The following is a 1,153,433-nucleotide window of genomic DNA, read 5'->3' as shown; positions in this document are numbered from 1 at the left end:
CATCTCTGAGTGGTTTGAGACCTGGCAGTTTTTGTGGCTTCACAGTTCCACTCGAGGTAGAGGAAGGTTAACAGTAATTTCAGCTGAGTGATGTCAGGCATTGCAGTGTGGCTCCAGACTCAGATTCAGCTCCACGTGCTCGTCATGCCATGTGTGAGGGAGCAGAGACCAGGGAGGGGTGACAGGCTCTTGCCCTGGAGCAGAAAACCACTGAAGCAAGGTGCCCACCCTGCAACAGGGAAACAGAGGTGAAGGTCTATTACCAAAGGCAGGGAGCATCAGCAATGAGCAATTTCCTCCTCCAAAATGAAGCAGGTTGATGGTCCAGCATAGCATGACCTGCCAAGGCAAGAGGATGGATTTTACTTCCTGCTGCCCATCAGTAGTGTTAAAGAAGTCTAACATTTACATAGCAAATTTTGTAGACTATCCATCTTTTCCCAGTCTATTTTTATCACACTTGAAATTCATTGTGTGCTATAGCCCCAACAAAGCAGCAGGTTGCACAGCTGGGCTATAGAAACAGTTTATGTTTAATTTTTAGGGAAGATAAGTCTGTGATGTTAAGTATTCTGAAAGATAAATGGTTATTTTCCAAAGAATGCAAACAGGAACTTTGGTGAGGTGGGAAAAAATGCTGATGGCAGAACTAAAACAGAAGGAAGTAAAAAGATGTGCTGAGAGAGATAGGGAAGTGAGGCAGCAAAAATTCAACCTCCAAGCACATAAGAGATTACACAACCCAACTTCTGAGCAGCCCCCAGAGCTGGGCCCATTCCAGGGGCACATGCAGTGGGACCTTCCTTGTAGGGCTGGGACGTGTTTCACAGGTTGCTCACACATGGATTTGACACAGGAGAATTTTTAAACTGAAAGCAACCTAGAAAAATGGGCTGGTCTTAATGCAAAATGGGATAAGGTTTGTTAAATGTGACCTTCAAAAGCACAATTAGATTTGTACCTTGTTTTCTTTTCCCCCACCTTTTTCTAAATTAGGAATTTATCTGTTAAGCATAGGTCAGGCCTGTTTTACTGACACAACTGATGAGATGTTGATGAAAATCTAGTTTTGGTTGTACTGCTATCCACAGTAGAAATTTAGGTCACAATTAAGGTACATGGGGAACCAGTAAAATGACATCATCATTGGAGTGAAGATACCAATTGCTGCACAGACAAGAGTTTTAAAGGGAGTGCCTAATTGATTTGGACTTTTCTTAGCTAAAAAATCTGCCAGTGCCTGGAGAGTGCTGGGGCATGTCATCACAGACTCGACAGTTTCTCCTTTTCCATTGCTGCAGGGGCTCAAAATTATTACCCTGAGGGTTGGTCAGCTAGGGGAGTCCTGCTTCAGGGACTGTTTCAGTGTTTCAGTACCTACCAGGAGCAGTTCTTCCCTGTTCTGGAACCTGCTGTATGCACAAGACCCAAGGTTTTGAATGAGCATGCAAAGTAAAATGAGAATTGGACTTGACATTCCCAGTTGCAGCCTGCTCAAGCCAAGGACAATCTCCAGCCATCAAGAGGGAGTTACCTGCATGCTGCCCACCCAGCTGCCTTCCCTGGATCCCGTGGTCAGGAGCAGCTGCCCTGGCAGAAAACCTGCCTGAGGAAGCCCTGGGGCTTCTCAGCAGTGCTCAGCAGATTGGGAGAGAGGTGTGGGGTTAGGAAAACAGGTGAGGGATTGTCAAGAGGGGGAAGGAAATGGCTCTAATGGTTGGAGTGCAGTGGGCAGTCTTCCTACAGTGAGATAAACATAATAATAGCAGGGGAAAAATGTCCAAAGCTCCTTGTTAAATATTTTTGTAGTACCTTGTGTTCTAAACCCGTGGAAATATAAAGGATGGATCCAGGATACTTTCTAGTCAAACTGCACTTAATTAGGGAAGCTCCTGGAAGTCAGATGAAAAGCTAAAATTCATGCCTAGCTGGCCATTTAGTGGTGGCAGAAAATGAGTATGTGGAGGGGAAGGGTGAATTCCAGCAATCACCTGGATGAAGCTTGTGATGTGTTCACAGCCTCCTGAGACTGTGCCTCACACCTCTAAAGAGCCACACTGATTCATGAGTCACCTTCTCCTTTATCCTATTGATACCTTGAGATTGATAACAAAGGAAAGAGAAAAAGAAGTTGCTGGGCTGGTTTTAACCTAGTGGTTGACTTTAAAAGAAACTTTACTGTAAAAACTTTAGACTAAAAAAGATCTGGATTTTCTATCTCTGAATTTCAATATTTTTCTTTTTTTTTTCTCTGTTTATCAAATGGATGAAACAAGGTAGTGAATTGCTGAAGAGCAATGTACAGCCATCACTGCCATCACTGATGCAGTATTTCAGACTGGTCTCCCAGGAATTCAGTCTCTTTGAACGTGGAGTGATAACGTGACCAATCTCCTTCTCCTGCCTGCCAGCTCCTCCTCCACTGGGTTAGGCACCGTGGGGATGAACCCACCAGGAGCTGGCTGGGTCTCCTGCAAGCTCCAGTGCTGGCTGCAGGTGACACAGCTCGCCCATGGAAGGCCAGCCAGCGAGGGGTGCTGCAGTCACACCAACCCTCCCTGGTGCTCTCTGTGTCCTGTGGGATGATAACAGGAAATCACGTTTTCTTGGAATGATAATGAGGAAGCCTAAACTCTTCTCTGCCCTTAAAAGCTGTCCTTAAAGGTCACACTTGAGACGTTGGCAGAGAAATTCAAGGTGGCTGATTGCCTTGCTCCTGCTTCCATCCCCTGGCTAAAGAATGGAATTCAGTCTGCAGGGCTGCCAGGTTTGACTTGAGCTCATGTAAGAGATCTTTTAATTGAAGTGTTCAATTAAAGCATTTATTATTCAAACAAGGAACTTCAAGATGTAATTTAAACTTTATACAAAATCACAGATATTTTTGAGGGTGTGTAAGCTGAATTTGAAACATATTCCATGTCACATGTGGAGCAAAAGCTACATCACACTCTCCCTAGCAAGGTTCCTGGAACAAATTAAAGAATCAGTTAAGGATTCTTCATTATGAAATAAAATGTCCGTGAGAGATGAGCCAGATGACCTTCTCTTGATTCAATAAATGTCTGTTATGCTCTGATGATACATTTTTCTTTTACTTGCAAGTCCTGCAGAACTGACTCTGATACTGTTTTTTTTCTTGTGTGTGACAAGATCCTCTTTAATTATGTTTTTTCTATCATGTGGCATGTGCTAAGGTTTAGCTATCAGACTCTCTAGTGCAATTTCAATGGCACATTACAGCAAGAAATAAAATCTACATTTCAAAAAATGAAAATGTTGCTTATGTTGTTGATGAAAAACCAAGTATTTTTGTAGTTACTTAAGAGCTACTATTGAAAGTATTTGACACCCACCTTCAGCTGCCTCTCTGAGGAGAGCCTGAGGATGCTGTGCAGAGGTCTGACTATTCCGCAGCTGAGGAAGCAGCACTGACAGAAAGGTGTGCTGCTTCTCAGAATTCTCAGAAGATGCAGAACAATCTGAGAGAAGAGGCAAAGCTCTTGAGAAATGCTTCTGCTGTTGATAATGGTAGTAAATGATGTGCTGGGTTCTACAGGGCATAGCAAACACATGCCCTGGGGGCTTATGCTCTCAGCTGTTCTTCAGTGCATCTGCAAAATTCCTCCAGAGGCTGAACACGATGCTGAAGTTCATTTCTCTGTCCATAACTGCCTGGCAGCTCCATCTGCTATGTGTAACCTCAGTGTAGGTGTCCAGACCTAAGTATTAAATCCTTGGTGCCTGCAAATGAGCACTGTTGGCAGTTCAAACTGAAACTTCATTTTCTGTATTCAATAATGAATTCTAGCTCTTCTGGTAGGGCAGCAACATGTTTTCCACCCAGAACATCAAAAATCTTTCTTTTTGCCTTGCTTATAGGACAGCATCCTTGTCTGTCTCCTGACACCAAGTGTCTGGTGTGGCAGGACTAGAGAGATGTCAGGCTCCACATTTCAACACCACATCCAGCCTAATGGAGCAGTTTTGAGCCCAAAGACCCCTGGACAGTATTCCTCAGCATCAAACCATAGAAGAGGCCATGGTGCTGAACTGTAAAGCATCTAACCTTTGGATTTGGCACTGTAGATGGAGAAGGCAGAGCAGGAGTGTCCCCTCCACCTGTCTCCAGGAGCAGGAGCTTCAACGTGCAGGGTAGTGGCAATCCCTGGGGCCCTCTTTAAAGCCAGCAGAAAAAATGGGTCCCTCCACATGGGTGGCTAATGCTGTGGTACCAGGCACAGGGATCTCCTGGAGATGCCCTTCCCTCCTGTGATGGGCAGTGAAGCCGTGTTTGTGGTGGCTGAAGTCAGAGGAGCTGCCCCTCTGCATCTTGCAGGTGCCTGCTGTGTGCTGTGTGTGCAGCCTTGCCCGCTGCCCCTTGCTCCCACATCAGTGCCAGCTCCCTGTGTTTGCAGGTCCCTGTCCCAGGAGCAGCTGTGGCAGAGCTGGAGGCATGAGGAGCTCCAGAAGGGCACCCTCTGCACAGCTGGAGACAACAATCCAGGGAGCAGGGACACTCTTAACCCTGCTGGTTTTATAACAAATTCCCTCCTTCCAAGCAGTGGGGAAGCAACTCCTGCAAAATCCTCCAGGTTTCCTTCAGTTCTGTCTTGTGTGGCTGAAGCAGGAGGGCAGCAGGGTTGGTGCCTACAGTGACCCTTGTGCCTACAGGGCCTCAAGAAGCTGTTTCTTGCCAAAAACAAAATCCCCAGATAAACAGAGGAGCTGTGCAGACAATAAACCTTTGATTCAGCCTGATACATGCAAATCCAAATGCTGCTGAGGGTAAGTATCCAAGCAGAAAAAACATTCAGGGAAACCTGCAAATGGGACCTGGACACATTTTTCTTATTAATTCAAAGCTGTCTGCAGCATGTTGGTGCTGCCTGCATGGAGTGGTGCTTGCCAGGACTCTGACTTCCTCTGCAAAAGGAAGGAAAGCAGGGAGAGCAGGTAAGGCCAGAGCTGCATGGAGCTGCTCCTTGCACTGAATCCTGGGCAGGGAACTGGCTGTTTCTGAAATCAGCACAGGCCTTGCTGCTCTTTCAGAGAAATTGTATTGGAAGCTCAACAAGGCAGAAAGCACGTGCTGCAAATGGAGAGCTAAAGCATCATGGCAAAAGTTGTAGTTTACACTGCAGGGTAAGATTTACAGTCCTGCTCTTTCTTCCCCAGGAGGATTGGGACATCCTGCACATATCCTAGTATGATTTCACAATCAGAAAACTGATGGAGCTGAAAACCAAGCTGTATTTTCTATGGTGAGGTCCCTGACTGCAAGGGCAGGAGGCACAGCATCAGCAGCAGGACTGGGGGCCACCCTGTGTGATCACAGCCCATCAGGGAGCACAGCCTGAGCAGAGCCTGGTCCTGCAAAAACCTGCAACAGGCACATGCAGGCTGCTCCATCCCGTGGAGCAAAGCTGTGTTTTGTGTGAGCATTTATGATCTAAACCAGACTGATCCATCTGCGAGCCACTCCTGTGTGAAGCAGAGGTCACTCACTGCTGGATCTGTCCTGCACATACTCTACTCCTGTGTAAGATATAAATCAAGGATAATAATGTTTACAGTTTTTCTATTCCTGAAAAAGAAACTAGGTTAGGCAATAAAAAAGCACTTTGCTTCATCATTTCTTTTCCCAAAAGAAAAAAGGAAGGTGAACTTTCTTTTTATAAACAGTACATATGAAGGGTTTTCATAAGAGAGTTTATCTCATCCTCATGTTGTGCTGTTACTTAATGAAAACAACATGCTGGTGAGATCTCTTAACATTTGCTGCAGGATTATAATTTTGGGAGCGTGCTGCAGTAACCAGGATGAGCTGGAGACAGAAGCCATGGAAAGGTTTGTAGGGAAACAACCCATACAATGTATCAGAGCAAGTTTAGATTGTAAATGTTGGGCACAGCGTCTCTTGGTGCATTTTCACTTGATTATATCTCTCCACAACACATAGCCAGGATCCTGGGTGAATAAACTTAATTTTACAGTGTTTGCCATCTCCTACCAGCTCAGTTGCAGGCAAGGGGATGGGAAAGGGAGAGTGGGGAATTAATTTGGTTTCCATTGCCCTTTACAACACTTCACCCACCGCACTGAGGTGCCCAGACTCCAGCACATCTTCCAGAAACAACACAGGATTGTTCCCTCCTGCCCTCATCAAAAACCAAAACTCTGGCATTGCCTGCATGTGAGGGGGCTGCTGCTTGTCGAGATGAGCCATGGTAACTGGAAAGAAGGTAGTCTCTAGGGGTTCTTAATATTCCTAAATTCCTGAAGTACATGTGCAGTAAGATAAAAAAAGCCTAATTCATTCTGCATTTGAATAAGTCCTTTGGTGAAGGACTTTGATTTCACCATCAAGAAGACTGGCAACAGCTGCTGAATCGATGTCAGTATGGCAAAAATTTAGTGGCACCGCTCACCTGAGATCAAGACAGTCTGAGAAATTGCCTTTAAAACACACTGCTGGGAAAGGTACAATCCAGACATTGTTTTCCATGCTTCATGAACACGATGATAGGGCAGCTCCAACAGTTGGTGTTGGGATTGCAGCTGATGCTGTGCTGAGCTGCTGTGACCTTGGGCAGGAGCCCCTGTCCTGAGCAGTACCTGTGGAAGGCACGGGGAGGGGACACACTCCTGTCCTGTTTGCATGGCAGCTGTGATGTCCCAGCTCCTGCAGCGCCTCTGCTCCCCCTGTCAGCCACCAGAGCCTCTGTGAGACACCAGTGATGCTGAGGCTGTGGCAGAGGCCCAGGGTTGCTGGAATGGACACACTCATGTTGGAGTTAAATCCCAGCATTTGGGGTATTAGCAGTAATTTACACTGCTGAAAAGGAGACCATGAGATCATCTGAAGTTGTCTTTTGTGAGAGTTTATAACTACACTGTCTGGGATGTGATGAATACTGCTAACAAAGACTCAGGCGACCACCCAGGAGTTAATATGATTAAGATCATTTATTCCTTTTGTAATTCTAAGAAAGCTTTCAGGCTCGTCAAGTGAGTGGCTTCTGTTCCTTTTATCCTGAGATGGGTACACCTACTAGAGCTCGCTGTGTGTCACTTTGACAGAACACATTTTCTGAGCCTTATTTACATTAAAAAAAATCCAGATTATTATAAACATTTCTATTCACATCAAAAGCATTTTTATTTTGCAAGCATTTCTTTGTTATTTCCTTTGCTACTGAATCACAGCTGCTGAGAGGGATGCTGGTGTGTTGCTCAGCCTTCCCACCCACTGCTGCTGAACCAGTGGGATTTCCATTCCTGCACAGGGGTGTCAGGTCCACCACCAGTGCCCCAGGGACATGGGCATGCTCAGAATAACCCCTGGACCATCCATGCTGAAAGCTTCAGCCCCAGGAGAGCTGGGGAGAGCTGCAGGATCTGATGTCCCAGAACTGTTCTGCCCAGGTTTTCCTATGCATGTGTGGGGTGACCATTTCTCCTGCCCCACCTTGAGCCTCGATGACCAGAGATGAGAGACAGACACCAAAGACTCAGCAGGGAGCAGGAGGAGGAACAAGAGCCTGAACCACAGCTTCTGCATCTGCTGGGCACTGATGCAGCTGGGCAGGGCAGCAGGAGAGATGCTCCTGGTGGGTGCTCCAGGCTGAGCAGCCCTGAAGGCACAGCACCTCGGTGCTGAGTGCTGTGCTGGGACAGGGCCTGGCCTGACATCTGCAGAAACAGAGGAGACCAGAAACTCCTTTTCAAAGTGAGAACTGGTGGGCCTGGGAAGGACATGGTAACATGGCTGCTGGGCCTCACCTGCAGCAAAACAGGAGCTGGCACAGCACACAGGCACAGGTGCCACTGCGCGACTGCAGATGGCATCTGGCCTGGCAGTGTGATCCCACAGCTCACTGTGGGGTGTGCTCTAGGCCCCTTTTCCTTATTCTGCCAATAGCAGCCTTGTTGGCAGCTGTCTCTCCGTGAAGACCCTGCAGTCAGTCACATGAGATGTTACATAAATCAGTTACTAATTTCCTCAGTGACTGAAATACCAGCCGGCCCCCGGAATGGCTCAGCTAAAGAAGCAAACCTGGCGGGGGTGAGAGGAGGGGACAAGAAACCCCCCACAAGCCCAGCAGAGCGTGGGATGCAGGCAGTGATGGCAGCTAAGCTGAGAACAGGGTTTGCACCTGCCCAGCAGAAGGAAAAATTAACCCATCCAGCAGATTGTCAGCACAGCTGTGAGCCTGCAGGCACCAGGCAGTCGGGTGGATGCCAGTGCACTGCTCTCCTCCCTGGTGCCCAGTAAAGCTGCTTTGGTTCTCACTGCAGGGACCACATAAACTCCTCATCCTTCAGATCCAAGCAAGGTAAGCAGGCTGCAGCCTGCCTGGGCACCTCCTGCCCCTGGCGAGGAACAACCCCAGGCCCCAGCATGAGCTGGGGTGAGATGGCTGAGAAGCACAGGGCTGCTCACAGCAGCCTTCTGCACCCCTTCATTCTTTCTTTCTTTCTGAATTTATTTTATAAACACATTCATTTCTCAGCCCATGCCCTCAGCAGTTTGATACTGCTGTGCACTGCAGAGCTAAGCAATGCCCTCTGGCAGGAGGCTGCTCCCACCCATGGGTGTCAGTGTGGGGGGCCTGGGAGCTGGGAAATCCAGCCTGTACCTGTGCAGATGAAGGAAGCCAGGCTGGGGCACTGGGGATGCAGGATGGTGAGGCCCCAGCAGCCCAGAGAAGCTGAGCTAGTCTCTAGGATGGCAATACCTCACTGCTAGAGGTCATCCCTCGTGCTTGGAGCCTCATGCTGTCCTCATCCCTGCCAGGTTTGTGCATGGTCTCAGTAGCAGGATGGGGAGGTTTTGCCAGGGGTCCCATCCAACACATCCCTGTGACAGCCTGCCAAGGGTTCTCCTGGGTGTCTGCAGCATCAGAGACTGGCTAATAACTGAGTTATCATGCAAGCTAATTACAGGGTTACTTTTGCCCACTACAATGAAGTGCTACCTTATAATTAAAAATAAAGAGAATGGAAATCCTAATTATTAGGCTTTCATTAGGCCGACAGAGGCATATACAGCACTGCAAGGACTGTTCTTGTGACCTGCTCTCAGTCCCCACCCACTCCCGCCCATGACACTCCTGGGGAAGCCCAGAACAATTTCTCCCACTGAAAGCAGAGGGTGAGTAATGCATCTCCATGTAGACCTCACCAAATACTACACAGATTGGAGGATCAAGAGGAGCCTGCCCTTGAGCATTCCTCAAACTTCAATGCCTGCTGCAATCCAACCTGCAGCCTGCTGCTGATGCTCAGTCATTGGCCACCTTAGCAGCTCATGCACTGCAGTTTTAACATAACCATAAATTACACCACGTTTCATGTCTTCACATCCACATGGAAAATAATCATAGTGTGGTGTGTCTTTGTGCTTAAAATACTGCAGCAAATACGCAGTGTTCTTCCCAGCTTTCCTGAGCAGCCTTACCTCAGTGTGCTGGGAAGGAAGAGCTGTGCAGGGCTCTCTCAGGCTGCCTCTGCCGAAGTGCCAGGTACAGGCAGCTTCTCTGGAGGTAGGAGGGCTTACAAGCCTAGCAGCTGTAAGTCTTGTTCCCACTAATAATGAAGTGACAAAATATTGCATTAAGAAAAAGTTAGCACTTCAGCACTGTTTGCAGGGCAGCACAGGAAAGATACCAAGTTGTTCCTATTCAGTGATTGCTGAACTCACATTAAGATGCTCCCATTACAGGAAAGACACTTTCACAAGATCTGTCTCTGCCTTTCCCTTGCAAGATACGACTCTAGCCAGACTTGAAGGCTTCAGATGTAAGCTGTGAGCTGAGGGAGTGCGGCTGCAGTCAGACTTGGGGTGTCAAGAACAAAAACTTGGCTCTCAGAGGCCTCTCAGTCTGGACAGTGGATTTTCCCAATTCCTTCATGAGCCTCTATAGGTACCATTCATCCAAGCAGGCAGCACTTCCCACCAGCAATGCCTTCAATTTCAATGGGACAAAACACACCAGAACTCCTTGCTGAAGTGTGTGTGTCCCAGCCTCAGCCTACAGCAAAGTAAATCCATCACCATCTCAACACATGGGGCCAGACCTGCAGAGGCACCTCTGCTTCCTGGGAGCTGGGCTGAGCACCTGAGCTTAGACAAGCCCCATGGTTTTGGTTTTGCACTGCAACCAAGCAGCTCTGGGATCTGTTTGCCACATGGCACAGAAAACAACCAAGCAAACCTGAATCTGCTGCAGCACTGCCTTTGCCACTGTGTGGGTTAGAATGCTGAAAAAGAGGAATCAAAGTGGTGAAGTGTAAATGTCTGAGAACCAGGGAGAGCTGAGCTAAGGTGTGTTCCCAAGGCAGCCCTGCAAGCCAGAACCCTGTGGGGTGACTGTGCTTCACTAATCCTGGCCCTCTGCCCCTGATCCCTCTTCCTTCCTGCCCGAGGCCAGCCCTGCCCAACCCTGATGCTTTTGTGCTTACTGCGTACTTAGAAGCAGCCAGGAACAGCTTACTCCATGTGTGTGAGGCTGTGACTGAGGAGCACCCTGACCTGAGCACTCTGTGCTCTGGTACTCAGAGTGCATGGATATGTTACCTGAGCCAGCTTTCCTTTTCTTCCTCATTAATCAGTGCTAATTCATTGATTTGACCTCGCACACACACCACCCCACACCCCACCCCCCGTTTGGAAGAAGAGAAGCAGCATCACTCTTGATGGAGCACACATACTTGTTTTCAGAAAGCTACCAGCATAATTTTGAACATAGCCAGGTACGTTACCCAGCATAAAAAGAAATCATCATGTAAGAGAGATGGAGAGTTGCCGTGTGCCTGCCCATCACTCCAACACCTCTGCTTGGAGCAGGACAACAGCAAAGTGCCCAAGTGCTGTCAGGAGCCCTGGAACCTGTCAGGAGCCCTGGAACCCTCTTCCCCCGTGCCACACCAGGACTTCTCTCAGCACATTTAGCATGTACCATCTGGATCAGCTTTTTCCATTGTCCTTCACCTGGGGATGCCGGAGACCAGGAGCACAAAAATGGTGTGGGGGCTTGGTGTTTCTACCAGGGGCTGGAGGTAGCACTGGGGAGATCAGCAGGCATCTGGCTACCCCAGGGAGCAGGACAGGGCGAGGCCAGAGAGGGTTGTGGAAGGAAGCAGTGGTTTTCATCAGCAGCAGGAGGGGAAATCCAGCAAGACAGCTGCTTCATCTGTGCTGGAGCCTCCCAGGGGCCACATCGTCCTGCTGAAAAGGAGCTCATGTGCTGGAATAAAAAACTGACTCTGGGGTTATCTAGTCATTGGCCACAAGCTGGTGGAGTTACAAGCATGAACACAGTGATTTCCCAGCACAGTGCCTGGAGGACAGGCTGTCTTTGCTCCCACACACCTCATTCCCTCTCTTCCCCAGCAGTGTGGTGGTACAGGGGACATGCAGTTGGTGGGCTCTGAAAGGCAGCCCCAACCAGCCAGGAGCCCTGTGCTGAGCTTCTTTGGCCAGGGCAGGGGTAATATCAGCCTTTCCTCTGCCTGCATCCAGCCCAGCTCTGGCCCAGGGGTGCCCTGGCTGCCCTGCAAGCACTGGCAGCCTCCAGAGAGAGGGGCTGTGCTCTGGGGACATGGCTTGGGGACGTATCTGAGAGGATGGACCATGGGCTGGAGCTTTTTGATTCAGTTATTCCTATCCAAGTGGGAGAAATCTTGGACATTCCTTCAGGGCACCACATGGTTTAGAGGAGAAGCTGTCCTCGAGAGTAATAATTCTGCACATTTTAACACAGAAAGAAGAGCCCCTCAGCCTGTGTCACAAGAAAGTGGATGGCAGGAGAACCAAGAGATGTAAGCTTCCCCTGGGCAGAGGGGCAGTGCTGCCAGGAAAATGAAGTGAGTTTAAAAGCCTGGTGACATCCTTACTTTCTCCATGAGGTTGCAGGACATGGCCATTTGGAGATCAGCAGGAGATCAGCATTTAAGGACAACCTTTCCTGTTCTGCTGTTACCTTCTTTCTAAAACCTCTAAAGGGCGTGAAGCAACAGGAAGGAAGCCAGAGGAGCAGCAAAGGCAGTGAGAGCTGTGTGCCATTGATTCGTTACTCACAGAATGGGGATCAAAATCCACTGCTCAAAAAGTGGAGGCTGAAGGAGAACTCAAGAAAGGAGCAATCAGCTTTTTTCACAAAAACACAAGCTCCTCTGGATTGCTACGGTCACCTGCATGTGAGACATCACAGGGCAACAAGTTAGGAGAGACAGCTTTTTTTAATTCCCTTTTTTGTTACACACCCTAAATGTGGCTTTCCACCCCATGTTGTTTTGGGTGACAAGCTGCCCAGGTCTGCAGGGAGGATTCTGCCGCTGCTGGGAGAAAGGTCCTCTCAGGAGACAGGCTGGTAACCATCAGCTTGAATTTAGCCTGTCAAATAAACACAGGTTGGATTCAAGCTGGAGTAATAGTTGTACTGGTGAAATAAGAGAGGTGTCCAGACCCACACAGCTTGAACTTCAGAGGAAGCAGAACCCATCCTCCCACATTCAGTCCTGAGATACAGTGAAGAGGAAACTAGCAGCAAATTTTGGACATGAATCAGATATTTACAGAAACAAGCAATTTCTGAGATCGCAGCTTCCGGATCAAGCCCCCTTGTAAATGACAGTTCTGCTTTTCAAAAGGCAAGGTAGGGAGTGTTGATTAGCCAAAAAGTTATTGCACCAGTCTTTTATAGGGCTACAATTTTCCATTCAGCTCTCCAGGCAAGCTCTTGCAGATAGGATCTCATTCCCTTCTGGATTGTTACTGGATTTCAGAGAAATGTTTCAAACCTTGTTGCTGTCAGAGAACCTAATGATGAGACAGGTCTACCTGGCAGGCTCTGTCATATAGCACACAAAACACTCCAACCTTGGTCCAGCAAAGGGACAAAAAAGCACGTTAAGATTCCCATAGAAGTCACTGTAAGGAGCCAGTAACTCTGGATAGGGCCACCAACATGCACAAAGGAGGAGCCATCAAGTGGCAAATACTGCCATCTCTGGATGAGGTTCTTCAGAGTGATGAAGTGGTGAGTCATGGTCAGTTCCCAGTCTCCACACCTCTGCTCTGTGACACAATTTCACTGAAAACATTTGCAGTTTCTCCAACATGTGCCTCACCCTCTTTGTTTACAGAAATTAGTGAGGCATTTAATTAAAAAAAAATCTTCTTATTAAAGTAAGGAAACCATGACGAAGCAAGATATATCAGTGGTAAAAAAAAATCCAGCTTGCCTAGCAGAACAGCTATCCTATTACCTCATACACATGGCACAGGCAGGGGAAATTATAAATAGCAGCAGCAGTAGTGCCTGGGAGTTGCGTCTTGGCACCAGTGCCTCCTTCAGGCTCCCAGTGGTTGACAGTGATGTAGAGGGCAGGGCACAGCTAGAAAATCCTGTCAGCCCTCTGTCCCCTGGTCAGGCAGGGCAGGCCCCAGGCTGAGCACTCATGGGGGATGCAGCAGGCAGGCTACCAGCAACCTGATCCTGGTCAAAACAGCAGTGGAGAACAAGAGAAACAAGAATTCTGAGAAACACAGATTTTCCTGGTGCAATAGCTGAAAAGCACAGAGGAAGAAATGGAGAAGGGAACTTTTCAATTGGTTGACCTGACACTTGAGATAATGGTACATAAATGTAGCCTTGGCTGTGATCATCCCTGCTCACAGCAGGGAGAAAGCCTTTGTGCCATGATAGTGGACAAAGGAATGGTAGGAGGGGAGCCAGGAGAGTCTCTGTGGGCTGGCTCTCACACCAAAGCTGGGAACAGAGGGTACCAACTACTCATTTATAACAGCTTTGTTAAGGGTGCAGCTATGTCATGGAGAACAGTGAAGGAAACAGCCTGAGCACCATTCTACTGCTTGCACATTTTTCCAAAGATATCGAGCGACATGGATGCACACGAAAGCTGAATTGCAAAACCCTCATGATAAGGAACAGACACAGATCCAGACCCAGCCTGGTATTCCTGAGTGATTCCCACTTTCTTCTGGGTTTCAGACTAGCACACTTCACTGGCAGCATGAAGAGCACAATAGTCACAATTGATGGTTCAGCTGATGGAGAGCAATTTGGGAGCTTTGGTATTCTCAAATGTGTTACCTTGTGTAGGGTCAAGCCAAGCACAGAATGTGGGATGGAACTCAAGATATAATGAAGAATTTTTTATGATGAGGGTAGCAAAACACTACAGTTGTGCAGAGAAGTAATGGATGCCCCATCCTTGGAAACATTCAAGGTCAGCTTGGAGTTCTGAGAAACCTCACATACTTGAAAATGTCCCTGTCCATGGCAGCAACTTGACTGCTTCAAATCTTGTGTCCCTAGCTTAAGATCTGTACTTAGCCAAGACACTCACCCCTGGCCCCACAGCCCAGCTAAACTTCATCTCCACCACCAATGTGAAGGTCATGAAGAGGTAGGTGTGATACCTCCTGGCTGTAAGTCTGGGAATTGTCTCCAGGAGATTCAAAGCACAATCCAGCTCATGAGCAGCACATGGAGGCAGCATGTGCTCCAGCACCTTGATGAGGCATGGGACATTCTGCACCAAATAAGACCAAGCTGGGTTCCCTCTGCTCCCGGTTTGTCTTTCAGGCTGATTTCCTCAGTGACTGGAAAAAAAAATCTCGCAGAATCTCCACAATAACAATAGGAAATGCTTAAAAAACAGGCTGGAGCTTAAAACAACCTATCTGGTAGCTGCTTGCAGGAGAAGGACTGGGACATGGGAAACTGTGACAGGCTCTTGAGAGCTGGTGATTCATGTTCTGCAACCACAACCTGGCCACAAACTTCTGTGCCACCAGAGAGTGGGGCAGCAGCCAGTGGGCTTCAAATGGTCCAAGCAAACTGCTAGGGATGTGTTAGGAAGCTGAGCGAGAAACAATACAATAATTTTAAAATAAAAAAAGTAACTCAGAGAACAGAAAACTCTTGGATGGGACTCTTGGTCTGACCATGTTTTAAGGGGGAAAAGGGAGATGAAGAGAAGCGATTTGCAGGTGTGTGTGGTGTGAGCAGCGCAAAGGGGAGCTGCAGAGTTCCTCACCACCTGCAGCAGCCTGGCAGTGAGACCAGCAAGGGGGCTCACCCACACAGGCAGCTGGGTTCAGCTGGGTTCACTTCTCCCCACGGCTCTTCAGCTGGCACCGAGTACTTCCTGCAGGTTCTCAGAGGGGCTTGGAGATGGCCCAAATCTGTGCCCTGCCTGCACAATGCGCTGGCAGCCTGTTGTCTTAGCCAGGACTCAGCATTTCCATCTCCTTCCCTGCCGGCACAGCCAGGGGACAGCAGAGTGGAAGGAGCACGGGGTGCTGTTGGCTGCTTGGACTTGCTCTGTTTAGGTAACAGCAAACTCCTTCCTTCAGGGAAGGGAGTTGCACAAAAGGCTGTGTATTCCTGTCTGCTACAGTTTCTCACCACACAACCCTGCTTTCTGATAAGCCAAGTGATAAATGTCAGGGCTCTTGTTCACTCCCTGGCAGTGGGAATTAGTGGTACATTCTGGCTATAAAAAGTACTGGCTTTCGTGTGGACCCAGCAATAAGAACAAACATGAAAAGGGGATAGGCAGGAAAACTGAAGAGCAGAGATGAGTGCCAGGCAACTGGATATCAGGTAAAGCATGGAGGCAAAATCCATGTTCCCTTTCCAAGGGAACAAAATGCAGAAAATAAAACCTTTCACTTTGGTGCTCCAGCCCCAAACAGCCACCATTTGGCTACAGTGGCAGAAGGCTTCATCTATGAAGGTGGGGCAAACGTAATATTATACAGAAAAACAGGAAAGCCAAAGCTAATTAGCAGCAGAACTTCCTGTGGAGTGGTCTACTTTGGGACACTCATGCCTTCCTGGGGTTGATCCTTCTGGAGCAGAATGCAGGATGGTTTCCACTCTCAAAATGACAGAATTACTCAGAAAGTGAGAATGAAGAACCATGGGAAGCCAGCCCTGTTTTTCTGTTCCACATTCCTGTAGCCCAAGGGTAGCTGCGGGTTCTTCACAGAGTCACAGAATGGGTAAGGTTGGAAAGGACCACTGCAGATCATCTAGTTCTACCTCCCTGCACGAGCTGGGTCTCCAGAGCACATTACTCAAGGTTGTGTCCACGTAGCTTTTTGAATCATTCCAGAAGGAGATTCCATAGCTGCTCTGGGCAGCCTGGTTCAGTGCTTTGTCACCCTCACGGTAAAGAAGCTCTTCCTCATGCTCAGACAGAGCTTGCTGTGCACCAGTTTCTTCCTGCTGCCTCTTGTGCTATCACTTGGCACCACCAGGAACAGCCTGGCTGCATCTTCTTGACAGCCTCTCTTCAGATACAGACATGGATGAGGTCCCTCTCAGTCTTTCCTTCTCCAGGCTACACAGGTCCAGCTCCTTCAGCCCTTCCTCATAACCGACGTGCTCCAACCCCCTAATCAATTGGACTGGATGATCTCCAGAGGCCACTTCCAACCCTGACCAACCCTGAGATTCCATGAATCACCTCCGTTACCCTCTGCTGGACCCTCTCCAGTATTTGCTTGTCTTTCTACAGCTGGAAACCTCAGAACTGGACACACAACTCCAGGTGAGGAGAGGGGCTGAGCAGAGGGACAGGATCACCTCCCTAGACTTCCTGGCATCCTATCCTAATGCATTCCAGCATAAGTTTGGTGTTCTTGCCCACAAGGGCACTGCTGGCTCACAGAGAGCTGTGACACCAGGATCCCCAGTGCAAAGACTTCCTCCTGGATTTGGGAAATTTTTGGATAATAATCTGGCAGTATCTTGGCTGTGCCCTGGGGAAGAAATTGAAGCCGTTAAGTCTGAGCTGCCCAGCCAGCTCTTATGAAGATGGAGGGGGAATTGCTTTTATGCAAAACAGCTGAATTAATGACAACTTGTTTTTGAAGACCAGTAACCTGGCTGCAGTGGCACAATTGCAGGAAGCAGAGGCTCTTGTTAACCTCCTTTTCACTCCAGGGAAGCTATGATGCTGTCATATGAAGCTGGCTGCAGCACTAGGGAGCACAGGGACTGCTGAAAAACACCCAGCATGAACCCCACGGGGCAGTGATGCCAGAAAAGATATGGAGGAGTTAGAACTCCCCCATCCCTCCCAGCCCAGCTATGCTAGCTGGCGTCAGTGCCCTTGGGCTTTGTTCTTCGCCAGCATAAGATGGAAGATGATTTTGGATCACTGTGCTCACTGTTTGCTGCAGATCCCTTGAGAGTCTGCCAATGTGATGTACTGATACCTGCTTATTCATGCCCATGCAGCATGTACCACAGGCAGAGAGCACAAAAACATCAGCAGCAGAGCTGAAAGATGCAGCTGGATGAAACAGACTTGTTCTTACAGAGAAAATACCTGGAAAAAAACCCTAGCCAACTAGAAGAAACCAGTCTATATCCATGAGTAAGTCAGATCCTTGTGATGATCAAAGACCTGTTGTTTGACTTTGATTTCTACCTCTCCAAATCCAAGTGCACATTTGTGAAGACTTGAAGACTCACACTTGAGTTGAAGTACCTGAACATCCCTGCTCTCAGCACTGGGGCATCTGACTTGTTGAAAGCCCTCACACCTCACACACAATAGGCACAATCCAGGCTGAGAGCAGCAGAAGATGGCAGCAGTAGATTCCCATCAGGTGAGAATTTGCACTGGGATGCCCAGCCCTGTGCTGGCTGGACATCCCCTGTGGTGCTGCACGCCCAGTTCGGTGTCATGTTTGGCAAAAGTACAGGGTGCCTCTGTGCCACAAAGCACATCGCTCGTCTCAGTCTCTGGCACCCTGCAACAGCCAGAGGCATTTGCTACTTTTCTGAGCTCTGGATTTATTTTCAGTTTGCATTTCATGAAGGCAAGAGACTTGTATAATCCCAATGCCTGACTGCCTCTTTTCTTTTCCAGTATCCCTAGGAAACCTTGACCAAATTTGGCCAAGATACCTCAAATACAGTGGAGTTCTGGTAAATTTACCGAAAATTGGCAGCTGGGCATAGAAGAAAAAGATATCAGCAGCCCTGCCCATGGAAGGGAGGCTGAGCTCACCTGGTAAGAGCTTGGTCTGCTTCTCAGCACGTGGGCACAGCTGGAGTGGCCGTGCCCCACCTGCCTCTGGCCCAGCAGCAGCATCACTGGCAGTGAGATGTCATGGGCCAGGCAGGTCAGCAGAGCTGCATTTTGGGAGCCTGGTTTTATCCATTCTACTGCTCAACAGCTTGTTTCCTGATGCTTTCAAAAACTGGCAGCTTACAGTATACGAGTATATGAGTATTTTTCCTACATTTATGTATTTCTTTGGATTGCTTTTGCAATGACATTTTTAGTAACTGTTTCTATTTCATTTTCTTTTCATTTTGGGTTTCACTGTGCTTATTCTACTGTAGTTAAGAATCCCCAGCCTTTTAATGGTACATCTTTCACCTTAAGCAGTATTAAGATGAAACATTTAGCAATGTTTTGAGTATTGCTTGTCCATAGGCATTTGCCACATCCTCAGTGGATGACAGCTAACATCCTGTGCTTATTCAGAGGGTCCTGTCACTTGCACAGACAGAGCAAATACAGATCTGTGGGGAAGGCTGCATGTGAGTGCAGTAGGAACCAGGATGGAAGGGTTTGCCTCAGAGCAACTCAGGATGCTCCCCAGACTATGCAGGCCAAGCAGAGAGAGTATGAGAGATGTTTCTGAAGCTCTTGTTTTGAGTGAAGTCTGTAGTGCTGGCCTAGATGTAATTCCCTCCAAGCTCCCTTTCTTCCACCCCCTTTTGGACGCTTTGCTCTCCCCTTCTCCTCCCAGACATCAGCTCATTGTGGAGCAGAACTAGTGCTGCACTGTACAACACCCTTGGCACCCAGTCCTGGCCAAGGAGGAGCAAGGCTGATGTTGCAATGAACCACTCTAACTCACTTATCTGGGCCCAGTCACCAGTGTGGGGCTCTCTTACTGCATTCCCCAAACGCCCCAGCCTGGGGAAAGAAGCCCTCACCAGGCATTCATCATGAGGCTCTCCTTGAGCTTGCATGGGAACAACACACCATCGTAACTGAGGATTTGGGATTTCTCGCCAGAACACCCATAAGCAGGCCAGGTGCATGCAATGTATGGATAGACATTGAGGTATAGATGCTTAGAGCAGGATGAACATTTCTTAGAAGCAGAAAAGCACCAAAATGTTCAGATGCCTCTAAGCCACCCACAAGCAGGCAGCATGTGCTGCAGGCTCCAGCAGCCAGCACTTTTTCTCTGCTCCTGTGCAGGGATGGCTGAGACCCAAGCTGTCCCAGTTCAACACATGCTTCAGCTCCCCAGTCAAAGGCAGTGAATTGTCATCTTTCCTAGGAAGGGTGGGGAATTTGTATATTGTTACATCTTTTGCTAATTTTTGCTTTACCTGGTGTTTTGTTACCTGTCCCTTGGGCCTGCAGGTAACTGGACAGGTTTGACTCCCTTGCACCAGGGGAAGCGTAGTGACACTCTCAGCTGGGAGAACAGCCCCAGCTGCTGAGGGGCAAGGACCACCTCCAGATAGGTGCTCTAGCTTTGTGGTTATCTTGGTTGGCAGGAGAGCTCGTGCTCCACTTCCAGCCCAGTGCTCCTCTTCCTCTGCTCACTGACTTTCTTTCTTTTCAGACTCATACGAAGTCCAGGGGGAAAGGTGCAAACCTGGCAAGAGGGATGGAGGCAGTTCTTGGAGTCTAAATTGATGACCTTACATGACAAAAAACACTAAGTGTGTTTTATCTAACACAAATAATGTGGCAGCAGTAGGAGAGGAATTCAGAGAGACCCGGGTGCTTAGCCAGAGACCTATCATCTGTTTTTCACATCAGCTGGGCCCTGCTCTTCTGTGAGGACAAAGGGGATATGAGCCAAACATGTTGGACGTTTAATCCTGCCCTAGGCACCTCTTGCAGTTGTTAGTGAGATCGCCCTTGCTATGGACAGTTATTGAAATCCTCTTCCCATGCCCAGCCCCAGGACCTGAAACCACTCATGACATATCATCTCTCTCTTCAGTCCTTCCACCAGTACCCATCCTTTAAATCTGTCTCATTCCCTTCTGCTCTCCCCCTTTTTTAGGCAAAACGGGGTGACCAAAATTAGTGTTAATTATTTCTCCAGAACTGTGCTGCAAATGACATAATTCCACAGGAGGCCATAGGGACATTTAGCATTTTATCAACACAGTTTCCCTTAGTCTCTGGACCACACACCCTCCTGCTATCTTCTGTCAACTCTGACTCTGGGAGCAGATCTAAATCACTAAAACATCCCAAATTAACTCAGTGCAAAAAATAAAAACCAACCTTACAACCAACCAGCCCTTAAAAGGGAAATGGTCAGGACAGCATGAGCTGGAGAAAGGGAGAAAGCCCTGAGGACAAGGGGAAAAGGGAGCAGGAAAGGAGAACGGTCCTTCTCTCAGTGGCATCAAGTCCCTCGGTACATTCAGCAAATGATGGAACCACAAACAGTCAGTCAGTGCCCTCTAAAGGATGGCCAGGCAGGGCCACACTCCCAGTCTGCAAAAACACCAGGTTTGGCCAAAATGGGTTCCAACTGTAGCCCAAAGTGTTTCAAAGGCCAGAGACACCACACAACACACCTCAACAGAAGAGTTATCACAGCACCATGTGCTGTAACAACAGCACCCTGCTCCCTGCCTCACACAGGTAAGAGCTCTATGGCAGGGCAGTGGCTGATGGCCAGTCCCATCCTTTGAACCAAGATAAGAACTTTGCTGTGGTGTCACAAGTGGAGAGGGAAACAGGATCAGATTCAGCCACAAAGCCCATGTCATGCTATGGGCAAGCATGACAAGTCTGGCTCCTTTCACAAGCAAGGCCCGCAGTTTGGGAACACAATAAATGGAACTGCAATGTCCTAAAATTGGGTTAAAGGCAGAAGCGTTTACTGAAATAAACTCCTCATGGTGGAACACATTTGTCCAAACAATTGTGTTTGTTTAACTTACATGAGCAGGGGCTTTATGCAGGTTCTATCATCTGTAACTGGGTCAGAGTTTCATGGCCCTTTCTATAAAGAATCTTAGAATATCCTGAATTGCAAGAGACCCACAAGAATCAATGAATACAAACCCCTGGCCATGCAGAGGACCTTGGAGGTTTTATTGTCTGTTCTCCAAGTGTCCCTTTATCCTCCATGTCACCAGATCACTTCAATCACAGATCCTTTCAATCCTGTTTGCACCTTCCCTCTGCTATTTGCAGGCCTCTTCCTGCCTCAGATCTCAGGTCTTGTGTGCAGGTCCATAATATGCAAAGTCACACTGGAAATGGGAGCACAGCACAGATATTGTGCTGGCAGTGGGAGAAGGGACCCTGGCAAAGCGATCCACAAGATCCTTGGGGTGGGTGCAGCATTGTGGAGCCGATACATACTGACAACATGAGGGGTGAGAGCTCAATCAAGCCAGCAGAGCCAGCAAAATCGAATTCAAGTATGTGTCTCCATGCCCTGCACTCTCCTTCCTCAGTAAGCATCCTTCCCACGCCACGCTGCCCCTGCAGACCCACCCCAGGGCTCAGCACCAGGCTGCAGGAGACACACAGTCCAGCCTGCCACCCACTCTCACTCTGCCCTCCCTCAGTTTCACACGGGCCTGTGAATCACATTCTACTTCAGTTTCATTTTGACTTTTCCTTTCTGTACGTGGTTTTCAGATGGTCCCTGCAGTTTTCTATGGCTCACCGTGTGAAGCGAGATATTTAATCACAGGCTGGTGGGGCTGCAGGGATGCGCCAGAGGAGCTGCAGGCTGGCATCTCAGACCAGCAGGATTGCAGCACTGGGTTAGGAGATTACAGGCTACTGATTCAAAGGTGGCAGGACCATAATAAAATGGTCAAAGAGCCTGGACTGAGACCTGTGAGAAAATTTCAGGGCAAAGCATTATCCATGGAACACAGAAGTTTTTCCTGTATATGGGTAATCTCAAGTCACAGTGAACAGCTAAAGGAATTATCTGTTAAAACTGTCTAAAGCATCCTTTGCTACTTGGTCCTTCTGGTTCTCCTTGCAATTGAATTACCTGCAGCTGTCCAGTGAAAATACGTGTCTTCTCTCAAGCAACACTTTTATCGTTCTACCATCAGCCTTTTGTAAAGGGAATATCCACACAAAATTCCCCCAACACAAAAGGTCTGGCACTTCATCATGCACAAGGTGTCCACCTAGCACAGCAATAGCAGCTTCCTTTGGAGTAAGGAATCACAGATTGGCACATGCTGGCACAGGAATCACTATCACTGATTAACACACATGCTAATTCAGCAATGCCCATCTGAAGCAGAATATCTGTTCATGCCACAAGTCACTCCAGTCTAACCCACTCCCTGATCCAGCACCACAGATCAGAACCCTTTCTAGTGCATACCCTGGAAGAGCGGCATGGATCTGTTAGAAAAAAAGTACTTTAAAAAGAAAAGAAAAAAGAGAAAAAAAACAACCAAAGAAAAAAAAAACACCCTATTCTGCAATTCTGCTGGGGATAGAATGAGAAGGAACTGCAAAAATGGAAACTTGTGTCAGACATTAGAAAAATAATTTCTAAGTTAAGGAGAGTAAGACCCCAGAACAGATTGCCTTAGAGAAGACTGAACTGCCATCCTCAAAGGACTCATATGAAGAAGCTTGAAAAGCTTGAAAAAATCTCAATTGGGATGAGAATGGAGTCGGATACTTACCATACTTTCTTCCTGTCTCTCCTTCCTGCCTCCCCAAAATTCTGCATCTTTAACAGCCTACAGTCTAGTGTTTGCATAGAAATGTGGCACTACCTTTGTTTTCTCAAGTACACAACATTCAGCAGTCACTGTGTGTCACTTCGAGGACACTCAGGAACAGCAGCATGATACTCAAATGTTTTTGAGTGGAATACTCCAGCTCTTCAGGAAGAAATACTGCAGCTACTGGTGAAGGGAGCAAACCTCAGAGTTAACCAACTCTGATTGTAGCTAACAAAGGGCAGAGGGAAACAACAATCTGTTTATCACAATAGCTCGATTTGGTGGTTTCTTAGTGAGGGGGGTGCATTGTATCAGGCAGAGTGAAATGGAGCAGAGCATGTGGCTGAGAGGAGGTGGCTGTATTAGGGACAGGGATGGAGCAGCACAAAGCTCACTCTTGGGAAGGAAGAAGGAGTGAGAAAGAACTGTCAGAAGACCTGGAGCAGCAGAGCCTGTCCTCAGTGCAGTCAGTGACTGCCAGGCCTGTACTTGCCCTGCTCCTGCATCTCACTGCCCAGTGCCTTCCCAGAACAGCTCCTTGCCCAGCCCCAGCTCTAGTACCTCCTCCTCTGCCCATCCATCTTTCCAACCCTGACAGGACCTCCCAAGGCTCAATAATTAACCAGTTCTTAGTGACGAGGGGAGACAAAGTATACTCAAGGCAATATTCCTAACCAAACTTGGGTCAGTACATGCCTATTTCCTCAGCTGCACTTGGCATTGGGGAAAACAACCCCACTGCACAAACCTGTTACTTTGTTTGCTTCAGACATATTACAAAGTTATTAACCATTACCTTTCCCATGTTATGACTGCCTGAGAATGACACTTCTCTCCCTGTTCTGTTGCCAAAATGATTTCTCCTTCACAAGTTCGGTAAACAGACATACAGTTCTTTGTACATACGAAGAATAGTCCCAAAAACAAGAGAGCAAAATTGCTTCTGCCCACATTCAAGAAGACTCAAAATACAGAGCTCTGAGGTCTTGACGTATCTTTTTTCACACCTTTTTTATTAAACAAATTACTCAGAACTTGGGTTTGGCTGAGCTCAAAAGACTATTAGCACTGAAAAGACTATCTGGACTAAGCAGGCTACCAAAAGCAAACAGTGTTATCAGTCAGGCACTTAGTTTAAAGAAACTGGCACTCCCCTTCAAAAGGTACATGTTCTTCCTTATCTCCTTAACACACACCATCAAGGTTTTAGCCTTCACAGTGCCATTTCAGCACATGGCAGTGCCCTGAAGATGAACAGAAAAGGAGAATGCTGAGATGTGGAAAAGATCAAGCAGTTCATGAACTCAGTGTGTGTATTCTAAGCAGTAAGACCTTAACTATCAGCTGTGTTAATAAAAAAAAAAAATCTTGAATATTAGCACTTTACAGATACTATTTAAAATGCTTCCTGTGGCTAACTATAAAGCTAGGTAAACAATAAAATCTTTTTTATTATCAGGCTGTGCTAATTAAAAGAAAATCTTCAGTACCGGCACTTTACAGATACTATTTAAAAATGCTTCCTGTGGCTAACTATAAAGCTGGGTTTGCATAAAATCCAACAGTTTAGTGCAATCCTTCATGTATCAAAAAGTCATATTTCCTAGACAAGAAAGAAAATGTATTGAAGTCTGAATGCATTTCAATAACTTCCCTATTTCCATGATACCCTAGAATAAAAACCAATGGCATTCACAAATCATATCAGTGGAACAAAGGAAAAATCTTGTATCTGCTTAGAGCTTTAAGTTACAAAGGATCTTTATTTAACTTCGGTAGAGCTTATGCTTAGAAATATTTCTCAATTGCTGTCAGTGAAAAACATTGTGTACACTTTACTTTTTTTTCCTATTTGTTAGTTCTATGATCATTGAGCTGAAAGGAGGCAATGCACCAAGATAACTTATCCGGATTGCAAAAATAACAAAAAGATTTACAATTACAGAATTATTGTCCCTCATTCAATTCCTGTGTGACTGCAATTACCTGAAACTGACAAAGGAACACTGAGTTATATAAACCTGGGGTTTTGAAGAAGTAGTTTCTGCTAAGAAGGCCAATTTCCACGGCCAGCCACTCACAGGTAACACCTGCAAGGACAGGACATACACCAAGGCTGGGCAATAAGCCCAGCTGACAACACAGGCTCTCGACAGCAACTTTTATCAGACACTGTCTAGAACTTGAGAGCAGCAGAGCTAAAATGGATATTGGAGAGACCCAAATGAGACTACCAGGTAATACCCGACAAGAGCTCTCCCAGACGTCAGATCTCACTTGGGGCTCTGGACTGCAGTTCTGGGGGGCAATCAGCAGAGGCAAGCACACAAACGTCCAGGCCCTTTGCAGGGTTTAATCCTAAGTCATGAAAAGAATTCTGTAGCACCAGTATCTAAAGTTAAATGCAGATTCTGTGCCTCAAGCATGAAAGCATTCTTTCCTGTTGCCTTTAAAAGGCCACATCTTGAAAAGTCAGTTTGTTACAGGAGGAGGACAAGATACTTGTTTTGGGCACCATCAGAGGGGCTATACCTACCTCCTGCTGTGACAAGGCTTTTATCTAAAGTCCCATTTGCTGCTTTCATGAGGGTGGTGGGGAGGGAATAGACAGTAAAACTTTTACTAAGTTACATCCTTGTTTCAGGTCAAAGCCAATGGAGTGCAATCTGTGAGGACAAGACCCAAGAATATATCATTTTGCTGAAAGAACAAACACTAGGCAAGTTTACTTAGAAAGCTACAGTGCTTTTAAACAATGATTTGAACTCTTGGATATCCATATAAGGCTGAGAGTGCATTTTTACTGCCTTAATTGCATTTAGTGTTAAAAAACTCTGAAATCATACTGTGTCAAGAGACAAGATCTCCAAAAAGTCCCTCTCTGTGCTGAAGAAAACTTGCAAATTTTATTCCTTAAATTGGGTAAAAGAGAAATGTTTTACCATGCTCTGAGCTCTATCTTGCCATTGTCCAGGAGTGCCAAGGGTAGAAACAGAACAACTTAACTCACAAGAAAGAGTAGGAACTTGCCAAGGGAACAAAAAACATGTAGTACTATGACCAAGTGCCAATGACAGGAAAGTGTGGAAGAAGAATAAAGTATGAAAAAGGACAGTTTGGGGAAAGGAGACAGGGTGAAGAACAGAACCATGTAAGGAAAGGAGAGACCAGAAACAGTGCACAGTACATCCTAGGGAGGGCATTACAAACCAGTATTTAAACAAGAGAAATTTTATTTGCCTCTAAAAATCACCATCTAAATTTTAGCAAACACATGAACCTCACGCTAAGACACTGCTGATGCTGGCCACCTGCTGTACTCAGCTGACAGAAGCCACCACTGCCACCTCAGGATGTGTTCATTTGTCAGCTGCTTCAGATTCCAGTCAGTACCTCGGTTTAAAGCCAGGACAGGGTGTGGGCTGAACAAAGACGTCACCCTTCGCCACGGAACACATGGGGAGATGCCAGCTCTGCCGTGGGTTTGGTCACCTACAACAAGAGGCAGTGAAACTGCAGCAGCTGCTGAGTCAAGTGGAATCTTCACACTTGACAGCAAAATTCCACAAGTACTCCCCCCTACGGCTCTACTTAAATCCATAATGGCAAATGCTAGTCAAAGAAAAATAAAACATCATAAAAACAGAAAAGAAGAAAACAAAACAAGATGCAAAACTGCAGACCATTATTTTTCTTTATGTGTGAAAAGAACAGCAAGAAAACAGTAAGAAAATCTACATTAAATATAAAAGAGCAGTCACCTCCAAGACTTCTGCAAATCCATGATCTGGCTTCCTGCCTTACACTTGCACCAATGTTTAATATTTAGTACAAGTGCAAGTACTTGCACGTTTGTTTAGCAGGAATGAAGCACATTTTATTTGTTTCTATTATTTTGTGAGAATCTGAAACACATTTAATTAGCTGATAACAAAAAGCCCCATTGAATGCTAATTGATAAGAAAATATTTTTCTTTCTCACAAAAGGATTAATGAGGTTTTTTTTGGACTAGAGAAGCCAGCTAAAAATAAAACAAGGTTTTCCAAACTCCACAGGATTGCTTTGGTGTTTAAGGAAGTATAGAAGCAGCACTTTGTGCCACGGTGCGATTGTCACGGTGGTGTTCAAAGGCTGGACGCGATCTCACAGGCCTTTCCAGCCTAATTCGTTCTGTGATTTGCGTGTGATTGTCCCTGAGAAATTCTGTATAGGGCTCAAGCCACGACACTCGGTTGGCAATTTTCCAAAGGCACGTTTGGAATGCGGCCTCGCACCACCTCCCCGAGCGCCGGGGTGACGGCGGTCACCTCACCTCACCCACCCTCAGAGCGGCCAGAGCGGCCCCGCCAGCTCCCAGCCCTTCCAACCCACAGCCCCAACACCTTGGGCACAAAACACAGCGATAAAACGCGCCCAACTTATGGACCGACCACAGCAGAGCCCAAACGCTAGACCCGGTTTATTCCCGGCCTAGTGACAATATTCCTCCGGGAACGGCAGCAGCTCCAAACTTTCCTCCGCCGCCCCCCCCCGGCCCTCCCGGCTCCGTCCCCGCGCACGCGCCCAGCGGCCCCGCGAGCCCCGCCCCCTTCCGCCCCCGAGCGCGCGCCCCCCCCCGCCCGCGCGCGCGCTCCTCCGCGCGGCGCGGCCAGCGGCGGGGTGGGGCGCGCGGAGCTCGCGAGCGAGCCGCTAACGCTCCGCCCCGTGCCGGCCGCTGGTCCGCCCGGCGCGCACGCGCTGTTCCACCGGCCCGCTCGGCCCCAACCGCGCACATGTGCGCTCCCTCCCGCGCGTGCGCCCTGCCGCCGAGCCGCCCCCACCCTCGCGCCGCCCCCCGTGACGCCGGACGGGCGCAGGCGCACTCCCCTCGCGGCCGCTCCCCCGCCCCGCCCCGCCCCCGCGCACGCGCCGGAGCCGCTGCCCCGCGCCGGCTGCCGCGCGTGTCCCCACCCCCGCTCGCAGGTGCGCGTGCGCGGTGCGCGCGGCGCGGTGCGTGGCGCGCGGCGCGGCGGGGGCGGGGGGGCGGGGCGGGTATATATAGAGCGCGGCCGGGGCGGCGGCCGCCCCCTTGTCCCCCGGCCGCCGTCGGAGCTGTGTGCGCAGTGCGTGTGCTCCGGACCATCCGGACACGCCGGCCCGGCCCCGCAGCACCATTTATTACTAAAAAAATATCTAAAAAAGCCAAAAAAAATCCAAAAATCTTAAAAAACCTTTTAAAAAAATCATCCTCTTTCCTCATCCAACCTTCCCGACAACCTTTCTGCAAACGGCCGGTTTGATATAAAATAACCCGGTGAAGCGAAGTCCCCGGACCCGGCGCAGCCGAGAGGAGACACACAGCGAGCCCGACCCCGCCGAGCGCAGCACCCGCAGCCGCCAGCTCCACCCGGCCCGCACGGAGCGACTCGACCCCCGCCCGCCCATCCGCCGCACCCGCCGCAGCCGTTGAGTCCGAGCGGCCCCGCGCCGCCTCCGCCGGCCCCGTTCGCACCGACCGCCGCGGCCTCCGCCTCGTCAGCGCCCCCCCCGCGCCGGGAGACGGCGGCAGGATGAACCCCAGCGCCCCCAGCTACCCCATGGCCTCGCTCTACGTGGGGGACCTGCACCCCGACGTGACCGAGGCCATGCTCTACGAGAAGTTCAGCCCCGCCGGGCCCATCCTCTCCATCCGCGTCTGCAGGGATATGATCACCCGCCGCTCGCTCGGATACGCCTATGTCAACTTCCAGCAGCCCGCCGACGGTGAGTGCCGGGCCGCGGGCGCCGGCGGAGCCATGTTTGTCCCCTGCCCCCCGCCCCGGCCGCCGCCCCGCATCCATTTTGCCGCCCGGGACGGGGCGGACCCGGCGGGGCGCGGGGGGAAGTTGGCGGCGGGGCCGCCGCTCACACGCGGCCCGGGCCGCCCGCGCCTCGTGGCGACCGGAGAAGCGGGGGGGAGGCGCTTCGGCGGATCGAGAGCGGCCGCGGGGCCCCGGCGGCGGGCGGGGGAGTGTCCGGGGAGCGCCGGGGGCCCGGCGGGGCTGACCCCGCTGCCGGGGAGGGGACTGTGGATGAGCGTGCGGGCGGCTCTTCACGTCCGTCCGAGATGAAGGGTAGCTGGAGGAAAACATCGCAGTCATTAGCACCTTTTAATAAGCGCGCAGGAGCTGGGTGTGTGTGAGTGCGTGGTTGGGAGGCCGGCAGAAGGAAGTAGGACGCACCGGCGTGGCCGGGTAGTTTCACAGGCGTCCAGGCCGAAGCGTTTGTTAAAACACCATGGCAGATCTGTCACGTGCAGGGAGGGCATGGAACTACTCGGGCCTCCTTGCACTGCTTTCTCTTGTAGCTGGAGCCCGAGCTGTGCTCTCATCCGCGTCTCTTCGCAGTAAATTCTCTGACATTGTTTCTCCCACGTCGCGTTTTTATGAAACTTGTTTTTTCACGAAGTGTTGCTGCTTGTCTAAAGTTATATCGGTAAAGAAACTTTCTCTGTAGTTCTGGTCATGTTGAGAAACAGTGTGATCCATTTGGAGGGTGTTTCACTAAAAGAATCGAATGTGAGTCGTTCTAAGTTTTGTGGAGTCCAATTTAAAAAAAAAAAGTAATTGGCCAACTGGAAGATATGTGATTTCAAGTACAGTTAAGTAAACAGCTTTCTATTATAATGGTTTTATTTTCAAGCATATGAAAGTGCGATACTTAAATTACAAACTTTTCAAGCAATTAGATTTAACTGGCTTTCAGAATTAGCTTTAGCATACGGCCATTATCAGATCAGACTTTGGTGTACCGATGGTATCTGTATGTAAGCAGTACAAAAGTTACTGCCTCATCTTAATAGGCAGATACTCCACCTGTTATCAGCTCTCTTAGTTCAGAGAGCTTTTTATTCAGCCATTCTTTAGGGTGAGACGATTTGAATGCTTGTTTTGACATACTTTGCTTTCATTAAATAAAAATGTCTGGTACAGTTTGTCAGAAAAATAAGGGGTTAGCACAGGTCAGTACTGTGATAAAATAATGTGAGGGCATAAGGTGAAGGTAATTCAAATGTTGCTTCTCCTTAGTATTGACAAGAGTTCCATAAGGACTGACTTTATCACTGTCATTAGTTAACCAACCAGTGCATTTTGTGACTTGGTTTGTAATTTATCAAATGTGGGAACAAATAGAGCTTTTTCACCTGAGCAGTGCTTAATTCAGTTTTTGAATATCCCTCTTAGAAAGGTGCTCCAAATATTATAAGTGTTTTTCAGGCTTTGGGAGATACATAATATTTTAGTCTATAATTAGTCCAGTTCAGCTAAAAGTATTTCTCATCTTTATCAAACCTGCATCTGGCACATACCTGGAATCAGTTGTTTAAAATACACTTCAATGTTACTGTGTGATTATATTTTTTCAAGATCTTCAGAATTTTATATTCTTGGCAAATACCTGGAAAGCATTTGCTGGGGGATTTTTATAAGTCATTATATTCATTTGCAGAATCCTTGAAATAGGAGTTTTGAGGATGAATGGTTGTTCTTACAATCATCCTAGTTTTATTTTGATTGCAAACCTTTTATTGGTTTAGCCAAATTTTTAGCTACGTCTTAAGCTATGCCTATTAAACAGCTAGTAACAACTACCTTGGGTTTTAAAAAATAGCTTTGAAGGTGTGCTTGACATCACCAGCTGTCTGTAAAGGAGGGATCTCAAAGCTCTTCTAAAAACCACTTAGGCCTGATGACACACATGTGAGGTATGCACGTATTTCAGAGTTGTGACTTTTCTGGATTTGAGTCATAGTCTGGAGTAAAACACGGACAATCTTGTTTAATCACTAAATAGAAACATTCTTGAGTAATCTGAAACTGCATCAGAATCCTTGGGATTTTTAGAATGGTTATGTTTCCAGAGGTTTTGTGTTTCATAGCTATTGCTGCTTACCTTTAGCACAGGTTGGCATTAAATGTATATTCTGAGTGGTTTTGAAATTGTTAAAGTGGACTGTCCAGTTGCTCACGACTAAAATGGGAGCTGGTGAGTCATTCAGTGAGAGCTCCAGCAGATTCAGCAGAAGTACAGCCCGGGTAGGTGTGTCCATTTGGTAACAAGTTCCGCTGCTGAATGGAGCTGCCTCCTGCAACCGGCACTGCCTTTTATGACTGAAATGTAATGAAAGTGAGCCAGTTCCACTCGTTGGGAATTTTAATGAGAGGAGCTTATACCTGGCTGTAGATGGAGTCTAGTAATGTTTTAAAAATCTACCATGGAATGACAACATGGTGTTGATTAGGCAGAAAACTTAAATTTCTTGTCGTTGTGCTCCAAAGGAGAGATGAGGAGAGCTGTTGGGAGTTTCCATGCTGTCCTTTTGGAGAAATAGTGCTAGTTTAAGACACAGGCTCGCTATTTGTTAAGACTAGTAATGTTTGTAAAGGACCCATGGACCCACTGTCAGTCATGTGGCTGGGAAATTTGTCTAGGAACACACATTTTTGAGGAGTGTCAGGATTATTCTAGAAGCAATTAGCATGAATTAGAAAAGCCTCTTTTCTAGTAAAGGAAGCCCTGTTACTACTTCTGGAAATAATGAACTGTTTGTTGCTGGCACATCTATTGGTGCTGGCAGTAATAATTCTAATGACTTCCAGGGCAGTAGCAAAGTCTTACGAATTTCTTCTGTGACCAGTCTGATATCCACAGGTTTTTCTTTCTTTTATCCTGTCCTTTTTTTTTTTTTTTTTCCTCCTCCCCCCACTTTTGTTGTACAGAGCCTTCCAATGATTTTAATTTCTCAGTAACACTATCTGGGTTACCTTTTCTCTCCTGCTTAATTTATATTACAGTTTTTGAAAGCTTTATTGACTTATTTAGAAGACTGGCATGTAGTTTTTGTGGCTTCATTTTAAGTAAGTTGCTGAGTTGCTACTGTCATGTGAATATGGTAATAGTATCATTATCTTTTTCCCCATGAAAATGTTAGATGTCCATTCCTTTAATGCCTACAGATGTCTTTCAGAGAATATAATCTTCAAATTTCTTTCTAATCTGAAAATGTCACAAGAAAGGATGTAAAACATGGTATATCAGCTGAATCCCAGGCTCACCACAAATTGTTTATAGCCCTGACATGCAACAATATAGCTCAAGACAAAAGCAGCACTTAAAGAACAAAAACATTGAATAAGGGTTGGCCCTTGTTCCTCCCAAAGAATTTTAACTCGCACTTGCTGATTTTAAACTATCACTAAGCTGATTTCAATCTTGTTAACATCATACTGTTCAGATACTTGCAAATTGCAGTGAAGTGAGTTAGTATCCATGGGTGTTACTTCAGGTACTTATTGGGACTTTCTTCGGTGTTCTTCCAGACTTACAGGAACAGGATGAAAAGGGACTGCTGTACTTAGGAACTATTGCACTTTTGTGCTTAAATACACAAGCTGAGTTATAATATCGCAGACGTGTCTTGTGGCTTTGAAGGAACATGTGAAAGTGGAGCAAGTCTTGATACTTCCCCATCTAAATACACAAGAGATTTTACATGCAGAATTTGAAAAGTTAGTTATGGAGTTCTACTGGAAAAACTACTCCATTGGAGTAACAAAACCTGGTTTACATTACCCTGGTTTGCTGTTTTAATACTCACTCCTTCTTTGAGCTCATATGTATTTCATTGTGTGCTTTTAAAATATGTATCATTTCAGATTCTCTAAACTAAGTGCTAGTTTTGAATCTCTTTGAACTGTCGCTTGCCCAGAATTCCATCACAGATCTTTTTGGTCACTGAGGAAGTTGTGTGGAATAGCTGCCTAAATGAGGCTTGAACGTCCACCTAGCAAAGAGATTTTGTCGGTTTAGGGGTATTGGTGTTTTAGGTGTTCTTATGTTAATATTTGCAAAAGACCTTGAATAGGCACAAGCAATACCCCTAAAAGCATTTTTATTGACACAATATACATCTATGTGATATGGCAGAAACCAGCTGATTTTCACAAGTGTTAAAACTTCATAGCAGCTGCCACTTGCTGCATTTTCTTCTGTCACTATACCATCTTTTCTTAGATCTGGTCCTGTGAGCTAATGAGATTTCTGCAGCTTGCTCAACTGACTTGTGCTCCTTCTGAAGCGCAGCTTTTGCTGATGAGTTTTTGCCAGTTCTTCCTTGCATACAAGACTGGAGGCTTGGGTTTGCAGCTTGATGATGGTTCTGGACTTGAAATAGTAAAAATATTATTAAAAGTTATACTTCAGCTGCTATTTGTGTGCTTACTAAGATAACCAGCATTTTCTATTCCATAATGTTTTTCCAGCTGAACGAGCTTTGGACACCATGAACTTTGATGTCATTAAAGGCAAACCAGTGCGCATCATGTGGTCTCAGCGCGATCCATCTCTACGCAAAAGCGGTGTAGGAAACATCTTCATCAAAAACTTGGACAAATCAATTGATAACAAAGCTTTGTATGACACATTTTCTGCTTTTGGGAACATCCTGTCTTGTAAGGTTAGTGGAAAATAAAATGTATTGACACGCAAACTGCTCATTTTGTGCTGGAAACATTCCAATGGTATTACAACAAGGTTTTTCATTAATAGGTGGTGTGTGATGAAAATGGATCCAAGGGTTATGGATTTGTACATTTTGAGACACAAGAAGCTGCAGAAAGAGCTATTGAAAAAATGAATGGTATGCTGCTTAATGACCGCAAAGTGTAAGTACATAAATAAGTATTTGGGGATCAGCAAACTGAAATTCATTTTATGGCAGACAAAGGTTTTAAAGCTTACCTAGGAAAGGAAGTTTGTTCTAAAAAATTTTAATTTTAAGAATATGTAGAGTTTTAGTGCTAGGGATTTTAAGAATTATATCACCTGCCTATTCTAGAGGCAGTCTTAAGTTTAAAAAGACAAATAATGAACTCCAGAGGAAAAAAAAATCATTGTATTAATTGTCTTACAAGCCAATATTATAATGAGGATTTGGGATCTTCCGTGGTTTTCTGATCTTACTGGTCTGAGATTAAATGCAATCCATTAAGTATTCTGAATAATACTTCCTTTATAAGAGCTGTGAGATAAATGTGTTATCCATATTTTGGAGTCAGCTGATACATACAGCTACTTGGCACTAAAGGGTAGTCAGATTAGACTAATATTTTTGTATGAATGTCTTTTGGGAGGCATATCTAGGGAGTGGAAAATAAAACTTAGAGAAGCATAATGTTTTAAATGTTATCGGTGTTCTACATTGTAGGAAAAAATGTTATTTGGCAACTTCTTTAATAGTATTTGGGCTGGGGGAATGAGTGTGCCTCAGAGCTATGCCTAAGGGATCATTATGGTGTTTGGTGTAATTGGAAAAGAGCAGCTTTCTAAATACTTAAGAGGGTTTGGAAAAAAGATTAAAGAAATGAGCATCAGGTTACCATCGTGGATTATTTTTATATGTAAAGATGGATAGATCAAGACACAGGGAAAACACATTTTGTAACGTTAGTTTTCTTGCTTTTTCTGTTCTTGTCTTTTAGAAGTCAATTAAAACACTTCACTCACTATCAAAATCTGCTGAACACATTGCATTTCCATTCTTACTATACTTGATTGCTATAAATTAGGTGAAATTGTCAAAGTTTAAAAATTACTGAGGTACTGGGTGCTGCTGTATTGCATTTGACAAATTTGTGACTATGAAGTTAGAGCCTACAATAAAATTTGAAAGTAGGAGTCTGCTTCAGTCAGAAATCAGTGTCAGCCACGCACAGTCTGTGCTAGGGCCTGTCCTTGGGCTGCAGAATGTTATGTTCAGGCTCTGCCCTTTTTCTGCCAGTATGAACTAACCATTGGTGTTCCCAGCCAATTTTCAATGGTATTTGACTCAAGAGCAAGTTGAACTATTTGTTTCATTATGCCTCAGAGCAAAGTCTTTGATACTGGAAAGGTGTGTTAGGAAGGGGGGACAGTTAGTTAAATATCCCTTGCTCAAAAACTGGATCTGAGAGCAGTAACTGCTTTAAGGCTGCCATGATTTTAGTACAGCAGGGGGATTATGCTGTTATCTAGAATTTCTGTTCAGCCTCTTCACTTAGTACTCCTTCCATTGTTGAACTCCTCTTGTCAAAGGCTCTTTTATAAGAGTGAACAATCTCACCAATGGCTTGAAAGCATTTTCATGCCTTGTAACTGGGATAAACATGCTGATGTAGCAAAGGACAGTGGAATTGTTTTTCTGATTTTTATAATAAATATTTTGTCTAAAGAATTTCATGCCTGTAATTGAGCGAGACCGATTAAGAATAAAATACAGTTCCAGGGGATTCAAGTAAATTTTTACACCTTGAGACACTTGTTTTAGTCTGTATTACTCTGTTCTTCCTGGAACTAGGTTTGTTGGAAGGTTTAAATCCCGCAAGGAACGTGAGGCAGAGCTTGGAGCCAGAGCAAAAGAATTCACCAATGTTTACATCAAAAATTTTGGGGAAGACATGGATGATGAGAGACTTAAGGAACTCTTTGGCAAGTTTGGTAATGTCTTAATGTTTATATAAACACAAGTGAACTTCAATTTACTACATGTATCTTATCTGTACAGTGCCTTGAAATACAAGGAATCAGGGCTGTCTGCTGTTGATGTAAAAATGTAATAAAGGTTACTGAAAAGTTGGTACTTAATTCCAATTTCAGATTCAGAAGTGCAGTAATATCTGAACTTTAAATAGACAGAATATCATATTTAGTCCTGCCATCAGAACTGTTTTCAGTAATCCGTAAATAGCGTGTCTATGGGTTCTGCATCTCTTTGAAAGTTGCAAATGGAAGTATTCTCTGGTTTAGTACAGATTGATTTTATAAAATCATCACCTACAGGATGTGTGACAAATGAGTTTGCTATTGCTTTCATTGACGTGCAGACTTACCTCTGTTATTCAGTTGCATTGTGGTGGTTGACCTAATAAAAAATTATAAGAAACTATTCCAGCATCAAGCTGTGAGATTCTGCCTTGATCCTCAGTTAAACACATGGCAAAATTGTGGTGGACATATGACCATGATAGGTCATGGCAAATCCCTTAATGCCATTACAGGTTCTTCACGTTTCGTTTTCAATCTCACCTTTTTTGTAAATTTTTATTTCTTTCCTGTTTGCTTTGGTTGGTCTTCAGTGGATATTATGTAAAGCAAGGGAAAGCCTTGTACGAGAGATACCCTGTAGCAGCCTTAAACAGCATATACAGGAAATTCCTTTCTGCTCTTCAAGTATCTGTAGTTGAAACAGTAGCGAATTTAGCTGCTGCAGCTAAATTAGCTACTTCCAATTGAATCTCTTGACTGCAGTTTTTCAGGAGTTACAAATTGCTGAACTAGGATGGCCTTTCACCAGGATAAATAGTGAAACGTATACCTGATTGCAAGGCCTCCTTCTGGCTTTTTCAGTACCTGCTTCAAAGGATGGAAGCACTAATGCTTTTCAAGTGTCATAATTTTTAATGATAAAACAAATTTTACTCACTTTGTGGTGAAATTTTCTTTCACATTGAGGTGAAGTTTTGGTTGAAAAATACAGTGAAGAGAAACTCAATGTGGCAGACTTCAGCCATAATGGCCAAAGTTCATTGGGACAAATTAGTAATTTCATAGTAATGGGTGACATTTACCTGATTGGTGCAGAAGTCCTTTGTAATACAAATGAAATAAACTAAATATCTTCCAAAGAGAATGTTCTAAAGGTCAGAAGAATACACTCTATATGAAGCATAAGTATTTCATTCTCTTTTTAGGTCCTGCTCTAAGCGTGAAAGTTATGACTGATGAGAGTGGAAAATCCAAAGGCTTTGGCTTCGTTAGTTTTGAAAGACATGAAGATGCCCAAAAAGTAAGGTTTTGGACTTAATTTTAGGAATCCTGTAACTGAGACCCAAATAATATGTTCACTGAGTGATTAAGTTTTTTTTAATTGGTCGAGGACACTGAAAAAAGGGGTGCTCACTCCCTAAATTATTTAGCACAGTTTCTGTCATTTAGAATGCTTTCCTATGAGCAAGTGTCAGGTGGTCTGAGAAACCTATTAAGTCAAGATACTCTGGTGCAACTGGAACTAGTGTCGAAATGGGGTATCTTGAATAATTAAAAACCTGTTGTAGTTGGGCTTAAAGGTCTTGGTGGTATTTGGACTCACACATGCTGAGCAATATACAGCATAGTAAATTACTACATCTCTGAATCATTGGATCCAGTTTGGTTGCACAAAATGTTTGTGCAAGGCAGAAAGAATTGTATTTTCAAGCTGCAGCTCTGCAAAGTCAGCAGGAAGGCTATTAGCATGTTTGGCATAGCTGTGAGAAAATAGTCATAGAGCCCTGTGATGTTGCTTTTACTCAAGGGGTAACTTTGGAAGAAGGGTCCTTTTTATTTGTGTATATATCTATAACATGCCAGTGTGCTGTATAACTTAATTCTTTGTCAACTGGTTGCTTTGATATGTCACTTTTCTGTGACAGTAGGGACATAGCATCAGGAAAAAAATGCAGTACAGAACAAACAAAGTTTTCTTTTCAAAAGACATTTTGGTGATTTGTCAGTACTGCAAGTGTACAAGTGAGAGATTAGAACAAATCCTGTCTAACATCTACATTTTTCAGTCTTGCATACATTGATGAATAGTTTCTCTTACTGTAGTCAGAATCATATGTTGGGTGTTTTAAATAACATAAAATTTCAGTATCTCTGTTGTAAAAATGTCTAATGGCTTTGATCATAAACGTACACAATAAACTGGTGACTTCTGATTTTAAATTTAATGAGTAAATATGTGCCAGAGTTTTTACATCTGAAGAGTTGTAACTCAAAACAGTATGAAGTTCACATTTTCATCCTTCTAAGTATTTCCTTAATGAAAGACTGAAAATGAACCAAAAAAAGCTGTACATGCAGCTTAACATTTAGTATAGCAAGATCTGATAGATACTACAGTTTCAGGTGTTAATTTTAAAGACAGAACTAGGTGAATTAAAGTTTTCATCTTTATTTGTTTTATTTGCTTTTCTCTGCCATTAGCAAGATAAGGCTAAAGAAATAGTTCTTGCAATTTGTTTTTTTTTCCTCCAGCTTCATATTAAAAAAAGTAGTTTGCATTCCTTGTGGCATGTCTTCAACAAGACAGACGCATATTTGGAAAGCAGTTTTCATGTTACCATAAGTGGGGAAATCTTGGGGTATTTTGTTTCAATTAGTGGTATTTTAAGGTGGATTAGCTCTTTTTGTAGAATCCTTATGTAGCTTTTTATATTTGAATTGCTTTTTTTGTGTGTCTGAAGAATGCTGGAATACAAAGCACTGCTAACTTGTTGTTTGTTAATGAAGGCTGTAGATGAGATGAATGGGAAAGAGCTCAATGGAAAACAAATCTATGTTGGCCGGGCTCAGAAAAAGGTGGAAAGACAGACGGAGCTGAAGCGCAAGTTTGAACAAATGAAGCAGGACAGGATCACCAGATACCAGGTTCAGTTTTAAATCAAGACGTCTAACTCTATTATCTCTATTATGAGATTTACACAGAACACTTGCTTTTAAAAATAACTTGCCTGTTTTCTTAGGGTGTAAACCTTTATGTGAAAAATCTTGATGATGGGATTGATGATGAGCGTCTCCGAAAAGAGTTCTCCCCATTTGGTACAATCACTAGTGCAAAGGTAAAGTCCGTAGATTGTGCTCGTGTTCTCTGAAGTGAGTAGCGATCTGTCACCAAAGAAAAGTTCATTTCATTCAGTAACAGATGTAAATGTGGGCATCAGCTTTCTTGGTTATTGTACATGTCACATTAAAACACCATATGATCATCCTTTCTTGAAATAAATAGTGAGACTAGTGTGGGAAAAATTACATCTTTCCAGTGCAATATTGTGGTCATTGTTATTTCATTGAAATTTTAATCTCAATTCAGGTAACAGTCAGCTATTAATTACACAATAATATTAGTTTTGATAAAACACTCAGTAAAACCTGTGGTCTCACTTCTAATAAGCTGAATCAAGAAATTCATAGAAGTTGAACAGGTATGACACGGATCATTTAGTATTAAAACTAAATTTTGTACTGACAGGTGATGATGGAAGGTGGCCGCAGCAAAGGATTTGGATTTGTATGCTTTTCATCACCAGAAGAAGCCACCAAAGCAGTCACAGAAATGAATGGTAGAATTGTGGCTACTAAACCATTGTATGTAGCTCTAGCCCAGCGTAAAGAGGAGCGCCAAGCTCATCTCACCAACCAGTACATGCAGAGGATGGCAAGTGTAAGAGCAGTACCTAATCCTGTAATCAACCCCTACCAGCCAGCACCTCCTTCAGGATACTTCATGGCAGCTATTCCTCAGGTACGTGTAAAGATGAGGGACTGAATCTTTTGTACTGCCTATAAAATCTGCTTAGATTTAACAGTGAATATAACTGTTAGTGTGTGTCCATGATTTCAGCATTTTAATCTCATAGTGGGAGGGTGCTGGGCTGGTCAGCATGCCCTTCACAGACAGCAAAGTTAGGTGGTGTTGTTGTGTTTGGCAGACTCAGAACCGTGCTGCGTACTATCCTACTAATCAGCTCGCTCAACTTGCTAGACCTAGTCCTCGCTGGACTGCTCAGGGTGCCAGACCTCATCGTAAGTCACTTCTTTCTTTACCTCTTTCCATGATTGCTCTGTAGCATTTACCTACACTTTCAAATACATTTTCATGGCATTGCAGTCTTCTGTTTGTCATGTTGTCACCCCTCAGTGTTTCAGCATGTAACAGTATATTTTTTCTAAACTGTAGCATTCCAAAACATGCCTGGTGCTATCCGCCCAGCAGCACCCAGACCACCGTTCAGTACCATGAGACCAGCTTCCTCCCAGGTTCCACGAGTCATGTCAACGCAGCGTGTTGGTGAGTTGGATTTATGCAAACTTTAAGTATTAGACTTCTATTCCAATTTTGTTGGTTCAGTGTGATCTCACAAAAGAAACATTTGGAAGTTTAATATCACTTGTGATATTCCAATGAATAAGCTAATATCACCTTCTAGTAATTGTTTTAAATACTGTCCCAGGATGAAGCACTTACTCTTGTGTGCACTTCTGTAATACTGTATGATGGTTTCTGTCATTTCTAAACGTAGTTGCAGCAATTGTAATAATAGGTTGCCTGTAGAAATATTAAGATTATACAATTTTAGCTCTTACTTAATTTTTTTTATATTCATATATACGTATTTTATTATTGTGGGCCAGTATCATGAATGGAAAATCTGCACATCACTGAATGAACCAGAATTTACTGTAATCATTGAATGGTTTGGGTTGGAAGTAACCTTAAAGCTCATCTAATTCAACCCCTCTGCCAGAGGCAGGGAACCCTCCACTAGACCAAGGTACTCAGAGCCCTGTCCAGACTGGTCTTGAACATCTCCAGGAATGGGGAGTCCACAACCTCTCTGAAGGCACAATTCTCCCAGAATGTATCAGGCATTCTACTGTCTACTTCCTGGAAGTATCTTTTTTAGAATGACTAACATAATGTGCTCAGGAAATGAAAGGTCCTTCAGCTTATAATGAAATTATATTGATACTCAGAGTGGATTTTTTATCACAGATCTTTTTTCAATAGCATGTAAAAAGGGCAGTTTATGAATGAAGTGACTGGAAAGTCGCATCCAGTGAATTTCAAGGTTTGAACCTTTGTATATGACCAGTGATGTGATAGTTGACAATACTACTATGATGAATCTATAACACAATACCCAAATTAGGTATTTGATTCAAGTTGGCTTGTTGGGCAAAATAATTATGGAATTCTGTTACTATTTTTTCAGCTAATACATCAACACAAACGATGGGTCCACGTCCTGCAGCAGCAGCTACTGCAGCCACTCCTGCTGTGCGCACAGTACCACAGTACAAATACGCTGCGGGTGTTCGCAACCCTCAGCAGCACCTCAACACGCAGCCGCAGGTTGCTATGCAGCAGGTGTGTGATCTGGGGAACTGCTCTGTGCTTTTACTGATCCTCTTTGCAGAGAAAGGTGATGGGAGGGCAACTTGGGCTCTGCATCATGCCAGGAGAGTAAACATTAGGGAGTTAAGTATATTTGAAGTTCACCTGAGACAGGATGTGATCCCATGTTGCTTTGTGCTTTTCAGTTCCCTCGTACCTTAACCTAAATTCTTGTGTTTGCTTCTTAATGGGGCAGTTTCTAATAATCTTCAGCATCATCACTCAGCTTTAACCAGTAGTAGTTGATTAAATAGACATAGTTGTTAATTTCTTTGATGTTTCTGACACTGTAGGCATTGCGTGTGCTGAGTTGTGAAATACTGGCTGTTTGATGCTGCACCTAATTACATGCCAGGGTTTAATTTTCAAATGTTGTTAATTTGCAGCCTGCTGTCCATGTGCAAGGTCAGGAACCCTTGACTGCTTCCATGTTGGCTTCTGCCCCTCCACAAGAACAAAAGCAGATGTTAGGTATGTATATGATACCTTTTTCTATGCAATGTATCAGAAGGACAGTTAAAGTACACTTTTTCAATCTTAAAATGCAGAGTAACTGGTTTTAGCAATAGGACAACTTTGTTTACCTTATCCGTTAAATTTAGGCTGGATTTGTTCCTGATGAACTTTTTTCTGTCTAGGTGAACGTCTATTCCCCCTTATTCAAAGCATGCACCCTACTCTGGCGGGTAAGATCACTGGTATGTTGTTGGAGATTGACAACTCTGAACTCCTCCACATGCTCGAGTCTCCTGAGTCTCTTCGTTCGAAGGTAGGTGGACTTTTGCTTCTGTAGGTGTTAAGTCTGCATTGATCCAACAGCTGTTCGTGCTGGCACAGTGCAGTGACAGCAATGCAGTGATGGCTCAGGGCAGGAGTATCCTCTTTCAGAGGGTGACACTGACTTACACTGCATGAACTGGAATTGGAATGTTCTCCTTTTTCCTTTCATCAATGCAGGCATTGTTTATATCGTATAATTTCCCGTGTACAATTAACTTAAATATACAGAAGTTGCTAAGCTTCCCTTAATTAATTTTTCATTTCTGCTTAACAGGTTGATGAAGCTGTAGCCGTACTACAAGCCCACCAAGCTAAAGAGGCTGCTCAAAAGGCAGTTAATAATCCCACTGGGGTTCCAAGTGTTTAATAAGTAAGTTTGGCCACTGTAGTTCCATAGGTTGACTGGAGCAAGTCTTTGGTCCATGGCCTTGTAAGCAGCGTGTGTCAGGCTCTGTGTCATGTGCAGCCAGAGGAAATAGCAGCTATGGTAAACAAACTTCAGTGCTCACTTAGCTTTTGCTACTGACATGTCATTGTTTCTAACAACACATTGAGCTGGAATTAGCTCTAGGCGTGTGTGTAAAAATGGGCAGTTCTGTCAAATGCTACTATTCATACTTCTGAGAACAACTTGTGGAACTGAAATGAGCGTAAAATGGTGCTCCAACCCCCTTTTTCCTTAAAAATTAAAGAGCTTACTTACGCTGTAATTTGTATATACTTACCAAATTCTAAAATTGTACAGTAAGGGAAAACTAAACTGTATATTGTCTTGATTTCACATTTGCACGAACTTAAATGTCAGTTAATACAGTGATTTTTCTTCATTGCCTTCTGTGGGGTTGGTATCTTAATTGTGCATGACAGAGGCAAATGGCGGTACCTTAACAATTTTGACAGGGGAAAAATGTGAAGTTGAGGATAAAAAGGAATCAATTATCTCTTCTGTCTAGTTAGGTTTTGCCTGTGAACTTGCTTTCCACATTTGTAGCTATCATTTGAAGGTACCTGCTTTAATATTTGATTGCATAAAATTTTCCTTTTGTCTTGATACTTTAATTTCTGCAATTTTCCTTTTGGAGGCAGAATTTGAATCATGAATATTTTTTTTTTTTTTGCTAGTGACACTTTCACAATGAAGATAAGTGCTCTGTCAGCTCCATGATGTTTTAAAATTCTGCTAGGGTAGCTATTTGATGAGCCTCAGTCTGCTGGCCTCAAGAGCAGAGGAGACCTGCAGTCAATCACAGTAACATTGTGCTTGAGGTGATGCTGTCTGAGGGACTGTCCATTTCTAGAGTCAGTGTTGTCTTGCCAAGGATCACAGACTTTGGAATATTTTTGTGTCCTTAAAAAGTGGAAGCACCTCTGATATTCTGCTTCTAAAGAACTTTGGTATCATTGAAACAGTGAAGGCCCAGAGTGATGCATGGCATACAGTATTAGAAAACCTGTCAGAAAGCATACAAGGTGCTACTTTTGTTTTAAAATGTAACAGCATTGGTTTTCTTTTGCAGAACTATCCGGGACTACAATCTAGAACTTCGCTTCACCGAAGAAAAAAAAATCTAAACATGGAAAAACTATTAAATATTGAGAAAAACATTGCAAAATATAAAATAAATAAAAAAAGGAAAGGAAACTTTGAAGCTTACGTACAGAGCAACGCCGGGGCTAGCAAAACAAGTGCTAGTCCTAGATTACTTATTGATTTAAAATTTAAAAAAAAATAGTAAAATAAAAAATACAAATTAATGTTTTATAAACCCAGGGGAAAAGAATTTTCAGCACAGTACAAAAATTTAAAGCATTCCTTTCTTTAATTTTGTAATTCTTTACTGTGGAAAAGCTCAGATTATCACCACTGTTATAGTTGACAGTGAGAATTGATAGCTGAGCAAAGAAACGTAATTTGGATTATAAAATTCTTGGTTTAATAAAAATTCCTTAAACACTGACTTACTTGTGGTGGTTTCTTTTGTACAGTTTAGAATCCCACTCTATAGTATATTTTAGTGGATTGTAAAGAAGATAAGCCTACACCTGTAGACTGTCTTCTAAATAATAGAAGTAAAGGGAGGAGGGAAATGTTGGGGGTTTTTTAATGAATTGCTGCTTGATCTGAATCTGGTCTAGTGTACAACAGCACAGAAATAATTCTGTCTTCACTCAGGACTGATGGGGTCTTCAGGTCAGTTTGTGTCCCTAAGGGGGCTTTGCAGTGAAGTGGCCAATGGAACTAAAGTGGGAAGAGGCAGCACTAACACATCAGCTATTTCTTTTGCTCCAGGAGCTACTGAGATTGGGAATTTTGTGGGATTAACGCTTAAATGTGTAATCACGCTAGAGAGACAGTAAAAGGGCTTTTGTTGTAAGACAAACTTTCAGGCTGTGAGTGAGCAGATGCACTGAAGTTTGTCCATCCACAGATGGATTATCTACAGTTGCTGCCTTGCTTTTTTTGTTTTCCCCTTTCTGCAGACCTCTGGAATAAAAAGGTATTTTCTACCCAGTTTAGCCCATAATTGGCTCTATAAGTTGCTTTTTCAAAACTGATAATGCAAAGGGAGAAATGAAGCAGTGAAAATGGCATGTCCTGCTTTTACAAAGAAGAGGGTAAAACCTGGCAGGCTGGGCTGGCAGGTGGGGAAGAGGCACAAAGATCTGTTAGTCATGGAGGAAGGCATGACTGGTAGCCATTGCAATCTGTTGGGTTTCAGTTGCTGTGTGTAAAGAATTCTACATGTACAGACTCTATGGAATTCACATGAAAGGATTATTTTTTTCTGAAATCCCTCTTGTGTGGTGAGAATGCCAGTGTTCTCTGATCTGTTGCATCAAAGCCCTTTAGTATGCTTTCTGAAATCCCCCAAAAGACAGTTCAGGAGCCCCCTTATTTTTCCCCTCTTGCAAAGGGGGAAATCTTCAGGTTTTCCGTTACGGTATTTAAGAAATAAGCCCAGCATAATGAGGTCAAATTGGTCTGGTGTAAATGGAATGTAATTAAAATCCTTTGCTGTAGAAGCATTAGGTTAAACTTGTGTGATTCTTGCACTCAGTCCTGTCCTGATGGCAGCAGCCTGGGATAGCCTTTAATTTGCAGTCTTGCCTGAGGTGTATGACTAGAACTAAGAATTTTTGAAATTGGGTGGTAAATCCTACAAAAGAGGCAGTTCAAGCACAATTTGTGTGTGTTAAGAGGCTGAATGTATAATCTTGATTTTATGTAATGTCAACTATAAAGACATTTAAACTTTGGGGACAGTTTTAATGACCGAAAACTATATAGTGCCATAATGGGAATGCAGAAGAATCTGAATGATATTAAAGGTTTAATGGAAAAAAACTATTTTCAGGATTCTCAGGGCACTAGCAGAAAAGTAAGAGGCCACTGCACTTCTGCTTGTTTTCCTAGGTAAGTTGTGTGTTCTGTGAGTCTGCTGGAGTTAACCAAACATTTTTGTTTTGTAAGAATGAGCAAGTTATTTAACATCTTGCTGATGGGGAAACACAAAGGAGAACAGGAAGTCTTCAGTTTGTACAAGACTTCTGTAGGTATGTCATGCACTACCATCTGTACTATCATGAAATACTGGGTAACTTCTGTGATGGAAAGAAACAGCAAGGCAATTCTGCTGACAGCCTAAGAAAACAAAGCCGTGGGGTGATTTGGTTTATTTCTTCACAGTCTTGCTTACGTGGAATTCCCCGCTGTATACCACAGCTGCCTATTCAATAAATGTCTTCTATTTTACTTCTAAATCTTAAAGATAGCAAACAAGGCATTTGTTAGCGCCTCTACCAATGCATCTTCAGAGTTCTACTGTGAAACAATGCAGCATGCAGAATAATCTATATTTTCAATAATAGAGAACTGTTCCTTTGAGTTAATAGGCAGCCTGACTGGCAGGCATTTCCTGCTGCCACACGTTCCCTCTGGTGTGTGTGTGTCAGAGGCTTACATTGATCCTCTGCACCCTGCAGCCAGCCAGTGCTAAGCTGATTTTGCTGGATCCTCTGGCATTTCATTCCTTCAGTCCTGTATCTTCTGTCCTAAACACAGCAAACACTGCAGAGTTTCAGCCAAAAGCCTGCTTGTGAAATGGGTGGCGATTTGAATGAATGAATGAATGGTATTATATTTGCTATCCACTTTCCTAAGCAGGACGTGGCTTTATGAGTAACTAAATCAAAGGTTTGGTGCAGAAGTAATCTGGATTGTGTGCATTCTCTTTGCTGCTCTGCTGAAGTCTAGAGAATTCAGAGTTCACTGGGTCCAGGGGAGGAGGGGGCAAGGTGGTGGAAATTAAGGTGTTCTAGAGTCTGGAAATGTCTTTTTGCTAATTAGGTGTCTACCCTTGAATAAATGGTGTCTTCAGTCCTCACATCTTGAGTATCCTTCCTGGTAACATTCCTAGTGACTGCAATGAACATCCAGTTATCCAAAGGTAGCCACGTAATAGTCTGAGTTAGGAGTCTTGGAAAAAGGATTTTCTGAAATCTACATCTAGTAGATATAGTTGTGCTTGGGATAACTGAAAAAATACTCCAAAACAACAAGGATTTGTATTTATTTTCAATAGTTTTAGGAGTTGTGGTCCAAACTAATATGCTAGAGAGAGCTGCAGTCCTTGGGACCACAATTCTCCCTAGACTTTCGTAGGTAGTTATGTGTGAGTCTGTGGTGTGACTACCTCACTGAAAGAAAGCTTTTATTCTCACTTTTCTTCTAAGGATATGGTTAATGAGAAAGAGTAGCTGTATGGAAATGAATGCAGCTGGTGGGGTTAGAAATCCTCAGGATATTGCATTTGAAGGGAATACAATTTTAAAACAAATGTTTCCAGCTACACTAGGAACAGAAGGTGCGCATGTAGTTGCAACTTGGGCAACAAGAACAAAGGCAGAATATTTTCAAAATCTAATTTGAAATTTAGATTTCTCACTTGTATTAGGATTGAGAGTAATTACTAAGAAAAATAAGAATTGATAAACTAGGCCAACATAATGTCCTTTTTGTACATTAAGTACTAAGAGCAGTACATCTACCAAATGGTCTCCTATTTGCCATGTCACCTGCTAAGGAAACATCCCTAATCCTGTCGTGCTCCAAGTGGCTAGAGCTAGCCAGACATCTGTACTTTTGTATAGCTCTGAGCGCATTTTAAAATATACCATGTGATATCTGAGCATTCAAAAATCAAAAATGATGCCCTGGGCAGGCTAAATGGCTATGTCACATTTCAGTAACTGGGACCCTGGGTTACACATGTTCTAGGTTAAACCTGAAGTCACCAGATGACATAAAACAGATTACACTTCAAAAAGTGGGCCCTAAGCACATTATGTTGTCACATCTGTAAATGGAAGCTTACTTAATCCTGTCTCTTACCACTGCTAGAGATTTGCCACCTGTGGCAAATCTTTAACACCAAAGATTTAACTGTAAATAAGCCACCTAATTCCCCTCCACTTCAGGGTGGGACAAAGGCAGAGACTATGGGTTGGGATAACAATTTACTGAAAGCAACAAGCCATGGAATAAGAAATGCACAGTAACAGCAGCAATATTAGTAACAAGAGTATAAAAAAAGAAGGTGCTTTACTCACAAAAAGAGGTTTACCACCTCAACTTGGGCCCCAGAACAGCCATGAGAGTGGCCAAGATGGTGACTGTTCCCACACTGCCAGCTCCCTCCTGTCCCTGCGCACATGACAACAGAAAACAACAACAGACAAACCCCCAAAGGCGAGATCATCTGAGTTGTGCTGGAGCTCAGGGAGTGCTGGGGTTTTGACTCCTTGCTGCTGCTTGGGATGCTGGACTCAATTCTGTGCAGCTGCTTCTGGTGCCACCGATTTTGATTGCTCTGACCCACTCCACCTGACTTTGCTCAGCTCCTTTCAGCTCAGCTTCCCCCAGCTTGGATGGATTGGGGCTTGCCCCCACTCCTCTGTTTCCAGCGCTATCCTCCAGCACCACATGGATTCTGTGTTTTGACACTTTTTCTTTAGCACCATGTCCTGTAGCTGTGTCTCGGAGGAAAAAGGAGTGGATGGACAGCAATGGCAGAGGACAGGGTCCTCAGGGCTGATGCTGACAGCCTTGTTGTTGGGAGAGAGAGGCAAAAATAGTGCACTTGTTGGAAATTATATGACTTCAAAAATTTTTAATGTAACTTTAGTCAGGGAATTGTTCGCCTTTGCTCCAGAAAAAGGAGAATTGACATTTCTTTTCAAAAGACTGTTCACTGGTACTGGGTGAGGTGAGGCCTGACGAGCTTAACATCTACAGTTTGAGGGTAGCCGCAAGATACACAGGATACAAGATACACAGGAGATAAACATTAACAAACATCACCCGTGGTGTGGTTGGAGACACGTGGTCTGGGAAAAGATTGATAAGAGAACCACAGAACAAGGACCATCATGCTATCAGTATTAAAGACAAAGGAATCAAGAACCAATAGGAGATTGAATGCTAAGAATTGTGTTATTTAGGACCAATGAATGAGAATTTCTTTGGGTTTTTATGTATAAATATATGAAAAGTCTGGAAGAGAACTATGCATGATGGAGTGATTTTCAGTGCAGAACCCAGGCATGTGTGGATTAAATTATTTCTATTGCACATCCAGGCCAAAATAACATTCTGGCCAGAATAATGTAATGCTAATTCTCTAACACTGAAAAGATGTTGGAGAGTTTCTGTTTTTCCTGCAGTTTCGGTGACATGCTCACCTTTGTTCCCCTCAAAACTGTGTCCCCAGCAGTGACATGTGGGTGGCATAGAACAGCAACAGAGCCACACCATGTCTGCACCCTGCTACCAGACACCACCAAAAATAGCTCAGTTTCCCTTCCTATAGTTTTCAGGAACCAGATTTAGGCAAGTGAGACGAGACTAGCAACCTAGACAATAGTAGAAAATTCCTGTGACCTAGAGCGTAGATCTTTCCTCTGTCTTCCTATACCTCACATCTTTCCATTAAACTCATTCTGCAGGTGCTTAACCTCCCAGGTTACACAAGTGGAGATGGAGATAGGGATTGGCTAAATGTCTTGGGATGCAATCAAAGATGCACACAGCAGTCGTGCTCAGGAGTGGAAGAAATGCTCTTCCAGAGCTTCTCAGGATGTGAGGAGCCTCATTCCCAGGTACACCAGAGCAACACCAAGGCTACAAAATTTGCTTTTAAGAGGATTGTTGTAGGGGTGGTCCTGAAGTTGCTGGACTGGTAACATTTGGCTGCACAGATGAAAAATAAAAACAAATTAAGTTATCAAACACATAACACAATTTTATTTACTCTTCTCCATTTTATTCACAGTTAATCCTGTTTCTTGAAAAATATGTATAAGCCTTATTTTACTGGAAGGGGTTTTCCCTAGGTCATCCAGTCAGTCATAGCCTTCACAGAGCAATTTTCTTTCTCTGAAAAAGCACTTTTTGGTGAGGCCAGCATAACATGCTCACATCGCCCTCAGTTGCAGGGCAGGTGTTGCAGTGGCATCATTTCCCTGTTAATGAGCTCATTCCACATCTCCAGCAGTGCTGCTTGTTTAAGTCTGCAAGGCTTTCACATGAGAGAACCCAGCCCTGCAGTGCCTTTCCCTCAAGGGTATCAGAAACACGCAAAAGGATGCTGCGAAAAACAGCAGGAATAAATTACCCTTATTGTCTGGGAATTAGTGATAAATGAAGGTCCCAGGCCAGAGATGGATGTATCATTTTAACCACACCTGACCTCCGGTGAGGTACTTTGTGTAAAAAGGATTTAGTTTTCTTACAAACCTGCTGTGTACCCCTTTTGCCAGATTATCACTGGTTCATGTTCCTTGAGAAACAGTGAATTACTATCACTTCTTAGTGAATTACCACTTCGTAGGCTCCATAGCCTCCGTAGGCTTCATAGGCTCCTTCCTCGAACTATTCTGAACTTCCCTCCCTTCCTGCCTCTGGCTCCTCAGTGCCTGTGTTGCCCCACGGGCGTGGTCTGGGGGCCAGGCATGGTCTGAGGGTGCGGTCTGAGGGTTGGGAGCAGTCTGAGGGCTCGATCTGAGGGCTGGGCATGGTCTGAGGGCTCGGTCTGAGGGCTCGGTCTGAGGGCTCGGTCTGAGGGCTGGGCATGGTCTGAGGGCTGGGCACAGTCCGAGGGCTCGGTCTGAGGGTTGGGAGAAGTCTGAGGGCTCATGAGGGCTGAGGGCTCGGTCTGAGGGCTCGGTCTGAGGGCTGAGCATGTTCTGAGGGCTCGGTCTGAGGGCTGGGAGAAGTCCGAGGGCTCGGTCTGAGGGCTCAGTCTGAGAGTGCAGTACTGCTGCTTTTCCCCACGGGCCCGGTGTGCACAGGGGGCTCTTACTCGGCAGGGCGGGGCACGGCCGCAGCTCTGAGCAGGTGAGAATGTGCCTTGTGCCACCCCTATCCTTGCCCTCCCACCTGGGCCTCACACCTGCCTGGGTCTCCTGGTGCTGTCCTGCCAGAGGGGCAGAGCACTGTTTGTGGAGCACACGTTTGCAGGGTGAAATCAAGCAGCGACTGAAAGGCAAATCTGAAAAAAAAAAAAAAAAAAAAGCCAAGGCTTGTGGCAGAAGGGTGCGGTAAGGTGGCTAAATGGGAAACATTGGCCAAGCAGCAGCAGCTGTTGGCTCCAAAGGCCTCTTTTCCTTGGCCTCTGGGAGGGAGGTGCAGCTGCTCAATTTTGGTTGTTAATCCCATGAACAACTCTAGAAAGTTTATGGAGGTCAGTCCAGGCAAATTACAGAGTTGATTGCAGGATATGTTTTTGACAAGCTGGGGTTAACCAAGTGTTGGATCTTGAATTGCCTAAGTCAATACCTCAGGAATGACCCTTTCCACTCAGAGTTACAAAACAGCTGGAACACAGGATTGAACTATTCCAAGGAATAGTGACCCTCAGAGAACAATGTATGGTCCCAGCAACAGAAGTGGATGATTTCAGGGTGAATCTGCCAGTTCCTCTCTACTTTTTGCTTTGTTCACTGTTGGGTCATTTCTGTCATTTTGTCCTCTATCCTTCCTCTGGATTTCTTAGGAAAGTGGAGGGGAGCATGTGATACCGAGCTTTCCTGTGAAAGCAGTGTCTGTCAGCCTTCTCTCTGCTCTCTGACTGATCTTTGTCAGTCCTTGGCTCCAAGCAAAATCTCTTCTGGCTTTTCTGTAAGTCTGGGTGCACAGTGTTATACTTTCTGAGCAGCACTATTTTAGGGCCCTTTTTGGTGAACTTGGTGGGTTAGGCAGGTGCTTCTCTTGGCAACTTCCTTGCTGTGCTCTCAATTGCAATGATAGGACCACTCTGAAGCAGTTTTTAAACCAGTAACCCTGGATAGGTATCAGTCCATCTCTCCCAGCTCTGTGTGACTGCAGAAACAATTGAAGAAGCACAACTAAAAAGTAGGTGAGTCACAGCAGGGCTGACATGAGAAGAAATGTTTGCTGAGGTGCGCCCTTGGAGTTGCAGCTCTGCAATTCTGTTCTCTGTGGGACCTCTCACAGTAGTACTTCACTTTTGGTGAGCGTTTTGTATAACCGATCTGAAGTAATAAATCAGCTCATGCATTTGCTTCCATTTCTAAAAGGCCTGCTGTTTCTTGCTCAACAGGTTTTTAACATCATTAGTGCTCTCAGCAACATTGTTCCCATCTCTGCATCCCTGGTAACTGAGAGTTTGCCTCCTGCTGGTCTGTAGAACTTGTTAGCTGTTTTTCGTTTTGAATTCCTTCATTCCTGCTATTGGTAGCTCCTGCACTTGATCTTGAAGTTTACAACTACACTGCTGTCTCTTAATTGCCTTCCCTATTCTTCTTTGAGGTTGCTTGTCTATAATTATTATACCCTGTTCTGCTTATTTTGCTCTGTTAATGTAGAAAAATGCACACGTATGAGAAATCTTACTCCAGGATAAAGTCATTTTCACCACACGTGACCGGATCATGTAATGACCACAATGTTCCATGGATGCAGCAATTCTGTGATGTAAAGGATGTAAATTAAATTTCCCTCATGGGTGGATTTCTGCACTGCTATACTTCTGGGTATTTCTTGAATACCACTCTGGAGGATCTGTTTCTGGCATCTGTTGGATGACCTGCTGTGTTGGATGTGCCTTTTTCAGGGTAGCAATTTTCAAAACTCTCCTATTCGTAAGAGTTCCTCCCCTAACTTGTGAAGCAAAGGGCACATAATTCTTGTTTGTAGTATTAGTAGTAGGAAGGAGAGCTGAAGGAGCAGTCTCCCTTTTGTTGGGATGAATCCCACACATGTTGGGCTGTTTGCACTTGCTGAACTCAGATTTGTGCAGCCATTCTCTGCAAATGACTGCGAACACCTTCAGCTGTAGTGTCCATGGCAGATGGACATGCATTAGGAGGATCTAAGCTTTGGCCCTAGATCTACCCAAGGACAGCCAGGCTGTGCTCTGTGCTGTAGTCATGCTCTCTCCTGAGAGTTCTCTGGGGATTGCACACTGACCAAAGCACCCCTAATAGTGCTCTGGGAATTTATTCTGCTTATGGAGAGGTAAGGCTCTCTTGCAAGACTAACTTACAGAAGCTTCTAGAGTAAGATCAAGATCATCTGGACAATGGTTTGTCTTTAAAAATGCCACTGGATTTCCTTGAAATCAGACAACTGCAGAAGATCCAGGCCCTTCCTGGTTTCTGCCTTTGTGAAGTTGTGATGTTTGCATTTGGCTTTTCAGTTTTGCAGCTGCTTAACAATTTAGCATTTTTTTTTTCTGTGGTTCTGTCTGACTTTGAGATCTGCACATTTCCAGCATGGCCCTGGATGAAACAGCTGGTCTAGACAACATAGGCAGGACTAACACTAAAATCCAAACCTATGAGACTAGACTAAGTAGGAGATAATTCATTTTGGTCAACTACACTTTGAAACTGATGCTATCTCCTGCTGAGGAGGAGACTGTTCATTGCAGAAAGATGAAAAAGAAACAGCACCAACTATGGCCTGTGTCTTTACTCCTCTTTTTGAAGATAATAGCTCTTAGAGCTTAACACTCATATTTAGGGAAGCTACTCTATATTAGGTTGACATCTTGGATGAAGACTAAGTACCTCTTCCACCAGACTGGAACATCCTCTCTCAGTTTTCACCACCATACACAAATACACACCTAAAGTTTATGGAAATTTTCCTTTAATTCTTTGGGATGTGACAAAAAGTAATTGATTGCAAGAAGTTTCTCTTCTCTGTAGTCCACATCCTGGGGACACATGATTGCATTTCAAGAACTTAACTCAGCAGCTGGTGCTGAGATTATTATTTTTTTTTAAGTAGGCCAGAGTCTCAGTTTGTGTGAAGTAATGATAACAGACAGCACCACTTTCTGTAGGTGAGGCATGGCCTGAACACAGAGGGAAGAGAGAGGACCACCTGGTTGTCAGACTCCAGGCAGATTTTCTTGCTCTATTTCCCCAGTTTGCCTGCCTGTAGAGTAGAGATAAGTTTTCCTTGGAGGAAAATCATGTATGTGAAGGGCTTTGAAGATAAAAACCACTCTACACTCACCATGGCAGTTAGCTTTACATTAAACCAAAGAATGTGTGTTATCTAACTCTTTTATGCTGTGTGTCTTTGAGCAATTCACACATCATATCTAAAAATCAAGACCTTGGAAATGCTGGTGTGCTGCCAGCATAGGGAAAACGGAGTTGTGGTTCTATGCTTCACTCCTGGTTTTAGCTAACAAAAAGGAAAGGTATTGCTAATTCTTGCAGTAATAAACTATTTTTTTCCTTCATACTTCTGTTGCTGGAGTCATGTGAAAGATTTAGCAAGCAAGGGCCAGAGGGAAAATGTCATCTTTCACATGATTTAATGACACTAATTGCTGAATTGAATACTGGTGCATAAATTTAATTAGTAGTAATGTCTCAGCATTCTGTAGGGAATCTAATTTTACTGATCAGATGACATATTGTTTTGATTTAGGTTAAAAAATATTTCTAGGCAAACTTGCTGTATTTTGCTGTGTTCAGTAATGTGCACTTTGAGAAAGTAAGCATATCTTATCCTTCTCTTGAGAGTGTTTGCATATAGTAGAGAGTTTTTATACTTTCATGTAACCAAATACTGTCCAAACCCATTGGAGTCATCTTGTGTCAATTGTAAAATAGTGTAATTGTGGTTTTCTAGGACTTCCAGGTCTACTTATAGATGATGTAGGGTTTGTACAGAGGCATTATGCCCATATCAGCCATCTGGAGGGACAATCAAACTTTCAGATAATTTGTGTTCATTAAAGATTTTTGGGTTTGGGTTTTTTGTTTGGTTGGTTGGTTTGATTTGGTTTGTTTGGGCTTTGAAGTTTGTTTTTTTTTTTCCCTTTTCAATATTAGATGATCTAATAACTTTTATCACCTTCCACAGACAAAAGAGTAAAAGCCTCGGAAGTACAAAAGTCAAGGACAGAAGTTACCAACTCATTAAAAAATAGTTCTGTGGGTATAGAACAAAGAAATCCTGTATGGTCATACTGGAAAGAGAAGACATCTGTAATCAGAATTTATTTGTGTATAAGATCTAGCTGATAAGTTTAATATAATATTAACTTTTGTGGCTTGGAGCAGGAGCTCAGAAGTGGTGAGATAGTAAAAAATGGGGACCCCACATCAAAAGAGACTGCTCACTTGGGCTGTCTTCTAGGGACTGCCCTGAAAAAGGCTCTGCCCTTGCTGTGGGCCCTGAGGTCCATCAGCGAGTCTCTGGGTGGGTGCCCTGTGCCTTTTGCAGGAATCATGTCTTGCTGTCAAAACAAGAGTGCACTGAAAGCTCCTTGGAACCTATGAATGCTTCCTCATTTTTGTTTAGCTTTCCTTTGTCTGTCTTGCAACTGAGGAGCATTTTGGGAGAGCTGTGCCTGCTTTCCATCCCAAGTTTTACCTGGCAATGACCAATCCAATGGCGGATGAGAGAGAGGCAGTCACAGATGGAGCAGTACCTTCAGAATGGTAAGCCTGGCTATAACAACCTGATCGACTTTCATAGGTAGGGCTTAAACCTTCAAGGATATGTCTGCAACTGTGAGTGCAGCCTTCCTTACTGAGGTGAGTTAGGGTGTATCTAAAATGCTGGGGCTAAACACTGCAGTCCTGTGCTGACTGTTGGTTCACCGGGTTTAGAACGTCAGGGTATCATATTTCTCTAATTTCTGAAGCTGCTGCCTTTCTGCAGGTTTCCCAAAATGCAAGAGTGCAGTTTCACACTGAACAGCCTGTAGTCTGTCCATTCTCCATCCCTCTGGATTAATGAGTGAAGCCACCCACCCCTGCTGCTCCACAACTGCCAGAGCTGATGTGGGACCCGGTGGCTAGAAGACAGAGGCAAAAAAGACAGGCACTTGGGCAGGTCAAAGCATAACATGGACCTCCTTCCTCCAAGTGTTTCCAAGAAGACTTGTGAGAAATATAGGAAGAGTTTATAGAAAAATTAAATCACAGTGCTGTGTTGTAGGACAGCTCTGCAGGATCTCTAGAATGAGTCTTGTGAGTTTCATGTAAGCCAAGATAAAAGAAAAATCCATTTCAACTACCCGAAAGGATGAGTGTGCAGGGGGATGAGCTTAAAGAGGTTTTGTAGCCCCTGGCCTCAGATATTTTGTACCAAGATTAACAAAATAGGGACTCAGGGCTAGTATTTAAAGTTTTACTTAGTGGTTATTCTATTTTTTTTCACTTGAGCATTCATTTCTTTCGAAGTTACCAGCCTTCAGTGACCACGGAGTTACATGGCCAAGAACTTTAGTGAGGTCTTGCCTTGGGAGAAGAGCAGCAGTCCATGTGTTTTGCCCTGCTCACAGCTTCAGTAATTTAACAGAGTGATAAAGACAGCTGAGCAGAGACCAAAGGTGAGTAAAGTAACACTGACTAACTAACTGTCATGTTTTGAGACACTGGCCATGTTTTTCATACTGCTGGCTACATTTGGTTTCTTCCCTCCCCATTTTCCACTTGTTTTTCAGTTACTTTGGATTCAAATATTACAAATAGTGATGTCTTAATAATTCTTTTTGAAAGCTACAGCAGGTAAGTTTTGAATTTTTCAGCCAAATAGTTTGTTATATAAAAGAGTTGAAATATTATCCTACCTCCCAGGTTCAAGACTTCCTTTGCTATCTTCCTTTCCTTGTGTTCTTAGCACTGTGTTCTCTGCCTTGTAAAGCAGTAAGTTCCAATGACAGAGTGCTCTCTGTGAAGCCTGGGTGACAATAATAATAATATTGCTATTGTATTTTTCTCCATGTACAAACTTGTTTCTCACATGGAAAGAACTGCATGCTTTGTTTTTATATTCTGTGGCATATCTGATGAATCTTTTGCCTCTAAACAGTTCACAGGGAAGTCTTTGTGAGAACTCAATAGAAGGATTACACACATTCTTGGATTTTGCAGTTGTAAATGCTTTTTGATAGTGTCAGTGGTTTGCACTGATGAGTGTATTGATGACTGCTGGGAAAATGTGTTCTCTTATCTTGCAATTGTAGCGATGGCCAGAACCTGGCATATATTTGGGTTGTTGTAGCCTAGATGACTTTTCAAATCCATTTAAATGTGGTCTATGGCATGTGTGATCTGTCTTTGGCAGGCTTGGAGCCTTGATGGCTTGTCTGACTACTGCCCCTTTTCCATTCCTCCTTTCACGTTGCTGTGGTTCTAATGAGAATGGTGGTATTTTGGAGCAGGTGGGTGCAGTATGACTCCACAGCATTTTTAGGGAGGGGATGCTGTTTTGGTATGCTGGGAAGTGCTTGGTGTGCTGTGGTAACCTTGCTTGAAGGGAGCAGTTCACACTTGAAGTGGGCGTGTTTTGAAAGGCCAAATAAGAAGTTTGTGTCTCAAGAGCTCTTCACTTGCTATGTGTGACTAAGGTATTTAAGGGGAGGTCAGGAAGGCTATAGAAAATGGTATGAATAAGTATTCCTAACAAATTCTGGACAGGTTTTCCTGCATAGTTTGTAAATAAAAAGATACTATTTAATTACAGTCTCTTAGATTCAGACCTACTGGAGTGCTAAAGACACTGAATGACTTCTGATTTCTGTTGTGAGAAGCAGTCTCTTTAGTTCTGATCCAATGCCTGCTATAGCCCTACAGATGACTTCCAGTAATTACTGCTGAGCCTTAATTAGTCTTGATGAGGCTGATAATAGGGGCTGCTAAAGAAAGTTAAATCCGCCAGGAATGCTTGCAATATGTTGTCAAACACTGCCAACTGACTTTTCATCTACAATGTTCTGTCAGGAAATAGTTCTTCAAAATACCAGTTTCCAGGGTTTAAAGGCGTCTTTTGCCATGACAACATTGTGGATTTCTATTAGTGCACCAGCAGAAATAGTTATGTACACCTGTGTAGGCTTATAAAGGCATGTGATGACTGTGCTATCAAAAGCAGTTAATTATTTCGTAGAGGTCAAGGTAGACACAGAATAATTCTTCAAATGTTGGTGCAAGGTCAGTATGTTCTCAAGACATAAAACGAACCCAAATTTCTGCCCCACAATACAATGGATTTTAATAAACTGTGTTTAGGTGTCCTGGCAAAGACAGTAGTTCTACAGATTTATTTGCTTACAATTAAAACTTAAAATGGTTGTGCTTACATAAATGCTGCTTCACAATACAAACAGCAGTAGTGCTTTATGTGTTCTTTCATTATGGCAAAGAACAATCTCCAGATAGAGATCAAATAACTCTGTGAAAGACAAGAGTGCATTAATTGTCATTACCTGTGCACAGTGCCTTGTATTGGTGCGACTGACAGTTGAATAAATATTCATTTTGGCTATTAAAGAATCTCACCCAGCAAAGTTGTACAGGTTCTACTATTTATTAGCATACTGTGACTTGAGAGATGTTTTATGGCAGAGTACCAAAATTTCTCCAGCAGCATTGAAAGACACAGAGTGAAGCTCATTCTTAAAGCACCTCTGTGCTGCTCTTTTGTTCCCCATAGTTGAAGATGTGTAGGCAGCACTTAATATCCTACCTGTCTCTTGGGAGGGAAAACAGTGAATGTTTCTGTGTTACTGATACTTAGTGTTAAAACCAAGCATTACTCCAAACTTGCTCATCTCATATTGCAAGAAGGATGACTAGTGAATAAAATAAATCATTAAAAATATAGAAAAGTATTATTTATAGATATATAAAATATGTTCCTTTTCCGCCAATGGCATGGACTGGCCTTGAGTAGTCAATCTTGGCAATCTGAAACATGTTACCACACACCTGTGCAAGCAGCTTGGCTGCTGATGTGGGTGAAAAGCAGAGGGACTGCACTGCAGGTGCTGATGAACAGAAAGCAGTCACTTTTCTGCCACCACAGCAATTTATTGAGCACAGATATGTCTGCAGGTCAAACCAGTGCAGCTTTTATAATAGGAACCTTAATTTGTAATAGAATTAGAAGATGGGAAACCAGGTGAATGACCTTGCTAGGGTTGGGATACTTTTTTCCCTAAAAATTCTATTGCTGACTATTTTTCACCTTCATGTCTATCTTTCATTATGAGAGAGAAGTTAATACTTACTTAAGAGTAAGTTAGTACTTACTTAATTTTCTTGGTTTGCTTTAAACAGCAGTATTTAACTTCTATGTGAAGGGATTTGTGTGTCACTGACTAAAATACGATATGCAAAGGGAAAAATCAAGCTCAGTTTAAGAATTTTTTGGTCCTTGTCTAGTGTTTCTTCTGAAGGGGATTGTGAAGTGTGTGCTGGAGTGGGAATACTGTACCAGGACCATGGCTCTACTGCAGCTGCTTGATAGTATTGAACAGGACTCGTGTCTGCACTCAGCATCCCCCAACCATATCTAACAGGGCCAACTTTCCCAGTCTGGAACAAGCCCATGCAGGCCAGCATGGCTTTCCAGGTGCCTTTTTTCGCCTGGCACCATCTTTTCCTGCTGCAGAGGTTACAGCAGGCATACTCTGTCTGTTGCCCCAGTAACTTGTCTCACAGGAGGAGTTGAAGGGAACAGAAGAACAACCAACACAATGGGAGACAGCTTGGCAGAATGGATGTTTTGCTCAAAGCAAACACTGCTAAATTATTTACCAACACTATCACGTAGTAGAGTTGAACACAGAGTTGAATGACCTAACACCCCTGCCCTTCCACTCTTTCAGACTCTGCAAGTCTGAACAATGACCAGGCTGGAGAGACTGATTTAGTATATGCCTTGCTACATCCAGCTCCTAAACACAAATGCTGTGGCTCTTCCAAAAAGCCACTAACAAGAGGAGACCTTGTGACTGTGTTGTGTCTTCTCCTTTTTCATTAGGAGAAAGACAGTATGAGCAGGTACATATATCCCTATCAGTCTCATTCTCATGCAACTCATCTATACCCTTGAATGTAACCTGAGATTATGGTCTGCCTGTGTTGGGAATCCATGCAATAATGTAGTGTATTCAGGATGCAGCTGTGAGGACAGCCAGCCATTATGCACTTATGAATAGAATTGAGACGTTTCCTTGAAGCAGCAGAGGTTTGGAGTTGGGAATATAGGAGGCTGACATTTTCCAGTCTGTGTTGAACAGCAGCCTCTAACATAAGGAAAAGCATTCAGGTGTTGATGACAGGACAGATGAAAAGTTGTGTACTTGAGCAAATAGAACAGAGCAGAGCCTGATAAAGTAGCATTCTTATGCGGTTCTTCACCAAAGGACTCTGATATAAGGTGGTTTTCTTTCAGAAAAGCAAGCATCAAGACAAGGATTGAACACCATAAGTGAGTTGTGGGTATATGGTATTGGAAATGTAAGTAAAATGTTACCCAGAAATCTGGTTATACCCAGGTATAACCAGAATCAAAGTTGTTCTGATCACAGGCTGCATTTTTTTCACTAGAGCCCCTGTCTCTGAGCATGCAATCTCTGCTCCCCTGACCTTGCAGCACACCATTTGTGCAAGCAATGGAGGAATACATGTTTGGAACATTCCTCTCTTCTCATTCAGAAATTCACAAATGTGTTTGGATGTGTGTGTACACAAACAGAAGACTGAGAATCTAAGATTTTGGCACGGCTCTAAAAATATTATTTGTTCATATCAAACTAGGTTGTACTTCTTATTTATTTAACTTCTATTTCAAAAGTGCAGCTGGACACAGAACTGAATTTCATCTGAATTTCATATGGGAAGTTCCTATACTTTCAGACTTGTGTGCTGGCCAAGGGGAAAGGTTTCTGGCATAGAAAGCTCTGAAGTATTTTAACTCAAGGATGCTGCTTTGGTTTTGTTTCAATGTTGAGATACAGTTCAGTCTCCTGACCTGCTGCTCTTTTCAAATATATTGTAATAAGGACCTCATTCTCATCCTTTCCCCTTTTATGGTCCATGCTTCTTAGCTGAGCAACAGATCCACTGAGAGCTCACTGAGGATTCAGTTTGGTTGACTCCTGTTGAAACAAAATCACTTAAGTTCTCTAAAGGAAAAATGGGAGGAATAAAAAGATATTTAGATATCTTTCTTGCTATATAACATATATATATTTGTGGTATTTCTGTTTCCATTTCTTTCAGTTTTTGTTGGTTTATTGTTTGTTTCTGTTTTTCTTTCTTTATGAAAACTTTTCTTTCATCAAAACTGAAACCAAAAGACAATGGCTTACCAGCTCTGTATTATTCTGTATTCCTATGTCAACGATTGAGCTGTGCTTCAAGCTACTGGGACAGGCTGGTGGGTAGTAGACAGCAGTTCTAGATGTTTTAGGAGATTTTACTACAGGTAATAGTAACACTATTAAGGGGATATTCGAACAATATTAAGGGATACAAGAAAGAGTTCAATTCAAGTTACAAAGCATGTTTCCTGAATTTCAGGAGAAAAAGTACAAGAAACATGAATAGTTCTACTGAGCAACTACTGTTGCCAAGACACAAGGTTTTCTTATGCTGGTACCTGTTTTGAGTAGATAAGATTCTAGTGCTCTTTCCAAAACTAAAATAGTTGCTTGGGACAAAATCTGAGCTTTTGCTGCAAATTTTTTAAAAAAGAAATTTCCATCCATTTTGGAAGTGGTTAGGACTGCCATGTGCACTTACTGAATGGATCATTGCTGACACTGGTAAATGTTTTTTCTATTGTATTTGTATTAAACTTGTGCTGGATGCTATTGTGTTATTTTAGGGACATGTCTGTATTTGTATTTCTTCACTTAACTCTGTCTTCTTCTGCCTTAACAGACTGCAGTGTTTCCTCCTTTTGTTTTATGTAAGTAATTTTCTTTGGTCTTAACAATACTTCACTGATAAGAGGCTAAACACAAATATTTGTAGCTGAACAATGTGTGGAGTTTCTGGCATGGGTAGTTCTGCCTTCTGGGTTAAAAGCAGGTGATAAAAGGAAGCGGGGGAGGGGAATCTCCAAACACAATAGTTTCAGATTATTCTTATTTTTTGTTCGCTGTGTCATAACCTTACAAAGGGAACCACAGAATTATAGAATGGTTTGTGTTGGAATGGACCTTAAAGATCATCTAGGTCCCATCTCCCTGCCATGACTGGGGACACCTGCTAGACCAGATTGCTGAGAGCTCTGCCCACCCTGTTCTTAAACACTTCCAGGAATGGGGCATCCACAGCTTCTCTGGGCAACCTGTTCCAGTGTCTCAACACTCCCACAGTAAAGATTTTCAGCCTAATATCTAATCTAAACACACCCCCAGTTTAAATCCACTCTCCCTTGCTCTACTACTACATGCCCTTTTAAAAATAACAGTAATCAAAAGTTGGAGATAAGTAGTCAATTTGTCCCCAGTGCTATGATGTGAAACTGGACTTGTAGTTCAGTAGAATCAGATAAGATAAAATAATTTTTAAAAGACACCTGTGGAAAACACTGGTGTAAGTATTAAACAGTAATACTTAATGCGACTATTCTAGATGGAACTGAGATTTTATTTCCTCTAACCTCCTTTTTTGAAGATCCTCAAATTAATCTGCCTACTAATATGCTGCACAGTGTTCTTGGAGAACTCAAACTGCTTGGAAGTAGCTTGAAACCTTGAATCATGCTTGTCTTTTTCCCCCTCATGATTACTGAGTAGAGAGGTGGCAAGAAGGGTGATGTGCAGCCAGATGGGACGCCCGTGGAGCAACAGAAGGTTAACATGACCTCTGTGCTGCCAGCCCTGGGCTGCTACAGTGGATGAGGTGCCCTGTATCCAGGCTGTAAAAGCTGCAGGGCGGCAGTGAGGATCTGGGAAAAGTAGATGCATAAAGTCCTCCGTGCACTTTCGCCTTGGAGGTTTCCTCACGACCAGCACACACCCAGCAGTACTTACTCTGCTACTTGAGCCTTTTTAAGCCCCCAGCACTGCTGAGCCCCAGGTAGTAAACTGGCTCTGTAGTGACCTGCTTGCTCCTCGCTGAGAGCCAGTAATGAGGGGTGTGTCTTTATCTCATTCTGGTGTTTGCATCCCATGTTTGTTTCACACTTCACATACATTTTTATCACACATGAAATGTTTCATAGCAAAATAGGAGCACCACGGGTATTTGTGAGGAAGCATCTGTTCCTTCCCATGTAAGGAAAATTGTAAAGTGGTCAAGAAAGCAGATGATCCTCAGTGTAAGAGACAGAAGGGCTTTTGCATCTTCACAGAAGCAAAATAGTACTTATTTTAATTAAAAGGAACAACTAGACCTGTCTCCTGGATAAGAAATAAATAGATTTGGGAATAAAGATTAAATCCCTAGAAGGACTCAATGCCTTGAGAAGGGGTTCTTTTATTCCTTAATGCATGCAAACAGGTGTGTGGGTATGGAGACTGGTGAAATACTGGCTATCTGCGTATAAATACAGGAAAATCTTTGAGAATTCTGTTTTAATAAGAAAGATTGTTTTACTTTCCTCAACTTTTCCTCCACATATCATTCTACAAACTTTTATAACAGGTTCTTAATTTTCAGTTCTCATTGAGAAAAGCCCCCAAACCAACACTTGTTGTTTACACTTGTATAATATTTCTGACTGAAAAAAATAAGTTACCAATCTGAATTGAAGCAGTTAATTGGAGACATACATCCTAGGATGTTCTCCAGAGTATCCAGAGAGGGGGGTAATAAAGCACACAGCATAAATGTCAGCTCTGCCACCCCACTCTTGCTGACCTTGCGGGAGCTGGGATATGGTGCTATATACAGACACCACGAAGATTCTTAGCAGAAAGATGCTAAGAGAACTTGTAACATAAGGTTCTCAGGAACCCTCTCATGTTTTCTGCCCCGCTAGCAAAGGTGGATACAGGAAACTAAAATTTAATGTTGCATGCAGTTATGTAAAATTCCAGCATTTTCCTCTGCTGTGATTGTCAAGGGAAATACCTCTTCTCAATGAACACCAATGCCAGAAGGACCACTGGTGTCTTCTGATACAGGACAGGCAACAGGAGGAGGAGCTGCAGTGATGAGTTTCTACCACCTGATCCAGATGGAATCCCAAGGGTGTTCTCAAACTAATCCCCATGTTCCTGAAAAGAGTAACTGACTTTTCATGCACTTTCTAAATATGAGCTCAGGAAAGTCTTTTAGGGACATACAAAGTCTTAATATAAAACCAGTGGAGAATACCCCATTCCTGTGCACCACCTCACTGTTGGAAATGTGAGCTTTGCCTCTAGTCTGACTCTATCATCAGCTGACACCCAGTGGGTCTGTCTTCTGTGCTTTAGTTTTCCAGATTGCAAATCACCCCTTTATTATGTCTAAACACAAGGCAGTTCTCCAAGGTCACTTATTTGAGACCTGTTTTCTCATGACCTAAATGCTTTCAGGTTTCTTTTTTACACCCCCTCTTGTTGTGCAGCAGTTCAGACCTTTGGACACTGGCATTGCACAGTATTCCTGTAGCAGTGGCTCTGGTCTGTTCAGATACTGTAGCCTCACTATTTCACCAGATATTTTCCCAGGGGTAGGCACAGGGATGCACTTTTTCTTTTTGGCAAGATTTTGGCTTTGAATATTCATCTGCGGTTTTGTATCCGCCTCCTCTTTCTGGAGTCTCTACTTCCTTGGAAGTGACTGCACTACGCCTGAGACACCAGGAAACCTGTGGCACTTAACACCAAAAAGACTCTCCTCTAATTCTTCGGTGTCTTCCCATTTGCTGTTCTGCATGTTTCTTTTTTGTCATCTGCAAGCTTTAATAGTAGTTTTAGTAACTTTATGTGTATTAAATTGTAATCTCAAGTGTTTATTTTACTTGAATAAATAGGGAATGGAGCTTGTTCAAAAGGATTTCAGCAATACAGAAAGCAGTAAAACGGTGTTGCATTTCTACCTGACAGGTTATGTCTAAGATCCAAACCCAGAGAACCTTTTAGGATTTTTATCTCTCTGATGGCAGCAATATTAGACTATATCCAGACATCAGACACTGCAGAAAGAATGTTAGAGGTAATGGCTTTCTAGAATTGTATTGAAAGTTTCCATTTGTGAGAAGTGGACAAAAATTAATACAATTTCAATTAGGAAAGGATAAACCTCTCTATATGAAGACATACAAGAGTATTTTCTGTGGGCTTTGAGGAGTTTATTGTACCAGAGGGCTGGGGGACATTGCTGGTTTTGCAGATGAGATTTTAGGTGCTTAGAATTGTCCACAATTAACTTCTGCTTCTATGACATTTAGCTGTCAAGTCCAGGTTTCTTTCACATATGAGAGAATCAGAAAATACATAGAGACACATTCATAATTAAGCCGCCTTTGGCTTGGCATAGTGCAGGTGCAAGGTCTTCAACACTCAAGTCAGCAATTATCAAGTCTTCACTTATGTCTTAGCTGGCAGCTGCTGTTAAAACTGAGTGCACAACTGATGCATCTCTTTTTTCTGTATGTTTCTCTTTACTTGTTTTGTGTCCCTTGGTGCTTTCTGTGGAACTGTGTGTTTGCAGTGTTGGTGCCGTTCTAGCGTTGGCTCTGGGATATCTGTAGCAGCTGTTGCAATACACGCAGTAAACAATGGCTAGTTACAATTTGTAACCAGTAGCAACCAAATATTGTTTACACAACTGACTAGTTTGTGTTTGAAACTTTCAGCTGGATTTCTCTTGTGCCAGGAGAGGAGGAGCAGCAATGGCTCTGCCTATTTTTTGTATTAGCACATTTACACAAGCAAGGCTTCTTTGGTTGCCCTAATTTCTTAATCCTAACAGGAATAACAAAGCATGCATCTGTCCAATGGGTGTTGCTCTTTGTTATGGGATTCTGAAATTTCCTCTCACCCTACAGAAAAGTGGGCACCGTGTTTCTGCTGTGCCTTTACAATCTGAGTTTGTGGAGGTGGTTCTCAATTGGCCATAGGTATAAGGGAGCTGAGCACGTTTGCTGTGCTCTGTTGAGCTGACGGTGTTAGTCTAGCCTCAGAACTTACACTATCTGTGCATAGGAACCATAAACTGGATAACATAAGGTGACCCCTTGCTGTCTTTGTTCTGCCATGGAGTTTGCACCACCTGAGGCAATGTTGGGACCGGTTCTTCTAGGGGAACGTAAGTGTCAGAGTCGGCCTTAGACCCAACAGGAGACTTGTGAGGTGGGAGATGCCGAAGGCAAAAAACATTGGGGGTGGCAGGGAGATAGGAATTCTGATGGGGGAGAGAGAAGTGGGTGCTAATAGGGTGGAAGAAGTAAGGAGACATTCTTGGACAAGAAACTTGTCCAAAGGGCCTTGAGTAAGGAAGGGATTTTCTAATATACTTTAAAAAACATTAGTAATTTGTGCTTGATAAACTTGTCAGTTTGCAATGGTTTATGATAATTTCCAAGCCAGACAGTGGTGTTGTATATTACTTTATATGTTACTTTTATATATGTTTAAGGTTTATGTGACATTGTAAAGAAGCAATGACACTTGTTAAACCACTGCAGACACCATTTCTTCTCTTGTGGTCATAAAGGTGAAATAGGACTTTTGGGAATTATATAGCTTTTGTCACTGTAAATTGCTACTACATTCACTGTTATTTTGTGATGGAGGTAGATTTTACAACCCTCACTCTCTAATATTCTGGTGCTCAGGCAGCATATGCCAGTTTGTGCTTTGATCCAAGAAATAAAACCAGTCAAAATCCTACTAAATCTGAGACCTGTGTTCGCCATTCCCACATGTCTGCTTTTTGAACCCACTGACACAACTGGAGGAAACCCCTCTGAACTGTGAAGACGAATTTACAATGCTGTCACTGTGACACAGTTTGAAGTGTTTTGGGATTGGCAGCTTTGGAAAAAGAGAAACCTGATGCTTCCACCTTATGCTCAGACAAAGAAAGTCGATCCTCTCTGGCCAAAGCATGAGGTTGCACATTCTGCCAGAGCAGCTATTACACTAGTATTCTCAGAACTGAAGTGATTTCTTATAATTGCCACACCACTTTCCTGAGCAATCTCCTCAGGAGATTTTGGTCACTGTGGAATTTAGGAATGCTTCAATGATACCACATTCTTTTAGGTTATGGCTGTTTAAACTTAGGCTTTGATTTTTTCAGAACCTAAACCAGAATAAGACAACTATCCCAATCAGATTCACTGGTTAGTGGGCTCATCTCTACCTGATTTTTCTGTCTCCACCGTCCCATTGTGCAGCTGGTCCTGCAAATATTGTCTGCATTTTCTGTTGGGGCTACTTCTGCCCTCTTTCAGAGAAGATGTTGAGAGGCCACAGTAAGCTAAAAGCAACTCAAATGTCAAGCCAGGGTTTTTCCTCCTTATGCACTGTTGCAAATGAAAGTTCAATGGAGTTCAAGTCTGCTCTTGTCAGAAGCCTTCACAGAGAACCCTACAAGACTGGTGTTTTCACTAAAGGGGCAGGACATGTAGATATTTCCTAGAAAAACAAGAGAACTCTATCAGCCTGGAAAACACACAAATCCTGTAAAAATATGTATTTGTGATGCTCAGGAGTAATGTTAACTCAGAGTACACAATACTCCCTGTACAACAGGATTTGAGGATTTAGTGGTAAAGATCAGGAATAACATGGCAGATGCCTTGCATTAGAAAATAAATGCATGACAGTAGTAAACTGTCTATTTTATTACATTTTTACATTGCTTTAAAACTTTGGAAACTCATCACAAATTCACACGCTGGAATATGGGAGTGGTTATATTTACTTTTAAATGAGCAGTTAAATGGGACATAAGGGAAAATTTAAAAACAGTAAAGTTACATTAATAGGTGTTGAACACTTCTTCCTTATTTATATTGATGTATAGTGCAGCTTCTGACCTTTGTTTTTGAAGGTTAGATTGTATGAGGTGGGTCTGCTGAGAGGATTCATAAAATATTTTAGCCTATTTTTCTTCCAAAGTTGTGATGATGAAGGTCTCTCTGATGGCTTTACATGACACTTAACTTAGCCCTCCCTTGGATTTTTTTTTTTGTTGTTGCTGTTGGCTGGAGTGACTGACTGAAATCTGAATAAGGTTTGCATGATCCTGCTAAGGTTAAAAGACCCATCTGGTCTGATAAATTCCCTCAAGTTCTCTCCCCCTACTTCTTGGAAAATCTGGCAGTGGGGAACAAAGTATGGCAAGAGAGAGGGTGGTGTAGGGGTAAGACTTTCACATGTGAATATAATCTCTTTGAGTTTACAAATCACATAGCAACTTTACCATATGGGAGCTACTGAGTGTGTGTTCTAGGTAGGCATTTAATGGGATGGCCATACCTACATGAAACAGTTCTTAATTTACAGATCACATGCTGAGTTTAACAATAGGACAGGAAGCTCTCTTGTTATAAACAATGTCTCTAGTTTACTTTCCTTTATATCATTATATGTTTCTTTTCTTAACTGCTAGTAACTGAAGTTTGACCACAGTGTTGTCGAGCAAGCTGTAAATCAGGGTTGCGAATGCCTTTAAAATCATAAAATGTGAAGAGGCTTTTGCATCCTCATTGGTCTGCTGATGTCCTGTTTCCCATGTGGATGGGTACATGGATGAAGCAGGATCCAGGCCTGTGACTGGGACAGGCTCAGGCCACATTAGGACAGTGAACAGTCTTTGCTGTTTAATGGAGTTAAATTAGGCATTGCAGTAATTTACTTTTTTCAGTTTTTGATTGTCATAGACATGTAAGTGCTCTTCTGAATGTTTTAAAATGAAGGACCACTTACTACTGGACTTAGTAAGGAACTTTGGCTTACGTAGTAAGGTAGGAACTTTACAGCCTGTGTCTGTTTTATTTATTATTCCTGTGCACTCTTCATTCTGCTGTGAAAGATATCTCTGAGTACATAGTTGGCAGTTACTATATCTCAAATGTATCTTCCAGTGCAGTTCCAGATGGAATTATTGTTGCCTGGTATTGTGATATGATCAGATACACAGGAGAAGAGAAGAGTTTTTCAGTTGATTACATTTCTATGTATCCTTGATAATCCTCACAAATACATCAAGTCCAAATGTAACCCACATTCCACTGCCAAAAAAATGTTTAGATGCTCACAGGCTTAAAAAGGTATGTTTAAGTGTTCTGCTGAATCATGCTATCAGCTTGGAATTAAATGTTTACAGATTTAGGCCTGTAGACTTACTTTTTTTTTTTTTTAAGTAAGCAGAAAACTAGTGATCTCCAAAAAGTAGCATGCTTTTCTTGCTGTGCTTTGACATTTTATACACTTTGTCTGGTGATCTGTTCCAGAAAGCGCCAGTCCTGTAAGTTTCCATCCATGTGTCCTGTAACTTCTATCATGCTTAGCTGTGTTTTGAGTGAAGACTATCCTATAATATCATACTCTCAGAGAGTAGAGATGTTCTGTAAGTAGTAGAGCCTGGACTGTTCTGTAAGATTAAACTCGGAGAAGTGAGGAAGATAACTAGCTTGTCACTTACTTTACCCCAGAATCTGTATTGTTTTTCTTCTCTAAAAGCACACTGCTAGCCAGCAGTAACTGATACATTTAAGCAGTTGAGGTATTTCACCAGATTTCACCAAATGTCTCTGTGGCTTTTTTCTTTTCCTAGTGGTGAAAAAAGTGGCTGAACTTGAACTTCCTTGTGTGAGATTTCAGAGCATGAAGGAGTTGCACTGTAAGCTTGGGATCAGAAAGTGGTGAGCAAGAAGCTTAAGTGAAACTACTAAGATGCATGACAACTGCTATAAGCAGAGAAAGAAAGCCCTTGAATAACTTAGTTATGAGACCTTCAAGCTTCAGCAGGTGGATTGTTTTTGGTTTTGTTTTTTTCTGAGGCCAATTTTTAATTGGAATTGACTGATTTCTTTGGTGTTGCATGTCTTAAATTTTAGAACTGACCCTGAAGGGTCCTTTATTGTAGCGAGCTATTTATTCCCTCTCTCTTTCAAAATCTATAGAGAGGTGTTTTGTGGCTCCTTGACTCCTAGTATTCATACTTGCACAATGCAATGACCACAAATAAAAATATACCCATAAACAATACAGAAGAGAACTTTGAGTTCTGAGTTGCAGTCTGCCCCTCTGGGCAGAGGTGGATTGCTTTTTATCTGAAGTGCTCATTTCTATACACTAATATACATAATACCTGAGGCCATAGCTTGAACTTTTCTTTTAGCAAGTGCCCTGGCTCAAACAGCAGAGCAATCTTCCCCTTTCATTTGCTTGTTCCTTGGGCTAATCCTCTGTTATGCTGGTAGGCTTGTGTGGGCAAACAGTGGTGAACTGGACTGGTGAGCTAACCTGGTCTAAAAATACTGGCTCTTTATTTTTTATTTGGTGTGGTTTTGGCCTGCGACAGTCCCCTGGCTCTGTTTGCTGTGCAACAAATGGTAATGCTGACTTGTGGGTGAGGATAACCCCTGGGGGTGGGGAGCCTGGTGCCAAGGTCCCACTTGTCAGAGTGCTCTGAGGGGGCAGTTAGGCAGCAGAGCAAGGCTAGCCTAATGGCTCCCTGCTGCAGTTGTGCTCAGGTCTGTTTCTCCCTACAATTAAAAAAAGAAAAAAAGAAATCTATGTTTGCTTGCTTGGTGAGTTGTATTGATTGCAGCAGATGAATGAAGTGGAAGAGGAAGAACAGATCATGTCTTTTGATGGCTGCAAGGAAAGGTACACAGAAACCAGTTGTTTGATGATGGTAACTTGTCTGGTTTAAATCTACTACATTAGAGCTCGGCCTCTACAAATCTTTCTCTGTTTCCCTATATGTGCCTTTATGAACTGCATAACTAGCAGTCCAGTTAAAGAACTGCATGGTTCTCAGCTATGGCAAACTGAGCAGATCCTTCTCCATCCAGCACTGTCCAAGGCCAGGATAGGAAATGGGGCTGTCTGGGCACCCAGAGCAGTGTGAGTGATACATCTGTGCTGGCCATGGAGCCTGCACTGCTCCAGTTGTGTGGTTGTGGAGATGTACCCAGGTTGCTTTAAATCAAAGGGCTCAGGCCAGCTGTGCCCCCAGCATGTGGATAACTGAGAGTTCAATTTGCTTTGCTGCTGCACTGAGCTCAGCCTGCCACAGCTCACTGGCTTCAGGCTGGGTCCTGTATGCCAGCACTGCAGCATGGCAGTGGCTGCTCTAGGAGCCTTACCCACTGCTGTGTAAAGAAACCCAGAGATGTTTGAGAAAAGGAGGAAAAGGTGTTAGTTCTATATGGTAACTTACATGTTTGGTACCACCAAAATCAGTGGAGAGAATGGATAACCTGACCCCAGTTTATTTCCATTCTGCTACAACGTGTAAAGAATGAGGAAGGGACACACTTCAAAATCACATTTGTTGTTTGGTTTGGTGTATTTTAATCTGGCAAATAATGAAATCTTTCTGGATTGAGCTTCCATTTTATTTAGCAGAAAAATTCAAACAACTGTTCAACAGAAGAATTTCTTGTTTTTTTTATTACAGTAATTTCACAATTATAAGCCACACCATTTTGACTAAAATTTTGGTCTGAACCCAAAGTGTGGCTTATAATCAGGTGCGGCTTATATACGGACAAAGAACAAAATGTTGCTGTTTTAGTTTGGAGGACAGGTGTCTGCTGAGAGGCAGGAGCTTCTCTCTGAAATGGAGAATGTAACCCCCTCCCTCCAAATTATTGTAATTTTGAAATCAAGGGGCTTTCAGGCAAAAATATGGGAATTAGGAGTAACAGTTCTTTACTAGGGAAATTAAAATAGAAATACAGTACTACAAAGAAACAAACTCCAAACCCTGACAAAGTCAGAGTACAACCTGACACCCCGTCAGGCAGGGTGTTGGTAGCAGTCCCATTAAATGGTGGTTACATCCTCCTGCAGTGACAGATGTGATTCAGTTGAAGCAGTGCTCCTGTACAAGGTGCAGTTTCCCTCCGGAGGTCCAGTGGTGATGTGGAGAAATCCAGTTTTCCTCTGGAGTCCAGTGGAGAAAGGGGCTCCCTTAGTGTCCCAAAACCTCTGTTTTTATCTTGGTAAGAAATGTTGGGCTCTTCCCCCTGGCTGGAGCAACTTCCAATGGGATGCAGTAATTTTATCAGTCACACAGTGGGACTCAATGGGCCATTAGCAGAAAATGACTCGCTGGAGGAAGGATGGGTTGTGAAAAGATAAAGAACAATGCCCTGCCTGGTTTCAATGGATGGCCCATTAGCAGAATATCTGCCGTTGAGATAAGGATCACTGTCCCCACCTTCAACAGATGGTGATAGAATAGATACCTTTTATCACACTCGTAACCTGCAGCTCATAATCAGGTGCGGCTTATGTATGGACAAAGAATGAAAAGTTGCCAACACCCAGAAGTGCGGCTTATACTCAGTGCGGCTTATAATCGTGAAATTACTGTTTTTGGTTTTGGAACGTTGTATGGATCTTTCTCTCAATACACTGCTGATGGATTGTAGAATTTCACTGAATTTGCTATATATACAGGTAAAACTGAAGAACTTTGTAATCTTAAAGATTACCTTTCCTACATTCATTTAATCTTTTATACAAATTCTTGTCATATTTATAAATGGTTATTGTTAGCACTGATTTGTGCCACTTTTCTAAGGGTTGGATATAGCTATTGTTGATAGGGGGCATGTTGGTGTTTTGGGGTTTTTTCTCCTTCAAACCCTTATATTAAGGATTCTAACTCACCTATGGCTTATGCATGGCAAAAGTATTACTCAAAAATGACATATTTCAGTATCTGTCCACTGTATTTTCAAGGTGATATATGTATCCTAATGTTCCTAGTATGTAGGCACTCCACCATTATGAGAGTATGTAGGTGAACTGTAGGTTTGTTGAGTTGCACACCTATACACAGCTTTGGAAACTATTCATGAGGAAAGAACAGTGTAGTGTGAACTTGTCCTAAAATCAAAGGCTTTGTTTAAAAACCAAAATAAACTGCAAGTTTTCTATTTCTGTACATTTCTGAATGTTTATGTGAAAGGAAATATGGTTTTGCTGGCTTTTTCTGCTATTTTTAAAAATTCTTTTAAGGCAGTCCAGGAAGTTAAGAGGAATTAGGTTAAACCAACAGACGAGCAGAAGCAAGAACTTCAATTTCTACAAAAAATGTATACAAAGCAAAGGTAAAACAGTATTTTAAAAAACCAATCAAAATAGATCAAAGGAATTAGTTTTTTAAAGAAATGATACTAGGGGCTGGAACTTCAAAAACAGAGCATGGTTTTGTGGCATTGTTTGAACTAGAGACCCAGGTCTCCCATCTCCTGGTCTGATACTGAACCACCAAATAGAAAAGGTGATTCTTATCTTGTTAATATTTTTTAAAAATCCCAACTGAATGAGCTGGATCTCAAGGGATGGCAAGAAATATTTGATTGAATGCTATTCTTCTTTGCAAAACTCAGGTGCAAATGCTTGTCATTTAGTTTAGGCAACCAGATGAAAATTCAGACTGCTGGATTGTTGTTCACAGTATTTCTTATGTTAGTTTTATTTCTTACTATTATCTTACCTTATCTAATCATCCAAAAGACCCATCTCATCATATCCTGTTAAAAAAACAAATTAAAAATCAAGTTTCTTACTCTGGACTATGAGCACTATTCTCTGCATCAAGCACTGGCCTACTGTGTGAATCTGTGTCCTTCTGGAAGAGTATTAGGAAGTTTAAACATTGGTCTTATAACTCTTTTCCTTTTAGTTTCTCTTTTTTTTTTTTTTTCTTTTTTTTTCCTCTCCAAATCACTAGACCTACTTGCCTTTACTGCAAAGTGCATTAGTTCTGTCTTTTTGGTGCAGTTCCCAATGCAGATTTAAGAAATACAGTTCTATGATACATACAGCTTGATGTTTGACCCTTTTATTTGTGACTATCCAGAAGAAAGCTGCTCAGCAGACATCCTTATTGGCAATGAGATTAGCTGCTGCATGACACTGCCTACTAACCAAATTAGAGGTCAGTTTTAAAATCAACAGGTCAAGATTTGGTAAGTTACTTTCCTTGTAAGTACTTCCCTGACTTTTTGTTAGAGTGTGTAAATAGAAGCCTCATTGAATCCCTCAGAGAAAGAGAAGCATGCAGGGATTGAATTAAAGCCTTTATAGAAATTAAAATATATTAAGCCACACAGACATGAAGTAGGAGTATAGGAATAGTTTTAGTTTGAAATAAGTTGAAATATTATTAAGTCACATAGATATGACATAGAAGTGTAAATTTTAGTTTTAAGTAAGTAAGAATATACTATAAACACCATAAGAGAGTAAAAAGCCACAAAATCTAGCTAAAGTTCAAGCAGCCTAAAACCTAGTTAAGAGTTCAGAAACTTAGCCCCAGACATAACGAAAATACGGTAAGATCATTGCTTACATCTTCTAGTAAGAACTGATAGAACTATTTATGTGAATAGACAGAGCTATATGTGTAAATTATGCCACTACTTCTGTACTCTCAAATTAAGATTCTAATTGGTGTAGAGGGAATGTTTTAGGTGTGTGTTTTTAGCTCATTGGATGAATTACAGATAAAAACCCCTGTAACTGGGGTGAGAGAACACCATCACCACCACTATCATCACCACCTAGAAGAAGAAGAGGAAAAGCCAGGAAGCTGCTGCTGCTTCTTCATGCTCAAGACTCTATGCCAAAAAGCTTTAGCACGGACTTCAATATTCTGAACTCTCTGCCTTCAAGACTGTACTTCTGCAATAAACAACTTTACAGCAACCAACAACTGCTCTTGTCTCTTTGAAGACCCAGACCCATGAATAACTCGACAACTTTGCATCTACATTCACTTCCTCTTAATGAAAAATAAGGTTGGAATGTCTGGGGAGAAGGGGAATTTGAGTTTTAAATCTCTTCCATTTGCCTATATTCCCCTCCCAACCTATTCTGAAACACATTCCCTTGGCAGCCTTTACAGCAATGAAATATCTTGTTTTACTCTGCTGTTTTCTTTCTTTCCTAGCATTCCATGTCATGCTTTACCTGCCCCTGTCCTTTCCTTTTGGAGCTAGAGTTGTCAGAGTTTTGTGTGGGAGCAAAAGAACTGCTCTAGCCAGCTTTATGCTTGCAAAGACTCCCCCTTCCTACCTCCCACTTGCTCCCTCCCACAGGGAAAGTGTTCTGGTAGAGATTTCAGCTGTTTTATTTGTATACTCTATGAAATGAAGCTAATTGACTGATTCTGATTTAAGGCTGAACACATTAATGCTGGTTTTAGCTGCTCCCTCTGTTCATTGGCTGGAGCGTTTTTGTTTCATTTTTGTTTGTTTTACCAGGGTATACAAAGGAAGCCAAAGAAGACACACTGGAGCTCTGGTTTGAGTACAGTGACTCAGACACATGAAACTGGATGATTTCGTACACGAAACAGGTTATTTCTCAATCCTTTTAGGAAAGGATCCGAGTAAAAAGTAATCTTACAGGGTTAGTCATGCTGAGGCTGGGCCATAAGGAACTGCAGCTCGTTTGCTGTGTTACAAGGATGTTAAGAACAGGGTAAAATTAACTGAGTCAGGAAAAAGATAGTTCAGTAGTAATGGACTGTAATTTCCTCCTGGAGAAGGAATAGTCAGGCACGTCATTTTGAAAAAATCAGAAAGTTCTCTGGTTTATCCTCTTTAGACCTTTGTGTTCAGTAGCTGCTTGAAGAAAACGGTATCAGAACAGATAATGAAGGCAGCCAAAGGCCAAGAAATGGTGAGCATGTGTGTTGGTAGGAATTTGTATTTAATATGAGATAAGGCTGCTGCTCTATCACTCTTACAACCGTGCTGAGAGAAGTACCATTGAGGAGAAAAGCATATTGCACATTCCAAAATTTCAGTTCAGAATTAATTGACTATAAAGCACATCTTTGCCCAGTTTCACTGAAATAATTTTCTGAATGTTAGAAGGTTTATCATCACGGCTTCAATAGTATGTTTTACATTCTCTCTCCTTGACTTTGACTTTTTCTGAGTATGATAAAGGATATAGATGGTATAATTTGTTTCTGTGTTCTGCACTACCCTGTTGTATCCGTTTCTGGCTCTCAGTTTTTTCCCCACTTTACTTGCTTGCTCCATCTGCTGCAATATTAGACTAAACTGAGATCTGTGACATTCACACAGAGAAAATTTTTTATTTTAAATAGAAGTGTTAATAAACTAAAAGTCTGATTTGTAGCTAAAATACTTCTATCTTTTGTACGGGCCTTTCAGGATGTAAGGATGTTTAGATATTTGTTATTTTTAAAAAATAATTTCCAGCATTATTAATGTCTTTATTTAACCTTGTGATATCTAAGGACTTTGCCAACTGAAAATGTCTGGAGAAGAAAAAAGAAAGAACCATGTGTAATCTTCTAGGCCCATGCTGATTAGAGCAAGCAGTGAGGAAATGAACAGCATGTTATTTCATAGCTTTAAACTGTAACTGATTCTGAAGAAAAGGCCAATTTTAATCTTGGGAAAGATTGGATCTCTTTATTCCTAAATTTATTTCTAATGGAAGTAAATTTTCAATTACGAAAATTAGCATTCACTATGTAACTAATCAGCTGTGGATAGTAGCTTGTACCAAAGCAGAGAATTATGAGAGAAGGGCCACTCTCATTTCTTACACTGTTGTTGCTGGGTGTAACTGTATGCTGGTTTTCTCAGTGTATTTTGTTATAGAACTTAGAAGAGCATTTCAGCTTATTCTCAATTTACATTTGTCAATCAGATCAAGATGCCTGAACAGATGAAAAATAGTAAGAAATCCAGCAACCAACAAAAACAGGTTAGTGAGTGAGAAATTGTGTCCAAAATGTAAATAGAGTGTGTTCTTGCTTGTGTTGTTTAGCTTAACCTCTGTTTTCTGACTACGTAAACTTCTAAAAAATTTAGTAAGTCCTTTGGGTAGGATTAGGAGGAAAAACCTGAATTTTTGGGAGGATGCAGAAGGCAAAAAACATGTCTGAATAAAAAAAAAATTAGCTTGATGGTTCAACAACTTGCTTCATTTTATCTGTTTATTGCAAGTGTTTCTGAATAACACATTTGAAATTTACAGAAAGACAGAATGTATATGGAGATACACTATCTACATGCACTTGCTGATCTATTTTACAGACTTGTACTTAGATTCCACACTAGGATTGTCTGTGCATTTGTTTTTCCCTCTGGTTGGGAATCATACCCATTTAGAAAATCTAACATGCTACGTACCATACACAGGACATTCCCTTCTCATTAAACACGCAATTCCAAGTTAATTTGCAGGAATCAGTATCCATTGCTGATAGTTCCTGAACAGCTAAATGATGTTGCTCTTTCAAGTCATTTGTTGAGTGAAAGGGAATAATATAAAGTGAATTAAAATAAATAACTGTATTACACTGTGTGATTGGCTGAAGAAAAATATTTCTAAAAAATAGATCTGAATTCAGAAAAAAAGTGATGTTACTCTACCTTCAGAAACCATAAAACCAATCTCTAACTGCTCACAATAAGCAAATCGATTAAACTGTGTGGTGGGCTCTCTTGCCCCTTTCTTAGAAATGTTCTGTACTTGTTACTGCTGGGGATGAGATTCTAGGTTAGGTGTGGCCTTCAGCATTCACAAATAACTTGCAAATGATGTTAAGAGAAACAACATTTTCTGACTAGAATTGTACCTATGCTGGAGACCAAAACTTGTGGTTTAGTGGCTTTGCTGTAGCAAAGCTTTAGCAAGGACTAAGTTCTGTGGCACTCTGCACTTGAGGCCATTGGTCTGACTTGAACATATTTAAAATATCTTTTTGTGAGAAGCACAGCTTTGGACAGGGCAACAGAAAATTACTGAGCTTACCAGCTGTGTCTGGCTGCTGACACAAAACTCAGTGAGCTAAAAAAATTAAAGCTGATAATCAGAATAGTGCTGTTAAAGCAAGTCACAGTCTGCTCTTGTGTTAAACAGTGATGGTATGGTATGGTATATGTAATTTTATATAGCAAACTTGAAGTGATTTACATCTTCGTACACCAAGATGTGCTTTTAGAGAATTAAATCAAATCTTATACCATGCTTAGCTAGCTTCTAAATGCTGTGATCACAATGTTCTTAAGGATTTCCTCTGCTATTTATCTTTTCTTTTTTTTTTTTTTTGCAAGATGCTTGAAAAATGTAGTAAAAGTTTATTATTTGTAAATTCACATTTGAAAAAGTTGATTGAGTTGAGTCTTTATAATTTTGGCATTAGCATCCCCAAGAGTCTTATAAATCTTTGCTCTGAGCTGGAGAAAAGTTTAACTGATGCTGTCGAAAGACTCTGAGAACTTACTGCTGACTCGTGAGAATAAAAAAATAACTTTTATTTTGTTTCTGATCCTGTAGGGTACATGATACCAGTAGCTTAGCATAACAGCCTGGAAAGTCTTGTCTGAACACACAATCTATTGCAGTAGCAAGATTTAGTAGGAAAATGAAGAAGCATAGGTGGACCCTGCAGATAGTGAGGCTGTGATGTAGAAGTGCCTGCACCTAGGCAATTCTGCTGTTATGTCTTTTAGAAATCTTGAAACAGGCATGAAATAAGTTCTGCAGAGATAACTTATGCAAAACCTGGTTCCAGCTTCCTAATGCCTTGATGTTAGTTGCTGCAGCCTGGTGACCATAGCTTCATGATAGACACTTTCATTAGATTTTCAGGACATAAATGCCATAAATTTCCCTAATACAACAGAAAACTGCAGATACAGGCAATGGAATAATATAATTTGCCTGCTTATACCTGTAAGATGATATGGTATTCAGAAGTTTCAGACAGTACTTGGTACCCTTTAGGAAAAGTGGAGTTGAAAGGTAGCATTTATGCAGTTGTTATGGTTAAAGAATGTGTGATTAACAGAAGTCAATCTAATTCAGAAGCCTATTAGGCAGTTAAAGTACCTGCTTATATGTCCTTGTGGTCACTATAATGCCAAATAACATCCATGCTGGCACATTTGGAACTGCTGCTCAATCCACACACACAGTACATTGTAATAAGCCTTAGAGCAGACACAACTGTTCTTGTGCTCTATTCCAGCAGGAAAAAAATAATTCTGTTCTCTGAAATATCACAAAGAGATCAACCTGAACTGTATTATGCGAGATTTTCTAGCTTGTTTGGATCTACCTATAATTATTGAAATGCATATGCCCTTCTAACTGTTTATTTGTTCCCCTGCATGTAGTTCATTTGGGTTGTATCTTAAGTAAAAGATTTTTAGTTAGGTGAAATGAAGATGACTGTGTATTTGAGAATTTAAGAGAAGAGGACCTTAATAATTTATTTTAGATACTGTCTTTCAAAATGCATTGTCTGGAAATAATAAACTCATGGTTAAGTCTTGAATTATAAAGGAAAAAAACCAAAAAACAAAAACCTAAAAAAACCCAAAAATAAAAAAAGCCCAAAAACCACAGAAAAAACCCCCAAAATCACCCCAAAACAAACCAGAAAAACCAAACTGAAAACATTCACCATAATTCCTTGCCTGTGCACTGTTCTTTAGAGTTTTTACAAATCTAGTTACTAGTGAGAATGGGTGCTGAGACTCTGCTTTTTTGTTTTGTTTTCCCTTTCCCCAGACACTGTTTGAGCAGAAAGGGGAGGGTTGATGGAAAAGGTGCTCCTCTATTAGCAAGGAAAAATGAAAAATTACACAGCAGTTTGTAATACTTCTGTGAGTGTCCATGGTTGAGAAGGCTATTGCCATCTAGGCATTGTCTGGGAAAGGCATGCATTTCCTCACCAGACTGTTTCGGTTCCCTTACTGACCTGCTGAGGTATCATCCATCCAAAAAAAAGCTACACTAATATTTTGGGTGAAGTCAAATAACTTCAGCCCGCTCCCTTTCTCCTCCCTCACCGCCGCTCCCATTCACTTATACTCAGAGAACCCCGGTGCTGAGGCGAGGTGGAGACAGAGGCGCTGTACTTTGGCCTGAATTTGCAGCTTGCTGATTGTTGAGGGTTTACAGGGATAGCACACACAGCAGCGTCAAAATCGCAGAATCACAGAATCGATTGGGTTGGAAAAGATCTCTGAGATCGGAACACCACCCCATCAACCCCACCATCGTCCAGTATTCAATTCTTTAAACACCCCAGGGCTGGATACTCTCCCACTTCCCTGGGCAGTGTCCAATCACCCTTCCTGTGAAGGAATTCCTCCTAATGCTCAACCCCAACCACCCCTGCACAGCTCGGGGCGATGTGTTCTAGTGCTGTCACCTGTGGGCTGTGAGAAGAGCCCGATCCCCGGCTCAGCCTCCTTTCAGCGCTCCTTTCAGCGATCAGGTCACCCCCGAGCCTCCTCTGCTCCAGCTGAACACCCCCAGCTCCCTCAGCGGCCCCGCACAGCGCCCGCGCTCCGGACCCTTCCCAGCTCCGGGTCCTTCTCGGGACACGCTCCAGCTCCTCAGTGTCCTTCCTCAGCGCAGGGGCCAGAACTGGACACAGCACTCGAGGGGTGGCGTCACCAGAGCCGAGCACTGGGGGACAATCCCCGCCCTGGTGCTGCTGGCCGCGCTGCTCCCGCTTTCCTGCCTCCCGGCGGGCCCGCACCGCCCGCGGCTCCGCCCGCCCCGGAGCCCCGGCCGCGGCCCCGTGAGGGCCGGAGGAGCACGGAGCGCACGGCGGCCTCCGCCCAGCAGGGGGCGCTCGCGCCCGCCCCGCCGCTCGGCCGCGCGCTCCGCCCGGCCCCGCGCGCCCCCCGCGAGCCCCGCGCAGGTAGGGCGGGAGCGGGGCCCGGAGCCGCGGGGCCCGGCGGAGCGGGGGCTCGGGAGGGCACGGCGGGCACGGCACGGAGCTGGCACCCCCGGCAGGCCTGCGCCAGCCCCGGGGAGGGACCCGGGGACGGGCCCTGGGCAGAGCCCGGCCCGGGAGCCGGAGAGGTGGAGCGCTGCGGTGGGAGAGCAGCGGGAGCGGTGCCAGCCTCACGGGAGGGCGGGAGGGAAACGGGGACGGGGAGGCGGGCGCCCTGCTGACAGGGCACCGGTAAGTGTGCGGCTTTGAACGTGCTTTCTAGGAGAAAAAATATAAGGGAAACTGAAATACGTATTTTAACCTGCTGTCATAATTGTCTTTGATGAAGCAGTTCCTGTTTTTAAGGGAAATTGGAGTTGTTCCCTTTTTTTATTTTCTAGACAACACTAAAGCTGCTGCACGTTGTTATTGTGGTGAAAAGGTAGGGAAAACACCTGAATTATAGACAGGATAGGGAAGTAACTAGAGACAAACTATGGTGAGTAATATTGAATCGAAAATCCATCAAATCTGAGTATCAGAGGGTATAAAATTAGTTCTTTGAAGATCAGTCTTGAGACCAATCTCATTAAATATTTAATAGGCCTTGATGTAGCAATTAAAACTTTACTGTCTTAATTTGGTCGTAATGAAGAGTTGGGAGGCACCGACAATATGTGAGAAGAGGGTTATAGTACTACACAGAAAGAATTGAGTGATCCTGAGAACTAGGGTATGAAATAAGTTCAGTAACAATGTAAAGAATAAGTGTGTAGAGTGGTAACCTGGCAAGCAAAAAATTTTTAGAAGAAATTCTTACCAGTTGAAAGCAACACAAAACCAAAGAATGTTAGGTAGTTACAGGATACTGAATTGAGGAAAAAGTAAATGCTGACTACAGTGATCCAGTTAAAGGAGTTGCTATTATCCTTGACCAGAACCCCAGAATTCTTTGTATAGAGTTGATCATTCTCAGAAAAAAAACTGGAACAGAAACAGCAAGATATACTGAGGTCAAGTAGGGAAATTAAGAGTCTGTTGGAAGAGGCATTTGGCTTTTTAAAATTTTGCAAAATAATTGTCGTTTTGCTTTTGTTTAACCATCAAGGTAAACACTGTGAGGGAAGTAAATTGAGCTAAAGGATGATGTTAATACATGAATAATTTAACATAGATTTTAAGATTAATAATATATGAAACTTTGTAACCGTCAGAGAGCACTGATATTCAGGACCAGCCTTGCAAATGGTCAAGGAAGAGCAAAAGCTGAACACTTCCTGGGCAGAATGTGACTGGTTTGTAAAAATAGTATTTTTGTTTACTGCAACCTAAGCTTAGTGTTACCTGTAGACCATAGATCAGTTTTTCTTTTTTGTTTGTGAAATAGGTTGTTAACAAGAACTTGAATTATTAAATCGTTAGATTGTTTTTTAGAAGAAAAATATTGATAATAGTATTTGCAGTCTGAATAGTAGAGTTGGTGATCATCAGAAAATGATAATGGCTAATTGCTGTCTGTTTTGTGTTGAAGGAAAGGTTTGATGAGTAATCTGGGATGAGTTGAAGGTGGCAGTGTAGTAAGTGCATCTGCTGTTTTCATACCAGAGCAGTGTCAGTTTGCCTCTGCAAGAGGGGACTCTAAAATTCAGTTCTGCTCTGTAATCAGTGAAATGTTTCCTCTCTGCAGGTTTTAGTGTCCTTTAGTTAAAGTTGTCTCATCAGCAAGAGTGAGTGATTTAAAGCAGTGCTTTAAGTTAATTTTGTTATCTCACCTCACATTCTTTTGAACTTAATGTTTGAGTACATGTGGCCTTGAAGTCCTCATCTTCAGCTCAGGACCTGAGATACTTGGTTGTCTAAGGAGTGAACTACTACTAGAGGCTCTTGTAGGGATTTGGGTCTGCTGGAATTTTGAGGGTTGCTGCCCTTTTCTTTTGGTCAGTCTGTTAGTTATATCTCCCCACATGATCTCAAGCTGTGGATGTTCCACTTCCAGATAGACCAGTTAATAAGCACGTGAGATGTTTAGAAGGCATTGGTTTCTACATGTTATGTGAAATACATGATCTCTGAAGCATTGGGCTTTCTGGAGAGACCATCCATAGAATACATATGTTAAAATACATGTGCTAGAGCAGGTGACAGACCTGTCTTGGGTGCATGGGCTTGTTCCACCAAATTTCCATTGTGGGTGCTTATTGTAAGTCAAGAGCACAGATACTGAAACAGTCAGTTTTGTTGTGGTTTGCTTTGCTTTTTAAAGATGATACTTACTAAATATATGGGAAAAAAGGCTTTGTCTTGTACAGTCCCACACTGCAGCCCTATCTGTACTTACAGGACTTAGATTCTGGCTTTCTTTCATGTATCTACATTACTTTTCCAAGTGGCATTTTTTCTTTTGCTTTATCAATAAAATTTCAATTAGCTGATTGGATCAGAGCTGCTTAAACACCAGTTTTGTCAGTCAGCAAATTTCTGACATCCAAGTAATGCAGCTACATCAGCTGAATTTTATAAACTAAAAGGCATAAATCCTGTAATGCTTATTGATGATATTCTTCAGCATGCTCAAGACCTCTTAGAGTGTCTGACCAGCACTAGTGGATGGTGACAGAAAAAGGGGAGCAGCACATTTCAGGAAAGGCTTAGGGTGTGTGGGCTTCCCATGGATGGTGTAAAATGCTTTTCTGTCTTCTTCACCTCGGAGTTTTTTAGCCACAGAATATACCTGTCCCTGTCATGTGTTAGCACCTTAGGGGCTGGTTCTCTCTGAGATTGGGTGCGTCTTCAGAGTTGTGCTACATCCAAGGCTCTTCAGTGTTTACTCAGGGTTACTGAGTAGGGTTGTAGATGGAGGTGATGTGGATCTTCAGGAAGCATTAAAGCAAAGTACCATACCAGAGGCTTTTGAGGAGAATGGGTGCATATAGCATCAAAGACATTTTCTACATGCAGAACTGGTTGAGTTGAAAAATTATAAAGAAGGCTAAAATAAATTGGCAAAAAACGGAAGGAGGCAGAAAGATGGCACATGAGCTTCAGTGTGCAAAAGTAAGATGATGTGTTGGGTAGAATAGTCTAAACCATGCTCACATGGTGGTGAACTCACAACTGGCAACCACCAATCAAGTGAAAGTGCTTGGAGTTACCATTGAACGTTCCCTGGAAACCTAAGGTCAGTGTGCTGTGGCAGCCAGAGAGCCAGGAAAATGGTGACTGTCCTCAGAGAGCTATGAGAAGACAGAGGGCACCATTTTGTTGCTGCAGCTGGGGAAGTTCCAGTGTGTGGTTCCAGTTTCTGTCTTGGAAGAAGGATACAGTGGGAAAGGGAAGGGAGACCAAAAGGGACGAGGGGATCAGCATCCGTAAGAGGAAAGACTGAAAAGTCAGGATTGTTCACAGAGGGTATTGCTGGGGCATGACCAACAGTTATGCAATGAAGGCAGTGAGTAAAGTGTGAGTTATTCATCCAGTGTTGAGGCACTGAAATGAGAGTTGCGTGCTGGGACTGTTGGATGGATGTATCAGATGGATACAGGGAGGGATGACAGGGGCACTGTGGCGGCAGTGTGAGCAGGTTCAGGAAGGGGTTAGAAAGTGTACAGAAGGTCTGTGGAGAGGCTGCTAAAAGAGCTGCTCAGAAAGGTCCACAATGTACTGTAGTGGCTGCTGGGTGTGTGTGGAGAATGGACTGCAGGGAGCAGCCAGGCTCATGTGCTCTCCCAAAGGAGGATTTCTGACATCCACTGTTGAAAGCAGAGCACTGGGTGAGCTGGATGAGTCTGATCCAGGACACCAGTTTTAGTCAACTTATGATCAGTAAGAATAATTCTAGTTCTGCCTGGTTCAGTTCTGGCTTCTGAACGGTTAGAATTTGTGCGTACAGCCTAGAAAAAGCAGTGAGCAACAAGGTGATAGTGTTTGGACATGGGTTGTAAAGATTGGGTCAGCTATAAAAAGCTTCATAAGAACCCTGTAAAACTGAGTAACTGGATAATGCAACATGCAAACACAAGTTCAGTGTGAGTAGAGGGACTCAGCATAGAGAACCCTAACTTCCCATATGAAATACTGGGCTCTCAGTAATGAGCAGTATCTTCTAGTTTTGATGAAGGGTTCCATGAAAATGTAGCAACATTGTTAAGCAGCAGTGAAAAAGGTAAAACCAACAATGAATGTAACAGAGAAACAAGTAATGAACAAAGCAGAGAATTTTGTCATGACGCTTGTTAATCCATGGTTCACCCTGAACATCCTGATTGAGTCACCCCTGCTCTCTCCCAACTCACAACAGAGTAAAAATGGGTGAGATTGAGAGAAGCAAAACAAGAATGGTCATAGGCACCGACCCCTTTCCAAATGAGGAATGACCAAGAAAGCGGGACTGCAAAATTCATCCTGGAAGGGGATGTCTGAGGAGGCTGTGATGGAGGCCTGTAGAATCATGAGTGGCAGGAAAAGAACAGGCAGAGGTGCACAGTCTGTTCTTCCTGCAGGAAAGCTGGGGGTCCTCAAGGGAAACTACCAAGCCCCTGGTTCAGCAAGATCAAAAGATGTTGTTCTTCATAGGTAACGGACTTGGAGAACTTACCAGACTATGTTGTGGGTATTCAAAGTATTTGTGTTGAAGAGGAGAAAGAGCAGATTCAGAGGTGGAGGCAGAGCCAAATATGTAGAAATCCCATCCATTTTGAATGGAAAAAGCAATATTATATATGCATGCCCTAATCTATAGCCTTTGCTTTTTGCCACCATTTGAAAAATTTTACTAGGCCTAAATGGACCTAGTGATCTGCTGTAGCTACTTTTATGTTGGCTCTTTATTCACAAAAGTAATAATTTACATGGACTTTTTTTCAGTTTCTCTTCATCCTTCCTCAAATAGAACTTGTGAAACCTCTTTAAAGAAACATGGATATTGCTGTTCATTGACTAGACACTGGGTTTCATGCTGAATATTGAGTCTTTTACAGATGGATTACTGGTATTTGATAAGTTATCTAAAGGTAGAGGTTTCCCATGTATATGTGGTGTCTATTGTTTTCAGGCTCAGCAGGATAAATTAATGCAATTGGTAAACATCAGTTCATCTACTTCACTCTCAGGTTCTTTCCAATCATCTTTCGTTGCATTTTTGGTCAGTTCCAGCCCCTGTGCAGAGCTTGAGATTGGCCTCCCTAATTATCCTCTTGTTAATTATTCCCAGGATTTGTCTGTTGCCCTGGGAATGCTTAGGCTGTTGGTTTACTCCCTTCAGTCTCTTAAGACTGAAGTTGGGCAGACACTAGTACTACATGTTTGCCTACATGGAGAAATGATTTGAGCCTAAGCATGGTGAAACAACTATTTATGCAGAAGTAGTATCACTGTGTATATACACTACTTAGACATACAACCTCAATAGTGTTACCATTTCATCTTACTACCTCACAGAGGTGATCCACTGTGATACAGTTACGTTTTTCAAGTCATGCTGTGTTGATAGATATTTAGAATATTTGAAAGAGTAAATATATCCATTTACTATTTGTCTCTGATAAACTTGTTTAGTGATTTACTGTGCGAACATGAAAATTCTGAGCAGAAATATGTGTATCCAGCAATTGGAGTAATAGTTGCATATTTGACAGTGTTAGTTGTCTTTTCATTGGTATGTTAATATAAATACATCATTGGTATGAAATAATGAACTTCAGTGAACAAGCAGAGCAAGATATTTTTTCAAAGGTAAAGTCAAGCATACACATATATAAACGAGTCACAAATTTAAGAGACATCTGCTTTAAAAGTGATTTGCTTCTGTTCACCAGCCATCAAACCAGATTTGATGTTGCACACTAAGGCTATGTCATCAAGGTTATGTATGACTAAGGACATACAAGCTATTATATATATTATTGGGAAAAAAGTAATAAAATATGAATTATATAGCAAGTCATTTGGTGACAGGTTCTTAGTTTTATTGCTTTTATTGAGTTCTGGTTTCTGATGATTCCTGTTGAACACAGAAAATTTTTCTCTATTTTAGTAAATGTGTCATCTCAGACTGTTTGTCTACTTAAGCACTGGGCTTTTTGTGTGGGAGGTGTTTTTTAAGAAACAGGCATAAATACATACTTTCTAAAATTAAATACCTTTGGTTTCAGAACTCAAGCAACATACCAAAGTCCTAATTTCACTAACAGAGGATCAAAGCTTAAATGAGAATGCTGTTTATATAGCAAAGAAGTAGGAATTTGGATTTCAGAATCCTTTTAATAAAGTTTTATAAAATCTTGTTTTCAGGCCTTTCATAATTTCCTTCCCAGGAAAATAGAAAACGCCACAAATGCAGAAAAAGGGGTCTGTTTGAGTCCAGGCTTACACACCACACCAGTACCCAGAGGGAACCTACAAGAAAGCTGGAGAGGGGCTTTTTGCAAGGACGTGAAATAATAGGACAAAGGGGAATGGCTTTAAACTGACAGAGGGAAGGTTTAGATTGGATAAAAGGATTAAATTCTTTCCTGTGAGGGTGAAGAAAAACTGGAACAAGTTGCCCAGAGAAGCTGTGGATGCCCCATCCATGGAAGTGTTCAAGGCCAGGCTGGGTGGGGCTTTGAGCAGCCTGGACTAGTGGTGTCTCAGGTGTCCCTGTCCATGGCAAGGAGGTTGGACCAGATGTCCTTTTAAGGTCCCTCCCCCCTCAAACCATGCTGTGATTGTGTGCATCCCTGCAGTGGGACAGGAATTCTTCATTCCACGTGGTGGCAGTGTCCATCCAGACTCCAGCGCTGCTCCTGCCTCGGCAGCCTGCGGCCAGCCGGAGATCCCCTCGTTCCTCTCTCAGTGGCTTTTCCAGAGCGCTGTTCCCAGTCTGCAGCAAGTTTAAACACAAACACTTAATTAAGAGTGGGACAAATTCTCTATACTCTCTTAAAAACCAGACAATTAAACCAACAACGAAACAGTATGTACTAACCTTTAATATTTTCTTCGTCAGTATACACCATACATGTTCCCAGCAGAAAAAATGGGAATTCTGGTAAAACTTTGTGAAAAGATTGATAATTATGACCAATATGATTCAATAACTTTATATAAAAACAGGTGTATTCAAACTGGCCACAATGATTCGAGGAGTACTGCAGCTATATACTGGTTTAATTGAGCCAGTTGTGGGGAATTAAAGTTAGAGATTATTGTAACTGTGAATTTCCTTTTTTCCTAAATAGTTCTTGTGCTGAAGATGAAAGATGAGTAATGTTCAAAAATTCTTAGCTGTATATTTGGTAGAAGTTAAATGTGCTGAAATGTGTAATGCAACTGAATTACCAGTGAAGTTTAGCAAGGATAAAATGTTTGTGACTCTCCTTGTTGATAAAGGCGTTTTAAAAGCATGAGCTCATTCTTATTTTTCCCTTGTTTTGTGTACCTAAATACACAAAGCTTGTACCTTTTTATCTGGGGAAGCTTTCTGCAACCCTGGATTGGCATTTGAGGTCTTGTATATTTTTTATCTTGTGGTGTTGACATACTGGGCAATAATGAGCAAAACTCCCTGTTTCCCAATGCCATCATCTGCTGATTCATAACAGCCATAGTTGCTAAAACTTTTTCATAAAGCATTTTGTAATCTGTACTTGTAAAGCCCTTTTTATATGCAGTGCACCAGAGTTTCTACTTACAGGGTGGTCCTGACAGCAAGGGATTATTACCTATATATCTCGTGTCTGCATAAGGGACTGGAAATTATTGGAAACAAATGGCATAAATAAAGTTACTCTGCTAGCACCTACCCATGTGGCTGACTAGGGGCATGAGAAAGGGAATGTAGATGTTATGAACCTGCTGTGATACCTCAAATCCAGAAACTGTTGAAAAAATAGCTGAAGTTACAAAGGGAAAATCTGCAATATAGGCATCATGCTGTATTTAATCTGAGGTGCTGCTTTTAGCAGCAGTTCATGTTAGTGGAGTTCTAACTCCACTGGTGTTCCAGTTGTACTGAAAAGATAAAGGTTTCTAATAGAAAATACAGAACTTAAGTGGATTTTGATGTACATACTGGGTTTCTTTCCTGAATGGAAATGAGTTGATCAGATAATTTTTTACTAAATATAATATTTATTCAGTTAAATGACTTCTCAGTAACTTATGCATAAACATATGTGCATGAAAACTTAGCAAGGAATTTCTCCCTCAGCATTTTAAGCAAACTACTGGAATGTTTTTCATTCACTTAAATAATGAAGAACTGTGCAAGCCACTGCCACTGAAGTGCTCTCAAAGTGCATTGTAGAAAGAGGATACTGTTTGCCACAAGGGAGTTGACAAATGCAAATTTTGCAAGTAACACATATAGTGTGTTTGCTGGCATAGGAGGTTACTATTTCCTGGATTTGTTTGAGTTTCCACTTTTTGGTGGTGGCAGTTTCCCTTGTAATCGTACTGATGCCTAGGTTCTAGATGTCAGGGTGTGTACTAATATTGAGAAGTCTCAAGGATGGAGCAATCTGATATTGTTCTGTGGTAGAGATGTGTTGTTTTAAAATTGGGCAATTAGTTCAGATTTCCTGAATGTAGTGGGAAATACTGTTGTTTTGCAGAACTGATATGTCCTGTGGAGCAGTGACTGGGTGATTAATCATTATTTGGCAGGCTCTTTATCACTTTTGTAATGGAGGGATGGGTCCCATGAGTGATTCTGTCTCTCAAGTGGAGCCGTTCTCTCCTGTTCTTGGGGCTGTTTGGTAGCTGTTGAACTTCATGAGAAATCAGAGACAACAGCATGTGTTTACTGTAAAATGAAACTGTGCACAGTTAACACAAATTTTAGGACTAGTTCAAGAAGTGACATAACTTACATTTAGCTCTGTGGTTCGAATTTTTCAAGATCACTCCTGACTTCTGCAGGTGAGAACCTGTCCTGCAACAGATGAGTGTGTGACAATGAGTTACTGATATACACAGTATAGTGAGAGACAACTGACTCCTATTAAAGAAATTATTTTTACAGAATCACTTAATATAAGCATTCCTTTTGGGGAAAAAAACCCCACTTGGTTAAATTTTCTTATCTTAGACTAGCCCATATGTGTCATTGAAGAGACTTATAGTGTAATTTCAAAAGTAATTAATTAAGAAGTACACTGTGTTGAGGCTAAATAAATGTATAAATCTGGGAAAAATGTATTCTTATATTATGCCTTTCTAATGGGAATCATTCTAGCTTGGAAGGATGTTTTTGAATTTACCTTTTTTCACAAAACAAATTTTCTGTCAAAATAACAAGCTATTAAAAGCAAACCTTTTTTTTAAAACAAAAATATAATTTAACAGATACATTTTCAGTAGATACTGATGCATTTTTACAAGCAGTCATTAACTTCTAGCTTTCAAAATTAGATTTATTTAACTAGTATTAGTAATTTTTTGGCATGTTCAGGATGGTCATTTTGCAATATTTTGTGTTTTGTTATAAAATGCAAGTCCATTTGTCCTAATTGGTGCTCATGAAATCAGTCCTTACTAGTAGTGTATCAGCTTATGGACAGCTTCAGAGTTGTTACCTGATTCACCTTCCAGAAGTGATTTAAATTGAATGGCTAATGCTGTTTTGTTTCTAAATTTTGCTCCTAAATCTGTTGTATTAGATAGTCATTGCAATAATAAGCTTTTGGATGCAGTGGGCAGAAATGTAACCACCATTTGTTTAATCAAAAATACCTAATTAGTTGACTTGTGATTTTTTAATGAGTTTTCTTACACAGGAAATTTTTGTTAGGTTGGGTTAATTTTGAGGCAAGAACATGTCGTTTGGGGACTGACATTTTAAAAATGGTGCATAGTTCAGCTTTGTATGCAGCTTGTATTTGGCATAGGTTAGCTAGCCATATGTGAAATAGAACTGTGTTAGTAGAAAAAATCTTTTTAATCACAAAGATAAATCAAACCAGATGGTCCAGTTTTTGATTTTTTTTGTGAATGCATTTGCTTAGTCCACAATCTTCAAGTACTGGGAAGAAGGATTTGCTTTCATTAGTGAAATACTAAGGTTTTACTTTAGTCTTCTACACATCAGTGATCAGTTCTAGAAGATTCTAGTGATACTAAATTCTGAATGAGAATGACTTCCAGTTATACTCTCTGTTAACTGCTAGTCTTTGTGCTTCTTTTTCTGAGAAAATGAGGAGGTGATGATTTTTTTTTCTTGGTATTATTAGCTAATGTTTCATCACAGTTGGGGAATTCTGTAAGGCTTTACCAGACATACATGTCTGGTATGAAAATACAAGCAATTAGCATACATTAACAGAGCATGCCATGCTGTTTCTCAAATAGCCTAAATTTCTTCCAGTATAATATTCTCATGTTGATTTATATTAGGCCTTGTTTTATTAAGCAGGTAAGAATTATTTTACAAGCAAACCACGATCTTTTTGTCAAGTGCAAGTAGGGGTTTGTGGTATTGATATGCTGCTACTATGGCTGATAATTGGAGGTTTTAAAATGATTTATGATCTTGCTTTAGGGAAGATTTAGTGCAGAATATAGAGGTCACAATCATATCACAGAGAAACTGGGCCTATTATTTTTCTCAGCAAAGACTGGATGAGCCAAGGGGAAGATGAATTCTCAATATCATTCATGATTTGGGTGGAAAATGGGCAAGAAAAATGAAATTGCTGTCAGCTGGGAATCATGGCTTTGTAGCATCCAGAGGGTTGTAACATGTTCACTGAAAATTGGAGTAATTACATTTTACTTTCTTTTTGTATAAGGAAGCTGTCAGTGCCCTACACAACACCCGTCTTGCATTAAGTTTTATAGTGTATCAGTTAACTGGCCACTTGCTATTGGAGATGGTTGTGGAAAAGAGTTCTTGAGCCAGTGATGTACTATCACGTGCTTAAAAACATACTTGCAGCCTAGAGGAATGTACTCTGCTTAAAATCATTCCTTATACAGATACCAAGACATAGAATTTATTTCTATCTCTTTCTCTTCAACATCCAGTAAAGAAAAAAAGGTCGTGCATTCCTGCACTGGAAAACTAGACAGTGTTGATATATGTAACAGAATTTGTCCAGATGGGAAACACAACCTAGTGAAGTTTAAATATGCTTTATTAATCTCAACAGCCCCCAATGCTAGAGCTATTATTCAGACCAGTGTAAACATTTTGAAATTACTTCTATAGGTACTTTGATCTTGAATTTGATCTAAAACATGGGGAAAGAGCTATAAGATATAGACATTATGAACTCTCAAAAAAGGAGAGGTTTTAAATTGAATTCTTTGGCTACTGGCCATGTTTCCACTCTCCTGGCTGAATGAGTGCACTGGTGTGGAAGGATACCTTATATAGATGAGAAAATTTAAATCTGTGTATAGCAGTTTTAATAAGTGGTTCAGATAGTAAATCAGAACACTGCTACACCATGAGCCCAGAATAGAAATCCGGGGCAAGTGAAAAATATTGTTTCAAGTGATGTTTCAGTTCACTTTCTATTCAAAGCTTATCTAGTAAAATCACTTTTCCCACCTGTCAATTGAACTTTGTCATGTGTCTGTTGAGATTTCTTCTAGAGGAATTTTACTTGTTTGTGTGATTTTTTTTTCTTTTTAACCTCCTCTCTGAGGGAGTATAAAAAGAGCACTGTTGTCCAGTCTTCTAGATATTTTCATTGCTTCTTAAAATTGCCTCATGAACATGATACCATTCTCTTGCTAAATCATTCTCTTTTCCCTTATTGTTTTCAAGTAATCTTTTTTGTGTCCCGTCAGCACACAGTGTCATCACACCCTCATGATTTGACTCACACTTAAAATATTCTTCTGCAAAACTGAAATCATAGTTCATCAAATATTCTATACCAAGTAATCCATGGTGAAACATTTATCTTCCTCTTCTTCGTCCTGATACAGGAAAGGACTTACAGTAATTTCACGAATACAAGCCGCACCAATTTGACTAAGATTTTGCTCCTAAACCGGAAATGCGGCTAATAATCAGGTGCGGCTAATACAACCTCAGAAGTGCCTGCCAGAGTGCTGAGCCGAGCAGCTGCAAAGTCAGCATTTTGCGATTGTTACAAATCGCTACTCTGTTGCACCACGGGTGGAGCCTGGCTCCCTGTAGACAGCACGGGGGGCAGGGAGAGAGGCGGGAGAGCTCTCTTTCCTCCTCTGCCACAGCCCAGGGGAGAGACGGGGGGGGCCCGGCGCCGCCATTGCCGCGGCCTGGGGAGGAGAGGGGGGACAGGGCCGCCCCTACCGCGGCCCGGGGAGGGGGGGGGAAGCCCGCACCACCATTGCTGCGGCCCGGGGAGGAGAGGGGGGACCCGGGCCGCCCCTACCGCGGCCCGGGGAGGTGGGGGGAAGCCCGCGCCGCCATTGCTGCGGCCTGGGGAGGGGGGGGGAAGCACGCGCCGCCATTGCTGCGGCTCAGGGAGCCGACAGGAGCCCCGCGCTGCTATTGCTGTGGCCCGGGGAGCCGACGGGAGCCCCGCGCAGCCATTGCCGCGGCTCGGGGAGCCGACGGGAGCCCCGCGCTGCTATTGCTGTGGCCCGGGGAGCCGACGGGAGCCCCGCGCAGCCATTGCCGCGGCTCGGGGAGCCGACGGGGTGCTTTGTCCCCGCCCGCCGCCGCCGCGGCAGGAGCGGGGAAACTCCGTCCCTGCCCGCCGCCGGCGCCACGGGCGCGGGAAAGCTCCGTCCCCGCCCGCCGCCGCTGCCGTAGGAGCAGGGGAAGCTCCGTCCCTGCCTGCCACCGCGGGGCAGCGCCGACCCGGGGTGACCGAGCCCAGGGGCAGCGGCGGCCGGCCCCGAGCGGCAGCACTGGGCTGGGCCACCTGGCCCCGTCAGCGGCCCCTAGCGGGCCGAGCCTGCACAGCCTTAGCTCAGCCAGTAAACCCCGCCCTCCCGCGGTTCTGTTACTAATTGCACGCGGGTCCTCGCTGCGAGCGACAAAGCGGCTTATATTCGGGTGCGGCTTATCTATGGACAAAAACCGAAATGTTTGCCAACACTCAGAGATGCGGCTTATACTCAGTGCAGCTTGTATTCGTGAATTTACTGTAATCCTTTATTTAATATTAAGCCAGAGAAAACTACATTTGTGTTTCTCCATGTTGAGGTTCCAGTCAAACTCACAACAGCTCTGTGCTTGATTTTGCCATTGACTTCCTGCACCTAGTTCCAATTTTTGGTGGGCAATTTCACCTAATACATTCGCTTTTCTGTGTTCTGCATTGCTGTTCTTGTTTGTTCAGTAGTTTGTGTGTCTCTGGCACTGCAAAAATAATGTTCTGCAAAGACTGCTGAAGAATACCTTTCTTGCAGAATGAAGAAATTAATATTTTTATTAATCAGGCATTTTCAGCTGTGCTGTAGTTTGTGGACTGAAACTCAAATTCAGAGGGTGAAAATCCATTGAAGCAGCTTTGCTTATAGATGGTAAAAATTGCAGTTAATGTGACTGTACCAGTGGCCTGAATTGTTGAGTTTCCCTGTTTTTAAAAGGTTCTTCCTTTTTGTCCCAATCTGTTGTGTTTTGCCCTTCAATATCAATACTACTACATGTGATTCCTTACTAGGTTGAAAACTAATTACCTGTCTCTCATCTGTGGCAGACATCTTACCAGTTTTCTCTCATAACAAAGCTTTGCTGCTCTTTCCAGAGGTGTGAGCTCTTTCCTTCTTACCAGAAGGGAATGCAGCACACAAAGGTAATGTGTATGACAGGAAGATTTCAGAGTTGACCTATAAGCTAGTTTGCATTCTTGTTTGGGAAGCTGAGCAGTCTAGTGAATATTACCATTGTGTTTATTTTGCCTGGTTTCACCATCATTTCTTCACCCTTCTTCTTGCAGGTTGGTCACCTCCTCCCGAGAGAATCAGAGCAATGTCCTACGTTTTTGTGAACGACTCCTCCCAGACAAATGTGCCTCTGCTGCAGGCTTGTATTGATGGAGATTTTAACTATTCCAAACGACTCTTAGAGAGTGGTTTCGACCCAAATATTCGTGACAGCCGAGGCCGAACTGGCCTTCACCTGGCTGCAGCCAGAGGAAATGTAGACATCTGTCAACTCTTGCATAAATTTGGTGCTGACCTGCTAGCCACTGATTACCAGGGTAACACAGCCCTTCACCTGTGTGGGCATGTCGATACCATCCAGTTCCTAGTTTCTAATGGACTTAAAATTGATATTTGGTAAGTCGCTTTTTGCAGTACATGTTTTATAATACATTAGTCTTCTGTCACCAGAGCCTTGCATATAAATCTGATGTTGCTGAAATGCTGGTTTTGGTGCACTTTTACTTTACAAAGATACCACTTAATTAGAAAAAATAAAAAGGCAGGAAAACAGTAAGAGGCCGCTGCTGCTAGTCTGTGCAACAAGCAAAGCAAATGAAAATAGCTGCTGCTGGTGTGAGCTGCTCTATATATTTTTCCCTCATTAATGGCATTGCTGCCCTGGTTTGGCCAGACAACCAAGTGTGGGTGGCTGGCACCAAAGAAAAAATCACATTGACTACTTTAAAAGAATTTCTCCACCCCATTTTCTATTGTTGTACTATATAAGACAAAGAAAATACAGTATGTGTGTGTGTCAGTTCATTCCCGTACTCCTCTGGTAACAATGCTTCCTTTCAGTGTTTTTGCCCTCCCTCAAAGTCTGTGACTCAGAATATTGTATATTCTTTCCTTCTGGCTTCCAGCAGCTGTCAGATGCCAGTGCTCAGATGGAAGCTCTCAAGCTGCAAAATAACTAGCTGTTTCATTCCTGTGCTGAATTACTTTGTTTGTGGAACTTTCTGCATATTCACAACGTGTGCAAAAACCAGGAGTAATGTCCAAACCTTTGAATTTTTAAATCTGTCCCTTTTTCACCTGTCCCTCATTAATGTTTTCAACTCAGCAAAGCTAATTATTAGTAGACCAGATTATTTATGGGTTGTGGGTTGGGATTTTTTCCCCTCGTTTCAAACAGCGCTGGTGGAAATTCCTGGCCTAAAGGCAGCTCTGGACCTATTCAATATTATTTTAATAGCAGCAGAGGGACCATCTGTATTTTATTTCATTTCTGCCTCATGTCCTAATACCCTCATGGAAAAGAAATTATTAGGAACCAGATTGCACAATTCTTTCTTGAAATTAAGCTTAAACTTGAACATTGCCATAAATCTACTGTGGTTTTTTTAATTTTCTGTAACACCCAGAGATTCCAATTAGATTAGTGTCCTAGGAATTTCGATTTTATTAGAGGGGGAAAAGAATTGTGCAATTTCAAATCTAAATATACTGATTTTCTTCTATAGCCTGTTGTGCTGTAACTTGGATAGATTGGAATTTGTTACTGCCTGATAAAACAGAAAACAGTTCTGAGAACTTAAGAAGTTGTAATATGTTATACTGAGTTGACTTGTTACAAAATTTCTATGTTAAACTGTTCTTACCTCTTTTTATGGGCTTGTTTTAGCAACCACCAAGGTGCAACACCGCTTGTTCTTGCCAAAAGAAGGGGTGTGAATAAAGATGTGATTAGACTGCTGGAGTCTTTAGAGGAGCAAGAGGTGAAAGGATTTAACAGAGGAGCTCACTCAAAGCTGGAGACAATGCAAACGGCTGAAAGTGAAAGGTATTTACCAAACAAAAATAATTAGCAGGAAAAATAATGTCTATGGCTTTTAGATTTCTGGGATTGACTTGATTGTTTATTCCTCAGAACAGATAATATCAAATTTGACCTGGCATTGTCAGACAAAATCAAAACTGAGTATTAGAATTTTGAAAGATCTCTTTAAAAAGATCCAGTGTAAGAAAAAAACAAGACCTTCTATTGAGATTTTAATTTTATAGTAGAAATTTTTTAAAATAATTACTAATTTTCTACTACAGAGTCCCAAACAAAAATATTCTACCACCTACCACAAAGCCAAGCAGGAAACTGTGTGAAATGCAACATGCCAGTACCACAGGCTAACCTGACATCCTTTTGATGATTTTCTATGCAAGAAAGGGGTAGCAAACTTTTCATTCATCTGAACTTGAATAAAGGATTTTATGTGGTGTCATATCTAAAACTTCTATTTTTAGTAGTTATGGAAAAGATGGAGAATGAGCATTTTATGGTGGCTAAGGAGAAAGTTAATGCAGAACTGAAGATGTTGAGAAAACTGCTGGCCATTTCAGGGAAAGTGTTAGATTAGAGAGAAGCTACTAATGAATTCCTAAAAGTCTCTTTCTGGGACTGTGCTTACTTAGAATTTTCTTAAATAAAAAAGCAAAAGCATGAGAAGTAGAAGCATGTTAGTGATACCAAAAAGTGAGACACAGACAACCTTGAGGAGATTTGGGATGACATAGACAAAAACCATGGGTTTACAAGGGAAAGGAAATCACTAGTAATAAACTGTGATTCTGTAGCACAAAATGCAACTGTAATTACTGAAAGCTTAAAATAAAAGTTTCCCAGTGGAAAACAAGCATGTAAAAAGAACAGGCTCGCTCTGTTAGTCAGTTCCAGTATAAAGCAATGGTGACTTCTTTCTATTATATCTTATTATCTTGTATACCCCCATTCAAAAAGATGTGGCGTTTTTAATATTGTCTTACAATGACCATGAACTATGACTACTGGAACATCATATCACAAAAGACAGGGAGTTTTGTCATATAACTGTTGCTTGGTTTATGTGAAAATGTAGACAGGCTGTACTGTAAACAGAAAAGAATCTGTATAGATGGAGTTAGATCTAAGCTGAGTAAACAGAAAAGGTGAAACCAACAAAACTGCAGAAATAATATCCAGTACTCCCAGTGAACAGACTTGAAGTTTTTTCTTATACCTCAGGTGACCTCACCTGTCAGAGACATTGTTTTAAGCCTTGAAACAGAAAATTAATTTTATTTTCAAAATTATATGGTTATACATTGTAAGTGCATATTACCTTTCTGACTTCAGTATCTTTTATTGAAAGTTTCTTGACACACAGAAATACACTTAGGCTGATTTTGTTTAAACATATGGATGAACAGCTCAGCCCCATTTAAATTTTGATTTTTGATTTGATGGTGTCCCTTTAACAAACATAGCTCCCTTTCTGTTATTTGACCTTCATAAATGTTATATTGTTTGCTTTGGCCAGGAAGTCAGCAACTCTCCTTGGGGACAGGCACAGAGACATAAGCAGTGCACTATCCAGCTTGTTTGGGAACGTGTTTAAAATGTCTGAAATACATTATTTTTAAAGTAACAAATAGCAGATGCCTACAGGAGCCAAAGCAAATGAGCCTGTGTGCTGTTTGCTTTGTAAATAAATAACATCTTTACCAGTTGGCTTTTCAGACCTCCACAGTTTCACTTATCCCTCTTTGTATTATTTTCACATTTTAGAGACACAGATTAATGTCTTCTGTCCCCTGCCCTCTGAACTCTTACATTCCACATAAACCTATGGAGAAATAACACACTTTCTAAAAACACTCCCTGAGTTCATTTTTCTGCTCCTTGTAACACACGGTTGCTGCTGCTAGGCCAGAACTCTGTTCCAAGTCAAGTCTGGTTTTGCTTGTTTTGCCCTCCTGTGGGTGAGGAGCAGCCCTGCTGCCAGGAGGCAGAACTCCCTCTGTCCCTGTCTCACACAGACATCTGTCCTTCTGCACAGCCCAGCTGGACCTGTGGCTGTGCACAGGCGTGTCCAAATGGGAACTCCCAGCTGCTGTTGGACACAGAGCATCTGCCTGGGCTGTGTGGCACAAACTCCTCTGAGGATATGTTGCTACATTACCAGTTTTTATGCAGCTGTAATTTGTAATAAAAATACCTTGAATAACATAGATTTATAATTCATTATATAAAATAGTAAAAATGCTTTCTATGTACCCTTTTTAATGAGCAAGCATGTGACCTTTCCACTTAAATTGCATTGCACCTTTATTTAACCTCTCTGTGGTTATGTATTAACTAACTAGTACTTACTGAGTAAGAAATTCAGTTCTCCACAAAAGGCTGTCTTTTACTAAACCCTTTGTTTTGCTTTGGAAATAATAATAAGCAAGAAAGATGACTAAATCCTGCAGCTATGGGTAAGCTAAAATAGCTTTACAGCATGGTAAATATTAAAAAACCAAAATAAAGCCTGTTTAATAGGCAATTCCTGAAATTTTGTGCACATGATGCTGCAATACTTGAACAAGCTGTGGGAGTTTAGGCTAATTGTTCTTCAGTGGTTGTACTTCCTGAGAAAAAATGCCATATGAATAGTGTGAAGTTTTCCCATGGTGTAATCTTAGAAGGAAGCTTCCTGAATGAGACTTTTTTCTGATAACCATCAATTTATTTATGTCACGAATAACAGCAGCATTTCTACAATTAGTTTTGACTTGGAAATTACTTTTCCTTGATTTTTAATTTTTTTTTATTACTGATCCTGTAAGAGATATCTAGGAATATGGTAACAGAAAACATTTAAAAGGGAGGAATTTTTTTTTTTTTTGCTTACATTCTGCTATTGACATTGAGTATGTGATTGATTCCACCATTTCTTTTCTGTGGTTGTCAGGGCCTGATCCTGTAAACACCCATGTATGTAATTTCACTCAAGTGAGAGGTAGTAAGACTGTGCAAATGGTCAAAATTTCAAGTGAAGTCAAACTATGCAAAATCTTTCCTATTCTTCATGGGGTTTTTCATAAGCAACAGATAGTTACCTTTTACAACTGTGAAACGAGCAAAATTGGGAGAATTCCACAAGAAGCCATGCAGGATTTTGAGACAACTTACATCTTTTTCTAAAGATGATCAATTGTCAAGAAGATTGCCTCTGTCAGATTTTATATTTGTTTTCCATTAGAAGTGAGAATTCCACTCCCTAATTTATAGTCTGACAATTTAAGGAGGCCTGATGGATTGGTAGTGGAATGCTAAAACATCAAAGCAGTCATTGAACACCATATGGCAGAAAACACAGCAATGCCAGCTTGTTCAGAAAGTTTCTGAACTTCTTTTTAGCCAAAGTTATTGTTTTCTGTGGTTTTTTTTATGCTAGAGAAGAGGCATGTAACAAAGACATCCAGGGGAGTAGTACAGGTCACTGCAGAATTCAGCATCTCAATTAATGTTGGTTAAAGTTTCCACTTTATTAATCAGAGTTTATTTTTAGTCATGATTTGGTTTATTAACAAATAATGTGTGTCTCTTGAGGTCTTAACTTATGCTTTATTATATTTTACTAAGCCATATCTAGTAGGAATTATGGGGACTGGCCTTTGAAGGCTTCTGGGTAGCAGGCCTGAAAATTCAGTGCAGTTATACATATACAAATATCATTCTCTTTGCACAGGTTGATAAAATGTCCTTTCAGCTAAGGTAAATTTATAGTTAGGAGTGTTTTCCTGATCTGATTTGTCTTGATTTAGCAGAAGCAATGGTCTACTATAAATCAGTAGGAGGGTTTAATTTTTAATCTGGAATGTTTCAGATGCCCTTAGTAGGATTACTGTCATACTTACAGGTGCGTTCTTTTTCTCTGATGTATTTTTAACTTTAATCCTTTGTAGTGCAATGGAAAGCCATTCCCTTCTTAATCCAAACCTACAGCAAGGTGAAGGAGTTCTCTCCAGTTTCCGCACAACGTGGCAAGAGTTTGTGGAAGACCTGGGCTTCTGGAGGGTGCTGCTCCTCATCATTGTCATTGCTCTTCTGTCCCTTGGGATAGCATATTATGTTAGTGGGGTGCTTCCTTTTGTAGAAAACCAGCCTGAACTGGTGCACTGAAGCACATGCAAAGAAGTGCAATGTCCTGTTCTAATCTAATCTTATTTTGAGCTTGGAATTATTCTCTTGGTGCAGACGGTGGCAGCTGTATATACTGTTTGCCTTTTGTACTTACTATTAACCCCTTTGAAAGAGGAATTAATTAATTTCAAGTAAAACACTAAATTCTAAAGCATTCCTAAGCTACCTCTGACTTACCTTGACTTTCAAGCAAGATGTGAAGATAGTCCTCTCTGATAAAATATTGTGATTAGAAAAGGCCTTTCATTATGAATATTAAATTACTGCATATGAAAAATATATCCTAGTACAGAACCAAATTAGGTTTATTTTTCCTATGAAGAGAGGTAAATCTATTGTTGGATTTTTGTATAAGTGCTTCAGTTGAAAGAAAAATACTCTTAAAAGTCCTTCACAAGAAATCTCAATAATGTAATAACACATTCTGATATATAGATGGTGATAAGCTGCGACTCCATTTAATTTTTAATACCTGTCCATAGTTTCCTATCTGCTTGTTTATCAAAAGAATGAGAAATAGTTCAAGTTTTACTATGTCTCTGATGTATAGATCACTCCTTTATTTATTAGGTTAATGTGGTGTGTCTTTCCCAGATGAATTTAATGCTGTTAATACTTGCCTGAAGTAAATTTTGTAGAGTAAAACTATTTGTTGTGCTTTGGAAGAAGCCTTGAGCTGAAAATTTTGCATTTTTGTTGAAATGTTGCTAAGCAAACCTTTCTTTGTAAGGGTAATTAAAAAGTGATTTAAGTGTTCTGCCATGTATGTAATAATTCTGTAAGGTCATTGTGAAATATATCATAAAGGATAACTTTTTCTTCCTGCCATAAGGATCAGACTGAACCATGTAATTGCATTTTCATGTTTGTGGAGAGAACTTGATTGAATAGAATTTCTTTCTAGAATTGCTCTTCATTTTACTTGCTTTCAGACAGAATCTACAAGCTTATGAATTACTTTCTGAGTATGCAGAATAAAGGTATTTAAAATACTGATATTTAGAAACATTGTATGAAATTCAATCTTGAATTGAATGAAATTCTGTACTTTGTTGTAAATAACCTAGGGGTATGAATCCATTAGATATTCCTTTATGAAGGCTAGACAGGTATTGCATGGTAAGTTGGAGGTTTTCAAAGAAAGTGGATTCTCTCCCTGTGCTTATTAGATGTCTAATTGTCTTTTGCCATTGCCTTGAAAATCCCAAACAAAATGAATTCTGTGAGCCTAAGGAACCAATTTTTATTTTTTAAATTAACCATTCCTCAGTTGTTGCTAAATAACATATAACATTTATTGTACATTTAAATGTAACCTACATGGTTCTGTTCTGGTACCATGTATATTTTTCCTTTCTTGTTTATTGGTTTGAATTAAGGGGGTTGTTGTCTTTGTTTTGATGTGTGACATGGGTTTTGCTGGAGCTGGGCCCCATTCTACATTGCATCTGAATAATTCTTGATCTCAGTTCTTAAGTTAGACTTTAATGACACGATAGTTTTTTAGCAGCACAATGCTGCAGAAAAGAAAACATCTTTAAAAAACAAAATATGAGAACATATTCCTCTTCTGAGTATTTCACTTATGGTACCATTGTTCATGAACAGATTAATATAAACTCATCATATGCCTAAATTACATTTACTTGTCTAAATAAGTACATTTCTGTTAATAATACAATGCATCTTAATTAATGATGTCTTTCAGTATGTATTACCTGCCTCATTTGTAATTGTATTCTCAGTATGGGTGAATGCTACAAATAAATACATGTAGTAAATATGTTTTGGTTTCTTACTACATTAGTGCAGCAGTAAGGATGCTACCCCATTTTACTAAGTTTGTTGTGCATTGATGAATATTTCAGAAATGAGGAACTTCCCTACACATAAAATGGCAACAATGCAGCTGCTATAAATGAGGTGTTAGAGCTCAGTTTCTTTAGGTTTGCCTGTTTTGTTTTCAATATTGTTGCTGAATTAAAATTGCTGTCTGGCTGTCTGTCTTCTCTGAGACTTCAGGTACTGACCATGTGGTCTAGAAGCCTCTCAAAATTTAAGGTGACCTGTGAGGGGGTAAAAAACATAACCAAGAAAACAAAGCTTGAGCCTGAAGTAGCCTTTCCTATTTCACTGAGTGCATAAGCAGACATGCAGGAACTGCACATTGAAAAGGTTTGAAAAACTGTATTTGAAATTAAGGTATTTCATGTTTTAAACCAAAAAGAAATCCAAAGCACTGTTTGAACTTTCACTGTGTAGTGAGTGCTGCTCCTTGAAATAAGGACATGATAAATGTCTGATAAAAATGGAGTTTTTTCTGTGTATACCTCTGTTACTGAAAAAGGTCTACTGTGCCTTTCAGTGTATCTGCAAACACTAATGTTTACCTTTTCAAAGGCTGCTGCTAAAGAATGAATTTACCTCTGTAACTTTAGCTTACTTGTTATAGGGGTTTTTACTATATCAGTATAAGGGCTTTTATAGATCTTGGATTGCTCTAGGTAAATAAGATTTCTTTTCTTTGTTATTGCAGTGGTGTCTCAGTACCTTGATCCAGGTACTCACTTTTGTGTGCCAGGCAACACAAAATTCAGCTGAAGTGCTTAAATATGATTAAGATAACAGGTGCATCATGCTATCCTGCAAGTGCAGGTACAGAATTACCCCTGCTGTCACCAGAAATTAATTTCATAATGTTAATACAGATTCAAGATTAGTCACTCTTCAAATCCAAAACAGATTGTTGTCTCAAGCTGTGCTTAGACTAATGAGCTCAAATGGAATAAGGAATTGAGAGGAAAACAAACAGCTATGAAGAGATTTCTTTTTCCAGTGACCTGAAACAACGTGGTGGGCAAGATAAACTGGAGAGTAAAAGGACAGACACAGGCTCCTCTGCAGTGGGCTGTCCTGGTGCTCACATTTATCCCATGGCAAGATCACACCTATCTCACCTCACAGTAACTTGTGCACAAAATGTATCTCTTTATCTTCAAGGGCTCTGTTTTCACTCATTTTGATAATTTGCTTTGTAGAAGGGGATGTTGTGTTGGGTGACTGTCACGAGTAGATATTGTTTCTGGCTGCCACAGTACAACAGGTAGTTAATTACTGGATGTGATCTGGCACTGTGAGGCTTTTCATCATGAAAAGCTCCTGTGAGAGAAAGAACATGGTTTCACTTTGAAATATTGAAACATACGATCTTGGTATTTTCTGGGTCTGCAGCTGATTGGGAGTTTGATTTTACCATGAATCAATGAATACCTGAGGCTGTTTTTAATAACTTTAATAAGTAAAAATCATCAGCTCTGGCTAGTTAGCTAGGTAGTTCTTTTTCTAGTCAAACTATATTTGGTCACAATTACTTAGAAAAAGGCAAATTAAGTATTTTATTCAGAAGTACAAATTGCAAACTATGATTTCCCTGAAAACTCAGAAAAAGGGTAATATTGGCTGGTGTCATATTCAGGATTTTCAAAAGTCTGGCATATATTTAAATGTTACTCCAAGATAATGTTTAACAGAACTGATAGCTTCTTCAACTGACACACAATTAACTGGCTTCTGAAGTTGTTCCTCTTTCTGAAGTCAACTCTTTATTAAATTCATACTGGAATTGGTGGTTAAAATAAGTCTTCAATGATGAAGAATTAGGCCAGAATGCTTTTCCTTCCTTCCTTCCTTCCTTCCTTCCTTCCTTCATTCTTTCGTTTTTTGGGTTTTTTTCACATTTCAACATTAATCATTACTTGTGGTTACTTGTGATACACTTTGTAAAATTTCCTAGGTGATCTAAAGTGTTACAAAAAGTGTTGCCAGTTGTTCCTGCACTTTTCATCTACGGTGTTGCAGATTTCTAGAATTCAAATGTCATTGCACAGTTTCATAACCTGCACTTCTCTGTGAACTCTAAGTGGTGAAATACTGTTGAATCATGAATCCTGAATCTGTATTAATATTATTAAATTAATTTCTGGTGACAAGAGAGATAATTCTGGACGTGCACTTGCAGAGTATTATGGTGTGCCTGTTATCTTAATCATGTTTAAGTACTTCAACTGGATTCTGTGTTGCCTGGCATTTTTGTACTGCACTTAACAAACACTTCAAGGAGAGAACTCTTTTAAATCATACAGTATTAGGAAACAAATGCAACTAATTGGTAGTTCTTTGCTATTTATTGCTGGGAAGTGAAGTGTTCCCAGGGTCATGCTGCCAGAGAAATCTGAGATGAACACTAGAAGTCCCCGACTGACAGTGATCTGCTGTGTCTGTGCTCTTACGCAAAGCAGGAGCAGCGCTCTGGTGTTGCAGCTGAGCAGTCTGCGTGTGCAGAACCCTGAAAAATGTCTCTCTGCTGTAGGCATTTATAGTTTGCAATTCACTCTTGTAACTAAGCATTGAGCAACTAGTATTTCCTAATGACTGGGATGAGACAAAACTGTTGTTCTTCATTAATGCCAAAGGAATGGGGAATCTATTGGAAACTGCCATAACTGAAAAGCAACAAATTAGAATATATTGTGAAGCCAAAGTGTGAACCAGTTATAACCATGGCTTCAAAGAGACACATTCTTTCCATTTGTGATTTTAAAGTACCTTCTGGGTAAGGAAAAAATGGGGAGAGTGACATTTGGAACAGAATTTGTTGTGTGCTATCTATGGTTTGCAGAAACTGGGAGGGAAGTGACTGCAGTGAGCCAAGACAGCAGCAGGGCAGGCAGAGCAGTGTGATACCTTCATGAATCACTGCTGAAAGGCCAATCCCAACGCTTGTAAGCAGTGCAAGGAGTGATCAGTAATAGCTTCCTAGCAGGAGAAGGATTTCACTGGCTTGTGATTACACCATGCCACAGGGGTGGCCATGCAGCCCTGCAACCTGAGCTGGCCCTTCTTGACTTTCAACGTCTACAGCGCTGCTATTTCAGACAACTGCGTGTTTGAATGTGTGCCTACATTAACAGCTGCTCGTGTGGAAGCTGAACTGGTTCCTCTTATACAAGGATCCCTCTGCACATAGGTTAGCAAAAGAAGTTTTACCAAATATGAACAGAAGCTCTTTGTAAAACATTAAATATTTCTGGTGTATTAAGTTATGTTTATCTAAATATCAGAAGGCAGGAATCCAGATGAAGGATCAAGTATATGCAAAAATGTCTCATTTTCCTTTGCCAAAAAATAAAAAACAGATAACATTCTCTTAATGCAAAGCAAGAAGAAGATCACAGTAAATTTGTTTCGATCTGTAGAATATGAATTCCTTAATGAGCCAAGTTTCTTAGTATGAGGGGTTTTTCAAAGAAATACTCTGGCAGGTAAGTTTTCTAAAAGAAAAGCTGACATAGCCTTGCAGGGGTGTGAAGGTAGTAATGTTTAAAGGCTGTCTGGCTTAATGAAGTGTGCATACTGCAAACTAGGTAATAGAGTGGATTTCTGCTAGGATGTAAGATTGAAATGCCATATGTTCCTTCTTGTATTGTTGTCTCATTGCATGCTGAACATCTGGCTTGGTTTGCTTGGCTACAGATATTTTCAGACAAAAATGAAGTGTGTAGATATCAGTAGGTTTCAGTTGGCAAGACCAGTTTCTATAGAGGACATGAAGAATAATGAAGTATCCTGCTGAAAGTCATGACAGCTTGTATGTGGACTGTACAATCCTGCCAGATGTGTTCCTTGCAGAGCTGGTGGTTTTCCCATTTATGGTATTGGTTTGAACCCTTGTGTCAGTCAGTGAACACCAGTGGTGAGCACAGGACTTGAACTGAAGGCCATTCTCAAAGTTTTTAATTATAATAGAAGTTAAAGCTTTATTCTTTATTTCAAAGTTCAAGGAACTTTTTTTTTTTAATCTAATGTTTACTAGAACTACAGCCTGCAAATGCGCACAGATAATGAGCATGTGGGTGTCCTTACTCTATGCACTACTATGCCAAAAAGATGTTTAGGAACAGCAAACAAGGCCTCCAGTGAGATCAGTTTGAAATAAGTCTGATTTAAGGAATTCTGGTGTTTGTCATTTGTCATCAGATTGGTATTTAATATACCACCAGTTTTGGTTTTATTTCTTGCACTGACTTAGTGACACATTTTCTTGGTCCTGGTGGTAAAAGGAGGGTAGATCACATTACCTGCCTCTCAGAGGTGAGCTTTCCCACTGAGCACCATCACTTTGATAGTAAGTGAATTTATCAGTTTTAAAATGTCAATTCTCTTTGGTTTTTAGAGTTATGCTCTCTGTTTTGCAAAGTGAGAAGCTCTATTTCTAGTATAGTACAGTTTGTTTAGTTAAAAACTTTGTCATTTTGTCCAATTTTTTGTGTGAAATTTAATACTAATTAGAGGAACTGTTGACCTTGGCTTAACTCGGTCCTCCTGAAAGCTTCTGGAGATGGAACAAACGCTTGGGAGAATTAAAAGATGGTCTGGCAATAAAGCTGGAAAGATGTCTATTCACAGCATTTTCAGGCTTTCCAGAACCCTGGGGATTTCATATTGGCCATTCTGAGTCATGCTACCCAAAGGACAATAGGTTTGCAGACTTCAGGCCGTTATGTATGTTCTGAAATTCAAAGGTGTATTTTGAAAACTTGTGTCTTCCTCCAAGAAACAAGTCAGTAGAGCAATTAGGAATACTTTAAGTGTATTTTTAAGCCAAGAAAGTAATCTTAACTGCAAATTGGTTTTCAAATCTTAAGTAACATAAGGATATGAGGCCACAGACTTCACCTCCTGTGGGCAGCCAGGCACTTGTTGCTTTATTCCTGATGTGCTCCCTTGCCCCTGTCCTGGCACTAATGCTTGCTTCTGACCCCAAGGGCCTGACTGGGAAGCTGTGTCAGGTAGCACTAACAGAAATTTACTCTCACTCCCACTGCATTGTTCCTAACTCTGCCCCTCCTTGCCATCTCGTCTTCTGCCCTCCACTCCATGCCTCTGCTATGCTTCACCTAGGCTTGAGATTTACCCCATTTCATGTGCACTGAGGACTCTGCTCATAAGACACACTTCTTCCCTGGAACTTCTTTCCATTTTTTTCATCTTTGCTGCTTACAGCACACTATCCCCTATCTTACTTGGGCCATTGTCATTTCCAAGGTATCTTTATTTGCCTGGCTTTGTCTGGAGTGAAAGCCCTTTATGGGATGGAAGAGACCATGTTTGAAGAGAGGGTTATCAGTTGGCTCCAGTTCACTAGTTCACTGCTGTCAGTAGAAATCATCTTTTTAATTTAGACTTTCCTGTTATAAAGATACAAGAAGCCAATCTTGTTGTGCAAGCCTTGTTTTCAGTTTTACTTTCCTTCTTCAATGCTGTAGTTAATTCTTTCTTTACTTTTATTAAATCAAACTGAGTATGTGGATTGCTTCAGCTGTCAACAGAAAACATCCAAAATGTGAGCTGTGAGCAAGCTGAACTTGTTTTAGGCCAGAGTGGATGTAAGGAGTCTTTGCACTGCTTGTGAGATGGGATAGTGGGACTGGATGGAGACCACTGCTCCATGGAACAGGCTGTTGTAGGCTCTGGACATTTGCAGCAGCAGCACAGATCAGCATACTGGGGTGGCCCAGGTTTACACCAATCTTTTGGCTATGGCTTTGTAATAGACAGATGGAGGATGCTGAAATAAACTCTGGGATGGACACACAGCACTGCAGGTACTCCCTTTCTGCTGCAAGTGGCCCAGGACACAGCCTGTTGAGGCCAAACCAGATGTTAACAGCTGGGAACACTGTGGTTACCAGTCACCACCCAGGGTCTGTGAGCTGGCAGAACCAGCTGCACATCTGCCCTGCTTTGTGAACATACCATGGCATTTTTGGCTGTGCCCTGTCTCTTCACAGATGGGACAAGGATGTGCACCCAGAGCCAGGTGGGGAGGAGAGAGAGTGGAGTCAGTGCTGTGTGGTCTCCCCTCTCTGCATGGCCAGCTTGGAGGCCACAAACCATGTGTGAGAGCCACTGGTCCACAGCACAGATCATATTTTCATGATAAAAATATTTCATTTCAGTAACTTCCCCTGATTGAGGTAGGTAAGTATTAGGATCTGAGTTTCAGTGTGACTTTGCATGAAGGAAGAATGCTGAAAGTAATGGATCAAAAAGAGTGAGGAGAAAGATTCAGAGAGAGATTAGCAACTTCCTTAGAAACTGCAGATGTTTCTGAGGAAGACTGGGCAAACACAGACATGCTCCCATGCTCCTGGCAAAAAGAAGAGTTGGGGAAAATCTTTTCGTTCTTCCAGGTACAGATACCTAAGTGTAAGTTTACCAGAGCTCTCAAAGTGAGCAAAATATTCCTAGTTTTGTAACAAGAAATATTAGCAGAATTGGAGTTTTTCCTCTAGACTAAAACTAATAAGATTCTTAACGTGAATTCTATTTGTAATATTATTTAAGATGTTTCTGTATACGAGGTCTCAGAAGTCTGTTTCTGAAACGGTAATGTGTAGTAGGAGTAATGTCTGGTTCTGACTTTACTACCCACAGAGTAAGTTTAGAATGTCAGGTTCTAAATTAAGTATCAGAATATGTGATTTCTCCATCTATTTTTTACATGTGAATATGGGATCAGGAGCTTTTCCAGCTGCTTGTCTTTAACCAAAGCCAAGTTCAAACAGGGCCATTCAGTTCTTTAATCTCTGAAGTCTTTTTTGTTGATACTTTGTCACTTGACTCGAAGTACCTACTTCTCTCTCAGTTAGTGAGAAAGATTGTTGCAGGTACTTAATTTTAATCTACCAGAAACAGGTTGGGATTTGCCCCATGTCATAAGGTGTGCAAGAACAAATGAGGTGCAGTCCAGAAAGGGTACAGGGAGAAAAAGGCAGTTTGCATCTTGAACCGCTGTGTGCATTAAGGCTCTGGAAATCCTGTCTGATTATTCAAGGAGCTGTGTCAGGTTGAGCAAGCCCCTTTTGTTTACCTGGAAAAAGAAATTAACTTTTTATGGATGGGGACTCTTGATGGAATGGAAATGAATTCTTTATTCCTGCTCCAGAGTCAGATTCCAGATGGTCTGGTTATAGCATTGTCATATAATCAGCACTTCCTTTCACACTTGTCTTGGTTCATGTCTGACAAAAGGTCTGTGAAATTGCAGGGTCAGTTAATTTTCTTAGTTTTCTGAAAATGTTTCATCTTTAAGATGAGTAAATTAGTATTTAAATTCTTAATTTGCTTAAAACAGGTTTTGTTTTTATTAGTATTCCAGTACATACAGATTGGTCCAACTCTGAGGAGCAGACTTACATAATATAGAGCAGTAACATAGAAATAGTCTTCAAGAAGCTGAAATAACAGCATCACTGCTTGTTTGCTACAGTCTTGTTGATGCCAAGATCTGTGTGGAAGGGAACAGTTCTGGCTTCTCTGAACTTCTCAGCTACACTGAGATAAACCTCCATAAACTTTATTTGACATCTTAGACACAGATTTTGTTTGTGTTGGAAATCCCATGACATAAAGCTGTTGTGTCTACTTCAGCTTTGTTAAAAATGCTGTCAGGACCAATTCCCTCGCTTTCTTCTAGTGCTCCTGTTCCTGGCTAACACAATGGTGAGGTATGACAACTTAAACAGAAGTTGACTTGTGTTTCTTGAATGTTGGAAAACATTTTTTTTTAGAATTAATGCTTACTTTATCTGTACCTTTTGTTCCTTCTGATTCCTCTTGTCCCTTAAGAGTTCTTTGGAAATATGCATTCCACAGTTAGTCAGCATGACCTGCTGGACTGAGCAGAAGGCAGATTTGGGAGTTATAAATCCAAGGACTTGCTGTGTGGCCCTAAAAAACTTACTTAACCTCTGCTTTTCTGCCAGTAAAACCAGAATGCCTTAATCTTAGAGGGATGTTGTGATTAACATGCATAAAAAGTCTTTAAAATTAACTATTGGTACTGATAGCCTGTAGGGTTTTTTACTCAACCTATATATATATTCACTTTACCCAATATATTAATGACAAAGGAATACAAATTCCTTGATATGTCAATTAATAATCTCATTGTTAACTTTAACACTCTTAGGCATGCATGAATTGCAGACAAAAGCTCTGATCTTACATCATCACTCTCCAGCTGAGACTTCTGCACCAGTGTGTGAAGTCCCATCGATTTCAGTGGCTGGGGGCAAAAGTAACTGGTGTCCAGAGAAGATTTAGATCCAGAACCATGGCCAAGGATGGAAGACCTGCCTGTTTTCAGCCAGACATAATGGAAATGAAAGAGGATTAAAACAGGGAAGCTGAGCCAGGTGTTTGCCATTTCCTACAGTTTCTAAGAAATTCACTCCCTGTGTCACTGCCTCTGGCTGAGGTTCAGTGTAAGCAGAGAAGGAAGGATTGTGAACAAGACACTTCCCTTTCTTCTTTCTGGTGAATGTAGGGGGTCTCACATTTCCCTGTTGAGCAGGGGATCAGTTTTCATTCTGGAAACAAGTTTGGCAGCAAGAGGATGTATGAGCTATGGAATCAGAGCTTTGGAAGGTCTTCAGTGACATTTCTCCATTCTTAGCACATCATTTAATGACAGCACTTGATGTCCTAAATCTAGCATCCAGGCTCAGAAGTCAGGCCAGACACTGCATGTTTGAATGCAAGAAGCTGAGGAGTGCTCTCCAGCCGTGCTGGACTAGCTGTGGAGCTACTTTGCTCAGACTGCTCCAGTCCCACAGGGTGAAGATGAGTTTGCAAAAAGGAGCTGCTTTATTTCCTGTAGCATTTCCAAGTCTCCTCCGTTCTGCTCACCGGGTTTCCAGTCCAGGCAGTCACACAGGGCTTTATCTTCAAGGCCTTACTCAGTTCTCATAGAGCCCTTGGCAGCACCTGGTCCTCTGCAGAGGAGGTCAGGGCCAAAACTCCTCACAGCTTTAGAGGAAACAAGCAGTCTGTTCTCAGAGCTGGAACCCAACTTGCCTTCTGGTATCCAGGAGGAAGAAGTTTGGGAAATTTCAAGGGAAAAAGAAAAGTAAATGCAATCAAGAATCCACTGAGAGATAGGAGGGAGGAAGAGTAAAGGGAGCTCAAGGTACTAATAGCAGGCTTGTGAGGTTTTATTTTGACTGTGAAACTCATTGCTTTTCCCACCCCTGTGCACAGTGCTGGACTGTGGGAACACAACACCAATGCTGCATAGTTACAGGTTGCTTTGAAGTGATCCTGGCTTTGGTGAGGCTCTTGGTGCAACATCAGAGACACTTCTCTGGTATGAAAACAGTCAGCCTAAAAAATATTCTTAGTGCTGCAAGATGTATGAGTTAAACAGTTTTAGACCTCCTCTGTAAACTGTGCTGTTTCTATTTTCTGTTGTGTTGTACTTGAGAAAACATCCTTTACCACATATTTTATTGCACTAGGCTGAGGCAAGATCCAGTGTGAACCTCTCATTAGATGTTCATGTTGAAGCCTGTGTTGGCCTCACTGACCACCAGGAGATCTGTTGCTTACAGTGATTGCTAAATTGAATCATAATAGGAATTCTGATTCTCCCTCTGCAATCTAAAACTAATCTTCCTCTGGAGCAACTGAATCCTTTGCATTCTCTTACTTGGCTGCTTGCTCATCTCCCATGAGGATAAACACAGAGTTTAAGGGAATTTCCCATGTGGAAACTCCCTGTTCTTTATGAGAACGCTGGGTGCAGCATTAACTGTTTGCAACAGCCACTTCACTTTATTTTTGATCCAGTTTCTATTTTTTGTTAGCTTCACTGTCTTTCTTGGGGAGGGGGAAAAAAGATGAGAAAACGATTTACTGACCCATTATTAGTTGTCCAGATTCCAATCTGACTTTCCACACTGTAAATCCAGAGTAACTCCACTGAAGCAATGGTATTGCTCCAGCTTTCCACTGTGGAATTGCCTGTCTTATTGTCTTGAAGCTCATTGTACATAGAGGTATCCTGTAGAGATTGACAAAGATGTCTAAAAAACAATAATGTCTCATTCCAGCTGTGTGAATTGCAGGCAAATTTCCAACCATTCAAAGCCCAGAAACATTTTTTTTTATATGGGCAGCTCATCCATTCACCAGAGACACTGGTATGCCTCAGCAGGACAGCTAACTTAGAACAAGTAGCTGTGCAGTGGACTTTGTCTTAGCAGTTCAGTGGTATGTAAATATCTGATTATAGTTTCTATTAGAAACACAAAAGGCTGGGACTATTGATTGACAGCTACTCTGGGAATGGGAATGAGATGGGTGAGTGACATTGCTTGAATGCTGCACTGACAGACTCTGAGCATCATTAAAACCCTGTGCAAAGTGTAGATTCCTCTTCTAAAGACAAGATTAACTGTTTTATATTGCCAACTACTCTTCAAGGAGTTGCTACAGTTTGTAAACAAATATCTTAGCTATTACAAATCACCAGGCTGGGCAGATTGTTTTGTTGGATTTTTTAATGAGCCAGCTCTAAGATGAGATGTTTGCCTGCTTTTGTGAGTGTAGATGACAGAGTCAATCCTTTGGTTGCACTGTGCAGACATCTGAGGCTTTCTGAAAGCTCTTTCAGTTTGGGTCCGTCCAGCTTTCTGTGACACCAAAATAATCTTAAGGCTTGGACAAGGTAGTCTTACAGCCAAGTGATCTCAAACATTTCCTAAGGAATATTAAGACAAATAACTATAACAAGTGCAAAGTGTGAACCTCGAGCTTGTTCTCTGAGTCCTTACAGATGCAGCAATGCTTGTATTGGTAGATACTGCTTGTAAAACCAAGAGGTACAACTATTAATGCATGGAACTTGGCTACTCAGAATTAAGAAGCAAATCTAACTAAATTAAATATTGATTAAGATACTTAGGCTTTGCTTGCACCATCTTTAGCTTAAAACTCTGAATGCATTTTCTTTGTATTAGGAAAAAAAATAATAAAAATAGATAACTTGGAGTTTTAATAATAAGGTGCTTTGAAGACCATGTCCTGAAAGCAGGAACATTATTCTGAATAGCATACTGGAAAGCAAATGAAGGTGAAGCCAGCTCTCCATAGGGAAGAGAGAGTTGGTTAGACATCTCAGCCAAGTAGAAAACAGAAAGACTAAATGAATGGGACTGGAATTGTCTTTCTATGTAGAGAGTGACTTATACCAAATAAAAGGCTATGTGATTCAGGCAAGGGAAGCTACTCTCTCACTGAGAATAATGAGGTATAATTGTTTTTTAAATAAAATTAAGGTTCAGTTCTGTAGTTCACTCACTGCATTGAAATGGCATCCTACCTCATGAGTTTTCAGTGGCTTTGTCTTTACTTTCCATGTTTATTCATCATTTACATTACACTGAAGGCCTTTTTGTGAGAAAGCAGTATTATCTTGCCATGGGTATTAAAAATAGAAATAATAAATAATATGTTTGGTTTTTATTTAATTTATATACCTGGTATCTTTTCTCCCTGTGCTAAGAGTGAAGGACAGGGTCCAGCACAACCTTTGTAAGTCATAGGCAGTGTAGTTCTAAAAAGGCTGATGTGTATAAGATTTCCATCATGGAAGATTTCCAAAGTTCTTGCAAGTACTGGATCCTGGAGAGGAACTGGCATTTATCAGAAACACTACTGATGACTTAAAGGGCAATAGATTCAGCCCACCAATTATTTGTGTCATTTGTTTGAAATAGCATGTCTCTCTTCTTTTTTTTTTTTTCTTTTTTGACCACCATAGTTACTTTGGGAACAAAATTGTTGCAGGTGGGAATGAAACTTTATAATCTTCATAAGTATGTTATGTTCAAGTAAAACAGGGCAAGTAGAGAGTATAAACATGGGTGTGAATGGAATGGACTAAACCAGTGGGAGCCTGGTAATTGGTGGTGAGAAAGGATGCAAAAATGAAAGCAGTGAAAAAAAGAAAAATAAACTGCAGCATGGAAAAGTCAGGGACCAATTCCTCCAAACTAATTAGGCAAATATGAAGTAGCTAGATTCTGTCTTGACGGAGTTACTCAGGTAAATGCCTGTTTAGCTGAAAGCTGTGTCTGGCCTTAAGCACTGACTTCGTGCTTCTCCACAGCCCTCTAGTTCTTGCCCTGAAATAACCTCTTTCTGTCAGTATAACATGATTCACCATTTTGCCAGGAGTACCTGTGTTCTTTACCATGTCAAACCTTGTGTTCTGCAGCTCAGAGCCAGAGCAGTTTGTGTTGGGCATGGCACAAGGATCCTGTTCCTCCTCAGCTTTCAAACCCTGTTCAAACATTCCCCAAGGATTCATCACCGCAGTACCCTTAAGCTGAGACTCCTGATGGCAAACTTGGTAATAATAATGGAGTTTTTATATCTTCCAGGCTACTTCAAGAAATAAATTACTTCTGGGGAGATACCAGCTGACATTACAAGAGCTTGAGCCATAGCCTGCAGAAGTCAGCAAAATATTTTCTGTAGACAGCAGTGTTTCTGAGCAGAGTTGTCACTTTTCATGCTAAACAGAATGAAAAGCACAGACCATCTGAGCTGACCTTAGTATTCCTCATTCCCTGACAAGCTTGAGCATCATTATACTACATGGAGAAAAACTGTAATTTTCCTCCCCAAAAGTTACTTCATTCTGTTTCGTGTCTATGGCATTAATTTGCAATCAGCTTTGGGATTTCTTCTAAAGTATACCGTTACTTTTTAATTTATATTTTTAAAATATCACCAAAGTATTTGCATTAGCATGAAATAGTACCCATCACTCATACTGTCCAGCTATCAGGTACCTGGCTTGCTGTGAGGACAGTCCTCACAGAGTAAGAACATGGTAAACAATTGCTCTCCTGGGTCTCTGTGTCCCAATGTATGCTGAAAACTCAATGACAAAAGCAAGAAACAATCTTCCACCCTGAGATACAGCCATTTGAACTTACAGCAATGCCAAATTTTACAAAGCTTTCATTCTGCATTGGCCCTTATGACTAGCCACATCCCCATCATCTCTGAGTGCATTCCAGTACTGCCTTAAGCACTGTGCCCAGCATGTGTCCAGGGGGGTTTGTTCTCTCACTGCTGCCTTGTGTTCGTGCTTTCCAGTTGAACTTTTCAACAAGAAAGCATCAGTCTCTCTAGGCTTTGCTTCCCTTTCCCCCCCCCCCCCCACTATTTTTGGAAGTTTCTCTTCCTCAGATAACACCCATCTTCATCCAGATATCCAAAACAACTCAGCAGGCTAATGAATAGCTTCAGCAGTTGCAGTTGCTGTGGGAAGACAGGGACTTTTTTTTCTCAAAATAGCTTTTTTATGAACTTGTGTATTATTTCCTTTTCTAAAACTTTGAACAGTTCCTTAATTTTGGTTGTTGGAAAGCTGTCACTAAGCTTTTCTCATTGTCTAAGCAGAAGCAAACCAGAAATTTCAGTGTGCATGACCATCTCCCAGCCATGCCTGCCATAAGCACACGATTCTGGGATGGCTCCTCTGACAGTGAGACTGCTCCTGGCGGGCAGTGACAGTGCTCAGGCTGCACCCACCCCTCTGAATGTGTGACCCATTCAGCAATGAACTTCTTTACGTGTGTCTCTTGTGACATGCAGGGCTTTCCACCATCCACAGTGCCTGCAGCTAGTCCACTAGCACAAAAACCTCTTCTTCAGAAGTGAATGTTTTATCTCTGGAAGACAACTAACATTGTCACCAAAATCCCTGTCTGCCTTTTGGTAAAGAGTCCTGAGCTTTCTCAACAAGTTTTCTTCAGTTTCTTTGCAAAAAAACCTTCCCCCTCCCCTACCCCCTGTTGTCCCATTTAGTGTTGGTTGTGAAGCAAATTCTGTTCAAATGGAGTCCAAAGTTTCTCAGCACTGTAAGTGAAGCTGATTTTTTGCTGTTGCAAGGATGGCCTGCTCTAATGTGAGAAGGGAAGCGACAGAGGGAGAGATTGGGGTGGTCCTGAAGTCAGAGGTACTTCTGCCATTGCCAGTGCCATGGGAAGTATTGAGTGCTGCAGCTGGGAGGGATGTCTTCATGAATCACAGAGAGGAACAGCAGGCAAACAGAGAGAAACCTGAATAACCACTAATCCATTACTGGAGGCAGAAGATTTGTGGAAAAGTGGAACATTAGTGGTATTGGTCACTGTAGCTGCAGTCAGTAAGATTCATCAGGAAAAATCACTCAGTTGTTCCTACTGCATCTTTTACCCACAGGATTTCAAAGCATCTACCAGAAAAAAAACTCAAAGCCAAAACACAAAGCAACACTCTAGCATATCCACATGCACATCTCCCAATATTTAAAAGGTTTTGAGCCCTATACTAACAGTTCCCACTTGCTATATATATAAATTCAATTGTATGAACAGAAACTCAGTTTATTTGCAAAGTCAAGCACTCAGAAAATACAACAAATATATTTTAATCCAAATTTATTGTGATTTTCTTTTCACACAGAGGCTGCAGCTCTCAAAATATCTTACAGACACTAAAAAATCTTCACTATGTCTCTGTAAAGTCAGATATTGAGTGTATAAGTGACAATTAGGTGGATAGAAAATTGACTGGACTGCCTGACTCAAAAGGTTGGGATCAGCAGTACAACATCCATCTGGTGGCAGGTTACACCTGGTGGTGTTCCCTGGGACTGGTATTGGGCCAACACTTTTTGATGTGTGTATTAAGAACTGGAAGCTGTGGGTAGTACCAAATTGTGATTAACATTCTGGAGGGCAAGGCTGCTGTTTACAGGGACCCTGACAGTGGGAGGAATGGACTGACAGGAGCCTCATGACAACCAGCAAAGGCAAATGCCAAGTCCTCTTTATGGGATGGAATAAATTTGTGCAACATCTCGGCCTGGCCAATTGTCTAGGGAGCAGCTTTATAGCAAGGGGTTGGGTGTCCCTGTGTGCCTCAGACAGGATGTGAGATTAGCTCAGCTGGTCAGAGCATGGTGCCAATAACACCAAGGTTGTGGTTCAATCCCTGTATGGGCCATTCATTTAAGACCTCAATTTGATGATCCTGCTGGGCCCCTTCCAACTCAGAATATTCTGTGATCTGTAATATGCTGGCAAAGCCCAGCCATATGTCGGGCTGTTAGCAGGAATATAGCCAGCAGGTCAAGAGTAGTTGTTCCTCTCTCATATTCCATACTTGTGAATTCCACAGCTGGGGTACTGTGTCTGCTCTGGAAGTTCCCCAGTTCAAGAAGTTCACTGACAAATTGGAGCAAGACCAGCAGAGAGTCACCAGGACAGTGAGGGGGCAGGAGCATGTGGTGTTTGAACCAGCAGTCAGAGCTGGTTGTGTGCAGCCCCATCAAGAGAAGGCCAAGGGAGATGGTTTTGCTCTCCCCAGCTCAGTGAGTCAGACTCTTCTGTGTGGTGCACACCGGCAGGATAAAAGGCAATGGGCACCAGCTGCAGCACAGGAAATTCATTCAGGTGTTAGGAAGATCATTTTCACCATGAAGGGATTTCCTTCCAGAACAGGCTGCCCAGAGAATCTGTGTCATTTCCAGACCTTCAAAACTTCACTTACACAGTATTGGGCCATCTGATCTTGCTGGACTAATGTTTGATGAGAGGAGGGACAAGATGACTTCTAAGGTCTCTTCCAATCTAAATGACCCCAATTCTATAGAGGGAAGAGCTGCTGAGGGGAAGTCCAGTCCCACTAAAATCTATTGCTTCCATGCAAGGAAGTTATGAAACTTACTGGTTGAGAGGGATGTGAAATGAAAAGCTCATGCCATCCCACAAGAACAGTTCAGATTTTAGAATTTTCACAGTATTTTAGTTGGCTAACACCAAGGGGTTTTTTAAAGTTTTGTTTTATTTTTTGTTTCTCTATAAAGACATGAGGAAAGATCAGATGTTTCTTAGGTAATCAAATAATAACTAAGCCTCAAGCTCTTTCATCAAGAAAGGGTATCCTGACCTTCAGGAAGAAAGTTTTAGCCTCCCTCCTCTTCCCCTGGCACAGCATATACTCTGTCTGGAAAAGCAACTCTGGAAAGGATAAGTGAGGCATTTTTACAGGGAAAACAATTCAGTTAGACATTTTTGACCGCACGGCCCCCACCATCCAGCAACTTTAAAACAAAAGTATAGAAAGAGCTTCCTCACACAGCAACCACTGTAAATTCTGAAATAAAAGGACGTTGTGAACACAAAGAAGTTGGCCAGTATTTTGAGATTAACACCTCTGAAATGCAAAGTACAGTAATTTCACGATTATAAGCCGCACCATTTTGACTAAAATTTTGGTCCAAACCCAAAGTGCGGCTTATAATCAGGTGTGGCTTATATATAGACAAAGAACAAAAAGTTGCTGTTTTAGTTTGGAGGACAGGTGTCTGTTGAGAAAGGCAGGAACTTCTCTTTGAAATGGAGAATGTAAACCCCCTCTCTCCAAATTATTGTAATTTGGAAATCAAGGGGCTTTCAGGCAAAGATACGGGAATTAGGAATGACAGTTCTTTTCTAGGGAAATTAAAATAGAAATACAGTACTACAAAGAAACAAACTCCAAACCCTGACAAAGTCAGAGTACAACCTGACACCCTGTCAGGCAGGGTGTTGGTAGCAGTCCCATTAAATGGTGGCTGCATCCTCCTGCAGTGACAGATGTGATTCAGTTGGAGCAGTGCTCCTGTACAAGGTGCAGTTTCCCTCCGGAGGTCCAGTGGTGATGTGGAGAAATCCGGTTTTCCTCTGGAGTCCAGTGGAGAAAGGGGCTCCCTTAGTGTCCCAAACCTCTGTTTTTATCTTGGTAAGAAATGTTGGGCTCTTCCCCCTGGCTGGAGCAACTTCCAATGGGATGCAGTAATTTTATCAGTCCCACAGTGGGACTCAATGGGCCATTAGCAGAAAATGACTCGCTGAAGGAAGGATGGGTTGTGAAAAGATAAAGAACAATGCCCTGCCTGGTTTCAATGGATGGCCCATTAGCAGAATATCTGCCATTGAGATAAGGATCACTGTCCCCACCTTCAACAGATGGTGATAGAATAGATAGATTTTATCACACCCTGTATTGTAACGTGCGGCTTATAATCAGGTGCAGCTTATGTATGGACAAAAAACAAAAAGTTGCTGAAACCCAGAAGTGCGGCTTATACTCAGTGCGGCTTATAATCGTGAAATTACTGTATGTCCCAAAATAGATTATAATCATAAATGATAGAGCTCTGCTTTTGTGTCTCCCACAGTAATGATGCATTTGATCTAAACATGAATTTCCCACAGGAAAAAAAAAATAGCTAGAATGAGACTTCAGATTTTGAGCTCATGTGGTTGGCAATACCCTGTGACTGATGCTTTTTTGCGTGACAAGAGGGGTGGTGGTAACCAGTCATGGAACAGACTTCCTGACCAACTCCAAGATTAAAATGCTTTCAGTGATAGTGGCCTTTATCTTCCTTGCATCAGACAGCACAAAGATATGCAAATCTGTCCTAAATATCACATATAATCTTTGTTCCCTGCTTCTTCATCACCTCTTTTGCCGGAGATGGTTAATTATGGATGGAAAATGCTCCCATCTGCCTGACAGTGTCCTAGACATCACCCTGTCAGCAAGTCTGAAGAGGTGAAATTAGGGAAAAGTTGGCCCTGATCATTCTCCTTCAGCTGAATCCAGACTGCATTCAGATGAACATTTGATATTTCATCTTTCCATTTTCATCTTCCACTGCAGTTGTGAGTTCTTCCAAGTGGGCATTGCCTCTGCCTGGGTAACCAGTGCCTACCATAGCAAGTTCCTGGCCCTTGTTCTCTGCTGCAATAGAGTGATACCTATCCCAGCCATCCAGATGTGGGCACACTCGTACTGTGATAATGGTGACAGCAAAATGAGAAGCAGGAGGAATTTATTTTTGTGCTGTTGGTAGCTACAGGGCATTGGGGAGAGCATGTGGAACAGCAAAAGCCATGCTGCCATCTCTGTGTTAGCTATTAGTGTTAAACTACATTGTCTTGAATGCTGTGGAGACTCTAAATTCAGTTCCCAAATTGGTTGGTGAATACAGGGAAGATTATGCTTGATGTATTTGATGGTCAAAAATTGACCATCCTGACTTGCAACTGGCTTGTACTTGGGGAGGCTCAAGGATGCTTAAAACTGCCTTTGGACACTACAGGCTCATTTAGCTTTTCCCAAGGAACCTAAGAGAACTTGGCTTCCTACAGATACCCTGAGAATCCCAGGGAGTCTTTTACAACATATTTGCTGGCTTGATTCAGGTCCTGCTCAAATATTGATCCTGGATCCTTGCTTTGATTCCTGTATCCTACTCCCCTTCCTGTTTCTTCATTCCCTGCCCCAGCCATTTGCACTGGCCTGGTGCCATGCCCAGCCCCCTTTTTGGGGCTGTGGAAGGGGAGGATGTCCCTGCTAGACTGTTAGCAAAGTGTTTCTCAAAAAATGCTTCACCACATCCTAGGCAGGATGTATCTCCAGAGAAAAATCTCACTTTCCTCAGCAGAGCCACTGTGCTCAAGACAGGCAAGAAAAGTTTTTAAATAGTTTTAGTAGAGTCTGTCTACCAAGCCTGTGAACTCTCAGGCCATGAGAGGAAGCTTTTAAAAGGCTCTTCATGTACAGGAGAGCCTTTTCTCTTCAAGAGTTCAACAGGCCCTGTCCCAGCTGCACAGTCCTGCTTCCCAGCAGGCTCCCATCCTTTACCCCTCTGCTCTCCACTGCCTGCTGGAAGTAAAAGATGCTGTGGCCCTCTGGGTTTGGAGAGGGTCTTGTCTTGTTTATACTGACAGAGTACAGTTCATGGTCACAAAAGCCTGCCCAGATCTGCCTGCTATGGCTGCAGACAGAAAATGCACTGCATTCAGAGGGGTGACTGAGTCAGAGGTTTCAGTTTTTTTCCATCACTGTGATATTTTCTCTTTTACTTTTTCTGTTAATAAATCTTCAAATTTAGAAAGACATTGTGTGAGAGGTTATGCACAATTTGGCAGGGGGCTGTTAGTTGTTAGACTATTAGACTTAATAAATAGTTTTATGTCATGGTAAGAAGACCAGTATTTCTGATAGCTTATGACAACAGACCTAATTCTGATCCCTATAATTAAGTAAAGGAATTTTTTACAGCTCAGAGACAAGGGAAAGGGTCAGGCACCCAGCTGCCATGGCACCTTACATTTCCACAGTCAGCTCTGCCACTGTGGTAATTGTCATCAGGAGCTGATGTCCCACACAGTTGTCCCCCATTTCACACTTCTGTTATCCTGAGGACTTCACAGGAGGAAAAAATCAATGTGATACAGTGAGGAGTAAGGCACAAGTTCAAGATATTCGGTTTTTTTAATTGTATTTTTAGATTATTCAGTGTTCAGCATTGGAGAAGATGGTTTATTAAAGGCGTTTAACTTTGGAAGTTTCAGACTTGCAAAACACCCTATTATATTATTTTTAATTTTGTACCTGTAAGTAGATATACCTGTATAACAGTTCAAGACCCAGATGGATGGTTTATTCTTCTCGAGCTTTTGGATGGAAATAATCTTGAGCTTTTAAAAATACTTGCACTTTTAAATATAAAAATAAGTAGATTATAACATTTTGATATATGGTCTTGTTTTCAGAAGATGAGTTGGAATGTTTTTAAGTTTGTAATTTTCCTTACTGTGCAAATCTTCCTAGAAGAGATGGTAGATTCAATCTTCAAGAAGAACCCTAAGGCTCATATCTGCCACAGGCTGTGTCCTCTCTTTAACAGGTTGTTGGAGCATTTATGAACAAAGTCACCAAAGCTCAAATATCTGATCTATTCCAACACAGGCAGTCCGTACTCAGGGACTCCAGCACCCATCCAATGCAACTTGCCTCTCCTTCCTCTGGATCAATAATAGCTAATAGGGATGAAAGTAACACATCAAACCCCTTCAGTGTTACCTTTGATGCTTTCTGACAAGCCCTTGATTGAAAGGAGGGACCCCACTGGCACTTTCTGTTAAGAAGAAAAAGATAACAGTAAACATTTTTTCAATGCAATCCCTTTCATTTACAAAGCATGTGCAGAAGTCTGTTTCTTTTAGAGCAGAAGAAATCAAATAGGAGCTACAGCATCTTGGAGCTGGCAATGAAGACATTGTCTTTCAGCCAAAAGTCTCTACAAGGGTGGGGGATTTTTCCTGCTGTGAAGACTTCTATGTTTGTCTGCATATAGTTGTTTTTTTTTTCTCTGCTGAGTCTGCATGTCTTAAACATTCACAGAAATCATCAGAGATAGCAGAGGAGCCACTCTGCCTTTGTTGTGAGTCAAAATCTTTGTTGTTTGAGTGATTAGGTTCCAGAAGGGAGCCTAAGCCTCCCTGTAATTGTGTCTGTGTCCAGCCCCTGACATCACATATCATGATAACGCCTCTGAAGGTCCAAGGACACAAACGAGGACAGGACTGTAGGTGAATTTTACATGAGACCCACCTATCTGTGCACTCAAAAACTACACATAAATCTTTGTGACTCTGAGCTTGTATCACAGGTCTGAGGCAAGCTGCAATTTTCATGGCACTGGTTAGGAACTGTTGCTTTGAAATCAGTTTATTTTTCATGCAGTAATTTTAATAGCCTAAGGCAAGACACCCATGGACTACAGAGGGTCTGGCAAGGGGAGAGGTGACATACAGGAAAAAGAAGTACTTAGACTGTAAGGGACTAGCAGGTGAAGGATGTGTGAAACATTGCAGGATGACATGAGGCAAACATCTCTGCTATCTGCTGGTTTTTAGCAGCTAGTAGAGGTGAATACTCCTATTCTCCAGGCTTATTTTTGGTAGGTCCTGCTTGAAAACTGTTGAGTGGAGAATGGGTTAGTTGTTTTATGAAAAATGCTCTCTTGTGGATAGCTGGTTTAGAGGTTGTCTGGGCACTGATTGTGGGCTTGCTTGCTTAGAGACCACTGCACATCCCGGCTCGAGTCTTCCTCCCTCAGGTTCTGCACTGGCCAAAGCAGTCACAGGCAGTACACAACAGTCATGTGAATTTTCTTATGAGTTAATACTTTTTTTCCTGTTGTCTTGTCTGATAAAATTGTCCAGCCATCCCTAAGTAATTTTGTGTATCTCTTTGGACACAGGAAAAAAACAGACGAGCGATTCCCTTCGGATGAGTTTAGCTAAGAGAGGGCGTGAGCGTGGCTCTGGAGGGTGTGGTGCACGCTCATCAAAATCAGATAACCAAGGGAAACTAATTACAACTTTAACTGCTGTCGAAATCTCTTCTGTGGAAGAGAAGTTTTCACATGAATATTTCTTGCATTAGAGGTGAAATCAGATCCCCATCCCGCACTTGCTGTGTTTGGAGCGCTGCCAAAAAGCCCTTTTTAAAAAGGCATTCCTAGCGGAATATGTCATGGATTATTCTCTGCTCCCAGCTCAGATGGGGAACTGGAATGCAGACCTCCCAGTCACACACTGGTGGTGGCATTCGGGAGGTTCACGTTGCAATCTAGAGAAAATAAGCATCAAGGCAGAGGCAATAGCACATGGAAGTGACAGGGAGGAAGAAGCAGAAGACGTGTGCTGTCTGCAGGGAGCTCAGCAAATCCCAGCCCTCCAAACCCGCCTTAAACCAGCATAACAACTAGTGAGATTTACACACGTACTTCTACTAAAAAGTTATTTTATTGCTTTTGAAGGCAGTGTCTCGCCAAGAGAATGAGCTGCCTGAAGAGTAGAGTGAAAAGCAAGGGGAGAAGGAAGCATCTGAGCTGGAAAAGGTGGGAGTCAGATCATGGAAAACCCTTTGAAAACGAGTGCTAGATGCAGAGTCCTCCTCATTAATCTTGTGGCTAGCCCATGTCCCCTAGAAGGGACTACCCTTCTGTATGGAGAAAGCAATGTACATATATTTAGTCTGAGCTGGAGATAATTTCATTTTAGATTCTCTGTTTCCCAGATTTATTTTAAACACGCAGACACCCCCCGCCTCCTCCTCTCCCCTCCCCCCCTAGTAAATATTTCCTACTTTCTTTGGTGTCATTACAGATTAAAACTTGAATATCTTTCAGAGATCATGTGAAAATGGTTCTATTTTTGCTGGGTAAGTGTCATGAATATCAATATACTATAGAACAGACTGTGACAATAAAAATGTTGATCTCTGTAGCTGTTGAAAGAGTGACATTAAGTGACTCTCACTGATACTTAATTTGCAAATAGAATTGCACTTATTGAGGGAGGGGAAAAGCAGCAACACTTGTGTTGATGAGAAATTCTGCATTTGAAAACGCTCCTTATTAATGATTCAAAACATACAGTTCCTAGGAGCTGTAAACAAGTTCAGTATTCTGCACACTAATCCATAACCACTATCATATGTAGAGAACAAGAAGTTACTCATAAACAGATGTTCCCTTTGCCAAACCCATTCATTTAATGCACATTTTACTTTCCAAGTCCTAGTTAGCAACTTTCTGTGGTGGGTGGATTACATGAAAGGATGGAAAAGCAGGGATAAGTTTGCCTGCAAAGGAGCAATATTTTCATTCTGTTCTGAGTCTTTTCCATCTTGCCTTGTAGTGGAAGAGTTATTCATCTTGGGCTTGCTCTCAGTGCCCTGGAGGGCACTCAGCTTTGTGCTTCCAGGCACTGTGAGGCAGTGGGAGATGCCAAACGTGTTCTGTTAGCAGAGAGCTGTGTCATTAAGTGCTCTCTGCTCTGCCTGGCAATGAAGCCAGGCAGCACTCACAAATGTTTATGCCCAGAGAAGGCAATTATCTTGCCATAAGTTATAGGTGAGCTTTAAGGAAAAGGTATGCCAAAAGCAAGGGTGGAGGAAGAATTGTTGCTGAAAGCATAACTAATTTCTGAGTTACTTTATGTTTCTCAGGGTCTAGTTCAGCCCAGGTGTTGAGTGTTGAGTGAAGTATGGAGATCCCATCACCTTTCTGAGGAACCTGTTCCCCTGGCTAAGTACTCCCATGAATTTTTTTTCCATGTGTCCAGCTGGAATTTCTCTCCTTTTGCTATGCACATTCAATAAGCATGTAACTCAGTCTTTCCTGTAACTCCCCACAAGGAGGATGTATGCACCACAAAGACCTTCCCTCAACCTTCTGCAGGACAATTCCAGTTTTCTCAGTCCCTGCTCCCACAGTGAGTGCTGCATCACCACAACCATCCTGGTGACCCTCTGCTGAACTCTCTCCAGTTTGTCAACATTCCCCTAGGAGCCCCAAACTGGACACAGTACAGTAATTTCACGACTATAAGGCGCACCCTTTTGACTAAAATTTTCCCCCAAACCCGGAAGTGCGCCTTACAGTCCGGTGCGCCTTATGGTTGTGAAATTACTGTAGTCTAAATGCAGTCTCATGAGTGCTAAACTTTACCTGGATCCTAACAAAGAAAAAGACTGTCATGAATTAAACCAGCCAGGCTGTGCTGAGATCACTCAGAACTCTGTCACTGCAGTTACTTAAAGGGGGTTTCTCAAAGATATTTAAAGAAAGAACAAGAGACAATGGGCAGAAATTGAAATACAGGAAATTCCATTTAAATGTAAGAAAAAGAATCTCTCACTGTGAATGTGCTCTAACACTGGAACAGTTTGCTAGAGAGGTTGTTAAGCTTCCATGCTTGGAGATACCCAAAACACAACTGAACACAGCCCTGAGCAACCTGCTACCCCTGATCTTCCTTCGAGCAGGGGTGGGTTGATGAGGTGTCTTCCATCCTCAACTATTCTCTGATTCTGTGACTTGTAAAGTGAGATTAAAGCTACATGTTTAAGGCAGGTTCTAGAATGACCCACATTTGAATCTCTACCAACATGAGATACAGAGACACAAATAAGAGATTGTTTAAAAAAAGAAACCAAATCTAGCCATAGAACCCACAAAAAGGACCTGCTTCAGATGATACTGGGAGGGCAATTCTGTGTCAGTAATCACAGTACAATTAGGGCAGTGCTGCAGGACAGAACAACCCAAACAGACTCAGTATATGGATGTTCATTTTCAAGAGAAGTTTATCAAGATGAGATTAAAAAAGGAAAGAAAAAGAAAAAAGGAAAGAAAGGAAGTAAGTCTTAAACAGAGCAGTGAAAAAGCCAGAAGGGAGCAGGCAGCCTGGGTGCTGTTAAAAAATACTATATTAAAATCTCAGGTAAAAGTTTTGACATAATTTGAAAAGAAAACAGTGTGATCCAGAAAGGCCATTTCACAGCTCAATAGGTACATTAAGGATGCTATCACAAGCAATAAGTTAATGTTTAAAAAATGGGAAGCTTACCCAAATTAGGAGAACAGGAGAGCCCATAAAATAAGGCAAGTCAACCATATACCAGACATTAAAAGGGCTAAAAAATAAGGTGAATTGAGCCTTGCAGAGACTGGTAGTAAATAGTTCTTTATATAGCAAAGGCAGGAAGCCAACTAGTTTGAGAACAAATATGTAAAAGGGCACTTTGGGAAGACAAGAAAACAGCAGAAATGTTCCAGTCTTTCCTGCTGAAGACTTGAGAGAGACAGCCCCAAATTCAGCATATTCTTGATAGCAATTCTTCAGAGGACATAGTGCAACCTAAATTGAATTCACAGGAAATAATAGACCAAACAGATAAGCTGGAGGTCAGTAAACCAGTAGGACCAGGCACCATTTAGGAATATTTCACATATGAAGCTGCAGAACTGGTGGCCCAAGGTGTGCAAACTGCCATTACAGGTGCCTCTGTGCCAGAGAAGGAGGAGAGCAGAATTGCCACTGTAGCCCCCCAGCTAGAGGGGTCTTGGCAAACAACAGGCCAAAGAGTTTGACTTGATCCCTCCTACAACAGCAGAGTCAAAAAAAACCCATGTCCACACAGGAAAGTGTGATGTCAAGGGAAGCAGTCAACATGATTTCTGTAAGGGACAACCTTGCAAACAGTCTGCTGAAGTCCATAGGGGTGGTAACAAGAATGTAGAGATACTGGACATATTGTATTTAGATTTTCAGGTAGCTTTTGACAATTTCTCAACTAAGGCAGTGAAGATACTAAGTCATCATGGACTGAATGAGAAGTCCTGTGGTGATTTGAAAACGGAAAGGAAAGTTAAGGGCTCAACTGTGACTTATTTTAGGATGGAAAAGCAGCAACAACAGAACCCCCCTAGAAGTCACTCTGGTGTTACTTAACATCCTCACCAGCAGCCTGGAGTAACAGTGTGTGTCTGGCATGCCCAGGTTTGCTGTCAACAGCAAGCTCACTTGTCTGGTGAAGTGCTGAGCTACAGGTGAAGAACTCCAGAAGGACTTCAGTGTTCACCAAGGTGATGTCTTGGGTAGAATCATCTGCAGAATAGTCTGAATCATGTTTACATGGTTCTGAACTCACAACTGGCAGCCACCACTCAAGGAAAATGCTGTTGGAGTCACCATGGTCTGTTCCCTTAAAACCTCAGCTCACGGAGCCATGGCAGCCAGAAAGCCAGGAAAATGGTGAGCATCCTCAGGGAAGCTCTTCCATGGTGCACCCACGTTTGGGGTGGGGTGTGGTGGTTCTGGTCTCTGCATCTCTAGAACAGAGTGGCTTGGAGAAAGGGAACCAAAAAGGACAAAGGGATCAGCTTCCTCAAGAGGAAAGCCTAGAAAGCCAGGATTGCTCACATTAGAGAGGAGATGGGTGTGGTGTGATCACAACTTTTTAATGAACTTATCTTTCAAAGAACAGAGGTGGGTGTGAAATCTGGTCACCTGGAAGCGAGGGAGTAACCTGCCGAAAAGAAAAGCATTTGTTTCCAGAAAACCAAAGGCCTCGTGGATGGTGTTGGCAGTACTCCTAAGCAACCAGGATTGTTCCTCTGATCTCCTCATGCCCTGTGCCCAGGAGGCTCTGCAGATGGCTAGACAGCGTCCTGTGTTCTACAGAAGTCGAATTTTTGCTCTGTCACTCATGAGCCAAAGGCTGATCCAATCTGTGGGTGTGCAGTGCTGCTGGAGCTTTTACTTGAGAAGCAGCAGAGATCCTGAGATCAGCAACCTGAAATCAGGGCTGAGGTATTTCCACATGAGCCACACATTTGCTCCATTCTTCTGGCCAACTTGTTTTGAGTGTCTTTTTCCATTATGTGGTTTGCAGTCGTGTCCCAAAGGGAAAGAAATTATATATATGCCCTTTATGCTCTTTATAGTATATTTAAAAAGGGGGAAAAACTCTTTGTTTTTAGTTTCCTTCCAAACAGGATTTTTTGGTTGTCTTGGGATTTTTTTGCCTTAATTTGCTTCACTGGGAAACGTCATCATTTATTTTTCCTGTTTTTGCTGTAGAACTTCTTAGATGGTTCACAGATGTGCACTGGAAATTAAAAGGTAGCATGCTGAATCCTGAACACAAATAATCTTCATTTGTAACTTGAGCTGTTATTGCTCACAACAGAAGACAGAAAAGAGATTCCACTTGATCTGGCTGCCTTGGTTTCTCTTTTCCCTGGAATTTTAAAAAACTGTCTCCCAAGACTTGCGCAAGAACCAAAATAGGGTTTTTTACAATAACATCACAGCTCAGTTGGCAGCCTTCCCCAAAACAAGTCTTTCCTCATCCCATAGTTCCTTCAGGCTTTTGCTAAATGTAATGGAACTTTCTAATCAACAAGGCTGTGTTTTTTCTTTTCCTTCATCTCTTCCCACTTAAAGCAGCTTGTTGTCCTGTTCAAGTATCTATTTATATTATTATTTACTGCAAAAAGCCAGGCTGATCTGTAGACACATTTCTCTGGTTCTCAACCCCCCAAGTCTAAACAGAGAAGTTTCCAGCTCATCTGCTCCACATGCTGCACATCCTTGGAGATGGACCCCTCCTAATTTTGCATCTTTCTGTTTCAGACAGGACATTCTCTTCTTAGAGGGAAGACAAGACTCTTGAGGCCCACAGTGACTGCCCTATACCATCTGGCCCTGTAAAATATTATTCCCAGCTATTTCTAGCGTGTGCAACATCATATTTTATTCATAACAGTGATAAAAAATACTTGGTTGGAATGTGAACTATTCAACGGAGATGGTGGCAAACATCCCCATGCCTGCTGTCCCAACTGCAGTTAAAGCTGATGGTGCTCCTGCAGAGAAGCTGTGTGACAATTCAGCAGAGAAAGGTGGCTGAGCATCAGGCATACTAGGCATCTCTGGAAATTGTATCATGTTGTTTTCTTTACTTTCCAATCTTGGTAAGCTGGGATTGACTAAATTCTCTGAGGGAGTTCAAAACGAGAACAGCTGAATCACCGCAGACTCACTGGAGTGATGGAAGGCAACAGCAACCAGAAATCTGCATGAGTCATCCTAAAGAAGAGGCCAGAGAAAAGGGTGGGTGTGCTTTGTACTAAAGTACATAGCTCTTCTGGGAACATGAACTTCTCAGGAGCTTCTGCTTTTCCATTCTGGTGTAAATCCAAAGGGAATCTACTATTTTCTATGAATTGCTCTATATAAGGATGGGTTCTGCTGGAAACAAGAGGTATAGCCCAAGTTGTTACACCCATTCTGTCCTCCAGTTCAGCTGGTTTTCACCTGCTGCAGCTCTATGGAAGTGGGAAGGCATCACTTCAGAACAAAGGCCCAGGGCTGAACAGGGACAAAAATGTACCCAGAGACATTACAGGACCATCGGCTCGGCTTCTTCCACTGTGATATTCCAGAAGTGTGAAGAAGAGGATCTACTCATTTTGGGCAGAGGCCAGGAGCACAGTGCCTCCCACAACAGGGCCATTCCTTCCCTCACAGTGCCACCATGCACAGCCTTCCTTCCACACCCTGTCTGACCAGTTGTGCTCTCACCCTACTACACTTCCCACAGTGCTGGCAGGAAAGGGGACTAGCAGGACCTAGCTGACTTGATAGGTGGATGCATGGATTTTTTTCTACTTTTTGTTTGTGTGGATTGGGGGATTGGCAATGCCACAAAGGGTGTTGGTCTGAATCCCACAAAGCAGTGTCTCAGCACCTTCAGATTTCAATAGCAGCCCCACAGCCTTTGTAAAACTGTGTTGTCTACTTCACAGTAAATATCTGCTTGCTAAATATAGCCACCACCAAGCCTTTGCTTGAAATCCTTGAAGGAAATTAGTTGTCCTGTCCTCTGCATATCCCTTGGTCATTTCTAGGAGGGTGTGTGTGGTACCTGGCTATTCTCAAACCAAGTAATAGTTCCTGCTGCTCATCTCTGGTGCAGACAGCATGCTGGTGACACTGCTCCCAAATGTCCTTCTCTTGGAATCAGCTGGGTGACATGACTCACTTTGAAGAATCTGTCATCTTGATAATTTGGGTCGTTTTAACGCCAGAGGATTTGGGATGGCACAAATGAGTACCTGCCCTGGCAGTGTGCCAGCACACAGGGGCTGAGCCAGTGAGTGCTCACTCACACCCTCCCTGCTGCTGAGCACCTGGCAGCAGGTTTGAGGGACTCCTCCAGTGCCTCCAAAGGCTTCCTCTGACCAGACTGCCAAATTTCCACACAGCACTGTTATCTACAAGGTGTCCTGCTTCCACAGCAGGGTGCAAGCAGGGATCTCAAAGCTCTGTATAGATGGAAATTTGCACCATCTCAACAGTGACCTTCCCAGCCCCAGCTGCTCCCACAGCTCACCTCCCCTCTGCCTTGATTCATCTTCCCATGTTTATTCCTCTTGGTGCTCTGTTTGCCAGAGGAAGAGTGCCAGCATGACCATAAACTCTGTGTTCCCTGTAGCCAGGCACCTCCACGCTCAAAGGAACTAAGCTGTGCTAATGTTTACAAGAAATATTCTAATTCTGGTGTGTGAAACCATCCTCTTGACAACATCTTTCTGTGGTTAAGCATTAAAATGTTTATTCAGACTGGACCAAGATCTATTTCAAGTCAAATGTCTAGTCAGACATTCCTGCATTCTACAATAGCATTCTCTCAAGCTGACTGTGACAGGGCAAAGCTGCCTGTTCCTGTCTGGGAAAGATTCTCTCCTGCTCATGCATTGTCCCTTTGTTTCTGCAAAGTGCTGCACAGTCACAGCAAGTGGTGATGGCTCACTAGATAAGAAGCTGCTCTGCATGTGAATGAGTGCCCAGCACTTTCAGGAAACTGTGAGATGGGCAGTTCCCCTTTTTAATGATCTTTGATGTCCAATAAAAATATATATGTCAAAATATGTGCACCAACTGCCTGCCTTCAATTAAGTATTGGATTTACCTTCATATTCCTACCAATCTTCAACTGCAGAAAATTATCTCATGGAAATTTACTTCATTTCTAGTTTCATTTTTTTAAATGTGAAAAATCTAGTGTCTATTGATGTATGAGCTGTTTTTTTACGGTTTTGGTTTGGTGTGGTTTTTCAGTTTTTTAACTATGTTATTAGATTTCTCCCAGAAAGTTCCTCCTTGTGGTCTTATGGTATGGATAATCTTCAGGGTATTATGTCATGTGTCTTCCCAGATGAGTCTAGGAAATGTAATCAAGTGAACAAACAGAGGTATAATTACAAATTCCTACACCTTCTATGTATGTAAGCATTGGATATGTGTATAAAAATACAAGACTTGAATTGATAAATGTGATTCTCTGCAGAGAGATGCTGTGGCAACAAATATGCGTATGTCTATCTGTGACCATCATGCCTTTCTTTTCCAGAGTGTGGTATTACTAACTTGGGAAACTGAAAAGTAAGAGGAAATGATCACACTTCCTTAAAAATGATGAGATTTTAAAATATCAATATATAGTGAATTCCCTGCCTTTCAGTCTTCAGTTCTGCTCTAGCACATACTTTCAAGCTTAAAAGAAAAGCATTGTTGAGATTCCTATGTAATCAAACCAGGGCTTAAAAACACACCATTTGTCATGAGCCACACACTGAATCTGTGAGATCTGGCAGCAGTGGCAGTATTACAATTAAGAATAACATTTTTTCCAGATAGGATAAACACCATTTGTAACTTCATAAGCTTTTGGATGTGAAAATGGACCTAAGACAATTTCCTTTTGTCGTCCAGATGCAGATGATGTTGCTTCATTTTCTGACAATGTATTAGTAGGCATCATTTCATGAAATTTAGAGCCTCCTCTCTTTCAGCTCCACTCCTTATTCCCCAGTTCTGACACTGTTTTCTTGATCCCCAATACAGAAACCATCCAAGTGCTTTATTACTGATTGGCTGTATCACTTCATAGTCAAAATGTGCTATACCAGAAAGGAACATCCAAAAAGGATGACAGAGAAGTGTGAGGGAACATGTGAAGTTGTTAATATCCATATCGGAAAAAATCTGGTATTGATTATGGCATTACATTTCAGAATTGCAGGTCTAGGGTCAGTATGACAGAAGTAAATTTGTAGCTGAATTGGATGCGTGGGTATCTTTTTGTTATGACAGTTGCACCCTGTACAGAAATATCAATAAAGCTGTTAGCTATCCATTCCATATGTCAGCAAAGAGAAGAGGGATGTGTGTGACCACATCCAGGGCTGCAGCTGGGAATGTTTACTGCAGCACTACAGAGCAGAGGAAACTAGAAAGGATCCTGGCCAGGATTTCCAGCTATTCCCAATGTAATAATCTGGTGCACAACATCCAGGAAATCTGTGTGGGTGCTTGGTGTATGACAGTTTCGAACACCTCTGAAAATCCTTCAGCCAAAAGAAACATGCCATTAAGTGAAGCACATCTGCAGGGTGCTGGATTGGTTTTTTTTTTCAACAAAGTTAAAAAGGGATTTTTCATGACAACAGATAAATAGCATCCAGGTAATGCCTCTTGCTGCTGAGATGTCATAACAAGGTATTTCCTAAGGGACACAGAGGAAAATCAGACCAAAAAAAATGGTCAGCAGCACATCTTGTAGTTCTTACGTATTTCTTTCTGAAATCTCTCTCTTGCTCTCATGTGCCCAGCTCTGAGCCACAGGGGTATCTCCTTGAGGGATTTTGCTTCCTTGAGTGACTATCAGAGTTCTGTTTGCTGCTGCACTCTGCTCCTGCCTGGGCTTTGGACGCTGACAAGTCATCTTTCCAACTGTTTTTCTTTTATTGGTCTGGATTTTGATATTTTTTTCCCCAGACGGTACCCTCCAAAGTGTTGAGAGGCAGCCTGTATGCAGATGTTCATGCCAGAATCCTCTCCCCCTCAGAACAAAAGAAAATGTAGATTCCTTGGCAGACTCACCACAAGAGACACAGAGCTCCCCCCTGCACGCTGCTGTCCTCACCTTGGCAAGCAGTGGTGCCCAAGTTTGGGGAGGGAGGCTTGGCTGGGCATTTCCCTCTGCTCTCCCTGGAGGAGACTGTTCTCCTTCTCCTTCTCCTTCTCCTTCTCCTTCTCCTTCTCCTTCTCCTTCTCCTTCTCCTTCTCCTTCTCCTTCTCCTTCTCCTTCTCCTTCTCCTTCTCCTTCTCCTTCTCCTTCTCCTTCTCCTTCTCCTTCTCCTTCTCCTTCTCCTTCTCCTTCTCCTTCTTCCTGGGCCCTGAGTTGGTGCCTGTGTCAGCCTGCATTCAGTACTCACCAAGAGCAGCACAAGAATGAGCACAAACGAACTGTTCACCTCCTTCACCAAAAATGGGTCACCAAAAAGGAATGTTAACCCTAAAGGGAGTCACTGTATTTACAGCACCCTACAGCTACCACTAGGAACAAAGCAGTGACTTAGTGGGGGACAAAAGTTCCACACACAAGAAGATGAGATTAAACTGCGGTGACATAACCTAAAAAACTAAAGTGCTGGACAGCCTCAGCTGAATTCTGTGCACTGCCATAGTCTTTCCCCACATCACTGCATGTGGTCCCTTCACCAAGGCCAGGTACACTGTGATGGGCAGGAATGACACAGGTGCTGTGCCCAAGCTTTACCCCATTGTTCAAGACCTGGTTTCCTGCCCAAGGGGCTGCCCCAGCCTTGCCGTCTGCTGTCACATGAGAAGCACTGCACTGAGGCAAAGCCCCCTGCTTTTTCTTCCTTATGGCATCCCAATTCTGGGAAGAATGAGGACCAGTCAGAAGAATTTCACCCTCCTCTGTTCCTAAAATACCTTATTAATAACCTTAAACAGCCTGGACATTTGGCATCTCCACTGTGTTTGGGCCTCTGACATCTACTCTGGCTGCCTGCAGTTTCCAGCCTGGGAAGGATGGAAATTTCATGACAGTCCCCCTCCATTTATGCAGGTGCCTGCCTTGGGGTTGAGTCATCCCTGGTGAGATGATTTGCAAAGCAAAGCCTTCCTGACCTGAGCTCACTGAGCTTCGGGTGCTGCCTTGCCAAACAGCCTGTCCTCCCAGGGCTGTGAAAGGAACACTCACAGGTATCAGCTGGCTCACAATGCACAAGCTCAGAAGATCAGAAAAAGTGTTTGACCTTTGTGGGTCAAGTGTGCTAGAAATGGATCAGTGTGAGGCACAGGTGCCTTTTGAGCAGGAGAGAAAAGGAACTCAGCAAGTCTTTTGATGTGTCTCAGTGAGCAAGCAGCAACACCAACAAAGACAGGAAAAGATTTAGAAAAGCATACTTGTAATAGCTGAACACAAAACTGTCCAAAAGTAACAATTTTGATAGCTTCAGAGACAATTTGTCTTGTGTTGTGCCTGATTTGCTGTCATTCCGCATAATATGAAAACCTGAAAATAAGACAGTCAAAATGCTCTGGAGAGATGATGGCTGCTTCGTTTCCTAGGCTGACATCCTGCCTCAACTTTCTCCATTCTGCAGGCAAAGGTGGGAGGTGTCCATAGGCCTCCAGATGGGGATGATTTAGGCTGTATTATTTAGAGCTATTCTAAGTGATGGGAAAGAAAAGGATATGAGAATAACCCTTCCCTTTCACCTTTCTGCTTGCCCTCCTACAGTGAAAAATCTCCAGTTCCTGTGGGCTTTCCTATGACCCTGGTCTGGGAAGCTCAGATGTTTAACCAACAAAGTCAAGAAAAGCATAAACTGAAACAAGGACTGTGACTAATTAGGACATTAACTTGTCTTAACAAGTTAAGTTAACATTCACACAAAAGTTCTTGGGAAGAGAACACAAAAATTGTAAGTAGCTGAAAGTGGTTCTTTTCAGGGTACCACATAATAACTCACAGCTGTGCATATTTAATCCCCATCTAGCATCAGTTCATGCATTATTTACATCCTTATTACTAGCAGTGGAGCTGACCAGAAATGATGGGAATATCTGTTACACCTGATGGGAGACAAGCATTTTGCATAGCTCACACTTGTGGCCCAGAAAGGCAGGGGCAGAGAATGTAGAAAAGCAACTGAGCTCAGAGAAACTGGAACTCCTTAGACATCAGATAAAAGGGAAGGGAAAGTATGTTTTGGATGGGAGAAAGAAAGAAAACTTGCTCACTTTGTCTCTATCCAGAGGTGCAGCAAAGAGCAGTTGAAGTGAGGAAAGGCATGAATGGAGAGAATTAGCAGTACATGAAGCATCAGCATGCTTCAGAGAATGAGTGAAACCCTGGTTAGTAGTGCCCTTTGATTGGCACTTGATGGCCTGTGCTAAAGGTAAGGGGTCAGGCAGGTTTCATGGCCACTAACCCAGACAGGGAGCTGCTTCCTGGCCCTGAGATGTAAAGCACAAAGGGCTTGGGCACTCCCCTGAAAGATGTGGTGAGGCACACCACACCCTGTGGTGACCAGGCAGTCTCCTGCCATCAGGAATCCCAGGGCTGCTGTCATGTAGCCTGGTTGTGGATGTGACTGGTGGCAGCTTTTGCATGAATGGCTGCCCATGAGGAAATGGATGGACTCCACCAATCACACTTCTGCAGAGCACTCGACAGCTGGTGGCAGCTGAAAGCTTTGCCTCCTTTCCAGTGAGTTCTAGAACAAAACCATGGAGAGCTGTGTTTTCTATATCTGAAAACCATTTTGTGTTCTTCATGCTGTCTCATAGGCACCTTGGAACAGATTACTTCTGCTGTCTTTATGTAAATGCTCCAAATTCCTTGCTGGACAGAAGAGACAAACTTCCAGACAGGCTGCCAGGCAGAATGGTTTGGCTCTACTGCTGTCACATTGTTATTAACAGAAATATATTTCAGGACCAAATCCAGCTGCAGGCAGGAAGCTAGCACACAACCTCCCATATGGCATCTGCTTTAAAAACTGGAATCCAACCCCAATCCAGTCCTTCAGGCAGTAACACGACCAAACCCAGGTCAGCTGAAATTCCATTTGAATAAGCAGACCTCCAAGTATAACTTCTCTGATGCACACAGTAGCACCATGCTGGATCATCACACATAGGATGAAATTAGGCTTTTTCCTTCCCTGAACTCCAAGTCAGAGCCAATTCCTCACAAATGGTCCATGAGGGTTGCAAGATTGCAAAATCTCTGTGTGCTGGCCTGGCTGCAGAGGAGGAACGTGAGGAAGAAGTCAGCAGTGCAAGGCTCACGTCAGAACAAGCATGTTACCAGCTGCAGCCACTCAAGGCAGCCAAGGCTCAACAACAAGCAAAACCTCTGTGTGTGAAGGTCATAGGAGGAAAAAAGGTCCAGAGCTGTAGGAAAGGGCATGGCCCATTTGGAGGATCTCTGAGCAGTGGCCCCCAGGGGAGGCATAGCTGCCAGTGTGCATAATTGCCAAGAGGTTTGAAGGGAAAAGCCACAGCACAGGAGGACTTCTAATGTCCAGATCAAAGCAGCTTTGTGGTTTAGAAAACGTGTCATCAGAGAGAGGGAAAAAAATGTACAGCAATCTCCTCCAGGACAGTCTAGTAGTGCCTACCTGGTACAAACACCTTGTGTAAGACTTGTATAACCCTCACAGACATCCTGGAAAACTGCCATTGGGCCTGACAGAAGGGTACAGCAGCCCCAGCAGCCCCAGACCAAGGGCAAACTCATGTGCATGGGCTAGGTTTGTAGGCTACACCACATTGCAGCCAGTTCAGCCTTCCAGGACACCTGGGCAATTTTGACTGGTCCTGCATCTTCTCTTGTGTTTCATGGTGATTTGGGAAAATGTAAGGAGACATTGCTTCAGCTTTCCAAAAGCTTCTTCCTTAGCAAGGCAGCCTTGCACAGGACAGCTACAGAAGAATTCCTTCTATTCCAGCCCTCCCTCACTTCTCAAGTTCTTGTGTGCAGGGGTGAGGTACAGATGCACCTCAGCATTTGCTGCTTGGAGACAATCGTACACTTGAGACCTTTATCTAACCCACCTGACCTGCACTTACCCCAGAGTAAGGGCAAATCTCCCCATGTGACTGGTGTAAGCAAGCAGTAGGACAAGCCTGATGTGGGGGAATATGTTTGTTGGCACGTTCCATCCATCCAGTTATCCACAGATGTCTAACAAGGAAGGCAGCCACAGGCCAGGCAGCTCAGACTTCATCTGTAATTGCTTCTTGTGCAACAAGCTGCAATCATGTGAGAGCTGCAGACATTAAGACTATTGCCCCACCAGGAATATAAGCAGGAGGAGAGACCTCCTTGACACAATTTTAGTCTAGATCATCTCAGAGACCCTGTGTGCCATGAGAATCACAATTCACGGGTTACTGAAGGCCTTGCTCAGTATTGATTGAAAAGCTTTTGGGGAGGCTGTGCAGAAGCCTTACCTGGCTAAATGCTTTGAGACCAGGAGCCCTGCTTTCCCTCAGCAGATATCTAGCACCACAAAAGCCTGCTTTGCTTTACAAAGCACAGAAAAGGGATTCTCTGCCTTGAGGAATCCACAGCATAGGAGATGTCAATGTGAGGATGGGCAGCCTCTCAGTCTTGTGGTGGATTAGTCTCCACTAACCTTTAGGTCTTTCAGATTTTTGCTACATTTGAAACAAACAAACAATTCCACTGTTGTGAATCCCTTTAGAAACCTAAGGTAGCAGACCACTCTTGCATGTTTTCCAGAGAGACTTGACAAGAGCAGTGTTTGAACAGCTTCAGAGGAGTTTTTGCTTGTTCATAACATTATGGCAGATGCTGACCAGGGGTACATTTCTCAGCCCTAACAGGAAAGTGGAGAGAGAGCTGGGAAAGAACAGGCATCTGCACTGAAACAGGTGATTAAGCACTGCACACTGTAGCACTGTGTATGTTCTGTGTATGTTCTGAACCCAGTGAAGGCAAGGGGTTCTGTGGCATCGGGAACAAACACTCAGCCTGTAGTAGGCTGGGACCATTGTTTCTTACAGAGCACAGCAAGAGGTCACAAAGATGTCTCTCCTCTTCAGTATTTATGATTAGGGCTCAGGCTCTTTCAAGGATTCCCTGCCCTCCAATCTCTGACAGACTGAGGTCAAATGAGAACACAAATCTCACCAATAAGGTTGTAAAATACACCAGCTGAATGTCAGATATTATTAAAAAGGAAGAAAATAGTGATGTGATAGCTCATGGGGAGGAGACTACTGAATCAGTTGTAAAAATGGATAATGTGTTAAAAGAAGCAGCAGAGCCCAAGCAGAGTGAAAATGTTTATACTGCACAGCAAAAGTAAAATCTGGATGCTAGTGCAGGAAGCTTTACTATGAGCACACCAGTCACTATGGGAGGCTTGTAATATCTTCAGGGAAATCACCCACTTTTGACATCCAAATGGTTTAGGGATAACTTCCAGAGATAGCTGTGGTTTCACTACATTAATGTGTTGCATTAGATTCCCTGGTACACTGATTTTCATGCTGGCCATCTCTCTAGCTGAAGTGTGTCTGGGTGGTGGTGGTGGTGTGTGTCCTTACAGAAATTAGTTCTTTAACACTGCCTGTGCAGCAGCAGGGCTATAGCAAGGAGAGGAGCTCCCCATGCACACCCCATTAGCAGGCTCACAAAGACAATTCCCTATTCCTTATTACATCAGCTGCTGTGGCATATATATATTCCAGGTCACCAGGAATGGCCATACAACTCCTGCCACATATTTGCACAACCATACACATATTTGCACAAGAAAAGGCTGGAGACTGAGGTGGAGCAGGAAGCAAAAAGCTGGGTAGAGCTGGTGAAGGGCAGGACAGGTGTCACAGTGCCCTTTCAGCCACCCCAAAGCACCTCAGCAGAACCAAGAGGTGATGTGCTAAAGGTGAAGAGGACCTTGCCTGTAGCTCAGAAGAAAGCAAGGCACAAGGAAGAGCTCTCATTTTCGTGCCTCACAGTTTCTTGCTTATGCTGTTCCTGAGATTGTGACCCCACAGGAAGCTTCAGGCACACAACAGGCCACTTCACCCTAACCTCAGTCTCATTTATTGCCTTGTGTTCCAGTGTGTTATTAGGGAAAAGTTGGAGCAGGCAGACGCTGGCGCTCAGCCTGGCACACCCTAGGGCCCCACGGATACTGTGGCTGGCCACAGGTTCACTGTGCCCTGGGGCACTCTCTTGGCGTGCTCTGCCTCTCCCTTCCCAGCCACACAGGCACCTTCCTTGTCCCAGCTCACCCATGGGTCTCCACCAAGCCAGAGCTCCCACCTTGGCCAAGCTGAAGGAAATGCAGCAGAGAAAGCAAGTGCTCTGTCCCCTGAGAGGGTTTCTGTGTAACCTGTCAGTGTACCAGCTAGTACTGACACACAGCCTGGCACAAAGGCACCCCAGCTGGGACCTTCACACAACAAGACTCCAGACAAGCCTAAGCTGATGGTGGGAGCTGAGGCCATGGCAAGGCAGCAAGTTTCTGCTGAAATTTGGGTTGATCTTTCATATCAACAAATCTTCCCTTTAAATTTAAAACTCCCACTCATCTTTCTGCCTCCCTACTCCACACCAAACAGGATTTACCTACTGGTGACTTACTGCTAGTGAATCAGATGGAATAACCACTTTTCTTGCACTGTCACAAAGCCCCATTTTGGGGTAACTGCATGTGTGGAATTTTCCAGGTGGTTGTGATAAGCAGCCCATGTGAACAGAAAAATAAACAGTACGGCTTTTAGATGCTACTCAAATTGCCCTGGATTGTTTCCGCAACACCTGCACAGGCCCTTAACCAAAGCCTCCAAGTGAAACAGGGCATTTGATGCTATCACGACAACCAGATGCCAAGCAGAGAATTTAGAAAGTGTCAGCAAACAATACTGGAGTTGTTGGGATATTTAAAAGTGTCTCGAGCAGCTGTAGCCAGCTAGAGTACATAAAAGGGAATAGCAATTAATTCACAGTGGTCCACACCATTGATCTAACACATACAAACGGGAGGAGCAGGTGAGTAATGTCATGTTTCTGGCTTGCTCCTGAAACCCAGGTAACAGATTTCCAGTTCCTTGTCAGACGTGGTAGAAAAAAATGTGCAGTGATGTACTGCAGTGCCTGTGGAGTCAGATAACTCCAGTAAGAGGGGATGTTTTCTCTAGACCATAGACAAATGAAAAGTATAAAAGAAAACTCCAGTTTCAAGTCAGTTGCTTCCCTCCTTTTGTTAATTTAATTTTCACATTTAGCTGAATTATTTCTGATCGATGGTATGTTATATAAATCCCTCTTACCTGAAATCAGATTTTTATAGATTCTTCCATCCCCTCCTGGTCTTCTTATAGCCAACAGAAGTTTTGTTGGTAGCCAGGAGAACTAGCTCCAGTGCAGATCCTGGTCATGAGAACCAGCGTACAGGCATCAGAAGGGTGAAGGCATGTACCTGGGAAAGCTGTGAACCTCCCTCCACACATGTGCTTTAGCAAAAGGCACTGAGAGGGCATATTTAGAGGGCAGTCCTGTGTCTGGGTTTGGAAGGGATGCTGTGCTTGCTCTATGAACCAAATGCCCTCAGATGATGTGTTGTACAGCAATATATATGCCAAGGGTACAGAAAAAGGGCTAGAAGGGGCTCCTGGTATCATCAAACTGAGCTCTTGACTGCCACCATCACTGCGTCTAAATTCCCAGTATGAATTTTCAGACAGGACAAGGTATTCTCACCTTCCCCTTGCGCCCCAGTCCCATGACACTGCACACCACATGCAGGCAGGCTGTTCAGCCCCCTTGCCCGTGTGTGAGAGCTGCTTTCTCACACTGCATCTGCTTGCAGAGCCCCTGAGGTTACCGTGTGTCCCTGAAAAGCCTTTGAATGACCAGGCAGTCTTGTTCCCCAAGTTAAATATTCAGCTATACAAGGCAAGACCTATACACCCTATTGCTACTGCAGCTGCATCTGTTTGTCTTGCTTTTCCCCTGACCTCTTCTAAAACACCTCAGTTGCAAGTTTCCTAGAGTAGACCCCCACTTCACATCCTTCACAGCCTGCCCCGTGCCAAGGGCTCTGTCCTCCCTCATCTCCTCTCTGCCACACATCCGAGCCTTTCACTCCTTTGCGTCCCTGGTCACTCACGTGGTCACCTGGACACTCCTTCTTCAGAAATGTTCTTCATTTTCAGACTTCTGCCTTCCCCATCCCTGATGGCGGCAGCAGCAGCTCCATGGCCCAAAGGTGATCCAAAAAAGGCAAGAGGTTATGTCACATAACCTGTGACACTGACATCTACACTTCCCTCTCTTTGCTTTTACTGTCAAAGGTGCAGGCATGGGATATCACCCAGATACAGCTCACATCTCTTCTGTGAATTACAAGCAGGAAAACTGATGGGGTGGTTGAGGGCAGTTCCCAAAATCAGGCTCAGTGCTTTCCTTCAGCTGGCCCTGCACCTCAGGTAGTCCTTCGAGCTGGAGCTGAGGCAGCACACAGCAGCTTGGGGACTGCTCTGTGCATGGCCATGAATTCAAAGGTCACAAGAAATGCAGAGCCTCTTGGAGTCACACACAAAGGCTGGCTGTGCCAGATGAGCTGGGAACACCTTGCAGAGAGCAGGCACCAGAGTCACATAGCCTGTGGAAAAAAAATCAGCCCAAAGGCATGAAAGGAGACAAATTTCTTACAAACCATACTTTTCCTGCAATACCAACAAATTCTCCTCAAGAAATACATCTCTTCTTTTACAAAAATTCACCTGACTTGCTCCTTCTCTTGAGAAATGTTTCCAAGCCCAAAGTGAATGCAAACAGATGTGAGTATGTCAGGGGCTGTGAAAAACTGGAAAATCTTAATGGGAAATGGCAGCCCCAAAGAAATACACCTAAGACTGACTTTGAAACTTAATGATGGCAAGGACTGGTGTCAAAGGGGATGACTTTCATGAAATATCCAGCCAGCTCACCTGTTATGTAGCTTTCAGTGCTCCTGCACCTTCCAAAGGGCTGGTGCTCCTGATTCTCCCTGCCTGGCTACCAAAATCTCTGTTGCTTGTCTCAGGATACAGTCTGGGACTTTTGTTTCATCATTCTCTAGTGCAATGACAATGTAATATTTAAGAGATGTATGAAATTAAATGTGGCCTCAAACTAGGTCTCCTCATGAGTGGTGCACAAGGTGCATTATTCATTTTCATATTTAATTCATTCCAAAACTCCATTTGTGGTTCCTGTTGATGTGTGCTGGCCTGAAGTAGCACAGAACCAGTGTTTCTCACCACAGAATGTATGGGGACCCACATCACATCTTGGAGAGCTCTGTTCTACTCCTTGGGTGTCTTGAACATAACTACAGAAGTTCTTATATGGATTCAGATGGCTCAGTGGCTTGGGCTGTGATCTGCAAAGGTGGCTTGCTGCTCTCTGGGCTCATTTTTCAGAACTTCTGAGCATCAAACACAGTTTTAGGAGATAAGCTTTGAAATTATAACTATTATTATATGGTGATGGATACTGTGAAAAATTAGGTATATCTCAAAGGGTGTCCCCCAGGTTTTTTAATTTTTCACTTTAATCTATTTCAGTTTTGCCTTATCAAAGCTACCTTGCCTTAGTTTAGCTCAGTCTGCCATTAGCTCTGGACATCACACCCAGAGAAGAGTGGAAACAACCATTTCTTTCCAGTAGCAGTGTTTGAACAGCATGCAGCAACTAGGGTATAAATTCACCCATGGAACAGTCGGGAGAAAACCAATTTTGCATCACTGCTCAATAAGTTAGAACCACACATTTCAAACACTGAATGAGGTGATGAAAAAGCTAAAACCAGAATATATGATCAGGTAATCAGCAGGATGCAAAGAGAGTGAATTAAATTGGCAAACCCTGGTCCTTATCTTTCCAATCTCTGTCTGCTTGAGTTTGCAGCCCTAATGTTTTTTGAACACAGATTTTGAGTTATAGGTTAATATTTGTGTGTGATTCTGTGGTTTATATTACAGGATTACCCTCATTTCCTCCTCAAGACAAGATACACCAGTACAGGCATAGCATCTGATCCACAAAGATTATAGTCTAAGGAGACTGGTATAGGAGGAAGGGATAAAGGAGAAATAAAGCTTAAACACATATGGTTGTATGTAGATACATATATATCTTCACACACACATACACAAGAGGGCATCTATATATTTATGTTACCTATGTAACATAAATTTAAATACTCATCATTTGTAATATATGTATATCCAAAGAGAATTTGCAGAACTATATATGTGTACGCATATATATATGCATGTATATATATATATCTTGTGTATATAAGGGAGCACTGCCTTTCCAGCTGCCTTGTAGCCTAGATCACACACAGTGGCTGGTTTTCCTGCTGGTGTCCTAGCATCAGCAAGCTGTGAGAGGCAATCAACAACAAGGCCTTCCAGATTTCTTAAGGGATGTGATCCATGCATAACATGCAGTGATACTGCAAAAAATGTTTGTGAGAGGAATGGGAAAAATTTTGAAAGCTTCTAGGAAATTACGTTTCTAACTAGATTTGGCTGAAAGAAGGAGAATTTTAATGGGAAGTTATTTTTCAATTTCTTCTATTTGCTTGTCTTTTGTAGAGATTGCCCATTTTGCTTAGTCAGTTTGAAGGAGAGAGAGAAAATCCTCATATTTTTACTTTCCAAAATTATTTTTATGTGCATCACAAGAAAATTGAGATTTAATGTATGAGTTTTAACATAAAAAAACCACTTTTTCACTGTGAGGGTGACTGAGTATTGCTGCAGGGAGGTTCTACAGTCCCCATCCTTGCAGACATTCAAAAGTCATCTGGACACAGTCCTGGGCAACTCAAAGTAAGCCTGAGCAGGGGGTTGGACCAGGCATCCTCCAGAGGTCCCTGCCAGCCTCACCACTCTATGATTCTGTTCATTTGGGCTAAATACGTGAATCTGATGATTTAGATTTTTCATTTATACAATGTTATTTACTGTCATCTCTCTGCAAATGGCAAAAGTGGTACTCAGTATTTGGCAGTTATTTTTGAGTCATTAAACCCTAAATGCTTTCCAGTAGAAATACAGATTTATCTCCAGTAAAATGAAACCTAATAATTGGGAGTTTAATTTTCTTACTCATGGTTTACTGAGTCTCCTGGTCCTGGGTCAGAGAATCCCAGCAGGGCTCCAAAGGCTCCAGTAATCTCATTGTTATCATTAATAACTATTTATTTTCTTGGAAGGACTTTGAGCTCTATAAGGCACATTCAAATACCTACCAGTGAGTAATAGTAATCACACACGTGTATTTAGACACATGGCACTGCTCCTGTCCTTCAGGTACTAATAGAGATGCCCTGAAAACATCTGTGGGCTGTTCCTGGGACACAGGTAAAGGAAGTACCTGTCAGTCTCACCCCCAGCAACCCTGGCTTCTAAGCCCTGGTAGGGTCTGTTTCTGGAGTTCCATTGATTCAGTTTTGAAGCAGGCAATTACCTATTTTAATCAACCCTACCAAAATGAACACACCTCTTACAAGAGCGCCAAACATCCCAGGAAATCCAGGCAAATACTCCTTTGCCTTCTTGAAAACCTGCTTGTGCTATGTACAGACTAACAAATCAAAGTGCCTGCAGTGGTGACTAATGCTTCCCTTGAAGAAAAAGACTGGTTTCTGTGATCTGCTGCACTTAGCAAACCTGCCTTTCTTCATTCCCACCAGTGTAAATAAGGACTAATTTAACTGAAATCAGTGGTTATACCAGTGGCAAACTGGGGTGTAGAAGGATTTGGTTCAAGCCCATGTTGGTGAATATACAGTTGTTGACAAGCATGCATATCACAGGCCAGCCACTCAGCTTTCAAAAAGACTGGGAAGCCTTGACATTGTGCATTACATCTGTGCCAGCTGAAGTCTGTTCTTTGGAATGACCCTTCTCCTCCTGGCCCAAAAGGGAAAGGAAGAGAAAAAGAAAAATTCCTTTGTTCTCCTTATTCTGTTATTAGTTAGCATTTTTCTACATACTAATAGCACTCCAAATGCTCACCCTTCCTTCGGGGCCTGCTGTGAAGGGAAGAGTGGAAGAGGAATGACTTTTCAGTGGAGGAAATGAATGGACCAATGAATTAAGGAGACAACGCCTTCCAAAACATGGGGAAAGACAAGAAGGGATGGCTGAGAGGAGGCAATCACTCACATACCACATGCCTCCGAGAGCCTCTGGGAGTCTCTTTTTCTCATGCAATCTTATTCAGCATTCAGTAGCTCCAGCCTTCGCACAGACTGACACAAGCAAAATTGTCCATCAGTGTTACAAATGGTCCAGCTCTCACTCTATAGTCATCTGCTGTCACACAGATTTTGTATTACAGTAATTTCACGAATACAAGCCGCACCAATTTGACTAAGATTTTGCTCCTAAACCGGAAATGCGGCTAATAATCAGGAGCGGCTAATACAACCTCAGAAGTGCCTGCCAGAGTGCTGAGCCGAGCAGCTGCAAAGTCGGCATTTTGCGATTGTTACAAATCGCTACTCTGTTGCACCGCGGGTGGAGCCTGGCTCCCTGTAGGCAGCACAGGGGGCGGGGAGAGAGGCGGGAGAGCTCTTTCCTTCCCTCCTCTACCACAGCCCCGGGGAGAGATGGGGGGGGCCCGGCGCCGCCATTGCCGCAGCCCGGGGAGGAGGGGGGAGACCCGGGCCGCCATTGCCGTGGCCCGGGGAGGGGGGGGGAAGCCGGCGCCGTCATTGCTGTGGCCCGGGGAGCCGACGGCAGCCGCGCGCAGCCATTGCCGCGGCTCGGGGAGCCGACGGGGTGCTTTGTCCCCGCCCGCCGCCGCCGCGGCAGGAGCGGGGAAACTCCGTCCCTGCCCGCCGCCGGCGCCACGGGCGCGGGAAAGCTCCGTCCCCGCCCGCCGCCGCTGCCGTAGGAGCAGGGGAAGCTCCGTCCCTGCCTGCCACCGCGGGGCAGCGCCGACCCGGGGCGACCGAGCCCAGTGGCAGCGGCGGCGGGCCCCGAGCTGCAGCGCCGGGCTGGGCCACCTGGCCCCGTCAGCGGCCCCTAGCGGGCCGAGCCTGCACAGCCTTAGCTCAGCCAGTAAACCCCGCCCTGCCGCGGTTCTGTTACTAATTGCACGCGGGTCCTCGCTGCGAACGACAAAGCGGCTTATATTCGTGTGCGGCTTATCTATGGACAAAAACCGAAATATTTGCCAACACCCAGAGATGCGGCTTATAGTCAGTGCGGCTTGTATTCGTGAATTTACTGTAATCTTGGCTGCCTGGAACACATGGCTCTGAGCTTCATCTTGAGCATCTAGCCTTAAGTCTGAAGTTAAAAACAGGGGGCTTTTTTCTCCTATTTTTGATATCATATACTTGAAACATGTACTGAACTCAGGAAATTTCTGCTACTTTCTATTCTTTGATAAAGGCTCTTCCAAAAAAAGCTCCTCTAAGTGTTGCAGTGTTTGCTAGAGGCACAGTGGTAAACGGGTACTCTGTGTCCTTTTAGTTGGCATTAAGATTGTAATGAATCATTGATAAAGCTAATAATGTACTCAGTTTAATCTAATATTACAGCACAGAAGCTGTATCCAGTGCTTACAGCACAGGAATATACAAAAGTAATTTTACACTGCTTCTGCTAACTGCAGTTGAACCTCTCCAGGTTATACAAGTTTGCTAAAGCAAGTGATGAAAAGGATCACTGTAGACTGAGCAGGGGCTGAGTTTTAAAGTGCTGAGCCAGACTCAGTGGCACAAACAAAAGAGGATAATTGTATCTGATATACATCTGATGTATCCCAAGCAGCCCATAAAAGAGCCATTGACAGCTAGGTATGAAACCGACAGACATGGCAGCTCATTTCAGATAGGAATTGTTGCTTCCCAAGTCTTTCATGGAACATGATGGATGTTTACTTTACAAACACGTTCATTTCATTTGCAAAGTAAGAATAGATAATATGGGCCCAAAGTAATCACAGCTCTGAAGCCAGCCCCTCTGTTGGTATGTACCATAATATATGTATGCACCATAATGTATGTACTCTTTGATGGGAGTCATGCAGTCATGGACCAGCTGAAGCTCTTATCCACTCCCTGAAATTACAGACTAAGCATTGTCTTTTAAATTACCATTTTTTAAAAACTTAAATCAGACTATTATATTTGAGCTTACAATACATTTAAGTAGTATCCATAGTCAGAAAATTCTCATCTGGTATCACATCCTGCTGAGGTGGAAAAATTTAGTTGAACTCACTCCTCTGACAGCAAAAGCCAGAACCAAATTAAGTCCAAATTTATGCTGGTCTGTGGATCATCACAGCCCAAGACATTCTCAAGGGAATTTACTGCTTCCTCACTAGCAATAATTTTCGCCTCTTCAGAAACTGTACTGTTAGCTACATCTTAAGAAGCAGGGTGGGATAGGAAAGGAGAGGACAGGACAGAACAAGGATACATTACTGGCTTGAGCTTGTCATGCCATCACACTCAGTCTCCTGCCACACATAATTCTTCTGGAAATGTTTCCATCTCAGAGACTACCATCATGCTACCCATCTGCCAGGCTCACTCTCCAGACTGATCAAGGAAACATCAGCTCAAGCCTCCAGCCAGCCTCTGAGGGAAACCATCCTCTTCCCACCCAAATGCCCAGCATGTCCCATCTTCAAAAGAAAATCAAACAGATGGTGTTGACAAGACAAGAATTTATTGGGCAGGAAAGCTGAAGAGCAGAAAAAGCTCCCCAAAGACAAGCAGGCATTCCACAGCCCCAGATTAACAAGAGCTTGTCTCTTGGTGGAGGCCTGTTTGCCCAGATAGCCACTAATCCCCACTGCTTAGGGTGGGCTAACCAGAGCTGCTCTCCTCCTTAGCCACTGCAAACTGCTCTGCTTTGACTGATGCCTTTCTGCACCAACTCAGCAGTGAGCAGGGAGGGCAGCGAGTCCCCCGCCTGCTCCCCTCCTTTGTCCATAATTTCTTTACCTCAAGGTGAAAAAAGCAGGCAGTGTTGTTACTCATCCTACTCAAGTGGGGTTGGTTTGCCCCCTGGTATCATAACAAATGGGTGTATTTCACATCAGGCTATGACATGGCTCCTCTTCTTCCTCACACTAGCAGGACTAGGACTAGTCAGACGTGGTGGGACAGAGCTGGGCATGAGGTCCTGGCAAAGTCAGTCCCCAAAAGGTTAGGCTCCTGCGTCATGTTCAGCAGCAGTGCTAATGAGGCAGGAGAGCTCAGTGGAAAAAACCATCCAAAGACAGATTAAACATAACAGAGATGGAACAACATGAGGAAACAAGAGTAATGTAGCCAACTGAAATAACACAGAATGTTGGAAAACTGCTATCAATCTAGGAGATAGCCTGTCAGAGCTGAAAAACAGGGCTTTGGTACAGGGTTTGCCACCTCTTGACTTGAGCTTTAGAGCTAATCTATTTCAATTTACTCATTTTATGTACCTTGTCCAGCTGGATGGAGTTTTATAGAGAAAGTTCACAGTGGTGATCAGCAATGAGGTGAGTTTTGTTGAAAACACAAGTCTTCTGGCAGTATTGAGTTTTGTGTTTAGTCACTTCAGAGTGTTATTTTGAACATTCTGCTGGGAAGTCTTTATCACCAGGACTACTTGGTTAAACAGAAGATTCTTACAACTATTCAATGTTGCTTTTTAACAGCAAAAGTTTCTGCAGAGTCACCATTTTATCTCTAAAGCTGCCATAAATTTCCATCAGCTTCTTTCCTCTTTCACCAGAGATATATGATGATAACAACAATAATAGGTCATAAACAATTATGAAAGGTCCTAGCAAACTCATTTCTATTCAGAAGGATAGAACCTGCTTTGACTATTGTCCCTGCTATTTGTCCCCACAAATCCCTTCATCAGTTCTTCTGTTCATGTGCTCATTTTCTTGCAGTTTGTCCTGGCTTTCTTCAACTGCCCTTTAGTTTTGCATAGCGGAGATTAAAAGGCAAAAAAAGAATAATGAAGAAAAAAGACCCAATTGCTCAAGATGATTTTTCTGCTTGGTGGGAACGTCTGTCTCTTCAAGGAGACCAATTAACATTCTCATCATCTCTCTGGACCTAATCTAAATATGAATAAAATATCAAACTCTTCTTAAAATTGTTCTTTATTCTTCTTACCATACTGAAATTAACTTTTTGACACGATCCCTGGCAGAACTTGTATAGAAAAGGCACGATTCCTCCCCCTCCACATTTGCATAATAAAATGCAGTTGCATGTGTCACTGGGCAGTGCTTCTGTAAGACATGGGTCTTTCCCAAAAAATCCCAACCCTCACTTGTAACAATTCAGAACTGTCCCAAAGTTTGGGGGGTTTGGATATCCAGGTTATGACACATCATTTATGAACATATGGCACCACATCTTTTAATTTGCTTAAAGAAAGGAGATTGTACTGAGCACGGAACATCTCATAGAAAGATGAAAATCTTGTATATGGGAACATTTGCAAGGTTCTTGTTCATTTCTGGCTAATTATGGTCATTTCCACAAGTAATTACCCAAATTGCTCTTGCAATCAATGTAATTGTGCTAAGTTGTTTAAAAATCAGCTTCATTAGATTTTGCCTGGTATAATGTACTGTTTTACAAAAACTACATTTTGATCATGTATTAGTTGTCAATAGGCCTTTAAAAGTAAATAGGTTTTATTTTGTCTTCCTTTTCCCTTTCTTGCATGTTGGTGTGAGATTTTTTTACATTCATTACAGATTAACTGCAGTCAGAAAATTGACTATAACCTCTTGTAAAAAGCTATTATGTGTGTCTGCAAGTTATTGTATGGTTCTCTTCAATTTTCAAAACTATAAGATCTCTAGTCTTTATGGTCCTGGAATTAAAAGAATATTTCAAAATGTGAATATTGAGTGTTTAGGTAATGCTACCCTGGGTCTGCGGTGGGCTGAAATAACAAATAGTCACACAATAAGCAGAGCTGTTCACTGACTCCTGCTGCACCCACACAACCACGCTTTGGAGGAAGAGAGCAATGTGCCAGAAGCATGCTCCCTCCCAGCACTTTCAATTGCATTCTGTCTAGGATATAATACACCACCACCTCTCCCTCTCTGACCCCACATCTCTCCCTGGCAATCCGCCCGCTGCTTTCATTTCCTTTCCAAATGGTTCCTCTTTACTCAGCCATTTACAAGGGGAAGCTGTAACTGCAGTAAGGTGCCCTCTGTGTCCTTCACTGCAGCTAGAACTGTTTCATAGGACCTGCTCATGCTGTTAGCAAGCATTTGGACTGGCATCATAAGCATCTGCTGCTCAGGAACAGTGAGAAGTTGGGCTTGTGCTCTGGAGAGAGAATGGTGCTGGGGTGAGAGGGAAGAGCAGCGCTGAGAGGAGGCTGAGGTTGCCCACAGCACTGCTGCAGTGATGCAGCAGAAGGATGTTGCCCCTTCAGTGGTACATTTAACCTCACTGGCATCCTCTGTGGTGGGGAAGCAGCCCTGGGTCACACCAGACGTGGTAATTGTCAAAAGGTTTCAGTAAATGCCATGCTGGGTGTCAACATCCCTTGATACGCCTCCACAATCCTCTGTCTGAAGCATACTTTTTCACATCATGTTTTCCTTTGGAATAAAAGCTATTTGCTTATCAGTAGCAGGTACTTGAGTCTTCCTTCTCTTTCATTTTGTCTCAAATAAATCTCTTGTAACCCTAAGGATGTACCAGGGTCACTATTTATTGCAGAGAGAAAGACAGATATAGAGAGAATTTCATTAAATAGGACCTTGAATTTGGTATGGGACACCAATTGAGTAGCAGGAAAGGGGCTGTAGTATTAAAGGGGCTCTCCCTGGCTTCAGTGTTCAGAGATGAAGGGAGTATCAGGCGGCAGAGCCCCAGGCAGCCCCTCAGAGGTCTGTGTGTGGAGGCAGGCTGAACCTCTCAGCTCTCCACCTTGCAGCACAGTTACTGGGGTGCTAAGGCAGGATTGACCAAAGTTTTCTTCTGGAAAAAGTAAATGACAAGCCCTAAGCACAGCTCCAATAGATCTTTCTCTTACCTGAAGATCTCTTATTTTCCATGCCTCCATTTCATTGTAAAGGAGATTATGTCAGAGTCATCTGTAACAGCTGCACTGCAAAATACCTCAGTCACATGGCTTTAAACAATCCAGAGGGGAAAAAAACCCCAGTTCTTTAAATAAAGATACATATATTCTTGTGACATTTCCATACAATTGTAATTTTCAAGGGAATCAAACACTTATTATTACACAGTTCTTCAGAGGCCACACCTGACCTGTAGTCAGAACAAATTCCCATTTGGCTAGGCTTGTTCATACAGCCTACAGTTCTGTTTGAATTCTGCATTGACTGAGAAAATTTCAAACTGGACTGGAGAAGTAATTAGATTAAGAGTAGGGCTATTAAAAAAAGCCTGCATTGGCAGAGCAATGGGATAAGATCCTCAGCCTCAGGAGCTAAGGTTCTTATCCCACATGCACATTCCAGGGATCTAGATTTGGAGGGGAAGTACCTTAGAATAGTGTATTGTAACTGTAGGGAGGAAGATGAGAGTAAAGAATGACTAGAAAGAGGTTAATCAAAATAGGATATAAAAGTTCACTCAAATGTCCAACTTTTCCATATGGTAGATCCCAGGTCAACAGAAAGTCTTGCAAAGTCTTTCAAATTCTGTCTCCCCTACTTCCAGGATTGTGGAGATCATCTGTGGTACACATTCACATAATGCCCCTGGGGCATCTGTATTCATTACTTCTGTGGAATACCATTTCCCCCCTGCTTTCACTGGAAGCTAGCAGCTGGAAAAGATGAGGAGCCAGCAACACAAGTCTGTGGGGACCACCAGGCAGCTCTCCACAGGTCACAGTAGAAAATTTCTAGACAGTTTGAAAATAATTGGTCTCACAGTTGCTCTGTGCACTGACACTGAGACATCATCTTTAGTTTTGGCAGAAAAAAATATTTAATGGAGTATTGTATGTGCTAAGTTATGGTGGGTTTTTTCTGATTTTTTCCTATTAATAGTTTAAAGGCAGGTACAAACATGAGGCAAATGAAAGTCAAAGCATGCAGTATTTTCAAAGCTGTACTGAAGTCTTGGCCTTTTGGATAAAATATTAGTAAGCATGATTACTCCACTGAAAAACAAGAAGGGACAGGAAAAACCTGCAAAACACCAAGGGAAAATAATCTCATTAAATTGGAAGGTACATAAGAGTTGGGGAAGTGAGCAAGCTGCAGAGAACTAGGAGAGCATGGCAGGGCTGTGCTCCAGCAAACTCTGGCCAAGTCAGTTGGAAAAACTCGCCATATTTCCCAAAGGGAAGTAAAAGTCATCAACACTCTCCTCCAAGCCTATCTGTGTGTATGAAAGAAGGGAAGGAAAGAGTTTTCTTCCATGTAATTATTTTTAAACTGCCTTTCATTTACCTGGCTATAAGGAATGGCACTAAGATTAGGTATATACCAATGACTAGTTTTGTTTATTGATCAAAAAATTTGCCAATTGAAACATTATAATGTGAAGATATCCTTAGACAATAGGGATGAAGAAACTTTGATATGGAAAATGCCCAGAAGATACATCAATATGTTTTCTTTAGTAATACAAGCACTAGTCAGTTTGGACACCCAAAGATTTGCCTAATTCCTGTTAAAACATTACACATGGTTTTCTTGTTGCCTTGCTCTTAATTCTAAATGCAAAGTGTTGCGACTATTTCTTTGACATTGGTATGTAAGTACCTTATATTTTGCCAGTATCCATTTCAGTTTCAGGAAACTTAATATTTAGATATATTTGATTATTTTTCTTGCAATTAACCTAGCTCAACAAGTTTGATTGCTCATCTTGATTAAGCTCAACTCTATTTGTGGCAAAATACTTCTCTATTTTCTCCAACACAGAGCATACTATAGTAAGTTCCACTTGCCCCTAACTTCCCTTTTCTATAGATAACAATCTATTTTCTCTAAGCGTTCTGCTTAAATTGATTTCTCAACTGAATGCAGTGTTTTGCCATCTTCTTCAGAATTCTGCAACACTATTGAGATGGCCAGAACTGACAGCCCCACTGCTCGTTATGTGTGTATGTGTAAAACAGAACACTAGATCTTGCAACAAAAATATATATTCAGATTCACTGGCATCATGTCTTCATACAGTGCTAAAATAATCTCCTGCAGTCTATATTCAGTGTTTCTATTTATGCAACTTGTATTTTGCTTAGACAAAATGAAAAGCAGGCCATCATGGGCACAGCATCGAGAGGATGTTAACTCTCTCCCCTCTGGACTCTCCCTAACCTATCAGCATTGGAGGTGATTCTATGAAAAGCATGAAAATTACAGTTCAGTATGGTGCAAAAACTATTCTAACCCTCCCTTAGTCCTGACATACTTTAGGCCCACATGGGGCACTCTCAGTGGCTGAGGGACCTGGCTGTACAAGTCCTGTGGCTTGACCCTTACGCACCTCTGGTACTGTAGAAGTACTAAATCAAGGTTTCATATGGAATAAAGATGAATAAAAACCATCAACCAGCTAGCTGACATCTCTGCACAGAAAAAAAACCCCAAACAAAACAAAAAAAACCCCCAAATCCTTGCAAAGAGGTTCCCTCACTGTTTTGCACCAATAGTCGGTTGTGATTTGGCTGACAGAATCCTCCAGCTGTGGAAAAACTGGTTTAAGTGTTTAAGAAATGGGATAAGAGTCTATTTGCAAATTAAACTATGTAAACTATTGTCACTGATTAATCGTAACACTGCTTTTAAGTATGAGCATTTATATATCAAATAATTCTGCAAGAATCACCACATAGATTTTTAGTAATGCTATGGAAGAAGGTAAAAAGGAACATTTGATATATTTTCTGATATTTGGCTAATTTGAGGACAGAATTTATGTTACCTAACCTTAACTATTCAAATGGTAAGGCTGAAGCTCAGATCATCTGCGTTTTCTCTACACTGAAGAAAGAAAGGCAGATGAAGCCAGAAGGTGATTCATACAGCTTCTTCAGAGACCAGCTCACATGAGGCTACAGTATGTCACACAAAAATGACCTGCATAAAATGTTTACACTAACCTACGTCTTCAGTGTCAGATTGTAAACTGTTTAAGGATCTCCACACTTCAGAACACTATGGTACATCCTTCATGTCCTAATTGCAGGTGGTCAGGTGCCAAGTTTGTCTTACCATGGTTAATAAAAAAAACTTTTAAAAATTAGTCTTCACACATAACAGATGATATGCACTCAGTTTGTGAGATATCTTTGTCCTTTCTTGTCCACTAAACTTAAATAAGCAGCATCCCTCCAAACCTTTGATAACTACATGAAACTCACTTTTGGGATGGGGAGGTGTTTTGCTTCTGTCAATTGCAACCTAGAAAAATCTAAATGGTGACACTAGTTTCTAAATTCTAGTAGCACACAGAAAGAAATTATAAACGGGAAAGTGATTGCATCAGAGCAATTGGAAAATTACACTCAGTGAAAAGATTGTCCCAATAAATGTAGAATCCTGCAAAAAGGAAAATCAAAATAATACAGAAAGCAAACAGGAGATGGCAAAGAAACCAAAGATCTCATAAAAATAAATTTATTGTCATTTTGTCTTCCCCTTAGGCAGTGATATTGTTTTCATGTAACCAAGCAATACAGTTGTCACGACGCAGGTGCAGAATCAGAAGGAGTGTGTCATGAGATTGCTGCTGTCAAACTGTAATTCAGCACCATGAAAAGGATTTCCACTGATGTCATTGGAGTATCTGTCGTCATGACTAAAGTAATTACTCCACTGAGCCCTGTCTCCAGTAGCAGGCAATTCCAGAGGCTACAGAGGAACCACTCTCCTGTGAAGACTGAGTATATGTGTGGAAGTGCATAGTTTTCCTTGGTCAGTGGTTAGTGCATTGCATCATTTGCTTGTTGCCTTCTTCAGCTCTGTAGTTACATGGATTTCTTATCGATCATAAACTTATCCAACCTTTTGGATATGTCAGCTAAGTATCTGGGTGACTGGTCACCAATAACTTCAGCTTCTGTATTTCATGGCCCAGACCTGACAGAGAAGTAAGTGGTGAACTGGGATGACCTAAAGCCTAAAACACACAGCCTGGGCATTGCAGAGAGACCTCCACATAAGCAGAGATGTGTGTTGCCAGTTACTGTTGCAGAAAATAATTCTGTACAGAATCTCATAACCTCAGTATTCCCTAGAGAAGTGAAGAAAAAAAAAAATCTTTGCAGTAGTGGAAAGACTAGTATCACAAGATCTTGACCAACTCAATGTCAGCACAACTGCTGTAACAACACAGAGCACTTCACAGTAGGCAAATTCAAGAATGAAAATAAAAAAAGGCATTCTGGTTCCACAAATTAACAAGTATGGCCTCAAACATATGTTATGTATATTTTAAATAAATTATATTTTTCTTTTTGAGGAGAGGCACAGTAGGCACACCATACAAAAGCTGTAGCACTCCACTTGTAGTATGGGAGAGATGAAGCTGGATGGAGTAACAGCCCCTGGGGACCTTGTTGGACAGCAGGGAAAAGAAAACACATCACAGCATTTTCCTCACTTTGACATCAATGAAGATGCACATAAAGAGCCCCATGTAGGGCCTTGAGGAGAAACCATATGAGGAGCAGCTGAGGTCACTTGTTCTGTTCAAGCTGGAGGACACTAAGGGGAGACCCCATTGCAGTTTCAACTTCCTCATGAGGGGAAGGGAGGGGCAGACAGTGATCTCTTCTCTGTGGTCCCAGTACCAAGACTCAAGGAAATGGCATGAAGCTATGTCAGGGGAGGTTTAGGTTGGATATCAGAAAAAGGTTCTTCACCCTGAGGCTAGTTGGGCACTGGAACAGGCTCCCCAGGGAAATGGCCACAGCACCAAGCCTGACAGAGTTCAAGAAATTTTTGGAAAAAACCCTTGGGCACATGGACTCTTCTTTGGACGCTTCAGGTCTTCTCTTGCATGAGGAAAAGACATTTGAGACCAGCAGCTCTCTTCTGGTCACATTGCATCATGGTCAATCTAGGCATGTCCTGGCGTGCTGCCTACCATGAATCAAAAACATTTAGTATTTAGAGCTCTCTGTCTAAGATTTAATTATGTACCATTCCCAGGTAAACTCACAGCACTGCAGTCGCTGCCCTCTCTGTGTGACGCAAAAGAGGCTTGAAGTCTTGGAAATTGTTGTAGAGAGTATTGGAACTGGGTGCTCCTGGCCGCAGAAAATTGCTGTTATCAACTTGTGTCTGGGGTCAGCTTCACGCAAGGAAGCAAGAGTTCCATACTTCTGGAAGGCCTGGTTCTGGCTAGCCTGAGGAAACAGAGAGAACAGAAGAGACTTCTGGGCAAGAGGTAAAGGCCAGAACTGCTGCTTTATGAGGGTCATGCTGAGAGCAGTCACAGTAAACAGCAAACTTGCCAGTGATGCTGGCAGGCAGGAAGGCATGGTCACGATACTCATGGTGAAATGGCCATCCCAGTGCCAGCCTCAGTGCATAGAGGAGAGCACTGTAGTTGTAGGATTCAGCTGCTGCTGCTGCTGCGGAGAACCAGGCTGCATCAGAGTGCTCTGCTCATGTCCTCTGCCCTTGGCAGTGGCTGGGGCTACAGAATGTTTCACTGTAAGTGGGAATTGCCAGGCAATCGGCAGAGCTGTGTTTGCAGCTCCCCACCTAGAGCAAGTGACTCTCTCCTATGGCTCATCTGCCCTGGTGAGGCCAGGAGGGATGACACACTTCTGAAAAGCTCTCTGCACAGAGGTCCTGCATCCAAATGCTGCTTGCTGCTGGCTCTCACAGCTATTGTATGAGAAAACCTGTTCTCTAAGCAGGGGCTAAAGGCAACCCACTCCTCACCACCTCTGTCCTTTTCATCCACCAATCCACTTTGGGGTACAGTCAGTGTGTCACCATGAAAATATGGAGGAGCTGTTTGTGACTCAAAGGACAGCTAAATCTGAGCAGACACTTGCCCTTCCTCTCAGGGAAGATCAAGTGTAAATGCTCCCTGGCTCCGACAAAGACAGAGTGTATATGCTGCTTGAAGGACCCATTTGAGACCAATTTTAAAAAAAGTATAGGTCTTCCCTGAGCAGGGTTGTTTCTACCACAATTTTCATCTCTTCACATCTCTTCATTGTGATGAAAAAGTTATTTAGAAAACCCTAAAGCACTTTTACCTTTATGCAACATTTCCCCCCTTATCCCACTGCTCTCACACTTAAACCAGCAAAAACATTCTTGCTCAAGCTTTCCAGAAACAATTTCACCTTTGGGCAGAGAATAAGCACGTAACTTCTGAACCCAGAAAAACAGAAATTTCAGGCTGTTCTGACTAAAAGAGGAGGAAAGCTCAGGAGACTAGAATGGAAATAGTGTTGTGCAACATAAATTACCGTCTGCTGCTTTTTTGCAGTATAACTCTTACTTGACTTTCATTTATTTTTCTAACAAATAGAAGTTCCCTGAGGATATTGACAGTGATAGCACACTGGTCTTTAAATAGCTAACTCCAAGAAAACACACTGGTATCACTTTTGCATCCTGCAAGTCCTTACCTCCAGAGCTTAAATACTACATCTAGGAGCAGAGTTTAGGCATTTGAGAAATTTTAAGCTCATACAGAAGTCTTGCAAATTGAATGACATCTTATCTGTGTTTAGTAGCACTTTTTGGATTCCAGCACTTAGCTTTCTTAACCTATTTTTATTCTCTGTCATAGTGGCTGGAAATAAACCTTAATCAATTTTATTTACTTACACAGATTTTCTTTCTTGCGATGTTCTAGGGAGTGCAGTTCTATATAAATTGTAACGTTATAAATTTTCTACTTTCACTTTTTCTTTATTGACTACTACAGAAACTGATTAGATCAGATGATGTAATTCTAAGATATCTGAGATGTCTGAAATGGCTATGGAAGCCCTCATCTTTAATGTTTTATGACATGCCAAAAATTTTGGAAGGTTCTCAGCTTGCACATTATTTACTGGTATCTTGCCACTTTGTAACTTGGATCAGTGAGATTGCATCTATATTAGATAGCTCTATTTGTCACTAATCCATTTATCCTAGCCTTGTCATCATGGTACACAGGTATTAATTTTTTTTTTTAAATCTACAGCACTCAATACTATTTATGACAATCAGTGCATGGCAAATAATCTTTCACAATGGGCAAACAAAAACGTGATGCTATTCAACACTTACTCCTGTGCAATTTGTCTCAGATGTATTTATATAATATTTATCAGTTATATAGTGGTATTTATTAATATTTCTTATTTTTGCATGCCTGATTTCTGTTTTGCTATCCATGTGTACTGCAGATATTTTAATTTATCAAAGGCTTTTATCCTTTCTTCTTTAGTTGCAAGTCAGAATGCATTTCCATACTACATTTTTTCCAGTGGCAAAATTGATCTAGACAGTTCTCTTCCTTCCCTATGCCACTTGTTCCTGCTGCCACATCAATCTTCTGCAATGCTTTTCGTGCAAATGCAGCCATCTGTGGGGCAACACTGTAAGACAGATCAGTAAAATCAGGGGTGCTAAAAATAAAGTCTCTGGGAAAAAAAATAAATTGGCAAGACAGTTGAGCTGGAAAACATAGGAGAGTGGTAAATTTTCCAACAAAGGGTGTTCTTCAGAACAAGATGAAAGAAAGATCAAGGACACAAATGTGTGTGTCAAAAGGGGAAGGGTTGAGGACAGGTTTTTCCCAAAAATGATGGGCTGGAGACCAGATGATGACAGAGCCTGCAGGAAACATGAAATTACCTATATAAAACTAGAGTTTGACTTTGCCAAATTTATGTTGAAGATGATGGTTGAATATTCAGATAAAAGATTTCAAAGGGAGACTCAGATGTGGGATCAGAGACATGGAAACATTTACCCATCATATTTGATACTCTTCCAATATGAGTTTAAAGAAAAGACCACCAACACACAAAATTCTGGCCCAAGGTGCTGATTTTACACTACCATATGAGCAAGCAGTGTTTCATATGTAAATATTGAAATTACACTGAGGCCAGCAGTCCAGATAAGCAAAGATTATGAGAAGGATATAGAAAATTGAGATGAGGTTGTCTATCTCATACCCTTTTCTCTATTCCTTGCCACCAAAAAAATAAGCACTTTCCTTCCTCAGCCCTCTCTGCTCACCTCTCTTCATGTTGATTCAGTTTTTGCCTTTCCATGTTTGACAGCATGTTGTGTGTGCTTACGCCTCCTTAGAACACACCAAATGCTTTGCTCGGAGGGCAGTATTTTTGATATATTGTGATATAATACTTTGTACTTTTCTGCCAGCAACTGAATTAAATACCCACAAAGGTTAAATCCTAGATATTCTTCAGAAAGTGTTTTGGAAAGACAGGCTAGTTTGGATTCTTAAATCTTGTATGCCTCACCAAATGCAGTGCACATAAGGTATTTCCTCTGTGCTCAAGAGTTTGAGCAGCCTTACTTACTTTTCCTTAATACCTCTTTGTCATCCTGTTCTATAATAATAAGCTAGCAAGCAAGCAAACAAAAGTATCTTCCTTACATACCAAAATAAACAACTGCCAGTTTTGGTGTACAGCTTGTGCTGAAAAGAGTTTCTTTCTTCCCTATGCTTAATGCATTTTGTTAATTGACTATTTAGAATACTTCTGATGAAAGGCACCTACTTGGCTGCAGGCTCTCTACTGCCAAGCTCTCAGGAAGGTGGCTGGCTGGAGGTTTGCTTTGTCCCTCATCAGCTTCAAGGAGAAACCATCTCACCACCACAGTGACTGCTCAATGTCCCAGTGCAGAATTTTAAAACACCTGGGCTCTGTTCCCCTCCTATTTCCCAACATTAGCCAAGAGATTTCAGAACATTTGTACTGACTTGCTGAATCCCTCTGGACATTTAGAAGGTAATACATTACTGTACTGCTTTGCCGGCTGCTTTTTGTTTTATTGGTAGCTGCACATTTGAGCTGGTAAAATGGTTTGCTGTTGCTATTCCAAAATTTGTTCACTATCCTACCATGCTATTCTATATGCTAATCTTTTTGTTTCTCTCTTCATTTTCTTTCCCTCATCCACCTCCCTTCTTGTCTTTTTCTCATTTTATGATCTAATTCCCATTCTCTAATTCCCTTTTTCTGTATCAAATCCCATAGATAACAAAGTGTCCAAGATTTTACTCTGCAAGTCGTTAGATGTAATAAACTTCTGCATATCTTATCCAGCTGAACACAATGGCACCACTTACACGCCCTAAGTGACATGTACATGTTTGCAGTACTGGAGCCTGAACAACTCACCTAGCCACTGGCTTTTACAAGCAAAGAGGGAACTGCCGTGATTGGTACACAACATGCCAAAATTCCAGTATAATCTCATTGGTGTTACCCTGACTTTCCACTTCCCCTCCCTGTTTGTTGTAATTGTCTATTCTGTCATTTCAGATTAAGTATCTCACCATGGAATGACTTGTGTTTACTTTTAATTTGATGTACTGGAAGTAGTCCTATTGACTTAAATGGAACTATGCACATAAATAAAGGTAAGTATACGTGCAAGCCTTTAACTGATGGTACATTGCAAATCCCACAGGAAAAGCATGGTATTTTATTCGTTTTATTACCTTTGTGCATGCTAAATGCAGGCTGCGTGATTAATAACTTTTTCCAGAGTAACTTTTCAGGTTTCATACCAGTTTAATGGAAGAACCACTAGTCACAAGCACAGTATTAGCTCCAGTTCCACAGAATTCTGAGACAATATGAGACAGTAGGAATGATTACCTAGGGAAAAAAAAAAAAAAGCACACGATTTAAACGCTGTGTATTCATAATGTAGGCAGAGAATTCTGAAACGTGCTAGAGGAGATTCGGAATTGGGCCAGAAGTGGAGGTCAGGAGCAGCAAGCAGGCTGTGGGAGAGGGGGCAGCTACCATAGGGCTGCAGAGGGAGGAAATCCCGTACAAGAGGGCTTGAAGGTCGGTGGTGAAAGGAGACAGAGCCCGAAATCAGGGACGGGTGAGCGATCCAGGCCGGCCGCGGGCAGCGCAGGGCTGGGGCTGCTGGACGCCGGGGCTGACCGCAGCTAAATGCAGAACAGGGCCGTGCCACGAAGGAAAAGTGGGGGCCTGTGGGCAAATTCTGAGGCGGCTTCTGTTTCAAATGGCAAGGGGGGGCGAAAAGAAGGTAAATCTGTATCTTGCAGCACAGAAACAGCGTTTTGTCATTTTAGTAAGTGAATCAGCGCACAGCAGCACGACTCTATTGAAACGTCCCGATAATTCATTCTTCGCCTCGCACTTTTCCATTTCCGCGGGTGTGAAGCCCACGGAATTGTACACGCATATAACGTTGTACCTTGTGCTGCTGCTGCAGTTGGCAGCGCTGCGGCGTCACCCGTCACGGGGCAGAGACACCGCACCCACCCCGCCGGCTCCGAGCACCGCGCCGGGGCCGAAGCGAGCGGGGACGGCGGGAGGCGCCCCCGGCCCCACGGAGGGTCCGCAGCGCTCCCGCCCGCCGGGGCCGCCCTGCCGGGGGCGGGCGAGGGGCGGCACCGCCGTGCGCGTTGAGCTCAGCGCGTCGCGGAAACCGCCGGCCCGGGCGCCGCCTCCCTGCCGGGCAGCCCCGGCCCCGGCCCCGGCCCCGCGTCGCCCCGCCCGCCCCGGCCGGGCGGTGCCGCCCCCTCCGTTCCTCACTCACACACACACACACATATCCACACACACTAGACACACACACGCACGGAGGCTCTTCCTGCGCGGCGCCGGGCTGGGCGAGCGGAGCAGCGCCGCTTCCTCCCGCCGACTCACAGGTACCGGGGGTGGGTCCGCGGCGGGGCGGGGGCGCTGAGGGGCCCGGCGGTGGCGGCGTCCCCCGGCTCGGGCCTCCGCCGGCGGCCGCCGCCCTGAGCGTGGCGGCGGGTGAGGGGTGGAGCGGAACCTCCGAGCCGGAGCCGCCTCTGGGCGGGAGCCCGAGCCTGGGGGGAGAGGGCCCGGGAGCGTCCTGGGGGCCGTGGGGAAGTCGGCGGCGTCCGCCGCTGTTCCTCACATTGCTGGAGGGTGAAGTCATCGTGCCTATTGTCTCCCCCCCGGGCGGAGCGAGCGGCCCGTGGCGGAGGAGGGGGGCACGGCCGGCCCCCAGGGCTCGGGGAGCTCCGGGTGGGTCCCGCTCGGCCCCGGCGCGGCGGACGCGGTGTGTGCGGGGAGGAGCTGCCGTCCTCCGCCAGCCTGGGTGGGCCGCGGGGCCCCTCGGCCGGCGCCGCGCTCCCGCCGCCCGGCAGCGGCATCGGGCCGGGGGCCTGGGAGCTCCGGCCCTTGAACTTGCGGGGCACCGGGACACCTGGCTCAGGGAGAGCAGCGCGAGCAGCTCCCGGGCCTCCAGCGCACCCCGGAGGCACCGTTCGCACCCTCCCCCCGAGTTTCTCGTTGACCACTCTGTGGTCTGTTGCCCACCCTGGATCCGGTGGGTCGGAGGAATGGAGGAGTTTGCAGGGATACTGCATCTCGGCTGTGAAGGCGGTGGGGGAAAGGCAGTGGGAATAGCCCAGTGTTTTCCTTGCACAGGTCCTCCTGCAAAGCTGGGAGTTTTCCACCTGGCAGTTTGCTATACGCACACTGCAGCTACGTCCGAAAGATAGGAAAGAATTGTTAACAAACTGTGTGGAAGCCAGCGTGCATGTAAAAGGTGCTGAAGAGGTGATGGCTGGCAAAGGGAAGGCGTCCTTCTGCCCTTCTCCTTCTGCTCCAGTACTGCCTCTTGACAGAAAGAAATGGGGCTTTGCCAGAGGGATTGGTGGTGGAATGGAGTTATGGGGATATGCCAGAGGGACAGTAGTAGAATGCTGTTAGTGCTGAGCAGAGAAATAAAAATTTGAAGCCTTCATGCCCTTGTGGTTGCTTATTGGATATGTGCCTGTGTTTCTCCATGAGGAGCACGACAAATCTTATTTCTGTTAAAATACTTTAGTTGGCATTGGTACTGATTAGTGCTGTATCTCAACTGTCATCAAGGACAGCGTTATTTTATTAAGCGCAGTTTGGGGAAACACGTCTTGCAGAGTTTCATTCTGGAGACAAAACTAAACATAAATTTATCTTAAAATTTAGTTTTCCCCCTCAGTTCAGTGTTGTCAGTCAAAGAACCATATTTCAGTATCCAATTAAATGTTTCTTATTAAATTCATTGGAAAAGAAATTTTCTGGTTTAATATCCAGGTCAGACTGAAGTAAAATTCTGAGTTGCCCACCTAGCAGAATTCACGTGAATGCTTAGAAATGATGGCTGTGTAACATTACTTAGCAGTGTACAAAATCTGGTACTTATTTAACTGTAAACATTTAAATGCTTGTACTTCAAGCTTTCAGAAAGCTGAGAAAGCACTTTTTTATTTTTCATTGCATGTGAACTCAGCCTGTTTGTCCAGAAAATGGAAGTTTCACTTTTGCACAATGATAATAATGCTGATCTTAAAAACAAATTCAGTAGAAGGCTTGCATATGTGTAACACTTCTGTGTGCTTATTTCTTCAAGGATTCCAGTTTCAACTGTGTTTTATACAATTCAGCATTTATTAAATGTTGAATTCAAGATGTTGTATTTGTTGTGAGCTGTTTTTGAGTTTGTGGGCATCAGATCATTTTTAAAAGAAGGAGTTGAAATGTTTAAGTGTGAATCTGTAAGACAAATGATACATTCCTTATGCAGAGCAATCATCAGATTTTGATTAATTGTATACTAGCTGAGGCTCAGGAGGAAAAAAGATGCTTGACAGATGTGCTTATTTACCTTCATGGTGTGTACAAATTCTGATCTCTCCATTAGAATCATTAAAACTCCCTTAGCTGTGGGATTCCCAGTTAACATTAATAAATGCTTTAGGAAAACTTGTTTTATGTAAATATTATCAACCTGTGAAAGAACACAAGCCTTTGAATATTTTTGGCAGTTAGGTAGAGTCTTTTGTGGTGGAAAATATATGGTATATGCCTCTCCCCCCATATTCTTAATGAACAGCATTTAGCTACTATTCCCCACGAGAACAACTTCAGATTGCATTTGTGAGTAGACGATTCTTCCTAACTATGTGCAGTATGTAGGGTTTTCCCCCGGTTTACTGGGCCTCTTTGGTCCGTGCTTAGTCTTATTAAAGTATTCCTTACAAAGATCCAATGCACACACCATCCCCCTTCCTTCCAGGATGGAAATACAGCATGCCTAAATCTTTTCACAGAACTTTGGAATCCTGGTTTGGAAGCACTAGGAAAGATCTTTGAGCTCTGATGCACAACTTTAGTGTTGTGGACCACTGTCCCCTGATGGACTTTAGCCAAACCTGTGGTCTCCATTCTGGGGTCAGTTTGCTCTGGCCCATGGGTGGACATCCATGTTAGCTTTGTGATTTGTTTTCTGAATTGTACGTAAACATCATGTACTGGCCTAGCAAAATGAATTTTAATACCTGAATTAAGTGAGTTGATGGATACATATTTTGGGTTCTACTCTTTAGTGTGATTTCTGGTTCGTAGCTGAGATGTGAGTCAGTCTGATCTTTCTGAGGGTCAGTGAAAACTCTTTGAATTAATAATAAATAATAATAAAGTATTAATTTTAATACAGGCTCATCCATAAAGATGTTGATTTCAGATTTTTGTCTTCTGTTTCTTAGCCTGTTTCCATTGTGCCTTCTGTGTTAACTGATGGAAGATGTGTAGCTGAATGAGTCGGTGTCCCTAATACAGCTTCAAGACACTGGGACTGGTGTTAGATCTTACTGTTGAAAGCATATGAATTAATGGCACCTGGAGAGAGACTTCTACCAAAAAGGTAAAAAGTTGAGTCTTAGAGAACTGATTGTTTTTATTAGTGTTGCAATTTATTAGTTTTTCTCCAGCAGGATGAATATGGAAGAAGCTGTATCAGTACCTCTTAAAACAGTTGTTTAGGGTTTTTTTTTTAAATGCTCCTATTTTTCACAAGAGGAAAAATATTTTGTATTTCCGAGTCTCTGAAGTGGCAGTTTTATTCTTGTTTTATTCTCATTTTAGTTCATTTCAAATAGTTTGTATTTTAAATTATCAATGAAATAATCTTTAAGGAAAAATGTATACCTTTGTGTGCAGATTACACTTTAGATCCTGTTGTGCTCTACTTTAACCCAAAAAGAAACTTACAGGTAGAATTCAAAGTAGAATAACACTCTTCTCCCTTAAGTATTCACTTGAGGGATTACTTCAGCAGATTTCTTCAGGCACTTTTAAAATTTTATTTTATTTCTTGGTGCATTGTAATAATAAATAGGTATTTAGTTTATTGCTGTTATTTATGGATTGACAGGTTTCTTCCAAACTTCCTGTAAACTAATAATCACCTCATTGCAGATTTTTTTAATTTTTAGTTGATGGAAAGAGACTTTGTGGCGGAGGTTTCACTCATCTGAGTAACAAGGTGGCTTAGTCTTTTCTTCAGTGGTCTTGATTGCTTCATGTACATTTCTGGCACTTCTCAAGCACTTCATAACTGTGTTTTACCTTGGTTTTGTTTACTGGTCCTTCTCTGGCATGAGTTGCTTGTTTTTTCTGTTTTTCTTCCTCTTACTGCAAGTACTGACTCAAGGAACCAAATCAAAGCAATGGGTATCTAGAAAGAGCCGTAAATGTTGCGTGGGACTAGAGTATTACAGGGCTCTACAAGAAGTTTTCTTCCTGTTGTGAGCATGTCTTGTGCTAGCTTTAGAATGGTCTTTGAGTTCTTCAAAGTAGAATTTGTAGAAGGAACAAAAGTCCTACAGGTGAGATAGCATTTGTGACACCACCCTTAGGTCTTCCATCATTAAGGCAAGTGAGAAAGGCTTTGAGTATTTGTTTTGCCTTACCTTCATTAATGTTGTAGCATGCTTCTTAGAAGAATTGACCACACCTTGGGGCTTATCCATGGAACAAATAAAAATAGGAGTACTTTCATTTTAGGTGTTGTTTTTGGTAGGTTTTGGCTTTTTGGTATTTTTGGGTTTTTTGTGGTTTTTTTGTTTGTTTTGTTTTTTGGGTTTTTTGTTTGTTTGGGTTTTTTTTTTTTTTAATGGAAAGATTACTGTAGGCTTTTCCACTCTTAAACTGTGGATTGAAGTCAGTCACCTGCTGGGCAACTGGTAGCCTCCTGTTGGATGTGTAGCCAAACACAATAGTTACCATTTACAAGATGAGAATAGTTGTTGCCTTTTTATTTTGAAGGGTGTGTTTCCAAAGATTCTCTTTGCATCTCTACTACACAATTTTGGAAAGCTGATAGAAGAGTTACTTTAACCTAAAGCAACTTAGCAAAATGACTTAATGAAATGAGCTTAAAGTTTCATATATACAGGTGTTTCCTCAGGCATTAAAACTTCCTCTCTTTAGAGGCCAGCATATTCCCTAATGATGTCTTCAGCAATACATTTAAAGGGCATCTTGCAGAAATAAATGTTTGTACCAATTGAGTTGGGCATAGTCACTTGTTTTTTCTTCCTAAGTAGAGCACAACTCTGTTAATGCAAGTATCCTGTTATTGTTCAGCACAAACTGTCATTGTGAGACTATGTCAGTTCTGTTCTGCTTCCATTTATAGTTGAGACAAATTACTGTTAAACAAACATTTTTCCATAGGTCCTTTAGTTGCTCCCATAAGGCAGATTAGAGCTTACTCTAAATTGGAGCCCCTGGCTGTCCCCTTCTGTTGTTCCATTTAGTGGATGAAGAACTGCTTCAGCAAAAGGAGTAACTCTGGGGAAATTGTATGCAATAAGAATCATGTTGTTTTGTTCTCATTGTGTTTCACTGATGCTGCCTATCCTTAATAAACAAAATCACCACTTTTAAGTTTCTTGGTTAATAATCAGATTTTTCCCTTTTTTTACCTTGCATGTATTTTCAAGAAATGTTATTTAGGGAGTGCAAAGTGATCTTGCACCTCTGGGGATCTTCTGAACATAGAAGTTCAGGTGGGGCTGAAGATTTTAATTGAGGCATGGGACTTGAGCTGTGCTGCCTGGCTAGTGTTCTGGATATGATGGTGCCACATCACTAGTGCTGCTGTGCCTTGTTTTTATTTTTAAGTATTTGAAAAAAATAACCATGTTAAATGCTTTTAGACAAATTAGAGTCTTTCTTAGCACTGTAACAGTTGCATTCTGGAGGAAAAGACTATAGGTGTTGCCATGCCCAAATGCGTCATTTATGCTTTTCCTTTGCTAAAAGTACATGGTGCTCAGAACTAACTGTGTATTTCTGTGAAACTGGACAAAGGGAGGGATGTTTTGGCAGATCTTCTGCAGTATCATCATTCAGAACACAATCTCAGGAAGAAACATTTATACTTTCTTTTAGGAAATAGAAGGCTTTTATTTTGTCTAAATTAGATAGCTGAGGAGTGCTTTAGGCTTTTTATGACCTGAAAATTGGGGCCATATGCCAAGTCCATATTCAGTGTTGCAGCTCTTCCTTGTTTCAAGATCTAATAGGACTTTCCCAGTAAATGTTTTAGTGAGTATTAATTAACATCTATACAGGAACTGTATATAATAAGTGATGATGCTGACAGGCAGTGTTATTGCAACATATTGTTTGGCTTTTCTCCTTCATATCAAAATGCATTATGTAGGGAACTTCCAGGTGTCCCTCAGTCTTCTGATAGTGGAAGAACATTTGGATGGGAATAAATAGTGATTGTAGTAACATCATCCTACTGGCAAAGATGAAGCCTGATAAGAAATATTTTCTTCTGATCAGCCATTGGGAAGTATCTTGGTCTGAGTCTGCCTTTCATGTTTCCGTAACAGGCGATCTAATACATTGATCAATGCAAAGAAATGTAGAAGGTAGAGCATGTTCAAGGTTACTTTATTTTTAGATTGTGTACTGGAAAAATAACTTTAATCAAAGTGTTCTCCCCTGTGTGTCCTGATGGAGGTGCTCTGATTTTGTGTTCTACTATACTATTAAGTCAAATATAAACAGAATAGAACCTTTTACATTACCTTTTTTTCCCCTGAGTTGAAGACCTTGCTTCAGTTTACTGAGACAAGTAGGTGACTTTGCACTTCCATTTTACCTGTGAAGCTGCGTCTCATACTTACAGTAATTTCATGACTATAAGGCGCACCCTTTTGACTAAAATTTTCCCCGGAACCCGGAAGTGCGCCTTATAGTCCAGTGCGCCTTATCTGATGTACAGAGTTGCGACATTTGCCACCCCGGAAGTGCAAACCCACAACAGTCCCCAGCCAAGCAGAGCCCACCCGGCGGCGGCATCAGGCCAGCGCCGGGCCGGGGCGAGCCCGGCGGCATCGGGGCAGCGGCCGCGCGTGGGAGGGAAAGGGTGGCGGCGCAGCCCGGGGCGGGGGGGGCAAAGCCGCCGGCATTGGGGCGGCCCCCGCACAGGGTGGGCCCACCGGCATCAGGGCAGCGGCGGCGCGGGGCGAGCCTGCCAGCATCAGGTCACCCGGAGCTCCAGGGAACTCCTGGAGCAGTGGCGGACATAACCCGGCCCTGGACACGCTCCACGGAGCAGCGGCAGACATAGCCCAGCCCCAGGGCGCTGCATGGAGTGGCAGCGGACATAGCCGGGCCCCAGGGACGCTGCACGGGTACAGGCGGGTCCAGGGACCCATGGCTGCCGGGTTGAGGCGGGGCCTCGGCCAGCAACCGCGCAGGGGGAGCTGGGGGCAGATCCTCGCTGCAAAAAAAACGTGTGCCTTATAGTCCGGTGCGCCTTATTTGATCTACAAAGCTGCAAAATTTACTGACTCCCTGGGGGGTGCGCCTTATAGTCCGGTGCACCTTATGGTTGTGAAATTACTGTACTTTTTGGTTGACTTGGCTTTTTTCAAAAGAAGAAATTAAACTTTCCTTTATATGATACTGCTAAAAATGTCTTGGGAGATCAGGAGCCCTTTTACTCAGGGTCAGAGATGGAGGTATCAAACTTCTAGCTCCTTTTTAAGCAAAGGGAATGATAGTGCTTATAGTCTGTGAAGCCAGGCTGTTGCTTTACTGAAGTATAAGATTTTACGGGCTGTGTAAGTTTTATCTGTGGGACAACATAGAGGAGAAACCTAAAAAACTATTGTGCACACTGCTCTTCATTTCACATCGCCACGGTTTTAACCCATCTGCATTTTGATTGAGAGGTTTTAGTACCTAATGACCAAAAGTATTTTCTTCCTGAAGTTTCTATGTGACTACTTTGGGGTTTTTTAAATCTGCTCTCTTTCTTCACCTTCCTGTTCCTATTTGCTATTGCAGTTTCCTCCCTTTATATTCCAGTGTGCTTTGTTTGGATTTTGTCTGTGGTGATTGTGCAAAGCTGCAGAAAAGTAGACTTTGCCTTCTGTGACCTGATACCAGGCAGAAATTCAGCCAGGGCAAGAATAGAAGAGAGCCTGTAAACTCAGCACAGGAGTCCTGAGTCTTTCCATTATTAACAATTAAAGATGATTCCAAGATACATTAGGTAATGGATTAACTAACTCATGAAAAGAGAGCAAGGATAAACAAAGAGAAATATCCTGCTTTGCAAGAATTTAGATTATTAGGATTACATGCTGCCTGCATGTCTGGGAAAGGAAGAACAAACTTCCCTGCTTTCAGTGTTTAATTTAGTTAGTAGATAAGGTATATGATGTGCCAGATTAATTCAACAGCAAGAGATAAGTTTAAGCTTTGCAGGAGGTGTTTTTGCTGAGGAATGGGTTAAGAAATAGAAGTGTCCTGTTTAGTCCTGCCCAGCAATGCTACAGCTTTTTCTTTAAAACAGTATGCAGTGAAAACGGTTTCTTCCTACCTCCTACACCCTCTCCTAATCAGCATAATATCTTGGCTGGATCTAGACCAAGAACTGTTGATTGGATAAAAGGCAAAGACCGTAACATGGTTTTGTTTTCATTGTTCCTTTTTTCTGTTTTGTTTCTGAGGTGTGAAATATTGCTGGTTTTTTATTAGGGCTGTACAGTCATATCCTTTTTCTTATCTGTAAGGTCATACAATATTACCTTTCTGTTTTAAGGGTAACAAATAATTTGTAAATCACAGTTTCAACCTAAATTATCTTTCACAAGCTGTGGGGATCTGCACTGTATGCTTTATAAAGCTACTTTATGGAAAATTGCATATGCACAATTAATGTAAGGCCAATATGCTGCATTTGTGGGATGAATTCTCTTAAACTATCTGTTAGTTTGATTTTGGTTCTCTCTGGTGAATAAAAATAAAAACAACAAAAAATTGGTAATAAAGTATATTTGATAGGGTTGGTGTTTCTCATGAAATGGTGAAAATGCACCTCTAAAAATACAGACGAATAGTTTTATTGTGCTAAAAATTATTCAGTGAGAGAATAAATTAGAATCCTGAAAGGGAGGAGCTTCCAGTGGGCAATACAGCGAACAGAAATGCCACACTTCATGGGAAACCTTGGGTAGATTGATGCTTTTATCTGTAAGAACACAGTGTGGGTAGTGAAGCTCTCTGTAAAATATAGTCCTTTTGAAGTTACAACCATTCATCTTTAAAGTTCATCCCTGAAACAGAGTGCTTTGTATGGTGTTACTGTAGATTAGTACCTGGATATGGGTGATTTTGGAGTATTAGGTGATGAAGTCTTGTTTTGGTTATCTGATTTTCCTTCAGAAAAGGGGGTTTATTAGATTTAACTTCATTATCACGAGTGTCAGGTCATAAAAACAGCTGACTGGAGTGTGGCTTTGAGTATGTATTAGTGAAGTCAGTACCTACTTGCAGTGACTTTACCTAATAAAACAGTGCATTTTGTAGGTGAAGAATGGCTCAGGTTTTCATTGTGTGTAGAATGCATGTACTCTTGTCTATTGTAAAGACAGGAAAACTAGCTTTAGGATGCTGGTAGTTTAACTGTTTCTCAGAAACCATGATAATGAGTGCACCAGAAATACTAGAAAGGGCAAGGTTTGGCCTCTGCAGCAATTGCGTGACTGGTTTGCCCAGACTTTAAAATATGAAGGATTGTGCATGTGAAAAGTGAAACCGATTCTGCCACTGCATGCAATTAATAGTAATTTTAAGGTTTCAGGTAAAATTCTCAAATGTTACTAAAGGCCAGAATTAAAGTTGAAGCAACCATAGCTACATTATCATTTGTGCCTACCTTTATGAAGTTCCTGTTCTTAATTATATAGCTGTGGGTTTTTTTGGTTTTTTTTTTCCCCGCTGCCAGAAGCATTATTCAGAATGCAGTTACTCTCTCTACTGGGGTGTCCATATACTTTGGACAGAAATACAACTAGTCTCCAGGGCAGTTATTTCCATTGATTAAGAGATATAATGCAAATAGAGCAAGAAAAAGATTTCTATCTTCTCTGAAACAGGCATCTGAATCTTGGCTGTGTTTGGTGGGGGTGGGGATGTGTGGACGCTATTGATACTGCCGGTATCTTTGAACATATTTACTGTGTAACATACCCAAGAATTTAGTTTCATTTAGGTTATCTCAGGTCAGGCATCTGAGGTGGTAAATAAATTAATCATGTTCTAATATAGTATCTCTTAATAGGGATAATAACCATACTACTTCAGTGGAATGGGTATGGTTTTGACTATTTCAGCAATATTAATCTAACATATTGGTGTTCTGCAATGACTTCTGAAGAAATCAATTTCTGCTTTCAATGTAGCATTATGCAGCAGTTATTTATTTGTTTATATGGGAGGTACAGTGAGTAAGATTGAAATCCTGACCAGGCAAAGATATTATTTGGGGGAAGGGATAAAACCCATGCAGTGAAACTGTCAAAATGTACTTCAGCAATCACTTCCAAATGCAACTTCATCAAGTGAAGAGAATTATTTCTAATGTAGTTTGTGTGTTGTTTTCTATCCATCAAAAATAATAATGGCAGTCATATCAGGAGGTTTGGAAGCTACTCACTAGGCAGAATGCTGCTGTTTGAGCTAGTAGTATCTCATAATACTGTGTCATGCTTTATAGGGATTGACCTGAGAGAGTATGATCCCTGTGCTTGTGTGGAGTGTTTTTATGTCTGTCTTTGGACTGCAGAGGATGGACAGTAGAGGAAGGCTTGCTTTGACAGTACAAGCTGCTTTTGCTGCTTTTTTTTTTTTGTCACTGGCAGTGTAACTGTTACTTTCTGCATCATTAACCGTGTTTTATGCAAATCCTGTTCCTATTTAGCCAGTTAAGATTTTTTGTTAGGATGATACCTTAGCTGATCTCAAATCATATCCTTTTCAATACTTAATCTGATGTCTCTACTTTTTTTCTCCTGTGACTTGGAGATACTTTCTCAGTTTCCTGGTCAACTGTGTAGAATCTTTCTTGCCTTTGTTGGCTTGCTTTACTCTAGTGTTGGTAATCATCTAGTCCATTCTGTCTCTCATATATTATCTCTTATTACTTGTGCTAAAGTTCACAGATTACTTCCACAAACAACAAACCTCTTGGTTTCCTCACTCTGCAATCCTCACTTTTTTTCTTATATTTATCTCTTTAGCATGCTCTGATGGAGTTGCTGTTCAGCCATCCAGTTTCAGTGCAGGTTTCAGTCACCTTTCTGGCAGCCACCACTTTGACTGTTGTTAGAATTGCAACACGATTTAGGTTGAAATCCCAGCCCCTCCACATTTGGTTGAGGTTTCTTCTTCCTGCCCTGATTTTCTGGTACTTTGATTGAGGCATATTGTTCACCTGGAAGTGAAAGGAAGATTCTATTCAGTTCCAGGTTGGATCAAGTTTAGTAGAGATATTAGCAGATAAAATATATGCTCTTTGCTGAAGACTGGGTATCTTTTTCTCACATTCCCAAAAATTTGCAAGCATGGATATATTAACATTATTGCAAGGGTGATAAAATGTACATCCGAGTTACACAGGCCAGAATTCAAATTCTAACTTCACAATGTGCTGGTGCTAAAAATTTGATAATTTTCTCAATTAGATTGTTGTGGTTTTTTGAGCTGTGGTGTTTTTTTGTTATTGTCTTAAGTACTTTGGTTGAAATAAGAGTTCTGAAGAAGACTCTAGGGTGTAACTTTCAGCCCAGTTTGCTTGAGAAGATTCCAAGCAGTTTGGAAAATAGGATATTAGAGTGGGAAGTGTCAGGCAGTCACAATAATAACTAGCCTTTATTTTAACAAGAAAATACTGTCTTTTGAAGTAAACAACTTGCTAAACTGTAAAAATGAGGTGAGTCAGTGCATTTAACTTACTACTTTATTTTCTGTTTTCAATAGCATGGTTATATTTTTCCAATTGGACTTAATCTGACTGTGTGCTTACATTCTCCTCCCCCATAACATCTGCTGTTTAACCATGAGGTGCTATATCCATCCTTGCCTTAAGAGCTTGCTGCTGCTTTTTGTAGGACTGCTGTACTCTTTTGTGTGCTGCTGGTATCCGGCATCTGTAGAGTGAGTTCTGGTAAATGATTGCCTTTGGGGAGTTAGTCCCACAGAATAATGTACAGGCTAGTTTGGAAACTTGGCTGCTAGCAGAAGGACATTGTTAATTTAGCAAAAAGCCACAGTGATTTAAAATGTTATTACCACCTTCTATTTATTAATACCTTTCTCTTGGAATTTGCTAACCTACAGCTATTCCTATAATGCAGTGAGTGTCTCTGCTTCTGTTTGGTTCCAAAGATTTAGCTTAAACCTCTATTACAGGCAGTCTAAACCAAATGCCTGACCTCACTCTGAGGAGTGAGAGGTGGTCCTTTCTGAATTTATGCTTCAAGATGGGTTAATCTGCAACAAGAGATAGCATGGGCCCCTGCTTGTACTAATTTAACCCTCTGAAGCTAGTTCAGCTTCTGTTGGATTCTGAAAATACGTAGTGAAGCTTACTGAACACAGTTACTCTCTATCAGAGCCTCTTTCTCTATACAATGGAAAAGTTGTACTCTTTAGTATTTAAGTATTTTGATATTTTAAAATGCATCCATATCTCTCTATCTACCCACATTCATGCAGATCTGCCATGTCTCTGTCCTCACTGAGCATTGTTGCATTTTGGAATCATTTGTGCATTGTTGGAAGCAATTATATTAAAATACAAAAAACCTGCAAGTTGCCTAACTGCACATTAATATAATTTTGTAAATGTATTTTTTCCTGCTGAAATACATTTCTTAAAGCTATATTTAGCTTAATTAGTCTTAAACTAGTCCAGATGTTACTGTAACTTCAGTGATAACTGATTTATAAAACAAGAAGTATGTTTGAACTAGAACTGAGGGCACATTGAAAACAAGTGATGTAGTATCTCATGGAATGATGCAATCAAGTTTAAAGGGAGGGTTTGTGTTGTTTGTTTTAACTGTCATGTCCCTAGGTATTTTACTACTTTTATTTTGGTGATGCTGAGGATTTTCTTCATGTATTTACAGCGTGAAGTGACATTTGTGTTTTCTTGTCACTGTGATAATTTTATTTTGTGCTTGGGGCCACAGAGCATGCATGGCTTGCTAGTACTGGGAAATAATACCCTGTGGTTGCTTTCTTTTAGTGAAGTAGCAAGATAAATATTAAATTACATGTTCTAGCAGGTAACATAAGGAAATGCTTGAAAGATCTCCTGGGCTTGACATAAAGTTTGTTTTTCAGAAGTTTAAATAGCTTTTCAATGAAATTATACACCTGCTTCCTCTAATGTATTTGTGTAACGGTTTTCTTTGGAACTGTAGGAGGAAATAAACGGTTTCAAGTAAACAGTGAAGCTCCTGACTTCAAAGTACTTCTTTCAAAAGTGAAACAACTTTCCTTTCTTAAATAAATACAAACCAAACATACTTTACCATCCTATATTTTTTATTCATATGTATAAATCTGAAGGAATTTTCATCTTGAGTCTTTCATAGTTAAAGAACTATTGAATTGTTGAACACCTCAGATTATATTAGGGAATGGTGTAGTGGTGGTCTTAGTAGTGTTAGGTTAACGCTTGGACTCAATGATTTCAGGTGTCTTTTGCAACATAGGTGATTCTGTGAATTTATGTTGGAAAAGATGTCCAGGACTTATTCTAATTTTGCATGTCTTTATTACAGTTGTGTAAAAAGAAAAGTTTTCTATGGAGATGAGCTCCCTGGTTGAAAGAAGCAATGCAGATTTTTTTTTTTTCTTTTTTGTGTAATGGTACTGCAGGGCAGTGTCTTTTCTTCTTCAGTGACTCCTTGCCTAGAGTATCCCAAAAACAGACTAGATAGCACCTATCTCATGTTTTACCTTACTAGGAGATTACTTAAGGAATAGAATTAAAATAGAATAGTTTTTACTGGCAAAGGTTGCTAAATTAAGATGTCTGCAGATACTTGATTTTCAAATAAGCTGATATATGTACACAAATACACAAAATGATTGGACGCCTTTTTGTTTCAGTTTTTCTTACTACAGCTACAGTACTGAATGCTCCTGAAATTCTGTCATGTTTAGATTTTACTGCCAGTTCATTTCTTCTGCAGATCTGACCTGTGAGGACTGTTTCCCCACATTCTCTTGGGATGCCATGTGTTTAATATTCTTGCTGTGTCTGTATAAATGTACAGTTAGCATTTTAAAAGACATGATGCTTTTTGTTTGCTTTGGTCTGTTACCAAATTTTTTTATTAAAGTTTGCTCCTTCTGTATTGCACTCGGTGGTGCAGTGCTTTCAGCAGTCTCTTGGAAATAGCATAATTTCCAAGATTTTTACTAGTTCAGCTCTATTTCACAGCAGCTTCTTGGTTGCTTTGGAGAAACATTTATCAAATCTATGATTGGTGAAATATTTTATTCTTGTTGACAGACCAGATCAGGTGTGAACTACATACAAATACACAGACTATGTTTTATAAACCTAATGTTCTCCCTGGCTCAGTAATTAGGCTGACTTCCCCTTACCTTTATTTAGGGCATAATACTAAATATTTGTATCAAAACTGTGAAATTATTTGGCGTAAGAAATCTCTGTCACAGCTAGATGAGATTGTACTTTGATTCATTGGAAAAAAGTTACTTTATTCTCCTTTAAGGAAGCTTTATTTCACAAGCTTGTTTATTAGTTAGAGTAAGTTAGTACACTTATATTGTGATGTGGTATATTGCTTTCCATCATGTATTTGGTATTTTGGGAAAGATTAAAAATAAAAACCAACACATTTGTTGGAAAACTGTGATATTAATGCACATTTATATGGCCATAAAATTTTAACTTCAGATAACAAGGTTATCTGTGTGGTTTAACACTTTTAACTACCTTGTTTCTCAGCAAAAATTGTATGCTAATACTCTTTTTAAAAGGCAGACTTTGAGTTAGTAGAACATCTGAAATCCAAGGCATCAGAGTTTCAAAATTCTCCTTCTTGCCAGTAGTAATTGCAGACTATTCTATAGCCAATTATTATATTTCTGAGGCATTTAAAATAGTGAGGAAAAAAAAAAGATTTGGACTAAAAATAGTTCTTTTGAATAACTGAATTGGTGTTACAATATTAGATTTTTTTAAAAAATCAATTAATTTGATAAAATATGTGGACTAATATAGATGTTATATGTAATGAGAAAGGAATATGGAAATAGGAGGGAATTATTTCACCTTGCTCTGTAGAGGAAAAACAAAGTTTAGTGATATGCAAAGGACCAGAATGCTCCTGCTATATTCTCTTTTTTTCAGTAGCTGATGCAGTGATTGTCAGGAGTTTAAATTTCCTCTCCACTTTTAAAATGAAACCAATCTGAATTGAAGTTCCTTCCTCAGCCCAGACTGGGTAAGGGCATAAATTATATGTTGGTTTGGAGAGACAAGTTCATTTTTGACCCCTCTGGGTGGCTGGTGAAAACTTGGCAGCCTGGGATTAAATTGGTGTCAGCTGAAAGACATTCACCATGCTCCAGGCCAATTCTATCCTACCCTTAGTAATGCTTCACAAATGAGAAAATGTGCTGTCAATTCACCTTAAAATTTGTTATTAAGACAAAAACTGTGCCTGCTCAGGATTCAGTTTTGTTAATTTTCTTCCCCCATAGATTACAGTAATTTCACGACTATAAGGCGCACCCTTTTGACTAAAATTTTCCCTGGAACCCGGAAGTGCGCCTTATAGTCCGGTGCGCCTTATCTGATGGACAAAGTTCCAAAAAATTGCCTACCCGGAAGTGCGAGCTGCGAGCCACAGGGGAAGCCAGCAGGGCCATGGCTGCCAGGTGCAGGCGGGGCAGAACAGCGGCGGGCATGCCCCGGCCCTGTGGAAGCGGAGCCGCCCCTCCAGAGGCACGCCCGGGCCCCGTGGAGGCGGAGCCGCCTCTACACAGGCACCCCCCGGCCCCGTGCAGGCAGCACGGCCCCTCTAGAGGCATCCCCCGGCCCCGTGCAGGGGGGACGGCCCCTACAGAGGCACACCCGGGCCCCGTGGAGGCAGAGCCGCCCCTCCACAGGCGCCCCCCGGCCCCGTGCAGGCAGCACGGAGGGGCGGCGGCCATAGCCCGGCCCCGGAGAGGCAGCACGGAGGGGTGGCGGCCATGCCCTGGCCCCGCCAGATGCAGGCGGGTCTGGGGCCCGACGGCACCGCCCCTGCCGGGTACAGGCGGGCCCAGGGCCAATGGCTGCCGGGTTGAGGCGGGGCCTCAGCCAGCAACCGCGCGGAGGGAGCTGGGGGCGGAGCCTCGCTGCAAAAAAAAAGTGCATCCTATAGTCCAGTGCGCCTTATTTGATCTACAAAGTTGCGAATTTTGCCGACTCCCGGCGGGTACGCCTTATAGTCCGGTGCGCCTTATGGTCGTGAAATTACTGTAGTTTTGATTGGGGAGGGTAAGGAGAATATTTTGGTGCAAAGTTGAAATTGGAGTGATTAGTGTGGTCTCTAGTCTGTTGTTCTTTTGTATATGCAATTATACAACTGTCTTAAAATGTCATGTGAATCATGAATCAAAATAATCTGGCTATTGACTGCCATTTAAATTTTTTTGTGAAAAGTCTTTCTCCTGAATAGCTAGCTTCTATTTTATTTTTTAAAACTTGGTTATTTTTCACTCCTCCTTAAATAACAGATGGGACAGACCAGAAGAAATGGTTCTCAAAGATGACAGAATTTTGCACTTGTGTGGGAAAGTGATTTCAGAGCTTGTTGGTGTCATTGTGTGTTACTTCTCACAGTTCATTGAAGGAAGTCCTAGTGAAATGTAAATGCATTATCAACAACGTTTCTGTAAAATGGAGGCCTGGAGTTGTTGGGAATAAAGCCTCTTGTGTGGCAAAGCTGGAAAGAAAACGAAGAGTTCACTTTAATTTGGCACTGATGCTTCTTTGGCAGTCCTCCCATCTTTCCTGTCTTGGCAGGTGTTCCATCAGTCAGTGAACTTGTATATGGATCATGATGCATCAGAAAGACACCTGTGATATGACATACTACTATAAAGAAAACGGAGACCCAAATCTGTTTTCCTTTTCTGAACAATCCATAGTTACTCTACTGTCTGTAAAAACTATGATTTTTAGATCAATTTGTCTGTTGATGTTCCTGTCACTTTAAAAAATAATGAATTTTATGTAAGATCCAAAATATTTCATGGTGTTTCTGCTCCAGATTTATTATTTCAGCCTGATTAATTTCCTGTTTTTCTGCTAACCACTGACAAAAGGAGAAACAAATATTCTCCAACTGTTTGTCTGTAAATCTAGAAAACATGTAATTTACTGTATTACAGGTGGCCGTGTGTGGCTGTAAATGATGCAGAGATTTATGCAGTGCTTCCTTCCTCAACCTCTGGTCATGAACTTCCTTCCCTGGCTAACACTGCTGTTCCAAGGCTTCACATCTTCATAGGTGGAAATTCAGTTCTGATATGAGAAAGATGAGGATAAGTTAGAACATCTGTCCTCATCTTATAGTATGAGAACAAGAATATATTGAGTTGGATTAGTGGCAAATTAAATACTGAATTTTGAAGGAGCAGTTTTTTGGTCTGTGTTTCATTAGGCTGTTGGGCTCATTGCCATAGATTTTCTTGAGTATTCACAGTGCTGTGAGAGATTTGGTATTTATATGGATGGCAGTATAGAAGGTAGTAGAACATACTGGCTGGGAGATAAATGTACTTTTTGAATCTGAAACCACTCTGACAAGTTAAAAGTTTGTGTTTAAGGCCCAGGACCAATAGAAAATTTGTTGCACCTGTCATTTCACAATGCAGTCTTGCACAGGCTGCAGACAGGATCCTGAACTCATAAAATGGAGAGCATGTTACGTTCTGGTGAACTTGGAGGGTAGTCAGGAACACTGATTTATTGAAATAACAGCATGTGTTTTCTCATGGCTACTGGTATCTTGAAATGTATTAAAATTGTAACATTTTATATTTATATTTGAGTAAAATATAGATTGGCTCTTAAGGGTATATTGAGAGTGTATCTTACACAAAAGCTACATCCCCTCGCTTTCAATCAAGTGCCTGAGCACTTCCAATAGGGGTTTTTTTGCATGATGTTGTAGTTTATGCTGTAATTTGCAAATTCATGAATTAGTAGACAGTTGGAAGCTTGCAGTTTCTTTTACAAAACAAAATCAAATCAAGTAATTGCTTAAATAGTTTTTTAAAAATAAAATTGAAGATTATGGTAGTATATTATTGAAATCCTTTTAGAACTTACATTTCTGAATTATTTTGAGTGGTAATATAGCTGGCTTGGCCTTTTACATATTTATTTCTTGGTTAGGGAGGATTGCTTCTTTTGGGAGAAATAAACCAAGGCCTTCAAGCTTTTCAAATCATTTTATCGTGACCTTTCAGTCTGAAGACATCAACACTTTTCTGTTATGATATTCAGAGTCAGTACATTAAATTCTTTGAAATTGTTTTTGTCTGGTTTTTATCAAGTGTTTGTCTTTTCTTCAAGGATGAGAAAGGTGTACTGTTGAGTGGCATTAAATACCTCTAGGCTGGCATTACAAACAGTATATTTTGCCGAAAAAAAGAAAATCTAGGAGGTCTTCCTCCAGTGATATCAGTTCTGTGGAGTATATTGTACTATAAAATGAGCAGGAGATAAAAGGCAGAAACAGTTGTTTGTACTGACATAGTCTGTGGATATTTGGGATGGACTATGGAGTTAATTACGAAGGAGTAAAAAGCATTCTTTGGTGGTGGGGTTTTTAAATGTTTTTGAGGACAGCCTATGGTGATGAGTGGACTGGTGTGCTACATATATTAGAACGCAAGCAAATGACAACAAGTTGTGGAGTCATTGTGGCTTAATGCTTTGCAGCTCAGACAGAGGAGGCTGATCATTGCTGCCATCCCAGTCTGACTGTGAGGTAAGACACGTTCTCCTCTGTCCATTGTCAGCTGGCTGCTTCAAACACCTATCTGTAAAATAAGTGATGCATCCTTTCTCTTCATGTTTTGTTTTTAGAATTTATACTAGATACGAATAAATGCACTTACACACATGCTGTTAGTGTATGATGTAATGGAAGTGGTCTTATAGGTATTCATTTGGACTGGGGCTGGTACTTAAGTAAACATTAAAGAATTCCTCTTTTTAGGAGTTTGTTAGGAGCTACAAATATTGTGTATACAACTGTGTATACAATACTTAGAATTGACAGTATTTTATATAAGCAAGATCAATACTTCACGTTATGAAAACAGGCATTCAGGTTTTTGGCCATATTTCATTCAAAAGGTAGTTGGTCTGAAGCAAAAAAAAAAAAACCCACCAAATACTGTTTCTGAGAACGCAGAGCAAAGGTTTCTTAATGTTTAAAAATATAGTGCAGTGCAACTTCTTTGATAACATTATAATGTCTGTGTTTTGGATCACAGGTCAGGGGTTTTTTTTCATTTTATTTTACATTTATTTTCTTAGAGAAACCTTGATCCATCTTTATTCTATCTCTGTGAAAACTTGCAAAGAATGGCAAATTTTTAGAAAGTGATTTTGAGCATTTTCTTTAAAGTCTGATTGCTGTGGCACCAAAATTCTGAACATTTCACATACAGCTACACTTTTTCAGCCATTGTAGCAAGTGGTGAGGTCTTTAAATTTTTTATCATGGCTGCTGGCCATCAAGTAAATGATAAGAGACCCAAGTGAGAAGGGGGAATGCTTCCTTCTGCTCTTGAATCTGTGTCAGGATAAGAGGCTTGAGACAAAGTGGGAGCTATCTACCTTCAGTTCAAAGGAGGTATAGAAAAATGTGATGGGTAGAGGCAACAGAAGAGGTAGAAGGGAAGGGGATAAGTGAGGAAGAACAGGAAGAAAATGTTGCATGAATGAACTGAGGATGATGTAGACTGAAATGGCTGGTTTTAAACCAAATTTCCCTTTTTATGACAGCTTTCCCTATTTCACATTTTTTGCACTCAAACTAGAGCACCTGCAAAAGAAAATTATAAAAATAAAGAAGAGACTATTCACAGGTCCTTAACCCCTGCTAGTTATTGACCAGCATCTGGAGAGGAGGGATGGAAAGGTTTAAACAAAGCTTTGCCATGCACGGCCCTCTCAACTACCACCTGTGTCTGCTGTTGCAGGAGTATGGGTTTATTTCACAAGATTCCTTCTGTGTGATACATTCCACAACCCCTAGTTCAAAACATGCGTGTAGCAGACTGTACTGTCCTTGAGAGAAGGCATTCTTCTAGGTTTGTTGTCCTCTTTAGAAAACCCACTGGCCGGTGTTAATCAAATCTGTCACAGAGATAGAAGTTTCAAAGAGAAACTAATTCTAGTTAATTCTAGCTAAGTCTTGTCACTTGGTGTCTGCAAATTATTAAATTGCAGAAAATTTGTGTAAGAGAACATTCTCATGCCCTGACAACAGAAAAAATACTACTGACATTTAAATCATTGGACAACAGCCACATTATTTGGAGTGTGCTGGGATATAAAATTAAGGTAGGGAATGTTAGAACAAGGAGTCTGTGGCACCTCATTTGCACAGTGTTTGTAGTGTTGGGCAAGGCCCTTACAGAATAGTTAGGTGTTTTCCTATATGTCCATCTTCAGACTTTCAGGTGTTGATCAGCAGGTCACTGCTGTCGGTGCTCAGTCTAAATTTTGAATTTATACAGCCCTATATTGATGCAAAACAGCCTTAGAACTTTGGCAGCCCACAATATCATAATCTCATTTCAGGTGACAGAATTAGCTTTGGTGTCTGTTTCCCATTTTGCAAATTTGGAAAATAATCTTCCATTGCAGAATTTCTATGAAGATTTCGCACGACTGCTTTGAAGATTGATTTGCTAGTGATTTTGAAGCCTTTAGTCTGGTAAAAATATCTTAAGGATTTGAGGGGTATTTGTGAATTCAGTGTTGTATAATGTTGTTACAAAGCAAAAAATATACAACACGTAGATATGGAGTCTCATTTAGTATGGAAACGAGAAAAAGCTGTTGCTGGAATCAGGCCACTCCAGAAAAAATCAGTATGTCTGTGTGATTCTACAGGAAGTTCAGAAGCTGGATGCAGCCCTTAGGATCTGCCCAAGGCCTGGAAATGACTGCTAGAGCACTAAGTGGCATCCAGCAGAGGTCTTTCAGCTTCTCTTACTGCAACTCACCTACCTGATGCTATACTACCACTGCTTGGGTGGGAAGCAACTGGCCCCACTTAATCTGGATGTGCCCGTCCTGGTCGTTGGATCTTTGTTGTGGACAGGGGAAGAGATTTCCTGCTGTCCCTGGAAACGGTGACAAGGATCAGATATCACAGCCAGCCATCATAGGTGCTGAAACTGGACCAAAATTTGCATTGTGTTCCAGTGCACTAGCTATGCTGTCAGTTGGCTGGATGGGAGGATGCTGAATTTAGCTTTTATGGACAGCTTACTTTCTGGAATCCTTAATTTTTGAGCAGTCAGATGTGCAATATTAAATATCCTCATAGTTTTAGTGTAGCTTTTTGTGCCTCTGTTACCAGAAGAGTATTTGATAATACTGTATGTCACAAGTGGATACTTTATTTATTGGGGAAAGAACTTTCTGGAGGGTGGAAGGAGCGTAAGATTTTTGTCTTCTATAATGGCGTTAGCAGTGGTGTGATGACAGTGGCTTTCACTTGTTTCTGCCAAGTATGGCATGGCTGTGTAGAGCTATTATGTGTTAGAATTACATACACTATAGGAAACAGTTCTATATGAAAAAGTTGTTTTACACAATGGTTTTATTGTCCTTGTTGCTAGAAAAATACTCGGTAGCTCAGTTTTTTTGGTGGATCTTGATACTGTAGACAAACATGAAAGGATTAGAAAAAGTGTTTTTACCAAGGTAGAAAGTCAAAGTAGAAACCAGAGTTGTCAGAAATATTGATCCAAACTTCTATGTTAATTTCCTTCTTTGTTATCTGGTCAAACTTAAGAAAGATGTCACACAATTACTCTACACCAGTGAGTACCTAATAAGGAGAGGGCAGTTTCTATCACAAGTATGTGTGGGTTTTTCTTACTGTCCTGAGAATACAGGACACATCTTCCCTCTTTTTCCACTTCTCTCAGAAATTTGTATGCCATGTTGGTGAGGTCAGATTAGTGAACAAACTATACTGCATCTATGTGCCAATTGTACAGAATTGTGCCTTCTATAGTAGGTTAACTTTCTCCACACATTTCATATTTCTTTTCTTTCTCATTTTTCTTCTCTCCCCTTCTATCTCAGCAGAACGGTCTCCTAGGATTGTGGCTTCTGAGGTTGCTATGTGACTGGATGTTTGGAGAGAAAGGAGAGGGATTGTACCAAGACAGGGAAACCTGTTAAGTTTTAGTAGTGCTTTATTCTTCCAAAAGCTGCAAATGCATCTGAAGGTGCTGTAACTTCTCTAATGGGGAAGTGTGGGCAGATATAAACTCAGTTATATCAAAACTGAAAGTTAAACAAAATGGTATGTTTTTTAGTGTAGCTGTTACCTTCCCAGAAAGGAACAGTCAGCCTGATCAGCAGGTATTTAAAAATTATGCACTCAGCATACATTTAATTTTAGGTTAAGGCTTGCTAGTGTAAGTAAATAATGTAAGTCTTGTGAGCTGTTACAGTCCTTTTTCAGACAAAGTGTTGTGCCACGTGAGTTGACCTGGCAGATTGTTCTTCTAGTTTATTTGTATTTATCATTCATAATCTATAGCTGTACTGATGTTTGAATCCTTTAAAATGTGCCTTGACCTTTCAACTTCCTTAAGTTCCATCACACGACTCTCACAGTTGCACCACTGTGATAACTGCAAGGTGACAACAGATTTGCTCTTCAGAGGGGGGTTCTTTAATAATACTGGCTAAAACTGCAGCAGTACTTCTGTAGTTGCACACAACTTGAAGACAGTGAGGAATCATTTATGTTCTTTCATACAGTATTTGATAATTTTCTGTCCCTGCAATCATTTGGGGATGAGTGGTGAACAGTGGGACTGCAAATCAGAAAGGTCAGAAATAAGGACAGAAAGTAGATTGTTACAAATACCTTTGTTCATAATCCTGAAAGATGTGAGCATGAAAGGAGTGAGTGAAGGAACAGCTAAAAGAACTTCAGAATTAATTTCTGAATAGCTTTTCTGTTACAGTTTTGGTTTTTTTTTTAGTGCAATGTTGAGTAATTGTTTAGAAAATAGAATAAACTCCCCTTACTGAAAATAGACAATATACCAGAAATGTTAAAGAAACTGATTTTTTTTCAGAATAGAATTTATCTACACTTTTCAGTCATAGACTTTGAAGCTTCTAGATAACTATTCAATCAATAAACCTCCTGTTTTATCAACTTACCTATGTTAAACTGATCTGATTAAAATGTTTCGCTTGTAGACTACTCTAAATCTTTTGACTTTTTTATGCCTTATTTCTTAGGTAAAGTCACTGAAAAAGTTAATCCTACAATGGAAACAGATGTGCAACCAGGATTTTTGTAGGGGACTTTAGTTCCTCAATAACAGTGATTGCGCTTGTTTTATTCTCTGTTCTGGCACTGGTACAGTGTATGATTCATTTTTGTCTCATGCTAGCTTTAGCAAGGAAACCACACACACATTGCAATGTAACAAGGCCAGATAAGTACATTTCAGACTTATAAATAAAGCGTTATAAAGCAGACTTGCAGGAAAAAAAAGCTCTTGCACAGATGTGTTTCACCTTTGCTATAGGCACTTCTGTGCTGCCTGAAGAATGGAACTGGTGGTAACACTCCATTCTGAAATGCTAAATACTTTCAGAGTTTGTTTATTCTGGCTGTTTGTTCCTTCCCACCCACTCTGAGAAAGCATACCACATTTAAAAAATTTATTTCAATAGCTGAAAGAAAGATCTGGGTTCAGACTAGAGCTTAGGAGTTACACCTATGCCGTAATCCTTACAGTTGAGGGGAAGAAAGCTGCGATATGCAGATTTTCTAAAGAGCAACTGGCATCATAGCCAGATATTTTGTACTGATCTGGTCTTGCTGTGAGATAACAAATGCAAATACGGGTTTGTCCAGATCACAGTGCATTGAATTGGAATGGGATAATAAGCTACAGCTAACTCAGTAATGTTTAATAGTGTCACCAGGTTATCTAGAGACAGATGTGACCCTTTGTGAATATGAAACTTGAAGCGCTTTGTGTTTGGTTTTTGTTTAAATGTCAACATCATCGCTGGTTTGTCTGATGTCTCTGTCAGATGCTCAGTTTTCTTCCCAAGATGATTTGCATTAACAAACAGACTCATATTCAGGAGCTGTGGAAGCTAAGTGTCATTATCTTTGAGTATTCAATGCAGATTTATAAAATCCATGTTATAACTCTGTTTCAGAATGCTGTCCTCGGTGAGGGTTCTGTTTCATCTGGTACTTACTGGATGTCAGGTAGAAGCTCTGACTGAAGCGAGGAGCCTTTTATTATAAATGTATGAGGTAGCTTGGGAGTAAGGCATGAAGATGGTTGCAGGGTCATTTTGCTTACAAACTCGAGGGTGAGGATCTGTGACATGATCCATCACACTTGTGAATCTACCTTCATGGTTTTTTGTAGCTTGGTGAGAGTGAATGCCGCGTTTCTGAGTAAAAATTCACAATGTTGCTGGTGTTGGATTGGTGCAAAGGCAAGCCCTTAATTACTGGGGGGTGGAAAGGCAAATAGGGGAGACTTCTGAGTTATTTTTAGATCTTTTTAGAGTATTATTGTTCATTCCCCAGGCAGCCAGTGCGAGTTATTCTGCCACCGCCACGCACCAGTGTCTGCAGGCAGTTTCAGCAATCCACAGAGTGCACAAACTGTTAGCTTTGGCTCTGGTTTCTGCTTCTAGAAAAATTGAAGTGTTTCTTATTCGAGGCATCCGGTTTGTTTTCGGAAGGTGGAAAAGGCGGCAGATGCCGTGCCGTGTGCCCTCGGGCAGGGACAAGGTGTTCCAAGGGGTGACACGGCGGGGGCCGTGCCCGGCCGGGAGCGCTGGCTCGGGGCAGCGCCGCGCCCCTGCCCTGCCGGCTCTGCGGCCGCCGCTGGCCCCTCCGGCCCTTCCTGCCGCTGCTCTGTTCCTTTCCTGCCTCTGCTTCACACAGGGAATTTACCTGAAGCCTGCAAAGCGAACCAGTCACATGGACAGACTGTGCCAGATACAGCTCTAATCTCGGGCTGAAAAATTGAATTTGTCCTCCCTCTCTTCCTGCTCTTTTGCATTCGTGTTCCGATTCAGGAATGCAAGCTCAGAGTTGCACAGCACAATGGAGACTTAATGTAACTATTTCTAAAGCGTCTGCTGGCAGGGATACTCTGACGTCAGCAAAGTTAGGGTGAGGTTTTGCTTTGCGCACATTCCGTGGCTCTGCTCTGGAATAATGGCACGCTGGAATGGAAACATTGGTTGGGGGTATCACTGGCACTCGTCCTTGGAGCCTGCTACTCGCTGTATGTCCTTTGTGGGTAGAAAATGTACTTGATAAACTGTGTTTTGTCCTGTTTATTTATTACAGGCATTTCAGAATATTCTGTAAATATTTGTGCCTGACACTGTTGACTGGCAGGATATTGCTTTTCGCTCTTTAAACTGCAGTTACAGTAACAGTCCTTTGCTGGTGTTTCAAGTGAAGATGTTTTTTAGAGACAAACTAAGTGTATTGCTCAAGGACTTTTCCCACCCGGTGTTAACACTAGGTTTAGATAAGCAAAAAGAAAATAAATCAGTAATCTGCTACAATTTGAAATTCTTAATGGTTAACTTGCAAGTAGAAAGAAAGCAAGGACTCAAAGGCGAGCCACCAGAGAAACTGGTAATTTAGATTTAAGAGGAACAGAGATTTGACTTCTGTTGTTGCTAATTAAACAAATATCTATGACTTGAAAATAAATATGAAAGCTTGTGTGTTCTATTCAGTTTTAAGTACTCATTTCATCTAAAATTTGTCTGGATGCAGACAGTTCAGGAAAGCTGTCTTTAAGGCCATCAGAGCAGAACTATGGATGCCACTGTGACAGGATTCAGAGTGAAGCTGTAGGATTGCAGCTGATTTTAAAACTAAACAAGAAGCTTTAGTGTTAGCAAATTATTTGTGCTGCTTTTTAAAGGAAGAAATCATTTTGACACTTGAGGGCTAGATCTCAGGTTTAGGCTAACAGGTACTCATGGCTAAAGGCAGCATCTTCTGTATTCATTCAGTTTGCCACATCTGATATTTCTGTGGTCTAGGACACTTTAAAATCTGACTTAAGATGTTGGGGTTTTTAAAAGATTTACTAAAAAGGGTACAGTTGAAACCATATTACCAGTGTTGCGATTTAAAAACCACAAAGTATGGTTTTACCTCAGAACCTGAAATAATACAGGTTTGTTTGGAGACTATAATTAGGATGTGTTTAGCTTCTCTAAATAATGGAGAAAATAAGCACAGTAGCTTTTCTAGGAATTGCATTATGCATGCTTCGTATTTTCTACCTGTAATTGTTGGAAATAGATGATGTGTCACAGTCTGTTGCACGAAGGGGCCCAGCTAATGATGTTTCTATAATTGTGTACAAAGAGCTGTTTAAGATGATGCTTTGGAGGAAAAAAGTAACCTCCAGCACAGGAAGGGTATGTGAGTTTGAATGTGAGGGGGTGAGCGGAGGGGAAAAGGCTTGGCAATCCCTCCTGAAAAGCATGAGGGCGAGGGAGTTGTATTTCAGAAATACTTACTGTGGTTATGAGGCCTGGCAATATACCTGGAGGTGTAATTCACTAATTCAGAAGTAGCAGAATAAGTGGAATAGTACGGATACATCTTGACACACTCTTGTGTCACTAAGCACTAAGAATTGCTCAGCTGGCAGAGGAACATCACTGTAGGTCTTCTGTAGGTCTTTTTTTACTTTGTATTCTGTTGGTATCTCTGTGAAACATAGCAGGAAACCTTTGAGTATTTATTTTTTAAAATTTGGTGTGATGCTTTCTGACCATCCAGAATGTGGCAGCACTGCCAGGGTCTCGTCAGCACTTTGTGACCCAGTGTGTCACCTGACACAGGCCTCTGGCCAAGGCAGCGGCTTGCAGGGGATTCACAAACTCCCCTGTGTTGATTCATGCTTGGACACCATTAACAAGGCAATAAAACCTAAGAAAGTTTCACAAGATTAAGTCTTTAAAGCCGTGAGTGGGTGTGTTTGCGATGACTTTTCTATCCAGTTTATGCAGCATTGTTTTGCCTAGAGAAACTGTGCTCACTCCTCAGTCTGTGTTGATGTCAGTGAAAAATGTTTGGAAAAACTCTTCATCAACCTGGCTAAATCCTGCTGTGTGCTGACATAGCATATCTTTTGGCATAGTATGATGTTGTTGTAGGGTAATTGTGCTGGCATAATAACCCCTCCTACTGACATGTGTTTCCAGCATAGGTACAGCATCAGATGTACTTTAAATGGCTGGCATTCTGCTTTTTTTGCTTTGTGCTTTTTAACTAGTGTTTACACTATTTACAGTGCTAGTGCAGTCTGCCTGTAAGTGCTGCTGGATCATTCCCCTTCTCTTGTGCTGAATGGGCTCTAGCTTTTCAACCTGGTGTTTTTTATTTATTTATTTTCTACAGGACTAGAATAATCTTTTCCATTTAGTCTTTCTTTCAAAGACACATCAGTAAGATTTAAATTTTCAGTTCGTGTATTCATAAGCAAAGATCTGTGGCTAGCCCGTTTGCTTTCCTTTTCTAATGTTCTCTCTTCATTTTACATTAAGTTCAGCTGTGAGATAAGTTTCATGGTACTCCTGCCATTTCCTGACGCCAATGGTTTTTCTGGAGGCAGTGAGTTTCCTGTCTGGAAGCTACAGGCAGTGTTTCTGGCAGGATGGAGTATTTTTGTTTCCCTGGCTAGACCTTTCCCTGTCTTTGTTTTTGTCTCTTTTTCTCTCAGTTGTTCTTTTTTTTTTTTTTAATCTTGGGCTGTATTTGATATTGCAGCAGTTAGTTTAGAACTATCATTATAAAAATCTGACTTGGTGATTTGAAATCTATCCATGCAGGATTTTTCAGTTATTGTACTTGACAGAATAAATTAATAGGTCAGGCTGCAGGAGAATTGAATGTGTTTTGCTGGGTTTTGACCTAATCTCACCTCTTGAGTGAACAAGAGTAGTTGGTTGGGCTGGTGCAACTATGTACCTGACCTGAGCGCGGTTTCAGAAGTTGTGGCATTAGCCATAAGAGTTCAGAAAACTCTGTCATAGTTTCTGTCTGTGCCCTTGACTTGCTGCTGCTAGAATAGACAGGCATGGATTATTCACTCAGTCACCCAAGCTTTTCTGAAGGTTTTATATTGAATTATATTTACCAAAATTAGTTCTCTGTAAAGAGATGTCAAAGGAGACCAATGCAGGGCAGTTGATCAGTTCTCAAGGGCTGAGATACTGCCAAAGTAAGTTGCTGTGAGTTGTCACAGTAGTTTCCAGAAACCAGGTGACTTTTAGTGCCCAAGTTATCATCCCCATTGGTAAGGTCTCATTAGTCAGCCTAACCTGGTGTTGCTGGAAGAATTCAAAACTCTTACTAACTTTTTGGTAACTCTAGCTCCCTTTTAATTAGTTTACTTTAGAAGTTTTATGCAAGCTATATCTTGCATAAAAATGGTGAAGTAAATGGCTTTTTTAAATGGTAAAATAGCACCAAATGTTTCAAAAAGTAATCCATTAATACCTTCCAGCATTTCTTAATTGGAGGCAAAGCTATTTCAAGATCAGTGGGTGGGGGAGATATTGGTGTTTGTGGATTGTTTTTCTGTATTTTTTCTTTGTCTCCTCTGCCTCCAAAATAGAGGTTGATTATGCCAGAGATAAAACAGAGCTTGAAGATGCTGCCAGTCAGACAGTCAATAATATCTTCCCTCAGCACAAGACAGAAACTCTGGCTCTTGATGAATTTAAAAATCATTAGGAGCCAGGAACTGCAATCTGTAACCTCTTATATGTCCCCTCAAGCTGCTGTCTCTGGTATGCTGTTCAAATTCTATGTGCTGCCTCTGGAACTCCTGGTCATGGTTCCAGATCCCTCTACTACAATATTTGTCCCGTTTTATATCTTGGTACACTTTATTTGGTTTGGTTTTATAGTGGGGCAAACTTGGAAGCTTACTTGAAACCAAAAGCTTGTCCGAATTCAGTATGTAACCATTACTGTTTGACCAGGCGGAATTACAGACCTGAAATTAAATCTGCTTATTCTGGAAATTTGTTGGTATTGGTTATTTTCATTTTGGAACAATTTTCTGTAGGAATGATCTCAGCATTCAGGAGTGTTGCAATGTTTTCCACTTGCAGGATTGGTGACGCTGCAGGAAACAGAAACTGTCTTTTGTTATTTTGCTGGTGTATGTCTTTACTCTGATTATTTTGCAATGTATAGTGTAGAATAAAAAGCAACTGCAGGAATGAAAGTATTAATACAGTTAGAGTAAACCTCTTTTTTTGGTACATACCAGAGGCAGCTTGTGCAGTTTTTAAATCCCTTAGTGTTGCATTCACTTTTCAGACCACTAGCTAGTCAAATATTTTAGAACATTACTTATATATCTATATATAGATATGGATACATAAAAATAAACCTCTCCACAGTATTCAGAAGTGAAAATACATACCCATCATTGCACTAAGAGGATACATTCCAGTGACCTCTGCAAGAAAAGCATTGTCCTAGTGTGAGGACTGTAATGATTAAAAGATTAAAATAGTTAAACGTTTTGGTGATTTTTGTTTTGCTTTCTTCTTCGTTTTGTTGTGGGCTTTTTTTCCCTTTAGTGTTTCCAAGACTTTGGTTTCCTCTTGGCAGAGTTTGGTGTACATTTGTTTGCAGAAGGCACTACAGTGCATGGGAGAAGCTTTTGAGACACAAGCGAGTGCGTGATTGAACTAAGATTGCTCTGCTGAGTTAGATAAGGGGAAATTGCAAATAGTCTTATTTGCAGCAGACACAGGCCTGCAGATACACAAATAGAAATCATCTCTCCACTGAGTTCTTAGCTTTGGTCGACCACTGCACACAATATACCCAGATTTAATGCTGCTGGTTTGGAAAATTAATGCTTTTAGAATTTAAGGAATTCTTTCCCTTTTACCTCCATAGCGAGGGAGTAATTATGGGTATATTCTCTTCTTTGCAGGCATTATCTGCAAGAGAAACAGTTTTACCAATCATTTGTTCAGAAACTTTCAGAATGAGTTGAGCAGCTTGCTAGACTTCCTTTCCTAATAGCAGCTGTCATGGACACATGATACAGGATGTATTGCTCATACATTTCTAAGGAAGAAGCATAACTTTTTTTTTTTTTAATAAGCCGTTGAAGATTTTTCTAGCTGTCAGGATTGGTTTGTCATGTGCTACATACCATTGAGAATTTTAAAACAGAACATTGTATATCAGTTCACTTTTGACAGTTCTGTGTGTTACTCTGTATTTTAAATTCTGTCAGTCTTCAGATTTTCATGCCCGGTCAGTCTGACTCTCTCAGTCCTTGAGCTCAAGTGGGTTCATAGTCAGTCTGTTTGTGTCATTGTTTTACAAACAATATTGCTTTGTTCTGTAAGTGAAAATAGAATTTCCAGATAATTGACACAGGACCTTAAGGAAAAATAAAGCACAGTCAGAACAAACTGAGACATGGTAACAGTGCAGTAGAGATAATTTAATCTCTGCCTCACAAACGCTTTTCTCTTAATTCTTCTATAATAGTATCCATGAATATCAGGGGGTTTTAATTACATTGAACATGGAATTGTGTGGGCTGAAAGGGACGTTAAAGATAATCTTGTTCCAACCCCCCTGCCCTGCATGGGCAGGAATAGCACCCACTAGATGAGGCTGATCAGGGTCCTGTCCAACCTTGCCTAGAACACTTCCAGGAGTGAGGCATCCATAGTTTCTCTGAGCAACCTGTGCTCTGAGTAAAGAATTTCTTCCTAACATCTAACGTAAATCTCCCCATACGAAGGCAGGAGAGATTAATTATTAGAAGACTTTACCTTAAGTAAACTGACTGCATTGTAGAAACTTCCTGTTAAAGCAGCTCGTGTTGCTCCTGGAAGACCCCTTGTTCCTTACTTGGCACTGGTCTAATGGTCTACACATGTCAAGCTGGCTTATTCCAGATTCCTCTCAAATTGGGGATAAGGGCCCTCTCCTGTTCTGCTTACTGTGCTGATGTGGGCATGTCCCAGATCTTGTCAGCACCTTCACTGAGCCCACTGTGAGCTCCGAAGTAAAATTAGTGACTGAATGCTTGTATGGTACTTGCTGGCAACTCTGCTTCCAGTCTTTTGGATTTACATAAATTAAAGAAGTGATATTATTTCACTGAAGCTGTTTTTCTGTCATTTGAAGATATGTGAAGTTTAAGTCTTGACAGAGCAGATTTCTAAATGTTTTGAAAAACTTGAGTAGGTTGTGGATTTGGGAATTCTGTTTTTGGAATAATGGCCTCTGCAGCTATCAATAGTCCATTGTAAGGATAAAGAAATGAGATGTAATTAACTAAATGATCAACTGATTTTCACTCTGGAAAGGATTTATTACTAGTAGGAGCAACTCCAGTAACTTTTGTAATAAATTTCTTCATGCTTTAAGAAAAGCATTCACATACGTGACTCTTAGACTAAAGCAGGATAGAAAGTAAAAGATACCTTCCTGCAAAAGTGTCTGAAAAGTAAGACTGACTTCCATAACATGTAAATTACCATATTTGTGCCCTTTTTCAAAGAAGAAAAATCATAATGAAGTAAAATTTACATGACCATATATTTAAAGTAGTTTCACACCGTTCAGTTTAAGTGAATTATTTAAGAAGTTTTGATGACTTTTTTTGCATTCTGTACATCATACTGTAATAAATCACTGCAAATGTTTGATAAGTATCTGTATGTCTGAGTTTGTGTTAAAAGCTTGAGAAATCTTCTGATACAAATTTGTTAACTTTCATTAGTAGAATTAAGTCTTCAGTTTAATTAAAATATTATCAACCCTTTATTTCACCTTTTATTAGAAATCAAAGTTGGAAGACAATCAGAAATACCACACAAATTAAGTTGAAGTGTCTTTACAGTCTTTGAAACACTACATGGAAAATGTTGCTGTTCTTTATCTTAAATTATGAAGGGAAATATACTGAAGGAGTCATAAAGTTATTCTGCTAATTGTTGCAGTTAAGCATTTCACCTGCACAATATGCATTTGCCTAACAAAATATGCTGCATTATGGTACTATTAAAGGATTTTATTTTTCATCTTAGTGCATATAAAGGTTCTGCCAGAACCTTTGTTGTTTCACCATAATTTCCATCTGTTTTCTTCCAAGTTGCAAAGTGTTGGTTCTGCTTGTACTAAATCATCTGTAATAAAACCAAGTATGCTAACAGAATGCTAACAGTCCTAACATGCCCTGACACCATGTGCGTTGACATGACTATGGTGAGATGTTTTTAATGGGACAGAGTGTTGCAGAAGCACAGAGATGTCAACATTTAAAGTTGTCTGAGATGTTAAACTTTTCCAGGCTGTTCATCACTCTTTTAACTCAGCAATGCCAGATGTGTACCTGAACCTGAGGCATGTGTAAAGCAAGTAGGGGTATATTCTTTTAGAAATCCTCAGGCAAAAGTGTTTGTATTTTCCCCACAAAAGTGTTTGTATTTTCCCCACAATTTTAAAAACTGCTGTGGAATGATCTGACATTTAAAGAATGGCTGTTGAAATGAGGTACTTGTTTGCCATTTCAAAATCCTGTGTGTTGGTATTTCATTTAGTAGCTTTGGCATAATTTTTGTTTGACATTTTATTTTTTAATTTTATTTAAAAAATTATATATTTATATTTTTGTATTTTTAATTTTTTATTTTTATTTAAAAAATTATGTTTATAATTCTTAGACCATGCATTGATTGAAAAGGAAAATTTTGTTGCCTCTTCCAGATGATTAGAGATAGCTCTGTGTTAAGAACCTCACTGCTTAGAAATTTTAGGGTGCTGTGTGATTGACAGGAGGTGCTCATTGGAACAGGGAAGCAGAAATTGTGTAATGGTTGAAATTCAAGCTCTGAAGGGGTTTTGGGGTTTTTTTTTTTACAGCTCTCTTTAAGATTGATCAATGCATTTCAGAAAGCAGCTAGAGAGTATAGATGCTGGGAATTGCAGATGTCAGAAAGGAAGCTATTAAGAGTCAGTTTTAATCAAGGGGTAGCTTTCAGAATGCTAACAGAGCTGGCTCTTGGTTAAATCATTGGAGGAGCAAATGCCTAAGATGAAGAGAGCTTGTTTGGAACAGAAGTCTTGATTTGCATTTAAGCACCAATTACACGAGGGAATATTTAAGATGCTTTAGTGAGGATGTAGTTATATCTGTGTTTATGGTGGGTTTTCTCCTTTCCTACGCGGCTGTTTAAGCCTGCCTTTGTTTTGCAAACATGTGTGAAGCTGTTTGTCCTGATGGCAGACTGATTTTTTGGCCCTGTACACTAGATTGAGCACGTAATGGAAGAGCAGCAAGCATGCTGAGCTTGTGCCTCTGGTGTATTTGGAGCACAGTTAGGAGCATGAGGGAGCTAATCTGCCCCAGCAGCTGGCTTGTGGAGGTAGGCGTTTGTCACTCTTTTCTTGCAAAATCAGCAGGGTTATTCTCAGCTGCACTTTAGGGCATTTCCAAAGTGTTTTGAAACTGATGAGAAGAGCAAAGATTGTGCCACAGAGAGCCATATTAGAAGATAGAACAAATAGTTTAGGCAGGGTTGAAGAAGGAACAGATACCAGCTTAATACTTAACTTTAGGTGAGTTGCAACTGTAAATGTCATTTATGCATCTTCAGATGACAAGGTGTGTTTGTGCTGTGGCAACTGGTGTTTTGTGGTAAGTCTGTGGCACGAGCAGAATGCAAAGCACGGCTGGAATTTGGATTTGTGGTAGGGCTTTGGGCATGGTGGGAAGCCAGAAATACGGTTTTTCTGTTGTCAGTAAGTGCTTTTGAGGAAATGTTGAGAACAGTGGTGAACTTCAGAGTTTTAGGATTTGCACTCTCTGTTTTTTCTGTCCATTTGCTGTGCCCATACTAGTTTCTTCTGTGTGTTGACAGAGTTTATACTGGTCAGTGAAAGAAATGCAAAACTTGCAATGTATGTTGCCTCAAAATCTGATTGTTTATTATTACCATATTTGTGTATCTCAGCTCATTTCAAGTAGTTGAATTTCAGAGCTTCAGTTTGCACACAGCATATCCCCTTCATGCACTGTTACTGGAATAATATGGGCATTCTGTTCTCTGGCTGTACAGAATCAAGTATTTTTTACTCCTTTTTTGTCAGTAGAAACATGCAGATGCTGTCTTGGGTTGGGCAACATGGGAACTGGCCAGTGCTCCAGATTGCACTAGTAAACTTTTATGATTTTTGTACAGCTCTGGTCATTATTAGCATTGTAACATTTGTCTTCATTTTTTCCTCTGATTAATCATCTGCTGAATCTTTTCACTTTGGCAAAGTCATCTTGAAATGTCGCTGGAATGTCAGCCCAGAATTACTATATAAGGAAGAGCTTGGCTTAAAAACTAGTTTTATGCATTTAAATCTAAAGAGTATAAGTGATGATTGTCTGAAATAACTGACAACTTACATTTTCAAAAAATCCTATCAAAGTTTAACTATTTTCCTTAGAAGAGCAATCTGCTGTTTTAGAGAGACTGCTTATCAGATGCCATTATGCAGAGAGAACTATGGGATGTACTGGTCTCATTTTTTTAAAGCATGGGAGAATCTTTGTTTATTTAAAAAGAAAAAAAGTACAACTGGTTCATCACCAGAACTGCTATTTCTTGATTTTGTACATCTGTTGGAACTGGCAGAAATGCTGTAATAACACATTCTTTCCTCTCCAGAGAAAGGGAGGAGGGGAAGGCTTGTAGTCATGGACTTGGCTGTGTTACTGTGTTTACTTCCTACCTTTTTCTGATTTATTTTTAAAAACAAACCAAAACACAACTCCCCCCACCAAAACAAGCAACAACAGACGTTTTGGCTGAAATTAATGCTTTGCTTGCTGTTCATTTTGTTCATTAACTCTCCTGATTTAGGAGGTTGGCACTTTCCACTGTGCTGGTAATATCTGTGTGAACGTACAACATTAGTAATTATCAAATTATAAAAATACTTTAAAGGTTATTCTTACACTTCTAAACATATAAATTTAATTGTCAACAATGGACTGTATCTCTCATATTTCAAAAATGGTCTGCCAGTATATAACATATATAACATATATAACATAATATCAAGATCCTTGAGGGAAGGATGTCTTCTTCTGTCAAAATATTTTTTTTTTTTATAGATCAGGCAGTGTTTTAGTCCATTTAATGAGAAACAGCGGCTGAAAAATTATTAGATTTGTTTTGGGAACAGGAGCAGGTAAAGCATCCAAGACAGTTTTTTTTGGTTTTTTTTTTTTTTTGACTAAAAATGTTCCCTTAGGAGGAAAGGAAGAGTATGTTATGTTCTTGAAGTATTTAGACTCTTTATTTTAGACTCTGAGAGTAAGCTAAGATTATTTTTTTTTAAATATGTTCACAGTGCTAAGATTTTCCTTTATTAGGAAAAAAAAAGAAGAAAGAGGAAAGCAGTAATAATTCAGCATTTGAAAAATAGAATATGGTGACTCTTTAATTCCAAAAAAACCTCTAGGGGCACAAATGTAAGACCTCTTTTTATCCAAACCAGAAGATGTATGTGTTTATTGGTTGGGGGTTTTGTGTGAGGTTGGGTTTTTTTTCCTTTTTTCTCTTGTTTTTAATTTTTACACTTGAAGAAGGTACTATTCTTGAGGAGTACTGCCGTGCTGGGTGAGTACTGTCCAAACTGAGCGGTGTTGTCTTGGCTGCCTGGTTGTACGTGGGTAACAGCTACCTATGGTGGTGTGCAGAGGGCCCAGCAGTGGGATTGCTGCATGCACTGCTCTGGTGGCATGGACAGCCTGTGCCTATTTCTGTGCTTCCTCTTTGGAGAGGGATTCCTGTTTCCGCTGCTGCTGAGCGTCCTCTGACACTTCCCAAGCAGCTCAGTGATCCCCTTCCGGAGACTACAGCACGTGTTTGGATTTGTGCCAGCCTCTAGGGGGTGTGCAGACTGCTCTTATAAACAGAGGCATTAATCTCTACATGCCTTTGTTTCTACCTTTGGACTTAGTTTTAGTATCCAGTTTCTGATTTTATCTTTTGGTAAGGTCATAGAAACCAATTCTCACCTTTCTGGGGGGGGCAGTTGGGAAACACTGAGCAAAGAAAGAGTGCTGGCAGTAGTTTGCAACACTGGTGTCATGTAAGAAATGCCTTCTCATTCTTCTGATACAGGTGCAGTTCACCAAAAATTTAAAAAAATCCCTCTTGTACAGTCAAGCTTCCAAGAAGTGGGAATAGTTGCATGTTTGGGGAGAACTTAATGGTTTTGGTTGGAGATGATCTGCTGCTTTTTTCTCTGTCAGAGGAAAATAGGAAGTTCTTTTTTTCTTTCCTCACTATGCAATCACTTAAGCAGCAGAGAACAGAAGGAAGTCCTTGGTGTCTTCCTGTACATAGGTAATAACTGAAACTTGATATGTGATGGGGATCTGGTTTGGAGGCTTTTTTTTTTTTCTTACAGAAATACGTCTGATAAAAAATTCAAATGTTGTCACCTTAACTGTAGTCTTTGCTGCGCCCTTCAACTTCTATATAATCAGTGTTGGCTGTCACTCACTCTGCCGCTCTGCTCCCTGAAATATTCAGATGCCTTATGCTATAAATATGCATACTTCTCTGAGAACCCTCAGATTTTGAGAATATCTTGAGTTGTTTAGCCACAGTTATTTAATTTCTGCTGTCAGTCTAAATGGTTCGAAAAAGACTGAAAAATCTTTAATTAACTGCATTGGATTTGTATTTGACCTTATCACATGTTCTGAAAATGTAAGATAGAGAAAACAGAAAAGTTTTCGATGATGTAAGCCTGTTGCTAAGCTTTATAGAAGAACTTGAATGTTTACTTAGTTGTCACCTTGAGTTTTGGTAGTTTCTACACTTGCACAGACATGCACATACTCTACTTCCCTTGGGGGAGCAGGGGAGTGCAGAGGCCGTTCTCTGCACTGATTAAGTGTAACAAAGATAGTCCTTGACTAGAAGGAAATTCCAGGCTTGTTAAGATAAGAACGATATAAAGGTTAGAAAAAGCTGACAGAAAGAGGTATTGGGTCAGATGGTGAGGAAAAGATGGTAGTACTAGGAATAACAGGTTGCTAGAGTGCTGTGACCTTTCAGAACCAATAGTGATAGTTGTGATTCTAATCCTGCTTTTTTTTCATCTCTCCTCCTAATACAGGGAATTCTTCTGAAGAATTTGCTGGAAGCAGATACATGTGAATTTTCTGCATGAGGACTCTCAAACTGGATTACATAATAATATGCCTATATCCTCTGCCTCTATTTGATCCTTAAAAATGATTAGGATTGTGTATGAAATTTAACCCCTTTCTGATGAGTGACCTAGACATGAGTTTACATCGGCAAATGGGCTCTGATCGGGACCTCCAGTCTTCTGCTTCCTCTGTGAGCTTGCCATCAGTTAAAAAAGCACCAAAGAAAAGAAGAATTTCATTGGGCTCACTTTTTCGGAGGAAAAAAGACACGAAACGCAAGTCTAGGGATTTAAATGGAGGTGTTGATGGAATTGCAAGCATTGAAAGTATTCATTCAGAAATGTGTACAGACAAGAACTCTATTTTCTCCACGTGTACCTCTTCTGATAACGGAACAACCTCTAGCAGCAAACCAAGTGGAGACTTCATGGAATGCCCCTTGTGCCTTCTGCGGCACTCCAAGGACAGGTTCCCGGAGATAATGACTTGTCACCATAGATCCTGTGTGGATTGCTTGCGTCAGTATCTCCGGATAGAAATCTCTGAGAGCAGAGTTAATATTAGCTGCCCAGAATGCTCAGAACGCTTTAATCCTCATGATATTCGTTTGATATTAAATGATGACATCTTGATGGAAAAATATGAAGAGTTTATGCTTAGGCGATGGCTGGTTGCGGATCCTGATTGTAGGTGGTGCCCAGCTCCAGATTGTGGGTATGTATTTTTCCTATATTTGCAAAAAAGTGTCAGTGTAAATACATAATTTTCATAGAATTATGATTTTTGAAAAGTTACTTGCTTAGGGTGTTGTTATGGTTGTACCAGCAGGTAGCAGGCAGAATTCTCTTTAATAAAAAAAAAGACAACAAATCAAAACAAAGGAAAATGAAAACAACAGTAAGAACCGCCCCAAGCCACAACCATCTTCCAAAATAAAATGCTTTCTCGAGTAGGTTTTTCTTTTTTTTCTGCACAGAGGGAATTTTAACAATGTCAAAGCAACTTTTATTGGTAGATGGCTGCTATTTATTTACAGCAAGCAAAAGAAATTTAGATGTTGCACTGCCAAGGCAATGATATGAAGCTCAAACTAAAGAGAATTGAAAATTTGGTGACTGTAATTTAACTTAATTTGTTAAAGCACAGTGGGTGATTTGGCTTTTTAACTGTGACAAACGATTTAAACTTTTCTTTGAATTAAAAGGCCTCTTCTGCTTCATATATCTTCCATCTTGTGGCTGGTTGAGACAGCACTTGTTGCCTGTCAGCAGGATTCTGATGTAAGATAATCAGCTTGTTCCTGCTTATTATCTGGGGAACGTAATGTTTTAACTTTGCTTTAATACTTTAAACAGTTCTGAAACCATGCTGAATTCTAAGTAGGCTGAATACTACTGAGCAGCAGCTCATCATGCTTTTGTGCTGCTGGTGTCTCATAATGCCATTCTTCAGCAAGCTGCTTTTTTAGAGATTGTATTATCATACTGCTTAAAGAATGTAGGCATGACTGCAATCCAGATGTGCAGTGCACACTAAAAACTCAGAGACTGACAGCTCTTTTTCAAAGCCTCACAGACAAGCAATAAGTAGAATGAAGAAAAGGAAGAATGTTGCAGGAGAACAAGCAAGACAGAACTGACTGTCAGGTAGATTAAATACTCCAATACTAATAACCAGGTGCTTAATGTCTAGGACTTATTTAAAATACAATTTTGCTTTCATACTATGAAAGAAGCAGAATTTGCTAATGCAAGTCAAGCAGGGGCTGGAAAGGTGATAGTTTCATAACTGGTCCAAAGTGGATGGCATTGCTGTGGCATAGTTTGAGGACAGAAGAAGAAATAACTTGAGGAATGTTTTGGTTGCATGAGCTTGTAACAAAGTCACACGGGCAAAACCAGTACAATTTACTCTTAATAATATGATACTGCAAAATAAAACAACCACTAGAAGGTATTATTTGATAGACAGAGGTATGTTTTGCCCTGACCTTTTGTGTTGCAAACAGTTTTATTCAAGCTGAGGCAAAGCATTTAAGACCTGTTAAACTATTTTCTATTAAACCATGTTTCAGTGATTCAGATACTTTCTTAGTACTTAATTAAGTAGACAGGCAGGTTTTTAAAGATATTTTGGTTTTTATGCTTCAATTTTCATATCCGTTTTAAAATAAACCTCCTAAGTATCCTTCAGACATCAGAAACTGTGATGATAATTGCTATGGATAGCACCATTATAAAAATAAAAAGAGGGTCTTCAGAGCAAAGTTAAAATTCCATGCAGTCATGAGGGACCACAGCAATGCATTAGTGTCCAGCAAGTATTTAAATCATTGCTCCAGAACTGCTGATTGCATGCTCCATACTCTGGGAGCAGAGTTCTGTGGAAAATACAGTATATTGCCAGGCAGATAAACTCTGCCAATGTCTGTGTGAAGGGAACAAGCTTGTACTGCATGGGCAACTTTGTTGTACTTTTGAGACCATGATTTTTCCTAATATACTTAAAGTGGCAGGGAAATGTTTCACAGTGATAGATGAATTCTGCCTTTAATGCACAGATAGTGCCTCCTCACTGGATTCTCATTACTAGTTTAAAGTGGTATAAAGTCAACTAGTTGGGTACTTCTCAGGAGGACCACTGTTTCTCGTTGTCATCCTGAACAATCAAGAGCTTCTGCAATCATGTTTTGTCTTCTTCCCATCCTTCTCCATCTTTCTTATCCTTCTCTGATTGTTTTGAAACCTTCAGAACCCTTTGATATGTCGGGCAGCAGAGACTGAGTTCAGCAGAAGTTAATCTAAGTAGTTTAGGGGAAAGGGCATACTACTTGAACAACAGAAAGACCATCAGTATTGCCTCCAGCAAGAGTAATGCCTGTGTATGAATCCTCCAGCTAAAAATTTAAATTTGGTTTCAGGCAGGTGCCACAGCACTGTCTGACAAGTCTGTATGTGCCCAGCTGAGGGAAAGTGCAACAGAGGGAGGGAGGAAGGAGAAGTGGGAGTGGTGTGGAAAGTGATAATGGGGATTTAATCTTGTGGTGGAGCTTAGCAGGACGATCAAGGAAGGAAATGGACAGGTGTAAGTTTTAGGGAAGCAAGCACTGCTCAGACTTCCACAGAAAAGCCTTTGCTAGCAAACACTGTTCAGAGATGATGCATGACATTCAGTACAAACAAACTTCAGATCAGTGGACATTTGCTTTAGTAATTATGTGGTGCAACAGTAGTCCCAGTTTCTAATTGCTTTGGCAGCTAATCCAGTTGTACAATACACAATTAAAGCTGAGGGGGGTTTCTTTTTCTGAACAGTTTTTGAAATGTAGTACTGGCGAAATACAGTAGGCTTATGACCTTTTAGCATGGATAAAATACTTCATCAAGGAGCTGGATGGAATGCATTTACTAAATTTGCAATTAACCCAAAAGTAGGAGAGGTGCAATAACTACAGAGGGTAGCATAATTTCCTGAACTTGACTTTTAAAGTAGAAACAAGTGCTGTAATAAATAGGAAATTGGTGTGAAATGGAGAATTTTAGTAGTCAAAAATCACTGCACAAATAGGTTAAAAAATGGATGGTGCACAACAGTGCTTCAGCTCTTCTCAGCAGTCATCAAACATCCCATGTAGTATTGTTTCAGGATTTGAGCATTTCACTAAGTCAAAAATCTGGACCAGATGAAGAGCAAATAATTATAAAAACTGGAATGAAAAAATGGAGGGAAACTAGATCAGTCTGTTAAAACATTGGTTTTTTTGGTTTTTTGTTTTTACATCAGTGGTCTACTGAGTTCTAAGGAAACAACAATTAATAGTTGAGAAGTAAATAATTATTTTTCCTCTCTGTTTCAACTCTGGGTAGAAGCAAGTCCTAGAGACAGCAAAACATGAACCAAACAGTTGTTGAAACAAAGTTATCTACAGTACTAAGTGTATTGCTCTTACTTCTGTCCCAGTGGAGAGCTTCTCCCAACAGGACTGCAGATCGGTTTGGAGGAGAGCCTCTGCTGCAGCAGCCCTGCCCTGGGTGGGTCTCCTGCACTGCAGCATTCCCAGTGCCAGCGTAGTCCATACCACTGGCACCACAGACTGCCTGACCCTGGGCTGCTTCATCCACAGCTGTTGTTGCAAGCTCAAATGCATCCTGATTGTGGTTGTTACCTGAAACAGTGCAGAAGTCTGGGCCAGCTGTAACCTAGCAGCAGTGGCTTGGTAGAAGACACTGTCACACAGGTGATCCTTGCCTGGGGAAGGAGCACTGATAGAAAACCTCATGAGCCTTCTCCTAGACCTATATCTTTATATTCTGTTTTTTAACAAGCATTACTGATTCTGTATTCCAAATGTGTTCTGTCTTTTCTTCTGTTTGAATTATTTAATGGTTTTTGCTCTGAGATTGTATTGCTGACATTATTAGAAGAGAGCAGCAGTTCCTAAATTTTTGTACCTTTATCAGGCAAAAAGCAGATAGTGCAAAAGAGTACAGATTGTTCATCCATTTTTTCACTGTGTAGCCTTCAATTAATCACTCACTGCCTCTGGTTTTTGTTTTACTGGGTATTACTTTGAGTTTGGTTGGTTGTCTCTTCTCTCAGCCTGAACAAGGACTTTAGGCTTTCACATCTCCTTTAAAAAGAATGCAAATGTTAAAATTAATCCAGTATAGTTTGAACTGACATTTGCTGTGGTCTAAAAAATTAATTTCTAAAGATATGCCAAATGCATCAGTCCCAATTAGGGAGTGCTTTCAGGGATGTGCCCGTGCTTTATTAGTGGTAGGAAGGCAGCGGGATATAAATTGATACTTTATTCTGTGTCTTAGATTTGAGATTTTTTTGGTCTAATGTTAGCAAGCCTTGAATGTATCCCTGTATGTTGAAGAAGTGTTTGGATCAGTGTGTCTTTGTGTACATGCAAAGCAATTATCTCTTCAGTTTGCAGAAAGTAGGGAAAATGAAGCTGATTAACTTGGCAGCAATGTAGAAGAGTCTAGCAATTATTGAAATAAATCTCTACTTGGAAAGCAAGAAATATTTGTAAACAGACAAACATATCTCATTTGTAGCTGCATCATCTGTAAGTTAAATGTTGAAAGTCCTATTTGTTTGCAAGATTTCCTAGGGAGGAACATCAAATATGCTGTTTTAAAACAATAATGGAAGGGATAGGATTTGCAGTATATTTGCAGTGTTTCAGATCTAGCTACTTAAAATAGCTAAATTTTAAGATATGTTTGTGATATTTTTTAATTTTTAATTTTTTAAAAATATATTTTAGCAGTATCAGTACTAATATTTTTAAAGTATCATTGCTAATAAAGAAAATTTTGAGTTAATTTATGCAACTGCTATAAAATGGACAGGGGGTAAAAATAAACAGTCTTTTAAAACAAAATTACTTTCATTTTAATAGACAAAAACTCAAAGTCTTGTTGCATTTATAAATCTGTTGAAGTCTACTCAGGGACCCAGTTCATGTGAATAAAACCATACATCTGTTTTAAATGTTCATACCAGTGGACTTAATATTATGTATTTAAAAGAAAGCTATTGCATAAAATCATTGAAAAAAGCTACAATGAATTAATATATACACATATGTTGTATTTACTGTTAATATGAGCATGTGGTTTTATCATATGAACTTTGAAATGCAGGTCTAATGAAGGAATAGTTTTGTCACCTCAGTTCTCATTGCATGGAACTGTTCATGTAGTGTCTGATTACAAAGTAGTGTAACACAGATTTGTAAGTCTCAACATTCTTGGGGTTTTTTTGTATTGTCAGAGTAAAGGTGCCATTGAGGCCTGAAGTCTTACCAAATTTTGCCTTTACATTTGAAATGTATTTTTAAAAATGCCTTAATTATTGAAAAACCAAAATCCTATTTATAAAATGGTTGTTTTGACATTTTAAAATACAAAGAGATAACAAACATCTCTTTAAAGTTAGGGGTATTCATGATAAAAGGCAACTAGTAAAATCCTGAAATGTCTTGCAGTGCCAATCCAGGTGTCATTAAAGCTGTAGGTTACACTGCAGGTCTCCTAGCAGGGATCCTCCCTCATGGACAGGGTCAACCTAAGACGTGCCCGTAGTGACTGGGGCACTTTTGAAACTGTAACTTTCCTAATTGCTTAAACACCTTTTTGGGTTTATTGTCCCACTCTTCTACACTGCGGTGTCTTGGTGACTGTAAACATTACAGTATTGCATTCAGCTTTAAATACAGTATGTTTGAATACTGCATGGAGTCAAGCTGAGTGAGTGTTGCAGTGACTGTAGTATTTCTGTACAATCTTAATGTAATACAATGGCCATAGAGCTGTGGAAATAGGTGTCTGGAACTGGTGCTGGCCACCTCCTGAAGGAAATAGTGAGCTCCTGATGTCCACTGCCTTTGTACCTGCTTCAGCTGCTCTGCCAGCTGTCTGCCAGCTTTGCTCTATACTTAGAACTACTTTTGTTAACAAAATTCTTTGTTTCCCCCCTTGCTTGTTAAAGATACGCTGTGATTGCATTTGGATGTGCCAGCTGCCCCAAACTGACGTGTGGACGAGAGGGCTGTGGAACCGAGTTTTGCTACCACTGTAAGCAAATCTGGCATCCCAACCAGACCTGCGATGCTGCTCGCCAGGAGAGAGCTCAGAGTCTGCGCCTGAGAACGATTCGTTCTTCCTCTATCAGTTACAGCCAGGAATCTGGAGCAGCAGGTATTTATGATTAGGGTGCTGTGTCTGTAAAACATCCCTTCTGTACATTTGCACAATTAACCCTAGATAAGGAAAGAACGGAATAGTGATATGATAGGTAGAAACTGGATACTTCGTCCTTTGGGAACATAAAATAACAATTCTAAATTTGAATTAAATTTTAAATGTTGTGCTTTGAAGTACTCTGTGACCAGAACATCTGACTTAAGTCTTAAAAGCTTGTCATCATTTTAAGTTCTTTGTAGTTGAAAAACATGAAATCAAATGAACTTGCTGCAAGGCATCCCATGTTTAGCATGTTGACTTTCTTAGTTGTATCACTTAGTATGCTTGTTTACTCCACTGTAGTTGAAATTCCCCAGCTGTTAAAATTAAAACTCATAACCACTGATTTTGTTTTCAAAAAGACTATTACTCTGATGTTTTACATCTTTGTTACTACAAATTTTTGGTTTTCTAGGAAATACTCATCTGTTTTGTCTGCCAGAAGGCAATTAATTCCCTCTCTTAAAGCTGGGCTTGTTTGTAATTCCCCCCCCAAAAAAGATAAACTATTCAGAGTAATGTTTAGCATATCAAGATTCCCGTTTGGTGTTTATAAGAGCTGGCTCTGAATTACACCAAACTCTGATTTATTTGGCAGCTTTTTCTCTGCCTGAATAAGCAAGACAATATTTGAGGTAAAGAATCTCACTCACACCTTGTAGTTAGAGCTGTTTTTCTCCAGTCCAGCCCCAGACTTGAGAGTCTCTAATTTGTAGTTTGCACTGGCTTATTTTAACCATGCTTCACATCTTGCCCTAAAAATTGGCATCTTGTTCTAGCTTTCAAATAAATTTGAAAGTAAGCTAAATAAATTAGCATACCACCTCCTTTCCTTACCTTTCAATTTCTCTGAGCCTGAAGAGCAGTACCTCTGCCTTTCCTGTGCTGAAGAACTTGCTCTGTTTACTTTCTGCCCTGTAGGTTGTGCATGTGCTCCCAAGTGGGAATAGATAATGAATCCTTTCAGCTGCTTATTCCTTGTGCACTGGGGTTGGTAGAGGTACTTTTTTCTGCTGGTTCTGCACCTTTTTTAGGTATTCTTTCTATCAAGTATGAGCTCTCGTTTCCCTTTGTCCTACCTGGTAGCACTGAAGTAGTAAACTTGGAGTTCTGCACTAGGAACTGCAAGGTATTTCTGCTGCTGTGATTAAATAGCTTGTCCTAAAGTGCAGATGCTAAACAGGAGTGAAGATCACAACTGTGGGGTGTGTGTGTATTTCACTGTTGCTCATTGACCCCTTGTTTGACAGAGCTGGTCAATTAACCTCATTTTTTCACATTTGACTTGGAACATGGAGATTCTCCAGAGTTTTCTTCTGCTTCTGGATTTTTTTAGGGAGCAAATAAGTCTAAAGTATGGCTGTGAAAAGGAGTCAGGAGGAGGTTGGCAATACCAAAGAAGTACATTAGTGTGAATGGGGAGATGGATTTAGGATACGTTAACAGAGTGGAGACTGAATATTCAAGATTCATAACAGCATGAAATGTAAAAGAGGATTATAGTTAAAGAGACCATATTATCAGTCCTGTGTTAGATACATATTTAATGTCAGACTCTAATATATATTTCATTTAGCTTAGAAAATCCTTGAACAGAGAGTATGCATTAACTATTCAATTACTTGAATGTGGTCTAATACACCTTGTTTTCATCAGTTTTGCTTGGTCCAAGGTTTGTAAAAACGAATTTGGCACCAAGTCATGGCCAAATGAAGATTTGGAAAGCAACCTTATAAAAAACTTCTTCAGTTTTTCAGATAATGGTTCAATCAGTTTTCCCAAATGTATGTCTGTATTGTGATTATATTTGTCTAAGGAACTGATATGATTTTAATATTCATTTTTAAACAGCTGATGACATAAAGCCATGCCCACGCTGTGCTGCTTATATAATAAAAATGAATGATGGAAGCTGCAATCATATGACTTGTGCTGTCTGTGGCTGTGAATTCTGCTGGCTATGTATGAAAGAAATCTCAGATTTACATTATTTAAGGTACATTTAAGAAAAAAAAATTCTATGTGGTTGGTAATTTGTTTTCTAAAGTATTTAGAAGGAGATTCCCAAGTGCTGTAAGTCTGATTTTCTTCCTCTTGGAATAGAGAATGACAGTTGAAGTATTCATACCAGAGAATTAAGTCAGTTTTCAATACATGTATTTAAATTAGTGCTTTATTATTTTTATTTTAAAATGTTTTGGAAATTTTGTGCATGCAGTATGTTCTTAGTACAAATCAAGTTTTTTTGATTAACACACCCTCTTTTTACTCATGTCTTAATACAGCTGTATTATCTTTGTATTAGGCAATACAGAATTTCTGGTTATACTTGGATTGGTGTGTAGCAATATGCAATATGCTTCTTGTTACATTGCAAAATATGCTCTCAAGGCAAAAAAACTGAAGAAATAACTGATGATGTGTTACATCTGTAATTGAACTTAAGGACAATAATTTTGTAACTAGAGAAATGTTCAGTAGTGTACAGCTATGTTGATTTATTTAGTTTCTTTACAGCTTTCTTTTTTCTCTCTATTAGCCCATCAGGTTGCACATTTTGGGGGAAGAAACCATGGAGCCGTAAGAAGAAAATCCTGTGGCAACTAGGGACACTTGTTGGAGCTCCTGTAGGAATTGCCTTAATAGCTGGCATTGCTATTCCTGCTATGATTATTGGAATTCCTGTCTATGTGGGACGTAAGGTAAAGAGTGCTTCAACTCCCAACATGCTTCAGGCTTTACCTTCTGTTGTATGGCTTGGATGGGTTCAGTTGGATATCTTAACTGGCCTCTAAAAACAAAACAATTCCCAAAAAACAAACAATTCCCAAAAAACCAAATCAACCAACCCCTGCTTTATTTAAAGATATTTGTGTCAGTTGTACAGGAACTAAAAGCAGTGTTTTTAAGAATCTACATTCTCTTAAAACATGCAGAGCAAAGCACTGGACAATCTCCAGCTTCTAAATCCTGCCATGAAAGCTCCTGCATGCTTTTTTCAAAATTGCTCTGGTTTTAGTCTCTGATTCCCCTTTTGTCCCTTAGAATTAAACAATCTCTAGAGCACAAGGAAGACAAAAAGGGTTGTTATTTTTTTTTTCCTTAAAAGCAGATAGTTACCAGAATTGTCGTATAAAGTTCTTCTAGTTCAGATTTGTGCATACACATATTCAAGCATTTATACTCAGCAACTTGTTAATTGCCTTGGGCCAGTCCACCCGTGTGGAGCAGTGTTCATTGCTAGGTAACCTGTCTTCATTTTACTTCTTCTGCAAAGGAACTAGAAATTATCATGTTAATCAGAAGGTAGTTGATATATTTCCTCTTAAAAGATGTATTAGCTTTTACTATAAAGTAATCAACAAACTCCTACATGTAATTTAGGATGTAGTTATAAGTTATCTAGATCTTTTGGAAGTGGGCTTTTTGAAATGATGGCTTGGAAGATTTGTTTTTCTGCTTTAATCAGCATCAGTTCTCACAGTGACTGGCACAGACTCAATTCTGCATTTATTGGGGAGGGAAGGAGTGTGACTGCTAGACAAACTGTTCAGGGGTGCAGCTTTTCCACTGTATTTATTTAATCTTTTTCTTCATAGCAAATTCCCTACTTTCTGATACAGTTGGATTTTGACCCTTTTATTCTGTTACTGCTTAGTCCCATACAGTCATTGGAACCTTCTAAGTGAGGAGAGGAAGAAGGCAGCAGTTACCTGTTTCAAATTACATTTGCATGATTAGCTTTTCTCATTTTATTTTGGAATAGGATCCCATCACAGCACCTTTCATATATTAAAGTCTCAGAGCATTAGTCTGTGCAGGCAGCCTCAGGAGAATTTCTGTTGTACCAGCGCTTAGTGTCATTTCTCTGTGACCCCTGTCAAATATTTGCACTTTAAAACATCTGATGATGGAGATCCCACAGGCCCTTCAAGCCTGGTTTTCTTAGGAAAACGTAGTGTTTTTGATATTAGTATAGGAAGAGAATTTATATTAGATTCCTACTGCCCTATTCTTCAGCTGGTGCAGAGAATCCTCTTGCTTTGCAATATGCCATTACATATTTAATGATACTTTAGATACATTCTTAACAAACCTAGTACTTCCAGCTTTTCTTGACGACCTATCAAGAAAACACTGGTTTAGGTTTCTGATTCTCCTCATTTGGATTTCCTTGTTGTTCATGCCACCTTTTTGTCCAGTTTGAATCCAGCAGTGAAGCATTACTGCTACTGAGTTAAATGAAAGGGCAATTCTGTGCCAGTAACTACCAGTTACCGCTCCTTGACAATGTGTTATTTTCATTTTGTGTACTCTAAAATACAAACCCTTTCCCTTGTACTGGTAATTCAGGCAATTGACTTCTTCCTATGGGTAGTCTTGAACTCATGGCCACTTCAGCTGCATCTAGACATTTCAGACTATTTTTTCAGCTTCTCAGGATTGGAGTGAATTCTGGCATTCTTGCAACGATGCCAGATTGTGTTGGCCTGAATTTCAACACACACATTCTTGTCCTTCCATCTTCCACGTTAATGAAAATGTTCAATACTCTTGGATCCAAGGCACATCTGGAAGAAGTATGGAGTGAAGAGTCTCAATTTGGGTAGTTACAAAAAAGGACTATTCACATATTTTCTGTAGTTTCACATGAAGCTTAGTATATTTCTCTCATCCTTTTTTTTTTAATCTGGACCATTATAACTGCTTGAGTGTCATACAAGGATGTAAGAATTTAATTAGTCAGTGTGTGACATCTGTTTCTCCCCATCCTCAAGGCTGAGTTATCTTGTTACAGGAGAAAATTAAATTGATATGATTTCTACTTGAAAAAAAAAAGTCAGTGCGACCTTTTTGTTTCCTACCTTTGCTTTGATGTTTACAAGGTCCCAATTTTCAGGAAATTAAAGTTCAGTTCAGTGGTCTTTTGCTTCCTCAGTTTCTTGGTTTGTACCCTTTTTAAGATTATCATTGCCATTTAACTATTTCCAGTTTTCCTGGATATTTTTTCAGACATCTACTAATAATAAATTTTCAAAAATTAGTATTAGTGATTCTGAAATTTGGCCTGCTGAGATATTTTTCAGATCAGCTCATGTAAGTACGCTGCAGTCTGCTGTATTTGTAGAGATCTTACTTTGTCACCAGTTGTCTGGCTCACAGTTGACCTTCAATGACAACTGAAAGGAAAAGAGAATAGGATCAGGTCTCCAGTTTCATCTGCTGGCTGTCTTTCATTTTTGTTAAACAGCAAATTGATCCAATTTGGTCTTTCTCTTACTAGCACTGTACTTGTAAAATAATTTCTCCTTGACTTTGATACCCCTTGGTTTTTGTCTCCTCTAGTTTAACCTTTCTGATTTTGGCCTAGCACCCTCATGCTGTTCTTCTATATCCATTCATAGTAATCTGACCTACTTTCTATTTTCTTAATGCTGCTCCTGCTTTGGTAAAGGAAGCTTCATTGTTCTTTTTCAACATTCCGTCTGTCCTTTGCATTGGAAGAGTTTGTGCTTGTGCTTTGATAGAGTTTCCTTGAGGAAGTGCTAGTGTTGCTGGTTTTATAGATAAAAGTCTTGTAACCTAGTAGGTTTCTGTGTTTATTGAAATCTGTCTTCTGGCGTAGTATTTTTGTTTGATTATTCTTTAGTCAATATCCAGAAGTTTCTTATCTCATAATAGTTTCTACCAATGTAACCTTCTATCTTGATGTTTTAAATCAGTTTTACTCTGTACCCTCTTCCTTCCATTCAATTTTTTTTTTTGCTTTATGTTTAAGGAATCCAGTAACCTTTATGGATGTCTGTTGTATTATGCCTTTTGTTTTGGGAGTTATAATTGTCCATTACAGTAAAATTCAATGCCTTTGGTGATCCTGCTAATTGCTCAGAGCCCCATGAAACCTAATCTTTCTGGGCTTATAATTCTTACACACTCATACTGTGAGAGTGTTCATGTTCAATTTTTCCTTTTTAATCCATAGGCATGTTCAATATTCAAGTGCTCCCTCACTCTATATTCCTCTCTGTATAATATACCTCCGAGCAAGTAAATGCATTCTCTTTGCACAAAGCACAGTGCTTTCTCTGCCCTTTCCTTGCCTGCCTTGCCTGAACAAATACAAAGGCGTTGTTTATTCCAAAATGAGAACAACCCTACCAAATCTCTAATTGAAATTATATTTTAGATAGCACAGCGTTCAATAACATGATGATTTAGAAAGCATGACCTGCAATTCATCTTTTGTCATTATCTTCTTGTGTATTCATCTTTTGTGTTCTTCCTTGGAGTGAGGATTAACTTGGCTTTCTGACAGTCATTAAGATACCTGTTGTTCCTTTGTAATTATATCTTAGCCAAGAATGAGGACAGATGCAGTGCATACCTCTGAGAAACCATGTTCCTAGAGAGAGTAAATGAAGCACACAAATGTGGGAAATCTCTGTAGAACAGTGATCTTTAAAGGCCTTTCAGGTTCATGTGGGGGTTGTGGCAGGTAAGTTTAAGGCAGTCCCATTTCAGAGTTATTGCAGGCTTGAACCATCAGTAAGAGGTTTGGGTAGCAGATTCCTCAGTAAACAGAAGCACAGCTAAGACTCAGGTTTCCAAAAACATTTCCTGTCTCAACAGCTTGTCATGAGGACATGCTAGAGCAATGGAGTTCTTGTTTTCCCCTCCTTCCACACTGTGTTTGGTGAAGGCTCTCTTGTGGCTCTGCTGTCAATCTGTTTCTATAGATCTACTAATGTGTGAAAGTTTTAACTCCATACTGTACAGGGAAAAGACAACTGGGAATAAGATATGTCAATTTGATCATATGTGGCAATTTTTTTTCCTGAAAGTTTGTTTTTCCCAGCCATCTAAGCTGGAGTAATGATTAAACAAAGCTCTTGAATTACTTAGCTCTTCAAACTTGAGGCTGAGAATAAATGCTTGATTCTGGATGGGAGGACTTCTTACTTGTAAGAGGTTGCCTAAAATTAGGATATGTATAAGCTTTTATTTTCTTTGAGATAAGAAATAAATCATGGCATATAATGTGGTCTCTGGAAGACAACAGTGTATAGCTTCAAACTATCACTTCTTCCATCCTTGCAGCAATGTATTATTGATGTTGATAATATTCTAAACCCCCTTTCTTTTCTTCTTTCAAGATTCACAATCGATATGAAGGCAAAGACATTTCAAAGCACAAGCGAAACTTGGCTATAGCAGGTGGTGTAACCTTATCTGTAATTGTTTCTCCAGTTGTAGCTGCAGTAACTGTAGGTAAGTAAATACTATTATTTTGTGTCTTGGTAGCACCTGGTAGCAACCAGAACTCTATAAACACTCACGAATAACACAGCTAAGTGCTGTAGTTTCCTTTTATAGGTGAAGGAACCAAGACGTGGAGAAGTCTGAGGTATTTAAAAGATTCTTAAAAGACCAAGAAAAAAAGTGTTGCCTCAGGGTCCATTCATATTTTAATAATTTCATATCAAAGTTTTCTCCATGCAGAAAAAAAAAGGTCTCTTACATTTAACATTGCAGTAGCAGACAAACCACTTGTTTTGCTCTGGCAGTCAGTACAAATTGCATCACCCTCTTTGTCGTGGTGATTGTTGAGGATAGCATTTAAGGAGAATCTTGTTGTTCCTTGCAAAATCTTCCTAAGTAATTTCAAGATCGGTGTAAACCCAGATTTTGTTTGAAAGGAGGGGACTTGCCTGGCACTGCCTTGCCTCTGTTGCAGCACAGGCATCTTCACAGTTGCACAGTGAGCTGCTGTGGATAGCTGATTCACACTAAGGCCCACCATTTAGTTTTAAGCTGGATCAGCCCCCTGTACACACAGTTTTGTCTGCAGTGTTCCCCCTTGTGCCAGAGGCAATGCTCAGAGAGTAGTGAGTAACCTCCAGAAGACAGGGCCACTTCTAGCCAGTGATGGTTCAAACTGGCCAGGAAACTGTGGCTTTAAACTGCTTGTTATCAATGGTGAACCACTGTGCAAATGAGGATATGCCAGCCATGAAACTGGTGTCAGTCTGCACTGCATTGTTCTCATGTGGCTATGGTGTCAGATCCCTGCTAAACAGGTGGTGGGACACAGTCTCATAGTTATATTTTTAGGTCTGCCTTACTTCATTTCTCAAGCTGTTTCTTATTCCTGAACAGAGATGAAACATGGCTTTACAGGGACAGCAGTTGGGTTTTATTTTGTGGAGTTTTGCTCTTGCCCCGTTGCTATTAACACGTGGCCTCCAGTCTCAGGGCATTGTGTGGTTTCCAGAATGACCATAAGAATATGGAGCTTCTCCTTGAATGTGAGCAATTCTAGTGAAGGAGGCTTTGTATAATTGGAACCTTTCTTTTAGATTAGACTGAGTAGCCTTTCTGTTCAGTCTGCTTCTCTCCTGATGTTTTCAGAATGTGCCAGTTTGACATTTTTCAATGTGCTGGTTTTTGTACCTTCTGTATATTCCATCAGCAAAGTCATAGGATGATTTCATTTGTATGCCAAAGGACTAACTTCCATCCTCCACTCAAAGTGATGGGATGCATGTGTATCTGTGTGTGCTTTAGTCTACAGTTCCTTCAGCTGATTTCCCTTAATTCCTGCCACTGTACTCCACAGAATTTTTTGCTTCTAAGGAAAACTTATATTGAAAAATCCCAGAGTAATAATAATGTTCAGTCCTATTAAATTGATAGCATAGCCACATCTTCCTTCAGTGGATGTAAATTGAAGTCCCTTATTAAAGTAGTAGAGGCACTAAGATTTTTAGTTGAGTAACATTTGAAGTAGGTCTCTGCTATTTCTGCCTCTCAGGCGGAACAGTGGAGCCCCCAGTGGAGCCCCCAGTGGAGCTTTTGTAAATCTTTAAAGTACTTCAGTGTTGTTTGTACAGTATGTTATGGACATACAGAAAGTATTAATTCATCAGTCATTAAGCTTCTCTTCCTACCAATGCTGACAGAGGACATTTTGCCTGCTGAAAGCACTTTCCTGTCATTTCATCTTGATGATTTACCAATATTTCTTAATTTTGCTCCCTCCCGATCTCTTTCAAGTGTAATATTAATCAAATATTAAGTAATCTTGGAATGAAATTGCCTTTATGAAAGGCTCTAAAATAAAAGTCACTTTTAATGAAAGACTCTACTTCCCTCTGTAGGTATTGGTGTTCCTATTATGCTGGCTTATGTGTATGGAGTTGTTCCAATTTCCCTCTGCCGAAGTGGAGGCTGTGGTGTGTCAGCTGGCAATGGAAAAGGTGTCAGGATAGAATTTGATGATGAAAATGATATAAATGTTGGTGGAACAAATGCTGCTGTAGGTAAGAAAATTCCATTTTCTATAAATATGGGCTTTGTGACTTATATTTTCTATCTTACATACTAAAGTAGTTATTTGTATTTGGGGCTGCTTCTGCTCATTGCTGAAATCGCACCTCTCAGATGATAATTGTTTCTCTGTGTTATTTTGTGCTGGTCTGTATTATAAGTATTAAAGCTTTTCTTGCCCATTTTAATCAAAGCCAAACTCAAGTCTTCTCTATAGGTGAAAGTTTTAACATAGCATTAAATGTTGCTCTTTCAGAATCCTGGTTTGTGGAAACTGGTTAGAGTTTTTATTTTTAGAAGGGCCAACTAAGACTTGTCTGATGCTTCAATTTTTTGATTACATGGTACTGTCCTGTGTGATGGAGTCCCTCTGCATTCCTTTTATCCATGTTTCCTGTCCTATCCATGGTTAATTTTTTGCTATCTTAAGTATGTGATGTCAGGCATAGCCATTATAGCAGCTCCAAGAAAGGTGTCTTTTAAAATTATTTCTCATTTTTTGGGGGTGTTTTTGACAAAGTTCTCCTTTTGTGACCATATGTTTATAAATCCTCCTTCTGAGCATAATTTCAGAAGCAGGTTTCCTGGTCACATTGTAGAAGCAGCTAAGAGCTGCTGCCCTAGCTGAGGAGCGTTGTGTGTTTGTGCAGATACCACGTCAGTGGCGGAGGCGCGGCACAACCCCAGCATAGGGGAGGGCAGCGTGGGGGGGCTGACGGGCAGCCTGAGCGCCAGCGGCAGCCACATGGACAGGATCGGAGCCATCCGCGACAACCTGAGCGAGACCGCCAGCACCATGGCCCTGGCTGGGGCCAGCATCACGGGCAGCCTCTCGGGGAGCGCCGTGGGCAACTGCTTCAACAGGTGAGGGAGCTGCTCCGCGGGCAGGCACAGCCACTGCGCCTCCTGGCTTCTCCCATCTCTGATATCGGTGCCTAAAAAGGAGCTGTCTTGGGAGACAAACAGTTCATCCTGACACACTTACTGATTTTCAAGAGATCCTGCCTGACCACAATCCTCAAGACTTTGATTCTGTGTGGGCTGAGCAGGGCCTGAGATCTTGTTGTCCTGCTTCCCCAGGAAAGCTGCCTGTAGTCAGGAGTCAGAGGGAGGCAGCTCATTTCTAACACAGTTTTGTTCTCTGGTGCACCTCACCCAAAAGTCAGAACTGCACCAAGGCACCAAGTTGTGCCTTCAGAACACCTGGGTGCAGTGTGCACTCCACATGGACTTCAGCAAGGAGGGGAGGCAGATGAACACCTGGCCTTGCCAAGGTGGCAGCTTCTTATCACATGTTCAATGCCTTCTGTGAATTTTGACCTTTCTGGTAGCTGGCTCTCCTGCACCCTGAAGAGAAAGGGAATGTGTAGAAAGGGTGGGGTTCAGGATGGAATGTTCTCCTTAAATCAGCTGCCAACACTGTTTGTTTTGAGTAATTTGGCAGTCCAGGCTATATAGAATAAAGAGAGTGGGATAGTATCAAGAGTTCCCCTCTGCTGGGACAGGCTGTGACTGCTGAGTGAGGTATAAATACCCTCTTCTTTAAAGAGCTGAGAGTTAAAACAGAAAAAACCACTCCAATTTCACTGTCAGAACAAAGATAAACAAGACATTTGGAAAAAAAGCTTGTAATTTGATTTCTGGCTTATCTACTGAGCTCAGCTTAAGATTGGTCAGGTTTCTATTATTCCTGTTGCAGTTGATAGCAATACAATGAAAAGCAGAGTACAGAACACAGTTCTCTGCCTCTTATTTGATTAGTACTACTTTGCAGCAGGGAATACATGGCAACTATCATGTCTTGAATTTATGTACCCTTCTGATTGTTTTTAGAGTATAGTGTACTATGCAGAACTGTAGCTGAACCAGGAAGTTGTCCTTGTAAATCTCAGGAGGGGAAGAATCCAGAATTTTTGGTTAACATCTTTAGGAAATTAATCTGGTTTTGCTTTGAGGCGTTTTTGTTTGCTTGGTTTTAATCAAAAAATAGTAATTTTTGACAGTGGGAATGGAGAACATGTGACAGTAGGGTAAATAAGCCCATCTGTCCTGGAGTGACTCAGGAACTCTATTATTGACTGACTGACTTACTGCCCTCTACAAAGTGACACTAATTTTCAGCTAGTGTGCTCTAACTGTTGTGATAGTATATGCATCTCTCTCTCTTTCTCTTAAAGACTGGAAGTACAAGCAGACGTGCAGAAAGAACGATACAGTCTGAGTGGAGAATCTGGCACAGTTAGCTTGGGAACTGTTAGTGACAATGCCAGTACCAAAGCAATGGCAGGATCCATTCTGAACTCCTACATCCCTTTGGACAGGTAAGAGAAATGTGGTGAAAATAGAATATGTATAAGCCTTGCTTATTAAAGGATATTTTAAGCATGCCTCGGCTGTTCTACATGCAAGATCACACTTTCTCGATTTTGTTACTAATGGAATCACATGTGACTGCTCGCTGCATTTTGCCAGGGTTATTTCCACAGAGGAATGCCACTGCTGTAGCTCAGTAAAGAGTTTGGTCGTTCAGACTTTGTGTTTTCCTTAGGGCTGTTTATTTGGTTAAACATTTCTCCTTACAAGACACATCCCTCTCACTTTCACTGTGTGTATTGGACAGCAGCAGGAGTTTGTCCCACCCTCCGATGACCGCTTGCACTCACGGGTTCTCTCCTGTTCTAGGGAAGGCAACAGCCTGGAAGTGCAGGTGGATATCGAGTCCAAGCCGGCCAAGTTCCGGCACCACAGCGGGAGCAGCAGCGTGGAGGACGGCGGCGCTGCCGGGCGCGGCTCCGGCGGCGGCTCCGGCCCGCCCGAAGGCAAAGCCAGCGCCGCCAAGTGGTCCAAGGACAGCACGGCGGGGAAGAAGTGCAAAGGTAAGCTGAGAAAGAAGAGCAGCATGAAGATTAATGAGACCAGAGAGGACATGGATGCTCAGCTGTTGGAACAGCAAAGCACAAACTCCAGTGAATTTGACTCTCCCTCTCTGAGCGATAGTATTCCATCTGTAGCAGATTCGCACTCCAGCCATTTCTCTGAGTTCAGTTGCTCAGATATGGAAAGTATGAAAACTTCCTGTAGCCATGGTTCCAGCGACTATCACACTCGCTTTACCACAGTCAGTGTTCTCCCAGAGGTGGAAAACGATCGCTTGGAAAACTCTCCACAGCCGAGTGGAATTCCTGTGCCTGTTCCAGCAGCCCCAAGCACTGATGTTCCACAGCTGAGTTACATTGCTGAGGAAAGCATTCATAATGGATCTTCAACAGATGTGGATTTAGGTGTTGGTGAAGCACTGAAAGAAACAAACAACAACCATTCACAACAGGCTGTGGAATTAAGCACTGCTGTTCAGACTGAAATGTAAATCTGTAAGTGCTGCAAAAATATATTTGCCACTAAAGAACCCTGTCCAAAGCTGGTTGAATCACATGCAACTTCCATAAGTTTCAGGTGACCAGCAGAAGCAAGGTTTTGATAGAACTGCATTTTCTATATACTTGTCTGATAAGGCAAAATACTTCCTATGGATCTCCCACCTGTGTGAAGAGACATGAAGGCTTTAACCAAGTGCATTACAGCAGTACAAATACGTCCATGTTTTGTATTTTTGCCACAACTTTGCTTGAAAGCGTATACTTGGTGTATTTAGATAAAAATTGGTAAATTCTTAATATGTTAAATGCTGAAATGAATAATATGTCCTGCACTGTTCACTTGGGAAAATATGGGGTTTGGGATAAAGGGTGTTAGCTGAGCATTAGTGACTTAAAACCATTCTTGTGTGAACTCTTAAATTTAAGGGAAACAGAGACCTGCAGAGACCTATACAAACATACTTCAACAGTGAATATTCAGAACGATAATTTTGTTTCATAACTGGACACACACTGTATTTAGAATGCATGTAGAATGACCTGCATATCTTCAGATGGATGTAGCCTGTGTCAGAAGTGTTTGTATGTGTGTACACTTTGAGCAGGGTTATGGCTTTTACATAATTTCAAAACATAAGAAATTGGTACTTAATATATGGTGGAATGGAGACATCACCTGTGTAGAACAGTGGGGTTACCTATTTATTCATGCAACCAATCATGCAGCAGATAAGGCTACTATATAGTGTATAAAAACTGTAAAATAACAATACGGTGATTTCTAAGCATTGTAGAAAAGCAGATGCAGTCACCTTTCATTAGGGGAAAAATTGGTGCCCCGTCCATTCTTGGTGCCTTTGGAAAAGACTGGGTTTGAAGTGCCTGGTCGTTTGAGGATTTTACTGTAATGTTTTCCAGAATGTCCTCTTTGGCCACCTTGGATCACAAAAGAAAATCCTAGTGAATAAAATGACTGTCACAGATATAATAATGAGGTATTGGCCTACCAAAGACTCACTCAGGCTTTAGTGGACATGACATCTCTTTGCAAGACATGCCTGTCTTCAGTCCCAGAATCTTAAGTGCAGTGCAATGACTGCCCAAGTGCAAAGATGGGTTCCAAATATGCTGGCTTTTTTCTTTTTATTTTGCATATGGAAGATGTTCAGCTGAACACAAGCTGAAGTTGGCCAAAGCGCCTGCACTGTTAACATTCTTTTGCTAAGTAATTCACTAAAATGAAAAAAGTCGTGAATCTCAGAATAGCAGTTAACAATGTTCTGTCTTGTGTTTCATGTATTGCCATTATGGTGCTACTGGAAGTTTGATTGGATGAAAAGAATGCCATGAGCTACAGTCCTCTTCCATGACTTATCCTCACCAGTTTCAGTAATAGCTTATAACACTAGTGCCAGTTACGTTATTTGGTAATGCTTGTTACAGTATTTGTATATTTGCAATTCGGTTTTGCTCAATAATATGCGTGTAAACTGCATATCTGAAATAAATGTCTAAATACTGACTTCTAGTGGTCTGTTGTTTGATGTGCTGATCAGCCTTAGGAAAATGTGTATGTTCCCAGGGAGCCTTTCTTCCTGACTGCTCTTACCTCTTGCTGCCTTTAAATATTTTTTATTTTATTAGCTGTGCTTTGGAAGTTGAACACTCTGATTCTTGGAAATGTAAGGTCTAAAGTCAGTTGCATTTTGTACAAGATTTCAGCCTTCTCTAAGATGAAAAGAAACTTCAGCTGCCTCTCTGGCAGGCAGGACAGTAAATGTTTTGTGAGAGGGATACAGTTCTGGCCTGAGCTCTTTAAACAAAACTGCACCATCTTGGTGCAAGTCAGATTACTGACTAAACTCAAACCCTGCTTTCTCCATCTAAAGGGATGCTCTTCTCAGTTCACATGCCTGCACAGAGTTCTTTCTGAAACACCACGCATTGGCCAGAGTTTCTGGGTGGTACCTGGTGGATTTTGCTCAGCTGAACTGCCTGTTCCTTAGGCTCATTTTCTCACCTGCATCTTGAGAGGCCAGAGACGTGAGAAACTAAAACCAACGGGGATGCATTGCAGAAGCCCAAGCTGGATTGCCTCATCCCAAACTCATATGCAAGTTATACTTCTGTCAGATGGAAGAGCTATTTCAGCAAGTTTAAACCTACCTCTTCATTTCTCAGGACCTCGATTTTGCTGTGCAGGTAATTGGAAATATGGTTTACTCTTGTAAATAAATTTGATCAAGTAATACCATTATTTTCAGTCACTCTGAAGTAATCTGATAATTTTTTACATCACTTTAAGAGGTAACATCAAAATGCAGGTTAGTTTTTTCTGGAGATAAATTTATAGCAGAAAACTGATTTGCAAATTAATTTTGTAACATTTTTAAATTCAGAAGTAATGTTTCATATGTGAGGCAGTTTTAACAGCAGCAATAAATTTAATGCAGAATTTTGAGTCTATAAAAAAGTAAAATTTACACTTCCATTAATACACTAATGCAGAAGATGCTTCTCTTGTTTACAGATCTACTGTAAGAATTCAGTAATTTTTTTTCCACTGAAATAAATTACAGGAAAGATCAAGTTTACATGTGATCTCCCAATATGGTGGTTCTTTTTCAGAAATTTTTTTCATGATTCCTGGCCAATTTGACTAATTCATGTTGGGTTGTGGATCTTGAGGAAATTTATTTTAGTGTCTGCTGTATCTGAGATTATTGGAGATAGTTACAACATTAGATAAAAGCCATCATAAAAGCTTTCCTCATGATGTTTGCATGTCTTTTTTGTAGTGACGCATCCAGGCTTTTACATCCATCCTTTCATTCAGTCAGTGTCAAAGTTTTGCATGTATGAGCTAACTACTTTTTACTGTTGCATAAGGATTTTCTTGACTGATTTATATCTCTTCCAGTCATTCAGATTGATTTTTAAATAGTTGCCTACTTAGTAATTCCACCACTCTCATGATAATAATGCATTTTAAGGATAATCAAGCAGAAGGTTGACAAATACTAGAATTAATGAACTTAAAACCCATTAGTATTCTAATTGAGGTGAAATTGTGGCAGTCTTTGGAATGTTGTTGAGATTTATTTAGAATCGCTTTCTGAAATGACAGAGATCTGAAGTCACCTTGAGTGCTCCTGCCAGTCCCGAAGGTGACACACTGTTCTTCCTCAGTGGAATAATCTGGTGTTGCTGTGGCAGCAAAATGGTTTCCTTGTGAGGATTGCAGAACCCCCAAGGCTGGTTGTGGTGAGAGGCACAGTCCCCGACTGGTGACAATGACTTTGTTGCCTTTGGTCTCAAAGGGCAGGAGAAACAGAGAAAAGTGGCTGTGAGGTACTTGGTATTTGAAGCTGGTCTGGAGGAAAAGGAGGAGTTTGATGCACAGCCTCATGCGTGACTCTGAACTGTGCTGAGCACAGCCCAAGTCTTGGCAGGTGGCTCCGGAGATGAATCTGCTGTGGCACCTCGCACCTGCCAGGCCAGGTCACTGAGTGTCTGTGAGATGTCACTGTCTCAGCTCCTGCCTGCACACAGGGAGCAGCAGGAAGCGTTTTGGGGAACAAACCCAGCAAGCTGCCAGGTACAGCTCTCCTTGTACCAGATCCTGGTGAGCTGGCTTTATGAAAGGACTATTTTTGATTCCATCTCGACAAGGACATTAAAATTCCCAACAGCCTAAACTGGAGTGGTTGTGTTTAGGCACCAGACCCTTGCTGATGGGGTTGTGTGAGCTTGAGCTTCCCTTCACTCACAGGCTGCATTCTCAAGACATTTCTGAGCGCAGCATTTTGTGCGAGGGCACTTTATCCCCTTATAATCCCTCTTGCTCACTAGGAAAACCCCTCTCATGTCACTGTGTTAACGAGGGTGGCATTTAGCAAGGAGCAACTGAGAAGTGGTTGCAAGAAAATGGCACTGCCCCAGCTGGAGGCTGTGTCTGCACTGCAATGTGTCACATCCCTAGGGCCGGGCCCAGGGAGGAGCCAGGACTCAGGGTCGGTGATAATTCATCCCCTCGGCCAGCTGGGGTGAGCCCCTGCTCCAGCCACCGGTCCTGTGTCCCTTGGGTAGCTGCAGCTCAGGGTTTGCTGAGCAGTTACACTGATTTGGGCCATAAATCCTAATTTACAGCGGGAAAGAAGCTTTGTTCCCTGCTGTTCAAAACTGTGTTATGTGGTGTATCGTAATGAACAAGTCTGAAGTCTTCTGAAAGGCCTGGCAGCCACAGGAGTAGCCCTTTATTTGTGCAACTGGATTATGTAAAGCAGAGCAGGTTCTGATGAGTGGAAATACATCCCACATAAGGGCAAGGAGGGTGGTTTGCCAGTGACTGGGGTCTCACCACTATTCAGGCAGAGTGGTGGCCCTGTGGTACATTGACTTTTTGGCCAGAGAAGCAACCCTGCCATGTGTCACTCAGCCCTAGTGGCACCTGTCAGCCTGGAGCTGCCTTCTCAAAAAACATCAAAAACGCTTTGAAAGGACCAAAATAGCAACAGTGTGACCCCCCCCGTTCCCATGCTATTCCCTGGCCACTGACAACATTTTTGGTGGCTACAAAAAGAAGCTTGCTATCATCTCTTGTGTGAAAACCAGGGATGTGTGTCCAGGAGCAGCTGGGTCTCTGCAGGCCAGGTTCTCTTGTGTGTGACTGGCTGCACCATTGCCACGGCAGGGTCACAGCACCTGCAGAACCAGTGCTCTCTTCCTGCTTTTGTCCTGCTCTTGGGTTTGGTTGGTTTGTTTTTACAGAGGTGGGTGTTGACACTGAGGGGGGGAGTCTAGTGTCTTACCACAACGCCAGGTAAGATATCTGGGGTGCTCTTGCTCCCTCCCCTCTTTCACCCACTCTGTTGTTCCTGGGTGCTGTGTCCCCACTGAGGCCACGCACTGCAGTGCTGAGGGGGCAGCTACAGCCCTACCTTTGCCTGGCACAGCAGCCAAAGCTGCACAAGAGATTACAGTTACAGAGGGCAGAGGAAACAAAAACGCAGCATAAATAAAGGCCAAGCACAGAGCAGAAACAAGATTTAAAATATGGGAATGTTCAAAGATAGGAGGGGAAAATTAGATCGGGAGTGTCAGGGATGTGGGGACTGCCCAGGGAGTGAGGAAAGCAGTAATTCAGCTCTGTGGCCTCTCTGATGCCCATTACACAGATGGGACACAAAATGCATTTTGCAGCAGGTCCCACAGTGAGCAAGCAGCTACTTCTGGTCTGCAGCTGCTCCAGTGCCACACCTGGGATGCTGTGGCTGCCTCTGTGCAGGGGCCACTCGGCCTCACCTGGCCAAGGACCTTGTCTTTGATAGGTGATCCCACATTTGATGCCACAGCTGCAGCTGTTAGGGGCTGCAGAGATGGCTCCTGCAGTTTCCCAGACTAAGGCAAGAGGAACAGACTTAGGCAACCCTTACCTGTCAAATGGTGAAATCCACACCCAGAGATCCTCCACTCTGCACCCCCTACCCCAAAAATGCCTTCCAGTGGTCTAATGCTGCCCCTTCAGTTTTGAAGACTGGTACCCTTGGCTCAGGTGATTCAGGCTGAATCTGCAGAACAGTCCTAAACTTGTGTTTGATTCACTTTTTTTACAAGTTCTGTGTCTTTTGAAAGTGTTCTGTCTGTCAGGCTCTCCTAAATGCTGGCTAAAAAAGCAGCCAATCTTAGTGAAACCTGAATGAGGCAGGACCATCACTAAAATGACTGCAGGCAATTAATGCTGGTGTTTCACATCCTCAACCAGCCAAAGTTTAGGGTCTCCCTTAATCTGAGGAGGTCACACACACAAAGTGAAAACCTGTTAATTGCTAAGTATCACTTTCCCGATGATGCTTCAGGAATTAAAACCCCCATTCTTGGCACTCTCTGCTGAAACTAATACTCCACCTGTCAGAATTATAATCCTAAAGTGTACTGAAGTCAATTATACTTCTCAAGAAAAAAACTTTATTAATTAATATACACCTGAGAAAAATTTTAATTAGGTAGGACAACATTCTTAATGATATTTCTGCAATGCTAAGTGAGTCTCATATACATTTATATCATCTGTGCAAAGAAGGCATTGGGGTATCTGAAAAATGCAAAAGTTTCACCTTTGAAGGAACTTTGTCAGAATCAAATATAAAACAAGTAATGCCTGAAATTAAAAATAATTCATACTGGTCCAAAAAATTGTTTTACTTTGAGTTTTATAAATATATCTGTAAACAGAAATGGCTGGCAAACTATCTGAATACAAAACTCAGAGTTAAATATTTCTACTGCAAAGTGCAGCCACTTTTTCTTCTGTCACTGCCCAAAAAAAGTCAGAACACCAGCCACCTCCTGCACACACAGGAAAAAAGTTCTCTGTGCACTAAAAATTACTCACTTGTTAAAAGCATACCCATCCATTTAATAATTGTTTCCATGACAAGCTAATATATAATTCATTCACCTTTTTTGTTAAGATGTATTGAGCCAAAATCTTTAATCTGTTTTGTACAGACCAGGTGAACAAAGAGATGGCCCACAGAAGTTTTCTGAAAAATGTTAACACCTTTTGTAAACTCATTTTTGCAAAGTTACTGCTAACTGACCCATTTATCTTGAAGACACTTCTTTATCACCTGAACACAGAACTTACCAAATGATGTAATAAGTGATGACTAAGAGTGTATTTACCTATTGTACCATCAAGGTATTTCTCACTGCATATGGAATGTAAAATATATTTTTCTGAGTCTAAACAAAATCAGTATGCCAAATGAAATGAACTCTGTTACTGACAGGCATTAAATTCTAGAGATGTATACAACTACAAGAAGAAAAGAGCAGCGAGTTTTAAATGTGCATATACTGTCAGAACGAAATAGAATTCCAGCAGTCCAGGTAAAGACTCACTTGAATGCAGGCAAGTCTGCAGAGTTCATTCATTCACCTTCTAACATGAACTATATGCATGCAGCCAACGAACTTTAACTTCCTACAGTTCATAAACCTTTTTAAGGCTCTCAAGATCTTCCAACGAGTACTGATCACTCTGGCTTTCTGAAAGTAAATCAAACAGTTGCTGTACCTCTTCTTTTTCACTTCTGCTAAGAAGGGCCACCACCACCTGAAAAAAAACCCCAACAAATTTTATGAACAGCACAGGTTGACTGAAAATCATAATATTTGACAGAGATACAAAATTCAGTGTGTTTTTTCTGTTTAAGATATGAAAATTTCCTGTAGCTTTCTGTGCAATTTAAGTACACATTCAATCAGCCTAAGTTCTTACCTTAAATCTTTCTGCTTTGCTTAGGTAGAAAAGGTGCTGATATGCAAGGTCAGGGTCTTTTCCAGCTACATAATGTTCCAATGACTGGATAAAAATGAGAAGGATTTCTCCTTCAAGTTTGTTACTTAGCAGCACTGGCAGTCTTTTTGGATCAGTAGTTGTTAAAAGATCTGCACAAGCAGCTTTATCCTTAGTGGCGTTCACGGCATTTACGATCTGACCGAAGTCATAAGCATTGGATGGCGCAGAAACACAGAGCTTCTCAGAGCACCTCTGTGCCACTCGCTTTGGGGCAGCCTCCTCAGCAGCAACATGGTGATTCTCAGCATCTTCTGATGTCCTCTCTTCCTGTCCATCAGGCTCAGTCACCTTCACAAAAAAAGTGGCAACACGTCACTTAACCTGCACAGAGATAACCTAAAGCTTCATAAACTGTATTTATCCATCATATCACTGGATTAAAGCCAGTGGGCTGCTCTTCATAAAAGAAAGGTTTCCATGTTCTTACACGTCCTATTGCCCCCAGAAAAGGAGCTCTCTAATTCCCCTTTAAAGGCTCATAGTGTGTTTTTTACACCTCCTTTTCACTGCTTGGCACTGCACTGTGCAATCACCCCTGGAGAGCACTGGGAGAAAGGAGGACTCTACACACACATTAAATGTGAAGTTCCAGAAGACAGGAACAACTGGAGTCAAGGCAGCAGACACCAGAGTATCATTCCTCTGCTGTGCCTCCAGGGCAGTTACAGGCACATGGTAGTTGGATCAGGTTGTTGTTTGGAGTCTTGCTTTGGAAAGAGAAAGCTCAGCATGGGTAAACTGCCTCGCTATCCCCTGACTTCTCCTGAGACTAAAACCTCTAATGAGCTTGAATCAGGCACTAAAAATTAACTATGGAACTACAGGGCCAACTGCATTTGCTAAAATCTCTTTCAAGCCATTAAGAGCTGTGAAATTAGTACAACCTGACTAAATCTTACTGAACAGGGTCTCTCAATGCCAAGTATTTTGAAAAGCGTGAAGATACTGTATTGCATAGAATAGGGGATTAGTAATTTTTGGAAAATACTGCATTTGGCTAATAGACATTTTGTTCTATTTTCCAACAATCCTTAGAATGAAGGGAGAAACCTTGATTGCCTTTTATATAATTATAGCTTGATTAGCATGGAATAATGATGATAAATTTAAAAAATATATTTTTTTCTTTGCAGTCTGTTTTCATGGAACTACCTTGTACTACAGCAGGTAGAAGAGGGGAGCCTCTCCACAGGGCAGCTGTAATTATGACAGCATAATTAAACATAAATGCTTCCTGCTTCACCCCTAGAAAAATTACCAGTGCCAGCAATGTAGTTCACTGCTCTCTGAGCAATGTGGTCATTTCCCCAACCTCCTCTAAACACTTTCCAGGTCCCTTTGTTTGTCACAACTCAGAGCTTAACTAGCAGTATACCAGCTTATGCTGGTTACATAAAACACCATGAACTCGTGACAACCTGAAGTACTTCAAGAACATATTTTTTTCCTATATTAATAACTGCAGCTTCCATTGTACCACATTCTAAAATTACATTATTGAATTACCGTATCCCTATATAGACTGGTAACATGAAAAGGGGAAAAAGAATTCTTGAACGACCAGCAAAGCTACAATCCAAAAATATCAGATGACTGAGAAAATCCTTTCATCACTTAATTCTACCCAGAACTGTGCAAAGCTAACGTTTTGATCCTGTACATAACATTACATTCCCTGCTTCTTTTGTAAGATGTTTTACTCTTGCTCTTTAGGGTAGGATTTAACTTTTCAGGCTCGTAATTTTACAACCAGCACAGGAGCAGCCAGCACATCTGCTGACCACAGACCTCTGCCAGTACAGCCCCAGAGGCTGCCCAAGGACCAGACTTCAAAACCAAAACGGCTATTTCACAGCTGCACTCTGTAAAACATGTAGTTCAAAGTTTAGGCAGCTTTTGTTTACAAGGAGCATATCCTCAAGTTTAGTGCCATCTAAATGGACTATTTCCCTTCTTGCTATAGTTCTGAATATGCTTGTGAGCAGTCCAAGCTTTACTGCATGTAAAAATCCTCCAATATGCCCTCAACATGATGTGAAAAATGCAACACCATCCCCTCAACGACATAGATTCAAGATGGGAAAACAAAGCTTTAATACTATCTCTTCATATGTGTAGTTCTGTTGTGTTTACTTTAAAAAAATGAACAGGTATACCACCTCTTGTATGGTTATTTTCTTCCCTTGCGTTTGCTGACAGCCAGCTCCAGCACTGCTGTCAAGGTGAAGCAGTTGGGTTACCTCCTCTAATTCCTTCTGTGCTTCAACAACATTTGGATCTATTAGAAGTACCTTGTTGAAATCATCAACACTGGCTTGATAATTCTGTAAGTAGAAGAAAGTATTTTTCTCATAAGCACATCATTAGAAAAATAAATATGAAGCACCATACTGTCCTTTACAAGTAAAAAGGGCAAAAATACTGGGATCTGGACACGAAATAGACAAAAATAATCTAAATACTGACAGTGTGATTTCATTTGCGGAGAAAAAAGAAATGAGAATGAGTTAATACTCTGTGACTAAATACTTCCAATTAAATAGGGAATATGAAATAATTTATTCTCAGAAACCTATTCCCTGTATCAGAGAGTAAATCATTGAAGTTTTCTGCTTTTAAGCATAATTGCTTACAGTGTAACACTGCTTTGCAATTAATATAATATGAGTCCAGCAAGTTTGCATACTTGCTTTGCCAGTAAGAGAGTTAAACTGAGCTTTGATTAAAGATATATCTAATCTTCCTGGGCTTCAATCCAATAGACCATCTCTTACAGTGAAATTTTGCTAATACTAGAGAAGACTGGGATTGTATTATGACCTCTGGGGTAAACAAGATTAGGACAAACACAGTGACAGAATGGCATTAGGACACTGTTCCTCAATAATCAGTTTATAATATATTTTAATAGATAATCATTTGTTTAATGCTTGCTTTTATTTCACCTTTTTTCTATATAATTACTGCTTTTTAAACTAAATTTTCTGGAGAGACAAAGTTAATAGCATCAATTGAGGAACACTGGAATTATCACATAGAAAAATCAAGATATCTCAAGGGTTGGAGAATCAAAAATAAAGATGAAATGCATCAGTAAACAGTAAAAGACCAACGTAATTTCTTGTGTGAATGGTCTAGTATTCCTTTTGTTCCAAAGCAGCATCATAAAGCTACTATTAAATAATTTGTATTATCATGGGAAAAAAATCCTCATGTACTACCTGAGGTACTTCCTCAGCACCTCAACTGTAACAGAGGAGTCAGTGTCCAAGTCACTCAAACTCTTTCCCACATTTTGTTCCATACTGGTGGCCAGTATTTAAGGCTGCAGGATATCAGTAATGAACTGAGGCCTGCTAGGCCATGAAGGAAGAATGAGAAAATGAGAATTATGTACCCCAACAAAGAAATGCACAAAGGGGCCAGGTTGCCTTCATCAGAAGTCCACTGCAAATTAAGCTAAATTATTTGAATTACAGATTGACGATTCACAACAATAGAGAAATGAGATTCTGGAACAGACTTTTGGAAACAGTAACAAGGGTCAACTCTATTGAATTTAAAACTGCAGCCTGCCTGACTGCCCAACAAAAATCATACAAGATGACTACCCAAAGCAAGAGAGTGGACTACCAGTTGCAGGAGATGCTGTTTGGGGTCCTGTGTCACAGGTCTAACACATCTCAATAACTTTTCTTCCTGATCTTCCCTTAACTACATCATGGTAAATCTGTAAAAAACCCCTCTCATTTACTACATAAAATTCCACTGCAGCTTTTGTAGTTAGATGTGTGTCTAATTACACAAAAATAACACTTCCCACCTTAGCCAAGTCTTTGCCCAAACTACATGCCTCTAGCTCATAAAATTCTTTGTTACAGATTCATTTGTCAACTTCAGATCGTTTTTGTCATTTTCCCTCGTTTTACCTATCACTTTCATCCCTGAAATTAGCAATAATAAAGGTATTAAATCCAACTGTAACAAAACATTTTGGGAGTCCCCAGCTGAGACTGTTCTGGATTTCATCAACACTGTTTCAGGTTGTCTTCAACAATACAAAAATACCACTTTTTCTCTAGGATATGCAAAAAAGAAGTCGTCATTTCTCCAATTCTCGACCATCTTCATGGGTGTGTAATACCCTTTTTTTTCTGTCTGGTAGAATCACCACATGCTCATATTTATACTGATATTTTATCAAGTTTATCAACATAAGGTTAGAGAATGATTAATACCACTTAGCTTAGCACAGTTACAGAAAAAACCTTACATAAAATTAGGACTTTTCACTCTTTCAAAATTTCATACTGCAACAGAGGAACCACGTTCCCCTGGAACAGATGTACCACGTTCCCAGGACTTGCATTTGGAATTATAACATGGTATGAGCATAGGCTGGTATGCCGCTTAAGCACAAACAGGTTCTCAGGTGATTTGTAAGCTGAGACACCATCCAGTAATTTTTTGTTAAGGCAACAAACGTAACGGAGGTCTGAGTTAAGTGTCCGTTCCTTTGAAGGACAATGATGAAACTTGGTAGACCTCCAGTCCACTCCTGCAACAGGGAAGACAGCACTTCAGATGCTTGTTTAGACACACTTGTAAATTTAATACAAAGCAGGTGAGAGAGCTGCCATCGTAAACCTATAAACCAAGAAGCAGATAATTCAATACCAAGTAAGAGCTGATGGATAGAGCAAGGATTGCTGTGGGAGAATTATGGAGTGTAAAGGCTAATTTAACATCACTGAAGATGGGGAACCACCAGAGGGAGGGGCAAACAGAACAACATGGTTTAAGTGATGAACGTAGGATTTGAAGTCCCATTCAGGATGGATATGAACAATGTGTCTGCATTTATGATGATCAGGTAAAGGATACTCTAAAAACTGTAAGATGAGCATTGTAGAGACACCACCACCATGCAGAAAGGAAAAGGCTGACTACTGACACTGCTGCAGAGTGACAAAGTAGAGCACTGACAGAGTTGTAATGCATTTGGGGAAGAGAGAAAACAACGACAACTAAAACCCTGGTTTAATACCACACTTAAACATGAGCAGATGCCAAGACAGCTTGAGATTTTAGTTAGGACAGATGAAGACAGACTTGGACAGAATCCATTTGTCATTAGCAAAGTTACAGTAAACTCCTTGACAGATAAAACAGACTGAGATACCCAGAAGATGAACACTAGAACATTAGAACAGATTTGAAATTCATTTAACCTATCTCAAATCTGACCTTACTTTTTGCAATGTTCTTGTATTTTCTCTAATTATTACATCAACATGCAGGTTTTTACACAGCAAAAATATTTATATAATGTTTTATGTATATGCCTAATGCTCTACAAAGTAATAAATCACAGAGTTCGTACTCACCCACTGACAGCAAACACCTCATTGCCTTTGAAGAGGATAAACAAGTTTAGATGTGCTTAAGAATACCTGCCATGTTCTTTTTCCTCACCTGTAATCCTTTGTACGCTAGTGCTCTTCTATAAAAAGCTTTAATATTAGAATCTTCTATCTGAAGAACATGATCACAATCCCGCTTAGCCTCTTCATATTTATACAGTTTCAAGTAACAGAGAGCTCTAACACAGAAAAACAGAATATACTGCAATATAAGTAAATTCTACAGTGCTGTAGTGCCAACATCTTCTGACTCACAAATGTTAACTATAATACTTCAAATAATTCAAATACGTCTCAACGTGATTTTTTTAAAGTACATAAAACCATTAAGTATCAAGAACATCACTGGATGTTTAGAGAAGGCCAATTCCTGAAATAAAAGTCAAAATTCAAGTGTGACTAATGCTTGAAGTTAAGCAGGTATGCAAGTATTTTAAAAACAGAGTCTATGTTAGTACAATATGACAGTACAGTGGTTAATGTAATACGGATTTTATATAGCCATTCTGAGTAAAAAAGTGCTCTGGATTAAATAAACAACACTGCTCTCTGTACCTAATTATTACTTGGAGCTCTCCTATTCAAGTACTGGTCTAATCAAATCCTTCTTAGTTTGTAGAAGCTGATAAGATTACAGCATAAAGAATTATACTGCTGAATTAGGTCAACCTTTAAAATAATGCTGATGTATGACTGTGTTCTTGCTTTTATTTTCTCAGAATGTATATTTTGTCTGAATTATTACTCTCCATATCTGAGATATTGCTACTGCATATTAAGTTTTTAATTCAGTTCATACCAGTATTCTTAAAAAAATCTCAAAAATCCTGCAAAATGCTATGCTAATTATAACTTCTACTCTTGCTTACTCTATTTATATAGAATATTTTAAGATATATATCAGTGACATTAATACTTGCTCCCCTTGAAAAATGTTTTTACAAGGAATCAGTTTTGTTATTATAAACACAAGAAGGAAAAAAAAATCTCATTTTCACAACGAGTGAAGGGATGTAAAATCTTTATATTAAATGAAAAAATATAACTACTGTTATCCCACAAAGCAGCATTATCTTTTGGATCTTTACCTGTTAGTGTAGACAGTACATTCCTCAGTATTTAACTTCATGCACTCAGTGTATTTATTTGCAGCTTCTTCATAGTCCCCTGTTTTTACAAAATCATTCCCTTCATTTTTCAATCTCTTGAACTTCTCCATAGCTTCCTCACCTACAGCACAGAGGGATCACAATGTCATGTAAGGTCAGTTCATTAAGGGTGGCTGAATGATCTGTGCAGACTAAGGATTAACGCCTGGCAGTGGAGTCCCTCTGTCACTCTGCACTCGGCCATTCCTGTCCCCAGCCTCCCCTGCTGCTCCAACAAAGGCATGACCAGACGTACATCTGGTTAAAAAAATACTTCCCCACTCACCTACTCTGCTGAAAATATTGGGAAAACAACGGATAGCTCTAAGCTTTTCCAGTTTCTGTGTGGTACAGAGGGCCTACCTGTGTTTTTGAGACTCTGTTTTTACTTACAATGGTGGAGATTTAATCAGCAGCATTAAAGGCCTTCCAGATCTGCACCATCACACCAAGGTGGCCATAGTTTGATCTAATGCTCTCTTTGCAATCAACTACCACAATTACTATGCTAAACTGACAATGACAAACAAATCATCACATCAGTTGGAGTTAGGGATGCATCAGTAATATTCTGTTAAGAACTATTTCTAAAAGATGCAATGAGGAACCTGGAAAAACAACTACAGGATTTTTTAAATTATTCCATATTTATTATGGAATTCCATAGTTGCCCTTCCTTCTTAATTCCACATCATTTGCTACAGATGCTTTTGGGTTAGGCTACGGTTTTTAGCTATGTTTGTAATGAAAAACTGATCCCAACTGCAGCTTCATGACTCTCTTGTGAGCACACAGTAATTAGCAACACAGCCCTAAGTAAATATAAAAAAAATATATAATCTACTTTTTGCACCGTGCTAAAGAATGTGAGCCCCCTGCCAAGCTTCAGGTTTTCAACACTGTATATAATCAACAATTTTAAGCAATAATGGAACTTACTGAGTTGTTTTATAAAAACATGACAGTTTCCTATGCCAGAAAACTTCATGTGGACTTGGGGAAAAAATAAACTACATGAAACACACAGCTAAATTATAACTCAAGTTTTAAGACACAAAGAAAACCATACAATTTTTGCAATAAAGTGTCAGCCAACAGTAAGTTTCAACTACTGACTGAGCATTATTGCTGGCAGTCTTTCAGTACCAGCTATCACTGTCAGGTCTCACTGATGCAACAGAGGCCTGAGAAGGCTACCAGAACCTTAAGAGTCAGCCTTCAGTGAAGAAAACAGTTATACAAACATTGTTTAATATTTCTAAAAACAAAGCCTAACCAAAGCCTGTGCTATTTGAAATAGACTGAGACGTGTTTTGCATCAAAATGCTGCCAAGCACCTGGAGGACACTCAGTATTGCAGTAATGCATTAGAGACAGATAGGCCCCACCATTGGTACATATTTGGCCAAAAGCCCACTTATAAACTGCAGTCACCCCTGTTGATAATCGAGGGGAGATTATCTTCAATACTACTTTATATTGAAATAAAGGGAAACCAATTAATACTTGAATAAGGAATCATAGGGATAAAGCTCTTGCAAAGGGAGGATTTAATGTCAGTAACGATTGAATCAGAGAGCTTCCTTCACCTTATGTACTGAAGGAGAAAAATGGAACCTCCAATGAAGGGAAAAAGAAGTCAGGAAGGAAGTTAGCTCCCTAGAGTTCAGCACTCACTGATTATGTATGGACAAGTCCAGAAGATCTCCAAAAGGTGTCTCCTGAATCTCTTCTGCCAAAGTTGGGTATTTGTATGAGTGGTGGTTTTTCTGGGGGAAAACTGTGTTATAACTGCATTATGGTGTCAGGGAATCCACTGATGTCCTAGGGGGCATCAGGCAAGAGCATCACCAGCCAGGCAAGGGAGGGGATTGTCCTGCTCTGCTCTGCAGAGGGGTGGGCTCACCTCAAGTGCTGGGAGCAGTTTTGGGCACCACGTTGCAAAAGAAATACACTAAACCATTAGTCAGCATCCAGAGGAGGGCCATGAGCATGGTGAAGGGTCTGGAGGGGAAGGTGTGTAAGGAGAGGCTGAGGTCACTTGTTCTGTTCAATCTGAAGGAAACTGAGGTCTTCAACATCTCCACAAGGGGAAGCAGACAAGAAATTATGCCGTGGGTTTTAGCTTTTATATTTTTCAGAATCTCCACTGCTTAGTGTATAACTCTAAGACTTCGTATTAGGTGTTATTAAGTTCTCTTCACAGGGTAGTTAGACAAAACAATCCCTTCCTAGCTAGAGCATCAAGGACAACTGGTACCCAAAAAGCATAAACAATGGCAAGGGAAAGGGGGCAAGGCAGGGGGCTGATACTTCACAACCTGGGGCTGTGGTTGGATAACTGACCCCAATATAGATGAATCTAAACTTATCAAAGTGTAAAGACTTGTGACCAGGATCCATCTTGGATTTAATTTGTGTGTAGCCCTGGCCAGGCTCTTGCACTGCCCAAGGTGTATCCTTTCAATAAACACCTATTTTATCCCTTTTGCTCTGTCTAGTCTCTGTTCCAGGCCAGCCTTTCCAGGCATCAGTGCAGGCACTGATCTCTTCATTCTCATGACCAGTGACCTGAGTCAAGGAAGCAGAGCTAAGGAAGGTTTAGGTTGGGTATCACAGAAAGTTTTTTCACCAGAGGGTGGTTGGGCACTGGAACAGCTCCCCAGGGAAGTGGTCACAGCAACAAGGCTGACACAGCTCAGGAACAGTTTGGACAATGCTCTCAGGCACATGGTGTGACTTTTGGGATGTCCTGTGCAGGGCCAGCGGTTGGGTTGTGGTGATCCTGGTAGTTTACCAATGAGTATTTCTGCACTTCAGAAACTACATGCTGCAAACTACATAGCTTGATTTAAAAAAATTACCATAACTGCTCCACAAAGCACATTAAACTTCATCATGTAAATGATAGTAATTTACTTTGGCTTTTCACAAAGGTCTCTTAGCAAGTATCTTCTAAAGCAGTTTCTTTGAAATTGTTAAAATGTATTCGATTTTCTAATTAGGTTTATTTCCTGAATTAGTATTTATTTTAGCTATACATACGATTCATCTGCAGTTGTTCTTCTCTGCTGATGTCTATAGTACTTGGTTTCTTCTCTGAAGTGAGGGCTCCTCCATCCCACCTGTGTAGCTGAGCAGCAACTGGAACAACTGGAATTGGTGGCAGCTTCTCCCTCCAATTGGGACCATCCTGATCTATCAGTGTCTTTGTTATTCTGAAAAAGAACAGCCCCACCAACATGAATTTTCTTAGATTTAACTCACATTTTAACAACTTACAACCAACTCAATACTGCAATGTTCCATTAAAAAAAACCCAAAACCTGAACAATTATCCTTAAGGTTAATTTGAACAATATTATCACAGCAGTCAAGGGTATCACATTCATTTAAGATTTAGACTTTTTCCACTTTAGAGTATTACGCTGACATTTAGAAGACAAGCTGACTTTGGCACGACCTGGAAATATTTAAGCCAATGACTGATTCTGCAACTAAGCTCTAAATGTTGCCTACCACATCCAGTAAAGAAATACAAAAAAAAATTTTTAAAAACTATGTATTTATTTTGGTTACTCTTCTCAGCTGTTCATAGGTGTTATGTGTGGTAAGCGTAGATTACAATATTCTCAGGCAAAATGTGATACTTAAATTTGTAACTGTCAAATGAAACCTCTTCCACAACAACTGTGTGAAAAAAGCAATGCAGATCACAAATTAGTCTGCATTAAGTTGCATTTTATAGTTATACAGTCAGAAATGTATTGATCAATCCCCTTTTTAAAGTATTTTAACTGCACATAAAAACTGTTTAATCTTTCTTAAACCAACACATATCTATTTGTCAACTATTTCCACATATGTATGGTTCAATCCAAAATCTATTTAACTGGATTTTCCCCTTTGTCTTTTTCTCTTTTGGAGAAAGGCATAAGTAGACACAGTAAGTGAAGTCATTTAAGATTTCATGGCTCCATTAGAAATTTTGTAATGTTAAAAAAAAGTCAATTATGAGAATAACTGTGATAAATATCTTCTAATCTCTAAACGGGTTTAAGAATCGAGTCCAACTGGTAAAAAGTCTAATTTGTAATTTAACAAAGGAACATTCTGATGGAATGGACACTACAGGAAATAAAACTAAAATTTTTGTATCAGGTGTACCTCCAATTAACACAAGTGTGAAAAACATACTACATGAACAGACATTCAAAAAGAAATTAAGAACCTTGAAAGTGACATGAAGAACAACAGAGAATGAACATAAATTACCCAATGGAGTTTTCTTATTTACTTTTGATCTTTTAAAGTATTTGAATAATAGCTATTTTTAAAAATGTCAGTGTAATATTTTGGCAATAGAATCAGAGCACTCAAGACCATAATCTTTTCCCATTGTGGTCTGACAAAAAACTAATACAAGAAGCAGCACCAGTTCTAATCTCCTCTAATGTAAAACAGAAATTACCAAAACATTTTAAAGAATGATAGAGACTAAAGTCTGTTTGTAGAGCTATATAATGAACACGTTTGTCTTACACTATGCTGCATAAAAAGCATGTGGTTTTGACTTGAAAGTAAATTTCTTCATTCACATAATATCCTATTCCATAGTATTATGTAGTTGATTTATTTGTTTTCTAAGTGATCAAAAAGACTGTTTTAATGTGTGTTAACTGCACATGGCCTTGCAGGGACCTGTACATTCCTAAGTATCTTAGAGGACATACCAACAATGTGGCTTGTCCAAGTACTGCTTTGCTCTAATTTTACTAAAACTTCTGGATTTTAATGATAGCCTGAACCAATTGCTAAGAAAAAAATGTGGCACACCATCATAAACTGAACAACCCCAAGATTTACTCAGGTTGTTTTTTAGGCAACAAAACAGTACACTTCACATTAACATGTCAGTTAATTTAGATATTGCCCACAGAAAATAATGGAGTAATTCTACAGGAAACCAGAGTCATACTGACTCCCTATGTAATTTGTTTTTTCATTTATCATAATGGGCTTAAAGAGTTGGAGGGAAAATCTCAAATTCATCAAAATCCACAGGAAGAATCCTGTAGTATCTGATGATCAACTTCTTGTAATATAAAGAAAGCAGAGTCTTTTGCAAAAATGCACACCTGTGTGCTATGCTTAGTTTAAAAAGCACAGGTGCCTCAGGAAAAAGCTGGGACAAATACACTCATTTCCCACCACCAACACTCTGATTTAACCCAATCATCCTGCAGTTCTGGAGCTGATCACAAACTTCTTTCTGCAGTACAGTACTCACATGGGACTTTGTAAAAACAGCTTCCAAGCTATTGCATGCAATTTGCTCACTGATACTAAAGGAATTGGGACAACTGGAATGAAATTTCAATTTAGTAGGAGCAAATGCATATATTCCAACACGTTAGAGCTTCTGTATTTCTAACAGAGAAAAGCAAATAATGAAACACTTAAGAGGAAATTAAAATACACAAAGTAGGAAATCCATTGATGTTGACAAAGCTAGGAAAATGCAACTAATTAAAAGCATGCTTGAAATGCAATTTCCAGTTATTTGGCACAAAACACTAAAAGAGCTAGTCCTTCCGGTTTATAAACAAAAATCACCTCAGGAGCCAATAAAATACAAAATTTAACATCATCTAATCAATATAATAAATAGTCAACTGTTTATCCTTGTTTCCATTATGTACCTTAACCCTTAATTATTTCCTTTTGAGCGCAAAATTATCAGTTAAAGGCTTGATATTAAAAATTCTTGTCTTTTATGTGAGTATTAAAAATACACAATTGATTCTAAGGTTTTTGGAAAGTCTGCTTAGCTATGTAAGCACAGAGAGTCAAGCTTCAACGTGGTTTATCAAACCCACCCTGAAACACAAGTACAATGATGAATTTTTCCTGTCAGCATCCTACAGCATCACTCTCCAATTTCCCACAGAAAATTAAAAACCAAGAAATTCTCCAATAAAAGAAGGTTGTTAAGACCTGATCTTCCTAATATTAAAAAAATACAAAAAATATAAGATAATGTCTTTAAGTTATAAGGCAGTAGAGTAATTTTTCTTAAAAAAATTTCTTGCTAGAAAGATCTCTTACTTTGGAAATGAAAATGAAAGCTTTAGTACAGTTTCAGTTGAAGTTTCAAATGATAAAATATTTTATAAAAAATACAGTTAAAGTTCAGTAATGCAGGAGGTCTGTGGTTTAGAAACTAATAATTTGCAAGCAAAAACGAATTACCAGCAGAAGAGAAGAAGGAAGAAGCAGCTGAAATAAGGTGATGGGCTGCCAAGGAGGAAAAGAGTAATGAGCAGTGAAGCTAAAAACATAAGGAAGGCCTAGAGAGGAGAAAAGGAAGAGTGTTAAGGGGAAAAGGGAAATAAAGCTTATTACTAAGCAAGTTCCAAGTCTAGGAGAAATATGAAAAGACTATGTGCAGATAAAATAAGCCAACAAGATTTTTTAAAAGTGTAATAATTACATAAGCAATTACATAAGAATAAGCAGTTATTCCACCAATCCAAGTGCTCTACTATCCCCACAGATACAGAAGATCACTAATAATTTTTGTGTTATTAAAAAATAGGACTTTAAGAGATGAAAAAGTGTCACAATTTTCTCTGGTCAAATAAAGAGAATTTAAAGTAAGATATCATGGACTTTTTAATGAATACTGCAAGTGCTCAAGGTCTTGCCTTAGGAAGAAAAAAAATCATACTAGATTCCATTGTAAAAGTCACATGCATGTGGGCTCCTGCTCAGTGATTAATGGCTGTTCTGTTTCCAACTTTATAGTATTAAAATATAATCAGACAAATTCAGACCTCTCTCTTGGCAGCAAGAATTATTGTTGAAAGTACTACTACTTGAAAATAATATTTACAGTAATTTCACGAATACAAGCCGCAGGAAGAAGACTAAAATTTTGGTGGAAACCCGGAAATGCGGCCAATATTCCGGTGCGGCTAATCTATGGACAAAAATGTGATATCTGCCCTTACCTAGTATCATGCTGGTCCAGTCCCGAGCCAAAACAGTCTGAAATCCATGGTTTCCCGATTTTCCGACGATGAACCAATCAGAGAACAGCTTATTGCCTGCCTGTGGATGGCGGCATTACTGAGGGGCGGGGGTTGTTATCGGGGTGAGTTACCTCGGCAGTTCGATAAAAGTGTGTGATATTTCTCTGTACTTTTTAAAGTGTTTTCAGTCTTGTGCGGCTACGGGGCTGGCTGGGCTCGCAGGGAGAGGGCTGGGGGAGCCTCTCTCCCCTCAGGGAGAGGGGTACAACGGCCGCTCCCCCCGCGGGCTGCGAGGGCTAAAACGGCCGCTTCCCCCGTGGGCTGCGAGGGCTAAAACGGCCGCTCCCCCCGCCCGGCTGCGAGGGCTAAAACGGCCGCTCCCCCCGCCCGGCTGCGAGGGCTAAAACGGCCGCTCCCCCCACGGGCTGCGAGGGCTAAAACGGCCGCTTCCCCCCACGGGCTGCGTGGGCTAAAACGGCCGCGTCCCCCGGGGGCTGCGAGGGCTAAAACGGCCGCTTCCCCCGTGGGCTGCGAGGGCTAAAACGGCCGCTTCCCCCCACGGGCTGCGAGGGCTAAAACGGCCGCTTCCCCCGTGGGCTGCGAGGGCTAAAACGGCCGCTCCCCCCGCCCGGCTGCGAGGGCTAAAACGGCCGCTCCCCCCGCCCGGCTGCGAGGGCTAAAACGGCCGCTCCCCCCGCCCGGCTGCGAGGGCTAAAACGGCCGCTCCCCCCGCCCGGCTGCGAGGGCTAAAACGGCCGCTCCCCCCACGGGCTGCGAGGGCTAAAACGGCCGCTTCCCCCCACGGGCTGCGAGGGCTAAAACGGCCGCTTCCCCCGTGGGCTGCGAGGGCTAAAACGGCCGCTTCCCCCGTGGGCTGCGAGGGCTAAAACGGCCGCTTCCCCCCACGGGCTGCGAGGGCTAAAACGGCCGCTTCCCCCGTGGGCTGCGAGGGCTAAAACGGCCGCTCCCCCCGCCCGGCTGCGAGGGCTAAAACGGCCGCTTCCCCCCACGGGCTGCGAGGGCTACAACGGCCGCTCCTGTGCCAGCACAGAGATGTGGCTCCGCTCGGAGCTCAGCTGCCTGCCCGCGCGGCTGAGCAGCTGTTTAAAGGCAACGCGGATCCATTGGGAATGCTCGCAAAATGACCACACTATTGTTCCTGTCTTTTTCGGCTTGTAAATAAAGGGTGTGTCTTTTTTCACTTGGAAACAATGTTTCCGAGGTCGGCAGTAAGCCAGTAAGCCCCGGCGATCCCGCGATTGTGTTACTAAATGACGACTTTGTGAAAGTTCTCTGCGAACTAAAGTGCGGCTAATATTCCGGGTGCGGCTTATCTATTAACAAAGGCAACAATGTTGCCAACACACCAGCAGTGCGGCTTATATTCCGTGCGGCTTGTATTCGTGAATTTACTGTAATTATATTTTTTACATCTCTAAGCTTTGTAGCCAACCATGGTATCAAGCTACTTCAGTATTTCCACAATTGCAGCATACAGAAGGATTCACACTAAATCTCCAACTGCCACAGAAAGACTGTTAATATGTAAAGGAAACAGGATGTCACAGAAATGGCATGGACCTTAAGTATTACTTTATACAGTAAAAAATAGAAGTTAGAGAAGAGAACAAGTAGAAGCACTATTAAAAAATAACACCTTAAAATATTTAAAATATTACATTTTTGAAAAACAAGAAAGGGACCCATTGCTAGGAGAGGAAAACTGGAATTATGGGAAAACAACTAAAAGAACTGCCAATCCTCTATAATGAAGTAGATGTGCAACAGCCCTGAGGGTACAGAATAGAGGGAGCATGTAAGACAAACAAATTTGAATTCTATTTTGCTATTTTGACTGTTATCAGAGAATTTCTGGGTGGAGTCACCTGTTAGCACTATCATTTGCTGCCTGGACACTGCTGTCTATCTGCAGGATTGTTTTATAATCAATGTATGCCTGTCGATACCGCTCCATTGACTCATTTGCCATTGCTCGCCGTAGAAGAGGCTTAAGGGAAAATGGTTGAAGCTCCAGAGCTCTGGGAAAACAAAAAGAAAAATGCAGGATTGAAAAAGAGTAACCGAAATAAGAATAACAGAACTATTTTATGATACACACAACTACATGTAATTCTGTGATTTCAGATGGCACTTAGAGTAAAATAACTACGGAAAATGCGTCTGAGCGGTTCATATCAACACCCTAAATTACACACAGTTTTGAAACTGTTCATGTTTTCACTACAGCTTACTCCGCTCAAAGTTCTATCTTCCATGCGGAAAACTGCTCTCATCACCAAGATATGATTAATGTAATGGCACCTGCTTAAGAGCAAAACGTATTTTTCTTAAGTCAAGCCTAGATCTACCAGGATTTCATATATGGTGCTTCTGCTTACATGACCTTCAGTTCTTCCTTAAATGAAAGTATGCACTTAACCCATTGACTAGGACAGGAATATACACCTGTCTTTCTTTGGACTTTAGATTTTTGCCTGTCTTTTGTCTTCTTACATTTGTGATTGTCTGCCTGGTCAACACCAAGCTCAACATTGTGCAATTAGAACTCCTTCCCAAACCATGCACTTTTCCAGCAATATGAAGCAGTCCACAAAGGCTCTATTTCTCAAAGACTACTTTCTTTTCAATGATTCTTGCTAAAGAGAGATAAACTTTTGAAATAGTGAAATTAAGATGAGTCTAGACAATGTGATTTCATGAAGGCATAAAGCAATCCAGACTGAGATATCCCAGCTTTCTGCTACGGATATGGTCAGCTCCAAGATCAGACCAAGTTGCTCAGGGCTTGATACAGCTGGGCCTGAAAACCCTCCACAAGGGAATCTCTGCCCAGCATCTCTGGGCAACCTGTTGCAGTGCCAAGCACTCTTCATGGGGAGAAGGTTTCTCCTAAAATAATCCTACATAATTTTTACTTTGAAATCAAGTAACCTATTTGTAGATCATCTATTGTGTTGTGTTGCCTACTGAAGATTTATCTGACATTGCCTAATTTACATGTGTTTGCAGGTTTGCAGTTCTGCTTCCCAGTCTCTAAATTATTTCTACCTCTGTATTATTTCTACCCTAAACATGAGCCCTTGTGCATCCAGGAAATATGCATGACATTAAGGACACTATCATTAGGTAGTAAGAATAAAAAGCTTCTAATTAGTAAGAATACAAAACTGAAAACCTCTGTATTACTGATGCCAGCTAAAGGCTTACATACTTCAAACTTCCTAAATAGAAAAATGTGATGGTTCTTAAATACACCATCTTGGCCAGCTGTCTGTGATCCTGCATCTATTTTAACAAAATACTGCTAACGAGTAGTTTTTTTCAGAGAACTTATTCTGTCAGGTAGAACATAAACATACAGTAAGTTAAATGTTTTGTACCCTTGTACTGCAAACGTGCATGCATATTTTATTCTTAGTTTTGGAAGGCTTTAACAGTAGAGTTCTGCTGTACAAAAAACTCCACTGATTAATTAATATGATTTCTAATTCTTTTAACATACATTTTTGCACCTTAAGCCTCAGTACTATAAACTCAATCTATGGAAGTATTAAAAAACCCCCAAACATCAAAAATACAGTAAAAATTTAGTGGGACACAGTGTTTGGAAGTTACTGAACGTGTCTGATCTTCTGTAACTCCTGTGTCCTTAAAAGCCACAATAAGCAGAAAGGATTTAAGCTCAATTTCTTAACAGCTGTAATTACTGTTTATAACTTTGTCAAGTATATATTAAAAAGCTCCAAACCAAAACAACAAACCAACAGAGAACACACACATACACCATACATGTGCTCAAAAGCAATTTCCAATACTGTGATAAGCACCTAACTTAACAAAGTCAAACTTAACTATTACATATAAGTTACTGCAGAACTCCACTGTAAATCTGTTTTAATATTAAACATTTTAATCCCACTACACATTTCTGTGAACACAATAAGCTTAAAAACTGCCTTTACACAGTAAGACAGTAAGTCGAAGCTATTTTCCTAGTTTCCATGTGATTGTTTACATAATAAAGGTATTTATCATTCAGACAGGGAATCAGACTTCATTGATACTGTTCTGAGTCAAACAGCACTAGCAATATATCAGTTAAAATGTTTAATCATCACCAGGAATGTTGCTGTCCTACACGGGAGGTTTCAATTTACCTGTTACAATCCTGAATGCAGTCACTGCAGTTCCCTTCTTTGAGGTAACATGCTGCTCTGTTTGAGTACAAGATACTTAAATCGTCTGGACTTTGTTCTCCTAAAAGAAGTTACAATTAAAATAAAATAGTATTAAAGAATTAAAAATTTGCATACTCCAAGATGCACTGCAGTGATGCAGTCTGCTGACACTGCAAAACAGTAAAGAGCTTTCTTTTATCATGTTGCCTAAAATATGTAAGTATCCAAACCTAAATAAATGCCAACAGCTCTATCCAAGAAAATTAAAACATTCTTTCACTCATCATCCTATATTTTCTGACACACGAATTGCTGTCTACTGAAATGATGGAAGATTTACTGTATGGTAACTCCTGTCAAAAATCCAGGGGCAGGCTAAATACATTCACTTGTAGCTCCTTTAAATCATCTAAACAGTTCTAGATTTAAAACATAACGTATTAAACTCACCTAGATCAGTGACATATTCAATTGCTTCCGAATATTTGAGCACAGCTTCTCCAAACTGTCCACTCTTAAATAACTCGTTTCCTTCACTTTTTAGTTTTGCTGCAGTAGGAGGAAGTGAAGTGGAACTGCCACCAGCAGCCGACTGAGACCCTTCTCCATGCGATGTGGAGATCTCCTCAGCTTCGGCGCTTTCACTCTTCTCATCAGTGGGTAAATAGCCATTAACTTCGCCTTCATGGTCTGACAAATGCTTTTCCGACTTCTTCCCTGACGCGCCTTTCTTCGATCCGCTCTCAGCGGAGTCCTTGTGTTTGTGCGCGTCTCTGTCGTGCGCCTTGCCCTTGCCGTGGGACTTTCTGTGCGCGTTGCCCATCGCGGGCTCCCCGGCTGCCGCCTGCGCTGCCGCTGCCGCGCCGGGGGCTGCAAGGGCGTTAATGAGCCGCGTTAGAGCCGCATCATCAGCGCGAACTACCGGCGCGCCAGCACGGGGGTGCGGCACAGCCACCCCGGCACAGCCTGCGGCATCCCAACGCTAGGGGGGCTTCCCTGCCTCGGCAACACCGCTCGGGACACGGAAAAACTCCTGCTTACAAGTAACTCGCAGTGTTGTTGAGAAGGGATTACTACGAAGCCTCATTTCTCCGTGTTGGGCACATGGGAACCCCTGTCCTGAGGTGTCACAATGGTACAGGGCTCACCTTGAAATTAACTCTTTAAATATCGCCTATTACAACACGGACGCTTTGATCTTCCATGACCAAATCAAATGCCTGCATGTTAAAATTAGATCACAAGCTATCAAAGCAGTAACGTTATACAAAACTCTCCTCAAATATAACATAGAATAGGCAGGAAAAAAGCTTATAAATCCTTCTCAAGAAGATTTCATTTAAACATGTCAAAAACCCTTTCATGCAGAGTTGTGATCATTACACTTTCACTGTTATTTTTTTACAAATTTATTTAGGAAAAATCATAGAATAAGGGTATTAGATAATAAAACCTCTATCTTCCATATTCAGATGAATGCCTATGGATTACCACCACAGCATTCAAAGACAGGTTTCTGCAGAGCCTGACTCAATACTACTAAGCACAGAAGAACTCTGCCTTTCAGTACTATTAAGATGCTCTCTTCCCCTTCCCTTAACCTGATGTATTTACCTGTCCAACAGAATTTCTTCACATACTGGAATGATACTTTCAATTGACTTTAACAAAAGATCTGACACTGACTCAATACAGATGAACTCCAGATGGTCCAAAAGGAAAGAAATATTTTTTTTAAAACACACAAAATGTTAGTGAAATCTAACTGAACAGGATGGCAAAGCACCAGATTTGTAGAAACAATAGATCTTCTAGTTCCTCCTACCTAGTTGAGTCCCTGTTTTGAAATACCATGATTAATAATAAGTTCATACTCCACAGTGGGAACAATGATAAGCTAAACCTACCCACACAGACATTTTTTGTAAAACTTAAGTTATTTATATTTGAGACATCCACCTACCTCCAACTGGTGGTGCCAAATATACCAAAAAGGTTTAAAGTCTATTTGCTAGGGAGAATGGTGCTAAAAGGCTTGCTGGGCAGATGAATGAAGACACCAGTACAGTAAGAACTTTCTTAACGCACATGCTAAAATACTTTCATTTTACATACACCAAAGCAGAAAAAAATTTAAATGTCACAGGTGATAGGACAAGCTTTTACAAAACATAGCTAAACTCTGCCAAAGACCATCCCAACTTCTAGAGACAAAGAAAAAGCAAGATAGGCACATGTGATGTGCATGTTATAAATGTGAATAATGTGTAATTCCTGAACACAGGAGGAAATTTCCTAAAGATGAAGTGCACAGAACCAGTCCTGGATTAAAGAGGAAGCATTCATAGCATTTGGAGTCTGGAGTCCCCCTGACAATAGGAATGCTGATAGTTAGTTACCTTGTTTAGCTGCTGGGTAATACTAACTGGTTAAATATTTCAGATCTGAGTAAACAGCATGCAAAAACATGTGCAGCTATACTTTTCAAATACAGTTCTCATTGTCTTTTAGTTTCAGTCTTTAAAAACAATGTCCCTGTACTGGCCTCTACAGAGAAATGTATTCATAAAAGTAGTATTCTGGGCTAAAAAATACCAAACAAATACTTCTGAATTTTTCTTAAGGAAAAAAAATTCAAGACACGTTATAAATTCCAAGAAGAATTTGAAGAAAGGTATTGAAAAGTCAGGACAGAATTTTGACCAGAACGATAACAAATATACACTAGAAAGAATTTTAATTTATGTTATTACTAAAATAACAACATTAAAATGGAAGGACCATCATAAAGCTAAAAAAATCCCACTGAAGACCTTAACAGGAATATTTGAAGTTTGGGGAATGTTTAATATTATATAATATATAATAATAATATAATACATATAATATTCTTTAATATTCTAATAGATCAAGTAAATACCACATAGCTCAACAAATTTGTCATAATTAAAAGGAGCTATTTGAAATGCATTAATTTATCTTTAAACTGTATTTATCACTTGAGGTTATAACTTCTAGAAACATGTCAAAATACCAGATGCTTTGTCAAGCACATACATGATTTTTAGGTTTGGCACTGCCTGAATACTGGTTTTTATAGTCTCTAGGATGCAAGCAATTTTCCATTTCCATTGTACAGAAAGGGCTCTATTTACTTTTGCTTTCAGTTAAACAGAGGATGAAGAGAGACTGCACTCTATTTAGACTGTTTTGTTCAAAGTTCAGAAATTAACTTTTCAGCCCTAAAGAAAACAAAAAAAAAATTTTTTTTTTTCCCAATCTCTAAATTGTATGTTTAGTAGGAATGCATTAGGCTTACCAACTAGAATGTGAAATGAATGTGACTACATGACTGGACTACATGAACTGCAGGACTGCCTATGACAACAGGACTAGATGTTTAGTCTACTTATTGCTGTGAGGTTCATAGAACATTTTTATTCATTAACTGAACTGAATTAATATTTGTTTTCAGTTGTACAAGAAAATACAGAGTAGTCTGTGAAAATGCTTGCCACTTAAATCTCAGAAATACTTATGTATATCACAGGAACACACATGCCATTGGCGTCAGTTGACAATCTTCCCTATGTTTAAAGGTCTAACCTTTCATCAACAGAATGGAACTCTTCCTATGGAGCTAGAAGGCACACAGTCATCTGAATGCTCACAATAGAAAACAACCCCAAATGAATAGACATTGAAGGCCAGGGACATGATGCACCCTTTCTTCCAAGGTTTTAGCTCAGGAGATTTGGTAGACACCAACTGATGTAGAAAAATTTATTTTCCCTAATCTTGTGTGCCAGTAATAGATTATTATTTCACACATGTACTGTCCAACATTCATGATTAACCTGATTTAGTTTCACGATAAAACACAGAAAACATAAAAGTCGCAGCTGTAATGCCACAATACCTTAAAGAACCAACATAACTAACAGAAAGGGGAAGGGTTAAATCAGCCTAGGGATGTTACTCTGTCGCAGGCTGGAGGCCAGCCATGCAAATGAATCTAAAAGCAACCTGCCAATGCAACCTTCCTAGCCCCTGCTGCCTCACCTCCTCCTGCAAGCCATGGATTTTGATTATGCCAGTGGCCTCAACAACAACAACAACAACAAAATAAATTATAAAAAATCACAGATGTTGACAAATTATACTTGCATTTTGACATCCTTTGATGCAAGCATGGGAAGAAAATTGCAGAAGAAAAATGTGCTGGTGGGAAGGCAGGAAAGCTGTGTGAGAGAAGGATCTCAGGAACACAAAATGTTCTCTCACCAGAAGAAATTTTTTACTGGGTCCACATCAAAGGACAGGTGTAAAATTACACAGGGCACAGGGAAGTAGGTGATTTATAGCAACATTTTTCATTAGTCTCTGTTATGCCCATTCTAGAAAGAATTACAAAGATGTGTAGTAAAACTGGATTCTAGATTTCACACTCCGATCTACTTTAAGTAGTCAAAGTAAGTTTAGTCTTCTAACAGGTAAAATTCTTTGCAAGAAAATATGGATGAATTGTATGAATAAACATTACAATCTTAAAGACAACGATTTTTTCCTTGGGTTAAATAAAATAGGAAATGATAAGACATTACTTTTATCTCCGCCACGTCTTTCACATTCTTCTGTATTTTCCCCTCTTCCTTCACCACTTTCTGAATCCTCTATCTCTTCAATAAGTATTCTTTTTCCTTTGCCTTGAGACTCAGATACAGGCTTTAAACCTTTCAGTTTCTCTTCAATCTCTAGCAGACTTTTCTGCAACAGAGCAAAAAAACAGCAATAGCAGAAGTCTTTTTTATTATGTATATAAATCACAATTTATGTACAGCAAATACATTCTGTTAAATAATCCATGTAAGATCCTGAAGAACTACCAAGATAAATGTTGCCAATATAAAAAGACAGTAAATAAATGTGAATTTTCCATGAGTCAGCATCAAACCAAGATCAATAGTCAATTTCTGTCTCTCTCACAAAAGTTAGACACAAGATATCTTCACATCTTTGTGTGAAGATGTCACATAAATAAATACATGCTTTTCTTAAATGCACTGCTTATAAAAAAAACCCCTAAATTCAAAGGAAAAAAGTAGATTTATGATTGTGAGATCTGGCATGGTCTACTAACAAGAGATGTGGAAAACAGGTTCTCTAGAGAATCTCCAAAAGAGCCTAAAATCAGAATCAATATCTATGCTATGGAGAATCTGATGTCAGATGGATATCTGATGGAGAAATGTAACTGAGAGAACTAGAACCCAGAGACAACAGTCTCTTAACAGTGCAGCAGCAGAACTGTTGGATAATGATAAAGTTTGCTCCTCTTATAAGAACTGCTTTTAGATGAAAAACAGTTTCTCATTCCATAACATTTTTCTATTGCACAAAAAACCCCTTTAACTGCACTTGGAATCATCAGGGTTGGAAGAGACCTTTAAGATCAAGTCCAACTGTTAACCCAATACTATCACTGTAACCCATAAACCACTAAATCACTTCCCTGTCAGAGACACACCCAGCATTATGTGGTATTCTGAATGTAATTCAATGCTGGGCCAGAAAATGCTCTCTGTACTTCCTGTCTCAAGAAAAAGGTAAGAACAAGATCAAGCAAAGATCCATATGGACAAACTACCTTGAATAATTCCAGTTACTGACAACAAATTCACTTCTGTATTAGTGATTCTGGATATAAACATGCACTCTGCATATCTTCCATTCATTCATATTTAGCTCAATATGGTTTTGAGGCTCCTCCAAGCATTGAGAAAATTGAAAAGAACCCTGCCAAGCACTTGAAATTTCTAGATGTGCCAGCCAAGGCATACTAGCTGGCAAGAATAAGGACAAAGTACAGACATCTGCTTTCAGCTACAAAAGCACTGCTCAGCAAAGCAAGTAATGGAAAAGTGTAATCAAAATGAGTGACTACCTATGTCTGGTATTATGGTAAGTCTCAACACAGCCTATTTGACACATCTTTTCACAAAGACTGTTGTAGAGTTTGTCATCACAGGCACACAAGATATTTAGTTATTCAGTCTTGTAAACATAAAAGACCAAAATCTCTTCTAGAACTCATATCTATAGTGTAATTCCTTGGCTGATATGAAACTCAGGAAGTATGATAGATAAGAACTGAGCTCCAGGAACACCCTCAAAAGGATAAATTCTGTATGTGGTGAATTTGACACAAGAGGCTTGTACCACTTTCTCTGGTTCAAGCAATAGTAATAAATAACTCTATGGATAGAAGCAGCAATGAGCAAGGTGCTAGCAGCTTATGATATGCCACCAAGAAGAGCTGGACAGAAGTCAGAAGTTGGGATAATTGCACAGCATCCAGAAGTCATATGTAAAAACATTGGGAGGATAGTAGTATGATGGACTCATAATTAAGATACAAGCATTTTACTATCAGAACTGCCCATTACTGAAGATTCTCAGGACACACAGAGTCCAAATGCAAGGACTGTTCTAACATGCAAAACATCCCTAAGATACCAATGAAAGGACACAAACCAATCCTCTCCTAGTAATTTCACGATTATAAGCCGCACCATTTTGACTAAAATTTTGGTCTGAACCCGAAGTGCGGCTTATAATCAGGTGCGGCTTATATATGGACAAAGAATGAAAAGTTGCTGTTTTAGTTTGGAGGACAAGTGTCTGCTGAGAAAGGCGGGAGCTTCTCTTTGAAAAGGAGAATGTAACTCCCTCCCTCCAAATTATTATAATTTTGAAATCAAGGGACTTTCAGGCAAAGATATGGGAATTAGGAATAACAGTTCTTTTCTAGGAAAATTAAAATAGAAATACAGTACTACAAAGAAACAAACCCCAAGCCCTGACAAAGTCAGAGTACAACCTGACACCCCATCAGGCAGGGTGTTGGTAGCAGTCCCATTCAATGGTGGCTGTATCCTCCTGCAGTGAAAGATGTGGCTCAGTTGGAGCAGTGCTCCTGCAGAAGGTGCAGTTTCCCTCCGGAGGTCCAGTGGTGATGTGGAGAAATCCGGTTTTCCTCTGGAGTCCAGTGGAGAAAGGGGCTCCCTTAGTGTCCCAAAACCTCTGTTTTTACTTTGGTAAGAAATGTTGAGCTCTTCCCCCTGGCTGGAGCAACTTCCAATGGGATGCAGTAATTTTATCAGTCACCCAGTGGGACTCAGTGGGCCATTAGCAGAAAATGACTCGCTGGAGGAAGGATGGGTTGTGAAAAGATAAAGAACAATGCCCTGCCTGGTTTCAATGGATGGCTCATTAGCAGAATGTCTCCCGTGGAGATAAGGATCACTGCCCCCACCCTCAACAGATGGTGATAGAATAGATACCTTTTATCACACTCTGTATTGTAACGTGTGGCTTATAATCAGGTGCGGCTTATGTATGGACAAAGAATGAAAAGTTGCTGGCACCCGGAAGTGCGGCTTATACTCAGTGCGGCTTATAGTCGTGAAATTACTGTAACTGTAGTATAAGAACCCCATCCTGACCTTGATTTTCAAAGAAAGCATCTGGCTTTCTTTGATCCAAAACTGTTTATGAAGGGTCCAGATTTATCAGAAGGTATGAAAGGTTTTTCATTCTACCCTGGAAATAAGAAATTAGGATTTATAACATCACACTGAAGCAAGGACAGAATCCAGCTCTTCTCCTTTTGGGTTAACTTTACCACTGTAACAACAAAAGCTTGGCATCTCTGTTGAATTTTTCTTTTCTTTATTCATACTTAAATGCACGTGTCTCAATGGATCTTTTCAACAGAAATTTCCAAATAGCTTTGATCAGCAAGACACTACTACTGCAAGCACCTAAATTAGGCACCTAAATTACATTAATAGAGAAGACTTTTCCTCACTTTTCCTTCTGTCCTGAACAGAAGATCTGGCCACATTTAATTTCCACCACATGTGGCCTTGGGAAGCTGATCAACAGCACGGCAGATTGCATATGTCCCCAAAACTCATAGTTACATCAGAAAACATGAACTGTCCTCACTTTATGCTACAACTGCATATAACCTCTTTCTAGCCATATTCAACTCACTGATCTTTACCTTAGCCCTAGAGTTTTTTGGTTCAACAGACAACACTTCATTCAGATCCTCTATAGCTGCCTGGTAATTCTGCAGATGACTGTGTACAGTGGCACGACGCATCAAAGCTACAAAAGAACAAAGTGTATTATTTTTGTATTTAAAGTATAAAGTGAATAAAAATACACTATTTTTTCTAGACATATTGCAGTTATGCAGTTTATTAAATTCTGCACTTAGTTCTATGTTATTAACAACTGTTTTCTTGATTATTTTTAATTGTGCAATTTCATAAGTTGCCTTTTGAGGCAGCAATCATGAATTGTGAAGCACTTTTTCATAGTTTTCAAATTTTCCCCCTCCACCCATGTGAACACAGCTAGCTCTATTCAAGTCCTTGACTTCAGGAAGGAATAAACCAACAACTTTGATATCTTTCATGTCACTTTTAAATTAATTTATAATTCAGTGTGGGTATTATGGAAACACTGCACAAATACAAGAGAGTTTATAGCTACCATATGAAAAGCATGCTGCCATGTAAGAATTCCCATTACAGATCAACAGGATGAACTGCATAAAACTTCACTAACCCCCAAAGAACCATTAAAATTGCTTTGAGGATCTACGCTGTTCCCTTTTATGACTTAGACCTGATCTAAAGCTCACTTAAGTCAAATAACAACATGTATCATTTTATTTGCTAGAGATAAAATAATACATTGACATTTTATTTTCTACTTCACCTTTTATGTTGCCAGGTTCCATATCTAGTACCTTCTCACAATCCTGCAAAGCACTGTCCCAGTCCTGAAGTTTGATTTCTGCTTGAGCTTTGTTATTATACACAGCTGCAGTCGGTGTTACTGATATACTCCTAAAAGAAAGGGAATGTTGATCATGTTAGAGTCATAGTCAGAAAACCTGAATCTACAAACACTTCACTACTGGAAGCTGAAAACAGTACTACAGCAATATTAATACTGGTATTCCAACCACAGTAGTGGTTAGAGACTCCCTCCTATGAGACCACAGGCAACCATCCACCAACTAGATTTACTGTCTTCAGAGGTCTCTTGCTTGCCAGGACTTAGAACTGAAATGTTGCTGTGGCTCATCTGTCACTTGGACTGCTACCTCCTCCTGCCATCCATGTAGACCCCAACAAAACTGCCAAATGGAATCTCTGAATAGTAACTACACAACTCTGGGGATTATGAAAAGTATGGTGGTGGGGGAGAACCTATGGTATTCTTCTTGATCTTGCTTGTAAAATGGAAAGACATAGGTAGCAGTGGATGAATTGCCCGGGTCAATGTTTGGCTGCAGGGCTGGAATTGCAGGTAGGGCTTTAGCTTCTGTAACAACAGGATCATCTCTGAGGAATAAGGACAGCTAGTATGCACATAACAAAATGGTATAAGGGAATCTTTGCCAACAACCTTGCTAATGTTTCAAGGAAGACCCTAAATTGTGTTCACTGGAAAAAGTAGCAATGGATGTGCCAGGGGGACAGCACACTGCAATAGAGTCAGACTTTCCTTGTGAAAAAAAACATGGTTGAAGAACAATCTCAAATGCTTGTCCACAAATGCTCAACACATGGGAAATGCAACTATGATCAGTGGGGTAACAGATATGGTGGGATAATCTGTACACGCTCTTGAGAAGCGGTTGGAGGGTGAGGAAGAGAAGGAGATGCATTCTAGTCTAAGCAGTGATTCAATGTGTGAAGGTTTGTCTTCACACAAGAGGAACAGGCAAGTGCCAGTCAAGAAAGCCAATAGGTAAGAATAAGAATAAGAGGTCAGACTCTACAGTTTCCATTCTACAATTCACTCAAAAATATTTTACTTATGAATTTGTAAATCTAAGAAAATAGATAGGATTAGAAAAGTAAGCAGTTAGAACAGTGGTGTCACTAAAACATTTCAGAAGGCATACAATGCCCCATGGGTTCAAAAATGGAAAAATTCTCCATTAGAAAGGATCCTGCCTATCCTTAGTAATTAGTATATTACTTATGTTCCAAAAGCAGATGTTTTTACTGATTTTTATATTATATATTTGCATTTTATTTATTGTATATGAAATACAGCTATAGACCTTTTTTATGTCTGGGTAAAACCCAAACAAAACAAGAAAGATCTTAAGGCTGCAAGTCAAGAACAAAAAATAAAAACCTATCACACATCAAATGCCTCAGTTAAGCAGGCTGCGCTCTGTGAATATCATTATAAGTGTGCTTAAGCACACACACACCTATATACATATCTATCTATATCAGCAACCTCCAGATAAATTTTAATAAGCTGTTCTACAAAACTCTGCCTCCTTCAGTGACAAAGTCCTAAATACTTCCTAAACATAAACCTGTTAAATATTTATTTTATTGCTGTTGCACACTATTTCTATTCATTATTTTCTCCATACTTATCTGCACTGACCACAAATGCATCAACATTTTCGTACTTTTTTTCAAGGTTATCTCACTATAATATCATAGCTCATTAATTATCTTCACGTTTCATCTCATAGTAGTGTCATATCATTACCCTCCGTTTACACTGGTAATTAATAACCCAAGATTCTCCTGTACTCTGAATTTCTAAATGATAACTGACACGTCTGATTTCTCTTTTTGTTTAAGTCTTCACCATTTCAAAGCACACAGTTAAATCACATTTGTAATTATTTAGTTTCTCAGCACTCTGATTATCCTTTTATTTTTATAAACTTGCTATTGAATTTCAATGGTTTAAAAAATCTGAGAAAGTTTTTGACACCTGCAGATTACATTCCATCACTATCTAACCCCTTCAGATAAATAAAAATTAGTATCAGGATGGATGAGTGTTTAAAATATTCTTCTGTCAAATCTTTCTGCCCTTTTGAAAATAATCTAATTGTCACTAGTTGCTTCAGTAAGTTGTTTCAATTACATTAGTCTAAAAACAACATTCACAAGTAAGAGTCATAAAAAGAAAAGAACACAATAGTATTTACTCACCGAGTGTAATACGTCACTGCTTCCACATAATCGCCAGTGGCAAAGGCTTCATTGCCCTTTTCCTTTTCACGAGTAGCAATAAAAAGTTTCTCTCTCTCTGTCATTCCTAGCAAAAAATATTTCTAACAACCAGCAACTTGCACAGATGTAACCAAAACAGTCAGATAAAGTACTTTGAATCTCATAGTCTGCATTTTTTTAAAAGCACATGGCTTACTAAAAGACAAATTTGTGTTTTATTTTCTGTAATAAAACAATAAAATCTTCTGATAAGCATACAATTCAATGTGCAAGAAAAAAGCATTTAGGTAACCTCTACCATTCATTTATATACCAGATGTATGCTTTACTTCTTTACCTAGTGCTCTCAACTAAACATAAACATTCTTACTGTTTATTAAGCAAGACTAGATTTTTTCCAAACATGGCTTCAAGCTCACTTGATGATCTAACAACTTTTAGCATCTCTAGGGGCTGAAAAATAAAGGCACTTTATGACACACTTCTTTAATTAATATTCATACTCAACAACACAGCATTACAGCTAAAGAAAAGTTATGTTTCTAAGACATTACCAGTTGTGTCAATTTTCTTTTCAATTATAGGTAGACTTGTCCTACTGAAGTGTCTTGCTTTTGAGTTACTTTCTTCAGAGTCTTCATCAATTTTAGAACATTCCTTTTCCACATCAAACCTTTAATTAATAAAATTACAAATTCAATAATGTTGCACAGCAAGACTCCTCAGCTGATATAAAGGTATGCTGTATTTTCATTATAAACAAAAAGAAAAGAGATACAGGCTGCATTCAATTATTGATGACCAAGAAAAATCTCTGCCTCACCTCCTCACCATCAGCCCCAAAAAAGACATGTAAAATTTAAGAAACAGTATCATCAGACTCCATCCCAGCCCTATCAAACATCCCTATTAACCTTTGCTAAAATAACTAAGAAACAGCTTCAAAGCAATTTATACAGTAAACTTGAGATAAGTAGTCTCAGACACTTTGAAAGCTACTCTGAAGCAGCTTTTGAAAAGAGTGTTGGAATGCATATCAAAAAAATGTTGCTGCCACAGTATTGTAAAATTAATAATAAAAAATTCCTATACTACACCTTACTGCTTTTCTGTGTAGGGTGTAATAAAAAATAGCCTTTTCACAATAATCTTGATGGTATGAATTATTTCTTTCTGAAATCAAGATATTATTTTGAAAATTTATCCAACTCAAAACCTTTTCACGTAAGGCTAATTGTTCTCTATTTTGAATCTGATCTTTTGCTGGCTTACTTTTACCTATTTCTTATAAATTAACCACATTCAAATAAATGCTTTTAAAATAAGAAGCAAAACATTTTGTTTAGAAATTGCCTAAATTATTCGAAAATATCCTCAAAACATTTTTAAACCATGATATGCTTTAAATTGGAAAATGTCTTTCAAACAACTCTGTTTCAGTGTACTCATAATCCAAAATAAATACACTCTATGGTAAAATTCACAACCTGTACTATTATTAGCATGCTAAAGTACTTAAAGATTGTGTACATAAACATGTAAACAAAATCTGTACAATTACTTTGGAAAGATACAGTAGCAAGATTAAAGAACAAATGAATGAAAGAATAAATTGTTCCAGAAATTATTTTTAGAACCTATTTTCTTTGTCCACATTTGAGCAGAAAGGCACCAGTTTCTGAAAGATACATGCATGAAAATTACTGATTTGCAAAACTTACACAGAACAGGGTTTTTGTAGGGGCTTTGGGGGTAGAGTTTCATTACCCAAGCCCCACAATAACCCCATCTACTGCAGTGGAAACTTGTGCCTCCTCACTCTGATTCTACAGCATTATATTCCAGATTTCAGGAACTACAGAAAAGTTTCCACTATGTACAACACAAGTATGTGCTTTTGGATTTCTGTGTTCAACAATTTGGGCATCAACCTGTCACATAATTTGGGAGGGTGATGTGCCACCATTACATGATGCAGAGTGTCTTTGTGTCAGAGCTCCATCCCTTCTAAAATAGTTACTGTCTAAACCTCGACTAAGTGTAATTGCATCTGAGTAAATTGATGCACTGCCTGAAGCTCATTCTTTGACATTAGTGGAGTTCAGTGCAGGAGTCAGTATTCATCAGTTTTGTTTTCAATGTAGAACTGTGGCTTTAGATATACAGAAGTCCATGTTAAATAATCCTAGATTTGTTTTCAAAAATCTCAGCAATTAGGTTATCAATTTTTATTTCTTTTTCTGCTGATTTACTGTATTTCACACAGTTTGTTCAAAAGCATAGACTAACTTGTTCTCAGCTGTTAGCAACACAATGTGTCATTTGCATTTGAAAAGAATATTTATTAAGAAAAAACAAAGTTTCATCTGTTACACTTCCCTAAAATGCCAGTCTTAATACTGTGTTTCTGCAAAACTGTGTTCCCTTGTTAAACAAACAAGATTTATTAAAAACTGAAATATAAGGGATTTAACATACTTGTCCCATTCACTGTAATCCCGTGGTATGTTTTTCTTGCTTCTTTGTTTGTTTTGCAATTTTTTGTTCTAAAAGAGAAAAAACCAGCCATCTTGTAAGACAATTTGTTGCAGTGGAATTCACAGTGTTTTTTTTGGTTTTGTTTCTGGAGTATATATTTTCCTAGCAACCAACACTACTCCTGACTAAACTCAGTCTTGAAAATGTAATTAATCTTGGTTTAAAGAAAATCTTGATGCATTTCATATATCACTGCAATTTAAGGAGCTCCTAGGTCTCACACTTTTCGTTCACTGTCCTGTCACATCACAGAGGCATTGAGTGAAACTTTCTAATTAGTATCTTGTGATGTCATTTTCCCAACCACCCTTTCAACATAGCAAGGGAGAACTTGTCTTTGGGAAATCCAGCCTTGTGATGAGGTGTTTGACACTGAGATTGAATCAGTAACCCGGTTTTAGGCTTCCCTTTCCCAAGAGAATTCAATGCACAGATTTTGGTAATCCCTGGAACACTCACAACAAATTTGCAAATAAATGACTTCAAAGTAGCGTCTGGACTTCTTTTCATCATTTATCAGTTCATTTAAGCCAGATCCAAGATTAGTTATGTTCATTTTATATTTTAGACAAGTTCCATCATTGAAGCTTGCCTTACCTAAAATTTATCTTGAGGACCTTCCTGCAACAGTAACTTCTGACAACCAGATTTGACTGCCTTGTATCTCAACCCATCTCCTACACTAATGTACTCTATTTCCTTAGCTGTCACCTTTGGCATCTCTTCTACCTCTGTCATGAGACTATACTTCTTCTGTGCCCCTCCCTGCTTGTTGACTTCGAAATACTTAATAGCAAGGTGTGGTTCCAAACAGGTATTTCACAGTGGAACAGCCAGTTCAAAATATTACCATCTACCCTGGCCTGGCCATTCAGTCCTCCTCTCACCTTGCAATCCAGCATTCACTGAGTTACACCAGTGTAATTCTTTGTAGAGTTGCATATGTATAATTTTCTATGTTTAAACAAGCAATCTCATAGAGATCACAGTACAATCCCCAAATAGCTGTACAGTTCAATTCAGCATGTGATAAACTGGACCAAAGAAATGACCAGAAGCTACCTAAACTTGCTTTACCAGTGGTGACACTGACACTGTAACGAGGACATAGTTCTGCAGCTGGATGTAAACACCTTGATTTACATAATGCAAATGTGACTCTTCCTGTAAACACTTCTGACTATAATGTTAGGTTACACATTTTTGTAGTATGTAACTCCAGAATCACTCTTAATGCTATGTCTTTCAGGAAGCGAGACAAAATGACAGATATGTTTAGTGATCAGGACATGTTTAGAGGAGGGAACTCCTAAATATGCCTTCCTGAAATATGAGTTATCATAATATATCCATCCCAGAGTATACTACAAATGTATTAATCTAACTAATATCAAGTTGGTTTTTTTCCAACAGAAGTCCTTAATTTAAATGAGTAAAAATACTGCAACTCTCAGAATAAACTCTCATAAGGATAGAACTATAGCACGTACATTTAAGGAATGAGGAAGAAACATTGACTCAAAAAATCCATTATTTAAAAAATTCTAAGTCTCATATCTTTGAAATAATTGTAATCAATTTGTGGTTCCAACAGAGTCAGGAATTTCTCTATCAGTAATATTTCAGAGTATCTCATCCAACAGGCTTTGATGAAAAATGTACATTTGCATGCCATGGAACTAAAAAAAAATTCTCTGCGCTTGTCATGTTTCCTCTCATAATTCATAATGTATGAATGAATCCCACAGGGTTTGAAGCTCATTTAACATTTTCTGAACCGAAGATGAACACACAAATTGGCTTCAGTACAGGTGAAACAACTTGGTCTTGGCTCTCCTGTGGCCCCTGTATATTGGCCTAAAACATTACTATTCTATGGCAGCTAAACCAGTGTTAGTTTTTAATTCAGAATACCCAAAACAACACAAAGGCTATTGGATCCTATCAGAGTGAGTTTTTGTAACATAAAACTTGTATGCATTTTGCATGCCCTGGGCTGTAGCATGAGGAGGTATCTGAGTATGCAAATCTTCCTGGAACAGCATTAAAAAACCATGTTTGGCAAAGGAGTCTCAGCTGAAATCTCCTGAATACAGTCTTCTTTAAACACATGCTTTAGTTCTCTCCTGGACAAAATGAGGCAGCAAAAATAATAATTATGCAGTGTGGACAGTTAAGACAGTTCTGGGCAGTTTGATAGGAAAACAGAGGTGTAAGACAGAAACTTCCACATTGTGTGATAGAGCGGGATATTGCATAAACTTTACTCTTTTTCAGTCCATTCTTGGAAAATCCCCCCACGGATTCACACCAATAAAAAGAAAACACTCCATAGAGTAATGGATTGAAATTACAGCCACATATAGTATCAGCAAGACAATCTGATTACAGACAAAATAAGATGCTTTCATTTACCAAATTTGTACCCATTAGTGCAATCTCCTTGTTTAGAGTCAATAATGATTTCCAGAACTGGATTCTTTGAAAATGTTGAACTTTTTATGCATCAGATCAGATGAACAGTCTCCAACCAAGTAATAACATAAAATTATGGAAGGCTTTGTGCATTTCTTTCTAGCAGAGAGGATAAATTTATCATGATGAATCTAAACTTGATCCCACTTACAAAATTATATGACATTGGTCTGGAAAATATTTAGAGTCCCAACTGATTAGCCAAACATTTTTAAAAACTGTAAGATGACATTTATCTTTATCAGAAAAAAAAGAAAGAAAAAAAAAGCAAAGCTGATTATGTATATTATTCATTTTTTTGAGATTTCATGTTACAGGTACAAATTTAGTGTATGCTATACAAACATATTCAGTATTTTATTCAGTAGGGATCTAGTAATGATATAACTGTACTGCTGCATAAAATGTTTCAGGCTTCCCTTCTCTCATCCAGGACAGGTTACAATTCTCAGAGGCCCTCTGCTTAGACAAAAGGAATGGAAATTACAGTAATTTCACGATTACAAGCCGCACTGACTATAAGCCGCATCTCCGGGTGTCAGCAACATGTCGTTCTTTGTCCATGCACAAGCCGCACCCAATTACAAGCCGCTCTGTCGTTTGCAGCGAGGACCCGCATGCAACAAAGTTGCCAATTAGTAACAGAACCACGGGATCGGGGGAGTTTACTGGTTCGGCTCGGGCCGTGAGGGCTCGGCCTGCTCAGGGTTGCCAACAGGGCCAGGTGGCCCAGCTCGGCACTGCTGCTCGGCAGGGCCACTTGGGGCCGGCTGCCGCTGCCGCTGGGCTCGCTCACCCCGGCCCGGCGCTGCCCCGCGGTGGCAGGAAGGGACGGGAGCCCCCCGCCTTCCCCCCAGGCCGTGGGGATGGTAGCACGGAGCCCCCCGTCTCTCCCCCAGGCTGCGCTCCTGAAGGAGGGAGTTCCCTGCCTTGCCCCACCTTGCCCCCCTCCCCCGTGCTGCCAGCACAGAGCCCGGTTCCACCCTTCGCGAACAGAGTATCCAATTTGTAACAATCGCGAAATCTTGGGTTTTACCAGCAGGTGCTCAGCTCGGCACCTTGGCTGGCACTTCCGGGGTTGGAAATGTCAGAAAATTACTCACATATTAGCTGCCCCGAGTGTAAACCGCATTTCCAGGGTGGGAGCAAAATTTTAGTCAAAATGGTGCAGCTTGTAATTGTGAAATTACTGTACATACCACACGCAAAGCATAAAGTTATATCTAGGTTTCATGGGTAATAATGCTAACACCAAAACCTTTTAAAGAGACCAAAAGCTGAAGAACAAAAGAACAAAATTTGATCTGAAGATTGTTGCATTGTTTAAAGGAGGAGAAAGAAAAAGGTGAATATTTTGTCCTTGAATGGAGAACACATCCTCTTTAATAACATGATGTATTCTAAATTTCAAGACACTTTCTATCATTTTATGCTTACATTCTAAACTGAATTTACTGAGTTCACGTAGTATTAAACCATTTTCCGTTCTGGCAATTACACAGGACATGAATCAAGGATAAAGCTAGAGCACCACAAGCCATCTCAGCAAAATAGGACAGTCAAAAGTTACATACATTGCAAAATATGAAAGAGTGCACATAATTTTTTAAAAAAACAAACCACTAACCAAATCAAACAAAAGCATGCCTTAGTCTCAACACTAACCACTTATAAAATGTTCACTGGAATCCCCAGCCTCTTTGTATACCACATAACAGAGACTGCCTAGCCATCCCAAATGTCTTGGTCCAACATCTATGTACCAGCTGACAATAAGAAATACAGTAATTTCATGACTATAAGGCGGACACTTTTGACTAAAATTTTGGTCTGAACCCAGAAGTGCGCCTTATAGTCCGGTGCACCTTATATAATGTACAAAATTGCGAAATTTGCCAACTCGGAAGGGGGAACCGCAAGGGAGGGGTGTGAGCGGGTGGCCGCGGCCAGCAGGAGCCGCACAGGGTGGGCAGGATCGGGCAGCCCCCGGCCAGCAGGAGCCTCACGGGGAGGGAGGGAGCGGGCGGCCCCACGCTGCCCCAAGCTGTGGGCTGCCCCGAGCCACTGCGAGCCGTGGCAGCCCTGAGCCGCCCTGAACCGCAGCAACCCCGAGGTGTGAGCCGTGGCCACCCTGAACCGCGGCCGCCCCGAGCCCCGCCTCACCAGCTGGGGTCAGGCAGGAGTGCCAGGTCCCACGCATGGGGAGGGCACTTGGGGCTACGTTTAAAGGCTACACCAATCGGTTAAAATGTTTGCAAATGGAGCACCTGCCAGTAAACTCCACGATCGCAGGATTCCATTAAATAATTCGTTACTTTGTTGCGCGCGGCACGGATCTTCGTGGCAAAAAAAAAGTGCACCTTATAATCTGGTGCGCCTTATGGTCGTGAAGTTACTGTAGTTTCTGACAACTCAAGAACAAAAATCAGGTATTTATTAATATATAATTATTCAAGAAAAATAGGAATTAGTAAGAAAGATCACATGACCTGTAAAGATCTCTTCATAAGATTTCTGACTCAAAAACCTCCAAAAAGAACAATGCTTAATGAATTTCCTATAGCAGCATTCCAGTATTTCAAAGGAAATTTTGAGAATCAGACTGAACTGATCTGTGACAATACCTGACAAAAAGGTAAAAATCAGAAAAATCCCATCCACACCTGCTTGTCTGCCAATCTCTTCAGTAACACTGTATTTAGCATTAGCAAGAAAAGCTGGCCAGAAAAAAAACTGATTTCAGGTAGATAAATAAATGAAAAAAAAAAAAAAAAAAGAAAAGAAAAACCCAACAAAATGTAAGGAAACTAATACCTGGGAAAAAAATGTTAAATATTGGTTCTGTGGTCATGAAGATTTGTTAAGTCTGCTTAAGGGCTAAATTGGGAAGTATGCTGTACAACTGCAGTGGGAACACCAACACAAGGTATAAAATAAGCACAAAGGCTACACATACACCAGCACTACCCAACACAGGAATGGCTGTAGAGTAAAACATTTGCTGCAGAGGCTCTAACATCCACACTGTATGAGTTCAGGGCGTTTATTCTGGACTGGCTTCTGACTGGCCCCATGGAACAAAAGCCTGCTGGCAGATAGAGAAAATCTGGCATAATTTCATCCAGAAGGAGTTCACATGCTTAAACTATACTTTGAAATATGAATCGAAGAACATAAAAGGGTGTTAAAGGAGATCTGCTTTGGCAGTGAGTTCTTGATCAGAATTAAAATATTATTACAATACACAGGCTAGTACTAAGAAAGCATTTTTGTTTAAACACTGGTCTCTTGCAAGAGAGCTTAAAGGTTTTTACTTTCTGGTTAACAAAATAAATCTAGTAAGAAAGGCACAATGATTAGAAGTGCATATATATAAAATCTCGCAGTTTTAGAAAAATCTATAATTAATAATCTAATAATTAATCTTATAATTAACACCAAAAAACTGGAGATACCTGATTAGGAAGGCAGTTGCTGGAACAACGAATAGGAGGCAAGTTATCTTGTCTTTCATTCAGTGTGTCTGTTCTTAGGAGCTGTGATTTCTTATCATCTTCATTCATTTCTGTCAGCCAGCTCTGAAAATAAATAAATTATATATTTTTACCATAAGACAGTAGCGCAATTATCCTTAAAAAGCACTGCTCTTAATGAGGAAAAGCAATGAAGACAAAGAGCAATAGTGCTTTTTTGAATAAAAAGTGATCTCCAAAAAAAAAATCTGTGGAGCTAAAATGGGCAGTTAAAGTTCAGTGACGTTAAACAAGAAAATAAATTTAAAAACATAATCCTTTGATCATTTCCTCGTTTAATCAAATCATTACATTCCACTTAGTCACAAGAAGAGTGATACATCGCAGTGATTATATTATGAACCATTATAAATTAGATCCTGTACCATCAGTTCACTATTAATTGCTTCCCATTCTTCAGCTGTGAAATCAGAAGCTGTGGCTGCAGGCTTCTCTTTTCTCAGAGCTCTGCTCCTTGGATCCAAACACTCAATACGCTTTTCACAAGCCAACGTAAGTTCAGGATAACATCCCTCCTCACCAGACCTTTAAAATGCAAAGATAAAAATGTTAACAAAAAAGAACTAAATTGCACCGCATCCTCCATGTTTCCCTCCATGTGTAGTGAGTACAGTGACTGCAGAGGACTGTTTTCCTGATACAACCCAAATTTACTATCATCTAATAGCATTTTTATTAGAAAATTACAGTTAACCTGCAGCTTTTTGTGGGCATTTTCCAATGCCACATACACAGTTCAAAATTATCACCACGGTGCTCATAAAAAGGAAACTTGTGTCACTTACAGCAAAAGTTAAACAGGTGTGGCATCTGAAATTGCTAGTCAGGCAACATGGATCATGAGAGAACCAAAATAGAGTGGCAGCATTTCAAAAAAACCTAGCACTGAGTTACTCAAACCTTTTGGATCGTTAAAAAAGGACTTGGATTTCTAATGTTATCATTTGGACACTTTTAGCATGATTACTTTAACTTCGTATTTTAATTTTAAATTAGAAAGTCACAGACAGGTTCAGACAAAAAGAAAAGGGGCCCCTCAAATTTTACAGAACAGGAATATAATTATTAATGAAGGTAAAAAAATAAATTTACCTTAATACCCTAAGAATCTTTTCCAGGTGCTTAACATCTGTGCATTTTTCAATGAATTTATAGTCCAGGTGACTAATAGGTATTTGATACGTTTTAGTGGTTCCTTCACCCAGCAAATACGGTACTGACTCATCACCCATAACTAAATATTAAAAGAAAAAAAAAAGTGATTCTGTAAGTTTCCAGTTACATTTTGAAGTAATGCCAATTTAAGGAATAAACCTGCTCACACTCCACTCTCATTCAAGCACACCTATAAAAGAAAAAGTATCAGATTTGAAGGCCAGAGCACATGAAGTGTCCTTGACAAGAGGTCTACTCACAGAAGTATGAGATACACTTCGTAAGAGTATGCAACTCTACTACTTCTGCAAGTCAGAACAATTCAGAAAGACCACTTAAAGAAAAATTGCAAATTTTTGTCTACCACATTGTCTATTTTATTTTAACACATACCTGTTTTAACCAAGTGGGACAAGCACAAAGGAGAAGATAGTGAAGAACACTCCTTTTTTCAGAGGGAAGACATTAACCAATGCAGTGTATCTAAAGGAATGAAAATCTTTGACTTCTCTGTAGACAAAATAAATTCCATTTACTTTCCTCACTAGCTGCATTTTCTGGATCTCTGGTTATATTACAGCTCTAAAGCGAATCTTTTCCAGTAAGTCTGTAATTGATGAAATGAGGGATTCAAATGGGACATTTCTGTCTCCCTTTCTATATCTTTGATTTGCTCATCTGCATCTTTTTCTGTTTTGATTATAAGCTCTATGGAGCTGAAATTCTTTTTTTCTCCCCCTTTCACACAGTGCATGAAGCAATCAGTTAATTCTTAAGAAATAAAATAAGAGCAACTAGCTAGTATGTGAAAACAAGAAGTAATCAGTTAATTTTTAAGAAATAAGAGCAACTAGCTAATATGTGAAAACAACTCTGTGTAGTTATAAACTAAATTAAAATAATTGTGTTCTAATGTCTTGCACAATTACACACATTAACTTGTAGTTACACGAAAGTGTTTACAATACAGTACCACTTAACTGGTCATCATTATGTGTTGCATAGAGATTCTGCCCCAAGACTTTACGGTTTCAGTACTGGAAAAGGAAGAACACGCATGGAAAGAGGGACAAATGCAGGAAATAACTAAAGAATAATAGAAGAATGAAAAGCTCATCGCGGTTTCTCCCGTTTACTCCCATGGCCGTCAGGGAGGTGCCCAGCGTGGCTCTGGGGCACCGCGGTGACCAGGGCTCCGCAGCTGCCCGGGGGCATAGCCCTGGCGTCCCTCTGCCACACAGCGTCCCCCGACTGTGCTGCATCCCCCGGCCCGGATCACGGATTTACCTCCAAGCCGGCCCGGACCACGGATTTACCTCCCAGCCGGCCCCCAGGCTCCCTTTAGGCAGCGCCGGGCCCGGGCACCGCGGCCGGCCCGCGTGTAGCAACTGTTGCTATGTACAACATGGCGCCATCGCCACGGCGCTGCCGCCCCAGGGATGCCCCGCCGAGGCTCCCGCAGAGCCCCGGGCTCCAGCAGCGACACGGACGTCACCGGTCGCCCCTTGGCACCCACCCGCCGGTGCCTCGCTGCCTCCGGGACACGGGCGCAGCCCTGCCCTCCCCGCGGCCGGGGCCCCCCGGCCCTGCTCAGGCCGCGCAGGCGCGGCTGGGGCGGGGCGGGGATCGGGGATCAGGACTGAGGGCAGCGCCTGCTGGGGGCAGGCAGAAACACAGCGCCCGGGGGCGCAGCTCCAAAAAGCATCATCCTTGTGGTTTCGGCGTAGTGTTTCACTCAGCGGAGGGCAGGCGGGCGCTCTCCCCACAGCACGTTGCCTGCCAGCCCTGCGCTCCCCCGGCGCTGCTCTCCGAAGCAGGTCCGTGCCCCTTCCCGAGGCACCGGGGGCTCTTGGCCCGCACCCCCGGTGTGCCCGCAGAGGGGCCAAGCCCGCCTCCGTTTGCAGGCGACCTTCGGCAGCGCTGCGCCTGCCCGCTCTTCCTCACCCGTCCGAGCAGCCGTGTCAGTAGCCGACCCCTCGGTTCTGCTGTGCAGGCCAGGCTGGTGAACTGACAGCAACCGCGTAGTAAAAATGGTTATCATTTATACCGAGTGTATCTGGTTCCAGGAAAAAATCTAGTCTTAATAGCATAGATCTGGTACTTAAGAAAATCTTAAACAAAGAACTCCAAAACAGCATCTCAGAATGCTTTTTTTCCCCCTCCTATAACAAGCCAGTTCATTTATAAGCTAGCACGAAGTCATTCAGACCTTAAAAAAGATTCTGTAACAGTGATGAGTTAAGCCTGTTATCTCAACAGCAGCATTAGCACCATCAAAACGGAGATCAGACACCCACAATCCAGCAGTACACTGTAGTACCCCGTAGTGGTATTACATAACACACATTCCAAATGGACAGGTGCAAAAAGTTTGGGCTCATCATCACAAACCCACCACTTATTACAGACCCCTAAAAAGTCATCTGAAAAACAAAACAAGATCCCACTTGAGTTTTGGGGTGCTACCCAAATAATCTTTGTAACACAGATCTAATTCTTTCCTTGAATACAAACAAGTCAAACAGAACTTAAGAAATTTGTTTCCACATTGCTTCTGAATGTTTAACCTGCCTCCCGCTCCCTCTTCTTTCAGGAGAAATTATTTTTTCACATTTCCAGCATCCATACTTTCAACATGTCCACAACTGGGTGCCAGAATTGGATTGTCTGAAGTCCTTTAAGATTTTCTTTTTTGAAATCCACATCTATTTCAAACCTAGCCTTCTATTTATTTTCAGTGGAATTTATTCAAACCACAGTTATTTTATACAGTTCACAGGAGTCCAAAGAACATTTATCAAAGTTAAAATGCAAATAAAGTTTAGATAAGAGTAATGAAAACAAAGATAACTCAAAAAAATACAGTTGTCACTGAACTTAACAAGTACTCCATACTTTGACTACACTTTAAACAACAGCTTTAGAAATCTATTGCTGGAAGACAATATAGACAAAATTTAGTATTACAGTAAACTTTAATATTTCAATCTCTTAAAACACAAATAAGAGAGTGCATTTACACACAAACAGTTTTACAGAACAAAGTTATCAGGAAGATTACATCATAAAGTCACTATCTTCAGCAGACATCATCGAGCATCAAAAACGACCACTGGAATAATGCAGTTAAAGAAAAAATATGTTGTGGTTGAAAAAAGATGGGGAAGAGGAAAAGAGACTAAATCTAGTCACAACTTTCTACATAAAGTATTTCAAAAGCCATCTTTAATAAGAAGCTGACTGAATAATATCAACAATTCACAGTATGTTACCCAGCAGACTATCATAACTTAATATATTGTGCATAGAAAATGAAAAAAAAATCAAGGTGCCAAATCACACTGCAAAGATTGTGCTGTAGTTTGCTCTACTGTACTGATTTTTGACCCTGAAGAATTGTTACAGAATTATTTGAATGTTCTATTCTGTTCCCTTTACATTCTGTTTCTCCTTGTCTCCATCCACAGCTTCCTAAATGCATTCAAGTGCACTTTTTAAAGGATACATCTTTTTGTCCTCTTCTTGTACATTATTCTGTAGCCACATTCTCTGCACCTGATAGGATCTCTTGCCTTTATTTCATTTTCTGTATGACATTCTGATGTTATGGATAAAGAAAAAGGAAATGGGCAAAGAAAAACAGCATTGTTAATGCACAGATAACTTCGAAAAGTTGATAGTCAAATTCCTACTTGTGGCAAACAAATATAGCAAGTGTAATAAATCTGTATCCAGAAAAAAAAAAGAAAAAGAGAAAATAAAAAGCAAGCTTCACTCATATTAAGATGAAAGAAAATCTTCCTAAATATCACCCAAATATTACTGCACATTACACACTTGATACTAGACCATCTACTAATGAAAATTTCAGCTCATCCCTCCAAAGCCCAGAGTCTGTTTTCTTAAAATATGAAATATTCCAGGGATTCCTGAAAACCACCGATTTTTAAGTTGTTGATTTATCTATAGATAAGAGAGAATTTGACTACTGTACTTGAGGGAAAGCTGAGTGCCCTTACAGCACTCTCAATAAAACACAGAGATCGAGGAGCTCCACACAGCAACACAAGCTCTAGGGAATTACCTCCACGACACTGCATATGTACCCCATTTATGTGTTACCATCAATGCATAAAGCTTTAAACATCACTAGTATATACACTGCAACTATTTGTATTTATGTACCCATTCAGTATAATGACTAAGCACTATTCATTATTAAAACACCCAATCTCCATAACAAGTAATTAAAAAAATCACTAATGTCCTTTCTTTACCTCCACAAATGTAAATCATTGGCTGCTGCTTTGGAGGCTGAACGTCCTTCTGTGAATCCATGTCCTAAAACCAAAAATACACAACATACACATTAGCTTGGGTTTGGGGTTTTTGTTTTCCCCCAAGGCATACACAATCATTTTAATATCTCAAGATGATGAAATCACTTCTTTAAAAGTAAATACGAACAAATTCCATTTATATTGGATACACAGGACATGGGTTAATTCAGGTTGAAAGACACTTCAGAAAGTCATTTAGTTCAACTTCTTAAAAGCAAAGTAACATCAGGTTTCACAGAGCTTTACCATTCTGGTACAGAACACCTTCAATGATGAGGATAGCATGACATTTCCAATTAAACAGTATTTTAAACATTAAAGACCAATGAGTAATATTTTCCTTCCTCCTTCCTGTCAATGTTAAGAATTTCCCTACTGGGAATACAAAATTCAATAATTTCTTATATATCACTCATGTAGCAATGGTGATAGCAAAGAAGGCAAGCTTTGTCACCTTTCCTCCCCCTCTGACACACTAGCTCACCCAATACGCTTTTGTTGTTCTAAGGTGTTAGAAATACTGGGGGGTATACATATACTCCACAAACACTCTACCAAGGTTTAAGTAATCCTATGTAATTGCAAACATGAATTTTAAGGTAGTTACTGTACATGGAGAAACACTTCTTTTTCTACCCAATGCAAGTTGAGACAAGAACATGAGTATTTCCTATTAGAATTCTGAGGCTGCTGTTTTCTATATTGCTGTGCTGCCTGACACAGAAGACAAGAATTACCAACCCTTATGCCAATAAATAGCCTTCTTGATGCTTCCTTATGAGAATGGCTCTCAGATGCTTTTGCTTAATATTACAGCAAGATTATTTCCCTCATCTTCAGAGTCTGTTTCAGCAAAAAGTCAGCTGGGAAAACTATGATACTGAAAACACGACAGGAAGAGTCTGATCAATGCTTGTCAAACCATCTTTTAAAAACTCCCACTATGTCACTCCATTTAAGAGAACTAGAAAGAATCCATTAAACTGTACAGCTTTCAAGTATGCCACACCATAATCATAATGACATCTTAACTCACATATGCTACAGGATGCACATTGCAGTAAGATACAAGCAGTCACCCATTAGCACTGGAAAACAGCACTCTTCTAAAACACAGAGCTGAACTAAGGTGGATCTCAGTTGTAGCTAAATAACGGGATAGTGCTGTCTGTGCAGCAAAATTATACTGCTGCTAAGAGCAGCAGTGAACTACAGTTCTGTGTTTTGCAGGGGGGTGCCCTAGCTTAGCTGGCCTTCACACACCCTGCAGCCCTAAGTGCCACTAAGCTGACAGAGCCAACAGGCCCAGTGATGCAGTGACATGTGCTGGGGTGCTGCCAGAATCCACTGCAGAGATGTGAGGGTACCGTGTGCCCAGAGCACCTCACCAAATCACAGAATGGCAAAGGCTGGAAGGGACCACAGCAGGTCATCGGGTCCAACCTCTCTGCTTAAAAGTGGGATCATCCCAGAGCACATGGCACAGGAGTTCACCCACATGGTTCCTAAGTATCTCCAGTGAGGGGGACTCCACAACCTCTCTGAACAATCTATTCCAGAATGCAGTCACCTGCACAGTAAAATTATTATTATTATTATTCAGGTGGAACTTCCAGTGCCTCAGTTTCTGCCTGCTGCCTATTGTCCTAGTGCTTGGCACCACCAAAACGAGCCTGGCTTCATCTTCTTGGCCCCCCTCGCTTCAGACATTTTTACATATTAATGAGGCCCCCTCTCCGAGCATCCCCTAGCACCCGTAAGAGAGGCCAACCCGCTCCTTCCCGTCCCGCAGAGCCCACGAAGAAGAAGGGCAGGCAGCCCTCCTCCCAGCCCACGGGCCCCAGGCTCCGCACCGCGCCCCAATTCCGACCTCTCCCACCGTCCCGCGAGTCTGGCACGAAGCAGCGAAGCCCACGAGGCCGGTCCCGGCTTCTCCCTGCCCACCACCGCCACAGCGAAGGGAACAGCCAAGGCCCGGAGCAGCCGCGCCGCTCCCGCCGCTCGCCGGCCTCGCCGCCCCCCGGCGCACGCTGATGACGAGCCCCGGCGCCGGCGGGGGCGGGCCCCGCTTCGCCAGCTCCAGCCTCCGCGCCGTGAGTGCTAAAATACTAACGGGCTGAGAAACCGGTAAATATTCAGTTTGGGGTGTTAACCACCTGGGAAAAAAAAAAAAAGCACACGGATTATTTTAAGACGCAAGCTTCCATATGAAAAACAGTGCCAGTTATCAATGAAGAAAATAGGCAGCTGCACGGTTAGCTAAAATGAGCCCCAAGGTACTCGGTGTTTTCATTCTTTTATTTAGCTGTACCCAACATACTGGGGATGGACAGCGTCCTGTACCAGGTCTGGTCATACGGCTGCGGAGTTTTAAACCACCAAGATGTTCTACCTCAAGGTCCTCTGTTTTGAGAAGCGTTTACCTAAAATTCGTGAATAAACCCGGCATCTTGATATTTTGGTAGGTATCGTATGTACACACACGAAGCCAAACTTACACAGTACAAACATATATGTTGCACATTTTAAGTGTAAGATTCTATGATGAAAGAGAAGTTCCTATCTCGGCGTTTCCCGATGTACTGAACTAAAACAGTGCAGGCAAGATTTGAAACGACACTGTTGCTCCTTGTCATTGGCTCCACCTCGCTGGCGGTAGGAATTTTGAATCTTCGGCTGACAGTTTGTAGAATTAGGTATTTTTGCTTTATTTCGCCCCCCCCCCCCCCCCCCCCCCCAAAAAAAATGTTTAATTATGTTTTGTGAATGTGCCAATTTAAATTACTAGATCATTCAAAGGTCCTCTGGTTTAAGGAAAGGTCTCTTTCTGTTTCTGAATACTGAATAAAAATTGTTTCCTAAGGATCCAAATTAATACGGATGAGGTTTTATCATATGTAATTCATTTATGTTCTCCTAACAGCAAATCACCTTGATATATGACTTGTAACTTTACCTAAAATGAACTCGGGTAATAATGAATAGTTTCAGTTTTCCTAATTTTGTGTTCAAATTAAACGTAAGGAAATCACAGTAATGACTTTAGACTTGCTTCTTTACACTGCTCTGTAAGAATAAAGCTAAACATAACTTTTGGAGTGCCAGAATAAAGCACGGGCAATAAAAATGGTTTGTAAAAGAGTTTTTTTTTATAGGTTATTGTTTCCATCGTCTCCTCCGCTATGGAGCTGCGGGTATGGGTGGGTACCAAGAGGATAAAATAGGTGAGAAACAGCCTGAGATCTTATTTTTCTTGCATGGTAAGAAATTACCAACTCCTAAAAAAGCAAATAGAACCCCCTACTAAAGCCGACAAATTTAAAATTACTTACTAAAAATATCTCCATGAAAAATTCAGTTAATCCTGTGAAAACTGTGTCTCCATTTTCAATAAAGAAATAACGTAATTGTTTTGATTATTGGCGTCCTTTAAACATTCCTGTGGAAAAATAGGCTCCTCCCCTTAAGAGAGGAGCGCTTTGGAAATCCCATTCCCATATGCTGGTAAATTCTAGTCCTAAAGATGCTCCTTTGGATTTAGAGTAGCAGAGAGTGTTGAGACTGTGTGGGAGACTCCCACTGTCCTGTAAAGTGACAGTTCTTGAGGAATGGATAGGAAATGAGAGGAAAGACTTGTGTGTCGAGATGGGGAAGGCACAAGGGGTACAGGTGCTTTTGACAGGGGAAGGAAATGCAGCCCTAACCGAGCGCAGTGCGAGTGTTGCAGAATATTTTTGGGGTTTTCGGGTTTTTTGTTTGTTTGTTTTTTGTTTGGTTTTTTGTTTGTTTGTTTGTTTGCTTGCTTGCTGGATTTTTCTTGGGGTGGGATTTTGTGAAAGAGCCTTTTTTTTTTTTTTTTTTGGTAAAACACACTTTCTAGTGTGACACTTCTTTGTATTGCATAAAATGTCGCAATTACGACTTGTTAAATTTCTTGGATATTTTTGATTCAGCTAGCAAAAATCCAGGTTTGAGTGATGGAGACAGAGCTTGCAGTTGCTGTGTCCCGCTGGTAAGCTTCCAATTTAACCAAGAAGGTAGTTTATAAAAAAAATACAAATATTTGAAAAACAATTTTATTCCGTTTCTGCGAAACAGACAATACTACAGAAAGCACTTTCAGAAAACTTCTATCACCTTAAAAAAAGTTTCTAATGTTTTCTCCTTCTAAAAAGGAAGAGGGAGAAATTCCAAGAGCCTTTCCCTTTTTAGCCATAACTGTTACCTTGTTGTCAAATAAACCGATATTCTTTCCCTATAAATGTCCGTTTCCGCCGGGAATTTTAAAACCCTTGTTTCCTCTGCCCCCTCTCAGGCTGTCTCACGACAGGAGGGATGCGAGAAGCTGGAGAAGCGGAGTTGCCGAGGGGGAAGAAATTGTCGGACCCCACGAATAGGGGTTACGTTACTTAAGCCGGGAGTTTGCCTATTAAAATGTAGGTGCTGCTTTTAGAGTCGGTCTAAAGGTCTAAAGTCGGCTTTCAGGTCTCTAGTTCAGGTCTGGCATTCCCCATCCCGCCGATGTAAAGCCTCACGTTATCCTTCCCATGGAAAAACAGGCATCCACGTAGTCGTAGTTTGTGTTTGGTTTGTGTTGGATTTTTGGTTTTGGTTCATTTGGAGGTTTGGTTTTTTATTTTTAGTTTTTTTTTTTAATATACAGAAAAACTAAAACCACAGCAAGACCCAGGCGCCAGGTTCTGAATAACTACAAGCTTTTTAACAAATTAAACAGGAGTAGCCCTTAGGCCATTCACAACAAGACAAGGTGTGAAAAATACGCTCTACACTGTAGCCAGGGAGAGTGGTCCTTCCTGGAATCTCTGGCAAACAGAACCCGTCGGGGATCTGCCACCCGACCGCTTTAAAGGCGATGTACTTGACAAACGCTCTGTGACTGTTACAGTCCTGGGCTGTCGGGCGAAAAGGCGCTAATTAGCTCAAATTAGCTAGAACCTTTATAACCCGAGCATAAAGCCGCGGTGTTGGTAAGGATCGTTAGCTGTGAATGTCTCAGGCACCCCCGAGCCGCCCCTCAGCGCCGGCGCCCCTGCGCCTCCGCCCCCCGTCCCCTCCGCCGCAGGCAGCGGAGCGGGCTCTGCCACAGGCGGGACCGCCTCAGCCTCACCCGGCGCCTGAGGAGAAGCGCACCAGGGGCGCTTTAACAGTGGGCTGGGTGCGGCGGGGGCCGCGGGGCTGAAGTATAAAGTGTGAGGAGCAGGGCAAGCCCCGCTGGTGCTCCCTCACGTCCCCGAGGAGCGGGCTGGGCGCTCGCGGTCTCCTCAGGCTCCCGGCCGGGGCCGAGCGCGGAGGGGGCGGGGAGGCAGCGGTTGGTGAGGGCGGGTAGTTCAAACCCGAGCGAGGGAAAGCGGCGGCGGCCGCACGCGAGGGGCCGGTGTGGGTGGGGACAGGCGAAGCGGCTCCTCGCCAAGGGCAACGGGCCCGGGGCCGGGCGGCGAGAGCTGCTGAAGCTCCTCCGGCCCGCCTTCGCTCCTGCTCCTCGCCTTCAGCTCGGGGTGCCCCTCAGCCCCCTCAGCCGCACCCGGCGGCAGGGTGGCCTCAGGCTCTGCTCCTGTGCCCACCGGCTCGCCAGGGGAGAAGGCAAAGCAGTTGCTTTGCTCGTGTCCGGCATCCCAGGTGTCTGAGGGACCCCCGGGTGCTGGTCCTCAGCTAATCTCAATTTTCGCCGTCGCTGGGTAATTAGGCATTGCAGTTAATACACATATATGTGGACTGAAAACTGTCTCAGTTGGGTAATGTTTCTCTTGTACCTCTCTCTTTTCTGTCTACATCCATTCTCACTTCAGGTTATCACTAGGGGTAAGCAATACTTTGAATACAGCGCCTTTGCATTGGAACATCTCGATTTGCTTCACAAATTAGGGTAAGTGACCCCACATAATTCAGATAGGATTTGGCTGTGTCATCTTCAGTACTATTACCTTTGAAGTTATCAGTGACTTTGGGGTCAAAGAGCAGAATGTTTTACTGCAGATACCATATCTGTTTAAATAACAGAGAAAATATTTCTATGTCACCAAGACCTTATCTGTTTTGTTAGCAGTGGTGAATAGTGACTTTAAAAAAGGTAGAAGATGTCTTGTTCAATGCATAAGTGTTCTCTGTGTATTACTGAGGTATACAAATCACTAGGAGCAGGCGTGATGCCATCCTAGAACTTCTCTCTAAGTTGGAGGCACCATTTACATTGCCTTCTAGTAACCAACATTCTTACCTCCTTAGTAAGACTAAACTTGTTAGAAATTATTCCTTGTCTAAATCTGTGAATTGTGTCCTAAATTTCATTTGGGTGTCTGAATATGAATTATTTTGTCTAGTAAACTCCCAGAAAGTTTGCAGTTGGTTTGTAAATTGATTTGAGAACTGCAAAATTAAGAATAGATATGAGAAATGCAAATATGTCCTTAGTAGATATGGATTTTGTTACTTCCTCTGTAACTGGCTAGTGGTGTGACCAGCCTTTTCTTCCCTACGCATCTGTTTGATGATATCTAAGACAAAGTTAAGAAAACTTACAGGAGCTGGTTAAAGATCCCCAGATGAAAAAGGTGTGGTGTTATGACTCAAGTTTAGTAGATGAAATTCTCGTGATAAAAAAGAAATGCTTGTAAAAAATAGTGTTGTAAGAGGTTTTGTTAGGTGTCTCTTATGAATAAAAATAGAATCTGAGAAATGTTCTGCACCTCTGAAAGGCTTTTCCTTCTGTATTTGCAAAATGAGACCGTGTGTTAAAGTTTAATTTGTACAGGTAATCCATTTCTGAAAAGTAATATACAAACTTCAGGTGTATACTGGGGTTTGCTGGTAGAATGGTTCCGTTTGTAAGGCATGTTAAAAATCATGGACTTCTGAGCCCCTTCCATGAGCAGGGGCACCTTCTACTGTATCACGTTGTTCTGAGGCACATCCAACGTGACTTTGAACACTGCTAGTGATGGAGCTTCCACGACTTCTCTGGGCAACCTCTTCCACTGTCTCGTTGCCCTCATAGTGAAGAATTTCTTCTTAACATCTAATCTAACTTTCCTTCTTTCAGTTTAGAGCCCTTACTGCCTTGTTTTATCACCAAATGCGCTGGTAAAAAAGTCCCTCTCTTTCTTGATGGCCCCATTGGGTATGAAAGGCTACAATTATTTTCCCTGAAGGCTTCTCTTCTCCAACCCCCCAGTCTCAGACTGTCTTCAGAGCAGAGGTGCTCCAGCCTTCTGATTATTTTCGTGTTCCTCTTCTGGACTTGCTCCAACATGTCCATGCCCTTCTTATTTTGGGGGCCTCAGGACTGAAGGCAATACTCCATGTGAGGTCTCAAAATTGTAGACTCGGGGTAAAGAAGTAAAAATTAGTACAGAAATATATGAATGAATGGCGAGGTATAGAATGAAGTCTAGAAGAGAGGTGAAATGAAACTTAATGGATGGCCATTGTTCACTCAGTGTCAATTGGCAATTTTGTTTATATTATTCTGTAATGTTTTCTAGTACATCCAGATCAATGCAGTGAGCTCACAAGCTCCCCCTGCCGGACACTGTCTTCTGTGCAGCATTCTATTCCGCAGCTTGAGTTACCATTTCTTTAACTCAGCTATTCTGACCTCCCTTATAGCTGCAAAATCTTGTTTTGCTGTGATTTTTGTTACTTGAAGCACGAGTTTTTTGAGCTTCTCTTATACTGTAATATTCTACAATTTTTTTCTATTCTCAGTTGTCCCATAGAATGCCTGAGAATGAAACTGTGAAACATGAGGTTTTCCTTTTGTTGATTCTTCAGCATGCTGCCTGAAATTTAATTTTCTAAGTCTGGAAGTCTTTAGGATTTTGTTAAATATGTGCTTAGTTTGCTTGTATTTAAAGGAAATACTAATATCTTTAAAGATAAGTGTGGGTATGATGAGGTGGTTTTTTTTTTTTTTGTTTTGAGTGGGGGGATTGAGATTTCAAACAGCTGTCTCTAGAATTCAGTTTAAATCTGTCTATCAACATTTTTGGAAATATCTATTGACAACATTTGCTAACTAACTGCAGTTTTCCAAAATTTACATGAAAATGAAGCCTCCATTCTTGTTTTAGACTAGTGAAGACAATGCCCTCTTGTTATGACAGATTTCTTCTAGGTCTTTGCTCTCTTGCAAAAAGAAGAGCTTTGCTCATAGCATGAATAACTGACTGAAGTGCAGTAGTGTGCCACACAGAAATTTCATACCTTTAAAAATATAGGGAAAGTTATTTTCTAGTTCATGACAAAGCCTTTTCAGCCTATTCCTAAGACCATGGAATCACAGAATGTGTAAGATTGGAAGGGGCCACTGGAGGTAATCTAGTCCAACTTTCCTGCTTGAGCAGGGTCCTCAGAGCACATTACTCAGCACTGTGTCTGAATGGCTTCTGAATATTTCCAGAGAAAGAGACCCCATGAACTCTCTGGGCAGCTTCTTCCGGTGTTTTGTCATCCTCACAGCAATTAACTTTTTTCTTATGTTCAGGCGGAGCTTTCTAGGTACCAGTTTTTTGCCTCCTGTGCTATTTCTTGGCACCCCTGGAAGGAGCCTGGCTGCATCCTTTTGATATCCTCCCTTCAGGTACTGATAGATATTTATAAGATCCCTTCTCAGTCTTCCTTTCTCCAGGCTATACAGGCCCAGCTCCTTTCCTCATAACTGAGGTGCTCCAGTCCCCGTATCTCCATAGTTCTACTGGACTCTCTCCAGTATTTCTTTGTCCTTCTTGAACTGGAAGGCTCTGAACTGGACACAACACTCCAGGTGAGGCCTCAACAGGGCTGAGCAGAGAGTCAGGATCACCTTTCTTGACCAGCTGGCAATGCTTTTAGGCAACACAGGTACCCTTGGCCTTCTTGGGTACACTGCTGGCTCATGGACATTTTGATGTCCACCAGGACCTTCCCTGCAGAGCTGCTTCCCAGCAGGTCACCCCCATCCTGTACTGGTCCCTGGGGTTATTCCTCCCCAGGTGCAGGACCTGCATTTGCCTTTGGGTTTCAGATGGTTCTTCTCTGCCCATGTCTCCAGCCTGCTGAGGCCCTTCTGAAGGGCTGCACAGCCCTCTGGGGTATCAGCTGCTCCTCCCAGCTTTGTGCCCCCACTGAACTTGCTGAGGAGGCATCTGAGTCACTGATGAGTAAGTTGAACTGTAGTGGGATCAACTATTGGGGATGTTTTGGTTTGAAAGGCAGGTGTCTGCTAGGGAAAGCAGGGCCCTCCCTTGAAATGGAGAATGTAGGGCACCAGTACTTACAAATCTACTAAAACATGGAGAAATTATGCAGATGAAACATTAAATGCCATTTGGGGTTGGTCCTGCAGTAGCAAAGTAATCTTTAATTCACTAAACCTTAGCTTAAAGCTATGCCTTTGTGTTTCCTATTTGTGCTGTTGCTTATTTCATTGTGTAAAAGAGGCAACAAAGTAAAAGCAGAGACAGAAAACAAACAGGAAAGTAAGGTACTTAGGGGGAGGTAAATGGGAGAAGGGAAAGAAGCAAGTCAAAATTCTGTTTGTTATTGTCTTGGAATTATTTTCACATACCTGTCTTTGATGGAAGAGTTTTTCTCAGTTATGTGTGTGGATTTTGTTTAAGTCTGTTTGATTTCATACTGATATTAGCTGAATTGTGTATGTCTTTATGCCAAGGTATCATTCTGCTGTTTAACGTCCTTTTGAACTTCTTTTGTTGCTGTTTTTTTTACAGTAGAAAATGAAACAAAGCAATTTTTAAAAAATATTGCAGTCATCTTAAAAAGTGCTTTCCCTATGGGTCAAAAAATGCTAATTAATGGCCCAAGATCATCAAAGAATAGTTTTACCTCTTCTCAGGCAGTTTGGATTCCCACTGCTTGTATTTGGTGGCTTAGGGCTAGACTAAGACAGCACAGTTGGGATATTAGCAACAGCTTAGTATTTGGTGTTGAAGCCACCTTTAAAGATTCCAACTTCTGATTTGAAAGTTCAGTTGCTAATTCTAGGCTTTATGTTCCAGAATATCAGTTCTAGAGGTAAGTAACATCACAGTAAAAGGTGCTGATTCAAACTCTTGAGTTTTGCAAAACAGATGTGAACTACTTTGGTATCTGTGAGACCAGCCCTCTCACTGCATTAGTCATAACATCTTTTGTATAGTGATTGTGATTTGTATAGTGATGCATAGAAAGCAGTGACCTGATGTCACTACAGCTAGGGTGGAGAAACTCTGCAGTGTATGAGTGATAAAAGTAAGCCTGTTTCCACACATATTGTATTTAAGTGTGTGTATCAGCCACTTCTAACCTTTCTAGGAAAATATATAGTAGCTCTTCAATTCAATGTACTTGGTGAGTGTGTGTACATTCAGTCATTTCCTTAAATATGTAAGCCTTCAGAACGCTCAGTTTACCTGCAGAGATGACCAAAAGCAGAGAGCTTCTTTACAAAATAACATTTAAACAGTAAGGCAGATAAAAAAAGGCACTTTTCACTTTGTAACTAAAGGTCAAATTATTTCTCTGTAGGGACTCCAGGGATCTAAATAATAGGCTTGTGGACTTGTAACTTCATGATTAATCCTCCTATTTTACTTAAGGAGAAAATGCCTTTTGTCTAAACTCGTCTATTACCCGAGCTTCTGCTCATTTTTGAGTACTGAACTGTTAGCTGCTGGATGAACCAGTAACAGTGCTAGTAAAAATCTTGGCTCTACTGGAATGGTGGGGAATTTTGTTGCCAATTTCAGCACCCAAGAGCCTCTAATTGCTGTGTTGCTTATTTGAAGTTCTTTTCCACAGATGAGGACTGCAAGGTCAATTAACTAACTGGATATATGTTTGATTTTTTTTCCCACAATATAATATGTATTTTAATCGTTCGTTTTAACCATCTACTTTTACGTTTGTGTAAGCCCTGTTTCTACTGAGACTAATGACAATACTTTTGTTATGACTGTTATCTTGATAGACTTAGACAAGGCTTTCTCTCTAATCTGAGGGGGTTTGATGACTGCTTTTATTGTTTCAGAAACAACAGTGGTATCTTCATTTACAAAGTCAAAGTGTCAAACAGAAGATGTCAGACAGTCGTCCAGTGAGGTTCAATATTCCTAAAATAAATAGATTAACACCTCCCAGGAGCAACTTTAAATATTCTAATTTTAAAGACACGTGTTGCACTTCTGCATTTCCTGACAGCAGATGCAACGAGTCAGTAAAAGATCCTGATGCAGAATGTGAAGAAGCAAGTGTAACAAGTGTATCATTGCTACAGGAACATTCTGAGCACGTCCATCCTAGTGCCTTCTTTCCCAGGTCACCATCTATTGAAAAAGAATTTAATTCCATCTCCTTATCAGAAAAAAGAGAAGCAAATAGAAGTGCAGAGTTTTTTGAAACTCCTAAATCAAGTAGAAAAGGCTCCTCACTACGCAGGAGGCTTCTTTTACCCAAGACTGGTGAAGCTGGCACAACTATAGGATGCTGTGAAAGACAACCTAGTTCTTCAGGAAGCATCAGGAAAAAAGTATTCTCTTGTGTTTTGAGCTCTGAAGAAAAGCTCTCACAAACTGCTGCAGATTCTCCAAAAGATAAAGGTTACAGACCTCTGACAACTAGCACTTCAGTACCTGAGGCCTCTAATCCTGGCTCTCCAAGACGGAGGCTTTCCTTTTCACAACAAAGGACTTCTACACTAGATGAGTCCCAGTGTAAGGACCCCTTATTGTTAGAATCGGAAAGTTTATCTCCAATTCAGTGGAAGGATGTCACTGCTAGTAACACTAACGAATGCAATGAAAGTGTTCTTTTGAGTGTTAAACGTGGAGTGCTTAGGACTCCTACATACAGTGTATTACCTGAGGCCAGTGAGGGTAAATTCTTGACTTGTATCACCAGTCCTGTAGAGAACTTGAACTTTGGACTGTGTGATATAAACTCTTCCCCTGTTAAGGTAGCAAATTACCCAGAACTTTCAACGCCTGAGGATAGCGGATATAATTCACTTCCTTTGGACAAATCAGGAGACTCGCTGTCTGATTATGAGGGATCTTTCCAAGAGCTCTTCCAAAAGCACAAAGAAGATTCCAAAACTTTAGACAGTAAAAGAAAGACAAGAAAACTTGAGCGAGTCAGAAGGTTATCTACTCTTCGGGAGCTAGGCTCCCAGTCAGAGACAGAAGATAATCATGGCAGTCCTACTTCAATGCATATAATAACAAAAGAAAGAAACTTTGTCAGTGAAGATCATGAGTTAGTTCTAAACGAGCAGCCTAGTGGAGACCTAGTTGTAAGTCATGGAGATCTCTCAAGAACTCCAGCTCTGCAAATAGTTCATGAAATTTGCTTGCAAAGACAAAGATCGCACCAAAAGCAAATCTCAGAGAATATTGATGGAACAGAAATATTTGCATTAGATCATGTTCTTCCTGGACTTATTGGCAAGAAAATGGGCCTTGAAAAACTAGATATTTTAACAGAATTGAAAGATAGAAATTTGAAACATGTTCTTGCTATAGTTTTAGATGCTTTGACAGTGGAAAGTCTATGCAGGTAAGTACTACTGCTTCACACACAAAAAAGGGAAAAAGATGTGCTTCTGCAAATGAATTACAATAACTTCTGGAATACTGGGTGTTGTCAATAAAATTTGGTTCTGAAAAAAATTGAAAGTTTTCTCACCATTAGGTAGATCTTTGTGTTGATCTAAAAATAAATAGGGGCATTAAAAAGATAAATGGACACAGAAAATTAGTAGACTCAAAACTAAATCACGATACTTGTAAATTTTAAAATATATAAATTCCTTTAAGCTTAAAAAGTAATTTATTCTCATTACAAGTTCCCAGTAGTGCATAGCACTCAAACCCACATTTTCTATCATTTTTATTGAACATTTCCAGAGTTATTTGTAGTTACAAAGATGCTCAATTTTGAGTTACCTAAATTAATTTCTAATCAATAGGAATTGTTACATTTCACACAAAGCTCTTTATTCCTTTGTTAGTAACAAAGGGAATGGGTAAATAGATGAAAGTTATAAGGGCACAGATGTTTTCAGAACTCCTTACACAAATGTGACTAGGAACAATCTTGGTAAGTGGCTTATATGGAGGAAGAAATTAATTTATTTTTTTTAAGTCAAAGATATGCTGTGCTGTTAACACTACTGTTGTTCTCTAGACTCTTCTGTTATACAGTGATATGTGTAAAGTATGAGATCTGTTTCATAACAAAATAATGAACTAGTCTATAGCAGCAGTCTGTAAAATGACCAAGAGTATATGAAACCATGCAAAGATCTTTGCTAGGTAGTCTTACTATCATGACTTCTGCACTACTTGAAAAATTTGAAAGTGGTTGAATTTTTTATTTGTTCCAGCATTTGGAAAGTAAGCAAAAGCTGGCGTGAAATCATTGTACAAGACAGAATTGCAGATAAGAGGAGAAAGTTGTACACAAAACAGCTGAATGAAGCAGCTCGGGTAAGATGGTTCTCAAAGGTGATTTTTTTTTTCCCAAGTGTGAAAGAAGATATAAGGAAAGGGGAAACATCTTGTAAAGCTACAGGAAGGTAACTGACAGGCAGCTCCAAAATGAGTAGGTGATGGATTCTAACAGGAGAGTGTAATGGCTCTCACTGCTTTTCAGTGGTCTGCAGTTTGAGTACTGGTCAACCATGTTAGACTTATTTATCCCTTCTGCCCTTTCTTGAGAATCCTGTAGGATCTCTTCCTTGACTAATTCCAGCTTTATATTTTAAACTCTGCTCATACCATTGTGCCATGCTGTTCCTTCTTGTCCATTTCACTCTAGTCTGCGGTGCTGTAGGACACACTCTAGATGGTTCCTGATTATTTTCAGGACTGCTTGTGTCACATGTATTTGTGGACATCAGACGGATATGTAGAAGGGTTTTAAAGGGCATCTAGAGAAGTAAGCATATTGATAGAAGTATATTTTTTTCAGCTCTTCCACATGATATGTGCACACCTGCTATTGAGATGACCTAATTCACAAACATGAGCACCAGTAGAGTGTGTTAAAAGACAGTTGGCTTTTTACCCTGCTCATGAGACTTCGTGATGATCTCTCTCTTGATCTCTTGCTAAATAAAAACATTTAATGGTAAATACTTGTAATATATCTATAATTATCTTACGTGCTTTGCAGAGGGGAAAAAACCCAAACAAGTAAAATCCAGTGGCAAATCCCAGATTAAATAACATCTTCATTTTTCTCCTTTTTTTTTAATAATTATAAAATAACAGGAATATTTATTGAAGGCTGAAGATGCTGCTACAAGACTTAATATTCTCAATAGATCTGCTCTAAGGCCTGTTCAAGCTCAAGCCAGAACTCCTGTATTACAGACACCACCTTCACACACTGAACTTACACCTAGGAGATGCAGTTCTCTCCCCCACTCGGCTAGTAGGCAGGAAGAGTACATGAAAGTAGGTATCTAAGAAATGTTTCATTTTCAGTTTTTAGGATGTTTTAATTTAGAAGACTAAGTCTCTCTCCTCTTGCTACAGGTTGCTAAGACTCTGTTCACTGATGAAGCTCTAAAACCTTGTCCAAGATGTCAATATCCTGCTAAATATCAATTGGTGAAGAAACGGGGGCTATGTAGCAGAGAAGCATGTGCATTTGAGTTCTGTATTTTATGTCTGCGTGCATTCCATGGGTCAAAAGAATGTAATGCTTTATCTGCAAAACGGAAGAATAAAAAAGATGCTCCACCAGGCAGTGCCCAAAGCAAAAGAAATTTAAAAAGACTCTAAATTTGTAAGGCGTCTTTCAATTTAATTCCTTTTACCCTCCCCCTAAATTCCTAATCTTGTTCCTGTTCTTCCTAAGAGGATGCATTTTGAGAGTATCGTCCCATTTGTTCTTGCTGACTTACCAAGATAACCTCTCATGTATATATCTTAATTAATGTAGTATTTTTTTGTTTTTAAAAAATGAACATTTAAAAATATTTTATGATTTGTTTTATCTGTTGTGTAGTAGGTAAGAACTTATTAACATCTTAAATTTTAAATAAAGTGTCTTAAATGTAGTCTTCAATATTTAACTTGCAGCACCTCATAGATGTTTAAAAATGTTATTGTTGTCTTAAAGACAAATTAAAGAATTATTTCTAAAAAAAGTCTTTGAAATCAGATTTATTTATTTAAACATGTCTCAAAGTGAGGCACTATGTATATCTGCAAAAAATGCTTCTATTACTATGAATGGTGATATGTCAAAACCAATATATTAGTTGTCTGAATTTTTTTATTGGAATAATTAATTTGTTCTCTTAGCCTCTGTAATGGAAGTTAATAGAATAGTAATTTATAAATTAAACTGATGCTGTGTGTCTATTCTGTTGCACTGAGTTTGACAAATTTTTTGTCCTGGAAACTTCAGGTGATGCCATACATATTCATGTATCTAAAAATACTGTGGCATCACTTTTGCTGTTGTGAATTTACCTTTATGCTTAATCTGACTTGACTTCAGTTTCCAGAACCCACCCCAGCACACAAGCACCACCTCTAAACCCCCAAAATTATCCCCCACCCCTCTTGAAACAAAACAAAAAACTCAAACAGAAAACAGTTTACAAGTATATGGGGATCTAGGGATCTGTGTTTCTTTTTCTTCTGGTCTGAATTAATTATTTGAGACCTGAGGTCAGGTGCTAGCGTACATGAGAAGGATGTAAAAGTACTCCTGCAGTAGAAATGACAATGATCAAGCATATTCTAAAATGTTATGCCCACAGTTATTCTCCAGCTCAAGGTTTATTTTTACAACTGACAACAGATTGTTGGAAAGGGAGGAGTGAATTGTCTTTCCTACTGGAACATGGGGGTAATGTTCGGGATAATATTTAGGTTAGTATTGGGCTGCTGAAAATCTTATTTTTGTAATCCTCATTTCCCTTTAGACAGACATGATTAGTGGGAGGAGTGATGTTGCCTACACATGCCCAGGGAATGAATTTAGTTTTCTGACCATAATGGTTTGAGCCAGAGCTATGGGTTTAAATTCTAAAGTAGAATTATTAGAAGTAACCTTTTGCTGCTGACAGATGTTGCTGCAAGAATTTTGCTTCATAAGTCTTTTTTTTTTGAGCAGCAACCATAAACCTCAAGTGATTTCTGAGAAGGAAATTGAAATTACTTAAGTCTCTGATCATTCTTTCCTTGGTGACAAGTATGGAAGACCTTAGTCAAAAAAAATAGTTACAAATCTTTGGAATTGTTTATAGATTAGGGAACGTTAGTATGTTTTATCACTAACCAACCAAAACTGATAAATTTTCATCATTAAATTAAGTATCTCAACACCATATGTCAGATCATTTTCCTATTCCATATATTGGTTACTTTTTGAAATACCTTAGGCAATTAAAGCCATTCTGATTAATTTTAATACAAGAAGCAATTTCTTTTATTTGTTTTCATAGGAACATGAAGAAATACAGCAGTGCCAGATTAGAAAGCTCTTAAAAAGCCAAGCTCTTATGTCAACTCATCAAGTTCTGTCTTAAAACTGGTTAGAATACTGTCCCATCAGCATGTTGTTGACCTACTCCAGATTGCTCTAGTAGTCACTTAACCTGCTGCCATTTTTTTAGTATTGCTACTAAAATAGCTATTTTATATATCTGATCCTTCCCTTAGACTTTTCTTCCCCAATATCATGATTGTTCTTTCCCTGACAAAAATCCTCTGAATTTAGTCTCATCTCTTAAGACAATCCAACAACACATGTCTAACAACTCCTCACTGTTTCCACACCTCCTCAATATGTTCTTTGATTCGATTTGACCAGTCAGTCGTGCAAGCAACACCTCCTCAAGAACTAGAATAACATTATGGGTTTCTTTTCTCTATAAGAAATACTCTGATCAATGCATACCAAGACCAGCATTTCTTGTATAGGTCTTCTGCACAGCCACAGTTCAGTCACTTGGTGTAGTACTCCCACATTTTTCTCAAAAATTTTGAAAATATCCAAACTTTTCCCATTAATTTCTACTGAACCTTAAGTGTGTAATCTCGTACTTTGTTCTCCTAAGCTTCAGGCTTTGTTTCTCTGCTTGAGTCTTGTGATGATTTAGTATTTGATGTGGTTATATTATATTTTTACAGGTGCAAATTTTTTTGTCTGTACTGAATCTTAAGGGATTTTTTGATGCAAAATATCTAACAGGTTCTGTTATCACTTTTCAGATGACACAGCAGAACTGACTTCTTTTTGGGACTGATGTGTTTATTTTTAGTTAAACAAAAACAGAGTTTGTTTTCACTTTCTTACTTTCTGAGCACTGATTAGTTGAAATACCCATTACAAAAAGGCTTAACACATTTTTTCTCTTTGACAAGCTTCTGGAGAGTGTTAGAACTTACCCAAACTTGTCAGAAGCCTAAATGCTAGTAAGACCTTATTGAGCTGGGTGCTAATGGATAAGTAGTGATGAAACCAACTCTTCAGCTGGAAATATTGACAGCATGACATTTTTAATGAACTTATAAGCTGTCAAACACCCAAAGTTTCATATAAAAGTAGACTTCTGACTTGAAGACTGGAGTTCAAGTGTTAAAAGCCCCTCTAATTTTCCTCCTCTGTGCTTTAACACTCATCCCGAAAGCAATTCTGAAACAGTGCTTGTGTCTTAATTCTGTAGGCACATTTAATCTCTGTAGGCAAATGGGATGTGGAAACCATACATGTAATTCAGCTGCTGCTTTTCACTCTGGAATCATAGTGAAAAACCTGTTTCCATAAACTACTTAAACTTAGATACTGTGTCATGACTAGAACGAGCTGAAGTGGTGGAAGGATAGTAACTGGGAAAATAGGGACAGCTAGTTGGGAAGAAGTAGTACCCTAGATGAACACAGTAATGATTGGTAAAAGTTGTTGGAGCTGCAAGATCTAAAGTCTTCTACTTTAGTAAAAATGTTAATTATCATCCTAAAGTGCTGCTGGTACCTAAATGGAGGAGTCCTATCTTATGTTCACTGAGGAGACACTAAAGTTCCTAAACTCTTGAACTGGTGTAATACATTATTAGGGACCTGAAGAACACATCTCCTCCAAGTGCTTTGTTCTGCCAGGATTTAGTGCCATAGTACCCAGCCTATATTTAGACCACTGGGCTACAAAATGACATTTTCTTCTGGTTTGAATATATCACATGTTCCTGGTACACATTTTGGTATATTAGATGCTCTGGAGATGGTGGCAATAGCAACATTTTTGGCTTCTAAAAATGAGTTCTGCTTGTGTTGCAGAAGTCCTCTTTTGAAAAAATTTGCACAAAAGCAGCACTCCCATGAATATTGCAGTTTTAGTCTTCATTTTCCTTTATCCTTTTGCCCTTGTGCACTCTGTTGTGATGTACAAAAACTTACTGGGATGCAATTACCTTTCAGCATTTTTGCCAGAAGTGTTTTTGCTAAGAAAATGTTCAAGACTCTGTATCTCAAATAGGCATAACATGCGAAAGTACAATGAGTCCCGTTTTCTGCTCCAAACAGAAATGCTCACTAGGTCACTTTAAGTTCCTGTTCTGGACTTTTTACTTGGCTTAAATAATTCTCATAAAGTAGTCCAGGGGGAATTTCATACAACAGAATGGTTACTAATAAAACAAACTAATTCTTAAAATGCTTTCCTCAATTAACTTACTTAAATATGAAACTATCTTAATGTTGAACTGTTTTCCTCCCTGAAAAAAGCCCTTAATTTCAAATGCTGATAATAAAAGATCACAAGGGGGCACCAAAGGTTTTTCTAACAGAGCAGAACTCTAATTTTCCTTCTCTCTTTAACTCATACACATTAACTCAATGTTACAAATGCAAAATATTTTGAATATTTTGAAGCAGTGGTGGCCGTAATTCCTGCCGCTGGGAGCTGCATACTGAAACCTACAAGAGGAGTGGGCATCCTGGGAAGCAATTCTGATAGTATTACTTCTCTGGGGCCTCCTTTACAAGGTGAAGCTGTGCTGGGCCCGCAGCCAGGTCCTACAGGAACCAAGCAAGATCGTAGAATTATAGACTGGCCTGAACAGTGCCTCCTGGCTCAGCTCCTCTTGCAGCCACAAACTTGGATTATCCAGCAATCTCCATGCCAGTCTAGAGTACAAAACATAACTCTTTCCCACAAGTGTTGCTGTTGAAGCATTTAAGAATTTGTAATTTCAGGAGCTACAAGCTCTGGACTTTATTCCACAAGTACAGAAAATATATTTGATAATAAAATCCAATAGGGTTTTATGAAGAATGAATACTGTACAAGTGCCTCGTCTCCACTATCATGATTTTAAAATGACCACAGGAAAGGCATTGTATGCCAATTTATTCATACTTAATTGATGCTCTGAAGGCTTTAGTAAACAAGAAAGGGAAAATATTAACTTTTTAAAACTCAAATTGGAAAAGTCTAAATATTCTCGTGTAACATTCGAAACCATGTCAGAATGATGACTTTTTTTTCCTTCTTTTTAATGAAGACTAGGTGAGAATTTGGTGACTTAAAGCATTCTTTATTTTTTAGCTAGGTACTCCTGGAGTCTAGGAGAAAAGTAGGTAGTTAGAAGAGCAAAATACCTACACGATAAGATGGCTGTAATTTTTGGATGCTTTTTTGAAGCGTTATTGAAATCTTAAGGACCACCTTTTTTAGTTATGGATTCTTGTACAATTCTCATCACCTGTTGAGTAGACACTACTGTGTTCTTGCAGTGGAGGAACATGAAATATTTTTTTTCCTCTTGATTTTTTTTTCTACTTGATCAGTTTCCCAAACTATTTCATTATAGAAGTCTACAGGAGCCCCAGCACTGTAACAAAAATGTGGTCAGTGAGACGTTTTGTCTCAAACAACACTGCTGCTATGCAGATTTGATGCATCAGTAGTATTTCACTTGGAAAACTCAGCTGGGGAATCCTGGGTTTGGGGTCTGCTGTTGACAGCTTCTTGATAGCAAGAAAGGGCAGACATGCATGTGTTTAGTGTTTCTTGTTGCTATTTGACACCTACTGCCAGGAGATGATCTGCTAAAGGACATTTGACATTATTGGCATATGCTATTGCTATCTGCTGGAGCTTTTTCATTATGCCTCTTGCATTGGACCTTTGGTGGACTAGAACAGCTGTTAAGCCATGATCAAGAAACTGACCTGACATAAACCAAGCTGTGAGTAACCCCAGGAAAAAAAGTAATGAAATCTACTTGCACAACTAGAAGTAGGAAGTGGCAGTACATTTGAAAGCTTAAATTAAGAAGCCAAAATGTATTACAAACCATGACTCCAGTTTATCTATGTGGAAAATAGATAATAGAAGTAACAATGCAATCTTTTGTAGGTAGTGCCAAAACTTTGGATATATCCCATGACAGTGAAATCCCTGTGAGAAATAACTGTCACAGCTTCTTCTGACCTGTATCTATGTTTCAGCTGAAAGGTATGCTACATTAACTGTTAGTAGGGCCGCTAGCAAAAAGTTCTCTCTGCCTTGCTGCAGACTTATGCGCAGTGCCAATGTTTTTATCTCGTAGGTGGTTTATAGCTGTGGCTCTAGTAATTATTTCCTGATTTTCATTCTGTCTTTGCAGAACTACTTTATTTCTAATACTTTATTTCTAATAATAATTTCTAAATAATTTCTCTTTCTTTTATTATTTCTAATAATTTTATTTCATAATCATGCTAAATAGTTTTTTAAATGTAGAGTCAATGCTCCTTTCTGAAATTAGGAAAGGTAGTGTGAAATTTTTCTAAAGCGCTAGGAGTAATGCCTGAAGACACTAACAGAAATTTATGAAGGAAACAGATGACCACAGGTGTGTATGAAGGAGGCATGCATGCTACTTGGCATGTAGGAGGTAGTAAGAGTACAAATGTATATCACAAATTGCTAAGTGATCCTTCCAAATTCTGCTTCATCTTCCAGGTATGTCGCTGTATTCCCCTAGTGTTTTTCAAGACCCATATTAAGCAAATGAAAATAAAACTTTACTTAAAGCCTTTAAATTTGATAAGACACCTCTACACTGTCCTGATAGAATAGGATTGTTATAGGAATCCTAGGGCCATTGGCAACATGGACAAGTCAAGAAGTATTCTCCAGCATCTATCTGAATAAAGACTTCTGTAGAGGTAAAGCTCTTTGGACTTCCTGCTGAAAGTTTCCTGCAGTTAAAGGTTTCTAATGTTGATAGCCCAAAGCTAAGTCCCATTTCTTCCTTTCCTGTTTCTGGAATCATGGAATTGTTTAAGTTGAAAAAGTCCACTAGGATCATTGAGTCTAGCCATTAACCTGGTACTGCAAAGTCCACCACTAAACCATGTCCCTAAGTGCCACATCCATAAGTCCCTCAAATACCTTCAGGGACAGTGACTCAACTACTTCTCTGTGTAGCCTGTGGTAGTGCTTGACAATCCTTTTGGTGAAGCATTTTTTTTCTAATAGCCCATCTAAAACTCCTCTGGCACAACTTAAGGCCATTTCCTCTTGTCCTATTGCCTGATACCTAGGAGAAGAGACCAACCCCCAACTACACACAGCCTCCTTTCAGGGACTTGTAGAGAGTGATAAGGTTTCCCCTGAGTCTCCTTTGCTCTAGGCTAAACAATTTCAGCACCCTCAGCTGCTCCTCACAGGATTTGTGCTCTAAACCATTCCCCCGCTCCACTGCCCTTCTCTGAACACTCCCCAGCACTTCAGTGTCCTTGTACTGAGGGGCACAGAACAGGACACAGCACTTAAGGTGTGGTCTCACCAGTGCCTGGTACAGAGGGACAATCACTGCACTGGTCCAGCTGGCCACACTATTGCTGATACAGGTCAGGATGCTGTTGACCTCTCCTATTTTATTTTTGAGCACTTGCTTCTTTGCTTTTAACCTAGACTATCTTCAGGAATATTATTTCTCTCTTTTTCAAACTATTTTGACTGCTCATGTTCCCAATAACAGTTTCCTCAGGTGTTTGCACTAATTTTTTCTGACAGCCACAGAATTGCATTAAACTGTGCCTACAAACTGGGACTATCAGATTCAACACAGAGGTCATACCATCACCACAGGCAGCCTCTGTGTTTTTGCCAAAAGAATAATTTAAGGCATTTAAGGGCCAGCTATCTGACACTAGACTTTTGCTTCCCTCTTGCAATCTGACTCCCACTTTGGCACTTCTGCAGTCAATATTTAAATAGGTTTCCTAGCACCTGTTTTCAGTGTATGTGATTGCAGCTACCAGATGCAAAACTAAAATCTCTGTGGTAATAATCTGAAAAATAAACTGTAGTTATATTCATCTGAAGGCAGATTTCTGTAAAAAATATTTAGGTATTAAAGGTATCACAGCAAGAAATACCCACTTATATCTGAGATGGGGTGTTTCATGGAAAATCAATAGCTGTCCCTGAGTAACTTTCTAGAGCTGTATCTGCACTTTTGTTACGAGCATTTGCTACCTTTTGAACGCATAATTAATTATGTGAAAATTCAGGACTTCACTATGACCATTGCCAGGAATCAAGCATAGGTTAGCACCTACAAACACAGGTGTGCATTTGGATTTAGTAAAGCAATCTAGTTTATGTTTTGTCTGTACCTGAGTCCCAAGGAAACTTGTTCATCCAGCAAGCTGGCATAGCTTATATGTGTGGTTCTTTGCAGGCAAAGTTGTCTCGGCAGTTTTGATCTGCTTTGCCTGGCTAATACTTTGAAATCCTTACCCTGACAAATGGCTGAAAGCATAAATTCCAGAGATTTGTGGAGGACAGATTTAAGTCATGACTGAAAGTTCACCTCTCCAAATGGTTCTTCATAAATAAGCAGAGGAGGAAAATGCCAGCAGGTATGAAGTGGACCAATCAGTCTTTTCCTTCCATTTGTCTTCCAGTGCAGCCTCTTCCTGTGATAGCCTTCTGATAGATTACCATTTTCTAAAATTTCTAACATTTTAAAGGCTGCTTTTAATGTTTTTTCTTCCTTTTGTCTAATATTTTATGGGTAGATCCTTTTATAGAACTTATTCCCCTGTCTAGCCATTCATCTTTACTACAGGGTAAGGTGCTTTTTGGGATAGATCACAGCTTTAACTATATTTATGAAACATCCTGTAGACCTGCAGGTCTGCTAAGCTAAATAATAATAAAAAAAATTAAAATAAAATAAGAGCAGGGAAAGAGAGAAATGTGAACAATGAGGAAAATGAGGTTGATCTTTATATCTCATCTTCGCTAGCTGATGAACTGTTAGCTGGCAATAGAAAATCAGGACTGAAATGCACACACACAAAGTATTTGACCTAAATGTGTATTTTTAACTGAGATACTGAAAAAAGTGATGCTGACTGCTAATAGATTCTCCATGAGAGAGTACAATGTGTATTTTCTGATGAGCTTAATTGTAAAGGTAATCTTTGAAGCACATTGAAACAGCACAAAGACATAGGAGTTTTATATCAAAACATACTTTATGGCAGAAAGACAGGAAAAGGACCTTTTTAAATTTTATTTTTCTTAATTGACTCATTTCCAGACTTCAGTTGTTTCTGAGCTGTCTTGTAGATTCCACTTCCAATTTAAAAAAAAGGCTCATTCATCATGTTTCTGTTGTTTTTTCTTCAAAAATTGCAAACAATTAGGGAAGTTTAGGAGAAAGTTATACACTGCAGACTATGTTTATACTATATCAGAAAGAAAGAGGGGCAGGGGGAAAATGAGTGGAATGAACATTAGCTTAAACATTTAAAATCATAATAAGTAGTTCGGTTATGAGACAATCTATGCTCATAATACAACCGAGTGCAATTCTTCTACCTTCTTCTACCTGCTGGAAAGGTTTGACTTCACATTTTATGGGCTGTTATGCATATTTCTCTTACATATACATGAAGTATACCTATTTGAAATATTTCATAGTGACAATAGAATATGTCCCGATACACGGCACTAGGAAATTCAATGTTAACTTACTGTTTGTCATGTCTTATTGAATATAATCTGCATACAGAGAATGTAAGAACAGTTAATACTTCATCAGAATACTGATATTTAAATTGTCCATGGCTAACTTGTCTGAAGCTTCATATTTTATTCTTTGCTTCTGTTGAATATGCTCTTCATATATATGTACAGTAATTTCACGAATATAAGCCGCAGTAATTAGACAAAAATTTTGGTGGAAACCCGGAAGTGCGGCTAATATTTGGGTGCGGCTAATCTATGAACAAAAATGTGATATCTGCCCTTACCTAGTATCATACCAGTCCAGTCCCGAGCTGAAACAGTTTGAAATCCATGGTTTCCCGTTGTTCCGACGATGAACCAATCAGAGAACAGCTTATTGCCTGCCTGTGGATGGCGGCGTTACTGAGGGGCAGGGGTTGTTATCGGGGTGAGTTACCTCGGCAGTTCGATAAAAGTGTGTGATATTTCTCTGTACTTTTTAAAGTGTTTTCAGTCTTGTGCGGCTACGGGGCTGGCTGGGCTCGCAGGGAGAGGGCTGGGGGAGCCTCTCTCCCCGCAGGGAGAGGGATGAAGTGGGCGATCGGCTCGCAGGGAGAGGGCTGGGGGAGCCGCTCAGCCCGAGGGAGAGGGGTAGGACGGCCACTCGGCTCGCAGGGAGAGGGCTACAACGGCCGCTCGCCCCGCGGGCCGCGAGGGCTACAACGGCCGCTCCCCCCGCGGGGCCGTGAGGGCTAAAACGGCCGCTCGCCCCGCGGGGCCACGAGGGCTAAAACGGCCGCTCCCCCCGCGGGGCCGCGAGGGCTACAACGGCCGCTCGCCCCGCGGGGCTGCGACGGGTAGAGCGGCCGCTCCTGTGCCAGCACGGAGATGTGGCTCCGCTCGGAGCTCAGCTGCCTGCCCGCGTGGCTGAGCGGCTGTTTAAAGGCAACGCGGATCCATTGGGAATGCTCGCAAAATGACCACACTATTGTTCCCGTCTTTTTCGTCTTGTAAATAAAGGGTGTGTCTTTTTTCACTTGGAAACAATGTTTCCGAGGTCGGCAGTAAGCCAGTAAGCCCCGGCGATCCCGCGATTGTGTTACTAAATGACGACTTTGTGAAAGTTCGCGGCGAACTAAAGTGCGGCTAATATTCTGGGTGCGGCTTATTTATTGACAAAGACATCAATGTTGCCAACACACCGGATATGCGGTTTATACTCCGTGCGGCTTGTATTCGTGAATTTACTGTATATATATATATATATTCACACATATATATGTGTATATATATGGGCATATATATGTGTGTATGTATATATGACATATTTGCCTGAAATATCTATCTCGAACAACACATTATTCAGCTTATCTTTTAGTTCTTTGGGAGTACTATAGTCCCCATAAGGGACACCCCCAATCCCCACCCCCTGACCCAAACCACCCTTAAAAGCTAATCATACAGCTAACAATATTCCATCAAGAAAATTAGAATACGTATTATTCTGGCATTTAGCAACTAAACTAGTGATTGTATTTGGACAGGCACACCCTGGAGTGGGGATGCACATCTGGAGTAGAGGGTGCAAAATATCATGTGTTTCTAGGAGATGAAGCCATTTTCCCTGCCTCTATGTTAACAGATTTGCTGCTTGTTCATTATTAACAGTCATCAGCTTCTGGACTTTAAGCTGCAGTCTTCAGGCATGTGCATTTATTCTGTTTTTATATAACCATGGATTCCACCAAAGTCATGTGGGAGTAAAAATAAAACTTTTCTCCACAGTTGAGCATTACGACTGGATATACTACTCCGCTCTATGAAAGGGAACACAAATGATTGTTTTCATGGAATGGTCTCAGTGTCTTTTGGGCACTTCCTGAGTCCAACTGATGGATTAGGCTTCTCAGAGGAGCCCTTCATGTACCTTGCTTCCATGACATGTACAACTGATCCCAGTGGGATTTTTGCCAAGCTACTAAAAGCAGTTCTGGTCTGAAAACAAGCAGCAGAGAACTTTGAGTGAACTTTCATGCCAAAAAATCCTGAAAGATTTATAAGTTCTAGTATAAGGTACTTCCTAGGTAGGATGGTTTTCAGATCCCGATTGTGAAACACCTAAACCCCTCTGAAATCCTCATACAGGACCCTGAATTCCTTCTTTGCACACAGCTGTCCCATCAGAAACGTGACTTTTTTTACACGCTGGAGCCAAGGCAAGAAACTGACAATCTGAGAGTGTTTGGTTTCATACCGAGGGAGCGCGGGGCCGTGCCCGGCGCTGCGCGGGCCGCGTTTGCAGCGCCATGGCAACGGCGCGGCGGCCACAGGGCCCGGCCGGGCCTGGCGGCCCCGGCGCTGCTCCCGCTGCTCCCCGCGATCTCCCCTGGCCAGGTCCTGCTTCCGCTGCTCCCCGCGATCTCCCCTGGCCAGGCGCTGCTCCCGCTGCTCCCCGCGATCTCCCCTGGCCAGGCGCTGCTCCCGCTGCTCCCCGCGATCTCACCTGGGCACACCCTGCTCCCGCTGCTCCCCGCGATCTCACCTGGCCAGGCGCTGCTTCCCGGGATCTCACCTGTTCAGACGCTGATCCCGCTGTTCCCCGCGATCTCACCTGGGCACACCCTGCTCCCGCTGCTCCCCCGCGATCTCACCTGGCCAGGCGCTGCTCCCGCTGTTCCCCGCGATCTCACCTGTGCGGGCCCTGCTCTCTGCAATCTCACCTGTTCAGACGCTGATCCCGCTGTTCCCCGCGATCTCACCTGTTCAGACGCTGATCCCGCTGTTCCCCGCGATCTCACCTGTGCGGGCCCTGCTCCCCGCCATCTCACCTGTGCAGGCGCTGATCCCGCTGTTCCCCGCGATCTCACCTGTGCAGGCGCTGCTCCCGCTGCTCCCCGCCATCTCACCTGTGCGGGCCCTGCTCTCTGCAATCTCACCTGTGCGGGCCCTGCTCCCCGCAATCTCACCTGTGCGGGCCCTGCTCTCTGCAATCTCACCTGTTCAGGCCCTGCTCCCCGCCTGTGCGGGCGCCGGCCGGCGGTGCCCGGGCCGGGATGCGCTCCAAGAGGCTCACCACAGGTACGCCGCGCTGTCCCCGCAGGGCCGGCTGGCTCCGTGTCGCACGGGGCTCGGACCCCACGGTGCGGCCTCAGGTACAGAGACGGTGGCGCAAGAGAGTGGCATTCTGAACTGACGGGTGTGAACTCGCCCGGCAGAGCCCATCACTCCTAAGAGAGGGCTTTACTCTCTTTAAATGGCATCACTAAAGGCAGGATACTCTCCTAGAATGAATGAGAGTGGATTATTTGGGAGTACAATTGTATCTTTTTAATTTTATCATGTACTTTGTAATATTTGGTGTTCAAAGCTTTGAGAGTCTCGTACAAATCCATATTTTTGTTAAACCACCAAGCTTCTAGTTATCAATTTTGCAGAGGAAAGCTGACATGAAGTTAACTGATATGTATAAGAAATAATATATTTAAATAATGCTTAATTTTTATTTAAACAATTCTTGTGATAGTTAATATTTTCACCCACAGGTCAACATTACAGCATATTCTTAGTTTATTTTATTTCTTCAGACTTAAATTATTTTATTCCAGAATACCCCGGATGGTTGTCATGCTTTTTGTTGTATTGTAGTTGAACCAGATTGACTGTATTGCTTGGATAACATATGATATTTAATATCTTCTTTTCAGAACCTCCATGTATAACAGAAGAAATGTTAGTAAGTATGCTTATAAGCCTTGGTCATTATTTTCATCATGCAGCTATGGAGCAAAAAAAGCAAAAAACCACATTTTGGAAACCTTTGTTTTCTCATTTCTTTTTTGTAAGTACTGAGCAATTTCTTAAAGTTTTATCAGACAAAATACTTAGTTTGAAAATAATTAGAAAAAAGTAAGAGGACACTATGGGGACTAAAGATGGAAATGAAAGTGAATTAGGATGAAGGAAGGAAACAAACAACTGGAAGATTCAACATGACAGGCTTAACAATCTCCTTACTTTGCCTTTTTTGCCCTTGGCTCATAGCTCATTATGGGATTTCCCTGATGTTTGTCTTCTTGTTCGAAAGGTATTTATGTTTGTTACCTCATAAGAAATGGTATGTTTACTGTTGCAGCTCAGGTAATGTTTGCCTATTCCCTGTTTTGGATGCCTGTGTATTTTAAAGTATAAATGTGTTGATATTGCTTTTGGGAATCTCTAGATACTGTTTTATTTATAGTATTTATTACCATAAACAGAACCAACAAAAGCACAAATTTCAGACCAATTTTTAGCACACCTTAACCTCCAGTTGCACTTCTAAGGCAGTTTTTTCTAGTTATAATTGAGACTGTGTGCAGGAGAAATGGCATGGAAAGAAATGAAACCAAATCCTTTCTGACACAAAAATCTAAGTTACAGTATTGTACATGCAACTCCCTAACCTATGATGTGCACGTAAGAAAGTGCAGCTGTTTTCAAATGAAAATAAGGCTGTCTACAAAACACTCTCCAAAAACCAGAGGAAAGTATATAATGTGTAGATGCAGTAAGTAATAAAGTGCGCATTAATAAGTTCATAAGCATTTTATCTATTATCTGGTTTTGCATTTCTTGCTGTTACACGGGACTGCAGAGAATTATATCATTGGGAAATTAAAAACATGTTACCTGCATATTCCTAAAGAGCATATACTTCAGCCAATAATAAAGTAATTGTTTTTAATAAGTCCTTTGAAACAATAAAATATTTTCATCATGTATTATCATATCTAGTCCTATCTCCAGATTCATCCTTGTCAGTGTCAAACCAAACATGAGGCTGACTGTAGCTTGTTTCTAATTGATTTGTTTTCCTAACTTGCAGCACTTGCAGACCTGATGTTTCTGGATCTGATTGCCTGGTGATATTAGTACGAGGATTCTCTGTTGGTTTCAAAATGGGTTAGACACTTTGGTAAATTCCCCTATTTAATCAGTGCTACCTTGTCTGTGCTGTATCCGTCACCACAGCAAACGCAAGTGCTAAGGAATAAATGATGGCAGACCAGGGCCAGACAAACATTATCAGATCTAGTCCTGACTTGTCATGCATGTTATCTCAGATTTCTTCCTTATCTGAGCACAAGCTATCTGTGTTTAGGTTAGACCACTGGGGTTTGGTCCTGCCTGCCTGTATACTGTGCATAACCTCTCTTTAATGCTATTTCTCACTAGGCACAGTTCAATGCTATCAATTTCAGAAAGACAAAAAAAGACTTGTGTTGCAACACCTTTGCTCTTATTGGCAAATACATTAAATTTAAGTGCATTCTCCTTGCCTTGCAAGGCTGAAATAATAGAATATTCAGGAAAATGAAAATATTAAAAATTATTTAAGTGTCTTCATTATACTGAAAACACATATCTGAAGAGTAGTGGAATAGTGTTCCAGTTTTACCCTCTGTTGCATTGAAGTAGGGATGGTGGAGATAATGAGTCAGTAAAAGTAAGACTTGGAGCCATACTTTTGAATTTGTCAACAGCAAAAAAATTCAACTTTTAGTCTACAGTTTTGAAGTCATGTTAGCAGGATTTAAAATGCAGGGGTCAGAAACAATGCAAAACCACCTGCAGATGCAATCTTCACTTCTGCTGAGGTCAACAGGAGGCCTCCCAATTCTATCAGATTCAAAGTATGGCATACACTGGTTGCTTGCTGAGCCAAATTATAGGTTAGTGTACTCCCTTTTAGTCCCCAAACAGCAGTGTGAGAGCAGAAAGTGGCCCTGGTGAAATATTATACTCTCCTTCCTCCCAAGTTCACGAGAGAAAGGTACAATGTGGGGAATTTCTAGACTGTTAGCTTATGCACATTTTTTCAAAAGTTAGCATGCAGACTTTCAGCTAGAAGCTGTTTGGTTTGTGAAGAATTTATCTGTAAATTCGTTGACAAAGGATTTACCTTCATGCGTGCATTTTAAATTGCTAGGGACCTTGGCAGTGTGCAATATCTAGAATGTAACACTGATGCAATTATTATATTCTCAAAAAATGGGAAATAATATTTTACAAAAGCTTCCATGCCATATCTCATGAAAATATATTAAGCAAGTAGTGCATTCAAATATTAGCACAGATTATTACAAGCCATGCTTTGTGGTTTTATCTCTATAGGAAGAATGCCTAGCCACAGATGATATGCTTGTGGATTACTTTAATGAATTTTTGAGTCTTCCGGTAAGTACCTTACAGAAATCCCTTGCAAAATACAAGAAACTACGATTAAGAGTAACTTAATCCATCTTGGAAAATTGTATGTTTTGCCATATATCTATATTTTAATGGTAGCAACTCTTACTGCTCAGTGTTATTATCAGTAAGAATAGCCCAGTATCTGGACTTCTGGGGGAGATGTTCTCTTGCTAATTTACAGAATTACAGAATGGACAAGGTTGGCAGGGAGCACAGTGGGTTATATCTGGTCCAACCTCCCTGCTCAAGGAAGGTTATCCCAGAGCACATGGCACAGATTTGCATCCAGATGGTTCTTGAATATCTCCAGTGAGGGGGACTCCACTACCTCTCTGGGCAGCCTGTTCCAGTGCTCAATCACCCACACAAAAAGTTCTTCCCCATGTTCAGGTGGATCTTCCTGAGCATCGTTTCTGCTTGTTGCCTCTTGTCCTATTGCTCAGCACCACTGAGCAGAGCCTGGCAGCATCCTCCCTTCAGATACTGATAGAAATTGGTAAGGACCGCTCTTATTTGTCTCTTCTTGAGGCTGAATGTGCCCAGCTCCCTCAGCCTTTCCTCATAAGAGAGTTGCTCCTGTCCCTTAATCATGTCCTGCTGGACTGCTCAAGTAGGTCCATGTCTCCCGTGTACTGAAGAGCCCTTGACCTGCTGGCAGTCCTCTTCCTAATGTACACCAGGCCTTCTTGGCCACAGGGACACACTGCTGGCTCATGGATAGCTTGCTGTCCACCAAGATCCCTAGGTTATTTATGTATTTAAACTTCCATAATTAATCATTTATGTATTTAAATCACAGTGCACTAAAATAATATGAATAGGAAATGAAAAAGACACATAAATATTTACTTAAAATATGCTCACTTCTATTACAGTGTCACAACATGATGAAATAACAAATGTTTGTCCTTTTACAGTTTTCTGGCAACATATTAAATGATTAATTACATTTAAGCTCAAGAAACAAGTCTTTCTCTTCATGGCTTGGAAGGTTTCAAAGTTGGCACTTCCCTCCTGTTCCTCTCCCATTTGCAGTTAGAAGGATGCAGCCTTACACTGTATTCTGCATACTGATCCAGTCACCATCGTACCCAGTACCTTGCATTCAAACAGTTCTCCTGTATTTTGCCCCTTTTCCCTATCAATCAGCCTGTCTCCCTCCACTATTGAGAGTCACGTGTACTATCCTGCTCCTTCAGTGTGGCAACTTCATCCAACTTCATCTTATTAGTCTTGACCCTGACATCTTACACTCAAATTCCCTTGCCAGGTGGCTTAAGCCTTTTCACAGTGTCACTTGTGGCTCCCACCCAGTGTGCCACAGAGTTGCCCCACAGCCTGTCCCCTCCTAAGGCACTGTATTCCAACAGGCTACACTACAAGAACATACAGCTTCCTTCGTAGGAACCACTGCCAGCATTAGGAGAGAGCGAAATATTTCTTGATGTTCCATGGACCTCAAAGGAGCTACAAAATGGCTTGCTGAAGCCACTAATGAAATAAGTTCAGTTGTGATGCATAACTGAATTATTTGACTTACTTAATTGAACCAGACATAGCTGTCTGTCTAAGCCACATCACTGATTTGTGTAAACGTACACAGCATGGAAATTGCACTACTAAGGATGGCAGAATGGCTTCTTCATTCCAACTTTTAATCCTAAAATAGAATCTGGAGGTATCAGTTCTTTGTCAGAGTGTGGGTTTTGTGCACAGCATCAATTCTGACTTTCAGGAGCTCAGTCTTTATGTACTTTCACCACACTTCAAGATTCCAAAGAGTATACAAAGCTAGAGAGACACAGATGGAACAAAATATGTGGTAAGAGAGCTGGTTTTTTTTGCTTTCTCCACTCCCCCAGTCCCTGCCCCACAGTTGCCTTAGGATATCTGCCTAAAACCAAACCTAACTATTTAGGTTTTAAACCCAGGCCTTCTTCCATGTGCCAGATTGTTCTTAGCACAGGGATACCATCCTTCATGCCTTTACTGCTTATTTGGAAACTATGCTGCAAGTTTTGCAGAGGATGGAGTGGGTAAGAAGTTCAGCCTTTTTAGTCTCTTGATCTCCTTGCACATATACACAAATTTCAGGACATCTGTTAGAGGCCAAAATTCTGCTTGGCCTCAGAGGGCTCCTCAGCCCACATTCCTGGCACTGCTCAGCAGCTCCGAACTGCAACAATTGTCCAGGCACTCCTGATGGCTCTGGAAGCCCACAGAAAAGAGTTCACAGTCACTCCTGAGTACACACTGTTTTATGCTGGTAATCTTGGTAGGTTTCTAAGATGACACATGGTCACTCTTTTACATAGTTACATATCTTCATGAAAACAGAAGCTCTATTAGCTATTTTTAATGGTAATGTTCTCATAATTGGTTTTATTTTCTCTTTGATCTTTTTTTTTTTTAGGATTTATCCTCTTCAGGATTAAGTTCTATTAATGCCTTGAGTTCTGTGGTTTGAATACCTTACATTCCTGATTTCCCTCTCCTTCTCAGAAGGCTTCTACTAAAACAGTGCATTGAAATTTCCATTGCTTTATTCTTGTTGTGCTTATACACTGTTGCCTGGGAACAGTATTACCCAGGTGTGCTAGTAGTTAGGCAACAAGTTAAACTGAAAATATTGTGAGACTTGATACAAGAAATCAGGGGGAGCAAATGCTTATTTTAAGGGACTGCTTCTGCATTGATTTATAATGCACCATTAGCAGATGGAAAATTGTATCACTGGGGACTTGCTATAACAGCAGCAGGGTTTTCATGTGGGTTTTTTTTTTTGTTTTTTTTGCTTTGATTTACAGTGTATCCCTGAAGTGATTCTCTTGTTATAATGGCATTCAATGTAACCTGACAAAAATATCTAGCCACTCCAAAGAGGTATATACTGTAATAAAATGTAATTTACAGAAAGTATTTCTGAAATACATAATACAGAAAACCTCAGGAGGGCACTTGTTGCCAGTAGTACAGTGATTTCACAGTAGCAGAAACCAATTACATGACACACAGAGTTAGACCTTCCTTAGTAACTAATGTAAAATGAATGATTTAAGAGAAACATTGGCCTGGATACACTTCCATTTCTAGAAGTTCAGGCTAGAATTTGAATCTCTGATCCATGTACTGAAAATATGCAAGGATATGTTTAGTCAGGAGTGAAAATTCAGAAGTCAGAAATTGCCATCCAGCTCAGTGTTGAAGGCAGGCACAGTAATGTCAACTTGTTTCTCCTGTACTCTACAAGCCACTTGCTACTCGTTCCATCCTATGTCCATGCTGGGTCTTACCTGTCATTTTCCAGTTACCAGTGATCCTGAGGAAGGCACGCTCCTCCTCTTTGCAACCTCAAGGAGTTGTGCTAGAGACAAAAGTGCTACCTTGTGCCTCAATTGAAGCACATTCAGGAGATGACAACTTGGTAGTGAGTCCCTGGTTGTTGGTTTCCCTTGCAGCAGAAATCTACTAAGTGACCATAATTTTATCAACTTTAGATTTGAAGAATATTTTTTTTAATCATTGTTCTCACTGTAAAAGCTCTTCTCCAAGTGGTCTGGGGTCCAGCATTTGATGCAGGTGATGATTCTGAAAACAATTAAAGCCCTAGTAACAAAGCTCAGGCCAGTTGATCTTTCTGAAGACAGAATAGAGTGCTGTCACAAATAAAATCTTGCTTGATTTGAGTAGAAGATTACAGAAAGGGCAGAAAAAACAATCTACTCTGCTGCACAGTTCAGGCCCTTCGCTGCGAATAATTCCATGCATCAAATCATTGATTCAAGGCATCAGTGCACGCTCATAAATTACCTGTTGTCTTTTCCAAGTGTGAGGAGGGAGGCTGCAGTTGCCAATATAACCTCCCTTAAAAAAGGCTTTGACAGAAGTAAGGCCCTACATGCGTGTTACATTGAGACTTACCCAGGACTAAAACTTACATCATGTCTTTGACATTAAAGGAAGCAAACAAAGCACTCCTGGCTACATTCCTTATTGATAGTGTATTTACCCTAAATGTTCTTCTCTCTTAATTAGATTGTGATTTGTGATTATGACTTTTGTCTTACTCATCAACAGAAGAGAAATCCTGGACTCATTAAAGTCAATGGGAGATTTTACATTGACCACGCGTAGTGTGAATTTTTCCAGACACTTCATAGGGCTGCTCAGATTCTTTTCTGGTGTGGACTGTCACTGACCTTTATTTATAATATACATATACCCTTCTTAAGGAAATTTTGGCAATGCTCCTGGATGAGATCTCTATTCACTCCCACCCTTAACCTAAGAAACAGCCAAGCCGTGGTCATTCTGTTTGTCTTGGGATCAAACTACATTATTTGAGTCTGGGATGTGAGCATATTTACACATTTGTTAATTGTATCCGAAGTTAAGTGTATCTTAAAACTGTTAAGACAGAGAACAGTGAGATTTATATGTCTGATATCCTGGCAACATGGTGATGGATGCTGTTTTGGTTTCTGTTATGGGAGGACTGAGAGAAATTTGTCTTCCCTTCAGTTAAGTGTATAACTTCAAGTTTCAGAATTATGTATTCTGTTTCTATTCCAGCTGAAAACCATATTCAGTGTGCATTTGACAGCTAAGAACTTTTTTATGCTGTCAAAAAAGTACATGCAATTGTTTATTTAATAGTAATGCTGTACCACAGTCTGAAAACAGCTTTTTGTTATTTGCTCAGAGATTTTTTTCTGAAGCTGAGATTAGTACTCTGAGTTACACTGGTCATACTGGCTTTGCAGGGAGCATTGCCTGTGAGTGTAATGGTTTGTAAAGTATGTAGACATCTTATTTGTTGGTATTCTCAAGTCCTTGATCTTATTTATCATACTACATTGACAATGTAAGAACCCCAAGCTTCAAGGTCCCTGCCAAAGCTGATTTATTTTTTCTTAACATCATGAGGTATAATTTCTCTGGAAATTTCCCTTTCTATCTTCAAAGCATCAAAAATTGGCTCTGACTAGAGAATGATACACTTAGTCTTTGGTTAGTGTATTTTACTTGTCTGTAAAAAGCCAAAAGTACTTGCCAAATGTGGGGTAAGAAAGACATTTCTTGGTATATTAGATTGCCATGGGTAATTTTTTCCCTTGCCTTTAAAGTGTAGACTGTCATCCACTCCTTAACACAGGCATCTTCACCGAAGAGATTCCTCACTATTACAATGATGGAATATTGATGCTGCCGTAGACCTCTCTCGTTATTGTCCTGTGAAATGTTACAGGATTTTACAGTACTTGACTTCCACTGGAAAGGTTTTAAGTTTGCTAAAGGGTACCGAACAATTTCTTGGTGCATTTTTTTTGTGGCTTGTAAGGTGTGAGAATGGTTAGATTGTATGTTTTGCCCCAAAGTTCTTCAGATACTGAAAGGAAAATGGATTGACTGATCCTCTTTTCCTGTATGGTAAATGGGAAAATGTTTCCTACAAGAAATCAGGTTCTGGAGGTGGTTTGTTGTGTGTTTCCGTTTTATTTTTTCTCATAACATATACACTTTTATTTTTGTAGTGGTGATGAGTTAAGAAGATTAGGAATTATCTCTTCTCTTATTATGCTTATAAAAACATTCTGATTTATTATTGTAGATTTTTTAAGTAAACAAGCTTCTCCAGAAAGGTTTGAACTATTCTAAAGGGCTTTTGTATGATAGTTTGAGAGATAGCGAGATGCTCTGTTGGGAATTTGGGATTTGTACAGAATCATAGATTATTGTCTTGAAGGGGTTTTGGGGAGGTCTGTAGTGTGGCTTCCTTCTCAAAGCAGGGTCAGTGCTTTAGTACTGACTCCTGGTTGCTTGACACTTTTCTGCAGTTGGTCTTGAAAACTTCCAACAGCCGATTCCTCTCTGGACAGCCTGTTCCAGTGCAATCATCCCCAAATCACCTTTTTTCTTATAATCCAGTTGAGACCTCTGTTGTTTCAATATATGACGAGTGTCTCTTGTCCTCCCACCATCACCTCTGTAAAAAACCTGGCTTTATCTGTTCAGCAATCTCCTTGTAAATATGCTAAGGCTGCTGCTGGTCCTCCTAGAGCTTCTCCTTCTGCAGTGAGTGCTCCAGCCTCTGCCCATCTGGGTGGTCTTCTGATGGACTTGATCAAACATGTGAATATCCTTATACAGGGGACCCAAAACTGGATGCAGTATTCCAGATGCATCCTTACTAGTGTCAAGTCTGCTGCTACTCTCTGACTGATAGAAGAAGTATGCATGCCCTTTGATGTCCCTGGGAGTGAGTAACTACATCCAGACCCCAAAAGTATGGACTAGAACTCACTTTTTCAGTCAAGTATGTAGTGTATGAAGTCTAAATCTTCTTGTCCCATCTGTGTATGTTCTTTTGCTTCATTAGTATATTTGTCTTATAAATGTTAGGTAGTCAGACTCCCAAAACAGCAATACACGTTACATTTTAAAAATTGTCACTAGCATCCATTTCACATAAGAGTTGCCATAGTTTTCTCTTCAGCTAAATAGAATATGTATTGAAAAACCCTAAATCTAGAGTAAGTTACAAATGATTAAATAAAAGTAGAATATATGTGCTAAAATAATACTGTATTTGCTTAGTTTTCAATTTGAAAAACGTGAAACTAAAACAATCTTATCATGTCTAGTCACAAAGTTCTTTTATTATGAAATTTGCATTTTGTTTGCTTTTTTCCCACAAGTGAGAGCATTTCAAATCCTGAGAGACTGAAGTACTATGTTTCTTAATGTCCTTTCTTCTGTTTCTTTATTTAAAACGTAGAGGAATATATAAAGAAGAAAACATTTAAAGGCTGTTGAAGTTGCACAGTTAGTCACTTACAAGCTGGTAGCAGCCCAAATTAGGTTTGAAAGTAAATGAAATGTGCACATAGCGAACTGGGAGGAGGTCTGAATGTAGGGAAATCTACTACACATAAAAGGTTTGTAAGATGCTTTTTAGTACATCTGGAAAAAAAAGCACTAAAACCTGCAGAGAGCCCTGGAGAAAATTAATGCCAAAAGAGGCAGAAGGTGTCAGAGAACAAAAACCAATCCATGATTTCAGCTGAAGTTAGGTAACTGAGCAGACTCATGCAATTCAATGCACGAACCTGAGCAGTGACAGTCTGATGTCATAGGCACTAATCGTACACTTAAAGCTCTCACATGCTGTGTGCTTTGCCAGGCTGAGCCTCCACAGTAAGACATTATGGGATAAGTAGGGAATGTTAAAAAAACATGTTGCAGCCACATGGTTCAGTTCTGGGCATTGCTCTACAAGACACCGATCAACGAGGGGGCTTCAAACAGAAGCAACAAAATAGATGACACCAACATCATTACTTTGGGCTTACACAGGTGTGAAGAAGAATTAAATTGTTCTGTAATATATTTCTATGCTATATGAATTTAACGTATTTAGTATGTATATGAGTTATGTCTATGTGTGCATATATGTGATACATGAAAAAGTTCAAGGAAATTAAAAATACAGTACTTGAACAAATAAAATATTCTTATTAAATGCAGGGGAATGGCAACTGTACAAACACCAGGTGGGATCCTGTCTGGAGCAAAGCCAAAAAGAGTTTTGGCACTGGGTTTAGGTGTGGCTATAGTTTCCTGAGTCCTTAAATACAACATGCCTTGCTGTCCAGCTGAGTGCAGAGATGCTTATGTACTCCATATCATATAGAGTATATAATGCACACAAGTTCTACATAATCTCCTATTAATACTGTTATGTGCATCCTCTATGACTTCTGTAAGGTCCATCCATATTTTCCCTCTTCATTTCAAGTAAGAGAATTTGAAAGATAGTCTTTTGGGGAAATACGTGATACCAGAGATTAAAAGATGAAACATGGCTCTGTTTTAGTGTGTACACGTGCAGTGGGGTTTTGTGAGTTGACAAAAGTCACAATTACATGGCCAAAATTGAAGTTTAATCTATCTAATCTATTATACAGTATTTGACTAAACTAGTGATGTATAATAAAATTTACTACAGGGTATGGGTTTTGGTGGTTGTTTGACCTACAGGTAACAGTGTGGTGAAAAACTTTTCCTACATATGGAAATCCTCAGATTCCAAATCCTCAAATGCATCTCACATTTAAAAGGTCAGTTTCATTGTTAATATTTTCATGCCTTGATTGTTAATAATAATGAATGGGAGAATAATACTGGAGATCTGATCCTGTGAGTACTTCCCTGTGGGACAGTTACTAAAGTCACAGTTAATTATATATTCTAGACGTCAATGTACTGAATCAATTATTTACATGTGAAAAACAATGGTCTGTGGTCCAGAATGAATTAAATTCTTGACAATTAAGCATTGTTGAGATAAAAAAGTAGAAATGCTTTGGAAAGCTGTACAGCAAAAACAATAATGAATAAAAATTACTATTTCAGGCCCCAAGAGAAAGAAGACTCATAATGCAATTTTTTATTCTGTAGGATGCCTCTGTATGATAAAAAGTAACTTGTTAAGTGATAGTTGCCTTACTACAGTACCATAAACTTTCCTAACTTCTTTTGTAGACTTTTGCCCAGCCAGTCAAGTTTAACTCTGATGCTGGGGCTTTTGAAGTAGTTAATTATGCCCCACAACGCCTGGAAAGCCAACCAAAAAAAAATCTGCATGATCAAAAACCTCCAAGCTTCATTTATGATGTTCTAAGCAAAGAAAAGAATGATGGGCAGCTCTCCAAAATGCACAGGGTTTCTTCAATCTTCAGTATTGATCCAAATTACAACACTATGGTAAGCATCTTATAGACCCTGAGTTTATATTTAGATCTTACTGTAGAGATACTGGCAATAGTTATTGTTGTGTTTGGCTTGGTAGCTTGGGAAAAATGTTAATTTATGTAAGGAAAACATAATGATGGGCCAAATTATGCCCTGTAATGCACATGTGTCTAGCAGACAAGTGAATGGAATTACAGATGCACATCCTGTAGCACAAAATTTTGAAGATTCTGTAGGGCAGGGTTCAGATGTGTGGTCTGAATGCTTTTTAATATTAAAAGAAAAAATATTATGACAACAGTTACTTTACTAGTGATCCCTGGAATGTGCAAATTGACTGAAACTAATGCAGCTCAGTCTTTCCTTATTAATTAATTTCCTTGTGTGGCTATGAGCTCATCTGTGGTCTGGCAACACATAAGTCTCTCTTACATTAATTCCTAAAGGATTTACATGGTTAGCATCAATTGAAATGGCCAGAAAAAATAATCTTTGGCAAGAAGAGAGCTAAATTAATGGAAAGATGGGTTGGAATTTAGGAAAAAAAATAAATCTGGTTTCAGGCTTGCTTAGACAGTATCACTTTTGGTATTCTTACTTGCCTACTTCCAGGCCATCTTCAGCAATGACTTAGGCAGGTTGAAGGGGTTGAAGCATCTTACATACCTGAGAGAATACAAGTCAGTACTGTTGGATGTGGGAATTCACCTTTAAACAACAGGTTTCAAGAATGAAAAAAGTATTTCACTGGGATGCTTGGTTTATTCTTTTCTTACTTATTTTGCATGGATGTGACTGATGTTGACTTCATTTTATTCAAGGCCAGTCTAAGGTCTTGGTCCATTTTTTGCAGTGGCTGCTCAAAATTATGTCATAGCTGGAAAGCTGAGAGCAAAGCAGGGAGTTGTAACAGACCGCTGATTTTCCCAGTATAATATTAATGGTTTTCAGAAAAGAAAGCAGTGTTGAGAGAGGTTGAAAGGCAATGATGTTTAACAAACTGATAGTAATGTGATACTGCAATTATCTGCATTTAAACTAGACAAGCGATACAAAAGGACAAGGCCCACAGACATCCTTACCATGTTAAATAACAATTTTCACAAATACTTTGCTTGAGAGCACAAAAGCAGAAGAGTTATTCTTGATTTCTTATTTGTTTTCAGTATTAAACTGAGGAAGTGCTATGTGTTTGTGCAAGTGTCGCTAACATTGCTCTCTGGGATAACCTCCCATCACTGTGGATGACCATGAGCAATTCAAAACCACTATTACTTTCTTCTTTCATGTGGTCTGGAGAAACAGAGCTTCAGTATTATTTAATATTCCATTTCTTTCCCTGGGATATTTTCCATAAATGGGAAGCATTATAGACTTTTGAGGAACAGTATGCCTCAGTACCCTTTCTTCTCCTTTTGGGATGAAAGGGTGATATTTCTTCTTATTTTTGATTCCTCCTTTACTTGATGGATAACATAGATGCCTCATCCAGTTCAACTTGGCATTTCAAGTCTGAGGTGGAGCAAAATGGCCTGTGAAAGAGCTTGCCCCAAATGGTTACTTCAGCTACACGGGGTGAAAGAAGTCAGCTCCATTCATTGCACTGCACTGACTGAACCAGAAGTCACCCGAGATTAACTCTATCAAGTAGCTCTGTTCAAAATAGGATTTGATCTTTGAGTTTTCAGGTGATGCTACCTGCTTTGCTTTGGCTGCTTTCACACAAACTAAAGAGATTGACAGTTGTTTTGAATGTTATGTTGCTTACAAAATATCACCTTGAGTGGTCATCACTGGCAGGTTACTTATGGAAAGGAGTTATGACTGAAAAATCCTAGTAGGCCTTTCAGGCTATGGCCTGAATTTAAACACATCTTGACTAAGAAATACACACATTGATATTTTTCTCTGTATTTTACTTCCCTCTCAGATTGTTACAAATTTGCAGATAAGCAAAAGTTCTCTTCCTGTGTGTTTGCACACTTGCAAATCATTGATATGGAAGTATCTTCTCATCAATAGTCAATATCAATGGTGTGAAATACATTGAGAAAAAAAATCTGTGGACTTGTGTAGAGTCGATCACAACTATGGAAGGAAACTGGCTGGCATCCCACATACCTTACTTCAGAGAAACCCCGGTTCAGCAAAGCACTTAAGTATGTTTTTAACTTTAATCAAGGGAAGTTAAACACATGCTTAAACTTAAACATGTGCTAAAAGCTTTGCTGGATTGGATCCTAGCAAGACCTAAGGCTGATTGGGTAAGGAAACTAATCAAGGTAACAAACCCCATCAGATTAAATGTAGCATCTTTCTCTGGGGATGGGGAAAGAATAGATTTTTTTTCCTTCTGATATGACATATACTTTTGTGTACCAGCCATGTACAGACGTGAGCATGTTATGAATCATTCAGATAAAAAACTGGGCTGTAAGTCAGTAAATGCATAAATATTAAACGCCAAAATAAAGAAACTATCTTCTGTATTGAGAAAAAAAACTTGTCACTTGCCAAGAAGAAGCATACACTGTGTGGTTGGGAGTAATTAGTCTCCATCTCCAGAAATTACATTGTATGAGCCGCTGCCAACATAAGCTTTCCATATTTTGAAATATTTTCTTCTCACTAAATGAAACCACCCACTTTCTGAGTAATTCAGATTTTTTAAATCCCCTACAGATATGTATGAGGCAGAAATAAGCCTTGCCCTGAATGGAATATTAGCTCATGGAAAGAAAATTCTAGCTGTGATCTACATAAACTGATTACCTGATGTAACAAGTAGTATCCATCCTTGCCCAAATGTCACCTGTTTTTATGGACAAGGGTGGTTGCTGCATTCTTCAAAATAATTAGTCTCACCTTCACTAAAAGGAAAAATGCATCTCAGCTGAATAAAATCTATCATCCCCTGAGAGTGGGAAAAGTAGACCATTAAAAAAAAAATACTAGGAAGGGCTGTGTATAATTTCTAAAGGAAGCAACTATGGATGGTTGTGGCCCATATCAGAGATCTTGCTCTTATTTCATTGTAACTAGCTGTCTCTGTGGAGCTTGCTGCTCAACGTTTCCCTTTCACCCCCCAAACTCCTCATTTGAGGCACTTCTCTTTCTGCTTCAATGAGGCACTAAGGCTTAGACTGTCTGAGCAGAAATTTTTTGTGGCTCCATGTCTTAACACATGTAGGTTTCCACTATGAGAATTACTGTGTACAATGCAGTTATGTAGGGATCCAACATAAAAGCATGAGAGGTGATAACTACAGTAATTTCATGACTATAAGGTGCACCCTTTTGACTAAAATTTTCCCCCGAACCTGGAAGTGCGCCTTATAGTCCGGTGCACCTTATCTGATGGACAAAGTTCGGAAATTTGTTAACCTGGAAGTGAGAACTGCAAGCCGCCTGGGGAACCGGCAGGGCCACGGCTGCCAGGTGGAGGCGGGGCTGCAGCCCGGCAGGCATAGCCCAACCCCGTGCAGGTGGGGAGGAGCCCCGGCAGGCGTAGCCCAGCTTCATGGAAGCAGGGAGGAGCCCTGGCAGGCTTGTCCCACCCCTGTGGAGGGGACACGGAGGTGCAGCAGGCATAGCCCGGCCCTGGGGTGGTGGCACAGAGGGGCGGCGGGCATGCCCCGGTCCTACCAGGTACAGGTGGGCCCGGGGGCCAATGGCTGCCGGGTTGAGGTGGAGCCTCAGCCAGCAACCATGCAGGGGGAGCTGGGGGCGGAGCCTCGCTGCAAAAAAACACGTGCGCCTTATAGTCCGGTGCGCCTTATTTGATCTACAAAGTTGCGAATTTTGCCGACTCCCGGGGGGTGAGCCTTATAGTCCGGTGTGCCTTATGGTCGTGAAATTACTGTAATTACATTTCTATTTGTTTGATTTTGGTTTTAATAGCCACATCTTTCTCATTCTGAAAGTACAACTTAACTTAAGGGTTCCTTATTCTTCAAATTCTTGAGGAAAAATAATAGCTATTATTTATAAAAGTCAGAAAAATTTTAAAGTCAGAAAGCAGCAGTTTCCTATGGCAGAAAATTTTTATGCCTCTAATTTGCATTTCAAATTGCACAGTAAAAGAATTATTCATACACACATTATTTCTGAAGAAAAAACACTTATGATTTGTCACAAAGGTTGAACTCTAACAGGTGAAATCAGATTTTGATCTTTTTAGCTTTTAATAGGAAAGTAATTGTTCCAGCATAAAGGTGATGTTGACTCTGTATTTCTTTTCCTGAGACAATGCTTCTGTAGAAGGGGGAAGTAGAGAATCATTTACGTGGCAAATAAGAAAGTCAAGAATATTGCAAATCTTTGGCATTTTTTTTATAGCAACTCAATCAAGAACAAGCAATTGAGTGGATTAAGAAAGAAAGGCTTCCAGCATTTCTAGAAAGTGACTGTTACTTTGAATACAGGTATTGCAGCCTTTTATGCTGTCTTTCAGTTTTAAATGTGTATGTTTTCCTCTTTTGTTTAGTTCATCTTGGTAGTACTCTTAAAGTGGTTTCACCCTCCTCTTTTCCTGTTTTCTTTATTGTAACATTTTAGTCGCCTGGATAAAGTAGTGACTTTTTTCACTCATCATGCTGCAATTTTCCTTGACTATGAATTACATCCTATACTACACCATTACAAAGAGAGTAAGAATGGGATTTACTGATTTCTATATCTCTGTTCTTCAGAGATATCATGGCAGCAATGCATCTTTTGCTAATCAATATGTAAGCCATATAAGTAGGGGTTACAAGTCTATGAAATGAATTTGGAAAAGCCAGCAAGTCTTTTTTATTTGAATTATTAGTTTTGTGTCTTATTGGGCCCTCTGTCAGAGTTTAGCAAAGTTCTCTGTGGAATGCCATGGCATAACTGCATGCTTTACTGTTAGAAACTTGCAGTGTTTTCCCAGATGTCCATTCAGTAGATGTACAGGAGATCTAGTGTGCTTTTTTGGAAGGACATACCTCTATATCCCTTAAGGCTGTGTCTAGATGCAAATGAGTGTAGCATGTTTTAGAGGTCCAAAAGGAGAAGCAGCCTGGGAGTATGGTTCACAAAACTCATGTTTGCTGGTTATAATGGCAGAGTGGTTACTGGGGTGCAGACTCCTACAGTTAAAAAATTAAAGATGTTTTTTGTTTTCAATAACCTGGAGACTGCACATAAGTTCAAGGGGGAATAGTGTGCAAAGAACAAGCAAACTGTGAGAGTGCTGAATTATACTTTTGTTAACAGCTTGTTTTACACATATCTGGGCCACATGAAACCAGAACTTTGATCTTCTGCTAAAGTAAACTGTTTAATCAGAGTTACCAAGAGAATTGCATAAAAACAACTTTAAGTATGTAACTAATTTCAATTCACATCAGTAGCTCAAGCTGCTTTCCTGAATTAGAGTCAAGATAAGTTCAGATGCTCAAAGGGGAGCTAGCATTTAAAGATGAAGACACCATAACCCTAGAATTAAATCCTGTTTGATCTCCAACAGTGGGCACAAATAAAACTGAGCATTCACTTGGTTGTAGGCTCAAGTGTAACTTGATCTTCCCTTTGCATGTGACTTGGTTGGCTTTGTACTTCCTGAGCATTGAGGGTCACACTAACACAAAGCAGGACTGGAGAACTGTTCAGTACTATGAAATCCTCATAGAGCAGCCAGCTGAACATGAGAGTGCCAGCTGTCTTGTTATCATCTGCAAGTTCCGTCAGTGTCATCAGAGCTGTGGCATTCCTGCTGGAAGTTTGCTTCCGTCGGGAACCAGAGGTGTAGTATCTGGTAGTGATAGAGGGCTTCTGCAATCTGGGAGAATAGTTCAATTTTAGTGAACAAAACATCCAAGGGATTCTTGGCAGGGCTTGGGAATGCAGAGATACATGCAGAAGAATCCTGAAAGAAGTAATATTTTACTGGTAAAGCTTGGTAATGCAAGCAGGGCGCTATCTGTATGCTAGTGAGCTGTGCAGTGGCAGTATTGGCATTTACAGGGGTGACAGCAGGTGAAGGCTGAAATAATACTTAGCAAGGACTCAGTGATCCTTGTGGGTCCCTTCCAAATCAGGATATTCTATAATTCCATTATTCTATGAAAAAAGCAGATAATGAAGTTCTCTGTGGTCATTTTTTTAGATGTATTATTTTTTTTAAATTGCCAATTCTTTGGGGAAATCGACTGTTTCTCTGATTAAAAGCTAAAATTAATTATTTTCTTGTCTCAACATTTAATTTCAGACTAGCTAAATTGATATCACAGGTAGAATGGAGCAAGACTGGCATTAATTTCATTATAGATAGTGACTACTCTCCCTGGATAAGGAAGCAAATCCCAAGTACTCCCCCTCCTGAGGAGGATGACTCTTCATTGACTTCATTGACTATGAAGAAGTTCTATGTATCACTTGGAGAGGTAAAATAAACATGTTTAGTGGGTGTAACATCAAGATAGATTGAATGAATTGGGAAGAATTATTGTAACTGAGGTCACAACCTAATGGGACAACTGATTCTTGAATAACCTAGTCAGGGGGGTTGGGAGTAGATGGTCTTCAAGATCCCTTTCAACCTAAACCATTTTCTAATTCTCTGATTCTCTAAATAGCTTTTATATTCAAAGTTTTTGTACTATAAAAGAAGGTTGATGAGTTGTATTACAACTTAAACAGAAGCTCAGCTGATACAAGTATGCTCAGCTACTGTCATACAACTCTCTGCATTGGGAACTATCCTTACAAAAATCTGCATAACAGACTGCACAAAATTCCTATGAACAGTAAGCTGTAGCTCTTAGAAATACTGCAATAAACAGAGAAATTTTAATTGTTCTATGAAACTTCTTTTCCTAGGCTACGGTTTCTCAGGTAAAGGATTGGTTTACATTGGCAAAACAAGGGGATTCTGTGAAAACTACAGATTCATCTATGCATCCTATAGTTTCTAGTAAAATTCAAGATACTCAGCATTTTCCTGGGCAGCATAAAAGAGATGAATCATTACCTGAAAACGGTCCCATTTTGGGTGAGTAACAAGGGCTCAACCCTGTGGTTTATAGCACAGCTCAGACTAGCTGGAAAGAAAAGGCCTTCTGAGGAATTGTTGCTAACTTCACTTGTTGCCTTCTATCACGTGGTATCTGAGGCTTCAGACAGTTGTTTCTTTCCATAGCTACAACATCAAGTGAAAGTTTGAGCTAGTAGCCAAGTAATTTTGTAATAGTAGTAGTTTCTTTTCTTACACATTTCTGTTTCATAGAAATCTATAAGTTTCAGTTGAGTTGTTCTGGATTTTTTTGGGGGAGAGGCATTCATATGTTTTGAAAGACTTTGTTGTCTGGATTCTTTGGGTATTCGATAGCATATGATCTGTTTCAGCCATCTTCTTAGGGTATTTATGCTGGGCACTTAAAGGTCTTTTGGCTGCCAAATGTTATGAATCTTGTAATAATTTGGAATCCTGTCTATCTTCAAATTTATTTGAAATTGTTTGGCACATTCCAGAGGTTCTGGGAGAGAAAATACAGAAGCACATATGGACATACACCTCATTGCATAGCCTTGCTTCTGCTTTTTAAGCAGTTGCAAGAGGGAGAGAAGCCTCAGCTCATTTGTTAGGAGCTTGCTCTCTCTCCATTCTCAGAGATGTATCTCTCTCCCTCATTGCCTCAGGTCCTGAGAAATGATTCTCCATGTTTCATTTCTGAGACCTGTGTCAAGAGGTTACAATTTTTCTTTGTCAAGTGAAAACAAGTGAAATAGTTTAGAATTAAGAAAAGATATTTTAAGTCACGCTGATTTTTTGTTAATATCAACACATTTTGCCATATATAGTTAGGAAATTATTGCAGAGCAGGGAATCTCTCAGCCATATTCCTAATCCAAGTGTTTGTCTGTGACAGCAGCCAGCACTGGTTAGATGCGACTTATTTTCAGAGAAAGTTGAAAGGAATGTCAAACTAGTTAGACAAAGAAGCTGCTTACCTGTCTAAGGAATGCCACAGAGTTTCCTTTCCCTTTCAGGGAAGGCATCTGCAAAAGCTGATGTTACCAGTGAGAGATCCAGAGAGGCTGAGGAAGGCTGCTCTGTGGCCGTTGCTGCCCCTCCCTCCCACACATGGTCAAGAGTTTATCTAGACCCAAAATGGCACAGTGCAGCAAAAAAGGAAAATGAACAGGGAAGCACAACTTTTCAGATAGCAGAAGAATTCATACCAGCATCCTCTCGAATTGCAATGAAGGAACCCATTTCAGAACTGACCCACCAGCCAGCTGCTGACATTGAAGGTAATGTGAAGTTCTGCAAAACAGTGTCAAATGTTTACACATAAGTTAGCAAATAGTGAATTTGGTCATGGTACTGCAGAGTCACTGTTTAACCAAAGTTCTTCTCCACTTACAGTCTTGGACTCCAAGGAAGATGTAAGAAAACAAGGTCCTGATGAAGTAAGCTTAAGTTCTGAAAGTGTTGGGCCAGACAGCAGGGCTGCCTGGTGTCTTAGTCACAGGACTTACGACACTGGCAACAGACATGAGTTTGAAAGATTCAAGAAGTTCATTAAAGGAACACTTGGGGAGAGGTACTGGTGGCTCTGGATGGATATTGAAAGACTAAAGGCTCTTAAAAACACTACAAGGCAACAAAGGTACTTCCCATTATTTAACAGTTACTCCCATTGCTTTAATACTTGTAACCTGGATAGATCAATGCAGGTTTTGAGATTTGAGATAAATTGTAATGTCTGAATAAACAGACACAATTAAATGTGTGTCCTGACAAGGTTTGGAATGACTGCTGAAGCTGATAAAACTCTTTTTGCAGGGTCATGTTTGCAAAGCTTACATAAAGTCAGAATCATCATCATAGTAAGGCTGTGTTAGAAAGAGGTTTGGAAAACAGATGGAAACAGATGGCAAAAAACTAAAGAATAAAAAAGTTAAATTCACAAGTAGGACCTCAGTATGACAAACTGCTTTAATGAAAGATCCTGCTGGATTCAGATAGTATATTCTACAGCACTATACATTTTGTCTCATACACAACCTGTCTCTAATTTGTGGAAAAAATATTTTGGCTTCTGCCACTTGCCATTAAAGACATGTTGCATGGCAGCAGTTTAAGCAGTAGGAAGAGCTGTAGCCAGCTCTGTACAGCATTTGATACATGCTTATGTGACTATTTTTGTTGACTGCAGGCAACTCAGCAAGATGAAAAAACTGTACCTGTTGAGCAGTGGAGACTATTTCCTTAGTTCAGAAGTGTTGCTCAGACTTGAACTACTGCATGGAGAGCAGTGGAATATAATGCATTTAAGAAGGATTCAGCCTGAAGTACTGAAACCACTACTTCTTTACTGGTATGCAAAAATGGACATGAAATAAAATTCTGTTGTGTAATAAACATCCATTTTCTTTGGTAAGCCTATTATTTCATGTCACTTATCCCACTGCAATTATTACAAACAATGTCATTGTAAATATTAGCACATGAATTTTTGGCTGAGCTAAACCGCTGAGAAGCCAGGCAGATCTGCCTTAATGAGCCCTTGTTATTTTTCTACCAGAGAATCTGAGCTGCTTTGTGGATCTCTGCCTTGAGTAATGTTCAATTAAAGTTTAGTCTGCAGGACAGGGAAACCTCTCTAGGCACAGAATTCTGTCCTAGCCTGTTCCCCGTACTGCCTTTCCCAAATTCTGAGGATGCTCCGTGTATATGTCTTCATGGGATTTGGCCCTGAGACTTTACTGTTCAATGCCTGTCATACAAAATGTCTTTAATATTAGCAGCTTAAGTGAGGATATAAAATCTAGCCTATTTCCAAAATATGGGCTAAATTTTTGAGGGTGTTTTCCTCCTCCCCAAGGGGGTTCAACAAATTCCAGGCATAAAAAAATACCTGCAATTGTGGATCCTCACATTACTTGTGGTCTCTCTTCTGACCTACAGTCCTTTCCTGTGCTTTGCTGTAGAATGGATGGGGTATACCTTCCTGCAGACTGATAAAAAGGCAACTGTGTGTAATGCTGCAGAATTTGCAACCTAAATTTACTTATGTGTAGTTTGGTTTTAGATTTGGAAGCATGTAATATCTAAACATACCTTTGACACTAACTGATTTTTAATCCTAGGTGCATATAGCACCATATCTTGGTACAGTAAACAACATCACTGGAAAAAAGAAAAAAGAAAAAAAGAAGCCAAATAGACCTCTGTTTCATTATTTTGGAAAGTTGTACTTATTAGCTTTTTTCTCCCTAGGGGTCCCAGATTTTGTGTTGCTCATTCAACAGCAATAGATGCTGCCAGTGCAAAACTGAAGTTCTGGCACACATGTCAAGAGAGACCAAGACTGGACATTGATCCTTTCCCACAAATAGTGTCATTGTTACCATTGTTCCAGAAGTCTGACCTACCACCTTCCCTTCTTCAGGTAAGTCGGATCACAACATTGGAAAACAAAGCTTTGTTCCATCAAAAATAATGACAAAACTCCTTGAATTCAATGGAACAAGAGCAAGGTACTTGGTTTTTTAGGGAAGATTTAGCAAGCTAGTATATTGAAGATGTTTACATATAAAAGTGCAATCTAATTTCATTGTACTTCATGCAACGAATTGCTATAAATTGAGTCAATTATCTTCTCAATTACGCCTTGGCTATTTCCTAAATCGTTTGGATAGGTATTTTAGCTGGAGTTCTCAGAACTGCAAAATTAAGTCTCTAGTAATGCAGCTTGGTCAGTCAACCTTGTCTTAATCCAGAATAATTCTTACAACTTCACTGCAGTTAACCTGGATCTATTCCTCATGTCTGTATGAAAGGCAGCATTCTACTCATTTTCTGTCACTACAGCCATTCAATGTGGTTTTTGCTTTCTACAGAGGGCCATGAGCCACTCTACAGACCTTTTCACAGTTTGTAGCTCTCAGGTGGCCAGCTCACTTTTCTCTCTTTCTTCGTTGAAGGCCTGAGTGTGAGAGGTAACTGCAAAAAACGACAGGTTTTCAGCAATACAGTGTTAAGCCTCAGGATATGTGGTACTTGGAGAATGTGGATTGAAACTGGTTCCAGTATCAAGAACTGTGTAGGCTATGCCAGAGATTTTTCAGCACACACCTCTGTTACTTTAGGTTGGATAGTTTGGGGCTACAATTACTTCCTTTGAAATCTGATTTGTGGAGATAATGAAGGAAAGCAGTGGGACCGATTTCCTGTTTAGAAGAAATTGGGTTCAGAAGCCAGGTTCTTGTTGATCATGGCAGAAATGGGAGCAAGAAGCACTTGTGTCTTACAGTGACCAGTACACAAGGTGTGTTAAAGAGCCAGGACTAGCTGTAGATCAGGCAGACAGGGACCTGCAGATTTTCCAGTCCCTGTTGAATTTGACAAAAAATAGGTCCTGGTACTGTGAACATCACAGAATCAGCTTATGGCCCATTTCTTGCTCTAATTTTTTTTCCATGAGAAATTTTGGCTTTTGAATCTTCTAGCTACCCTGTGCTTAGAAGGAGCAACAGCTCTAGGTGAATCTCTGAATGCAATTGGCATCTCCAAAAAAGTCAGAGAGTGATTTTGTTAAAAATAATAAGTGATGGTGTGGCAGAATGACCCCTTTCTCTCCCAGTCTGAGTGAGCTGACTGTTACAGTGCGCTGACTTACATAATCTTCCTAAATTCCACATGTTCACATGCCCTTCACCTGACATCTTCTGTAGTTCTGTACAATGTGCTTGTAGCACATTTCCACCTGTTAAAAATGCATTTTATAAGCTGTAGTGGCAATTAAGGTATGCTGAAAAATCTTGAAAAGTATTCAGAAATTTTTGCAACCTGGGGAATGCAAGGATTCATAGTTTAACTTTATACAGGGGAAGGAGCTCTTCCTACTCTCCTTCAAAAGACTGGTTCCCTCCTGCCTTTCTCCATCCTTGTTACTATTTGGAAAGAAGCTGATTGCCAACCACTACACCCCATCTGCTTCCACTTCTGCTATCAGAGACAGCAAATTGGCTATAAATTCTCTCTTGTGATCATCAGAAGCTAATTTACTTGCAGAAGTCTCTTCTGGCTTCTCTGGGAGCATTGATAAAATGGATGTGTTCTTCCTCAAATGCTGTAGGAGCTAGCCATGGTAACAAGCATGGATTTCTGGCTTCCTAAATTGCTCATGATTTTGTTGCTCATGTCAGTGGTGTAACCCCAGAAGATGTATCTTTTGTTCTATGATGGTTAAATGTTTTGAATCTTGACCAAATAACCACCTCTTAACTTCTCTTAATTCAAAACACAGTAGCCTGAGCTGAGACAACACATGACAGCTATCTGATGTCATTGAGTATCACTGGAATTCCCCAGAACTAAAGACTTAATGACACAATTAAGGCCAGGTTTGTTTTTCTGTTTTAAGTATTGAGGAACCACCTAAGGGACGCTGTGATCACTTAGCTACTCTGCATGTCTTCAGTCATCAGATTTATTCCATTGGATGTGAATATTTAGTGGGAAAATGGTGTGGAGGTCAGTGATCAAATGCATATGTAGTAGAAAATGGAGTCTACTTCCTTGGGATGAAGATACTAATTGAACACACTTGATAGCCCTCCATTGCAATGTAGTGACATTTGAAAATAAAGAAAGCGTTATTCCTTGCTGTATAACTGTGTTTTATTTGTCCAGGGGAAAACTGCTGCTGGCAGCACTGTCTACAGGGGACCAGGAATTGAAAGCATGCTACAGTCTCTTTATTTGGAGAACAGAGCAGGCTACTACTTCACACAATTCTGTGAGAACTCAGGCAATAAGGTATGAATATTTTCCTACTCTGTAATAATTTAGTCCACAATTGACTGAATGCCAAGTTATAGAGGGCAGCCAGACTGAAAAAAAAAGAAATGGAGAAAGAAAGATTGATGACTGGATGAATTATTACTTGTGAGACTTCAATCCCTCAACAACAATAAACTGTTCACGTATATATGCAAACTAATGACAGGTCTTAACCAAGCTGTCAGATTCTTACTGTCTCAAACCTATTGGAATTCTTATTGTACCATCAGGGATTTAAAAACAGACTAACAATTTTAAAAAATTAACCTTTAACTTGGCAGAAAAAATGAGGTCTTAACCCACAAAAACCATTTTTTAAAAAGATGGGAAATTTGCTGTGCTACTACACACAATAATCTGATTTTTTCTTACTTTTTGGCTTAGTGATCTCCAATATTTTTAAAACGTTCTTATGGTTCCATGAATCTCCTTGGATTTCTGAGACACGTAACACTATTTCTTCTATTTAGTCAGCAGCTCTATCATTCATTGCTGGGTGTAAATTGAGGATTGAATTGGAACAAGTTATGAATATTGAGTTAGTGTTCAGTGGCTTTGCTGAAAAATTGAGTCTTTAGGGGAGGTTTGAACGCAATCAAGATGGACATCTGTTTTACCACTAGCACAACCCAAAATCCAGCAGCAGTAACTAGAAATGCCTCTGGCTTCTAGAAGGCAAGATACAATGTTTTCAAAGCTGAATAAGTTCAGCTAAAAATGTTAAATGTGTATGGATAGAAGTCTAAATAAAATAAACTTATTTACTGGAGATAGGCAACCACCCGCATGTCTCTAGCCTTTCCAGGTGCCAGACTCCTTACAAAGTTATTTGCTCTAAGTTTTCTCTTCAGCTGTGAAGCCTATTTCCAGGTCTGGAAGGCTACAGTTTGCGGAACAAAGTTCCCTACCCCTACCTTTATTGGTTAGGGGTTTCAGGGTATTTTTAAGCTCTAAAGCCTATAAACATGTGATTAAAACAGAGGACTTGGGGAAAGATCTAGACTTTTGAAAGATCTTTTACTGTTTGCTTGAATTAATGAAATGAAGCCAAGACTCTGACTCTCAGAAATGCATGTAATTAAAATGTAATGATAATCCTGATATGCCAAGTACACAGTGTTTAATTATTTTGGTTATTGCTGCAAAACGCTCTTTTACCATGGCACAAACTCTGCACGTCCATTATTAGCATCTCTTCTTTAGCACCGGCTTTGTGCCACTGAAATGTGGTTACTCTTCAAATGTTAACTACCATGTCAACAAGTTTAATGGCCAATTATGCACAAAGGATACAATAAAAGATAGAGTATCACCGTGAGGGTGCTTTTAAATATGTTGTCCTTCTGCCAGTATGAAACAGAAGATTAAATGCGTCTTAAATTGAGCTTGATTTATGATGACCCCAAGGAGCTAAATAATTACTTGCATTGGAAAATATTTTTTTATAAAATTGTGATATTTGGGTAGCAATAACTTGCAATATTTTTCATCTCTAGTTGTGGAAGAACTGCGTGTACTTTTGGTTCGATCTACAGGCTTATCATCAGCTTTTTTACCAAGAAACCCTTCAACCTTTTCAAATATTCCAGCAAGCTCAAGTAAGTTGTAAATAATGTGTTTTTCTTTCAAAAATACATTTATTCATTCCCTTCACAAATGCATTTGTGTAGCGTAAAGACTGAAAAGAAGATAGAAAAGTTTCCAAATCCTGACAACCCATACCAAAGTAAATCTATGTTGTGGACAATAAAAGAAGCTCTTTGGATTGTTTCCCTGGAATTTCTTGATTCAAACATTAAACATGCATAGTTTGATTTCCAGGCTCTGCAGCCTGTTCCCAGTTTTATCTATTATACTCAGTTTTCCTAAACTCCCCTTTGCTACGCTGCATCATATTTGGAAACTGTCTGCTTAGTGTTAACATCAGAGATAGTATTTTTTTTTACCATCTAATTGTGCTATACCTTTCCTTCCATCTCCTGTGTGGGTTAGAATTGCAGATCTCATAGTACAGACCTCAATAATGAAAATTGATCTTTGTTAGCCTGTTTAATTTTTATGATTGTCAGGGCATCATTATTATCTTTATTATAGTTGTCATCCCCCTAAACAGATCTTTAGACCTCATTTAATGTTAAGTGGAAGTGATATTTCCTATAAAAGAGTATTTTAATTGAGCATGCACTTAGCCCACAGTGATGCTAAAGGCAGAGTAGATTGATTCCATCAGGGAAAGAAACTGCAACAGTGTGATATCATTAGAAGAACTATGAGGAACTTTTAAAATCACTCTGTGAAACTTTGGTCTGATTTTCCTCTATAAACCTTGTGTAGGAGTGTATCCTATCCACATATTTCAATTTTCACTGTAATAGAGCAAAGCTACTTCACATATCATTGGAATAAATATCTGTAGAGAGCAGGGGAGAGTAATCTCTTTATATGACATGTTCCTGAGCATCTGGACATCTTTGAATTTGTCTTCTTTTCCTTCTTGGAGGTTTTACTGGGAAAATGACAGAATTTTGAATATTTGTCCAGAATTCTCATCTGAATCAGTGTTATTTATACAGAAACTCCAAACAGAGGCCAAGGCATGGATTCTTCCCTCTCCTGTCTCATTCTGGATAAACTGAACTGCTACCCTATTTACTTGTTTTCCCCTTTATGGCCCGAGGCTGTGGGCAGCTGAATGTCCCCTTAAGTCTAACTCTCCTGCGTCTGTCCGTTCCTGTATGTGGCTGGGGACCTTCTCACAGCACATATGCAAGTTGACCATATCTATTCTGTGTCACCTTTTTCCTATGTGTTTTACTGGAGGCCAAAGCTTAGCTTATAGTTGCTGATTATTTTTATTTTAGTTTCATTTTACACCGGTTTACATTCTTTTTGCAGTGGTTGCATGGCTGAAAATGTAAGGGCCAGGTCTTTTGTGCTAATCTTGTTTCCAGTGCTGGCCTGGTGGTGACAGCAGAACATCACACAATCAGTGTTACTAGGCAATTGCAGACAGTACATACCCATAGCCATGAAAGTAAATACATCAAAACGAAATATGTGAAACTGTTCCATTAGCATAACTAACAGCTGAAATGTAACATAACAAATCAACACATGTGCTGCAACATTTGGTATCATTCTCAAGCTTGCCTTTTAAGGCTGCAGAAAAATTATACTTGTTTTCATTGGAACACCGTAGAGAGTCAAGCTGCAACCAATCTACAGAGTCTGCTTACGGAAGGGATGCCTTCCCAAATTCTGCACTCACCTTTGGCGCAGGAAGGCAGTCATTCCAAATACTCCGAAGAGAATGTGAATCAGATTCACATGACACATTGTCATATATATTTTACTATTTATTACAGAAAGAGACATGTAGAAACTTAACAGAGTGTTCCATATGTGTGCTGCCTGCTTCCTGTTAGAAACAAGAACAAACCTTGATTGCTGTGTATCTGCTACTCATTGTTTCATTTGTTAGGCATTGCTATCTCAGCTTTATGATACAGTAATAAAATGCTTTCCAAGGAATATATGCATTCATCTGGGGAAAGAAACTACAGTGAGAATGAAATCTGATAGATAAGAATAATGACAATCATCCAGGAACATACACATTTATTCACTGTAAACATATGCACAGGAGTGTAAAAAAATTTAAAAATAAAACCAATAAAGAAACATATAATGTTGGGTTTTAATTTTTAAAAAAAGTTATTTAGAATTAGACAATCTAATACAACTGTGGGAAATACAATATTTTAGTGCTAGAATCAATTTAGATGAAGGGGGTCCTCATTACTGTGGACTTTTAGGGTCAGATACAAGATTTATGTTAGTGGAAGTGATGATGGAGGTTAAGGCAGTTTAACCTCTCTGTTTAACACCAGCCAGTGCATTGCATTCTTCCATCATATGATTCTGCCAAGCAGCTGCACAAGCCCCTCGTTTAGGTCAGAGCAGTATCCATTCCTTTGGGCAGCAGTACGAAGCACTTGGACTTAAATCTTTCTCGCATTTCTTGCTTCACTCCAGTCACTTGAAATGGCTTATCAAAGCCTTCTCATCTGGGAATGAATTCACACAAGAACCCAAGGCCTGTACAGTCCCTGATTTGGAAAGTCATAAATGAGGCCAAAGTCTTAATCTGAATTTTCTAAGCATTTTGTATAATCAGGTTTGTGCAATTGTAAGTAATTCCAATATGCAAACTGACCAAATTTCCAGATAAGGTTTTGGATTCCATCGCATATTAGTATTTATAGGAGAATTTATAGCTGGCAGGTAGAAAAAATTCTTTTGTTTTTCAATAGGAACAAAATAACGAGTCAACAAAGCTTGATATGCACTTGATGTCATATGCTTCATATTTTTGTACGAATTTGTTAACCTGTAAATTAATTTAATGTAATTTTTCCTGTTGATCCCTTAGGGGATTGACCAATATAACAGTTTCAATATACCACTGAGAATGAGAAAACCTCAGGAATTCTACAACACAGCAATAAAAATTACTATTACTTTTTATTAAATGTGTCTTGCAAACTGCATTGCCCTGTTTTGAAGGCTGTGAACAGACACTTTTCCTCTTTTTTGACATGTATAGAATTCTTCTCAGTTGTTTTTCCTGCAGTCCTTGCAATCAAATATGTGCAGATCTACTGAAGCACCTCAACTCTGTGCAAGGAACACAGGGATGAAAGCTGCTTCTCATTTCTCTCCTATCTACAAGTGCATGTATTCACTTACTTGGTCAAATCCCATTGCAATGGATTCTTGTGAGAATTCAAGTAAAAAGATGCCAAATCCTCTGACACTGTAAATGTGCATCCTTCAAATGGCTACACCACTGAGGGTCCAGTTCTTTGAGTCTGGAAAAGTGCATTCCTCTAACTAGCTTAAACACCACTAAATTTTTGCTTCATGTGTATTGCCAGCCCTGACAATTGGTTTGGGGGAAAAATATTTGTCTTTACAATGTTCTGGTTTTGTATGTGAAATTATAAAGAACTGAGGACAGCTCTTCAGCCTACAAAGGCAGTCCCTAATGTGGCAATATATTACAACAGTGTTCATGTGAGCAGATTGTCAATAGCTTTTGGTGAACATTTCTTAGTCTGGGTAGGTACTCATATTTTGGTAGGTCTTGGTAGGCTGATATTTTTTGCCAGCTCTAAAGAAGAGTAGCAAATATACTCAAGTTAACATATTTCATACAAAATCATAGGGGAAGGGAATTCCAGCCAAGAAACTAGTGGTGTGTTTGTTTTTATTTTATTCTTAAAACTATGTTCAAATGATCACACATTTAAGGAACCAGGTTCATTTGTGCTAAAATATTCAGGACCTCTTTTTGGAGCTTTTTACTATTTTACAGATTCCCTGTGTGGTAAGTCATAACAGGTGGAGCAATGTACTCCTAATGACAACTGAAATGGTTAACCCTTTTTTAAAAAGGCTATTTTACAATTTTTATTTTATATCGTTGGAATTGTGCCTTCTAATTTGGCTAATTTTATACATTTATACATGTTTCAGATCAGACTTAACATGACTTAACTGAAACTTTCCTAGTGTTTGGGCTCTCAAAGTAACTTTCAACTTTTGAAATCACTGTGAATCTAATTAAAGCTGTTAAATTTAATTGTACTTAGGGATTTACTGAGAAGGGTTTAATTCAGGACAAATGTGGCCTTATTTTCAGGTAAGACTCTTCCCATGGATGTTCTATTTCTCTTACACCTTGCACGTGTGTATCATTATTGCACTGATAAAAACAGGGACAGTAGACACAAAACATCTTTGTTTGCAGTGAAAATGTAGAAATGTGGAAAGAGTGTAGAATTCTGCATACACAATAAATACAGTAATCATAACAAGAGCTAACTGGGGAATGGATGTCAGCTATTTAGGGCTATAGTAACCCTAAATTCCTCAGTGACATAATACCAGGAGAATCTAAAGGGTTTGTTTCAAATTGTAAAGGTCCAAAATAATGGGGATATACTCTATTACTGTTGCTGTTTGAAAAAGAGAGTCTAATAAATCAATATTTAATTTAAAACAAACAGAAACATAGTTATTTAATGTACTTGAACATTCTTCCCTTATGCTTGAAATCTAAGCACACCAGTGTTTTATTACTGCTTGAACACAGAGTAAACATTATTTTCTTCTATTCTGTTGCTTTGTACATCTGCTAGTTACAGCTGGATTTTAGCAACAGAGGGAAAATGAGAATTATCAGAATCCTGAATTCTTCATTGTCAAACCTGTGTGATAATTATTAGTGAAAATGGACTTGTCAATCTTCTCCTAGAGAGAAATTCTGGTTTGTGCTGCTAATCTGGTCCCTGACTGTATGTCTGAAATATAGTTAGACTTTCACAATATGAAAAGGAGAAAATATTTATAAGGATATGAAATATATTTTGGCATGAAGTTTTAGGAAGCTATTCTGGAATATCCTGTTCCAAGATATTCCTGGGTAAAAAGTGTTTTACTCTGAGATTTCAATGTTCATTTTCATAGCATAATTTACAGAACATTTAGAAAACAAGAGTTTTACATAGGGGTCTGTATGAAAAAAAATTGAAATAAATAACATTACTCTGTGCTTCAAGGTTGAGCTGTTAGGGAGAAGGAAATATCCTCCACGTTCAGTTTTCTGCTCTTGTACATGTTGGCAAACTCTGTGCTTCAGATAAGATGCATGTTGTGATTTTTGTTTTTGTGAGGGCTTAGACCTTAGCTGTGCAGTGGTATCTCCTGCACAGATCCTGCACTATTATAAGAGTCTCAAAAAATGTTGTCAAAAAATGAAGAGAACATCCACACAGAATGAAATCACAGAATTTTACATCAATTTTAACCTCAAATTTACAAATTACATCTCTCGGAAGAAGTAAGATGCCTTCACTAATTGGCCCAGCACATATTCTGCAAAACAACCGTGTGACTTCATGAAGAGTGCAGTTGTTCTAGTAATTGTGGTTATCTGAATCTAAGTATCAGCCAAATATATCCAAGTGAAAACTGCATTAACCATTTTAACAAGTTAGAGTAAAAATGGCAGGCTCATCTATTATGTCAGTAACTGAGTTTTGAACTAATACTAGTTCCAAACATACAGCAGGGCAGTGGGGGACAAATATGCGTTAGTTCTCTCCTTCAAGGGTCTGTAATCATTGAAATGGATGATGGCTAAAATACAGCTTGCTTTTGTTTTATTGTAGTTCCTTTATGCAACTTACATTGCTCCATCTGCCATCATGGACACTGGACTTCATCAGAATAAGAAAAATATGATTTATCACAAAATTCATCCAGCTTTTGAAGATGTTTTTGACCCAGCAGAAGAACATATCCTCACTATTCTGCTGGAACCTTGGAGGAAGATGGTGGAAGCAGACAAGTCCAGTTATAGAAAGGTAATATTTGGATGACACCATGAAAAATTCTTATTTCTGGGAAGAAAATCACAAGACCATTCATATGTAACCCTGTTGTATTTATACTCAGAAAGGGAGAAGTATTGCAAGATGTTTTACTTACTTCTTTCTGTCCTAATATGTGGAAATAGACTGAGCTTCCTGTGGAGAGCAGAGTTCTCATCTGAAAGAAAGTTATGGGCTTCATAGACTCTTTGGGCTGTTACTGGGGAGGAACACATCTTGCTGTGGTAAAACTTTGCACTCGTGAAGATTCATGTTTCTGCAATTATACCATTTATCAGAAGTAATTTTTTTATGATGTATTGCCCACAAGCCCTCTATATTTTTAATTATAAGCACGTAGTAAGGTGGTTTTTTAGAGTGTCAGTGCAGCAATAATATATATTTCTGGTGTTTAGAATTTAAGTGCAGCTATTGCTTAGCATAGAAGAAATGTGATATGGTGATTCAGCTGTATTTGCCCCAAACACTTTTTAGATTGCTGATCTAAAAAAAAGGGGCTCAGAGGTGTAGTCAGTTCTAATCCCAAAATGTTCTGAAAGCTTGAATTGAGCATGCTCATGGAGGTCAGAGGAGGTGGCTGCAATCCTGACTGTGCCTTTGACAAATAACAACAAGAAATGGTGATGACAGTGGTGGATGATGTGGCTCTCTGTTATTTGAAAACTCACTTACAAGTTGCTAGCTGTAGGGCAAACTTCTTCTGGGTGCCACAATGCAAAAAAGATATAAAGCTATTGGAAAGTGTCCAGAGGGCTATGAGGATGGTGAAGGGCCTTGAGGGGAAGCCTACAATGCCTGAGGTCACTTGTTTCGGCTGGAGAGGAAGAGAGTGAGGTGGTCTACAGGCACCAATCTCTTCTCTGTGGTGCCCAGAGACACCCAAAGGAATGCCTGAAGTTGTGTCAGGGGAGGTTTAGGTTGGATAGTAGGAAAAGTTCCTTCACCCTGAGGGTGGCTGGGCACTGGAACAGGCTCCCCAGGCCAAGCACCAAGCCTGACAGGTCTCAAGAAGTGCTTGGACAATGCTCTTGGGCATATGATGTGAGTCTTGGGGATGGTCAGGAGCTGACACAATGATCCTTGTAGGTCCCTTCTCACTCAGGATACTCTATGATTCCATGATTCTAATTTCAGTTTTTAGCATCTCTCTCTTGGATATAGAAGGAGAAACTTACAGTGGGACATCATATTTGGCACTTTGCAACCAAGGACGTTCATAGAAGAGAGATCTTATCCGCATTTTTTATTTTAATAGTCTTTGATGAGGTTCTTTTTCCCCCATGGGTTTCTGTAAAATGTATCTTGAGTGATATATATTCAGCCTCACTGTAGAAGTGGGTTTCATGGTTTAATCAAGCAATAAAAGAAGAAAATGCATATCTTGATTTGTTTGCAAATCCCTTCCCGATAATTTCACCGGGTGCCCTGGTTCATAAGGGCATGTCATAAGGAACAAGTGAACAATTGTTATCATGTCCTATTCTCAATGTTGTTAAGTTGTTATGCTTCTACAAGTTTCTGTTATATGCCTATTCAATTAGGTCTCCTTGAAAATCAAGAATCCTAGACACCTTGACCTCTCCTCCTACAGAAGGTGTTCCATACCTTTGTTGCACTTACTGCCCTATCTGTATGTGTTATTTTATATTCTTTTAATGAGACGCAAGCAATACTCAAGGTCTGGATGCACTAAGGATTATCCAGTGGCAGAGCCATGTTTTCTGTTGAGCTCTTTGTCCGTTCCTAATTGTGCCTATCATTCTAATTGCCTTTTGACTCCTGGTGAACTTTGAGTGGATGTGCAAAATGTAAGCTAATAGCCATCTGCAATGATTCCAAGATTTTCTTCCCAAGTAATAACTACTAATGGAAAGCCCTAATTTGGAGCTCACTGGAATGACTTAATGTTTATTATCATTGAATTCAGCTGGCCTTTTATCACGCAGATGCTAAAGTGTCCCGCTATCCTGTAGCTTTTCACAGTCAATTTAATTTTTTGCTCTGTGGAATCATTTTGCAAACTTTGTTGTCTCCTCACTCACCTCCTTTTCCAGATAGTTTCTGAATGTTTAAAAAAACAACCTCAGTGCAGGTCCCTGTGAGACTCCAATAGGAACCCCACCCCATAATGAAAATTATTTATTTCTTTGGTTTTGATTTTCTACCATCTAATTAATTCACGAGGGGACTTTCCCTCTTATCCTGTGATAACATAAAATCTTTTAGAAACCTTGAGAAACTTAGTGAAATGAAATACAGTAATCCAAACACATCTGTAAAATATTTTCTTTGCTTTTAAACATCTTTTCTAACCTTTCAGATAAATTATTTTTTCTAAACTATTTCAGCTATAATTCTTTATGACCTGCAGTGCACCTTGGAATTGATTGATACTTTTCATGAATCTGAAATTGTACATACTTTCTATCAGACTAGTTTTAGTCTTTTGTAACTGTGTATTTTCTGTGCGTACTTTTCATAAGAGTTGTCTAGTGTCTGTTGCTGGTCCTCACTGAGTCAAGTCGTCAGCACAGCCGAGGGCTCTTATACATCGTTTCTGCATAAAAATGGGTCTGCATTTGAGCTCTCTGTTTTCACTGCTTCTAGTGAAAAGTAAGAATTGAAGAGATACACTTTTCCTTTCAGTTAATATGTATGTGCGTTTATATGTCCTTGAGTTAGCCACAGGATAATTTTTGCCCTTTCAGTTTGGAGGATGCGTTACTTTGCAAGTAAAGTTACGTGCAGACTTCTCAGTGCTCTAATAACTCAAAGATCTTAATCCAAGCACAAAAAAACAACTAAATCCTTTTGACTGCACAAGTGTTTGTGAAGAGTTATAAGACAAAAAACGACCTGTTCTAGGAGGCACTGGAGTCTCTTTGTACTAGGTGCAGGCTGATAGTTAGGCACACTCCTTCCCAAGCACAAAGGCAATGTCTGCTTTGTATTTTGTTCAGTCCTTGGCTCGACTCTTCCCCTTTGTTCTACTCTATAGCAGGACATATTTGGCCCATAATGAAACAAGATATTTTATCAAGAATTAGGTGAGTCCAAAATTGTTTATTTGAGACATGTTCAATAAATATATATATATAAGTTTTCTCTTTAAATGAAGCATGAAATCAGGAGAATTTCTTTTTACTGTCATTCTGCCTCTATCTGCTTTCTCTTTAAACTTTATGAAAAATGTTTTGAATTATTTTACTATATAATTTTAAACTATATTTTCTTTAAAGGGAAAGAATGGCCCAAAGCACTTTATAACAACGGAATAAAGTTACACTGATCTTGAAGACATTCAGATAACACAGTGATTAGTGTAGTATTCATGTTTAGATGAAAGTATAATGGATATTAAGCTAAACATTTTCTTCTTCTCTGGCACATAAACACTTATATAAGATAATCACAGCTTTCTAATCTTTGTAATGGGCATGCAGAGCAGTGTAAGGCATTGACTCGATTTTGCTGAATATCCAAAAATCTGCGTTCAAATGGTATAGTCAGCCAGGTGGGTCACCAAATATCTCTTTCACAATTACTGGTTGTTTGTACGTAACATGCAGAACTGCTCTAGTTACATACAACTTCTAATTAAGTTAAAAAATGCCAACTTCATGAATTCAAATCACACACAGTTAATAACTTTAGAAAGTGGACAAGGCTGAAAGTCAGAAAGCTTTCATCTTTATTATTTAGATATATTAACAAATTCCTCATCTTAAACTTCTGTTTCTTCAAATCTGTGGCACTCAGTCTTTTTGACATTTCCCGTTGAAAGTCCTAGTTTTAAGAACTGTTTTTCTGCTTCTCAGTGGCAATTTGACATACAATTTGCTGGTATAGGCAATCAGGTACGTCTGACCCAATATACACAATATAATACATGCACAATATACACGATATATTATGCACACATTAGAATTTAGCAATTTTTTGAATCAAAGTTATTTGCTTAAAGTTATAGTTAGATTATTTACTAGTATTCTGCAGAAACCTGATCCGATCCTACACACGTGGGCAAAGTTTGTCCTACCAGATAGAATTGTTTGTCACAAGAACGTGACTTCTTGTCTCTTCCAAACATCAGTCTCATTACTGGCAAATGTATTCTTTTCTATCCAATGTCACTGGAAAAGTGCCCATGCAGTTCTCCATCTTTCTATAATGTGTACTGTAGGGGTGATACAAGATATTATTTTTATTAGGTGGAGTTGGTGGAAGAAACTCAACAGCTGGACTCCGTGTACTTTAGAGAGCTCCAGGCTTTGCATCAAGTGAGTATTTCCAAGAAGGATGAGGTAAGACATGTACCTACTAACAAAAACAAATCCTTTCTCTGTCAGAGAGGGTTCACACTTTGAGTATTAGCAATGAAAGACTGACCAGATACTAGTTTGGAGAAGCAAATAGTCTGATTTCTACCATTCATTTTGGGGACTGATGGATAGCCATTGTGTTAATTATATACACCGGTCTTCTGTCAGTGCCATCAATATCAGACCTAAAATCTATGGAATGTATTTTGGGCTGTTACCATTGTGTAAATGCCTCCATTTCAAGTGAATTACAGGTACTGGATTATTGGATTATTTGATTATGGAACTTGCAGACTGATATGTTTAAAGCAAACATAAAAGTAAAGCTTACTAGGAGCTGGAGCCTAAATTTATTTTCTCAGTGATTAGAAAGCTATTTTACAGAGACAGGTTATCTAATGCAAGGATTATTAGACTAAGCAAAATACAGAGGTGAAAAAAACAGTTATGCAAGCAAAATAATTTCTCCCCTCAGAGTACCGTTGCTGGCACGGGGCCTCTCAAAGAAGATGAGGACTTGCATCAAGCTCCCAAAGAATTGGCAGGTTCTAATCTATCTGACCTGATCCATGACAAAGAGAAGTTAGAACAGTTCCGGGCTTTTCTTAATAAGCATTCTGCTAGGTGTGTTTCTTCATTACTATTACTATTTTACCTGTTTCTAAGCTAAGAAGAAATATTTGCTAATGATCTTGGCTATCTAAATGTTGACAGATTTTAGTCTTTTAAAACATGTTTTTGAATATTTATGAAACACACAGACACATTGTTCAGACAACTGAATTGTCTTAACTTGTTTGGGGTAAAAAAAACTCATGTCAAAACATAGTTGTATTACAGTTCTGCTTTCAGTTTCTGCTTCGATTAGTGGCAAACCCCTGAGTAGAACAATTAGCCTATAACCAGTAAAATTTTCTCTTTTTCAGTACAGATTCAATTTAGTACATTTTAAAAATTAAAGCTGGTTATTATAAAAATGTACAAATAGAAAACAGGCATGTTATTCTCACAGTGTGACAGCAACCACAATTTTGTGTTTCCTGAACAGATTTAAGTACTAGCTTGTAGCAAATACAATCTTGGGCAGGGTCTTTGAAAAAGTGAGCCTGTTTGTTTTAAAAGTGAGATCTAAATAGGAGCTGACACTTTTTCTTTTGTCTTTAAATTGTCACTTCCTTTCTTTAATCGGGCTTTCCATGAGTTGATGCTTTGCATATTGGCTGTTGCTTCTAGTCAAGCACTGCTGTAGCTTTACATTGGATATTGGTCAGCTTTTTCAAAAGTGCCCAGAAAGGGGCATCTGGCAGAAAACTCTTCTGGCCAAAATTCAATGTCATCACTTCTGCTTATCATCACATAGGTTCCCTTTGTAGTCAGAGAGAGAAATATACACTTCTGGACACAATATTCCTAATTCTGAAGGTAACATCTAAAACCAATTTGGATGGACCATTCCTAAGATTACTGACTATATAAGGACTGAAGATAATGAGTTCAAATGGAAATTCTTATGGTGTAGGCTGCGTATAGTCAGGTAACTTCTGAGTTGTCTAGAGCAGTGGTCTCCAAACTTTTTGCTCATGCATCTCATCAGTAAAAGCTTTTTGAGCATGGAACCCTAGTGTGTATATGTATAATTATTAATACATTATAGACATGTACTACTAAAGTTTTAATATTTTTTTCCCACCTCTCAACAAATGGTCTTGCACATCCCCTTCACACATTGTGGTTCAGTTCACTAGTCTTGAGTTCCTCTCTAATTGGGGAAATGGTAGCAATAAGCAGATAACATGGACATAGTCATTTCCATGGTCATGGACAGGTATGCTGAATTGCCTCTGGTTATTTCCAGATTCTTTGTTAATCACAGACAAGTCCCATCTTAAGTGGTAGAGCCAGACAGAGAAATTTTTAATTTATGGAGCTTTTTTTTTTCTTTTTTTGTAAACCATCATGATGAAGAAAAACATTTGAAAAAGTCAGAAGTGTTTTAGGGCTGGGTCCAGACTAGTTACTCTGGAGTCCAGCTGGCATGCTACAATAAAGGTGCTTAATGATACTGTAAGCTGAAGGGATCCTAGAACTAATGCAGTCTGAAAAATTTCAGAAAAAAACAATGAACACGTCATTTGCCTTTTCATCAAAACTTATGGTTCTGATTATGTCCAAGTGTAAGTGATCCAAGTTTCAGGAAGGGCAGGTGCTGAGTACCTGCTCACAAATTCTGGTAAGAAACTAAACAAAACTCCATTAATGAATGCTTTGTTAAATATATAGGATATATTCACAAAATTGCTAGACAATTTGTGTTACTTCTGGTTAGTGAATTTCCACTTGTTAGTCTCGCCAGGCTAATTGACTATGGATGTGCTCCTGATCCAGTATGCCAGGATAAGCCACCACTAAATGGTTAATCTTCACACTTTAAGATTTTTTTTAAAGATGCACATATTTGGTCAGTTGTCATAGGTAGATGCCAAGGAGTTACTCCATAAACCACAGTAATTTGGATCACTTGTATTTGGGTGAACTTACTCATGCTATGATGAACTAGTGAGTGAAATAATTTCAGTCTCAATAGAACTTAGGGTTCTGTAAGAGTCTCAAAAGACTTTTGAAAGGAGAACATCTGTTCTTAAATCAGGCAGATGCTTTTGAATGTTTTACTCATAGATTAATGTTTTGAAAAAGCCAGTTATTAACCAAATGGAAAACTGAAATAGATTTCTCTGAATTCAATTTCTTATTTCCTGCTGCAAATACAGTGAATGTACTCACCAAAATGCTCATAGAACTTCAGTTAATAAGATACTGTCAGAAAACAGTCAAATAAATTAAACTGAAATTGTAGATATGTCATTAATTCTGTCTTCTGGTTAAAAGAACAAAACCATTCTATGATTCTATAAAACAAATTTATATAGTCTACACTCAAATATTATGAACAATATATAGATTGAGAATTGCATAATTGAAAAAGATTTGTCACTGACTATGACTAATGAAATAAGTAGTAGAATTGGTAATTTATGAGAAAGCAGCCCACAAAAAACCCTAGTAACAAATTTTACCATTAACTCTTTTTATCTGCTTAACTGCAGACTGACTTAAACTCTAGCACTTCACAGGGGGCAGGAGGAGGGTGATTTTTTGGGCTGATGTTCCCAGCTGTCATCTCTGCTCCTTTCTTAGGCAATATAACAAGGAGGCAGAGCAGGAGGCGTCAACTTGTCTCTCAGTGGCTTGTGGCCTCAGTACCAATTCAAATTCTCATCTGTTTCATTTTTCATTCTCTCTGTGAGCTCTGCACTATGGTTCTGGTTCACAGTCTCTGCTGGATTTAGTGGGGGCATACTGAGAAGGTTACTCCTTTCAGGGTACCCCAGATGGCACCCTAAGTGAGATCTCTAAGATGTAAGTTTGCTCTGCCTGTTCAGCAAGTGCCATGGTAGTACCAGCAGATAGTATTAGCAGAGAAAAAAATGACGTAAAATTTCAGCCCAATCTGACCTGGTGTTTAGGTCTTGAATACTTTGGTGGGTTGTGGTTAAACTAATAACTCCCTAGAATGTTGATGGAATTAACTCAATATTGAAATAACATTCTGTTTAAATTTGTTCGTAGCATGGATCTCATGTGCTGGCTAGATATTGAAGAGTTCAAAAAGACACTCAACAAGGATAAAGAAAAAAGTGATGAAAAATCTAAAGACATTAAAACCAAGTACTTAAACAACAAGTACTTCTTTGGACCCAACAGCCCAGCTACCAGAAAACAACAAGAAAAGGTAGCAGTTACAGAGCCATTCATGAAAAACAATCACTGTGACTGTGACTGAGATAAAAACCCACAAGTGGGTTTGCTCCAGCTTACTCCCAAGGTCTCTCCTCAAATCTTGCCTATATTTTGGGCCAGAAATCTGGTTCTATTCTGGTTGGACAGGTCCCTTCCTTCCTGTTCAGGCTTTTCCTCCCTACATCTTACATAACATCTCTCTTAAATGGTGATCTGAGGCCATAGCCAGACCATGCACAAGACAGCTCAGAAAAAGTGTAAAAATTACTTTCAGGCACAGTGACTTGTTCCAGCTTTCTATTTTAGTATGTCAGTAAAGCCACAGACAGCAAGTCTGAACTGTGGTACTCTGATATATCTTGATACTTAGGCAATTTACTTGGTCAAGCTGGGATATTATTTGCCAGAGTCTGTATCCTATTATAGGTAGGGACAAATGTAATCTGTTCCCTTTTATGAAAAGTACATGTGAGCCTTGGGTAAGCATGCATTAAGTGCTTTGCTTACAGTTAAGCTCATGCTTTGCTAAATCAAGGATGTAGAGAGATAAAGGTCTTTTGGTATACACAAAAGTTTATGTCATGTGTTATTGTATTTGGATTGCTTAGCTAATGCATTCAGGTGGAGGAAGGAGACAAAGCCTTCATGATCAACTTTCGGCAGCGGTTCTGCTAGAAGTTCAGCAATGCGTCCAGAAGAGATTAGAAAAACAATGGCTGCCATTGTTCCTGGCAGATGCACACCATGGGGCTGAGGGACAAGCAAAGGTAATTTTTTGACAATGGCAATACATACAGGCATTGTTTTTTGTTTGGCTCATAATTTACCATTGGGATGAAAAGCTTCCAAGAAAAAGCAGCCCACATCTTACTTTCAGTTTACAATGAAAGAGACTCTGTAGCATGTACAGGTTGAAACATTTATCTTAATAAGTGTGAAGGAAGTTCATCTGAAGGCTTAGTTTAGCTGACAGTATTATTGTTAGATCCTAAATCTGAAGAAGCTGGTGTTAGTCTGGTGCCATCCAGGCTGCCAGAAGAATGACCTAATTTTTGCTGCAGTGCTATATTCTCCCTATGCCATTTTGCCTTAACCATACAGTTGCACACTGAAGAAATAACTGCTTTGTGTAAAGGATTTGCCCAAGGGGACCAGAGCACAAGCAAATGAGTGAGCGTCCCATGCTGTAATTCTTTCCCTTATGCTGTCCACATTCTCCCATCTGGAGCTGCACTGCCTGTAGAATCGAATTCAGGACTTGTGAAGTTCTTCTGGGTGGGGAGGTTAACTGCTACAAACCTTGCTTCAATTGGTTACTTCAGAAACTTGCCAAAAGGCTGGGAGTGAGGAGCCTTTCACTCCTGCTGGTTCATTAGAAAGACTGAGGAATGGGCAAGGCTAACATCTGCCTTTCGTGAGTGCCTCTGTGGCTGTGATCCATGTAAGGGGATCATCCTGCTGGTGACAGATGCAAAGACTTGGTGTTTTGCACTTCCACAACAGCTCTGACATGTGAATGTCATAGCAGAAGGAAACTTCACAGTTCCACCAAGCAGACACATATGCAGCTGCATTGATTCATAAAACTTGTTTTCTATCATCTTTAACATCATGAAGATTGTCAGAAGTGTTGTCAGAAGTGCATATAAACTCAATCTTTTCCATTGATTCAGAGCACTAAGCAATCTGATAAGTATAGGTTTTAATAAGGTAAACTGTAATTTTAACAATGATTATGTTGATTAAATTTTAAAAAAATCCTAACCCTCTGCATTTTTTAGCTGAACTTTGCCTCCTTTACAAGCCCTGGCAGAAGACCAAGCAGTAAGGCTAAGCTGCTTCCAGGTCTGGAACCTAACTCATGCCTCTTTTTGCACCTGCTGCACCGTGCTGGCAGGGAGATTAGCCCAAGTAGTTTAGAAAATGCTGTGTTCAACTGAAATAAACAGTTTACAGGAAATACATACTTCTAATGAGCTTTTAGTCTTTTCCTAACTCCATTTATGTCGAATTGCTCTTTTCTCTTTCTTACTGAAAATTCAGAGGATGAAAAGGTTCTTTGAAGAAAGTATTTTAGAAGAAGTGAAACCAGATGACATTCTCCACTGGCTTCATATTTCACTGTGACAAAATAGTGTGGGCATGCTATGTAGTCCTTATTCAGGAAACCTGCCCTTTGTTTGAGGTGCAATTTAGCTACAAAGCAGTTGCAGGATCAAGTCAGTATTTCTGATACAGCTGTACAAAGGAACTAAAACCATTTCATACTAAAAAAAAAATCAAACCCAGAATTTATTCCTTACATAAGTAGTCCTTCAGAACATTATGGGTAAAGTAAACTCCACCACCACTGGAGTGCACAGTTTGACTGCTATTACCTCTTGTCTTCTCTAATTCCCAATCTTAATGAGCAGGTGCTTATTTAGAGCGGAAAAAGGGACATCATTTCTTGTGGGTCCACAACAAGTTTCAGACATAAAATCCATAAGAAGACCTATGAACTATTTTACCACTGTGGTCTTAATCATTAAAAGGCAGACCAGAAAACAAGAATATTAAAAAAATAAATAATAATCTTTTGTTCAACTATAGGTAAGGGACATAACTGAAGATCTTTCACGCAAAGACCAGCAAAAGACAGCCACCACGTGGAAAGCAAGTGAAATTTATTATGTTTCTTGTGTCTATAGTTTCACAGTCTTTTTCATTTGGACCTTGCACATTCTTCACAATTTCCCTGTTAACAGTGTGATGCTGTTAAAAGCAAGCATGACTGTACTGATTGCAGTGGACTGATTGCTCACATTACTCCCGAATTTAGCTCCCTGCTGGATGTTCATGGTAAATTTCTCTCCCTTTCTGTCTAGAGAGGTCATACTTGAAAAGAAAGGTCTCTTGTCCTGGGCTTCGGAGCAGTATTAACACTCCTAATACTAATATTGTACCTTTAATCCGTATTTATCTGTATTTTGCATGCAGTGGACTTATTTGGACAAGCTGTTCATTCCAGCATCTGGTAGTTTATTTATTATTGCAAGTGGATTACGTGCAGACACAAAAGGGAATGTGAAGTATGCAGTAGAGTGGGCAGGTTTAATCATATCTCACAGTATCTGTTTCATTTAGAATTGTATTTTAATCTCACAGCATAGAGATAATATCAAATTTAAACTTTTTAAATCTTTGTAATAATAGATTTCATCAGATGTTTGCCAGTTTTTTTCCTCTTGAAGAGCAGTGAACTTTTTGTGATTGCCAACATACAAGTTGTGTACATTTGTTCAGTTGAACTTTTATTGTCTGTTGAAATCAAACTAGAGACCCGGTCACCAATTATCCATGCAAACCATCATCACAAAAGGGATCCAAAGTGCATGTGGGTTCTGTTAGCTGAGTTTTCCCTTTGTCTGTTTGTCAGGAAAATGGTTATTCTCCATGTTCTGCTTCAAGGTTGTTGACCCATAAAATAAGTAGTGTTTATATACTGGTGTAGGGATGGAAGCAACGTTTTGTTCTTCCCTTCATGAATATGCCCTAGAAATAATTTTTCTCAAAAGTTCCCTAAATCCTGGTCACAGGGACTAGAACATGTTGGGAGAAGTGGAGAAGGACTGAGAAGATCCAACCCTACTGCCTAAACTGAGCTGACTTTATTTTCACCGCAGGACCCTCTGGACAGCCACCACCCTCCTTCTTGCCAGGACAGGCTGTCACCCCTGGCAGGCTCTGTGACAGGACACTGAGCATAGCCCCTGCTTTTAAGATCAGCTGCAGAAACCCTTTCAGCTTAGGATCATGTTAGATTTCCAGGACTATTGGCAACAATTAAAAATGATTCTGACCGATGCTCACCATTGAACAGCACTCCACCCCTCCAGGATTTCAAGAGTTTTAAACCACTTTTAGAAGATGGTTTTCATTCATCCATCTGATAACAAAAGGGGGTTGTTTGGCTTGCTCCTCAGCAACAGCACGAGAACTGTTTGTTCAGGAAGGCAGGCCAGCATGAACTTCAGTTCAAACAAACTGTCCCTGCATAAGCCATCTTTCTTTCTCCACCCTTTCCTGGCTGCCTACTGTTCTGTGCTTGGCAGCATGAGGATCTTCAAAATGTCTCAATGACTTTAAATTCTATTTTATTATTGGTAGATTTATTTCACAGAAAGCAAACTCTCTGGCTTCTGTGGGTGATCATAGCAACACATTTCAAATCTCATTTTGTTGATGAGATCCGTCGGAAGCATTTTACAGCTTTGAGCTATGTGGTTTGTGTGTTCCTTTTCCTTTGTTGTTTGTTTGCATAAAACTCAAACTGTTCTCTAGAAAAGTAGCCCATTACCATAATCAATAACAATAGCTGTTTCTATACTTTGTAGCATACAGTCATATGGTCTAAATCATTGTCAGTCATTTCCTCTCCCATCACATCTTCCAAAAAATGTTCTCCAACCAAACTGGAAAAAAAAAGAAAGGAAGAAATGAAACCTTGCCACATTTTATTGTATCCATGTCATAAACTCATAAACTACTGAAAGTTAGGGTCAGTGCAAAGATAAGAATCAGACAGTTTGCACTAACTTTGTTATTGCTTTTTGAAACGAAGTTTATTTGGTGCATCTATTTCTTCTTTTGACAGCATGTGGACAATAAGAGTGTTTCTTCATCTAGTGAAATTGCTTTCCGCAAAGCGCTGTTGGATCCAGTGACAGCAAATCTGTTTCAACGCTTTGTGGCCCTGAAGGGAGACCTACTGGGGAATGGAGTGCTCTTTTGGCAAGAGGTGCAAAAGTATAAGGTATGGTGGTAAAACAGAGCAAAGGGAAGAGCATTCAGTTTGTAAGCAAACTCATCCATTCTTGCACATTAGGTGAATTTTAACAAAAATATCTATAGGCATTCTGTTGTTCCTAGTAAAGCCTCTTTAACTGTTTAAGCTGGTTTTTTCTTCAGTGGAAATCCTCACTTCTTAAGGGTAGCTATTCTTGACTCCAATGCATTATCCCTATATTTCTTTATGTTTCTTCAAACTGAAGCATTGTTGAGTCTCTAAAGGAACACTGCTATCTCATTAATGCCCAGAGCTTGGTATATATCTGTTGAGCAGTAGAAATATACAAGCATTGAAATATTCATTCTGTCTTTATAGCTGCTATCCGAATTTGGTAATTTCTCAAAAAATGTGAGAGAACTTTAAAGTTCAGTCAAATCTACAGATGTAAAGATGGTATCTACCCAAAAAATCCTATATGTACAATGCAGACTGCAGGACCCTTGCACTTCGTAGAATCAAATTGGACTTGAGCTGAACTTGGGACCAAAGTGAAATGTGATGGGAAAGGTCAGGGATTAAGTCTCTCCCAAATACATATAAGTTTTGTGAAATTGCGTCTGTATGTGCTGAAACACATTGGAAAACCTCTGGGGTGAAACTTTAAATCCCTGCAACCTCCTAGGAATACCCTGGACTTAATGCAGGGACACCACAGGTCTTTCATGTTCCTCATTCCTTTTGCCTCTGGGATATTCCTGATGCAAAAGTGCTACCACAGTGCAGAACTTCTCCTGGGCTCCTGAACATGGCTGATGTGCACCTGGCAGGAAGGGAGCATGAGATTAGCTAATGTGCTCAGAAACTGGACTTAAACACAGTTGATTTTACAGTAGCACTTGGAGATCCGCTGCAGGCATGTGGGTGTATTTTCACTGTTTAATTTTATGAATTTAAATTTGGTTTCTGCTTTAGAGGGTGAAGCTTTTCTCTTTCAAGAGCACAATCTCTCTTCCCTACAAAGGCTCTGATGCCGGGCAAGGAATCACTGACTGAAATGTTCTCTGGGGGTGGTACTGTCTCTCTCATGGTTACAGAGTGACTAGCTTAGATTAAAACTCTGATATGAAGGCCCATGGTGTTCCATGACATATATCCTCTTTAGATATTTGAAAATTTTTTGAGACTTGTGACTCCTCATTGATGCAACATGGAGTGCATGGAAACTTTCTGTAAATTAATGTGGAGTGTAGTCTTAATTATTTTTTTTTGTAGAACTGCTCCCTGAAGAAAGCCTTAATTGTTTTTTGTCCCACCCCCTTTCCTGCATTTCTGTAATTTTATTTGTCTTGTTATCAAGAAAAAGTACAATCTGACCATATTTCTCCAAGCATGCAAATTGTCATGGTTTGCAGTTGATGCTCTTTGTAGAAGCAAAGGGCTGGAGTAGTAGGAGTGTTGTGGGTCAGGCTGAACTGCAGGAATATTGCCAAAGGCGTGGGCAGCACTTTGCACAGTGCATACTTGTATTGTCTGAGCCCTATCATGCCATCAGTTTAGACAGAACTCCCTTTAGGAGTCAATGACTGCATTGCTCCCCATAACCCATTAGACTGGCGGCACATCTTGGGACAATCCAGAAAGAAGATTTTTTTTTTTAAACAAATATGAAGAAGCAAAACTTGATGGATCATTTCCATCTATGCTTGGTCTCATCTCTCTTCATATCATATGGCTTGTTTGTGTTCCCTCTTACTACAGCTCTCTGCCTTCTATGCTAGATGAGCAAGAAAGCCATAATATATATTCTTAGGATATACTGAATATGTTTTTTGCATTGTTTTACTTTCTTTTTATAGTTGTTATCATTCTTTTTTTTCCTTCCCAAAATGTAAAGTATTCATAACAAAGCAAACCAACTCTTTCACATACCACATTTGTGGTGGTTTGAAAAGCCATGTTTTTAAAATACATGTTTTTAGTATCTTTACAAAGTAAAGATATAGCCTTCTATATGAAAAACTAATTCAGATTCTTCATTTAAAGAGCTCTCTTTCTGAAAACCCTAGAGTGCTCATTGTGTCTCTAAGATATACATGATAGTTGTCCAGTGTCATATAAATTTCTTGAAATATATGGATAGAGGAAAAGTTCATGTTTCCAAGTGTTGGAAGGACACTCTTTGAATTATTTTTCTTTTATGTCAAAATCCAATGGTGACATCATCAGGGTGTTAAAATGCAGTAATAACAGGTTTTATAAGAACAATAGGATCACATTAAAAAGTAGAAAACCTCAGTGTTTCTTTGACATTTCACTCCTGTAAGTTCAGGTTTGTTTTATACTCTACAGTGTACAGAGTTATTTCAAACGGCAAAAGTAGAAGATTTCAATAAATGGAAAATTGTACTGGTAGCTGACATTGTCCCCTCCTAGAATATCTTGTATATCCCTGCTTAGAATATGTTATACCCTCTAAATATTTCCCCTTTTTTGTTGGAGCACTTAAAGTACTTCTTTATCTTTTAGTTACCATTGCTATGCAAGTCATAGGAGGCTCATTGTGAAAATCAGTGCATTTCACACTTGTAGATGTGTTTCTCTTTTCAGAAATGTCTCCTATTTGCCAGTAATGCACTTAATATCTATGCTGTTCCATGCAAACATGCAGGCAGAGATTCTCACTTAAAACAATGATTGCTCTGTATCTGCATTTGCAAAACAGAGTCCCCCTGCATGTCTTAAGTATGGCTTTGACCATGCACATTTACCAAAAGAATTTTTCCCTGCACATTGAAGGAATTAATTGTATAATTATTTTTGTATGACTATTGCTCTTTGATCACTGGTGCCCTGTAAAGGTTTTTGCATGTGTCTCTCTCCATTGGCTGAAAATGTTATTTTTCATCTTTCAGGACTTGTGCCATTCTCATTGTGCTGATGCCCTAATTCAGAAAAAGATCACAGCTATTATTGACTGCTTTATTAATTCTGCCATACCCCCAGCTTTGCAGATTGACATCCCACCTGAACAAGCAAAGAAGATTGTGGAGCGCAGGAAAGAGCTAGGACCTTACATTTTTAGAGAAGCACAGGTAAGAAGCCAGTTGAATCTATAATAGGTCTGGCTATTACTGATTTTAAGAACAGTCTTCATTGCTTATGTAACAGGACTCCACACATAAGCCTAGGCTTGAAGGAGAAAAGTATAGTTATATATTTCAATGACTGAAGGTGGAGATGGAAAACAGTCTTCAGATATATACTGCTCAATAAAGAAAATCTCTGACAGCTAGGAAAGGTGTTATCCAGGTCTGTGTTAGCAATTCTGGCAGGAGAAATGAATTCTGTCTATGTTCTTAACTGCTTGTTCTTTATCACTTGGTTAATGTCACAGAAGTAATTTGTAGTTAGAAAGTTTGCAGGTTTCATGTTTTACAAAAAATGCAGATATGAGTAAAGCACAAAGCTTAACTTGCTGAATGTCTTCCCCTTCTTTATTACAGAAAGTGTGTATTAAATGGCTGTAGGCAATTTTCTCTCTGATCTTTCTATTAATCAGGTTGAATAGCAATTTTGGAACCTTTACAGACTTACTATGTTCTTATCTCTCGATACTGCCTTGTCTTATCTTCTAAGTCCAAGAAAAGTAGTTGCTCTTCTTTTCCTATAAAATTGCCACCGACACCTTTAGACATCAAATGAGAGTCCATAAAGTGTTTGGATGACAATAGATGAATGATTTGTCAGAGAAAAGGGTACATATAGGTCCTAAGAGAAAGAGAAGTCTCATTTCAGCCTGTGTAAAACCCAGTGAACTCCAGAAATGTGGCACAAAACCAAAGGAAGAACTAGGCCAAAAAGCTGCGACTGGAACCCGACAGTGGCTCACATGTCATTTTCAAGCCTATTGAGCCAGAAGCAGTGAGCATGCTTGGCTCCTTTGAAGCCAGGTTTCTCAATGCAAATTAAACATCTAAATAAATTGAAAAATGTGAGTCTTAGTACGTGCAGCAACAGAACTCACTGAGCCCCTCTGTTTGCTTTTCTAAAATTGTTTTTCTTATTCTAGTTCAAAAATGACCCTGTGAGAGATTATATCATTTAAAAATTATCCAAGATTTGCTCATAGATCTGTAATGTGGTTTAAGAACCTTTCCAGAGGCAAAAAAGTATTTCCTTTCTCTTAAGGAGGGGGAAAAAAAGCCATCTCCCTCATGAACTGAATATTTGAAATACTTGAGCAGAAGAGTGGCGCAAAAGCAATTCTACTGGTGTATACTTTATCAAGAATACTTGTAAAAAGTGATGGATGTTTTCATTAATGCAAACAATTGTTTAGGGAAATATAAAAAAAGAAAGTGCCTTTTAACTGTGTTTTAGGAAGATTTTTCACCAGTAATAAACACACTGATGAAAAGCATGTGCTGAGCAAAGCTGGGCTGAAATGTCAGGACAGAGTACGTGGGAGGAACAAGGCTGTGTGTTCAAAAAAAAATAGTTATCTCATTCTGCATTTTATTTTACAGTCAACTGTTTCCTTAATACGGTCAAGATTGACTTTATTTTCTTCCTGCACAGATGAGTATTTTTGCTCTTCTGTTTAAATTCTGGCCAGAATTTTGTAAGCTCCAAAGCAATCCAAATAGTGAGAAAATTCTAGTTGCCTTGGAGAAAAAAAAGGACAAAGAGATGCGAAAGAAGGAAGGGATAACAGCAAAGGTAAGGCTCATAAAGTTTCAGGTGACTGTTGATGAACTGAATAACATTGGCAAAGATACATAAAATAAAATATCCCTTTCTCAGTCTGGTCCAAAGCTACCAAATCTTGTTAGATTTCACGCTTTACACACGACCTGGTCCTAAGGTGATTAGCTCCCAATTCTGCCAATACATATACATTTGCTGAACTTGAAGCATATGAGTCAATGGAATACTCCTTTTATTAACCAGAGGAAAAAATGTATTTTAGTCACCTTTTGTGCCAAGAGAAGAGCAAAAAAAGAAGGCTGAATTAAGAACTATGTGTACAGTCCATGTGTACTGTGGGCTACTGCAGACCTGTTTGCACTTTCATGATGTATTGTCTTATATTGGAATTTACGTTCTGGATCACAATTGAAATCAAACCAAACCCAAATTTGATTTCATATCTATTTTCCAGAAGGAAATCCTGCACATTATTTTAAAAAATTACATGGTAGCTGCTTTGCATAATCTTTTCTTGAATATTTCTCAGCTTTGAAAGTGAAATAGTTAGACTGTTCGCAGCAAGTTTCCAGCTCCAGCGCATTAACAGAACTGTGACCTCTACAATGGAATGCTTGTTTGTAAAATTGTTTTTCTTGGATTTTTAAAATTAAAATATAATGGACTTCTTTTTCTATTGATTATAGGCTTTGAAAAAGTTTATTTTTTATTAAATACAATTGTTTCGCAAGCTTTGAGGAGAGAACATTCTTTTAAGGGCAGAGAAATTACTGGACTTGCAAACTATAATAAGTAGCATTACAGAGAACTTTACGTAATCTAAATTCCATGTACATGTGCTGAGATGTTCCACGTGATACAAACCACACAGGTATCTGGACAGATAAAGACATAGGCCCATAAGAACATGTAAACACTGTTATCCTTTTTTAGGCACATGAAAGCTGAGGACCAGTGAAGCATTGCTCAAGGCCACACACCAATGTCAAGGGAAGTCCAAAATCCAAGAACTCTTCCTTTCTCCAAAGCACATTGTCACCATATACATATATCTGCCAAGGCCATTGGCAATACTTATAGTGCAAGAATGCAATATTTCAAACTAATGCACTTTTGCATTTTCACAGACTTATTTTCCATCTGTTTGTTGCCTGTCTATGAGATTTCTGATCAAGATCAAGGAATAAAGAGCCAATCTTAGGCAGGAGGGCAAAAGCCTAGCTTTAATGGAGAACAAATGGGAACGATGAATTACGCTTCTAAGCAGGGAAATAGAGTAAGAAATTTTAGAAAGTGACAGGCAGAAAATGGAGCTCGGTAAACAGTTTGTAGACTATTCTCGCAAAAAAACCCCCCAAAACAGTAAACCAGTTACTTTTTAAAATATCTTAAAAGAATGGGTGCAACAGATATTTTTAATATATTATTTTTAATTTTAAAAATCCTTTTCCTTTTCTGTTATAGTTAAAAGAATTTGCCATTTCCTGTTCTCTTGCGTGAGACTTTTGTGCTCTTGGTGACAATATAATTCAAATGATTCAGTATCCCTGAAGGATACTGATAAGGTTCATCAAACATGAGTAATAGCAGGTTCACTTACTGGCTTGTGGAAGGTGATGATTTCTTGGCAGTGAAAATAAGGACTATGTTCCTCTGCCCCACCAGGCTCAGTGAATGAGAGCAAAGCTCTGGCAAGGGTTAGAAACAGCTTTTCTTTTCTATATCTCCTCTCCACCCCACAAATCAGTTGCTATTTTGGGTTTATGTCAAACAGAACAACCATAGTCCTAGGGGAGGAATTTGCTTTCTTCTTCCTTTACACATGTGTCCCCAGGGCACTGAACCTACCTGTGCTCACCTCAGTTTTAGAACTGAACAGATAAGAGTTGGAATTTTATGTACAATAGTGGACAAAATGGTCAGACAAGGAGCTTTTCACTGAGCAATGATGCATAACTTATCAATATTTTTTTGTGCACCTATTTGTTATTTAAGGGGCAAATTCTATCAAAGGCATCCTGGCAATGGACTTGTTCCTTTGTTAGCTGCTAGATGCACATGGCACATACTTTCAAGTATATAAATCCCTTTTTGCAGACTACCTTGATGCCAGTACTGGTACAAATCCTTGCATTTTATCTCCAAAGTAGATTTTGGATTTTTTGCTTTCAAGTGCACAAAATGGTTTTAAATATTTAGCTTTAACTTACATTGTAGATTTTTACATACTCTTTCCATGCTCTTAGCAAAGGAAGCTATCAACATTATTTTCCTTTTCCATGTTTCTGCCATGTCTCTTAGCAATAAGCTTATTTGTTAGTAAGTGGTGTAATGGCATGGGATATAAACTTGCTATAATATTGTTTAATTTATTATGGAAAGTAATTTTTAAAGACCTTTCTTAATTCACCTTGCTTAATTCTCACTGAGAGAGCCAGCAAGCATCAACTGCAGTGCAATGGTATTCATGCTGCCTCTGTGCTTGCATTGGTATCCCTATTCCATCGAGCGTGCCACAGAAGTTACTGAGCCCATTTCTGCAGAGAAGATCAGCATCACACTGCCTGGGCAGTTCCGTACCCAAAAGTCCAAAAGTCACTCTTACAGTTGATGGGCTCATGGGACAGTGGGAATGATGAGGAAGGAAAATGAACTTTGGGAGCAAGGAAACAAGAGAGTGTGATCCTTTTCTAGATCTTTCAGGAACTTAAGTGACTTTGGGAACCATTAAGTGACTTTGAGAACCATTAAGTGACTTTGGGAACCATTTGATCCCTTTTTTTCCCTCACTTTCTCATTTGGAACAGGGGAGGATTGTATTACTCAGTTCTTGGAGAGAGCTGTTTGTGAGGTCAATATGAACATCAATTAATGTTTATAAAGAGTTTTGGGCTAATCAGACAGAATGTGCAAAGGTGAAACAAGCCAACACGAAAATGACAAACAGTTAACCACCAGAGCAGTTTGCCAAGGGTTACAGTGCCTTATTCTTCACTGTAGATTGTACATTGCCTGTTTTCCTAACTTGTATGCTGTAGTTCATAAACAGCTACTGGAGAAAGCTGGAATTAATCAGGACAAATCCTACATTCTACATTTATACCTGAGGCCAAATTAGAGGCTCATGCCAAATTAGAGGCTCATTATGTCCTCTCTGTCCTTAAAATTTGTTCTGTTGCAGATCTGCCCAGTCACCTAGTTATATTTTGGAGCAGGTATTGAACCTGAGAGAAAGATGGTCTGCAGGAGAGTAGAGGACTGGAAACGTGAACTAGAACAAAGAAATTCTTTAAAAAAGCGGCTACTATTTTAAAATATGCTCAATATGATGAATGATGAAACTAAGCATTACAAAACATTACTGCAAATGACATTTCCAACGACAATTTTTGGTTCCTCAGACTTTGCTTTTCACTTTAGCTCTGTAATTATTGTTCACATCTAATTTTGAGTTTTTAGCATTCACAGGGTAAAGAAGCGGAGAGAAAACTCACAAACTTGGCTCAACTTAAGTCTTTGACTCAACTTAAGTCCTTGACTCAGACTGGGTCCTTGACTCAGCTTGGGCTCTCGACTCAGCCTGAGCCCTTGACTCAGCTTAAGCCCTTGACTCAACTGCCAAGGAGTGTTTTGCTAGAACAACTTGATGTGAAGAGAAAATCAGTAATATCTTTAGCATCTAATGATGGACATGGGAGGAAGGTAAATACTATGTTTCTACAGATGTCATTCAAGAGAGGTAAAATGATCTTGGGAAAAGGGGAAGGGGGAATTTGGTTTTGAATACTGCTGTCAGATGGTTTTTCAGTAACTGTTCATTCTTCTACAATTAACTTTGCTGTTATAAGTTTGCCTACCTTACAGGTGATTTTTTTTGTTGTTGTTTTGTTCTTTATTAGTTGTTTTTTAAGATGTTGGTTCTGAGTAGTATTAACAGCTAACAGAATGTTAAGCTCTTATGGTATATATTAAAAAAAGAATCTGTATTTAAAAATTAATTGAATAAAAGGTAATTCAGTTCTGGAATAAGAAGCTTTTCATTATTTGTGAAATTCATATCCTGAAAGAATTTGATTTAGCCTAGAGTCCTGTTGTGGTCATATGTCAAAAACTGAAGCGAAACTCCTTTAGCAAATCTATGTATTTGAAAATCTGACAGCACATACCACTTCAAGACTTCTTCCATAACAACTCTGACTATGCATCAAATCTGTAGTGAAAAGGCAACAGTTATTTTACTGAGAAATGGGGAAAACAGACATGCTACACTGGGCATATCAAGGGATCATTCTTAGCTGAGTTGGCACTACCAGAACATAACGGGGAACCTGTGCAACCACATAAGCCCAGATATGTCCTGTGAATCAGGAGTAAATCACTCTTTGGCCACTGCTTGTATTCCACAGAGCTCTTCCCATGGCATTATGGTAGTGAAGAGCAGAATTTAGAAACAGGTACCATGAAATACCCCCAGTATATGAAACCACAGTCTGAATTGCATAAATAAGTTTACACTCTTACCCTTAAGTGGACCTTTTTACTTTTGCTCATACCTATTTAAAAAAAATGAGTTGAGCAAGCTGGTATATCCCTGGCATACACTTAACCCCCCAAGAAGAGGTAGAATAAAAGGGCAGTTTCTTCTTCCTTCTGCAAGCTCCTTTCTACTATAGGAAGGTGCTGGAAGTTCTTACTGAATCATGATATGACAAATTGGCTCCAAACTTTTCATGATGTAAGATAAAAAAACAGGCCAAATGAAAGTGCAGTTCTCATCCTGTTTTGGAAGAGCAACCTATGATTTACATGCAATCTGAACTGTGGTTGTTTTATTTAAAAGCAGTATTTTATCCTTAGAAAATGAAAGGATGCCATCTCCAGTTATCTGCCTCCAGTGGTAGCAGCACTCTGCTGGAGAGGGCAGGCAGGAGTTGTGGGGCTAATGAGACGTTCAGTGAATGGACATATGCTAGAAACAGCTTTTCTTATATATATTTCCTCTCTACCCCACAAATCAGTTGCTATTTTGGGTTTATGTCAAACAGAGCAATTTTAGTCGAGGTCTAAGGGTGTAGCACAGAGATAAAATTAAGTCCTTGATAGCACAAATTATATTTTGGGAGGGCAAAGATCTGTTGCTTTGTTTTTGAAGAAGAAAGGAGAGAGAATAATATTCAGACCAGAGATGGAGAATAAATATAAATATAGTATCTGTCAAATGTGCTTAAATCATGGTGTTTTGAGATTTACTTATTTACAGCAATATTCTTTTTCTCATTATTTAAATATTGTAGTGAAAAAAACTTTCCTAATATTTGTAATTATCCAGTAGTAGTAATATAATATAAACAATTTTTTTATCTTACTGTTGGAATAGATCAGAAACTACAGTGATATGACCTGAAGGCTGATGGTTTTTGATGGTTCTTGCAGGCTTCCTGGACCTATTCCAAGTACATAGAAGCTTTGGAGCACGAAAGAATACTCATTAAAAGGCAAGAAGATCTGGAGAAAACCTCATCATCATTCCCTTCAGGTTGTTAACCAAGCTCTGTAGTTTAGCAGGACAAGCTTAGAGCTTACGTGAAATTCTCTCAGTAAAAGACTTTGCTTACTCTTCTGAGCTGTGTGCAGATACCTCTGCCTCTCTTTTGCTGTCTGTTGGGGAGTTGCTCTCTGCACTGTACTCATGAGTGGTATATTTTCTAAGAAAGGAAAAGTTGCAGGGTATCTTTGCATTGCCTCTACTGCACAGGTCCTGCTGCAGAGAGGAATAAAGCCATTCTTCATTCTGCAGTGACATGGCAATCATATACATATTTCACCTCCCTGGCTTCTTAGGCTTCATCAGCTTACATACAAGCAGATACTGAAACATCTTTCTCACTCTTTCTCACAGTCTGTCAGCATGTTTTTGGAGGATATGAGAGGCATTGCTTCATCCTTGTTTCAGCTGTGAATATCCTCGTAGGTCTTGGCTGAGGATATCATGACCTGTTTGTTTATTTATCAAAAATATCCATTTAATAGTAGGGCTAGCAATAGCACTAAGTAATACTCAGTTCCTTCAGTTTCACATAATTTTAATTTTTTTTCCCTATGCAGGTTCCTTGTCTATGCCCTCCCTGAAACCTGAAAGTTCTGTGAAAGCCACCATTCCTATAAAGCAGAAACCCTGAATCTTCCCAAGAAGCAGGAAGTGAGTACCAGACTGACAACAAGTATGCTTTGAAATGTGAATTCTTAAAAGCTAGTTTTCCTGCTGCCAGTGCTGATGTTCATTAGTAGCAAGTTATCCTGCTCCAAATCGTGTTTAACTGAAGCTGTACAGCCTCCATATGAAAACAAGCTTATTTTTCACGCCAGCAATGGTTAACAGGTCTAATGTTGACCAGATGGAATTTTGTTGCAAAATGGCAGTCTCTGAAACTAGGTTAGCTAATCTTTCCAGTTAAGATATTTTACATAGGAACATGAGATAACTGGAGAAATCTCAGATCCTATGAAGTTACTGTCAAGAACCTGACACAGAACTAGCAATAGATCACCTCTGCCAAAGCCTATTAAATATTAGACTGAGAAGCCTATTAAATATTAGACTGAGAAAAAGAAATGGGACAGAAAAAAAACCCCCAACAAACAAACAAAAAAACCCCAAACTGATAAAGACAGAAAACTTTCAAAGCTTAATTTCTAGAAGGAAGAATCCTCTAGAGTTTTGTTTGGGGTTTTTTTTGGTATTTTTAAGTCTATGTTGAAATTAGGTGGACTTAAAAAAAGTAATGAACTTGGAATATTGCTGCCTTCCTTCTCTGCTCCTCCTTCCTCTTCTAATTCTGTATTTAGCACTGCTATTTTAGGCAACTTGGTGTCCTGCCCTCACTAGTACTCCTAAAATTCCAAGTGTCTGAACATAATCTTCCTGTGGCATCATTTTCTGAACGTCTCTTCAGAGAAAAGTGCAGCATTCCTTGGTCTTCCCTGTTACTCTTTTTCTGCCCTCTTACCATGTTCTACAGTTGCAGTTCTAGTAATCCAGTAATCCACCTGGGGCCTCATGTGCCTCACAGGTGTGACTGCATTCCACACCTCCTTGCCTTCTGCACCACTCTTCTGCTCCCTGTGGAGATGGGTTACTGTGGCAGTCTTGGCACAGGGCTTCTGCTCTTGCTCTGTGTCTGAGAAACCTCCAGCTGGGCGCTGTGACCACAGGACCCACAAGGCACCTGCACCCCTTGCTGCAGCCCAGCCCAGCCATCTCTGCCTGCCCTGGCTATTCCAAACCAGAGAACTGCATTCCTGCAGGCACCAGGCTTGGGTACAGGCTAACACAATGAAAGCTGAGGTCCCACTTGATTTGAGAGGTCTCTCCCACCAGCTTCAGTTGCAGCCCACTCTCTAATGCCACTGGAAATTTGCCTGCCACTATCCTATAGTGATCTGACCACTCTGCTGGTAGGGTGAGATAGCTACACAAGACCATGAATGCTCCACTTGGTAACAGGGCAGGTCACACCTTGTCTATTGGGGATAAATAACAAGGCTGGCAGCAGGAGGCCTGTGACAGAGGCCAGGGCTGTCCCAGTTGCCTCCAGAGGACACAGACTTAAGCTGTGCCAAGGGAGATATAGGTTGGATATTGGGAAAAAGCTTTTACAGAAAGATTGATGAAGTATTGGAATGGTCTGCCTGGGGAGGTGGTGGAGTCACAAACCCTGGATGTTTAAAAAAAGACTGGATGTGGCACTCAGTGCCATGGCTGATTGAGGTATTAGGGCATGGGCTGGACTCAATGATCCTGAAGTTCTCTTCCAACCTAGTGATTCTGGACCCATCACAGGACATGGCTGATCCCTCAGCCAAGATCATGGCACCGTGGGGAAACACATTTCAGAAAGAGCAAAGAAAGCCAGAGAGTGGAGGAAGAAATAAAAGTAGTGATAAACAACAGAGGGAACACCAAGGGTAGAGGAGGTGGTATAAGAGGAAGAGATTAAGCAGGAAGATGAGGAGGAGGAGGTGGTCTATGGTGGAAAAAATATTCCCTACAGCCTGTGGAGGATTGATGCTGCAGCAGAGGAAAATAGTGAGAAGGAAGAAAGGGGCTTCCCAGTGCCTCACCAAAGGGACAGAGTGCAACCAGTGGTGGTAACAAGGAGGGAAAGAGAGTTGCTTGGAGTGAACTTGAACCTGGGAAACATGGTGGAAAAAATGTTTTCTCTAAGTGTGTAGATGTTCTTATTTTCTTTCCCTCTTTCCCCACTACCTGAATCAGTAATGATTTATTCTAATTTGCAATAAATTTATTTCCCCAATTTGAGTTGATGCATTTATTGAATAATTATTCTGATTATTTCAACTGGCCGAACACAGCAATGACATTTTGTTACCTTTTCAGGCACATTAACATCTCTCTGAGGAAGGGAATGCAAATTCATTCAATGGAGTGGCCAGGAGACACAAATGTAATGTGCATGCAGGTTTGTTCTTACAATTCTAGAGCAAAGATGATGACTTGGAATATTTTTAAGAACCATGAGATGAAGGGTAGAAAATAAACAACTTACAGTGTGTTCCATATAAACCTGATCATGACACTGGCTCTTGTGTTAATAATTTATTAATACATCTTGAGGCTCAGATCACATCCCGACCCCTTGGAAGGAGCGTGAGCCCTGTCCATGCCCATGTAGCTCTGTCTCCTTTGTCAGAAGTACAGGTTCTTCAGTTGGAGCTCCCAGATCATGCTGCTATGGACTATCCACGAGTGGTTTCCTCCTCAGTGTAGAGTGGCAGCTAAGGAAAAACTAATTGTTTCCTTCACTCTTGACACAAGAGTGACCATGAATTGTAAGGGATTTCCATTGGGAGTTGCTTCAGACAGGCTGGCAGACAAGAAATACACTTTCTTTTATGGATGTAGTTGTCCTGCTCATATATTCTCACAGAAGGAGCAAGGGAGGTCACTGGTTCAGTTCCTGCTTTGCCCATGGTTCAGAGTTTGCTTCATGTTTTTGGTGGAAGCTACAAGGGAGTAAAACACAAAATACTTTCCCTGCTTTTTATGTTTTCCCAAATTTCAGAAATGCAGTAAACTTTAATATTAAATGCATCTGAGGAGGTTGGAATGCAGCATCTTGTAGTGAGGAAAGCACATGTGGTACTGTGTGGCCTACTATTCATTAATGTGAAAGGCAGAGAAGAATCATGAATCACTGCCAGAAATGCAGTGATGCATGTCACCCTAAAAAGCACATGGGAGGCCACCTTCTACTGCTCTGGTCAGTACAGTGCATGTAATCAAATGCTGGAGCATGGCAGGCTCTTTATATGTTGCTTTATTCTTGCCTTCATGGAATTTTGAGGCAGTTATAAAATGTGTAGATATTGCCTACCTTATGCTTGTAGTTCTGATGTGGTTAACACTTGGATTACAGTAATTTCATGAATACAAGCCGCAGCAAGAAGACTAAAATTTTGGTGGAAACCCGGAAATGCGGCCAATATTCCGGTGCGGCTAATCTATGGACAAAAATGTGATATCTGCCCTTACCTAGTATCATGCTGGTCCAGTCCCGAGCCAAAACAGTCTGAAATCCATGGTTTCCCGTTGTTCCAATGATGAACCAATCAGAGAACAGCTTATTGCCTGCCTGTGGATGGCGGCGTTACTGAGGGGCGGGGGTTGTTATCGGGGTGAGTTACCTCGGCAGTTCGATAAAAGTGTGTGATATTTCTCTGTACTTTTTAAAGTGTTTTCAGTCTTGTGCGGCTACGGGGCTGGCTGGGCTCGCAGGGAGAGGGCTGGGGGAGCCTCTCTCCCCGCAGGGAGAGGGATGAAGCGGGCAATCGGCTCGCAGGGAGAGGGCTGGGGGAGCCGGTCAGCCCACAGGGAGAGGGGTAGAACGGCCACTCGGCTCGCAGGGAGAGGGCTACAACGGCCGCTCCCCCCGCGGGCCGTGAGGGCTACAACGGCCGCTCCCCCCGCGGGGCTGCGAGGGCTACAACGGCCGCTCCCCCCGCGGGGCTGCGAGGGCTACAACGGCCGCTCCCCCCGCGGGGCTGCGAGGGCCAGAGCAGCCGCTCCTGTGCCAGCACGGAGATGTGGCTCCGCTCAGAGCTCAACTGCCTGCCCGCGCAGCTGAGCGGCTGTTTAAAGGCAACGCGGATCCATTGGGAATGCTCGCAAAATGACCACACTATTGTTCCTGTCTTTTTCGGCTTGTAAATAAAGGGTGTGTCTTTTTTCACTTGGAAACAATGTTTCCGAGGTCGGCAGTAAGCCAGTAAGCCCCGGCGATCCCGCGATTGTGTTACTAAATGACGACTCTGTGAAAGTTCGCGGCGAACTAAAGTGCGGCTAATATTCCGGGTGCGGCTTATCTATTGACAAAGACATCAATGTTGCCAAAACACCGGATATGCGGTTTATACTCCGTGCGGCTTGTATCCGTGAATTTACTGTACTTTAAAAAGTAAAATATTATCCAGATATTTTTTACAAATGTTAAAACTCCTTGTGAATGTTCCAGCCTTGCTTAATAGTTAACAAAAATCTACCAGCAAATTTACCTCATACAAAAAGCTACCATCGCAGATAGTTATCATTAATATCATACGTATTTATGAAACTTAAAAAGAAGTACAGTAATTTCACGACTGTAAGACACACTGGATTATAAAACGCACCTCCGAGAGTCAACAAATTTTGCAACTTTGTACATTATATAAGGCGCTCCCGCCTGCCCCCGGCACCAGCTGGCATGGCTTGCAGCTCCCAGCTTCCCCCACCCGGCGGCTGCAGCTCCCGTGGATCCTGGCTCGGCTCTCAACTTGCACTTCCAGGTTGGCAAATTTCTGAACCTTTTCCATACATAAGGCGCATCTGGATTATAAGGCACGCTTCCGGGTTCGGACCAAAATTTTAGTCAAAAGGGTGCGCCTTATAGTTGTGAAATTACTGTACTTCATGTACTTAATTAGTGAATAGAATTTTTCAAACTGGCCCTATTCACTCAAAGTGCTGCAAACTGAAACTCACTCTCCATCTAGTTTTCTGTTCTGTCCCCGTGGTATCTGGAACATATGGGTGTATATACACACATGCACTGCTTTAGTGCCAAGGCCATGTCTTCAGTACGCAACTGAGAAGGATCACGCATATTAGTAAGGCTAGAACTACATACATCATTATTTTCATTTTATGTGTCAATTTTAAAGAAATATTGGGCAATTGAACAGACTACATTAACAGACAGAGACCCTTAAATTTCTGGGTTACTGGATCTAATCTAATGCAATGGCAGATACCCTAGAATTGCTATTTGGTGATACACCAGAAATGGAATAGTGGTTTAAGCCTCCACCCAAGGGACCAGTTTTAGCAGAGGGTCTGAAAATTAGCACTCTGAATGGTGATTCTATATAAGTTCAGAACACTTATACTGCTATTGTCTTTTTGTCTTGCTCTTGAGACCTCTTCTCTCTCAGGTTGCTGATTTACCACCTGTGTGAGCTCAGTAGTTTTAAAGTGCTAGAAAATTTTTTTCTGAACAACCCTAACACCTCTCCCTTCAGACAATTAAAATTTATTCCTTGTTTATTTTAAGTACTTATACTTTGTGACATTCGGAAGTTTACAGCAGAACAACAGTTCTCTGGGAAGTTTGCTGTTGCAGACAATAAAACCAATTCTTTTTGTCAGAAACTTGCAAATCTAGAAAACTCCTGGATAGATTTATGCTCTAGTGGTGTTAAAATACATAATTCAAGCATACTCATTCAGGCTTACTTTTGATGTTTACTCCCAACTAAAGGACTAAAATAGTAGAAGGATTATTTTGGATTTTTTTTAAAGATCTAATTTAAATTCATAAATATTTACATTAAGATGCCATTACTGTATATTTCATATTTTTCTCATCAGACCTGACAAATTTATTAAAGCAATTTATAATTTTTGAGAGTGCAGTCCCGAAATTGTTCATTCAAATACTTTTGATATCAACACAAGCTGTGATTAAGTGCTTCAGAAGGGGCTTTATATATTTTGCTTTGACTTCTCTTCTGCTGCTGCATGACATAAAATATCAGACCATGAGGTGAATTCCTGAAACTACATAGTGCTGCATTATACTACTAAGGTGCACACTTCTGTCAGTTTACAAGAATGGTAGTAGCCATGACCAGGCCATTTAAAAGGGGAAAAATGCTTTTTCCTGTGCAATGCTGCTCTGCCATTGCCCCTGTACTCCCCATGATCCCTTTTTAATGGCTATTTCTTGAGGTCCTGTTAAAGGGGGACTGTCCTAGACACAAACTGTGGGTTCATTTGATTCCTTTAAGGTGTGAAGATCTAGTTTTTACTCATCAGATATTGATATCAGCAATAGGGAGAAGTGTTTTGCAGATACAGTAGTAGACCTGGTGGAGCAGACCCAGTTTCTCTTACTATACAATATGGGGTGGCCGAGGCCAGACTGATTTGTGCCACACCTTCTACATCATTTACATGAGAAGAATCATTAAGATTCACTTTGCAAATATGTTTGGCTTAAAAAAAAAGAGAAACCTGCAGTAATGAAATCTACAAATAAAAGCATCAATGAACTGGATATGCACATTGATTTGGGACCCTCAGTTTCCTGTTGTTGAGAGCACTGAAAAATGGTAGGTGGTCCTTCATTACTCCTTCTGTGCCTTTAGCCCAATACAGTGTTACAGGAACATTTTCCATCCTCTACCTCTCACATGCTTGTGAAATGGCCAGCCTAAGTCCCAACAAACACCACTGCTCTAGTCAAAAATGTTGACTTTAGCATGTGTGTGTAAAAAGGACTGAAGAGAGAACAGATGTTTCAAAGATCTGTCCCAAACCTGGAAAAGAAAATCCTTAAATTACAGTAATTTCACAACTATAAGGCGCACCGGACTATAAGGCGCACCCCCCCGGATTCGGCAAAATTTGCAACTTTGTAGATCAGATAAGGCGCACCGGTCTATAAGGCGCACTTTTTTTTTGCAGTGAGGCCCCGCCCCCAGCTCACCCCGTGGGGTTGCTGGCCGAGGCTCCGCCTCCACCCGGCAGCCATTGGCCCCCGGGCCCGCCTCCACCCGGTAGGGGCGGTGCCGCGAGCCACCGAGCCACCCTGGACCCGGCAGCCATGGGCCCCCGGGACTGCTTCCACCTGAGAAGGGGGGTGCCGCGGCCCCCCTAGCCCGCATTCACGCGGCAGCCATGGCTCCCCAGGACTGCCTGGACCCAGGAACGGGGCTGCTGCCGGCCCCCTAGCCTGCCTTCATCCGGCAGCCATGGGCTCCCGCGGCTGCCTGGAGCCAGGAGCGGGGTTGCCGTGGCCCTCCTAGCCCACATTCACGCGGCAGCCATGGCTCCCCAGGACTGCCTGGACCCAGGAACGGGGCTGCTGCCGGCCCCCTAGCCTGCCTTCATCCGGCAGCCATGGGCTCCCGCGGCTGCCTGGAGCCAGGAGCAGGGGTGCCGCGGCCCCCCTTGCCCACATTCACCCGGCAGCCATGGGCTCCTGGGACTGCTTCCACCCGGGAATGGGGGTGCCGCGGCCCCCCTTGCCCACATTCACCTGGCAGCCATGGGCTCCCGGGACTGCCTGGACCCGGGAAGGCGGGTGCCGCGGCCCCCCTTGCCCACATTCACCCGGCAGCCGTGGGCTCCCGGGACTGCCTGGACCCGGGAAGGCGGGTGCTGCGGCCCCCCTTGCCCACATTCACCCGGCAGCCGTGGGCTCCCGGGACTGCCTGGACCCGGGAAGGCGGGTGCCGCGGCCCCCCTTGCCCTCATTCACCCGGCAGCCATGGGCTCCTGGGACTGCTTCCACCCGGGAATGGGGGTGCCGCGGCCCCCCTTGCCCACATTCACCTGGCAGCCATGGGCTCCCGAGACTGCCTGGACCCGGGAAGGCGGGTGCCGCGGCCTCCCTAGCCCACATTCACCCGGCAGCCATGAGGCCCCAGGACTGCCTGGACCGGAGAGGGGCGGTGCCTTGGTCCCCCTGGCCCGCCTCCACCCGGCAGGGGCAGTGTCGCGGGCCTCCGGGCCCGCCCCCAGCCGGCTGCAGTGGCACTTCCGGCTCCCCCCACGGCTCTCAGCTCACACTTCCGGTTTGGCAAATTTCGCCGCTTTGTACATCAGATAAGGCGCACCGGACTATAAGGCGCACTTCCGGGTTCGAGGGAAAATTTTAGTCAAAAGGGTGCACCTTATAGTCGTGAAATTACTGTATTTATGTTTCTAATGATAAATGCTGAGTCAAACTGATCACTGTGAAGCTGTATGTGGCCAGTGGAGGTGCAGTAATCTGTCTTAAATTTGACCTATTGAAAATGTCTGATTACATTCAACTGGTGATTGTCATTACTACATTTTTATAGAAATGTTTTTAGCCAGCTATTGTGAATCGTGTCTGAACACAGCTAAAACAGGGTTAACTGATTTTTTTTAACCTTACTGAACATTGTTTGTTTTAATGCATTCAGTAGTTGCTATAAAAATCTTAGGGGAAGACAAGTTTGAACAAAAATTTTAGATCTGGATCTATACTTACAGTTCAAACCCACCTAATTTTGAGCACTCCCAGGATTCCAGAGAGTTATAATTCACATCTGTGTTTCTAACTCCTTCATGCATGGTTACCTGAATGTGCACTTTTGGAACACATCCATGTCTAATAGGCTAAATGTTAGTTCCCAAATCAGATGTCACATGGTACTGCTATATAGTTTTCTTTTCTCCTCTTATAAAGTAGCCCAAAAAAAACCCAGGTCCTATCAGTCCAGCAAATTGGATTATTGCAAAATACCGAAGTCTACACTTTCTACCTACCTGCTATTAAACTCACACATTTTTATTTCTACCAATGATTTAGTAAAGCATTTTCAGAATGGCCACAGTGGAGACTCCTCTGCCAAGTAATTATTTATCAGAGCACTGGAGCAAATTTGAATTATGCAGGACCCACTAAGTATGGTAAGGGTAGTTAAGGTAGAGATGAGATTCTCTTAAAACTTAGAGAGTCAAGCTAATTTTTATGCCAAGCACAGGCTGTATTTACTTGGATTTTCCTCTATTTCTCTTCTAATTAAAATATTTTAGTTTCGTGGTAGCATATGTGAAAGTGTTGACAGCAGCTTTGCTTATTCCACATGTTAATTATGTATTTGCTCAGAGTATGCTGATGAACTGTGTGCATTCCTCACGTTAAGATTTCATTTCATGTCAAAGGAAAAATGGGAATGTAGTGAGCGGATTTTTGCTTTTAATTTTAGGTACTTCTTTTTTTCTCAAACAATCTTGTATGATTCCTCTGTAACACATGCATTTGAAAATCTTTTACTGGCAAGAAGTTAAAGAAGAAAGTAATACTTGCTTCTCAGAATAGGATTTTTCAACAGAGCAAAGCAATTTTGCCATTAATGAGACAGTTAAATGAAACAAATGACACGGCAAGAAAAAGACCACAGCATCACACTCAAGGAATGCACAGGCACACAATAGCTTATGCAATATTCCCCATCTGACTAAGTCAGTAAATACAGAAATTTCCTTGGAATTATTCACTACAATAGGCCATGGTGACTATAGCTCAGTAAATGCAATCAACAACCTTATAGCATTCTTAGTAGTTTTCATCCATAAGCAACTCAGTGGATTTCCTCCTAGCTACAAGACCCAACCCAGCACCAGGCTTGTAAACCCCAGACTCTGATTGGCTTGGATACCACTCATTCCTGGAAATGGTACTTTGGGAATTGAATCTATCACATCTCTAGAACAATTTACACCCTTACAGTTTTATATGGCCATATGCATTTACAGGCATGTATATGTGCATATATATACACACACACACACAAATCCAACAAATGGATACAATTACCTTCTTTGGTAAACTGTTTTATTGTCATAATCACATAGGACTTAAGTTTGGTGTATGTAATTTTTTTCTAATACAACATTTCAACTGTTTTCTGCTGTGTTATTTTTTTGAAATTAAAGTCTTTGTTTCATTACAATATTTGTGTCTTTACTCACTTCATTTGAGAGACAGAGCCATTGCACTCGCTTTGTTGAGGAATATGGCTCCTTCCAGAGGTCTGCATGGCTGCTGAAAAGAGAAATAAATGCATTTTTGGGAAGTTCTTTTTCTTCTAGAAAGCATATGCAGAAAAAAATTAACTTTTGCTCTGTTTTTTCTCCCAAATGAAAAAGTAATTAACAGCATGTGTTGGGCTATTCACTAAAGACTACAATAAATTATTTACTATTTTCAAACTAATGAAGTGAATGCTTGTTCTAAAAGAGGAGAGTATGTATGATTATGTTCATTTTCCAGTTATGGCTTTCCAGTTCAAAGATCATCTTAACTCCTGGCTGCCTGATCCTGTGATTTGCTGAATGTGTTGAAATTCGTTCTCTTAATTCATGTCTCCAGAGATGCTCAGCACCTGGCAATAGTAGGCCTTCAGAAAGCTGTCCAAAGGATAAAAACAGTGAATTTTTTTTTTTTTGAGTGAAACACCAGAAAAGCACAGCTTTGTCACTGGAGTTCCACATGAAAGTATATTAAAAAAATAACAAACCAAAACAAAATCAAAACACAGAAATAGGTTTACTTGGGCTTGCCACGGTAACATAGAACTAATCAAAGATTGTATTCTGAGACAATAGTTAAGCATTGGATACAAACTGCCCAGAGAACTTCTGGTATCTTTATTGTCATCAGAGGGGCTCTAAAAACAGATAAGGTATGCACATCTGCCAGGAATGACTGAGTATGTTCAGACCCATACTGGGGCAGAGGAGTGAGTAGATAAGCCCTTGAGGGATTCATGTTCTCTGAATCCATATTCAGGTTGTTCTGAAGGCAAAAGCTTAGCCTCTGCAAAGGAATCTTACGAGAGTCAAGGGCCATGACACTTCATTTGCTCTGCACCCGAAACTCCCACTGAAGCCAATTATTCAATCTAATTTAACAAAGACCACAGCTTCTCTGGCCGTGCAATTGTTGGTAACCATCAACAAACTGATTCATCTACAATTGGGCCAAATGTTACAAAATCTGTTTCTGAGTTCTTGTTTGTACCTCCATCATAAGATTACACCAAAATTAAAGCATGCAGTACTTGAACTAACTTCAAAGGCTGAGCTTGCACTTCTAGCTAGTTCAGCCTTTTTATTGGTTCATGTTTTCCATTTGGCTTCAACATCCTGTTCCTTACTGATGCCCTTCTAGAGTTTCATTTACAAATATTATGTCCCTGGTTAGTGAGCCACGCTAATTAATACTGTGGTGGGGGCTATGGATTATAGTAATCTCATGCCTCCTGCATGGAAAAACACTGCAATTTTCCCAGACGTTTATATGTAATGCCGTATTGAACATGGCCAAATTTGTTTCAGGAAAATGTATCCTGAACTCATTTAACCAAAATATATTTAAGGTTGCTTATACCGTTATCTATTGCCAGTTTTGTTAATCACGAAACTCAAAAGTTTCAATGCAGTAGAAAACTGAGACCCAAAATTTCCTAATTAGATTATTTCAAACAATACAGTAAAGTTAAAACAGGCTGGTTTAAGTATAGACATTTTTAAAAGTTTATGCCAATAACAAGTTAAAAAACCATTAACAGATGATTTGACTCTTTTCTAGAATCTCACGTCTGACTGTACCTCACCTTTCAAACCTGGGACCATAATGTGAGATGGATTTTAGCTTGTCTGGGGATTTTGTAGTCAGAAACCCCGTGACTCTGGGGACTTAAAATGTTCCAAAGGTTACGATTATAAAGAAAATCTATTATATTTGCAATGCCATCAAATATTAAATAGGAATTATGAAGCCTTTGCAAAACATAGCAATCCTAAATTGGAGATTCTTCCAATAATAAAATAAATGAAAGCAATGGATTTTCTTTAGGAAGAATATTTGACTAAACCAGGCAATGTAATTGGAAACAATGAATAAATTTTTAGGCTCACAATTAATTCACCAGATCATAAAGAGGTCAAGAAATACAAAATATCTGGGGTACTTTTTATTTTGCTTTTGGTTTTCAATTGTGTTCATGAACTCTCTTTTCATAAATGGACACAATTTGATGGATGTCACTGCACTATGATGATACAAGTCACAACAAATCTGAGACACCCTTCACTCCTTCTAGACTCTAATTTCAGGCACAGAAATGAAAACTTGCCAACATCTCGTAACACTTACCATGTCATCACCTCATTGTGAATTAAAACAGACTAAAATGAAATGTTCAGAAATCTATGAGTAAAAAGTCTAAAAATTGCCACAGGAAACAATTGCAAAGTGATCTATATATATGACCTGGGCCAATCTTTTTCTGTCAGAACAATCTCTGTATTGTACTAGAGTAAATTGAATAAACAACAAAGATATGTCTAGGTTGAATCCTACTGCTGCAAATTTTTAGAAGTCACCCTTGCAGGGTGCTGGCGCCAACCTGAGCAAGGCCCCTTGTCTCCGTGCAGCTCGCTCCTCCAAGAGGAGCCCACCGAGTCAAGAGCTGCCCAACAAGTACCTTGACCCTAACCAAGAAGGGTATGCAAACATAATGCCTTGTTGAGAGTGAGTCTGATCTGTTTGAAGAAGGCTTTCCCACTTCACAGCCAATGTTTTACACCCACAGGAAAGTTGGTCTGTAATTTTCTGTGAGCATTAATTCCTTGAGCAAAATGATAGCTGTGTCAACAGCAGCAGTTAGCCACCTCCAGCTTTCCTGGAGGTCTGATGTTCACTGGTCACATCTGGGAAAAACAGAAGCTAACAAAGGGTCTGGCCTAAACTCTATTAATGTGTGAAGAACACTCCTCATTTCAATGTCTTTGGACTACAGAAGGGTAGCCATGTGAATCTTCTGCTCAGAGTAACACATCCATAATCAAGGAGGGGAGCACTGGCAAATGCACTTGGTGCATGTAGGGATTCACCAGGATTGTTGGGACGTCATGGAAGCGTTGTCCACCATGTCATAGTTTCTGTATGGTAGATGATGTCTGCAGCTAGAGAATTTTGCCCTGTGTGAAACTAAACCATGTCACAGAACATGAACCAAAGTGGGCTTTTAACGGGAGTGTGGAAACTCGGCCTTTTTTCTTACGTTGTGGTCCCTCCTTTCATTTTTTAAGGGAGTTACTGCTGTGCTGTTCTTATCATGGACACTTTCTGGAGCTGAACACAGACTAGGAATGCTTGTGGCCTAAGTAGGGTGGGCTGTCACTTGCTGAGATGGGGCTGTAGAGACTGAATTACATGTAACAATTTTATGTGTTGACTGGTTAAATTTTAGATTGGAGTTCTTGTCTGTAAAGGTGGTTCAACACGTTCCTGGAAAAACAAGGACAAGGAATGAGAAAATTTTCTCAGAGTAAGGCACCTCTACTCAAATACAGAGGAGTAAAGAAACAGTATAAAAATGTTTCTTTGATGACTTTATTTCCACTGCAGACAAGCTACATAACATTTAAAACCACAAAAGACAGAAGAATTTTGGCATCGTTTAAAGGGCTTTGAGCAAGGAATAGGGACTGGAAGGAGGTGTTTCTTGTGGGTGTGGCTTTGTTTTTTTCTAAGAAATCAGATGGTAATGTAGAACATAATGGCAATGAATAACGAAGTTGCACTTGCCTAAGTTAAACCTCTAGGTAATAATGGCACACGTAGAGTTCTACATGTTTAAAAGCCCAAGTTATCTAACCAAGGGTCTCCTGTTGCTAAAATAAACAGAGTATTTGTTTCAGATAGATTCCCCAACTCTGGATGGCTTCAGAGGGGCAGCAATTAATGCAGAACCAAAATCCAGAAAACAAAGTGTCACATGAATGTTAATGTCACAGCTCTGAAACCTGGTGTGTTTTCTGCTTCTTGGGCCTGAATACGCACATTAGCCATGTCTTGACTGCAAGTTGTGAACTTGGGAAATAGCTTTTTTAACAGTATAACTCATGATGGTAGCAAACACTGGACCATTTGCATAATTCTTTCACTATTTCATGTGTATTCAATATACCAAAATCTGTCTCTTTATAAGTGAAATAAAGCTTAAGAAATCTTTTTTTTGGAGATTATTTTATTTCAGAAACTTGCATAAAATCAACAAAGGCTTGTGAAATCCCCGTCTGCTCCAATAATTGTGATTTGAAATTTTCTTTTTTTCTCCTTTGTTTATACTACTCTTTTGGAAGTACAAAGATATTTTTCTTTCCTCTACTGATTTTGACTTTTTCCATTTAGGAATCACTGATTCACCCTAACTTTTTGTACTGTTGCCATTACAATTCTGTTAAAAAAACTTGTTGTGCCATCCAATCTTTGTTCCACAGCACCACTGGTTGATGTAAACATAGCTGTGACAAGAGAGTATTTGATCAGTTAATTTCTGGCACAGAAAGGGGAGGATGAGCCCAAATGTATGCGTTTTCATATGTGGCACTAGTATTCCTTACCTTCTGTTTCTTTTGTTATAGATAGATTTTGTATTAAACTATTTGGGACTGCATCTGGCTCAGGGGATTGCTGATGCCCCATGTGATCTTCTTCCAGTAGATTTTTGGTTCTAATTTGATCCAAATTATGATTGTCTGAAGACTTTTTATGTCATATGCAAAATCACTTGATTGTCACAGTCCTGTTACTAGTTGGCATCAGTCCACACCACAGAAAGTACAGTCCTGAGTATCACAGCTGGTACTCTTTGTGGAAAAGACGAGGATTCACTGACTAAATTTTCTCTCACTAAAGTCAGAAGTAAATTTTACTTTCAATTCTGGTGGAGTACAAGCGAGAAATGATACAGCATTAATGCCTTCCTTCACACTTCAAAAGATTATCCCTTTCAAGGACACAATGGAGAAGTGTAAACTGTTGCTGGCTCTATAGTATTTTGGAGAGTTAAAAAAAAGGACTGAAGATGACTTTGATAGCTGTGACACCTTCTGAATGAACAATTCCAATATTTGTGTCACAAAGACAACTGGAGTAGGTGTCTGAGTCCCCAGGGAGGGGGTGGACTGGGAAGGAAACAACAGCTGTTATCTCTGTATCTCTGTCTATGCCTTCTTGTTTTCAGAAGGTTTATTTACTTTCCTGCATTTGGATGGACAGGGTCCACTCAGGTCCAAACCACACTTAGCCCTATAATCCATTCAGAAACTGGTGTGATAGAAAGCCACTCTGTGTGCTGACCTAAAGGAGCTGTTTGTCTCTGCTCTCTGCTCTCCTTCCATGGCTTTTACTCCAATGTATTCTCCATCCTTTTTTTATCTCTTATTTGCACAGTCCTGAACTGCCCTTTACACAAAACAATAAGGAGTTGGCTGTATATTCCACAGTAATGACATCAAAGGATGATAACAATTAGCACTTCATTTAGCATCTGAACTATAACACAAAGATGCCTAGCCAGCAGTATCTCAGGCGCATGGGGAAACTGGCCATACAGAAAAGAATTTAATGACCTAGCCAGCCATGAAGAAAGCTATTGGAAACTGCAATCAAGATTTTTCTATTTACAGACCTAGTTCCATCCACCAAAATATTCTGTCTCTACAAGACTGATGTTTACAGGAAAATTACTCTTATCTATGATGACAGTAGCCCTGAAACCTGCCATGCTTTTATTCCAATTACTTTCATCATCTTCATGAGGGCAAGTTCAGTAAGTAATTTCTTTCTTATATCTAATCTAAACCTGCCATCTTTCAGTTTAAAGCCATTACCCCATCCTGTTACTCATGTCTCATGTAAAAACACACTCTATGTTGCTCCAGATTTCTTTTAAGCTCCCTTTAGGCACTGTAAGGACTCTTCTCTAGGTTGAACAACCCTAACTTCTCTCCAAAGGAGACAAGGAGGTGTTCCAGCCCTCTAATCATCTTTGTGGGCTCACTTCAACAGGTCCATGTCTTTGTTGTGCTGGGGCTCCAGAGCTGGATGTAGTTCTCACCAGAGTGGAGTAGAAGGGCAAAATCATCTCCCTTGATCTCCTGGCCCTTCTGCTTTCGATGCACCCTGGGATGTGGTTGGTTTTCTGGGCTGTGAGCACACATTGCTGCCTCATGGGGAGTTTCCTGTCCATCAACACATGTAAGTGCCCCTTCTTATTCCCTGTCCAGCCTGTATTTGTGTTTGGGATTGCCCCAGGCCAGGTGCAGAATCTGGCACTTGGCCTTACTGAACTTCATGAGTTTTGCACAGCTCCACCTCTATCCAGCTCCACCTCAGGTCCCTCTGGATGGCATCCCTTCCCTCCAGCATGCTGACCACACCACACCACACACCACACCACACCACACCACACCACACCACACCACACCACACCACACCACACCACACCACACCACACCACACCACACCACACCACACCACACCACACCACACCACACGGAGTGGACAGTGCTGAGGGTGCACTTGATCCCACTGTCCATGCCACCAACAAAGACATTAAACAGTGCTGGTCCCAAGACTGACCCCTGAGGAACACCACTTGTCACTGGTCTACACTGGAACATTGAGCTCTTGGCCACAACTCTTTGAGTGCAATCATCCAGCCAATTCTTTAGTTCCTGATCCACCAAGTGATTCATCCATCAAATCCATACCTCTCTAGTTTAGAGACATGGAGATCATGCAGGACCATGTCAAATGCTTTGCACAAGACCAAGTAGAGGACATCAGATGCTCGTCCCTCATCCACCAATGCTGTGACCCTGTTATAGGCGGCCACCAAATTTGCCACAATTTGCCCTCGGTGATATATCTTGCCATTCTTTCTGCACGACATCATCAACATTGGGGGTTTTTGTGTTAATCCACATGGGAAAAACTCTTAGACAGACGTTCTTCATTTTGATTTCAACTATTGTAACAAACTTTTCTTCAGTTTTCTTCAGAGAGAATGTTTTCCAAATTGCATCTATTCAAACTGCTGTTGCAAAGAACATTCTTCCAGCTTGTAGCCGCAGCTGTATGATTTCCCTCTGAAATTTTCTCCTGACACTTATTTCTTCTTAATTCCATCATAGGAAAAGCAACTCCTCTTCAGTTTTAACTCCTCTTCATCTCTCTCATTTGATGTCAGGATCTGCTGGCTTTGGCAAGGGACCAAAAGGCTTCAACGAATTTCTCACTGCACAGGAGGGACTTGTTTTTTAAGCCAGGAATTTATAGCATTCAGTGTAAATCCCACAGAGACTTCCCAGGAATACAAACAACAATTCCACGTGCAAGCGGCAATTAAGTGGAAATCATGGGCAAAGCACATGTTCCTCATTTCCAGGAAAGGTACAAAAACTGTCAAAGGGACATCTAGAAACGATTACAAATGGCTTCATTTCTTTCTAGGCTTGGCCAATAATTCCTGGCAAACTCTCTCTCTAAAGACCTGAGTCACTTGGCCCAGCAGTGTCACCCCGGGCATCCTTAAAGTGGGTGACTTGGTTTTCTCCCATGGCTCTTAATAGAATCACAAAATGGTTTGGTTTGGAAGGGACCTTAAAAGACAGAAGAAGGGACCTGAACATGAGCCAGTATGTGCCCAGCTGGCCAAGAAGACAACTGGCATCCTGCTGTGCATCGGGAATGGCGCGGCCAGCAGCACCAGGGCGGGGATTGTCCCCCGTGCTCGGCTCTGGTGACGCCACCCCTCGAGTGCTGTGTCCAGTTCTGGCCCCTCAGCTGAGGAAGGACGCTGAGGAGCTGGAGCGTGTCCCGAGAAGGGCCCGGAGCTGGGAAGGGTCCGGAGCGCGGGCGCTGTGCGGGGCCGCTGAGGGAGCTGGGGGTGTTCAGCTGGAGCGGAGGAGGCTCGGGGGTGACCTGATCGCTCTGTGCAGCGCTGAAAGGAGGCTGAGCCGGGGATCGGGCTCTTCTCACAGCCCACAGGTGACAGCACCAGAACACATCGCCCCGAGCTGTGCAGGGGTAGCGGGGGTTGGACATTAGGAGGAATTCCTTCACAGCAAAGATGATAAAACAAACATTGGGATGTGCTGCTTAGGGAGGTGATCTTGTCGTCGTCCCTGGGGCTGTTTAGGACAAGACTGCACTTGGCACTGAGTGCCAGGGTCTGTTTGACGCGGCGCTGTTCGGCCCCAGGCTGGACTCGATGGTCTCAGAGGCCTCCCCAACCCAATCGATTCGGGGTTTGCGCCCACACGCGCCCGGCGGGGTTTGAGCCGCGCCGCCCGCCGTACGCCGCCTGCCCCTGCGCATGCGGAGTAGCGGGGCCGCAGCGGGAGCGCGGCCGGCGGCGCGGAAGGACCTTGGTGGGTGCTGAGGTGAGGCCGCTCTCCGCTCCCGCCGCGGCTCCCGCTGTTCCCCTTCCTGCCTTCATTCCCTGTAACCTCCCTTATCATCCCCATCCCTAGGGCCGCCAGCCGCCGCTCCCCGCTCGGCCGCGGCCCCGCGACAGCCCCGTGACCTCTGCGCGTCCCTGAGGGTGGCGGAGCCGGGCCCGGCGGCGGCTGCAGCGCGGGGCTTGGGCGCCCTGGGTGCGGGGAACGGCGCAGGGCTGGTCCCAGCCTGTCCCCGGTACTGCTTCGAACCTCTTCTGACCTAAACACCAGGACAGCAGGCCTGGGAGGAAGACGCTGCGGGGAGCGCAGTATTTAGTGGGAGCAACGAAAGCTAGCCTTGATTCCACAAGTACTGGGTGTAAGGAGTGTAAATAATAGGAGTCATTAATAGGTTGTCCTTGAATTTTGTTCCTTAAATATTCTCATTGGAAGGTCAAACACACAGGACCACTGTTGCTCATATCGTGAAGACAGTTATTGCACAATACAAAAAAGAATTGTTTTTCTTTAGTACAGAAAATTGTTTTAAGTAGAGCTTCTTCCACACTTCTCTTATTTCTTTTCTCTTCCAGGAAATCCAGTCATCATGTCAGCTGCGCTGTTGCCAAAGCCACAAATGCGGCGCCTTTTGGCGAGCCGGATGAAGTTTCACCTCCTTGGGGCATTTTTGGTGTCTATGGGATGTGCAACTTTGTACAAGGTGGGCTCTGTAGTCATTCACTTATAAGCTGGATTCACTGGAATATTTAAAGAATTCATAATATTTTTCTGTTGAGATTGGGTTGAGCTGTTCATAAGAAAGGTTTAGTAATGTATTTTTGTAAGCATGTTTCCAAAGCACAAATAAATCTTCCTAATCTTCATTTGAAGAAATGATATGAATAATCTGATATTTCATGCTGTGTGTTCAAGATCATGCAATTCGTGACAATTTGACCTTGAGTGTCTTAGTCCCAAAATGCTCTTGACCATTCACAGTTGGTGCACATTAACTCTAGATAGTTTGTGTTTTGGTCTGCCACAGTTTCTGAGGCTTGGGAGAGTTGTCCAAGTCTTACTTTATCTCTTGAATGATTTCAGGAAACTTGCTCTTAAGCAATTTGGAAAACTCATCCTTCACTCTGAAGATAGCACTGTGGGAAAACCTAATGTGGTCTTTCTGTCCTTGATTTTGAGATATCGTGTGGAAACGGAGCATTATGTTTCCAGAAAAACACCCTTACAGGTTTGACTTCTCATAAAAATAAGAGAAGTTCTTGAGTGCTCTTATTAAATAATTCTTGGATCTCATACACAAAGCAAACAATACGGTGTGAATTCTTGTGGAAGAGCTAGGTCTTGGTTTTTCCCATTGAATTCATGCATATACTGTTGACAGCATTTGAGTGCTCAGGAAGCTGTTGATAAAAGTGAGGAGAAAGCAAGTTAATTTCAGGTTTTCCACAACTTCTCAGATCCACAAATGCCTGTCAGAAACAGTAAGCTCACACATGTACGTAACACATCTGTTGAGAGGCAGACAAGGTTTTTTGTGGTCAGACTTAGAATATATTTTTTTAATAGCCATTTGGCAGCCCTCTGTTGATACACTGCTAAGGTGGGAGACCAGATTTAGAACAGGTAACATGGATCTCAGCAGTGATTTACTTTGTTCCACGTTAGATGCTGTTGCACAAACCCACCTTGGAATTTTTTTTTCAATCTTCTGGGAGCTTTTTGAGTATATCCCTATGCTTCAGGTGAATGGGTGTTCAAGAAATGAAGATTGTGAAGATTTTATGTTGGTGACCTGTAAAAGTGGCTTGGTGATCTTGTAAAATTTTACCAGATGTGGTTGACTTACAGTGTAGCTCAGATGTAGTCTTTCAGTGTAGGGTGCCATTTTATCCAGAGTTAGAGTTTTGCAGCTGCCCACAGGCACAAAACTTGCCATAATGACATGTTTTATGTGTAAAACTATTAGCAGGGAGGGTATTGGATGCTTGAGTATTATTACAGATGGAGTGGTTTTGGATCTTGAAAGTGTGATGTGCTGCCTTGTAACAGACTTTCTTTTTAAGTTTCTTCTGACCAATGATTAGGCAGCCTGACTTGTGGATTTTAACAGGAGCAAAGGAATGTTTAATAATTTGAGCTAAAGGCCTTTTAGATGAATACCCACTGATAGAAATTATGGAACTAACAGGAAAAAAACCCTGTTCATAAAGCTTTGCAAACTTTAATTTTCTGTGTGTTACTTTCCAGTTTGGAGTTGCTGAACCCAGAAAACGAGCTTATGAAGACTTCTATAGAAACTATGACCCCGTGAAGGACTTTGAAGCCATGAAGGCAGCTGGTGTGCTCGAGAGTGCACCAGCCAAGTGATGGTAAGCTGCACCTGCAGGTAGTGAGCTGCACTGCGTTAGAACAGGAGTGAGATGATGTCACTGAGATCCTGTGCTTCTGCTTGGCGGGGGGGGCAGTCTTTCTTCTTTTTCAGATCAAGAGGGGTTTCCAAAGAGAAAGGATACAAATTGCACTCAAGAGACCTCTGGGTAATAAAAATGTGAAGTAACAGGAGAAATGGGGACTGGGGAGTAAAGGCAGGATAGAAGCTCCTGAATACCTTTGGGGCAATTTTTTTAACTTGTGTGGTACAGGAGACCGTGATGATGCCAGGCCTTTGCCTTCCTCACGTAACTATGGAGAGGAGACAAAATTCTAATGTTAAACTTGCCTGATTCCACAGTTATGTTGATGCTGTCACATCTTGAACTGGTTAACTTGGGGCTGTCTGTATCTTCTGCTTACATACTTGTGGTGGTACTGCGAGTGAGAAAATGGAGAGGCTGATTCTCTCTCATAGCATGCATCTTAATGTAAGAAACAGAGACAGCTTCTGCATATCATTTTGTATTTTGAAGTTGGTGAGAGGGGGAAGATAACTAGTCATGAGGGGGAATACATTTATATACACACATATATATTAAAAATGACAGTGGCATACAGCTGTGTGTACTAATAATTAAACTTTTGTATTGTATGAAGGTTGAATGAACTTTGTTCACAATATTCTTTTTTTTTAGCACTTGACACTGCCTTTCCTAGGAAAACTACCCAACTTTGTTCTCCCTTACTAGTAACACCAGGAAAAAAGTCTTTATTTCAACTGTGTTATTAATAACTACACTTACAAAGCTGCACAAGCTGATGTGACAACTCAATATTAAGAGTTCCTCCCCTTTTCTTGGTGCAAATTTTTTACATTGAGTTCTCTGCTTCTCCTAAAATGACTTCAGACTAATCTAGAATGATAGTTTTTCATTCTTTTGGAATGTTTTCATATTGTGATCATTATGTGATAATCTGTGGCTTTAATTATCCTGGCCAGCTGGATTTTCTCAGCTTGTTTGCATGAAGAAGCAAGATTGAATGAAAGATTTGTACTTAACACTATGAATACTGAATTCTGTTCTCTGACAACCTGCAATTATCTGGTTTCTGCTTAACACAATCACATAAAAAAACTCAGAGCTCCATCTCTTCTAAAAAAACAGAAAAAAAGGTAAAAAATCCTTGTGTCAGTCCCAGCTTTTGGGAATGTTTTGGGGTTTTTTTTGTTGCAGTCATAGCTGAAGAACAGCAGTATCCCACTCTCACAAAACAAAACAAAGATAAATAATGAGATTGTAAATTTACTGGTTTAAATCTTGGTAATTCTGCCTCTAGTTCAGTTCTCCGGCTAACATATAGTCACTTTTAAACTTCTTTAGACACTGAAATTGCATTCTTTAGTCAGGTGGCCTTCATCAGTGTATTCTGAAGGGCCATCTGCTGGTAAAATCATTTGAAACAAAAACTGTCAACAAGGATGCATATTGAATATTTAATTCAAATAATGAGCAGGATTTATTTCACTACAAATAGAGCTCCATTCTCAGCCTATGTTCCCACTGGCAGCTTAAAAAAAAATTACACATTGCGTGCACCTGTTAAAATTAAATGTTTCCTAAACAATTTTTCAATTTCTTAGTTGTACCAGCTGAAAAAAAATGTGGAAGACAAATTGTCTTTTGTGATTTTGAATTGCTGATGTTTCTTATTCCTTAGCCTGCTTATATAAGAACTGGTATTTTTTCCCTCCTTCATAGTAGAATGAGGTTGTTTTTTGTTGTGCCTGTACATGAATACAAAAGTAGAAGGGGAAAACCATTCCAGTCTTTGGATGTTTTCTAAAGGCTGTAAAAAAAAGGACAAGTACCCAGAACAGATGGAAGACTCTTTTTTTTTTTTTTTTTTCTTTCAGAGATTGAAATCTTGGCTATTCTGAATTTTAAGCCTTTTTTTGGCGTAGTTACGTAAAGGATACACTGATCATGCACACTCAACATCTCCCAGTTTACTGGAGTATGTCCTTTATGTGGCAGTAAATACAGTGGCTTAACCTCACTAAAGACTCTCTGTGGAACCAGCACTTAGCCCCAGAATTGAGGAAGGGGTTGGGTGGGCAGGAAAGGGTCCATTAGTTATAGTGGCACTTTGCACCAAGTTTGTTCCTGCTGGCCATGGAGGCACCTTGGCACCTCCCTGTGAATTCACACTGTTTCATTTGCTTGGTGTGGACTCTGGTGGTGATACTGACAGTGGAAATTACATGCAGGTATAAATGTGAGGAGTATCTGGCATCTGCTGTGTGCTCAGCCATGGAATAGAGGGAGAATCTCAGAGTTTGGTGCTAACCACTTTCATGACTCTTGTCATGGAGCACAGCTGGTCCTGGATTGTGTTCAGTATAATGGGGAGAAGCAATTTGAGTTTGGTTTTCTTCCTTCCTTGGTAGGCTGCCTGCACCACTTGTTTCCTCTCTGGCTCCTATCTGAAAGCAGCATTCCTTTCTGCTGCAGGCCTTCAGCAAGACTGATTCAGTTACCAGTGCAGCATATATAGTGAATCTGATGTGCTGTGCAGTGTTCCAGCTCTTGATTTGTTCCATGTTTCACTTCTGTTTGCCACATGAAGGGTGTGTGAAGCTTCAAGCATCAGGAAATAACGGGGAATTCCTCCAGACTAAACTACTGCATAAACATTTCTCTCTGCTGCTTTGCATTCATACATACTAATATGTTTACTTTGTCCATCATAACTTAATGGGCTTTTTTTATCTTGCAGATTCCCTTCAGTTCAAGGAGGCTTGATGACCGAACCTTATTTGTTCACTGAAGTGTAAAGTGAAATGCAGTTCAGTGCATGGCACGCTCTAATGCAGTTCAATAAATAAAATACAGATGTCAGTGACATTTAGTTGTCTTCATTATTGTAGAAATACTTAAAGGCTCAGGTGCTGGGTAGAAAGAGTGGTGGAAAGTCTTCAGAACTTGCCCAAGATGATTAAGTCTGTCTTGCCTCCAGGAGTTACTTGCATCTCTGTTTTGGCCAAATTTCACATTTGATGGCACAGTGTATCCCTAAGCGGTGACAGCCAGTTTGTCCCAGCTGCTTATGGGAATGTGCAAGAGGACAGATCTTGCAGGAAGGGAGAGGATGGATTTCTGGAAGGTTCTCTGTTACCTCTGGCTTCACAAGGTGAGCTGACCTTGAGAGGAAAGAATTTGGCTAGAAATTCTGGAAATGCACCAGCCAACCTTTTTTTCTTTTTGTACTGTCATCACTTGTCTCCCTTACATCAGCAAACTGTTACAGCAAGACACAGACTGTGCAAATGCCCATTCTTACACATGGTGTATTAGTTACTCTAATTGGAAAATGACTCCAAACTGCAGGCATGTTCCCATATAATTGATGTAGAAGAGGAAAGGGGGTACAGGCAGATGAAGTAAATACTGTATTATGGTAATAAAATCTTGGCATGCTGCTTTTAGACATGTATCATCTTTTTAATATCTGGAAGTAGTCAGCTAAGCATAGTTTGGATCTCTCTATGTTCTGTGCAGTCTGAGACATCATGCTCTTTCTTCGACCATGATAACCTGTCAGTGAGAACAGGCTTTGTCATTGCCTGCTGCTCAGGATGAAGAAGGTACTAGGACTGCAGCTTTTGTTTGCTGAATGTGGATACTTAGGAGAGCAGGCAAAATCTGACTGCTTGAAAGGAAGGAAGTCTTTGTATGAAGCAGCATGACAAATTAGGCCATCTGTGTTGTATTTGAAGGTCTTAGGTTCAAATCCTGTTTGGAGTAACTCTTATTATTTTACATGGATCATTAACTACTTAACACTTAATAGGTATCCTTGAACAACATTTGGACTAATGAAAGCACATAAGTAATGTATGTGATCCAGAACATTTTATAGAGCAACATGGGATTTTCTTTAAACTTCCCATGCAGACAGTGCTTCCTTTAAGCAAAGAAAGAATTTGACATTAGTGATGCAGGGGAAACCATCTAGTAATCAAAATACCCCAGCTCCTATAAATGTAAACCAGAGCTTAACAATAGCAAATGATACCCATTTATCTTCCCAATGTACAGTATAAACAGTGTATGCCATTAAGTACTGACTAACATTTTCTCAGGCCTGTCTGCAGTTTAAATAGCCAGGGGTCTTCACTTTTACTGACAGCTTCAGAGGCAAAGAAACTTGCTACTGCCAGGTGTGCAGACTAATAGACATGACTTCCTATGTCAGTCTAGGCTCTGTATTCTTCACAGTTGCTATGAATTAATTTGCTGTTAAATTCTTAGTTTTTTCTTAACTGTTGTAGCCAGCAGCAGTTATTGTAGTCTGTTCCTTCAGTTACCAGTTCATGTGATTTAAAGAAATTAGAGTTTTGTGACTGAAGGCAATTTTTAACAGATATAGGGAGCTCAGGGATGTCTGGCTAAATGTATTTAACAAAGAAAGGTGAGTTTTAACTTCTGTGGCTGTGCTTTGAGAGGCTGCTTTCTGGATGCAGTCTGGTTTCACACTGGATGCAAGGCAAGTACTTTCCTTAAGCAGGCAATGCCAACCAATCCACAGCTTCCTTTCCTCTGGAGTAAGAAGGGAGTGCAAAGCTGGATACCTAACCTGCTTTTCTGAAATCAGCACCAACCCCACCAGTTTTACTTACTTTTTTTTTTACTGTTTTTTTTTCCTTTGTCAACAAGAGTTCAGCTAATTCTATCATACAAATAATTGTATGAGTGGGACATAACATAGTACAAGACCTGTGAGTTAGACCCTAATCAGCTGCTTGTTACAGGGTCTGGCATTCTGTTTCTAGGAGATGCAGAGCTGAAAAACATGCTTGGCTGCTCTTGGAGACTATCCCAAGTGTCTGAAGGTATTTGCTATATTTATGTATTAAATGATATATAAAAAGGAATTATTTGACCTGAACTGCTTTGGGAAGGGTCTTGCCTGACTATGCCTTCAAATTTTTTGGCTAGCTTACTTTAGTCTTGAGTGTTTGAGGAGTGATTGATTGTTCTGGAAGCAAAAAAGATAGATTGAAGTAGTGAGCTCTCCAGGTCTAAAGAGCATTATGAGAGTAGGCATGTTTTAAGAGTACACATTGCACTGCTTTAGCAGCTAAGTACAGGCAGCTGCTCTTCAGACAACTTTGTTTTCATAGTTCACACAGCTCATATGTAGGAGAGGTTGATTTATGTGCCGTCTCCACTCGTTTCCATACATGTGGTCAGAAGGGGGAGAAAGAACCTGCATAATGCAGTAAAAAGATGCAGCTCAATTCACTGAAGAAAAGTGTAATCTAAGCAAGTGTTTATTCCAGAAGAATGTAATTCAGGAAAAACACAAATGTATTTTAAAACAATGGCTGAAATCTACAAACTTTTAGAAATGAAACTGCTGTTCCTCATTTTTTTACAGGTGTGTTTGGATCCCCTTGGCTTGTCTGTGTACTGCATAAATAAGAAACAGATTAGCCTAATTGAAATGGTGACTACAGTGCTGTTTTGATTCAGTTAGTCACAAAAGCATAAAACTTTTCAGCACACGTTTTTGGCAAGCTAGTCACCAGTTTTTACTTCCAAAGTATTGTCATGATCTATTGGATTTTCTGGGACACCACAAAGTCCAGTGACCAACTGGGATCTAATGGGGCCCTCATGAAGCTTGTACATCAGGCCTGCCATTGTCCTACACCATGTAACTGAATGAATAAACAGCTCATAAGAAAAAATATTACAGGAATAGCTTTATTATCTTTAAACAATTTAATTATATTACAATTTATCCATCAATATGCAAAATTAGAAGTATTAAACAACTTCCATAAAATATTCAGGAATGAAGCGCATGTGTGTATATACATACACTTTTTTAGACAGTGTTATTTAAACAATGACTAAGTTATTAAATCATTGTATGAAATGTTAATAATAGATGGGCTTATTTCACAGTCAGGAAAGGACAATGCAGAACCCAGCCTACTTAATTCTCAGTAGATGAGCAACACAGCTTTTAGAAATACCTTTTAACAAAACAGAACTCAAGAAAAAACATTGCAGTAACTACATTCTTATTTACTGTGCATTTGGTCATATCAAGTATGCATAGAAGTTATTAACTACAAAGCATATGCTCCAAATGGTGATCAGATTTTATTCCAGTTTTTAACTCCAATTCCAGCCATGTTCAGGAATCTCCAGAAAAAATTCATTTTGGTAAGCATATAGAACAGGAGAGAAAAGTTAACGTGTAGTTGGAAAGCAAGTGAGCTTTTGGTTTTAAAATGAAACTGCCATAGCCAGATTTAGTTTATAAAGTCATCTAACTGTGGCCAGAGACTGATTTCTTGTCTGCTACAAGAAATACAGGTGTTTAACATATATTCGTAAGCATATTGTGATGGCATCATTAACTGCTAATGTAATTGGTGCCTGTGGGTCCATGGTCTTCATTCAACTTTAAAGAAATCTTACTTTGCTTAGTACATATTTGAAAGGTCACTTTTCTAAGTATTCCTGTTTATCAGTTTGAAGATGATAAGCATAAAATGAATTAGGGCTGAAGGGAGCACATACAACGTAGTGGTAGCAGATCAGAAATACGCAAGACCCCACAAGGTGTTCTTAGCACCTGCACATCTGGGTTACACTGAGCTTGGAGATTTTAAGGAGACAGCTCTGTTTCTTAAATTTTTGAACTGCATGTTACTGGCTTCCAGCTAATGAACAGACAATGCACAGTCATACATACATTGAAAGTACTTCTGAAAATTTGATGGTGGATAAAATAAAGTTTCTGTATACAGACAGTTTTAAAAATAAAGTCATGTTGTAGTTCATGTTTTGTTCTCCAAACCACACAAAGGCACTAGTTTACATTATGGACTAATGTCCTGCAAACCTTCAGTCAAATAAAGGAAGCTATTTTAAGGTTAAAGTGGTGCTAAAACCCAGCTGTCACTAGTAACTTAAAACAGCCACACTGGGTTTTTCAGATTTAGTGGGGGAAAATGTTTTGCCTCAGGACGCACATGTTGGGAGAGTGTGGGTGTGGGGGAAAGCTCAGCCTTGAGCAAGTTTTTACAGCTGAGTTATAAACCTGGTTTATAACAGAAACTGGCAGACCCTAAAATATGATATAGAGGTATTGATACACATTTCTGTGTGTGGTAAAAACGTCCCTATGCACGTAATTTTCCCCTATTCTCTAATTTTTGGTTATCAAAAAGAAAAAGGATTTTGATGAAGCTGTAGTCCAAGGCTGTTCCTTCTCACTTTATTCATTTGCCAGAACACTTTCCTTCCAGCACTAGTATTTTGGCTAGGAAGCAGGAATGTTGTCAAGATTAGAAAAGCTATTGGGGTTTGTTATCAATTTCTACCTCTTCAAAAATTACATGTGTCTCTACTTGATGTTGGTTACTGCAGAGAAAACATTGCTCTCAAACTGGTATGGTATTACTACATGAACCAGCAATAACTCTTAATTAAATCCTTTCCTCAAGGCTTTATTTTTCACCATGGTGAATTTGCTAATGAATACTTGGGCAAAAGTTGGGTCAACTACATACTGATAGGTTTTTGTTATAGTCAGGGGCTGTTCAGTAGCCACGGTGTGCGGGGCTGGCGCTGTGGCGGCGCTGGGGGAGAGGTGACACGATGTCTTGGTGATGTACTCCACGAGGCGGTTGTACTGCTGTTCTGACAGCCTCTCTCTGGCTCCCTCGGCCTGAAATCACATAAGATACAACAGTGACTGACTATTTGACAGCAACTGAATTAAGTAGCAAGGACAATAACTTCCACATTTCTCTGATAAAAATCTTCCTGCCTGAAATCTTACAACAGTTTAAAGGATTTTTTAAATCATGAATGTTCTCCCGTAGTTGAGTTCCTGGTGAATTAGTCCTCTCCTCTGCTGTTTTGGACTTCTGAGAAGCTCTAACTCTGCCACAGAAAATTTAAGCAGTATCTTGAGAATTGGCCAAGAATAGAACTTCACAACAGATCAACTCTTTGTATACAGCAAAGGCAGTGAAACCCCTTTCAGAAAAATGTCAGTAGCTCTTGGCAAGGCTTATCATACAGAAATTCTATTAGCTAAAATATTTTAGCCTTTAACTTCATTTAAGATGAAGACTAGAAGCTACCTTCCTTCCAGGTGAATGTTCTATGGCAGGATATATCCATCTGCTTCTGGCAACAAAACCCCCATTCACACAAGAACATTATTCTAAATAAAAGGGTTTCACTGAAGATGATTTGGGCATTTTGTTTCTGGAGAAGGCATTAAGGGATCTCTGTTTTGCAGGCTGGAATAGGTAGAGGTTGTTTAAGGTCCTAGCAAGTGACCTACTCTAGTGGAAAAAAATACAGTAAATCAAATACTGTCATCTATCATATGGCTCCAACCAAACCTGGCTTTGGAAGATCAATCTGCTGTGCCCTTATTTTTGAAGAAGCTGAAGATGACTATGACTAGCTTGAGAAGGGAAGGCAAACAAGCAGGCATAAGCTGGTTGCATGGTTTCAAAAAAACTACTTCAGAATTCCCACCCTGGATACTACAAGTCATTCAAAATAGAAGTTATTTCCAAAATATGAAAATGAAGAAAAAGGCAGCAGCTATAATAGGGCTAGGGTTTAATGCTTCCTTATTTTACACTTGGACAATTGCTGACCAGTTCAATTTTTGTAGGATTTAAAATTTCCTTGCTGGACATCATGCTAAGGATTTAAAGACTACTGTCTTCTGCCTGTCTTTCAGGGAGTTTTACAGGTCTTGCTAGATAGAAGAATATTTTCAAACAGTGTCATTAGATTCAATTTAACATCCACAGTCAATATCTTATCATGTCTCTGGACTGCAAGACTCATTTAAATACACTGTTGCTTATTTGAAGAAAGAATTAATATGACTGCTAGATAGTGACAGGTGTCACATGAAAAAAGTCCCCTCTGGTTTTTTTACTATGCCTTTGGAGATGGATTTGCTGCTCAGTGAGTAGAAACACTCCTGTTTTCAATCATCATCACAAAATTGCTAAAGGAAGCAGGCTCATGAACAGAACAGAAGTTTAAGGTTGAAGCCTATGGCTAGAAACAGCGGAAATGATGAAATGGGCAGAGGAAAGGGTTGTTTCCATGAACGACCTTAAGGGAGGGAAAAATCAGAAGGCAGACTGCTGCAGCAGACTCACAGCTAACACTGGAGAAGGGTGTCTGCACCACGTCTTTGGTCTGGTGGCTCAGTAAAAGTTTCTCAGCAATCAGTCTGTTCCAGCAGTTGAAAGGAGAGAAATATGCCAAAGTACCACCTATGTAAACTGGATTTTAAGTTACAGGGTAAATCTTGCATGTAGGTGGCTTCACATTTTTTCCTGATTTCTCCTAGGGAGGTAAGCCCAGGGACAGCTGTGTTCTGCCTCCCCACTGGCCAGAAGATCCAATTCACAAAGGAGATAGAAATGGTGCTGGCATCCCAGTCACCTACTTCTGTGAACCCAACAGATACGGCATAATTATTCAGGAGGAAATATTAACTATGGTTGGATGGTCTTCCAAAGTAATTGGGACCCTGCTTGCTTTTAGATGACTTCATCTGTAACTGTCTGCTTCTGCAGCCAGTTTCAGTTTGGCTTATATTTTCAAGACAAGAAATATTTGGAATTGATGTTATTCTACATTTTTCCTAAATGGGACCTAAGATTGTCACTAAGTGCCCTCACTTGCTGCTTTAAACATTTATCATGTTAATATCCAGATCACTCAAGGATTCAAAACTTGATCAAGACTTACTTAATGCACCTCCTAGAGTAGTATTACAGATATCATGTCACTTCGTATTTCAAGTCCATACTTTTGAGTTAAGAAGTCCAGTATTTTTCTAAAATTCCTCCCATTATGCTTTATAATGAATAAACCTCCAGCAATTCTAACTCCACACCTGTGCTGTGCAGTCCAGATGGGTGTAGCACTGATTTACCTCTGTGCACACTGACTAAGGAGATCCAGCTCTTTAGGATTTTTTTTCCATTGCTTTGAGAAATCCAAAGATCGATTTTCAGCTCCAAAGATGAAAACACGTAGGACTCGCAAAAAAATCTGGAATATCTGAAATTCCAGGACCCTTCAATTTTTTGTTGACTTCTTGATGTTATGAGCTATAGCAAGAGCAGCTGGAAGAGCAGGCCTTTTGAGTTTGACATCTGTCTGGAAACAAGCAGTGTCTCAATTACTTTGGAAGATAGTCCAAATACAATTAATGCTTCCTTTTCAATAACAAACTTGTCAGTGCCAGAGTTTTTAAGAATCCATCCAGGCTATTCCTATCCAGATGGATTAAGTTATATACTGTGGAGGCGAACAAGGCATCAGGCAAACCTATTGCTGAAGGAGTCAAAATATGCTCTATAACATCTCTGGTGATTACAGCTGTAGAATAACTCATGTTTTGTTTCTTAACTGTTCCAAGAAGTTGAGGAGAGGGAATGAGAGAAACTGTTTTGGGCAGAGCTGAAACAAAATTTTTGGCAATTGTTTTTGTGAGCAGTAATGCAAAAAAATGGACTTTTATAGCCTTGAAATGAAATGTTTCAATTTGTTGTATTATTTCTAGCATCTTTGACTAAATTAATCAGAAAAATAGAGATAACTTACATTTGCTAACATTAGCTCTGTTTTGCTAAACTCAAAACAACATTTTGGTTGACCTGACTGGGAATTTTCCAGCTAAGAATTGATGGCATCTTTGCAAATGCCATCGTGCAGAGACATGTCTGCACTTCAGCTGAGACACCTTCAGTGTAACACAATGGCCTACTATTATTGAGGAGTTGTGATTGGTGCCTATTGAGGCATCATCTGCAGCTTTGAGGCTGCTTATCTGCAAGTCACAACTTGTTCCTCCTAAGGTTCCTTTTCCTAATCACATCTGCAGACTTTGTAGAAGCTCTAGTCAGGAAGCTGAAGGGAAGCTCTGGCTCTCATCAGCACCAGTGCTGCATGTGACACCCAGACCACAGATTCAGCTGCAGAAAGGAAATCACCAAGTATGAGATCTCCCAATCCACTAAAAAATGTAGTAAATATTAATTACAAAACACTCTAAGCAATTACTAAAATTGTATATGAAGCTTTTTGGAATCTTTTATTGCATAGATGCATTAGCTGCCTTAACATTAAAAAATTCAAATTTTTTGGTTCTGTTTCTTTCAACTGCTCCTCCTCACAGCATAGTTCTTTAAATTTTTGCAGGATTTTCAGTATCAGTGTCTGCATTCTGAAGGATTATTTTGCCAGTTCTGTTTTGTACAGCATCACTCAACGTTTGCTGTCTTGCAATCACTGACTTGGCTCCACCTGGGACACAGGCACTTTTCCCACATTTCCCATGCCATACATTTTCACTGCATTCTCAAGAGCCTGTATCAGCAAAAGAGATGCTGTACTCAGGCTAGGGGACTCAAGTTTTACAGCTCCTAGAGCTGCATCGCTGCACCACTTGAGTAGGACTCCCACATTTCCATACAGAATTTCAGAAAAAAATGATGTATTTGGTCCAGTACCTCCAAAGGAGGGTGTTTTGAACCCGTGTGTGGGGGAACATTGGACTCTGCTCATGCCATGCAGGGGTGCTCTGTGCATTCAACAGCCCCACTTGCCCATAAATCCCACACATTCCCAGCTGTAGCAGCTGTGGGGACTAGAATTAGGCTCCCTGTCCCTTGCCTTCCCTTCTCCCAAACAGGCAGACCCTCTGCACCCTTCATCACCCACTTGCAGCAAACTTTGGGCAAACTGCCCTTCTCCCCACAACAGCAGCCTTCTCCTCACCCCTTGGAAAACCAGATGCAAAGACAGCACTCCAATCCAATAAAAAAAAAAAATCTGGGCTGGTGCTAAAGTTAGGGTTAGGATAGGTTGAGTGCATCCAGTGCCTTAGTGAGAACAACTTTTCTTCTTCTTCCCTCCAGGACAGTAGCTCTGAACTGAGCAGGACAGTCTGGACTCTGATAGTCTGATGTGTGCCTCCACCAACCACTCAGCACTCAGGGACAAAAAAAGCTGAGCTCTGCCCACTTGCTTCACAGTTTAAGTAATCCCTCATGTAGCTTTGTGGTGAGAGAAGGCAACTTCAGTCAACAGTTCTCTGTGAGACTGAGGTTAGTGGAAAGACAATAAATATAAATAGAGAATTCAGCACTAAAGAAGGCTTTCACAAAAGTATTCAAGTGCTGTCACGACACAGATGAAGTCCTTGCTGAAATCGACAGCAAAACTCTTCAGTGACTTCAGCAAAGTCAGGACTTGACTGAAGGTGCTCCTACTTTTTGTCACACCTCATACTTCAGGGCTTTTGCATGTTCTTTTCTTATATTTGAAACACAAATTTCTGGTATAGCAGTCTATAAACTACCTGGCACACTTTTATAAAACTGGGACATGCATGTTTGTTTTTGAAATGTTCGCTCATATGATTCTACTTGAGAATTTAATACAATAAACATTGTTTCCCGAAAGTGTAAAAATATAACATTCTTCTGCCATTAAAAGAAGATAATTAATCCAAAAAGCCCCAGTATTCAAATGGCTTAGACATCTTTCAGCATGAAGGGTTTATGTTCTTACTGGCAAACACTTAGTGCGTGCAATCCCAGAGAAGGACTAATCCAGTTTAAAGTTAGCGTTTGCATAAGAAGGAAGATCTAAGGAAGTAAATACAGCCAAACAAGACCACTGTGCTAGAAGAGACAAGATAAATGCACGCTGAAAGGAGCATCAGCACCACTGAACAGTTAACAGAATTCCCAGAAGAATAAAAGCAACTGCTGTTGCTGGGACTTTGTAGGCACAGGGAGCAATGCTGGCTTGCCAAACAATGAACACCTCGTGCATATGTAGCCATGAGAACCTTTTCAGAAAAGAGGTGGTGCTTACCGAGAACTCAGGCTTCCTTTACTTTTTCTCTCAGAAAATTTCTGTCATAGATATGGTATATCACAATCAATAAGAGGATAGAAGGGAGGAGACACATTAATCCAAAGGGCAACACAGCCAACTATGAGGGGCAGATCTCCTGGTTTGGCACTTCAGCCTCTCCCAGCCCAAAGGTGAGTATTCCCACTGCCAAAAGCACCAGCATCAGTGTAACTTCATCTTTGAAAGGAGAAGGTACTCAAGTCTTTACCTCCAAGTCAGAAGGCACTCTCTGTTGTTTTAGCTGCACCTTCAGCAGATCTTTTTGCTGATCATCTTCCAGACAATCGATTTCAGTCACGGGGAATGCCTGCTGTTGTGTGTCTTCACTGATGCTCACGACAAAGAGCACCTCTGAGGTGAGCAGCAAGCAGCCTTCATGCTGCTGGCCTGATCCACTCACAATCATGACATCTAAGGCCATGTGAACCTCTGGCCTTCCCAGAGACTGCAGCATTTTCCTGCGTTATCAAGTTAAAAAGAGACAAAAAAGAACCAGTCAGTGTAGTATTTGGATCCTTCAAGGCTTATTTTAATCACTATGTTTTTACTTAAGCCTGTAGCTACCACCTATAGATGTAAAATAAGGCAGGGAGTGTGCTCCAAAAATCCATTACTGAAAGATGTAAGACTTCAGATTTAAAGAATGAATGTGAAATTGTTACTTATCAAAACCTTAATCACTCACTGCAAAACTGGCCTAATATCTGTGTTAGGTTATCCTATTTTTCATCCTATTTCCTTGATAATAGAAAAATTACCCAGAGAAGTGACTCAGAAACTCAGTGCAGAAAATAAAGTTATCTTCACTAACAGCTGTTTTTGGAGATGTGCAGTGTTTTTCTTGGGCTCTCTGCAATGATAAATAAGTAAGAACTCACTGGATACCATTAAATACAGATCAGCTCCGTAGTTTCAAAGCTGGATGCAGATCAGCAACCCATCATTTGCAGATTGGGTTTCTATGCACTACCTTTGTGTTTAATGTTCCTAAACAACTGCCATAACTCAGCCTTTCCTAGGGAAGCCTTTCCTGTTACCTTGACCAGAGGCCAGAACCTATTAATAAACAAAGTGCATGTAAAAATGAGCAATTGTCTAAATAATGTTACCAGACATATTTGACGTGGCTGTTTGGAGCCTGCTCAACACGTCGATCGTTTGGATGAGAGCGCTGCTTGGGAAGCTGCGAAAGTCCAGCTCCGTGCAAGATACCTGTGGGAAGAGAATTCAGGGGTTTTAGTTGCTGTTTTCTACAATGCAGTTACGTGTTGCAGTGATGTCATCTGTTTAAAGCAGTTCATAAAACAGTGCAGATCCAAAATGATGTCACATCTCTGGAAGCTGTAGTCAAGATAATCCATTAAATATTACGGTGCAAGAGCGGTGCACTTAACCCCCGTGATCTTGCTTTAGCAAGAAACAAAAAAACCCCAAAAGCCTGTGTGTTCTATGAATCAGCTGTATGCTTGCAATCAAGAAAAACATAACACTCCTTAGAGCCATCACTTCAGAGCAGGATCAGACACATCACTTAAGATTTATGTAGAAAAAATCAAGACCATTGTTAACTTTCTTGCTTAATATTAAAATACTTTCATATACGTGTCACAATTGGTACAAATTAGAACGCAAGTTTGCCTAGATACTGCATTTAAATGTTCAGTTACTTAATCCAGCTGTTAAACACAGATCCATGTACATTTATGAGATCTCCTGGGGCATCTGGTTTATTGTGAATTCTTCTTAGTGCCAGCACAGAATGGAGACTACAAGCAGCAGTTAAGCAGGTTTATAAAGAGACTCTCCAAAGCTGAAGATGATACAGTATGTATGATTTCAGATGGCCTGTAAACATTCAACAATGAGCTATAGTCACCAGAAAGAATGAGTGCGTTGCAAAAAAATTCACAAATTAAGTAGTTTTAAAAATTTTGACACGACAGACATGGAGTAGATTATGCAGTAAGTACTAGTGTTATATGGATTGGTGCAAAGTTACTCTTTTACAAATATACTTCTTTACAAATAAATGAAGAGATTTTCTTTTGTCTAAGCATTCCAAAGGCATTTTTGCATAAGGGTGTCAATAACTTAGATTCCCTCTTACACAATGGATAATAATTTAAACAAAACATCAGCAATGAAAAAAACCCTTTAATTTTTAGCACACATGTTGATGGTAATACTTAAAAGCAGCATCCCAGTTGTAACAGTTGGCTTACCGAGGTTCTCAGCATTATGTGAGTGAAAATGTTATTTACAGATGGAGACAGAGAGAACATGTGTTTATTTCTGTGTGGTCCTCCACCCCTTGGTCCCCCCCAAGAGGCACAGTCCCACTTCCAATCCAGTTGTGGGTAAGAGTTACTTGAACTCTTGTGTATTTTCCTCTCACGCACTGTCAGCTATTATTGATATAGTTTTATGTTTTTTCCTGGCTAACTCTTTTTGTCACATGGTCATGGAAAACATGATGTCTTATATACCATATCTGCAATGAAAATGTCCCTCTACTACTATGGGTTTCTTGGTAAAGACAGCAGCAGAATTAAATCTAGAAATAATAATGTCCTAGGCAGAGACAGCCGACAACAGAAAAAAAACCTTCTGATTTTGCTGATACGGGTTTTACACCTATGAGGTGTATAATTCAGGAGAACAGTTGTTATTTATGCTCATACAAACAAGATGAAGTTGATTTGAAAGAATTCTAAAATTAGTTTAATTATTTCTTTTACTAGATGGAATGAGCTGTGAATGTTGTGGGAAGCATCCTTAACTTACGCTTTATGAGAACTACTCAAATTCTAGTCAACACAGCACAAGCATAAATATTGCTGGTGATTAAAGGCTTAAATATTCAAGGTTTGTCTGGTATAATGACTGAGGTGGAACTATTGCGACATTATCCTCCTATCAATTTCCTGCTTCTCTTTCCTGACTCTCTCCAACCACCATTTCATCTTAAATATTCAAACTGAAAGTGATTTATTGATACTGGAAACAAATAAATTAGTGTATTTTGATTTTTTAAAAAATCTTTTAGACTTTTTTTTTGTCCAGAATTGTTCCCATCAATTTGAAAGGAATTAGCCCCAGTGCCATTAAGTGCTAAGTTTAGCTGGAAACCCCCGCTCTGGTTGCTCTAAGATTAGCCATGTATCTGAAAACAAGGCTGTCTTCTTGTGAAGCTCCATTTTAAAGGAGATGCTTCTACTACACGACTCACTTCTTTCTCCCAGGAACGTACCTCACTCTTAGTGTAGAGACAGCCCAACTCTTTGCCTGCCATAACAAAGCGATCTCAAAATAATGCTCTAATTGGACATAGTGTTGCTCTAATCCTTTTATGTCAAAAACTATTTTGCAAGCACATATGTTTCTGTAACTAATTCTACCGTATTCCAAGAATTACTTCATGCTTTCTGCATTCCGTGTTTCTGTGGCTGTACATCGCTGATCAGTAACACAAGAGAGAAGCACAACATGATGGCGTTTCAGAAAAGCAGCAGAGCATTTGTAAGCATTTAGTGGTGGCATTTCCAAACCTTTCTCTAAGTCCCACAATACTGAGCTGGATAAGTAAGACATAGCAGGTTGTATCTGAACAGCATTTTAAAATTTAAATGGAGGTGTTGGAAATATGGCACTCACCATAGCCTGTCTGGGAGACGAGCTCGGCTGCCCCTCCAATGGGCTTTGTGAAGACGCCCATGATTCCCTTCCCCACACCCGAGATGACCCCTCTGGCTTTGTGCCCAGCAGAAGCTTGGGCCTCAGACACTCGCTGAAAATTCTGCATTGGTTGATCCACAATCCCAGCAATTGCACCTGAAAAAACAAGAGTCTCCAGTAAGTAGTGAAGATAAATATTCCGGAATAAGAGGAAATCTTACTACTGGACTTGAATATTGTTTGGATTAGAGACTGTACCCCATTCTCATACAGCTATTTAGCATGTGACCAATTAGCTAAACACTTTCTTAGCTTTAGTTAAATTAGATATTAACCTTTTTCTTTTAAACATTTAGATCACCTAACCTTACAGTATGTTTTCCTCTTTCAACTATTTATGCTAAATGCTTTTGCTGAGTTAATTTAATTTGGCTCATTCTGTGTCACAATTCTGAAAGTGCTGGGCTAGGAATAAAATCCTCCAGTTTTAGACAACTCGAGCTGCTATGGAAATGGGATTTTCATGTAAGTGAGAGATTGACTTCATGAGAATAAAACCTGCTTGTATTCAATAGATCATTTTTATATCCTCTTCCACTGCCAGAAATGTTCATAAGCTAATGCAACTTTTGATATATTACTAAGATTAGCAGAATTAGACTTTGAGACTTTTTGTTACTTTTTTTTGTGAAAACCATCATATTTTACTTTAATGCGCACGGGTCAAACTTTTACAAGTGACTCAGTGACCTTCCCAGCTTTTAGTATCAACAGAGAACTTCAACTTAAATCTTCCTAAATATAAACAGGTATGTGAGGTGGTGCATTTCTTTGATCTTGAGTTTATGCTAGCCACTTAACCACAGACATGTCCCTAGTTGTTGTAATTTTGATAGATAAGCTCTTTGGAGATCGCTAAGAGTACAAGGATTGGACAAAGCGACTCGAGCTGCTTTGCTCAGTCAAAAGCAAGTCTGCAGGCTTCTTGGTCAGCTCTCAGTTTGCACCTGCAGCTGCAAATATCAAGATAAAACGATTATTTAAGGAGTAGGACTGAGTGTCACCCTGGTTACTAGGCATTTTCACTGCAACCTAGACATCTTTGAAAGTTCTGCTTTGTATGTGGAAGGAAATCCAGGCATAATTCCACAGATTCGGACAATCGCAACCGAGGTATTTGGCCCCATGTGTTTACCAGCCTGACGTGCACTAGCAGAGAGCTGCTAACTGGTTTTCAGATGGTTTTAGTTACTGTCACTGGATAAATGAAGAAATTGCTGACTTTGAACAACAAGAACAAATATTGTATTTGTGCACAGTCACTGTCCAAAGAAAAGACGAGGATGAGAAGCAGCACACATTTCCCCAGATCCTTGTCTCTGGGACTATCTACCAGGAATTCAAGAAACTTGCATCCCCCATAAATGCCTTCCTCTCCTGTTAGAGAGAATTCTTCCAAATTCTGCAGGACTTGCCTTTTGACAAATGTATAGTATTTCCACAGAAAATGCTGGCCTATCTTTGAAGTGATGCCTGGTTTTAATTGAGGTCACTCACTGAAGCTGAGTGTGCAGCTGAACATTCACCTTTTGTACCATAAAGGCCATGAAGTTTTTTCCTTAATGCCATGCCATTGAAGTCAGACAATTTTCAATTTGTTAGTACTTACCAGTTGCTCCTGCTGCTTGACTAAAATAATATCCCATCACCACATTACACAATTGGGATTGTTTGTCATCTTTTGTGCAATTGGGATGCATTTGAAGGCATTAAAAATACTTGGTGTTCTGTTAAGTTACAATATTATACTACCCTGTAACCTCCTTCACCCTATCTATTGAGGTCATCCACAACAACTGCACTTTCAGAACAGAAGTTATTGCCTTATAAAATGTAATCCACCTAAGTCCTAGCACTAGTAAATTATTTACTGCAATACACTTGAGCAAAGTTATAAGGTAATAATAAATAAGAGCCCACTCCAAAGGACCTGTGGTATGCTCCAGGCACTGCTCAGCTGGAATTAGGCTCCGAGGACAAGGAAACAGAATGGAAACTGCTGTGACTGTGTTATTTAAGAATATTTATATAGTGCCCCAAATAATCTATACCTTAATTAGCCAGTTTTTAGTAATTCCATGCTTTCTGTTACTCTGGCATTTTATGCATGCTCTGAACTTGTCTGTGAAGACATTGCCCTTTTTTACCTCAAATCCTTTTGCAAGTCTTGTTCTACCTGCAAAAATGTAACCAATGATCTTATCTTCCTCTGTAATTCCTTATTTTAAATTGCAACTCACTGTCCTAACTTACTTATGTGCTGTGGCCACGCCCACAAATCAGAAAATAACTATAATCTTACTCCTGGTCCTACCACCCTTGCGTGGGGAATCCAGATCTGTGCAGCTCCTTTCCTGTGTGCAGCATGTGTGAGCAAAGGAAGAAAACCATAGGGCAAAGACTGAGCAACCTCAAAACCCAGCAACAGCGAGAGAGTGGTGACACACTGGGGTTCTGGGCACTCCTCACACCAGAAACTGTGCAAAGCACTTCTTCCCTATGCCCCTGTGGCTTCTTGCATTCTAACAGAGTTCTTGGCAGGAGCACCTTTAGGGATGGACTTACCACAGAAAGTTTCTCCCTGACAGATTTCAGTGGGGCATCAAGAAAGCAGAGCATGGAATCACATGTAGTGGTTCCTCCCTTGCCATTCTCATTCTCTCTCACATGGTGCCCTACTGCTGTCCCTGTCCTTTCCCTGTAATGTCCCTTGACCAATATTTTTTTAATTAAATGAAACCATTCTCTATTTTTCTTTTTTTTTTTTTACCCATGGCATTTGATTTTATATGCATGTCCACATATGTACACACAGATTATGCATGTATAAAGAAAACCTCAATAAAATTAAACACCAAAGCAACAAAACAAAAACATATTCTTCCATTACTGGACCAAAGAGGTTCCAGCAACAACGTAACATCTGCTAAACATCAGATGGGGTGCACTCTGGTTAATACATGTTGCTCAGTAACAATAAAAAAGTTACTTTGATAGCTACAAAATTCAGATAGCTCAGAGTATATCACTGGCTTACTTAAAGAAGAATTTGACTATGGGCAGCAACTGGTTTGGGTGCAGACTGACAAAGTTTGGTGAACATAGCACAGCTTACAGACCTTGGCAAAGCTTGGATTGCTTCTGACAAACTCTTTCAGAGCAAGACATAATTGGAAAAAATTCCCCACTAAGAGAAACTGGCCACGCTTTGCCATGAGGCTGGAAGCTGGCCAAGCTGAAGCCATTTTGCTTCCTTTTCTCTGTTGTCTTTCAGGACTGCTGCAAGCGCTTCACACTAAAAACAGGACTGAGGCATAATCATCACAGCAAACATCACATAAAAACATAGCTCAAAGCAAAGAGCACCTGTTGCCATGCATTAATGTAGTTGCACAATTAGTGTGTGGAATAGCACACAGTTTCAGGACTAGCACTGGTATCTTGTGTTGTAGATAGGCAAACAGAGTGGCCTCACAAGAACAGCCACCACCACCTGTAATAACAAAAATCTGAGCTTCTGAAACACAGGCTTTGCCTTCTCTACCAGGACAGTTACACTGTCAGGCAATGTGGCTCAATTCACTTCCCCAAAAGCAGGAAGGAGTAACTGAAATGTTGAACACTTCTGCCACTGTAAAAAATAGCTTTCTGAATAGTTGTCAGCTTTTTGGTTATTCAGATAAGCTCAATTTCCTGAAGGTAGCCACTTCAATATAATATTTTTCACTAGGACCAGCAGTTGAAAATCCAACCTATAGTTTCAATAGTCTCTTTTACATGCTTTTAAGTTATTATTTTAAGTTTGACCCTGTCACGCAAAATGCAAAAGATAGTTCCTCGGTGGGGAGTCAATCATATAAATATTTTTCAAACAATTTCACTGCATTTTTGCCTAAACATATAAAAGAAAAAAAAACACCTATCATAAGCTGTTGCTTCTTTTCATGCACAAGTGTTAGTAAAATGACCCAGAAATCTCCCCCAAACCAGAAAAGAAGACAACAGCTGGCCAAAGATAACAATCAAATCAAACAACACCCTGACAGTGCTTGAGTCATTTAAAATGAGACAGGACAAAGCACTTAAGAATGTACCACAGGGAACAACTTGCACTGAGGAGGAGACGAGAGTACATTATTTTGGCCCAGATTCAGCAAAGCTCTTAAGCACATGCTTAAGTGCTCTGCTGAATCAGGGCCACCGTGAGCCAGATTTTCAGAAAAATCAGAAAGTCAACTCTACTTTCCGGGTGGATACCTCAAGGTATCGGTGAACTGAGGGCTCTTACATGGCTTCACCTGGGCACAAAATCTACATTTGCCACTGTCTTAGCTGCCTGCATGGGTCAGATGGTTTTTAGGAACATGAGAGTACTGTGACTATCACAGAAATCCTTCACACTTTTCAATTTTACAATTGCAAAGTTACGGAAATAGTTATCCTCTCTGCATTTCTGTGCTCATCAAACTCTTCATCCTTGTGAAGGAAAATAACTGCACCTTCACTTCACTTTGTTATGTACGAAGAACCTTAGGTGTGTTTAGAATAAGCATGTTCATATTCTGAATGCACTGGGGAAAAAAAGCAGCACAGTCATACCACCGTTCAACTATGACTGCTTTTTTTTTGGAAAGCCACAATATTCCTTAAACTAAATGGTCAGGACAGCAGCATCTTTCTGACATGTTTGTAAAAATTGAAACATAGGTCTATTAATAATTTAGGTCTTGACATAATTTATATGAATGCTGCTGCCTACATGGAGGAAACATGCTTTTTAAAAATCAGGTTTAATTAAAAAACTTACGTAAAGTAAGTGGAATATTTCTGATTTCTCCCTTAGTGAGAGTTCCATATTTGTCACATCCAGCTATACAGCAATCGTAGCTATTTATCTGGATGCTTCACTGACTTCCCTGCTTAGAAAAAAGGGATTTAGCAGGGAGCAATCTCTAAATAATAATAACAGCGGGAATAAAGACCCTAGCTTGTGGAGGAGCACTGTTTAAATACTGATATGAAGCTCTAAGTTTCTAACATGAAGTCTGATTTCTTAGGAAATCAGGGACACTGGAATTCTAGCTCTGTTTTTTTGTTTTGCTTTTAGCTCGGGTGTACTGTCGCGATCCACGGAATCCTTGTGTGCAGGGAGGGGCAGGAATGGCGCATTTGTGCATCGATGTGAGGAGTCCCCAGCTTTCCTGAAGTGCAGAAACTTTGCCTTGTTACACCCAAAGCTACAAAGTTTTGCTCTTTATTTTAGGCTGTACAGCTGATGTTTTTAGCTCTGAAGGGCTCTGGTGTGTCAGTGAAGGGGACAGAGACACTGTGTTACCTCAGTGTTTTGTTAATAACCGAGCCAAGATCTCCAAACCATTTCACCAGAAAACACACCAGGCTGACAGTGTTTCTAAAAGTATAATCTTCCGTCCAACAACTCCACCTAACTGCCCTTACCCCAATAAAAGCAGAGGGAAAAATAAAACCTCCTCCAAACTGCCTTTGATTTGCAACACCAGAAACAGCTTACTATTGGGACAGTGGCTACTAATATGTGGAATTTCTCCCTTATGCACATTTCTCCCAGGACACTCGCTTGCTGGTTTACAGGCATTATCAAATGTGCTTCATATCATCTAATGTTATTGCTTAAAATAATTTCCAGCAACTTAACCCAAACTAGTAACATTTTTACCACTTCCTCTTTGGGGCTTTCAGGGTTGCGGTTGCAAATTTAGGAGTTGTGTACACTACTGAAGATTAGGAAACAGGACAAATCCTTTCAAGCTTCAGCACTTCTAACCTTTTGCACTGGACTGCTTTTGGTCACTTTGATCTCTAAGAGATTCATACTGTTTAATACACACTAAGGAACTCTGCCAAACAATACAGTTCTGCATTCCTTTGCTGTGTGACAAGTCGAAGTAACCTAGAAAATCCAGCCTCTTACTGCAAAACTTCTTGCAAAGACTTTTTCCACTGTGGGTTAGTTTTCAAATTTTTAGGTAGTATTTTGAAATGGATAGAGTAATCTTTACTTCTAACCAAACCACTTGGCTGCTTGATGAATAAAATTACACTGAATCAGGACGATCGGGGTCTCTTTGTAAAAGCAGAATTCCTCATCAAAGCGAACTTAACATCTGCACTAAGTTGAAGTGGTTTTCAAACAAACCCAAGAATCTCTGATAGCTACAGTGCTGCAAAAACAAGCAGGTTCAGAAGGCATTCCTATAATTAATCGGAAAGTAAACATCAGCATGATGACGTCTTCATGTTGAATTAGTTACAAGTCACGCTGCCCGATGCAGAATTATTCTTTTTTTCCTATTCAGATCTACATCATGTACAAGTGAAAATATAATTTCACAAAGAAAGTGCAAATCCATTCTATATCTGCAATTATTTTATCAGCAAAAATCAAATGCAAAAGTCACTAAATCCTGATAAACAGTATCTAATATACATACTGTGAGGCTTTTACACAAGAAGACACCAACCCCTCCAGAATTTGAAATTATAACTCACAGTTAGAAAAAGCTAGTGAGCAGATCAGAAAACAGTATTATCACTTAACTTGATATTTAATAGTACATTACCTAGAAGGCTAATGCCTAAACGAGAGAGCCCCTGTCTCAGTCCTTCTCCCAGGCTCTCTGGAAGCTGCCTTCTCCATTCTTCTTGTCTGTTGTAATGCTCCTCATCCAGTGACAGCCTATCCATATTCCGAGCAAGACTTGTTGCCAGATTGGTAATTGACGTCAGTGTACCTAAATGCATGGAGATACACATTTGGGTCTGGATCAAAATGCTTTAATTTAAACCACGGAGACGTTGCATGCCTCACTGCAACACTGAGCATACAAGCAGAACAGCAAGTCAAGTGAACAGTCACCCATGTGTAACATGCTTTACTATTTGTTAAGCATCACCACGCCGCTGCTATGGTCCGTGTCACGCCTTTTACATTAGCCTGCTCCAGGTTTGCTCAGTTGGTGGGAACAGAAACTCATCTGAACATCCTTCTCCAGTTCCCTGACTTGTGTAAGGCTAATCTAAATGGAGAGGGGGGTGATGGAAAGGTAAACAAATATTTACAGAAGGAGCCGTGAGGCCGTGTCCTGCGGGAGGCTGGAGCAGAGGGAGGCTCGGAGCAGCAGCCAGCGCCGGGGCAGCCGCGGTGTCTGTGCGGCGGCTGGAGCCACGCGATGGCACTGTTTGTACAGCTTTGCACAGGAAAAGCTCCTCCTGTTCCCATGGCAGGCCAGACCCACTGGCAAATCCTATCCATGTACTCACACAGTTATGACAACTGTATCTACTTTTTTTTTTTTTTTAAGTAATAAATATGAGGAGGCGATGGAGTGTAGAATTTCTGATGGCTAGCAAAAGTGCAGAACACCTTTAATACTTCTGCAGTTATCACATGAAATACTTGCTGAGTGAATATCTATTTCCCACTGGGAGGTTTAAAATTCTGAAGTTTCTGAAACATTCTCATGCACTGCAGTTAAGTGGTGATCTGTTTAATACATGAGACATTGCATGTGAGCCTGTTACCCTCTTAGCTTAGTTAAACAGGAATTGTTTGGTTTTTGAGCCCTGGTACCAGGAATTTCAACTGGCACTATCAGAGCAGCACAAGACATGGAAGGGCCAGGAGACTGAAGGATGGACAGATTTTATTGCTTAAAACTTTAACAATGCATGACAACAAAGCAGTAGTTGAAGTAATAAAGTGAAAGCTCTACCTTTGGAAATGTGTTTTACAAATGATGTTGTTCCTCTGGAAACTCCACTGACAAATGCTCCTGGGCCTCTGGTCAGCCCTTCATAGGGGAGCCTAAAGAAATCAGCTATGCCATTGCCTATGCTTCTCACCAGACTAGCCGGGCTTCCAAGAATTTCCAACGATCCAACAACCCAGCCTGTGCGGAGAAACAAGACACATGTTACAGCTGCAAAAACTGCAGAAGCAGCAGTTGTGAAAAGGTTGTTCCTTAATTATCTTTTTCACACTAGAATTCATTGCATTATGAACTTCCTTTGAGCAAAACACAGGAAATAACTCATCCACTATGAATTCAGAAATGGCAATCTTTCATACTTCGTAAATCAAAGAAATCCTTTTGGCAAACTCACAAATAGCTTTAGAATTACTTCCTTCCAGGAGCTTCCCGTATTTCTGCTAAAAGTGTGTGAGGGAGGCAGATGCAAGAGCCTCACAGCTACAGAGGAATGGGACTGCAAGCTCACAGGGCTGGGTTGGTTTTAGACACTGTAAGGCAGCGTTGTGATTTCACATCCTTACGTGATAGAATTGTGACAGGGAGTTTACACTGATACAATGTACTGCCTTACGGGAGTGTGCAGGTCAATTGCTTGATGGAGTGTTAGGAAAAGGGATGCAGATTTTTGACAAGTGCTTAAGAAGTTATTTTAAATCCACCCCAACCCTTCTAAGCTGATCATTTTCTTTCAGAGCGCAGTGAAAGCCAGACAAATGTCTTCTGCTCAGTACAGTTGTGTAAACAGCAATGACATCTACATGCTGATTAGGTTACTCATAGGGGAGTATTCCTTATGCATATCCCAGGAGAAGTATCTGCAGATCTGGTTTCCTATATAAACGCAGGGTTGCCAGCAGCTTGCTGGATGGCTGAGCACGCAGCAATCTGTTGCTGGAAAGCTATTTGCAGGTCTTGTCTTTCTCAGGCTGGTAGGCAGCAGATTTATTAGGGAAACAGTGCTGCATAACTCTTTTTTTGGCAGCCCAGGGAGAGCAATTCAGAAATGGCAATAAATGTGAAACAGGAACTGTTTGGTCTTTGAGCCCTGGTACCACGAATGTCAGCTGGCACTGTCAGAGCAGCACAAGGTGTGACAGGGCCAGGAGACTGAAGGATGGACACACTGGCCTCCTGCTCTCCCATGAGGGCCCTGGATCTGTGCTCTGCCCTTCTCATTCCCATCTCATCACTGAAAACTCCTGCTATCCAGATGCTTTTCTTGTTTTCTTTTAACCCCTCCCAGTCATTCCTGTGGAAGGCTGAATCATGAAACCGAATAGAAGAGAAAATGTTACTCATATGAATTGAATTAATCTCATGCTATCATTCTAAGCTCCTGGAAAATCTATTATTCTTGTTGAATCTGTCCCACATTTCAGTTCTGGCAGGTTGAGAACTCTGGTACTTGTAACACAAAAAGCGGGAACCAGAGTGGACATAAGAGAGAGGGTGGGATGGACTACAAAAACAAAACCCAACTGTTACTGGCAAGGCAATGAACAGAGCAGCAACACACATTGTGGTCCTGCTGTCGTGGAAAGGAGCATCCCCTGGCAGTCCTTTCCTGCCAGGACCAAGGGAAGCCAGAGCTCCAGGCTGGGCCTGCAATTCCCTTGATGTAGGATTTTTAATAAATTATCTTTGCCACTGTGTGAAGTGCTGAAAAGCTGGAGGGGTGGGGGACGTGTGTACAGATGGGAGAGATGTTCTTTCTGCTTTTTCCGATCAATATTCTTGCAGTAATTCCTTAGAGCCTTTTTCTCCCCTAAATATTCTTGAAATTCCTTGTCCTACACGGTGGTGTGATGCAAAGTGGCTCCAGGACACTGCAGCTTAGTGCCTTGGTGCCCTGCAACATCCCCAGCAGGCACCACCAGCCTGGGACTTGGGGGACTCCAACTCCATTCGCCTGCTCGGCCAGTCAGCTTTTCAGGAATGTAAAACACATAAAAAACAGAAATGAAAACAGTTAAACACAAACCTGAGGGGTTGCCTGGTATGCCATGGATGGTTTGTTGTAATTTGTCCCTGCCTGTCAGGTTTAGGAAGCTCTGGATGGATTGTGCTTACCCTTGGAGAGTGTATGTGAATAATGTGCAACCTGCAGCATGGGGGACAATGCTCAGAGCAAACCCAAGGGCTCCTCACTGCCAGCTTGGACCACCCAAGCCATGGAGGAAGGAGTGAGAGTAAGTCAGGAATAGGAGAATGAGGAACCAGGAATAATCCCTCAATTCACAAGCTCTGTGTGGCATTTTACTTTGCAGAAATACAGTATCATGTCAGGTTACCATTTCCCACTTATGTGTAGGAATTATATTCACTGACATGAAATAAATGTGACTGTATTAGCAGAGAGCCACTGAATTTTCTTTAGAGGCAACTGTAGGGTCAGATATGGTACCAGTGATATTTTTGAATAGAATTTTATTAACTTTTATATAGGGGACAACCTAATTATAAAATAATAGGAGATTTCCATAGCAAATTTGGCTGATTTGAAGTAAGAAATGCTAATCAGTGTATTTGAACAGAGCTCTCCTGCCCCAATCATGGCTTTAATGGATTCTGACCATTCCTTTGCAACACATAGGGCAGTCTAATGCACCCCCTTCAGCAAGCTTTGGGGCAAATCCTACCCCCTCCCACAGGTCAGCAGTGGTCCTGCACACAGTTAAGGGCAAAAGAGTGCAAAGCCCTGAGTATGAGGTATGGCTGTATGGGAAGGCTGGCTGTGCAGGTGCTACCAATGATTTATGCATGGGACAGTGGTGAGTAGAAGGGGGTCAAACAACCCATATTCCAGATTAATGTAGTTAAAATGCAGGAGCATGAAGCCCTCTTCCATAAGAGACCAATTGTGCTAATGGTGAGAAAAAACTCAGGGTTTGCAGATCATATAAAGTTTTTTGCTTGATTTTTTCCTTCCTTTTTTACTTTGTTAAAACAGTCCACTTTTTGACAAGTGTCACAAAGTCTTCAACATAAACCATTTTCTTTGCTAAAGCAAGCATTAATCAGTACAATTCGCCATTTTAATCATGGTGACAGGTTTCAAACAATACATTTCAGTTTTAGTGCTCTTAGTGGCAGTTAAGTATATGTCCCTATGTATTTTCCTGAAGACAAGTTCCACCAAAGCAAACTTCAACCCTCAATACTTAAAACTGCTTGATTTCAGATACATCACTGATCCCAGAGCAAGTGATGGGGGAGAAGCATTTACACTGTGGGCCATATTTGGCTACAGTTTCACTCTTAATTATCAAGCAACTAGATCTGCCCTTCTGTACTATGAGATTGAACTAGAAAACAAATCCAAACAAAGAGCAAAAAGAAAAACCTGCAAGTTTTTAAAGCATAATATTGCAAGAAAATAAAGAACAGGTACAGTAATTTCACGATTATAAGCCGCACTGAGTATAAGCCGCACTTCCGGGTGCCAGGAACTTTTCATTCTTTGTCCATACATAAGCTGCACCTGATTATAAGCCGCACATTACAGTACAGAGTGTGATAAAAGGTATCTATTCTATCACCATCTGTTGAGGGTGGGGGCAGTGATCCTTATCTCCACGGGAGACATTCTGCTAATGGGCCATCCACTGAAACCAGACAGGGCATTGTTCTTTATCTTCTCACAACCCATCCTTCCTCCAGCGAGTCATTTTCTGCTAATGGCCCATTGAGTCCCACTGTGGGACTGATAAAATTACTGCATCCCATTGGAAGTTGCTCCAGCCAAGGGGAAGAGCCCAACATTTCTTACCAAGATAAAAACAGAGGTTTTGGGACACTAAGGGAGTCCCTTTCTCCACTGGACTCCAGAGGAAAACCGGATTTCTCCACATCACCACTGGACCTCCGGAGGGAAACTGCACCTTCTGCAGGAGCACTGCTCCAACTGAATCACATCTGTCACTGCAGGAGGATGCAGCCACCATTTAATGGGACTGCTACCAACACCCTGCCTGACGGGGTGTCAGGTTGTACTCTGACTTTGTCAGGGTTTGGAGTTTGTTTCTTTGTAGTACTGTATTTCTATTTTAATTTCCCTAGTAAAGAACTGTTATTCCTAATTCCCATATCTTTGCCTGAAAGCCCCTTGATTTCAAAATTATAATAATTTGAAGGGAGGGGGTTTACATTCTCCATTTCAAAGAGAAGTTCCTGCCTTTCTCAGCAGATACCTGTCCTCCAAACTAAAACAGCAACATTTTTTTCTTTGTCCGTATATAAGCCACACCTGATTATAAGCCACACTTTGGGTTTGGACCAAAATTTTAGTCAAAATGGTGCAGCTTATAATCGTGAAATTACTGTACATTGTTCTGGAGGACAACTGTGCATGTGTCACAATCAGCAGTGCAAGTCAGGTATGCACACAGTGAAAGACAGGGTCAGCATCTATAAACAGATGAAATACATGTGTGGAGCATGTTACTTCTGTGTGATCATGGAGGAGCCTCCTTCTGTTTCAGGGACAAATTCTGTGCTGCACCAAGACACATCAGAGACCAGAATTCATTATTTCTACATTAGAATTTATGGAAAACAAAACATACCTGGTAACTTAAAAAGACTAATTGCTTGCTATAGATCCTATATGGGAAAAAGTTACTAACAGCAAACTTCATAGTTCTTGGATCAAAGGACAACAAACATCTGTCTGCCAGTTTAGATCGAAGGCTGTATGAAGAAAGATTCCTAATCATAAACTGCACCCAAAAGGAGTTCTAACTACAAAACAACATCCAGGTCCATAATTTATCTCTGAACGCAGAGCAACATGCTGAATAATTTGATTAAACACTGTTTTAGGGAGTTTATGTAAGGAATGTGCGTTGATTCTGACTAGTCCTGTAATATAAACTGACAAAACCTAAGCCAGCTAGAACATATTTTTATGCTGTGTTCAGGGTTTCAGGTGGCTAAAGCCTTCAGGTGGCTGGCTAATGTTTAGCACAACATTGCAAATCTTCACTGGTGTCTGCTCAGCTATTTTATTTCCCTTCTGTTGTATGACAGGGCCTAAAAGCTGTAAGAAAGTATCGTTATCAAACAGTGTCTAAGGAGAACAAAAATCGTACGGCTAACACCTAGGCTACTCATGTTGAACATCAGTCAGAGAATCCTGGTACCCAAGGAAAATGTTGCTTGTTAAGGGAAAGTACTGACCTGCTCTGAAAAGTGCTCCAGCAGCGTAATGCATGGCCAAGGCGTGGACAAGCTGCCTGGCCGTGGTGAAGATGGGTCCTCGCTCAAACACAGAGAAGGAGAGAGGGGTGTGATCTGAGGCTATGTACAGTTTCAGTGAAGCATGAATACTGACAAGGAGATTAACAGGTTGTATTTTCAATTTTCTTAGCTTCACTGGCTTGACTAAAGCTCTTGCATGCTCTCTCACTTGTTCAGGCACTATCAGGGTAGTATCTGAAGCATTCACAGATTTACAAGCAGTTTTGTTTTCTGGAAGATATGTTTCAAACAAAGTCTTGATGTAGTAAACAAAGGTGTCTTCCACATACAGCCTAGCTGGTTTGAGCTCAAAGCTGAGGTCATTCACATGAAACACGAAATTCTCTTCCTCGGAAAAAGCAATACAGAGTTTTATAAAGCAGTTTTCCTTATAGCTTTCCAAATCTTTGTTACAAACAATGAGATTGTTCATTCTTGACCACTGTGCGGTTTCGTTTTTCTCTTCTTGGCACAGTAGGACTGCAAAATGGAAATTGGATTTGCTGTACAACTGATTGTCCAGTTGCAAGTCTTCACAATACACTTGGAGACTATGAAACTGTGGGAGGCCTTCCACAGAGTCCTGCTGGAATTCCTGGGACAGGGAGCTGGTGGCTGGGGCCACGTGGAGGAAAACATTGTCTGCTGTGAGACGCAGGAGCTCAGATGACACTTTGTGGTTTGTAATGTCATCAAATGCAGCAAGACTTAACTGACTGATGAACATTTTCAGTGACAGGGTCTGCTCTTGACTTCTAGACAGGAGGGAAAAGAAGTTTTATTACTTTCTGTCTTTTTCATTCACCTAGCATCTTGCTTGCTTGAAGAGCTATCAAGAGAGACATTCTCCGTAATATGTGGGAAACTGTTTGGGAAAATAATGCTAATGTTACTGGGGTTTGGCAACCTTAATCACCACAGTGAGTACCACCCAGGAGATCTTCTAAGAAATGGGACAGTATACATCTATACCAGGGTTGTCTGTCTTCTTTATCAATCCATAGGATAGTTTGGACAGGAACATCTCTATATACACAGTAATTCCCTATTGCATTTGCTACAGAGACAGCTATTAAAACACACCACAAATACAATTTTCTGACCTTTCATGTGTACAGCCTCAGATGTTTCACTTAAGATTACTATTACAGGTAATCATTTCACATCACATGCAGTGAGTGCCCTCCAATGAAGCCACTGCAGTATTTTTATGCTGATGGCATTGAGGGCCTCCCCCTTGCAATGTAAACTGCCCATTGCCAAGTTTAACAGGCAAATGCACTATTAGATACTGCTGATGACCAGTTGCTTGGGGATTAATACTTAATTACAATGCAAATAAAAACAGTACAACAAATTCCACTCTAATTGTAACAGGATTGCTGGAGGCCAAGCAATCTGCAGCTTAGAAATAAGTAGCATTATAGTTGCACTTGAATGAAGCTGAGGACCAGATTGTAGTGTATTATGGAAGTGGACAAGTCTTCCGAAGAAGGATGTTATAATCAAGCATGATTAATTACTAACTGTAAGGCCATTTGGGAGCTTGTAAGATTACAGATGGCAGGACCTGGCTAAATACATCTTAAAGTGATGAACACACTCAAAATTAATTATTATGGAAAATGTCCTTTTTTAAAATGAACCACTCACATCCTCTTTTTGTACCAGTCATCTAATGTTTACCCTAAAGTGACATGACTTTTGATGTTAGACTGTCCTTTTTAACTGTGATATATAAAGCCATATGGTCTAAACATATGCTGCAGAGCATGCAGCAGTATTAAACAAAACAAACACTTAAGCCAAAGTTAACTTAAGTCAGTTAACACTTAAAAAGCTGACTGAGCTCTCAACAATGCTTTTAATCATCTTTTATGTGCTTTATGTACCTGTTGAGGTTGATACCAACGGATCCTGCTCTTCCTTCTGGGGCCAAGGTTATGACTATTGTTCCACAGTGATGAGTGATGTCCACATAAACACAGCCAAAGCCAGTTAAGAAGACAATCTAGAGGAGAGGGTTAAAAAAACATGGAATGTAACTGAAATCACTATTTTTAATGTCATAAATTAAATTAATGCTATCAATGCCTTCTGGCTGAGATCTGTTACTCAAATCACAATACTATTCAGGAAAAAAGTCAGATTTCAGTAATTCAGAAAATAACTGCTCTGATAATTTCAGCATTTCAGTTATACAGGGAGATGAGATTTGCATCTCACCATTCAATTTCATAACTGAATACATTTTAATAAGGAACTTCTCCAAGAAAAAGCAAAATGTGCTGGGGAGGGTAGAGTTTATATGAAAAGAATAAATAGGAAATTTTAATTTGTGATTTTGGATTAAGAAGAAAGGCATTTTCCTGGAGCTCTAAAAAATCCCACTTTCTCCTCTAGAAACAAACATTATGTTGCTATGCCCTAGCTCAGAGGGCTGATGAACGGCTGATAGCATGATGTAAAACACATGAAGACTGAAAAGTAAGTAACATTTGGATCCATGAAATCTGGCATTAACAACTGAAGACTGAACATATTATTAAGCCATTTAAACAGGTTTGTGAGAACACCTTCACAGGCAAGGTGCCACCACAAGGAAATGGCAAAAATCTATTGGAAAGCATAAAACGTCTAAAAAGGCAGGAAAAATGGGAATTTGACAACAGGTTTGTGTCTTGCTTGCAGGTGTACAAACTTTCACTCTGGAAAGCTGTCCTTAAGAATATCCTACTTAAAGAAGTGATGTACAGCTTTTGGAGCTTAATTCTGCAATATTTCCATGCAAGTTTTGTGTTTCTCTAGAATAGATTAAGAGAGATAAGATTAGAGATCTTAACAGATTAAGAGATTAAGATCTTTTAAAGGTTTGGAAAAATCTTTTTAGAGGAAGCTGGCTTCTCTTTTCTTGCAAGGTTACTGTCAACACAATTGTTTACCAGATTGCAGTGACAGAAGCTATAATATAAAGGAATGCAAACTTGAGAAATAACAAAGATATTGGACTAGCACAGGTAAAATGAACAGCTATTTGTCTTTAGACAAAGTAAAGAATCTTTACTGCTGTTAAGAAGTCACCAGAAGCAAAAACAATTGGAAGTTTAGTAGGATCAGCACTTAAACTGATTCTTGTTAGGCTTTTCATGATACAAATAATTGTACAGATAATTAAATTCCATGAATCAAATTTCTTATTCTTCTGAAAATTATATGTAAGAGAATTTCTAATTTTGACATGTCAGTTTTAATCCTTTGCTTGTCTGGAAGAGATTCACAATCCTACATGGGATTGGAGAAAAAAGAACATTTCCAGAATTTTCAAAACTCCAATTATTCTAAATAAAGCTCCACTGATCTTGAAGATTGGTCATTTTAAATTCCAATTTCAAATGATTCTGATAATAAATACTTCAATATTCATTAAGGTATTAGTTTTAAGTAGTTTTAAATTTACTTTCTGCTAGAAAAAGAAGTACCTATCTGTGACTCCACAGAAGAAATACAAATTACCCAAGATCCTTCAAATCCCAGTTATTTCACAACCTGAACTGAATTGTATGTGACACTACTAGTATATTCCTTATTCACTTATATTCATAGTTTTGTAAGAGAAAGACAGACTTAGAAATCCTGGGAAAATTTTCAACATGTACATCCCAAAACTTCAATAACAGAAGGCTATACTTTTTTTTTGGAAAGCTGTTCAAGTAGACAATGATCCCCAAATGTTGTCTTAGCATCTAATTCCTTCTAGGAGCCAGATACTTATAAAGAACCCTGGTCTGGCATAACATTAATGACTGAAATTTGAAACCTTGCATTGCTTGACTGGCTTGCTGAATGGAACTGAACTACTTGCTATATAACATAACACTCAATAATCAAGAGCATTTTGTGATTTGTGCCCAGGGAAAACATCTGAAACTAGTATTTCTTTCAAAGAGCCAAGCAGTTTATGTTGATTCCATGTAAACTAATGACTTCAAAGATGGAAAAAATTCCCATCAAAAAGAATTACTCCAGTCAAGGAAGCTTTCATTTACCTCAAGACCCAGAGAAAAATAACAGAGGGAAAGAAAAGGGAGGGGTTGTTTTGTTTTAGAAAGACATGAGCAGCTTCTGTAAAGACACAGAAGGAGAATGACCATGATGATTCCTACAAGATATAATGATAAAAATCCCATGATAATTAAGTGCCCAAATTTACCTGGATCCTGTGGCATTCTTTGTTTACAGGGCCCAGAAATTTTCAAGAAAAATCAGTGTTATAAAGCCTCTACATTCATCTAGCTATTTCTAAAAAAAGAGACAGTAAAGAAGACAGTCTGTGCTCCAAAACTTCCACAGGAAGGGGCTTAATTAGGCAGGAGAGTTCCCAGTAGTTAAATAAAAGCCCTTAATCCAACAGAAAGGATACACTCATTGCAGAGGAGCAATGCACTGTGCAGGTCAGAAAGACAACCATTTATGGTGTGAACTAGGGAGTAGTTTATAATGATTTACTTGTGTTCCTTGGTTGTTGATGTCCACAAAATCACTCCATTCATTTATTACTTCATCAGATGACACCACTTTCAGAAGAATACTGGGCAATAAATCTCTTGTTTTGCAATCTGGATAGCTGGAGATTTGATGGTAAAGTTCATGATGAACCGAACATTCAGCTGGAATCTTTCTACAGTAAACTTCAAACTTTGGGGTATCTGAAATTTTATAAAATATACAAGATCAGAGCTTTTTAGCAACTGTATGAAATCAAAACTCATCTATGTTTGCACAAATAAAGTTTCTGTCTGAAATATGCCTAGTAAATAAAAACATTGCTTTTCTATAGGTTAGAATATTGTATGTTTGGGTTTTTTTCCTCTTCTCTATTTCATAAATTTTTACAGAAATAATGTTCCACTGATCATTACATTAACTTACTGTAACCAGATTTTGACAATACATTTTGTGTTACATTTGCAAATCTGAGGAAATGTAAATGTTCCATGGGATTGAATTGACGTCAACAAACTCCCACTGCTTATGGATTTCTTACAGCTGAGTCACCTTGACAGCTGGAACCAGGGAGACCCAAAAGTCCAGAGATAAATATTTCATACTTCTGAACTTCACAGTTAGCTCCAACAGAGTCTCTCACTTTGAGAGAGACCTTCATGAGAGCATCAAGTTCTTGCTATAACCAAAACAAACGTTGAACTCAATTTTTGGACTGGAGATACAGTAAAATAAGTTATACTACAACAGTGCACTGTTTCTAATTATTGCATCATACCCACCTTTGAAATTCTCTTTTAGAAGCAGTGGAATGGAGCACCTATTGTGGATAATGATACGAGGACTGGGATCTTCTGTAAGTGTTAGGTATGTCACACCAAGATGCTCTTGGTAAGTCAGTGCTATAGCCCTAAAACAGAAGCAGACACATTGGATTATGCCTGTTTTGAATGAAATCTCTACATATTATTATCCTGAAAAATTAAAGACATTCAAAACTAGCATCTGTAAGATTCTTTATGATCAAGTCCATAGATATTTATCTACATTTAGGCAAGTACACATCTCCACTTTAACAGAAGAACACGTGGAAAGAGCCTAAAAAACACAAGAGAAGAAATTGCTTCATGGGGTGTACTCATGAGTTAAATTGAACATGTGTGCCTACAAGATGAAAGCCCGAGCCAGCAGAGATTTATATTAAATTAAAGACATGAGATTGTAGGCCCAAATTTTCAACATAAATCTTTAAATTTTTTCAGAAGAATTTGAATATATACTTTTCTGGTACACATGAAAGATATTTGAACAAGTATTTAAATCTGACTGCTCTCCTGTAATAATCCACAATGCTATTGCTCTTTTACATGTTAATGTTATGGATCATCACTACATCAATTTTTAAAATGAGATTAAATGAATTTAGTTCTACTCATTAGCTACATAAAATATCTTCATGCATAAAAATAAATTCTTTTTTTTCTCTTGTGCAAATTTATTGGTTATTACTAAAACCCTCAACCTCATGATGATTTAAAAAAATCCAAAGTCTGAAAATCTCATTAAGAACATGAGGTTCTCTATGCCTGTGGCAGAATGATAAGGAATCCTTCCCTTATTGTTTCCAATAAAATTTTTAAAATCTGAAATCTGTATGAGAATCTTTAGTATCAAAAATGACACCTCTTGGACTCTGCAGAGGAACTATATGAGGGTTGGAATAATATCAAGCACTTCAGGCAAGAGAAAAAACACATCTCTGGTAATGCACACTGATGTAGCTTCTCCAATTTCAGCAGATTGTTTTTTGCTCATACCAGTATAAGCATGAATAAATTCAGATATCAGGTTCAAGAAATGAAGATGCTCATCTGACAAGTCACTGGACTGCTGTTTTTAACTAGCTGCTTCCATAAGTTTGTAAGTAGAATGCACAATTGCACAGTTCAAGCTTTAAAATGTGAAATCTTTCCTTGCTGTAATCTCAAAATAGTTTAATAATCCCTTTTGCTTTTCTTCTTTATCCTCTTATTAGGCTTACAAAAATATATGTCTACTTTTCATAAGCAAAACCTAAATTTTTGTATTGTATTATTACACATTGTCCTTGAACTCTTAAGTTGTTGTTCACAAATTAAAAAACACCTTAATTCCCCGATATAAGCTTTTCAAGCTCTTATTTGCACGCACAGGAAAAACTAGCAGGCCATAAATTCTAAAAAGTGTACAACTTGTACATATCACTAAACTATTTACAATAAAAGCATTGAAGCCATCAGAAGATAACAATTTTTAAATTAAAGTAAGACTTGCCATTCCATATGGGAGGCATGTGTTACTTTGACTTTTGCATGAATCACTTATGGTTTCTGACTAGCTGAGGCTTTACAGCAGCAAGCCAAGTTGGGTGCTGGTGTGTGCCCACTGCACAGTACCTGGTACAGAATCCACTCTTGGCACAGGTGGGCACTGCCACGCTCTGCCGCGCCAGCTCCGCGCTGATGACGGCCGGGAGGCTCCAGAGCTCACGGCTCCCAGCGCTGAAGCTCAGCACCACGCGCCTGTCCCCGAGGGATGTCCCTGTCCCCAAGGGACCCGGTTCTGACAGCAGATCCCAGCAGGGCACGGCGCTCAGCGCCTCACCGGAGCCTGCCTCGGCCGGGCCCACGCTGAACACCGTGCTGTCAGCTGAGTGCAAGTCCTGGGAACAAAAAAAGGTGGTGGTAGCACGGCATGCTGGCTCCTAAAAGGAGCTTTATTCACACTGGGTTTACACAGAATGCTCTCAAGTAGTCAATGACCACAACTAACTAAAGGTTGCACTAGAGTGCATTGCATTAAAGGCTATTTGGCCGAATTCTGTCTTCAGGTATAGGTTTGTAGCACAGCTATCTGAGGGTGCTGAGCAACTATGTCTACTGGAAGATGTTTCTGCCCATGCTGAAGGGTTTGGAACTAGATGATCTTTAAGGTCCCTTTCAACCCAAGCCTTTCTGTAATAGTCTCTGATTCTGTGATCTACAGTCTGCTCTCAGCAGCACAACATAGCTCTACCAAAATCAAGTTACATTCTTGTAACGCAACTGTGTGAACAAAATGCATTTGGAGAATGGATTTTAGCCTCAACATTCCCCATCCCATAAGACTGCCACAAAATGTGTGATGCACAACTGTAGATACTGATGTGAAGAAAACTAAAGAAGGAAAACAATACAGAAACAGGAACTTAAAAAATCTGCCAGTTCTTCTAGGAAGTTTGACCCTGAGAATTCTTTCCACATATTTTACTATAAATGTAATCTTCAATAAATATGTATAAATGGTTGATTAAAATATATTGATCATACACACATTTTGGTTCCTGCAAGCTAGTCCTTAAATATTCTGTGAGATTATTAGAAAACTGATATCCACAATTTGATGCAGTTTATGAAATACATAAACTTTGGGCACATCTCTGGTTCTGCAGCTTTGCTCAGATAACTGGAATCTTCCCAAAAGGATAACAAAAAGTTTTCAGCCTGCCAGGCCAATATACCTCTTTTACATGCAAACTCAGTAAAAATTCTGAGAACATTTTCAACAGCTACTACGGATTACGCTGCCTATTTTACAGAAATGGCCATTAGTGCCTGAACAGATGGAGAACAGGCAGAACTAATTCTGCAATGTGCAAGAATTTGCTGCTTGCACAGATTTCTGAACACAGTTAATTACTGGAGTTGAATTTACCCAGGTTTCAGTACTCTAAATGACATAAATTACTTTATGATTATTAAGTCTAAAGATTTCTGTTCCAAGCTCTGCTATATGCAGCTCACCTAAATACAGATACAGAAGTAAACGACCATTTTCCACAGAAGACAAACAAAAACAGTATCTACAGTGCTTTACCTCTTCTCCTGAGTGGGGTTTGGAAATAAAAAGCTGTGGTTTGTAATAGATTTGATATGATGTATCATTGATTATTGTTGTCTTATCTTCTATCTGTAGAATTTGTATACCTTGTCGAACCATGGAAGAAATGCAGAATTCACACAACTGTAAGATAAAGAAAATTGTGATGAAGTCACACAAAACCACAAAAGGCAGTGAAATGTAGCAATAGAAGTGCTGTTTTCTTTCTAATCAAAGAAATCCTCTTTATATTCATGCACTTTGTAACTGGAGCCACATCACGTACTTTTGAAGTTGCATCTGTCAATGTTATCCAAACATAATTGAGAATTCATTAATTCTTTTTCCAGGAGATATTGTATTATCTTTCTGGGTTACACAGTATGTTTTTGGCAATCTAATTCTTTAAATTACATTTCACACATTGTTTATACTCTCTTTATGTCGGACATATATTAACATAATTAGGGAGAAGCTTTCACACTGCATACATTTGATTGTTTTATCTGCTATATGACTTTGTTTTTACATGATAAAGTTACAAATCATTAGAATTTTCTTCTAACCTTTTGATGACCTGGAAAAGCACCAAGTTTAATTTCAGCTTCAACAAAACCTTCTTCATCCAATGTTACTACTTCCCCATTATCGGCATCCTTCCATTTTGGGGAGGTCATGTTATGAACCAGTTTAATTGCCACTGACTTGTGCACAGTATTAGTGTTTGCCCAGTATATTCCAACTTGAAAAGCTTCCTGCAAGTGAAAAAATGACTGATCATCAGTTATTCACAATTTGATACATTTCTACTACACTTCTAAATGCAGTTTCCAGTAGGCAGTGAATATAATTTCCTGCCTTTCTACCACAAGGTGGATAAGGAACTGATCCTCACAGGGGATCAAGGTTGTAGTCTACACTGAGATGTGTTACTAGGCAGACCTTTTGTTTATTAACAGACATACGTGGGGGGAAAAAAGGATGACAGAATAAATAGGAAGTATCAGATTGCTCAACTGGAATTAACAAGTTGCTGTGTCAAATCACATTAATTATTTCAAAAGTAAAGAATATCAAAGTTATAATACAAAAGAATATACATGGCCAAGATATGTGGGAAGATCTGTTACACTGAATTAAGAAAGCCAGGTATTGAAAAAAAAAATCTCCCTCTATTGTAATTCATTCTGTGTCATTATCAGCTTTTCTTGGTAACATTAAAAGCCATGAAGTAACATGTCATAAAGAGCTCTCAAACCAAACATTCCTTTCAGGCTGTCAATTTTGCTACTGTAGTCAACAATCAAGTGACACGTTGGCACAGCAGGGGCCAAAGTCTTTACTTGGCCTTCATAGCTGCTACCTTACATCCATGTTGCAGATTCTTTGGCTGAACTGAGAAGAAGGGGAGAAAGCTGCTGATGGAATGAAGGCCTTCTTGCTACAGCATCTTGCAGACAATTTTTAACCATCCATCTTTAGGATGTTGTTTTGCAAACATTGCTACCAATTGCTACCCACTTAGCGACTCAGTCAGTGTGATGAATTCCTATTGTCATTGCTTGTCCTCATATGACTAACAGACAGACAGACAGACAGACACAGTGCCTGGAAAGTGGTAGTCATCTGGAGTAATAACATTCTTCTAGAACAGTGTGTTTGGCAGAACTGTGCCTGCTGAGGTGATTGGTAAAGTTACCTCGAAGTTGGGAGGTATAATTACTTTCCCACTAGGTACTTGAAGAAGAATCTTCTCTCCCTCAAACAGCCAGAGGTCCCACTTGGACTGATTGATAAGCAATGCCCAGGGCAGGAGTTCAATCAGCAGAGTTTTAACACATGGTTTCCACACCGACAGCTTTACCCGCATTGGACTGTCCCATTGGGAGAGCTGTTCAGTGCTGTCAAAAATAAATAATCAAAAACATAAAGTCAAAGAAATAACAAATGCAAGATTGCTAAGGTGTCATTTTCAGAAATTTGCAAGGTTTTTCTGGTTGTGAAATGGAAAAGCAACTTTTCTTACCTTATCATTCTGGAACACACTGAGGGGCTGTCAGAAGCATCTAGGTAGGTGTAGGCTATAAAGGCATATTTTTAACTCCATAAGCACAACCTAAATTTAGTCAATTAATAAATGCCTTAACAGAGTTATCACTGTCCTTCAGAGCTAAATCTGTGACTTTTCCTTTTTGTTTCCCCAACAACTACAGCAACTCTCTCTACTGAAACAAACAGCAGCTGAAGAGACAACAACCTCTAGAGCTGCAGTAAAGAAAGTACATTCACAAAAAAAACGGTTCCATTAAAAAAAAAATCCATACTGATAAATCTTCTCAGTGTAAACAAGGGCAGCCCTGAGGCTGACCTAATTTTTTTCCCCACCTGCCACAGATTCTGCAGTTTACATGAAGGAATTATGTAACTGCAGAAAACATATTCAATATTCATCGCATATAGCTTCCAGAATGTGGTTTCAGTATATTTGAAAAGGCAATGCAACAGTCATGAAGAAGGTTTATCCAGGAATTACCTGTCTGAATCCTTCCTATTATAAGGCCATGCAGGCTGGGGAGGACCAGCAGTGCCATAGAACTCAGAGAGTACTTGACTGACGTTGCCACCGGGATGGGATTTGGTCTCTATCTGTTTAATCAGAGCAGTTGAGATAGGGACTGCACACTCTGATGGATCATCTTCTTCCCTGCCATTGAAAACAGACTCAGTCACTTACGCAACAAGATCAAGCATTAGCATTAACATTTTCTCTAATGAGGCTTCCCAAGTATACTCTGCAGCAAGAACACTCTCATGGTAATCGTGGATGAATCAAGTTATGATGTCCAACAGGTTCCTGAGAATTTACTGACGTGCATGGATTTGTTATGACACTGTTATGACCCTAAAAACTCTTCAGTAGTCTCAAAAAACATTTCAAGATAATTCAGGAATTCATTTTTTAAAACACAAGACTATGGACTGCTTAATTAAACAAATGCCAGCGTGCGTCGGACAGTTATAGTGAATTCAGTATTTCCTCTGATACAATTTCAGCTACATATGCTTGTTCTGTCATATCCCCTCCGGGCATGGCACACTTTTGAAAAAAATGCAGAAGTTGAAGTGTTAATTATTCTTTCTTTTCCATACAAATGAACCATTTCCAAGGAAAATGAGCATCTTACCTGGCTTGAAAAGTCAGGTGGTGTGTAAGATCAGGTTCTATATTTTGCAGTGCTTTCTCTTGTCCTTTCCCTGGAACCACTTGCATTTCATTCAGTCCCAGGCTTCTTTTCTCTATATGTATGATAATAGGGTCTGGAAGATGGCTCCTTACAATGAAAAGAGGGCTGAAAACAATCTACAAAAAGAAAAAAATACACCGGTTTGAAGCCAATTTTATTTCAGTATTGCAACTGTTGAAACAAACTATTGATAAATCTTTACAGTGGGTCATTCTGATCTTAATTTAATATATTACATGTAAGGCATAAACATTTAGATTTCAGAGACATAAAATGCACTTACTAATCTCTGTTGCACATGTGAATTGGGCTCCAAAGTCAAAATTGTGCACCACACATATGTAATTGAACTCTTCGAAGATGGTACCTGTTTGTGGAAAGATCAGCATTACACTATTTCAGGATGATAACATTCACTATTTCATTACATCAAACAGAAGTCTAAATGCAAAGTACTCAGTTGTCTCAGGCATTTTTAGTGCTTTATTCCATACACTCATTTCTAGTCATACCTGAATGACAGTGCTGTGTTCTGTGTGTTTAGAACTTAGACATACATCTTGGGACCAGTCTTCATCTCCTGTAGATTTCACACTCAACTCAGTGAGCTCATTGTTTTCAAGGACGTATGAAGGCAATTTCTGCTTGGCTGCAAGGCAGTTTATGTGTTCTTTAACAACAGCCTGTCCATCTTGACTAATGTAATGTTGAACCACTTTCAGTTCAATACTTTCAGAAAGGTAACTACAGACTGTCTGTCTTCCACAGATTAGGATCTAAAACACATAAAAATACAGCTCTTATGTAAACAATTGTGAAAAAAAAAAAGGTCAAAATTGAATTAGAGAGTGAAAACCTGTAGAAGAATAATCTCCCTGCTTTAGGTTTTCCCAAGCACTGCTGAAGGCAGTGACTGGTAAAACGTTATTTTTATTGGCTGAATGTATGTGCAATTCCATAGAAACCTTGGCATTAAAATGCTTGGAATATTGCTAAGGCACTATCCACGCTTGAGAGAAACATGTAATGTATCCACTCTCCTGCCCACTGAACTCAGCAGTACTGCCCACGTCTGACAGTCCTGGTTTGGATTTCAAGAGTTTTGTGATGGTCTCTGAATGTTGTGACATTTCTCAGCAGTCACAGGGATGTACTTCAGAAAGATTTCCACTGATACCTCACATTCCCATCACAAGCCAATGATCCAGACCTTTCACTATATGTCTGCTGTTTTAAAGCTTATAATTTCATTAAATGACTGTAACATGTTTCTGTATTTAAGTGCACCCACCTAGAAAATGACCAGATTAGACTCGGCGTTGTTGCTGTCCATCATGCATGAATTGTTTATTGTCGAGATGTATCTGACTTTCTCCAAGCTATACCAGGGAACACCATTTCATGTGCATCCCTGTACAACCACCATCATTTCTTTTTTCATGAATGAGGGCACACACCACAGCTACAGCCCACCACATGAAATCTCAGCAGGGCTTTCAGTGACACCAGGCACTGCTCCTGTCTGGTTAGCTGTACTGTTGCTGTGCAGAACAGCTCTGCCACATCCATGAGCTGAGCATGTTCTGTCCACCACATGCTCTGGCTTCTGCCAATGGAGGCAGAACAGTTGCAGTGTTATTTCACATCTCTTTACAAAGATAGTAAAGGGAAAGTTATTACACAGTAGCTAATTTTCAAATATTAATTTCGTAATTCTTTCACTTCAAAAAATATGCAGGCCTGAATTACAACCCAGAATATGTTATGAACAGTTTATTAAAAAAATTAAGAGAAAAATCTGTTTCTCAAGAGCTTAAAACATGGAAGAGATTGTGTAACTTAGCACTGTCAGAACTTAAGAAGCACACAAAGGGATGTTTACAGGAGCATATAAAATACAGGACGGTAACTGAGCTTTTAAATGCTAAGATTGACACCAAAGTGAAGACAAAAGTTGTAAAAATTCCCCAAAATAGCCCCAAAAGACTGCTATACTTGTTTTTTTTCAGATCCCAGTAGGAGAGAATAAATAAAAAAGTGACTAATTCGTGAATGGGCAACAGTTTAAATTACTCATGTTATTTTTTCCTAACTGGATTAAATCCTTACTTGCTTCTGCACTCCACTGAGTTGCTGAACCTTGATAATAAGCGATGCTGTCCGGCCCTTGTACTGAATGGTGCGAATAAAGGTCCCTGTATTGTCCACACTGAATGGCTCAGACCACCGCCAGTTTCCCCAGCCTTCAATACAGATGTGTAACAGCTGGAAAGAGAGAAATTACTACTTCAATACACGACTGGGAAAAAAAGTGCCTTGCAGTAGGAAATAAATTCCCATGACAGAGAAATATTCTTGGTTTGAAATCTCAGCAATGCTAAGCACCAGTTGTCTGAATGATGCATTCAGTCTGTAATTCTGTGATTTCAGACACAATCAGAAGAAGCAACAATACTATAAAACGGCTCTGAATCATGCATTTCTGTAAATTACCTGCTTTAACAGTATATTTAACATCCAGACACACAACTGTTCACAAAAAAGGGGCAAGTAGACTAGAGAGCATAAAACAGGAAACGAGATTTTCTTCACTGCCTTTGAAATTCTTCTAGAAGCCCATTCCATTACCAGCAAGGTGATACAGAACACAGGTCCATGCCAGATTTTTCACCTTCAGAATAAGGTAGAAAATTACAAATACCCTTTCCTTCAAAAATAAAGAAGGGTTCTATATCTTGCATATAAGTCTGTTAAATGCAGAATGTGGTATATTGCTGAGAGATGGGAAACATTTCATTTCTTACACAAATGTGGTGGTAAGTTCAAGCTTGACTGCATGAGAAGAAATTTAACTGCGTAATTATACTCCCTATGTGATTTATTCCGGAAAAGGAGTGGCTTTTTTCCAGTTTAACTTAAATCACTTCCAGAGCAATATAGTCTTTCATCATTTGAAGAGCCTTTCATCCATTTACCCACCATACGCACTTACCTCTGTCCCATGGAGATTCTTTAAGCCAGAGTAGTGAAAATTGGTACTGTTCCATGTAGGTCAATGAAGTTACATAAATTTACACCAGCTGAAGATCTGGCTATTTAGCTCTGTATAGATCCTTTGTGGCTGTGCAAACTTAAGGATGTGAGTTATATATAAGGGATCAAAGCAATAAGCATTCTGGGTAAAATTTATTCTTTGCAGAGGGCCAGCACAGAGCCTAAGCTTCACTTAAGTTCTTTAAAACAGTCATATGAAGGCCTTGTGGGAGTCCTCTCTTGAGGGTTGAATTTCATCTGATTTTGGACATCTGTCATTAATTAATTTAAGTAATTGAGAACAGGATCAGGCCCAAAGATTGATTATTTACACTAGCAAAAAGTGAAACTTGTAAATACTGTGCTCTTCCATGATTTGTTTCCAGAAATAGATAATGTTCACCATGGGTCTGGTCAGTTGGCCTTAGTGAAGGGCTGAATGCTGGGGTTTCCTTCATTGTTTTAAGAAACAACCACAGCAATAACTTTCAAAGATATTACAACTCAGTAGCCTGTTTGCAATTTGTGGTATCCTCAGCACAAGTTACACACAGAACAATAACATCCATTCAGTGGGTGGCTTTTGAGTTTGCAAGAGTGATGAATGTTGCATTCAGATTCAAACGAGTTTTATGCTGGAAGCACAAAGGCTGATACGCGCCGTGTGTGCAAGGACAGGCATCTGGATGTGCACACGTGTGGGCACAGCTTTACAGTCAAGGTTATGTTCAGGGAGGCTGTACACTAGCATAGTCAAACTCATAAACAAACATGTCACTTTGATTCTGAAGTATTAGTTAAAGAAAAGGAAAAAGAAAACAAGAAAAAAAAATCCAACTGCAGTGGCTGGAATCTGTTCAGTTTCTTACAGAGGCAGCTGGGAATAAATCTCATCACATATGAAAATTAGAAGAAACAAGAAAACTGTTTACTTTGGAGAGAATGGTAGCTGGAAATGACAGCCAAATAATGAGAAAAGGTACTTAAGTGGTCAGTCTCAGCTAGCAGTCCCACAAAATACTGTGTGCTCCAAAGATAGATGTCATGTAAATGCCTTAATTGACGACTAGTAATTATATGTAGCTACAACATTAGGATGTCTCCCACCCTGTATAAACAGCTTTGCTCACAAGTTGAATGTTCCCAAGGAACATGCTGTCAGTTTTCCCTGAGCAGTCATTAGCTCCCAAATGCTGCCTTAATAATGTTCTTTGTAGTGATTAGTCTGCATTTAACTTCAAGGTTCAGAAAGAAAAATAAAGAAGAGTTATTATCATATATTGGCATTTTCTTACTTTACAGACATATAATTTGCATACTGGTAAATGCATGGCCTTCGTACTTTACTTTAAAGATATCTAATATATTTGTATTAACGACCTAACAGTATAAGAATTGGGTGCTGTACAAGTTTACTTTTGAGCCAAGAAACTGCATTCCATGAAAACAAAAAGGGATCTCTGGATGATTAAGTTATTTAAATGTGAGATTTCTGGAAAAGATGGCTAGAAATAATCAGCAAATGACACTAAGTGATGCAGAGATATATGGCAGGAAATAAAAATGGCAGTGATTTTAGAGAACTTAAACATTAGCATTATTCTAGCAGAAAACAGATTTACAGATTCACAGAATTTTCCAAATTGGAAGAGACTAACAAGGATCATCAAGCCCAGCTCCTTTGTGAATGGCCCATACAGAGATTGAACCCAGAACCTTGGTGTTATTTGTACCTTGCTCTTACCAAACAGATATCAAAGTGACCTGATACTAAAGATTTGCAGTAATTGCCATTAACTCTATTTCATTTATCAAGCTTTATGCTAATTCTAAGAATTTATTAGACACTCTGCTCAAAAAAGTTCAAGAAATACAGCTTAGTATGGGACATATACTAGGAGAAAAGAGAAGTCACTGCAATAAGGTACAAAAAAATGGACTTCAAAGCTCTCTAAAGAATACAAGCCAGTGATAAGCGAAAATTTGTAACTTAGAGAGAAATTAAACAGACGAACTATTGTATACGTGAAGATAGGCACTCACTCGTGTAAATATTTGATTTCTGCATTTTCTGTCAGGGACATATACCAGCAGATAACCCGGAGAGTTTTGTTTTGACTAGACTTGGCTGGGGTTTGGATTTGTAATTCTTAGCCATTATGGATTTATGTTTTGAGAGGAATAGAAATTACTTCAGGGGAGGCAGATTAAGATGAAGCTGCTCTTACTGGAGCAAATGGCTAGAAAAGCTTTATCTTTAAAATAAAGAATATCTTTATCATGCCTCTTCACAGAATGTTTCTATGTGCTCCTCAAAATTTACTTAGGTTTTCAGCTAGATGTGTGAGTGGAGGACATGATCTGAGCAAATAAAGCTGTGTGTCATATGACAAAGCATGAGGACTAAAATGGAGGATTAAAAGCGAGACTAAAAATTTAGCCTGTCCAGAAAAGGCATAGATTTTCATCTGTATAAGTAATTTATAGCTTGAGCCCTCAAAATGCTTAGTGAGGCAAATTTAATTTCTACTTTGCTTGTAGATTGACCAGATTTAACTTGGTTTCACCAAGGTTCTTTAGAACTGTATTTGTCTTCTAAGTGAGAGTAGATGTTTTTTCAGGGAGAACAAGAGTAATTGCTATGAACTCTGAAAGTTTGGGAAGAATCAAGCAAGGACTCAGTTAATGGTGTGGGAGCAGTTCTTGTTTTAAAAGATGGAAGATAGTAAAATAAAAGCTGTGATACTGCAGCAGCATGGAGGAAATGTAGCTTTGGAGATGGGAGCTGAATTCTAAGACTTGAACCTAAAGAATTTTTTAATTTAAAAATGAAAGGAGAAGCTTGATTTATATTTTTTACTGTGTTTTCACAATACAAGGTGGCTCTTGACTAGGATTAGGATTTGCAACAATAAAACCAACTAGCATTTGGAAAAACAGTGAATGAAATATTCATTCTGCACATAATCAGCTCCAGTTGCCACCAAAACAGCTTGAATTTCACTTTGGCTTCATTATCTCCTGTGACTTGGGAGATCTGGACAGTTCTATGCCATTGGCCCTTGTAGGACAGAAAGCCAGTACAGAGCATGGAAAAAGGCAATTTCCATCACCCCCATGCTGGCTAGTAGAAAACAGATAAACAGGGCAGAAAACCTCTGACCCTGGGGGCTCCTGGCGACATTGTGAACCTCAACATTACCTGCAAAGCAGACCGGAACCTCACAGGTACAAACTCACACTACACACTGCAGAAGAGTCTTTTGGTTAAGGAACAGTAACCAAATTATGAGTGTTCATGGATAATATTAATCCTTATCTGCCCCAGATATTATCTAGAAATCAATTACATGTAATATAGTATAAGCATTGATTTAGAATGCAGGACACTCCAAAAAACCAAGAGTACTCTTCTCACTACGTGAACAGTATAAAATAACATACAACTGTTTTTTTGCCTGATGTTGTTCTCTAACAACCTGGGGAGGATTATGTAAAGTACAAGAGATTGTCCAGAGAACCTCTAACATTCCTAAACAGTAAAATGGGAAAATATCCCAATAACTGATATATAACTTACAGTTTCTAAATTTGAACCCACAGAGTACTAAATATAATTTTACACATTAGATAACCCAGTATCTGAAAGAACTGCAACTTGGAAGTAAATAACAATGAATTGTGATCCTGCAGCAACATGAATTTGGTTTCAGTCTTTTTTTTAGTAGGAGAATGAGAAGGATGTTCTGAAAAAGCAAATTTGCTCCTTTTAAAACTACAGTAGGCTTTAAAAAGTAAGTTTAGAAAATTTAGAATTTGTGTTCACAGACACTGTTTGAAATAAGAAGAATTTAAAATGTGTTCCAGTGAAAGTATTAATAATGTATTAACCAGTAGTAATATCTACTCAAGACCTTGCAAGTGTATGATCAGAAAAGTGATATTTTCCCTCAAATTCTATATAAGTAGCAATAAAAGCACAAGTTTCAGGCATATTTACTTACTTTGATAAGAAATAAATATATTCTATTTATAACCATGTTCTTATTGAAGTCATTGCCCAGTTCAACACTGGAACTGATTTTTATCCATTATATCTGCTGTTTCAAGTTAAAGATGATGAAAGTGAACTGTTACTGTAACCCTGGGAGGAGACTGGAAGGTTTGAGAGCTGTTACTTCTAAAAACTTCTATTATGCAACATTACATTTTGCATAGAAAACACACAAATAAACCTAAATCCATCACTCTGTGCTTCCTCAGAGGATTGTGCTGAAGTTTGAGTGTGGAGAAAACAACTAGCAATAACTAGCACGTTATAGATGATTCCTGCTGTCTGTTCATAAGCAAACAATCTCTGCAGAATACATTCAGGGGACTCTCTCATGGATCTCTGGTTTTTGCATTTGCTGTGAGCCCTAGTGGGACCCTCCAATTGCCTACTGTCTTGCAAGACAGAATTCCTTAACTCTGAGTAAATTACTAGGAAGATCTGATCTCTTCTAACTTCAGAGTTTCACCCTATGTATCATATGCTCCAGTTCATCTGAAAAACACAGCTGCCTTGGAGACAAACATGACTTTTGATGTAACCGGGGCCCATCCCACAAAACAATGTGAAGATCAAGATAAGGAGTGCAGGCTGGATCCAATAATAACGTAGGAGCCAGTGTTGTCTGTAGAGCACAGGAATGATGTATCTTCTCTTCCCTTTTAATGATATCTAACAGACCTCTAACTTTCATTAAAATCTGCAAAAGGAACTCACAAAATCTGGCAGCTTTAGATAGAAGTGCTTAAAGCCTCAAATACCATCAGTTTTGGACCTACCCCAACTCAGAAAGGGACTGTATAGCTGGGGGTGCCTTATCCCTAAGTGGGGGCCAAAACCTCCTGAAATCTGAGGAAAATGTGGGGGATGGAGTAGCGTGGAAGAGTGAGCATTGGACCTCAGACTTATTGCTGAAATATTAGCCAAACTAGCGAGACTTGCAGGAATCAGAGTGAAAGTTAAAAGGGAAAGGTTAGGTTCCCTGAAATGTAAAGGATCCAGGCAGGGAAAAAACGAAGGAAGCAAGGAGCTTTAAGTTAAGCCAAACAGTTGGAGGGACACCATCAAGAGCTGATAAATCCAAATCCTTGGTGTGTTATAGTTGTTTCTGTAGCATAAAAAAGTTGAATTTTTTAAAATTTTAGCCTATAGTTTCATTAATAATGAAATTAGTTCTAAATGTAAATAAAGCATTATAAAACTATCTGCTAAAATAAATATTTTAGGTGTATATATATTTAATTGTGTTAAATAATTTAAATGGGCAATTACTGCATCTCTATGCTTAATTAGCAAAAGAAAAATGGAGAATTTTATTGATGTGAATGTAAAAGAAATACAATCCTTTTAAAACTATTTATTTTCATTTAACTGAACTGCCTTGCCATACTAAAAAAACATTTTGCAGAGGTTAAATAAAGTATTTCATGGCAACCGCTGCTTCTTAGTGCCTGTGTAACAAGAAACATGAGCCAGCCAAAGTTGTGCAAGTTGGTTTTCTTTCCCAGTAAGAGAATGTGGTATCTAAGACCTTGTCCTAACTCATTTTATCCCCAAGAGTAAGTCAAGTAAGTCAAGTATGAACTAATGCCTGGAGGGAAGTCCCTGACTCCAGAAGTATGGATTATTTCACATTTATCTTACAATCTGCTCTCAGAGTTCTTAAAATTCACTAACTTGGCAAGTCAGGAATTATCATGAGAAATGAAATAATTTCATAACTATGAAGTCATCTAGCATTCCATGAATATGACACTCAGAGGGTTTGTCCTTGCTTGGGCATTATTCTGACCTTTGGATAACAAGCTGCTAGATAGTTTTGCACGGAAACAATTAGAAAAGTGCCATAGTACAACAGGGACAACCTGATGTCTTGATTGAGTTGCTGTTTTCATTTCAAGGATTGTATTAATCATTAAAAAATGTACATGACAACATTTGTAATAATATTTAAACAAACTTATTTTGTACAATTTAAAATGACAAAGGATTGTACTGGCTAATGAACTGGCATTCTGAATGCAGTATTTACAATGATTTGTATTGGCAATAACCAAATGAATATGCTTATATTTGTAAAGAAAATTTGTTTCTGTATCACCTGTGTGTAGAAAGCCTGTGCTTCTATATAGTTCAGTGAAATTACCTCAGAGCTGTTTTTCACTCTCTAAATTTCCCAGCAAGACATGGCTGTTTAAAAATGTTAAGAGAGCAGAAATCGTCTTGAAATTATTCCAAAGGCTGGGACAAGGGAAGTATAACCTCCCTACTAGAAGAGCCTGCTGGCCAGCAGTGTGGCTGAGTCAGGAGTCAGCTGTTAGCTTTGCTACCTCTTGGGACATGGGAATCCATCCTGACACTCCTGACTTTTTATCAGCCCAATGCTTCAGTGAATCTAAATCTGATCAGAGCAAAACAGAATGGGGAAACCCTTTGACATCACCAACTGTTAGCTGAAGAATGAATATCTGAAAAATGAATCTGAAGCTTCTACTGTCACCTCACCCACTCCCTTATGTGTGATTTGGTTTTCTGATGGACTTTTCCATCTTTCATCCTGCACTTTTGTTTTTCATTTAACAAGAAATTTACATAGTAGCCATGAAAACAGAATGTTGCACACTGTTCAAGTCTGTGACTGAAAGCACAGTTGAAGTTATCCAGGTATTAGATGTCCAATGCTTTATATTCTGATGGTGGATTTTAGCAGTTCAGTTGCAACTAAGAGAAAGTATTGGTAATGAGCTTTCATTTTAACTCTTTAACTTTTTACTTGCTTGAGATCATCTTAATTTTTAAATTTCCAGTTTGCATCATTACTGAATATACTCAGAACTACACCTTTAGTAGATCTGTCTAAATGAGGATTCTCACAACTGAATAATTTTATGTAAGTAACCAGAAAATGGATGCAACAAATTTTTAAGAGGAAAGCCTCACTTAGTTCTGAGTTTATTTATATTGCTTTAAATATTTCCTTCTTCCTTGTATTTAGGAAAAGGCTTAAATGTACAAATGCAAGTGATAATTGGTTATGAAATATGAGTTACACTTAGTTAGCTTTCCTTCTCCCTCACACAACCACAAGGAATTACAACATCTGTAATCCTATGTCACCTGATGAGTGGGGATCCTGTCTCACACTCTGGCAGTGCCCAGTTGCACAGGGCACAGTCACCACTTGGTTTGCTTGCCTGTGGGATGGGGCATCACAGGCATTTTGTGTGTATGAGAAAACATGTCTTTTTTTAAAATATGGAAAGGGACATACAGTACTCCAGAGTCTCAAAGTCTCCAAAGGCCTCTCTCTCTGTTACTTTTACACCAGCACACATTTTTATTACAGCTCCTCTGTTGCTAGGCTAATCTGGTCCTTTATTAGCTTGACCTCCTCTTAACTTACGCCCTGACTTCAGCGTCAACTGCAATTGTTTACTCTGGCAGATTTTGCTCTGCACTGATTACCACATTCATGTAAAATTCAGTAGTTCTGCATATCCATCAGCTGACATGTGAATGAAAACCACAGTAAATTTGCCATCTCTGCCTCCCAGTGTAACTTGAAACTTGTCAGCAGTGAAAGTGGGCACAACTCCTGTTTAGAATTACCATTCAAAATTTATCTTCTTTCTCACATGCTAAGACTGATATTTCCTTGGGCATTAGAGGAGTTAGGAACTCCCATTTGGTACATTCCTCCTAGGATCTATCAAAATTTTAGCAATTTTTCAGGGCAGGATTACTGCTCAGCAAATGAGGTGGCACAGGTCTGTAGTTTCCTACTCAGCAGGAGCTGGGTCTATACTGAGAAAAGAGAAGAAATGGGTTTGCTGTTTCATAAACACTTTTAAAATTAGATTTAAATTCTTGTCCTGTCTTGAATTAATATGAGAAATCTATTTATCACCACCACCCAAGTGCAGATCTCCTCTCCCAAGTAACAAGTAACAGCACAAGAGGAAATGGCCTCAAGTTGTGCCAGGAAGGTTTAGATTGGACATTAGGAAAAGTTGCTTCATGGTAAGGGTTGTCAAGCATTGGAACAGGCTGCCCAGGGAATGGCTGAGTCACCATCCCTGAAAGTCTTTAAAACATGTGTGGATGTGGCACTTAGGGACATGGTTTAGTGGTAGACTTGGCAGTACTGGGTAGGACTCAATGATTTTAAAGGTCTTTCCAACTTAAATGATTCTATAGTTTCATTGAAATGCTTCCTGATGATAGTTTAAAAGTATTTGATTTCAGTTTCACTGTTTATCCTTAAAATAAAAAATCCAATAACACAGAAACCGTATTATTTAAACTATATGAGTGTTCTGATAATTTCAAATCTTTTCTAAAGCAAGCACCAAGTTGAGAGCTTTGTCCAGTTTGACCCTGTTCTGCAAACAGTTTCAGTGAACAGATGCTTCTGGTAAAAACAGTTGGTTAAAAAAATTCCCCAAAGCTCTAATGTACATCTCAGAAAACATGGATTGCTTAGTTATAGAAACCTGGCAAGCTATCTTTCCTTTTTTCAGAAGCTTCACACAACTGCTTCGTTTTACAAAAAGTGCACATCCAGTTCTACCCTTGAGTAACTTCTAAAGGCTTCTGGCTTTCCTCACACTTTGTTTACCTTTTCTCTGTGTTGCAGCCCCAGTGTGTGACTCCTGAAGGAACTGGAGCTTTAGAGATTGTTGAGACCACAGAGAAAACTGAAGGATCTGTGCATAAAGGCACCATGAGCTTTAGCAAGTGCTGCCCTGGAAGGGCTGCTTCTGACATACCTGGGGGGACTTGTGCGAGCGCCAGCTGTACTGGTGACTGTGGAGAGTAGCCAGCAAAATATTCTCATCAGTATCCACCTGGCCAAACCTCAGCGTCTCTTGGGTGTCGTTACAGATCACGAAATGGCTGAAGACAAACTCCTCTGCCTCAGGGCATTGGTTCTGAAAGGAAAGGGATAAGAAAGCCAGCAAGAATCAATGGCAGTTGCAGGACATTTGGCAGCTGCCTGCCCAGTGGTGACTGTTACAACACAGAAATGCAAGATCTTTCCCCTTAGCTTTGGCCTCATAGTAATCTCTGCAAAATCTGGTTTCTGGGCTGACAAAATATATCCTAAGACTTAAAATATTTTACTTTATGTTCCTGTAACGCAAATCTTAAAGATTTAAAACTATAATAAAATTAAATATTCTAATTTGGGTAAAAAACTTCAACACCATTACATTCTGTGGGAAATGATGTTACATAGGGCAGACAGGGTACAACAGGCTGAGCAGAGAGGCATGAAGAAGTTTCTCAATGTTTGAAAACTGAGCTCTCAGGCCAACAGGTTTACAGTTCCTCTTCCCCAGCTTTTGCTTCTACTTTGAAATATTGCTGTGAATCAGCCAAAGACTCCCTCTTCCCTGATACCACATCACTTGAAAAGACAACTGAAGAAAAATGGGAGACATGAGTATTTTCACAGCTCCACGAGGCTAGTTTGAAAATGCATCATGCCATTTATTAGGGGGAAAAAAGAGTAAAATCATGAGTTTAAAAAATATTTTAGATTTTACAATATTTTTTCTCTAGCATCTTTCCATCCCTCTCTTTCTGCTTTTTTTTGGCTGCTCTGTTGACATAATGAGACAATATGATAGTCATAAAAATTGCCACAGCTACAGGTCTTCCGTCCCTGAAGGCACGAACTATAATCCCCTGTATGGGAGAGGTCAAAGTGTGACTGACAATTTGATTTGGAGATCATCTCTCATATATTTCTGCTCTAGTCACTACTGGGCTGGCACCTTCCACTTACAGGCAACTATCTAGCAACTGCAACAATTACTCAAAGAAACCAACATTTGGATAGTCTTTATGCAATTTAATGGTTCTAACACAAAATATTCATCTTCTTCTTTTTGTTACCTCTTATAGACCCATCTTTCCTAGCACACTGTTATGACAATACTTTTCTGTTGGTTGGTTTCCCTCTTCACAACATAGCTCAGCTACTCGTTCCTCATCCTTTCTTCCCATGATGTTTTCTCTAACTTATGGAACCTCCATGATTTTTGAGAGCTGATTCTGCTTCCCCTCCTTGCTCTCTCAGTGGACCTTTCAAACAGACATTACACAGCTAGCACCTTCCCTGCCTCTAATTATATGGATCCCTTAGCTCTTTGATAACAATGTGCCTGGAAGCCTGAAATTCAGAGATCAAACAAGAGGGAGTGAAGTATTTCCTCATAGATCCCTATGCAGCCTTTGTTATCCCTGAAAACCAATTTGGTACATTGCTTGTAGCACATTACTGGGTGATGCACATGGAAATTTTTCTGAGAAGTGTGCAAGGTATGCCCAGTTCAGCATCCTTGAATGCATGTTCACCCCTGGTTACTCCAGAAGAACCTAAGATTAATCTACATGCAGAATCACAGGATGTCTGGGGCTAGAAGGGACCTCTGGAGGCACCTAGTCCAATGCCCCTGCTAAAGCAGGTTCACCTGCAAGCTGCACAGGATCCCATACAGGCAGCTTTTCAGTATTTCCAAAGAAGGAGACTCCACAACCTCTATGGGCAATCTGCTCCAGTGACTGGTCACCCTCACAGTAAAGATGTTTTTCATGATGCTCAGATGCAACTTCCTGTGTTTCAGTTTGTGTCTGTTGCCTCTTTGTCCTTAATCAAGGCAGGTTGTAATTCCTTTTGTAACTGAATGTCAGAATGATTGCCTGAGAGCGTTTGTACAAATACTATTCACCCTAGAAATATTTTAGCATGAGAATATTTAGATTAAAACTTCTTCCCAAATCTCATTACTTTTTCTGGGTAAGATCAGGTATCCTTTGTGAAACAGGAGTCAGGTGAGCATAACCAAAACTGCACTTTTTCCAAGCAGCAAAACTCATTGCAGAGCAGTATGTCTGTATCACATTCAGTAGCAGATCTGAGAGTGCTAAAGGCTGACATTTACAGTGCCCCTTCACAGTGCAGAGTTTATTTTGGCATTTTCTAGTGGAGGATCGATGACTTTTTACTGTCAAGCTGCCATACCCACATACCCATAAGTCTACCACAAATATATATATTTTCCTGTTACAGCTTTGCAAAATGTTCTTTTTAAAAGGGAGGATTTACTACCCACAGAGCTCAGCATGTTGTTAGAGTCAAACCTATACACAACCCCAGGAGAATTTAAGAAAAGTTTTTTCTTTTCACTCCAATACATTTTCTTGCTGATTACACAGTGATTGAAAGAACAATGCCATGAGATGATGAACTTCCTTCTTTTTACCTTACTAGCTAACTTAGTTTCAAATTAAGTAAACACAAACTGTGGGTTTTTGCATTTCCCAGAGGGAAAAAAAATCCAGAGAGTTTTTGGCATGCACAGAACTTCTAAATTCTGCTTGGGGAATGTTATCCTATCAGGAATTATTAATACACTTCCACACATTTTGGTGCTGATGAATGACTGCCATTAATCATTAGTCTTGAAAGATAGATTTGCTACTAGAATCCAATGCTTTTGACAACAACAGTTCTCAAATCTAAGCGAAAGAGGTATTTTAGGCTCCATTTTACAATAGCTCCAAAGTTTTAACCAAGGAGAATGTCTAGAGAAACCAGGCACAATAAAACAGAACCAGGTTATTTGTGTGGCAATGATGCTGAAGGGCTGAATGACTCCAGGAGCTGAAAACACCTAAGTGTAGATTAGAAAAAAATCCCTCTCTGAATTAAAACAGCAAATCAAAAGAATCAGCAAAAGATTAACAGCCTGAATCAAATACAGATTAGGGTCAGTTCCTGGGGGACAATTTCCTGCCCCTCTTTAGATCATTTTTCAGCTGTTCTTTTCTCTCAGAGAGGCCTGGAAAGTGTCTCTCCTTTATTGGTCTTTCAAATATTTTGTGAATTCTATTCAGAGACGGGGAAAAACATCCCCACACAATACCAGTCACCAGGCTTTCCCTGTCTCAGGACTTTTTGCTTGTGTCTTAGCTCACAGCTATTTCAAAGCATTTCTGGATCTGGAAAAAACCCACACCATAAAAACCTAGGTCTCTTTATGTGCACAAAGTTATTTTCTTTGTGCTTCACAAGCTACCGAAGACTTATGCAAGCTTTTCCTCTCCCTCTCATGTACACACAGACACAGAGACACACACACACACACTATCTATCACCTAGTAATGTCTTTTTTCACAGAAAGTCTTCAGCAATTTATCTTCCTTGAAGCCCCTCTAAGAGAAAATTTCCTTAGGATTCTTTAAACTTCATTCTCATAGCAATGTCTTGGCATTATCAACTAGAAACCTTCTGTATCCTTTTCCCTTTGTGCTTACTGTAGAAAGATAGAGAAACCACTGTGATCACAGATGTTTTGACTGATCCCAGCTCATTAAGAAAACTTAGGCAACTGCCAACAGAAAGGTTAAGCACCCTGCAGACCTTCAGGAAAAGAAGTTCTAGTGGTCTAAAACAGGTTTAAAACAGGAGCTTTTCTAACTCCTGAGGAGTTTGGGAAAACGTTGCAATGCGAGACCACAAAGGAAAAGGTTTTCCCAGAAATAACACTTTGTACCATACCTAGGGAGCTGTTTTCTCAGCTGGCCCTCTGTCTCTAGATATCTCAAAGCACTAAGGCTGTAAAACAATTCATGAAGACTTAAATGCCCAAATAAAGGGAAAAAAAATGCCACACACTCCACCAATGTATATTCACAAGAGACATGCATTTTCTATCTCACTTAATAGCCTATGTGTAATTATTAAATAATAAAACTAAGTCAGTAACAACATTGAAGTTTCTTGCCCAGGTCTTTAACTATTAAACCCATTACTCTAGCTTTGTATTTAGATGTCCATTAGCCAGTTACTGCTTGTAGTTAAACAGGGATTTCAGATTAGACAGTGAAATGTGTCAAAAGGGGAAACTGTTTTTAAAAAGTGTTAATCCTCTCAGATTTTCAGCATGTGACTTAGAAGTATAAAGCCTGGTATTTTTTAGGCTTAATGTACTTTCAAAATGTTCACTGTTACTTAATTTTAAAAAACCAAACAACCCAACAAAAACCAGCTAAAAAATAACAACAACAACAAAAATCAGTCCATATCTAGGAAACAAAGACACTGACAAAGGCTTCTGTTAATTCTGAACTCCTAACCTAAAGGTGAATGGCCAAATTGTTTCATGCTTCATCTGTCTGTCTATTGATTCCAACATCACTTGTTGCAGATTTTAATCCAGTAAAAAATATGTGGAGAATTCAAATAACCCTTCCTGGTTATTAAATTCATGCTTCTAGTAGCATTTATATTGCATTTTGCGTGAACAGCAAACATCAAACAGTGCTTATTATTGGGAAATGTATTCCCTCCCCATTCAGGGCATGCCAACCCCCTCACACTGGAGGTGAAGTCACATAAAAAACATCTTGGCAACAATTAATTTAATAAGCCATTTCGAACCCACTTGCGTGTTAACTGTTCCCTAATTTCAAAGCGATGCAAGTTTTTAATCTCAAATACTCTGGACTAGATACCCACCACATCAGAACATGGTGGCAAGTACCCCTGACATGAGAGGAAACGAGAAAATTACAGCAACAATTACAGAATTATATCCTCCTGTGGCTCATGTTAACATTGCCAAATCCATGTATAAATCAGTACCAACTATTCATAGAACGTACCTGTCAGCAATATACCATGCGACATATGGCTCTACTTAATCAAATATACAATTCCATTTTTTTCAACTCAGAATATTCCTTCAAGGCACAGAGTAGTCAGTCAGTCATTCACACTGTGATGTGGTTTAAAACATTTAAATATTTATGCACCATATTTTATTTATATGTATAGCTATGTCTGAGAGATCTTTTTTCCCCCATCCTAGGAGGAAACTGACCTTTCTGAAGGCCATTTTGCAGTAGTTGCCACACATGTCTTAGATGAGGGACTAGTACTAAGTCAGAAATATTTTGGGTTTAAACAGCCTACCAAGGACTCTCTTATATTTTCTATGTTTGTTTTTTATTAAAAGCATTGTTCAAAATATGACAAAAAACAGAAATTGGAGCTACAAAGATTTTTGTTCACATTGATATTTGAGCCAGCTGTGAAGATTTAAATCACACTAGATCTTGTTTTATGAATGTCCTTTTGCAACAAGAAAACCATGGAATGCCCTTAAAAAAGAATTTTTTGATATAAAACAGATGTTTTATCCTTTTTTGGGGGCTTAGTTATTGTAGTGCCATGATAGGTAATTAATTCCCAGGCTCCACATAGGTCTTCAGGCAGATGAAGAGAATGATTTGATTTCAAGGCTATGGTGGAGTAAGGGAATTACAGGCCTTTGAGGGGTCATTGCAGAAGCAAGTTTCTTATAGTGGGACTGGCTTCAGCCATTAATGCTGCTTGCACAGAATGTAATGTGAAACTAGTGTTGAACTTCAATAAGGATGGAAGCAGTAGCTGGAAACAATATGTGCTGTTGCTCAGACCGAGCTGAGTTGATGTATCATACAGCACTCACCTTTTCATAAGTTAATGGAATATTTTGCATTTCAAGACCAGGGTTTTGATTATCTTGATATAACTCCATGCAGTTTCACTGAAACTCAGACCATTCTGGCTACATTTACCTTTACATACTTTTTTCCTAATTTTCATGGCTATCGCAGAATTAATGTTAGGTAAAAACGATTTCAGTAAAAGTTTGGCTTTTATATCTTGAAATACTTTTAATGAAAGCAGTCAATATTCTAATTTGCTATTAAATTAATCACAGTAGCCCCATTTTTTATTATTATTGTGTTTGCATACCTGTTGCCAAGCTTGAATTGCTGTATTTAGAGAATGAAGTGCATATTGGCCAAAGCTGATGAAAATAGGGTCAATCATTATCGTGCAGTCGAACAGCCTTCCTGCTGTGCTGCTGGAAACAGCAATCTGCCCCCAGATTTTGAAAGGTTTCACAACACTCTGCATGGTCACATTTCGACACTCCAGAAGTTTACAGTCAGCTTGAGTTGAAAACTGGATCTCCTGGAACACTGACTCATCGTTCCACTGACGAAGATATACATGAGGCTCATCAAAGGAAACTATCATGTATTCTAGTTCAGATGGCATATTCTTATCAGATAAAAATGGCTGAAGAAACTTTGGTGGTGCTGAAAAGTAAAAGAACAAACAAGACTAGAAAATCACCATTGCTGTATTCTTTATGTTTCTGTAAATAGTGTTTTTACTGCTTGTATACAAGATGAAAACAAGTAAATTTATCAAAGAGTTGACATTTCTGAAATCTGAAATGAATCCTGTTCACACTGTTTGTTAGATGTAAAACAGCATCATAATTAATAGCAGCTGCAAACAAAGAATATCTGCAAACCAAATTCTTTTAGTGGTAAATAAACCAGCCAGCAAAACTGCTTTATCTACACACTGCTCAATGCTTCAGATTGCCACCTATGTGGAAGAGGGACCATATTTTTATGAGAATTTTTGCCACAGTAAGTGTATATGATATTCCACACATAGCACATTACAAACACAACAAAAATTAGCAATCCAGTATTTGCTGACATGTGACTTTGCAGGCCAACAGGCTCCACATTGGAAGTTGTCTTTGCTGCAATTATGAATAGTTGAAGACCACAAACCCACTGAAATGTGACATACTGCCCTATAATACTAGAAATGAAACAAAGCAGTATCCTGAGACTAAAGCATGAGAAATGCATCACAAAAAAGATTTTATCACATTCACTGAAGTCTCAGTTGTGCAAAGTGCTGAGCACTGAGGCAGCAGACACTGCAAGGCACGTACACCCCTTGTGTAACATTAAGTATGTGAATATTTCCATTGATGTTATTATTTATGTTGCTGGAACTATTCACATGCTTAAAATTAGCATATGCTCTAGTGCTCTACAGATTTGGAACCAAAACACTCATTTCCATCCAGGATCAAGCCCTGTTATTCCACAAACTGTAATGGATACAACAAGTTTTGTGCTCCCTTTGTGTATAACATAGCACAAAGGAGCCCCAAAACTTAAGGTCTTTAGATACTATAACAACAGTAACAACAGCATAAACTCAGTCATTGTTGAGAAATAAAACAGCTGTGTTTGATTTTAATCTGATTTTTGCCTTTTCCAGTATATGTAATTTTAAAGACCGGGCATCTGGAATTGTACTGTAATAGTGAGGAAGATTATGTACTGATAGAGGTAACTGATAGAGAATAAATTATTTGCTAGTCATTGAATGTCAGTCTTGGTACGGTTTGATAATGAATATATTATACTTGCAGAAACACAAAAAGTACACACCAAGAAAGCTGTCCCTGTCAAAATTACCCAAGAAGTTTGCCCATCTTCCATAGAAAGCATTCCTGGCATTTGAAAATCAGACAATAATCTAAAGATCTCTTGGAATGTATTTGCCATTAATGCAATGACAGAGAGCACTGAACAAAACCAGATGTAGCTCCAAAAGTGATCATAACTGAAATAACTTAAATCTGCCATTCTCAGAGCTCTTCCAAGGAATTTTTACTAAGCGGGTTGCAAAATCTTCAAGTATTTTAACAGTACTGTTAATACACTGGAAAATGTAAAAGATCAAATTCATTCACTAAGATGGCTCAGAAGTGAAGTGGCACCTGCTGTCCCTAATCAGAGGATGGAAAACAGGCGGCTTCTACAGTTACCCGTGCTGGGGGCAGGAAGGGGCTGCTCCTCCAGCCTCCCTGCCAGCCCTGTGGACAGGCTCAGTGCACACAAATCATCAGCTCCACCCTGCAGCCTGTGCCACTGGTGGCTCTTGATGATGGCTTGTTTCAAGAATGCCTGCTTGAATGAGGAAATGGGGACTACACAGAGCAGCAGAGCGGTTAAGCAGCATCTGTGAACTGTATGTTTTTATTATTCTACATAAAGCAGTACATACCTGTGCCCAGTTGATCAAGATGATGGCATAGGTGGACTTCCAAACAGGTAAATTGGATCAACACACTTAGTGATGGCACAAACCAAGGAGTGAAACAGGAGTCAACCCTGGTACAAGCTGCTAATGCTGTGGGGGTCACAAGCTGATCACACGCACCTTGGGAGCCAGATTCACTTTCTGAGCTGCAGAAGGAAGATAACAAAGTAGTACTTCAGCATTTCCAGGATTTTGCAGCTTTACAGCAGGAACTGATGATGTTCCACACACATTTTCTGACACAGACATCATGTTTTATTTTAACTACTAATGCCAGTGTCTGTACTTTTTCCAAAGGAGACCGTAACAGACAAGATTGCAATCCATCCATGCTTTAATCAAACTACACTTTCAATTTGCAAATATTTGAATCACAAACTCAAAGCCTATTTGCAGAAAATGACACCAAAATATGCCAGGTATCTTTAACTGTTGAAATAGCTAAACAGAGTACATTATCACTATTCAGGCTGTAAGAATGAGATGAAACTCTGGTCAAGAGAATGATTTGGTTTTTTCCACTTGATTTTAAGGAAACCAACTTGCAGCCATCAAACTACTTCTACGTATGAACCCCTAGTCTTTGTAAGCTTTATTTCCTTTGCCCTTCTCACTCTAAAATCATAATTAAAAAATAATCTCCAAGTATTAGAAACTCAGCCTGGAGCCCTTTACTAGCATCTATTACAGCATATTAACTATACATTTAAATGCCAAGCCCCTGGTTTTTTTTTTTTTTCATAGCTGTGCTCCTAACACCATGAATTTCCAAGCATTATCTTTCAGTCTCTTGAGAGAAGCTAACACTACATCACAATTCTATAAGCTGCTAAGACACCACAGAAGTACAAATAAACTTTCTAATTTAGCCAAAACTATCCTTAATGTTCCTTATTCTCACCCCCTTTGAAGTCTGGCTCTCAAGACTTTTAGTTTAAAAGTTTAGACTTGTTTCAAGAGAATTACAACCACATCCTCAGCTAAACACTGTCTTTATTTTTAAAATAAATTTAATGAAAGATGGACTAAGGTCAACTTAATATTTTTGTCAGAAACTAATTAGTTTTTACAAAGCACCACAAATCCATCTCCATTAAAATTTTAAGGTTATTTTAAATTCAAACATAAGCTTAGGTTTGAACAATGGCTTCAAGCGAACACCTTAAGCTTGTAGGACCGTATTTTTCATCATGCAATGTGTTTTACTTCAAAATTATGCACAAATATAATCCATACTCAAAATGTTCTGTTGCAAATGCATGGAATTCCATGGATAGGTAAATTTATCAGCATTATTTAGCGTTGCAGTAACTATCTAGTACAGTATTTATTTACAGAACTGAAATCCAACTTAACACTTGTGAACATAAAATACTTACGCAGCAGTAAAACCCAACAAAGATTAGCTAATAATCAAAGAATCATGAGAGGATATTAATAATGGATTGGGTCAGGAAAGTATGAAAGATAAATGACTTAATGCAAATTTTAGCTGCTTTCCTGTGCTTCTTTACCTGTTTAAATTGTTTGTTTACATTCCAAAAACAGTGTTGTAGGCCTTTTGAGAAGTGGCACCTTTGGAAATAAAATTATTCTTTATGTTCACATGATAAAATATCTACGAGACTGGGTAATAGAGAAATAGGATGTTTTACTTCTCTCTGCCATGGATTTTTCTTAGATTGCTGGAACAAAGGAAGGAAGCAAATCCTTCCAAAAAAAAGGAAAAAAATTCATATGCCGATTTAGACAAATACGTACTTTTAAAGCTGCAAAACTGATTAGTTCTCTCAAAGTAACTATTACTATTTTAAGATTTTTTGCTCGTTGCATTTTGATTAGAAACAGAAATTCAGGAACATATGAAATGAAAACAGTTTTCTGTTAGGGTAGATGAATGCAAACAAATGTTAAACAAACTATGAAGAACTTAAAAAAACCTAATTTCACCCTGATATTCTGATTAAGATTTAATTTCATTAACAGCTGTAACACTGATCGCAGTAAAGAGGAAGGACATTTATTTCTGATATTTGAGGTTTATTCTGAAGATATACGTCTTTTCCTCAGAAACCTATTTCTTGACTCACCTATCAGTGAGCATTTTTATTTCTTTTGATATGTTTTGGAGATGCATATTTTCATGGGATAAAAACCAAAAAAACCCTTCCAATTTCTTATTTGATCAAATATTATACATCTGCTTTTTATTCATTAAGCATTTTTGTAACTTCTCACTCATAAACACCATGATGACAAAACAACAGGACATGCTTGATGCAGACGGAAATGTGGCAGGAGCTTCACATCAGGCAGATGATGTAAAGAATGTAACCATATTTTTCTCCATCTTTTCTGCCCCATAAACAACAGACCATCCAGAGGTAATACTCAGCAATTTAAAATGTTGGGAACAAAAAGATTCAAAGCTGCTTTTTTTTTTTTTTACCTGATGGAGTCATCTTAGAAACCAAAAAGTCCAACATTGAAACCCTGCAAAATTCAGAGTCCAACCAGATGCTTGAAAACTTAACCAGGGAGAAACAGCAAATGAGGATGGGACAGTGCTGCCCCATGGGACAGAACTGGCCCTGCATCCTCTCCCCTGCTAGGAAGCGACAAGTGCTGGCAGTGGAAAACTGAGAGGAGCAGGACAGTGCATCCTAAACCACAGTTTAGAAGGTAAAGTGTCCACAGAGAGAAATCTGTCTTCTAGGAACTGTCTGAAAAGAAATGCAACAAGGATATTTCATCACCGTTTTCCCATCTACCCAGAATTTTTCCGAAGTGTAATTGTTTTATCTGTGAGGGGGTTAATTTGATTTTTACTCAACCAGAAACCATATTCAGAATTATAGCCCTCATTTCATTATGGAAATAAGAATACAGTAATAATATAAACCAGCTATAGTACAAAATATACTAAAAGCAGCAATCAAAAGTATTTTCTTTAAAAAACCCAACTGTCATAAAAAGTCGTAATATAAATGAACAGTTTTTAAAGAGGAACTGTAGTCACTACCATGCCCCTGTGATTTTAAACCTTTTGCCTAGATAGACTTCCATCAGACCTGTAGCACTGCCACTTTCTCCTTTGACTTTGCAGAGAGCACAAAAATGAAAAAACCCTTTAACACACGTGTGCACAAACAGCAACTAAAGCAGTGTTAACTGAAAATACAGGAACATTTCAATTAAGTCTTGGTCAATGACAGTAGGAGCATTAATAGCAGAAGAAGATGTGATTGAAAAATCAAAATTTATTCATCAAGTGAATACAATATAAAAAAACCCTCACATTTCTTGGCTGCCTTGGAGCTACAAAATGAAGTGTGGACTGTCCCCAATTTTTCAGCTGTGAAAGAAGAGGAAGAACTAGATTCTACTGCTTTGTGTTTGGCACATCATGCTAAAAGAGGAATGTGGCAAAATCAGAGGAAGTTAAAAGTAAAAGTGATCTGACTTTATTACCAGAATATTTTTCTCTTTTATTATTTTTCTTTTTTTTTTTTTTAAGTGTTGGGAAATATCAGAATATTTAAAATGGAAAATATCTACATTTGAAGTCATATAAATTATGATATTTCACATCATGCAAAGCAGCTCAAGTTAAACATATGGCAACTGAGAACAATGACTTAGCAGTGACCTGCATTATTCTTGTTATTTTAAGAGGAATATTTAAACCAAAACTGCCATTTGTGATGAAACTACAACATGGGAAAATATCCACTGGGAAGAAGAAAGAGACCACTTAACTCATTTAATTTATGACTCAAATGCTGGTCTGAACCCAAATTGTTAGAGGTCAAAATCCAGTACATCATTTACTTTGAATAAAAGCTGAAACAATTAGCAAGAAACATGATCATGATTCCTCACTTGAATTTTTAAAAAGTAGCAATTTAAGGCTTATTTAAAAGTTTTTGTACTTATTTAATGGTTTGTATCTTAAAGCACTTTCAATTACTATTTTCATTAGTATGTCAGCAATTATAAAAATACTCTTTAAATTACACAGAAGATGCACAAATATATAAAACATCTTATAATGTAACCCAATTAAACAAAAAAATTATAAATCATTCCCAAACAAACCAGGAAGGGGTTCTAGTGTCTCACCAACCAAACAGAGTTTAAAAAGCAATTTCAATTATGATTTGTTAGTCCTGCAACAGGCAAATGCAACCCATAAAAATAATTTATTCTGTGATAATTTCCTTGTAATCCCCCTTTTTAAGGTCTTCCATAAACAGTCATTTATGCCATATATGATTTCTTTCATAAACACTGTACTACACCCCCAAAGAGATGCTAAATTATTTCACTTACTATTTCAGATTTGTTCATTCATTGAATAAGCTTTCATAAATATTCATGCAAACCTTACACACACATAAAATGAATGGGATAGAAAATTCTCAGAAATAAACAATATACATGTATATTATGCCCTTCACCAAACAGCTCCTTGATTTTTATATTTCCACTTAGTTCCTGATCAGTCTCAGAAGAGCTTGCATGGGACAGGATTTGAATCAGGACATCTTTGCATATTCCCATATTCATTACTGCTTGCTCTATTTCACTCTGCCAGCTACTGTTCATCACATCAGCTGAATCCACATCTTCTTACAAAAGTTGTTTTCCTGTCACATGAGACACCTAAATTTCATACCTTATAACCAATGTTAGGAATCATAATAAAGTACTAAGCCACAACGGATCAGCTCTCTGCATTAATAATTAGCATATCACAGAGATTACAAAAAAAATAAAAAGAACCCTGTAGAATTTCAAGAAAAAAATATTATCATTGAGCAGCAGCTGCATGCATATGGCAGCGGCTAGAGTCTGTCCCAAAATGCAATATCAAACTAAGAAGATAAACTTCAACAAGACTAAGCATTTTTATACTTCACAATTAATAGTGTATTATAATTGCTAATCAATCATACAACTGCAGTATGTAAGTAATGTCAAATCATCATGAATGTAAAGACAAACTGAAGTTCAACTTTTATACAGCCTTTGTTTCTTACCCTCACACATTCCCAGCACTGGCATTAAGCCTTGAGGCTCTTCCCACAAGTCTGCAAAATCCCATGTTACATGCTTGCTTTAGAAACAAGACTTTGACATTTACCACAACATGGGCACTGTCTCTTTATAAAAACCAAGAAATTGGCAATTTTTTGTTAAGTAGAATCTAGAACATATTTCAGAGAAGAAATTATTCATACCAGGAGCAGAAGCCACAGTTTCAGCCAAGTTAATGCCAACATGGACTTCTTATAAGCCACTAGACATCTAGAAAGATTCATCTTCTCTGCAGATCCACAAGGCTTCCCTTTAACAGAACATCATCCCTTAGGGCTTAACCATTACCTTCAATTTGTTCTGTAGCTGTAACCATACACATTCAGGTCTTGGGCACAGTCTCAAAACCTCCAGGTCAGTGACATGCAGCTGGCATGGATGCTGTCTCCAAGAAAAAGCCACTGTGCCTCAAACAGCCTATATCAAAGCCTCATATCTGAGAACAGCTGCTCTTGTTTTGACCCATTAAGTTTTTCTGAGAAGGATTACTCCAGACTGGTCAGGACTACTTGTCCTACACCAGTCCTTCCTGCAGCCATCCTTAAGAAAGCTTGCAGTGCAGCTTTGTTTGAAGTTAGAGAGATCAGTTTGAATTTTTACCACAGAACCACAGATTGGGGTGGGTTGGAAGGAACCTTAAAGATCATAGTTCCAACATCCCTGCTAAGGGCAGTGCAACTTACTCTAGACCAGGTTGGTCCAAGTCCCACCCAGCCTGGCCTTAAACACTTCCAGGGATGAGGTATCCACAGCTTTCTGGGCAACCTCTTCCAGTGCCTCACCACACTCACAGTCAACAATTTCTTCCTAATAACTAATCTAAACCTGCCCTCTATCAGTTTAAATCTACCCCCCCTAATCACTACATGTCCTTGTAAAAAGTCTCTCTCCAGCTTTCTTTAGGTTCTGAAATGCTGCTCTAAGGTCTCCTTGGAGCCCCCTTTTCCTCAGACTGAAAAATTCCAAATCTTTCAGTCTGTTTTCACAGGAGAGATGCTCCAGCCCATCATCTTTGTGGCTCTTTGGAATCACTCCAGCAGATCTACATGTTTCTTAAGTTTGGGATCCCAAGATCAGGACAGAGTACTCCAGGTGTGGTCTCATGAAAGCAAAACTATGCCTCCAAATTAAAAACACTGCTGAGGCAGGGAATTTAACTTTTTCTCTCCTCTGGTTGAAATCAGAGGGTTTCCTTCTTCATATATCCCAGAGGTTTCTGGCTTCTGGAGTTCGCCCTGACCTATACAAATCTTTAAATTTCCAGTCTACTGTTAGTGCATGTAGGTATAAACTACACTTCTTAAAGCTATTATGAATTCATTCCCCAGGCCAACAAAAGTATCAGGACTAGTGACTTTGCAGCCTCTGGACAAGTAGGTGTCAGTTCAAGGAACTTTCCATTGACTTTCATCTTTCTCTTCTGTTTATTTACCTTCAAATGCTTTAGTAGTGAGGTAAATGTTTTTTGCTGCCTTCATTCCTCTCCTGCTAAATCCTTGCTCAGTGAACTGCAAATGCTTCAGTTTAATTCCTGTTGTTTCTGAACAATTACAGCTCATTAGCTTATCAGATCTCCCTGAATTAAACATTGCAAATAGTGATAAACCCTATTCCAGCAGAATACAATAAACATGACTACAGTGCTAAATGCTTTGATGAAAAAAAAAAATCTACTAAATTTCACTACATCATTTCCAGTTCCCACTGAGTTCATATTTCTGTGGTGTTTAACTGACCAGGAAGGCAATTCTGCCAGGGTCCCACATTCAGAGGAATTAACCTTGTCTAAAACACTTAACTTCTCAATGATGAAAATGCATTCTTTCACAATTAACATCAAGAAATCATTTCCAACCTGATACTATTAATGGAAACCAGATGTTTAATTTTCTTCATTGATTTTGTTAGCCATGCTCATATTCCCTGATTTCTCTGAATTCTGTAGCTTCGTTCAACACATATGTGGATGATGCATACTCATTGAAGCTTGGATTCACAAATAAATAGGAAGAATCAGCAAATACCAATGATCCAATAGAGTAATTTTGGGTTTTCTACTCTAAATATAAAATACTAAGCAGGTCTTTGAAAGCAATTCCACTCATTTCTTTTAGTCTACATATTAACCAAAACTGAATGAATTCAAATAGAGTCAATATCTGCCATTGCTCAATGCTTCTACCTGTAAACATAATGAAAAATGGATTGCCAGTGTTTAAAAACAATTTTTTTCCTGTTAGCATAGTAAGCAATCTGTGTGAATAACAATGCAATACTAATGAAATAGCAACATTTTGTTCAATATCTTTATAATAGTCATTGAGTTGCACTGAGGACAGAATCAAGGTGATGTATAAGTGTTGCATGGAAGAGAAAAATGTTTTCAACTACATTATAGAATGGATTCTTCTAAACCTTCTTTTGTTAATTAGCTGATTTTACTGCCTCATGCAGCTAAGAGATCTCAGGACCCTGTCTGCACTTTTCAGTAAGCCTTATACTCAAAAAATGGATGGTTAGATGCTGCCAGGATGCCTATGCACCTGAAGGAAAGCACTTTTTGTGCACACTCCACGCCCTCGTGTGAAAGTGAGTCTGAAGCTTGCAAATACAAAAAAGTATCTTCATTTCTAAGTCTCTTGAAACAGATTTCTCAGGAGTGAAATTAGATGAAATGTCCTTTTCCCTCCTCCTTTAAGATTACCTTTGGTCATCAGCCATGTTCTGACTGCTGTTGAGGACAATCCTCCACAGGTCAGATGCTATGAGCTCCTTCTGGTCACTCACAAGGCTGATGCTGGGCAGCTGCAGCTCGCAGACTTTGCTTTCTGAAAGACTGAATTCCCGGAATGCAACAAATGATTTCTGAAGCTCATCCCAGTACTCCAAGCTGCAAGGAACCTGTGATAAAAGGGAGAAGGCATAATTACTTTATGCTTGACTGCAAATACAATGCATTTTAATCTGTATGCTAGAAGTGTAAAACTAATTAAACCAAATAAAAGTAAATGGTCATACAGAAAAAGCTAACTGTAAACATTACCCAGATCCTGTGCTGTCTTGATTTAAATGAAAATGTTTTTAGAACATCATTGCAGACAAACGCTTCCAACTTTCTCTTCCTCTGTACAAAAATAGATGATTGTTCCACAGGAAACCATTAATTTGACCATTAAGACAATTAATCTAAACATTATTTGTATTATGCAGCCAAAAAATCCACCAGATGTCTACGCATCATGGTATCAAAGACATTCTAGTCATGATTAATTTTTTTTAAAATTCATTGTTTTAGTTTTAATACATTAAAAATATAAGTTTATTAAAGTAATCAATGATGCAGAGAAAAAATTATAATAGACAACAGACAACAAAATGCTTTGTGGTGGGCCAACACTTTGCTAAAAATCCTGGGTAATGAAGCACTTGTAAGCATATGATCTTTTCTTTCAAGCACTATTTAGACAATAAAGGCAAATGAAACCAAATTAATACATAGTGGCTTCTGTTTAATTACATCCCCAAATTTAAGTCTGTAAATAATCCACTTGGATTATTTCAGGATTTATCACTGAACTGGAGAGAAAGTTATTATGGACATTTCTATAGGCAATAGAAAACCAATTTTAATAAAAGTATAACCTTAAAGGGTTGTATCCTTTTGTATTGTTTTGTTTTGTTTTGTTTTTTGTTTTGTTTTTTTGTGGGGTGTAAATAGCAAGAAAGTGAATGAGAATATGAATTTAAAACAAATGCAAATTTAGCTATGAAGATTTTAGAACTAAGATACAGAAATCCACAGGTATGGAAATTGTACATGCTCAAGAATTACTAAAAGTTAAGCTGACATGGAGCAAATAGTAAGAAAAAATTGCATATGTATGTGTTTTTACCTGTTTTATCCTTGTGTATAAGCATACATACATAAATAACGAGGAAAAAAGTAAGAATGTGGCAGAGATGCAAGAAAGTTCAGAAAAAAAATTGTAAGCATTCTTCCTTGTTATTCATTAAAGATTATAATGCAGATGGAGATGACAGTAAGCTGATTAATTAACAGGAATGAAGGTTAAGAAGGAAAATTCAGGGAGCTCAATGGTTCAAGCTAGGGAGGGCAAAGGAACATAAATAATCACCAAAGAATTCTGGAGGAATTAACATGTGGAACCACAGAGCCTGTAAGGTGGATTTTAACCACATCTTTCATGGCACAATGATATGTGAAGACAGAAAAAAAGCAATCACAGTCACCAAAATTTTTTTCGTTCAAGATGTAGGACAAAAAAAAATTAACTGATAACTGTCCATAAACCACTGATGTCAGCAATACATGTAACACAGAGTACCACAGCAGTATCAATCAGAAGAGCTGATTTAATTTTGAAGACTAGAGTGTGAGAAAAACAGACTGATTTAACATCAAAACCCACATGTCATACACGTAAAGATAACAACACATTTGTGTTGCTGCATATTCAATTGGAAAGGGTGAAGATCTGTAAATGTCAGCTACAAAAAGTGTGAGGCAGTATGATGAAGCCTGGAAAAAACAAATACCATCTTGAGAGACATCAGGTGATGTATTTCCAAAAGTAAGGGATATCAGTGGGGACTAATCTCTGGAGTATGTCATGTCTCCAATTCCTCATCTTAAAACTGTATTAACTGTTGCTGTGGAGAATTGAAGACTAAATGAAATTAAACAACAGTTTAATTTCCATCCAAAAACAGTTTAATTGTTCCATCCAAACACCTCAGGAGAAAAACATTTAATAGAAGAAAGATTTACAGAAATCTTGCGTAAAATTGCGTTGCCCTATGAATAAAGTGTAAGGCAAGAATCTGTACAGAAAAAGATGGGGACATGTAATGACAGGTTTGGTGCTCATGAGAGCTGCTTTTAAAAGCTTGATTTGTCAATTAGATGGAGAAAATAACAAGCGTTGCCCCAGTGGAGTGGGCTTGATGACCCAGAAAACATCTTTCTTGGTTCTTTGTTGCTAACTGTACAACAGTGCTGTGCCCAAGAGCAGCAATAAGAAATACCACATTAATTTGTGACCACATTTCAAAGTCACACTGAAGTGATTCTTTTTGCTCTCAGTGCCACCAGAATTTTAGATTTTTTTCAGAACTCAGTGTTAGATTATTTGAGTGTTTAATGCCTGTGGACAAACACTCAAGACTGCTACTCTACCACAGCAATGTTCCTACCCTCCAATTATGGATACGTCAGATACATGCAAAGAGCTCCCCTATGTTAACTAGGAACACATAAAGAGCACCTTCCATCATCTGCTGTCTTTTATCCTACATTGTGGAGCCATTCACATTCACATACTTCCTTTTTTAAACCTTAACAATCTCCACTGGTGATAAAACATTTGAGTTTAGTTAAATATTGTAATACTTGGCATATTTCCTATAGCATGAAGTCTTGGAATTACATAATTATAAAAGGATCTGTTTAATTTCTGACAAAAGGCTGCAGCCTTTCATGGTTGCATAGATACTTCACATACAGCAGTATTTATTTCTGCATACTTTCAAATTTCAGTGTCTAAAATACTTTGACATTATTTTAGGAGCCTGATCAAATATATTTGAATACCTGTTTTGGTCTTGTGCTTCCTAAAGTTTATTAAAATCTGAATTTCCTTTTCTTATTAGTGTTATTGAGTAACATGGGTGCAACAAAAGTCTCACAAAGCTATCATATATAGCATACTTATTTCTCTTAGATTATATCTCAAAACAAAACTCTTTCCTTAGAGACAATCTCACAGAACTGGATTAGAAGAGAAAGTAATGGGTGTTTTAAGAGGCTAAGCAAGATAATGAATTCTATTCTCTCCAATATTAATGAGCTCGAAGAACAAGTTCAAGAGTACAGTAAGATAATTTTTTAAGTGGTACTACAATACAAAAACCATAAAACTATTAATAAGGATAGAGGAAAATAATATAGAGAGATTGAAAAGAAAGATTAAAAATAAAGACAGAGCAAGACTTGAAAAAACCTAAATTGCATTTCACACAACCTGTTTAAAAAAAACCCAAAAACTTCATAACTTGTATTCAGGCTGTGGTCTGTGGTATAAACTAACACAGTGGAAGTTTCATCTGAGTATGAGGAAGAACTTCTTTATTGTGTGGGTGACTCAGAGAGTTCGTAGAATGCCCCTGGAGATATTCAAGAACCACCTGGATGCAATCCTGTGCCATGTGCTCTGGGATGACCTTTCTTCAATAGGGAGGCTGGACCAGAGGACCCACTGCGGACCCTTCCAGCCTCATCCATTCTGTGACTCTGTACACTGCACGACAACTTCTAATGTGAATTGTGAAAAATTTGGAAAGGCACAGGAAGGACTGCTGAACCAGCAGCATGAGTAGCCAGCAAAAACATCACTGAATAGTTAATGCAGACTGATCAGCAAGTAGAAAAGATTATTCCTCTTTATTTTGTTTACAATTTTTTCTAACTATGTTGTAATATGTCAAGAAATCTACCAGGGCAAGGGACAGTATGTTTCAAAGCGTCATCTGCAAATTAGAGATAAGAAATCAAGGACACACATTATATGATTGCTCATATAAAATACAGTTCATTCTTCAGAAGTACACAAACTGTAAGCTTTCTAGTTTGAAGCTTGCAAAAGACTTAGTTGACTTAGAATCTTTGATTTCTACATATCTAGCTTTATTTTTTCTAGGGGGTTTATTACTAATGCCTGATCTGGATAAGTTTAAGGAAAGATGGTAGCTCTGGGCAATATCAGCTGCCAAAAATAATAGTTGTGAAAGCCTGGAAAGGGGTTATAAAGCCAGAACTGAGTCATTAGCAGTGGGAATAAGTGAACTAGCTGCAACAAAAAAATTCCCCACATGTCAAATTAAGTATGGTGCTTTTACCTTAAAATATTTGAATAAAACCTAAGCTATAATTCATATAATTGTTATCTTTTAGAAAATGGGACCACTAGGGTTGCCACTATAGAAGTAAACACAAACAGAGCATATTTGTTTTGCTAAACAACAAGCTTGGCTCTTCAGTAGGCACTTCCCTGCAGCTTTGGTCTTCTTCCACAGCTCTCAAAAACAGTTTTAATTGCAATGATTGTATCACCTGTCACTTAAGTGCACATTAAAGTATTATTTAACCATGAGCTCAGATTTAACCAAGAATTTCCACGCTCTGTTTTGCTAGAAAATCACACCCTGTGGCAAATACACTTATTTAGAAGGATGATTATGGCAACAGGCAACAAAACCACAGCCAAATGCTTTTTTTTCAGCGCATCTCTGTTTAACAACAGAAATCAGAAGCAGAAACGAAAAGCTGTATGAAACAGTCTAAACTCTAGGCAGAGAAATTGAAGGCTGTTTCTTTTTCTTTTTAGTGCTGTGAACGATAGACACTGGAAATCTGAAAATGGCATGGCAGTGTTTAGAAGAAGAAGGAAAATGGTGAATTGGCAAAGTACATGACACAAACAAACAGCTGTTCAGAAAGTTGCCTTGGAGCAAAAATCTTTTTTAATTACAAGAGAGTAGACTCCTGTTTTCTCTGAATCTCATTTCACTCTATTTTAGGATGAAAATTTTCATGTATATTACACTAACACATATGAAAAAGATCTCTGATTTGAGCAGAGTTGAAACCTCCAACTACACATCTCTCTCAAGGGAAAAAAAAAAGTGCCAAACAATGAGAAACCTGAAAATCCTTCATCCTTCAAGCAATTACCTTCACACTTGCTAACCTATCAGCAAGACAGTATAATGTTAATAACTAACATGAAATACTCCCACTAAAGCACTACAATGTGATTGTATTTTTTCTTATTCATCATATATTGTGTCACACATTATCAGTACTGGAATAATTTAATTCTTGCTTGGAAATTAGGGGGTCAAGAAATGCTACACAGTCTGTTAATGCTCTGTTATTAATTCCATCCTTGTGTTTCACAGATACTCCTTATTCCCACTTGTGTAATATTAAGACTTGATAGAGAGAAGAGTTTTGACCCATAAGTCCTTTTTAAAGAATTTCAAGATCACAGCATGCTTCTATATTTTCCTGTGAGCTGATGTTATTTTCCCAGCTTTAGACTACTTGGCTAATTTGGACTTGGAAAGTGCTGGGTGCACACCACTTATCTGTCTACAGGTACATTTCTACAGCCAACATCAGTGGACTTCCACAACCTGTCATGTTACCATAAATGATCATACCTATTATTCAATATACATTTCGTCAGAGTGCTAACAGGTCTCACACATAGACATAGTTTCCAGTTAGGACAGAACTAATTTAAATGTCTCAATTTCTTAACTCATCCCATATTTTTCATAAACATCTTTTTTGCCTGTAGGAAAAAGCTACAGCCATCAGCCTACTTCTTTGAGGTTGTTGAATGAAGGCTGTATAAAAGTAGTATGCTATATTACTTAAATACTGAAGCATACGATTTTAAAACTCATTATAAAAATGAACTTTAAAACTATATACATGTAGACTTCTTAGACTGCAAAATACATCTTGTCCAGTTGAGAAAGAAAGACAGATATTAACAGTTGGGTTACAGGATGTGCCTAATGTTTCCTTCAGTGATGCTTCCTTTTGATTGATGTATTTGCTAGAAAAGAAGCTTTTACAGATGATATATTCATTTCTTGAATCTCAGCCCCTCAGATCGTGGGCGCTTCCTCTTAGAAATTAAGCTATTCTTGGTCCAGAAACAACTACTGTACAAAAAAATGCACACAGAAGACAGGAAGTGTGTGTGTGTTTTATCTTCTCCAAGCAGGGCCACCTCAGTGAATGAGGCAGAACACAATATAAACTAGAAACTGATTCAGACACCAACCCATACTGAGATTTTGACTTCAGCTTCCTGAGCATGAATAAACTGATTGCCCTGTAATAAAGCTGTTCTTTTATTAAGATATTTTACTGGTTTAGGGCCAACTGTCTTAAAAATACAATTCTCTCATTAGTTGTACAGAAGTTGCAGTAGCAGGAAATAAAAAGTTTTATCCAGATTTTTATAAGGAAAAAAGTCTTGGCAATAACTACCAGTAACATTACTTTTAAATTTGATTTTGAACCAGCAACATTACTTTTAAATTTGATTTTGAAGCATTAATTTACATAAAACTAGCACAAGAACTCTGCCGAAAAATATAATATGTTGAAAATATGCCCAGAAGAAAAATAATATTAAATAGAATAGAACTTTGTAATACGCCTGCTCACACAACAAACACAATTCAATCTGACCAGTGGAACACCTACATTTTGGGCAAATGTAGGATACTTCAACATCCACATTCTTGAGTATCTTGTGTGATTGACAGAGTGAAATCATGCTACAAACCGCTTGCCTGTTAGATAATACTTTTTAGCCTTCCTCAGAGCTAAGATTGTATCGTATCTGTGTAGAAAACAGACTCTCCTGGCACAGCTACAGACCACCAATATCCCCTTTTCATGAAGGAAAAAACCAACCAAACCACCAGAAAAAGGTGATGGCTTACAGTGAGGTAAAAATATAGCCTCATATAAGTAGTTTTGGATTAGCAGTAGTACTGGGATTAAAATAATTTAGTTGTACAAAGTATTTGCTGTCCCACCCACCACAGATTCCTTTGTATTTCCATTACAGTTTTCTGTACTTTGACAGCAGTTTCAAGTGTTACATACCAATATATTTCAGGCAGCAAAATTTATTCCACTATGGTACACTCTGCATTTTCAACACTCTGGAATAATCAGACACCTCAACTGGAGAAGTTTTTCAAAATTATGTCATATAATTTCTTCACAGAATTGTTTTACTTCTTTGAATAAATTTGGTCCAAAAGCTAGGACATTTAAATTATAAACACGCATTCTAAAATTTAATATGCAATATCTGCTTAATGTAATTTTTTCCTTTATCTATAGTGAGGTCTTTGGCTGACTAATGAAAATAACTACTATTTGGCTATCTGAGTAATAACATATAACATGTCTCTTTCAACTCCATTTAACATATATACTAATAGTCCTATTTATTTCATTTATTTAAATTTACATATGTCCTGCAGTTTATAAAATAAATATCTAATAGAGTTGTAATAAACAGATGTGAAAGAAAACTCTTGTCTTCTGAGAAAAGTTGTTCTTTAAAAATACATAACTTCCTTTTAGCTGACTTTGGAAAAAAGCTTCTATACATCTTCAACTAATAGAAGCTATAAAAAACCTTTTGTAATATTGGAACCAGTTGAGAAACCACAAGTATTCAAATGCAGGAAATCATGATTTTATAACATTTTAATGTGATCTACTCTTGGGAAACAAAGTTAACCAAGCCCTATTTCTGTACAGGAAATATTCCACTGTACAGTTGTAATACATTGTGGTGAGGGGTACAGCTGCAATTTTTTCACCTGTAATGCCCCACTGGTATTGTGGCTTACTGAATTGCATCAAGATTGCCTTCCTGTCCGGAAAGCCCTCTAAGTACAAACACGACTCTAAGCCCAGGTTTTATTTTCCCCTGGTATCAGAATATGGTAATTTAAGAGCCCTGAGAAATGCTTTTTAACCTTTTAGAAGAAATATGTAGCATTCTTTTATTAGGAACTATGTTCTTTGCCTTTTAAAAACAACATATGACCAACTTATCAATTTATCAGGCTAGCAGGTTCAGAGCAAATGCAGGTCTGTGGAGTAATGTAATCTGTCACAGATACTGGCTTTTTTCATTATAGAAAAATTACTCTGAACACACTAACAGCTTTTTTTAAAGAAAGCACAGAATAATGCTGGACTATAGCTGAAATTTCTGCAGAACTTTAAATAGGAAAATTATGTACAGCTAAGTGTCAATTTTTTTCTACTAATTGTCTTTCACCTTGAGACTGAGTGTATTTGATGATCACTTACTTGCCTTTTGAACAGTAAAAGTAACAATATTTTTAAAATTTATTATATCTTAATGTATTGTTTCAAGTATTGAGAAACAAAAGTATACAGATTAGAGATCTTACATTAAGGACTTATCCAATTCTAGCAACACCCTTTATTTTTTCTTTCTGATACAGGAACTATGTTTCACATTTCATTTAAGGTTTTTAATTTTCTAGGTTTCAGTATTTATTAATAATCCAAGCACTATGATGTTGAAATGTAGTCACCTCTGACCATTGAGGTTAGCAGTCTATTAATACATAAAGTACCTTATAATTTTTAGTATATGAGCTATTTTGACCACATATTCTCACCACAGTAAAGCCTGACTCCTGTAAGAAGCACCACAAAGTCAATGTACAGTCGGAAGGACTCGGGTTTGCAAAGTTTCATAAATCAGAGTCAGAAAATCTGACGAGTACAGAACACGAGGAGAGTGTAAATCTGTCATTAAGATAATCTGATGGTTTCGTCAGTCCTCTGGCACCCGGTAGAATTTTCACTGGCTCAGTAACCCCTAAGGGTAAATTTCACTGTGATGCACAGGCAAATTATGCACAACTTCCATTAACATTCCCAACAAGTTACGCTTAACTCCCTGCAGACTGCACAGAAACTCCAGGACAAACGATACAGTCTCATCCTGATGCAGGGAACACTAAGATCACACAGCAAAATAATTAAGATTATACACACACAAACAGCAACAAAATAGTAAAGTCTCAGATAATCCTACTCTCAGGAAAGGAAGTTCACTAACAATATTTAAAGCTGGAATTCCCTAAGAGAACAGGTTCTGTTTCAACATCTGCTTAAGACTCCAACTTCTTTAGTCCCGATTTCCTTCCTTGCAAGAAAAATAAGATGATATTATAATTAATAGCCAGAATCTCAACTCTGGAAAACATGTGCAAAACTCAGATCAGAAAATGCAGATCATCTGAAGTGTATGTGGCTCAAGCTACAAGCAAACCTACAGGTTCTTACACAGAGCAGCTGCTTATGTGATGACCTGGACCCATTTTTGTACTCGCGCACAAACAGAAACACTGCGTCTACTGCTGAGAAAGAGACTCCCTACTTTAGAATAAATGGCATTTGTTACCATTCTAGTTTATGAACAGGTATGTTCAATAATAATAGCTTCTTTTCAAGCTTGCTGCAACTCTTCACAAAGTAGAGAAATAATAAAAACACTGTACAGAATCTTTATATAGTAGTAGTATGACTATTTCAGTAATTTTGAATAACATCCAAAGGTAGAATTAGTGAGGAGTGTAAGCTTGAAAAAGCAGAAGCAGCACCAAATTTGCCTTCTGAGCAATTCACAACAGCCAAATTATTTATCCATCCCTCTAAAAAGTCTCATTATTTGAAGACAGTACTGAACTGCATGGCAGTAGATTCAATAACTTGCAAACCAACAGGTTTATCAAGAAGCATGGTTGAACTTTACAGCTTATTATCTAGTAACACCATGAACTTAAATCACTAACCTGTCACACACAAATCATCTGGATTTCTAAAATAGTTGTTGCTTTGGGAATATAAGAAATAAATCAAAAATTTGTGGTTTCCCAGAAAGCACATTTCCCAGACTCTCAAATGCCCAGTTGAATATTGTAGCCCCAACAGGGAATGAAAAGTAAAAAGGAAGCAGAGTCAGCCAAAAATGAGGTATTCTCTGTTAAAAGGAAAAATGAATGTCTTTGACACTGATCATAATTCTTTTCCTGTTGACTGTCACGTCAAATCCTTCCTGGAATAATGACTTACAGTAGGTCTAATGTCAGTCATTCTTAAGCTCATGCTTCCTTAAGCCACTGTTTAAACAGCCATGAGGTGTTAGAAAATGACTATTTATTGGCTGACAGTGTTGAAAAAATCAGATTCCAGAGTAGCAAGTTTGCAAATGCTTTATTTAAACAGTACATGCATGTAACGCAATGCAACAGACAATTTTTTGAATCCCTGCCTTTTGAAGTTGAAAATATTTATGTTCTCCTAAAAGAGATTTCACCGCCTTTGGAAATGCTCTGTGTGAATTTTACCACGGCAGTTTTATTTACGTAGTCTTTCCTTATTAAATCCCAGTTAAGCCCTTGCAACCTCAGAACTGTACTCACTGCCTTAAAATAGTCTTCAGTAGACCTTGAGATTTGGTTAATTTAATCACCACTTTTCTAAACTGTGCTCTGTATCTTAGGACACTATATAAAGAAGAAAGGCCAAAAAAGGAGACCTCAGCACACATTCATCTTTTCATCAGTTGTTATAATGCTGACTACACTTGCATGCAATAGGAATCCTGGCAGGTACACAAGGGAAACATCTCCAAATACAAAAACCTGTCAGGGTTACAGTTCAGCAGATATTTCACTTTAACTTCATATGGAGAAATGAGCAAATGCTGTAGTTTATCTTTCTTTTGTTTAACAGCTTGCATCTCCCACTGGATGACAATCCAGGAGAAAGAATTTTAAGTCTGTGTTAGTGATGTATCTTAAATAAATCAGATAACTCAGAATTTGGAACACCACACATTGTATGATTACTTTGATTAGATAAATCTGGTTTTCTCCTGCTTTTAAATCCATGCCACTTGGGTAAATGCTCTTGTGACAATAAATACCTTTTGTCTGAGATATGAGGCAGTGCCAGCAACATCCTTCATAGGAAAGATAACTCTACAATGGAATGACAATAAATGAGAATCTCTGTAAAAGGTTCACTAGATAAAACAGGCCTCCAGCTGTACAGGAGATAATTTGTTTGTACTGTTCACCTGCTTGCACAGAAAAGCAGCATATTTCCCTGATGGCATATGAACTGTTTTCCTACCTTGGTGAGCCCCTCCCAATCTTTGCTCTCTCTCCTGCCCATCTAAACCTGTCAACCTTGTTCTTGGTAAAGATAAATGATATAAAAATATAACCCAGATTACATCAGAAAAGTATAACAACATCACAGGCAAAGATAAACATAAATCTGAGATTCTTAAGACTGCAGGAAGACACAGGAAGACTTTGGGCAAACTAGACACACAGTGCAATTACAGTTCTAAGCCCCACAGCACAAATATTCAACAGAACTTTCTTTGAGGTTAAATATCCAAATGTAGCTAGCTTCATATTGTATCTGCACAATGTGAAAGTCACTACTGAATCAGTAACAGATTTTTCCCCTCACTTTCTTTTTCCTGCTTTCCCTCTTCTGAATTTTAAAAATATCACAGCAACAAAAATGACTTCCCCTTTCTCAGATATGGACCTGAAAGATACAAGAAACTGTACAAGCACAGTTGAATCTAGCATCACACAACAGTTCTGAAATACAGCCCTTTATTATGATGTGAAGAATATATTCTTCAATAATTCTTTATGTTCTGGGACAGTGGAATTATCTGCATAATAATAAACTATTGTCTGAAATCAGAAATTGCTCTTACTCCTTTCATCCTAATACCGTACTTTCAAGGCAACCAGAAGAATCAGCATGGAGGAAATTGCCATGAACTCTCTTTCAACTGTCCTAGTAGCCAGATCAAGCCAATGTGCTTCATCATGAGATGAAGAGACACTATGAAACCCTTACTCTGAAATTTAGACTGTCCAGTTCATTCTTGCTCCTAAAGATGCTCATGTATTTTCTCATTGCTCATGTAATTCTCATATCTCTGCAGGAGATATTTCAACATACGTTCTAAGCCAAAATCTGCTTGAAGGCTATTACCATGCTTCAAAGTCCTTGGTGAAAGACATTTCATTGCCAGATTTTATAGGAATGAGAATCATCACTGCCCACAGATTCTAACTTTAGCTGCCATGCCACAAGACCATCACAGAGCAAATAGAAGAGCTTTGCCCCATAATGATGAGCTGTTTGCCTTATAGAATGAAGTTTAATGTTAAACTGGGAAACTGTTTAGGCTTCCCAGCTTAACTTAAGGCATGCCTTAAGTCTTCCCATGAGAATACTTGCTGAGACAAATTTATAAAGACCTGCACAGTTTTTATTACAGAAATTATCCGCACATGAGTGACCTAAATGTAGCAGTAACTAAATTTTTGGAGCAAGATCAGTAGGTTTTTTCTCTCTGGTTCTGTGTACATGAACAAAAGCACTGAATTTATGTATTTATTTTAAAGCACAGACTAATATAGAATTTTGAAGTTGCTCATCCACATATCTTTAACTAAAAGACTTACTCATAAGCAATCTATCTACTTGAATAAGTTTCATCTGTTGCAATGGAAAAAGTCTCAGACAACATCCCTTTTTTTGACTAATCAATATATCAGTCTTCAATATTTTAAAAATAGTGGAATTGCAACTTCATCTTGCTTTTTACCTTCTGAATACATTTTGTGAAAATTTCCCAAGTTTGGACTTCCCCTAGTCCTGAGGTGGGCATATGATTCTCACATCAATCCCATTCTACACCTCCCTCAAATACTAGTTATCTGAAAGAATGGTAAATCACAGAGACAAAGGAATTTGCAACATGTGAAAATGGGATTAAAGGGATTAAAGATTAAATAGAAAGAGTTTACCATATCTGTTAAACAGGAAGAACAAATTCAGATACTTTCAACATCTGCAAAGAAATACAATCCTCATGCAACTTCTTGATTTCATTCAGATCTAGGATTCTCACTTCCTTCAAACAATTAGATCCAAGTTCCATTTCAAATTGCTAAAGAAATGCCATGTGGTATGCCAAGGCAGAAACATCAGTTCTTCCTGTTCCCTCCATAAATAAATGCCACAATGTTTGCACTGTAAGAACAAACTATTAGAAACTTGACAACTGTTTACCTTTCCAACAACATAAGGTAAAGCACAAGAAAACAACTCTTGGGGGAATTTAGAAATAGTGGCAAGGTAAGGTTCAACAGAGGTTCAGTATAGTTCATATCAACTCTTACAATCTGAAGCTGATCTCTCTCCTTTGGCTGTACCAGATAACACGCACCTTCAATATTTAGAAAAATTCTCTTTATGGTGAAGCTTTGGCAAATTCCAGGAATTGAATAATAGCTATAAAACCAGAGAGTTCTAAAACCAACCCATGATTAAAACGTTATGCTAGAAGTTTAACAAAGACAGAAAGCTAGATGAAATGTCATAGCAACTTACTCAGAAAGAAAGAACATGCAACTGGAAAACTTCAAGGAGAAAAAAAAGGAAAAATTCAAGACAAACTACAGAAGGGCACCTTTGACTGTATCTTTGTGAAGTAGAGGATTAAGGAAGACTGGTAACACAGCTGGGAACATTATGGGTCCTCCTTGCATTTGAACATATATACAATCCTGGGAAAGTTTTTAAAGTATATTTTAATATCACTTGGTATCATTATTGTCTTTAAATTTAGATCCTTTTATTCAAAAGAGCTGAAGTCTTTGGCTTGCAGATGTTTCTCTAATATTTCATTTCAAGAACTGAATAAATGTTGTTTTATCTTTTTTCTCTTTGTATTTAATGAATTTTCCATATGCACTAAATCCACAGTATATTAATTAACATGTATCCATACAGGGAAAAAGTGGAGCTGATGAAAGGCCTTATGATTAACTAAATTAGAATCTGAAGTTTGATATGAGTATGTAGTAAATGCAATTTACCTAAAGAAATTAAGAATTGATTCTGCATTACTTATTCCACCACATACCTCTGTTATATTAATAAAAAAATGCATGCTGTCCATGTTTAAAATGGCTGTTCATCAGGTGCATGGCCATTTCTGGAAAATGTGATAAGTCACCACTTTGAGCCAGGCAATAATTACTACCATAATTAAACAGACAGACAACCAAAGCGTGAATCTTCTTGGAGGCATTTCTGTATATCATGTGGCCAAAGCAGAATTTTTTACTAGATGTCATCTAACTTGGCTAATATCTTTATATTTTCTCTTGTGGTAGAAATCTGAAGGATACAAACACCCGTGGAAGCTGACAGAACCTGATCACTGGTATCCGAGTGCTTCTCACTCTCTGAGGCAATCACAGTGAATAGGACCTTTTCTTCTCTAGACCATCATACGGAAGCAAAAAGCAGAACTTGAGTGCTACTGAAAGTCCAGCTGTGTATGCCCACTTGAAGAAGAACTGATATTCCCATTGGAAATGGTCATATTATTCCACAAGCACACACATAATGGTTCAAGATGTCTGTTATCTGTAATGGGAGTGTAATGTAATTAAACCAAAACCTTGGTGTGCCGTGCTCCAGAAATACCAGCCTGAAAGAAGGCAAAATTCTGGATTTCATAGCAACCTAATAGGGTCATCAAGACAGCCTACAATAACACAATTTTGATCTTTGATTCAAACCTCATGCCAAATGGAGCTGATTTTTTTCCATTTAATTTTAATTTTAATATAACTGAAAGGAGCTGACATTTGGCTGTCTAGAGGGCAAAGAAATTGGCAGGACACTTACATGACCTCACCAACAGTATGTGCACGGTAATAACATTATACCATTTATCTGAGGAAGATTATCCTACTTATTCATAACTCAAAGCATATTGGTGAATAATTCAATTTTAAAAGGATTTTTTAACAACACAGCAATAATGAAATAAAATTAATAAAATAACAGTTTTGAACAAATAGGAGGAGTTGGGAAATATTTATTTCCCTTGACTCACAACACTATTCTGATTAACAACCAGATTGAAATTTAAAAAAAATAATGACAGGTCCAATTTGAAATACAAAAGGGAAATGGAGATTACCAGAATTAAAATTGAGCTAAAATCAAAATATGTATGCAAGGAACACATAAATTTAGAAAGAATTACACTAGACAGGAGAAAATGTAATGACCTGATTGCATACATGAGAAAGCAAAAGTTCCAGCATGTTAAGGATCAGTGTAATTTTGAGGTATGATCTATTTTTGGGGCACAGAGACTGCAGCCCCCAGCCTTCCTTCAAAGAGAAGTTCCATGATGTCACACAGTCAAACTGCACCGTCCTCTTCAACCCTCTCAAGGTAAAATGACAGAAAACAGAATCTGTGGATCTTACTAGAAGCAGTGCAGCTATTTGCCATCACAGAAACAGGAGAGAACTGCCAGATTGGAGATTTTACTTCAATGACTCCACTAGTTCTTGGAAATTTTAGAACAGCTCTTTCCTCACGTCTCAGTTTCAAACCAAATGAAGTCTTTAAGCAAAGACTGATGAATGAAACCATAAAAAAAAGGAACAAAAACTGCATGGTCACAAACTAAAACTGATACACTTAGCTTATTCTGCAACATAAAAACTTCAGAGGTAAGTGGGTAAAAGGTTTATACAAGTAGTTTTGAAACTAAATGCAATGTACCTCATATTGGTTTCATAGAGCTCCTGACATTTGTTTTGCACTCATTTTTAATAAATCTGAGTTTGAAAACTTTCATTTTACAGCAGTAACATTTTAATTTGTTACTGAAAGTAGAAAACTCATTACCCACCTGAAGAACATCTCCAAGGTCAGCAGTGCTAATATCTGGGTCTTCAGTGGTATTAAAAGGAACAGGGTTAATTCTCACAAGAGTGAGCACTCTGGGTTCTGGGTATCTCCACAGCATCATTCCTGGACTATCCTCAGTTTCATTGTAAAACACAACTTCATAGGCACTGGGCAGCTTTTGTGCTTCTGTCAAATGAAAGAAAGCTATAATCTGTTATACAATTTCTAGAAAGAAATCTGCTGGTCTATGAAACCAAAGTGATTATAAAGAAATCCCTAAGAATCAAAAGGAGAGAAAATAAAAAAGAAATTTCCCTGACTTTTAAAACATTACAGCTTAATGGAAAGAAATCAAAAACCTTTAAAAGTATTTCCTTTTAATTCTAGCAGATGTCTTTTCAACTGCTTTTCCAAAAAACATAAAGTTATTCATTGTAAGAGGCAATTAATGTCTAATAGGTTACTACTGGTTTTACTTTATAATCTAGAAAAAAAGAAAGAGAGCCAAGCTTATACCCTTCTTACCTGCATCCTGTATATACTGGAACAGGCCTGTTCTCAGATCATCTGAGGTATGCTCAGTTTTTGAGGCCTGATTCCTTTCTGCAGAAAAGCAAGTGGGGTTTGTACGTTCAGGTACCAATGTCTCTACACTGCCCTTTTTAGTCAGGTACTGCCACAGAAGCTCCTGAAGAAGAACTAAACAGTTCAAATGCTCTTGACCCCAGAAAACCTTTAAAAAGAAAAAAAAAAAAAAAAAAAGAGAGAGAGAGAGAAAAGATGAAAAAATTACATACAAATATTCAGCCATTTTTGAATGGAAAAACAGGTCCCCAAAACAACAGGAAGTTTATACAACTTAATTGCCTGCAAGCATTCTTAATGTAAAAATTAATAATAGAAGCAACAAAATATCAAAACTGTCAAATTCTCCCTTTTCATTATCTGAAGGAAAACATTAATTCCTACCATGTAACAAATCAAACTGATGCTGCCTGGAAGACCACAGATCTTAGAAGTTCTATTCAAGAACTGCATGTAATGCTAGAACTGGTCACAGGTTTCTCAGTTCAACACATGACAAAAACCCCTCAAAGAAACAAAGTTTAAAGCCTTCAAAGAGGTTGCTGTTCCAAAGCTGGAATTCTGGAATACATTTAGGACTAAGTGACAAACAAAGAATGTGGCAGAGAAGACTTACAAAAGATCATCTTAAGCACAGAATTGAAGCATATGAACTGGGTGTTCTCCCAGTCCTCCAAGGGAAGTTAAAAGGTTTAAAGTTTTCTGAAGTGGAAAAAAGAAATACAGAAGAATATCTAATAAAACTGAGCATGCAAAGCCCAGAAGATTCACATACTTTGTAGTAAAATAAAGGGCAAGAAGGCATTCCTTTCTCCCAGCTTTGACAAGCATTGCTTTTTTTTTCAAATCAAGCCCCTGTTTCAGAGAATTAATTAATTAATTAATGGGACAAGTCCTTTAGACTTCATGTGCAGAAGCAGGCCTTGAAGCAACATGGAAGACAAGGAAGCAACTAGCAATTGATACAGAAATTAGATATGAAACCAGTGTGGGATGAAACCAAAATCCCCAGACAGTAACTTAAAAGTCCATGGAAAGAGTGTGAGTAAAGTGAAGGATGCACATAAAGAGCACTGCAAATTTTTCAATAGGGAAATACCAACTCTCAAATGTGAAAAAAAAAATCAAAATATGCCTAAAGGGCGTGTAAGTATAGCTGCCAAGAAGGCAGGTTTTTTTCTTGCCCTGCATCTACAAGTAAGCCCACAGAATAAATGAAGAGCCTCTTGAAACACATCTACAGCCAGTCCTGAGCTAAACACTCCCAGGCTAGGCAGGTCAGCCCCTGAATTTAGTGCACCTCCACTAGGGGTTCTACAGTACCTCTGGTCTCAGGGTCCCACGCTACCACTTTTTATTTTCTTTTTCTCTTCAGTCAGATTTGGGATTAAAAGCATGAGGAATGGAATTTCGTGTTCGGACTCAGTTGTTTATTAATTCTTATCTATGTTACAGTGAGTGCTACAGCATTTCTGGCTGACAAGCTAAAAATGAAGAAATGGTGATGTATCTCTCTTGTTACAAGAGACATTGTAATTGTCCAATTAAGAACTAACACCTAAATTATTTTTACTTTTGACCCAATGACCAAACACCCTTGACCCTCAGTGTGGCATTTACAGTAATTTCACGACCATAAGGCGCACCGGACTATAAGGCGCACTTTTTTTTTGCAGCGAGGCTCCGCCCCCAGTTCCCCCTGTGCGGTTGCTGGACGAGGCCCCGCTTCAATCTGGCAGCCATGGGACCCCGGGCCCACCTGGACCCGACAGGGGCGGTGCCGCGGGCCCCTGGGCCTGCCTCCACCCAGCTGCCGTGGCACTGCTGGCTCCCCCCATGGCTCACACTTCCAGGGTGGCAAATGTGGCAACTTTGTACATCAGATAAGGCGCACTGGACTATAAGGCGCACTTCCAGGTTCGGGGGAAAATTTTAGTCAAAAGGGTGCGCCTTATAGTTGTGAAATTACTGTACTATCTGGTTAAAAAGTATCACCTGACGTTCCCAGAAGAAAGTGCAGAAGAAAGAAAGAAACCTCCACCCTAAAACCTCCATCTTGTCCCATACCTATTGCTATATTCTAAAACCACAAATTCCAAATCCTTCACCATGTGAAATCACACACTTCTATTCAAACTACACATCAGTGTGCTATCATTCAATTTTGGAAGCCTTCTCCAAGGCCTCAGGTCAAAAGCAGTTTTCTTTTGGGGGTCAGTGCTGTCAGCACAGAAAGTTCAAAACTCCCTGTTTCCAGGGTTCCAACACCACACCTGCTCTAGCACCACCCCACAGGAGCTCTCTGCCACTCTAAGCCAATCTCAGAGGCCCCAGTTGCTCACTGACAGAGGAGGGAAGAACATTTTTCTCCCTCACACTTTTATTCATTTCATTTGTAGGCAGCTGGGTACTCCAGGAACTCTTACTACAATATCCAGAGGTGAGGCACTGATTTTACATAAGCTCTCCAGGTTCTGCTGCAATACAAATTAGTGATAGATGAGGTCACGTTTAGAGCTGGTAAAATCATTAGCCATAAATAAGTTAATTTGAAATGGAACAGCTACTGATTTGTCAGCATTCTCAAATCTATTCTGCCAGACCAAACACTTAATTGTCTTCTGCAAAAGCTACTTTTCCCTAATTATACTCTACTATAAATGGCTTTCTGAAATTTATGGATTTTTTTTTGGTACTTGTCAAAACCCAGAATTTTGGGAAAAAAATGAGCATTTCTATAGAGGTAGTCAGCCAAGTACCTGTGAAAAACAAATAAAAAAAGGAGCAAAGAAACAAACTGACTTTATTTATTCATCAAGATGCACGTTTTTCTAAGTTTGTATTATCTGATTAACCTTATCTCTAATGTTGTGGTTCTAAGACCTTCTAATGCCAATTCTGGGAAAAAACGTAATGACACAATTAAATGTTAAAATTTCCTTTCCATGTTTTATATACTTGATTTATGTATTTATTTTAAAACATTTGGTGTGTATAGTTACTACAATAAAAATAATTAAAACAAGACATATCTTAAAGCCCACTTATTTAAGCCCCATAGAATCTATTTTTCATTTCAAGAACTCCCATGCTTCCTGGACTGATTTCAAGTTGTGGGCACTTCCAAAAAGGAGAGGATAGCATGGAAAGCTGCCTATTAATTGCTACAAACAACAGTTTGCAATTACTCCCCAGAGAAATCTGTGTAAGTTTAAAAAGAAAGGATATGTACTTCTTAAGGCTACCCCCAGGCATTACAGACACATAGATCATGGACAGACAAACACACACCCATCAGAACAGGACCCAAGATATTAAGTGTTAGTAATTTGATCCAGTAGTTTTAAGGAACACACACATACAGCTAAAACACAGGGCTCATGCAGTATTTAAAAAAAATAAATCAAACCCAAAACACTATACACAATTTTTCAATCAACACTTTACATGGAAGAGTAGATATTTTATAAGGTAAAACAAAAACCCCCAAATCAAACATGCAAAAGTCCCCAACCTAGCAGCTGGTTGTTGGATGCAAAGGCTTTCAAGCAATTTATTTATGAAAACTCAATCATCCAAAGCCAGTCCAACTCAACAGCACAACCACAAGCATCTTATACAGACCTGCAGCAGTCCTCCTCTCAAATCAATGTAGATCTTTGGAACAGATTGCTCTGGGCCAGGATCACCACTGTGCTTGCACCACTTGGCTTCCATGTTAACAGAGCAGCAAAAAGGGCCTATCAGAGATTTGGCTCTTTCTTTGAGACTTGTTTTAAGTAAGAAATCTTTTATGTCAAGGACTAAAGATGATCCATGGATTCCTAAAAGGAGAGAGAGAAATTTAATCCCACTGGCAGTTATTCTCCCAATATTTTTGTGCTTATTTCCTGAATTCACTTGACCGTGAGCCTGGGAATCCCTGCCTGCAAGCCATTACTCACACAAGTAGTCCCACTGACTTTCTTGGAAATACTGGTGTGGACAATCACTTTCCTATCCAAGCAAGGGCATCATAGCTGGGCAAAAATATCTATAATTTTTTTAATGTCCTGTTTTTTAACTTAGCTTTCTCTTCCCACGCTCTCAACCAGGCTTTTTACCATGTTGCAGTTACAGAGCAGGTATGTCTCATCCACATTCCTTACAAAGAACCATTTGCCAAAACATGACTTCTTGCATTCTGAGTATTTTAAGGTTTATGAGAAGAGACATTTTTCATTAAACTGCGAATTTTTTTTTCAAAAAAGTCTATTAAGAACAAGAACAGCTGCTTCACTTGATCATATCCCAAACTGATAAGAAATAGTGATTTTGAACAGTATTCTCTGCTTTTGTCTAGGTTAATTACTATAACATAGCACCTTCCTAGACTTAGGAGTACTTAACAAGAGAAGAAGGATACTGTTTGAATTCAAATAATTCAAAGCAAATGCTTATCTCAAAATATATAATGCACACTTCCTCAGAAAAGAGTTTAAACTTTTCATATCATAACATTTTGAATGCTATATAGCTTAATGAAATCTAAAAATGATAATGGCAGATTACATTTATGACAGAACTTACATACTATCATTAAAGACACAAACATTTTGAGGATAAAAACATCATCTAGAAATATCCCAGCTCTTGTAAATTTAACTTACTTCAAATTACTGTTTAATAAAATAAACCATGTCTAATATCTCTATTTCTTCTGTATATTTACATGGTAAATACTACATCTGAGGTTGGCTTAACTTTTATCTCCTTTGGTGATAATACTTAGACTCAACACCCCGAATGTTGGATGTCACTCTACTTTATAATGCACACAGCTTATTTTTCTAAGGAAATTAGACATTTACAAAAGGCAAAAGATTAAAAAAAACCCACTAAGGCTTACACACAGGTGCTTCAAGATACAGTTTCATTTTATATTTTTATTTTCTGCTGACAGAAAAATCCCCCCAAAACTCACTGCTTTGAATCCATGCAGTATAACTTCTCCTATGAACCTCTCCTAGTATCCAAGCAAGAAGTCTGTCTGCATCCTGGGGCTTACAGTTCCATAACACTAAGCACTATTTTTTGTAATGGAAGGAAATACATCGCATATCTTACCTTAAACCAGTAAATCCTAGGAAAGTCCAACAGTGCCCACACTAATGATAGTGTTGAATTGTGTCCAACCTGAGTAGGATCCACAAACCTAAAGCCTCTCTCCCTTGAGCAGCTGTAGTTTAGAACGATCAAGGGCTCAAACAAACCATCATCCATGCCAATGAACAGGACTGCTGTCACCAACTGGGAAAGGAGTTCTAGCTTTGGGGTTTTTTATTTAGGCTGGCTTCTGAAATACTGCATCTGCTCTCATGGGTAATAGGCTTATGGGACAGATCTGTTCAAGGTGGTTTTTGACACTGAATTTCAGTGATAATCAAGAAAACTAGCATCAACACACAGCAATACTCTGCTATGGTTAGTTATTTTACAATATTTGGAAATTCTTTTTTTTTCATATTCTATATGGAATTTTGATTTTAAAGAGAAGAATTTCTTGGTAACTACTGCAAAATTCTTCAATGTTCTTCCTATAGTTTTATTGGAATATGTGCCAAGTTGCAGAAATAACAAAAGGGGAAAAGGAATGCCAGAATACAAGTGGTTTTATTTATGTTTTCTTTCACTGGGATTACACTTGGAAGGATTATGCTTTGCAGTTTCTTTGTGTTGTCATCTCAGCTCCACAAAGTACAAAGAAAACACAATATCCAACAGCTTAGAAGCAGAACTGAGCATTCAGCACATAATACTGCTGGTTCAAAATCAGCAGTGCCTTTCTCAAATGCTAAGCAAACAATAAGAAATGAAGAAACAATTAAGAATAAGGAAGTGTTGGTTAGTTTTCAATACATGAAATATTACAAGACACATCCATGGATTGTGTCCTACAAATACCAGGAAAAGCTCAGGAACTCAGTAAGAGGTTTTTATTTTTCTTGTTATGACCCAGATTGCTCTTGTGTAGACAAGAATCACACCCTTGTCCCTTCTAGGAGTTGTATCTACATGTCCTTTCAGAGATGAAGTGATTCAGTATAAAAACCCCACTGTTCACTGTTAAAAAATGCAACCCAGGGAGCATTTAGACAAACTAGCATGAAATGATGTTTTGAGGAAGCTTAAAGAAAACAAATGAAGAACAAGTATGCACAAACCTTAAAAAGCAATAATAAGTAAAGAGATCTCTGGTCTGAGAGAAGTTTCAATAGGGTACTATTTCTATGGAAATCCTGAAAGTATATGTTCAGTCAGTGAAGTGCTTTCCCATGACTAAAGCAATCACCTCAGAAAAATAAAGACACAAAATAATTTTCCCTTGTTTTTGCCTTCCCACACACTACTTTCAGTCAGTCCTTCAATGTATCTCTCATAAACCTCTATTGTAGAAGTCTACCTTCAGTTTAAATAGATTAAATCATAGTCTCCATTTGAAGTGAACTTGAGATGGCAGCACAAAGAAGCAATGTATCTCCATAAATGATTGCTGTGACATGTAGAAGTTAACGTGTGCTGTTTGGATTATGGCTCATGAACACCAATGCACTTTTCAGTACGTGCAATAATTTACTTTTAGGAACAAATAGTTTCATGACTTTTAAAATACTCCTCCAAGAGACTAATAAATATGAAGCACTTGCTTTGGACAGTGTTTAAAAAATGCTGCCAGCCATCCCCGTCAGACTCCAGCCAGAAACACAAGAGCACCACAAAATGCATCTATACACTAACATATGCTCAAAAGGAATATCCAGGTATTTTTATATACTTGTCACATTCAAGAAATTACCTTGCTCCAAAATTAAAGGTGGAGATCATTACAACAGAAAAAAATTTACCTAAAGACATTTACTTTGATATTTTAACATCTTTTTTTAGTCAGTACATACTTGATTTATGCTAAGATTTACAAAGACATCTCATAGAATCTGAGTACCCTAAGACAGTTTTACACATAGCTAAATTAGGGTTTATATATAATTATAGCAGAGTTGCACTAGCATTTGTCAGTAATAGGAAGCTTCACCCTTGTTAAACTGCTGTGTGTGCATAAATCTGTTTGTGTGAATAGTAAAAGAAAGAGCTGGCCCATTTTAATAGATGCAGCAAATATATAAAAACAATCCTTGCCTTACAGTAATGATACTTTAGGGTTTGAGCAATATGGGTATTAAGAAAGAGCTTTATTTGTTTTTCCTGGTTAACAAAGGGAAAGACAATGTTTTGACATAAACTATGGACTTTCTGTTTTCAAAAATGTTTCAGTGCTGATACTTGAATCAACTCCAAATGAAATGAGCAGAAATACAGAAGGAGCTTTTTCCCTTCTATTATTCCCTGTGCATTTGCTCTTCCTTAGCTGTAAATGTTGTTTGGTTCACTGCACTGTCACCTAATGCAACACAGAACATGATTTTAATTGGCAAACTTCAAATAGGGACAAGAGAATTAAGAAAATGAAAACAGATGTATTTTAACAAAGGTAGCAAATGGCACTGAACTGGCACTTAGCTCTCTTTTGAAACGACAGTAGCTTTGCTACAAACAATAGCACTATGAAGAAAACTGCTTTTCTGACTTTGGGGCAGCTGAGAAGCAGGAGTGTGTCCCAGAGCACAGATCCAGCCATGCTGGTTCAGAGGCGTGTGAGTGATGTGGTTTCACTGCCAGCAGCCGCCTGTCAAATGTATTCCCACCCAAGGGATCCTGGAACCCTCTGAAGGAAGAAATCCAGGCTCTCCCCTGGGTCCTCCATGCCTGGGCGGCAGAGATACAATCTTGCTGCTGAAGATCAACTGGCAAGTGGTTTTCCTTACTAAACTTCTAATAAAGTAATAATCTGTGATACTTGGTTCTGAACATTCACTGTTCACATTTGGAACTTCAGTAGCTACTTTCAGATTGTCAGTGACATTAAAACAGCCACAAAAATGTAAATGTACCGTTATATCTAATATATTGGTACAACTATCTACACAATTATTTCCTCTTAAGAAAACTGTAGATACATCACATACTGAGTAGTTATACTACAGTTTACAATGCTCTGTTGACAAGTATTCTTGACAAACCATCTTCTGAGAAGAAAGGGTAACAAAGCTGTGAAAATAATTACAGGGGAAATACTGCAGTTAATTTAAGAGACAGCCAATTTACTTGAGTCTGGAAACAGCAGTAGCAAACAAATGGTGAGGCACAATAAAGAACAATTTTAAGAACAATTTTCCAGGAGAGACTTAGTTAACAATCCACTGACTGCACTGGATTTCTCATTAGTATCGAGCTGAATCTTATGATGGTTCATTCTCCCCATGAGAACAATACTTAGATGTTACCAATTAGCTATTCTTTAGTGAAAGAGAGTTTTTCAGCATTACATTGGGACACATATGGGCTCTGTAAAAACATGAGATGTGTAACACACGGTAAACAGAAAGTAATGATCTTAAACAGGCAAAACCCTTGAATTCATCACTAATAAATGTCCCCATGCATTCAGCAGTACTGGCTGCTGGGAGCCTGTTTTCTTCAAGTACTTCAAACACTAAAATCCAGGAACATTTATTATTTTAATCCATTACAGGCAGTGGTTGATTTAACTTTATTGGTTGTGGTGGTGGTAGTAGTTATAGTAGGGGTAAAGCTATGTTCTTTTACACATCATTTCAAAAGGGCTTAATTATATTTTATAGCTCAGGCCAGGAATCCTGCTTGTTTTGTGTCTAACAAGGTTCAAATGGAGTTCAGGTCAGTGATGAATCAGAAGAGAAGTCAAAGATGGTTATCTATTTGAAATGAGCTCATCTCCCTTAAAGAATCACTGGGCAGGTACATCATGTTCATTACACTACTGCATACTAAATAACTTAAAAACTCAATTCACTTGGTGATTTGGTAATTTTGGATTTTGTGATGCCTGATCACAGAGAGCATATTAATATAGGTCAAGGCTGTCTTTGGAGTACAATAATTTAGAATATATTTGTAAAGCTCCATATTGCTTTATGTTGTTCCAATTAGGTGGAGAAAAATGCATAATATAAACCAAAAAAAAGAGTGCTCATTTTGCATCTGTGAGTCCAGCTTTCAAAAGTGAGTGCTATATTGATATGAGTAGTACTTGTTTCTTTTATCATAAACATTTTATTTTTAGATACCACCAGGTTTCAGAAAAGCAGCTAAACATTCTTAGTCCAGCTCTACAGATGGACATGGGAATGTTCTTTAGAAAAAGATCTATGCATTTTCACATCTTAATTTTAGGTGGCTGGTTGAAAACTTTGGCTTATTTGCAGGAGATAGCTGGTACCTACTAATATCACTGACCTTTAAAGTCGTAGATACTTGGCACAGCTGAAAAATCACACACTGAATGGTTGCCCAGCAAATAAAGCATTACAAAATAGTGGATGCCACACAAAATGTATCCCAATATAATCACCACAAAGCTAATTTAGAGTTACAGCTTTGATGCCTTGCTCCTCTGGCTCTACACTTGATTCAGTGAATTTTAACTGCTTTAGTAAACTAAATCATCTGTGAACTACAGGGTAACTTATCTTTATAAATAAACCATCCTGAAGATAGTGCCTGGCAGCAGCTGAGCTCTATTTGGGCCTCTAGAAATCAGTCAATGACGCCCGTGGAAGTCCAAGGCTTGACAGACATACCTAGGCCACACAAACCAACCAATGCCTGCACTCTTGAGATGTGCTCCTGAAGATCAAGGACAGTCCAAGTCCAGGCTTATTCTAGTCTTCTCCCTTTAATCCTTCCTCCTTTGTATACTTCTCTGTATTCTCATTTGTGCCAGCATGGTCATTAAAGTGTACCTGTCCAGTGAGCCAGCTGAAGGAGTCAATCTTGCTGCAAACTTTTATTATTGAGTTGGTTTTCAAAGAAATGGGTTCCCTGGCTCAATCCAATGATTACCTTAGTAACTGAGCTAGCACAAGGCAGTGTGTGGAAATGTGTGACTACAATAACCTGAATTTCCTATGAAACTGCACCTTTTGTCTGGGCAGCAAGCTGGTGATTCCATTCCATAAAAATATTCTTGACATGGAAAAAGAAGAAACATGTCAGTAATTCAATAATTTAAAAAGCTTAAGGAACTGGTACCTAAGACTAAGAGGAAATAACCTCTGTGTTCTATACCTCACACTGAAAAATCAAGATTGAACTGGAAGAACATCACAGAAAACATAAAATGTAAAAAAACCATTCAGCTTTCACTGTTGTATCTATTTTCTCATTAATTTAAACAGCCTATTAAATTGACTTCCATGTAAATACTGTATCACCTACATACCTACATACAGCACTGGGATCCCACTATCAAAAGAAATTCCAGTCTCAAAAAATAAGTACTAATTAATTTCACAATAAAAGCTGAAGAGATTAAAAACCCAACCATATTTGTTCTGAATCAAATTTCATCTGAAATACTTTCAAAGCTGAGTTACTCAGCAAATGCAATGCTACAAAATTAGTGCACACTGCCTTGACTAAACAACCTACCAGGAAATTTTTATTCTTTTTTTTAGTCTCAGAAGTTAAGGCACTGGTTCATCAGTAGCAATTCTGAACCCTATTACAAAAGTATCAGTAGGGAATCTGACCAGGATTAATAGTGGTACTCATTCCTGGGATTAGATGGTGTCTTGTTTCATGGATTTTAGGCCATCTGTTCTTCCCTCCTACATTATACTCCTGCAGAACTATAAACGCACCTCCACCTCTGGGACTATAGAAAGGAATTAGAATTCTTCTGCTTTTCATTATCACAAGATTCAGTAACTCATTTCATTGTCAGGATAATCCCCTTTTACTCTTTCTTTTGCGCTTGCAGGATATGCCAAAATGACAAATAAAATCCCAGATGTTGGAGACCTGATGAGGTCTCCACCTTTCCCTGAGTGTTGGGCTTAAGCTACTTGGGACATGGTGTCAAATCTGACAGGACCCTGATGCCCACACCCAATATTCATTAAGGTTTGTTAGTGATTTGTATAGCTGTCTACAAGCTGCACTTCCACCTCAGTCCTCAGTGGCCATTTAAATATTTAGTTTGTCCTCTGGCTTTTACTGACAGAGAATTAATTTCCTATTGTTCAAGTGTTGGAAAGAGTTTATATTTCTTTCTAAAAGTAACAAACGCCTTCTGGGTGTTGTAAATGGCTTGTTACTGCTGCATATTATTTTAGGTAGTCATATCTAATTTAAAGTTTTATTTCCCCACGGGCTAACTTGCATATCTGCAGCATCCAAAGGCTATGACAACGCCTTAGCAGAGTTTTCTCGAGGGAGTTAGTTAACTCCAAAATGAAGTTTGGTCTTTGCGCTATACCAATTCGTATCTGCATTTAATTTTCAAAAGTTCTGTAAGTATCTCAAGCATGTAATTATTCTCAGGTTTAGTAAAAATACTTGCAATTATCATAAGCTCAACTAGTGTTTATTTTTTCCCCCCTTATTTATATGCTAAAGTAATCATCTCAACATATGGGACAAAGGGCTGGGGAATTCTGTGTATGATCTTTGGAATATTTTATGTCCATAATGCTCTCAGTTCAGGCACTGAGCAGCACGACTTCCCTCCCTGTCCAGCCAGAGTAAAATAAAGCTCCACTGAGGGGCTGCAGGCTTCTTGCTGTCCTTCACTTTGGGGAAAGAATGGTCCTCAACTTCTCTTAATTTATCTGCTCTTTTGGCAGGTAGGTAGTGCTAATTTCAACTACAAACCTAAATTAACTGAAAGCCATATGTTTAGAATTGCATTCTATTTTCTACTATTTCTTGCTAAAACTTATTTCACTCCTAATGCCCTGTGACAGTTAAGGAGTGAGTCACACACCTCAAGCACTGTACCAAGCGATCTCAGATCTGACTGGGTGCATGAGACTCGAGCTCTAAGCTTTTGTGGAAGATGCCACATACTACAGAGGACAAAAATCACTGAACCGGGTTTAACAACAGTTCTTGGAGTTGGGGTTTTCATCAACAGCACAAATAGGCTGCCAAGCTAAGTTTTTGGTACTTCAAAAATGGGTACAAGTTTTAACTTGTAACTCCAAGCCACAAAATATAAAATTACTAGAGATAAATGTTTTATTAACGAAATCCTACCCTTAATTAAGGGCATCAGGAAAACTGGTAACCTCTTTTAAAGTAAAATTTTTTTTAAAGGATTTTGTTTTGTTTTGTTATTTTTTCTTCTTGTGCCAGTACACTGCAACACAGTATTACTTTACTAAAACCAAAATACTGAGTATTTAACCATGACTACAGAGGGGAACATAAGTATTCTAACAGAAATAGTAACCATGTTGTTATAAGTAACTGTTGTACTGAAACCTGAAAAATGTCCAAAAAATGAAGTCCCTTGACACACTAAAGGTTTGGAGTTTTGGAGTTGTAGAACAGCACAGCAGGACATACAGAAATAGAGGTGTTTTAGTTTGATCCAATTGCAATGTGAGTGTTCAACACTTACAATTTATTTTGTTAGAAATGAAATCATTCAACTAATTAGCCCCTCTGTTTTTCAGAAACTAAGATTTTTTAGTTTCATAAGAAATTAAGAAAAAAAAAATGAAACCAGAATGCCTTTAGTTTCCATGATTAAACCAGTAAACTCTAGAGGGAAAACTGATAATTAAAAAAAAAGTTGGATAGCAAGCTTTCTTCTTAATTTCAGTTGAAAAGAAATGAAAGCAATATACAAGGTCATGCACTCTTATTTTCCCCCCATAAGGGAGGAAAAAATGCCGACAATATATATTCTTGCGAGGTTTTTTTTGCTCAATAATTCTTAGCAAATAAGATTCCTAACGAAACAACTTCATCTCCTGCATTAAAACTCATCTGGAAAAGGGGTCGTTTACACTGTTTATAAAACACTGCCACATAAAACGTGTAAAAAACCATATTTCACTAAAAATAGCTTGCGTAAGTAAGGGATTAGAGTAGTTTCTACTGCTATAATTGTTCCTTTGTAGTTTTTTCCATGATGTTTTTGAACAGTGTTTTTAACTATGTTTATTAAAGTCAGCACATCAAAAAGGATCAAAGAGTAAGCTAGTGAGAACCAAAGAAACCCCAAGCGTATTGTGTTGTCTCACTGGGGAGTTATGCAGATTCAAGTAAACAAGTGCAAATTGTTGAGGTTTTAATGAAAATTTTCTACAATTATTGTATCTGAAGTCATTCTATATAATAACATCTGTACAGCAGATGGCCATACTGTACAAAAGGCAAGCAATGCTCCTTTTTCTTCCTCTGCTTTAACAGTACATCTGAGATGACTACTTTTGTCATTGCGCTTAGCTTGGTTCAGCAAATAATTCGTAAAATGCAGCTGCTGCAGATGGTCACAATAGTTATTCGACTGTAAAATCAAAGACACAGTGAAGTATTCACATATTAGTTTCATTCTATTAAAAAAAACCTCTGACATTAACCCTGTTCAGCTCAAAAGGTGTATCTATAAAACCTTTTATAAAAAGAACAGTAGTGAAGAACTGAGATATTTAAATGCTACTTCCTCTCAAGACACAGCTACAAACTTAAAAATTGAGTTAGCTTGCATAATTTATTTGTAAGAGAAAAACAAATCTAGTTTGCAACCGTGGTATTCTTCTAAAGGGTTTTTAACATAATATTATAACACCATTTCCCCCACAGTATTTTATCTTCTCTCCTGAAGTTGTAATTTCCACTTTGGTTTCTATCAGCACTTTAAATTCAGATTAACAATTGTAAAAAAAATTTCCAAGCAATTTCTAAAATTTTTTTTGACAATTTAAATCAGTGTGGGGAACTGTGCCTTTTGCTCTAATTAAAACTTAATTTATTGCACCATCACAGCAGTATGCAAAACCTCATGCAGAAGTATTTTTCTTCTTATAAAGTAGAGATAAAGCATTTTTAACTGGAAAAAAAAACATGAAAAGCATCTGTTGATGTCTATTAATTGCCTGGTTATGGAAGTTCTTTATATAGAATAACTAATGTCCATTTTCATTAGATTTGACATCAGTATTGCTCCACTTCACAGTGCCTGCCAGACTATGACCATACTGAAGATTCATGTATGGCTTATAACGCAAAAAATAAAGATTGATTTCCTCAGACTGCCAGAAGAATTAAGAAACAGAACTTCATAGCTGAATATGTTTCTGAGGCTTAACATGCAAGGCAAGGTACGTCCTCCTTGTGGGAGGATGAAAACCTCCAGGGTAAGTGAAATACAGTGTGAGTTTGCCAAATTGCTTTATAGAACAGGCAGAGCAGCCCAGCTTTGATGTATCGAAGCATGATGTGGACACCATTACGTACCATGGGACAGATAATGCATAAATGATAGAGGGGAACCAATGCAAGGGAAGAGGATTATTGCACAGAAACAAAACTAAAACTATTTAAAGCACATTCTGAAGGCTTTTACTCAGTTGCAGTGCCTTCTATGCTAGAGCTGTGATCCGAATGTAAAAGCGTGGGAACACAGGCACTGCTCCTGCCTGCACGGCTGCTTATTAATGGATAAACCAAAAGTTTCAGGCCTTGGCACTTTCATGGGTTTTAATGTCCTATGAACCTTAAATTTTTCATTCTTAACTTTTAATACAATAAAGAAGAACTGAAACTTGCTGGCTTGAGGAAAAATATTTCTGATGAAAAAGAAACAAATCATGACCTCAATTGGCCAGCAACTTACTCCTCTCAGCTAGAGACTGTTTTACCTCACAAGCTACACTTCCAACTACCTACATCTGGCTCATCTCCACACCATGGAAATATACCATCTTATTAATTTTATTGAAACACTAATAAAACAATTTACAATGACACTCCAAATATCTCCATTTTAAATGAGTCTCTGGTATCTGGTTAATCATACCCGAGGTGTAAAGTTTCCTTGCAGGGCTTCAGTAATGAGGCCAGAGTGCCTGTTTTCCCTGTGTGACTCTCAGGTGTGCAGAGGAAACATGTAAAAATTGAAAACTTTATAAATCTGGAGGAGAATAACAGCATGACCCAATATTTACATAGTAGCACCTGTCAGGGCTCTGAACAATTATTTTTACATTTTTTAAAGACAGAAACAAAGATCCTAACAAGAAAATCTAGTTATAGAGTGAAAACTGTCAAAATGTTGGCCTTTGAATTATGTACTAAATTATCAGAATACCAGAGAAGCAGGTCTCATAACCACTATTTCAGCCAGAATTCCATCAATAAATTAGTAATTACAAGCTAGGGGATATTAACTACAGAATTAATCATTCTTGGGTGCTCCCTCTCAGAAAGGAAAACTCAGGTAATAGAGTCTACCAGGGATTTGCTATTTTCTGCTGTGGATTTATGACGTTGGCTGGAGCAGTTCCCAGCAATGCCCCACACTTTGAAAGGGTCACTAGAATACCCCTTACACACACCAGTAGCTCTTCCAACTTAAAAAAAAAAAACCTCTTACCTGCAGTTTTATGTCCACTTTTAATATTCAGGCTCCCACTGAGGTTTGAGAAAGAGACTAACAAACAAGGTTTACTGGGGTGTGGGATGGTTTCCATCAAAACAACCATTTGAACTGTGTGAATGGAAATTTTCTGGAAGCAGGAAAGGGCTTGCCACAGGTTTTCTTGCATGGAAGCTTTTTGCACAGCATTGGTGGGCACTGCAGGAAGAATGTCCTTTGTGCTGGGGTGTCTGGATATCACAGTGGCATCCTCATCTGGAATAATGCCAGCTGATGAAGCAGCCTCCTTCCTGGGCACATCTTCATTTGTGGTTATGATTTTCTTCAAGAACTGGTTTATTTGGTCAAGTCTGGAAAAACTGAAATTTGCCTTTAAAGGTTTTGATATGTCCACATTTATGTCAGCTGTAGGGGAGAATTGGAGAAAGAAACGTCATAAGCTATAGTGCAAGTATTCAAGCTGTGTGCAAATATTAGGCATTGAGTGGAAATAGCTTTTCCATCATATTTCTACCATGCTTCATTACAAGGACTGAATTAATGTTAAAACATAAAAAACCAGTATTTTTAGCAATAAATCTGAATTAAAATATAATGAAAAATACTATAAGCAACTGTCACTATATACAGTTTTACAGGAAGAAATGTGGCATGATGTGGATTTTCTCTCTTTTCTTCCCAGGGATCACCACAGCTATCTGAAAGACACACACTTTATTTGAGTGTGTAGGAGGGTAGATATATTAGTTCCTTTGTGTCAGAATAAAAATATACTTCATATTCTCTTGAGTTTTATATCCAGAAGAATTATTTGACTAAAATCCAAAGCCAACAGCGAACATTTTCAACACATTTAAATGAGTGAATAACATGTGCATTGTGTTGTTTCCTACACAGCTCTTATGCAGAAGTCTTCAATGCATTTTCAAGATCAAATGTGAAATAAAAAGTAAATACAAAAACTGAGGTATGTTTAGATTTCTTCATTTTCCAGGGAGACTGGAATAAAGTATTGCTTTTAAATGCTTTTAAAAATCATTATTAGTTTTAAAATGTTTTTCATCTCCTCACCAAAAAGGATTTTGGTATTTCTCAGACTACTAAAAGCCTCACAGAAATTTTAGGAATCCCAATTAATAACACATTGTTAATAGTGGTATCTTGGTAGCTGAGATGTAGGAATTATTTCACAGATACGAAGCAGGATTTTATGAAGGCTGAAACTTATTTCTGTGCTGCAGTAACAATTCCTTACAGAAATCCAGCTTTTAACTTAGTTTTTAGGATTTTTCATTTCAAGTTCAGTTTTTGACCAGTAATTTGACAGCTATTCTGATTAGGGGGAAAAAGTGCCTTTCCCTTTGCATTTGACTGCCACTGCCCCAACCCCATGAACCAAAAGTGATTAAAATTCTGTGCATATATCTAAACTAGATTAAATGTTCAAACAGCACTACTTAGTTTCAAGTTTCATTATAAATATATGCAGGAAACACTATCTGTTGCAGGTTTTAGACAGACAAATGAGTATTTCATCAAAACAAGTTTCAGGTTGTCCAGGATCACATCTTACTCAATGTTGATGCAAACTAATGAGCTCGATTCTCCCATTCTTTAGGTAAATTTTTACACCAATGGGAAAGGGATGTAGGGGCAGAGTTTCAGAGCTGCTTTTAGGCACAGGTTTATATCAACTTCAGAGACTCACAGGCACATTACAAAGTACTTTTCTGATCCCCTCTTCCCAAAAATAGCTGGCACATTTTCTACAAAGATAAGAGGATACATTAATGCCTGTGTAGAATCTGTCATAGCTGAATTAAAAAAACCAAAACAATGTTAGAAAAATGTCTCCAATACTCCACAAGCTACAGTTAACTGAAATTTAAGACTGAAAAGCTATTTTTAACTTAGAACTTTAATTACTGGTTTTCTGAAAATGCTTTCTCTTGCACTGAAAGCCTTCCACACTAAACTAGGAACTGGCAAAACACTAGCTAATATGTTGGCCTAGCAGGAAGGCAAGTTCCAAAGCTAGGAAGCTGGGCATTAGAAGAAAACAGGATTGGAAAGGTTTGTTAAACACTGGAATTGGCTGCCCAGGAAGGTGATGGAGTCACCTTCCCTGCAAGTGTTCAAGATGTCACTGGACGTGGCACTTACTGCCAGGGTCTAGTTGACACAGTGCTGATAAAAGGCTGGACTCAATGATCTCAGAGGTCTTTTCCAACCCCAGTAATTCTGTGAAGATTTTCAGGCATCCAAAACCACACAAGATCAACTCAGAAGATGTTTCAAAATCCTTATGTAATAACTTTTTACTTAAAACCATGGGAAGAAAAATATCTTAACACTTTGGAAAAATTCCTCGCACTCTTGGCACTTGGAATACCCCAATATTTGCCTGCCTTTTATCCAGACATCACTGGGCCTCTCCTTCCTTTGAGTAGAAAAAGGAGTTAGGAAGAGAGACCCATGTGACATTATGACATTAAGTAATTTACAATACTCAGATGAAAAGGAGTGTTTTTAAAATTAAATGTTAAAAAAACAACCAAACAACTGCCTTATCAATTTAAATGTCTCCCTTATAATGTAGCAATAAAATAGCAAAACAGAATAGATGTTATTTATTGCTTTCTGCTAAATAATTACATTTCTAAGTTAGCAAAAGAGGACCATTACTCCTTAGTACAGCAACTTTCACATCTAATTGCTTTATTTAATACACATCTAATTGCCAGCACTTTCCTGTGGTAATAGAAAAAGAAGAGAAGCCCAGAAGAGGAGAAAAAACCAAGAAACCTTCCTGACACCTAAAAATTTCTTAGACCTAAGTTGACTCAATAGGTGCCAAGGGCTTAACCCAAAGCTTAACACACCCAAACTGAGTGTGAAAGGTGGAAAAGGAGATGAAAACAAAGGCAGAAGTTCTTTTGGGGGCTTCCTTTGGCCAGGGCAGGGAAGACACAGAGAGCTGGTGCAGTTCAGTGGTGGAACATGCTTGGCACCTGGCCCTGTGCTTTATCAATGCTCTTGGCCTCTCATCCAAGAAAGAAATAAAAACAGGGCCAGCAGGACACCAGAGAAATACAAATGACTTCGCTCTTTTCTGTTTGGAAACTTTGCACATCACACAGAAAAATCTTGTCATGACTGATAACTTGACAAAGTTATTGTTATCCAGCCAATCAGCCCTGAGAGAATGTGGTGGCAGCCAGAAGCACAATTGCAGAAATTGTAACTTTGGAACCTTCACTGCAAATATTTTAACTATCTCATAATGATATAGGTTATTTTTACAAAGGGTTAAAGATCATGTAAAGAGATTCTTTGGTATTTCAAGTACAACACTCAAAAAGAAAAAAAACCAACAACATAATTGAGCAATCTTTAGTCTTTGACCTCTTTTATACTTTAACCTTAGCAATGTGAAAGAAACTTTAACATTCCTTCTAAGGAAAATATACTTAAGTGATGGACAGAACAATGAAAACTGATGAAATATGAAGAGATATTTATAGGAGTTGATTAAGACAGATATTCAGCAGCTTCAGTCAAAATGGGCTAAAAGGAACTATAAAATCTAGGAGTCACACAGATTCAACCGGAATAAAACTTCTGGGGTGCAAAAATCTAAGTGTAACAGGTTTTTTACATTATTCTAAACATCTTGGGAAGCAATATAACACTGTGCAGATTCTATACCCCTAGGAAAACACAGTCTTCCTGTAACTCAACTAAGTCTTTGAACTGCCCAAAATTACATCAGAATCAAGACAGAGTAAAAGGTAGCTCAAAATCACCTTCAACTCCTCAATTACATCAGCTTCTCCTTTGCCTACTAATGATTGGCTACCAAAATTATAACCTAATGCATTCTTTAGATTTATGATGTATTAGCAATAACTTATTTTGCCAGGTGTTATCTATTTCCAGAAAAAAAAAGTGAAAAATTTACTGTGCTTGCAAATATACTGCATCAAGTGAGTTATTTCTGTTATGCTTAAAGCAAACTGAACTACATGGTATCAAAGCAATTTTTTATTACAGTATAGCATTTGAGTGTTGAATTTGAATTGCTCTTTCTCTTCCTCAATTTCTTCACTACTTCTCTTTAGATTACCCAGTAAATCCATGTATTTCAATTATTAGTTTCTAATTAGTCTTCACAACTTACTGAACAGCAACTGGGAAACAGAATGATGAAATAACTAGTGAGTTAAAAGGAGATTAGATAAATATAAATAAATTACACTTATTATATACTCCCACCACACCAGGAGATGACTTAACAGTGGAGGAAAAAGAAACACTTTGGAATAATGAAATCAGAGAGGGAATTCAGGTCCCAGAGGCGATTCTACGGAGTTTTATGTTAATGTACACCTTGTGGGGGACCAAAATCAACTGGAATAGTTTCCTGAAAACCGTTTCCAGCTATTTTCTCATTTTAAAAGTTCCAACTTCACTTGACCCATTAGTCATCATATTACTTACATTTATTATGTATTTTGAAATCTATTACAAAAAACCCAATGGATTCAATATGGCCTTTTTGAACTAAATCATAACAACTATAAAAGAAAACCTACGAGCAGCATTCTGAAATTTCTGTCTGAAACAATTTCTTTCTTTGTCATTTTATTACTTAGAGCTTCAGATAAAAAATTGCAGGGTTATATGTATTTTACCCTTGTTCTCTGTAACATTCAAATTTGTATTGGGAAGATATAATTTTCATCTGTGAACTTGGGATAATGATATTCCTCAAAAGGACTTTTTATTCAGATGGCTAAGGATGAATAACAAAAGATCCTAGCACGTTGCTCCAGATAAATTCCAGCTCTTACTGGAGCAGGAAGCTTCAGTGGGCTTATTCTAATACATGCCATAAATTAATGTGCACACTGTTACTACTTCTATGACTTAAAAACTATCATAGTATTTTCTTAATCTTAAATACCAGAAAGTAAATGCCATAAAAATTAGTCATAAGTTGAATATGGATAGGCTGGATCAACGGGCCAAGTCTATGAGGTTCAAGAAGGCAAAATGGGAGTCCTGCACTTGTGTCACAACAATCCCACACAGCGCTACAGGCTGGGGGAAAGTTGTCTGGAAAGTCGCTTATTGGAAAAGGACCTGGGGGTGCTGGTTGACAGGAGCTGAACATGAGCCAGTGCGTGCCCAGGTGGCCAAGAAGGCCAATGGCATCCTGGTCTCTATCAGCAATAGTATGGCTAGCAGGACCAGGGCAGCAACTCTTCCCAGTACTGGGCACTGGTGAGGTCACACCTCAAGTGCTGTGTCCAGTTCTGGGTCCCTCACCAGACAAAGGACATTGAGGTGCTGGAGAGTGTCCAGAGAAGGGCAATGAAGCTGGTGAAAGGTCTGGAGAGTAAATCTTATGAAGAGCAGCTGAAGGAGCTGGGGTTGTTTAGCCTGGAGAAAAGGAGGCTCAGGGGGGACCTTATTGGTCTCTGCAACTTCCCAAACAGAGACTGGAGCCAGGTGGGGAGTGGCCCCTTCTACCAAGCAGTAAGTGACAGGACAAGAGGAAATGGCCTCAAACCGTGCCAGGGGAAGTCCAGTTCAGGAAGAATTTTTTCACCAGAAGGGTAGTCAAGCATTGGAACAGGCTGCCCAGAGAGGTGGTAGGGTCACCATCCCTTGAAGTATTCAAGAAACGACTGGATATGGCTATGGTTTAGTTGCCATGGTAGTGCTATGTCAAAGGTTGGACTTTATGATCTTGGAGGTCTTTGTCAATCTTAATGATTCTATAATTTGTAAGAGTGGGATCTTTTCAAAGACTGAGACGTTGAAATACGAGAGAGAAAAAGATGCCATTTGCTAAGAATTGGTTCATTTTAAATAACCTTCATTCAGCAGTGGATCTTTTACTTCTCACAGCTAGTACAGAACAGGCCAGATTTTTCACCTTGAGGTTGGACATGGACCTTGCTCTCCCCTTCCCCAAGGAGGTAGTAAAATATCAAACTTCTTAATATACAGAACTTCTGTAGAAACAATAACTATTTATCCTAAACTCTTAAGATAATTGAATTTCCTAGTCATAGACACCAGAGGAGCAGATGATGGCATGAAACATTTTACCAACAGTGATATTCTTTCTCCCTCAGCCACCCATTCTAATCAGGGACTTTAAACAGAGGAAATATGAGGAAGGTAAAGGTAATCTTGAGCCCTGATTCTGATTTGGAGTCAGGGTGGCCCTTCAGCAAAAGGGTAATGGTTGAATTGCAAAAATTAAATTTATAAAAATAGGAAAGAGACATGTAAAGAAAAGACCAGTTGTACTGTTCTCAATTGTCTGGTCAAGCATCAAAAGAGACACAAATTAAGGGAAATTGAAAAGCAAGAAGAATCCAAACTAATTGTTTTTATCCTCTAATTTATCATTCCCAATTTGGATCAAGGCAAAACGAGGAAGAAACTTGAGACAAGGCTTCAGAGGCAATCTGCAGTCCATCTTGCATTCTGCTTCTGTGAGACAGATGCCAGTTAAGTCTAGAAGACACTGGTAGTCATTGTTGTGTGCTGCAGCCCCACAGAAGCAGTTCTCAAGATCAATATGGCAAACTAGAGCCTTCAGGGAGCTCAATCACCCCAAGCCGTGCCGGGTGCTCCCCAGGGAACAACACTACTGCCATGACCTAGCGTGTCCCTGACGTTACATGAAGGTGACACACAGACATTAACAGCTCCAGCTAGCCACTGCCCAGCTCTGAGATCTCAGACAAGGCTCAGAGTGACGCAATTTTATTGATTTTGAAAACTGTCACAAGCAAACCAAGATAAATTGTTGTAGGTTGAGAAGCCCAAAGATAATAAACAACGGAGGGTTATTGCTATTCAGTAGATGCTGACTGAAATTAAAATTAAGCAACTGTGCAGCTACCAAATACAGCTCATAAGTGTGTCAAGGACTCGGTGATGAGGCCAAAAATCATAATGGGGGCATCAAGAGGCACTATCATGAAAGAAAAACCTTGGCTAAGGGAAACATTAACTCTCTCAACAGAGAGTCAGGGAAGATGAAGTACAACACAGTGAGACGAAATAAATTGTTCCAGGTCATGGAGCACGTTTGTGGAAAAGAAAAGAACCCATAAATACTAAATCTCTATTTTCTGCTTAGCTGCTGAATAATACATCTATATTAAGACACACGTGGGAAAAAAAAAAGGTTTCAGAAAATGGAGTAAACATTTGAAATAAGATGCCAATACACTAAAAAAGATTATAAGAAAATATTTTTTGACTTGTCCATGTGGCTCCAGTGTGCAGTTTTCATTTTCTGTACTTAGGCATATAAGAAACTAAATTTAAAATAAGTGTTGTAGACTGTTTTTAGAAAGGTACTTTGATAATTTTATTCATTATTACACTGATATTACAGACAATAGATGTGTCAAGTCCGAAGCAGTACCTACAGGCTGGTACACCTGTTTGGAATATTTCTCTTTGCCCTCTTAATCAAATAAATATAATTTCATGGCTACAGTGTCAGTGCTTTAAAAACTTGTTTGTAAAAGAGCAAAGGGGAAAAAACCCTACTAGAAAGCTCAAAAGTTTTGCAAATGACCCAGAGTTAATTAGAAAAGTCTGCACCCTGGCTAGTTCCCCTTCTCACGTGTCAGCTCTCATTAAATCAAAAAATTCTCCTTTCAAAGTTAACAAACACCATGGTTAACAAAACTGTTAAACTGGGATCAAGTGGGCACATTCCTAGGTTTATATATGATGTCATGCTAAGCAGCCCACAGCTGAACTTGCAAGTAGTATGAATGATTTTTCAATATATTAAGTATCTGATCTAATGCTAATTTTCTCTCTATAGGCTAACTGTGCTGGGAACAGGTGGCCCTGCTTTCAATTACGGAGGGCTAACATGCCAGTGTGAGGCCTGGATTAGTTCACCTTCTCACAGGGAATTTGCCTCGGTTGGAAATGGATTTATTATGGCTTCACACATGGAACGGAGCTCATGTCAGCTGAGGGCAGTGATACATCATATGATTCAAATTAACCTGCTGTGGACTGTTCCGCAGGGCTGATATTGTGTATTAAAATGACGACATTTTTAAAACAGCTTGAAAGAAACCAGGATTGCTGAAGTGCAATGGTTCCAATTTGTTCCAACTAATCTATCACCTGCTGGAGATATTATTCTAGTGGGTTTCTGGTAGCTGCTATTTTCCAGGTTTCTCCAAACCACTGACCTTGGTAATGGATACAATTGCTGCCTCTGCAAACAATGGGGGGAAAAGGCTGGAGAGAGTGCCTTGGTGCAGGTCTGATTGTTGTTTTTTGAACCTAAGCCTAGATCCCCTGCTGTGCGCCCCTTATGGTCTCCAAATCATGTGTGGAGGGACTGGCAAGAAAGAGAAACCCACCAGGTCCCCAGTTCTCACTTTAAATGGGACACACCATTTCTTAGTTTATTTGGATATTGTCCTCTGCAGAAATTATTTCTAAAGGTGAATTATCAAGGACCTCCACTACTTCACATCTAACCCAAGGCCTTCCCAAGAAACTACTGCAGAAAGAGGAAAGCACACATAATTTGTGTGTATAAGTATTTTAAGGCAATTTGTATGAAGCTTTACTTAATAAATATGTTCTTGTATCATTGGAGTCCAGAAAGACTACATCAAAGACAGTTTTTATAGGTAAGAAAGGTGATTAAAAAAAATCCAGAAGGAAGCCTAGAAGGTAAAGACAGTAATTTTTCAAACCCTATTAAAACAAGATGGTCATATGTGTTCATCACATAATGAATTATATCTAATGCTGAAGCAATAAACAGTTCACTTCTATGTCTTAGACAAAAATTAGATGTACAATCCAGTAACAGATGGAATATAAAAGATAGAGGGTCATGCAAAGTGATGTAAATAGAATTTAAAAAATTTTAAATAATTAGTTTCTGTAAAAAGAGAACGAATAGTCCTTCAATACATTTTGGGGTTAAAGTTGAGGTCTGTTCCCACAGGCCTGATGATGAATGCTTATTTCTCCTAGGATCCTATTACCTTAAATCTGGAAGAAATATAGTTTTTCTTTAGTTGCCAAAAATGTACAAAATAATCAACTCATGTGGCAAGAAGTGCATTAATGTATCCTGTTATTCTCATTTAATTAGTGGTTTCCAAGTTTAGCTACTTGCTGTAGTTTTTTGATCTCCAAGCTAATACAGACTGACAACCTGGTTTCCTGTGTGGTGAAACCATACGATTTTTCTGTGGAGCACCATCTACTTATCTACTTCAGCTGACAAACTATTTGCAAGGAGTACTGGTTTTATCTAACACTGCAAATGCTGGGAACCACTTGCAGATTTTTTTCTGTTAACTGCCTGATAGTATTTTGCATTATAAAGTATAGGAATGTTTGATTCTTATATTTGAAATCTAACCTCAGCACACCAACGCATTTTGAAAGAAAAATGGTATTACAATTAAACTACTGAACTCTGAACATTTAAAAGCAACAGAAAACTGTATAGTTATCCCAACTGCTACATATTTTTGTCTGCATAGGCACAGCTTTCAAAAATTTGCTGACTTTTCAGGATAGTTGATCATCTGTAACCAACAGGTAGCACCTACCAGTACATTCAATGCATTTCATCAATTTACTTACTACAGTTATAAACCACATATACATAAATGACTATGGAACATACACTATGTCACTTAGTAGCAGCATTCTTTGCCAGATATTCACCAAAAAAGAACAGCCTTCAAGGCCCTCAACATAACTCTACTCCAGCGATGCCTTTATTTATTCAATTTATTAGCTGAGCCATCTCCCATCACACATACTGTTTGTTGACCTTGCAAGAGCTCTTGGGAGTTTTGCTGAGGTTCTTCTCCTCAAAGAACAACTGCCAGCTGAGCTAGGATCTGGTGGTGTAACACTTTCTCCAGGCCTGCTGACAGCCAAGCTACCTCACCCTGGAAGAAGTTGTGGTTAGGGGACTTCTTGTCCCGCAGGGGAGTTAGTAACTCATTTTCCAGTAGCCTGCTGAGGAGCTGTCAGGCTCTTGTAACTCTTTGCATGTGCTGTTCTGACGCAATCACATGCAGAATGAGCCTTCCATTACTCATCCAACGAAACTTCCATCCCCCAAGGAAGGCTTCTTGGTAAAGGTTAGTTTATTTGAAGTTTATTTTATATCTCACAGTGGTAACAGCTGAGGTTAGAAAAATCTGCAAGGAACGGGGGAGCTGTTTTGTTATACTACATTGGCAAACACTTCATTAAAATTCAGAGAAATTACTGTTGAGTCATGTGTAATGATAGTTCCAATTAGCAGCAAAAAGATGATGAAAAAAAGCCTTTTGGCTAAGAATAGATCCTGGAAGAAATCTCTGAAGTTTTAAATGCTTTGCAAGATTAAATAGATTGAAGATTATGATGCATTTATTTATGTCTTTCCAGTTCCCTGTTCAGCAAAACACTATGGAGGGGAGAGATTTAACACTAATGCAGGACACAACTGAACTGGTGAGATTGGGGTGGACACTTACACTATTTGTGAACATACACTTTGCTAGCTGGTGCCAACTTCCATATTTATTAGTTTAGCTAGGAATCTGTCCTACTAATAGGGAAAACACCCTCAGGTGTGTAATAAATTACATATAAAGGCTATGCCAGGAAACTACAGTGAGAACCTTGAGAGAAGTGGAATGCACAAATGAAGGGTCTGGAAATATGGAAATCTGACAAACGTGGGGACAGAGGACATATAAGAACTGGGGGCAGAAGGATAAAAGAAAACCATTCTGGCAGCAGTGATCAAAAGGTCCCTGACAGTAGGTATCTTAACCCCTCTTGTGCTGTTCCTGATTAGAATGAAAAGCCATTGTTACTGTCAATTAACCATTTTTTTTCTCAAATGGCAGCAGAACACGCAGCAGGTCTGAAGATTCAAAGGCCTATTAATGTACCCAAATATGGATCAATATTATAAAAGCTCTGCATTGTCAAGTGGTTTTAAAAGCTTTCCCTAAAATGATGCCTTTAGATATCATGGAAAACCAAAAAAAAGGGGCAATGATAAGGTTGTTCACATACTTTATTGTTTCCTTGAAACTTTGGGAAGTTAAGTATTGCCAGTGTGCAAAAAACGTTTTTTTTTTCAAGCTACTTAACTACAGACAGGGGTCAAATATGTGTGTCATTCATTGGTTACTCAGTTTGATGTCTTGGGCTCTGATATTCAGAAGTGATTACTGCTTCACCCAAAGACAATATGAGCTGTGTTTCCAACATCAAATTCTATATTTTCAAGTACTTTGGAAAACTAAATTGTGTGTTTCAAATTGATAACCTTAATAAAATGAGAAAACCTTTAATGTCCCTGTGCCTCAGTTGTCTTCTGTGAAATGGCAAGGGCACAGCATTCCATTATCCATGTGAAGGTTGCACAGATAAATTGATGTTTCTGTAGTGTTCAGATGCTACAGCTGTAAGGCGTGCAAAGGTAATTCTGCTGCAGATCCAGGATTAGATAGTGTGCTGTAAGACTGTATGAACAGGTAACTGAATGAACAGGAAAATCCAGTACTTAAGAGCCTCTCACTTAATGACTGGTAACAGCTCACTCTGTGATGTGTGAAGTAAGGATATTCAGGATAAAAATATGAGTTAAATAATTCAACAAAGTATAACAAATATGCATATGAAAAAATAGTTACAATTTCTTTTCTGACTTTTACTATAACCTCAATTATTCTACATTGTAATGTAGCTATAAATACATACTTCAAGAAATAGGGAATGCAATTTGCAGGAATTTCTGATGCTCTAGAAGTGGAACTTCAAGTCACATTCTGTTACATAAATGCTAACAAACCTCTACACTACACCACTTAGACTAATTAAACAAACACAAAATCACTAATTTTTAAATTTTACAGTATCAGCACTTTGGGTGATTGGAATTTCCAGTGCCAGTTATCCAGATTTCAAAGAACCCAAGAAAAGATGGCTTAGAAAAATCTTCTGAAACATTATAAAAGATCTTTTCTAAACACAACTGCAATAAAATTTCAGTTTTCTAGAACCAGAGGCAGGTAGGCTTCATTCTGCTGGAAATTTGACAAATTCAGCTTTTCTAAACTTACTGTGGGAAGAAAATGAATAGACCTTAAATCAATGACCAGTCCAGGACTGTCCATTTCCCAAGTTTTCACTTTCATTCGGGGTAATTGCTGGAGGAAAATGTCAAATTCACGAGCAAGGAATACAATACATTTCTGATTATCTGATATCACTGAGTCATAGAATAATTAGGGTTGAAAAGGACCTTTATGCTGACGTCCTTCAATCTCCCCTGCCATGGGAAGGGACACCTTTTACTAGATCAAGTTGCGCAGGGTCCCATCCTGTGTCTATGTGTGCATATCTACAAACAGATTACATTAGAAAAAAAAAGATTATAGTGCAGCACTTACCTGGTCCATTAAGGAAGTCTTTAATTTGTACAGTGATAAGAGGAGGTGGAATACCACTTTTAGCATCTACTTCTCCTGCTACTGTCTGCAACCAAATCTTGCAATAATCCAGAGCTTCTGGTAGAGTCTTCCCAGGATCTACAGATGATAATCATCATAGTCATGAATTATATTCCAGGAATATGATATATTACAAAATGCTACATACAAAATAGACTAGACAAAATGAAAGACTTTTACATGTAATATGGTAAATATTATACCTAATATAACTGGTTTACATAGCATTTGCACCTACAGACAGATGCATGTGTAGAATAACACATGCACTCATGGGCAAGAGGACAAAGCTCTAATTACAAAAAATTTAGAAAACACACAAAAATACCAAGTAAAATACAAGTAAAAGACATCAATAAAACAAGATAACTGTAAATGGAACAAATTTCATCTTTAATTAATGATTAGGTAATGACACTTAAGGAGTCCTTAAAAGACAATCTGTGCTCAAAACCTGCTGCTAGATTGTATTGTCATTGCTTGGTAGAGAAAATAATAATGGAAAGATAAATTATAAAGGCAAAAAACCCAGAGTGCTATGACAGCTCAGGAACAAAGCATAACAACAGAGCAGTTGTATCATTCCCTTTGGAGCTTCACCCAATAGCTAATCAGTAGCTATTCCTGGGCACCACCTTGAATGGTGCTCCTTTGATCAGTCTGTAACACTACAAAAGAACTTTAAAATTAAATCCATCCAAGGGCTATTCTTGTCTTCATTTTCACACACACAGCAAAAACAGTTGGCTAAAAAGGCTTTTTAATCTTTAGGGACTCATGACCTTCATTATGAGCATTCTCAATTCTGGCATTATGGTCTTAAATTATAATTAATCAGTGATTGTTTGTTATTGAGTCTGCTATGTTAATTATTGAATGTTGGTCTCATCCTCAACTTACAGAGATTTTCTTGAAGCTATTCTCTCCTTTAGAGTCAATTAAAAACTGCTATAATTGCTTTGAGTTTTACGGAATTAATTCCTTTCAGGAACAGGATTTACATACTCACTGTTATAGTCAACATATGGTATTGTGGTATCACAGTCATATGTGGACTGGGTATATAAAGTCAGCTTTGGAATTTGTGTTTCTTGACCTTATCATGTGATTCATATAAAACTTGGCACATATGAACCCTTATGTGATTTCAAAGAACCTACTGAAACCAATTGATCATGACTTTAGATCTATATGGAAAAGATCAAAAGTTAGCACATTCTTTTGTTTTTATTTGATCAATTTTCAGGCAATGACTTTACAGCAGTATTTGTGCTGTATGGCATATACATTACAGCATTTTCTTCCCTCTATTCCTGCCACACATTTATAAAGTCAGCTCTCAACAGTTATTTAAGAGCTGTCACTGCATACAACAGATTTGTATATTTTCTATGAGAATTTCTATATTGTTATCATTCTTAACCCTTTTAATTACAGTAAACAGAGTGGTGTGGCACATTCCCTTTTCTATAGTAACTGTTTCAGGGAATATCTAGTTCTGTCTGGCATGTTTTCTAGTATACTGAAAAACAACAACAACGACTACTACTACTACTACTACTACTACTACTACTACTACTACTGTGATGTCACTCATCATCATCATCATCATTATCATCATCCTCTTTACATACATTTTTTCCAAAACACAGATTTGTAGTTGTTCCGAACAAGGGTATTATCTCTGACTTGGATCTAGAAAATAGTACCTTATTTTGTGCTGGTGGATCATCATAAACAGATAACATTCTAATGTTTTTCTGAATATATAGTGTAAAGCATTGTAAAAATGACTGAATATTGCTCAGTGAACATCACTGAATTGATTAAATTAATCTCTAAATTACTGTTCCTCTGTAAGTATTAATATAAACATTTAGGTGTACCAATATGGCACAAAACATTGCAACATGCCATTATTTTGTCTCATTTCTGGAAGATATCATCACACACTAGACATAGCAACCTATATCTTCCACCAGTTTTTCAGAAAATCCACTACATTTAGCTGAACACATCTTTTGTAAAATACACTTACAGGTAGTCTTTTTATCCTAATATGTGTTTATGTTATTAGCTACCTAATGATTATTTAAAAGTTGTAGTTCTTTCAAACTGAAAATATCTCTGATGAAAAGAACTTGAATAGCAGATAATCCCTGCATGACATATTTCATTAACTATACAAACTGCCCTCAGGCCACTGGGAACTGCAACACTTAAGCACAGAACCAAAAAATAAAGCAACCATAGGACTCTCAGGAGATTGTTTTGCTCTGTCATGTCTCTAAGTAGTGCAGCACCTGGGGCACTGCAGGACTGGGATATGTGAATAATAACTAATCCAAAATGTATATATTAGGAACACAACATGAAGAAACCCTAGCATATAAAATTAGCCCAAGTCCAACAAAATAAATTACTTTTAACCCAGCACTGGTCTTACTGAGTTCAGGTATTTTTAATTTCAAGTAAAACTGAGCTAGTTTTGGAAGCAGGAGTATTGCATTGACAATTTTGCATCAGAAGTCGTAATATCAAAGGGCCATGCAAAAAGCCAGTTTAAGTGCTTCCAAGCCCCTGGCATAGAGTTAATTTGGAACCTGCGTAACAAACTTGGCTGTCCAGCCAAATATGGAGTTTTAAGTTTTTATAAGCTAAAATCCAGAGGTTTCAAAATTGACTATGCTTGTATATATCAAAAACTTGAGGGGAGTTCCAAAGAAAATGTATGAGGGTAAAACAAATATATATCTCAAGGGTCAAACAACCAAAAGACGTGTATCCTATTGAAATATCTTCTAAGGTAGAAAACAGCACATGCATTTTCATAGGATCAAGAATCAGTAAAGGAATAAAGCAATATCAGTCAATCAATCCCTATGCCAAAAGCACATGAAACAGAGAAGCAATTGAATGAAAAAAAGGAATTTCAGAATGAAAAGCGAGGGATTTATGATGAGAAGAGCTATTAGAAAAAGGACTCTTGTCTCTCAGGAAAATGATGGAGGCATTCAGAATGTTTAAAAATACACTTGACAGAACACTATAAAATATACAATTGGGAACAATTATGCATCAGCAGGGAACTGGTTCTGAATAATGTATTATAATAGGTCATTTCCATTTCTATTTTCTATGATTCTCCCAAAAATCAACACTTAAATTTGCAGTTATTTGTATAAAGAAAATGCTGGAGAAAACCCAGGGGATGCATATATAAGTAGAAGGAGAGGCTAGAATTACTCCACAGCAAGCCAAGAGAGAGAAAAGAAAGGACTGAGAAGTGAGCAGCAGTGAAGACGGCCAGAAATTTTATCCTCTACACCATGTGAAAAATTTGTCTGTGGCAGCAAAAGAAAAATGGTGAGACAACTATCACAGATTGACAAGACTTTAAATTACAAGACTGTAATTTAAAATCTGTTAGACTGAGAAGCTGAAGCCTTCAACAGATCCACATTTACCTTCCTCCCTCCCCTCTAAATTAAAAATAAATAAAAAAAAAATCTCTAGCTACTTTTGAATTCACCCAAACATTCAAAGCTACTTTTAGCTTTGCTGAGATCCAGACCTCAGCTCCAAACTTCACTTTACGAAATATCTTCCTAAAAATTGATTTGAATTTGCAAGCTTTTGATTTCACTGCTATCCCCTTGGTCTTCTGTTAACATCAGACAGGAAAACCCGAACTTCAGAAGAGAACAGGGAGTAAGGGGAAAGGCAACGAAGAAGGGAGGAGAAAATTTGCATCTTGAAGGTTTTCATTCTCCAGAACGTGTCTTTGTCTGTCGTGCCTCATCTTCTCTTTGCCAGGGTCAGAATTAAATGCGCGAGACAGCGTTTCATGTCTGGACTCAGATGTTTATTAGTTCTTATCGATGTTACAGTCTCACAGACCCTGTGTTCTACAGCACTTCAAGCTAACAAACTAAAAATGGAGAGCTCTCTCTCTCTCCCCAAGACCTTTTAAGGGTAAACTGTCCAATTAAGAAATGCCACCTAAATTATTCTTACTTTTAACCCAATAACCAATGACCCGGTCAATAATGCAGATTTTTCTATCCAATTATGCAATAGCACCTAGACCCAGGAAGAAGAAGGTGAAGAAGAAGGACAAGCCTCTACTCTAAAATCTCCATTCTGCTTTATATGTATATTACTATATTCTAAAATCTTAAACTCTAAGTTTTCCACCATGTGACATTACACACTTCTATTCAAACTACACACCCATAATCCCAGTTCTATCATTCAGTATTGGAAGCCTTCGACACGGCCTCAGGACAAATGCAATGTTCTCCTGGAGGTCAGTGCCTGTCAGCACAGAAAGTCTAAAATTCCCAGTGACCAGAGTTCCAACATTTGTCCCTCTTCGTAGTTGACAGCCAGGCCAACAAAGAGGGCACAGCCTGTGGGAGGTTTAATGGGGGGAGGTCAGGGACCCAGAGCCCCCATCAGCCCCAGGCAGGGGACAGAGGACAGGGAACAAGGGGACAAGGGACAGGGCCACTGAGTGTGTGTGCGGGACAGCAGCTTGGCCTGCTCTGCTAGAACACTACCTAGCCCAAACAAGCACTGCAATGTGCTTTTATTTCAATGGATGAATCACATTTTGGTCTGCAGTCAATTTCAAAAGCCAGTATGATGCTGCAATCATCTCTGCATTTGAAACTCTAAAGTGGAACGTTTGGTCTTGTTTTCAAAACGGTTTCCACTGGAATTTAAAGAACACAAGTGGAAAAACATTTCTGCTAGCGTACTCACAAGTGCTGTGTCAGGAAGCTCAAAAATGAGCACTTACAGTAACCTGAGGAATGCACATTCCTAGGCCAATTTGGCTTTATAGGTGGGGGCTGCACTGCTCCCCCCTCATCCATGACTGCAGATGTACTGGACAATAAATACACCCAGAGGGGAACAGGTGACACTCCAGCAGAACTCCCTCAATGCTACGCTAGGAAACAGCCTGAAATCCTCTCTCTGCCATGTAGGAAGCACAGGCTGACAGAGAGGCAGTGAATCAGGCTCCCTGCCAGAGCCAGCCTGGGTTGCTTTTCATGAAAAAGCCTGGAAAAGGCTTTCCATTAGATCAGAGGTTACATGTGGTCTTAGCTACTGCATCTGCTCTTCATGGACCCCCTGCCATCAAAGGCGTGGGTGTCAAATAAAATAAAATAAAATAAAAATCAAGAATAATTCTGGATGGCCTCGCAGTGACTGTTTTTTGCAAATGAGCTGTTGGCGGAAGTTGAAGAAATTCCATGCATAACAGATATTTACTGAGAAATTTCTCTCCCTTGAAACAACCAAGCACCACAACCTCCTCTTTGAAAGTAAACAAACAAACAAATAGAAAAAAGATTTTTCAAGAATGCCCAGAGCACAGTGGTCAGGAAATGAGGCAATTTTGTATCTGGATTACATTACCTGAAACAAAGCAAATAAAGATTTTAAAAAAATATTTATAAAAGCAGCTTACGAGATTACATTAAAAACAATTGCACCCACTTTTATTTAAGTTAAAATGGCCAAAACTCTGTTAGCAAAAACTAACAGTTAGCAGATGCCTTTTTGTTAAATACAGGATGAGCATTTAACAAAAAAGGGTCATTTTACAGTATCTTTCAGTCTATTTTTACAGAATCTCACAAGTAAACTCAAGGAGCTAGTTTTTAGTGCCACTTATTAAGGAGTTAAAATTTATTCCATTAATTTATTTACTTTGATTTCAAGTTCCTGTATCTTGCACTAGCATAACTGCAATCAAGCTGCAAAATTACAAAACCCTAATAAAGCAGTTTAGCACAACCATAATAAAACTGAGTCAACATTTCAACAACCTAATAAGTCCCTTGCTTCTACAAATTCACTTGCCAGTGGAATTGGTTGTAGAAAAGACTGAGGAAGCACAACCATTGGGTCTTCAGCTACTAGGCAGGCAAATGCTCCCACATACAGAGCCTGGTCTGATGGAAACGTGCTGCTACTGACTGCTAATCAATAAACTATGAATCCTGAACTATTAACAGCCTATTTCCTCCTATTTATTCTTAAGTTCTTATTGCTTTCATGTTTCAGAAATTAAGCTAAAAATAAACAACACAGCGAATGTTGGAGGAGCCAAGCTCTTTGGATGAAATTTGGTGTTTCAGCCACTATACAATGCTCTGTCTCACAAGACAGTGATAGTTTAATGTGCAAGATTGTGAATTTTATGCTCTATTCAAAACTAATAACAAAACCCTTGTCCCAAATAAAATACATATGGTATAAAATCTTCATTTCTACACAATGTTCAAAGCAGTAAACCATCATGCAGCAGTAACCCTTAATTCTGTCACCAGCCTGGGACTAACTATTATTCTCTTTTAAATCCACGTTGGTACAATTTAAAGGATAATTTCCCTCTTTTATACAAAGGTTCATAAAATAGACTGTCATCAAATTACCTATTAGAAGCATTTCTAAAGTCTAGAAAATTTTTGTTGACTTACAGCTAAACAACATATTTCTTAGAAGTACACTATTGGAGGTGAGGGGTGAAAAGCATAACTAGATCCAGACTATTACAGTTTTTCTTTACCCTGAAGTTTTTTGTGCAACTTAAGTTGTAAGAAATGGCACAGTATTTCACAAGACCCAAATCTGTGGCTGTTGAAGGAACAGTATTCAAGTCTTCAGAATTTCATACCAAAATTGATAGAAAAAAAATTTCCAAATGCTTTAAAACATTCCTATAATACTCTTAAGTAGTGTATATGCTGTAGAATGCATAGAATACATAGAATGATTTTAAATGGGAGACATTTTATTACCATGTTTTGAATGTAAATATTTCATATATAGCTTAACTATATAAGTTTAACCGTATTAATTTAAGTAATGAGAAAACACCCCCATAGGGTTACCAACAAAACTTCATAACAATGTAATTTTACTTTTGCTCACACAGGTATCAATTTTTAGGCTGTGATCAAAATTTGCAATGTTATAGGCCTGAGTTTTTGAGTTGCTGCTGTGCTGTTGCCTATCTCCATCCCAGGATGGGAAACACACAATATTTTCACTAGGTCTACAATTTGGTTGGTTGTTTTTTGTTTTGTTTTCAAGGGGGAATATGTTCCCTCAGTTCTTATAGTCCAGTTAAAATATATCTTTTAAATTAAGCTTAGCTTATGCCTTTTTCCCACTCTCCCGTCCTTGATACACAAAGAAATATAGGAATATAGTGCATGTGTATTGTACAGAAGGAGATAAACGAACTTGGTTCTTTCAAATAAACTTTATATTGATCTTCATATGGACAATACATCTCTTTCAGACAAAACTGTCAGGAAATAGTCACAATATCAAGAAAAACTGGTGTGATTGATGAAATCAACGAAGAATGCCACAAAGAGCTCCTTATTCTGTATTATATGATATGCAAGATATAGAGTGTGTGTAATATGTACACACACATACATATATAACATATAGTTCATGGCTATTTTCTCTCTAATACATGTTAGAAAGGAAAAATAGAAGTTTCCAAAACTAACATGCTACTATAGCAGTATGACAACATGAATCCTAAATGATGCAATTACCAGCACAGCAGGTCTTCCTGAAGAAGAGGCAATAAAAACTTTATACCACCTCTTTTGCTGAATGGATTAGTGTGTAACTTGAAGTCTGCCCTAATTTTATTAACTTATTAATACATTTAGGGTGGTGTTTTTAGGTACTAGCACTTTGGCACCCACCTCTCAAACTCTTTTGAAAAGAGCACTACTGCTTTGGCAGCAAGCAAGGATTCTGTGTGATCCACGAGGAAGGTAATTATTTACTGCCCACAAAGGCAGGAGGATGAGACCAGGACTTCCACCTTCACATACTGAGTCCTACCTCCACACTTTTTTACATTTGCCTGACACGGAGACATAAATCCAAAGAAAAGAGTAAGATCTGTGTATGGCTAACCTTTAGTCTTCCAATCTATGGTGACCGAGGAGCTTTCAGGCTGTATGTTCCTATTATCTATGATATTTAGGCTTCTTGCCATGCTTCTGTGCTCTCTGATGCACTTTCCATTTATAAGAAGACTTTATTACAGCTTGTGCTTTGTAGAATTGCTACCATAGACATGAAAATGGTGAAAGATTCCAGGAGTTAACTATAGAAGCAGAATGGACAGAACTTTGCCCAGTTTGTTGGTGGTGGCAGCTTGTACCAAGGACATGCTTGAATGCCTCAGACATGAGAAATGCAAAAGTCCTATTGCATCTTTCCAAAGCACTGACTTAATGAAGATGTGATCTTAGCCCTACTCCAAGCTTCCTTCTAGCTTTGCTTTGTGAATTCTCTTCACATTAATTGCTGAAATAGCCACATTTTACATAGTATTTAAGAAATAAAGATGAGAATCTGGAGTAAATAAAATTCATGACACAGGTGTGTGTGTTTTGTTTAAGGCAGGACAGAACAGGAAAATCAGAGAAAGATGAAAACAGAAGAAGGATTAATAAAAAGTAGCAGAGAACAAATCTCCCTATTTTAAGTATCTTCTCCTCCACCGCCTAACCTTTCTCACTGTTCAATCCCTCTTAAAAGTTCCAATACAATTCAGATTTCTGAGAACAGTTAAGATAGCATTTTTGGTCTTTTGCATAAGCACATTATTTTAATGGTAATTGTCAAAAGATACAATCTCATTCAGCAAAGATTTGGTAAAGCTGCACAGAAAAGTATACTACTTTTCACCACTGCTGTGCTGGGAATACTGTCAAGGAAAAACTAGCAATACCTGTAGCTCTCATTCAGAAAACAATTTGAAACCCTGTATCATTCTGGCTGTATGTTCACCTGTAACTCTGAAGACTCATTTACACTTTTTGGGGTAACACTCCATAATGATATATCTCACGAAATCATTATACCCTGTACTGACTGCGAGACAAATGAATTGCGTCATTTGATTTCTCTCTTCAGCAGTACAGATAAGGCAGAAAAAGAAACTTTCAGAATATTTTCTACTTAACATCTATTTTGATATATTTGACATAAACTCTGCATATGTAATTTTTTTAAAAAAAGGTTTTTTTAAGAGATGGAATTTACTGCAGAACTGTATTGCTCAATTGAGTAAAAACTTAAAATACATGACATCACTTGATGCTGTTTGAAAGATCACTTCATTTTTTTTACAGCTTATGTCCAAAACACCAGGTGCTTCTACAGTGTTTATAATTACATTTTATTGGTAGGCTAGTATAGGAAAACATTGTGACATTCAATCATAAAAAATGCTCTTTATGAAATTCCCTTAGCTTACAACTTGAGAAGTTATAGCAATGCAACAACTCCTGTCACAATCTGGTAATGAGAAAGCAATACTAAGAAACAGGAAGAACTGGTTGCTAAAAGGTTAGATCTTAATTAATTTCAAATATTATACACACTTAATTCAGCTGTGAGGTACAATCCTAAAAATATGTATATTCAGCAACTGATATTAAAGATGTCCTGAAGTTCTCTCACCTGTTTTACACCACCCTCTGTAACTTTGAGACGTGCAGTCATTTTCACAGCTGTAACCAGGACTGGATGTTAAAATGTTCTTACCTGTACACTTGTAGTCTGAGGCGACTCCTTTAAGGCCAGCATCGAACACTGATATTTCTACTTTTTGCTTTCTGTGGTGGCAGCTGAGGAGCACAGAGGGCTGTGACACAACCAGGTAGAGAAATGGCTGCAGCTCGATGTCCCCAGTTCCCCTGCGCCCAGGCTGCCGTACAATAGTTATGCCCAGGGCTTGTCGAGCAGATGATCTCGTGGAAGCGTGCAGACTCTCCAGTGACAACAGACCTGTTTTTCTCCCAGCAGAAACGGGAGGGTTACTGTTCAAAAGGTCATCTGCTGTGACAGAAGAGATGCATGGCTGACTGGGCTTCTTGGCATCCTGGCTGCTGCCTGAGACTGTTTCTGGAAGGTTCAAGGAGCTTTTACTTATCTTCTCACCATCTTTGTGATCTTGCACCAACTTTGATTTAGGTGAGGCAGTGCATGAGTACGTCATCAGTGAGATTCGACTTGCTGTAACAAAGATGTCAAAGGGAATGAAGTTGAGATTCTTGACGATGGAAGACTGGCGGGAAGGACGCGCAATGCGGTGCTGGCTGGTGCCACTGTGCTGCTCGATCTGAATGATTCTGATCTTAACACTGTCACTGCCAATCCCACTGTCCTGTGCCCCGCTGCAACGGGAAGAAGTCTCAACTGTTCCTCCATCAGCCACATCCATCTTCTTCTGCTCTTGCTTGGAAACCTGCAAAGGAAAATGTTATATCATCTTTTGATATCCATATCCCAACTATTTCCATTTCAGTCACAGCAAAAAATCACTACATAAACATGATGTCAAAAAAGAGAAATATAAAAAAAAATAAATCTGCCAAGTTAACTTTAACGCAGTAATCACTCATAAAAACACAGCAGGTGTCTGTTCCAATGAAATGATGACTCACAATAGCTGGATAGCCAAAAAAACATGTGAAAGAGGAAAAAAGAGCAAGTAGAAAGGATTTATAGGCTTCAAAAGCATTATTTAAAAATTAAACTCTTCATTAAAAAACCTAAAGAATCTATAAGAAATTTATGGATTAATATAAACCCATATATCTGTGGAATAATGTATTGTAAATAAAAGCCTATTTAGAATTTTTTTCAAATATTGAGCACTGATGCTCAAAAAGTCATCTTTGACACTAACATTTTGCACTGTGATTAGATGAAATAGAACATAATATTAATCCACTACACGACCATAAAAAGACTAAATGGAAATTATAAACGGAAATGCATAAAAATATTGCAGAAAAAAATATTTTTCTTAAGAAAAATTTTGGAAATATCTTCATGGAAGGCAGCTGCCTTATCTAAAACACCAAAGTTAAAGGAAGCGTCAGAACTATCCGAAGATTATCTTAGTGATGAGTATGAGTTCTCAGCTGACTGAGGCCACATAGGGTATTGGCTGTGACACTCATAGGGTTTCACATGAGAAATCAATGCACATAGAAATATTTCAAAAATAAAACATACATCACTGACAAACAAAAAGAGTGCAAGAGTGAAATAAAATGTTGCAAGGCTGTGTCCAGAGACTTTATAGTCTCAGCTCAAGAGACAGAGATATCCCAAGACAAGGGAGAAAAGTAGGTTTTCAGAAAAAAACACTTTCAACATTGCTCATGAAACAAGTAGAAATCCTATCAAAAGCTTGAGGACAAGGTGGAAGCATATACTAAAACATGTGGCAAAAAAAACAATCTGTAAAAATTCAATAATAATTGATGTGTCACTAATTGCTCAGATTCATATGAAGGTTAGAGTCATACATTCACCCTGCATAGCTTCCACAGCACAACTAGCACTTCCACCTGTGCTGCTGCAGCAGAGTTTCTGCTCTGCTCTGAACAGGAGCTAACATAAGAAAATCCCAACTCAGTTTGATTCATAACCTATCCATCCCAGTACACTGTTTTCAATAGCACCAGGAGATAACTCTGTTAAGAAATACCAGAGACTCTGTCCACTTCCTGCAATTTGCTCCTCTCCTCCTCCCCAGGCATCCACAGCTGCTGCATATAGGATGCCAGGGGTACATGTTTGTGTGGTTGTTTTAGTAACCATTTCTGGGCTTCTTGTCCATGAATTCATGCACCTCCTTACTGAACAGACTGACAGTGTCTGTTCTCCACAACCTTTGGGGGGTAACAAGTTCCAACTGAAAAAAGATAAAATTGCTTTAAACCACCTCCTCATAGTGACACTGCTTTCCCCCCGTCTTTTGTAGAATATGAATTGCTCAGCTTTATTAGTGTTGTTACTGACTTTGTAAACTATGATCACAGCTCCCCTCAGCCTTCTCTTCTTCAGACATGGAAATCCCAGCCTTTTTAGTCTCTCCTCACAAAGAAGGTGCTCCAGCACCTTCAATCTTTTTAGTCTCCCTTCTCTACTTCCTTAACTCCGCTATGGCCTTCTCGAACACTCTACAAAGCATCCAGTAAGTGAAACCACTACAGTTCTCTATAAAAGTGAAATGCTGCCTTCTGTCTTGTTCTCCATCTCCATCCACATTTCGAGTATTTTGTTGGGTTTTTTTGGCTGAAACTTGCACATTGACTCAATGATTCAATTTTTTCATTGCAGGACTTGTTTCAATAATTTCTTCTTATCTTCTCCACTCAAATGAATCTTTGAAAAGTGAAATATGAACTAGGGCAAACAGTACTTTAACTGCTTCCTCAAAAGAGAATAATAAATTAAAACCAAAGAATTTATCAGCAACTTAACTATAGGAATGAAGGGCAGTGATTTTCTCAATTTCTTCAAATTTCTGTGGTCTTTGTGAAGTTATGCAATGTATTAGATTCTACATATACTGCAGAAATTTGGTTATGAGGGAGGTAAAGAAAAGCAGGCCTTTTAAACCTTCCTTTATATTGTGCTTTATGGAACAAAGGGAGCAATCCCCTCTCCTTTTCTTTAAAGGAATGAACACACTAGAAAAAGTATTACAGAGGAAATCCTAAAACAGAACCATTAACTAGCTGAGATTTTCTTTGAAAAGGTTTCTGCCAGCTCTGGTTACAATCTTTTCAGATTCACTCATGTACATATTTTTCAAATAACCAATAAAATTCTTTGCGGCTGTTTTCTATGGCAGACTCATATCACTGACTTGTAAATGTGATATCACTTTTAATGCTGCCTCTGTAAAAATAACTAGAGACCATTTTAATGAATCACTACACTGTGAGCCAAGAAATCCTCATTCCTCCTGATATCCTAGCAAAGTTAGGCTATTTACACCTCAGCCTCTCTGCCTGGTAAACTATAAAGTGCTTCACCCATATCCTGCATTGATGGCACTTTCAAAATTGATACAGATGGTTTCATTGCTCATGTATTGAGGGCAATCAGAAAGAAACAATGGAGCTGTAAAAAAATCTTGCCGTATAATTTCATGGAAATGCTGCCTGTAATTAAGTTGAGGGCATATCCTGCTAAACCCAGCAATTTTAAACTGCTACACAGACATCAGTTGAGTCTGATGAAAAATGCTTTCAGAAAGCATGATTGACACTCTTACAGTTACTATATGATATTCTCTTGTTCTCCTCTATGCAGCAGAAATTTCTGCAGCTACCTGACATTTAGGTTATGCATGATATGGCCAGAGAAAAAGAAAACATGGCATCATGCACTAAGTGACAACCTTTCAGGGAGAAAAACATCATGTGTATATGACAAAGCGGAGGAAGAAATCAAAGTACTTCTGGTTTCTGACTGGATCCTCTCTTCTCACACCTAAACAGATTTGAGTTGAAGCCCAGTTCTTTTCCTCTGCCTCTTTTTATCATTAAGTATTCATTAAATGTTCTGGCCTATGCAAAATACCTCTAGCAAAGTAAGAAAGTAGTTCTGCCTTCTTCCCTTATAGTCAGACTATAGTTCTCTGTGCAGACTGCTGCAAGGGTGCTAATTGGTCCCAACTGCTGAGTTTCCTGTTATGTGGACATTCAACTACAGAAACTTTACTGAGACCCCAAATCAATTCATGCAGGTCACTGAACAGCAGGTCAGTGAACAGCACTCAGAAGGCAATTTCTGCTCAGTATTAAGCAGTATGGAATATGAACCAGTGCCCAAAAGGTGAAAGACACCATATCCTATTACGGTTCTCCATGCCACCCAGTTCCACAATGAAACTTTGACTTACGTATGGTCTCACCACATATATAATAAAGGCTGAAACATGTGAATAATGATTTGCAAGACAGTTGTACATAACTGGGTACAAAATAAAAGTGCAGAAGTATCACTGAAACTTCTTGCATCAATGTCAGCTCAGCAGAGCATCAAGCCTTCCAACCATGTTTCAAAGTTTACCTGAAGATATACTTAGTAATAAACTTGGGAAGCATTTGGATATTCCTCTAATGGAATAAGCAGATGAGAGGGAACGAATCTCAGTATAACAACTCTAAAAAGATTCTTTGCTATGCTATGGAATAAATAGGCCAATGCTTTAAAGATGTCAAGAACAGCAATATCATCTTGCTGTTAGCAAATGTAATGGTAACATTTATCATTGGGCTGTATAATATCAATTCTCTTACTCTTTACATAACCCATTTAAAATGAACAATAAAAGTTTTCTTTAATTAGCTACTGGTGTGCATTAACATGATCATGATTAAACCATAAAAACCAACCGTACATTACTCTGGTCCCCTATCCCATGTGTTTTAAATTATTTTAGTTGAAAATGTACTTTGAGTCCCTTTTAAAAGTTCGACCTTCTGCTTTCAGAGAATTAAATGCATATTACTATAGTGGAGAAGATAATGTTTCAGACCTCCAGGCATATATTAAACACACTGGCAGCACATTAGACAAAATGCTTTACTTATTAGATACTTCCTATTCTAAACAGTGTCATCAAAGGCTAAAAACAAAATCCATATAAAAGCTGCACAATGCTTCCACACAGAACCTGTGCCAAAATCCCTGTACTTTCCAGCTAATGAGGAAAGGATGTGTACTCTTAACATATGAATGTAAGATTTTCCAAGCATTCACTTTAGGAAACAGGACTATTGATTCCACATGGCTTATGTTAAATGAAACTGTATTGGTAAAATAACCTTTAAGATATTTGGCATGATAACTATAATTAAACAGTATTCAAAGGAATAAAACAAAAGGGAATTTGGTTCCACAATAGCTAATTAAAATAAAATGAAAAAACACAGCATGTCATCTATCAAGATAAATTGTTATTGTTTAAGAACTATTTAAATACTGTTAAAATATACTTTTAGATAAAATCTGAAAGGACTGGAAAAATATTTGTGGTTTAAAAATGGATAGTTTGGTGAAGAAAAAAGTATAGGACGCTGAAATTTTAAGCTGAGATAATAGCTTTAAAGCTTTGAGCATAACCAGATGGTATTTAAATCAGAGGTATTCTACAGTTTCACTGTCAGAATAAGTTGCACTATGGAAAGGTTTTCAATAGCTCAAAAATACACATCAAGATGATAGTTTACTTCTTAGATCACTTCAGTGCATTTTCTTTCACAGTTATATATCCTATCAATACTACCATGGAAAAGGTGTTGAAAGCTACACTGGTAGCCGGGGAACTGTGGTTAATTCTTCCTTTTTATGTGTTGAGATAGGTAACTTGACTAGCTTAACCTCTTGAGTTTACTAGGGCATATGGCACATATATCTATCAAGAAAAAGGGCATGGAAATGGCATGTCCTGTAGAACACACACTGATAAGTAAATAATAAAATCAAGGATCAATAAATAGATCTGCTTTTCAACATTGGCTAGTAGTGTCATCTACGGTCACTGCAATTAAGTCTTAATTATTTTCCATTTCTGATCACAGTACTTAGATGGTAGTGATGCCTTCAAAGTTTTCACGCCATAAAGAGCAGGAAAAAAATCATCAAGGTAAACACACAGTCTAATACTTTAGACCAATAGTTAACATATTTTCTAAATCAAAGAGAAGCATTTTACAATTGGCAGAATTGCCATGTTACAGTTCTTAGTCTCTCAAGTATTTTCAACAATAACAATGTAAGCATGTGCAAATTTCACTATAAACATTTTTATGTTCTTTTTCTGGTACTTCACAGAATAATTAATTAATAGAATAACTGTAAGCAATATAATCTTTGGAAGTGCAGCTGCTCTAGAGGAAAAGCATCTACATCTGCATATTTTTTCCAGTTTCTCATATTACAGTAATTTCACGATTACAAGCTGCACCATTTTGACTACAGTTTTGGTCTGTACCCGAAAGTGCAGCCTGTAATCCGGAGTGGCAAATATATGAACAATATTCTAAAAGTTGCCAACCCGGAAGAGAGAGCCCATGGTAGCCCCAAGCCAAGCTGGAGCCCGGTCAGTCCTGGCAGAGGTGGGAAAGCCTGGCAGAGATGGGGCAGGCGGTGCGGGGGGCGGGCGGCAGAGCCCCAGCCAGCAGGGTGGGGGAGCCTGGCGGCGGGGGGGAGCACGGCAGAAGCAGGAAGCCCGGCAGCGCGGGGAAGTCCAGCAGAACCGTGATTAGCAGTGCAGGGGAGCCCAGCAGAACCGGGGCTAGCAGCGCAGGGGAGCCCAGCAGAACCAGGGCCAGCAGCGTGGGGGAGCCCAGCAGAACTGGGGCCAGCAGCGTGGGGGAGCCCGGCGGCGGCAGCGGCAGCAGTGCTGACCAGGGTGAGCAAACGCGGCGGCGGCAGTGCAGACAGGAGGGGGGGCGAGCGAGCCTGGCGGCGGAGGCAGTAGCACCGCCTGGCTGGTCCTGAGCGGCCCCACCGAGCCGTGGCGCCGAGCTGGGCCACCCGGCCCCGTCGGCAACCATGAGCGGGCCGAGCCTGCCTGGCCCCGCCCCGAGCCAGTAAATCCCGCTATGTCGCGATTCTGTTACTAATTGGCAAATTTGTGAAAGTTGCACATGGATCCTCGCTACGAATGAAAGTGCGGCTAATATTCCGTTGCACTTATGTATGGACGAGGACCTAAATGTTGCTGACACCCCGGAAATGCGGCTTATAATCCATGTGGCTTGTAATCGTGAAATTACTGTAATTATGGTCATATAATGACATTATTGAAGTAAAATTTCCAGTCATTTCTTAACTCTGATCAAAACCCTTCAGCCAATCATGAGCTCATGCTTCACATTACATAAGTTATGGAAAGACTCACAAGTGTGAAACCACAAAATCAAAGTGCCAATCACATCTGCTCCATCACTGTTGTATGTGACCTAGTTTAATTCCTTTGCTCAAAAGTATTAATATTTACATGGAAATAAAAATCTTACCCACTGGACAAAGTAAGTTACAGAAGAGGAATATGCTCCATTTTTTGTTTTCTGTTATGCTTAAACTGGAATTACAAAGATAACACTGGATAATTTCTTCCTTTGTACTAAATACTTCATCTACTGCATTGAGAAGTTTCCCACAGCTTAGAAATTTAGTTAATGTATTATTGTTATCTAATGGACCGTAGTTTGCCACATTGTTCTACTGAACACTCAAAACAATTTTATTATGTTTTGTATATGAGTTATGTGATTGAATTTAATTCTATTAGCAAAATTATTTTGCAAATTGCAATATTAATTTCCCATGAAAAATACAATGAAAGACACACATACAATCAGATTTGACTATTAAATTTCGTCCTCCAGTCTAATAAAGTTCCAAATAAAAACTTCAGTCCTACTATTAAATCTAGACAGATTGCTTCTACTTATATCAATGCAACTGCAGAAAGAGTCCTTTATAATATGAACCTAAATCTGTCCTCCAAAAGGGAACTATTAAATCAAGCCAAAATGAGGCAACAAAAATAGTAGAGATGTCTGAAATAGTCTATTTCACAAAAGCCAAATGGATTTTTTTCCTCTAAGGAGTTTTCTTTTTAAGCAGAATTTATTGCAAAACAAATGATGCCAATTTGAAAGGTAAATGTGTATATGAGCTTCTGGATGTACAGAATTACTTCAGATGGGAATTTTAGTTTTCACAAAACTGCAGGAGTTACATGCAAGTTTTGACGGCAAGGAGCAATACAAACTCGGCTTCTTTGTGCAATGTTTTCCCAGCTCTTCAAAAGTAAAGTAAGAGGCTACATTCTGTTAAACACTGATGCAAATATTCATAAATCAAAGCTGTGTTAAATGTTCCAATTGTAACATGGATATCCAAGTGCTAAATCCTTTCTAATGCAAACAAAATTATTTTTTTCATCTTAATACAAACAATATGTTTATTTTGCTACCCTATGAAGGCCAGTAGGAAATTTGTGTCCAATTTTTTTTTCTCTCCAAATAAAGGCCTTCAATTTAAAAAGACCAGGCTGAAATTTGGCAGAGTTCCTTTTTTTCCACAGCATTTTTTCATTAATATTTTTACCAAAAGCATTAGCTATTTTTGGTGTTATTTTTCAAATTTAAATTCAAATCTTAAGTTTATATCTTTGCTTTTATACAAAAAATATTGACTTAAAACACACATTTATTTGAGACACGGTGAAGGTTTGCTCAATTTTGCACAGTTGCGATTTTTTAAAATTTTGGTTTGTTTTTGTTTTTGTTTTGTGTGTGGGGTTTGGTTTTTTTTGGGGGGGGCATAGTTTTGGGTTTTCTTCTGTTTAAAACCAAGAAACAGCATTTTTCCATGAAAATCTTCTTGAATCTTTCATTTGGGCATTTTCAAAAGCAATAGTTGAAATTTCACCTAGACTTTTCGTATGTACAAACAGCACATACAGAACAACCATGGGATCAGTCCCAGCCAGCAGATGTTTAGGAAAGTCCTAAACCAAGCTGATCTCCTTTTATGACCAGGTGACCTGCTCAGTGATGGCTGTTGATGCAGTCCAACTGGACTTCGGCAAGATGACATTGAGGTGCTGGAGCGTGTCCAGAGAAGGGCAACAGAGCTGGTGAAGGGTCTGGAGCGTAAATCTTACAGGGAGTGACTGAGGGACGTGAGTTTGTTTAGTCTGGAGAAGAGGAGGCTCAGGGGAAACCTTATTGCTCTCTAGAAATGCCTAAAGGGATTGTACCAAGGTTGAGGTCAGCCTCTTCTCCCATGCAAATCCTGAAAGTGCAAGAAAACAGTCTCAAGCTGTGCCAGAGGAGGTTCAGTTTGGACATCAGGAAGAATTTCTCCACTGAAACTGTGCTTAAGCATTGGAATGGGCTGCCTAGTGAAATGGTGAAGTCACCATCCCTTAAGTTGTTCAAGAAACAACTGGACATGGCACTTCACACTATAGTTTAATTGCCATGGTTGTGCTTGGTCAAAGGTTGGACTCAATGACCTTGACCTTGGCGGTCTTTTCCTGCCGTACTGATTCTACAATCCTATGACATTCTCTAAGATTTCAGTATCAAGATTTCAGTATCAGACTAATTTTACCCATCTCATCTTTGGGTCACATTTCCATGCAGTTTAAATAATGTAATTATATTAAATATGGAAATATTAGAAATATCATTCACTGCTATGACTTCCAAACATGAAAAATTTAACAAAGTTATTTACTCTCATTGGAATAAACTTGAATATTTTCCCATGGACTAATATTTAGCATTCTGTAAAATAAATTAAAAGATGCAGGAGGAAAATGCCAAATACTTGACAATAATTCAAAGTGGAATTCAACAAAGCCTCAAAACAAAAATTTAGGCATCATTTTCTAAGAGAGGATGAACGAATGTATGAACAATAAAAAGTCATTATTGTAATGTTGTAAAGTAACTTGGTACTTGACTTTCATAATACAGACTCTGTCTTCAGCCTCTTAAATGAGTAACTGTACAGTTAAATGAACTATTCCCAGAGTCAAACAGTACAATCTTTTTCTTAATATATATTAGTTAATTTATCCATTTTGAGCATTTTAAAGGCAATTAAAAAAACTAAATCCACAGCAGATTCAAAGATTTCATGTACAGACGTTGCCTAACTAAACAAACTTCATTCTACATTATTTCCAGTAATATAAGTCAGACTGAGTCAGACTACATGCCATGAACAAAAAAATCCACAGTGAAGGAGTCTCCAGTGAGAAATATCCAACTCCTGGCACACTACCGCTCACTGTTGCTTGAAACGTGCTGGGATCTTGAGTGCCTCAGGTTTTAAAGCTGCTAGATGTCTGCAAAATTATCTATCCTTACCTTACTGCCTTTTTTCCCCCCTAGGTTACTACATCTCACCTGTATCAACCTTTACCTAAACTGATCTTTGACTAAACCATGTTTCAATTTGTTAAGAATATTTTAAAGACTACCTGAGCAAGGAAAGCACATGAAATGACATGTGAACTAAAACCTACAAAATTAGGAATTCCAGAATATGTTTTTTTGGTAACAAGGCCATGACAAAATATCCCCATTTTTAGCAAGTTGTTTGTCTCAGCTTTGGTGTATAATTCCATGCCAAACTGAATTTGTGTCTCCTCATTTGTGCCTTATATGACAGTAAAACAGGCAGTTCAGGGTCTTGAAGCATCCAAAAAAAATAATCCCAGAAAGAAAAAACAACAAGCTAACCAACCAAAAACCTGAGAAAAAATGTACTTGTTATTTTGGCCTGTTCTGTTTCCTTCACTGGTTCATCGTACAATACATAGCAGTGAAGGAAAAGGACAGACCACGGCAGCTCATCTTGGATTAACTTAAGCCTCAGAATTTTATCCTAGATCCTGCTTGCTGGATTTGTTTAAAACAATTAAAAGAAAGAAAAGAATCATGGCATTGGAGCAGGAATGAAAGGTCCAAAAGAGGACCTCTGGAAGCCACCTTCAGGGTGGGTGACACATGGAGTGCATCTTCAGGTGTCTCCAACCCATCAGACCTGGAAGTTCTCCAGCCCCTCGGTGTCTCTGTGCTCAAAGACTGCTCCAAAGCACCCAGCACTTGAATCATGCCGAGATTTGACTTTATACTTCGCCGGAAAATCAGTGGAGAACTACTGTGAAACACATCCTGCAGCAGTCTGATATTTTCAAAGCTTTTATCTGCAGTGCTATGATTCCATTAGAGCCATTCAAATTGTGATAGTAACAACATTGAATTCCATTAGTGGGCCCAGATACAAACAGTTTACAAAGTTTACTTCTTAAAGAAAAACACTTCTCACCTTTACATGCTTCTATACAGTACTACTACAATGTACTATAATAAAGATGCAAAAGGACTGCACATATTACTGAATATTGTTTACATATATTGTTTTTCCATAAAAATGTTTTACCAGTTTTGGGCCATGAAGTTCCTTTTGGTTCATTAACAACTGCTGCTTTTTTGTTTTTGTTTCTGTTTTTTTTTCCTTTGTTGTTCAGTGTTATTAAAATACTTTCTAAGCACGATTCTAAGTATAATTTTTTATAACTGGCCATAAATATTTGCTGTGGTGAGCTTGCTCACAGACATACCTGGGAAATGACCCAATGAACCACTCAACCAAGACCAGTCTACTCAAAAATTACATTGTACAACAATGATTTAACAGAAATACAGTGGGTAAAACTTCCAGATGTTCAATGTGTAATGAACACTTGTGTTCATCTTGTGTACCTCTTGCGTGGAGAACACTTGTGTTCATTTTGTGTATCTCTTTTGTGGAGAAGGTACTACTGCCTTTATAATCAACTTTATCAAGAGAATGTAGAACAGTTATGTGCCTATCTCCCACTGAAAAAATAATAGTTTGTCAGATAATTTATTTGTGATTCTAAATCTCTTCTTTTCTGTTCCTCTTTTGGAAGGCAAAGAATCAGCCAAAAAGGATGACCTGTAGAGACCAGACACCCTATCTTAGTAGAAAAACAAAAAAGACATATAAACTACTGCAAGAAAACAGGTGAACTAATGTAAACACACAAACCTAACTATCCCTGTAGCTCTGTGAAGAAAAAAAAAGTCCAACTTTCTAAAATAATGTCATAAATCATATAAATCTTCAGACAAATATCACTTTTATGAAACTTGTAGACAGGATTCCTACTCAGTAAAGCTAACAGATTTTCAGTTTTAGGGATTCTGTAATTCAAACAGCTCTCCAATTGTCTGAAATAATGGTCACTGATAATTTCTGAGAACACTTTACTAAGTCATTATTCCCCCAGTGTTTTGATGGAGAAAGTTAAAAATAGTGGAAACCTTTACTTAGGATGAGTCAAGAATGAAGCTTCCAGTCTTGATTCATACAATGAGTCACAGGTAATCTGGGGGGGAAGGTACAGTTCCAGTGAAGTGAAGAGCTGGAAACATTGCCTAGGAGCACGCACTTAGGAAAAAGAGTGCTAATATGCAGGATTATTAAGCAAACCCAATAAGCAGAGCAGAAACACCAAAGCTGCATACTATGTATAAACAACTGACACCTTTAAAATGTCTTCTCTCTAAAAAGGTACTGGCTGACAATTATCTGCAGAGATAAATTCAGAGAAATTAGAAATAGTCGCAAATCTGAATTTGATTCAGCACGTTACTAGCATCATATACATAACTCAAACCAATCTTTTATCACAATCATAATCTTTGACTTCACCATTTGATATAGCAACCAGTAACTCAATCAAAGGGAAGTTAGCTGCAAAAATGGAAGTATTATCCTGCTCTTTCATCTCCCCCACACTCATGAGAAACACTGTGCAATGTGAGTGTGACAACTACCTCTTTATCTAATTGGGAATACCAACAGTACCAGATTGTATCATATTTATCAAAGCCACAGACCCTATGCATGTACTTTGTAGCAGTGTCACCATGACACTACACTAAAAATTAGTTCACTGTAATTTTTCTAGATTGGTTTTTGTGCTAGATGGCAGAATATAATGAATATATTAGAAAGAAATTAAATACAGCTAGGCTCTTTACTGTCCTTCCACTCTGAACATTGTGTGCCCATGAAAAAACACTACTACTTTCTCTGCCCCATGCAACCAAAATTCATGCAATATTCAAATGTTCAAGACAAGTGGAAAATTATTATTACTGACACAAGTGAACCTCGCTGCAAGCAAGACACAGAACAAAATGAATTTGTGGGATTCAGTGAAGCTCAGAAGCCCACACAATGCCAGAAATTGATGCTGAAGATCAGGAGAAGGATATTAATTTTCAGAAACTATTGTCCACCTATGGAATCCTCAACTGAAGTGTAAAGTTCAAATTATACTCTTCCATTCAAAATATCTAGTTTTAATTCAGGTATCTCAGAATTCTCATAGTGTGATTATGGGGGCAACTTGTGCAGCATTGCAAGGCGATGAACGCAACTGCAAAGCAATTCAAAATGTTGAAACACACCACTTGCTTAGATTTGAAGTGCAAAAACTAAATTGTGCATTTCTAAAAATTCCGGGCTAACACAGAACTCAGATCTTCTGTCATGAGAGGCTTTTGCTGCGTGAAACCTCTGTGCATGTGTGTGCATCCCCATATATGCTTATGTCCTTCTGAGTAATCCTCATGTGTTTTGCCTTCATGTCTGCAAAATGGACCACTCCTCATAAGGTTTCCTACTTTAGTGTGAATTTACTTCATCCCTAAATCTTCCTCTTTTTTTTTTTTTTTTAATTGAAAAGTAATATTTCTGCTTTGAAGATTCTTGAAAAACCACATCCATTTTCCCAATATAAGAACAGCATCTAGGTTTCCACTGGAATGAGAATGTTTGCTCATCTGAAGTATCAAGAAGTACTGCACAGTCCTTCAGAAAGATACCTCCCCACTGGTTTTGGCAACAAAATCAAATGATGAGACAAAGCTTCCAAAGAACGGAAACAGGGTATGGCAATGACTCACGATACTGGCAAGGACTTTATTTTGATAGTGTCCTTGAACTAACCAAAATATCTGTTATTTTCAGGAAAACATCCGACAAGTGGCTATGTGGGAACCCAAGTACTGGTAAAGCTACCAGGAAAATGATGCAAGTATTATTCAGCTATTCCAGCTAAGGGTTTTTATTGGCATTCTCAGAAAGGTTTTTTTTGGCACTCTCTCTGATACTACTGAGCTACAAGATTATGTTTAAAACATATGAACCAGTTCAATGGTAAATATCATCAGAAGACTTTAATGTCATATACATTTCAAGAGATTTAGCCATTCTACAAATTTTAAGAACTCCATAAAGCAATTAAATCTAGTAAGCCTACTTACTATCTAAGTGGATTAGATTAATCTGTGGAACAATCTTTACTAAGAAAATGAAGTTATGCATGGTGCAAATTTTCTCCATCAACTCTTTGCACATGTATGTCTTAAACGTGCTTTTTTTACATGTATTCATGTTACTATATATTTGAAAAAAAAACCCACATGAATTTGTACAGCTTCCTTTAACATGCCAAGGTTCCAGAACTTTAACATTAGCAGAAATAGAAAATGTATGACACCTTAAACATTCTCCATCCTACAAAGCTGCTGCCACAGAACAGAGGTTTATGGATTTAGATGAAGCTGATTCAGACGCCATATTTTCACTATGGTATAATGAATAAAAACTTCTGATTATAGATTTACTTTTTTTAGGGTGTTTTCTTTGTTTGTTGGTTTGGTTTTTTTTTTTTTTAGTTTTAAAATTACAGTTATAAAAATTTAGTTACAAAGTTACTAAACCATAAAATAAAACTAATTCTAATTATAACTAATTCAGCATAAACTGCTTGTAAATGGTACAAGGATCCTGTTGCAGTTCCGACTCACAGGAAACAGGAACCACATAATTCTGTCAATAACACAACCTGGACCCTCTGGACAACTTTGATCCATTTGATGTTATATACATAAAAGGCTATGCTCTTTTATGCTTAAACTCACTACTAATTAAAAAAAAAAAAACATTCATACAGGTATTCTTATCACTTTTCAAACAGTATGAAAAACTCATTAATTTCTGACAGAACAGAGAATTTGTGAAAAAATAGCCATATTTGTTTCCTGACAAAAGCTCAGGCATGAGTAATGGAATGTATCATTCCGCTAGAAAGTCTCAGATGATACAACATTACCTGAATCTGAAAACAGACTTTAGATGGCTGGAAAAATCGAAAAATTAGGATGGCAGCCAATATAATCACCATCAGTACACTTAGAAAATTATGCCTCCTTGCTTAACAAACAGGATAGTACTAAAGTGGAATTCTGTCCTAAAGAAAATCAGTATCAAACTCAGCAGCGTATTTATCCCTAGATGATCAGCCAGTCCATCACAAGCCACACAAGTGACTGAACAGTGAATACTGCCTATTACTGAATAATGGCTTTCCCTCAGTGGCAATACTTGTTCTGGTTTGTCATCACACATTTCCTGTTTTTTTACAAAACAGATTTAAAAATTAATTAATATTGAGACTTCTATTCTGGTTTCTAATTCGGCCAAGAACACGAAATATTACATACTGTTGGAGGAAGACTAACATACTATATTTACTTCTAAAAATAGGTTAAAATGCATGAAAAAAATAGTTTCTTGTGAGAGAATGCCAGGGGAAAAAAAGTGAGGATTCTTCTCATAAAGAAAACAGGGAATTTCAAATCTAAATTGCTCACTGCCTTCTGACTATACCTTCAATTAATTCTATCCTTTCCCTTTATAATTCTCGTCTTTCTCTTTAAGGGAAAAAAAATTTACTTTGCTTTAAAATTAAGGAAATGACAGAATTCATGTGTTTATATTTCCTATCAAGGATCAAGTTTTACACACTACCTAGCAGGTGATGTTCCATGCAGGGAAGAAACCATAACTGGTGCTGTCTCAAGGTAATGTTGCCACAGCATCAAAACTCTTCTGTACACAAGCATTAGATGACTCAAAGGAGAAGATTAGTGGAGATCAAAGAAGGCAGAACCCTCAATCTCACACCGTGTGACCCAACACTGCAACTTTCCTCTCCTTGTCAGAGGCTTTAACAAATCATCACTGTGACACATCCAATGTCCACACTGTGAGAAAGTCCAAGCACGTGTTCTCTCACACTTCTCTTTAGGGTGACTTTGAGCCACTGCCTTGCCTTCAGTGATTTTGTCCTGCATGTATGTCAACAACCAACTATACTTGCTATTCATGGCAATTCTTACACAGTTCTTGGTTTTCTAATATGGTTTTTCCCCAAAAATGAACCGCTATGATTTCTTGCTTGTGTTCTAATCTAACGAAAAATTTGAATTTTTGACCTTTTTAATAGCAATATTTTTATTATCTCTGTAATGAATACGTCAGATTATTTTGGTCAATACAATAGATCATCAAAAATGGTGAAGTTTTAAATTAACTTTATGTACCATTTAGTTATTATTTTACTTGGATAAGAAAGCACAATGATACTGAAGGTAATGGTAATAAAAATAATTCACGAGTTATCTTCAAAATATTGCTAGGCAGGGTATGGAATACAGAGATTGGACAGAAGTGTATGTCTTTTAGACTATTTCACTAAGAGTAGTATGAGACAATAAATGTGATTCATTGAGCAGACATGAGAAGGTCTGGTCAGATAATCAAGAACTGTTGGCTAAAAAGAAGTGGACTGAACCCCCACTTGCACTCAAAACTTATGTAAAAATTATTCTATCCCATTAGGCTCTATGTTAAAACATTTGGAAAAACAGTAAAATATAAAAAATCCCTAAACCTTGAGTCTAACCAGTATCGATGAGACCACAGAGCAAAAGCAACACTTCAAGGCTTTTGTTTGCTTTGTTCCTGTCTCACTGTAACTTTTAAATTTTGCTGTTAGAATTTCTTTTTTTCCAGGAAATAACAACACGTATGAGATGTCTTCCCCAGCTATATTTTATGTGAAATCTTGATTTGCAAGAACATTTTATCACCTTAATTTAAGGGGTCACAGAAAACATTAAGGAAAATGTCATAGAAACTGGTCTTGAACCATGAAGTGCTTAAACAGCTATAGGATACAACTTTCCATCTTTCCCCCCCACATAGTTTGTGTGCTTGTGGGCATCAAAAATTAGCAGGAAAAACTGGTTTCTTCCTAGCAAAAAGGAAATACACTTTGAATCTCTAATTTCAAGTCTTCTTTTACTATACTAAGAATTCTTTACCTTGTCAGTTTATTATCTATCTTATTTAACATGTTTGTTGATCTTTCCCAACTACATAAGTCCAAACGCTTATTGAAGAGATACTTCATTGTAAGATAAAAATTTTCATAACTATGTATATCAAAGAGAGATTATAAACACTTTTTTTCCCCTTTAGTTTTGTATTTTCAGAATCTAAGCACGAAGATCTCTTCAAAGAGCTATTTTCATTGCAACAATCAGTTTGAAGCATTCTTTTTTTTTTCCTTGTAATTGTAGCAGAAAAACTAAAGGTCACATCTTTACAGCAAAACAGATTTTCCTTTGCCTCCTACTTCTTAATTTTCCCTTTTCACATTCTAAGGACATTACACAGAATGAAATTTAATTCTTCCTTATCAAAACTTTGTGAATTTTTAGTTAATGGCAGTTGTCTTTTACAAATCCATCTGGAATGTACAAGGCATAATCTCAGTTTGAAGCACACAGAAGTGGCCTCACTGTGCAGGAATGAAAGCATAAGACATTTCCTAACTCCAGTGACACAAATTAGAGCTACTTGGGGATCTAGCTGTGGTATGTGCTTAGAAACTACAGCTTTCTGCAATCTTTCTCAATTGTGAAAATGCTTCTTTGGATATATTACATTGTTTCCAAATCCATAAAACCAACACTGTCAGAATAACCGAGCCTAATTTTAAGCTAACCCTTGCCAAGTTGCTTGAGAATCTAAGTATTTCAAACCAAAATAATCTGAATTTTGTTACTTTCTCTTTACTTCGTTACTTCATTTCTGGTATCTGACACTTTACATTTTGTAACCTAGTCAGAAGTTTTATAATAGTTTACTCTTTGAAATTAAAAGAGTAAATGAAATTATCATTAAATAATGGAAACTACAGTTACTAACTATTCATGCAAAAATGCAGCCCACAAATCCCAGGTCAGGAGATTGTTGCTAACAATTTTATCAATTAACTGAACCTATTAATTCCATCTGCAATAAATTTGTGATTCTTCAGTTAAGGTGGTGAAGATCCACCAGAAGGCATCTCATAGCCCAGGATATCAAAGTCATGCTGCTACATGCTGTGTGACCTGCTGTTCCCTGGAATGGAAATTCAGAGCTCTAAAACATGGGCAGAACTGAGCAGGTACTCAAGACCTGATCAGTAATTGTGCAAGTTGTAAGAAAAACAAAATTATCTGAGAAATATTTTATTGGTTTATGTTTCAATACCTATGGTTTGTGGGGTATTACTAATACCATAGACTAAGCTTGCTCTGTTTTCACTCACTACAACAAATATCACATGAATAATGAAAAAAGTTTTGAAAACCTCAGGAAGTTATATTTACACAGCATTAGCTTTTTTAATCTCCCAGCACATTTTAGGATATTGAGACATACCTAAATTCAACTGATTTATATAAAATACAAAAGCCAAGTCTGTTTTAATTAGATTTCAGTAATTAAAAGACAAAAGATAAACAGCTTCTTCAAAAGAAACTGGCAAATGGGAATGCCAACTTCTCAAAGTTTCAACATACTAAAAATACTTCCAATTACACAAGCTTTCCATAAGAATACTATCCAGTCAACACAACATCTGTGCAACATGTGGATCTGCCATTTCACACTTTGACTGTCTGGCTTCTTAAGTAGTATTATCTGGAACTTGTTTTACCAGTTTTCTGACTGCTATTTTTTTCTAAGCAAAATAAAAATGGAAAACAAATTTGTGCTTGTGTTCAACAAAATTTTTTTTCATTTTTCACACAAGTAATTAGTAGCCTTGACTAAACTGTAATTAAATTGCTCATCACTCAAAAGTTTGCTCTGCTAAAGTATCATCAGCAAGAAAAAAATCCTATAAATTCCATTAGCTATCATTCTTTCAAATTTTATGTGTGATGCAACTGTAACAGCACTTTTGTACATATATCCTGCTGACCATGTTCTGTATCTCGCTGTGAAGTTACAGCAACAACAGGTTGATGAGATTGCCACAAACAGAAATAAAGAACATAACTGTCCTATTGAGTCAGAACAAAGATCTTTTTAGACTCCTGTTCTCTAAAAGCAGATATAATTGGATGCTTTGAGGAAAAATCAGCATACACTTCTAAACTTCCTGAGCCAACATATTACAGGGCTTTAAAACTTACCAGAAGAGCTTTTTTAAGCCTCATCTGCAGCAACAGGGAATGACTGACCTTCTGCAAATATTACTGCAGTATGTCCAAAGTGACCAATCAGTACACAGTCAGATTTAGCCAGGCTAGGAAAGAATCAGCTGCCATAGATGAGCTTTCTATGCCTTCTCCCTTTTGGATGCTTCTCAGCTATTAATTAGTTCACTTTAATGGCATATTGTTTGTTACTCAGTCAAGCGTTTGCTTAACTTGTTTGGGTTATCTGAGCAGATAGGAGTTGTACTTCCCCCAGCATTGTCCATTATTAGGATGAATACAAGTAACATGCTACTCACTTAAAATATCCAATATTTATAGTAGTTAGACTCCAAATATAATTTTTGTGGTAAAATAACAAAATGTCAAAGTTGAAACAACTTTTGCTCCCCACCAGTAATATAATTTGTTCAGGAAGCTGGTGGGCTGTAATTTATCAGAACACATAGGTTTGCCCTATGGATTATGTCACACCTGCTGGTGGGTCTACTCAGTGATTGGTCATGAGCCTGGTTTAGAAACAGAGTATCATCTGTCAAGGTGACAAACACTGCTGTAGCTAGCACTTATACAGCTTAGGAAGAGTGCTTAAAGGTCAAATACCCAAAAGCAGGCTTTAACAAAGCAGAAAACATCAGCCAGCAGGTCGTGCCTGGAATTTCTGAAAGAAAACAAAGATGTGTTCACACCCAATTTCCCCCGTTTTGCTCAACACTTCCCCCAGGTGAATGACAGCTTGTGCCCATTGCCTATTGGCTCTGAGTGCAAATTATGCTTGACATCAGCTATGAAGAAAAACTCCAATCAGACACCTCAAGTCCCAGATCATTCTTTGTGGGACTGTTCTGCCAACACATCTGAGTCCATTCTTCATCAGCTCAGTTGTTAAACGCAGTTGCTCCAGCCCTTCAACAAGATTTTTTTTCATGCATTTTGTGGGGGAAAGTAACTTCTTAAGCATCAAACTTGTGTAGGATCTGCTGTATTCTAATGGCTAGCAACACATAAATATAATAGCAAGTACCTTGAGGAACTTCGGAAGGTTTGTTCATTGCTTAGGCAAAAATAAAAGAATGCCAGCCAGGGGCAAGGGAGGTCTGAGAGAGATCTAAAACAGGGACAATTTTTTCAGTTCTATTTAAACTGTAAGAAAATATTTCCATATTTTCAAAAAACTGACTGTTGAGTGCTACATTCCTCACTGTAATTAAAAACTTGCAAATAAGCATGATTGGAGGAAAAGATGATGAGTTTTGCTATTCTTTCAAGAAAGAGCTCATGCTATTTTTATTAGTATTTTAGATATCTATCTGAATTTCAGACTGTATAAGATTTGTATGGATTGTAGTCTATGGAAACATGCATTTGTAGCCTATGGAAACATGCATAGACAAACAAGACTATATAACCTGAAAAATAGGAATGTGGCAAAGTGAGCACTGGCTGAATGGCACGTCTCAGAGGATTGTGATCAGTGGCACGGGGTCTAGTTGGAGGCCTTTAACTAGTGGTGTCTCCCAAGGGTTGGTACTGGATCCAGTCTTAACTTTTCATCTCTCACTCAGATGAAGGGGCAGATGCCTCCTCAGCAAGTTCAGTGGGGGCACAAAGCTGGGAGGAGCAGCTGATACCCCAGAGGGCTGTGCAGCCCTTCAGAAGGGCCTCAGCAGGTTGGAGACATGGGCAGAGAAGAACCATCTGAAACCCAAAGGCAAATGCAGGTCCTGCACCTGGGGAGGAATAACCCCACGGACCAGTACAGGATGGGGGTGATCTGCTGGGAAGCAGCTCTGTGAAGAAGGATCTGGGGGTCCTGGTGTACAACAAAATGGCCCTTGTGGCCAAAAATGATGTGCTAGTAAGAGCATTGCCAGCAGGCTGAAGGATGTGATCCTACCCCTCTACTCAGCTCTGGTGAGGCCTCACTTGGAGCGCTGTGTCCAGTTTTGGGCTCCTCAGTACATGAGAGATGTGGAGTTCCTGGAGTGAGACCAATGGAATGCGATGAAGATGATGAGGGGGTCCTCAGTTATGAGGAAAGGTTGAAGAGCTGGTCCTATTTAAGAATGACTTGAGAGGAAATGACTGGGATGGGAGTTTACCAATGTCTACCAGTATCTAAAGGGAGGGTTTCAAGAGGATGGAGCCAGGCTTTGCCTGGTTCTGCTGAGCAGTACGACAAGACACAATGAGCAGAAACTGAAGCACAGGAAGTTCCACCTGAACATGGGGAAGAACTTCTTTCCTGTGCAGTGACCATGCACTGGAACAAGCTGCCCAGAGAGGGTGTGTGGTCTCCCTCACTGGAGATATTCAAGAACCATCTGGACACAATCCTGTGCCATATGCTCTGGGCTTGCGCAGGAAGGATGGACCAGAGAATCCACTGTGGTACATTCCAATCTTGCCCATTCTGTAGTTCTATGACAGAGGAGTAAGGAGAAATATACCATAGGGAACAAAAAGTGAGTGAATGCTTGCAATGGACATCCTCTGGAAAATATTTCAGATGTCTGAAGTTGCCTTGAGTTTTAAAAGCAATCATCTTCTCTTCATCTAGAGCCATAATCCTCGCAGAGATACGGTGAAGAAAAAATAAGCATTTCTAATACCGTTTTTGTTTTTCAAGGAAGATACAAAATAACTGTTCTCTGCATTCAATGCCTCCAGTGTAAATAGTTATTAGGTAGTAACAATATTTAGGACAAGTGTAAAGAAATTATTTTTATATACATCAATCTTTATCCCAAAAGTCTAGCCTTAATCTCAGGCTTACTGGAATGTAAATGTTGATAACGACCTTAGTATAACCATATTTGAAGAGTGTAACATTCACTGACTTGCAGTAAGATATGTTACCCAAGCATTCCTACATGGTCAGCAGTGGACCAAGATGTGTGTTGGTTTGTATTTAATTCCTTTTTCAAAGAGGAATTCTTGTGTTTTCTGCTTCTAAATGATAGTATGACAAATAAGTCTTGCCAAAAATCTCCAGGTGGTAAGTGATGGACACCAGGAAACAGATTGGCCAGATGAAGAAATACACTCCTTGAAAATTCACCTGTTTTATCACTGACCAGCAGTAAAACTAGTTATCATTTATACTGGAAATACTTTTACCAGAATATTAAAAATTCTTCTAAGGAGGAGGAAATATGGCCCTTTTATTGATATTTCACCTGTAATATTAGATGTATCACTGAACAAAATCAGGACATTAATAGCACTTCACTCTTATATTTGTATTTCATTTCCCACCACTTCTGTTTCTGTTCTCCACGTGTAGGTATTATATGTTCTTCTTCTAAGAATTTGGCATATATTAATTTTGAAAAAGTGAATAATTACAAAAAGGCAGCAACATTCTTTGCCCCTCAGGTGATCTATCAAATACCACATATGTGTCCTTACTCTAAAGCTGTCAAGTAGATCAAAGCAATATTCTTTGCAATAATAGACTATACCTTATGAAGAAGTCAGCACAATAGGCCCACTGTACATCAAAGATTTATAAAACAGTATAAAGCTAGGGCTTATAATAAGTAAAAACACAGCACAGGAGACCTGGCATGCAACTTTTTACAGAATATTAAAATACCTGAAGAAAAAAGAGATTTACCCATAAATCATTACTTCTTTTTGTTTTTTTTATCTACACTAATCTTTACAGCATTGCCCTGTAAACCACCAAATACAGTCCATTTGGAAATCACACCTTTAAAGTTTAAACAGGGGGTTGCTACTTTGATGACTGTCATGCCTTACCGCAACCTGATTGCCTCCTGTGATGAGATGATTGATTCTGAGGACAGAGTACTAGATAACACATGCTTTGCCATTAACAAAGTTGACCAAGTTTAGGCAGTTTTCCACAGTTGACTTTTATTCAAACACTCAAGTGTGAACTGAATGGATGGACTATGAGGTGGGTAAAAACCACACTGGGCCACTAAAACCAGACAGTAATAATCAGTGTTCCAAAGTACAGCTAAACTCCAGTTACTGATGGACATCCCTCAAGGTTTGATCATGTTTACTGTCTTTATTAAAGACCTTGGCAATGACACAACACATACCCAAAGAAAGATGGCACCAAACTGGGGGGAACTGTTGATACACAGAGGGGTAGGGACTGCCATTCAGCAGCACATTGCCAAAATGGAGAAATGGTTTAACAGAAACCTCATGAAGTGCACAGGTAAACACAGAGTCCTGGACCTGGATGTGGCACTTGCCATGGTCCACCTGACAAGGCAATGATCAAAGTTTGGACTTTATGATCTCAGAGGTCTTCTCCAACCTAAATAATTCTGTGAATCTGTGAGACAGTAAAATCCCAAATCAAAAACTGGTTGGAAGCCAATGCTACAGAATAGAAGAAACAAATCCAAGAGTCCTGGTGGCCAACGACTTGAACAGAGAACGTCCCTGTAGTGTGGGAGCCTGAGCATTTACTGGGAAGCATTAGCAGCAGCACAGCCACTGGATCACAGGTGAGATGAAATACTTGCAGGTCAGCATCTGCAGCACTGTCTGTAGCTTTGAGCTCAACAGCAGAAGAAAAAGATTGACAAACCTGAATGGGCAGAGGATCATCAAGAGAATTAAAAGGTTAAAGTACAGAATTTGTAAGGAGAGGGTGAGAGAACTGGGTTTTTTCAGACAGAAAAAGAGAAGGATAAAGATGATGGTGGGGCATCTTATTACTGCTTCCATTTATTTAAAGCAGGGGTATAAAGAAGAGTAGTCAGACTGTTCTTGGAAAGGTATTGTGAAATGTTGAGAGGCAATGACTGGAAGATTTATCAAGCAAAATTCTGAATGTATATAAAGACAAAAATATACCAAAGCAAGGGCAATTATCCAGATGGTCATTCCTCTGAGGTAAAGAAAGATTTGACTGAACAACATCCTGAAAAGCCTAATCTAGCTTGGACATCAGTCTTCTTTTGAGAAAAGGAATAGTTTCCATTAGTTCTTCAACATAAATTATGCTTGGATTCTTGCAATGAAATAATGTGCAGGTGTGAAGTATGAAAAGCTATATGCAGACTCCTGATTTCATTCACTAAGATAAAAACAGCAGCATACAATCAGTGGATTAGGTTTCTTTCGGCTGACTAAAGAAGAACCATTAGAATAATAATAAATATGCATATATTAGAGTATGGGGTGGCTTCACTGAGGCACAGAAATACACAATACTGAAGAAGAACTGGACAAAAAGTAATCAACCAATGGATTTATATTTCTAGTATAGTAAATCAACATGTAGTTCTATAACTTCCTAAAGACAAGGGAAACACCCTGAGCCAGAAATATCCCCATTATTCATTACAGGAGATGAATTCGCAGTGGTGCAAGATAGCAGTGATGCAAGAGAGTTATCAATGAAGAGCAAATAAGTATCTCAGGATGTGGTCAACAAAAGGTTTTCTGAAATTTTGCAGCAAATTCCTTTTAAGTTTTTACAGTCCAAGCAAGTCATGCAGCACTTCTGCACAAAGCCAACTCAAAATTTAAATTCTTGGCATCCATTCAAATCTTCTGATTCTGTCCATTCCACTAACAATGGGAAAAAAGTGCACTACAAATAATTTATTGAAGATATTTCTATATATAATTTACAGTATTCATCTCCAAAAGAGGCCCTGTGTCTGTAAAGTATCCAAAGAAAAGAAAAATACATCGAATTTCTTTTCTACATCTTTCATGTTTCCAAATGTTAATGAAACAATGCCCTTTATTTCTCTCTATCCTTGGGAAGTGATAAAGGAACGGAGGGTGATGTGATGCCTAAATTAGCACAAACAGAGAACTTCTGGGGTTTTGACAGGGTGAAGAGAGAGGAATGCAAATTGTTTGGCTGCTCTAGAGCATTCCTCATTTCCACCCAGACTCACGTGCAATGCTGAAAGTGTGAGACTCAGGAAAGGAAGGAGAAAATCTTCTCCAGGTCTCCCATTAGCCAGATTCTTGGAATAACTGACTTGCTCAATAACTCCCTAACTCTTGTTCTTGTTCTCAGTAGGTCCAACAGCCATTCCAGTGGAATAATGCTTTGTTATGTATTAACTCCTGCTATCTTAAAGATGCGTCAGCCTGACTAGATTCCAGGTTTTGAAGAGATGAAATACATATTCTTTTCTTAGGGCAAAAATTTCCCTATCTGATCCAATTTTTTTTTTTAATCAGCTCCGAAGTCACAGTGATTGGCTTTCAACACAAACTGAGGTATCAGTTCCCAGTAATAAAGAATGACAAAATTCAATAGATGGTTGCTGGTCACTAATATTCCAGACAAAAAGGAGAGATTAACTGTTGAGATGAAGGATCCCTCATGATGCACCCATCAATATTCTTGCTAAAAAAGTTTGAAAATATTCAGAGATGGATTGAATCTTAGGGACTTGAGTCCCTTAGGCAATTAATGTGAGTAGTGGTTACTAGGCACAGAGAAAATGTTATACTTTACTAGTTTTAATGAAGGACAGTGCAGCATGTGAATTCACAAGAAAATACCAAAGATTCAATAAAAGTTGAACAGCAAATAATCTCAAAAACCTACTTGTCAAAAGTTTGTTTCCTTCATCATTTACATGAATCTCCTTGTACATTACATAATTCTTGTTCACAAGATGTTGCAGAACCACTATAATGAATAATAGCCTTTACTGAATAATATTCTTGTTAACACTCAATCTATTTTTAAATCAATGTCAGAACACATTTTGAAACTGACCATACTAACAACAAAAAACACGTATTTCCTTTACCAATACAATTTTTTCTAGATGGTACAAACACCTGCTCAGAGTTACAGTACAGTAATTTCACGATTATAAGCCGCACGTTACAGTACAGAGTGTGATAAAAGGTATCTATTCTATCACCATCTGTTGAGGGTGGGGGCACTGATCCTTAGCTCAACGGCAGATAGTCTGCTAATGGGCCATCCACTGAAACCAGACAGGGCAGTGTTCTTTATCTTTTCACAACCCATCCTTCCTCCAGAGAGTCATTTTCTGCTAATGGCCCATTGTGTCCCACTGTGGGACTGATAAAATTACTGCATCCCATTGGAAGTTGCTCCAGCCAGGGGGAAGAGCCCAACATTTCTTACCAAAATAAAAACAGAGATTTTGGGACACAAAGGTAGCCCCTTTCTCCACTGGACTCCAGAGGAATACCGGATTTCTCCACATCACCACTGGACCTCCGGAGGGAAACTGCACCTTGTACAGGAGCACTGCTCCAACTGAATCACATCTGTCACTGCAGGAGGATGCAGCCACCATTTAATGGGACTGCTGCCAACACCCTGCCTGACGGGGTGTCAGGTTGTACTCTGACTTTGTCAGGGTTTGGAGTTTGTTTCTTTCTAGTACAGTATTTCTATTTTAATTTCCCTAGAAAAGAACTGTTATTCCTAATTCCCATATCTTTGCCTGAAAGCCCCTTATTTCAAAATTATAATAATTTGGAGGGAGGGGGTTTACATTCTCCATTTCAAAGAGAAGTTTCTGCCTTTCTCAGTAGACACCTGTCCTCCAAACTAAAACAGCATCTTTTCATTCTTTGTCCATATATAAGCCACACCTGATTATAAGCCGCACTTTGGGTTCGGACCAAAATTTTAGTCAAAATGGTACGGTTTATAATCGTGAAATTACTGTACTTTGCAGATGGACTTTTCAAACATCCAGTTGCAAACTAGGGAAAAACATACCTCAGTGGTGCTATTGGAAGGTTCCAGTCCAACCATATTAGCTTGTACAAGCTGCTGAAGAAGTTGCACTTGAGCCACATTGAGGAAGAAGTCCAAATTTGTTGTCATATTCACTTCCAAAGAATGACCACAGACCAAAATCTCCTGTGAAATTAAGGGAAAATACTAGGTAACAGATACTGGGAAAATAATTTTCAGCTTTTATATAACTGTATTGTGTTTCCCTGTTGCAGTCAATACTTAACATTATATATAACATTACAAATAGTACAAATGTGGTCTTTTTAGGAGAAACTGGTGTATCATTCTTCTAAAGGATGTGGCCTATTCTTTGCATGGCTTTCAACAGCAGAACTGTTAAGGTAAACTTTGCAAGAAAAGCATCTCATGCACAAGGCCTTGTTTCCATCTCTTGCTAGTATCAGTGGGCTGTCAGAGTGTCCTTGGCAATGATTCCGATTCTACTTTCCTTCCAAGAAAAAGATGCACTTTTAAAAAATTTATTTAAACACAAACTCTGATTCCAACACATGATTTATAATGAAATCATGTGTTGGAACTCACTGATAGCCAATCTAATTGATTTCTCTTTGCCTGTAAGCCATTCTTAACATCTTGGCAACGCTAGCTGAATAGCCACTGTTTTATTGGTGTTGTCTAGCACAAATAAAGATCTTCACTGTTGGCAAGCAATAAAGAGATGAAAAACAGAACCAATGCAGAAGAGAAGAACTGCTCTGTCTCATGAGAAATTTGCACAGTGCTCAAGCTCTAATCTAAACTAGACCTCTCCCTTCATGATGGAATGTCATCCAGGGAATAGATAACAAGAGGAATGTATGTACAGAAAACACTGAAATTCTTGACCATGAGCATTAGCAAAGCTCAGATTTTTTTTTTTTACTTGAATAAGTTTCATCTGCCTTTCTGATGACCCTTTACACAAAATGTGAAACTGCTGACTTCTTCTATGCCCACTAGCTATTATTTTCCAACAATGTACATCCATTGCATGTTGCAATACACATCCAGTACCCTTTACACTCCAATTTTGCTCTTCCCAGGAGGTAGCTTTTAAGGGAAATTATCCTTATGAGCTAACAAAAATTTTCTGATATTTTCCCTATATAAAATGCTCTCGAGCTACAAACTAATGCCAGAAAGTCAGCCAATACCTTTTGTGCATAACTTGCTTCACAGACTTAGTGTTAACTAGCTGAACAACACACTAGCAAAAGTGACTATTAAATCTGAGTACTTGGAAGTACCCATAGCAAAGTTAGGGAAGTGGATGCTTAGTGGCAATCTGGGGTCCTGAAAATCTGGCTAAGAGAACTCAGCTTAACTTTCTTAAAATTGATAGTCTACAGATTGCATTTTCAGGTTTCTTTATGAGAAGTTTGTGAATACCATGTTCTGTTATGTTGCACCTTTTCTCAACACCTATCCATCACAAACCTTTTAAAAATATTGCTGGAAAACATCAAAGGATTCCCATTTTGGAACTGAAAATAGGCTTATTTACTTCTAGCTGGATTGCTTTTAATATTGAATGAAATACAAAAATTCTTTCTCCAGCAGAGAAAGAATATTTCAGCTTGTAACCTTTCTCCAGTTGGCAATTTGAAAACACACCTGACACTTCAAATGGTGGAATGGTAAAATACTAAGATTATCCACATATTACAAGTTGTACTATTTGTATAGACACTATGTACTAACCTCTGGGTGTAAATTCTCTGCAGCATCAATTTTTGTGAAGATAATTGCAGGAGCTGCAGTTATTCGAACAGTGAAATCTGTTAAAATTGGAGTTAAAATAGCTCTTCTTTCCTGATGCCGCCTTATGCTGGGGAACAAAGGGAAAGAAAAGATTAAATGACATTATAAACTGTTGAGAGGCAAAAACTTTCCATATTATTCTTTACATCTACCATATAGCAAAAAACTTCTTCAATACTAGTTTGGCATTTGATTGCTACCTTCATAATCATTAAACATCATTATTGTAAATCATATTAACTCCAAGCCTGAAGGCAGACTTCTATCTTCATTTCACAGGAAAACTACGTCTAAATATTTGACTCTTCAACTCATTTTCAGGTAGACAAGTTTGACACTTGACATTGCTTCTCCTGTTTTATGCATTATACACAGTAATTTTAAAAAAGATGTGAACTTCATTATCAGTATTTTTAAAACTTGCCTTCACTTTATAAACCGCTGTTCTGAAGCCTACAGAATATTTGAATTTGTGCATTAAAAGTCTGCGTTGAAGAAATATGCACAAAATTGACACAAAAATTAAATACATGAAAAACTAGCAAATCCCATGCAACATTAGGGCTCCCACATGAAATTGGTAACTATTGCCCAAGATGTTTGGAACCAGTTGAAAAACAGGGATGTCAGTCTTCCTCCACTCCTGACACTGCTTGTTCTCAGTGCTTTTTTAGTTAAATATCAACATTTACTTACCAAGAATATTTGTGTTATTTAACTTGATAATTGCATTTATTTTCTAGCCAGGTGTTTAGTTTTGGGGGGTTTGTTGGTTTTCCCCCCCGCCCTTTTAACCAAATAGCAAGCCTAGAAGGACAACTGTTATAGATGGATCACTAATAGCTTATGACAACACATTCCAAATGGCCAGAATCTTCTGGGTCAGGTCAAACAAACTATTGCCACAAAATGCCATCTGAGAGCCTCTGATGAGGGAAAAAAAACGTAATGAGATCAAGATGGTGTTCAGCTTTTAAAAGAGGATACACTTCAAATTCCAGGGAGACTCTTTTCATCAAGATAGTTTTTGATAATTCTTTTTACCTATTATTGTTTGTAGCAACATCAAATACCCGCATTTCACCAAGGATAATTCTAAAAATCATCATAAAGCTACAGGTCTGAAGCAAGTTTTCTGAAGCTTACAAAATAGAAAATTGTCAACTATGAAATGATGCCTAAAACTACATGGTCTTTGATATAAAGAGATCAATGTAAAATTCTTACATTAGCCTGTTTAGTTACATTAGTTGCATTTCCCTGTATTACCTTTAATTTTGCCATCTCTACATGGCAGTTCAGGCATCAGTGTAACTCTCAAAAGCAAGCCAGACATGAACTATTCAATAAAGAATTAATTAGTCCCTAACATCAGCTAGAGTTATTCATGTTAGTTTTATTAACCAATATGCTTATATGCCTGTCTATGCAAAAATTCTTGGCTGCATATGGAATAGGTATTGGAATATTTTGATTAAGAAGGGGTACTGAGATGCATAGTGTAGAACTGGTTCTGTAATGGGTTCTGTAGAAAGGCAAACAACCTCAAATGCTGATGGTTTGTAAACCAAGAGTTAGGCTGGAAATAAATTAAATAGATATCATAACCTGAGGTGGAATTCAGTCTACTGCAAAATATATAAAATTCATACTGAGAAAGATACAGAATTCATTTTACTGCTTAGGTCATTTCAATTTTGATGCTTAAAATTCTACTAATAATTTTTTAAAGTGTCATCAAAAGATGTAGAAAGGATGGCGATCTATAAGGGAATATAAATTATACAGTGGAGGTTGGCCCTAAAGCTTTAAAATTTATTTAGGACAACAGCATACAGAAGTTAAGAGCAGATGCCACAGAGCTAGTATTGGCAGAGCACAACTCCAATAAACTTTTGCCTCAAATGACCCTCACTGCTGAGGAGGCTGCACACTACCATAAGAAGCATGCAGTTTAAGAGTGAGCCAATTAGTGACTGGAGAAAACAACCATCTTCCCTCAAAAGTTTTAACATTTTGGTCAGCTATATCTCTCTTGATCTCTAATGATGGCTTTTAGAGCAAGGTTAGTCTCATCAGATCCCCAAATTAGAAATCAGACTTGTTAGTGGCTAGTGAACATCTTCAACTTGAGAAAATGGTCTTAGATTTTGGAGTTCTACTATTGTTTCTCTCCTTACCTTCATTTTAGATTTAAACCAAATTATTTTCTATCCAGTTCCTATTTCCCCTTCTCAATGGGATGAGAAAGAAATGCCTTTTTTTTTCAGGACAATGAAAGATCCAAATAGTAGAATAATTCTATGAAAGAACATGCAGCTATACTTCCTAGCTATACTAGAAAACTTCTACTTGAAGTTTTTTGAAATACTAGGAAGTATGATTTTAATACATGAAATAGAGTTGTAAAAGCAAGTTTTTTGTTGAACCTCAAACCCTCAATTGGCTCTCTTCAATCACAGCAAATTATTTTTCAGCTTATGCATATTCCCATTTCTTAATTTTCATACTTTATACTAGCAGATACCCAGTGCACTGCATCTTAAATGACATTTTTTGGTAATATATATTGATTACTGCTTTGTTTTATTTTATTTTTAAAATCATTCTTATGTACTATCCCTGCCCAGCTCTACTTTCTGCTTTCTGAATTTCTTGTGGGTGAATTTGAACCTCAGCCAAATCAAGTATTAGGAAAATAATTGTAAGTACAAACAGAAGGCAAACAGAGCACAGTAAATAATGAAGGGAGAGGATATGAGAAAGAGCACAAAAGGAACAAAGAAACAAATTCCACTTTGAATTATTGAGTCTTCCACACTGCACCTAAGTGCAACGTTAACTTAACACAGGTGTACGCCACATGAGCTTATGAAAAAACTTGATTGTGAAGAGCGTAATGATGGCTCTATGTCTGCAGCACATTCATTCCGTGGTTCATTTATGCATCTGTTATATATTTGTCTTGGAAAAAAAAGGAAAAGCTAGTATTTTTAGAGATGTTAAAGCAGTTGATCATCTACACTTAAAAGTAAGTGCATTTGAAAGACCATATGCTAACGCAAAGGAACAAGGCAGTTAAGCAACTGTGATAAGGTTTGGAGGTGCCTTAGTGCAGAATTTGGGCTTTATCTGCACAAAGCATAAACCCTGGTTATGAACTACAGATCCACATTGCAAAAGCACAGGTCCTCAAAGGTTTACAATTTAAGTATAAGAAAAAACACACCCACAGACCGGGAAGTAAAAGTAAACCACTAAGAGTAGCATAGGTAATGATATCCATACAGTGGCAACCTGCCTTACAGTTTTTATATGACAGTATAATAGAAATTATTTTTTTGGAAGGATTTTGAATAAAACATTGCAATAACAACATGAATGCTCACACCAAACACCCTTATAACACACAGAAGTGAGCAAGGAAGTGCCTCTTGGAAACACTGAACGAGTCAGTCTTGGTAACTGGCATGATGGGGTCAGATGAGCAGGGAGTGTAGATGTGTCAAAGCAAATGAAAGAAGACACAAAAAGGGAAATGGATAGACAGGGGGTCTGGAAGGACTGTGAAAGTAAAGACATCTAATGATTAATATGACAAAAAATGTTGTGGGAAGTAGAGAGAAAAAAAAAGTGAAGAACAGAATTTTGCAATGGAAGCAACAACATTTGATTACATCAAATCAAATCATCAGTACTTGATTATATCCAGTCAGAAGTACATTGAATTTATACAAAGAGGAGGAAATGCCAAAGAGATAATGTTGCTCTAATTAAGGAGATGCGATGATGTGAGACTGGAAAAGCTGAGTAAATGCACAAGTAGGACTAAGTCCTACTACAATGACTCTCACATGGAAAACACTAATCTAAACAAACAGAAAATATGGTCAGTAATAGTTAAACATAAACACAAACATAACATTCACATAATAGCTAGATGTGAAATTTGGAAATGTTTACTTCATTGTTAATTATATTTTTTTCTTAATAATACCTTATTGAATCTAGACTTTGAGTCCTTATACACTTAAAATTTTGTAAGTCAAGGAGAAACTTATATACATCCAATACATTAATAACAATCACAAGCACATTTGCACTGTGTAATTTTACTAGCTACAGAAAGATGAGTCCTCACGGAGAATTCTGTGATGTGAAAAAGAAATAGACATATTAGCATGAAATAGGCCACATAGTCAAAGTACTCTCTAGTAGTGTTGAAGCATGCAAAATGTCAAAAGATGTTATTTAAGACAGCGTGTTAACTTGAGACTTCTGAAAGAATTTTCTCTTGCAGGCTTCCCATGTAGCTGTTTAAATCAGCTAATCCCTGATATACAAATGCATTAGGAATGTATTAGTATATCTAACTACTAATGACTAAATCACATACTTTCAGCTCTCTGAGGTGTGGCAAAGACATGTCACATGGCAGTAAAAGAGCATAGCAACAATTTGGAGACTATCTAATAACTAAAATCGGAAAATGAAGAAGTGTAAACTACCTGACTGTAAAGAATTACTATTTTTGTATCATAAGACCTCAGTAAAGCTAACTTTTATCTTATGAAGAATGCTATGAATCACTTTTTTGCTCTGTATTATAAAAAATAAAACATCATATCTTATTGAGAAAGGTTTTTTACAGTATGAATACAAGTACAACTTCAGGTACTACAAAAGTCAGAAATTAAAATAAATTACTGAAAAAAGAATGCATTGTTTTTTATTCCAAAAGATTCAAGGGGAATGCCCTTATTTCCTTACACAAAGATCCACAAATCAATTTCTTTCTGGTCTTTCTCATTAGAACTTGGCAAGTTGCCAAGAACTTTCCAAAAAAGCATGAAAATGAAAACTATTCAAAGAAAAATCTGCAGGAAACCTTTCTGAGGATCCTTGCAGCGGTATTTTGTTCAGTTTTGTACAACAGATCATTGGCTCCCTGATGTACTCCATGAGAGCTGTTCCAGATGGTGGTATGCCAAGGACAAAGCTGTAACGCAGTATATTGCCACACTCAATTCATTACCACACAGAGAAGTAATGCTTTTAAGCTCAATTATTTTTTTTTAAACAAAGTTTATTCAGGCTGCAGGAAGCAGAAGTTGCTGCTGGGAGCTGTAGAAGGATTGCACAGGGATGGGGGCGAGGCCTCAAGAGAGGATATATTTCTTTATTTCCTTCAGGGCTGTTGTTTTTTCCATTGAGTGGAGGGAGAGGGAGGAGGAGATCTGCAAGCTGAAAAAGCAGTTTTCAATCAAGAAAACTTCTTTCAGCTAAGTACTCCCAGTTCCCCACATGCTGTTTGGTAAAGGGAATAAATGTGGACAGGTTTCATTTGTACATAACCTTATTAGAACTGTCTGACTGTTTCCAGTATTCTTTTTATATATTACACCATTAGGGAGCTTTTTATAACATCTATGGTGAAGTATAAACATTTCATAGTGGAAAGAGTTATGATCCCTGATCCTCAGTAAAGCACAGCATCTAGACAGGTTTTTCTGCAAGACTGCATCCACCCTACCAGAGAGTTCCAGCTCCCCCATTCTCCTTGGGCTGACCTGCAGAGACACAGGAGGCATCACACCAGCATTTCACTATAGCTGCTCTTGAAGAATCTTACACTAAACACCAGCAAGTATTTAACAACTTAGAGAATGACAGCTTGCTTTCCAAACTGCAATGTAAAGGCGGGGGGGGGAATCAACCCCTTAACATATTAACTTCTAGAAGAATTGAACTCCAGAAAAAGTGGTGTGAAAATTCGAAGGATTTACTTTCAGAGTAAAGACTGCTAGAGCATTTAAATGATAAATTATGTCAAAAGTCTTCAGATACTTGTTTGTGTGATATCCAGCGATTTTCTACTTAAATGGTTTGGTTTTCATGCAAATTTTTAAAACTAGGCCAAATTTCAATTGTAGATTAAATTACAGCATAATTTATTTCAAAATTTTTCCAGTTTTATTTTGAAATAATCCAGTAATGCTTTTACAAATGGGAATGGAAAAGGAGTGGCAGGTATCTACGTTGAAGTTTTCTGTAAAGTAACTATGAAAAGCCCGTATATAGGTTAGGTTCTATATTGTCCACATAGCATTAAAGTATTACAAAAATGAGGGAAACAGATTTCAAAGAAGAATCTTTAAACCCAGTGATCCTAATATACCATAACACTGGGTAAGAACAAACAGAAGTATATTAAAACCAAACAAAGAAATTAACCCTAAAATGACTCAGCAAAAATCATTCATGTTCCAGGTTGAATATGCCTAAGAAACTTAAAGAATTCTAAATAATGGTATCAAAATTAGATCATAAAGCTTTTGTGGTATTTGCCGTAAATATTAAGATAAACTTAACCTGGAAACAGTAAGCACAATGTAAAATATCCTGCAGCTGCCCTCTTGGTGCATGCTGGAAATGGTGCCATGGATGGCAGAGTTCAGTGCAGGTTCTTCCAGTTCTCAGCACATCACCTCCACAGGTCATAAAATAAACACAGATACAGCAAAACCGTCTGCTAACTAAAAAGCAAAAATGCAAAGATCCTGAAAAACTGTAGTAAATGTGTAAAATGTAAAAGCAAAAGGGTAAGAAAGCATTCATACTTTTTCTTGAAAACAAACTGGAATAAAAATTCTGTAATTGCATGCCAGAAAAAAAAACGTAATGTATTTAATTACAACTGTTCTAAATTAAAACCCAAGTAGAAAATTCATTCAAAAGCAATTTTAAACCAATATACTTATTTGTATTCTAATAAAACTTCATTTTGGAAGTCTGCTGAGGAAACATATTCAAACAGTTATAGGGAAAAAAAAGAAAAAGAGAACTCAAAATTGTCTGTAACAGCTGCTTCCCTTGTCCTATTAGTTTTTCAGGAATCCCACAAATTTCCTATCTGAATCTATAAACATAAAGCTCAGCCCCAGAGTGGGCTAGTAGGATTTCAGTCATCAATGGCAAGGAAAAGGAAAGTCAGTCTCTCAGTGGCTGGGTTTGCTATTTTAGTTTAAGTTGCAAATTGGCTGCAAGTCCTTTAGAGATTAATGTAATCTTATTTTGCAAGATATTCCAGTGGATGTGGAATTTTGGGACAAAGAACCTCATGGGGAACTTATCCAACATCAAGGCCCAACTAGAAAGCCATACACATTTTTTAAGGCTAGGAATTTAAAACAAAAAACCTCTATGGAGTTATATGAGTTAAAAAAAAAATTGTTAGAAGACAGGAAAGAACCTGTCTTACATGATCTTACATATGAAGACCAGAATCTATTTCTGTGTTAAAATTTTTATCTGCACTCCTGTGACTCCTTGTAATTTTATTGTTTCTTTAGTTACAACCGTTTTTCCTGCCCTCTGTTTTTCAATGCTAAACTGGAATTTATTATTGATCACATCTTTTTCCTGCATGCTCTCCTCCAGAGTGAGCTTACTGCCCTCTTGGCCTTGCATCAATGCATCACTTAAAAGCTCAGTCTGTGTGCCATCCTCATGTATCCTTTGCTACAACTTGCCTTACTTTCAGAAAAATCTGACTTCTCTCATCTCCCATTTTTCTGAAAATTAAACCAAAAGTAGTTGTTTCCAGATGATTCTGCCTGTTTTTCTATATCACTTTTAGGAACTAATCCCTAAATTCAGATAGGAATCATATCTTATGAACCATAAAATTATGCACACATTTCATAAAAATCAGATTGTTTCTGCATGAATTAGATAGAAAGGACTTTTATATTAAAATAAATAGCAAACTGCATAGGCAAAGAGGCATTTAATAGCAGAAATGCTTCCAAATCCACAAAATTGCTTTTGAAAACTTGCTCTTGGCCATCAGACCTTATTCCTGCCAGTTTGAAAACTGAAATCTGCTACAGAGTCTGTAAAAATTTAAACTACTTGTATGGATTTTTAAGTAGAAAAAAGTATATTGAAACCAAAATAAAAATTTTAAATATTCAGAAATCACCAATTACTCCCTCAAAATTTTATATTAGAAAACTTCAAAATTTAAAATAGCAGGCAAGTGTATGCATTCTTTGTCTTTCAACCCTGTTAAACCAGAAGGTGGGGTTTTGTGTGCACATATACAATACCCAATAAAGGAGACTTAGTTGAAAATTCTCATTCTCAAAATTCATCTGGTTTTAGTTATAGAAGTGCAAAAACTGGTTCAGAATCAATAGGAAATGTTCTACTTTATCCTTCTCTAATTTAGAAATGTCTAAGCTGGTTTAACTCAAGTTTTGTAAAAATACAAACAAAAGAAGTTTAGAAAATAAAAAGAAAATAAACCACACTACCACCACCAAAAAACACATCTGACACTGAAAAAAAAATCTCAAAACAGAACCTCCCATTGCTTATAGAGACTGACAAGCTGAAGTCTCAGCCCTGGAGTTATGTTTATGGACAGACAGTAAGTCAATTGGAGAAGAACTTATAATGGAAGCAAAGGAACACAGTAACTAGAGTGAACTGCAGTGCAACAACAGTAATAGGCATTTCAAATGTGCAATCCAAAACTCCAGGGAAAAGTGTTTGTAATGTAAAGCAAAACCAGTATAGAATTATTTAATTCAGGTATACTGTGCACGGTCTCTGCAGTGTATGTGCTAGGTAATTTCAGAAAAGAGTAGATTTTTTAAAAAAATCCCTACCTACTGGCCATGTTCCATTCAAGCGCTGGATTTTGAGAATTTCTCTCAGTCTCTGTCAAAACCCCTCCTTTTCCATTTTCCTTCTCTGGTTTCAACTGATTCCAATAAGCAGTACCGATGTTGATAGATTGAAGATCTATTTGATATTGTCTGTCTTCAACCTCTGATCCAGGGTCTCGAAGAATTCCCAGATTAAGTGCTCTCCTGTAATGTCAAAAAAAGAACAAGAAATCACCCAAGGTCAAAATCAGACCAATCAGATATTTATTAAGATCCAAATTAACAAACTAAAGGTATCAATTTTTTCCATTTTTGTCTACATTAAACATCATCTCAATTTCAAATCTTCAAAATTACCCATCTGCCTCTTTCCTATGGAATTCAATGGCAGACCTGCAAATGAATATATTCCTAAATTTAGCCAGATGTACCAAAGTTGATATGAGATCAATGCATTGATTTCATTGCAGTTCCAATCAGATCCTTATGAGCAGCCTTGTGGAGAAGTAGGACTGGTTCATACCTACTGAATGGATTAAAGGAGGTCACATTGAAGTCCTCAAAAAGAACAGCTACCCATCAGTATAACCAAGAAGTATAACCAATTGTCCCACTGTTCAAATTAATAAAATAATAAAAATTAAAAAGAATATTCCAAGCTGATGGAAAAACAATTCAATCCTTTTACTACTGTATTTCAGCAGAGTTTTTAAAATAAAATTCTTCTAACATGAGAGAAAAAAGCATTTTTGAGTGAACCACATTCCTTGTGGATTCCTTTAAAGTCTACTGCATTAGATCTTACAAAGTATTTCAGTCTTGAGCACAATTTTGGAAACACACTCAACTTCAACAAAACATTCAAGAGCTACTAAATGAGTGGGGGCTGCTGAGAATATTCAATTTTACCTGTGACCAGTAACAGACGAGCCTCATACTGCCATTCTTCTTCTGCTAATAAGTACTGGGAAATACTAAAAAAAATTATCTTGCCCTTTCTATACTGGGAGCAATACAGCCTTCTGTGCACTGCTCATTTGATATTATAATAAAAATCTACCATTATATTATCACTGTTTTTCAAAATAAGGGAGTAAAGGGATATTTTTTTACCTTCAATCTACGATCACAAATTGTAGTTTATTTTTATTGATTTCATATATCTGTGTTGAAGCTTAAGTTTCTTATTTGCATATGACCTCCAATTTACTGCTCTGTTCAAGGTTGTCATCTTGGGACAAAATGATTTAGTATACAGCTTCACTGAGAAATAATTCTGCAATTTGTGTGAATTTGATGCTAATAATTTAAACATAAATAACTATTAAAGTAGCACATCCCAAACTGCAAACTCAGAGTTACAGGTATGCAAACCACAGGTATGCAATCTGTTTCAAAGTGCAATCCCAGTGCTGCCCAAATCCAAGTAACACTTGAAATTGCTAATACACTGCTATTGTCACCAATGCAGTATGCTAGCAATTAAGAAAATTCAGTAATTAATCATATGTACCCACAGAGGCATGTGGATGACAGGAAAGCAATTTTGATCAAGTCATTCCTGGTGAGACAGTGTGATGGCATTGTTCAGTAGTCCCTATAACTTTCTTAAGTTCTTAGCAGAAACACACTGAAAATCTGTTATGTCAGTAGTGGTATTTCAAAATTAAATGTGGTTTATTAAAACTTAAGAATGTGTTTGTCAACTTTCCACACAGAAAGACCTAACCACAACCACTGTGCCTTTTATTATTCTTTCTAAGGCATTATTTCATCAATATGAATGCAGTTTTGGAAAAAAAAAAGACCCACCACAGTAGATTATTGAATGATCCAATGTCTATTTCCATACTTAGTCTTATACAAGTAAATACTGGAATATTTGTTTTGCAACATGCTACTTAAAGCACCAAATTGCATATTTTTTGAAATCTGCTTATATACATAAAACAGAATATGATACTAATTTCACGTACATAATGGGTTCTTCTCCCCTGTACTTCACAGTGAACATTTTTTCATTTCTTCTTTTATGAGCTTGGTAGCTTGCAATAGGTTCACCTAGATATTCCTTAGTCTCATTCAGCATAACCATGACCTTGTGAACCAAATTCCTTGAGAACAATGTGTCTGTAGGCACTAATCTGAAATTCCCCACTGTGACAAGGGCTTTCTTACCCTCACAAATTTACTTATTTAAACATAAACACAACAAAATCACTCTTTGGCAAAAGTCTTTAGGTGCAGCAAAATATACAAGGGTATTATTTAAATACAAGGCACTTGTGTATTGTGTTGCTGGTATAACATTTGTCCACTGCATCTTTTTTTAAATGTACTTTGGGATATTAGAGCCTAATTCTTCAATATTTTCATGCTCATATAAAAGTTCACATTTGCATTCTTTTCCTACTATTAACAATCTCCTACATAAAATACAAAACTTTTCTCATCCTGCAGATACACTTTTGAAATCCAAGCACACTGTGTTTCTATAAATAATGCAACTCAAGAAACACATATTTTACACATACATGTAAAATACATTAGTATTTAATGTAGATTAGTAATTAATGCCTTGATGTTTTGACAAAGCTCATTATGGCTTCCAGAAAGTGCATCATGCCAGTTTTGTACCAAAGGACCAAAATATAGCCTTTCCCCAAATAAGTAATATATATACAGGCATTTACATAAGCCCTCATTTCTAGTTTCCCATATCAACAATTTACATACAAGGATTTATATAAGCACTCATTTCTGGTTTTCCATATCAACAATTTTCCTAAGTATGCCTTCAATTTATTAGTTGTACACTTCCTAGAAGCATGAAGGTATGTTAAACCATAGCAAACCTGGCCTAATCTTAAATACACATGCTTTGTATGAACTCTGAACCCTTTAAAATCCTTGCAGCAAATAAATTGAGGAAAACAGAGTAAGCCAAATTCATGACTTCTCTATCTCCAGCATAAGTGATGTTTTATCAGCTGAAATGTACTGTAGGGGTTACCATTTTAATTGCTTCCCTCTTCTGAAAATAACTTCACTATCTCATCTGAATCTTTCAGCAGGTGGTACAGAATACAGCAGCTGGTCAACAATACAGTAAGATCTCAAGCAACCAAAGACAACCATAAGCATGTAACAGGAAACACAGGTTTAAAGAAGATTTTCTTTTTTAAAAAAACTGATGTAGTCTAAGTCAAGTTTTTTGTATATTTATTTAAGAAGCAGTTCATGTTGAACCACTTACTACATGCTGCTGAATAAGCATAATTCTGTGACCCACAGTAAAGAAGTTAAATTTATTCCCTTATAGCTCATCTGAGACTTACAAAAAGCTAAACAAGGCAGGAAGATGGTAGTTAAAGACTATACATTATGTAATAATTAAGAAATATTTGCAGACTTTGCATACAACAGCTAATTTCTATTAGTTCTGGATCTCTGTGTGCACTGATTCATGCTTCCAGGCACAGAGATAAACCCATCTACCCAAATTTCAATTATTAAAGGTTTTGCCTGGTGGTAAAAGATCCTTCCTATCCTAATTTAAAAAGGAAACAGACAGTAAGCTTGGATAAATACATATCTCTATTTCATAGGGGTAAAACCTGTGGCACATATGTAACAGGACCCCACCCTCTTCTGCTTAAGCTTGTAAAGTCCCAGGCTAGGTGTCATCTGAAAGCCCCTCACCTATGCATGAGAAGTGATTGAAAACTGTTGAAATCACAGCAATATTCACCACTGACCTAATGCACCTTCACTGCCTTTTCCCCAATTAAATTCAATAAAGCTTCCTCCTTGACAAAGCCATTGAATGTGTCCTAGCAAATAGGGAAATTGAAGCAAGATTTTCTTAGGGACACAATGGACTCCATCTGGAATGAGATGTTATAGATATTAAGAAGGGCACAGAACAAAAATGTGGTAAACAGAGAGAATCTGGGACAACACCAATGGCCTTTGAGAACGTTAAGCTTCTATAAGTAAAACCTCAGACAGGAATCACCTTTTCAATCAAAGGCAACTACAGTAATTTCACAATTATAAGCCACACCTTACAATACAGAGGGTGATAAAAGGTATCTATTCTATCACCATCTGTTGAGGGTGGGGGCAGTGATCCTTATCTCAACGGCAGATATTCTGCTAATGGGCCATCCATTGAAACCAGGCAGGGCATTGTTCTTTATCTTTTCACAACCCATCCTTCCTCCAGCGAGGCATTTTCTGCTAATGGCCCATTGAGTCCCACTGTGGGACTGATAAAATGACTTCATCCCATTGGAAGTTGCTCCAGCCAGGGGGAAGAGCCCAACATTTATTACCAAGATAAAAACAGAGGTTTTGGGACACTAAGGGAGCCCCTTTCTCCACTGGACTCCAGAGGTAAACCGGATTTCTCCACATCACCACTGGACCATTATAGGGAAACTGCACCTTCTACAGGAGCACTGCTCCAACTGAATCACATCTGTCACTGCAGGAGGACGCAGCCACCATGGAATGGGACTGCTACCAACACCCTGCCTGACAAGAGTGTCAGGTTGTACTCTGACTTTGTCAGGGTTTGGAGTTTGTTTCTTTCTAGTACTGTATTTCTATTTTAATTTCCCTAGTAAAGAACTGTTATTCCTAATTCCCATATCTTTGCCTGAGAGCCCCTTGATTTCAAAATTATAATAATTTGGAGGGAGGGGGTTTACATTCTCCATTTCAAAGAGAAGTTCCTGCCTTTCTCAGTAGACACCTGTCCTCCAAACTAAAACAGCAACTTTTCATCCTTTGTCCATATATAAGCCGCACCTGATTATAAGCTGCACTTTCGGGTTTGGACCAGGTTCGGCTTTGTTGGCAGGTGCTCCTTCTCCCCTCTCCAACTCAGCCTCAGAAATAGCACAACTACTATTCCATTTCCATAACTGCCAGCGGCATACTCTGGATTGGGTACCAGCAGTGCTTTATGAAATGAAAATATAAGCTGAGTACAGTAAGGCTATTTTGCTTAATGCTTTTCTGATAAGCAAGTGATACTATTGGTTACAGGAATCTGTTTAACAATGAAAACTTCATTCTGTCTGATTAGCCCTAGTGTTGTGACCTGCACAGCCAGATACATCAACATTATCTACAGAAGATAATACATGGCAGATGTCCTATAAGTCAGAGTGGTTAAGGTACCTGGGTTCATCTTCATATGTGTAGAACTCTTGTAAAAAGAAAACATCAGTGATAGCTCTGTGAGCAAAACAAAAATGACCAACCACTTCTTAACATTTACATAGTGGACAAATATCTCACATCCTAATGCAAAGGAAAAAGTTATTAATTGCATTCTTACTGAATATGTTTTGTAGTCAACAATACCCATAAGTTCTAACTTTATAATGACTTGTAGTGTTTATAATTTTTCTACATAGGTAAAAATCAGCTGAGAGGTAGATTACTGGTACATTAAGTATGTTGAAAAAAAAAAAGGCCAGTAACTAAACATATGCAAAATTTTCTTCTGATTAGACTACTTCAAACAATTTTCCAGGGATGCAAAAATACAAGTGTAACTTTCCTCTTTTGGAAATTAATGTTGGATACATGTCTGACTTCTATCTCTTGAGCACTGGTCCCTTTTTTGCTCTGTATACCTACAGAGGTAAGTATCACTGAGAAGAGAAACTGGCATAAATGTTTAAAAAGCTAAAGTAGACGATAAGACAACAAACAGCTATAAAGATCATTAGGTAACACAATGAATTCCATGTGGGGACTCAGTACTTTCAAATTACCAAAAAAATTAAAAAATAAAAATAATTTAAAAAAAATTTAAAAAGAGAACAACAGAAAAAAGTCAGACACAATTATGGATAAGCGTACCCTAAAACAGGATTCAATACATGAATGCCAGAGTGTCTGGTAAAAAAAACACCACAAACCTGGATGTATAGAACAAATCATCTACATTCATTATAATCTAGAACAACTGATCATATAAAAGAGCACTTAGATTTTAGTTGATTGTTGTCAACATATCTTTTAGTCTCCTCTGTGTCAGAGTCTAGAAGGAGGATGTGTTAGATACATGTTTAGAAAATTTAACCTTGAAAAAGGTGTTTGAATTCTGCTACTTGAATTTACTCTGAGCTTGTAGATACTTCAAGCACAGTACAGAATCTACTACTGTGACAATTGTGGCTCCTGACAGAGAATGACATTAAGAGAAGGTATTCAGGACCTTCAACAAAGCCATCACAGTTCTCTGCCTAAAAGTGTTTCCCTTAAATAGGTCCGAGCTAGGTATTAAATAGTCACATTTGAGACATGTAGATGGGATAGTTAGAAACACAGAGTTATCTCCTCTCTGCTTCTAGACTTTTCTAGCTATTCAGCAATAACTTCTACAGAAAATAATGATAGTAATAACCAAGCTTTTTCTAAAATACCCAGATATACTATTTTCTTTTACTAATATTTTTCAGCACAGCTTTTTCTTGCCAAGCTGAAGCAGACAAGTCTTCCCTTACTTTGTAGCTTTTTCTTAAAAATGGACAACACAGAAAAAACTCCTCAGTTCTTAAACAAATTGTAGAATAACAATTTGTAGAACTGTAGAAAAACTGTAGAATTACAATCATATTTCTCTAACTACTGTGTGTCCTCTATTTGACCAGTTTCATCAACTGCAACTACTGAGTCATACAGATATTGATTTAATCCCAAATCATTTTATAAAATGACTGACATTCATTGAGCTAGCATAATGCAAGAGAAGAACAAAGAAGAAGGAATCTGGTGAATGGAAGTCAATGGTTTGTACCTATTTTGCACATATGGTTGACATCATCTCTAAAGGAGCAGAAAACACAGCTTTGGTCAGAACTTGGGTGACAAGTCTAAGTGGATGCATGGCTGTGCAGAAGAGCAGTCTGCCAGGTCTCCACATGTTGTACACAAGAATGTTTGGGGCTAGGCAGGGTCTGCAGGACGTGCAGAGAGGGAAGCTTTACAAGGCTAGAACATGCCAAAGGAAAAAAGGAGAGGCAGGCTTCATTCCTCTTCTCTCTAAACTTGCTCAGCACATATCTCTAAACAACAAAACCAACCTCTTCAACAGTCTACTAATTTATACTGTGGGCATAAAGCCAAAATGATTTTGTGAATATAACTAACTGCATAGAAAACATTTTGAGAGTATTCTGAGAATGAAAAGTTATAAAATAGGGATAAAAATCAACAACTGCCATTTTTAAATTGGTACACTTTATTTATGTGGCTACTTAAATATTTTTATTTTGAAACCCAATAGGTTCCTATACAGGAAAAAAAACAAAACAAAAAACCAACACCCCCTCACACTCATTAATTATGGTAGTGGTAACAGGTGGGTGCTACTATAATTCCATTTGTTATCCACTTAGGCCAGATTTTAGTGAACTGGGCCACACCAGGGTTAGGACTGGTGGCACTGCACTAATCATGTAAAAGCTACTAAACACATGAAAGGAATTACAATAGATCACACATCAAAAAATTTGGCCCTTTGCTTCCTTTCTCAGTCCTATGGGCAGGAAATGCTCTACATCTCCTGTGAGGTGACCAGACATTTAAAAGTAGTCCCTTGCTACAAGGGCTGTGGCACAGTAATTGCCTGCAAAGAAGCTGAAGAACTTCTGCAGCACACTTGTCCTCTAGAGTTGTCTCTGGAACACAGTATCAATGACCCTATGACCACAAGGTACAGTATTAGTAAACTGTGAAGTAATTTTAGTCTCTCTCAAAAAAAGTATAAAAAGAAACAAAGCTGAAGTTTGCAGCTGTGCATTTAGATGTTATCTGTTTAATTACTTCTTATAATTTTATTGTTTAAATTCCTCAGCAAAAAATAACAGGAGGAGCAAGTCTGAACTTTTAAAAATCAGTTTTTCCTTTTTTATACTGTTTAATGTTTAGACAGTTGGAGGAATCTCTTTATAGTTTTGAAACATTCACCCAAATTCAGGGAGCACTGTATAAATATACATTTGACAGACTGTATAAAAGACAAGTATGCACAATTCCAATGGAAGGTCTGTATGATATTTTTGGATGCCAAATGTTCCTTGAAAAAAACCCAAGTAGAATATAGTTTCTCTAAATAGTGGAAGTCTGGGGAGGGGACTAGCAAAAAGACAAAATACAACTCAAGGACTTTAATGCTTGGTAGAAACAATTTTATCTCAAAACTTAATGCTGCTTGGCAGTCAAAGGATCTCTCATCTCAAATTTTTCATATTTTGCATCTACTTGCTTTACCATCTGACTAAGATAAATAATCTTGTGATTGTTTTCAGCCTGCATTTCACTTTGGTTTATTTGATTAATCTACTTAAGTGGTACAATATCTCAGTCTTTCCAGATGTTCTATAAATTCACCTGGAAATACCTAGGTGAAGTTTCACTGTACACAGCCTTCATAGCTGATGCGTGGAATTTCTCTAAATGGTGCAGTACAACCTGGTATAAGGAACAGGTTAGAAGGCAAACTGTCCTCAGTGTGTTTCATAAGCTGATGTGGGACAGGATTTCTTTTTGCTGCTGTGTCAGTATATCAAAATCATACCTGGACATCAATCAAATTGTATCTGAAGCAGAGGAGAACATTACAAATAAATAAATACCAGCTCTTCCTTTACATTAAACAATGTATATTAATGCATACTTTCTGCATGTCCATTGCAATAGATATTGCTTATAGCATGGGCAATATAAGAAACTACTCTAAAACATGGCTATTTAACTTTCCAAGTCAATTCACATTTATCTTTGGCACTGCTTACATTAGTTTCTCAAGATGCCACTTCTATTTTCCTCTTTTCTTATAGAATCATTATATTCAAAATGGCAAGCTGGAATTATTTTTTAAATACTGTATATGATATTGTAAAACATGTCAAATAACACTGTATTAAAAATAACCTTCCTTTAATTCTTCTTTCCTGAAGTCCTGGCACTACTTCGTCTGTTTCAATATCCCTTGAAAACTCTACTGATATAAAACCTCACTCCATAGTAATTATGAAATATATTACCCATCATATTAAAGTCAGTATTTTTCTTCCTTAAAACCCCATTAGATTATTATTAATTGACTAAGGGCACTTTCTATGTCAGCATGAATCTATGCCTAACAAAATGTAGTGAAGGGTAGTTTTACTTCTAAATACGCATTTGAAGGAGGGCAAAGAGAGAAACAAAAAAGATGCAAATCTACTCAAAATATCCCTGTGTACTCACAATATTGACCATGAAGACCAAAAATTCCAGTCAGGTAGCTCAGTGATTTCATGGTGCACCCCAAATATTTAAATAGTGGTGGTTATAAAGAAAACTTAAGTGTTTTATTTTTCTACCTGGAGCTAAAACAAAAAAAAAATAAATTGCAAGGCCACTGCATAAACACACAAATACACTGCCCATTTGGGAAACAGCAAATTCCATCATCTGTAGTCTGAATCCAGTTTAGTAAATATAATAGGAGAGAGTCTTATGAGCTGCATTGTGTGAAAAATACAACTCATGGATTTTAAAAATTATTTTTAGAAAACAATTTCAATAACATTTGCAGTTACATAATATATCAGACTTTTTTTTACTATGCCAAAAACATGGAAAAAACAAACAACAAAGTTGTCTGAATACAGTGGGTCAAAAAAGAGAGGCCAGAGAACTGCATTCCTCTGTCTTTTTCTTGTATACATATATGGACATATATATACACTTCCAAGCTTAAAAAGTTTCAAATTTGCTTTGCAGCTAGATTTGCTAATCTACAAGTTTCTTCCTGGTTCTTGCAAAATTGTCACATAAAAATATTAAATTATATAGTTATATAATAGTTAAATAATTTTGGTTTTCAGAAAAAGTTCAAACCTTTTCCTATCCTGCAAGTACAGAGCATATCTCTTTGTACATACTCCTATGTTCTATTTGTACCACTTCCACACCCATGTATATTTTAGTGCTCAAGAACACACAATACCAAGCCAGAAAACTGGAGTAGCTGTGATTTATGCCAATCATTTACATTGAAGTTAACAGAGATGCCTGATACTATCTCTGTATTTTATTACTCTCAAAGTGCACTTGTGTTAGCCATTAACATACCAGTGCTGGCCACTGCCTTCTCACAGAAAAGAACCCAAAACGCTAGCAACAAAAATATCAGTGGGCATGAAAAAATGTTTAAGAGGCTGAAGAATTGTACATTTGTCTTTGTGTCCAACAATTAATAAAGCCCATAAGATTACAAACCAACCCCTAAAAAAAACTGACAGATTTTTTGTGCTTATGAAAAAAAAATAAAAATAAAAAAGCTTCTGACATTCAACACAAACCCATATAACATGGCTTTTTAATTTCTTTTTTTCCCCCTTCATTTTCTTCAGCATAATCAGGTTTAATAGCACAGTAAGACCCCAAACTTAAGAAATGTTAAGCATTACTTTTGGCCATACTTCAGGTGGTTGAGCTAAGTGAAACTACATTGGAAATGTCAGTGAAGAGCTAGGAACCATGCTCACAAACAGTAAAATCTTTAAGTTGCTCAGGATAACAGTGACATGGATTTAATTTTGCCATGGGAGCTTGGACGTTTTCCATAGAGAAATACACTAAAATAACATGTTACCATTCTGTGTATTTCTGATAATCCTTTTTGTTAAATAATTGAAAACCAAAGTTGAAATACTTACAAGCATTAAATGAAAGACACTGGCAAACAGTTTTGCAAAAGAAAGAAATCGTCTATCCAAAATGTAGTTTAAGAACTGTGGTATGAATTTGTCATAGATAAAACCCTGTGAGGGACATCAGAGAGCCCACAAATATTTAAGGAATGAACCGCAATCTGTATACAGAAGTTAACAAATGTTTCATTACAAATGGGATATGCTTTTCTCAGTAACAGAAGCACACAGCTTGCATTATAGTTACCTTGAGACACTGCTAGAATTAAAAATGCTACAAACAAAAGAAATCTGATTTATATGATATTGGAAAATACTTTTCAACAAAAAGCATTTGTTGAAACCAGATCTGATGGAAATTATATTTATTTACAAACAGTTAAGAAAACTGTATAGAATAATGAGTTCTAAAAACTCTGCTCAGTTGTTTTAGAATAAATTATTTACTGCAGCCAAGACTTTAGATGTTAATTTTGAGTATATAAGACAAAGCAACCTCGATGTATGAATTCAATCATATATTTTAAGAATCAGCAAAGTCAAGTCTGGAAAGAAACTGTAAGGAGTTTGTGTAAAGCAAAGGAATATTACTTCAGTAATTCATACAGAGGAATCACTCCAGCTCTTAACGTAGCAATAATTTTTAAGAACCAGCTGATTATTTTCTCCCATGTTAACAGAAACCCAAACACCTCCCTCATTCCCCCCTGTATTTTACATTTACAGGCGCAATATAAAGCTCCTTGTTCAGGAAAAAGAAAGACTAAAGGGATGTAACTTGAAGAAATGCAAAACCTTCAATAACATTTCTTTATAACATAAAACATGAAACACAACTCATATAAAAAAAAAGAACCTCCACCTTTCAGATTACCCTTTATTTCCCAGTTTTATCTGAAAAAAAATTTCATTGCGTTAAAGTTGCTGAATATGCAAACTGTGAAAGGTTTTCTGGGATTTTTAAGTGGTATTTAATGTTTTTTTCTTTGTCTTTGTACCCTTTCTTGTTTACCTTTTTAAACTTTTATGGTCTATTTAATAATGTTAATGCTGAATCTGAGAACTATTTCAAAATTCTTAGTACACAGTGTCAAAATTCTGTGCTGTTTCAAAAGCCCAGATCATGATGGCAGATCAAGCTGATTAAATATACCTTTTGCAAGGGCTAATCCTTGTGTGCCTATACAATAAATAGGTTCAGGATAATAATCTTACTGAAAACACTTGCCTGATGGTCCCAACATTTTTTTATTTCTTTCAGGTCCCTCAGCCTGTTCCTTACACACACATACAAACAGCAACATCATTAAGAACCAGATCTTAAAATAGTTCGAATTTAGATTTAAAATTTAAATGGGCACCAACCTCATTGCCCGGTGACTGTGGATGAAGTAATGTTAAAATATTGACATTACATTCACCCCACTCTGGGCTGCCCCAGTAAAGCCCAGGGCCACACTTTACTCCTTTAGTCCCTTCACTGGGCATGGTTGGTCTGCACATCACATGGATGGGAGGATGAGACACCTCTCTACTCAAAGAACTCTTCAAATATCAGACATGTTTTCTCTCCCCTGTGGTAAAACAAGAATTGCTTTAGGGAGGAATTAACATACAGGAAAATATTTTTAAATGGGAGAAAGGGCCATTATTATAGTTAAAGCAAGCAAATAGTTAGATTTCATCTCAGTGAAGGAGGTAGATTTCAGTGCTGGTTAAAGAGGAAGAGACATGAGATTTCTGAGGGATTCATTCAAAATGTGCAAACATAGAGAGAAAAAAAAAAGAAAAGAAATTACCCTTCCTAGGGAGAAGATGAGAACAACTGCAATAACCTTATGTCTCAATAAAAACAACCCTATGCATAACAAGTATTTAGAATCTTAGGACTAGGAAGTATCAAGGCAAGAAGTTCAAGAAACAGAGCATTCATGTATATAGAATACAATTGAAAGTTTAAAATTATTAATCAAAAAAACAAACAATTTGTTTGATTTTATTTTGATTGGTTTCATCACAGCACAACTGCGGATTTTTGGAAAAAAAAGGACATGGAAAAAAAATGTGTTAAACAGCATCTCAAACCAGCACAAATGAAATAAATCCTAATCTCTCCTCCACTCAGTCACCCCAAACATATTATAGATTTCAAATCTGAGGTTGTATGAATTTCACATGGGAAGCTCTGCATATACCACATAGAAAAAACTAATTAACTGTATTAGTAATTACAGTGTTACTTCTTGCTGTCTCAATGTTATTTGAGACAGCAAGAAGTATCAGAAGACCAAGGAAACTCCAAGTTCAGGCTGCTGTGTTTCTCTAACTTAACCTTGACTTTGCAGAAGATACGGTAGTTAAGATCACACACAGCTGAGAAATCTTTTTATAGAACAAAGTATAGCACATGAGCAAAGCAGAGACAGCAATGCCCTTGTAGAAGTTTTACTTTAAAACTGCTATTTACTTCTGACCTTAAGCTATTTAATGATGGCATCATAATAAAGTGAAAGAAATGGAGTACATGCTACAATAAATCACATAAAGTACGTAGACTTCGTAGACTCCATTTTGAAGAGATGCATCCCTGATGCCTTGCTCTTAAGTTCACAGCTAAACTGGCCAACCTGAGAAATTCCTGATCTGAACACAATCCAGTTTAAAGGGAGTCTGGAAACCCATTCCCCGTTTAGTTCTAAATCACACAGAGGTGATAGAATGAATGATACCTGAACAATGGAACAATCTTAACCACACTGAATTCAAATGCTTTGTGCATTAACCAGGGCAGTTAAGCACTAACCATGACTGGCTTGCACACACACATCATATTTGCCACTGAACTGGTCCACAGTGCCAGGAAACATTGCAGTGTCCTGCATTGCTGAAGAATGGGCAGCTCCACAAGGTGCCCAAGGTCAGTGGTTCTCCTCACCACGCCTCAACACCGGAGCCCCTCCCAAACATGAGCAAGTGCCCATGGTCAAATCTGAACAGTTTTGAGAGATTTATGAAGCTGCTCTTTGAAATCTCCATCTGCCTCTAAACCAGGGCTTTTAGCCCCACACAAACACATCTCTGTGAGTCTCCATTCCTCCTTCCCATCCCTCCACAAGAAGGACTGGGATGCAGCTAGAGACAAGAACCCAGTTGTGCAAACACATCAGCCAAGCCAGAAGCAGAAAGGAAGAGCTTTGCAGATAAAATGCAAATTAAGCCCTCAAAACAAAGTTTTAAGTAACAATAAATCATTGAGGAAACTCACTTTTTAAATTAAAATATTTTTAATATATGCACTGTTTAAGAATTACTAGACTTCAAAAATACCTTTATCAGTCCTGCTTTTCAACTTTGATCTGTTTAAATTAATTGGTTACTCCTTTGAATTCATTCTTTATTGATACATACTTGTTTTTCTTTCCCCCCAACATATTTAATAAGGTTTCAAAAAATGCAGCCCTGATTAACAACAAATGGATGCTTAAATGACATAATGCCACTGCTCTTTGATAGGAATGTTTCTATGAAGTATATTTCAATTTCCTTTCTCTGAAGAACTACACAAAGAAATTAAAACTTACTGTATGAATCAGGTTCTGTGCTAAGTGAAAGAAAAAATAGAAAAGTAGGTATCACTGTGTATCGAGAACACAGTGATTAAACTCATCAATTAAAGAGAAAAGTAAAGTTATAAAAATTATTTTCTTTTCAAATTTATTTTATTTTTACATTATAAGGAAATGTACTTGCAATATATGTATTTAGGAAAATGAGTTATGTTGAAGATTCCTGTAGAACTCACAAAGAAATCTGAAGTAAAAACAAGTTTCATAGCTAAAGCTGAACGTTTTAAAAGCCAAATTCCAAATATAAATTTAGCTTTGAATAGCTTTTGGTATTAGATAATTAGCAAGCTACATTTCTGAAACTAAATGGGCAGTTCCAGCTGTTATTTTACAATTAGTTTCCACTGAGAGTTTTAAATTAATAACTGCTGCAATAGCCTCAAACATGCCAATGCTAATTAGAAGTGGTGTTTGCATGTAATTCTATCCATAAATATGAATATTTTACTGGGCAAAAGGTCTAAGCAGACTTTTTTTTGCCTCTCTGCTAAACACAGACAAATGTAAAGCAGGAAAAGACTTTATTTCCAAGCCCTACTCCAGAGAGTAGCAGAGAATTCTTACAGAAGATAAAGATGATTTTCCTAAGTCTTTAGACAACTTTATCCTAAAAAACATGTTCAAGTACCATAGCAAAGAGCAGTATTTAGAACTTGCTATTTAGTATGAATATTTTGATTTACACCCCAATTCAACAATTATTAATTCTAAAGATTATTAAATGCAAAAAGAAACAAGATTGTACATTCAAATTATATGCAGAGAGAATTCTGTTACAAAAAATCTTCAGAAATAAAATCATCCTAGTTTGAAATGTGAAAAAAATTAGTAAATAAATTATGGGAGCAATTTCAAAATCTTTGGTGTTACAATTCTTTTTCCTTAACACAGATAGATGAGAACTTAGAAGGATACTAATGCAATCCCATTTCACAATTTATATAGAATAAAAGACATGCTTTTTTAAAAACTAAGAATTTCTTCTCCTAAATTTTTTTCCTATATAACATTACCCTGCAGTTTTAATAATTCTGAAATTTGTGAAAAACTGCAGTAGAGATTTTACAATATACTAAGGCGGATAATTTTCGTAATTCCCTGTGGTACATATAGACAATTTAATAAGCAGCTCACATTTCCCTCAAAAACTATGTGGATATTCTTTTTTCACTGGCTATCTTTGTTGCCTTCATTCAGAGATGAAGAAACTTTGATCGGCATTAACTAATTCCTAATTGCCTACCAGATAAACCTCAACAAAGTATTAAAAACTAAAATACGCAAAATAGAAAATAAGTCTTAATAGAACCTTTGTAAAATAATCAACTCTTTTAAGGAAATTATGCATATTAGGTCCATATTCTGGGAAACATTTAGTTATCTTAATGCTAACTTCTATGCAAAAACAGAGCAGTTTTTAAACTATTATTTGGTTTGAAAAGGAAAATATCAAAAATTAACCATTTTACACACAATAAAGTTATAAAAAATGCAGGTTTTTTGAACAACAATTTCAAGGTATAGTTTTTCAAACATAAACATGTCAAAATATTTCTGAAGAGAAGATGCTTGCAGATGTGGGTGCTGTTGAAAAGTTTTGAAAAGCGTTTGATTTTCCAAACCACATTTGAAAGAAAAAACAGATTTCCACACAGACTTCTGGCTATGTATGTGCTTCTTTCCTTGAATCATTTTTTCCTTCCTTTCACTCCAGCACTATCAGTACAGACACAGAAAATTGTTTATTACTTCTTATTTCACTGATGGATTTTTGTTAACCAATTATGGGCATTACATGATTACTACAAGGATGTTCTAGATAGAGTTCCTTGAAATAAAGATAAATAGCAGCTATTCTGTAAGGAAAATAGCTTTGTTTTGTTATTTGCAAATGTTTGAGAGCTAAACAGTGAAAAAAAGTAATCTACAAATATAAAAAATATTAAAAAGCTTTTATTAATAAAAAGTTCAATGAAAAAATAATAAAATCTACAGCTACCTTTTCACGAGTCAACTCTTTACATGTATTGTTTTTGTGGGGAGGGGTATGTCTAAAGAATTTCCATTTACATTCACAAATTGGAAACAGTCTAGGGACAGCTTTATGCTTTGATCTATGAAAGATCTACACATGAAAATGACCATAGAACACTCAGATCTGGACTATTCAGCTTTGATATATGACATGAATGAAATCCTTGGATCTCAAAAACGATGACTCCTGAGCATGGACAACAATTAGGTTCTTTATTGGCCAAGCTGAGGAAAGCTTGGGATTCTGGTTACCTAAACTCCCAAAACTTGATAGTTTGGCAGTATTATTCCTGACTTTATAAGTAAGACCTTTACACAACAGCCTCCAAACAGCCTCTAGTCTCTAAACTCTTTGTCAGCAATTCCATTTCTGCATTAGCAGTATTGTAACTCAACATTATTTTATTCTATCTCTTCATGGATACTCCCTAAAACTCCATTAATTATTGTTTCATGACAGTTTGCTAAATGCAGCCCTGTTGGGGATGATCAGCAGTTACCTATACAATTGAGCAGAGCATTTGCCCAGTATTTGGTATAACAGGGCCCTTATGCCAATACAGAAGTAGAACCAAATGTCATCTCAATTTCAGCTTCATACTTAAGCATATCCATGCATCTACTTCCTCCTATTTTTTCAGTCAGAGAACCAGAATTTCTGGGTCTTGTGATGAAGTTTTCTCAACCATTTTTCTATTGATAGTGCCCAGTTCTGCTGGTAGCTTAGCACAACTGGTGCTATTCCCTCTTCACACCCCCAACATCCACATATTTTAAAAATTCATTAAAAATTAATCAGTAGCTAAAGCCCACAAAAATATAGTTCTCTCCTTCACTGCTTAACAGAAAGTTCATTTACTCTGACTGACTGCTTCACAGTTTCACTTAACTGCTCTTTCCTCCCTTTAGCCAGGCTAGGCAATTGCCTTACTCGCATTCTTATCCAAAACCTCCTTTATTCTGCTCCCTCACCCCATCCCAAGGCCTTCCGATAATCTGATAATCTTTCAATCAACAGAAATGGCAGTTTCTTGATGGCAATGTACATTCTGGTAATATTTCTGGAACACAAATACAGCTGGAGCTGAAGTTGAAGAATCAGAGAATCATGAAAAATAATGAAAACCAACAAACCAACTTCTACAGTTGACCAGAAAAAAAAAAAAAATCAAAAAAGAGACATTGTCACCAGAGAAAAATGTGCCACCATACTTCTTACAGGAGCCCTAAATTTGCTGTTATGGTGCATGTATCTTTCTTTACTACATATTAATATCAAAACTAAATTAGTCCATTTTCTACTGGAGGAAATACTCTAAGACTTTATATGGCATAAGAAAATTGAAGTTACAATGTGAATACACTTCTTTCCAACTTCCAATAATCACCTGAAACTATATTTGTGGCCAAATGCTTGAGGCACATTGTTTTTCCAACATTCCTTTTCAGTTTAGTTCTCTCTCCAGGCTAGCATGCAAGCTCCTTTTCCTAAGACATAATAGATGGAGTCACTTCAGCCCACAAGCCAAAAGTGGTCTGGTTTATTTAGTATGACCTGGAGCCACACCAAACTTACCCTTCATGCACTGGCATCCTACTAATGATATATGAGCACATCAAGCTTTTCATGTATAAATTCATGGCACAAATTCAAAAGATATTTGGAAATACTACTAAGCCTTTAGCCATGAAAATGTTTCTCAGCCTTTCCTAAAAGAACAGTTTCTAAATGAGAAGCAAAAATTCTTCTTTCTCATGAAGTACTACAAAAGTGACACTAATTGCATGTGGTTATAGTTCAGGCCTCAACAGAAGACTGTTTAAAGCAAAGTGACACCACAAATTAAGTTTGTATCCCCACTTAAGAAACACTGTAAAGACAGTGGTTCAGACAACAATTTATTTTCTTTTATTCTATTAAAAGCAGCAGCATCAAATTAGAGAAGAGAGATTGGAAAAAGAGAAGATGACATGTCGGGATTATTACAATATTGTAGACACTAATTCTTCAGTAACCAACAGTCCTCTGTAATTTATTTTTTTAGAATCTCTTGCACTGGATATTGTACTACTTGCACCTCTGTTAATATTTACTACGAAATCTTTCACCTAAGTAGATGAACTACACATTGTGTGAGTTTGCTCATTTCAGTACTCAATTTTTAAGCATTCTGTATTAGCTCCAGGTTTTTTATCTAGTACATGCACCATGGGCACCTTAAAAAGGGCAAATACTTAATGAGAAGAACACTCATATTTGGAGAAACAAATCCTAGTATTACACCCAACATCACGTGTTAACACTATCCCACTTTTTTTCTTGTATACAGATTGTATGTCGTATGTCCCGCCCAAACCCTTTGCATTATTTTATTTTAAAAAACCCTTAAAAATTATGAAATTAACTTCATTACTTAGAACTCCAACAGTCTAACAGCAGTGACTGCCACATAAAACAATGAAGAGATATCTTCAACCACACTTCTTTAAGTACATTTTGTTCTAGATCAAAGAATTCATAATTAGAAAATTGATCTATTTCAACTCCAAACAAGAATATGAATATTTTTAATTTAAAAAGCATTAATTTTTATTCTCTGAAAATCTCGAAATTTGCTTAAACATATTAAGATAGCCACCTTCTTCCCAAAACACCACCCCCTAACAACCTCAATATTGTCCTACAGAATTCTGCAAAGTAACTTGATGCTCTGCCCTGATACATCTTAGAAACAATAAAGCTAGTATAATTGGATGATTAAAGAAGGAAAGAGAAGACCAAATAATTCGACAGATGATGAGAAATTAGGGAAGTGGTCATTGAAGCTGAGGAAATCACTTCAAGTGGTCACTTTTCAAGCGATCACTCCCCTAATTTTCAAGTGAAAACTCTTTCAAGACACAGGAAGAATGATGTTGGGAGACTGGTCACAAAATGCCAGTAGCAGGATGAGAGATGTCTCTGGCCCAGTGCTTATTTCTGCCTTACTCATGTGGTGTTGTGATTTCTAAAGGAGGACTGGAGCATATTGTAACTGCATTAAAATTATGAAAACCAAATACACACTACACAAATCTTGTCTGGAATATTTATGTATATAAGACCCACAAGATCATAATGCAAAACAGCATCAGAACCTTTAATTAAAGGGGTGATTTGAAAAGCACTGAATTTCAGCATTTCAGGTTAAGCCACACAGGCAAAGATACAGACTCAAAAATGTCAACAGGCATAATTTCATTGATTTTAGAGGCAAATGAGTTGCTTACCCACTGGTTTGTAATGTGCATACAAGGAACATCACACAGTTCCCTGCAGTGACTGAAATGACCTTACAGAAGCTGCTAATTATAGATTATTCCAATTTATGATCAGGCATTTTTCTGATAAAGTTTTTGTTTCTCTGAGGAGAGTAGAACCTACATTTGGGTCTCTGACTCTTAAAGCAGGAGTCTCCTGAGACAGAAAGAGTAGAAGCAGGAAGAGCCTATACAAATATCTCTTTCATCTATGAACACATGGAGAGGTGGATCAGGTCCTGCCACCCAAAGCCACTGTTAGTGCCAGGCTGTAAGACTTCTTCCATGAAAGTTCCATAATACAAAAGATACAATGCTCATTTTAAAACAAAAAGAAAAAAAGAAAAAAAAAGAAAGGATAAACTACTATAACCAAACATACAAGCAAACCTATTAATTTAAATGTTTCCACATGGAAATATGAAGAAAAAGACTCTCTTACAACTTCTAAGTGATCAGAAGTGAAACTGGAGATATTTCATGGTCTCCTAAAAATCCTAGTCTTGACAAAAGTAAAACTTGCTGTCATTTTCTAGGCAGTAAATGTTTTACTGCTGGGAAAAGATTTTGATGTTTGTAATTTCTATTGAAGAGCACTATGAAGTAGTTAAAAATATTGCCACATCTGAAAAACAGACCAACGGGAAGTATAAGACACTTGTTCATCTGTATTTCTGTGACTTTTCTCACTTGGTATTATTTGCAACCCTACTTTCATGTCTGGCAACAGTGCCAACTCTACTAAGGATCATATATTACTTTTATCATGTTGATTACATATGTTCACCAGTTTTGCTGCCTATATACGATTAGTGTGGTTTGCACATACTTAGTGACACAATCCAGAGCATGACATTTTCACAGAAAATGTGTTTACTGGGAAAGAGCTCCTTAGAAGTTTGCATTCCTTTAAGCTTTGATCTACATGACATCAAGAATCCTACAGTTTGAATATATATTTACCATTTATATTGTTAAGATCTATCTCCTTCTAACTATATGGCTACTGAACACTTTGGAAGTCACAAAAAATTTCCTTTTCTCTAAGGTGAACTTTGTAGTAGCTGAATAAAAGAAAGCCTCTTAAAATGTTCTCATCTGAGAGTTTAAACTTCATAGTGATTTGACATTTAAATTCTGTTATTCATCAGCACTTCACAGCAGAACTTGATTTGTCTAAACAGATTTGAAAGCCCACAAGTGAAGAAAATCAGAAAAACCTGGTTTTGAATATCAAAAGATTGTATGTGAAAAGTATTTTTACAGGCTGCACGTACCAGTTTTATTGAACAATTAACTTCTCCCAGAATGAATTTTTCTGAGACCATATACGAAAAGCCAAACCCCTCCCCTGACACTTACTGATAAATGTCTTTTCTGAGCACAGCTCTGCTAAGAGGGTTGTCAGCCTGAGGAGCCATAGAGACAGATCCAATCTTGAGAACCAATGTGTCTTCTTTAATTGATGGATTAGCTGTAGTTAGGAGAAGAGAAAATATGTGTTTGATTAAAAGTCAAATGCACATACCAGGAACCCTGACAAACTATTTCTCAAAAAAATGTACATAAGAATATTTGCTAAGGATTCAATTTAGCACGGGAGCAACATAAAATCTATAGCCCTGCTGTGATACATAAAGACAAAACTATTGTAATTTCATTTCCCCAGAGTTTTATCACACCACTGAATCCTAGTCTGTGACTTCTCATTTCTCTGACACTTATTTTGGGGGGGTTGGGTTTATGTCAAAATTACTTCAGACATTTTATCACAGATTTGTGATCTGTTTGTTTCTCCAATAACTATTTGCTGAAATATCAGCATATAAACCACTCTGAATTGTGCACCCTTTTTATTATGGGCCTATATTTTTAGATGTAAAGTATTACAGGATATCACAGTATAACCATCCTGGTAGCCTTCAGAATCGCCTGCAACACATATGAAAAGTTCAAACACAAGGACTGAAACAAGAGAATCTGAAATCTGACACATATACAAAGAACAAGATGATGGACAGTAAATTTCACATCAGTAAAAAAAATTATTCCAAGAAGAAAAATCTCTGCTTTCCACTTATCACCATAATTTTCAAATTTCAGCCACATCTAAAGTTTCTTAGTTCTAAAAGCAGTGGTCATATTAGATAGAAAACCAAAGTTCTGCCCAGAAATAAAACAGCACCATATTTTTTGTAGAAAGCTAACTCAGCAGGCACAGACAAAGCACTTGGAAAAGGTTGTGCTCAGAAGACTCCATATTAACTAGGAAACTGCAGCATGTGTGATGCAAGTTCAAAGTGTTCATCATCTGAAGGGAAACTGTTCACTGCAACACCTGTGTGAGCTGTAACAAGGATGGAACGACATCACACCTGCTCCCACATCCAAGGAAGTTCTGCAAGACTCTCATATGTGAGTTTTGAAAACAAGATTGCAGTAGAAGATGGTTAAAATATTTTACTGAAGTGTGGTAAGAACCAGCAAAATCTATAAGTTTAAAAAAAAGGTTTCTTCACACCCAGTAATGTCTTGGTGAATAAGACACCATGCTTTGCAGCTACACACATATAAAGACATGTATATTTCTGAACAGATCTAAGAAATCACAGAAATTCTAATATGATATTTTCAAACTATTACAGGGAATACTCCGGTAATTATGTGACAAAGTGGGAACACAAGTTCTGATACACAAGTGTATTAGCACGTAAGTGATCTATTTAAAAGAACCATATGTACTTAGAAAGTAAAGACAAATCCTTTAGCCCCCCTTAGAAATAAGATGCAATAGTTAAGCTGATGAAAACCTCCATTTTTTTACTAAATCTGAACTCACATTTTCAAAAATTAGTAAGGCATTGTAAGGCCAATTTTAAATAAGAAGAAATCACAGATATTAACACAATTGGCTGGTTTCTAAAGTCACATGAATTCATAAAATGAATTCATATCTCCATTCATTAATCCATGCTTTTCAAAATATGGGAATAATGTAGTGAACAATCACAATCCTTTGAGATATTAAAAAATTTGACGGGAAAAACATCTATGCTATATTTTAAAAACATATGTACAATTTAAGTATACTTACAATATAATACTGTACATACATTACTTCATCCTTAAAATGTAAGTACAATCTAGGAAAATCCTACAGACTCAAGTGTAAAGAGGATGTTCACAATCTCATTTAGTTTTATGCACTTATCTCAGTCATCTTTTTGCTGAGCTAAATATATTACACTCTTTTAATCCTTCCTTTTAAGCCTCCTTGTCTAGCACTTAACATTTTTGATACTTTTCAGCACCTTCTCTCCTTTTATCAATACTCAGTTTTACAATAGAAAGCAAATTGGACATGATATTCCAGCATCTGCAATATGCAGAAGTACAGCTACCTCCCTTATTTCTTTTCCCTCAGTCCACTGTGACCCTCAAGCTGTTCCAGCCACTCTTTCCCAGGACAGTCCCTCCAGTCCTGAAGACCCAGTGTGTGTAAACTGTTCCCTTGATTTATAACTTCAGCTTTAGAAGATTTACTGTATTTTCTACAAGCAGTGATGTAAGCACAGTAACCCAGATGCATGGCCTCAGGAAATACTTTGCAACATTTGCTGATGATAGCAGCAACAGTCTTAGATTTACTTTCAGACTACTAACACCAATTTCATTTATTATTCCCAATTGATGAGTTTTTGTGGGATGTTTTTTTAGATTCCTGGTTAGCCATTTTTGATTCATTTAACATTTCCACAGAGAGAATATGGGGATGTATTTAAATTAAATGCCATGAGACAAAATGTCCAACTCCCTAGAAAAGTCTAAGCACATCAAATCTTTGCAAACGTTTTATCAACTAAGAATTGAAACCACAATGAAGAATGGAAATCAGATGTTTTTTAGAAGTATAATTTTCCATAAAACCATATTTATTATAATGTAACAAAAATGTAATTCTTTATTAACCGAATCCTGCAATATTTTTTTCCTTTATGCTCTCTGAGGGAGAACAATAAAACTACCTGTCTTAATTTTATTTGAACATTACACTTTTTATTTTACTAGCTAAACCTTCAGCTGTCTAAAACCTGTTCTTCCAAGGTGTGTTAAAAATTAGCCTCAGAATACCAAGACCCCTGAGCACAACTTACTCAGCCTGACTGATTTGAAACTTTAATAGTAAGTGAGGAGGATGTTACAGACCATATGTTATGACAGACTTCAAAGCAGAAAATCATGCTCATGTGACAAGAATATATCACTTCTACAAATGCAGGACATACATTTATTCAGTGTGCTGCCTTTTCTTTTTCACTATCAACAAATTTATCATGTCCTTTATAGTGATTCCTGATATTTTGCTCCTAGTACATACAAAAAAAGGAGTTGCTATTGTCCTCAAACCAGCCAGATGTGGATTTTTCTGTCTTTACAACTTCTTATCAGTTTTTTGCAATTTACAATTTCTGCTTGTAATCTTCTGCTATGCAGCAATTCTTGTTCCTACTTGTTATATATTGCTTTCATATATTTAGTTACCTTTACTTCATCGCTGAGTAAGTGCAGGCTGTTGGCCAGAGCTTGAAACACCACCTGATGTATTAACAAATCAAACTTGGAGAAAGTAGCATTGCTTTTTGCCAAGGATAGAATGCTGCCCTCAAATCTACCATAAAAACAAATGCTAACTGGTTTTGCTGCTGCAAAAACCATTAAACTAAAATACTATCGAGTCGTGTGGGTGTAGCCATGCATGCATGTATGCAAATTCCTCAGAAGAAGAAACATGATTTTGATTATTTCAGTGTTTGTCTACTATAGTTCATTGAGGAAGTTGCGAGTGAACAACAGATTTGCTTTTTTTAAAAAACTAACTATACGTGTAAAGTCACAATTACTTGTGGGGTTTGGGAGGATACTTTTTGTAGCTATCAGTACGCACAGGTTATAAACAGCAGACAACTGACTAGAAGAGAAACTAAAATAATTTCTCTGCTTTTACTGCAGTGATCACAAACTGAAAAACACAAGCCTTATTGGACTGAAAAATCTCTCCTAGTCAATAAACAATGAATGAAGATCTCATGGAAGTATATCTCTAGAAGATATAACACTTTTCTAACCTAACACAACAGAGATGTGGGTCTTATTCAACTATTGTTTCTAATTCTATTGTTCTTGAAGACAATAAGCAGGAGAAGAGAGAAGCCATTTTTTTCATCTTCAAAAACAAATGAAACTTTGGGGTGAAAGAAGAAATGAAAGAACAGCACCAATTTCCAATGATGCTATTTCAGAGTTTTCCAGTGGAAGAGTGCAGCTGGCTTTTTTATTAAGATAATCTTTAGCATAATAATCTGATAATATTTTTGCTTGAAAAGCACTGTTTTTCTTCCTACATTGAGTGCTTAACCATGGCAATTCTGTTCCTTGCAAGCATTCTTAAGCAAGAAACAGCAAAAAGACAAAGTTTTTTGTATAATTTCTTTCTAATGAAGTATACAGCTACAGAGCTACAAAAACATACTTTTACAAAAGATTTCCTTGACAGCATGCCCTAGAACTCCCTTCCAACTAGAATCATAATTCTTTCTTGCCAAGACAGCCAGTCTAATTTTATCTTCCTGTGTTTTCAGCAATCCCAGTTGGAAAATTGTAGAGGATGCTGGCAAAAAAATGATCTATGTAAATTCTCACTGCGTGCACTTCTTGCAATTAGGTTATGAGAAAAATATAAAGACTATCCTCTCAGGATTATATTGTGTGCTGTACATAATGGTAAAAAAAGGCTCCATACCTACAGAACTTATGTAAAGTTATGTTAAACTTATGTATCAAGATATTAGCAAAATACTATTATTTTAATCTCTAGGAGAGTTGTGAGAAGTGAATATACTCCTATGAGCTGTTACATGGTCCAATTTTACTATCAGCATCTCTATTTTTATATAAAGATTGTAATAGGGATGGAAATATAGTTTTACATACAAAGGGAAAACAATATCTTACAGAACAAGTTTTATCCATCAATCAAACAGATATTTATGAAGATCTTAACCACCCAAACTCTGTAAATACCTGAAAGCCTCTTGCACAAGAGAGCTGGAATAGCTTCAGCTAAAATGCTAAACTGTTGGGCATCATCCATAAGCTACATTTTAATAGTATTTTCCAAATTAAGCTATCTACTTGCTTTACTACTACATGGTTTTCCAGGTGTCAATGCTCACGAGAGCTCAGGCTCCCTGCTTACACTCCATTGCTGGAACAGATGTCTATGGAACACTGCACTGATACCAGTGTAATGAAAGATGACACAGAATCACCACTGCAGAACTGGCTTAAGTTCTCTTTCCATAATTTTTGACCACTCTTTATAATCAAATTTTAAATGCAAACTCTATAGGTATCAAAGCAAGGATTAAATAAACAGCTGAAGGAAATTTCAAGCAAATGTGCAGAGAAGTAGCATGAATGTTAGATGTTTTCTAACTCTGACCTTTAAAACTGAAGCAATGGTCAGTGATTTAACTAGAAGTATTTGTCTACAATACTGAACAGCAAAAAAAATCTAACATAAAATACTGTACCTTCTGTAATATGATGATCTTCCTCACTTTTGGGAAAGAAGACTCTTATTACACCTGTGTTGATATAAATCAGAGGCAAGTTGCGGGAAGTCAGAGCATGAGTCCTCATTGGTTGGCCTGGTGACTTCCTTTTCTCCTTTTGACTCCTTGGCAACCTGGCTTGAAAAATGCTTGCAATTGCATTCAGCAAAGGAAAACAGAGGACCACATCAAAGGCCTGAGCAGAGAGAAGGATCTCATGGAGAAAATGAGGAGAACCATCAGTGTGACCTTCTGACAGCTTATGGAATGTTCTTCGTTCGTTTCTCGATATCAGTTTGTGCCGGACATTTTTGGTCACCGCTTTGGTGTAAGTGAGGGAAAGAAAGCCATGTTGCTGATGTGAACCATCTAAAAGTTTTGCAGTTGTCTGTTTCAAGGAAAAATAAATAAATAAATACACTGCTGCAAAAATCTACATGTAACATTCATCAATTACCATATTTCTGGTTATTCAGGATTCTTCTTTTTAGTAGCTTTCTACAGTCATTTAACAGTAAAAAAAAACCCAACAAAACACCTTCAATTTTTTTGAATGCACAGTTTGTCCACAGTTTGTTCTCTGCATTTGGTCATCTAAAACTATGAATTTTTGAACCTATTTTTCTTTTCTAATTACTTATGTTTCACGAAACTCACATCTAATAAGAAAAAAAACTCCATTTATTCAAGAAATTAAACTTACCAAATCTTTCTGATATTTTTTAACACAGTTATATATTTTGATTCTTCCTTCAATTAAAACATTTGTAGATCTCACTCCCTTTGCATTGCTGTATAGCTCTTAAAATATCACGGGGGTGCTAAGATAGCTTCACCCCATTCCAACATGGGTGTATAAACCACCCATAGTCACCTAAATAAGTAATAACTGGTTTTGCCTCATCACCTCTGAGTATTTAATGAAAATAGCTGTACCACATGTCAAAGCACATAATTTCAATATACATTGCATTGTACTTTAAAAAAAGCAGACTCCTTTACTTAACACAGGTTTGTCATGCTAAAGACAACAATTAAATGCTTAGCTCCCACAAGATGTATAAGACAGTTTCCATATTACCTTTGAAAGTTTTTAAGTAATTTTTAATAAAGGAAAAACACAAAAAACATTATTTTAACAATATAATAAACATGTTGACAGAATTCTTTAACATTATTTAAATATTGGCTTTAATCATGTAAGCATAAATGAAAGCAACTATATTTTGCAAGTAGTTGCTTCTTTCAGCATGTTATATTTGATGGAAATCAATTTAATAAAATTTAAACATTGTTAGCCGAAGAAAATCATCTCTTTCTTAAATAAACAGGATATATAGTTTAAATGATGGAAAACTGGAAGATTTTAAAATTAAATAAATTTTTAAAAATTGGTAAATTAATTTACTATAAGTACTGAATCAAACAGAATAAGAGAAAGTATTCCAAATCAATTTTCATGATGAAAATAAATCAGACCATCCAGAACTTTCACTAACATAAAATAATTCCATAGACCCACAGATAAAGAGGCCAATTGTCATAAGACATAAAGTTCTTCAAGGATAAAGAGGCAAGAAGGAAGCATCTTAAATACCTCACACTGAGATATTCTGAATCAGCAAGTAATCTTCCAAGCTTTTAAAAGAAAGACTCAAATATGGAATTAATTGTTGCACTATCATAATTAGAGAAACAATTTTATAAGGCTGCATAAAGGTATACTGCAGTAACACCAAGTACTTTAATCCCTAAGTAGATATCAGAATTACACTAAAAAATGCAGCATTTAGTACCGGTTTTTCTTCAAACATACTGTGTGTGTTCACTTCTAATAGAAATGAATCTCACTGACTTCAGTGATCTGTTGTTATGTACACAGAGTTGTGAACCATCAACCCTCATTCCCTTACCTACTAATACATGACAACTATTACTAAAGGAGAAGGTGGAAATAACACAAGTTCCATAATCAATATAAGTAAGAAATATATTCAGTACAAAAAAAAATTAGACCCCAAGAAATTAATTTAAGGGTGTTTTTTTCTTTTTTGCCATCATTTATTAGTGAAAGTTCTGTATTCAAAAAATTTTAAAGGATTCTTACAGAGGGAAAGAAGCCAGAGAAGTTACTGAAAGGATCCTGCTTGCTGATAGGTCGAACCAACAAGGTACGTCTGTTCAGCTTGTCAGTACAGGAAAGGAACACACCTCCACATTGCCCCAGAGACCAAGAATCTTCCCCAAGGCTTGAGGTAATGAACCAGGCATGGAAGATAGGAAGAAAAAAAAAAAAAAAGAAACAAAAAAATTGATATAAGCAAAAAAAAATTGTTTACATTTAGCTTGCATGTTTTGATGTAACTGCAAGATAAACTTGTGTCATACCTTTTCCTAAAAAGCTGAAATTCAACCAGATCAAACAAAAAAAAAAGAAATTAAAAAAGGTAACTGTAAAATTTTACGTGAAAATACAACCTACAGCAAGAGGTCAAGACACATGAGAAGAAAAGTATAGTAAAATCCTGTGTGTAGAAAAGAGATTTACCCTGGATTTTCAGCAGACAGCTTTAACAGAACAAGGAGAAGAAAGATTACAAGAACAAAGGCACTGTGAATGTAAAGCTGTATTCATATATTACAAAATTGGTATTATTTAGAAAAAGTTAGCTTTTAAGTGTTAAAATGTGCCTTGTACTACAGTTCTTGTAATCATTCTTTCTAACATAGAGGAGAACAAAGTAAAGTAATTTGCTTAAGAAGAGTTATTCGGGTAAGCACCTTAGTTCAGTACAGAAATCTCACCAAAAGTTTTTCTCTGCATTGTAGAAAAATTCCTTCAAAATGTCCTGACTGCCAATCTCCCCCTGGCCTGGAAGAAAGAAAGTTCACCTTGTCTATTCTCTACTTTTGGTTTTAGTCCACAGAGATTTACACACAGGAAAGGTACTCCAAACAGATTAGAAAATATAAATGAGAACAGTGACAATTTCGTCAAGTGGGATGTGTTTTGAGTTTGTTGGGGTTTTTTAGGTTTTTGGTTGGTTGGTTGGTTGGTTTTTCCTCCAAAGCTTAAGAGGAACTGGCTACTGGGCTTTCACAGAATCATAGAATATCTTAGGTTGGAAGGGACTCACAAGGATCATTGAGTCCAACTCCTGGCCCTGCTCAGCACCATCCCCAGGAGTCACACCATGTGCCCAAGAGCATTGCCCAAACACTGAACTCTGTCAGGCTGGTGCTGTGACCATTTCTCTGGGGAGCAGTTCCAATGTCCAACCACCCTATGGGTGAAAAACCTTTTTCTGATATCCAACCTTAACCTCCACTGACACAACTTCAGGCCATTCCCTTGAGTCCTGTCATTGGTCACCACTGAGATCAGTATCTGCCCCTCCTCTTTCCCTCCTGAGGGAGTTGAAACTGCAGTGAGGTCTCCCCTCAGCCTCCTCCTCTTCTCCAGGCTGACCAGACCAGATGCTGCTCACATGGCTTCCCTTCAAGGCCCTTCACCCTCTTTGTTGCCCTCCTTTGGATACTCTCTAGTAGTTTAATAACTTTCTCATATTGTGGTGCCCAAAACTTCACACAATATTCAAGGTGAGGCTGCCCCAGCGCAGAGCAGAGCAGGACAATCTCCTCCCTTACCCGGCTGGGGATGCTGTACCTGATGCATCACAGGACATACTCAGCACTCCTGCATTGTGACATGATTTTAAAAGATCTTTTAAAAAATTTAATTAGCAAATGTTATATTGTATTATACCATATGCAAACAATAGCTGCATTTGTAATTTATGCAAAAAGGCAGGAATTGAAAAAATTTTTAAGACAGCTCATCAGGAATAAAATCATAAAGAAGCAATGGTAATGTCGCTAGATTGATACTAAATCTCCTTCCTATTGTACACTGGGAACAATAACATTCAATAAGACCTTGCAGACATTGGTTCCCAAGTCAAAATTATTTGTGCTCCTAAATATTTTAGTCATTTTCAATGTCACCAGCAGTGCTGAAGCTTTTAACTATGTTTTTCCTCTCAAGGAGTAACACAACTCTTCTATTTTCTCGTAATTCACAATTGAATTTGTCGATCTGTAATGGCAAATACTGCCCTAGCTGGTCAAAGATGACACAGGCTCTCTGTCTGTCCAGACTGGTGTGTTCATGGCCAATAAAAGTTAGAAGATGGCACATGCAATCTGTCTGCGGAACCGTGTGCCTGGGTGTTAAGTGACACAGTCATGTTGGTGTAGCAAACTATCCAGACAATCATCAACTGAGCTCTCTTCATTCATTACATTAACTCTGCTTTGCCACAGCAACAGATGTTTCTGAAAAACTGACTTATTTCTCTTTAGCATGTAAGAATAATGTAGCATAAATCATTAAATAATGGCACTTGCTAACACATCATGAACCAATATTTCAGGAATTTCCCATTCTAAAGTTAAGCTTAAATGAAATATTTTGGTCTAAAGGATCAAAAGAGCAGTAAATGTGAAAAAAACCACTCTCCTAAATTTATAATGATTTCTATGTATTTCTTTGGAATTGGATCTAATTCTAAGGAAACATAATTGTGATTTTTATTACTTAAAAGGTTAAAATAATTTAACTGAAATTTAATATCTACCTTAAATTAAGAATTGTGAAGAAAAAAACCCAAAACACCACCTGCCTTTATCTTTCAGTCTGAAATTAAAGCATCACAACTCACAGGAATTACCTGTTTCTGTAATGGTCAATATTGAAGCTTTCTATTTTGCATTTGATTTTGGTATAGACATCCTGCATATCCACTGAGGCACTGAGATCTTCTAATTCACTGACAATACAGACTTCTGCAATAGTAAAAAAAACCATTAGTTATTAATCTGAAACTCTAAGGATTTTAAGCAAGAAATATATCTGAGACTACATTTCGTAAATAGGATGATGTTACTTCTAGTCAGAGTTTTCTCATAAAGCCTTTTTTGATTCAAGTATCACACTAGAATCCAAACCCTTTTATACAAATGTATTGAGAAACTTATATATGGGGTTTCTAGTTCAGGTATTTATAGCATAATTCTTTGGGGGAAAATGAAAAAAATATTTGCCAAGATAGTTACTCTAATTATACTAGAGTTTGCTTCATCTTGTGTAATTAGTTCTTTAAAATCAAAGGTTCAAGTACATTTCTTGAAAATTAGCCTTAAAAATTAGTCACTTTATTTTTTCACATTTCGCAATGATGGCAACAATGTTAATAGCTAAGCAGCAATATTTCCTAGAAAAAAACATTGAAGTCCAGCAGTTTATGGAATCTGAGTTTCTTTCAAACAATTACTCTTTGATGATAATTCAACTATATCTAAAGAGAAAAAAGAGATCAGCTGTGTACAACACATATTTTTCTTTTCAATACAGTTGAAACTTTTCCACTGAACCCTGCAATAAATTTCCTTTGACTTTAATGATTATATCATGGTGATTATATTAAATTGAAATTTAAAAGTATCAGTAATAAAGTACAATGGACTATATATGGACATACACAAAATACATTACTAAATCATATCAAAATGAAATGATTGTTTCTAAGAAAATAAATGCAGCACTCTAGGCAAATTAACCAACTTTTTTTCAATTCAATTTAATCCTCTGTCCACGTGGACAGAAAAGTTTATGCCAAAGAACAACACTGAATTCTAATTTGCATACAGTAACCTAACTACAGTTAGCAACAGTTTGTTGCTGTTATTAAAAATATAGCTCCAACCCATTATTTCTGTGATATAGTGTTCGGTAATGTTGATACAAGCTCTGAATAGCTAATACTGTGCTGCAAAATAGGCTGTGCTGCTTGGAATTTAAAATGGTATACATTAGGCAGAAAAATGCAGAGTACCTGTGCCATTATTTCTAGGATCAGGAGCAAACAACTTTACAGTAATTTTTGGCAACATCCACTGCATCCACAGGCTGACACGTCCACTTGAGACTCCAATATTGCTTGTTGTTTGTTCCAATGTAATGGAGTCTGAGAATGGAGAATCATCACCACCCTGAAGAGAATCACCCTATAAAACAAAAGCAATAGTTGAGGAAAAAATGAATATTGCTTCTCACCACTTCTAGGTTTTTTTCTATTTCAACTGATACGGATGCACAAACTATAGAAATACAGATTCCCAAATAGTATATTTGAATTAAGCCATTTGGAACACCAGGAAAAGATAAAACAGAGTGTTTTTCCCTTTTCTTTGGTAGAGATACCAGACTATGGCATAGACTAAATAGTAAAACTGTAAGGTTTTATGACAGGTCTCCTTGGCATAGCACTATTGCCTTATTAACTCTATACTATGGAAACACTCTTCAATTTAAAACAAAGGCTAATAGAATATTTGGAGATGCAATAGAAGAAGAGATATGGAGGCTTGCACATATCTGAAAAGCAAAGGAAGGAAGAGTCACTGGAAGGACCAAATGAAAGGTCACCCAGTAAGGCCATAGCACCTACACTAGGTCATTTTTTTTCCCCTTGTACATGCTTCCTTATAACTTCTTGGAAAAGAGATTTCAGAAAATAATAACTTTTTGTAAGAATTGGAAATATTTTATTTGCTACCTTTTAAATACTTCTGTTTATAAAATTATTGTCACTTGTACTATTCTTAAATGTAGGAAATGTTGACAAATGAGCATGTAGAAGCTTCTGTGCATCAATAGTCTCTGTTACTTCCTTAAAATTTTAAGGGTTCAACAAAGAAGACAGAAAATTTAATGTTTTTAGGAGAAGATGATGATAAATGAAAGCTATACTGAAAATTCTGTTACGTGGGCTTATTAGAACAATGCAGGCATGTTCTGATAATATTTACCAGCCAAAGGACTTCATCCTGCTCTTTTGCTGGATCTTCCAGACAGGCAAAGAAAGATGCAAACATATAACTGCTCATCAGCCCCCAGTGTTTACAGCCTATTAAACTGAATGCAAGGGATACATAAGTCACTAATGTCATCCAGAAGCTACTGAATATCCAGGAGCATCTCCACTTGCAACTCCACCATGTGTTGCAAGTTTTTTTCATTCAAGCACAAAGAAAGGAAAAAAGTTTATTCACTTTGATCCACTAAGATCAAGTTGTTTCTAGGATTAACAGACCAATAAACAACCAAAGTCCTATCTTTCACTGAAGGTTTGTGGGATTAGGCATTGTAAATTATGATGAACAACATGTTTGAGATTTATCTAATTAAAACCAAGACTATTTCTATAGAAGACACATATCCCAGAAGGCAGATCTACACAGTAAGCACTATAATTGGACTGAAACCATTTTAACCTGTCAGGAAACATTCAGAATGCATTTGTTTCAACATCAGATGTCCCAGGAAAGCTTGCTGTCAGTAGCATAATTCAAATCTGATAGTACTTGCCTCATTGTGCAGTGCAAGGCTTGAAAATGCAAGTATGGAAGTTCTGTTAGCAATCTATTTTCTGGATGGGTAGGACCTTTCCCATACCTAATGACATAGCTCGTATGGAAGCATTTATGTTGACAAATCACATTTTCATTCAACTCAGGCCTACAATTTAATTATAGGTTTTCTAAACTATAAAAGGATACAGAGACAAACAGCAAAGGTACTTTATCTGCATGCAGTAACCTTCACCCTTGACAAACTCAGTGATATTTACTACAACTGGGAAGAAACCATCAACACTGTCAATAGCTTACACAGAGAACTTAGCATTCCAGATAATCATTTGTATGAGGAAGGGAAAGCTTGTCCAACTAACCAATGTATATTTCTAGAAAATAACACCTAAACATGTGACTATAATACCTAGACCAGCTCAGCAGATGTAATATTAAGTGATGCAATGAAAATTAAGATTCAGTTTACCTTCAATCAACTGTAGTGACAGTGGCTTTGGGTTAATCAAACTGCATGAAAGAACACAAGTATATTTCTATCTATTTTTATATTTCTTAAATAAGGCATTATTGCTTACTGCTCTGAACAGATTACCTGCAGAGCCATAGATGATCATCTTTTGCAAAGCTATTAGACTCCTGAGGTCCAAAAAGCATTTGCTCCCTATCACATTCTAATTGAGCTAACTTCCTTACACAATCCCACCTGAAATCTCTCTCCAAGTCATGGGTTTAGCATGACCCTCTTTCTTTTAGTGTTTGTTTATTCTTCCTCTTCTGTTTTACTCTTGCAATGTCTGCAAATTTAATTATTAAATATAGCAGGTCCTGTCTCCTGCTGTGTATCTAGTAATATTTTATGCCTACCACAGCAGGACATCTCAGTGGAGAAACCTCAGAGCTCATTTCACTATGAATATCTAGCTCCCAAATCACAGTGGCACATTAAACAGATGGTACCCAACAAAATGAGTTCTAAAAAAAGTGGTAGAACCTGTTAAATAACATGTTCAGGGCAGAGGTCAACTCCTTTCTCACAAACTAATTTGCATTTCCTATTTGCTTCTCCAGCAAAATCCTTCTGCCTCTTGCCTTTTTGTCCATCTCTACTATTTGCTAACCATGTCCTTGCAAGGTATTTACTACTGTCTCCATAAAGAGCTCTACTCTCTTCAGTGCCACTTAATTATCCTACAAGGCAGCACAAAGTGACAGTGACAAGTGAGTAAATATCTTTTCAATACTGTAAACAAAATTCAGTTTTCTTCAAGGATGCCAGCAGCTGTCCTTGGAACAAAAAAGTAAGGGGAAAGCAGCCTTGGAGAGTTCCTGCAAGGCCTGCAAGTTCTCCAGCATCTGAAAGGATGTAGGCAGAGCAGTCACTTCTCTAGTGCTAATCAGTATTAGTCCTTACTGCTTCTCATGAAGTGGCAGGCTCCAGTAATAAGACAGTGATATAACCCAGCCATTTTGCTGTCCTTGGCTATCCATGTCAACACTCTACAAACACTAGCCTGCCTTCCTTCAACTACTCTGCTCACTTGTGAAGCAATGAAAGGTAGGAGTGAAAAATGTATCCTTTCAAAACCACAATGCTTTGAGAATCCTATCTCCCGTTTTAAGAGTCTTTATTTGCAAAATCCTCATTCTTTGAGGACATCAGAGAAGCCTCCATCTATTTCATGACTGAGATTTCATGCCATGAGAAGGGCATTACTTCTGATCCTTTCAATTTCTGACAATAAATTCCATTCTATTTGTTTCTTTTGTATAACACCCACACAGCTGCTGTGACACTCTGCCTTTCAATAACTTCCCACACCTTCGTAATTTGCCTTTGAATGATTGCCCTAAAAGATGATGTTACAGTGTTGGAGTTTGACTGTGTCTGAAATGACTCCTCTCATCAAACTTCCAAAAAGACGGTGGAGTCAACAATACTTTGGGCAGATCCTTTCAGCAGGGCAGATCCCTTCAACAGGGCAGATCTGAAGGAAGGAGCCAGCCAAAGAGAATTTCTCTGTGCTGAGATCTTCACATGGATTTCAAAAAAGTACCAAGAAATAAAAGCCAATTAAGGTAAGGAAAGGGAAGAACAATACTTACATGCTTATTTAGAGTTCAAGCCTGAGTTCAAGCCAGTGCTGATGTTCTGTGGACCCATTTGTGGCTCTCTATTTCTCGCATTCTATAAAAAGCAGTTTTTTTCTTTTCTTTTTTTTTTTTTTTTATTCTGAAGAATTTTTCAAGTTCTGTTTGTACTATAAACATGCTTAATTTTGCCAAACCGTAACTTACAAACTGTGTTGGAATGGGTGGGAATGAGAGACAGTCTCCTTCTCGTCTTCCACACTCCCCCCCACTCTCCCACTGAACATAGTCCAAAATTAATTTTGAATGAAAATCAACTTTGTTCTAAAATTTTGGCTGGTCTCTACTTTTCTGATAGTTGAAAAAGAAGAAAACAATAGTCGATTAAACTTAAAGGGGTACACTTAAGAGTAAATATATATTGCCACTATGGTAATTTTTGAATTTTATAATTGAGTTCTTTTACTTCTGTAATTTAATGTTTTCAGCTGTTTCATGCATTTTGTTAGGGTATTTTTCCACAGAGAACTATTTTTGTTTAGTGGTTTGAGTACAAAGATAACTTTACTCTGAAGAAAAGTTACGCTATAATTTTCCCACACTTCTTTAGAATTATTTTTCTGACGCTATTAAATTATGGACAACGCCTCTCAGAGAATCAGTCAGTTGATAATTTTGGCACAAAGTTACTTGAAACAGTATTAGTGAGATTTCTGAAGAACTGCATTTACCCTACAGTTAGAGATACCAATCCAGATGTAAGAAACTGTATCACAGTACAAACTGGCTTGTACTGGGCAAATTGATTCCCCATATATGGGAGAAGCAGCCTGGTGGGACAGACAGTCCTCCAGGGAACAGTGATAGGACAAATTCAGAACAAGACAGGGAATTGACCCAATGGGTTTCTGCCTGGCTGCAGAGGCTATTGGTCAGAGTGCTGGGCAGCCTGAACTTTGAACCAACCACAAGTGCTTGCTGAGGAACATTAAGAAAGGTGTTTAAGGTGCAGTGAGAACAGTGAAGTGCTTTTTGTCACATGGATCACAGAGCGCCTGTGTCTCTGTCTCAGATCTCGGGTGTCATCGAAGTTACAAAACTGGACCTGTGATTTCTGGAATTCATTCTACCACAGAACCAGAAAATCCTAACAAAGGCTTCAACTCCCTTGAGCTTCACCTCATCCTATAATTCTGTATTTGGGCTACTGCATTCCCAGCCAGTATTCCAGGTCACTTGCCCGTACTGCCCCTTGGACTGGCAGCAGGTCAGTGTAGCTAAAACTGGGTTTGGCTGTGGCATTCAGCAATGATCTCTTGCTGGCAGCCATGGCAGCTGCAGAGCTTGTCAAGAGACATCCCCAGCTGCTCAACACTCTGTCCCTGTCAGAGGTGACACAGTGCTGCCTCTGCCTCCTTCAACAGTTTAACTTCAACATACTACCTGCATTTTTTCTGCCATTGTCAGTGGCAGATGCTCCTCTGAAGACAGATATAACATGTTGTATGACTGTCCTTTGAGAGGCAAAAAAATGGAAGAGACTGCATTTCTTCTTAGCCTTATGTTCATGGTACTGTAACCACAACCATGGGGCAGAGTCAAAGGGCCTGAAAAACTGATGGTGCAGTTATGCAGTAGCTGACATATTTTTCATTTTTTCCCCCCAAATAAGCTCAAATTCACAGAATTTTTTTGCAGTGAAAAACTAAGAAAGTGAAGTGAGAAGAAAGACTGTGCTCTTGTTTCTCATGGAGTTTCAATTTTCATTTTGGATTTTCAGCACCCAGCATGTTATTGTTAAATATGTTTATGCATTACTCTTCTGCTCTGTTTCCAGATCTACTGAAAAATCAAGCCAGAGTCAGAAACCCTGAACTATTTTCCCACAACTTCTCATGCCAAGTCCTAAAATATACTATTTAATTCTTTTACCAATTGTTGCAAATTGACCAATATACTGAGTTTATTTTCTTACCAGAATTTATCTTTGTTCATCAGGAAGATCCAAACAAATGAGGCCTTCATCCTTGGCCTGCCTAAAGCTCAGGGATGATCATAGTTTGGCCACACTAATGCTATGCCTTATCAAAATAACTTCTGCGTTCTTGCTCAATCACTGAGTTTCCCCAAGGACTAAACACTTCTACCACTGTTTGTACTTAAGTAAACAGTAACAAGTGGCGTGTTGTAGTCTGTACTACCTTACCTTTTCCAAGGCAGGGATGGCAAAAATGATTAACTGTTTCCAGCCTCCAGTATTTAAGCCTCTCACTCATGCTTGCCTGTTCTACCACCACCCAGGCTAAAAGTCAGTAAGCCTAGGCAGCTTTATCCACATCAGACTGTGGTGCTCACATCAAGTTGTCAGCAAGAAAAGAATTAGACACAGCTTAAAATATAAATCATTCACAAATCACATAAACAAATTACCTTTTTTTTGCAATTTGATATAAACAGTTGTGCAAGTTTGCTTTCTTCTTTTATAGCAAGTCTGTTGCAGCTGAAAGAAGCTTTAAAAATAATCATGTGTCTCCCACAGAGTAAAACACAGTAACTATAAAATCTCTAAACTTAAAAAATCCCATAGTTATGGCAGCAAAGCTGTTTTTGTTTGACAGATTTCACGATCTCAAGGCTCAAAACTATAGAAATATAAAAACAAAATACAAAGTCTGATAAAAAACAAACTGCTGGAAAATTTCAAACCTACAGAAATACATATTATTATTTAATTACTCTATTATAATATTGTCCCTTGTTCATTAACTCACTAAATTTCCTTCAGATATTTTAGAATTTTTAGGAAAAGAAATTTTCTAGCTAGAGTATAACATTTGCTTAGAATACAAAGAAAATTAAATAAATTATGAAGAACATTTTGTGGAAGGGTAGGATATGAACACTGGACTTGGACCCATATTACTAAAATAATCTTGGTAACATATGGATTAAAACAATTACTGAATAGCTTCAATCAATGCTCCAAGTACAGCATGTACTCCAAACACTGTTGTCTATATAAATGATCAAAAACAAATTGTTGTTTTTAAAACTGCGGTTTCTGATTGTAATGAGAAATTAATTTGATGTAAGTAGGGGGAAAACCACAATTTTTGTGACCATATTGTTTTCCTGCTATTATTGCTTACCTTCAATTCTGAATCCATGGCAATATTTTTCACCATTGAAATCATGCACACACAGATATACGCCAAATCCAAGGTTATTCAAATAATCTAGAAATATTTTAGTGAAACAAGAACTGAAACTCTAGCTGAAACACCTTTTAATGTGAGCTGCCTCTTCAAGCTCTGTGTGTGTGATGCATATAAAACGTAGGCACTATCAATCACCATTTCATTTTCTCCAAACCTGGGAATTAATATAAACTATACACAGGACTAAACCAATTCTGGCCAAATGCTGAATACATATTGCACTCAGAATTCAAATTATCGTATATCTGCCTGTGTTCCAGAACTGTTTTATGATGGGGTTATCCTGAGACTGAAAGTCATTCAGAAAAGTCTCCCTACATTCTAATATATTTAAGTTAAAAACAAAGCATTGCATACATGTGATACATTGGTATACCTTCATCGCATCTGATGCATTTTTGACTCTCTCCTGGAGCACAAACAAGGTGAACTCACTATTTTAACTTGTAAACCTGACAGGGGCACTAAGAAAACCACAAATACTACACCTGTGCAGCTGCACAGCTTACTGTGACCATCCATTCTACTCTGTATCAGCTACCTGGTGACTTATGGTTAATAATACTCAATGGGTGAAGTTCATTCATGCTGATAAAAGAATTAGTCTGCTTTCATCAGTAAGGCACAGGACTCCTCCCCTGCCTCGAATATTTCACAGTTTTAGGCACACACAGACATTATGATCAGGTACCAGATTGCTCCAGGCAGTTACACAGTGTTATAAATTAAGAAAGCAGAAACAGATAAAACGGAGTGGCCAATGCATCTGAAGATGCATACCCAAATACTCATGTGACAGAGCTGCAAAAGCACTTCTGGGATATGGAGAGCCGAGACAGGGGAATGGACTGAGCTTCAGGAGTAGTTCTTAGGTGGCACAGTGGTTCAACAGTGGCTGGATGGATGTGAGGTGAGCACACAGCTGGGTGCAATGCCAACCTTGGAAGCCTTCACAGCCCAGTTCCTCTCCTGGCTGCCAATGCAGTTTACACACAGCAGCTCTCTACTGACCCAGGCATCAGAGTGACTGGCTGACTACTTGAAACAGCTCACAAGCAGCAGCGGTATCACACGTATTTTCAAAACAACACTTACTATTCTACTCATTCTGGACTTGAAAAATGGCTTATGTTTCTTGACCTGAATACACTAACCACAGCTTTCTGACACAAGATAATACACATTCATTTCAAAGAGAAACAGTACAGACAAATAATAAATATAGGCGCCATACAGCAAATGGGTTTTATTCTCTCTTTTGTTCCACCAAAATGAGTAATAAAGTATTCTTCATTAGTTTATTGGGCAAAGTTTTCACCTGGACTCTATTACTTTTTGATTCTTCCTTGACTGCACACCACTACATTTTGTAGGTCAGAACTCACACAACACATTTTTTTAAAGAAATAAAAATACCTCTGTAGTGGTTCCAATGTCAGCAGATGGACTGTATGTGCTGGTATCTGGTGGAATGGTACCAATGCTACTTTTAACAGGAGAACTAGGAGGAGCAGGTCCTGTCATGGTTTCAGTATAGACAGAAGATACAGACTGATACAGAACTCCTTTCCTCTGAATTTTATTCCAAACTTTATTTGTGATCTCAGCCAGTTCATACAGAAGCTGAACCTAAAGGAAAAAATAAAACTTAATTTTAGGAAGAAGCTTTTCCTAATGAGGTGAAGGAAAAATCATCAAAGTCCTCCACTGAGACTTATAATATAGCAGAACTGAACTTCTCACCATTTACAATGTTCTGATAAGCAACTACATTGCAAATAAAATAATTAACATCATTTATGGTATAGTGACTTTGATAAAAATAATCTGTGCTTTGCATAAACATATGGTACATAGCTCAAAAACATAACCAAAAACACTGTCTTGTAAAAGTTCTACTAACATAAATTTTAACAATTAAGCAGAAGTAATTTATCATATATTTAATATTTATAGATACTGTCTCTAGGAAAAGGCAAATGTAAACTTTATAAAATATTAACAGTGCAAAACTAATCACCCAAATTATATTAAAATGATGATCCCAGGCAGGGAAACGGACCTGGCTTTGTAAGAATATTCACTACCAAACTCAATAGTCTCCTGGCATATGTCATTCCAATATTCAGAAACACGCTGTTTAATTTGCACATTGTTTGACTCAGTTCTAAGATATTTACACAAGTTTTTGTAAATAGGCATTAATCATGGAATTTGTATGACAACATATTGGAATATATTGTATAAAAAAAAGGTCAGTGAAAACTGAAAATAATATATAAGCAGATTCACAGCTGGATACCATACCCAACTTGCCATTATAAAAAATATAAATTCTTATATTTATAAGAACTTTAAGCCTCAGGACACTTTTGCTCTATGAAGCTGGCTTCTTATGTGGGCAGAACAGATGCAGAAAAACGCTGCTGTCAATCTATATTTGATATAAAACAGTACTTGATTTTGTGCGTGAGAATGTGTGATGAAGTCTCAAAGAACATGGTGCAGTCCTTTCTTAAGAGGTGAAATGCTGGAATTTTATAAAAACCTTCTTAATGCATCTTGGATTTTCTTTTGAAGTTTCAAGGTTTACACTGAGCAGGTCATATAATCTTTTGACAGAATTTTCCTCAGAGGAGGTAAACTTCACAGTACTTCACATTTTTTTCCTTCATACACAGAACAATCTACAGCCAAACAACTCTGGTTGTGATGAAGAGCTCCTTCAGTTATGCTCTGAAGTATTTTGTGTCTGTAGCACTCTGATAGGCACTGGTAACCTTTAAATTACCAAATTCAGATTTCTTAAGTTTTCCTGAGTCTTTTCCATGTAATGCAGGAAGCTCAACTAATGTCCTAATGTAACTAACTAATGTAACATCCACCCAATTGATTGACTAATAGAACATTAACTGGTGTTGACACTTTGCTGGCAAAAGTATCTCTAGAAATTTAATAGGATACAGGCAGATATCCAAATCATACATGCTTGCAATTTCCCCATGACCCAATTTTTTTCCAAGAAACCAAAGGACAACTTAAGCTATATTTGTTTTAATGAAGCAGGGCATTCAGAAAATTATTTATGCTACTGTTCCTAAAGGCACAAAGTAATGCAAAAGAAGGAATTTTTGTTTACATATATGCTCATATACAAGGTGAAGAGGTTTCCAAAACTGAGTTAATCCAAAACTGAAAGGTTTAAATCTTACTGGGGTTGCAGTAGCCATAATCATTAAAGCTAATAAATACTTATCTTGTCAGGGAAACTTTTAAAAATTGCTCTGGCTAGAATCTTTCCAGCCACTCTGAAACAGTGGCTATTTCAGACTGCAGTAGCCATGTCTCTGAATATCACCAGCAACCAGCCAACCAAGTAGTATGATCAAAATTCTATGCTGTTAGGGATATGACACTATGTCCCTATGACACTAGGGACAAAAGAAGTTCAGCAAACAAAAAGGCTCATTTTCATTAGAGGGAGATGATTTTCACGAGTTATGTTAAAAAGGTAAAAATATCAAAAAGCCTAACTAATAAAGCCTCATTAAAACAAAAAGGATGGCACTTGTCTACAGGTAAATAAAATTTCAAAACTTCAGATAAAGTCACATCTTTGGTTATTTTTAATGCACTTTATTTCATTCAATTGGTTGTTACTGATTAAAATGGAAGGATTCCTTTTCCTGTTGTTGGTTGTATGTCTTCAAATTCATAGTCTCAATACTTTACAAACACATTTCTGACTATATGAGAAGGGCTAGTATAAGTGTAAGGCCTGTCTCCTTCCTAAGTATTTTTGAGCATATATACTAATTATTTTTAGAACACACTCTCTAAGAGAACAAAAATGGTAGGACAAAAAAGATAACTGCCAGTATTTGTTAAAAAAGGCTTCTCCCTCTCACTGCTTCCACTCCCTCCTCAGCAAAACCACACATAATTCAGTAAGACCCCACTGACTACTTGGCAAAATCTGTAAGGCTCAATATGTTACAGCATTTTATACTTTAAAAATAACACATTACTACAGAATTGAAAACTACAACCAAAGACAACATCCTGGCAATTTTGCACACTGGAAGTATCTATTGACTTTATGACCATCAGAACATGGTTTCATATTAAATCATAATAGTCATATAAATATAATACTTCACCTTTGCTACCATTTAACAAATTCACCAAATTTCACCTAGTTTAAGGTTGTCATCTGTAGAAAAAATACAGCCTGTCATTGTAAGGAATCAAATTTCATACTGTGAATTTATAACTATCAAATGCTTTTTATGGGACTGCATTTTTCATCTTCTACCCTTCGACATGTGGTTAAAGAAGACTGCTTTTTTCCTCCCTTTTGCATAAGTAAAGCAGAAAGGACAAGGCACATGTAAAGGAGAGAAGACAGTTCAAGAACATTTAATAAACTCAAATAATTTGTCTGCATCCTTTCAGTCATTAGGATACTTCAGTAGATTAATAACATCACAGTGTACAAGGACACCCTTTAAGACAACAACATTTGATCTAATATTCCATACTACAACTTCATTTTAACATATCACTATGTTCATAATATGATTTATATGGAGCTTAGAGTTTCAGTTTTTCAGTGGAAGTATTTTCTTACAGCTTGCAAAACAAATTACTCAATTGCTTTAATAGTAATGCTTGAAAAATATTGTATTTTTCTATTTTCTTTTGGTTCTCAACTCACATTTAGGCAAGACTTGCACTTATAACAATGCCATTCCACTTTTAGTATTATTAAGCACATACTGGATTTGAAACTACACAAAACTAGGTCCAAGTCATTAAAATACAAGGTGTACTTTCTGAAAAAATCTCAGAACACCTTTTCTTTTCAATCACCACAAATGAGGTGGTAACTTTTGTTTACATGCATTCATCTGTTTTTTCTTCCCTTTACTGTAGGATACCATTGCTTCCCTAAAAAACACTTCACGTTGAAAGAAATGTTAATTCCATGAAAATGCAGCAAAAAAAATTACATTAAACCACTTCAATATAAAAATCCACAGTGACAGCAAAACAGTATCATAGCATTTAATGGTACATCTGCAATTCATTTCAGTCCATCAGCCAAAAGATGCATTTATACTACAGCTATTACATTTGGAGAAGAGTTTAAATTACAGAAATTGAGAGAGCTTCAAAGCAAATTTCAATCTAAGCACCTTGATCTTGATGGCCCAGTTAAAAAAAAATTAAGATAGAGAGACCGTCTTCATGAAAATACAGATCAATCGTACTTAAATCAAGTTATTTTTAATTTCCTTTCATAAATCAATTAAATGTACCAACCTGGGGGTTGGAGCATTTTATTTCAAGGGATTCAAGGTCGACATGGAGGCAGACGACAAACGAGTGTCTGGATTCTGGCCCTGAAGCAAGCAGTTTCTGTGAAGTCACAGCTAAAGTAGAAGTACAGCCCATTGGTTCTACCAAATTAAGTGTCATCTGTTGTCCAAGAAGAGTATATATACTGAAATGATGCAGACTAATTGTCCATGGAAAAGCATCACCTAGTGATTAAAAAGAAGGGGAAACAGTTAAACAATTGCTTAATAAAAAGTAGGGTAATAAAACTAGCAAAGACCTTATTCTCCATATTCTAAACCACCTTAGAAGTCAGCAAGTTTAATCAAAAACCACTAAACTGATCCCAAACTCTCATAAATATAATCCAACCATCAATTCCATGTTGTGCTTCAAAATCTAAACAATAGCAATACATTTTTTACAATTTCTAAAAACTGAAATACATTGGGAATTTTAACTCCAAACTGTGAGCAAACACATACAATATAGTCTTTAAAGAAATCTGCTTCATGTAATTTTCCTCAAACTGAGGAATATCCAGAAAACACTCCCCATTCTTTTCAGCGTATGGATGCAGTGCAGAGGCAGCTCCTTCTCTTACATACTTCTATCTATTTACAGGTTGCTATACTAAAAAAGTGAATTATTTCCTTTAAAAGTCTACAGGTTGCATCTCAACACAATGGTTCTGCAGAGTAAAGCCTATTCCAGTGCTCACAATGCAACTCTTTCACTGTCTCACTTAAACTTCCTAGGAACAGAATGGTGATGGATTTTCTAAACACAATGTGGACATACACTTAGCACTTCATTTCTTAAATCTAGGAGGAAACCTACTCAGAGAAGTTCCTGGCATCCTACCAGGAATTGTTATCAGGAATAATCAGTGAGGGCATTGGCAGTGCACAATAAAATGCCTACAGCTCCCGTACAGTTTTCTTCACGTTTTCAATAGATGAAACGTAAAAGTTTCCAAAGCAGGATCACAGAACTATTCAGGTAGTTCTTTAAGGGGCCAACAGGAACTGCTTTTGGTGAAGGAAAATTTTCAACAGCTCTCCCAGCTAGAGTTGAGAGGAACTGAGCACACAGATAACAGGACTTGAAACAGAATCCCTGTGGTGCATTGACCCTGGCTGCATGTCAGGAACCCACTACAGCTGCTATCACTCCCCTTACTCAGCTGGACTAGGAGAGAAAATATAAGAAAAGGCTGGAAGACAGGGAGAAATAATTCACCTGGTACTGTTTATGGGCAAAACAGACTCAACTTGGGAAAGTCCATTTGGAGCCAGTTGGAATTGGAAATGAGGAAAGCTTCTGGAATGTTCTCACAGATGTCAGCACTGCAGTCCAGCCCACTACCAAACCCTTGTCATGGAAACCAAATACAATCTCACATATGATAGTCAAGTCTCAGAGAAAAAAAATTAGGCTCTGGGAGAAGCACTGAACCCAAACTCAAAGAATGCTCAAAAAAAGTGAGGAAAATAAGACAATGAAAGATGTGTGGATAATTCTAATTTTACCTGAAACAGATACAGCTTTTTGCTCTTCAGAGGCATAAGAACACAACAATATTTCAGGGGGCCTTTGGGATTTCTTCTGTCTGGTTTTGTGTAAAGAAAGTCTCATCCCATTTGTCAGATTTCCTACTGAGGAAGTTGGGCATTTTTGTCCCAACTTTAACAACAGAGTCTGTGTCCAGCAGGTGAATTTTCAATCCACCAAGAGAATCTGCACGTCCCAATATGAAGAAACACAAAAGCTGCGGGATGAGGTGCCAGATCCAGACACAGCAGGCTGCTGAGCATCCACAAACCTCAGTCATGCCTGAAACAGTCTTCATCTTTGCAGGGTATACAGAGAAGGAGAAAGAGAAGAAGGAAAGTTCTCCTTCCTGTATGAAAATCCAGAAAGTTATTTGGTATGAGGTTTTATTTTTCAAAATTTTGGCCTAAATCGTGGATTAAAAGAGTCCAAATTAATCCAATAGCCCAGAAGCATGGGACCCAATCTTGAGAATCAGAGGAGAAAATGGTAGACAAAGGTACACTGGGATGGACCCACTGGGGTCTCATGGGACAACAGAAAATTCAAACCAGTGTTTTTAAACAATATATGAAGAGTGTGTTTGCTGCCTGGTATGAACTACAGTCAATACTGTCCTGCTGAGAAATCACAACACTAAGAAATAGCACCAACTGTAAACTGTAATCATTTAAAGAAATTAGAAGGGTTTTGAAATTAAAATAAAGCTTTATTCCAGCATCTTTTTACCATATTATTTTAGTAGTAGTTCTATTTTTTCTTCTGCAGGTGGCTTCAGCAATACTTTTATATGGTCAGAAGTATGTACCAGAAAACTCTGTGTCTCACCCTAAGAACAAACTGAAAACTTCAATAGTTTATTTTGAAGTTGTGACATACTGAAGATCTCTGTTCAAAGTAACTTGAAAATATTTTCAAAAAGGTTTCCAGATTAAAAGTTTTGAAGCAGTTAATTTGTCCTTTTCTCCAAGTTCAGTCAGCCAAGAAATACAAAAAAATAATTGCAATAGATGGAAAAAATTCAAATTTAAAGTCAACTCAAATGACATGTTTCTAATTATTACATATGAACTTTGTTTTTCTCTGTGACCACCACAGTAAATTAACACAGTTTATATTTCATGGACTTAGAAATAAAGAATATCTAAGGAAAAAATCAGTGGTAGCTCTACTAGACTGCACAAAATATCTACCTTAAAAGAAAACAATAAAATTTTATTAATTTACAGAAACCACAGTATATTGAAAAAAGACTAGTAAAGATACAGTGAATGTACAGCTGTAAAATTGCCCCCAATGTCATCAATTACCTCTTCTTCAGCTCCATATACACTATGTGCCTGTTCTAACACTTTACTGCAACTGTGCACCTAATAAATCCTTGTTTTGTTGTTGGCTTATTTGTTCTCCAAAAGAAAAAAGTATCTTCACTCATTTGCAAATTTGATTTATGAAACTATTAAAAAATTAATTCAAAGTGTCTACACATCAAAAGTAACATTGCTTATAGGATTTTCCCATCAGACAGTTTTCAAATCACTGGGATTTATCATTTATCTGCTACTTGCAATAGTTTAGAAAGACTAATTTCTTACATCATTTTTTAATTATATTTTTCCAATGTATAAATAAAAATTTTGGTATGTGGAAGTTCTTTCTCTGGTACTTATTGATGCACTTTTCTTGTTTGCTAGAGTTAATCACTAATGCTCATAATAAGACTTTTCATATGCATGACATACAATATTGATAAATGTACTAATAACTGTTATGTTTGTTCTCATTTTTATGAAGTACGTATCTTTGTTCTAAAAAACAGGTTGCAACTGTGGTATTTGTACACAATGTTGTGTATACAATGCAGACAGTTCTACAAAAGAGAAATTTTGTTTGTTTAAAATTAGTAATGGTAAGAGAGAGATCATGAAAGCTTTATCATGCATGTGCTCTGGGATCTATTCCTAGGCTTACTAGTAGTATCCTTTGTAATATTTAAAAAGCAACCTGACAACTCTGTCCTCATTTCCTATTCTGTAGCCACACTGCAGGGTCTTTACATAGATTTCCAAAGCCCTCATTCTCATGGGACTTGAAATGTTTGAAAAACAGATACTGCAGTCACTACATGTTAGTCACTTGTACTTCCTCCCAGGCATAATCCCAGCTTCTCAAACATGAGAACTAATTTTACCAGGCATTATCATTACAGGTGAATTAAATTAAATATAAATTAAATAAATATAAACTCAAACCAAAATAATGCAGATTTATATTAGATACAAAGAAGAAATTATTCACTGCGAGAGTAGCAAGACACTGGAACAGGCTGCAAAGAGAAGTTGTGGATGCCCCATCCCTGAAAGTGCTGACATCCAGGTTGGAATGGGCTCTGAGCAACCTGGTCTAGTGAAAAGTGTCCCTGCCCTTGGCAAGGGGGCTAGAAATAGATGATCTTTAAGGTTGCATTCAAACCCCTCTATGACACAGCACACTATTTTAACGTCAAATATTTATCTTAAATATAATAACTGAAAAAAATAATTTCTGTAAACTTAAAGGCAAATATTTTTAAAAATCTAATGCAAGATGATAACTTGTAAGAAGGTCAAGATACTGCTGTTCTGCTTTAAACATTTAGCTGCTGTTTTCAGGTTGAAATCTATATGGCACTAGTTTCTTATTTCCCTGCAAGTCACTTACTGACAGATTATTGCTCAATATAGGTCACAAAATTCTGTGAAGATATATAATCTGTCTTACTTCAGAAACAAAAGGCATTTTTCAAACTTAAATATTTGGAATACAGTGATTCACATGACTGTCAGTATATCCACCTATCCACCTGAAAATGTGAATATGATTAGCAGCAATATCAGCAACAATTTTAAGATATTTTGAACACTGCTTTCTAAAAGTATTTTACTGTGTCTTACCTAAAGATCTTTATCTTAATGTATCTGACATAAGCAAACATTTTTATGAATTCATAAAATTTACTACTATGAACCTGAAGAGGAACATTATTATATTACTAATTAGTCAATATTATTTAAAAATCAGTAACTAAAATAATTCAAAATGTAAACTTCTAAAAACAGGAAGATTTAATCCAAATTCAAATACTAAAATTTTTCATTATTATTCTAAAACAGTACTTTACTTATGGAAACGTTCTCTTCATGTCTTCAGCTTATTTTCCTCTTATAAGAGTTTAGATTTTTGAAGACCACTTAGCAGTCCATAAGTTCTGACCATAACAACATATGTTGTCCAGCTATATTTACCACATTTTAGCCTATCACTATAGGCTGGAACTTGGAGATTATACAGATGAAATGTCAAATATTTGAAATTAGATGTACATGGAAAGTTACAACTCTCTCCAAGCACTTTTCTAAACATTTCAGTTTTGCTCAAACTGAGTTTCTAACTATTTACTTTCTTCTTACTAATTAATTTACAATAAAGGGCAGCTACAAATAGGACAGAGGTCCTCCTCTTCAGAAGGTGTCAAAACAGAGAAGACAAGGGGCAACAGGTACAAGTTACACTGGGAGAGATTTAATAAGGGAGATAAAAGGATGATATAAAGGAAGTTTTTACAGTAAGAACAATCATTAACCAGAACAGCCTCCTTTGAGATGTGCAGGATTTCAGGAGCAAACAGGGAGCAGGAAGTTGGATAATGTCATCTTGGGTCCCATTGGCAAGCAAGCTTGGACCAGGTGATCATTCAAGGCCATTTCCAATCTGGCCTGCTAGGCTCTGTGATTCTGTGATTCTGCTTTAATATCTTCAATAAATACTACCTCACAGATCTCTGTCTGATTAATTAGTACTCTTAAGATAATACTCAATACCTTACTTAATTGTATTTGTTATTCAACAGAAGTTCAAAGGAATATTTCATTCTTTAGGCAGATAAATCCTTTTATGGATTAGTTAGTTATTTAGTATCACTGAGCTACATTATGTTTCTGAATAAAAGTACTGTAAAAGTACTTAAAATGTTCTTTTAAGCATTCCTACCAACTAAAATTACCTCTGAGATGCAGTAAAACTCTGTAAACAAATGGAAAGACCTGATTGTGGGATAGTGTATAAGCTATTTTTACAGTATGTTAGCATATGGAGGTCAGTAACTATCTGAGTAGGCTGAAATATTCCCAAATGACACTAGGAATATGTTCCCTTTTTGTCCTCTTTTAGTCTTTCATGTAATAAGAAAAATATATCAGTGAGCACATAGCTTTCTTAAAAGTAACAACACATCCCTGAGGAAAAGCCTTTTACTTGTATCTTCTTTATAAATGAAGGAATGATCCAAAAACCGGTTATCAGGAAAAGCATAGTTAACTAAATATTATTTCTGAGAGATGGCAACATGTCTGAAGAATGACAGACTGTTCTTGAAACCTTGTTCAAAGACAGAACAAATTAAGAGACTTTCACATTGCAAGTCCATAAAAATTATTTACCTCTACGGGGGAGGAAACAAAGAAAGTGACTTTAAACCTGCGAAAAAAAATTGAAATAATCTTTTTAGGAGGGAGTCTTGGCATGGGAGAAGGCAATGGCCCCATTAAAGAATCAAAAATATCAAGACTGTGAGAACTTCTGTTTGGCATTATTCCCAGAGCAGAAAGCCACACACAAATAAATTCCTTACCATAGGCTTTATCCCAACCAGGGGGATTCTTTTCTCTCACTAGGCTCTTTCCTTCAAATCTGGGTCTGACAAAACTCAAATGACTTCTTACTTTCATAAATGGTTTAAATTACCTCATCAGTTTAAAACAAACAAAAGACTTCAGCTAAATTTATCTTATATCTGTCACTGCGATTAGCAAATAAGATCATTCCTACCGGAAGTGATTAGGAAAAACACATATACCTTTCTCTCTTTCTTTTAAACTTTTTTTTTCATTTGGCAGCATGTGAATTTCAATAATAAAGAGTACAAATTTATTTCTGCTGCCATGAGTTAAGGTAAAATACAGAAAGGAGAAGAGTGCAATATAACCGGCAGATCAAAGGAAGAAGAAACACAATGTTATAAATGCAAACAAATTTCAGATGGCAGGAGCAGGACTATCTCTTGAATGTGATTTTGACTTAATTTTTCATGTCCTTCAAATTGTTTGTATTTCAGCAGTAAGTATGCAGAAAACAGAATAATTTTCTTAGAAAATGCTATCACAAAAGTAATGGAACAATTGCTGCATCTCCCTTTCTTCATCTTAGAATGAAAACAAAACACAAGACATCAAGAATTCTTTCTAAATTATATAGTTTGAGAGTACAACAATGAACTTTTTTTGTCTGGGATAGACCTAATTTCCTTCATAGTACTTGGTATGGTGCTGTTATAGATTTGTGCTGAAAACTGTGGGTAATATGGCTATGTTCTAATTATTGCTGAACAGTGCTTAAAGTGTTTCCTGCTTCTCACACTGCTCCAGCAGCAAGTAAACTGGGAGCACACGAGGAGTTGGGAAGGGAGACAGTCTGGTCAGCTGACCCCAAAGAACCAAAGAAACAATCGAACAGAAAGGCTGGAACACCTGCCTGGCTGGAACACCTGCCCACTGTCAGGAAGTAGCAAATCAATTTGTTATTTTGCTTTGCTTGCACCTGCAGCTTTTACTTTATCTTTTAAGCTGTCTTTATCTCAACCCCTAAAGTTTCCTACTTCTGACCTCCTGATTCGCTTCTCCATTCCACCATGGTGGAGGAGTGAGGGGCTGTGTGTAACCAGAGCTGCTGGCTGGGGTTAAAGCACAAATACTGACATTTCCATGGGACCCAAAACTCGGTTGGGAGCCTAGCTGTCATGGAAGTCATTAAAATAAACCTGGAACCAAGGTTCAAGATGGTTCAGAATATTTGCCTCACCTACTTCCAGTATACAGTTTTTCAGATATATATATATATATATATATATATGCAACAAGATTTTCACATCACTCTTTATTCAGAACACTGCTGCAAGTCTATTTACCGTTTATTCTAATAATTTCTAAGGATTCTATTAAAAAAAAACCCAAACACAATAAAAAATATTGAATATAAGCAACATGTTTTCACTTGCTAGGTCCTTTTCAGCTTATCTCTTCCTTTCATTTTTCAATCAGTTGCAGAATGTTAAAAGCTGATTCTTCCCTCAAGCTGGTCTAAAACTCAAACCCCTATCACATATCAGCTTTTCAAATAAGAACTACTTTACTTTTCCTCAACCTAAGTCACTTACACAGAACACAACTGTTGCCTATCAGGATGGCCAATAAAGTCTCGTTCTTTTCTTTTGACAGTTTGATATACTTAGGAATTTCTTTTCTTATTTTACATTGACTCATACAATATCTCAAGTTAGGAGGGACACATAAGGATCACTGTGTGCAACTCCCTCCTCCTTGCAGGACTACCTAAGATTAAATCATATGGCTAAAAGCATTGTACAGATGCATCCAGAACTCTGACTTAGTGCTGTGATCACTTTGCTGTAAAGTTTTTTTCCAGTGACCAACCATCCTCTGAGTGAAGAATATTTTACTAATGTCCAGTCTGAATGTTACATCCAAGACGTTGGTGGGATGAGAAGTTTTTCCTAACCTGTCTGCCTTCTGTCTTGGAATTTCCAATTTACTGTCACTTCCCGATGTGTGAAGATCGTCAGCTACTAAATAACTTGAGTAACAAAACCAATGAAGGTAAAAAATTATTTTAATTTCAAATATACAAAACATCACAGAACTAGCTCTTTGATGATGAGTTCCACATTGGTTTCCATGGGGCAAACCTTTTAAGTAGTATTTCTAGATATCAATAATATAGAACAACATTCTTCTAAAAAAGCTGTATAAAATCAGAAGTTTTCAAAATAAAATGAATTTTCCTGACAGTTTGAAATGGAAACTAAAGAGTAAGGTGCTTTGAGTTTATCAAGTTACCTTCTTCCAGGATGGGTCTCAGCACAACAAATGGGATTTCTTGCAATGGTTCCATGTGTTTGTGTCCAGCACTCATAATCTTGATCTGGGGCAAGCAGACAACAAGTGTGCCAGGCATACTGGCCTGCCCATGGTACCAGTTCCGCACAGTCCCAGGAATGTCACCTGACACAATAGTACTTGGAGAAGGCAGGCTGTCATTCGGAAGGAATACACAACAAGACTGCACTTCAAGCTGAAAAAACAAAGCGAAGAAAGATTCTCAGAAATAGATTATTTTCCCCCTCACTGTGGACTATTCATGTTGGTACAAAATCTGAAGTTATTCATCCATCACAGTTGACTGAAAATACTCTTAACTTTTAATTGAATTAAGAGAGAAGATGACGCAAAATGCTGGAAAATAATATATTCTCATAAATTATGATTATGGGAGGGAAGAAAGAAGAAAGATGTTTTTGCTGTGTAAATTCATGAGAAAGGTGTTGCCATGTAAAGTGAACATACATATATCTACATTTCAACAGCTTTTTACAAGTGCAATTGAGTAAGAAAATATTCTGAATGAGAAAGCCCTCCACTTTTTGCCATTCATTAGCTTTTGTTAGCCATAGCTGAGTCTCTAGAACTAGCCAACATTTTATATGCTGCTACTTTATATAAGGAAATGTTTCAGGAAAAATTCTGCCTTTACTCAACAAGCAAGAGAATGAGCATGTACAAAAAAGGTAATCATTCAAAAAACTATGAAAAACACAAACTTTACAGAGAAAACTGGTTGACTTTCAAACAAACAGAGAGATGTATACATAAGCAAAGAGGAAGAGATAATAATAAAGTTGAAAAAGTTTATACAGCTTTTATCCACTTTTCAATGCAAATTAGAAGCAGTTCATATGGTTTCATAAGAAATAACATCTTTTATTCTATATTTTATATATTTTATTTCTATATTTTCAATGTACCCTGCAACATGTCTGACCATTTTGCCATCTTCTTAGGAGCTTCTAGAGGGGCTGAGTGAGCCCAACCCAAGAACTCAACTCATCACAACTTGTAAACTCAGGGGTGATAAATGCTGTGGAATGTTACTCTTCCTTGGCTTTTACAAATACCACTCTGGCACCTGGACACCAAAAGGCTCCAACAGCCTGCACACTTGAACACTTTGTTAAGCAAATACAAGCTATGATTCAGTTCATTCCTTCACATTGCTTGGAAAAGCCTAGCATATAAATTGTTGGACAAGATGTTATTTGTAGCTGTGATAAAAACATTTGTTTGCTGCAAAGTTACGTAACACTCTTTCAATTTGACATCGTTAGAGACAGCTTAAAAGCAGTGACCAAGACTTGTACTTCATGCTCTCCCCTGAAGGGTACTAGGCCTTCAAGACCTCAAGAATGATTTGTAATAGGGCTGGAATTCCATAGCACTGTAAGTACCTTGCCAGCCTGGTGAGTACACAGATATTAATCTTTATTTCAGCATTTTTGTACCCTTTTGCTTAGACAAACTGACAAGAATTCACTGCAGAAAAATATAAGGAGAATTTTGCAAAAATAAATACATTGGTTCATGAAGTCTGTGTTTGTTTCTGGATTTAGAACTGTTTGAGTTGTAAAATGAAGCTAATTACATCTTTGATAAGTAGTTTATTGATCCAAGGTTGCAGAGTGTACTTTATTTATACTGGATGAAAAGCTAGGGTGTATTGTTACAGATGTAATAGATTTGGATTTTTTTTTAATGGCAAATTAGTCTTTGTGTCAATTTGCAAAGATTTTTACAGTGACACATTAGATCGTTTTCTGGTCTATTACTAATAGGTTGCAGGTCAAGCCATTGTGGGATAATGATAAATAGACGACAAAAGAACTTATGATCAGTATAACTATTGTTTTATCTATGAATTTGCTGAGTAAACAGTTTATAAAAATCACCCATTCTTCATACACACACACACACATATATATATATGTATGTATATATATACACATCTATGACGATTAACATCAAATGCTGCCTGGATATACAAACCATGTGGTAATAATAATCCCAAAATTCCACCAACTTGAAGAGATACTACATCACATTGCCAGCAGCCGGATCTACAGTACATGTTTTTCAAAGCACTCTCAAGAAGAGATCTCAATATTCAGTAGAGTTTTTGCACTTCATTTACAGTTTAGTACAGTTTTGTACTGAAAAAAAGTTCTTCCAATCACATTTGGTTTATTTTACTTTGTTGTATCACGAATACTGAAGTACAATCACAACAGTTTCACCCTTTAAATTCCTGATGGAAATTCCTTTTTTTACACAAGCAGCTCTTTGTTATTAATTTCCAAACAACTGAATGGGAGTTGGACCATGAATTTTGGTGGGCTTTAAATGGTAGCATCAGGCCTCCATGTGTGTGATGGATACACTCAGTCCCCTTAACCAGACCAGCAGGAGCTCAGTACAAGCTCCAAACAAGGCAAAGGCCTGAGCTGTAGCCAGGTCAAGAACTCCAGGAAACCCCACAAAGAGCAGAGTGACCCAACAAGCATCATGCCTGATTATGTGAACTACACTTGAATGTGTTTTTCCCAAGGCTTAGTTATGAAGGAACAAAGAAAGTTGTGGATACAAGGAGTCTCTTGCACACCCTTCCCATTGCATGCCATTTGACTATAAGCCAATGACAGCCTGAGTGAACTGACTTTGAGCTCTCCCTGTCAGGCAGGATGGCTGCACAGAAGTGATCTCCCCTTGAGCTGGGACATCTTTCAAGATTCTTCTGAGAGGCAGAGAGGCCTTTCTACTAACAACAGACCTCTGGGTGAGTTCAAGTCAAGTTCTCCCTACATTGCAACTGGACTGCAGACCAGTGACTCTCCCCTTGAGCGGGCATGCCCCCCAATCTTTGGGATTCCTTATCTGAGACTAAGTATTCCTTCTGCAACCCAAGGAAAAGAGATCCCTTAACTACAATAGATCCTCAGTAAGCTGCTGACAGCATGCTAAATAAATACTAATGAAATCCATGTAGGTGATTCCTTTAGACGGACTGTTGCCAAAGTCTGAGACTAAGATTGGACCTAGGTTCCATCAGGAGTTTAGAAAGCAAGGGGATCTACTCTGAGCCTCATGACTCTGGGAGGATTTCCTTACTCTTTGTATTTCTTCTCTAAGATATAAACTTGTCCAGATCAGATCCAGTTGAACCTAAGCCCTATCAAAAATCTGGCAAGCAGGGAGGTCCAGTCTGAATTTGATGACTCAGCATTTGGGTTACCTTACCCTTTTCCATCTTTGGCCTCCATGTAAACAATGCCAGATTTATTCCAATTCAATTTTCCTTTGTATTTTTCAACCATGTAGTAAACGATAGAGTGAACCTTGCTATTGAACTTCACCAAGTTACTCCTTTATGTATTCATATTAAAATCACCTTTGCTAATCCCTTTGATGATGATTATTTAAGTTACTCTAAATCACTCATTCATGACAAATCGGTGCAGTCAGCAGAATCCTGTATCTGGATTCGCTAAAAATTGACAATATGTAATACAACAGAATTGTTTACAGATATGCTTGGCTTACCTGTGTTTCATTTAAAGTTTTATATGATTAAAAAATTTTGCAAAACACTACTGCAGGATTTCAAAGGTCAACACAATGAATGTATGGCAAAAGTCCACATTTTAGAGCAAATTATGCAATTATTAAAATCACACAAGAAATTACTAACAAGGGCCCAGTACACAAGTATCACCTTCAATGGAATTTGTGTACATTTAATTCACAGAATCCAGAAATTTGCCTGCTCACAAGTTCCTGTGAAGGAATGGAAGAGTGCACCTAAAATGATGGAATTATATGCTGGACAAAAGTGAGAATGTGTGCTACGGATTGCTTCACCAATCGGAAAGTGTTTCGAAATATATGTAATCCAAATTCTTAAAATTAAACTACATCAATAGCATATATTAAAGCTATCATATAAATCTTTTTACACTTTTTAAGTAACTGTTAAACTGTGTGCCTAAAATTGTGAATTTAATGTAAGATGTGACTGATTTATGTAACTGAATATAAATCTGCAGCAGTAAATCTTGCATTAATGTAAGGATCTGACAATCCAAGGGAAAGAAAATGAAGTAATCTGCCAGTAAGAAGTCCTCAAGCTGGGGGTCAGATCCTGTTCATGGAAACCATCTGGTTGGGACCCTCCAAGCCACACCAAACACAAATGATCTTTTAAAAAAATATCCTATTCATTAATGCTTCGCAGCTGCACTGAGTGTTACTTCATTTTTCCATGGCAACATCCTTTCTGTTTCAAGGATCTGATTTCAGTTTTGGTAGCAACATGTTCGTTTGCCAATACTGAACACATTCATGTGTTAAAGAGAACGAATTATTACATTCCTGAAACAGGATCACCCCCTATTTTCATTTCTATTATGTCAAGGCCTATACATGCTAAATAATGTACACTAATGATAAACCAATGAAGTAAGCAGTATTTTCCCTTCTACTTCTGAAATGTTAAGTAAAGCATAACTCTACACTCTACACTTTTACAAACATGTAAGCCTCAAAATGTCCAAAGACTCTTATATAAAAAGGAAAGTATTAAGTTACTGGAATATTTTCATTCTTATTTTATAAAAAGGAATGTTGTTCACTAGAGAGAAGAGTAAAATAAATACTGCTGAAAAATTAGGTCTTCCTAACTGAGTAGGGTGGGTTGGAGGGAAGAAAACAAAGCAAATTACTCCCCAAAAGTGTAATAAAGAAGGACAAGTTGATCAAGTCTTTACAGCCTTTCATGATAGTGATAACTTAAGAAGATTCCCTTTCATAACCCACATTTTACAGCTGCATAAATCAATTAGAGGCACTGAAGATTTTCCACAAGGTAACACTTGCATAAGGGTGTCTCTCCAGGGAAGAGGCCTCTCTCTGAATTAGTCACCAATCCTCATACACTCTCAGCAGAAAGGCAGTGTGTTTTTCTGGGTACAGAATATCATCTTGAAATGACTCCCCAGGCTGCAAAGGATCACTGCTTACATCTCATTTGTGGGTTCTGGTGCACACAGTATTTTAAGACCATAATCCAGCCTCCAAATCCAAATTTGTTCTACCATTTACACCATCTGCAGTTGAGCCAGACACTCAGTGTTTGTTACAATTTTAAAAGGCAGAACAGAAATTCTTGTTTTGAAGGCAGACAAAAGTAAAAATGTTATAAATGGAAAGCAGAGCACAAAGTAAAAGAACTAAGAGAACAGGATACCTGTACATTAAAATTACCATAATAAGGATCAGATACATTTTCCTTGACTACTTAAAACACAGTGTCATTGTGCTTCACGGTATTCCTGTTCTTTCCTAAGAAAGCTTTTAAATCTTTTTTTAAAAGGTTTTATTTAGTTACCGGAAACACAAATTTTTGTTGGTTTGTGGTAAGTAACCAACTTAAGAAATAATCCTATCTCATAATTGCCAAATAACTGCTGAGAGTTGTAACTGCTAAATTACAAGTCACAGAATCTCTTCCTGACCCCTGGATAATGACACAATTCAAAGAACAGGAACTCTTATCAAATCTGTCCTTCCTTTTCTCACCTTTCAATGTTGCACTTTGTCAAAAATTTTTACAAGTTCTATGCATTAAGGAAAATAAAATTTTCAGTAGTTTCAGGAAAAGGATTTATTTTTTTCAAATAAGTTCAGGGATATTTAAACGCATGTGACATACCTAAGTTTTATATGTAAAAATTACATTCTTATGTAGTTGGCACTTGTTATAACATTACTCATTAATTAATTTACTTTTAATACAGATCCTTCATTGTTCTCAATGGAATTCAGCATTAACAGCCAATTAAAAATAATTGTGTTTATACTGCTCCACAATTTTAGCAACTATTAGTATGAAGAACATGTGAAAAATGAGTATTACCCTCCTACACAGTGTAACTGCCAAAAAGACTTCAAGGCTGCATATAAAATCCTACAACAGCTAAATAATAAACCAACTTTTTATCGTTAAATATGAAAGTCTTTTCGCTTAAATACTAATAGGTTACCACAACTCCAGTGCATAAAACTTTCATGCAATATTCTATCAGAAGCAAGCCAGGGCTAGGGCTAAGCAAGTACCAGCTTTGGATCCAAAATAAACTTTCCAGTTACTTTGGTTCCAAACACAATTACTTACTCTAACTTCCACTAAAAGAATAATCCTTTGATGATTTTAAGTTATGAAGTTCAGTTTTATCTGATGACAACTACAGACTTTTCTGTTCTAAAGTCATGTAACTAAAAGATCCATGAACATGAAAATTACCTTTAGTAAAAAAGCCACAGAGTCTAAATGCTCCAGCATTTAACCAGACAAATTATTCTAGAAATTTCCCTTTTTCATGCCAAATAATAGTACAGAAAATCTGTATGAACTTATCATTTAAATATAGTTATATATTTTTAATAAAATGCACATTATGTATAAGAAGATAAATATAATGTACTTGAATTGCAATACAGAGTCATAATACTCATTTTCTTATCTTCTACACATTGCCTTGCACACATTTCCCATTTGGGCTGGTATAGAAAGACACTATATATATGACATTTGTGTCTTGAAAACCATGTTTAAATAAATTAGACATAGGGACTACTAATAGTAATAAAAAGAACAGCAAACATATATATATAAATACTTCATATTTCGCAAGGAATAACTATTGCACATTTGTGTGGCAGCACATTCTTGAAATTTCCTGCAGTGCTTCCTTGGATTCTGTTGAAATGTTTCTCTGATAAAATGCAATAAATTTTTGGAAAGATACTGGCAAATACCTTACAAAAGTATAGTTAAAGTGTAAGGATAAAAAAAGTGTTGAAGCTACAGTATTAATTCATTGGGGTGTTTAATTTCAACATGGATAAAAACTAAAAACATAATTTTGTCATCATAATGATGAAAATAGAAAGCATGAATACTCTACCAAAAAAAATGCTAAACCAAACTGTAAAAAGTAAATAAATCTAGAACCTCAAGCACCGGAAAAAGTACCCAATACAAAAAATCCAGTATAAGCTCTACACTGTATTTTAGGTAAGAGCAGCGGGGTATTCAGGAATTACTCTTTGAGAGAACCCCTGCCTATCACTGTCATCAATTTTCATCACCACAGAAAGAAGCACCACCCTTTGCTTCTACCTAGTAACACACAAACTTCATCATTGGTATTTTACTCATTCCTCAAAACAAATTCAATTTGTTGGTTGCTCACAAAAAAAGGATACCATGAAAAATGTCTGACCAGATTATCATAGTCTTGATTCAGCTTTCCCCCTTTATAAAGGACCCAGCTCTCCTTCCTTGTCATTACTGTATTATTAATTTTATTATGACTCCAACTGTAAGCCACATTTATACTGGAAGTCTCACTGTGCTAAGTACCACCCAGACACATAACAAAAATACACTGCTTCCTTCAAATAGATTACAAATTCTCTCTTTTATCTAGACATTTTAATCTACAGTGATGAGAACATTAAGAAAGAAAGGAAAACAAGTAAAATGCTCATGAAACAGAGATGAAAGAGAAGGCTGAAAACTAAATAGACATAACAGAAAGCATTTCTTCAACTTCACTATCTTCCGCAATTAGGTAAAAAATCTGGGGTTCTTGCTCTAGCAAAACCTGAACTGTTAAACTTCCTAAAACTGAATTTTAAGCACTTTTTACATGAAAGAGGAGTGACACAGATACATATTCTGGGATGAGGTTGTATATTATTAAATATATTTCTTGATAGGAAGAAGGAACAAGCACTCAACAATTACTTTCTGTAATGACAAAGAAACTTGCCAAAAGTTGTAATTGAGGCATTTTTAGGCAGGTTTTTGTGATTTTTTTTTTTAATTCAAGAAAAAATTGCTACTATATCCTGGTGTATCATAAAATACTGATCTCATAGAATGTGGCACAGATTATAATAATTCTAAATTAAAATAATTTCTCAACAAGCACTTGCTAAGTACTGGGAACAACACAGTCCTAATTCTAGCACTTCTAAGCCATTTAATATTTGCTCCTGCAATCTTAACATTGGACTTCTAATATGGCATCTATACTGCTACATGAAAACCCTGGTTTTACTGATCAGCAGGTACAACCCAGAGCAGTATAAAGCAAAATGCTTCAATCCCAGCAGTCATCTCCTTGTCCTTCATCAAAAAGTAGGCAGGTAAGCTTCTGACCTTTCACTGTGTAACAACAGCCACTGTATCATACATCTCAGGAATGTATTTATCATACACACTTTCCTCAAATAGTTTTAGAAAAGAAAGCATTCTACAAATCTAACTGAAGTGTTTATAATACAGAAAAATGGGACAAGCAATTTTAATAATATAATTTTTGAAGGATCTTTCCCTTTAAATACAAACCACTATTTAGAAACCTAGTATTTTAAATGCAAAGAATTCTTTGCTTAATTTACCCAAAATCTTACTGTATTTTTCATTCTCTCTGACTTTGAAACTACTGAAATAAGACAATAAAACTTGGGAGCTCCTTTAAAATCCCTCTAATAAAAAACACTAGGATGCATAAAAAGTATCATAAAGTTTGGAAACACATAGGATTTTTTTCACTTCCTTTTCATCTTACCTGAAGTGTAAGGCACTTAACTGCATTCCACACTATTCCAATAAATTCTTTCATTCTTTCCTCAGGACTTCTGCAGCTTTCAGATGAGTTCAGCATGGTTTTCACAGGGAGTGACAAAGGACGAGATTCTAATGCAAACCAAAACAAACTCAGTTACAAAAAAATATCTAAGTAAATAATATACTTACTGATAGCAAAGAAAAACAATTACTTACTTTACATTCTGGAAGTCTTTCTCTCACTCTGTATATCTCACTATGCACATAATAATAATAATGTGTCTGTATTAGTTTTAAACTTGCCAATACAACTCCACCAGTTAAGCCATATGAGAAATACAACACAATACAATTAAATGTTCCAAATTTTTCAACGTGAACTGCTAAGAAAATATTATGAAGAATGTATCACTTAAACAAATTAAGACAGTTTTCAGTGTGATAACCTATTTGACAATGCAACTGAAATCCAAGAGGTTTTCACACACAGTACTGCATCGTCTAAAGGTTTCACCTTTGTAAAACTTTAAGAAATGACAGACCATATTAAATAACTGCCTTTAATTTGTTTTCTTTGAAAAATTCCCTTTAAAAATTTGAGCATGTTTCCAAAAAAAGACATAAAAATTAAACTATTTTCTTACGTTGTCAAATGGTAAAGTAATAAAGTATGAAATATTTTAGCAAAATTCAATGTTTTCTAATAAAAAGAGACATTTCCTTAAACTGTTAGTTATTTAATAACATGAAAAGATTTTAGAAATGTTAAATGAAATATAAGCACACTAGAACTTCAAAAGAGGACTGTGAGTAGTGCACAGTTCCTTCTGACATGTTTTACAGAATATCCTCCACCTTGTGTTTTGAGATATGCACAGAAGTATTGTCAGCTTATTTAACACTTCGAGTTTTGGCCTACATGTTGTTGAGCTGACAAAACTGCAGGAATAAATTATGAAGACTTCATGACTTAAATTTAGACTAAATTGAAATCAGTGTGTGACAATTTATGTCTACCAATTTTACAGCTAGGAGAAAGCTGTGGCATGAAAATTACAGAAAAGTTCTTGAGACAAAATTATGCTATCAATCGAACTAAGGAAAACAAAAATATATGGCCCTTGATATGCATCACTGGTTCTTCAGTAGTGCAATAAAACATGCAAAGATTTAGAACTGAAACATCTAAGTGGTGAACTTTGGCCAAGAGGATGCAATGTTAATGTCACTGGATGAATTAATTTGGGATTTTCCTATCAAGGTTAGAGTTCAATTATATTATCAGAAAAAATCCCTCAAAAAATAGTATTTTTAATAATCTTAAAGAGAAATGTTCACTTTATTAAACAGATGGAGAATCCAAAGATTCAGAAAGAGAAATGGTCAAAAGAGTAAAGAGGATTTTTATGGCTGGAGTATAATTAGTCCTCTCAGAGGTTCCTGGCTCCAATTAGGGATGTGTTAGAAGGATATGGAATGAAAACTGGATCGTGAGAGTGCAAGAAGCATGACATCTCAGGATTGTTTGTTGTCAGCTGTTCTGGAGAAACAAACATGTAAATTGTCCATCTGGAGAAGCAGCGTGCAATAGCTGTTTTATAGCATCTCACATGGACAGCTTCATGCCATGAAGAGTCTTCCATCCACATTATGAATGGATGGATTAAATTAAAACGAAGGGATTAGTCAAGGAATAGCTGTTCTCCTTTAACTTATTACCCCACCTCAATTCATATCATCTTCTGTGCAGTATTCTGTGCAGTCAGGTCCTACACTACACATACACTACAAGGTAAGAATCAGGTTGAGTACCAAGAAATATTAAAATAGGAGTCATTGAAGCACAGAACTCTAGAACCCAAGTGTGGGTAAGGGTGAGGATGGCATACAAAGTCACTGTGAGACTCTGGGAATTTCACAGGTAGGATGCTTCAGTTCAGGATGAGTAGATAAATATAATGCAAACCTACATATTCTACAATGCATTCAGCAGGGACTATCAACATCCTACATCACTCAACAAATGCATCCCTCCTGAATGGGATTTAAAGCTAGGTTTTGTTCCTATCTCCCATATTTTATTTGCAGGAAAACAAAACAGTGTTGATTCTCTCTCAATTACCAGAATAGCCAGAAATAACAGTTAGTGAATTAAAAATAAAATTAGCTGACTAAAGTATCTCCTGTTTTTCTTCATTTAAAATTTCCAAAATTCCAGGAATATCCACGACAAAAAAACAGATTTGCTATAACCCCTCAAGTTCAACCAAGAGATCAATAAAAAGAAAGTCTCAAAACCCAACAGACAGATAAGGAACCATTCAACCATGGAAAATAGAAAAGGAATAAAAAAGTATATCAGAGTAGAAAGAAGAAACAAGCAAAGAAGTAACTCCTGAAGAGAAAAGGGTAAAGTAGTACTTCTAAAACTTTTTTTCTGTACTGTAAATCCCAGAATTTTGCCTGAAGGGATGCTGGGAAAGAAGTATCTTAATTCCCTATCAGACAAGGAGATCAGGAGATGACACTTGCTAAGACACTGTCAGGTTTGGCTACCATGTGTGTTTGGCTAGTCTTCTACAGGAGACATGTAGACTGGATCAGCTTCATCTGTCTCAGTATGCAGGTAATTTCCTAAAGCAATTAAGCTACTTAGCTACTACTGAACTGAAAACCTCAAAACATTTCTTGGCAAAGTAATCCGTCTTGTGTTCAACCCAGGTGCCAGTCAGCAATAGCTAGATAGAAAATATGATTTGTATGAAACATTTCCAAATTGATGGGGGGAAAAAACCCAAACCACCAGAGTGGGGACTGCTTCAGATTATACCAGTTGAATTTAAAAAAAGACTGTGTACAGGAACAGAAAATGCTCTTATCTTTTAGTCCCTCATTGTTTAACTGGTGCTTTTGCAAACATATGCACCACATCAATCCCACAGAAGTTGCCACACTTACCAATTTCAGAACACACTGGTAATGAACAGACTTTGTCAGAAAAAAAGAAGGACTTATCAAAGAAACATTTTTCATAACTCCTTTTGCAATTTCTGGTAAAAGTACAGAGGGAGTTTGAGGTGGCATTCCTAGAAAATTAATCATTAAAGTATTCACTTTGTAGAAGATGCTATCAAGCAAGACTTATAGGTATAAATTCAAGTTAAAGGTGTCTTTCTTATATAGACATATGTCTCCTTAGTTGTGTTTTTTAGCCTAATGGGAATTATTTTTTTTTTTACACTTTGATCCAGTTTTGAGGATAAAAAGAACATTTGTGAAAATGACACTAGTCTGTGCTATTAATATTCAGTGACTTAAGAAACAGAAAAGGGAAAAGAAAACTTCTGAGGTGCAATTTGGGATAAATGGACATTTCCTCAGATAATTCAATGCAGGAAAAATCCACACATCAGACACTTGCACTACTGGGTTGAAGAACATTGATAATCTGTAGGCACTGATGGCCTCATGCTTTCCTCTCTCCTTACAACTAGCAATTAAACTAAAGGGAGGTACCTTATTCCTGATTTCTGTGTGGCACAGACCTACCAGGTCTCAATCTCTCTGGCATAAGATGGAGTCATTTTTCCTGTGCTACTGTGTGCTCAGATCCCTCATATGTTAAGAAGGCAGCAGCTTCTTTCTGGTTGGAAAAAATTATCCTGCTGCAGGCAAATCCACACGTTCATTGATGCCAAAGAGCTCAGCTCCTCCTTCAGGACTGGTCCAGAGCCAGCCAGGCAGGCAGCAGGACTCTTTCTTCTGTCACATCTCATGACCCTACCCAACGTGTGTCTGTCCCATGACCTGAACGAGAGGCTGGGAAAGCTTTCCTTCCAACATCACATCATCTGTCATAGAACCAGAAGGGAGCTAAGCTGAGGAAAATGCTATTACAGACTGACCACAGTTACCAAGAGGCCATGACACCAAAACACATTAAAGGAAAAAAGCAATCAGAGGAAAGTGTTGTCCCACTACATTACTCCTTCTCTGAGAAGATCTTTCCTCTACTAAAATTGGAAGCGGTCTGCATGGAGTCAAAGTACTCAATGGGATTTCTTTAACAGGTATGCAGTTTCATGAGTTAGATATGTCTTTCCATGAAAAAATAAACCCAAAAATACTAAGGTGTTTGCAACAAATGCAACATCCTAAGGAACTGATCAAGAGGTCTAAAGGATTAGATATGAGATCAAAATGCCATGGAAGAGAAAATTCAAACTTTAAAAAAACCCCAAAAATAAAAATGACCTATATATTTTTTTCTAAATTATTTTTTCTAACAGAAGATTGTTTTCTTCACATATAAAAAATCCCCAGAATTATCCCCCTAATTAAACACAAAAAGCCGTTACCTATTAAAAACCTGAAATTTTCTGTAAATCAGCAGAAAAAGAAAAAATTCAGTGAAACTTATTACATAAAATCTTGTTTGTCCATAGGTTTGCCTTGCAATTTTCTTCACAAGTCTCTATATTTTTATATTTGCAACACGACACAGCTAAGCACATGTGTTTATAAAGATATTTGAAGGCATTACAAATAATCCACACTTTTACATATGTAAATATGTATGACAGCCAAAGAAATTCTGTTCCCAATATAATACACATCCCTTAAACAATTTTGTTCTATGATTTAATATTAAAACATTTTACAAATAGAAGGAATTGCAAAAGCAGAAAGAAATTATTTTAAAAATACTTCCTGTCTTAATGAACTGTTTTTCCCACCAAATCTAATCAAAGCAGCAGCTCACTGAAACCATGCAGAGAAGCTCACACCTGCATTGATCAATATTTTCTGAACCATCAGTACCCTTCAGAAGTCTTTCACTAATATTCATGTTTTATTTTTGAGGTGTTGCAAGACTATTTATCCCCCACACTCTCGTTCCTGGATGAATGATACTTGAATAATTCATTTTCTAAGAATAGACTATGTTAATTACTTTTTGAAGTTTACACTCTCCATCAGAATGCTTGAGAATAAAAGCAGTACTTAAATGACAGTAGGAAGTCCTTTTAAGCTTATAAAAATATGTGATATATTTGCCAGCATACTCAATAGTCTTTGCATAAATAATTTCTTTACTGGCCTTTAAGCATTTTTGCATTCTACTTTACTAACAGTGCAGATAATACATTACTTTTCTCAAGATAATAATTGAGCAACACAGTCCCTCATGAGAGCAAGTCCTTCAAATGCAGGGAAATGGCAGCAGAGGTGTAGTGACTAAATTTGTGTGCTCACCCAATGAGCTAACAGCAGAGTAACTTAAAACACAGAGGCTTTTAACATATGTCAATAAACAAAGACAAATGTGATATTAATGTTGTGCAACAAGAAAGGATCTTTCTGTGTGAAAGTGTATGTTGGCTAGGGAATGCCTATGGTCAGCATTTTCTCCCACCAAATTCCTAATGATTGCTGCACAACTTCTGGCAAAAATACCTATTTAGCTCTGGAAACAAAAATAAAAGAGGACTGACGCTTTTGTACAAATCAAAACCAGCCCTTCAGAGGCCAAATTGAGCTACTAGAGTAGTAATTACAAAAATGTGATATTTGTGTGTTCATATCTAAAGTCCATACATAAATTTATCTTAGTATCACTTACCATTCCAAATACAATTTATACCATGAAGTAAGAATTTCAGCTTTTGGATCTGCAGTAAGTTCTGATAAATGTGGAATTCTGCCTAGTACTCTGCCTTTTTAAAAATACACAGGAAGTTCCTTGGTCTTTTAAATATAATCTAAAAATGGACAACCATTTGTTCTCTCTCAACACTGAATTTCTTCATACAGAAAGAATGTTTGATATACTCTATCAAACTTTGAGTTACTAATGTTTCTGAAATCCACACAGTGTACTGAAGAGATCATGCCACCTTAACAAAAAAGCTAAACATTTTACTAGCTGACAAAACTAAGAAAAATGCATTTTTGATATAGATATGTGACTGTCTAGACATTTAAAATTTTCTATAAATCACCTGTGACTGGACACCTTCCTTTTAAATAATCCAAGAACTAAAGTCCATTTATAAAAATCTTATTTTCAGGCACTCTAAGTAAATGTGCATCAGATTTAAATTCCTGATTTTTTTATTCCTTCAAGTATTTTACTTAACCTATTTAGCATCTATTTAATTTCATTCATCTTCCCAAATTAATCATCAGTCATACATTTCATAGTAGGCATGAATAAACGATAATCATTCAGTTCATTGAGCAGAAATAGTGACCTACTAATTCAAATACTTCAGATAATCCATTGATTTCTCACCAGCCAGACTTCTCTCACATTTGCCAGGTTTTTGCATTCCAACAGCTCATTTTAGCAGGAATCTAACTATGCATTCTACTTAGACTTTAAGACAAACAAAAATCAGTAACTGCATCCACTTTTGCTAAGTACAGGTCCAATTCTGTTACATTTCAACTTTTTGGTAGAAAATTTATTAACTTAAAACTTCAAATAAAAACGTAAATTTGTCTGGCATCAGCTGGTCCAAATAAAAGAGAAATGTGTCCAAATTTAGAGCCTTGTCCTTTGTTCAGTTTTATGTACAAGTATTTAATAGTGGTTCAGAAATAGATCACACACACTCTGAAGGAATTTTAAGAATTCCTTCAGTAAAGCTTTCAAAATTGAATTACTAACTTCCAATAAACCCCAAGAAATTCCAGTTATAGTAAATACCTAACAAACAATTCAAGTGTTTTATTATATCTACACTGTCAAATGTTAAGAAGTGACTGAAAGGAAAGATGGGGATCTTTCTTTGCCTGGTTTCCTATGAAAAGAAGACTTATGTAATCCTATATTCTCTGCATATGAATGTAATTAATTTGCTTATCTTGTAATTCTTCAGGTATTTGCTGGTCAAATTCAACAGGGCAAATATTTTAAATATACTATGCTTCTACACGTTCTGGGAAAATAAGTAAGTGGGGTAAACCAGTAAGAAATCGGCAAAAGGAGCTCTGCCCTTATTAGAATTCAGGTGATTTATACAGAAGAGAAAACATAAAGTCTAAGACAAGAGTTCCCAATTTCCTTATTATACACCATCCTCCATCTACTTGAAATAGAAACTTGCTACTAGAAGAAGTAGCATTTATAAAGCTTTCAAACTCTTTAATTATTTCTCTTTAAGAACATAATTCCAATGAACAAAATATCAGTCTTTCAAAACACAAGAGATTTTTCCAAAATGCAATGCTATTATGTACTTTATTTCTCTCCATATGCACATATGGTTACACAACACACCTACACTTCCTGCAGAATGAAACAAGGAAACAAGGCTGGATTCTCTTCCCAGCTTTGAACTTGGAAATAATACTGAATTTGTAGTGGAATTAAAAGACCAGTTTGCCATGTGAAGTGGAGACCTGGTCTATGAAAAATGTTGCCCCAAACCCACCATTATTTAATTCTCTTTTGCAAATGCTCTTCCAGTCTGTCCACCAGACAATAAAATGCAGAAGTCAGGTGCTAGACATAGCAATGAAAAACATCTGCCTACTTTTGCAGGCCTGATGTACACTCCTTACAGGGCTGAAATGTAGTCACCACCTGTACCACGGGCAAACATCTCACTGTTGCGTAAGAGGGATCAACAAAATTCTGTTTTACAGGTGTGTGTTCAATCATGGGACAAGGCACTCAGTTTTCAGCTGCTTTCATAACAGGTTATGGAGTTTACTCCAACCAGAAAGCTAATGTCTTCTTAGAAGATACATTAAATTCCATTTACCTACTTGTTCTCTAGCTATAAGGAAAGTCAACTTTCAGGATTCTGAGTGACAAAAAATTAATAACCATTTCAGCCCCTGTAAAGTAGTTTCTTTCATTAAAGTCCTCCTTCATACTAAGAGCATGTGTGAGGTCACTTTCCCACGGTTACTGAAAAGTTAGATGCCATAGTCACTGGACATGTGACTCATAAGATAGTGCTAAATTTGTGTCTGTCGTGGTTACTTCCAAACTGATAAATACCGGATCATGGTAGATGCTAGTGCAATGACATTTCACTGTCATGGCTAAAGAAAGACCTCACCAGGAGGCAGTAAAAAATTCAAATCCCCACACTCACTTTCATCTTTGATCGTGGAAAATGCTGTATTTTTCAAACACAGTGAAAATAATGATAATAATTTTATAAATATGAAAGAAAATTACAGATTATTTTAGTAATGAACAAGCACACATCTTCAATGCCTGAAAATAGATACTTGGGCTTAAATCATTATTCAATAGTGTGCCCAGGGCAGCTTTCAAATATTGCCCTGATCATTTACTGCAGTCCATACTATATTCCTGTATAAGTATGTTACATATATTACAGAATTACACACAAATATAGTAATCATTTTGCCTTTATCCAGACATAAGAGTTCTGCCTCTATGCACATCTACAGGTGCATGAATCACTGAACAAACATGGAACTGCTGAATTGCTGAGAATGGGAGAAGCGGGTGGACAGAAAAACAGATGTGACCTTTTTTTTCAATATTCTTTATCGCCTCTCTTGTTCACAGCCACATCATATCAGATTTAAACCATGTATTTTATTATCTTATTCTGGTTGTGAAGTCTCTGTGGTTAAGGAGATTTATAAATAACTAGAATTTGAGACTTCAGAACAGAAACCCTGGATTTTCAGAGACAGATACCATCTAGATAGTAGTTCTGCTCTTTTCCCATGCTTTGTTTTTGGCAAGGTGCCAGTAGCCATTAATTAATAAACTGAACTCAAGATCAATGTTTGAAATAATTTTACAGCTTTTATTACAAACTGAATTAATTTAGTACATAGAGTTGGTTCCTAGCAGTTCTCAGGGCAGTGACTGCTGAGATCATGCTAGACTTGAAAAGAATTAATTCAAAATCACCACCTGAACAGCATGATTTTAAGATAAAAGCTCTTTCAATGTGCAAAGACCATGCATATGTACATCTTATTTATGCAAGAGCTCTGTTTTCTGACAACTTAGCATCTGTAGCTATAGCCTTGATTAGTAAATATGAGGTATATAAGGCTCATTGTCTCTTTACCTAGAATGCTTTTGTACAATTGGTAACATTAGATGTCCTAGATCTATGATCAGTGCGGTATTCCTGTTCTAAAATGGTGACAGAAATAATGAAAGAAAACTCAGACAAAGTAGGTGAAAGTAAAAGTGAGGAAATAAAGTGAAAGGTGGTGGGAGCGAGGGACCCAGAAAAAATTTAAAGAAGAAGAATCAAAGGCACTCTAGTTTTAGTTTAATAAACTACGGTCACTCATTCATTATATTCCAACACATTATACATGCATAAAGAAACAAATTTTCAAAGAAAGAATCCACTGAAACTTCTCCGGGAATGAGATTTCACCTTTCAAATTTGCATCCATCTGACCTTTTCTAACCTCTGTAACTTGTGGCTTTGTAATCAGACACCTTTTAGTTTGGTGAAACAAAATACGTGTTAGCTTCTACTGTCCCCTGAATTTTCCATTACAAAGCCAATTTTGACAAACCTGGCATAAGAAAACTCTACAGGAAAAGATTCCAACATCACACAAAGTTTCAGGAGAATATACACAGAACAAGCTTGTATGGCACTGCAGTCATTCTTTTTCATTAAGGAAAGTCTGTGTGGTCTGCTGAAACAGAGAGCATCTCTTTAATTATTTCCGTTACTATACATGGCATTAGCTCTTTGGCATTAATTCTATATTTTTATTCACACTTTTTGCACATAAATATCAAAAAAGTTTATACCAATCATTTTATCTCCAAAATAGAACAAATACATAAGCATTTTAAAATACAAGTGTGGTGGTTTAGGCTGGGGTTGAGTTGATTTTTTCACAGTGGTTAGTACAGAGCTGTGTTTTGGATTTATGCTGAACACAGACATGACTGATCATATAGAGATGTTTTTGCTGTTGCTGAGCAGGGTTTACACTGAGCCACGGCTTTCTCATACTGCCACCCTGGTGAGGAAGCTGGAGGTGCATGGGAGGCTGGGAGGAGACACAGCCAGGACAGGTGACCCAAACTGACCAAAGGGATATCCAGACCATGTGGCATCATGCTCAGTAGGTAAAGTTGGAGAAGCAGGAAGAGGGGCATGTGTGGAGTGATGGAGCTCATCTTCCCAAGCAACTGTTACACCTGATGGGGCCCAGCTCTCCTGGAGATGGCTGAACACGTTCTTGCCCATGGGAAGCAGTGAATTAAGTCTTTGTTTTGCTTTGCCTGCATGGGTAACATTTTCTTTCCCTATTAAACTGTCCTTATCTCAACCCATGAGTTTTCCAGCTTTTACCCTTCCAAGTCTCTCCACTATCCTGTTACTGGGGAAGTAAGTGTGTGGCTGCTTTGCTGGCTGGAGTTAATCCACAACAACAGGCTGTCCTTAAACCCAGGAGGGCCAGGCACATTGCCCCTTAAAAATAAACTCAGTAGACCCTCTGATATGCATATGTAGCTTAACTTAAAAAAAAAAAAGTATTTTTCAACAATTTTAACAGTTGAAAATTAATAAAACCAGATTCAATAGTTTCTTCCTTTAAAGACAGTTTCTAATTCAAAAAAAGAAAAATTTTAGTCAATATTATCTCTTGAGAGAATTAGCACCATCACCTCTCATTTCATAGTATCAAACTCTATGCTGCAAAAATGTTTATAGAGGAACCAAATATCTACTTAATTTCAAAAAATTCTCAGCATCCAGGCTAAACTTATCGGATAAAATGAATGAGTAAAGTAAGTGGCAGATAACAAATGAAATCTACAAATGAAGTCTTCATTTTTGCAGCAATGTGCAACGGAAAACAGATCTTGATATTAACTTCAAACTGAAGAGGTGCAAGAAGTTGAAATGCACAGAAACTTCACTTTTGCTTTTATGACATTTTTTATAATTTGTAATTTCATTTTATTCTTTCTTGCATACCCTAATCCCCCAAAAAAGCAAAACTGGCATCCATGGCATTTCTAGATTTCGAACAATAATGTTTTCTTTCAGTAGAATATTGTGGCATGATCCGACAAAATAATACTCAAACTGAAGAATAATAAACACTGAAGAACTAAAAGGGCTACTATGCTGAGTAGGTACCAGAGTGGGACACCAGTTTTCAAAATCCAAGTACAAAGATATTTCAGCAAACTACAAGCCTATTTTTTATAAACTGGTTAAATAAATTAAGAAAAAACTAATCTATTAATGCAAATAGCTGGATTTGAATGTCAAATATTCAAAATAATGACAGTTTTTCTAGTGAAATAAACCTTTGTGCTTAGCAGGCACAGGTAGAATTAACGTCAAGAAGAAACAAATCATACCATTTATGATGTTGATAAAACAGAACAGATGACAAACACAAAAGAAGAATATGCTTGCTACAGTCATTTCACCACAGGCAAAAATAAAGGAAATGCATAAATGAATTGTAAAACTAAATTGATAAATGGTAAAAATTAAGAATATTCATGAATGAAATGGAAGTCCTCAAAATGAATCTGCCGTCTTACTACCAGTGATAATGTGACAACCCACTAATATTCAGCAAACAGATTTTCTGGGTTAGCCTCCTTTTAATCACAAAAGAGCATTTAACTATCATTAATGAACAAGACTGCAATCTTAGTTTCAGCAGACAACATCTTGAAGTGCTTCATGATAATCTGGAAATAAACATCAATGTAAAGGAAAAGAAACTTTGTTCAGTGTATTTCAGAAGGATCACTATAAGTCTCAGCTGGATAGTAATTTTTTTTGGATGATCACCTACTTTACTACTTGCAGACAGTACCATATAATAATAAATACACTAGAAATTCCAAGAAAACCATATTATCTTGATTAGTGGTAATGAAGTTTCACTTTAAATTCTTAAGTGGCCAGAAAATATTCCTAAAATAAATAATTTCTTGAACTCCACAAGCAGAAGTGCTAACAAATGCACTTTCTATGGGTGAGTGATTTTGAAAACAGTAAATTTTAACTGTTTATGCACAAATCTTGACTTCCACAGATGCCAGACTTTGAGCAATGTAAAGAGACTGAAATTAGAGATTAATCACAGTGTGAAGTCTAACAAAATTACAGACTAAATATCAAGGTGAGTAGCAGATATTCTACTGAAAGTAGATCTCCTTTATCTCATTTTAGAAAATATGTTACATTAGATTATCAGGGCCCCAAAGGCAGCACTAAACATAAATAAGAATAAAAATAAACATGTATTTTAAAATTATACTTTTGATTATTTTTCATTTTAAAAGTTTTAATTTCTCTAAAGCTGAAAGTTGCTCCGTTGTACTTGCACAGCTGATGCTGTTGTGGCAGTATGTTAGTGACAGCATGAGGGACATTGCAAATGCAGACTGGATAGTTTCAATAAATGATATACCTGTTATTGTTTTTGTTTTGACAGGACTGCTGGCATACTCAGAGGCTTGATTTGACTGCTGCCTTGGCAAAGGTGCACTTCCAACTGATGCTTCATCCTCCTTCTTTCGAGTTACTGACACACCAAGCGGAACAGCCCCTACAGACTGCTAGAAAAAGAAGTACCTTGTGAACCACTAAAACTCAAAACGTTAAACACATTAACATAGACGTATGGGTATTATCATGAGAGACGTGTTTTAAACTACATATTTGGAAAGTATAGAAGACAAAACAATGATTGGAGCACAAAATATTTTGAAAACAATTCCAAATTAAATTCTACATTCAGATTTGCACTTGCAATTCTTTATTTCAGTCCTGCTAGTGGGAGGAAAATCTCTATGGAAAAAAAAAAGGGAAATAAAACTAACTTAGAGTACCATGGTTGTTAACCAACCAAAAACCATAGGAATAAACCTGGCTAATGAAAGGAAAAATTCTCTAAATGTTTAATGGAAACTGGAAAATTTTAGCCAGATATGAAGACCCAAAGACACTTATTAACCTTCATGAAACTTCAAAAGATAGGATGTATTGATATTTCTACATTATTGTGCTTCTTTCTAACATTTTAAATATAAGATTTAACTTATATTTAAAGTGCTACTGATTTTGAACTGTTCTGACTTTTAAGCATATCAACAAATGAGAAATGGCTGAAAATGTGAAACTGCTGATATATACAGAAATACAAAACTGTAGACATTAAAAAAAAGTTTGAAGGACTACATCCTTATTTTAAGATTAGAAAAGAGAGATGTGTATTAATCCACATGGATTCTGGAACAAATGACTAGTCTATTGGCTTTGTTGCTACTTTTTTATTAATGCAAGCAAGGAGAGACAAAATTATTAAAAACAATTTGATCCTCAGTGTTGCTACACAGTTGGCTCTTAACATTTTGCTGTAACATCAGCTGCTCTGTAAATTGCAGATGCATCCCAGTCAACAAAAGCGGAATATTTCTACCACTGATTTTGCAGACGGTTATCATTTAAAGATGACAAAGTTTTTTTTCTAAAGATCAGACATTAGGATTACACGCATCTTAATTTTTGTGTAATTTAATTTTGTTCATATTGGAGTGAAAATGTAATCCATATAACTGTGTAATGAGAAACCTCACACATTGCATTAGGAATCTCTGTGGGAAACAAATTCGTGTGAGGCGGGAAATGTGCTTGTAAATTTTCTCCAATAGAAAACACATCACTGCATCAAGCAGTGTGCAATATGTGCATACATACAAAACCCCAAAACAAACAGAAAAATCATTTAATTGAAGTAGAATGGCTTCCAAACGCCTTCACCATTTTCCACTATAAAAGTAAATTAAAATAAGACAATCAACTATTTAATCCTGCTCCAGTGAAAACAATCAATTTATATATACAGTGGTATGCAAAGTTAATAGAAAAATACTAATTTCAGTGACAAACAGAACTCCCATCTCTCCTCCTCCCTCTGAATGTACAGTCATTAGCTTTGTCTCCAAAAGCACTATAAAGTTTTTCTGGAATACAGTAACATGCCACCTTGGCATACTCTCTAGTTATAACACCAACCAAATTCCCTATCATCTTTGAAAAAACAACCTTGACACCACAGAAATACTTCCCACTTGCATACAAGGAGAGGATCTGAAGTTTTGTAAACTTTCATCAGACATTTTACATCACTTATACACTGCAAGGACACTGACTTGCCAGAGTGAAGCAAGAATTTCTGAAAAATGAATGCAGACAATACAAGACAGTACAAAAGACAATAAGATGGAAATACTGCCTGAAGAAGCTGTATCTATTTCTGAACCAATGAAGAAATGGATCAGCAAAATATAATAAGTTACATTACCAGTCAAAGAGTGAAAAACATCAGAGCTATCACAGCCAGATAAAGCTGGAAAAAATTATGACCAAATATTGAGTGCTGATCTGGACAATGAAACAGCTGTTTTATCTTTGCTCACTGAAATCAAGCCTGATGTTGCTGCTCTTGACGCCCAGTACAATCTTGTCAGGTTTTTGGCAAAAGATTTCTGGTTAAAAGAATCCAGAAGATGAAAGATCAGTGTTGAACTAGATGGAAAAGGATCATCAAGATCTGGGGTTTAGTCACAAAGTGATGAGGAAATTGTGGCTTGGGAACTAGCAGATGACAAGAGCCCCACAGCTGTAGGAGAAGATGAATCTGATGGGAAAGGAGACATTGCAGGCTAGCATTATCACAAGCATTTCATCACAAGAATGCAAAAAGCCAGCTATGAAGTAGGATGTAGTAAAGCTTAAATACACCTACTTGGGATTAAGTTTTATGGTTACTAATTGGTAGTGTTACAGAAGATAAAGAAGACGTAACAAAGTTCTGGAGCTACAGCAGCATTTATATGAGACTGTTTTGTCGACACAAAGTCAAAACGAGATTCTATTCTAGAATACTGACAGTTTTATCAATGCAATAATGTTTTGTGGCGATTATATACAGAATACTAAAATAATAACAATTCACAGAATTCAAAATAAAAAACAGTTACTACTTTTCAAATGTAATTATTACAATTAGGTTTTTTAGCAGTGGTTGAAAAACTACAGAAAAGCAATCCTTTTCTAAATGTAATTTTTATTGGCACAGATCATCTGACAGATTACAGTAATTTCACGATTATAAGCTGCACTGAGTATAAGCCGCACTTCCGGGTGCCAGCAACTTTTCATTTTTTGTCCATATATAAGCCGCACCTGATTATAAGTCACACGTTACAATACAGAGTGTGATAAAAGGTATCTATTCTATCACCATCTGTTGAGGGTGGAGGCAGTGATCCTTATCTCCACAGCAGATATTCTGCTAATGGGCCATCCACTGAAACCAGGCAGGGCATTGTGCTTTATCTTTTCACAACCCATCCTTCCTCCAGCGAGTCATTTTCTGCTAATGGTCCATTGAGTCCCACTGTGGGACTGATAAAATTACTGCATCCCATTGGAAGCTGCTCCAGTCAAGGGGAAGAGCCCAACATTTCTTACTAAGATAAAAACAGAGGTTTGGGGACACTAAGGTAGCCCCTTTCTCCACTGGACTCCATAGGAAAACCGGATTTCTCCACATCACCACTGGACCTCCGGAATGAAACTGTACCTTCTGCAGGAGCACTGCTCCAACTGAATCACATCTGTCACTGCAGGAGGATGCAGCCACCATTGAATGGGACTGCTACCAACACCCTGCCTGACAGGGTGTCAGGCTGTATTCTGACTTTGTCAGGGTTTGGAGTTTGTTTCTTTGTAGCACTGTATTTCTATTTTAATTTCCCTAGAAAAGAACTGTTATTCCTAATTCCCATATCTTTGTCTGAAAGCCCCTTGATTTCAAAATTATAATAATTTGGAGGGAGGGGGTTTACATTCTCCATTTCAAAAAGGAGTTCCTGCCTTTCTCAGGAGACACCTGTCCTCCAAACTAAAACAGCAACTTTTTGTTCTTTGTCCATATATAAGCCGTACCTGATTACAAGCTGCACTTTGTGTTCGGACGAAAATTTTAGTCAAAATGGTGCGGCTTATAATCGGGAAATTACTGTACATACCATGTTAAGTATGTGTACACAAAACACACACACATATATGCCATCTAAGCATGCAAATAGACCAATAGATACCAAATTTTAATTTTTTTTTTTTACTTCATACTACGTGGTCAACATGACTTTGGAAATGATAAAGATCTAAAATCAGAGAAAGGCTCAGAAAAATAATAGCTAAAAAACAGCTTGCCAAAAACACAACGGTTCAAGTATTTCCTCATTTATGTGGAGACATGCCAACTAACTGAAGCCAAAATACCTATAAAGAGGACTAATTTGCCTTAGGTGAATTAATATTGTATTTTCCTTGGGATTTTTTGTAAATAAATATTTTTATTCTGAATTATAATTTCGCACAAATGTGAGGCTGAAGAGACTGTAGGCAGATCTGGGAGCATGAGAAATTAGTTTAGCAGAAAACTTGAGCAGACTGAAAACTTTCATTCAAGGGATGCCTATACAGTCACCTCCCTGATAACAAACCAAAGGCAAAAGAATATTCTGAGATAGGAAGCTACATATTATCACTAGTCTGTGAAATGTCAAATTCAAAAGCATACGCCCAGATGTGAACTGCTGTCCTTGAGATGGTACTAAACCCAGTTATCCCACATGGTGGATGCTGCATGCACACAGGCTGATATTTACATGTGCAGTACTTTGCAACCAGCAAGCAGGAAGAAAAATCAACAATCTTTGGAGTAGGGAAAGATAGCAGTTCTGCTGAAGACATGGTGTTTATTGAAGATCTAAGATCACTGTCATGCAATTACTATCCAGTTCAGAGAAGAAAATTTGCTTACAAGACTCTCCCAACTGTACCAGAATGAGCTGTGACAGAAAGGAGGATCCACCCTGTCTACCTTGCAACAAATTTTAATGCTATGAAAACGCAATCACTGCTTGACTACCAAGTTACATTTAATTGTTTTGATTTCTAAGATTACTAGTACACTTAAATTGTTTCAGAGAGTTCAAATAAAGCAAGGCATTAGGCCTAGTTCCCAATTAAAACTAAATGAATGAATAAAATTGCTTTAATTAAAATTAACTGCTAAATAAAAAGACTTGCTTAACCACTGGGATGAACAAAACCACCTTCTTTCCAGGCAGATCAATTTGCTAACTCAGATGAAATCCTATGACTGCTTCAGGTAGGCACTCCAGGTATTGGAAAAGAGTTCTGCTGAGATAGAAGACTGACAACTGATTAACTGTAATTTTTCCCAAACTTATGTGATGGACTGATGCCAGCCAAGAAACCCCTCATTTTCACCAACTGATGAAAGCATTCCATCAGCAGTTTCAAAGGGCCTCTGAAAGCAGAAGATACAAGGATTGAGTTCCATGTAGCTTTAGTTCCTTAAGCAAGAAGAAACCTCAATTCTGTATCCTTCAGAAACTTAAATGCCTTCCATGGTGACGGATCCTGATAGGGATAAACACTGTGCTTCTGACCTGCAAGCAGTATTACAAATCAAAATCTATTACATTTGAGAAGTCTCTGCACACCAAGAAGACAATTATGTTTACTATAGAGACATGCTTGTTTTATCAAAACATTTCCGGCTGTTTTTCCAAGGTAAAAGAGAAAAATGAGGCAACACAGCTCTACCCTCAACAGCCAACTTTGCTGCAACATGGAATAATCCTAAATTTGGGTACTGAAACTTCCTCATACATTCTGTCATTCATTAATTGCCACTCATTACCAGAAGCATTTGGCTCTTAAAGCATCAAGGATATGCAATATTCCAAAATTCATTCCAAGACAGCACAATTTAAAGGATCAATTTGTTCTACAAGAGTCTACTGATCAAGTCATAATGATAAAATTATTTCATCTTAGTAAAAAATTCCAGTGAGATCTCTGATGCAGAATTCTGAAGGAAGTACCACACGACACACACCACCAAGATTGATATTACCTTCAGGTCATGATGAACTCTCCATAAAGCAGTGAAAGTTAAAAAGGCTTTACATTACTCTGCATTTGAGAAAGATGACACACACTCATTTATAAATTTATTGCAAAAAGTATCACACATACTGACTGTCCCATATCAAAGTATAGCTATTTCCTTCTTATGAAGGAAAATAAACTCTTCAAATTTTTTATCTTGCAAAGCTAAGTATGGGTTTTTAAAAGAGAGAAAATATACAAAAACCAGCATTGGTTTACAAAAATAAAACAAGCCACAGCTGAGAAGTCTTTAAAAATAGTCAAAATAAAACACTAAAGAATACCTAAAAATTACTAGAAACAAGACCTTACTGCCACAAGACTCACTTGAAAAAATCTTCCCAAAAATGGATAAATAAAATATTAAATTACTGGAAACAAGGCCTCTAACTTAATTTTGTTTTGCTTTTTATTTGGGAGTCATTGTTAAAAATCTATTAAGAGCATGAGTACAAGAAGTACTCCATAGAAGTATCTTTGCCAAATTCTGGTCAAATTAGCCTTTCATAAGGCATTTATAAATAATTTACCTTCTCAACAGGGCATTCAGACTAAAGAAACACAAGGAGTTCAGGCAGATAAGCAATTGGTGCACAAACTACTCCCACATTGTGTCACTACACTTACAGCTCATTTTACAGAAACAATCCATACAGACTCAAGTTTTCTTAAAAATTAATACCAACATAACAGCTTGGTTATCACACTAGTTCTACAATTATTAGCTGCTGGGCAGCAAAATGCAAAGAGAGTTTTGACTAGCAATAGTCCAACAGTAACAAATGAAGAGGGGAGATCGTCACTGGGCTGCATGTACCCCCACACCCCAGCATGGCACTCAGTCATTGTTCTGTCCCAGCTGAATAAAATGTCAGTGAGGCCAGAGACACTGAAATGTTATGAGTTTTGTAAAAATGCAGCTTGTTATGTTCTGTATTTCCAATTAATCATGCATTCAGTTAAAACCAGTTACAATGGACATGATGAATATTTCAGCAGAAATAAAATATATGTACTATCAAATTGGCATTATAAACCTAAATCTAAAATCCCAGAAAAATAGTTAAAAGGCAAACAAAAATTAAGAAGTTCCTATGTAAAGTTATCCCATCCCTGTGGGGAGCCAGACAATCCCAGTTCCATCTTGTATGCACACAGAAGTTTACAAGACTTACATACAAGTAAGACTTATAAAAGTACAGTATAATTGTACTGAAACAAATGAATAGCTTATTTTATCAAGTTTTAACACTTTGAGTTAAGTATGTACACAGGGCAAAATATACTGAAAGGTTTTCTAACGTGTTTTCAGATAGAAGTCACAACTTTGACTTACTCAAAATGACAGAGCAAAAGCATTGTATTAAGTAGACATTAAAACTTAAAATATCTTAATATTTGAGACCTCTGAATCACACAAAGAACTTCTAAAAAAAGTATTTTCTTTTTTTTTGTTGTTGTTACAATTGTATAAGATTGACAGTTAGAATACAGGAAGAGCTTTACCAATCAATAACATTTTGACCATAACTCTTGCTTGAAAGCATTGTATCTTATGGTTGTTAAATGTTCAAAAATTAGGAAGGTTTTATAGAGTATTTTTATTTGGTTATACTACTTAGACTATGGTAATAAGCTGATTTTTTCAAAAAAATAAGGCAAAAGGCCTAACTTTGACTAGAATCCTTATTCTAGGATAATTATAGCATTACATAAAGAAAAAAGTCTGTGGTTAAGCATAATTTATTATAGGTATAGTTTTCTTTTCAAATAAAGTTTCTTCATGACTGCTACGGACACTTTAATTTGTATTACTACATGCAGTCAATTACCACAGTCACGTTAACAATGAAAATGGTATAACATTGACAGCTGAGTTTATAAACTCATATTTTAAATAATTTCAAATTGCTAATAACATTAGAATTGTGATACCGTAATTTTAATCTGAAATAGATGATGAAAAAAATTTAGAAGGCTGTATGAGGTAAGGACACAAGTTACAAAATAAATACTTAACAAAATTTGGCTAAAAATTTTGACACTGATGATCAAAAACAGGGACAAACAAGTTTCCTGATGTAGTCACTGAACACTTCTAGTATCAAAGGAGAAAGCACTAACAGTTGATTAAATACACTGATATTAAAGACAGACTTTTATACAAGCATCTGAAACAAGCAAGGTAAGCAGATTTGATTACATTTTTGAAGGCTGCATAACAGTAAAAAGTAGATAAATGGTTTGTTTTGCAAAAGACATACACTAGGAAATGCTGTGCTGCTCCAGTTATGATGCAGGAATGAAAAATCCCTCAGTACATTTAAAAATAAAGTAAATTCATTAAAACAATTATAAAGCTTCACTGTCACAGTGAAGTTTCTCAGTTTTTCATTCTGCTGGTACAGAATGAGCTTAATGGGACTCAAATTCATGTTTGACAGTTACTACCTAACAAGGTAATTTGGATACAAGAAACAAATGTTTACATGTTTATCCTACCACTTCAGGGGCCCAGAATGAAACTTCTCTGATGTGCACAGTGTTCTATAGTTATGAGACAAATATTTAAAGATTTTTACACTTTTTTACATTTAAAGATTTGTCACTTAATAACTGACCCCTTATAAGTAAGACAGAACATCACTGGTGACCACGGATAAATGGATAAACTACCAGTTTGAACAGTTACAGCAAATTTAAATTCTAGGAAATTCTGACAAACAACAGCTATAAGTAAGTTTAGTATAAGGTAAAACCAGTGTTCTTTTCAGGTCAGGAATATGTGGATGAAAATTAGGGTTAGGAATATGTCAAGGAAATCATTGCACCACACAGTCCTAGCTGCTTCTTTCTTTTGCAAGCACATCATATGCAAATACATATTTTGACATGATATACAGAATCTGCTACAGTACTCTCTTATGTTAAGTTATGAACTGCATGGTTCATCTTCTATTAAAATGGGATTTAATAAGAGTCCTGACTTTATAACCAGTTATGCAATTATTTGATAGCCCATCCCAAATTTTATAATATGATGTAAGAGTCAGACTCAAGGCTTATGTGATCTCAGTAGTTAAAATCAGTTGCAAAATAATGATCCTAGAAGGTGATAACTTTCTTTGTTCTCTTAATTAAAAATGAAAAAGTTGTGAAATTAAGATTTTAATATGGCAACTTAAGATTTTTTAAATAATTCAAAATAAGATCAACAGTACATGCAACAAACTCCAAGGAAGCACTAACAAACTGCAAATACTTGGAAAAAAGCACTACTGGCATATACAGAAGTGAAGGTTTCTCCTCTCCCCATTCCTTTTCCTCCAAAAATACATACCTGCTGAATGTGTCTACTAACTCGTTTCTGAGGCTGGTAGATAAGCCATGTATACAGGACTGGATCAACATTAATTGCTAATCCTTGTACACTGGACAAGAGGACAGCACCTACACACCATAGAAAAGAGAAAAAAATGTAAACCACCTGCTCAAGAATCTCCTTACATGTATTCAGTTTTCTTGCACACAATGGAGATTTTTGTTTGGTTTGGACTACATGTATAATAGATAATAATATTGAAAGCATAAACTTCAATAACATATTCAAAGTGAGAAACTTAGCAGCACTACCAGTGTTAGGAATATGCATACATTAAAAAATGAAGCAACTTGCATTTTGATTTTTCTTATTACAACTTTTTGCCAAAAAAAAGCCTGTTTTCACAAAATTGCTTGTGTAACTGAATACACATAACACCTTTCCTCAAATTCTCAGCCAACATTAACATTCTGCAAAAAATGAGTCGATAAGACCCTTGACAGAAAGGGATGAATATAATGGATGACTCTCCACAACCTCAATTAAAAAAAAACCCGTGGTCTAGGACAGTGAGTTCTTTCAAAAAAGACAGGTCTACTTTACACTAGCTCTGCTCAAAGTTCAGGACAAACATTTTTCATGTAAATATGGTCATGAATATTTTTTAGAGGATGAGTTAGGCAAAATAAGGCAAATTTTTTAACTGACAACACTGACAGTCTCTGTACTTTGAGCTCTTAGATTTTCCTAAGTTTTACAATATATCTTATTTTCTTTAAATCTCACTTTCTAGGACCTAGGATTACAAGACAGGACTACTTTATTTCTTAAAAGTAAACTTCTAGTTTACTTATGTTTGTTACATGGAAAACGTTAAGGCTCAAAATAGAAAAACTTTGTCAGTACCCAGAAATGTTACTATATACATCAAACCATGCACACTAAAACCCCATTTATGAAGCACTATCTCCATTAAGCCTGCATTAAAAATCTTATATTATACATTGGTGAGGTTTTTCTCCTAATAGTACAGATAATGTATCTATTGCAGCAGAACATAATTACAGAGTTGTACAATTCAGAAGCAAATGGGTTAATGGAATACAAAGATATCAACTATACTAACAAAGTGTAGGAAGTAGTAGTAGGCAGTTATCTTTTCACATAAGCTTTGCAATTTTACTACAAATAAATATATGAAATAATTAAATAAATAAAAAATAAATTTTAAACAGAAATCCTGGTTACTGGAAGATCCCAGCACCAAATTCCACAGAATTACAGTAGTTCTATAATACCAAGAATCATAGTTCCTAAAGTAATATATACTCTGTGGTATACAATGTAATTATGCAGCAATCTGAATTTAATAATAAATTCGAATATATTCATAAAGCTTGACATACAATTCAATTATACTTTCCAAAAAAACAGTAAAAAAATGTGCCTCAGAAGACACATCAGCAAAACTGTAAATGGGAAATTAATTAAAAAAATACAAGTTATGAGTTTATTGTATACAACAAAATTTTAAAACCAGCTGAATTCCAAATGGCAGAGGACCCACCAATCTGGGGTGACACAAGCAAAGCCTGATGAGCACAATGGGAAAATGGCAGTCAAGAAATACATGAAGATAAATCATCTGCCTAGCCCAGACTTGGAGTTGGAACACACACTGTGAGGAACTCCTATATACAGACTAGTCCATGTGAGCTGAAGGTTTTAAATGTCAGTAATAAACCTAAGAAATAAATCTGCAGTTAAAGGAAAAGCCAATGTCAAGCATTAAGGGGTAACATGCAAGTAAGAGTAATGAATATGCCTTGTGGCAGGATGTGCAGGAAATGAGAAAAAGGAAGCAAAAGGTAACAGAGGATAGATAAAATATATGCTACAATCATTATCTTTTATAAGATACTTATATGCCAGTGTAAGAGAATCCTGCATCTTTAAGAGACACTGCCTGTTGTCAGCAATACTTAATGAAAGGTTTAATATACATGTGATATGAAAAGTGGGAGACAGACCTCCCAATGAGTGCAGCATAAAGGCAGCCTACAGGCAAAGTCAACAGAAAATCCCACATTTCTAGCAGACTCCTGAAAAGGAAAATACGGTGTTACTGTAGCACATCATTCTAGTAACTTAGCATAGTTTCTTGATTACTGAAAAAAAACCAGCTACAACTAAGAAATTCAATAAAATTAAGTCAAGCTTTGAACTGAAGCTCTCCTTTCCCTTCAATGAAGTTAACACTAGTACAATCTGATAAAATTCCACAGTAAGATAGCACAAATAGCAAACATTTATCCAGTTGTCTTTTGATAGCTTGTTTCTGGGATATTCAAAAAATAAAACAAGTAAACAAAAAAAACCCCTGGTAGAACTACTCAGATAAGCAGTTACATTATCTGCCTTCCAATTTGACCAGCAGGTAACTTTGGCTTCCTACTAAACCACTTCTGTCACACTAAATTACTGAAATTTACTGCTGTGTTTGCTACTCAGCCACTACATTTAAGGACAGTTTAATCACCTATGTTTTCTGTGTAACGGCTTTCTTCAAAATCAATATCTAGTAAAAAATGTTTCTCAGATTTGCCTCCTGTTTTCATGTCAAGAAATAAGAATCCTCCCCAATTTTTAAGGAAATTTTCACTGATTTGAGGATCAAGTCTGAAGCTGGCAGCAGACTCCTCATGTGCCTAAAAAAAAATTTAATTGCTATTCTGTCTCCATCAAAATCCAATGCTCAAATTCCCTGGATTTCATTAAGGTTGTGGAGAACTTTTTCTTCCCCTCCCATTTTCTCCTTTTAATTAAATTTACATTTCAGAAAAAAAGCAGACCCTAGTCCCATAGCATACTAAGGTTTCCTTTCCAGATCTCAGTTCTGGCCAGAGTTATCTATGACATCTATCTAGTAACAGATTTGAAAAATAAGTATTGGACCCAACACCGTGTAATCGTTAATGTTTGAGAATTTCCTGAGTCATGGTGTCATTTGCCAGGCTCAGCTTGGGCAAATAATTTCCTTCCTTCACAAATTCCCACTCACTCCTGAAGGAATAGAAGACAGGAGGCTGCAGTCAGGCAGAGGAACAGCAGAGCACAGCGATGCTTGGCACTCTCATCCTGTGGATGAGCTTCCACAAGTCTCCTTGGATGATGACAGCTGCAATAACACCACTTTCTTCCCAAGGGACAGGGGCCTGCAGAAGATAACTGGGGCTCCTGCTTGGGTTGGCCCTGCTGATACTTCCTCCCACTTGGAGTGCTTAGCAGAAGCTCCTGGAGAAGAAGGGAGGAGAGGGGTCACTAGCCTGGGGCTCCCTCCATAGAGACTCAGGGGAAAAAAGAGAGAGGGAAAGGGAATGTGGTAGACTTCTGGTAGGAAGAGGTGGAAGAGGACACCCACCCTGGGGACACAGCTGCAAAGAACAGAGGCCAGAGGGAAAGGCAGGATGGGTGAAATATGGCAGAGTCCAGCAGTAGAGCTGTGGAGCTGAGGAATGTTCAGTCATCACAAAAGAACAGGAAAGGGCCTCAAGTATCAAAGAGACACAAGAAAAGGATGAAGGAAGCAGGACAGTGAAAGAGGAATGTGGAAGTGAATGAGCACTATAGGAAGCAGAAGGGAAACGGCAACCCTTGGCAAAAAACATTTTCTGGAGATGCACAAGCCTTGTGAATGAGTAAACTGCATTACTATTTCTACCAACAGTCTGGAGAAAAAAAATTACAAGGAAGAACAGACAATAAATAATCTTGCAATTTATACACCTGAAAATGAATTTTTGCAACAGTAAAGGACCAGTCTAGCAATTTCTTTTTCAAAATTCTGCTGTGTGTATGCAGTATCCAAACACAACTTAATGTTATTTCCAGTAAAATAAACTCAAAAACCTCTACAGTAAACTGAAGTTTGAGTTGACGTACATTTTCTATTAAGGGAGGGATCACAAATATGGACAAATGGAATGACTTACAATAAACCCTAATTCTGACAAGCTTTGTTTTTTTTCAGTAACTAACATAAAATATTATATCATATTGCTATATAAACTGCTTCATGAATTATTTTAGCATTGAGCACTCATGACGCCTAGATATCTCAGGACATAGGAATTATACACAGATGCTTACAGGTTGAGTTATCATCATTAATTTAGTATGCAATTATTTTAAATTATATCTTGAGAGAAGAAATATATTTTTTACTTTTTTTTTACTGTTTTGAAGGGCATTTTCACTAAGGCATACTACAAAAATGTAGATCTGCATATTACAGAAAGTATATAAGTATATTACAGAAAGTATATAAAAGTATATTTCTGCTGGCTGACTCAAAGCAGATGCATTGTAAATCCCTAAGTGTGGAAATATCTAAGTCTGTTTAATTTTAGCCTGGGAGTCAACTAAGGGAAAAAGACTCCTCTTTACTACTCTGCTTACTGCCAGTATGTCTTGCTTACCCACATTCAAGCAGGCTTTACCAATTAGTTATCCTATGGCACCACAGTCATTTCCAGTAACATCCCAAAATGAAGAATGAGAGCTGAAGAGTTAGAAATTGCAGTTATACCACCTAAAAATTAATCATATAACTTTGGTCTACTTTGGAATATCAAGGACAAAGCCAATATGACTGTCTTGCAAAATAATCAGTTTATCTAAGAGACACTGTCCTGCATTTCATCCTGAACTGCTAAGTCAGAGAAGGGAAACAGACACTTCAAGCCACATCAAAGTTTACATGACTATGAAAAATTATTTTTACATTATAGCTGCTACAGTAAGTTAATAAATTCTGTCTAACTACTGAAGTACATGCCTGCATGTGTCTCTATTCAAGGTTGACTTGAATGCCTACAGATGCAAACATTGCATCCCAATTTTATCTCAGAAAAAATTCCTCCAAGTGTACACTACTTGCATAGAGTTTTACATTCGCTAAGTGTTTAAAATAACTCTAAGATCAATTAGTTTCGTTGCTTAGACCAATATTAGAATATTTCACTAAAAGAGAAGCAGTGGGGTAACACTTTCCCATGAACTAAGGCACTTTGGTCTGTAATATTAAACACAGTTCCCACATACAAGTTACTCTTCACCCAAGAATACATACCCCACAAGATTTTAACACCATTCTTTTTTTCTTTTTTTTTTTAACTAAAAAGGCTTTTGATATTCAGAAACATTCACTAAAAACATACTTATACTACTCTCATTACCTAATTCCTATTAAGATTTATAGAAGAAAACCGTTAAAAAAATAAAGGAGGGGGTCAACATCATTATTTTTATTTTTAAAATTGAGAAAGTGAGGAGAACTGCAGTTATTAAACCACACAGCAGGACCCACAGATAGAATTCAGATGTTAAAGTTATATGCCACAGCTAAGTGGCATATATATTAGTATACTGTAGCTAATATAAAAAATTTCATGTATGATCCATCCTGTGTTAATCATAACTAAATCAGGTCTAATTTCAACTGAATGTTCTGATAAGCCATCATCATCTTTTTAAAGAAAAAAATATCCAGTCTTTTATCAATAGACATACCTAAATGCTCACAAATGCTGAATTACAGAATTACGACAGAATTACACAGAAGTATTCTCAAAGATGTAACATTATGAGGCAAAACAAAACTGCTGGATATACTGTTTAACATAAAGTGCTGTATATAAGGCATCATTTTTCAATGTACAAGAAGTCATATTTCTGAAAATCAATCTGCAGCAAGTCATATCAAATCAAAGTATAGACAATAACCTTCAGTTATTTCCCATTATCTCTGATGTTAAGAATGGAACTTAGTCCATTTAGCATTTTGTCTTTCTTACTGAGGAAAAACTTTGTGATATGCTGAGTTGGAAGTTTTCACAAAAATGCTAGAAGATTCCTAGTTTACTTGTGTGCTGCATGTTTTTGAAATAAAAAAATCTTGAAAGGCTACCTTTTTCCTAAGATCATTTGACCAAAACTTGAATCTCCTTTAGAGAATATGGTGATGTGCGTTCAGGGAAACAGTTTAATAGGCAGTAAAGACCAAGAAAAAAAGAAAATGTGTCAGCAGTGGTAGTAGACAGAAATGCCAGCTTTACTTAAATCATTATTGAATCATCTCTATGAAAAGGTCATGGCAATATTCCTATGCTGAAAAACATAGTACCCTCTTCCTTAATTCTATGTTTTTATTGCAAGAATATCTCACTCAAGTATGATTTCCTCCTGTTCGCTTTTAGGTTGTTTATATATTTAACCATCATACTTAATATTCTGTGAATAAAAGGAAAATTAGGAACTCTAAACTCAACTGACAGAAAGGACTAAACAGACAGAAAGGAAGGATATACTATAAGGATTTCAAAACCATATTGTCAGCAAGTAAAGAAAATTTTAATGCTTTCAAAAATATGAAGTGTTTAGAACAATTTGGTTTATTCATTAAAAAATATGGGGAAATCCAACATTTGAGACACCCAGAGAGCTGTTTCCAGTCAGACACTGCAGGGTAGCCCAAATTGACTGGAAGCAGAGGCTGTTAATCAGTATGAAAGCAGGTATTCAGAAACTCAATAACACAAAACAGCAGTTTACAAAGGTTTCTACCAAAATCTGGTTCCTTTGTCTTTTCCTCCTGAAATCCCACTAGAAAACTATCTAATACTCAGTATTATAAATCTAATCATCAAGCTAACTCTCAGTCCTTAGACTTGATCATTCCTGACCAGGTTTTCAAAATGCTAACAAAGGCTTGAGAATTTTAGCTTGTTTAGCCCTCTGAAAAATTAATTCAGATACATATTGCAATGTCAAGGGTATTTTTTTTTCAATTTTCTACATGGAACCAGTATCTCTTACAGTTACTCTTACAGTTACTTACAGTTATTCCTTACATAAATTCCATTTAATCACACATTTTTAAAGAAACTAGGCTACGTAGATGGGATAAGAGAGAAAATTAAATTGATCACAGAATATGCTGAGCTGGAAGGGACCCATAGGGAGCCTCAAATCCAACTCCTGACCTGGCACAGGACACTCCACGAACCACATCATGCACATGAGAATGTTATCCAGACACTTCCTGAACTCTGTCAGGCCTGGTACTGTGACCATTTCTCAGGGAAGCTTATTCCATGCCCGTGTTTTCCTGACATCCAACCTAAACCTCTCCTGCCTCAGCTTCATGCTGTTTCCTCAATTCCTGTCACTGGTTTGAGACAGGGTAAATTATTTAGGAGAAAAAAAAGAGTCATAGGCAAACATGGTCATTTTCACTATTCAAGAAGGCAGAGCCTGCAGGGACCTGAGCCATTACAGGACATCAATGTGGTGACCAGTTCTGCTGAGTTATCCAGAGTAACCATGAACAATGGTGACCCAAAACTCTCATGCCTCCCACCTGATTCAATATAGATAAATACACTTCTCCTACTGGTATTGTTGCCTCATATTTTAACTTCACATATAAACGATAACTTAGCTAACTACTTTGCCTAAGAAAACAACATTTCCGTTTATTCTAGAAAAGCGTTAGATCAACATTCAAGGAAGGAACAAGCAATAAAACAGAAAATATCAACTATGCCACTGCATAAATGCATTGTGTACACAGATACTCAGAACAATGCATCCAGCCCCCATCAGCCAAAAGGGTCAGTTTTAAGCATTCAAACCTGAAAACTTCTCTTTCACAATACCATTTATTTAGTATTTATCCTCCCTGATTCACTCTATGCTCCATGACAAATGCATTATACGTTTTCCAAATCCCAGAGCAGAAAGAACAGAAATAAAAATGTATGCACATGTACTGGTTAAACGATTTTCTTTTCATCATTTTTCAATGATTGCCTATTTACTCTAGTCAACTCCAAAGCAGAGCCAAGCTGCAATGTCAGAACCTCTACTAAAGGCAATGTTATTTGTAGGTTTTTATCACTGCCTTATTCTAGGTAAGTGTGAATGTAATTATGTAAGTACCACCAGAAGCTGCACTTTACAGGCTGTCTACACAGACTTTACTGATGAAGGTAACAGTCTCCACATATGTAACAAACAAGTTGCAATCACTGTAGACAATTCTGCAGAACAGTTGAATAAAAAACTTTCCAAAGTCCATGCAAACTTCTGCACAGAGAGCTTCATTTGAAGGTTAAAAGGCCATGGAGCGGCAAGCCACTGGAAAAATACATGTCAGTAGAAAAAAGACCTTTTGCAAGTCAGTGAGGGGAATAATATTTTGACGGAGTAGAAGTCTCAAAGCTATCTTAAGTAGGTTGGGTTTGAAAGAATTAATCATACAGAACCATTCTATATATAGACGATATATCTGTATAAGATACAAGAAGCAGAAAAAAGCTGAGGTATGCTCCAAGGCTCTGAAATCATGGGAAATAGATATTTGCTGAAATACTTGATATAAACCATGAGCCAACAGGAAAGAGAGGACCACATACCATCACATCTACTAATGCAGAGAATAATATCAGTCAAGATCTGAATGCATTACTCCTAGCTAAGTTGTGAGAATGCCTAATAATCTCTCTCAAGTTTTCTACTATGAAAAACAGCAGAGCAAAGATTACTAATTTATGAATTATTATATTTTTGACCTTTAGGCAGTTAACTGTGCACCACAATATATGCTACCACACTGGTAACAGAATTGCATCCTCCCTCTCTCTATGATTGGTAGAGTGCTACCACACCTTTTCCTTGACTGTGACACAACATTTTAAGAGAACTGGGTGCTAATGATGTAGGTAAAATGAGTAATGTCTCAATACATCTCCTCCTAAGTGATTTTCAATAGAACATTCAGTTACATATTTTTTAAATATAGATTTTAAACTAAAACTAGCAAATTCTCTGAAAATTGCCAAGAAGTTTCTTAATACAGTTCAGCTTCTGTATTTATAAACACCTCACTATCATCTGCCAAAACTGTATTTTGCAATTTCCTACTGCATTATGCTTTTGAGAATTGCAACAGGATTCTTCCCCTATGGCAACAGGGCACCAAGGGAGCTATTTTCATTCCTCCTTTAACAGTTGAACATTTGTAGTGTTGTGACTACAGATCCCAACTGGTCTTGTACTTTAAGTTATAAAGCTGAAATATTTTCACCAGTAGATGCCTCATATAGCTCCTTTTAAAAGTAATTTGGATAATGTACAGCTGTGGTTTCTGTTTTTTCTTTTTTCTTAAACATTACAGCTTCTCAGAGGCAACAGAAAACACACAGATGATTTCACATAATTTCTGAGATGCTCAATTAGAACAACGCACCCACAGGCAGAGAGGCTGAGGAAAATGAAAGTAACTTAGAAAGGCATGCAAGATTTACACTAGAAATTCCACATAAGGTTATGCTTTTCTGTAGAAGTAATGGAAGTAAAGGAAGAAAAAAACCTATATTAATCTTCTAAATAGGAAGTCCTAATTCATGTATTCCTTTCTACTGCTTAAGACTTCATGCTCTAATACTAGTGATTCAAGGCTGAAATAAATAGCATATAAATGCCAAACAATGAGCCTGAATAAAAATAGCCACAGTGTGTTATACTGCTGAAGTCATAACACTGCAAAGTAGGTAAAGTAACACAGGCAGTTCAGCCATTAACTTCTTTTTTTCCTTTTTTTAGTATGTGCACTTCAACAGAAACTTGATACACAGGGTTCAAGTTGAAAGCAAATGTCTTATTTAAAACTAACAACTTTGAAAAAGATGAAATTTGTGGTACTTGGTTACTTGGTGGGAAATATATACAAGTCTTAGGTACTATGAACATAAAATGGGCAAATTTTCTAAAGGACAGTCAATCCTGGTTCTTTTTGCAGTTGCTAGCTGCATTAGGCAATGCTTTCAAGAAGTAGTTGTGAATTCCAGCAGATACATATCAAAAAGCTATTTCATCAAATGTGTACTCAGTTTACATAAATAAGATTACATAAATAAGTTTACGTAAATAATTTTAGAGGTACACTTGCTAATATCATATTAACTTCATTCCAAATTTGAATGAAATGCCACAAGTCCATTAAAGATAATTCGAGATTTACAGTACCACTTTGATAGACTTACACCTGTCATGTAAACCAAAAAGCCTTAATCAACTTATGAAACCTATATATAGTAAAGGAGAGAGGAAAGATGAGCATCCCCACATACACTGAAATGGTTGCACTAAGACACAAACAGGCAAGAACTAACATCTCAAATCTGTAAATAATTCTATTCACACCTGCAACAGGGAAGGCATCTTTAGAAAATCTTGGGAATGTGTTGTAGTTTCAAGAGATTTCAGAAAGATTTCAAGGTAACTACATGACATATTGGAGGTCCTTTTCAAGATATACAGGGTACCACTAACTGAGAAATGCCCATACAGCATAAACACCAAGAAAAAAATGTTCTGTTACTGCTATTGTGAAATTCTCTAAATTCTGACTGAATTTACCTATGAGCATATTCAATGCACAGAGCACAATCTGGATTCCCCATTTGCAGATTTTCTGTTAATTCTCTAATGTTCATCTGGGATACTAGTAAACTCATCACAACAAATAACTTTTCTTTGTATAATCTTTTGGCAAATAAACAAAATTTAAAAGTAGACATTTATTAATCCCAGGTTCAGTCATGTCTACATTAAATACAAAATCATGCTTTTACTGGTATCAATTTTATGCCTTTCTAGAGCACCATTATATTTACCTCATTTACAATGAAGAATTTATATCAGATACTCTCCAATTATTTGGTAATTTCCTAAACTAGTATTTATGTTACTAGAAATGTACAGTAATTCAGACTTTATCAACAATGGTGATGGTCACTATGAATGCTGCAGATACAGATTAAAGAAGAAACTTAGTTGGGCAGAGGAAAGATCACCATAGCTCTTTTACAGAGATTAAGCAATTAATGTTAATTAATGTTAAAGATGTCAGAAAAGCAAGAAACCAACACAAAGCACCAACACAAGTAATATTGGAGGAAGCTGTTGATCATCCTGCCTTTATGACTGAGGGTTTATTGGAGTATTTTAAAGTATTTTTATAAATTGAAATAATCTTCCAATTCATTAAGGTTTCCAGGCAAATGTAATAAAAATTCTGAATTATTGAAGTAATTTTCTCAATAATAAAATGAATGTCACCATGATCACTAACAGACAAATAATAAACATGTCTTTACACTTCATACAAAGGGCGAAAAAAAATCAAGGAATTAAGTTAAAGGTGATGTTTAAATCATCACAGCTCAGTACAGTATAAATTTCATGAAGCATCATTTAAAAGAAAATTAATGAAAGACAACATTCAGAATATCCTAAGAGATATCCAGATTGCTGAACTAATTTATTACAAAAATTGCTTTTTTTCTTTTCAAACGAGGTTGTGAGCCTCCAACACAGCCAGCAGAAAAAGTAACTTTGTTTTTTCACATCAGAAATCAATGCACTAAACTGCAAACAAAGCCAGAGTATGCACAGCTCCTTTCTACCAGCAGTGAACAGGGAGATGGTTATTTAACATTTATCACTTTTACAAAATCATCATTTAGTTAACACAGAAGCTATTCTTCTCAATACCATTATGTTAGTGAATTTGGAACATAATTAAAGTCAGCTGTTAAGGTAAGTGCTTATAAAGATGCAGAAGTGCTAAACATGATGCATCCAAAAATCTGAAACACCTAGTATAATAACCTCATTTTCCTTTAAGCTGAAATACACATTCTTACATGGTGTTGAGATGATCAAGGGTATCTTCCCACTCATGTGGCTCTAAGAGAGGCTAACTAATATTTCTGAATTACAGAAAACCTGCATTTTATTAACTATGCTTAATATATATTAAAGCATTCACTGTATTATGTAAACACACTTCTTTTCAAATCCATTTTAACCTCTTCCACTACTGCTAAGCTTTATTAAAAAAATTGAAGTTGAATTTCAATTGATTACATACGTTTTGACTGATAAATCCAAAATATTGTTTAAATAAGCCAGTGTTTTAAATTCACGCTTAACTAGATGGAGAATAGGAATTTTACTTTCACTTTGGGGTTTGAGTGAATGGTTCTCTTCACTCAAAATATAACACTGTCTAGATGGTCATTATTTTAAAAAAATATTATTGTGTTTAATAATTACAAACTTCTCAATATGGAAATTCACAGGTAAGGAAAATTACAAAACTGTGTCTCTTAACTAGTACAAGTGCAGAAAGCTGCTGTCATACATTTAGGTCACAGTGGGAATTTTTAAATATGTTGTCTTGAAAAACTGATTTTTAAGTGAAACCAGTTTTCACATTTTTACAGTGTCTTCTGCAAGAGATGTTACAAATAAACAGAAACATGTAACCTTTTGGATAATTTTGGCAGTAAGTTGAACACTGCAGCTTTATGATTTTGCAAACCTCACTTAAGATTTTTAGCAAAAGAAGTGTTAAGTAAACTGTATTAAACATCTGCACAGGCATTATAAGAACACTGAGTTTATTTACAAAGCAAATATTACTGCAGATGGCTGACAATATATCATGTTGTCTTCAGAATACTAATTTTCTAAGCAGATCTTTTGGGGATGTGCTCCAAAAGAGTGGTATGTGCTCTTGCGTCACATTTTACAGATCAGCAAAAAACATACCTGTAAAAACTATTTAAATCAAGTTTTCCTGCATTTTTTAGTGCACGAGTCCAACTATTAGAACTAATAAAAACAAATTCAATCAGGTAAAAACAGTAAGAAAATAAGTGAAGAGAGTTCTAAGTAATGAAACATTAAAAGGAACACTTACAGCCATGCTTTAGATACGCCCTGCAATTTTAAATTTTCTGCCTGACACCACATGTTGGGGCCCTATGGGGTCCCTACCATGTAACCATAGCACTATCTAAACAAATCATTTGCTAATCCTGAGATGTCAGAGCTGTATCTCTATGCTGGGGCTGGAGAGGTGCCAGTTCTAAAATCTGAGGTGAACATAACAGCGAGCAAACTATGGTGTTTCTGTACCTGGAAGGGAAAAGAAAGCTAGAGGATTTTGCCTCATCTTTTCTATGTAAGTTATTAAGGGAAATAATTCTGACCAGCTGCTTCTTTCCCAGCTCATTAACCTCATAGTCCTTTATTACGATTATAACACTGCATGTAAAAACCAGAATTCTGAAATAAAATACAGATGTTTATAAAGCCCTGTGCCTGTTTACAGTTTTATATTTTGTGATACTAAGTGGATACTTGGCATTGGGGTTAGGATTTTGAGTGGGGGAGAATTGTGAGGACATTTAAAGGCCGTTTAAAAAGTGACTGAAGTATATGCATGCATGCAGTCGTCATTCAAACAAAACTCTTAGTTCATGCACTAAGTAATTTTAAAGCTTCATTAAGTCATGGGTTTAGGAGAACACCAGTTGATAAACACTGCTAACAAAAACAGCAATACCATACCTGCTGCGTTTCAGTTGCTACTTCCTCCTTACCACATCATGAATTTAACGTAGAATAAACTTTATCTGTTTTGATACTGCTGCTGCATAGCTGCTTTCTCCTTTTATGTAAATTTATACCAAATCTAAAAGCTATTAAAACCACACAAATTTTCAGTGGATATTAGTCCATGCTCAGCTATCTCCAGAATGACAAGCTACATGCTAAAGAGTATCCGACTGAAGAACGTGACAAGATAGCTCAGAATAACTCTGTTTACTTAGCTCTTTCCAGTCCAAGAGAAAAGCAGATGAATAGTGAACATGACAACCTTGGAAGTTTTTTATTTCACGTTCTTATTTTACAGATATATGTAAAGAAAAGAATTTTCCTCTTTCCTTATGATCCAGAGAATTTGTCAAAAAATAATTACATGCCCTTGATAGCTAGGAATATTCAAGTTGTTTTCACACACTAACTTGAGTACCTTCTTAATTTATGGAAAATAACTTCTATTCATATCAGTATCAGTTGTGTTTGCAGTATGCCTTTAGGGAGACTCACAACAGCAGCCTGCAATAGTTACAGACCTATTGGAAGCACATTATTTAACAGAATTTGCTCTAAATTCTTGTGCTGTCGGCTGGAACACTTGTGTCTGGATTACCATGGAATAAGCAAAGTACTCCGAGTAAGCAAGCACCTTATCATGCTGCTTGGTGGTCATGTTTGCATTAGTGTCTGCATCTGTCAAACCCCAGAAGACCTGACAGCATCCTCAGTTATTTCATTAAAAGTACCTGCTCCTAACACCTTCACATATTCTAACGCAGATGATTTTATGCCAAATTCTACATTAACCCTTTTTAGGCAACCACACAATACAGAATATCTTCCTGCACAGCATCAGATCTTTATCAAAAACTGAATTATGATTTTGTTTTAACAATTTGTAGAAGAAAGATTTTAACAGTCTAAAGTATTTGTATTTTTGAATAGTCTAGTTGTTTTCATCTGTCAATACGTTCAGCTACAGAAGAGCAGGTTAACAGATTTCAGTGGATGCTTATGATTAAAATAGGTTAAGCCTGAATTTTATTAAAACTCCCAGACACTAAGAAAAAGATGTTCCGTATCTGAAATAATTCTAAAAATTACAAAAGAAAATACTACAATAGTTGTCATTCAATCACAAAAGCACAGAATGAAAGAAAACACAAAAGCAGTATTTAAATGTGAATGAAACTGAGTTGTGAGAAAGCAAATATATCCAAATTTAAAAGAACACAAAGTAAATGTGGATGGCAAGACATTATAACCTCACCCAAACTGTGACTTTTCTGTATCTGTTCTGCATTCATAAGCCACAATAAAGTCAAGTATTTTAAAATATAAAACAGGGTAGTAAAGTTGTAAGTCTCCTGCTTCAGAAGTATGGTAGAAAGGTAATGCACCACTTAAAAATAATCTGGTTTAAACATGTATTTTTTGTCAGACCTCAATGTAATGAATACTAGTTGTGCTTAAAAATCAAGGTAAAAAAAGGTTCTCAAACATGAAAGATGAACATTTTTAACATCAAAGAATATACTGTACACTACTTTATTAGATATGACTTTTTCACTTCAGCAGAATAAAGCAAATTAATGAAGAGATCATCTGTGGATCTAATTTGACTTTTTGTAGCTGTGCCCATATCTTACACTCTCCAGCTGTAGTGCCTAGTGAAGTGGTTACAGGCACTGAAAATAAGACAGTATTTTAAAGATGATGTTTTGAACAGGTATTTCATGTGCAGCAGATTTTGTACAATAAAACATTGTGATTATTATAATAACATTATGGGGATAATCCGTACCCTGTTCACAAATAAATAACCATTTACTAATAAAAATTCACAAATTAATCCAGTCTTGCATTACTCTATAGAAGAACAGTTTCTCCCCAATATCACAAAATCACTTAGCATCAACCTCTCTTACATATTCTACAGACAGGTTTTTAATGTAACAGATACCAGTATTGCTGTAATATCTAGAAATGCTGAGATACAGACTTCTTTTGGATTATTTTTTATAACTGAAGAGATAACTCTATTTAAAACATTCCTCCAAAATTACATATATATCCCCATTCTGACAGGACATGCGAAGAGCCTCAGCAAAGACATTACCCCAAATCAGCCCTACCTCCAGAGAGCTGTTTGAAGGGAAGAAACTTCATGGTACTCAAGCTTCAGTAGAGCAGAGTCAAATAATAAGGTTCAAATGTAATGTACATCAGTATTACATCAAAGTTTATTTTCCTGTCACTACTGCCACATGCAGAAGAAGCAGTCTACAGTTCTGAATGCCTTTAAAGTATTTTCCATTACTGCAAAATGTTTGTAAATGTTCTCTAAGCTGAAGACTCAAACAGATGGTGCTTTTTGAAGAACCTTTCCCTCATTATTCTGTCATTACAAAGTGAGCATACAGTGTAAACTGATAAATTAGATTTTAAATACCGAGAGAAGGCATAATGTCCCTTTACAAATATATTATTTTTTACAGGCATCACAGTTTTCCTATTATCCAATGGAAGCATCGAGTTGACACAAAGAATTCCATGCTTACTGGTTAATCATGTAGGATTAATGTGGATACTGTGGATCCTAAGTGACAGCCCATGAATTATACTCTAGGTGCCTGAAGAAGACATGCTGTCATGGTAAAATGGAAGGGAGAGGGAGGAAGAAACAAACTCACACCAAAACTCAGTAGATGCATCTTCTATAATTTTTTTCTAAATCTTATATTGGGTCAAGAAGGAAAAAGGGTATTATCAGAGAATAAGCTATGAAAAAATATAGCTTCCTTTATAACCATCAACTCTCTGCCAGGCACAGACACTATGGGCCCCTAAAGAGACCCAGCAGTGCCCTCTGGTGATTTAGGACAAATTTAGCGATGCTACATGGGCAGAACAATGGACTCTATGGTGCCCTACCAAAGCTCCAGATAAAGGAGGAGGACTCTGTCACCTCTGCTGAGGAATTACAAAGGAGTACATTCAATCTCCATGTATTTGTGTTGTGCTGCAAAATTTCTGCTACAACGTTTACTTTGTGGAGTGAATAAAACTTTATCTGTATTTGGGGACAAAAAGTATCTTGTTGTAAGTTGGTGGTCCTTTGGTGACACTAAAGAAGACAGTGGTAAATACAGCAGTTTTAGAGGATGAGACAACAGAAGAGGAATGAGTTTTCTTACTTGCTTGGGTGCCTTCTTTTTTCTTTTAAAATTTTGTAAGAGATTCCCCACAAGAACATGGTAGAGTTGTAAGATTGAAATTAACTAAATGGAGCAGTCTGGCACTATCTTTTGGTCCTTTGATAAGTTTGGAAGAATCAATGGAAAATTACAGCATGAGAAACTCCGCCTACACTGCTGGTCATAGTGGAAACCAAGTATTCAACACCCAGCCAAATAATTTAATTGTATGGCAACATCTACAGGTTGGATTCCCCAAATCAAAGCTTAAAAATATGTTCTTATGGCATAACTAATTTATATTCTTTATATACTGATAAAATCACTTGTGCTTTATATCTTTTTAATTCTAACCAAGTTACTATCTTTCATCCATTCTGTTATCCAATAGCTTCCTTCCATGCTTCATGTTCTTTTCCAAGTCCAACACACCAAGTATCTTTATTCTCATTGTCATCAACACATGCTCTCACATACATTTGTCCTACACTTAACCCTTTTGGTTCTGTTTCTTGACTATGCTGAGTTTTCTGGAGCTGTAATACAATTTATTTTTTTAGGTACCATTTACTTTTACAGTGTGACAAATACTTTAAAGTAATCTGATTTGCAACTCAATTTTGGTAACAGAAGTTTTATGGCAATCCTTAAATATAGTCTCATATAGCAAATAATTTTAATTTATAAAATTCCCACTAGGTCAGCATTATTTCTATTTTCAATTTATACAAAAATATCAATAAAGCAGATTTGATGTCTTGCACACATTTTGATGCTGTAAGCCAAATGTGAAAACAGCCTTTCAAATGCATTTTTCAGTTGAACAGATTTAACTCAAACATAAATGAAAAGAAATTGAGAAGCAGCAAAGTGAAATTGAACAAAATGTTAAGACAGTATTTTGTTGTTTGGGGTTTTTTTTTTGTTTTCTTTTTTAATTTCAATAAATGCTAATGTAATAGAAAAAGAACTTTCTACACATTTTCTATTCTCACTTCAGAAATTCACTGGAATGGTGTTGCAGAACAATCAGTTAACTCGGACCATGTGGATGTTGCTTTTTCCCTTAAGGAAAATAATGCACAAGACAAGGAGTGTGTCACTCAGCTCCACTTCAACAGCTGTTCTTCCACTCCATTCTATGTCAGCTAATTTTTCTCTGTAGTCATTTTACTAATATCTTCTGTGCAATTGGCTTTTACATCTGCCCTAAAATGGCACAGAAGAGCAGCAGATGCATTACCACTGAGCATGACTTTAATTTTTATCTGGCTGCAAAGTGGGGTCAGAAGCAAACATTCTTGAACCTAATTTCTTTCCTAAAATACTATCGCTCCTGCTAAACCATACTACATCCTAATTATCAATAGGTTATTAGGGCATGAATCATATGCTGCTGAGCTTCTGTTTCACTTCCCATAGCTCAAAAAGTTTCCATTCTCCTTCTGCTCACAGTGAACAGCAGCGTACGCTGTCACGCACACGACTTTGCTGATCTTTGCGCCGCTTTGCAGCACTGCCTGTTTGAAAGGCAAATTGCTAAACAGTACAACAGAACCAACACTTCTGCTGCTAACAGATAATCATGCAGAGGTTGTTATTCTTACTATGGGGACATCTATAATTCCTTTTTTCATTTGGTCCTTTATATCATTTTGGGTTAGTTTAATTCCAATATTGCAAGTGAAATCCTCAACCTTATGATAGATCTGAAAAATTATTGAATACTACTGAAATGATAATTCAGTAGTATTTAAAAAGGTCTACTGTAGAAAAAAAAGTATGTAAATGCCTACATACCCCCAATCCTTCTCCTACAGACAATGAACAAACATTAACCAAAGTAAATTCACACTTCAGAGGCAAAATTGTATTTTTTCATTCAAAAAATGAGTTTTATCAATTACACACACAGCTGAAGAGAACAAAAGATTTTCTTGATGTCAAATGGAGAAGATAGTACTGTATGCAGTAAAAATTGTTTTTCAGTACCATTTCAGAGGTCTCAAAATGCAGAAGAAATCAGAAAACATTTTTTCATCAAAACAAAAGAAATCAAACCACTAGTGGCTGTATTTTAAAGATTACAAAGTGTTGTCACTGTGTTTAGCAAAGTTAATGTTGCAGATGCTAACCCATATCAGCGTGCTTAAAACAAACTGGCATTAAGCAAGCATATAGCGTAACTATAACACTGACTTTGTACTTGTAAACATCCTTTCCACACAGAGCCCTTGGGGACATTCAAAGAATTTACTGAATGAGCTACTTGGAATAAATAAAGAACACTCAACACTGTAACACTTTAGCTGATTAAAAAAGTTTTAACTGTTCCCCTAGTTGCCTGGAAATGGCCGTTTAAAAAAATGCTGCTGTGGCAATAGCAAACCTTTATTAATTCCTTATTTTTGGATTTTACTGTGTGGGACTTGTTAAAAATAAAATTTCAACCCAACCAGTTCAGGACTCAAAATTTAGTACTTTAGTATTTTACAGAGAACCACACAAAATTGTGGAAAAAAGATGCGTTTGGGGGTTTTTTGGTCTTTTTCAGTACTCACTCACAGAAACCAGTGAACTTAAATTTAACTTAAATGACGGTTACATAAACTAAATGAGAACATGTATTATTTCTTCCAGATTACCATGTTGAGCTTTAACAAAAATTACCTTTAATTCACTTTCATGTACCAGTTACATGACTTCATTCAAAAGTTGGGGGCAACACGTCAAACTTTATATTTAAAATATTCAAATGGATTTTTGCAGGTACGCTTACATAAGAATTCCCTTACAAATAAAGTTTAAGTGTTGAATCTCTATTTGACAGTAAGATGAATTTCCAGAAAACCTGCTGACTACAGGTGCATTTGCAAAATTACAAGTTATAATTACTCTAAAAGCACATTTCTTTTCAAATTATCTGTTTAAGGGCATCAGCACCTACCTTGCCCTAAATTGTTTTGTTTGAGTACCAAGCAAGTAAAAGCAAGTTATACTATAAGAGCTCAGAGTTGACAAAAAAAAAATTAAAACTGCTTTATTATAGAAGATGCCTTCCCTACCTCCACTGTGTGTTCAGACTATATCCATATGGGGGCAGTAATGTTAAAGAAAATAAAACACCTTAAAGTAGTCACCTTAATTAATTTGTTCACAGACAATTCCTTAAATATTAGGTTCTCAACATGATACTAAAAAGCTCATCCAGACCTTAAATCTACTTGGTGGTGTTTTTAATCACCCATATTATCAACAATATGCTACTCATCTTGCATTGTAGTTACTCAATCTAAAGCAATACCTACAGTGCAGCATTGGCCAAGATAAGCAGCAGATGGGAACTCATTTGTCCATGGTGTTTCAAGATTCAAAATGCTAAAACAGTTATTATGGATTCTCACCAGAGTAACACTTCCTGGATTAGACTTTCCCCTCCATAAATCATTCTATCAGGACAGTTTCCACCTGCCTCCATGGAGCAGCTGGAATCTTGGTGGGATAACCTCTGCCTGGACATTCAGAGCAGCAGCTCCTGCCTTGAATTGAAGTTGGCTTGAATCAGGAGCCATGTCAGACTCACAGATAAATGCCCTTTCAACCTTCATTTTTACCCTTCAGGCAGTCTTGTTGCAAAAAGCCACGATCATCAGTGCCTCTGCAAGATGCCAGCTCTTTCCCAACCTTTTCACAAAACTAGATTAAATCACTACTACTTATTCAACCGCTTCCTGAATATACTGGTAATTCAGAGGGAAGAAGTCATCTAGTGTTAGGTGAAAGTCTGTAGGAACACAGCAAATAGCTCCATAATTTATTAGAAGAGAGGGAGCAGGAATGAGTCATGGAAGCATAGATGTTTACAATGTTCCATGGAAAATCATCCTACAAAAACCAAAACCCAGAAAATATGCCAAACATACAGTGTTTGTGTGATACAAGTATCATTACCCTATTCCCCTCAATAAAACTTCTCATTCCAGTCCCCCGAAGAGCCTTCTGACTTTCCCAACACAACAACTTTCGGTATTTTGTGGTAAAAGGGTTGGGGGTGCACCTGTGTGAAAACAGGCCCTCTCCAATGCAAGAGAATTCATACCACTCACAAGTTTGAAAATACAGAAAGTAACACAAGTTGCAATGCACTCTAATGTCACAGACCAAGCAGGAGAAATAAACATGAAGTTTCTTTTGTGTTGCAGATTCAATGACAACTACTTAATAATAGAAAATATAAATTACAGAAATTAGTTAATCATATCAGTAGAACTCCAAACCACTGTTACAGATACTTGGAGATGGACATTACAAAACCAGGCTATAAAATGGTAACAATAACATTTAGTAGGCTCTAAATGCCATCATCCAAGGCGATGCAACATTTTGAGTCTATTCAACAAGAATCATATGATTACCACAAACCCCAACATATCCTAAATACCATCATTTAAGGTGCAAAGGCCATGGTGTTTGCATCTAATTCTGCAAAACTGACCGGAGGCCTCCTTGCCTTCAACGGTGCATATACATTTCAGGATGCAAACAGCCATTCCCATGACCCTTCAATGAAGGCAAATTTCTCCCCCACTCTGAATTTCCCAAGGCCAACTTTCTCATCTCTTCACTTTAAAATCTACTCCATCCTCTCCTGCAGCCTATCCAGACACTATTCATAAACATTTCACAAACATTTATTCATGGATTTTGCTTCTGTTTGTTCCCACAAAATCAATAGAGCAGAAGGAAAAAGGAAAGTAACTGAAAATAAGAGTATTTTGAACTGGAAAATAAAAAATGAAAGTCTGAGGTAAATGGTGATTCCATGAAAGAAAATCACAGTTATTTGTAAATATTAATTTCATACCAGGACTCAAAATCTCAAACACACTGAAGTCCCACGACAATGGGAAACATGCAGACATATTCTTCAAAGCAATACAGTAGTTGATACAAATTTGAAGCAATTGCAGAAAACATTTTGGTATCAACAAGATGTGCCTGCTGAGCTCCCAGTAAGTTTGAAAATGAGAATAATTTACTCCCCTATAAAAGAATTTAGAAGCCAAAGTTTGAAACCCAGATTTGAAAAATCTAATGAGGTCAGCAAAATGAATGCAGTACCACAACTTTGTAGATGTAATTCAAACCCCACAGAAAGTGAATTCATATTTGATGATAGTGATAGTTTATATTTGCCTTTTTTCTTTTTTTAAGGCCTTATCAGAATGTCTGTGACTTCTGTAATATATTAAAAGGAAAATTAGCAGCAAATTACATTGTTTCTTACTATACATGGAAATAACTATAACTGGCCATGTTATTCAATGACTATAATGCATTTCAAAAGTTACAAGAAATGAAAATGGCTAAAGGATGAGAGAAGGTTTTCAACATTACTGTAGGTATTCTGAAGCCAGATAGTCATTTCAAGACTGAATAGCCCAGTGTCACTTCTGGAGTAACTGGAGTGGGCAAACACCTGACTTGTGGTTTTTAAAGCAGCAGCAAGGCTTCAAAGCTCTTAGTTTTGAGGAAGCAGGGGTTGTATTAGGACTAAAAAGAGCCTTACTTAGGAGAGCATGGCAGCCTTGAAGTAGTTTTCTGGGGCAAGGAAAGCCTTATTATCTGTGTCTGATCATTAGCTCATGGAACAGACACTTTCCTATATAAAGGGCAGGAAAGGGTCAGAGCCACAGAGCATGTCTAGTGATTATGTTGATAGCTATCATGCCAGCCGACAGCTGGGGGAATTGTGGGGTGCATTACACATGAAGCTGACTTTATGGCTGCAAAGATATCAACTTTCTTCATAATTTGGAACTAACAGGGAGTTTCCTCTTAAGGCAGATGGATTTTTCTGGCCATTTGAGAAAGATCTTGGTTGTTAATGCTAAGAACCTTTACAAAGAGAGAGAATGCTAACAACTGTCTTAATTGCACTTCTGACCAGAATACCCACAGAGATCTAGACTACAGAGCTACTGTATTAGATAAAATCTTTCCCCAGACATTTATTTGTCCTATTCAATCACAATTTCTAAGATAAACATTTTGGATTTGACTAGCAATTCTAATTCTGCTTATGAAAAGACATGTTGAAAGGTTTTGGTTTTGAAAAGCAAGCATGAAACATTCCTGGTGCACAAGTTCATCCTGAAAGAAAGAAATCTCCATATATATTAATGCTTGCGTGCCTATAAGGTTCATGGTAAAACCTCAAAGACATTAAGTTCTCCACCTAAATCAAGAAGATACTGTGTTCTTCTTAAGTAGCAGAACAATGTAAAAGCTGTTATCATGTACTCTTCTTGTGTTTTTGCTAGAAGCTGTTGCCAGGACTAAGAAAGACAAAAAAAGAAAAATGGATGGACAAGAAAGGTAAAATAAAATACTTCAGCACATTTACTTTTTAAGTCATTGAATCTAGTTTCCTGACTACAAGAAACTGACATACATTATCCATTTTTCCCTACTGGGTTGAAAAGCTTGCTGTTACCTAAATGACAGCATAGTCAGAGTTTAACAACAACTGTAAGCACACTGCTGGAAATAAATCAATTCTGAACTCCACAGGCTGTAAATCAGACTATTATAAAATTTACAGCCTAAACTGAGTGGAACATAGCGTGATTTTTTTTGCCTCTGATCCTTGTCAGACATTTCTATTTGTTCTAGAAAGACACGATGGGTTTCCACTCCCTCATAGGATCAAACTATCTTTAATTTTGCTAATTATCCTACCAGATCACATAATCAGTTTAAGATTGATCTGACACTGACAATGGATGTAAGCAACCTGTGTGCTCATAACCACAGCAGCTATAATATTCAGAGTAATGAGAGCATCACCTTTTCACTGACAAGTAATTAGATCAGCTAAGCCCAACAACAAAGCTGTGGTATTAGATACTGACTTGACTAGTCTTTTCAAATGAAATATCCAATATAAAGTTCATGATAGAGAGAAAATAGGATCTGTATATACATATTTATATGCATGCCTACTTATGGGCATATATTTACTTGGTAAAACTTTTTGTCTCCTCTACTTCTTCATCATCCCCCATTAAATCAGTCTAGTATCCACCTGGTTTTTATTACATAGTTAAACAATTACATATATTCCAAAAGACATGAAAAGATTTCACTTGCATCAAACTACCAGTTCAGATTGAATTACCTTTTATCTGTAGAGCAGAGCTCTGTAGAGCAGAGCCTTTACAGGCTTCAGTTTTACAGATGAAATCCATTACTCACATCAGATAATTATATATCATATAATTTATTTATTTAGGCTTGATTTTCTTTCTGGGCACCCCAGATTGCTTTATTTATTTAAATTTTTTTTGCGGTTAGGGTGCCTATCATCTTAGGCGTCAAGCAGCTGTAAGACACTACTACTGCCTCTTCAAATACCACATATGGACAAGAGGCTTTCCTGCCTTAGCAACAGGAACACATGTACACACTCTATATATATATTATCTATATCTTCACACACAGATACTGGCTTTCAAAGATCTCAGATTCAGTAATAAAAAACAAAACCTTTTCATAATGTGTTGTTTGAAATACCACAGTTACGTGGACTGAGTCCATTAGTACTTAGCAGAAAACAAAGGTGACTGCTGGGCTTTACTCTGAATGTGCCAAGAGTTACTTGAAAACATATCAGAGGACATTAAACCACCCTCGTTTGCTGACTTCTCATTACACCAGCAGCAACCCTAACTGGGTGACCTAACAGACCTTTTTCCAATTCTTACCTCTGAGAGAGCTGAGAGGCTCACAAAAGAGCCTTTAAAGGAGGAGTTTCAATGGAGATGAGGAAATGCAATGCAAAGTGACAATATAAGAATAAAGAAATTTTTGAAAACAAAAGACACTTAGGAGATTGGCCAGGTTTTTTCCACTTCAAAGAAAACTCTTTTTGCCATTCAAACATCTTGTTGGTAGCAGACAAACCAAAATACATCTTTCAAATACCATTACTGAAAAAAAAATCACTAGTTGCAATCTCATGAAATACTTGTTGACTGAAGAACATGTACAGGTTTATACATATAGCAGGTTAATAATTGTTGACTTTTTCATTATCACAATGAATTAACTTTCAGAGCAATTCAACAAAATAATAGATGGGAAATTTAAAATCTCTTCGCAGGTAGTAACAGTGCTTTCCAATGATACTACTTTAATTAAGAATCTGTTTCCATTGCTACTTAAGACAAAGCAGGGTGAGGGTTTATACTTCCAGCTATCAAATTAAGATTTTACAGGATGTTCAGCATCTCCATTCTTTTCCAACAAAAGCTGTGGTCATGGAAAATAGCCTGCTGCATTAATGTAATCAGGTTTTGCATATTTTACTATAAATCTAATAAACAAAATCATGTAAGTAATTATAACTATGTACGTAAGTCTATTGGACCTGATGAGATGCATTCCAGAATCTTGAGGGACCTGCCTGATGAAGCTGCCAAACCACTTCCATAATATTCAGCCATGGCAGCCAGGTGAAATCCCAGTTGACCAGAAAAAGGGAAACACTACCCACCATTAGGAGGGGTAGAAAGGAGGACCCCCTGGGAACTACTGACCTGTCAAACTCACCTCTATGCCTGGGAAGATAACGGGACAGATCCTCCTGGAAGCTGTGCTAAGGCTCACAGAGAACAGGGAAGTGAATCAGGACATCCAGCATGGCTGCACCAAAGGCAAGTCATGCCTGACTCAATGGTCTTCTATGGTGGAGTAACTACATCAATGGAGACAGGAAGAGCTACAGGTGTCATCTCTCTGGACTTCTGTAAAGCTTTTGACATCCCACTCTCTAAACTAGAGAGAGAAGGATTTGATGAACTGTTAGATGGGTAAGAAAGTAGATTGATAGTTGCATCAAGAGGTAGTGGTCAATTGCTCTGAGTGCCAGTGGATATCAGTGATAAGCGGCATTGGGACCAGTGTTACTCCAATGATGCAGATGAAGGGATTGAGTGCACCCCCAGCAAACTTGCCAATGACACTAAGCTGAGTGGTGCTGTTGACACACCTGAAGAGCAGGATCCATCCAGAGGGACGTGAACAAGCTTAAGAAGTAGGTCCATGGGAATCTCATGAGGTTTAATAAGACCTGGTGCTGCACCTGGGTCAGGACAACCCCCAGTATCAACAGGCTGGGGATGAACAGATCGAGAGCAGCCCTGCCAAGAAGGATTTGGGGGTGCTGGTGGATGAGAGGATGGACATGACCCAGAAATGTGTCCTGGGCTGCATCCAGAGCAGTTGGGCAGCAGGTGAGGGAGGGGATTCTGCCCTCTCTGCTCTTCTCTGCTGAGACCCACCTGAAGCACCATATCCAGCTCTGGGGTACCAGTTCACAAAGGACATCAACCTGTTGGAACAAGTCCAGAAGAGGAACACCAAGTTGACTAGAGGGATGCAGTACTTCTCATATGAGGAAATGCTGAGAGAATTGGGTTTGTTCAGCCTGGAAAAGAGAAGGCTTTGAGGTGACCTAATTGTAGCCTTCCAGTTCCTGAAGGGAACCTATAGGAAAAAGGTAGCAGCACGTTTTAAAGAGCATGTAGCAACAGGATAAGGGGGAATGGATTGAAATTACAAAATAGTAGGTTCAGATTAGGTATAAGAAGGGAATTCTTTGCTCTGAATATGGTGAGGCGTTGGAACAGGTTGCCCAGACAAGTTGTGGATGGCCCATCCCTGGAAGCATTCAAGGCCAGGCTAGATGGGACTCTGAGCAACTTGGTCTAGTGGAAGGTGTCTCTGCCCATGGCAGGGATGTTGGAATGAGATGATCTCTAAGGTCCCTTCCAATTCAAACCATTCTATGATTGTCATTTTCCAGTACTGCAAAAAACATTGAAAGGAGCCTGACCTACAGTCTGCATTTCTAGCATACACAGTAATTTCACCAGTGGATTCCCAACTAGCTAAATACAACAGTCTTTTTCTCCCCTTTTCCAAAAAAAAAGAGTATTTCAATTACATAAAACATTTCTCCTTATGACAGTAAGACTATTCCTAGAGAATTTCACTTATTTTTAGAACATTCTTGTTTCTCTATCTTCTTTACCGCATGTACTTAGGATTCTCTCCATCAAAGTCCTGCAAGAGCACAGGCAGCCTAAAGTGACAAGCTCTTCAAACTAACCAACTAAACAACTCCTGAGGAGACTATTCAAGACAATAATGTCTAATGCTGTGCTCAGAAGGATGCAATCACTTTCTAATTTTGGTAAAGTATGACAAACTTCTCACTGTATCCAAAACTCACTTTCCTGTTACCAATTTAAAGCACTGCCCCCACCCTGCTATTGCTATCACTGCAGCTACTGATTGCACTCCTCCACACTGCAACAAAAAGCCAAGTACTTTCTCCTTGCCGGACCTCACAGAAGAAGAAATAAATAAATAAGCAGCAGAGAAAGCAAAGCTTGGTAAGAAAGGTGTTAACAAAGGACATAGCTGTCAAAGAGCTGGGCCACAAACAAATCTATAAATTAGCAGCATATTCAATGAGACTGTAGTGACAGTTCTAAAGCCCTAATGCTTGTTCTTTATCAGGTGAAGACAGATCTATGTCTTTGACATTTTAAAGAGGTAGAATTAGTCTAATTTGGGTTATCAAATGAAGAAGCCAAAAAGAGCACACCAACTAGTAGCTAGCTGACCTTTTCAGCAGCAGCCACGTAGTATTAAGAGTGATAACAGCTTCACAGAACTCAAATATTTCTACTTATTTAATACTTGAATTATGGGATTATGGTAGAGAAGTATTCTCTATCTTAAGAAATATTTAGGATTTTTCAATTAATAAATGAGAAAATGAACCTACAAATCATAGCATTAGGTCTAAGCTTTAACTTAAATTCTCTGCCAAACATGAAGTATGTGAGAAGAATCCCTGAATTCTAACAATCTAAAAAAGAATCGTTTCAGGTTTAATTTCCTGCATTTTTTCCCTTTGCAATTAACTAAGAACAAAACAAGCAAAAATAAGCCAAAATTTTGAAAGATATTTCAGGGAATTCTCGCTTCACTAAAAGGATAAAGAAAAGCAGCTGAGCAATTTTTTTAATCCACATTTTAAGATTAGATATTTATGGAAGAACGATAATTTTGCTCCTATGATACCACAGTCATAGTTCATGTGATTAAATAACAAATGCCTTCCAGACACTCATGCTCTTTTAAACAAAACATTGAAGCAGATCTATATAAGTTATATAAACACATTTATTCAACTGTCAGTCACAATTATCAACTATTTGTCACAACTTTATCCTAACTCTCCAAGTTAGAATAAAGAAGATGCAGATGATTAATTTTTAGTGTTTGCTTCCTACATTTCAGAGCTAATATAATTTGACAAATTTTGCAAGTTTCTTGCTAGCCCAAACTCTTTCTAAGACTTTCTAAGGCATTTCTTTTCTTTTTAAAAGGTATATGTGATACCCATCAGGTAAAATTATCATGATCTCTGGGCTTAAAGGAGCAGAAGGGGACAATACAGTTGGAAAAGGTAAAAATACTGAAAACATTCCTTTTATGAGGCTTCTGGTATCACATGCAGAAAAATCTGGCTTTTGTTGGGCTAACCATCCAAGCCCTACTATCATTAGACTTCCTATGCTCTGTTCTAACCCCAAATCCTACTGGGTTCATGACCTTTTCAGCAAATACAAGTTTTACTAGCATTGGCATAAAATAACCCTGTTGAAAAGTTTAAAAATATTAAAGAAAGGTTCTTGCTATGAACAGCTGAAGAATCAATGTTTAGTTTCTAGGAAAATAATTAATTCCTAAGTCTTGGATATGCAGGGGCTTTCTGGGTCTTCTCCAAGTCCCAATACTCAGGAGAGTCTAAGACTTCTAAAAGCTTCCCACGACTTTGTTGAGGGTCAAGCACATGTGCTCATGCCAATGGAGATTATGAATCAGGAACCCTAAAATTGACAGAGTAGAGGCATTGTAACACTGCTTAAGAATCAAGTTGTATGTATTTATTTTCTTTTTCAAATGGAACAGACTAATAAGCTGCTCTTTTCACAAATGATGCAACAGTATCCAAATCACCTATTAAATTTCATGTGAATGAAACTTTTACCTGAAACCACTGAAGATTCACCAAAGTGGATTTATTAGTAAATACCACAGTTAAAACTGAATTAAATGTGACTATTGGCCATTACTCAACTTTCAGCTGACTTCTACTTCCAGGCTTCCATTCTCACAACAAGCTTTATCATTCAGTTTTAAACCAGACTACACAACTTTCAATCAAGGACAGATATTAAAAAGTCGTATTAGCTGAAGTTTATATGTTTTACCAGTCAAAAGCAATGTCGTTCATTCCAGTGAGGTAGAAGTAAATATATAAAGTAAATATTGTCTGCTTGTGTCTTATTCATGCAGCAACTTACATTCTATGATACTTTTTTTAAAAATTGGAGTATCATTAACCCTCTAAGATTTACATTATGGAATTTATATTTTTCTTATGTTTTGGCATATTTCAAACAATAAATAAGCCTTTCTAAAAAAATGTGAAGCACGACATCTCAAAAGTTTCACTGGTAATCATTATTCTTTGCTTTTCTTCAAGCAGTGTAAGGAGTAATTCTTCTAAAGAGATGTCAAAATGCATGATCATATCTACTCATTCTATTCTTAATCATTTAAGAGTAACTAAAGTTTTACGTCGAAATGACATTAAAATGCAGTTATACAGATAAATTATCATTATTAATAAAAATATCCTAATTAAGAAATCTTGTAAACTAAGACTCTCAACAGACACTTGATGCACGACTATATTGGAAGCAAAAAAGAGGTTGTGTCCCATATTTTTTAATCATAAAGTAAAACTGAACTTGATCAAAGAACTCATTCCACATTTCAATGACTCACTGGATTTATTTATATTTAAAAAGCCCAAGTATGAAAAAGTAAATTAACTAAAGAAAAACTGAATAATCATAAGAATACTCTGATTTTCAGCTTAGTGATTCTAAGACCTGGCTGTACAATACTTGGAGTTGCCACTATACACTCTTAATTTCCAAAACTGTAATGCTCTTACATAATTGTCAGCAAAAGTGGTCCTGTTAAACTGGCTTTCCCTTTTTTTGGTGGAGGAAATAACAAAAACTACTTTGGCCTAATGAGCACCTAGTCAATAAATTTTCTGTGCTCCAAGAAGCAATATTGGTTGCATTCCATCAAATAATAACACAACCTCAGAGGGTTCATCCAGGCTGTTTCTCTCAAACCACTGCCACCAATTCATCTTGTCTGGCTTTCAGAAAACTTCTCATCCAATTTCTGTATTTCATTTAGGCACTGACAAAGACACTTATCATAGGAGACACATGCAGCTGGGTGCCATCATTGCAATGCAATCACTGTTGAATGAACCAACACACAACATATGCAACAGATGGTTAAAATTCAAATATTTCAAGTCTCCATTTAAAAAAACTCTAACTTTTGCTATCGAGCAGGAGAAAAATGCCACATCCTTTTGAAGTAATCCAAATGACCAGAAACAAGCATTGTGCATCCTACTGAGAGCACAATGGAATGCCTACAAGAGCAGGGCCAGTTGCAATTTCAGTCTTCACTACATATCTTGCTTGTATTTAATATGTCAAACAATATCCAAAACCATCATCGACATTAAGTAGCATATATTACTCTTTTAATGTCTTCTCTTCACAGCAAGTACTACAGTATTCTACAGATAAAAAACTCTGAGGAACGGAAGTAATGGCTCAATATTTGCTAACTTATCAGATAGGATTTCTACCATAGAAATCTTTTAGTACCATGTACTAAGTGAGAGATAGCCCTGAGTCAAGATTCATCCATTTAATCAATTTTACTGAAAAGTAGGTGGCAGAACTTCCCTGAATTAGACTGCAAACATGGCTGTACTTGAACACAACTTCTGAAAAAGTCCCCATTTAGTTTTATCATTACCAGTACTGGATACATTGATCACTCTTCATAAATTGTTCTGATCATTACAATAGAGATCTCTGGAGTTTGAATTGTTCCATAATTACCGTTCAACCTAGTTTGATTCCAGAAAGCTTCAAAAGCCTGTTCCTTTATCAACAGAGACAATTTATAAAGCTATCTCTTAACTACCTTCCAAAGAATAAGCTAAGACACTTCATTATTCAAAACAGGCATGTTACACAAGTCTATACAAATCATTACAACATAATATTTTTGTGCTACTGTTCATTCTAACAACACTTGACTGATAGAGTCCATTCCACTTTCTCTCATTTTTATTGTATTCCATACACATATTCCATAAGTTATCTACAACTGGTATCAATCAGCAATGTCAGTACTACAAAGACTATACTGATTCTCTTCAACCCTTCTTCTTCTTTAGCCCTTACTCCCAGAAAAACCCAGCACATGCATTTTTTCCAGTGCTACAAAATTGTTTTCTCAAAACTTGGTAAAAATTCAGAGTAATAATCCAGCTTGATCCACCCCCATTCTTTCATTTAGCTTAGGTGCAAATGTGTGAACACAAATGCAAGCAAATAGGCAAATTTGAGTTTGACCAGGTCTTGCCTGCTATCAAACAGCTAAGATTATCTACTTTTAAAATTAGCTAGTAAGCAGTTTTCACAATGCTTGGTTTATCATGCTCCCCACTGTCAATGATTAGCAGACATTTCTATTCCCTCAAGTCTGGAGCCACAGTAGTTCCCAAAACAAGCCACCTCCATTCTCTGCAGCATCACTCACTACTCGTTATTCCATACTGTGAAATCTTATGCAACTGGTCTGTTTGTATTTACATAAGAAATACAAAAATTGTCTCATGGAAAAAAAGTACACACTCCCTCCCTAAAAAAAGGGATGATCCATTTCAGATCACAGTTACACTTGTTTCCTTGCTGTTACATTTCAAATAAATTTACAGGGCAAGGGTAAAGCCCTTCAGGTTAGCCATTCTGATGCAGCAGAGCTGGCATGCTGAGCAGGGAGTGCATGAAGTGACCAAATCATTAAGGAGAGGTGATCTGATCAATATTCTCAGATTGGCAGGTATGGGTGGGCTTTACTGTAACAAAAATAAATACACATGCCTATCAAACCTGATCTGGGCCCTCAACCAACAAACATCACTCATGCAGAGCAAGAAACAGCTCATCCATAGATGTATCCGTTCCCTGGACAACAATTTCAAGATCAGGTCATGCCTGATCAATGCAACTAATTAGCATTGCACTTGTAAAAATTTCAACTGCTTGATTCCTCAGAAACTATAAAGTATTGAATACATTTTCCCCACAAAAGCAATTACAAATTCCAGAAACTGAAATTAGCTCAGTTGTTGGTTTCTTAAAGCATACTTTTGAAAAGAATGCAAAGGTAGGGCACAAGCAACCTTCCTTTTAAGAGAAGAAGTCTTGATGCAGAACTAAAAAGTACATAACTTATAAGAATGTTTTGAAATAGGAATAATTTTTAAAACTGTGTTAAGACCACAGGGATGACCCTCAACTTTGGTTCTTTCACCAAGACCAAATTAAAAGAAATTTATGTAGCTTAACTCCTAATTCCTTTCTTACGTTCTTACTTCAAAGCCAGATTTCCAGCAGAGATCCAACCACTGGCTTAAAACAAACAGCAAAAAAAAATTCCAATGCTTTTATCTTTGCTACTGTCTGCAAGGATCTCCTCCAAACCCCCAACTTTATGCATGTTTGAATCTTATATCCCATCCTGCATTCATTACTCCACCCCATTAACATTCCATGCAGAGAGCCCTTTGCTGGTTTTACGAGGCGAAACCACAGAACATCAGGTTAACAAAGCCCTGCCTCGAACATTCCCCTCAGTAAAACTGTTCATCGGGAATCTGTTTACATGGATTTGCAATGACTTAACAGCATTAGAGGAAAATTAGAACGGCTGGTAGTAAGAACACAAGACTTATCTCTATACCTATAAATAATACTGACCACTTTCTTCATCATTATTTCATCATATTGCTTATTAAATGAAATTTAAAACAATATACTATTTTATCTCAAAACTTGTTTGTTTTACTCAGTTGACTATAAGATGGTAAAAGGAAAAGGCCTTACAGCTTGTAGGACACGTGAACTGATGTTTTGTCAACTGTTTTAATTAATAATTTAAATAATTTAATTAATAATTATTAATTATATTGGCACCTGTAATTAATTTCATTAAGTGGATGGCTCAAATCTACCTATATTCTCATACTCCACATACATGAGGGGGCAGACTGGATGGGGCTTTGAGCAAACTGGTCCAATGGAAGGTGGGACTTGATCTCTAATGTCCCAACCCAAACCATTTTATGAAACAACAGTGTGGCAGCTGTGAAAGTTCTTTATGAATAATATTAATTTGATAATTAAACTATGATTAATGCAAAGATTAAAAGTAGCATAAACATGTATATACATCCACAAAAACATATAAGTACAACACTTAGCCCTGCCTACAGGGCATTAATTGAAGTCCTCTTTATTCAAAAGTTTCTTCCTGTCTTGCAAAGATGCAGGAGATCTTTGTGTCTTTCAACAGGCCATAACAATGTTTGCATTCATTTTAGATTGAAAACATGTGACAAAACACATGGATTTATGGTTATAAAATAAATTTCACTCCTCTAATAGGAGTCAAATTTAACTCTGATCGAAGTTAAATTAATTAGCCAGTGCCTCACCCAGCTTTCAAAAAGTGAAAAATTAGATGCTACCTTTATTTTGGTTTTAAGAAAGGATGAAAACAAAATCAGAAAATCAGATGGTAAATAAAACTTACAATGGAAAAGAATCCTAAAGAAATAAAGCCATTTACTTTAGAGAAGATACAGATATTTACTTTTAAATATTTGCTCTATCTACTAAAACAAGATTATAGGAATATAAGATTTTTATCATACACAATAGAGGGATTTTTGACTCACATAATAGTTAATTACATCTCAGCAAACCCTCCTTGTATCCTTTCTATCTTTAAGTTACCATTACTAGGATAAAACTATTGCTGAAAAAAACATGTACATAAAAATGTTGATTTGGGGTGGTTAAGTTAGATGATTTACACTTATCTAACAAAGTTTAAAAATAACTGAATGGGAAACCATCTTGAAATTATGACCGCCACAGGAAATTTCAATTGAATGTCTGTTTTTATTAACAGAAAATTACTGATGTACATAATTTCACTCTGGATTTAAGGACAAAACCTGCCACTTCAATAACTTCCAACTAAAATTTTCTACATTTTCCAAAGGCCATTTAAGCTAAGGAGCACAGCAATTCTAATGCTGAAATAGCTGTTTTCATATTGTACCATTTCTCATTAATAGAAGCACAGTGAAGGTGGTTCAAGTAAGAATTATTTACATGAGTGATTCTAATTTAATTCTCATTGCAAACCCTACCAGTGACACCAAATATCCCCCCATTCAAAATCTTATTTAAATGTGACACCACACAACTCTATAGTAACTCAAAATCTCTACTTCATAGTAACACGTTGCTAAGCTGCTAATTTTACTTTTGCCCTTAGAAGACAAAAAGAAAAAAAACTGTTAAAGTCAGAAGTAAATAAGAAATGCCATTTTTATAGGACATTGCTGATACAGTGGGAACTGAGAATAAGGACCATCTCCAGTAGGCAGCCAAATGCACTAAGAAATCAGGACCAAATATATCCAAGGTCTGCAATACAACTTGTTCGACCTCCAGTAAAAGGCCACCTCCTTCAGGCAATTGCTTGTTGTTGGTCCCTTGGGTGGTCCAAGACCTGGGTGGTCCAGTGAGTTCAGCTTGGACAGTTTATTTCAGATTTTTACTGTATTTAACTGTCTCACATTTTATTCTTCTGGAGAAAGAATTCAAACTTTACTAAAACAAGAAACAGTCTCTTATTTAAATCTTGCTTCTTGAACATTAATACGAGTCTTATGGGAAAACTGTATCACAAAACCAAACCAAACAAACAACAAGCTTTTACACTACATTATTCCAAAATGAGATGAAGGACCCTAAGGACCCAAAACAATCCTGAACACAACATCTGCACAGTAGTTTGAAATCTTTAAATATTAAGGCTACTATTCATGCTCTCACGCCACAATTTCCAGCGTACCCACCTGTGAACATAATTTTTTCTTGTAAGTGTGGGATGTAAGAAGGAAGCGAGCGAGTCAGTGCAGGTGAGGTTGATATTTCCACACTTGGCTACATTGCTTCTGGCACCTGGCTGAGCTCTGCTCTGATTGTCATCCTGCACTTGACAGGCAATCTGTTCCAGTGTGAACTTGTTTGAACAACGATGGCACCATGAAGCATTACTGTTAAAACTGATTCTTAAGATTGCTGCTAACCAGAAAACAAAAGTGGACCGGGTACCAAACCTTCACATTTATCCCACAGAGAATGATGGCACTGCAGCTTTATGCAGATCCCAGCCACACTGTTGCTTTTCAATACTTCCCAATTGAGAATTGTTGTCCAATTGCTTTTGCTTGGCCCTATTGCAAATTCAGTTTTATACTTCATTTTTCTTATCACACCAGTGGTTGCATTTTATCCCTTTCCATTTTATTCATTATTTATATTTTACATGAAGAAATACAGATAATTTAACTATCTTCATTATCAAAATTCATAAAACTTTTCAGTAGACATTTCAATTGTTTCAGACAATGATGTAAGCATTCACTGCAGTCCAAGCAGATTAAAAGTCAAAGAATATTCCAGTAACATTAATTTTGCAGACTTAAGGTAGACACTGAAAAACACTAGAAGGTACCAGTAATTGGAAATAATGAACAATAAGCAACCAAAACAAAATGAAAATAACTCAAAGAACAGATGTTCTTTAAAAAAAAAAAAATAAAAATTTTGATCAAAGCAGAAATTTCAATTCAAATGGAAGGAGACCAGTAAGCAGCATTGCTACATTTTTTCGACAATCAAAAATATGTTCTGAATTTTCAAGTGCACTTTCCCCTCTTCTTTTAAACAGAGGTGATTGTATCAAAATGACTCTTTACATGGTGCAGAAAACTTATTATTAAGGAAGGTCAAAAAGTTATGAAAGATTCAAGAAACACACCAGCAAAGGCTTGAACTACTATTATCTCTCAACCTGCCTTCAGGAGGATTTAGTAATAATGCTGCTGAACAAGTTTTTCATCCACTTCAAACTGAGTCAATTTAACACCTCGTATTATAAAAACCTACTTAATGTTTTTTATTTATTCTTGTCTTTTTATTAATGTGTTAGATGTTATACCTTGACTCAATTCAGTACCTTCACTGGAAAGAGGAGCTACCATTGGTCAATAAATGATTCTTGAGAGTAGTATTGGACTACAGGCTTAAAAATAATCACTGTCCCATTTTCCACTGAATGCAATTCTCCACCTTTTGGAGAAAAAAAATCCAAGTTCACAGATACTAAATTTATACAATATACTTGCTTCACCAGGACTGTTTAATGTTTAAAATACAATTTTAATATTTGAAATGCTTAAAATTAATATCTTCATTTAATAAACTAATTCCTTCCTATCAGCATTAACACTGGTAAATTATGCAATACCCAGAAGTTACCACATCAGCCCAGCAAAGACAACAAGCAAGTCCAAGACAGACATTGATTTGGGAGATTCCTGAAGAGGGCAAAAATAGCCCCAGAAAAAAAAGCCTGTATTTGCCTGATTTAAATGTATTTAAATAGTTTTAGCAGGCAAAAGCAATCTATATCCTGAAAAGTAAAGAAGCACCAAACAGAAGCACCAAAAATCCTTCCTCAACTCAAGGACAAGCTCCAAATACCTCCTGTGAAATCTCACTGTGGGATAAAAACAACATCTGAAGCAGCAAAGAAAAAAACAAACTTTAAATATACCTATGTCTTAAGCAATAAACATACTTAAAAACTTTCAGTTGTAGAATTCTGCTGTGCTATTGACTTTCATATGGAAAATGTATGAGCAGCATATGTAAAACTGCTCAAATCATTTTGCAGTTAAACAAACAAGCACATGCCTAGAGGGGACAGAAGAAAGTAACTGGTCTCCTGATGATGAATAGCATTAACTTGCTCTGGCTTGCCAAGTCAGTGAGCGGTGTGAATTTAATGGCAATTAGCCCAGATCAAAGTTGAAGTACCATGAACAAAGTAGGTAAAACTGACAATATTAAAGAAGGGAAGCATATCGTGAGTGAAAAAAAAAAGACTTAGATTTATTTATAATGTTTGCAGCTGTTAATGAAAAAGGACAGATCTTCACAAAATGTTTGTTTTCAAAGCAGTATTACTGATTAAGCAGATTTCCAGGAGACTGCTTTCATGGGTAAATTGGACAAAATACCTGATAGGGAAGAAAAACATAGCTTATATTGTGGACACACTGCACAGAATGGTATTTTCTCAAGAAATTAAACTTTGAGTCAAAGTCAAGCATTCCCCTTCTACCTGGTGAACAATTTATCAGCCACTGAAAGCAACAGAAAAAGTTCACAAGTGTCAAAAAGAGGCAGAAAAGGAGAGAATTCATGTGTTTTACATGCAGAAGGCTTTAGAGATTATTAGTAATAGGGAAAATATTCCTGTCATTAAATCTACATGTCCTAATTAAGAGTGACATTTAAAAAGCCATCAATTTAAACTGTGCATGAATGATCTGGAAAGAACAGCTTTAGATTTTTTTTTTTTTTTTTTGTTAAGTTTGAGGAGACCTCTACTTCCACATAATATTAGTAGGAATTAAATTACTGCTTCAAATATCAGATGTTTACAAGACCTACAGCATGCTCACTAATTCCTAACTACTATCACTACAAAATTCCAGTCTTCATGTAATACCTTCCAACTAAAAGTGAAAATATTCTTATAGCGTTTCCCATAGCATTTCATATGGATGGTAATACACATTTTTGCAGATGAAATTATGCACAGAGAAGTTAAATAATTAGCCAGAAACAACAAGTTAATAGAATAAATTGGAATAAACAGAAGATTCTTTCTATTGTAATCCCTATCCTATTCTTTTAATATAGGTAAAGTAATAAACAACAAAATCAAGTTACAATCTGTTAGAACCAAGTGTATTGAAGCTAGGCACAGAAAAATGGTCCAATATAACAAACAGCAATATATTTTTGACCATAAGCTGAAGGGTAAAGACCCAGCAGTACTTTAGCAATTAGATGTGATGTTTATGAGAGATTTCCTTGAGTAAGGACTAAGTTTCTCAGAAGATCAAAGATAATCGGTGTTGCACTCTGCCCTAACCAGACCCAGATTCACACTTTCCATTACTTATTTACATTGATCTTATGACTATTTTTAAAGATCCATCAGAATAAGTGTGCTTTTACTCTTTTACTAATATTTGTTTAATTAAGTTAATTAATTACAGGTTAACTGAAATGTCGTACAAAAGACCTCACGCAGCTTTCAAAGTGTACTGGGAATCCTAATCCTTTTTTTTTTTCGTTTAACTAGCAGTAAGGATGAAGTCAATAAATTGTCAATTAATAACATACTTGCTTTGATGGCTCTTCAGTAATTTACTTTCATACCACTTCATAAATTTCTTAGGAAAACTTCTGGGATCGCTGATACAGTACCTCTGCCATGGGAAAATTTCGTTTAAATCTGTTCTACTGCCAATAAACCAATAAGACTAACTGGCTGATAATCCTCCCACACTACACTGTTTAGGTATATGCACTCAAGCAGCAAAAGTTTAATTTGTTCCACTAATGGCACAGAAAACTTCTCAAACTTATTCACCATATAAATTTGAACTTCAGTCTGCTACTTTTTGTTATTCCTTGGGCAGAAAATTCAAGCTATTGGATGCTTTGTAATTTAGACTATTTTATCTTTTCCTTGATCCAAAGCATAACAACAATAATGGACACTATCAGCAACTAAATATTAAACCGCACTTCACAGAAGAAACATAGCAGAAATTCTGATTATTATTTGCATTGGCACACTGACATTCAAGGCACATTCTGCTCCTCTAAGTAGGTGCAATGTTATTCTGAAACTACTAAAAGCAGGAATGCTAGCTGCCTTGGACATATTTCAAGTTGCCATACAATAGCTTTTGTTAAGAATTTCTAGTGGGATAATGTACTTTATTATATACAGCCTATTTGTTTGTAAGATAATTTCATTATAAAAGCAAGGTAAAATTTATTAAAGAAGCCATATAATGCTAAAATACTGATTTTCTCTAGATTTGTGTTGATAGTACTGATACTGGTTAATAGAAATGAAAAGATATATTATGTAAAAGATAATTTGGCATGCAAAGTTCATTCAAAAGTGCTGCAAATGTCAAATAGTCATGACAGGACAAGGCCAGGTGGAGTTCCTAAAAGAAGTAAGAAAAAACGATGAGATTGTAAGATATTTTATTATCCCATCTTATGTAGGAAAATCACTGGAAAGTTACAGGAAAAATTCACTACACATATATACAAATATATATATGCATGCATGTGTATATATATATATATATATATACACCTACACACACGCACACTATAATTTCTATCTCACGTATATTAAGGCGAGTTTGTCTGCATTTCCCTTAAAAAAAGTCAATCACATTGCCCTGAAAGCAAATAGGTAGAATTTGTCAAAAAACAACAAGTGTTTGGCTAGCATTCTTCCTGGGGTATGAAGAACCAGCTGGAGATTTTCTAGATGGACTGACTTATAGATAAAGGAATTAAAGAAATTGTCCTCCTGTTCCACTAGTTATCCTTTGGGAAACAAGAACACCTTGAGTTAAAAAGATTTATATTTTCTCTTAAGTTTCAGTTCTACAATATATTTATAGGGCTATGACACACAGTGCCCCATGGACTACACCATCATTTTTCTAAGCTTTCCTCCCAAATCTCAACAGTATCCAGGTTATCTTATCCGCAGATACAATGAGAATACATATTTTGTTCTCTCCTATATTTACATACACGTATAGCTAAACATGAAAACGTTTAGGAGAATTATACCAGCTGTCTGGTATGTATATATTTCCAGTTTTCCCAACCCTAACTGAGAAATTGACCCTGGCCCTTCCCAGTTTTTATTGTGGCATTCCAGTTTAGGAAATGAAGGATAAGAACAGGGCTTTGTCTCTTAAGAAAACAAATAAAATTCCCTGAAAAAATGTAAGTAAGCAGGACTGCAAGCTGAGTTAGTTTCATGGTTTTACTAGTTTGCTTTTTAAATTATTATTATTATTGTTTACTATACTATTTCTATTTCTCTGAAGCAGCAATCCTAGAAAGGCTTCTAATGTTCCAATGCTGGTGAGAATCACATCCCTGTGAGCTCTGAACCCCAACCAATCATCCACAGAGACTCACAGAGTCCAAGGCTCAGGAATATGCAAACAGCAGTTCCTCCATGCTGGCTGCTATGTATGAGCCAAGAGCCACCTTTAGCAGAGAATTAAGGAAAAGGAACATGCAGAGGTACCTCTACTACACAGACATGGAAGAACTTTGCTTTGTCCCACGTTGGTACACATGGCAGGAACTCAGATGATTTATTTCCTCAAAGCCAGGTCTGAAATGCTGCTGTAACCGAGTCTGAGTTGTACTGGCTCCCAATATAGTAGCATTCACTTGCAAGTGTTTCACTACGGGGGGACCTCACAGAAAATCAATGAAAAACATCTTGTTCCCTTAGCATTACCTCATGCTACTTTTGCACAACTATGCTTCTTAATTACCAATTTCTTTGCTCTTAAGAACAAGTGTTCTGGAGAAACTTACTTAATTCACATCTCAAAATAGAGAAACCTTTAACTGGAGCTAGCTGAGCGGCTCCCATTTGAGAAGGGGTGAAAAACTGTGGCAGCTAAATCCAAACAGAGCCAAACTACAGTGAAGGCTACAAGGGCCGGTGCATTCTTACTGCAAACATCCCTCCACCATACTCTTACAGCAGCCCAATAGAGAACCTCAGTGGAAAACAGCAAAGCAAACCCATCTAAAATGCTCCACTTTACACAACTGTGTAAGATAAAATACTGTCCTCTCTGGTTATATACAATCATAGAATTGTTTATATTGGAAAAGGCATTTAAGGTCAGAGTCCAACCATCAACCTAGCACTGCCAAGTCCACCACTAAACCATATCCCTAAATACCAGATCTAGATGCCATTTAAATGCTGTCAGGGACAGCATACAACCCCTTCCCTGGGCAGCCTATTCCAATGCCTGACCATCTTTTCAGTGAATAAATTTTTCCTAATAACCAAATGAAACTTCCTCTAGCACAATTAGAAGCCATTTCCTCTTGTCCTATCACTTGTTAATTGTGAGAAAAGACCAGCCCCTGCCTGGTTACAAACTCCTTTCAGCCAGTTGTCCAGAAAATTAAGGCTTCCCCTGAGCCTCCTCTTCTCCAGGCTTAACAACCCCAGCTGCTTCATCCACTCCTACTGTGACTTATCCTCTAGACCCTTCATCAGCTTCATTGCCCTTCTCTGGACTTGCTCCAGTACCTCAATGTCCTTTCTGAATAAGGGGTCCAGAACTGGACACAGTACTTGAGGTGTAACCTCACCAGTGCCCAGTACAGGGGGACAATTTCTGCCTTGGTCCTGATGGCCACACAACTCCTAACAGAGGTCAAGATGCCATTGGCCTTCTTGGCAACCTGGACACACACTGGCTCACATCCAGCCACTGCAGACCCATGTCTTTTTCCACAGAGCTGCTTTCCAGCCACTCTGCCAAGTCTCTAGCACTGCATGGTGGTGTTGTGACACAAGCACAGGCCCTGCCATTTTGCCTTGTCTGACCTCATACTGCTGCTTCCAGTCCATTAGTCCAGCCTGTCCACATGCCTCTGCAGCACTTCCACTTGACTTGATCATGGATAAAGACAAAGCAGGACTGGCCCCCACACTAAGCCCTGGGGAATCCCATTAGCAACTGGTTAGCAAATGGATTTAGTTTCATTCACCACCAGTATGGTCTGGCCAAGCAGCCAGTTTCCCACCTAGGAATGAATATACCCATCCACACCATGAAAAACCAGTTTCTTCAGAAGCATGTTGTGAAGCATGTGTATCCAAGGCTTTCCTAATGCACAGACAGACATTAGACATTGACAGCTTTTCTCTCATCCATTAGGCAGGTCAGTCTGTCATTGAAGGAGATCAGGGTTGGACAAGCAGGACCTGTCTCTCCTAATCTCACACTGGCTAGACCTGATCCCTCATGTTATCCTGCATGTGCCATTTGATGACACTCAAGATGATCTGCTGTGTAACACTGCCCAACATGAAGATCAGGCTGACAGGCCTGTAGTTCACCAAATCCTCCTTCTGCTCCTTCTTATAGATGAGGGTCACTATTGCCAATTCCCATACACTTGGGACCTCCCTAATTAGTCAGAACCACTGAAATGACTGAAGATGGCTCAGTGAGCCCTTCTGCCAGGTCCCCCAGCACCCTTGGAAGGACCCCATCTAGTTCCACAGACTTTTGTATGTTTAAATTGCATGGGAGGTCACTGACCATTTCTGCTTGGATTACGGAGCCTTCTGCTCCCAACCCCGTCTTCCAGGTCAGGGGCTGGGTACCCAAAGAACAATTGGTCTTGTCATTAAAGACTGAAGCATTAAGTACCCCAGTTTTTTCCTCATCTTTTGCCACCATGTTTACCCCTGCATTCAATAATTGATTTTGTTGCTGATGTTGTTACAGGAACATTTTTCATTGTCTTTCACAGCAGTAGTCAGATTAAGTTCTAATTGGGATTTAGCCCGTCTAATTTTCTCCCTTCATTACCTCACAGTATCCTTGCAGTCCTTGTGAGTTTTCAAATCCTTCTTCCAAAGGCCACGAGCTCCTCTTTTTTTCCTCATTTCCAGCCAAAGCTTCCTGTTCAGCCATGTCAGACACTTCTCCATCAGCTCATCCTTCTCACCACATGGGTACACCCTGCTATACCTTTAAGATTTCCTTTTCAAGTTATGTTCAGCCTTCCTGAAGTCCTTTGTACCTCAGGATTGCCTCCCAAGGAACTTTCTCAACCAGTCTCCCTAGCAGGCCGAAAGTATGCTCTTGGAAGCCCACTACAGCAGATATGCTGCTCCCCCACCCCCTTTACTTCTTCAAGAACCAAAAATTCTGTGATTTCATGATTAATGGGCCCAAGAGGTCTTCAACCACCACATCACCCACCAAACCATCCCTGCTCACAAACAGCAGGTCCAGCTTGTGCCTTTCATAGTTCACTTGCTCATCAGCTGTGTCAAGAAGTTAACTTCCACACTCCAGGAACCTCCTAGGTTGTTTCCTCTCCAATGTATTGCATTTCCAGAAGGCATCTGATAAGTTGAAGTCCCCCATGAGAACAAGGGTCAGCAATTGTGAGATTTCTCCCAGTAGCTAAGAGAATATTTCATCTGCCTCTTCATTCTGTTTGGGAGGTATATAGCAGACTCCCACCAAAGCCTTGTTGTCTTTCTCTCTGACTCTTAAACACTTTCCCTACTGTCACCATCATTGAGCTCTAGACAATCAAAACACTCCCCAACACACAGAGCTTCTCCAACATTTGTCGTTTTCTTTGTGAAGGGTTTATGGCAATCCACTGCAGCACTCCAGTTGTGCAAGTCATTCCACCATGTTTCCATGATGGCAAGTATGGTCTCATTTTCCTGCTGCACAAGGGCTCCCAGCTCCTCCTGTTTGATGCCCACGCTAAATGCATTGCTGTAAATGCACTTCAGTTGGACTATTCATTTCTGCCTTTTGGGGACAACAAGCCCTAATTCCTATGTAACCATTCTTAGGTGCTTCCATGGTTTCTGAAATTCAATAACCCTTGTGTCTCCTGCCGCATGGATTTCCACCCTCGACCGCCACTGAGGAGGCAGACCAAAGGACCTTGCTACCACAGCATCCCTCAGACAGTGACACACTGCCCCCAGATTTATTTGTAGAAAGCCTGGCTTTATTTCTTTCCTCCTTCAAATCTAATTTAAAGCTCTTTCATAAGAGCTATACCAAATAACCCTACAGACGCTGTCTTGGAAAAAATATGAGTGAAGACTTTTAACCATCCTATTTCTACCTTCAAGGTGAATTATTCTCATCTCCCTGTTATCCCAGTACCAGGAAGGAAGGCACAATCTCTGAGCTGGGGGCCTCATATGCTGCCATTGTGGAGAAAACAGATTCTCCTTCCATCATGATTTTGAGATAGTGATTTTACCAGGAAACAAAGCACAAGTCATCTCAATTCTACTTGTAACAGAAAGAAAGAACTACTTGACCAATTCCTGAATGATCCTTAATTAAGCACCCTTGAAGTCTCACCAGCTGCTGTGAGATGATTATGAATATCCCTGGATAGACACAACATGGACTTTATTGTCTGCTCCATAGTGCAACACAAAGTTCACACCCCTTACAGATGCTCCAACATGTAAAACTGGATGTTCAAGCTCTTACTCACTTCTTGTCACAGGAACTTATACAATTCCTGCAGTAAAACAAGTATTTACTTCCATACTGGTGACTTGGGAAGTGTGAGGATACTAGAGAAACATCTGGCACTTCTAATGAAAAATCTCTGTTTCAAGTATAATGGGATGCACACCCTTTGGAATTGTGCAAGAATTTGCAGAACAATTAAAGTTGAACAGTTAATTTCCTATGTGTCTGTCTTTTCAAAGAAAACATGAAATCAAGCTGTGAAGACAAGGAACCTGGCATTGCCATCATCTGAAAAAGACTGTGTAAACAGCTATATCCTAACAGTGCAAAGAGACAGAAATCCTATTAATGTATTGCTTTTACCAGCTATTATTCTCTTATGCCCTTACTGAGAACATTTTTGGAATTGCTACCCACACATGTGCTTTATTTTGATATCTCACACATCTTTGGGATTATTATTTCCTTATTACAAAAGCATAACAAAAGTTAGAGAAAAATGTATGTATTTAAACAAAGCAAATGAGATCTTAAAAAAAAAGTTAGAATAATCTGTGCAAGAAAAGTGTGCAAAAAAGCAGCCAAATATCCTGATTCTTCAGTTCCAATGGCTCTAGACAAAAAAAAGTTTTGAACTGAGGATGCAATGACTATAATAATATTAAATTTGGTTAACAATTAAATGATCACACCTCTCTTCAGACTAAAAATGTAGACAACAGCTAGTAACTGACATCTCACTTAAACATTTTACAGCTGCTTTAAAGATTCTAGACATTTGGATGCATGCATGCATCTTATTTTCCCAGGATTTCAAAGTCCACATCCAGGCTGCTGCTCAGCCATTATAAATGAGTAATTCAAGTAGGGCTTGACTGCTTCTTGTATTAACTTGATAAAGATGTTTCAGTTGAAGTGCATCAACAGTTGTGTTAAGTCATCCTTCTCACAGGCTTACACTTTGCTTATGTTACCAGTGAAGAAAAAAGTATTACTGGCTTCAAATTATGATAGAAGTCTTTACACTAAACATTATTAGTATTATGATTATTATATTTTATTGCTCCTTTTTTGAAAAATATAAATATGCCTTGATATCATTTTGTAATTAAAAAGAATTTAATCAACTGACTGCAACCTGCATTGAAGTTTATTTTATTAGTTTAGACATGCAGCTGCTTAAAGGACTGAGATGATCCCTTGAAAATACACATCTGTTTTCAGAAAATTACATTCTATCTGCAAGATTTTCCAAAAGTCGGTTTAAAACAACACTTTTAACATAACAGGTTCATTTTAAGCTTATCATTGAATAATGAATTTATTATGAAACATTTATTATGAAAGAAGTGTTTCGCAATAATTTTACTGTCTGAAAAAACATTAACCCAGGGGTTGGGCTAATATATCTTTCAAATACTATAAAAATAGTTTGAAATCATTTCATTTTCTTGTATAAATCTTTAGGTCACAACCTGAAAAGATTTTCTCAATACTGAATTATTTTTCTCTTATGATGGTAGGAATATAAGAGAGCTCAAAAGAGCTCAGAAGAGAATGAATATTCTCATTTCATTAATTTATTTCTATTCAATACATGACCAAAAATGAACATAGGTACACTAAGAATAAGAAATATGCTGTACATATAATTCATGCAAAACCCAAATGTCTTCGGTTACAATACAGGATGTGATAAAAGGTATCTATTCTATCACCACCTGTTGAGGGTAGGGGCAATGATACTTATCTCCACCAGAGATATTCTGCTAATGGGCCATCCATTGAAACCAGGTGGGGCATTGTTCTTTATCTTCTCACAACCCATCCTTCCTCCAGCGAGGCATTTTCTGCTAATGGCCCATTGAGTCCCACTGTGTGACTGATAAAATTACTGCATCCCATTGGAAGTTGCTCCAGCCAGGGGGAAGAGCCCAACATTTCTTACCAAGATAAAACAGAGGTTTTGGGACACTAAGGTTACCCCTTTTTCCACTGGACTCCAGAGGAAAACCGGATTGCTCCACATCACCACTGGACCATTATAGGGAAACTGCATCTTCTACAGGAGCACTGCTCCAACTGAATCACATCTGTCACTGCAGGAGGATGCAGCCACCATTTAATGGGACTGCTCCCAACACCCTGTGTCAGGTTGTACTCTGACTTTGTCAGGGTTTGGAGTTTGTTTCTTTGTAGTACTGTATTTCTATTTTAATTTCCCTAGTAAAGAACTGTTATTCCTAATTCCCATATCTTTGCCTGAGAGGCCCTTGATTTCAAAATTATAATATTTTGGAGGGAGGGAGTTTACATTCTCTATTTCAAAGAGAAGCTCCCGCCTTTCTCAGCAGACACCTGTCCTCCAAACTAGAACACCAAAACATAAAATACATGCTTTATCAACTTTTACATAAACTGGACATCTGACTGATTACATCTGTGCCATGGACATACAGAGGAGAAAATAATACTATCTAAAAGTGATAATAATATAAAAGATACAATATTATCTAAAAGTACTCCATAACCCTGCTCACTAACGCTGAGCCAGATATTATACTTCATAATTCTTATGTTCAATCATATCTTCTCTTATTTTTTTAAGTACTGTTTCTATTTATAAAATTTCCATTACTTTTCCTACTTTAAGGGAGAAAATTCCTGTGATAGCCAAGCCAGTTCTAATATTATACTTCATATTGTACTTGCACAATATTTGTTTAGGATTTAATTTTTTTTTTATTCCACAAGCAAAACAAGCATAGGTACTTTTGAAGGAAGTAGGATATGAAAAGAGTCAGTCAGCCACTTGTTTATTCAGATTTTTAATTTGAAGATTAATGTTAGATATCTGAATAAACTTTATTTTCATTTATTGCTTATTTCATTTATTGTTCTCATCATATTATTAGAACATAACATATATATATATATAATATTTTTTCCACTGGCATGACAGTTATAAACAGTGAAATTCAAGAAGACATGGCTCAAATTCTGGTCAGTCCGACTCCTTTCAAGTCCACCTTCTCAAATGCAGTGGTCTATTTTTCCAAGATTCCTGGACATGAGGCAGCATAGTCAAAGATATTTCTGCAGGTTGGCACAAACCCCAGACAAGCAGCCCCAGAAGCTCTACAGAGACAGTGGTGAACCCAGGCTAAATGTGTAAGAGTTGGTAGATGCAGGCAGACTCTTACCGTAGGAGCTGAGATGTTTGGAACTCCCCCTCCCTTCCATTCACATTGCCAGAGTACCCATTCATTGCATAACCATGAAATGTTCCCTTAAGTTCAGAGACTAGAACCCCAAAATCATTTGCTATTCTGCAAATACGCAGTTTTCTAAATCTCCTGGGGGGAAAAAAATAACTTTTTTTTTTTTTTTTTCCCCAGATCTGTCTACTTCACCTTGAAAATACATCAGAAATTAGGAAAACACTTAGGAAAGCCAGAGCATGCACTGATATGTTGTGTTGCAAGTGGTATCAACAATTTGCAGTACAAATGAGTCTGGATGAAAACTCAGAAGTCAGGTCAGTAAATTACTTTGTTCTGGCATATGTTTGTCTTAACTGAACTGGCTGCAAGACCAAGGCAACAGATAGAATCTTCACTTTTAGATATGACTTCTGAAAAGCAAATTTTTTTCCCCTTTCAAAAATGCCTTTTCCTCTATTGAAGAGTGTAAATCAGATTAAAATTAAGAATTAAAAATATTTAGCTATTTAATTAAACTATATATCCACTCTAATCCTATCACTGCATTTCTCAAATAGATTTAGCATTCCATGTGATACTGAGAATGTCAGGATAACCTCAAATATACCACATTTGTGTTTGAATTTGCTGTACTTAAAGACTGTTTTACAGAGATACTCAACATTAATGGCTCACATAATTTAGGTAAGCTAATTTTAGCTGTTAACTAGAACAGAAAAGTTACACAGTGCACTGTTTTCCTGATATCAATTTTAAATATTTCTGCCACTTTACACAAGTATGTATTATGTATCTTGAACATATTAGTTCTATTTGAGTGCACAGGTGAAATGAAATCAACTCATACAGCACAAGAGTGATTAAATGGTCTAAAGGTTACAAGTGAATAAATACTTCCTGCATTATTAATTTTTATACAGTTTGCAGATTTCTGATAACAATAGAGACTGATCTTGAGAAGTTTAACAGTATATAAAAAAACAGAACTAATTTAAATGTCTCCAAAGCTGTACACCTTAAAGATCATCTGTCTGTTCCAAATTTCTTTCATTTGGTCAGCTATAGGAGTCTGTCCTAGATTGGCAGTCATCACAGAGGTTATCTAGTTGAATTTAAAAAAATAAAATACCATTAAAATTCTAGCCTGCTTTGCATAATCCTGATTGTGAATTGTTGCTTTCTACATAAAACCAGCTCTTCAGTCACTTGGTAATGGCCCAACTTTAATTGCTGACCATAACTGGCTATTCATAAAATCATAGGAAGGAATTTTTGTGGGAACGTCTGAACAGTAATGTTAAGGTAGAAAGGGACAATGCGGCTGAATATTCACTCTGACTGCATCCTAAATCAGAAACATTAGTACATTTGTATTATAACCAGAACACTGGACTCTTGGGAGTGACCTGTAGCTTTTTTTTAAACCACTACAGAGCTGAACCATGAAAATTACTGAAAAAAAATAGATTAGGGAAAATATATTTATATATATTATAATATCTGCATTAAAAATAAGATTCTTCATTTAGTGCAGTTTTTATCAAATGTGCTATGAAGTTATTTAATTATTTGCTATTAAATTTTTTAAAAATCAGAAGTTGACCTAGTCAAAATGAATTTACAATTTACCACCAAGAGTCTACTTATTTTCAGTCATATCTATTTAGCATTTCATTATAAAAAAAGTAACCATCTTATACGAATAATTTACATCACTAAAGAGGCAGTGAGAGCAATACAATTCAATTATAAAACCTGGAAATAGTTTAAACACTCTTTGAAAATAAACAGTTACAGTCCCTTATGCCCATGTCTGGGAAGTGTCCAAATGGAAGTTAAAGATCCCATGGCATTTTTTCAAAATGGGAGGGAACTATCCCAATATGCTGGCCAACATATATTTTCTCAATTAAAAACAGATTTCAATGTCCAAAGCTATGTGTCAGCAATTGCTGAGAGCCTATACCTGTCACGTTTTCAAAACACTCCAAACCAACAATAAGTATCTAGTCATCTTGCTGAATAATGCTTTTCCAGATGCCATAAGGGGGAAAGGTAAATGCATTTTCAAGAATAAAGTAAGCACAGATACATCAGCCTCTACCATTATGAAAATAGAAATTATCATTTGAACCCACATGTAGATTTTTTTTTAACAGAAGTGTTAAATATTACTTTGGTGGCCATATGGAATACTTTGATACTGCCAGATTTTAAAGTGAACAGAAATCCAATGGAACACACATGCACACACACATAAAGTAAAGGTAGCAGAAAATCTCCTATCTGCCATTCCCTAACTTCTACACATTTAATGAGTTAAAAGTTTAGAAAAGAAAAAGTTTTTCAACAACTTTCTTTCAGTTACTTCTACAGAATTTTCTAGGTTATGAGTTGTTCAAAGAGAAGATGGAGCATTTCCTTTATGTACTTTAAAGCCTGCATACCTCTTACTACCCACCATTCAAGAGCTCAAATCTTTAATTGCCAATACTGAAGCTCAAAGTCCTATCACAAGATTTACAAGGTCAACTACGTTATCTTCAGGCAGAACACTGTTAGCCCAAGTTAAAAGAAGAGAAAGAGTCAGACAATGAGTTTTTACCACAAAAGTTAGAAATCCAGATGAGATACAGACTTTCCAGCTCTCTCAGTCACATATTTCCCACTGCAACATTTAAGGCTCATGCCATTTGGAGTTGAGTCCTCATCTACATAGTGCCTTGCTCTAATTTTGCCCAAATTCTTAATCTTAAGTGATTCTATTAAGTAAAAAAAAAAAAAATCTGGAAAAAGAGCAAAAGTGCTTCTTCAACTAAAGATATTGCTTGACTTCAAAAGTGCAGCTGAACAGTACATCTCAAAGTCAGTCAGGATTGAAAGAGTTCAGGGAACTCAACTACAGAGGCTGACTTTCTAACACCTTGCGTGACAGTGTAGGTTTTTTTTCTTTTTTTTCTTTTTTTCTTTTCCTAAAATCAATTTTTAAAGCAAGACTCTACAAAACTCAGAATTCTAGAATACATGTATTGCTGAAAGATTTATGGCATATTGAGAGAAACTGACCACAACATAAGCAGACAGATGAAAACACCTCTTCCCCAAGAGGATTTGCAGAATTACTAGAGGGAAAGTTGAACAAGCTGTCTTATTCCTGCATTGTGCAATTATCTTTCTATAACCAGAACTCATTGGCAGTTTCCAGATTTCTACAACTGACTGGAAGAAGTCTTAATCTAGTTAGCATAGCATAGTATGTCCCTCCCTGCTGCTACCCCTATGGACATGAGATCTACAATTACAGCCACTAGAGGAACAGACTGCACTTGAGGACAAGTTTACTCCTCTCTTAGAGAAAGCACTAAGTGTCTTTGTAAGACAGCAGATGCAGTGGTGATTCAAGCCTGGAAAAATATTTGATATTTAACATGGTTGTAGTGCACAACATGCTGAGGTTGTGAGGGTAATGGCAGATGATGGAACACACACAAATGGGGGAAGGTTAAAAGAGGCTTTTACTTTCTCTTCCTTGGTATTAATTAACTTGGCATTTACCACTGTTACCAACCTGCTCCTCCCCACGCCATTCTCCCTTCCTGAATTGCTCAGCAGTACCACCACTGCTGCCCTTGCCTGAATTTCAACTAAACTTAAGATGTCAGACATTTTGTTTGCTACAATCAACTAACTGCAAAATCACCAGAAGGAAAGGGAGGGAGAATTTGCATTACCACAAAATAGTTTTGCCCACAAATACTGACAGAAAGAAAACTTCCAAATATAGCCTTGCAGTTCAGGCAGTTGAACTGCTATTTTAAATAAATTTTGAAAACTAAAGGACATTGCCAAAAAGTTTTTTTCTAAAAATGTATGCTTACTGAATTTAAGTCCACCCTCCAAAACAAGCCTACATGTATACTGTGTTTTCAGTAACTCATACTATTAACATTCATATTTTTCCAAGTAACGATAAAATAATAAACCAGATTTTAAAAGCAATTAAAAAGATATAAATGCTGTGCACTGCCTGAGCACAGTTCTCAAAAGACCAGAGTCCTGGCAACTATCATAATCCTTTTGAAATTGTGCATATTAAGATTAAAGATCACTTTGTTCCTCTATTCCCACAGCTAGTTGGTATGGTAAAAAGATCAGTCTCCTAGTTTTATATGTAACATCTTTAACATTTGCTCTCCTTTCTGTGCATGTGATTAAATGTAACATTTTGAAATCCCAAAGTTCTGAGAAAAACATAAATCCTTGTCCACAGCTGCTGTTTGACTCTGGAAACACATGCATTTTCTTTTCAAGCATCTACCATCAAAAAATCCCAAAGGACTTGAACTGGAGAACACCTGCATCTCTTCATTTAGTTCCAATAACAGATTCTAAACTTCAAAATTACAAAAATAGATGCTATGTTCAGCTGCAGTTACATTCTCCCCCTAATTCCCGTGAACAAAAATGCTAAGAGCATGAAATCATTCAGGCAAGCTCTGTCATCGAGAGGATAAGATTTTTTGCACCAGAAGCCCAGTGGGAACTTGATAGAAAACTGGCAACAATTACAGATAAAGTACATAGTGAAATCCTCAGGGAGAGAAAAGGAAATGTAATAAGATAGATGGGTATAATTTTTACACATTTATGTCCAAACCACAAATGTGAATTGTCTTTAATTATTCCAATATACTAACCATTTTTATTCATTCATTGTGTTAAATCTTTCCAAAATACTTCAAATTAGACTATGAATTCTCTTTTACTAGGATTTTTTTAGGTATTTACTTACTAACACAAGGACTCAGTTAAATTAGATGAGAACTTTAAAAATATAATTGTTCCAGCTTAAAAATTCAGACTAATATCCCTTGTGCAAGCAGTCAAAATGAAATTTAAAAATGTGTCAATTACATGTTTTCTTAATTGCAAAAAAGGGGAAGTTGGGGGACGTGTGTAGGTGTATAAGTATAAAACCAAACACACCTCTAATCTCTCACCTCCTTTGTATAAGGTTCTAACAGATAAAAATCAGATAGTATACAATAATAAAATAGTTTATGTTCCTGCTGGTACAACTTCCATTTTTTCGTACTTGAAGATATTATTTCTTCCGTTATTTTCTCCTTTTGGCTTGGGAATGGGGTGAATGGAGTGATCTTACCTACCAAAATACTGACAGAGGAAAAAAATTCTAAACATTCTAGAAGTTTGACAAACATATAACTTAAAAAAGAAACACCAACTTTTATAAGGTTGAATGTTTTCTCTTCAGCCTTTATGCAGCTACGACAAATTAGAGAAACCTTTCCACTCTTGCTTTGCTCCACTAAGTGCATAAATTCAACACATATGACCATGATATTAATACTTTTGTTTACTCCCTTATTTCACTGTTGCATTATTGACTATTTAAGCTGATCTCAGAGAAAACTCTATTAATTGTATTTTTTTATTTTTGTTCCTCTTGATTTATTTGTAATAAAGCTGTCCATACACTGGCTGTGCACGCACTCCCAATTATTCAACATGGCAAACCAAATAGAGCGCAATCAGCTCACCTCATCTATTCGACAGCTGCTCATAATTAACCACTAACACCAGCATTCATTTCCAAATCTCCCTCTTCTCTCAAAGGCCAGGTGAAACAAACAAGGTCTGCAGCTTGCTCCCAGGGTTAATAAAGCCAGGGTTATTTCAGAGAAAGAGTAAGAAGACCTTCCCAAGCCCTGGGGTAATGGAATAATCTCCTCTCTTGTACTTATTTTATATGCTGCAATTTAAAGACTGAGGAGCACTTCACTGATTTTTAAAACTATGCATAGAGATACATGGGGCAGTCTTTCATACAACCAAAGTATCCAAAATTAAAATCACAGTATACTGACTTGTATTTAAGGACTAAACAAAATCATATTTACATTCTTTGTCCCTAAATACTTCCTTTGTCGAAAGTGGATCAGTTTTCCATGTGATAATGACACTTCATTCATCAAACAGTAAAACACTCCTGACAGGTAATCATAACTATATGCACTTGTTTTATACTTTTATACATTGTACATGCTACACATCACATGCTTTAAATACTGCCCTTTTTGAAAGTATGTTTAGAGCTTTTTCCTTTGATGGTTGTACTCCGTGAAGTATGGCACTGCTAGAACCATATTCCTTTTCCTCTTCCTCTCAACAGCACAAGTGAAACAGTGAAAAAGAAGATATTAGTGTCAAATGCTCTGTCCCTCAGATTGTAACTATATCCCCAAACTTTGCAGAGCCACATACAGACAAACAAAAGAAAGTTGCACAACCATCCTGATCACCCTGGATCATAGGACTCAAGTGATACAAGACAGTAGACAGTTGCTGATGCAACAAGGACCAGAGGAGGAACAGTCCCCTCCCTGTTCTCAGGGCAAATATACCATGATTTATTAAAGAATCTCATGCCATTTGCACAACCTCCTCCTTAGCATTTTATATCCAAACAGCTGCATTGATTTTTGATCATGTCATTTTCCATTCAATTTAATGAATTAATTAGTCCAAATTCCTCCTACAGAACATTATATGCAACATTATTATGAAAAATTTCACAAACAGCACAACTTCAGTACTGCACAATCACCTCCAGTAGTACAGCTTTAAAAAACCCTTTTACTCCCAGGGGATGAGTTTTTTCTGTGAAATTATCCAGTATAGCTTTTTTAACTCCCAGAAGTGACTGCAACTGACAGCAAATGCATTTTTATGCTCTCAAAGCACTTCATGTTTTCCCTACACGTAATTTTCACAGTCATCATGAAAATGATAACCATATCTCCTGTATTAAATTGCCCCAGTTTCTTCAGCAAATTTTTGAAAGCAAAGGCTTTTGCTTTGCTGATCCTTTGTATAGAACCTGAGACAACTGAAACGCTAATTACCCCTGGTTTAATTTATGTATTAAAAAAAAATGAAATCATTTGCAGTATGCCATTCTTCCTGTTTACTGAGACCAAAGCTTGAGCAAATCAGCCAGTTTTTTTCTTCTCATTTTTCACTTCCTGCAGGTGCCACCTTACAGATCTAGAGGAGCAGAGCTAGAACCTGAACATGCATGGCTCAGTGACTGCCACTGTGTACATGGAATCACTACAACTTTCCTGAGACACTGACAGGGTAAGTGAAGTGTCCAGTACATTCTCAACTCTAAAATCTTAACCTTTTTGATGTATGTCCATTCATCTACAAAACAGGTACCATAGACAATTGTCTATTACAAAAAAACGTTTTGTATCTCAAAATCCCCGCAGGTGAGTCTGGCCAGCACTTCATTTGTCAGTGCCTTAATTCTCATAAGCACCTCTTATTACAACCCACCCCAACCATCTAACTCAACCACCTGTAATACTGATGAGCAAAAATGTATGTGATCCTTATGACCTGTAACAACAGCAGTAAGTGTACAGTATAGGTATCCACACAGCCTTTAAAATATAATTAATCAATTAAGACCAAAAAAAAAAAAAATCAGAAAATTAAACCAAAAAATTTGCAAAAAAGGCAAGAAATGTGACAGTTAATCATAGTAATAAATATGGTTATGAACATTTAAAAGGTATTTAAGTGAGTCAACAGGTGCAACAGATTTTAGCTTCTGTTTAAAAATGGATCTGAGTAATTCAGGTATTACTGAATCATGAACTGTTTTTTGGCAATGCTTTAGGAGCAGGAGTGGGAGCTGAAGATAATTGTTATAAAAACACTGCTGTAAACATTTTCAACATGGTGGTCTCCAAGAAACATAGCAATACAATTAATGAAAAAAATAACCTAACAAGTGCTGGAGTGCACAGTGCTTGCAAATATTTACTCTGCATAAGAATCAAATGTTGCTTACATATGTACATAAAAATTGCAACGCCAGGAATAAATTCACTGTTACTTTTCAGACTAACAACATTCAATAATCATTACCCAGGAAAAAAAATAGAGAAAAAAAGCACACTTGAAGTGTTCAAGTTACTTCTGTGTTTCATAATATTGGGTTCAGGTAATTCTTTTGCTATCCTAAACCTAGATTTTTTTTTTTATTGTTTTTTTCCCACAATTCATTCTATGCCTAGCAAGACAATTGAATAAGCTTTGAAAAACATGAAAGCATGTTTTTTAAGAAGCACCACACTGACAGCAAAATCTAGTTCCAGGTATATTTCACAAAATACATGAGTTATTTTAAACTAGACACATTTCAAAATTGTCAAATATGTCAAAATATGCCCACAAAGTCAACAACACTCTCAAATGTACCCAAACAACCCTCAAAAATTATTAACTTCTCATTTAAGGCCACCATAACAAAAAAATTTGATGAGGTCAAATGTGTGCCCTGCAGTATTTTTTAAAGTATTTTTTATTGTTAACGAATTTTATGATAAATAGATTCTTAACAATAAATTACACTCCAAATTTATATGAGCCATTTAGAATTCAGTATGTCAACTTTTGTGTAAGAAGGCCAACCCAGCACCAGAGACACTAGAACTAATATTTTCAACATGGATCCTGCCTCTCCTCCCTCCTCCACCAAAAATTTACGAAAGTTTCATATTTTTATTTTAAAAGGCAATTAAGTTAATGAAGCAGTCCTTATTGAAGAAGACATACATCCAAATACAGCTTTTAGTTCTTCTGTCTCACAGTGAGCTAAAGTTATAATGTGTGCAATGTGTGTAGAAGATACTTTGACATTTGGCACATTTTATATCAACCCCTCTTTTGAAAATTACATTGAATAGGAAAAATGTAATGTGATAGGAACTTAACAAGAGTTTTGTACTTACCAGAATTATGGCAGTAGTCCATATACTGTGGAATTTGGATTGTAAAGGCTACCAAATCTGGAGCTAAGAGAGATTCTGGCTTTCTACTCTCATTGAGCCATTTACTGCTGTGTAAGTCTCTGGTGTCAGAAGGGCCTTGAATTAAAGGAATCAGCTTTTCCTTTCCACCATCACCTAAGATAAAAATTAGATTCCATACTGTTTTTAGTGTAAGAAGATAAATTTTCAAGACAAACATTCACAAGTCCAAAGAGAACATCTATTAATACCATTGTGACTACAGAATTAAAAGAGCGACTAGAAAGAGCAGCATCAGATAAACTATCGAACAACCAATTAATGTTTATCCTTGTAAATGCCTTGACACCCAGGAGCATTTCAAATGAAGTAATCCATTCTCTTTAAAACATTAATTTCCTTCCCAATTTTACAAAATAATCTATTTAAACATCACCATGAATTCAGTTTAAAGACAGTCAATTTCTAATGTTCTTGACCTTAGCTGCTTTTATCCACAAAGACATCATAGACATACCTGTAGCATTAATGGAAAATGAGTCATTAAACAATTAAGAGAATACACAAAAGTTATGCTAAGAATAAAGCTAGGTGAAAGTATTCTCTATTTTTTCTTACTTCTTGAATGCTTTTAGATTAATATTTGTTCCAGTAGAAAAATAAATCTATTTTTTTATTCACTGTAAAATTAGACTATACTGATGCAAGACCTGATCATCATGACATACTTAATAACAACAAACCCCCCCCCAAAACAGAATACAAAAACCCCTGTCTGATTCATAGGAACAATGAGTAAATTCTTGTTTCAGTAACTCCCCTTGTAAAAAGCAAGGCCAATTCTCCTATACAGGCAATAAAGTTTTACATGGTCCAGCTGCACATACCTGGGGCTTTGGCACAAATTTTTATTGATCCCACGGTCCCAGAGGCACATTTGACCAATGATGTGCCGCAGTACTTCAATTCAACATTCTGGATTGAGCCCTCAAGAGTTGGCAGGGGATTCTTAGATTTCACACCTAATAAAAGAAAACTGCAAATGTACTAGCCTGTTGAATTTAAATATTTTTATATTCCTTCACCAAGGCATTTAAACTTAATTATATTTTAATTATCTACCTTAGATGTTCTTACAGCATTTTTGTTGTGATTCGCAGGTTTTAAAGAAAAGTGAAAGAAAGCTGTAATATAGGTTTTTAAATACAAACAGTTATGCATGAAATATATACAGATACTGTGAGGAAAACACACAAGAACACTTAGAAATCAAAAAAACAAATATGCATATAGACACAGAGATACACTTTTGGTTTCAATTCACAAGTGCCACATCAACTACTCTCCTTCATGTTTTTATTACGACCATTTAATTTCAGAATCTTAAAATGACTAAGTGTTTTCAGCTTTTATTTAGACAACATTTTACTCAGTAGCTATGTGAAGCATTAAATCCATGCAGCTGAGCAGCACAGAAGGCCAACGGCACATTTGCCATTTTCAGCGGAAACTGGAGTTCAAATCTTGCCTTGGGTCACAAGTGGAAATAAGTTTTGGTGGTCTTTCCTCAGCCCCCATTGAGCACCAGAAAACTACTGCACCACTTGGAAGAAGCCAGTGCTATTGGCAGTCACTTCTGAAGAGCTGCCTAGAACTGTGGCAGAAGCAGCAGGGGACTGTACAAGCCAGGACTGAGATACGTTGGCAGAGCTTGAGGGCAGCCCCCCAAAACAGCCCCAGAGCATAGGTGGAGGAAGCCAGCCCTCCAAATCTGTACAGCACTGCCTATCAGAAAAAAAACACATAAATTCACTTGCAAATTAGAAATAAATAGTTTCAACACCTGTAAGAAGTATGAAAGGAAAAACTAACAGAAGTTGCCTTTTTTATGGGTTTTTTTTCCTCTCATGCAGAAGCAACTTGGAATTTGTCAGTTAAAATTGGCAAGCAGCTTGTTAATTATGCAAACATTAGTATAATTATGGAACCATTTCCTCGCGTATGTAACATAGAATTTGTTCCAAAATCCATAATTATGCAAAGAAAGTATTGTGGACTATCAGGTAAAAAGGCATTTTTATACAAATTTCAAGATTATTAAACACATTAAAGAAAGTAATTATCTACAACTTTAATGTGTATTAACTAGTAAGGAAAAAAATCCTAAAAAATTATAGGGAACAGAAGATTTCAGATTAAACTTGGTAATTATGCTTAGTTCCCTGTGCCTACTCCAGTTCCTAAAGATTGAAGAGTATTTCATAGTACATATAAAATCATTTAGTAAGCAGTCTTCTTGATATATACTCAAGGTTTTTTTATGGTAAGACATTAAAATAATTTTTTAATAAAAAGTACTTTCCAAGACAGAAAGAAAGAAGAAACACATGAAGGGACACACAGCATGTGGTAAGGCAGACTGCCATCTGAAAGTAGGTTCCACACTCTAGGTATACCTTCTTATCAAAATTTAACCTGTCTTCTGTCTTTGAGGTATGTTCAGACTTTTCCTAATTTGCGACTCAGGAAGGCTTCAGGCTCAAAGAATACTCACTGAAACTAATCTGTGTGCTGTCCATTACAACACCCCATCAGTTCTCAGTGAAAGACCAACTACCAGTTTGTCTTGTGAACAGACCCTCATTCCCATTTTTGACCAGGGTAAGCCTCTTTTAGAGCTGAAAATCCCCTTTGATCTAAGGCATGGTATCTGACACAATGCATGAATTTGTCAAAAGAAGCTAGGATATCTGTAGGCATTTCTGCCTCCTCATAGTTCCTATAAATTTGTGCAAAACAGAGACTTTTGCATTCAAATTAAAAAAAAAAAAAAAGAAAAAGAAAAAATAGCTTTCTCCATCTTCTACCAATTCCAAACCAAACACTATTAAACTGTTAGTAGCAGCCAATATTACAATTAAAGGAAATCAAACTGAGCACACAATTTGAACCCCATCTTTTAAGCCCTCTTAAAACCGGCAGTTTCTTGCTGTTTTCATTTTTCTGCAATTCTTTTAAGAATCAAAATAAAAGGTGTGATGTCCAATACATTTCTCTCGCTTCACTATGGAAGAGTAAGTATCTTTAAAATGAAATAATTTCCATAATGGAATTCACTTTCAGATGCATATCTTGGACAACTTCTTTGTATTGAGACTAAAGCTGTCCATGTCACTTACATGCATAACTTACATTTTAGTTGGAAAAAAAGGAACCAAGTTTAGTGCAAACATGCTCACTATTTGTTTTTGTTTACTCCTGGTCCCTCACCAAGTAATTTCTGGTCTTACTTAATTTTCAGTAAGATATGACAGTATTACCCAAGATGTTTATTTTCTACAACCTTCAGGAAAACATAAATCTATCTGTCCTCCTTAACTCACCAGTCATCGTATTCATGACAAAGTATTGCTCAAACGAGCCAATTAACTGCTTTTCACCCAGCCAGCAGTTAAGGACCATGATGGAAGGCCAGGCAAGTTTAATGGCTTGGTCTTAAAGAAACCCACAAACCCTTAATACATGGTCATAGATAATTAACAATCATATTTTTATGCCTATGAAGAAGTAAGTGGTAGCAGTAAAAAGCTGGGGGGTTTTGTGTTATAGTGTTAGGGTAAACACTTCTGCATTGTTTTCAACTATGTGAACAGAAAACAGAAAAGTACTGGGAAAGCATAGGGTACTCATAGCCCTTCCTTTTCTATGTTGCTTTGATGTCAAACAGCAACCTGCTTTCAGCTTCAACACCTGATAACCACAGCACACCACAGTAATCAAGGAGAAGTTGCCAGAAAAACATTCCACTCAGGTTTCACAGCTCTGGACTGACGGATATTCAAAAAACCTATTTATTAATTACTGAAATCCTATACAGAGAACACAGTAAGAAACTTAGAATGTCTAACTAGATTTTCACCACAAAGATAAAAATCACCTGAACTTAAGGTCATTGCCCTCGACAAGTTACAAATCTTTTTCAAGAAACAGGAAATTCAGAGACTTTTAGTGAACCACTTCTAATGAACTGCTTTAAAATAGGAGGCCATTTTCTTCAGTCTCTGAAAATTTTTGGAAATTATGAACCATCTCTCATAAACTTGCCAAATTGGCAAGCTGCTCTACAGAGAAGAAGGAAGCCTTGTTTCCTTCATATGTCACTATTTGTAGTTTCCATCCCTGTAAATTTAGTTCCTCCCAAATAGTCTCCCTTATTTCTTCCATTGTGCTATTATTATAAAATCACATAAATTAATTACTCTCTTAATTATCTATTTCAGCAAACAAATGTTTAAGCAAAGACTAAAGCTTCCTTCCCTTCCCTCAATGTTTATGAACTTTTAAGTAGCTTTAAGGGACTGATGAGCATGAAGATGTTCAAACTCCTAGATTAGAAATGCTCCGTGACTCCGTGTACTAACTGAAATTTTGTATGGAGACAAACAGACCACAACGTTTTAATTGAGACATTGAGCACAAATTTGAACAAACACTAGGAAAACCAAATCTACCATTGCCAACAGCAACCATTATGCAAATTCAACATCCAGCAAATTAAATATGAGAAAGGCTTATTTCCAAGGTGCTAGACAAGAGTAGAATGCTGTGCTCATCCTTCTGGAATCTCAATTGCAAAAGCAAAATTTAGATTTACTTCACTTTGTTGCTCAGTGGAGTCAAATTAGGGCAACACTTTTTTTTAGTACAAATCATTTTTTCTTCAGTTAACTTCTTATTTTCACCAGGAACAGGGGAATCAAAGACTTTATGGAGAAAGAGATGCATAATCCTGTCACCATCAAATGTAACTTATGGCTCCTTCCAGACACATTTTCTAGATGTTTGGGTTTTTTTCCTGGAAACATCTTACCATTGTAGAATGATTTGCAGTAAAAATCCAGTGTTTCATTCCCAATACACAGCCATTTGTACACTTGGTGATCAAGCATAGCCTATTTCACTTGATTCAGACACATAGAATATATCGTATCACCAAAGACTTAAAATCTGTTCTCTCCATATGGTGGAAACCAAAAATAGGCAGAAAGATTTTCTGACTTAAAATCTACTACACCTTGACAATTTACACCTTGTACACATAACTTTAATTACAACTCCAAGCCTGAAGAGCCATTGTGTTCCAGATATATGTACAGAAATATTGTGCTGTCAAGTAAGGTTTTCCCATGCTTTGAAACAGATATTCACATGCTCCGTCCAACTTTCCAGATATAGCTCTGGTCTGTTCCATGTTCATAACCCAACCACACAGCTGGCCCCAAGTTCCAGCATTCAGTGTCATTCCATGTGGAAGCAGGGGGGAAACAAATAGCTAAAGGCAGGTCACAACTACGTCTTGATATATCAGCTCAGGATTTCTTCTAGCAAGCCCAGAAATCTAAGCAGTCATTTAATTTAAAGCCTGTTTAAAAACATTAACTAATTAGTGATTTTACCAACGAAAATCTTTTACCAATCCATTTGTGGTAAGGTAAATTTGCAATGATTACTAGCAAACCAAGAAACAAAATCTAAACTGATAAATAACAAGCACAAAAAAACAGAAAAGAGATATGTTACTGATTCTGAGGACAACAGTCAGGACTGTGTGCCGCCAAATCCCTGAAATACAATAATTCTTTAGAAAGATCATAAAAGAACTGCAAAATATGAAATAGGAAACGAGTAAGGCATGACAAACTTCTAGAAGCAACTCCATATGAATTGTCGCCACATTTATTCTGTGGCTTCAGAGGGAAAAATTTCAATATTTAAAGCATTAAGTACCAATAAACTATGGTTTGGCAACATGATATAGTAAAAAGGCTGTCACATACTTGTCAAAATTATTTCAAACAGTAAAAAGATCAATCCATGAATAAAAGTAAGGAGCTATTAACTAAATGAAATACCATTGAAGCATAAGTCTTACTGGAATCATGACAAAAAATGTCAAATTATTTTCACAGAAACATATATTTAGGTTTTACATGACTAACACAGAAAATCTAGTAAACAAATTGAAGCATAAGAGAAACCTCATTTCTTTCCTGAGAGATACTCATCTGTGTTGAGCCTCTGCTTAGGCAGTGCTCAGTGAGAACTTCTGGAAGTCTGTATTGGACTTGGTTAGAGAGATGGTGCTTCTGAGGAACTCCAAGTTAAAACCAAACTTAATTCCTTCCTTCTTTCAGAAAGAACCACAAAGACCAGCTCTAACTGGCACCAGTCCTACCTCTCATGTTCAAAGCATTCGGAGAGCATAAAGCTTTCACATTCTTATTTGCAATAAAACAGCAGCAACATAGGAACTTCAACATCCCCTTCAATCATTCTGCTTTCTCACACAAATCACCTGAAAACACAGGGGTGTTGTGTTTAAGGCTTCCTCCTCCATTCTCCACAGCCCCCCGCTCCCTTTTTTTAACTGGAAAAACAGAGAAAAAGAGAGGTTTTCCTAAAATGTAAAAGCTGGGTGTAAGCATTTTCTGCGTTTTTTTCCACAGTAAAATCACATCTTTGCAATGAAGCACCTCAAGTATCTTCACTGTGTTCACAATTGTATGTTTTCATGTATGTATCTGTCAACATAGCCTACAAACCGTATTTTGCAACCACAATGTACCTACTCACAGGCTACTATTTTCTTTCTTCTTCAAAACAGTAATTCAGGCAGCTTATTTTAAAGAACTGTCAAGGTAAAATTGTTTGGGTGTGTTTTTTTTTAACTCAACATTATTTAACATCACAGTTTCTATTTTGGTTATCATAGTTATTTATTTTTATGTAACTATGTCAACCATGTTTTAGTCTACCTATCACTATTCTGAGAAATTTTTGTTTCATCCTCACCTGCTCCCAAGACTCAACAGGGCACTAACAAGAGGATTATGGTAGACTTGTCTTGCCTTTAACCTATTGTGAACTGGGCAGATTTTCTACTGACTTAAGCTTCTGTGACAGAGTTCCACATACAAGAGAAGTCTGTCCTAAAAAATAGCTCTGATTTTATTTTCTCTTCAACAAGGGCAGTAAAAGAAAAAGTAAATGCATGAAAGGGTAAAATTTAGTGACAGACTGAAATACTCCCTAAAGAAGGTCAAGTAGCTTTGTTCTTGGGCAACAATGATAAAATGTTTATCAATATAAGTATATATCATTCTCTTCATCAAAATGTAAGCTGTTCATAGCACATGTTAAAATCTCTCTACCTAATCACTTATATCCTTAAACTGCCTGTAAATTAACTAAGGTTTCTCCATTGCCTAAATACTACACAAGATACAGGATCATCGTTTATAAACACAGATTTATATATTGCAAAATATTCCCCAGCTTGCTAAAGAAGAGCAGCATTCCACCTACAGGGAGAGTCACTTAAAAACGACAAAATCCTGTTGCTACATTCCTGTTTCAAGATTTCCCACACTATGACCTTCATACAGGTCCCATTTGCCCTAACTCTTGATTTTTCTAAAATCCTGCTTCAAATGGAGAAGTAAACCTCTCCATTTTGAACCTCTGATTCAAAAACTGAAAGCCAATACTGAAGAAAACACAGAACATTTGGAATATTATGTTTAAGGCATTCTAGGTAAGAAGAAACTTTAAATATCCCTTATTGATGATCTGTTTTAAGTGATTATCCAGTAAAGTAAAATGTGGTTTTAATTTGAATGCTCATAGAAGAATTAAACAGCTACCACTGAAATGCACAGAATCTCTGAATCATTTACACTGGAAAAGACCTTTAACATCACCAAGTCTAACTGCAAACTCAACATTGCCAAGTTCACCAAAAGAAGTAATTGGATGACCAAACATCCTCCTCCAGGTGCTTTTTACAGTGCAGCTGGAGGTGATGTTAGCGAAGATAAGGATGAAAATTTTAACTATGCCTCCCTTCTAGTAACAGAAACATTCCCTTATGGATCTACCCTAACTCCGAAGTGTGCTGTTTCTACCTGTGATGGTACCTAACACTGGAGCACAGCTGGACAACAATTTTCAAGTGTTGCACACTGATTGCTAAGATTCTCATGTGATTAACAGTATTTATTTAAACTACTACTATATATTATTTGCTAAGTTTTTTCAGGATAGGAAACATCATGGGGGAAGATGTGAATCTCACTGGTAGCAATCACTCTGTGAGAGAAATCTGCCACAAAAACTCCACTGGAGTTGGCAGTGGCACAAAGCTGGGCCTGAATGCTGTGAGAGCAGGGGAACAAGGTGGAAACAGCTCTACCCCAGCAGCTCTAGGGAAAAACCAGAGCAGCTCAGACTTGCAAGCGAAGGTAGGGCTATGGAGTGGCAAGCAGCACAATCACAAACCCCTCTGCCATGAGCAACCTTGACCTCATGCCACACCACCAGACTTGTCCTGCTCCCTGCTGGATCTTTTTCATCTAAACAGCCAACAACACTTAGGAAAGGGATACCATTTTCCATCTTTAAATGTAGATGGTATTGTAAATACCTCTAGACCTCTGCTGTGGGAAGTGTAGTTTTGGGCAATTTATTATCATCAATCTCATTATTGCTAACATCCTGGCTATTTAGGCATCACCAATTATAAGCATACCTAATTGAAGCCATTATTTTGGATTTGGCAATACAATACTGCTCAGAACACAGGATTAAAGTAGATTCAGTGCTACTCTTCCTACTGTTGTAAACATAGGTTCAAAAAGAAAAGGACTAATTTTCCTTTCTGATCAATTCAACAGCTGCATTTCTGTATCGTCTGAGACAATTGAGAGAAGCCAAAGTTAATGCATTAAAATAATTCTTGTCTTCCAAAAAATATAGAAAAACCTATAAAAATCCAGATTGTAACTCTAGAAAAGCATATCCTATCAATCCTCATACCTATGTGCTGTCAGTAGACAAATGCTAAAAGTGGCATGGATACAAATGCTCCCAGGATACAGATAAAATAACTTGAAACCTGCACAGTTAAGTATTTGAGGCAAGATCCTGAAAAAGATGAAGGCAGACAGATGGAGTAAAAAGTTCACAATTCACATCCTCAGTAAGACAAGCTTTGGTTGGAAGCCCATGCACTTGTAACTGGTTGCTTCCATCTCAGTCATACAACTCTTCTATTTCAAATACAGTAGGTTTGCTGTATCTGAAGATAATCATAGTTCACGCCAAATGTCAAGATATAAAATTTATGAAAACACTTTCACTCATTAATAAGTGCTAATAGGATCTCAAAAGTCTGAAATGCATTTTCTATCTAGTCTAGTTCATGTTCAATCCAATACTAGTTCAAAGGGCTTATCTTCAAACACATTAAGCAAAAAGTACAATTTACCTCAGACTATGGATTGAAGTCTACATTTTACAACTCTTCTTTTAATAAAAAGCTGAGTAGCAACTAAAGAGAAATTTTCTAGGACAGTAGATTGTAGGATGAAAGAACAAATTCTCAGACAAATCAGAGCTCATCTTAGACCTTATCACCTTCTGTTACACCTGTGTAGCTCCTTTCTCTAAGGCACATCTACTCAAGTAAGCTGTTTGGCAATTATGAAACTAACAAACATTTCCTATGAGCTTGTATTGCCTTTAAAAAGCCTCCTTCACAGGAACAGTCAAACCTCGTAGTGCTATGTAACATAGCTACTATGCTAAAGACAAGAAGGGCCAGGTCTCACCTGGACTGATGCATGATTGAGCTTCCCTGCAGCAGACATGACACCTGGTCACCTGCTTGCTGTCAAACACAATATCCAATGGCTGAAATGTCTCACAGGCTCAGCTGGAGCTTACTGAATATAGGACAGCATAGTTACACACCAGTAAAAAGGTAAACAAGATGAGGATTCTAGAGGATGAACATAGTAATTTTTTAAGCAGTAAAAAAACTGCAAAGGTTCATAAAAATTCAAAAGGTCAGATGTGTTCAGTAGCAGTATTACCAATAATAAAGAACATCTAAAATGTAATAATTAACAGTTAATTTCTCGAGTTGCTAGGCATGGGGGAGAAGCAAAAGAGATTGTTAACATCCCTCAGCTGGGAAGTGAAGAAAGCCCAGAGTTGCATCATTAAATGATGGACTACAGATTGCTGCTACAATCACTGACTGTAAAGGAGTAGGAAATGGCAGGAAAACAGTAATTCACACAGAATGGGTAAGTAAAATATAATAGAAATTAAATCGAAAGATTAAAATACCGTATATCAGTATTATCATGAACAATATTCTCATGATTGTTCTTCTCAGAGAGTATATGTCGCTTTAACTAAAAGGTCTGAGTTTACCCCTTTACATGTGGTTTTCCATGCACATAGATGGCAAAACTTCACTTTCATTAAAGATGAGGATTTTTTCTAAATGGAGTATCATTTTTATTCACAATTTTCTATATCGCACTGCATTTCTTTGAATCACTGTACTCCTTCCAACAATTTAATATAGACTGTTCAGGATATCAACTTAAAAACACAGTGCTCTAATTTTAAAAAACATGTTTTTATTTTCTTTTAAATGGTCTATGCAACTCCTGAGGACTTAAAGAAAACAATACATTTAGTGTCTGGAATGGCAGTTTCTTACACTAGGAGGATATTAACCTTTAATCCTTGAAATCATTAAAGAAATGTTTGTAGAAATATTTTTAGCCTCTTTATCTGGTCAAAGTACTGGAAGTTAAGTCGTGTCTGTACAAACCAATCATTTCACCAGCAGTTTTATATTTCTTTAAAGCCTCATATAAAAAGCACCTGCTTAAAGTGAGTAATGGAGTTTTATATTCATTGCACTTAGGAACAGCGTATGTAACCTATTCCGTTTTCCTCCCTTGTGGAATATATTTCAGCTTATATTGCACAGCACATTACCGATGTGTATAAAGACCCTCTGATCAGCAATTTGGACTGCAGACAGCAACCTGCATGAATACACTTTTTTCCCCTTCCTTAAATACAGTATCCACTTGATTCACCAACACAAATTAAAACCATCCTTTAAAGATGATGATCTCACCTTTACAGTGAACACATGAAGCCCATGCATAGAACACCACAGCAATGTCAGGCTGCAATCTGCAGCATACACCCTGCACAATCAACAAGCAATACACGTGCTGCCAACATTACAAAGAAAGAACCTAATATATAATCTTTCCTGGCCAAAGAATAGAAAATCTCCATTTAGTGTGAGTAATTAACAAACTTGTTGTCTATTAAGATACAAAAAATAGAAGAAAATACAAATGCAAGGAGTCCTGTAACACAGCACATATTAAAGACACAATTTTATCTTGGAATTTGCATTTTGTCAAAAACATGAAAAACGGTGCTTCTGTGCTATAGCTTATTAAAGCACATGCTTGTGTTATCTTCATAGTTGAGAAATTCAAAGAATTTTTCAATTCAGCCTCAGTATCAGATTTCCCTTCAGAACTGAGTGCTCAATTTCAATAATACTATGAACTTGAAATAGCTGTACAACAGTAGTCTTCAATTATGATAATACTCAGCTGGATCCAAGTACAGTAATTTCACGAATACAAGCCGCACAAATTTGACCAAAATTTTGGTGGAAACCCGGAAGTGCGGCTAATATTCCGGGGCGGCTAATCTATTAACAAAATTCTAAAAGCTGCCAACACGGAAGTGAGAGCCCGCGGCAGCCCCAAGCCAAGCTGGAGCCCGGCCGGCCCCGGCTGAGGTGGGAAAGCCTGGCAGAGGCGGGGCCAGCAGTGTCGGGGGCGGGCGGCAGAGCCTGAGCCAGCAGGGCGGGGCAGGGGGGCGGCAGAGCCTGAGCCAGCAGGGCGGGGGAGCCCGGGAGAACTGGGGCTAGCAGTGCAGGGGAGCATGGCAGAAGCAGGAAGGCCGGCGGGTGGGGCTGCCTGGCAGCGGGGGAAGCCCAGCATAATCGGGGCCAGCAGCGTGGGGGAGCCCGGCGGTGCGGGGGCCTGCAGTGCCGGCCAGGGCGAGGAAACGCGGCGGCGGTGCAGACGGGAGGGGGCGGCCGGCGAGCCTGGTGGCGGCGGCGGCAGCCCTGCCGCCCGGGGAGCGAAAGCGCCGCCGCTCGCGAAAGCGCCGCCGCGAGCCGCGAGCCGCGAGCCGCGAAAGCGCCGCCGTGAGCCGCGAGCCGCGAAAGCGCCGCCGCGAGCCGCGAGCCGCGAGCGCGCCGCCGCGAGCCGCGAGCCGCGAGCCGCGAGCGCGCCGCCGCGAGCCGCGAGCCGCGAGCCGCGAGCGCGCCGCCGCGAGCCGCGAGCCGCGAGCGCGCCGCCGCGAGCCGCGAGCCGCGAGCCGCGAGCGCGCCGCCGCGAGCCGCGAGCCGCGAGCCGCGAGCGCGCCGCCGCGAGCCGCGAGCCGCGAGCCGCGAGCCGCGAGCGCGCCGCCGCGAGCCGCGAGCCGCGAGCGCGCCGCCGCGAGCCGCGAGCCGCGAGAGCGCCGCCGCGAGCCGCGAGCCGCGAAAGCGCCGCCGCGAGCCGCGAGCCGCGAAAGCGCCGCCGCGAGAGCGCCGCCGCGGGGCGGGCGCGGCGCGGGGCGGGCGCGGCGCTCGCGAGGCGCGGCGCGGGGCGAGCGAAAGCGGCAGCGGGGCGAGCGAAAGCGGCAGCGGGGCGGACGGCGAGCCCGGCGGCGGCAGCCCTGCCAGCCGGGCGAGCGAACGCGGCAGCGGGGCGGTGCTGACAGGAGAGGGGGGCCAGCGAGCCCGGCGGCGGCGGCAGCACCACCCGGCCAGCCCCGCCGAGCCGTGGCGCTGAGCTGGGCCACCCGGCCCCGTCGGCAACCATGAGCGGGCCGAGCCTGCCTGGCCCCGCCCCGAGCCAGGAAAGCCCGCTATGCCGCGATCCTGTTACTAATTGGCCAATCTGTGAAAGCTGCGCACGGATTCTCGCGACGAACGAAAGTGCGGCTAATATTCGGGGTGCGGCTTATCTATTGACAAAGACTGCAACATTGTCGAGGCACCGGGGGTGCGGCTTATAATCCGTGCGGCTTGTATTCGTGAAACTACTGTAACTAATACAGGAATGATTGTAACTAAAAGAACATATTTTAATTTTTTTTTCATTAAGAAAACAACGGTGGCTTTTAATAGGGCAAAAATAAGTTTTGTAAACACTTTTGCATGATTATCTATTGTGTTCATAAATTCATCGTAATACGTATGTACATTGATTTCCATGTATTTCAAAGCAAAATTACTTATTCTCTATGCACAGAATCATATCATCACAAAAGCAGATCCTACTTCAGAGTAGGCAGTTACTTTTTGCATCTTCTTCCCCCCACAATCTCTCTCTGCTGCTAAGTTTTAAGTAACATGGAAAATAAATTTGCCAGAACTTAAACTAGGCATAGAATTACCCATCAATATTATTGCACATAAGTACTTACTCACTGAACTAAACAGGAAGAAGGGCTATATTACATTAGCTTGATTAGTACCTCATGGAAGGCTGCAGAAGTTTTGAGGTCAAGGCAAGTTTACTGAGCCCATGAACAGTAGAGGGAATAGATATTCTATAGTCACACATCTGAGATAATATCTGATTGGGCAATTGCATATTTTCTAATTTATTGTAATTAGGTTAGCACTACAGTACGCTTGATTGCTACAAATTTCTCACTGTGATATACTCGGTACAATAAATATTGATACATCTACCCAATATGAAAATATCTGAGAAAGAGAGGACTTCGAAGTTAAAATTAAATCCTGCTAAATCTTCACACTATATTTGAATATGAGATAAAGGAGATTTTGAAAAGAAAAAAAAGGTCAAATTTTTATGTCAGAGGAACAATGCTACGAAGTTACTGTTTTTACAATGCTATTTCTTTTCCCAATTAGACTTCCTTAGCATATCTAAAAAGCTGTATTAAATGTCCTTATAGGAATTATAACTCAGCTTACTTTATAAAAAGGAGTGCTATATGAATACCAGTTGTATGCTTTTCAACAGAAGGATGTAAACTTATTTAGTGATCTGTTTTTCTCTTTCATCTTATCTCTAGTTTCTGTGTAGATTTATAATGCTCATTGTTTCCAATTTTAACAAATCACCTAATGGCAGAAAGGAAAATATGTTAACCTTGGAATTATTTGCAGTTGTAGAAATCCCTTTTGTCTGGCTCATGCAAGGCCTGCAATCTGTTTTAAACACAGATTGTCTGTCTTTTGTCTGACAGCCACCAAGCTGCACAAATTACTTTCTGCCTGTTCACCTGTTTGCAGCTGTGTCTGTAAGCTAAGGATTCTGTAGTTTGACTTGAGCAACCACTCCAGGATTGATGACATGTGCTGCTGATAAACTGAGCAATTTGAAGAAATTACTGGCTAAACTTATTGAAAGACATCTGTGCATGAGTTGAGAACTAGAAGCCTTCAGTTGTGTGTTTGCAACCTGCAGTGGCGGCAATCTGTTTGAAGTGATATCCTTTTGTAACAGAGCTGGTCCTGCCACAAAATAACTGAACCATCTTTGTAACGTATTTCTTCCCCCAACGACAGAATTCTGCTCTTCTGGTCTCGAATATACTTCCTAAATAGAAGCTGTAACAACAATGAAGACTTCCTATACTCATCTAGCAGAAGTAACTTCTTTTGAAGCGTTTCCATTTTTCACTGAGATCTGGCATTCTGTCTTGTTTCCCAGCCCTCTCTGCTCATAGTTCTCAGCAGTTAATGGCAGTTTGAGCTTCTCACAGGCACCCTTATTATGTCAGCCACGAGGATATGCCTTGGCAGTATTATGGGGGTACAGCTCACCTCTTCAGCTAACTAATAGTAATGCCTGAGGTTTCTGCTCTGAAATTCAGGCATCAAAAAGCTCTATTTCTAAAACCATGTGAACCTGGATAATGTTTGAGCTTCTGGGGGATACTTGCAGATGTTCATTTTGAGCACAAGAAGCCCAAGACTGCTCTCTCAGGGTGAGCATGTGCATGCATATGTGCATATGTATGAAATTCTTTTGCTTTAAAAAAATTCCACCAGCCTGGTAAGCTGTATGTGATGGTTAGCCAGTTCTAAGCTGTGCAATACATTTAGCAAAATAAATTCCTAAGTCCTTTGGGACACATTCTATAGTGATATAATTCAACATTGCTCCCATTTCTTTTGTTCTTACACATGTAACATAAGTGTGTTTCAAGTATACATTGCAACAGAGGAAGCCAAAGCAGAATTCTGCACATCTTCAAATGTTTTAGTAGCCCAGATTAAACAACAAATTAAAAACATTACTAAAATTGCTTCAGACAGTAATGCAAAAAAAAAATTAATTGAAGGGAAAGTGTGTTAAGCCTAAAAAAGTAGCTAAGTACTTAGAGAACTTCCAGTGAGTAGTCAAAAGCACAAAAGTTGTCCACTTTCACATCTGCACATTAACCCTCTCTCCCCCACTAAGCCTTCATTTTAGGCATTTAAAAAGGATTAAGCATGCAGTACTTAAGTACCCAAAACAAACTATTAATTTCACCTTGTTGTCTTTACAACCACTTCATACCAAAAGCCAAGCTACTGACTAAAATCATCAAACTATCAGAACTCCTATCTGTGCTATTTGCTAGCTTTAGCAAATTAAATTAGTGCTTCCATTTTAATTTCTTTAGTATTTGGAAACAAGTATTACGTTTAAAACTATCTTCACAAACAAGGTTTACTAACAATGATAACAGTTTTCAAAATACGTATTACATTTGATGAAAAATTATCACTGTGCTCAAGAACATTTGAAAATAGGAAAGCAAAGCTTTCAAGTTAAGTAGCTATATAAACTGGGCTTTCACATTTCAGAACCCATAAACTGGATTCACCACAGAGCTGAAGTGACTTCCTGGAAAAAAGAATATATAGCATAGTGTATATGTATACAATAAATCAAGTCCTGATTATGTGCAGCTAAAATCTATACATCAGCAACAATAAAACCTTTAAAACACCACGTTACAGCAGATATCTAAGTAAATACAGCACGTTTTTATCTTTAGCATCTATGCATATTGTGCATTCAAGCATTTTTAATGTCAGCTTTTATTTTAAAAGAGCTAAGTCGTGAGAACATTCTTATGTACCACTTCATAACTCTGACACCAAGTATGTATAAAAAGATTAGCCTTTATTTGGTATAAAATCAGTTGGCAGTTTTACATCTGTGCAATGCAACATAAATACCCCAGCTGGCATCTCAAGCTCACACACATATGGACTTCAAAACAGAAACTTCCTTATTTGCAGCACTGCCAGGGTAATTTTGTATACTCTGCATACTACAGCTATTTGTCAGGCCCCTGCAGGTGTGCACTGCACATAAACACACAGCTGTAGTCTAGCAAGCCAAGTGTTCCATCAAACACATAAAGGGAGACCTCAGCAGCTGGATTAGTCATCCCTGCAACAGGTCCAGAGAGAACAATATGGGTCAGTATTTTTGGAAAAGCATGGATGGTAAATTTATGATTATGCTGGCCTTACCAAATAACTGCTGGATTGTGTCATTTTTATGCAATGTCTACTTATTAAAGTTTTTGTTAGAATGGCTGGAACAGACCGAATATTTTTTAGTTTTTAATATAAACAATAAGGTAGTTTATGTATAAAATAGTTTATTAAGTGCAAAATGTTAAAAGGTTTTCATGCTAGTGGTTGGTTTTTGACAGATGTTACAATTATTTGCATTGGCTTTAACAGACAAATTGCTGGAATCAATTATAGTTAGTATATCAAAGTTTCTTACTAGTTATATATTATGCTTTGTCACATTTACTATAGCCACATAGGATTTTTCTATTTCTTTTTTGCTGTAACTGCTTAGATCACAGGTGAATTCCTAATAACACTTGATAAAGATAAGTGCAGAATGAACACTACTGTGATTAACTTATTTAAACTGATTTTAACAAATTTTAAAACTCAACTAAAATTACTTTCTCTCAGTACTATTTAGAAGACATCAGCATCTAAAGAATTTCATGGTGGTCATACAGATGTTAAAAATATTTTAATCAACCAGAAAAAGTAGTAAACTTAATTTTATGCAAGTTTCCTTTAAGAAACTTCGTATGTCAAAATCAAGAATAAAAAGAATCAGTAAGAAAAACGAACAAAAATTTTAAAATCATTTGCCACCTATTTAGTCAGAATGGTCACTTTATGGTATGTATTTTAGCATTTAAAAATTGCCTCAGAAAAGATGAGAAACTATGAACACTATCAGGACTAATCCTAGACTAATTTCATTCATGAAACTTCGAGTTCAAATATGCAGGCACCTGTGCTTGCTTCTCTTTGGTGTTTGTTTGGAAACACAAAAATTTACCAGACCTTGCATACTGCTCTCTTTTCTGATGGTGACATGTTTACACACTCATAACAGCTCTTTCAAATTTCATGTGCTGAGGGGAAGATGTGAATTCAACACCTTGGTACAGTAGACACTGACTGGAACTGAGAACATAACCACATTTTTACTTGCATAGACCAGGACTTTGGCAGCACCTGGGAACACTGAGCAGGAATCCATCCCCAACTACCCCTGCTTCATTAAGTTAATTGCAAATTGCATCATTTCAAGAAAGAAGAGAAGGGGCTTCCTAAAGGTCACTTTCCTAAACATGACCTAATGACATTTCAAGACCAAGTATGTGTCATCCACCAGGAATATCACTACTGGGGGCTCAGAAATGTACATGAAGGTTATGTTAATATTATGGCAACATAAGAGCTAATCATTATAATTACTGATAGCTAACTAATAACAACATAGTCATTTCCTCATGGTAGGAAAGGTAGCTGTTTTTTTAAGCTAAACAGGTTGTAGTAAATGCTGAAAAGGCACCAGACACAGATGAACAGTACTCAGCCATATTCAGTATAAAAAGCCACTAAAACATGTCATAACAAAATCAAAAAAGAAACACTTCAATACAAAAAAAATGGTTATCTAGAATACAGGGGGTATGAATCAACACATGCAGGTAACCAGGGTGATCATCAAACCACAGCTGAAATGCAAACAGTAGATTTATTTCACTCCATTCCACCACTAGCAATGCTGGCTCGCAGAGACACACCTGGACACAGGCTCCGTTAGGCTCTGCTCATCTCAGTAGACAGAGGCACATGGGGACACGGGCTCTGTTAGACTCAGCTCATCCCAGCAGAGACACAGAGGGACACAGGCTCTGTTAGGCTCAGCTCAGTCCATCAGACAGCAGGAGGGGCCACTTCCTGCCCCAATATACCAAAGAGCTTCATGCATGTGTAGTTTATCACAAGGCTGAGCTTTTATTCAGCTTTTGTTCTCTCACGCTGTCCCAGCAGGAGGCATGGGCATGTCTGTTAGAGTGTGTTATCTCTACACAGGAATTCTACTTCTCCAAATAGGCAGAGGATGAACAGCACTAGGGATAAGAAATGGAGTTTTCCCACCAAAGTATTCTTTGTATTCCCAGCAGCAAGGTCACTTGAGCAAATCTACTACCCTCCTCACCATTCTTTCACTTTTAACCCTTTTCTTCCAACACAGGGTAAATGTAAAAGGCAAAGCTAATTACTCCTTTTCATTGAAACAACTATCTTTCCAAATCAAAACAGAAAATTTATAACTTCAGGAATACATATTTTGCACCCATCTTGGAACTACAGCCTACAAAATATATGTACAAAGCTTTAAAAATGGAATTATTAATCTGGTAAACAGAAGATAGAGTCCATATCAAAGATATACTAACAAATGGAATATGGTAGGAACTGACCAATGGTTTGAAGGCAAAGTTTTCAAGATTTAATGGCATACTGCACCACTGATGAAAAAACTACATTCAAAAGAACAATAATGGCTTTATTAAAATGACCTATAACCTAGTGTTTACAAGAAATCAATTAGCCCTACTTCAGATAAAAACTTTAAGTATCTTTCTTGAAACACAGCTAAAGATGACCACAATATTATAGAGCAAAATATTTTGACATCCATAAAGCAAAACTGTGTCTTTCCAGAAATGTGACTTCTCAGGACATCTTGTGAAAGCGCTACCAAAAAAATTTCAAAGCAGAATTAGCAGTTTTAAGTAATAATATTATGTAGTGAATCAAGAGAATATAAATTTAAGAGGGAGAGCAAGAAGGACAAGGTGATTGGTGAGGGGTGGAATGTCCTAGTAAGAGACAGAAGACAAGGAAGGAGAGCCCTGAACACTCTCATAGTAGTAAGGGCTTGCTCTGCAAAAGAGGAAGTCCATAAAAGCCAGCAGGACAGCAGGATCTACTTCCCTGAGCAGACTAAATTTGCAACTTGGCTTAGCCTTGTTGTATGTATGGATTTGAATGTGGTCTGAGCCCTCCAAGATAACCTGTTCCAATTTTAAAAATTCTTTCTTCTTTGTCTAGAGACCTCAGGTAAGCAAAGCACTTAGAACAAAAGCTGTTTTCCAGGAAGAAAAATGAACTTACTTGAAGTAACAGATAGGGAAATACAGCTCTTATGATGAAGGACGTGTCTATACAGCTACATGGCAGAGATGACTACATTATTTTTGCTTGCACAAGTCAAACCACATTTAGACCTGCTTCACAATCAAGTCATCTGTACTTTTGCCTTCTTTTAATTTAAAACTCGCATTCAAAAATTTGCCTGCCTTAGCTGGCAGGCATTTTAGGTACTGTTGTATTACCCATGTCTTAATCAGATCCTGCCTAAGACTGTATCAAACCCTTTAGAAAAAAATTTTAAAAAAACCAAAATTCTAAGGAAATAAAGTAATTTTTGAAATTCATTTTTTGCTGCACATAGTATGCCATTAAAAAAAAATCAAAATTATAACATTTAAAGTATAGAAGAGTCCCAATTGGGAAGCATTCAAGAATACTGATTGAAAGCATTACCTAGTAAGAGCATTTCATGTCTCCAAAATTTTTATGCATTCCTGTGCAATGTTAAGCCAGTAGGCCTTGATAATTTAGTGAAGTAGATACACCTTGCCTATGGGAGGAAAATGACAAGCTACTACTAAATCAGCAACAACAGAAAATTCCTGCAGTTAATTAATTGATGCTATACATTAAAGAAGAGAATGATAAACAATTACTGGAAGGATACAATGGTTTCCTAAATTAAAATTTGAGACTCAGCAGTGACAAATTTTAGAACACACCATCACTAACATATTTAGTGTTCTGTAAGAAGCAAAGGAAAGTATTTTCCCTGTTCACAAAGTCAATCAACTGAAAAAGATGGACTGTGCAGGGATACATTCCATTTACACAAATGAATACAAATGCAAAAGTGGTAAAAAAGACTTGGTTTTACAGAGAAACACAGGAAGGAAGTGCAAAAGGTTCTACTATTATGGTCATTATCTTAGTTGAACTTCATCCTGGTAAATATTAGAATTGAAAAGCCACCCTACTTATTCAAATGCTTGAGAAATGCATGCTGATTGTATCTCCAAAACATTTTAAAAACCCAATAATTGATAAAGAACTTCCTGTATTGAGAACTATACTACTGTTGCCCAAACACTGAAGCAACATTATCCAACTGTAACCAATTCCAGACTCCTGTAGGCATCACACAGACCATGCTTGCTTTTCTCTCCATTCTACCTTCCTTTTTTCCCCCCCATTTTTCTTAAAATACAAGCTATTTTATAGGGTGACTGTAATATGATACTATGATCATTGCTGATTGCAGTTAGAAACAGACCCTTCTAATCCAGCTGCTCTCCACTTCAACAAATGCCATTTAAAAGCTACTTCATAAAAACATTATTGCTTCATACTTAAAAGACATTAAGTCAAGATTTTGGAAATTCCATTCACTTGATTATATCAGCAAGTGTACTATATGTTAGATTTATCATTAAAGCAAAATCCATGAGAACCGTTTTCCAGACTTCAGTTAATGCTCTTATGACACATTTGGCCAATGAAAGGGATGAAAACCAGTAGTGCTTTGAAGCAATAGCCAGTAAATGCCGCTGTGGTTTACCAAGAGTGGGATGCACAACATATTAGACCACAGTTAATGAAATTAAACCATTTCTTATGTTTTTTAAATGTGTCCTGTATTACTTGCTTGGAAACTACACAACTGCTTCATCTTTGAGATTTTCCTCTTTTTTTGGTAGTAAATTGTATCTCTTACATCTACTGTTAATTGAATCAGTAAGCGACAACCACTGTTTTGTATTTCATAATACTATTTAAGGCAAAGTAACTTGATAAATAAACTACATATTCTTTGGTTTTTTCCACAATAAAATGAAGTTTCTAACTTCATGTTCCTTACTCAAAGATCCAGGGGAAAGATTTCTGAAAGGAAAAGAGGATAAAGTATTTGCATACTACCTACTTTTATCAGATGTGCATTGATAAGTAGTTTCATAAAATACGTTACATAAGGTGTGGATTTCATTTAATGCTTTCTTAAGAGAAAAAAAAATTCTCCTGGCAAATATTTTGGTGAAATACATTGCTAAAAGCTTTAACTCCAGTCAAGTATAATTTTTTCAACAAACAAATGAAGAAGATTATTTACCAAAATAAAACACTGTTTGTCCTCTATTATCCTGAAGTGTCAAAGAACCAAACAGATAATTAATCTTAGAAACCCATTTATTCCTCTAGCACTGCTAACTATTTACATATTAATTATAAATCTATGGTTAAGGCCCAGCTAAATTAAATCCTTAAAGACAACTACATTTCTCCATTATACAGTAACAAAATTGCATAGTCTCTTTTTTGCATCAATAAAACTATGACAACTAGTATTTTTCCCTTGGACTTTTAGACAGAGAGTTCACAGGAGAAAATCAATTTCTTTCTAGCAGTCCAGCCAGCCGTTGTCCTAAGCTAAGAACTCAATTCTCCTAAGCCCTTCAAATTGTCCAAACGCAGCTCTTCACACACTGCATTTTAGCAAGTTAATTTATGACTGAACAATGTTAACTAATAAACTTTTCCAATTAGCATAATAAGTTAACAGTAAACTGAGGGATGGTCAATAGTCTAGGTCATTTTTTACACTGCCCCACCATAAGGAGCCACTACTATTCTTCCAGACAGATTATCATGCCACAATTTTGATAGTTGTAGTCATCAGCAGAATGAGAAGATCTGTATGTGAGAGATTAGTAACTAATTGGCATCAAAACCAATCTGTAAGAGAAAAGACAAGTGGCAACAGCCCTTCTACTAGTCCAGATCAGAAGAGTTACTGTCATCTGTTTGCTCCTCAGAAACAGTTTACTACATATTCGGAAAAATGCTATTATAGAAATTGGAACTCTGATACTGGGAGGTGGGGTGGTGGAATGAGGAAATAAAAGAGATGGGTCCTTCCATTAATGGAACCTCTTTTCAGACAAATCAGTTTTCCCACATAAAACCATTAAAAAGCCAACAATGAAATTCTCAATTCAACTTCCAATACTGAGAATATAATTTCCGTATCAATTAAAAGAAGTATTCTAAAGACAAATCAAATGGGATTATTGTGCTTAACAAAGAACTGTCCTTATTAGCTGAAGTGTTGAATAACATTGTCCTTTAACACAAGTTACACTGCACACCCAAGTGGCAGTGAAGTTCAGATCACATACCCTCATTTCCATAATCATTTTCACATGCCTAGAATGCATTAAATACAATACCATCTTAGAAATGAAAAGCAGACATTCCTTTGGAAATTAATTCAATATTTAGCACATCACAGACAGAAAATACCTTCTCTGTTTGCAATGCACAAAAACTGGAACATAATAAATACTACAAGGAGGTTTGCTCTTTCATTTACCTTAATTTTGTCCTTTAGGCACAAGCATACCATACTACAACTGCAGAAAGATTACACTCATGTCTAGAACACTGTATTCTAACATGGAATCTTCTTCACCACACATTTTTCACAGACCTCACATTAACTATTCCTGCTCAATAGTCTCCAGCCACTTCCCAGAAAGAAACACGCACCACATAGTATTTCTTCTTATGAGGTTCTTCCCTCACAAACAAAAATGTATGCCTACCTTTAATCGATATACATATCTTCTGTGCATAAATGCTACCATTGCAGCAGTTAGAAATAGGGGGTCCATGCAAGAGCACTGACTGACTTTTGGAGAGGATCAAATCCTTCCCTAGTCTGTATCTGGGTTATCCACATTCAAGCTAATTCTGCTCTGAGGATGATTGCTTATGGAACAAAACTAAAAGTACTGCATTTGTAACAGCAGTATTCTTGCTCATTTGTAATTATTACTTCCAGAGGCAAGCCTGTGTTTCTTCTCAGGATGCCAAATGAAGCTCAACTAATAAACCCTTCACTGTAAAGAACTCTATTATTTCTTCTGGATCAACAGGATATCTTACAAGAAATCACCAACGAATTAATGGTAAGTCAGGCTAAGTGACATTCCACCCAACAATCAAACAAGAACTTTATATTAAGCTTTAATTTACATCTTCTTTCAGGACTTTCCATTATGCTACTACAGCACATAGGAACAGAAATTACCTTTGCAGTGCTAAGAAGCCCCTACCTGGCAAACACAAAATGAACCACAGTATTGAAACTTCAAATGACATGCATATAAGCAAGGGAGCAAGGGAAAAATCCTCTTTAAGTTCAGTTATACCATAGAATAAATAAAAATTCTAATGTATAGCTTCTCCATTTACATCATAGTACATTAGCTATGCACTATGTGCATATGATTAGCAATCACTTGGGGTGATTACATAGCATTTTATAGTGTAGATCCCAAGACTTAGACAATGTCAATAAATACAGGAAATAAATTTTTTCAACACACCAACCAGAATGGATAATTAATAATCAAACATATGGTCCAAATTAATTCGTAGAGGAAACAGTAACTAATAAACTTTTCACAGAGTACACAGAAGCAACATGTAGATCAGCTAGATGAAATGGCAACTGATGTTGAACACTAACTTTCAATAGGCTTCACCCTGTTACAGGAAACTACACATCTGCTATTACATTCACAGGTGCAATTATTTGGATCATCTTGCCAATGCAAAATAATTGCAATCATTGTAATCAGAGAAAATACAAAAAAGACATAAAATATTTACAACAGGACATCAAGGAAAGAGAAGTTAACATGACTTGTGAAAGACAATTTACCTTATCTAGTGATTCAAATAAAAAGAAATTTAAGTGTTTCTAACAAAGTAAAGCTACCCTAATAGTACACATACTACCCTAACACTTCTTTAAAAGGCATTTGAATCTTAATATGTCCATACTGATATGGACATATATAAATGCAATGCATAAAAAAAAGAGACTAGACATAGATTTAAAAAAAAAAAATTCTTTATACAACAAATTATTTCTTCTGCTAAGCACATCATCATTGTAGTGTAAGGCCAAAGAAAGATGAAGAATAATGTTGCTGATGATCAGATTTTGTTTCTCCAGAAGACAGTTGTTAATGTTAAAAATGGAGGCTGCCGGCAGTTTTAGAAATCTACTAGTTTAGAATTACTCCAGCTTCTATACAGATAATGTTTTGGGTTTGCTTTGGTTTTTTTTTTTTTCCAGGAACACCACAGTTTTACAACTCATTAAGATGTTTGCCAGCTGCACATAAGGTAATATTTCTGTTAATTCCTAAAGATTTGAAGCAGAAGTCTACAACATTTCTGCTGCAATGCATAAACTGAGAAATAATAAAACAAACAAAAAGAAAGTAATGATAAGGATCTTAGAACACCACCTAAACAATCTCAGCTGCACTGCTGATCAATTACTTAGTCCCCAAATATATTACATATTCAAGAGAAATAGAAACGAAGATGAAAACAAAGATTTTAACTGCACCCAGTGATGATGAAACACATGGATCATTTACATATTCAAGCAACTGAAATGTCAATCTTTCTCAGGAGAAAAAAAATCGAAAGTGGAAATCAAACCAAGAGAAAAAGGTGTTTAGCTCTACACACTAAGAATTGCCTACAGCAGCATGTTACAGAGAGGTCCCTGGAGTGTGGCTGAGCTTCAAGGGCAACAGCTTTATGCTGTAAGGATTGGCTCATCAGTGGCATAAATGGGCAATTAAGAGATGAGGTAATGTATTTACTTATTTTAGTAAGAAACTGTACAAAATACAGCCATACAGCCTGACGTACAGAAGATTTTTGTACACTGAAATCAATTAATTAGAAGGAAATAAAGGCCGGAGAGACTTGAAGGAGATGCATCTCATCTATTTGCACAAACACAGAGGAAACCAAACTAACCCCACCAACATCCCCCCAAAAGTAAGTACAATAAATCCCTATTTGTTCCAGTAATACCATACAAGAAGGACTGGTCTTAACCAAAAATCATCTTGTTAACCAAACTGCCAAGCATGGCACGTCTTACTAAAAATATTTAAGTTGGTTTTATGCTGGGGATAATATTAATGCTTAGAATAGTTTTGGATATGAATAGCAGTTTTCTTTGCATTGCATACTCCTTCAGCTGTACAGAGGCTTGCTTCACAACTCCTCACAATGCAGGATCCCTTTGCAAACACAGTCTCCCTATGTACCTTCCTACAATTTTTTTTTTCTCCACTCCCATTTCCAATTTTTTCTCTTAAGATCTCCAAAGTAGATGACAACCTTTCAGTGTTTATATTTTTTCCTCTCTTTAAGGTCAAAAAAAGCTAGATGAAATTTTCACAACAGTGTATGTGTAGAAAATTCATCAAACAAAAGTGGCTAAGTAGCAATATCTTCTTGAAATGACCACCAAACAGTAGCAGAATAGAAAACTTCATTTACAAAAAGTTCCTCTGTCAAAATCGAGACACTAAATCCCATCTCCACGCTGACTGAAGATCTCTGCTATGTGGATTTTCAATGTAGGGATGTCAATAAGAAAAAATTCAGCTGTTTTACCTCTCAGAGTAACCCACAAAGTATTTTTAGCACAATGCTACATTAGACCACAGCAGAATGTAAAATTTCATCAACCTTGACATCCTTTTCATTGAGACATTATGGATTTCCGCATTAACAGGCGAAGTATAATAATCCTGTTGCATTTACAGTAATTTCACGATTAAAAGCCGCACCCGATTACAAGCCGCATGTTACAATACAGAGTGTGATAAAAGGTATCTATTCTATCACCATCTGTTGAGGGTGGGGACAGTGATCCTTATCTCCACAAAAGACATTCTGCTAATGGGCCATCCATTGAAACCAGACAGGGCATTGTTCTTTATCTTCTCACAACCCATCCTTCCTCCAGCCAGTCATTTTCTGCTAATGGCCCATTGAGTCCCACTGTGGAACTGATAAAATTACTGCATCCCATTGGAAGTTGCTCCAGCCAGGGGGAATAGCCCAACATTTCTTACCAAGATAAAAACAGAGGTTTTGGGACACTAAGGGAGTCCCTTTCTCCACTGGACTCCAGAGGAAAACCGGATTTCTCCACATCACCACTGGACCTCCAGAATGAAACTGCACCTTGTACAGGAGCACTGCTCCAACTGAATCACATCTGTCACTGCAGGAGGATGCAACCACCATTTAATGGGACTGCTGCCAACACCCTGCCTGACTGATGGGTGTCAGGTTGTACTCTGACTGTGTCAGGGTTTGGAATTTGTTTCTTTGTAGTACTGTATTTCTATTTTAATTTCCCTAGTAAAGAACTGTTATTCCTAATTCCCATATCTTTGCCTGAAAGCCCCTTGATTTCAAAATTATAATAATTTGGAGGGAGGAGGTTTACATTCTCCATTTCAAAGAGAAGCTCCTGCCTTTCTCAGAAGACATCTGTCCTCCAAACTAAAACAGCAACTTTTCGTTCTTTGTCCATATATAAGCCACACCTGATTATAAGCCGCACTTCGGGTTCAGACCAAAATTTTAGTCAAAATGGTGCGGTTTATAATTGTAAAATTACGGTATATTAAATACACAAAGACTGTAAATGATCTCAACCTGCAGACTGTACATCTTTCAGAAAGTAAAAGAACCTGAAGCATTAATATATGAGCTTGAGACTGCTGCAGAGAGTGATATCAAAACCAGCTTATAAATTCATTCACCTTTGAGGTGTTCTCCATTTGGGGCAATGCCATCATCCTCTCTGCCTTCAATTGCCTTTCATGTTCATGTGGGCACATTATAAGCCAGAAAAACAGCTAAAATAATTGAAAAAAAACTCTCAGAAAGAACAACTTCCACCTGTATCTACAAGGTGAATGAACTGCTCACGTATCTGCTTGACTATACACGTGGGGAAGCTGTATAGTGCCCCTGTACACAGTAGTATGGTCCTACATCCTAAAAATAAATCACATCCTTTATAAGACAGGACAGATGAGGTTTTTAAAACCCCCCTAACCCTATAAACATGCCTACAAATCAAAATCTGGCACCAAAACACTTCAAGAGGGTGTGCAAGAAGAAAAGGTGCCAGAAGTTTCTAAAATACTATCTATGACTTCGCAAGACCAAGATCCAAGTGCCGTGTGCTTGTCTCTTGAACCCTAATGCCTTCCATTCAGACTGGAAAAAAAATTTTAAAATAATCTGGCTCAAAGCCACTTTAATCATGGGTCTGAGGGGGCACAAAGCAAAACTCATTAGAGATGAGACATCACAATTGCAAAGAAAACACAAACCATTGCTTTGTAATGTACTTAATACCCTTCTTTTCTAAGGTAAGTTTTTTTTTGTTTTCACCTACTCCCTAGGAACCTCAAGCATCAGGGCCCTGTTCTGCTAAATTAGTAATTTTGAAGAGCAGCTATGAATGCCATCACCACATTAATTTAATACATTTTACTGTTAAAACCCACTATGGATTTGACATCATAGCAGAAAAAAAACCCATTTCATAATACATTAGCTGCTACAGATACTGCTAAAGGATGTTTCAAATTTAAAGCACAGCCTAATCAGGGAAATCAGGTGGCAAATATGAGGGCAGAACTGAAAAACTTAGGATTTGCAATTTCTACCTCACATCCCTGCAAATAAATTGAGTAGATAAATTTACCAATTAGTACTTAGAAATCTTGCATTTTATTTTTTCCCATAAATTGAAAAAAAAATCAATACCATGCATTTCTTCCACAGGGTTCTGGTAAGTAACTACAAACCACAGCAGCTCAGATGCTTTGGATGCTCAATTCTGTTGTTGACATAGCACAACATAAAAAACTCTTGCTGAGCTGTGGGCTGTTATGATTCCTGCTCATTTTCAGCATTCATGCTTTTGAGTAGTGAGATCTTTTTTTTTATAAATTCAGTGTAGATATATTGGTCAAATATAAATAATTCTGGATTTTATACCAGTGGATCCCAATAACCATTTCATTAAAACCCTACTGTGCAACAGCCCTATTACTATTGTTTTATATTCTTCCTAAACAAAGTGTTTTGCAATACGTAATGGCGAGTTTTTTCCAACAGTTCTGAGAAAATAATTATTTCACCTTTGAAATGATGAAAAGCCCTAGAATAATAGAAAAGTATATTTAATAGGTTTTAAAATATTCATATCACTGGGCAAATGTCACAAAAAATGAACTGATGCACAGGCAATCCTGATTCAGGTAAATGACACATTAGCATGGACAATCATAAAAAATGGGTAAGGATTAAGAAGGCTTCTTAATGAAAAAACAGAAATGTTTCCATATGTTTTATGAAGTATTCTTTACCCTTTAAATGAGCACATTCAGATTTAGTCGCTGGCTTTGTTTCAGAGAAACCCCATCTGTACACTACATCGCTTACAGGCACATCTCAGTCATGCAATAGCTATGTCACAGCTCATATATCAAATAAAAATCACATTCAAGGCCACACAACCTTATATACTCAAAGTCTTCCATTCTATTTTAAGTAATCCTAAGAGAGCTCTTATTGCACCTCACTGCTGATGTCACATGACTTTTGTTGGGAAACCGAGTCCTACAACTGAAATATCAAAAAGTTCTTAACACAGATGAGAATGATATAAAGGAGAGTTCTGTTGTACCTATATATTCTGGAAGCATTTTTTTTTCCCAACAAAGAAACAGGTGTGGAACTAAATACTTAAGAAGAGTAGCACTGCACAACATTATGTGGTACTGGGAAAGGCAGGATAAAGCCTGCGGAACTCACAGTAGGCTTAAGGAATTCATCTGACACAGATTCCAAGGCTAATAAAGCTGATGGTCCACATCAAGGACAGAAAGCACAGAAGTTATCTAACTTTCCTGACATCAAAGGTTTCAGTGCCAGAAAATCTCATTTCAAATCCAACAGCAAGGATAGCTGGACAGTCAAAAGGCTTCTATCCACATTACACAGCAGTCCATAACCCACCAACTTTTGTAGCAGGGAAACCGTATGAACAGCTAGAAACAGTTAGAAATAATGAAACCATACAAACCCAAGCCATCTCCTCTACAGAACACCTTGTCTAAGTAGACTGCTGCTGAAACATGACTATATTTAGGGGGCTTTCCCCTTATTGTAAGGAAGATTCTCTTGTCAGTAAGAATTTGTGAAAAACAAAAAATATCTGAGGTAGTCAGCCAGGTATAAATGCCTTACAATGAAAACCACTTGCCTTCAATTAAAAAGAGAGGTTTGTTCTTGCCAATGTCTAAAATCGCAACATATCTTTGAATTACTGGCAATACATATAAAGGCGATTATTCAAAAATTTCTGTTATGAGTCTCATCTTCCACTCCAAGTCCATATAAGCCTTAAGATGACCAGTGGCCTTTCAAAAGAATGAGCTGAGCAGTATTTGGAAGTCAAGCTGATCTTTGAGACTTGTGAGAGGACAACATAGAGCATTAATCTGAAGTAGATCCACCTTGGAGTCATTTCTCAGTCTGATCCTCCTTTTGTTTATATGTTTAAATTTGGGGAAAGCTAAGAAAAAATGGTAACAAACAAAATACATTCAACACTTGAATATAAAGACTTGGCTGAGAGGCTATCTTTGTGTTTAACATAGGTGAAAGAAAAAGTGAGTGGTAGATATTATGGCCTACAAAAAGGATCTTGACACTACAGCCAGCAGCTTCCTGAGCTCCACCTGGTAAGCAGTATCCAAACAGGGAAGCATCCCTAAGGGTCCTTCAGCTCTCAACTGTGATTTCAAGTGCAATTGCACAAAATACCTTTCCTATTGATAAAACAAGAAAGTTCTGTACTATCTTAATGAAATAGAGCATGAATATTAGGTATAGAAGAAAACTGAAGTGTATTTTACAGAAATGAAGGGCATATCTTTTCCCTTTGCATTATGAGAATACTTAACTGACTACATCTTATTATTAATGAAAACAGTTTCAAAACAGTAAAGCAAAGTCAGAGTTGGTTACAAAATTTACACTATGGTTCACAGTCATTTGAGCATAGACTGGCACATTAAAGCTTCAAGTTTCTTGAATCTTTACAATAAAAACTTTTAAAGTACTACAAGTGCATAGGAAATAGGCATAAGAATATGTTCAATTATATTCAACACGTGCAAATATATACAACCAGCCGAGTAAAAGTAATCTTTCAAACTGCAAAGAGGATTAAGGACCCATAAACATAGAGACATCTTTATTCTACAAAGAGATAAATCTTATTGCATTACAGCAAGCAAGAATTTCAAAGGAAGAATTGAAGAAAATCTAACAAAATACACCTAATTAACCTGGAGATACTCATGGCATTTTGTAAGCCTAAGAACAAAGCCAGCTGGTACAATAAAAGTCTCATTGTGACCCTGGAAGAAGGTGTACAGTTCAATGGATTCTAGAAAAGAGTGGACAGTATTAGAAAAACCTAAATGATAAACTTCATAACTCAGACCAGCTTCAGAATGTAAGATGGAGGGAAATGCACAAATTCAGTTCTCTAGAAAATCATCCATTTTATTTATTTGCACACATTTCAAGGTATTGTTAAAAAATTCTGCAGTTTCTTTTGCTGCAGCTCAATTTTCTCATCAAGTGCTACCATAGCAAATGCAGTATCTGACTGAATGCCTGATAGACTGAATGCTTAATAGACAAATACTGAAAAAAATGTGTTTTCAGTGTTTCTACCCATATTTCTTTATTTCATCTCATAACCATGTGTGTGGACTTTTTAGCGCTTACTGCAATACTGTAAAAATCACCAGCTCTTTTCTGTTGATCATTTTCCTACTTAGGTTTTAAGTCAGAACAGCTTTCTAGTGACATTGTTAGAAAGAAACTTGCCTAAAGGCTTACATTCAAACTCAGCAAATCATTCAAATGAAGGCAGTAAAGGAAGTGGGAGGGCATGAGATGTGAAGACTGAGGTTTGGTCCAGTACTATTCCCTTTTCCAGATAGTATTTTCCTTGCATTTAGGAAATATTCTGTACCTGTGAAGAGACTTTTTCAAGACTTTCTGCAAATTTACAGAAGGCAAACTTTACGAATTAAAGAAGTAGGTTGATCTCACTGCTGAATATGGTAGAGGTATACTACCTTGGTGATAAGCTCAAAATCTGCTGGCAAGCTGTGTTTCATTGATAACATATGGGATACTGCAACATACGAATAGACAGCGGCATAAAAGCAATCCCACTGGGAAAGTAGCCTGGACACGAAGTACACATCAAAGCAAGTTTTATAAAAAGCTCTCTTGAAAGACAGAAGATCAAGTGCTTAGCACTTTGGTGATCACAACCACCTCATCTAAGCCCAGTGAATGGAATACAGAGTTAACTGATGAAACCAGGAGCTGTGAGAGCTACAGCAAGACACAATCACGGCAGTTTTCAGCAGAACTGCAAATGCTGTTATGTCAGTGCCTCAAAGCTTTGCTTTAAAGCTTATGCTCAGTCTAAAATGAGTAGACATAAATATCTATGGATTCCTAATGTCTCTGAAGTGATCTGGTTTGTTGGCACTAACAGTGTATTTTTAGATACAATTTCCTAAGACCGTGCCCAGAATAGTGTACGTTATCTTTGTTGTAACACAATTCCACAGCATTTGAAAAGCTCTTGAATACACACAGAAACTATGTTCTTTAAAAGCCAAGAACGACTCTAAAAGAATCTGCAAAAAGATTAAGTCTAACAGATATCTAACAGGTGTTATATCTGTAGACACTACAATTCTAAACCTGCCAGTCAGATGTTTACTGACAGAGCACAACAAGCACAGTCATGACTACTTACAACAGCAATATTCATTGTCAAGCACTCATAAAAAACTGCATTTAAAGCCTGGGAAGCATGAACAACAGTATGACTAGTTTAGAAAATAAATACATAAATAAAAGATCCTCCCTCATCCAAATTCCTTTGCTTACAACAGACCTTAACAGAAGAAACTGTTTTGCCTTTGTACATTTTTGACGCAAGGGAAATGCCCTTCTGGAAGACATGGTTGCCACTTGTCTCCATTCTACAGGGTAAAACTGGACTCACATTTGATCAAAAAATCGTAACAGATTCTTGTGACATCCCAAGTTCCTCTGACAAAACTCCTATTTCATTCTCTAACTCTAGTCATCCTTTGGAAATGCAGAAGTTTCCCTTCTATCAAGCTAACAATTAAACCAAGTTCTTATTTAACTAGTCTGCTGAACTCTCTGTAGATGGATGACATTCATTCTTCACAAATACGAAGGTAGTAAAAAAGAGTCATTCTGCATCTCAAAATTTAATTGAAGTTGGAGTTTCTGAGATGACACAATCATTCAAGGACAGGAACAGAATTTAGTGTAGTCCATTGAAAGCCAAAATATCAGAAAACACAAAATCAGAAAGCCGAATGACCCATCTATGAAACAACAGGCACAATCACATCTGGAGAATGTATTTTTCGCTATTCAAACTGAAACCAACAGACACCAGATAATTTCTGAGCACAAGCCACTGAATTCACACTAAACAGGCTGATACTGAGACAGCAGAAAGTGGATTATTGCTACAAGATTTTCTTTAAAAAGATGGCAAAAAGGTAAGGAAAATTTTCTGTGAGGGAGATGAAAATTGAAATCTTATAGACTCCTTGACTTTCTAAAATAGTTTTGAAAGTTATCAGTCAGTTTAAAAACACTTCTTGGTCTTCTTGGCTTGTAGTAAAGCAAGTGATTAATTTATTAGTATTTTTAGTCATTATTACTTTGAAAACTTTCTCCAGTAATTCCAACTACTAAAATACCTGGTATTTGGCTACATTGCAAATCTGAGTTTACATACAGGAGAATGAAAAATGATAACTAATGGAAGAATAAACCAGTTGACAGAAGTGCTATATCCAGCTGTGTTATGTCATACAAGCCAGGTAAGACCCAAGCAATCATATGAAGGGAACTCCAAGTCTCATCAGAGGTGTAAAGATGGCTGGCTTCTATAATGTTGGAATTCTTGCACTTCTGCTCTAAATCATCCAGTGTTCACTTAGCTCAGAAAGCAGAAACAGTCTACAATATAATTCCACTATGGGGAAAATTCATTTGAAGAACTAAATGCAGCTTCTCAACAAGATCACACCCCTTAGAGCAATTAAGCTTTTCTTCTTCCAACAGCAAGTTGAGAAAAAGAAAGTCCAGGTCTTCAAATTGGAAAATTTGAATAATTACTGGAATAGTAATAGGAACATCTTTTCCAGAAGCCAAGATTTAAAACATTTCTCTAATGCTACCCAAGACTTGCATTTCTTCTTAATTTCTGGATTTTCTAGTCACTCCCCTGCCCTGCGATAAATGATGGCGGGAGAGGAAAATGGTTACCATAAACCCCAGTTCAGAGAAAGCATCTTTAATGAGAAAAACATTTGAAACTACCATGCCAGAGACAATTCTACCTACCCATACCTACAGTTGTTCAGGTCCCCTGTTGTGTATTAAAGAAGAAAACAGAATGGATAAAGACTGGAACCAAGAAGTTCAATAAAGAAAAGGGTTGGCTATCACAGGATTTGACAAAAATGCAGTAGAAGCAGGAAAAGAGCATGAGCAAGATGCAGCGACAAAACCACAGCATCAAACTGGGAGAAATTAGCATTAGATAGTGTAATATCTGGATTTAATTCAGCATGCAAACTCAAAACAAAAAAAAAAAAAGGCAAAACGCATTTGGTTTGAACTTGATAAAGTCATAATAGAAAGAAACTAAGCTCTGACTAGGGATTTTGCATATTTAGATGATCTCCAACTGAAACAAAGGTGTTTCTAGAAATAGTTCTGATTACTTTCCTTGTATAGCCAGCAGCCCTGTTACAAAGTATGTTTTGGGGAATGTTAAGCAGGTGTAAGAGCTCTTATTTGACGTAAGACAAAGATCCCAGAATCCAGGAGCTGTGGTTATACAGGGACCTCTGACATCTCCTTAAAATCCAAGATTTTGATTAGTGTTTCACATAGTGTGATACATACCTTTATAACACCACACAGTAAGGAATACTTGCCTACAGCAGTACAACACTTCAAAGCAAAATCAAAGCACCTGCATCTGCTCGTGCCATTTGCAATTTTCCTACTATGCTTCACACAAACAGAAGGGACATTCACCAGACACCATTAAATAACACTGTAACAGAACACATCCCTTTCTGTATTAGCTCCTTAATAATTATCTTCCAATAGCAAAACCAAAAGTGTAAAATGTTAGTTTAAGAGTTTTCTTGCTTACTATAGTTTTCTGAGAACCTAAAATTTCACTGACTTTGTCTCCTTTATCATTACTACCTTTTCATGTTACTGTGTATTTCTGCTTTGGGTGGAATATTCCTCCAAAAGAACTGCTTGCCTTTAGACACATAAGACTAAGTGAAAAATTAATGGGCAAAAGAGCTGCAATAATTGAAGCTCAGTATTTTCCAGTAAAAATACACTCCCTGTCTTTACCATTACCGTATTACATATCCCTTGTATTAATTATGTTCTGTGATTATGAGGTGGACTAGACACGTAGGAAAAACATTATTCTTGACTGCAAGAAATACAATAATTACTCCTCATACAGTCCGCATTTTTAACAGCTTAACAACTCTCCAATTCTCCATTCCTGGAGAAGAATGTATTTTCCTAGAACAGCCATACAATTAAAAAAGGAGATTTGGATCTATAATCGCTAGATTTAAAATAATTACAGTAATTTCACGAGTATAAGGCGCATCAGAGTACGAGGTACACTTCCGGGTGTTGGCAAATTTCCGAACTTTGTCCATATATAAGGCGCACAGGCGAATAAGCTCACTTTTTTTTTTGCAGTGGGGATCCGCGTGCAACAAAGTAACGAATTAGTAACTGAATCGCGCGATCCCAGGGTTTATCGGCTTGGCCCCGGCCCCACCTGGGGCCGGGTGGGCTCGGCTCGGGGCTGCTGTGGGTTCGCACTTCTGGGTTTGGCAAATTTCCGAACTTTGTCCATATATAAGGCGCTCCGGGGTATAAGGCACAATTCCGGGTTCAGACCAAAATTTTAGTCAAAAAGTTGCGCCTTATACACGTGAAATTACTGTACAAGGTATGTATCTTTTTTAAAAGCTTGATTTAACATAATAAGAAATCATGTGGGACATCAGACTAAAGATTCGTATTGCAGTACATAATGACCTGGTATCTATATGGCAAGAATACCATTGGTGTTAATCATCTTACCTTGCCACAAGAACGAAAATACTCTCACAAATGGAAAGTAGTTTTCCACACCATTCACTAGAGTTTACTCTATAAAAGTAACTTCAGAGAACACTAGTATTTTTTAACTCTTAGTATTGTAGACACTAATAAGTTTTAAGTAGCAGTGAAATACACGAGATCTGTCCCATTGCTTCAAATCAGTACAAGTTTTATTTGATCAAGACTATACATATAGTAATTTACAGTAAATTCACGAATACAAGCCACACTGAGTATAAGCCGCATCGCCAGGTGTTGGCAAACATTTTGTTCTTTGTCCATAAATAAGCCGCACCTGAGTATAAGTCGCTCTGCCATTCGCAGCGAGGACCCGCGTGCAACAAAGTTGCCAATTAGTAACAGAATCGCGGCAGGGCGGGGTTTATTGGCTCGGCTCGGGGTTGCCGACAGGGCTGCGTGGCCCAGCTCAGCGCTGCCGCTCAGGTCCGGCTGCCGCCACTGCTGGGCTCGCTCGCCCCGGCCCGGCGCTGCCCCGTGGCAGCAGGGGGGGCACAGAGCCCGCCGGCACCTGAGGCGGTGATGGGAGGCAGGGATGTAGCCTGGCTGCTCCTGCGGCGGCGGTACGCGGGGATGGGAGCCCCCCCGAGCCACGGGGACAAGCAGGAGAGAGCTGCCCCGCCAACCCCCGTGCCACAGGGTCAAGCAGGAGAGAGATGTCCCGCCTTCCCCTGAGCCGCGGGGCCAAGCAGGAGAGAGCCCCTGCCTCCCCCCAAGCCGCGAGGCCAGCAGGAGAGAGTTGCCCCGCCTTCCCCATCCCCTGTGCTGCCTGCACGGAGCAGCTCCACCCGCCGCACAACAGAGTAACCAATTCGTAACAACCACATAAATGCAGGGTTTTACTGGTAGGAGTTCGACTTTGCAGTTTGCACTGACTCGGTTTGCACTCCCGGGGTTGAAAATGTCAGAAAATTATTCACATATTGGCCACTCCTGAGTATTAGCCACATTTCCGGTATGGGAGCAAAATTTTGGTCAAAACGGTGCGGCTTGTATTCGTGAAATTACTGTACTATTCAAGGTCAGTGGTCAATATTACATATTTGCCAACAGAAGACATGCTTCTTCTACTTGCTTATTCTTAAACCTATCTACTTTTCATTACACCTTGGAGGTTTTTTCCCTAAAAACTACTACTATAATAAGCACATTTTTACTACAAGTTGCTCACAGGAATATTTCAATTTTATCTTTAATATTTTCTCATTTTATTCACATTCCTTAATAATCTACCGTGTTAAAAAATTCCTTGATATTTCTTGCCTCATCAAGATAAAAAACCTCTAATTAATCTGTTCCTTTCCAAACAGAAATGTCTCATTGTGAATAAAAAGGAGGAAGACATGTGTTATAAGACATTCCAAATTCTTTTAAAGTGATTCAAGTTGTTTCAATAAATAGAGATAAGTAAACACAATTAAAATGTCCAATTAAACTATAAACAGAAAAACATTATACCATAGTGACCACAAACTACGATCATTTCTTTGTGCTGTAGCACCTGTATGCATTTTCATTTCCTCTCAGAATATCTCACTACATAAACTAGTATCCCACAAAACAGGATTCTTTAATTGGAAGGGCAAAAGGAGAGAGATGAGTTTGGGAATTTCCACAAATGTCAAATCAGCAAAGAGTGATATTCTACGCTGGAATTAACTCATGTAATACATCAGTATATTTACTAATCAGAAAATAGCATGATTTATTTTCTATTAACTGATGCATCAACACTCAGGTTAAATCGAGTTGGCAGGAGAATTAGAACACTAAAAGGATTTCAGAGTCACCATCACAGAATGTTAAGACTAGTCAGGATTTCTCAGCTGTAGTTTTGTTTCAATATTTAATAATGTCAAAAACAGCAGTAACACACTTGACATATTAGCAGCCTTCCTGTATGTATGAGAAAGTCGTGATGAGGGCTCCAAACAGAAGAGAACCGTAGTAGGATGAAAAAGAATTGTCATACACTGAAATATGAAAGGTTCTGCCCAGAATGGTGGAAAAGTTTTCTCACCATGAGAACAGTCAAGCACTGGCACAGGCTGCACAGAGAGATAGGTTGTTCTTACCCTTGGAGATTTTCAGGTCTGGCTGGGTATAGCCCTAAAGAACTTGGTCTGATCCCATAACTGACTCTGATTTTAGCAGAAGATTGAACTGCAGAGATTTCCTGTAGACCCTTCCAACCTGGATTTTCTGACAACCCTATTATTTTTGTCAGGTACAAAGAAATAGGTTTCTTCTGCTCTTCTGAAGAGCAGTGTTCAGGAAATGGCAGTGACTGGCATCAATACTTCTACTGCAACACCTCCGCACGAACATTTCCCTTAAAAAACACAGATGTCAGGAAAACACTATGGCTGCCTCATTCATGATTTATCCTTATATATATTCTTATTCAGCAACCACCGATGGTTTCCAGGTTCACTCCAAATTTGACAAGTTCTCTGGGCCTTCAAAAATAATCCATAACCTTTCCTTCTGTTATCTCAGAAGTTTTCTTTTGTGTGTGCTCTGAATGCTTTTCAGAAAATTCCCAGTTCCTCTTATGCAGCAGATTCAAGACTTACGTTTGTCCTAGCCTTCTTGTCGTAACACTGAATTTCAGTAGTTTAGGCTCAACATGCTCTATTGCTCTTAGAAGCCATCATCTCAACCTCCCAGTAGAGTTTTTCACCTGAGGCAGTACCTGGCTGCTAGAACAAGGCAAAAAGGCAGCCTATCTCTGCAATCCAAGTACAAGAACAAGCAATAACATCAAACTAGCAGCTGAACAAACAAAACAGGTGCTCTCAGTCACAGCTTCCATCGCTATTTGTGCAACTAAACTACAGACTCTGGAGTAAAGACACTATTTATAGCTGTAAACTTAGGTGTCTAGCTTTTTTGATAGCCCACCAACATACTTGAGTTTGCTGTTATTTTCAACATAGACATTAAACCAAGCTCTCCAGCAATTCTAAAACAATTCAGTTTAAAAAACTTGTATACATTTAGGCGAGCTATGGATTTCATGCATGGATGTATTCCTTTCACACTCTACTGATTTTATCTTTTTCTCCTTCACTGTTCTGTTGACAGTATGTATACATTCACTTTCAACACAAAAGACATTTTAAAGCTCTCATGTGGATTCTGTAGTGCATTAGATTCTTCAGCACAACATCACATATCAAAGTTAAGCTCATATTAATGCCTTAAGTATGCCTACCACCATTCTTTCATCAGAATACTGCATGTTTCAATTTCAAACCTTATTAGTACAGTAATTTCATTACCATAAGGCGCGCCGGACTATAAGGCACACCCCCTGGGAGTTGGCAAATTTCGCAACTTTGTAGTTCATGTAAGGCGCACCAGACTATAAGGCACACTTTTTTTTGCAGTGAGGAGCTGCGTGGCGCGCAACAAAGAAACGAATTACTGGCAGGTGCTCAATTTGTAAACATTTTTCAAAGATCGGTGTAGCCTTTAAACGCAGCCCCAGGTGCCCTCCCCGGGCAGCGGGCCCCGGCACTCCTGCCCGCCTCCAGCGCCGGCTGGCATGGTTCACGGCTCCCAGCTTGCACTTCCGGGTTTGCAAATTTTGCAGCTTTGTACATTATATAAGGCACACTGGACTATAAGGCGCACTTCCGTGTTCGGACCGAAATTTTAGTCAAAAGGGTGCGCCTTATAGTCGTGAAATTATATATATAGTCATATATATTAATTAGACCAGAAAGAAAATCAAAAGGCAATCATAATTATGCATACTTTCAATATATGCATGGTTTCTTAGCATACCTTCCGTAACAATTCCTCATTTCAGGATGCAACAGAGGATGTTGCTCTGGCAGAGGATTTATTCAGATACACAGCAAGATAAAACTCACTGATTGTGTACTGAAATGATTAAATGTCCCACCTGTCTCCTTTCAGTACAAGTCAGTTCAAAACTTAGGAATATTACCGAAAATGTTTACTACAAGAGGAAATAAAATTTATACACAACTATATTAAGCTTAAAAAATTGGGATAAAGCAGAAGTCGTTCTTAGGTTGCTTATCCATACTGGTTTTCCATCTGAAATTGGGGCTGATAATCTACCAGAGTTTCACAGAAATGCACAACATATAAAAATAATATTATTTACACACTGCACTCTGGGCCTATATGAAGAATGAGGACACATATGGGTAATCACCCACAGAAGACAGTAAACTGTTTATACCGTGCAAGTTTCATATACCTGTATCCTGCCACTCCCAAGCAATTAAGAGAATACATGCTTACACTGATTTTAGACAGAATTTTCAATTCTCACACCTCCAAATGAATGCAATATTGTCCATGTTATATGGAACAGAGATTAAATGTCAGTATGTTGCAAGTTAGAGCTGAACAACCTGCATTAACCTCTAAACTTTGAAATGCTGGGCTTTTGCTGGCTTTTGTGTTTTGGAGTTTGATGACAAGAGAGCAGGCAAGAGGAAAAAAGTAGTTTTAAAAACAGGGGTATTAGAAAGGCAAGTCACTTATTTTATTCTTTTTCCTAAGTGGTTAAAAGAACTATGCAGCAGCTCCACAACCCTTTTTTATATGTACACCTGGGAAGAATACTGAATTCTGTTACTTTCCTCACTGTTACCCTGACGTGGTTTAGACCAGATGTTTAAATGTTACAGTATGTACATTTTCTTCTCTTCTTCCAAGGCAAAAGCAAAATAAGAGGAATATTTGACTTCACTCCACAAGAGACCTATTTAATAGTTTGGCGGTTATGTAAGTAAAGGTAGCTTGGCTAAGTCAATGTTGACGACATACAGAACGACATGATCCTAATGAGTTGGAAAATATTGGCTCTCATGAGATTCAACCAGATGCTACTGCGCTGAGAAAGCTACTGTATTATTGAATTTCATTTTTATGAGGTAAAATTTATTATTCAACCATTAAGGTATCCCACATGAAATCTTGCATAAAATAGTTTTACAGTTACTTTCTGGAAAATAGATTTTATTTTAACTTTAAGACATCATTTACATGAGGGATTCAATGCCTATTTGATCACCTTCAGTAGAGAAATGTAAGGTCTGCAAGCAATTTTCCCAAAAATACCAGATTAATGGAACCGAACTGTCAACAAAATAATGAACTACCTGAACAGGACAAGGAAAAAGTGGTAGCAAGTTCCAGTTTTCCAGAGTAAACTAAAGCCATGTGTGACTGTGTATGTATTTTCTTGGCAGGCTGAAACAGTCAGAAACAGAGTGCTTCAGGTACTTACTAACAAATAATGGAAAAAATAGATGGTAAAATTACTCTATAGGATTAATCATGCTCAGCCTTTGAAAGATCTTACCTAATGTCATTTCCCTAATATTTTGGTATTTTGTACACTTATTTTTATTTTTTAATTGTATAATAATAATTGTAATAATATTAACATCTATACATGCAATAATGTAGAAACCTCGATGTATTTCAAATTCATATTTGTTTCCACATTTATAGTGATTGAAAAGCAGAATGGGGATTTTTCACAAGCATAAGAACTCACATTATTTAACTGACATGTAACATGCTGTTGTGCTTGTATACCAAAAGGATTATAAAATTAAACCAAAACATAAATTTCCAAAGAGTTACATGTGCATTGAAGACTGCTTTTGTGCTGTTTTTTTTTATTTTAGATGTAACGCATTAAAAAGTTAGTAATGCTTTTTCTTGACCCATGAAAAAGAGCAAAAAGCTGTTTGCAGCTGTTTTACTTTCTGTTTGCTATGCTGCATTTTGTTACTTGTATTCCCATCTATTTTAAGTTTTCTATTCTTTTTGTTCTTGCACAACTATTTCAAGCAGTCTGCATCAATCTTCTACTTAAATGATGCCTACTCATTCAAGTAGTTTAACTGTTCATATTATCTCTTTTTTTAATCTATATTGATGTCTAAGAACCCTAAAAAGAGCTTTTCCCAACTAGACATTTAAATATATGGATTACAAAAGGTGTAATTGCAACGGAGTTAAGTGCTTTCAGAAGTTTCATTAAATTCCTTATCATTTATAATTAAAAACTTCCTCTTAGCAGAATTAAATCACCTCAAGTTAAGACAGACATAACATTTAAACATGTTTATGAATAATTTCTAGAGTAAAAATCATACATCTTTCTTGACATATTCATTTCATCTGTCCTCCACAAATTCTGAGCTCAATCAGTCACAGTAATGCACACATCTTTTACTGAAAGTTTTAAGATAAGAAACCTTACTCATATGTAGGACAAATACAAATGTTAGGTAGTACAGGCACTTAATTTTTAAATTCTGTCAGAAACCAAACACATACAACTTTTGAGACTTTAACTTCAATTTTTTTTTTTCAGACAGCTTGCCTTTGGGCAAGTTAATTAAAAAATAAACTCTCACATCTAATGAAGACAGCAATCTAATAACAAACTAGGGAATACTTGAGTAAAATGTCTTTCTCTACTATGAAGAGGTTTCTGAAGAACAAGGGGGGCAAAGTAGAAGAGTCTTAATCTTCAAGCAATCTTCCCTTTCCAACATTCCATTAATCTATTATCAACAAGAATTTGTAGAGGATAGAGAGGTTGTTTTGAATCCCTAGACCAACTTCAGCCTCAATAACCTTTGAAAGAAGTTTTGGAGCAGTACAACATTTCTGCTCCAGGGAGAAACTTAGGACAGAACTCCAGACACTAGCAATAAACTCTGTTCATGTTTGTGGAAACACAGTGCAGAGCTCTCTTTTTAAACTAGATCCATAGAAGGTCTTTCAGCTCTTACCTAGCAAACAGGTTCCCAAAGGGGCCTTTGTACCTTGTGAGCTTCTCCACAGCAGGTGAAAAGGTCAATGGTCATGTGCTCCTCTCTGAGGCTTCCCCCCACTACTGCAACTCACCTATCTGTACTTGACTTCCTATTAATTTTTAGCTTTCTTAACTTCCACCACTTTTCTACTTTAATTCTTTCTACCTGCTTCTTGTTTTATATTCCTCTGCTGCTCTCTTCCCTTTTTATTAAGTGATCCTCTTTCTCCTGTTTCTCTTCCTTTCCATTTTTCATTTCTATTTTCCCCTAATTTATCTTTTCCTCTCCTATAGAACATCTTAACCCATATTGCAAGCCCATATTATAAGTTTCAGCGAAAAGTTCTAGAACTAGAAGAGATGGCTGTGGTGGAAAAAGCATATAACTATTCTTTTAGCACAATAACTGCTAAAAAAGATCTTGGTTGAGAGGTTACAAAGGTTTGTGATATCTCTTTTGAGTTCAAGTACAGTAATTTCACGAATACAAGCCGCACCAATTTGACTAAGATTTTGCTCCGAAACCGGAAATGCGGCTAATACTCAGGAGCGGCTAATATGTGAATAATTTTCTGACATTTACAACCTCAGAAGTGCCAGCCAGAGTGCAGAGCTGAGCTGCTGCAAAGTCGGCATTTTGCGATTGTTACAAATTGCTACTCTGTTGCACCGCGGGTGGAGCCTGGCTGCCTGCAGGCAGCACGGGGGGCGGGGAGAGAAGCGGGAGAGCTCTCTCCTTCCCTCCTCTACCACAGCCCCCGGGAGAGACGGGGTGGGGGACCCACGCCGCCATTGCCGCGGCTCGGGGAGGAGAGGGGGGACCCGGGCCGCCATTGCCATGGCTCGGGGAGGCGGCGGGGGACCCAGACCGCCACTGCCACGGCTCTGGGAGGCAGCGGGGGACCCGGGCCGCCCCTGCCGCGGCTCTGGGAGGCGGTGGGGGGCTCTGTCCCCAACCGCCACCGCGAGAGCAGGGGGGGCTCCGTCCCTGCATGCCACCACAGGGCAGCGCCGGGCTGTGGTGACCAAGCCCAGTGGCAGCGGCGGCTGGTCCCCAGTGGCCCTGCCGAGCAGAAGCGCCGGGCTGGGCTTCCTGGCCCCGTCAGCAGCCCCTAGCGGGCCGAGCCTGCACAGCATTAGTTGAGCCAGTAAACCCCGCCCTGCCGTGGTTCTGTTACTATTTGGCAACTTTGTTGCACGCGGGTCCTCGCTGCGAACGACAGAGCGGCTTATATTCAGGTGCGGCTTATTTATGGACAAAAAACGAAATATTTGCCAACACCCAGAGATGCGGCTTATACTCAGTGCAGCTTGTATTTGTGAATTTACTGTAATACTGAACTGTATTGAGAATGTAGTGCCCAACATTCTCAACAGCACCTGGCACAAAGTCCCAACAAAGACACAAAAAGCCCAGCAACAATTATTTCAGTGCAATAACACTCTCCAATCACACACAAAAGGTGGCAATACAGACATAAGCAGTTGATAAAGTTGTAGGCTATGTAAACAAATGGCAAACACATTTGAGACTAGCTATGTATGAGGAGTTTAAACTTAGAGAAGAAAGATTTCAAGTCACAGTATATTTCAAAACTGGAAGAACAGATCTGTGCAGGTAGCTAATAACTAGACCATTCCCATAGGAGGACACATTTCATTCACAAATTACAAAACAAGCACGATGTTTCATTGAGTATAAAATCCTGTGATCTGCCTATAGCAGCCAGATTTGCTGGAAATCTCAGAATAACAGTAGACTATTACAAATAGAAGACAAAATCCATAAGCCCTTTCTTTCTTTTCAGAATAATGTCATGTATAGAGAGGACTTTTTAAGTTTACTTTTAACAGGGGGAAAAATCTGAATAGAGACATAGCTGTTTGTCCTGCTATATTTCTAATTAGTTAGAAAGATGGCTTTCAGAAGTTTGAAAATGTAAACATAGAAGAAAATTTGGGCCAACGTATTTGTGAAACACAGTTTGCGATTATGTGAATAATTGCAGAATGTAAATAACTAATTTCAGGAAAAAGATTCCTTGAAAAACAGGATAAAGTGAAGGAAAGGGAACCTTTGAGTATATTGTTGCTTTTTCCTGCAAGAACACTACAATTTAATATAAACATAATCAGAAAAAAGAAAAGGAAGAACAGTAAATAGCAGTTTAAAAACAAGTGTTTATAGTTCCATTATTTGTAGTAAATCAATCAAAGAAATATTAATCCACAAAACCATGAGGATGGAAAGCTATTTTCTTAAAGTATTACTTCTGTGCATAGCCAAAAACAAGTTGTGCTCAGATGGAACACAATACCATGAGAAAAAGGCAATTTTTTCCTTGAGAGTTTAGGTTACACAAGAAAAGCTCATCTGTTCACCCACAAATATTCTCACGAGGACAGTGGCAGGAGGAGGAGCCCAAATACCTTGCCAGGCTAATGCCAGGCCCAACCACGAGCCATGTAAGGCCACTCTGTACAAGCCTAAAGGAGCCCTGGGCCATGTAATGGCAGGTAGGAACTCAAAACAAGGACTCCCAGGAAACATTCATCAGCTCTTGTTTTATGTTGGAGAAACTAAGTTAAATGTAAGTAGAAGTGTTTAACAGATGTGCCTTGTTTACTGACAAGTTCCTTATTGACAGCATTATCCTCATAGTTAGTTCATTAAAAAAATTCAAAAAATAAAAGGAAAAAAGAAAAATTAAGAAAGAAAAATGACAAAAGAAAACTGAAATTTCAACTTCCCTGCGCAAATACAGTCAAGTATTTTTTAGCAGCTTACACACATACATGTTACTGTTAAAGTATGTGGAAGCTGACCCTAATTACAAGGATGACTTTCAAAAAGCCAAGATAATAAATTTTACACAGTAATATTCAAACAAAAGTTAGTAGGCTTACAGAATCAACCACGCCAAAAATTCATCAGACAAAAAGGATTGACAGCAATCATTTCATAGCCTTGAACACAAAGCTGCCTTCAGTCTAGTTAACACCAAGCACAACTATAGAAGTGTAAATTTTACCAGGTGAAGCGTTAAGCCATGAACAAGAGAAGATCAAAATAAGTGCATATTGTTCATTTACTTTATTTGAAGGACTTCAAATGTGTGCTCAATATTTCTATTCTGCAAAGATACTGTTAGCAGAGTTGTTTCACAGGTCATTGAATTGATTGACTGAAACATGTTAAATAATGGAACAGGCTAGTTTGAAACTCTGCAAACCCTAAGAGTATCTGAAGTGATCAAACAACTCTATTTTCAGATTTCTCCGTGGTGTGAATTGCAAACCTGCTACCAGCACAAGTACCAGGACTTGAAAATAAAATGTCACAATGCCATTCTTAAGTGACCCACACAGAATGAAGGAACAAAGACAAAAGTGACTTTCATGAAAGAAGGAAAACCTAAACACTTAAAACAGTTATCCCAAGGGTTGCATAAAAATACAACAGTTCTTGTCCAACATTAGATCAACACAGATTTAACATCAATAAACAGGAGGAGTGAAAAAGAAGAATGGAAAGGATCAAGAAAAAGCAGGGCTGAAAGACTTCTAGTGGTCTAATCCACTACTCTGCTTCAAATCATGATTTTTGCACCTAAATCATTCTCCTAACACAGTCTCCAATACTGGCAATGCTGGATTTCCAAAATATCTGTTATTCTTGTTACGGGTTTATTCACAACAAGTAAAAAATAACAGCTCTAAATTATTCTAGCATGCATGGAAATCTTTAAAAAAAATAATAATAAGCATTTTCTGGGTGACCTTTACGCACTTGAAAACTCTGGTTTCCTTTCTAAACTGGTCAAAATCCCTAATTTATTCCCAAAATCTATGGGTGTTTCACAAAAGCATGACAGATAACAAGTTCCATTATTTATGTAATCATCACCAACACTTGCATATCTTCAGCAATTTCACAACAGTTAAGTAACATTTATTTACAAAATAATGAGAAACATCTGCAGCCCTTCAAAGAATTCGATGTATGCCATTGATTAATAAAGCCCTTAATAATCCAGTTTCACCTCTGAATGATCCTGAAGTAATAACATTGTACCATATAAGGTAGCAAAAGTGGATGTTTCAGATGAAGGAAGCATGGAAAAATTATCCTGTATGGGAAAATTAAATGCATCCAGAAATTGGTGCCAAGGAGCGAAGCTGGGTGGCTTAGCTTACATCCTGGATTTCAAATATAAGCTATAAATACCCATATACACACAGAAAAACATTCTGTCTGTTAGTTACTCTAAGTAAAACCTGGATATAAAGGATATAGTTGTATGGACTCTAACTAGGAGTGCTCTGCAAAATAAATAACTCAACCAAAAGCATCACATATTTACCTGAAGTTTGGAAAACCTCATTCAGTAAAGCTTCATTTACCAACACTGAACTGACATTTCCAACAGGATGACACCAGCTCTGATAAATAGTTTGAAGCAGAAGGGTTTGAGCTCTAGTTGCTTGAACTGTCAAATTAGGGAGCTCAAAAATGCATTCTGTTAGTGGGACATGAGCTCGCTTGGTCCTGTTTAAAATAAAAGAAAAAGGGAAATCATTATTTTGGCACATAAAAACAACAATTTTAAAACTTAGTAACAGAATATTAGATTACAAGCAGTTAGTTGTAAGGTTGGAACTGTGTGCCTACTAGATTTCTTCTTCTAAGAGCTGATTCTACTTACACTGAAATGAAACTTCTTACATGATTTAATTTTATATCTCCCTCCAGAACGTGACAGTAAAAAAGCATATATTTTTATCTCATTATCTCTTGGTTTTAAAATATTTAATAAAAGCAATTCTATGTGCTCCCATCAAGATAAGAGCTACTCAAAGATACTAAGAACACAGAAAACATCTGTTCAGAAATTGAATGTTCCAAATTTTTTTATTTACAAAGATTAGAGTGCATCTCTAAATGACATACAGCTAAAAACACATAGACAAAAAACCCAAAAAACACATAGACATCAAAATACAAACAAAATACACAATATTCATCAAAATACAAACAAGTCCACATTCTATATCTTGCTGAGAGAGCTCATTAAGTGATTCTACTATTTTTCAATGCCTTACCTTTTAATTGGGGAGGAGCAACAGGCGGAGACAGGCATTTAACAGGGCAAAGTAAAGGACATTTGTTTGGGAAATAAATTCCTCTATGACAATATAATCCATCACCATCAACAAGAACACTTTATAGAAACTATAGCAAAGTCAGTAACTTACTTTTTCTTCCTAATTTACACACTATTACCTGAAATAAAGCAACAGACTGATTTGCTACATTCACCAAAAACTATAAAGGCTCTTTAGCCCTCTCAGTTTGGAGCCTTTTCCTGTATCATGTTTTTAACATTATCATTCTTGCCCTAATCACCTCCCACTCCATTACTGAAATGTACTTTTTCTGCTATTATTTTCTCTAATGTCCCACATGGCAAGAGGGTTGGAACCAATGATCTTTGAGGCTGCACCAAATCTTAACCATTCTATGGTTCTATGACTCCATGAAATAGAATTACTGATGCATGTATTAGCTCATTCTCATTCTGGAGAATCTCCTCTAGAAAATTTCAAGGGACATGTTTAAAGCCCCTTAAAAATAAATAGTTCCACTGAGCATCAAACCTCAAATGGGGCAAAGCTGCTAAAGCTGCACACAAAATCCATTGGCCCTGGAAAAAAAGCACATTTTACCAAAATGCTAAGAACTGAAAATGTAAAGACACGCAGATATTCAATGACTCTTCAGATCAGCAAAATCAAAACCTTTGAAGGAACTCTCAGAAGCAGCCATAATATACCACATCATCTATTTAGGCCCAAAAGAAAATGCTAGCAGCTGTATGACCTCACATATGTGAGACAGTACTGGCAGTAGAGACTCTGCAGGAGGCTCCATGAATTCAGAAGCAGGCCATTTGTGATGCTCAAATTTTGAAACCTTTAGCAGCATGAAGTGAAAAAATTCTGGTAATAAGGAGTAGAGTTCTTGAATACTCTGCATCTGATTGTGAGAGTGGGCCTTCACCAGGATAACTGTGAACAGAAAAATACTACATCACTTCTAAGACCCAGGATCACTATGCTCTAAATTAAGCAGCAGAGTAATAAAATATTCTGCTGCTAATACTTTGGCCCATAAGCTGCAGATGTGACTTATGAAGCATGGTTTGGAAATAAGCATGCTGAACATCTGAAGGCATCTCTCAACCACTGTGTTTAGAGTTGGCCATACAAGCATTCACCTCAAGTCCTAAAAAGAGCTCCTTCCTTTAATTCCTTGTCAATACCAGCAGACAGATGGTAAGTGAAAACCATTTTCTCTGGTCCAAGAGGAATTAAACTAGGTGTTAGACAGTTATAGTAAAAACAAATATCCACATGCTACCCTATGGTCTAGAACCTTATAAGGTAAATCAAAATACAACAGCACTTTTAAACATAACAGAGATCCATTCATTCAAGATCTGAGGATTATAAATTTAATGTCTCTGCAGGTCCCTGTTTCTGCCCACTGCTTATAAAGGGACATTACAACACTTCCCAGCTGTGGATGTCTATACCACAGATCAAAGCAACAGATAAAGCACATCCACAAGAGTCATTGCTCCTCACTATTTTAATATGAAAATAAAAACAAAAACCAATTCTTATGAAAGAAGATACTCATTAAAGATTTTCAGAAATGCATGCAAATACAGATGAAGGACAAAGAACAAACAAAAACAGATGTTGTAACCTTCTGTAATAGTAATCAGCATTCTTCAGAATGAGGTTTTCCAACCTCATAAAGCTTGGAATCAGGATTACCTGTCTCAAAAATGCTGAGAAGGGAGAGGAAACCAGAAACAAGACTGCCTCTGATTTGCAACTCATTTGAAGCTAATGACACAATTATGCTGCCAGCTTCAAATGCCATTTGCAGAAAAAAACACGGATGAAGGAAAAACATTTCATGTTTATGTAGAAGAACTCAGCCTTGTGTCTGGTAGTAGCAATTTCTTTCATATGAACATACACCATGCTCCACAACACCCCCGCAAAAAGAGCAGTCTCCTGTTTGAATACATCTATCTGTCCTTGAAGTTTGAATCAACCTATAGGTACAGCCTTTGTTGCTAGAAAAATTGAAACACATTAGAAGCCTTTGAAGAAGAGATCTTGTATTAAGCCTTGTTTGATTGGCTTTTTTGGATTTTGTTTGTTTTAATAAGAGTCACAAACACCAAACAGCAAACTAAAACAAAGAAGTTACATATGACCGGTTTGGGAGAACTGCACGTCTCCCACCTGCCTAAACTGCTGACAGCCAGGTACAGATCTTTCTGGAGTACATGACCAAGACCACACCCCATTCCAGGCTCATTTCTATCAACTGTAGCACAGTAGGTCACCAGAAGGATAAGAAATATCTGTACAAAACTCCTGGAGCTCCTCCTTTTTCAGCTTGAAATTGAACCTTTCCAGAAGACAAAAAGGTACAAATCATAGAAAACAACATATCCAAACACATTTGAATTTAGGTGGCGTAAAAAATCCATTTTAAAAAAGCATTTTTCAAAACATCAGATAATTACCTAATCTGAAAACTACTTTAAGGAGAGATGAAACAAAAATTGAAAATAATACCAGTATTAAGTCAGACAAATAGAGACAGGTGCTGCCTGGTTTAAAAAAACAAAACAAGACCAAAAAAAACCACCACTAAAGAAGAACACTTTGACTCAGACACCCAAAAGGAATAAAGAGCCTGGAACATATTCTGACCATTTCTACCACACAAATGCACAAGAGGACACATGATCACTGTCTTGCGGATACAATTACATAAAACACATGTCCCATTTCAGCTCCTCAGATACACAAGGAATGCTCTGTGCAAATGCACACATATGCCTGTAGCCACTCAAAGAAAAGCTTTGAGTACTGTGAAAAGCACAGGTGGAGACAATAATCTTGAGACCTTTTCTGATGTTCATCCCAAGTTAGAAGTTGAATTTCTTTTCCTAAAATTTCCTAGAGTTTAAATCCAAGCTCAGTAATCTACCAATTTAAGCAAAATAGGTTTGCATGAGTAAAGAAGAAAAAAAAGGTAATTCTGTATTTAGGAAAATCCATTTCTGTGAAACAAAATGATATGCATAATAATTAGTTTATTTTAAAGCTTGAGATTGGACAGACAGCATAATCCATTTATTATACACAGAATTGAAGTTAGAAAACTAGTTGTGCATATTAGGAGAGCTTTTGCAGGCATTACCTGGAAAGAAATGTAATGCATAGCGACATCAGACTGTTTATTGGTATTATTTTTTTTTTAAGCCATGCACTGTAATTCTTTATTATTTATGTCAGTATGAAAGTTACATTTTTCCTTTCTGGTATTTTTTCCTTTTGTTATCCTTTCACACAACATTTTCTCCATTTCCCCCCTTATTTCTGAGTGTTAATTTGCAGCATTACAACTAAGTATCTCAGAACAAAGTGTTTAAATATTCCAAAAGATGGGTGTCCTAATGTAAAATTGGGAAGGAACAAAGAAGGTAGAAAACATTTTTCAGAAAACATCAGAATGAACCTGATTCTGCAATAAGTCCATCTAAACACATTTTTATTAACAAATTAACATATTTCAGAGAGAATCTGAAGAGCTGTGACAATCACAGCACACAATATAGCAGTGCAAAAGATTTTGCTTTAAAAGTCTGACTATTTGACTAATAGATATTACAGCTACTGTACTGACCTATGCTACATTCAAAACTTAAAAGTTTCACATAAAATTGTCCCTTCGGAGTAGTAACAGCACATAATTTTTTTTAACCAATGCAAATTCTACACTTACTGTACTTTAACAATCCCACAGGAATAAAGTCTTCTGGTCCTTTTCAGATAAGTTTGGAGGACTAGGAAGTTGAAAATAAATCCTTTTCTACAGAAAAAAAAAATAAAGGCGGGGGAAGCATTGTACCATGTGTGCAGCAAATGTTACATAAAGGAAATTTTAACTAGACCCAGTGAGTGATGAAAGTACAATTATAATTCAAGATTTATTATAATAGTTTTGAAACAAAATAATGCATTTAAAAGATCTTAAAATGTAAGTTTGCCACCAACCTGCACCTGTTAATACGGAAAATACATCATTAATAAGGTATTGAGCTATATTTAACCAAGTTTTATGACCCAAGACATATATTCAAGTAGTAAGTGAAAATACAAGTATAAATAATATTTTTCAGTAAACCAAATCAGATCTGTGGTTCTATACTGTATCATTAAATTTGCATTATCATATCAAAACTCTTCACCTTATTAAAAAAGTTGTGACACATAGTTTGGGCCTAAAAACATTACTTAAAACTGCATTTTAGAACTGCAACAACAGTAGGAATAATTATATCCAAGTCTTTACACTCAAGAGTTAAGATGCAGTTCTGAACATATGTTCATTTAACTGAACAGGTTAAAAAACTACCAATTCAAACACTCTTCTCTAGGGGAAAATAAATCCTAACTAGCAGGATAGGCTACTCATTAAAGCTGAACTTGGACAAGTTCCAGAATAAATTTAAGGAAATATGAACAAGCAAGTCTTGCTGTGTAGTGGCATGGAGTGAAAATGAATCTGTCCTAATTAAATGATTTTTAAATACACTTTGGTTGTACCCAGTTTGCTGACAAACTGTAATACAGACTTGCTGAAATATTTGAATAAATCTGGCATACCATTAAAGAAAATAGTTTTCTTTGCTATTTTTGAACAAAAACAATGAATTGGTCCTTATTATACAGCATGCATAGGCACCAGTATAACCAATCCATGTAAGTTCACAGGCCCGTTATGAAATATTTTCAGTTTGTAGACTTTAGGAACAGCAACTCATTCTTGTAAAATCAACACCTTGGAGTGATTGAAAGAATATAGTGGTGAACAGCTGGGACCAGAGGTTTATACAGAGTCCCTAACTGCAAAGCTGGAACCTGCAAAATGTTTGAAAATATTTGATTTTTGTTATTACTCATATCCTGTACAGTAAAATACTATTAGTTCATTTTTTCCAAAATAACAAAACCAGGAACCTGCTACTAGAACCTAGCAATTGTGCCTTAGATGTAATTTAAATGTCCAAATAATTTCAGTCAGCATTTGCACACCTTTCCTCTTCGGCAACCAGAAAGTGTATGCCGGTTTTGTAAGACATGAGCAAAGGCTTCATCTACATACCTACAACAAATCTGCATTTCTACTTAGTCTGATGTTTCATATCTAATTTTTTAAAAACGAAAATTTTGATCCTTTTTCTTGACATTTAAGTAACTATTATTACTGAAAAAGAAATAAAGTCTAGCTCCTTAAATATAAGTAGCAAACCTCTGAAGGGAACATGTAGGAAGGGAAATGGAAGTATTATTGTTTGAAATGCCTAAATTAAGTCACTGCTACTCAAATAAACCCCAAACATAGCACATGTCCATATATACTAACAGGATTTTCAGTCTTCAGAGAGCAACATACAATTATTCATGCTAGAGAAACAACTTAGCTACTATTAAAAAAAACCCAAACAATTAAAATTGCTTTAGAATACTTCATTCCAAAAACACCTCCAAGACTGATGTCTGCAACTTCTGCTCTTCTATAGAGACTTCACTAAAGGCTGCCTGGCATCTTACATCATCACTGACATAGGTGAATTTTCAGGAGATGCAGCTGCCTTGGCCTCTTATTTGTAGGAAACACTGTTAATCATACAATTTATTACAAGGGAGAAACTTAGAAGTTCACCTTTTTTTTTTTTTTTTAAGTAAATCAAAACATTAACTTGGTATTTCTGGCAATTTTAGACATGGGATTAGAAGAGAAAAATGCTATCATTTTAAAATGGACTTCTGTAGAGATTTTTTAACATAACTTCTGAAACATAAGTTGTCAGTGATGAAAACAATTTTGCAAAGTGTTCAGTCACATGCAAACTTCAAAAAAATCTCCACAGATTTCCTTGAAACAATTGTAAAAACAAAACAATATAAGCAGAGTACCAACTTTAATATGGCTTAGAAAATGAACAGAGGCTATCCATTCTCAATTCTCAGTATAATGCGTGTTTTAATGGAACAATAAAATTCATCTTTATACAGCACAGCAAAAAGGAATGCCTATTACAATGAAAAAATAATTAAATCAAAAAATATCTAAAAGGAAGAAACCTTGGGGAAAAAAATCCCTTTTAAGCAAAAAATGCACAACTCTGGACATGTTAGAAGTTCTAAACTTAGGTTGTTTTAAAAATAATGGTATTCATTTTGTCCCATCTGGACTTTGAAGTTACGACCATTAGATTAAAAATTATGATTGTTACATGCAAATAATAATACCAGTTTGTGAAGCAGCAAGAAGTGAGAAACAGTGACCTCTGCTATGAGACAGCATGAGAAGAAAGTGTGCAAAAAAAACCCAAACACCTGGAAAGTGAAGGTGGGAAAGTTGTAATTCCCCCCAGCATGATCAGCAGCCTTACTAAGGATCAGGTGAGTTTTTTTATCTGTGGATTAAATGTTTCAGAAAGCAGGCAAGAAAGCAGTTTATGATCACTTCTAGCTTGGTCATTGCCTATTCACCTCAAAATGCAACAGATCTGAGCTAAAAATTTATTGATACCAGTAAGGGATTGGGGGTTTTCAGTCTCATTTTTGGACACATGATAAACTAAGGTGGCTGTTGAAATTGCAATGCAGGAATATCTTAAACTTGTAAGTGCATTAGAGAAACATATTTAGGATGTTTAGATCAAGTTCAGCTTACTGACTCATCAATGGGACAGATGCTAGGGATGTGAACTGCCATCAAACTACAAGCAGACATGGGTGACTAATTGCTATTTCTTTCTTTGCACAAAACTCTTTTTTTTTTTTTTTTTTACAAGTTAATACTTGCCTTCAGAAATAATCAAAGTGATATGATATATATTTTAATATATAAAATAATGAATTGCAAGTTCCTTGCTCTGAGGAGATAACAAGCAGACCTCAGTCTTCTTTATGTATTTAGGTTTTTGATGCGTGTAAACCATATATATTAAGCACAGACCTATATCTTTAAAGAACTGCATATTTAGAACTCCACAAGGTGTGGGGTGGAGATCTGAAATAAAAGAGGTAAGAAACTTTCCTCATGGAATGCCCTCAATGTGAATTCAGGACTTCATTAATTATTTAGACTTTAAATATCCAGTGTTTCTTTACTTCTGCAAGTAGGTCTAACTTTTTACTTGGACCTAGGAATCCTCCTGTTGTTGATGGTGGGTGTTAGTGAGAACAAGGGAAGGGATACAACAGCTGCATTATGTTCCATAAGATCCAAAGATAAAGACCATGAGAAAAATCAGTATTCATTACAGTGGCCAAAAATCAGAATGTATTACAAACAAAAAAAAAAAAGTCAGAAGCAGGTCTGGAAAGAAGCAGGGACATTCAATAGGGAATCACTGGCTTAATTAAGGTAGTGCAAAGAGAATCAAACATGTGAAAAGCAGAGAACTTTTCATCTACATTTTAATTGTGCCTTGTATCTTTTCCTGAGAAAGAGATCCTACACGAAAAAGCAGCAATGTCAAACTAAATTATGCCAGCCATCGTTATCATTTATCTTGTAGGTAAATGTTAGTTATTGGTGGGGGACAAAAAAGAATCAGCTGAAACTTGCTGATGCTGTAACTTAACAGATGCAGATGACCAAAATCACCAGAGGTGGCCAGATAAAAGTTGCCAGTGGCCATAAATCTCCAAACCACAAGTATCTGTGTTTATTTAAAAAAAGCAAGCACTATTTTTTTCTATAGCTTTTATAAATCCAGTACCATTGCTTTGGATACTACAGTATATCCAATCTCAGGAGCCACCGGGGTGGTTCAGGGTTTGAGGAACTGGCTTCCCACAGTGCAGCCTGCTTTACTGTCTAGGGAAGTAACCCCATTCTCTCCCTTTCCTTCTCCTCTTTCCCCCTTCACAAAATCCCAGAAGCAGCAGAAACAGCCATTAAATCAATCCCCTAAATCTGCCACACAGAACCATTTGGTTGCCATTAGCAGGTAAAACAGGGAGCCAGAAGGGCTCAAACATGCTGGTGCTCAGTGAAGAAAACTGCACTGACAAACCCAGTTCAAAGGTCTTCTTGGGAAATAACACAGTTTCAAATTCCTTGCTAAAGATTTAAGAGCTGAACGCAATGCCAACTTGAAGTAAACACTAACAACTGATCTCAGTAAAAAAATTTGTCCAAAAACGTGAGGGGGTTATGATTTGGGAGCTTCTGTGAATTTCTTCCACTAAAAAACTTCTGCATGCTGTTTATTTTCTTTCATAAATAGATAAAATATTTTGGTGGGAACAAAGGACATTTACACTGAGAGAAAAAAGGTTGCTTGAAATTCTGGCCAATTTTTCATAGCTAGTCAGAGCAGTAAGAACATGTATGTCTGCATTAGCAGACAAATTAGTATTTGAACAAAATTATTTCTGTAAATAGAGATGTCACAAACAAAATACACAAGACCGAAAAAAAAACCAAAACTATACTTCTGTGTCTGAATTCTGTCAAATCCAGAAAGGTAAATCACAATGGTTTGGGTTGGGAGAGCTATCCTTTAAATCCAATCTTCTGCTAAATAAATGGACTTAACTCTGTGCCTTACAGTACCTCAAAAGCCAATTCCACTATCCTTTAAGAAAGAAGTTACAGCATTAAAAAGAAGTTGCTGGAAACAGGGAAGCATGTTTTGCCTTTCTGATTACCAGAAACGCCTTTAATATAGCAAAGGATGGATCAAGGGTGTATTCAACAGCAAGGACATGAATGGACAAGGTGTGCTAATGGTTCACATGCACACACTGCATAACTACAGAAAGAGTACAAAGACTTTAAAATTAATATTTTGTGGCCTCATTAAGTATCAACCTCAAAAGACTTTTAAAGGCTATCAAAAGTTATTTAAAGCAGAACATTAAATCTCAGTAAATGCATAATACTTTATACTTCAAAGACTACAATTATTGTTAAATCTAAATTTGCCATACTTAAGCATTGACTCTGGCATTACTTTACACTCTAAAATAATGCAAGCTTTGAAGCAGATTCTATGGATATAGTTTTCCTGTGTTCAGTTTTGATCTCTTCACAGTGTCTCAAAACATCTAATCAATTAATTTAAAACTCCACAAGCCTTAGTGACTCTTCAAGGCCATCAAAATTATCACATACACATATAAAGAAGACATTTTCAGATCTTTTCAAGATCTTTTCTTGTATTATATATATATACATAGCCAAATCCTACATGTATGCAAAATCAATTATTTACAAGTACTTTCAGAGCAACACACTAAGTCAGTGACATTATAAAAGTCCAATTTCCATTTGCTCATTTAAATTATGAAAGTCAGGTTCTTAATTCTCTCATTCTCCCTGGATAGCTCCTCATTATCAAATAAATATTCTAATCCTGTTTACCAAATACTTCCTTGCACTTAATTGTTCATTTTGAAATAAGCCATTAAACTCAAAGAAAAAACTAGTTACACATCAGCAAAGAAAAGAATCATATTGGCTTTTGTTTAAAAAAACCCATAAACATTATAATGAGAAAAAAAGAATCTGAGCAATTAAAATTCAATGTAATCCACAATTTTTGTACTGGTGTCTGAACTAACATAATCCTTTCCATTTCTTGCACTCTTGTCAGAAGTATCTACAACAGATATAATGATTTTCAAATCTGATGAAGAGGTTTTATTCTCATAGTTTATTTAAGAGCTTCATATCCCACCTGAGCATGTCTCTACTTTTTCTCTTTTTTGTTGTATGTTTAAATGACCTTCTAACATTCCTGTCCAAAACACAGCATGCTAAAAAATCTAGTTCAGAAACTGGGAGCTGGTGTCCTTTAAAAGATTAAAACACAATGAAAAACATAATGTATGCACACCTGATAGGTTACTTTAACTTCCTTTAAAAGACATTGCTAAAGAAATAGCAATAAAAAATACAGACCTATAAACAACTAGGATAGAAGTGATTGAGGGAAAATGCTGAGAATGTACATTGTTTGTATGTAAGGAAACAAACACTCAGAACCAAAGAGACCCTGATCTATGAGGACTATTCCTATGAAAAAGCACCTCTGGGTCACAGAGGGAACAAGCATGAGAATACACAAACAAATAATACTGGACACAGGTCAGAATGTTTCTTCCACCTAGAGAAGAACAGAGATGCAGTAAATATCCTAAGATGCTATGGACAGCTGAACATCCACACAAGCCTTTATATTTGGGTTAATGGAATCAAGGTAAATACAGTTTCTTTTTTAACAAGATGCTTGCAGTCACCCTTTATCATGGTTATCATCTTCAACTGAGAGTCACATTAATGTGTTTGTAAAAGTAGGTGCATAATTTAATTCTGGTTTCTAGTACCTCACTTCAGGTGGAAGTGATGCCTACCACTTGAGAGTGAAGCTCTGTAGAGTCAAAAAAAGATATGCTACAGTTTGGCCAGCAACATGAAAATGCTCCATGAGTATAATGATGACAAACATAAAAAGATCAACAAAATCAGCAATTCTACACAGCTTAATCAATAAGCATATAGCTTATTCAACAAGCAAACACACAGTTTTGGTGAAGGCGGATTATTTGGGACATAAGGTGAATAATCCAATATAGTTCCCTGTAGAATTATTAAAAGCCCTGATGAATGAAAGGCCTTTTTTTTTTCAAGGTAATGTATTAAATGACTACAAATTTTTAAAACGGTGCTTTGAATCCTATCAACTCCCCTGGCATTACCTTAAAAAGAAGATGCAAAGAAAAAGCTGAAAGGTAAGAGAGCAACTGCAACACTAAAGTACAGTTTTCCAGAATTCTGTGTAAGAACCAACAACATTTGATTGGGGCTGGCTGGCAGAATGACACCACAAGCGGTTTCAGGGTGCAAGTTTCAAGCATCCCTGTTTCTGTTTGCCAGCTTGGAGGCTGAATGCTGGCTCCAGGAATGGTCTGTGCTGTGCATACTGTTGACCTGTTCACTTGCCCTCCACCAGTCTCAGACCAGGGCAGCTGGCACTTTCTCAAACAATGCTGAAGGGACCAAGCATGTCAGAAGCTGTCTCAGACTGAAGTCTCAATATATGTCCTTCTTAGATCTAATTTTATTTTTTTTCCTGCCTTTTGGGAGTGGAAAGGAAAGTTACAGGTAGATACATGTATATGAACTCAGACACGAGAAAACACCAAGCCTCAGGATCACAGATGGGTTTCTAGTGATGTGTTATTTAGCAGCAGAGATGCCAGCACAGACTGTACTTCTCTTCATAATTCACAGATTCACTTAGAGGCAGAAAAAAAGGGCACCAAACTGCAGATAAAATTCTGAAGAAACAAAGGACAAACTTTGTGCAAAGAATTGCCACCAGTGCATCTTTCTAGCCAGATTCTACATGGGTAAAGCCTCATAGCAGAGAATTTCACTGAAAATCCTAACAAGTCCTTTTACACAGTGTTACCACTAGGAGAAAGAGAATTTCTAAATATATCCAGTGCAAAAGAAATATATATCAGGGACTCCATTTTTCTTTAGGATCTGTGCTATATAACAGCATTTCAGCTTTAAGACTGAGTTTTTAATACCCTTCACCAGTCTCTAATCAAAATGCAGCTTCAACCCTGAAGATCCTTCACATTTTCAAATACCATTTGCTTGTTTCTACTACAAATGCCAGCAAATCCTAATGGCAACTCCTACAAAAAACAAGATTAACTATTCACCATGTGCAAACACTTTCCCTGGGCAGATATTACTTAATAAGCTCAATTTACTTTTACTGAAGAGACTTGACAATTAATTAGTCTAAATAACTCCACTGGAAAGACTCCCAATGACTACCCTTTAGCATCAACCCTGTTGAATTTCCTCCTCATGGACAATACTGAAAAATACAACTGCTTCCAATTTACATTGATTATAAGTGCACTTTCAACAGACTTGCTGAATGTTGCCTGCCACATCTGCTGAGAAAGAGTAACATTTGATCTGGACTTGTTTTTTTAAAAAAATTAAACTTGAGATTTGCAACTGAAGTTAATTTGTAGTTACACTAATCAAGCTGCAAGTCATGTACTCAGAATGCAAAACCCCTCCTGTTCTAAGTGCTTTTCTTGGTAACTAATAACAGCTCCTTCCAGAACAGTACAGTTGAAAAGTGCCCCAAAATGTTCTTGTTGATACTTAAAATGTTTCATATCACTGCAGGTTACAAATGTTCCACAAAAGTTCTTTAAGTATCTTCATTCTCATGAAAATGCATCTTCATGCATCTTCACACAAGCATGACCCCCTTGAACTTTTATAAAGTAAGATGTTAAGTCAATGCAAAGTACTTCTGTTAAAGATGTTATATCACCCTACATTACTGTTCACAATATGCTATACTATATTGACATAGCTACTCCTCAAACACTAAAATGCACAGTAAATCAAACTTCTGAGTGTGTCAGCCACTGCTCACCTAATGTCCTACCAAAACCAGCTACCAATAAATTAATTTTTTTATGTTATTTAATATTATGTTCTTTAATGCATTTTCTAGGCAATAGCAGAGAAGTGGATGATGTTGAAGCAAGCGAGCACACTCCTTACTGTGCTGTTCTGACTGTTCACATGTGAGGCAGTACTACACAACCACCTCTGCACAATCCAAGAGAATTAATGTTGTGTTCTGCTTCTGCACAGCCCCCATCAGTGGCATATCTCAATAGTTCAAAGAGGTTTTAGCATGTGCCAGATCTAACTGGAACAATGCTGAGGTGGCTGAATCTCCCCTATCCCATACACTGAATGCATCTGTTCAGGCATTCAACTCCAGATCTTTCCTGTTTTGAAGAACACCCCAAATTTTCATCTGGCAGTTAAATTCAATTACTGACATAACTAATAGTCACAACTGAATGCTACAAAATGAGTTTCATGTGTTTTCAACCTGTTTCTGTTTCTGACCCAAGAAATGAGCATGCCCCTCAACCACCTATGTGAAATGCAATCCACACCCAATCTAAATTGACACTGATCTGCTGTGACTAGCCAATAAAACAGGCTGCCAAAATTAATACCTACATGTCAATTTGTGGGAAAACTTCCTAGATCTATGATCTAATGCTCACAGTGTGGACAGTTGGCTCTGTGTTACCTGCCAGGAGGATCTGCTTGACTCTTACTAGCACAATTGCACTGAATGCCATGACAGCTGAATCTCATGACTCTCAAAATCACAAATCTATTATGATTTCTAGTCCTAAGCAGATTACTCTACTGGACATACCCTGCAAAGATGTTTTAGTCAAAAAAGTAGCAAAAGCAGATAGTTCACCTCATCCCCCATTATACACTTTCAATCCTCTCTTTGGTGAGCAGCAAATTCTAAAATCTCGTACCGTTGGTAAAGGCCATGTCAGCAGAACTTAATTTTATTGCTAAATAATTTCTTACTCTGTAAGAAGTCAGATCTTCATCTACCACTCTGCCTGCAGATCAATATTAATTGCTCTCACCTGTGTCAATTCATGGGGATACCATTAAATGTACGCCATATTTACAAGATGACTCCAGAAGCAGACATGAGCAGGTGCATATCTTGGCTAGAACCTCTAATGACCCTACTCAATTGTGTAACAAGCTTATTAATTAATTCTATAAATAAGAATATAATGCTATGCTATACCAAGTACATAGCTTCGATTAAGAGAGGGATATTCACCTTGTAAGAGGACATATGATGGAAGAAAATGGAAGTAAAGCTATATAAAAATACAAATACCTTTACAGTAACAAAAGTTTGACCAAAAACCTATACAGTAGTAACGAGGGAGTAAGAGTTCTCGGCTTCTGTAATGTTAATATTAAAGCTAGAAAATAAAAGTGTATGAAAAAAATAAAGAAATAAAAATAAAGAAAATAAATTGTGTGTACAAAGCAGCCATTTCACAACACACCATGACAAAATCAAAATAAAAGTGAGGAAGTCAGGTAAGAAAACATAATGCTGATGTTCAGGCTGGTGGCAAAGTGTATTTTTCAAAATCTTTGCATAATAGCTAGCCAAAAGGCAGTTATTACCTTATGTGCCAATCTACTCTAAATGAAGCAGATTCTAAGGACCCAGTAAATGTTTACCTTTATAGTTAAATCTGTGTTGAAATATTAAGCACAGCTATGTCATATAAACGTTCTTTAGAGTTCATAAAAAGAGTCTACAGAAAATGCACATATTCATGCCATGTGAAGAGCACTACATCTAAATTTCCTAAGTGATCTTTGAGAACTGTAAGTGCACATATTAATAAAATAACTATGTCAGGTCTGTAATCCACAGCTTTCACAAGTGAAACAAGTGACAGATCTCTGGATAGTTGAGGCGCCCAGCATATGATGCATGTGACTGCCTTTAACAGGAAAGCAAATTTTAAACTTTTGTCAGTTTTTGTCAATAATGATTAGCACTTCAATAGAAACACTGAAGAAATGAAACTACAGTGCTAACACGAATCAAATCTCCTGTTACCAAAAATCCTTCTTCATCAGAAAGACAGATCTTGACTGATATTAGCACACTGCATATATTTAAGCTGAAATTTATTTCTTAAGACAGTCTGCAGAGAACAGCTCAAAAGAAAGAATCTTTGCAGAAATTGTATCTATTAATCATCTCAAAGACTGTTCTTTGTTTACTAATAATTATTGAGATCTAATTGCAAGTTTCTATTCTAAGATTTTTGTTCTGACAGAGAAAAAACTCAAGAACAATCAATTAAATGCTCTGTAGTCTAATAATTCAAGTGCAGACCATGAAGTCCTAATAATAATTTACTCAGCAGGTCCCCAACGTCTTTATAAAAGTTTAATTTACACACTCAAACTTAATATGATTATCATCTGTACTGGTGCTTCCTTGAAAGCAGCAAACCAGCAGCTATTGCTCTGGTATCCAAATAATGGAGAGGGGATTCACTATCAAGCAAACAGATCTCTTGAAAGTAGACTACAGGACCAAGAAGCTGAACAGAAAGCAATCAGGGATAATGACATAACCTTCATTTATAACCTTATTCTACCAGAGCTCAGAGTCTAAAAAACTGTCACAGATAGAGACTGTAAGTGAAAAATTTCAAAACACAAGTTAGGAACACTTTTTTAGAGAAGACAGGTTAAGAAAAGCAATAAAATAATAGTAATATCTAGCTCAAAATACAGAGAGGACACTTCACTATCAGATACCAGAATAATAAAAGGCAGGCAATTACAAATCCATATTCTGTACTTCAGAAGTACAATGAAGTGATATTTTAGAAGTGGTAGAAGGCTATAACACTGAAGTGTCTCATACCAGATTACTTCATCTGTTACTACTGACACTGAAGCCAAAAGAATAAAAGAAAATCAGCTAATTCCTCTCAAGATTTCTGTTTGGTAATAAACATTCTTGTCATTCACTCTAGGCTTTTAACTATATTCTGCTAATTCTCAGTTGTTTTTAGACATCCTCCTGAAAGCTGCTTTACAATCTGGTATGCAACACTACATAAAGCAGTTGTAAAATATTGACATTAACATTGTATTTTGCATCTTGTTATGCTTGACAAAAACAAAAGACCAGATGGTTTGTACTTTCCAATAAAAACAGATTAGCTATGCAATTTAAAAGATGTGCAAGACTTAACTAGTGAGTTTGAGAGCATTTCTTTTATACAAAGAGGGTGTAGTAACAAATTAAAAGAGACATCAAGCTAACAGGTAAACAACACTTTATGATCATTTATGATTATTTACTGGAATTTACTGGGGTGACATTGCTGAAATTTTATCTGTTAAAACATTATGCCGATGTTTATCAACTAGTTTTAAAAAATTAATATTACTACAGTATTTTATACACTGTATATAACAGCAAATTTGAGATCATTGTACTGAAACTAGAAAAGAAACCTATTCTACTGATTTATGTCAGAAATAAAGTTGAGATTTTCACTGCTAACTCAAAACATACTACCTAAGGGATTCCGTAACAGTTCATAAAATGTCTTTGTTTTTAAAAGGTATGGTCTGTGGTATGTATTTTCTACGAAGAAATAGAAGAACACATGTAGTATCAGATGTGTGTACTTTAAGAAACTCTGGAATGTGAAATCCACAAATCCAAATAAAGCAGGTGGTATAATTTGGGAGGGAGGACTGAATTTAAGTTTAATGACATTACCAGGTTATCCTACCAGACTAATTCTCACTCACTGCATGACTTCAATGAAGCTCTCAGTCCTCATGCTGATTTCGATTTAGTTGAAGTGCTATTTGATGCATTTCATCTGGAGTTTTATTCACTTCAAACTACACTTCATTTAACCAGGCTGCTGCTGTACTCATTTGTTTTTCTACTTTATTACTCACAAATTGGTGTTGCTTAGTTTAGATAAATTGTTGGACGAAGTTCATTTTATAATTTTTTTTTATTTCATTAATAAATAAATAAGCCATAGAAAGAGATCATATCAGGATAAAAGAAAGAAAACAATCAAAACACACTAGAGTACTACAGTAAGTGTTGGTCTAACAATATTTTCTAATAAATGCCTGTAGACAGTTTGCTATTTTAAGGCAGGACCATTCCCCTGCCTTCACTCCCCAAAACTACAGCTCTTTCCAGCTGGGCATGCATGGTAATACAACGCATTTTTAAAAGAGAGAGACAAAGAATGTGAGAGAGGCAGATTACATGAGAGAATCCCAGAATGCACAAGAGAGAGAATGTAAGGACAAGATCAGGAACACGAGAACAAGTGAGGGCAAGTGTGAAACAGTGCACAAGGAAAAGCACAAGAAACCAAGTGTGAGCACAGCAAGCACAAGCACATGCAGAAGAGCACAAGCACACTCAGGAGAAAGCAGCAGCTCTTGAATACCATGAACTTGTCCGATGACAGATTTATTTAAACATTTCATCCCTAATATAATTTTTTTGATTTTGCACAACTACACATGCAGTTTACAGTATAGTAAAGAAATTTAAGTTTGCCATTCAACACTGATTTATTCATGCAGTTTGCTAACCAGGATTACTAACCAGAGCTTAGTGTTAAATGTCAGATAACATAAGGAAAGGCTGTCAGTTGTAAAGTCCTGAAGTACTCTGATTAGTGCTGATTTTAGGGCATCCTGGAAACATTTTTTTTTTTAGCAAAATATGGTACAACACAATAGAAACTAAGTCATTAATACTTTTTATAAACTATTGATAGAAAATATGACAAAGTCAGGCTGCTACCACCTGGTGGTGTGCTGATAATGCATTTACACTTAACATGGTATCATAGCTAGTGAAAGAAAAATTAGTATATTCTTTACATGACACTAACAACCATCATAGAAGTAGACTTTTTTTGTATAATCCATTAAGATTTCACAAACAAATATGTCTTCCAAACAAGCTATTCAACACAATGTTTGAAGCCAAAGTATTTAACCATTAACACACTTTTATATTATCTTGTCACTTTATATGTATATTTGTTTTGCATGGATTTAGTCATAAAGTAGTATTAGAGACAGCTACCACTCAAAATGAGTGATAAAGAAAACTAGTATGTCATCCAAAATATTGTCAAGATGGACTTTCCTAAAAATAGTTTTTATAAATGCAACTTATCAATATAAACTATTATACTGACATTTATGACCACAAGATTTGAATTGTACAAATAAATTTAAATACTGAATTTCCGTTGCATTTAAGGCTAAAAAATTTATATAGCACATTTAATAATAAATTACAGAACCATTTTCAGAAGAAAAATATTTGTATTTAACATCTGAACTACTACAAACAGTTTAAATATCTCATCACAATGTTGAAACACTTCCAACTGTAATGAGAAACAAATAAAAGTGTAGTAGAAACACTGTAGGTCTGGGATCCTGCGGGTTTTACCCCCCACAGTTTGTTGCTATTTAGTTGAGTTTAAAAAAGACAAAGCTGACCTATTCAGTTAAAACATCAAGCCTGCCCTCAGTATGTATTGTATCAGCTCAGGAAAGAATGGCAGCTGGTTCCAGACACCTGCAAGGTCTAGAAGAAACCCATTTACCACAGGGCTTCTGTATCACAGAATATGCAGAGTTGGAAGGGACCCACAAGGATCATTGATCTTAAGTGACTGGCCTATACAGGGATTGAACCTGTGACCTTGGTGTCAATTAGCACCACGTTCCAGTTTTCTCAGCCAAACAAGGGCCTAAAATGTTTACTGACACCTATCCTTACAAAGAAACCTATAAATGATAACAGAATTAATAGCAGAATACGACAGAGACAGAGAACTTTAGGGATATATAGGAAGCTTGGCATTTTTAAATCACTTATGAAAAATGCAAAAGTAATTGTGCACGACTTAAACACTGTAGAGGTTTAATGCTCACCAATATTTGGGGAACTTGATCAGTTTGCCATAAACAGCAGTACTGAACGAGGGGATAACTGGAACAGGGATGCAGTATAATCCTTTACTGTCCAAAGAAGTCAGTGCTGCTTGAAAACCAAATATCTGGAACAAATTCAGTTGGTCAAATGGTATATCATCACATGATTAGATTACTACCAAGATATTTTACAACATATGTATTTATAAATATACTCAGTAAATATTATATAAATTGTGTATTGTTTATAGATAATTCCTTTTCCCAAAAATAAATATAGCTACAAAAATCTACCTCAAATAATGCCCTAGAAATACATGTAAAAATATTTTCTTCACTCAAAAACTGTTAACTACGGTCTGCTGAATTTAAAAGAATGCTGAATTACAATTTTTCAATTCTAATACTTTATTCTATATCCTTTAAACTTGCAGATTACATACTGCCTTTCATAAAATGTTAAATCACTTTGAGTAATTATAACAACACTGGTATATAAGAGTGGTATATATTTAAGAAAATTAGAAGCTTCCCTTCAAAGTTTTTCTTCTTAATAAGAACCCGGCTAAAGAAAGATTCATCACAAGAATTCTTTATGATTTTTTCACCTTCAATATGGCAAACAAACTGGTGTAGAGTTGTCTTTTAACATGCTGTACCACTATTCACAAGAACAAAACAATTCAGTCACTATGAAAGCTAGCAAATAAACCCTTTAAAACCCAAAGCTGTCCAATTGCTACTAAAAGGATTTCTTGTTTTAGAAAATTTCTTCTTTTTTCTTTTAGAAAAAAATCCTCTCCAACTGAAAAATGTACAGATGACTTGTAGTATTGCAATTCCAATCACTTTAAATGTGACAGAGAGTAAACAGTTCACCCAGAAAACTGAAAGCTTGCCATGCAATCTTAAACAGTTTCTTGTATGCAGATAATAAAGATTTAAATAATTAAATTCTTACTAAAATATCAGCATGGAAGTGAATAGATAACTGAGAAATTGACTAAAATTAACATTAGTAATAATAAATATTTATATTTTAGTAGCACCCAAAAGGTTTCAAATCTCCTAAGCACATCTTAAAAGGCTGCAAAGGCCTGCTTTAAAACTCCTCAGAGCAGATGGCAACTGAACCATCTCAAAACAGTTTTCCGTATCTTAAGCTTCCTCCATACTCACAATAAGAACTCCTCTCACATAATGCATGTTTAATTGAGAACATTCAGAGATCTTTCCTCATATGATGAAAAACAATTAAACTGTTCATTAACAGTTTTTGATTGCATATCTTCACTGTGATGGTTTTGCTTTATCAGGACAACTAGTAGTGATGGTTTTTCCTCCATTATCTCATTTAGGAGCGTTATCTCGGATGAGGAAAAATTATTCTGAAAGATAATTTTAACTTGATCTTGTCACAATGACCTTGGAGCTTTAGCCTGCAGTTTCCTCATATGAAGTGTTCAGTGCATATTACAAAACACTTGGCTCAAGCCAGAAGCAGCAATCCCAAACAGCAACGTTCTGTGAAGTGTGTTTGCTCTATGGCCTTTCAGATTAGCTGAAAACATTCTTACAGGCAATCTGCTAACACTTAGGATTAACTAAAGGTACATGAACTTTTTCTCAGCACACATCTCAAGCCCTCCTTTACCTTCAGATAGCAGTGTGAGTAACAATAATGAAGCAGGTTGTCAGATGGCTGGCTGAGGCTGCTGACCACGTGCACCAGGTGCTCAGCGTACATGGGCACTGAGTGCTCCAGGTTAACCTTATCCACCAAAATCCGGATGGAAGGTAAAGGTCGCAGGGGCTGGAAACTTGCAGCATTTAACACTCCACTTAAGTTCTAGGGCAGGGAGGAAAATCATTATGTAATAATTATACCACAGATGTATTATTTATCATATCTCTATGTTCTTACCTAAACACACAAAAAAATCTAAATAAATAAATTATTTTTAGATACTACGGCATTATACTATAACTCCTCAAATCTTTCCACAATATTTTCTTTGAAGTTTAAAGTAATCTGCATTTTATCTGGAATTGTCTTGGGTGCAGGTGTTCAGGAGCTGGCAGTGCAGGGGCAGCCCCTGTGATGGGGCACCAGGGGCTGTCCTGGGCCAGGTTCAGCCCACTCCAGTCAGTGCTGGGAACAGCCCCACCACAGGGCACAGTTGAGCTCCACAGCAAAGCTGGGGGCACCTCTGTGCAAAGAGATTTAAGAATGGGCAAAAACACCACACAAGCTGCAAAGACTTGGACAATAAGTGAGAAACAGCAACATGAAAAGCAAGGTCAGAGAAGGAGGAGAAGGCAGTGGTGCTCCAGGTACCAGGGCAGAGATCCTCTTGCAGTAAATGAAACAACACAAAAACAGACATCAACACTGCAGCCCATGGAGGTCCCCATGCTGGGGCAGGTGGATATGCCCTGAAGGGCACTGCAGCCTTGAGGACAGCCCATGCTCGAGCAGATTTTCCTTCAAGGACGGCAGCCTGACAGAAGGACTTGCACTGAGCCAGACCAGTGAGAATGAGGGAGTGGCAGAAATCAGCTGTTACAAACTGATCTTCCATTCTTCATCCCCCTCTGTTAAGAGGTGGGAAGTAGAAGAGTCAGGGAATGAAGGAGTGAAATTGAGTCTGATGGAAAAAGGGGGATAGAGAATATATGTTGTTTGGATTCTTAGCAATAAGTGAAATTAATTGTCCCAAGTCAGGTTTGTTTTGCTCATACTGGTAATTGGTAAGTGATCTCCCTTCTACCCTGACCCATCCCATTCTCTCCCCCACTGCTCTTTTGAGGAGGGGGAGTGAGAACAGCTGGGTAAGCATCTGGCAGCTGGCTGAGGTCAACCCAGCAACAAGAATATGAAAAGTCAAAATATTTCATCCATAAAACCTTTATTTACATTTTTATCACTTCAAAGCACTATCACCATAATAATCTCATGCTGACCTAGCCTTTAAACTGCCATCTTTTATGTTTTCACAGTCATGCCAGTTATCTCAGCAAAAGAAGATGCCATTTTATAGAAAATAAATACCACAACTTTATACATCCAAGCCTATTTTTCATACTATCCATTTAATTGGAGTACTGCACCCAACACAGGCTGGACATGGGCATACTAGAAAAAGTTTGTTGAAAACAAAGTGGTTATGGGGTTAGAGCACATGAGCTCTGTTTCAGGAGAAACAGAGACAACTGAAGTCTTTCAGCCTGGAAAAGGCCAGAAGAATCCTACTGCTGTCTACTGCAACCTACTGGGACAGTACAGAGAAGAGGTGCCAATTCAGCACTTGACAGAACAAGCCCTGAAACAATCTGCTCTTGCTTTGACCAGGATGTTGAACTCCTGGAGAATACCTCCAAACATCTCTTCCAATCTAAATTACACTACAAATCTAAAAATTTTATTAAATATGTATCAAAATAGGACAATAAGTTGACACACATATGATTTGCAATCTAAAATTGAAAATCATTATTTTAAATACACTTGGTTTCATTTAAGAAATGTAAATTGGGACTCCAAGTAATTACTACATCAACCAAAAAATTCACTGAAATTCAACTTCTTTACCTCAAAGCTACAACAACCTGTTCTCCCATTATAAAAATACTATCTGCCCATGCCCACAAGGTGAAAAGCACCGCAACCCATTTAACTACTCAGTGCAGTGCATTAAAACGAGCTAAAAAGGAAAAACCTCTCTGAGCAACCTGTTCCAGTGCTTCACCACCCCCCTGAATAAATAATTTATTCTTAACTTCTAAACTAAATCTGATCTCTTTTGTTTAAAACCATTGTCGCTTGTCCTGTCATCATCTACCTGTACAAAACCCTCTCCTTCCTTTTTTGAAGTCCCCTTCAGGTACTGAAAGGCACAATGAAGTCTCTTCAAAGCATTTTCTTCCTCAGGATCAGTAACCACAGCTCTCTCAGCCTATCAGATGAAACACTGGACAAAAATTCCTAGAAATTTAACTCAAGAATTGATGAGGTCTCCTCTTCTTCTCACTCCTTCCCTTATCCAATAAACACCTTTCAGTCTCTGGCACAAGAGATAAACCTACTGCAAGTCTTCACTACAAGCCACAGATTTATCCCTACAGTACCTCAACTTTGTGCATTGAAGGAGACCTGTAAGAATAAAACCAGTATAGGATTCCTCAGCTGGCATTAGACTACACATATCCAAAAGATAAAACAAATGAATGTTATCAGGAAATTTCTGCCTCTCTGAGCTAGTCATTCAGCAGTTAACTGTCCAAGTCCTGCTGACATTCTGTCTGGAACTAGCACACACAGAACTGGCTATTAAAATCTATGTCATCTCTATTGAGCCTGTTTTATTAAAAGATTTCATACTTTGTATCAAACTTACGAAGATCTGCAGAACAGGTATTCTTCTGAACAAAAGATCAGAGCTACTGCTTTTTCACTCACTTGATGCTTTAAAATATTTTCTATTCAAAAGTATTTTTCCCATCCATACAAGACACCTTCAGTTTCCAAGTCTAACTAGTCAGATGTGGCTCATTGTAGGTACTTGAAGTTAAGGCTCACAGGCACCAAACTAATCCAGAACTCAGTGATACATCCAGCACACAGACTAACAGGCCAGTAAGAAAATTTATATCAAATAGCACATGCTGTTATAAAGAACTGAATCATTATCTGTGCATACATACCTTCTCACCCATGATTATGGGCAGCAATTGGTCTAGTAAATTGAATTCTGCCACAGGGATTATAATTGTACACTTAAGAACAGTGAACGTTGTAAGTCTAGTGGGAATGTATTCCTCCAGTGATGCTACTTCTTCTGAGCTTGGCATAGTTCTACTTCCATCCATAGTATCTACAATAAATGAAGATTACATGTGTTTCACTAAAATATATAAAATGTGCCCTACAGCTGATGGTTCAGAAACGCCTATTGACTAGCAAAAAATCCAAAGCTCCCCTCCTGCTCCTTGACAGTTAATATATGTTCCACACTGCTTTCATCTAAGGCTAAATGCGATACAAACTGGATTTTCCTTACAGTAATTTCACGACTATAAGGTGCACCCTTTTGAGTAAAATTTTCCCCCGAAACTGGAAGTGCACCTTATAGTCTGGTGCGCCTTATCTGATGTACAAAGTTGCGAAATTTGCCAAACCAGAAGTGTGAGCCACAACGGGGGGACGGTGCTGCAGGAGCGCCGAGTCGCGACAGGGCGGGGGGAGCGGGCGGCCACGGCCAGCAGGAGCCGCGCAGGGAGGGAGGGAGCTGCCACCAGCTCCGGCACAGGCAGAACAAGAAGCCAGGCGGCACCGTCCCGGGCAGGGGGGAACGAGAAGCCAGGCGGTGCCGGCCCAGGCGCGGGGGAAACAAGAAGTCAGGCGGCCCCAGCCCGGGAGGAATGAGAAGTGCAAGCCCACAACAGCCCCGAGCCGAGCAGAGCCTGCCCGGCGGCGCCATCGGGGCAGCAGCGGTGTGGCGCAAGCCCGCCGGCATCAAGGCAGCGGCAGCGCAGCCTGGGCAGCTGGGGGAAAGCGCAGCGGTGCAACCAAGGCGGCTGGGGGAATGCGCGGTGGCATCGGGGCAGCGACGCCGCGGGGGAAAAGCCCGGTGGGGGCGCGGGCCTCCCAGAGCAGAACACAGCTCCAGGAGCGCGGGGCTCCCGGAGCTGCATGGGGCTGCCGGAACACTGGGGCGGCGCGGGGAGGGAGGGAGCGGGCTGCCGCAGAAGCCGCGAGCCACGGCAGCCCCGAGCCCCGCCTCGCCAGCCGGCGCTGGGGGCGGCCAGGAGTGCCAGGCCCCGCGCACGGGGAGGGCGCTTGGGGCTGCATTTAAAGGCTTCACCAATCTGTGAAAAATGTTTGCAAATTGAGCACCTGCCAGTAAACTCCACAATCGCGGGATTCCGTTACCTATTCGTTACTTTGTTGCACACGGTACGGATCTTTGCAGCAAAAAAAAAAAAGTGCGCCTTATAGTCCGGTGTGCCTTATATAATGTACAAAGTTGCAAAATCTGCCGACTCCCGGAGGTGCGCCTTATAGTCCGGTGCACCTTATGGTCGTGAAATTACTGTACTTGAAATCTGTATTGCTCTCAGAAACTCATCTTAACAGTCTACCATAACTTGTTTCCATGCATTTGCATCCTGTATGAATATTATTTTGAACTAATAAATACCAATAGGAATACTTTCTTCTCTAAGACTCCAAAATTAAGCTAGAGTAAAAATGAAGTAAGTTTTTCTTACTCAACATGAGGCTTATGATTAAAACAAATGGTTTTCACAGTGTCTGAAATTATCTCAGACGTAAATCCAACACTGATGGGGATGTTGTGATTAATTTACCTTTATTTTACATTTTGCTCTTCAGACTCACAAAAACTATTGGAAAGTTGCACCAAATGTAGTCTGGTTTAATTCTGTGCATTTGTGTATGTGCAATAGGAGCAAACCTGGCTTAGTTCTGCTGTATGGTTCATATTCATGTTCCAAGGCACAAACTATCATTTTCATGATCCGGTGTACTGCACTGCTATCCAATCGAAGATTGAGTGGGCCGACAATGAGGCTTTTTGTAGACATCTCCTGAACATTCCCAAAATCTTCACTCTTTACTGAAGAAAGGTCTTGTTGATTCCCAGAAACTACAACAGGTTTTACAAAAAGTTACACAAAACAATTGGATATAATAACATATTTTATCCGCTACTTCAAATCCTGTGATCAAAGACTTAATAAAAATACAGAACAATATAACGACAGAAATATAACACACAGATATACAAGGACTGGTTTAACTTGTTTTAACAAAATTATCTACTACCAAACAGCATGACAATTTCTCTAAACATACTTCACAGAAATTCTCCAGTTAAATCATGCAGATTTTAGAAGCTCAGGTTTTCCTGTTACATATGACTTGTAAAAATATAGCCCTATCCCTCTAACATATTTAGCTTGCAGAATTTCACTCTGATTTTTTCTCCTAAGAGCATCGCTTTGACGGTGTCTTCATTGCTTTGACACAAGTATTAAACATTAAATATCTTGCTGGCCATTACAGAAATGAAGAGTCTGACAAAATAAGCATCAAGATTAAAGGGATTCTGAGACTATAGAATGGCAATGGAGCCGGTGAAGGGCCTGGAACACAACTCTCAGGAACAACTGAGAGTGTTCGGGTTGTTTAGCGTGGAGGAAAGGAGTCGAGGGAAGACCTTATTGCTTACTAGATCTACCTGGAAGGAGGATGAGACAAGGGCAGGAGGTCAGTCTATTCTCCCAAGTAAGAAGCTACAGGATGAGAGGCCTCAAGTTGTACCAGGGGTAATTTAGATTGGATATTGGGAAAAATATATTCACTGCAATTGGCTACAGGCACTGGTACATTTCAAGGCAAGTACTGTAACCACAATCCAATGTATGAATCTGACACTTGGGGACACAGTTTAGTGGAGAACATGGCAGTGCTGGGTTAATGGTTGGACTTAATGACTTAAAGAGTTCTTTTCCAGCCTTAACAATTCTATGATTTCTGGTTGCCCAAGAGAAACCCAGTCATTCACCCTTCTGTCTCTCTCCTTTACTGAACTATTTTAACTGCACTCATTCAAAACAGTCTTTATATTGAGGGAAGTTGAGCTTGCTGGAAAAGGAAGTGAGGATAGGGTTTTTCCCCATTATATTCAAATCATACTCCATAAAACACTGTTGCTTCTAAGCACTGGTGTGGAGAAAGGTCTTCAAACTAAGACTATGCTTAATTTGATGCACAGTTGGCCTAATGTTCTGCAGGCCTTTACAGGCTTATACACTCAGCAGAAGAACTAACTTTATCCTTAAAAGCCTAACAGAAGTTGATGATGAGAGCATTTATAGCCTCTGCTTCCCTTGGTTTGTTGTTTTTCTGGGAAGAAAAAGGACAATAAAAGGAAGATAAAAGGACAGAAGGATACTACCTAATAAAACCCACTCAAATCTTCAGCTGGAACTGAGTTATAATCTTTTGAACAAATCCTGAAAGGGATTTTTTTAAAACCCAGCATACTGACTTCTGCATTTATAAGCAGTTAACATACATACTTTTATCCTTTCAATTCTACACAGTATTCAGTTCAGATGAACACTACCAAAAAGTGTAAAAAACCATAACATCACATAAAAAAATAATAAGGCAAAAAATAATAAGGCCAGAAGTAGTAATAGCCTGCCTTTTCAAAGAGGAAAAATCAGACTTGCTTGTACATACTGTATGTATATGAATAATATATCTAAGTGACAGAATTTATACAAACCACTTTTTGGAACAGTTCCAGTTAATTCTACCTAAGTGCAAAGAGAATAGGGTAGAAAACCTATTGGTTCTACAGAAGTAGGTGATCACAGGTGACTTGAAACTTCAAGGATGCATAAAGAAAACCAATTTTCAACTACTGAGTTTTCAAGCTCTCTACAAATTGTATGTCTAATCACAAGCTCTCTGTAAATTGTATGCCTAATTCTAACCAACCAAAAATATCAAAATGAGAGCTGCATAATAAACTTGCCAGCAAAGCAGAGAGGTACACATTTCAAACAAAAGATAACTTCAACAGCACAGCCTGCTAGGACTGTAGGTCATGCAAATCAGTGATCAGGGAACTGACAGGCTACATAATGTTTCAGAGAAATTGTTCTGCACCAAAATACGAAGCAAAAAGCCAGAAAAATAGAGGAAGGGGAAGACAGACAAAATGTCTAAATAAGACTACTGTGCATGGCTATCTTGCTTTCATTCAAAATCCTGAAATTGATTAATGCACTTCTGTAAGTGACAGATGAAACTCCTGAGGGTTAATGTTATCCAGGAGGCACTTGTGGTTTAATCAGTAATCCTATGCTTCAGGAGAGGTTAAAGGTGCAAAGAATGTGTCAAACCAAAATTGCCTTGACAGATAAAAATCTTACAATCACAGTAACTGCCTCCTATAACTTAAGTTGGGTTCGTTTTTTTATGGTATGTGGTGTGCAGTAATTGTAACTAAAAACAGCTATACCAAAATAAGAAATGGTAACAACACATTAAACATGCAGAAGACTCATATTGTTTTCAAAACCTTAAGATATTTATACCTTCATCTTAAATAACTATTTTACACCTATTTGTTTACATTCTATTTAACAACTATGCATTTAACCCACAACATGGAAAAATTAGCTAGAAAATAACTACAGAAAGCATCATATTTGCTTTTCTGAGGAACAAAACTATTTGAAAATTTAAGATTTTAAGTTCCTAGCTCTAGAGAAACAACAAGCATTCAAACAATTTTAAAATTAATTATTCCATTCTTTTACGTAGCCAGGTTACTGAAATTAAAGGAGTAATACTGAAATAAAAGAACAAAGTAAGACTTGATAGGAAGCCAAGCTACATTTTGTGAGGTGTTTTCCTAGTGACTGATTGAGAAAATAGAAGCCAGGGCTTTGGGAAAGCATTCTGGAAGAAAAAAAAAAAAGGACAAGCTAAGAAGGGAAAAATGTAGTCAGAAAATACAACAGTCTGTCACTGAGGAAAAGAAAAAGATGTTTCTGAGTTCAGTAATTTCTGAAAAGTGTTAAAATGTTAGTTAAAAGTCAGGAAGAGCTATGATCATAATGTTCCTTATGCATTCAGAGAAACAAGACAAAATACTCCACAAATTTTTTTTTCTTCATAATGCACGTGGTCTGTGCATATTTAAATTTCTATACTAAGATTCAAAAAACAGATAAGGCTTACCCGAGGTTTTCAGCTTCTCTACATAGGAGTTCAATGTGCAATTAAACATTTATGTTATTATTAAAACCAGAAGAAGTCTGCAGTAGAAGTCTGACTTAATTGTACATTTTCAGAGCTTCACACTACACTCATGGCACAGAGGAAAGCCTCAAGTCAGGAAAGAACTGTTAAATTTATTGGTTTATGCCTCTACTGCTGAGGGCAATAGCATTATTTACTAATTTTTGTAAATGTTTCATGATCCATCTCTAAGGAAACTGGAAGTTTCTTTCCTACTCCTTTTAGACTTAAAGTCCACCACAGCCAGAAAGCAAAGCCAATATTAGGAGTTGTGATTTCTCTTACACAGAAATAGAAACATACACAAAAAATCCCAGATGCGTTGGACTATGTAGCAAGAACAGACAAATATTCAGTCACAAAATAGCAAAAAGTTCCCAACAGATATCCAGAGAAATAGTATTCACAATAATAAATACAGAGATGGGGAAGAAAGTAATATTAATTTGGCAATAAAACTGCAAAACAGCAGCTGTAGAAGACAGTGTTCTGAGGAGTGAGGGGGAAATTACATCACAAATAGTGATAAGAGTATCTGTGAAAAAATATAAACATATTACTTGCTGATAGATTAACTCCTTTGTCCCAGCTTTTGTGACACTCACAAAAGTAGATCTACTTACTTCATTAAATCTACTTCCCAGTCTTAGAAAAGAATTTACAGCAATCACAAAAACTATTTAGAATTAGCCAGTATCTATGTGCACACGGTTTAGGCTAATATTTGCTCATGAAATTGTTTAGATACATATATTTAAAGATAATGCTTCACACTATTTTGCATCCTTGCATTTTTCTTCATAGAAGAAAAACAGTCCTTTTCATCTTCTGTGCCAAGTACATGATCAACGGGGTTTCTCAAAATATTTTTAATATGCAAAGTCAATAATAATAACTTAAAGAAAAAAGACATTGTACTTTATGAACTTCACCACTGCTACAAGACAATTACTTTCAGTTTAGCAATTGGAAATAAAAAATACCATCATGATTACTTATGCAGGAAAAGAAAAACAAAAAAGGAAGAATACTAACAATAAACAGCTAACCAGAACAACTAACCTCTTAAAGACATCAATGAACATGAAAGCATTTTAATGACAAACCTGATGGTAAATCTAAGGTAAGTTAGAGGACAGTTAGTCAAGGACCATCTGGGCATGACAGTCTTTGTTTCTATTATTTATCAGGGTAAACAAAGGGAAAAAAGGTACCTTTGCCATTGGTGCTTTCCATTGTGTACAAGTAATCCATGTAGAAAGCCCCAAACCTCTGCATTCCAGCTATCTCTGTGTATGTCTCCTACCAACAAAGCAAAGCAAACAAAGAAAATGTTGCATAAGGAAAGAATCTTGAGATTACCAACTGATAGACTGGTATTAGAGAGATATATTCATGTTTGGATTTGTGTATCAACATAGGGAAAGGTTTATCAAAGCAAAGGACAGAGGTTATCACAAAGAATTCACCTTTCTGATAGGTAATGTAACTTCCATTTGAGGCCACACAAATGCACATCCATAATTCCCATGGACATGCTGACCAATTCATCAATAACATCTAGTCAATTAGTACCTTTAATGAAGTAGATATTCTTCATTTGACCTCTTGCATGCAACACATCAACATAATTAAATACGTTGAAAACTTCAGCTCATTCAATTTGGCTTTGCTATTCAAGGAATATTGTGGTTTTATCTTTCAACAGTAGGAAACTTATCAGGACTTTATGCCAGCATTGGGATTTATACATAATATAATACATCACACAGCAAATTTGCTTCCCCTCTTGCCAAAAAAAATGGGCAAATTGTAAAAGCATCAAAGACAGACCAAGGATAAAGCTTAAAAGACACCATGGGAAAAGTTTGAATATAAGTACTTGTGATTTTACTGATTTCATTTTTTCATGTGATTCTTCAGGGTTACACTTCATCAGTAAAAAGGTGAGAATAGTAAAATTTAAATTAAAAGGAAATTGGATACATTCCAAAATTACAAATAGCTTACCTGTACAATAAACAGCACAGACCTCCACTTATGAACACACCTGGAAAGGACCACCTTGGTCATTGCAACCAAACTTTAATAATGGCAGACAACCAGGGAATAAAGTTTTACTGCACAATTTACATCAACAGAGACGAGAGGTGACTGAAAATTTGTCTCCACAAAAGGCAGAATTAGCAAAATTTTCTCTAAGTAGGCAAATATAGAACACAAACAATAAAATTAATACTGTCCAAATCTGACAGCACTTCTTAGTTTGAAGACCATAGACTACTTACTGTTTGGGTTTAAAATACACGCTGGTAAAGCTTGACTTTTGCTAGTATTCTTTCATATGTCTCTCTTCCTCTTAAAATGTTCTGTGGTTACTGCTTTTGGAAACTATGACATTAATTCAGTTTTTGGGGCAGGAGGGGAATTTGAGGTTTCTTTTGGACATGTTTTTTCAGTTTGGCTCTTTTTTTGGCTTGGCTTTTGTGGGTATCTTTTTAACACAAACAGATTTACTTTTTTTTTTTTTTTAGCCAGCTGCAAAGTAAGATTCAGTAAAATGTGTAAAAGCAAAGAGAATTCAGTCCTCTAATAGTACACAGATCTAAATAATTCTAAGAAATCCATTCAAGAGCATTGGAAATATTTTAATAAGAAAAATGCAATTCTCTGACCTTATGATGAGCTGCATCCAATATAAATTCTGCACGAATATTGTTATTTTCTGGACTTCTATAATCAAACAGTGAATTGGTAAGGTATGTCATTCCTTTCACGCTCAAATTTTCTCCACAATTAAAGAAGCATGCCTCCTTCACAAGGCAGTAGAAAGAGAGGCAGGGGAAGGAAAAAAAATCAAGCCAAGTTAATAGAGCAATTTCAATTATGTCATAACACAAATATGACACACACAGAGTAGTAACCCCCAAAAGCATATTTCATTATGAATGAAGATGAAACAATGAAAATAATTTCATTTGTATAACACAAGTTCCTGTCCACTCCTCCTCCATTTTTAACTCAATAAAAACTGCCTGAACCAATGAATATTATACAACTCATGATACAGAACATATTAGTTGCATTTTAACAGCAAATAACCTCAGATCACCATTGCTCCAAACCTTGCCCCAGTCCTATTCACTATACACAAACTTGTCATTGCATGCTCCATTTCTGGGTGCCCAATCCTTTCAGATGCTGCATCCATCCTCTTCAAGGCAAGCAGTTATTTCAACGTATGACCCCTTTGCTATCAGTCTTCATTCATCTAGATTTTAACATGCCTTCTCACAGACTTCTATCCTTCTAAAATCAATACAAGTTTCCTAATAAGAGTTATTAATCCAAAGTGTTACTTAGGAGATTTATTTTTTTCCAAATCTCCATTCTCACAGGCAGAGCCAGAACCTTTATGAAAGGACCAAGGCCACAACCACAGCAGTACACAGATAAGAGGCAAGTAATATCATCATCACTGTCGTCAAGCAGATACTTTCCTAAATTCCTGGAGTAGAGAATGGCAGAAGAATGAGTAAGAATCAAATTCCTAATGTCCCTTTTTAACTAACCTATAGGAATTCTCAGTTGGTCAGAGCATGATGATAATAATGCCACAGTTGTGGGGTCAATCTCTCTAAGGGCTATTTGCTTAGAGCTGGACTTGATGTTTTTTCTGGGTCCATTCCAACACAGACTATTTTATGATTCTGTGAAATTCTTTTGCTCACCCACCCACCCACCTCAGTCTGAAAATAAAATCAATTCTCTCAAGATTTTATACCTGACAATCTCAGTTGTCAGAGACAAGGTGGTTTTCCACCCTCACATCCCCAGCCACATCTGTCTTGTCCTTAACAAGGCCAGCACAGCATATTTATAGCTGGTTCATCCTTGCCCCCGCCTAGTCTCTCCTTCTGGAAAAGTCTCTGTGTATCCATTGCAGCACACCAGTGATGTACTGTGTCCCACTGCATCCCTAAAATCCCAACAATGTCATAGTCAAGAGTTGTGTAAGGCAATTTTCTCATTTTCTGCTCTGCACAAACACCTGAAATAGATGCCAAGCCATGATGCTCTCACAGGGGAAAGATAAGAAGCTGCCCAAACATATCTATCATAATACAATATACCATTTCCCAGATTAGGAGATACTTGACATAAATATAGACACTTGGTATTTTCTTTCATATTCTTAATTTTTCTCTTAAAAATACTTTCCAAGGCTTTACAGAGTACGAACATCAAGTTATCAGGTTTCTTCTTGGCTGTATTATTTGTTTTTATTTAAACATAGATATCAGTTGCTGTTCTCCAATACTTTAAGGCACTACTCTATTTACACTGCAAATGAAAACCATTACTGAATTTACACTTCATTAAGTATTTTCAAAATAGTTCATAATGATACCTGATTTTGTCTTAAGCAATTGAAGATTTCCATCTATTTAAAATACAAAAATTAATACTGCCTAACTCCTTCACTTCATACTGCTGTCAATCTTACTGAAGAGTGAGGTAAGACATTCAGTATTTGCACTACATTTCTATTATCTTCAGCATACAGTGTTTCTGCTTTTTTGCCTTCCAGTCTTTGGTTGATTTAAGTACTTCCAAAGATTTTCAAATGTATTTTAATTTGTTATACAAAATCAAAATATGCCAACAAAGACAACAATGGGTTATTGTCCAAAAAGAAAAAAAGTCTTATGTTCTGCCTCTTCTCAATCTGAGATATTCATCTTTTCAACTCTAAGGAATGAACACTGAGTTCTATATCACAGTAACATCCAAAAGTCACAATTGGTAACAGCAGTCTTTTCAATTTTCGCAATCAGATATTTTAATAAAGGATAACAAAATTGCTTATTCAGCAAACTAACTGATACTTCAACATACTCACTTCATCATTCCTATTCATATTCTCTTCAAAATCTTTAATTCCCATAATTCCTTTAAGGCACATAGCTTGGCAACCAACAAAACCAATTTGGCAATCAAAAAAAAGTTCACCTTTCATAAGGACCTAGTGAAGAAAAAGAAAAAAAAGTGATATATTTTTAAGCCTTCCTCTCCACAAGAAATAGAGAAGATGGACAAAAATGAAGCAAAATATGCTTCGTTTATATGTTTAGAACTTTAATAAATAGCAATTATACAGGGAAAGGAAGGGATTACTATAGTGTTTGGCCACTAAAGCACAGAAGTTTACAGAGTTAATATCTACATGATTATTACAATAAACACATCAAATATGACAGAATGAAAGATCAGCAATTAAATAATTAAAAAACATTTTACTGGCAACTATTTGCTACATTACTTAAAATGTATAAAAAAGCCCTGTCAATGTAAAATTACCTCAACTGTTGTTCCTTCTTGTTCCCAGCAAATAACTTCCTTGGATTTTACTTTCTGAGGGCTGTAATAACTACTTTCAGCTTGCATTTCAGTGAGCTACAGAACAATAGGATAAACACCTTATAAAAGCCAACATTATTATTAAACAACACTATGGTCATTAATGCACAGAACTGATAAAGACAAAGTAAACTATGGGCAAAAATACATTAACTGTCAGGAAACAGGTGCAATTAAACAGCTGTAGCACATTATCCATATCAAAATGCCTCATATTCAACTTCTGTTTGAAATATGCTATAACAGAATGTTTAAAATCCACTATAGTATTTTCAGTTGGCTTATCTAAAGAGAAACTGCGTGAAAAGATGAAACATACACACAGCTGCATTATTAATAACAAATGAGCTTATAAACTGCTGTAAAAATCCATTAATACTTTATTTATTCTTCCCAGAAAATAAGTCAACATCATTATAATATTATAGACACATTTTGATTACAACCATACGCATTCTTGTTTCATATCATGGCAATCAAGAGCAACATGCATTTATATTTCTTGCATGATTTTGATATAAAAATTCAAAATGGGAAAACATGCACAAAAACAAGCGCATAACCTACAGATAAGAAAAACAAGAAAAAAGCCACACTATATTGAATATATTATATTTGGTGTGAAAAAATGCAAGTTAGTTTATAGTAGACAGCTTAAATACCTCAAATTCTAATTTTTTTTGAAAGATTATCTACACACATTCCTTATTTTCAAGACTGGATACACATGGATGCTGTTTCAATTTAAAATTTTCTAATCCAAATGTCCAAGAAAATTGGATGAAAAAAAATCACTGATCACCCTTCACCTGTGTGCAATTATTGCAGAGGAAAGGCAATTAATTGATTAAAAGAACTCAGAAATTACAAGAATAGTTTTCACCATTATTAGAAAAGGGTACATTTAATTTGGCATGATTTTTAGCTGGAATGATATCAACTCTTCAAAATGTTAATGCAGAAACTTGACCTTATTTTTTAACCAAAATATGAACCACAAATTAATTCCATACACTCTTCGCATGCAAGCAGAACAATGAATACTGTTTTTCTCCTGTCACCATATTAGCATCATACATCACTTCACATTCAAAATCTTTAGAATGCAAAATGTCACATTTTGAGTAGTTTTTAATCACTTCCTAATACAAAATGCGTGAACTTGCAAATGAAGGATTAGGAAAACCCTCTCTAGCAAAACACATGTTCAAAAAAGAAGTTCATATTATTTTTAATGAGTTTTCTTGTATAAGGAACAAGAGCAAAAAATTACTACTGTATGACAGTGTAAAAGAAGATGCTGAGCCATGACAAATGAGAAATTTAAGCTTTGGTGGCTTGTTCATGTTTCAAGTGGTGTCCCAGGGATACAATTAATGGAGAGAAAAAAAATTGCATTATTTATTTTTAGCCTTTTTTAGTGAGGCCTGAAGCAGATTGACACAAAAGAACATGACTGTACGCTTGAATGCTGTTGATAGCCACAAATTTTGCAACCAAATTTTTCAGGAGGTTGAAGACCCAGAACATCAACACCCCCACAAAATATCTACAGCTTCCAAAGCCACTTGTCTCACTCCTTCTGACAGTTGCTGAGCAGCTAAATGCCCTTCTACAACACCAAACAGAAAGAGCTAAATGAGGCATAAAGCCCTATGGAACATCCTTGAGTACAGATATCAAGCCAAACAGGTAAGAAAGGGACAGGGTGCTCCTGATGGTATTGGATATACGTAATCAGGCACATAATTTTTGCATGAGAGTTTTGCAAGACAAAGTCTTGCAGTTCATCTGAAACGCTCAAACTCCTGAAAATCACCTTAAATTACTCCGTGGTAAAGTTCTGACCTTGATTTAATACATGCTTACTTGTACAGCCAAGAATCACTTTGTGTAGTTTTGCAGATGGAATTGCTTGCAAATAGCTTGATATGTTACAAGTATTCTGCTAATTCAATACCTTAATTTCTAATTTCTGTCAGTACATCTCAATATCTTAGTCAGACTCTTAATATTCCCTTCTTCAAGCTTACAAAGTATTAGAGAAGCCCAGCAACAATTTCCAGCTTTGCTTAGAGCTAATACTTAAATCTTTCTCTATATACACAATTTATAGCTCAGCCTATGCATACATTATTTATCCTTTTATCTTTCAATAAATTTCAACCTACAGAAAATTAATTCAACACTATCAAGTTAAACTCATATTTTCACATACAACAGCCCAAAAAAAGAGACTCTAAAAATTTCTCCAATCCTAGCTCTAAGCTAAAGAGATTTTTATAAAGAAATATGTATTTGTATAAACATTAGATGGATAGAATACTGCAGTGAACATTCACAGAAAGCCTTCAGGCTTATTTTCCCCACAAAAAATACTAATCTAAGTACATTAAGTAGTTTCCTTTGAACATTATAAATTAACACAAATTCTAGCTCAAATGACCAAGCCAACTCACGTTGCCATTATCAGTCCAGTGTAATGGAAGACGAATTTTTAACATTCACATTTCTTGTTATTCATAAATTTAATACTCCCCTCACAATACCAACAATATTTGTCTTGAATCAAACAGTATATGAATGCTCAGAAAATCTTTATGCACTTCCTCAACAAACCTAACGAACCCTTTATGACACAGAGAAATATTTACCTTAAAAGTCACTGTTGCCTTTGTACAGTAAAACCCAACTGAAATAATAGGATCTTTGAGGGACTGAGACTTCTGCTGTTCTGCTGTTCCATCATCAATTCCACCAGAATCACTCTCTTCATCATCATAACTCACAATAGCAGGAACAAAAGACCAAGCCCAAGAAACCCATCCTTGTTGCTGGTCATCATCTTGATGCAAATAAGGATCTTGACTAATGTACTGCGCAGGATACTGCATTACTGAGCTTGCTTCCTCTTCTGTGCCTTTTGAAACAAAATCAGAGTTAAATTTCATATAAACCATACTTAAAAATTTATTTATTAAACTCAAATTTATGGTATGTGAAATTTATCTTGGACAGTATTCCACACTGCATTTGTTGATACTTGGCTTATAATCACAGAAAGTCAGTACAAATTTTACATTACCGAAAATGAGTTTTCAAACATTTCTTTGGTTCATCAACATTTTCTTCCAAAAAGTATTAAGGGTCTTTGTCAGTTTTAGCACCACGTCTGCAGTGAGGCCAGAATTTGCCATCTATACCGCAAGCTTTCAAAACTGCTTCCATTAAAGACCTTCTAAAGCTGTAAAATTAAACCTTACTAAATAATTATATTATGATCATCTTAGAGTTTTCAATTTTTAAATTAAATTTAAAAGTACTTCAGTTGCAACAGTCTAACGCAAAAAGTGTAAACACAGCAGATATCCGAAACTTAAGGTTGCAGATCTCCTTTGTTTAAAACTAAGCTTTTCAAATATTCAGATATACAAGTTTATCTGTGGTCAAAAAAACCTGGTATCCATCTGTGAGTCAAAAGTCAAAATGTTGGTTGTCTATGAAAATCATTAGAGACAGCATGCAGAGCAAAGCAAGAACTTCCCTAAAGATTCAAGTCTAAGGCACATGATCCTAACAGGTAGGTAATGTATTACATATACAAAGAGCACAAATAGATTTTACCTGGTTTCATCACCACTCTAATGGGACTCAGGAGGGTTAGTAAATACTGCAGAATTACTATAGGTAGTACAGGATGAAGTACTGCTCCTGAAGGTGAACGTTATGTTTAATGAATCATTTAACTGAGAAGAGAAATAGGCATATTCCAATTCTATTTACTATTTTGAAACTCAGAGATCCCATTCTTAGAAGTTTTAGACCTCTTACTCTTCAGTCTAATTCTAGCTAGTCTTTATCCTTTTATTCTATTTATACTTGCATAACGGAAGAAAGAGGAGTAAAAAACACTCATGTGAATTCTCTGCATGTGCTTAAAAGGCAAGGGCACCTCCTCCCACCAAGGCAGCAAAAGTTTCCTTTTCTGCTCTCTTCACACAAGTCTCAAGGATCAGATCTAAATCCAGAGCAAATCTTGAAACACAGCAAATACAGAAAAGGTGCACATAAAATCTTGGAAAAAGCCAAGAGGAAGAACTGTCAGCTACAGAAGGAAAAACACTGATACAGAGCATGACTCAAGTAGTTTAGCATAGACTGCTGTTGGCAAGCACAAAAGAAATGGTGGAACGTCTGGGAAAAACTGGAAAAAAGGTGGAACTGTAGAACCTGGGTCATGAATGACAGTTGGTCTACCTGCCCATAAAATTCAGCCATCATTTAGCATACCCCTTTTTGAAGTACACAAAGACAACAGTAGAACATGCCAAATTATAATTTGGATTATAATTTTTAATATTTTCAAAAACATTAAAATATGCACCATTTCATCCTAGCTCCTCTAGTTACATAATGTGAGACAGAAAATTGAAAGAGGAAGATTTATCTCTTTTCTATCACTAAATTAAAACTACTACAGCCACTATATAATCACCAAACTTCAGAAGAAATGCATATCAGCCTGATAAACACTACATAATATCCTCGAAACACTACAAACCTAAATACAATGTAAATTCATTGATAAAAAAAGGAATATAGGATGGGGAGTATGCACTTGGGAAACAAAGTCTCTTTGCTTTCAGCTAACTACACTAACCACTTCATCACCTGGAAACATATAGGATAGTGAAACAGTGACAAAATCCCTGTTTTACATATATGAGTTTGTTAAAGGACAAAATGTTTCCCTGCATCAGGTTTCTAAAGCCATTTTTCTCTAGCCACTCACAGCAAATTCACATTGGAGCAATCCTGCTCTATAATGCAGGGCAGCATTTCCAGTTGAGAAATACATTTTCTATATACTACAAGATTGCAGTGTGAGTGCATCTCACTGCTTGCATGTTCAAATCAAGCTGACCTTCAGAAATTTACTTTCTTTTAAAGGGTTTGAGATATTTATCTGTAATAGGAGTCTGGAAACCGGCATCTCTGAACATAAATCTGGAATTAACTCAGTAGAAAATTACTCTCTTGGTATTTATTTATTTATTGATTTCTCTGTCTGTATTCAGTTTTCAACCAGGTATAGGTGAACCAGTGTAGCCTGTAGCTACATGAATTCAGCACTAGCACTAGAGGAAGAAGGAAGGAATGCATCCCTGCTGGCAATAGCATGAATTTTCATCTCACTGAATCAGCCACTAAACTAACTGCATGAGTAAAATTTAGCACATACTTCCAGGACAGAGATGTAGATGCTCATTTTTGTGTCATTAAATAACACAGACATTAAAATTAATTTTCTTATTCACAATCTGTCAGCTATAAATCAAAGAAGCTACTACAAACTCACAACTAAGACACTGGAAACAAGCATGAAATGGTTTGACCATTTTAGCCTCTGTGTGGCAAAATATCTTGCAGTAAAGATATAAATAAACCGCCTTCTAAAACGGCCTCTACATCTTCTCCTTGGTCATGCAACAATTGCCATCTGTCTTGTGTTCTGAAGGAGATTGTTCTGTCAAATACATATGATCATATCATTAACTACAATTACAATGTTAGACCACAGCATGGTTGAATAAATTGTGTAGGAACTCACAGATTCCTTTTGCAATCCTAGTCTATTTGCTGACCCTTCTAAAAATTCCTGTGTACAATGCTGTGAAGTTATAGTATTTTTTTTAGATGGCTGTTTTATGAAAAGTTAGGAAGTCATATTCACAGTTGTTCAAAAGAATGCAAATGGGACTGAACAATAGCAATTGCAATTCAACCTTCCTGAAAACATACATTAAAAATAGGGATGACAAGATGGACTGACAAAGATTTTACACATATATGGATGCAAGAATCTCAAATTTAATTATAGATGCAAAAGAGACTCTTCCTGTTCCCCCAGATCCAAATCCAATCTTGGAAAGATAACAAAAACTTTTGTCGTGAGGAGACTAAAATTAAAATACAAATTTCTAAATAAATTCACAAATCATAGAACGTGTTGAATTGGAAGAGAAGCACAAGGATCATCAAGTCCAACTCCAGCCCCGCACAGAATCACCCAAAAGTCACCCCATGTGCCTGGGAAGAAGCAGATGGGAAGCAATCACACAAATGTAAAAGAAAATTCACCCCTCATCAGTGCAATGCTCCTGTAAAGATCCTATCGTAGCAAGTTACCACAAAAGATCATACAGAAGGAAGAATACACATTATACGAAAATAAAAAGCAGCTGAGACCAGACAAGGTAAAAGGACAGAACTGTGGGAAACAGTGTAAAGTGATACCTCCTTGCTTAGAACAAGTTCTGATAGATCTATTCTCAATGATCATTTTCAAAGAGATTAAGAAGCACACTTTGGCTTTTCTCTTATTTAGTTCAGATGTGGCTGCTGCCAGTTTCAAACTTGCTTATGGAAAGATGCCTTGCTGCACGATAAACTGACAGATAAATCCAAAGTACCTTATGGTGTCAACTCCCAAAATGGTTTTCTTAGATAACATTTAACTGTTGCTGTTCTATCTTAGTTAAGACCATCAGAATTCCTTATAGAACATAACATTAAACATGTTAAAGCACTGTATCCTTACCCAGCACAACGAATTGCCCCTAGCAAACTGCAGACTGACAAGATACTTGGTCTGAATTAGACTTGGATATTCCCATTTGCAAAAAGCAAAGAAATTATTTTTTTAACATTTCTTCTTAAAAATTAAAATCTGTACTTACCTGCGATATTTCCCAACATATCTTTAGTGTGGCAAATCAAATCTTCACTCTCCCCATCTTTGAAGTTACCTATTTCTCCATAATACAGAGCAATCCCAAGCTGCATTATACGTATAAACATAGGAAGCTGCTGATCAGAGATTGAAAGTTTCAAACTTTCAACTAATGTGTGAATCTATAATGTGAAAAGAGAATAAAAACAAATTATAAAAAAGCTCTGTCATCAGTAAAGCCCACTTTTAAACCATACAACTCTACATTCACTTAGTATGGGTATTTTATTTCCAAAAATGATATTTGCAATACAACAGAAGGCAAATGGCTGCAAACAATGACTACCAAAAACATTCACTTGGGTTGTCACACAAGAGACCATTTATATATTTGTTTTTTGAAGTCATGGCTGAAGAACTTTCTCAAGTATAAATGATGTAAGAGCATCTAATTAAACTTTTATTTTCATTATAGTTTCTTTAAAATCTCTGAATGTTTTTGATAACCTATATATCTAGATAGTACAGCTAGATAAACTCTAGATATACTGGTTTTAAAATACAAGGTTCTTCATTTTGATTCTTTCCCACTCCAAACATTGTTCCAAGTAGCCAAAGAATGGGTGGAAGAATTAATGCCAACTGAAGTGCAGAAAACTGGCTCCTCTGAATATTTGGTTTCAAACATGGAGTTAAGGCATTTTTCTCTAAATGAAAGAAAGATTTGCAAAGACTAAAATTGTTGTGATGAAAACTTACCCTTCTTTAATAATTTTAGCTGCAAAATAGGCAAATACTTCTAAATATTTCGAGTGTGCAATCATTTTATAAAGGCAAAGCCAAACAAGATAAGAAAGGCACCTTTCATTAAGTAAGAGCTGCATAAAATGAAATTATTGTATCAAAATAACTGTCTAACACTAGACATATTTTCAACTCCATGTCCAGTTTCTAAATGTCAAGGTAAAAAATAATGGAAATTAAAAGTAATTACATATCAGCATTGGTCTTAAGGGAATTTAATTCAAAATCCATGAAAAACTACTTTGCAAACAGTATAGTACATCCATGGTAAATAATGTTATAGTGGTAAAATCAGTATGTGTATGAATGTATGCTAATACTTTCATATGTGCAAATTAATGAAGTCTTAGCCTGAGTTATAGAGAATGAGTAATAATATTATATCAGCTATTTACACAGACAAGATGAAATATGTCAGGTGTCAGAATTATGCTATTTTTTTAAATTCTCTGGAAGAAAAAAGCATGTAAATTCCTAAGATACATTTTGGAAATTAAAAATTAATCCTTGCACACCAATTTTTCAAGATCAGTTGATTTAAAATTGTTAGTAGCAAACCTTTTCTGTGCAGAGGAACAACAAGATGGATAAGGAGTAAATAATGTCTTGAGATACGGAAGGGAAAAAAAAGGATTGCTTTGCCAGAAGCCTTTTTAAAGGCACACAAAGAGCATACATCTTAGTGGAGGAACTAGGAACACTGGAGGCAATGAAGATAATTTTACAGTGGATTCACTGAAATTACATACACTCCAGGACTTCTTGGATTATACTGTTCTTATACTGGCAGTGGAACTCAGTTACCCCTCAGAAGATTGACTCATCTCCCTAAGACTGGAGGAAAATCATTGTCTTCTTGTTGAGTTAGCTTCCAATATAGTGTTAACATAGAGAGTGGATTCTGATGATTGACAGGTTAGACAAATGTCAGTATTGCTACAAATAGGTAGACACAGGACTCACATCCCCCCCAGTCCATATCAGCTCATCTGCCTCATGGTTGCCTAATTCCATGATGAATTTTACAAGAACAGCAACAAAAAGCTTACAACTCTAATCATTTCACATATTTTGTCACCTCCACTCACGTGTATTATTTTCATGCTAAAACTAAAAGTAGGAGCTTAGTGTTCCCAGTTCAAAAGCATACAAAAACATATCCAAGCATTTAAGAACCTCCTCCTTTGAGAAGTTTTTAACTCCATTAAAACTTGCTAAGATTAGTTTAGTCAAAACTTAGCAATGGACAGAGTAATCAAAATTATGAAAGATATTAAAGTGTACTAGCCCTTATAAAGAAACCAAAAACGGTTTGGTCTTGGAAACTTTCTTTCAAGTCATAAAATCAGACATGCTTACATAAATTAGTAACACCTAGTATTGAAGTTCACATTAGCAAAAACTTCACAGATTTGGAGAGAAAGATGGAGTACTGCTGGCTTTTGTTTTGAGCTGGAAAACCACCATCCATGAGTAACCAACCCTTCAGAGTGCAGAAGCTACAGCAATATAATTTGCAGCAGAAGCTTTTAGGAAGGTTTTAGCATCAGCAAATTACATTTAATCCCATTAATGAAGTTGTTCTATTTATTCATAACAGTTCGTTTTGCTTCAATCCTACAAAGAAATAGCTATTTCATATCATTAGCTAAATATTTTAGGCAGTCTCTAAAAAACTGCATCCTGATGACCCATAGAGCACAATAACAATAATAATAATACTAATATTGCACCCCTGCTCACTAGAAACTGAGTTTGCTTGCTAATCCATCTCACGTGGTTCACTGCAGTGTGTTAATACACTGATGTTTCTTGTTACACATGACAATTGGAGTTACATTTGAAACAGTAAGTAAAAAAAAATCCTTTCCATCTTATTGCAGATACCCTGAAGTACACTACTGGAGGTTTTTTTAATAGATTATTTGCAGACTTTCTTTCCCCCTTACAATTATGGGGTTTTTCTAAACTCCATGAAAAAATGAAAATATTAGAGAGCATAACTTCCTTACTTATGTGCTGTTTCTGTACATTAACAGCATCATATGAACAAAACACAATTTAGAAATTCCTTTAGCAAAACACAACAGTACAAGCTTTTTATTTCACTTAAAATTTTAAAGGATATTTTGAAAAGCCTCAAAACTTCACAAGCAAGTAGTAAAAGTAATTATTTTGGATACCTACTTTAATGATTGATGGCATTTTGGAGTTGAGGTTATCATAAGTAAAATGCAGACGAGTCCGAAAGGAACATTTGTACAGCAGAGGTTCCTGGTAAAATTCAATTTTACCACTAGCATTTCTCTTATCCAGACATACTGTGCAGTCAGAAAAGTTGATCATCTTCCTTAGTACAAGATCAGTGGCTTTTAAAAGAAGTGCATAGGTTAAAAAAATATATTGCATATGAAAAGTAAGTTGTGCATACAGGTTCTTAACCAGAAGAAAGTAATACAAGATAGTTTTTTAGCTATTACTTAAATCAGCAGCAAAATACTTGCTTATGTGACTGAAGAGAATGATTTTTTCAAACTTTTCTGCTGAATGCATAGAAGTGAGGACAAATTAGTTACACCCAATTAAAATTTTCACCCTGTCTGCTGTAGCTTAGCTCTTTTTATAAAAGGGTACTGTTTCATGTGGAAGCATACAGTAACTATCATTCTCATTATTCTCACAGAAATAATTTTGCACATTATCCCCCAAAGTTTTCTTTCGAACCTTCCCAAAAAGTTAAGAGTTTTTATAGCTATTAACATGAAATACATTTTGTGATTTTGTCATATTAGTTTGTAATTATTTTAGCCAGAAAAAAAAACAGGTTCAGGAAAACATTAATTGAATTCATCACTACCTGAAATCTTCTGTGTGATCTTAGCACAGATACTGTGCCCCAGTTCCACCTCTAGCCAAAGTAAGAGCATCTAAACTTAAAGGTGAACATTGGCCATTCAAGGACTGAAACATTCAAATACTGAGGACCAAGACAAAGAGGCAGAAGTTGGGAGCTTTTTTCCCCTGAAAATATGAAGTGAAATGAATCATGTCTTGCAACTAGTATGCTGTGCTCACTACTGTGAGCACATTTTACTGCCTCTCCTGGCAGCCTGTTCAGTGTTTTAAGACCATCACAAACCAGTGCAATGGAATTCCTTAATGTGCTACTGCTCACTCACAATATTTGCCTAAGCACTCACTGCCAGTAGCAAGTATTAATTCAAATACTATCACAGGATGGAAAGTGTAAGCAGAGGACAACACATCTTGTATGATTATCTGTAATCATACAAGGATGCAGTAACAATCGACCTGTATTATCACAGTTGGCTCATCAGAATTAAGGTAAGGATAAGAGAAAAAACTGCTTGGAAATCAAAACAGATATAAATTATCTTACTTCTGATAAAAAGAACCACTTTTATGAGACTTACAAATTTCTGTATGAATTTAAGAGTTCCTCCACACTGATATGTAAAACCGAAAAGTATCTACTCACCAGAGATGTCCATAAATGCTCGATCCCAAAACTCATCCACTGTATAGCATTCTGCAGAAGTGATATTCACTGAGAGAACAATATCATCCTCCACATACTTTAATATGAGATTGTTGATCACAATGTTGACATTGTTTACAACACGCCTAATCAAACTCTGAACATAACCTATAAAATATAACGAATTATTGAGAATGATAAAGACATGAAAATTAATTTATTTAGTAAAAAAAACATTCCAATATTTCAATATATTCATTATTTTCAACTTGCACTCTTTTCAAAAAATAAAAATTTAAACAAACTATGTATCATTGTACTTTCTTTACCCAAAAAATAACGACTTAACACTCTTTAATATTCTGTGTAGTGGTTAAGTCAATAATCATCCTAGAAATGTAAGATGCCATTAAAAAGTTGCTGAAAACTATGAATACAATAGAGCATATGAAACTAATCAACATTCAAACTTACTAAGAAAACAGAACACTATGGATTACTTGTAGACAAAGAACTTTAACAATTACTTTTTTACTTAAGAGATATGTAGAAATAGGTTTGGAAAAGTGAACGCCAGCTGCTAGGTTACTTTTCAAGTGTGCATATATTATGCCTAGGTGCTCCCTCAGTTTTTTTACAATTTAACTAAGCATTAACACACCTGGTAGTTGCTCATTCTAAGACCTAATATATCCACATCTTGTTCAGTAAGACCCCTGTGAGGTATATCAAAACCAATTTCTGTCAACAACCCAAATAGTAAGCACCTGCACTGAAGTCTGTTGGGAACAAATCCATTTATGTGCTTTTTAGATGTAACGTTACTGGAAAAATCATCTCACCTGGGAATTCTCAATATGTGGCAAACATTCCTATTTTAACAATACCGTAAAGAAATTAAATACTACCCATATTCATGTCTTTCATGAGTACTGAACCTAACTGAGGACCCAACTCACTTGCTTTAAGCAAGCCTCAAAATTTCTCTGTTTTCAAATTTATGACATAACACACATTTAAAAATGCATTCAATAGACACTATCAAGTTCCAGTTTCGTGACTATGCTGAAAAAAGCAAGTTAATGATATAAGCTTAAATCCACAGGCTTCAAGAGCAGTTTTCTGAAACTTGCATTAAATAAAACTCACTTATATCAACAACTTTAATTCAACTTAAAAAATGAACATCAAAACATTGTCAGATAACTAGGAAAATACTTAAGTTGCTACTTCCATTCTGCTCTGCTTTTTCTAGGTATTCATCTTTTTCACAGTCACCTATAACTTTTCACTTTAGCATACATGGGAAGCTTTACCGTTACATAAGTAATTTGAGTTCCACACATAAAAATTTACCCAGCTGACATACAACATTTTACCTTTTTTCATGATTCAAAGTCCTCAATGACCACAACAAGGAAATACAGAAACACAGTCAAATTCAATGTTTTCAGACTTCTAACATAATCTTAATTGGTTTTTTTTTTCATATCAATCTAAAACTACTGGAAAATGTGCGGAATAACTTGTTTCTAAGGATTTTCTCTCTGACTCCATCAAACGATAACATTTTTAGTTTAAATGACCTCAGAAAACCAGATGTATTATTTCAATAGTTAAGGGGCATAAGAGACCCATATTCATCACTAGAGTGATGTAAACCAACCTGTACATAAATAGAAGGCAGCACAACACATTCCTTTTCCTAATTTCAGCATAGAAATATTTGTGCAGACTATTTAACTAGCAACTATAAAATTATAACCAGTTACTTCATTATGATTTTAAAGCAAGCTACTAATTTCATTGAAGAAAGTGAAGCTGTCTCTCCACACGTCCAAAGTTTTTTCAGTATTTTGCTTTCAAGAGTGTTTCAAAGTCAATTGAACATACATTTTCCTGCTGTGAATGACAAAAACATTACATCACAGAAGGGAAAAAAAAAAGGCAAGTAGTACTGATAGTTTCCAGAGGTATTCAGGAAAAGAGCAACACCATTTTTATCTGTATGTCTTTTTGGCTGAGTGCATAAAGAGAGGAAGCAGTGTCCTGTCTTCCAAATAAAACATGGGTCACAGATTAGCTAAAAGAATGAAGGTATTTCCAAGCTAGTGGTACAGTATATTGTTGGAAGTATCATACAAAAAACAGTTTCCTGGTGAAGTTTAGTTTCAAATATACTAGAAGCAAATGTCCACATGTGACGAACACCTTTTCAAGAAATTGTAATTCCTACTGTTCAAAACAAAATAATAAAAACATCAGCATGTATAATAAAGGGTTTGTTGTTTTTTTGTGTTTGGGGTTTCTTTTCAAAGGGTTTTGTTTTAAATACAAGGAGGAAAAAGCAGGTAAAGATTACTTATACTCCTGTGATTTCTAAGAATAACACTATGAGCACCTTTGCCACTGAAATATAGGCTTTCTATGGTAAGAGAATAAAACCACCAGAAAATCTGTAGGGTTAAATTCTCTCCTGAGGTGCAACACAAAGTCCACAAGTATGTTTTTTTCCAACTGTCCAGAACCCAGGAGGTTGCACTGTGCCTTAAGTGCTACAAATGCAATTTCAAATCCAACACTCCAAAAATGTTGTGCCTCTACAGTCATAGAATCAGTATCATCAGACTAGACACAGCTAAACCAGTTTAACAGGATCTGTGGTTGCCAAAGCTACATTTTTAGATAAACTTTGCCTATGGAGATTAATCTCCAAGGGCACTCAAACAAAAGGACAAAGAAATCTTAAAAAAAAATACATCACAAACATGATACATGCATTCTCCAAGGACTTAAAAAAATTTAAAAATAAACCTACTAAGCAGATGATTCTACATCTAATAAAATTCAGGATGTGCAAATCAAATCTTAGGACATTTTACTACATAAGACCTCTATACTAAACAGTGTCATTTGTCCACTCAAAACCAAAGCCAAAGCCACCTGTATTTTACAACTTATTAACTTACAACAATTAATAAAACTGTATTGATACAATTTTGCCACAAAGAGATAACTTTTAAAAGTCCTGGAAATATCAGAGAAGGAAACACATTGATACAATTTTTGGGTAGCCTTTGACCTTTGTTGTTTGCAGATGTGACCCAAGGAACCGAATTCCACAGAGCTGCCACAGCTGAAGCGCTGTCCATGGTAGGAAATGCAGCCCCTGGAGTTTATTGGTTCACTAAGCTCCAAGAGACACTCCAGCCCTGGCTCCTCAAGTAACCATCTCAAAGCAAGATGACACCATGTAGCACATCATATTACACACAAACTGAATGTCAGTGTTGTCGTTTGTTAACAAAAGACAGCAAGAAAGCCTCACACAAAACTACCATTTTTTTCGCATATCTAAAATTACATGACCCAAGAAGGCAAACTGCAATTCATTCCAGTGCTCTCCAATTTTACTTTTGTGCATGAACCACCTTGCATCCAAACTAAAAGGCAATACTAATCAGATAGACAGTTCCTTAGGCATCTTTATATCATAAAATATCTCTAAGTTCAGCATTCAAATTCCACATTCACATTCAATTTCCATATCGGAAAAAAAAAAAAAGGTGAAAATCTCCACCAATAGATACAGGCGGTAGGTACAGAACTCAATATAAAATATTAATAAAACATTTAAAAGTTTGGGTTTTTCAGCCTGTGAAAGAGAAGTCTCCAGAAAAACCCTATAGTAGCGTTCCAGTATCTAAAGGGAGTCTACAAGAAAGCTGGAGAGGGACTTTTCACAAGGGCATGTACAGATAGGACAAGGGATAATGGTTTTAAACTGAAAGAGGACAGGTTTAGGATTAGTAATAGAAAGAAATTCTTTATTTTGAGGCACTGGAACAGGTTGCCCAGAGAAGTTTTGTTCAAGGCTGGATGAGGCTTTGAGCAACCTGGTTGACTGAAAGGTGTCCCTTCCTATAGCTGGGGGTTGGAACTAGAAGATTTTTATGGTCCCTTCCAATTCAAGTCATTTTATGATTCTATGATGCTAAGTTATGTGAATTTAAGAATTTGATTAAATGGAAAGAAAGGTTATCAGCATTAAACTATATTTCATTTTGATTTGGTTCTATTTTCTAACACACAAGTATTTCACTGACCTTTGTGATCTGTAGGTAGACAATAACATAATAATCTAATTTAAACACTGTGGTCATCTGAATAAACTCCTGTATTTGAGTTAGAGAAAAATACCTAACCAGTTTCTGAAATTATGGATTACCTGGAGGTAAATCAGGGTCAGGAGAAGCCGACTGCTGAACTCGTCGTGATTTTACTGCTGATTTCATGCTTTCTGTGGTACTGCGGTTTGTTGAACTGGAACCACAACTTTCGTGGTCTTCCTGCTAGAGGAAAAGAAAGCAATGAAGTCAACCAAACAGAAAGAAAATAAATGTGGGGAGAATTTAGTAAAGATTCTGTAATTTCTGTTACTGTTTTTCCATCAATTCAATCCTGTACTACAGAAGTCGACACAAAAATAGCTGGAGGACAACATAAAATTAATACTTTCACTAACTTTAGTTTAAAAAAGAAACCTGTCATTTAAATATTTCTTTCAACTGAACATATTTCTTCTAGCTCCATTTCTGCTGAAACATTCCCTCAGAGACAGAGTCCTGCAGATTACCAAAACAAGTATGAGAAACTACCTAACTGTATGAGCTTATATGCCTACTCATGAAACCACCTCAGATGGTTCCAAGATGTCAGACTCACATCCTTCCTAATACCGCTAATTGAAGCTGATTCATAAAGCAAAATATTTTTGCAGACTTCTATAACAGTAAAACATGACCCCAGAAAAGATAAATTAACTGAGGGCACCTGATACTCTGGAGCTTCTATATAGTTCATTCAACATAAGGAATTCAGAAGCAGAAAAATGGCTCATAATTGTAGAATGTGATATAAACCTTTCAAGATGAGATATGCAGACACAAGAAAGCTTTAATCAGCTGAATCTAGGATTTTAAATACACCAATAGTATTCCCATTACATTCCAGAATGACAGTCTAACTACAAGGCTCAAGTGTAAATATTCTTGCAAATGTATTAGAAGAACACGGTAAAGAGGATGCAAACACAGCTTTTGATCCAAGCCAAATTATTTTGATAGACACAATCTCTTACAGAAAAAGTGAAAAATGCTTTCTGGGTCATGCCACTGATCATATCACACAATTTGTTCACAAAAAGAAGCTTTGGGGAACAAATGTCACATAACAGTATGAATTATAATATTCTTAAGCCCTCCTAACACCAAAAGCAAGCAGCTTAAACTGTACTGGGTTTTTGTACAGGACAGATCATGTGTTTCCCCACATGCTGCCTGGTATTTCTAATATTCTCAGAGAAATTACAAAAGGGAATCTTTCCATTAAAAAAAAAATTAATACATACAATGACACCTTTCAAATGCAAGTCTACAACTTCAAAAGCAACTGAAGAAATTATTTTCCTTCCATTTTGTACTTAGAACAAAACAGGGAAATTCTATGAGAAAATGAAAATACCATTTCACTAAGAAAAAAACAAGAAGAGCAATATAATCTTAGTTGGGGAAAAACAAGATTAGGATGTAAGCTTTAACTTATTTGGGGCAATTGCATAAGGTAGACATATTCATGTATTAGAAGACTAGAAGATAGCTTCTAAAAGAAGGATGACTTATCATAAAGGATTTAGATGTTCCAGTTACTAATATAGTACTGAAAAGTAAGCTGTTAGATGTTTTTAATTTATGGTTATTTGGCCATTTCAGTCATAGAGGAAAGTCTCAATCCAGTGCATAAAAACCCTGTAACGTGTTGAGAATCAGCTCTGTTTAGAGGGTATTTGTTTTCTCATCTCTGACAAACTTCTGACACTTTTCATCAAGGAATGCAAGTCTCCTGAAGACTCTTCTCTGAACTTCGAACTACAGAGCAATTTCATTAGAAATCACCTCTTTCTTTATGGTCCACCTGAGAGAGATAAAGCAAGAGCTTCCAGAGTGAAGGAAGCCTCTTCATCAACACATCTTTTGTAATCAGCAGAGCTCAATCCTCCTTCCTCTCCAATTTACTGAGAAAACTTAGATCATATACCCTTAATATAAAATTTTAGAAATAACTTTTAGCTATACTTTTTCTTGGAAACTTGTTCACATGTAGCGTAGAAATATTTTTTCAGGTAAGTCACTACACAACTATTTATGTTTTGAACTTGCAGAAAAGCCCAAGCTCAATTACCATATTTCCTTCTTCCCCAAGCTCACTCATGGATTGCACAGAATGCTGTGCTGCAACTATTTAATGACTTGGTCTGATTGGATCACATTACATTTGACTTTTAATATTATTTCAGCTACAAAATAAAGAGAAGGAGGAGAAGGGGATGGGTAAACTCTTTTTCTGAAGTGTTAACTCTATCAAGTCTGATTACATTCAAGTCTAACTTTTCTATCTACGTACTGCTACAATTATGTTCAATACATGTTCTCAAAACTACATAAAATCTATGCAATATCTTTGAGTTCTATCAGCAAAGATCAAGAGTGGTTTAAGCTTTTACCATTTTCAGAGAGCTAGGAATAAACACCAGCACTTTGGCTTTTGATTGGTTTTTTTGGGGATTGGTTTTTTAAAGGAAAGTGGAGGAGAATCCTTAATTTTGAAACAAAGTCTCAAATCTCAACCTATAAAGACATTATATACAACAAGTTTTATCATATTTCCCTGAGCTACAAGTCTACTGTGATGGGATGTTGTAACCCTGTACCCAGATGCTTTAAGAATGGTATGTCCCTGTAACCCCTGTAAAACTTACGGACTGACCCTCAGCTAGCCTATTGGCAAGAAGCGAAAGATTTCCCCTCCCCTTTCCTGACCCTAGTAAAGACCCCAGACTCTGAGGAACTTGGTCTTTGTCCCCTTGGAAGCCATGAAGAAAGAAACTGAGGAAGACCCTGGGAAAAGAGCCTCTGTATATCTTATCCTCTTCTACATGATATCACCTCAGGTTAGCTCTGCAGGGTATGAGTGCAGGAATAGCTTAGGTTGATTTATCAATGGGAAATGGTTGTAAACCATTTACAGCAAGCTGGACCTAAACACAAGCAAAAATGTACATGTTCCAAAATGGTGCCAAAACACAAAACAAATTTATCTCAGAAATATACCTGTGTGACCTAATCCATATCAAGTAACAGAGTACACCTACACTTAAGAAGAATTCAACTTGACTGGCATTTGGACAAAGGATGAGGTTTGTTTTTATTTAACCTGGGATAACATCCATTCATTTTCTTACAATACACAGTTATCAAAAATTTTTTCAGGAGCTGCAGGGGTTGGGTTTGGGTTTTTTGAGCATGAACATACACACCATTTTTCACAACAGTTACTGATATTTTATAAGCCAAATGTATTCTTCAATTACTGGGAGATGATAAGAGTGGCCATGAACTTAAAAAAATACACTCCTAAGTACACATTTATCCAGAAGGTTTCTGTATCTGCACACTTCTGCTCAATGTTAACTTTAAGGCCACACTATTAATTTCTCAAACATGTGGTTGTCTCATAAGCCCAGAAGTAAAACATGTTCATTAAAGAGATGGGGAAAGTTCCAAGGAAACTGCCAAAACTAGCATAATTATGAAACTATTTAAAACTGGAACCAACTAGAGTCACACGCTGTGTCTAGATCACAGTGATGTCATCAGAAACACCCAGCCAAAAAGCACTAAAATTACTGCACTCCCATAAATCCACCTCACACCAGATGACAAACATTTAGAAGTTGAAGTCAAAATCTTAATGGTGGTGGGAAGGGAGTTACATTCTACAAGTGGTAATGACTATAGTTATGGTATGACATTTGATAAACATCCATTCATTTTATCATTAATGACAGTGATTCCAAACAACAGTCATAGCAATGGAAAATTAAAAATATTCCTGATATAGCTAGAGAGGTGATTTTTAAATAATATAACTCAATTACTAAAGTATCTTTTCCCACTAGCTTGTATCATAAGTAATGCCTAGAAAACTTAAATTTGAACAAGAGGTCCTGTTTTTGTGGTGTTGTTCTGCAAATACAGCAAATACAATTTTGCACAACCAGGCTCCTTTTTCACTTTTGACAGATGTGCCAGACACAGTAGCCAGCTGAAAAGTTTTTATGAAGCACTATGGTTAGTTCTAGAACTATGAAAGTCGTAAGTAACATGCTAAAGACACCTATGCTAGTAAGGTTATATTCAAGTACCTTAGTCAATTTTCTACTGCAATTTAAAACCATTTTTGCAAGGTTTAGAGCAAATTACAATTGACGATACCTGAACACGTAACTAATGAGGTTTATTTTGATCTTTCCTAATAAGTGGAGTTTGTAATCTTTGTTCATTATTCTTTCCTTTGCTTATTATGCTTTCCAAATTCAAAATAGTTTTCTTCTTTAAAAACATACACTCTTTTTAAAACACACAAATCCTATTCAACATGCAAGATCTCTAAAATGCCTCATAAGCACACTTTACGGGAAAATAATATTCTCCTGGAGATCACTTGGTTATTCATGCAAATACTCTCCCTCTGCTTTCATAAAACCAAGTCAGACAAAGAAAATTCAGTTCTATAGAAACAAAACCAAGAAATACTACAAATTAAAATTTTAAAACCCAAACTGATTCAAATTACCTACTACACAAACTTGCAGAGTTCTCCATCCCCATTTTTTCCTGTCCTCTAAAAAATTTGCTTTCTCTCACCCTTTATCATTTCTAAAACAATAAACTTAATATCCTTTATAAGTTGTTAAAAGGTATCTATTCATATTTCTGTAAAATGTATTTTAAAAGATGCAAGAAATGCAAGAAGTAATTTACTTCCCACTAGTGGACAGTTCTCATATGGTTGAGTAGTTGGCTGCCTGTGGCAAGACTAGAAGGAACATTCAGGATGTGTTCATTTTGGCAAGCCTTTGACACAGTCTCCTCACGTGGGCAGTCTCCTCATTCACAGACTGGTGAGATATCAACTGGACGGTGGGAGTGCAATGAAAAAGTGGCTGGACCATAGAGCTCAAAGTGTTGTGATCAGAGGACAAAGTCCAGCTGATGACTGGTTACTTATGGCATCCTTCATGGATCAGTACCAAGTCTGTGGTGTTCAACAGGCATACTAAAGACCTGAAGATGGGATAGAGTGCACTCTTATTAAAACTGTGGCTAGTACCAGCCTAGGGAGAGGAACTGATGGACTGGTGGGCAGGGCTGCTATTGATAGGGTCCTTGAGCAGATGAAGAAATGGGCTGACAAACTCAGTGAAATCCAGATGCAAACACTGAGTGCTGGAGTATCTAACATAAAGATACCCTAGAATTGAAGATTAGAAGCCAAACTGCTTGAGAGCAGCTTTTCAGAAACCAATCCAAGGGTCCCAAGCTGCCCATGAGTCAGCAGCATATCCTTGCTGTGAAGACCAACTGTGTGCTGGGCTGTATTAGCAAGGGTGGAGCCAGGAACCCAATTACAGTAATTTCATGATTACAAGCCGCACTGACTATAAGCCGCATCGCTGGGTGTTGGCAAACATTTCATTCTTTGCCCATACACAAGCCGCACCCAACTATAAGCTGCTCTGTCGTTCGCAGCAAGGACCCGCATGCAACAAAGTTGTCAAATAGTAACAGAATTGCAGCAGGGTGGGGTTTACTGGTTCGGTTCGGGCTGTGAGGGCTCGGGGTTGCCGACGGGGCCAGGTGGTCCAGCTCGGCGCTGCCACTCGGCAGGGCCGTTTGGGGCCGGCTGCCGCCGCCGGGCTTGCTCGCCCCAGGCCGGCGCTGCCCCGCAGTGGCTGGGGGCGCACGGAGCCCGCTGGCACCTCCGGCAGTGGTGGGAGGCAGGGATGGAGCCCCCCTGCTCCTGCGACAGTGGCACGCGGGGATGGGAGCCCCCCGCCTCCCCCCAAGCCGCGGGGCCTGAAGGAGGGACCTCCCCCACCTCTCCCCACCTGCGCTGCCTGCACGGAGCCCAGCTTCACCCGCGGCGCAACAGAGTAACCAATTTGTAACAATCGCGTAAATGCCGGGTTTTACGGGCAAGTGTTCGACTTGGCAGTTTGCACTGACTCAGTTTGCACTTCCGGGCTTGGAAATGTCAGAAAATTATTCACATATTAGCCGCTCCTGAGTGTAAGCCGCATTTCCGGTGTGGGAGTAAAATTTGCATCAAAATGGTGCGGTTTGTATTCGTGAAATTACTGTATTCTCCTCCTCTAGCTCCCTATGAGACACTCTGTGGAATACTGCACCCAGCCAAGGGCTCTCCAAGACACTACAGAAGCAGATCTATAGAGGATCACCACAGTGGTTAGGGCACAGGAACGATCTCCTGTGCTCTCAGGGCAGATTGAGAAAAATGAGGGTTCTCCAGCCTAGAGAAGAATGATCCTACTGCTGCCTATAGCTACATACTGGGAGAGTACAGACAGTGCCTGCTGCCACTCATCTTTTCATGGCACAAATCTGAACCATGCAACTCTAAGCAGGGCAAGCTCTTTTTCATCATTTGGAGGGTGATCAAGTATTGAACTTGCTGCCCAGAGAGGTGGTAGAGTCTCAGTCCTTGGAGTTATTCAGCACTTTGCTGGCCAAGCCCTGCAGCAGCCCATTCTAATTGGACTTGCTTTGGACTAGATCATCACCAGGAACATTCCAAATTGCACTATGTTTCATCTGCATGCGAAAATGAAACAAAAAGTAGTACAAATTTTTAAAAATATCTTTAAAATACACATTTCACTAAAATGGTAAACAAGATCTTGCTTTCAAAAGGATAGTTGATTCTTCTCTACTGCTATACAACTGCTAATATGCATTACACATAAACAGATTAATACTACACTTCTAATCTCACAACAACACTTCTGCTGGCTAACACAGATTAAGCACTGTCTAGAAAGAAGTACAGAAAATTAATTTTATTATTTTTATAACAAACAGCAAACTAGATCCAGTGACCCACATATGACATCTGTACATCTTTTGCAAGGAGTAATTTAATAGCCTAATGCATGTTTACTTAAAAATTATGTAAATATAGGTATATTTCAAAACTATGACAGTGCAAAATATTGAAGACAATTTAGTCAAATCAGGCTGTTCCAATTTTGCAGAATAATTAAGGAATTCTGTATTGCATATAGCTATTATAGGTTCTATATACATACTTCTAGTACTTTCAGAAGACTATTTGAGACTGCCCTTTCTTTTTCACTGTAACAAAACTCAATTTTAAATTTTTCAAATCACATATCTCAGAGTGAGTACTCAGAGAGTGAGCTCTGTCTTTCTCTATGGCAGACAAGAACATGCCGGAAAGTCTTTTTCTATTAAGTTTTTTTTTAGTACTATTTCATGTAGAACCATACCAAAAATAAACTTGATATTATGTCCCAGACTACAAAGGAGAAATACCAAGGAATTTGAGGCAGAGATGCAGGGAATGGGGCAAATAAACAAGATTTAATTCTGGTTAAGCAGAACAAACTGGAACAATCAAGAAACAATTTAAACAAGGTGTCAGCCTCTATTTGCCTCTGGTTGCATATGATCTTGGCTGATGTTAAATTAACAGAAACAACCAGCAGCGATGACCAACAAGGCACATTTAAGATACCTGCATTAGGTGAGTGTGTTACATTCACCTCCTAGTGGATATAAGCCCATAAGCCTTGTTGTGTTAATTCTATGTTAGCATGGCACAATGTGCTCCACAACAGAGGTACAAGTTAAAAATCCACACAAATGCTGTGAACAGGCTAAAACCTGCCACGGCAGCCCCAAAGTAAGCCATGAAGCTTTGTAAGCAATCTGTTGCACTGATACCACAAAACATGTGCCATCTTTCTATTGATTTCTGGATAACACATCTCCCTGTGATGTTGCTACTGTTTTGATTAGTTGATTATCCAGAGTATTCGAAAGGAACATTGCTTTGTTTACAAGAAAACAAGCTGTCAAGCCTCTGAAAGCTTATGGTGATACGGTCATACGGCCAAAAATAAATAGAACAGGCTGATCTTACTAAGTGGTTCTCAGAAATACACCCCAATTTCTCAACACTCAAGACAGAGTAACAAATAAAATTACTTTGCAAGTTCTTTCTGAGGGGAGTTGTACAAATATCTTCTTTCTGTTGTGTAAAGAAAGTTATATTATAAACTGTTAACTGATCATCTAGTAAAGTTTCTGATATATTTACTGTTGTTTTAAAAAATGATGAGGCCACCTACCATGATGTAAGTGCTTTTTAATAGAAATAAACATCTCAAAATTACTTTTCTGCAATTTCTCCTAGGATAAGCTTTTTCAAGATTTCATTCTCTCATGTTACAAGAAGTTTGTGCAGTGCTTTGCTTGGGAGAACATGGGTGGGGTGTGTTAATTCTATAATATTATTCTGCATTTAATATCAAACAAAGCGAAGTGTGACCCATGACTAGAGCTCTCAAAGCTACAAAAAAAACCCAAAACCAACCCAGAGTAAGAAATATTACAGTAGCAACTGGTAGCTATACTCAAGATATGGCATCACTGTAGAAGCAAAGATGGAAGGGATAAAAAGTCAATTCTAAAATGTTTGTCCACAAAAGTCACAGTGCATAGAATTTTAACTCAGTAACTGTCACACCAGGTTGACTGAAAGGAAAAGTAAAGAGGAAAGACACAGCAGAAAGGTGAGCTCATTCAGCAAAACTGGTAATGTGGGCTGAAATGGGTCATTCTGGCCCATATATTCTCTGCAAGTGAAAATGAAAAAGAAGAATGACTGAAACAGTTTAATCCTGAAGGACTGGGAAAAAACAGTGACAGAAAATACACTCAGGAGAACAGACTGAGACCTAAAAGAAGCGGTCCTTATTTCCGTTCTCTTTTCCGACTTGTGTTCAGAAATAAGCAAATATATTAAAATTAAGAGTGATAAAAAACCAGATACCTATTTCAAAAATCTCTTGAAAAGTAAGTCAGAGCAAAATAAAATACATATTTCAAGTTTAAACCATTTATCTCCATACATGAAAACAGCAGACCAGTCTGACTGTTCCACTGTCATCCAGCCTAACACACAATTTGGGGCCTGTTAGAGGAGCATTTCGCCCTCTTCCAGGTCCAGATACTGAACTGGTCAGCACTACAACAAACATACATTTTTCTTACACCACCTGCTTACATTTCTGTGTGTGCTACTTTGGAAGACACTGTACTAAAGACTGGACATATTCTCATCCTTGTTGCAGGTACCTTGAAATATTTGGAATGGCTGAGAAGTACTTCTCCAGCATTTATCAAGTGTTTTCCTGCAGTGCTCACCATGACATCAAAATACCACTATAAGCATGGCTCAGTCACATCACTGATTCATTAAACAACACCTGGTCACCATTCAGGTCACTCTCTCATACTCTCTTCCACCTGCCAGAGGGCTAGCACTGGTCTCCAGCACTATTTCAACTGGCCAGACTTCACCAAGACATCACTTTCCTTTGTGGTGGTAGATGATTGATGGCATTTGTTTCCCTGCACGGTTCTGATGGATTGCAGTTCAGCTGTATTTCACACTTTCTTCAGAGGGTATTTTCCCCTAATGCATTTCCTACTGGATTTTATTAGAAAGCCAGATCCCATGTGCAAGAATTCTCTCCACCAAGCACCTGCCAAGGATGTAGTAATAATTTTTATTACAACATAACCTTGCCACCCACTTCCTCCAAAGAAAGGTAGAATACTGTCCAGACCAAATTTTCTCCTAATCCCAAACACTACTGAACAGCAGACCTACAGCAGGGTCCCAGCAAATTGAGTAATCCTCAGCTCTCAAATTTCCATCATCACAATAAACCTCTGATATATAACAGTAAAGGCCTGAGGCACAAAGCCTTGCCTGGAGAACTTGCTATGCAAGCAAGCTGTTTTCAGTGATGAGCATCATTTGGATAGGGCTTGGTTTTTGGTGGGTGTTGGGGATGGAAAGAGTATACCCACTAGGGTCTCTCCAGCTGCTATTGATTTTCACAAGTGTTTAGGTTATGCTTACAGTGACTAATTCTCCATCAAAATTGTTTGAAACTAGTCAGTAGGTTCAAAATTTCATGGGGCAGTGCAAAAGAAGTGGAGAAGACTGAATGACAACGTCATGCACATCTGGTATCCTTAAGATTTCAATCTTAACACTCAATGCAACTGAAAAGTATTTAGGTCAGAAATTTTAGCCTAGAAGTCCTTTCTTCCTCAGTTATTGTCCAAGAACCCACAATAGGGACTTTTTCCCAAGGTAGTACACTTCAGGACATTTTTGCCAGTACAAGGTTCAAGTAGAAAGATTTCTCAGCCACAGGCACAGGAAAACTGAAACACTGCAGCTTTCACTGCATTCTGCAAATTCAGGTATGGGCATTTCACTGAACAAAAAGTGAGATCTCAGCATACAATACAATCTACAGAAGGAAACTGGAACCCCAACATAACAGTAATAAAAATTCTTCTCCTTTTCAAAAACTAAGCACAATCTTTACAAAAATAGTAATGACATTTTTAGTGCTACGTTAAGACAAAATTTTATTTTCTAACTTATTTCCAATAGTCCTTCTCACGTATGCTTTTCAAGCATTCTATGAACATACATGTAACACTGTGTCATTGTATTAATGCTATGTAAGAATATTCAAACAGCTTTAAGAAACTAAAGTCTACTGAGTATAACTGCACACTAAATTTTAGATACTTCCATACATGTCTGAAACATAATTTCTCTTAACTTACATAGTTTTCTTATTTTCCAGCTGTTCACATTCTAAACACAGAAGCCTAGCTGAGAGCTTCATTATTTAGTTGTCTCGAGCAAAACTTCCACGTAATTTCCCAAAATGCTTGTCTTTAAACTTTCAAGTACACAGTAATAGCTTTGCTGCATTTCTAACAACTCACTTGCAAATTTGTACTTTATTTTTATTCTTTCTTTTAAGCTGAACTTCAGACACCACAATGGAGAAGAGATTTTCACCAAATGTAATTTACCAATTACATCTTATTTAGATAATATTATTTTAAACTATTGGTCTGAACTACAAAGCTGACTGAATGGCTGCAAAAACTTCCTAGTTAATCAATGTTAAAAAGTACACATAAGAGCAACTTTCTCAAAACACGTAGTTAGGTTTTCTACTTATAATCAGTCTTTTCTTTTGCAATTGTCAGTCTATAATGTGTAGAGCATTTCAGAGAACTTACTGTTATTTATAATGCTCTGCTTTTTAAGTAAGAAATCTTCTGAAACATTAACTTACACCTAAATAAACAGTAATTTATCTTCTAAAACAGCCAGCAGTCTATCACACCAAACCACCAGAACACTATATATTAAGTAAAGTGCAGCTGTCAGCACTACACTGTAAATGCTGCAAAGTTTTACAAAAGATGTCTATATTATAACATAACATAACATGTCATTTTTTTATCACATTGCTTAATTTAAAATACAGTGTGCCTCCTCTCGGGCAGCATGGATTCTATACCAGGATTCAACATTTGTTATTCTTTCCAGTAAACACCATGCTCATGTCACTTCCTTACACAAACGTGAATGTTCAGAGGTCAAATATACCTTTCTTAATATGAACTAAAGGGATCACTTTTAACATCAAATAATAATTTAAAAAATCTTCCAAATCTGTGCCAATCTTTTTGAATTAAAAATAATTTTTTATTCTTGGTCAAAGTTGCAATGAAAGACTAAGGAGAGGTTTAAGACAAGGTAGGAAAGTGAGAGTCAGAAAGAAATTAAGTTGAGTGCCCAAGGGAACAAAACAAACATTCTAAAAGGAGCTAGGGAGACAAGACTGTTACTGTTTGTGCTCAACTGCCACTCCAGCCACGTGCAACAGGAAGAAATTAAAAACTGGACAACAGGATGGAGAAATAAGATTGAAAACAACTTGGGGAAAAAAATATGTATGTGGGAAAGTAAAAAAAACTTGGAAATATCCTCTAATCTCTCATAATGCCAAGAAGGAAAGCTCAGGGAGCATTTAGTGAGGAAGAAGAAAATACTGTATCTTATTTCAAATCAAAACACGGAACAACATCTGCAGCAAAACTACTGAATAACATCAGCCAAGAAATAAAAAATTTAAAAATAAATTAAACTTACAGAACCATTCTCTTAGTACAATAATTCTTAATGATTTTATCTAGTAGTTTACTTTGTTTTATACATTTAAGTTTCACAATGGTATGTTACTTGTAATTACTTTTAAGTCATCAACTCATTCAAGTTTCACTAACACTTATTTTCCAAGTTATATACTGGTTACAGTTGTAGTGGATAGTTGCAGCACCTTCAAAAACTAACCTAAGGTGTGGTATTCAAAATACGATGAATTCACGTAAATGCAACTGCGTTCATGTCAAACTAAAAGAGAGCTTTTCTTGACTGATGCTGTTTATCTGAAGAGCAACAGATAATTTCATTAGTCAGAAGGCAAATCCCTCACTTTACAAGTCTTTCTGCAAACTTTAGATAATACCAATAATTTAAGGAGAAGGACAATCAAGGATCGTCCACCCATGGCAATCACCCAGGGATCACATTCATGCTTTAGCATCCTCCTGAGGAACAAACCATGGTCCTTTCACTCCTGAATCCACCACACACACACAGACACCCTCCATCTATTCTATCCAGACAGGTCTCCTCACTACTCTTCTTTCTCAATCTCCCTCAAACAGCCTGTGGGCCGGATCTTTACTCTGCATCTCCCACAGTAAACTGAACAAAGTTGGAAACCGCAACTATCACTTCTGAACGTGTCTTACATACCATTAAAATATATACCCAAGCAGCATTTTAAAAACTATGTTTGTTCAACAAAATGTATTGACACATACATTTCTAAAGTGTTCTAGAAACGCAAGGCTCTAAAACACATCACTTTGAGTTATGCTTTATTCTGAAATCTTGCCATATAAGCACAGTCAGTTCTCAAGATTTACTGCTGTGGGAAAACACAAGTTTGTGATTCACTGAACAAAGAGATTAAGTATTTGTTTTATATTTTAAATAATATGCACCTAGCTTCCATATAATTAAGAGGTCTGCACATTTTTATTTCCAAATTTCCTGGCAAAGAACGCAGGATGCAGAGAACCACACGCCTCCACTTCACACTGAACAAATATTTGAAGCACTGAGTGCCCTAAATAGTCCTTTTTGTGTGTGTGAGTCTCAAAATCACATTGTAAGCAGTAGCAAAAGGTTCAAAGAAACAATATACTGCACATAAAGGAAGTTACCACAGGACATGATTGTGGCAGTGCATCTTACTGTTATGAGCCTCAACACAGGCACACAAGGATTTCTAAATATCCATGTTTTTACATGTACTAACTGTGTTCCCTACATTGTGACTTTCTGTGTTTCTGGAAACACCATGTGGCAGTTTGAATTTTATCCTAATCCTGCCTCCTCTGTGGAAGCACAGACACCCTTACATAAATACCTGTACAAAATGACTGAAAGCAGTTTTTTATCCACAGTCTTTTTTTTTTTAAGCTATCTCCTACTTCAACAAGCATTAGATTAAAAAATATATTTTAAGTAGATAAAATACATAAAAACTAATTTAAAATACCATTAAAGAGTTGTGATTTCAATGTGTTGGCTAAAAAAAAAATAAGAGATGTAATACTGGAAACAGAGAACCTGTGGGTTCCAGTAGCTCTTCGGAAAAATTAGTAACAACAATTTAGATTAAGAAAAAGGAGTAATTATATTATGAAGCCAAAGGTTCATCCCAAATCATGATACAGGGCATTTTAAAGTTACCAATTGTATGTATAATTTTTACAATTTTCATAAAAGCTTTAGATAACAAAAAAAAAGCCCCTAGTCACAATACTATCATTTAACTCCTTATAAATCTTTACACCATAAATGTCAAAGCCAAACTTATCTACAAATTTAAGTTATGAGTACTTCATAGAGATATACAGATGCAGGCTTACCAAAGTGTCTTTTCCAACTAAAACTTAATATGTCACATAAAATCCAAGGATACTTCTACTCTTCTTTTGTGGCTGAATTATAATCATATTATGTGCACACTTGCCAATCATAAACACTCTGCTCCTATTTGCAAATGCACTATATTACAGTCCTTAATTACTTTCAAAAAAGATTATTTCAATAAGGTATTTTGGCAATGCTCATCAGTGTAGTATATAAATATGAGATTAATATACACACAGTATATGTAGATATGCTTAGAGCTAAACCAACATAGTTACAATGCATTTCTGTATCTATACTTACATATTCATAATCTTTTGCTTAAAGTGTCAGATATCTAATAACATTCTCTATTAAGACATTGTTTACAACTTCTTCCATGAACAAAATGTCACAAAACTATCATGGACAAAATTCATACTAGTTTTTCCCCTAGTATGCAGTTTTTAGCAGTATGCAAAACAGATTTAAGAGAGGAAACAAAGAGATCCCAAATACAACACATTTTTCACAAGTAATCTGTGTTCCTGTAATTGACTTTGCAAAATACTGTATGAATTATTTTGGTGAGAAGTATTAGATAAGTTATATTCTTCCATAGTATTCACTTTTACTTAGCTAGAGAAAAAACTTTGTATCTAATAAAAACTTTGCATGTTACATGCTTTAGGTCAGGAAGAAAAATTTTCTCTGCTACTGCTGTAACCAACATCCACAACTTTTCATAATTAATCCTGTAAATTAAAGATCTTTACCTGGATTGTTTTTTCCCCCCACTCAAACTTATAGTTCAACAAGAAACAGTTTCCTGCCTGATCAGGCTTTTAAACTATACAGATATTTTAGAGTATTTCTGGTATAGTAAATGAGTGCTAAAACATACAATTAAAAATACATTTATTAAGTAAGATTTGTTTGATTTAGAAAACCAAGTAGAGCTTGGATTTTTCTTTTAAAATGCAAGTCATCTTCACCAGTACATCATTTTAGGTCAATCACAACAGAAACATGCCTGGATTTTCAATAACACATTCTTCTTTATCAGACTGAAGACTTCTCCACGCACAAAATCTCTCCAGACCTAACAGGTATGATGTGACAGCAGAAGACTAAGCACGTTTCTTAGTTTCTCCATGATAGGGTCAAGTTGGGGTTTCTTTCTAGAATTAACGCTTTGCACTGCAATTAGGTGCTAAAGATGAACATAGACAGTAGTTTATTTGCTGTCACAGTTTTGATCAATTTAAATCATTGATAGCATCACACTAGTTACCTCTGATTGGTATGTTGAAATTAGGTGCACAGCACTAATTTTTAAGGGGTCATATCAAGACATTTACAGACAGCAACCATTTTCATTATTTACACATTCCTAAAAACACCTTGAAGATCAGAAAAGATCTTGAAGGTTAAAGTAGACACACAGAAAAGGCTGGGAATCACCAAATTTCAAGGTAGTGTACCTTATCACTCTTTGCTTATCAAGTCTGATTTACAGCTGCAGAAAGCAGCCACAGAGAGTCAAGCCTGGCAGTAGCTTGGGGTTCTCTCCCACAGGAAAAATTACCTAAGATGAAGGAAACATTTCTCTTACACAGAACACCTGCTCGTTTTAAGTTTTTGAACAAGAATAAATCCTCACAGAAGTATTTTAACCACCTCTAAACTCAACTTCAAAAGTCCCAAAAATCAAGGGCCTCCAAAAGGAATTTTTGCTGACTGTTGCATCAGCAGCATGGAGGACTGCAGGAAAGAAAGATAAAGCATTGAAAAGTAGTGGGGTTTTTCAGCTGAATGAAACAAAAACTCCAAGAACTGCTTTTAGAGTTTAAAAATTGGGCAATGTTCTACACAGCTCTGAGGAAACAAATATGCAGAAATAGATGATGTACATCACATCCCAGAGGACCTGAACAGCACCAACATATTCATCACTTCTTTTCTTCTCTCCATCCCCTTTATTCTGTCCCTCACTGCTCCTATGCAAATATTACATTTGGTTTAATACACTCTGTTATGCTAAGTCCACCCAGCCACCCACATTCATACAATCAAAAGATATATAACTCTTCTTACCTAATATCTCAAAGTATACACCAGCAACAGACCACTAGTCCAGTTGAGTCCTTTCCTAGCTTTACTACTGCTAAACTTGTCAAATTAAGGTGTTCCAACCTCTGCGCTAAGTTGGGAATGCAAAACCTTCCTCCCTTTCCTAATGTCAGGAGGGAAAAGTGGGAAGTCCACTATTTTTGCCTTCCACATTATAGCCTCATGTTGCTCCCCTGCAAGTGCCATTGGCCCAGAGCACCAGCCCTGTAGCAATATATATATCAAACAGAATCCTCACATCATAAAATGGAAGTTTTGTCTTACACTTCCAAATATGCAAGGAGATGTTCAGTCTCCTAGGGCTGCTCAGCCCACAAATATCCTGAACAAGTTTTTAAAAAATGTTTTGTAAGCCTACCAAGAAATGCCTTTAGGCATCAGGCTAATTTTTTGGGTGCCGTATTTTAGCTCACAGAAGAAATGTGACTTACATAACTCTAAAGATCAGGGAAAATTAGTTCAATTTATAGATACCCTCTTGTAAGAAAATCAGATTAAATTATCAAAAAGTTTCTCTTGGCGTTCAAGTCCTATCCATCAAGGATGGTAGGAAGTTTTTTTCAGTAATTTTTTATTCCAATATTGAGTACTGAATAGTGCCCAAAAAAATAGTGCCAAAACTAGCAGATGATCAGAAATAGAAGTGAGATAGCACAAGGATGACAAAATACAAAGGAAAATAAACACAAAATGGTAGAAACAAAAAGCAAAATTTCACGATTATAAGCCACACCTGATTATAAGCCTTACGTCCAGGTGTCGTCCAGGCGTAGGCAACTGTCTTGGGTTACAATACAGAGTGTGATAAAATCTATCTATTCTATCACCATCTGTTGAGGGTGGGGGTAGTGATCCTTATCTCAATGGCAGATATTCTGCTAATGGGCCATCCATTGAAACCAGGTGGGCATTGTTCTTTATCTTTTCACAACACATCCTTCCTCCAGCCAGTCATTTTCTGCTAATGGCCCATTGAGTCCCACTGTGTGACTGATAAAATTACTGCATCCCATTGGAAGTTGCTCCAGCCAAGGGGAAGAGCCCAACATTTCTTACCAAGATAAAAACAGAGGTTTGGGGACACTAAGGGAGTCCCTTTCTCCACTGGACTCCAGAGGAAAACCGGATTTCTCCACATCACCACTGGACCTCCGGAGGGAAACTGCACTTTCTACAGGAACACTGCTCCAACTGAATCACATCTGTCACTGCAGGAGGATGCAGCCACCATTTAATGGGACTGCTACCAACACCCTGCCTGACAGGGTGTCAGGTTGTACTCTGACTTTGTCAGGGTTTGGAGTTTGTTTCTTTGCAGTACTGTATTTCTATTTTAATTTCCCTAGTAAAGAACTGTTATTCCTAATTCCCATATCTTTGCCTGAGAGCCCCTTGATTTCAAAATTATAATAATTTGGAGGGAGGGGGTTTACATTCTCCTTTTCAAAGAGAAGCTCCTGCCTTTCGTAGCAGACACCTGTCCTCCAAACTAAAACAGCAACTTTTCATTCTTTGTCCATATATAAGCCACACCTGATTATAAGCCACACTTCCAGGTTCGGACCAAAATTTTAGTCAAAATGGTGCCTTCAAAGATACAAAATACAGCCTTCAAAGAGTGCAAGCTATAGCATGGCAAATCCCTTGGCTTAATATAAGAAAGAAAAAAAGCAGTAGACATTGCCCATATTCTCTGATATATCTCTTTTACTATGTAAAACTCAAATGTGTGGTTGTCTTTCTATAAAGTTTTAAATGGATCAGAATTTACCAAGTGGCTTATGATACATACAATATGTAAGTTTACTGAAATAGTTTGGAAGAAGTTATGAAAACTGGTCTCTGAACAACAGCCAAACCAAAGAGCATGAGAAAATTCCCATTAACATCTTGCAGCAATACTTCAATCAACTACAAAATACTAAGTGGAGCTGTACACAGTGGTAGATCTTAGTTCCAGCATTATTAAATGGAAAAAGAAACCTCACTCACATTTGACAGTAAATTTTAACTTGGCATCTGAATCTAAAAGTATGTCCAATAATATATTTTGATCATATAAATACAATTACATACCCAGCTATTACTAGTTATGTATTAAATACTGCAAGACCCATAAAAGTTATTTGAAACAGGTTTTTCCCCACACTAATGTACAGTAATTTAGATGACTACCTTTTAAACCATCTTTATATCCCACAGCACAATGTTCAGAAACCAGGTGCCAGTGTACACCTCAGATACATCAGGAACAACAGGATGTAACAGAACTACATGAGACGATAAAAACAGAATGAAGATGTTATGTTACAGCATTTCAGATAAACAATGAAAGATATCTTTGTTACCTCTATATACAGAGCAAAGTTTGGGTTTTCCTTTTCTCCCTCTCATCCTTAATTTCTGGAGGAAGGAGCTTTGGTCCTCATGCAAAAGGAGCTCAAGTTTCCATGTTATTCTGCCCCACTATTACCTTTCAAGCAGAGTATAGGAGATTCTCCATCTTGGGATGGCAGGTCAGCAGTGGGAGAAAACTATATTCAATAAGCCTTTTGCTGAAATCCAAACAGGTGGATTATTGTAGTAATATTACAAAATACCACCATGAGTGTATAACAGCAGCTTGTTAAGAGATATTCAGCAAAACATTTTATTGAATAAGAGTACAACAAAACCAGCTACAGCAAACCATGCCCCTCAGAGAATAATGAAACTACCTGCTACCAACATGGTATTCTGTGTAAATGCCACTAAGTACAGAATTAAAATGGTTAAGTATTTTCAAATTAATATTTGGTCAAGCAAACCACTTGTCTCTGAATTTCATTAAGAGCAATACGTATCACAGTAACAAAACACACTGGGTAAAGCTACTGAACAGCACAAGTTCTGACAACTGGAGAAGCTGCTGGGCCACAGACAAGGTAAGGGAAAGGCCATGGACAGTAGGCATGAGATGACCAGCCTTGGGTGACAAGGACATGGCAGTACGGGCAGTGAAGCAGCACCACTGCTGTCCCCAGGCTGATCTCCTACAGTGACAAGCAGCCTTCTGCATACCCTACAAAAGGTAGTGCCTGGCCCCAGCAAGAATGAAAATGAGGTGTCCACACAGCAAACACCAATAGGAAGCTAGTTTCAACAGAACAGACTCCAGGTCCCAGAGCATTGTCTCTGAATTTCTGTATGCACTAGAGACTAGTTTCAAAATTTGATAAGCTCATCAGTTTTATCAGGGACTTTTTCCAGCAACTTACATGTAGCTAGAAGATTGTCCCAGCTGCTGTTACACAAGAGTAAAAGAACGGATTTACTGATAACATAACTCAGTGTGTGAGGAAATAGTATCTGCAGCCTCACACACACACAATAATTAAATAAACAAACCACCCAAAATCACACTTAGAACCCTCTTTTCAACCAAATTCCAAGCTACAATTCTGCTAATAAGTCTTTTTTCTCCAAGTCTTAGACTATAGCAAAAAAAATAATGGTGGAGAAAAATGTTTGCATTTTACATTGCTATTGTCATTTAATTTTCTATTTTAATTCATATTACAAATTATCATTCTCTATGTTAAATGGAGTATATAGCTTTGTTCTCATGAAAGGGGTGATTTTAATTAAGAGACTAGGAAAGCAATGGCTTAATAAAATAGATCATAAATGGCACGACATTCCAGTGATGTACTGACCTCAGTCCTAAATATTTATCTTTCTAGTGAGAATATAAAGTGGTTTTATAGATATATACAAGTAGTTTTGGATAAAAAAATCAAGTACATGAAATAACTTTTAGAAATCAAAGCTCTCAAAAGAATAAATAGCAAAAGATGACAAAAACAGCATTCCTGAGAGGTTAAAGAAAAGACAACTTTTCCTAAAATAACTGGTGTTCATTAAAAACTTTTTAATGTGAGAGTTTATAAACAATTTCATTTAGAAACAGAAGTATGATAAAGACTACTATTATTTGCATTTTACTAACAGAAAATCAAAAACATCCATGCACACTATCTCTGCCACCAAACCAAATGAAAATACTTTGAAATGCCCACAAGAAACTGTGCAAGTGTTCAGTTTTTTTGAAGTATGAGATCCATCCAAATAGAATCCAAATTTGAATTTTTATCATATAAACTCAAAGAGACAACACTTTATAACTCATTTTTTCAGATAAATACTTCTCAATCCTTGAAACTCATTAATCTTGAAGAAATAAACATTTCCAACTACTGTAAGAATTGGGAAAAGTTACCTTTGTCTTCTAACCAGTTGCTATGCTAATTTTCAGCCTAGTTTAGATCAGGATTCTGAATACAGCAAATATTTATAGAAACTGGTTCAGGACTGCAGAAGTTTCTAAGGGTTGGTTTTCTGATGGGGAGCATGCTTATACTACTTGTCTCTCACATTCCTTTAATTAAAACAAAATCAGTTATGCAACAGCTCCGATAAATCTATATTAACATTCCAAATGAAGTAGTAATTGAAGCACTGTGGGTTCATTAAATGAAAGAAGTGGTTGAAACAGGGAAGGGGAGTTTGGAAAGGTAAAGAATAAGCTCAGGCAGAACAGTACCTTACAAAGCAGCAAGTATGACAGCAAGTGGTGATGTGGAGTACATAATGAAAACAAAGCTGAAAATAGGTTTAACTGCCTGAGAGATCTCCTGAGAATAATTTTGATAATGTTGTAGCCTACCAAACTGCTACACACATGAGCTGACCTGCATGTCAGTAAGCATTCCTGTTCTCCTCCCTTCCACATCTTCCTGCCTGCTCTCCTACCACTGCTCAAACGAGATATGAAACAGTAGTGCAAGAACAAATCTTAAAAAACCAAAATCTCCATACCATGCAAGATTGATTTGTTGCTCATCTAGAATCTTTACTGATTAATCAAGACCAAGCATCACCACACTTCAGTATTTGCTTTTACATACATGGTGCCTTTCAGTATCAGAACAGATTAAGTCCCTGTTTTTTTGAACAGGTTGCACATTGCAGCAAAGGAAAAGCAGAGCAAAGGCAATTATGTGTTTGGGAATATACACATGTTTTTCAAATTGCAGGAAAAGAGAGGATAACCTTGCAGGAATAAAATCATTTCTTACTCAGTAACAGCAATAAAATTGACATGAATTTATATTCAAGAAGACAAAAAAATACCAAGTGTAAGAAGTTACATCAAGTCAGCATAAATGACAGGATCATACCCCACTTGAATTCATTACAAGAGTGCTCAATGATGAAAAAATCATGTACGAAGGAAGCTTCAATGCTATTTTGATCTGAATGTGTTTACAAGGCTACTTTATAAATCATCTAAAGCATTACATGTCTCCTTAGAGACAAGAGTGAAAATGAAAACTGAAAAGAACAAAACAATCAATTAAATATGTCCTTCCTCTCTGCCTATGTAAGATTGTTACATACAAGCCTTTTGCACAACTCCACAAAATATTTTTTTCAAATGAAAAAACAAAAGTATAACCTTCTAGTGTGTGACATGTTGAAGGCACAACTATCACCATTAGGAGTTTTAACTGGGTAAAGACATCCATGAATATTACAGCCATAAAATGTAAAATGACATACACCAGACCTTTTACACGGGCAAAGCTCACAGGTCAGGCATCAAAAACACAAGGACAGAAAAAAAAAAAGAATTTCAGCATTAAGAACATTTTAAGATGAGGCAGAAGGAAGTGGTAAGAATGGAATAGGTACGTGTGTGCTGACTGTTTTGAAGCAGAGCAGGACAGGAAAAATTTAAAAGGGCACCACGATTCAAAAAGCTCAGTCCCACCACCTCATGCTTCTTTAATGTTTCTGTCAGACTGGAATCTCACAAGCAGGGGATCTCTTCATAATTGCTAGTTGCAATTCCCTCAGCTTTCTCTCTCCTTGCAGCATCAGTCATCATTCACTCTGGAACCAGCAAACTGCTTGAAAGTTGTTTCCCACAAAAGATGAGAAAGAAGCACATCCGATTGTTCTCTGCTCAGGAGAACCGAGAAGCCTGTTAAATCTGTTAAATACCAGTGCCAGCAGATCATAAAAAATACTTCAAGAGCCAGGATCCATCTTCTATTAACAAGTAGCACCCACAGAACTCATACCAGTCCCACTGGTGCCAAGGACAGGATAGGATCCTGGTATAACCATGAGATTGGTTTAACAATGCATAAAGACATTTAGTGTTCATTTCAAATTAGCTGCAGTTTGCCCATAAACAGAGTCAGAATCTTGTAACTGCATCCTAAACTAAATTTGTGGGCCAGAATCATCAACCTCTAGCCAGGTCCAGCACAGGCAGAGGGAAGATGAGCGCTCATGAGCTGGCAATTCTGAGGCAAGTCTGTCCCTCACCAGACACTAACATACAGACCAATTCACCGAGTCTCCCTCTTGAGGTCTTGTAACCTCAGCACTTGCTTTTAGTACAAGATCAAGATGAAAAGTGGTGGAAAAAGAAACATTTACTTGGAAACATCGAAGTTCACTTTCAGATTTCTGAAAAATTGTATTTTTTTACTTCTGTTTCAAATTAAGTTTTCCAACATTCCTGAAAGCAGCACAACTTTGTCTGATATAACGTACTCTGCTGTTTCACATACAAGAAAGCATCCACCTGAAAAAAAATGTGGCTCCAAGACACCCAAGGTCTGAGTGAAGCCAGTTCTCTCCCCCAAAAGATCATCTCCCTGGTGGTGCCCTCTAACCAGAGGATTCATGCACCTTATTAGGCACTTCAGAGAAAAGGACAGCCGCTGAGGCAACACAGCTAGGAACACAGCCCAGAGTAGGAACCAGGCATCTGAGGTACACTTCACACGCAATAGAGGAGCAGTTCAATTAGATTCAGCTCAATACTGAGTAAGATCAAAAATGTGAGAGCCCTGCTTTGACATGCAGAAAAATACTGCCCTGTGCTGTTCCACACACAGGGTCTTGTTTGGTTTTTCTTTCCCCAAGAAAAAAGAGGTGATAAAAACACCATTTTGCAGAAATTATGTTTGCTCATACATCAAAAATGCCAGAAGTAAAATGACTGAGCAGTTATAGCATGCTCTTTTTTTCAAGTTGATGGGTTATACAGACACCAGTAGAAGTGAATCTCTGACTTTCTTCCAACTATATGCATAGTTCACTTGGTTTTATTTGACTGAGAACAGAAGTGCTTAAACAATTGGTATATGGGTAATAAACTACAGTTTTATAAGCCATATTTATGAGAGGAATACTCTTTGATATGCAATAAATGAAGACTAGATTACAGTATCTTGACCTTTAGATTACAGTCCTGAGAAGGGAAAGTTAACTGCAGAAGATTTAGCATGATCAACAACTAGAGGATTTCAGATGAAAAGAACTGGTGCATACACATAAGTAGATAAAAGATACGTCCACCATTAACTCCATGCCACACAATTGCTTTCAACTTTTATATGGATACAACAACCATACTTCATTTTTGTACAAGTCAAGTAAAGTAGAACATCCTTAACAGAGCAGGAAATGAAGTTTTAGTCATTGCACAAAATAAATCAACAAAAATGTTATGTCTGTTGATGACAATGAAACCACTAGCATATGCACTCAGGACTCTGATCTATTCTGTCCACCAGATGCTCTCTCTTTGTGAAAGGCTGGTAAAAAGAATTAGAGAGTTCATTGTGGCTTAAGCAGATTTTTTTCATGCTGTTAAGTATTTTTCTAAAGTTTTACTGCAAAATCTTAATGTTCTTAAGGATCATAAGCAAATATCTACGATGAACAACTTATAACCCACAGGCCATATGCAGTGTGGCAGGACAATTCATCTAGCTTGTTCCCTTTGGCCGCCTCTCCTAAAAACCTCAGCTGCATACCAGATGACTGCAGTGAAGCAGGCAGTCTGCTCCCCACAACCATTTTATCTAGGGGGCTTGTAGCCTCTCCCCCATCATATAATAAACCCATCTTTAAGTGCATGCTGGGAAAAGGGTTGAAGAGCTTCCAGAAAAGATGTCCACTTCCCACTGCCAGAACAATGCATTTATTCCACAACATCATCACTGTCCACATCTGAGGAACATATGGGAAGAAGACCATCAAGAACAGGCTGAATGAGTTGTATGGAGTCAGCAGTACACTTCTGTCTGCCCTTTTTCTCAGGTCTTCCCCAAGCCCTGCTGGGTAAAAACTGCAGGGTAGAAAGCTTAAACACCTGGAATCCAGTAGAGATACAGGAAGGCAGCAACTTCCAGAAGGCAGCAGAACTACACACATATAAAACACAATCCAGATGATACCTACAGAAAGTGTTCCAGAAGCTGCGAAATATGACACTCTCCTACCACTGGGAATAAAAAATAAACCTGAGAGCAGCCCACCCACCCAAGGACTGAAACACTGCTGTCCACTGCACTCCCTACAGCCAACCGCACAGCAACACTGATTGGATTGATCAGGAGGCCTCTCACCTCCTAGAACTGCATGGAAAACCACTGTGGTTCTTGGAAAAGTAGTCCCACATGACCAACACACTTCTAGAATACCAGGACCAATAATCTTCAGGTTGAATTCTAAGTAATCACATATTACTGCTGCTACAGTAGCTGTTAACTAATTTCTGGAAAACCTCAACTAATTTGAAATACTGAATAATGCCAAGAGGTTAACAGGCCTAAGAGGCTTTGTTATCCAATGGAACTAAAAGACATTTTCAGCTTTAACTGAAAATACTTGCAAATTAAGTAACTCAGTAGAACCTTAACTGAAAATTAAGGATAACCTTATAGCATTCTGAGCTCTATAGACATTTGTATGTGTAAAGGAAGCCAAGCGGATCTCTTGAAGCCAAGGTGAGGGCCTCAGAACAAGGTTTCTTAGCAAGTCAGTGGAAGAACCACTAAACAAACATGCCAGAGGAGAGGGAAGAAAAAAAAGTCATATTTCTCAACACAGGAATTGAATTTGTTCAATCTTCTCCAGAGGCAAAGAAATAAATATTTACTTTTGAAGTTCATGCTTTTATAACAGTTGGATGGTCCAGAGTATTGCCAGTAACACAGTAAAATTTCCCTCAGGTTCTATGGCCTATAAGGATGGAAGACAATGACTTCTTCCTTAGAAAAGAGAGCACACATTTAAACCTAAACATTTACCCATTCTTTTGGAAGAAGTGAAGCTCACCAGGATTTAATTTATTTTCACCCACAAGTGTACAAAATAAAGCACAATCTACATCAGTTGGGCATCAAAATTTAGCAAGAACCACTCTTCAAGTGCAGGTATTGCAAGGTAAGTCACAAGCAATAGGTGAGTAAAAGGAATTATTTTGCTTAAGTTGTATCTAAAAATTTATAATTCAATTATATGCTTTTAGAGAAAATACTACTCCTTCCAAAAAGAACAAGCTGTAATTCCAAAGTATGCTTTGCACTGAAAGAATTAAGAGTATTTTGTCTTTTGGTAAAAGGATCTCAAAATTCCGAAAGTGAGTAAGTTGCAGGATTTTTCCACTAGAAAATCTGTAATCATGCCCATTCTCAAATAGTAGGTTCTGCTGTAATGAGGAGCTAAAATACATTCCAACAAATTTATCTATGCTTTAATCTATCAACAAATGAGGAAAAACTACTTCCTCTCCAAGGAAATATTTTTTAATGCATTACCTCACCTCATTCCCCATTAAACCACACAAATCCAAACTCTTCACCCAGCTACATGAAACAAAGCTGGATTGTAGGGTCCTGATTTGATGTCAGCTGTATTGGGACAAATCTGGAACTACTCCAAGGTAAACCAACTGAAGTAGTCCAGACCTACACCGGGAAAACTGAATCAGAATATGACCCTAAGCTTCTAGGAATTATGCCAAAGATGATATATAAACCCTTTCTCCCTGTACCTGGGAACAAAGACACTGACTATCTGCATTACATTTCCTTGCTGTAAGTAGGTCAGGGAAAAAGTTGAGTAAAGATCAGTAAATGGACAGGGATTACTTTAAATCTTTCTACTTTATACAACTGTATCCACACATCAGAACAGGTGCTCTGTACTTCATAAAGACAAATACACCATTCACATGTTAGTACTTTTATCTGTCTTAATAAACCTATTTTCTGGAACATACATAAGCAATGCTGCGGTATCTGAGTTTCAACACTTAAACTGCAGAAATCACTGTCAGTCTCTGTTCCTGTGCAAAGGGGTTCCCTTCCAAAATTCAGGACTACGTACCATGAGATCACTCCCAAACACTAATTTACCAAATTAACCACAGCAAAAAAGAAACCAAACAACCCCTTCTACCTGGTGCACTACGATGAACTGTGAAGACATCTTGTGGCAACCTTGTCCTAAAAGCAGCTAGTGTAGATTTAAACCCTAAGCCACCTAATAGCAAGTGCAAAGTCAGTCTCATCAGTGATATGCCAGCTTCTGCTCTGCAAATGCTTAGGACACACCAAAGGGAAGTAAAGAGACTGTGGCAGGGAGGAACAGATCTGCAGGCTGGCTAGCACAGACCAATTCAGTTGGTTTCCTATCCTAAAAGCAATTCTATCGCATTCACATTCAAATCCACTACTCCAAGACCCACAACATACTCCACAGTTCTAAACTACGAGTTGAATCAGTCAATGCTGCTTTAGCTCTAATATTTAAATTATACCATCCATTTCCTTGCTATAATGTTTGTTTTCTGTATGCAGTTCCTTCAATTCCCCAGCACAGCCACTCCACAAAAAAATTACTGGACACTATCATAGCCGGTGCAGAACAAAACTATTATTTACATTTCAACAATGCACTTTGTAACTGGTGCTTTGCCAGGAGTTCAACCTGACATTCAGCTCTCAAGTTGATTTCACAGCCTGGAAAGCTCTTACATATCATCTCCTCTCTCCACACAGCATATTAAGGTGATTTGCTTTATAAACAACTGTAACACTCACACTCTTGAACTTTCCAGAATATAGCAGTACTATGTAATGTAAAACCGTCTGGGGTCTGCAGCTTTCTACTGATCACAGAACGTGTAAAGATGGGTCCATTAAAGAACTCCAATTTAAAAAAAAAAAAGGTTTTGTTTGAGGGAAGCAAGTTAAATATACATTGACTACCATTCAGCTGGATATGTATGACAGTGCCTGCACACAAAGCAATCAGAAAATGGCTCTTGCCTGCTCTCACTGCCTTCTTAACTGGATTAACATGAAATTACAACCAATGCAAAACAACTGTTTACCTATGTACTGAGTGCAATCCATATTTCCTGTCCCAATTGCTCCTTCTCACTATCAAGCAATAACAAAATTAAAAATTCAGATGGAAAGTTATCTTTAATAGGCATAAATACATATACACATCTATACACCCACACAAATATACGTCTCAAGAACAAGCTCCTATAGCAGCGCTATAGGACAGGTAAGCGGGGTTACTGCTTCCTCCCTTGTTAACATCACAACTCCCCCAGCAAAGCAATCTAGAAATAAGGAACTACGGTTTTAAAAGAGTAAAAGGAGGAACATGGGCTTCCCCCAAGACAAACACTTGCCCCTTTCATACAGGCAACACTACTGAAGTTGTCAACATTCAAACTACTTCACAAGCAAAGCAGGATATGTACAGATTTTAAGTGTCTAAAGGTGTAAGAGGCAGCTCACTGGAATTAAATTGCATTGCAGGCCACAACTCATACAGAGATGAGCACAGTAACAAGATGTCTCACGCTGAGCAGAGAAGCACCTGCTTTTGGTTAAAACAAATAATACTTACTTTGTTAACACAGGCATTTAGCGTAGTTTTATTAGTTTTCACACGCATGAATAAAGAGAAGTGTGCATATCTAGGGGTCAAACAGCTCTTAGCTTCCATAATTTGATTTCCAATTTTTCTTTTTTATTTTTTTTTAATGCAACATGACTTACCAGTGGCAAGTTACAGCCAAATTTTGAAAATGAACCCATTCTTCTGCTTCACTTTCTATGTTGAGTACCCAATGTTAAAATTGCCAAGTGCATTGACATGGCACTGCAATATAGACACCGGGTCTTGGACACTCTCTAGACCCACAATACAACTCTTGGGGAAAAAATCTGACAGAGCACTATTAACTTGCTTTCACATCAGCAAAAACACAGCTAGAGCTAACAAAGAGTTTAAATATAAGCATAAAGGAAGATATTAGCCATGATAAGAAAGAAAAAATATTAGTTGCTCAGAAAATAAAAGGATCCCAACTTCACAGTCAGATTCTTCAGAAGACTTTCTTGAAAGTGACCTATAGAAGGTCTTATTCTCATGAACATCACAAAGCTGGAAAAGCACTCATCACATTTCTTACCTGAGCCCCATCCTTTAACTTCAAGATGCATTCCATTGTATTGATAGTGATGACAACTGGTTCTGATCCCAATTTCGTCCATGGCACATGAATCCGAAGTTCATGAATATGCCCACTCAAAAAAGTAAACGGCAGTTTCAGCTCCTAACAACAACAGAGAATGCAGAATTAACTACTGAAACACATCAAAATTCCAGACGCATTTGTAACTCTAAATAGTAACATCCTATCACAAAGGAAGTCAAAAGTTATTCTCCGTTCCCTAATCAGCAGTGTGCCACAGGACCTGGCAAGCATCACTTGCATGATTATGTCACAATTAATCTGTTCAAAGGAGACATTTGGATTACCATGTCCTTGACAAGAAAACATAGTTTAAAACCACCTTTATCACACATGAAGCTATTTCAAAGTGGTATTTAAGGTACATGTAGAAACAAACAAGGTGAAGGTAAATACTGAAAGTCATGTGCAACAAGTATTATCGTGAAGAGTACAGATTTGGAATTACACATTGACAATGCCACAGTAAGTCAATTTCATTCAAAATATTTTAGTGTTTAAGAGTTCTAAGAGCTCTGTTTGCTTAAGACTGGTCCATTGTTGCCCCTCTCCCATCAAACTGCTTAGTAAATATGAAGTTACTAAATTTTTCTGGCAAAACCAGACTCCTGCATAGCAAGGGCTAATGTAGATGTCTCACTGGTTTAAAAACTTGTGCAAGTCAGTCCAGAGCTTCTAACAAACGCCTGGGCACTCCATCCAGCACAGATCACAACTCTGCAGGACAGCCTCAGGGAGCCAGCTGCTGATTGCAGCAATTCAAGAAGGAAATAAGGTGCCCAAGTTTAAATTAAAAGTACCCAACTTGGTAAATTGATGCACAGTGTACAAAGTGATACAAAGTGTACAAAGTGTTGCAATTTCCCAGTAGCTTCAGGTTTTCTCTTGCAAAAAATGAGTTCAACATTTAACCAACAGAAGGGTCAGGCAAGACAGCTGGTCCCAGGACTAGCAACCAAGATTTTGAATAATTAAAACAACTGTTTACTGTAAAGCAAAGAATCAATATTTGATATGTTAGAATTTTAAGCCAGTATTCTCGATACTAAGTATTCTATTATTCAGGTTTCAGGGATGCTTCATCTTTTCACCTTTCTAATCTCATATTCTGGTATTTGTTACTTATCAAGTTTTAAAGTTTTAATGGAGAAAAAATAACACATCTTCACTTCAAGTTGCTTATAGCCTGGTGTTTACATCATCATCTCAGATGTGGGAACTACAGGTGTAGTATGTTCTCAGGTTGAGAAATAAGTTAATTTAAGCAGGGAAGCAGTTTTGGTGAATCTATAACGACCATATAGTCCAACTGCCTGACCAATTCAGGGTTGACTAGAAGTCAAAATATGTTATTAAGGGCATTCTCCAAATGCCTCTTACACACTGACAGGCTGGGGACATCCTGTAAGAAGCCTGTTGCAGTGTTTGACCACCCTCAGTAAAGAAATGCTTCCCAATGGTCAGTCTAAGCCTCCTGTGGCACAGCTCTGAACCATTCCCACTTGTCCTATCCCTGAATACTGAGGGAAGAGCTCAGTATCTCCCTCTCCATGTTCCCTCCTTAGAAGCTGTAGAGAGCTGTGAGGTCACTCCTCAGCCTCCTTTTCTCCAAATGAAACAAGCCCAAAGTCCTCAGTCCCTTCAAACAGGACATTGCCTCCAGCCCTTTCATCACCTTTATTGCCCTTCTCTGGACACATTCTCATCCTTTCCCCTCATTCTTCAGCTGTGGGCTCAGAGCAGCACACAGAGCTCAAGGTGAGGCTGCCCCAAGGCTGTACAGAGTGAGTCACCTCTGTGACAGCTGGTGAGGCTGAGTTTGATTCACACCATGAAGGGGTTTGTCCTCTGGGCTGCCAGGGTGCATTGCTGGCTGCTACTGAGCCTGCTGCTGACCAGCACATAGAGGTTCTTTACTGTATTTTGGCAAATTCAGGAATATGAACCCTTGTTCAGGATTTCAGAATTATCCTGGCAAGCCAGACTTAAGCACCTTTGCCCCTTGGATCAGTTTAGGTACATGCATCTCATTCAACTCAGAATTCCTATGAATATATAGATGTCTCACAGAGAAGGTCCATGAAACTCAGAAATCAAGCAGGCAAATGAAGGGAATTTCAGACAAACATCTACCAGTGGATCCAGAAAGTCTCTCTTCCTGCACTGCTTGACACTGGACATATCTCTGCTGTACAAAACTTCTATATAAATAAAATTTGCTGACAAGGGCATTTTGCATTTACTGCTTGATATGTATTATAAAGTCTTAAAGTATGCCTACACATTTTTCTGTGAAGCTAGCTAATGCAATTTTTTGCCTAAATATATTGAAATAAATACATGTATCAGTAATAAATCCATGAATAATTTATATATAATCAAGTTCTAGTGTATGTTTTGAAAGCTCCCTAAAAACTTTTGTTTTCTTAAGTAGTTACCATTTCCTATGTTCAGAGTTGAAACAACCACCATTTACACCTGTGACAGGTTTGCATCTTGAAAGAATCTTTGAGATCACTAGAGGCAAGTCAACTCTTCTTACCTATACCTACACCACCACAGCAGCTGCTAGGAGGACAATTTTAGGGAACACTTTCCCCCATTCTGCAGCTGATACCTCGTAAGTCTTTCTACTGGTACTATGAAAGAAGTTTATCCTGTATCCAGGAGCTAAGAGTATTGTATATTCACTGCTGACAAAATTCAGAGGAGGAAACTACACAAAATTATAGCTCTATTTTTTTTGCCAAGTACAGCTTTCAGTTTGTAAATCAGTTTTGGGGCCTTAATGAGTACTGATTAATGAAGTTTTAAAAAACCACATCCATCTCATAATAAAAAAAACTCGACTCCTTCTTCAGCCATGCTAACACAAAGTCACATCTAATTTCAAGTCCCCATTCTAAGAGATGACAGTTTCAGACCTTCTCATTAAAAGTTCAAAGAAAATTGTTAATTTGTTTTTACAAAATGTTTTTTCTTCATCTCCTTCACTACTACACTTCAGGATTTTAGCCAAAAGCCTCTCCTAAAAATTCAGCCCCAGGCTGACAAGCAACACAAATACAATTTTCATCCAGACAGTTTTAGTTAAGACAGTGAAAAACAAGTACTGGGCTGTTTAGCTACAGATCTATCATACAATAAATTAAGTAATGTCTTTTGTCCCAGAGTTTTTTTAGGGGGGGAAGATTGAGGACACACATGAAGCATGGAACAAAAATAAATTATAAAAAAAACATGAAATCTAAAAATGCATTACAATGCTTTCAGAGATCAAGGAAGCAAACTACCACTGTGAACAATAATAGAAATAAATTTCCATTCTGGACTTGTAGGTGCATAAGTTTTTGTCACTCATCAATACCACAATGTGTATTTAGATCTTGACTTGTCTTTGTTTCAAAAGGCATTCTAGAATAGCTGTTTTTCCACTATCTGCTGGATGGATTTAACATATTCTCACTTTTGTCTAGTTAACTGCAAGATGTTGAAAGAAACAGAAGAAGGAATTATTTCAAAATAAAGACAATAAAAGCAAATGCACAACATATTTAGAAGACAGTTCTTTTTCAAAGGAAATTTAGATATAAATGTTATCTAACATTAAAGAAACCCACTGCCCTGGTTACAGCTAGGGCAATTAGAATAAAGCAATGTAGAGAACTCTCTGTTGCTCTATTCAGTAGACAATACAAATGTGTGCCAAATTAAGTAACTTGTTCACAATACAACATAATACAGAAGATTTTTATTCTTCCCTGTTTCCTATGCAGTCTTTCTCCTTCCATTAAGTACTGCTTGAAATTCTTGATATTTTTTCCATACCCATGGCTGATTAGACTTTGCATTTTAGATTTTCCATTCAATCATATAAATCCTTCACAAAAATATACAACTAAAAGCAAACTTCTGGGCTTGACCCATAAATAACTGACATGTAAAACTACAGACTAGATGATCATAATTCCCCTTTGCCTAAAATCTCCCCTAGCTCTAACACACAAGACTGTTCTAAAAATTGGGGTGATAGGCAAGTACTTGTTCTTCACATCACTGTTAACTCAAATACCTTTTCTTCATAGTCAAGGCTATATTTCACAAGTAACCAGTAGCACATAACAGAGACTTAAAATAAGGATATTTCAATACTCCTATTTCTTTAAAATTATTTTAAGGACATTAAATTCTCCATGTTTCTTTCTAGACAAATTCTTTTGGATATGAAAGATCCATACTATAATAAAAATCAATGATCTTTAGATCAAGGTATCTTTTGTCTTCCAAAGACTACTTAATCTTTCCCTTCTGCATTTACAAAACAGCTAAAAATTAATTATGGGAACATACACAAGCAGCAAGAAGAGTTCACAAGGTATGTTAGCTTTTTGGCACCCCTGTGTCAACACATATATTACACACAAGCTAGTTACCAAGTTCAGAGGTAGTTCTATTATCTCTGGTACTATGGGGACTTCACACAAAAGCTGACAAAAGTGCTTAAATCGCTTTTTCAAAAAACAGTATTTAAGGCATTAGTTTCAAAACTTTATTACAAATTACTTTCTTGAAGTAGTTTTTGTGTAATGTGCATATTATATACAGATGGAAAATTTCTTGGGGTGTTCAGTCTTCTAGTACTTGAATCATTCAAGATAGGAAAAAATATCAAAATTTTATTAGATTTAACCTTCAACAAAAGATAATTATTACCAAATCGACTACCTATTCAAAGAGTGACACAATTATATACAAAAGCTACACTGAACCTAGAAGATTCAAGCTAAGTACAAACTAGTACTTGACTTCCACTACAGAACTGGTTTGTACAAAAAAAGGGGGACAGAGAGAAGGACAGACCCTAAGAGTCATTACAACAACATTCAGCTTACTTTAATGAGAGCATAAAGCTTACATATATTTATGTAAAAAAACGTGCAATGTATTTTCAGGTACTGGAACCTTCTCTTCACATTTGGTAAATTTTCTATGTCAACAACTGTATTGCACCTGATTTCAAGAGGTATTGCTTCCAACTTGGTCACAAAAATAAATTAAAATCTTCTGTAAGACAAACAGCAGTTTATGTTTTGTTCTCATCTGTCCTTTGGGATTCTGTTTGGTGGCTCATCACAGTACAAAATGACATGGGAACACCAACATCAGCTACAGTGCATGGAGCAGAAAGCACACACTTGCTCCCAAATCTGTTATAAAGTGCTTCATCCAGATAGTTTGGCACCTATGGCAACACTCCCAAAAAGCCATGTATAACTCCACAGAAGATGGAATTCTCTGGAAATGTTTAAGGCTCTAGACAAATACATACAGGATAGGTGGATTTGTGTCTAAGAAGCTGAAGCAAGAAATTAAAGCTGTGTTCATGTCAGATAAGGAGCAAGGAACCAGGTTGGGAATTGCAACCCAGGACAGAACAGTGTTACAAGAGCAGAGCAGTTAAGGGGACTAACTTTGTGTATCATGAATCCATCAGCAAGAGAGCCTAGCTAAAATGATATATACTGGTAATTTTTAGAGACCAGCTTTTCAAGGGAGCTCCTGCCACCTGCAATGGCTTGAGGACTTTGCATTACCACATACTACTTACACAAAGAGTTTTGCAGAGCAGAAATACACAGCATCCCTTCCACAAAAAAAAAAAAAAAACGAAGACACTCTAAATACAGTCTGTGGATCCAGACAGACAAGTTCCAAAGAATAGTAAGAGCCAAATGAAGATAACTACATTTAACACTCAGCCAAATAATGTAAAAACAATCAATCTGAGCTAAATTTTGCATCCATCACATATTCACATACCCATCAAATGAGCAGGGGTATATATGGCAATATTTGTCACAAGAACCATGACATTTTCAGGTTGAGCTGGATATTTAGGAACACAGTTCATAGACAAAGATGAAGCAAGGGGTCAACTACCAGCAAACTGCAGCTACGGGAAAGGGAACATGACCAATGACAGCAGCAAAATTCTTATAGTGCCAGGTAAAATAGCAAGTTTGATAAATTCATCCCAAGTCATCATTTGTTATTAGGACAAACTTGCTCTCAGCACAGCAGAGCACTGAAACAGTTTACCCAGAGAGGAGCTTCCCACAAGACAGATTTCAAGAGCCAGTTGAAGTAAAACATAAGCTGGTCTGACAATGCTGGCAACAGCCCTGCTGGACTAGATGACCTCCAGAACCCCTTTCTGATCAACCCTTCTTAGTACATATACATTTTAAAAGGTTGGCAGGGGAACACATCCTACAGAACATCAGCTGTATGGACAAGATGCACCAATTAATAGACTTGAGAGAAAATAGAGAGACTATGAAATACTTGAAGGAAGACAAGTAAGGCTCTTTAAAAAACAGAAAACAGGACAAGATCTCTTATAAGATTGTCTCCTCTTCCAGAACAGGATCAAGGTTCCTCATTAACCATATGTATTTCTTTCACATCTTAAAAGGTGTTCCCAGTAGAGACACACAGTCACCCCAGCCTATTCCAATGTCTCATAATCCAACACATAAATGAGATTTCCATTTATGTCTAATCTAAATCTCCCAGCGTGCAATTCATTCAATTGCTTCTTTTCCGATCAAAGCAATTCTTGCTATATCTTGTCTCACCTTATTTTAGACAATACTAAAAACACATTCCCTGTGTGTTTGATTCTTCTATCAAGGGATGTATTGTCTAAATTTCCCATTCTTTGCTGCATTTCTCTCAGCTCCCTCACTTGGTTGGACTACATCTGGCCACAGGACTCCAGCTAAGTCCTTCTACACCATGCACAACAGAAAGCAGCATTATCGGTCTCACACACTCAAGCTGTCAACTCAGATAAGCATAAAAGGAAACTATCCCTGTGCTAAGGTTTTACCACTGCATATTGACAGCAGGCTCCAAATTCTGTATCTAGTGTTTTACTTGGTCAACCCTGTTGTTTTAAGGCTAAGTCTGTTTTAAGACTGAGTCTTTGATTTAATCCACAGAAATCAGATGCTCAAATCCATTCCTCAATTGCTCTTAAGTTTAGATACAACTGGAACGATGAAATCTGAAGTTAAAAAACTATACAAAGAGCACAAATGGGTTTAGTATGCATAATCAAAAGGAGATCCCACTTTACTTTGTGACCTTTCAACTTAGTTATTATATGCAATTATACTGGAAAAGCAATTCAGTTAATGTTCCTACATAAAACAATACTTACTGAGAGAAACACGTCCACAAAAAAGCCTCTCTTCACACTCCATAACTTACAGAATGTGTAAAGAATTATCATTCATTGTGAAACAAATGGCATGAAATTAAAGCAAGAATAACTAAATGCAGGGGGAAAAAATACTTGCATAAGAAGGAAACCAGCAAGCACTAAGTTATGACTTAGCTGTGCAGACCAATCTAAAATCATTCAGCCAACTTCTTTTAAATCAAAGACATGGACTGTAACTGCCTTTAACAGTACATACCTGTTCAAGTACATCCAATTTTAATTCAAGTTTACTAAGCACAACATCTCCTCCCCAGAGTGACAACTGCAGATCTGAAGGCTTCAAGTTCTTTATGTAGCGATTCACATAACTCATCAAAATAGGAGTTACATAGGACTCCAGCATTCTGGAAGAGCTCTGTATTACAGGTCAAGCACTAGAAAAAGAGGACAAGAAATCGAGATGTTAGTTATATATCTCCAATAAAATTTTCAATAATGCAACACTCCCGTTTTTTGAATGTATGAAAATAATTCTAAACATCATTTATAGTCAGTTTAACACAGTTACACATAAAGATAAAATGTATAGAAAGATGCAAGCACACCTACTTTCATTTACAAACTTTCATGTTACATGTACATATATATGTATTCACACGCACATATGTGTGTGTGTGTATATATATACGAACTAGAAACTGTGTTGTTTAAAAGAAAAGCCAACCAAATACATGAAGAAACAGAAAATGCTATCGAGCAGTCCACCATACTTTCACATAACATTTAAGTGACAGGAAAACTCCTTTATGGAGTCATCAAAAGGATAAACTTCGATAACATCAGTAAAGGGAAACTCCTAACTGATAAGAGCACACAGTCAAGTATCGCCTCAGACGCTCCTCACCGGTCTCGGCACCGCGTACAAGGCAACCCCGACAGTTTCGTGCCACCCTGAACTCCAAGAAACCAACATCCTTCATGAACGGAGGTTATGTTTAAGGTCTGCCATCACTCTCATCCCTCTCCACATCCTTTCCCAAACCCTCGCCGTCCTGAGGAGACCCTTCCCCGTCCCGTCACCGCCGCGGCTTCACCCGGATACCTTCACAAACGAGGGAATCCCGCGCCCGTACCTTCGGGACACATCCTCGTACGTCCCTCCCGCGGGCCCACGCCCCCTCAGGGCCCCTTTACCTGGCCCTGCACAGCGCCCCGAGGCTCCGCGCCCACCCCGGGCCGGCCGGGCCGCGGGAGCGCCGCGCACGCAGCGCCTCGGGCAGCGCCTCCCGCCCCGGCTCCACAGCTCGGGCGCTTCCGGGTTTCCCGGCGCATGCGCGCTCCTCCGCCGGCCCTCGGCCGGAAGCGTTCGGCGCGAGCGCGGGGCGGGGCCAGGCGGGGCTCTGAGGGCGGTGGGAGGTCACGTGCCGTGCGAGGGAGGGGTTTCGCGGCCCGGCGTGTCCGTGAGGCGCCGGGAGCGCGGGCTATGGGACGGTCGCAGGGGCACAGAATGAGGGAGCTTGGAGAAGGCCAACCTGTGACCGAACAGCATCTTGTCAACTATACCATGGCACTAAGTGCCACATGCAGTCTTTACTTAAATACCCCCAGGGATGATGGGTCCACCTCCCTGGGAAGTCCCTTCCAGTGTCTAATCACCCTTTATGTGAAGAAATTCCTCCTGAAGTCCAACATCCCGTGACAGCTTGAGTGTATATCCTCATGTTCTCTCCATTTTTCCTTCTGTGAGGAGGCGCCAATTCCCATCTGGCTACGACCTCCTTTCAGGCACTTGTGGGGAGCGATAAGATCATCCCTGAGCCTCCTGTTCTCCGGGCTAAACACCCCGGCTCCCTCAGCCGCTCCTCATAGGACTTGTTCTCCAGACCCTCCAACTGCTCCATTGCCTTTCTCTGGACTGTCTCCAGCGCCTCAATGTCCTTCCTGAACTGAAGGGCCCGGAACTGCCCGCAGCACTCAACACAGCCTCGTCCCGGGGCGGAGCGGCCCGGCCGCCCCCGGGTGTGTGTGAGGAGCTTGGGCACGGCGGGCTCTGGCCTGGAGCACTGTGACCCCTCAGATCTGCCACTGCCTCAGCCAAGCCCAGCTCCAAGGTTTGGTTCATGTTGTTATAATTGACAAACGGCCGTGTGGGGCAAATCCCAGTGGTGGCAAACATTTTTTTCCACTCTGCTTAATAAAGGTGTGCATATTCTGGCTTGGTTCAGAGCAAGGCTCTGCTTAGGTTCTCAATTTCATCATTTCAGATATGAGAGGAGTTCCTGACACCCAGGAAAGCCCTTGATGTTCTGCATGCCCCGAGTGCTTCTCCCTTCTCTAGTTCATGGAGAAAAGCCATCTCCAGCAGCTCCAAGTCCTTTTGGGGTTGCTTGTAGCGCCCAGAAAATGCCCTGGAAAGGTGAGTTAATAGAATCCTTGCAGGCTGACATGTTGGCATATGGGTGATCTGGGAAGGAGCTGAGCTCATTTTTGTCAGGGAGAAATGCAGTATGCAATGCCTGTGGGCATGGCTTTGATGTGGATAATGAATAACCTTTTACAAAGGACTCTGATTTGAGTTTTAAAGGAAAGCTTGGGATATGCGTCTTGAATTACATATTCCTCCTGGAAATTTGAAATCCCATGCGTTTAATCTGCAGTGTAGTTATGTGGCTGAAAACAGAAAAGACAGCACTATACAGCATTTGAGAGAGTGTGTGTGAAGCTCGAATCGCAAGTAAGTGCTTGGGTGAGAGCCTAACCCTATAGCAGTACATGTATTGAAATCTGGCTGAGCTAATCAAGGTCTGGAGGCTCCAAATCCTGCCGAATTACCTGTCTGTTCTGCCTCTGGTATACACATGCTCAGTTAATTGTGAATCAAACCTCATTTTGCATACACCATTGCCTCACTTGCTGTGCCATCTTCGCTCATGAATCACAACTCATGAGACAGTATTTCACCTCACAAAGAGTCAAAGCAGCTTGGACTGCTTTGGTCACCACTCCCACAGCTCATATTTGAATTTATGTTTGGCCATTCTTCAGTACATGTGGCATGTTAACCTGTGACTAAGAGGTGGTAGCAGGCAGGTGAGGGACAGAAAGATTTTAGCAGTGTCAGTGGTCTTTAATTAAAGTAGTTGAGCTTCTGGCTATTTGTTGTGCAATTTCTCTAGGACTAACAAGAACTTGAAGAATTCCTTTGCAGAACTGCTATACCTTTCTGTCCCTCTACTAGGCAGGTAGGAGTGGTGAATTTTACTCGTAACACTTTTCAGGAGTGTGCACTGCACTGCAAGCCAGCTCAGAGAAATAATCAATGCTGATGGAAACAATCTCATTTATAGCACAGTCTCCCCATAGAGTTACATTGACACAACAGAGGGATGTGTCAACTCGTAAATGTAATGTTGAAGCACACCCTAAGTCTGCATCAAAAGCCCTTATTTCAACAGAAAAACATTCCTCTGTTTCTTTATCCATTATGTTATTACTTTTGAATGACATATCTAATCAGTGCTGGAATGTTTTCTGAAAGTTCAGAATTAAGGACAACGCCCTATTTTGGTGAAAAATCAGTAAACGAGAAGAAGAGTAGGGAAAAATCATAGTGCTCCTGGCAGCTGCCTGGCAGACCTAGCAGCTGAGAACAACTCTGTAATTTTCCTGGCAGCTATTAGCATTTCATTATGACTACCTCCATCACAGTTCTAGTTCAAGTATGTTGACACCCTGAATAATTTATTTCCTACAGTAGGAAAAAAAATAGGGAAAAAAAATTGAAGGGATCACACAGGAATAAATCTTTGAAGGAAAGGAGATAAATAGGTGGCATGAAATGAGTAACTGGAGAGGGTCATAAAGGTCCCTGATGCACAGAGGGAGGCTAGCTGAGTACATGGAGAATTTGCAAGTAGTAGGCAGGTGATGTGCAGTAATGAACTTGGGCATACAACAGCAACAAGGGCATGTCTGCTAGAAATGTCAGCCCCTTGAGCTAGTCCAATTTATTCAGTATTTCAACACTTCAGTGAAACATGCAGGATAGGTATAATTAAAATTGTAAATCTAGTGGTATGCGAATCCTGTTCAATCATATAACTTGAGCAATTGTGAACCCTTGAAAAGCTGACAAAAATAGATGCAGTTTACCTGGAGACTGAAAAAGTGTACACAAAACAGTGTCACTTTTGGCCAGGCATGAAAAAAATAGCACTTCAAGGAGGTCCTCAGGAAATATATCTACCTGCAGAATACCTTTTTTCTTGACAAAGGAGTCTATCAGTGTGTTTCTGGCTTCAGTGTTGTTGCTATAGGCTGTTTCCTGTTTTCTGCAACAGAAGTGGGATCAATGAAATACAAAATGGAGTGGGAAAATAGAGTTCATATAAAAATGAGGAAAATCTAGAAAAGGTAGAGGATGATTAAGTGACTGTTACAGAATTGCTGGATCACAGGCTGGTTGGGATTGGAAGGCACCTCTGGAGGTCACCCAGTCCAACCCTCCTGCTAAAGTGGGTTCACCTAGGGAAGGCTGCACAGGATTGCATCAAGGACAGTTTATATCTCCAGAGAGAGACTCCACTTCTCCTATGAAGACTGTTCCCTGGGTTCTTTGTCAACCTCAAAGTTCTTCCTCATGTTCTGTTGGAACTTCATGCACATCATTTTCTGCCTGTTGCCTTCACCCTACTGCTTGGCACCACTGGGAAGTGCCTGGCTCCATCCTCTTGACACCCTTCCTTCAGACACTGATGGTATCCCTTCTCAGTCTTTCCTTCTCCAGGCTAAACAGCCCCAGCTCTCTCAGCCTTTTCTCTAGACCCTTAAACAAATTTATAGCACTTCAGTGGACCTTCTCCTTGTCTTTCTTCAGCTGGACACCTCAGAACTGAACACAGCACTCCAGGCATGGGATCAACCAGGGCAAACTACCTGAGGCTGCAGTCAAGGGGAAAAACAAGGAAAATAAACATTTAAATAGATTTTAAAATGTTTGTCTGGGGCAGTTTGCAGGACATAAGGCAATCTGAGGTTTTTGACAAGAAGGGTTAAGAGACAGCCTGTGAGGATCTTCTTTTTTTAACCGGAATAGGGTTTTTAGTCCTCCAACCTCCTTCCCTATGTCCCTCAGCTAACACTGGATACTTTAACCAGGTTACTGAGGCAAACTGCTATCCAGATCTAATCTGCTCCAGTGCCTCCAAGTACAGCAGCATGGATACGAGCAAGTGGTCCCAGAAGCATTCAGTCTATTCATGTGGCAGAAGACTGCTGGTTTATGATTCTTTAGAGCCTACAGAGGTATCCTGTAGACAGCATGAGACTGACAGTGTGAAGGAGTTTATAAACATAAATTATCAATACTAAGAGAGATATTTCAGAAATACATGTGAGGAAAATAAAAATTAGTTAGCCTTCTTTCTCCCCTCCCATTCTAGGTGCTAAAACATGGACTAGGTGATTTATAACATTTCTTGATGGTTCCTTTTTCTGTTTTTACTACAAATTATACTTGTAGCAAATAATGTAGTATATTGTAGATAGATGTAAAATATGTGTATGTTTATATTGTAGTATATAAGAATAATGTATTATAAACATGTTAAGATTTGCCCTCTGTTTTACTGTGTATTTCCTGAGCTCAAACCAAATTAACTAAAATATGTATCTTCTAATATTTTTCAAACATTAAAAAACTACATCAACAAAAGCAAAGAATATAAATCAATCTGTTTTACCATTAGAAGTAAATAAGTTATTAGTGATGTCATGTTGCCTAATTATTAAATCAGATATAGCAATCAGAAACTGGGAAACAGAAATTGCTATGCCACTTTTATTACTATAATAGCCCCCATGTTGCTATGGGGTTATTTTCAAGTTCACCAAAATGCATATAGATTTGAAATTTGGAAACATTAAAAGCATTTTTTTAAAAAAATTGCACATATGTTTTCACTGTAATCTGAATTTTTGGTATTTTTCGAAATTTTAAGGTGCAAACAATTGTCTATCACAAGTTTTATCTGTTCTTCTATTCCCTAAATTGTGCCTGAAAATCATAGTGAAAGAGGTCTCAGCTGTAGTCTTGAAGTAATATTGTTTTCAAGGGTTAAGGAAAATGGATTTAATCGTGGCACCTTTAAAATGGAAAATTAGTGTTCAAAAAAGATCAAAATAAATTTATAACTTGTAACTATAAATATGAGCAAGAGTCTGCTGAAATAGTTGCGTTCACTCTAAGTAGAAGAGAGAAGTATTAATTCAGTGATTAAAGGTCATGAAGTTCTGGGAGCTTTTGATATATAATCCCAGCTCATTGCTGCCTCATCTGGCTTTTTAGGAAAATGCTTTCCCCGACTCTGCTAATCCCGGCAGCAGCTGGGGACAGAATGCTTAGGGCAGTGGGGAGCAGGACAATTTATGCAGATTCAGATGCTAACCCAGCTCAAGCTTAACCAGTCTTGCCTGAATGTCTCCTCTGTGGGTGAGCGTTCACTGTGAGTTAACGGGATGAATGTCTGTCCAATCCCCTCTTCCCAAGGGTGAGAAATGGACTAGCAGCCAACTTGGTTTGGTCCAGACAGTGATGGTGCACTCAAAAGGTAAGGATTTACCTACAGTAATTGGTGTTTTAAAATGTAGCCTGCATGCATAAATCCTTTGTACATATATTTAGTTGCTTTGGGGAGTATTAAACCTGAATAAAGAGGCAGTATTACATCTCCAGAGTGCATTGTCCTGAATCTTACTGACACACCAGAATGAATGAAAGACAAGAAACCTGAATGCAACAGGCTGAAAATGCACAGTTTAGTCTTCTAGGAGTATAATTTTCAGGTACATCATGAGAGGCAAGCATGACTGTCTAACCAGGTTAGTTAAAACTGTAAACTGGTTTTCAAGCTTTTGTTGAATTGGTAACACAGGAAAACAGTTACCTACCTTGCAGTAGTGAAATTTTAGGGTATATAGTGATATTTGACCTGTTCTGATACGCTTGAAGGGTTTATGTGTCCTTTGGGTAGAAAGTGGTATCTTTGACTTCTACACCTAATTATGAAATACATGCAAAAAAGCCAGCCAAGAAGATGTTATTTCTGGTTCCAGTACATGAAATAAATGTTAGACAATTTTAAACTGTATATGTAGAGAAACATGTAACTTATTACCGCCTCTGGGTATGAGGAGATTTATGTACTAAAAGTTTCACACAAGTTTTATTAAACTGTTGCTGTGCTGTTCATGCAGAATGTGTATTTCTAGTGACAACTTCTAGCATGCAGTCTTTTAAAATAGTCCTGCTTTTCAGGAGTTAAATAATCACCTTTCTCTGTTATTTACATATTTATATTTACAAAAAATTGCAAGTCTGTGATTTTATATGTACTTTTACCTATAATTGATTTTCAGTAAATATTAAATGCATGAACATGCTATCAATATATTTCAAATAAATATATATACACATACTGCTATTATGATTTTTCCTCAGTAAAAAATTTTGTATGTTATCAAAAGTTTAAGTGTAGCCAACAGCTCCTTTCTGTCTCATCTGTTGGTTCTTTAGAGGATAAAGATAAAAATGGCAAAACTCTGGAACCTTTTTGCTAAAATCCAGTTCCTTTTATTGGCAAAATGAGTTTTTCAGTGAAACTATGACACTCTCTGACTCCTTTTCTTTGGCTTGTTCTGCAGCTGTACCAGGAACATTCCTGCAAAAGCTGAAGTCTGTTCTAAAATGTCTTCATCATGTGAACAAAAATGATCTTAGATTTGATTTACATATTGTAGAGCTGATATTAAAGAATATCAGGCATGTTGGACAAGCAACAAGAACTGCAAAGCCAAGAAAATGTGTCAGCTCTGCAAAGTCACCCTTGGAACCTGAATGGCAGACACAGCTCCATGTGAATAAAATCTTTAATATTTCAGGGCTGATCTCCTGGGTTTCTTGGATTTATAGATAAGTAAACATGGGTCCTAATATTGAAATCAATCTGTATAAATAGAAATCAGTCTGTGAAGGTACAAAGGACTAAAGGGAAAATATGGAAAGTAGATAATTGCAATACATGGATCTTTTATAAGAGGGAGGCTTCTTATCATTTTCAGAATTTTTAGTAATGTTTTTAGCCCTTTGTCCTAGCATATAACTTGCAGGCCTTAAATAGAGTATTTTTTTTCCCTCTGAGAACTTATGAATGTTAACATTAAATGATTTTCTGATGTATTTTGTCAGGAAATTAAGTAGCTATTTCACACCTCTCCAAAAATCAATAGCTAAAAAGCTCTGCAAGGATCCCACTTCTGATAGAATGACTGCTCAGAATTGCCTCTGCCCCTGAAAAACAAGGTGTAGAGTCTTCGTCACACAGCAATTTTGAGACATTTTTGCTTAGGTTGCAAATGTTGAGAATCTCTGGATTTATTTTTGCTTTTAAGCAGGTGCTTCTTGCTGTTTCAGCAGCCGCTATCAATTGCTTGCTTTCCATCTTTTTTTCTTTTCATTGATGTAATTTCCTGCCCACATTTTACATTCAGTGTTACTAACAACAGTAACCTAAGTATGAATTGGAAGTTGCAGAAAGTCTCCCTTCAATCTTAAGTTCACTGAGTAGGCAGGATTGCATATCTAGCATTTCATTCCAAGGACATACTTTTTTTTTTTGTCAGTCCATTTTTTCTGAGACACATGATCAATTAATATTGATTTCTGGTGTGCTGTATCCCACATGCATTAAGGTGATGCAAAGAACTTCTTGCTATACTTGTTATGCATTTTATATTATCCAGTCATAATGCACAGAACAGATCTTTTCAGATTAATATCATTCATTTGTCCAAAGATGATGGACGTGGTGGTCTTGATGCCATTTCAACTACATGATACACACCTATTATTTTCTCCATATGATCTAAAACCTGGAAGAGTAGGAAGAGCGTTGACTTACCACAGGTTATTAATGGTAGGCAAAATTTGAAAGACTATTTTATAAAGTGTGTAAATGTTTATAGCATGATTCCAATGAGAGATGATTGCAATATTGTATAAGATACTGCAAAAATTTCTATTAGTGATGGCTCTCACTCTTTTCTGAATATTGCTTGATATTGGAAATTTTTAAGGTCTACGTGAGAAACAAAGTAAATACAATAAACACAGTCTATCAGTAGCTTACATTTGTTACACAGGCTGCAAAGTAAAGATTGCTTACATTCAGATACTGCATTTCTGCTAGTCTATTTGAGATTTCCATAGATATCTCATGCCCAAGAACAAATATCAGCAAGTCTATAAGATGGAAAGAACTTCCCTAAATTAATGTTTAGATTTTATCTGAAAAGCTGACACTGCATTAATCACCTGCTTTGCAGAAATGGGTCTTGTTCTTTCATCCAGATGTTTTGTAATAACTTTATTGTGTTTTCAAACAAACACATGACATTTCTAGAAATGCAAATTAGGCCTAACAATTTAGTGTTCCAAGATATTTTTATAGCAACATAACACAGCTACTGATTTTAATTCTGGTCACAGATTATGTGGAAAAACTGAGTCATATGAGGCTATTTTCTCTTCATACCTCTGCTTTCTCTCATGCTTCACACAGTTTTTTTTTCAACAAGAAACAAATCTGTGTGGAAAAGGAGAAATAGTGGTGTTTCATAGGAGGATGTATTTGCTTATTTCAGACACACAAATTTGATACTGGGAAATGAATACTTCTTTTAGGGAAGCTGGAAAAAAATTCTCATAGTAACTTAAACTTTCCTAAATGGCAAACTTCTGAAAGTGGGACAGGTGCTATTAATTAGCAAGACAAAGTTCATGTTCTCATCAGCTCGTATCTTGAGGTACAGCAGCCTCCTTTCTGAAGCACTTGACAATCGCAAATCCATACCATTTCCCTACCAAGTACCAACCTCCCCTGTGCATTCCTCCAATAAGTTGTTTGAGTTTATCACAACAGAGGTGAAGGATTTAATTTTCAATGCTTTGCACTTCTTTCAGGCACATTACCCATACTCTCCCTCCTGTACTCTTGCAGTTACTTAGTCCCTTCTGCACTGGCAAAGATGCAAATAACCATCCCAACGCTAAGTTTTTTACCCTGTGCATATTATCACCTAAGCAGTTGTTCATATATGGAGACAACATGTTTTAAACACCTCTGAAAACCCTCACTATACTTTGTCATCTCCTTTCTATAAAGTTCACTGTCACCAGAATGTCTATCAATATGACAACAGCTAGGAGCAGGGGAGCTGATACCCTCCCTGTCTGATGGATCACTGTCATATGATTATGTCCTTGGGCTCCCCATCCATCAGTCATATCTCCATGTTGTAACCTTAGCATGAAATTAGGTGCAACCATTTTTCATGTAGAAAAGTTGATGCACAAACACATGCCAACTGCAACATCTGGGGAAGGCATAAAGCCAAGTGACACCTTTATATTGTATATTTTTCAGACAAGGATCATGTTTCTGTTCTGGGTTTGTATAGTGTCTTGTAAAACATTGCTTCGATTCCTGACTGCAGCTCTTAGTTTTGCTGCACTGCAAAAAATGTTGGTAGCAAAATCCTTTCAATAAGATCCAATTCATTGGACTGGAGTAATGTAAATCCAGTTTGCATTACTTGGATGGCCTTTAAACCATGTGAGATAAAAGCAATGGGCATTAGCTCATGGAGAATTGCATGCCTTCCAATCTTTACCAGCTCAAAGGCTTTCCAGCAGCAAATAATGTGAACTGTCAAAATTGCTAAAAACCTTCCTGTTCACTGCAGTTCTCAGAATTGTACACTACATAAAGAGAGGGATTTAGTGACCACAGAAAATACAGCCAAAAGAAATGTGTGGGTAGATATGACTGGGAAAGTAGGTGAACCCAAGCCTGAACAGAGCATGAGTTTAACCCAAAACATCCTAGTATCTTCAGGGAGCTGAGAGCACCTCCAGGAGGTCTGTCTTTGTCCAGACGCAGTAAGAAATGAAGCCCTTCTTTCCACACACCAAGACAAAATAAAAATGGACATCAGATGAATAATTTTTTTCCCCAGCTTTGTGATGAACTGTTTCACTCTCACTTTACAAAGATGAAAGAACAGAGCAGTACAATCCTCTTAGCAGGATTGTAACAGCCACACAGACCTTCATCTTCTTGCTCTCCAGGGCCGTGCCACCTTTTGTGCTCTTTCATAGATGGTTAGCACTAAAACCACTAAAACATTGCCATCTCCAATTGAGTGAGAAGCTAGGGCCATATCACAGTAGTTCTTTGCTTCTGAATCAGTGGTCAATCCATTCCAGGAAGACAAAAATACAGAATAAATATTGTTGTTATTCCACATATCCTGGTAGTATTGTTTCAATCTGTTGGGTGTACAGTCTATGAGTGCACTGGTTAATACTGTAAAGGCTCCTTTTAAAACCTGGGAAGTTAGAACAGATATTATTTTAATGAAAGCATAGATGTGCAGGCTACAACAAAATCCACAGGAAGATTCTAAATCCTCCAACACTTCAGATTTTTCATCAACCTGGATTTAGATTGACCCTAATAATGTGTATACTTAGTGCTTACAATCACATGTATAAGGTCCATAAAAAATACAATTTACCAGCTGTGCAAGTATTTTTCTAATGACTCAGACTCTCTACTTCTTTGTTATTGTATAAAAATGTGATGCTTTTAAACTGAGCAGCATAAATTACATTGTTGCTTCTCTGCTGCATATAATAGAGCCTTTCCCCATGGTTATACATTTTAAAAGGGAGGTATAGAAAGTTCTGTGTATCCAGTGCACCTCCTGGAGTTCAGCTTTCAGGCCGTTTTTCCGATCATTTACTTCCTAGTCTTCGAAGGTATGAAATCCTCCTGTTAGCTGTTTGCATCATGGGAGGCATGAGACACCCTTGCTTTCAGGTGTCTTTCTCTGGTTGAAGGAATATCTTCAATTCTTAAGCACTTCATTACTATGGCCAAAAAAAAGTGTTGCTGTCACAGAATGTACCTTTTGCAGACTGTTACAATAAAATATGTTACCTTCCAAGGTAATGTATATAAATCTCCTGTGAGATAAAACCTGGTCAAAAAGTACCTGTATCTGAGCTTGTCTACAGAGAAGAATACAGATGAATGAAAAATTTGCTTCCAAGCATGGAAGGCAGCAATTTCATTTTCTCATCATCAAGAACCTCACTGAGATAAATAGGATTAGGACGTGACTGAGCCCTGCATGTAGTAATTCTGGGCAGAACTAAGTCAAGAGTCTTGCATTACAAAATCATTAAACATCAGCTTTTTTTCATGTTTTGGCACAAAGATTGCACCATGCCATCAATCATAAAAAGTATGTGCAAAATATAGCAAATTTGTTGGTTAAAAGCAAAGTAAAAGATTCCTTTGCATGACATGTTCTTTACAAGGGCAAAATTAACATGATAGCACAATAAATCAAAACATTGAGCTGGAAGATGTATGGGATGGCTTTCTGTATGGGACACATATGACCCATGACTTACTGAGTGTCTCAGTCATGGAAAACTGCCCATTTAGTCCAATTTTTGTGCAAGTGAATCAGTTTGCAGAAGGATGTAGGACCTTGTTTTAGGCTCACTTAAATGTATGGCTTAAACATCAGCAGGAGATTTGACTGTGGTTTGACAGGTATCCAATACATAGAACACAGTCCTAAGGGCTAATTACTGCCAATACGATGTGTACCTCAAGAGGGAGTTTAATGTAAACATGTTTTTATAATGTACCACACATATATATATAACAGCCCATTCCTCCAGCGTGATTCAACTTTTCCTAAGATTCAGTTTGTTGTGTAAATTTGTCCCTCTTTCAGGAGAAGAGGCTAACAAAATTGCAGCAATTTGAAGTGAAATATGAAAGAAAGTGAAGGTAGCTTCTTATGTTACCAAAATAAATACATGTTTTGGTTTTCAATGAAGCATTATAAAAATAGTAATAAGTAATGCAAAAAAGGTGAATATGTGAACATAATTTTAAAACTAAGAGCAAGCAGAAAAAAACCCTAGGCACATTTATCCTCTGTTCATTTAATTTTAAAGTATTTTCCTTTGTTCTATAAAATTGTATTTGTAAAAGGTTCTTTCCTTAGATATAGCAACGCAAAATCATTTCTATATTTTTTAATTGCTTGCACTTTTATTTAACTTAAGTACTATGTACATGCTTGGAGACCTAGCTTTCAATAGCAGCAAAGTATGTACATAATTAGTAATGGGGCCTTCAATCATTCCCTCCTCTCATGTTCCACTGTTTTCCCATATTCCAGCACAGTTATGTGCCCTTTAAGCTATTTTTATCAAGTGTGACAACTTTGAACTTGTTCCAAGACCATATTGCCTTAGATGTGACCTTCTGGTGTGGAAGTTAAATGTTCTCTGAAAATCTTGCATATAACATGTACTTCTCTATATTTACTCTAAATGTAATATCTTCAAAGAATACCAAAAAGTCAGTGAAACATGAACTTTTTCTATAACAGCCTTAGAGCCTGATCCTTTATACATGACTTCAGTAGGATTTACACATGTGTAAGGGCTGTGGACCATGTGTGCAAATATGGACACATGTTGTATCATATTAAGGTTCAATAATAAGGCTGGCCAGGAAACAAGGATTCTGTTTCGTGAAAGATTCTGAGGTTTTGGCATTTGGTTTCATTCTGATGCAGGGTGAAATCAAGACTTTGCAGCATGTTTTGAAAGCAAGGAGACAGACAACAGACATGTGACGGGGGCTAAGTATATACCTGTCGTGGTGAATCCCCATCTCAGACACTGCTTCAAATCTGAGAGCAGTGATTTAAACTTGGATGTGCCCTGGGCAAGATTAATTTCCTTGTTACCACATTATTTGTTGTCCATAAATAAGTGAAGCCCTTCCTCCTTATTCTGAGTGAAATTCCATTCTGAGGTGGAGGTAGGCAGCCCTGGTCCTCTCTCAGCAGGACAGGCAGCGCTGCTGGCCAAGCATTTCACCTGCAGAACCATCTGTGAGTTGCACTGTGTGCCAGGGGACCCCTGAGGTGTGCTTGGTCACAAGGCAGGTGACAGCCATGGTGCTCTACTCTGCTACCTCTCAAGACTCTCCAGACCTGTGCCCAGTGTTGTTCCCTGAAAGCCACAATCTACTCAGCAAGCACTCACAAAGCAGAGTTTGGTGGCCTATGATGTAAGCAAAAGGGCAGGGTGTGGTGGTTTTATATCTCAGGTTTTTATAATGTGATACAAGAATTCCTGTCACTAGAGTTGTTTGTGTGTTATAGTTATAAAATAGTTTCCTAAAATGTATGTTTCTGAAGTCTCAGCTTTTCTTTGGATTTACAAGGAATTGGGTATCCAATGGAATAAATATTCAGTTAGATGAATGGCTATTGGTCTGAAAAGAAATGCTGAATGTGTATGAACCCCATCAGCTCTGTTTTATTTCATTGGCCTCAAATGAAGGTAAGCATTATTCGATTTGTTTGTTTGAAGAAAGACAGTGTTGCTAAAAAGACTTTGAGATACATATGCATTTGAGGTATCTGTATCACATAATCAACAAACGTTTTTGTGTACTTTGACTCTTTTGTGTCCCACAAATGCTGTCTTAGCGATGTGCTTTGCTCTGCAGTAATGTGGTAGACAATGATAGTAGAGCAAATCTCACTCTAATTACATTTCCATTTGGTTTATACTATAAAGATTAACTTTTCCAGATCTGATGTAAGGTCTAGCAAGCATTAGCTAATAAGTTAACTGAATATATATTTGAATATTGATTTCATACAACAAAAACCCAAAAGAAAGCCCAAAAGCTTGAATAAAATTCTTATGTACAAATGGAATATAGCTTTGCCTATATTCCATTAAAAAAGAAAAAGATCTGGAAATAATACTGGGTACCTATTTTGTTCAGCTGCTTTACTGTTTGTGAGCATTGAACTGTAAAGACAGTAGGAAACAGTTAAAAACTAGTAAAGACAAAATTCTAGGAGAGGAAATAGAAATTGACAGATTATTTTAATATTTAGAAAACTGATGAGCAGTACAAAAAAAAAATCTAGATTTTCTCTGAGTTTATTTCCAAGACAATTGTCCAAATTTAGTCTCTCTATTTGAAAAAACTCGAAGACTATATTTAATTTTTTTTTAATGTTTCCTTGCTTCATCATTTGTTGTTGGCATGACCCTAGATGAGTTTCTGGTGCATTTTACCTAAGGGCCAAAGTAATAATTCCACTCTAAATGTTAAATACTATCCAGCAATCTAGCCTAGATCTTGACATAAGAACTGGCCAAGAAGACATTTATTCTGTTCTTTATTATTAAAACAATATTTCAAATAGTTACTTTCCACCAAAAAAAAAAAAAAAAAGGAATTTTGCCCTTTTTGAAGACCAGATGATGGTTACGTTTTAACATTTATGTGGTAGAACCAAAGAGGCATGACCTAGTCCCCAGTCAAGCAAAGGCAGTTTAACAGATGATATGAGGTGTAAATGCTGAAGATCTGCTTCAGTGTGCCTGGTAAATATTATAAGCAAGGATTATTCCCTCTCTGTAGATGTGGAAGCAAATCAGAAAGATCATAACTGATTTTGACCGGGAGTCGGTGTTAGAGATGAGATTAGAATTCAAAAGTTGATTGCTGTCGAGTTTAGTTCAATAACCAGTGCCAAGCCAGCCTGACAACCCCATTCCTGCAGCAGCAGGTTTTGGCCCTCTGAGCTGAACCACTCCATTACCGACTGTAGGTACTTGCTCACAGGGTTATGCCGCAACAGGCCACAGTCAAAGTAAGGGGCGAATGCTTTTCGCAGAAATTCTCAGATCGAGCTCTTTCACCAAGGACATATTTTAGCATTGTGTTTTCCCACTATCCATGTATTCAAATGAAGTGGACCAACAAGACCTCCTGCAATAATACTCCTCCAATCATGTATCAGATTCCCCCCAAATGAAACTTTGGGTGCCTTGTGTTCAAGAGCTCAGCTGGGAATGGCTGTATGAGGCAGTATGAGTGATTTGTCATTGTGGGGGAGAAAACAGTGGCACTAACGCATGCTCATATTAGTAAAACAGTAGAAATACTATTTTAACAAACAAATCCATGAATGGAGTTAATGGATGGTAAAACCATTTGTCTGAAAGGCACAAGTGCATCAATGTTCACGTCCTTTTGGTCCAAGAGAACAGTGAGCAGCAGAGATCTCACAAAATAAAGTATCTCACAGTATCAAAATAAACAGTGTTTTAAGGCTCTTTCTTTTTAAGAAGCTAGAGGACCCACATTTGTCTTTACTCTGACCTCAGTGTGTAGAGACAAATGCCAACCAGAAGAGGGAGCACATGTCAGCACGAAGTCTATTCCCAGAGCTCTACCGACTCTGCTAATTACTGTGCTGACAAATACAGCCATGTTGGCAAAATAAATAAAGAAGATAAATCCAGGCTTGCCTTCTGGAAAAGGTCAAAGCTGATCAGAAAGGAACTGATATGTATATATGCCATTGAACTGCCCTAGCAGAAGTATTTCCACATTTAAGAATGGCTGGATTTGAGACAGAAATGTGTCACTCTTGTGCTTTCATGTATATTACTCAGCTCATGAGATCAATGGCAGGCTCCTTGCTGTGCCTCTCCCACTTACAGTTCACATAGGGATCACTTATGTATGTAGTACGAGTCATTTCTTGCTGTAAAGAGGCCATGACCACTAATTGCTTTCCTCTTTTACTCTCTTGCTCCTTTTGCCCTCTTTTGGTTTTCCTTTTCCCTATTTCTCCTGCTGCTCTGTCGTTCAGATATCATTCTGGCCCCAGTTCCTTGGGCACTGGTGCGCAAAGCAGGGGGGAAGCTGTGGAGCCTGGCTGCCCGCGGCACCCCTGCGGCTCTTGGGTCGCTCACCCTGCATGCAGAGCAAGTACCAAGTGACTCCAACCATAACCAGCTGCAGCTGGGTTTGTTGGCAGGAACGCTTGCCTTGGGGAGAAGTAAGGCTTCCCTGCCACAGGACTTTTACTGCCATCTTTTCTGGTCCCTCTGACACTGGACCACAGCTCTAAATAGTTGTCTTGGCATCAAGGCTGCGCAGCCATGAAACTAGGATGACTCAGAGGGGTTGCATGTGGGTAATTGGGTAGCACTGATTCATCCAAGAGGGACTTGCCATTCTTCCTTAAGTTTAGCACTGTGTGAGATTCTTTTCATCGCTTTACAGATTTTTCACCTTACGCTTATTTTTTGTAGTTCTCTCTCTTCCCCACCTGTTGGCTTCTTACACTTCTTCTCTGTCTCGACTGACTCTTATTTTTAGTCTTGTCTGTCACATTCTTTACCCTCCACTCCCTATTTTCTAATGTTCTTTTTATTCTTGTTTTCTCCCCCCATTTTTCCTTCTTCCTTGTTCTTGTCTCTGCCTCTTCATTTCTAATCCCATCTCCAAAGTGACGTCTCACGTCTTCATCCTACCAGAAAATAGTCTTGTTTGCAAGGTTACATCTATTTTTCTTTCTTCTGCTGGATATGCCACTTAAAACATCTTTGCTTCCTTGAAAGGCTCTTATTAAGATTGCAAATATTTTTCTTTAAATTCTTTAGAATGAAACAAGGATTTGAGGAATATTGACTCAACAAATTATTTTCTCTTAAATACATTTGCTTCTCTTTAAATAATCACTGAAGTATGTTATAGCATAATGAAGTCTTAACAACAATCAATTGATAGACAATAGATTTAAAATAATTGAAATTAAATTGCAAAGCTTATTTGAAATTACAATTTTCCTGATCATATATGTAAGTTACATGACTGTGCTTAGAAACTAAGATACTAGGCATAGACATTCATTATTGTCTTCTTTAAAATCTGTCCTATAGTGTGACTTTTCATTACTGGACCAAAACTAGAAAGCTGTTTTCCTTTCTATGTTATTAAGACCAACAGAAGAACTATAAGCGACAGTTTTATTTACTTGCTATAATGGGACAAGAGATCATTAGGCTTTACATAGTATGGAGTAACTAATACTATTCTTTCCAACCTTTTCTTTCTTTCTGAGACACTTGATCTTCTGAGCACTTGATCTTTTTAAGCAATGCTAGGTCAAGTCAGTTATCTAAGGAATAGTTTGCTAGAGAAAACAAAAAAGCAATGATGTCTGACAGTCTTCAAATGCACTTTGTACCTTGTTGTTTTAGTGTCAGCTATTGACAGATCTTGTTGGGGAAATTTCTAGTCCTATCAGCAACAACAATCCAATCTTCCACAGCACTTTTCACATCAGAGCACATTACAAATAGCATTATCATCCCTCTGTTGATAGCACAGGAGGTTGGAGTATGGATAAGTGACAGGTTATAGGTAAAGGAAAGTTTTGACTGGAAGAAATATATTTCCAACAGGAAACAAATACAAAGTTAAGTCTTTCAGTGACATTTATCCACCACCAAAAATATCTTACATGAAGAAATTTTCAAATCTTGCTGAAATTCCCCATTCTATGGTCTGACTTTAGATATAGTTGCAAAAATAGTTAAATTAGGATAACTTTTGCTGACATTGTTTTGGTTTAGTCAGGCCTTTTTTTTTTCTTTTTCTTTTCTTAAGTACAAGTTCAGTCTCTGAGGAAACATTCCTTCTCTACCACACAAGTGGTAAATAAAATCTACAAATAAATTCTATTTCCCCAAATGTATAGGATACAAAAAAATGTATTCATTAGTGTGAGATATAAAAATGTAGACTCACACTTCTGAAATCTACGGCTGTTCCTTTCACACTTGTGCCAAAGGCAAACAAACATAATTCTCCCTGGCAGCTGGACGACATTCCAAACAGCCACCACATTAATTCACTCACCTCCATCAGCCTCCGCCTGCAACCTGCACAGCTTGCTGCCAGGAAGCCTGGCAATAAATTCCAATTCTAAATACCAAACAAGGGAGAAAATACCATACAATGCATTATTCCAAAGGACAAAATGGGCTTGCTTGATAGGGATACTGAGCAAGGGGCTCTTCCACTCCCTTTTGGAGTTCTCCTTATTGCCCTCGTGGAGATTGGCAGCTGCCACACAAAATATAGGTTTGCACTGACAGTTGAATTCTGCATTTTTTACTCAAAATTTGGGTCATTTTGTTATCATAATCAATAGATAGATGTTTGATCAAAACTAAAATTTTGTATGTTGATGATGTGCAAACTAATGTTAACACCTGATGTGATAATGAGGGATCAAGCCTGGAATTGCTGTGTATTCAACTGCTTCTGGAAAAGGGTGTTGTGGACATTGTGCTGCAGCTCTGCAACATCTCTTAGTGAAGCTTTTTATTTTCTCTCCAAAAAACTATGTACGAAAATGCAGGTAAGTACCAAATTGTAACACCATCTATGGTTATAGATTATGTTAATTTACTTTATATATATATGTATTAGTTTAGGTTTGGGTTTTTTTGTACTATGTATATACACAAAACCTGTCCAGTTTTCTCTTGTTCTTTAAGTTGGTTTTTTTTTAATTTCAAGAAAAAAACCAAGAACTAAAAGTATTCTCTTCTTGGAGGAAACAGAATGCACCTTTATCACCTAACAGCAACTGCAAAGAAAATGGCCACTGTCTCAGGAAATAGATAATTTCTCATCAAGGTAGAGTATGCAATAAAGGCATCACAAATTCAAAGGTGGGTTAGTTCTGTCACTTTTTTCTGTTCACCTTTTTCAAAAAAGTTGTGTATTCTGAAATGAAATTAGCACAGGATGTTGATTTTGTTTTCCCTGAAATAATTTTCAGGAATTCAACCTGAAAGAACACCCAGCAATATAAGTTTTCCAGCTTTTTGTATTCTTATGAGTATGAAGATCTGGGAGGAAAAACTTAATGGGCAGCTGTCAAAAAAGGTTATTACTGGTTTGGCTTAAGATTGCACTCAGCACACAAGTTAGCCATTCTGTACATTCCAGCCAAAAGTAAGTGGAGTGAGTGGGATAGTAAAGGAATAAAATAATTCTCAGAAATGTAACAGGCATTTGAACTCTCAGAAAAAATTTTACTCTCTGTTTTGAGTAAAGTTGATGACAAAAATTTAATACAAACTGCTTGCACACGTTAGTTTTACTAACTTGGTGTTAGTTCACTGCATCTAGGGATGGTAAAAAGCTCCCTCTGTTTGATTAGTCTTCTATCTTGACTTTATCTTTTTAGAGTTTTGCAAAGCTGATAAAAATACAAAAGTTCACACAGAACAATTTATTTGGATTTCAGCCAAAACGTTGATAAAATGGGCTTCTGTATCAGCAAAAGTAACTCATTTCTGAACAACAGGATAAGTAATTCTTGAAATGGTATTTCATGCATTGGAGAAGCATTAGTTAGGAAAACCTTATACCCTGTAGATCTATGCATTTTTAATCCTTTCTTTGAGTGAGCACTTACTCCTCAGTATAACTGTGACATATTTTCAGTGCTTCTTTTTGCAGGGGTAGAAAGGTCATTCAGATGATCTCGACTTTTCTTGTTGTTTTTGAAGTTGCACTAGGATTTTTACCTGTAGGCTGTTCACCATGCTGTGTGACTATCATTTCTGTAAAATTAGAGCTACTATGAGCTTTCTAATACAAATTGAATTCAACTCTGTTTACTCCTCCTGCCCAATTCTATTTGCGCTATATTTCCTGCCGCAGGATCCTTGCCTGGGATGGAGTTTTTTTCTGTAGGTTACAAACTGTGAGAATGTCACCCTTATTTTTTTATTTTTTTACAGCATAGTTTTACAGCAAAATTATTTTCCTGCATAAGTTTGACTTAGTCCACTCTCCACTAGGACTGGTGGTTTCCAGTTACATGCTTTTCTTCTTTATTATTTTATTCATCTCAGAATAATTTAAACTGTTCTGTGGACTTCCTAAAATATCAGTGTAGGGTAAGGAACTGTAGGGTCAACAGGTGTTGCTATAATGGACTAAGTGCTTCATCCTTTCACATTTAAAACTACTGTTGACCTCAACAAAGCATCAGGAGATAGTTGGATTTAACTGTCTTCACCTCAGGAAAGACATGCACTGAGCAAAGAGACATGGAGACAAAATTGGCTAGGAGAAATATACCTTAATCTGTACTTGCAAGTCTTCCAGTGCCTCAGGTTTTTTCATACCAGCTGTTGAGCTTTAAGTGGCTTTACTTTCTGAGTTTTTCAAAGTTAATTTTTCTTTACAGAAATGACACCATTGTGCTGTATTTTTGCTCTGACTTCTTAGTAGAGATTTACAATCCAAATTCCAGAACACGAATAGCTTTGGATTGGGGGGATGGTGGTGCTCAGTTTTGAAAAGTCTCAAGATTTTATCTTGAGTTTCAATATTTGCTTCTTCCTTTATAACTGCCATTCTTGGACGTGCATGAACCCATGACCGTTTTAAGCTGCTTTTTCTTTGTGTGCATTTCTACCCCTCACATTTGTAACATCTGAAAATATAAATTTGATAAAAGATTAGAAGTTTAAAAATTAAATCTTTTTTTTCCTGGAATTTAAGATTTTTAAGTCAGTCTCATTTTTCACACGTCTAGGATACCAGTTTTAGGGTTAACAAAACTATATGCTTTGACATGATTTGAAACCAAGGGACTTAACAGGGCCTTAAAGAACATCTGACAAAAAAAGACACAAAAGGAGGGAAAAAAGGAAAAATCACACACACACACAAAACTAGAAAAGACATTTTTTAAAAATATGTTTATAATTCAGTTAGTCTTTAATTGGGACAAAATGAAAATCCTTTTTGGTTTTTTCATTTTCAATTACTTTCCTGTCATATTTGCTAAATTTACAGGTCAGAATTTTTTTTTTTCCAGCTGACAACCTGCAGCTTCCACACGAGATTTGAAAGTGAAAAATATTCATTCAGCCTCATAGGTCACTGCTGGTAATAAAGATTCCTCAATAGGAAATTAGCCGACAACTTGGTTGATCATGTACAAAGCAGAATAGAAGCCAGCTTGCCCTCCCAGAACTCCTTGGCTCTGCAGTGCTAACAACAGTAAAAAACAGGCTTTTGGTCAGAAAAGTAAGCAGCTCTAATTCCAGGGTATGCAGGGAACTGCTCTGCTGAGTAAAGAGTGTGTTCTTAAACGCTGCTGCCTGTAACTCTGCTTTAAGCTGCCGGTGCTCGGTGCTGAGACAGCTGCTTTGAGCTCCAGAGGCAGGCAGCTGCACTGCCAGCCACCAGGGCAGGGAAAGAAAAAAAACGAGATACCAGGTTTTGGGTGGTAAGGTCCTTCAAACTGAAATGCCAGCAGAGACAAGATGTGCTCTGTTGAACTGGAATTAGTCACTGGAGCAAACAGGACTCGGCTCTCCTGAGCGGCTGCATGACAGCTGGGATTATCTTCTTCATAAACAAGAACTGGTGTTTTTCTTTCTTCCTGTACCTAATAAAGAAATTGCAGTCACTTTAAGAAAGAAGTGTTCTTTAACCCAGGATTTTTTTATTATACGATCTTTACATCGAACTTCCTCTGTATCAAAGAATCTTCAGAGATATTAAAATTGTTGTGGCTCTGTCTCTTATTCCTCCTCAGAGAGGAGGGAGAACAAGACATAAACCAGGACTACAAGTTTAAGTTTGTTCACAGTCTGTTCCTTGGGAAGAGCAACTACGTGCATGAGCAGCTTATAACCCCTTAGAAGGTTAAAATCTTGCCTGTGGCAAGGATTACTTTAGTGAAAATGCATTAATAACATGGGTTTGTCTGCAATGATATAGTCATGTGTCTGAGTCAATATTATTACCAAGAATAATTAACTCGGCAACGGGGAAAACACACATGTACACAAATGAGGTACTGATGTTCATGAGATAATTTTCATTTATCATGAACTGTCTCACCTGTTCTGTATAACACCTAGACTGAGACTAATGTGAAACAGCTTGGAACACATATAAAACCAAACAACCAAAAAATGCATATTTCCAGATAAAGGTTTCCTTTCCTTTTCAGAGGTGGAAGAGGCGTAGGTCTTGGATAAAGTGGTATTTAGTGTTGAATCTGGGATAGATCCAATGTGGGGAACAGTGAAAGAGAGGGAGAGCATAGAGATAGCAGCCTGCAAAATTTTGGCATTATGAAACATAGGGCAACTATTTTCAAGTTATTTTAGAGGATTCTTGTACCACAAAGAGCTTTCTATTAAGATATCTAATTCAACTCATGCAGTATCAGAAGCCTGATTTAGTGAAAATACATTCAGAATAAAATAATATTTGACATTCAGACAGAAGACTTCAGTACTATATTGCTACCCCCAGCCTTTTGGAACACATTTCATTTCTAAACCCAGTAAAAAATCACAGATGTCTGTCATTGAAAGAAATTAACTTTATCCAGTTTGTTTCTTCCTACAAAAGTAGACAACCATATCATTCCTTTTGGGCATTTGCCAAATCCTGTGGGATAATCGGATAGAGATGCCGTGGAGTTGTGAACAGTTGTAGTTCTGCTGTTGACCTACAGTAGCTCTGCTTTATATTTTTTTTCTGGTGTGAACCTTCTTTGAGGAACGCTCTGTGGATTTTATCTTCTGCTTTCTGGTAGGATTCTGGATACCATTCCATACTGTGTTATCTTGCAGTGCAATTGAGCCATCTGAAATGACATTATTACTGACTGCAGGAGGATCCCTGGAGAGACTGACACATGGATTGCCCTCAAATATCTGCTGAAGTAGCAGGAGACATTCTTGTTATAAGAGGCAAGAAGAGACAGTGTGGTGCAGCACTTCTTATCAAACCAGCTGGAAAAGAGCAATCCCTCTGCTTTCAACAGAGGAAAGGGAAACCTTGCTTCACTTCTGAAAATCCTTCTGGAAGCAAATAAAAATGCCAGCTCTAGTAACATCATCTTTTACAGAGCTACAGCTCTGAGTCAGGTAATACTCCTTTGATGTCAAACGATAACACTGAGAATTTTCCTCTAGTAAGGCTACAGAAATTGGCCATTTTAAAATGACTAGATTATCCTTCAGTTTGAACTCAGCTTTTCCAAGACAAATGGGTCTTTTACACTTATTCAAATGCATAGAGGAAATGAGATCAATTCATTAATCTCTAGGTTGCACTGCTGTAAAGTTTTGGTTTTCTAAATTCCATGACTCAGCTATTGGGGCCTTGTTTTGATATCATTTTAGCAAACATTCTGAATCCCAGGAAAGTTCATCACCTGGGAGTTTGTTGTTTTTTTGTTGTTTTTTTTTTTTCCTAAAGGAGCTTAATACTACTGTAAAGGAATCAAAAACCACTTAGGAAGTTTTATTTGAGAGTACAAATCTTGTGGAGGCACAATTTTGCCAAGTGATTAGCTGGAAGGCAAATTCTGCAAATCCTAAAATCACGTGTGTATTCCTTTCCCTTGAAAAGGACTCACAGATTGAAGGACTTCTCATGCAAATAGGGATCTGCAGGATTTGGCCTTTTGTGGCAGGGCTGATATCATGGCTTTGCTGTATGTAGTTAAGCTGAATTTTTTTTTAAAGGGTTCATCAGGAAAGTGGAAACAGATTTTCCTAAACTAAATGCTTACAGTTGAATTTAAAAGTGCTGCCCTTGTCAGAGGTTAAACTGTTCCCCGCCTCTCTCTTATAAGCAGTTTAACTATCTGCATTAAATACTGGCAATAGTAAGTACAAGGAATAAGGGCACAATCTTAAGTACAAGAAAGTGTAAAACAAAAGGGCAGTTTCATGGTCCCAATTAAAACACATTTAAAGTCCTTCCAGCTGCTAGTGTTTAACCAACAAATGTATGGTTTCACACCAAAAGAACAATCTGTTCTGTGAATTAAAGCATTTAGAAGGCCTTAGTAACAAAGGTAAGCACTTACACACATGAGCAAAGTCAATGGCTCTATACATATCAATGCAGATAATGCTTCAAAACTGGGGAAAAAGGTATAGAGTAACAGGACATGGGTCTGGTTAGAAACTTATCCAAGAAAATCCCAAATACTTCAAACCATTGTGGTAAAAGAAATAGAAGTGTGTGCACATACAAGTGGAGTTCAAGAAACTGAGACAAATTTCTAATTCCATAGCATCCCTTTCCATTCTGTTGGACAGGAATAAAAATCTGGCAGCTTAGACCTATCTCTATTGCTTACTTTCTCAAAGGTCATGACTTGTTTTCTGCATGGAGAGAGTTGGAACTTTTTCCCATGAAGGTGTAGCTAGAAATGTTTATATACACATCACTGAACCTGTTGTGCCTCATGTCCACTCTTTTTCAATGTCAATATATTCTATCAGTAATGCAGCAGCTTGATTAGCTACAGAGATCTAACTATGTCATGAAAGGCCTAAGGAAAACAAAAATATGTCTTCCAGCCAGGAGTGCCTGTTTCCAACATTGGTTTCCAACCTCCCAGGTGTTTCATAAATATATGGTGCATTTCTTCCCTAACAACACCTATAAATAAAAGGATGTTGACCTCAGTCAATAATTATTCCTTTAAAAAAATTATTCACTGACTTATTTTTTCTGCTTTTCTTCTACTTATTTTCTTTATACTTTTCTCTAGTTTGCCCTAGAGTTTCCTTTAGTTTCTTCCCACTGTTCTAGATTTCTTGCCCAAATTTTGGTACATTTTCACTTTCTTACTAATTTTCTCACCAATTTTCTCCTTTTCAATTCTATTTTTGCTCTATTTGCAGTTTGCATTTCCTCTACCTATCAAGTTTTTATTCTATATTCTGCTTTACTTGTGTTCCACTTTTTGTAGACACTCGCCTGACTGCCCTTGCTTTGTTTCATTCATCTGCGCATCCTTCTTCTGCCTAGTTCTTTACTTCCTTTTTCTAGCTCCTGCCCCTCTTTATGCTTGCATCCCACTTGTACATGGAAGTCCTGACAGAATAGTATGGACATAGATCAGTCAAGACTAGGAGGGAAAATATTCACACTTTATTCTTATCTTGTCCTTCAAATGATGTGAAGAGAATGAACTGCTCAAGGAATAGCTGAGAATTTCCCTTAATGTGGCAAAATCAGTGAAACTTTTTTTTTATTGTTTTTTGGAATGTAAATGGGACAGTTTGAACACTAGCCGGTAACAGGGATGCACAGGTATGGCTAGAAGGAGCTGCTTTTTTAGAGAGCTTGTCAAGGAAATGAAAAAAAATTTGTCCAAACTAAAAAAACCCCAGCTAACCAACCAACCTACCTACCTACCAAATCCTGCCCCTCCAAATCAAACAAAATAAACCAACCAACCAAGCATTTAACCAATCAAAAGAGCTGTAACACACCAAAAAAACACAAACCAAAATCCTAAGAGAGCTAGCAGGCAGCTGATATTGACTGTAGACACTTTTCTGTCTCTACAGTGCATTTTATATCAAAAGAGTAATAACCCCCAAACAAAAAGTCCTCACCCTAGCAAACTCCCAACTTACCAAAACATTTTTAAAATTTGCTTTATGTTCCTTGTATTTCTTCAGTGTCTTCACATTGTTTCTTCCCATTTAAGTTTCCTATTTTCTTGTATTTTGAGGTGTTTCCTCTTACACTGGGCAATAGCTGGTGCCCTGCTTTTCTCCTCTGCCTTTCATGTGCAGCCCATCCTGTCTTTCTGGACCACTCCTATCGATCCTTCACCTCCCTGTGTTCATGACTCTGACTCTTCATGTGCTCTCTTTGCATTAATCTTTTAACCCAGGTATTTCATCATACTTTCAACATTGCAAAGATCTTCTCTGCTAGCTTCTTCCCACACTACAGATTATATAGTCATGCCCTGTTGGCATAGCCACAGAAGCTCTCTCCTGCTTTCACTTGCATGTGCTCTCATTCTCTCCTATGCACACACATTGCACCAGCACTTCAAAACTAAACCAAATATGTGGCTATATGAAATTTCCCCTGTATGTACTTGTCATGTAGGCTCAAACTCTGCTTTACAGGTTCTTGCCAGACCAAATTTATGGGACAATTGTAATATAATCCTCATAGGACTTTTAAATAAAAATGTTCCTATTTTGAATGATAAAGGAATCAGCTGGACTGAAAGTAGTTGAGTGAGTGTTGTGGGGGACAGATTTGCTCCTCTAGTTTGGAAAAACTCTCCAGATTTTCTCAGGAGAGGGTTTAAAATTTTTTTATCCCTGGAAGAAACAAAGGAGCATCTTTATTTGGAAAAGTAAGATTTTAATAATGTATTGCTGAACAGCTGGGCTGGAAGATTGTCCTTACTTGCTCTTAGGAGCATGCTCATTTGACTTTTCAGAGGCCAATACTTATAGCATGCTCTTATCACACTTGTTTTAGGCTTTTTTTCCTTGATTTCAGGCATGTCAGAGAAGAAATTTAAAACTTAGGTGAGAGTAATTTCATTACAGAAGTGTGGTTCCTCAAAGCAGTGCAGGAAAGGACAACCCTAACTACTGAATCTTATGTGACTTATGACTGAGCTGAAAAGAGTACAATGCTACCAACCCTCCTTCAGGGCTAGGTAAGTGGCACAGAAAGGCTGACATGCATAGAGAATCTGATTTTATCAGGACTTGGGGAAAATTATTTGAACTTTTCTCCAAGTAATTTTCCCTGCTCTTGCCCACCCAGCTAACGACAGTATGAAGGCATGACTTCCAGCCTTTGTGCTGCACCATTTTCTGCTGCCTGCCTGGTGTATTGCTGGTGAGCAGAACTCTCCCAGTGTTGCAGCTACCATGAGGGAAGGCAAGCACTCACAGAGGTCATGGCTCAGCCTGACAAGGCACACACCAGCTACCAATTGAAGATAGAGCAGAAGTGTTTTAAGGTGTCCTTTGCCAACAGCCCTTCAGAATTGTGGCTCTTGGCCTCTGCAATGTTCACCTCACCAAAGTCGTCTCAGCTCCCATGAGTTTCCATTTGTTGATCACTGAAGCACTTAAAACCTGAATCTTGACTATTCTTTATCAGACCTGTCCATTTTCCTCTCTATTCAAGGCCTGCACCACCCAGCTAAACCTGGCAATCCAACCTACACGTACCTTCAGCCCTAAAGCTGTTCTCAGGCTCCCCTCTCCACCTAATACAAATCAGTCTTACTCCTCAGCTTCACTGGGAAGTTTTTGCAAGGAAAAAGGAACTACTTTGCTCTTCAGACTGCAGTAATACATGCTGGTGGGTGCATGTGTGCTTGGTGTGTCCCAGGGGTTTCAATTCCTCAAATCAAAAATGGGCATCTGGTTAAAATACAAGGCAGTTTTCTTCTGGACAGGCTGAAGTTTCTTCCTAATAATGGACAATAGAGGAAACAATGGAACTGAGGAGGAAAGTCATATGTACTGAGAACCCAATTTAATCTGGAATTCCTATGCAGATCTGTTGCTTTCTTAATATCAGAATCTCCATAGTGTTTCCAGGTGATTATGCCAACCAGGGAAGTTGTCAATGCCCATCAGCAAGCAATGCTGAAAGATGTGCATCCTACTTGTGCCCCAGGAAAGTCAGTGTTTTCAGTCTTGCACATAAAGCAGGAGTAGAAGTCAGATATTCTTGGACAGCAACTCTGAGAGCATGTGCTTGTCTTCCAGCCATCTTTGGCCAGTCTTTGGTAGTAATTGAATCAAACTAACAATTAAATGTTTGTATCATTTCATAATGAAATATCAGTCATATTCTAAACATCAAGTTATTATTTGCATAAAATGATGTCACATTCTTTTTACAGTCACCTCATTTCTCTTATGGTAAGCAGTTTCCAGGCTGATTCACCTGTATGCCAGTTATGCCACAGAACAGATGCCTGTCCAGTGGGTTTTGTTTTGGGCTGGATAATGCTTTCGTTTAAAATCTTCATAGTAGTGGCTTCCTCCTGCATTAAGTGTGTGAAACAGCAGGCACGCACAGTGTCACTGAAGTCTGAACTCATAGAAAACCCCACAAGATGATTATTTAGTCTCATGCATTAAATAATGTCCAGGAGCCTAGGACAGGTCTACAGTGCTGATGAAGAAACTTGTGCCTGAGCTGGCATGGCTGGTAATTGGTAGAACTGTGCCTGAACAAACAAGTTCTGCCTTACGCCATCCTCTGCCAGCCCCTGTCTAGCTCATTTGCACAGCAGGGATCTGTGCCATGCCAGATGCTGACGTGGCTCCCTGTGAGCTGAGGGATCACTGCTGGGCTCAGTGTGGAGACAATGCTAACGAGATCTGACTCCCAGGGAGCGGTGGCAACCAGGAGGAGGACGTGCAGAGCGGAGAAAAAGGCTGACTGCTGTCTCCTTTTTCTATTACATTCTCATTTTATATTCTTATCATCTTATTTGCATATATTTTAATTACTTATATTTATGCTTTTCATTACTATTTTCTCTCATTTCTCTTTTTAGATTATAAAAATATCTGTTGATATTTATTCCAAGAATCTTGAATGCATGGGAAACCCTTGACAGCTACTGAAGAAAGATGCTATAGAAAGAAAACTTCAGCATAATTCTGCCGTTACATCTATCAGGGCACATATCTCACACCTTTAAATGCAATAACTAAAATCAATAGGCAAATAAATAATATGATGCAATTGAAACAGAATTGGGGCATTGCACTGAAGATAGAAATATTCCATAAATTTTTTGTCAAGGTCACTCTTACCAAAAGAATGAAAAGTACTCTGACAGATAGAAAATCCAGACATATACCATTTTTAACCAGAGATTTTTAAAAAGTGAGCTTCTGCCCAATATACGTGTGAAGTGGATAGTTTACTTTTTTTTTTTTTAACTTTTTTATTCTTGTACAGATGGTTTCAAGGCAGGGGTTTGGAAAATATCTGAAAACAAACTTCACAAGGCAAAGATTTACAATTGCTTGTGTCTAGATTTCTGATAGGGTAGCCAGACATCAGGGTAGAATTTTGCTTGCTTCTCAAAAATATTGGAGCTATCAAGACGAATTGGGCACAGAAGATAGTGTATGTAAGGGCAGTTGGATGACTGAAAATAGAAACTCTTAAGAATAACACAGAGCCATTTTGGAAAAGAATTTTGTATCTGGAGAGCCAGAGGCACAGCAGACTGGCCAAACTATATCAAGGATATCCAGGAACCTGGTAAGCAGATGTGAGGCATGTGGGGAAATGTGGTCCAAACAGCAAAAGACACTATGAAAAACTGCAGCATCCCTAGCAGGCCTTGGAGCATAGTAGGAATGGATCTTTTCAGAAAATGAACTGAGAAGTTACAACTTTGAGCTAGAAGATAGTATTTGTATATCTCTTGTAATTGTGAAGTTAAAGTACCATCAGAGGTGAGTGTGAATTTAGCAACTGTTATTTTATTTTCGAGCTGTATGTTGTGAATTGAACTGTTTCCCAACTAAGACATGGTAACTTAACCCAGGACTGTGCTAGCTTGGGTGGATTCAATGACCTCAAGAGAGTGTGAGACCCTATCTCTGCAAAAGGCAAAGAAAAAATACAGCTAGCCCTTCCCAAATAAAGAAGTACATGTACCAAAAGCCTGAACAACATCCTGATGTTGCACACAATGTTGTCTTCACATTCACAGCCCCACCACCACTGTCACTAGAGGAGGAGCAATGTACATGAAAAGATGAGAATTCACTACAACCAAAACCCTGATTGCCTTCTATGTAGGAGACTTTGTTGTAACTGGGGATCTCCCCAGGACAAACTGTGATCTTGAAAGAATTCAGGGCATTAAAAAAGTATTGTTGATATAATATGGCAGTGGGCAAGCATGTGGTGTTTCTCTGAGGCATTATTACAACACTGTGTCATTGACATTGCTCTGAAGGAGAGTAAGATCCACCTTCACAGAGATGTGATCAGCACTGCATTAAGAAATTACAGCCACCAGAAGGATTGACTGCAAGACAGCCTCTTGGCACTATCAGAAGATAAACACTCATTAAACTCCTACGGGCTATATCCAAGACCCTGTGCTACAGCACAGTGTGGAGCAACACCTCCCCAAGCCCCAAGGAAAATATCTTAGATCCTACACACAGTTAAGAAAAGAGAAAGAGACAGACTAGTGTGTTAAAATATGTATGATGTTAATGAATTTCAGACTTCAAGGGTGTGTAACAGAATGCTAAGCACATAAATTGGCTGTGGTAGTTGCAATTAATTTTGGTATCTTAAATAAATGCAGCAAATGGAACATTAGTGTAAGTATAGTTCCTATGGGGACAGTGTCACAGATTAATTTAGTGTATAGAACATGTCCATCTTTACCATGTACTGTTGGCTGATATCAGTAGTATTTGCAAGCTGAAAGCCCACCTATGCTGCCACAATAAAGGCAAAGGAAGCATCAGCAACAATACCTGCATGAGATTTTATATAAGTATGTCCTGCAACAACAGAAACTATACACAGGAAGGAGGTTTAGCATAAGCTTCACTAATCTCCTGGGGGTAGGTAGCTGTGCAAGTTACACAAACTACTGATGATACTGTCTAAAGTGGTGTGAGGATGCTTACTCATTCTCCAAGATGAAGTGTAAAATTACTTTGAGGAAGCTGGTTAGGGAAAACAGCATGGAAGGCTGAAGCAATACTGCCAGGCTATTGAGTGGTCTTGACTGTCTCGCTACCCTTGCTTTAGAAACTGAAAGAACCTGGGCTTTCACAGTCAAGTAGATTTGGAGAAATCCTCCTCCAGGCACCTCTTTGCCTCTTCATGTGCTCCTTCCTTACAACCTGCTGGGAGTGGTAATGTTAAGGAAGGGAATGCCACAGGACCTCCCTCCCCCGGCCCACCTCCACAGCCCTGTGGAGAGATGGGGAGCAAGTTTTGGTGTGGGTGGGAACACTCACTTCTTTCTCTCCTTGCTTCCCTTCACCAGATGGTGTGCTCTGGAGTGGAGCACCTGAAGCTCAATCCTGTTGCTTCTCTAACCACTAAAGCTGTTGCACACAACCACATACATAGACATATAAGAGAGGCAGGCAGTGATTGGAATTTTTTCCTGCACCCATGTGCAGCTATGCTCAGTTTGGATATAATTTGGTCCTACATAAGGATGCTAAAATATCTTCTGAAATACTTCTTCTATTATTTCTAAGTTACTCTAGTACATTTCTAACTTTAACTTAACCTCTGAATGTTGATGGTCAGTAACTTCCTCAATATAACCTCTCAGTGAGCACTGCAGCCAAAAGGGATCCAAGGGATCCAAGGGCATGCATGAAGAGCAAGGAAGACAATGTCGCTGCTACATTTAGCATTGGTAGGACTCATGATGGGCTACAGTCCACTCTTCATGTTTTCAATCCATACAGGATGCTAGGGGATTACGCAGTCTGTGAAGAAGAGCCATGGGACTGATTAAACCTCTAGAAAAAGTTTTATAGCATACGCTAAGACTTTCATATGTTGTTTTAGAAAACAAGAGGTGAAGAGTTGAGATGATCCCAGACTGTAAGTATCTATGGCAGAAATATGATTTTGATAAATAAGAGTTAGTCTAGCAGACAAAGGCATAATAAGATTTAATTGCTGGAAGCTGAATTAAGGGAAATTCAAAATAAAAATAAGGCTCAAAAATGTAAGGGCAAAAATAGTTTTTCCTTGAAACAATTCAGTAAGGGTTGCTGTGGGCTCTTCATCACTGGAAATATTTTAATTGAGATCGGTTCCTTTTCTAAACTTTTGCACCAGTTCAAACAGGAATTAATTCAGGGAAGTCCCATGGCTTGTATTATAAAAGAGGCCAAACCAGATGATCACAGTGGCCCATTCTGACTTTTTAATTTATGAGCTTTGATATAATCAGACCCTAGCACAATATAGCCATAGGCAAAAACACTTCCTATTCATCACAGATTATTGTAAGAAATGTAACATCGTCTCATTATAACTCAGGCAGTACAGTTTATGGCTGTATTAAGCTGGTAAAACATAACTCTAGTTTCATGTGTCTTTCACTCATTACCTTAAAAAACCTCAAAACATTTACCCAGCTCATCCCAACTATTCAGAGTAAAAAGTGTTTAAATGTTGAGAACAATGAGTTCAGGCTCCAATACCGCTGAGCTGTCCTTCAGTAAGAACACACAAAATGTATCCTAATAAATGAGCAACCCTAAAGTAAACCCTGCATCACTATCACCTGGATGTAACTACACCTAATGTCCCCTTGATCTTTGCACAGAACTCTCATTGCGTACACAGCAAGAGCAGTAAATGGCTCTAAGGGGGTAGATACTGTTTCACAAAAAGGTTTAAGACAAACACAGGCAGCAGAGAAGTGCTGATTTAGTAACAGAATATTTTACAGCAAAGAAGGTCACAAATTGGCAGTATTAAAGGTTTTATTTTGGTTAGTTGACAAGTGCGAATAAATGCTGTACAGAACAGGTAGTCAAGTGCCAGCAATATTTTTCTTTTGAAAATGTTATCTTCACTTCAATCTCCAGTAGAACATCATCAGTCAATCATAAAGCTGGCTGTTCCAGGCAAATACTTTTACCATTACACAATCCTGTGTGAATATTGGGTTCACACAGTGGAGACATAATCCTGCAAACGCTGAAGAAGACAGTATTTTCTAACCCAAGAAGAGCTCATTTCACCTTTAGAGGTAGGAAATTAATCTTTTCAAAAAGTGGCTTTTAAAATGAGCTGAATTTCTATTCCAGATAGACTGCCTTAACTTTATTTACAGAGCTGAACCTTTTGTTATCAGGGAGAAAGACAGACAACAGTTTATCTCCAGCATATTTTTCATGCACTATCCAGACTATAGTTCAGGCACTATCTTATGATCAAATTCACAGAATAAATAATTTAAAGTAATGTACAGCTTTTAGAAACTAGGTAGTTAAACAAGCAATGGACTTAATGGTGACTTTAAACAGAAAACAGAAAGAAGTTTGGTGGAATACCATAAATCCATCTGTTTCATGTTAGCCACTGATTCCAACCAGCTAAATTTACCCAAACTGTCCCAATCAGACTATTTGTTGCTTATTTTTTTAAAGTTCATCAGGAATTAGCATATTTTTTAAAATTATATTTGTATTTTTCGTAGTCATAACAAAAGAACTTTCAAAAGAGCTGTGGAGCCTCATTAATCACCTTTTCGTCAGAGCTAGATCATATTTTCAATGATGGGAAGTAGTTGTCACAAAATATTGCCACAAAATATTTACATGCTTATCATCAGCAATAGAGGTGATTAAAAAAGCAAGTGGTTTGACTTAACAAGCCAACAAGCAGCAACTTGTGGATGAAGTTTAAGCATGCTGAAGAATTACCGGCAGAGCTCAAAACAAACAACATCCTCTTTGGTTTTTTTTAATTGTAATGGTCCTGACTGCATCTCTACAGTAACACATTCCAAATCTCATCCCACGTCTGGCTGCCATGAAATTTCCCACTGGCCTCTGCTCTAGACATGCCCCTTCTATTCCTGATATTGTCTCTTCTGTGTTATGTCTTTCTTTTAGACCAAATTACTTTTTCCTCTCACTTGGACACTTACCTAATTTATATTACTTGAATTCAGCTTAAAACCATGGAAAGCAAAGTACTCATAGTACACAAATGTCATTGTTTGAGTTGTTCCTTGTTTTTGATCCCCAAACTGGCACTTAGGCAAATAAAATTTACAGGAGATATATTACTGATAGACGCAATATAAGATTAATGGTTTTGATTTGGGCATTGCCTTTTGGTAAAGGAGTTGACTTTGTGGTATAGTTTTTGATTGCCAAAGATGCATGAGTGGACTTGCATACACCCATAACTTACAATCACACTGTTGTGCACTGTCAGGAGGAAAAAAAATCTATTGGCTGAGAAAAGAAATTAAAGATAATGTATTTTAATCCCAAGGAAGAAGTAGCAAAACAACCTAAATAAAGGCAAAGCCCCTAAAAAGAGCACCTATCAGAAGATGAAAGGGGAATGTCAGTGGTATTTTATGATTTATAGTAGCTCTGCAGTTTCAGACTGTGATGTGTGAATGTGATGTGTTTTCTCAATAGGAGAAATAAGTGCTCCAAGTTGATCCTTAAATAAATGCATAAAGTGCTGAAAAGCATGAGCACAGACTATGGCTTGAGAAGTGTAAATACAGATATGAAATGACTGCTCTTGAGTGCAAGTGTCTGGGTGATAGAACAATGAGAATGAAAAGTATATAGAGCTCCTTAAAGAGTTTACTGTTTAGTGAGGAAAAAAATGAACATACTGTCTTCAGTCCTACACTCTCTCTTTTCCCTGCCTTTTATCATGTTGCCAAAACTGTTTGCTTTTGAAAAATAATTGCAATTTTTAAAAATAACAACCCTCCTTATACCTTAATACATTGCTTCATTTCTTCAAAGGGCTCAGCAAACATTCTTAAGCCTTCCTAAGAACATGGCTCTAAAATATTGCCATGAGATTGGGAAACTGAATCCTGGAGATGAAATGACTCAACTGTGATCTCGTATTCAAAGCTTCTAAGTGACACTGTTATACAAATAATGATTGTATTTATAAACAATGCCATTAAATGGCTGATAATGGAATCGAAGGTGGGACACAGGATTCGCTGCTTTTATTTGATGTTGTGGGCCACAAATCCTGATGTAGAAATTGGTCTAACAAAGTTCATCTTCAGTGTCTTCTTACTTTGCTGTATGAGCCTCTTATCAATTCCTGAACTATCAAGTTTAAAAGTTATACATTGTGTCTCACTTGCACTTTTATCAAATGGGATCTATGATATTCTAAATATCTTGGAGTATGTGCTCATTGTATGTTGAAAATCCAGAGTCATCTAAAGAGGTTCAAATACTGTTGGGTATTCCATGAGTCCAGCAAAAGAACATGATGGTCTCCACAGCTTTCTGACTAGGAAAATGTCCTTATGTCAGAAAACTGGTTCCAAAACTGACGAGTCAAACTGAAAGAGTGAAGGCTGCTAGTTCACTCAGAGAATCTCTCTTATTAATATCACGGTTCCTTCCATAATCAAGCTGAAGCAAACTTAAAGGGACCATGTGAGTCCAATTTACTGTAATTACAAAATGTACATACTTTACTTTCTCTTTAAAGAAACCTTTATACCTATGAGAAACTTGTAGAAAAAGCAAATTTACAATACCCTGACTCTCACCTATCCAAATAGCTAAAGTTCAGGTTTGCCTCAGTATAGCAGTAATAGGCAAAAATATAGTTTTTAAGAATACATCAGAATATGACAAATACCATAGAACACAATAGAGTGCATAGAACTATGTGTTCCATAGTGTGGATGGTTATGTTTTCTGAAATTATGCTCTTCAGCTGGGTCATCCTCATACAGATTATCTCTTCTACAATTGTGTTTTGAGGATCTCAGAAAGATTTTCTAAAAAAATTATTTATTTTTGGTATGTCTTGCAGGAATACTTGTGAATGTGACTGCTCTGCATCTTTGATGACCTTATAAAAAGTTTAGGCACTGCTGGGCACATACTTAATGGGAGGTCATATTTTTCTGCTAACTCACAGAAATACCAAATCAAGTATTCTGGTTTTGGAACTTGAGGACTTTGTGACCATAAACTAATAAACAGATTATATTCATTCCCATGGTTTTTCACCATCTCTGTCAGATAATTCAGTGTTCCACACTAAGGTAAAATATCGTAGTCAAAATGCAGTTTCTTTCACACCCTACAATTCAACAAGAAGAATTGGGATAGATGCCAAGAATTTCAAAATCTTCGATCAAATGCAGAGGCTAAACCCCAGAGGTTTAAATAAGGACACTGAAAATTTTGAATATCTGGATGAGGACAACACTGTCACAGAGCAGGAATACTCACAGGCCAGCTGCAAATGGGTAAAAATTGCACTGAAAGCAATCATCTTGGGCGTATGAGGCAAGAACTCCCACAGTTTTCTTTCCTCCTCCCCAGGCTAGTAATAAAAATCCCACAGAACAGAAAAAGTTTCTTTTAGTTTGAATTTTAGATGTTAAAAAATATCTACGTCACTTTCATAGAGTACCTGATGAATTAGGTCTCAAATAAATGAAAATTCTTATATAACCCAGTGATCAGTGGACTCAATTGTTTATAATATGCCAATGGTAAATGCAGGAGGAATTTATAATCATATTTTCATGGGGAGAAAGCCAAAACCCCTTCTGCAACTCAAACAAACTGCTTCACTTTTTCATTTTGGACAGGTTTAAAATGCAAAGAGAAATGACAACATGTCAGATCAATTTCTCTTGTGGCATTTTCCCCATAAGGGTGACGCAAAGAAAAGTCAAAAGATTAGCTTGTTATGCTCAGTGTATTTACAGTTACTGTACAGGTGGATGGTTACAATAGGCTGATGACAAGTTGTCTACAGAAAAAAACCAAACCGAAACAAAAAACAACAAACAAATAAAAAAAAATTCCCAAAATTGCTTCTCTGGGTAGATTTTATATTCTTCCTGCCAGTTCTCCACATTTTTTGCCCTCTTCTCAAAATGGTCTTTTCTTTCTCAGCATATCTCTCCAGTAGACTGTTTTTTTCTTATTTTCCTGCCTTTTTTAGACTCCCTCAACAATAGAAATTAAGTGGGGTTGACTGAACTGGTTCAAACACAATAGAAATACAGTTCCAGAGTCTCGAAACTTAAAGACAGATTTCCCCTGACTGATGTCTACTAGTCCTAACTGTTTTGAGACAGTATTTTAAAATTATTTCTCAGATGTTTCTTCTTCGAGTGAAATGGTCCCATTTGCAGCAGGGAAAGACACAATACCTTCTTCATTTCCTTGCTGTTCCTCAGCTGCTTTTTGTCATTGGCTTCCTCCTCCCATCTTCCACTCATTCCCATCCCTAGCCTGAAACCTCTTAAAGGGGCCCCAGTTAGGAATGTACTTGAGCACCCCAAAAAAATAATCCATGACCTGCTAAACGTCCCACAACCAGCAGAGCAGTGTTCTACACTGGAATTGGTGACATGGTAGCATTGTGAAAAGCCTTCTCTTGTCTTCCAGGTTCAGCCAGAAGCTGTTCTGGTAGTGGCAAGGAGAGGAAAGCAGCTGTCCCTGGAGCCCAGCCAGGCCCTTTGCCAGGGAGCAGGACAGGAGCAGAGGGCAGGTCCCTCCAGCACACGCTTGCTGCCTGGCACAGTGAGGTAGGGGAGTGCAGGAAAGGTTTTTTCTCAAGGAGCAGCAGTCTAGCTAGTGAAAAGTAAAGAAGGGACTGGTGCACCAGATACTTACATCCTTCTGAGCATTTTTTGGAGTCCTCTGCTCAATGTAGTCACCTCATACCCTCCTGATCTACATGTGAGCCCTCAAATCTCACACTTCTGCCTGGCTTTGATTTTACTCATCACAGAATTTTTCTTTTGGTTAGTCTTTTCTCCTCTGGGGAGATCTTGACACTTTGGTCAGCCCATTCATGCCCCAGCCAGACCTGAGCCAAGACTAACAAATATTTCCCTACTCTCCCATTAATTTCTGCTCATAAGAAGGGAGAAAGGGTTGACACCTCAGGGACAGAGGGGGTGAAAACCATTCAGACCAAGGCACAGCTATAATTCCAGTCTGTGAACATGGGTTGCAGTGGAGAAAATCAATATTCTGGTTTTCCCAAGCACTGCAGATGGGCCAGTCTAGGGACATACTGGAGAACATTCTCTTCACATGGAAACATTTCACAGATTCCTAAAGACACTGATTCCTCTTCCACAGTCCAAATCCTGCTTTGGTTCAACACCTATGTTTATGCCACAGCTTTAAAGGCCAAGATCTTGACTCAAAGTGGCGCAAAAACTGCCAGTTTTTTTCTCTGAATTCAAGGCAAAGAAACATTTTCTGCTCTTGGGCAAAGGCACTTGTGTTCAGTGATGAGGCTAAGAGATTTGTGCTTGAAACATTCTTGGTAATACAACTTCAAGATGCTTGGCACGGCTGAACTCCCGTGAAAGAATCTGATGCAAGAAAACAGATGAAAGCTGCAACGTGGTTGAAGGGAATTGCAGAGATTGGATTTAAGACAGGATTTGGCCTCTACCACTGAGTATTCATGAGGCCAAACATGATATGGAAACTGTTTCAGTAAAATGTACTCCGCAGAATCAACATGCCAGGGAGCCTGAACAGCTTCATTTATCACTGTTCCACTGCTGGTGCTTGTCTTTACACAGGGTTATAACTTTTTCCATTAAATCCTGTGTATGACTCCGAGTCTCTATTTATTTCTAAGGATGCAGAGAGAAGATGTTTATAACCAAATCTGTGTATAATTCTTCTTTCAAAAGAGAGCTGTATGTTCAAAACCCTTCTGACCAGGAACATGTGAGTTTGAATGTTTTCTGAAGCTACTGAGAGTACAGTAATTTCACGAATACAAGCCGCACCAATTTGACCAAAATTTTGGTGGAAACCCGGAAGTGCGGCTAATATTCCGGGGCGGCTAATACATTAACAAAATTCTAAAAGCTGCCAACACGGAAGTGAGAGCCCGCGGCAGCCCCAAGCCAAGCTGGAGCCCGGCCGGCCCCGGCAGAGGTGGGAAAGCCTGGCAGAGGCGGGGCCAGCAGTGTGGGGGCGGGCGGCAGAGCCTGAGCCAGCAGGGCGGGGCAGGGGGGCGGCAGAGCCGGGTCAGTAGGGCGGGGGAGCCTGGGAGAACTGGGGCTAGCAGTGCAGGGGAGCATGGCAGAAGCAGGAAGGCCGGCGGGTGGGGCTGCCTGGCAGCGGGGGAAGCCCAGCAGAATCGGGGCCAGCAGCGTGGGGGAGCCCGGCGGTGCGGGGGCCTGCAGTGCCGGCCAGGGCGAGGAAACGCGGCGGCGGTGCAGACGGGAGGGGGCGGCCGGCGAGCCCGGCGGCGGCAGCCCGCCGGCAGGGCTAGGGAACGCGGCAGCGGGGCGGTGCTGACGGGAGAGGGGGGCCAGCGAGCCCGGCGGTGGCGGCAGTGGCTGGCCCGCCGGCAGGGCTAGGGAACGCGCCGCGGCCGGCGAGCCGGGCGGCGGCAGCCCGCCGGCAGGGCTAGGGAACGCGGCAGCGGGGCGGTGCTGATGGGAGAGGGGGGCCAGCGAGCCCGGCGGCGGCGGCAGTGGCTGGCCCGCCGGCAGGGCGACTACGTAAACAGCGCAGCGGCGAGGCGGCCGGCATGCCTGCCAGCGGCGGCAGTGGCTGGTCCGCCGGCAGGGCGACTACGTAAACAACGCAGCGGCGAGGCGGCCGGCATGCCTGCCAGCGGCGGCAGTGGCTGGTCCGCCGGCAGGGCGACTACGTAAACAGCGCAGCGGCGCGGCGGCCGGTATGCCTGCCATCGGCGGCAGTGGCTGGTCCGCCGGCAGGGCGACTACGTAAACAACGCAGCGGCGAGGCGGCCAGCATGCCTACCAGCAGCGGCAGTGGCTGGCCCGCCGGCAGGGCGAGTACGTAAACGTAGCGGCGAGGCGGTGCTGACGGGAGAGGGGGGCCAGTGAGCCCGGCGGCGGCTGCAGTACCACCCGGCCGGCCCCGTCAGCAACCATGAGCGGGCCGAGCCTTCCTGGCCCCGCCCCGAGCCAGTAAAGCCCTCTATGCCGCGATCCTGTTACTAATTGGCCAATTTGTGAAAGCTGCGCACGGATTCTCGCGACGAACGAAAGTGCGGCTAATATTCGGGGTGCGGCTTATCTATTGACAAAGACAGCAACATTGTCGAGGCACCGGAAGTGCGGCTTATAATCCGTGCGGCTTGTATTCGTGAAACTACTGTAATCACAAAATTGACTGCTACAGATAGGTGTAGTGAAGAGGAATACTAAATGTTAAAAATACTGTCTGTAGTACAGAAGAGTGTCTGAGATGGTACCCTAGCTTTACAAATATGGAGACAAATACGGAAAACTTCAGACTCTTTGCTATCACAGAGCAAAGTTAGTCAAGGATGTAGCTGCTTTTTCACCCTCATTCTCCATGTGATTCATTTACCCTTGTGTGTTCCTTTAAAGGAGCCTAAATGCCTCTGGTAAGAATAGTTTTCCACTGTATTTTCCCCCATACATTTGTTGAAGGTTGTTCAAAAAAGATTTCACACATATACATTTATTTTCATATGGAAATCTTTAACTCATGAAATGAGTTCTTTGCTTTCATATTCAGTGTTTATTCTAGTTGCACATTTTAAAAGTGATGATAATGATTTGTGCCACTAAACAAAGAGCACGTTAGTATTGCAAGCAGTCATTTTCCATCCAGCTAAGCTTTCTTTGGAATGTAGCTGTCAATTTTTCCCTTTTTCAAACCCTGAAGGAAGTATCCACATTTATTCAAATAAAAGATCCAAAATCTTGGACTCCTTAGAGCAAAATAAGCCAGAAGGTGGAGTTGCAACTGTAATTATGATCCCTTCAGTGCCTGAGGACAAGGTCTTTAGCTAACTAGATGCATTCCACTGCTACCAATGCAGTCTGTTCATGTTTAAAAATGTTTATTTTGCCCTATCTAGTCATAGCTCTCAGTGTTATTGACAGATATAAGCAATGTGTGTGCATCCAATAAACATATGAAAAGAATCATTGAAAACATCCCTTTCTCAGTGGTCCAACATCAGGTTCAAAGGATCTGTTTCATAAGCTACTAGCTATTCTCTTATTTGATGTAAATGTGATAAATTTAATGCTTATCCCACCCTAGCAGTAGTTTTTAAGTTGTTTTAGAATTGTACATGTACTTAGAAATAATCAGATCAATTCTACATAAGAAAATTCACAAATTACAGAGATCAGGGAATTGTTGAGATCAGAGAAAAAGGAAACCTTTGTGCAATTCAGGTTATAAGCAGGTTGTCCTGAGAAGAAAGGATGGAAATACTACAAAGCTACAAGCCATGAGAACATTTTCTTCTATCAGCTTTCCACTTCTTGTGCAGTGGATTCTGGTGAGAGTCTGCTTTTAGCTTCACTTGCACTAAGAACTATTCTAACGTTCTTTGCTACAAGTAAATATTACTAAAGATGGGAAAAAGCTTTTAAGACTGTGACCTGAGAAATACTGTCCAGTGTAACTCTGCCTGCCCATCATCTCAATCTTTTCCATTTGAAATGATTGGGGAATTATTTTCATGGAGTGAAAAATTTTTGACATTATGCATTGCACCCTCCTATCAAAATGTGATCAGCAGAGCTCGAGAGTGACTGGCTCAATACCATAAAAATTAGCACTTGTTTGAAATGTGAGAACACTGTCTTGTTGTAGGCATTCAAAAATGTCAAGATTTTTCACTGTCATTTACCTATTTCCCTTTGACAAAGTTCATGCCACAGATCTGAGATAAACTGTTTGGTTGTAAAACTAGTGTGAAACCGGGCTTACAACAAAGGAACTGAAAATTATAAATTATTTAGACAACTATGAAACACTTTTATAATTCTGTTATACTACACGTTACTCAGCTTCTCCAAAGGCTTGGAGATTCTGCATGTGTGCATGCAGGAGTGTGCACATGCCCATGTGGGTTGTGTCTCTATGGGCTTCTTATGGTAATGGAGTTTTTTAACCTGCAGTCACATGCCTCTGAAAACTATTACGCATGTCTGTCCCTCAAGCTAATGAAAGGAGCATTCCGGCCCCTTTGGGAGTAGAAGGCTGGAGGCAACAGAAGATGTGACCTGGATGGTGACAGAGCTGGGCCAGCAGCAGCTGAGAGTGACCAGGATCCCCATGGCATGTGGGGGCTAGGAAGGCAGCTGGATGGACATGGGGAGGAGGGGGTGGGTGTGCATGAGCACGTGCAAGTCTCACCTCACTGCCCTTCAGGAGCAGCAGCCAGGGAAGCAGAGCGCTGCCAGGCCAGAGCAGCACGGCTCCATGGAATACACGCCGCACTGCAGACTCGGGCTTGGAAACTCTGAGTAAGAAAAGGGCCTGTTGTTTGTTTCTGCTGCATTCAGAGAAACAAGATTCTGAGTACATGCTTTGTAAATAAACCAAAGACATTCCTGACTCCTATCATCAATTTCTCCTCCTAATGGAAAAAATCCAGCAAGTTTCCACTCTGTGAATAGGGACAATATTATAAGCATGAATACAGGGCCAAGTCAAGTGTTGTCCTCACTTATACTGGTACAGCCCAGCTCACATCAGTGCAGGGAAAATGGTTCCTCTACAGAAGAGTCAGAGAGATAATTTCTCTCATGTTTGAATTCCCAAACTCAAAAAACTATATGTGGAGGGATCAACCGTGCTCATTCCTTTGGCTGGAAACAGAGTTGTGCTTCCAACAAAGTGAGTAGAATTTGATTTCTCTGAAAAGTTTTAATTTATGGACCAGCATTTTTCTAGTCCTGAATGTATGGAGTTAGTTTGCTCAAATCCCTTCTTCTTCAGCCTTCCCAAATGAGAAGCAGTTCTCACATCGCCGTACCAGGCTGCCTCGTGAGGAGGTGTAAGACTTGACTTTTTCACACTGAAGTGCTATGAAATCTTTTGGCTAACATGTAGTGGGCACTCCTTTCTGATGGTCAAAAGTAGTTTTCCATAAGTGCAGGTCTTTGGAAAATACAATTATATGTATTTATATTAAATATATACTGCAATGTCTATTTTTTTACAAATACTACAACTGGAGGGAGAGATAAAACAGTTCTCCTATATGGCAAGCTTGACTTATGCATGGTTCATGAAGAGTAAGATTTTAAAAAAAACCTTGGAGTAACTGTAACTGCTGGCCACATACATCCTTTAGGGTTGGAGTTTATTACCTTTTGACAATGCATCCTCCGTATCAATGCCATATTACAGTTAAACACTAGCAGAAGCCTTGGCATTTTCTATCATCTGCTAAAAAGCCACCTTTGAAAAATCACCTTCATTCCAATAAAAACATTGCATTTAAAGTCTTCTAGCTTTTCCTCCTGGGATACTGCAATGAAAAAGGTACATATGGGGTTGAGTGCAGCCACTTACATAAGGGGTTAAACTGTAACAGCAGGCAGAGTTGTACCAAGGGTGTTCATGCACGAGCCTTGGCCACCCTGATCACATCTTGCAGGAAGACAGCGAAGAGAGCAGAAAGGAGATATTTAGGGCTGGATCAAACAGCTCTAAATTTGTCTTTGTCTACAAAGACTTTCACTAATCCTCTCTTGTACAAGAGAAGTCCTACTGCAACAGTATAGGGGTCCTGACCACTGCACTAACACAGGTAAAATAGTTAAGCTAATGATGACTAGACTGTGGACTAGGAGATAGCCTTGTCAGTCTCACCACTTCCGTTTTCAAGAACCTACCTCTTAACCCAATTTCTTGCTTGGGGTAACTTGCAGAGTAGGGCAGCAACCAAGAAAGCACAATAGCCCAAGTGATGTTAAAGAATGGGCTGGAGGGAAATTCATTGGTTGGTGCCTCTACAAAACTACAGAAGTTAGAACGACACAAAAGATGTCATCATGTCCTGGAGAGGAAGAGAAATAACATCTCTTAGAAAGACAAATTCTTACAAGGCATTTGGTCTGTAGTTATAAGCAAGGAGGGAACAACAATCCCAAATTTTAAAAATCATGGTTCTAAAGGAAGTTGACTTTAAAGTCCAGATAAACAACCAGAATAAAAGAGTGATTGTCCTTCTGGTCTCACGACTTCTGCATTCCTGAGTGTGTGATGGCCCAGATTTAAGAAATGGGAAAGGATGGGCTTTTTTTAAAAGTAGACAATTGAAGTGAAAGCAGGAGGACATGGCAGGAGATGCACGGTACATCAATGACTAGCACAGCAATGAGTTCTACATAGCTCTTTCTGGTAGGAGGCTGATGTGTATGATGAGGTGTAGAGAAACCAAGGAAGAGATTGGAGTCAAAACCTGAAGAGCTCTTCAAAAATCTTTAGGGAAATATAAGAAGGAGTTTCCAGAAGACTTGTTAAAAGAGTGATTACAGAGTTGAGAGAATCACAGAAGACAGAGACGACAAGAAATAAGATGACAGAACTGCAGGAAGGTGCTCCAGTTGCTGAGAAGAGAGAGAAAACATGAAGTTGGAAAGAACAGTCCAAAAGGAGCAGGACTTGAGCAAAGGAGCTAGGAATGGGGATTTACAAGGTCTGAAAATACTTCAGAGATATAGACCCCACTTACCCACAGGGCGTTTGTGCAACTGATGAAGTGCAAGTCCAGTTACACCCCTGCCTCAGCACCTCCCAGCCAGCCAAGGATTTCTCCACTCAGCTGGACTGCAAACCACTTCCCAGCAAGGGAAACCCACTGCCTGCTGGGTGCCCCAGTCCCTCTTCCTCCCACCCCAGCTCCACCTGGTCCCACTCGCTCCCGTGCGCAGGCTCTGTGCTTACCCAGCCCTGCATTAAGCCCGAGTAGAACTAACCCAACAAAGCAAATAGTTTTCCACCAGCTTAGTGTACTATTAAGCAATACTTTAAATAGCAAAGAAAATACATGGGATGACATATGGAGACACTTTCCCACAGAGGCATTAAAGGGAGTTTAGCACAGTGCTTAGTTTCAAGACATATGAGTATCTTTGAAGTCTGTAGCCCCACCTTTACTACTGCTTGCAGTCTCAGAATACCAGATGGAGAGCAGGAGAGGCCAGTGTTTACTCTGAGCAACAAAATAAAAAGGCTACAATGCTTAAAAGATTGGAGATGCACAGAAACGTTATTTCTGCATATACTAAAAGCTATGCAAATTGAAAAAACAAGTTCTCATCACACTGTTAAACCCCTCACATGTTTAACCAAAACTGCAAATACATCAACCAGGTGTATTTGGTCACAGCCATAACATAACAGATCATAACTGTGGAAACAAAAGCTGTGTGACAAAAGACAGCAGCACAAGGCAACATCCAGTTGTGACAGAGCTGCCTGGCAGTCCCTGCAACATCCAGGTTCTGTGGTATCAATACTGGGCTTTGGACTGGTTACCGCTGGAAAAAAAAATAAAAATCTTCTACAATCTTACAAAGTGCTTCATCCTAGCAGCAAAAATGCTGTTTGGTCATACATAGATTTAGATTGAGGGTGTAGAGTTATTTATTCTAACTATGAAATTGTCATTGGATTTTATGGGAGTATAATAGAATGTTAATAGTGCAAACTACTGATAGTAGTAACTTGTAATGTAGTTATTCCCCACAGAAGGATGAAATTAATGAAATGATGAAGGTGTATGCACAGAGGCAGCTACACACTGCAACAGTGCATTTACATATAGACAACAGCCAAGACATACAGGAACTCCATTTTTATTCCTTCCTCCATTTGTGGAGGAAGGAACAAAAGCCCAGAGTTTCACTCTCCTGGCTCTGTGTTTGTTCACACAGCAATCACTGGTTTTATCCATATCCAACTCACTGTTCAGCCTCGCCTCAGTGCTTACTTTCAGCACCTGCATTTTCAAGACTTTGCAGTGATGCCTGTTCATCATGAGCATGGCAGGATGCACACTTGAGCTCAAAAGGCCATGCTTATGTAGCAGAAGGAACACTTTATTGGGACAATGAGTTGACACTTGTCTCTCAGCTTTCTGACCAGAGTTTGGGAAGGGCAGGCAGCCAGGGAACACATGCCAAGGGCAACTCTGTCACATCTGTGCCTGTGCCTGTGCCTGGGTTGGGAGGGCATGGCCTTAATGTGGAGCTGACCCAGTCTGTTCAGGTTCACAGCATTTTTGTGGAGGAGGGAGACTCATGGAAACTCTGATCTCCCCAGCCTGCACTGTCCAGGGGGCCCAGCCTTCCCTGCTGCAGACAATGTGAAGTGTCAGGCAACAGAGAGAAAGGTCCACAAAATTTGTGGAGAAACCACAGCCGCTCTTGATGGCAGAGGCAGGGAGGAAAGCAGGGAGCAGAGCTCACTTTCAGCTCAAAACTCTCTGAAAGTGCTGATCAGTAATTCCAGGCAAAGTTGTTGCATGGTGCTGCTGATTCCTCACGGGGCTCAGGAAAGCTATTTATTCTTTGGAAACAAGTGGGATTGCAGCAGAGAGTTACCATCAATCTCACATCCAAAGGAAACAACCAAGAAGGGTGCTTTGGGGTTCTGAGGGTTCAAGGCAGGAACTTCAGGGTAGGTCTGGTTGAACTACTCATCCCTTGTACAAAATTTACAGCATCTGCCTTGGATAGTTTTAGTATTGCTGATATTTGAACACAATCAGAGGTGACAGGTATGATGAATCTCTTTGGAACAGATTTACCTGAGAGAGAGAACTGCAGGTACCTCACACAAGCAGTCCTGAGCTGCTTCTCTGGGGGTCAGGTTTTGTCTTTGATTAAGGCGAGCAGGATTCACCAACGATAACCTCAGCTTTCTGTGAAGCAAGGCAAGGTAATGAAGTTCACAGCCCTCCTGGCCTGGCCAAAAACACAAGGTGCTTTAATGCAAAGTGGTACTTGAAGGCAGCTCAGGGCAGGAAAAGCAGATGTCCCATCTCAGATCCAAACCTCAGATAGAGAGTACATGGGCAAAATGCAATCACTTATGCTGATCCACTTGCATTGGCATGCCAAACTGTTTGGAAAAATTATGTGGGATCTTTGTCATGAATGACAACGGCTGATTTCACATCTTATCCCAAAAGACTCCACTAAAGATCCTGAAGAATTTCTTAAGTAACCACATATGTTGAACTGTTACTTATCTTAATGAAAAAAAGACAGTGACTTAACAGAAAGATATCCAGAGATGAGTTCATGCTATGGATAATACAATATGTATACACACAGCCCCACCTCAAAAAAGAAAAAAAAGAAAAAAAAAGGGGAAAAAAAAAAAGAAAAATAAATTATACAATTCTAAGCACAAAATTCCCATCTGAAAATGCTAAACATTATTGTTTCCCATCATTTGAAGGAAGTCCTGGCTCCACTGAAGTCATGGCAAAACTCCCATTTGACTTAAAATGAATCAGGACTTAAACCTTTGCCTTTAAGAACATGCCGAATTATTTTTAAATTTTCTTTAAAAAAATTTAAAAGAAAAATCTGCTTGCATTTAAAAGTTTTGAGGCCAAGTTTTTTTCCCAGAGTGAACTACTTGAGCCTTGATATAAATCTATCAAAATAGGTTTAAAATATGTAAAGATGAACATACCCTGACAGAATAGCCCCGCTCTCTTCAGCTCAGGTTCATGCAATAGAAGAATAAAGTGAATAAAGGAGAAAAGATAAAATAACAGATCAAATAATATGCAACCTTAGGGATATCATCTGCAGTTTAGAAATATTCAACATACTGTTATTCTAAGTATTTCATAGGAAAAACATTAATTTCCCCAGCTTCAATTTTATTCAGGATCCCAACGTTCAAGAAATAGAATTAATCTATTACCTCATATAAAATTAATTAATTACAAATACTTAATCTGAGTAAAAAAAGGCACCTTTTCCATTTCATTTAATGTCTTGCATAATACAAGAAATTTGACAGACTAAAGGTCAACCTGGCCCTGTATCCTGTTTTTGGCAATTTTAAGATTATTGCTTTAAAAACAAAGTATAAAGCCAGGATGAACATAAAAGTGTCAGGTCAACATCTTATAAAATGCAGTAGATGAAGAAAGATCATTTAAAGATTTTGTTCCTTCCACAAATTCAATTGAGATTTTCTGGATCTGTTCTGTATTTGACAATATTGTCCTGTGGAGATCAATGAATTAATGCTGCAACTTGATGTTAGCATAGACCCTCTTGAAAAATCCACTTAAATAAAATATTTGCATCCTTTCCATTGTAATCTTGATTCATTTGCAGTAATGTTAATCAAGAAAAAATTCTTCTGTGCTTTCACATTTAAGTAGGGAAACCGTTAGTGTCTTTTGACTCTGTCTGAAAATTAACCAAGCCCCTAAACTCAAAATAATAGAAGTTATGCAGTTTTCCCAGATGCACTTACACAGCTCACTGATCATTGCAATAATAGTAGGACATGATGGCAATGCAATTTTGCTGTATTAGTTACAGGGATACCAAAGGGAAACAAATAAAGAGATTCGGTACTGCAGAATGTTGTAGAAACGATTTCTCTACTTTCTGATTATGATTAAATCTTGGTGTGCTTTGAAATCCCTAATGTGTAATGCAAACCAGGATTTGGGGTGTTAGGAATGCATCCCCACCCTTCTTCCAAAACGCTCTGTAAATTATCATCTGCAGACCCCAAATCCTTGAGTGGAGGAGGGAAGCAAGGAGAGGAAGGCAGGGAGTGGAAGAGGGAGAGGAGGGGGAGAGAGAGAGAGGGGAGAGAGATTAGAAGCACTTTTCACCTCTTGGTCCCGTCAGTGCGCTCAACGCCGAGAACCGTGCCTCAAATCCGGTGTTATCGTTAGGCCTGATTCAAAGGAAGTGAAATAGTCTACTGAGAAAACAGTGGAAAAAGTAAAGGTCCTGAAGAAGTAAGTGCTGCATGTTGAAACGTATGCATGTCACACCCCATTTGTCTTTCATATTGAAGAATAAAGCAGCCTGTCCCGCAGCAGTTATTATACACCATATTCTTTATTTTAAAAATGCAAGAAATTTGGCACAAAGAACAAAAAAATCAACTGATGAAAAGCATTTATGTCATGGTTTAAATTAAGACCTTTGTAATGCAAGAATTACATCAGCAGTGGGCTTAGCTTAATGAAAATAAGACAGTGTTTTTAAAACCATGAACGAACAAATCCCCTCTGCTTTCTGAAAGAGACAAAATGCAGATATAGACAAACAGATAATTTAAGCTGAAATCAGAGCAAATCACACTTTGGTACCTCTAGGAATTACTGAAGTTTCTATTTCACTGACAATTCTGGGTCAACGAAGTCAAGCGAGGAGTTATTTTATATTCACATGTGGATTTGAAATATTGTCAGGGGATATTAGGTATTACAAGGTCTCTTCGATATTGTCACGGCTTGAACTTCTGGTTAAGATTAATTGAAATTTTAGATTCTCTTCTCTTTTGATGTGTTTTTGTTTTCGGGTCCACCTAACAAGAACTAAAAGGGCAACTGTTCTACATTATCAACTATTTAAAATGTTTATTGGCATATTATTTTGATATAGTGGTAGTTAAGGATTTAATAATAAAATAATTTTGAATGAGAAGAAGTGAATTAATGGGAGCCATTTGGGGCTACTAGCAATGATGTAATAATGATTTGATTAATGTGAAAATCTACGGGTGGAGGTAACAAAAAGGAAGTGAAGTCTCTCCTCTTTGATGTGCATTGTTTGATATAAACTTTTGTCCTCTATTCCTTGTGCACGTTTTTATCTTTATCGGTTTGCTGAATGGCTTATGCAAATATAAGCAGCAATTTTCTGATGGAAAAGGAGCATGGTAAAGCAAGAAAAAATAGTCGTTTCTAGTAGAAATGAGAATAGAGCTCAAAATATAGACAGGAAACTTTCTACTGGAAAATGGTGAGTATAATTATGTATTATTTTTATATTTCTATACTGCATTAATGTGACAGGAAACTGCAAAGCAGTTGAATCAGGTCTGTGTTTTGCTGTTATTGATGACAAACACAACTGATTCAGCCACAAAATGTTATATATATTTTGGGGGTGTGTGTGGATGTGTGCGTGTTTCCAAATATACATAGGTGTTATCTACCTTCCATAAAAATACCATAGACCACTGAAAAAAAGTTGATTTAATTATCTCATTCTTCAGGGGTTACATTTTTGTGTATGAACTAACCATCCCCATGTTGCAAAATGAAGTTATATTAAGTATTTGGGGATAAAAATAAATGCACAGCACAGAATGGACACACATATTTATATTTCATAGGCAGGTTTTGTTCATGTGTTATTTCTGAACAATGTGATCAAGCCACTGGCAGTACTCAAGATGATCAATATTAGCACATTGCTAGTCAATCAGGTTTAAAGAATTTCTGAATTAGTTATGAAGAATAACCAGCTATCCAAATCTTGAAAGATCCTTCAACCTGACAACATTTCTCTCTGTGTCTCTTGGGGTTTCCAGGAAGACAGTTCGTCCTGTGATAAAACAAGCCTTGCTCTCTGTGCACCCTCAGCAATGAAACAATGAGCAGCAGAGACTTCCTAAAAAAAAATATGGCAATATTTTAGAAAATAATTGTCATCCTTCACTTCCAGAGAACTTCTGGTATCTGTTTAATTTTGAAAAAGCGCAGTTAACAATTCACTTTCATTTTCCACTTCCTTCGGGGTGTGGGAATGAAAGGGTGAAGGGAAGGGGTGAGGAAAGACAGGGCCTGGATCTGCAGCCAGAGCAGGTCAGCAGCCAGGGATGGTGTCCATGAGCCCTGCTTGAAAGCAGCAGCTGCAGGACTGGAGCTGATGCTAAAGGTGATCTGGCATGCAAGAAGAAAGGGAGATAAGAGGGTTGGATTTGCTGCTCCTTTTATTTGTGCGCGCACACACGTTTCTTATTGATCAAATACAACCCTTCCTCTCACAATTGGTGTCTCTCAGGCAGGACTCAGAAGGCTGTTAGGAGTCTGCCCACCCCTTGAAAAACGGCATACAATACTCAGTGCTTACCAAGAAATCCCTCCCTCTTGCTGAGTATTGTTTTCAAGAAATTTAGGTAGAAGGTAAAGAAACAAAACAACTTCAAGCTGTCTAAATTGAAAAAAAATGGGGTTTCTTCCAAGAATTCTTTTCCCTTTGCTTTCTGTAATGTCACGCCAGATATCTTGTGCTTGCATCATCTGTAATATCCACAATCACCAGGAAATAAAGGGGGTCAGTACCTACCTTCTTTGCAGCAAAAAGGAGAAAAATATGCCAGTCTTCTTTTATTCAAGAGAAACCCACGCAGCAGGTGAAAAGACTCTAACATCTAAACTATTAATCACCCTGAACAAAAGCTGATGCCAACATTGGCGTTCTCTGATGGGATGGCAGCTGTGAGCTGGGGGGGCAAGGGCTGGGGTGGGAGGCAGAGGAGATTGGTTCCCATCCAGGATTTCCTCCCCTTTTGTGCAGAGCGGTGTCTGCACGCTGCCCCATTGCTGTAACACTGCAGTCCTTGGACATGCAACAAGTAAGAGCAGCTTTTCTCATTGGGAAATCAGCTACTTCTGTTCTGCCAAAGGACTTTGACAGACGCTGCTTATGAAAAAAATAATGTCTTTTCACCCAGTTGCTGCTAGGTGGGTTTGAGCATTAAGCTGCTCGCCTGCCCTGCCGAAGTTTGTGAGCTTTTGAAGCACTTCCCCAGACAGAACGGGTACCAGCATGAAAAACATTTGTACCAAGGAACTCTTTCTTGTGGGCAAGGTTCTGACAGCTGAGTATGACAGGAGGGATCCTGAGTGTGGTGTTTCATGCTGTTGTTTACGAAGCAGATATTGCTCCTGATGCGCTAAATCAAAACAGCAGGTCTTAAAATGCGGTCAACAAAACATGATTTCTGAAGAGCTGGCTACTCACCTGGTACTAAATTCCTTCCTTCTGCGAACTGCAAAATTGCATTAGACACAGACAAAAACCTATTAAAGATTTTCCTTACATTAATTTTCTTAATATTAATTTTCCATGTCGGCAAGGGTTCTCATTACCGCAAATATGTTATGCAACTGCATGGCCAGATCTGCACCGCAACTGCTATCTATTAAGGTATAAGCCACATCATGAAAATATTAGAGGATGTCTGCATTAAAAAATGACTATCTCCTGTTTAAAGCAGATTTATATTAATAGGAATTCTCAGCCTAAAGTGTTTTGGGAAAACAAGCAACCCCTAGGAAGCTTGGCGCGGAGCTAACGATCGCAGGGCGCGATCCCTGGAAACGTGTGCGCTCATAAATAGTTTTATCGGAGGCAGAAGCCGTGTGGAGTTGCAGAGCTGGCTCTGTCAGATGACAGCAATCTGTGTTTGCAAAATGGCCGCGCAGGCAGCCCTGGGAGGGCGAAGACTGCACCTTGGTACGAGCCAGGGGAGAATCTCACCCACGAACCTTATCTGAACATGTTCGCTTTTTCTCCCCTAGAATACAGCAAAAGGTGCTAAGCTTTAGACTTCAAAGTTTTAAAAATTATTTGTAGTTAATCCACCTCTCTTACATGCTCTAACAAGAACTCTGCCCATGCTGTAAAAAGCCACTAATAAGACTATCTTGACTCTAGAGCCCGGCAGACGCCTTTTTGATGAACAATCAGCACCACCTTCCCCAGCTGCATGGTCAAATTACAATAAATGATAATTAGCAAATTAAAGCTTAAACAGTCTTCCTGACTGCTTGAAAGCGAAAAATTGGTTACAAGTGCACTTATGCATTGCTAAACTAAATTTTATTGCATCGTGGATGTGCGATTTTCTTTTTCATAGAAAAGTCAAACTTCATCCTTCTCAACATCTAAAGTTGAGCTTCATACACAGAAGCATACTTACACACAGGCAAATTTTTGCCCTTCCATCTCCAGTGATTTCAGTCTTTTAATTTGTAATTGTCCTGACACATTCCTGCTTCCATTTATTTTAATTGTCTCGGATTGTGACTCCTATTTGGAAACTGGAGCACTTGAACTAATTCAAAAGTACTTTCTGAAAGAAATATCCTTCTGTGCAGCATTTTGTAACACTACTGTTGTAACATATTACAAATTGGTGTTGTCAGACCACCATAACAGCGACCGTCACTTCCCTACTCTGCCCTTCTGAAATGTTTACTTTATCCTAAAAAAAGAAATATCTAATTAAGCCTCATGATCAGCCTCATTGCATAAATGAGTGTGAGTTGCCTTGGGTTTCTAACGAGACTATTGAAGCACAGATGGGTTAAATGAGTTGTTAAAAGCCACACAGTAGCTGCATTTTTTATTGTAAGGGCTAGCTTGAAGGGCAGCTTCAATGATTTAAAATATGAACAAAGGAAAGAGAATCCATATGAAAAACAAATGAAAAAAATTCACCCTCTGTGGACAAATTTCTGCTGAAAAGGATATGCACAGTGATCAAAGCAAATTTTAAAGAATGAACGTCTGGAAAAAAAAAACTTTAAAAGATGTTTTAGTTATAATAACGCAGTTATCCAAATGTCAGTGAATTTGATCAAAGCTGATCTACAGAGCTCAGGTTTAGCATTAGGTGAGTCATTTTCTTTTATTAGTGATGCTTTTTCATTCAAATGGGTAAAAAGGTGAGAGTTTGAATATGTTGAAGGTTTCATTGGCTTACAGTAGGGACAGACAAATGAGGCCCACCTAGTTTTACAATCTGGCCCACAGCTACTTTGTTTTTAATAAAATGCAGCATATTGAAAGGGCATGTCTCAACATGTCTTGACCCATCCAAACTGGATCAAGATGGAGAGTCCCATATTGAAACCAGTCCACTCCCAGGATGGGGCCTATTGTCCTCAGGGAATTGGAAGAGTCACTACCAAGCCATGGGGCAGACCCCAGCCAGCCTTGCTCCTATCAACCGTGCACCCATCCCTCTCCTGACTGCTTTGGAGGAATATATTTTCAGGTTTCAGCACTGCAGGGAGTCCTGGTAGTTTATTTGACCATCTTGACCAGCTTTTGTACTACCACAGCCTGTCTACATTACCAGTGAGAGCAGAGTGGAAACCAAAGTGGTGTTAAGTCCTCAGGGGCAGTTTACAAAGCCCATCCAATTTTGAGGCAGGGATTTTCTCCTGCATAGCACTGCAAGCACCTATATGAGAACAGTCCCTGGGGCTCTCCAAGGAAAAGGAATAAGGCACTGAACAAAACCTTAATTTCTTCCCTCATGAGCCCTGAACAGCACCCATCATTGCCTCAAGGAGAATTTCAGGGTGCCTGTTCTGCTACCTGGCAGAGGAAACACCTCAAAACTAGGTTTTAAAATACAGACACCTCCCTAACCATCTATATTTTGGCTGGGACACTATCAGGTGCTTGGGAATTTGTTGGGACATTTAGACAGCAAACTGTGTGAAGACAGGGCATAAGACTCTTGAGCATCATTGGGAGGATGTTTACTACAGCAAGACCCTCATGCTCCATTAATCTCAATGCTATTAGACAAAACAGTATTAATAGCAGTGTTAAAGTCGAGGGCTTGGGAAGCTGCTACTTTTCACAGCTTGTGACTGAAACTGCAAATGCACTTTACAGAGCGTTCTCTCATCTGCAATTTCCTGTTGCTGAAACCTGAAGAATTTTAGTCAAACTAGGTTGCTGCCTGCAAGTGGCTGTGAGGCAAAGGCCAATTGAGCACAGAAGCTCCCACGTCATTCCCTCACTTGAATCAGGATTTTACAGTGGGACTTTTAGGGAAATTAATCTGTTGTGCCCCAGAGTTTAGAGAGAAAACCAGCTGCAGGACAAGGTGCCACCAACCTACATTTTGGTTGCTCTGTGGTGACAAGTGGCCACCTGCACCTTCTTACATACAGTGCCTTGTACCGAAAGCCAGGGACAGGCTGAGGAACAGGAAAAGAGAGTTTGCATTTGTGAGGGGGTTAGACAATATCTTAGAGCCGTTTTTGGGCAATAGCTGAGTGGTTGAACTTCTACATCCCCTGTTTTGCCTGCAGTAACTTGTTCATTTGCCCACATCCTCACTTCCCAGTTGGAAAACCCTGTTGAAGTAGACAAACAAGCGCTGCCTGTGTAAGGACAGACCTAGGCCAAGGCAGCAAGGTCCTCACCTATAGCCCTCACTCCTGTGTCATAATCCCAGCTCATTTGAATTTACTGGGTGATTTTAGGGAACTGAACCTGTTGTGCACCCCTGAAAAGGACAGGACCACACGACTGCACTACAGACTGATTTTTCGTTAAAAACTTGCTGTATCTAGATTTGGTTTTTTGTTTTAACTAGGCAAGTAAGACTCAGGAAAATGTGAGGTACCCATAGCTGAACTACTGGAGATCTGTTTTTAAATGGGAGTTTGAAAATATGAATCATGACAAAACTACGGTTGTAGCTTGGCAGGAACATTACATGTGATAGTGTGAGCTACCATGTACCTCTTAATGCAGCATTAATTTCAAGAGATATTTTTTTATGAAATAAAATTAGATGGTAATAGGGGAATGACAAAAGAGGTTGGTGAGGATCTGACCCAATCACCCAGATTTGTTCAGTTGTTCATATAAGTGAAATCCCCTCCAAAGCTTCCTTGTTTTCCTAGCGTTTTTCGGTTGTGGTTCCTGGCCAGAATTGGGCCGTCATTTCCTCTGTGGAGTGGGAAAAGAAGACCACAACATGGAAATGAGAGGCAGAGTCATGGGGTGCTTGTGTGCTTAAATGATTCATCCCAGCAGAACCAGCTCCTGGACTAAACCAGCGCTGGGTTTACATTGCACCCCAGCCAGGCGTCCTTTGAAGGACTCTCGAGGTCATGGTGCCCTGCAGGCAGGTGCATCACATCTGCATCGCCTCGCAGGCAGCCTGAGCATGCCCGGGGCCGGAGCTGCCCATGAATCCCATCTGCCATCACAGCTGGGCCTCGGGGCCTTCTAGAAGGGCCCCTGAGGGTTTGCCTTCAGCCAGCCTGCTTCCATCCTGGCGTGCCGGCAGACGGGGCAGTGCGCAGCCGGCACAGCGCGGGGAGCCGCGGGGCTGCTGCAGCTATTAATTGGGGCTGGCCCCAGGGCCGGCCCCAGGGACACTGCGGCAGGCAGCTGTGACCAGAGGTGGTCTGGCTGCTCCCCCGCAGTGCTTTGGTGACACACTGAGCTGCTGCCCAGCCGAGCCGCGGGGACACCCGTGGGACCGGGCAGGACAGGGCGCCTCCGCAACCTGGGAGCACTCACTGCGCTCGCTGACTGCAAGCCCCAAGATTAAGATAATCCAGCTGTCTGCCTATGTTTATCAAGCAAAAGAATTTACAATGTTTAAATAAAGGGACTGTGATATAGCGATGAAAACACCTAAAGCATGTCACTTGTGTGGAAGACACGGAGCCTGAAGCAGCCGTGCCCGTGTCACACAGAGACCCAGTGCGAGCTGTCGGTGCTCAGCGTGGCACACGGAGGCCAGGCTGCTTTGAAGGCAGGCAAACTTGCATTAACACGATGGGAAGGAGTAGCTACATTCTAGCGCACCAGTGATCCATGCAAATTGGGTCACCGGGAGATTTAGAAACTGTACCTTTCAATTGCAGCCAAACAGATACATCAAGGCGCATTGACGTGAAGCACGGCTGACACACCTTGAGGCATCTTCAGTGCACTCAGTGCTGGTGACGCCAAAGGATGTCAGCTGGCAGTAGTAGAGATAGTGCTTATAAATAATCTCTGAGGGGGAAAAGAAATAAAGGTTTTGCTTCCTTTTACACTTGAAAAAAAGAAAAGCAAGCAATCAGTCAATCTACTTCCCCCAGATGAACAAATGGGTCTCCAAAATCCCCCGGCACGTAGGAGAGCCCTCCCAAGCGCACGGCGAGGGAGGCTCGGGTGAAGCAGCGCCCGGGGCAGCGGGAGCCTCGCAGCGCTGCCTGCGGCACCACCGCACCCTGCCAGCAGCCCTCCTTCCCCAACCCAGCCCTCATCTGCTGGCAAGGCCAAGTTAGCTTGTTTCAAAGCCAGAAATCTGGGGGATTTCTGCACAGAGGGAAAGTCAAAAGACCTGGGGTTTGTAATCTTCTCCCAGCTGCAGCCCTCAGCCGTGTGAGGCGATGGAGCCACTCTCTGGATCCTACAAGAATTTCAGGAAAGCCAAAGTCCTGTTGCTCCCCTTCTCCTACTGAGAGGAGGCTGACTTCAAATGGAGCCTGAAGAATAGAGGTTCACTTGGCCAATCCCAATTGTCCCAGAGACTGCACAGCACCCTCTCCTACCCCCATTCATCGTGGTCCCAAGCCAGCCCTGTGATGGCTGCAAGGCCTGGCTGCTGGGGCTGGTGGTAGCCTGCAGCCAGGAGAGGTTCCATCTTCAGCACTGACAGGTCTGAGAAGAGATGTCTGTCCATCCCCTGCATGGGAGATGTGCACGGGAGATGTCACTGCATCTCCCAGCACAGCATGCAGGACCTCCACCGGAGCCATGACCCTCTGCCTCCTGTCCCCTGCCTGCTGTCCCCTGCCTGCCGTCCCCTGCCTGCCGTCCCCAGCCTGCCATCCCCTGCCTACTGTCCCCAGCCTGACTGGGGCTGGGGACACAGCCAGTGTGCTCTCCCCAGTAATACAGCCATGCCCTGCTGCATACACCACTCACTTCAGGTGGAGCTTGGTATTTTCTGTATCTGTAAGCTTCAGATTTAGCTTTTTTGGTCAGTCTGTACTGCAAAGTTCTGCCCTAGTGCTGACAGAAGAAACCTTCCCAGGGAAAGGTGACCATGCACCACTCCAACTTGACTGTAGGGATGAAGGTGCAAGGCCACTGCTTTCGGGTCCCACCCAATGCTTTTGGGTCCTACTCCACTCATCATGAAGTCCCAAGCAGTGTTTGAGGGTTGCACCTGGGAGAGGGTGTTCAGGCTTGCAAGGGGGACTCTGAGAAGGGGAAACAGCTTACACTCCCATTGCCTTAGTTCTGCAGATCTAGGAAAGATGCTTACTGTTTTCAGTGTAGATATTTTTGCATCTCATTTGATAAACTGGGAGCTTCTAGTAAAACGTTTCATAAACATTTGCGCCTGGGTATTGGAAAATAGATATTAAAATTGATATTTTATACAAACAGAATGTATTTTGAATGTAAATAAGTATTTTTAATCATTTCAATAAAAGTAACTTTTGGCTGGTAGCTACCCTACTTTTGACATAACTGCACTAAGTTGGAAAAAGAACTAACTGAAGTTTACATAAGTAGGAAGGAAGAAATGTGCCATGAGGAGAGAAATACAAACTGGAAACAGAGTACAATTTTAAAATAAAGGAACATATACCTAAACCCTTGTGTAATGCAGTTTGGTAAATCCAGTCACTCATCTACACTTTATGAATAGAAGACTATCTGCAGTTATAGTACTAGGAGCATGGAGTGATTAGAGGCTCTGAGCCACCAGTGCAGCTTAGCTGACTGACTGCAAACTCAGCCTTGACATTCCAAGGCCAGAACACTGCACCCGAAATCACTGGCTCCTCTTGATCTTCATGGGAACCACGTAGTTTGGGGGCTGCAGAGCTGCTGACAACAGTGCTTCCATCCTGGGCAGCCCAGGCTGCCACCAGCAGCACGTGCCACCAGCCTCGGTCCTACTGGGACCATGCTGCTGGCTTTGTGTCAGAGCCAGCAGGGTTAAAATGGTCCAAGTACATCTATGGCATCTGTTCTGATATCTCCTGAGTGCCATGTGGACATTACATCAATTAATGGGATCATCAAGGAAGGATCAGCAGTGTGTGAGAAGTACCACACAGGGGACACAAGCTCTGGGTCAGGGAAGAGAGAGGACCTCATATGGGCTGGTGGCTGAAGGACAGAATGAGGCAACAAGTGAAGGTTGGAGTGGTTCAAAAGAGGGAACCAAAAAGTCAAAATGAAGGAAGTAGCTCAGGAAAAGTGATTGAAATATGGTATGAGACATGGGAAAGTAAAAAAAGAAACAGTAGGGGAAAAGTAGGGAAAGAGATGAATGTGAGACTAGGAAGGAGGCAGGGTGTAGTACAGGATGCATGGGGTAAGAGAAGCAACTCCTAAAACAAACATCCAAAAGTAGAGGAGAGGGGAGGAAGAAGGAAAAGGAAGGGGAGAGCAGGCAGAGAGGAGTTCAATAAATAGTGTTTTTTCATGTTTTAATTGAAGGAACCCTGGGCACCAGCCCTAGACCCAGGCAGACATGGCATTGCTGCACTCCTGGGGTGCTGCGGGGTGTTTGACACTTAGATCTGGGCTATGCATGTTCCTAAGATGGTACTGGTATAAAGCTGGGCTCTGCCAGCAAATTTGCACTGGCATCAGATATAGCCTGTGCTGGCCTGGAATAGCATGATATGCCATTGCTAAGTAATATTTGCCGCATAGAAAATGCACAATTAGCTGGGCTGAGCTGCTCTGCCATCAGCTGTGGACAGCATCTGTTTCAGCAACTGATGTGCAAAGAGCTCAGTTTTCAGATGCAACTTAAAGGGCTATGATTTGCCCCTAAAAATGGAAATTATTGTGACATTCTTCTTATCTGTTGTTCTTTTCTCCCTGGTATGTAGCACAGCTAGTTCTTTTTCCTGCTACAGCACTGCAGCTGCTGCCTCTAACACTGCAAAAGGTGCAGAATGAGCCATGCCAGTGCAAGCAAAAAAAAATAGCAGTGCAGAAAAAGAAGTGGCAATGGGAGAGAGGAACACAGAGCAGCAGGAGGCAGGTGGTTTGGGAATCTCTGGGAAACTGCAGAAGCATGGAGCTGTGTGCTGTGTTCTGTGACCGAGCAGAGAACTTCCAGAGGGAGGGAGGATACTTCACAAAGGCACAAACGGCAGTCACAGGGATATTGCTGGATTTAGTGTTTGCATTGTGAAAGTCAGGATGGAACTTTATGGCTATAAAAACCCTAGCCCTGCCCGAAAAGTAGCTTTACAGAGCTTGTTTCTGTTCCCAACAGGTCTAAAACCAACAAACCATATGTGTATTTTAACATGTTCTTTATAGCTGCCTCTGAAATTTTCCAGGGAGGGATGAATTTTTAAAAAGTGAATGGGGCGTGGCAGTTCTATAGGCAAATGTATTGATAGTAAAGAGAAATACTAGGTCATTCTCTGACATTTTAAGATAATAGCTACTGGTTTAAATATAAAATAACAGTCCATGGACCAACTGTTAGAGATGCTTGTCACTGACCCTCTTCAGTAATTTGGGGTTTTTTCTGGCTGCTGAACTTTAGAAATCCTCAGAAGATAAATTTACAGTCTGTGTCTGCTCAGGGGGAAGATTATTAAACAAGCAACCTCAAACAATTAAATAAAACCTTAGCTATATACAATCACTTTAATTTCGTCCTTTGATATTGTTCATCTGATTAAGTTCTTTCCAAACAAACTCCACACAGAACTTGGCGCATGAGGAGTGGACTAAGCCCATATGTATCCTGACAGGAGTGTTTACTCAAACAGAGTTATCCCAGCCTTGCTGCGCGTACTTGGGGACGTGAAACGGCCTGGGGACAGGAACTCAGAGAACAATAAGGATAGAGACACTTAGAGGAAATAACCTACTGAGAAAACAGGAATGCACTAGGAGTAGAAGAATCAGACAGACAGGAAGACATCAGATATTGGGAAGATGCCCATGAAGAGGGAGCAAAAGATGCCCTTGAAGAGAGGTTGGAGAGGGGTAGTGTGGAAAGAGAAACATTTTGGAAAGGGAGAACAAGGACTGCCAACACGGCAGGGCAGGGTATGAGAAAAGATATTTCCAGAGGTGTAGCACCCCAGCAAAGAAGGGGTGTAAGTTCACAGGCAGTGAGGAGGAAGAGACCAGATGGCACCACATAAACCTTGACTAGGGAGGCTGCTGTTCAGCCAGCAGACCAGTATTTCTGACTGCAGAAATATTCTTTCCTTTTCCATCTTCCTGGACAGGAGCAGATGAGAGACAGGCCTTGACCACATAAGAAATTTTGAGTTTGGCGCTGTCGAATCTGCTGTACCAGTGGAAATTCACCTTGTTGTCTGCTCTGGGGCAGAACAAGGCTAGTTCGTAGTCCCTGCCCTGTGGTAGCCTCCTGTGGAGGCAGTGCAGGCAGTGATGCAGAGCTTTCTGCACCGATGGTCTGACTGCAGCCCAGGTTTGGTTTGCTACTCATTAACAGTGTTCAGGCTGTGTGGTTCCCTGCCGAAGGGATGGGGACAGTGTAGCCACACAAGCTCTGTCAGCACCTGCTGCTTTTGGGCGTGTTAGTTTCTGTGATCCTTCTCATAGACAGGCTAGCCTGGAGTTCTGGTACCCTGCTAGAGGAGTGAAGCCCTCCCTGCTGAGCTGGGTGCAAGGGGATTGCTCTGTCCTTGGACAGGGCTCTCTGGGCTTGGGGAAAAGCTCATTCTAATTTGCTTAATTTGGCAGAAGAGTAGGGCAGCACAGTCACTCCCAGACTGAGAAAGAGCAATTTTTGGGCCCCCAAACTACTCAAAACACTGTGGAGAGGGTGCCAGAAGTGACAAGAGCAGTGGGATGGTAATGAGGGGATGCACATCCACGTCACCCTGCAATACATCAGGGAAAATGCCTCAGTGTTGGCACGACACCTTTCCAGAGGAGCCCACAGGCACTGGTGAGGGGCTGACAAGGATGGCAAGGGAGGAGAGTCCGTGGTTCAGTGCCACCATGCTGAGGGCTGCAGACCCGGTGCAGGCACTGAGTGTGTGGCCCGTGGGGTGCAGATGCTGGGTCGCCAAAGCCACCCCGGCATGGAGTGCCTGGGGGCCCCCACGGCGGGGTGAGGGTCTCCGGAGAGGGGAGAACAATCCCTGTCCCCTGGGCGTGACTTGTGCCCGGCAGGCAGATGAAGGAGGGGAACGGGGTGAGGGGATCCCTGCTCCCGGTGCCGCAGCTCTGCCAGGGCTCGTGGATGAGCCCGGGGCGGAGGGCGCAATCGGCGCCTCGCTGTTTGCTTCCAGAGCTGTCGGGAAAGAATCGTCTTCTGCAGGATAAAGTCCCTGTCTAGGCGGGTGAATTGCCCGTGTCCAAAGTCTACAGGCAGGAGTCTGCCTGCTGCAATCCCCGCGAGAGGGATAACTTTTACAATATACGGCCTGATTGCAAATAAGTTACTAATAAGCCGCTTTGGCGTAAGAACGGCTCTATGCATTATTTCCTAAGATCTGTTTATTTGCAAATATTTTTTTTGTTTTTCTTCTTTAAAAAAAATCGTTCGGAAAAATTAGAAAAAAAAGAGTACAGAAGTTAATATTTAGACATTCATACTATTAAGTAATAGAGCTATAAACTCTCAAATAAGGCACTTTCATTTTACTTAACAATAGATAACACAACAGCGACAGTGGAACAGACCAAACAAAAGCGATCACCAAAATTGTTGTGACAGTACAATTACCCGGCTAGGAAATTTATTCAATATGCTTTACCATTGCATTGACACAGCAGGAAAAAAAAAGCCCAAGTGCTCAGAGAATAATACAAGAAGGCGGGAGGTATTTGGAAAAAAAAAAAGGATTTATTTTGAAATACATTTTTGAAGAGATACTTTGCCTCCATGGTTTGTTATCGATGTGCATCTGACACGATACAAAACAAACAAACGAAGAAAAAACCACGTTCTGTACAGAGCTCTAAAATGAGCCGCGATTATCTACAAGATGAGCTTTACGCTTGGGTGTGGGTTGGAGAGGGGCCCGATCCTGCAGTCCGCACTCTCTAAACGAGTTTCGCAGACGTGTGGTAGGAAAGCTTGGCCCCGAGTCTGCGTGCGTGTCTCCGTGTGTGTGTGTGCGCGTCTGTGAGTTCCTACAATACACTCCTTGAGTAAAGTGGGCAAATTGGAGCTGCCGGAGCGGGCGCGGGTCCCTGGCTGCTCTAGAAGTCCTGCCGCGGGGTGTGAGTTAGACTGTGCCGCCGTAGATCACAGTTTCGCCTGAACACTTTGCCGCACTGCTCACAGTTGTAGGGCTTGATGTCTGTATGGGTAAGAAGGTGAGTTTTCAGGTTACTTCTTTGATTAAAGGTTCTTCCACATGTGGGGCATTTGTGTGGAGATTCCTGTTCAGATTTGAAGCAAGCAAAGGATTAATCCTTCACAAACCACCTGGTTGAAAGTATTACTGCACTTTTTCTCATCGCAACGCACAACTTGAGATATCGGGGGAGGAAACGAATGAGAGGAACCCCGTGCGGCCGGGCAGCCGCCCACCTCTCCCAGTCCTGCCCCAAAATCCTTATTTTATAATTCTCGAGTCATGATGTTCCGCGCCCCTGGGGCACACGGAAAACAGCCTCCGCGCCGCCCTCCCGCTCCGGGACCCCGCTGCCCGCCCGGCCGCCACGGCGCTGCCACGGCACCGCTCCGGGTCCCGCCGGGCCGGGCCGGGCCGGGCCGCTGCCCCGCGCCTGCCGCCGCCGGAGAAGCGCTGCAGCCCTCAACGAAAAACGCCTCGAAGCAGCGGCGTGGGCAAACCCGAACCCGGGGCTCACTCCCCGCTGCCAACCGCATCCCCGCTGGCTTTAAGCCCGTCTCCCAAGGGCGCCGTTTTCCGGAGGTAACCACGGGCCGCTGTCCCCCTGCGGACCCACGGGCCAGACCCCCCTCGCTCCCCTCCGCACCAGAGCCCTGTTCCCCTGGTGGCCACCGCCTCTGCCCCGCGGCGGCCCCGAGCGAGCCGAGCCGGGCCGAACCGGGCCGGGGCAGCGCCGGCGGCACACGCGCTGAGAGGCCGCGGAAGGCCGGGCTCACCTGCATGTGTAGGGTTTTGTGGACCGCCAGGGTCCTGGATTGGCAGAAGCCCTTCCCGCACTCCTGGCACTTGAAGGGTTTCTCTTTGGAATGGATGTACCTGAAAGGCAACCCGTGGGGTGAGCAGCGCTGCCGGAGGCGCGTGGGCCACATGACCCCAAACCCCGCTTCCCCAAACTCGACCCCCTCGCAGACGCCCTCACCCTCCTCTTCCTTCCTTTTCCCATTATTATTCTGTGTATGGTTAAACTTCTCGGCCGGTTCAAAACATTTCCAATAATTTGTATAGAAGCGTGACTGCACTCTCTGGTGCCAGACCGGAACAGCATCTGCGGCTGCCGGCCGGACCCGAGTCCGCTCTTCTCCGAGGGCCGAGAGGATTCTCAGCTCCGCGGGCGCCTCTCAGCACCGGCCGCAGTGTGCGGAGACGGGGGAGGATCAGCAGGGAAGCGCCCACCTGCGACCCGTCCTGTTCCCTGCACCCCCCAGGGTCATGACTCAGAGGCACAAAGGCCCCGGGATCTTCATCTCCGGCTCTGAACCCCTCTGGCTCTCCCTCAGGCGGGCGCCCTTCCCACACAAAGCGCAGGTTTCGGCTGCCCTGGTCCCTCCGTGGCCGCGGAATCTGAGCCGGGGGCTTTTCCTGAGCTGTTTTCCGTGGCTCCTGGAGCCGCTGAGTCTCATCCCCCTCGAGCGGCTCACCCCACCCCGGCTGCCCACGGCCCACCCCGGTCGTGGTGGTCCCTCACCGGTGGTCCCGCAGGTGGTCCTGCCTCCGGAAAGCCTTGTGGCAGATGTCGCAGGTGTAAGGCCGCTCGTCCGTGTGGGTTCGCTCGTGGATGAGGAGGTTATAGGACTTGGTGAAGTGCCTGCCGCAGAACTTGCAGATGAACTCCTTTTTCGTCTTGGAGGGCAGGCGGCCGCGGGAAGGCTTCCTGTCCGGGGACAGCTTGCTGATGCCCGATAGGGGCGAGGCCAGTCCGGGGCTCAGCTTGGCGAGCTCCCCCACCTTGGGGGGGTCCTCCTGCGTGGCGGCCACGGCCAGGTTGGCAAAGTCAAAGCGGGGCCTGTCCTTGTGCAGTGCTGGGAGGACGTGCGCGATGGCTCCTTGCTTGGGGTGGAAGAGGTGCGTGGCAAAGGGGAGCGCGGGGAAAGGGAAGCGGGAGTCCACCAAGCCCTGCGCGGCCGCCATCTCCGTGATGGTGGAGCGGGTGATTTCATGCACATTGGGGTAGCCCAATGTCCAGTGGTTCATGTGCATGGTTTGCACGGCGCTGAGTCCGTACAGACCTTGCAACTGGTCCACAGCTGCGGGGAAGGTGTTCACAGCCTGGAGGAAGGAGTAGTTAGTGAGTTGCAGGGACGGGTGCAGCGGGATGGGGGCTGGCAGAGCCTTGCTTCCCATCTTCCCGAGGTGAGCGCGAGCCGGCGGAGCAGCTGGTGCCTCTGATGGGCTTCTGAGATGGGAAGAAAATCCTAGGAAGAAAGAGGGAGAAAGGAGGGGAGAGAGACTTTTACTGAGGGCAGCGTGGTACTCGTTAGCCGAGGCGAGCGCAGCAGCGGAGCCAGGGAGGGCCAGGCACGGCTCCGGTGCGCTGCCTTGCCGCGGCCCCAGCACCCCGCCGCAGCCCAGGCTCCCGTCCTCCGCCGGGAGCGGCGGCCGACACGGACCCACAGCGCGATCGCTTCGACCGGAGAAGCTGAAGCGTAGGAAATAAAAAAATAAAAATAGCGCTCCCAAAACACCCACCCCAAATTAAAATAAAAAGGAGAAAACCCAGCAACGAGCCAACCGAAGGCGCCACAAATTCAAATTAAACGAATCGTGTAAAAATCCAGGCGGAACCGAGACGCGGCCGAGGACGAAGCCTCTCCGCTTTCCGTCGCCCTGCCACCTTCCCCCGCAGCGCCCACCGCGGGGACCCCGGAGCCGCCTCCCTCCTGCCCCCCGCGCCGACCTGGCCCCCGGCGTCGCTCCCACCCTCCGCCCGGCCTCCTGCGGGCGCGGAGGCCCCGACCCCGACCCCTCCTGGCTGGGGCCTCCCCGGGATAGAGCAGGGTGTTCACGGAGTCAGGCCCGGGGGGCGGAGCGGGGGGGAATAAACCCAGCGTTCGTCCTAGCTCCGTTGCTTATTTTTCTTCCTTCAACAACAACTCATTTATCAAGATAACCCAAGGAGAGAAAAGGAGTCCCTGCCCCGCACGCACACCTCCTACCCAGCCCCCCGCGCAGCAGCCATCCCACCGGCGGCGAGAGGAGCGGCCGGCCCGGAGGCCTCCCCGGCCCGCCAAGGGCCGCCCGGGCCGGCACGGCGCTGCCCCGCAGCCGGCTCCCTCCGTGCCGCAGAGCCAAGGGCGAGCGCAGCCCCGGCGGGACGGAGCCGTGCGGCCGAACCCCCCGCACCCCCTTGGGCGTCCCCCGGCCGGAGCTCCGCCGGAGCGGCGGGGCCGTGAGCTAATGAGCGATGTGTGACTGTCAGAGGGTTTCACTCAGCCCATTCAACCGAGACCGCCGGGCCCGCTGCTCCCGTCGCAAGGGGGTCCTCTCGGCGGACCCGGGGCGACGGTCCCCTCCCGCGGGGTAGGGTGACATCGGCGCGGGGGGCAAGTCCCTGCCGTTTCCTTTTTTTTTGCTTTCGTTGAGGGTTCACTTCCAGCAGCCAAGAGGCTGCCGCGACCCAGGAAAGCGGCCAAAGCAAACGCCGGGGTCTCTCTGGGCCTGTAAATAAGAGGTAGGGCCGAGGGTGACCCAGCATCTCAAGGGAATTGTGCGGAGGGTCTGGTAACACGCAGTTACCAAAATAAACAAGAGAGCCTCCCCCCACAAAAATCCTAAACCACCCCCTCCAAACAACAACAAAAATTAAGAAAACTCTCCGAGTGCAGAGCCCGCGCTGCGTGAGGGGTGTCCCTGCCTCCCCGGGCCGCTGCCGCCCGGCTCCTGCCGTTCCGCTGGCACCGCGAGCACACCGGCTGGAAAGACACTTGTCAATTTTTTTCCCCTAAAATACCTTTCCTCCACGTTTGTGGCACCACACAGTTGGCCGACTGAGGGAAAAAAATGTGGCAAGGAGGTCGGGTGTGAAGTGCAGTGCTGCCTACTCCTGTTTTCGTTTGCCTCGAGTCGTGGCTTTCCAGAGCTTTTTCTGCTGCTGCCCAGTTTTTCTCGTCTGTGGTCGTATCGACACCGGGGACAGCTATTGATACTGTTATTTATGGCGACCTTTTCGTTTAATTGTGAGGGAGTGGTTATATATAGAGACTTATTTTTAAAGATGTCGTAGTGTGAGTTCCTATTCGCTTTTCGCGAGGAACCGAAACAGGAGCAATTAAAATCACTTTTCGCTGGCTGCTCCGGCTCCTCCTGCCTCCATCCCAGTTGTTTGAGACTGGGTTTCGGAGCCACCGGCTGGGAGCTACGACCGAGGTGGGGGCAATGTTTCTGTAGGGCAGAGCTCCCTCTGTTACAGCTGCCTTTGGTGGCTGTGTGTAGAGGTGTCATTGCACCACGCTCATTTTGGTGTCCTAAAACCAACTCGGAGAAAACTATTCTGAACACGAAATCCTCATTTTTAGGTAGAAACTTTAAAAACTAACTTCTGTCTGAATGGCGGTACATCTGCTAGTATTTGGAGGTAATTTCAGTAAAACATATTTTAAAAAAAGACTAGAAAGCGCCTTCGTACGTGATTTTAAAGCCATTTATATTAAGGTGTGTTGGGCGGGTGGAGTGAAAGTCAACCAAAAACGGATGTTACTTAAACCTTGGCACTTCCTTTTCCCTTTCCATTCAGAGAGCTTAATTAAAATAAAGCCGGTGCCAGGACAGCCCTCTCTACCTGCTTGCCGCCGACCTGCTGCTCCGGCCCGCGCTCCCCGTTCTCCCGTGGCGGGTCCGAGACCGAGCCCCGAAGGCGCTGCCGTCCTACCCCGGCAGTGGGTGGGCACCGGGTCGCCTCCGCTCCCGACCGCCTCACCCGAAGCCGCGGCCGTCGCTGCCGGGGCAGCCAGGTGTTTCCTCTGACCGAGAATTCTCCAGCGCGACCCGCGGCTTAGCGCGCAGCCCATGCACGGACCAGCTTCTCCGGGCTAGGAGTTCCGCGTGGAGAACATCGAGAGCTCACCCTTGGAGGCTGCCTCGCAACAACGCGCCCGCGGAGTGGAGGGGGAAACACCCGCACCCCAAGCCGCAGCGGAGCTGCGAACTGAAAGTAAACCCGGCGGCCCTGCGCCCCCGGCTGAGCGCTCGCTCCGCTCTCGGGGCGGTCGCGCCGCTCCCGCCGACGGCAGCGGGGCGGGCCAGCGGAGCCACTCACCTACCGCAGCCTGCTGCTCCTCCCGGGGCAAAGCTGAGGCGGCGGCCGCGGCACCTTCACGGAGACATTAGATCCACAGCGGGGGCGCTCAGCGGGGCCAGGGCCCAGCGGCCACCGGCATGTTGCGGAGGGCTGGGCGGCGGCTGGGAGCTCTGGCCGCGGCGGTCCCGGGGCCCCGGCATAGACCGCCGCCTCCCGCCCGCAGCCTCCCGCCTTCGACCCCGGCGAGGCTCGGCGCGAGTCTGAGCCGCCCCCTGCCCGGTCCATCACATTTCAGCGGTGACTGGCGTGGAGCGCTGTCCCCGCCCGCCTCGCCGCCGCCGCCGGCCCACCCCGCGGCGCGCACAGCCCCGCGCTCGGGGCCGCTCCGCTCCGCCCCGACGGGACGGGACGGGACCACCCCCGGCCGCGGCCTCGGCCCCGGCCCGCCCCGCAGCTCCGGCCCCACTGTTTACTCGTGTTTGGGTAGCAACTGGGCTTTAAAGTGGCAGGACGCCCCCCGCTCCCCCCGCGTCACCTAAGGTGACTTTTCCCTCCGAGAACAGCTCGACGCCCCCCGTCCCACTGCCGGCCGCGGGTATTTGCGAGCTCCTTGCGTCTCGCCGCTCATCTCGGCTGCCCGTCGTGTCCCAGCTTGGGGTGACATAGGTGGCCCGACTGGCTTAAATAACTAAAATAACACCCCCAAACCTAGAGCGTGGGTTTTTGTGGGTGCCCATGTCGCCGGGAGTGGGCGCAGATAGTGCTCACGTCCAAATGGGCTTGTGGCTGTCATGCCGGGTCGCACTAGGGACCGTCCGCGAATCGGCGCTGCCCTTTCACTGCGACGGAGTCGCCTAAGGGCAGATTCGGGAAGAGAAGCTCTGCCGAGGCATCCCCATGCGCGGTGACTAAGCACACAGTCGCTACCTGGAACAGACACATAGTTTCGAAAGCAGTTTCGATTTATTACCGGGGTATTTACTGCTAAATGGGGCCTCCGCAACCCTCTTCAAATGTCTCGATTAGGGAGTTCTATTCATGTTCGTCGATAGCTGCAATGCGGCTGCTGCGTATGTCGGCTTTGGGTTACATTTTTTATCTGTAATATTATCTTGTTATGTGCGTTATTTCAATCACATGTATGGGGAATTTATCGTATAATCTGGACTGGAAATTGGAACTAGAATTGGAAAAGAACAGAAGTATGTCCGGGAAAATGGCAGTTAAAGGACAGCTTTGCAAATTTTCAAAGGTAAGGTCTATGCTGGTTAATTCAAGCCCGAAAAAGACAAGAGAACATAAATTACGGCTGTATGGGGATATTTTTTTTTCTCCTTTTAGTGTACAGTAAAAAAAAAAATTAATCGAAGAGGGGAATAAGAGTCGGCAGAGGAATTTTTGGCCGTGTCCCCTCACAGGGCAGCGCAGCCGAGGATGGCGCACGTTGCAGCCCGCGGGTGCCGCCGGCCTCTGGGGCTATTTTTCGTTTTTTTTCATAAATTCCTGCTTCGAAAATGCTCTATTTTAAATCCCAGACAGTCTAAATAAATAGCATTTCTTCTCCCGGGCAGTGAAGATAAGCAAGTTCATAATTCCGGGAGAAGAAGAGATTTCCTTGGTCCGGGTATGGGGTGGGTGCGGGCCGCCCCGGGGAGCCCTGCACAGGGCAAGGGCTCGTCGGCCGCGGCTGGGCTGGGGAACTCGGGCAGGACGTGGGGGCAGGACTCGCATCCCCTCGTTTTGCTTTCTCGGTTGCTTCAAGAACGAAGTGAAAAGACGACTTTAGAATCGCAATTTCTTCCCCGCACTGCTGGCTTCTGGATACCAAGAACAACACCCCCAGACTCAAGGATCAAGGGGAAATTGTTAGGGGAGAATCATTATTTCTTTTCCTCTACGGCAAGTAGAAATAAGCCGCACTTGTGGAGAAGGGAAAAAAAAATATATTTAACAACCAACCCAAAATCAAAACCAGAATCTAAAAAAAAAATCCCCAAACAACAACGCCCTCCTCAAATCACAAGCCCACCAGGCAACGAAAAAGCCTCAAAGCGGAGGGAACTCGGGAGGGGACGGTGCGGTGCGACGTCACTGCCCGGGCTGCCCGCTCCCCGCCGCTCGTGGTACCTTTCGGCCACGCCGCGCTCTCCCCCCACCGGCACCATGCGCGTCTGGGCTGGCCGGGACCACCCGGTGCCCGGCGACCCCGGCGCGACTCCGCCCAGCCCGGCCGGCAGGTGCGCGGAGAGGGCTGACTCCGAGGCCCACCGGTAACGCCGCGCCAGCTCCGCACCAGCCGGATCCCGGGGTCGCTCGGACGCCGGGGGAGCTCCATGGCAGCGGCACCCGTCGAGCAGGGGTGACACTAACCGGGGCACGGGCCGCCGGGTCCCGCAGGAGCCCAGCACGCCTATGTCGCCTTTCCGCGTCCACCTGGGGCGAGCCCCTCCCGCACCCAAGGCACTTGCCCCCTCGGCGCGGCGGCCGCTCCGTTCCGCTGTGCCGGGCCGGGCCGGGCACGGCCGGGGGCGCGGGGGGAGCGCCGGGACCGCGCTGTGCCCGGCGGCGGCGGCCCGCGGTGCTGCAGTGCCGCCTGCAGGTCAGCGCCGTGCCCTGCGCGCTCCGCCCGCCCCGGCCCGGCCGGCCCCGCCGCGGGTGTCCCGGCGGACTCCGCACTTCGGGATGGGGATCCCGGCGGACCCAAAGCGGGGCTCTCTCCGCACCGCCCGAGAGACGGCGGCCGCGGGACCTCGAGGAGCGCGGAGGCAGCACCGCTATCCGCGGGCGTCCGAGCGCCCACCTCGCACCTCCTTCTTTCATCCGCGCGTCCCGTCGGTGCAGACATCGGCGCGGTTATCTCAGCCTCCCTCCACTCTCTCTTCCCACAACTCCCCAAAAAAATTCATCCGGAGCGCTGGATTCCATCCAGGGCAGCAAGGAGATAGGCAGTGTTTGCTCTTGCTGCTTGGAAAAGATTAAAGCAGTTCCTCCGCGGCCGTGAAACTTGGGACAAACCTTGACCATTCGCCTCTTCCTGAGCGGGAGACGGCAGCGAGGCCCCGCAGCGGCGCTGGTCGGGCCCAGTGGCAGTGGGGGGACGCGGTCGCTGGGAACTCATCCCCGCGAAAACGAATTGGGCAGAGTCTTCAGAGGGGTCAGGGGTGCGCCCGCAGCCGGCCCCGGAGGGAGAGGGGTCAGCGGGTACCCGGGCCGGCTCCGGCTCATGACAGGGGCTGCGCCAAGGGAAGGGGCCGGGAGCACAGTTCCCGCTGCAGGGCACCCTGCTTTGGGAAGCGACCCGAGGGCCCCGACGGCCGCTGGCTCAGGGAGCGCTAAAGGGGCGCGTAGGGCAGAGAGGCCGCTGGGCAGCGAGGGCAACTGCAGACCAAGCCCAGCCCTGGGCTAACGCCGGCCGACAGACAGGCCGATGCGGCCAAAGACTCGGCTACACACACCGAGGATTCAATATTTTTATTATTATTATTTTAAGGAAAACAGTGACCGCCCGTCTATCTGGCATCTGATTCCGCTGGTGTTTCTGGTGACTAAATAATCACCGGCTTCTCTCCGATTTACTGGGTGGGATATTCTGTTTTGCTATTAATGAACTAGTCAGGAACTGCCAAGGTTTGACAAACAGGCGTAGGCGGCCAGGGACACGGCGCTTGGCAGGCTTCGGGGGACACCGCCGCTACAACTCCCGCTCAGCGTCCCCTTTTTCCCTTCTCGGACTCAGATCCCCGTAGAATATCGCCACGATTAATTTCCATGGAAGAAGAAAGTAATCAAGCACGCAACGATCTCAGCAGGCTGGATATCACCCGCGCCTCCCCCGGACGAGCAAGCCCGGCCACCCCCTCGCCCTCGGCCCTGCCCGCGGTCCCGGCCGCGGGGCCGCCCCTGGGCAGCAGGGAGCGGGCCCAGCCTCCTCACGGCCGCACCCGCCCCGATGCCTCCCCGACGGGCATCACCACCGCAGCCAGCCCGACGGGTGCCTCCTCCTCGTCCTCCCCTCTCTAGGGAGCACAGAGCCCCGGGGGCCTTTCGTTCTCCGGGCACTGCCGAGCCCCGGAAGCTCCTGGCTCCGTGCCGGACACCGCGGGGCTCACGGGCGCACCGGGGGAAGCCTCACACCGCCTTTGGCCGAGTCCGTCTCTGCCGCGCGCAGCGGTGGGGGCCGCTCGTCCCGCGGAACTTGCGCGCTGTGCCGCAGCCATCGCCTCGGTGCAATAGCGCGGTGCGGATGCGGCGGGGGATGCTGCGGAGGCGGCCGCCGTGCGGTTACTGCCGCCTTGCCCCGACGGCGGGCCCCGAGCCCTCGATAAAAGGGCTTTTCTAGCCTAAAATGTTTTCTAGCCCTCCATCAGCAATGAGAGGTTTGTGTCGGGTCTGAAATGAGAAGATGTCAAGACATAAAGAAATACAACATGCCGTACTTTGCTATAGTTTGGTTTAAGCAACCTTTTGGCGAAAGTCTTTCCTGCCGTCAGCACAGAAACACTGAGCAGGGCTGTGCTGTGGAGGCGCAGACACCCATTGCACACGAGTGGGCCCCTTTCCCATTGCTCCATACCTCACCACCGACCCCTCCAAGCTGAGCCCCGGGACTGCAAAGGGTCCCCAGGCTGACAGGCTCTGCTTACTCTCTGCTGGTGGCATTTTACCTCTCTTGGCAGACGTGTCAAAGGACACCTGCAAGGTGAAGGTCGGCAGGGCTGCAGGGCCGCCTGCCTGCTGTATGGCCATGGGTTTGTAGACTACACTCCCAAGTTAAAGCGGGAGGTTCAGGCTCCCATGAAGTTCTGCAGCTGCCTCAGGCTGAAAGGATCATGAAGTTTGCAATCTCTGAGCCAACTGCTGGGGGGAAATCTAAAAGAAATGTTGTACAAAAACGATAAATTGGTTTAAGAAATGCAGTTGTACATTTGGTCACATGCCTCGTAACTCACCTAAGACATGAGAACTACAAGGCAGAAGAGAACAGACCCATACATCTTCTCCTGCGGCATATATTAAGTAACTCCATTTCCTTTTAAGAACTTGCAATATCCCAGTGAATAACTTGGTTTCACAAATAAAATTAATATTATAGGGTGTAAGTCAACAAACAATAGAAAAGCTCAGAGAGTTTTTTCCAGTTGTAAACATGCAGAATCCATCTGGTCATTAGATACATCTGTGGGTTAAGGACTGATTTGTTTATGCAAGCCTGATGCTCATGATACTCTTAAACTGGGACTATTCTGTTGAATGCATGTATACTATAATCCTCTTTTACCTACCCTCCAGATGCGGGTTTCCTGTTTTCAGCATGCATTCTCAATGTGTAAACTGTGGTGAAGGATATGTTATAAACCAGGATACTACAGAGCATTTCAGATATTTTCAGAGCATTACAAGCACGGTGCAAGCATATGCAAATCATCACTTACAGATGTGCACAATGTCTGTAGTAATCTCTGTGTGGTTTTTTTTTTTGCAGTTGTTTGTGGCATCTAATTCAAAGAAAAGGACAATAAAGGATATTTTAAAAAACTAACAGTTATTCCCAGGCAGATTCACTTCAACAAAGTCCAGACAAACCTTACTGATGAAACCCTGCACTTCTTAATAAAATCGAGGTTTTTGAAGGTTAGGCTATTGAAGGTTGCTGAAATACAACGAAATTGAGGGAAAGGCATTAGAAAGCACTTAAAGACACTGCCAAGGCTGAACACAACCCTGTATCTCTACTTGGTACGATCCAAAAAGTATTTAAGTGATGCTTAAGATCATTGCTACCCAGGGCAATATCTAAGCAGGTGCTTCCATGTCTTTATATGCCAATCATCTGCTGAATGTGTGGTTTACTGCTGGTTTTAAATATTTACTTAATTAGGGATAATATTTTCAGACTGCCTCATAAAAATAAACAAATGAACAAAAGTTTATGAAAAACCCAAGAGCTGTTACTCTTCTAGGCAAGAATTTTCATCGTGTCTGCTTTCATGCCCTTTTCCATGAGTTAAGTTGTTGGCACCGGTATCTCTATGACTACCTTGTTTTTGCCTTAAGTGCTGGTGTTCTGCTGCCACCTCAGATGTACCACTGTGTGCATCACCCTGTTGGGTGAAAGGACAGTGGCACCAACAGACAGTCTGTGGATGCGATGCTGATTGATACACTGTAGAGATTTTGCAGTGGAGAGCAGTTTGAATTTAGCTTATGGCATGGGAAAGAGAGTCTTTTTTCTCCATTAACTCTCCATAGCCACTGTGAGGAAAGCTCAGGGCAAGATTATTCTGGAGTACAGTCAAAGCAACAGCTGGGAAAAGGAATAGATCAGTTCAAGAATAGAACTGAAATGGGCATGGACCAGTCAGAAGACTTTCTGGTGAAGAATGCTCTTCTACCTCATTTTCCTTCCCCTCCTGTCGAGCTGAGCCAGTGTGTCATGGCAGACAGTTTCTGGTGTCTGGGTATCATGAGGCAGCAACAAGCTGAGCCTGTGTGAAACCAGGACAAGCTAAAGTGAAGACCCAGTGCATTTCCACCTTCTTTGCTCATGGACTTTTGTGTTCTGTTCTCATGATGGTACAGGTCCCTGCTCAGAGGACTGCATTTTGCTTGCTCTCCTTGGCTCCCTTTCACAGACCCCACAGAGTATTTGAGGGACTTGGACAGGATGGGAAGGATAGGATGAAGCTTGCAAATGGCCTTTTCCCCTGTTTAGTCTAGACTAGATGGCATGGTCTATCTCATAAACAGTATCCATGATTATTGCAAGATTTATGTTTGGATTAACTCTTTCATTTATTTGGCTTGCTGACCCATGTAAGGCTGGTGAAAATTATTAGTTGTTGTACTATTCTTTCAAATTCTCCCTTGGGAAGTGTCTCCAAGAAAAACATAAATCCCATTCATTTCAGCACCAAAACTCATTTTAGCACCAGAGAAGTGCTGAGAGCCAAGGACATGACATTGAAGTAGAAACAGAACTGACTCAAGGCCTCTTATTTTCAGCTCCAGAGGAGAGGGGAAAGAGATACTGTCAGCAATACCACAAACTTTCCAGTGCAGTATATATTCTCCTTTTCCACTCAGCTGTCCTGATGACTACTGGTTGCTCAAATGCAACCTGGAGCTTTTGAATCTCACTGTTGCCAGGAGGCTGCGTGTTTCTGAACTGCTGGGTGGAGCCTGCCTGTGGAGGTACAGCACCCTGCTCTTTCGGGAGGTTGTGGGTGTGTGGAAGGGAGCAGAAGACACCCTGGGGCAAGGAATGGTTTGGAAAAACAGCCTTCCTGACTGTGATGGGAGCGAGGATCAATGGCACCTGTAAGACTAGGGGCTTTCAGGGAGCCTAGAGAGACTGCCATGCCTATGGAGAAATGCAGGGAATCTCCATCATTAGCAGAAATGCTCAGGACAGAGAAATGAAAGCTTAATATAGAAACTGAGAAAATATTTTTCGAATACAGGAATGGTCTCAGAAGAAGACTCACAAAGCCATCTGAAAGGATTTTTTAAACAAAATGTATCTTGTGCTTGAATTCTTAAAATCTTAAATCTGAAAATAGAGAAGTCTCAGTGACCTTTACCAGAGGGCTTTGACCAATATAGTGTGGTAAAAATTTCTGTTGGGAAGAAGCATGAAGTAAGTGTAACAGTGTGTTTAATTCAGTGGGACCTGGCATGAAAGTCAGTCAGTGGCTACAGCATCATCGCTGACACTCCTGAGATCTAAAAAAGGGACCACCAATATAGGTCATTAGCTAAGGTTAAGCAGGGTTAACCCTGATCTTTCTCCAGTCTCCAAAGAGGCATCTCTTAAGCAAATAAAAACCACAGTTATTAAAGAACTCTTGAACAACTACAATAACAAAACAGAGTGAAATGGAGTCAAAACTGCAGATCTGTTTTATTTGAAGCATAATATTTATAAATGACAGATACTGAAAGGCAGCAGAACTAGTTTTAAGGACCATCTTTCTACCTAGATAGGGGAGGCATAGTTTGAAAGCATTCTGTGTTTTGAACGACTGTGAGACATGAATTTAAGTTTTCCAAGAAAGAGTATTTAAATTCCTAGAGCTTGGAAATTCCTAACTGCTTAATAAAGAACAATATTGGAAATATTCAATGTTCTGTTAGAATTATAGGTGGAGCCTGAAATGCTAAAAGGCTGTTCAAAGCATCACTTAATTCTGATCTAGTTCAGCATTAGTCTCACATTATCTTTCCCACCCTCAATGGTTTCAAGATCTATAAAACCAGACTTGAGCTGATGTTTACTTTTACAGCTAATGGTTCCTCAAATCTAAAAGAACTTCTAAGGAGTAGATAAAAGCAGCTGCAAAAGTGATCTAGAAATAAACATCCAGAAGAAAGCATAACAGCAATCAAAGTTCCAGCTGTTCTTGTCTCAATTTTTATCAGTATTCTTTTTAATCAGGCACATTTTGAAGTCAAAGGCTTATTTCCAACAGCTTTTGTCCATATATATATATATATATATATATACACACATATATATATATATATACACACATATATATATGTATGTAAGCTCCTTGAAATATTACAGAAGTTCTGTTTCACATCAAAATACTGTACATTGTCACTGAAACTATTAATTTTCTTTTCCTCATCCCCCAGGTTCTCTCTGGGCCCCTCTTTTGCATCTGGCATGTGTACTGATACTCAAGATGACAAATACTGATAACTGTGAAGCTGCAATGCTGCATATCTCCATAAGGCAAAGCTTAGCCAAAGTTAGTCATTGATTTATGTCCCATATTCTGTTCAACAGCATAAGGGGTTTCTTTTCTAATTCCATACCTTTAATCCTTGCCACCTCCAACCTAGTGTGTGTCGAATTTCCATCTTATTGTTGCAGCTGTGGTTTCTTAAAGTGAAAGTATGCTTCTTGAATGCAGTGACACATTCTTCAGTTTATTTACAGATTTAAATTCTCAGTTGTTCAAAAATGCCTGAACTCATCAAAATATGATGGTATGAGATTTTTTTCTGCATTATATGGTAGATACAGGGGTTTTAAAAAACAGATTTGGGATGACTACTATTTGCTCAAAATCTGTAGAAAGTATAGTAACCTAGGCAGAGATAATAAGTCAAGGGTTCTCTTTATCAAAGAGGTTACTTACAAAATGAACAAGGTAGAAAAAGCTCTCCCACACATAAAAAGCCTTATGCAGGTGTAGAGATGAAAGGAAACAAACTGTGCACTGTCTAGGTACAGTATTTTTTAGGGTAATGTCATAACACCACTGTAGGAGGCAGCCCACAAAGCAGATTGGTTTTAGGAGAATCTGTATTATTTAAAACAGGGTGGCAAAAGTTTAGTATTTTTTCATGACCTTCACAGTTTTAGGAGAATATCCAGCTTTCCAGTGCTCTCCCATGAAAAAAGGACCAGAGGTAAGATGCTGCAAATATTCCTCCAGAAACTTGCAAGCAAGTCTTTCGCATTACCTTCCCAACCCTTTGGACACCCTCTGTGGAGCACTACACTTCCTGCAGGTGAGCTGCTGAAAAGGACCATACCTTTGCTTCAAGTTGCTTCAGTTCCAAGTCTGGTACAGAAACTCAAACCCACTTTTATCCTCTTTAAAAGCTAAGAGGTTAGTGTTTTCTACCAGAGCAGCTGACACACATCCAGTTCCAGAAAAGGCCAAGAAAATAGCTAAAAGCAGTAACAACCGCTGCAAAAAATCTGCCAGAGGACATCTGTCAAAGTCCAAAGAGTTCCAGTTATGTATGATTTCATTTGATCCCAGAGGCTAAATAATGTACAGGAAAGATTTAATAATGTTATGCAGATTATGTGTGGAAATGTAAGAGGAACTGAATACAATGCCAGTTTGAAAAATCTGCATGTGCTCATAGCACTATTATTACTGCACAGTCAGAAAACACAGCTTGAGCAACAGACTATGATAATAAAATTTAAAATTGGAATTGCTAGAATATTTACTCAGGTGAGGCTCTTTGATTAAAAAAAGATGACTTAATATTTTCTCTCTGCCAGGAAATTACCAGTGGAGAGAGCCCCATTCCTGTTTCCATCACATCAAGTTCCATTGCCATGTGAAAGCCTGATAGAGAAAATAAAGTAACCAAGAATTGCTGCTCACAATGTTTGCAAATGCCAGTGCAAAGGAGACTTCAGCTACAAAATGTAGAACAAAAATGAATGGCCCTCAGCTATCTCTGCTTGTAAGTTTGAATTACAGCATCTGGCTGAACAAGAATTGCTGAAGTACAGGTATGATCCCTTTGCCAAGCCACTTCCAGAAGCAGTAATTTCTGGCAGAGAAAGGGAAGAGGCAGCTGTAAGGGTGATGTGAATGGCCACCACAGGATCTGCCAAGTGATATCTGTCAAGCCTTCTGCTAGTGTAATGCTCTGATACCACACACTTTTATTTAACACACTTTAAATACTGGCAGAGGAGGGATTGTTAAACAGGGTTCTTAGCCAGCAGAGCTATGGGCTTCATCATTACAAATAAAAACCAAAAAAAAAAACCCAAAAAACAAAAAAACACCAAAACAAAAAAACAAAAAAAAACCACCCCAAAAACAAACAAACAAAAAAACCCCCCACCTGAAAGCAGAAGTAAAATTATCCTATCTGGCAATATCTGAAAACTTTTGTCTAGATTCTCACACGGGAAGCTAGTGCAACATTTCCTAGATTTCTTTAAGCCAGTACTTGTGGTAGTATCGCTTCAGCCAATGTTTTTGTCTCCCTTAGGGTAGTGTTCATACTTCTACCACCTAAAAAGTTATGCTTAATAGTTCTTCTTTCAGTGGAAGGATCTAAGACTTCTTCCACTTCTAAGACTTTATTTTCAGGGAGTTTCAGTAGGTTTCTTGGGTTTCTCATTTCCTCTTGCTATTCCTGCTCTCATCTGTTTTGCAAATGGCCACCATGTTAAGTTTATCTAATGGCCAGGCCTCCAGCTGGAAGAATGCCAGCAACATTCTGAAAATCAGTCATCTGAAAGCATTCAGAGTACATGGCCATAACCTTCTCCCTGAACCTCAAACATAAAACTTCCCTGATAAGCACACAGTCCAGCACCATGAAAAGCAAGAGGTTAATCTTAAATCCAGATATCACTTCAAGCAGCTTCCCTTTGTGACACTCAGACACTTCGTTGAATTCTCTCACTCTACAAATAATAATTCTTGGTTTTTTTCCCAGTGTTTGGGAAACTGGTTGTACATATACACAGTAAAGAGTGAGTGTCTCCCTAATGATTTCACTGCAAATACAGTTTTCACTATATTGTTGTTTCTCCTTCTTTTGCTAATTGGAATACTTTTTTTGCCCTCACTGGCAGGATATGGTCCATCTACTCCTGGCTTTTGAATTCAGGCATGGCCATGGCAGTTCCTTCCATCAGTGTGTCTTTGGGCTTTTGTCACAAGTCCTGTTGAGAAAAGTAGCAAGGGCAGAACAAATTTCTTTCCCTTGATAAAGGGAAGTTGGCAAAAATCCAGGATTTGTTGCAGGTCTTTCTGTGCAGACACAGAGATCAAAATTCTCATGAATTTGGCAATTGACCTTGTCGAGTTCTGAATGCTATTTAAAAGGAGGAGAACTGGGTCTTCAGATATTTGAGGGAAAAGTCTAAAAAAGAGCCTAAGGTCTGCATAAGACACTCTGAAGACACAAAATTTGTCAATAAATATTGAAGAAGGAGCTAAGAAACTTAATATTGCAAAAATAAAGACAGAATTTGTCACAACATTTTATTTAGTTAAGATGTGAGGAAGAGCTGAAAGCAGCTCCTATACATCCTGTAGGAGAACCAACACTGTAGGAATGAGATGTGTGTGGAGAAATTATCCCCATTTAGACTCCTGTTGCCTGAGAGAGAAGGAATTCTGAACTTGTGGGAGACAGAAAACACAGGCCCAAAGGAGGAAAGTGCAGTATGAAGACATCTACACAAGAAGAGACTGCCCTCTGCAGTAACCTCATTTTGGAAAGAGAGCTGACAAGAGGAAGACCTGCTGTCTGCTGCAATATCTGTCTGAAGGGCTGGTTCAGTCAGCACTGACAGAGAGACATCCTGAGAGCCTGCTGGGAAAAGTCTTCCCCAGCTTCCAGGGATCCCAGTGCCTCAGTGTTGTGGGATGTGCTACTGCCCATACCGTGAAGGCTGCTGAACATCAGTCAAACAGTTTCCATTCTGGGAAACCAGAGAGGTGGGAATGCACGATGGAGCTAGAGGAGTTATCATAGTGCAGAAGGTAAATGTCTCCTTGGAAAAGAAAGTCATACACTTAATAGTGTTTTCTTACAGAACATAGTATATCTTAGCTTATTTATTTTGACTGAAGGGGAACTTATTTAGGAGCGAGCTGCATTTAAATGAATTTAGTAAAAATTAAACTTAAAACAGTAGATGCACAGGTTTAAACAGGCACAGTTCTAGGGGTGTCAGCTGGTGACCTAGATGGGCTGCAGGTCTGCCTGGTACAATCATTTGTTGATTAAACAAACCTCCTTGAGGCCAAGGAATCTGAATAACAGCAACGAGGCTTCCTCCAGCTCCTAACGAGCAGCATAAGGTCCTGTACTAACTTTCCTGTTCTAGGACTGAGCCAAACAAACAAAAAATAGAATTTCTGGAATCCATTGCATTTCTAAAGGGCATTATTAAAAAATTAGACCACAGAAGATTATTATCACAGGCATACCACTTTAGGATAGCTTTCCTAGAAGCAAAGCAACTTTGGGGAAAACCTCTCAAACAATTCCTTTTACTGTAAGACACCTGTTCTCCTTAAAGCATTTTTTTTAGTGGAAGTCGCCCCAGCTGAATTAAATTTGTTTCCCTTGGGCCTGCATTTTCTTTAGCCAACACAACAGCTGCACCATGTGGAGATGAGCCACAAGAAGTGTAACAACACATGTTTGTGATTGCAGTATCAGCTTTGGCAGATTTTAGTGCAGAGGTCTTTAACTGCCTTCTATTAGAGAGCCAGCTCTGCAATAGATACAACATTTTGCAAAGTAGTAGCAGTAATAAAGATATAGTTCTGTGTATTTCTTATACATGCTGGTACAGTAAAACCAGAAAGGAACTGACTATTACTTATAGCTATAAATACTGTATTAACTACAACCTTTTTCTTTTGGATGTAAAAGTAGGAACAGAACAGAAGGATGGTTTAACTGCAATAAAATCCCCTGAGGTTCCTGTGCTAGTTGTTACCCAGTCCTGCAACCATTCAAAATGTGCACTAATGCTGCTATTTTAAAGCTGTACTAAGTTTAATCTCTCCAAGAAATTGCTGAATTCCTGAAAAATAATGCATAATCTTCTTTCAATGTGGTTTTCCCTCCTTAATTTCAAGAACAGATGCCAAAAACTGTTCCTGTGTAGCCTAATGCAATACATTTTAGAACACAGTTTTGAAGACTGCTTTTGAGGCATTTAATTTAGAGCTTTTGAGTATCCAACACCCATCCAAATGAGGTACTTGTTTTTGAAAGACCATTTTGAAAGGTCAAGAAAAATGCCAATAACATTTGACTCAAGTGTTTATAATGTGTCATTCCTCTTACTTTAGGTAAAATTAGTGCTGCATAAATTTGTGGGCATACTAACACAGTTGTGTGGTTTTAATCTTTCTACACATTTTCTCACTTAATATTGCTATACCATTGCAATGCATATTATACATAGATATTGTAATGCATAATACATTAGCAGGCAATGCATATTATACAACATGGTATGAGTGTTCCTGTGACTAGGAACAGCAGATTTTCCCACTGTCTAAAATTTCAGATGCTTAGTATCTATTCCACAATAAGGGGACCACTTCTACACCGTTTATCTTCTCTGACTGCATAATTTCTGATCTAATGAACCAATGACACATTACTAAGAGGTTATTTCAAATAAATGGTAGTGTCTAACATGATCTGTCTCCAATCTTGAGTTTTGCTCCATCTTCTGGAGATGAAATGGCCCAAGTATGGAAACACTAGTCAAGCAAAAATCTGCCTTTATATTCACACTCCCATGACAAAATTAGACAGGACTCTCCTTTAAGGACTGATTCTCAAAGTAGTATGTTTGAAAGAAAAAATCGGCTGATATCAACAGATTTTAGATGAGGTCCTAGAGACATTCTGTCTAGTTTGAACTGCATAGAGCAGTGATTTGCTACCTGTTAACCTCACTGAAGGAGAGACACAGCATATATTAAAACATGTAACTTGGCTTTTTTATTCTGTTTCAGCTTTTCCTTGTTTAGCCTAGTATTCAAATTAGCACATCCATTTTAAAATTAGCTTTAAGGAATTTATACTGCATATTGTTAATCTGGGAAGAGCAGCTTAATACCCCCAGTATAACAAATTAGATCATGGAACTACAGAAGAGCTCAAGGATGAAGCAATAAAAGTTTTCTACTGGCCTGTTCAAGGTTGCACAAAAACATTAAGCTCTCTCTTGTTTAGAAGACATTGAAATGTGATATATGAATACAAGAAAGTAAGAGAAGTAATGCCTTTAAATCTTAAAACGATTAGCAGTTCTATTCTGTAGGGATCTATGGGAGGAGATGTACTCCACCCTGAGGAAGATAAAAGACCTTAGTTTTCTCAACTGGAAGGAGTGATTCATGTTAGGTGGAAGTGGTATGCATGTGATATTCCTTATGTGGTAAATTAACTGTTTCTATCAAGAAAGCTCCTAGCATATGGAATTGATCTTATTTTCCCCAGCTCTGAAAGAAAATCAAAACTTTTAAAACCAAAACTTTTTTTCTTTTTGCTAACTCCAGGCTGGGTAAAAATGGGCTATTTTGATGGCTGTTGATAAATTGTCTTGTGGTATTGAAGAAATCCATTAATCATTCACTAAGAAAATTATTTTTAAGGAAGGAATAGTGGAAAAAGTTTAGTTCTCAAATGTAATGGGATTAATTAGCTCTCTAGATAGTAACTTGCTCTATGTTTTGCTGTGGTTTTATAACATTACTTATGTACACTTTAGTCAGTATGCAGCCTTGTTTTCAGCAGAAAGTTCCCCTGCTCAGTGGTGACAGCAGTTTAAGGACTCATCCTGGGTAGGGGTGAGGATGCCAACTCTCCCCTATTGAACCAAACCAAACCAAACCTGTTTAGAGGAGACTCAAATGAGTGCACTGTACAAAGCCAGTTCTGTGAAAATTCATTATTTGCTGCTCTGCTGTTTCTTTAGCACACAGGCTGCTGTGGGGAAGGCTTCCCACTGCATTTAAGTGCAAAATGGGAATGTAAATGCAAATCTTAACATTTTTCTTGTTTAGATTTTAGTCTTACTTTCCATGGGACCTTATCTTGTAATCAGACACATAACTTCACAGACAGTCATGAAATGGCTGTTATGTCCCTGAACAGTTTTTTTTGGGTGAAGTTTTAAGACTGGAATTGTATTTAGGTTTTGGTTTTTTGCTTTTTTTTAAAAGTGTGACTGTACATGTTACTCAAGTGGCTCACTTCTATTTGAATTATGATCTTCTGGCATGTTTCGGTTGGGAAAGTTGGAAAAAAGTAAGAAACTGAAATGTGGTTTCTGGATTGTAAAGCATTTAGATGAGTGATTCTGCATCATAAAAACACTTGCTTTTTAATATTTATGAAGCAAGCTGGAGATGCACTTCAGAAATAAATAGGAAGGGTTTTAGCAAAACTCCCAAAACTCTGTAACTGAATAAACTGTAAGCACTTCATTGCTTTTGTAGTGCTCAGTATTCACAATGTGATTTCCAGTTGTATAGTTATCTTTATTTTTTATTCTGTCATTTGGCATCACACATATTTATACTTCTCTTCCAGCACTTAGGTGAAGGGCCCACAAGGGCAGGGAAACTTCCCTCCTTTGAATCTGAAAGAATGGGTCTTGTTAGCTTCTTGAAAGCTTTATTCCTAAAAATTGTTAAAAAAAATATCCTTACCTTCCCTAAATATTTCTGCCATGTATTATTAAAATTCTCAGCTCAGGAGCTAAAGGAAGCAAGGAGATAGGAGAAAATTCAGCCACCATGGTGGTGGAAGCCTTGGGCATAAGGCTGCATGAAGCTGGTTTTGTGAAGTACTTGCTTCATCAAGTAATGATGATTCAGTTTTTCTTTTGTTATTGATACTAGTTTCCACCCCTAGTTCAGGCATCAAGGCTTGCTAGTTAAGCGTTATTTATTTATTCTCCAGGGTATGAGCACAATTCTCAGCACACTGGAAAGCAGATGGTTGCTCTCAAAAAGAGGAGGAGTATTTTTGTGCAGAAGAGAATCCAGAGTAACCCTCAGTATTACCACAACAACAGTAATTGTTTCACAAACCAAAATGAGATTTTTTTTTCACATTAACGCCAATCTGTAGATCCCATGAGCACAATCAATGCAGCTGTAGTACAGACTGGAATATCTTCTGTGGTCAACTGTAAATAGAAACTCTGTATCCATGGTTTATTTTTACCATAGTGTTCTATAATAGGAAAAATAGCAAATGCTAAGTCTATATATAGCCTGTTACCGGGACTGTGAGCTAAATGGTTAGTCAACAGTAAAATCCCATCCCAATCAACAAATGGCTTTAGGTCCAGTAATAATATTTTGGATATCAAAATAATGTATACTAGGCAGTGAGAGGGATTGCAGTAGAGCAGCAAATATTTACGGGTTTTTTACGGCCCTTTTAATTGTTAAGTAGGAATTTTGTGAATCATGCTGATTTTATTAGATTGGATATGGATAGGAGAATCTATATTGCAGTATTTATTCTGCCTGACTTTTTATTTTCTCTCTCTTTCTTTTGTTGGACCAGCAACATTTTCTTTTCATTTATTTAATTTTCCTTTTAGTGACATTAATTAACCATTAAATTGTGAATAGTTCAGGAAAGGAAACCCTCCTCTCTCTGCCTTGCTCATTATTCCTAAACTTACTTAAAAACTCACTATAGAAAATTATAAATTTTATTCCAGACTTGAAAATATGCTGTTCCTTTATATTTTATTTATAACTATTTTTTGACTGACAAGGTTAGGAAAGTATATAACAAATTCTTAGATAAGTCTTCAAGGTTACTTCACATTAGACATGATAGGTAGGAAGAAAATCCAGGCAGAAGGCAGTTTTCCTTATCTTTTGTATAAACAAGCTGGTATTTCATTCAAGGCCTTTTCCTTAACTTTCAGCATACCAGATCACTATCAGGCAGTCTCAGGGAGAGACATGCAAACATGTTGTTGTTGACTATTTATCTACTGAATTTATGAATTGGATTCCAAGGAAAGCAGGCTCCTGCATTCATTCCATCTTTGTGCCTGCCTGCCATCCCCTGCCTTTCTCCCCTTCACAATAATTTGTGACTTATCTTACTAGAATTAAACATATTTCATGAAAAGTTGGAGGTCTGTAATTATAGTAAGCTCCAATTTTTACAGAAATCAAGGGTAGAGGAGAGAATGCCCTGCTTTTGGGGCTGTCTACCCCAGGGCAAGGGAAAACTAACGGAAACTATTCTTACCTGGGTTTGGGACCACGCTGTGGACTGCCCTGCAGCCCTCTCCTGTGAGCCAAACACCTTCTCCTGCAAGCTAATCTGTGTGGGATGGAGACAGCATCCTTGGAACTCTGTGGGGTAATGCCAGAGTGGGCCAAGGCATGATGAGACCTCAGTGATGTGGAGGGTTTTGAGGATGATAGAGCTGGGAGCGTGCTTGGGGGTCAATATGGATTTTGTCAGTTTTGGTGCGCCAAGCAGGTGAATGGAACTACTGTGGGATGATAATTCCATATCAAGGGAGAGAGCACTGAGGACCCTGTATGTGTGAAAGAAATGAGGGGTACCATGGTGAAAGGGTAGAAAGCACATGGGAAAAAGAGCTGGCCTGTGAAAAGCACCCCAGACATGATGAAGGACTAGGGGTATTTTCTTAGGGGAGTGTTCATGACAACTATCTCTTAGAAAACATGCACTATTGATTAATTCTGCTGTTTTACAGTAGCATCATGTGTATTCATTACAAAGAACTTTGTTAAAATGAGGCTGATCGAGTACCTTCTGAAGTAAGTGCTCCTTTTATTTGTTATCAAAGGAATGAGATAAGGTCCCTGCTGTAACATAGGTAATTTATTTGCATGATGTTTATGAATGACTTTGAAGTATATATTTGTAATTTAAATCCTAACATTAGTAATACCTGTTAGAAATGCAGACATGAGCTTCTGAGGTAATTTTTATTCTTCTTAGTTTTATTACAAACTATATACAACTGAGACAGGATTGATATCTTAGGACTTTTTTTGTTCATATTTTTAGGAGCTTGAGGACTTCCTTTGTGTGTGTTTATACAGCACCTAATAGCTGTCCATGCCATCACGATTCCTGACTTGATTGCAGTATAAGTAATTATAATAGAAATTATTTTATCTGTTTACAAAACTATATTATAATATAAAATAATTATAGTACTCAAAAACTAAGCATGCTCGTTATCCATTCTTTGGTCTAGGGATTTGTATTTGATGTTGATGGCAACTCTGCAGAGAAGGGAGTCCTAATTCAGGCAGATAAATTTGTAAAATGGATAAAATACTTCAGAAGGAAAAGAGTGATTCAGTTAGTTTGCTCCTACATTTTTAGGACTGGGCTACATTACGCCTTTTCTTACTCAGCTGCCTTCTTAGAAGTGTTAGTCCTGCTGCTGGAAGAAGTCATGGGAATACTCATGTAGAGTGTCTGCAACTTCCTCATCTCCATCTTGTCTAGACACCAGCAATCTCATAGTATATTCATGCCTCCAGAACATCTAGACTTCTCTTAACTGGAAACTCTGAATGAGGCAGGAGAACAGAGGGAATCTGTTTTCCCTTTCAAAGTTCCTTCTTCGCCAGTGGCTAGATACAGTATTGTAATGAATACCAAACCAGTGTCATATTTCACAGCAAGGTTCTCAAACTCATGTCACAGGGGAAAGGTGAGATAGTGTTATTTATTCCAATGTCATTAACTAAAAATACTACTTGAAATTATAAGAGATGAATAAAGTGATCTTGAAAAATACCGTGGTATATATGTTATCTACTGATGTTTTATTTTCAGTTTAAATGTACTTAGAAAGCTTTCTGGCAATTGCACAAGATACAAGTTAAATTTCTGTGAGAGAAGCATGGAATTAGTCCACAATTTTTTTGGCACTGTCTGCCCCACTATGTAATAAAGCCAGGCTACCCAACTTCTCCTATTTCAGACATCTTGAGTTTTTTACACCCTTTTCTTTCCCCAGTGGCATAGATGGAGGACAGTCCTGCTCCATCTTCCTCAGTTACTGAGGAGTCAGGGTGTTTATTGAAGTGGGGATGTGGTATTAAATAGTTTCAAACGAACAGAAAAATATCTAAATATCTATTCTTGTGAACTGTTGTTTAAGGGAGAGGTAAGAGTGGCAAATTATACTGTTTACCCTAAGTTTCTCCAGAAAAAGAAATATATGTGTGAATGGGGAGAGGGAGCACTTCTTGGCTCTGTTTCTCTGTATTGCTGTTACAAGTATAATATAGTACCTGTACTTTATTTCTAAGAATCATTTTCCTTGCTTTAATGTATAGTCTGTGGCAGCTTTGGCTTGAGATGTGGGAGCAAAACCTGCCTCCTCTGAAATAACCTGGACAAAATACTGCCTTAAACATTTGTGTTAAAGGATGTGGAGACAAACTGCATTCCAGGAGTATTAAAGCCAAATAGGGATGTCAGACTTCCCTTCATTAGGTGAAATTGGTGAACTGTAAATAATAATTGGTCAGTGGGTAAAGCCAAATACCCTGTAGAACAAAGCTGGACACTAGCCATGCGGCATTTATTATCTGCCTGACCTCACCTGTTCTTGAACTGGAAAATGGGACCTTTCTGAGGCCATACTCTATCTCAGGCATCTGCTGGCTTCTTTTCCTGTGTGGTTTTTTTTTTTTTTTCTGGCATAACCTACAAACTGCTGTTCATGCTATGGACACATCTGGAAGTACTGCTGGTGAGCCACTGTGGCTTGTGGGATGATGCTTGGAAGAGCTCTGCATTAATCTGTTGTGCAAAGGAAGATGTTCTATTGCAGTTTTTCCATGACTCAGAAAAACAAAGAAACCTAAAAGGTCATATGGTGGTGTGTGATTTGTTTTGTGGGTTCATTCAATATTGCCATTGTGCATTTGGCCCGACCACAGTGAGTCAACTGGGTTGGATTGACTCAGACAAAGTAGAGGACTTGCACAACAGTAGGACTTCAGTCATTTGAAATTCCCTTGCTAATGCACATCAAAGAGACGAAATTACGTACGGAGCGCAGATTTTTTAATGAAGTGGGAGTGTTGTAGTTCTTGCACATCTAAAATCAGTTTGAAATGGAACGTGGGCATCTCAGTGTTTTTATGGAACTTGCCTAGGTTTTGTACTACCTTGAACTTCCATTAGTTAGGCAAATAAACCTACTGTCAGGAAAGGATATAGAAATTGGCTTGAGCATGTAAGCTTTTCTTGTATTGGCTTGGCTGGATCTACTTGGATCCATCAGATTCAAGTACATAAACAGCAGAAAGTCGAAGTTGCAAGGTGGTGAAATTGCAGCTATCTGTCACATGGTGCTCTGGAGCCTGAAACCTGCAGCTTGAGTAATTACGTGACAGCTTCCCCTGCCTTGCAGGGTAACTTGTGTGCTTTGGCACCACACACCAAGAGCCCAGCGCCGGCACTTTTCACCTCAGAAGCTTTCCCGTGTCACCCGAGGCGGCTGCGGGGAGCAGCTGCCCCGTCCTGCCGACAGTGACTTCAGGCTTCCCTCAGCGCTGCTCTGCAGCCGCTGGCCCACGACGACCTCGACTTTCTGAGGAGGGGCTGGGTGCCGCTGCCTCGCCTGGCGCACACGGGCGGGTGAACGGCTCGGCCGCTCGGCAGTGGCCGCGGGGGAAGAGCGGCCCTCAGGCGGCGGTGCTGCCCCAGGCCGGCCTTGCCCGGAGGGCAGCGCCCGGAGCGGGGGGACGAAGCGCGGGGGCGGAACAGCGCCGTAGGAGTGCCGGTTCGCCCGGCCCGACTCGCGGGGACGCCCCGTAGGCGGACTACACCTCCCGGCGTGCCCCGCGGGCCGTCGCCGCGAGAGGCATGCCGGGAGCTCGGCAGCACCGCGGCGTCCATGATCTTCCCCTCCCGCCGGCGCAGCAGCGCCCGCTCGTCTCGCGGTGGGCGGGGCTTTGTCGCAGCTGCCGCGCTGAGCGACGTCCACAGCACCCTATCAGCGCTGGCCGTAGCGCGGCTGTAGCCAATGAGCGGCGCGGGGGGCGGGCCCCCGCCACGGCCGGAGGTAGCGGTAGTGGCGGCAGCCGGAGCGCGGCCGTGGGAGGGCGTGGGTTCTGTGTTGAGGGGCGGTGAGGTTTGTCCGGAGCTGTGCGGGTCCGGCGGGGCCTGGGGGCTCGGTCAGCGGCCCCCGGGGGCCGCGGAAGCGACGGCATGGAGCAGACAGCGCCTAAGAGGTAATGACCCTCCCCGGTGGCCCCTTCCCCGCCCGGAGCGGTGGCACGGCCAGGGTGAGGCCTCGGTCCCGGGGTCTGTGGGGGACAGTGGGGCAGGGCCGGTGCTGAGCCTCGCTTAGCGGCCGGAGGGCTCTGTCACGTGGGGAAGGGTCTTCTGTAGGGTGGATGCCACGAAATACACTTTGTAGTAAGTGCTCCGATGGAGGCGAACCCTCAGGGGCTGCTTGAGTTAAGAACATTTTTAACATAAAGTGAAGGAAACTTGGTCGGCGAGCAGAGTCCTCTCTGGCCTGGGGGTCTGTGACTCGATAGTTCAGGTCTGTGGCAGCAGCACACACGAGGAGTTCTCTTTCCACGTTGGAAAGTGTCCTTGTGCTCTGCTTGGATGGATGCTTGTGGGGGTGGGCGTTGCATAGTTGCAATTGCAAATCAGGGAGTGGGAACAAGCAAACCCCAAGAATTTTCCCACAGTAGATATATTTTCTCAAATACATAGTCTGTCAGGTCATATTAAGTACTGTCCACGTTTTTAAAAATAATTTATCATTTGACTTCTTATTGTATGGAATAATTTTGCTTTGTGTTAAATTTAAGTTTAATCATGTATTTCAATTGGAACAAGCTTTTCTTGGGTATAGGTATACAATACACAGACTAGTTGTGTGGTGTACAGAATGTAGTTACATGGTTTACATGTATATTTACTGTCTTTGAGCTCTGATTTTACTTTTACTTCTGATAATGAAAAATTTAGGGACTACACAATATAAAAATTTGAGATAAAAGATATTAGATCAGTTTTTATATTAATCTTTAAAACCTCTACATTCTTCATTTATAACCTTTAAAATTCTTTAGAAGTAGCTTCCTATAGAATGATGAGACTTGAGAAGAATGTAGTCTTGAACAACTGATGATGTTCTTCTCCAATAACACATTAAGTGACAGTACCTACTGTCGAAAACTTTGAAAAAGAATTGGTTTTGCTATCTAGGGTGGTTTTAGCAGACAATGGGTGAGGAGGGACAGGCCTGTACTGTGCTTTCAGTACTGCATATCTCAAATGAAGGAAGTAGGACAGGCACCAGCAAAAATGTAGGGGAAGAAATGGAAATGTCTGAGGAGTAATCAGTGTCAGCAGCAGCAGTGAAGACCTTGTGATGTGGTGGTATCACAGGACTGAATATCAAACTGTGAAGTTAGCATAACCTGCCGGATGTTTCAGGGAAGATGTAACTATTGCCTAGCTGGAGGTGTGTGTCTGGCCTGACTGAAACTAAGAGATGTTTAAATCTTTGGATTAGGTCAGAAAAAACTAAATGTGGGAATGTCTGAACTCTGGCTAGTTTTATATTCCACATATTTTTTGGAGCTTATTTCTGGAAATCTGTGCTGAGAACTCAGATTTGTTTCTTTAGTGGAAGGGAAAATTTGAACTCAGTTTTTTGTAAGATATTAGCTCAGATTATTTCTTAAGATTTGAAGCGAACTTTTAATGGCTGTGCATAATATTTCCTTTATTGATAGTTTTGTTCAGTTTATTGATTGTTGATATTCCCAACTATTCTAGGCCACCCCTTTTTTCTGCAAGTCCAGAAGAAGTGCAGGTTATTTTTTGAAGGCTGAATTTTTGGTGCTATCCTTGGATGCAGTAGTAGTTTGAAATGGGCCATGTTTGCTTGGCAAAAGAAATGTGAACACCAGAGTTCTTTACTTTGGTGCAGTTACTGAAAGGGATCTATTGGCATCATATCTGTGGTGCTGGACATCCATTTAGAAGTAGCAAGAATCTCCTGTGTACGCTGATGCTGCATGGATGTCCTAGAATCCCTGTGTTGCCTTAGAGGTACAGGACACTTTTATCTCCACTTCTTGTAGAGGAGCACACAGTGCAATTGCCTGTTGTATAAATCTGTGATACAGCCCTTCAGAAAGCAGCAGTGATGATGTCCAAGTGACATTCTAGACCACTGTGGCTTTTCAATGGAGGTGCTGTCAAAATAATTCACTTTTTTTCTTTGACTAATGTACTGCAACAGTATCACGAGACTTTTAAGGGACAATCCTTTTCTGAACATTTTTTACTTTAAAAATAATTTAGAGTAGATGTTCTGATTTTATGCTGAGCAATTTGTGCAGTAGTTGGCACTGTTTTCTTGCATCTGAATCTCTAATGGTATTTTAGATGTGCTTTATAGTTTTTTCTCTCACTAGAAAGGAGATTCACTCTTGAAATAGTTACAAAATTTACCTCTGAGTGTTGTAATTTTCCTTTGTTGTTATTGTTGTGTTTTTCTGTATCCATGTGAGGATACAGGTTGCATACAAGGGAAAAATAAAATAGTTACTGACAGAATTTTCTCAAGTAGGTAGTTTTTAATCTTGCCCATCTCCTGCATGCTGCTGCCAAATGAAAGGCCACTTAGCAAGCATGGGAAGTGTTAATGGAGGTTTTCCTGTCCTTTCTTTAAACTTGAATTTAATGTTCACTGAGAAACACTTTTCAGGTTTTGTGGGAAGAGGAAGAACTTGTTCTTAGGGTATGAACTGTTTGTGAGAAAAGTGTGTATTTTAGTGTTTGTGTCAATGGATATGTTGGCAATTGTCAGATTCCCCCTGAAAATGATGGGACAAAAACATTTGGGCTTTATTGGTAGAATGCTGAATGTGCAGTGGTGTAAAGTGTCTTAACCTTGCTTCTACCTGGGGGAGTGCTGTGAAGCAGAGTAAATGTCTCAGGGGTTCCACCTGCCACCTCTACTTCAGATGACTGCAGTGACTTCTACTACTTTCTCTTTTAATGTATCAGTATAATTCATCCCAGCCATTCTTTTTAAATGTTTCAATGTGCTAGTTCTTCTGCACAATAAATCACGTTTATTCACATTTCTTGGAGTGGCTGTCCAGTTTTTTGTAACTCATGACAATAATTGATAGCTTTCTATTATTCATTCCAGCTTTATTTTTATTTTTGAACGTTCAGGGATATTATATCCCTACCTCTGTTGCACATCACCAATTTATTTTGTGAAGTCTGTGTATAATGGTTGTAAGGTATGATAGTCATACTTTCCCCGCCCCCCATTTTTGGGGAGGAAATCTCTTTCATGTTGCAGTTCAAGTTTTTCTGATCTTTATGCTGGGATTGGGTGCCTCTTAGGTTTTCTGTAATTTTCTAGAATTTTGCTAATATACTTAATGGCAAAGAAGATTCTGTTCAGGATTAATGTTTTCTCCTATGAACTGGATTTATAAGAGTATAATTGTTTGCTAGGATGTATTTTTCTTTTTAAGAGACTAGATGTTGTGTGGAAAGTCAAACCTTCTTGGAACAAGAAATTCCTTTTGACAGGTCTTTCTCAGAAGTGTAGTTTAGTTATTCCTTGTGGTTTAAGGACCAGCTTCCCTTCTGGAAGACCTCTAAAAAAGCTGATAATCACTACCTGATAGTTTAGATTCTAGAGAAAAAAAATAATCCAGAGTGACTTTCTACCCACGTGTTATACTGAACTACTCCTTTGGACTTTCTCATATATGTTGATATACATATACACACACATATGGCACTTGTATCCTTTGACCAGAGTAAAGCCATGCTTGGATTTACTGATTTATTTGTTCTGTTTTAAATGCTTGTTATGAAAGTAGAGGATAAGTGAGGGAGAGAGGAATGAGACACATTCTTTCTCTCCTGTTGTTCTTGTGCCCTTTCTCTTCATTTTTACCCCCTTCCCCCCACCATTAAGAGCTGATGCTGAAGTTTTAGATGTGTCTCTCTGTCCCAAGATTATTGCTTGCTTTTAACCAACAAGATCCTGTTTCTAGTATCTTCTTGTATTCTGCTTAGTGCTTTGCAGCCAGTTACACCGGTTGCCACCTTCTTCCTTGTTTCTCATAAAAGCTTTCTTTGCTGCAGCCCTTCAAGGTGTATCGCGTGATGTTCTGTGGTTCAAGAGCTGAATATTCTATTTAAGCACCTAGAAATAGAAATCATTAGAATGTCTGAGTCATTAGGATTTTTTTATGGTTCAAAGAACTGTGGTGTTGATATTCTCACTTGAACACCGGACCCACCTTCTGTACTGTTACAGTGTTTGTGAAGGAGTGCGAGGTGCTTTGAGCAGGGTATTTGTGATGAGTTCCTAAGGCTGATGTACCTTTCTTACTGGATTTAGGTTTTATATTAAGCTACCTTAGTGTTAAGTGTGATTTGGTCTCATAACATGTTTGTCAGAGTTGGATAAAATTAAAATTATTTTCAAACTACAGAATGCTTATTTCTTTGATCTCCTGGTTGCTTCTCAAGTACTCCAGATCATCTGTTACTTGACAGTGACGTTGGTTTTGATCAGTTTATGGCTGTTTGTGGTTACTGCACTAACTCTTCTCAAGCACTCACTATGCCTTGGCATTAATGGTGCTGTTGGAACCCTTTTGGTATGGATTTTTTGTTTTTTCTTCTTTCTCATTTTAGCGGTGTAACTCTTTCGACGAGCAGGTGGAAGTGTTCTCTTTGTGGGCATCTCCAGTCAGGGGTACTGTATGCTTTCTCTTTATTTGCTGTTACTAAAAAGTTCAATCCCTCTGCTTTTCTGCTTAGTACATCTTTTGTTACACAGCTCTTTGGCAGAGAGAGTCAGCTAAAGGTTATGCTTTTTATTTTTCAGGGCTCTGCTTAAATTATAAACATACTGTGCCTGGGGTTTTTTGGTGGCAAGAAGGGAATGATGGCAGCAGCTTGTTCTTGAATGCTGCCTTTAAGGCTGTGTATAATCTGTTCAGAGAGGAAAAAAATATGGAACAAAGAAGCAAAATTAATGATTTATTACTTTTAATACCTACCTGCAAAATATTTTTTCCTCTTTTATTTGTCTCAACATTTGCTTGTTCAGTAATGAAATATGTGCTTTTCTATGAGGTATGAGTTCTGTCTTTCTGCTTACTAGTGTCTAGCCAGCAAGAGAGAGGGAAAAAGAAAACAGTTTTGTTCATGTAGGCCAGTTTTGCAGACATTGTTTAGCTGTTTTCATTTGAGATTTTTGCTGTTTTTCTCCATGTTCATGAGTTGTGCCTTTCCTTTGCTGTGAAGATTTTTATTTTCCCTAAACACACAGACTTTCCAGCTTCTTAACTGTTTGCTGTAGCAAACTGCATGGTCTTTATTGTGGTTAATACACCTTTACTTGCTGACTGTAGATGGATTTTGTATTCATGTAATTGCTACATCTGTGAAATAGCTCTTGATGTGTGTGTGCACCCTTGTGCCTTCTTCTTGCCTTGCTTCCCTTGTTTAACACCAATCCATGTGACTTGGGTGCTTTGACAATTACTTTAAATTCTTTGCTTTTACTTAGATGGTTGGCAATTAAAATCTGTTTTGACTCATGAGTTCTCTCATTGGTCAGTCACTGTAATTTTTAATAATTTTGTACATCACAGAATTGCATCTCCTAATATAAAGGATTTTTTTTTTCAGATTGCTGTTCCTCCACTATTAAGATTTGTCGATCTTTTCTGTCCATGCCTTCCTTCCTTTCCCTATTTTGTATTTGTTTCTAGAAAGTGTTGTGGGATAACTTACTTTCCATAAGTTCTCAACGGTCTGGTATTCTTCAAAGTTTCATTTCCCCCACAATTTTTCTCTTTTTGCATATGGAATACATTGTCTATATTTAACACTACAGCACCAGCTATTCTTCAGCTCATCTTCTACTTTATTAGTACCCTTGGCTGTCATGCAGAGTCAACTTGTTACTTCAGTCTTGCAGCAAAATTCACTGTAACTTTATGATGAAGGATTTGCATGTTGCAACCACCTGTCCCTGCTGCAATGTGTGTGTGTGGTTATATTTTCCTGTGCTATGCTCAGTGTTAGCTCTAGTGCAAGCTTGCAGCCGGGCTGTGTTTTGAGATTTGCCAGAAGTCTGGGGGCTTGGATAGCTGGGAATGTTAGAGACCAGGGAAGGGCTAGGACTGCTTGTAAAGGACAACAAATGGCAGTAAAAGGGGTTTCAAAGTGCTGGAAGAAATTACAGCATGTTACTGAGTGATTTGAGAGTGTGTGAGAGAGAACTATGGGCAAAATATGGTAATGTTATGTAATTAGAGATTTTGTTGCATCCTGTCCCTATGTGCATGTACAAAGATGCACGAGAAGCGCTTAGAGTAGTCAGCTTTTGGAATTTCAGTCTTCTGCTGCTACCTGGGAAGTGCTACCATATGCTTCCAGAATCATCTTGATTTCAGAATTCTGCTTTTAATGGTGTCATTCACTGGCTGGTGAGGGGTACAATTTAGAGACTGAGTACTTCACGTGAGTGAAGGATTTGTTTAGAAATAAAGAACAGCATGGCATCCTCTAAGCAGTAAAGGGAATGTGTTTGCATGCTGACTGGTTTTTGAGGGAAGGTAAACTTGTATTCTTTGTCTGTTTTTACTACAGCGAAGTGGTTTGAAGAGTGAATTGGTCCCATGCTGCTTTGAATTGAGTAAACATTAATGAGAAAGTGATAGTGACAAAAATTGTCACAACTTTATTCATTTTATGATACTTGATTAAAATTTTGTTACTGCAATTTAAGTATTTTATTTTCATTAAAATATATTTTTCTTTGTAATAATTTATTCTCTCTGCTTGCTTGTGTGAAAATTTGCTTGAGTTCTTTGTCCCCCAAACAAATAAATAACTTTTGTCTTTCTTGTAGTAAACTGAAAAAGCTAAGTGAAGATAGTTTAACTAAGCAGCCTGAAGAAGTCTTTGATGTTCTGGAGAAACTTGGTGAAGGGTAAGTGCTGCTATTTACAGGGGCACAGAATCAGAGGGAAACAATACATAAAGCATATGTTGGAATATTAAGTTACAGAGAGGGCAACTGTAAATGTCCTTAGGAATGTTTCTAGACAGGCTTTACTATTAAAGCAAATACATGCATCAGTAGATTTCCACATTTTCTCTTATATATTTATGCATTTTTGATGTCTGTTGTTTGTTAACACAGCAAATATACTGGAATGAAATTAGAAACTCTAAATCTTGACAAAGATTTCTTCAGTCTTGACAAAGCATCCTTCTGTCTTTCCTGAGGTCGTGGCAGAACTGATCTTTTGGCAGCCTGAAAAATGCTCAAACTTCTGCATGAGCATATGGCTTCTGTGACTTTCTGTGCATAATGGAAATAAGGAGCAGTTTGTCTTGTTTTTTAAAAAAAAATGTCTCTTATTTTTAGGTCTTATGGTAGCGTGTTTAAAGCAATACACAAAGAATCTGGACAAGTTGTAGCAATTAAACAGGTCCCTGTGGAATCAGATCTTCAAGAAATAATTAAAGAAATTTCTATAATGCAACAATGTGACAGGTAGGTATGACATTTCTGTTCCCTTTGTAAGAGTCTATATAAACATGTATTTGTACTCATGAAAATAGCTGAAATATAAGCAGCTACAGACTTTTTCATGGAAAGTAAATTGTCCAACGCAGAGTTTTTAATGAAAGGAACCACTCTATGGACTTCCTTCTCTTCTTGGTTTGGATTGAAGGAAATACAAATAGTGTACACAACAAAAACTGTTGAAAGAATAAATAGTGGCCTCTGCTTAGAATTCTCCATGCTTGCTTTACTTTGCTTTCACTGTTAAGGCCAAAGGTTACTGTTTCCTATTTAAATGTCTTGGGCTTTGTGAAATTCTGAGTTACCCGTTTCAGAAGATTGATAAGTTGTTTCTAGCAGAAGATGAATGGCTAGCGGTTAACTTACAGAGCAATATTCTCTCTTGGCTGCCTTTTTCGTGCAGGAGCATACTTTTTAAAAAGTGAACAATCTTCTAAAAGTACTGGTGGATTGTTACCTTACAGTTGTTCACAAATCTTATAATTGCAGGTCTTGTAGAGATGGAGGCCTTGATGCAAGAGTGCAAAAATTACTTTGCATTTTCTGTTGTCTGTGGAGTTTTGGGCTGCAACTTTGAAATCAGATTTATTAGTGTCAGTTTTTAAGCAAATACGAACAGTCTTTGAGATTGCACAGCAGTTGATGTTTTGAAAAGATCATCCTGTCCTGATTGATAATAACACCAAGTTGTTGCTGGGAATACTGACATAGTAGAAATCTGGCAAGAGACGGTCACGAAAATCTGTGGGTTTTCTTTAGAAGTAATCCAGCCTTCCTCACTTCATGAATTTATAAGGAGCAAGGTCAGTATGTCATGCTTGTAAATGGTAGACATTTGGACTGGCTAGGAGGAGACTGACCCACCTTTCTTTTTGAAGAGGCAAATTCATTTAGGGCTAACAGTTGTTCTTAAATGAAATAGTTTTTTGATAGTGTTGACCTGTTTTTTTTTTTAAGATAGTATCATGTTGCAGGAGGCAACTATAGGCCCTCTCTTCTTCTGATATCAGTTGTCTATGTGAAGAATGTTGTTTCTAGAAATGCTGATCCTGAAATACAGTTCCTTGCTCCAAAACAAGATGTTGTGTGATTCTACCCCATAATGTGGGTGTTCTGATGAGAAACCACAGTTTGAAATCTCAGAATCTCACTTCCTGACTTTGTGGGAGCTAGATGACAATCAATCTAGTTTAAGTTCCTCCAAAAAACCCCACCCCAAACCTTCAGTCTTTTATTTCCATAAATACACCCTCTAATAACTTCTGAAGGATGATCCTTTTCATGTTCACCACATCTGTTTCTGCCTTTCTTTGGCAAGTGACTCCCAAGGAAGCATTATGTCAAGTGACAAACTGATGAGTAGCAAATCAATGTGTTCTGTTGTGACAATACTATGTCTGGCACTGCTTCAGTATGAAAATACATTTGCAAATCCAGAAGGCTTCAAATCAACACTAGATTCTCTTTAATATGAAAGTCTAGCTCTATGCTTGAAATAAATTCATTCTTGCAAAACTGGGTAAGCATAGGTGAGTTTCCATGTTATTTTTTTCCGAAGAGAAGAAAACAAGGCAGTCTTTTTAAGAAGAGAAACATTCAAGATAGGGCTTAGAGGAGTGAAAAACAAAGCTTTTTATCAGATAACTAATGTTTGGGAAAACCATGTCTGTATTTGAAAGTTGCTGAAAACTAATATACATAATAGTGTCTTTATAATTTTATTTAGTAATCAGAATTTGTTCCAGGTAGGTAAGGTGTTGGTTAAGCTAATTACAGATTTAAAATGTATGTGGTTGCACTTGCTCTTTAGCTGTATCAAACTGTAGCTCTTACCAACAGATGTGCTGGTGATTTATTTTCCTTTTACTAAGAATTAATCTATTTATCTAACTTTTTTTTTTCCATCTAGTCCTTATGTTGTCAAGTACTATGGCAGCTACTTTAAGAACACAGATCTGTGGATTGTTATGGAATATTGTGGAGCTGGCTCTGTTTCAGACATAATTAGACTGCGTAATAAAACGGTGAGTTTTTAAAAAAAATATGTATAGAACTTCTTAAAATCAACTTGTGAATTAAAATTCAAGTCAGAATAAAAGCTGGAGTTAAAAGACAAGATTGTGGCTGATGCCTAGGGGCCTATCTGTGTCTTGGTTCCCAGGAAACAAGCTCATGCAGTTGCTGACTGTCTTTGCGCATTCCTCTGTGAAGTGGTCACAAGCAGAAGAAATGCATTTTGAAATACAAAGATCTTCGGAATTTCTTGAAAATGACTGCTTTGTAGAAGGCAAAACTGTGGCTTCTATTCCCTATCCCTTCCACCTTACAGCCACTTAGTAGCTGCATGGTTTGGAAACAAGTGTAAAATTGTCTTGCTGTCACTCAGTGATTAGGGAGCATGAGATGTAGCTGGCATTACTCAAGGAATGAGAGGGGGAAGAGATGCCAACTAAGGAATGTGAGAGGGAACCAAAATGAGGGTTGTATGGAAGTGTCTTAATGGACTTACAACAGCAGTAATAGAGAGGAAGCCTGTAGGAAGCAGGTTTTATTAGTTCTAATTAAGAAACAGTTTCTTTGAAAAGTGTTTTGTTGTAGGTGTCAAACAAGCTTGAATTTCTTTGAGTCCCTTGCTTTCAGCGAGGGGCTGCAACGTGAGGTATTCTTGTTACCAACAAGTACTCTGAGGTACTAATTGCTGGGCTTCACATTTTGTAAATACTCCCTGAAATGTTCCTTACACCTTACTTGGGAGCAGAGGGGGAAAGTAAAGGAGAGAAAAGCAATGTATAGGCCTAGAAAACAAGACATAAAGGAAAATGGAATCAGGTTTATTAGGAAGCGGAGGTGATGTTGAGACTAAAGGGAGCCCCTTTGGAAAAGGTGGCTTGTATCATGGCTGCTGATGTAATGTTGAAGTTGGTTGGATGTGCTGAAATGTTTATGGACAGATGTCCACACCAGAGGCTCTTCAAGCAAATACAGCTGTAACCTGGAGTAAATGGTAAGTTCTGTCATAGCTGGGTAATTGTTTTTAATATAAAAAAGAAGGGATTTTTGTGTACTACATGGGGTCTGTGCTATCCTGTTTCGGAAAGAGGGTAGAAATACATGTTTATATTCCTGGTGGTGATAACTGGCAAAGACTTGAAAGGTTTTGTGATACTGAGAAAATAAGCACAACTAAATGTCAAGAAATGTATTTGGCTTGGTGAGGAAGGCAAAGTCTTTATATTCAAGGTTCATGAGCACTTCGGCTTAACTTTTAGAAATAGTTGAATGAGAAAATGGTTGTCAGAGTTTACAGTGGTACCAAGAACACAACTGAACTATGGAAGTTAAAAGAAGTTAACAAGGGTGATCAGAAGTAAACACTACTTCTCTAGAAGCAGATACCAGAAGCATTTGGATATTTCTATGATGAGAAGAGTTACCTGGAGGGAGAGACGTGGTGAAAGGTTTTTAAAACCATGTGTAGCACCAAGAAAGTAAGATACGGATATCCTATTGTTTATTACAAAACAAGACTTGTGACAGTAGATGCAAAGCAAAAATTTTTTATTTGCTCATGATAATGAGGGTTACTATATCATTATAGAAGTTCTTGTAGATGCTGAGAGTTGATTTTTCGAAAGGCAACTAAACAAGGCCAGGGAAAAATGACTGTGACTGCACTCAAATGTGAAATGACTGGAGAAGGGAGTCCATGTGCTTCAGAGCTCTGTGAAAGTGAAGCAGACAACTATCACAGTTTACTTGGCAGGTACTTACATTCAGGCAGGCTACCAGATGGCTGGACAGAATTTTCATTCTGTTGTAGAATAGGGAATGTTCTAGTGCCTATAACAAAAAAAATAAGCAAAGCAGACTTCTCCATTTCTCCCTTGCTATGCCTCTGTCTTGTGAGTTTTGGGAGGTTTAGGCAGAGGCTTTGGTCTCTCTTGTTTGAATTCTCTTGCTCTTTGTGGAACAGTGGCCTGATCACTCCGACTGTGTGATGGGAATCTTGTGACTGTTACTGGAATGAGGCTGCCTAAAGTACTGGAGCATTTTGTTGATGACCTTACAATTTATTTATTTATATATTTATTGATTCATTAAATGGAAATAAGAAATGGTTTTGTGATAAGAAAATGAATATCTTCACTTTCAAACAAGGAGAGAGTTGTTTATTATTTTGTCAGAATATTTACTGAATACAGTTAGACACGTAGAGGTGTGTATTCTGTAACTTCCCTAAATTGTCAAATGAAGACTGTGGCTGAACCAAGGAAGAGTTTGTTTCTTGCTTCTTTGTATTTAAGGAAAAGAAATTAAGAAAGTTGAAGCAAAGAACCCTTTAGTGCAGTGATTAGATTATAATTTGGACTTGATCTTAAAGGTCTCTTCCTACCTAAATGATTCTATGATCATTATTAAGTCATAGGAAAAGGTGGATTTCCCCTTCTGTTTGGGGAGGAAACATTCATCTGTATTGCCCTTGTTGCTTGTCTCTAAGAATTTATTGATCATCTTTTTCTGTTTTTGTGGTTTCTCTACTTTTTCAAAAATTGTTTGTCTAGAAAGTGAACAACAGTGGGCTTTGTTCCACTGTTCTAATGGATCAGAACCAAGCAAAACAGAATCCAAAGTTAGGATAATTTTTAGTGACTGTTTGGAGCCTATTCTTAAGGAGAAGTTTGCAGCTTGGCAAGAGCAGGTTCTTGTCCAAGAGGCCTAAGCCACTAAATTGAAGTTGAAAGGACCCCTGCGATTCTGCCTGGAGTCTTCTAGTGTGTCAGGCAGATCAGCAGCACTTCTGCAAATTCGTGATGCTTGTTAGCTCCTCTGGGGTGTGTTGTTCTTGAGTCCTGGGCAACAAAGCTAGTTTTGTCTACTTTTCTCAGAGACTGGTTTGGGAGGTACATGTATCTTGTACATTCAAACTGTGGGTTGCTGCCAGGAAGGGCAGTTCTGCTGTTGTCCTCCACCCTGACTGATGTGTTCCTCCTGCCTTTTCCAAGCCTCAGATGCAGTGATTGTCTGTGGCTGCAGGGTGATCTTTAATAATGATATGATGTGGTGGGGGAACTTCCTCTCTGTTCTGTCCTCCCCACCCCCTCATGAGCTAACTCTGGGCTTATTGTGGCAGCACAGTGGCTTGATCTGATGCAAGGAATGAGCTGTGCGGAAAGGGAAGGAAGAGAATGTACAAGACTGACTTTCAGTGTCAATAGAATTAGATAATTAGAGTGTGAAGCAACACTCTGTCTTACTGGCTGCTTTTAACTTAAGGGAGAATATTTACACACAACCAACCTTGTCTCTTTAATGATAATTAAGGATGCATTTGCTCATCCACTAATCATGATTAACTGAGTCATTCTAATCCTGGCTCTTTGGGGACCAAATTCAATTGGCTGGAACATACCTGGTAGTGGCTATGTTGTACAGTTATCAGACGACCCTGTCTTATTTGGGTCAGGAATGCAAGTAACAAGTGTAGGAATTGATAGCTGTGCAGGTACTGTGTAATTGGGCCCACAGATTGTGCATTTTGTATCTAATATTACTTCCTTTACATGACAATTTATCAGTTACATATATAATGCCTCATGTACTCTTAATGATTAACTTCTGCCATGTTTTCATAGCTAATTACTTTTTGCCATGTGTTTAAGCTCCACTAATTCAAGTGAATAGCATATCCAAATCTCTGGATGCTGTATTTAAATGTCCTACTGGATTTGCTTTCTCTGTATGTTACCATGGAAATCCAGAGTAAATCTTTTGTTATCCGGGCTAAAGGCATTTTGCTCATAGTGATGTTGTTTTGCAGTTTTTGCAGTTTTAAGCAGTCATGTTTCTCAGTAATTTCACAGTTAAAATAGTTTCAATTTGTACGCCTTTGCTTTACTAAAGTACATTAAAGATTATTAGCTATCTAGGGCCTAGTACCTCTTATATTTTTTAAGTAGTGTCTATTGCAATGTAACTTGCTCAGTTGAGCCCACATGGATTAATTAACACCCAGACAGTCCATACACAAAGGCTGAAATTCCTTCTACGCTGGCTCACTTGCTTATCTGATCTTGGTGACCATGGACAAGTCCATCCTGGCTATACTGCTGACCATGTTCTGTCAGTGGGCTTTCCAGGTGATGAACTGACTCAAATGGGCTAATCAGCTATGTTACTATTCAGAGACTGATCTTTGGGCCAACATTCTTAAATTGCTCTTCTCTGCAGCCAGGTTGAGGAAAAGGAGGAAAGAACTTGATCACAAATGTCATGGTTGCCTTATTCTGTGTTTAGCCTTACAAAGCAGGGTAGCTTATAATAGCTGCTGCAATGCAATGCTGAGATTTTCAGTACTTGTCTGGTAAAATCCTTACTATGGCTCTGAATGATTGACTGTTACATAAATGCTGGGAATTATTTTTCCTTAGTTCTTTAGGTTAGCATTGTAACTTCCTTAAAAATGGTTTGTACTGTCTGACTCTCAAAGTGATAGACCTTTCTTTCAACCTTGCATTAAACTGTACTCATCTGTTTGGAAATTTGCTCATGAAAATTACTTGTTTTCTCTGAGCTGAAAAATCTTTGTATGCCAGAAACAAGATGCAAGTTGTGTTGGCTAATTTTTGTGAAAGAAAAGGAAGCTTGAGCTACATTGGCATTCATCCATTTCCAGAATAACTATGTGTTTATTTCATGCAAATACAGTTGACCAACAGCATTCACAAATGGGGAAGTTTCAAAACAAAGACTGACCATGCAGCATCCTCTGGTAAATGAGTGCTTTGGGATACACTAACTGTCCTCTCTTCCCCCTTTTTCTACAGTGTTAGCAGATCATGCTCACTCAGTGAGGAATAATATGCTATTAAATTATACATCCTCTGAAGTCCAGTATTTATTTGTCAAGTACTATAACAATTGCTCTGAAGACAGAATTATTTCTCCCCAGACTTTATCTGATCTTCCTGTTTCCATTGAAAGAAATACTGTTGTTAACTTGTGCCGTGAACATCTACAAGTCAGTTCTAAGAAGAATTTGATTCCTGGATGATTTCTGTTGTTTCCTACAAATGCATAAAATGTTGGAGTTCATTTTGTGGGCAGTCTTAAAACTAACCATGTAATACTAAAATGCTCAGCATCATATAATTCTGTTTAAACAAGTGTATTTCTTGGAAGAAAGCTTACAAAATACTACTTCAGTTCTAATGCCTGTATTTGCTGGGTTTCACAATATTTATGTTTGCTATTAATCACTTTGCAGTCAGGTCACTGCTAAAAGATGAGAGACTATAATGTGTTGAGGGGGAGATAGAATTTTCGCATTTTTTTCTGATCTGAGCAAACTGACCAGTTGCGCAGTCAACAGATCTCCTTTGCCTCTTCACCCATGTTTCAGAAAACAAATCTGTGGAACTTTTGGGAGAGTAGAGGTTGCGTCTGTGGCTTGAAGTCAGTTACTCATTTTTCAAACTGAGCTGCTAATGGTTTTTCAAAAAACAATTGTTAGAATTACTCAATGCAAGCAGCAGGTTTTATTTCCCTCTTGTAAATAATTTTCATTGAGTGCCAGTTTTAAGTTGCTCAAACAATAAAATGACCATGTAAACATAGAATATGAAGAAATTTATAATAAAATCTTGCAATAAAAGGTAACTGTTTAAATGAATGTTTAGTCAGGTCAGTCATCTGCTGGTACCCCATATACAGCTTGCACTGCAAAGCACATAAAATCTTATTTCTACTATAATAAGGGGCAGAAGTTTAACCTTATTGCCTCCCCACACCACTCTTTCCCCTCAAAAGAACCGCATCATTGTTTGCCTTGGAGAGACAGAAATATTGGCTGAATTTTTAATATATTTCCAGTTTGAGACAAACTTTCTACATAGAAAGGTATAATCTGGGCAATAAAGTTTGTCTCCATTCAAGGAGTTAAGCCAAGTTTCATTACTGACTTCCACATATATTTTATTTTTCAAGTAAAGAATCTTTAAAGTTTGGATGGGTTTATTGCTATATATTATTGCGGTGATGAAGTGGAGGAAATGTAGAAAAAGTTCAGGTAAAAGAAAGCCTACTGTTTTGAATTTGGATGTCTATTTTAGAGGTGGTAAGGAAGCAGGTGAACAGTGTGCCACTGATTTGGAATAAATGAAAGTTTTAATTTGAAAGGGACCTCTGGATTGGCTCGGTGAATCTACTTTTCCAAGGAAGTCCAGTTAGTGTTCAGGACCTTTTTCAGATCAGTTTTAACAATCTGAAAAGCAAGAGACTCAACGGTCTCTTTCTCCAGCCCCATGAACTTTTATTTATGATCAGTGAGGATTGTTTTGGTTTGTTCTAGCCCCTCTAATCCAGTTCTAGCTGGACTCTTCAATTTGTCAGCCTTTCTTTTATAGCAGCCTGGAACTGGGCATGGTGTTTGATTTGGCTTTACAAGTGCTAAATAGAAGGGAATATTTACTTGACCTGACTGTGCTTGCCTGATGAAGGCCAGTCTGTGGATAGATATTGCTGATGTTGCTGACTTATGTTCAGCTTGTCTTCTAGAGCCACCCAGAACCTTTCCTGCGGGAATGTTCCCTGCCACATTGACCAGTCCAATACTGGTCATGGCATGGGGTTCTTCTCCCCTGCTGTGGGACTCTGCTGTTGTTGAGCTGCTGTATTTGTGGTCAAGCTAATTTTTCCAGCTCGTTGAGATCCCTCTACATGGCAGCCCTGCCCTGTCTTTTAGTGTACTGACTGTTTCCACCCTATTTCATGTCATCCTCAAACCATGATGGGTGTGTTCTTGCTCCTTGTTCTGGCTGTTATCAAGATGTTGGGGAGTATTCACCCTGTGATCAATCTCTGAGAACATTACTTATGGCTAGTTCTTGGTTACATTGTGAACCGCTGCTGGGCCTGACTATCCAGCTGATTGCTCTTCTACGTCTTTTCCATGATTCCCCAGATTTAGTTAGAAACTTTTTTTGGAGACTGACAACAATCTTTGTAAAGTCAAACGAAATTACAATAAATTCACGAATACAAGCCGCATGGAGTATAAGCCGCATATCCGGTGTGTTGGCAACATTGATGTCTTTGTCAATAAATAAGCCGCACCCGGAATATTAGCCGCACTTTAGTTCGCTGCGAACTTTCACAAAGTCGTCATTTAGTAACACAATCGCGGGATCGCCGGGGCTTACTGGCTTACTGCCGACCTTGGAAACATTGTTTCCAAGTGAAAAAAGACACACCCTTTATTTACAAGCCCAAAAAGACAGGAACAATAGTGTGGTCATTTTGCGAGCATTCCCAATGGATCCGCGTTGCCTTTAAACAGCCGCTCAGCCACGCGGGCAGGCAGCTGAGCTCCGAGCGGAGCCACATCTCCGTGCTGGCACAGGAGCGGCCGTTGTAGCCCTCACGGCCTGCGGGGGGAGCGGCCGTTGTAGCCCTCTCCCTGCGAGCCGAGTGGCCGTTCTACCCCTCTCCCTGCGGGCTGAGCGGCTCCCCCAGCCCTCTCCCTGCGAGCCGATCGCCCACTTCATCCCTCTCCCTGCGGGGAGAGAGGCTCCCCCAGCCCTCTCCCTGCAAGCCCAGCCAGCCCCGTAGCCGCACAAGACTGAAAACACTTAAAAAAGTACAGAGAAATATCACACACTTTTATCGAACTGCCGAGGTAACTCACCCCGATAACAACCCCCGCCCCTCAGTAACGCCGCCATCCACAGGCAGGCAATAAGCTGTTCTCTGATTGGTTCATCGTCGGAACAACGGGAAACCATGGATTTCAAACTGTTTTGGCTCAGGACTGGACTGGTATGATACTAGGTAAGGGCAGATATCACATTTTTGTTCATAGATTAGCCGCACCCAAATATTAGCCGCACTTCCGGGTTTCCACCAAAATTTTTGTCTAATTACTGCGGCTTGTATTCGTGAAATTACTGTATGTTCTCAGCTTTCACTTCGTCCTCATAGGAAAGTGACCAGGTTAATTTAGCATGATTTCCTTCTGGTCAACTCATGCCAGCTGTTTCCTGTCACCCTATTATCCTTTGTGTGTCTAAAAATTAGCTTCTCTGGGGATTCACCCCATAATATCATAGGGCCTGAGGATGAGCTGATCAGCCTGTAGTGTTCCTCAGGTTCTTCTTCTTGCCCATTTTGAAGATGATGGTATTGTAAGGGGCTGATTGCTGTAACCTTTTAAAGTTCCTGGTGGAAGAATGGCTCCTTTATTTGCCATGAGAGTGGACCTAGCTGATGTGTTCTACCTAATCAGAGTGTTTAGATGCAGTGATCTGATACTTCCTGGAAGCATTGACTTAATGTGCATGTATTAGTGTAAAAAGAGCAGCTGCGAATGGACTTAGTTAAAACAACTAAGCTGACCCAGACCCCTTTAGAGGGGCCTCAGGAAGGAGAATGACTGTGTGCCAGAGAACCTGTGGACAAGTTGTCCCCAATAGTTGCATGGGTTACGTGGTGTGTGATGGACTGGATAAACACACCTGTCAGTCTGCCCTGTGTGTGGCATCCATAGTCAGTTAGATATAAATATGTGAATTAGATGTCTATTGTAGTCTCCTAATAAATGTGGAACACTAGAATTTGCTGCTTTGCTCCAGATTTTGATTTTTAAGATTGGCTTCATATCTAATATATTCTATATAAGCTATAGAGTTGTTTATCTCTATCATCCACATTCTTTTTTAATATATAATCTGCATGTGATTTTGATGGTGAAGGATTAGAAGTTGCCCCATGGCTGACTCTTATTTAGAGGGTAGCACCAACCCATCAAAGACACAGCATACAGGATTAGAACTAGCCAAAGATACCAAACAGATAAAGGTTCCACAAGGTTTTACGTGAGGATTCTGACACGAACAGAAATCAGAAACAAAGCAGAAAGATTATGACTGTGAAATTGTACTAAGGTGCAAGGTGTAGAGCTGTGCTGATGGAAGAATGATGCTGTGCTTGTAAAAGCTCAGAATAAAATAGACCAACTTTTTAACGGGAGAAATACTGCCCATACAGCTTGATCAGGAATAGACTAGTATGAGAACCGTACATCTAGATCAGGATGGCAACATAGTTTTATATTAATATGAAATACTTTAATTTCTTTTAATTGTTCTGTGTGGTGATTATCAATGGCATTGCTTGTATGTCAGTATCAAACTCCTTCTAAAGGTAGTGAGTACTGGGTATTGAGTAGATGGTAAGTTTTGTGCTGTGACGAAGAATGAAATGGTCTGGTTCTGTACTTAGCTGTTTGTATGTTGAAAGTCACTTGTAGGGACACAGTCACTACACTGCCTATATAGCAACTTTTAACCATGCTTATGAGGACAGATTCTGATTTAGAATAAAGAAGGGAGGAGATGTAATTAGGAAGCACTTTGATGTGGATTTGTGGCTTTGTGAATAAATTAATAGTTGTAGGAGCTTTGGTTCTGTTTTTATGTAGTTTGGTCTCTTGTTACTTCCAACAACTGGTAGGCTAAAAAAGTGTCTCTGCCTCCACTTATTTCCCCAAATTCCATCAGGTTTGCATTAGTTTATGTGTTAGCTAGTCTCTATGATGTAAAGAATGGTATGCTATTTTTTACCATGTTAAAAAAAAATAAATCAGTATTTCTCAACAAAACAGGGTTTTTTCCTATCTTGTAAATACAAAGACATAAGGTAGTGATGCATTTAGGTAATCTGTATTCAAGAATATGCCCATGTGTCCTTTTTATACGGGAATAGAATGATGGAATACATTGTAAAATCCATATAGGGTTAACTGATATGCTTATCACAGGAAGAAAAACAGAATAGAACAGAAAACAGTATTTCAGTTAGAAGGGTCCTACAACGATTATCTGGGCCTACTGGCTCACCAAGTCAGGGCTGACCAAAAGCATGTCGTTAAGGGCTTTGTCCAAATACCTCTTACACACTGACAGACTTGGGACATTCACCTCCTGTAACAAGCCTGTTGCAGTGTTAGACCACCCTCAGTAAAGAAATGCTTCCCAATGGCCTGTCTAAACCTCCTGTGGTACAGCTCTGAACCATTCCCACTTGTCCTATCCCTGAATACTGAGGGAAGAGCTCAGCATCTCCCTCTCCATGTCCCCTCCTCAGAAGCTGTAGAGAGCTGTGAGGTCACCCCTCAGCCTCCTTTTCTCCAAATGAAACAAGCCCAAAGTCCTCAGTCCCTTCCAACAGGACATTACCTCCAGCCCTTTCATCACCTTTGTTGCCCTCCTCTGGACACATTCTCATCCTTTCCCCTCATTCTTCAGCTGTGGGGCCAGAGCAGCATACAGAGCTCAAGGTGAGGATGCCCCCAGGCTGTACAGCGTGAGTCACCTCTGTGACAGCTGGTGACGCTGAGTTTGATTTACACCATGAAGGGGTTTGTCCTCTGGGCTGCCAGGGTGCATTGCTGGCTGCTACTGAGCCTGCTGCTGACCAGCGCACACAGATCCCTTCCTACAGGACTGCTCTTGAGCCATTACTTTCCCAGTTTATGCTGGTCCCTGCATTACTCCATCCCAGATGTAGAATCTGTTATTCAGGCTTGTTCAGTTTCATTCTGTTCATTGTTGCCCAGTGCTCCATTCTGTCCAAATCTGTCTGCAAGATTTTTCATTCTAACAGCATCTCCCACTTTGGGATCCTCAGCGAACTTTACTAATGGTGCATTCAATTCCTGTATCCACTTTATTGATAAAAGTAGTGGACAAAACTGGCCCTGGAATTGAGGGTACATCACTGGTGATAGGTTACCAGCCAGATGTAGCCCCATTCACTACAACCCTTTGAGCCCTGCCCTTCAACATCTAGCTCACTGTGTATCCACTCATCTTGCAGAAGGATGCCATGAGGAACAGTATCATAAGCCTTACTTAACTAAAAACCAGTATCCACCACTTACTTTTCATTCTCTGTGGGTGGGTGACCTTACTATGGAGGATTAATTAAACAGGACTTTCAGTTTGTGATCGCATGTCAGCAGTGCCTGCTGATTTCATTGTGCTTTCAAAGCCTCTCAGTAGTAACTAGTATGATGCTCTCCATTAGTTTTGTAGACACTGAGATTAGACTAACAGGGTCCTGCCTCATGCCCTTTTTGTAAATTGGAATAACACTGCCTAGCTTTCAGTCAGCAGGGAGCTCAACCACTAATTTTTCAAGAACTAAAGTTAGTGATTTTACCTCCTTAGGAAGACATACTTGCCTTTTGTTCAGACAAAAGACATACTTGCCTTTTGTTAACTAATTTATTTATTCCTTAGTAGTGCTGTATTTTGGAATTTGTTTATTTTGGGGCGATAGTGAAACTTTAAATACAGACAAGTCAGCTAAAACAAACCATCCATGATCTATTCAAATTGGTGTAAAATGCACCTAATTTTGTTGTATGGAGTTGTAAATTATACTAATACAGAATCATTGAATGGTGGATGCTGAAAAGGACCTCAGGAGGTCATTTGGCCCAACCAGCCTGCTAAGGAAAGGCCATCTAGAATTGGCTGCCCAGGGCCATTTCTGCATGGTTTCCAAGGAGGGAGACTCCATCAATTCCCTGGGTAGAATTGGCTGCCCAGGGCCATTTCTGCAGGGTTTCCAAGGAGGGAGACTCCATCAATTCGCTGGTTAAGCTGTTCCAGTGCTTAGTCATATTCATAGGAAAAAGTTTCCTGCTATTTAGAGGGAACCTCCCGTGTTTCAGAGTGCATCCATTGCCTCTGTCCCTGTCACAAAGCACCACTGAAGAGAACTTGACTTTGCACCTTCCCTTCAGTTATTTGCATGCATTGAAAAAAATTCCCCATGAGCCTTATCTTCCTCAGGCTGAACAGTCCCAGCTCTTCAATCTCTTCTCCTGGGAGGGATGTTCCAGTCCCTTGATCATCTTTGTGGCCCTTTGTTAATTCTCTCTGCTGTGTCCATGTCTCTTGGCAGACTGGATGGGGCACTTGGTTCCATGGTTTAGTTGAGGTGTTAGGGCATGGGTTGGACTGTATCTTGAAGGTCTCTTCCAATCTAGTGATTCTACGATGTAGAGAACTTTGTAATTTCTGTACTTTCACTGTTATGCATAGATAGTATGTGTTCTGCAAAAAGTTTAAATTGCACAAAAATAATGAAATTAATGATTTTGAAATATATTTTTTAATACTTTTTCTGTGGTGATTGCATGGAAATGTTCAATATGGCAGTGCATTATTCTCTGAGAAGGTAATTTTGTCTAGGGAAGGTGAGTGTATTTTCTTGGCTTCTTGAGTAAGGCTGGGTATAATTCATTTCATCCTTCTAAATATTATTAGGTATTAAAACCAAACATTTTGTCTTAGTATTATTGTGCCCATACTTGGCCATGTTTAGCAACAATATAAGCAGGAGTGATTTTAGTGACTGCATCATGTTATAAAGATGATAATTATATGATGCACAGGTGGATAAATCTAAGACATCTGGAGCTGGGATTGATGTGTCTTGGAACAGCATAATTCTGTTCTTCCTTTTTTCCTGTGCTTCCCTGTTACTACTGTTCATGACAAAGATGACTTGTACTCTCTGTCTGTTTCTTGGAGGTGATATTCACTTCTCTGAGCTTTTTTGAGCACTTTGTCTCTTTGGATGTGTAAATACTTTGTTCTTCTGCAATATTTAGCCATGCTGGAGCTTTACTTTGCTGAGGGTCCCCAGATGGTGCATCAGGGTGCAATACTCCAGAATTCTGTTTCGGTTTTCTGGATTCTCTCTCCATAGCTTCTTTGCCAGCTTTTGGTTCCAGTGTTCTGTTAGCCTCTCCTTTTGAGAGCTGGATTTTGCCATGCGTGGCGCGCAACAAAGTAACGAATTACTGGCAGGTGCTCAATTTGCAAACATTTTTCAAAGATCGGTGTAACCTTTAAACGCAGCCCCAGGCGCCCTCCCCGTGCAGCGGGCCCCGGCACTCCCGCACGCCCCCAGCGCCGGCTGGCACGGCTCACGGCTCCTGGCTCCCACCGCTCGGCCGCGCTGCGTCCCGGCTTCCCCGTGGCTGGTGGCGGTGGCCGCGCCGCTTCTCCCCGCTTCCCCGTGGCGGCGCCACTTCTCCCTGCTTCCCTGCCACTTGTCGCCTCTTTGCTGCAGGGGCAGGAGCTTCGCCGCCGCTTTGCTGCAGGGGCAGGAGCTTCGCCGCCGCTTTGCCGCGGGGGCAGGGGCTTCGCCGCCGCAGCACTTTCCCCCAACCACCCGGGCCGCGCTGCCGCTGCTCCGATGCCGCCGCCGGGCGGGGTCTGCTCGGGGCTGTTGCGGCCTCGCACTTCTCGTTCCCTCCGCGCCCGGGCTAGGGCCGCCCGGGTTCTCGTTTCCCCCACACCTGGGCCGGGGCCGGCGCTGGCGCCGCCCGGCTTCTTGTTCCACCTGGGCTGGGGCCGGTGGCAGCTCCCTCCCTCCCCGCGTGGCTCCTGCCGGCCGTGGCTGCCCGCTTCTGCCCCACCCTCGCGACTCGGCGCTCCTGCGGCACCGTCCCCCCATTGCGGCTCACACTTCTGGGTTTGCGAATTTCGCAACTTTGTCCATCATATAAGGCGCACCGGATTATAAGGCGCACTTCCGGATTCGGGGGAAACATTTAGTCAAAAGGGTACGCCTTATAGTCATGAAATTACTGTACATAATGAGGATTGTCTTTCTCCAGATTGCCTTTTGACCATACTTCAATTTATCTTAGAGTTGATTTAAAGTCCCTTCTTGACTGACTCTAGATCAGATAGATGTTTTACTCCCATGGTACAATGCCAGAAAAGTAGCCTTATTTGAACTGTGTATGACAGGGTTTTCAGTTCTTCTAGCATACTGTCCTTTGAAGCAGCGTAGCAGTCAGCATAAAGTAGCACAAATAAAGGCTTTGAGCAGTGTGCTGCTGAATTGAAACTCTGAAAGAGCTCAGAGATAAATGGTAGGCAAGGAATGCATAATGCACAGCAGAGGCGGTAAGTGCTTGGCTTGGAGCTAATATACCACCATCAATTTGATCCTCTGCTTGCATAGAAAAGGTTTATAAAAGTGTCTGGAGCTCTTGGGGTATATCAACACATGCCCTTTTTTGAAAGCAGTGCCAATTTGAGCAGCTACTTTGCTTTGTCCTTCTTTATTGTGCCATGAGTTGAATTCAGGAACTGTTTTATTGGAAAAATAATTTGGCAGACAGGTTTTTTTTAACTAGGATCTGTCTTACTGTTGTTCAGTGGAAGGGCTGAGACATAGTGTGAGTTACTGCTGTAGGTTGCAGGGAAGGGAGGGAGTGGAGCTTGGGACTGCTGTCTAATAAATGTATGTGCAACTGTGCCCTTGGGCTCCACACCTAGGTTTTATGAGATTGGATAGAAACTGCAACAGGAAAGTGGTTTTGTTTTGTTAAATAATTAAAACTTGTTTTTAAACAGCTAAGTGCAGATAATCTTGCTGACTAATATTTTTTTTTTCCTTTTTGTTGATTCATTCTTTTGACTTAGAGTGATTGCAAGTCGGTTTTTTGTTTCTTACGGGCTTTTGATGGTGGTTGTTGGAGGGAGGTGTGGATGTCTCCCAACACTTTCAGAACTGAAACTGAAAGGAATTGCTATTGCTTAATTTAATTTCTGGATAATAGGGTTGGAAAAGTAGAAGAAAGAAGCAGTTGCAATCAAATCAGAGTATTCATCTTCAGTTTTACAGTTCCTTGCATTTCTGAGAATGTGTGAAGTGATTACAATAATTTCACGAATACAAGCCGCACTGAGTATAAGCCGCATCGCCGGGTGTTGGCAAACATTTCGTTCTTTGTCCATAAATAAGCTGCACCTGAGTATAAGCCGCTCTGTCGTTTGCAGGGAGGACCTGCGTGCAACGAAGTTGCCAAATAGTAACAGAATTGCGGCAGGGCGGGGTTTACTGGCTCGGCTCGACCGTGCGGGTTCGGGGCTGCCGACAGGGCTGGGTGGCCCAGCTCGGCGCTGCCGCTCGGTGGCGGGGGGGGCACAGAGCCCGCCGGCACCCGCGGCGATGGTGGGAGGCAGGGATAGAGGCACCCCGCTCCTGTGGCAGCGGCACGCGGGGACGGGAGCCCCCCGAGCCGTGGGGCCAGCAGCACGGAGCCCCCTGCCTCCCCCCGAGCCATGGGGCCAGCAGGAGGGAGCTGCCCCGCCTTCCCCACCCCCTGTGCTGCCTGCATAGAGCAGCTCCACCCGCCGCACAACAGAGTAACCAATTTGTAACAACTCGTAAATGCCGGGTTTTACTGGCAGGTGCTCGAGTCAGTTTGCACTGACTCGGTTTGCACTCCCGGGGTTGAAAATGTCAGAAAAGTATTCACATATTGGCCACTCCTGAGTATTAGCCGCATTTCCGGTGTGGGAACAAAATTTTGGTCAAAACAGTGCGGCTTGTATTCGTGAAATTACTTAGTTGTTATATTGACGCATCAGTGTACTGTAATTAACTGGCATTTCAGTTGTATGGATAGTTTCTTTGTATTTCCTTGAGCAATTGCATCATATGGAATGAATTATGTGTGCGTGTTTTTGCTTTTATTTGAGAAAAAATGCTGATGAAAATCTGAGAAGTGTTCGCAAGGGGTCTGGTACCTGAAGAAGAGGCTTCTGCTGTTTCTCTGATAACACTTGATGGGAGCTTATGTGTTCTTATGGAGTTGATCTAAAGTGATGAGGATAAACAACTGCTAAGTGATGACTTACTCAAGACTGTTGTTTATGAAGCAAATAAAAGAAAATATGTCTCAATTTTTTTCGTTCTGTTTTCTTTGATAATGAAATGTCTGTCAGCTTGTTGCCAGTTGACTTGCAATTTATTGTAGAATTTGTGATGGCACGTGACTCTGCAGTGTACTAGAGCTAAGTGCAGCATTTTGGCCTGCCACATCTACACAACATCTTTTCTCTACAGTTGGCATTTATTAATTTTTAAAAATTATTTTTTAACTTTAAAACTGAAGTTTTTCTGGCCTGCTGAAAAAAAAGTCAAGCATTGTTCTCTTTAAAATAATCACTATGAAAAGATCATTATTTAAATAAGTCAAATATATGTGCCTTATTTGTATACCTGAAAATGGTTTTATGTTTTCATGCAGCTAACAGAGGATGAAATTGCAACTATTTTGAAATCTACTCTTAAAGGACTTGAATACTTGCACTTTATGAGAAAAATACATAGAGATATAAAAGCTGGAAACATCCTTCTGAACACCGAGGGACATGCAAAATTAGCTGATTTTGGTGTAGCTGGCCAGTTAACAGTAAGTAACTGTGGAAAGATCATTAAAAAATGCTGTAGTGCTTCCAGCCTTGTTCTTTCACCTTTGTCTTCTGCCTTGAATTTTATGTGCCTGAACAGTGTCCCTGCCACTAGTGGTACAGTGGCAGAATTAACATTCTTTATCACAGTGTGTATTTAATGTAGTGCAGGGCTATTTAGTTTTCAATTGTTTGTTTTTATAACCTAGTCTGTCAAGTACCTGATGATGCCTTTAAATTTTGTTTGAGGTTTATGATTATTGTCACCTCTTTGGCTGATGGGCTGAATCTGTTTGGTTTTAATTGGAAGTCACTACCCTTTGACCTTTAGGTGGATAATTTAACTTCTAAATACAGAATTGATGTAAAAATAACATGAAAATAAGCATCTCTGGTTTAATTGCATAAATAATATAATTACAGGACACAATGGCAAAACGTAATACTGTTATAGGAACTCCATTTTGGATGGCTCCTGAAGTCATACAAGAGATTGGCTATAACTGTGTGGCAGACATCTGGTCCCTTGGTATAACTTCGATAGAAATGGCTGAAGGAAAGCCTCCATATGCTGATATTCACCCAATGAGGGTAAGTCTGTGTTGGTGGCATTTTTTTGTTTGTTGTATTAAAGAAAAACAACCCTCACACCCACAAAACATTCAAAGCCCCCTAAACTGGAATCATGAAGCTGTATGTTTATGAATTAAGATTTTAATACTAACAATTTTTACTTTCTGTATTGCTTTCTCTTGACTCCACTTTGCCTGAGTTTTAACATGTTTCTGTAAGGTTTCAGAATGCCTTTATCTCCATTTGAGAGGGAGCTACAGCAGGAAGCTCTTAATTGGCTTTGGGGTAGTATATAGAATCTGTTTCATACTCTACTTGCACTTGGAGTCTTCCATCACCAAGAATCTGTTTGCATTTGAAAGGCAGTTTTGAAATAACGGGTGATCTAATTGTTAGTAGCACCTGACAGCTTTTTAGTGACTCTTAAAGTCTCTTACTGAATTAGTTTACTTTTTGCAAAATAAAATGTAGATAGAATTAGTTGCTTTGTGAAGAGTAGCCCTTACAAAGGAATTGCTTGAAGAAGTTAATGGGGAACAATGTTTATCTTGGGGTAACTTGACGCTGTTAGTCATGCTGTTATTATTTTTGTAATGAGCTATAGAAGAGCTATGCTGATTGCACTGAGCATCAATAAACACTGCATTCTTGAATTGTTTAAAACCCATTTTGAATTAAGAGGGTACTTTATATTGCTTAAGGCATACCTTTTCCCAGAAAGGTATTTGCTGCAAAATTGTCATATATACCTGAATTATTTTATTCAGTTTTCTTTTGCTGGTACCTCATATATCAGAATCTTAATATAATGAAGCCATCAATATAGAAGAAGGTACTTTTCATATACAACCACTGTAATGTGATGCACATCTGAATTCAAGTGTATTTAGTGCTATTTTTGTTTGTGGGGTTCTTGATTTTTGGTTGTATATGCTCTTTGGAGGAGAGATGTTTCCTGAAATTTCTGTTAAAGCTAGTAAGTGATTTTCATTTAGAAATAGTACATAATTTTGCAAGCAAAATTTAATTGGTTTTGTGCACCATATTTGTTTTCCATGTAATTAACGATTTTGAAATTACAATTCAAAATAAAAATGCTCAGGGGAAAGCTGAGAACAAAATAAGTATCTCTGAAGCTGGATTTTGATGGGAATTTAAGTTAACATGAAATAACCTCTAACAATATTTTGAAGCGTGATTGATGACAAATTAACTACACTTGATTGTGCTGGGATTTTTGGTTAGACTTCTTACAAAAATGCCTTAATTACATCTGAGTAACATTACTGTATGTAGTTGCACCAGCTGTTGAAAGGTGAGGACTACATTATCAGAGAGGATTTTTATGTGCATGACAATCACTGCTTATAAATCAAAGGTCACTGAGTTTGAATGCTTGTGGATCTGTTTAATTCTTGCAATCAAGTGAATGCTATCAAAGGCCAACATAATTTAACACAATTCTGGGTTACACACAACATGTGTTCTTGTTAATAAATTACGTTATGGTTTTTAAGGGCTTGTATGTAGTTAGTACTCTTTTGTATATTTGATACCTCTAGTTTTTCTTAATTTTTATTAGTGAGTTGTTACAGTGGTTAACAAGAAGTACACAGATTTAAGCTGCAATAGTTTTTCTGGTGTCATATGATACAGCTTCACAGGACTTTTGGCCATATGTAGATGCTTTGTTTTAGTTATGACACAGAATTGATATAGGCAAGCATGAAAGCTTGGGCAAATTTTCATTGCTTTTTGTAGATGTTACTGGAGTTCTGTGGTATTTATGTAAGGCACAATTTTGTTGCCTGGGAATGCACAGCAAAATTACCATGCACACTATTTTGCTGTAGGCTGGTTGGCACTGCCACAAAGGTAATGCACTGCCAGTAGGCCATTTCCTTGTCAACTGCATTTACAGCTTAATAGAAATATTACATGACTTCTTTAAACAAGTGTTTTGGCAGAGAGGAAATAGCAGATTCCATGCAAACAAGCATAGCTTCCTCTGCTTAACCACACTCTGACTACTCCAAAGAATTGTACTAGTTTCAGCTGGGAAAGAAGACGTGGGGGGTGCAAAATGGAATTTCAGGTGGGAGTGGGAAGAGGAAGCAGGTTTTTTCTGGTTAAGTGTTCCTGTCATAGTGTATTTGATTCTAAGTGTCATCCGTGCTATTTAACTTGTTCCTGCTGCAAACCTGAGTTCAACAGGAGCTGGAGTTGTCACACTTGGTTTGAGGCTCAAAGGTCAAGAGCATTTGCCAGCTCAGTAGTTTTAATGCTTTATTCACCTAAGAATTATGGACTGCCTCACACACTCGATGTCAGAGTCCTTTTCTGCATTTACTAATGATGAAAAGTGAAACTTCTGTATTTTCTGTGTTTTTTTTAAAGAAAGAGTATTTTCAGGTAGTTTTAAAGGAGGGAAAAATACAGATGTCCTCAAGATTGCCCTAAAACATGGTGATATATCCACTAGAAATAGCAAGGAATTTTCTGGTTAAAAAAATCACTCAAACCTAGTTAATTTAACCCATCTAGCAGGACTAAAAGCTTATTGATTGCAGTAGGCTGTGCAGCACCCATGGTTTATGTGGCTAGCAGTTTCTGCATCTGCCTTTGATTGCTCTGCTGTGATGAGCAGTTAGCAATTTATAGTGGAGATAATTAAAGGAGACTTCACTGTGGTTCTAGATCAAGACTCAATTTCTTCCTCTGAAGCTGCAGCGATGTTTTAACAACTGAGTTCCCATGTCCCCATTGACTGCAGCATATATGCTGTCCTGTAGTGGTAAAAAATTTATGTCCTACCTCAGACAAAAATTAATTCAAACCATTAACTGTTTTGTTCAGTCACTCCTTTGCATGTGGTATCTATCCTTATTTCTGAATTCCCTATTTCAAATCTTCTACGAGAACACGGAGACTGGACTGTTTTACTGTAACAGTTGTGATTTTACTTTTTTGCTAAGAACTGGTAACATCCTTGTGAAATATCCTCTGTCTTTACTAATCAAGCCATGATCTCAAATTGTCATTTAAAAGTTGTTTTTGGTGGAACATTCTTTAAGCTGCATAGTTTTCATATGATCTTTCTGCTGCTGGTATTTGGCTTTAATAACAAGTAGATTAATAAGTTTGCTGTAAAGCTAGTCTTAAACATGGCTCTTTTCGAGGTCCTTCTCTAGGCCACCCTTACTAAAATTTTTCCTCATGTTCATGCAATGATGTGGTCAGTTATTCCTGCAAGGCTGAGATTTTTATGATCAATTTGAGTGTGGGCTGCTGCTGTTAGAGACATGCTGTCTGTAGCCAGGAGCTCCTGAGCTTTCTGTTAAGCAAACACTAACTTTTTTGTGGCCTCATGTAGAGCTGGATAAAGCTACTGATGTTCTGAAAAGTTAACATGATAGAAACATCCTAGAACTGGGCTAGAGAAGTTATGGGAGCATTTTGTGGACAGAGGAAATGTGCTGAGGGGAATTACTGCTTTTGAGCCTTTTAGACCAACTATAGAATGGCAACATTTGTTTTATAAAATTTCCCCTTCTTTGCAAAGTCAACAGTTACTGACAGGTTGGTGTGCTTCAAATAAATGTTGGTAGCTCTTTTACAAAACAGATGGGAAAAAAAAGACAAAAAGTGCCCAAACTCTTTTATTTCATGCTTATCGGGCAGCTGTAATATTTCACATTGTTGTGGCATGGAAGAAGCTGGTGCTAGATGTGTTTTTCAACACTTCTCAGTATTGGTCTTTGTTTCTTTATGGTGAAGTTTGTTGGAAATGGACATGTGGGCATCACATGTTCTTCAGTGAATTGGAGGAAGCCAATTTGAACTGCTTCCATTTGCCTTAAGTTCAATCATGATATTTATTTTTCCATGGCACTTACCCAGATTATCCATGCCTCCTGCTTAGCCTGTGTCACTTCCACCCTGCACTAATCTGTTTGTAATAACCTTTTATTCCTGATGTATCTTATAACAAACTACAATTTCCCGGTTTTTTATTCTTGACATATTGCATTAAAACTGGAGATAGAAGTGAGAATTACTGCTCTGTAGGGCTCTAAGAAAAAAAAGAGGCATCATGTGGAACATGGCAGTCAGATTGGGACCAGTTTTTCAGCCATTGAGAAGACACTCTTCTGTATGCCTTTTGTGCCAGAAATTGAGGAGAGAAAAAAGAAAAACCATTTCTTTCTGTATAGTTACTCTTGTATTTCTTCTCTCCAACAGATGGTGTTATCTCATTGGTTTCTGTTATTTTCTTTAAGAGTTCACCTATCTTATCTCAGCATTACTGCTTTTAAATTTGACTAGGTTTGTAAAAGTATATGGTTTTCTTATTGTAGTGCTTTTGCTTATCTTTACAAAAGGCTTTGAATTAACTTCTAAAAGTCCTTTACCTTTTAAGAACTTTCTATGAGACACTGTTAATTTGTAACTTGAGGTCTTCTTGCCTGCTGTGTCAAGATAGAGTGAGCTAATATTTAAAGAGTTTAAAATATGGATATTTGATTATATATTGCTGGTCATTATTTTACTACTCTTCACAATCTTGTGGAACAATGACAGTGAGCTGTGATGTTTTAAGGTGCAAGTAACATGTGTTTGCAGTGGGGACCTAAGACTGATGTGATATGGCTGTGACAGCAGAGGAATTGGAGAAGCATGTGTTCTGTTGCAGAGCTTTCAAAGAGCTGTTGTGAGACCTTTGGCCCTCTCCAGGCTTTAAATGGAATTTTTGTACTTAATTTATACAGACCTAAATGCTGGCAATGGGTGCAGAGGAGTGGTATTCCTGCCTGTTTCCATTGCATTTTCAACTCCCATTTCTGCTGGAATGAGCATTTAGGTGGTGACAGGATAGGCTGGATCAGAAAACTAACCAGATAATGAAAAGTAACTTTCAATGATATTGTTAATAGGGTGCTCCCTGCAAGTAGATGGGGACAAAAATGTGTGGCTGGACTGGTAGAAAAATGGGTAATCTGTTTTTGGGCATCAATCAAGTTGAGTTAGGTAGTTGCAAAACCAGAGTCTCAGCAGGCCATGTGTACATTTTTTATGATTAAAACTTAGTAATTATATAAGGAAACTGTGGAGTTTCTCTGAAAAATGTTTGTCCTACGGGACAAACTGATGTTTTTGTAGCTGTCCTACTTGTCCTTTGAGACTTTTTCTGGTTGGGCATATTGATAAAATTAGACAGGATTCTAGACCTTTCTTGGTTGAGTGTTCTCCCACAGAACCTTCCTCCTTCTCCACCTCATTATATTCTTCCATCTTTAAATGCTATTACTGTGATACAGCAGAACTTCATGGGGGAAACTTCCAGTGGTCTTCAATTTGCATGCAGCTGAAGGCAAGTTTTGATTCATAATATATTTGCCTCTGGTATTATTTATAGCCAAAGTTTCAAATAGGTGTTATAACTTTAAGAAAATAAATAAGCACTGTGAACACCAGCCTGTATTTGTCTAACAGAAGATAAAGTATGCTCTCTTTACAGACTGAGGGGAAAAAAATCGGTCTCAAAGGAATTGCTTTCCTTTGAGAAGACTAAATCGCCATGAGAAATACAAGTCCATCTTCTAATGGGGTATGGATTGTTTTTTCTGTGAGTGAATAGTAGTAGTGTGTGTGTTCAGACCAGTTGCAGCTCTGCTAATGCCAATGCTGGTCTAGATATTATATCTTTGGTAGTTTTCATTTTATGTTCAACAACTTTTCAGGACTGAACCCTAAGGAAGTATGACTTACTTAATGGTTTTTAACAAAGAGAAACTTTAACTTTTAATTAAATGCGCTGCTATTTCAAATGAGTAAACAACCTGTTCACCTGCTCTGATCAAAATGTGAATAATTGCCATGTGAGGATTGCTGTATGAATTGAAAACCAAAACAGATGAGGCAATACATTAAAAAAAAAGATGCTAAACGCTTTTTTATTCGATATTTATTTTACTTGTCAAAATAAATAGATTTACTTATTTATTTTAAATGAATGATCAATTTTTATAGCGTGTGAACAGACCTCTTTACCTGAACTGCTTATGGTGTGGTAAATAATTGCTGAGGTGCAGACCAAGTCCTAACACCTTGTTCATGATTTGACTCCTTTCAACAAAGCTTCTGGAATAAGATGATAAATGTTGGGTAAATTAAAATGAGTGGTCGTTTGAACTTGCATATCTGTGCATGTTTCATTTTTTGTGAGCAAATACCTGAGGTTCTACCTGAATGAAATATGTGCATAGAGTTTTCTAGAATCTTAATATCTAGATAATAGATTTACTGATCAGCAGGAGAATTGCTGTAATTGTAACAACAATTTGACTTGGTAGCTTATTTCCTCAGCTATTATTCTTTAATGGGTATATGAAAGCATCTTTTCTGTAGGTTGATAGATGTACCTTAATGTGAAGAGATACATTGCTACATTTTCTTAAACACAACTAAGGCAACTATTAACTATTACAGTAATGGCATTTTTAGTAGATAAAAAGAGAGTTTTTAAGTACTTTGTAAATGTGTCAGTGAGACATTACTTTTCATTGTGGTTGAGTTATTTTTAGCAGTGAATTGAAAACTAAATAAAGGGCAAATTGTGGTCGTGCAGGAAAATAATTTTCTGTCCAAGTTTCACTTCTGGCTCTTGGGCAGGCTGCTCATAGAGGTGCAGAGATCCTGCTCAGTAGAATTTTAAAATTCTTTTTCATTTCAAAGTATGTATGGTTCTCCAAATGTAAAGCTATGATTTGTGATTTTAGTTAAAATGTGTTTGGTGTTCACTTATATAAGTAAGGTGATTTCAGGTGCTTTCTTCCTTAAGCTTATGTTCTTTGTGAAAATGCTAGTCATAAATGCAGACGTAGTACCCTTTGAACATAACTTCTTTTTTAATATGTGATACCTGCAGGATTAATGCAGGTAGGGAATTTCAAAAGGATTTAATTTGCTTATTTGTTTGTGATCAGCCTTCCTGTGGACTTGCTGTAGATATGAAGGGGAAAAATTCTCATGAGTGAGTAATCAACCCAGGGAAGTACTCTAGGGGTATAGTCTAGTTTCTTGTGATGTAGAGATATAATTTCTTTTAGTTTTTCAGTGTGCCTAGCATAGAATTTTAATGTAAATTCCTATGGCATGGCTTGGACTAAAAAGAAATGGTATGTGAGCTGTCCTCAGACACTGAAGACAAGTTTTAGAGGTGTCTGGTTGCAAAACATATGAAATATAACATGTGATATTTTATTTATTTTCTTCAATTGCAATCAATTGTTCATTGCTTGACTTTACCAGACTCCATGACATGTATTGAGACTCCTAGAGAATGATGTGCCAGCATGGCAGCATCCAGTTTCCAAAACTGAACAGCTTGCTATGCAAAGAGATAGTACGTTCAACATCAGCCCATTTTATGTGGAAGGAGAGATTTGTAATACCGCTGTGAAAACAAGATAGGAAAAATACCATTTGTTCTCTGGCAAAACCTCAAAGATAATAAAAGGTTTCTCCCTAAAAGCCTAAGGAACTTTTCAAAGAGGTTTTGCCACATGACTTTCTAAACAAAGGATTGTCAGATCTCTCTGGTTTATTGAACTCTTTAATGATATGACATTAGCATTGATTTCCTGTGAAAACACTAGATTACTTGAGGTGTGTTCAGTGATTAAATTGGAGGATGACAGCATCCTATTCCTGTTGACGTTAAAGCTTTTGAAAAAGTCTACAGTCTGATGCATGTAGTTGTCGTCTTCCTGTAGGTATTGCTTTTTAAATTTACCCTCCTTTTTTCTTGTATTTCTCTGTAATTTCTTTTCAGTGAAGAGGTGGCTTGAAAGTTCATGTAACAAAACTGTAGAAATATAAATAAAGTGCAGTTAAAGGTTCCAGAATAGTTACAATTATAGCATACGCGTTTGACTGTGGCTTAGAGAATGCATTGTCACTCCTTTGTATCACTAGAATTTTCATTATGTTGCTAGAAGTTTTTGAAGTAGAATAAATGTTTATTACTGTTAAATGTATAAATTCTTTTCATTTTAAAATTATGTCGGGTTTGCTGGTGCATGCATATGTGTGCAAAAAGGAAATGTTAATCTGTTGTGTAATAAAGTAGCAGAAGTGGAGAATATTTGAAATTTGTACTGCAACTGGAGTTTAATTTGAATTAAATGGAAAACATTTATTGTATGCTTCTAAATGAGGATTTAATTAAAATTGAACTAGTTCATCTTTTCAGACTTACCCCTGAATAGGAAATTTGAGACATGCTTCAGTTGATGGTTGGTTTTCTCTGACTTTGATTAATCACTTTCGAAGTAAGTGGAGGATCAGAACAGTAATTTCATAATTACACAAAAGTGAATTAACTTGAAACTTTTAACTAAAATAACTGCAAAGGGAGTTTGATCTTGGTTAGTTTCATGTAATGCTGTTCGTCTTCTGTGAGTGATTCAGATACTTAGAAGTGCTAATCTGAAAAAATACCATCATACCATGATGCTGCCTATTTATTTATAAGATGCTTTGGTGGTAAATGTTGGACCTGGGAAACTGATTTTTCAAAGGTGTTGGACTAGAGGTTGGCTGAAGCCATGAAATAAATGGAAATTCAGTAATTTCACGAATACAAGCTGCACCGTTTTGACTAAAACTTTATTCCCATACCGGAAATGTTGCTAACATTCAGGAGCAGCCAATATGTGAATAATTTTCTGGCGTTTCCAACCCCGGAAGCGGAAACCGAGGTGCTGAGTCGAGCAACCTGCCAGTAAAAGCTGGCATTTCGCAATTGTTACAAATTATTACTCTGTTGTGCCGCGGGTGGAGCTGACTTCCTGCAGGCAGCACGGGGCAGGGAGAGGCGGGAGAGCTCCCTCCTTCCCTCCTCTGCCGCAGCCCGGAGGAGAGATGGGGGGGCCCCGTGCTGCCATCCCTGCGACCTGGGGGGAAGGCGGGAGACTCTGTGCTGCCATCCCCATGGCCCATGGGGTAAGCGGGGGGCTCCTGTCCCCGCCTGCCGCGGCAGGAGCGGGCAGGCTCCGTCCCCGCCCGCCGCCACGGGAGCGGGGGGACTCTGTGCTGGCAGCCTCCGTCCCCACCTGCCACCACGGGGCAGCGCTGGACCGAGGCGAGCGAGTCCAGTGGCAGCGGCGGCCGGCCCCGAGCGGCCCCACCGAGCTGGGCCCCCTGGCCCTGTCGGCAGCCCCGAGTGGGCTGAACCTGCACAGCCTTAGCTGAGCCAGTAAACCTCCCGCCTTGCCGCGATTCTGTTACTATTTGGCAACTTTATTGCACGCGGGTCCTTGCTGCGAACGACAGAGCGGCTTATACTCAGGTGCGGCTTATTTGTGGACAAAGAACGAAATGTTTGCCAACACCCAGAGATGCGGCTTATAGTCCGTACGGCTTGTATTCGTGAAATTACTGTATTCTTGATGACTTGAGTGAGCACTGGCTCAAGCCCTATGCCTGTAAGCATTGTTAAAGATTAATTGATAGAACTGTTAATGAGGGTAAAGCCTGGAATGTGTGCAGCAGATCTAGCATGGCACAGGTTGGCAGCATCCACTCTGGCTGAGCTGGCTGCTTTCTCTTGGGCTAATGTTAAAAGCAAACAACCTTCCACCAAAAAGCTTATTTGGAAGTTTTAAATTGCTTTAGATTTGCTCATTTGTGATATTAGTAATACTGTAAGCATAGATGAGAGTGCAAAGTTATTTTGCAACTTGAAGATCTCAAGAAAATTTTACTTGAAATAGGCAATATGTAGTAAATCGTCAAGATTCATTAAATCTAAAATGAGACTTTTAACATAAAAAGACTTTATTAATGGGCTTTACAGTCATTGTTATTTAAAAAAATCCCCAACTTTCTGTCATTTGTACATGTCTCTGCATGCTCAATTTACAGTAATTTCACGACCATAAGGCGCACCGGACTACAAGGCGCACCCCCCAGGGAGTCGGCAAAATTCGCAACTTTGTAGATCAGATAAGGCGCACTGGACTATAGGGCACACTTTTTTTTTGCAGCGAGGCCCCGCCCTCAGCTCCCCCCGCGTGGTTGCTGACCGAGGCCTGGCCTCAACCCGGCAGCCATTGACCCCTGGGCCCGCCTGTACCCGGCAGGGGCGGTGCTGTGGGCCCCCTGGCCCCCCTGTACCCGGAGGGGCCGGGGCATGCCCGCCGCTGCTCCGTGCCTCCTCTCTGGGACCGGGCTATGGCCGCTACCCCTCTGTGCCACCTCCACAGGGCCAGGGCGTGTCTGTGGAGGGGCCGTCCCGCCTCCACGGGGCCAGGGGGGTGCCTCTGGAAGGGCTGTCCCACCTGCATGGGGCCGGGGCGTGCCCACCACCGCTCCCCCCCGTCTCCACCTGCCGGCTCTCCCCATGGCTCCCAGCTCTCACTTCCGGGTAGGCAAATTTCTGAACTTTGTCCATCAGATAAGGCGCACCGGACTATAAGGCGCACTTCTGGGTTCGGGGGAAAATTTTAGTCAAAAGGGTGAGCCTTATAGTTGTGAAATTACTGTATTCAGTTCCTGTTTAACCTGCACTATGGATTGGAAAATAATTCAGCAAGATGTTTATGCACAGATTTAGGAGAATTTATTTTATTAGCAATTCTGGAATACCTTGCAGGATATTTTCAAGTATACCACTTTTAAGTGAAGACCTATACATATTAACTGCAAATATACTTAAATTTCTTTTTATTTCTATTATCTTTCAAGTTTTAGGATTAACATTAAATATAGGAGGTTAATTTGTATGCAAAGTCTGGCAGTTAGCTTCATTCAAGAGGAGGGAATCTGTGTATTGCTTTTAATTGAAATGCCTGTTTGAATTTTTGTATACTACTAATGTCTTTTTAAGCCAAAAAAGAACTCTGTAAACAGTTTTAAGACATTCTTGGAAACTTGAATTAATGTTTATTTTTTGAAGTGAATTCTACGTTTGTTTTTTTCTTTTATATGTTTTCTGTCAGTATACCTAGTCAACCTGAAGGAAGTGCTTTCGAGACTTTGCTGTATTGCCAAATTCTTAACACAAAATTGCAAATTTTAAAAGCAGGAGTGTATTTACTTGGCTTTTAGTTAAAGGGATACTTGATTTTTTTAGTATGTGGGAGAAAACCGCAATGAAATTAGGAGGAAAATATTAAGCTTCTGTTGCTACTTACCAGAAGATACGTGCTTTGAGCATATACTGGTTGTTTATTTCGTAAAGAATCAAAAAAAATGCTTAGATTAGGAGGAGGATAAAATTTGAAATGAAGAAAGGTTATTATGACTGCATGTACCCTGTTTCTGTAATGGTATTATATTGCCTTAAAATGTACACTAGGTAATTTTTAAAGAGGATGATGCATATTTAATGAAGAAATTTATTTATTTAAAAGGAAGGGTTGCCAATCAGTCTAAATTTGCTTCAGTTAAAACTTGATGGTCTAAAGACAACTTATAATCCTTTTCTTGTTATAAAGTATTGTCAAATTTGTAGTAGTATCAGTAAAGTTTATGGAAACTTTGTTTTAAGGTGGTTTAAAATAGAACTAAATCTTTAATTTGTATTTGATGACACCTGTTTTCATTTTGTTTCCCTGGCAACACCAATGGTATCAAAAATTGCCTGTAGACCACCCTGGTTTTAGAGAAGAATGAAATCAGCCTGGCTCAGCCTTTGATTTTACTGACTAAATAGTTAGACAAAGCCTTAACACGCAGTCAGTACTTTGCAAACTAACTCAAATGATTTGGGTATACAATTTGTGATTTGTTTTTTAAATTAGAATTTTCTATATTAATGCCAGTTTGTATTGTTCCACTGTTTTTAAAATGCATTGAGACACAGGGAGTATTTTTGATACACTATGTTTCAAAAAGTATGTTTGAAAGCTATAATAACTACCTGGAATAGAGTAAAAATTAATAGTTTTTGATAACACAATCTGTCTACTTTTAAAGCTGTATGGATCCAGGGTTTTCTTCCAGATGTAGAGTGTTATTATTTGCATTCCCATGGGAAGCAAAGGCAATGTGAATGTTACCTCCAGATTCTACTTTTTTCTGTGCTGTTTCACTGTGTCTGAGAATTCACATTATGAAAATCACATATATGGTGTTCCAAATGCCACAAATCCTAAGACATTATCAGTTTGTGTTTCAGAAACACAAACATGGACATAACTCTTGCAAATACTGTTTATCATTACCTACCTGCCTGAACAATGCTGCTGTACTGACAGAATCCTCCTCTGCCATGTGTATTCCTGAGCTCCATGCTATGCCATTGAATATTAAGAAAAGGAAAGTGTTGGTGTTCTTTGGAGCAAATCAGATTTATAGTGTTGATTGCAGGAACATTGCACAGCCTGAGAAGTTTAAGATGTTTTACATTTTCCATTCTCCCCCAGAAATCTAAAATAATTTTGGAAGATAATGAAGTAAACTGCTCCCAATGAAGAGAGTACCTCTGATGAAGTCCATGGGTCCCTGTGGTGCAGTACTTCCCAGTGCTTTGAGTGCTTTTCATGCTATGAAAACGTAAAACAGGTAGCAGGAGCCTGCACAAGATTTATTGGCAAACGGACATGCATGTGTTGAAACAGTCATCTGTTTCAAGTGGTGTTTCCTTAAGAAATGTAATAATCATGAACTCTAACCTTAGGACAGAGGTTACACTTCTACACTTGGCAGGTATATCCAGACACAAGTGAACTTTGCTCGTACTGTCCCCCTTTCAATTTTTTTCCAGGAGTTTCTCTGGAGCGACTGTGTGTGTACTGTAAATGTCTTGCTTTTTGTTTGTTTCTCTGAATAATATGACTAATTTGTGCAAGCTGTGTTTTTTGATATTTAGAAGTGGCTAGCATTTGATTCTTGGTAGTGAAAATGAGCATATGCAAGTTCCTAATTTGTAAACATGCTGTTGTTAAACAGTCAGAATAATTAAATAATTTAGAGAAACTGGCACAAAGTTTCTTAGAACTTGATCCTTCTAGCAGTAGTGTGAATTGTCATGTATGAGTCGTGACTGAGGAGCAACTGATAGCATTGCCACTTGCTTGGTGTGAAAATATGTGGAGTGTGCAGTAGCTGGAAGGTTCTTTCTAGACTGGAAATACTATGGTAAGCTACTGGTGCTGAAGAAATGTCTTACTGCTGTAGGCCTGGGTGAGCAGTAGGACAGGCTAAAAGCCAGAGGACACGTCTGTCTGGGTGGGTGTTGGAAAGTTGGTGTGTGCTCCCTCTGACAGCCGTGCTGTCTGAGGGCAGATGTGTTGTGGCTCCAGCTCAGGAGCGGTGCACTGCCCTGATGTGCCTCTGTACCCAAAGTGATGTACCTGCCCTCTGAGCTTGTTTCCATGTTTACCTCTCTCTGTGTGAAAGATAGCTTCTGTTTAAGGCTGCAATTCATAACCTTTGATGTGGAATTCATTCACACTGCCTGGACTGAGTGTGGACACAAAAGTGCATTTCACCAAGCAGCTAAAGCATGTGCTACAGGATTTCTGCTGCTGGCTGGTTGATTCTGTACTTGTTCAGATCAGATTAAGATTCAGTTCAGCTTTAAGTTAGCTGATGCAAAATTTAGCCTATTAATTTTTTTTTTCAAATTAACTTACTGCATAAGAACACTTTTGGGGTGTTTCTGATCTAGCATTATGATTCCTCAAGCTGCTTTAGTGTTGTCTGGAAAGAGCTTTGATAAAAATCAACTAATATGCCCATAATACAAGAGTTTGTTCTCAACCCCTTAGTACATATAGATGAAGTCAGTGGGTATAATGTTCATTTTCTTAAGCCATTAAGTCATCTGTATCTTTCAGGTATTGTTTCATGCACTGAGCATGTTCTTTTCTTATTGCTTTTTAATAGTCTAGTTAGGTGTTACCTTAATTCATTACCTGTGTCTGAAAATAAAAACATGGTTGGCTCAGCTCTCTTTCACACCTGAAGGGAGCTTTTTCCCCATAACATTAACCTTTAATGTTAGCAGAAAAAGAAAGTTTATCTTGAACATCATAATTAAATTTGTCACACATTTAATTAATGACAGTTATCAGAAGACACATGGTGAGTAGAGGGAGACTGCCAAACCTGGCATTGACACAGGTAACATAACTTTTTTTTCCTTTTGTAACATAACTTTGATCAAAGGATGCTCTTGATGCATGTTGCTAAAATAAATAATTTTCACACTCCAGAATTTCAGCAATTGACAAAAGTCTCCACCTTAACTGGTTTCCTTTGACAGTTACATTTATAAAAATAGTCTCTCAGAGTGACTTTAAAGGCAGTAAACTGTATTACTAGGATCCAAGACATCAAATCTGGAGCTTAAAACAGGCACTGAAAATATCTTGCTTTTGGTTTGAATTTGGAAATTGTTACCTAGGCTCCACTACTGTAGTACATACACAGGATGATTTCACTTCTGCATTATTCCCTTCTCTAGCTTTGTATTGTTTTCATGTTAGGAATCAAAAACTATCATAAATTCATTGCCATGGCCAAGATGGGCTTTAATTAAAAAATCTATATAATTATTTATTTGTATTTCACTACTTATAAACATCTGGGGAATTTTAGTAGTATGCTTGCAAGAATTCTACTAGACTTTTGACATTGAAATGGGAGCTTTTGGTTGGTATTGAGGCTTCAGAATTTATTAACAAATTCATCTGTAAGGGAAATTTGTTTAACAGAGTAAAACATTATGTTTCTAATGCCTTTGCATTTCAGTTGGTGATGGTTTAAATTATGACACCAGCCCTGTGCCTTAGGGCTTGCAATTCTGTAACTTTTTTCAGATGCATCAACTAAGCATTGCCTAATTTGTTATGAAATGGGAAGAAAAGTTGTTCAATAATTCCTACTAAGTTGTGCTGCTAACATCTGTTTCTGATAAAATACTGGTAATATGATAAGAATTGAAAGAATTGTGTGATTACTAGTTTCAAATAACCATTCCAGTGATGGTCAACGAAAGACTGCTTTTCTTTCATTGAGAGAGTAATTTGTATGTATGGGGTGTTAAGTCCAAATGGCAGAGGAAACTAATGCTGGTGGGGTGATATGCAAAAGTGGGGTGTTGGCTTTGGATGCTGTTCTTTATGGAACCTCTGGCAAATTTAGGAGTTAAATGTGTTCTCTTCTTAAATTTATCATTAAATGTATTTATAATTTACCTAAGGAAATTATTGAATATTCTCTAAAAAATGAAGATGACTACTCATTACAGATAGCTTAAATTTATTTTTAATAAATAAAAGCAGGTAAAAAGATCTGCTCTAGAAGTGGAAGGTTTTAAATGGCCCTGTTTAGAGCCAGGGTAATGGTTGGCTGGTCCCCTACTATAAGTTGAAGTCAAATTTTGAAACTTAGTCTGAATTGTTTAGGTAAGGCAAGATGTGCTTAGGAATATTGTCTTTTTTTCCCCCAATTTCTACATGAGTTTTCATCTCTTCCACCTCCTTTCTTGTCCCTGGTGCCTTGACCAGGCAAAGAGGAGCTCTCCAGCATGCAAGAAGAGAAAAGGTAAGTCAAGTCACAGGAGTGAAGCTTGGCAAAGTCTCCTTAAGAGACTGGAGTTCTGTTTCACAGAAGATGAGAACTCAGCCATGGTGATGCCTTCACTGGGGCAGCCTCTGCTTTCAGATTTTTCAGTAGTAGTAGTTTCAATTGCATTTTGTTGTCTCTGCGCACCAGATTCTTAAAGAGAAAAAACCTGTGACTTTGAGTTCAGGGTGTGCATATGAGTTGCTAATGGATGTGACAGATACATTTTAAGAATTCACCATTCCTTAACTTCTGTACCTTGTACTCATGTAACCTAGAGTTATGCTTATCTCCAGTATGAACAGCCTTGCTAAGGAAATACAGGAAAATCTTTTTCAGAGGCAGAGCAGTAAGTTTTAAAAACTTGTATCTAGAAGATGGTTAAGAGCCTCAGTATTTTCAGACAAAAATGAGCATTGTATTTTTTTGTATATTTTCCCATGGTTACAAGCTAATTCTAGATGTGTGGAAACATGCCTCCATTGAATTAAAGTGAAGAAAACAGCAAATTTTTACTGTTCTTGTTTTTTTAAAAATATCTATATCTATGGAGTTATTTTTTTGAGAGAATATATGTGTATAGATAAAATCCATAAACTTATTTCAATATCTATAAACAAAGAGCTTAGTTTTTTATATGCAGGAATATATATTTATGGATTTATCTCTCAAAGAAGTCTGTATAGCTTCACAGGCACACACAGAGTTTTTCATTCTCTATATGTGCAAATAATGCATCCCTGTTACATGTGGATGTTTTCAGTCAGGCAGAAAAAGAGTATAGTAATTTCACGACTATAAGGTGCACCCTTTTGACTAAAATTTTTCCCCAAACCCGGAAGAGCGCCTTATAGTCCGATGCGCCTTATCTGATGGACAAAGTTGCGACATTTGCCTACCCGGAAGTGTGAGCCGCAATGGAGGGGCGGTGCCACGGGAGCGCCAAGCCGCAAGGGGGGGCGGGAGCAGGCGGCTGCAGCCAGCAGGAGCCGCGTGGGGAGGAAGCGAACCAGTGCCAACCCCGGCCCGGGGGAGCGAAGAGACACCGGGCACCGCCGGCTGCGGGGAGAGCGAAAAGCTGCTGGGCGCTGCCGGCTGCGAGGGGAGTGAAGTGCCGCCGCTGCTCTGTGCGCCACCCGCTCCGTACCACAGCCGCTCTGAGCTGCGCTGGCTCCGTACCGCGGCGAGTGCTGCCCGCTCCGTAGAGCAGCCACTCCGAGTGGCGCCGACTCTGTAGTGTGGCGAGCGCTGCCCGCTCCGAGTGGCGCTGCCTCCGTACTGCGGAGCACGCAGCCCGCTGTGTAGCGCAGCAAGCACCACCCGCTCCATAGCGTGGCCGCTCCAAGTGCCACCCGCTCCATAGCGCAGCCACTCCGAGCGCCGCCCACTTCGTAGCGCGACGAGCGCCATCCGCTCCGTAGCGCAGCCGCTCAGAGCAGCGCCGGCTCTGTAGTGTGGCTGCTCCGAGCACCGCCTGCTCCATAGTGCGGCCGCTCTGAGCGGTGCCCGCTCCCAGCCTCGCCTCGCCAGCCAGTGCCAGGGGCGGGCAGGAGTGCTGGGGCCTGCACACGGGGAGGGCGCTTGAGACTGCGTTTAAAGGCTACACCAATCTGTGAAAAATGTTTCCAATTTGAGCACATGCCAGTAAACTCCACGATCGCGGGATTCCATTGCTAATTCGTTACTTTGTTGAGCGCGGCACGGATCTTCGCGGCAAAAAAAAAGTGCGGCCTATAGTCTGGTGTGCCTTATATGATCTACAAAGTTGCAAATTTTGTTGACTCCTGGGGGGTGCACCTTATAGTCTGGTGTGCCTTATGGTTGTGAAATTACTGTGTTTGTTTAATTATTTTTTTCTCCATTTTTAATAACGCTTGGAAGGCATTATTTGCTCAGTAACTTGCATGATGTCTTCTTGGTGACTTTATGAGTACAAACTGTTGGTTTCTGTATAGCCCTTCACAAAATGTTTATGCCTAAGAGCTCCAGTGAACTTAAAACTGTATCTGATACTAAAGACGCTCTCAGTTTTACTACCAAAAAAGAATGCCCAGGTAATGCTTAACTACTGTGTAGAAAATGAGTCTTATGCATTTTCAACATCAATTGGATGTCACATATGTCGTTTGGAGTGGAATTAGGCAGAGCATCTGGTGAATCATCCTATATTTATCCACACTGCAGATTCACATGAAAAATGTAATTGCAGGCATTAAATCTCTGAAGGAATTTATCCTGAATTTATCCTATCTGCTGCTGTTTTTTAGATGAACTTCTTAGTTTTATGTGTGCTTGAATTTCAGCTCAACCAATTGACTTTTCTTTTTACGTGGTTGTCTTCTAATTCATTACCTGTGTCAGTCTAACATAAGCATTACAGCCCAGCAGTCTGTAACAAATGTGTTCATGCTCCTTCTCTTTATTTTTCTGTGTAAGGGAAAGGTGGAACAATCTCACATCTCCCTTTCCTTTTGTATGTCAACTGATTTAGGCCTGACTGTGGTGTTTGCTACTGCTTAAAATAAAGACTTGTTTAAAATAAGTGAATAATTTCTTCAAGTGAGTGCTCCTTATCCTGGTTGGATAGCTTGTTTAAGCATCTTTATGCCAGTCCTAGTTAAGTTTTTATGTTCCCTTTAACTTATGAAGGCTTATTTCCTTCTTCAGTGGGCATGTCCATTTATGGACAAAGAAGATAGTTCACCAGACATGGGACTTGGTGGTGGTCTTGGTTATGCAGTGCCTGAGGCTCTGCCACAGGAAAGGCCCTTTGAAGTGTCCTGTGCTGCTTTTGAGTCATTGTTTCAGTGCTTCACCCCACATAGTTCCTTGTAAGTAGCCAAGAGAAACTGGAGGAGGAGTGATTAAGATACCACCCTCTGCACTTTTGGTGTTGCTGTCTGTTCTAGGGAAACCTTTGCTTTTTGCTGGCATTCAGTGCTTTCAGTTTGAGTGCTGTGTCTTCAGGCAGCATGCCCAGCCTTTTTCTACCTGAAGTTTGAGCCGATAGTCTTCAGCAGCTTTCCAGCTCTTGCTGTCTTCCAAATCAGTGGCTCTCACTTCTGATTTGTAATAGGCTTGGGTGCACTGTATGGTCTGTTGTTCAACTAAATATGTAGGGTTGCAGAGACAAGACATAAGCTCTAAATGCAGTGATAGAGGAAAGAGTATTCCTGAAATACATGGCACTCCTAATACAAAGTTGTATGGTGGCCCTGTTTCATATTAGCATATTGTTATGGCCTGGAGGAGTGGACTGTATGTCTGGAATTTGGGTTCGTCCTGTGCTAGCTCATAGCTTTGAGAATCTGTCTGAGACTCCTGGTGCCTGGTATAGCTTCAGTCTGTTCAGTTCTGTTCTAATCCAGTGAGGACATCTACCTCTCATCATTCACATCATAAGAGCTCTTCTGTGGCCTGAGGGCACTGTATGTACAGATGACCAAGAGGAATGATACTGTGAGAGGGATTACTTTTTCCCAGGTGAGGATCAGTCTCACGAGAAAGAAAGAAGTCAAGTGAAATTCAAGTGAAGGTTTTTGTTTCCTAAGCTCAATAGTGTAATATTTGTCAGGAATAGTTTCTGACACTTTTCAGGAAAACATAGGTCTGGAACAGTGCTTCAAATCTTACCCTTTGAGGTAGGGGACTTCCAAAGGAGGTCTTTTTGCCTTGGAAATCCACAGGAAATAATGATTTTTCCTATTTCATGTTGAACTCTTTCTTTAGGATTTTTATCACTTGCATTACTTCTCCATTTTTTGGCTTCCTTGAGGAATTTTTAACTCAGTCCTGCTCTATTTGAGTGCTAGGAATCTTGTTCAGCTAGGAAGTGTTCTGGAGCATACTTCAGGTATTCTAAAGCCATCTGGACATATCTTTGACATCTGCCTCTGAGTGGTCCTGCTTGGTCAGAAGGACTGAACAAGATGACCTCCAAAGGTCCCTTCCTATATCAGCCGTTCTATGACTGCGATGTCCCTCAGAAATTCTTGAATCTGTAGTCATTTCCTTCAACTTGCACCTTTTAATAGAATCTTCCTTATTGACCTTGGATCTGAGGAGTAATGGAGGAGTTTGATTAACTTTGTGACTCTGTGCAGACTTTTATGGGGATTAGGTTATTATTTTCTTATGCTGGGAATCTACCAGGTGATAATCTTCAAATTGCATGTGTCCCTCAGTTAACAGAGATGTCATTCATGCTTTATTTTTCTACTTGTTTGGGAATATTTCTTGCCTCTATTGTCTCTGCCTTAAGAGCCTTCTAGATACTCTTAGGCTGGATAGAGGAACTTCTGTGAAGCTGCTTGAGTGGTATGAATACATGCAATTGGAGCAAGAGAGAGATGCAATTCTTCACCATTTTCAAAATGTGCCTTTCTCAGATCTGCAAAGCCTTCACTTGGTAGTTCCATATAATGTTGTAAAGTATCCTGCTGTTCAAAGGCTGCTCAAGCAGGATGAGCCTTGAAGATGCTTTTTGGGATGCTTCATGTGAACTATGCAGTTTACTCAGTGAGTAGTTATCATATTGCTGGGGGAGCCAGGAGTATGATTGTTAACACATCATTTGAGGAGAGAGGAAAGGCCATGTACATGTAACTGTATATAGCTGCCGTGTCTTGAAGAACCTTTGCATTCAGAAATCCTTTCCCCTGTCTGCCCTGAGGTATTTTGTATAAACTGGGGACAAGCTGCTAGGAATTAAGGGTATGATATGGCCCATTTATACGATATCAGCATTTCTGGTCACTGCTTCAACTATTGCTATATTGTTTGCATACTTGAGTGATTGCAACAGCCACATTGCTAAACTGTAATTTTTTCAGCAATATAGGCTATAAATTTTTGTTTCCTAAACAGCTTGTGAAGGAATGTTATTTCAATGTGTACCTATAGTAACAGGGCTTTGCTTTCACTTGGGTTTTTTTTTTTTTCTCTCTTTAGTGTCATTCATTGTAGAAAAGCTATGATATATGCCTTCAAATGGAACAAAATGCAATATATTAAACCAGATCCTAACAAAAATGTAGAAAATATGATCAGTAAATGTTTGGACAGGGCAGTAAAATACAGACCACAGATCCAACTCCAGTACTTATGAAATTAAAAAAATAGTGTTCCAGGCTAAATAATGTGGGAGTCTTGACTGCAGATGCTCGCTATTTTTTTCATCTTCTCTCTTCAGGTTTGTTTATAATTTGCTTTAAGCAAAGGAAAATAGATGCAAGGCCAGTTCACGTTGTTGCGGATCTTTTCTCTCAGTGTCTGTATATCTCTCTGGCCTCCAAAATACCTTATGATACAAATTTTTTTCTTTAATTATGAAGAATTTTTCTCTTCTCTATCCTTGATATCCTGTAGAGTGATACCATGTACATACAACTAAGCTGTTTATCTACATGACATCCTGCAGGGTGTGCAATTCCTGTAGGGTGTGCAATATTTTGAAGGTTACCAAATCTAGTGGAGATTTAATTAGCATTGGATGCCATTAGCATAATGCATTTGAATTAATCTCCCGTGTTGTGCTTCTGTTTGTTGGCTGAAATTTGTTCAAAGTGTAGCAGATCATATTGGCAGGAATTAGAGGTGGATACAAAACCTTGAGATGATACAAATAATGACTAATTTGTATAATTCAGTGTGTTACAGAATAAACAATGAGGCTACTACTTTATAATATGCATTATATTTCATTTTAGCAATTGATAATAGTGCTTGAGAGGTGGATAACTTCTGGGAAAAAGAAAAGATGCCAAGTCCAGACAGCTGTCATTAGAAAGAATATCACTGGCTTATTTGCAACAGGTGCACAAAGTCTAAACTGATGTTTTATTTAATAGCATGGATCTTAACTACTATTTTATAGCTAGTGTTTTTGTCAAAAGAGAATCAGCCATTGATCACAACAAAGGCATTAAGAAAGACATATTGTTAATTTCTTTCTAGGAGATAAGCTTGAGCGTTTTCCTACTCCTCTGGAACCAGTTTCTCTGCATTATCAGTAAAAGTTTTTGTATAGCTAATTCCATGGCAGTTCAGGTTGATTGGAGAATACAAATGTTGTTGCAGAAATAGAAAAGGCTTATTTTTAGTGTTCACTAAATCTAGGGTGCTATGTTTTTCTTTTTTACTGTGGTATGTTCAAATGAGCAGGCTTGAAAAGGTTAGTTAGCCACTGGGGATATTAAAAATAAAGTGGAAACTAAATTGTTTGTACTACTTAAAATATTAAAAATGTATATATTTAAACTAAGTAGAGAAAGAGGAAACAACAAAAACTTTGACTCTGTTCGCATCTATCACCTCAGGGTGGAAAGAGGTGACTTTTAAATTAGTACGTTTCAATATGAGAAATCTAGAAGGCATGCAGAAAAAAATGGTAGTTTTTAGCTTCAGTTTTGTGTTTGATGTTAGTCAAAATGTAATTCAAGCAATTGTGTTCTGTAGCCACTGTATGACCTACCCAGAGGCAATCAGCCCCCCCCTTAAAAAAAAAAAAAAAAGAAAAGCCAATTGGCTGTGTTTAGCTTACTAAATGTCATCTGGATTCAGTAAAATGCAAGTGACCTGCATTGAATTAGTATAATTGTAATACAAACAGAACATCTCATAGTTTTGGTCTTATACAGGAAAAGGGAAAGTTGGAGAGATTTTTCAGTTTGATAAATAAAACTGAAGATACAGAGTTAACTTTGGCTCACAGTTCATTTTACCTTTCACTGTCTCTTAAAAAAATACATGGCATCTGAATCTTGTGTGTATATTTTCTCTTTGGAACATTTTGTGGTTTTGAAAGAATCTTCCTGAGGATGTATGTCATATCAGTTATTAAATCATGAGCAATTGTTGCCAATTCCAGTTTCCTCAGACACAATGCCATTTCAGAGATATATATTTTTAATCGATTTACCTAACCTGTTCAGAATTTGTTATATTGCTTTATCTCGGTCATTTGGTAGGATTGCTTTTGAATTCCATTATATAGTTCACATTTTTCACACCCTGTTCCAGAAAGCAATGCTTACACCTACCAAGCTAACACAGTGCCTTGAAGAACTGAACTATCAGTTCAGGCAGTTTGTTTGAATTTTAACTCTGACTATGATCTTATACTTGTGTTACTCTATTTGGTTTGAAAGGAGTGTTAGTTTTTAAAATTTAAGATTAGTGTCATTGTATAACTCTGTAATACTATGCCTTGGTTGTACTTCTCTTTTCATTTGGACATTCCAATGTCCAGATTTTACTTTGTTTTATTGTAGCAGCTACATTTCCTTACAGGAAAGAATGGGGCTATTACACTAATCTAGCAATGAAGTTTAAAGGTCTACAATATAAATGACATTTATTTGAAACTAGTAGGGAGAATACTGGAAACACTAAACAAGGCAAGGACAGTAGCAGTTTTTTGTATATGCCTGGTAGCGGGGAAAGCAACACTGTTGAGTCTTGTATTTTCTCAATACCTTGAGAGTCAGTGGAGCAGAAACAGGAGAGATTTTCATTCTTTGCTTGAAGGTTGACAGTGCTTTAAGATGTGAGAATTCAATTACTCCTTCATAGACTACAAAATCTGTAATTAATTAGTTGTTTTCTTTATGTCAGTAAGATGTTGGCATTTAATGTCTGGAATTTTATGATCTGTCAGTTTAATTTTAGTTCTTAGTTTACACACTGCAGGTGAATGAATTGTTTTGCTTTGTGGTGGTGGTTGGCTTTTACTGTCACCTGTTCATCTGCTGCCATTGTAAAAGTTGGAGTAGCAAGCAGCAAACACTGTTGAAAGGCATTGTTCCTTTATGTTTCATGTTTCTTGTGTTAAACATGGTCATTCTGTTTCTGTACCTAGGCTGATCAAACATGATAATCCTCTATTTTTTTTTTTTTTAAACTTTATTTTTAAAATTAATTTTATATGAGCCCAGGGCAAAGGGGATGGTGGTGGTGCAGGAACCAATCTTCAAGACACATGCCCAAATTTTGATCATGACGTTCTGAAACTGTTTGGGTTTTTTTTGTTTGTTTTTTTTTTTTTTTTTTTTTTTTTTGAATAAAACAACAAGGTCTGGAACTTCTTGGGTAGTTTATTGGCAACTTTCCTACAATGTAACCTGAATATTCCTTGTTAAAATTTAAACTCATTAGCTCCTCTTTGGTTCTTTATAGACTTTGTCCCTCTTTGAAGTGGCATTTAACATGCTCAGGACTGTTACCGTATCTCTCACTGTAGTTACCTCCTTTAGACTGAGCAATCTTAATTTGTTCCATCTTTTCTTGCAGAGTGTGCTTTTTAAATATCTCAGCATTGTAGTTACTCTGTTTCAAACCATCATCAGTCCGGTTCACATCTGAAAGTTTGAAGCCTGAAACTGAACACAAAACTGCTGCTGGAGGTGTAACATACCCCAAATAAAGGAGAGCTGCCACATATTTCTTAAATGCCTTCTTCCGTTACTGCTGTCTGTGGTTATGTCAGAGATTTCACATTTAATGTCCAGTGAGTTTACTGCAGCTTTTTCTCACAAATATAAGTTACTCACTCCTTGATTCTTCTACTTGTAAATAAAATTGCAAATGCAGTTTTTCCACTTCATGTCTTATTAAATGTTAGTGTGTCTCTGGGTATAATCATTGCCTCATTTTCTCAGAAACTGCAGAAAATACTGTGAGACGAAGAGAAAATATTTTTTTATTGAAGTGAACTCTGTTACTGGGGTTTTCTTGGAGGGAAAGTAAGTTTCGTGTTCTGGTAAAAGCTTGGAACCTTCTAAGCATTATGTGTATGAATTTTCAAGATAGTACTGAATCAGGAGTAAAACAAACTATGGTGGAAGAAGACTAAATTAATCACAAGACTATTCCCTGAATTATGTCATACAGTGTGCATTTTCTGAGCCATTTCTTTGGTCTGTAACTGATAAGAAACTAGTTCCATGCTGAAAAAGGAAGTAGTTGTTCAGTTTCAAGTTCATGTTCTTGATCTCATGTATTCTGTGAAGGGAGGGATGGCAGTGATAATATGATAGCAGGATGCTTCTGTCTAAGAGGTACCAACATTCACAAACATTTTCTCTTTTGATTCCTGGCCAACTGTGTGGCTGGGAGATATCCTTTAGGCAGTGAGTTACCTGGCTCTTGAGCAGGGATCTGTCATAATGTATCATTTAGTCTGAGAGGCTCTTAAGTATTGAAGTTCTCTGAGGCTTTGAATAGAATTGGCCGTGGCCTGAAGTGGCCCCATTTCTGTTACAGTGATTTTTATTTCCTCACAGAGAGGAGGTGTTGCTCATCACTATCAAAAGGAAATTTTTTCCTATACAACGGTGTTTAAAAATACTTTTTTTTTTTTCCAAGTCTTTGTCAAGTAAAAAATCACTTAGAAGTTTAAACCACTTTAGTTCTTTCCAAACTAACGGTAGTTTAATATCTATTTATTTTGTCCTATCTCAATCCCCTTACTTGCAAACACTTCCTCCCCTCAAAAAAAAACCAACCTTAAAAAACCCACATATACATACATGCAGTGCATGCTTCTTTCTCCTCCTGATAAAAATGAATATTGCTCACCCAGTGCTCAAATTGAGGGTGCTTTTCAGAATAAGAATAATGAAGTAAATTTCAGCTCATTTAGGTTTTCCTTTTGGTAAATGAAATTACTGGAAATACTGTCCTAGATGGTGTCTGAATGCTGCAGTTCCTTTCAGCTGTTCAGAACTTCTAGTTTTTGGTAAGACTTACTGACTTTCAGTGTCTTGTTTTCCACTGGTGCTTGGATTTTTTTTCATTGGGATCTTAAATTTTTTTTATATCTAAGAACACTAAAAATGTGTAGACTTGTAGTTATGGTGGATGTCAACTTTCAGTATAACCTTTCAATAAAATGTTTAATAGTTACACTTCTTAGTATCTATAAGGAGTTGTTTGCAATTAGATATTTTCCTCTGAAAATTCTTGTATATGTCAATTAAAATTCAAAACTGATAGCTGACTGGGTAGTTTAAGCACAGAATCTTGAGTAGCCTGAAATTATTTTTATTTTCACTTGAAAAATTTCCCCCTCACTCCAAAAAAAACCCCAAGGAAACAACAAAAAACCCCAGTGAAGCCAAAGAAGGATTCAAAAACCTTCACAAGATTGTAGATTTTTCTTAGCTTTATTTTTAATTTCTACAGACTTTGAAAAGGCATTTTTTTTGCCCTGCTTTCAAGAATCTAAATTGAAGGAGAGAAGAATTTTGGGGAGCAGACTGCTGACTGTGACTTCTTTCTGTTTAAATGTCACTGATGTCAATGACTTGCACCTTAGAGATGAAATAGGAACTTGAATGCTACATCCACAAACTAAAAGGACAATGTTCAGTTGAATGGCAGAATTCAGGAACATTTTATGTTGAAGAGCTGGGCTCAGGGAATCAAAATAACCCTACTGAATGGGACAGAGAAACTGAAACTGTTCCACTTCAAAATAGATGATGGAAAGTTGGGACAAGATAGTAGTAACAAATTACAGGCAAAAGTAATGAAGAGTTCCCTAATTATTATTTAAATGTGTTAGTAGAAACCCTGGAGAAATATTGATAGGTGTGCTGGGCTTGAAGGGAGAGGGAGAAGGAAGAAGCAAACACAAGGAGGTCAGTGCGGATAAACAAAGTTCTTTCTCTGCGTACAACTCCTTGAAGTCACTTGTTTGGTAGCTCTCAGGTATCTTTGGATAGTAAAAGTGATGGGTTATAGGAGCTCAATAAGCTTTAAAAATGAGAAAAAGAAATGGATAAACTTGTAAATTAATTAACTAGCAGTAAGGCAGAATGCTGAGGAGATAGTTCTAGGAGAATATTGGTGGTGATAAATGTTTTTGTTACTCATCTGACAAAATGATTTGATAATGAACAGGCATATATGCAGATACCATGATCCTTCTAGCTGAGTTAGCAGGGGGAGTTTACTCTTTGTCTTGATAATTGCATAGCAGCCAGTACAATAAATTCTGTCCTTTAAATATACCAGTGGGAAGATATGATAGAAGTCAGGAAATGTGATGGGATTTAAAAATCAGTTTTCTAAGTAAGTGTGTTTAAAACCAGTTATGAAAGAACCCAAACCAGATGAACTTGTGGCCTTGGAATAGTAACTTGTTCAAGCTGTTGTCACATAACAAATTATATGTAATATTCTTTTGAAATTTAAAGCAATTTTTCAGAATCAAAGAGTATGTAAATTTGGAAGGGATCCATAGCGTTCATGAGTCCAATTCCCACCTTAGTAGGAAGAGTAAATTCAGAGGTGAATCTCAAGGCACCGTTTGTTGCGTGACAGTGCTAACAAGGCAAGGGTTGATTCGTTTTGATAGATTTGCAATTGCACTTACTATTGCAAAATGTTTGAGATTGGTATCTTTACTTTCTTGACCTGTTGTTATGCTGTCAGAATGTTATGAGCTTACTAGAAATAATAAATATACAGGTCAATGTATATAGCTTATCTTTCAGTAACCCATCTTTGCTGTTAATCATGAGAATAATCTTTCCATTATGTATCTTTTCTCTGTGTTTATTACTTTATTACTTTACATCTTAAGTGAATCATACTTGGATTTGTTCATAAAAGGTCATTATTCCAGAGGGAAGCTTATGACAGTGAATGGCTGTTAAGCCACTGGTAGAAGTTTAGGTTTGTTTTATTTAATTTGTATTTTTCCCCTATGGTGTTGTATTTTATTTTTCAAGTGCTCCTAGTTTTAATATATGCAATTTTATAATAAAGTAATTTAAATGTAATTTTTAACTTGCCTAGTATTGTTTATGGTTCAGTGGTCATTACTAAAAACTATAAAAGTAAGCACAGTAGATTGCATGTTAGATGTCGCACATATTTTCCTCATTAGGATGAAAAATTTTATGTCAGTTATTGTTTGTCCAGAACTTTGTTGAACTAAAGCTTCACTTATCCCTTCCTGCATTCAATCCTCTATTGATAATTCTAGTAAGAATCAACTTAGATCAGGTATGTGATTGATGTTTCTGATGGAACCCAGACCTGTTGGTAGTTCTGCACAAAAGGTGTGAGTACATTAGATTATCTTCTTCAACATCTGTGTTTGCAGATGGAAGGAGGAAGCAGTGATTTTTAGGTGCTTCTAACAAATAAATCTATTATCTATTATGAAGCAGATTATGAACCAACTTTCTTGACTTTAAACACGTGGTGTTTATTTTTCACTGTTGCAATATAATAGTTCTGAATTAATAAAAACAAACAGAACTTCTTCCCTAAAAAGCCACACCAAGAAATCATGCTTAACGAAGCAAATCCAGTGTAGAACCTGTTAGTATTTCACCCTTTCCATATTGATGTTTCATTTTTAGACAGCTGATGAGTTGTGTAACTGATTAATCAATGGTGTTTTAGTAGTCTTTTTGAAGGCTATTTAAGAAATGAGGGAGGTTCTATGGCATGTCTCACAAAGAAGAGAAGAGTATGTCTTTCAGGTTATTGTTTGTTTCCAAAGTTATTAAAATTTTGCAGTATTCAATATTTAACTCCACTAGACTTAAATAGGTTTTTGTACTCTGAAATGTGTTACTGAGTTTAAATGTGTTTTGGTGCTTGTTTCCTACAGTAGATTGCTAAACAAAGTAGTATAACTGTGGTTCCAAAAAGATGAAGTCACAAACTGATGTCATGTATCCTTACCCTGTTTGTAAAAAAGTTTTTCTCTGTAGATTCTACCAATGGAGCTTCACGGCACAAAATTATAAAATCACCACAATATACAAGTCTTTGTTGTCTTCTTCAGTAGTATTTATGGGTAGATTTTCTGCTTTTTATTGCAAGAACTTACTTCAGCTAAGTAATAGAGATAAGTTATTCAAGGAACTAAAAGCCAGAAGACACGGTACCCCTATGAAATTGCTGTTGATCACTTAACGTGTTCGTGGGCTGTGTGAAATACAGATATATTACCCTGACTGACAAGAAGAATGAGCTGCAAGGGTTTTCTGATTAGGAATTTCCATGTGTGGTATATGAGCATCTCATTTTTCTTTTGGCGTTTCCTAATTCATCATCATCACCATAATTACATTTTCATGCCAATAAAATTGCCTATAAAAGAACCTTCATAGAAAAAAACCCAACTATTTTTGGCCTGGACTTGATTTAAAATACTAGGCCCTTTAAGAATAATAAAAAGAAAATACTGGTCTGACTTGTGCAGTTCTGCTCTCATTTAAGACTTGGTTCTCAGTTGTTATTCAGCTTACTTGTAATGGCTGGCAATTGAGCCAGGGAGGTGTTTCCAGACAACAGGTATGGGAGAAAATGTCTTGCCAGTGCCCAATTCAGAAGTGGCCCCAAAAACTGCTCTGGATGATTTTATCTTCCCTCCATCTTTTGTCATACATATGCTATAATCTGCCTTGAATTCTGGTTTCACTGCTAAGTGAAGGATTTACCTCAGACCAATGTGTGAAAGATGATTCAAAGATGAATTGGGCTCAATGCTCAGAGGGGGAAGGGCCAATTCAGGACAAATTTGGAATTAACTCTATATTGTAGGCAGGTGAAGATAAACACAGATTAAGCTGATCCTGCTTGCATCTTTAGAGGTTTCTTTCTCTTTTAAAAGATGATTGAGTGGTTAAAACCAAAGACTGAGTCATACAATGAAATTCTTTGGTTGTATATTTGATGAGTGTAAGATTTGTCAATCTGTTTCAGAAATGTAAGGCAATGTGGAAGGTGATGTTGAGGGTGGGAGAGAGAAAATAATTAGCCCCAGCTCTTTTATAAGTGTGTCAGAGACTGCCCCATCTGTTGAACAATTTCCTCCTAACATTTCCTGCAGTTGGAACTGCCAGTTCAACCCATGTGGTTGGGTGGATAGTAGCTTGTATTTGGTGTTTCTTTTAAGCAACGTTTGCCCAACACTGGTTGTATGAGCACTGTCCTCAGCCCCACTGTTGAGAGCTACACTTACACAAATAGCTGTGGGAAACTTCTGAGACAATTACAAGTGGAGTGGAGGTAAAAAAATACTACAAGTAATAGTTTGGGAAAATACAGGGACTGGAGAAATCTAAGGTAAGATGAAAGAAACATGAATAAAACCAATTATTTCCTGATTCCATTGGCACCCAGAGTAATTGAAATAGCTTAGTTTTGTTTTAAAATAATATATAGTTATTTTAGGATAGAAACGACCTTTTTGACAAGAAGTGGAAGCAAAAATGAGGTACAAGTTCCCGTCAGATAAGTGTTTTGTTTTTATTCCTGGAGATTTGGGACTAGCTTTATAATTCTCCAGTGATTACTTTGTAAGCCTCTTGGAAGGAAACAAGGTAGTTGAAAGCTAAATTGTAGACTGCTTTGAAAGAGGAAAGGAGCTTAACTTTTCTGCAGAGAGATATGCAAGCCAAAATTGGGTAGTAGAGAGGAAAGATGTGATTGAAAACCAGAATTTTAGGTTGGTTAACAGAATGGACTGATGAGAGCTGGAGGGAGAGGTACATGCTAGCAAGTGCATGGCGTAATTACCGAGTTTGACTAAATATTTGGAATAAGTAGTTTCTGTATGTTTTCTTGTATTACAAAAATGCATCTAATTTTTCTTTTCAGCTAATTACAGCTCATGTGACATAGTAGGATTTTAAAAAGCCTACAGTTTAAGCATTACATAAATATACATATTTCTGAAGTAGGTATTTTCAACAAATGTACAAAGTGTAAGTGTGGATTTAGAACTCTAACATTTGAATATCTTCTTTTGTGGCTTTTATTGCCGGGCATAAAAGAATGATTCATTAATTCCCTCTTTCTTCTCATTGTCCTTTGTGAATGACAAAGAAGTTAGTTCTTTGCTGTGGTTCTTAACTGCTGTGTATTTGATGAAAATAATTGGCCAAGGCAAACATTTTTCCTAGAACTGTGGAGCTGAGTAGGACTCTGTAACTTATCTTTGCTTACCTGTGGGGCGAGAGGTCAATGTTTATGATCAAACAGGAGGTACCTGTTTTGACACCACATAAACAGAAGTTGGTAGTCTTCTGTTACAGCTGTGTTTTCAATAGCTACTGCAGAGTTGGTTGTTAAGAGTAGCTGCAGATAAGATCAAAAGTCATCAGTTCAAAGTTCAGAAGAGATCATTAATTTCAAGGACAGAAACAGCTGAATTTGTTAGCCACTGCATTTTGCCAGAAGCACTTCACTTGTACTGACAATTAATCTTGCATCACAAGTGAGGTAGATAAGGCCAGTTACTCAGTGCCACGTTTCCTATCTGAGTCCATATACTTGTTTGGCCTGGCTGCCCACTGCAAATATAAAGCTGCTGTTGTAGCATACATTTTTATTAAACAAAACGGCAAGTTTTGTAAATGTTTAAGTATTTGAATTAAAGCAACTATTCAGTACTGAATTAATTTTTCATTAAAATGTTAGTAAGCAGTTTTTATGTCATTTTGCATGTCCTTCAGAATATGAGAAGGATTCTCTGAGGGTTTAAATGAATTCAACCAACTTTCAAGACCAGTCTGACTTCTTTAGAAGCTATGGATAAAACTTCATGAAGTTCTGTCTGTCTTCTGCCTTTCAGATACAGGCTGAAGCTTCTAGTGCTTCTAATATGTTGAAGTGTGCATAGTCATTTTTCCCCCTTTTCTGAGTTTGTATTTCTGCTTGTAGAAAAACAAATGAAGAACTTTTCCTCCCTCTGAATTTGGAAAATGTGGTTGAATTGAACCTGGATTTAGAAGAAAATAATAGCCTGTTGTTCTTGTCAATAGACCTAGTTCTGAATAGTGTGTTGCTGTCATATGTAAATCTTAAGTGATTATATTGGATGCATTTATTACATATAAAAGTTCAAAAATTTCCAGTAGTCTGTCAGAGTTGTATGGCTTTTTACCCGCAATACAACTGTGCATTTTTATTTAGAGGAAAACATGGAAATAATAATATAAAAAAAAGCACAATGTATATAATCTTAAGTAGGAAAAACTTTTTTTATATAGGTTGAATATTTTTTCCCAGTAGAAAACTCTGTCTGCATATGGTTCTCAACAGAAGAAATTTCTGTTATATAGGTAAAATGTGCATTTTCAATTTCATGTAAGTTCTCAGTATTGTAAGACTAGTTAGTTGATTATTTTATTTATGTCATCTTTTAGTGTTACCATAGGCTTTTTAGCATATGTATCTAAATCTTACTTGGAAAAGCAGGTTTTAAAGCTCCATCTGATGAATTATGAGTGCAAAAGGAAATAGCAATCCTCCCAAATTTCCTAAGCAATTCTCAAATAAAACTAAATTCACTTGAGAGGAGAAGGTGAGCTTGGCTGTTCACAGCAGCTTTATATGTGTGTTTAAACAAGCAGTGCTGCCATTTCTGCTAAGAATTTCTGAAAGAATGTAATAATCTCTTCAGATTGATGAACAGCAGTAGATAAAATAAGGAGTCTTGTGTTCAATGGGGTACAGTTTAAACAGAGAAAATCTAATGGGAAGTAGTTACATTAGTAGCAGATGGATTTACTTTCTGAATCTTGATCTGAATAGCAATCCTTGCATACTTAAAATTTGTCTTCCAGATTCTTACCCTGATAAGAAAGATGGATAAAGCAATTTCTTTTTTTTAACTTGGCTTCAGCTGCTGTGGTGATGTGTTTTGCTTAGACTTGCTATTGTTTGATTTTTATCTAGGCTATTTTTATGATTCCTACAAATCCCCCTCCAACCTTCCGGAAGCCAGAGCTCTGGTCTGATGAATTCACAGATTTTGTGAAGAAATGCTTAGTGAAAAATCCTGAACAAAGAGCTACAGCAACCCAGCTGCTACAGGTCAGTATTTAAGTTACTGAGGAAAAACACATTCTATGTTTGGGTTTTTTTCCCCACTTTTTTCCCTCAAACCAAAAATGTTGTAAAAATCTGTAAGGGAAACCTTAATTTAACTATTATTATGCCTTATTTCTTTTTTACTTTGTATTCTGTTCTCTGTCAGCTCCTGTATCTCTGCCCCCATTTTATTTCTCTTGTTGCTGCTTCTAAAAATTCATTACTCATTAAATAGTTTAACGCTGATTCTTGCTATTAAAATTGGACCTTTGCTTTGTGGTTAGAGGCCCTCAATAGATCTCAGGATTTTGACAAGTGTTTAGTAAAAGAATTGAGCCCAGGCTACCCCTCTGTGTGGCCCACACATGGGGTATATTCAGTCTTTCCTTCTGTCATGTCAGGTTGAGCAGGCAGGTGGCTCTGTGTCCCAGAAAGGTCTGATGCAGATGGGCAGTATAATGAGTTTGTTCTTGGGCTGAGTTCAACCAAGTGGGCACTTTCCTATGTGAGCCACAGTTGGCAGTGTGGACCTTTGGAGCAAGGCCGGGTATGCCAGGCTCTCATTTCCTGTGTTACTCTCCTGCTAGATTTATTCTGGGTTGAACTAGCAATAGCAGCTGTTAAATTTGAAGTTCCAGTGAACTGTGCTACAAGGAGAAAAAAAATTTTGCAAAGTAGCTTTTGATAATAGATCTGTCAAATTTGTAGATAATGCTATGAGTATTTAATTTTATACATTGAAAAACACCAATATGTAGACCACAAGGTAAGTAAAATTGAAAGTTATAAGTGTCTGTTTGATGTATGAGTCAGTACTTGAGACCTCCAAGATTTGAAGTCTGTATGGTTAACTGAGTACAGACAGCTGCATAGAAGAGAGTTGCATTAATGTGGGCAAGTGAGGAGAAACAAACAAACAAAAAGCTTCAGTTTCTTTCCCATACTTACTGACCAGAAAACTGCGTTTGTTCATCAGGAGTCTGTGTTGTCTTTTTCCCCAGCTGGAATTTGGAACGTATGTGACGGAGCTGGAGGTGCTGTGAAAACGTTTGAGTAGGAATTAAAGTACTGCTTGTGAGGAAAGGTCATGGAATGAAAAAGAGAGTAATTTAATTAATATATCAAGAGAGAAGATAGATAATACATGTAGAGCATGAAGCTTCCTCAGTTCTGTTCTTCATGGAAAACAGTTTTTAAATATTTAATATTTTTCTGAGGTACTTAGTTACCTTTTGCCTGAATTGTACTTGCATATAATGATGCAAAAATCAGATTTTTTTCTAACAGCAGGTGTTTATTAGGTAGCAAAATGTGCAAATGGTATCATGCACCTTGTCTTAAATGAAGAAGTAATGTTTTAAATGACTTCAAATTAAAAATAAAACTTTCTGCTGAAAGTAAGGATTTTTTTTTTTTTACTGGGTCCATGTTTCAGCATCATAGATCAAGAAATATTATACAACATTTAAAGTATAGGTTTGTTGAAGTAAGCAACCACAGATGCTCTGGTTAGAACCACTAATTTATGCTCTCAATTTGTTAAGATTAATTAAATTATGCAACTAATACCTGAAAAACATTGGTTTTCTATGTCAGATCATCACCACTATATTTACAACTTACTGCACGTTTTCTTTGGAAAATTATATCCTCAATCATAAAACAGTTATGAAGTGATTACATTTCCCAAGGCTTGCAGTAAAATTTAAAGTAAAATTTTAGTTATGAAGCAGCTGAAAGATACTGTATGTTGGGTTGGTTAAATTTTGGTTATTGTGTAATATATGATACTGTTTATCACTGAAATCTGTGGTGTTGAAAAAGACTTGTAATTAAATCACAACTGCTGTGATGATATTACAAATTTTAATGGTTTTTTGTTCCCCTAGCATACATTTATTAAGAATGCTAAGCCAGTTTCAATTTTAAGAGACCTGATCACTGAAGCTATGGAGATAAAGGCAAAACGACATGAGGAACAGCAGAGAGAACTAGAAGAGGAGGAAGAAAATTCGGTATGTACCCATTTTTCCTATAACCACCTATGCTTAACAGATAAGTTGCTGGTTTTCCCCTACTTCCTGTAGTTGTAGTCAAATATTTTTTTTTCTACCAGTTTTCTGTGTGGTTTTAAGCCTATGAATTCTGAGTATTCCACTCTTTAATTATGAGTAATGGTGTATAAGCCAGCTTTCAGCAGTATTCCATGGAATGTCTTAGTAAAAGCTTTTCTAGGAAGTGGGAAAAGAAACCATGTCGACTTCAGCTATTCAGACTAACATTAAAACCCTGAAAATTGTTTAAGGTTCTACTTTCACAGGTGGACTTCTAGACAAGTGGCTTAGTTTTTAGTTCAGGGCATTTTGCTTGTTGTTTGGGTTTTTTTGGTGAAGTCTAATACACAGAGTAGTTAATGATGACACTCAGTAAGCAGTGATTACAGTGTGGTTTGAACCAAGTAACATGAAAATGGTGATGGCACTTCATCTTCAGATGACATTGTCAGCATAGGTTTGAGGAGAGAAGCAGGTTGTATGCTAAGTAGATTGCATTTAGAATTGTTTGGCAGTGTTCAGAATAAGTCTGTGCTCCTGGCATTGTTACTCTTCCCTACATAATTTATTTCAGGTTAGTCTTGTGCAATGCAGCATAATGTACTTCAGAGAAGTGCATTGCCACATGTAAAATGTGTGGTCATTCAGGGTCATTCAGAAAGAGCATAGAGAAGTTGAAGACTGGAATGTTACAGCTTTGCGCAAACAGGAAAGAGCAGTGCAGTAAATGCAGTTTGTCCTATAGCAAATTGTAGAATCCTTGTTACAGAGTGCTATGTGATGATCTGTATATAGGAATGCTTTTCAAGCAGATTCTGTGCAATCTTTTGTATTTCCAACAATCAGTGTGGTTAGCTGCATATTTTTTTCTGTTCTAAGTATGTGTTCTTAGAATATTGGTAGTTTGTTTTTATAAAGGTGGTTTACTCTGAATTGTATTTGCTTAGTAATAAAGAGGCAAGGAAGGCTGAGATTATTTTTTTTACATTAGAAAATATTCCTATGTGTGACTTGACATGCAAAGTTGATGTTTGTGACTTGACATACTGAATAGTTGATTTTTAAAGAGACTGATTTATTACTGAAATAAAAATTGTATATCTTTATTAGCTTGCTTTCATCCAGACTATTGCCTTCTGAACTGGAGATGTTAAATGCTTGGGCATTGTTGATGTCTTTTGCATCAACTCAAAATTAGGCATGACATCTGATTACTTAGTCTGAGATTCAAATCACATTGCCAGGCACATTCCATACCAGTGTACATTTCCCTCTTCTGCTGCTGCATGGAAGAGTGTAACACAAGTTTGGTTCACCTCAACTGAGGCAGTGTTTAGCAACTCCTCGTGGTTCTTGCATGGGTACAGAAGTCAGAACATAATACTGCACTTCCCACTCTGCCACCCCTACACTCCTTCCCTCTGTACTTCCCCCCATTCAGTGTTCAGTATAAGAGAACCTCAAATCCAGGACTGAGGCAGCAATCTGTTACTTGTGTTACCATTGTAGTAGTTGGGAGTCCTTCGTGAACTCTTGTGGTGCAGTAAGGGAAAAAGCTATGAGTAAAAAAGACTACAGGAATCTGCTTGTCACTAAGTATGGAAGGTAAGTGCCTCAAATCTGAAAATAACAGGAGTATCTTTGGTTGATAGGGCTGAAAATGCAGAATCACAGAGTAGTTGAGATTGGCAGGTATCTGCTTGAGGTCATCTTGTCCAACGCCCCTACTTAAGCAGGGCCACCATGTCCAGACAGCTTTTGATCATCTCCAAGGAAGGAAACTCCACAATCCCCCTGTGTACCTTGTGCCAATGCTTGGTCACCCTGGTGGTACAAAAAGTGTTTCCTGATGTTCACAGGAAACCTCCTTCATTTTATTATATGCCTTTTGCCTCTGCTCCTGTCACTGGGCACCACTGAAAGGATCCTGACTTCATCCGCTTGGCCCCTGCCCTTCAGATATTTGCACATACTGATGAGATCCCCTATGAGCTTTGTGTTCTCGGGGTTGAGCAGTTCCAGCTCTCTCCAGGGGAGAGATGCCCCAATCTCCTGATCATATTTGTGGTCTTTTGTTAACTCTCTGTGCTGAGCCCAGAAGTGGACCCAGCACTCCAGGTGCAGCCTTAGCAGTGTGCAACAGAAGGAAAGGATTGCTCAGCTTCCTGCACCTCCTGGTAAATGTCAAATTCAGTGCCTAGTTTGTCTAATTAGCCACTTTTGTTAAAAGGTTTACTCTTAAAAATGAGTGCCATTGTAGTATATGGAAGTGCTAAGTCTGTCATTTTTTTACTTACACTAATAGAATTTTAAGGGCTATAAATCATATATCAGTGCATGAGCATCAACAAACACAGAACTGGAAGTCAACCTCTGCTTGAAGAAATTGTTCTTCGATATAAGGCAGACGGTCAGAGCAGTTGCCAGCTCAGCATTTGCATACCTTGCCCAATTTTTCTTGGTGATCTTGATGTAGAGGAGTTCGAAAGGCCAGCCTTGCAGAGGGTAGAGGCAGCCCTGCCTATAGTTGCACAGGATGTGAGAAAAGAGTGAAAGTTTGAAACTGGTTAGTAAGGGACGAGGCAAATTTGAGGCAGAGCTGACATCTCAGTACTGAACAGAGTGACAGAATAGGAGAAAGCCATGAAGGTGGACTTGTGAATGAGACTAGTTGGTTCAGAAAAGAAAGGTAGTAGAAAGATAGAAAGAACAGCATGACTTTAGTGAAAGACAGAAGAGGAGAAATTGGAAAATGAAGCTTTGTAGTATTCCCTTGAGTGAAGACATCACTAGATGAGACTTTAGGATGACAAAGAGAGAAGGATGAGAATGTCTGGGTAAAAACTTCAGCAATATGTTCTTTCAGAATGCTTTTATCATCCTTTGTTACATGATGTTGTGGACTCCTTTTTATTTTTTACTGCAGATGCTGGCTTCTAGGCTGTAATTGTTTAACTAATATTAATAAATAATAACAAATGATTTTTGCAGGGGTGTTGAGAGATGTAAGAATATCTTGTAATGGACAAGAAGATGTCCAGGTGGTTTTGCTGCAAAGTTTATATTGAAGAATTAAACATTTTCCCATTACAAAAAGATCAAGTAAAAGAAGATTTTTGTACTTACTATAAAAAATATTTTTGTGTATTTTTTATGCTATTGAGTTTTTTTAGTTCCTTAAGTTTTCACACAGTTTTATTATTCAAGAAAATAATCTGTGATAAGATTTGTAGTTAGGATGAAATATTTAACAGTTATTAAAACTGGAGGTATTTGGTAGTAAGTGTAACTTTTGCTATCAGTAAATGTATGTCCAATAATTTTGTATTACTTGCTAAACCATGAGTGAAAAAAGTTTTGGAATACTTAGGTTTAATAGAAAAGGCGATGGTACAAGGGATTGAAATGAAGAATGTTGATGGTGAGGTGAGGAGGGATTTCTCTGTTGACAAAACCAATTTTTGGAGTGACCTATGAATATCTTGTGTGTCACAATGCAGAACAAATTTTGTTCTGGACTGGTGTTAGTAATTGTTTGGTTATAATACAGAATTCCTGTATCTTGCAACAGTTTCAGTGCAGTACATCATTGTAAGAAATTCCAGATTGATTTGAGAGATAGCACCAGAATCTTGTCCAGTTGCTGTCACCAAAGGTTCTGATGAACCAGAAGTGCAAACTCATCCAAGCTAGGAAACAGCAGAGTAAACTTGCACCAGTGCCTAGAGGGTGCTACAAGAAAGCTGGAGAAGGACTTTTTCCAAGGACACGTAGTATAGGGGTGATGGCTTTTGACTGAAAGGTGGTAGATTGAGATTAAGTATTAGGAGGATTTCTTTGTGGAGAGGGTGTGTAACGCCAGAACAGGTTGCCCAGGGAAACTGTGGATGCCCTATTCCTGAAGTGTTGTAGGTCAGGTTGGATGGGACTTTGAGTCTGATGTGGGTGAAGATGTCCCTGCCCGTGGTAGAGGAGTTAGAACTAGATGATCTTTAAGGTCCCTTCCAATCCAAAACATTCTGTGATGCTTTGAAACTGTTACCATTTTCTTTTCAATTAAAGACTTTATCTAGTAAGTAGTTTCTTGAATGCATGTTGCTCATATACTGCATAGTAGAAAACTGCTGAACATGTTAGGTGTAAGTGAAGCTTGAACTAAGTGGGATTCTGATTTTAGTTTTTTAAGCATACTAGGCAGAGGTGAATCAATGGATCCGCAAGTTATTAGGAAAACCTGGATAAAAATCTGGAAGAATAAAATGAAAGCATTACAATGTTTGTGTTATTTTAGAAAAAGAAACAATCAATCCTCCAAACCCACACTTCAAAATAATGTATAATTTGCGAATAAGTTCAAAGGTTATATCTTCCATTTAATTTGAATTTATTTGTGGAACTGCCAGAAAAAGAGTAAACCATTTTTTTCTGAAATGGAAAGCTGATTATATGAGTGCCAGTTTGGTATAGTTGATACACAGTTTGGTAGTCAGCAGTCCAGCATTCAGGGATAAAGATAAATAACCCTTGTACATTCCTCTTCCTTACATATCAGTTTCACAGAACCCTGTAAGAAATACAGGGCTGCTTGTTTGTAGTTTGCATAACTATGTGATGCTATAGTTCAAATGATAATACAGGCCTTGATAAGTCTGCAGTGATGGCAGCAGTCCTAGAAAAGAGCTAATGACAGTCCCTGTGTTACCTTACGAACTAGTAGTGACAGTAGGTAATGCATATATTTCTTGGTATTTTAATATAAGTGGTTTTAGATTGTGTGTAGAATTGGAGTCACTGTTTATTAGTTGCAAAATAATAGCCACCTGGCATTTCAGTTTTGAAAAATAACACCTCAAAAATGGATGTTTTCCCAATCATGCTACTGTAAAGGCCCCACTATAGAAATGCAAAAACAGACTCGATCTTTGAGAAATGTATATTTAACAGCATCTAAAAGCAAGAGCAAATATTGGTGTTAGTGTTAAGTAGGGTGTATTGATGTTAAAGGTCTCTCATGGGCAGTGAATTGAGTCCATATACTTTTGAAAAAGACTGGTTTCAGTTAACCTCTCAGGGGTTTGAATTTATTGATCTAGCCCCCCAAGAATTTCCTACGTAAATTGTGAGCAGTTCTACTCGTTACTCACTAGTACATGATTTGAGACCCATCAAGAAGGAACGTGTAAAATATTCTGACTCTGAAGTTTCTTACGTTAGGAAACCTGTTTTAACCCTAACAGTTATATTTGGATAAGTTTTTGTGCTTTAATGCCTTCTTAAAGTCATATATTATGTAGTAATGGGCCCTCAAGTTAAAAATGACTTGCATAACTCGAAGTAGAATAGACTGTGTGTGTTTGAAGAAGTAATCACAATTATGTACTTAATTTTCAGGGTCAATTCAGGTAGTTGTCCTTCAAGTCAGGAAGAGTAATATCCTAAAAATTGATTGTTTTTTTTCTTTTTCACCACTCTCTGAGAACACTTTATAGTGTGGGAAGTTGTCAATTGTAATGTAAATATTTTTTTGCTGTTCAAAACTTCGTATTATAGATCTGTAATTAATACAATCATCATGTATCCTTCTGTATGCTTCCTGAAAGTTATAATATAATTATAAATAGTGTGCTCAGAATTGATTTTATGCCTGTTTTGAGAGGTGCTCATGTGATGAGAATGCCTTCTGACAAACTGGCTTGTTTTGATAGGTGCTAAGGTAGTTGTGCAGGTTTTTTTAATTAAGCAAAAATCACTAGTGTTGTGTTCTACAGAAGGTTAATCCCAATATCAAAGTTTAAATGTTAGTTTAGGCATTATGAGACATGACCAATCTCTTCTCGTGCATTTTTGGAAGTGTGATGTGAAGTGGATGCTTAGGCTGGGCAGCTGTATTATGGAAATGTAAAGTAACTCGTTGCCTGGCAGCTTACAGAAAACATGTCTAAATATTTGTTTCTGTGGACCCTTAAAGGAATGAGCTAACAAGCAGCTCTCTGTATGTTTTCTTTTACATTTTAATGTCGCTATGATGTGAGAAATGTTTAAGTCTTTTAGAGTATTAAATCAAGAAATTACTACTTCAGTGATCTTTTTATTTTTCTTGTGCACTTAGTGGTTGACAACTATCAACACCAAAGCCAACTGTTGATAATCAGTTGTTGAGCTAATATGTACGATTATTCATTCATTCATACAAAAAAGGTTATTTGGTTAATCCGTTATTAATTATGAAAAGTTGGCGTCTGTATTTTGAGACTAAGAAATAATTACTGTAATTATTCCTTTATTTTTTTACAATATATATAGTGTTGTAAAGGAACCTAGTGAATCAGATGAGCTATTCTTTATTTTAAATCTGATACACCATGCTGTATTTTTTGGAAGGTTTTTATATTTGCTTTCATGCTTCTTTCATGTGTTTGCAAGTGTTAAAACTTTCCCTGCCATTTTTTCTTCATGCCAAAGAACAGTTGACGTATGTGTTAATAAAATTCGATTGCAGTCCTTGAATTGTCCTGAAGTTAGAAATATAGCATATTGTTAAAATACACAGCACTCTGGAACCAGAAACTGCTTATAGGAAGAATAAACATGGGGAGGTACGAGCATGCAGCAAGGTGTCATTACCTCGAGGTAGAAAACAAGCTTAAGTACTGTTTTGTGACAGATATCTGTTGAATGTGATAGAATGTAACAGTGTGCTGAAAGTTAAGTTTTTACCTATTTTTTGTGTGCTCAGTATTAATCATATACTCAGGCTGAAGTTTGGCTTTGTATGTTAGGAGCTTTCTACAAAATCCTTGTGCTTGACCAAACTATATTATGTGTTTATGTAGCTACTACAGTGCTTTAAAAAAAGATAGCTGTGACTACAGCTACGTATTTCAAAGGTGATGATGAGGTGTTAATAGTAAATGAAGTTATTTTACAGGATACTGAATTTTGCCAGCGTGTAAATAAATCTTCATTTAATACCTTGCAGCCGAGTTGGCTGTCTTTGCTGCCCTCTAGTGTTGTCTTCACATGCCAAACCACAGGCACAGAGATTTTAAAGATAACTGCTGCCGTATTTGCTTCTCTTGTTTAATTTTTTGTCAGTCTCCATCTCTACTAGTGTTTAAAAGGCAACAGAAAAATCTGTTAATCTGTATCACCTCGACTCATTCACTTCAGTAATGATGTAGACACAGGTATGGTCTGCAAGGCCAACTTCTCTGAGAAAACTTGTGTGATGAGATCTTTTATTTTACAAGTATATAATGAAGTTTTATATGTGGTTTCTGCTGAAGTATTTTTAAGTTTTCTTTCCTGATAATGAAACCTTTGTGATTGCATTTTTATGTTTTAAGGGTTGATTTTTGTTAATAATAACATTTTGGTAAGTAAGGAGATCCAGAGAGTGTTACAGAATTGCAGGTTATTACTGGCATTTTACTTGTACTTTGCATTGTGATGTTATTCAGAGTTTCTGTAGTGTTATTTTCATTTCTGTAGCATTTCAAGAGATTTTCGAGTTCTTGCTGGTGCACACCTTCTGTTGCTGTGGTGGTGTAACTGAAACCCTTTCCAAATACAAGTTTGGTTGCTTATTACTTGTACACAGGAGAGCAGCAGACAGTTTAACTCCAGAGTCAGTTGTTTTTATTGTTTGATTCTTGGATCTGTTTTCATAAACAGTATGAGAACATGACACTTCAATTTTAATACTTTTTTTTTCCTGGTTAAAATTGAGGTTCTGTTTGTTTTTATTTAATCAGTGTGTTTACCTTTTCCAACAACAGATCACAAGTTCTACACCAATATTTATGTACTATAAAGCATGAATGTGAATTTGTATGAAGGAATCACTTTCATCTCTCATGTAAATGTGCACTTCCATAACTTGGATCCACTGCATATTTTTATAAAGCTACCTTTTCAGAACCAGTGTAGTCTGCTGCCATATCAGCTAAATTCCATATTTGTGAGAACTACTGGAATGACAGTTTTGGAAGCAATCTATGTTAGCTACAAAATTAATTATTCTGGGGCATGCACAGGCCATGAAGAAGTTTTATATTGTTCTGTCTCAGTACACAATTCGTGATATAAGGAAAACACCATTCATCAAAATTGTTGTGTACTTCCTTTTTTGGGACTACTGTTTTTCTAGTACCAAGGTGGGCTTTTGTGATCCTTAGTCTCCTAGGTGCTAAAAGATAACTATTCTCTTTGCTGAGAGACAATACTAAGATAAAGGCTTTTGGCACTCTTAGACTGGAAAATGAGATGCTGTTCTTTGAACCAAGTCCATATAGTTGGTTTGACTGAAGAAATAAGGTTTTTTCAATGAAGCAAAAGTTATAAAAATGGTAATTTAGGACTCCATTTCATACTTGTTCATGTTGTTAGACATAATTTTTTTCCCACTAACTTCTACAATGAACATTTTGAGCTCCAAAAAAGTGTTTTTTTAATTTCTTATTTTAGCTTAGATGAGTTTAGAGCCATATGCACTGCAAGTGGATATTAATATTAGTCAACTTAGTCGGTAAATCAAATGTAAGTGTGCCTTAAACTCAAGAGATTTGCCTGTATGTTAGAGGTGCCAAATTTGTAGTGATTAATAGGTGAAACATCAGTATGTTGAGAGTCAATTTTATGTTGTATTGCAGTACTGAAAGAAACACTTGTAGTTTAACTGTTCTGGCACTTTTGAAGTGCGATGCAAAAAACTACTCTTTTTCTGAGTACCATTTTTAGAAGGGGGAAAATGCAATTAGTAGAAAACACTGGGGTTAACAGTAGCATTTGGTGGTAGAACATAAAGAAAATTAAAGTTGCCACCAGGAGGAGCAGTACCAAAATATTCTCATTTTTTTATTGGCATAGTTTCCCAGTGCTGTAACTGTAAGCTGTCTGTCTTTGGGAATATCACAGTTTTTTTAAGGGTAGGGTGCTAAATAGAATGCAGCTAAAAAAAATCCCCTGAAAGAATGCAAATGAAGAACTCGAGTGTGTTTGCAAATTGTAATCTGGAAAATAATTCTTTTGACATTTTGAATTTTAATTTAAATCTGTTTAGGTCTGTATCCTGGCTTCATTATGGTATGCTGTTAGCCAGACTTTCTGTATCAAAATTAAATCTTTTTTTGTATCTCTTAGTTGAGATGTAATAGAATAATTTTCAGGAGCTGGTATTGAGCTGCACTCAATTTTCTGTATCGACCTAGACCAACCCTTAGTGAAACAGGCATCCAGGCCATGTAGCTCGTGCTCGTGTGTCTGTGTGAGGCAAATTGTCTGCCATGCCAGGGAATGAGTTCAGTGAGAAACAAAGTGCCAGACCTTGCCGGGGTTTGAGTCTGGGCTTTACTTTTTCTGGTCCCATTCTGTGTCTGTTCCCCCCAACCCCTGCACTTACAAATCTCTTCGTAGTTTAACATTTAAAATCTATAAAGCAATGTCAAGATTTAGGAAAAAAGGGAAAACTGTTAGTGGATGAAGAATTGTTTTAATGTTATGTGTTACCCTGAATGTACTTAAAAGTCTTGTAGATGTGGCATTTAGGGGCATGATTTAGAGGTGGACTTGGCAGTGCTAGATTAACAGTCGGATTGATGATTTTAGGGGTCTTTTCCAACCTGAAGATTCTATGGTTCCATATAGCAACAATATGTTATTTGTAAGGGGCAAATTTAAAAAAAACAAGGGTTATCTAATAGTCTTCCAAATGATGTAGCTAAAATATTTTGCTAACCAAGGATAAAATTTGCATATCAAGGAACTCTAATAAAGTTTTGACAGAATACAGGAAATGGATGCATATATGGTTATAAAACTGGTGAAAGTAGCATCTGCATTTAAAATACAAGGATTTGACATAGAGGAACTTCTCAGTGATAGACATTGCTTACATTTAATCAAAAAATGAGAATATTTAAGTTTTTTCCTTGAGTAATAGATTTTATTCATATAGAAAATGTGTATGGTCACAGTCCTTCACATTACGTCTGAAATGCTGTGATGTTGTGTGTATAATCTAAATCAGATTTTGGAAACCAGTGGGATTTCCAGTTAGTGTTTTCAGATACTGGTATTACCTATGAATTTCACGTTTCGTTAACTGGATTGTCATTAGTGCTCTGTTTCAAATTCCTGGCCCATTAGTGCTACCAATTCAAAGTACTCCTGTCTATCTCCTTGATATTATCTCCCCCACATTTAGTGGGTAAGTATGTGTTCAAGGGCTGATTTTCTGTCTAGTAAGAAAGGTATTAAAATGGAAGTAAGCACTTGAAGTAAGTCAAGTTGATTTTTTGTTTCTGAGAGGACCTTTAAGATTTCTGTTGAAGATTGTTTATTAGCTAAATTGAACACGCGCCTGTCATCTGGGTTCTGTATGTAATGTCAGATGCTGGGCATGAGCCTAAGTTAAGGGTTGTCAGCATCTTTGGTGACAGTCCTTTGCAAAACAGCAAAATCTCTTTCTGTAAATTGTGTTAGTGAATTTTGGAACCCAGAGAGATAAAGTGGGCCATAAAAATCACAGGGATAACTCAAAACTGAATGCTAATGCAAAGTGAGTGTGTGGGCCGTGTTGTACTTACCGTGCTATGCATCTGTGAGAGGAAGAAGAGTTTTTATTTTTCTTTCTATGGAAGATTTTTTATTTTGTGATTTCTTTTAAAGTTTTAAACCTGAGAGTCCAGCAGTAAAATTAGGTTACATAAAGATAAAAACCTAATCAATAAGGGATTGCATCTTACCTTTGTTTTGTTTTAATGATCTGCTGTGTTCTGGCAAATGTTTCCCCGTAGGATGAAGATGAGTTGGACTCCCACACCATGGTGAAGACCAATTCAGAGAGTGCTGGTACCATGAGAGCCACCAGTACGATGAGTGAAGGCGCTCAGACAATGATTGAACACAACAGCACCATGTTAGAATCAGACTTGGGGACCATGGTAATAAACAGTGATGACGATGAAGAGGAAGATGGGACCATGAAACGTATGTTGTTAATTTGCTTTCTACTAATAATGTGTTTTCTCATGCTGCATGACAATGTGGTATCATGAAAGGCTTTTAAGTGTCAAGTTCTGTGGTTAAAACAGGGAGAGAGGGGTATTTGTGTCTCTAAGCACTCTATAATTTGTAGAGAAAAAGTTGACTATAGTGGGAGATTCAGAGCAGAAACCTGTTTTTGGTGCTTTGCTAAGCTTCTCTAGAGGACTCTCAAATTGTCCTTCTGTGAATTGTTCCTTGTACTGCTTGTCTCTTTGTCTCCTGTCTCTCATACATTTGGACTAGTTGCTTGAGGCTAAACTGATGTGATAATGTGAGAGGCTGCTGTTCCAATGCCAGTGGTCCTGGGAATATATAATGACTCTCTTTGGGGTCAGTAATCAGTAATATATTTTGCTGTAAAATTGTTTTGTAATTCATGGTCACTTAGCAGATCTATATTTTTTAGCAAATAATTATTTGGACATTTTTTTGAATGTAATTCAACAATGATTGATTTAAGGCAACGATCATAAGATTGTTGAAACCTAACTGAAAAGTTCTAATTTATTTTGGCAGCATGTGAGGGAGTATGTAACAAAGAGAAAAAATAATTATGAATGTATTGTGTATAAAAATATAACTTATACTGAAATATCCATAAATACACATTTTAAAAATAGTTAATTTACATAGTTACTTGCTGATATGCTCATTGTTTGGCTGAAGACTACTGCTGATTGAGGTCCACGAATTTTAATAGAATTATTTGCTTGAATAGGCAGCATCAATAGATGACTCTAACTCAGGCTGTAGCTGCCTGATTTCATGAAGCACAATGTAATGTTTAACTCCAGGCAGTTGCAGGGATGGGGGGATGTGGAGAGTTGTGTGTGTGTGTAATTTAGAGAGCTAATATCTCAAGGGTAGAAATCAGTGCCAACTAAATAATTTTGTAGTGTTTCATAGCAAATATAAAGCTGCATTTATGTTTGCATATAGATACTTGATGTAATTTGCTCAAGATTAGTTGGAAGTGCAAGGCAGAAACTTTTTTTGTGTGTACAGGAAGTTAGAAGGAAAAAGAGGTTTTGTAGATTTTGCTTGTTTCGCTTTTTTGTGGTTTGTTTTGGGTTTTATTTTGTTTTCCTTTACAGTTCTCAGTTGTGTGATATAAAAAAAAAAAAAGGACAAAGATAGTATGAAAAAAACTTGGAATAAATTTTTAGGATGGCAGTATTATGAATTAGGGTTTAGTGCAGTTTCTATGCTGCTTGACAAATCAGTCTTCATAAGTCAGTTCTGTATAGGTAGTTTATCAAATTGCACCACAGTATCCATGTAGTTTTTATATGTGCTGAGAGGACATATGTGCCAAACAGATAAGCAGAGGGTTTGCATTGCAGTCTCTTAATCTGTGTCTTAGTTGTCTGCTGGGGACAATGCTTTTGAAATGTACTGCTATTTTCAATTTTTAATTGATTCCAGTAACAATCTGCAGTCAGGGAGTTGCCTTTCTACACCTTGACGTTTGGTTCATGTGTGTCTTAATCCCATTCATCTTTTGTCTCAAACAAGAATAATCTTGGGAAAGGTGGCAGGTTTCCTTCCCCTCCCTCCTCTCCTGTAAATGATTGTCTTAAGCCCAGTAACTGCAGCAAAGCAAAGCCAGAAAACTGGAGGTAGTTTGCCTCATGACAAGTGATGGTTTAATCATTCAGCTATCAGGCCACAGGTTTGGTTTAGCACTTACTTGCTAAAATTTCTTGTATTTTGCATTAGGCACCCGTTATTTGCATTTTTTACATTAAAACCTAGAAATAATTCAAGAATGGGACCTCCTCATCTCTCAGCTAAAAATAAATATAAATTGTGTCCATTGTAGCTGATCCTCTGGTTCTGTTATTGTTGTGCTAATAGCTGAAATAGGAGCAATAGCAAGTTTTCTAAATAAATGTGACCAGAATGGGACATAAAAATCTTTGCTGTCTCTGAAAGGCAGACACTGATTTTGTGCTTCTTTGTACTCGACAAAGACATGAGATTTTGGAGATTGATTGCTTTTTCCAATGTACCTATATAGGCAAGGTAGGCACTTTCTGGGTGTTTGTGTGATATGATTATAATAAATCAGAATGAGTATCTTAAAAGTGCTCTTTGATACTGCTGAATAATAGAACATTACAAGCAAGAAGCTTGGAGAAATAAACTTTGTAAACTAGGGGAGATTTCATTTCCTTCCTAGAGACACAAAATATTTTTTACAAATTTCTTAATTGCTGTTGTGTTTAGTTTCATGTTTTGTTTCCTTCTCCCTTTTGTTTCCCTGCTCAAGGACAAAATAAGAAACAATAATATGTTTTTATTTATAAGTACCCATGCTTAGAGGCCTCTGGGAGCCACGACAGAAAATAACTAAAACCATATTTTTTTCACAAATAGGGAATTGTGCCCAGATAAAATTGGGATTTGGAACAAAAAGAAGCCTGTCCTCCTGCCCCAACATACATTATACAGTCTAGTAATAAACAACATTTATCCTGTCTTGCTTGGTATGCCTGTGCATGCTCTGAACAGAGACTGTGGTATGTACCTGGAAGGAGGAAAGAAAATGAAGAACATGGGAAAGTTGAGAGGAACTTAACTTTAGGAGGTTTAATGTGGAGTAGTGGAAAGAGTGCGAATGATGGAAATATTACTCCTTTTGTTCGGTTGCCTGGGTTTTACTTATTTTTGGGTAGAAGCCTTTTCATATGTTAGTGGAGAAACTGGTGTTCAGACTAGCTTCCTCACATTCCCCTTGAGGTTTTTCAGCAAGGCTTAGTGTTAGGGCTTTCTGGTGCACCAAGAGTATTTGTGGTTGTTCTCTTTCTCCTTTTCAGTAACTTTTCCCCTGCTTCTCTTTTTTGCCCTGTTAAATTCATATTTGCCATCTGCTTTGAGCTGGAAAATAAGTTGTCTCTTAGTGTAGTTTGGATTTATTCTGGGTTTCTAACTTTTGCTTCAGTCTTTGGTGAAGCTTCTAGATAGTTTGTGGTTGGTGATAGAATGTATTAAGAGGACAGAACTTATGAGGAGGCATTTGATAGCTAGAATGTAGAGAAGTGATCAGGTTTTGTTTTATTACTTTTTGCCCTATAAGATGTGAACATTTCAGGTTTAGTCAGTATAATTCTTAAACACTTTCTTCCTTCTAATCAAACATAAGAATATAAGAATATAATTTTTGGGACAGCAGGTTTCCTTCCCTGTTCTCCCCCCTTGCCCAGATGAGCAGCTTAACTCCAGTGAAGTTGGCAAACTGGAGGTAGCCTGAGGCAAGTAATGATTTAATCATTCAGCTGTCAGGCAACAGGTTTGGTTCCAGCACTTACTTGCTCAACTTTCTTGTCTTATTATGTATAATGGTATTTTTGATTACTGCAGGACATGCACCATGCTCTAGAACCTACATGTTGATAGAAGATTGATGAGTTGGTTTATTCATTACTTTTTAGGGATTTCAGCATCCAGAGGAGGGGATTGTTTGATACTGTAAGTCAGTCTCCTCTGTGACACAAGATGTGTGCTTGGGGAGCTCTGGAGTGGTGCATCAAAACTCTTAAAAGGCCTAAATCCTGCAGCTGTTGTTTCAACTGATGAGCAAAAGCTGGTGACGTGTGTTTTATAACAACTTCCATCCTAATTCCAGTAGGAATTTAGTAAGGAAACTTTGCTGTGGGCTGGTTTCAGTGTGCTGTGGGCCTGGGCATTGATGCTTCACAGATGTAGTTTCAGTCAAGCATGTTTACTGTGCCCCCAGTAAGATGGTTTGCTTGGTGCCATATATAGGTGTACTAGTGCTTTACTCCTGTGTATGTATAGATAAAGAGGTGATTGATGTTTACAGGTCTTTGTTGCTTCTCAAGCCATTTTCTGTGGCTGGTAATAAAGTTGTTCATTTATGTCACTGGTACTAGTATATTTTAAAAATGGGGATTTTTAGTTTTGTTTTTTTTTAAATGGTGTTGGCAGTTCTGCTTGTGAGAGCTGTTGCAGAATGCTAGTTTAATGTGAATTTTCTTTGTTTTGCTAAAAACAGAAATAAAGTCTAATTTGACTGGAATGGACTAATGGGAAGTGTTTGAACAATGCTCTCAGGCACATGGTGTGGTTCTTGGGGTGTCCTGTACAGGGCCAGGAGTTGGATTTGATCATCATTTGATGATCCTGATGAGTCCTATCCAACTCTGCATATTCCATGATTATAATAGTAGTATGATAGATTTTTTTTTTTCAGGGAGTGGCGAAGAAACCCCTAAAATTATTAAATCAGTTTACAAGTCTTATTCTCAAGAAGCAAAGGAATGTTTTGTGCTGGAAACTTTTCACCATTAAATATTATAATTTAGGTTCATAATCCTTCAAAAAGTCTCTGAAAGCTTCAACTTTTTCAAGTTGAAAATGATGTGGATTTTCCATTTAAATGCCAGTTGCAATTATTTCTGATAAATAGGTGTGTCATACAACAAACAAAAGGCGAAATGAGGCCTGAAGCAGAATGAAGGCTAGGGTGTGAAAGTGTCTGTGATATAAAACGATGAGCTCAGTAGCCACTTTGGTACACAGCTCTCAATCCTCAAACATTTCTTAGACCTGTCCTGTGGTAGACTCCCCTCTGCTCTGGCCTGAGTAGCAAAGTAACTTCTACTGCTGCTTGCTTGTGGTTCCCGGTAGCCTGACCTCTAATTCTCTGAGGTGGTTGCTTCATAGGCGTGTGCTAGCAGCAGTGCTTTCCCACTCATAAAATACAGTCACGATTCCTGCTTAAAATATGGCGCAAGGAGGTGGCTGTGGCAGCTTTTTAGGTGGTAGTTCACTGTTAGATGTGTTTGCCTGGAGACTGAGGTCCAAACTCTAGGCTTCTGTCTCCCATTTCCCAGAATTAGTGTCACTGTGTTGTAGACACCTTGTGAGGGGAGAGAGTAGTGGTAGGAATGTATGGAATACAAAGCCTAAGTAGTGTAGGATGTCTTGTAAGCTCTGGTAGCCTTTGCAGCAGGGGTGAGACCACATAGGTAGATACAGGTCTAAAGAAGGCTGAAAACTGATGGCTTTGCAGCTTCTGACTCTTAATAGTGACAAAGCAGTGCATTTTGAAGGAATAAAAGATACTGACAGGATGTTCACAGAAGCGCTTCAGATAGGAGAACCAGGCACATAACTTCACCATCAGCTGAAACTGTTCCTCAGTTGAGTGGTAGATGGAGATCCACAGGATGTGGAAGGCTGTGGAAGCTTTTGGCAAAAGGAAGAAAGCTTTCCTCTGTAGATATGCAGCTGCAGAAGAGGTTCACAGAGTGAGAGAAAGTCTTACACATTTTCTGCAGGACATTGTAAACTCTCTACTCCTAAATGCCAAAAAACCAAAATACCAGCACCCATGCCCTCCCAGGAAATTGTAGTGGGAGTCTCTCTTCTGTAGGAGATGGTTACCCTCATTTGCTGACCTTACTTGTTAACTAACAGCAGAACTTTTAAACGGATTTAAAACCAATTTGATATATTAATATAATACTTTTCTGTTGGAAATGCTTCACTGCAAAATAATTTCTCATGGTAGATGAGATCAACTGAATTTTACCAAAACAAGCATTAGAAATGGAGTGTACATTCCTCTTTATTTTGAAATGTTTGTTGAGAATTATTTATTTTATTTGTGATATGTTTTTGAAACAGTGTCATAGAATTGGTGTTGTGTTATGTCATTGCCTTATTCATTTTATTCAACATACTTTTTGGAAAAAACTTGCTTACATAACTATTTTGGACATCCCTATTGGCTGAGTTCCTATCAGCGGTGTTGCTGAGGTAGAATATGTTTTCAGTCAGCACCAATGTTTCTCTCTGTGTTCTATGGCTTGCCAGCATTTTCTGACTGTTGTTTCATTATGGCCTTTTTCCCCAAGTTGTCTTTGCAGTAGGCAAGTTGCAGGGATCATAGGAGACAGATGTTCTTAAATACTGAAACTGTGGAAAACATTTTTGAACATGATCATTGTTTTTTGAAAAGCAAAAAATGAGAAGAACTGAAAAATCCAGATCCTTTTAGAAGGGAATAGGCTATTGCGCAAGTATGGAGTTACACTGACTGTGCTGTAGATTTTTTTGTGGGAAATGTAACTACTGAATAGATGAGTGAATTAATTGTCCTTAAGGGAATTTTTATGTATTATACTTCTACTTTTCTTGGTTCTTGAGAGATGGTTGAGAAGATAATGCACTCTGTTATTCATGAAGTTTAAGTACTTTTAGACCAAAGTGATCTTAATTTGGGAACAAAAAAATTAAAGAGGTGCAACCTATATCAGTTTACTGTGGCATAAAGATCCTGAGAGTTTTATAAAGTAAATACAAAAGAGATAGGAACTTTCAAATGGCAGATGTCAACCCATTCCTATGAAACACTAACTGTACCTATTAGGTTAGCTAGAGGTTGAAATAGTGTCTTTTTTTTCATTTATTTATTTATAAAAATAAAACAAAACCTTAGAAATAAATTTCTAAAGAAATTATTTGGGATTTTTTACATTGGAGGAAGAAACAACAACAACAATTTGAAATACGTCTCATCCCACCATTTTGCAATCATATTTCTGGTTTTGTGTGTGAGTTTTTACATTTCCAATGAAGGTAAGCAGGTCTTGGTCTTTTGATTGGGTTAACTGAGTGTATACTCTATTGAAATCAAAAGTGAGTTCTAAATTCTTATTTAGCAAAATAAATAAATTACATTCTCAAAGTTAAAAAAAAAAAAAAGTTCTTTGCTTACCTTGGAGTAATTTCTGTCCCATTGACCCAATTTCCATAATATGCATTTGGTAGCAAGGAATTCAGAGGGGTTGGTTTGTTTTCTGTATGTATTTATTGCATGTATAAGGAAGATATTTATAAATAGTTTTAAAACCTATGAGCAGTTCTTGGAAAATCTTTAGTATTGCCTTATATGTGAGAGCCTGGAGACTGCCTTACCTGTAATTGGCCAACATTTTGGTACTTAGAGTTTCAAACACAGACACTGGCAATCTTCTTGTTTATAACTATGTCTCAGGGATGAAACTTGAGTACAGCCATCTCAGCAGAAGAAAAAATTGGTTGTGAAAGGCCAACAATGTGGTGTCCTATCTTTTTGGTACAAATAGTTCTGAGGGTTTTGGGCAGCGGTCACCAAGTAACAAACAGTTTGTACTAAGAAAGTGCGTTGTATTTCTGTTTTTAATTCTGCTTCTTTCGTACTACTATCTTCTCTTGGATCTGTTTTCTAAATGTGTGCTTTTCCAAAATTTAGATTCTTCCTTTTTTCTTCTGCTTAGTCAGCTCTCATGAGACCCCCACCCATAATACTATGTTCAGCCCTAGGACCCCTGAAACAAGAAGGACATGGAGCTGTTGGAGAAAATCCAGGGAACGACCATGAAAATGATCAGAGGGGTGGAGCACCTCTGATATGAAAACTGGCTGAGACAGTTGGGGTTGTTCACCCTGGAGAAGAGAATGTTTGGGGTACTAATGGGGAGCCGACAGGAGAGCTGGAAGGGGACTTCTGACAATGGCCTGTAGTGACAGGACAAGGTGTAATGGCTTTAAATTGAAGGAGGGCAGGTTTAGAGCAGATTTTGGGAAGAAATTATCTACTATGAGAGTGTTAAAATATTGGAACAAGTTGCCCGGAAAAGCTGTGGATGTGCCATCCCTGGGAGAGTTCAAGGTCAGGTTTAATGGGACTTTGAGAACCTTCATCCCTGCCTGTGGAAGGGGAACTGGAATTAGATGGTTTTTGATGTTTTTTTCCAGTTCAACCCATTCTATGACTATGGATTTTGCTCTTTGGTGCTCTTTTCTGTAGTTATTTGTCATCCCTGCTGTTTACTTCTCATCCTTTCCTCAGTCCCAGATTCAAGAAATATCCTTCAAATTATCTTGAGTTTAGTGGGGGCAGGGAGATTAGTAGGGAGATTCTGGAGAAGAGGTGTCTGCTGTCTGGTCAGTTAAATGTCTGGAGTTTAGTTCACTGAAGTGTTAGGTCACAGTTGTTATTAATTAAAATATGGTGAACAGAGATCTGGGGTTAGAAAAAATATATGAAAAAAACGTGGCAAAAGCTGAGAGAAAAATCAGCTAAAAAACGTGAAGAAAAGAAGGTGTGTGTGGAAATAAGAGATTGAAGGAATCATTGTGGAGTTGAAGGAAAGCAGCTGAAGTCAAATTCACTAAAGCTTAGAGCATGATAGTAGAAGCACAGATTAAAAAATGCCAGAAGAAATCTTACTAGAACAGAAAAGTTTAGGAAGAGCAAGGAAAAGAAGCAATAAATCAACATATGGTCTTTGCTTTTATCAAGAATAGCGTGGCCAGCAGATCTAGGGCAGTGATTGTGCTCTACTGCGCCCTGGGGAGGCCACACCTTGAAAACTGTGGTCAGTTTTGTGACCCTCATTTCAAGAAAGACATGAGGTGGTGGAATGTGTCCAGAGAAGGGCAGCAGAGCTGTTGAAGGGTCTGGAGCACAAGTGCTGTGAAGAGCTGGGGTTTAGCCCAGAGAAAAGGAGGCTCAGGAGGGACCATATTGTTCTCCACAATGGCCTGAAAGGAGATTGTTGCCAGGTGGGGGTCAGGCTCTTCTGCCATGTCTCAAGTGGAAGGATGAGAGAAAATGGCCATAGATTTGGCCAGGGGAGGTTCAGATTAGATATTTGAAATATTTTTTCACTGAAAAAATGAGTAAGCATTGGAATGGGCTGCCCAGGAAGGTTGTGGGGGGCAACATCTCTGGAATGTCTAGAAGTGTCAGGAAGTGTCTGAATGTTGCACTTGGGGTATGGTTGTGGTGGTTGGACTAGATGATCTTGAATGTCTCTCCTGGGCTTGATGATTCTGTGAAAAGATGGTAGTACAAAAATAAACATTAATGAAAAAATAGGCTGCTATTAGTCATGCAGCAAAATTAGAACGAATTAGAAAATCATTAGACAAAGGAGATGGGAAGAGATAATGAAATAAGAAGTGAAAGAGCAGGGAAAAACCCACTTAGTGAATGAATAAAAACAAGTGTAAAAGCCAGATAAAGAGATCAGCAAGTCCTAGTAATCATGTTAAACACAAGCTCAAAATACATTTTCGGTTTACCTTTTCACATATTAAAACAAGTATATCAAATAAAAATCCCTATTACTTTGTAATGCTTGTAATTTAAATGTGTAGTTTTACCTGATTTTTAGTGTTAGGTTGTTCTCCCCCTGCCCCCCGCCCCCCATCTTAGTTATTTATCTCTCATTCTGTATCATATTTTTTTGTGGAAATATATTTCCTGTATCTTCACGTCAAATGTGTTACACTTCCAGCAAATACATTTCATGTGTCAATGCTATGCAGAATATGGTCTCTGAGGTGACAGTTTTATTTATTTATTGTACTATTTAGTAATGAATTTGCTCTGAAATCCCACAAATGAAAACAAATTTTAATCATTTAGGACTGAAGATTTTTTTTTACCTTTAGTTATGTGAAAAGGATAAAAGAGCAGGAGTTCATACTGATCTCGATCTGCTTCATAAAGCTTTTGCAACTGTTTGATGACAAAAATCCTTCAGGATGTGGAGACAGGGTGATTTGCAACCATCTGTGGAGGGTGACCCTTTAATTTACTGGGAATCTTAGTTGGTAATAAATTAAATTAAGCAACATCTATACACAATTTGTGTAGCTGTATTTTGCAAGTTCTTTTTCTAAATAATTATTAAATCCCACCTTTACTGAAACTATTCCTTTTCTACAAGTGCCTACAAGGCCTTGAAGTTAGGGGCATTCAGCACCCAAAGGGATGCTTAGCACCTCATGTTATTCAGTCTCTATAACAACAAATTGATACTGCATGAAGTAACTTCTAATATTATTTGTGTGTGCAACTCTGAAATGTCTTGAACATTTCTCCACATTGTATCTTGCTACAAAAATATCATACTTGGACTATGAGCTTTTATGCCAGAGATCCTCAGGGGACAAACAGAGGCTTGCATCACTTACAGATGACTGTATTAGTTTCTGCAAACCCAGGAAAATAAATTAGTGAAGTTTAGTTTATAGTACATTCATTCTTTAATATTTGAATATTTTTTAACCAATTTTTTTCTGTTTTCTTTCGACTAAGGAAATGCTACTTCACCGCAAGTTCAAAGACCTTCTTTCATGGACTACTTTGATAAACAAGAGTCTAAGAATAAAAGCCCTGAAAACTGTAATCAGAACATGCATGAACCTTACCACATATCCAAAAACGTTTTCCCTGATAACTGGAAAGTCCCGCAAGATGGAGACTTTGATTTCGTAAGTACTTTTAAAAAATTGTTTAATCTCTTGCATGCAGTTTATTTTAGATGTGCCAAAAACAGTTAATCCCTTTCTATAGGTATATTAATACAAATAAAATAAGTAAGCTTTCAAGGATAGCGTCCAAATATGTAATCTTTGTGCCTCATCCTGGTTGATGAAGTAAGTACACCTGGTTAACACAGGACCTTTTGAATGAGGAGTGGCGTGTGACATTGACCTTGTAATTACTTTTTAAAAAAATGTTTTTGATTCCTTAAAATGTATGTGCTATAACAACTTTAAAATTTGACCCAATTCCATTTAAAAAAAAATTGCTACAGACATGGAATATTGTCATATTTGCTGGCTATCTCAGTAAAATGATAAGGATTTTTAACTGGATTGGAGCCATTTAATCAATCTCCTTGGAAAGTTTAGGACCACCTACTGTTTTGCAAAAGTTGTCTACTTGGTACTATTTCAATAGCACACATCTCTTTACATAGAATTATTCTACCTAACACAAGTTCTTCTATTCTAGAGTGGAGTTTTTACCCTCCAAAATATGTGTAGTTTATTTCACTTTGACTATGTTGCAAATTATAGCAGGGTCGAAAAGAAAATGTTCGTAAGTTATAGGTTGCACTTAAAATGAAATATATAATTACTGATTAGAGATTTGTAAATAATTTTACCTGGTTTTCACCTTTGCTAATTTTTTAACAGGTTTCAATGAAATCTTTGTTTATCTGTTGTGGATTAAATGTTCTTAACTACAGTGCGGCAGCTTAATATGATCACATGGTGCCTTTTTGAAGCACACTTGAGATTTCAAGAGAAATGTTGTGTTTAATTTTAGGTAACAGCTGTAGGCGGGGAATTTTCTTTCCAGTTTTCACTTACTGCATTTCTACTTAAAGCTGACTCTTAAATTTAAACTGCTGAGGTAAAGCCAGTTAAATAGCATAGTACAAGCTGTTGCTGCTGGAGAATTTTGATTTAGTTGGATTTTGGTTTGGATGGAGTTTTTTTTTTTCTATCAAATGCAGTAATAATCATCCTGATTGACTAACAAAATAGTTGCACTGTTCATTGGAAAATAACTGGCCATTGTTTCAGTGGAGTTATTACAGTGGCAATAAAACTGCCTTGAGAACAATTTTAAATTCATCCTGTCTTTTCTATTACTTGTGAAGAAAGGCAGGCAAAAATTATTCTTTTTGTAAATGCTAAGATGCTAATTCTGTAAGTACTTACTCATGAATAATTCATACAGGGATAATCGTGTGGAATTTGTTGACATTGCTTGTACAATGAAGTTGCTTTCTGGAAATAGGAATTTGTCCTAGAACAAAATCCAAGGAGTTCTGGTGTTCAGAAACTGAACTGCTGTTTTGTAGGCAAACCTTTCTAGTGGTGTCAGACTGGCAAGTACAGCCTTTAGAATCCTAGAATGGTTCCTTCTAAAGGGAGAGACCTTTAAAGGTCATCTAGTCCAGCTTTCCTGCTGTGGACAGGTTCATCTTTCACTGGTTGTTTAAAGCTGTAAGCTTGAAAACTTCCAATAATGTGACATCCATAACTTGTCTGGGCAATTTGTTCCCGAGTCTCTCAGAATTTATGTGATATGCAGTTTGTCCTCGGCCTTCTGAAAAGGCAGCATTGTGAGGCTTGTTGCTACAAAATTATTCTGATTGAAAATCAAATAGGATTTTTTTGAAAGTGAATAACTTTCAAAAGTGTGTGTGATGGTATTTTGTTTTAAACATGAAGAAGAGATAAGTCATTCTAAGAAAGAGTTTAGGAAGATGCTTCAGTAGTGGATCTACTGCTTCAGAGTAGTCCACTCAAAAATAGATTTCTCTAAAGCATCTGGTACCAGCTGATGTTGCACTGGATTTTAACTGCCTGCTGGTTTGAGCCACTGGCAGTTATTATTTACTTATATATTCTAGAAGCACTTCTATTTATATTTTAGACAGTGAGTGGCAGTATTGGCAGGTGGCCTGCAAGAGGCTTTCTCAAAGGATAAATCAGTGGGCAGCATGCATAATATATTGTCTGTTCTTTGTGAGATCGACATGAATGTTTTCAGTTGTTGACATGAAGTCTTTAAATGATTAATGAAAGGGATGAATGATGGAAACTTTTTGAACTAAATAATTCCATGCTGTTTTGTTTGGAATTAGCCTTAATGAGATCTAAAAAGGTAGCCAAACTGTAAATTATGTCAGTTATAATTTTATTTAAAGAAGGAATTGATACACTAGAACTAAAATATAAATTATCAAATTCAACTTAATACTAGTATATTCTAATAGCACTCCAGCTTTCTGTGTAGAAGAGGAAGGATGCTCTGTAAGCCAGAAGTCACCAAACTCATTTGCTGAATGATACCATTATTTCTTACCCTTGTAAGCCAAACGCACCATGGCAGTTCTGGCAGCCAGTGAACACTTCTTCACTTGTGAGCCAGGGTGAATGATAGGGTAATGCTGAGAAGAAATATTTAAGTGTAGTGGATGGAAAACCCTACTAATTTAACTAGGAAGCAGAAATGCTATTGAGGTGGGAAAGAGAAGGGAAAAGAAAGTGAAAACAAACCTTATAAATCCCTGCAACTAATTAGTTTGCTTATTTCTGTATATTATAAGGTGAAACAGGCAGAACTGGGAGCTAATTCCTGTGGCCAAATAGTATATTTGCTTGTGGTCACAGTGATTTTTGTTCTATTCTTATATCCTATCTTATCCTATTGTACTGTCTGATAAAACAGAGTTATTTTATTTGTTGAAATGTACCAATACATGTAATGTGCATAGAGCAGTTAGTCTTACATACTTGCTGATGTTGTTAGATAATGTAAATAAATGTCAACTGTCTCATAATGTGCATAAACAAATATATAAAGTAGGGCAAATTAACTTAGTGCTAGGGCTGGTTTGAAAGTTTTGGTGTGAGCATAGTCTTCTGCCCTGATGTAAATGTTTTAAAAACTACTTGCCAACACAAATATAACTAGAAGGCTTTTCCAAGAAAATAACAGGCTTTAGTCATTAATCTGAGCTTTAAAAAAAGTAGTTTTAGCAACATTATTTGTTCTGTAAGTACATATTTATGGTTTGGTTTTTTCTCTGTTGAAGTACGTCTGTTTTGAAATTTAAAAGCTGATCTTAATTCTTTTTCACTGATGCCATATGAGAATTTAAAGTCTGTGTCTGACTTTTGGTCCTGAGGCCTTCAGTTCTGCGATCTGTCTGTGCTGGTTATTGATGTCATGTTGCAGGAATTGATAAGAAAAAATTGTCACCACAGACCTTCAAGTTTTACATTGTATTGAATCAGGTATATTGCAAATAACTTTAACTAGACTGAATTCTGTTACTGTTTACTCACTTTGAATATTACATTATTCCAAATTGACTCTGTTATATTTGCTTCTGGACTTAAAGTGCTGTTTTTCATGCAAAAGAGGTGTTCGGAATTTTTATACTACATTTCTTCTTGCTTTTTAAAAGGAAGCAATGACCAAACAAAAACATTCAACCTCAAACACTTCTGAATGTTTTCTTTTCTGTGAGTAGGAATTTGTATAGAATTACTACTTTTAATCTTTATTTTTCATTATTCTACTGTCTGTTTTTTATGTCTCATGATAAATTCTCAATCCTAAAAGTATGGGTCTTTGATATTAGTGAATCTTAGGGAAATCTATTTCTGAGGAAGTACTTGTACTTTTGTTTTGCTTTTTCCACTTCAGCCTTTGAAGTACAGCTGTTGAAACTCTGATTTGATATATAGCTCTTTCAAAAAAACCCGAACTAATGTTTGTGTAAACTTCAGCTTTTATATTAAATTGTTAATGTGTATCTCACACTCAAGGATTGTTGTGGAATTTTGCTTTCAGTAAATTCTACCAGTCTATAGGGATTTTCTTACACATTTTAATTCTTTTTAAGAGGCATGTGGCAGATGGCATGATTAAAGCAGTATTTTTAATCTTAATTCTGTCAGTTATACTTGGGGTTAAGTGATGCTTTATGCATGGCAAACCTTGATGCCAGTAAGTGATACAAGATACTACTCATTGTGAGGAATAGTGGCATAATGTCGTTGAATATGTAAAAATGCAGTAAAGCTCTGTAATGTGGGTATGAGATTCTAGGAGTATTAACAATGCACAGTATAAGCAGCTTTTCATAAGGTGGCTTAACTGTGTAGTGGGCTGACTTTTAGTTCTAGCTCAGAAGTCAGCAGTTTGGATCAGAATAAGAGCAAATGATGTGTTTGTTTCACCCATCTGACCGGCCAGTCCCTTTAAGAGCAGTTGTGTTTTGTAGATGTTATGTATTCCTATGACCATGTTCCTGTTACGACAGCTTTGTTCTTTCCATGGGGAATGTTTCCCATGAAATAGGTACATGCTGGAGAGAGCTGTGTATTAAATGAGTAGTATAGCTGCAGAGTGTTGTTGAAGCAGCTTGCTTAAATTTTTTATTGTATTTCACAGCTGAAAGATTTTTATGTTATATAACATTTATAATAGTAATTAGTTTTCACCAAGAAAAGGTGAACTTTTAATTTTGAGGAAGAAGAGCTCAACATTTCTGTTATGTGGGAATGCCCAGATAAATCTTAACTTGCTAGATTGATGTGCAGCGTGTACATGTTGTGAAATAACCCACTGCTTACATTTTTACTTTGTCATGACATTTTCAATCTCATTAACATGTAAACTAGTCCTGTAAATGTTCCTTCTCCTTAGTAATGTGTGTTACAATGGGACATGATATTATCAAAGGATTTACATGAACCTAATTGATGATAACCTCTGAATTAACATTAGTCAGAATGAGTTGCTGAACTTCATTTGCACTAATTGCATAGGTTATTTTATTTTAACTGAGTCATATACTTTTTGTCATGAGAACAATAAAATGTAAAATGGCAAATCTGTTTATTATAGCAATGCTACGGTAATGATTTCTGTCTCCAGCAGACTTATTTCCAAACAGGAATGGTATCCAGATTGTTAAATATTAAACAGTGAACATGTAGATCATGCTTTGCATAATAACTGCAGTATCATGTTTAAGTAGATGCATTTTGGGTGACTTAAAGATTCTGGAATAGCAACAAAAAATTCAAAAGCCATCTGTTACTGTAGGCAGAATATTTCCCTGGGTTTCAAAAGGAACAAATACATTAGAATATAATAATTTTGGAATAATAGTACTGCAGATACTGAGACTTCAGTTAACATTTACAAATGTATAATGTAGCAATTGATTCTGTAAAAAATTAAATAGCATAAAATGACTGAAGATCATCTAGAATTAAATTAAAGCTTCACTAATAAAGCTAAGCTGAGATAACTTCATTGGAAGTACATATTTGTCCAAAATCTTGGCTGGGTTTATGCTGGCTTTATTTAAGCAGCGGATGAGTTTGTTTGGAACAGTTCTCTTTTTAATTATTGGGAATTAAGGTATTTCATCTATTTTCAGTCATTTCTGGTTCTCTTTTAAGATTTGAAAATTTTAAATGAAGTATTACTATAGATTCATTTTGCTTTACTTTTAATTAGTTGTTGAATATCATGAAGCACTTCCAGATGCTGACAGAAATAATGTTTTCTTAACGAAACAAATATGAAACTTTGCTTTCTGCATTTGCATGGGCCATACATGTATGAGATAAAGGTATTATTGGTGCTGATAATTTCCACACAGAATTTCATTCTGTTCTGTTCAGGCATGGCTGAAAGGGGATTTAATGAAAATGACATGCTTTATCTAGGTTCATTTTGTGAGGACAGTTTGAACCTCAGTAGTGCAGATTTTCTGTACCTTTTGAAGTAAGTGGATGTTAGAGAAACTTCTTGTGTCTTGGGTGATTATTTTCAAAAAATTGAAAGGTTTGTGTGTGAGTAAATAGATGGGAGAGTTACAGTAATTTCACGAATACAAGCCGCACCAATTTGACCAAAAGTTTGGTGGAAACCCGGAAGTGCGGCCAATATTCGAGGGCGGCTAATACATGAACAAAATTCTAAAATCTGCCAACACGGAAGTGACAGCCCGCGGCAGCCCCAAGCCAAGCTGGAGCCCGGCCGGCCCCGGCTGAGGTGGGAAAGCCTGGCAGAGGCGGGGCCCGCAGTGTGGGGGTGGGCGGCTGAGCCTGAGCCAGCAGGGCGGGGGAGCCCGGGAGAACTGGGGCTAGCAGTGCAGGGGAGCATGGCAGAAGCAGGAAGGCCGGCGGGTGGGGCTGCCTGGCAGCGGGGGAAGCCCAGCAGAATCGGGGCCAGCAGCGTGGGAGAGCCCGGCGGTGCGGGGGCCTACAGTGCCGGCCAGGGCGAGGAAACGCGGCGGCGGTGCAGACGGGAGGGGGCGGCCGGCGAGCCTGGCGGCGGCGGCTGGCCCGCCGGCAGGGCGAGTAAACACAGCGGTGGGGCGGCCGGCGTGCCTGACAGCGGCGGCGGCGGCTGGCCCGCCGGCAGGACGAGCAAACGCGGCAGCGAGGCAGTGCTGACGGGAGAGGGGGGCCAGTGAGCCCGGCGGCGGCTGCAGCACCACCCGGCCGGCCCCGTCGGCAACCATGAGCGGGCCGAGCCTTCCTGGCCCCGCCCCGAGCCAGTAAAGCCCGCTATGCCGCGATCCTGTTACTAATTGGCCAATTTGTGAAAGCTGCGCACGGATTCTCGCGACGAACGAAAGTGCGGCTAATATTCGGGGTGCGGCTTATCTATTGACAAAGACAGCAACATTGTCGAGGCACCGGAAGTGCGGCTTATAATCCGTGCGGCTTGTATTCGTGAAACTACTGTATTTGTATTAGGAGTCCACAGTGGGTGGTGTGCACGTTGTGGTTTGTTAGGTTTATCATGCAGCTGTTCAGGAGGGGAGTTTTTGTGAACCTGACATGTAAACCAGAGGAGTAGTATTGGTTGCTGAGATTTTATAGGCAAAGGTAACAGAACAACTTACTACACTTTTTAAAAACTCTCTCAGTCAACTACTGACTGATTTAACTTAATTCTGTTTGTATATTCTAATCACAAAAGGATAATTAATTTTCATGCAGAGAGGCAGAAATACAGTGCCTGAGCAGAGTGTTTCTCCAAGTGGTGTTGAATGCAGCATCCTTTCTCCTTGAATATGTCCTTTCTTCTGTTAGTACATAAGTAAATAATTGAAAATCAATACTAGTACCTTTTTAGGCTGTAAACAGAATCAATACTTTCTGTTTACCTTAAACTGTAGGACTATTATAAGGCTGTTACTTGAACTACTGAGTCAAGCATAATAAAGTGGCAGTGCTGTACTTCAGCAGCTTTGGAAAGTGCTGCCTGACAAAGATTATATGCATTTTTGTATCTTAAAGGAGCACATAAAACATCCTTCTAGAACAAAAAACTTTTTTCATTCTTACATGTTAAACTTTCATTTATCACTGTTATGTACTCTGAAGACAAGGTAAGAGGTCCGGCTTGAATTGCAGCAATTTATTTGAAGTTAGATAGTAAGAATTGATACATACAACAGCAGATTGCCCTGGAGGGTTGCAGAAGTTGCCATTGTTGTAAGCGTTGAAGACCTGGTTAGATAAACACATCAGGAACTGTTTTGGTGGAGTTAATCCCACTTGGAGCAGAGGATTGTTATAGGTGACCTACTCCTGTAAATGTTTCCAATGGCCTTATTTTCTATGGCTTTTTAAGCTACTGCTGATGTCTGATGTTTGTAATCATAAAAGATGTTGAGAACATTTAGATTTTACAAGCTTGAGCTCTCAAAAATAGTGACATACGTAATTCGTTTATTAGGAGCATCAGTGTCTTGGAGGAGCTAGAGCTTGAGTAACCTTAATTTTTTTTGCAATTAACAGTCAACTATTATTTCCAAACATGAGTCTGCCTCTAGAAAATTTCAGCTAAGATTGTTAGTAAGACTTAACTAGGTCATCCCTCCCAAAATTTTAAAGGCTTCCTGCCATCTTATTTCGTCACATCAAATAATTTCAATGTGCAGTGTGTTTTTTAATTATGAAATAGTTTCTAGTGAGAAAACATTTTAAAACTTACTTTTTAGCCAATTTTTGAATTCTTAGTATAGAGTTAAGAATGGAACTACTTCACATGAGAGAGTTCAAATGCTTGCATCATCTTAATGCCTTTTTTCACCTCATTAGCTTGAATGAGGAAAATGAGTTGAGAAACTGAAGCATAGCTCTAGTATGTATATTTGGTTATACAGCAAGTCTGTAATTTGTGCACAGCTTAAAAAGTACAAAGGGAAGACATGAGTGAAGCTGATGAGCTAGGACAGTGCTGCTGATTTAAAGTAATATCTTGTTACCTTAGTAACCAGTTGTCTGTGCTAATATACTTCTTTAGGATCATTGTGTAATAGCTCAGTAATGTGCATAGTTGAGAAGGAGCTTTGAAAAACTTGTAAAAAAGCAGTTGCGACTGGACAAGTTTTAAATGTTTTAAATGTTCCTTTTGTATCGATCAAACCCATTCAGGTCTCTATTCTGTTTTCCCTTACAATTAATAATAACCCCGAACAAACAGGGAGGGTATTTAACCCAAGGAGTTTTCTTGTTCCATGAATCGCTGTTAGTGTCAAGACAGTAATGTCTGATCTCCCCACTGAATGTGCACACCAAGGAGTGCTTGCTCCAGCTCAGGATTTCAGCAGAGTTCTTTGAAATCATCTCTATGTCAGTGTCATGCAAATTTACCAGGAAACAGAATCTGCTCTTCTGCTCTTTGCTATGATAATTAATGCTAATGAGAAGGACTAAAAATAAAATCTGCCTCGGGAGAGTGGGTGACTGGAAGATCGCTTTAAGTTAATTTTTATAGCTTCTTAGTTTCGAGGAGGATATCCTCATCATGAGGTTTGGTAAAGAATGGGATGTTTTTATCAGTTTGGGGTTTGTTGCATTGTACCCTCCCTTTTTTTTTGGACTCAAATGGGATCTTGTCAGATAGGATTCTAGCAATTTAACAGAAAAAAAAAATTGGATAAGTTTAGTGACTGTGGCTGACTCTGAATAATCACAATGCTTGTATTAGATTTCTGTGCCTCATGTTTTGATCAGCAGCCAATAAGTACCATGTGTAGACTTTATATTAAGCATCGATGTTAACAATATTTCGTAAACAAAATGCTGGAAATTAAATGGCTGACATTTAATACTATTGAGCTTTATAAGGAACGGAAAAAAAATCGGTGTGGTTTTAGTTTGCAAATATCTTGTAGAATTTGAAGAAAGACACTTTACAATAATGTATTGACTTCAAGCAGTGGGTTCAAATACTTGGAGTTGTTTGTTATTTTGAATTAATATCTTCAGATCTCTGATTAGATTTGACTTAGTACACATATACCAGGTCTGAGGATTATCCAATATGCTTTACCTCACATGTAAATTTTATTTATTTTCTTATTACTTGCATAACTCAGAAATAAAAGGGAGCGCCAATGAAATTTGAGAGCAAAATTTGTATTTCTGTAGTTTCTGAATAACTTATTATTCTCACTTACTTGTGTTTTAGTAATCTATGAGAAGTACATGTTAAAATTACCCAAATGTCCTTCTTTTACATTAGAGCTGTGACTTACATTTATTTATTGAAAGTTGTAGCATTCCTATGAACTAGTTATCTTATTTTTGGTGAAAAAGATGAGATGATGCAGCGTAAATTTGTATTCTAACCATTTGGAGACTTGATTTTTTTTTTTTCATTTGTTGATGTTATTTGTGCCTGGGCAGACATGTACCTCATGGTCAGCACCAGTACTTAACAAGGTAAAAAACACCCTCTGTGATATCCCTTGGTGTGTGGAGGGTACACACACACACACAGAGCAAATTGAACAAAGCAAAAAAAATTATTTGGACAAGTTTTTATGGCTACTTTATGTTTTTATAAGTGTAAAAATTTAAAAATAAAGCTATGCAAGCCCAGTATATACAAGGCTGCAGTTATTAGCAAACTCTCCACAACATACTTGCTAAAGTCAGTGGCAAAACTCCTACTGATGTCAATGTTAAGTTTCACTGCTCAGACTGTTAAGGAAGCTACTTCCATTTGTGTGCTTAAATGTGAAACTGCATTTAGATTTTTGGGTTAGAAATTTCACAACTTAGACTGTTTCTCTCCACATTCCTTAGTTTAGGGCAAGTTCAGGCCCGTTCTCAAGAAAGAAACACTAGAAGAATTAACATTTCTCTGACATGTATTTAATGATCATGGTATTATGGTATTGCTTACATTTGCATTTGACATTAGAAGTTGTACAGATATAAGAATAATCAGATACTAGTTTGTTAATGTAAATGGTCCAAGACAAAATTGTTCAACAGGAGAACTCTAAATGCACTGTAGCATGTTTATAGCTATTTCAAGAAGCTCCTTGATGTTCAGCTGAGAACCCTGACTTCATTTCCATGATAATTTTTAGTGTGCCATAGTGAGAACTAAAACAAGTTACCTTAAACCATTTTGAAAAATTTAACTTGCTTGCATTTCAGCAGACTTGGATCATGAGAAAGGTTAGGTCTGCAGCTGAGAAGCAGCAACTTTGCAAACTGTGCAGCCTTGACCACATGATGCTGTATTGAACATACTGTAGTGCTTGTAGATGTGAATTAGGTGGAGCCTTCTAAAAACACGTTAGAATTTTTTTCCCTCGTGGTGTCAATACAGTCCAGTATATGTGGTTTGTTTTTATATTTGAGTATTATTCTCTCAGGCAAGAATGAGTGAAAAAGTGTTCTTCAAAGACACAGACCAAACTACCTAAAGAGCTATCTTTAACATCTTAAGAGTTATCTTTTGCATCTTTAAGATGCAAAAAGTTCTTTTTAGTAAAAATGACCTGTCCTGAAATGGCTGCTTCTTTTATTTGTTGTGTCCTCTTTGAAGATTGTGCTTTTTGGTATAGGGATTTACTTGAAGAAGTGTGTGAATGGAAGAGGAGGATTTCTTGCTAAATTGCAAACATTTTGGGTTACTTTAAGATTAACATTGATTATAGTCACATGTTCTAAATGCCATCCCCACACAAGAAGAACATGTATTCTACAGAGATGGCTAACCACTTCAAGATGAGAACTATTATGCTGATAATGTTCATAGAGGTAGAAATGTGGTATTTCCATGGTGCTTGTGATGTGTATATAGGATGAAATGGGCTTTTTTTTTTTTTTTGCTTTTGCAAAGTTGTGAATTTCATTGCTATTTTTGTCTAAAGAGTTTCCATTAACTCTTAAAATACAACTATGAGGCAAGATGAAGAGACCTGTGTAAGTACACCTACATTCAAGCAGGTTCAAAGACATTAAATTAAAAAATGAAAATAAGGCTTGTCCTTTTATATTTCTTCTGTGGCTTAAAATTTGGCAAGATGGGAGCAACTATGTGCAGTCCACCTTCAGTGATACTTTGGAGAAACAGAGAAGGAATTGGTGGGAGTGTGTTGGTTGTAGTGGAGCTTGATGTATACAGACTCAACTGTTTCCTTGGTCTTAATCTTAACCCGGTTAGCTTCCTTGTCATGGGGTTTAAAGGTCTAGCTTGCAACACTTGTTCTTCCTTACATAAAGTTTTGACTGGTACTGTTATGGCTTTTAGAAAGAATGATATTATGGCCAAATAATGCATCTTTCACTTACACTTCAGTGGTTAGAAGGATTTAAATCTAAAATTTTGCAGTGCCTTTTTAATTAAAAATGAAATTAAAAATCTTAAGTCCCAAAGAGTTTTCAGAGTAAAGAATATTTGCAGAGAAAAAGAGATGGAAAAGACCTCATGCCTCTCAAAGGGATTTTGAAACGATTTAGGGGAAAGAGCAGTAGATGGAGGGAGGCTGTGTTACTTACACATCCCTGTAAAACTGAAGAGCCTTGTTTTCTTCTCTCTTGAGTCTACAGCAACAGCCCAGTGATTATCTCAGAGGTGGGCTAGTTCAGAACTGCAGGGGAAAATAGTGACATGTGAAACAGTGGTTAGTTTGAAACTATCTGACCTGTTTTCCACATTTTAAAGAGCTGTTGCTATGGCAGCAGCAGCTCACTGAGGATGAGCGCTGTGAAGTTTCAGAGGTTCAGCAGTTGTGTGCGTGGAGCAACTGGATTGCTTCCAGCATCAAAGTGTGCTCCCTGCACCCACCTTTTTACAGATTCCTATACTACCCTAGAATTAGCACAGATTCGTTAGAAAACATGTTTTCCAAACCCTACTGAGCAGTTTATTAATTTAGCTTGATTTCAGTTAATTTCTTCCTTTGTACATCTCATCTCATTGCTGCTTACCAAAATAGAACACTTCCAAAGAACGATGGTACCCTGTGGTCCTCATACTGTTCTGTCACAAAATACAACAGTAGTTTTCTTCTGCAGGCCTATGTCCCATGTTATGGTAATCAGCAAACATAAGCTGTTAGACCATAGGCTAAGGAGAAGTTAATTCTAGAGCTGAGACACATTCACTGAAAGATTACAGTAATTTCACGACTATAAGGCGCACCCTTTTGACTAAAATTTTCCCCCGAACCCGGAAGTGCTCCTTATAGTCCTATGCGCGTTATACGATGTACAAAGTTGCGACATTTGCCGCCCTGGAAGTGTGAGCCGTGAGCCGTGGGGGGAGCGGCAGTGCCACGGCAGCCGGGTGAAGGCGGACCAGGGGGCCCGCGGCACCACCCCTGCCGGGTACAGGCGGGCCCGGGGGCCAATGGCTGCCAGGTTGAGGCAGGGCCTTGGCCAGCAACCGTGTGGGGGGAGCTGGGGGCGGAGCCTCGCTGCAAAAAAAAAAAAAAGTGTGCCTTATAGTCCGGTGTGCCTTATATGATGTACAAAGTTGCGAATTTTGCCAACTTCCGGGGGGTGCGCCTTATAGTCCAGTGCTCCTTATGGTTGTGAAATTACTGTACCTGACAATTTTAATCGGTGAATTGTTACCTGAATTTCCTCTATTGCTGCCTGTTGGTGTTATAGCATGTTGTGGTGAGAAAATTTTGCAGATGGCCAGTTCAAGACACTATTTTACAGTTTTAAATTGAAAATTAGTGCAATGAACTTCACCTGGCATCTGGAGTGTACCGTGCTTCTTGTGAGAGCTGTCACTTTGAAGGTGAACAGCAGTATAGTATGATAACAGGAAGGTTTGAATTGTAGAGGCGTAATATAATTTTCAACTTGGGGCATTTTTCATGTTATGAAGTTAGAAGCGTGGTTGTAATGTGACCCATGTCTCAAAGGAAAGTACATTCTTGCCAAGTTCAAATTTCAAGAGGAAGACCTTGTTTTTACTGCTCCTTGAATTCACAGGAATAGTTGGGATCCCAGCAAAGGACCTTTGGTAAGAGTAATACTGCAGCCTTTGCCTTACTGAGTGGGAGCTATGACAATAGAATACCCTAGCTAGCTGGGTTTTTTTTTTTTTTTATTCCCCAAATCTATTGGCATTATTTTTGACTTGTTCTTTTTGAGCTATGGATTGAAAGTCTTCCTTCATCTCTAACAAGCAGATTATAAGACCAAATATGAAAGAGAACGTTCATCTGTGATTTTTAGTTTGTTGGTTATGTGGGAAAAAAGTAGTATTTGTGAAGAGTTCTCAACTGAAATCATTAAATGCAAAAATGAGTGTAAAAACTGTGTTCACATGCTGAAATCAAATGGTCAAAAGTTAAGGAGTGATGCATTTATGATCCCTTGACCCCTTATGGGCCCATTGTTTAACTTTTAACCCATAGTCAGATAATTAAAGAATGTGTTACAGTGCTGTAATTAGCAAAAAAAAACCAAATGAAGGTTGCCTAAGGAATCATAAGATGTTCTTCGCTAATGTCTTTCAAGTAATTGACTTAACATTCTTTCACAGTTTTATATATAGAATCACAGAATGTAATTTCATATCAATTTAAAAAGGAAGAGGAGGGAGAAAAGCAACACTTATTCCATGCACACACAAAAGTCTTTCATTACACAGCATCAGTTAGGTCTAAGCACTGAATTGTTAAGTACTGGTACCCAGATCACCTATGCTGACTGGCAGAGGGAGGAAATCAAAAGGAGGAATAGACTACTGGGAGCCTGGATGGAGAGAACAGAGAGTACAACATAACAAGGAACATCACCTTAGTCTTTCTGCTGGTCATGAGATGAGATTAATAGGAGCAGATGCTTTACTCTGAACAAGGCACAAATGGCTTTGATCACCAGTTGTTGTGGCACAGAGTCAGTCCAGCCTGGCCTTCATGTAATAGTGCACGTGACAGAGTTGCCCAGTGGATGTGTTATAATGCATACTGGGGACTGATAAGGTGTGAGAAATCATGTATCAGTTATTTCTGCTTCTATGAAAGTGGAAGTAGCCTTAAAATGCTTTTTTAAAAAAGGGAATTGGGCTATGTGGTCTTTAAATGTCCCTTCAAACACAAACCATTGAATGATTGTATGAATATGCATTTGCAGCTCAGAAAGCATTTACAGCTACATAAAAAAGCACAGGCAGCAGGTCCAGGGAGCTGATTCTTCCCTCTACCCAGCTCTCACAAGTCCTCACCTGGAATACTGCAGCCTTGGAATCCTCAGTGCAAAAAAGATGTGGATTTGTTGGACTGGATCCAGAAGATGGACACAAAAGATCAGAGGGAGGAAAGGCAGAAAGAGTTGGGGTTATTCAATCTGGAGAAGAGAAAGCTCTGAGAAGACCATACTTTCAATATATATGGTGGAGTTCTAAAAAAGATGGAGACTTTTACCAGGGCCTATAGCAGAAGACAAGGTGTAATGACTTTAAACTGATTCAGTGAGCTGCAAGTGCCTTTTCAAATGGAAAGATTTTTTTATAAAGTTGCTGAGACACTGGAATAGATTGCACAGAGAACTTCTGAATGTTCCATCCATGAAAGTGTTCAAATATTGGATGGGACTTTGAGCAGCCTGATCTAGCAGAAGATGCCCTTTCCTATGGCAAGGGGGTTGTATTACAGATGGTCTTTAAAAGTCCTCTTCTAACACAAATCATTCTGTTATTCTATGAGATCTATGAGGAGGAAAGAGTGGCAACAAGCAACTGTTACTGACTGACCATAACTGCTCACCCTCCATCCCTCTGTTGGGAAAGTAGTGGCAGAGTCCTTATTTTGAAGGAGTGAAGTTAAGCCTGGAAAGGGAAAGAGACCAGGTGTTCCTTCAGTGGTTTTTGTTGGTTCTCACTACACAAATTTATTTATATTGGCAATAAATTAAATTTGCCTCATGTCAAGTATGTTTTGCCTGCAATGATAAATTGCAATTTCCTTGTCTTTATCTTGAGACATGAGCTTTCTCATCCTATTTTCCTCCCTATGCTGATAAGAAAGGGGACAGAATGAGCAGCTGGGTCATCATTTGGCTGTTAGCAAGACTTAACCCACCTCACCTGCAAAGACTCATTAGAGCAATCTTCCATAGCTAGAAGCTCATCTTCATCTCTGACATAAGAATAAATTTTCATGATCTGTATCAGCTCTTCCTTCTCTTTTCCTGATACAGCACTTCTGTCATGCAGTCACAGCTCAGTAACTAAGAAGTGCCATTGCAGATGCTCGCTTTATTGGAAAGAGTGCCAGGTCTGGTTTCCCCTCAGTGATCTAAAGCAAAAATACCATCTGTCCTACAGTTAAGATCACTTCAGTGAGTTTCTACATAACTGCTCACGCATGCCAGATACAGAGAATCAGTCTAGCTGCTTTTTCATTTCTTTTTTTGGAACTATCCTCAAATTGCCCCATGATACATGTACAGAAGTACTGCTTCCAAATTCCTACTTGTTAAAATTATCAGCTTTCTCTGGAACTTCTCAGAAGAAGGCCTTGTCTTGCAGTACAAGGGCTACAGGGTGGCCTGAGTGCATTTCTTGGCTGTTCACTGGAGTGACTTCCTGTTCTCGGAATTGTGATCATCAGAGCTGTCTTGAAGCCTTCTTGGTATTTTGCAGTAGCTAGGTGATTGGCAAGTAGGCACACTCATGGATGTCTCAGTCTTACAGGTGGTGATGCTCATGAGGCAGGCACATGCTTTATTCAGATACACTCCAAGGGCAGTTGTGGTTGAAGCAATTAGTCCCACCTAGCCCATCTCACCATATTCTCCAATGTGCTAGCTGAGTCTTAGGAAGAGTCTAAGCCTCTGTATGTCAGGAATGCCAAGAATATACCGGGGCAATAATTTCAGTGAAGAGAAAAGGAGGCATAAGATCTTTATGCTCTGCAGAAAAGGTGATTATATGTGGAATTTATACATATGGTATAAGACTCGTGTTGACTAACCCTCATGATATTGGGTAGTGGGGACGGCAGAATTTTGTGTAAACAGGCATCAGAAAGATACTCAAGTCAGTTTGTGGGACTTGAGATGCTTAAATGGGCCCATTTTTTCTCTGATAATGAAGAAGAAATATTTTTTATTAGGTGAATAAATATTTTTTTATCATGGTCTGGTTTATCCACAGGGTCCTGTTTGGATGCCTCTTTAATTCACTAGTCACAGTCATTTTACTCATCTTTTTTTTGCCAACTTTATTTACAGATTTACCAAATATTCTAAGTTGGAAGGAACCCACAAGGATCATTGAGTCCAACCCTTAAGTGAATGGCCATATGGGGATCAAAGTTGCAACCTTTATTATCTAGCACAATGTTCTAACCAACTGAGCTAATTTTGGGGTTGATTATTAGTGATCCTTGCAAAGTTACAATATTCAAAAAACCTAAGTTATCCCTAACTTCATGAAGGCAGTTCTTATTCTACAATCTCTTCTCCATGATAACAGTTAATTTTGGGTTTTCCAGCTTACTATCATGGGTCTTTCATTGCCTGATGGCTGTTAATCCAGATTGTGGAAAGTCTCCTGATCCTACACTGATCCTCTGAGAACGGCTGTATCAAAACGTGCTCGCAAGTTCACTATGTGTACACCCACAGCCAGGTGAACCTGTTTCTGTGGGTGGTGGCCAACTCTGTACATACTCATTGTCTATGTTTTGAGGGGGGGGTTTCCTTTGCCTTGGTCAGAACAAGTTTTTGAAAACAGAAAAGCAGTTATTCTTTGGGCAGTCTTTAGGAGTACACCTTGTTCCTGGAATGAGTTCATTGTGTTCTTCAGCAAAATTTCCCAAGAGGAAAATATATAATGAGAGTTTTCTGGCTGATCTAATGAACCAGCATTTTATTGAGCCTTTAATGTTACCTTTACATCCCCTTATGGATCATCTTTCTAAGCTCATGACTGTATGATCACTCCTTCAATTTTTAAATTCTTTGAGTTCGAATAATGTTTTCTAGTGATTGCCACATACTTAGGAAAGTGCATCTTGAGTCATATTGACTTTCTTTATATTGGAAAAAACTGTGTGAGTGTGCTTTTTATGTGATTCCTGCAACATGTGAATCAAGCCAGGAAATCACCCTGCCTGTGTTCTTTCCAAAATCACACACATCTGAGATCTCAGATTTTTTTTTAATGTGGACAAGAAGGTTTAGGAAGATTGTTCAGCTTTTCAGATAGATGGCAAAAATGCCTGTGTGCATGGTGATTTCCCCACAAGGAGATAGTGTGGTAGCATGGTGGGTCAAGATCTATTGCAAGAGGGCCAGAGGTGTGATTCATGTGTATCCACATGAGCATAAGTGTGCTTTGAGATGTGAGAAATGTGTTTATCCCTGAGACTTGCAGATTTGTCCCTATGAATTCCATATGTGCTTTTGCTTTTTTGTAAGCATGGCACTGTCACTGGGGGTTTCAGTGTATGATGCAGCTCAAGTAGTTCTTAAGTACTGCTTTCCTTAAGGTTTTACATATCCTCATCAGTCAAAACAACTGGGTTCAGCTTGTAATGGAACATTTTCAAGAAATTGCATTCATGTGAAATTCCTAACTCTTCATGAGGTCCCATTAAAGTTACTGAAGATTCTGGATGTGAGGAGCCAAGGACACACACCAGTTGGCACCTCACATATGCAACCTCCACAGCATGATGAAGCATGCATATACCTGTGAGTATTCCTAAGAGCAAAAAACCCCCATCTTTTTAGGGTTGTGCATAGAGCATCACATTTCAAGGACATATTGGTTACTCAGTAGCTTATTTTAGGTGATGCTTTATATTATTCTTTATTAAAAAGGAACAAACCCTTTGGGAATTAAGCAAATTTCAGGAAGGATGCTTCTGCATTCATCCACTAGTTTAATGAAATAAGAGGAATTAAGAGAGAAAAAAATGTAAATTCAGAAGAAAATTCTGTTTGATGAATCCTACATCTAAATGTGTGGTTCTTTGGATAGCAACCACTCAGTTAAGTTTTGGGGTTGTTAATTTCACACACTATTTCAAGAAAATGAAAATAATAAAACCACCATGAGGCTGTAAGTCTTCTGATAACATTGGCGACTGTAATGATTATTCTCTTACTGCCAGGTTACTGCCAGGTTTATGGTTTTAATTTTCTTTTTGGGCATTTAGAAGAACAAGGATTTCTGTTCAGTAGTAAGGCATTCTGGGACAAAGATGAAAGGAGAAACTTCAACAGCAATCAAAACTAGAGGAAAGCTTGGTCTGCAGTTATTCTCCATGGCAATACAATCTAATTGTAACCATATTAGAGAAGCAGAGTTGTGGAGGTAAATAGTTGGTGTAATATATGGAGTTATACATTTACATGTTTTTATGACTATAGAAGATGTTCACATTCTCTTATTTCAGCAGCTATTGGTGTTTTGGTTGCAACTAAGTTTCTTTTGATTGCTATAGAATATGAAAAAAGAAAGACTAGAAAGAAGATGACTCTTGAAATTTAGTAGAAGGTGGTTGGTGTTTTTTTTTAAGAGACTGCTTTGTTTCTGTTGGAATTGGTGTAAAATCCCAGTCACCTGATAACTCCATAAGTAAAATACAGAGTCAAAACCTGTTTTACACTTCCCTGTGTTAGACTAATGGGAGCATTTGCAACCCTTGTTTTAAGTGTTTTTTCTTGCCTTTTGCTTCTTCTTGCTATTATACAAACATATTCACTTTGTCTCTTTATTCCACCTTTTCATTCACTAGAAATGGTAGGCACAACACTGTGTGGTTATCAGTTAATAAATGAATGGTTCAAATAAATTGTATGAAATTAATCCCTGTAAACTGTGATTTATCATGCTTTTCGGTATGGACTCTGAAGATTTTCTAGCCAGTAATTTGTACCTATCAACTGCTTTAATTTTCTTATATCTCTAAGGTTTATCTCTGTTTTGCCTCTCTGAGAGTACTTAATGACACTCCTTGACTCTCTCATCCTTCTTTGTGAGTACCAAGTTTCTACCTCTAATTCAGCAAAGCATTTAGTTGGCTTGCCTGTGTTACTTATGTAGTAATTTACAAACTGCGTTTATAATAACACTTCTTTAGTCAAAAGTCCAGTTATCTGGAAATATCTGCAGTCTCAAGAGTAGTTTGCACTGCCACTAAATTGTGAGTAGACAGGGTTACTTGGAAAACACCTTGCATTTGAGGAAAACTTGCTCCTGCTGCTAATTTGTGGGCAGGCAAAGTTTTTCCAAAGATGTATACACTACTACACTAAATGCACTACTACTTGAGGATCATTGGTTTCTGACCTTATCTCTTTAGTTTTCTAAAACAATCTAGAAAAACTGACTCTAAGCTGTTAGAGAAGGATTGTTATTTTCCTCCTTCAAATTAAAAGCAGAAAGGGCCAAAAATATCATAAATAGATGCTTTTCTTGCAAAGGATATAAAAGGTGACCTGTGTAGACTACCATGATTGTTTGTGGTCTTTCAAAATTTTTATTTTGGATAAACTTGAGCTTCACTTTACCTTTAAGTTTTAAATGAGACATAACATAAAGAAAACGTTAAGCTCAAAACGACACAAGTCTACTGGTAATATCCAATATAATATCCAAAGTGAGAAAAACACTTTATTCTTTCAGTGGTTTTTGAGCTTCTTGTACTTGGAATGTCCTCACATGGTGAATCGAATTTGAATACATGTGGGAGGTTGTCCTAGAGAAAATTAGCAACTATATATTGATTCCAGTAGTTTCTTTTGTTTAACTCTATTATTTTTATATAGTAAGGTAACTAAAACTATTATTTATTTAGTAAAGGGAACTTCTCCAAACTATTATTAATCTGAAAAATGGGAGATTAAAATTCCATGCGAAATGATTTTTTCTGTATCTGCTAAGTGGAGGTGCTAGCAAATATTTTTTCCAGATTAGCCTAACATGTCTGTATTGAAGGTACTTTCATTACTTTCCTTAGGGGGGCTGTGTCATAGTTCTATAGATCTGAAACTACACAATATTTTTTAATCTTCAGTTTAACATTTTATGATCTTATGCATAGTTAAAGCTCTTTGATCAATCTTCATTCTTACTCTTCCAAGGAGGAATAACTTTCTCAAGTTATATAGGTTACTAAATCTTCCCTTCCATGTCTGCCTTAGGGAGAATATTGCACAACTAGAACAATATATATAAGTGTTTAAATACCCACTTCAGGAATTATTATAAAGATTTGGCATTCATGTCTGCTCTGAAGATCCCTGAACCATAACCAAGTTGTCAGTAGCAGTGAAGAATGTGATTGGTTCCCCCATGTGTTGGTTCTGTACTTGCATCATGAGCATTCACAGGTGGGAATAGCTGGTTCTCTGGGAACAGGACATCTGTCATCAGAGCACTAATTTTGAATTGTGACAAGTCATCCCTGGCTCTGGAACTGTAGCACTGGAAACCCTTGTAAAAACCTTGTAAAAACCCTTATAAATGCCTTGACAACAGCCAGGGAGATTAGCTGGGCTCTGTGTCATCTTCTTGAAGGAGCTGCTTTCCCTCCCTACAGTTGAACATACTCTAAAGAAACTCAGAAAAAAGGTTTTTGAGCTGAGACCTTTTTTTGGACGCAAAGACAAAATTCTGTCAAATGAAAAACCAACCAAACAAAAGTCCTCTGTTGTTTCTTGTGGAAGCTGTTTTAAAATACTGTGAAAATAAATTATTGGTCTCACAGAAGGAAGAGGCTAGCCACTGGCAGACAGCAAGGAATTTATCCTCAGGGCCTGTGCTGCCAGGATTATTAAAACACTATACATATCCTGAGATTGGTTAATTAAGTTCACTACTATAAATATGAATGCCAACTTAAGGAAACAAAGTTTGAAACTTTTAAGTTCATCTCTTGGTTCCAGTACAAAGGAAGAAAATATAATAGGGTTGAATTTGCACTCATTTTTAGGATTGTGTTATTTTCACTATAGATATGCCTTTCTTGCAATATTTTTGACAATTACTGTGCTATCATTTGAGCTATAATATAATTAATAATGTAATTTGAACAATTTAGAGACTAAATAATGTCAAGTTTTTTCGATCAGATTTAATTGAACAAAAAGATTATTTTAATTTGCTTGTATTATGCATGTGAAATGGTGATTTTTATTTTATTTTGCTATTTAGGGAAATACAGTAATTTCACAAATACAAGCCGCACGGATTATAAGCCGCACCCCCGGTGCCTCGACAATGTTGCTGTCTTTGTCAATAGATAAGCCGCACCCCGAATATTAGCCGCACTTTCGTTCGTCGCGAGAATCCGTGCGCAGCTTTCACAAATTGGCCAATTAGTAACAGGATCGCGGCATAGCGGGCTTTACTGGCTCGGGGCGGGGCCAGGAAGGCTCGGCCCGCTCATGGTTGCCGACGGGGCCAGGTGGCCCAGCTCAGCGCCACGGCTCGGCGGGGCTGGCCGGCTGGTGCTGCCGCCGCCGCCGCCGCCGGGCTCGCTGGCCCCCCTCTCCCGTCAGCACCGCCCCGCTGCCGCGTTCGCTCGCCCGGCTGGCAGGGCTGCCGCCGCCGGGCTCGCCGCCCGCCCCGCTGCCGCTTTCGCTCGCCCCGCTGCCGCTTTCGCTCGCCCTGCGCCGCGCCTCGCGAGCGCCGCGCCCGCCCCGCGCCGCGCCCGCCCCGCGCCGCTTTCGCGAGCGGCGCTTTCGCTCGCCGAGCGGCGCTTTCGCGAGCGGCGCTTTCGCGAGCGCCGCTTTCGCTCGCCCCGCCGGCAGGGCTGCCGCCGCCACCACCAGGCTCGCCGGCCGCCCCCTCCCGTCTGCACCGCCGCCGCGTTTCCTCGCCCTGGCCGGCACTGCAGGCCCCCGCACCGCCAGGCTCCCCCACGCTGCTGGCCCCGATTCTGCTGCGCTTCCCCCGCTGCCAGGCAGCCCCACCCGCCCGGCTTCCTGCTTCTGCCATGCTCCCCTGCACTGCTAGCCCCAGTTCTCCCGGGCTCCCCCGCCATGCTGGCTCAGGCTCTGCCGCCCTCCCTGCCCCGCCCTGCTGGCTCAGGCTCTGCCGCCCGCCCCCCGCACTGCTGGCCCCGCCTCTGCCAGGCTTTCCCACCTCAGCCGGGGCCGGCCGGGCTCCAGCTTGGCTTGGGGCTGCCGCGGGCTCTCACTTCCGTGTTGGCAGCTTTTAGAATTTTGTTAATAGATTAGCCGCCCCGGAATATTAGCCGCACTTCCGGGTTTCCACCAAACTTTTGGTCAAATTGGTGCGGCTTGTATTCGTGAAATTACTGTAATCTTCAGGGAAAACTATCATGGTTTTCAATTTGCAGTTAAACAATATCTTAATTATCTGAAATTAATTATCATTAATTTCAGAGTTTGGGAGAACTCAGCTGTAGAGCATTTTGTCCTGCATAATCTCAAGGCTTTTTTCCAGATTACCTTTTTAACTGCTGTTGTTGATTTTACTGCTCTGTGCTAATGTAACATGCCTGTTTGCTCCAGGTTGTTTGTGTCACTAACATTGTTTGATGGACAGGATTATTTTCATTTCAAAGCAGCATAGCCATGCTGGATCTGAAGAAAATGAAATACCATTTAAACTTATGACACTTTATTTTTGTGGTATGTTAGTGGGTGCCATGTTAGTGTGTTTTGCATATAGCGTATGTTGTGAAAACAGGATTTTCTAGTAGAGCTAAAACAACATAATTGCACTGACAGAGACCTTTTGGTTGAGAGAGCAGAATGAGAAGGATTCAGATATGAGTATTTATTCAAGGACTGCCTTAATTATAGTCTTGTAATGGAAAAAAAAATAAATGCTGTTATCAGGAGAATTATAACAGAGAAACAGAAAGTGAGTGATTTCACAATGAGTTCATAGCAGAGCTAGAATAAGTCGCAGGTCTCATGTGAAGTGGAAATTTTGCTCACTCCCATATATCTTGTCTTAATTTTCTAGGATATATTAGTTTGTGACGAATCTCATTTAGATCATATCCCCTCCTGGGCAGTTTGGAATGTGTCTATGTCAGGCAGTGGAATCTTGGATTGGATGCTGTTGCAGTTCAGTTAAATAATTAGTAATAGATGAAATTATTTAATCACAGTCTATTATATATATAGTTTATTTTGTAAAATCTTTTTGTACTATTTCATTGATCTTAATATATTTATTGAATTCTGTCAGTGAGGTATTAAACGTTTAGGATGCTTTTCTCCTTTAGACAATCAATGTTATTATTGGTTTGCCAGCCAAGTAAATTAAGTGATGGATCTTTGTCAACATTCATGGAAACCCTGAATATATTTGCTTGTCTATATAGGACATATAGGTATATTAATTCATTGTAACTATTAAATGGTGAAGAGTTATTGTTTTCAACAAATACTACCTATTCAGACCTAACATACCTGCAAAATACTAACTGTCTTGTAATTTGTGTTCAAAACATTAGCAGTGTCAGCAGGGACAGTAATCTGTTCCCATGCTGAAACATTGTCAAAATCTATAATAACCAAGTTCTCCATGCTTGTGTGCTAGACTATTCTGTTTTGGAAATATGCTATGGTCAGCAGTATGGAGCATAGACCAATGTTCTGTGAGTTCACCTTTGAATGCCAGCTCTTTGTGAAATAGCCAGTAGTTTGGTAGATCTTGAGCATGCTCAAGTTCTGATTCCTGTCCTTTCTTAATATTGTTATTCACATAATTTACCTCAAATGCACTTCGCATTTGCTCTTCCAATGTGCTTAGGTGGGAAGCTCTAGGACTGTAACAGTAATCAATATAAAATGATACATGATATGGTTATAGTACAGGAATTTTAGGCCTTACTGAATTTTGTTGACTTTAAATCCCAGATGCTTTAATAAATGTGCTTCTTAGTATTACCTGATCACAAGTAGGATTAAAAAAAATATTATCAGATGTGTGAAGTCCATTCATTATTATATTGAAACATTCTTCAAAAACCAATCTGTCACTGAAACTCTTCAACACAAGTGAAGAAGGAATTAAAGCAAATTTTCAGTTTCAATCAGATAAGCATCCACATTGCAGCAATAGAATAGCCAATGTATTTAATTAAGTTTCTGGTATTAGAACCCTTTGTTGCCTCTTTTGGCATGTTGTCATGGCTGTAGCTTTGTGTTCCCTTTGTTCATAGTTGTAATACTCATACACAATCACTAAAAATGGTTGTTTCAGCTTCAACAAGCTGCTGCTTGACAAGTCTAGATCTGGTGTAGTCTACACATTAAACATGTCAGTAGTGCAGACTTGGTGTTTACCTATAGAACTGTTTATAGCACTATTGAAATCTAAGAGGGATTTGCATTAATAATGAGGAAAGCCATAAAGGGTGTGTACAGATGTTTCCTAATGCAATAAGTCTGTTGCTCTAAAGGCATATGATCACATTTGGAAAATTGCTATTGCATGTCTTGGCAGTTCGTTAAAAACTGAAAACTTAAAGTTAACCATTATTTTGATAGACTTAAGTTCAAGGTCACCCTTTGTTTAAATGATGTTTTGTTTTCTGTAATTAGACCATGCCAGGTGTATTAAGTATGTAATTAAAACCAGAAGGTTTGGCTAATTCAGAGTAAATGAGAATGAAATACAAGGTCATTATTCGTCTCTAGTGAGACTCCAGAAGAACAGCGCACATGGAACTATTTTAAAACGTTTTGCATGGTCAAAAATTCCTTTAGGTAGCTGTCCATGGCTTTTAAATTAAACTGCTCACAGATTTTTACTAAAATATCTGTAGTATAGAAATATATTCCCATGCCTAGTGTTGAATTTGAATGGAAATAAAATATATATGATGTATAATTTTATGGCATAGATTTAAAAAAGAAAGAAGGGTAGTAGGAGAGCCTATGAGGCAGACTGTTACTAGGGTGAGCTTCCACTGACAGCTGTGGTACTGAGCAACTGGTTCAAAAGCATCACAAATAATATACCTGAAAGAGAATGGACTACTTTTGTACTAGTGAGCTGAATTTCTTGCTTGGTAAATACTTAGTGTACTACAGTGATGGCAAATTTCCTCCACTGTACACAGTAAGCAAACCCTAATGGAGGCAGAATTAATGATGATATTCATTGCTTCTGCACCTCTCACCTCCCCTAAGGCCCCTATGGTTCTCTCAGTATAGGGCTGGAGTGGATTTGAGCTGTGGATCTGACCAGTCCAGGACAGAGTCCATTGAAGTTAGTTTAACTGGGAGACTTCTGCGGTGTTCCATCTCTAAAGTTTAGCATTCTTTTTTTTTCCATACCGTGGATATTTTTGGGAAGAGTTGAAAAGAAATAGTGTAAAGTGTTTCTTCAGTTTCCTGTAATGCAAATGAAATCCCTTAGATTTGTCATACAAAAATTAAAATAGTCCAAAGCTACAGGGGTGCATAAATATGTAGGCCATTTCTTACAAAAGTGATAGGTGTTAGCCTATTGGGGATTTTGTGAGGGTTATGGGGAGTTCAGGTTTTTTGGGTTGTTTTCTTTAGGGGATTGTTTTTTTTGTTGTTGTTTTAGTTTAGTTATTTGGGAGGTTGTTTTTATTCCTGTCGTTGTTTTGTATTCTTTGGTTGTGTTTTGTTTTGATGGTTCTTTTTTTTGAAGAAAATTAGATTCATGCTATGAATACAGTGATTTGGAATACTGTAAATTTACCTTGATGAATTCAGGTGAAGCAAGGAATATCTATACTTGCTATCTTGAATATTACTATACAGCTTAAATTAAAAGAACTAGATTGTTTGTTCCATGTTTTCTTCAGACTACAATGTATTTGGAAGTGCTTTTCAATGAGAGTATCAATGTCTTCACTTTGTTTAAAGGTAGCTAGGAACTGAAGAGAAGCCAGCCGTGTACAAATGCAGTCACCAGAAGCAAGTTCCTGAGCTTCATGCTTATGCCTTCTTTCCTGCGGGAGGAAATTCAAAATGCTTACACAGAATAGCTGGACAATTCCTTTTGCCATTTGTTTTTCTTTAGAGGTGGGACCAGAATTTTAACAAGCCTGGAAACTGTGACAAATGACTTAGCATGAGGGGATAATTCTTAATCTTCTATTTATATTCCATTATCTCTTCTAGAACTTAGGCTTGTTAAATTCTCAGATGAGGAAGGAGGAGTACCGTGGTGTTGCTGGGCTGGTTTAGTTGTAGCTATGGGAATGTGATAATATTTGGCATTACTTTCATGTCAGATTGCTGCTTATTTTTCTAAAGATACCCTTATTTCTTTTCATGGATTTGCATTCTCCGTGCTTACAGCTACATAAGTAATCCTGATTCCTATTGTCTGTATTTTTGTTCCTTAATCTTATTTTCTACTGTAAATGAGATCATTATTTTCGCAGTTTGTCCTGACAACCTTGGATCTACAAAAGTATTCATTTCTTGGAACGTGCTGTCAAACAATTGCACTGTGTTCTTATTATGTGATAATCCTTCAGTTAATTTGGAAAATAAAGCAAGTGGTCTAAGCTGTAAATTGTAAAGTCTTCCCAAAAAGCAAGCAAAGGTGGTGGAATGCTGTGTGGCACTGGGGTGACCCACAACACATACAGGAGCTGCTGTGATGGGTGGTATCAGGCTCCAGGGCGAGGTGACACTCACGGCCACCCTGCTCGTGTCCATCCCCTACAGACACTGCTGTGCTGGCGTCCAGCAGGGCACTGGCAGTGTCTAAACTGGCAATATGCAGTCCCTTTTGCAAATGTTGGTGTTGATGTCAGAGCCATGGGAATCCCCTATTCCCAAACTATGAAGACTGGAGTTTTTCAGCTAAAAATCAAAATTATTCAAAAATCAGCCTGATGAATAAACCTACTATGTTGTGAGTCTGGTGATCCTGCCAACTGCTTTTGCAGGACTGACTGCTTTCAAAACATTAAAAAACACCCCAAAGAAGGCAAACAAACAAACAAAAAATAAAGAAAAACAGACCACTACCACACCCCCAAAATAACCCAAACAGCTATCAATCTGGAATGCAGTGTTCCTGAGAAGATACAAACATATAGCATAAATCATAATTGAAGTAAGATCTGGTTTGTCTCCTATTATCAACAGTACAAGTTTCTTCAACTGAGCTACGGTGAAAGATTAAAATAAGACACATTCCATTTTTGAAGTTAAATGAAAACGTGTTTATACTTGGTATAATGGGAAATAGCTTGAAGAATATTTTGTTCTTAAAAAGAAAGAAAGAAGGTATTTTAAAGCTTCCAAGAACTTTGAATGCAGGTTGTTGACAATTGAGTGTCAGGTATTTGAGTAAAAGCTGCCTGTCTTATCCATATGGGTTTTTTTAGTAGTTTTATTTTGTTGTCTGATTATGCCATCAAACTTCATGCTTTGTTTCACCTTATATTCACCCAAGCATATCGTACCTGTTGCCAGACAGTCCATAAGCATAACTAACCTTTTGTGAAATTTAAGTAGAATTGTTGTGTTCTATGCATTCAATGAGCATGGAGTATCTTTTTTATGTATGAGTAATATCTTTTATGCTTGATGTATTTTTGAGTTTTTCTCCTTGCTGTGGTGCAACATGTAGCAATGTAGCGTATGTTGCTTTTTGAGAACAAAAGTACAGAGTAAAAATTATTATTTTTATTACTTTTCTTAATAGCAGCCATGTCCACCTGTAAAGCAGGCAAGAGATAGAATTTTTCTGTAAATACAGCAGAACTTTGTATCAATTTAGGGAAATCAACAGGAGACATGTAAAGAGTTTGTTAAATGTCTTAAGACTGGTTTTAGCAAATGTCAGGCTCATGCTGACAGTGGTGCTTTACTAGTAGGGATCATTAATGGAGAATTTCCTGACTGTTCTGTACCAAAATTTCCTTTCTATTTCTTATTTCTAGAGTGCTTATACTAGGCAACTTCACATTTGAAGTATAGGAGGGCTTCTACTTTTAGTCTGTGGGAGGCTTATGTTAAGAAGTGATATCTTACTTTTAGAGTATACCTATTTAAAGGTTAAACTGAGCCATGTTCAGTCAGAGCTTTGTCACTAACAGCAGCTGTGTAAGACTTGTTCTAATTTCTAAATTTTCAAAGCAGCCACCTGAAGTTGGTTGAATCCTTTAAATTAGCACAAATGTCATGAGGATGTGATACAGGGAATCTAAATACATTTGGGCTGCACTTCAAACTTTGCTTTTGGAAAAGCCATCTGCCTTACAGGATAAGTATTGTGATAACTCATTGGGTAGTCCTGGACTGTGTGCTGTGCTGGATGACAGTGACTGAAAACCTCCCTTTCCCTGCTGCCTTTGGTTTCCAGTTCAGGTTGAGAATTATCAATAGCCGGTCATTTTATCAATGCCTTTTGACCTCAGTGTTACATGTTGGATAACATGAGGTGAAGCTGGATGAGGGCGTGTAGTCCTCATCTCCTCATCACTAAAAAGTGTCAGTTTCTTCAGGGGTAACGTAGGTTTTTCTTGTGGTGCTGTAGAATCTCAGATTTGGAGAGTTATAGTAGGCTGTGTGGTAACATACTTTGCAATACCTGCAGATCTCTTTTCCTGTGTTTTTTATATTCCTAGGTCCACAGATGCCTTTCAATTCACTGGACAGAGAATTTACTAATAAACAATCACTTTCTGGTGAAATATCTCCTAATGAAACTGTGAATGTTACTTAAGCTTTTATTTTAATTAGTTGTGTTGTTTTAATGATAATGAAAATCTATTGTGAAAAGTAAAAATAGCAATTGCCTCACAGAAAGATTTTAATTAAAACATTTTCTTGAAGCATTAGGATTGTTGTCACATTTTCATCAGTGCTGTCACAACAGTTGTGGACTCTGCTATTTGTCTGCTGCTTTTAAATTTACCCTGGTTTTGATAAAGCAATGCTTTTGCACAGTGGTGAGAAGATGTGATACCAAGTTGCTGGAGGCTTTTCTGAGAGAGAAGATTTTGAATGCTGCCAGATTAAACCAGGGCTGCCTGAGCAGTTACTTGAACAAGTCAGAACTTCAGTAGTAACACTGAAGCAACATAAAGATTCAAATAGGTGACACCTGAAACTTTTTCCCCAAAGATGGTATTTCTTCCTCTTCAAGGGTGTGAGGGCTTTTTAGAAATAAAATGAATAAGTTAGTTCGTGCTTTTAAATTAATTGCTGTATAGCTTCAGCATTTGAGTAGGTCCCCATTCCCCATCTACATCCACAATTAGGCCTAATTAATATTCTTCTTATAAGTCTGAGAAGATCAAATTTATATAGAGAATAAATTAATATGATACTAGACTCTTGTTGTATTGGAACAGGGAGGAAATATAAGAATAAAAGAAACTATTGCAATAGGTTACATTGTAATATGACATTATAAAAATGTTTTCAAAAGCATGTATTGTGTGTGGCCTGCTGATAATGACTGATGACTGTAACATAGCATTCATTGTAGACATTTGGCATTTAAAAAATACTGTGAAGTGAGAAAAAAGTTTAGAGTTTCATTTTTTTAGTCTACAGGAAATAACTGGTGCAAAAGCTTTGCTTGCTGGTATTACACTTTCACTTGTTGGGTTTTCAGATGTGGTGCCACTTTTTGGTATATGTATTGGTATTGTTATTTTGCTGTCAAATATACAGTGAATCCTAAAATGTGCTGAGGATACACCATCTCTGTGTTTCTTCTAAGGTGCTATGAATACCATAAAGAGAAAAGCTGCTGTGTTGGTTGACCCCAGCCCTGCAGAATCCCTGACTCTTGCATTTAAATTACAGTTTTGCACAGGCTGAATTTGAGGAAACTACTAATTCTGTTCCAGAGCTTTGGGTGAAATACTTTATATGGTTTAAAAGTTGTACTGTAGAAAATCAATTTTACTCACTTTCTCATAAAAGCACAGTCATCTCCACCCAACCTATACTTATCCAAAATGGGATACTTAATCCTACTATGTACTTTCTGCTAACATTTAATTATAGTGGTGTTAAAAATTTTTCATCACCCTGGACAAAGATTATTTTTGTGCTATCTAGCTGTATATTATTTTTCATCTGTTTCTTGAGGAAATGAGACTTGATTGTGCTGTTTATCCTGATAACTTTTGAGTCATATTGTCCAAATTTGGCGAAGCTGGAGGTTTCAAAGGAGGATAATTTGCTGCACGTTTCAATACTAGTACTACAACTAATTTGCCTCTTGACAAGAGGGATCTATCTATGCTGGTGGATGGGTTGTAGCCTGAAGCCTGTAGTCAGCTGTTTCTGCTATGCTGAAAGGTTGATCATAGCCTCAGTAGCTTGGAGCCAGGGACAGATGGGTGGTGTACCCAGGAGATGGGAGCTATGGAAAGATTGAGGCATGGCAGAAGGGGACACCCATTTCTGTTATTTCCGTGTATCAGTCAAGCTGAGTCAGTTTGTCATGCTCAAAATTGTCCTCTCCCAGCTCACCCTGTAGTTGCAGAATTGGTAGATCGTCATCTAAGGAAGCCTGAGGGTTTCACACAGCAGGACTGGCCATTTTCTACCTCCTGTCATTACGTGTAGATTTGGTGTAGAATGAAGCTTCTTCTTTAGTCTCTGTCCTTTTTTATGCTGCTCACAAGATTCTTGTCTTTCATTAAGTTGCATTTCACCTGAACATTTTATGCAACAATTCCCTTCCTTATATAATGGTTTCCTTATGTTTGCTGTATCAAATCTAAATATACCATCTTTGAACTCCATTTTGGTGCCATCTGCTTTTTTGTCCTTCTTTGAAACAAGAGAGATGTAATAAGAAAGTGGTTTTCCTTGATTATGCTCTCAATACAAGGCAGTGGATAACATCCAAAATGGAGTTTCACTAGAGAGAAGTTTGATTTTGGCTTTGTTAATTCCTCAAACAAAGAGCTGTAAATGTATTATTTCTTCTACTCTACACAAAACTTTGCATTTGACTGCTCTGTGTGTTGACTCTAGCTGTGATACAGAGATATCTGTATAACATTTTTATTTTAGGAGAAATAAATGCGTTAAAGATGTTTTGCTTGTAGGTAGGAACGTCATATTATCCAGCCTGTATGACTTCCATGTTAAACAAAATTCAGGCTCCAGGATGTTTTCTCTGAAAGGTCGGTGGAAAGGTGAGGAGCCGAGATGAAATGATATCATCTCATGTTTACATTCATTATACAGTGCAATAGTGGGTTGACCTACAGGAAAATAGATCCTACATTTGAATTCCTTCATAACTTCCTAAGTCAATTGTTAGTTCCTTCTGCTGGAGGGAATTTTAGAAAACCATGTAAAACTGGCAGCAATTTAGCTATTACTGTATTCAGGTTTTCAGGGCTTTTGACTATTTATATCATGCAACACTGCAGCAGTATTGTTATAAGCAGAAGATTTTAAAAAAACCCAAAAGTAAGACAGGTGTCTATCATAATCTGTGCTGAATATTTTATCTAACATGCTTTAGTTTTCTTAGAGGTTTCAACTAATCTGCATGTAATCTATGTTGGAGGACACTGGCACTATGCCATTTTTCAACATTATCTGCCCTTTTCTGTTTCTCCACCTTTTCATAATTCTGTCCATAAGCTTTTCTGTGCCTAAAATTTTCCTTAAGACTAGAACTGACACAACTTGTTCTATTCTTATCTGTTTCTATGGCATTTCATCCTTTATTGCTTGGTATTTTCTTACACAATTTCCTATGGTTGTTATGGCAACATTAAATAACAAATCTATTGATTTTCAAATTATATTGCTTTCAAAATGTTGTATGATATTATATTGCTGAGAAAGAGGTGAAATATTTTCAGCATTGTTATGCAAATTATTGTGATTAATTTATTTACCTTGTAGTTTTGCAATGTTGCTGCGTCTAGGCAACTTATTATGCACTGTGATTTTACTTAGGGAAGTATAAATAGAATACATTTGTTGAAGTAGGAGAAACTGTTAAATTGCTGAAAATACGCTTTTGCTATTATTATTCTAATGGCTAGGATCTGGTAATCGTGACTGCTATTTTAACAAAACCATCACCAAGCAGATGAGTAGGCATTTAGTTCATAATTACTAGGATTCCTTGTGTAATGCAGACCATCAAATGACATGAATATGGACTCTTGGAATGGAAGATATTTGGAGATAATAATGTCAAAAATCAACAGAATAAGGTATTTCTGTTAGACTGTATTTAAATCAATAAGAGATACTGATGGAAGAAGGAGGAATGTGGTTTGAGATTGAAATGGGCAAGAATCTAAAACTTCTGCAAGTGGACAAGAATCTAAAACTTCTGCAAATGGAGTATCAAGTCAATCAGTAATGAAAATGCAAACAAAGTTACTTCTTTTACAAAATTAACTGATGGACCAGTTCCACAATTTTTTTTGTATGCAACATGGTAATGTTGCTACTTTGATACCTCTTCCTATAGTTTGGCTTTTAAAATATTGTCAAGTCATTACTTGAAGTTTGTGTCTTTTAATTGAGCCTTTGGTGAAACTGACATTCACTGTAAAAAAATATTTTTTTCAAATTTTCTCTAATGTATATGATTTTACAGCATTGTGAATTCTCATACTTTTTACAGTATTTGTATTTTCAACTTTGTGCACATAGGTGTATGTGTGAGATGAAGTTAGGACAATTATAATGAAAGTCTGACTTTTCAGTGATGTCAAAAAACCCAACAAGGCATTACTTTCTTAATTTCTATGGCATTCTTAAATTACTAACATAATTTCTGTGGTGATAAGATGTTGGGACATCAGGTCTTGGATTGCACTCTGATTTCAGACTCTAAGAATGCAAGTCTCAAAGACATTAAGCAGAAAAAGTATAGTTTTTCTTCCATCAGACCTGAGCAGGCATTTTGTTTCTTTAAGGCAAAAATAATTGGTTGTGGGTCCACTACTCAATATGTGGTGTAGTTCAACAAGGCAGTTTGTATTCAAAACTGTGGCAGCTTTCCAGAAGATAGTGGCTTCATGCCAAAAGCAACTTCTCTGTCACCAATAGAATCTACCCAGAAAATCCTTTGAGTTCCAAGTAAAAACACTCTCTTTGGTTGACAAGGGGAGATGACACTAGTACTGGGTATTCTTTAAATAATTACATTTTCAGGATTCTTAGTATTTGCTGCTGTATGTTAATGCCAGGTTTTAAACTATCTGAGATAATGTTGTTTTCTGCATGTGATGAGATGCAGAAGTTGTAAAGATACTTGTGATCTCTCCCCTTCCCATTCCTGCATTCTTCTGCCACGTAAGGTAAATTTCTTTTGCATCAATTCCAGAATGTATGCTGTATATTTACATCTTTCTGAGAGTAGGGGTTTTTTGACAGTAAATCCTAGTGCTCATGTCCAGACATGTGCAATATCAAGAAATAACCCATGTGCGTTGTTAAATTAATATTTGAAGTCCAGGACAGATATGCAGTCTTTTGACACTAAACCTGTATTTCCTGCATCTGCTTAATCTCATGCATATCCATCAGATCTGTCAGTGATAAGGGAGTTATTCACCCTCTTTTTATTCTTACAAACTGAACAATGGCATTTAATAAATGACCAGTCCTATAAATTTGTATTTTCCCTCTCTTCAGTGTTGAATCTTTGAATGCAGGATACCATTCAAACAGAGGAATTGATGTTCTGTAAGGAGAAACCCCAGTGATGTACTCTAAATAAATTGTGAGGGCATTTAATAACCTCAGTGTTTGTATTTTCATCTTTACTTTGGAAAGGCACTGCTATGAAGATGGTCAAAGCTACTGAACTGCTTTCACAAAACACTGCAAACTGAAATACATTTTTTGGGGGATTTTAATTATAGTTTTATTTAAAACTCAGCCTGTGAACTGTATAACAGCTGTCTGCATTGAGCATGGATTTTGTTTGAGTATTGACACCTTGCATTGGAGGAATGCTTTTGTCTAGCTCACATTTTTCTTATGCTTTTCATGTGATCTAGGGATGTGCTGGGTGTGAGTTCACATTTCCTGCCCTGGTAGTTAAGTTTGGAAATAATATAGGTGATGCCTTCAGTTCTACTTCAGTTTCCAAACTGTAAACACAAAATCAATTCTAAAACCTGGATTGAATTCCCAACAGTTTTTCTTGAAAGGGATCTAGACTAGAAGGTACAGACACCAGAAGATTACCAATGTTCTGCCCTTGAACATTACCAGTGTTCAAGTTCAGTGTGTGTAACCTTTTCAATGTTGGTATACTATGCAATGGGTAAGATCTTATAGTTATTTTCTTTTTCTTTATGGATTTTTAAGTCTAGAAAAACTGAGCCATTAATTGAACCCTAGATAATCATTCCAGAGATGGGTTGGAAAACCAGCAGAGAGGCCAGAAAGCTTCTACTGAGATGTGGTTCAAATCATGAGGATTTGCAGAACTCATACCATTCCTGAGTTTGAGCTGTGTCATTGTCATCATTTACTCCACAGGTACAGAAGGGGAATAGTGAGCGCTCTAAATTTGAATAGGGATTCATGAACAGCGTTGGCACAGAAGCTTGTACAGTACCTGTAAGCATTGAGTCGTGAGTCAAAACTGTATCTGCAGATTATGATCTGAAAAACCTAATTCAGTAAAACTGAATTTTCTCCGTGAGAAAACAAATACAGTAATTTCACAATTACAAGCCGCACTGATTATAAGCCGCACTTCCGGGGTGTCAGCAACATTTTGTTTTTCCTCCATAAATAAGCCGCACTGGATTGTAAACCACACTTTCGTTCGCAGTGAGGATCGGATCCGTGTGCAACTTTCACAAAGTTGCCAATTAGTAACAGAATCGCAGGATCGCGGGGTTTACTGGCAGGTGCTGACCTTGGAAACATTATTTCCAAGTGAAAAAAGATAGAGACAATAGCTGTGGCAGCGTACATTGCAAGTTTTATTTACGAGCGGAAAAATATACGAACAATAGTGTGGTCGTTTTACAAGCATTTCCAACGGATCCGCGTTGCCTTTAAACAGCCACTCAGCCTCGCGGCCGCCCAGCCACTTGGGGAACGGAGAGCAGGGCGGCAACTCAGCCACACAAGACTGAAAACACTGAAAAAAATACAGAGAAATATCACGGGCTCAGATTGGCAGCGCCGCTCTGTCGCCGGGGCCGCATGGGCTCCGGTTTGGCTCGGGGCTGCTGCAGGCTCTCACTTCCGGGTTTGAAAATTTCTGAAAATCGTTCATACATAAGCCACTCTGGAATTTAAGCCGCACTTCCGGGTACGGACCAAAACTCTAGTCAAAATGGTGCGGCTTATAATAATGAAATTACTGTAAATAAATATTGGGGATGTTCCTAGGTGGTAATTCTGTGAAGGTGAGAAATAACCGTGCTAATAGTTGGCTTGATTGCACTAATGTTTGAGTCATAAACAAAATGTTTGATAATAAAATATTTCTTTGGCACATGATTTTGGCAGTTCTGGACTCAGTAAGTGAATATGCCACTGAATCATTGTATCTTAATGAATAACTACAGTTTCTAATCTCATATACCATGACCATCACACTTTTCACAAGGTGATTGTGTTTTAGAGACTAGATTTAGATTATGGTTAAGTGTACTGTTCAGTGTTTAGATTACCTGGATTTAATGTTTATTAAGACGAGTGGTCTATTCTTTTTCATTTAGTGTTGCTCTTACTTGTATGTTGGTTTGTAGAACTCTTGATTAATGTGTTTTGACCTGACAGATTATCAGTGATTATCTTGTTCTGTATTTTCAGGCTATTTTTTATTATTTTATTTGCAGTAGAGTGGTCTACTGCATGTTTGTTAAAGAAGAGATAATTGTATATTATTTAAAAGCTGCATTTAGTCTGGATTAAAAGCAAACCAGTAGATGTCCACTAGATTTAGCCCATCATACAGTAGATTTCATCAGGTTCATTAAATATTATTTGATAGTGTTTATTTGTGATGTGTTTTCCAAATGTGGGGGTGGTGCATTTTGACAAAAGAAAAACTAAATTCACAGCTGAAACTCTGTAGTGCCTGATTGCTATGATTTATAGATAGGGCTTTAAGAGAAGGCAGCATTAGGAACAGTTAATAGACTATCATTTTGATGTAAAGAGATTTTTAAAAATCTGCTCAGTTATTGAGCACAATGAAAGAGTTTCCTAAACAATTGTTATCAGTTTTCATAACATTGAATTTTTCATCAGCAAATGAAATCTCCTGCCCCTGTGGCTAGTGAGCTGCTGAATGCCATGCAGGACTGGAACAGTAGCCTTCTCCTCCTAGGGATGCTATGGGCCAGGATGCTGCTATGGACACCCGAATCTTTTAGGAAAACTGTGAACCACATCAAACTGAATAGTAGTCAAGCAGTTCTGGCAGGGGAAAAAGGATTCCCGGAAAATGTTTGAGGAAGGAATAAAGAAATTTTGAGGAACTGTGCACAGAGATGCATTCTTTAAAAGCCAGCAGTGCTTCTCTTTGATCTTTGAAGTTGTACAAAAAAGAAAACTCAGTGCTGTCTGGCAAAGATGCTACAGCCTGGGGAATTGATGCTCCCCACGCAGTTCACTGCAGTCAGTCCCCTTGTATAGCATCCATGGACTGTGTGACGGTGCTTAAGCAAGCTTGGGTTTGCTTGGCTGTCATCCTCTCCCAAGGTGGTAACCTGCAGGGCTTCCTGAGGCAGGGTTCTCCTCCCTGCTGTGATTAACAGCTCAGTTAAATCTTTCTGCTTAGCCCAGTCTTTGAGTTGCTACAAGTTAAGATTCCACAATTTCCGATGTTTTGCAGGCCTCTTTCAACTGATATCTCAGTTTTCTTGGGTTTTTTTTTTGCTGCCTTTGCTGTATTTTCTTCCTTCTTCCAGTGATTAATAAACCTTGTATTTGTTGCTCATAAATTGCCCTGGGTTTTTGGACTATAGGATTTTTTCTGTCTGTCTTACATCAGTAGTGATTGAAACCCATCGTCTCTCGTACGTGACTTCCAGAAAGCTTTCTGCATGAAATAAACCCCAGCAAACAGTATGTCTATCATTTTTCTATTTATTAAAGGTAATATGTTATTTTCCTAGGTCCTGTCTGAATTGACTGTTATAAACTAAACTGAATTTTCTTCCTTATAAAGAATGTAACTGGAGTCAAGGTTTCCCAGCAAATAGGATACAAATTTGCGTGTGGATTTTGTTGTATGGGGGTTGTGTGTCTCTTCCAACAGACTTTTCCTGTTAGAAATATTCAGTTTTGTTGATTTATTTTTGAGTATCCACCTTTTATGCCTCTCAGAAGATTGGGATTCACTTATATTATCCCTCAGTAGGACACTAAGGTTTGATGTTTAAAATTCTTTTAGCCTCTTGCATTGCTCTTCAGGTTAAATGCTTTTCTCAGTCTGAGGGCGATTGCTATGCATGCTTTGTGTGTCAAAACTCACTATTAAATGAGTTTCTATTTTATATCTTTCTATTTAAAAAATAATGTTAAATTGACTATTAAAAAAAATAGCTTTAAAATATATAATTATGTATTAAATGAATTTTTAGATTTTAATACAGCTTTTTTTAACCTCAGGGCTTCTACTCAAGTTATTATATCTTTACTTTTCGCTATATTTTTTGCATTTACAAAATACTTCAGCAAAACTAGGAGCATCTTTTAAAATTTATCTTTACAAAGTTTTGGTGTCATAACTAAATGGGGTTTTTTAAATGTTTCTCATCCCTAATAACCTGTGTCTTTGTTCCTAATACAGCTTGCATTTATGTGTAGATTAGTGGAATTTTGCAAAAATAAAATACTGTTATTTTCTTAATATTTTTAAAATGCTCTTTTCATGGAAGAATCAGATGTTAGGGAGGCAATGGCTAAACTTGCAATAACTTTTGGATACAAGGGTAACATTTGGGTTTATGTAGCTGAATGACAGCTGCAGTAGCTGAAATGGGAGACAGACAATTCAAGGACACTGTAAGATACCTGCTGATAGCTGAGCTCAGTATGAAGGATAATTCAGAAGGACTTGCCCTGGAGATCTGTAGATTAATAAAGATAAAATGCTGACTTTTTGATGCTACTTACTTACTAAACTAAAAGCTTTAGCTAAAGAATTCCTTTTGCTTTTATATCTTTGCTTGGTAGGATATTTTGGGGGTTATTTTGTTTGTTTTTAATTTCCATGGTTTTTTTTTCCCCTCCAAAAGCAGAAAGGGCTAGGGGGGAAATCCTGCACATTTTTAGATCAGGTGTAGTAGCTACTTTGCCATCAAAACTGTGGGGATATATTTACAATGAAGTTTAAACAGCATGGTGAGTATCCAGATGGAGTGTTTTTCCTAACCTTTAGCTTATTTACTCTGTTGGGAGCTTCTGTAAACATTTATAGTATTCTTCAAGACAAACTGTACAATTAGGCTTAAGATTCCTGGTATAGAAAATCACAGGATATAAAAAGCCACCAGGATTTTCTCTATGGAATTTCGTACTGTGAATTTTTGTCTTGATGCTGTAAAAGTAATTTTTTTAATGTCTGTGATGGATGATAAAATTCTAAAGAGAAGGTGATAACAAATTAAATGTCATGCTTCAGTAGACCCTAGCATGTAGTGAAACGATGATGTAAATGATATAAGAAAGAGAGAATGGTAGGGTTTTTTCCCTTCTGTACACTTAAAATTGTTTTTTACACTTTCTACGAGATACTAAGGATTTGTTCTCAAAGGTAGTTATTAATGGAAGTTTATGAGCTGCGGAATTTTTGAGATAAATTGCTTCAGTTTATTTGTTTTAGTGAAAACTATATGCCTGATACCTACAAGAATACCAGATGCTATAGTAGGTAAAACCAGTGTAAACTACAGTAATTTCACGAATACAAGCCGCACCATTTTGACTAAGATTTGGCTCCCAAACCGGAAATGCGGCTAATACTCAGGAGCAGCTAATATGTGAATAATTTTCTGACGTTTACAACCTCAGAAGTGCCAGCCAGAGTGCTGAGCCGAGCAGCTGCAAAGCCGGCATTTCGCGATTGTTACAAATTGTTACTCTGTTGCGCCGCGGGTGGAGGCTGACTCCCTGCAGGCAGCACGGGGGGCGGGGAGAGAGGAGGGAGAACTCTCTCCTTCCCTCCTCTGCTGCGGCCCGGGGAGGTGGCGGGGGGGCCCGCGCCACCATTGCCGCGGCTCAGGGAGGAGGCGGGGTGCTCCGTCCCCGCCCGCTGCGGCAGGAGCAGGCAGGCTCCATCCTGGCCCACGGCAGGAGCGGGGAAACTCCGTCCCCGCCCGCCGCCGCTGCGGTAGGAGCACGGGGGGCTCCGTCCCTGCCTGTCACCGCAGGGCAGCGCCGGGCCAGGGTGACCGAGCCCAGTGGCAGCAGCGGCTGGCGCCGAGCGGCAGGGCCGAGCTGGGCCACCTGGCCCCATCGGCAGCCCCGAGCAGGCCGAGCCTGCACAGCCTTAGCTCAGCCAGTAAACCCCGGCCTGCCGCGGTTCTGTTACTAAGTGGAAACTTTGTTGCACGCGGGTCCTCGCTGTGAACGACAGAGCGGCTTATACTCGGGTGTGGCTTATTTATGGACAAAAACCGAAATGTTTGCCAACACCCAGAGATGCGGCTTATACTCAGTGCGGCTTGTATTCGTGAATTTACTGTATATTTGAAATTCTTATAATGTGATAAAACGTTAATGCACTCTGCGTTACTGTTTGGTCAGGGACTGGGTAAAATTGAAACAGACAAAAGTTGACTTTATTGCTGAATTTACACTGCTGTTCATTATAAGCTGTACTTTTCCTTAGATTTCAGTTCCAGTAATCAGGATTGTTCATCAAAGTTTTTGACTACTATATTTTTTCCCCTGAGCTTTTTAGCCTTTTTAATTGCAGGAATATTTAGATTTTAGCTACCTCCTGATGACTTAGAAATGAAAAGGAAAATAAAAAGACACTTCCCTTCTCCTAAAAACATCTTATTTTTGGAATCTAATTTTAAGGATAATTTAATGAAAGTTAATGACTCAGCTCGTTATTTTTGAATTTTAGTACTGGCAGTATTTAATGTGCTCAAAGGAGAGCCCTGGGCACTATTCAAAAAAGTATGCAAATGATAGTATGAATTAATGCTACAGAAAAATATGTTTTGTTCCTAGTGGTGATTTCTATTGAAATGTCACTTTGTATGAAGCTGAAAAATATTGATGGCACTAAGATTTGGCTATGTGTTGCTAAAATTACATTCAGCTTTAATGTTAGAGCAGAGAGAATTCTACTAAGTGAAAATAAGGGTTAATCATGGAGAATTTATATACAATTTTATCCCTAGAAAAACATTTTAAAAATACATGAGCTTGTCTGTCATTAATTTTCTCTTATATGCATGTTTTACCCCCCAAGATGCTTAAGGTAACTGCAGTCCTGTGGAATGAACTTAGGCTTTTGACAGTTGTCAGTCCTTCTCTCCTGTAAATTGTTACAGTAAACAAGGTGCTTTTTGTATTTGTATAACTTTGTGCATTGCAAAATGCAGTCTTGCTCTTGGGACACCCTGAAATAAATGCTTTCTCTCCATTCCCCATCCAAGATTTCTTGTGACTGATTTGCTCCGTGTAGTGACAGCAGGGGTAGGGATGGCAGCAAGTCAGAGCTCTGCTGTGTGGCCAGTGGGTGCCTGAGACAGCTCGTGCTCACCTGGCCCTGCTTAGGCAGGGTCAGCAGAATTTGCTGTGTAAGCAAACATAAAGCAGTTCTGTTGCTGCATGGGAGCAGCTGGGGAGTATTTCCTTCCACCTAAGTGTGTGACAACTTTTTCACTAGTGATATTCACAGATTTTTGGATGTGAATTCAAAGTAGAGATAAATTGGGCAGAAAGGCCCACCTTGTACCTTTTGGATTCTGAATTCTGACTCAAGTCTAACTTTTTATACCATAAAAAAACAAACAAACAGTGTTTGAAGCCATCAGTGGAGCTCGTTCCACTAAAGAAAACTCTACTCAACAGAAGTGAACAGCAGGAGAGAAAAGTTTCTGTTATCTGAGATCACTAACACACAAGATAATCCAAGATATACACTGGTTAAGTCTTAGAAGGTGCAATGGGCATCCCTCTTTTGCAATTGCCATTGATGCAATAATTGTTGTTAGCCATTCTGTTGGTAATTCATACTGTAGGAATTGCTAGCAGATGGGAAAATAGATGATTCAGAACATAGTATTAACAATCCATATTTTTTTAATCAAAGACCACTAATAGGCATGTTCCATGTAAGATTCATCTAAACAGTTGCTAGGAAGAATTTGTTTTTGCAAGTAAACATGAAAAATTTGATACAGATTACTTTTTGATTGAATATCTATTTTCTTAACAATTTAAACCCTGAAAATACATTTGCTTGTTTTTGTTGCACCAGCTTAATAGCACTATTTCATAATTTACTTTGATAGACTGGAGGCTTGCAATGGTAACTCATACATTATGGAATTAATAATACTTTTATCATATTGAAAACATAATTGGCATAGAGGTTTTATTTACCTCTCTTGCTGTCCAGAGTGGATTGAGATTATAGTGTTCTACATCCATCATAGCTTTGGCTTCTGCCCCCTGAAAAGTTTGGATGGCTACAAATATGAGCTGGCCAAGTGTGGCTATTGAGTTCCAGACTCCCTCACCTAAATCCATGGCCTGCAAGCACCACCAAGTATCTTAGATATATGTCCCTCCTTCTGCCTCCTGTGCTGGACACATGTGGAATCCAGTAGTCAGGATTTACATTGTACTCCTTGACTTCACAACTTCTTAGAGTCCATTTTTGATTGTACTTTATCTGTTTCCTTCTGAGCTTATTGCTCAGAACTCAGGTCTGTAGACAGGAATGCACACCAATTTTCCAAGTGCCCCTTGGCTGGAATTTTCATCAGTATGGTTTGGCGAGAATTGTAAACGAAGATGTAAGATTGTAAACAAAGATGTAATGAAACTGTAAGATACAGTATGGGTCCTCCTGCAGGCAGTAGTATTGACTGCAAGTAATTATTATTTAGTTTGCTGAATATAGTGATCCAAATGAACCTGGTACATAGAAGTTAAGCCAAAAGACAAAAAATGGTAAAACTTTTTGCACTTCCCTTGCAGAAGTTTTGTTCTGGGATTTGAGTCCATCAGTATGTGAGGGAAGAGTTCCTTGTGTATCACTGTTTGAAGACATATAAAAAAACCCACAATCACCTACAGTAATTACCAGTGTAAGAATGTTTTTGGCATAGGTGTATTGGGTTTGGTAGTGGGGTGGCTTCTGTGAGAAGCTGCTGGAAGTTTCCTCCATGTCCAACAGAGCCAGTGCCAGCCAGCTCTGGACTTGCTGCTGGCCAAGGCCAAGCCAGTCAGGAATGGTGGTAACACCTCTGTGATTATATATTTAAAAAGGAAAAGAAGGTATTGCCTGTGGTAATTGCGGCTAGAGAAGAGCAGAGTGAGACTATGTGGGAGCAACAACTCTGCAGACACCAAAATCAGGGGAGAAGGAGTGAGAGAGGAAGTTCCAGCTCCAGGCGCTGCAGCTGAGGTTCCCCTGCAGCCTCTGGTGAGGCAACTGTGCCCCTCCAGTTCATGGAGGTAAATGGGGATGCATAGATCCACCTGCATCTTGTGAAGACCCACACTGGAGCAGGTGAATGCTGGAGAGAGATCTGTGGGAGGCCCCCATGCTGGAGCCTCCTGGTGGGGACCTGCAGACCTGGGGAGAGAGGAGCCCATTCTGGAGCAGGTTTTTGGGTGGGATTTGTTATCCTGTGTGTGACCCATGCTGGAGCAGCCTGTTCTGGAAAGCCTACACCTCGTGGAAGAGTTACCCACATTGCAGCAGTCTGTGCAGACTGATGACCATGGGGTGGATTCATATTGGGGAAGTTTATGAAGGATTGCCTCCCATGGGAGGGACCCCACACTGGAGCAGCTAGAGCACAGCTCTCCCAGAGCAGCAGCAGAACAACATGTAATAAACTGATCAAAACCTCCATTCACTGTCTCCCTCTGCTGGTGGGGGAAGGAGGTATAGGTGAGAAGGAGGGAGGGGTGGAGGGAAGGTGTTTTTAAAATTCATTCTTGTTATCTGCTCTGATTTTGTTATAAGTAAATTTAATTAGTATCCCCAATTCAGTTCTGTTTGGCCCATGATAGAATTTGGTGAGTGATCTCTACCGGAACTTATCTCAGCTTGTGAATCTATGTTATGTTTTCTCTCTCCTGTCCAGTTGCAGGAATGATAGAGCAGCTTTGGTGGGTGCTGGTAGCCAGACAGGGTCAAGCCACTACAATAGGAAATATTCTTCTGATGACATGCTAATTTCCACTGTGTTCAATAAACCTTGCCTGATCATGCTGGATTATTTTAAACCCCTGGACTGATTAGCAGTGGCTCCTGTCACCTTCACACAAGGGCAGTGTGCCTGTCTGTGCAGTGCTTGCAGCTCTGACCTGTGCTCTGATGACAACTGGAACACTTCATGCCTGGAGCTGCCTCAACTTTTGGATTTTTACTGTATCCCAGCGTAATGAGGATAGTCACATTAAAAAAAGCTTGTTAATTACTTACCTGTTTGGCTCCTTTTTAACATCTACATGTGGCCTTTCCTGGAAACGCCTCTAATCTATTACAAGTAAGTTGAAAAATGAGCAAGGAGGAGTTAAATGATTGGTGTCCCATTTGCTAAAAGTTTGAGATAAAGTGGACGAAGTTTCCAGACTTACTGGTCTCCCCAGTGTGTGGCTTTTTCCTAAGATTATAACTGAAAAATGGAGTTCAGTTAGAAGGTTAGTTATGCTTTTATTCTATTTGTACCATCTTAGGCTGGTGCTGCAGAAAGATATTTCTGCCACTGGAAATTTGAGTTGATGGAACTCCTTTCTGAAAGGTTGCCTTCCACCAGGATTTCCCCCTGGATCAGGAAGAGGAGAAGGTGGAGGCAGGAGCTGCTGGCGCTCAGCTTGCAGCACTGGGAGCTTGTTCCATAAGGATGATTGTTGTCTGATCTCTTGATAGGTTTGATTTCCCTTGCTTTAACAAAGCAGAGAATTTTCAATGAGGTTTCTTTGCATGTGACTGTGTCTTTAGAATACATCAACTACGAGGAGAAATTATTTACTTCCTTTATAGATTATAGCTCTCTTTAATGATTAGGTTAACAAATACATCTTTAAGGAGAAAAGTTTTATCTTTGTTCACCTAATCTTTCTTCTGGAAAACTGGGAATGCATACTCACTCTAAAAGGCTGTGTCTGCGTGCGCAGTTTGGAGTTGGAGTTTGGACTATTGCTTTCCCAAATCCATGTGATTACCTGGTGAAATAAAGGGTCCCAGTGAAGGTGAACAGTGCTACCAGAAACTCCATTAAGACCTCTGTCTTGGAAGTGGCCCATCCTGACACTAATTACTGTTGTGTGGTTGTGTGTGTTTGATCTCTGAAAGGACGTGATTCAGTCCATTATGTGGAGAGGCGGAAATGGAATTATCTATTATTGTCCCACAAATGCTATCCTGATTACAACTGTAATTGTAACAATTTAATTGTTACAGTTAACAGCTTTTAAAAAGCTACTGAAATATAATTTAAAGCCTTTCTGAATTCCTGTAGCTTATACTACTGAGTACTCCCCTTTCCCTTCCCATTAATCCCAGTCACCCCAGTAGTTACTGCTGCGAGCTACTTGGTGAATTGCTTTTGGCAGTTTAAATTGCAAACTGTTTGTAATGGAAGTAAATGAATGCTGAGCTCTATTGCTTTAAGAATTTGAACCAAAGTATTTATTCATGCAGGGCAATAAATTACATTTACAAAAAATTTCTTTTTTGAGTTATTTCTACACATATTATTTGATATATTTTCTGCATTCAGTGCTTGGGTTATTGAAGGCTTTTAGGGTTTGTGAGGTAATACCTATAGCACAGTCAGAAGTCAAAGAAATATATTTTTAAATATGTCAAGGAGACATATAGGTGCACAGACACACAAACACATTTCCCAGATTCAGCTGTGGCTGATTAAGTGGTTTTCTCACCTTGATGTCAGATAGGTGAGACCTTCCTAACTCTTCTGTTTTCTGCCACTTCCTTCCTTTGAATGTTCTGAGCATCAGCTGTTCATATAGATGAGTGCTGTGGCTATCTGGCTCTCCTGGGTGATGTGTCTGAGATAATGCTGGAAGATTCTTGGTCTCTGGCTTTAAAAATTCATTTTCTTTATATTTTAATATTCATCCCAGCTGTCTGTGATCTTTAAAGAGTACTTAATTCTCTTTGCTGGCTCTGTTTCTTGATTGAAATTTAAATAAAAACTCACCCACCACATTCTTCTCTGGTAATTTATGAAAAACTGTTTTTCAAGGCAGAATAATTGTGTGATTACATCAGTTGGAGTCTATTCTGTGCAGTTTAAGCCTGATGTCTATAGCGGTGACTGAGTGAGAATAAGTGGCTGTCCAGACTGTCCAAGAGAGGATAGGGACTTCATGATGGGCAGTTCTCACAAAACACACACTCAGGATTAATCAGTGTCTACCTTAGGCATTTGCTGGTGTGTGGAGCCCCAAATGCATTATTTCTGTCACACGTGCTAAATACATTATTCCTGTCACACGTGGGTTTATTGCTCCTCTCGTCTGTGCTGTGTTGGGATCAGTTGAACAGTGGAGTCGGCACTGTCATCTCTTCCCATTATATTTAAAATCTGTGGCACTTAACTCCTCCAAGAGAATGTCTTCACTGAAAAGTGTGTTGAGTGCCAGTTACATATACCAACGGGCTAAAAAATAAATAGAATAATGCAGGCTTTTAATATTTTCTTTTTCTGTAAATAAAAAGGTCTTTTTCTGCAAAAGTCTTGGTGACTGAGGAATTTCTTTCCCCCATCCTTTTTTCTGTATGTCAAATGAGAGGAGTAAAATGAATGATATTTGATACCTTGATACCTTGGGAGGCAACCCTTTCATAAGGAGAAGAGTCTTTAGGAGAGAGCAAGGGAGGGCAAACAAAGTGTCACAAGGAGGGCAGCAAAGATGGTGAAGGGTCTGGAGGGGAAGCCATATGAAAAACATCTGAGATCACTTGGTCTGTTCAGCCTGGAGGACACTGAGGGGAGGAGACCACGTTGCCATCTACAGCTTCCTTGTGAGGGGAAGAGAAGGAGCAAGCACTGATCTGTTCTCTGTTGTGCCCAGTGCCAGGACCTGAGGGAATGGCCTGAACTTGTGTCAGGGGAGGTTGGGGTTGGATATTTCAAAAAAGGTTCTTCACCCAGAGAGTGATTGGGCACTGAAACAGGCTCCCCAGGGAAGTGATCACAGTATCAAGCCTGAAAGAGTTCAAGAACCAATTGAACAATGTTCCCAGCTACATGGTGTCGTTCTTGGGGCTGTACTTTGCAGGGCCAGGAGTTGGACGTTGATGATCCTTGTGGGTCCTTTCCAACTTGGCATATTCTTTGATTCTTTAAGACCATCATTGCTGAGCACATCTAAAGTCTCATACAGATCTTGAGATCTTTGGTCCTCAAAGATACTTTGACATGTGGGGTTTAATTCTCTTCTTCATTAGGAATCCTGTGATTAAAATTATGTTGCATGAAAATGTGCATCTTTTCCATATGCTCTGTTATGCTTTTCTGATAGGCCCTCTTTCTTTATTATGACTTTAAATTATTTGTTTGCTATGTGCAGTGTGGTACTTTAGTAGAGGTCATAATGCTGGGGTTTGGACTGTATGTAGCATTGTGTTGCTAATGTATATGCCTCAATTGCTGGCAAAAATAAAGATCAAAAGTAGCAGTTAATTCCTCAGGGAAAACAGATCAGATTGTGTTGATGGAAGCCTGCCCTACTTTCATGAATGAAGTATTGACTCATTAGTAGTTGATTCAGAAAAGTATTTTTTTTTACCCATGAGTTAGGTAGTGTGCTTGTTTGCAATGTCAGAGTATTTGCAAACAAAATAAAGATTATCTGTTTTCTAAGAGGAAATTGTATGTGCTATTTGAAATTTGCTGACTATTTTTCATACTGGTGAAGAATAATATCACTTTGGCAATTCTGACAAGAGAGAAATGCAGAAAGGTGCTAAACTACATCAGGAGAAAACCACATAGGCCAGACACAAAATGCATTTCAAATGCAGATCATTCCCTGCAATAGCAGGTGGAGCAGTAATGCCCAACATACTCCAGGATCTGACAAGACTCCAACCTTTGTTGGCAGCAACCAGCAAGGCAGTGAAATCATTTACATGTTGTATTATCAGTCACTTCTAATGAGTGAAATGGAATGAACTCTTAAACATTCTGAGAAGATATTTTTGGAGAGAAAATAACTTGGTCAAAGGTAGCCCCCCATGAATTCAGGAAATTTTGTCATGTATTACTTAAAACACTGTAAGCAATTTGTTTTGAGTAGTTCTGACAGCAATCTGTTGAGGCAGACAGGTGCCTTGTCATTCTTATCAGAAAGTACCCCTAAATATCTGTCAAGCGTATTATTAAAACCCAAGGCATCACTTATAGCAGCTGTCTGTTTCTCAGGCTCCTATAAGAAGTTCAGTAAGAAGTATTTGATTATGCAATATAATTTACATATATGAATATATATATATTTATTCTGTGGCATGCTTCTTTCAGCTTAATGAGTTAAAATCCAGCCCTGTATTTATTTGCAATTTAAGGTTTGCAAAGGTTTGTTTTTTGTTTGTTTGTTTTAACTAAATGTACTGTGTGTCTTTGCTTTCATATGCTGTTATTTATTGAGGAGCACACTAAGGCTTTTGGCTATATCAACAGTTATATATATGTATATATACACATTAAATGTGTAAAAACCCTACAACTGTAAATGAAAGGTTTGTTAAAGGCAGTGAATTTCATTTTTGTTGAAAACAGTTTCTAATATTTTTGTGGGGTTGTTTTTTGTGTGGTTGTTTTGCAGTTGAAGAATCTGAGTTTAGAAGAGTTACAGATGAGATTAAAGGCTTTGGACCCTATGATGGAACGAGAAATTGAGGAGCTTCGTCAGAGATACACTGCAAAGAGGCAGCCTATCCTAGATGCCATGGACGCAAAGAAACGGAGGCAGCAAAATTTCTGAGTTTGTTTTACCTTCAAACATAATACTAGGAATCAGTGTGGACACTGGTAACTTTGTAAGTCGGAAGGAATTAGATTATGAGAGTTTTTAGAAATCCAATCTGTTAAATTTTCCTTCACAAGCAGTGACAATTGCAGCAGTCAAGAACATTCATATGGTGTTCTGCAAAGGCAGCAAAACACTTTACCACTTCTTTGCATTTTCAAATGTTTAATGTAATAGAAGTTTAATCTGTTACTTCCCAATCTTTTTCAGGTGTGTAATGGTAACTTGGTGTTGTACATTGGGAATTGTGTTTTGGAGCACCTGGAACGATTTCTTGATTGTGCAACACTACCAAACCTTATATTGCAATGTATTGTTCTCCCACTTAGTAGCATATTTATTATGTAATCTTTGGTTACCCTATTTATTTTATGCCTGTTTTCTGTTGGCAAGTATTAGGATAATACTGTGGAGAGCAGAGTCAAATTAGATAAAATTTCTGTTGTAGTATAATGGAAAGCTGCTCATCACTGTATTATCTTTTAAAACTCCAATTTCAACAAATATCTCGATTCAGGACAGCACTTGAACATGTGTCCAGCTCATTCATAGCAGTAAAATTTAGGAATAAAGTAAGTAATAGGCACATGTTTTTCTGCTCTCCTGAATCAGGGACTGTTGTAGTTGAGTAGTACAGTTGTTACACTACAGAGCATTCTTTGAGAGAGTATTTCTGTCATTTGTACGCACACTGAGTCAGCTGTCATTAAACAAGAAAACAAGTGCCTAATCAGTTTTATTTTTTGTTATTCAGGAGAAGCAATACTTACAGTCACTTCTTAAGTGTAAACTTCCAATTGCTATTGCAATTCTGACCAGTATAAACTTCTATTTTGCACCATAGTTTTATAATGAAGTAACAGCTACACTTTCTGGATATGTTTTTTGTTTCATTTGGGGTTTTTTTAATCATTGTTTTGAGGGGAGAGGGGAATTATTACTGCTTTGGGGTTTGTTTGTTTTCACCTTGTAGCTACAAAGGGATAGTAATTTAAAAACCAAAGAAAATAAATTGAATACTTATATTTAATAAGTATAAAAAAGAAGCAACATTTAATTGTGTTCTGAGGGGTTTGTCCTGCAATTGCTAAACATTAAAAATTCCTATATTCTTCTGTTGGTAGATTTTGGGGACTCAGAAATGCAGGACCAAGCTCTTAATAGCTTTTTACAAGTTCTTGTCTGGTTTATGTTGTGGAATATCTATTGGTAGAATTTACAACATTGTGAGAAATATTTCAGACTTAGCAGAAAATGTGATCCAGACTCTGAACAATCTACTGTGTTCTTGTTCTCTATTGAAATCTTTACTATTGTTGCCTTGTATGTAAATAACTTCACTGTGATAGTCATACTTCTCTAAACAATACAGCTGAAAAGATCTTTACATTCAGCCTTTAGCTGTTAAACTTTCAATGGTGACTACTGTATGGGCATCTTCTGTTAAACGTTTTCTGGAAGTTAGTAATCATCTCAAAGCTCTTAACATTAATTGTCAACATACGTGGACCATTTAGATGGAACAGTGCTGATTTTGGAAATGATGCATTATGTCACAAAGCTTATGCCAGTGGAAGCAAAAAAATTCTTACAGGATCATCATTCTACAACCATGCTGGTACCAGTAGTTGGGTTTGAGCCGTAGACAGCCGCCGCTGTCCTTGTCATTCTCTGTGTGTTTGCATGCACACCGCGCTCTGACATGTAAACCCTAGAGGCAAATAAATCTTAATTGTGATTGTTAGAACATCCTTATCCTCAACTCTCTTCATACTTCTTAGAGCAATGACCATTCCTTGTGAAAATGCAAGAACACAGAAGATCCATAAAAATTACTTTAGGCAAGATAAAATGCACCTGGTAGTCCTACGCCTCACATTTATACAATGAAATGATGTAAAGTAAAAAATTGTATAAACATATCACTATGTCATTAGATTATAATCATAATGTAGCAAAAAATAACAGTACCAACTTCCCCCTATTACTATGGTTCTTATTTATTTAAAGTAATTTCTGCTTCTTGAATTTTCTGTTCTCAAAAACTCAAAGGTGATTTGTGTAGATACACACACATATATATTCATATCTATATATATATAAGAGAAAATATAGAACAGGTTTAAACCATCAGGAGAGGATCCTAGCTTGCCTTTTCTTGGTGTGCCTTTTAAGCAAAGTGTCATTGTCTAGACACTCTTACCTGCATCCTCAGCAGCTAAATTTTCCCTTATCAATCTTAAACTTTTTGCACCAAAAATAAGACTTGGAGTAATGTGGCTTTACAGTGTAATAGTCAATGATGTAAAATGATCACAAATTTCTTATTTTGTGTATTCTGAAAACTTCAGTAAATGTGGTACCCTAAAGATGAACTGTAAAGGGCTATTTTAGATTAGAGCTGTTGCAATCTGACATCTGAAAGCTATCAGAAGGTAAATGACATCTCTTTTTTTTTTTGTATCCTGATGTGTCTGCATAGAAACTCAGAACTTCATGCAAATGCATGCACACAGAAATGGAAAATGCATGCATGAGAAAAATCTGAATGCCATGAATAAAACAAATAAAACAAGCTACTTAAAAGGGTGAAAAATAGCGTCTGGAGTACTGTAAACCGGTAGGTACAGGCTGTTTGTGACCAAAGAATACTTTCATGAATGAATATGAAATTAGTATGTTGCCATTCTGGTGTGGTGCAAACTGATGTCATTGTAAGAGCTGCCTTGGGCTTCAGCAGCCAGCATATGGAGCTCTGAATCCTGTGCAAGCATTAACATAGAGAAATAGGTTTTGTACTCAGAGATGGATGCAACTTATTTTTTCTTTCTTCTGTTTATGTACGTGAATCAAGTCATCCATGCTGTTGACTACACATCTCTACTGGAGGATGAGCATCTCTGTAAAGGAAAGCCAATAGTACAATTATTAAGATATTTTAAAAGCAAGCCTTGCAGGAAATCTAATAGAACTACTGACAAGTTAACCTCCAATAAGATTTTTAACCAAGCAATTTCTTGTTTGCTTCTGACTTTGTATGTGTAGGTTTAGTAAGTTAAAAAAATTTTGAAAGATCATTGCTTATTACTAAACATTTTTAATAAAAGCTAATTTTTCCTGTATAATTGTTGACTTGTTCATTCTAACTGAAGCAAAATTATCTTAATAGTATCCATTAATGTTCATTTCCGTAGTCATCCCTCATGTTTTGTTTCCTTTCTGTTACACTGTGAGCACAGAAACCCACGTCTCTCAAAGTCAGCTCTGGAAAGGATTTTTCCAGATCACAACAATGCTGCAAGTCTGAGGATCCTATGAAAGTGGATCAGGCCAGAAATCCTCAGTACTCTGTGGAAGTCCCTCTCTCTGCACTCTGATGTTGCTAAAGACCTAATCCTGAGACAGCTAAGCATCACCCAAATATCTTGGCAGTCTTCTTAGACATCCTTTACTTGGAGGTACTAGTGGACATAAGGATTTGAATTGTTCCATTGTTGTTGTCATCACACTAGAAAACCAATAGGTAATGAATAGATTTAAGTAGAAAAAGTGGCTACATTTAATGTCTTGAATATAATTCCATTGCCCATTTATTTTCTGATTTTTAAAAATTATTCCCATAAAAACTTGCCCACAAATACATTTTAGTGAAAGGAACTCATGACCGATGCTCCGTAGTGAGCCACAGTGTGTTTAAAGTCACAAAAGCCTGCTGCTAATCTGAATTAATCTGATATTTATTGGATATTATCATTATCTACTGTTTATTTACAGTAAATAACAGCTTGTTTGCATTGCACAGTGTATTCTGATGAGCGTGCACAGTGGCTTTGGACTGCTTCTCCATCCATCAGTGTGTTGAACTTTCAGATGTAAATATGGCCCATGGTGAGTGAATCCCTGCCCAAGTACATGGGATGGCCTGACTCACCATAGAAAGGCACTGGTCCTTCCAAGCAGAATGTGCGCTGTACAACTTCTGTGAAGCACTTGGTGTGCGTGTGGCTCTACCAGTGTGGTGTGATGAGAGGTTTTTTTTCTTAAGTGTATACCTGGTTATAAAGCTAATCAAAAAGATCTCATGAAGTAAGAAAGGCTTTATTTCTTCGCATTCTTAAGTATGTTCACATTCTTAAATAGGACTCCAGTTTACAGTGGCATTTCTTTCTGTGTTTCCAAAGGCAATAATGGATGTTAGATAGTTTAGGTTGGAACAGAACTCTAAGATCATCAAGTCCAGCTGTTCAGCACTGCCAAGTCCACACTAAACCATGGCTCTAGGTGCCACATCCACATGTCTCTTCAATGCCTCCAGGGATAGTGACACCGCTGCTTCCCTGGGCAGCCTGTTCCAGTGCTTGACAATCTATTCAGTGAAGAATTTTTTTCCCAATATCAAATTAAAACCTGCCCTGGTGCAACTTGAGGCTGTGTCATGCAGCTGGCTGGGAAATTTGCTGTGGGATATTTCTATGCCAGGCTGTGATGCAGCAATGTTATGCCCACTATTGCCAATGGAAGCCTTGGAGAAGACACATCCTGGGTAGCCCGTGTTGTTTCTCATGATTGTGTTGTGCCAGATGGAGTAATAGCTTAAGCTTTTTGGAGAAAGGCAAATTACATTGATACCTTGGTGTGAAGTCATTAAGTTGCATTTGTGAAATACTTTTTCACAAAATGTGTTTCTCCTCTTTGTTCAGTGCATTCATTCTGGAAAGGGCCTATCTTTTACATAGTATGCTCTCATCCATTTTTATTTGGTTTAATGTGTTAGCATTTTTAAAGTATATGTGAAAATTCCCCATATTTTCCTTCTTTTCTTCCTCCAACTCAGGAAAATAAATGTGGGCATTACTTTTAAGAGCATCCCCCGAGCTAAGTGTCCTTTGGACATAGTGGGCACATGCAAATGCCAGCAACAGCTTTTATTCTCTTCTTCTGTTCAGAGATCACTGAAGTGAAGTCTCAGGTGTCCTGGTTTTCCTTCCTTTGAAAGGATGGGATGTTCAGATTCTAAGCAAATCTTTCAGAATAATTGTTAGTCCCAGACCAACAGATGCTTTATACTTTTTTCCATTATTTGCTAATGGAAACAGTCCTCAGGATAGATTCACACTTCATTTCACTAGGCCTTCAGAGAGTCATCTGAGTTGGAGAAGAGTGGTATTTGTCACAGAAACAGGAAGAAAGAAATAATTTTTTAAAATTTTCTTTGAGGAGAGAAGAAAAAGCATATGGCATCTGCACCTGGTCAGGCTGCTTATGAGGCTAGCTGTGGATGTGAGGAAAAAATGTGTTGGCTGACAAAAGCAAACCAGGTAGTCATGTACAACTTACTGCTCTGTGTTGATGTTTCACATCTGATTTTCTTCCATTCATGTTTATTATCTTCTATGTTCATGCTTTATTTATCCTGTGTTTACTTTAAAGATAAAAGCTTTAATTTTTTTGAACTTTATACATGGAAATATACCATAACAATGCCAAGTAAATAAAAATGGTAAAAGAACCTAATCAAAATCACTAAAGTGGGGGTGTTTTCTCCTCCTTTCTTTCCTCACTCCTGTCTGGGGTTACAGAGGCTTCTGATGGCTAATGTTTTTCTGTGCATGGAGAGATTTTTCATGCTCCAGCCCTGGGCAGACATGGATGGAGATGGTTTTGTCAAGAGGGCTGGATGGGCTCAGGATGCACCTGCTCAGGATGTCCTGTAAGTGTTGTGCCCTGCTGGAAGCTGCTGCTCTCTTCCTGCTCCTCTCCCTGCTGGGCCATGGGGCAGGCACTGAGGCTCCTGCAGAGTGTGAGGAACCAACACACAGCAGGGAGTCCTGCTTTGCCAAGAGACTCAGTGTGAACCTGGAAGCTGTTCATCCCCAGCAGGGTAGCACTAAGCTCAAGTCAACGCCTGTGGTCTGGGAAGCTTGCAGGAGTCAGCTGTTATCTCAGGGAGAAAGCCATGCTGTGGTGGCAAACAGCTTTTGATGCCACTTGACTTTGTTGGCTAGACTGCAACATGGCCATAGCTCCCAATAAGGCTTGTTCAGACCAAGGAGTCTGAGAATCCCATTTAACCCTTGGGAAAGATAAAGTTCCTTGTAGCTATTTTTTTATTGATGTACAAAAAATATTTAGGAAATTATCTCAGTGCAGTGGAATTGATAGCATCAGCTAACAATCTCTCCATGCCCTGTGCCAGGACTTTTCTTAGCACATTAGCACTACGCCTCAGCCTCCCAAGTTCCTACTGTGGGTACTGGGTTTAGCTTTGCCAGAAGTGATGGTGGGAGCAGGAAGTTTTCATGTACAAACAACCATTGTTCTTGCCTGGTGCTGGTACTTGTTTGGTGCAAACAGGCCTTTCTAAAACCCATAGAAAATTCTGAGGGGATAAACTGGGCATTAAGCAGGGAGCTGCTCAGGCAGCAAGAAGACATTGGAAGGAATTAAACTGTAATCTGATTCTGGGCTCAAATACAGGTTTTCTGCTTGTCACAAGGGGGGAAAACATCAATGGTATTCGCCATTTACCATGGCATTGCAAACCCCAGCGACCTTAAATTATTTTTTTCATTAGGTATTACAGCTTCAGAAGTTAAATTTGTAAATAGACATGACCACATGCTAATGTACCTGGATATATTTTTCTCTAATTGGCAAATTAATTAAGCCACATGTTGTTTACTAAAAACCTTCTCCCTGTGGATATTTCTTCTGAGGATAGTTATTATATATTGCAGCTTCTCTCCCTAGCTTCTCACAGAAAAAAGCTCAGCCCTCCTAGTCCTGTTTTGCTCCTCCAGACAGTATTTGGAGCTGACCAGTGTAATTCTTCAGCTGTTCCTTTGCTGCATACAGGTGTGCCCAGAAGCAAGCACCCTGCCCCCCCCATTCCTCCTTTCATTCGCTCGGTGTCACTGGAAGGATTGATGCATGAGAAGATGGCTGTGGCTCTCAGATGTTTTTTCTCCTATTCGGATCTTTCTGCTGCTTTGCACTCCTCCTGGGCTCCCAAGGCTTTCATGGTCACTGTTAAAAAAGCCTCACAGCAAATACATCAAAGAGGGAGACCAAAAGCTTTTGAGTTGATTTATATGACACTAAGCCTTTTGTGTGATGCATCAATTGATATTTCATTTTTATTGCAGTATAGTGGGGTCTATAGGCTTAACAGCAAGAGGTGTCCTTTTGATCTCTCATCACGCATGAAAACAGGTGTCATTGTCCAGAGATTATGGAGGTCAGAGATTATTTGAGGAAGGATTAAGTAGAAGTACCATTTTTCATAGCAACCATATCCAAAAGCATGAGATTCTTTTAAAAGTGCAGGTGTTATTTCAATCTAGATAAGTCATATTTATTTGTCATATACCATTTTTTCCTGCTGAAAGAAGACTAGAATTTTTCAAAGTGTTCTGTATTAAAAATGCAGAAACAAGTCAAATGCTCCACTTACAAGTACAATTAATAAAATAACTTTTTCTGAGTCTCCTGAAATCCAGAAGAAATTTTGGGTTGTTTTTCCTGTTAGTTGATCTTTACAGAAAATGGCTGTGAGACTGTTCAGAAAATGATGGGGTGACTGTATTAATGTTCAGCACTGCACTGATGTGTATATACACATGCAATTGCTTAGTCCAAATCTGATTTACCTCAGAAAGTGAACAGAATTCTCTGATGTGGTGACTACTGGTTCAGTATTTCAATAAATACAACTGAAATATTGCTCTGACTCATTCCAATAGTCCCTCATCCTGTTAGGAACTCTAAAACAACCAAAGCAATTTGGTAACCCACTATAGGTATGTGGGTATCTCTCCTGCTAAGGAAACACATCCACCACTGATTGCTCATCTTTTATAAAAATAGATTTGTTTTTGAGGCTGTTTACATTCCACAGTGTAATGTGGGTAAAATCAATAGCAATACTGTTGTATTAGATTCAACAAACACAAGAAACCTATTTCTCCTAGTTAATGTTAATTACAACTTTTGTTGACTAGCACATGTTTAGACAACCACCAAATATGTAATCATTAGAGTAAGTAAGGAATTGAGAATCTCTAGGGTTATAGGACCAGCAATACAGTAGTCCTGCATCATAAAAATTAATGCAAATTTATTCCAAGAGTAGGTATAATTTGAAGCCTTTTAGGTGTAGTTAGTGTTGATTTATTCAGCCCATCAACTGACATCAGTTTATACATCTCATAGCACTTGCCTTCAGTTACTGCCTCCACAAAAAGCTCAACAGTTTGGTCCTATCTTTCAGCTAAAGTAGGAGAAAGTCTTATTTGCACAGTATTTGATTAATGTGAACTGAAGTGTTTGGTTCAGCTCTTTTTGCTCTAGAACAAGGAGCAACCATTCTGGCTTTTTTAGAAGAGATTGGTGCTCCATTTCTGAGCTTTCTTCCAGTTTCTGTCGTGATCAGTGGGTCGAGGCTGCTCAGGGCTGAATGGGCACTGTGCTGCAGAGCCAGACAGCTGCTGTGTTCCCTCATCACAGCAAGTGACAGAACCTGCACAGCCTCACCTTCCCAAAATATTGTGAGGCTGCCAATCTCACGTTTGGAGTGCCATGCAGCTGACCCAGGTGAGGGGAGGGTATGTCTGACTTCCCTGGCTGTGCTTAGAAATTTGAACTTGAAACTTTTGGAAGGTAGTCTCTGATTTTTGCTCCAGATCTCTAAATGAAATCATGCAAGACATGACTGTCTTGTGCACTTTGCAAGGAAAGAGTTGAAACACTGTTCAGTTGCAGCTTTGTTTTCTGTTCAGGTTTATTCCTTTTTTCTGGGCTGCATTGGATTAATGCTTTATTTTAAAAGCTGAACTGAAATAGACTTACTTTTCATTCCCCATGGCTTTCTTCTCATCTTCTCTGGCAAGATGAAAAGATGCACTGTGCTTTTATAATACTGCTTTCTCAGGATGGAAAATTGTCAAGTGTCTTGTTTCAGGTGTCATTAACTGTCTAGCAAAACCTTTTTCTTCTGTATTCTTGGTACATCTAGACTGACCTTTCTCTGAGTCTAAAGGGATTCCTAAGGAAAGCAAATGCGCCTAGAAACACCTGCCACCTCTGTTTCGTTCCCAGCATGTTAAATTGTTTTGGTGCTCTGGGGCTCCTGCCGAGTATGAGGAAGCATATTTGTATTTTTGTGTGCTGGCGGATGCGCCAGTGCTGTGTTACTACACACATGAAGCAGAGTCTTTTGTGCTCTCCAGCACTGCCCTGGTAGCACTGGGTAGAACACCAGTACAGTTCCAGCTTGGGGAATGTAGAGCCAGGAGTGGGGCTGCCCTCAACAATGTATAAGGAAGGCCCAAGCACTTTTGACATCAAAAGCATAAGCAAAATTTCCCTATATTTATAAAGCATTTCCAATTCTGCAGCTGAGATGGCCCTTGTGAAAATCAACTGCCAGAGCTGGTAGTTCACTTGCCAGGCTGAGTAAGGAACGTTTGGAGAAGGAGCTGCATCCTGACTTTGGCTGGTTGCAGTGTCCCTGTTGTGGGGCCTGCCTTGCCTCTCTGCTGACCATGCAAGAGAAGGGGAGTAGGATGGGGATAAGCCACTCCTCTGGAAGGTGCTTGTAAGTGGCATCAGCCTCTTCCCTGGTTTCAGCTGTCTTTAGAGCATGCTCCCGAAGGGAATGCTGAGAACCAGCTCACCAAAGAAAAATACATTCAGAGCTTCTTCCTTCAATAGGAACGGATCACAATGTTAAAAAATGATCATGCTGATGGTGGCAGTAGGAAGGTGTGCCTTGGTATGGAAAGAAGAAAGAAACAACATAGAGAATAGATTTTTCCCAAAAGTAAATCACAGTTTTGACATGTTATGTTTTGCCATACTTGGAAAACCTAACATAGGGAGGTGGTAGCCCATAGTCTGATGTGCCCAGGCACTGATACAACAGAAATAAATTAGAATTTACCTAATGGTAATCAAATGGATGGTCCTTAAGGGGGCTGTGGTAGGGTGTCAGTATTCAGAACATTTCATAGAATGGGACAGAACATGAATTTCAAAAACAGCATAGTAATTTGAAAGGATAATCTCCACGGAAAGTTGATGGGATTGATGTTCCTAAGTGAAACTCCAGATCCTCATTTTGCTGTATTTCAACCCCACCACATCACCTTTCCTCTGATGTCATGGAGGCTACAGGAATGCCTGTGTCAGGCCATGGCAGGTGGAGAGGGTGAAGCAGGAGGTACAGGACTAGGCCTGGGCAGCACAGCAGCTGCTGACAAGCAAACTGTGCTGCTGTGTGAATACCACTCATCTTCCAAGTAAGATTAAGAGTTTGCTTTGAAATTCAACAGTGTCATCAGTGGAATAATCTGCTCAAAGCTACATAGACTTTTGCAGCACACGGAACACCTGCACACTGGGTGACAACAAGCAGATGTTGGACCATGCATCTGAAAGTGGGCAGCTCTTAGGCTGCTTTAGATCTATAGAAGAAATTGTCAGATTTGTAGCAGTCTTCGTCCAGTTCCTGAAGAACTTAGTCTTGTTTGTATCTGAACAGGGATGTGTGAAAAGCCAGAACCAATTAGTACCTTTAAAGAAAAAAGCAGAGTGGGAGGTGTGATGTTTCTTTGCACTTCTGTGAAGCTGGAATGCTGGATTTGTGCCACTGCCTCTTAAGGCAAATTCATGTGTTTATCCAAGTGAGGACCTACATGATTTAGGGTTGTGTGTAAAGGGTGAGGCAATGTCAGGCAAACAAATTTCTGCAGTGGGAGGTCAGTATAAGTCCCAACACCTGTGAGATGATTCTCCATCCTTATTTCTAACAGGGCCAATAAATTCCAGAGCCAGACCTTTGCCAGCAGTGTCATATGATCTCGGGAAACACTTTCTAGATGGTTTGGAGGTTGCTTCCTCCACTTGACAACCCATAATTTTATATGAGAGGTGAAGAGATCCACAATCTTTAATGAGAATTATGTTTCTTAGCAGCTTCAATGATTGCTCTGTAGAACTCTTGCTTTGAATAATGTATTACCCATTGCTCTATTTTTAACCCTCTAAATTATTCTCAGATGAGAAACATAATTTTTTTTTTTTTACGGAGAAAGGCAGAATCAGTAAAAGATGCTTCAGAATGTTCAGATGGGAACATTCTTTTACCCTGTCTGACTAGTGTGCAACTTGAAAGTTAGTTACAGCAGATCAGATTAATTTCTGGTGTAACTTAATGGGAAGCCAGGTGCATAAATTGGAAAAGAAAATAAGAATAACATAATGAGAAAAGAATAGTTCTGGCACAACACTCCACCAAGGGATATGAATGGCGCCTTGGGTTGAATGTTGTTTGAAAGCACCATCAAAGGTAGATTAAAGTCAGGAGTATTGTGGGAGGAAATGGATAACCAGCACAGCAGGAGCAGTTACTCCAGAGGCTTTCTGCTGCTTATATGTGCACAGCTGGGGCCTCTAGGGATGGGGTTATTTTGGAAGAGATGAAAGGTCGTGTCAAGTTGATTTAGTGCCTCCAAATGCTGGTGGTATGTTGTTTAGTCCCTAATCCGTCAGGTACAGAACAAGAAGCTTGTACTGTTTGTTCAACTGAAAAATGTGGGTTCCCCACCACAATCACCAATTAAGAGCATTTCTAAGAATAGAAATCTAGCCTGATGTGCATGTTTAAAACAACTTATCTTCACAATGAGGCCCAGGCTTCTCTTTGATTATAATATATACTCAGAATATCCTGAAACTTAAATCAGTTCTAGATCCCTGGTGAAAGTTAATTTTTTATGCATTTAATTTCCATTTTGTGGCACAAAACTGAGTTCTTGAGTGCGTTACACACTACTAGGACAAGACACACAGTACAAAGAGCACCAGATACAGTAGTTCCCTGCAGTCTTGTAAAGTTCTATACAAAAAGGTACAAATACTAGAGGTATTAAATTTGGAAAACTAAATGCAAATTTTTTTGTTTTTAAGTTTGCAATATGAAGTAGCCCATGCTCTATATAACATGAGAGGAAAAACCAGTCTGTTTTCAAAATGGAAAGTCTGCAGGGAAAGAGAGAATTAGCAAGTGATGAAAGTAAATGAGTAATAAACCAGGCAATAATACAAAATCTGAACATACATAAAAAGCTTAATCACAATCTATATATAGATTTTACATCTCAGGAACATAATGTAACATATTGCTTCTCAAGGGCATCTCTGACTCTCCTAATAGCCTAGATTTGTACTAGAAATCCAGATTCTCTAACAGTTTATTCCTGGGAATAAAGCTTGAAATATTACCACAATTCTCATTTAAATAATACAAAGCTCTCAGACGAAAGAGAGTAGGCACAGCATTTCCACTGGTCCCACGAAGGTGACTGTCACAGGCAGGAGGAGCACAGGCCAAGCCAATGTTCTTCAGAAAACTGCACATCCACACTAAGGAGATTCCTGACCACAGAAATTATCCAATTCTGAAGAAAGTGGTAAGTTAGTCCTCTCATCCTTCAATTCTGACCCAGTGGGTTATGGAAGTGCAGATGCCCTGTTCTCACACAGCGAGTGAGGAAGTCTGGCTTAAGTACTGACTATGCAAAAAATACCCCATGTCTTCTCCCCTGTGAGGCTTTGAAAAGATTGCATTTTTTCTTCAAAGTGTAATGTAAACATTTTCCTATAGCTCTTATTTAATGAGAGATAAATTTTATCAGTACTTACTGCACTGAGCCCTAGAATAGACATTACTTCTTAAAATGTCAGGAAACGTGTGCCTTATTCTTCCTTACCTAGGTCTTTTGAGGAAGCTAAGATAGCAACATTACTTAAATCATTGAATTGTTATTCTGCTCAGTGAAAAATTGTGTTAGTCATAAGCAATTATTAAAACTGCTGTACAATAATGTCCAATGCTCAAACATAATAAGGTGTGCCTTATTCTTCCTTAACTAGATATTTTGGGGCAGCTAAGACAGCAACATTACTTAAATCATTAAATTATTATTCTGCTGAGCAAAAAATTCTGTTAGTCATAAACAAATATTGAAACTGCTATACAATACTGTCCATTGCTCAAACATAATAAATCTAAGCAGAAGTAAAGCAAAAAAATTGGGCTACCTCCCCTAGCATGGTATGGGGAACAGGACTTGTAAAAAGAAAACTAAAAGGAAGCTTGAGAGGTATAAACCTGCGAAAATACGTATGCAAGGCCATATGGCTGCTGTCTATAAATACACTAAAAGGAAAATGAAATATTTAAGCTAAAGAACAGTGTTGGCAAAAGAAAAAAAATAGTGGTATAAAGCAGCCATTAATAAAATTGTGCTAAAAGTTGTGCAAGCCTTGGAGAGCTGGAATTGTCTTCAGGAGGAGGGGGGAGCAAAAATGTGACTACTTTTAACATGGAGTAAATTAAGTTTATGAAAGGAATTCCTGTGCACTGTGTGAAGTAATTGTCATGATAATAAGAGCATCTTAAATTTCAGTACTTTATTTATTTAGTGTCTTTGATCAAAAGCACTTATATAAAAATGCAATAATGAAAATTCCTTTCAACCAGTACAATAAAAGTTGGAATTCCTTGGGTATTTCATTTTCTTTAGTAAAATGCAATTTGGGCATGTTCCAGTCAATATTTGCAGAAATGACAGAGCATCAGCCCTACAAATAATAATAAAGCTAGAACGTAAGATAAGCTATAGGTTATTGAAATGATGTGTTGCAAAGTTAAATCCAACCTTTACAGTGTTCAACTAGCAACAGCTGAGGGAATTTGTGGCTCTTTGGCAAGTCTACAGGTCTCACCAAATAACTGTTCTGAAAGTGCCTGGTTTTCAGTTCTGTAAATCTACTGTTTCTGAAACTGAGATAAAACCACTGCTTGCAGCTGACTTCTTCAAAAGCCCCAACCAACAGACACAGTTTGCAGTGTCCTTTGCATCGGTGAGAGAATTTGGCACCCTTGCAGCTTGTAACCTGGCTGGAGGGTATGTGCTGCCCACACCCACCTCTTCCTCCCCTTGTTTTTTTCTTGGCATTTCAGATCAACAGGTGACCTCATGCTGCTCCCTGTGTGAGGTGGCTGTTTGTGGGTGTGTCATAGTTTACAAGTGTGCAGTATGAATCAGGGACAGGAGTATTGAATTTATGGGAGTCGGCATAAATTGAATTGAACCAGCCCTATCCGGAAGTGTAAACCTTAGCAAAAAGTTTCAAGTTTGGACACCAAATTCAGGTGATCTAGGTCTGCCTTCAGGACCATGTATGTGGCACTTTCAATTCAGGGACAGCAAGTAATGGTTTGCCAATTGACTTATAACTTGTGCAGGCTGTGTTAAAAATTGGTAAGGTTGGAAAGGACCTTTCCCCCTCACACTTCATGGCCTAAATCAGCTACTAAATGATGTAAGGGCAGGGTGTTCAAAGGAAATGGGGTGGGAGGTAAGTTATTTCACACTGTGTATTCTGTCACAGATCACTGGGCAAACAGAAATCCAATCCTGGATGCTCAGCTTTCTGGTTTTTAGGTGGATCTGATACAGCGCCAAAAGATCCAAACCAAGCTGCAACCTCTAATAGCCTAAATTAGGCAATTACCTATTCATACCATATTTGCTTTATTTTGTTGGTTGAGCCACCTTTTGTTATGGTTTAAAAACACAGTCTTCCAAACAAAACAATTTCAGCTTTAGTATTTTAATTTCCCTTCTAACTAGCTTGCATTTGACTTCTGTACCTCTATAGTCTTCACAAGTAAAACTAACAAAAAAATTAATTAGAACATTATATGTAATGAACGGGATGGAAAAGCAGTAGGATCTGAAGAGAAATAGTGTTCTGCCCTCTGAGTGACAGTAGTTTGTTTTTAGCACAAAAGTAAAAAGAGGGAAGCAGTGGCTTCTGCCTGTTGACTACAAGTGTTTGATCTCTGTACAATGTGTAAGGGAGGAGACTGAGCACTCAAAAAACAACTCTATGCAGATTCATTATTACTCTTGAAATTGCATATGATCTGTTCTCTAATTTTTTTTTTTAAACAAGTACATGCCAGCCCTTGAAAGGATTTAAATTGACTACATCACAGAAGTAGGTAGGAGGATCTACCCACAGATAGTGCAGTATTAAGTTCTTTATCTGTTCCCTTCTTAGGCCCTTATACTCTCCCTTAGCTGTAAATTGAGAGTTTCTTTCAGAGTGAAAATGGTTTTTTGCTTAGAGATTCCTTGGCATAAATTTTAATGGAATTGTCTGTCATCAACACCTGCTTTCAAGCTTTACTGATAAAATTAGATTTTATATCTCAGCATCACATATGGCATCTTTATAATTAGTCTTTTTGCAGTATATGAATGTCAGTTCCTAAAATGCTGCCTGTACTGTTCATGTGGGAATATTTCACTTCATTAATCAAATCCAAGTTTTTCATTGGAGCTTCTAATTGTTTAAAGCCCACATCTTCATGTGCCTAATCTCAAAAACATTTTGATGGACTCATACAATTTGCAGCTGCACTGGGACCAAACTGTGAGCAGATTCCTTCTGGAAATGGGATCCTGAGAGCTCTGTATGGGTCTCCATACCTAGAGTCACTTGTGGAAATGTAGTCTTTGAATATATAGCTATCTGAAAATGAGGGATGACCTTCTTCAGAGGGCTCAGTATTGATCTAATATTGGAAACAGAGGAAGGTGTATGCCCAAGAGATTCTGAAAAATATTACTATACATAACATTTCAGAAGAATACCCAGATTTTAACACACATACTCAAGAGTAAGCAAACTTACAGGTGTTTTCAGGCAAGTGATGATCAGAATTACTGGTCAGCAATATAGGTAGAAGTGTTCCTGTATCAGTGACTCACAGGTGGCTGTTTCAAACCATTGTAAAATGCATGGGAAGTCCTATACTAGTACAGACACCAGTATAGGTGATTTTTTCATTACTCATGTCACAGTTGAGAATTTTTATTCCACTTGGGTACATTCATTTCTCTGCTCAGATGAGAAAATGCACAAAGTAACAGATCATCACTATACCACTATCACTAATGTCATGGAAGTGGTAACATTTGTATGGAACAGTCAGCATTTAGTACCCTTATGCAACAGGATGAAAATGTGCAAACTGTTAACTTGTAATAGAAATGTCTTCAGTTTCTCAAGTGCAAAGTGCAGTGTCAGCAACACTATCTTCTAAAAAAAAAAAACAAACAAAAAACCAAATAGGAAAACATTTATAAACATAGCTCTTGATAGCTCTCATGCAAACTGCAGTCAGACTTGTACACTAATGCAGTGAATCATTCAGGCTCAGCTCACTGGGGGTACTCCTGCTCATATTGGTCAGACTGGCCATAAGGGATTTAACTTTATAAGCATAGTAGTCCCTTAAGTTGACAGATGGAACTTCTTTCATGCCATCACCAAAATCACAGCTTCTCATGGCACTCTCTAACTGCTTCTGACGCCTATAGAAGTGGGAGAATTTATTAAAGATCAGTGTAATGGGGAGCACTACCACTAGGATACCAGCTAGGATACATGCAGATGCCGTCAACTTGCCAGCAGTGCTCCCTGGCACCACATCCCCGTAGCCAACTGTGGTCATACTAACAGTAGCCCACCACCAACAAGCAGGGATGGTGGCTAACCCCTCATTCTCTTCTTTCTCAATGGTGTAAGCCACTACTGAGAAAATGGAGATGCCAACAGAGAGGTAGAGTAAAAGAAGCCCCACCTCTCTGTAGCTATACTTCAGGGTGGCTCCGAGAGACCTGAGACCTGTGGAGTGTCTAGCAAGCTTTAATATGCGGAAGATCCTCATGAGTCTCAGGACTTGTGCAACTCTGCCTAAATTTGCTAAAGTCGGACTGCTTTCCACCACCAAGTTGACAATTAATGTAATATAAAAGGGAAGGATAGACATTAGGTCAATCAAATTCAGGGCATGCTTGAAAAATTTTAAAAAGTCAGGAGCTACTGCAAATCTCGCCACCAGTTCAAAAGTGAACCATGCAATACCAAAATGTTCCACGATTTCAAAGCGAGGGTCTTCCTCGGGGTTCCCGTTGCTGTCAACAATCTGGAAGTCTGGGAGGCTGTTCAGGCACATGGTCACAATGGAGCCCAGCACCACCACTATTGAAAGGACACTGAAGATGCGGCTTAAAACTGAGTACCCAGGATTATCCAAAGCAAGCCAGAGCTGCCTCCTGATGTTTCCAAAGGGCTGTTTGTCAAATTTAGAGGCGTCATTGTAGAATGCCAAAATCTCATCAAAAGAAGATGTCGTACTTTCCTGGTCACTTTGTTCCTCCCATTTCTCTTGGTCTGGCTCCATTTTCCTCCCATGGTAGCTATAACTGCAGCAGGAGTCTATAAAGAATTCATTGATTCCCCAATATTCAATCTCCTGGCTGAAAGAAAACACACAGAGTTCACCCATCACATGGAGCTTGCCAGTGTTATAAAAATGTAGTACGTAAGGAAAGAGCTCGGGGTTCCTGTCAAAATAAAATTCATTCTTGGTGTCATCATAGTCATCACAAAGCTCCAGTATTGACTCCTTTGAGTGGCAGCTCAGCAATTTGCCCAGCCTGGTCTCAGGGAACCTTAATAATGTGTTGGATCTCATCTTTTTCTTAAAGCCTCCAACGTTGATGCTGATCTCATTGTCTTCAAAATTCGCTTCAGATAAAGCCCTCAGACTCTGCCCTGTCATAGTGAGCTCCTTCCAAATGTGGGTAGGGAATGAAAACCTAGGATACAATTACACAGAAAGTTGGCAGAATGAACAAATCTACAGCATGTTCACCTACTGATACTTGCTCTCTTTATTTCTTTTCTTTTTATTTTATTTTTCTTTCCCTTTCCTTTTTATTTCTTCTTTCTCTCTTTCATTCTCTCTCCTTCTTCCCTTCTCTCATTTCCCTCTCCCCCCTTTCCCCCTTTCCTCTATTTTTCCCCTGTTCGCTCGCTTTCCCTCCCTTTTTCTCCCTCTGCCCCCGTTTTTCCCCTTTCCCCCCTTTTCTTTTCTCCCACTGAAGACCTTGAGGGAGGCTCCTTTGTTCCCATTGCAGGCTCCTGTCCCTCCCCTCGCCCTTCACCTGGGCTGCGGCTGTCGCTCCCACCATCCCCCGTTACTCACGGCCTTTGTGCCACCGGGGCGTGCGCGGACCTTTCATTCCCTCCCGACCCCGCCACGCAAGGAGCCCCCGCCGCCGTCCGGGCTCCCGTCCCTCGCCGCGCCTCGGGGGCCGGAGTCCCGCTCCGACCCGCGGGGAGCCCGCCCCGCCCGGCTCCGCGCTCTCCGCGCTCTCCGCGCCCGCCCTACCTGCTGCCTCAGCGGCCGCGGCCCCGCTGCTGCCCCTGGCCCCCGCCCGCCATCCCCGCCGCCCGCGGGGGCCGCCAGGGCTCGCCTCGCTGCCCGGGGCTGCCGGGGAGTGCCGGTGCCAGGGAGTGCCGGTGTCGGGGGGGTGCTGGTGCCGAGAGGGTGCTAGTGCCGAGGGGATGCTGGTGCCAGGGATGCCGATGCCGGGGGGATGCTGGTGCCGAGGGGGTGCTGGTGCCAGGGATGCCGGTGCCGGGGGGTGCTGGTGCCGGAGGGGTACCGGTGCTGGGGGAATGCCGGTGCCGGGGGGTGCTGGTGCCGAGAGGGTGCTGGTGCCGGAGGGGATGCTGGTGCCGGGGATGCCGGTGCCGGTGGGGTGCCGGTGCCGATGCCGGGCCGGACAGGGCAGGGCAGGGCAGGGCAGGGCAGGGCAGGGCAGGGCAGGGCAGCACGGCCCCGCCGGCCGCGCGGTGCTGAAGGGACAGCGGCCGCCCCGCTCAGCGGCGGGAGGCGGCGGCACGCCCGCTCGTCATGGCGACGACCCCCGCGGCTGCCGCCCGCCCCCGCCGCTCCCACCTACCCCCGGCCCGACCCCCGGCAGCGATCGGGGCGGGTGGGTGGCGGCCGGGGGCTGCGGAGGGGCGGTCCGGCGGAGCCGGTGTGCCGGAGGTGGCGCCGCTCGCTCTTGCCCCCGCGCATCGGCGGCAGCGGCGCCGCAAACTCGGGTTTCCTCCCCACCGCGATCTTGCTTCACGCCGGCTCCGAGCGGCACAAGCTTCCCGGGGGACGGGGGCCGCCCACCCACGGCCGCAGTGGCTCCGAGCACCGCGGACCCGGTGCCGAGGGGCGCTGCCCGCCCCCGCCGCTCTCCCCCTCACGCCGGGCGGGCACCGGGCGAGCCGGTGCCGCTGCCCCGCCCGCCCATGGCCAGCGGGCCCTCGCTGCGGCGCCGGGGCAGGGTCCCTGCGGAGACTGGCAGTAGGAAAGACGGGGCCACTTGTCAGAGCAGTTCGGTGTGAGGGGAGCGGAGCTGCGTGTTGAAGCTGCTCGTCGCCCCCTCAATTGCCGGGTGGGAGTCCCCGAGCCCCGCACAGAGCCCTGCCACCGTTTCGGGAGGGATAACCCCGAGCGGCTGCACCTCGGGCAGGGCAGGCAGGAGAGCTGACCTCCCTGCGCTGCTGCTCTTGGTGGGTACACTTCTCGTGCTAGCACATGGAACAGTGTCCAGCTACTCGGTCAGCGATGGCAGTGTCCCTGCCCACACTGCAGGCGGCTGGGAAGAAATCTCCCCTCTGTTGCTGAGCCCGGGGTGAGGCCGAGATTCTCGGGGAGAAGCCTGATAGTGGCAATCCCTGTGCACCTGACCCGCCCTGAGCAGGGCTGGCTGTGCAGAGCGAGACAGGCGCTTTATGCCGGGATAAGCCACATCGGCTCCTGCCAGCTCTCACTCACGCACCTGAAGTCTGGCTGCTGGACACGGACTGCTGTCAGTGCTTTGTAGGGCTAGGGTGTGCAGGGGGACGAAGATTCCTCGCTTGCTTCCCTCAGCCCTGTCAGAGCCCTGAGCGCTCCAGCCCCATGCATCACCTTCGGCTTGTTCCTCAGATCTTGGTGGGGGAGAGAGGTTATCGATTCCAAGTCCAGCCACAAGTGAGCCCTATTTACAAGGAGCCCCCAGTATTAAAGACCAGCCCTTTAAGAGCCCAGGAAACGGAATACGGAGTGGGGCAGGTAAGTCCTTGTGTATGCCACTGGCCAGGTCTCCAAGAGCTCAGCTTTCCTACCTGGGGTGTAGTGATCACCCCACCATATCCCACCAAGGCTGGTGCATTGTGTGGCCAAAGACTCCACACCTTCGGGGACACTCCCACAGCACCCTCAGCCCCCCGGAGGTGCTTTGGACGATCCATGCCTCAGTGATGCTACAGATGGTCTCCCCGCTCGCCTTTTCTTGTGTGGTGTGTGCTCTCGCTTTGCTCTCCTGCTGTTGAGTGCCTCCCGCCTCCCTTTCCTGCAGATGCCCTGGGTCAGGGCTCTGTGTCCCAGCAGGCGTCACTGCGTGTCCGGTGACATCCCAGGGGACGCTGAATCCACATGGAATTACGGACACCAGGCTGCTCTCCTGGCCAGGGAAAATGCTGCTCGTCTCAGCCCGGTCCCTCCAGCTCTTCCCCCGTTAGGAGGTGGCACGCAGGCGACAGAGCCTGCACATGGCAGGGAGCAGGCTTTGCAAATGCAGTGGCGACCTGTCCGTTTCCCTGTTACTGCCGTGTTCCATGTCCAGAGAGGCAGCTCTCCTGCTTCCCTGTGGCAGCGTAGTTGTGTTAGTTTGTGACAGCCGCCTCCTTTCGGGGCTCTGCTGGCGAGCCACTCACTGGGGAGCTCTAATTATACTGGTTTTTAATGCCTGCGGCAAGGGGTGGCAGGACACAGGACTGGGAAAACAACACGTTAAAATTTTTGAGTTGGATGCCCCACCACATTCCCCAGGGCTTGGATAAATCACAAAAGTTCTCTATTGTAATTTCCCACTCACTCTTAGGAGAACAAAAATAACTCGTATTCCTCAGTAACATTACAAGGAATAGTGAGCTGCCGCTGCTGGAAGTGCATTTAAGCAATGTCTGTGTGTTTTCACCAACCAGCTCTCCTTTATCCTGGGTAGCTAGTGGGGGCTTTAAATATATTGAAACATCTTCAGCAAATTTGTAAAAATATAAATTAGTTTTGTTTCTTATTGTTAAATTAAATATTTTTTCCCTAGTGCTGCTTTGGAACAAACTAAGTGGAGATCTATTTAGAGGCTTTCCAAGATTTTATAGATTGTTCTCACCTTCTAAATCACTTGGCTAAGAAAAAAGGGTTATCAATCTCTGATCTTATCTGTACCTTGAAAAATTGCTGGTTTATGAAGGGATATCGGAGATAAACAGCAAAGCAATATAACTGCATAAGGATACAGCTCTCACTAGTATCATATAACTACTCCTGTAATTAGGGCTAATAGACTCAGCCCAAGCATTTCTCTAATATGAGTAAAATGCTTCCAGCACCCAAATTAGTAATCCAAAATACATCTGATTTTTTTTTTTTTTTTGCTTGGGGCACACTCTGCTCCACAGACATATAAGCAGTTACTGTTACTGACCTAATATTTTTGCCTTTCCCAGCAGTAAATACAGAAAAACTTGCTGTGGACATGCTATCACTGGTGTAATCTGAGGCGAAATATATGTCAAAAGAAATCAGGTCTGTCATTTTTGCACAAAATGAGCCTGTGATGTGTCCGATAAGAGCACATTATGGGAATACACCAAACAAATACAAAACAACACTTTGTCTACACTGCCTTGTGGACATTTTTTGGACTGTAGAGAACACGAGACCGGTGCTGAGGTGGGGCTGGGCTGGGAGCATAAGGAAGCATGAAAAAATTGCCTGTTGGAGTGGGGAGATGAATGAGTGATTCATATTACCCTAGGGCAATGTTACAAAAACTGAACTTAACCTTGGGTTTGGTGGTTACAGTTTCTGACTGAGACTGTGTGAGAGACAGGACTTGTTTTATTGGCACACGTGGTACCAGTTGTTTAAGGAATATGAGAAGGTGCTGTGTAAAAACACGGCGTGGGTACAGGTGCCCTTCAGGGTGGGGGGGACATGGCAACTGCAGTGTTTGACAGCACACCCTGCTTGGGGTTTGTGGTGACCTGAACTCTGAGGGAATGGGGAAATTATTACCATCCTCCTGGCTGACTCAGTGTAGGAAGCTGCTGCCTAAGAAGCCATGTCCTCAGACAGCATCCCCTGCTCAGTCCCTGCTGGCTGCCCCAGCACCACTGCAGTGAGCTGACACTGCTGGGGACATGTGGCACTCTGTCCTGCAGGCACAACACTGCATTTGAGATGCATTGTCACCTTTGCAAGAAGTGGAACTGCTCCAAAACTACTAAATCTGCAACTGTTAATGAAATACTGAATAGGGTCTGAAGGAAGTTATGGGACCAAAGTCAGTAGTTTTATCAGCATGGTGGATTCACTTCGAACTTGAGGACACAACCATCTGTTATACTGAAGGTGGAACTTTAGTATGAATTTAATACTTACTGAAAGGTTTCCCTCTGTCCCTGGGGCCAGATTCAAATGTACATTCTTGTTGACTATTTCCTTTTGTTTCAGATAGATATGAAAATCCTGGATGTTAATGTGTTCATTTAAGATACATAGTTAAGACCTGTTTTTCTTTCTAAAGGTGGCTGAGACCCTTCTGTATTGGCATTTCTACTGTCACAATTGTTGACTGTAACCAGTTAGTAAATACATTTAAAATAAGTAAAAATAGCTTTGCACATCATCCTCACTAAACACTAGAAAAGGACTATTGCAGAACATCGCCAAGTTTATAAGAATGAAGTGGAAAATGGATTTAAACAAATTCATAAAAGCTACATTAATTTCTGGATATTTATCCACATGATCTGAGTACAGCCTCAGTTTGGCAGAAACACTGACTGAAGAGAGCATTGCAGAAGGGGGACCCTTCGAAACACACTTTGCTCTTATCTCCCCAAGGTCAGCAAGGTAGCCATCTCATGATGCTTGGTTCCTGTCAGTCTGTGGCCAGCCTTTTCTAACTGGAAGTCCAATGAAAGCTGAGATTGTCCCTGCTTTTTTTCATATTTCAGTCGTTCTCAAACCCCCATAACCACAGGCAGAAAAGAAGTGTCATTTGTTTATGAGTCTGCTCGCCCTGTAAGTGCCCTGACTGACATGCCTGCTTTTCTCAGGAGGCAAAGGCTTTGCACAAGCTCTGTGGCATTTGCAGTATAAAACAGGGGAGGGAGGAGAGTCACTTTACTGAGCTATAAGTTTACAAGGCAGTGATAGCCATGTCTGAAAACAGACCGTCACTGTGACACAGTGGAGCTCACTGGACCACAGAAAGACCATCTGGCAGCTGAAGAAACTGAACCATGTACTGAACATGAAGGGAGCATTTCTTTTTGTCTGACAGCACCTCAACAGAGTGACAAATGCTGATCTTTTGTGGTGCAGTGGTTGCATGAGCATTGAAGTTTTACTGTAATGATTGTGGTATTCTGCCTTTTGTTGTGAGTTGACCTCTTTAGTCACTGCTGTGCCTTCTCCACCTGATTCTTGACTCTGAGGGACATGTGGCAACATTTGCTTTTGCGAACCAAGTGGGCATTGTCTTCTCTAATTAAATTACTAAACACCAGAATCATGGAATGCAAGACAAAAAAACCCCCAAAAATCTCAACCCCCCTGATTATTAGATAATTGTGACTCTCTTTTAGTTAGATTGTAGAATTTCAGCCCTCTGTTCCCCACTGAACACTGATGTCTGAGATGTGTGAAATGAGCCATACCTACAGATCCCCAGACTCCAGCTGAGCTGCAGCAGTAAGCATTGCCAGTAGCAATGAGCAGTGGGAAAGAGGGGGTTTAGAGCTGCATTTTTGGATGTAAAGGTGGCCAAATGCAGTGCAATGATCACTTTCACAGTGGCACATGTTGCAGACAGCAATGGGCATGACCTCTTTGATATTTGTCTGATGAAGGTGCAGAGAAAGAGGATCTTGCTTGGATGCAGGTTATGGCTATTAGCTTTAAAATGTGACTAAAAAGCCTGGTTCTGTTATGTCAGTCAGCTGGCATGGAGCATTTGAAGGTTATTTCATTTGCATTTTGAACTTACTTATTTGGAACTTATCCAAGTTCCTACATGGAAACATAGTATTCAAAGAAAGCATAAATATGAGAAAGCCTCTCCTAGCTTACAGCTATTTCAGTCTGGGAGGAAAACTGATTTTGGTTATGAAATCAGCATGCAGAAGGGCAGGAGTGAGCAGGGTGACCCAGCCTCACAGACTGTCCTTACTGTCAGGAGCAGCAAAGGGGCATGCCTCCCTTTACACAGGTTAGTAACCTCCAGGCCAGGTTGTTTGGTGTTGCAATGCTGGGTCAGCTCCAGTGCCGTTCCCATCGCCTTACATGTGGATCAGTATTACTGCCTTTCTTCTTCCTGACATTTTTGCAGGAGTTTGGTGCTAGGAGATTCTTAGCTAATCCTGTGTTTTTCAAATAAATGGGAACAACATTGAAATTGTGTTGGTAACAGCCAGAAGAGACTGCTTCTGCTGCCAAACACAAATTCTTAATCCACTGACTTTCTGTCCTGACTCTTTGGATTAATTTCTGCTGGATGTCCAAATCTTCTCATCCATATGGTCACCCCATACAGCATGACACCTGCCATACTGTCACTGCCTTTTGTTGCCCAGCCTCATCACTAGGGATACTGGCAAGGATGGACTGATCATTTCATGGCCAGCACATCCACAAAGTGTGAGGCCAGTCTGCAGTGGGCCAGGTACAGCTTGGAGTCATAAGAATCTTTACTAACCTTAAAAAAAATTAGAGGAGTGTAAGAGAATCTTAGTCTGTCCAAATGTATTTATTTTGAAGCTGAAAACCTTAATACCCAGCTAAGTCAATGAGTGAGATAAAACAAAGAAGCAAAGGAAATGGAAGGCAGGGTTCCCTGCACCTCCCAAAGGTTTTCTCTACGGGAGAGGGCAGAAGATGCACTATTTGCTTTCCACACATGAGTTGCCACTGTCATCCCTCCCTGATTGCCCAATGACACAATAGCTTGGTGATACAATATCTGTCCTCTTAGCCATATTCTAGCTTGAGAGATAGCTTTACTGGATCTTCAGATGAGGCCATAGAGATCTAGCTGGAAAGATTTTGGGGAGCTGACTTAATAATTAAGACCCAGCTCTGACTGCAAAGGACCATCAGGGGCTCCAGCCTCCTGCATCCCAGTATTTGTGCAGCTCAGCACAGATTCAGAAGCTACTGTTTCCTGGCTTCTAAAAAAAGGTCTCAGCTTCTTAAATATGTAATATTATCATTGTATATTTTTTTATGAAGCCACCCAACATCAGATCCTTTGTTTTATCTTTGTGTTACTTGTAAAGGATTGAGCGGTTGCCCTGAGGGCTCTGGTGTTCACAGTTCTTCAGTTTTCACTTTATTCATGCTGGCTGCTTCCTGAAGAGAAGCAAAGTTTGCCTCTGAAGTCAGCCTTAGTGTGAAGAAAATGAAGGGCCCTGGGTGATTAAAGAAATAGTAGCATGGGTCTGAAAAGGAGTGGTCCCAAAGTGGCAGTACAGGTACTGTACTTTTACATGCAACCTGGCGTCACCAAGAAGGAGCGAGTAAAAGCACATCACTTAACCAGCTTCCTGAAGCTTCCCCAAACAGGTACTGTGAATAATTTCTCTCAGTTTGTGTGAACCATTCACCACTGCCTCATAAACCACCATGCAAAGTTTGCCAGCTGAGATAAAGGTCAATCAATCTCTTCTTGAGATGTTCATAGCACACTATCTGGAAGATATATGACCATCACACAGTGCCAACAAAATATATTTCTGTACTGTTATTGCCTCCAGCAGCTTTTTTTTTTTTTTTTTCTTTTTCTTTTGTAACAGCACAAAAAGAGAAAGATCTGTGCTGCCCCAAGCCCTACTGCGATCGAGATAGTGGTTTTGGTATTTTAAATTCTGTTCAGTGAAAAACAATCAGCCTTAACCATATATTCTTTAATAACTGTCTACACAGCAAAAGGAAGTGAAATTTTTTTTCATAATCTGTGTAATGATTATGTCCGATTTTTTAGAATAGGCTCCCTCCACCCCTTTAGAAATAATCAAATTATTTGCAGTAACACTCTATCTCTGAGTCATTCACGGCAACTTTGCCATGGCAGTAAAGGAACTGAAATATATCTCAAAAGCAGTTTGGTCTGTAATTTATCCTAAAGGTCAGACTTGCCTACCTAAGTATCTGATCGAGACTATGTACATTCTTATACACTTCAAAAAAGATTCTGGTTATAAAGAGCCCTCTCTCTATTGGATGAAGGATAAAGAAACTATTTTCTTTGGATTTGATTCACTATGATATTTTTGGATCATATTTAAAGCAAGAACAAGCCAATTAAAAAAAAAAAAATTCGCTAAGTAAGACTCTAATTAATGTTTCCCACTGTTCCCATTGCTATCGTGGAACAAAAGGTTTTAAAATTTCTGAAACATGTTGGGACATCTGCGCTCAGTTTCTATACACAATGCAGAAAGTCCAAACATCATGGGAAACCTTATTCTAAAGGGATGCCAGTCCAGATCCATGCTCTGAAGAGTTTCATATGGTTCAGATCAGTTTATAAAAAAAGCTTCTGAACTTTTATCCTTAGCTAACATGATTTTAAACTTCAAAATTTGTAACCTCTATTCAAGAAAGCACTTAACAATATGCTTAATTATAACCCCCTCTGGTTTTCAGAATCATGCTTTTCTTCGCTCTCCTGGAGTTTGTTATTCCTATAATAAAGAGTAAGAGGAAATAATGAAGTAATTATTTTCAAGAGCATATACTATAGAATTATGAGAAAACAGCAGCAGTTTAAACTTCACCATTTGGTTTGCTGACTGATTCATTTGGTATACAGTCAATAAGGGCCAGCATGTTGTGAGGAAAACCTGAATTTTGTTTTATTTGTTTTTCTTTTGAAGCTGCTGCTTTGTGGAACAATTCTGAAATTCACTGCAGTCGGAATATTACACTAACCAGCTGCAGATCAAAGACTTTGCTGAATCTAGGTCAGGTCTAATTTGTGAAGCTCACAGAGTTAGTCACTATGGCAGCTTTCTGAAAGGTACAGATGGAGAATCCATGAGCTGTGGGAACAGAATTATAGGCCTTCTTCTCACCAACAGTTTTAATGCAGTTTGTTTTATTTCCTTTTCCAGGAGTTTCTTTTTTTAGCGTTCCTAGTAAAAGAGAGATTAAATGTGACAGCCACATCTGTTTTAGGAAATTCCTGTGGAGATATCAGATTGGTAGCTGGCTCAAGTGATGTTAAAAGTGAATGCTTCTGGTCTGAGCAGGTGGTCTATGAATGTTATGAAAAATCTGTAGCCTTTTATGGTGACTTTTATCTCAGGATCTCAAAGCACTCTGTAAATATCAGTTGATCAAGTCTTACAATATCCCTGGGAGGTGATCAGTGTAATTGAAGGGAGTGGGTTTTATGGCTCACAAGTTTGCTGCTGGCTGTGAAATCTTATTTGTGACTCACACAATCTGCCACAAGTACAGCAGATGTATTGCTGCTGTGCCTGGATGTAAGAGCTGCTAGAGAGGCAGCAGTGCTTTTGCCACTGTTACACAGGCTTTCTTTCCTTCTGGTCTGCTTCACTGTCCCTTGTTCTCCCATTCTAATTTCCTGGCACCCCCCGTCAAGTGACACCACTTTTGTAAGTCATCTTGAGCAAATATTTTCTGGAGAGCACCTGACACAGCTGCATGCTCTGCAGATTGTTTTTCTCTGGTTCCTAAGACAAAGAAATGATAAGATGTACTTCAGCCAGTCTTTTCTCAGGTGTAGTGAGGGAAATGCAACCGGGCTCTCCCTTTGCAGTATTGTTGGGGTTAATTTATAGGGGTTTAAAATTTAAACTTAACACCACAGAGACCACACCAGGACAGGACATTCATTTTCTACAAATGAATCTTCCTGTGGTTGGTCTGGTTGGTTTGGGCCTTTTTTGTTTATTTCTTTTTTCTATAGCAATAGAGGCTATTTATGTAGAGCATACTTTGACTTGCACTGTACATACTTAAAATCCAGTCGTATTCTAGTTCTAATTGTGATGTCTTGGGATGTTGGCATTTGGGCCCACCAAACACAATTTGGTTTTTACTTCCTGTAGTAAAACCAGGATGGTGGGTATGGATGAAGATCACTATCTCCAGATGAAAATACACACAGTTACTTGGATAAGGACATGAGAATTTGTTGCTTGTGTGATAACACTCAGATTGTACATATCAACTTTTGACAGTTGTTGACCCACAATCCATGGTGTTGGCTGGAAAATCACCATTTGTTGTTTTAAGTATTCTGGAAAGTATGATTGCCATCCAAGCCTGAACGCAGAGTACTCACCACTGTTAGTCTGGAACTTGTTCTGCATATTGTACCTCTTAGTACAATAATGTTAACAGTACCAACTCTATTCCCAGCCAATATTTATAGCACAAAGAAAATATCAAATGCAAAGATACTTGAGGGCTTTACAGTATTACACCAGAGGAGAACTTGACATCAGACATCCAAGTGGTTATAATTTTTCAATTTGCTCTGTAAAGGACTTTACCTTCCCATCATCTCAGCAGTCAGCACATCTGGATCTCCACCCCGACTGTGACCTCTTGATATTGCCATACTATAAACATTAAACAAACATAATTATTGCTAAAAAATGGGGAGATTATTTCTTCCCTTGATTTGTTGCTTAAAAGATATGCATAAGCATGTGTTGTTCCTAATCCACAGCTACCAACAGATTAATAGAATGATCAGTGTGGGAAGATAGTGTCACTGAATTTAAAAAGCTGAGAATTCTTTCCAATAGCTGAAACAAAGTGCCTTAGTTCAGCTTCTGCATTTTGGCTATATCACAAAATTTGTTTTAGCAAAACGAATTGAATGGTCAGACAGAACCAAAAACAACCTGGAAGAAATTGGAAATTTCACTGGGGCAGAGGAGGAAATCAGGAAGTTTACTATTGCAAAAGTTCGTTCTGTACCCTAAAAAGGGGAATAAGGAGAAGAGTTTCTTGCAGATTAAAATGTGTAATAGCAGGCAAACCTTTGTACACTCAGAGTATCCATTTCTCAACATAGCAAACAGGAACATAGAAACATATGTGGTCAGCAATAACACTCATAAATCTTAAGAGATTATGTGTTCCTAAAGTAAGACTTCAGACTGATCTATTTTGTTAAGTGCCAAACTTCAGCATGATTCAATCAAGTTTTGCTTAATCGGAATTTATTTACTCTTTGTGATGATGAATCACTGAACACGTCTCTAGTCCAGTCTGTTGAACTAATTTATCAAGTATTTTGATGGACTGGTGATTTGCCTTCCCTGAACATTCCATGGTTTATTTATTTATATCATCTGGATTGTGTAGAACAAGAACTGGAGTTCTGCTAAGAATTAAACATTCTTAAGTGATGCCTTTAGTAACAGAGACACTCTCTAGATAGGTAGTCTTGTTGCAATATAGCCAAAAAACTGAGCCAGGAAAACTCTTATCTACGGACCCAATACCACTAAATGAAGTAATCTGTTAGCATGGATGGATTTGTATCAGAGACACAACCTGGCAAAGACGGAGGGACGACAGCAGTGAGGTTTCTCTGTGCAGGACACAGGGATTTCCTGGAGGCTGCCCCAAGGACACAGGTCATCCCAAGGAGAAAGAAGACACAGGGGAGCTGCTTACATAGCCCAGTTAACATGCCAGGACTGTGCAGAGAGGCAATCTCACGCCAGCTGTTCCCTGGTTCTCATGGATAGTATGAGACAGCCAGGCTGGACTCCACCTTAAGTTGGACATTCCCAAAACTGTGCTTGAGTTCATGTTCTGTACTGAAACGTGTGCCACTGTGAGCACACTGCTGTGGCTGCATGTTAAAGCTGACTTCAGAATAACTATGAGCAGCTGGCATGCCTACCTTCAGTGCAGGTATGTGGCTTTGGCCATCTCTTTTCCAAGGAATTATATCTCATCAGTTACTTTTTGGAAAAACTTCCAACTCTCTACCTGTGAAAGAGTTAAAGAATAAGCACATGGAAGTGGCTAATTATTTCCCAGAGTGGAAAGTTCTTATTTTCTGTTCACACAGATGCAGAATAAGAATCCTCTGACTTCCAAAGAAGTGCAGTCTGCCAGGTCTGGGCTTCCCAGTGCAAGAGATATGGACTCAAGTGAGTCCAGTGAAGGGCCATTGAGATGTCTAGGGGACTTGTCTGGAGAATCTGGAATATGAGAAGTTGTGAGAACTTGGGCTGTTCAGCCTGGAAAAGAGAAGGCTTCAGGGATCTCACTGTTGTGCATAAAACAGACAACTGGGTAAAGAGATGAATGAAAGATGGAGCCAGACACTTCTCAGTGGGGCTCAGTGACAGGACTAGAGAAAGTAGGAACAAACTGAAACACAGGAAAGTTTACCAAAACATAAGACAAGAAAATGTTCAATGCAAGGGTGGTCAAGTGTTGCCACAGGCTGCCCTGAGAGGTTGTGGAGATACTCAAAACCTGATTGAACATGATCACAGGCAACATGACCCTGATTTGGGAAGGAGATTGACTGGAGGCTCCCCAGAGGTACCCACCAACCTCAACCATTAATTAAATTTTTAAAATCCTAAGTATTAGTACAGATTTTCCTGAGAATTTATAGTGGCAGGCAGAGCATTTCAGTTTCTCAAACAGATATTAACCCCCTTGGCTCTTGGGCACATAATGTTCTTTTGGTGAGCACTCAAACAGTGGACATAAATTAGAGATCAAGCATCATTAATGCACAAATGAACTCATGTGGAACTAAATGTGTGCACAGGTATATAACATGAGTATCAGCTGAGGGTGTAAAAAAGGGTAGAGATGTGATTCAAATACCAATTAGATATGCTTTATTAGCTCCCATTCAAGGGCTGGTGTTTCTGCCATAGCACTGAACTGGATTGTTGGTATCAGATTTTTGATCCCTTTGCTTGTTGTTGCTGTTTCAAGGGCTACATCAGCCCTGGTCTTTGCTGAAAGCCTTCCTTAGACCTGTCTCACTTAGGGATTTTGCCGAGTCATTAGAAACAAAGAAACTGTCAAAATCTGATGTTACATGGATTTATGACATATGTCACTGAAGATGAAAGTAGGGATAGTCAACCAAAACTTGTCATTTTTTCATCTGATACTTTCTTCTGGCCTTAAAGTATACTTATTTGCTTTGTAGGTTAGCTACCCCTAAATAACAAAAATCCATCAGTTAGTATCTGAGGATGGTGAAATGCTTCTGAGATATCCCAAATATATTGGCATGTTTAAACACATCCTTTCAACTTGTCATCTTTCACACAGCTTCTAAATGATGCTAATAATAATATCATTTATTTTGCATGATTGGTTCTGTGGTTCTTGCTTCCACATCTCAAGTGCAATACTTCCAAGCTTAGCTTCTTTTCTTCTGCAGGGAAATGCATAAGATTTTTTTTCCGTTATTCTACATATCTAGAACCAGAAGACCGAGACCTATTAATGTACAGGCCTAAAGTTATTAAACAACCAGAGGTACTCAGATCTAACTGCTTTATTGGTGCTTCTGTGTTGACTTTGATTGTGGTAAGAGATTTACACTGCCAAAAAGAAGAAATTAATTGGGCCTTTATGCATTATAACATTTGTGATTTTTTAATATGGGACAACAGCCATCTTTAAATGACAAAAATATTAGTATAACAGTACTGTTGCTTGATGGTGTTACTTATTTGAAATTAACTCTTTATGGTAACTAGAAGTATATAAAACCTGTGGAAGGTCAGAATTGACCTATGGATCTATGCTTTCAGTCTTTTTTAGATTCAGACCAGCAGCACAGGAACTGCGCACAGTTTCAGGAAGAAGGTACTTAGCTTTCCTATCCAGTTACAAATCCACTGTGGGTTATCTGGCCCTAACATCTATGGAGATGATTGTAGCCAACAGACCCTCTTTTAACAATATGGCTTTGTTTTTTTATATCTGGAGGAAAGCCAATATGCTGGTATACCTGTAAAATGAACCAAACCTGAGGGATGGAAGCTGGAGTAAGAGCAGATTTGTCTGAAGACTACCTTTTCCAAGAAAAGAGGTGCACTTTTTCCCTGTGGAATGCACGAGTCATGTCTGAAGATATGCATCTGCTAACACCATCTGAGGATAACAGAGTATCAGTATTAGCAGTTCTGCCTCTCCTCTCACCCGCTGAACTGTGATGAGGATACAAAAGTTCCAGCTCTGCTGTTTACCCAGCTGTGGAGCAGCTAGTTCTATGTGACGAATTTGTCTTTCCAGTTTGCTTTTGTAAAAGCCTAAGAAATTACTCGAAACGGTAAAAAAAAAAATCCAAAAAACCCAACCCAGAAAAGACTGTAATTATTGCCAAGCAAGGCTAAGGAATGCCAGAACTAAAACTGCAATAATTCAGGTCCATTTTTTACATTTTCTTCCAATTTCTAATCGCATGACCACAGACTAGTGGTTTCTTTGACTTTTTTTTCCCCTCACTGCAGAGGATGGACCTGCTGTGGGATGAATCATGGTTACCTTATTGGAGAAGCTGTGGAATTTGGAGGGTGATGGCTGAGGACTTCAAAATAGGAAAGGATTGTACTGTGGTTTGGGAAACAGTGCTGTCCTGGTATTGGATTTTGTTGCTATTATGGATTTTGTTGTTATTCTACTTCACCTCATTCCAAACGTAATGCTGGGTTAGTCACTTAACTCACAACTTTTCACAGATGGTAACTGATTTTCTGGAAACCCTGACAACTGGAATCTGATATGGGATATGCTGAAAACTCACGATTATGGGAAATTTGATTTTAAGATATACTTTAGATACTGAAAGAAATCTGTTCCTGAGCATCTCAAATGAGAAGCCAAAGCCTGTGGTTTCTTTTGGGAATTTTGACTCCATGACCATAGAAGAATACTTTTTTCTCAACTTCAGGAGTACAGGGAAGATAATTTGTCAGTGTTTGTAGAACACCATGATCCTGCAGAGGAGAGGACCATAAAATGCCTTTTTTTGGAGTAAGTGTCTGTGTTTTGCACTGTGTGAGATGATAGGTGCCATTCCTAGAATAACAGGGTAAGGTTTTTCAAATATTGATGCCATTATTTTTGTGTAGTGAATCAGCAGAAAATTGTGGCAAAGGCCTTGACAGTTCATTAAATCCACTCCTCTGCCTGAAAGCAGGATCAACTAGGCCTAATATTTTCCTGTTACATACTCGTCTAAGCACCAGTGACAGAATTTTCATGATTGCATAATTTTCCATCACTTTACTTCCCTCACCATTAAAAAGTCTTTCCCAGTACCTAGCTGAAACCTTGTCTTTGCTTGCCTAGTCTTCAGGGCCAGGAGAGAAATGTTCATCTGTGAGACTATCTCACGGTGCACACACAAAGGGTGCAGAACTGAGATTATCCCTTTATTTCCAAAGATATTAAAGCATCGTGCCAGACCAATGGTCTGCAGCAGTACAGGCTGGGGGCTGACTGTCCGGAGAGCAGCTGGCAGGGGAGGCCTGGAGGGGCTGGTGGATGGAAGGGTGGCTATGGCCAGCTGTGTGCCCATGGCCAGCTGTGTACTCATGGCCAGCTGTGTCCCTGTGGCCAGCTGTGTGCCCATGGCCAGCTGTGTGTTCATGGCCAGCTGTGTGCCCATGGCCAGCTGTGTGCCCATAGCCAGCTGTGTGCCCATGGCCAGCTGTGTGCTCATGTCCAGCTGTGTGCCCATGGCCAGCTGTGTCCCTGTGGCCAGTTGTGTGTCTATGGCCAGCTGTGTGCCCATGGCCAGCTGTGTGCCCATGGCCAGCTGTGTGCTCATGGCCAGCTGTGTCCCTGTGGCCAGCTGTGTGCCCATGGCCAGCTGTGTGTTCATGGCCAGCTGTGTGCCCATGGCCAGCTGTGTGCCCATAGCCAGCTGTGTGCCCATGGCCAGCTGTGTGCTCATGTCCAGCTGTGTGCCCATGGCCAGCTGTGTCCCTGTGGCCAGTTGTGTGTCTATGGCCAGCTGTGTGCCCATGTCCAGCTGTGTGCCCATGGCCAGCTGTGTGCTCATGGCCAGCTGTGTGCATATGGCCAGTTGTGTGTCTATGGCCAGCTGTGTGCCCATAGCCAGCTGTGTGCCCATAGCCAGCTGTGTGCTTGTGGCCAGCTGTGTGCCTGTGGCCAGCTGTGTGCCTATGGCCAGCTGTGTGCCCGTGGCCAGCTGTGTGTTCATGGCCAGCTGTGTGCCCATAGCCAGCTGTGTGCCCATGGCCAGTTGTGTGCCCATGGCCAGCTGTGTGCCCATGGCCAGCTGTGTGCTCATGGCCAGCTGTGTGCCCATGGCCAGCTGCATGCCCTGTGGCCAGCTGTGCACCCATAGCCAGCTGTGTCCCTGTGGCCAGTTGTGTGCTCATGTCCAGCTGTGTCCCTGTGGCCAGCTGTGTGCCCATAGCCAGCTGTGTGCATATGGCCAGCTGTGTGCCCTTGCAGCAGAGGCAGAGCATCGCTGGGGGTTTGCCAGGCAGAGCATCACCAGCAGGCTGAGGATGAGGAAGGTGATCCTTCCCTTCAGTTAAACACTGAGACTTGTCTGAACTGCTGGGCCCCCAGTACAAGAGAGACTTGGACATTATGAAGCTGGTCCAGTGAAGGGCCAGTAAGATGTCTAAGGGACTCAAACATGTGACATACAAGACCAGCCTGTGAGAGCTGTGGCTCAGCCTTATCCATATGTATAAATACTTGAGGGAGGGGGTGTAAAGAAGATGGGGTTGGACTTTCCTTTAGAGCACCCACTGACAGGACTAGAGGTAATGGGAACAAACTGAAACACAAGAAATGCCACTAAAACACAGTAATAAACATTTTTTTTTCATTCCATGGATAGTAAAACACTGGCACAAACTGCCCAGAGAGGCTGTGAGGTCTCAGTCTCTAGTAGAGGATCATCATCACATGAGCCTGATTTGGGCAGGGGACTGACTAGATGATCTCCAGGGGTGCTTGTCAGCCTCAGCTATCGTGTGATTCGATGCCTCCAGGAGCTCCTGCCTACTGAAGATATTGTCCAACCATTCTTTGCATTAAAATTGGAAATGGCTGTTTCAGTCATGGATTGTATAATAAGGAGATTCAAAGTGGAAATACCTGATGTTTGAATGCCTTTTATGATTCTGTAAAGGCAACAGTTCTCCCTTCTCATAAGGATCTGGAGTTTGGGTGTCTTTACAGTTTTCTGTAGTAAGGAGTAATTGGTTTTGTTTGTTTGTTCTAAAAAATGTTTGTACCCATCTGAGATTTTTCAAAAACACTGACTAATACCTAGGTAAAGAAATACAGCTTACTGCCAAGTCTAATGTTTCCCTCATCAGTGATTTATTAAAATGCTCCTCACTTTCATTTTTGTCCTTATCTTCTTCAGACAGCTGGGAAGCCAATTCCTGGTGTCTTATGCTTGAAAACATGTTTTTCAATAGATTTCTTTTTTCCTCCCCTTCAGCCCAAAGCATGAGATATCATTTTATAATGCATTATAGCTACTTCTCTGGTGAATAGAATTATCTAAATTAAGGGTGAGTTTCCAGAATATTCTGGACATTCATCTGGCACAGGAGAGAGGTGTAACATCTTAAAACAATAATCCTGTAAGAAATTAGTGCTAGATTAACTTACATTGGAACCAATACTACACCTCAAAATTCCTTGCCCTTTCCTCTTCAGCCTCTGGTTGCCTAAATTCCTGAGCCATATGCATGTCTACCAGCCAAGTTCCTCTTAATCATCAGCTTCTAGTCCTGCCTCCAGAGCCATCCAAATCCATATTGTGCTGAGCAGTAAGCTTTAAAGTTCACAGTCCTCACTGTCACCCTGCCCTTTTCTCCTGCTGAATGTTATTTTGGATTCTCTGAGCATCCTCCCTTCTCCTGGGGAGAGAGCAAATGCATGGCTGGAGGATTGGTAACATTGGTAACCTCTCCCAGGCTGTGGGGTTAGGGCAGTCTTTGTGCAGCTGGAAGATGTGGGCTCAAGTTCAGTATGATGAAAGCAGCAGAGAGCTCAGGTTTCTCTTTTACCTGTGGAATAATCCACCCACTAAGATGTGAAGTATCCAGGTCCCTGATCTGAATCTGACTTTTCCCTGCTGACAGGTCATTCACGTTATTTCTCTGGCCTCTCTCTTCTCTTGTTTTTGCTTCAGCTATCCCCTGGCTTTATGTTGTTTTTTTTCTTCACAGGCAGCTGTGAGGGCAGTTTAGGGGAGAGAGAGGCTCACTTAGGATTTTACAACAGACAAGACCCATTAGTAATCAAACCCAGGCTGTCATTGCCCTCTACATCCATTCAGTCTCTCCTCTCAAAGACAAAAACCTATTTCCTAGAAACTATTTTCTCATATGTTTATGTGCAATCTACTTTTAAGGGATTCAGAGAAAGAAATGTCAGACTGCTCCTCAGGTAGCTGTTTCACAGGGCAGTACAGCTCACCCTGTCAATGAGTCAGCCTATATTTCTTTTAGCTTGTTTTTGACCCTTGTTCCTCCTCAGTCCATAAATCAGTCCTTCTCCTCCTTTGTGATGTTTACACTGTCAAAATATATAGACGTCCCCAGGGTATTTCCTCACCTCCAGCAGATTGTCTCAACATTAACGCCTGAGCACACTCTGCTCTCTGTGCTCAGCTCTGTACAGCCAAACTCGTCTCATTGACTTAATTCCTCATAAATCAGTAGGTCCAGATACTTACCTCGTGGCTTCCTTTGGGATGAGTCTGCTCCACAAGATCACAGTTTGTTGGTCTCTGCTGTTATTAGGACCTTCTCCCTCGCTTCTTTAAGCACATTTCTCCTGTTCATGTCTGCATTTGAGTTTGAGCCTCCTCCTGCAGACTATTGCTTTGTGCCCATCCACTTGGCTGTTGTTTTGTTATTTTCAGCCTCTCTTAGTTTCTTTATGTTTTGTGTCTGTCCCCATTGGTTTACACAACACCTCTCTAACTCATGGGAGTTGTTACATCAAATATAAATTGAATGAATGTGGTGTTTATTGCTTCCTTCCAGATCATAATAGACATTAAATAAAAACAGACTGAGGGCAGATTTCTAGTCCTCCTTTTCTCCCCTCCCCACACCCAATCCATGCCCCAGATATTCTCCCATCAGCTCTTTATGTTCATGTTTATCTTTTGTTCCTCTTTGTTTATGGACTTACAGCCTGTGTTCAATCTCTGTGACACTGCTCATTTCCCAGCCAACTTGCATTCATTTTTCAAGTAATTTTGTAGCTGAGGCTTTCTCAGGACTGACTGTAGACTGTTTCTTCATTCTCTTCATCAGCTGGTTTTGTAAATCAGTAAAAGAGGAGTGACTATGTTTATCTGGCAAGATTTAGCCTTTGTTGACTCTCTGGGATGACTTTCATGCTAGTCCTAAGAAAAAGCACCATTACTTGGGATGGGAGACATGCTCCCTTTTGCACAAGCAGCAAAATTTCCCTGTGCTCTGCACTTGCTGATTTTATTAATACTGTTGTTTTTATTAATCCAGTCCCTTAACAATGTAAAATATGGGTCATGATGGCCAGCTGGTTGTTGTTCAATGCTGACTCTTATCTACCTCCTACTAGCAAATACTTTATCCATCTGCTTAGGAAGGTCTCAAATTCATTGCAGGAGTAAAGAGACTGCCATTGAAAAATGCTGAGAAACAAATTGTGACAGCTCTGGAAGGGTGGAGGCAGGAGGGAGATTCACATGGAGATCTCCTTTTCAGCAGAGCCTAATTCCCTCTCCCATTGCAGCAGGACCTGTAATGTGGCTGCAGCAACCTGTTCTCTGAAGGCAGGATCAGATAAGAGCAGCACTTGCACCCCATCACTTATGGTTGGCACCTCACAGCTGTGGCTCAGCTGTACATGCTGGTGCAGAGAAGACAGCGAGGGGAATCACTGAGACCTTTCAGGAGAAAGAGGCACATGGGGATGAGCATCACTGAAGCCTGATGTGGCATTATGAAGAGAAACACAGTGTAGCGTTTCCACTCCACTGTTAGAAATTTCTGATCATTTTTCCGTAGTACATCAGACCTGAGAAAAGCAAGTTTAAAATATCTTGTCTTTCCACAAGAAATACAACTCTCCTGCTAGTCTCTTCTTGCTTCTTATCTTGGGGCAGAGTTCAAGCCTTTCAGCTCAAAGAAATAATAAAAGTCATGGTCAACCTGATCAGTGTTAGCTCAACCCATTAATGGGCTACTTGCTGTAAGTGTTTGCTGGGTAGAGGATTCGAAAAGAAAGAGAATTTGCAGAGAGGACTTTCAGGGTAAACAGGGTACATGGATGTTTATGGATCTTGAGTAAGAAAGACTGATAGGTAGTATAGATCTGTAACCTTCCAGACCAGGGGAATCAATGGAGGGATTCAGTGGGAGCAGAAGTATGAGTCAATGCCTGCTGGAGTGGGGTGGTATAACTGAGTGTTTGATCCTGTACTGAGCTGGGTAGGGAGAAGGGCCAGTGACCACAGTCCAGGTAGATATCCAGATATCCAGAAGTGTTTGGTGCAGGGGCACCATGCTCAGTGGCCAGCTGCAGGGTGCAGTACCCAAGGAAGGGTTCTGTGCTTACAGCTTGGTCAGTAAATTAAACGTGTGCAGACTAAATCTTGGGCACTGAAACCAGCTGGCAGAAGAGGGGCCTTAGGTTTGCTTAGCTTCCAAAAAAGGATGACTGCATGCAAACTTCAACTTGAGCTACATCCCAAAGCATGCCTTCAAACTGTTTAGGAGTGTTTGTTGGCACAGACTCAGGGCACAACGAGGTTATTCTTACATTACAGTTACTGTGATTGAGTTCAGTTCCTAGAACAGTCTCTGGTACCTTTCAGTTTACTTACTCAGATGGTGCCTTATACCCAGACAGATTGTAGGCCAGGGTCAGGAGCATGTCCGTCCCTCACAGACACACACACATCCCCCTCAGTCCCCTATGCACACTATGGATCCCCAGTAAGGTCAGCTCAGGCACCAAGCCTACCCAGCAATTCACCCTCACACCCTCTTGTCTCCAGCGGCATCATGCCCAGAGACTCGCACACACACATGTGCACTTGCACACACATGACTCTGAGAGCCCATGGTCTATCCTGGTGCCTCCAATTGCCAGTTCCTCCAGGTCTCACAGATTTGAATGTACCCAGCCCAGGCTTGTGGCCACTTTGGTACTTGGCTCTCAGGTCACTTATTTCTGCTGGCTTGTCCAGCTGGACAACAGCCAGCAGTGATGCATTGTTGTATGGACCCTTACTTGCTGGGGCTGTTGGCACCCCAGGCACAAGGCCCTTTGTAACTTGTGGTTCAAATCTAGTTTCTGGTGCCTAGATGTCAATACACACTCATGTATGCAGAAAAGAGTCCCTTCCCCCCAGGTAAACAGAGATGGAGATTAATAGGAAAACAAGAAAGACTGTGCTCCTCAGGTGCACGATCCAACAAATATGCTGACCAGACACAGGTTTGCATGAAACCAGCTCCTTTTGTTTCTTTATCCCTCTCTTTTTCCATGCTTATTTCTCCAAAACAACTGTGGTCCATCCCTTTTCCTACCTGTGGTCCTTCTAATCATTCCATAATAAGTCCCAGCCTCAGATGGAAGGTCCTCTGAAGATACTTTCCATTGATTCACCTTCCTGGGTGATACCCCTGACCCACAGGGCTGCTGTGCCCTAGTGACTCCCCAAAGAAGATCCGGGTCAGGGGGTCTGTTTCTCTGAATAAAAAACGTTAACAAACCTAAAGCAGAATTCCATGGTAAAAGTCATGTTTTAGAAATAAAATACAGAAAAAATAACTGAAAAATGTGAAGGAAATAAAAAACTTACAGAAAAGCCAAAATTTGATTACTGATTGATCCGTAGTGGCCAAGACAGAAGGCAGGCCTGTTGGGCTCTCCCCATGTCCACTAGTCATGTTGACAAGACAGGCTGGGATTTAGAAGTCACTCTGCAGTATTTGCACAATGACAGCAACTGACTGGGTGCTTCTGGCTAAAACTAGAAGAGCCTGTCTAAATTCCAGCACAGTGTGTTCCACTTAACCCACAAACAATTGCATGGTTTCCTTATGTCTGTATGGTTGTGACCAGGATATAATTTTAAAAGTTACTCAGACAGAAGCAGACATTAACCCTTTCACCCTCTGTAACTGCTCTATGGCTGGGAAGTCAGGTTAGCAATGAACAGGTCTAGTGCATCAGGTTCTGTGTCTCTTTCCCTGCAAGTGCACGAGGAAGACAGGCAGTGCCTGACCATGTTGTGAAACACTGAGAATGTTGGGCAAGGAAGCTGCTGGGATGCACACGTGTGGAAATGAATGAAAAGAGCATTTCCATACCTTGAATTGTACCACAGAATGCATGGGAGGACTGTTTTCTGTTGCCTGAGCTGTGGAGAAGAGAGATCATGGACCTCCTGTTGCTTTGTTCACAGTTTTAGCTTTCTTATTATCCACATTCAGTACTGCATTAGTATATAACTCTGAACTTTATATAAAGTGCTAGCAAGTTCCCTTTACAGTGTAGTTAGACAAAACAATCCTCTTCCAGCCTGAGACACCATTGCAGCTTCAGGCTCAAAAAGTGTAAACAACTGCAGGTTGAGGAGAACAAACTGGAAGGATGGGACTTCATAACCTGAATCTGTAATTGGACAATTAACCCCAATATGCAGATGGACCAAAATTTATAAAAGTGTGAAAACCTGTGACCTGTTGTCCATCTTGGGTGGAGCCCCAGCCGGGCTCTTGTACTGCCCAAGGTGTGGCCTTTGAAGGCCTTTTATTAAATACCTACTTTATTCCTTTAACAGTGTCTAGCCTCTGCTCTAGGTAGCCTCTCAGGGCATCAAGTGTAATGCTAGAGATACTGATTATCACAAATGAGAACTGGATTTCTTGGCCTTAACAGAAGTCTCTTTGTAGAACCACAGGCTTTCTGTAAGGATGCTTCAAATTATAAGGGCCACAGTCTGAGGATACCGATTTTGTGAATGAAGGTTACTGGTGATTTTGTCAGTCCTGTGTAAAAAAGCATGTGCCAAAAAAAGCTATATCTACAGATCCATCAGCTGAGGAATGATGAGATCAGGAACTCTTGCTCTTTGGCACAGGCAGCATTGCACAGAGATCCTGGTTCTTGAATTACATGGGAATAACAGTGCACAAAAATCATATTTCCATTATTTTTAGGGAGCAGATTTTCAGCTTTATTCTCCACAAATGCACATAGCATGAATAAGCTTATTAAGGTAAGGGGGTGGGTGAAGTGCTCTGTCTTCTAGTGAATCCTTTGGGAGTTAAAGCATTAAATGGTATTAAGCTTCTCCAACTCACTTTAAAGCCAGAGTACAGTGGAAGATTAGAAGCCACTAACTAGTCCCTGCTGTCCTTACTCCTCAGTTTTACTAAGTAGTCTCAGCTGCTATGGAGGATCTGGACTTTACTGTTCACCAGGGAAAAATGTTCTCAGGGAGCACACTTTGGAAAGAGCAGAGCATTGAGTGCATTCAGCCATGCAGCCAAAATGCCTGGTTCAAGTAAGTAAAGCCATCCATGGTTTGAGTGACATCTGCAAATGTCATTAAAATGCTACTCTTCAGCCAGCATGGTGATTCTAAGGAGAGAGTCCCCAGAGACACAGCATTAGTGAGCTGCCAGTGCAACTCCCAGCCCCACATTCCCAGCCCCACGCACTGTGCTGAAACCACACCTGCAGGAACGACAGCAGACTTGGACTGCTAGATGTGAGAGTTATAGCCAGCTCTGGTCTCCAGAGAGAGGAAAAGGAATGGTTTTAGAGCAACTTTGCACCTGTGAAACAATGTGCTGCTATTACAATGCCCAGCACCAGCCAGCCTTTGCTCCAGGGAGAGCTGGAGTACTTTAGAAAGCTTTTTGCAACAGCTATGGTCACTATAAACACACTCAGAGAAAGCAGCTATTAAAAGATTTTTGAAAGGCTCTCTGTTGCTTTCTGCTGCCTTTGGAAAGGTTAAGGATGCAGTGAATGCCAAATGATAAGCTTTGCAATCCTCAGCACTTCCGAGACCTGAAGGAAATCTGCTGGCAATTGTTTTAAGCTAATGATTCCCGGCAGGTTGATTGGTGCTCATTTGCTGAGGGGTGAGAGGCTGTAGCTACAGAAGTTATGAAAACAAATTGCCTCTGTGTTAAGGAATGCCAAGCTGCCTGCTCAGTCTAACCCACTTCTGTGCTTTTTATTTTAAGGTCTGTTTGCAAACTCTGAGCTTGGTTTCTGCTGATTAAATAGCCCCCTGCTATGATTTACTGGCATAAATAGCTGAACCACAGTAGGACATTGAAAGCAGGATACTGTCTCTCCGGGTTAAATTAAGGGGCACTTATATGTTGCATTTAATGCAAATTGCATGCCTATTAGGTTCTTTGGAATCGCTTTCTTTTGGAATCTCTTTGTTTTGGAAATACAAGGGAAAAGGTGTTTTTTTTCAATGTATTAGAGCTGCGTTTAGTTCCTCTCTGTGACTAATCAACCATCTCTCAAAAGTATTAGGTTTGGCTTGAAGTTGGAAAACCACCTGGTCTCCAGAAAAGCCAACAAGGAGACTTCATTCTGGGGCCAGGCTCTCCAAAAGACTTGAGTGCACAGGTCCTGGCTGTGTCAGAGGACAAAATGTGATTCCCAAGCAGCCTGGCTGACACTGCCTGGCTCTCACTGAGATGTTTGCTGTGCAGTGAGTGCAGTAACACTGTCACCTCCCAGAACATCCCAGTTCTTCTGCGACAGAAAGCTGACATGACTTGTGATTTAGAGCTGGTTTTAAAGAGGTATGTGTGAATAAAAGCAAGGTCTGAAAGAAGGCGGGGAATCCTCTGATGGGGAGGGTTCTTCAGAGCATTTTGCTGAGACTTAAGCTTGGCAGTTCACCCAGACCAGGCAGAGAAGAAAACTGCTCCAGTGAAGGGATTCCTGCACCCTCCACAGCCTAATACCAGCAGTGCCATAGACATATGTGCTCTCCAGGAACATTTTTGCCAGAAAAATCATCATGCCTAAAGCAAGGCACTAGGCTGGAAGGCTAATTCAGTGACAAATCCTGTGCTCGTGTGGCCACCTGCCCCAAATGAGCAGTTGCACCTGGATGTTGGTAATGCACACCCAGTTAACTTCAGAAGGCAAAGTGGGTACAGGGGGATCTGCAGGACATCCAACACCAGAAACTCAGGCAGGCTAGCAAAGAAAGTCCAGGCTTGCCAGGCAATATAGGCATAATACCTGGAATTCCAGCTTCCTTTTGCAACTAGGTTTTATTTGCTCAGTTGTATTTTCAATGGTCTATCAGTAAAAGTGCAATTCCCATTATTATTTCTAACATTATGTTTCTGATCATTACCAGCCTATGCATTAGTTCTAACACGAGCCCTGATTTTGTTCCATCATGTGCAGGCATTGAAATCATTCAGTAAATGCCTCAGCAAATAGGACACAAGCTTCTCTGGGAACCTGTACATTTTATGTAAGATGAGTATGTGATCATTTTGAACTCAAAGGCTATTTTTGTGATGTGGGGGAGAGAGAGGCAGAGCTGAGAGCCTGGATGATTTCAGAGGCGTGCTGAGCTTTACCAGGGGAGGTGAACTTTTCCCCTCTCTGGAGCTTGAGACTTTCTGTGCAATTGCTGCTACATTTTCTGATGAAGCCAGCTTCAGGAAAATGTTTTTTATTATCCACTGAAGGAAGAGACACACAGATGATACCTACACACAAGAACTTGTTCTTTTCCTGAAGAATTTAGACTGATCAGAGTGGGAAGCAGTGTCTTGAGCACAGTATTATTATTCAGTCTGTTGACATGAAACCTGCTCTTTCAGAATCAGCAGCACCTTCACAAATCTTGTAGTAGGCAGCTGCTGCTTAAAATAATGCAGCACAGACCAGCGTGCCAGCTGAAGGTAAGAACTGTAGATTGCTATACATTCATTCTTTTCTTTTAAAATTACAAATTGATTACACCCCTCTCTGAGAAATATTCCTACCTATGGCAATACACTCCCCATCTATATCTAGGCATAAGATTCCAAGTTAAATAAGCTAATAAGTGCATACATATTTATGTTTCTCTTGGTAATCATGACCTTTCCCAAGTATTCTGCAGGCAAATGCTCCAGCTGTCAGTGATATAATACAGATGCAAGCTCCTCTGTCAAATAAAGCTGTGCACTAGACATGCAATCTCATTGCTCTTGAAATAAAATCAACATGGAAATATTGTTATTTCTACAGTAACTTTAATTAGCAGAAAAATTACAACTGACTATAATCCCTAAGCAACTACATGGCATGCATTTTGGACTTGCTTCTCTAGTAAATTGACTACTGCAATCAATATGGTCTGCATCATCTACATAAAATCACTGCTTTCTTCCCATTCTTACAAAAAGGCACAAAATCTCTTCTTGCAGGCCAAGAAATCCTTTGGCAAATGTACAAACAAAGAAATACAACAGCAGAGGTTCATAACAAACATCTGAACAATTTCAATCAGTGATGTTTTCGATAGTATCTGTCACCTCATTTTAGATTTCATTAAGTGATATGTATTGCTGACAAAAAAACCTTAAAGTCATCCATTCCAAGGGCACTTCTCTGCTTATTACACTTGTTAGTAGATGAGACAAAGTTTTTAGCATCTCAATTCATAGATGCAGGGGATTTCTAAGCCTGGAAGGGGCTCCCAGTTGAGCCTGACCTCTTGTCTGTCTCCAGATTTTCAATTACTTCCCATTGAATTGGAGTCCAACTGCTTTTTTTTTTTAAAAACCCCTCAAATTTAGCTTTCAGAAAAGCAAATTCAGACTTGAACAGGGGACATTAGGAGAAAATTATGAAAAACCCTTCCTTCCCAGTGTTTTTGCTTCCAGTGGTTAATTGTTCTCACTGCTAAGACTCTGTGCTTTATTTCCAGTGTGAATTCATTTGGCTTCATCTCCCCTTCATGGTTCTCGTTATGCTTTTTTCTATGAAGAGTTCCCCTTCAGACTGTATTTTCTTTCATTAACATGCCTGTAAATTAGTTCTTTCTTTTAAATCAGGCTGATCTCTTTAAGTCTCCCAACTCTAGGCATTTTCCGTGGCCCTTCCATATTTTCATGTTCCTTTGCATGCTCTTCAGTTTTCCTGAAGCCTTCAAAAAATCTCGAGGAAAAAAATGTTGATGATGCACAGTGTTGTGGCTTTGTGCCCACACTCAGTGTCAGACTTCAGTTAGTTTTCAATATTGCACAGGGAATCTCTGGTAAGGTTTTTTTTTTTACTGGGACCTGTTCTGAGTCACCCACCCCAGAGAGGATACCTCCTCTCTGCAAAGATTTGGTCTCCATTCCTTGTTTAGCAGTGTACAATGTATTAACGGGTGTTTAGACAGAATGAGCACAGTCTCAGTCTTGCATAACTTTCAGCCCACACAATTATTTACTTTTCTGTTACCAAATATCTTGTTAGCAATGATTTTATGCTTCCAGATCACCAGTGGAAATATCAAACAGTGCCAGACTCAGCACTGGGCCTGACAGAGCCTTAATAAAGTCAGCCTGATTTGCTAATCGATGTCACTATGATATGTTAGTTCCTCAGCAGCTTAGTGTTCACTTTATTGATATTTTCTAACATTACCATCTGAGCATTGTGTAACACAACATCTAATAATCTTGCTGAAGTGTATTATTTATAATGATTGCCTTTACAGACAAGATGTGATGAAAAACAAAGTGGGGTTGGGTTGTTGGAAAAGAACTGCTCTTCATTTATTCTTATATAGCTGTGAACTTGCTGAATAAACCTTGATCAGATCTAGAAATTTAAAATGTAGTGTCCCCTCACTCTGTAGAGAGAGTAACAGCTCAGTGTGTGTCTTGGTGGTGCAGTCCTAGCCATGAGCTTATGGCCACCAGCAGCTCCCAGAGCTTGCTGAGGCTCAGCTTCACCCTGCACAGCCCACCCCAGAGCAACTGCACGCACCACTGAGCTTGTCTCACTCCACTTCAGCAGACACAGGGCCACTGTGCAGGATGGGTTATTTACATTCTCTTCAGTTAGGAAAAGGTCACACAACAGGAGTTTAGCCCAGTCTTGTGCTGTCCTCTGAGTGCCTGTTTAGCCCCAGGATGATATTTTCTCATCTGTGGCTGCCTTTTGTCAAAGACCATATGAGTCTCCCCTGTGAAATGCTCTCCACTTCCATAAGACCCAGAGAGACTTAGGCAGATCATGGCAGCCCCCCATGGGACCTTCTCTGTTCCTCTACAATCACAGAATCACAGAATGGTTTGGGTTGGAAGGAACCTGTGGTTCCTGGAGATCATCTAGTCCAACCTCCCTTCCAAAACATGTTTACCCAAAGCAGGCTGCACTGGATTGCCTCCAGGTAGGTTTGAGTATCTCCAGAGAAGGTGACTCTACAACCTCTCTGGGTAGCCTGTTCTCTGTGTTCTCTGTCTCCCTCACAGAGAACAGTGGATTATCACAGTAATGATATTTTGCCTCATATTTAGATGGAACAGCTGCCGTTTCATATTGTGCCTGTTGCCTGTGCCTTATTGCATCACTGGGCACCATTTAAAAAAAGTCCCCATCCTATTAATACCTGCCCTTAAGATACTTGGATGCATTGCTAAGATCCCCTCCCAGCCATCTCTTCTCCAGGCTAAACAGGCCCAGCCCCCTCAGCCTTTCCTCATAAGAGAAAAGCTCTCTCATCATCTTCACAGCCCTCCACTGGACCTGCTCCAGTAGCTCCTTGTGTTTCCTGAACTGGAAAGTTCAGAACTGGACACGGCACTCCAGATGTGGCCTCACCAGGGCTGAGTAGAGGGGCAGGGTCACCTCCCCTGACCTGCTGGCCACACTCCTACCACCCCAGGGTGGCCACAAGGGCACAGACACTTCTGGCTCATGGATCCCCAGGTCCCTCTCCATAGAGCTGCTTCCAGCAGGTCAGCCCCAGCCTGTGTTGGTGCATGGAGTTATCCCTTCCCATTCATCCCTCCCCAGGAGCAGGGCTCTGCTCTTGCCTTTACTCTCCAGCCTGTCCAGGTGTCACTGAACAGCAGCACAAGGCTCTGGGCTATCAGCCACTCCTCCCACTACAGAACCCCAGCAAACCCTGGGGGTACTCTCTGTCCCTTTGTCCAGGTCTGGTGATTCAGGTGGACAGACTGGGCTCAGCTCTGACCCCTGGAACACCCTGAGCTGCAGCCTCCAGCCAGACTGTGTCTGACCACAGCCCTCCTGCTCTGCTGTGCAGCCAGCGCCCAAACACCTCCCTCTCTGCTCACCCAGCACACCTGAGGCTTCCTGAGCTTGCCTGTGAGGATGTTAAGGGAGACAGTGCCAAAAGCCTTGATGAAGTCAAGGTGGACACATCCACTGCTCTGCTCTCATCCACCCAGCCAGTCATGCAACCACAGAGGGCAATCAGCTACATAATTCAGCTTTAGGTCACCTTTGGAGTGCTGGACCTGTTCTGATAGCACCACTAGATCTGGAATTTGCTGTGTAGCACTTGGCTGGCAAGAGAAAAAAACTTTTCAGTGGCCAAAAAATATTTGCATGTGGGTAGCAAACCATGTGAAGACCCTTTTCTTCACCTTGAATTTTGTCCCCGAGATTTGATGATTTCTCCATGATGGTAAGGTTCTGCTCTTTTCCTTTGTAACTGAAGAGGTTTATTGCTAGTTTGTGGGTTTCTGAAGAAGTGCCACCCTTTATTGCTCATGTGCAGCCATGATATTAAAAATAAAACAGCCAGTTGTCATAGATCAGAAACACGCATTTGAATTAGAAACAGACAGTAAGCAATATCTAGGAAAATCTAAATCATCTAAAGCTTAGCGGGTTGTAGTCTAGTTCAGTTAGGTCGCAGGTAAAGCTTTTTGAAAAGGGGGTCAATAAATAGGTTTGTATGAACTGTGAGTGTATTTTTAGTGAAACAAATTTTAACTCAATTTAACCATTTTCCAGTAGAATCTGCAGCCAGAGTGAGCCCTGCCATGCTGGGTTACTGTGGGAAAGGCAGTGAGAGGAAATTGAGCAGAAATGAGCAATAAACAGAAATGAAACTAACTTGATTATTCTAAGTCCTGAGCCTGAACATAAAATGGATGCTATTAAAATATGGAATTTTTACACCATGCTCATGTATCTTTCTCTAGGAAAAGTCAGAGGAATTAAAAAAAATTCCCCCTTACAGAAAGTTCAAAAGTACTGTTGCTGACAGTGAATATTCAGCATTGAATGCTGTCTTCTGTAGAGGATGTGATACCCTCATGTTGACAATACAGGAGATAGATATTTTTGTGTGTGTGTGTGTGTATGTGTATGAATCAGTGTGGCACCTCTTCTGAGAGCTCAGCTCTATACAGAAGAACTCTGGTGCTAAGAGATTTTCTTAATCTGGGAATACGATGTGAGGGCTGTGGGAGAGGTTTGGAGGGCTCATGACAGGATGATATCAGTGGGTCTTAGTGGCTTATCTGCTCAAAAAAGTTGTGTGTCCATGAAGCAAAGGTTCATTTTTCTCATCCATATGACAACCAAGGGAATTTATCTAACAATATAATAAAAGCCTGGAATAAAGGCTAGTTTCTGACCAGGCTGTGACTCTGTGAATAAACGATATATTTCTCCATGTTCTGGGTTAGTAGCAAATTTACTCTGTGTCATGGAAAATCTCAACAAATGAGACAGTGCTGCCAACACTGATTGTAACACAAATCTCATGAAATTTGTTTACTGTTTCTGGGTTTTTTTTAAAGCCGCAGAGGAAAGTATGAGAATGAGAATCTTAGGCTTTCTTTAGAAGGAAGGGCAGTAGAGAAAGGACTCAGAATGTGAACACATCCTAATACCTCAGAAAACAGAGAAATAAAGCAACAGTGACGGCCTTGATTGACTGTTTAAAATCTCCTACTTAAACTAATTTAATTATTTCTGTTTTTCTAGTGTATCTCCTGAGTGTTGGACAGCTTTGGGTGATTCAAATGGCAAGTTTCCAAATGGCAAGCAACAGTGGAACCTGAGTTAGTGAACGCCCTTGTCATGGGCATTCCTACCAGCCCAGGTAAGAGAGCAGTCTGGCTGTATCTGCATGCTGTTTAAAGCCAGATCTGAGCTTATGGACACTCGGGGAGCAGCTCCTTGCCAGCTGGGTGCAGGCCAGGGTGCGGCTGCTTCAGCTGTGGCCCTGGCTGGAGCCAACCCCAGCTGCTCCTTGGGCTGGCCCCAGCGCTCGAGTGGCGTGCGGGGAGCTCATGCAAGACCTGGGGTCTGAAAATAGTGGGAAAAGTGTCAACACAGGCTGGGGTGGCAGAGTCTTGTGTGTGAAAGGGCAAAGACTCCTCGCCAGCTTCCCTGACTCTGAGCTGCTCCTGCTGGATGGGCTCGGGCAGGGCAGCAGCCCTTTCCACCAGCAGTGGCTGTGAGGGGTATGTCTGGTCTGTAGGAATCACACGTCACTTGTCCTCAGCTAGTGGCTGTGCTGGATGTCCCTGGAACAGCTGCTGGTGGTCCTGCCTGCCTCCAGGGTCACTGTGGGATCCCCACTGCCCACCTCTTAGTCCTGCAGAGGCCAGAGAGGACACTTATCTGTGACAGGGGCAAGTAGGGCTGCTGGGTGAGTGTTCCCCCTTTTCCACTCAGAGACACAGACTGTGGGATGCCTCTTCAGGCACTGAAATGTGGTGAGCATAGGGGATGGCTACAAACAGGCCACAACCAGTTTGGGTAAGGAAATGAACTCACTGCCAGTAATAATATCAAAAGAACAGTAGAAAAATTACAGCTGTGAGCCTGGAATATAACACAAACACAAAATAAACCATAAAAGCCTCCAGAGAGAACTGCAGAGGTGCCTCCACCCTTTTAGGTTGTCAGCAAATATCTCAATGGCAAAGTGAGTGGAAGGCACTGAAATGCACTCAAAATTCTGCATCCCTCCAGGCTCATGATGTATGCACCTCGTAACTCAAGAAATGCAAGCACCAGCTGAATGGGCAGACAACATTTTTTTAACCTCTTTCTATGTAAAATTTTTTTTCAATAAGAGAAAAGAGGCAATTGGACTAATGTATTACCAAGGCTCATTAATTTGTCTCCTTGAAGGGCAAGATGAATTAAAAACTCATGCTTCGTTATTTTCTTAGTCGAAGAATAGATTTAAAATTTTCTTTGCACAAACAAAATTAATGGGGCCAAAATTTGTCAGTTGCTGCTGGCAAGGCTCTTCCAAAGGAAATAGGTGTCCTTCATACACTGAAACCCCATTCAGAGCCAGAGCCTGTAAGCAGTGCCTTGCATTTCTAAGCCTTTTCAAGCATGGGCTGTGATCATGAAATCTGTAACATAAGGACCATGTTCTGATTCACAGCATGGGGAATAATTGGCAGTGACTGACTTGCCTAGTGAGTACTACTGGCCTTGCAAGTAGACTTGCCCCAGCATTCTGAAATGAGTTCAATGTGAGCTGCTCATGCACAAAGGTTTGCGTAGCTCTGGCTTCACTAACTCGGTTGGAAGCAATTAATGATATTAGCATTTGATGCTCAAAATTCAGGCTGCAGAGGTCTCAGGAGTTTCTCTCCTCCCTTGGAGCACATGGTTTGTGTTGCTTTGGAGCCCAAAGCATCCAAGCATGTGCTGATCGATGGATGGGGCTGAAAGCAGGTTCCCAGGATAGAAGTGTGCAAAGTTCTTTGTTTTTCCCTGTAGCATTTGCTGACGCTGTCTCATTCTGGTTCAAAAGCCTGCAAATATACTCATTGGCCAAATTCAGTGCTCCAGGCAACTTCCTTACCAAATTTCCCAGAAATTCACGTTCCAAAAATCTCATATTTCAGTTCTAAAAAAAAGGATGTTTATAGTCCTCATTACTGTGGAGTAATGTGAAAAATGTATAAAACGTATCAGTGCTGTCTTTAAATATTTGTTTTTGACAAGTGGAGCTTATTTGATACTCTAAATGCTCAGAAGGTCATGAATAATTCCTGTCTCCCTGCTTAAACAAGTTTCAAATAAAGATCTGCGTGTCTTGGACTACATTTCCACTGTCTTGCAACAGCAGTCTCAGGACTCCCATCCAGAAGGGCTGTGCCAGCCACCCTTCCTCCTACTCTCTTTGACATGATCAGAGGTACAAGCCACACATATACTCCAGGGGAAGTTGGAATACAAGTCCAAACACAGCCACATGGTCACAGCCAACAGAAGTGACTGGCCAGTGCTCACTATAGCAGCCAGGTGATCCTTCAGAGCCACAGACTGTGAGATTAAATGCCAAAATCTTGTGGAAGACACATAAGTAATTGAGCCCAAAGTCCACTGAGGATGGAGGAAAGCACTTAAGAAAAGCAGCAGTTGGGCAAAGCACTTAGCATGAGCTTAAGCCTGTAAGCAATTCCTTTTTGAGTATTCAAACTATAAGGAATCAAAAGAAGAAAAGCTGTCCTATATTATATTGGTGAACAGATTCATATGGGCTATGGTGTTCTGAGAATGGCCATTTATTTTCCCTCCTTATTTTGTAAATTTAAAAATTCTGTTAATAATTATTAGATTGATTAGTAGTTACTGAGAAGGAAAGTAAAATGATGATTGGGTCTCTGTTCCTCAAAATCCACCAAGTAAACAGCCACTCTCCTTCCTCTTATCAATGCTCCCCTGTAGCATTGCATACTACATATCTGTGAATATATAATGCTGAAAGAAACTCCAGCCCTGTGCAGTGTACAATCCATCCTTGCATCTTTATGCTGTATGAGTCACAGTGCATTTAGAGATCTCCTTCCATCTAAGTGTGATCTATTTACAAGCATGCGTAGGTTTTCATAGTTTCACAATAGCTGACAGAAGAGCATAATTTATCTAAAAAATGTTCTGGCCTATTTGCTACTCATGTGAGTACAGATTATTTTTGCTTCTTTCTGTTTTTTTTGTTTTTTTTTTTTTTTAATTCAGCGTCTGGTTCTAAATGCAAAGCAAAATTTTGATCCTGCTCTGTCTGAGGTGATTTGTTTTCAAGAAACTTTCTCCTGACAGGTCTTTGACATGGTGTTTTAACACAGAATAAATGAATAAATGTGAATTTCATCCTTGTATTTTTTGTAGAATCTTCTATCTCTATGTACTGTGCATATTTCAGAAGTCAAGGCTATAAAGGCAAATAAAAGCCACTGGATTGTGCCTAACACAAAGCTGGTACAGAATATAACTTTTACAAGCCTCCCAAGATTAAATTAGACTCAGAAATCTTTATTATCCTCATTCCTTTGTTGAAAGTAATAACTGAAACCACAAACTACCATCAGAAGAACCACCCAAGCAGAGAGCTGGTCCCTGGCAGATCTTTTATATTAGACAACTGGGGCTAAATTCCATTTGTGTTTCTGTGCTTGATGTTCCTATTGACTAGCTCCAGGCAGCTGCCTGCTTACTGCCTTATTTAGGTCCTATGAATCACCCTCTGAGGCTCCCCCACTGCCATAAGGAGGTAGGTGAAATTTAGTTTTTTCTACACCTACTCAAAGACAAGGCTGGTTTCAGTGCAGCTGTGCATGAGTGTGGGGCTGGGCCCACACAGCTGCTGGCTCTCTCTTCACTGACCTGGCTGCACACACTCCTCCGTGCAGGTTCTCCATCTGTGTGTTATGGCAGTGATGTCCTCTTGGATTATAGCAGCAGGCAATGGCCTCTCTCTTTGCCTTTTCTTCCTGAATTGTATCAGAGCTTGTAAAGCAGTGAGCTAAATTAGAAATACGGAAATTCCAGGGGCTATGGAAATAAAAGAGATTTGTGTTGCTGTGTGAAACATTTTGAGATGTATTGTTGGAGCATCTGATATACAAGTTGAGTGCTGTTAATCACTATCAATGACTAGTAATTCAGCAAGACAATAAATTCAAAAAACATAGCACAATGCAGAAAAGTGGAGCTCTCACTTTGGAAGGCTTTGGAGATCCCATTTACATTAACAGGCAGTGTCCCTAGAATATATGTGTCCCATAGATTGTGTTAGCATTAAATAACAACATAAAGCCTTGCAGTGGAGCATCACTAGTCATCTCTACAGGCATTAGTGGCCAGGCTGTGTGATATGACTCAGACACAGCCCTGGTTATTCACACCAGGTACCTGGACTCAGTGGGCTCTGCCTACACCTCTTCTGTCATGTATTTCTGGGGCATGGGAGGGTGCAGCAATCACCTGTAGGCAGTTCTTCTCCCAAAACAGAAGAAGGACACAGCTTGGGTGTGCCCAACAGTAAGTCCAGGAGTTCCCACACAACGTGTAATTTTTTTATCAAAGGAAGTGATTTCTGCATTGAGGTACATACATGTTCACACCTCACCCTCAAGAGTTCTTTCCTGCATATCTGATAGCAGAATTTAAACACAGCACAAACCTACCAAGTGAGAAACCATGAAGAATCCCTCTCATGAGGCAGCAATCCCCAAATCCCATGAAATAGCTCAGTGAAAGCCTCCTGCAGCCAACTGTGAAGATAGTGTCTCTCTGTGGTTTCAGGCAAGTAAGAGCTGCGCAGTTCTCACCCTGTTGAAGTAAATAGAAAAAGCCTCAATGAATAAGTGCAGCCAAGAATTCATCCAGGAATTTAAGTGCTGCAGTGCTTTATAGCTTCCCATCCTGATAACTGAAACATGGACAAAGACCATTGTCTGGCCATATTTTAAAATATACTGTTGAAAGGGAACATGAAAGTGTTGCTAAGACCCTTTAGGCATCTTCTTGTGCCATAAAACCTTTGCAGAAAAGCAAAAGGATTTGTTTCTAAAGGTTCATGCTCTTTCCTTCACACTCAGCAATAGCACCAAGCTGAGTTGCTCCATCAAGTACTTCAGTCATATTTTGCCGGGAATGACAAGGCTGATTTCTTTGCTGCTCTTAGAAGTGCCCTGTCCCTGTACATTGTTGAATCATTCTGTTGATGAGGACATATTTTCAGGGACTCTGCCTCTTGTATAGAAGTGTCTTTGGCTTTTTTGGGAAGGCTCATCTAATACCACATGATTTACAGCTGGGGGGAAAGTGGCCCTGAGCCTCCATTTAAGTTCTTACAAAATCCATTTAAATCTACAAAATCTATCTCCTTTGCTTGTGCTCTTCATCAAGAGCACAAAACTGTTCCATATTTATTTCTCTGATATTTTCTCTACAAAAATGTATCCAAGTCAAAACTTCTCAGACATCAGAGAGGTGAGAACATTGCTATATCTGAATCTTGAGCAAAACTTGATAACTTACCTTAAATATTTTCCTTTGGCACACCATTTTAAAAACAGATCTAACAAGGCAAACACATGCAGACACATTTGTGATACTGGGGAGCATTTAACTTTGGAGGGATTTATTTAGGGAGGTGTTTATGTTGTTCAAGTCTCTATAGGGACATGTTCAACAAAAAGTTTGAGACATGATGCAGAGATCAGCTCCTGAGATTTTGTGTCACACAAGATCCAGCTGCGTGGTTTAAAAGTATCCTTCTATTCTTAGACTCTACATCTGTGTCACCCTTGCCCCAGAGAGAAAAAAGGATTGAACATGAAAAGAGTTGGCACACACACACTGTGAAATGAATGGGTTAGGGCCTGAGAGAGACAGAATCCTTTTTATTTATGTCTGAATTAAATTTTAATGTATTTTTCCTTGTTTGTTATATACTTTTCCATCTCCTATGGTCTCATTGCACACCAAGCGTTTTCCTTTTATTTCTTCAATTTTGAGAACTATTGCATGGACATGAAAATTTTGGAATAATTTGGTAATATTTGGGTCATTCTCACAAAAAGGGTAGCTCCAGTTTAAATCTATTAATTTCCTTTTCCACAGTCAAGCATGTAATTAATCTAAATAAGACTCAGATTCATAAGAAGTCTGTTTGTATGCCAGGGAAGGGGATGGTCTCTCTTAGGTGGCCTCTTTAGTTTGGAATAGGTTCCTTGTTTCAATACTGCGAGTCATTTTAACTTGTGAATTTTGTTATATCACTAGAGGTGATACAAACCAAGAAAATCTGACCCAAGGAAAAAATTGTCTTAGAACAAATTGGTCCAAAACCCTTTTTCCCCCCATCTTTCCTACTTACATTCAGGAGATGCGATAGTCCCTTCCTATCTTCCTGTGTAGCCAGAATCACTGGGGCTTGTCCCAGTCCTCCCAAGTCTTGGCTGTGCAGCTGGGAGCTGGGCAGCTCCACCTGAGGCTCTGTGGGATGCCAGCATCCTTGCCTGGACACAGGGAGCCAAGACCTGCTCCTGGCCACAACTTGCAAGCTCCTCCCTTTTTGGAGTCTCTGGGTGTCCAGGCTCAGGGTGTGCTGCCTGGCACCCCCTCTCAGTCCTGCAGGCTGGGGCTGGCTGCCAGCGCTGCCCCTGCACCACGACCCTGCCTCCAAGCACAAGTCCTGGCTGCCAAGAGCCCGTGGCAGAGCTGGCTGTCTGGGCTGGCCCAGCGTCACAGAGCCAGAGAGAGGGGCCCTGCTTTTGCACAGAGTCCCAGAATCCAGGCAGAGGTTTGCTTATTTAATTTGGTAAAAGCTTGAACGAATAAGAGATGTTTCAAACAGAAACTATGCAGGAGTAGAAACAAAAGATTTTCCCATGAAGTATAGTTCTGTCAGGAGTAGTCCTTGCCATGTTTTCTATGATTAGGATAGCCCCTAGATGAGCAAGGTGTTTCTTGTCAAGGAATGCACATAGAATCTAGAATATGGAGGAAAGAGCCCTCCTCACTGGTGTTTCCTATTAGCCACTACAGCAATCTGTACTACCTTTCTCACCTCCCACAGATTTTTGAGAGATAACCTAATCACATCATGATAGAGTCTGACCAGTCCAGACCAGATGCCCTTACAAGGAGTTGGTCTAAGGATTCTTTCTGAACCTCAAAGGATTGTAATGCAAACCTTTTGTAATTGCGCTGATCTTCAAAGAAGGGACGTGAAAATTCATGATGGGGATGTCAAGTCACAAGAGTTGATATTTTAAAAAATATATCATTTGCCAGGACTGCCAGCTGCTGGCCAGACCCTGAATTAGCTGCCTTCCTCAAACAGAGATGTCCCCCATCTGCTGAATAAAATGCTTCTTTTGTGCACATTTTCACAGCTGAGGTTTGAACTAAAAATCTTGTGGTCTGCAGACATCAGCTTCATAAAGACAGCCAAAAAGTTCCTTGCTCTGGACTAGACAGGCAGGAAACTAAAACCTTTCTCAGCTGGAAGCATTCTTTGCCTATCTCACAACATCCCTTCCAATCATATAAAAATCTTTGAAGGAGAACATCTCCCTGCAATCCTTCACAGAGTGAATCCACTCAGGCAAGGCATATTTTGGGGAAGGAGCCAGATTTGCTTGGTGGTCCTGGCTTTTGGCATCCACCATGACTCAGTAGGGAAGAGAGAATAAATAAAATACTATTAAGAGGTACAACAATGTTACCAAATGAGATTGTGCCTTTCCCAATTAGATTTGTTTTTTCTATCTCCATATGTTGCATATTACAGAGCCCTTTTGTTGGTAAACATATCCATGGCTCCCTGCAGGGGTGCCAGGGCCACTCACCAGCAAGTTGGAGACTGAAATTGTGCATGACGTCTGATATGCCATGCAGAGATGGTCTTGTTTCCATGTGTACTCTGCTGTAACACAGAGAGGCTCTGAAAAGCTGCAAGCTGGGCAGCTGGCACAGTGCTTCTTCAACAGGTAAGTGCCCCTAGGAGAAGCAAGGGAGGTTGGGAACAGTCTTAGTGATTTTTGTTTCTTTGTACAGTAGACCCACAGTAATAATACAGAAACTAAAAAATTTCCAAGTGCCCCTGAGCTCTGAGCCCTTACCCAGGCCTGTGGCAGAAGTACATTTGCGAGTCAGGCAATGTCATGGCAGTTTGTAGTTGACAGATGAAGAAGCAAAGTGATTTTTCCCTGTACTTAGATACAGGAGCTGGTAACAAGTACTTAATAACTCACTGTGCATCAGCTGAGCTGTGTCTGCGCTTCTGCTTTCAGCCTACAGCAGATCAAGGTTAACTCTCTTTCTCTGTGGACCAAGTAGAGCTGTTGGCCTTTGGTGGCACACTTAGAGGTTATAAACACATGTACAGAAAGTAACTGGGGCTCAGACATTCCATGATTATCTGCATATAACTCGCTTTTGTGCTAAGCTTTGAAATCACCTGGCACTTTGTTGGCAGACCATACAATAAAATTCCAAATCCTGGTCCTTGGAGCTGTGTTTTAAGCACTGGCCTGTCAGTTCATTTAGTGCTGCAGCAAACCAGGCACAACTTTGTAGGAAAGCTTGAGCATGAACCACAGGAGACTAAATTTTCTAGTGTAGGTACAGTATGGGCTTTGAAATGGGATCTGTTCCTGACTCCAGCTGTTTGTTCATTAGCCTTTCTAGGCTGAGTAAGAGCTGATGGGCACCAGAAAATTTCTTTGTCATCTATTTCTCCATTAATTCTTTTGCGTGTGTGTGGTTCAAGAGTGATGTAAATCATCATCTCCCTCACTCTATTTATCTGTTTCTTCAACAGGCTCTCATGGTAACCAACAACTACTGTATTTAAAGAATGCACTGTACCACACCTACTTGGTACAGCACTTTGCATTGGAATAGTGAGAGAAAGAAGGAAAGAAAGAGGGAAAGAAAGAGACAGGAAAAGAGAAAGACTAATAGAGTGAGAAAGAGATGAAGGTTAAAAAAAAAAAAAATAGAACCTCATGTCCTTTATCAGGAAAAGGGAAAGATTAGATTTATTTCTGCAGTGACTATGAACACCAGACCAGCTAACTGCAGTTTAGGAGGTCTTTCTATATGGTCTACCCAGCCCCAGTTATTTTAATTCTGTGTTGCCAGCTGGCCTCTGCAGAAATCTATTCAGGGTTCAATTCTAAACAGTAATGTTTGGGAAAAGCACAATCTAAAACAGACAGATCTGTATGTGTTTAGGTTTTGCTTTCTTTCCACTTTTAAATATTAAAAATTGACTCCAGCTGTGGGGTAAAGTAACGCCCAACCTATAAAGACACCGACAAATAAATCACAATGCAATTTGCTGTGCATTTTCTGAGGTCTAAACACCAGCTCTCGAAAGGAATTTTCCATGATTACATCCTGGGAAGATATCTTAACTACCAGCAACTTGTTTGACTTTTGTATGTCTTGAAAGTCATCCCATTCCAGCAGGGCCAAACCCTGCCATTATTTCTGTGTCACATATCTCAGGAGTTAACTGAGCTATCTGATGCTGCTGAGGACACATGCAAGGCTTCACTGTCTCTACCTAGCCTGCTGTTAAGCAGAACAGTTACCGTGTGTGTCTGTATTCCTCTTTTTACAAGGGTAAATCACTGACAGACTGGTCATTCCCCACAGCTGGTCATTCTGTTTGTGTCTCCCTCTTTGCTGTGGCAAGTTTAGGCAGCCTTGCCTAATGCTAAAGCTTTTATTACTGTTCATCTTAAAGTCACTGAAGAGCAGAAGGTTTCCCACTTCATTGGGGTGCTGCCCAGAAAAGTCAAGTTTAGCTCCTGAATTCTGATCCAGCTTGCCCTGGCTCATTTTGTGGCTCACAGCAATCACTCCTGCCTGTCCTACATTTCCTCCTCAAAAAGCATAAATATTTAGTGTTTGAGAAAGGAAGAAGACAGAAATTCCATCCTAAAGGCACCACACTTTTTTTTTTTCAGGAAGCAGCCATTAATCCACAGTCCTGTTAATCTACACAGCCAGCATAATAATCTAGAAATAGCTCTGATGTTGATATCATATTTTTAACTTTATAGATTAACTTACAATTGAAAAAAGCTGGCTTTGAACCAAAACCCCTTGAACTATCCTATTTCAATTAGTTACAAAACATTAAAAAAAGAAAGTTTTTGGCCATTGCCCTGTTCCTGCCAAAAGTTTGCAATGTAAATTTTTTGTGGGGAAAAATAATTGAAGTAAAAATTCCTGTCCGGTTCTGCTCTGCATGGCATTTCAGTGGTGCTTACTCCAGATCTGAAGGTTGGTCTCCCCTTGAGAGCTGGCCTGTGGAATGCCTGCCCACCAGGGAAGGGATTTAAGAGGTTCCTGCTGTTCTCTGCCTCCAGCTACGCTACCGCTGCCTCTGTGGCACTGGCTCAGTGTTTTGTGTAGTTTTCTTCTGGACCAGATCAGCAAGAAATAAAAAGCAAAGCCTCTGCTAAAATATGTTTTTGTTTCTACTGGATCAGTTCCCTGATGCAGCCAAAGCTTTACATTGCACTGATAGGGCAATGGGAAGGAAATTGCTGTGGAGACTCTTGCACATCTCCCTGGTCACTGGAGGAACCCTGAAGTGCAACTTTACTTTTAAAACACATTATTGGGCCCACAAACTGGTTTGAACCAACACCTTTGCCATTCCTGTTCAAACACACATACATTCACTCCTGGGCAGTGTCAGACCATTTTCAGAGCACCATCCTCCCCCACTTCAGCTGAATTGTTTTATTGAGGCTGCTGTACCTTACCCTCAGGAGGAGTGTCAAGACCTCCTCTTCATCTGGAAATCCAAAAAGAAAAAACAAGAGCATGTTCTTAAACTAGATAGAGGCTGCACCCATAAGAATAAGGTAACTATTAGAAAAACTTGAAGGGCTCAAAGCTGTTGGCAACAGCAAGAGTTGCAACAATATCCAGCCAAACCAAAAAGGTTTCAGTGAATGAAGCTGATGTAGAAGGTGAAGAAATACTACCAAAAAGATTGGAAAATGCAAAATTTTAAGAGGATGTACAGTTCTTTTAAGAGCAACAAGGGGACAGAGTGTTGGAACAAAGCAGGGGGGATGTATATGAGGTTTATTGTGATAATTTAGATATTGCATGCAGAACAGTCTAATACAACTTGGAAGACAAAAAGATTTATCAGAACCAAACTATAATCAGAAGTGATTGACTCCAAATTGTGACAATATCACAGAGCTAAAAGAGATAAAAATACCTGCCCTTAAAAAGGATGAGAGGTGGAGAGAGGGTCTGGAAATTTACAACTTACAGAGCTTTGCAATGATTTAAAGTTATTCAAATAAATGCACATATTGAGGAGCACCTAAAGAAAAAATATTATAAGAAACAGGAGCATGGAATTGTCAAGAACAGATCATGTTAAAGTAATGTACTTTTCCTCTTTAAAAAGAAATTTACATCATGGAAAAGGGGAAGTATATGTGATGTGTCTCAACTCCAGGAATATTTTTTACATTTTTCTGATGTTCTCATGCAGAAACTTAGCAGTCTGGCCTAGCTGAAACTGCTGTGGGAAGGGTGCACAAATACTTGGAAAATGTAATTAAAAAGGTACTCAGAAATTAGTTCTTAACAATTTCCTACAAACAGGAATAGTTGCATACATGAGGTTTCATAGAAATCTGTCCTAAGATTGGTACCACCCTGCATTTTCATAAATGACTTGAATGATGGAAGACCAAACATACTTGTGAAATTCACACATGACCACCACATTGGCAGGCTTTTGGCAGGGGGCAGGAGAGGAATTTAAAATGATCCTGATAAATTTAAGAAATGGTCTGAAAGCAATTAGGTGAAATTCAATAAGGACAAGCACAAAGTCCTAGATTCAGGATGGGAAAAATCTATTACATAAAGACAAAATAAATGCAGGAATGTCTCTTTCCAAAAATAAGGCAATTTTTGAAGCAGAAAGGAATCAAAATTGCAGTCCAATTTTTGTGAATCCTGTGGGCATTGAGAGTATCAGGTAATAAATGGGAACTCCTCTAAGACTTAAGCCTTAACTTTTCACCTCCAGGAAAGATCACAGTTTTCCCATTTCTACTACAGGGGTAGTAAACTGGCTTTGTTCTTCCCTGATGCTGAGAATCTTCCTTACTATGCTACTGCTGTAAGTTAAGGTGCATTTGGAAACCCTAGGAGGAAAGAATGAGGAAAAATATATGTCTTTTGTTTGCTTCATAAATATCAGTATATCAATATCGTGATCCTCTCTATTTTCCTGGCTGATAATATCCTGCTTGCATGGAGTTAAATCAAAGCAGGCTGTTAGTGAGAACCTAGCAGGAAATGAAACAATGTAGGGCCATAAGTAAGTATAAATATATAAATATATAAGGTCCCCTGATGGAGAACACCGAGACTCCCTGAGAGCAATGGGCATTGATCCATGAGAAAAACTCTTTCCATGGCTCTGAGTATGCACAAGTTTTCTTACTGAAGAGAGGTTTTGTCTCCTGGTGGGGAGGCATGATGGCCACCCCAAGAAATCTTTGTTGGATGCCAGCTTTGCATTCATCAAGATCAAGATCAAAAGGAGAGCAGCAGGCCAGGGGGACTCTGGTGTGGAAGGAAATTGGGGCAGGGGACCTGGAAGGAGCTGCTGTTCTCACCCTCACTGCTAGAATGAAGAGATTAAGCTTTTTTTTAATGGTGTTAATGATCTTGACTCCCTCAGACTTGTTTATAGTGTCAGCATTTTAAATATCCTTACCCAGATCAAGGCAAACTCAGCTTTTAGAGCAGCAGGAGGGGGACACAGGAGGCTTTCTCTGCAGAGCAGGATGCGCTGCTTGCAGCTTCCTCCACTCCCCAGGGACTGGGTGTCCTCTGCCTCCCCCACCTTGTGTGCTGGGACTCTGCATCTGCTACAGCTTAAAAAAAACCCCAAAACATTCTAGTGGATATGAAGGGCGTAGGCATTTCAGAGACCTTGGGAGTGAAGTGGGTGTAGGAGATAGCGTGTGTGTCCTACACAGAACGGCAAAGAAAGGGAGAGACGGTGAAATGCTGGAAAAACTGAGCAAGTGACAAATGTTCTCTCTCTCACTAAATGAGTAAGCAATAAAAGAAAATAAATACAAATTCACTGTTTTAGCTCAGAGGCAGCTTTTGCTGTCTTTGGTGTGCATGCTTGCTCCTGGGCACTGCATCCTCCAGCACCATGCAGTTTTAATGATCCACAGGCACACAGGTGAATTTTGAGAAGATCAGTGGGACACACGGGTTGATACTGTCTCCTTTGCAACCTATCAGAACTTGTTGGCAATTCTGCCAACAAGCCAAGGATCTCAATATTAATATGCCACTTAGAGTCACTCAGCAAATAACACCCACTTTTCCAAGGATGGCACTTGATTAAAATAAAAGCTTCCATCAAACCCCCAAAGAATCTCAGTATTCAATCCAACTATATTGCAAGCAGTAGCACATTTTTCCTTGTCATTATGCACTAATGACAAAATAGAGACTTTATTTTACCTTCTATTAATTTCTCTGGGTTTGATTACATTATTAATCCCATAAAGACTATCAACTGCCCCTAGGGAAAACCAGCTTCATGGCAATATGACTGGCTCATATAAATGAACTGTGGCTGTGTTGTCTGATGTGATGGTGTTAAACTAGTATTTTCTGCCTGAAGAGAGACACTATTTGCAGAGGAAACTCTTTCCTGTGCAGAGGTGTTTAAATCTAATTCAAGCACTTAAGGTTTTTCAGACCAGTGATTTTCACTCTGTGTGTATTTACCTTCTCTCCTGCTGATACCATCTGAAGAGAGATCATTGCTGTCAGCTCTGAAGTATCCAAGTGGACTGGGGAGGAAAACATCACCTGAGGCTGTGGAACCCACAGCCCTGCACAGCAGCATTGCAGGTAATGGAGACACCTGGGCTCTCCTCACTGCTAGTGAATGCTGCAGGGGGTGAGCTCAGGGCATCCAGCAAGACTCACAAGGCTGCAGCAATGTTTGTACCCTGGCAAAGAGACACTGGATTCATATAAGATATAGAAGGAATACATTTTACTTGCAGTAGTGGGTAGGACAGTGCTGAAATACAACCACCAGCCTTTCTTATAGCACCCTTTTCTGGGTCCAGGTTTTCTGTGTTTCCACCATAAACACAAATATATTGCCCCTCCTAGCTGCAAAATGAGAAATCCAAATGTAAGAGTCAAGTGGTATCAAATGCTATGGAATTTATGTTTCCTAAATTCTTCAGCTGAAATTGTGGTTGTATTCCAAGACCATGCTGTCTCTTGAGGTATGGACTTCAGGCTGTGGTGCCTTTGCTTGCCAACTCTAAAAGAAAAAGGAAGGATAAATTAATCTCTTATGTGTTGAGAATGTGTTCAGCGAGCCACCTAGCTTGGAAGGGGTTTATGAAAAGGCTCAGTTCTACAAATAGTTATTGTTTATTACTGGGATATTGTTCTGACACAAAATGTGGGCTTCCTATCAATTACCTAGGAGAGAGAAAACATCCTAAACCAGGATCTTAACTCTATATTCCAGGATCTTAACTCTATATTCTCCTTTTTCTTTTGAGGAGTAAGTAATTGCAATAGATTTGGCTTTTATTTGTTCAAGTCTAAATCAGTTGTAGTAAATTAAATTTTATGTAAGAGGAAAAAAATCACAAATGAGACCAAGCAGATCAGATAATCTCTTAGTTTCCCTGTGGAGAGGGTGAGGTCACTTCTTGCTTTAACCTTGCACCATATTTGTTGCAAATTATTATTACTGTTATTGACATGATATCTTTTTCCTCCTGCAGAATGCACCCACATGGCAAGATGCTGAGTACTTCTAGGTGATTTTCAGTGTTCCCTCCATGCTCCCCTGTTTTTGCTTCTCTGTCCCTCACTACATTGTCCTTAGATGATTCTTTGTCACATGTAAATGTTCAATTTTTTTTGTAAAGCTGAGGTCTTGTAATTTTGAAGCATCTGCTTTTGCCTGTGGGAAGTCATTAAGCACACTGGTCAGCTAAAGAGTTGGGGGAATGCCAGTATTTGTTGATGTACACTTTATAAATCATAAAGTAACTCAGAGCTGCAAGACTGTGTAAGTGCCTACTCTAGCTAGGTGAAGGTTGCTTCTCAGATCCTTGCTCTCCCGTGCTTTGCTCACCCTTGGAGGTATTTAGTGTGAGTTTCCCATCCTCTGCAGAGATACACACACCCTATTTAGGATCAGCTCTGTTAATGGATGGAGAAGATGCAGCACCTGTTCATGTTCCTCTTCATCCCTGTGGCTTGCTCTTGGGCATGCAGGTGAGTGTGCTTTGGAGCCTGACCTGGGGATTGGCTCAGGCCTGCAATTTAAACTGCCTTAATTCATACAGTAGGATTTGGGCTTGCCTGCTTGGGAGGGCAGGGATGCTTACATCCCACTGGGTGCTTCTGGAGGGGAGGACAGCAATCATAGCTGCCCCCAGACAGGCAGGCTGAAACCTTGAATTTGACAAGTACACTGGTGTTATGGAATCCATTTAAAGCTGCCATGATTAATGCAGATGCAGAACAGAAGTGAAATCTCACCTGGCATTTTACAGTTGCATCAAATTGAATTTGAAGCACATGAGAAAAGAGCTTGCACCTTCGTTGCCCTGGCATCTTTGGACACTCTTGCAACAGAGCCCACATGAGTGTTGTTTGTTGGTCTTGACACTGGAAAGAGACATTCGTGGGATAGCTTTCACTGGGAAATTACATCATGTTAGAACATGTTGCTGGAGACTCCTGGTGACTACTACCACAGAGTAACTTCCTGCCATAAACAAGGCCTGTGAGACAGCTGTGGGGAGGCCAAGCATCATGGGCTGGGCTGGTCCTGCTCTCCTTTGGAGCTCCTTGGGCAGTGGGTGACTCAGCTGCCACAGGCACTGCAGCCAGGACAGGGCTGAGCCCAGCCTCAGCATCATTCCAATGACATGGTGCAAGCACGCTCTGCTTGCTAGCTCCAAGTGCCAACAAGCTTCTTGTTTGGTTGGTGGTTTTGCTTTAGATTTTAACAGCCTATAAAGAAGTAGTTCATGCTTTCTTTTTTAACAGTGTCAAAACAAGCAAAATCACCTCTCTTCTAAAACTTTGTCTGTGAAACCTCTAGTAAATTCAAAGTTTTTGTTTATGATTATTCTCCACTGGATAGAGGAAGCATAACCTGTGAGTAAGGGTTCAGGTCTTGTAGGGCTACAGTACTTGAGCCATCCCTTTGGGAGATTTCTCTATTGAATTTAAAATCACCTCCCTTTCAATTCTCTGGTGGTGATTATTACACACAATTTTACTGAGAAGCAGCTCACAGTGAACCACTTCAAAGACAACACTGCATTTGCAAAGGAAGGAATTTCTCTCAGCAGCATCAGCATGTGCTGGAAAAGAAGCATGCATCACAAGACAGTGTCCTACACATGGGGAATCCTAAACAAAAAACTGCTTATAATGAGACTGCACACAGAGAGCTCACATGATTCTGAAGTAGCTGCTTTCAATGCCTTGGAGCATTGAATTAAACTGCTCACAGCAAAGAGAAGTTGCTCTTGGGCTTCATGTGAAAATCATTATTAGGGAAAAGAATTATCATTTTGCCACAGTTTGTACAGTGCAGTCTTAATCGGTGTTTCCAGAATGCAAATTTTTAACAACAGCAAACACCAAGTGCCCCTTTCTTTCTTGAAAATATGGGGATTACAACTTCAGACAACATACAATTGATCAATTGGCACTGAACTAATTTATTGCAAAAGCTTGACACTTGCAACATTCTATTTAAAACCAGTGACACAGGCAACACTTCCAACCCATACCTGAGGCTGATGGGTGACCTGCAAAAGCTAAAATGCCTGGCAAATATGTTTTCCTTTGGCATTTTTCAAATGAGATACTTACTTTTCTTCATTGTTCTTTCTCTTTTTTTGTGGGAAGATGTTTTTTCCTGGCCAGTTTTTAAATGTCCATTGGGAAACCTGAGACTGAGATCTGCTTTTTATTAGGTTTAATTTTAAAAACAAACAAAAAAGTATGATTGCAAAAAAAAAAAAAATCCATTTTACAAGCAGCATTACCAGTGCTATGAGTCTAATGGTAGGAAATCCACATCTGGGGACATGCAAGACAAAAATAGCTCAAGGTTATTTTAGACCACTTAGACTTGAAGGTTTAGTGGAGTGCTACAAACCCAACCAGATCCCACCCAGCAGGCTGTGCCCCGACCCCCATCCTTGCACCCTGCAGCTCTGCAGCACACCAGGCAGCAGAACCTGCCATGCAGATGAAAGACACTGTGTGCCAAATCCCTTTCCCTCTTGCCACCAGGGATGTACATCCATATTTTGACTAGGAAGAGCTTGTGATACTGACTTGGTGCCTGCTTGGCCACTGGGTTTTCTCGTCTAACCATGCAATACTTTTCACTAGCAATTAGAATTTTTTTCCTCTTCTCTTCAGTAGTCTTTGTCTACGCTTACATTTTCAAAATTAGCAACCTCAAGAGCTATACAGGTTAAAAAAGTGCTCTCTCAGAAGGATGAGATTACATATAATGCTGCAATATATAAAGAATGGCTCAAAAACCATGTTCAGGTTTAAGGGCATAATCTCTATTTTGCCATTCCCATATCCTAGGATAGAGGGGAAAAGGGGGATGTATATGTACAAAAGATTAATCCTGACAGCATGAAAATAGAAAAGACAAAGGGCTGAGACAAGACTTTACAGAAATGACAAACACAGCTTGCATCCAATGTAAAAAGTTATGGAAAACCTGTTATATCCTGCAAACTCCAAAATACTATTTCTCGGAGAATTAAAATCACCCTCTAGGAAAAAAGGAAAAAATAAAACCTCCCCAAAATGTCAAAGACATAAACTCCCCCCTGGCTTACAGTTTCTGCGGATTTGAGCTATTTATAAAGCCAATCTCCACGGTTTCTGTCATGCATTGCTGTTACTCATGTCCTGAGCTAGCAGACTAGTGAATACAAACCTGATCTATATAACCATGGCAATAAGTGAAGATATCTGTGCACACTCCATGTTGTGCTTATTAAAATAACAGCAATTGCTGCATTTGATTTATAAAGAGATGAGTAGGTTTCTACATGAAACTCTACCAATAGTTGAAAAAGCCTGTTCTACTACGGACTGAAAATGGTCTCTCCCCACCCACACATGCATCTGGGATTTGATCACCAACCTTTAGAAGAAACTCACAAAACCTATTCCACTTAGCAGATTATATTACAGGGCAAAGGAAACCTTGCAGGCTCATGATTTGGGTGGAATCCATTTATTCCACATGTGCAAAGACTGGATGAGGAACTGGAGTATCTGCAACACCAAAACCTCTCCATGTGCTACACACATAAGCCAATCTAGATTGAAATCCTGTAAATCTTTTCCTTATATAATGTGTTTCCTTGCCTGGTATAGCTTGATTTCAATTTCAACTGCTCTTTTTTTCCTTTCCATCATGTTCAAAACTATCATAAACAGTCTGTAAACTCTGCATCACAAATGGCTTTCTAATAATAAAGAAGGTATTTTCCAAAGAAAGATCAGTTCCTCATGTCTAAGTTGAAAAAGGGACAGTGTCATTCGGCCAGAGGTTAAAAAAAATCTATTAATCTTAAAATTATTATAATATGGTAAGAAATATAATAATTGCAGAAAGGAATGTTCTGCACACTCTATACAAGAAACCAAATTTCTGGCAAGAAAATAAATACTTACTCCAAAAGAAAGTTAAAACTCATGAAATATCCCTAATGGAGTTATTTTCTATATATATATTATTTATATTCTATTTTCTTGAATACATATCTAACAAAAAGGTCTATGTCTAAAAAATAACCCACATCACAGTCAAAAGTATTTTTCTCCACTAAAGTAAGGCTCCTCTTCAACGAAGTACTTAAAATCCATCATTTGCCTGAAGAAAATGTAATACACCCCCAGGACATACCCTTGCAAAATCCTGTTTACTTTCATGGCGATAGTATTCCTCACCAAAGCAAACATCTGCAGTTCTGCAGCAAATGCTTCAGGGATCTCTTCTTGCTCTTTCAGGAAACATCTGTGTCAATATACTTCATTGAAGATGTTCCCTGCAAAAGAATTCTATCACCATGTTCTTGATTTATTATTATTTACTATTGTTCTGTCCAAATAATTCCAAATCTTATCTCCATCCTAGAAGATCTGCATGTCCTTTGCTTGCTTGGATGGTTTTACAAGGATGAAAGCAGCATTTCCAAAACACTACAGTGAGTATTGCTGTAGTTAGAGCAGGGGAAAAAAAAAACCCACACCAAAAACCAAACCAAAACAAAACCCAAAAAACCACCACACCTTTGATCTTTCATATTTGTAAAAGCTAGTTTATAATCAGGATATCTTATCCATTCTTAGAACAAAATGATACATTTATTAAAACAGAACTCCTATGGAAATAAACCTTTTGTATCTTAATTTAGAATGCAAAGGAATAAAAAGGTTTTATCCTTTGTAATGTGAAGAAAGCTTGTTTCCAATTTTTCAAATATTTTAACAAGGAATATTGTGTATATACAAGCTTTGTGATATCAATTGACTGGTTATTAAACATATTTCAGCTCTTCCCCTGCTCCCAGCACACTCACACACTCACAGACATATGTGATATTCATGTTAACAATTTATTTCTTGGAGGGAAGAAACCAGTGTGTTCTCAGTCCAGTTATCCCGGAGGTTGCCTCAGGTTATTTTACTTTTTATGTTTAATATTGCAGGGATTTTATGGATTTACCAAAATACCATAATTTTTATTTTTAAATCACTCTTTTTTAAAAACAGATTCAATCCAGATCAGACCTTATCATACTCTGTTTCAGTTCACTGCCACCATATGTAAGTGTTGTCAAGGCTGTAATACATAAAGTATCTGGCTCCAGGGCTGGTTTCAGTGTGGTTTTGGAATACAGATTTTATAATATGCAGTTTCCTTCCTCTGAAGTCAGTGGGCTATTCAGTGGAATAAGGTTTCTGAGGCACAGGTCAGCTCTTCAAAGGCACGTAGGCACCCAAATCCTGTTTAAGGATATTCCACTGATTTGAAACAAAGTGCCTGCCTTATTCCCTCCGAAGAGGGGGGATTTCCTGAACCACAGCTAGAGCCAGGTTAAGCAGGCACTCGGGCACTCTTCAGGCAATCTCTTGACTACTCATTCCCTACCCTTACTGCTTGGCTGGCCACTTACATAAGATAAGGGCAGGACATGCCCTTCTTTTGAGACTCAGTTTACTCAAGCAGGACCATCCCCAAGTAGATCCAACTCATGCCATGGATGAAACTGAAAGCACTGATGGATTTTTTGCCCTTGAATTGCACGAGTTTCGGTGATGTTACTGCATGCACACGTGCAGTGAGCTTGCTGCACAGACCATCTGCATACACATGCCTCTGGTGTGGACATCTGTGCTTCTGGGAAACACCACATTTGCTGAGCTGGAGCAAAGCAGCTGAACAGCATGCAGGCAATGGTGTTGATAGTGTCCAGAAGCACTGTGCTTTTTGTGTCTTCCCTATGAATGTGCAACCTCTGAAGTTTCCTCAAAGCATCAGATCTGCTGTGTTGGTGTGTGGTGACAACAGCACGTGCCTCCAGCAGAATTTATCTGCTGCAGCACAGTAGTCACGGCTGTGAAAACTGGAGGGGTGCCAGTGCACTTGGAGCTGTTGTACTGGACCTTCAGCTAAAGCTGCTGTACACTCAGAAAGTCAGCCAAACATAGTAAAATCCTCAAAACTAAATTAAAATTCCAAGACAGAAAAAGAGGACATGTTTTGGGAAGATTGGATGTATGGTTTCTTGACTCACAGCACCAAAGGAATGTCACTTTGTTCAATTGTCCCTTGAGTTCTGACTTTCTTATTTGGACTTTCTGATAGATCAGTGCTTTCTGACTTTTTGAGATGTGTGTGGACAATGGCAGACTTAGATAAAAACTTAAAGTGGCAGAATAATGGTTTTAGCTCTGTACATGTTGATTAGGGAAAGCAGTTTTGAAGGGGCCTTGTTGCTTTAGCTGTTTTAAATGGTGCATAAGACTGCAGGAAGAGACATACACACAAGTGTGTGTGTGTGTGTGTCTACAGAACTTACACCATCAAGCCATCAGCATGTGGATTGGGCACATTTGGTTGTAGTTCAGCTCCTGCCATAAGACAGGTAATAAAAAGCAGGGAAGAAGCCTTGCTGTAGGTTACCTTACTCTGAAGAGCTCTGTCACTGATTTCAGCAGGAAAAAATACCTCAGATACCTATATTAAAGTAGAAAACTTCATTTGAGCAGATATTAAACTGGGTCATCCACAGAACAGCTTGGGCTTCTGGCATTTTCCAGAGTGGGAAAGAGTATGTCAGGAAATAAAAAAATTGCATCACCGTTCATATTTTTTCCCTGTCATCAAGAAACACTCTCTGTGCCCACCTCCTTGGTGAATTCTCATGCTCATTGATAGCCAGAGCAGATGCTGCTGCAGTATTTGGGGTCAATCTTCCCTAACATACATGAAAAGCAGGGCTCTGATTCCTCAGCAAGTCCCCCTCTCCCCTCTTGTCCTGGATTTGAGGAAGATGCAGGTCCACGCTAGATAATCCCATGGAGCCATAGGTTGAGGACAGGGCCAATCCAGGCCTCTCACAGATCTCTGGATGGGGAGAAGGGTTGAAGGCAGAGCTGATGGGCACATCCCAAGGATGGAAGAAGTAAGCAGATTTTTGAGCTAAACCTCACAGGCAATTTCTTCCAGTTAATCCCTGCCATAATTCTTCCCCCAGCAAAGCTGATCTGGTTCATCATTTCCATGAGACAGAAGGCATTTTTTTACTGCTCACTTCTCAGAGGTCTTAGACACTTGCTTTTAATCATATAGTGTATGCTGACATCTGGTGGCATTCAGAAACAAAATCTTCATTAAACAAATATGTTTCAGTTTTAAGGAGGCGGCATACTTACTTTCCCTTAGCTGGGCGCAGAAAAAATTCTACCCAGACCACTTCAGACTGGGGATTACTCCAACACATGAGGATGGAACTGGCATGGTCCTGGAACTCTTGAGGAACATGTACTGGGAGAACTGACCTCCAGAAATGAAGGGACCAGCAGCCAAGGCACCTGACTGTGCTCAAACACAGTCACAAAATGGAGCACATAGCATCTTGTCATTCCCCCTTCTGAACACCGAGAAACAATGCACTAAAAAAAAAAATGATGCAAAACTAACATGGGTTTTAGCAGGAGCAGAACCACTGTAAAATCTTAGGTGATAACACTTCTGTAATTGATGTTATCTTTATTTCAAATTGGAGAAAAAGAAACAAAACAGCATGTATGAATAGCTAGAGAGATGCACCAAATCCTTGTTTCATAGTATGTAATAAGTAGCATGGAATCAGCTGTTATAGTTAAAATTGATACCCATGATGTAGCTGTTCCATTAAAAGCTGGATTAAAATCATGTTTAAATTTCATTTCCTTCAGTCCCTATCCTGCTTTTGATTAGTTTTAAGAGCAGTTGATGGTCTTGTGATTTGAAGATTTTGCATTTTAAATTTTGTGTACATGGTCTGGAATTTTATGTGAAATTGTGGGTTTGATCTTTGACCTCTGTTTACTGCAGTCCTGATTTGCCACTAATTTGATAGCAAGACATAAGGGCCTACTGTAAACAAGCCACTCACTTTACATAGCTGTGTTTGGCTCCTAAATGAAGAAGTATGTATGGAATATACTTTGGGTACTGTAGCCTCCTAAAGAAATAATAAAAACCACATCACTGCTTAGTTCTCCAGGTAACGTTTACATTTGGAGAAAATAAGTTGCATGCCTAATAGAGACAGAAAATGCAGTTCTTATCCATTTTGGGTTTGTTTGCTTAAAATTATTCTTTAAAGTATTTGAAAGCTGAGGCTGTCTCTTTTGAAGTCAGTGGGAACTTTGACATTGATTTAAAAGGGCTCAGGATTAAGCCTAAATTGGTAGAATCTAAAAGGCAAAAATGAAAATGTCCAAAGTCTACAAATCCCTCACTGATCCACCATGCAGAAAGGAAGGACAAAAGCCTTCTCCAAGGTCTCTAATGTACATCTTGATTCCAGAACTTCTAATTTTTGTACATTTGTAGACTTTAAGATGGAAAGCAACTTTCCAAAGGACTGTAATTGCTAGCATATGAAGTAGTACATACTTGCATCGTGATCTTGTTAAGCTGCTAGGGGAAGGGAGATGAAAGCTGCTGTAAAAATCAACTGACTGTTAGTACACATCCTCCACAAATTTTCCTGCACTATCCATTACATAGCAACCTGCTCCAGGCAGATCCCCAGCTCACAGGTACAGCCTTTCACATAGTGAGTGATCCAGCACAAGTCTGCTTGTAGACATTTAACTCAGAAACACATCTGATCATCCTGCTCAAGCTCAGCACTTCTGGTATTCATCTGGCACTAGCAGCTGGGTCCTCTGAAGAGCAGGTATATACCACCCAGCTGGAACCATCCATCCCAACACTGAATTTCCAATCACCTTGGCTCTATCCTCGCAGTGGAACACAAAAGTGCCCTGGACAAAGGGCTGTTTTCCTATTTAGCAGAGAAGGAAACCATTGACTCTTTAATTTTCTATCTTAGGATGTCTCAGTAACTGTGACTAGAGCCCAGTAGTCAAGGATGGGGACTCTTCTCAGCTGAGAGTGTGGCTCATCTACAGTGGCAAGTGTAAGCTCAGAGAAGGGATGGGACATGGGCAAGCAAACATGAGAAGCCCTCTGGTTTCCTTTTCAGACACCCAAGTGCATTGAGTATCTCAAATGAGGAGGTGCCAGGTCAAGCTCTTCATGGATGACTTGCAGAGGCTAAAGCAGCCAGGGGTAGGGAACTGCCTACTCTGCTGGTTTATGAGGTCCCAATGTCACACAAGTCAGAGTTCAGGGAGACACACAGATCAGGCTGTCCCACATCATCTGAACCTGAAGCTGACAAAGCATCCATTGCAGTCTCCAAATCCTCGTGACCAAACAGAGGAACATTATCTATTGTTAACAGCAACCAATGCTTGGCCCAAGAATATCAGATAGAAATGCAGCATCCAAGTGAGGGAATCCATGCAATTAACACCCAAAACAGTCTCTTGCATCTCCATTGCTCAGAAGTATCCCAAGATATCAAAAACTTGATGGGATGCACAAGAGAAGGTGGATGTAATCTCCCAGGATGTGAAGTCTGTTCTCTTCTACCCAAAAATGACGGTCAATAGAATTAGAGGAGTCAAATGCTGCTGCCTTGCAGATTACTCTGTTTAACCAGCCTTGAGATTTTTCAGCAAACCATCTCAAGCAGCATCTACTCCATCTTCCCAGGTGCTACCTTGTGCAGTGTGCTACTCCAAGGGAGAGAGGTGCTACACACAGGGAGAAACAGTCCTGTCCTTATACTGATGTGTTTCAGCCACCACAGAGACAAAAATCTGCACTTTTGTTGCCTTTGCCCAGGTGCAAAACCAGACAGATCCAGCAAAAGCAAATCAGGTCACCTTTCTGAAGATATCTGAGGTATTTTTTGAGCTACCTCAGCTTTCCCACAGTACAACAAAGACACCAACCAAAAATACACAGACAGAGATTTGTACATGGTGCATTCTGCACATATCCCCAGTGATGTGACCTTGCTAATGTACTGTAGTACCCACTGAAAACACCTTATATTTCCATGTTTTTGAATTGGCTGTCGTCTATTCTGCTGGTCCAGCTGGCAGAGGACACCCCTGGTTTGAAGGACTCTCAAACAGAATTTGACTTAGGGAATAAACTTTCAGCATAGCTGTGTGCCACTGAAAATTGGGAGTAACATTCTCCGTTAAAATATCCTGCAGATCCCATCTTCTGCTTCCCTTTCATGGGACATTTCCTCAGGATATTTCAGGTTCCAGTCCCAAGGACTTAACACCTTTATGCCAAATACCTCAGCATCAATTTTAGAATTAAAATAGGAATGCACAAGTATAGGGACTTTGGCACTTTATTTTTTCTAATGGAGGGTAGTAACTGCGCAGAAATACTTCTTAAAATATTCTTTAATATTTTAATAGGGCTGGCTTACAATGTAAAGAAAAGTTAAATTAATCTGAATAACTGAATAACAGTTTTTATATGCAAGACAATCAGTTATCTTTAATAAATAAAGGATGCTATAAGGGCCCCTGGCATATTTAGACTGAGTTGGTAGGTCTGGACCCAACTGTGGAACAACGATCTGTCATTCTTAGATCAGCTTCAAAAGCAATTCAACAAGGGCTCCATGTAGACAGCATTACCGAAAACCTGTTCCAGTAGCTTTCTTATGCAAGAGAAAACCACAGTCACATTTGTATTCTAGGCAGTGAACCAACAAGAATGAAGCAAAACAACAGCAACTGTCCCCAGGAGATATTTCGGGCTGCTCCTCTCCTCCCACTCCCCTTACACTCCTTTTCAATCTTCTACCAAGCTGGGCATTTTTGGCAGGAGAGAACCATACCGAAAAGGTTGTTGTCAGGCTGATAGGGACCACTGTGGCTTTTGGCTACCAAAGACAATTTCTCCAGCCTGAGGGAGCATCAACCTCTTCGCTCCCTATTTTGAGCTGGGGCAGAGGTGACTGTGTGAAGAAGGGTGAGGAATGGGAGAACTTTCCTCAGCTCAGCAACCTTTGACAATCGTTGCTGCTTTTCCTCTTCACTCCAGGATCTGCTATACAACAAGTGCAAATTGAGGATGACAAATAAGAACATTAGCCTGGTGTTTCTGCTCAAATGATCCGCCTTGAAGTAGCTGATGTTGACACTTAAATTGTCAGCAGACTTCCAGTTTAGCGCTCCAGTTAGAAGAATGGGTCCTTTCACACTTCCCTCTGGGCTATTGTTTCAGCTCTTTCTAGACGGGGCAAATATCATTGCAGCAGTTTACACTCCAGTTTCACTGCACTGGTTCTTTTGCAACCATAACCCAAATTGCCTAGAATTTTTTTTCTATAATGTAAGCTTAGACTGCAGAGAATAATTACACAACACTGTAAAAATAATCTGCAGCAACTAACACAGCCATGAAACACCAGATCTGTTTTTCTCCAGCATACCTATATAGACAAGGCTGCAGCTAATTCCAATATTTACAAAGGATACACTGGAGCTGTGATTACAAAAACTGGTATTTCAAGTTAGGCCACAAACATGAACAAACATTTATTGTTATAAGATAAGATTTTGTATTTTGGGGTGTTATACCATCATCTTACTTGCCACATTACCTTGCCATTTCTGTGTTTTCTATATCACTTTCTGTCTGGATTCAAATAACATCTTTGTGGCTAAGACATTATGCATTCAAGTTGGAAAGTCTTAATTTAACTGCAGTTTCTTTCCTGTAATTGTGTGTTTCTTCTATTTTTGTCCAAATCAATCATACTGGTAGTCAGTTTTGCTGTTACTCATTTCTGTTAGGGACCTCCTTGCCTGCTGGAAGCTCAGTCCCCAGCCTATCCTGCATGCTGACTTGCTCTCCCTCTTGATGCATCTTGCTGATGGCAGGACCACGGGCCCTACTGGTACTAAGCAGTGAGTGCCAGTTCTTCTGAGTAAGAGAAAACTATTGTAGCAGGGGGCAGAATAACTGCCCACTGACCCTTGTCTGCTGCAATAATTGTCCGGAGTTTTTTTGTGTTTTCAAACCCAGCTAAGCAATGGAATGAACTGATACCAGTCAATTCCTCCAAGGTACAATAGGAGCTCTCTGGATTTCACGCAGTTGCATTGTCCAGAGCCTGAACATGTGGTGTCTTAATATTCCTTTCTCTGCTTCTCTAGAAGCCTGCTCCTGTCTCCTATGTAATTCTGCCAAGCTCTTACCTTGCTAGCTCTACACTCCCTTTAGTGAGCTTGTTTAGTCATTGTTTTCCCCAGAAGAAATAAATTATCAAATCAAAACTAAAAGAATGAATGAACAAAGCCACAGACTGGGAACAAGCACATTGCCTGAGGTCTCTACAAAGAAACTATTCAGGAAATAGTTGGAAAAGAAAAATAAGGATATAAGTAAGAATTTATCTAACTGACTATCTGCCTTTGGGAACAACAACTTCTAACTTTTGCAATCTAGCAATGAGGAATTAATACTTAACTATTAGATTTAGACACTGTTTTGAAGGAGTTAAATTCCCAGGCTGCCTATTCAGAGCAGGGTGGGGCATTGGGGAAGTCAGAGACAGAAAAAAAGGCACCTGAATGCCCTGAGAAGGAGCAGCAAAACCTTCTGTCAAGCTCCCCTTTCTCTGCTCTGCTCCATCTAGTCCCCAGCTAAGGGTGTGCTGGTGCACAGCAGCAATTGCTGCCCTGGCTGCACATACCTGTGTGCAGAGTGACCCAGGTGAGGAGCCTTCCCCACACCAGGAAGAGAGTGCCACGTCCTCGTCCTGCTCTTCTCTCAGCCACCCCTCCCCACTGGTGTGACAGTGCATGGCATGGCCAGTGGCTGGGGCCTGGGGGCAGGGACATGGACATCAGCCCAGGCACCTGGAATGCATCCTCTGGGGGCCCAGGCACCCTGTCTGGCCCCTGGTACAGCACACACCAGGTAAGTGCCCACCCTGCAGCACCAAGAGGGCTTGGGGAGAGGGGGCTGCTGATTTCAGCCTCTCTCCTGTGCCCTCTGAACAGCCCCATTCCAGCACCTGTTTGCTGCTGGCTCTGCTCCCTCTTCACCCCACTGCTCAGCCTGCTCTGCCCTGGCTCCCCCTCCAAGCAGTCCTTTCTGAGCAGGAGCTGGGCAGAGCTGTTCTGTTCTGTGCTAGAGAATCACTGGTTTTTGTCATCTGTGTTTCTGTCGCTGTCAGTGCTGACAATGGATTTAGGCAACTGCAAAAGAGAGACTGAAGCAGCCCCTGGGAACTAGCAATTTGAAGCATCTGCTAACAATAAAAATGAACTGAAGGTTTATTAAACCCTTTATCTTTTCTCTGCTTTTTGTTTCAAAAACTAGAAGGCATGGAAGGATACCCAAAATTCTTGATTTTCTCTGCTTAAGAGGCAAACCACTTTTTGATGATGTAAAGTATTGGTATAAATTGTGCATAAAATGGCTTGCAGCTATGTGTTCTCCTTTTCTAGGAACAGGCCAGTAGCAGGTGATGACCTGAAGAAGGTCCCAAAAACTTGGGATTCTCCATTTGCTAGTGGGTGGATATCCATTTGTCAGGGCACATTTTTCCGGCCCATGTTCTCAGGATGAAGAAAACTGAGAATTCCTGTGCACAGGTCCCTGGTGCAGCAGGACTCGTGGCTGGTGGCAGTGCTTCCCAGGACCAGAGCTGGGGTCTCTTACTGGGACACAAGAATGTGGAGCCAATGGTTTTACTGTGAGTTTGTGAAATAGGGTGCCAAGGCTGTGAGCTTGCACAGCTGCCAAAAAGATGGCAGCAATAGGGAATTCCCTTGGCATGGGGATACCCACCTGCATGTCAGGGTGGGGGTTTTTGTTTGCTTGGAAAACCTCCCAGTCCTGCTCCCGTACTCCTTGGGGTTGTTGCATGAGTATTGTGGGTTTTTAAACATGGTAGTTTCCTGGGTAGACCTTAATGATATTTTAGAGCTGCTTGGGTGTCTGTGGGTGAGACTGATATTCTGTTCTTTTATTTACTTTAGTTGTAGCTTTGGAGCAGTAATGGGTAACTATGGGTCATGTGTTGATGCCAACCTTAATTTTTCCAACAGTTAAATTTTTCTGTCCATCCCCATTTTAACATTTTATATTTTTGGAAGCCTCAGGAACAATTTCCTCCTCCCATTCATGGCTATCCTGCCTGTGATTCAGTGGATCATCCCATTTTCAGGTCTTCACACAGGAGCTCTTTCCCTTCCCCTTTTCTTGAGGTGGTTTCATCCTCTTGGTTTGAAAAGGAGCTCTTTGTTTCCTCCCTCTACAAGGGACCATGAACTGTCTCTGATCTGCCTGGCAACATCCCAATACAGCTGAGGTGACCTACTTTTGGGGCAGTATTTTTCAACCCCATCAGGAGGTGAAAGAGTGAGATCCCCTTTCAAGAGCTCCTAGACATGAGGGGTTTGGCACGGCTGCCAGTTGCAGTTGCCTGGTGCCACATGGGCATCAGACACATCCACACAGGAGCAGCACATCTGATACATTCTGTAGGGAAAGCCATGGCACTCGAGTGATGAATGATGTCTTGAATTATGTCTGTAATCACTCAGCTCCCTGGAAAAACTTAAAGTGGCTGTGCCCACATGGCTGTGTAGTATAATGCCTCTTTGTGTTGGAATTACTTTTCTTTATCTTTTGATTTAATTTGGATTATTCTCCTGAGAGGTCCCTGAACAGGCTGATTGGATGCTAGCTGTTGACATAAAGGTAAAAGGGGGCACACATGGCCATGGGGAAAAAGAGGTGGAGGTAGGATTTCTCCTTGGCATCAGCATAGATATAGCTTGGTTGATACTGCTCAAGGAGCTGCATCTCTGAAACCAGCAACACCCAAGCTGTGCTCCCACAGCCCTCCCTGTATAGGCATGGTGTGTTATGGGACATGAGTGTGTTTAAGGGTGCAGTAAAATCTGATGAAATATGTATTCTGTTACCTGAAGTATTTTCTGCAAACTAATATTGTAATATTTTTGTGTCTGCTGGAGTAATGAGTGTAGGAAGCCACAACATGTGGGCTTTGTCTGCTTAATAGAAAGTGTATGTAATTGCCTCAGTGTAATATATTTTTATTTCCCTCAGGACTTTTCAGAGGTTTTTACTTATTTACAATATTGTTGTTTATGGACAAAAATTATTTGCAGGATTAGTTGAGATTATTATCTACACTATTGATCTTGGTTTGACTTTTTGTCAGAGTAGAGAAAACAGCTGGGTGAGAACAGTCACTGAGAGCTCAGATGTAATAGAATCATAGAATAGTTTGGGTTGGAAGGGATCTTACAGCCAGCTAGTTCCAAACAGGAACAACTTCTGCTCAGAGCCCCATAACAGCTCTTCTGTAACTCAGCATTTCACATGTCTGTTGTGTGTAGTTGTTTAAGGGCAGAAGCTGAGCCAGAGATAGAAATTTATTTCACTTCTGCTTCTTTTTTCCCTCTTTGCCTGTCACTTCACAGACTCTGAGTTATTACTGGCTGCCCAGACAGACACCTTGAAAGGTTGTCCTGTTTTGTGGGTTGTATGAATAAATAATTTCTGCTCTGTATGTAGAAGTTGACAATGCTGGCAGTTCCTTCAGATGGTTCTGTGCCTCTTCTCCCCTCACAGTCTCTCACAGCCTGTCAGGTGCTGAGAATGTGCTGACCCCTTGTGTGGTCTCATCAGTGAGCAGTGAGCTGCTACCAGGTGTGATGGAAATCCCACAGATAAGCAGATTCTTGTAGAGGTCTTTCTACTCTGCCTTCTATCGTACAGATGAAATCTAGATTTTGTGTGAATGCCACAATTGAGGTTTTTGAGCTCAGTCTGTTCAAGAATAATATCTTCAATGCTTCAACTCTCCCCTCTTGGGGCTTCATGTCTAGTGCCTCTGAGCCTCAGCAAGATAAGAACATCATTTAGTCCTGTTTTTTCCAGTGGCAGCACAGTGCTTGCTGGTACTTCTGATGCCATGCTCCTTCAGCTGTGCTGTGAGGGACCCAAGGCAGGAGGGCAGGGAGCTGTCTCCATGGAGAGGAAGATTTTTCTCTCCATTTGCCTTGGCTGAGGAAGCACCCCAGAGACAGTGAGGGTCCCTTTAGCTGGCACCATTGCCAGAGAAAAACATTGTCATGGTACATCCCTACAAACATTCACCAGGGCATTTTAAACACTTATGCAATGACATTTCCACCCATGGCTTTCAATTAGGAAAAGCTCTAGAGCAAGTCAAGGTGTCCAAAGGAAGTGTGGGTGGGAGTCAGAGGGCAGCATGGCCACAGCACAGGTGGGTTTCAATCGGGACACCTTTCCTCTGCAAGAATGAAAAGAAAAGCAAAGGATGAAGGCAAACCTCCTGGGGTTTTTAATGCTATTTTCCCAATCTTTGTAGGGTACCTCAATCTCCAGTCTGCTCCCAGATGCACTGCAGATGTTAGCTTTTCCAGGTTAATCAGTAAACCAGTCCCTGGGCATGGGGAAAGTAGAGACAAATGTCCTTACCCAACTTTCTGCTGGTGTACTCATCTGTGAAGACTGCAGTTACGTTTTTCCTGTTCAACACCATCACTCCAGCTCTTTATTCTAAAACTGTTCTCTGAAAGCAAACAAGGGCATCAAAACACTAACTCTTACTTCATCCTGTTGTCCTTTACCTGTCAGATTTCAGAGTTTGTGCAGTTTCAGTTTCCTTTATCTTACTGGGAAATGTGTTTGGGAGAAAATGGATGCAATTTCTTAGGTATTAGAGAAACATACATTATTTTCAGCCCTAATAAATCAAAACTTTGGAAAATAACTTTGCTCACCCTTTCGAATACAACCTTTTCCACTCTGTCATAGGGGAATTCATAACTTGTATGTTATAATGAAGCACACAATCACAGAATGGGTAAGGTTGGAAGGAATCACTGGGGATCATCTAGTTCAACCTCCCTGCTCAAGCAGGGCCCCCTAGAGCACATTACTCAGAATTGCGTCAAAAAGGCTTTTGAATCATTCCAGAGAAGGACCTCTCCTGGCAGCCTGTTTCAGTGCTCTGTCAGCCTCACAGTGAAAAATTCTTCATGTTCAGATGGAATCTTCTGTATTTCAGTTTCTGCCCATTTCAGCTAGAAGCAAGAAGAAGCATTGCATGAGTTTCCGGTGGTGTTCTGCTGTCAAGAATCCAGCAACTTTCCATGGTTTAGTGCCCGTTTAACTAGTTTCTGCTAGAAAACAATTTGTGGCTTTGGCTCATAAATGCAGGACTGTCAACTGGGCCAGCTTGCACACAAGCTCTCAGGCTCTGCCAGAGCTGTTGGTCTGATCTGCTGAGGGTTGTGTTCTGATTTGCCTTAGTGTGACCAAGAAGCTGACACAAGAAGGCAGAATTGAATATTGGTTAGAAAATATTTCCCAGATCTTTTTTCAACCTCATACATCCATTCTGCTGTGCTGAACATCAACTGTCCCTGCAGATGTAAAGATCACTTCTCTCATGTGAAATGAGGACACAGCTTATAGACTGCAGCCCTCTAGCTTAAGGAGAGATCTCCAAGCTGCTGCTTGGGAACTTATTACTCAAAGGTAAGGGAAATAAGTACAGGAAAGAATTACCCCCTTGCCTGTCCCTTTGCACAATACTATAAGCATGTCTCTATTATCCCAACTCTCAAATTCCATAGGGAAATACAGGTTTTTTTTCCATCAACCACTGCAAGCAGACTGGGAGTTTACCATGGAGCTGTTTATACCTCTGAATATAAAGGAGGCTGGACATGGGGCAGCAGGTCTGGAACAGTGGGAAAGTAGCCCAAGGGCTGGAGGCAGTATGCAGTTTTTATAAGCCTGCTTGAGGAGTGACCTGCTTATCTGGTTTCCACCAGATACTTCTCTGGGTCCCAGAAGAGAATTTTCTAGTGTGTGTTATTGGCAGGTCTCTGGTACCCTGCTTGGGTTCCCCCTGCAAAGCCTGGAAGGAGTCATGTGCCCATGGCATTTCCCTGCTAAGCCCAGCGTGGTGCTGGGCAGCAGAGAGCAGCAAACCAACCCAGCTCCACATCCTGAACAGACTCCAAGCAAATGCTGATGCTGGGAGAGCTCACAGTCCATCTGTTCTGGACATCTTCTTCTCTTCAGCATTGCTGGCAGAGCTGCTTGCAGGAGTGCTCCCTCACCTGACAGACAACAGAAGCTGGTGAGCAAAACCCTTTTATTTCGGCTGATACCTCACAATTCATTTTGAAGAAGAGCTGGTAGCTCTTCCTGGACACCTCATCCAGGACATTGGAAATGTCCTTGGCAGAGCTGGGGCCAGCTATAGATTGTCCCAGTGTCTGTTGTCTGATTCTCACTGGGCTATTATTCACAAATCTCTGACTGTTTTCAATGCTTCCCTCCCCAGCAGATGCTATGGTAAAATGAGTTTTAATTTTTTTCTGAGGACGTTAAAGAACACTTGCATGTGATTTTCTTTTTTTTTACTGATGATTGAGGTGACTGCAAGTTGAACAGGAGCTTTGTAATTACACTAATCCATTTTAAGAGGTGTGAGAATGTTAATTAGGAATTTTCTAGGCAGTAAGGAACCTTACAATACTTGTCATTTGTCAGAAAGTGGGGTGCAGAAGACAGATGCAAAGAAACTTGAGTCGCTAATTACACATATCCTACCTACTGCAGAATTTAGTTTTGCTTTGGACTGCCTCAAAATGCTGTTACAGAAAAATGGAGTGAATAGTGCAAGCTGTGTCTGATATCCAGCTTAGCCACTGACTAGAGGGCTTAAACTATGGAGCCAGCAGAGCAGGGTGAGTCCTCCTCTTCCCTGAGTCAGCATTGAGTGGGGAAGACCAGGCGTGGGATGAATCTGAATTCCTAGGCTGCTCTGGAGGTGCCTGGCTCAGTGGAGGGCTTTACCCTTCCTGCTCCCATCTTCTAGACTAGTCTACAAGTAATGACTTTAAATTAAGTTGGCTGTGGGCACTGTGTTGATTTTCGAGTCTCACAGGATGTCTGTGAGTTGCAAAGTGATGTAGGGTGAAAGTCTGGCTGCTCATACCAGCACCTGTCTGTTCCTGAGATTTCATGAGGTTGCTGTGTGGATCTAGGACATTGCTGTCACACAAAGGAATAGTGTTGCTCCCACCTTGAATCTGGGCTTCTGCTGCTTCATTTGCCCTAGCACTCATTTGACTCCTTGATGAGGCAGTTTGTCTGGGTAAATTGACAGGAAAATACTCACTGATGTCATTTTTTAAATAAAAGTTGTCTTTCATGTAAAATCTCACCTGTAATACCAGCCCCTTAAGATTTTGTGATCCAAAGACTGCACTGCTCTTTGGAGCTGAAGTATGATCCTTCTTTAAGTATGGTCTTGAAGTCTGCTCTGGGCTCTGATAAAAAAATGTCTGAATCTTGTCCATGCTTGTCTCCAACAGGCTGCCATATCTGATAAGTCCTCTTTGAAGGAATCAAAAGAACACAAATCACTCAAGCAGAAATCTGACCAAACTCAAAGAACAAGGCTTTAGAAAGATGAACAAACAGCAGACTGTGCACTTCAGTCATAAGGGAGATGAGGATCTTTGACTAACCTGGTAACTGGAGACTGTGATTATTTAATTTGGAGTTTTGGTGACATTTATAAGTTGTTATGCTCATGTTTATAATGTCACCATGGATTGCCCCAGAAGAATGCATTCACTAATGTGAGCAGTTGGGAGATATGCTTTCCATGCTTTGACTAATATGGACTTTGAAACATGTGGCCAGCAGCTTCAAAGAACAGCCAGCTGGTGTGTGAATCAACACCAGGCCTGGAGCAGAGCTCTTAAGAAATGGGTATTTGCAGTATGCTCAAAAGTAAATAGTCAATATCTAACGAAACAGATGTCTACTGCTTAAACTGAGGTTATACTGGTGTAACTCCACTCTCCTCAGTGACGTTCATGGTTGATTTACATCATCTAGGCTGGAAGCTTTGGCTGCGTTTGGTGATATAACTGCCGTGCCTGTAATGGGGAAATGAAGAGAGATTATGGAAGTATGATAGCAAGAAATCACAGAATAATTAGAGTTTAACTCTTGGGTGAGGCCCACAGTCACTCTGGCTGTATTTCCCTTTGTATCCTGCTATGTTTTGCAGAAACAACCCTGCAGTGTAGAGGTCTATGGTGAAGTGCAAGGTCTGGAGGAAGTCCTGCCACACTGGAAAACAATGACTCAGAGCAAAGCAAGTACTGGCTCCTTGGACAGGACTTCTTCATGGTGGCTGAGGTGACATAGTAACATAAAAGTGCATATCCCTTTGTGAACAAGTCTACCTCTTGCTGACATTTAATTCCCTAGAACCAAATCAGCCTCATGGGAGCTGAAATCTCCACCAGAGTCCTAGCTAACATGTTGGATGACTTGACTAAGTAATTTTGCCAGCTGATGGGGATTGTACTTGAAGCCTTTTTCTTCAAGAACATCTCCACTGTAAAGATGTTCCTGTGAAAAACAACCAAAATATGGGGGTTGTGTGCATAACAGACTTGTACCCACACAGTTAATTCCCAGTTAAAACCTAGTTTAATTTTTTGGGCTCCAGCTTGGGAGTAAATAGATCGTGACTCCATTTTTAATTTGCTTTATGACTCTAACCTGCTATTTCTTAATGTTTCTTTTCCATTTGTATTGGGGGTATTATTGTGGGTTTAGGGATTTTTTCTGCTTTGAAATTGTCACAAGGTTCTTTTATTTGTTGACTTCTTATCACATTATTTTCTTTCCTTTGTTCCTCTCTCTTTCAGTAACAGTCTTTTGCTCCCAGCAGTGACTAAAGCACCATGAACATTTTCATTCAGTGTCTGCATTATCATGCAGCAATGACTCAGTCATCATGTCAAGATGACCAAAAGCAAAGCTTGTAGTGTCTGCAGAATCTTCAGTGAAACAAATAATAGCAGCTTTCACTTGATCAAGACTCTAGCTCTGTCTCTTGACTATTTCACCTGAGTAAATGTTCTTCATTGTGTGGTCTGTGTTTTGGATTTGTGATGAAAAAAGTACTGTTAGCAATCAGGATGTTTAGTTACTGCTGAACAGTATTGAGGTGTGTTTTGTTTCTCATCCTGCCCCATCAGTGTGTAGGCTGGGCATGCACAAGAAGCCAGAAGAGGACACAGCTGGGAGAGTTAACCCCAGCTGACCAAAGGAATATTCCATACCATATGGTGTCATGCCTGGCATATAAAGCAGGAGGAAGGAGAGAAAAGAGGACATTGGCCATTGGTCCTCCTAGGTAACCCTTACCCAGGATGGATTCCTACTTTTGTAGAAATGGCTGAACACTTACACACCTATGGGAAGCAGTGAATGAATTTCTGATACTGCTTTGCTTCTCATGCAGCATTTGCTTTATCTATTAAACTGTCTCTATCTCAACCCACAAGTTTTTGTGCTTTTACCCTTCCAGTTTGCTCCCCCATCTTGTAGAAGAGTGGCTCCAGCTGCATGAGGCTGAGCTGCTGGCTGCTGTGATAACCACACATCAGAGACTGCCAGGACAAACTGAAGAGCAGTGCATGGTTTAAAAAGCATGCATGTGAGAGATAATAGCATCTGGCTCATGAATGGGATACTCAGTTCTCCTTCATCTCTTTAATTCCTGAAAAGGAATTTATCTTCCTGACCCCATTTCCATAGTAATCCCTGCAAGAAGAATCTCTATAACCATCATATCATATACTAACACTAAAATAGCAGAAAAATAGCAAGTTCTATATTGGAGAATCCACAAAAGATACAGTTGCTGAAAGACCAAAAAATACTCAAAACTAGGGGGAAAAGTACAACAGAGCATATGAAAAGGTGTTAAAGGTACGTAGAAGGAATCATTCAGCTACAGTGATCTTAGTTTTCTCTTTCAGAAGGCAGCTATGAAGTAGATGCTTTGGATTTTAGTGAACTAAACACCTACTCTTTATGTCAGCATTCACCATGAATTACATAATTCTAGTAATACTTTTATACTTTAAACCACTGAAGTACAGTTTGTAGTAAAATATCGAAATGTACAACTGCAGTGTGTCACAGCTGAGCAAACAGGAGCCCTGTATCTTAGGCCCTTGCAAGAAACTTGCATGAGGCCATTCCTTTAGAGTTTTTTTTTCATTCTAAGATTTGCATCTTACAGTTTTGAACATAAGTATCTGCAAATTAAAAGCATCTAGCCATGTGTTTGTGTGGATGCACCATCTACATACGTGTGAATATTTCAGAGAGTGCAGGACCTCTTGTTTTAGATCACTGCTGATAATCTAGCAGTTGTTTATATTTAAATGAATAATGCTGCTACGCAGAAGGTTCTGCCTTCTGGAGTCCACTCACTCATTTTTTTTCTTCAGGAACGATCTGTAAATTATTAACACTCCCTCTAGATATGAAACTAGGAGAGCCAAGTGTGAGAGGTGCAGGGAGGAAAGCAAGGAACTATTGCAGAGCACCCCTGCTCTGCAGGAACAGCAGACTGGAAGGGCCTTTGGGCTGCTCCTTCCCCTACCACAAAATCAAGTAATTCTTTTAACAGATGGATCCAGCTTCATTCTAAATGCAGTCAGGTATTTTCTTTTTTTCCCTGCCTTGTTGTTACTCCTGTTAGAATATTTTTGAAATGCCGCTGCCTTGGAATCATTGTGATTTCCTGCCTGTGTTTACCCGTCTGACATGGGTGACTCTGTGTTTCAACAACTGAACATGTGCACTCAGGTTGTGATGTGGAGAAGCATTTTCTATGAAGATCAAAGGAGCAGTTGGTTACAGCTAACAGGAGATTATTTGAGTTAGACAAGCTTGCCTTTGTTTGGAAGTGATGCTGGAGAGGTGCATGCTGGAAGAGGCATGCCATTCCTCTCAACTGGTAAAGAGAGATTTTTATATAAAAATTCTTTTGAGGATTTGCTAAATAATGTATTAATCTGGTTACATTTCTGTCAGGGTTTTCTGTTTCTGATTGAGGTGGAGTCAGAAATAGCTCATTTGTACTTCAGCAAGATTTGTACTACAATAACAAGAAGCAGTGAGCTCTCTGTGCTTGGCTTGGAGGCACATTTGTGTGTACATGCAGAGGTTGTGTATACATGCAGAGTGAGACATCTCTCCAAGAGTACTCCTTGTGCCTTGCCCTGCCTGATGTGACACTGAACAGCACTATTTACACAGTTGTTCAGATAGCTCCCTTTTGAGCTTGCCTCCAGCTTCCCATAAGCCTTGTGTCACCTCCTTGGCTCTCAGTTTAGGGCTCCCGGGAGCCACATTAAGGAGGGATAGGAACAGCAAAGCCTTTCAATATGAGCCAGACTGTAGCTTCTGGAGATTAATATTCCTCAGCTTGGAGTGGTCTGGCTTGGACCTTACCTTGTACACTGAGTCAAACAAATATCTAGGAAGCCCGCTCCTGGGCAGCAATTGAAGCATATCCCCAAGCCAACTGGCCATTTTGTGGGACAAGCTGGTCAGGCAGTGCTAGCTGGCCTCCCTGTTTCTCCTGTGGGACCTGGAAACTGGCAAAAGTTTGTAATCCTATTCTTGCTTTTCCTGGTATGCAATTTCTGTAGTTACCATGGAGATGATGTGTGATGGTGCTTGAGAAAATCTTTTATTAAGATGTTTTCAGCTATGATTGATGTTTTTATATAGTCATGGGAGAAATTTTTATTTGCAATCTTGCAGGCATTATTAAAAACATGAAATGGTCTTTGATTATGCAGCAAAATATCCCAGGAACTAAAGTGCCCCAAAGTATCACAGGCTGTTCTTGGAATAGTGTAAAAATCCATTCTGCACCTTCTCCATTCTGCCATTTATTTCTAGCTTTAAGATTTCATTCCTGAGGATAAGAAATTGAAATGTAGAAGTTGAGAGGTTTGGTTTTAACTCTTCAAAAAGGAAAAAAAAATGCTACTTATAGTGGTCTCTTAAAACGACCTGAAGTAGGTTTTAGTGAGGTGGGTGATTCTTGTCTCCCTAGTAACAAGTGAGAGAACAAGAAGAAATGGCCTCAGGTTGTGTCAGGGAAGGTTTAAATAGTAAGAAAAATTTCTTCCCAGAAAAAGTTCTCAAACATTGGAACAGGCTGCCCAGAAAGGAGGCTGAGTCACCATCCCTGAGAGTGTTTAAAAGAAGTGTAGATGTGGTGCTTAGGGTTTAAGTGGTAGACTTGGCTGGACTGAATTATCTGAGAGGTCTTTTTCAACTTAAATAACTCTGTGATTCTAGGCTTGTAAACAATATAGTGGGTGGATATGTTTGTATATAACCTTAGTAAGCACATTAAAAGTTTGTTTAGTTACTTTATTTCACAGTTCATATTCTCCAGCTCAGTTTGTTACCTGCTATGTATATTAATTAAAATAACCAGAGTGATGAATATAAATATGATGCCAAATGTTTTAATTCTATCCTTCTCACATATTGAATAATATGCTTTTTCTTTTATGTGACAATGAACAAATCAAATGTATTTTAATTTCATGTTCCTACACTGGTAATTGCCCTTTTACTCTTATTTCAGCTGTCCTTCAGAACTTCATATGGATGTTAACTCATATCTGAGTATATGAATTGCACTATGAAAACCATTGGAACAAGGACCTTGTTTTATTTATACATCTGTAAAGTACTGAGTACAGCCAGAGCTCTGTGAATAATAATAGCTAAATGATAAGCCTCTCCCAATTCCACATGGTAGCTCTTTGAAAAATATGGTTTTTGTTAAGGACTCTGAATTCCTCTTGCTTCAGAGTTAACTCATAATTGGAAGTTTAGAACATGTTCCACCGCTTTCTCTTTTTAAAATAGGATCCATTGAGGTCTGATTATTGGAAATGGTGCATAGCTGTTGAAACAGTACACACCAATTAATTTGGTGGGAACACCTTAGATCACAAATACATAGAGAAATCAAGAAAAAATAGGAGCAACGGTTTAACTAGCCTTGATGAGTGAGCCAACAACAGACATTTAAAGTGTTTGGGGTTTTTTCTGCTCATCAGTTCAATTTATAGGCATAGCAAGTTTCCATAAATAATGGTGTATACCTTTTAGTCAATGCAAATTAGGTTCCTTTTTCTAAGTTTCCTTTTTCTAAGTTCTCATTTCACAGATGCTGCAACTGCAGCTTAATGTGCTTTAGGAAAACACACGTGTAGTATGGATAAATTGCATTTCACCATATAGCTGAGTCTACAATGCAGATTTTAGTCTGCAGGTGATGAACTTACTAGAATTATTGGCAAAGATACAGATTTCAGCCTGGCTTTCATTTACCATAAAACTCTTATTTTACTTTGACAATAAATAGAGACTTTGCATGTAAAATAACATTTAAAAATACTGTCAGAATGATGTGAAAAGGTGCTCTGGTAAACAAGCATCAGGTCCTGCCTGAGTGCTGGGAGCAGAACTGTACCCAGCCATGTGCCACACTGCCACTCACTTATTTTGAATAGCAATGTGCTGCCACTCCAGGTGAAAAATTAATTTCTCCTGACTGATGATTCAAACCTCCTTCCCCCACACCTCAGCTTGTGCAGAACCCTCATATGGTTGGGATTGGGATGCCAGGTGAGTGATCAGGGTGCCTTTCTTGAGGTGAATTTGCCATTTCTTGGACTCATTCCCCCCTGTACAGGTCAGTGTCAACCCTGACAAACTGCACAGGGTCACCAGTTCAAAACCCTTGTTGCAGATTTGAATTTTGACCCACCTTTAGTGTTAACATTGGCAGGTGGATGATAAGGAACAGAATGGTAATGGGATATGTTTGGATGATTATTTCAGGTACTTAAGCAAAGCAGTGAGGGAGCAGCAGGCCAGAGGAAAGCATTCCTCAAACCTGTTTTGCCACCAAGTAAAATGCTGGCAGATCCACAATCTCAGTCCATGATCTGTGTGCTCAGGGGTTATGTAGGAAGGACTTCAAAGTGGGTAGGTGACTTTCATGGCTTGTTCCAAAACATATTAAAGTGAAGTAAACTAAATTTCTGTATTGTTTTTTATTTTCTGGAAAACTTAAGGGCAAGATGTTTCTGTGACAAGCCTCATGCATTTGGAAACACTGAAGAATGTGTCAACAGTTTGAAATCTGGGTCTGACAAAGTGGCCTGTCTGCTCAGACAGATGTTTCAGTGATGAAGAAACTTGCATTTTATGCCAACAGTTTGAATATTTAAAGCTCTTTCCTGTAGAAGTCCTTAGTTGACTGAAGTAGTACCATGGCTCTGAAGTTGTGTCTGCAACTGAATTCCCCAACTGAGGTTTGTCTTGAAACTTATGTGTGGGAAGCACTGCAGTGCTGTGGATGATATCACAACTGGATATCACAACTGGAAACTCAGAGAATATCATGTTTATTATTTATTAAACTGGCTGTTCCACCAGTCCTTTAGCCTCTGAAGGATATTAAATGGCAGACACTGCGCAAATAATGAAGCCTTTCACATGATAAGATGGGAACTGAAGGGCTCTGGTTGCTTTAAGGGCAGTACAGCAACCATTTGTGACCTGTCTTTAGTTGCAGGTCATTTTTCATTCATGTATGGTTTCCCTAGCCTGAGATATGCTATCCTATTTTTTGTCCTCTGAGCGCTGCTGTATGTAATAACCCTGGTTCATTAGAAATTGCCTGCTGATTTAAGATTCACTCTGATTTGTTAGCAATGTAATTTTCCTCTTCACTGCATCTTTCCCCATTTTTTATTTAATAGAAGCATGTGTGAGTTTGAGCCCACATGAGACAGTTTTGCCGTGCTGTAGCTGCATGATGTTACTGTACTTTCATCTCATCTCCCTGAATGGATCCATGTGATATTTGACCTCCTTAGAGCATCGTGCTCTGCTCTTAATCTTCAGGGGTCTGTCCAGCCCAGTGTTTGGAGGCATGGTGCTATCACCATGCTCAGCAGAGCTCATGAACACCTGTCAGCCTGGAGCAGGCAGTGCAGTATATATGCCAACAGCAGCATTCAGGTGAAACATGTGGTCATTGCAATAAAATGACCTGAGCCATGAGGGGAAGGTTTGAGCCCAGCCTGCCTCTACACATTTGCCTTGATCATACACATGCACTGTTTTTTGTTGTGTATGATCAAGGAGGTTGCTTAAGTAAGCCACAGAGGAGCATCACAGCATAATGACTTTTAGCTAAAAGATGGTAGGTTTAGATTAAATACAAGGAAGAAGCTTTTCACAATGAGGGTGGTGAGGCACTGGAACAGTTTGCACAGAGAAATTGTGGATGCCCCATTCCTGGAAATGTTCAAGGTTGGATGGTGTTTTGACCAACATGGTGTAGTAAAAGGTGTCCTTGTCCATGGCAGAGAGGTTGGAATTAAATTATATTTAAGGTCCCTTCCAACCCAAAGCATTCTGTGATTCTCCAAGAAGAGAACTGACCTTTGTAGGATTGTTTCTGTACAGACACAGGCTGGTCATCATGACAGAAATCTTATGTGTCCCACAGTGATCTCTGAGCCAAGCTCCCAGGTACCTGGTGAAGCAACCACTGTGGTACAAAACAGTTGCTGTTCTGGGGAGAACACCCATGATGCAGGGCATTGGAAGAGCCACTGCTGGAGAGCTGATTCACAGCCTCTAGAGGCACACACTCAGGTCATCATGAGTACCCACACATGGATCTGATTTAGCACATTATTCTGGATGACCGGTGGAACACATGACCTCATCCTCTGCTCACCAGCTGCATTCAAGAGCTGGATGAGACCCTCTTGTGGTCTGGCTTAGGATCAGTGGTGTCTCCTCCCTGGTGTGCTGGTTGCCTACTGAGTCCTGTGCCAGGTTTGTGACCCCCAACTGAAATCTGGGGGGAAGGAGCTGCAAGGGGGTGCATCCAGAGATGCAGCCATAACAATAGGATCAGTCTCTGGAACAAAGAGCCACAGAGAGGCTGAGCTCTCTGCTGGGACTAGTGGGGACTTGTTACAATTACTAATGTAAGTGCAATAAAACGATGGGGTAAATGAGGGGGCAGTTTCTGTTTCTATTCCCTTCTGTCTCCTTTTTCTTCAACACTTCATGACGAGGCTGAAAAGGCCACTTCTCCACCTCCTCACAAGGGAGCATGTTGTCATTTAAAAAGTACAAGTCTTCAGGAGCAAGAAAACAGTTTTGATTTAGTTGCTTGTTTTTGATGCTGCTGTGTGTGCAGGATGAAGTGGTCAAACCCTGGGCAAGATCAGTGCTCAGGATTTGATGCTAAGGTGTAAGGAAGGAAAACCCATCCTCTCTGCTTCTGAGGCCTGGGAGGTGTCCCATCATTTCCCCAGAGTGGAAGGAGGCTGCAGTGTCCCTGTGAGAGTGAGCTCAGCAGGGACATCTGTGCTGAGGTGTCACATCACACACTTCCCCTGGCTCCACAAGGTGTGTTCCCAGAGCATGAAAAACACTGTGTGTGTGAGAGAGCCCAGGACATGCTGCTGCAACACCCCTGGAGGATCCCAGGGAGAGGATGCAAGAGGGGAAGGACCTCCAGTGGCCATAGGCCATGCACCAGAGGCTGTGGGCTAAAATCTTGAGTAATGCTGCTTGCTGAATGCTGCTTGCATGCAAGCTGTGGCACTGATGCTGTAATAGTTAGCAGAGGGAGCCTTCTCACTTCCTGCATTCTTGTCTCTGAATCCCTCTGGACCCATCAGTCATGTCTTGGTGACACCTGGCAGGCAGCCAAGCACTTCTCAGAGCAGTTCTGTTTCTGCTTCTCCTGCTGACTCCAAGCCCCTACAGAAAACGCAGGGGGCTGGAAACAGTTGGATTCTGCTGTTTGGCTTAAATATTACATTTGATTTGTAATAAGGCTGTTGTTTCTTCACACTTTTGAGGATGCCTTTTCTTAGTCTGGGAACTATCTAGCCTCAAAAACAATCCCCCCTCCAAATGCTTTTGGGACAACATGTTGCTCTTTATAAATGTTGAGAGGTAGCAGTCTCTGTGGTCAGGAGGCACTGCCTGTTCAGAGTTGCCCAGGGACCTTCTTGGATAAGTATCATGAAACTTGAGTGTGAGCACAGAGTTGGATGCTGCTTTACATGGAAACAGTTGTTATGCTGGGTTATATTACCATGACCTTGTTTATAAAGACTATAGTGGTATGTTTGTCTTCTCTACAAGCTAATGGGGCTCCTCATAGCACTATAAAAATGACCTTGAAAGGTTTTTAATACACTTAGTATGGCTTGCAATGTGTTAGAACAGTTTGAAAGTGGACAGGGAGCTCTATCAAGTACCTGTTGTTTGACTTGCTGAAATAGCATCTTTAAATGACTTCTTTCCAAAATAATGAATCCTGCTTGAATGTTTTTAATTTCTTGGCTTCACAGAAAGCTTGCAAATCTTACTGAAAATTAGACAGTCTGATTAGGAAATTATTTAATGAAATAACACAATACATTAGAGAAACTGTCAGGAGACCTATGTTCCTGGCTGCCCTGTCAAATAGTGGATATGTTAACATGTAAGATAATTGTGTTCCAATAGAAACAGTTTGATTGCTGATGATTTTCCTTCTGGATAATGTAAAAATCGGTCACTTTTTTGGGGAAAAAGCCCTATTTGTGGTTTTCAACTGAAACCTGCCTAGTTTTGTCTTCCATGATATTTCAGAAGGTGTTCTACTGAAGGACTGCAAAACCAGTGTCACGCCCTTCCACTCCCACTTGTTTACTACTTAAGACCTAGTCAACTATGCAGAGGTATTTCTTATCACTTTACTCACTGCACCATGAACTCAGTGACTGGAAAGTACAATAATTGGTTTTGATTGGGTTGTAATGTGCTATCAGAAAACAACCTTTATATTGTTCTTTAATTAATAAGTGTTTTTGTATTCTTTGTTTTGTGATTTGCAGACTCAGCTCTTGGGAGTTTTACTTGCTGCTGCTTCAAATTTTCTCATCAGTGTCTCTTTGAGTGTACAGGTATGATATGGTTCCTCTTTATTCAGAGTTTTTTATATTTAGCAGTACTTACATTGCAGTTTGGTTTTGATAAAGTTCAAACGCAAATTTTGTTACATTTTATAAAACTTCTCTCTTCCATTAACTAATCTAGCAGTGCCCTGCTGTAGTTGTAGGAGTTGGGAGTTGTTTGGGAGCTCAGCCTGCTCTGTGCTGCGATGGTCATACAGGAATAGAAGAAATGTTCATAACTCCTCCTCCTTTAAATATACCAGAAATACCAGCTGTGAGTCACTTGTGGTCCCACTGAAGCTGGGAGTAAGGAAGGACGGTATAAGAGACAGTCTCAAAAGCTTTGCTGAAGTCCAAAAAGATTGCATTAACTGGCTTTCCTAGGTCAGCTAGCTGGGTTACCCTGTTACAGAAGGAAATCAGGTTTGACAAGCAGAGCTTTCTCCTCATGAAGCTGTGCTGGCTGTACTGATGACTGTATTGTCCTCCAGGTGTTTTTCAATACCTCTCAGAATAATCTTTTCATTATTTTACTGGCACTGAAATGAGACTGACAGGTCTGTATTTTTGAGGGTTCTCTTTCTTGCCCTTCCTGAAATTGGGACAATGTTCACCACCTTCCAGGGACCTCTTTAGATTCCCAAGACTGCTCAAAAGCAATTGAGAGGCTTTGCAATTACTTAGCCAGTATTTGAGGATTCTTGGATTAATCACATCAGGCCCTATAGATTAATTGGTGTCCACTGTGGGGCTCAAGAAAGTGGGAAAAACCTGTCCTGATTGCATTTTGGTTGTACTTACTCTTTATTGGGATAAAGCAGTCAGTAGCCATGTTGCTTGAATTCATAATATCTTTTGGGGTGGCAGGCATTCATGTGTCTCTGGTCCCTAGGCTTTTCGAGGTTTTAATACCTTTCTGGTCCTAGGCTTATTTTCTTCTCCAGAGATAGCTCCAGTAGTGTCCCTAACACATAGTTTATACAGTAGAAGGACATGGATTAGAATAGCTATTGTGCTGGGTTTGGTGATAATGATTTATAGAAACTTTATAAAGCCACTGGAGTTTGTTCCAGGTATGTATGGTTTATGGTTTCTTCATCCTACCCTGTGTCTCAGTTCCAGTGGCATGTTTTGGGGGTTATTTAGTAATTGCACCCAGTATGTTAGAGGAGGAGCAAGGGATGAGGCTTTTCAGCCTTTCCTTTCCTTCTCCTTTGAAATCTGTTAAAATCAGATTTTTGCTGTATTTTGAGATATTTAGTTTTCCCTTGAATCCCAAGGATACCACATTCCCAGTATTTAATTTGGTATGCTTCTATATGGTCTGCAGCCTCTCTAAAATGAGTGCTGAGATGTCCAGAGGAACTGATGAGACACCTGACCTAGAAGTAGACCCAGGAGTGGAAAATCCTGAGTGGTGTGGAGAATGGAGGATAAAGCCTGAAAGAATTTTCTGATTCTATAGCCTGTGACTTTGCACAGGAACAAAAACATGTAGGGATCCAGCTGGAAGAGTAGATCCCGCACAAGTTAAGTGTCAGGTGGGATTTGATCATTCTCACAGCTGTGGTCCTCCAGCTCAGAGCACTGAGACCCCCTTGGTCCATCATCTGTGTTGAAGACAGAGGCAAAGAATGCCTTAAACACCTCTGCCTTGTCCATGTTTGTGAGGTTCCCATCCTCATCCTGTAACAGGCTGATGTTATCTCTATGCTGCCTTTTGTTATGGTATATCTGAAAAATCTGCTTTTATTGTCCTCTACATTTCTGCCCATCTTCAAACTCTAGTTGAGCTTTGGGCCCCCACTAATTTTCTCCCTGTAGTGGCAAGCTGCATCTCTTGTGTTCTGCCAGGTCACCTGATTTTGCTCCCACTGGGCACACACCTTCCTTTTTTGCTTAGACCCAAAGAAGTTCCCTGTTCACCAGCCAGCCTTCTGCCTTATTGCTTGACTTCTGACACTGGGGAATTGCTGCTCCTGTGCCCTTAGGAGGTGACATTTAAGAAGTGACCAGCACTGACAGAACCCCAGCACTACTGAAACATTTCCCAGGGACTTCTCTAACTAGGTCACTGAGCAGCCTGAAGTCTGCACTCCTCATGTCCAGAGTTGAGGTTTTGCTGCACTTTTCTCCTGTCAACAAGGATTTTAGACTCGAACATTTTGTGTCTCTGTGGGCCAGGACGGCGCCAGTCACCACGTCACTCACGAGAGCTGACAAGCAGCAGATCAAGGAGGGCACGGTTCTGAGTCAGCTCCCTCAGGACCTGTGCCATGAATGCATAAAGACATAAAGGTTTCTACGATACTGGATCCCAAAACAACTTCGGACAATTTAGTTTTTCTTCTGCAATTAAGATAAAATAATCTGAGTAAACACTATTTAAATCATAAAACTAATGGGAGGTGTTGCCCTTACTAGTGTGATAAAGTGTTGTAGGATGTCAATTATAAAATCTGTTCTGTTTTAATAATTAGAATACATACTCAGTAGAAATTATTATTTTTTTATTAATCTGTATCTTGTAGACTTCATTGTATTTTTAGGTCTTCTAACAAAAGTTTTTAAAGCACAGAAGACATTGTTGTGTAAATTGTCCAGAAGTTTTTTTTCTCGCTAGTATTTTAGAAGTTGTACAGGTCTCATATAAAACTGCTTCTTGCTTTTTCTGTAAAGGATGGAATGGAAAGTTGTGGCATATTAAAGCTTCTGTTCATAGTAACCCAATTTATTAAAGCTAGAAGGTTCTTCAGCAATTCCCTTCTATTTAAATTCCCTTCAGTGATTCCCTTCTATTATCATTAGCTGGAAAATCCCATAGAAGGAAATCTGTTTAGCCAGAGGTAGTAGGCAGGCTGAGAGACTGCTGCCTCTCCAACGTGAGTTCCAACCTGCAGGTGGTGACAGTGCTAGCACAGCTCTAGGAAAACCTCTGAAATTGAAGTGGAAAGGTAAAGATGAAGTGAAGAAAAGTAAACGTGAAGTGGAAATTCAGTCTAGCCTTAATAATGAGGTTGTTCAGATTTCATATCTTTTGTCTGCTGAGGGTACTGGGTGCCAACATAGATGCTTTGCAAGGGAATGTGCTGAGGCATACAAGCAGACTTCTGTTGACTTGCAATCATAACAGCAATTACTGATTTGAACTATCAGCTTTTTAAATGCTGATTAGAAAAACTCAATGGCTCTCATTGCCATTTGACAGAAAATTTAAACTGAAAGTTTTTTATCCTTTAAATTAGGTTTTTCTCCATTTAGTAACAGTATCTCTAAATATGTAAAATTACTTTCCCTAGATCTCAATATTTATTTTCACACTCCTATTAAATGGACAGGCCAAATCTTTTTGTTGTGTCCTTTCTGACCATGTAGTCCATTATCCTGCTTCTCTTCCCTCTAGCAGGTTGTCTACTAAAGAACAATTCATCATTTGCAATGTATTTCAGCTGAGTTATAAACAGCCTCCACCTAAATACCATTTGGCCCACATTACTGTGCAAAAAAGACAAAACACCTGGAGAAAGAAGGCTGTAGGGGAGTTGCTGAGGTCACCTTCCTGCATTTGCTGCACATCTTTTCAAACTCACCTGTGCCCTCAAAAGTTAATCCTACAAGAATCTGGGGTGAAAATACATCTCAGAATTCAGTTAAAATTTTTTTTCCTATGTAATTTTTGGCAGAAATGTGGATTCTTGAATAATAATTTGAATATTATTTAATAGTAATTTAATTTGTATCTTTATTGGGCAATTTTTTTTGTTTATAGAAATGGAAAATCCTGGATATTGCTGTGAAGAAAATCCAAGGTCTGTGGCCCAAGTTTGATTTGTTTTTGGTCTTTTTGTTCTTGGAGGACAAAACTTCTTCCTAGAATTTCATCCCCTGAACATGTTCCACAGCACAAAGCTGCAATAATGTGCTGCATTTTCTCAACAAGAGCACTGAGTAAGACTATGGGGTATAACAGACATTGCTGGTTGTCACATGCTCTGTCAAGTAGCCTACAGAGAAGGATAGGAATATGAGGAAAATCCTTTGCAACCTCCCAGGCTCTGCGGGGAGACTTCTAAAATCAGATATCAAGTGATGGAGGAAAAAATTTTCTTTTACTACCATTTGTAATGTAATAACAGTATCATTTGATTTCCACCTTTTTTTGACCCATGTGCAGAAAGGGCTGGAGAGTAATTTGAGAAAGGAAATTATAATCTGCAGAATTAATTTGGTAAACATTGCATCCTTCCCAGTTATGACACTTTCTTGATGGAAACTGCCTGGACTCTGTTTCAGAAGATCAGTGTGATCAAAGACAAATTGTCTTGCTATATACAGGTTCTTGCTGTACAGCCAGAGAGAAGACAATTACAACTTGTGCCAATGATACCTTTTCATGTAACAGGAAGTGTTGATGAAATATTACTTGAGTATATGTTATACCTGTGCCAACTGTTTTCTTGAGAAAATAATGCTTTACTTATGATCTCCTTCAAGGTCAAACAGGAGATTGTAGCCAAATCATAAATCCTATGTCATTAATTTAGAGTCCTCCCTACAGAAGATGTGATTAAGTGCTGCCTTTTTCATTTTGGAAGTGTATTTCTGGTGAGGATAAGTTTCATAGGCAGGAACGCCCTGCTGTCTGCTCCCCCGTCCCTGTTTGTTGCCACAGTTCTGATTCTGCCCTGTCTCCTGCCTTTGAGTGTTTCCAGATTCAGAGCACAACTGCAGAGCTTTGCTCTGAGACAAGAGCAGATGTGTGCAGTGACAGCTAGGAAGCACTAGCTAGTATTCACTTAGCATTTTTCAGGTTTATTCAGAGGCCTGATTTTTCGGCCCTTTCCACCTCGGCTAAGAAAGCACATCTGAAGCAGCACTGAGTTAACACAAGCTCTGCAACAACAAGCTCTAAGTCATGTTTAAAAAGAAAACCTCAACGCACCTGGAACTTGAAGTTGACAGCCCCCTTAATTACTCCACTTCTGTCAGACATAAGAACACAATGGAATTCTTTCCTATTCATGCCTGTTCCTAATAATTAATTTTGCAGAAATGCGCTCATCTCCGACTGGTTTGCCAAGCAGAGCAGAAGCCCTACTACAGGAGCAAGCTGTGGTGGTGTGGGATTACCCTCCTGGGGCTTGGAGAGGTGGGCAACTTCACAGCCTATGGATTTGCCCCCATTACTCTTGTGGCTCCACTGGGATGTGTTTCTGTTGTAGGTGAGACAATTTGCCATTTCTTCTTGGGCATATGTTGAATCAAATGTTTGTTTCTGGCTAGAGGAATAATACCACAGAAGCTGCAGCAGGAGCACAAGAGGAAAATGTTAATGTGCTTTAAAAAGAAATTATTCATATAATTACATGAGCTGACAGTTTGACAAGAGGCTCTTCTAATATATTTCTTTTTCCATGGTTTTGTGTTTTGCGTCACTCTGCGCTCTGCTAGCTCCTGCCCGGTGCTGTGGCAGTGTTGCCAGCTCTGCAAGCCCCCAAAGAGGGGGACTGGCATCCTGCAGCATGCACAGAGCTGTGCTCTCATCCTGGGTACCTGCAGAGCATGTTCTGTGTCACCATCATGCCAGGTGGTCTCTGCTGCCTGTTCCTTGCCCTTCATCGTGATTCATGTTGATGTGGGCAGACCTGCTTGATGCTCCACAGTGTGTGACAAAAAGGGTCTAGAAATTTCCAGAAATGTTTAGTACATTTATGGACATTGTTAAACATGTTCATTTGTTCATTTATGTACAGATTAATTGGACTTCAGCTGAAGTGATATAATCTCAGTCTTTACCTCATTTTTTTTTGTTATTAAGGTGCTCAGGTATGAGATGTCTGTTTCTTTCACAAAGTAGCACACTTTTAAAAACATGTCTTCATGTTGTGCTAGTGTAAAGCAAGGTAGACAGGGAAATATTGTATGGAAGCCATAAAAACAGGAGTACAGGGTGCAGCTGCATCCCTTAACCTGGTCACTTCAGATCCACAGCTGAAACACCCAGGGCTGAGAGATCTCAACAGTTCTGAATATATTGGAGCTCATTTACAGTAATTTCATTATTATAAGCCGCACCATTTTGACTAAAATTTTGGTCCGAAACCCGAAGTGCGGCTTATAATCAGGTGTGTCTTATATATGGACAAGGAACAAAAAGTTGCTGTTTTAGTTTGGAGGACAGGTGTCTGCTGAGAAAGGCAGGAGCTTCTCTTTGAAATGGAGAGTGTAAATCCCCTCCCTCCAAATTATTATAATTTTGAAATCAAGGGACTTTCAGGCAAAGATATGGGAATTAGGAATAACAGTTCTTTACTAGGGGAAATTAAAATAGAAATACAGTACTACAAAGAAACAAACTCCAAACCCTGACAAAGTCAGAGTACAACCTGACACCCCATCAGGCAGGGTGTTGGTAGCAGTCCCATTCAATGGTGGCTGCATCCTCCTGCAGTGACAGATGTGATTCAGCTGAAGCAGTGCTCCTGTAGAAGGTGCAGTTTCCCTCCGGAGGTCCAGTGCTGATGTGGAGAAATCCGGTTTCCTCTGGAGTCCAGTGGAAAAAGGGGCTACCTTAGTGTCCCAAAACCTCTGTTTTATCTTGGTAAGAAATGTTGGGCTCTTCCCCTGGCTGGAGCAACTTCCAATGGGATGCAGTAATTTTATCAGTCACACAGTGGGACTCAATGGGCCATTAGCACGAAAATGACTCGCTGGAGGAAGGATGGGTTGTGAAAAGATAAAGAACAATGCCCTGTCTGGTTTCAGTGGATGGCTCATTAGCAGAATATCTGCTGTTGAGATAAGGATCACTGCCCCCACCCTTAACAGATGGTGATAGAATAGATACCTTTTATCACACTCTGTATTGTAACGTGCGGCTTATAATCAGGTGCGGCTTATGTATGGACAAAGAATGAAAAGTTGCTGACACCCAGAAGTGCGGCTTATACTCAGTGCGGCTTATAATCGTGAAATTACTGTACTTGCTTTTGGCAAGTGATAACATTTTATGGTCTCCAGCTACCAGTTGCATACTTGGAAGTGACATTGCAGTGAGTGATTCTCCATGGGAAGGTAGAAAAGATGAAATCTCTTCCCATTGGACTGCCTAGCTGTAATGGAAAGAAGCAGCTAACAGTATGTGAGTGCAATTTAGTAGCAAGAGAGGGGGAAGGAAACTACAGGCAGTTTACTGTAACCTTTAATGTTAAACTATTGCAGAATTTCAGATATAAAGTCATGTTAGTTCATCATAGTAGGAAAGAGTTTTCAAAGAAAGGAGTGACATATTACCTGAGATGTAAATGTAAATGTAAATTAATATAACATGTCCCAGTGTGATTTTGGTGGCAGTAGTTATATCTGTAACAATTGTAGGCATTGTCAGACATCTCTGAATATTGAAGAATACTGGTCAATCTTATTTGTTGTTCAAACTGAATAAAATGCAAATATAGAAAATTAGAAAGAAAAAGCAAAAAGCAGTGAGTAGGAAGAAAAACCCCAGTATTTATCAAAGTGAAAAAGATGAAATCATATTTAGAGTTGATTTCCATCTGAGCAGATTCCTTCTTTGCTTTTGCAAATGTGAAGAAATGTTGCATCTGATGATTCCTTCATTCTCCACTTACTTACAACCAATACCAAGAAACCATTTTCCTAACTTATGGTTATGTGTTACCAAAATTGTCATCCACGGTTTTTTGTTTTTTTTAAACTGTCCCAGAATGCTTCTTCTGGAAGATCCCAGCAAGCACTTCAATATTTTATATTCATTCCCATAAATCAGCTGACAGTATCCATTTCATAGCGCAAACAATAGAAATATCTGAAATTTTATTTAGTCTAGCAAACATTCCCTTAAGGAAGAGTAAGTAAAAATTGTGTAGACAGCCAATTACAGCAATAACTTCCCAGTAACACTTCCTACTACAAGATACTTGCCCCTCTTCTGAATTAAAGCCAGAGAGAGAGCATCCTTTTGATTTTAAAAGAGTTTATCATTTAGGGCAGTGACAAACTGCCCAAGTCACATGTGCATTCTCTGCTAACAACTGGGCAAAAGGTAGTTTAGACAGCAGGTTTCCAATTTAAAAGATCAAGACATATTTTTCTCATTAAGTCATGACCTCTTTTAAGTGGTGGAGGGTGGCCTTTGCAGATTCAAGCTGACTGATTTTTTTGAGGTATTGTTGAATGTGTGTCTTTCATAAATCAATTTTTTTTTAAATGAACAAATTAAGAATTGGATAACAAACTCCAAATGCATACCTGAACCCTAAGTCCAACCTTCTGAGAAGCATTTTGTTCCCAAATCCAGTGTCAGCATTTCCCATATGGCAAGGGCTGACTCTCACTGTCATTGGAAATGCAGTACATATGGTGTATGAGGAGAAATGTGCTTTGCACTATGTCCAGGCATCTAGGGGCTTCTCTGCAGGTCTCTGTGACTCTGGGTTTGCAGGGAAAGTTTCCTTTGCTGGGAAACCAGGGTTTGGAGGAGGATAAGGCAGACTGGAGTCTCTGCCCAGAATGGATTTGGGCTGTACCCGTCATATATCTCCAGACTTCTGAGACGGGAAGCATCTTAAAATAGATGGAGCCAACATCTATTATGGTCTGCTACCACATTTGACTACATCCAACTGAATTTTGCACTTAACCCGGTATCAATTAAATAATGAAAAGTTTGGGCCTCTTTCTATTGAGCTGGATTGTTCCAGTGTCTTGTTTTAAAAAGAATGCAACACCAAAGATCATGAATTGGCATGGCACCAAGAGATTTAAATTATTTTTTTTTAGAATTACGCTAAAAAAACTATCTTTTGCTTCTTATACAGTTGAAGTATTTCTGTGTGTGGTTGCAATGATGCAAGCTCTACATCTGTTCAGGGTTTTAAATAGTTTGAGAAGACAGCAGTTGTTTTCTTCAAGAGGAGAAATTAGTAAATTTTTAATTTAAAAGTGGAGGAGTATACATGTTTGATGTGATCATTAAGAAACTTTCTATACTTAAAAAGTAAAACTCATGTTTTACACGTAGCTTGGCTAATTTTAGGTTGCAGTGGTTTTTAGCCCATCTTGCTTTTGCCTGCAGAAATGACTTGGGGGATGAAAAAGGTGAAGAGAGGCCAGTGGCATTGGAGATCATTTCTTCTGCAGTGTTCATCATTCTCTGGAGAGTTGTTTTATGCTTGCCTCACTTAACCTGACATTGTTAAGATCCCTTTGCATTTTTATATGCTTCTTGTTAACAGCAGTGGGGGGCTTTAGGCTTTGAAAAGTTATATTCCTGATATACTTTAGGAAGATTCTCAGATACTCTTGTAGAAGTGGATTTCTCCCACACACTGTAATGTCTTTGAGGCCCAAGAACTTGGAATTCTGAGGACTGTGGTACTAATGATATCTAGGAAACTTTCACCAAACTATTCTTTAAAATACTTCATTTGTACTTGTCTAGAAGATGCAACAAAAGGATTTTCAGGAGTTTTTTCTTCTCTCTGCAGTGTGTATATCCTATAATCCAGGTTCCAGAATTAAGCTCACCTTCATGGTCTCTCTTTTGAGCAATTTCTCAGATGAAGAAAAATGTTCCATGTTTTGTTCACCACTTTTCCAGTACTAATCTTTGATCATGTTAGAAATGTTAGAGGTTCAGTTTGCAAGGACCTCTGTCAAGAGGTATCTGTAATGTCTTTCTTTGTATTCAGTGGAGCATTAATATCCATCCTATAAACTAAGAATAGGTTTTAGAATTCAGTTAGATGTAATGGATTTGTTCCCAGGTGTCACTTGAGCTGCAGCATTAAAATGCACTACGTAACTCACCATCTTTCCAGATTTTCCTGACTCTGTGGCAGAGTACAATAGCTTGTGTTTGGGGATGGATGGAAGCATCTTCAAGTTTTTCGTACTGGGAGAGTCCTGAATCAGTTTGCTTGGAGATAGGCCTGAGAGTCTGTTCATATAAAGCAGACTTTGAGGTCACATCTTGGAATGTGTCTGGCAGCAGCTGCATCCTGCAACTTGAGCACTCAACTCATTTAGGGCAAAATCAACTGGGTGAACTTAAACTGCTTGATTAGATGGAAGCATACCCTTAAGTTGCATAAAACAAAGTAAATGCTTGGTCTCAGAGTGAAATATTGTTGCACAAACTGAGAGAGGTACAGACAGTCTTTGAATCATGTCTAGTTCTCCTCTCTTGGTATTTCATCCAGACCACTAGTGAAGTGTTCTTCTGGATGGGTGATTTTAGATGCCTTTACCTGTCTGAGTCTGTTAAGCTTCAGAAAATGAACATTTAAAGAAAATATGAAATTTTATGTTTTTTGGTTTTTAAACTGTTGGAGAAGACAGAAGTAGTGCAAGCAGTCTGTTTATGAGGAGAGCACTAATCTTTCAAAATAGTGCATAAAGCTCATCTAGGAATCATAAAAAAAGAAAGGATAGACTAATATTTGAAGTTATGAACAGTTGTTACAAAAACTATTTAGTGTAAGATTTGACAGCAAAAAAAAGAGGAAAAAAATCACATTATAAATGGCTTGAGTATCAGGAAAACAGTTTCATAGTGAAATACAGTGAGATAGTTTAGCATAGGGGAAATAAATCATGCACACTCACTTGAGTTTTTATGGCTGGATTGGACAAAATACAAAGAATACATACTATGAACCAGTGTGTATTTTCTATCTTTTGCTTCTGTTGTGTATTATCCCTTCCTTAAAGAAACAAACAAAACCCAATCCTAACTGCAGCCTTCATGTCTAGGAAGCAGAGGAGTAATTTTGTGAGCTGGATTCTCACCATTCATTGTCTGCTAGTGGCAGAACCCACACATCACACTGCTCTTTATTTCTATTTGTGCTGGAGAAACCTACATATGGAGATAATTGTAAATGGTCGCTCTCCTAAGAGAATGAGCTATGTGTAGCACTATTACAGCCCTTCCTCAAGTCAATTAATTGCATATCATGAAAAAACTCAAAATTTTTTATCATTTTTTCAATTTACATTGAAATTCACATGATGCAATGAATATACATTCATTCAGTAATGTGAATATATGATCATTCAATATATAATTAATATATTCATTCAGTAATGATTGCAACCAGCATGGTATATGAAAAGATGAAGATTTTTAGACAACAGTTAAGCTCCTGAGCAAACTATTTTTCCTCATTTCCCACCCAACAGTTTTTATTTATCATGATTTTGATGTAGTATCAATTCACATTTTCCATTTGAGTTTCATGAACATTAAGAAAGGCTCTGTTTTATAGATTCAGCCATTTTACAGGACCTATTTACTTATCAATTATGGATATTAATGTAAGCATGCAATCAAGGCATGAAACAAACTCAAGGATTACATTAGGGTGTGTTGGCTCTGTGATGTTTAATCCTTAAAAGATCATCTCACAGATTTTCTGCCCTTCTCTTCATTTAGCAGGCTACCATTGTCGCTGGGGAGTTGGATCTCTGCCTACTTTTGAAAGTTTTACCTTAATAATTAGTGAAAAAGCTAAAAATTATTCTGATTCACCCAGAAGTGCACAAGTCTTCTCAGATGACCAGGGATGCAGTCTTTTCCTTGATGACTTGAAGGTTGATAATCCAGGCCTAGGGCTGTACATGTGCTGAATTCCCAAAGCCAGTGGTTCAAAAGCAGAAAGGCTTCAGAACAATGATAAATTGCTTGTTTTGTTGCTGAACTACTGCCAGCTTACTCTTTGACGTGAGTTTTTGTCTGCATGTCTGTTTTGTTATATTCTATTGCTAACCAATTTAAAGAAAAAAACAAAAAAAAAGCACAAGAAAAAAAAAATTTCTCACTCTGATACAGATCTCAATCTCTATAGTTATGTTTTTTTCTTAAAAAGAAAGCAAACAAAAAACCATTGCAAAGATATATTCATATTTTTCAGCACAGCAATTGCCCAAGTGCCTCAGTCTTATCATTTACAGACTTAAACATCATGTTCATTTGATTTATTTCTCACATCAGTATAATGGGAGGAGGAGGAAGCACACTTTCTTTGGAGAGAGAACAAGAGAACTCTGGCATGGGAAAGGAAAAATTGGGGCTGAGTAGTAGGGAATGCAACTTACACTGGTGATGGGGTGAAATCAAGGGGAAGTGGGCTAGAAGGAAAGCATGGGGACATAAAATCAGTGGTAGAGAGGGGGAGAGGTGGGAAGATGTGAGACATCTCACCTGTGATCTGAGGGAGGATGGGAAAGGAGAAGGGAATCTGGGGAGTTTCAGCAGGTCTGCATTTAAGAACTGAATTTGGGATACAGTCAAGGCTGATATTCGTATATCTGCTAGGCTGAGTTATTAGCCCCTGGGTGGCCACTTACTCTCCAGCAAAGAGTTCCTGAGTGCTAGGATAGCTCAGGTTAGAAAGACCCTCAGAAAGTGTCTAAGACCCAACCTCCTATTCAAAGCAGGATCAGCTTGGAGGCCATCCAGCAGAGAGGAGAGCCAAGAGTCTGTTTGGCCTTTTACCATATTGTCTTAAATTTACTCTTCAGCAGGAGTTGAATGTCTTAAGCAACTGAGTGCACCCGAGGTTGTAAGTGGGAGCACAGAGCAGCTGAGGAAAAGGAGCAGAGCAGCTGGGAGGGCTGTGGATATCTCACTGGGGCTCCTGGGGAACACTTTGGTGTCTGTCATTTGTCTCCCCAGCCAAAAAAAGGCTGCAAAACTGGCAAACACCAGAAGGCAAAACTGGCAAACACCATACTGCATTCCCAAGGCTCCTTTCATACACCTCCTCCCTGACCCATCTGCAACACGACAGTCAGCTCTTGGTTTCTTTGCTTTAATCTGATTCAATCCTACCTCAAAAATTGAAGAATATGGAAGACTATCCCAAAGTCAAGCCTAGGAGCTTAAACACCAGAAAGCTAACAATATTAAAATTAAAATATCATGTTCTCTTAGCTGTGCTACCACAACTTGCTTAAAATTTAGTCCTGGAGATAACAGCCAGAGTTTGTGATGCTTCTGATCAGTCATGTTTGTCTTCTAGCATCTCATCAGGTCTGTGTAAATGTTCTCTGCTTATTCTCTTAGATTTACCCCATTTCCTTTTCTTCTTCACTTGAATGCAACCGGAGCATTGGCAGCTTACCCACAGAGACAAGTTGTCTTTTGTGTTCAGAGTATCTCCTGGGTCTCTTTCTCCTCACCTTGGTGTTCTACCTCCTCTCCTAGTAGAGTTGTCTCTCTACTCCCAGATGGTCTAATATGTGTTCTTAAAACCCCTCCTATTTTTAGATTCCTCTACATATTACTCTACATCATCAAGAGTATTAATTATACATAGATTCTGTTAAGCTCATGATCTCTGGTGCAATACCAGCTATCTCTGGAGACAGAGCTTGCTGCATTTGAATGCATTATTAAAGCAGAGTGACAAGTTTCATTATCTGGCTGCATTCCAGCAGCTCCTTGTGCCCACTGCCAGCCTCAGAGCTGGTACTGATCCCCCTAAGCTGACACTTGGGCATAACTCATCTTACCTCAAATTGGATGCCAAAGTGGAATTGCTTTTACTAGACCTCTGCTGAATGCAGAGAGCCCAGACATGGAGTACTCAAACAACAAGCAAAAAGAACAGCAAAAAAATCACTGAGATATCAGTCCTTTAAGCAGCAGCTCTTTGCTGAGAGAGTGACAGAGACTGTCTAGGTGAGTGGGTTGAGGTGGGATTTGTGAAAGCTGTGAGAGCAGGGAGACAGAGCAGTAATTAATTCCTGCACTATCTTGGATGCTGCTGCTTCTTTCCTGGTTTTGTCCCTTCTTTTTTTTTTTTTTCTAAACCTAGGTAGTTCTGCTATTACCAGTGTTGCCTGGATACCATCAGTGTCTTCACTCAGCAAAGTCGTCACTGAAAAATTGAATAAAGAAAACTATCCCAGGCAGCCTGATTTCAACGAGGCTTTTCAGCTGAAGATCCTTTTATTGCACTTACTTGTTTGCACAGATCCCCATCACTCTTGCTGCAGTTTAATTTTATGACTTCTGCTGTATCTGATTTTCTACTGACTGGAGAACAGAGGCCTGATGCTGAATTCCAGTTCTCCATTTACCTCTTGGTATGAACCTCTCTAGATTTTGTAGAGTATGTCTACTAGCTAACTACGAATTAAATTTTCCATGAGAACAATAAAGAGGTAAAGATAGTTGTAAAAACTGTTACAGTTGAACTTGAACTGTTATTTCAAGAATAAACCATGCTGTAGACAAGTAGAGAGCTGTTATAATAGCATCCCATGACTCAGTTTCAATGTGTCCCTTCACTGTCCCTCCTGAGCAGTCTTTCTTTGAGGTTTCTGAATAAATCTAACATTACTGATGCACCTCCAGTAGAGGACTTACTCATCTCTTACACAGAGGAGCTATCCAGACACTTTTTCTTCTTTTAGAGGTAGATGTTGTGTGCTGGAATAGAGCCATGTCTCCCAGGCTGATCCATCCTAAGTTCAGAGCCCTTCTTCCCTCTCCAGCACATGTCCACACTGAGCTGCTAACCACAAAACCTGCCCCAGCCATCACTGCTGCTCATCTTCCTGCTGCTGCCCCTCCTGAAGAGGCAGGACTAGGAGCTGGCAGAGGTCACATGCAAGAGCTGAACAAGAGAGAGTGTTTTCCAGAAAACAGGAAGTAATTTCTAGGACTCACTTCCAGTTTTCCCTCAGAGCAAGTCACTCTGAAAGGCCATGGGCAGTGTTCCTGTAAGGTGTGTGTGTGGGATTTTGTCCCTGCATGTTTGTCTGCAGATGTCATGACCACTTCATTCATACTAAATACTGTGTTTTTGCAGTGACATTCATCTTCTCAGTTGTACTGCTGTTACTTTGCTTATAAGCCTCTAATACAGTCGAAGACTAAAGAAGCAGAATTTTATTGTTCTGTGGTGCAATTTGCCTTGAGCAAGTCCATACAGGTGACTTGGTAGCCAAATGGGGAGTGAAACAGCAAGGTTGATCAGTGCCCAGTTTTCCTGACATTTCCACACATGACTGAAGCAGAGCAGTTTAAGCAGTGTCCCTGCGTGGGAAATAAGAAGGATATAATCTTTTCAACCACGTAAGAGCCTGCTGGATATGTCTGAAATCTTAGAGAAACCAAGTGTTGGTGGGTTGCAGGAATGGACTGCTGGCTGTTTATATCATGGTGTGGTGCAACAACAACCCATGAGATATATTTAAAACTTGTCCCAGGGCAGGTTTTTGCTATAGCACTTGATATTCTAACAAATATATATATATATAAAGGTCTTTATATTTCTATTCTAGGTAGTGCATTTATTTCTGTCTTTTTCCTAAAGGGGAACATGAGGACTGCTGATATATTGGGTAAGTAAGCATTTGCTAATTTAGACATGTGTGCTGCCATATGCTTAGGCAAGCTGTAACTCTCACGCAGCCCCCACCTTCACACTCCCACTTTCCCAAGCAAGTGTTTCAAGGCAGATACTTTCAGAATTGGGAAAAAGTGGTAAAAAGAGAATCTTCAATGCATGAGGAAGACTGTATTCCCAAATCCTCTGCTCTTACAACTGTAACTCATTCCTTATGTGTCCTTATTGCTCAAATTTATTTTCCTTTTCTATTTTTACCTCTTTAGTATTTAGTATTATCTTTAGTATCTTTAGTATTATCTTTATGAGTACAAAAGAATTAATAAAACCAGGGAAGTTTTAGAGCTACTTATTCGAATATAAGATTTTGTTTTTGTACTGCATAGATACTGCACAAAAATTCAAACTCAATTTAAAGTGATAACTTCCCTTTGGTTTTACTTTTATCACTTTAAAAAACAAATAATCATATTGTCAAGTGTTCAGTTGGGAAATGTGGTTTCTTTGCTGTAAAAGCCTGCCAACTTTTTATCTGTGTCCAAGATTCTTTTGTATATCAAAACTGCCCACCTTGAACGCAGTAATAGTGAGAGAAAAGCACATTTCAGGGTTTGGGATTCACACCAAGCCATGTCAACTGGGACAGTGCACCTGATACAGGGCACCTGATACTTCTGTGGGTTCCTAACATCTAGGCTTGATTGTCCAAACTGTAGTGGGGACAGCTGTTCTCATTAATGTGTTGGAGAGATCTGTTCAGCATCGTTCCAGGAATACTATATAGGATTTATTTAGGTTTGGAATCCAAGTTTGCCAGCTCAGCTGCTAAATTCAAAACCCCCCCTCCCTTCACTGATCATGTTTCCCTTATGGCCTTATACACTGTGTGTTGCTTTAACTAGTGTTCAGCTGATTTATTTTATTTCTGTGAGTTTGACTTTGCAAGATGGATTTAACAATGTTGCTACATTCCATAAGAATGAGCTGTATGATGGGAAATATGGTGATGGTTTTGCAAGCACATAAATATAACACAGTTCTGCTTTTCCAAGGGAGCTGTTTGAGATAGCAGTGCCAGCAAAGCCCTCCGGATGTGCTTTGTTTTGTATTCCTGAGCCTTGCATTCCACACCGATTTATAGGTTTACCAAGAACTTTAAAGATTACTTGAAGAAAAATTGATTAGCTAATATCTTCCTTAATCCAATACAGTTTATGATCTTAGGATCATATCACTTCTATCTTGATACTTCAATGAACATCTGTGTTTGTCACAGGCAGATGTCCACAAGGCAGAACTTTCAGATTTTTATTAAAAGCATAATAATGCAAGCTCGACTTTGAAAAGGGGCCCTGGCAACCTTGTGGGTGAACAGTCTATTGCAAATCATCCTTTTATAAAACAGTTCATAGATCTGCAAATACAGCAGGGAGTGGCCAGAATATTGGCCCTATGACAGCCTCACTTGACCACTGGGCTGGCACATGTGTGTTGCATCTGATGCTTCCAGGGCAGGTTGGTCACTGGTGCAGATCTCTGTGTGCACATCTCTGTGTGCACATCTCTGTGGCCACGCTGACTTTGGGACAGTTATGTTTCTTTATACTGGTTAATCATCTGACTGCACTGGTGGGAAATGTGTCCTTTCAGTTTAGGCAAAGTTTGTGTGATGCACTTTGTGCCTGGGAGAAATGCAAAGGATTAATTCTCCTTTGTCATACACTTGGGTTTAGAATTGACAGTATTTGAAAATGCATTGCAGAGTTGGAAGTCTAATTTGCATGCCTGTACTGACAGCTTTTTTTCCCTTTTCCAAAATTCTTTGAGTCTTCAATAAAATTAGACTAGATAAGACCATAAGTGCAAGGCAGTCCAATTGCTTGAGTATAGATCTGTTTAAATGGACTTCAGTTTTCTTCTAGAAATTATTTCTTAATCATCTGGAGATCAAGCATGCCCATGATTACCAAATACTGTATTGCCAAAGTAACATGTCCTTTTCTTTGAAGGAGGAGCGCTAACAATAACAGGGATATACCTTTTGGTGACATTTGCTCCAAATGTACCTCAAGAGCTCACAGCAAGACAAGTGCAGAATTACTTAGTGAGCTGGCCTTTTTTGGTATATTCTGTGAGTATCTGATTCATACTACTCCCTTAATCAGAAAAACTGGGGTTACTGGGCTTTTTTATAGCATTATGAATTAGTGGTAGAAAAACTGCTGCTGAAGATAAATTGTGTAATTTTTTATAGGAGAGAAGGTCCCTCATCATCCTACTGAATCCAAAGTGAAAATGTGCAGCAACTGAAGATATTTTTTAACTACATGTCAGGGGAAAGTCATAATTGTGCATGGTTTAAATGAGTGGAAAGATTTTGTTAAGGTTTTGAGGGAAAACCTAAATACTGGTACTGTTTACATTTCCTATATATGTGCTCATGCCACCCTGTCTGCCTGTACATCTAAGTTTCAGGGCTTTTCTGGAATGTGATAGAACTGTGCTTTTAAAAAATCACGCTATGTATGTTCTTGTTGAGCTTTTTGTCTTTCATATCACTCTGTTTTTCTCCCATGTTGTTAAGCCTGGCTGAAAGGAGCTTTGTATGGAGCTGAGGTGTGAAAGGGGTGGCCTACTTCACTGCACTTAATCTGAACCTGAGCTAGAATTCAAATATGAAAATACTATTTTGCTCAAAGTATCTGTATATGAACTTCAAACACCATACATCTTCTTTGATTAACATCAGGAACAAGACCAGAGTGATTAGGATGAATTTCTGTCCCTCTTTTCCTCTGGAAAGCTGAAAATGTTTTCCTCCAGCTGAATGTAAAAGATGCAATATGGGAGCTTCAGAAGCAGTTACTTTTTCCCAGTAAAGGGACTCACTCAATTTAGATTCTTAGTGCCCAGACTTTTCTTAGTAGGAATCTCAGTTAGAAAGCCACTGAATAGATAGTTTAAAGACTTCAGTTTTTTAGCAGACTTTACATGCATCTAAATATCCATGACCTACTAATTAAAACAAATTAAACACAAATGCTACCATAAAAAATGTTGATCCTGTCTTTCAATTTGTTTTGAATTTTAAACTCTCTTTCAATTTTTTGTGCCCTTTAAAAGATCCAGAAAGATGGTGATACAGCTCAGTAGAAAAAATTGATATTCACACTTTATAACTCACAACATGTACTTTCAGTCAGGCAGTAGAGAGGCTTTTGAAGGCAATACCCAAGAGTTTTGGGGTAGCTTCAGCATCTACAACAGAAGTCCATGCAATCAGCAGAGTAAGGGGAGGGAAGTTCAAAACAGGAATACCGATTTGAGCTAGCTACATTGAATTTACCTTTTCTTTTCTACTGAATATCACCCTCTACCATGCAGTTCCACTTAGAGATGATAAAGCAGCCTGACATTTTAAGCACTGATTTTAAATTGTTAATTCACCCATTTGTGTGGAAATGGTGGAGAGAGAGAACTCCCTGTCCAAACAGTGAAACCAGAAATTTCTGTGTGATATGCTATTCACATTTTCTTGAAAACAACAGGTTCCTGGAAAAGGGCTCTTTCCCACCTGAGGACTTTTTGGACTTAGTTTCAGGAAAAGTATTCAAGAATACAATTGAATGAATAGGAAGACTGTGCTGTATTCTTCTTAGGAGACATTGTGAGGAGGTAGCAGATGACCTCTGAACTTTGTTTCTCTTCTTTATTTCTTTTCCCTACCTCAGCCAGCATCTAATTCTACATGTATAGCACAGTTTGTAGGGAAGGATGGAGCAAATACACAGCAAATCTTGACTCAACAATGTATGAAACTTTATGTGTTCCTTCTGTTCTGTGGGTTCATCTGTGTTGAGCTTCCTCTGACCAAAGAAAGGTGATGAGTGAAAGAAAGGCTGCACAAGAGACTGAGGTATCAGCCTGAGTACCCTGGTGTGCTGCTGGAAGATCAAGCAAACCCTGCTGTAAACATTCTCTTTGGGCAGGGATCAAGCTTTTGAAAATTGGTTGTAAAATGCCAGCTCAGGTTGGCTGTTGAGATATAAAAAAGTGCAGCAGAAGCTGCAGAATTTCCAGTATAAATATACAATGAGGAGACAGAAGTATAATACAGTCAACGTTGGATCTTTCTAAAAGTAGCCCCAAAGTGTGGTCTGCTGAGAAATACAAAGCTCCAGTGGTATGAAATGTTCTCTGTGGGTGGTAAACCATCCCCATGTGGCACTCCACTGGTATATTCTGCAGAAGTAGCCTCTAATTCCCACAAGACAACTTGGAGTCACCTTCTGAGACTTTGCAGTAGCATAATTATATCTGAGCATAATGACTATCCTAGCTTGTTTTTTTTCTGTTTTGCTTATGTACACTTTGAGTCTCTACAGAAGACATAAATCATAGATGAAGCTCTTAGGTTTCCCTAAACAGAAGCCTTAGCAAGAATTGTGTTATTAATATTTAATCTCTGCAAAATAAGGTTCAAAACATTTCTGCTTTTCTTCGAAGTACCTAGAAGACCATCCTGTATATGCCAGAAAAATATTTGAGGCAGACAATGTGTTACTTTGTTTAGGTGCCTTCTGGTAATGCTTAGAAACACGGAAAACATGATTCTTAAAAAATGTTTATGAGATGTGGGCTTGAGAAGACCTCAGTAGAAATTAGTTGTAATAGATGACTTGTAAGCAGGTGAAGTTCCTTAATTTCCTCTAAACAGAGTATCTGAAGCTGATATCATCTATGCCCTTCCCATTCCAGGACTTCATATTTGTCACTACCACAGCTGTCAGTGATGAGACTAAGGACTGTTTTGGGTAGTTCTTGGAAGACAATTTTAGGCAGCAGCTGGGGCATCCCAGCTGTGTGAGGCCCTGTTAGGAGCCATGGACTCTGCTTGCAGTGTAACTTGATTGTCACAGACTCTTCCTTGTCTTCTGATTAAAAATGACCTAGTAGGTGAGTCACCAAGTGACAGAGAACCATGCAAGAATAGTTAGTTAGGCTGCTGGACAGCACTGAGAACTAGTTGTTTGGATTTCCAGCTTAGTATGTGATAGAGCTGAACAAACTAAAACAGAAGCCCTGAAAAGCAAACATTTATCCCCCTAGGTCTGGCCCCAGAGCTGCCATCTCTGGCCCTACACCACAGCTGCTTTTGGGGTTTCCCCAGGAGGTTGAGGTGGCCATGCACACAGACCTGTGCACCCCTTCCAGAGCTGCCATCAGGGATTGCAGTATCCTTTTGACTGTTCTGCTTGGCTCTTTCCTTTCAGATGTGTCTTCTTGGTGGTTGGTTTGCTTTTAAGCAGGAGGAGATCACAGTGGAGCTTTATTGTAGCTTTAGCAAGAGAACAGATGGTGAAAGGGTGAGACCAGCAGAAGGCTGATGGACAGAGCCAGCTATGATGACCTAGTTCAGTCAAAGCTGGTGCTGCTTGGCACTACCTGCCACTCAGGGGGTTGGACTGAGGTAGAAGAGGGAATGGAACAACAGAGCTGCTGTGGTGGAGCAGTTTGAGCCAGTGACTGTCCCTTGGCTTGTTCTTGAATGATTGTTCCTGGATAGTTTGAAATCTCAGTGATAGGACAGATGACGGTGCTTCTCCCTGCTGGGATTGTCTGGAGGGTATAAAATGAATCAATGTGGGTGTAGCTGCCTGCAGTAGGGTTGTCTCGTGGCTTTCTGCACAATATGTGGTCTGGGACATCGTCTGCACACCAAGAGTCTGGGAAGAGTGACTGGTGCTCAGGTTTGCACTGGTGAGGGAAGCAGACTTCACTGTACTGTTACCTGGTGCCATGGCCCAGTCCCAGTCACACCACCCTGTGTGCCAGTCCTGAACTGGAGTGTCATGGAAGAGGACACCTAGGACATCTCTGGGAAACCTTTCTGGGTGGGAAATATTACTTAGCAAAGATTTCTTCTGTTCTGTTAGCAATTGTTCCCTGTCAGAATAGCAAATGAAGCTACCTGGTGGCTGTTGTAGCTGCAGCCTGATAATGTGATATTCCTCTGGCCCTAAGATGTGTTTGGCATTGGCACAAAAAGCAGAGGTGCCACCTTTACTTCTCCTCTCAAGTGCCCTCAAAACCCTGTCATAGTTTTCAACAGGGAAGCCAAGATGAACTCACCTGTCTGCAAATCTTGACATTTCTTGTGCCTTGGTTCCTGATTTACACTTACCCAGTGTTGCACTGTTGAATAAAGCTGGAGAGGCTGGCCAGGTTGCTTACTGTGAGACTGAGGCAAAAGCCTCTTTTCCCCCAGCTGTGGCCAAGTTTTCATCTCTAGGTGCAAACCTGTTAGGAAGGGACATCAATCTGGGAGAAGATGAGACCAGCACCTCACAAGAGATTGTGAAGATTATTCGATTAGGATTAGCCTGGTGATCCAGCAGTGGGGTTTTTTTTGTTTGTTTTTTGTTTTTCAAAAGTAACCCACAACCAAATGCTATATTCTTTTCATCACATTTGAAAAACAAACAAACGAACAAGCACCAACTAAACACCCCCTCCCCCTCAACTTTGTTGTTTTGGTTTTTCCAATCTTGTGATAAATATTTGACATTTTTTAAAGAAAGGTGGTATAAAATCCAAGTTTGTGTTCTTCATATTTTGAAATGAAATTGTCCTTGGTTGTCTTTGGGAGCAAGGGATCTATGTTCTGTTAATATTTTTAAACACTACTGAATTGGGGAGGGTATAAGTGTGGCAGAGAATTTCAGTCACTGGGCAGAGCTGACAGCTTTCCTGCTGCAGTCACTCTCCAAAATGAGAAATGGGCTGTAATTATATAACCACCACTAGTAAATGTTCAGCTGCCTCTTTGGAAGTTTCATCAGCACAACAGCCAGGTACTTTTCAGTCTAGTGCTGCCTTATGGTGGCTGTTGGTTTAAGAGTGAAGTGGCATTATAAAACGTAAAATAGTAGGCTGGTGACAAAATCAAGGAGATAACAGGTGTTTCTATGATTTGTTTTGTTGGCAAAAAATAACAATAAGGAGATTCAGTAATGATGACAATCTCATTTTTCTGTCTTAGTTTCCCCCATTTGATTATTTTCTGACATGCACAAATGAACTTCTCTGTCTTTATATTGTCTCTTAAGGCTTTTGTCTCTAAGGCTGCCAGGCTTTTGAGCACCCCTTAGTGCCGAGGTCCATCACTCCTGCTTCCATAAGTCCTCTGGGCTTCACAGAAGCTTTATGGCCCTTGCACTTGCTGTTTGCTTTAGGCATAAAGGGATATTTGGTCAGTCCCTTTGGGTAGGAGGCAAAATACCCATGCTTTTGAGATGGCAAGAGTCACTGAGAGAATCTGCAGAGACATATGAACAGGAAGTCAGCAAATTTAATTGTCATTTAGCTGTCACATGTTATTGAAGGAGCAAAACTGGACCAAGCATGGTGTAGGTGGAGCTGCTTCAGCACCTCAGCATGTCCAGTAATGTGGTCTGCTAGTGTGCCACTGAACTTTTCAAGGTAAGGTCCTGGCAGGTACCTGTGGTTTGGGAACTGCCATAAAAATAAATGTTTTCCTCCTTATGATGTATGGCAGAAAATTTGGACAAAGTTTTGAGGGGAGTTTTTAGTAGGGATGGTGAGAAGGGCAAAGAGGGCAAAAATAAGCTTGCACATCACAAGGAGTGAGTGACATTTGGAATACCATAGCTAAAAGGAGAGATAGCTCTTTCTTTAGCTGAGTGCTTTACTCCATAGGAATTATAGACAGAGTTTCTGTAAGTATTATTACTGATAAATATTTATACCTTTGCTGTCACATTTTAAAAAGTCTTCTGAACATTAGCAGTGAAAAAATGTAGATAGAAGTGCAAAACAAAAATACTGAAGAGATAAAAAATGCTTGAAGTTTAACTTTTGCTATAACAGGAAAGATAAATGACAACAGTCATAGCTCAGTCATCTGTCAATAGTTATTTTTTAGCAGAAGATATTTTATAAAGCCATTCTTTGCTTTGAGCAGATAGAGCAGCAAAATGAATGTGACATCTCAAAGACTTTGAATAAATCATTTATTACAGAGTTTCACAGCTCTAACTTTCTTTTCTTTTATTTTCAGATTTTAGAAATTATAATATTCTGCATTCTCCTCTATTTTTACAAAAGAAGGGCTGTGAAACACATCATGGTTTTGTTAATGATGGTAGCTCTACTGGGTAAGAACATATTATTCACTTTAATGTTCCTGTCTGTTACTTGAGAATTCCTTGTCACTCCATCTCTCTCGACAGTTTAGATTAGATTAGCTAAAGCAGTGTGCTGAAGGAGAATCACTGAAACATTTCACAAGATTTTTACTGGGGTCTCTTTTTGAGAAGAAAAGCTGATTATTAAACATAGTTTCTATGCTTATTACTGGGACTGTTTCTTTATACAGATACACTCAATATGCTATGTGCAATGGTATTCTGAAACTTGTTTTAAATAACGCTTCAGGTTTAGATCTTGGGAAAGTAGACTATTCAAAACTTTGTTTTGGCGATCAGGCTGTGAAATTCAATTCTCTAAACCAGAGTGGCTGAAGAACTTCTAAGCACTCTGTAAACAAATGCAGTTATATGCTATGACTGCACAACAACTTTTAATTATCTATGACTATTTGCCTATGCAACATTTCATATTTTATCACCTTTCCTGAAGGAGAACAAGAACTCAGTGAGCCAGTGAAGTTAATTTTCTATCACTGTCACCACAATCAACAACGAGGGAAATACAGGAGATCATTTTATCAGCATCTTTCAATAAAATTAAACTTGAATCAGTTTTGAGAAATGTCAGGCATTCATCTCTAAAGCTCCTGTGTATACTTGCAGGGTTATATCAAGAATTTTCATCACCTATGTGACAAATTCTCCTGTCCTTGTAATTTCTCCATGAAATCCTCATGGGACATAAGTCTGGTTGAAGTGAAAGGTGTCATTGAAGCCATAGGTTATTTGTGCTCTGAGTTCAGTGGGTGCATATATCAGTCTGCAAAGATTTGCATTTCTAATGGAGATGACCATGAGGTTTTGATAAAATAGAATTTCACTAAAGTTTGCCAGGTACAAAATTTGTATTTAACTGAATGTAAAAATCCTCACAGATTTATTAACTCCCTTCCTTCAGATCCCTAAGTGGTTTCTTACTCAGCTGAAAAGCTTAGACTTTCAGAACAACTTTTTGGAGACTGTCTTCCCATGTAGGTTTCCCGTGCTAGGAGCATTATGGTCTGTAGCTCTGCAGAGGCACTGAAAGATTTCCACGCTCCCTGCATGAGGCAGAGATGGAAGAGCCCCCAGAGCCTTAGGTCTGACTGCTCTTGGTTAGAAGTGTGAGTGTGGCTATCCCCCAGCTCCTAGCACAGAGCCTTGGAGCTTTGGCAAAGCTCATCTGAGCTGCTCTGCAGCTTCCAACCTGGCCATGGGGAGTGTGAAGCATTGTGCACTCCTGAGCAAAGGTCCAGCCTCCTTCTGCATGACTGGAGCCTGAAGATTTCCAGGTGTGCTCCTGCACATCACTGCTGCCATTGTGGATGAACCCACCATGGTGCTGCCCCGAGCAAGCCTTGGACACCTGGGCAGTCTGTCTGTACCTGGCCAGTCCGTCTGTACCTGGGCAGTCAGTCTGTACCTGGGCAGTCTGGACCTGGGCAGTCAGTCTGTACCTGGCCAGTCTGTCTGTACCTGGCCAGTCTGTCTGTACCTGGCCAGTCAGTCTGTACCTGGGCAGTCTGTCTGTACCTGGGCAGTCTGGACCTGGGCAGTCAGTCTGTACCTGGGCATTGGTCTGTACTGGGGCAGTCAGTCTGTACCTGGGCAGTCAGTCTGTACCTGAGCATTGGTCTGTACCTGGGCATTGGTCTGTACACCCCTGCTAACTCTGCCTTGCATCCTGCCAGCACTGCCGCTGTGAAAGGGACACATGGAGCTGCTGAACAGGGCTGCAATCCTGTGCCCTGGGCAGGCACTAACTGCAGTCTGGTGGTCTTAACCCAATCAACCAAAAATACATCTTCAGCTGGTGGCTGCTGAGGTTTTTTGTGAGCTTATGGTACCTAAGGAAAAAATGTGTTGTTATTTCTGCTCTGTTAAAAAAGACACAAACAAATCCTGGTTCACGGGACCTTCTGAAATACTGACATTTCCCTTGAGCGTGAAACTCAGAACTGCATCTGACTCTGGTTCCTGCAGCTGTCCTGGAGCCTGGCAGTCCCCACAAACCTACACTTAGAGCACTCTGGCTGGTCTCTGACCTCTGCTGAGTGAAGTGATGGAGGGGCTGAAAACTTGTGCATTACTTGCTCCCAGCTCTGTGACACAGGCGCTGCCTTGCAAAACCCTGCCTGCTGAAAGCTTGGCTGCTCATGGAAGGTGATATAGTCCTGGTGGAATGTTCATACAGATGTAAATTAAATGTAGAAAGGTTTCTTTACAGAGAGGGCAGCCTTGTGTGTCACTGGATATGCAAGCTACTTCCACCATCAAGAAAATACAGAGGTGATCACAAAATCTGATAGAGTTTTGGTTAGTACAACTCTGCACATTCATTTGGTGGAAATCATCTTACCTCATGTATATTCTCAGTTATCATAAGTTTGGGGGAAACATTTCAGATTGTAATGGGATTTTAGAGGTTTCTGCCCTAACAGCTGGGAAGTGACATCATTTGTCACACTAGCTTTGAGGGAAGGTCTTTCTGACAGAGAAAACAACTCCTAGATTTGAAACTTGTTTTGGAGTTACTTTAGTGGAAAATATAATTTCATTTCTCAAGGATACAAACCAACCAACCAACCAACCAAACCCCCTGGTGCTTTTATTTCTGTCTTGTTAAAATTATAAGGCATGAAAAATGCCCCTTCATCAGAAAAAAAAAAACCAAAACAATCTTTACTCTTAGCAGGACAATTCAAAATACAGTAAATTCACGAATACAAGCCGCACGGAGTATAAACCGCATATCTGTTGTGTTGGCAACATTGATGTCTTTGTCAATAAATAAGCCGCACCCGGAATATTAGCCGCACTTTAGTTCGCCGCGAACTTTCACAAAGTCGTCATTTAGTAACACAATCGCGGGATCGCCGGGGCTTACTGGCTTACTGCCGACCTCGGAAACATTGTTTCCAAGTGAAAAAAGACACACCCTTTATTTACAAGCCGAAAAAGACAGGAACAATAGTGTGGTCATTTTGCGAGCATTCCCAATGGATCCGCGTTGCCTTTAAACAGCCGCTCAGCCGCACGGGCAGGCAGCTGAGCTCCGAGCGGAGCCACATCTCCGTGCTGGCACAGGAGCGGCCGTTGTAGCCCTCGCGGCCCGCGGGGGGAGCGGCCGTTGTAGCCCTCTCCCTGCGAGCCGAGTGGCCGTTCTACCCCTCTCCCTGCGGGGAGAGAGGCTCCCCCAGCCCTCTCCCTGTGAGCCCAGCCAGCCCCGTAGCCGCACAAGACTGAAAACACTTTAAAAAGTACAGAGAAATATCACACACTTTTATCGAACTGCCGAGGTAACTCACCCCGATAACAACCCCTGCCCCTCAGTAACGCCGCCATCCACAGGCAGGCAATAAGCTGTTCTCTGATTGGTTCATCGTCGGAACAACGGGAAACCATGGATTTCGGACTGTTTTGGCTCGGGACTGGACCAGCATGATACTAGGTAAGGGCAGATATCACATTTTTGTCCATAGATTAGCCGCACCGGAATATTGGCCGCATTTCCGGGTTTCTACCAAAATTTTAGTCTTCTTGCTGCGGCTTGTATTTGTGAAATTACTGTACTCATTTTTACCTCTAAGCGTTCTTTTGAAATAATAACTTCCCCTTGTTAGAGCCCAGATCTCAGTTTTATGTGGATGTCTTGTTGGGGCTTGAGTGTATTTTTGATTTTGGATGCATTTGCAGCACTGCAGGCCAGTGTTTGACCTCTGCTCAGTTTTACAGCTGTGTTTGTTAAAGCACTTCACCTGTTTCCTTTACAGAGAAAGAAGTGAAGTGCTGGGTGGAAAGGTTGTCATGAAAACAGTGAATTTCATGGTGATGAACAGGATCATCATGGGATGTATGCAACTCTTAAACTCCCCCTGAACTTTTGGGCTTTCTAGAAGAAAAATGCCTGCAATCAAACCCTCAGACCTGCATTCCTTCTTCTTTCCCCTCCTTTTCTCCCAACCTTTTGCACAGTGCAGGTCTCCTTGCCAATGTGAATGTTACAGGAGGATGAATCAGACCACTGAAATCCAACACTCCTCAGCTCTGCACGAGGGTGGAACTGGATCTCAGCTGGGGGGATGGTTCTCCTGACAATTAATTACCTTTCTTCAAAGGTCATCTCTGCAGCCTGGCTCTTGAAATTTTTAGAGTTTTTTGAATTTGTTACATTTTATTTACAGTAATCACAGATTTCTTGGGTTAGGTTCCACAAACCAAGAGCTCCAAAAGGAAATTTAAAGTAACTCTTACCTCAACTCTCAGCCCCTCTTCTAAAAAATTTGTCTTGCAAAACCTCTCTGAACTGACAACATGTATTAAAACGATTGCCTGCTGTCTGAAATTTGTTTGTGGTGATGCAGTGATAGTGGTTAAATGGATTGACAACACACTACTGAAATACTCTTTCTGTGGGATAAATCCAGTAAATGGTCTCAAAAGCCTGGCCCTTGAAATGAAGTGCAACCCTGTGTTGTTTGTCTGCTCTTCATGTATATATAACACATAGGGAGAGTTTGGGGCTTTGGGATGTGATCCCAGAAGTCAGCTTTGTCCAGCTCCTGTTTCAGAAGAGAAATCCTGAGGGTGATGAGTTATTTGAGGCTGCCAGTGTCACATGCAGGCTGCTATAAAGAGGCATCCTAACTGCTTTGAACAGATAACCAGACCTCTCAGATGTCTCCTGAATACTGTAACATGGGCTCCAAATTAGCTGAATAAAGTTGTGTGTGGAAGATGTGGAGGCTGTTGTACCACCTTCAACTGGGAGTCCAGAGTGCTAAAAAGACTTTAAGGCAAAACACAGAGCATACTTGGATCAAAGGCCACAGAGCTTAGACAGTAGCTTAGCAAGCATTTATAAAATCATACACTTGTTTTAGGTGCCCAAGTCCTTTCTTAGTCTTGTCTTAAGTGATCAGGCCTGTGGCTCTGACCTGGATCCTTGTTCTCCCTCACTGATGTGCTGAAGTCACTGCTAATCTGAGTCCTTTCCCTTTCAGCATCACTGACTGTCATTGCTGTTAAGGCTGTATCCAGCATGATAGCACTTTCTGTGAACGGGAAAATGCAGCTAACTTACTCCGTTTTCTATATCATGAGTGTTTTAATGGCAATTTCTTGTGCTTTCCAAATCAAGTAAGTAAGATTCTACTTACCTAATAACCTTCATACATGTTTTATCTGACAGTTTTATTTGGTACTGATAGTGATTCCTGATACAAGTTGCATTTTAAGGCAACAAATTCTGGCAGAGCCTTGACAGATGCATAAATTTCCTCCAGCTGGTTTATTGCTTATTTAAACTTTATTTCTTAGTTTATCATTGATTGTTATGGACACTACCTCCTCTCATTATCACCTTCAACAAGGTCTTCCCAAATTTGCCTAGTTTTGGCACAGGTCTTAACACACTAAGTGAAATTTATAATTTTGTCATTTGGGGGTTACTTTTAGAAATCTTTATTGTTGAGTAATCAAATTGCCGTGTTTACCCTCATTATTCATATCTGTTACCCAGCTTTATGGCCCCAGTCAAGCTGAAGCTGGGTTTATCCCAGCTTTCTCCCATCCTCTGTTGAATCTGCAGTGTTGCATTTTGCTGTCCTGTATAACTGCACCTTTCAAGTTTCCCCTGCAGGCCTCTGGTGTGAGAAGGGATTGGTTTATGCTGCCTTTGCAGATTGCTGGAGGTGGCAGCATGGTAAAATATGTTTTGCAGCTGAACAGAGTCTGTTCCCTTTCTGCCTGTCCCTCTGCTTCTGGTGCTGATAGCAGCCTTCAGTAATCTCATCTAGACTGCTCCAGTGTGAGCCTGAGTAGTTACTTGCATGATTATTTTCCGGTAGAAAAGCCAACCCAGCTTTTTCATGGCAGAACATACCATTCCCATGTGGAATCAGAAAGTCCATGCATTATTATGCACTGACTCTCCATGGCTGAATCAGGAACTCCCCTGTAACAGATTATAAAGTGATTTACATCCAGCTTGTCTTCGCTGGGAGAACAGCTCCAGGCATTGACAAGAGGAAATAAGAGCTTGGTAAATAAGAAGCTGCTGAATTAACCTCTCCAACTTCTAATTTTTTTCTTTGTTTCTTTTGCTGGCCAAAATTAAAGCAGAAGTGAAATGTGCCCATTTCATTCCCTAGGCTCAGTGTCCCTTTCTGTCTACTCTTCTGGATGCATTTTCTAACAGGGACAGTGCTGTCAGTCCAGATTTTTCATTTTATTTGTTTTCTCTCTTATTTTATTTGACTGTCATTCATTAGCTGAGAACAGCCTGTGCTGCAACAATCTCTTGGATCCAACGCTGGGCCTTGCTATCACTGTTTTAGTCCCTGTGACCAAGTTTGTTGCAAATGGGAGAAAATAATGAGGTGTTTTCAATGACTTCAAAATCCTGACTATCCTGTGGATATGTAGGATTTCTTTATTTTTAAAGCACCATGGAGACTGTTCAACAGTTGCTAAAATAACCACGCAATTATTTTAATGGCTAAAACAGATCCAAGCTTGGATTTTTACTGTGCACATATATTGCACCAGTGAAATGTTCAAGTGTGGTTCTTTTTACAGGCTTGAATGTACTCTGCAGACTCCTGATTTTTCTCTCTGAATTGACCATTCACATAACGGAGTATCTACAGGTGCATCCACAATGTCAGCTAATGATTCATCACTCTATGGGTGAATGTTGATAGCTGTGGTCTCTGTACAGTGGATTAATTGCTTTGCCTTTTTGCAGATTGTGCAGGCTGCTCCACAGCCAGTGTCTCATTCCTGCAGGTCTGTGTGCAGTGTATGCTCCTGTGGTCCTGCACACTCTAGCTCATGATTCTGGTGAGAGTTCACGTTACCTTTTTGAAGAGCAGGGCAGAGAGTTTCCAACCCAAGGAGCACAAGCTTGAAGCACCTTCCTGGACTTTCCCCACAGGACAGAGTGGTGTGATTGCAGGGAGTAACATACAAATAAGTGTTTCAGGCAAGGTGGATTGAGCCGCAGCAGCACTGTAGACTTCAGCAAAATGAAACAGTTTCTATGAGAACTCACATATTCATGTCCATGATGCCACCATACCCTTACAAAACCTGTTTGAATTAGAGTGACTTATCCCTGGCTGCTTGCAGGCAGCACTGCTTCCAAGAACCAATGCAGATCATAAGCAATAATACCGTAGCATTCCTCCCTTATCTATGGCAGACAAAGTTTTCCAGCAATGCTTCAAAAATATGTTCATTGAGAGCCTATGGCCAGAAGAATCCATGCCAACCTTCTTGCTTTCACCTATTCATTTGTACTCTGCAGAGTCAAAATGAGAAATTAAATTCAATATGTGTGTGCTGTCCAGGGCTACTTGCTCTTGTGGTAAGAAATGGTCACACTTACTGTTAAACTGACAAGAAGTGGCTTAACCTGACTTAAAGTGCAAGGCATGAGATGCAATAATGCTTTTCTTGCAGGTTCTTGAATCAAGCAATGCATCTGTATGAAGCAAGAGCAGTTGTCCCCATTAATTTTGTGTTCTTCACCACCAGTGCCATAATTTCAGGTTTGTTTCTGACCTTCTTCCTTTACAGAAAGGTTTTTTAAACGTCCGATTTTCAAGAACAGGAACCATGTGAATAGGAACTCAAACCAGACATATTTATCTTCACAGAAAGAAATTTTCCTAAGTCATAGGTGTTTAAGTTCTAAAAAATAAATGAGTTTGCAACTTTTGAAACAAAATAAATGGCAGGGTGTTAGAACTAGATCATCTTTAAGGTCCATCCCAATGCAAATCATTCTAGAATTCTATAAAAATAATCAAATTAGAACTAGATCATCTTTAAGGTCCATCCCAACACAAATCATTCTATAATTCCATAAAAATAATCAAATTCTAACCTTTCCAAAATAGATATGTGTGATATACTGTACCTTCCTGGCTTACTAGAAGTACCTGCATTTATCCTACCCTCATATTGACATCCAGTAAATGTATTTACCATGTGCACACCAGTCTCTCCCTAGTCAAACTGGTAGAGTAATTTTAACAGCCTGGCAAACTACTCAAATGACAACCAGCTGTGCTTCATAGTAGTTAGTGTATATTCCATTTCAGAAGGTGGAATTCTGGGTTAAGTGAAGGAAATAAAATGACTACAAAAACTTTTTAAGCATTTAACATTTTATTCTGGGTGAGAACTTTGAACTCAGCATTGTTAAAGAGGGACTGCAAATCTTGGAAATGGTGTGCAGCATAAGAACATGAGCTGGGAGGACGACTAAGATGCTGTATCAGCAATGAGCCAAAATGATCATGTTGTTAGAACATTTATGACTCATTTTAACACACGCTGGGGGCTTTCCTGTCATTGCTGTGCAGGAGTTTCTCATGCAGAGCTGCCATTAATGAGAAGGGGAGTTAGCTTCACGCACAGATTGCCTCAACACCTGTGTTAGAAGAGACCTACACTTTGTGACCGAGAGGAAACTCGTGCCAAAAGGGGGTTGTGTTCCTGTGGCCATATGGGGAATTTGGCCTGGTGCCTCCTTAAAAGATCAAGTACCTATTCAGGAATGGCTTAATAGCTTTGAGAGTGGATACATGTGCATTTGCACCAGGTTAGTTAAACCAGTGTAGAGCTTAGAAGAACAACCTCTGCTGAAACTTGCTGGGGTGCTCGTAGAAAGTTCCTTGTCTCATGATTCCTCCATCCCCAGTTACAGCCTCTGAAGACACAGTCACACTTCAGCTGCCCTGGGTCCCACTCTGGTGTTTCTAAGCAGAGCTACACTCATCAGTGGTTTAAAGCTAATATACTTGGCTGTTAATAGGGGCAGCTGAGATCCAGATACACATCTGGTTCTGTCACCTCCACTACAGAGGTGCTAATTCCTGGAAGAGGGGTGACCAGAAAGAGCTAGTGATCCCTTCAGCCAGAAAGATTTGGCAAACTTGGCCACTGGAGCCCTTCACTTGGTGTAAACATCAGGGACACAGTTATTGAAAATCTGTTCCCAATTGGAGTTAAGATGTCCACATGGTCTGCTGGAGTAGTTTAACGAAGTCCATGAAGAACCTCCTAGCTGTGTTGGTATGTCTCTGCTTGTGAATAAGACCTCGAGTTTGACCTGCACAGAAATTGTTGCTGACAGTGCAAGAGATACGTGCATTTGTGCAATTACTAACCCAGCACATGTTCCAACCTGATTGACTAAATCTTCTCCAGTCCTATGCAGTATCTTGAGAAAGCCTAGATTATGGAATATAGGACATAAAGTGAACACATCGCAATGTGTATTAATACCTTATTTGGGATTTTTTTTTTTGCTCTACTCAAGCATGACACTTCTCCTGACCCTCCCAGCTGTAATTCATATCACTTGGAAGCCAGTCAAGATCTGCAATTCTTGTTTCTGTCACATTCCAGGGGTCATATTTTATCGGGAATTCCAAAGTGCAGCTTTTCTGAGCGTGTTCATGTTTCTCTTTGGGTAAGTGTATCAGCCTCAAATCTGCACTAAGGTTTGTATTGAAACAGCATTGCCTTGTGGAATCTCTTCTTTTCTCAGTAAGAAGAAACCCACTTTGTTATTAAAGTATTATGGAATAGCCATTACAGTAGGATAAAAAAAACATTAAAGGAAAGATTGATGTCTGTGCTTTGGGAGTTTGGAGGCCTGGTTTTGAATCCAAATATGTAAAAATGTGAGACACTTGTGAACTACTAATCTCATGATGGAATGAAAAACCAGCATCATGTGTTCCTCCAGCAGGAAGGAGAAGTCACTGCTCTCCCCCAAATATCAAATTATAGGGGTGCTTTTACAGCTGTGAGGCATCTCCTCCCATGTTACCTTCCACTGGTGTGTCTGGCTGGTTTTTTCTGCCCCTAGGCATGGGTAATTATATGAGCTGCTTGCCCACAAGGCAGTACTGTATTAACTCTCCCCAGTCTGCCTGTGTCAAGAAAGACACAGCATGCCTGTGGAAGAATTCAGAGCATGCTAAATAACCTTTTGAAGAATTCCCTAGGTGTTGTGAGAGCAAAAACCTTCTGCTGGCTATCAGCACCACAACAACTTTTGGGAGAGGTAATAATTATAATAATGGGCACGAAATGTTTAAAAGATCCCCTAGAACTGCTGGATGTGTCTTGCCACAGTGCTATCAAATAAATGGGGCTGATAGCTTCAGACATCTTCATCTTCTGCAGCTGGGCTGGAGTAGGTGCACACAGCCCCTATCTTGTCTGACTGCTGGAAAAGAGACAAAAAAATGGAGATGAGCAACCATGTATTTGGCAGATAGGAACTAGGGGTTGTGTGTCCAACACACAGTGGATAGAAGATGTGTCCAGCCATAGCAGTTTTTCATTGCTCCTGGCTTACAGCCTGCCCCTGAGACACACAATCAAATGAGAAAAACAACAGAGATGTCGATTGTCCGCAGCTAGACTGAGTTGTTAATGAAATTGCACGTGCTAGAATGCTAGCTTGGATGCTTTGTGAAGATTTGCTCAGGGGTTTAGATGTTGAGGTCTCACACTCACAGGCATCTGATTAGGTATATATTGCTGGAAGTGTAATTTTGGCTGTTGAGCCTTTGGAACTGATAATACAGCTTCAGGAGGCAAAAACTAGACTGAAAGAAACCCAAAATAAATTTATAGAGCTGCCAGGAAGAAGTGTTTCTTTATAAACTCAGCAGCTTGGGTTTGGAAGCCTTGAAAAAGAAATATGGAAAGAAATTCTCATCTCAGATGCAGTGAACTGTTTCTAATGATACTGTGCCACTGTTATTTTGCAGGTGTCTCCTATCTTTCCTTGGTGTGATTATAATTGCAAGAAATAAAAAAGAGGAGCATTTACAAATTCCTTTTATTGACTGTGGACATATTCCTGGTAAGTAGGGCTTTTTTCCTGTCTCTCTTTAAATGAGGGATCAGATAATGGGATGACCTAGGAGAATTGAGTCACAAAAGTGCTCTAGTCACATTTAATAAATATACTGTTCCCTTAATTTCTATTCCTGTTCCCAACAGACTTTTCAAGGAATTTTTCAGGGTTTTTCCAAGCTATTGTTACAACCAGTCAAATGAAAACAATGATTACTGGAGCAAAGAATGTTTAAATGATGGATTGGTGGGGAATTTGTTTTATTAAAATTCTTCATGGAGTTGTTGTTTTTTCCTTCTCTCATCACATTTCCTTAGGACAAAAACTGACAGGCAAAATACAACCAGATTCTCACAGTTCATGCTATGGCACACTGAATAAGGAAGATGACTCAGTGAAAAGGCAAGGCTGAAAGAAGAAAGCACTTTACATGCCAAGTAACAGGAGGAACACCACTGGAACAAGGATCAGTAGCACCTTTTTATTGAACATACTGAAGTATACATGGAAATCCTGTATGTAGATGAGTCATGGTATTATTTAATCCTAATTAATTTATCCCATGATTGTACCAAATGTGTTTTAAAGGTAAAGGAAGCCTTAACAAAAAACAAACAACCATTAATGAAATTGAGTATTCTCCTAGTATCATTGCCTCTTGAGGACATTTTTAGAGTTCTAATTGCTTTTAAATGCAATGCGCACAGAACAGGATTATATAAATTCCCCTTTGGAACTCCTCAGATCTGTATAAAAGTTTAAAGACAAAGGTGAGAAATTAGAATTTTCATAAGTAATTTCAAAGTTTTCTGCTATATATATAATCCTTTTAAATATTTTCCTTCCTGTTCAGGAGTCAAAACTATGAGCATATATGCAGTAGACATTAATAGGTACACAAAAATATTTTTGTATTGTTTGTAGAAGATCAATCCAGATTATCTCCTACCACCAGATTAATTCTTTTATCTTCCAAGGAAATCAGTACTTGTGTGAGGAGTGAGAAGATAGTATTTCCCATA

The 1,153,433-nt window shown here is 39.4% G+C and overlaps 12 protein-coding genes and 2 long non-coding RNA genes across 33 annotated transcripts; 8 read left to right on the top strand and 6 right to left on the bottom strand.

The window, feature by feature from the left end:
• Window positions 1-25,653: 25,653 nt before the first annotated feature.
• On the bottom strand, window positions 25,654-27,285 carry LOC116997876. The gene is made up of 2 exons (XR_004418255.1): window positions 26,528-27,285; window positions 25,654-26,258 (listed from the first exon to the last, which is right to left on the bottom strand). It is a non-coding gene; the product is annotated as an uncharacterized LOC116997876 (long non-coding RNA).
• A 506-nt stretch (window positions 27,286-27,791) lies between these two features.
• PABPC1 (poly(A) binding protein cytoplasmic 1) lies at window positions 27,792-43,497 on the top strand. The gene is made up of 15 exons (XM_033063046.2): window positions 27,792-28,509; window positions 33,048-33,241; window positions 33,334-33,449; window positions 35,120-35,259; window positions 36,513-36,607; window positions 38,095-38,232; window positions 38,328-38,423; window positions 38,834-39,106; window positions 39,294-39,387; window positions 39,542-39,652; window positions 40,578-40,732; window positions 41,146-41,230; window positions 41,398-41,528; window positions 41,814-41,909; window positions 43,057-43,497. Exons 1-14 carry the CDS (start codon window positions 28,317-28,319, stop codon window positions 41,904-41,906), a joined length of 1,914 nt encoding a protein of 637 aa, XP_032918937.1. The 5' UTR covers window positions 27,792-28,316; the 3' UTR covers window positions 41,907-41,909; window positions 43,057-43,497.
• Window positions 43,498-79,640: 36,143 nt separating this feature from the next.
• Window positions 79,641-101,268, top strand: ANKRD46 (ankyrin repeat domain 46). 2 transcript variants are annotated; one of them, XM_033064692.1, is made up of 4 exons: window positions 79,641-79,678; window positions 93,553-93,895; window positions 95,166-95,324; window positions 99,248-101,268. In XM_033064692.1, the coding sequence occupies exons 2-4, from the start codon at window positions 93,585-93,587 to the stop codon at window positions 99,462-99,464; spliced, it is 687 nt and encodes a 228-aa protein (XP_032920583.1). In that variant the 5' UTR covers window positions 79,641-79,678; window positions 93,553-93,584; the 3' UTR covers window positions 99,465-101,268. The 2 variants fall into 2 exon arrangements, with proteins under 2 accessions (XP_032920583.1, XP_032920589.1); XM_033064698.1 differs by having other exon boundaries at window positions 79,677-79,945.
• A 52,834-nt stretch (window positions 101,269-154,102) lies between these two features.
• On the bottom strand, window positions 154,103-161,005 carry LOC117008459. The gene is made up of 3 exons (XR_004420315.1): window positions 160,899-161,005; window positions 160,165-160,324; window positions 154,103-155,851 (listed from the first exon to the last, which is right to left on the bottom strand). It is a non-coding gene; the product is annotated as an uncharacterized LOC117008459 (long non-coding RNA).
• A 205-nt stretch (window positions 161,006-161,210) lies between these two features.
• Window positions 161,211-219,363, top strand: RNF19A (ring finger protein 19A, RBR E3 ubiquitin protein ligase). Its single transcript, XM_033067676.1, has 11 exons — window positions 161,211-161,355; window positions 164,209-164,366; window positions 198,340-199,090; window positions 204,884-205,092; window positions 206,989-207,133; window positions 207,677-207,839; window positions 212,292-212,406; window positions 214,296-214,457; window positions 215,115-215,328; window positions 216,642-216,785; window positions 217,147-219,363. Exons 3-11 carry the CDS (start codon window positions 198,474-198,476, stop codon window positions 217,829-217,831), a joined length of 2,454 nt encoding a protein of 817 aa, XP_032923567.1. The 5' UTR covers window positions 161,211-161,355; window positions 164,209-164,366; window positions 198,340-198,473; the 3' UTR covers window positions 217,832-219,363.
• On the bottom strand, window positions 218,697-265,386 carry SPAG1 (sperm associated antigen 1). 8 transcript variants are annotated; one of them, XM_033067042.2, is made up of 21 exons: window positions 265,307-265,362; window positions 264,772-264,827; window positions 263,728-263,869; window positions 263,001-263,160; window positions 262,558-262,680; window positions 256,568-256,635; window positions 254,644-254,762; window positions 254,069-254,174; window positions 251,805-251,935; window positions 251,080-251,186; window positions 247,616-247,778; window positions 243,462-243,881; window positions 242,991-243,090; window positions 240,699-240,851; window positions 234,824-234,996; window positions 231,719-231,860; window positions 230,683-230,809; window positions 227,367-227,531; window positions 225,127-225,495; window positions 224,748-224,961; window positions 218,697-218,777 (listed from the first exon to the last, which is right to left on the bottom strand). In XM_033067042.2, exons 2-20 carry the CDS (start codon window positions 264,791-264,793, stop codon window positions 224,830-224,832), a joined length of 2,922 nt encoding a protein of 973 aa, XP_032922933.1. In that variant the 5' UTR covers window positions 264,794-264,827; window positions 265,307-265,362; the 3' UTR covers window positions 218,697-218,777; window positions 224,748-224,829. The 8 variants fall into 8 exon arrangements, with proteins under 8 accessions (XP_032922933.1, XP_032923095.1, XP_032923017.1 ...); XM_033067204.1 differs by lacking the exon at window positions 264,772-264,827 and having other exon boundaries at window positions 265,307-265,386; XM_033067126.1 differs by lacking the exons at window positions 264,772-264,827; window positions 265,307-265,362 and adding an exon at window positions 265,078-265,292.
• Window positions 265,387-279,201: 13,815 nt separating this feature from the next.
• On the top strand, window positions 279,202-283,030 carry FBXO43 (F-box protein 43). The gene is made up of 4 exons (XM_033072525.1): window positions 279,202-280,676; window positions 281,506-281,608; window positions 282,395-282,580; window positions 282,662-283,030. The coding sequence occupies exons 1-4, from the start codon at window positions 279,202-279,204 to the stop codon at window positions 282,908-282,910; spliced, it is 2,013 nt and encodes a 670-aa protein (XP_032928416.1). The 3' UTR covers window positions 282,911-283,030.
• A 12,063-nt stretch (window positions 283,031-295,093) lies between these two features.
• Window positions 295,094-353,552, top strand: RGS22 (regulator of G protein signaling 22). Of its 5 annotated transcripts, XM_033074966.2 has the most exons (26): window positions 295,094-295,175; window positions 295,802-295,830; window positions 298,251-298,313; window positions 306,873-307,094; window positions 311,421-311,506; window positions 313,318-313,492; window positions 313,929-314,100; window positions 315,099-315,362; window positions 315,478-315,721; window positions 316,271-316,432; window positions 317,335-317,506; window positions 319,753-319,878; window positions 321,399-321,500; window positions 327,138-327,332; window positions 331,571-331,663; window positions 332,157-332,305; window positions 335,309-335,471; window positions 336,088-336,246; window positions 338,072-338,134; window positions 340,116-340,274; window positions 343,163-343,342; window positions 344,829-344,969; window positions 348,417-348,659; window positions 350,391-350,493; window positions 351,063-351,156; window positions 353,356-353,552. In XM_033074966.2, the coding sequence occupies exons 1-25, from the start codon at window positions 295,151-295,153 to the stop codon at window positions 351,134-351,136; spliced, it is 3,564 nt and encodes a 1,187-aa protein (XP_032930857.1). In that variant the 5' UTR covers window positions 295,094-295,150; the 3' UTR covers window positions 351,137-351,156; window positions 353,356-353,552. The 5 variants fall into 5 exon arrangements, with proteins under 5 accessions (XP_032930857.1, XP_032930865.1, XP_032930849.1 ...); XM_033074974.1 differs by lacking the exons at window positions 295,094-295,175; window positions 295,802-295,830 and adding an exon at window positions 295,866-295,935 and having other exon boundaries at window positions 331,571-331,639; XM_033074958.1 differs by lacking the exons at window positions 295,094-295,175; window positions 295,802-295,830 and adding an exon at window positions 295,866-295,935.
• A 15,657-nt stretch (window positions 353,553-369,209) lies between these two features.
• On the top strand, window positions 369,210-374,586 carry LOC117006808 (cytochrome c oxidase subunit 6C-2). 2 transcript variants are annotated; one of them, XM_033079439.2, is made up of 4 exons: window positions 369,210-369,294; window positions 369,885-370,012; window positions 371,557-371,678; window positions 374,461-374,586. In XM_033079439.2, exons 2-3 carry the CDS (start codon window positions 369,899-369,901, stop codon window positions 371,674-371,676), a joined length of 234 nt encoding a protein of 77 aa, XP_032935330.1. In that variant the 5' UTR covers window positions 369,210-369,294; window positions 369,885-369,898; the 3' UTR covers window positions 371,677-371,678; window positions 374,461-374,586. The 2 variants fall into 2 exon arrangements, with proteins under 2 accessions (XP_032935330.1, XP_032935340.1); XM_033079449.2 differs by lacking the exon at window positions 369,210-369,294 and adding an exon at window positions 369,574-369,670.
• A 2,851-nt stretch (window positions 374,587-377,437) lies between these two features.
• VPS13B (vacuolar protein sorting 13 homolog B) lies at window positions 377,438-804,991 on the bottom strand. 5 transcript variants are annotated; one of them, XM_033079391.2, is made up of 62 exons: window positions 804,907-804,991; window positions 804,030-804,207; window positions 796,483-796,626; window positions 768,190-768,313; window positions 763,962-764,129; window positions 762,650-762,831; window positions 759,666-759,840; window positions 755,580-755,845; window positions 752,866-752,961; window positions 752,408-752,530; window positions 750,180-750,317; window positions 748,719-748,806; window positions 744,137-744,328; window positions 742,365-742,534; window positions 739,315-739,509; window positions 737,661-737,785; window positions 718,474-718,658; window positions 672,521-672,655; window positions 671,616-671,789; window positions 615,326-615,435; window positions 606,398-606,545; window positions 593,973-594,100; window positions 585,286-585,520; window positions 576,767-576,987; window positions 572,858-573,070; window positions 564,596-564,767; window positions 563,432-563,546; window positions 560,809-560,950; window positions 558,681-559,089; window positions 553,450-553,561; window positions 532,401-532,604; window positions 523,666-523,792; window positions 521,944-522,087; window positions 494,971-495,673; window positions 485,305-485,442; window positions 472,808-473,215; window positions 460,909-461,108; window positions 457,225-457,432; window positions 456,701-456,885; window positions 440,968-441,164; window positions 433,128-433,309; window positions 430,992-431,341; window positions 424,948-425,109; window positions 415,204-415,359; window positions 413,607-413,870; window positions 413,378-413,461; window positions 413,035-413,210; window positions 412,383-412,553; window positions 411,549-411,750; window positions 410,416-410,604; window positions 409,847-409,993; window positions 408,388-408,653; window positions 406,735-406,862; window positions 405,956-406,155; window positions 403,342-403,460; window positions 401,390-402,204; window positions 396,173-396,349; window positions 395,021-395,191; window positions 388,341-388,517; window positions 385,796-385,898; window positions 384,895-385,144; window positions 377,438-379,434 (listed from the first exon to the last, which is right to left on the bottom strand). In XM_033079391.2, the coding sequence occupies exons 2-62, from the start codon at window positions 804,174-804,176 to the stop codon at window positions 379,189-379,191; spliced, it is 12,081 nt and encodes a 4,026-aa protein (XP_032935282.1). In that variant the 5' UTR covers window positions 804,177-804,207; window positions 804,907-804,991; the 3' UTR covers window positions 377,438-379,188. The 5 variants fall into 5 exon arrangements, with proteins under 5 accessions (XP_032935282.1, XP_032935317.1, XP_032935308.1 ...); XM_033079426.2 differs by having other exon boundaries at window positions 606,398-606,542; XM_033079417.2 differs by having other exon boundaries at window positions 768,190-768,310.
• A 62,142-nt stretch (window positions 804,992-867,133) lies between these two features.
• Window positions 867,134-869,412, bottom strand: OSR2 (odd-skipped related transciption factor 2). Its single transcript, XM_033075693.1, has 3 exons — window positions 868,757-869,412; window positions 868,008-868,107; window positions 867,134-867,316 (listed from the first exon to the last, which is right to left on the bottom strand). The coding sequence occupies exons 1-3, from the start codon at window positions 869,410-869,412 to the stop codon at window positions 867,134-867,136; spliced, it is 939 nt and encodes a 312-aa protein (XP_032931584.1).
• Window positions 869,413-893,664: 24,252 nt separating this feature from the next.
• On the top strand, window positions 893,665-1,026,350 carry STK3 (serine/threonine kinase 3). The gene is made up of 11 exons (XM_033071226.1): window positions 893,665-893,841; window positions 900,546-900,626; window positions 901,068-901,196; window positions 903,139-903,253; window positions 919,351-919,515; window positions 919,937-920,104; window positions 952,373-952,510; window positions 954,397-954,522; window positions 965,358-965,550; window positions 975,731-975,906; window positions 1,024,177-1,026,350. The coding sequence occupies exons 1-11, from the start codon at window positions 893,819-893,821 to the stop codon at window positions 1,024,333-1,024,335; spliced, it is 1,473 nt and encodes a 490-aa protein (XP_032927117.1). The 5' UTR covers window positions 893,665-893,818; the 3' UTR covers window positions 1,024,336-1,026,350.
• A 9,788-nt stretch (window positions 1,026,351-1,036,138) lies between these two features.
• Window positions 1,036,139-1,042,754, bottom strand: KCNS2 (potassium voltage-gated channel modifier subfamily S member 2). 3 transcript variants are annotated; one of them, XM_033073462.1, is made up of 2 exons: window positions 1,042,697-1,042,754; window positions 1,036,139-1,042,121 (listed from the first exon to the last, which is right to left on the bottom strand). In XM_033073462.1, the coding sequence occupies exon 2, from the start codon at window positions 1,042,082-1,042,084 to the stop codon at window positions 1,040,651-1,040,653; it is 1,434 nt and encodes a 477-aa protein (XP_032929353.1). In that variant the 5' UTR covers window positions 1,042,085-1,042,121; window positions 1,042,697-1,042,754; the 3' UTR covers window positions 1,036,139-1,040,650. The 3 variants fall into 3 exon arrangements, with proteins under 3 accessions (XP_032929353.1, XP_032929346.1, XP_032929337.1); XM_033073455.1 differs by lacking the exon at window positions 1,042,697-1,042,754 and adding an exon at window positions 1,042,511-1,042,619; XM_033073446.2 differs by lacking the exon at window positions 1,042,697-1,042,754 and adding an exon at window positions 1,042,412-1,042,477.
• A 58,086-nt stretch (window positions 1,042,755-1,100,840) lies between these two features.
• NIPAL2 (NIPA like domain containing 2) lies at window positions 1,100,841-1,152,876 on the top strand. Its single transcript, XM_033074538.1, has 11 exons — window positions 1,100,841-1,100,921; window positions 1,117,871-1,117,939; window positions 1,122,981-1,123,152; window positions 1,133,249-1,133,308; window positions 1,135,323-1,135,444; window positions 1,141,394-1,141,490; window positions 1,146,527-1,146,662; window positions 1,148,988-1,149,076; window positions 1,150,944-1,151,007; window positions 1,152,323-1,152,417; window positions 1,152,729-1,152,876. Exons 1-11 carry the CDS (start codon window positions 1,100,841-1,100,843, stop codon window positions 1,152,821-1,152,823), a joined length of 1,080 nt encoding a protein of 359 aa, XP_032930429.1. The 3' UTR covers window positions 1,152,824-1,152,876.
• The last annotated feature ends 557 nt before the right edge of the window (window positions 1,152,877-1,153,433 follow it).

The sequence above is a fragment of the Catharus ustulatus genome, chromosome 1 (assembly GCF_009819885.2).
Source record: "Catharus ustulatus isolate bCatUst1 chromosome 1, bCatUst1.pri.v2, whole genome shotgun sequence".
Lineage (NCBI taxonomy): Eukaryota > Metazoa > Chordata > Aves > Passeriformes > Turdidae > Catharus > Catharus ustulatus.
The sequence above is the reverse complement of the archived record's forward strand: the minus strand, read 5'-3'. Positions and strand labels throughout refer to the sequence as shown.

Bases quoted from the DNA above. Each gene is read 5' to 3' on its own strand.
- PABPC1 (XM_033063046.2), top strand. From the start codon at position 28,317: ATGAACCCCAGCGCCCCCAGCTACCCCATGGCCTCGCTCTACGTGGGG. The intron at 38,424-38,833 runs GTAAAGTCCGTA...TTGTACTGACAG, and splicing joins GTACAATCACTAGTGCAAAG to GTGATGATGGAAGGTGGCCG. The intron at 41,529-41,813 runs GTAGGTGGACTT...TCTGCTTAACAG, and splicing joins CTGAGTCTCTTCGTTCGAAG to GTTGATGAAGCTGTAGCCGT.
- ANKRD46 (XM_033064692.1), top strand. From the start codon at position 93,585: ATGTCCTACGTTTTTGTGAACGACTCCTCCCAGACAAATGTGCCTCTG. The intron at 93,896-95,165 runs GTAAGTCGCTTT...GGCTTGTTTTAG, and splicing joins GGACTTAAAATTGATATTTG to CAACCACCAAGGTGCAACAC. The intron at 95,325-99,247 runs GTATTTACCAAA...AATCCTTTGTAG, and splicing joins CAAACGGCTGAAAGTGAAAG to TGCAATGGAAAGCCATTCCC.
- RNF19A (XM_033067676.1), top strand. From the start codon at position 198,474: ATGAAATTTAACCCCTTTCTGATGAGTGACCTAGACATGAGTTTACAT. The intron at 212,407-214,295 runs GTAAGTAAATAC...TTCCCTCTGTAG, and splicing joins TGTAGCTGCAGTAACTGTAG to GTATTGGTGTTCCTATTATG. The intron at 215,329-216,641 runs GTGAGGGAGCTG...TTTCTCTTAAAG, and splicing joins GTGGGCAACTGCTTCAACAG to ACTGGAAGTACAAGCAGACG.
- SPAG1 (XM_033066950.1), bottom strand. From the start codon at position 264,907: ATGAGCTTTTCATTCTTCTATTATTCTTTAGTTATTTCCTGCATTTGT. The intron at 251,936-254,068 runs GTGAGTAAATAC...CCTTTCTTTTAG, and splicing joins GCAGTGACGTATTACACTCG to GAGTATATCAGTAACACCGA. The intron at 227,532-230,682 runs GTGAGGAAAAAG...TTCTACTTACAG, and splicing joins TAGCGTACAAAGGATTACAG to AATTATCAAGCCAGTGTTGA.
- FBXO43 (XM_033072525.1), top strand. From the start codon at position 279,202: ATGTCAGACAGTCGTCCAGTGAGGTTCAATATTCCTAAAATAAATAGA. The intron at 280,677-281,505 runs GTAAGTACTACT...TATTTGTTCCAG, and splicing joins ACAGTGGAAAGTCTATGCAG to CATTTGGAAAGTAAGCAAAA. The intron at 281,609-282,394 runs GTAAGATGGTTC...ATAAAATAACAG, and splicing joins AGCTGAATGAAGCAGCTCGG to GAATATTTATTGAAGGCTGA.
- RGS22 (XM_033074958.1), top strand. From the start codon at position 295,876: ATGGAGCAAAAAAAGCAAAAAACCACATTTTGGAAACCTTTGTTTTCT. The intron at 336,247-338,071 runs GTAATTTTTTGA...GTTCAACTATAG, and splicing joins GGGCTGAGGGACAAGCAAAG to GTAAGGGACATAACTGAAGA. The intron at 343,343-344,828 runs GTAAGAAGCCAG...CTTCCTGCACAG, and splicing joins ACATTTTTAGAGAAGCACAG to ATGAGTATTTTTGCTCTTCT.
- LOC117006808 (XM_033079439.2), top strand. From the start codon at position 369,899: ATGTCAGCTGCGCTGTTGCCAAAGCCACAAATGCGGCGCCTTTTGGCG. The intron at 370,013-371,556 runs GTGGGCTCTGTA...GTTACTTTCCAG, and splicing joins GATGTGCAACTTTGTACAAG to TTTGGAGTTGCTGAACCCAG.
- VPS13B (XM_033079391.2), bottom strand. From the start codon at position 804,176: ATGCTGGAGTCCTATGTAACTCCTATTTTGATGAGTTATGTGAATCGC. The intron at 385,899-388,340 runs GTGAGTGCCATA...CTCTTCCCACAG, and splicing joins CGTCTCCCAGACAGGCTATG to GTATCTTGCACGGAGCTGGA. The intron at 385,145-385,795 runs GTAACATTATTT...TTGATAACGCAG, and splicing joins AGCCACGTCAAATATGTCTG to GAAAATGCTGCAGTCTCTGG.
- OSR2 (XM_033075693.1), bottom strand. From the start codon at position 869,412: ATGGGAAGCAAGGCTCTGCCAGCCCCCATCCCGCTGCACCCGTCCCTG. The intron at 868,108-868,756 runs GTGAGGGACCAC...GTTGCCTTTCAG, and splicing joins GACCACCTGCGGGACCACCG to GTACATCCATTCCAAAGAGA. The intron at 867,317-868,007 runs GTGAGCCCGGCC...AAATCTGAACAG, and splicing joins ACAAAACCCTACACATGCAG to GAATCTCCACACAAATGCCC.
- STK3 (XM_033071226.1), top strand. From the start codon at position 893,819: ATGGAGCAGACAGCGCCTAAGAG. The intron at 900,627-901,067 runs GTAAGTGCTGCT...TCTTATTTTTAG, and splicing joins CTGGAGAAACTTGGTGAAGG to GTCTTATGGTAGCGTGTTTA. The intron at 954,523-965,357 runs GTATGTACCCAT...GTTTCCCCGTAG, and splicing joins AAGAGGAGGAAGAAAATTCG to GATGAAGATGAGTTGGACTC.
- KCNS2 (XM_033073446.2), bottom strand. From the start codon at position 1,042,437: ATGGGAACAAAGGAGCCTCCCTCAAG. The intron at 1,042,122-1,042,411 runs GTCTTCAGTGGG...ATTGTATCCTAG, and splicing joins ACAAAGGAGCCTCCCTCAAG to GTTTTCATTCCCTACCCACA.
- NIPAL2 (XM_033074538.1), top strand. From the start codon at position 1,100,841: ATGGACATCAGCCCAGGCACCTGGAATGCATCCTCTGGGGGCCCAGGC. The intron at 1,123,153-1,133,248 runs GTGAGACAATTT...TTTCTATTCTAG, and splicing joins GGGATGTGTTTCTGTTGTAG to GTAGTGCATTTATTTCTGTC. The intron at 1,135,445-1,141,393 runs GTGAGTATCTGA...TTTTATTTTCAG, and splicing joins GGCCTTTTTTGGTATATTCT to ATTTTAGAAATTATAATATT.